The following is a 1017800-nucleotide window of genomic DNA, read 5'->3' on the forward strand; positions in this document are numbered from 1 at the left end:
GAATGGACTTGAGGATATGGGGAGGGGGAAGGGTAAGCTGTGACAAAGTGAGAGTGGCATGGACATATATACACTACCAAACGTAAAATAGATAGCTAGTGGGAAGCAGCCACATAGCACAGGGAGATCAGCTTGGTGCTTTGTGACCACCTAGAGGGGTGGGATAGGGAGGGTGGGAGGGAGGGAGACGCAAGAGGGAAGAGATATGGGAACATATGTATATGTATAACTGATTCACTTTGTTATAAAGCAGAAACTAACACACCATTGTAAAGCAATTATACTCCAATAAAGATGTAAAAAAAAAAAAAGAACGAAGAGACAAGTCCATTCTCTATGTCTACATCGTTATTCCTGCCCTGCAACTAGGTTCATCAGTACAATTTTTTTTGATTCCATATTTATGCATTAGCATACGGTATTTGTTTTTCTCTTTCTGTCTTACTTCACTCTGTATGACAGACCCTAGGTCCATCCCCCTCACTACAAATAACTCAGTTTCGTTTCTTTTTATGGCTGAGTAATATTCCACTGTATATATGTGCCACATCTTCTTTATCCATTCATCTGTCGATGGACATTTAGGTTGGTTCCATGTCCTGGCTATGGTAAACAGGGCTGCAATGAACACTGTGGTACATGTCTCTTTTTGAATTATGGTTTTTCAGGGTGTATGTCCAGTAGTGGGATTGCTGGGTCATAGGGTAGGAGGGGGAAGCTGGGGCGAAGTGAGAGTAATATCAACATATATACACTACCGAATGTAAAACAGTTAGCTAGTGGGAAGCAGCAGCATAGCACAGGGAGATCAGCTCGGTGCTCTGTGACCACCTAGAGGGGTGGGATAGGGAGGGTGGGAGGGAGGCTCAAGAGGGAGGGGATATGGGGATATATGTATGCATATGGCTGATTCACTTTGTTGTACAATAGAAACTAACATGGTATTGTGAAGCAATTATACTCCAATAAAGATCTATTAAAATAAATAAAATGAAATACTTTGCCCAACATCAAAAAAAAAAGAAGCAGCAAGTGTTAGAGCCCAATTTTAGAGGCTGAAAGAGATTATCTAGATCTTGCTCGGGTTGGTTCCTCTAACACACTCTCCCAACACAGAACATGCTACTCCCTCCACCTGAATGGCACTGCCCCCTCCGTTTGACTGGGTACTTTTCCTTTAGCTCTCGGCTCCTCAGGGGAGCCTTCCCAAACTCCCTAAGCCACAAGTTCCTATGATAGCCCTCCAAGCACAGTGGCCTCATGGTCACAGTTACACCTTTACATTTGTTTGTGAAATTGCATTATGTCCATGTACACAACCATACCGTAGACTCCGGGGGGCAGGTCTGTGTGTCTGTTCACCATCCCCAGCATTGTGCCCGCCATTCACTCAACGAAATCACTGTGCCAGTTATCTAGAGTAATCTTTACTTAAAACCAACTGATTATGGACTGTAATCACATTTACAAAATACCCTCACAATAACAGCTAGATGCGTGTTTGATTGCATAACTGAGGACTACAGCCTAGCCAAGTGGACACACTGAACTGACCATCACACCCCCTAAGATCAGGAACAAGGCAAGTATGTCACCTTTTACCACACTTACTCAGCACAGCGATGAAAGTTTGAGCCAGTGCAATAAGGCAAGAAATGGAAATGAAAGGCGCATGGGTAGGAAAGGAAAAATAAAACTGTCTCTATTTGAAAAAAACAAAACAAAACACTGTGCCAGGCACTCTGCTAGTTCCTGAGCATCCCCAGTTCACATGATATATGACGTCCCTGACTTACAGCAGCTTCCATTCTATTTAGGGGAAAGGCTGGAAACAAAACCCATAAACCAGTGAGTAAGATCGTAAAAGAAAATAGGCAAGAGTGGTCCAGTGGTTAAGACTCTGTGCTTCCAATGCAGGGGGCGCAGGTTCGAACCCTGTTCGGGGAACTAAGATCCCACATGCGGCGCTGCCACAAAAAAAAAGAAAGAAAGAAAATGGGCAAAAAATGGGCACACCATAAGTATCTGTCCAATAAAAGAATGACAAAGACCCTTCTCTAATTAGTTACTTAACTCCTAAAACTATCAAAGTAACTTTTGTTTGTATCAGACCACAATAGCACGGCTCTCCTCCATGGTTCCACAGCGCTATCTACTGCACTCTGCCAGGTTAACTTCAAAGGAGCATAAGCTCCCCAGAAGGTTAAAAGGCACTTCAATAGCCAGAGACAGATCTGGCCTGAAAGTGAGGAGACACTGCCTCTAATTCTCAGGACCAGAAACACATCAATTTTTCCCAGTTGCGACATGAGTCAGAGCAGCCACGGCTATCTCATGACCCAGGAATTCTGTTACATGGCTCTTGTGACTACAACTTGTGAATGTGTGATAAAAGAGAGCACAGGGAGGCTGCAGAGAAAGTCGGCTCCTGTGAGGCCGGCTGCTATTTCCAAACCCATGCCCTTCTATCACCCTGGCGGAGGGACGGAGCAACTTAAACCAGCACCATGAAAACCAACTGAGTTAAGATTGGAAAGCTCACTTTTGCCCTTCAGTCATTCGAGAAATATTTATTGAGCAACTATTATGTGCCAGGCACCATTATGTGCCCCCCTAGTCCTGGGAATATAGCAGAAAATGAATACAACAAAAACTCCTGCCCTTGTGGAACTTGCAATCTGTGGGGAGTAACTATCTCAACAAGTTTTGTCCCCTATACTACACAGACAGGAATGGCCCTTTGGGTCAAGAGCTGAATGCCGAGTCAGACGTCTGCATGCCTTCCACTGTCCAACTGAAGCCTTGCACAATGCTCTTTACCGTCAAGGAGCCACAGACAAAAATAACAGCAGTGATAGGCCACTGGAAAAAAACCTGCTGATACAGACGGGTAACCTGGTGTCAGGAAAGGCTTCCGAGGCCAATCTCAGGTCAGAACGAAAAGGTGAGTGGGAATTAGCCAGGCTGCCAGAACAGGCTGTGCAGAGATTGGGGGGGGCGGGCGGGGGGGTCCTCTACAGGAGAGGTAACAGCAGAGGCAAAGTCCCAGAGGAGGAAGAAAGCATGGCTCAGTTAGGGAACTGAAAAAGCTCTGAATGGCTTCAGCAAAGGAAGGAGGGGCAGCAGCCTCTTTGGCCCCATGGGGAGTTCCTGAATGGGTTTGAAGCAGGGGAGGGATGGGATTCTATCTGCACTTTAGAAAGGTCACTTTAGCAGCAGAGTAGAGAAAATACTGGAGCAGCCAAGCCTTAGCAGGGCATTAAGGGAGATCTGGGAGGCGACTGCCCAGAAGGGAGGGAATAACAGAAATGGAGAGTCAGGAAAAGGTCCAGGTTCCTGCCTGAGCAGCTGAGAACAGTGGTGCCCTCCACGTGACTAGGCAGACCCTTTTTACGGCAGGGAGAAGGCGGGGACGAGGGGGAGTACGTGGTGGCACTGGCGGTGGTAATGAGCTGGGCAGTGTCTGTGCATCTTAACACGGAGGTGTGCGGTGCGCAAGCCAGTAGGTAAATGGGTCCAGAGCTCAGGAGAAAAGATTTGGGTTGTGATGGGAACCGAGGCCACAGGTGTGGTGGCCTGTAGGGGCAAAGTACAAGGCAAGGTGCTCACCTGAGGTGACACACCCTGAGGACACCACCACTGAAAGGCTACACGGGGGCAGAGGAGGCTGCAGCCCGCCAAGGCGGGGTGGCGGAAGGAGGGCGAGGGAGACCGTGAGGGTGTAGCTTTCCAGAAGCCAAGGGAAAAGAGTGTTTTGGGATGGAAACGATGCAAGTAATGCAGTCTGTGCTGTCAAAGGTCAAGAACGCCAGGACTGGAAGGTGTGCTCCGGGCTTAGCACCAAATTCACTGTGCTGGTGGTGGAATCATGGGCTCAGGTGCCCAATGGTAATAGGGCCAGAAAGAAGAGGAGAGGACGTTTCAGTGAGACTGGCAGCAAAGAAGGGAAAAGCTATGAATGGGGGTGAAGACATGGGGTCTAGGAAGATGGCAGAGAACTGAGTATGTTATAGGATAGTGGGTGGGGTCCACGGATAGATGATGCTCTCCTAAGAGACAGAAAGGAGGGCCGATCAACAAGCACCAGCTCTGAGTAGGTGGAAGAGGATGCGATCCAACAAGAGGGCACAGATCAGCCTCAGGCAGGAAGAGGGTCCTTCCCTCACGTGACAGGAGGGCGGACAAGAGAAAGGCACTCCCACGGCCGGCCGGGCCTGAAGGCTGCAGGGCAGCTAGGCTGCTGTCTCCTGCTCACTCTGTTAAAAGTATCTACTGGGCTTCCCTGGTGGCGCAGTGGTTGACAGTCCGCCTGCCGATGCAGGGGACACGGGTTCGTGCCCCGGTCCGGGAAGATCCCACATGCCGCGGAGCGGCTGGGCCCGTGAGCCATGGCCGCTGAGCCTGCGCGTCCGGAGCCTGTGCTCTGCAGCGGGAGAGGCCGCAACAGTGCGAGGCCCGCGTACCGCAAAAAAAAAAAAAAAAAAAAAAAAAAAGTATCTACTGAAAGCAAGCACTTAGGTATTTGAAAGAGGCATGGGAAGTCTAGATCAGTCACTGCAGCAAAACGCAGAGAGAGAAGCCCAAGGAGCCACAAGGGAACCGCTGGGCAGAGCCCATGGCCCGGCTGAAGCTGCTTTTACACGGTCATCACGCTGGGTGACAGGTGATTATATAATTTCTCCAGCCATCCCCAAAAGGCAGGGGCAGAGTTCTGCCAGGTGGCACCAAGGAAGGACAGCAGGTACTCAGTGAAGACAAGATAGGGTGGAAGGGGAGAAGCCAGGAATCTGGAGGGGGCAAGGAATGCGTGCAAAAGGCTGGAAGGACTGGAGTTCAGAGAGCAGGGACGTTACGCCTAGGATCTGAGGTGGAACAGGTAACTCCAGATGACACAGTCCAGCTGTGACTGGGGCAGAGGGTGAAGCAGGGTGGAGAAGCCACTGCTGGAGGGGAGACAGGCAAGGTGCTAGGTGAGTCATCAGAATCCAGAATGATTCAGAAGTAGGTCGGGGAAGATGACCTGAAGTCAAATGCTTAAGTCTTCCCTGGAGGAGGCAGTGAGGCTGGGAGCCGACAGGAGGAAGGAGGGGATAATACACCGAAACTCACCAGCCCCAAAGGAATGGGCTCAGAGCTTCTTCACTGAATGCCTGCTACATGCTGCCAACCAGCAAGAACAAGGCAAACCTTCCTATACATCCCCTTCTTTAATCCCTGCAATCACACTACACAGTCTTATTCTACAGATGGAAAAATCGAGGCTCATTGGCTAAGAACTCGCCCAGGATCACAGTGCTGGACCCCGAATATGAGGTTCCGGCTTCTGAACATCAAATCAGCTTGTGCCCACCACATTCACAGAGAAGACAGGGTAGATTGCATTATTTATGCCCCAGCAATCACATATGCCCATGCAAGGGTTCTCTAATTGCGCCTCACACCATCTCCGAGGAGGAGGGGGTCAGGGGCCACCCGCTGGTGGCTAATAAGCGACCACCTGTCCTCCTGAATGGCTCACTGTACTCACTGAGATGGAAGGCCACAGTAATTACCCAGAGCCCATTAAAAGGAGCCCAGAACATGATGTGCTAAGAGTTCCAGAATAAACTCATCGAAATATCTGTTTTTAAGGAAACACTAGTCTGGAATTTATATTTCTAAAAGAGCTAACTTGACCCTACTCAACAGGAAAAATCCCTTCCTTCCCACACTTCCAAACAAAGCAGCCAGCGTTTTAATTCCAATGACAATGGATTTTCATTTTTAGGAGGACAGCGGCCTACCATACTTTTTTAGGGAGGTAAAAAATATTGGTGCCACGGTCTCAGGGTGATTTAAGAAACAAAAAAAAACCCAAAACAACTCTGCCAGAAAGCAGCATGATTTTCTGTCCTCAAATACTTCAGATTCCAAGAGAATGCACCCTTCAAATTCTTTACCCATAACCTCAGCCTCTGACCCACCTGAAGCATGAGCACCTGCTTTACAAGGGAACCTGCTAAGCATTCTTAGCTCAGTCCCTCCAAGGCTGCGGTGGACCAGCCGAGTCCCCTCACTTCTCAGGAGCTGTGGCTGTGTTTAGTTTCTCCCCTGTGCCACGCCTCAAGGCCAGCCTTGCAGGGAGGGAAATAGTCTCAGATTGCTGATGTGAGCAACAGTGATAATGATAAACCTTGGATCAGCTGTTTAATCTTTTTTAATCTCCCCGGCCCCTGAAATTCTGATCCTCCCTGGGGGGAAAATGCTATCATCCACATCCATCATAAGGAAACCGGAAACGTACCTTCAGATAGCCCCAGTCTAATGTATGAGAAGCATTTTTAAAATAGTCAATTTCCCAATGCCATTTGCAGCAACACGGATGGACCTAGAGATTACCATACTAAGTGAAGTAAGTCAGACAGAGAAAAACAAATAACACATGATATCACTTATATGCAGAATCTAAAAAATGACACCAATGAACTTATTTACAAAACAGAAACAGACTCTCAGACATGGAAAACAAATTTACAGTTACCAAAGGGGAAAGGGTATAAATTAGTTTGGGATTAGCAGATACACATTACTATATATAAAATATATAAACAAGGTCCTACCCTATAGCAGAGGGAACTATATTCAGTATCTTGTAATAAACTATAATGGAAAAGAATCTGAAAAAGTATATATATACATAAAAAAACTGAGTCACTTTGCTGTACATTAGAAACTAACAACATTGTAGATCAACTACACTTCAATTTAAAAAACGTGAAAAATAAGAAATAAAATGGTCAAGTTCCAATAGGGCACTGTCTCCAGACACAGGTTAAGCAAATATGTGTACTTACACTGAGACAATATTATCGAGCCCTTTAAGAATCCCGGAAATTTTTCAATTTTGAAAACCCATATTCCTAAGGTTAACAGTCATCAATTGTTATTGATACTGTGCTCTGAGGCATATTGCTCCTCTGTCTCTTCGTCATCTGTTCAGTGGTTACTTCATGCTCATTGATTTGAGATGCACCTTCTGACTTCTGCCACGAAGCGTCGTTTCTCAGCCATAAAAGAAAATAGCATTCTCGTCCCTCTCACTGTTTAGCTCCAGCTTGAGATGAGGATGCCTCCACTCATTGCTTTGGTGTTGGGAAAACTTAAACCCCAGTGCCCCTACCAACCACTTGACCAACAAATTGCACGTAACGATTTTTAACACCAGGATTCTTAAACTGTGTAAATGCTTTGTGATGTTAAAAATTCCACTTAGAATACATGTAAGGTTGAAGGCATCACACTAGATCTTCTTTGCTCGTGGCTTCCCTCACCCAGGGCCAGGTGTCCCGAACTGCCAGCCACCGGGCCACAACACATCCTTCCACTGGCCTTCAGCTGCTACCACTCTCCCTAGGCCTGTACCAACCTCTCCTCTCTCCCTGCTTCCACTCCTGCCCCCATACCCTGGCTCTCCACACAGCAGCTGGGGGATCGGTGAAAAAAGTCAACCAATTCATGTCACTCGCCTGTCCAGAATCCTCCAGCAGCTTCCTTCCAATCATACTTGGATTAACATTTCAATTCCTGACCAGGGCCCGGAAGGCCAATGAGATGCAGGCTTGTGCTGACCATCCCCCTATCCGTGTCCACTTACCCAGGGGGGTGCTGCCCTCCAGCCACACTGGCCTTCTTGCAGAGGCCTGGGCGCTTGCTGTCTGCCCTACCCGGCACTCTGTGCCTCCTTATTTTCCCATGGCTCATTCCCCTCCCCTCACCAGTACTGGGTCTCTTCTTACCCACAACCTTTGCGCCTCTCTCGCCTGGCCCCAGACCTGGACTGTCTATTTACTGTCAAATCTCAAGGCCTGGCCCAGAGAAGCCACTCAACACACGCTTAGCAATCATTCTTCTAAGGAGACCTCCAGCTCCTACCCTGCCAAGAACACCCTCACTCCAACCAAAGGTGACTCTTACCTGCAGAAGGCCGATGAAATCAGAACCAACCACCTTTCTGGAGCAAACATGAACCACTCAGCAAATACATCGGATGTGGCATGTACACATCTCTGCCCACAGCCCGGAGCTCCAGCACCTGCACCCACCAGTCTGTAAGATTCCTCTTCTCCAGATAAAGTTAGGAAAATGAAAAGAGACTGTTCCTGTTTTTCTTTCCCATTCTCTCAATTGGCAGAGATATCAATGCGAATAATTAGTTGCCCAGTTCAGTATCACTTTTCTCATGCTGATCTCACTCTATAGTTGGAGTTTGGGGTGTGTTGTTCTTTTTTTTACCTTTTTTGCAACTAAATACTTTTTTAAATTCAAAAAAGTATTTTTCTACAATAGTTATATTTACTCTCTCTTGAAGAAAAATGCCTAGGTTACAGAAACTTTTCTTAAGATCTACTTCTGACAGTTATAGCCATCATTAGAGTAAGAAAAGATGCTAATGTACGAAAATATTATTTCATTATTTTTGAAATAAGAATATAATGCTGTGTCATAGCTACAAAATTAATATAAATATTTCAAAATATCAACACTTTGAAATAAACAGAAGGAAACTTCTATAATGAAGCCTGCATCACTCTGAGCTTTAAAGAATATACATTGAGGTCGTATCATATAACAGCACATTTCCTGCAGAAATTCAGGCTCCTAGAACAATAATTTAAGTCAATTTGATATTGATTCTATCTTGTGATCCCAAGCTGAGATGTAGGTTACTATAAAAAGAAAGGGAAAGGGGGAAGGGCCATGTGGAAGCTGACTGATAAAAGCTGGTCAATGAGATGCAGGAGAGGTCATCAGCAGAACCAACAAGGCACAAATCGTGTGCCAAACTAAACAAAAATTACCCGTGCTCCAGGCCAGCTCATCGATCTGTTCGGGCTTAGAGTGGCCCTGCAGCCACCCCTGTGCCACGGGAATGAAGAGGGCATTTAAAACGGACACTTGGCCAAACAACCTCCAGTGTAGCATCACCCTCGGACTAACCTGCTCTCCTTATACTTTCTAGAAATGCCAAGCTTCACTTTTACCCTAAAATGGGCAAACTTTCTTCCTGTCCTACTGTGTCTTTTTCTAGTTCCACACAGGGTTAAATAAAAGGGCCTAAAAGGAGAAAATAAGGAAGTATGGAAGGGAGGGACAGAGGGAGCACCAGGGGAGTGAAAACAACACAGAAATAGAGAGAGAGAGACAGAGGGAGGGGAAAAGACACAGAGAAGACACACAGAGAGAAAACAGAGAGACAGAAGGAACAGCAGAGAGAGAGAAAATGACACCGAGGGAGTGACAGTGAGAGGAAAAAAAAAGGAAAAAGTTCATGGGAAAAAAGGAATAATGTGTTTCATGGAAAAGCTATTTGTTTCCGAGTCGCTCTTTTTTCCATGTACTGTATTATGCCATATGTGGGAAGTGAGGGAGGCTGGAACTCCGCCTAAGAACATCTGCCAGGGACCTTAAAAGCCTTAATAATAGCACAGCTGGTGTCCCCAGCCTAATGAGCTCACCACCCACGTGACCCTCCTTCCTCAGAGGCTCCTCCGGGGAAACGAGGGGCCGAGGGCTGGCCCAGGCCCGCCTCCTGCCCTCCCCCACGTCCAGGCTCTCCTTCCTCCACTGCCTTCGCCCTCCCTTTCCTGAAATCACCCCCACCCGTTTTCCTGAGCTAACTTACTCTGATTCCCCCAGCTCCTCGGAACAGAGAGGTTCTTAACACGAAAGGCAAATATCAGAAATAAAAGAGGTGGACATCACTACAGATCTTCTGGACATTAAAAGCACAATAGTTATGCCAATAAATAATTCAACAGCTTAAATGAAATGGACACACTCCTTGAAAGAGGCAACTTGCCAAAACCAACACCAGAGGGAAGAAAAGGTCTGAAAAGCCCAATATCTATTAAAGAAATGCAGGGAGGGAGGGAGACGCAAGAGGGAAGAGATATGGGAACATATGTATATGTATAGCTGATTCACTTTGTTATAGAGCAGAAACTAACACACCATTGTAAAGCAATTATACCCCAATAAAGATGTTAAAAAAAAAAAAAAAAGAAATGCAACTCCTAAATGAAAAACCTTTCCACATTCAAGGAAAGGCCAGGATGCCACCACGTGGGCCTTTCTGCCAGGGTACAGGCCCCTCCAGGATCTCTGGCGATTCACTGTCTCTGACAGGGAGGCTCTCGGCCAGCTTGACTTTCCCACTCATCACTGCCTGTAACTAGGAGGAAACCATGCACACAAAATTGGAAAGGAGGGTGCTGGGGCATGGGAACAAAGAAGTGAAGCTTTACAAGTTTGGGAAGTTTTAACCCTCGCTGGTATAATTTTTTGAAACCAATTCCCATCACAGTGCACTTTTAAAGGCCCTCTGGCACTTGAACAAAGGGCACCTTAGCATCAGGATGGGCAAGGATTTCAACTTCTAAGGGGAAACCTATTGGAAACTGACAGAGAGGAGACTCCATTTGGCCCTGACACGGTATCCATAGTAATTGGAAGAAGCTGAAAATCTGCGATCTCTCTCTCAGTCCGAGCAACACATCCCAAGCACAGTGAGGAGCCAAATGGACATGATACATGGGGCTTATTCACCAGAAAAAGACAAAGGAGGCCACGTTTCAGAAACCGCGCTTGGGGACACACAATACCATGGATGTCTGTAAGCTCACAGTACTGAGGCTAGCAAATTACATGATTCTATCCCTGCCTACCAGGCAATTATATCAACAGCAATCACATGATTAGCTGAAAGGTGGGCAATCATTAACTTTTCCTACTGTTAAACACTGTTACACACCAAAAGACAGTGTTTTATACCTTGTTAATGCCATGAATAAGTTATCTAAGCCTTGACAACTTCCTGTTTTGATTTATAACACCAATGCCACTCCTGCCATAAGTTAACATGGCAAAATTCACAAAAATTTAAAGAAAAATTATGGCATTTTAAGGACTATAAGCACTTTTATACATTATTCCCTTTTGTTGAAATGTTTAATAAACTGAGAATCCTTTCCAAAAATAAGAGTTGTTTCCGTTCGCAAAACACCAAAAGCATTAACAGAATCAGTATATTCTTTATCAACCTTGTCCTTCCACTTTCACTCTTTTTAAGTTATACATCCAAGGTCAAGTCTATGGTTCTCAAGTCTTAGGGACTCCTCCTGGCTCCATCTTCGGGCCCATAACAGTACACCTGGCCAAGCTGTATTTGGGCATCAGGCAAAAAGAAAACTCAGTAATACCAATTCTGTCTTTATTTAAAATTTTGATTTTTTTCATCACTGGTTTCTTTACATTAATTTAGATTTTTTTTGAAATATTGCACTAAAATACTATTGATATTGATTACTTAAATTTTTTGGCAACTCCCCCGCCCTTAAATTTTGTACTGTAGGCAAGTGCCTCACAGTCACTTTAACTTAGCCGAGGTCCTAGCCCACGATAATAACAATACACCTTGGGTGAGCCAATGAAGCAGAATAAACACCCATGCTCCCTGTCAGAGACTGGACAATAGCTGCCTTACGGACCATCTACTAGGGGTATGTACGTGTGTGTGTTCTAAATGACTCCAAGGGGACGGGGGATTGGTATGAAAGCCACAAGTTCGAGCACAGTTAAATTCTGTGGAATAAACATTTTACATCATGTTGCATTAAAATCTAATAGTGGCCAAATTAACTAGAATCTTTAATTATCTTACACATTCAGCTCCATTAATTTTTACTTACATATATACTACGTCCTCGGAGGTAACCACCACTATTCTGATCCTTATTACAGGATAGTTTTGCCTGTTTTTTTTTGTTTTATTTTTTGTTTTATTTATTTATTTTTGGCCTCACCACGCAGCATGCGGGATCTTAGTTCCCCAACCAGGGATCAAACCTGCACCCCCTCCAATGGAAGCGCGGAGTCTTAACTGTTGGACCGCCAGGGAATTCCCTGCCTGCTTTTGAAAACGGAATCCTACAGTGTATAATTTTGTGTCTGGTCTCTTTTGCTCAATATTTTGCCTGGAACTTTCATCCATTTGTTGCATGGATTAGTATTTCATTCCTTTGTACTGCTGAGTAGTACTCCGTTGTGTGGATATACCAATTTGTGTATACAGTCAGCAATAATTAATGGACATTTGGGCTTCTTCTAGTTTGGAGCTATTGCTAGTAAAGCTGCTATGAACTAAGTAAAGAACACTGGTTTCTGCTGAGTACATGCCCAGAAGTGAATCACTGGGTCATAATATATACGCTCAGCTTTAGTAAATATTGCCAATGTTCCCAGTGTTTGTTCTTCTTTGCATGCGGTGCATGAGGATTCCAGCTGTTCCACATTCTCACCAGGGGTTGATATTGTCAAATTTCTTATTTTGTCCATTCTGGTGGGGCTGCAGAAGCATCTTTGCTAAAACAAGCGATTTCTAATTCCAATTTTACCACGATTCTACAGCTCCAATAGTACCAACCGGAAAACCTCAAGTAAGATGCACGTGAGTCACAAAGCGCAGAAAAATCTCTAATTCAGAGCTCATTATTTCAGGAAGTCATAAAAATATGGACACAAGCCATATGTGAGACAAACACACATGATGCCTGGCAAGGAAACCTGAACACATTCATGAAGACCAAAGCAATTCTTACAGTCAACGTGTTACTGTAAGATGTTTACAAGGCCAAGCCGGCATCTCTCCTGAACCATGGAGAACCGAGTGATACAACTCTACAAGTAAATGCACACCTATTATGTACGAACGAACCCAAAGAACATTTTAGCCCTTATCCTCCTTGGCCTCTCACAGCAGAGGGACCCTATGAACCCCACCTATCGCCACAAGAACACTCTCTCCCAGCATTTCTGGTCTCCTCCTGGTCAATCTCTGTGAGTGCTTCTACATGTGGTATCCCCACTGTCCACACGGGGATAGCCCCCAGACCCTGACCTCACACTCAGATCTTTCTACTGAGCATCGGCCCCAGATGTCCCACTGCCCTAAATACCTCCCCTTGGAAATCTCAGGAGCACATCAAACTCAGCACATTCACAATAGGATCCTCCAGGCCTCCACCCCTACACAACTGATTGATGTTAATCCAATGTGGAAATCTTGGCCTCAGGCTTGACTCTGCCCCCCTCCCCCAAACCCTACCACCATCTCCCCGAAGAGCAGGGCTCATCCCCTCAACATCACTCAAAGGAATCCACTTCTTTCCACCTACAATATCACTTACGACCCCAGGTGAAGTCACCACGCTCTCTCTCCCTGGGTAAAGCCAGGGCTTTCACTGCAGGTCTCAGTCAACCAGGAAGTGGATGAGGCCTGGGACCACACGCCGGCCTGGGCACGTTCACCAAGGGAAAGCCAGCCACCTCCCCTAAACGACACCCCTGCCCTGCCACGGCTTTCTCGTAGGAAAGTCTACAAACTGCATCCCTTTTCCGCCCTTGTGAATGAATGTAGCTGCAGCTTCAGAGTTTATGAGGGAAATTCTGAGACTTGATTATCCTCGTCATTCTCTGTCTTGCTGCCTCTCGCCAAATAGAGAATCCAGTATATCATAAACGATAAAGGTCTGACTATAAGATAACCGAACTCCCAGGAATATTTATTTTCTTTTTTCCCTTCCATAGGAGTATTATTTCTCTTCTAGTATCAAGAGACTTACCCAGCTAAAAGTTTTTCATGGCATGGATAGACCTAGAGATTGTCATATTGAGTGAAGTCAGAGAAAGACAAATATCATATGATATCACTTATATGTGGAATCTAAAAAAATGGTACAAATGAACTTATTTACAAAACAGAAATAGAGTCACAGATGTAGAAAACAAACTTACGGTTACCAGGGGAAAAGGGGGGAGGGATAAACTGGGAGATTGGGATTGACATATACACACGACTATATATAAAATAGATAACTAATAAGCACCTACTGTGTAGCGCAGGGAACTCTACTCAATACTCTGTAATGGCCTATATGGGAAAAGAATCTAAAAAATAGTGTATATATGCATGGATATAGCTGATTCACTTTGCTGTACACCTGAAACTAACACAACATTGTATATCAACTATACTCCAATAAAACTTTGTTGTTTTTTTTTTTAAATTTTTTTTTATTTTGCGGTACGAGGGCCTCTCACTGTTGTGGCCTCTCCCGTTGCGGAGCACAGGCTACGGATGCGCAGGCTCAGCGGCCATGGCTCACGGGCCCAGCCGCTCCGCGGCATGTGGGATCTTCCCGGACCGGGGCACGAACCCGTGTCCCCTGCATCGGAAGGCGGACTCTCAACCAATGCGCCACCAGGGAAGCCCTCCAATAAAACTTTTCAAAAAATAAAAAGTTTTTCCTGGTAACATTCAATAGTTGCTATGACATTCCTCTTGTACTTGTAAAGTACCTCCTCGTTTAATAATACAAACTATTTTCCTACCTTGCAAGTATAGTATAAACACGTCCACTGCATTAGCCAGCACTTTAGCCTATTTTCCCAATGATCTGTTTGTCATTCCTTATCTACTGTTGTAGTAATAAGAATATTCTGCTTATTTTCTCAAATAAAAAGGTATTTTCTCAAAATTTTAACACCAAACTACACTTCTCCCTTTAAGAGACCTTTGAAATGTCTTGATATTTGTGTCCAAATATCAAGTCAAAGGGATTTCTCTAATACCTTGGGATTCTTGCAAAGTTAACCCTTTCTCCTCAGAGCTGAAGGAGGGAAGACAGTTGTCAGATGAACAAAAACCACAGCCTACATCACTGCCTTAGATCGTGGGGGCTATTCCTGTTAGTATCGCAAAGATGAAGGCCAGCACACACCCCTAGGGCGTGGCACAGATATGTGCTCCAAAATTATCTGTGGGTGAATGGATCATAACGAGTTCAATAACAGCAACAATAATAATGGCTAACACAAAATGCTTACTGAGTTAAGCGTACTTATTAATTCATGTGATCCTCTTAAATAACTATATGAGGTTATCATATAAGGTAATGATTCAGGAACTCACTATCATAAACAGTTCTTTGCTGGGTTCAACATATCTAGCCCTGACAAAGCACCAATCTTGAAGTGGGGAATAGAAAAGGAACACGGCTTCAAACACATCAACAGTATGGTAGCTTATCCAGACACATTGTTAAATCTGGACGTTTTTATTTTTTTGACAAATGAAAAAAAAAACAAGGCTATACACTACTCAGGTCCATAAAGCAAAATTTTACAATTCCCATAGTACTCAGCCTTTTACTGAAAACATTCTAGATACAAAGGTTGAAATGAAATACCCACCGTCCAGATAACAATCTTTTCTTCTCTGCAATGAAAGCCAGTAAGCCAGTTGTCTCAGAAATTCTGCACCCAAATGTAGCACTCACAGAGCACCAGTGAGTCATACATGTAACAAATTGCTCATTTTCCTGCTCCCCACCTTTCCTCTAAATCATTACGCTGCTATCCCAGAATCATAGGTTTGGTTTTTTGTTTTTAATCTCCCATCACAAAGCTTACCAATTCCAACTTTGTTCCAATTTCGTAACTCAACAAGAATCTGCCTGTCCCTTTAGTTTAAGTAAACCTCCAATTTTCTTCCCAGGTTTGAAATTCTCCAATGAAAGCAAGGCCCACATCTTTGGACTCCTCTTTTAATTGAGGGAAAAAAAAAAAAAAAGGCCCTTGCCATTCTGACTGTGTTGCCAGATTTCTGCCAGTGTCAGACCACCAACACCCCATCCCCACTGAAAGTCAAGGTCCAAGGGGAAAACCAAATTCACTGTTTGAACCCTGTATTCAGAATCACAAAATGTAACGGATTGTCTTCCTGAGTTGCCCTTCTGTTTTATCCTCTTTGGTCCTCCAACTCACACACTCCAATTTCCATTCAAAATAAAAAAGGTGAGGGAAAAATGGAGGCAAAGACCATAAACACAGAGACCCTAAAACACTGGTAGCGTCTAGAAACCTTATTAACCTGAATCCCACTACACTTGCTAAGTAAATTAAATGTGATGCTCCCAGAGCAGCAATCAAAAGCAAGGGCTGAAGCAAGAACTCCTATTACCAACCACTTTTCAGGAATTCCCCACAGCTCAAAGCAAGGCAAAGACCATGGTTAGTGCTGGGAGAATAACAGAATGAAGGGAGAAAAGTGACTTGAAATAACCATGTCACAACCATTATGATGGCAACTATAAAAAACAAAAACAGAAAATCGGACTTCCTTGGCGGTCCACTGGTTAAGACTCCATGCTTTCAACTCAGGGCTCATGGGTTTGATTCCTGGTCGGGGAACTAAGATTCCCACACGCTGTGTGGCTAAAATAATTAATTAATTAATTATACATAAAGTAAAATTTAATAAAACAGAAAATCACAAGTGCCAGTGAGGATGTTGAGAAATTGGAACCCTTGTGCACTGCTGGTGGGAATACAAAATGGCGCACTCACTGAGGATAACGGTATGGTGATTCCTCAAAAATTAAACACAGACTTACGATAGGATCCAGCAATTCCACTTGTGGATACATACCCAAAAGAAGTGAAAGCTGGGACTCTAACAGTTGTTTGTATACCCATGTTCATAGTGGCATTATTCACAACAGCCAAAAGATGGAAGCAACCCAAGTGTCCAAAGATGAATGAATGGGTAAACAAAATGTGGTACGTACATAACAATGGAATAACATTCAGTTTTAAAAAGGAATGAAATTCTGGTACGTGATACAACATGATAAACCTTGAAGATATTATGCTAAGTGAAATAAGCCAGATACAAACAGACAAATACTGTATGATTCCTCTTATATGAGGTTGCTAGATATTCCAACTCATAAGAGACAGAAAGTAGAATGGTGTTTGCCATGGGCTGAGGAGAGGGGGAGAATGGGGAGTTAGTGTTTATTCAGTACAGAGGTTCACTGGGGTAAGATGTAAAAGTTCTGGAAATAGATGGTGGTGATATTTGTACAACAATGAGAATGTACTTAGTGCCACAAAACTGTGCACTTTCAAATGGCTAACATGGTAAATTTTATGTTATATTTACTTTACCACAATTTTTTTAAAGCAACAAAAATGGTCACGGCATTAGGGATTTCCCTTCATCTCTCAGACTGGAGGACTTGGGCACCTCTAAGGGAAAAACAGAATTTGGCAAAGATAGGTTATCCGCTCCCACACCCCACAGGAGGTTATGGAAGGGGCACGGCAGCCCTGTGACGCTGCACCTGCTAAGGAAGCAGGAGGGAAGATGGTAAGGTGAGGAGAAAGTTACATATACTGGGGTCAGATCCACGCACCTTCCATCTGGCTCCCATTCTGTCATTCTTGTGGTCTCTCATATTCACAGTACACACGAGCCAGCCCTTAAGATTTACTCTTCAAAGGGTAGGTAGGTGGATAGGTAGGTGGATAGATGGATGGATACGTGAATGGACATTTCAACTACTTGGCTAGAATTTGAGAACTGCCTATGACCGCTCTGGCATATTTTTAAGAACTCAAAACACCTCCCAATGTTGGGGTAGGGAGGGTAAACCACTGGTTAAATTTTGGGCTGCTTTTCTCACTACTGATTTAGAATGACAGTTTGTCCCTTCCCTCTTGGGTCCTCCGATTATACAGTTCATTGCATACAAGTGAAGGAAGGGAAGAGGTGGGTGTTGGGAAGAGAGTGGATTCAGCAATCTTTCCTGAAAACCCCAGCCCCTTTCTTTCCAGTGGAGGGCAAGGGGTTGAATCCAGCTTTGAGCACCAATTCTCCCCAGCAACGCAGGGAGCAAGTGTGTGCTGGCGACTTACTCTTCCCAACATGCGAGAAGTCTGGCCTTGTGCTTCTGAAAAGAACATTCTGTGTAACCATGAAGGAATGTCTAACGATTAATACCACCTGGGGACGTGTTTAAAATGCAGATTCAGATTTAGCAGGTCCCGGGCAGGGTCTGCCATTTTGCAGGTCTTACAAGCTCCCAGGTGGTGCTGAGGCTGCAGGCCGACCCACCGCACATTGAATAATAAGGCCTTACACTCCTGCGATCAGCTGGAACCATGACAGCAAGGACCAAAATCAGGCAGAAACAGCAACAGTCAGGCTCTCCCTCTAATGAGCATCACCCTCCTCCCACTGCCATTCTCCACCCAGGCCACAGCCACTTGGTTCCACCATGAATCTGGACCCTTTGTCACTTTGGCATAATTAGCCAAGCCGTCTGCAGTCACTCACTCCCAGCTTTTCTCATCATACTGAAGACAACTGATGTTCCTGGAGGTCAAAGACATTTTTGCTCCCCACTCCCCAAGAAAAGTTTCCCCATGGTCCTCAAACAGAAACTCGAGGATGGCTTCTGCATTCATTGCTTACCTGCTCCTCTTGGCTAAAATGCATGATTCAATAATACAAGTGAAGCCAAACTATTTTCAACACTCTAGGGAGACATTTTAGCTTTGGCCACATCACAAACTGGAAATTTTGGGGGAAGGACCATAATAAAAGGAGGCGAGCGTACACTAGATCATGCCTCCTCTACTTTTTGCAAAACTGAAAAACTGAGAGCTTGCAGGATGCTACCATTAAAAAAAAAAAAAAATCCAGGCCCACCCACAGTATATGCTGTTGATATTAAAGAACTGCCTGGAAGGACTTTTTTGACTTTACCAAAACATCAGAGGAACTGACAGAGAACCTCGAAAATCCTCTGGTTCTCCATATGCATGGATGATGCTTCTCTCCAAACCTGGAGAGAGAAGAAAAAATAAAATCTCGTATTCCTATTCTAATCAGTACCTATTTTAAGAGCTGCAAATACACCTGCATCTATGTTATCAAATGTAGAATTTACCAATAGCTAATCTGTGTAAACACAAGTCAGGAGACTGGCATTTTTTTTTTTACGGTCTTTTTTTTTTTTTTAAATAAATTTATTTATTTACTTATTTATTTTTGGCTGTGTTGGGTCTTCGTTGCTGCATGCGGGCTTTCTCTAGCTGCGGCGAGCAGGGGCTACTCTTCGTTGCGGTGCACAGGCTTCACATTGCAGTGGCTTCTCTTGTTGCAGAGCACGGGCTCTAGGCGTGCGGGCTTCAGTAGCTGTAGCACGCAGGCTCAGTAGTTGTGGCTCATGGGCTCTAGAGCGCAGGCTCAGTAGTTGTGGCACACGGACTTAGTTGCTCCGTGGCATCTTCCCAGACCAGGGGTCGAACCCGTGTCCCCTGCATTGGCAGGCGGATTCTTACCCACTGCACTACCAGGAAGCCCTCCACAGTCTTCTAACTGAGGTCACACACCTGGTTTTAGGACGTAATTAAGTTCAGGTTCTTGATGTCTCGTCGCAGAAAGAATTCAGTGAGAGACAAAGTGATAGGTTAGAAGCGGATTTATTTAGAGAGAAACAAACTCCAGAGTGTGGGCCATCTCAGAAGGCAAAAGCACAACGGTGGCATTTTTTTAGTCAACATAATCACACTATCTACTAACTAAGCCTAGGCATTAGGAGAAGTACAATAAAGAGGGAAGGGCTCTAAATGGTACGCTAAAGGATACTCGTCAGAAAAAGTCAAACCACTTACTCCACATGTTCGCAGTTATTTCCAACTAATTCTTTTTTTTTTTTCTTTTTCAATTCTTTTATTTTTCGTTGCATTGGGTCTTCGTTGCTGCCCGCAGGCTTTCTCTAGTTGCGGTGAGTGGGGCTACTCTTGGTTGTGGTATGCCGGCTTCTCATTGCAGTGGCTTCTCTTGTTGTGGAGCACAGGCTCTAGGCATGCGAGCTTCAGTAGTTGCGGCACGTGGACTCAGTAGTTGTGGCTCATGCGCTTAGTTGCCCTGTGGCATGTGGGATCTCCCTGGATCAGGGATCGAACCCGTGTCCCCTGCATTGGCAGGCGGATTCTTAACCACTGTGCTACCAGGGAAGTCCCTCAACTAATTCTTTTTTTAAAAAAAGATTTCAAAGCCCCCTGAATACCCCAAGCAGGGTCTTCCTTAACATTCAAATCCAGATAATTTATATTCTGGTGGTTCTTTAATTTACTCATATACCTATTTCCCCTAAAAAATGGAGCATCCTTTTCAGATGTCAGTACAAAATCCATTTCCTCTGGGAAGATTACCTTCTGCTGTGAAGTGTCCTGGCGTATCATAAAATCTGGAACTAGAAGAGATCCTAGAAATAATCCAGCTCCAAGACTGTCAAACTGGGGTACAGGTGCTTATGCTGTGGGGAGCCCCCAGAGCCCCAGGGAAAATAAGGTGCATCTTCCCTGAGCGCTTTTTGACTCAAGGCAGCAATTTAAAGCATTTTTATACTAAAATACATAAGATGAATCCTGCATTCCATTCTACATCAAAGGAATCGCTGAGGGCTTCCTTGGTGGCAGAGCGGTTAAGAATCTGCCTGCCAGCCGCATAGCATAGGGAGATCAGCTCAGTGCTTTGTGAGGACCTAGAGGGGTGGGATAGGGAGGGTGGGAGGGAGACGCAAGAGGGAGGAGATATGGGGATATATGTATATGTATAGCTGATTCACTTTGTTATAAAACAGAAACTAACACACCACTGTAAAACAATTAAAAAAAAAAAGAATCGGCCTGCCAATGCAGGGGACATGGGTTCAAGCCCTGGTCCAGGAAGGTCTCACATGCTGTGGAGCAACTAAGCCCATGCACAACAACTACTGAGCCTGTGCTCTACAGCCTGCGAGCCACAACTACTGAGCCTGTGTGCCACAACTACTGAGCCTTGTGCCACAACTACTGAGCCTGTGTGCCACAACTACTGAAGCCCACGCACCTAGAGCCCGTGCTCCGCAACAAGAGAAGCCACGGCAATGAGAAGCCCGTGCACTGCAACAAAGAGGAGCCCCCGCTCGCCGCAACTAGAGAAAACCCGCCAGCAGCAACAAAGACCCAACACAGCCAAAATAAATAAATTAATTAAATTAACTAATTAATTTCAAAAATAAAAGGAATTGCTGAAGTAACACTGAAAAGTCATGGAAATCTCAGGCTGAGCTCCCCCATCCCCCTTTCCAGGGTTCCTTTGCCCTGAAGGTTATGAGGGCAAGTTTCAGAAGCATGAAGAGAATCCATTTCCTAGCTTGAGACACGGAAACCAAAAGACTTTCTCAAGGCTGTGAGTGGCCATCTGAAAGGTCACTGCCCCTAGATAGTCTTCAGAGAGATTTACAGTGCTTCTCACTACCACCCAGGTGAGGCTGGGAGCAGTCTTTCCTAGAATGCCAGACTAGAAGCACAAACAAGGATTTTAAGAGCTCGCTTCCCACCCAGTTCCACCCTCTTCTACCTCAGGTGCAGTATTAACAAACACATAATTAAATAGGCTTCTCAATGAATAATGAAGCCACACAGCCCTTCATAAACACATGCTAAACCCTTTCTTTAATCAGCTACACATCATTTGGTATTATACGTAGCTCAGAGGCATCTAGATTGACACATATGCTATTATTTACTGTCTCTTTGCTAAAGCTTTGAATTTTTCAACAGTGCAGGTGGCCTCCATTTGGATACACCTAATAAGAAGGTAAGTCAAAATAGGGAACATTTATTCAAAAAGAAGAAAAAAGAGTGGGGGAGGAACCAGAAGACCCATTCACAGTGTATCTCTATACAACAGACACTCACCCAAGATAAAATCTAAGAACACACATGAGCCTTGGGCTTGGTGGAGATAGTTCTCTCCCTAACACCTGAATCTCCTTAAAAGAACCATACCCGGGCTTCCCTGGTGGCGCAGTGGTTGAGAGTCCGCCTGCCAATGCAGGGGACATGGGTTCGTGCCCCGGTCCGGGAAGATCCCACATGCCGCGGAGGACTGGGCCCGTGAGCCATGGCCGCTGAGCCTGCGCGTCCGGAGCCCGTGCTCCACAACGGGAGAGGCCACAACAGTGAGAGGCCCGCGAATCGCAAAAAAAAAAAAAAAAAAAAGAACCATCCCTCTGTCTTCCCTCAAAAATCATGATGCATACCAAATACAGATGAGTTAAACAGATCAGGGTTCATTTTCAAAACCAAGGGTCATGTAATCGTATATTTGAACAGGCTGGCCACTGTAATATTATCCTCAAGTTTATTAAGCTGCAAGACAGGTGAAAGGCTTGATTTAATATCTGCAACCCTCAGTGAGTTTAAATGAAGTCTTCACCCTCCAATGCCTTTCTCATTGGAGCCCTATAGGAGAAATAAAGAACTGCCCCTTCAGGAAAAGCGGCCACCAACCTGCTTGCCTTCCTCGGCTGTCTTCCAGGCTGTACGGTGCCAAAGAATAACCAAGTGTACGAAAACACCAACAGCTGATGGGGCAGAGAAAGCCCAAGGTCTGCTGCCCATCTTGGGAGCAGGCAGTCAAGATGGGAAGCCCAGAGGGTTAATTCCAGCCTCATCTAACAATTACAGAGACCTACCATGTGCAAAGTCAGGGGTAGGGGCTCAGAAGAAAGTCCACATCAGATGGCAAACAGTAAAATGTTGCTAGTTTGGAAACTGAAAGTTTAGGAACTCTTCGGAATGCGAACAATGCTATTTTATTTTCAAAGTCCTTTTACAGGATCTGATTCAACCCTCACAATAAATCTATAAGAAGGAAAATAACCGCTATTATATCTGCTATCTTATCCCTGTTAGGGCTCAAAAATGTTCCCAAGTCACAAATCTAGTCATGTTGGAATGAGACCTGAAAATCCTCCCAGGTCATTCAAACTTTTACAGACACTTTCATTCAAAACACTCTTTAATCCTTACAACAGTCCAGTGAGGTTTGTTTGGGTTTTGTTTGTTTGTTTTAGGGGGGCCATCCCAGAGAGGGGGAAGCCAAGTCAAAGAGGTTAAAAAAGGGCCCAAGGTCACCCAGCCAGCAAAGAGAGAGAAGAGCTGGAATCTGAATTCAGGTTCCCCACTCCAAGGCCAATGTCCTTTTTTAACACACCAGAGAGGAGTGTGGGCAACACAGCGAGAGTAGAGACACCCTCCACGGAGAGCTGGGGATGGGAAACCAAACCCCACAGGTCCCTGGGGCATCAAACAGGAAACGGCTTGTGCTCAGGCCAAGCTGAAACCCAACTCTGGCCAAACCTGCTGCACACAGACATGGGCTTTCTACGCAGCTCAGCATCATCCCTGAGCCCGGCTCAGCGCTCCAGGTGGCTCAGCCCATGACTGTCTGGGCACCTCTGTGATAAAGCTGGGGCCAGAGGTCGAAGCGCAGACAAGACTGATCTTTCCAAACCAAGAGGAGGGTGCCATCTGTCACTCCAGGTCGAACTCTGAACCTGCCAGCCAACCTGTCATCCTCCACTGGAACTTGGGACACCCTTCCCAATGCAGCCTGCCCAGAGCCCACACCGCTCAGTCGGCCACCTCCCTCTCTGCTGCTCTTGTAGTTGGAAACCGGAAAGGACCCTGTTCCTAGTTTCCCTGGGGTTTGTCTCCCCCCCACCCCATAACCAAAAGATGCTCCACGGAAAGGGTACCCAGCCGGCCTACACACTCGCAGACACTGACAACGTCCACACATTTGTTTGAAGCAAACAAAGTTCTAGGGAAGCTTATGGGAAAAAATATTTTTTAATCAGAGGCCTAGACATACTTAGGAGGCGCTCAAAGTGGACGCTGATTCCAGTTTCTGAACAAGTGCAGCGAAGGGTTCTACAGCACGTAGACTGAACGGGTAGGGGCCATCCAGCGCCAGCCCCAAGAGCAGCGGGGCCGGGCTTTTGACCTGTACTTCCCTAAACACAACTTTACAAAAGAAGCAGCAATACATTTCATTAAGTTTCTTGTTACCTGCAGGAGGCTGACCTTGGAGATTCGAAAAGAACTGAAAAACTCAGGTCAAAAAAGTGACAAAGTGAACTTGTTAACTCTCAGGACGGAAAGGAGGGGTCCTAAAAGCCATTTGTCTCGACCGAAACACTCTCAGAATATGTAGTTTACATTCGTTTTGCGGGTGAGTGGCAATCGGGGTTCAGCTCTCGCTCAGCTCGGGACTCTTTGAAGGTCGCCTCACTGTCACTTCGGAGTGCCGGAGCCCGGAATCCAGGCCACGCGGCGTGACCGATACGATGCACTACTGGCACCCTCCTGTGCCCCCCAGGGCCTCCCGCAGGTGCGGCCGATGCCAGAGGGGGGCCGCCCCCTCAGGGTCCCTGCCTCTCGCCGCTACCACACCACGCATCCACACTCCCGGGACACCCGTGTCCTTCCCCACCCACCCCCGGGCCCGATGCGCCTGAGGCACGGGTCAGCGGTCCACGGGCTTACCCTCGAGAGGCGCACGAAGCGCGGCCCCGTAGCAGGCGTGATACCGGGGGCCTCCGGCGCGGGGCTGCCCGGGCGCTCGGCTCTCCTGGCCGCCTCCTCTTCGTTGTCCTCGGCCGAGTCCCGGCCGCCCGGCGGCTCCGGTTCCCTCCTCAGCAGCCGGCCGGGCGGCACCGGGGTGCACGCGACGGGCTCGGCTGGGGCGCCTCCTCCTCCTTCCTCTGCCCGCCCGCCGACTCTGCGCTCCCGGGCTCGGGGTACGAGGTTCCGGACGCGGGGTTCGTCGGGGCGCTCGGGAACCCCAGCGCTCCCTCCCGCGCCGCCCTCCCGCGCGCGGCCGCTCTCTGGGGGCGTCTCGCTCGTAGCGCGCGGCCGTCAGGGGCTCTGGGTGCGCGGGGGCGGCGGCCGGGTGGGCCCCAGGGCGGCGGGCGGGGGCGCTGCTGTGGACCGGGGCACTGATGCGGGCGCCGCGCCGCGGCCTCTCGCCATGGCTCTCGGCGGGCGGGCGCTTCGCACCTCCCCTCCGCGCTGCCGTCACCGCCCGACGCTCGCCGAGCCCTCCCCTTCCCCCGGCCCCGCCTGCCGGCCCGCGCCGCCACCTCCAGGACGCCCGCCGGGCAGAGCGCGTCCCAGCGGCCCAGAGCCAAGCCCCTCCTACCTCGCTGGCAGGTGACCCGCTCCTGCGACTTTGGGCCTGGAGAAGTCCCCGGCGAAATACCCCGGGTCGGGAAAAGATATCACACACCACCACCACCACTACCACCACCCCCGCCGCGAGCGCTTATTTACTTCTAGCACTTCTCCGTGCCCGTCCAGCCAGTCTAAGGGCAGGGTGGAACTCACGCGGAGGCTGTTTGCCGAGAATACAGTAGAAGTCCAGACGTTTCGTTCCTGCAGGCCGGGCCGTCCCTTAGGAAAGCAATCCTTAGTCTTAAATAAGGGTGGGACAGAGCTGGGAGGTGGGGGGAATATGGATGAACAAAATGCCACCAAAGGGTAAGGGAGGAGGACAGGTGTGTGGCAGATCGGGAAACGATCCAGGAAGTAAGTCCTCACAGGCTACTCTATTATGCAAATGACCGGTGGAAGGTGTAACGGGGAACAACACGCATGACCTCATTTCCACTTGAGGCTGCTGCGTCTACAGCGTTGGGCTAGTCCCTGGCCAGAGGTCATAGAGGACATTGGGAGGACATGGAGAAGACTCAGACCAGAACCGAAGACCCAAGGAAACTAAACCATAGAAAACCTGGTTTCCAGTACTGGAAGAGTCAGTGTATAGTAGAGACTGGGTCAGGCAAGAGTCATCAATGGATACTCACCCTAGGGGAGACTTTACTGGGGAGCAGATATTTGCCTGGATTAATGTGTTTTCCCATAGGTGGTTTAGGCTTATTAGTAGCAAGAGAGAAATATTCAATATATAAAGGCACAGGGAGACAGCACCTTGACCAGGATCAAAACTGACATCACTGGGCTTCCCTGGTGGCGCAGTGGTTGAGAGTCCGCCTGCCGATGCAGGGGACACGGGTTCATGCCCCGGTCTGGGAAGATCCCACATGCCATGGAGCAGCTGGGCCCATGAGCCATGGCCGCTGAGCCTGTGCGTCTGGAGCCTGTGCTCCCCAACGGGAGAGGCCACAACAGTGAGAGGCCTGCATACTGAAAAAAAAAAAAAAACTGACATCATTAATGAAAGCAGATGGATATCTTGTCCTCAGAACACATCACCTATGCAGTATTTCCAGGAAGAATGCATAACCTGAATCTAATGATAATGAAACCCCAGACAAACCAAAATGAAGAATATCTATTAAAAGGGGGCAGGAGTTGTGTTCCTCAAACATGTCAATGTCACAAAAGAAGGCTTGGGAAATGTTCCAGATTAAAGAGTGCTATAAAGCCGTGACAGCTAAATGTGATACCTGGTCCTAGACTGGATTCTTTTGGGGAGAGGGGATGCTGTAAAGGACATTCCAGTGGACAAAATTGGAATCCTGAGAGTAGATTAAAGTATTGGATCAATGTTAAATCCGCTGATGTTGATAATTTGTACTATGTTCATGTGTAAGAATAGCCCTATCCTTGGAAATACACACTGCAGTATTGTGTAGGGGTAAGGGGGCATTCTGTATGCAACTTACCCTCAAATGATTAAGGAAAAAAATGTTGATAGAAAAATGATAAAGTAAATGGGCAGAATACTAACAATCAGTGAATTTGGATACAGGGCGTATTGGAATGTTTCTGTAAGTTTGAAATTATTTCCAAATAAAAAGATTTTGAGCAGTGGCGCAGTGGATAAGACTCCGTGCTCCCAATGCAGGGGGCCTGGGTTCGATCCCTGGTTGGGGAGATAGACCCCACATGCATGCTGCAACTAAGAATTCACATGCCACAACTAACGAGCCCTGGAGCCGCAACTAAGGAGCCTGCCTGCCGCAGCTAAGACCCGGTGCAACTAAATAAATAAATAAATATTTTAAAAAGAAAAGATTTTGAAAAACCATCAAGTGGGAGAAGAGATGAGGTGGGAGGAAGGCAAGAAGTGGTCATAAAAAGACCACACAGGGGATCCTTGTGGTTTTAGAGCTTGTGGCTTTAGAACAGGTGATAAAATTTATATAGAACTTACACAGACACACATAAGTACAAGTAAAACTGGGGAAATGGAGTAAGGCCGATTGTATGAATGTCAGTATCTAGTTGTGATACCATATTAAGGTTTTGCAAAATGTTATCGCTGAGGAAATTGGGCAAAGTGTTTTATTTCTAATGACTGAATGTGAATCTACAATTATCCCATTAAAAATTTCAATTGGGGGCTTCCCTGGTGGCGCAGTGGTTGAGAGTCCAATTTCAATTGGGCTTCCCTGGTGGTGCAGTGGTTGAGAGTCTGCCTGCTACTGCAGGGGACACGGGTTCGAGCCCTGGTCTGGGAGGATCGCACATGCCGTGGAGCAACTAGGCCCGTGAGCCACAACTACTGAGCCTACGCGTCTGGAGCCTGTGCTCTGCAAAGGGAGAGGCCGTGATAGTGAGAGGCCTGCGCACCGCGATGAAGAGTGGCCCCGGCTTGCCACAACTAGAGAAAGCCCTCGCACAGAAATGAAGACCAACACAGCAAAAATAAATAAATTAATTAATAAACTCCTACCCCCAACATCTTCTTTAAAAAAAAAAGAAAATTTCAGTTACAGGGAGTTCCCTGGTGGCCTAATGGTTAGGATTCCAGGCTTTCACTGCTGTGGCCAGGGTTCAAGTGAGATCCCTGCAAGCCACATGGCAAGGCCAAAAAAAAGAAAAAGAAATTCAATTACAAAAAGAGATCAAGCATATTCCAGGTGTACATAGATGAGCATGGCTTCCCGGGAATTCAAAGAGCAAATGTGCTGGAGCTGACTCCTAGTGGGTTTAGAGCAGACATGGAGCTGTTACCAACAGCGAGGGTTTTTAAGGAAAAAAAAAAAAGACTATGTGAAGTATAACTGACAGATCAGGTTCCTACCAGTTCTGTAATTTAAGAATCCTAGAGCTGGGGGATCTTTGAGATCATCTAGTCCAACCTTCTCATTTTCAGGAAACTGCGGGCAGAAAAGTGGTACATGACCAGAGGAGCATCAAATTAGTGGTAGACCCATAACTACAACTCTTGTCTGCTGAACATGAGCAATGGTCTTTGCACCTTTACCAGCTGCCTGTCACTCTCTATATCCATGAGATTTAGTCAAGTTTGGTACAGAATTTTGAAGTCATTCATTCACCCGTTTGGAGTGTGACAGTGGCCTTGTGGGAGCAGGGTCTTGACATTTGGTTTCCAGCACCAGATGGCAGACATGTGGATCCCGCTCAGGAGGAGGAGGGGCCAATCTCCCTCTAGTACTCCCAGCTTGGAGGAAACAGGTGGCAAGCGGAACGCCTGGAGTGAGTGAGCCCCTCCCCCCAGCTATGGGCCCTGAGCTACTTGGAGATGCTGATAACCTGCTGCAAGTCAAGGGTGCAGGGCCCTGGGAGGGAGGCAGGATGGGCACACAGAAGAGAAAACAGTCATTGCCCTGGTAGGTCCCAGCCTCATCCAGTGTTAGCAGAGGTCTCTGCACCAGAAGTGACTCTGGGCTTCCCTGGTGGCGCAGTGGTTAAGAATCCGCCTGCTGGGCTTCCCTGGTGGCGCAGTGGTTGAGAGTCTGCCTGCCGATGCAGGGGACACGGGTTCGAACCCTGGTCCAGGAGGATCCCACATGCCTGGGAGCAGCTAAGCCCGTGTGCCACAACTACTAAGCCTGCACTCTAGAGCCCGTGAGCCACAACTATTGAGCCCAGGAGCCACAACTACTGAAGCCCGCACGCCTACAGCCTGTGCTCTGCAGCAAGAGAAGCCACCGCAATGAGAAGCTGGGGCACCACAACGAAGAGTAGCCCCCGTTTACCGCAACTAGCGAAAGCCCGTGCGCAGCAACGAAGACCCAATGCAGCCAATAAATAAATAAAATTTTTTTTAAAAAGTCACTCTGGCCTCCCTTGAGCCACAGAAAGCCATGCTATTCTTTCCTTTTGTCAAATCAAATCAAAATCAACACGTTTGTTGATATTTGCCAGGCTCTGAATTAGTAACTGGGGGAAAATACAAACAAAACAAACAGCAAAAAAAACCCCGTATCTGATCCCTGACCTTTAGGAACACAAAATACAGCAAAGGACCCAAGATGGAAATGTAGAAAATGATCTGACAAAAGAATTAAAATGCTATTAGCTCTGTAGGCTCGGGTTCTCCTCAAAAGCAGTGTTGGAGAAGGGCTTGAGGGCCGTGATCACTTTTGGTAAGTGATCCCATGGAAGAGGGATGGGAAAAGGAACCAGGACCACACAAAACAGAGAGGGAGAGAAAGCCCATCCAAGGGTGCTTAATCTAGGTGGTCACCTCTGTGATCAACTGAGCTCAGTCCCACTGGGGGGCGCTCTGAGGAACTGCATAGAATGCAAGACAAAAGGAGGATACATCTATCCACCAGCTCCTACCTCTCATTGGTCAAGTGGTTGCTGAGCAAAAAAGTAAACCAAGCAAGTATGACACAGGACATACATGCATAAAATGACGGCTGACTCACCAGCAAAAAAGCAGCCTGAGGGCAGGGATTTTTGTCTGCTTTATTCATTGTTGCTTTCCCAGCGCCTGATTCATAATGGACGCCCAGTCAATACATACGGAATGGTTGAAATACTAACTCAGGTTGATAATAGAAGATGTTGTAAAAAAAAAATAGGAGCATAAGTCATTTTTTAACAATTTGTGTCTGTATGTGTCTATTTGTGCCAGGTGTTGGATAGGCTAGGGTGACAGTATAGTGAAAACAGGTATAGTCCTGGCCTCATTGGACCTTTCAGTCTAGGAGAGGTGTCAGGTAACATGATACATACACACATATTGAGTTAGCTTGTGACAAGTGCTATGAAGAAAAGGATGCAGGCACTAGAAGTAGGTAGTAGGCAGATTTATGATAGATTACTTGGTCTGGGAGGACCTGTCTAAGGAGGTGACGCTTAAGTTGAGACCCAGAGGCATAGGAGCCAACCATGCAAAGGGGAGGGGGCAGCATGAGACAGAGACCCAGAGGCAACAGAGACTCTCGATAGCTGGAGCTCTGGGGAAGAGCCAGACCATGGGCCTGTGATGGTTTTGGTAAGAGAAGAGTTTTAGGTAAGGGAACTTGAACCTGCCACCATTCCAGAATGAGAGCAAAGGTCCAACTACCTTATATCCACATTCACGTTATCATTGAATGTCTTATCTTGGGGTTTTAATCTAACATCTATTGAGCACATATATGTACCAAGCACAGTACTAAATGCTTTCGTAATAACAGCTCATTGAATCCTCACAGTAACTCTATGGGATAGCTGTTATCATCTGCAGTTTATAGATAAAGAAACTGAACCTCAGAGAAGTTAATTAACTTACCTAAAGTCACATACAATTGACAAGGTCAGAATCCACTCCAGGTTTCTAGCCTCTTATGACTAATTAAACACATTGCTTTTGTTCCCTGCATATAAAGGAGAATCAACCTCTGTCTCGGAAGATGGGAAGAATGGAGAGGTGAGGATTGGGGCGGGAAAGGAATCCTATAATTAAGACATTAATATCGATGCATTGCTCACAGATTCCTTAGAAGGAAAAAAAAATGGATTAGTACCAATAGCTTCTTTATTGCATCTGGTGTTTATCTTGAGACTTCAAACACCAGCTATGCATGGATAGCTTCCAAATTTATACTTCTAGCCCCGACTTTCCCTCCTGAACTCCAGACTCCAGAAGTTTATAAACAAACTTCCTACCTGACGCTGCCCTTTGGATGTCTAATAGGCATTTCAGCCTTCTATGCCCTAACCTGAACTGCTGGTCTTTCCCCAATTTCTGCTCTTCCAGGCTCCTAGGTTTCAGTGGCTCAGGCCAGAAACCTTGTAATCATTTATAACTTCTCTCTTTTTTCCACCCCACATCCAATCTGTCCTCAAGTCTGTAGGTTCTACCTTCAAAATATAGGCCAGAATCTACTTCTCACCACTGTCACTGTTTCCGTCTTACTACAAACCACCGTCACCTCTCCCAGATTCCTGTTAGGGCCTCCTAAATCCCTGCTTGCTCCCCGGCCCCCATCTCCCCCACAGTCCGTTGTCAACACAGGAGCCAATGTTCTGGAAAATGTGAGCCACATCATGGCTTTCCTCTTTTATTTTTATTTTATCTATCTATTTATCTATTTATTTATTTATTTTTGGCTGCATTGGGTCTTCGTTGCTGCCCACGGCTAGTTGTGGAGAGTGGGGTGGTCTACTCTTCACTGCGGTGCACGGGCTTCTCATTGTGGTGGCTTCTCTTGTGGAGCACAGGCTCTAGGAGCGCAGGCTTCAGTAGTTGTGGCACGTGGGCTCAGTGGTTGTGGCTTGTGGGCTCTAGAGTGCAGGCTCAGTAGTCGTGGCACACGGGCTTAGGTGCTCTGCAGCATGTGGGATCTTCGCGGACCAGGGCTCGAACCCATGTCCCCTGCATTGGCAGGCCAATTCTTAACCACTTCGCCACCAGGGAAATCCCAGCCTTCCTCTTTTAAAACTCTAAAGCTCCCCAGTGCTCTCAGTATAAGCAAGAGTCTTCCCAATGGCCCATAAGACCTACATGGTCTGCCCCCGACCTCATTTTCCTCTTTTCTCCGACTCACTCACTCATTCCAATGGTCTCCTTGCTGTTTCTTGAACGTGCCAGGGACACTTTCACCTCAGCTCTGTTCCCTTTGCCTGGAATACCCTTCCCCTCCTTGAACCATCTCATTTAATAATGCCACTTCTATTCCCTTTGCATCCCACTTCCCTTGTCCTGCTCTATTTTTTTCTTATTTAGCACATTTAAAAATACTATAAAATTTATTATTGTTTATTTTCCATCTCCACTTTCTTGATTCATGAGGTAGACTTATTCCCAGATGTATCCTCAGCACAATATCTAGAACATAGTAATTGCTCAATAAATATTTGTTGAATGAGCCAGCCTTCAGAATCTAACCAAAGATCAACATTTTATTGTTTACGGGGTGGAAAATGTAGTAATTTTTGTTTTTCATATCAAACTTAAGAGATCTTGAGGATATGTCCCGAACATTCTTAGCTGTCTTTTCACAGCCCACTGTGAAGTGACCATCTATCAAAAACCTACTAGATTGTATTTGTTTTCAAGATCTACATTATTATCCTTGGGGTAATGAATGTCCCACATTACTTTCTAATTATGGTAGAAAAGGACTTCTTATCTCCAAGTTCTAGGACTCTACAGTTTCATTGGATGACTCTGTTGACACTGGCTAAACCTCCGGCTTTCATGGACTTTGAGCTCATCTAATCCTCTTTCTAAGCTAAAGAGTCCTAATCTCAGTTTAGCCTGGTAGAAAACTACCTCTGCTATTTTAATTCTCTAGGTGCTCCTATCTAAATCTTTTCAAATGTATATGCCTTTCTGAGTTTCTGGTATATATTTTAAGTGTGGCTAATATTATCCTAGATGCTTGTTTCCTAGTGCTGTGGGTATATGTTTTGTTTTATTTTCCCCTGAACAAGGATTCTTCATCCAGGGTCCATGGGGGTCCCAGGGTAGGTGTTGGGGTTAATTAATATTAGAGTGGACTAAAGTGATATAATAGGTAACACTAAAATATAATGGCTGAACACAATGCCAATTTTTTGCTCAAGTAACAGCCTAGAGTAATTCCAGATTGTTTCATACCTTATTAAAGGACTTGGGCTAATTTTGGCTCTGCCGTCTTAGGTCACCCTGGGCCTGGCCATCTCAGTTAGGGGCTGGGGTAAAGAGCGTGGAGGAGGTTTTATGAGTCAGGCCTGGCAGGGGCACACATACCGCTTCCACTCAAATTTCACTGGCCAGAGTTCCTACTGACATAGCCACACTTAACTGCAAGGGAGGCTGGGAAATACAGTCTAGCTGAACAACAAAGAAGAAGGGGAAAATAGACTTAGGTGCTCAGCTAGCATTTTCTGCCAAAGGGGGGGTCTGAGAAATGGACACATGCACAAAATATATTTTTTATTCCATTTGTTTTGTGCTATTTTGAAAATTATCAAGAAAATTTGCTTCATCAGTTAAAATTATTAGCTTATGGTTTTACTATACTTTATGCTTCACCAGGAAGCACGAAGTTATATGACTGGCCCAGCTCGGTCACATGACTGTAAGGACTTAGGGTTGCCGTCTGTTACTCATGAAAGATGCCAGTACATATGATCTGGCAAGGTACAAGCATCATCATACCATCATACTGTGTTATGACATCTGAAATAATTTCTTGTTAATAAGAATGGAGCAAAACCTGCTCTGAGGGACACTCTTGGGGCTCCAGCCACATCCTTTGTGGCCCTACAGTTTCGTGCAGCCAGTACCAGCTGCCAGCCCCTGCATCTCTTTCACTGTCTGCCTCCCCTGGGCACTGAAGGCGGCTCTGCTCAGTACAGTGGCCTGGAAGTTCTGGGGAATCGATGACCTTGTACCAGAAGTTCCTCTGTCCCTTAGGGCAATGTATGTTTTATGCTGGCTGCCAGAATCCCTCCATGTGATTAAGTTCCAGTTAGTTTTGCTTGATTAAACATCCTTCATTGGCTATCCTCCTTCCCCTGTCTCACTTCTCTTCTCTCCTGCCTATGTTTCCTGGGATCACCAAATAAATTGCTTGCATAGCTCTGGATCTTCTTCTGGAAGAACCCAAACTAAGACACCTATCCTGCCATGAGTATTACGCATATTAGTTAGTGTTTGCGCTCAGAACAGGTTATATTGGAAGCCGTCAAAGCAAAGAAACGAGCCTCAAAGAAAATTCTTTAGCCACTCTGTGATTATGTCACAGTAGAAGGGAGGTGAGGAGAGGCAGGGTCAGCTCTTTCCGCACTGCAAGGTCTCTGAGAAGAAAACGAAAGTAACAATCTTGCGCTGCTCAGCACCATCAAGTAGAACATTTTCCTCCTGGTGTTACTAAATTTATCGCATTTAGCAAAATAAAGCCATTGGCCCAATATGAATAGATTCCTGTTTTTTTGACTGGGCCCTGGGAATAAAGAACCAATAAGAAACAAACTCCAGGGCTTCCCTGGTGGCGCAGTGGTTGAGAGTCCACCTGCCGATGCAGGGGACACGGGTTCGTGCCCCGGTCTGGGAAGATCCCACATGCCGTGGAGCAGCTGGGCCCGTGAGCCATGGCCACTGAGCCTGTGCGTCCGGAGCCTGTGCTCCGCAACGGGAGAGGCCGCAACAGTGAGAGGCTCGCGTACCGGAAAAAAAAAAAAGAAACTAACTCCATGTAGGGTATACTAACTTGGCAAAGACACAGCTGAGTTAAATGATGGAATAAGGTGGCGAGACACAGTTTAACTTATTCCTCCCAAGCCCACCCCGCATGGACCAATTAAATGGAGGATGCAGCAGCAGCAGTCTCTTAAAGGAAGATGCCAGGCCTGTCAGCTGAGTACACAAAGAAGGACTTTCAGGAACGGAACGAAGCACTCATTCCTTTCATTTTACTTGAATCACCCCATGGGACAGGACACAAAAGCCACCTCATCACATGGGATGACATTATTGCCAACAAGAGCACAAAGCCCAGGGCAAAGTGCAGGAGTGCCTACGTCTGAGCATCTTGGACATTCTGAAGAAAGCGTGAATCTTTTTCCTGAAAAGTCAAACTTGAGTCAGCTTCCATTCAGAAACCTTGTTTGAAGCAGCCTTCAAGGTCATACATCCCAGTGCCAAGCAGGAAAAAATGACACACTATTCGAAGAAACTTGATTAAATCATTGTTTCCCTTTTTCCCCCCTATTTCAAAAGCTTGTTGGATAGAACACATTTTATTGATTCTTTTCCTCCCCCTCTCAATGGGTTTGAAAGTTTTGCAAACTATTTCTATTTCTTTAATATTTACCCTTAAAATTTTAACAAATTTATATTTCTTTAAAACAAGACGTAATCTTACTTGAGGATATACTCTAGGAAAACAAACAAGAATGAACACAAATAAAGAATGTAATCGTTCACACGCAAAACATGATGATAAAATACAATATATGCCTGGAGCATCTGGGAGCGCCAGCAGGTAAGAAGTGCTCAAAACACAAAACCCAATCCAGCCCACAGTGATAGGGTATGTCAAAGGGCACAGGAGTTCACTGAAAGAGCTTCCAATGGCCAAAGCTGAAATAATATGAACCACAAAATAAAGTAGTATTGGATTATAACCCAAAGTACAAAATACATAGCCATGAATCCACACTGATAGAGATAAATGATTGAATAAATAAATACATGGGGAGGCAGAGACAAACCTCTCATGCAGAAGAATTCCAAATAAAGTGTGTAGATCTCTACTCTCAAGTGCGTGGGGCACAACTCCCCACTCCATAAGTGTGGACTGCACATAGTAACTTTCTTCAAAGAGTGCAGCATAGAAAGGGGGAAGAAATCACTGTACGGTGGAAAAACCTGACAACCACCAGCTCAGTTAGACAATCAAGGTTTTCAACAGTGATAAGTCAGGTTGATAGTATGTAATTTTGATATGATGTGATGAGAATGGTACTTTGCCTCGGTGGTCATCCTCTCCCAAACCCACAACTCCAGTCTAATCATGAGAAATATATTATAAAAATCCCACTTGAGGGACATTCTAAAAATATCTGACCAGTACTCTTCAAAACTGTCAAATTCATCAAAAAGAAGGAAAATCTGAGAAACTATCACAGCCAAGAGGAGCCTAAGGAGACACAACAGCTAAGTGTTATATGGTGTCCTGGATAAAATCCTGGAACAAAAAAAAAGAATATTCAGTAAAAACTCAGGGTATCTGAATAAAATATGGACTTTAGTTAATAAAGTATCAATATTTTTTCATTATCAGTATTTGTGAAAAATGTACCACACTATTATGAGATATGAATAATAGAGGAAACTGAGTGTTGGTCATATGGGAACACGTTTACTATCTTTGCAATTTTTCTATGAATCTAAAACTATCTTAAACTAAAAAGTTTACTTCAAAAATAGTGGTAAACATTGAAATTGGTATAATTTAAGGTCTAAATAATTTTTAATAATGTGATGAGAATGTTTAATGCATTGGTTATTAAACAGCCATTTCCATTAACAGTATTATTTAAATGTCAACAAAATGAATGACTTGAAATTAAGATATAATTTCTGCAAAGTCTGGACCGTTATGGGAGACGGAAGAAGATGGAGAAAGGAGATCAGTCTAAAGGTTTCATCCTGTGTAAGGTATGATTTTGATGGAGAAAGGTAAGTTTTTTTTAAATATTAGGGGTTATTGCTAGAGAAACTGAAGTATAGCTGTAGAACATTCAGATCAAAAGAGGGGAACAGTGATAAAGTCAAAACAAAATATGACAAGAATAAGGGCAATGAGTAACCGATGGTCAGAGGAAACATTAAAAGGTAAATCCTCCTTTAGAAAGAGAAGACTCTCGGACAGGATGAAAAAACAAAGTCCACTTTCTGGTGTTTATGAAAGACACACCCAAGAGAATACGATTTTTAAAAAGTTGAAAGTAATGGGAAGGGCAAAAATACAACAAAAGAATGCACAATAGGGGGCTTCCCTGGTGGCACAGTGGTTGAGAGTCCGCCTGCCAATGCAGGGGACACGGGTTTGTGCCCCGGTCTGGGAAGATCCCACATGCTGCGGAGCGACTAGGCCCATGAGCCATGGCCGCTGGGCCTGCGCGTCCGGAGCCTGTGCTCCCCAACGGGAGAGGCCACAACAGTGAGAGGCCCTTGTACTGCAAAAAAAAAAAAAAAAAAAAAAAAGCACAGTAAGTTAAGAAAAGAAAAAATAAAGAGAAAGCACAGGTGACTGTTAATATGGCAGCAGTGTCCTCAAATTCTGTACACCGGCCTTTCTCAGTCAGCTCACATACAACCTGAGTCCACACCTGGCCTGGGTACAAGGAGTTGTGCCCTTCCCCCCAGTAAACCTGAGGATCCTGAAAACTCCACATTTTCCAAAAATCCATCCCATTATTCTCATCACTTCTTGTGCTGGGCCTCTAATGACCCATTGCAGGCCCCTTGCCTCTGCAGATCTCACTAGCCAACGCCACTTTGAGGCCCCCAACTGTCTGCCTGAGCACAGCTAATATAAGGTTGTCACGTTTAATTAGAGTTGACTAAGACCTGCAGATAGTAATTACACGTTAGCCCAGTTAACCAGATGGAAAGACTCGATGTTGTGATATGTCATTTATCCCCAAATTAATCCGTGAATTTTATGTAATTCCAATCAAATGCCAAAGAAATCTTATTTTAAGGAAATGACAATATATCCTAAAGTTCATATGGAAGAAAAAATACATAAGGATATACATGACAATTAAAAAAACAAGCAAGGGGTACTAATTTTGACCAGAAAGAAAAATATGACATAAAGTGACAGTAATTAAGGGGTTATTTCTGTCATAAGAATAGACAAATTGCACAGAACTGAGAGTAGAAAAGCAGAATAATGTATCTGTGAGATTTTAGTTTTATGGATAACAAGACACTATTTTCCCCTCATTATAGTAATCTAGATTCTTAAGGATCCTGGATAATCAAATAGAAACTATTTCACTGGAAGAAAACTGTATTAAGTTTCATTAATCCTATGGTGCCCACTGTGACATGGGTTTTAGGCAAAATCCTGGGACAAATCAGAGAAAACACTTTTCAAAAAAACCACTTTTCTCTAAGTGTTCCAGTCTTCTCTAATTTCTTCTTAGTTCTTCTTCTTTTTTTCGGTACATGGGCCTCTCACTGTTGTGGCCTCTCCCGTTGCAGAGCACAGACTCTGGACGCGCAGGCTCAGCGGCCGTGGCTCACGGGCCCAGCCGCTCCGCGGCATGTGGGATCTTCCTGGAGAGGGGCACGAACCCGTGTCCCCTGCATCGACAGGCGGACCCTCAACCACTGAGCCACCAGGGAAGCCCTCTTCTTCCTCTTTTTAAAGAGATGATCCTGATAATATATCCCTAGAGGCCTCACTTCATCCTTAGAAATTCCAAGATTAACAGCCACCACCAATAAAATCAGCCGTTATTTTAAAAAAGTTATATTATAAAAAATTTCAAATATAAAAATAGAATCAAAGGGATTTCCCTGGTGGTCCAGTGGCTAAGACTCCAAGCTCCCAATGCAAGGGGCCCGGGCTCGATTCCTGGTCAGGGAACTAGATCCCACATGCCACAACTAAAGATCCCACATGCTGCAACTAAAGATCCCACATGCCGCAACAAAGCTCCCGCATGCCGTGATTAAGACCCAGCGCAGCTAAATAAATAAATATTAAAAAAAAATAGAATCATAGAGTGAGCTCGATGTATTCACCACCAGCTTCAAGAATTATCAGTGTGGAGCCGATCTATCTCTATCCTCACACAATCCCCTCATCCCTTGAATTATTTTGAAGCAAATCCCAGTCCCGGACATCATATAATTTCACTCATAAACATCAGTGTTACAATTAGGGCAAAGATTAGAGTTCGGGTTAAGGTTAGGTCTAGGGTTGCAACAGAGTGAGTTTTAGGGTTATGGCTTGGGCTTGGCTTTGGGTATTTGTTAACCTTAGGACAAAGAGCCATAGGGCGGAGGTAGGGCTTCGTCCCAGCGTTATAATTAGGATTAGGGTTAAAGCCAGTGGAACGCTCATATGGTGAATGTAGTACATGTTCTTGATTTCACACCCAGGTTTTCTAGCCTGGCTAGTGTGCGCATCCTCCATTCACTTCCTTCTTCTGAAATTTACTCTTACCTTAACTGTAACAACCTCAACCCTGGAAATTAGGTTGCCCGTCCCTAGTAGCCTGCAATCACAGTTTGACTGCTACAGGCATTCTAAAGTGACACCCTTGCCTCAAGGTGGGACCAGCTCTGGGGTGCAAATTTTGGTTCCAGGCTCCCCGTGGGTTCAGGCCTATTGTAGTCTCCATTGCTTAGCTCTTCTCATGCCCTGTCTTGTTTCCCTCACTGCCCTCCCCCTACAAGCACTTTCCCAGTAAATCACATGCACAAGACTCCCCTTCTCAGCTTCCACTTCTAGGCAACTCAACCTAAGAGAGTGATCAACAACCCAAATATAAGAAGGAGATTAATATTCTGAGCTGTCAAAAACTGACAATCACCTACAATGCTTATCTCAATAAGAAAAGGAAACAAGATGCATAACCCCCACTGACTACATATCCTACTCCAGGCACAATATTTTTCTCTCTCTCCTTCCAGTAAGCTCAAGGAGGCAGAATTCCATTTTTTTGTTCACTGCTTTAGCCTCAGGAACCAATAATGTAGTACCTGACACATAGTGGGCCCTCAATATATATCTGTTGAATGAATGGACAGATGATACCTATGGTTCCTCTAACCCTGCTCCTAGACTATTGCCGACTCCAGGCAGTCACGATGCCAGACTTTTCTCTCATAATTTGAGGTTCGTTAGTTACAGCCAGGCCGTGAGGCAGCTCAATGCCTTGACTCGAAATGACCCCCAGTCACACACACCGCACTGCCTTGTCTTAACCATTTTCCCTCTCTGTATCTTTTGTCATCCTTGCCCCTTCATTCTCTGCGATAATTTTTCTTTCTTCTGTATTACTAACATCTAATACCCAGGGGATGAAGAACCATCTCCAACTGGTTCAAAAATGGAGAACTCAATGGCGCAACTTTAATAAGCTAGCAACAAACCTCAATGTGCTTATTAAAAAATTGGTCTGTAATGAAGGAGGCATTACAAATTCCTGAGGAAAAGAATTTCAGCGCTAGGATAATTGGTTAATTATTCTGAGGGGTAATAAAGTTATAACCTAATTTACCAATGTTCATCAAAACAAATTACAGATGGACTAAGTCATCTGATACCCAAAACTGAAACAAGTAGAAAAACAGGTGAATAACTAATCTCCATGTGGGAAATGCCTTTCTAAGGTTAAAAATAATTTTTTAAAAATCACAAAGGAAGTGTTAAACCTTTGGCACCACCCCATCACATATGAATTTATTCTCAGGCAAAAAATCAGAGATACTTACCAAGATGGATGTATAAAAATGTTCATTTCAGTGTTAACTATGTATCAGGAAAGAGGAAAAGAAACTGGCGTTTACTCTGGACAAGGAGAGTGTGCCTCTCCTCTCCCCTATCAGAGACTGTTAGGGAGGTTGACCTAGTAATTTGTAAGAGAAAAATCTGAACTCAAATAATCTGCATATTCTTTGCACTGCTAAAGGTAAAAGTCAGGAGTGGGCGACATTTGTTTAGGCAAACTCCTCAATGACTTCGCTGATGATGAAAGGTTAGATTAGGTTAGTTCTGTCTAGAGGGAGGTGAGTAATGGATAGAGAGCTCAGATGCTCCGACAGATAACATGCTAAGACTTACAATTTTCCCCTGAGGACAAGGAAGAAAGGGAGGTAAAGTCCTGGATGAGTAGAAGAGGTAAGAAAACTTGCAGGCTGTAGATGGGCCACACTCCATTTTGTCCATTTAAATTATAAATGTATAAAGTACACACATATATAAAATATAATTTAAACATATATTCATTTAAATTACATGGTGTACGGATAGAATAGGTAGTACAGTTGTGTGCTTCCAAATTAGAACTGTTCAAAATGCATCTCTTATACCCAGTCCTGCACCCATCCACCCACTTCCCCTCCACGGAGTCAGTAGTTACTGGTTTCTCGTCCATCTTTCAGGAGATGGTGGGTCTAGTCTTTTATATATGAGCGACATATATTCTTGCCCCTCTTTTTTTCTTTCCACAGATAGTAGTCTACTACACTCGGTGTTATGCACCTTGTTTTTTCCCCTTAATCATTAGTCTTGGAGATATTTTCATATCAATGCACAAAGAGCAAATTCATTTCTAATTTAATCAGTCTCCTGTGGATGGACATTTGAGCTGTTACCAATTTTTAAAAATTACAAACAAGGCTGTAATGAATACTTTTGTGCGTACGTCGTTTTGCAAATGTAAGAATATATCCACTGGATACATTTTTAGAAGTAGAATTTCTGGGTCAATGGGGATGTGCATTTATTATTTTGATAGATATTGACAGATCGCTCTCCCATCAGCAATGTGAAGGTGCCTGCTTTCTAACACCCTTATAAGCATCATGTCTAACATTCACTTAAAATTTTTATTGAAATATAGTTGATTTACAATGTTGTGTTTCAGGTGCACAGCAAAGTGATTCAGTTATACATACATACGCACACATATATTCTTTTTTAGGTTCTTTTCCATTATAGGTTATTACAAGATACCAAGTATAGTTCCCTGTGCTATACAGTAGGTCCTTGTTGGTTATGTATTTTATATATAGTAGTGTGTATATTTTAACCCCAAACTCCTAATTTATCCCTCCCTGACTTTCCCCTTTGGTAACCAGAAGTTTGTTTTCTATGTCTGTGAGTCTGTTTCTAACACTTTTCAGTTGTTCTCTTTCTGGGTTGTAACCTCCCTCTGTTATTGCCACAACTTCAGTAAAACCTGTTTCACACAGTAACGTGGGCTTTGGGGAAGGAAGAAGAAGAAAGCACTGTCAGGTACATGAGGGGAGTCAGGGCCAGAGGTGGACAGGATGTGCTGGAGATAAGATGGTCGGAAGGGACAAACCATTAAGAAATTTTTTGCAAGAAGTGACCAAAAAATACATTTTCACTGGAAATCTAGTTCATCCAGGAGTTGCCACAGTATGTGCGGTGGATGTTAGAGTGATTAATTTTGTTATTAAAGGAAAAAGACATCCTAGGAGGCCAGACATTTTACGGGCAATGGGTTAGTATTATAAGGTTGAAAATCCCCCATCCAAGAGGGAGGTGGTGTTTGGCTTTTCAGGAATAAGTTGGTGCTGGAAGGATGATGATGCTCCCTCCCAGGTCTTCCAAAGTGATGGGGTGCAGCAGTCCTGAGGCTCCAGGACTCCAGCTTCTGTCTCCAGGAGAATCTGTTCCCTGAAGGGAGGGCTGGAAACCCCATGACACCTTGGCCAGCCTCTGTGTCCAGTTCTCTGGGGAAATGACAACCTGGAATAACATCATAGAAACCATCTCCTGCCCTCTCGGTTTATACCCCTGGTTAGTGGATTCCTCCCCACCCTCCATTCTGTTTCATTCATTTCTGTTTTTTTTGTTTGTCTGTTTTTGTGTGTGTTTTGTTTTGTTTTTTTTTTTTTTTTTTAGGTACGTGGGCCTCTCACTGCTGTGGCCTCTCCCGTTGCTGAGCACAGGCTCCGGACGCGCAGGCTCAGCGGCCATGGCTCACAGGCCCAGCCGCTCCGCGGCATGTGGGATCTTCCTGGACCAGGGCACGAACCCGTGTCCCCTGCATTGGCAGGCGGACTCTCAACCACTGCGCCACCAGGGAAGCCCTCATTTCTGTTTTTATCTTTACTAATGCTTTCCTTCTATTTCCATGGGGATCATTTTGTTGTTATTTTTCTAAGCTCACTGTCCTTGAGCTAAACCTAACAACAAAGGATTGGCAAATCCGCAACCATAACGAGTAATGGTTCTCAGGGACTGGCAGAGCAAGCAGGACAAAGCAGCGTAAAAAGAGGATTTGGAAGATTTGAACATGCCAGTTAATAAGCTTGAAGATATGCATATGAAATTTTGAACCCAACAAATCTTCTTTTCAAACTCCTGTGGAACATTTAAAAATAGTAACCACTGATTAGACAACAAAGGAAATTTCAAAAAATCCCCCAAAGCCAAATAACATACAGGCCAACCGCAACAACAGCAAAATTTGTTAATTAAAACCAAACAAAACCGTAACTCTTAAATATCCCTTAAAGAAAAAAGATAATGCAAACTATGGATGCTATACCTTTTCACGTCTATAAGGCTATTAATTATAATTGTGAAGTTTTAGTCTGCTCTCTGCATTGTTTTTGTTTCCTCTGAGTTACTTTATTCATTTGCTTATTTTAATCTTTGCCTTTAGAGTCTTTTCTTGTATATCATGATATTTCTGGCTATGTGTTCACATGCAAGGGTAAGGCACTAAAAGGCTCATTCAGTGTTTATTGCACATTTTGAGGGTTTATTGATGAATAAGCTTCATTTTGTGTCAAGGCACTGAAATAGCTCTTTTATTGGGAGAACTTGCCTAAGCCAGATGTCAGTATTTTCTCTTGGGTAAATCTCTTTTCCCAGCAAGGAACCTTCCAATCTTTGCACCAAAGATGAGAACACTAGCTACTGCCATCGTTCTGGTCAGGAAGGGCCACAAGGTTCAGAAGACATTCTCTATCCTCTAATGCTCTAAGTCCTTTATTCATGTCATTAACAAAGTACTTCCAAGTTTTTATCTTGAAAGCAGAAGCAAGGGCAGAGAGACACTGCCCAGAGTTTCGAGTCAGTTGGTAGCAGAGGTGGAATTCCTTTCATCCACTACCAAGACGAGGATTAAATGCCCAGAGACTCACATGTTAGTGGCTGAGTTGGGGTTACTTCTGCTATAGATCCTCTGCTTATGTGAAGCCAAGTGCTTTCTGTGTTCCAGATGGAAAAACCTCAGATTTTCCATCTGATGATGATTTCTTTCCTTGTTCTTAAGTTTGGTTTAAGTTCTGATTCAGTCATTTTAGTGAGGATTTGGGAGGCTGCATAGTAAATTCACGTGTTCAGTTCCTTGAATCATGAGTCCCAAATTATTTTGTTAGGACAGTTATAGCCTTTTACAAGTGTCCTGGTTTGGCTTCCTTCTGAGTAGAAGTGGAGCATCTTTCTCAGGTTCCCCAGTTGTCATAAGAATATGTGAACTTCTTTTTTTTTTTTTTTTGCGGTACGCGGGCCTCTCACTGTTGTGGCCTCTCCTGTTGCGGAGCACAGGCTCCGGACGCACAGGCTCAGCGGCCATGGCTCACGGGCCCATCCGCTCCGCGGCATATGGGATCTTCCCCGACTGGGGCACGAACCCGTGTCCCCTGCATCGGCAGGTGGACTCCCAACCACTGCGCCACCAGGGAAGCCCAGAATATGTGAACTTCTTCAACACAGGTGCTGCATATTTAACTGGCTTTAAGGAAAAACTACACTCCAGGTATTTTTCATGGTAGATAAACCTGGATTTAAAGTTCTTCTATCATTAAAAGTTGTGACCTAAGTGTAGCAGTGTCAATGGAAGCTTTTCTGCTGAGCCTCTACTCTGAAAGCTTCCCCAGACTAAACAGACCAAGAGGGCTGAGTGCCCTGAAGCATACTCATTCCTGAAGAGGCCAGCGGCATTGAATGGGGTAAAGCTATCTGCTTATGTGGAGCGAACATGAAGAGGAATCCGCCTATGAACTCATAGTGTTTACAACAGTGCAGCTTTTCACAGCACATGTTATAGACCTCGAGGATGCATTTATTTCAGGAATAAATTTTTCCTGACTAAACGGTTTGTTTTTACTGTGTAGCCAGTGAAGATTTAAGATTTTCTCTCTAATAGCAGCTAGAATATACAAAGCCCATTTCAGGGCCCATTCTGCACACTTACCATCATTCAGAGCCTTCAAAATATGTATTTTTTTGTTGTTGTATCTTCTATCCAGGATCCAGGTGAATTTTCTTAATTTGTTTGCCCTTTCCCTAATTTTTTTTTGCCTAACTTTACATGTATTATTATTTTGCATGCTTCTTCAAATGAAGAAAGATAACCAATAAGTGATTTTTTCACCTCTGCAATGTCTAACATAGTGCTTTGTTCAAAGGAACTTTGTATGTGACTGAATGAAGAGATTCTTTATGATAATCTAGACAGTAGGAAGAGGAAGCAGAAGGTATTTCTGAGAGGAAGAGGTTGCATGTAATTCAGCATTTGGTATCCTTCATGTCAGACTCATTCTTACCAACTATAATGAGAAGGAAAATCTAAAATTAAGGTGAAGGCAAAGGTCACCCTGAAAGTGCCCAGGAATTGAAGCAATTAAGAACATGGTGTTTCAGCTCTGCCCTGTTCAAGAACCTAAACAGCACTCAGCTGTTTTTTATTTTTTGAAATTGAACTAATGCCTGTTGAGGTCCTACCTTTGGTCCAGTGGTTGTCACTGAGCGGGGTGAGTTTTTCCTTCAAGTACTCTCTAGCTTGTGTTTGTGATATTGTCTTAAAATTATCTATAGCAGTTCTTAAACTTTTCTGGGTCATTGGTACCTTTGAGAATCTGATCAAACCATGGACTCTCCACCCAGAAAAATGCACATGCACACAACATTTTAACTGCCTTGGCAGGTTTATGTATTCCCTGGAGGCATCCAAAGAACTTAGGCTAAGAAGCACCAGGATTTGGTTTTGTTTCTGACATGAACGCGTAGGCTGTCAAAACTCGGAATAAACTAGCTGATATTTCATTGTATGTCTTGATTAATTAGGAAGTGATAGATGAGGAATTTTTTCTACATCAATTCTCTTAAATACAAAAAACTGACAATAATGGCTAATGTAAGACTCCTGAGAAGGCAAGAAGGGTTAGAAGAATAGGAGACGTGGTTAACTTGAGATCAGAGAGAGGCACGGTTCCTACACGTAAAGGTTTGCAAAGCGTGGTCCCTTATTGGCAATATCCACATCACCTGGAACCTTGATAGAAATGCGAAATTAGGGGCCTCGTCCTGATTTACAGAATCAGAAGTGCTGTGGGTGGGTGGGCTTGTTTTAACCAGCGCTCCACATGATTCTGATGCCAAAGTTGATAATCTCTGCGCTAACTCGCATGGAAGAGAGGAGCTGGTGTTAACGTTTCTGGTGGTTGGAATTTGAGAACGTGGAGCTTTGAAAGTCATAAGCAACCAACTGGAGATCAGGGATCTGGTCTGTTTTCTCATGTACAAGAAAGAAGGTAATTCATAGCCTTCTTTTTTCTAAAGGGTCAGGAAGCTATTCGAGGAGCCATTCGTTATCCGGATTATGTCGTCACGTCCACCTGAACTCTGGAGGGCGTCAGAAAGAAAAAGGATGGAAGGAAACGGAGGACAGTAGGTGCAGGAAGAAATGACGAGGGCCCAGGACTCCACTGCCGCCAACTATGCAACTACCGCCCAGGCAGTTCTCCTCCACCCGCCCAAGCCCCCAGTCCCCACACACAGTTCGGATGGACAGACACTCCAACACTGCCGCCCACTTCCGGGCCCCAGCCAATAGCTACTCAAAGTGCTCAGCCAGTCAGCGCCCCTGTGCTCCTTCCGGCGTTCGGCGTGCTGCCCTGGAAACGGGATGGGCTAATCCAAACGCGGAGGGGTGCAGAACTCGCAAAGCCGGTCGCCGACGCGCTGAGCCCTGCACTTTTTACCCCGACCTAGGGTAGATCGGTGGACTCGTCCTAACGCTGGGCGCGAGGCGGCGTCACTTCCAGGCCCCAGCCAATGGGAAGCGAAACTGATCAGCCAATCAGCGCCCTGCGCTCCTTCCGGCGTTCTGCGTGCTGCCCTGGAGACGGGCAGGCCGAATGCAAACACAGAGGGGTGCTAGACCTGCACGGCCTCACGCTGTCGGCCTTGCTCCATTGCTTCGCCCCTGGCTTTTGGCCAGTGGACTCGTCCTAAGGGGTCGGGGGCGAGACGCGCGCACTGGCGGCAGGCCTCCAGTGGACCTGCGGCTTCTCCCCACAGAGCTAGAAGGTGAGCGGTAGTGCCGTTTTTAATGTGGGTTCCTGTGTCTTTCAGCGTTTGTTGGAGAGACTAGGCCTGCAGGGGAGCTGCCCACCACCCTCCCTCCCTCCGTGGACCCTGTGCCCTCAGCGCCCCCTCTCTCTCTTCGGGTTCTGCTTTGTGTTTGTGTTAAACCCCGGACAACTTTTGGTTCAGGGTACGCGGGACACCTATTTTAGACCTGGGTTCGGGAGACGCGCTTTATAGACGCCCCGTATTCGGAGTTTTATACCTTAAAACGCTGACTTAGCTTTCCGGGTTCTAAGCCGGCCTCGCTGACTGATGTCGGTGGACGTGGGGAGGCAGTGAAAGCCGCCAGTTCGCTGGCCGCGATCTACTTGGGGTGGGGAGGAGAGGGTGTTTACGTAGAGACTCAGAGCCTACACTTTAGACGTCAGACCACGCTCAAAGCTTGCAGTTGATTTGGTCCGAAAAGTGTTGCGAGGAGGAGCACTTGTTTAGTGCTTAGCATAGTGCCCGCCGCCTTTTGTGCCCTCGGGAAAGGTTGACTTCGCCTGCGGTTTTCAAAGGTAGCGCGCATCCGGACGGCGAGTTAAAACGCAAAATTGCTGGACCCTGTTTCGAGAGTTTCTGATTCAGTAGGTCTGGGCCTAGGGCGAGAATTTGCATTTCTATCGAGTTTCCTGGTGTTGCTGATTGCCGCTAGAGAGGGAGTTAATGATTTGAAGGTGGGGATGATTAAGAGGAGGGTTCACTCATGTCTTTACCAGCGTGCTGTTACCACCTGAACCGTTTCAGAGTTTGTTGAATGTAGGCTCTGTCCGCTGAATCTTAAATGCTTCAGTTGCTCGTATGTGTGAATTCCTCTGACCTCTGGCTTCTCAGATGATACCTAGGTGAACTTGTAGATTAAAAGAGGCTTAAAAATGCGCCATGCTTTTAGAAAATGTGGAAGACTAAACTCTGGTGTCTGGGAATGCACACTACAGTGAGAAAACTATAAAGAAACGCATCAAAGTCCGGAGAGTGATTACTTTTGGGGAGTAGGAGTTGTTATGGTCCTAGGCTCAGGGAAGGGATTCTGGGGTCGCTGGCAAAGTGCTATTCCTGACCTGAGTGATGATTACGAGGATGTCTCTCTTACAATAATTCATTAAAGTATACATTTATTTTGTGGGTTTTTCTGTATTTGTGTTTCATTTTACAAGTTGAGGTTACAAATGTTAAAAAAAATGCATATTAGGAAGTCTAAGGTGAGGAACATCCCTGGAGTGAGACAAAAAGAATCTTAGTCACGGGCTTTCAAATTTGGAAGATAACTTAAACTTAGAAGACCATCTGATCCAATTCTTATTTTAGCCTAAGGAAGTTGAGCTCTCAGAATCGGGAAGTGCTGCAGGTAATAAACGCTCGTCTAAACCCAGTTTGTAATTGATGTGTTTTGTTAATTTCAGCTGCCTACTCTGCTCAGGTGCCTCTATTCAGTGAAAGATTGAGGACGTGAATTTGGCCTGACTCAAATTGAAAATTTTAAGATTTTATTTTTTTTTGTGGCCTAAAACCTTATTTTCAAGGAATCACTTACTCATCTTACATAAAAACTTATTATTTCAACATCTTATTCTGATGTATCCTAATGTACCAATTCGTGAACATTTAATTAAGGTATCTGGTGATTTTTTTTTTTTGCCACATAATTACTCCTGTTAAGGCTGCATTTTAGTGGGTCAGGACTCAGCACTGGTTCTGTTTACCTGAACCAAAAGACTGGCACACATTTCTCCAGGAAAGATGGGTTTATTTGGCATCAGCAGGGAATCCCAATTCAGGGTGTGTAACCGTGACAAGCCACCGTGCAATTCCCCAGCATGGCAGGGAAGGTGAAGGCTTTTTTAGAGATGAAAAGGCAGTTGGGAGGGCTGTAATAAACAAAGAATCCATGGCTTTTCATTGAGTTGAGTCCTTGCCAGCAAAGAAGAGGAATCTTTCTTCTTCTCGTTGGGCTCTGCTATCTTTGCAGGGCATGAGAGCTCCCCACTTCTGGTCTTCCGACTCTAATTGAGGTTTCTGTTTATTAGTTTTTTACACTTCTCCATTTTGATCAAGATTTTTCTCTGAAAGCATTGCTGATCAAGAGTCAGGTTTTCTAGTTTCAGGGGCTTTTTGTCCCTCAGTGTCGGGAAGTATCTTTCCTGGGTGTAGTGTCTCAAGTTGGAGGGAAAGGGCACAGATGGGAAACCTATTAAGGTCACAAGTAACAAGGAAAGGTAGGAGGGAGAACTCTCAGGCACTTTTAATCTAAAATCCATATGTTGTCAAGATGATAGACATTGGCGAGCCTCTGAAGTCTTAGGCCATCATCAAAGGTTTGGCTACTGTCTGGTTAGGCCATTCAAAATGGCTGTTCTCTGCTCTCTGTACACGCCCAGCTTGACCAGTCCCTGCTTCACTCACATGACTATCCAATCATCTTAATTATAGAGGTTAATTAGTCCCTGGTAACTGATGAGCCCATCTGATGTCAATTCCCACCCCCATAAATGGTAGCCTCCTCCTCCCTTGAGTAGTGAAGAGTGCTGCCGTGTCCTGTCTGCTGTCTGCCATACACGGTGGGGTGTCACTCCAGGACCTTGCTTCAGGCATGTAAGATCCTCTGTCCAGTAAGCCATTTATGTCTCTGTCCCTGAGTCTGGGCTCTTCGAGGCTTGGCAGCTACAAGGTTTGCAGGCCTGAGGGGTGCAGCCTAACAGTGGCAACCTTCCAGCAGCTCTGATCTGGATATCTTGGGAAAGCTGTCTCATCAGATAACTGTCTGCTTCAATTCCGGGAAATCTTTACTTTCAGGTCACCAGAGGATGTGCAGGTCCAGTCAGAGTGCGGTGCTTCCTTTAGATGTATTGTGAATCCAAGAGTTGTATTCCTTGGAGTTTGGTGGCATAAGGGTTGGTTACTAGTACTTGATAGGGGCCTTTCCAGTGATGCTGAAGACAGTTCTTCTGGAAGTGTCTTTTCCAGTAAATGAAATCTCCAGGTTGCAAGGTGTGATGCTTAAGGTCTTCGTGTCCTGAGGGTGCATGGTAAAAAGACTGCCCTACCGGGCTTCCCTGGTGGCGCAGTGGTTAAGAATCTGCCTGCCAATGCAGGGGACACAGGTTCCAGCCCTGGTCTGGGAAGATCCCACATGCCACGGAGCAACTAAGCCCGTGCACCACAACTACTGAAGCCCGTGTGCTTAGAGCCCGTGCTCTGCAACAAGAGAAACCACCGCAACGAGAAGCTGGCACACTGCAACGAAGAGTAGCCCGTTTGCTGCAGCTAGATGAAGCCCGCACACAGCAACAAAGATCCAGCACAGCCAAAAATAAATAAGTAAATTTAAAAAGACCGCCCTACCAAAACATGGTTTTTTTTTTTTTTCCCTGGGGTACGCAGGCCTCTCTCACTGTTGTGGCCTCTCCTTTTGCGGAGCACAGGCTCTGGACGCGGAGGTTCAGTGGCCATGGCTCACGGACCCAGCCGCTCCACGGTATGTGGGATCTTCCCGGACCGGGGCACGAACCTGTGTCCCCTGCATTGGCGGGCGGACTCTCAACCACTGCGCCACCAGGGAAGCCCATCATGGTTATTTTTAATAGAGACAATTAGACCTTTCAATGTTGGAGTATCTCTCCTTTTATTAATTGTGGGTAGTAAGAAGCAGGGGACAAGTGCTTTGGGTGTCCTGTGATGATCTCAAAGGTTGAGAGTTTCTGAATTCCAAAAGGGGTGGATCTGAGATTTAGAAGAACCAACAGCAATGCTTTTGGCTAAGGTGTTTGGAGGGTCTTTACACGTTTTGCCAATTGAGTCTTCATAATGCTGTTAGTACGTTCAACTAAACCAGAGGATTGAAGATGGTAAGTAAAGTGTAAGTGTTGTAAAGCCAGCTGAACAGTGCACACTTGTTGAAGCACCTGGCCTGTGAAATGGGTTACTTGATTACTATGAAGTTTGAGAGGAGTTTCCCAAGTAGCGATACTCTTTTCCAAAAGGACTTTAGCCACGTTAAGAGGCAGTAGGCTGTCTGCAAGGGAAGTCCAGTGAAAATGTACAGACCGTGACTAAAGCATACTTTATTCACTAGATGAAGTTTTATGAAATCCATTTGCTAGACCTCAAATGGTCCATCATGCAGATGAAAATGTCCCGCGGCAGTACGCACAGGCCTACATGGGTTGTATTTTGACAAGTGAGGGAGGCACCTTTTGTGGCGTTCTTAATGTTTGCGCAGCAATATTGATTCATGAAGGCTCTTATTTTGTCAGTAGACTGATGCTTTAATGCATGTACAGTGGTGAGGAGTGGGGATCTTGGTCTCCCATAGGACTGTTGTTACTTAGTTCAAACCAGAGCTTTCTGTTCTATCAAACCAACAGTTGCTGAATTTCTAATTTTTTTTTAAGTCAGCAGGCAGCTTTCTTTTATTTATTTTTATTATTTATTTATTTAATTTTGGCTGCATTGGGTCCTCGTTGCTGCGTGTGGCCTTTCTTTAGTTGCCGCGAGCGGGGGCTACTCTTCATTGCAGTGCGCGGGCTTCTCATTGCGGTGGTTTCTCTTGTTGTGGAGCACGGGCTCTAGGCACACGGGCTTCAGTAGTTGTGGCACATGGGCTCAGTAGTTGTGGTGCACGGGCTTAGTTGCTCCGTGGCATGTGGGATCTTCCCGGACCAGGGCTCGAACCTGTGTCCCCTGCATTGGCAGGTGGATTCTTAATGACTGCGCCACCAGGGAACCCCCTGAATTTCTAATCTTCTTTTTCCTTTTCTGAGGCCAACTGTTGGGCCTTTCTAGCCAGTTTTTCTAAATTATCATTTGGAGAAATATCTCTTTGGACCATGACAAAGGTTTGGCTGCCGTTGGTCCCTTTAAGGGCAGCATTCCTTGCAGAAATAGCAGCAAGGTGATTTCCTTTTGCTTCCAGAGAGTCAAGCTTAGAATGCCCTGGAATCTTAATAGCTAAAGCGGCAGGTAAAAGTATTGCATTCAATAATTCCTGAACATAGGGGCCACTTAAAATTTTATTTCCACTGGAAGTAAAGAAGCCACATTGCTTCCCCAACATTCCAAAATCATGAGCTACTCTAAAAGCATATCTACTGTCAGTGTAAATATTGACACTTTTGTCCTTGGCTAAACTACAAGCCCCTGTAAGGGTGTATAATTCAGTATGTTGGGCTGAAGTAGCCGTAGGTAAAGATGCTGCCTCAACAACATCAAAAGGAGTTGCAATAGCATACCCAGCACAGTATTTGCCATTGTCACCTTTAAAATAACCATCAGTGAACCATGAGAAGTCACGTTTACCCAGTGGAATTTCCTATAGAACCATGAGGTGATTCGTGTGGAGAGGTACTTTGGTGAAGGAGGGGAGAAGAGGAGCCAGGTTAAGTTATTACAACAATAAAAGAGTTATGGGAGAGGCAGTTAACAAAAGGATTTCATAGGCGGTGAGGAGGCCAGCTGATAAACGTTGAGTGTAATGAGAATTTAGGAGAGCTTCTATTGCATGAGGTACAGATGGTTAAAGGGGATCCCGCATGATTTTCCCAGTGGCCTTAACCAAAGGGCAGTGGCTGTAATGGCTCTAAGGCAAAGGGGTATCCCTGTACCACAGGGTCCGGTTGCTGTTTATAATACCCTTTGGGCTGATGGTGGTCTCCGTGGTTTTGGGTGACTACCCCAAGGGCACGCTCTTCCTTTTCGTATACAAAAAAGAAAAAGGGAATATGATAATGGGGATGCCCAGGGCAGGTAGGTTCATCAAACTCTATTTTAAGGCCTTGAAGGCTGTGTCTTGTGGTCCTTCTCAAAAGATGGGGTTGAGGTTGTTATTGTTGAGTAAAACATGTAGAGATTTGGCAGTAAGAGAAATTTGGGATCCAATTTCTGCAGTAACCAACTAGCCTGAGAAAACGTCACAGCTGGGGCTTAGTTTTGGTTTTGGGAAATGTAGGCTGCCATGAAGTCTATCTGGGTCTAGGTATAGCCCTTTTTCTGATATTAGATGCCCTAAATATCAAACCTGGGTTTGGGCAAATTGTAGTTTTTCTTTGGTGACCTTATGTCCCTTTAAGGCCAAAGCTTTAGGAAGTGGATGCTATCTTCCTGCGTTTCTGTTTATTAATTCAAAAAAAATTTTTAATTGAAATATAGTTGATTTACAATGTTGTGTTAATTTCAGACGTACAGCAGAGTAATTCAGTTATACATGTTTGTTAATTTTTTACAGTTCTTTTTAATGAGTGGGTTTCAGGGAGGAGAGGAATGTAAAAGGGACTTAGTAAAACTGTTTCTTAAAATAGATAGATATTATCTGTACCTTTTTTGGGTTTGATTGATTTAAATTCAAAACTGTCCCACATTTTTTCTACTTAGAATTTAGAAATTTCGCTGTTAATAGTTTGATTTCTTATTTGATCTAGATACCAGGTTTATAATCCAAATGACTAAATGTAATTACTAGCCTATAAGTGTTCTTAATTTTTATTTTGGCTGCATCGGGTCTTTGTTTTGTGCGGGCTTCTCATTGCGGTGGCTTGTTGCGGAGCACGGGCTCTAGGCACATGGGCTTCAGTAGTTGCAGCACATGGGCTCAGTAGTTGCTGCACATGGGCCTTAGAGTGTGTGGGCTTCAGTAGTTGTGGTGCGCGGGCTCTAAGGCACGCGGGCTCAGTAGTTGTGGCTCGCGGGCTCTAGAGCGCAGGCTCAGTAGTTGTGACGCAGGGGCTTAGTTGCTCCGCAGCATGTGGGATCCTCCTGGACCAGGGCTCGAACCCATGTCCCATGCATTGGCAGGCAGATTCTTAACCACTGCACCACCAGGGAAGTCCATGAGCCTATAAGTTTTTATAGTAGAATTTTTCCCATCTTGCAGTAAGTTTTAATTTCACTGGAAGTTGGAATCATAGAGTTATTCCTAGATTCTTAGATTAATGGTTTCCTATACCAAGATAGGGGTCAGTAAACTATTGCCTACCGGCCAAATCTTGCTCCTCTGTCTGTTGCTGTATGGCTTATAAACTAAAGATGAATAAGTTCTGGAGATATAATGTACGTCATCGTGATCATAGCAAAAATGTACTATGTACTTCGAAGTTGCTAAGAGACTAGATCTTAAATGTTCTTGCCAGAAAAAAGAAATAATTATGTGATGAGATGGTTACCATCATAGCATTACTTAACACTATTATAATGTATAAATGTATCAACACGTTGTACCCTTTAAACTTACACGCTGTTATATGTCAGTTATACCTCAGTAAAAATATTGAGATAAAATTCACATACTATAAAATTCACCCCTTTAAAATTGTACAATTCACTGAATTTTAGTGTATTTACAAAGTTATACAACCATCCACATTATCTAATTCTAGAACATTTTATCTGCCCCCAAAGAAACCCCATACCCATTAATTTATTGCTCTTTTATGTTCTGTTTCATAGGGATTTTGCTATGTTCTGACTTCCTGGGTACCATACAGAAACATAAGCTGTTTTTAAAGAGGATATCTTACTGCTTGAATAATTTCTGGGAAGTTTTATGTAGTCTAGCATGTATAATCCTCTCAAAGAGATGCCATTTTAAAAGATGTTTTTGGTTGAGTAAATAACTTTATGTTGGAAATATGTTTAATATATCAAGTCCATTATTTTATTTCAGTTTTAATTAAAAATCTAGACTAGTGGGCTTCCCTGGTGGCGCAGTGGTTGAGAGTCCGCCTGCCGATGCAGGGGACACGGGTTCGTGCCCCGGTCCGGGAAGATCCCACATGCCGCGGAGCGGCTGGGCCCGTGAGCCATGGCCGTTGAGCCTGCGCGTCCAGAGCCTGTGCTCCGCAACGGGAGAGGCCACAACAGTGAGAGGCCTGCATACCGCAGAAAAAAGAAAAAAACAAAAAACTAGACTAGTAAAAGACTACATCAAATTGTTATTCACTCAGGAATATTAGCGGATTTTTCTTGGCGAAGAAAATGAACTCATTATCCTTGATAATGATGTGGATGTTTTTAAAAAAAAATGCTTGATTTAAAACAGGAGTTGGCAAACTTTTTCTGTAAAGGGCCAGATAGTAAATATTTTAGAGAGTGTGCAGGCCATAGGGTCTCTGTTACAACTACTCAACACTGCCATAGTAGCCTGAAAGCATCCTTGGGCAATATATAAATGATTGAGTGTGGCTATGTTCCAACTAAGTTTAATTTATAGAATAGGCAGCAGGCTGGATTTGGCCCAGGAGCCAGTAATTTGCTCAGCCAGTACTTTATTTGCTTCGAATAATATTTGGATTGACGCCAGTCCTTATGGATTAGATAGATGTACTATCATTCCATATTTGTTTATGGAGTGTATTCACAGACATTGTCTCATTTCTCATCATTTGGGTTTAGGTGGGGCATATTACCCCATTCATTATACAGATATTGACACAAAGTGCTTTCCAGTGTAACAGAGAAAGTAAGAGAGGTATCAAGATACACTGGCTGAAATCTCATTCATTCCCTGATTTTGTTCCATGTGTTGGAAATAGCTGTCATTTTCATTATTTTTATTAAAGTCTTGTGACTAGGGCGTTGAATATTAGTTTGTGAATTGTTTCTTTTATTTTTTTCTTTTTTTCATTCTATGAAAAAGACTTGTATTCAACATTTGTAGGCGAATATTTTGCATTTATAGAATTATTAGATTTATTTACATATTAAATAGCTTAGGCTAATTAATCATGCAACTAGCTTGCATTTTTAAAAAATAAATTTATTTATTTATTTGGCTGTTATTTGGTGTTCGTTGCTGTGTGCGTACTTTCTCTAGTTGCAGTGAGTGGGGGCTACTCTTAGTTGCGTGGGCTTCTCATTGCGGTGGCTTCTTTTGTTGCACAGCATGGGCTCTAGGTGCGTGGGCTTCAGTAGTTGTGGCTCACGGGCTCAGTAGTTGTGGCGCGCAGGCTCAGTAGTTGTGGTGCACGGGCTTATTTGCTTTGCGGCATGTGGCATCTTCTCAGACCAGGGCTTGAACCCGCGTCCCCTGCATTGGCAGGTGGATTCTTAACCACTACGCCACCAGGGAAGTCCCAAGCTTGCATTTTTAAGTGCCATTTTTGTTTACTTTTTAGGAGCTAGAGATGCTATTAGGCTGCCATTTCATCAAACGTGAGAAGTCAGCCCAGAGATGGAAAACTTCATTCTGTATGAAGAGATTGGCAGAGGAAGCAAGACAGTTGTCTACAAAGGGCGACGGAAGGGAACAATCAATTTTGTAGCTATTCTCTGTACTGATAAGTGCAAGAGGCCTGAAATAACCAATTGGGTAAGTCAAGTATGTTTCCCTCCCTTTGGGAAAAGACAGAGTTATGATCAGATAGAATAAGTAGTATGTAAACAGAAGCGATTGAACTCACTATAGCAAATGGCACATTTTCAATTTGGAGCGGGCAGCCTTTTCTCTGTAGTGCCACCAATCCTGAATAATGACTAATAAACATACCCAAGTAATTAGCAACTTAGGTTTTTGTTGTTTGTTTTTGTAAGAGTCAGAGAAAATATACTCTATTAGATCACTTACTTTTAAATTTAGTATATGATTATGAAGCTTTCCAAAGGAAGGACATTGGGTGAGAGTGACTTGGGTTTGCAATAGCTGTACCAACTTTACAGCCCAGGCTCCTTGGACCAAATCTAGCTTTTTTTTTTCCAACTTTATTTTAATTGTGGTAAAATACACATAAAATAAAATTTATCATCTTAACCATTTTAAAGTATACAGTTTGATATTAAATACATGCATATTGCTGTGTAGCCATCACCATTTTATACGAGGTAACTTTCAGAAACAAAGTACAAAGGTGATTGCCGGAGGCCAGGGAAAGGGGAAATGGGGAGTTATTGTTTAATGTGTATAAAGTTTCAGTTCTACAAGATGGAAAGAGTTCTGGACAGTTCAACAATCAAACTCTTGGTATTTTCCCAAAAAGAGTTGAAAATTTATGTCCACACAAAAACCTGCACACATGTTTATAGTAGCTTTATTCATAATTGAAGCAATCAAGGTGCGCTTCAGTAAGTGAATGAATAAACAAACTGCTACATATATGCAATGAAATACTGTTCAGTAATAAAAAGGAATGGGCTATCAAGCCACAAGGAGACACAGGAACCTTAAATGCACGTTGTTAGGTAAGAGAAGCTGATCTGAAAGGCTACATACTGTATGATTCCAACCATATGACATTCTGGAAAAGGCAAAAGTATGGAAACAGTAAAAAGATGAGTAGTTACCAGAGTTTGGGGGGCGGGGGGAGGAGTGGGAAGGATGAATAGGCGGAGTACAGAGGATTTTAGGGCAGTGAAACTCTTCTGTATGATACATGTCATTACGTATTTGTCCAAGCCCATGAAATATACACTCTGTTTTCCACAGAGGTTATACCATTTAATATTCCCACCAACAGTGCAAGGGATCCCATTTCTCTACATCCTTGCAGGCACTTGTTATTTTCTCTGGTTTTTTTTTGGTTGGTTTGGTTTGGTTTTTGTTTGTTAAAACAGCCATCCTCATGTGCATGAGGAGGTGTTGGCTTTTGAAAGGCGTGTGAACAGTTAAGGGAAGACAGGTATATGGGTGGCAAGGTGCACAGTAGTTGGTAGATTTGGAGCTGGGGAAATGAGGAATTTCTCTTCTGATTAGGATTTCTCTGAGGTGAAAATCTAAGCTTTCAGTTAGGAGATGGGGGAAGGGGAAGGCAGTGTTCTAGAAAAGAGGAAAGAAAAGGTGTGAATTAGTCACCTGGAGAACAGACCAGCTGGGGCCATTTGAGATTGGGAATCGTCACTGGAAGGTAGCTCAGTCAGCGTGGTTTGTGTCTGCTTAAGTGCCTTGGGTGTACGCAGAGCGTGTGGAGGGTTGAATTGAACTGGAATAGCAGTACTAGAGCAAGTGAGCTGGAAAGTGAGTGAGTGGTGATCATGGACTAGGATGTGTGGAAGAGATTTTGGAGAGAATACAGTTATCAGTAAAAAGAAAAAATATAGGGCTTCCCTGGTGGCGCAGTGGTTGAGGGTCTGCCTGCGATGCAGGGGACACGGATTCGTGCCCCGGTCCTGGAAGATCCCACATGCCGCGGAGCGGCTGGGCCCGTGAGTCGTGGCCGCTGAGCCCGTGCGTCCAGAGCCTGTGCTCCGCAACAGGAGAGGCCGCAACAGGAGAGGCCACAACAGTGAGAGGCCCGCGTACCGGAAAAAAAAAAAAAAAAAAAGAAAAAAATCTAGCAATGCTGTCCAGTAGGAATATAATGGGGGTTACAGACATTTTTATTTATTTTTTATTTTTGGCTGTGTTGAGTCTTCGTTGCTGTGTGAGGGCTTTCTCTAGGCGGTGAGTGGGGGCTACTCTTCGTTGTGGTGCACGGACTTCTCATTGTGGTGGCTTTTCTTGTTGCAGAGCACGGGCTCTAGGCGCGCGGGCTTCAGTAGTTGTGGCACACGGGCTCTAGAGCACAGGCTCAGTAGTTGTGGCCCGTGGGCTTAGTTGCTCCGCAGCATGTGGGACCTTTCTGGACCAGGGATCGAACCTGTGACTCCTGCATTGGCAGGTGGATTCTTAACCACTGCGTCACCAGGGAAGTCCTTGTGGTTACAAATCTAATTTTAAAGTTCATAGTATCTACGATGAAAAAGGAAAAATCAGTGGAATTCATTTTATTAATATATATTACGTAATCCAGTATATACAAAGTATTATTATTTCAGCGTGCAACCAGTATAAAGTTATCGAGATATTTTTCTAATTTTGATGTTAAGTGTTGAGCATCTGGTGTGTATTTTACACTTGGGGCTCGTCCCAGCTCAGACCAACTGCTCCTCAAAAGAGCACAGTAGCCATCTGTGGTGGGTATTGGCCACTGTATCTCCTGCATTGGCCAGCGCAGGCTGCAGATGGGTGGTTGCGGTGAGGGTGGAGGGTGAGATTGGCAGCCCAGCGTCTGGAAGAGTGGGTACTTGGCATGTACTGAGTGTACAGGAGGGTCCGGAGGGGTGTGCTGTGGCCTGAATTCTGTCGGGATTTCTGTACCTCTTTTATTTTTTCACTAGGACCTTCCCTTTTCTGTGCCAGAATCAGCAGAGATCCCTTTAAAATTGCTCACTGAGGGTTCTCCGCATTTTCTCTTGGCCTTGTATTAGGGATCTATTACAAGGTGCTCTTCAAATTCTTTCTTAGTCACTCTGATGCTTGGTTTTCTACTCATCTGTCTTCTAAGTCATGTAGATTCATTTTCCTTTATTTTTGGTACAGCATGAGCCCACCTAATTGTTCCTAGAGTGTGCCAAATTCCATTTCTTTTCTTTTTTTAATATTTATTTATTTATTTGGCTGCGCTGGGTCTTAGTTGCAGCACATGGGATCTTTTTTTCTTTTTTTTAGCTGAGACATGCAGGATCTAATTTCCTGACCAGGGATCGAACTCAGGCCTCCTGCATTGGGAGCATGGAGTCTTAACTACTGGACCACCAGGGAAGTCCCCAAATTCCATTTCTAAAACAGGGAGCTCTGTATTTCTACTAATTATGGGCCCGTTAGCCTGTGTTGAGTGACAGTAGAATTTGTAATTTTTTTTCTTTTTTAAAGAAAATCAGAAAGCAAGGGTGCAAAGCACTTTGGTAAGTTAGTCATCAGCAATCCTGAGTCTTGATGGTTCGCATACATTTTTGTGGTTTTTAGTTCCTATATTTAATGGGAATTTTAAAGGGAGAAAGCAAAAATTCCAGAAGCAACTTAGCGTTTTTAAACGGACAGGCTTTTGCATCTTTATTGTTGAGTTTTGAATTCATTCTTGTTTTTGGTGCATAAGTATTCTTATAATCTAATGGAAATGTACATTTTAAGATCAGTATGTTCATTGTAATCATTCCTCTTTTAAGAATCTAGGTGAATTAATATTAGAATTCACTAAGGATATGCTGAAAAAGAAAATAGAAGGCTTTGAGAATTCTTTTCAATATTGTAAAAGTAATACACTGTCATTATAGGAAATTTGAGAATATAAAGAACTGAATAGAAGGAAAGAGCAGCATTGTTGTATCACCCGAAGGCAATCATTGTTCTTTTTGGTTTGTTTCTTGTCTTTTTTTCTATGGGCTTTTAAAAAATTTTCTAATCATGGTATTACATAATTTTATTTCTTGCTTTTTTCACTTAACATTATAACGTCATTTTTCCATGTTATAAAATTCAACAAATACTTTAATGTTGGCCTAATAATAATTATTAATATACAACTTATTTCACTATTATTGTATTATTGAGCCTTTAGGTTATTCTTACTTAAAGGTTTTTTTTGTTTCCTTTAAAATTATTTCTTTTTTCCTCATTATGAAAGTACTGGGTACTCAATATAGGAGATAGAAAATGAGAAGTAGAAAGAATTTAAAAACACGAGTAATTCTACTCATAACGGCAGCTATTTTGATGTATACCTTCTGGTCATTTTTCCTATGAATATTCTTTTGTGATGTTAATTTACACAAATACACAAAACTTTTGTACAAGGTTTTGTTTGTTTTTAAAGACTGTATATTGAATTAGCATTTTTCCATGTCACCAGCCTTCTTAACCATCATTCTTAATGTCTGTATAGAATTCCACTGAATAAATTCCAGTGTTTTCTTATTTATTTCCCAGTTGTGTATTTAGGTGTTTCTTAATAGATGCAAGGGTTTAAGAACTTTTTTATTTTAGTGTGAATGCTGTGTGTTTTTATAGGTTCGTCTCACCCATGAAATTAAACACAAGAATATTGTAACTTTTCATGAATGGTATGAAACCAGTAATCATCTCTGGCTAGTCGTGGAACTCTGCACAGGTAAGATCATGTAAGAAGTGCTACGATTGTAGCCACAATATATAGTTTCGAAAAAACATATGATGTAGTTTTTTTTTTTTATAAATTTATTTTATTTTATTTATTTTTGGCTGTGTTGTGTCTTTGTTGCTGTGCGTGGGCTTCCTCTAGTTGTGGCGAGCAGGGGCTACTCTTCGTTGCAGTGAGTGGGCTTCTTGTTGCGGTGGCTTCCCTTGTTGCAGAACACAGGCTCTAGATTCGCGGGCTTCAGTAGTTGTGGCACGCGGACTCAGTAGTTGTGACTCATGGGCTCTAGAGCGCAGGCTCAGTAGTTGTGGCGCACGGGCTTAGTTACTCTGCGGCATGTGGGATCATCCCAGACCAAGGCTCGAACCCGTGTCCCCTGTTTTGGCAGGTGGATTCTTAACCACTGTGCCACCAGGGAAGCCCTGATATAGTTTTTGCTATTTTCCATTTTTCTTCTATTACAAATATAAGCAGTGTTGATACTATTGAGTACGTTAACTTGAACACCTATTGCTTGATAGATATTAGGGACTGGAAAAGGGTAAAGGCGTTTGGTAAGAGGAAGACATGTAAAATTCAATTTGGGGTTAACGTTACTTTGGTATAAAATAATGCTAAATCACCTATATAACACTTAGAAATATTTTTTAGTGATTATTGATCAAAAAAGCTTTACCATTCAGTAAAAACAAAGTATTTTAGGTCAACTAGCTATTAGCTAATTAGTTTATAAAGTGCTTATCTTTTTATGCAAAGGATACTTGCTCTTAAAAACTTAAGCAATATGGAAAAATACAAAGATGAATCAACAAATACCACCACCTAGCAATAATTAGAGATAACATGTTATAGCTCTTGCTTGCTATAACTTTCTAGGACTATATACAGGAAGAAAGGTGACTAAATACATAGATACTGTATTATCTGGGCTTTCAGTTGCAGTGTCTTTAGGAAAAAATGTAACAAGTACCATGGTTAGTGTACTTCTATTTATACACTGAGTAATAATAAATCATTAAATATTAAGGTGAAATATTATTTATAGCTTTATGAATCTCCTACATACTGGCACTTAGAATTTAATGCAGTCATTAAAGAGGTTATTTGGAATAATTTATTTGCCTTTTATTTTTCTGAATCAATAGGAGGAGTCTGTGGTTTAATTACTTTCATGAGATGTACACACTTTTGAGGTAATCAGGGCACTCAACCTGTTTTACTTTTTGCTTCAGCTGTTATTTGTGACCCCTGGCCATTGTAATAGCCTAACTCTAATTTATGCCTGTGTTTGAAATGGTTCCTCACCCGCCAAACAAAATGAACAGGCCCCAAAATACTCCTACCTTCATTGCACTAATTCTGATTGAACTTTCAGATGCCAGCTAAGACTTCACTTTCTCTGAACTTGACTCCTGTTATAATCTTGACCCTAAGGAAAAAAAAAAAAGGTTTCTGGCACTTAGATGATAGGAGATGTGAGTGGGACCCTGGTAGGGTATAGAAATGGAATTTGCAGTGTGTCTGCCATTGGCCTTTCATTTCATCAGTGGTGTACGTCAGAGTTTGTGATTTTCTAACTATTAAGGAAGAGCACCTTTTTTTGTTATGCAGTTCTTGTAGAATGTGACCTAACTTTGCACAGGAGTAAACATAACTGTACTTTGCACAGTGTGATTAAAGTGCACAGCTTAGTATTTAACACTAATTTTTGTAGCTGTTTCTTTCCTGAGGGATCTGGAGTGAGAAATCACAGCACCAGAGTGATTCTCCCTTCATCCCACTGGCTTATTTATTGACTATTCTTACAGTCTGAGCAGTCATTCTCCCTGAGCTGGCTCTGGAGGGTGGAGGCTTCCATTTACGGTGCTTGGACCACTGTTTGTTAACATGTATGTTTCCCCTGCCAGACTGTCCAGGTATACTGATTTGATCATGTTTTAATGCTCAGGTCCCAGCATGGAACCTCCCAGAGGCACTGTGTAATATTGGTGGGTTAAAGTGGGTGATTTTAATCAACTTGCAGGTGGTTCCTTAGAAATGGTTATTGCTCAAGACGAAAACCTCCCAGAAGATGTTGTAAGAGAATTTGGGATTGACCTGATTACTGGATTACATCATCTTCATCAACTTGGCATTCTCTTTTGTGACATTTCTCCTGGGAAGGTAATTCATGAAAGTTTGGGTTTCCTGTTTGTGTTTCAATTCATAGGGCTTCCTCAAAGATGTTTTTATTTTTAGATACAATTTTGATATAGAACATCTTGAAATTTTAAGTGAACATTTTTTTTAAACAAAAGGAAGTACATAGTACTATGTTTTAGGTTCCTATTTAGCTACCTATTGAAGTAGCTTTTAGAAAGGGAAGTCTCCCCTCCTTTCAGGGTTCTTTGAGTAATTATTATTGCTCTTGAGGTATATGGTGAATGATGAGCTCAACAGGTCTGTAAAATAAGATTCCTCGCTCTTAAATTATAGTACACAGTTATGAGCCATTATTTTAGTTTGATGATGACGTTCTTCGCTATGTATGTATGATTCCTGATATTATGGATCAAATATTTTTCTTTTCTGGTAAAACTAATTAACCGTAAGTAGACGTGCTTCAGTGCAGTAGAGTCAGAAAACCTGCTTCGAGCCTGAGCCACATGAACACTGATATTTAGAAGCTGTGGGCCCTGGACAAGTTACCTTTTCTCTCTCTCTGTACCTTAGTTTTCTTGCCTGTGATGTGGAAGTAGATATTTCAGGGAGATTGTGAGGATTATGCATTATATTTAGGTTAAACTTTTAGGACATTTTCTTAGGGATTGTATGTGTTACTGGTCTTAGCTGCTAGTTCTTTTCCTTTGTTAATGTGAACACAATGAAATGAAAAGTTGAATATTTCCTTGTTAAACATTTCTCTAGGCCATCTATATAAGAACCTAATTAAACCTACAAAAAGCTCCGTAAAAATTCTGTATAACAAATAGAAGTTCTTGTTTGAAATATTCATATACTTGTGTCAAGACTGTAACCACTTAACTGCATTACAGCCCTGAAAGCAGCTATAGACAATATGTAAATGCATGGGTGTGCCTTTGTTTCAATAAAACTTTATTTATGGACACTGGAATGTCAGTTTCATGTAATTTTCACATGTCAAGAAATATTAGCTTATTTTCATTTTTTTCCAACTGTTCAGAAACATAAAAACCTCTCTTAGCTCATGCTTGTGCAAGCCTAGAGGCTATAACGTACCAACCTCTGTGTGGGAGCTCTTTAGTGAGGTCTAGTATCAGCTCTTTATAACCTAGGAGCTTCAGACTGATAAGTAAGGTTACTTTTATTCCAGAACTGGGGTTGGCAGAGTTCCGGCAGGATGACTGTTTCTGTAAATGGAGTTTTACTGGAACACCTACATCCTTTCATTTATGTATTGTCAGTGGCTGCAGAGTTGAATAGTCAGGACAGAAGCCTTACAGCTTGCAAAGTCCAAAATATTTACTAACTTAAAATTTTTATCTGCCCCCTGCCGGTGGTTTTCAAAGTGTGTTCCCTGTACCAGCAGCATCAGCATTACCTGGAACTTGTTAGAAATGCAGGTTCTCGGGCCCTACCCCAGGCCTGTTGAATCAGGAACTCTCAGGGTAGGGACTAGTAGTTTTTCTTAACAAGGCCTCCAGGCGCTCAAAAAAGAAGTTTAAAGATCACTGTTGTAGACTAACTGACATCCTTAGTATTTGTGACTAGAAGTTGAGGGTAAACTTTAATTTGCTTTTAAGGACCAAGAAGCCCCCTGATCCATTGCCAGGGAGGAAGAGATAAAAGTATGATTTCAACAATCAACAGATAACTTCTAATCACAAATTATATTAGCAGACTTGCGCACTTAACACATGCCAGTCACTGTCAGAAGCCCTCTGCATCGTGTATAACCTCAGTCCTTACAACAGTCCGAAGATCATTTTTTCCATTTTGTAGGTGAAGAGACAGATTTACAAAGGTTAAGTAAAGTCTGCAGGTCAGACTGCCAGTAAGTGGTGGACCTAGGGCTCAAATTAGATCTCTAACTTCAACACCCTAGTCTTAACCCTAAATCATACGTCCTCATTTGAATGAACAACCCCTAGGACAGGTGGGCTTCCAAATCCTCTTTCAACTGTCACTGAGAATAGCTGAGTATAGATTGTTTCATATACTTTCCTCTTTATCTTTCCCAAAAGACTGAGGTTTCCCTCTGTGGTTAAATGATGTGTTTTTCATCTACATCTGAGAAGGGACAATTTAATATTTGATTTTCTTACTAGTCAAATATTGGATTTATGTTTCTTTGGCTTCTTTTTTTTAAAAACTTGTAAGCATTTAATTTTCTGAGTTGTAATGAAGCAAGAAAACCAATACTCAGAGTTCTATAGTGAGATTATAAGAGGTACGGATGGAAATGCAAATTGAATAGAATTTGTTTCTAAACACATTTGTTTTTTAACCTTTATAGATACTCTTGGAAGGGCCTGGCACACTGAAGTTTAGTAATTTTTGCTTGGCCAAAGTGGAAGGTGAAAATTTGGAAGAATTCTTTGCATTGGTGGCAGCAGAAGAAGGAGGAGGTGATAGTGGGGAAAATGTACTGAAGAAAAACATGAAAAGTAGAGTCAAAGGTACGTGGAGAGCTTCCAGGTCAGGACTCTAGTTGTGGGCCGCCCAAGTCACGTGTTTAGGAGATAATATGTCCACCTTTTATGTTGCCAGTCAAAAAATGTATTAAAAATGATCAGAAGTCTGGATTTATGGATGGTTTTGTCCAGGGCCTACATTTTCCGTGTGGCTCTAATGCCGTGTGAGGCGCAGGGAACCTCTGACAAAGCCTTATCCATAGAACATTGGAACATAAGGAGGGGGGTTTTGTCTCCCTTCCTGCTGTATTCTCAGCACTTAGAACAGTGTCTGGCATACACTGGTGGCTCAGGAGATACTCAACGTTGTTGAGCAGCTGATATTCTTCTGCAAGTAAGGAAGATTTTTAAGGGTGCATCCTTGGGAGGTGGTTTTGTCAGTGAGATGGGGCCTGGGCTGTTAGATTGCTGTGCTTGAGGGGAGAGTGTGAAGTCATATTTCTTATACCAGAACTTTTGATAGAAGTGATAAAGATCTCTTTTCCTCAAGTTCCTGGTGTATGTACTTGAGACTTTGGACCACCGAAGCTCTGGTACACTCACCAGGAAGCAAAGGGCACTGAGAGAGAGAGTGGCATCCTTGGGCTTGGTGGTCATATGGCCGTGGATGAGAGGAATGAGGGAAAGGGGTGGGGGGTGGGGGGGAGCAGCGGGTTAACAGAGGCCCCATAAATACGAGCAAGGAACTTTAACTTGCAGGGCCAGTCTTGAAGTAAGATTTCACGCCCAGGAAGAAGGCTTTCTAAATCCCCAAATATCATTCCGTGGCCTCCTATGAAAATGAGTATCATGGACTATGCTTTTATATAGAAACCAAGGAGGGCAATATGTTTCAGGAACGTGTATTTGAAATTTTCCCCCAATTTTCCCCTTTCGTAAGGGGAAGAGGGCTGTGTTGTGAAGAAATGTCAGAGTTTCTAGCAGTGACACTCGATTACTTCTGAGCTTAATCTAAGAACAGTCCCCATGGTGGGCGCACATTAACCTCTTTTCCAAGGGATTGGTGATTACTCACTTCACGGTAAGAACATTCTCATTGGAAGACGGGAGGCTGTGGGTTTTGGCGAGTGCTCTGGTACTGCCCAGCTCTGTGACTTAGAGGACGTTAGAGTACCTTCCAGGCTTCAGCTGCTCTCATAAGTAAGCAAGGGAACTTTCTGTCTCTAGAATTTGGTGTTTCTATGTAATACTAAACTCTGTATCAAGTGTACATGATACACACTAGTGCTGTTCACCAAATAGGTCCTGTTCTGTTCCTCTTCTGGTTACATGGTAGGATTGCATCTTCCCTGCCAAAGCTCACCAAGTGTGCGTAGAAGTGATGCGAGTGTCTTTGGGAATTTTAAGAGCCAGTGTTTAATTTGCTACGTTCTTTGCCCATGCCTTGGTGATTGAGGAAGCATGGTTGAAATGAAGCCTGGGTCTTGGATGGACTGACTGTGAGGGTCGGGGTCCCTTGGCTGACCTGTGAGGGACGTGTAGTTTCAGTTATAAGAAAACCTGTGTGGTTAAGTCAGTGGGAATTTGGGGTGCTTACTGCTGCATAACTTAACCTATCCTATTCAAAATACTACAATCAAAGGTTCTTTTCTTTCAGCTATTTGAATTGTTAATTTAAAAAAAGAATGCACCTCAATGTGCCACACCTCTTACTCAGGTGAATATTCAAAATCTTTGTATTTTTATATATTCTCACATAGTCTTGGGAAGTGGGACCTTAATATTAGAAAACATTAAAAAATGTGAAATATGCATGAAATTATATTTATGTGCGTGTTCTCCCATCTTTTTTCACCTCACCTGGTCTCTCCTAGGTCGATTTGTGTTGGGAACAGGACAAACGCCTAACAAAGCTGTCCTTTCTCCCTTGTTCTTAGGATCTCTTATCTATACAGCTCCAGAAATTGTGAGGGGTACTGACTTCTCCATTACCAGTGACCTCTGGTCCTTGGGCTGCCTGCTCTATGAAATGTTTTCAGGTGATTAATTTCTGGTTCAGTTTAAAATCAGAGCTGGACACACACACACAAAGGTTACATCTGGAGTTTTCAAAGAGTTTACCTATAAGATGTGAAAAAGCTAGTTTTCCTAAAATTTTCTATGTACTGATTTTGGCCGACTTGCTTGGTGTCTAGGCATAAGCAGATTTGTAGGAACTTTTGACATGGAGGTATTTTTCATGATAATCATTTGGAATGTTGAAATATGCCTAACTGATGTGTCTAACTGATTATTAGTAGAAAGTCTTGTAAAGGTACCTGTGACTGTGAATTACCAGATGTATCCAGTGGCCCATGTAGCCATTGGATCATGGTTGTCCATAAGTGAATTTTGTATTTGTTAGGTTGATAAATTTTGAATTACACAACTATAAAAATACATAGACAGTGTGCCTGGTATGTACTAGGCATTCAATAATTAGTTATTGCTATATACATATTTTTTCCTGTAAATTATGCAATCCTGAACTATCTGTAGTTGAGATTTCTTAAGAATTACTGGTAACAGCAAACTGTTGTTTAATTTTGCAAGTTTTCACATGATTTCAGGAAAACCTCCGTTCTTCTCAGAAAGTTTCTCAGAATTAGTTGAAAAGATTTTTTATGAAGATCCTTTGCCACCTATTCCAAAAGGTAGGATGTTTTTATTATAAATGCAGTTAATATACTCCTTACGTGGACTAAAGCTGCACTTTTATCCCCAAAGTGTGTTTGTATTGATTCATAACCCCTCAAATTTATATTTTCTAAATAGTCACAAATTGATATTTTTAGAAATGCTAGCATTCCTTTTGCTATTTTTAAAAAGATACTGAAATGGAAAACAAAGTACTACTAAGACTTTCCCTCATTTAAAAATACAAATTATCTTGTGCTCCTATATCAGAAGAAGGCTGGTTCAAAGATTTAAGAAACTCAAACTTTTATGTCTTTTTTTGGTGTGTTCATGTGTATGTACCATTTACTTAATGTGTAGTCATGTCCCATGTAGTTATTTCTATTTAGTGCTTGAATAGGAACAAAAAGGTGTTTCTCAGTCCTTATCTTGATGAATCAGAATGCTACCCAGATAAGCTTTTAAAGTCTTTTAAGCTAGATATGGTTGTATTTTTAAAGTGTTGGCAATTTAATCATACAAAGTGTAATTAATGTAGGTCTACCATTAACAATTTTAAGAAAAGAAAAAGAAGGTACAAACATAATAAAACACTTTGCTACACAACTCAAAAGATGTGACTCTTAATTCACAAAGATGAAAAGAGGACTTTATGAAAAATAAGGTTGTGAGTTTTTAAAGAAGAAATCCTCAGTAATTAATGGAAAGAATAGAAATACGGAATATTTTCAATATTTTAAGAATCATCCTTGGTGAAAAAAACAACTCTTGATATTTTGAAAATGGTCTGTATTTCTTAAAAAGCATTTCTTTTTTATTAATTTTATTTTAGTTTTCGTAGAAATCAGTCCTTCCTGTCTCCTATAATGATGACTTCTGATTTTTTTTGCTGTTGTTTTAAGTACTCACAGTACTGAGTATTGTTTTCTCCTAATAAGTTAAAGATTTTTATGTAGGGAAGAGAAATCTGAGAATGAAGATATCAGACGTCTGGTCAAGATATCACTTTGGCCTAAGCGTAATTATTTCACAGGGATCTTGATCAGACTGTGGCCACAGTGCCTGATAGCACCATCTGTTCTGATGGCTTCGGCCATTATCTTCATGGCCACTTCTTTTAATGATAGACTGATAATTTGACCATGGTATGTATCTTTCTAATATAAAAAGACAAAACACTTGGAGATTAATGGAATTGGACATTGTCATAATATTGTGATGGTTATTTTCCTGTTAAAAAGTCTTTAAAATAAAGAGAGATCGCAAGTACTCTAATCATAGTATATTATAAAGCAAAGCTGGTCAAGTTAAGAGAAAATGGTCAGAAAATGAGGCATAATTAATAGCTGAAGACCAAGGGTATGAGTTTGTCAAGCTGGTGGTCCTTACTGGGGTTGTTCAGTGAAGAGAAAGTTTAGAGGTTAGTCAGAACTTAGTTTTTGAGATTCATATTTTTTGTGGTCCAGGGAAAAGTTTTTAATTTTTGTGTCCTGCCCCCGCTAGCCCTCTCCTGGCATTAAATGAAGACTGTAATTGTTACTATGTATTCTGTGTTCTCTTAAAAATAATTTATGTGCTTAAAATACTATTATTATGATGTTGATGTAGGGTGTGTTTTCAGCTACTTATCACTTTTTTTCTTTCTTGGGTATTACTTTGTGTATAGATTCTTCTCGTCCTAAAGCTTCTTCAGATTTTATTAATTTGCTTGATGGTTTACTTCAAAAAGATCCTCAGAAAAGGTATGTATGGGTAGTACTTTAACATGAATAGAGACTGGAATCCTTTTTGCCCTTAGTGTACTTCTAACACTGTACCGGTCTTAATATAGAAAGAACTGTTCAAAGTATCTTTTTTGAAAAAAAAGAAATCTGAGTTTACACTGCGTGGCTGCTCTCGGTTCACAGGTGTTTTTAATCATGAGGAATTTTAACTCTTTTAATGTAGCAAATAGTTGCCTCATAGGTTGACAGATTTTCTTGTAACTCCCAAATCCAAGAGGTACATTTTTTTTTTTTTTTTGCCCCCCCGTTGTGGATTTCAGGCTAAAACTGTCTTAGCCTACTCAACTAGGGATGACACTGTCAAGATACTTAATGTAATAACGACTAACGGAGCAATATTTCAATGCGATGTGATTTATGATAATCCTGTCATACTGGGAATATCAAGTGACAGGATAATAGGCACAGTGTGAATTTTCTGTGTTGCAGGGATGGCAGGAAGTTAGAAATCCTTATGGTGTGGAGTGGGGGAGGGCAGGAGGGAGTGGGGAGTGAAGAGGGGGTCTCCCTGGCGTGGGAGACAAGAGAACCTAGGTTCTGGTTCTGCCACTAGGTATCTAGGAATTTTAGGCAAGCATTTGGGGTCTCTGCTTCAGGGTATAAAATGAAGAATAAATTTAGTGTAGCATGTAATGTATCTTCATTAAATATAACCGAAAAACTGCAGAAGAAAATGTTGATTCTCGTATGAGTTGTAAGACACTCCTATGCTTACAATAGAATGCTTTTAGGATCAACGTTATTTTAGTGGATACCTCCCCAGACGTATTTGGATAAGATATAAATATACTTAATTTAACTTACTTTATTTAGAATTTATTTAGGACACATTTCCACATATTTATATCCCATATTAAATACTTTTTTGCATACATGAGACCACCCCATAATCTAGTCTTTTTCTCTCTCTCTATTTGCTTGGTTATTTTAAATGGCTGCTGATTGTACATGTAATAACCTGTAATAACAACATTGAGAGTTTTCTTGATTTAGAATATCATATACACTGACTGCTACAGTAAATATCCTATTTTTGTTGTTGTTGTTCACTTAGGCAGTTATCACCTTTGGATAATTTTCTTAAGGTGGGGTGGCTGGCCAAAGGCTGAGAACAGTAAAAAGTTTGACACATTTGCTGCATCCTAGGAACACGGGTGGGTTTATACCTCCAGCATTAGAAATTCCCCCCCCCCCATTGTTACCTACAATGGGTTTTGTTGATCTTATAAATTTTTGCTAATCTAATGGATGAAAAAAATTCCATTTTATTGGTAATTTTAATAGTGAATTTTAGGAGCCCTTTGTATAAAAGGAATATTATATGTGGTTGCAAATTCTCTCTTTTACATTTGTGTTTTAATTTTGATCAAGGTAGTTTTTATTTCAGTATGGAAATTTTGAACGATTAAATGAATCAGATACAAATTACTTTTTTGTTTTAAAATTTTAGTCGAGCTTAATCATTCTGAGTTTGAGTATACCTCAGGTATAATCTATTTAATTAATTAATTAATTTTTTGGCCGCCTCTGCGGCATGCGGGATCCTAGTTCCCCAACCAGGGATTGAACCCGTGCCTCCTGCAGTGGAAGCATGGAATCCTAACCACTGGACTGCCAGGGAATTCCCCTCAGGTATAATCTACTAGTAGTAAAATTTGATGCTTTGCTAGTGAGTCTGGGTTTTAAATATGGCCTGAAGTCATTTTAAAGTGGGTGAACTAGTTAGATAACGTTTTTTGACTTCTAAAGAGAAGCGTGACTCTGGATATAGTCATGAGGTTGATAATCTTGTTTCTTTCTGAATGAAGTTCTAAAAGTGAAGTTCCAACAAGAATGTGTGAAACAAATCTGATCTATGTAACTGGGGCATGTCCTGGGAATTCTCCATGGTAAATCATGTTAAAATAGATTTTTAACATTTATGTTTTATAAAGATTAACTTGGGCAGGACTACTGCAGCATTCATTTTGGAAGGATGCTTTCACTAGAAAAGATCAGGACTCAAGCAACGAGGATTCCAGTGTCAGGTAGTATAAGCTTATTTTTGTGTGTGGGGCATGGTTATTAAACACTTGTACCCTTGCTATTCTATTTCTGCAGCATCAATGACATGAATTTCTATGCCTTCATAATAGGAGAAAATCAAGCATGTGTTTAATTAAGGGTTGCTTAAAGAGTTCAGTCATGACATTTTGTGTTCTTGATTTTGCTCATTTTCTGGTCAATTGTTTATCCAGGCAGGGATTTAGTATGGTCGTCATTAGTTTTTGTTCATTGTGTTCAGCTGGCTTCCCACCTTGTCAGCACATGGTAGGATCTCATTTCCCCTTTCAAGTTAGGTGCAGTCATGTGACTTGCTTTGGCTAATAAAATGTGAGCAGACGTGACCTGTGTTATTTCTGGATAGAAACTCAAAGAGCCACTGTGGGATGTGCCACATTTCTTTCTCTTGATGAAGTAATTGGGAAGGAAATGTCCACGTGGAGTTGCTCTCAGGCTGGGTCTTTAGTGACCATGATGAGCATAGCTTTCCTGCCAGCCTTCAGTGGCTATGTGCTTGAGTGAGACATAAAGCTAGGAGATTCTGAGTTCTAGGATTTGTGGATTTTGTGTTACCACAGTATAACTTAGTTCATCCTGACTAATCCACTTCACTTTTATTATAAAATCTTTTTAGCCCAGGACAGTTATAAAAGTGATGGTATTTTCAAAAAATTAATTAATTTTTGGCTGTGTTGGGTCTTAGTTGTGGCATGTGGGATCTTTTGTTGCAGCTTGCAGGCTTCTCTCTAGTTGTGGTGCACAGGCTCAGCAGTTATGGCGCCTGGGCTTAGTTGTCCCACGGCATGTGGGATCTTAGTTCCCTGATCAGGGATTGAACCTGTGTCCCCTGCGTTGGAAGGTGGGTTCTTAACCACTGGACCACCAGGGAAGTCCCAAAGTGATGATATTTTGAAAAGAACAAGGTGAGAAGTAGATGAATAGAGGCAAAGTCCAGATAATTGACTCCCCCTCTCCTCCATTCATTCGATGGTAAGTGGTTGTCTGATTCTTAATTTGAATCTTGTAAATTCAGTGTATTGGATAGAGAAGTCTGAATTCTATTTAAGGTCTCTCCCAAACTTCGGTTTCTGTGATCCATTGAGCTTCAACTATGTTTTCACATTGTATCAGACTCTCTGAAAAGTACAGAAACCTGGGCTTAGGACCTGGTCCATCAGTGTCAGCAAATCCCAGGACACCTTTCACCTTAATTTGTCAACTTCCTTTTAATCTGTATGCCTTTTATTTCTTTTTCTTGCCTTACTTCCCTTGCTGGGACTTTTTCGGTAAGGTAATGAATGAGGAGTGATGAAAATGAACACATTGCCTGGTTTCTCATTTTAGAATGAAAGCATTCAGCCTTTACTTGTTAAATATGATGAGCTGGAGGTTTTTGTAGCTTCCCCTTTTCAGTTTGAATGAATGTTAAATTTTGTCATTCTTTCTGTATCATTTGATATGATCACGTGGTTTTTCTTCTTTAGACTCTCATTATGGGCTCTTACATAAAGTGTTTTTCATATATTGAGGCAGCCTTGCCTTCCCACAATAAACCCCACTTAGTCATGGTGTATTATAGTTTTTATGTCTTGATGGATGTGTTTGGGACCAAGTAGCAGTAGGACAAGGAGAGAGGAGAAAAAAGAGAACAGAGCGACAGGGATTTGCTTCACATTCTTGGGGGTCATAACTCTGGCTAGAGAAGAGAATGTTCCTCCTTCAGGGTTTTAGGCACTGGCCAGAAGCGGCTACTGTCCCCTGTAGCTGCTGCAGGATTACCTGCAGGCTGGGGAAGGACAAAATGGAAAAAGCAAAAGCAAAAGAGCAAACAAAAAACTAGGGTGTTTCCACTGCTCTGACCCTTAGGGGTCCCATTTCCTGTTCCTTGGAACAGAAATAGAGGGCTTCTCTTGGGGCTCCTGTCTCTATTCACTGCTTTTGAGTCCAGGTCGAACAATACTGGAAGGGAAAAAAATAAAAGGGAAACTCACTACTGGTTCAGTGATATCTTGAGTTCTGGTTTACTTCTCCGATCTGCCTGCTGTTACTTATTTTTCAGGGATAAGGTTTATAGGCTTCTTAGTACAATACCTACCATGTAGTAAGTGCTCCTTTTAGCTACTCAATGAAAAATATTACTTTTCTGACTCGCTAGTTGTTTTTTTTTCTGGCCACGCCACACAGCTTGCAGGATCTTAGTTCCCCGACCAGGGATTGAACCTAGGCCCTGGCAGTGAAAGAGTGGAGTCCTAACCACTGGACCACCAGGGAACTCCCTCTAACTCAGTAGTTTTGCCAAATGTCCTGTGCAGTTTAAGTATCTTTTCCAGCCTCTTGTTTGACAGAGAAAACTCTACAGAAAGCTCAGTAGTAAGCTTGATTGTGTTGGGTTTCTATCGTTGAACAGCAGAAACCTGGAGTATTCTGGGTCACAAGATTCCAAGGAGCTTCTCAAGAGCCCTCATTGTGGACAAGCAAAAGGGGAGAAGAGTGGTGAGCAGCTCAGTCACTCGTTCAGACTAGGTGAGCTTTCATTTGGCACTCTTGAACTCAATGCTATTTCTGAGAGTTCCTAATTTGCGTTACCTTTCTCTTTAAATCTCTGTGTACATCGTGCCCTGCTCATATTTTTGTTCATTGATGGATATTGTTTTATCTTCCTGCCACAGAAAATCCATCTGAGTTGCGGCCTAAGAGCACTCTTGGGGGTCAGTTGAATGAGTCCATGTTTCTTCTCAGGTATGTAAAATGACAGAGCAATAAGGGATCCATGGGAGATGAAAGTGAAATCTTCTTCAAGTGTCTGTTGTCTGGCTGGTAAACCATGTTACACAGAAATAAAGGACAGGGAGAAATGCAAATTCCAGTCTCACTTTCTACTTTCAAAGTTACTGTTAAGTGCTGGCCAATGGAATGTAGACGTCGCTACGTATTTTTAAAAAATTTTAACCAAACCACCTTATTTTTCCTATTTATAAGGGTTAATTAAAACTTTTTCATTTTGTACTTCTACTTCAAATAAAATTGAATTTAAAATTTCAGAACTCCAGCTTTATTTAGATAAAGACTTATAGAAAAAGGACAGGTTGTGTTTTTATTTAAATGTCGCTTTATCTGGGAGGCTTAAACAATATTTGCAATCATTGAAATAATAAAATCAGAATGGTATTTAAAGTGACTAAGACCAGTGTATTTAAAATTTTATTAATGTGTAAATATTGTGTTATATTTTATTTATAGTTTTAGTCTCATAGAGAAATAGTTTAATTTCATGACATAGGGGTTATAATGATAAACTAAAATTTCCTGATTTGTTTTACTCATATTTAAATATAAAGCATGTTAAATTTATTTATATATATCTTAGGCATTTTAAATTCAGTTTTTAAAAAAAAATTTTGTACAATCTCTGGTATATTTTATGACCTAAGTAAGTCCTCGTTTAATGAATGAATAAAAAGGCAAGTAGATGAAGAAGGGGTGATATTTGGAAATTTGAAGGAATTCATTAAAAGAGACCGTAATGATCTGAATGGAAGAATTTCTTAAAATGCAGAAAACTCAAAATCAGAGATGTGGGTGTAATGGAGTGGTCCACAGAGTATGGCAGCCATCGATAAGTGTAGGAGGAATCATTAAAAATAGATACAGAATATAACTTGTTGCTTAAGTAGGTACCAAGGTAATTTTCCATTTCAAATATTTTATGAAATAAAATTGTAAACCTTGTCTATGCTTTGTAGAATATCTGTTCTATTTTATTATGTTAATCCTGCCTAGATCAGCAGACATTAAAAAAATAAAATCTTTTTTTTAGGTTTCTGGTTAAAACAGAAAATACTGTATATAGTATAGAAGCTCCAAATTAAAAAAACAATTACCCAGGAAATTACTTTGAAAACAGTTTAAAAAAATTAGTGTCATAAACACAAATTAGAGTTTAAAGTTTTTAAAATCTAACGAGGTCACATAGAATCATCATATTCTACCATTTTTCATGAGATGTGTTTTTTAACCCAGAAAATAGTAAACAGGATAAAGTTTCTGAAATGTGAGTAATGTTAACTGGTGTGTACTTTTCAGTTCTCGTCCGACTCCAAGAACTAGCACTGCAGTGGCATTAAATCCTGGTGAGGCTATGACTCAAAATTCACCACAGAAGACTTCTCCCTTGACCAAAGTAAGCAGAGATGGAATTTTCTTTTTTCTTTTTGCGTAGGATACAGGGATTCAGAAGAATAATTGCAAGTTAATCTCTGAACTGTGTTTTTAATTGCCAAATTTACAACTGAGTCATCTTCCTTGATTATCACTGGTTTTTCTAGTAAGTACTCTTAAGAGAGAGGTGCTTCATAGGTGTTTTTTTGATAACAGCTTTATTGAGATATAATTGACACACCATATAATTCACCCATTTAAAGTGTATAATTCAGGGGCTTTTAGCATAGTCACAGAGCTATGCAGTCATCAGCACAGTCAGTTTTAGATTGCTCATCATTCTGCAAAGAAGCCCTGTACTCATTAGCAGTCACTCCTATTTTCTTCCAGTTTCTCTACCCTCTTGCCTGAGGCAACCACTAATCTACTTTCTGTCTTTATAAATATGCCTATCCCGGACATTTCATATAAATGGGATCATGAAATATGTGATCTTTTGCGACTGGCTTTTTTCACTTAACGTAATGTTTTTAAGATTCATCCAAATTGTACCATGTATCAATACTATATTCCTTTTTACTACCCAGTAATATTCTGTTGTATATACCACATTTTATTTTTCCATTCATTCATTTGTGGACATTTGGACGGGTTTCCCCTTTTGGCTATTCTGAGCGATGCTGCTATGAACATTTGTGTACATCGTTGTGTGGGTGTGTGTTCTATGCTGTATCATATGGTAACTGTTTAACCTTTTGAAGAACCGCCAAATTGTTTTCCAAAGCTGCTGTACCATTTTACATTCTCAGCACCAGTGTATGAGGGTTCCAATTTTTGCACATCCTCACCAAAACTTGTTATTATGTCTTTTAAAAAATTGTGGTAAAATACACATTACATAAAATTTACCGTTTTAACCATTGTTAAGTGTACAGTTTGGTGGCATTAAGTACGTTCACACTGTTATGTAACCATCACCACTATCCATTCCTCCCTACCCATCCCTCCCCCCAACCCCACCCGCTGGCAACCACTGTTCTACTTTCTGCTTCTATGAATTTGCCTAGTAACCTTATATAAGTGGAATCACACAATATTTGTCCTTTTGTATCTGGCTTATTTCACTTAGCATAATGTCTTCATGATCCATCCATGTTGTAGCGTGTATCAGGAATTTCATTCCTCCTTAAGTCTGGATAATATTCCATTGTGTGTATGTACCAATTTATTAATTCATCTTTTGATGCACACTTGGGTTGCTTCAACCTTTTGGTTATTGTGAATAGTGCTGCATCGTCTCTTTCTGGTTACAGCCATCTTGTAGGTGTGAAATTATATCTCACTGTTGTTTTAATTTGCATTTCCCTGTTGGCTAATGATGTCGAGCATCTTTTCATGTGCTTATTGGCCATTTGTATATTTTCTTTGGAAGAATGTCTATTCAAACCTTTTGCCCATTATTGAGTTGTAGGGGTTCTTTATATATTACAGATATATGATTTATAAACATTTTCTTCTGTTCTGTGAATTGTCCTTTCACTTTCTTGATGGTGTCCTTCGAAGCACAAAGGTTTTAAATTCTGATGTAGACCAAATTATCTTTTTTGTGTGTTTGTTGTTGCCTGTGTACTCTTGGTGACATAACTAAGAAACAGTTGTCTAAGATCATAAAGGTTTATTTCTATGCTTAGCTCTTACATTTAGGTCTGTAATCCATTTTGAGTTAGTTTTTGCATATGGCATGAGGTAGGGGGTCCAACTTCTTTGTTTTGCATGTGGATATCCAGTTGCCTCAGCACCGTTTGTTGAGAAGGCTCTTCTTTCCCAAGACATTAAATAATGTCTTGGAATTCCTGTTGAATATTAATGAACTTTAAATGTGAAGGTTTACTTCTGGGCTCTCAGTTCTATTCCATTGATTGATACGTCTTTCGTCATGCTACTAGCACACTGTCTTAATCACTGTGGCTTTTTAAGTAAGTTTTGAAATTAGGAAGTATGATTTCTGACTTTGTTCTTTTTCAGAGTTTTTTGTTTTTGGCTATTCTGGGTCTCTTGCATTTCCATATGAATTTTAGGATCAGTTCGTCAGTTTCTGCAAAGAAGCCAGCTGGGATTGTGACAGCAATTGTGTTGAATCTCTAGGTCAATTTGAGGAGTATCGCCATGCTAACAATATAAAGTTTTCTTCCACAAACATGGGATGTCTTTCTATTTATTTAGTTATTCTTTAATTTCTTTCAATCATAGTTTTTTTGAATGCAGAAATATTTTGAAGTAAAAAATTTGCCAAGTTATCATTTATTGTACTTATTGCAGTTGTTGCTGTATTTTTTATGTAATGTGAAATGCATTCGAACCATGTGAAACTTAATTTTGTATTGAAATGAAATGTAAATAGGTTGTAATAAAATCTCACGTGCTAATAATTGTTTGGTTATATGTGAGATAGAAAATCAGTGTAAAAGTAAAAAATGCATTCTGAAATGCGATAGATGTTGAATTTCTTCTGCCAGATGTTTATTGTGGAGGAGTGTATGTAATTATTTTATTGAGAATATTTAAGCACTAATTATGTAAGGGAGCTTATGTTTTGTAATTTTTTAAAATAAATTTCTAAGTTTGTTTACTGGCTGCGTTGAGTCTTTGTTGCTGCGCATGGGCTTTCTCTAGCTGTGCCGAGCAGGGGCTTCTCTTGTTGCGGAGCACGGGCTCTAGAGCACAGGCTCAGTAGTTGTGGCGCACGGTCTCAGTTGCCCCGCATAATGTGGGATCTTCCCGGACCAGGGCTCGAACCCGTGTCCCCTGCATTGGCAGGCGGAGTCTTAACCACTGTGCCACCAGGGAAGCCCTTATGTGTTCATTTATAAACAAGGGAACATAATTTTATGACTTAATTTTTTCATTTAATATGTAGGACCTCATTGCAATTTTTTTTTTTTTTTTTTTTTTTTTTTGCGATATGCGGGCCTCTCACTGTTGTGGCCTCTCCCGTTGCAGAGCACAGGCTCCGGACGCGCAGGTTCAGCGGCCATGGCTCACGGGCCCAGCCGCTTCGCGGCATATGGGATCCTCCCGGACCGGGGCACGAACCCGCGTCCCCTGCATCGGCAGGCGGACTCTCTACCACTGCGCCACCAGGGAAGCCCTCATTGCAATTTTTGATTAGTTTATTCCTGAGCATTTTATTTAACAGCTTATTTTTTGCTATTGTGAATGGGATGTCGTATTTTTATAACCTGTTTTTGTGCATACATTCACTTTATGTATATGAAATTAATTTCTACATATAATTTTCTAATTGGTCTACCTTACTCATTTTTAGATTATTGTAAAAGTTTTTCAGTTGACTTCATTTTGGCTTTTCTTTCAAGTTTATCTGTTTTGAAAGTCCATGTTCTTAAATTTTCTTTAACATATTTTTTTACAAAAGTTCCTCCTTACTTATTCTTCATGTGTTTTTAATATGTCTGTCTTCTAAATTGAAGAAGGGTTGTTGTGGTTTCCAGGAACTTTGTTAGCTAATTATTCTGTCCCTTACCTTAGTTTTGGATCATTTCCTTTTCTACTTAACCTTTCACTTCACTGATTTGATTTTCTGGTTAGCATTTTTTCGGTCAAAGTTTCAGTGGAAGTTCTTAATGCATAAATCCTCTTTTTTTTTTTTTTTTTGTCTGATGTGAAATACTAAGGCATAGCACTAGGAATAAAAGTTGAGTTTTGGGCTTCCCTGGTGGCGCAGTGGTTGAGAGTCCGCCTGCTGATGCAGGGGACGCGGGTTCGTGCCCTGGTCCGGGAGGATCCCACATGCCGTGGAGCAGCTGGGCCCGTGAGCCATGGCCTCTGAGCCTGCGCGTCCGGAGCCTGTGCTCCGCAACGGGAGAGGTCACAGCCGTGAGAGGCCCACGTACCGTAAAAAAAAAAAAAAAAAAAAAAGTTTAAGGAGAGCACAAAGAAACATCTTGAATAACTGATGGGGAACATCTAGTTATTCATTTTCATTATGTGTCAATTCCGCTTTAACTAGGATTTGTAAAGATGTGGGTGTTTAATACTTATATAACAGGTCAGTACTTCAGCTTGAAATTTTTTATGCTGTAATTTAAATTTCATATTGAATATTCTGTAAAGCAGAAATAAGCTGATTAATTTTTGGTCGATGAAATATAACAACCCTGCTGGTAACTGAAAGACCAATTTGTCTCATCATAGTTTAGAACATCAAACTGTAGAAGATCTGTTTTCTAGTTCTAACCAGCCATTGTGGTAAACACGAGCAAGTCAGTTACTTTCTCTGAGCCTTGTTTTTTTCATCTGTAAAAATGGGAATAATGATACACTAGATTTAGGAGTTTTGTGAAGATCAGATGAGACTGTCTGTGGAAGTGTTTTGAATAGCAGTGGAGGTCCATTGATACAGGTGACTTTTTTCAGTGGAGTCTACTCAGCATCTTACTAGCTCCGTCTCAAAGCTTTTCACTAGTCACAGAAACTGGGTCTAATTTTTGTTCTTGTTTCAGATTACAAGTGGACACCTGAGTCAGCAGGACCTGGAGACCCGGATGAGAGAGCTTATCTACACAGACTCAGATCTTGTCATCACCCCAATTATTGACAATCCGAAGGTGCGGGAAGGCACCCTAACAACCGAGGGCTGAAATCTGGGTGATGTTTTCATTCCCAGTATACTTTGCCTTATTTTCCTTTTTTAAAAAAATTATTTATTTTTTGGCCATGCTGCATGCGGGATCTTAGTTCCGGGACCAGGGATTGAATCCACGCCCCCTTTCAGTGGAAGCGCAGTCTTTTTTTTTTTTTTTTTTTTGTGGTACGTGGTCCTCTCACTGTTGTGGCCTCTCCCGTTGCGGAGCACAGGCTCCGGACGCGCAGGCTTAGCGGCCATGGCTTACAGGCCCAGCCGCTCCGCGGCATGTGGGATCTTCCCGGACCGGGGCACGAACCCGCGTCCCCTGCATTGGCAGGTGGGCTCTCAACCACTGCACCACCAGGGAAGCCCGGAAGCGCAGCCTTAACTGCTGGACCACTAGGGAAGTCCCTTCTTTGCCTTATTTTCTCTCCTGTTCTTGTTGTCGTCTGCTTTTCTTTCTTTCTTACCACGTGTCTATATTCCTAACCCTCACCCCTTCTGTAACCCTCTCCTCTTCCTGCGTCACTCTTTCACTGGAAGGGTAAGTTTTCTTCCCCCTTTGCAGCAGCTCTGCCTGTCAGTACATGAGCTGGAGAGTACATGAGCTGGAGAGTGGCTGCTGACTTCTAGACCTCAGACCTTAGCCTCAGTCCCTTCATTTCTCCATACTTACTTAGGTGAATTACTCCAGACATTCTCCTCGCTGATGTGCTGTGAAGGCAGATGTCAGGGAGCAGCGCTCACCAGACTGGGGTGGGTGGGCAGATCACAGGGAGACCACACCTCTCATAGGTTGTCAGGATTGTAGGGCAGATGATGGGGAGACACGGGGAGCTTGGGGAGTCTTGGTTACAATGCACTTCTAACCCAGTGGGATTTTCATTGCTTCACATCTTTGGAATATAATACTGTATTAGGGAATGATGAGTACTCTCCTTGGAAAAGGAAATTAATTTCTCAGTTCCTCTGTTTTCTGTTGATTTCCAGCTTCAACACACATTTCACCACCCATTATGCATTTTTATTTTCTTCCTTTTTTTAAAATGTTTTTTTCTTTATTAATTTATGACTGTTTCATCTCACTGGGGAAGTTTCTATAGTTTGGAACAAAAGGCTTCTTAGATCAATGTTTATTTACTAGATAGACAACATTTAATATAGATTACTCAGCTATTTGTCATAATGGAGCTCTCTTTTTATGCATTCAGGTATCTGGCAGAGTAACTGTATATTATACCAAATTTAATGTGTAACAGGGTATTTTCCCAGTGGAACTTCTAGAACAATTTGTGCTATCTTTTGACCATATTCTGTGTTTCTTTCTTTTTATAACCAGACTTAGTTGTTTCTGGGAAACCTTAGAAGTTTTTTTTTTTTTTAACTTTTAATTTTGAACTAATTTTAGACTTAAAGGTTCAAAAATAGTAGACTTCCTGTATACCTTTTACCCAGCTTCTCTTAGTGTTAATATTGTACAGGAACACAGTACTGTTAGCAAAACCAGGGGATTGACATTGGTACAGTGCTGTTAACTGATGAGCTGATTTGAATTTCATCAGTTGTGCCACCAGTGCCCTTCTTCTTATGTTCCAGGATCCCATGTTACAGTTGTTTTTTTTTTTTTTTTTGCGGTACCCGGGCCTCTCACTGTTGTGGCCTCTCCCGTTGCAGAGCGCAGGCTCAGTGGCCATGGCTCACGGGCCCAGCCGCTCCGCGGCATGTGGGATCTTCCCGGACCGGGGCACGAACCTGTTTCCCCTGCATCGGCAGGCGGACTCCCAACCACTGCGCCACCAGGGAAGCCCTACAGTTGGTTTCTATGCCTCCTTAGTTTGCTCCAATCTGTCTTTGTCCTTCACAGTCATGTGGTAATTTCATATTCTTTCCTTGTCTCTCATGACCTTGACACTTTGAAGAGTACTGGGCAGGTATTAATATTTTGTAGAATGTCCCTCAATTTGGGTTTGCCTAAGTGTTTCTCATGATTAGAATGAGGATATGCATTTTTGGTGAGAATACTACCAGCAGAAGTTTAAAAGATGCTCTATAGAGAGGTTTTGGAGAAGTTAGACATAGAAATGATGGTTGAATTTTTTTTTTAATTAAGTATTTTTGGCTGCATTGGGTCTTCATTGCTGCATGCGGGCTTTCTGTAGTTGCGGCGAGCGGGGGCTACTCCTCATTGCGGAGTGCGGGTTTCTCATTGTGGTGGCTTCTCTTTGTTGTGGAGCATGGGCTCTAGGCACATGGGCTTCAGTAGTTGTGGCACTCGGGCTCAGTAGTTGTGGCTCGCGGGCTTAGTTGCTCCGCAGCATGTGGGATCTTCCCAGACCAGGGCTTGAACCTGTGTCCCCTGCACTGGCAGGAGGATTCTTAACCACTGGGCCACCAGGGAAGTTAGATGGTTGAATTTTTTAATTAAAAGTGTCATGTTGAAGTACCCCAGCTATTCCAAACTCATGGATCCAGCTGCTATACACTTTCCTCACTTTGCTCAAGGAAATCGTGTGCTTTCCTATTCATGAAGTTGTATCTTTGCCAATTCAGTCATCAAGTCCTCACCACTCTTCAAGACCTCATGCCACTTTCCAGGTCTTCCATAAACCCTGCCCTGACCACATCAACCTAAAGTCTTTTCTGATTCTCTATCTTTTTAGAAACATTTCTCTGAAGTATTTTGTCTGTAATTATGTCCCGCCTGTTTTGCATTCTAATTTAAATATCTTATGTTTTTCTGTTGTTTCACAGATGTTTGTCTTATCTTTCTACCCAGTGTGTCAGCTCTGTGGCAGTAGGATCATGTCTTTGTATCCCACTTAGCATAGTGCCTCACCCTAGCAGGTATCCAATAAATATTTGTTGAGTAAATAAATTTCTAACCTAGAGGTAAATTAGCCTAAGAGTAAGCCAGGATAGGGTGACCCTTTTCCATGATGCTTTATTTTATTGAAGATATCAATTGAAATGATTTTATTTTATGCATTATTACCTATATTTGTATATTTTAATCTGAAGGGGCTTTGTTGAATGCTTATTCTTTTTGGTGATAAATTTTACAGTGTTCTTTTCTGTCCTCATTGATTTATAATCTGATATAGGAGACATATCAGGAGATAGATACCCATCCTAAAAGGTTTTGTTTTGTTTTTTTAACCACAGATAATGAAACAACCACCAATTAAATATGATCCAAAAATATTGCATCTACCAGCACATTCAGGTAGGATCATAAAGGGCTTATCAAGCACATAGATTCATGGCGGACAAATACAAATATGAAATTTAATAGCAAATGGAATGTTTTATTTATGAATAGTTAAATTTTTATTTTCTTGCCAACTGGCTATATTCTTGAGACACTGTATAAATTATTAACAACCTGTAATCCATTTGAGCCAGCGTTTGACCTTACTCAGCTGGGTGTAGACTGCTCAGTAGTCTTGTGAGTGGGAAAGTTCCTATGAAACCGGGCGAGTTTTCCTGTTGAACGGGTGGGCCCTCCTCCTGTCCTTTCCCTTGTAAAGCCAGTTGAAATTCCAACATTAATGGTGCTTTTATGGGTACAGAAGGTTGGAAACCACAATGAAGAATCGAGATTCTACTTGAGGGAGTGGGGCAGTTGAGATCAGGGTCAGATGGTTGGTTCACTTTTGTGGGGTTGATGTAGGACTGGAGATACTTAAAGGTTGATTGTTACATTCCCTTTCCCCTAACAGAGTCTTACTTAGGGTGAGTATAAGAATTTTTCTTATACCTTAAACTTTGATGTATTTTGTTTGATAAGTTATATTTTAAGCTGTTAAACTAGATCTGGAAGAATTCTTCATCATAGAGTAGAATCTACGATTTGAGATCAAATCAAAGTAAATTCAAAATAAACAACATAGGTTCAAATTGAAATAAACTGTTCCAAGTAGAAGCACTATTTATGAAAACTTAGAGGAAAATTATCTCAAAATAATATTATTCCGTCCCTTTCCCCCTTTACTTTGAATTATTTTAGGAAATTATTGTTATAGCTTATTTTGTTTAAATATAGAGATTAGGTGAAACTATGTTAATTTTAGCTGGCATTTCATTTCCCAGTTTTTGTCTTTTGTTTGTATAGGGGTTTGGAGGTGGGACTCCCAGATGATTTCAGCTTTGTATTAACCTGGTTATGTTTACTAGTAATTTCACTGGGACCTTATAACATCTGTAGAAATTTTGGCTTTTCCAGTACTTCAAGGCTAGGTTGCTTTATTTATGCAAAGGGTATCTTGTTTTTTCCATAGTACAGTTTTATTTAAGTTTGCATTTTGTTATGTTCTTGGTTGCAAGAACGTTCTCCTAAATTTAGGCATCTACCTTCTTTTTTTAAGCATAGGTTTCCATTGACATAGTTCAAACCGTCTCCATGGGGAGAAAAAGAGATGAACATAGAAGAGCAAATAAAAGTAGTGGTGTCTTTCGAGTATTTTTGGTTTTGACAGTGTAAATTTATAATTTTCTGTGTGCCCTCCCCTTAGGTATTGAAATTCTGTGTTCCATTTTATTCTTCTTGTAATGTTCTCAGCAGTCCTTTTTCACATGGTCCCCACTTTTAATATTTTCTTTCCTCTGCAGTGGATAAATTAGTATTTCTAGAAGACCAAGATTGGAATGACTTTCTGCAACAAGTGTGCTCACAGATCAACTCCCCCGAGAAGAGCACAGGGGCCTCCCGAGCCAAGCTGAATCTCCTTTGCTACTTGTGCGTGGTGGCCGGGCACAGGGAGGTGGCCACCAGGCTCCTCCACTCACCCCTGGTACGTAGTTAAGTCGTGAAGTAAAGACTCCTCCTATCACGGGCTTGCAGCTCTCCTTCTGCACATAACTCTTTTATTTCTGTAGAGATTAAAACAAGCGCTAAAATACTAATACGATTTAATTACAATGAAAATAAGTGACTCATCAAGATGATAGGTTTGCCAGAATTGTCCTCTGTTTAATGCTTAGATCTAAAAGCAGTCGAATTGACAGTGATTTTGAACAACTCCTTTGGTAACACTCAGCTTGCATTTTACGTTAATTTGTAGTAGTTGTAAGGTATTTTTCATCTGTGAAATCATAAGACAGAGGTCTTTTCATCATCTGCTGGAGTGAGCTGCCCACGTGGAATAGGGGCTCTTTTTACTGGGTCTTCCTGGTAAATTCCAAGGCTTCCGATGTGACACTGAACGGGAAACTGAGTCTCTAAGACTTTTCTTTTTCCTTCTTCCCCTGGAGATATTTCTTGGACCGTCTTGATTCATCGATGAAACCATGGGAACTTGGCAGATCTTTTGAAGTCATCCTCAGAAAGGAGTTACAGTGGTCTGGGGCCTTTTCCCTTGTGGGCCTTTGTTTGGGAACTGACTTGAAAACATTTAAGTTCATTTTCTTCCAGGATAGTATTACAGTTCCTTATTTGGTACTTGGTATGTGTTTGTGGGGTGAGGGGCAGAGGCATATTTAGGGAATAGAATTCAGTTGGAGAAACGGAACGTTCTTATTCTTAGTTTTTATTTTTATCTTATATTTACAAAGATGCAAAAACACTGAATGTAGTTAATTTCCTTGGTGCAGGCTTTGCATTTCATGTGTATACTGGTTTGATTTGTTAACTTAGTGGTCACTTTCTGTGTCATTTCATGAATTAAATACATCTTAATTTTTTTTTCTAGTTCCAATTGCTAACCCAGCATCTGCGAATAGCTCCAAACTGGGATAGGTAAGTAATATTTACACCTTAATAAATTATTATATTAAGTAGTTAAAACATACATATTTATCAAAAGCACATAGTCCTAAATACTTATCACGAAATAGTCTAAAGTAATGATGACCCTGAATCATAGCACTTTCTATAGGCATCCCAGTTGTCCATTTAAAACGATTTCAAAATAGTCTTTATTCTAATATTATAAATATAATTCCAAGGTTATGTAAACTACATCTGGAAGCTTTATTAATGATTACTCTTTTGAATATTCTTTATCAAATACTTTACAATTATCCCTGTGTTTTAATTTAGTTATGCTTCTAAGGCGTTTTCCCTTGCCACTTTATCTTTCCTTAAGATGGTTTACAAAATCTAATGAGATTGTGTTCTGTAAACTCCTGATGGAAGGATGTGTACTTGCTTATATGAGGGCAGCATACTTGGTGAAAAGCTCATTAAAGTGTAAGAAGGCTCTGTGCTCTGGTTGCCAATGAGACTTGGTCAGATAATTGATTACCTCTTTCCGAGTCTCAGCTTCTGGGGTACTGTTTGTGGGATGATGAAAGTGCTTTGGATTCAGACAGATGTGGGTGTAGATCGCAAATCTGCCCCCAGGCAAATTATTATAACTGCTGAGTGTCAGTTTACTCATCTGTAAAATGGGGATAGTGTATCAACTTCATAGATTTTTGGTAACAATCAAATTTTTTTTCACTGAAGTATAGTTGATTTACAATGTTGTTAGTTTCAGGTGTACAGCAAAGTGATTCAGTTTTATATATTCTTTACAATTAAATTTTGAATGAAGTAGGTGTATGAAATACCTTGCCCGGTGCCTGGTTCTTAGTGGGTACTCAGTGTATTTTGGGGGTTTGGAAGTTGGTGTTATCAATCCTACTTATCTTGTATTATTGTTGAGAAGCTTGTGAAAACTTGAATGTGAAGGGGTTTTGTAAAATGTGCCAGTGGTAGGATAGTAGTTATTCTTCCATGCTGCCAAAATATAGGGGAAACAATAGGTGTTCACAAAATGCTTTTTTGGATAATTATTCCTACGCATCTTCTAATGTTACTCTCTCAAGGTAAAATCTGGCGTTACAAAATAGGATTTTTAGATCATTTTTGGGCATGTTAAACTTTGAGAAGGATTGTGGTATGCTCACTGTAAAAGAAACCAACAAAAAAATCTTAGCACATCGGCTAAAACAAATTATATCCTTGAATAGGGTGCCCTCTGCTGATTTTTAAAAAACAGACATTCTTAATCCTTTCCAGGTACTACTATTTTTTTCCATTTTTTAGATTTAAGTTTAATTGTAAAACAGTTTTTATTTGAGGAGAATATGGATAGATAAGCCCTATGCTTGGAGCCTTCTTTTACTCTCTTTCTCCATTCAAATACTACTTCTTCCAGCGAGGCCTTCTCTGTCCTGGGTCATATCACCTTGATAGCATATGATAAGGGTCTTTAACTTAGCTGGGGGACAATCACTGTTGAAGTATGTATGTTTATTCCTTGGCTTTGTTCAGTATATAGAAAAACAAAATAAAATAACATGTAACTTTTTATGTTTCTCCACTTTATAACATGTATTCTTTTAATGTCACTAATTAATTTGTCTAAGTTTTTTTATGGTATGCCTCTTTTTATATGCTATGAATATTTGATCATTTTATTTACCCCTCCCTATTTTTGGATAGTATTATAATATTGTAAATAATATATTGATGAACATTTTGTGCTTAAATCTTCATGCCTATTTTTCCTTTCTCCCCTAAGGGCAGATTTGTAGAATTAGAATGAATGGGTAGAGGGCAATAGATATTTTTGTGACTTCTCATAAATTGCTGAAATGCTCTATAGAAACATGATATCAACATGCATTCCCAGTCAATGTGTGTAAAAATGCTGTTTTGTTAGAACTTTTAACAGTGAATACTTATCAAATTTTATAGCCTTTGCCAATCAACTTTATTGAGGTATAATTCACAGATAATGCATAATATTTTAATTTAAAAATTCTATTATAAAATATATGTAACAAAATTTACCATTTTAGCCATTTTAAGTGTATAATTCAGTGGCATTATGTATATTGTGATACGTATGTTGTGCAACCACGATCACTGTCAATTTCCAGAACTTTTTCATTATTCCGAACAGAAGCTCTTCCCCATTAACCAGTCACTCCCATCCCTCCTCATCCCAGTCCCTGAAAACCTTTGTTTTACTTTTTGTTTCTATGAATTTCCCTGTTGTAGGTACCTAATATAAGTGGGATCATACATTTGTCCTTTTGTGTCTGGCTTATTCCATTATTTACCTTCTTTGGAGAAATGTCTGTTCAGGTCCTTTGCCCATTTTCTAACTGGGTTTTGTGTTGTTTATTTATGGGAGTTCTATATGTATTCTAGATATTAACGACATATTAGGTATATGACTGACAAATACTTTCTTCCATTCTGTGGGTTGCCTTTTTACCCTGATAGTGCCCTTTGCATAAAGTTTTAAGTTGTGATGAAACCTAGTTTTTCATTTTTTCTTTTGTTGCCTGTGCTTTTAGTGTTCTAAGAAATCACTGCAAAACCAATGTCATAAATCTTTTCATTTGTTTTTTTCTAAGGGTTTTATAGTTTTAGCTCACATTTAGGTTTTTGATCCATTTTGAGTTAGTTTTTTTTTATACAGTGTTAAGTAAGAGTCCAGTTTCATTCTTTTGTTACGTTTATATCCAGTTTTCCCAGCACCATTTGTTGAAAAGGCTGTCCTCTCCCCATTAAACGGTATTGGCAATCTTGTTGATAATCATTTGACTGTATATGCTGAGGGTTTGTTTCTGGGCTCCCTGTTTTATTCCCTTGGTTTATAAATGTGTCTTTATGTGAGTATCACAGTTTCTCGATTACCATAGCTTTGTAGTAAGTTTTGAAATCAGAATATGTGATTTCAACTTTGTTCTTTCTCAGGTTTATTTTAGGGTCCTTTGATATTTATATTCTAGGAAGGATTTTTCTAATTTTTAGTATAGTTTGGTACTTTAATAAAGTAAATGCTCATCGTCAATTTTTAAAATACAGTTTTTCCATTTGTGAATTACTTCACTTCTTGGTTGATGGGATTTCATTATTTGGTAGTTTTTTGTTTTGTTTTTTAAATAGAATATCTCTCAGGCTCTGCTTCTGGAGTTCCTCCTTCCTTGAAGCTTTCTGCCTGTGGTTTTGGGGCTCAGGCATAACAGGCTGAATGAGACCTTCTTGCACCTTCAGGCCACACTCACCTCTGTGCCATGCTGCTTTGTTGCTCACTCGTGTGCTGGCTGCAGCTCTGGAAGACTCAGGGACCAACCTGACTTTTTCTTCCTCTTATATGTGACCAGTTTGATTTTGTTTTCCAGTGAAAAAAGAATTTTTCTTTATATTCCAGGCTTGCAAACTTTTACTAGAATGTATCTAGGTATCCTTTTTACTAATTTGCTTTGCCAGTCGGTCTGTTAAATGCTGCAACCTTTCTTTCGCTTTCCTATTTCCTTACGATTTGCTCATCTCTATTTCATCCTTTTTCTGCTCCTGAAACTCCTGTAGGGTGGGTGTGTCTCTCTCTTTTTTTTTTTGCTTGCCTATTTATTTATATTTTTGGCTGCGTTGGGTCTTTGTTGCTGTGTGCGGGCTTTCTCTAGTTGAGGTGAGTGGGGGCTACTCTTCGTTGTGGTGCATGGGCTTCTCATTGCAGTGGCTTCTCTTATTGCGGAGCATGGGCTCTAGGCGCGCGGGCTTCAGTAGTTGTGGCACGTGGGCTCAGTAGTTGTGGCATATGAGCTCTAAAGCGTAGGCTCAGTAGTTGTGGCTCACGGGCTTAGCTGCTTCGCGGCACGTGGGATCTTCCTGGACCAGGGCTCGAACCCGTGTCCCCTGCATTGGCAGGTGGATTCTTAACCATTGCGCCACCAGGGAAGCCCAAATTTAGTGTCTATTGACTTAATTTTCTTTTGCTTTCTCACTCTTCTATTGAGATACAATTCACATATCAAAAAATTCACCTTTTCTTGGTTTTTGTTGAGTTTATTCTTTAGAGCAGTTTTAGGTTCACTGCAAATTAAGGGGAAGGAGCAGAGTTTTCCCACATATCTCTGCCCCCACATATGCATCGCCTCTCCAATTATCACTATCCCCTGCCAGAGTGGTACATCCTAAATTGACACATCAAAATCATCCAAAGTCTATACATTACAATTCCGTCTTAGTGTTGTACATTCTGTGGGTCTGGACAAATGTATGACGATGTGTATCCATCACTGTGGTATCACACAGAGGATTTCCACTGCCCCCAAAATCTACTGTGTTCTGCCTATTCATCCCTCTGACAAACACTGAACTTTTTATTACCTTCATAGTTTCTCCTTTTCCAGAATGTCATGTAGTTGGAAACATAAAGTATGTAGTTTTCTCAGATTGGCTTCTTCTACTTCGTAACATTCATTTAAGGTTTCTCCATGTCTTTTCATGGCTTGATAGATCATTCTTTTTAGTGCCAAGTATCCCATTGTCTGCAGGTACCACGGTTTATTTGACCATTCACATATTGAAGCTCATCTTGATTGCTTCCAAGTTTTGACAATTATGAGTAAAGCTGCTGTTAACATCCATGTGGACATATGTATTCATCTCCTTTGGGTAAATACCGAGGAGCCTGTTTGTTGGATTGTGTGGTAAGAGTACATTTAGTTTTGTAAGAAATCACCAAACTGTCTTATAAAGTGACTGTACCATTTTGTATTCTCATCAACAATGAATGAGAGTTCTGTTGCTTCACATCCTTGCCAGCATTTGGTATTTTCAGTGTTCTGGATTTTGGCTATTTTGATAGGTGTGTAGTGGTATCTTGTTGTTTTAACTTGCATTTCCCTGATGACATATGGCGTGGAGCATTTTCTCATATGCTTATTTGCCATCTGTATATCCTCTTTGGTGAGGTGTCTGTTCAAGTCTTTGGCCCATTTTTTCATCAGGTTGTTTTCTTATTGTTAAGTTTCAAGAGGTCTTTGTATATTTTGGAAAACAGTTTTTTATCAGATGGGTCTTTTGCAAATATTCTTTTCCAGTCTGTGGCATTTCTTCTCATTCTCAACATTTCTTTTGCACAACAGAAATTATTAATTTTAATGAAGTCCAGCTTATCAGTTATTTCTTTCATGGATCATTCCCTTGATGTTGTGTATAAAAAGTCATTGCTACACCCAAGGTCATCTAGGTTTTCTATGTTATCTTCTAGGAGTTTTATAGTTTTGCATTTTACACTTAGGTCTGTGATCTGTTTTGAGTTGAAGTTTTGTGAGCGGGTGTAAAGTCTGTGTCTAAATTCTTTTTTTTCTTGTAGATGTCCAGTTATTCCAGCACCATTCACTGAAAAGACTGTCTTTGCTCCATTGTATTGCCTTTGCTCCTTTGTCAAAGATCATTTGATTATGTGAGTCTATTTCTGTGCTCTCGATTCTGTTCCACTGATCTGTTCTTTTGCCAATACCACACTGTCTTGATAACTGTCGCTTTGTAGTAAGTCTTGAAGTCAGGTAGCATCAGTCCTCCAACTTTGTTGCTCTTCTCCAGTATTGTTGGTTATTCTGGATCTTTTGCCTCCATATAAACCTTGGCATCAGTTTGTCAGTATCCACACTGACAATGTGGAATCACATCGAATCTACAGATCAATTTGGGAAGAATTGACATCAGGACAATATTGAGTCTCATTCATGAACATGGAATACCTCTCCACTTGTTTACTTCTTTGATTTTGTTCAATAGCGCTTTGTAGTTTTCCTCATATAGATATTATACATATTTTATTAGATTTGTTCCTATGTATTTCACTTATTGGGTGCTAATGTAAATGGTATTGTGTTTTTAATTTCAAATTCTACAAGTTTATTGCTGGTAAGACTTTTATATATTGATCTTGTATCCTGCACCTTGCTGTAATCACTTAATAGTTCCAGGAGGTTTTTTTGTTGTTGTTAATTCTTTAGGATTTTCTGTATAGACAGTCATTTCATTTGCAAACAGTTTTATTTCTTCCTTCCCAATCTGTATGCCTTTTGTTTCCTTTTCTTTTCTTATTGCATTACCTGGAGCTTTCAGTGTAATATTCAAAAGGAATAGTGGTGAGAGGTGATGTCCTTGTCTTGTACCTGATCTTTTTTTTTCCTTAACTATTATTTATTTATTTTGGTGGCGCCAGGTCTTAGTTGCGGCATGTGGGCTTCTTAGTTGCAGCACGTGGGCTTCTTAGTTGTGGCACGAGAACTCTTAGTTGTGGCATGCGTGTGGGATCTAGTTCCCTGACCAGGGATTGAACCTGGGCCCCCTGCATTGGGAGTATGGAGTCTTACCCACTGGACCACAAGGGAAGTCCCTGTACCTGATCTTAGTGGGAAAATTTTGAGTTTATCACCATTAAATATGATGTTAGCTGTATTTTTTTGTAGATAGTCTTTATCAAGTTAAAGAAGTTCCCTCTATTCCTAGTTTACTGAGTTTTTGTCATGAATGGGTGTTGGAATTTGTCAGATGTTTTTTTTTGCATATATTGATATGATCATGTGATTTTTCTTTTTTAGTTTCCTGATATGATGGAAATTCACTTTTTAAAACTGTACAGTTTAGCGGTTTTTAGTGTAATCACAAAATTGTGCATGTATCACCACTATCGAATTCCAGAACTTTTCATCACCCAGTGAGATCTCGTACCTGTTACCCTCTTCCCCTCGGTCCCTGGAAACCACTAACCTACTTTCTGTCTATAGATTTGCCTATTCTGAATATTTCATATAAATATACAAAATGTGATCTTTTGTGACTGGCATCTTTTCACTTAGCATAATGTTTTCAGGGTTCATCCATGTTGTAGCACGTATTAGTACTTCATTTTTTTTGGCTGTGCCACATGGCTTGTGGGATATTAGTTCCCTGACCAGGGATCGAACTTGGGCCCCTTCAGTGAAAGCAGGGAGTCCTAACCACTGGACCACCGGGAAATTCCCACTTCATTCTTTTTTATGACTGAATAATATTCCATTGTATGGATAAACCGTATTTCATGTATCCATTCTTAATGGACACTTGGGTTGCTTCCACATTTGGCTGTTATGAATAACACTGCTCTGATCATGTGTATAAAGGTTTTATGTGAACATATGTTTTAATTTCTCTTGGGTACATACCTAGTAGTGGAATTGTTGGGTCATATGGTAATTCTGTGTTCAGCCTTTTGAAGAAATGCCAAACTCTCTTTTACTGCTCTTCCCTGATTTTATCTTTGGGTTTTCAAGCTTGATACTTATCCTTGCTCATTTTACTGAGAATCACTATTTTATTTCAGCAGTCATATTTTCAAGTTTTTGTTCATTTGTTCTCTGATTGGTCCTTTTTCCTAGCTGCCTATATTTGATTTAAAATGTACTTTTGAGTTTGAGGATAAAGTATAGGATTATAAAAATTCCGTTTTGGAATAGAATTTAGGGTTAAATATTGTGACTAATATTTAAGGTTAAACATTAGGATTATAAAAATTTTATTCTTTTTAACCTGTGGGTCAGTTCGTTTTCATCATGGTCCTGCTTTTTAATGCTGTTCGTTCCTCAAATGCTTGGTGATCTTTGGTACTTAGTTTATATTATGAATAAATGGTTAAATTGATCAGCATAGAAGCTGGCAGTACACATTTCCCCTATGGTTCTCTTAGTCTGTTTCTCCAACAACGTCTTCTTTAAAGGGCTGGCCTGTGAGTGGATGATGCCTGTTGACTAGTTGACTTGTATGTTGGGAGCCCACGTAACTGAAGAGCAGGTAGGCAGGCTGGAGGCCTCGTCAGTTTCCAGATTGGGTTTTTCTTTGGGGTGGGGCTGGCTTTCCTCCATTAACCTCTTTCCTTGCTCTGGTATCTGGTGTGGAGGACCACTCTCTGTTCTCCACATCCATACTTGTATCCCACCCCAGAGTAGATTGCTCACTGCAGGGATAATTTTACATTTTTACCCTGGAGGCCAGGACTGAGGGTTTATTCTGTGTATGAGGGAGGGAGATGGGAAGGAGGCAGGACCTAATTGGCTCACCTGTTCATTGTGACGTTCTCTAATCTGATGATTGTCTATGACTCATCCTTGCTTTCTGTTTTACTTTATTCCAGGCCTCTGAGGCTTGTTGGGAAGACCTGTCTTTACCTGTGGTTCTTAGACAGGAATTTCTTCTCTCCATTTTCTGTCTAGTTCCATCTAAGTGTGTCATCTAGGATTTCCTCATACATTCTGGTCTACTTTCAGCCCTTCTTTCTGTCTCCAGTTATTTAATTATAAACTTTTTTTCTTTTAGCAGACTCTTGAGGGAACAGAAAAGTGGGGTCAGTGTCCCGTCTGCTATCGTAAAGTTTTTTTTTAATTTATTTTTTTAAAATACAGCAGGTTCTTATTAGTTATCTGTTTTATACATATTAGTGTATATATGTCAATCCCAGTCTCCCAGTTCATACCCCCACCCCCGCGTTCCCCCCTTGATGTCCATACGTTTGTTCTCTACATCTGTGTCTCTATTTCTGCCTTGCAAACTGGTTCATCTGTACCATTTTTCTAAATTCTACATATATGCGTTAATATATGATATTTGTTTTTCTCTTTCTGACTTCACTCTGTATGACAGTCTCTTGATTTGTGTTATTTACACGATTGTGATTAATGGGCTTTTTTTTTCTTTTTGCGGTACGCGGGCCTCTCACTGTTGTGGCCTCTCCCGTTGCGGAGCACAGGCTCCAGACGCACAGGCCCAGCGGCCATGGCTCACGGGCCCAGCCGCTCCGCGGCATGTGGGATCCTCCCAGACCAGGGCACGAACCCGTGTCCCCTGCATCGGCAGGCGGACTCTCAACCACTGCGCCACCAGGGAAGCCCTAATGGGCATTTTTATTTTTCATTTGCTGTCTAAGCTATACAGAAGTGCTTCTAAATTTACAAATGTTTAGGATTTCTGGTTTATGTTTGTTATTTCACTTTTATTATATCATCATATGTCCTGTATAAGTTCTGCCTTTGGGAATTCTATGAATTTATCTTTGTGCTCTAATAAAAAATCATTAAAAAAATGTCATGGGGCTTCCCTGGTGGCGCCGTGGTTGAGAGTCCGCCTGCCGATGCAGGGGACACAGGTTCCTGCCCCGGTCCGGGAAGATCCCACATGCCGCGGAGCAGCTGGGCCCGTGAGCCATGGACGCTGAGCCTTCGTGTCCAGAGCCTGTGCTCCGCAGCGGGAGAGGCCACACCAGTGAGAGGCCCGTGTACCGCAGGAAAAAAAAAAATGTCATGAATGTAGTAGATAATGTGGTAATCATAGCTAGCCCATTCAGCACATATTAAATGTTAGACACCATGGTAATTTCTTCACACGGATTATTTCCTTTGACTCTTTGAGTAACTTGGTGAGGTACATATTGTTGTTAGTCCTAGTTACCATGAAGTCATCAGGCACATGAAGGAGGAGTAACTAACCCAGGGTTCCTCTCCTCCCCCGCCCCAACCATGGGACCAAGACTGGCCTCAGGACATTTCATTCCAGAGTCCTGAACACCATCCTATACAGCCTCCCACTGAGTAAGTATGGTCCGAGTTTAGATTGTAGAGCTTGATATATACATCTGTTACTATGATGCTTGTATGTTTGTGTTCACTGTGGCTTTCTTGCTGTGCTTGGGAGAGAGGTAGATTGGAGTTTCCCACTACTATTGGGTTTACTTTTTATTCTTTATTAATATGGTTTGTAACAACTCACAACTTACATCCTTTGTAGGTCATACTGTTTTTAGTCCTCAAACAATCTTTTCCTCATTTAATGATTTTAGTCTTAAATTCTGCTTTGATATTTACATTGAAAATCCTGCTCCAATTTTGTTTACCTTTATTCAGTCATATTTTTACCCACCCATTTTCTACTAATGTGTTTAGTTACTTTGTTTTGATGTTGATATTATATTCATTCAACAAACATTTATTGAGGGACCATGCCAGGTACTGTCTTAGTGCTCGCAGCCCTGCCTTCACGGACCTTGTGGGCTAGTGGGGGAGATGGATAATAAATAGTCTGTTTTATTAAACACACAAAGAAGTAACTGTAACATTTTAGATCTGCTCTAATACAGTAGCCACTAGCTGCATGTGGTTATTTATTTATTTATTTAAATTTATTTATTCATTTATTTAATTTTTGGTTGCATCGGGTCTTCGCTGCTGCATGCAGGCTTTCTCTAGTTGCAGTGAGCGGGGGCTACTCTTTGTTGCAGGGCACTGGCTTCTCATTGTGATGGCTTCTCTTGTTGCAGAGCACAGGCTCTAGGCACACGGGCTTCAGTAGTTGTGGCACAGGGGCTTCAGTAGCTGTGGCACAGGGGCTTCAGTAGTTGTGGCTCGCGGACTGTAGAGCACGGGCTCAGTAGTTGTGGCACATGGGCTTAGTTGCTCCGCAGCATGTGGGATCTTCCCGGACCAGGGGTCGAACCCGTGTCCCCTGCATTGGCAGGCGGATTCTTAGCCACTGCGCCACCAGGGAAGCCTCATGTGGTTATTTAAATTTAGAACTAGTTCCATATTTTTCAAAAAACTAAAAATAGAACTGCCCTATGACCCAGCATTTTCACTCCTGGATATATATTTGAAAGAAACAAAAACACTAATTTGAAAAGATAATGCACCTCAATGTTCATAGCAGCACTCTTCACAATAGCCAAGACATGGAAACAACCTAAATGTCCATCAACAGATGAATGGATAAAGAAGGTGTGGTACATATATACAATGGAATACTACTCAGCCATAAAAAGAACCAGATTTTGCCATTTGCAGCAACGCAGATGGACTTGGAGGGCATTATGCTAAGTGAAGTAGAGATAGACAAATACTGCATGATATCACTTATATGTGGCATCTGAAAAATAAACTAGTGAATATAACAAAGAAGCAGACTCATAGAGAAGAAACTAGTGGTTATCAGCAGTAAGAGGGATGGAGGAGAGGCAAGATAGGGGTAAGGGATTAAGAGGTACAAACTAATTTGTATAAAATAAGCTACAAGGATATATTGTACAACAGGGAATATAGCCAATGTTTTATAATAACTATATGTGGAGTATAATCTTTAAAAATGGTGAACACTATATTGTACACTTGTAACTTATATAATATTATACATCAATTATACTTCAGTAAAAAATAAACTAGTTCCTTAAAGTAAATTTTGTGTGTGTGTGGGTATACATATACATATATATATTTCTTCAGTTGCACCAGCCATACTTCAAGTGCTGGATAGTCATATGCATGTGGTGGATACTGTGTTGAACAACGTAGACATGGAATGTTTCTGTTATCGCACGAAGGTTTATTGGCCATTGCAGCTTTGCGTGCTGTTATGGATGTGGGATGTTCTGAGCTACAGCATAATGGGTCATGAGGGGCACCCGAAATGGTGACCTTTAAGAAGAATTCTGAATTATGAGACGGAGCCAGTTTTGTGAGGGCATTACATATAGATATAGTTGTATGTAAGTATTTGGTATAAATTGAGAAATATTGTCACTATTAGTTTAAATAGTTTACAACTTAAAACTGTAGGAGTTTCAAGGAGGGTGTTTTCTCTAGTTCTGATAGGAATTGTTTCTCGTGAGAATGGGAAAAATATTTAATTAGCATGTCCTGATACATTTTTCTTTTAGTTGGATAAATCTGGTTGCCATTATCTAATTTTGTAGATTGAAAAAGTGCTTCAAGGTTTCTGAAGTATTTTGAGCTTGTCTTTGAACTGAGATAAATAAGTTTTTGCCTTGCATCCTTTAATTCATTAGTGAGTTTTTGATAATAGCATTTGTTTTACATTGTGAGAAAACTTAGAAGTTAATCCATCTGACCTTCTAAACTGCACACATTTAAGCAATTCAAAACTGAAGTGTAATTGACTTGACTGTGGTCCCGTATCTGGTCAGTGACAGAGCTGTGACTGGAAGCTTTTCCTTGTAAATTTTGGGCCAGTGTCCTGCCAAATCTTTTTCAAAACCATTACTTTTAAAACATAATCTTCTTACTCAGAGGCAGAATGCTAATCATAGAAATGCCTAGGACTTCTTTAATCTGTTTATGTTTAGAGATTTAAATGGCTAATCCAAGAAGCATTGAAATCCATAAGAATTATCTCTGTATGATAGAGTTCTGACAACATGAACACTTACCTGTGGTACTTCTCTGAGTGTGATTTGTTTCCCTCCACGGGTTCTGCACAGTTTGTTTTACGAATATGAAAAGTAGAGGCTCTCTGGATGAGGAACATGCAATGCAAGCATTACTAAGTAAGAGTACAGTTATAATCAACTCAACCATTTTTTTTCCAATTAAAAAAGTCTTATCAAAACTAATTTTCTCCATGAAGTGAACTTTTCCAAATCACCTGAAGTGATATTTAATAATTTATATTTCATTATAAAACTACTTTTATAATTTAAAACTTCATTTTCTGCTGGGTAATGAAACAAACACCTCACTGAAAGTATTTTTACAAGATTTGTTAGACTTGTAAAAATTTCTTTTCAAGTGAATATATACACATATGCTTCACTATCCTGATATTAATTACTGACTACTTGCGTATAAAATCATTGGTCTACTAATAAGTAGAGCAGAAATCTTGAGAAAGAAAGACGGAGCTGGAGGAATCAGGCTCCCAGACTTCAGACTATACTACAGAGCTACAGTAATCAAGACAGTATGGTACTGGCACAAAAACAGAAATATAGATCAGTGGAACAGGATAGAAAGCCCAGAGATAAACCCTCAGACATATGGTCACCTTATCTTTGATAAAGGAGGCAAGAGTATACAATGGAGAAAAGACAGCCTCTTCAGTAAGTGGTGTGGGGAAAACTGGACAGTTACATGTAAAAGAATGGAATTAGAACACTTCCTAATACCATACACAAAAATAAACTCAAAATGGATTAAAGACCTAAATGTAAGGCCAGACACTATAAAATTTAGAGGAAAACATAGGCAGAACACTGTATGACATAAATCACAGCAAGATCCTTTTTGACCCACCTCCTAGAGAAATGGAAATAAAAACAAAAATAAACAAATAGGACCTAATGAAACTTAAAAGCTTTTGCACAGCAAAGAAAACCATACACGAGATGAAAAGACAACCCTCAGACTGGGAGAAAATATTTGCAAATGAAACAACTGACAAAGGATTAGTCTCCAGAATATACAAGCAGCGCATGCAGCTCAATATCAAAAAAACAACCCCCAAATGGGCAGAAGACCTAATTAGACACTTCTCCAGAGAAGATACACAGATTGCCAACAAACAAATGAAAAGATGCTCAACATCACTAATCATTAAAGAAATGCGAATCAAAACTACAGTGAGGTATCACCTCACACCAGTCAGAATGGCCATCATCAAAAAATTTGCAAACAATAAATGCTGGAGAGGGTGTGGAGAAAAGAGAAACTTCTTGCATTGTTGGTGGGGATGTAAATTGATACAGCCACTATGGAGAACGGTATAGAGGTTTCTTAAAAAACTAAAAATAGAACTACCATATGACCCAGCAATCCCACTACTGGGCATATACCCTGAGAAAACCATAATTCAAAAAGAGTCATGTGCGCTTCCCTGGTGGCGCAGTGGTTGAGAGTCTGCCTGCCGATTCAGGGGACATGGGTTCGTGCCCCTGTCAGGAAAGATCCCACATGCCGCGGAGCGGATGGGCCCGTGAGCCATGGCCGCTGAGCTTGCGCGTCCGGAGCCCGTGCTCCGCAACGGGAGAGGCCGCAACAGTGAGAGGCCGGCATACCGCACAAAAAAAAAAAAAAAAAAAAGAGTTACACCACAATGTTCATTGCAGCACTATTTACAGTAGCCAGGACATGGAAGCAACCTAAGTGTCCATTGACAGATGAATGGATAAAGAAGATGTTGCACGTATATACAATGGAATATTACTCAGCCACAGAAAGAAATGAAATTGAGTTATTTGTAGTTAGGTGGATGGACCTAGAGTCTGTCATACAGAGTGAAGTAAGTCAGAAAGAGAAAAACAAATACCGTATGCTAACACATTTATATGGAATCTAAAAAAAAAATGGTTCTGATGAACCTAGGGGCAGGACAGGAATAAAGACACAGATGTAGAGAGTGGACTTGAGGACCCGGGGAGGGGGAAGGATAAGCTGGAACAAAGTAAGAGAGAAACATTGACATATATACACTACCAAATATAAAATAGATAGCTAGTGGGAAGCAGCGGCATAGCACAAGGAGGGTGGGAGGGAGATGCAAGAGGGAGGGGATATGGGGATATACGTATGTATATAGCTGATTCACTTTGTTATACAGCAGAAACCAACACAACATTGTAAAGCAATTATACTCCAATAAAGATGTTAAAAAAAAAACAAGCAGAGACTTTAAAAAATTTTTATTTTCCATTTCACTATTAAAGCACAACTTGTTCAGTTTTTGTCACCGTTACAGATGGTGCTACGGAGGGCATTGCGTTCAGGTCTCCCTGTGTACACAAGGGAACGTTTCTCTGGACCATATATGTACAGGAATGTTTGCTCACCCTGTCTCATTCCATTTCTATCTCATGTTAATGCTTACAGTTGTGTAATGTGACTAACTGGGGTTGGTTTCCTTGGTCCTAACTCTCCACTTCTGAGCCCATTTTCTCTCTGTTTACAGAAGGGCCAAGGTAGCTCGGTTGATTGGTTTACTGGCCTCGCACACAACGGAGCTCCAGGAAAATACACCTGTTATTGAGGTAATTTCTTTTATTACTGAAATGTTACGAATGGCAAAGATTGTTCTTGATTTTAGAACATGCAGCTTTCATTGGTGTTAAGTGTGGAATTGTGGCAGTTGTTATAAAATAACCTCAGTAGGCCTGTACACTTCAGCACAGCCGCTCGTTTACAGCGTAGTCTGTTGTCAAAGGTGGTGCGGTGGAATTACAAGGCTTGTGGACTCTAGTCATCATTACTGCATTTCAATAATTTATGGATAAGGTTTATTTCATTACTAGTTTTCATGTGGTCTACTCAACATTTTATTATAACTAAAGTATTTTCTACTGGAAGCCCAGCTCAACTTCAAATTAAAATATTTTGGGGTTTTTCACATTGAATTTGGTGTTTTTATCCCCACCAGTTGTCATTTATTTCTGACAATAGTGACAGTATTTAACTGCCAGGCATGCACTAAAGGTATTTTCAAATGTGGTCGGCACTGTGTATTCACGGGTTCTGAGTCTGTGGATTCAGTCAGCCATGGATTGAAGATATTCAGGGGGAGAAAAGTTCTAGAAAGTTTCAGAAAGCAGAGCTTGAATTTGCTGCACACTGGCAAGTATTTATATAAAATTTACATTGTACTAGGTAGTATAAATAATCTAGAGATGATTTAAAGTATGTGGGAGGATATGCATAGGTTATATGCAAATACTAGGCCATTTTATATAAGAGCATCTGTGGATTTTGGTATTTGTGGGGTTCCCGAAACCAGTTCCCCACAGATGCTGAGGGACAACTGAATCAGTCATTTCTTTCAAATACCAATATTGGGAAGCCCTTATTAATTAACCAGTAATTCCAAGTCCCACGAAGTGGATGCTACCATTGTACTTCCCTTTTTTTTTTTTTCATGGTACGCGGGCCTCTCACTGTTGTGGCCTCTCCCGTTGTGGAGCACAGGCTCCGGACGCGCAGGCTCAGCGGCCATGGCTCACGGGCCCAGCCGCTCCGCGGCATGTGGGATCTTCCTGGACCGGGGCACGAACCCGTGTCCTCTGCATCGGCAGGTGGACTCTCAACCGCTGCGCCACCAGGGAAGCCCTGTACTGCCTTTTTGAATGTTCCTGAACACTAAAAACTACTTTCTATCTATCCTGTTAATGTGTACTGCACTTAACTGGCAGTAGATTTTTATCCCTTGGACTAGGAGAGTGTTGAGTCAAAATAGGTGAGAAAAACCAAGGCTTTTAAGGGGGAAGGGCAGAACTCCTGAAGGAAGGAGAAAATGGTAAAAAGAAGGGATTTTTGTAGAGCCAGACCTGCTAGTGTGGTTTTTGGGGCTTCGAGAAGAATTGTTTAGCCAAGTACTGTCTAATAGAACTATCTGCGGTGAAGGAAGCTGTCCTGTATCTGTGCTGTCCAGTACCGTAGCCAGTTGCTGGGATGGTATTCCAGCTAGTCCTGGGCTGTCTAGGTGGAAGCCAATGGGAGATTAATTTGTGCTCTGTGCATTTCCTCTGCTTATGATTCCGTCCCCATTCCCTGCAATTATTAGACCTCTGAGCTACTAAAGAAAATGTTACTAAGTCTAAACTTTTCCTTCTTTTTGTGACCAAGAAAAATGAATTGTGACCTATATGATCACTGATGGTACCCAGCTTGGCTATCAGAGATCTATAAACTAGATTTTTATCTAAAAGACCAAGCAGATAGGGCAGTGACACTTAGGCAGAAGAGGAGAAGACTTAGAAGCTCAGGAGTGGAGGCTCCTTCTGGTGACTCAGAGCAAAGGGTCTCCAATGAAACAGATTTGCTGCAGGAGATGGGAGAGAACTTGATGAAAATTCTAAGACCAAGTCCTGACATTCTAGAGGACATTCCTGGATAATCAAAATAGGAGGGAACAGTGTGCCATGAAGAAAGAGCCCCTGAAGGTGTAAAATATGACTGAATTAAAATATTCAGTAGATGCAGTAGTAAGTAGGAGATACTGGGTACCTTAGAAGCCGAGTTAGTGAATTTGAAGATAAGTAGGATGTGAATTCTCTTAGGATTCAGAAGAAGAAAAAAAAAGGATAAAAATCATGAATTAAAAAGGCACGGAAGACAGTTGCAGAACATCTCTTACTCTGTCCAGTATGGTAGCCATCAGCCAAAAGTGGCTACTAGGCACTTGAAAAGCAGCAAGTCTGAATGGAGATGAACTGCAAGTAGAGACCACACACCAGATTTTGAAAACTCAATATGAAAAAAAAAAATAATGTAAAGTATCTCACCTGTAATTTTCTTTATAGATTACATTTTTATTTTAAATTTTTATTGGAGTATAGTTGATTTACAGTGTTGTGTTAGTTTCAGGTGTACAGCAAAGTGAATCAGTTATACAAATACATATATCCACTCTTTTTTAGATTACATTCTACAACAGTATTTTTGGATATATTAGGATAAATATTAAAAGTTTTACTTTTATTTTTTAATGTGGCTACTAGAAAAATTTTAAATTGCCCGTGTAGCTTGAGTTCTATTTCTATGGGACAGCACTTATCTAAGATAAACACAATGGGATTTCCAGGAGGAGAGATCCAAGCAAACAGAAATGAAAAATAATAGGAGAAAATTTCACCCTGAGCTGAAGAAAGACTCACATCTTTAGATGAAAGGTTTTTCACCAAATGTCAGGCAAAACATTGAAAAAAAGAATGCATACGTAGACCTATCCTGGTGAAATTTGTAATTTCAAAGATAAAAATAAAATCTAAAACCCAGGTTATAAGCAAATAAAAGCAAATTAGACTTACTTTTAATTTTTCTGTAACACTAAAGGCTAGAAGATAAAGAAAATGGTGGAAATGGATCGACACTTAGGAGGTCATGTGATGTTAAATTTCTCTGTTACGTCCATTGTACTGCCTACTTGTGGGGACAGAAGACATTTTCAGAAACTCAATCTGAATTTCACCAACATTTCTAAAAAAAATTTACTTGAGCAAGCTACTTGAGGAGCTGCCAACTTCAACACCCACTTTCCCACCCAAGTTTTAAGATAATGTAAAGGAGAAACAAATAAAAACAATGAATCTATTTAAATGTAAGTCTAAATAATAGGTGCTACTGTTGTGAAATATAATCTGGAAAGAATGGATTCTTGAAAAAGAATATAAATATTCTTAAAAAATAGTAGCATGGAAGTAAATTCTGCATTGTTTTAGAGGGTCTGAAAAGGTAGGGGAGAAGGGAATGGAGAAGGAAAAGGCAAGTTCTTTCTTGTTCTTTTACGAATTGAACACTTACGGAGTACCTCTTGTGGGTATGGCCTGTGTTACTTGTAGGAAGACCATCGTTCCAGGCAAGTTCTTGCCTTGTTCTAGAAGGAATTCATAGATGCTGTTTTATTCAAGGCACTGATAATCCATTTCATTCTTGGCATTGATACTCTTATTCCTTTTTACATCTTTATTGGAGTATAATTGGTTTACAATGGTGTGTTAGTTTCTGCTTTATAACAAAGTGAATCAGTTACACATATACATATGTTCCCATATCTCTTCCCTCTTGCGTCTCCCTCCCACCCTCCCTATCCCATCCCTCTAGGTGGTCACAAAGCACCAAGCTGATCTCCCTGTGCTATGTGCTGCTTCCCACTAGCTATCTATTTTACGTTTGGTAGTGTATATGGGGAGGGGGAAGGGTAAGCTGTGACAAAGCGAGAGAGTGGCATGGACATATGTACGATACTCTTATTCTTAACAAATATTTGTCAGTACCTGCGTATGTACAGGGTGCTATCTAGGTGCTTATTTTATAAAAATAGATGGCAATCTCTGTTCTTGCAGAGCTTGTGTTCCAGTGTAAGGAGAGAGATAATAAACAAATAAATATATAAAATTTGGTGGTGATAACTTCAGTGGGAAAGATGTAGCAGGGTTTGGAAATGATGAGGTGGCAGCAGCGGTGGTTTAGAGATTGGCTGTTTGGGGAAGGCTGAGCAGAGACCTGAGGGAATTGAGGGAATAGTTCCCTCAGCTGGGGAAGAACATTCTTGACGGGAAAGACACATGCACCCCAATGTTCATTGTAGCACTATTTACAATAGCCAGGATATGGAAGCAACCTAGATGTCCATGAAGAGAGGAATCGATAAAGAAGATGTGGTATATATATACAATGGAATATTACTCAGCCATTAAAAGGAATGAAATTGGGTCATTTGTAGAGACATGGATGGACCTGGAGACTGTCATACAGAGTGAAGTAAGTCAGAAAGGGAAAAAGAAATGTCGTATATTAACTCATATATGTGGAATCTGAATAAATTGGTATAGACGATCTTGTTTACAAAGTGGAAATAGAGACACAGATGTAGAGAACAAACGTATGGATACCAAGGAGGAAAGGGTGGTGGTGAGATGAATTGGGAGATTGGGATTGATGTATATACACTATTGATACTATGTATAAAATAGATAACTAATGAGATCCTACTGTAGAGCACAGGGAACTCTACTCAGTGCTCTGTGGTGACCTAAATAAGAAGGAAATCCAAAAAAGAGGGGATATGTGTATACGGATAGCTGATTCACTTTGCGGTACAGTATAACACAATATTGTAAAGCAACTATACTCCAATAAAAATAAGTAAAAAGAAAAAAAGAAAGGACTGGGGGTAGATAAGTGATCGGCACGTTTCGAGAAGCAACGAGGAGGCGAGTGTAGCTGGAACTGAGCATGAGGTACCGATGGGAGATGAGGTTAGTGAGGTAGCCAGAGGCCAGGCCATCCAGAACCTTGTTGTAAACCATGGTCAGAGCTTGGGGTTTTAGTCTGAACGAGATGGGAAGCCATTGGAGGATTTGGAGCAGAGGAGTGCCGTGGTGTGGCCGATGTTTGGAAAGGATCACTTTGTTACAAGGACGGGGGCAAGGTGGAATCAGACCAGTTTAGGGGGCTGTGGCAGTTCAGATGAGGGATGGTGCTGGTGACTTGGACCAGGTTTGTAGTGGTGGAAAGAGTAAAAAATGATTTTATTCTGGATACGAGTTTTTTTTTTTTTCTCCACAGATAGATTTTGAAGAGTGTTGATAGATCTGCCGATTGCTATGATATTTGAAGGCAGACGTTAATAACCAAGTCTGGCCAATATAAATTCTAGTATTCAATATGAAAAGTGCTGAGGCATCAGAAAAGCAAATCCGAAATGAAATTTCAACACAGGCACCGGACTGGCAAAAATTAAAAAGCCTTAACAGTCCTCAGTGTTGGTGAAAATACTGAGCAGAAGGAGGGCTCACATGCTGCTGAGGAATGTACATGGGCGGAGCCGCTCTGGGAAACTGCTTGATGTCTGAAAGCTGAGCAGGTCACTACCCTGTAACCCAGGGTAACAAGTGACACGTACAGGAATATATATTGCCAGCATGATTTGTAACAGCCCGAGATTTGAAACAACCCACGTGTCTATCAACAGCAGAATCGACAAAGTATGTCGCATTCCCACAGTGGAATGCTGAATAGCATTGCAAATGAGTTCATCCTTTCAGCACTGGGAAATACGCTGAGATGAATCTCACAGTCATAGATAGTTTGCCTAGACATCAGTAGGACATTCCCTGGGCAAGACTGATCTATACATTCAGGAATGTCCTGGGGCTGTGATGGCTCTTGTTTAGAGGGTCAGCTCCCGCTCGGTGCCAGAGGTGATGAGGGAGACGCATACGTAGGTAGGAGTCATGGAAGGTCTGGAGATGAGGGCTGCCTTGAGGCACAGAGTCTGGGGAAGACAGAACAGAAGGCAGGGCTGGAGCTGAGAGGCTGCCCAAGTCCTCGTGCTTGGGACTCCTGTGGCTCTGATGGGATAGTATATTCTGCCACAGGAACGGGCAGGTCTGGGCAGAAGGCATCAGTCACCCCTGGCTCCATGCCTGTGGCCTGGTCCCCCTGGAAATTGCTGCGGCTGCGGCTACTGGGAGCATTTGGCCCAGCAGTTCTTGAGCTGAACCTGTCCCCGTGCTCACTCGGGTTGAGTTCTGTGGCCAGTGCTTTCTTCTCTTCAGAGACTGGGTACTCTGTGTTCTCAAAGTATTTCCCCAGCTCCTGTTGCTGTCCCTTATTAAACATTGCATTCCTGGATTTCCCTGGTGGCGCAGTGGTTGAGAGTCCGCCTGCCGATGCAGGGGACACGGGTTCGTGCCCCGGTCTGGGAAGATCCCACATGCCGCGGAGTGGCTGGGCCCGTGAGCCGTGGCCACTGAGCCTGCACGTCCGGAGCCTGGAGCCTGTGCTCTGCAACAGGAGAGGCCGCAACATTGAGAGGCCCGCGTACCGCAAAACACACACACACACACACACACACAAAACAAAAAAAAACCCATTGCATTCCTGATGCTCCATTGAGAGGAGGAGGTGCGTGTTAATTCCTGAGGTCCTTGTGTACTCTGTTCTTTCACTTTTCCCTCTCTGGGTGTTTGCTGATGTTTTATTAATTTGAAATGAAACTTGGGAAAAATCATACTTAATTTAAAAAAGCAAGTGTATATTTACCTAGGAAACTTTTGAATTATGAATATACTATACTGGGAATTATTTTCTGTTGGATAATGACGAGTTTACAGAAGAAATTGTGTCAGGTGCTCCTTTGTGATGCCATCTTTTTTTTTATTCTGTTACTACTTAACGTTTTTTAGTTCTTGATTAATTCCTATGACCAATTGGCTGTAACAATTAAAACAGCCACAAGAGGGCGCTCAAACACTGGAAACAAAGTTTTTCAAGTTAAGAATTTATTTTACAACTTCGGGAAGAAGTAGGCTTGGCAGGTATTTGGTACCGTGTTCATCTTTTCCCTGTTTTTTGGAGTTTCTGCTGCATGAAATGTGGTTCCAGTCCATTGGCAATGATTACCATTTGAGATTAATGAAAGCCATGACAGCCTCTCCAGAACAATGCAGTCATTCCAGGAGATTTGGACTCCTGGGAGGCCCTATGATGAACCTTAGGTTCAGAACTCTTGAGACCAGCTTTCTGGAACACAGTTGTGTCTTCATACATAGTTTTTCAGTAAATCATTAATAAAATGTCAAGTGTGAGACGCGTTCTGATTTTTCCAGTAGGTTTACTACCAGCAGACAATAAAACTCATGGTTGAAGATCCTGTAGGCATTTTAAAGGCATAGAATCTCATTTAAGTAATTTATTTTTTAAATTTTATTTTATTTTTTATTGGAGTATAGTTGATATAGTGTGTCATTTTCAGGTGTACAGTAAAGTGATTCCGTTATGCATACATATATATTCTTTTTCAGATTCTTTTCCCTTATAGGTTATTACAAAATATTAATGGTTTCCTGTGCTATACAGTAGGTTCTTGTTGGTTATCTATTTTATATATGGTAGTGTATATATATGAATCCAAAACTCCTAATTTATCCTCCCTCTCTTTCCCCTTTGGTAACCATAAGTTTGTTTTCTATATGGTTTATTTCTGTTTTGTATATAAGTTGATTTGTATCTTTTTTCTTTTTTTTAGATTCCACATATAAGCGATACCATATGACATTCGTCTTTCGCTTACTTCACTTAGTATGATAATCTCTAGGTCTTTCCATGTTGCTGCAAATGGCATGATTTCATTCTTTTTTATAGAACCTCATTTTTTTTTTTTTTTTTGCGGTACGCGGGCCTCTCACCGCTGTGGCCTCTGCCGCTGCGGAGCACAGGCTCCGGATGCGCAGGCTCAGTGACCATAGCTCACAGGCCCAGCCGCTCCGCGGCACGTGGGATCTTCCCGGACCGGGGCACGAACCCGTGTCCCCTGCATCAGCAGGCAGACTCTCAACCACTGTGCCACCAGGGAAGCCCAGAACCTCATTTTAAGGATAGATTTTATTCATTTTGTTTTATTAATTTTGGCTGTGTTGGGTCTTCGTTGCTTCAGGCGGGCTTTCTCTAGTTGCGGAGAGCGGGGGCTACTCCTTGTTGCGGTGCGCAGGCTTCTCATTGCGGTGGCTTCTCTTGTTGCGGAGCACAGGCTCCAGGCGTTGGGCTTCAGTAGTTGTGGCTCGCGGGCTCTAGAGCGCAGGCTCAGTAGTTGTGGTGCACGGGCTTAGTTGCTCCGCGCCATGTGGGATCTTCCCAGACCAGGGCTCGAACCCGTGTTCCCTGCATTGGCAGGCGGATTCTTAACCACTGTACCACCCGGGAAGCCCTAGGACCTCATTTTATTAATCATCACTGTAATCCACAGTGCCTAGCCAGCCAAGTAATCTGTATTTCTGGTATTCAGTCAGTGTTAAAGGATTTAATAAATGATTATAAGAATGGTGGGAAAGTGTGGCAGTATAATTTGTTACAAAGAGACAAGAAGAGATGGAGAAAAATCCATTTTACTATCCTTATGATACAATTTAAGTCCCTTGCATCCTATTCTATCATCAATGGCTACAGAAAAGAGTTGGTCATGATCTCTTGTATATATTGAATATTTAGAAGCATTTATTCAATTCTTCTCTGTCTTTTCTACAGAAGAATATTGCCAGCTTCTTAAACTTTTATTCCTAGATATCACATTTACCACCCTGTTGTGGTTTGTTGTGGTTCTTGTGTGTAAAAATTTAAAGTAAATTTTATATTATCCTATATATATGTAGTCTTAAGCATGCAGTGGATATATTTTATGAAATTAAATATAGAGCCTTAAAATTTAGAACTGGAAGGAATATTAATAGACACTCTAGTTTGATCCCTTCATTAAATATTTTTTATTATGGAAAATGTCAACATACATAAAAGTAGACTGAAATAATGAGCTATCAATTCCAACAATTATTAGAATTTTACTAATATTGTTCGTCTGTTGTCTTATCTCTCTCTCACTCACCCTCCCTATCCCATTCCTTCTCTCTGTTCTCTTCCCTCTGTCTTCCCCCTCCTCCTTTCCCTTCCCCTTGCTATAATTTTTTTTTTTTTGGCTGTGCCATGTGGTGTGCGGGATCTTATTTCCCCAATCAGGGATTGAACCTGTGCCCCTTGCAGTGGAACTGTGGAGTCCTAACCCCTGGGCTGGCAGGGAATTCCACCACCACCTTGATATAGTATTTAAAAAAAAAATTCCAGACATCATATTATACTCTTAAATACTCTAGTACATCTATCTAACAGAAAAGGTTTTTAAAAAATACAATCACAATACCATTATCACACCCAACAAAATCGACGGTGGTTTCTTAATATCATCTAATACCCAGTGTTCATGTTTTCTTGATGATCTTACACATGTCATTTTTTTTTTTTTGCGTTGCGTCTTAGTTGTGGCACGTGGGCTCTTTGTTGTGGCGCGTGGACTTCTCTCTAGTTATGGCTCATGGGCTCCAGAGCACGTGGGCTCAGTAGTTGCAGCACACAGGCTTAGTTGCCCCACGGCATGTGGGAGCTTAGTTCCCTGACCAGGGATTGAACTAGCGTCCCCTGCATTGGAAGGCAGATTCTTAACCACTGGACCACCAGGGAAGTCCCTCATACATGTCATTTTGTATTTTATCATTGAACCAGGATTGAAACAAGGTCCTATACTGCATTTAGATAACGTTGACTCTTAAGTCCCTTAATTTCAAACATTTTCCTATTATTTTTTAGTGCCATTTATTTATCAAAGACAAATTGTCATTTGTTTTAGCCAAAGCTGGAACGTTGGAAACTTTCTTCTGTCCTTTTGGTGCCATGGTTCTCTCTCACCTGTATTTCTTGTGACTGCTAGTTAGGTGTAGAGCCTTGATGAGATTCAAGTTGCTTTATGGAGGAAGGGTAGGAATTCCCCCTACCTGGTGCTGTGTGTTTCCTGTTGCCTCATAGGGAGGTGTGTATAATAATGTCTGGTTGCCTCCTTATTACTGGTGTTGTGTTTGCTCACTGGCTTCAGGTGTGGTCAGCCCTGTGGTTATGAACTTGCCCATCACTCTCATACTTAGTAGTTTTAGCATCCGTTGATGATCATTGCTTAGTTGCATTAGTCCTTTAGGGTTGCAAAAATGATCATTTTCTCGTTCTGTAATTCCTTTCTCATTTACAGCTGGGAGTTTTCCTTACATAAGAGCTTTCCCATATCAGCTAATTGGTTATCCTAAAATATAGTTTGTTTAGCAAAGGCAGGATAAATGATTGTTGCCCTTTATAGACCCATATTCAGAATAATAAGTTGGTGCGTTAGTAGTCTTAATCTGTCCAATGAGATTTGCTTTATATTAAGAAATTATGGATTTACGTATGTATGTTTATTTCAGTCTGTTGCAGTCATTAGTCTTTTGGGTGCTAAAGTTGTTCCATCTCAGGCCAATGGGAGACCGTTCTAGTCTGCTCCTCTCTACTTTCTACATGAGCCTACTACTGTGTCTGATACCTTACTTGCTTTCTGTCAACAAGATTTCACTGTTCTTGGGAAAAGTCAGCCCTAGTTCTGAAGTCAATTCTATAAGGAACCTTGTTTAATTTTAGCTGAAAATGGTGCTTCGAGAATGCAGTCTGGGTGGGGGTGCTCACTGCTGCTGGGATTGTCGTTTCTTTTAGAACTTTTCGTGGGTGAGAGCTAGGAAATATTTCTTAAAGAGAAAAGTCACAAGTTCTTTCGTACCTATACTTCCAGTTCACATTTAAAATTATGGTTCTTACCTTTTTATTTAAAATTTTAATTTCTCATAAACTGAAAGTCTTAGCTGCTATGACATTAACATGCCTATTTTCTTTAACCTATAGTTTAGATTAAATAGTTTAAAAATAATAACCATATTATTCCTAACAGTAAAACTACAAAGTGCTGTTTAAGATATTTTTGTTTTGGTTTGGTTTTTTTGGTCCTTGGGATACAATCCACTAGGTGATATATACAGTCAAAATACTGAGTTTTCAAGTCAATTCAAATAATTCTTCACTTTGTACTTCTGTCACCAGTATGATATATAATTATATTTTTCAATTTGTATTACATATTTTGGCATTACAGATTTAGGGATTGCTTTGTGCTTTCTTTTTGAATCAAAGATGGTAATGCCTTTTTTTTTTTTTTTTTACTGAAGAGTTACAAATATACAGAAATGTGTACAAAACATAAATTTCATGCTCACTGAATTGTCACAAAGTGAAAACCCAGGAAGCTGCCACTGGTTCAAGAAATAGAACATTGCCAGCTCACGAGCACACCCCGTGTGCCCTGTCTCGATCGCTAGTCTCTCCCTTTGCTCTAAAGGTATCTACTACCGTACCTTCTGGTTCTCAATCGCTAGTCTCTTGCTTTGCTCTAAAGGTATCTACCACCGTACCTTCTGGTTCTCAATCGCTAGTCTCTCGCTTTGCTCTAAAGGTATCTACCACCGTACCTTCTGGTTCTCAATCGCTAGTCTCTCCCTTTGCTCTAAAGGTATCTACTACCGTACCTTCTGGTTCTCAGTACCTTCTGGTTCTCAGTCGCTAGTCTCTCCCTTTGCTCTAAAGGTATCTACTACCATACGCTCTGGTACTGTGATTATTTTGCCTGTTTCTGAATTTTATTTAAATTGAATCATATGACGTGTTCTTTGGTATCTGGCTTATTTTGTTACGTGTCATGTGTGAAATTCATCCTTGTTTTAGGTGTCTAGTTCCTTTACAGTATCACACCACTAGTGATGGACATTTGGGTTGTTTGCCATATTTGGCTATTATAAATAGATCTTGTAAAAAACATTTTGATGCACTTATGTGAACTTTCTGTTAGATAAACCTAGGAGTTAGAATTGCTAGGTCATAGGGTATGTGTATGTTCAACTTTAGAGGGTAATCTAAACTGTTTTCCAAAACAGTTGTATAAACTTAAAATCCTTTCACCAATGAAAGAGAATTTTCAGTGATTTGTATTCTCATTAATACTTGGTTTTGGTATAAAATCACGTTAAATTAGTATCTACCAAGTTCTTTATTTTTAACATGAGTGAGTATTGAATTGGTTATATGATATCTATAGAGGTGATTGATGAGTTTTATTCCTATCTCTGTTAATAGGTGGATTGTATCAGTGGCAACCCTAAAATTAAACCACCCTAGCATTTTTCAAAGTAACTCTACTTGAGTCATGATGTAGTAACATCTTTATAATGCACTGTTGGATTCTTTTTGCTAATATTTCTTCTGGATTTGTCTCCCCGTTTTTCCCCCCATGACATTGAGTCCTTGCAAAGCCCAAGCCAGTTGTCTTGTAGAATGTTCCACATTTGTCTACTTGCTTTTTCTTAGTATCATGAAACTTGATTTTCTAGTTCCTGCATTTCCTATAAAGTGTAAGTTAGGTTTGGAGGCTTGATTAGATTCAGGTTAAAGTTTTTTTTTTTTTTTTTGGTAAGACTATATCATAGGTGATGTTGGGTGCTTCGTATTTCGTCATAGCAGGAAGCATATGGTGTTTGTACCCTATTAATTGTACTTACTTGGATCACGTGATTAAAGAGGTGATGCCGTATATCTCCATTGTGAAGTTACATCTTTTTCCTTTGCAGTGTCACTTTCAGTGCCAAGTTAAGTATACAATAAGGAAATAATTTGAAAAGTTATAGAGATTGTAACTCGCTCGTTTTAACCTTTTTCTAAATTGAAATGCACAATTTTAGTTAGTTCATGACATGTTAATGTATTAGCTGTCGTTAATTACCATTGCTTTTTCTCATTTCATTTTCAACAGATTAATTCACTAAGTTCATCGTGCTATGCAACATTATTATTGCCATTGCTGTTTTGAAATTCATCTAATTTTCAAGTTTATTTTGCTTTTTATGTCCTAATTTTTTTTTTTGGTAGGATAATCACATCTTGTGATTTAGTTGCTCAAAAGATGAAATCTTCTCTGAATTCTTGATTTAAGAATATTGACACTGTTATTCAGCCTTCTACTGAATTGGTTTTAGACTTGAACTTTATGTTAAGCAGTAGATATATGGTGATTTGAAGCATTAGTCAACTTAGTTCTCTCTGAACATTGTGTACTTGTGGAACTCTAAACACGGGACATGATGAACTGTATTTAGGGAGAGTTGGCTGTTCTGGCATCTGTTTTAGAGCTTGTGGTGTAGCGTGCTCCACTTTGGGCTCTTGCTCTCTATTAAGCTGCACAATTGCACCACTTCCTCCGCTGTCCTGGCGCCTTGCATGCTGTAGCTTTTCATTACTGGAACAACTGCACATGGCAAGCTCAGTCATGGTCCTTATTTTCCACAGTCCTCATTTCCAACTTACAGCTGTTTTGAAGAACAGATGATACTTGTTGCACTTTTTGGGGATGTACATATTTTATGTACATAAATGAAATTGTTTTTACCTAGAGTTTTCCCCATGTAGCATTTATTATGCTTTTTTCTAATTATAAAATAACGTATGGTTTTCTTCTTTAAAAAATATTGCATTTATTTATTTATTTATTTGTCTGAGCCGGGTCTTAGGTGTGGCACACGGGGTCTTTAGGTGTGGCGTGATCTAGTTCCCTGACCAGGGATCAAACCCTGGCCCCCTGCTTTGGGAGCACGGAGTCTTAGCCACTGGACCACAAGGGAAATCTTTGGTTTTCTAATTATAAAAACTTAGCTACTTAGATTACCTGGAAATCCTCCCACAGCAAAATAAATATCTAGAAATTCAGGATAAAATGTAACAAAAAGATTCGTAAAATACTTAGGTGCACAAGAAAGGGAAATTCTCGAAAGTCAGAAATGGGGAGCTGAAATCTGAAATGGTAAGACTTTGAGGCTGTCTGAGGCAGAGCAGGGTGGTGGTTATTGCTGTTAATTTTGAGATCTGGTAGAACCTAAGAACAGTAGATGAGGCCTTCGGTTCCCCAGTGCGCGTTAGTTGGAACTAAGGCTCTTGAAGAGCTATCCCTGTAGTAAAAGGGGAATTTTGCAGGGAGAATAAAAAAAGGAGCAATCCATTTATCTACACGGGGAGATAACAAGCAAGCTTGTTGATTTTATCTTCAACTCTAGAAAGGTTAAAAAAAGTTTTCATATAAGTTTGTAACCATGGTTTTTTGAGTTCATTAATGTTTGGAGTATGCATTTATACTTCTTCCCAACTGAGAAATTAACATAAAAATAAGACCTGGGTTGGAGTTCTGGTTCTGGTCATGGTTGAGAAGCTTCTGCCAATAATGATAATGAATCTGGACAGAATATAAAAACGGAGGTAGGTAGAAGCTAGAGGGGACACACAACTTGAAAGAAAGGAAGCTGTGTGAGCTGTGTTTTTAACTGGCTTATCTTCAGGCAGCTGCTCTGAGTTCACACAGGGGAACAGAGTTCAAGTAGAACCCAACAGTCTTCCTGGATCAAGGAACTGAGTCCCACCACTTAACTTGGTGGGACTTGACCTCCAAACTCCATCTCCCCAGCACACTGAGCAACTGTTGAAATTCCTGCTCCTCTTTGGCCTCTCACTCACTGCTTTCTGCTGGGGTCCAGGGAGTTTCACTCAACGCACACACACAGCCTCCAAGTTAGCCAAGGACCTCAGAAACTTCTGGAAAATTTCCCACAATTATCCCATCAAAATTTTTTTCTATCTCATTCTATATTTTATGTGTATATTATGTTGTATGTACACATTGTATGTGTTTTTGTATTGTATGTGAAATAGGTAATGTTGATTTAAGGTGAAATGTGATTACTTAACGGATGCTATCGTAACCTGAAGAGTATCCAGTAAAAACGTAAACAAAGAGCTATAGCTAATTTGGTCAGTAGAAGAAATGAAATGCAATTCTAAATTAATACTCAATCAAAAATAAGTCGGGAAAGGAAGATTAAAGGGAGAAAGATCAAATGGGACAAATAGAAAGCAAATAGCAAGATGATAGACTTAAACCATACCACATTAATAATTACATTAAAGTTCAGTGGCCTAGATACTTGAGTCAAAAGGCACAGATTGTCATACTGGATTAGAAAGAGAAGCCTAGCTATATGTAGTTACATAAGCCATACTTTAAACATGAGATAGACTAACAACATGGAAAAAGATACACCATGGAAACACTGATAACAAGAAAGCTGCATGGCTATGTTAATAACAAAGTATATAGTAAGGGAGTTACACTAGAGATAAAGATGGGTGTTTCATAATGAGAGTTTCAGTTTATTAGAAAATATTAACAATCCTGAATTTGTAGGCACCAACCAAGAGCACTTTAAAATAAATGAAGGGAAAATTGACAGAACTAAAAGGAGTAGACAAATCTGTTATTGTTGGGTAATTTTTAAACAAGCAAGACAAAGTCAGAACACAGAAGATTTGAATGATATGAATGAAATTGAAATAATTGACATTTATAGAATACTAATTTGAACAACTGTAAAATATTTACATTCATTTAAAATGCACACTGAATATTCACTAAGACCATAAAGTCAGCCATTAAACATATCTTAACAACAAAGGATTAAAATCATTTAGAATATATTCTCTGACGACGATGGAATTTAGAAGTTAATAAGAGGAAATCTAGAAAATCCCTCAAATATTTAGAAATTAAGCAAAATACTTTTGAGTAACTCATTTTTTTCCCTCTTTTTCCATCAGTTTCATGATTTATTTTTATTGAAGTATAGTTGATTGACACTGTTGTGTTTCAGGTGTACAGCACAGTGATTCAGTTATACATAATATATATCTATTGTTTGTCAGATTCTTTTCTCATAGGTTATTACAAAATATTCAGTATAGTTCCCTGTGCTGTATTGGTCCTTGTTGGTTATCTATTTTATATGTAGGAGTGTATATATGCTAGTCCTGGACTCCTCAATTATCCCCCACCCCTTTCCCCTTTGGTAAGCATAAGTTTGTTTTCTATGTCTGTGAGTCTCTTTCTGTTTTGCAAATAAGTTCATTTGTATCTTTTTTTTAAATTCCATGTATGAGCGATATCATATCTGTCTTTCACTTAGTATGATCATCTCTAGGTCCATCACTGTTGCTGCAAATGGCATTATTTCATTCCTTTTTTATGGCTGAGTAATATTCCATTGTATACACATTCTACGTCTTCTTTATCCATTCTTCTGTTGATGGACATTTAGGTAGTTTCCATGTCTTGGCTATTGTAAGCAGTGCTGCAGTGAATTGTAATAGTGCTGCATGTGTCTTTTCGAATTAGTTTTCTCCAGATACACGCCCAGGAGTGGGATTGCTGGATCACAGTGGTAACTCTAATTTTAGTTTTTCAGGGACCCTCCATACTCTCCTCCATGGTGGCTGTACCAGTTTACATTCCCACCAACAGTAACTCATGTGTTAATGAAAAACTCTGAAGAGGATTTAGGTAAATTTTAAACTGAATGATAATGGACACCTAACACATCAAGAGTTTTGTGATGCTGTTGAAGTGGGAGTGAGAGGGAAATAGTCCACAGCTTTAAATGCTCAGAGTAGAGCACTAGCTATGAAAAGCCGAACACATATCCCAGTTGCCTGGAAGGCTTGTTAGAATGCAGATTGTTGGACCTCACCTACAGAGTTTCTCATTCAGTAGGACTGGAGTGGGGCACAATTTGTATCTTAATAGATTCCTAGATGACTTTGTACTGCTGCTGATTCCAGGACTGTACTTTGAGAACCACTATATGAGAAATCAAGAATGTTCTGAGTTCCAATTTAGGAAGTTTAGGGCTTCCCTGGTGGCGCAGTGGTTAAGAATCCACCTGCCAATGCAGGGGACACAGGTTCGAGCCCTGGTCTGGGAAGATCCCACATGCCGCAGAGCAACTAAGCCCATGTGCCACAACTACTGAGCCTGCGCTCTAGAGCCCACGAGCCACAACTGCTGAGCCTGCGTGCCACAACTAATGAAGCCCACGGACCTAGAGCCCATGCTCTGCAACAAGAGAAGCCACTGCAATGAGAAGACCGTGCACCACAATGAAGAGTAGCCCCCGCTCACTGCAACTAGAGAAAGTCCGTGTGCAGCAACAAAGACCCAATGCAGCCAAAAATAAATAAATAAAATAAATAAATTTATTTAAAAAAAAGTTTAGGAAAAGGAAAGCAAATTCAACCCAGTGCAATTAAAATAAAGGAAATACTAAAAAATAAGAGCTGAAGTCAATGAACTGGAAAAGTAAAAGTATATAAAACCCAGTAAAACTGGTAGTTCATATGTTGATAAACTTATTAAACTTGTAGCCAAATTGATCAAAAGAAAATAAAGAGAAAATACAAATAAGCCATGTCAGGACTAAAAGGGAGACAGCAAGGGAGTAGATCCAGCACTCAGGGTACTAAGGGGGTCATATGAATAGCTTTATGCCTACTTACTTGAGAGCTTAGATGGACAAGTTGTCCGAATAACACAACTTTCTGGAACTGATAGAAGACAGAAAAATTTGGAGAACCCTATGTGTGTGAATACATTAATAAAAAACCTTCCGCTCCAAACAGCTCTGGGCTTCTATGAGTTCATTGGTGATTTCAACCACCACCCTGCCCATATATTAGTGTGTGTCTGTGTGTGTGTACACATATATAACAGTCTATACATTGATATATGTTTATATTTACTCAACATCACGTTTACTTAGCTTTATGAGAAGGTACAAGACGGGCAACATAGCATGAATGATAACAGGGTAATTGTCCTTAAATCAGAATCACAGGAAGAAAGGATTAATAAATGGAGGTGGAGTGGGGGGTATTATTTGGTGGTGGGAGAATGAGGGATCTTGTATCTAACGGCTTCTGACAATGGAGTACCTCAAGGTCACCACCAGAAAGAGGTGGAGGAGAAGATATGAAGTTGTCATTTCAGAGAATGGGAAAGAGAATAAAGCTGCACAGAAACCAAGTTCGGTTTGTTTCACCTTGAATTGTTTATCACAATCTGCCTAGTTGTGTGATGTTCTTCAGAAGATAGTTGGGTCTTTAATTAAGGGAGGACTTGAGTCTGTTGAGGGGAGAGAGTGGTCATTTCCAAACCCTCTTGCCTAAGGCCTTACAGTTTTAGGTCTTTTCTGTTCAGAACCCAGTCTATGTAGGAAAGCATGTAAAGAAAGACTGTGAGAAGGTGGTGGGATCATTGGCTTGGGTGTTTAAAGGAATATTGCTGAAGGGCTTTGAATAAGGAAGCTTGAGAGACGTATGAGTGAAGGTGAGAGGGTGTCTGAATTGGAGAAGTATTGGGGATACTGTGAGGGTTCTGGGTGTGACTGTGGATGAGTCGTGGTAGAGGAACAGGTCAAGGGACCAAGTGTTATGAGCTCAAGGGACCGTTGTGTGGTCAGGGTTCCAGTGTGTCTCCCAAAGGGACATCCACTTGGCTGAAAGTGAGGACAGGAGTATAGGTGGGGAGGAAGGTGGTGAGCCAGGAAGGAAGCCGTGTCCTCAGTGGACAAGAAGCATGAACAGGGGGGTCAGTAGCCAAGGGCACTGAGGAGAGAGGACAGTGTGATAAGATGATGGGAGACTCAGAATCACAGGCCCTTGGTCAGGACAGAGGGTTTGAGAGCATCAGCAGGAGTGAGGAGGAACGCAGCCTCACCCGGCCTCAGAATACACTGAGTTCGGCTAAGGATGTTTGCTGCTTGGCAGGGCAACAGGAAACATAGAGAGACGTAGGTTTTCCACGTAAATCTCAGGGAAAACGATCTCTCTCTTCTTTGGATAAAGTGCTATTGATAAATTTGGCCCACCATAAGGACTCGCTTAACAACAGTGCCGCCTGTGTGAGGGTTTGTGTTACGGCCAAACACAGAGCACTAGTCAAAATGTTGCCGGTGGGAAGAGCTCTTAATGAATTAGTTAGCCATGTTTTTGTGAAAACTTTTCTTTCTAAAACCTGCATTTGAGCAGGATTTTCTTGTTGATGGTAATTTATGAAAATGGTGCTAGGTGCTTTCCTGAAAAAACTACCTCTACCTTGTTGGGCTTGTATTTCCCCCCTTTTCACAGGTATCAGATGGCCCCGCAGGGTGCTTTGTACCCCACTGCTGCCTCAGTGTAGCATCCTCAGCAGTTTCTGTGCTGAGCAGCTGTAAGACGCCATCTTTCACACCAGGCACTGCGCGACCGTTTCTGGCTTGTTTGAGGGCCTGAGCTGGGACTGATTCTCATTTATAATTCTTCCTCGTGGTTAGTTTCAGTGAATTTGCCCTTGTAACTTTCTGCTAAACAAACTTCTTTTTCTGTTACTTTATGGACAGCGTGAGAGACAAATTTGTTAAATAATAAAGCAAGGGTTGAATAATATTCATACCTTTGTGTAGAACGAAGTGAAACGTTCTGAGTTTATTATATTAAGCCATGGTGCTGAAGTGCGTATCGTTTGGGGAATTGCCACATTTGAATCACTTTTGCATACAAATTAAACATCTCACATCAAAGGATATTTAAAAGGCATGCTTCCTAATTTCTTATAATAATAGAATTCATTTAATTTCTTACCTGACATCTTGTAGAACAATTTTCAGCCTCTGTGTTTGCTGCTCTGACTAATTTTTATGCTCATTTTACCTGGACTATGAACATACCTTTGTTATAATATTTTTAGGACAGCGGTTGTGAGGCTTATATATTTGAATGTGATATAATTTAGTAATCCTTGGGAACCTAGCAAAGCATCACATTTAATTTTCTGTTAGATGAAAGAAACATGGGAAGAGAATTGGTGATGGAAGGAATTGCAGAGAACACGAAATGAGAGCTGATTCCTGAAGCAGAAAAATGCAATTTAAAAATGAGCTTCCCTTATATTTCTATTTGAGGAGTGTGGAAAAGATGACATTAAGAATATAGTGACGGGCTTCCCTGGTGGTGCAGTGGTTGAGAGTCCGCCTGCCGATGCAGGGGACACGGGTTCGTGCCCCGGTCCGGGAAGATCCCACATGCCGCGGAGCGGCTTGGCCCGTGAGCCATGGCCGCTGAGCCTGCGCGTCCGGAGCCTGTGCTCCGCAACGGGAGAGGCCACAACAGTGAGAGGCCCGCGTACCGCAAAAAAAAAAAAAAAAGGAATATTGTGACAAGTAAATAATACTAGTTGTATATAGCAAGCTCAGAACTACAGTATTGGAGCTATGTCTTTGTGCCATAACTTTTAAATTATTATACATCGAAAAGAATTTTAATAAAGGACAATGGTAACTTGACCTCTTAAGGAAACATTTATGTCGTGAGCATGATTGTCTTCTGCTCTTCCCAAGTAAAATGTCATTTAACCCTCAATAAATAAATAAATAAATATCTCCTTTGCCCCCCAGTAGATGCTTACATTAGATACAGAAGAGGGGACCTGCCACCGTGTGGCCATACCTGGAATATATGTCTGGCTTGGTTTCTTCTGCCTGGCCTGGAATGGCCTCTTCCTCTGTCTGTGTCAGGTTTAGTTTGTGGTCGCCAGAAGGAAGCAGAGAAGAGTGGAAGGAGGGTATATGCCTCTCTTTCTGGTATGGCTGCCAAGAATTGTGACTATAGTACCCTATGTTGGTAAAAAGGCACGTGTTAGGGCAGCACTGCTGTTCTCGTCTCCGTAGGTAGACTCTCGCTGGAGGCCTCTGCAGGCTGCCAGTGTCTACTTTGCACCCCTCTCCTTAGCCTCTGCCACCCAGTTGCCATCTGTGTACGTCGATGCTTGAGGAGTAGTCAAGAAGTGGGATTCAGAGGCTGATTCTCTGATACTGAGATGACATATGAATTCAGTGTCCCTGGTGATTCCAGCAGTTTCTTTCCCTTTTTAAAAAATTTGAGTAAGACTAACTCAAAACTATAAAACCAGTAGTTTGTGAAGGCTTAAAAGGCCATTGCTCAAAATGAAACCTGACAACTTATTAACTGGTCAGTCTAAGTGTACGATATGGGGTTCCACCATTCTTTTCCGAGGTGGAAAGGATGAATCCAGCTATTGGGGTGAACCTGTCATTTTCAGTATTAATTGATTTCACAAGGTGATAAGGAAAAACTGGAAAGTGAAGCTTTTCAAAGGGGACTACCATTCACCTCCCTACCCTGGGGCACACTCAAATTGGGATAATTCAATGATGGTTTATTTACAAAGGGGTGATTGAGTACAAGGGATGGTGCCGTTTTCCAGGGTTGGTAATAGTAGAATTGTTCTCACCTTTCGGTCCCGAAGGAATAAGTGGGTTGGGGAACTCCCTGGCGGACCAGCGGTTAGGACTTGGCACTTTCACTGCTGTGGCCTGGGTTCAGCCCCTGGCCAGGGAACTAGGATCCCGAATGCTGTGTGGTGTGACCAAACAAAAAAAAAAAGAAAAAGAAAAAAAGTGGGTTGGGATGAATGTGGTTCCTGGAGCCCAGAAGGAGATGCGTTTGGGAGGCTGATTGAAAGGGGCAGGACCGTGGATGGTGGAGTTGGCACAAGTGCAGGGGCAAGGATGGCTGATCCGTACCTGGAATGGGCATCTCTTCCTGTGAGGGCACAGTGCTGTCCCCTCCATGATCAGAGGGTTCTAGTGTAGTCAACCTGCTGCTGGCCGGCCGGCCAGGCCCTCCAGCGAATGGAACTGTATCATGGCTCAGTATTGGCCTCTGTTCATGGCAGGTTGGGCACCCAGCAGTGGCAGTAGCCAGGTCAGCCTTGGGGAGCAGAAGCGCATGTTGTTGAGCCTATGCATTGCCTCCATCCTTCCCCCCACGTTCTTTGTACATGGCCTCGTTGAGCGAGCACCAGTGTAGCTGGTGAAAGATGCTGCCTGGCATCCGTGGGATCGTTCTGCTCTTCCAGCTGACTGGTGATGCCCTCTCGTGGGCATTTATATGGTGGGCTGTGAATGTCTTTACACTCTGTTCCCATTCCAAGAGCCCATCTATACCTCTCTCCCCCAGACTTTTTTTTTTTTTTTTAGTACAGTTGTTTTCTTTCTAAGTATTTGACCCCCTGGCAGGCCTATTAGCTACTGCTTTCTGAGTTGGTACAGATGCATCCCTAAGTCCATCTCTCTCTGGGCAGTGCATGTACATTTACCATAAACAAAGTCCTGCCCACTCAGAGGATTTCCTTTCACCCCTGTCCTTCCGGGCCCCCTTTGGGTGGGATTGCACTGAAGTGGCCATCCACTTGGTACTGGTGCCGAAGTACCATGCAGAGCCATGTGTGCACCAGGTCTATTTATGCTTTTTCGTCCTGGCAGGGAGGAAATGTAGAACTCCCTAGAAAGTCACGGGGATGGGCTGAGGAAGGGCGAGACAGCTGAGCAGTGACAGCAGATACCATGGGAGTCCGAGCTGCCTGCATATGGAATGTGAATGAGTGAATCTGCTTGGCTTGAGCTCCTATGTACCATTTCAATTTTAAAATAAGATGCTACTGTGCATAACCAATTTTATGGTAACATCCGGTTCATGATGGGCAGATCAGGTCCCGAAGTATCTGGAGGCAGGCATTCAGTCTCAGCCCGGGCCCAGCAACAAGCCAGGAATGGCTTTTCAAATGGAGAGTGACGGTCGGCAGAGGGGAGGGCAAGACTTATTGCAAAATCTGGGGCATCTGTGCTATGAGTCTGCTACAGGGGCTTGCCACGGGCTTTCTGTAGCATCCCTTTCTGCCACAGTCAGTTCTGACAGTGATACGACCCGTCTGCTGGGTCTGGCAGACAAGCCTGGACCTGCTGCAGAACTCCTCCTTGGGCCTCTCTCAAAACTGGCAGCCTTATCAATGATCACTGAATGGTTGGAGCCTCTGAAGTCCAGATGGGCTCGCTAATCATTGGACCTCCTAATCGTGGTGGGTAGTGCCAGGTGTAGCAAATTCTGTCTCGCTTTAGAAGGAATGTAATCACATGCTCCAGGACCACTGGATTCCTGGGAACTTCACCAATGGTAATAGACCGTGAACTTGTGGCAGGATTTATCTCCTCCCCTCTGGCATGTCAGTTAGGGTGCTGCTCACTAGGTCCAGTTAGCATAATATCATCGGTGCAATGGAATAGCATGTTGTCCCGCAGAGTATCAAGATGATCAGGGTCCCTCTGGACCGTATTATGACAGAGTGGGAGACTTGATATAGGGGCAATTCAGCAAGTAGAAACAACTTTTTTTTTTTTTTTTTAACACTGATTGGCATAGAAAAGAAAGTACCAGGGGCTGTATTGATTTGCTTCTGTAAAGATGCCACATCTAAAATTGCAGCTGCAATCAGCATTGCCATCTGATTAGATTTGCAAAAGCTGCAGTCATTCTGCATGACCCAAGTGGATTCTGCCCTGGCCTAACAGGAAGTTAAATGGGCATGTGGTGGAAATCACTGCCCCGACACCTCTCAAGTCTTTAATGGCACTGATCCCTACTCGTTGATCTCCATGGATATGATTTGCTTTTGGTTTACTGTCATCAGGTGGGCAGGCAGGGGAGGTTTTCTAGTTCTAGTTGCTGCCACTTGGGTCCTTCCTACTCTAAATAGGGATCTGTTGTGGGAATCCTGCTAATTAGTATCTTTTTTCACTGTGTGTTCTAGGGCTAGGAAAATAACCAGGGCTAGGTGTGTGGGCCCACTGGACAGATGTGAGATGGATTTGGTTAAGACTCCACGCAGCCCCAGGCCTTAATAAGCTCCTCCTCTGACTCCTGGAGTATAGTGGCACCTTAGGGCTTCAGAGGTCAACCCTCGTTCAGAGCCAGTATCTAATAAGTTCACAGAGTCTGAGCACTTCCCTTTCCCCAGTGCTCAGTCACGGTAAATGGCTGAGGACCCTCTGGGGAAGCAGAGTGCTGGGACAGATTCACAGCATTTACCTGTGGCCAATTTGTAGGCGTCTCTTTCAAGGGGACTTCAGCTTAGTCCAGGAGCTCTGGGTCTGTGAACCAGCTTGGGCGTGGGATCTGGATAAGAGGCTGTCCTTGTTACGGGGGTTTTTGTTAGGTCTCTGCCCAAATAGACCCAGACATTTTCTTACTATATGTCAAGTATCACCTTTGTAGGCTGATTTGATGGTCACTTTACCACTGTCTGAGATTCTAATGGGTCAGAATACTCTGATCACCAAATTGCCCTGTGACTCACTGTGGCACTTGTGCAGTTAAGTGCTGCCATTGGTCTTTGCTATCCCTAAATTCCTTTGCTCCCTCTGTGATCAGACCCAATTCCATCGTCAGTGTGTCTTCCCACTGTCATTGCTGACCTATAAAGGATCCCGCTGCAGAGCTGCTCAGGGGTGCTGGTGCCCACCCCCCCAAGGCATGTTTCTTAGGCCCTCCCAGGAGAGGTGGTTTAGGGGGATGGCTGGGCAGATTGCACTTTGCAGAACCATTCCAATGTTTCCAGTTCCCTGAGCTTTCAGACTCTGTCCTCTGTAGCAGTGGTTCTCAACTTTAGTGGCTCATAAGAATTCCCGGGGGGCTTTAAAAATTCTCATGTCCAGGCTATCCCCCAGACCAGTTAAACCAGAATCTCTGGGGGTGGATGCAGATGGCTGTAGTTTTTAAAGCTTCACAGGTGCGTCGAATGTGCAGACACTGGAGTCCGGCAGTAGTGATTCTCAGTGTGGTTGAGGCCATCAGCATTAGCATCTCTTGGCCCCTCGTTAGAGTTGCACATCCTTAGTGCCCACCCCAGGCCCACTGCATGAGAAGCTCTGAGGGCAGGGCCCAGCTTTCTGTGTTTTTACAGATTCTTCAGTGATTCCGTTGCATACTAAAAGTTGAGAACCAGTGCTCTGCAGTATGCTGGTGAAATCCTAGCGTTTTGACCTCATTAATTAAAGGCCATCATTAAGGCCACATTTCAGTTGGTCAAGCTAGGAAACTCCCAGGTGTTTGAACCTCTGGCCTCCAAGGTGAGAGGCATTGTGACTGTGAGCTGCAGACCTGCTTTTTTTAAAAAATTAATTTATTTTGTTTATTTTTGGCTGCATTGGGTCTTTGTTGCTGAGCGCAAGCTTTCTCTAGTTGCGGCGAGAGGGGGGGCTACTCTTCGTTGCGGTGCGCGGGCTTCTCATTGTGGTGGCTTCTCTTGTTGTGGAGCACGGGCTCTAGGTGTGTGGGCTTCAGTAGTTGTGGCACATGGGCTCAGTAGTTGTGGCTCGCGGGCTCTAGAGTGCAGGCTCGGTAGTTGCGGCGCACGGGCTTAGTTGCCCTTCGGCACGTGGGATCTTCCCGTTCCAGGGCTCGAACCCTTGTCCCCTGCATTAGCAGGTGGATCCTTAACCACTGTGCCACCAGGGAAGCCCTGCAGACCTGCTTTGTTTTGATTCTCAGGGAAGATTTTTTTTTTTTTTCCCACTGCTTCATTCAGTACCAAGGTCTTGAGGTTCCTTACTGCCCTCTCTTGCAGGCTGGTTCACTTCTTATTCGTACATCCTTGGGGTACCAACTTAAGGTGAATGATTTCCTGTGTGATAGCACACCATGCGTAAGCCCTAGAGTTTGTGTCTTGTTCCATTTCAAAAGGTCATTTCAAGGTCACAAAGATTCACCTACACGCCTGCAGGGTTAAAGTGTCTTGAATATTTACCTATTTCTTTATTTTCTTGTTTTCTCTCTGTTTGAATATTTTTTAAGTTTCTGTCTTTGAGATTTCCTTAATTTTTTGCCAGTTCAGCTATGCATTTTGTAAGGATATTTGAAACTATTTTATCTGGCATTTTCCAATTACTTTCCATGGGAGGAATCTTTAGGATATTTTGTCTGCCATCTGCCAGAAATGGACAAAAGAATTTTAATGATTAATCAGGTTTTGAACTACAGATATATTACAGATTTATTGCAGTTTGACATTGAATTTCTTAACCTGTATAGCAAGATTTCTCAGTATACTTCTCATTCGCAGCTTTTCTGGTGATTGGTGCTTTGCGACACTGGTGTCAGTTCCATGATATAAATGTTGACGGCAGATCTTAGCTGCCGCACAAATGGTCTTTTACCCTAAGATACGGGTGCAGTAGTTTACTGACTTGTTTTGTCAGTGATTCTTTTAAAATGGGAAAACGTCATCATTCCTGTGTATCCTTAGAGTGGTCTCTGTGAATTGGATGATTAGCGCTGTGTCTCAGTCAGGATATGACTAGCTAAAGATATGGTAATGGAGACCATCAAAATCTCAGAGGCTTATAATTCTCTTGCTGCAGGCCTAGGTGGCTCTGAGGGCAGCATTCCAGGCTGCTTCCAGCTCACGTGGCATCTCCATTCAGCAGGACACTTTCGTGTTTCCTGGGGCAGGGGAATAGAGTAGGGAAAATTGCACGTAGGTGTACATACATCATTTCTACCCAGCCAGTTGGTCAGAACTACTCACATGGCCCCACCCAACCCCAGGGGAGCTGGGAAGTATTTTTGTGTGTCCAGGAAGGGAGGGGAACTGGACGGCGCAAGTACTGTTTACCGCTTTTGCAGGTTGACTCTGCCTAACTTAAGCATAAAGGGTATTTATTAGGGGAAATGAGCAAGGTCAGAGACTCCAAGAGGAGGTCTGGAACAGTCAGGACCTGGGAGCTCCAGAGGGCCTTTGGAGCAGGACCCTCTTGGAGGCTTGCTTGGGACCATTGCTAGAAGGAATGAGTGAACTTCAGCTGTTCCTTTATTCTCTGTCACCCGACTCAAGGTTCAGATTTCTGAGCAAGAGCCTTGGCTGTGGGAGGAAAGATGTTTCTGAAGGGAGCCAGGGGCCCTTGCAGGTTCCATGTTTGGAGGGCTTCCCACACAGTGCCTGCTTTGTCGTCCCACAGACCAAGCACAGTACAGGAGAGGTATTTCTTCAAAAGGAAGTTGGGTGATGTTAGGAAGAGGGATTGGGTGACTGTTGACCAAAAAAATGACACATTCTTTTGCAGTTGGAATTTGTTGACATCTAATTAAAAAAAAAAATCCAGGAACTTGATAAAGTTTGTGTACCTACTACTTCCAAACTTTTTCTACGGCTGTAAAAGACTGAGAAATTTACTATGCATTTTATTTGCTTTTCCTGACAGTTCATAATCTTTAAGAGAAAAAAATCCACCAGTTACAGGTTGTTTGTTTACATTTAGGCCTTGACAGGGAAGTGACAAGATAGCAGTCGTTACTTCTCCCTGATTATTTACTTTTAGGAGTTCAGTGCCACGTAGTTACCCAATTAACATGCAGAGAATTAGGGATTAAAGTTTACATCCATAGATGCTATTTTTTTTAAACATCTTTATTGGAGTATAATTGCTTTACAATGTTGTTAGTTTCTGCTGTAAAACAAAGAGAATCAGCTATATGTATACATATATCCCCATATCCCCTCCCTCTTGCGTCTCCCTCCCACCCTCCCTATCCCACCCCTCGAGGTGGTCACAAAGCACTGAGCTGATCTCCCTGTGCTATGCAGCTGCTTCCCACTAGCTAGCTATTTTACATTTGGTAGTGTAGATATGCCAACGCTACTCTCTCACTTTGTCACAGCTTACCCTTCCCTCTCCCCGTGTCCTCAAGTCCATTCTCTACGTCTGTGTCTTTATTCCTGTCCTGCCCCTGGGTTCGTAAGAACCATCTTTTTTTTTAGATTCCGTATATATGCATTAGCATACGGTATTTGTTTTTCTCTTTCTGTCTTACTTCACTCTGTATGACAGACCCTAGGTCCATCCACCTCACTACAAATAACTCAGTTTCGTTTATTTTTATGGCTGAGTAATATTCCATTGTATATATGTGCCACATCTTCTTTATCCGTTCATCTGTCGATGGACACTTAGGTTGCTTCCATGTCCTGGCTATTGTAAATAGTGCTGCAGTGAACATCGTGGTACATGACTCTCTTTGAATTATGGTTTTCTCAGGGTATATGCCCAGTAGTGGAATTGCGGGGTCGTATGATAGTTCTATTTTTAGTTTTTTAAGGAACCTCCATACTGTTCTCCATAGTGGCTGCATCAATTTACATTCCCACCAACAGTGCAAGAGTGTTCCCTTTTCTCCACACCCTCTCCAGCATTTATTGTTCGAAGATTTTTTGATGATGGCCATTCTGACTGGTGTGAGGTGATAACCTCATTGTAGTTTTGATTTGCATTTCTCTAATGATTAGTGATGTTGAGCATCCTTTCATGTGTTTGTTGGCAATCTGTATGTCTTCTTTGGAGAAATGTCTATTTAGGTCTTCTGCCCATTTTTGGATTGGGTTTTTTTTTTTTTTGATATTGAGCTGCATGAGCTGCTTGTATATTTTGGAGATTAATCCTTTGTCAGCTGCTTCATTTGCAAATATTTTCTCCCATTCTCAGGGTTGTCTTTTCGTATAGACGCTAATGTTAAAACTTTGATATCCAGACATCACCAAGGAGAACTTCTTACAGTGTTGCCACATTGCAAAAACATTTTTAGTTATTAGATACAGAATTTTTTTTTCTTCAAACAGGTTTACCATCTTTCTGTTCCTGCCTCTTCAGCCTTCTCCTTCTGTCTAGTGTGTTTTCTCTCTCTCAAAATTTTTAAACCAACACTTGTGAAAATGAGAACTTGAAGTTTCAAGTCTACAGATCTGAAATGCAATACCCAAAGAAATCTAAGATTTAATAAAATTGAAGAAAGAATTATGGGGCTCTTCTTTTATGTGCCCAAGCTCTGTTTGGGACATTGAAAATGGTGTTCTAAGAAAGAAAAGGGCTGGGCAAAGTGGTATCAATTGGAATTCTCTGTTCATTTGAGATTGTGGAATGCCTCTTACTTCAGGGATTGGGGAGGAGTACTGAACAGTATCTAATTTAGAAGACTATGTTGTTGTGATGGCTTTTGCTGTATCTCCCTTTGGGAATAGTTGCATAGGGTTTCAAAAATGTCCCTTTGGCCTAATAAAACACTGGGTCTGGAGTTTAATTCAGTTTCTATTTGTAGCTGTTAATTGTATACCCGTTAACATGGACATTTAAAAACTATAATTTGAGAGTTAAGAGCAAGCAAACTCTTTCTGCAAGTTCAGAATATTAGTTTTATAACTGCAGAACTTCTTACTTCATCATCTTCCTGTCTTTCTGCCTAAGAGGCTCAGTCCAGGGTATGTGAGATTGAAGCACATTTGACCTTTTAATGTCGATCTGATGATTTCAGATAAAGCCAAAAGAGACCTGGCTTCACTTTGTCAGAGTTGTTGTAAAATGGGTTTTGATTTCAAAATAGTTTAGGAAATAGCATTACAATCTTAAATTATTACTAGAAATAAGCAACCCATCATGCCCGTGGTTGCAGAAGGATAGTTTCTATTAGGGTAATAGAACCAGTGATGGTGTAGATATGCCTCAAAGCATAATGATACTAGAAATAAGAGTCCCCCCAGCAACCCCCTAATTTTCCTTAGGTTTTCCAAAAATGCACACAATAGTAGCATAATACTTGAATATCCCTTTTTTTTTAATCTCTTTTAGTTTCAATGTTAGAAGGCCAGGCAAATTTTTTTTTTATAAATTTATTTTTGGTTGCACTGGGTCTTAGTTGCTATGCAAGGGCTTTCTCTAGTTGCAGAGAGCGGGGGCTACTCTTCGTTGCAGTGTGTGGGCTTCTCATTGTGGTGGCTTCTCCTGTTGTGGAGCACAGGCTTCAGTAGTTGTGGCACGCGGGCTCAGTAGTTGTGGCGCACAGGCTTAGTTGCTCCTCAGCATGTGGGATCTTCCTGGACCAGGGCTCAAACCCATGTCCCCTGCATTGGCAGGTGGATTTTTTTTTTTTTTTTGCGGTACGCGGGCCTCTCACTGTTGTGGCCTCTCCCGTTGTGGAGCACAGGCTCCGGACGCACAGGCCCAGCGGCCATGGCTCACGGACCCAGCCTCTCCGCGGCATGTGGGATCTTCCCGGACCGGGGCACGAACCCGTGTCCTCTGCATCGGCAGGCGGACTCTCAACCACTGCGCCACCAGGGAAGCCCACGGTTTTCCTTTTTAATATTAATATTTCTTTAAATTTTTATAGAACAAGTGGAAAACCTATACAAATAATATTGCAGGGAAACATTATTTGTTGTGTATTGTTTACTGGTATCCAAAGTTAATTTTTGCAAGTGAGATGTCATGTTGCTGTGGCATTACTGGCATAGATTATACGATGTTTGTCAATTTACAAGACACTGAGCTCCAAAGCAATTTCTTTTATGCTGGAGGCAGTTCAGTTTTATCTCTTTAAGGGTCTGCAGCATTAAAATGTTTTTAATTTCCTGTGATGCTTACTGATACAAAATGCCAGTGGATGATAAAATGGAGAAAGGCTATATGTCCCTGCTATGAATTTTGTGAAGCAGAAAGTTGGATCTGGATTTTAAATTTAGTATGAGGTTGACTTGAAAAGAAGTAAACCTTTTAGTCTGAGATAATTGTAGATTCACATGCAGTTGTAAGAAATAGTACAGAGAGACACTGGGTATACTTCATCCAGTTTTCCCCGATAGTGACATCTTGGAGAACTATTGTGCAATATCACAACCAGAATATTGACGCTGAGATAGTTAATGAAGAGAACAGTTTCATCCCCACAAGGATCACCCTTATTGCCCTTTATAACAACACCCTCTTCCCTCTGTCTCATGCCCCTCCTTCCAACCCCTGGCGACCACTAATCTGTTCTCCAATTCTGTACTTCTGTCATTTTGAGGATGTATGAATGGAACTGTATGGTCTGTAACCTTTCAGAGTTGGCTTCTTTTCACTTAACATAATTCTCTGGCTATTCATCCTGGTTGTTGCATGTGTTAACAGTTTGTTACTTTTTTTTTTATGATTTTTTTTTTTGATGTGGACCATTTTTAAAGTCTTTACTGAACTGTTACAACATTGCTTCTGTTTTATGTCATGGCCCTCTGGCTGCGAGGCATGTGGGACCCCAGCTCCCCGACCAGGGATTGAACCCGCACCCCCTGCGTTGGTAGATGAAGTCCCAACCACTAGACTGCCAGGGAAGTCCCAACAGTGTGTTACTTTTTATTGCTTAATAGTATTCCTTAGTATGGCTGTACCACGGTTTATTTAACCATTTACCTGATGAAAGATACCTGGATCATTTCCAGTTTGGTTAGTTACAGATAAAGGTGTTGTAAAATTGATGTACAGATTTGTATGTGGATGAAAGTCTTCATTTCTCTGGGATAAATGCTGATGAGTTTCTGGGTTCTCTGGTAGCTGCATGTTCAGTGGTTCATTTGTGTTTTAGAGAAACTGCCAGCCTACCTGTACCATTTTACATCCCCACCAGCAATGGTATGAGTGATCCAGTTTCTCTCCATCCTCAGCAGCAGGTGGTGGTGTCACTCTGTTTTATTTTTGCGATTCTGATAGGTGTGTAGTGATGTCTCATTGTGGTTTTAATTTGCATTTCCTTAATAGCCAGTGATGTTGAACATCTTTTCATGTGCTTATCTGCCAGTTGTATAGCTTCTTTGGTACAATGTCTCTGTGCTTTTGGTATCAAATCTACTCTTTACCTAGATTCTGAAGACTTTATCTTATTTTTTTACTTCTAGTTTTCTGTTTTACATTTAAATCCATGATCCATTTTGAGTTGATATTTTGTATAAAGTGTCAGATGACTTAGGTTGATGTTTCCTTTTTGTTTTTCCTGTGGAGAGCCATTTGCTCCAGCAACATTTCTTGAAAAGATTGACTTCCCTCTGTTGTATTGCCTTTGCACCTTTGTCAAAAGTCAGTGGGCCATACTTGTATGGAGCTAGTTCTGGATTCTCTGTTCTGGTCCATTGATCCGAGTGCCTGTTTCTCTGACGATGCCACACAAGTCTTGATTACTGTAGCTGTATAATAAGTCTTGAAATCAGGTGGAACAGTTTCAACCATCTTATTCTCCTTTTTCAAAATTGTTTTGGCTCTTCTGACACTTCTGCTTTCCACATGAATTGTAGGATAATCTTATTGATATCTACCAAAAAAATCTTGCTAGGATTTTGATAGGAATTTCAATAAACCAAGCTGTCAGTTTGGGGGAAATTGACATCTTTACCGTGAGTCTTACTATATATGAACGTAGTATATCTCCTTTTTGTATTCATTTATGAGATGGTCAGTCAGGAGTGGCCACAAGAGTAGAGAGAGGAGAGGCTCAGGAAAATAAAGTTTATTATGTTTACAGGTCCTAGAGACAGGCATGGCATACAGGGCCATATGGAAAAACACCAAGGTGGTCAGGAGGCAGAAAAGGGGAGTGCTTAAACCATAGTCTTTATTGGGGTTTGTGCGGGAAAGGCGAGGCAGGATAAACACCTTAGAATTGGCTAGTCTGAATAATTTCAGCAGGCTTTGGGCTATAGGAAGAGTCTCTCGTTGCATGGTACCTGGTCCTGGGATGATGAAGACGAAGAATATTGCCTCCTGAGGTATAAGGGCCAGATAGAGGAGGTATGGCTCTGGATTGGCGAGTTTGCATATTAAAGACATGCTCTCCTGGGCCTTTGCTACCTCTAAGAATTGGCTGGCCCTGGGAGGGTAGGGTCATTCTCTCCCCAGCCAGAAAGGTTTTTTTAAGATGTCAAAGCATCATATTGTACAGAAAATAAAATACACAGACACACACACACAAATACATCTTTTCATTTATTTAGCTTGTCTTTGATTTTTTAAAAAACAACATTGTTTATATTTATATTATACATAACTTTATCAGTCTAGTGGTGTCATCATTTTACCCATTCAAGTGAAGTATAGAAAACTTACTTCCCTTTTCAACATTTAACCTCCCTCATTTTTATATAGTTGTCTTAAATATATCCTCTAAATACATTTAGAACCAAATCAAGCATTTTCCTAACATTTACTTCAACCATCCAACATAATTTAGAAAACTTAATAGGCGGAAAGCCTATCGTATTTACCTGTATTTTTGCCTACCGTGTTTTTGCTTCCTTCATGATTTTCCAAGGTTCTTTTTTTTTTTTTTAATAATTTCCTTTCTCTTTAGAATACTTCCTTTATCCGTTCTTTTATGACAGGTATGCTGGTGACAAATTGCTATTTTTGTAGGTAAAAAGAAAAGGCTGAACATTGTTAATTTCAGATGGGTTCAAGGTAATACTAGTGGATGATCAGTACAGGTTGAAAGAAAAGGAAGACTGTGTGTAGAAGTGACCTGCAAGGGCTAATGTGATGTATATGATTCCTTTTTCCTCCTCAACCACTTTCTATGGGGGATTCACTGTGTGTAAGGCAGTGGGTAGTGGGAGTTACACAAGGTGGTATCCGTGCACAGGGGAATACTACTCAGCACTGAAAAAGAATGAACTATGTATAAACATAACAACATGGAAGAATCTCAAATGCATTATGCTAAGTGAAAGAAGCCAGACAAATAAGAATACATAGTATATGATTCCATTAACGTAAACCCTAGAAAATGCCAACTAATGACAGAAAGGAAGTCAGTGGGAGGAGAGAAAGTTAGTGAAATGGAGGGATTACCAAGGGAACTTGAGGAAACACTTGGGGGTGTTGCTATCTTGATTGTGGTGGTGATTTCACTGGGACGTGCATATGTCAAACATATCTAATTGTACACTTTAAATATATGCAGTTCTGGAAATTCCCTGGCGGTCCAGTGGTTAGGAGTCGGCACTTTCACTGCCGTGGCCCTGGGTTCAATTCCCGGTCAGGGAACTAAGATCCTGCAAGACTCACGGATGGCCAAAAAAAAAAAAAAAAAAAAAAAAAAAATGCAGCACATTGTAGGTCAGTTGTAACTCAATGAAGCTGTTCATAAAAACCCACATCAACAAGTGTTCCTCCCATGCGTGACTATTGTGCAGCTCCCTGATGTGTAACTCCAAGTTGTCCACACTCTTGTTTTACAATACGGGACCAGTGATTACATGCTGGGATGTTGTAGCATCTGTCAAATTGCTCTGAAAGTTTTAAAGTGCTCAGTTTCAGTTTTTAAACTTTTTTTTAAAAATTTATTTTATTTTTTCTTTATTTATTTTTGGCTGCGTTGAGTCTTGATTGCTGCGCACGGGTTTTTTTCTCTAGTTGTGGCGAGCGGGGGCTACTGTTCGTTGCGGTGCACGGGCTTCTCATTGCCGTGGCTTCTCTTGTTGCGGAGCGTGGGCTCAGTAGTTGTGGCTCACAGGCTTAGTTGCTCCGTGGCATGTGGGATATTCCCAGACCAGTGCTTGAACCTGTGTCCCCTGCATTGGCAGGCGGATTCTTAACCACTGCTCCAACAGGGAAGCCTTAACTAATTTTTACAGTGAGATATAATTGACATATAACATTGTATTAGTTTTAGCTGTAAGAACTAATGTTTTGATATATGTTCAATCTAAAAACTTATATCTTGTCACAGTAAGAAATCATCTTGTTTGTGCACCATGTTTTCAGTTGCATGCACTGTTTTGGAGCAATGCTTCACACTATTTATATGCAATTTTCCCCCATCTCATTCTATATGTATCATTCTGAAACCATTATACCCTACTTCATGGTCACAGTATCATTTGATTAGCCTGTGTTCTGGGGTATACATTCTGGCATGGAGCACATGGGATTTTCTCAGCATGAGTCCTAGGAAATTAACTAGATCTGATAAAACATGCTGCCAGATTTCAAAGTGGATTATAGTGGAATGTTGGTATAATGTTGCCCCACTTGTATTTTTGAAGGAATCACTTAAAAGTTTCATGCAGTGTAAGAATTTTTCAAACTGGGGTGCGCTGGAGCATCCCAGGGATCTGGCATGGGAAAATCTGTGTTCAGATTCTGGTTTCCAAGTGGACTGGATGGCATGGGGGCAAGCTGCTGCAACTCTCTCAGCCTAGGTTTTCTGGCTTTAAAGATAGAGCAACGGTTCCCTCACAGCAGATTGGCGATATAGTGAAAATGCTCGGTAACCTGATAAGTGCTGTAAGTCGGTAAGTTTATTTCACTGGGTGTATTTGTATCTTCGTCTGGGAGAGTTCCTGTTTTTTTCCTTCAGGAATAAGGCCCGTATATTGAAAATAATTTGGAAACCAGTTCTTAAAAATGCAAGGTGAATTTTGTAGAGTGTCTTGCCTGTTACATATAGGCTAAAGAACCAAGAGATACACATGAAATAATAGACTTTTTCCCTCTCTTTTCAGGCAGTTACTCTCTTAACCGAATTAATTAGGGAAAACTTCAGGAACAGCAAATTAAAACAGTGCCTTTTACCAACCCTGGGGGAGCTGATCTATCTTATAGCCATCCAGGTAAGATTGTCTGGTTAACTCTGTTGTTCTTTGATGTGTTCTGACATATCATGGCGGATATCAAAATCAAAGTTTTTTGATTTTGCCCCTTTGAGCACACCTAAGGAATTTAGGAAAATTTTGACCTCTGGAGGAGAGAGGCTCTCAGTGTCTTTCTGACTCTTCTTCTATCTCTCCTTGTCTGTCTTCCCTCTCCCCCAGTGCCTCTTTTTCTTTAAAGTGTAGGAGATTCTCAGGCTGTATTTTAAAACCAGTGGACCAGAGTCCCCAAAGTACTTCCTAGGTTGCTGCCATCTTTGACTTCTTCATGCAAGAGGGTCCTGTTGGTTCTCCCAGTGTACAAGCGCCATTATTATTTAAAACACTGTGTAAATATAGCTCTTAACATGGCACGAGAATGTGTGACTGCAGAATTTGACTTCTTATATTTGGGAATATATTGAATAGATACAGATAAATTATGAGTTATTCATTTCATGTGATGCTCTGAGTGTTTTAATGAGTACCAGTAAGTTACAAGTTAATCAAAAGTTCTCTCCTTGTACTTACGTTTTGCTTCTAGAACTTGCTTAAATGTTATATAACCTGAGTATCTTAGTATCTAAATTGACTTTCTGGATGATCATCATTTTAAGGCAGTTAACTTAATTGCTATAAAACATCAGTATTTAAAATCATTTAGTTCCATGCTTGGTATTGATAACCTGTACAGCAAATCTCACTTCCTTAGTCTTCGTTTTCATAAATGTCTTGGCTATTCCTGGCCCTTTATATGTCAGAATAAATTTTAGAATCAGATTGTCCAGTTCTGAAATCATCTTTTGAACCCTACATTGACTATACAGAAATACTGCTGTCTTTGTGATTTTGAGTCTTCTAATGCATGTTCGGGATTGTACTGCATCTATGAGGAAAGTATTAGCACATTTATGATATGTTGTCCTTTAATGCACACAAAAATGGTGTTTTCATACGTTTATATTAAAAAGATTTTTCATTTAAGTCATTTAAATTATTGGGTTGGCCAAAAAGTTCGTCATCTTAACAGAAAAACCCAAATGAACTTTTTGGCCAACCCAATATATTTCACTCATAAAGCTTTTGTACATTTAGCTTGGTTGAGTTTATTCTCAGGTAATTTTATACTTTGAAGAGATAACACACTCATGAAACTAGAAAACTTGGAAGTATAGAAAGGTATACAGAGAAGGGTCTCTTTTCTACTTTTGTCCCCCATCTGTGTAGTTCCCCAATAAATAACCAGTACGATTACTTTCTTACTTATATTTACAGCATTAGTTTTGCACAAATGAGCGATTAGAAATGTAGATTCTTACTTTGTCTCATTTTATATAGCAAGTAGAGCAACTTTTTTCACTTAATAGTTACACAGTATTAAAAACAGTGTATGGCGATACATACACTGGAGCTATTTCTTAATAATTAATATGGATGTCTTTCTCAGTTAGTACTTAGAGCTCCCTCCCTCCTCCTCTTGCACTGGAACATTCTCTTGTGTGCTAAGTTTTGTGAAAGACAGTTTTCCTTGCAGTTCTTCGGGGGCGGGGCTGGAGAGTTTATATTGACTTTACTCTTACCTTGGGCCCTGGAGGCCTTGACATCAAAGCTCAAATTTACCAAGTTCTGCAGGCCCTCAGAATAAAAGCAAACTTCAGTGCTCTGTTTATCCCTTCACGCTTGCAGCTAATTTTTGGCTTGATTATTCTTTGATTTCTTGTCAGCTCTCTGAGGCATTTTAAGGATACAGAATAAAACTGCTTTCCTTAGAAGAAAGGTCAGGTATCTCAGACCACAGGAAGTGTGGTCTGCCATCTTATCATGGGTGGGAGTCTAGTCCAATTTTTGGGGGGGGCATGTGTCCCATTTTTTTTTTACCTTTCCCCCCAGCTTAATTGAGGTATAATTGGCATACCATAAACTGCACACGTTTAAAGATTAGAATTTGATCAGTGCTAATATATGTATACATCTGTGAAACCATCACCACAGTCAAGATAATGAAAATATCTATCGCCTCCAAAAGTTTTCTCAGCACCGTTTGTTACCCCTCCCTCCTGCCCCTCTCCCCACCCCCAGGCAACCGCTGATTGCCTTCTGTCATATAGACTAGTTTGCATTTTGTAGAGTCTTATATAAATGGAATAATGCAGAATCATATTTCTGTTTGTTTCTAAAAGTAGATCTAGAGAATCATTTCCCTTCGTTCTCACTTTAATTGGATGTAAGCTAGGCTGTTTTAATAAAGGGATGGTTCTGTGGCCATGACATTTGACCACATTTTATGATAGCAAACCAGAAAAGGAAGTTATGTCCCTGGACCCACACAAATCACTAATATTTCATGAGATGAGGCTGTTTGTGGCGTTGTCACTTAGCATATAGGTAAACCTTAACATGTCAGGTCAGTGCTGACGTAGTGAGACTGACCTGAAGTGATATATGTATACGCACACACACATACGTACATACGTGCATATCGTATATAATGTAGACACCTAAGTCCTGTCCTTTTGATTCTCTGGTAACACCCTGAGGTTATAAGCATGAGAACAGAAGACCAGACTGTGATTCTGACGAGGATATTATGAGGCAACACACTTATAGTTTACGTATTTTTTTTTTCTGACTTTTGTCAAGGATACACATCACGTTGAGGCCAGGTATTCTTATATTTTGTCCTTTTTGTCCAGCCCATAATCATTTCCAGATGATCTCCTTGCTTCACGCTTGTGTCCATTGAAGTCTTCCCCAGACATCAGCCAGAGTGAGCCTGCTAAACCCATGAGACTCTGCCGTTGTCACTCCTCAGAGCCCTCCCATGCTTCCTGTCTTCCCGGTTGTCACAGCTAAATCTCCAGTTACCTTCTGGGCTCTTGTGAGCTGCCTCCCCAGTCCCCATATGACCTCTGCCCTCGCGACCCTCTTACTTATTTCCTCCTCCCAGGCGCACTGCCCTCCCCACAGTTCCCTGAAACCCCTCGTACCCTGGTCCTGCCGCCACACCTTTGCACTTGCTGTTCCTCTTGCTTGCATTGTTTTCCCCCTAGATGTTTACCGTTTCTCTCTGCTCACGTGGATCCCTGCAGAGAGCCTTCTCCCGGCCCTGAGCACTGTGAGATGGAGCCCCTCTGACTACAGTCTTCCTCTAACCCCTTAGCCTGCTGTGCTTTTCTTCCTTTTTTTTAATTAAAAAAGTTTTTTTATTGAGGTATCGTTGATGTACAATGTTGTGTTTAATTTCTGCTGTACAGCAGAGTGACTCAGTTTTTTATATATATGTATATTCTTTTTAATATTCTTTTCCATTATGGTTTATAACAGGATATTGAATACAGTTCCCTGTGCTATACAGTAGGACCTTGTTTATCCATTGCTATGCTTTTCTTTATAGCGCTCATCACTATCTTGACTTGTTTATTTTGTTTAATGAAAAAAAAAAAAACTTTGTCCCCCACTAAATACCATTAAGACAAAACATTTATCTTTCTTGCTCACAGCTGTGTGGCTATTGTTTAGAAGAGTTCCTGGCACATAGTAGGTGCTTTTTTCCGCCCATGAACTGCAGCAAGGCCAATGGGACTGGAGGGGAATGAGCAGGAAGGAGGGCTGCAGAGACTGGCAGGGACGTGACCGTGGAGGGCTCCTTGGCCAAGTCGGATGCCTGGGTCTTGATCCTGAGAGCAAGGGGAAGCCGATAAGGTTTTAAGAAGGGTAAGGGTGTCATCTGATTTAAGTGCCACAAAGATGACTCTGCTTTAAATGTGGAGAATAGATTGGAGGATGGTAAGAGAGGCGTCTGGATCCTAACGGAGAGTAAGTGAAGCAGGAGCAAACTTAGGAGAGGAGTGGGCATTTCAGAAAAGAGAATGTCGATAGGGCTGAATGTCCAAGGAAGAGGACCACAGAGTCCCCTGTCTTGAGTGACACGAAAGTCACCGGTAACCCAACAAGAGCTGTTTCATGTATTTATTTATTTAATGTGGAGTGAGTGAGGCCGAAGAAGTCAGATGGCAGCGTGTTGAGGATTTAGGGGGAGGTGAGGACACTTGAGGAAGTGAACGTAAAGCTTAGGATGGTTGTGGGAAAGAGCGGAGGGGCGAGGGGCTGTTTTGAGAATGGGAGACAACAGGGGGCCAGATCAAGCTGGTGGAACAGAAGGACGTGGAGCTCACATTTTCCCACAAAGACATCAAAAATACACCTCCAGGGGACTTCGACTGCCGGGGGCATGGGTTTGATCCCCGGTTGGGGAACTAAGATCCCGCATGCCATGTGGCCCAGCCAAAAAAAAAAAAGGAAAAACATCTACATGTAGTTCTCACAGCACATCTGAAAATGGGAGATGACAGTGAGTCTGTTCTAGTGGAAATGGAAGGGATCCCGTGGAGACAGGGCATCGAGCACTTAGGAGCAGTAAGGGATGGTCCAGACCCTAGTGACCCTGAAGAAAGCAGGGTGGGAACGGGCTCGTGGGCCCACGTGGAAGGGGTGGAGGAGCCTGTCCTGCTGTAACCACTGGGTATGAGCAGCAGCTCGCTGCAGGTGGAGGTGAGGTGGTAGTTCCTCTCTCATCACTTCCATGGTCTACGCGGAGGAGGAAAAGTAGGTGAAGCGATGGCAGGGCCACGGGGTTGAAATACTGTGGTCCTTTAGGAGAGGGAATTGGTCAGAGAGAGAGACGGGCCTGGAGAGTGACGTGGAGGGTCCCTGGGCTTAACTGACCCTGGGTCCTTTGTGGACTCTGTGTCCTTGGTGCCACCCCTCCAAGAGCCCAGCTGTCTGAGCGCAGGCCTGGAGAAAACAAGCCACTGGCTCCCTCTAAGGTTGAGTTTCCCCAGGCCCAGGACAAGGGCACTCCAGAGGGTGAGGTGATTCAGGCCTTTGGCAAGAGTGATTAAATGATAGACCGGGAATCTAAATGGCTGTCAGGGAGGGTAGGGGATAGACTGGGGGAAAGAGAAGGGGTGGGGGAGGGGAGACGGGGAGCAGAGTCCAGTGATGTTAAGGAAAGGTTGTGGTGGGCCTCCTGAATAAATGATCTGGAAGGGAGGAAAGTTGTGTTTGGAAGTTGAATTGGGTGCTGAATTCACGATTTTTGGGCTGGAGCAGCTCTGGATGGTAATGTCTAGATTATGACCGTATGTGGAATTCCACGATTAAGGGTACAGTTTTAATGGGTCACAATTCTCATCATGGGTATTAAATACTTTTGGATCAGTAAGGTACCAGTTCTAACATTTGGACAATCTTAAAGAAACATTCTAAGCAGAGCTGAATTTCTTCTGCTATAAAGAGATTACTGTTTTGCACCTTTCTCTGTGGCCCCTGGTTTAGTTTGTGATTTTATTTCATAGGTTCCAGGAGTGTTCTTGCGGTTCTCTCTCTAATTTGGTTCTTCTGTGGAAGAATGTTTCCTGATGTTATTAAAATCAGTGTACCCGCTAATCATAATTGTTGACTTTTATTGAGCTTTGTCTTGCTAGGTAGCATCCTGAGTTTTACTAGTTCCTGTGGATTATCCGGAGATATTACTCAAAGCTGTGTGTTCTGTGCTTTCAAATCGTTACAGATAATGTCATACCTTTTAGGTAGGAGTAGCTGTATCATCACCTATAGTTATCAGTGGAATGGCTTCTCTATCGACCAGGTCATACTGTCATTTCTTAGTTCTTTCCATCTGGCTACTGCTGAGGGGATCTTATCAACATCATATACAACATAATGAGAAACAGAAGAAATACCTTGTATGTACAGTGCAGTAAAAGACCCCTCATCAGGTCATAATTGTCAGGCTGTACTTTCAATAGAATGTTAAGAAGTTTTAGGAAGTTTGTATATATGAAACCGAGCCTTTTTCTTGAAAGGGTTAATATCTTTTGTGCTATTAGCTTCACTGCCTTTCCTTCCACTTCATTTTAGGAAGAAAAAAAAAAGAAGCCCCGAGAATGCTGGGCTGTTCCCTCGGCTGCATACACGGTGCTAATGAGGTGCCTTCGGGAAGGGGTAAGCCTCCTTTGTTGTCCTCTGTAGACGCTTGCAATTGTAATAACCCTTCAGGCACTGTGTGAGGATTGTAGCCTGCAGCAGTGCAGGAGCCTGTCAACCGAGCACTGTATTGCTCCTGAATTTAAGCAATGCCGACAAGCCACTGTGAGCCAGGGACCTACAGTGGATCAAGTGTAAAAACGAACCAACTCTCATTCACTCGTTTAAATGTCTTGCTTTTTAAGAGGTGATAGCAAATATAAACAACCTAACTAGTTCTCAATAACATATACTTAATCCTCCCCTCTCTTTTAAAGTTATCAGTACAACAGTTTAACAGGCAAGGTGTATGCAGAGAATTTTCTGCGAACCTCAACATCCCTGTGATTATCTTGTCAGGTTGCCATTTTGTGGTTCAGAAACGGGGAAGCTGCCACTAGTATCTGTTGATTTTAATATTAAGTAGTAATTATTATGTGATGTGGGTTTTTTTTTTCAATTTATTCACATCCCTTCTCATGCTATTTTAATGGCTGAAAACCAGCCAGCTGGCCAAACAACCAACCTGAATACGTAGCTCCTGTGTGTAATTGTGTAGAGGATTTAGTAACTGACCTAGAAGGTTGGCATTTTTCTGTTTGCTTTAAACCTTGACATTGTTTCACCCAAGGCAGAGCCATAAGCTAAAAACATTCCTTAAGGAATGAAAAAAACACATGTCAGAATAAACATCTTTCTTTTGAGTTCATTACTTCATGCGTTATATGGTAATGGAATGATGTCCCAAGTGTAGAAAAATCTCTGCAAGGTTTTACCCTGGTGATCCAGAAAGGAGGTGTGAACACTTACCCGCCTGTAGGGTTAACTGTGTAGTCATTTGTCACTGTGGGATGTGAATGAAGCCAGTATTCTTTACTTTATCAACAATATGAGAATTAAGTTATTTTTATCTGTAGTCAAAAGACATTTTTGGATTTATCATTCAAGGCCTCAAGCTAGGCACACCTGGGGGCACATGGATGAAGAAGGTGGAATATCTATTCATGCACAGATGCTACCTGTTGTGGGAGCTAAGATAAAAATATAAAGTGGAATCTGTCAAGTACATTCATGCAAAAGAATAAAATACAGGAGCTCAAAGGAGAAAGGAGTCTTCTAGGAATTTTTTAAATGGTGTAAAGAAATTTTTAAAACTTTGTGTCTTTAATTTATAAAACTTAGATTAAGTCCTAGTAAAAGATGATCAATTCTAATCCATGAGGTGGTATCCTTTATTAAATATATCCTCCCCACCCCCTCCTGTGTTTTCATTGAGTACATACTGTAAACAATAGCGTTTGAGGGCTTCCCTGGTGGCGCAGTGGTTGAGAGTCCGCCTGCCAATGCAGGGGACACAGGTTCGTGCCCCGATCTGGGAGGATCCCACGTGCTGCGGAGCGGCTGGGCCCGTGAGCCATGGCCGCTGAGCCTGCGCGCCCGGAGCCTGTGCTCCGCAACGGGAGAGGCCACAATGGTGAGAGGCCCGCGTACCGCAAAAAAAAAAAAAAAGAATAGTGTTTGATATACATGTGTATTGTTAACAAATAATAACTGTAAAATAGCGATGTAGCTAATGGTATAGTTAATGAATATACACACTTGCCTTTTGTCTTGGTATGTATGACAAGTCTTGTATACTTTTCTTTAAGAGGGAGAAAAGTCCAGAACTCTCTAATTTATGAAAATTTTATATGTTTGAAAAGCATTTAAGTGTATGCTTTGGCAGCATGTACACTAATACTGTCCCTATTAAATAAATTCAGAGGTGATCATCCCCCCCTAAAAAAGGATTTCTATCCTTACAAAAATAATTCAATTGTAGCAGTTCTTTAGCATATTTGTCTAATGTATTCAGGACATAGTTGAGGTAAAAAAATTTTAAGCCACTTCAATGATTAAAAAAAAATTTTTTTTAATGTAGAAAACTGTTTTCCCAGCCCCTACTGGTATTTCTGAATGTAGGTTCTTTAATAGTGAAATGTATCTCATATACAGAAGAGTATATGAAATGTAGGAGTATGGTTAAAAGCACACACTCTGACCCACTTACTCTATTTAAGAAAAAAGGGGGGAGGGACTTCCCTGGTGGTGCAGTGGTTAAGAATCCGCCCGCCAATGCAGGAGACATGGGTTCGAGCCCTGGTTCAGGAAGATACCACATGCCGCAGGGCAACTAAGCCCATGGGCCACAACTACTGAGCCTGCACTCTAGAGCCTGTGGGCCACAACTACTGAAGCCCTTGTGCCCTAGAGCCTGCATGCTGCAACTACTGAAGCCTGCGTGTCGCAACTACTGAAGCCTAGGGCCCGTGCTCCACAACAAGAGAAGCCAGTGCAATAAGTCCGTGCACTGCAACGAAGCCCCCACTAGCTTCAACTAGAGAAAGCCCGCACGCAGCAACGAAGACCCAATGCAGTCAAAAAAAAAAAACAAAAAACGCCAAGGGAAAGTCACCGGTTGCTTAGAGAATTTTTCTGTCTCCCTCTAGGATTGCAATTTGTACTTTCTTTCAAAGAGTAAACACTATTCTGAGTTCGGTGATAAACTTTCCCAAGGTTTTCTAATTGTTTTCTCTTTTTACTTTCCCAAGTTTTTCTTTATAGTGTTTCCCTTTTTGATTGTATTGCTAAATATTACGTTGATTGAGTCTAAATGTTGAACTCTATAAATGGACTGGCACTGTGTTCTTTTGAGACTTAAGTTTTTTGCTTAAAGTTAGGTTGAGATTGGTACATGCTGATTGTGTAAAGTGTTTGTACCACTGAATAGTATGTTGTTGATGTGTGCCTCAGAGACACACGTGTGTATCAGTTTATACTCACACCAGCAGTGTATAGGAGTATCCATTAACTCACATCTTCTTGAACATTTGATATAGTCAGACTTTTAAGTTTTTGTCAGTCTCGTGGGCATTAAATTGTTTCTCAAAGTACTTTTAATATGCATTTTCCTGATTACTAATGATAATGACCATCTTTTTCTATTTATTTTGGTTTCTGTAGTTTTTCCTGTTTTGAAAATGATTGTCTTAATTTTTTCTGTTACTTTGTAGGAATTCTGCACACCTTCATTCCCACCCTCCCACCCTCCCACCCTATTGTTATAAAATGTTTCAAGTATTAGAAAAGGAAAGAAAACTATAATGATCACCTCTATTTTCATCACCTAGGTTCAACCGTTAACATTTTGTCCTCTTTGCTTTGTTGTAATATGTGTGTGTGTATATCTTTCCATATGTGTGTATTTATTATTCATTCATTTATTTTCTGAACTGTTTGAAAAAAATTCAGATGTCATGGTACTCCACCCATAGGAATTTTTAAAAAATGTATTCTGGGTATTAACTTTTTGTTGTTTATGTGTATCCCAGATACTTTCTAATTTGTGTTTGGTCTTTTCATTTTCTTTACAGTGTCTGTTGATAAGCAGAAGTTCCTAATTTGAATAGAAATTTATCAATCCATCCCTTTATTATTTGTGTTTTTTATATCTCAAGAAAAGCTTCTCTCCTCCAACTTCATTAAGATGGTCTATTACATATTTCTTCTAAAAGTTTTATTTTTCCTTTTTCCCTTTAGAAGTTTAATCTATTTGTAATTGTTTTGTGTGTGTGGTGCTATGTGTGGATCCAGTTTTATTTTTTAAAATAAACATAATCTGTTATCCCAGCATCACTTAATTAAAAGTCCTTCTTCCCCCCATGGCTCTGCAGTGTACCTCTGTCATGTCAACGTGCATGTCTCTTGTCTTTATTTAGTTCTGTTGGCCTATTATCTGTGCCATGCTGTCTAAATTAATAGTATTTATTTTTAATAATTTAAAAATATAGAGGGGCGTTTTTTCTTACCATTTTAATCTTTTTCATGAGTTTCTTAGCTTTTTTGGTCCCTTTTTACTTAAAAAGTTACATGCAAGTTCACCTGTTGGGATGTTGATTGAGAGTATATATCTATGAATAAATTTGAGGAGAATTGGTTGATATTAGTGAAAATGGAAGGCATACTCAGTGAGAAAACTAAAAGGAGAATGACACATTTGGTTTAGAAAACACTGGAATAAGATGATTGAAGTTCCTTTGAATTCCTGATGACATTCAGCTGATGTATTTAATTCATTGCTTAAGGTAACTCTCTCATGTACAGCTCCCGTTCTTTACAGGTAGCATTTATGAAACATATTATGTACTGGCTGGACACAGGAAAGGCGAAAATGATTAAGACACTGCCCTATCTTCATTTATTCGGAAAGAAAATTTTTTTTTATCCCTGGTTCAGTATGCCATTTATTGTTGTTTTGTAACTACATTTGCTTTTTTTTTTTCCTTTTTCTTTCTTGTGTAGTTACTAAGACATTTAAGGCTATTAACTTTCAACCTAGTGTTAGCTGTATCCCATTGTTTTGACATGTAGTGTTTCCATTATTGTTATTTTATAGATAATCCCTAGTTTAAAATTTTATCTTGGTCCAGGGTTGTTTATGAGATGGTTTAAACTTTTTCAAGTGGGTGGGATTTTATTGCCTCTTTTTTCTTTTGTTGCAATAACAAAGTTGCATTACTGTATAGATCAAGAATGTGGTCTGTTCTATTTCTCTTGTATTTTTTTAAATTGTGGTTATATATATATATTTAATATAAAATTTACTATCTTAACCTTTAAGTATATAGATAAGTACATTCACATTGTTGTGCTATCTCTGTTGTTCTTAAATATATTGAGATGTTTTTTTGCCTAACTTAATTGACTTCTTTTTTCACTTTCAAAACTTAGTAATGTACCTTTTTGGACATGGGCCGTTGATTCTGGTTTGTACTCCCTTTTCTCCTCCCTTTAATCTGTGCATTGAGAGAAAAGCGGAATGGAAATTTTACTTTTTTGTTTTAATTGATATGTAGACTTCTTAGAAGACAATTTTAGTTTTAAATTATACATATTGTTTTTGTTCATTGTGCATAGATAACTAGCTTTGCCATGGGAAATTCAGACGTGTTTTAAGGGTTTTCCAGTCAAATACCTTGGGACACACTGGGTTAAACAAGGTTGAATAGTTTCGTTTGTTTGTAGTTAGTACTTTTCAGAGCTTTTATTTATTTATTTACTTTTTTCAGAGCTTTTAATTATGAATCTCCATGGGCGCATATCGAATGCGATGTTTTCAAAGTTATTTGCCCACAGACCTACCTTATCCTGTGGCATGCTGTGAGATCCACTTAGGGAGAAGAAGATAGTCTTACACTGGGGCTGTCATGAGTTTGTTTAAATAGTTTTCAGTAGGTTTTCTCTTTTTCAAAAGGTTACCTAAGAGATTATGACCTTGTTTTCCAACCAGGTCAACCTGTTATGATTTCTATAATTTTAACAATGGTAATAGAGATGTGAGTCAAATGCCTTTGATCTTGTTACAGATGTAAACGCTCAGGTGGAAAGAGGGGAAGTGTTTAGAGTGAGAGACTTAAGGTGGAACACACACACACACACAAAAAGGAAGACCTGGTATAACTGTTTTAAAAAGAGTGTGGCAGTATAGAAGAAAAGGTACCCATGATGACACTGAGTCATCGTTTCAGAGTTGGGGCTGGCATTTTGGAGACCTTGAGCTGGGAGTCAGAGGATGTGGATTTCAGTCGCAGGTGTGCCACTCTTGAGTAGTTTGATACTGGCCAAGCCCTGGGGCCCCAGCTGATGTTTTGTATAAGGAAAGGTACCTGTGTTGGTTGATCTTCCACATGCTTCTGACTTGGGCCCTCTTTGACAGCTTTCCATTCCATTGCTTTGACCTATTGTAGACAATGGCAAAGAGCAGTTCTCCCCTTGGTATCATTGCTGTATTGATCTCAGGAATATTTGGCATTGAACTTAGACGGCATATGTTCTGTATGTGCATGGAATAGGGAGGCTGAGAAAGCTGGCTTTTCTTGAAGGTAGTTATTTTTATCTGGGTAGGTAGCAACCTACTGTACAGTGCGCACAGAAGCTGGAAATAGTACCTAGAGTGTTTCCACGTGTTTAGAGGAGATTAATTTATGCATTTGTATCTAATCAACCACCTCTTTTTTTTATAGCTTGCATAATAGTCTGTATATAATTATGGGTGCTGAACTGACACCTGGCATATGTTAAAATGTGAGGTTCAAAACATAAATGTGGTTGGCTTTATTATTCATTTCTGAACAATAGCTTATTAGATAATTTTGATGTAACAAAATTCTTTTAAGAGGAAATTGAATTTTCAGTTTTAGTGCTTTTTAAAAAAGAAAACTATTGGTAAATTGCTTGTATTTAATTAGGAAAAGATGGGGCTTGAATTAGAATGTATAGAGGTGTTAGCCATTATATGTATTATCTTTGAAGTGTTGTTTTTTTTTTTTTTTTTGCTGTACACAGGCCTCACTATTGTGGCCTCTGCCATTGCAGAGCACAGGCTCCGGACGCGCAGCCTCAGCGGCCATGGCTCACAGGCCCAGCCGCTCCGTGGCATGTGGGATCTTCCTGGACCGGGGTACGAACCCGTGTCCCCTACATCGTCAGGCAAACTCTCAACCACTGCGCCACCAGGGAAGCCCTGAAGTGTTTTTAGACACTAGTTAACGAAAATGAGAGAGAAGTTAAAATTCTTGATACTGGGTAAAAGTGAAAATGTACAGCTGTATTTTCTGTTTTTGAAACTGTCACAGTTTAAGTTTAATCTTCCTAATAAAGAATGTGTGTGCCGTCAACATTGGGTTCTCTGCGGGTACGCACAGTTCTCCTCGCCTTTATGTAGTGAAAGTGAGCAACGTGTATATGGAATAGGAATGATGCAGGGTTTCTTGTGTTTTTCCTTTTAATATCACTATTCATAATATTTGGAACGCTGTTATTAGTAGGATGCAATACTAAGTCTGGAGTTACCTAATGTGTCTTGAAGCAAACCTTTGAGAATGGCACAAAGAAGCGATCCTGAGTTTGCACTGAGTAGGGAGTAGACCAGCTTCCAGAGACTTGGTGGGCTAAGAGGCACAAAGTATGGTATGTTCACTGCTAGGGTGAGGTTTATACCTCCTCTTCTCCTGCGGCAGATAATCTTCAGGGGGAAGCTCCACGGGGTTCTACGATTTATATTGGTTCGGTTTCTCTGTGAATTTTCATGTTCCTTTAACTGTTTTATCCCATTACATGCTTTGTAAACTTAACAAATTCTACACCTCTTTTGTTTCTTTCTCATTTAATACCTGTCTTTATGTTTTTTCTATTTATCTTTTTATTGTTTAATGGTATTGTGGTTAGAGGGAGTGGTATATGTATGATTTTAAATCTTTGGTATTTGTGGATACTTCTCTCATGACTCAGTACGTATATGTACTTAGGGGGAAAGAAAGGTGAATTCTGCCATTGTTGGGTGATGTGCTTTTTTTCTTATAGTAGCTCAAGCTTGTTAATCTGATAGATAGATATAGATATAAATCTATGTTCATGCTGATTGTTTTTTGTCTGTTTTATCAGAGATAGGGATTTAAATTGTTTTTCAGCTTTATTGAGGTATGATTGACATAAAATCGTAAGATATTTAAAGTGTACAAAGTGATGATTTGATATATGCATACGTTGTGAAAGGATTCCCCCACTGAGCTAACACATCAGTCGTCTCATATTTTATCCCGTTAACCTTTTTGGGGGGTTGGGGTGAGAACATTTAAATTCTTCTCTTTTAGCAAATTTCAATTATACTATATGGTGTTATCAACTAGAGTCACATTGTTTTACATTACATCCCCAGACTTTATTCATCTTACAGGTGAAAATTTGTACCTTTTTACCAACCTGTCCCTATTTTCCTCACTTTTACCTTTGTTTTTTTTTTTTGTTGTTTGTTTTTTTAAGAATGTCCCTTTTCCTTCTTTCTTAAATTTACTTTTTAATATTTATTTATTTATTTTTACTTTTGGCTGCATTGGGTCTTTGTTGCTGTGCATGGACTTTCTCTAGTTGCGGCCAGCGGGGGCTACCCTTTGTTATGGTGCTAGGGCTTCTCATCGTGGTGGCTCCTCCTGTTGTGGAGCACAGGCTCTAGGCGCATTGGCTTCAGTAGTTGTGTCTCATGGGCCCTAGAGCGCAGGTTCAGTAGTTGTGGCACATAGTTGCTCTGTGGCATGTGGGATCTTCCGAGACCAGGGCTTGAACCCGTGTCCCCTGCATTGGCAGGTGGATTCTTAACCACTGCGCCAGCAGGGAAGTCCCTTACCCTCTCACCGCTGCGGCCTCTCCCGTTGCGGAGCACAGGCTCCGGACGCACAGGCTCAGTGGCCATGGCCCACAGGCCCAGCCGCTCCGCGGCACGTGGGATCCTCCTGGACCAGGGCACGAACCCGTGTCCCCTGCATCGGCAGGCGGACTCTCAACCACTGCGCCACCAGGGAAGCCCTTTACCTTTGTTTTTGAAAGGTGTTATTGTTGGATATAGATTTATAGGTTGACAGTTATCTTTTCTCTTTTGGTACTTTAAAGATTGTTCCACTGTCTTCTGGTTTGCATTGCTTCTGATGAGAAGTCTCCTGTCATCCTTATTTTTGTTAGGTTATGTGTTAGATAATCTGTACATAATGTGTCTTTTTACTCTAGCCGCTTTTACAGGTTTCTCTTTATTACTGGTTTTTAGAAGTTTGATGATGATGTACCTTGGTGTGACTTTTCTTTTTTCTACTTGAGGTTCATTGAGTTTCTTAGAGTGTGAATTATTAATTTTCATAAATTTGAAAAAATTTCAGCCAGTAGTTCTTCAAACAAATATTTTTTCTGCCTCCCTCTGCCCCCTTTTGGGATTCTCATTGCATATACATTAGGTTGTTTGAAGTTGTCCCACAGTTCACTGATGTTCCAATGCTTTTTTCTTTTTTACCCAGTCTTATTTCTTTCTGTGTTTATTTTGGATAGTTGTTTCTTTTTTTTCTTTTTCTTTCTTCTTCTTTTTTTTTTTTTTTTTTTTTTTGCTAAGTGTTGTGTCTTCACTAATCTTCACTAATCATTGAGTCTGCAGAGTCTAATACGTTAATCCATTTCAGTGTATTTTTCATATAAGACATTATAATCTCTAGCCCTTTGATTTGGGTCATTTTTTAATTTTCTATTTCTTTCCTTATGCTTCTTTCTTCTTTCTTTCTTCTTGAGTGTATGGACTGTATTTATAGTAGCCATTTAAATACTTTTTTCTTATTCTGTCACCTGTGTCATTTCCCTTAAAGTTTCTTTTTATGAGTCATATTTTCCTGCTTTTTAGTGTTTGTGAACTTAATTGGATGTCAGACGTCATGATTTTTATGTTGGGCACTTTTGTTTCTTTATAGCCTTTTAAGTAGTTTTGTGCTTTTTCTTGGACTCATTTAAGTTACCTGGAAACAGCTTGATCCTTTTTGAGACTTTTAAGCATTGTTAGAACAATCCAGAACAGCCTTTAGTCTAAGGGTTAATTTGGTCACACCACTGGTGCAATCTCTTTCTTCGGGCTTTCCTTGATGGTCTTTCCTTAGGTGGTCTTTAGCTTATTGGTACACTAATTATTTCCAGCCCTGAGTAATTTCTAAAGATTGTTCTGCATACTCCTTATGCTTTTAAAATTATCTTCCAGTTTTTATGTTATGCTGTAAGCTATAATTGTGTATTTTCCAGATTATTTCAGCCTTTTTATTGAAATATGTGGAGAATTATGTTATGCTAGGTTTAGTGATTAACCAAATGTAATAGTTTTATAATAGCCTGAAAAAATGACCACACCTCCTAAAACACCTAACACATCCGGGGGCACTCTTGGTATCAGGGCTTTATTTATAAAGCAGTGATTATGAAGAAATGATGTGTATATATTTCTGATCCTAAATAATACCTATTTAATTTTCTCATTGTTTTCTACTCCTTCTCTCTCTCTAGGAAGAACGTGTTGTGAATCACATGGCAGCAAAGATTATTGAAAATGTCTGCACTACCTTTTCTGCTCAGGCCCAGGGCTTTATTACAGGAGAAACTGGGCCTGTTTTATGGTACCTATTCAAACATTCTACCGTTGATTCTCTTAGGATAACTGCAATATCGGTAAGATGGAGCATCTTTTGGGGATATATTTGCATGTATTTAAATACCAAGCTTGAAGAACTGTGCTAGATACAGAGTAAATTTCATTGGATAGGTAGAAATCTCAGAGTAACAGTTGGTGAGAACAGTAATTTGATTTTCTCCTGAAGCAGGAGGACTGTCAGGAAATTCCAATAGGATCTTGTATGACCATGAATTACAGTTGCAAAAACTATTTGGAGGTGATAGTGGAAAACCATGGCAGTGGTTAGGGTGCAGGATTTGGTTCGGTATATTTCTAGTGTCCCTTGACTTTTCCTGTTAGCTCCCTCTTTCAGACTTTACGTTAAATGGGTTTATCATGTGGTTCAAATGAATTCATATTAATGTTCAAGCATCTGTGATTTTGCAGTTTCTGTATTTTGATTGGTTGTCTACTGCTTTCCTTCCATGGTTATAATGACTTGATGTAAAGGATAATTATGTATGAAGATGTGTTAACCTGGTTGTATCAATTTAATAGTCGGTTGACCAGATACAGGCCTTTCTCATGTGATTTATTTATATACTCTTTTTGATCACCAGTCTTATCTGGACTCTCAACGTTATCTGGTACCCTCCCTGTATTTCTCTAGTCTCCTCCTTCTTGTGCTTCTCACTGTGCCAATTTCAGACCTTATCCTCTTTCCTTAACCCTCCAATCCCATGGTTTCCCTCCTGTATCCTCAGTAAATGGCTTCCCCCTCAGTAAATACTTCCCAGAGAAAAATGGAGACATCCAGCGGGAATTATCCCAGTGTCTGTCTTACACATCTTTGGACCTATTTGCATCCACAACTATCCTGCCTCAGTTCTTTCTCTCCTGTTACAGCTGATGAACTGTCCCTTCTCCTGTCAGAGACAAACGTGTCCATGATTCTTCCATCTCTTCTTTTTTTGAGAATCTCAACTCAAATGGTTCTTTTTGCTCTTTCCTAAATCTTTACCCTCTCCTTGTGTACTAGATCTTTCTAATCAGTGTTCAGGTATTCTTTACCACATTAAAAATAAAAAGACACACATAAAAACATATCCAGAGTTTCTTAGAAGGTACCTCCATCCCTCCTCCCCCCGTCCCCCCCCCCCCACCCCAGCCGTACTTCTTTAAAGGGTTATTGCCACAAGCTTGCTCCTTTCTGGCCTGTTTTCTCTTCAACCCTATCTGGTATCTGTCCTAAAAACACCAGTGAACTTTCTCAAGGCATCTTTGAGTCACATCTTAAGGCATTCGTTTTAATCCTGGACCTTTAAAAAAAAACCTTGCTTTAATTGGGTTTATATTATCATTTTCATTTTTATGCTCAGCATGATTTCTTTTCTTGGCAGAGATTTTTTTCCAGTTGTTCCCACCCAAGTCTCACACCTTCTAGCTCTTTCTTCGTTTGACACATTAAGCTTCACTCTTTGATCTTGGGCTTTTTATATTTTGTTCTTAGTGTTCATCTAATTTATTAATTTTTGACTGTAATTTTTCCGATTTCCTCCAAAACGTCTCTTCTTTTCTGCTCCAGGATCATGTTCAGTATCATATGTTATATATTGTTTTCATATTTCTTTAGTCTCCTTCAGTTTGAAACAGTTCCCCAGTATTTCTGGGAACGTCATGTCATTTACAGGTTTAAAGGACACAGGGCTTGTCTTTTGTAGGGCAAGGCTCAACTTGGGTCTATATAGTGTTTTCCCGTTAAACCTCCTTAACATCATTGAGGACCCTTACCTGTAGCATATGCCTCTGTGATGGTTGCCATATGATGACCATCTGTTTCATTCCTTTTATATCAGAGATTGGCAAATACTTTCTATAAAGGGCCAGATGATATGTATCTTGGGCTTTGATGGCCACATATGGTCTGTGTTCCATATTCTCTTTGTTTGTTTTCTTTAACACTTTAAAAATGTAAAAACCATTGTACATTGTTCCCATGAGCTGTACAAAAACAGGCCTTTGGTATTGGTTGGAATTCTATTTTAAAGAAGCTCTTTCCCTGCTCCCACACGTATGTGTGTATTTATATCCTTATGATCATGGATACCTTTTTTTTTTTTTTTTTTTTTGTGGTACGCGGGCCTCTCACTGCTGTGGCCTCTCCCATTGCGGAGCACAGGCTCCGGACACGCAGGCTCAGCGGCCATGGCTCATGGGCCCAGCCGCTCCGTGGCATGTGGGATCTTCCCAGACTGGGGCATGAACCCGTGTCCCCTGCATTGGCAGGCAGACTCCCAACCACTGCACCACCAGGGAAGCCCCATGGATACCTATTTTATTCAATGAATTGTAATGTGATACTACTATTACCACTATTATTATTTATTTTTGGATGCTCAGATCATCGTAGAAGCCTTACAAGCTGGCTTTTGTGTCACATTGACCTATTTCTTTTTTTAAAAAATAAATTTATTTATTTATTTTATTTTTGCTGCATTGGGTCTTCGTTGCTGCGCGCGGGGTTTCTCTAGTTGCATCCAGCAGGGGCTACTTACTCTTCATTGTGGTGCTCAGGCTTCTTATTGAGGTGGCTCCTCTTGTGGAGCATGGGCTCTGGGCACACAGGCTTCAGTAGTTGTGGTGTACAGGCTCAGCAGTTGTGGCACACGGGCTTAGTTGCTCTGCGGCATGTGAGATCTTCCTGGACCAGGGCTCGAACCCGTGTTCTCTTCATTGGCAGGTGGATTTTTAACCACTGTGCCACCAGGGAAGCCCCCATTGACCTATTTCTGTCATCGATCACTTCCGTACTTTCTGACACCATGCAGTTTCTGGGCTACTTTTGTACTTGCTCTGCCAGCCCTGGAACCAATCATTTCTCCAAGGGACCTTTGGTATTTAGAAACCACGATCTGAGTGCTGTGCTTATTGCTGTGGGGTGTTATTGTTTTCAGGCCTTCTTAGTATTCAGAGCTAGAAAAAAGTATAGGTACTCATAATACGCACGCATATAGAATTGTTCTTATATCTATCATTGTGGGTATTTGGAACAAAACTCATGCATTCATATTGATACTTCCAATTTGAATCCCATATGTAGGATTCTTTTTAGCCTTCCCATTTTCTGTGTTTGTCAATCTAATCTCATACAGAAACCTGGTTTCAGTTATTCTCAGTATATTTACTGATCTATTCAATCAGTTAATTTATTCATTCAGCGTAACAGACTCCATCCACTCTGGCCGCTGCCTCTATGTCATTCTCTTTCTCCCGTGTCACTGCCGAGTGTGTCCTGAGCCGCTTGTGCTCAGTGCTCCCATTCCCCTCTGACCTCTTTCCTCAGAATCTGATGTATTGCCCTTGGGAAGGGAAGGTAAGGGAAGATAGACTAAGGAAAACAAAGGGTTAGGTATCATTTTTGATGCTTTATCTTCCCTAATTCCTTCCCCTTCGCTCTTTACATCCAGCCAGTCGACCTGTCCTCTGATTCTAATTCATAGATACTGCTCAGATCTGTCTGCCTCTCTCTGCAGCTCTGCTGCTGCCTCCATAATCCAGGCCACCACCATCTCTCACTGAGACCAGTGGAGTGGCCTTAACTGGTCTCCCACGGCCAGTTTGCTGCTCCACTAGTTCCATTTTGCATACAGGGTGAACTTCATAAAATCACATCTCCTCTTCTTACTGCTCTGCTAAAACTTTTCAGCATCTTAAAATTTTTTTTTAAAGGACGATAATACTAGATGAATACTACAGAGTACTAGGTAGAAGTTAAGAATTGGCAAGTGCTTTGAGTTTCAGGATAAAATTTAATGTCTAAAGCAATTAGCACATTTTGTGGGGTAAATCAGTTATGCTAGCTTATTTTACTATAATCCCTTATAGACTGTAAACTCCTGGAAAGCCAGGGCTGTGTTTTGTTCATCTTTCTATCAGTTTGAAGCCAGGTCTTTGGTTGCAGGTTTGGACTTTTTCTGCAAAGGTTGATACGGAGCCTCTTGTCTCACATCATGAGTGGAGGGCAGGAGGTTGATAACATTAAACGTTCTTCTTTACTTGGGCTACAAGGGGAAATAGGCCACAAAGGTCCTGCTAATGATAGAATGGGGAATACAGTATGAGATCATTGTTTGGGGATCCTAAAACAAAAGTTATTCTAACATCATAATCTTAAGAAAATTTTACCTGCCTTAAGAAGATTCATTAAAGGTTGAGGATATAGAAACTGAACATACACATCCTGAAGACACTTTACACAGATTCCTAGAGGGGTGACAGTTGAATTTTCCCCAGCACACCTTACAGAGCTGAACTTCTTTTTTGGTTTCTTTTCCGATAACAACCTCTCAGGAATGTGCTCTGGAGGTTAATGTACCCATTTAGTGATAAAGACCAGAATTCTTCACGTGACTTTCAAGATGTTGGGTGATTTTTGCCTCTGCCTGCCTCTTTTGTCACATCTCCTAACACTCATTCCCTCACTTACTGTGCTTCAGTGACACACATGTTCTGATATTTTCAAGAATTTCCAAGCACTCTTCGGGCCTCAAGACTTTTCCCCTTTCTATTCCCTGTGCCCAGGATGCCTTCCTCCGGCTTTTCACATGGCCGATTCTTCATCTTTTAGTTCTCAGCTTAAATGTTACCTCTTTCATCAGGATGTGTCTTGCCCCTCGTGTCTCTTTGTATTTTCTGTCATAGCAGTCAACACAGCTGTATTTATGCAACCTATGTATGCACATCACCATACATCCTGTTAGGAGGTCAGTTCTAGGAAGGTAGGGACCCTGTTGCCATTGTTCCCTCCTGAGCACGTGTGGTAGGTGCCCGGTGGATATCCGTTGACTTGATGGCTGCAAGAGCAAGGCTGGAGGATGGTGTCACTAGTGCTGAGTCACCAACTTGCTCCTTGTTCCGCATGTTACCAGTCTGTGCCTACTGCCTGTGTCACTGATTTTCTGACCCATTTCTCCTAGTCATCTCTTGGCCCCATAGAGTCCCCCTGGACCAGTGTGATGCAGATGAGCAACATCAACATCACCTGGGAACTTGTTAGAAACACAGGTTTCTGGACCCTGACCCAGACCTGCTGACTCAGAATCTCTGCGGGGAGAGGCCCAGTAATCTGCATTCTAACAAGCCTCCAGGTGCTTCTAATGCCTGCTGAAGTTCGAGAACCACTGCCCTAGACCTTGGAGCTCTTGAAAAACACTGGCCTGGCTTGGAGTGAAAGATGGCTAATGAATCCTTCCCGCTCAGGAGTGGTGGCATCCATTGCTTAGGGATTAGTTGTTGAAGGGAGCGGACCTGACTTGGGAAGTGTATTGAATGCATAAAAGCGTTCCTAGAATTATTAGGATTACAGGGAATCTCTGTATGAGCCGCAGTGGGAACGAGAGAAACCTTTAGAGTTAGACTGAGTAGAATGGCTCCTATGAGGGAGGTTACTAGGCTAATTATAATTACTGAAGTGCTGAGAGGAAAGGTGACAAAGTGAAGAGTTTTTCGGGGCAGTGGTTCTCACTGGGGTTGGAGGGGAGCTTTTCAACAACACTGACTGCTTCCTCCTCTCTCTCCACCCCCTGCCACTGTTCTGATGTGTCTTAAGATCTCAGAGGTCAGATGAGAGTGTGTCTAGTTTGAAAAAGTTCCCAATGTAATTTTCATATGACATGAAAAAATCATTCAAAAGACAGAAAAGAAATGGTTCTTAAACTTATTCCGTGGTGATTGTGTTCATGTTTCTAATAGATATGCCGCCTTCAGTTTTGAATTAATCTCTTTCTTAGACATTGCTTTTAATAAATAGATGGTCACAGATTCTGGAGGTAACACAATGTCCTTTTGGAGGCAAATTTTGAAGTGAATTTTGAACTGGAAGTGTTCTTTCCAGTTTTAAAATGTAGTCTCAAGCTCTATTTTATTAAGTAAATATTTCAAAACCTAATCACTGAAGGTCTATCTTGAGATTTGATTTTTCTTTGATTTGGAGAATACAAGCCCCCATGTGCTCTTAAGCTTCTGTGAGCTTTCAGCTGTGTTTGATATCCAGAAGTGACGGGTTAAAAGTTATTTGCCGCATGAGCTCTTCAAAATGGAAGGTAGGTTAGGCTTTTGAGCAGCTTTCTGTAGAGGAGAACTTCCAGTTGCCCTCATATTGCTTTGAACACACTTAGAAGCAGTCTGGACAAACCTTGTATCAAGAAACATCCCCGTTATGATTGCGTAGGGATTTTATATCAATAGGAAGTCAGTTGTGCTGTGAAAGCCTCTCTAAGAATTGTTACAGTGCTAATGAGACTTACTGTTCATTGTCTCGAAGCCAGTTTAAGGGAGACCCCTAAATGTCCTTGAAAAATTCTAATCGTAACGTGATCTTTAGGAGCTCTATTTAGACTGCTCTTATTGTTTTTAATCCAGGGATTGAATAATCTTTGAAATAATCTTGACTGAAATAATGAAATAAATCTGTTTTCTTAATTGAAATATAATTGATTTACAATATTATATTAGTTTTAGGTGTACAGCATAGTGATTCAGTATTTTTACAGCTTATACTCCATTAAATGCTATTCCAAGATAATGCTATTATTTCCTGTGCTATATTCTGTATCCTTATTGCTTATCTATTTTATACATAAGTTTGTATCTCTTAATCCCATACCCATGACTTGCCCCTTCCCCTTTTTCTCTCCCGTCTGGTAACCACTAGTTTGTTTTCAGTATCTGTGAGTCTGTTTCTGTTTTCCTATACACATCGGTTTGTATTACTTTTAAAAATTCCACATGTAAGTCATATCATTACAGTATTGTCTTTGTCTTTGTCTGATTTATTTCACTAAGCATAATATTCTCTAGGTCCATCCACATTGCTGCAAATGGCAGTTTCCTTCTTTTTTATGGCTGAGTAGTATTCCATTGTGTGTATATGTACTACATATTCTTTATCCACTCATCTGTTGTTCAGGTTTCTTTCATATCTTGGGTATTGTAAATAGTGCTGCTGTGAACATTGGGGTGCATCTATGTTTTCGAATTAGTGTTCTCATTTTTTTCTAGATATGTACCCAGGAGTGGAGTTCCTGAGTCATGTGGTAGTCCTATTTTCAGAGTTTTGAGGAACATGCATAGCGGATGCACCAATTTACATTTCCACCAATAATGTACAAGGGTTCCCTTTTCTCCGCATCTTCTCCAACATTTGTTATTTGTAGACCTTTTTTTAAAATTACTTCTTTGGCTGCGTTGGGTCTTCGTTGCTGCACACAGGCTTTCTCTAGTTGTGGCGAGTGGGGCCTACTCTTTGTTGAGGTGTGCGGACTTCTCATCGCGGTGGCTTCTCTTGTTGCGGAGCATGGGCTCTAGGGTGCGCGGGCCTCAGTATTTGTGGTACGCAGGCTCAGTAGCTGTGGCCTGAGGGCTCTAGAGCGCAGGCTCAGCAGTTGTGGTGCATGGGCTTAGTTGCTCCACGGCATGTGGGATCTTCCTGGACCAGGGCTCGAACCCGTGTCCCGTGCATTGGCAGGCAGATTCTTAATCACTGTGCCACCAGGGAAGTCCCTGTAGACCTTTTGATGATAGATATTCTGACAGGTGTGAGGCCACCATTAGCCTGATACCAAAATCAGACAAAGACACTACAAAAAATAACAGGCCAATATCTTTGATGAACATAGGTGCAGAAATTCTCGACAAAATATTCGCAGAACAAATCCAACAGTATGAAAAAAGGATCATACGCCATAATCTAGTTGGATTTATTCTAGGGATGCAAGGATGGTTCAACGTTTGCAAATCAATCAGTAAGGTGCACCACATTAACAAAAGGAAGAATAAAAATCACACGATAATCTCAGTAGATGCAGAAAAAGCATTTGACAAAATTCAACATCGCTTCATGGTAAAAACTTTCATTAAAGTGGGTATAGAGGGAACATATCTCAACATTATAAAGGCCATTTATGACAAATCCACACTACCATTATACTCAGTGGTGAAAAGCTGAAAGCTTTTCCTCTAAATTCAGAAATAAGACAAGGATGTTCACTCTCACCACCTCTATTTAACACTGTATTGGAGGTCCTAGCCATAGCAATCAGGCAAGAAAAATAAATAAAAGGCATCATCTAAATTGGAAGGGAAGAAGTAAATTGTCACTGTTTGCAGATGACATGATACTTTATATAGAAAAACCTAAAGTCTTCACCAAAAAACTATTAGAAGTAATAAGTGAACTCAGTAAAGATTCAGGATACAAGATTAATATACAGAAATTTGTTGCTTCTCTATACACTAATAATGAACTATCAGAAAGAGAAATTTAAAAAAATATCACATCAAGGGACTTCCTTGGTGATCTAGTGGTTGAGACTTCAAGCTTCCACTGCAGCGGATGCAGGTTTGATCCCTGGATGGGGAACTAAGATCCTGCATGTCATGTGGCCAAAAAATTAAAATTAAAAAATAAAGTAAAATCACATCAAAAATACTAAAATACCTAGGAATAAACTTAACCACGGAGGTGAAAGACCTATACTCTGAAAACTATAAACACTGATGAAGGAAATTGAAGATGATTCGAAGAAATGGAAAGGTATCCCATGCTCTTGGGTTGGAAGAATTAATATCAAAATGACCATACTGTCTAAAGCAATCTATTAGATTTAATGCAATTCCTATCAAAATACAACATTTTTCACAGAATTAGAACAAATAATCCTAAAATTCTTGTGGAACCACAGAAGATCCCTAATTGCCGAAGCAATCTTGAGAAAAAGGAATGAAGCTGGTGGCACTACACTCCCAGGCTTCAGACTATACTACAGAGCTACAGTAATCAAAAAGTATGGTGGGCTTCCCTGGTGGTGCAGTGGTTGAGAGTCCGCCTGCTGATGCAGGGGACACGGGTTTGTGCCCCGGTCCGAGAAGATCCCACATGCTGCGGAGCAGCTGGGCCCGTGAGCCATGGCTGCTGAGCCTGTGCATCCAGAGCCTGTGCTCCGCAACGGGAGAGGCCACAACAGTGAGAGGCCCGCATACAGCAAAAACAAAGCAAAACAAAACAAAAAAAACAGTATGGTACTGGCACAAAAACAGACACATAGATCAATGGAACAGAATAGAGAGCCTGGAAATAAACCTATGCACCTATGGTCAATCAATCTTCAACAAAGGAGGTAAGAATATACAATGGGGAAAAGGCAGTCTCTTCAATAGATGGGTCATCATTTTCCCTTCTTTACTACTCTCTCTGTCCTTCACCTGAGAGATACATCAGACAAATTTCCCTTCCGAGAACCTGCTCTGCTCTTTGTGTCTCCATGTGAATACTTGTCCTCTTCTCTCTGGCTAGAATTTTCTTTACTTACTTTTTCACCTTACTTTCCCACTCACCTTCAAAAACCGACTCAATTATCATTTTCCTTATGTAGCTTTTGTTCACTTGCTTTTCCTGCCTTTCCAAGCATAATTGAGCCCATTTCTGTTACAACACATTAAATTCTATTAGTTCATTAATTTTAAGTTTCACCTTTGATAGTCTATGAGCAGTTGAGGAGTAGCTCAGGGGTCTGATTACCTTGGTTTGAATTCTAGCTTTGCCATGTACTAGCTATATGCCTTTGAGCAAGTTACTTAAATATTCTGTGCCTTAGTTTTATTACCTATAAAATGGGGTTAATAATAATACCTTTCATGTATGTTATTTGGAAGGATTAAATGAGGTAGTCTTCAGATATTCTCAGATCATGTTTTTTACATACTGAACAATAAACAAATACTTTTATGACTATTTTTCAACGCTTAGCTTAGTGTCTGCACAAAGAAGGCTCATCTTAATGTTTTTTATTAAAGTTTTTCTGTGTAGACTCATGAATTATTTTCTCATTTTAGTTAACTCATAATGCATACGATCATTGTAAGAGTTTCTAATGTTTTACAGCAACTTAAGTATTTATTGGTAGCTGGATTATTGTTTTAATTTTACCTGTGTTGAAATTGCCCAAATTTCTTATGCCAAGGTAAGTAATGAAGGAGCAAGGTAAACACCTTCTACTCCTTTCCACAGAAGTATTTGTTCTCTTTCGGGGGACTGGTTCGTGGGCTTGGAGTAGTCTGATGGATCTGTTCTCCTGTCCCTGCAGGCCTTGTGTAGAGTCACTCGCCATTCTCCTACTGCCTTCCAGAATGTTATTGAGAACGTGGGACTGACCTCAGTAATAAACTCCCTGGCCTCTGCCATCTGCAGAGTCCAGCAGTACATGTTGACCTTATTCAGTGCTATGCTGTCCTGTGGGATTCACCTTCAGAGGCTAATCCAAGAAAAGGTTTGACCTGTTACTCTATTTGAAAAATTGTTGTGTTCTCCTACAATTTTAGTGGCTCAATAAGCAGTGTATCTCTGTAGAATTTATTTTTCATCTCAAGGGGCCCTTTTGAACTTTGCCAAACCTCTGTACCACAGGGCATTCATCTGAAGTTGTTATAAACTCTTTTAGTGATTAAAATAGAAATCTGCCTGCGTGTCCCATTTTAGTAATGAAAAGTTAGAAAATTTATGAGTCCTTCTTACATGCTAATATTTCTTATGCCTCCTTGTCCTCAGCCGTCATCTCTTTTCCCATATCCCTTGCCTGCCTTAAGGAGGGGTCCCTTTATATTCTCTGTTTGCCCTGATTCATTTTTATTCCTTTCCTTGTCCTAATACCCTGCCAGTACACATAACCTTCAGAGCTCCCTTTCTCTTGTTTTTAACTTAGTCTCCTTCCAATCGTTTGATGTTCCTTTATTTTATGGAGTGTAGAGTTTGTAAGTATTCAGTTCGTATCAGAAAACTACATAGCTACAAAGAAGTCCCTGTAGTAGCTTTCCTCAAAGTGTCTTCTCTAGTGCCTGCTAAGGAGTGATCCCTGGACCAGAAACATTGCATCACCTGGGAGCGTGTTGGATACACAGACCCTCAGGCCCCACCCACACCTGCTGAATCAGAATTGACATTTTAATGAGGTCTCTTGAGGATTTGTTGGAACTTTATGGTTGGAGAAGCCCTGCCCTTGAACATTAGTGTTCAGTGAGGTGTTAACAGGTGAAAAAAGTGGACCATGGTTATATACCCATTTGGAAAGCAATGAGTCAGACATATTTTCAGTTGTACAACCTTTTTCACTTTTTCGTGTGCTCATGTATATTATGAGTCTTCATGAGGGTAGTGTAGTATGCAGTATTCTTTATACTTATTGGACCAATTACCCTTTTTCTGAGGGGAGATAACTGTCAAATTGGAGTTTTGTACAACATGGTTAAGGTAACACTGCTAGGAAGTATGGAATGGGTCCACTTAAATATAGTGTTTGCCATGTTTCTCCTGCATGAAATGCAACACGTTAAATTTGGTTTTTTATAAAACTAAAAATTTCAGTAATTAATAATTGTCAGGCTTACATAATAAACTTGATCTTGAAAGTCAAAATAGAAAGCAATCCATTTTTTGCCTTTAATTAATCTGATTTAATTCTGTGAAGAAATTTGAGCCTCAGAGAAAGTATAGTCTGTGTCTAATTTTTTGCTATTAAATTTTCCAAGTCATTGCATTAGAAAAAGTACCACTTGAGTAGTTTTGCTATGTAAATTGTGATAAGAGAGGCTGAGAGTTTTATTTTTCTCAGATTTATTGAGTTTAAGATATTTCACAAAGGTAGTAAAATAATATGCACTAATTAATATGACTTTGTAATTGTTCTATAATGTTTAATGTCCCCTGTATCTTAAATAAATGATTGAATAATTACATGTATTAAATGAGAAATAATCTTTTGATTTTAACTAATATTGGCACTTAAAAACTTTTTTTAAATTGTGGTTAAAAACATAAAATTTACTGTTAACCATTCTTTTTTTTTTTTTGGTGGTACGCGGGCCTCTCACTGCTGTGGCCTCTCCCGTTGCGGAGCACAGGCTCCGGATGCGCTGGCTCAGCGGCCATAGGTCACGGACCCAGCCGCTCCGCGGCATGTGGTATCTTCCTGGACCAGGGCACAAACCCGTGTCCCCTGCATCGGCAGGCGGACTCTCAACTACTGCGCCACCAGAGAAGCCCTGTTAACCATTCTTAAGTGTACAGTTAGGAGTGTTAAGTAGATTCACATTGTTGTGAAACAGAGCTCCAGAACTCTGTCAACTTGTTTAACAGAAGCTCTATATCCATTGTATATTTTGGGTGTTATGTTTTAAGACTCTGGATCTTATTTAAATCTTCTGTTTTAGTAGGCCTCCTCTGACACCGAACTGGCAGAGGAAGGATGGTGGTGCTTTGTTCCTTCCAGGTTGGGGTGAAAGTCCAGGTTCCCCTGTAGACTTCTCTTGACACCCGAGGGGTGTGGTAGAGCCCCTCCTTACTGCAGGGCAAGGGTGGAAATCCAGGCTTTCCACTGGGCTTCTTCCTATGCCTACCCTGGCTGGTAGGGGGAGGGCTCCTCATTATTCTGACACTGGTTGGGTAGGGGTGGGCGCCCCATTCCTGGTGGAAGGTGGTAAAGTTGCAGGCTTCCCACTTGCCTCCTCTGATGCCATCCCGGCAGAAAGAAGGAGGGGAACGTGATTACTGCTATAAATGGGTGGAGGTCCAGGCGTCCCATCAGTATCTCTACTGATACCATGGTTGGGGCCAGGGGGCCTTGTTATTGCTGGGTTGGGATGAAAGTCCCAGCTCTCTCTTGGTCCTTTCTATTTCCCCGGCAGGGAAGAGTGTTGGGGTGCCTTGTTACAGTCACGTGAGGGTAGGAGGCTAGTCTCTCCTCTTGCCCCTTGCTGAAGGGGCCATCGTCTTTCCGTGGTGTTCGGCTAGAGTAGAGTAGCTGTTGTCTTAATGTTTTTGGTCTTTCCACGCTGCCCCTTTCCTGATCCTTTGGCTTGAGAGAGCTGATTTGTCCTGTGTATTTGTGTTTGTGTGCTGTTTGGCTCCTGGATTATCCAGCACCCAGTCTGGGATGTATGAGGCAGAGAGAAAACCCAGCAAACTCAGTGATATGTTGATCCTCAGGTGCTGAGGCCTCTAACCGTTCTGCATCTTTTCTGTCTTGTCCTATAATCTTTAAAATATATCTGTGGCCACTCAGTAATATACAGTGAATTGTCATTTAAAAGGTAAGGCTCTATTTTTTTTAATTAAAACAATTTATTATTATAGCGAACATTTATTATAGGCCAGACACTTAGTGACTTATAACCCTGGGTTATTCTCAAATGAGACTTAGTGTGTTGAGTGATTTTGTCAAGTTCATGGGAGTTTATAAATGCTAAAGCTGATGCTCAGGCCAGGCAATAAACAAGGAGACAGAATTATTTTGGATAGTGTTAGCGCTCTGAAGAGCGTTACACAGGATGATGTTGATAGAGTGTCTTGCAAGGGGAAGTGTGCAGGGAGCGGAGCCAGACGCTGTTTGCTGGGAGGGAAGTCAGGGAGGGCCTCTCTGAGGAGGTGATGTTCCAGCTGAGCCCTCAGTGACAAGAAGGAGTGTGCTGTGTGAACCTCAGCAGGAGGAACTTTGTAGTTCAGCTTCCCTGAGGTGTGAGGGGTCATGGGGAGACCCGGGAGGAGAAGGAAGGCCAGCAGTGCTGAACGCAGTGAGCAGTGAGGAGGGGACATAGAAAGAGGCTGAGCAGTAGGAAGAAGACCCGGCTCATGTACGGTTGTGATACTGGCCTTAGGGGTTTCGACACAATGGCCATTGTTTTATTTTTACTTAAAGAAAAGTACAAATATTTGTATATAGGTGTGTGTTTTAGGGGCAGGTTTACCAATCTTAGTATTGCTAATTGTGTTTTTTTCAAGTGCTTGGTTGTTAATGGGCTAGAATGAGTGAAAGAGGAAGGGACCCAGGAACAAATACCAGGCTTATTGCTTCCTGCTGGACAGGGAGAAAGAACTGCACCTGTTCTTTTTGGGGGATTGATGCCTCGATATGGTGATATTTTTTTGTTGTTGAAATTCAGTCCCCAAAAGAGGCCCATGCCATTCCTTTTAAATAAGAGAAATTACTATTTACTGCAGAAAATGTAGTAGAACCTAAAGAAGAAAACAAAATCGACTGTAATTTCACTACCCAGAGCTAATTACCGTTGCCATGTGGGTTTATCTCTTTTTAGCCTTTGGTCCGTATGTCTATGAATTTTATGCATACCTTTATACAATTACGATAAAAATGTGTCGATTTATCATTTTCATGAATATATCATTAAATATACCATAGGAACATTTAAAAAATTACTATATAATTTTTCATTTTGTGCCACTATGGTAACTTAAACCCTTCTCCCACTGTTGACCTGTTTGCCTCTGACTTTTTGGTTTGCACTCACCCTGATGCAGTAAGCATCCTGTTTACATACAACTTTTTTTTTTTTTGCGGTATGCGGGCCTCTCACTGTTGTGGCCTCTCCCGTTGTGGAGCACAGGCTCCGGACGCGCAGGCTCAGCGGCCATGGCTCACGGGCCCAACTACTCCGCGGCATGTGGTATCCTCCTGGACCGGGGCACGAACCCGTGTCCCAGGCATCGGCAGGCCGACTCTCAACCACTGTGCCACCAGGGAAGCCCTACATACAACTTTGTGTCTGCTGCTAGTAGATTACCACAGATGTTATGCACACTTAGAAGGCTGTGCATAAACAATGCTAAATTGTTCTCTAGAAAGGTAGATGATGAGAGTACAATTTACTTGTGATGGTGTGAAAAGTGTTCACAGCCATGGTGACAAGGGAACTCTTTTGAGTTACAAATCATGTGTTCTGCATATTCAAGTAAATAGGAAAATTGGGCAAAACAAAAAGTGACAAACTGTTTTTCTACCCTGTTTTCAAAAAAGAAAAAACAAATGAAACTCTTAAAAGGATACTTTCTGTACCCGTGGTAGATGGTCCTTTGTAAGTAATTCTTGCATCATCACTAGATGTAGGGAATTGATAACCTTTTCACAATTCAGATACTTGAATGACTCTCAGAGAGAAGCTTCTGGAAGGCCTGACCAGGCATAAGAGAAAACCTTGTAAGTTAGGTGTGAGTTTATTTACTAATCTTTGCCCTGTAAACTGATTTTTTAAAAAGAATTCCTGGTTTACTTTGTAGTTTTATTTTTCGCATTCTTCCAAGCTTATTAATGTGTCCTACAAATATTCGATCTTGAAGATCTGGGGCTGGAGGAGTTTGGGAGTGCATAAAGGTGTTTCCTGCCGTTTTACTAGGAAGACAGGTATTGGATGAGGTCATTGCAATTTCCCTTAATTGTAATGTCTACAAACCTAAAGTAGCTAATGCCATTTTAATTTATTTTTATCAGATTATGTTTATAACTTTTATGAATTTGAGTTTAGTATTGAAAATCCAGAATATATGAGATACAGAATACAGAAGACTAAAATAAACTGCTTAACCATCCCAAAATAATCTCTTTAAAAATTTTGATGTATATCTTTCAAATTCATATTTAGTGTGCGTATATGTGTACACATACACAGACCTTCACGAATTTCCTTCTCCCTGCTGCCACATACACATGCTACTAGAATCCTTTTACAGTAATTGGATCAGTTGTATACTGTTTGTTCATATTTTTCCTATTCAGTGATGTTGGGATTGTGTGTCTAACTCAGTATAACTCTTCAATATTGTTTTTAAAGTGTTATGACGTTCCATCATGTGAAGTTATCCCAATGCATTCCAGCAGTTCAGTACTGCACATTTTAAAATTTTCTTTTTTTGCCAGGGAGAACATTCTTATGGCTAAATCTTTTCACATGGACATCTGTAATTATTCCTTTAGGATAAACTTTTAAGTAAAATTAAGCACTATCTTAGCTGCTCCTCCCAGAGTCTCTCATCAAGGATTTTATATTCAGTATCTTGGGTGTTCTGTTACAGAGACCACAGGTAGGTGTATGAACATGGAAGAGATCAGTTCCCATGAACTCTTCCTGAGGAATCTGTCAGAGGATGAGCTTTAGACAACCAAGAAATGTTTGAGTAAGTTAAGAAGACCAAGTAATGTGGGACTTCCCTGGTGGTGCAGTGGTTAAGAATCCACCTGCCAATGCAGGGGACATGGGTTTGATCCCTGGTCTGGGAAGATCCCACGTGCCGCAGAGCGACTAAGCCCGTGTGCCACAACGACTGAGCCTGTGCTCTAGAGCCTGCGAGCCACAACTACTGACACCTGTGCACCTAGAGCCCGAGCTCTGCAACAAGAGAAGCCACCACAGTGAGAAGCCCACGCACCGCAACAAAGAGTAGCCCCTGATCGCTGCAACTAGAGAAAGCCGTGCAGCAACGAAGACCCAATACAACCAAAAATAAATAAATAAAAAATTAAAATAAAAATTAGAAACAAACAAAACAGGGCTTCCTTGGTGGCTCAGTGGTTGAGAGTCTGCCTGCCGATGCAGGGGACACGGGTTTGTGCCCCGGTCCGGGAAGATCCCACATGCTGCAGAGCGGCTGGGCCCGTGAGCCATGGCCGCTGGGCCTGCGCGTCCGGAGCCTATGCCCCGCAACGGGAGAGACCACAACAGTGAGAGGCCCGCGTACTGAGAACAAAACAAAACAAAACAAAACAAACAACAACTCAGTGCCCGATTCTTGATGTTAGAAAATTGAAAATATATAAAACCCCGGGAACCCTACTCTGCTGTATTTCAATTAATTGAGCATGGTATACTCACATCAACTTTTTTACAAGTTACATAGATTCAAACATCTGCCTCATTTATTTTTTTTTTTTGAGGTATGTGACCTTGAATGTACTTTGTAACTGCATAATCAGTGATGCATACATTGCACTTCATATGCTTTGGGGTCACTTAACAATTTAAACATTACTCTTTAAAGTCATACCGTGTTTCACAGGTGGGTTTGTTCATGCTCGTTGGTAAGATGATTTCCTCCTGGGTGTTACTGACTACGGATACTGCCTTTCTAATTTTTGTCTTATTTGCTAGTTTTGACAGGAGCTGCTGTCCATTTTTATTTTAGCAGTCTAGTTTGACTGGAGCTGTTGCTTCAGGTTTCATGTTTTGACCAAGTAGCACAACAGTGATTAATAATAAGCCGGAAGGTGCAGACCGCTTATGTTGTTTGGAAGTACTATGGAAGATCACTATGAAATTTCATGCATAGAAAACTTTGAAAAATTTGAAAGCTCATTCAGCTCAGGTTTTTTTTTTTTCTCACAAAGTCACTAGGCATCCTGACTCAGTGGTTGCTAATTTAAAATATGGTAATTAGTTTATGCATTTTAATAACATGAGTTTGTATTGACATTTTTTTGTCTACGCTAATAAATGTGTCTATAAGAAACATTTTACTAAGCTACTTGGCTAAACTTCTTTAAGGAAAGTGTAAACCAAAAACAATTTTAGATTTAATCAGTACATTTTTCACTTCCATCAACCTTAAATGGGAAAATCGTGTCAGTGTATTATCCACATGATTTCTTTTTTTTTTTTGAGGCTATTATCATTTGATGGCCAGGCTGTGCTCATTGATTTTCCCCTGTGACAGTTGATTGAAACAGATCAGTTTTACCTCTTGAGAAATAAATAACTTGGACGTTCTCTACATCATCATTATTTTTTTTTATCTCATAATTTTGTCCTTATGATATGTACTGGAGGGGTTTTTATCCTTTTGCTTACTTTTGATCAAGATTATCATTTTCTTTGTGATGGAAGCTTCATATATTTCGACCAGTTCCTCACATTGTGAACATTTCATCACGCCATCTTTACATTACATAGGTATGTCCGCTCTGAAATCACTGCCAAGAACCATTTGAACGTTGGACATGAACTCGTTGTTCCGTGGTTTGGGCTATAGACCTAAACAGCTTCTGTTTTTTTTTTTTTTTTTCTCCACGTGTAAAATTTAGTTATGTTGAGCCAAATGGCAAGATGAATTTAAATCAAAGCTGAATACATAGTGGATTGCAAACTGAAGTGACCCGAGGTCATTTTTGGTTCTCTAAAGTAGCTTTGATTATTCATCCTTGGCACTAGGCTTTGCCTGCAGCCTGTAATCTTCCCTCCTCAGTGTTGTAAGATTAATACTGTTCTAGAGGTCTGGTGCATGTTGCTTAAGATTAAATATGGTGCCCTGGGCAGTTAGTTTTAGGGAGTCAGTACTGTTCATTTAGTTTTTCTGAAATGACTAAATGAGAATTTATTTAGGGCACAAGATGCTTGTAGGTTTAGATCCAAAATTAGAGTCTGTAGTATATTGTATCTTCTAAGGGACTTGGAATTACTATGTTAGAAACAAATCTTGTATGCAGTTTCTTTTATCTTCGGGTATTTGCTGTGCTAGTTTGTTTCACTCAAAATAATAGGCATTATTTTAGTTTTGCCAGATTGTTAGTAATGGCTGCATAACACTCCGTCAATAAGAAATATGGTAGACCTTATCATCACTTCTTAGTGACATGTCTGTGTTTTTAAAATTATGACCGTTGCTGTACGAAACTTTTGTTGCGCCTGGAAAAATTTCCTCTTTTGTTATATGCTTAAGCTATATTTCACTTTTGCTGTGTAACTACTTCAAAATGTAGTGGCTTAAACAAGAGCAGTAATTTAACTTTGCTCACCAATCTGTAATTTGGGCAAGGTTGGGAGAGATTGAGTGGGAGCTGGAGAATAAACTTTCCAGAAGGCTCACTCAGATGACTGCGAAGTTGGTGCTCGCTGTTCCCTGGGAACCCTACTGGGCTGTGGGCTGGGAGCCTCAGTTGCTTTCCACATGGGCCCCTCAAGGCTGCTTGGGCTTCCTCACAGTGTAGTGGCTGGGTTCCAAGAGAGAGTGTCCCAAGAGAACCAGGCAGAAGCCGCATGGCCTTTCAGAGCTGGCTTTGGAAATCATGTAGTGTCACTTCCGTGACTTCCCTTTCCTTCTCCACCTGCCCTCCCCACATGCATCATTAGTGTTTGTAATGAAAGAAGGTAAAACTGGATATGGGTAGATGCAATCTTTTCTACAATTGGGATTTAACAAATTCCCTATTTTGGAAATGTTAAGGTGGTTTCTATTTTTGTTTGTCTTATAAACAGTACTACCATGAGCATTCTTCTTCTCAAAGCTCTTTTGTTCATCACTTGGTTAGGCTAAAATTCTTAAGATATAACAACTGTGTCAGAAGAAAATAACAGTTTTAAGGCTTTGGAGAAGTAACAACTCACTTTCCTACCAGCTGGAGGAAAGGTTGAACACTTACTCTCATATGAGCTATATTTGAGATTTGTCCATTTACCCATGACCATGCCAGCTCATCTTTGCTAGTCTGCTTTGTTTTAAAACAGATTCTTATTCTTCCTAAATTTGCATTTCTTTGCCTACTAGTTAGGGTACATGATTTATTTGCTTGTAGGCAGCTTAGAATTCTTTTATTAGTTGTTTGCTTGTTTCTGTAATTTTTTACACTAGAGTATTCATAAAAGTTATATTGGTAAAAGTTATTTATACCTAAAGATATTGATTCTTTGTAAAAAGTTTCAAATATTTCAAATACTTTTTCCAAGGTTGCATATTTATTTTGACAGATATATAGTATCATAAGTTTGTTTTCCCCCGTTATTTAAAATTTTCACAACCTGTTGAGAGTCTTTCTGGTAAAGGTAGTAAAGTAAGCATATCATTAGATGAATAGTCTACCCTTTATCTTTTTTATTTACTGAAGTCTTAAATATACTCGTGAATGCTTTGCTCTTTCTTTTGTTTTATTTGTATTTTCCATACAAATTTCAAAAATGGAATTCTTACAGCTTTATGCTTTATGATATTTTCTAGTATCTAGTTGGACAAACGCCTTCAGTCATTATGTCAAGGCTATGAAATGTGTGTGTGTAATCATCTCCGACATGCTATTCTGTCAAGCACTGTTGCACTCGCACTCAGGTTTCTTGACTCCAGATTACAAGTTCTTTACCACTATATTAAGCTGCTGCTTCATTTTTTCCAGTGTTTTCTTATCGCTCCATAACAATCTATAGTTTTCTTTGTGTAAAACATACATTTCTCTTTTAAGTTTTCTTAAATTGTTCTGTATTTTTGTCATCCTTAATCAGAACACATATTTATGTGTTTACTAAAAGACACGTATAAGAATGTCCATAACAGCTTTACTCATTGTGGTTCCAAACTCCAAACAACCCAAATGTCCAAGAGTAAAATGGGTATATACGTTTTTCTGTGTTCACACCGTGGAATATTATACAGCAATAAATTATGAACTACTTCTATACATAACATAGCTGACTTTTTACACCATTAAATTGAGGTCAGGCAGTGGTAAGTTTTCTTTTTGTGTATCTTTGCTGTCTCCCCTTTTTCTTTCCTTTTTTTTTTTGCGGTACGCGGGCCTCTCACTGTTGTGGCCTCTCCCGTTGCGGAGCGCAGGCTCAGCGGCCATGGCTCACGGGCCCAGCCGCTCTGCGGCATGTGGGATCTTCCCAGACCGGGGCACGAACCCGTGTCCCCTGCATCGACAGGCAGACTCTCAACCACTGCGCCACCAGGGAAGCCCTCCCTTTTTTCTTGATTAATTTAGTGAGTGCTTTATCTATTTTGTTGATATTTTTCAAAGGCAGCATTTTGATTTATCATTTTCCTTTTTTTCCTTTTACCTTGTTAGTTTCTGCTTGCATCTTTATTTTCTCCCTTTGCTTCATTTTGCTTTACCTTGTTCTTTTTACAGCTTTTTGTGTTGGGAATTTATTTCACACTCTTCTTTCATTTTAATTTACAAATGTATTTGCAGGTCACATTTTCTTCTGATGACTGCTTTAATTGTATCCTATAGATTCTTATATATAGTGTTTTTACTATTATTTTTTTTAAGTTCTACAATTTTGGTTTGCATTTTTCCTTTACTCAAGGATTGTTTAATAGAGTGTCTTAAAATTTTCCAGGTAGAAGGGCCTTTTGGATATTGATTTTTTTTTTTACTTTCTACTTCTACAGCGCTGTGATCATTACAGTCATTACTTTTTACTTTATTGATTCTATTAAGGTTTTCTTTATCACCTATTATGTAGGTACCTTAAAGGAACATTTCATATTTAAGAAAAAGGTACATTTTCTATTACTTGAGTCTAAATTTTAATACATACCCATAATATCTAATCTTTTACTTATGTTATTTAGGTCTTCTTTATCCTTATTTTTGTTCTCATGACAGTCTTGGACTGAGAGTAGTGTGATTAAGTCTTCTATTCCTTCTTCCATCTCCTGTAGTCTTTACTTTTTAAAGGTGTTCACTATACTATGTGAGGCATAACCTTCATTACTGTATTCAATACTGTTGCGTATGTGTTGTGAATGGTGGCCTTCGGCATTAAAAAGTGTTGTTTACTTCTTTTTGGCCTAAATTCTATCCTATATATCAGGAAAAATCATTATGTAATTCTTTGTATATCAGTAACAAACTTTCTGCTTTCGTTTTTGCTTGAATTTGCCTGATTGTGTGTTTATATGTATTGATTTATATATAAAATTTATACACAGTGCAATTCATATTTTTTTGGAGTGTAGTTGTATGAGGATTAACACATGCATAGACTCTTGTCACCACCACAAGAAGGATACAGAACTATTCCAACATCCCAAAGAATGACCTTGTGCTGCTCCCTTTTTTAGGTAAACCATGTCCCATCCCAGTCCCTGGCATTCAGTGATGCCCGTATGGTTTTACCTTTTCCAGAATGTTATGTAAGTGGGATCCTATATGCGGTATGTGGGCCTCTCACTGTTGTGGCCTCTCCCGTTGCGGAGCACAGGCTCTGGACGCGCAGGCTCAGTGGCCATGGCTCACAGGCCCAGCCGCTCCGTGGCATGTGGGATCTTCCTGGACCAGAGCACGAACCCGTGTCCCCTGCATCGGCAGGTGGAGTCTCAACCACCAGTATGTAATTTTTGAGACTGGTTTCTTTTACTTAACATCATGCAGTTGAGATTCCTCTGTGTTATTGTGTGTACCGTTAGTTCATTCCTTTTGATTGCTGAGTACTATTCCTTTATGTGGGTATACCACAGTTTATTTATCCATGTACCTGTTCAGGGACTTAAGGATTGTTTCCAATTTTTGACTCTTATGAGTAATGTTGCTATCAACTTTTACATGTAGATTTTTCTGTGAACATAAGTTTTCATTAAGTGAAATGATATGCAGTGGTTGGGGCATATACGATAGATATGTGTTTAAGTTTTTTTTTTTGGCTGCGTTGGGTCTTTGTTGCTGCATGGAGCTTTCTCTAGTTGTGGTGAGTGGGGGCTACTCTTCGTTGCAGTGTGTGGGCTTCTCGTTGCAGTGGTTTCTCGTCACAGAGCATGGGCTCTAGGCACGCAGGCTTCAGTAGTTGTGGCATGCGGGCTCAGTAGTTGTGGCTTGCGGGCTCTAGAGTGCAGGCTCGGTAGTTGTGGTGCACGGGCCTAGTTGCTCCGCGGCATGTGGGATCTTCCCCGACCAGGGCTCGAACCCGTGTCCCTTGTATTGTCAGGCGGATTCTTAACCACTGTGCCACCAGGGAAGTCCCTGTGTTTAACATTTTTATGAAACTGCTAAACTATTTTCCAGAATGATTGTGCCATTTTGCGTTCCCAGAAGCAGTGTATGTAGACTTCTAGTTGCTCCACATACTTGTCATTTTTAATTTTAGTCCTTCTAATAAATGTGTTGTGGTGTCTTGTGATCTTAATTTGTGTTACTATAATGATTATGATGTTGAACATCCTTTCATGCATTTATTTGACATCTGTGTACCTTCTTTGGTGAAATGTCTGTTTAAATATTTTGTCCTTGAAAAATACTTTTCTTAATGTTGAGTTTTGAGAGTTCTTTATATATTCTGGTAACAAATACTTTCTCCTAGTATGTGGCTTATCTTTTCTTACAGTGTCCTCCCCAGAGGAGACATTCTAAGTTTAATTCATCAATTATTTCTTTTATGGATTGCGATTTTGGTTTATATCTAAGAATTCTTCCTAACCTAAGGTCATGAAGATTTTCTCCTCTGTTTCTTTTTAAGATTTTGTGGTTTTATATTTTACATTCAGTTCTATGATCCATTTTGGGTTAGTTTTTGTATATGGTGCAAGGTGTGAGTTGAAGTTTAGTTTTTTGCATGCGGATATCCAGTTGTTTATAGCAAAAACTTTTTTCCAAAATTCCCTTTGTACTTTTGTCATAAACCAATTGACTATAATATTTCTGAACTCTCTACTGTTTCCCCTTAGTCTGTGTGTCTGTCATTTTGTCAATACCACATTGTTTTGATTACTGTAGTTTTTAAAATGTCTTAAAACCATTGTGTGATTCTCCTGTCTTTTTTCCCCCCAAATTGTTGTGCTTATGCTAGTTGCTTTGCCTTTACATATAAATTTTACAATTAGCTTGTCTGTATCTACTAAAAATCCTGCTGGGATTTTGATTGGAATTGCATTAAATCTATGAGTCAGTTTGGGGAGAATTGATATGTATATTAACTATCTTGAGTCTTTTAATACATGAACAGATAATGTCTTTTATTTATATTTTAAAAATTTTTTCTTACTGTTTTGTAGTTTACTGTGTACAGATTCTTGGCATACTTTTTAAGGTTTATACCTATATTTCTTTTGTTTTTGTAGCTATTTAAAAAAAATTGTTTTCCAGTTGTTCATTATGACTGGAATGTACAAATTCCAGTGTATACAAATACATCATATCTTGCTAAAACTCACTTATTAGTTCAGAAGTTGTTTTTTTTTTAGATTATTTGGGCTTTTCTATATTGTCTTGGTATCTGATACTATTTCTTCCATTCCAATCTGAATACCTTTTACTTTTCTGTCCTTATTGTACACTGCCTATGACTTTCAGCAAAATATTGAATTATGAATGATGGGACAGCCTTGCTTAATTCCCAATTTCAGGGTGGGAGGAAGCATCAAGTCTTTGAACATTTAGTAGTTAGCTGTAGGTTTTTTTCTAGCTGTTTTTGAGACAGGGGAAGTTCCCTTCTATTCCTAGTTTGGTGAGAGATTTTATCATGAGTGGATATTGAATTTTGTCAGATGCTTTTTTGTTATCAACTGATGTGATTCTGTGGTTTTCCTTTTTTAATCTATTAATATGGTGAATTACACTGATTGATTTTCACATATCGAACCAGTCTTGAATTCCTGGGATAAATCCCACTTGAGTGTAATGTATCATACTTTTAATATATTGCTGGATTCAACTTATATTCTGTTGAGGATTTTTTTGCATCTGTGTTCCTAAGGCATAGTGTCTATACTTTCTTTTCTTGTATAGCTAACTGTTTTGGACCTTTTTTATGTCTAGAAATGCTTGTTTAATGATACTTCCTTCTGATTGAGCTGTTATATTACAGATTCCCTCTGTTTCATTTTTTTGTTTTGCTTGGGTGGTGTTGGAGACTCTTCATTGGCTGAAGTACTTTAATTCTCACTTTTTGTTGCCTTCTTAGAATAGCTTTATATGAAACTTGTGTCCTGTGTTCTGTACATTTTGAAACGTCTTAAATTATTCTGGGATAATGTTCCATGTAGAAGAGATCAGAGGTTTCAGTTGTCTCTAGGGCTCTTAGTTATTTTCATTTCCCTTAGTTCTTTTTGTGTTGTTGTTAGTGATATTTATATATCAAGAAATTTAGCAATTTATCCATAAAATGTGCTACAATTATCTTACCTTGTTTATGCAATTCTTTTTTGTTCATTTATAGTGTTTTATCTCCATATAGAATTTAACATTTTTTGGTATTCACATTTCTCATGCTTGCTTTCTTCCTTTCTAATACATTATTTATGAACATTTTCTCAAATCTGAGATTTTATTTATTTATTTATTTTTGCGATACATGGGCCTCTCACTGTTGTGGCCTCTCCCGTTGCAGGGCACAGGCTCTGGACGCGCAGGCTCAGCAGCCATGGCTCACGGGCCCAGCTGCTCCGCAGCATGTGGGATCTTCCCGGACCAGGGCACAAACCCGTGTCCCCTGCATCGGCAGGCAGACTCTCAGCCACTGCACCACCAGGGAAGCCCTCAAATCTGAGATTTTAAATATGCATAAATATGTATCTGTATCTTCCATGGCATCTTCTAGATCTTTTAATCATTTGGTGTTTATTTTTTAAATCTTAGATTTGTCTAGGGCTTATTTTCAAGTAGGACAGAACCACCACTCATGACTCAGTGTATTAATTTTGGTTAGATCAACATTTAGCAAACTTTTATAACATCACTTTTTGTTTTCAAATTGCATTCAGATGCATCAGGTATTCTGTCAATTTTTTCTTCTTAAAGATATCTCTCCTGGAGCCTTCTGACCAACTCTGTTATGAATAGGCAGCCTCTGTACCTGGTTATAGTAGCTATCACCCTGGAATCATCCTGGGATTCCCTTTGCCTCTCTCCTGTGTTCTCCGCTTCCTTGGTTTATTTCCTCATGGTGACTGTTGGGAGTATATGAGAGGAGTGGTAGTATGATAAGTGATTTTGGAAAGGTAATAACAAGCCAGATCATGAAGGACCTTGTATGCCGTGATAAGGGACTTTAGCTTCTCTCAAGGGTTTTAGCAACTGCTGAGGATATTTTATAGGCGAATAATGTATTTGCTCTTATGGAAGATCACTGTGGCTGCAACTTGTAGAATACGTGGAAGAAAGCAAAGTTAGACAAAGCCTGCTACAGTAATTCAAGAAAGATATAAGGATACATTGAAATAGGGCAATGACAGTGTGAGTGGTGTTCTCATAGAAATTGGGTATCAGTTGGACACCTAAGAGAGGAAGGAAGAGTCAAGGAGGGTGCTCATTGATGACCTTCATAGTAGGATTATCATGCTTAGGGTAGGTGCCAAGTTTAGTGTTGGATGTGCAATACAAAGAATTGCACTATATCCTGTACCCACATTCACCAGATGTTAACGTTTTACCTTATTTGCTTTATAGTTTCTATCTTTTACCATGTGAGTGAGTGTCTGTGTGTGTGTGTGTGTATTTCTATTCATTTGAGATGAGGTCACAGACCTGATGCTCCTTTACCTCTAATTACTTCACTGAATATTCCCTAAAAAATAAGCCATCAATTTAAAAAGCAAGAAGCTAACATTTATTTAACATAAATTGCTAATCTGGACCGTATTCAGATTTTGAAATTGTCCCAGTAATGTTCTTTGACGTGAAATAAAACTTCCAGATCTTGAATTGCAGTCAGTTATCATGACTCTCTAGTCTTCTGTAATCTGGAACTGTTTTTAAGTCCATGGCTAGTGGGTATTTGAATGGTTTTGGAATTAGGCACGTGGATGTGTGGGAGCAATGTTAATGTGGGAAACAGATTTGTGGTTTTGGTCCTTGGACCACAGTGTATAAATTAGAACTTGGGAGCTGACTGTGGGGAAATGGGTTTTCTACTGTCGACTGGAAAGGTGGAAACAGATCTATTACTCAAAGGCACCTTGGAGTTGATTCTGTTTTTTACTCCAATTGATGAATTAGTTTATTTGGTTCAGGATCTAGGTGAGCCTGATGCAGAGGTACAGATAAATAGTTATACAGATGTATAGGTATATCTCCATCCTTAAATAGAAGCATATACCTGGCTGTGTAAGCTCTTCCTGCCTGACAATATAGCACTCAATGTAAAAGAACTTCGGCAAAAAATTGAGCTTTTTACATCTACGTTGGACACACAGTGTCACTGCTAGGTGCTTACCTCTGTCAAGGACTCTAGGGAACTTAACGTTCCTGCTCTCTGTAGCCATCTTGCTAACAATACGATTCCATATTTCTGCCTGCTTAACATTCATTAACGCTGTGTGTGTGTATTCCATTTTTTTTGCATATCAATAGGCACCTGAAGTGATGTACAAATCTGTCTGTTAGAAGAGAAAATGACACTAACACTCGTCAACAGTTATTCCTCTGTGTTGTATTAAACCTTTAATTAAAGAATGTTATAGAAATATAGGTTTTTCTTTTGTGTCCCATACTGGCTGTTTTTTTTTTTTTTTTTTTGCTGTACGTGGGCCTCTCACTGTTGTGGCCCCTTCCGTGGCGGAGCGCAGGCTCAGCGGCCATGGCTCACGGGCCCAGCCGCTCCACGGCATGTGGGATCTTCCCGGACCGGGGCACGAACCCGTGTCCCCTGCATCGGCAGGCGGACTCTCAACCACTGCGCCACCAGGGAAGCCCTGGCTGTTGTTTTTATTTTATGTCTGTAGGACCTCAGCTGTGTACACTAGAGACGTGATCTCTGTGTGTGCAGGTTTGCTCAGAAGTTGATGCCTCCATGCAGTTGTGACTTTCAGTTCTAGTTATTTATTGCTACGCTTCTAGTCGTGTGATGGAGGGGTTAAGAAGCAGGCTTTGTCATCTGCCTGGCCTGGATTTGAATTCAATTTTGTGAATTGGGGCAAAGTGCTTAAATTTTCAAGATTCCTTTTCCTCTTTAAAATAAGGATAATATTATCAACTCTTCATAACTTCTTTTCAGGTTTAAATGAGATCATACATATTAATAACTTGGTATAGGGAGCAGCACAAATTAAAAATGCAAAAGCAATAGCTGATATTATTTTATTTTCTGCTATCTGTTTGGTTATTACAGTCTATTGACCCTCAGAGTTGACTGCTCTATTTATTTCGTGTTTTCTCAAAAAATATTCTAACGTCTCCCACAGGATTTTGTCTCTACAATTATCCGTTTACTGGACAGCCCCTCGACATCCATCAGAGCAAAATCCTTCCTGGTTCTTCTGTATATTTTGATTCATAACCACGAGATGCTGCTGCTCAGCTGTCAAGCACGGTAAGATTTTCTCTGACAGTTTCACCAATGACGTCAATTTGACCCCTGTTTATTAGTTTTATTAGTAGTATTTCCTGGCCCCTATGTACCTGGTATTCAAAATTTTTTTCCTAGATTTTTCCAAGGGTTTCATGTTTCACTTGTCACCTCAGCTTGGAAACACTGAAGCAAGATGTTGGGAAGTGCTTGGAGTTTCCTAGATCTGAGTACAGTCCAAGGCAGGGTGTTAAAGTTGGTTCTGGTTTACATTTTTGCAAGGCGGTCTTGACTGGTGGTTTGGTCATAGTTCTGATTTGTTTGAGCTTCTGGAATGAGTAGCCGAAAGCCCAGAGGAGCAGCCTAGAAAAGCGGAGGAAGAGGCAGGGCGAGGATCAGGAGTACATGGACTGGTTCTCAACTAGGCAGATCTCTCACTGTCTCTGGGTCTCACCTCCTTCCTCTAAAAGGAGAAGCTGTTCTGATGCACCTCAGGTTCCCTTCATCCTTTTTTTTTTTTGCGGTACACGGGCCTCTCACTGTTGTGGCCTCTCCTGTTGCGGAGCACAGGCTCCGGACGCGCAGGCTCAGCGGCCATGGCTCACGGGCCCAGCCGCTCCGCGGCATGTGGGATCTTCCCGGACCGGGGCACGAACCCGTGTCCTCTGCATCGGCAGGCGGACTCAATCACTGCGCCACCAGGGAAGCCCCTCCCTTCATCCTTTGTTGCTTCTCGATTAACGTTTTTGAAACTGTCTGGTCCGTGCTCTTGAACATATGGTTTATCGCCTATTTCTCGATCTGGCTTTTTACTTGTTGTAGGATACTGGGGAGATCCTAGAATTGCTGAGATGGATCTAGGTTAGGAACTAGAAAACTTCTGGAAACAGAGAGTAAATGTTTTAGGATTTACGGGTCAAGAAGCAAAATTGCTAACACATATATATGGAATCTAAAAAAAAAAAAATTGTTCTGAAGAACCTAGGAGCAGGACAGGAATAAAGACGCAGATGTAGAGAATGGACTTGAGGACACAGGGTGGGGGGAAGGGTAAGCTGGGACGAAGTGAGAGAGTGGCATGGACATGTATACACTACCAAATGTAAAATAGCTAGCTAGTGGGGAGCAGCCACATAGCACAGGGAGATCAGCTCGGTGCTTTGTGACCACCTAGAGGGGTGGAATAGGGAGGGTGGGAGGGTGACACAAGAGGGAGGAGATATGGGGGTATATGTGTGTCAAAACTCAGATTTGTTTAGGCTTTGTAGATTAAAATTACTAATATAAATTACTTTCAAAATCACATAGGTAGCCAGTCCAGACTATGGAAGAATGGTTGGTATTTGTTCCTTTTTGCTTTGCAGCCCAGGTATTACACTAGTGTGCATATAAAATGCAATGTTGAATATAAAGGTATGCGAAAGGGAGGCAGACTTCAGGTTAGCGAGATGTTAAAATTCTCTGTGATGAGTTTGTATAGCAAACTCTTCTCCCTTCCACACCTGTGCCTTGAAACTCCACTAACAGCTGTGTTTCCGAGCTAACCGTGATGCTGCCTGTCTGCCGGAGAACTGAAACCTCATATCAGGAGCCCACGATAACCTTTGCTACATTATGTAGATATTTTTTCCTGTTTACCATCATCGCCATCAGCCTTTTATGGATTAAATTTCAGCACGGTTTCTATGATGTCAGCTCTCAAATCTATCTAGTACAACAGGCAGTGAAATTGAGCTGTCAGGGTTAGATAAAAATGATATAATAGCCCCCAAGTGTTCACCTATTTCTCCAAACGATTTCATACTCATATTGAAAATGACAGGAGATAAAATAGGGTCTTGTGTGTCTCTAGAAATGATAACCCTTTGAGGGATGAATGGTCTTGTAAGTTCATTGTGTAGGTTTGCTGTGAGCCTGCAATGTCAATGCCTCCTGATGGATCAGGTTTTCCTAGAGGTTTTTTTTTGTTTGTTTCCCCATAGCATTGCTATTAATATGGTAATCAGTGGGGAAAAAATCTGCTTTGATCTTAAAAGAAAGATTTTTTTTTAAAAAAGGAAACGTTTACTTTGTATAATTGGTTAACTGTGTGGGAAAATGTTTTCTCAGCTTATACCATACAAAAGTCAATTCCAGATGTATTAAAGAATTATATATGAGAAAGAAACTGTAAACAGCTGGAAGAAAATATGTTTACATATGGGCAAGGAGAGCTTTTCTGAGCAGAAAAGGGTTGAAAGAAACCATGAAAGGAGATAGTGATAGTTTAGCTATATATAGTTTAGAAACTTTTATATCCCCCGCAAATCATAAATAAAATTTCATGGTAAGAAAATCTGTAAATTATTGCATCGTATATAACACAGAGTTAATCTGTGTACTGTAACAAAGATTCATAAAGATATTCAGCTTCAAGTCTAATCAGAGAAGTGCAAATTAAAATGATAACCAAATACTGTTTCTATCCATCATAATGGCAAATTAAGGGAAGAAACCTTGCACTGTCTTATATCCAAAGTACTATCTTATATCCAAAGTACAGTTACAGGGGCAACTTTTAGCCAGTAGGTGAGGTTACCTTTTTGAGGGCATTTAAAAATGTGTGTCATGAATCCTTATGATTCAGAAGTCCCACTGTTACAAATAAACTTGAATCACAGATTCGTACTTTTCTGGGGATGTCAAGTACCTGAAGGATCTGAACCAGCCTTTTCTTGGTTGCTTAGATTTTTGTTAACTTTAGCTTTTAGATGTGGAAGTACCGTGAGGCTCTTCAGAGAATCTCCTGGGTAGCCCCAGTCTGCACTGTTTGACAGCAACGTAATATTCCCTTGGTGATCATGAATCCCTCACTCTTAATCAGTAGAGTAATCCTCTTCATCCCCCCAAATGGAATTTTTGCTATGTCCTCTGGTGGAAATCTTTCTTCCTTGGACCCATTCCAGCAGAGCTCAGGGTCATGGAGACTGGAAGTAAACATCTTGTGAGTGGGCTCTTAGGTATAATACCGAGAGGCAGTCACTCCCACTTCTACCCCTTGATTACCAGACCTGTGTGTTTTGACTGTGGGGAAGGCAAAAGCATATATTTTGTTTACTGGTTCAAAGCATACACTTGTTATTGTAAGGTAGGACCCAGTTTTTCGTTGTGTTGTTTCCCAGCTGGCAGCACGACTGAGTTTGCAGTCGGCCATTCCTCCTTTCAGTCAAGCCAGGTGCCTCTGGGTGATGGCGTACTCACTGATGAGCAGATTTAGTGGGCTTGAGCGTATTAACACATTTCTTTTGCTATTAATAAGTTCCTTGATCAGATATAGTGTTACATTGGTTATCATGATGATAAATGAGGTATTTCTTAAGTCTCTACTTAGTGGCACTGGCAGAAGCATGTGGCAAGGACAGTGAGTCCATATTCAGGGTATAACTATTCCAGCGAGGAGAGTTTACTGCCCCTTTTGTACACCGACCTGTTGCTAGATGACTGGCTGTTGCCCCCAGGATATGGGGCCGGGCTGAGGGCTCAGCACTGGTTTCTCGTGTTGGCTGGAGTGGCAGAATCTAGGCCATCGTTGATGACGAGCCTTCCTTACATTGAGTGTTAGGATTCTAATGTACATTTTGGGGAGGACACAAATCTTCAGGATATAGTGACCCAAAGATCAGGGTTGTGATTCACTTATTGATGCTTCCCTGGGGCTCCATGCATCACCCCTATTTTCCAGGCACCAAGAATATCAGTAGACAAGCTAGGTCATAAGGCCCAGCATACGGCAGAGCAGCTACACTGCAAGTTGGAATTGCAGCAGAGTCTTTATTCACTCCAATTCCATTAAAAACTATTAAATTTATGAATCTCTCAGATAATGAGTCAGAGGGACACATTCAAAGGTGGTATGTATGTATTGCCTCCTAAGTTCACAGAGCCCACTTTTTGGGTCATAATCAGTAGAAGACGCAATAACTTGTCTTTGACCTGGAGGGATAGCCCAACATGCTGTAGACCACTGAGCCCTAGGAACTTCATTGAGGACTAGCAGACCATGGATTTTTATGGGGTTTATCTGTCTCTCACATGTTTTACTAAGCCAGCTAAAGTGCTTGCTGCTCCCTGTTTCTCAGATCCAGTCAGCCTCATGTCATCAAAGTGCTAGTGTGCAAGTACAGGTGTGATGTTGGTGGGCCATCAAGAGGATGTGGATCTTTGCGGACTGTTTTGATGGCCAAGAGCAGGATCGTCAGCATAGCTCAAAGGCAAGGCAGTGAACTTTACTGTTTGCCCCGAGTAAGAAGCAAACACGTGCTGGCGGTTCTTCCAGATGCATACGTAGAGCAAAGCCTTTGCCAGGTCGGTAGCGAGTACCACGTCAGGGCGATGTTGATTTGCTCCAGTAGAGGTACCAAACCTGAAACTGCAGCTGCAGTTGGAATCACAACCTGTTTATATTTTGGATAATCCATGCAGTCATTTTCTAAGATTCTTCACAGACCAGACAGGCGAACGGGGATAGGGTAGATTTTATCATCCCCGTGCCTTTCAAGTTTTTGATGTTGGTATCCATTCCTATGATTTGGTTTTCTATGGTTATGGGTTACTATCTTTTTTTAGAGAGGGGACATGCCAGGGGCTTCTGTTTGTCCCTTTTTACCATAATAGCCCTCACTGCACAGATCAGATGGCCGATGTGTGGATTCTGCTAGTTGCCAAGTATGTCTATTCCAGTTATAAATTTAGGAGCTGAAGAAATAAGCATGGAGTAGGTCCATACATGTGGTGTGTCAGTGTAATTTGAATTTGGGCCCAAACTGACTCTAGCCTGACCGTCATAACCCAAGAGACAGTAGCTTTCATTACAGACAGAAGTGTTGGATGATGAGTTTGCTGAAGATCCCATATTTATTTTTTTATTACTATTTTATTATTTATTTATTGAAGTAGAGCTGATTTACGAAGTTTCAGGTATACAGCAAAGTAATTCATTTATATATACATATATATATTTTTTCAGATTCTTTTTCATTATAGGTTATTACAAGATATTGAATATAGTTCCCTGTACTATGCATTAGGTCCTTGTTGTTAATCTATTTTATACATAGTAGTCTGTATCTGTTAATTCCAAATTTATCCCTCCCTCCCAAGATCCCATATTTAAACTACAAATTTTTCCTTAAGGGGGAAGATACACTTATAAGTTAAAGGATGTGCAGTAGAGAGATAAAAATGGGTTTAGATTGAAGTGAAGCAAAGACAAGCATGGTGTCTTGATTTTCTGGAATAGTATATGGTCTCAACAAGGACCTGTTTGTGAGGTGGTCCAGGGTGAATCCAAATGGGATAGATTAGCCACAGTTTGCATCTCATGTCAGCATCATACTGCACATGGGGAGATCTGCAGTAGAAATAGACAGTGGAGTAGTCCATTGATGGGCACCGAGCCCAGTAGGACCAGAAGGGGAGGGAGGATGTCTCAGGGGGGTAGGAGTGGGGGTGGGGCAGGGGTGAGGGCGTCCTGGAGGAACCCGGATTAAGGTAAAGCAGGGGGTGTGGCTTCTTCATGTTTAAACCCCGTATAATTGATTTCTCACCGTGTGAATGTGCCATCCTCTCAGTAAGAGACTGGTGGAGTCTTGTCTGCGGTTCACACCATTTCCAGGCAGCCAGCTCTTCTCTGCTCTTGAGCTCCCTTCTGTTTCTCCTGTTCACCTGCATACTCGTAACTCCTAATTGCCCGCCCGGCTGACTTCCTCTCTCATCATTTATCTGTGCCATTACCAGATTCATATTCCTCAAATGCCACTTTCATGACATCATTCCTTTGCTTTTTCCTTCAGTCTCCCTGTGATCCCTCTCCTCTTAGTTACCATGGCCTTTGTTCCACGTTTGCTGATACTAGTTCCTTTAAAAATGGTTCATAGCGTTGAGAAACTCACCTCTTCGTATCAGCTTCGAAGTGTAAACTTGTTCCCCTGCCATTCAGAGCTTAGGGTTCTGCTGGGGTTCTCCTTGCTTCCCAGGCACGTTTTTCCTTCATGTGAGCTTGGGCCTTCCCTTAATGCACTTATATCTGCACCATCATCCTTAGGAAATTCTTTGAAGGTTCTGGCTGTGAATGGTGCAATTTCCTGTTTTCCGGGATAATGTGAATCTCCTTTGGGAATGTGAAGAAAAAAAAAAAGGGAAGTATAATATTTGGGTTCAGCTGGCCAACTTGAACCAGAATTTGCCTCTGTAGTTACGGGGCTCATGGTAGGAAGTTAGCATACATTCTTTGCTTTTGTCCCACCTCAGTCTCTTCTTTGCTGCTTCTCCCTCTTCTGCATCTTCCTGGGCCCTCTGTTTCTCTTACATTGCTATCCTAATGTGATTTCACCTAATCCAGTGGCTTCAAATACCATCTATTTATTGATATGCACCTGTATGACCTCTCTACACTCCAGCCTTATATTATCTTAACATATTCAATGGCATGCCCGAGAGGAATCTTCAAGTTGCCATAAACGAACCAAATCTGTTCCCGAAGTCCACTTCCACTGCCAGACTCCCCCCATCTCAATAATACTTGGATTACTGTTCAGATTGTTTATCTTTTTAACTTGATACCCTTGTAGACCACTAAGAAATAACATTTGCAGTTCCGTCGTAGAACAATTTTGAAGTGTTTATGGACACTACCCTCAAATGTTTCCACATCTTATTTCCTTCATAGAATGTGAATTCTTTTACTAACTAATGTTCCGCTGTCAGTATAGTCAATTTATTCTACTATAGCCTGTGTAAACACATCCTGTAATGTGAAGGCGTCAGGGAGGGCATGAAGAAATGAAGCATCATTCTAGAGTGAGTTTTATATTATTTATAAATATATTATTTATAATATATTATATGGATCCCTTCAGTCTTTTATTTCTCCCAGCAGAGGTAATAGATATTTTCTTATGTGTTAACAGTCTGTGCTAGTGGTTGAAAAGTGAGTAGTTTTTGCCTTAAAGAAATGGTATTTCATACTGTCGTAATTAAGTAGCACATTATTAAATTTTGTAATAGATAATACGGATTTTAGAAAAAATTGATTCCTTAGAGACAAGTGTGAATTTACTTTTTATACTCTGTAAACTTTGATGGGATTTCTTTTGTATTCTCTGATTTCCAAAAGATAAACATTTCCATTTTCCCTGCCCTCTGTTTCTGGCAACCCTGTTATTTATATGGAGGATTTCCAGGCATAGGGAAAGAACCACTTTTGAATCATCTCAATCTCTGGTTGGGTTAAGGTGATCCAGGATTGTATGTAAATCCTGTCTCGGGAAGTCTAACCCTAGGCCTCAAAATATCCTTCCACTGTTCACAGACTGTGTGGATAGAGTCTAACACTCATCAGCAAGTAATCAGGCGTATGAGAAGATAAGATGATATGATACAAAAACCAAATGAGATAAACTACAGTATCCCCAGGGGTTACAATGGAGTTAATCAGATATAGACCTTAAAATAACTACGATCAGTATACTCAAAGAATTTGGAAGATGGAGAATTTCAGTAGACAATTAGAACTATAAAGACAAACAAAGTGGATGTTCAGTAACTGAGAGGAAGAACTCAGTGGATTGGGTTAACTGCAGATTAGACACAGCTGAATAGAGAATTAATATACTGTACTCAAATCATCTGGGATCAATGGAGAGTGACAAAAGGATGGAAAATATGGAGAAGAGCAGAAGAGACATAGAAGAAAACAGTGGGGAAATGATGGTTTTTAACAATAAATGGTGCTGGATCATTTTGGCATCAATATAAAAAAACCCTTTATCTCTAAATTACACTGTACAAAGGAGTTAATTCATGTAGATTGCACATTGAAATGTAAAAAGATAAAACAATAGAATTTCCAGTAGATCAGACACATGAACATTTCTTCATTACCTTGGAGTAGACCAAGAGTTTTTAGCAGGGCACAAGAGCACTGTCATAAAGGAAAGTACTGATAAATTGGATTGCCTTAAAATTAAGAGCTTCTGTTCATCAGAATGCATCACTAAGAAAGTAACAAGAGAAGCCATAGAATAGGGAAAAGTATCTGCTATACACATAATCGACATGGGCTCTTAACTAAAATATATAAACAACTGAAGGGCAGATAACCCAATAGAAAACTGAGCATAGACTTGAACAGGAACTTTACAGAATTGGTTTTCTTTGAATGGCCAATTAATACCTGAAAAGATATGTTAATAATCATCAGGAAAATGCACTTTGGTCACAATGAAATACCAATGGATGTCCCGAAGCATGGCTATAATTAAAAAGCCTGATAATGCAGAATTGTGGCAAGGGTATAGAGCAACTGAAATTCTTATACCTGCCTATTGCAGTGTAAATAGACTTAATCACTTTGGAAAACTGATCATCAGCAATGCCTATTAATCTGAAGCTAGGCATACCTTATGATCCGGCAATTTCACTTCCGAATATATATCCAACAGAAATGTTTCCATGCATTCAGCATAAGAAGTGCTTGGCCATATTCATTAATTGAAATAGCCCCAATGTCCATCAACAGTAAAATGAATAAACCGTGGTATATTCACACACTGGAATACCACACAGCAAGGAAAAAGAATGTAGATGAAGATCTGCAAATATAATGTCAAACAAAGAAGGCATGCTCTCAGATAACTGGTAATATTTAGTCTGGTGGTTGAAGAGTTGAGGGAATGCCAACCTGTTCTAGAAGTACTCAACGCATGGGCGGATTTTGTTGACTTTGAACTTCACACCAAGATCATCTCTATGGGCATTCTGACATGAACTTTAGCATCAATATCTCTAGGGTGTTTCTCTTGGGCCAGTTAGTTTCACCGAAGTGCATTGGAGGTGTCAGCCTGGAGGGCAGGGACCTGGCTGCCTGGGTCTGGGGAGCCACCCTGGGGAAGGTGGCTGGAAGTTCTAGTATTCGTTGTGCAGAAATTCACCTAGTCTCCTGGTTTTGTTTGGTGGCCACCTCCTTTTTTTTTTGGCTGTGCCATGTGGCTTGTGGAATCTTAGTTCCTCTACCAGGGATTGAACCTGTGCCCTCGGCAATGAAAACACAGAGTCTTAACCACTGGACTGACGGGGAATTCCCCTGGTGGCTCCCTCTTTGACTTGGTTTGCTTTCTCCTAGTCTAGAAACTTTCTGTTTGACTTTCTTTAGAGAATACATCTCCAGACTTCCACCTGTGTGCAAGTCTGGCAGTAGTCACCTAGATTCACTGGGTAGAGGAGGTAATCTAAACATCAAACACTTTTTAATCAGATTTTGCCAAATATTTGTACTTTTGCTCCTTTTCCTTCACCCTTAGTTTTTAGAAGTATCTTTTCAATGCATGGTACCAGGGCAAGTGGTTATCTACTTGGAAAAACAGTGGAATTAGCTTTCTTCTGAAATCCATATGATGAATCGGTTTCCAGTGGATTGAAGACTTCTGTGTGAAAGACACTCAAAGGAGAAGAAAGAGAAAGAAGAAAAAAAAAAAGGAAGGGGAAGAGGGACAGTTCTGGATCATATAAATAATGCCTCCAAGTCAATAACAAAAGATCAATAACCTGTGGGAGAATGTGCAAAAGACCGGAACAGGTATTGCAGAAAAGAGAAAATATGAACAACAAAGAAGTAACAGAATATGCTTACCATATTAATAATTACTAAAGTTCACATTAACACCACAAGATATAAATGAGTAAAAATTGGATACTACTAGATATTGGTGAGGTGGTTGCTCAGGGGGACTTGTACGCTGCTGGTGGGAGTAATTGGGACAACCATTTTGGGAAACCATTTGGCAGTGTTGTGAAGTGGGACATTTGAGGTTCCATTTCTTTTTTTTTAATTGAAGTATAGTTGATTTACAGTATTGTGTTAGTTTCAGGTGTACAGCAAAGTGAGTTAGACATATATATGTATATCTATATTTTTTCAATTCTGCTGTAGTTTATTATAAGATACTGAATATAGTTCCCTCTGCTACACAGTGAGTCCTTGTTGTTTATCTGTTTTATACATAGTAGTGTGTATCTGTTAATCCCATACTCTCAATTTATCCCTCTCTCCCCTTCCCCCTTTGGTAGCTGTAAGTTTGTTTTCTATGTCTGTGAGTCTGTTTCTGTTTTGTAAATAAGTTCATCCCATTTATAATTAGAAAACTGAAGCTTTAAAGAGCTTAAGAAATTTGGGCTTCTCTGGTGGCGCAGTGGTTGAGAGTCCGCCTGTGGATGCAGGGGACACGGATTCGTGCCCCGGTCCGGGAGGATCCTGCATGCCGTGGAGCAGCTAGGCCCATGAGCCATGGCTGCCAGGCCTGCGCACCCAGAGCCTGTGTGAGCTTAAGAGATTTGTTCAAGATCACGCTGTTAGAAAGTGCTAGGGCTGGGAATTATAGCCAGATTTGTTGAAATCTCTGTCAATATTATCAAGTTAAAAGAATGACCCTACTGAAGGAAAGGAGAAAAATAACCTAGAAATCATAATGGGGCACAGGCCGTAATAAAGTTTTGGAGTACTGGTGTGGTATTGCTGTTGATTTACCTCTTTTTTAAAGTCAGCCTGACTCTTGGCACAGTGAGAAGATGGAGGTCTATAGCTCTTACAGAAAGTGGTAGTCTGTTTGCTGGGCACACAGCATTTATCACCTGGTAGCGTATCCTGTGTAATTGAGCATTACATCACCTAAAAATATTTTTAAAAAATTGGCTGTGTAGAGCAATGATACTACTTCATGTTTTCAAAACATTTTAACTTAAGTTTTGAATAGGTAACTCCTACTCATGGTTCATAATCCAGAAAAATTCAAAAAGTAAGAAATTACACCTCATGCTCCACAGCCCCAGATTACCACCATACGAAATAAAGCATTATTATTACTTGTTTATTCATCCTTCCAGAATTTTTTTTAAATCCAAGCAAAAGTGAGTATAGATTATATTCCTCTCTTGTTACACAAAAGCATGCTATTTTGAACTTTGCTTGTTTTACTTAACGTACCTTGTGTTTTTTCCCAAAATATATGTATGCTTGCTCATTTTATTGGTAGCTACATTGTAATGGTGGACTGTATTTTATTTAACCAGTCCCCTTTTGCTGGACAGTTTCCACCTCAGATTTTTGCTGTGTGTCATATGTATACAAGTATTTTAATAGGAATTGGAAATGTTTTTTCCCAATTTGTCTTAAAAATTTTTTAGCTTTATTGAGATATAATTGACATATAGAATTATAAGATACTTAAAGTGTACATCGTGGTGCTTTGATATATACATACGTTGTGGAAGGATCCTCCCATCTAGGTAACACATCCGTCACTTCACATATTTTCTGTTTCTGTGTTTGGTGAGAACATTTAAGTTTTACTCTTAGCAAATTTGAACCGTATAATACAGTGTTCTCAATTATAGTCACCAGGTTTTACGTTAGACCCTCAGACCTTATTCATCTTGTAGCTTAAAGTTTTGTACCCTTATACCAGCTTCTCACTATTTACCCCAATCCCTGGCAACCACTTTTCTATTCTTAGTTTTCTATGAGTTTGACTTTTTTTTTAGATTCCACATATAAGGAATACCATGCAGTGTTTATCTTTCTCTGTCTGGCTTATTTTAACCTAGCATAATGTCCTTAAGTTCCATCCTTGTGTTGCAAAGCAATGATAATTCCATTGCATGTATACACCACATCTTTTTTTATCCATTTATCTATTGATGACCAAATGGGGGACATAGTTTTCCCCAACTTATTTGTCTCTTGGTTTTGCTCATGGTACCTTTTCCTAAGCAGAAGATTTTTTTTACTTCTTATGTGATCCAGCAGTCTAATCAAACAGTAGAATTAAGAAAAAGGCCTTGGGGGAAATAAGGACCAAGGAATTGATGTAGAGAACTAGGTAAAGTCTTACAGCAATCTCAACAGCCATATGTATCTATTCAGCTGATGTTTATTGAGCCCTTATTTTGTGTCAGGAACTATGCCCATAAGTGCAATGATGTTGTGGTGAGAAAAATCAGATACAGTCCTTGCCCTTGGCTATTTTTAAATTTACTGGAAAGACAAACATTATCAGATAATAACAAATATATCAAGAAATTGCAGTTGGGTAAGGGCCTTAATGCTATGAGACAATGTCATAGGTTTAATTTAAGAAGTCGGTGAAAACTGCAGTGAATTATGAAATATGTATAGGAGTTCACTGGCAAGGAGCGGAGAGAAAAGCCATGCAGGCAGAGAGGCAGTACCTTGTTGCTGGGGGAGGTATTGAGTTTGAGGGACTGTAAGAAGAACAGTATGACTGCCGGGGAGAGAAAGCAAGTGGAAGCTGGAGAGATAGTTGAGAGTGTTGTAAGTTATGATAAGGAGTGTTAAGAACTCCCATGTTAAGAAGAGTGGGGTTCCACTGAAGGGTTTTAAACATGGGAGCAAGGTGGTGGACAAGATCAGTTTAGATGTAAGGTGTGTAAGGGTTAGAGTAGAAGTAGGTAGGCCAACTAGGAGGCTCTGGTGGGAGAAGAAGGAGAAGGGAATTTGGAAGCTTGCATTTGGTGAGGAGTGGAAAAGTGTAATGGTTTAAGGAGTATTTAATGATTGACTTGGTGTGGGAAGTGAGAGAAAGGGAGGTGAGAAGGATGACTCCTGGGTGTCTGGCTGGTAGAGAGTGGCGCTGTATGGTGGAATATTATATTCTGAAAGACAACCAGTTTTGTTGGGATGATAATGGTGTTTTTTGGGGATCTGTAGCGTTAGGAATGCCTTTGAGACAAGCAAAAGCAGATGTCAAGTCAAGTCAGCAGTTGAATGTACAGGTCTGTAGCTTGAGACACCAGGTTTGGGCTGTACATAGGTGACTGGAAAATGTCTGTGTAGATAGGTGGTAAATTAAATCATGGGTGGGGATGAGATGACCTGCGTGAGATGGGTACAAAGGAAAGAGTAGTGGACCCAGAACTGAGTTTTGATAGGTTTGAGCATTTAGGAGCATGAACCAACAAAAGACACAGAGAAGGAAACTAGAACTGTATGCTGTCATGATGTATAGACAAGCAGGAGTGGCAGGTGTATTGAACCCTGCTGAATTGTTCAGACAGGTGAAGGCAGACAGGTGTCCATTGGCTTTGATGTCATGGAGGTTGTTGGTGACCTCAGAGCAAGTGATGGGAGTGAGAGCAGATTGTGGTGGGTTGAGGAAGTTAGGAGGAAAAATGGAGATACAAGGTGTAGATTTCTCTTTTAAGAGGTTTTACCGAGAAAGGGAAGAGAGAGGCAACGGGGCAGTTTGTAGAAGGATGTGAAAAGCGTTTTGTTAAATGGGAGAGAGTGAATATATAAAAGCAGAAAACGAGTAATTGGCAGTTTTAAGGTTCTGAGAAAGTGGAAGGGAATGTGATCCAAAGCACAGTTGGAAGGAGAGAGAGGTCTGCGGTTGTGATGGGAGGAACGGAGCCTAGGATAGGACGCACAGTATACTGAGAATTAGGAAGAAGAGTTTTTTTCATGATGCTCTCTATTTTCTCTCTACAGTAGGAGGCAAAAGCACTCACTGAGAGTCTCATGAGAGGATGGAGATTTCAGGGTATAAAGAGAAGAAAAATTTGAAGCTAGACTGAATAAGTCGACCAGCGAAATGTAGTTGGGTCGCTGGTACTGTCCAGTGCCGCTGAGTATTGGTGACATGCATTTACAATAGAGTGAATCTGCCCCATATTTAACTTGAGCAGCCTCTCTGCAGATGTACAGAAAGTATATAGATCATTGGATTCATCCAAATCATTTGGCTACATGGGTGCAAAGAAAAGAAAGAGGGCAAGAGTGTAAGTGAAGAAGTGCTGATGGACTGGGAGAAGATGTCATGGATTTAATTAGTGGAAGTTCCCAGCAGGCTGAAGAACTGTCACAGTGGAAGATCGTGCAAGTAGGAATAAGAGCAGATTATGGTCAGAGGGCATGTTTGTAATACTTAGCTTGGAGGGGATGCAGTTAAATGCCGGAATCTTTAATGTTGGAAAAGCTGTTCAGCAGATGGCGAGACTGGGCAGGGAGATATCGCGACCCATCTTGGGGAACCGAAAAGGAAGATGGTATTTTCTGGTCCCGCTCCTTAGCTGGGCTGATGGAACGGGTGTCAACTAACCAAACTTCTGATTTGGTTTCATTCCCAGGTGTTTTACTAATAGGGCTCCAAAAAATAATAAGCAGGAAGGCAAAAGGCTGCATAAATCTACTAAGAGAACCACGTAAATGCTAAGTGTTAAGATTTCAGTGTACGTTACGTATGTGTATTGTGTCCAGAACCACCCCTTTCCGGTTTATAGTGGGAATTTTTGGAAGTTCTGAGAAGTAGAAGTTGGATGGGATGAGTGATTGCAACAGAGCTGGAGAGATGGATAATGGCAAGGGAGTCCAGCAAGGGAGATTGCTGTAAAGGGGCCTTTGAAGTCAGGGGACTCATTGCCTTTTAGGGTTTCGGGGACTAGGAACTTGGTGAGTGGGTCCAGCAAAGGGAAGGAAATGTGGGCCTAAAACTTTTCAACAATACCCTAAGTAACCAGACTGATGGTTCAGTATGTCCCCTAGCTCTGGATTGGAGGCAGTTGGTTCAGAGATTAATATTTAATAAATGCCAATTGTTTGAAGAAGAAATAAGTTTATTGAGACAGATTTCATAAAACCAGTGGACAAAAGGGCACGTGAAATCCAGATGTTCAAATAGTGTCTGCTATCTATATCACCCAGTGCTGAAATGAAACTTTTTCTTTGGATTTATATACACCATTTAATGAAAGAACTGGAATTTATGTGACTTGCCTGGGGTTCAGAGCAAGTTTAAGACTGATGACCAACACAAGTGCAGACAACTTGTGGTTCTACGTTGAATCTTCAGAACACCAAAGCCCTCTTCTCTCCAGTCGCTTTTGTTTGCCTTTCATCTGTCATCTGAAGAATGTGGTTTCCTTTCATGGGCCGGAGGCAAATGAAGTCAGGGCATTGTTTTGTAATACATTGGCAGAGAGGTTCAAAGTTGCCTTATTTTCTCTCTGCATGAATGTTTCGATTTTTCGAAGGCAAAAATAGACTGTGCTTGACAAGTTGCTCCAAATCTAAATGTCAACAAGATGGGGACTGTGCCCCCTGGAAACACTTGCCTTGGTGGCATGTTCGGGCAGGTGCTATCAACTGTTTTATCATGAGAGGTAATCTTTTGCATTTTGCTGTGTGTAGACTGGTGATGTACATCGAGAGAGACAGCAGAAAGACCACTCCAGGCAAGGAACAGCAAAGCGGCAATGAGTACCTGTCCAAATGCCTGGACCTGCTCACCTGTCACATCGTGCAGGAACTGCCACGAATCCTGGGTAAATTGGAGCCTCGTCCTCAGGCCCCTTGCTGCTTACCTTTCTGCGACTTGGCATTTAGGCATCCCTTCTTTTTTTGTTCTTGCCGGGTTTTTTTTTTCAGGCGAGTGCAATGACGCTTTGTCTTGAATGTGGAGTTTCAAAATTTGAATGTGCCTTATCTGTTTTCATAATTATTTTGTATCAGTGACATGAATGAGGCAATGAGCAGGCTAACGGTTACATTGAGTGTCATCTAGCAGTTTTGGAAAATAGAAGGAAAGCGTTTTAATTGGTTAAAATTGGACTTAGGCTATCATTTTAGGTAACTTTTCTCAAGATTTCTCTCTGCATAATTCTGAAGAAAAGCTTTTTCCTTCAGGTTATAGCCACAAATTTATTTTTTGTTAAAAAAATTTTAAATGCATAGGCATTAACATTTAATATTAGAGAATTTTGATATTAAAGTTCAACGTTTGAAATTTTCTTTGATCTGAATAAAAGATGAAAGTAATAATGATTTGCAAAGGATGTTTATTACAGCTAGCAAAATTGGTTATCCCACTGTTATTTACAGACATGAAAATAATCTAAGGAATGCGTACACGTACGTTTAGTTTAAATCTCATTCCATGCTTTTCCAGCAGATGTAGCTATAAACCAGAAATGTTTAAAATGTTAAATTTGACCCAACCCATTACGGTAAAAGATATTTAGATGCAGAAATTCAGAATATTAAATCAAAGTAATGAAAATATCTTCATGGCTGATTTGACAGTAACTTTTTGCTCCTTACTAAGACTGTGGGAGATTTTTGCCTGTTAATGACTGAAAATAGAGCATTTCAAAATTTATTTGGATTGTAACCTTTCTAAAATCTGCAAACCAGAGGCCATGAGCTGGTCAATTGATAGTTGAGTTTCTTATTACCTGACTCGTCCTATCTTAGGAGATGAGGGATTCAGGTATCCAACAAACAAGTTTTATTTATTATTGGACTTGCCATCCAATGAGAAGTATTAGGAATTGATATAGCTACCATCCTGTTCTATTATTAAAAAATTCTGATCTATAATCTGTTCACTTGTAATTTTTTAATAACTTTCTTCTGTTTACAAAAGTAATGAGTGCTCATGGTTGAAATTCGGAAAGTACAAAAAAAAAAAAGAAGAAAAAAATCATTTCTATTTTAAATTTCTAGGTGAGCTATCAATTTTATATCCATCCTGACCCCAGAGGCCACAACTTTCCGTAGTAATGTCAAGAGTTGTGAATAAAACAATGCAGCTCCTACCCACTTCTTTTATTTGGAGATTAATTGCCTCACTCAGCAATCCCATTAGTGTTCAACCCACAACCAGTGGTCCCTACGTATCTGTGGTCTCTAACCTCACGTGTGCTCTGGGGTGTGCTTCGCAGGTGACATCCTGAACGCCTTGGCTAACGTTTCCGGTCGTAAACACCCATCCACAGTTCAAGCGAAGCAGCTGAAGATGTGTCTCCCCCTCATGCCTATAGTGCTTCACCTCGTAACGTCTCAGGTATCATCCTGTTTGGAAAAAATGTATATAAATGTGACTCCCTTCTTTGTAAACTGGAGCTGAGAAACATCAACTCAAACAAAACATTTTCATTTTTCTTTTGTACATGGCTTTCGGGATTTAATCTGTGGAAACTTTCATCACACAGGTATTTCGACCTCAAGTTGTAACAGAAGAGTTCCTTTTCAGTTACGGAACTATTCTTGTGAGTAATGCTGAATTCTTCACGTTCCTAATAAAAATGTGGCTGTCTACTGTTTGTGGGATTTGGTGTCAGAATGAGGTAATTTTAAAGTCTTAGTGGTATTTATTTGTCTCTAGGGAAGTGACCTTTTTGTATTTTTATCTGTTGACTGTAAGAAAATTTGACATTTGGAGGAAAAATACATTCTCTCCTGATAATGCACTTTGTTCAGAGACAGACCCAAGTAGCGTAAATAAGTCCATAGAAAACATTTTCATAGATTTTGATATTAAACATCATGAAAAAATTTAAGATAATAAATTAAAAATTTTAATATATTTATATTTAAAGTGTACACTTTGATACACTTTGATATGTGCACCCCTACATTTGTAGCACCACTGTTTACAACAACCAGGACATAGAAATAACCTAAATGTCTGTGGACAGAAGAATGGATAAAGAAGATGTGATACATATATACAATGGAGTGTTACTCAGCCATAAAAAAGAATGAAATAATGCCATTTGCAGCAACAGGGATGGACCTAGAGAGATTATCATATTAAGCAAAGTCAGTCAGACAGACAAATATCATATGATATTGCATATATGTGGAATCTAAAAAAAATGATACAAATGAACTTATTTACAAAACAGAAACAGAATCACAGACATAGAAAACAAATTTATAGTTACCAAAGGGGAAGGTGGGGGAGGGATAAATCAGGAGTTTGGGATTAACATATACACACTAATATTTAGAAAATAGATAACCAGAAACGGCCTACTGTATAGCACAGGGAACTGTATTCAGTATCTTATAATAACCTATAATGGAAAAGAATCTGAAAGAGAACAGATTTATACATATATAAAAAATGGAATTCTGGGAATATAGTATCATCATTTACTTTGGCTAGCGTTGTTGAGTTTTGTGCAGTATCTCTTTTTGTGATGGTGTTTCTCTAACTTGAGCTCAATTTTTTTTTTTTTGAGCTCAATTTAACCTTGCCTTTAATTTTGAAGAGATGAGTAACAATGAAAAACAAATCATCATATTATCTTTCACCTTGAATTTTGCTCACAAAAAATAGCCTCTTTGTTCAAGTTGTGGCTCGTGAATTATGTTATCTTTTTCCCTTGCCTGGAATAGTTACAGTATGTACTATTGATAAAATGGGGAGCTGTACAAAGGGTCACATAGCATCTTCGGTCTTACTTTGATATTAATAATAAACAGTGAACGGAGATTTTCAAAATGCCATGTCATATAGGTATCTAGTTAAAATGAAGTAAACATCTCAATTTTATTGCTTGTTTGGAATAAAAAAAACAGATTGCCACCCACAAGAGAGAATATAGTTTTCTAGAAGAGTCATCATACGGTGAAGTATGATGTTTTGAAGTATGAATGTTGAGAAGAGAGGTCACTGATTTTTGTAAGCAGTGTGTTTAGTCAGCGCAGTACGGGTCCTTTTGTACTCATTTTCAAAGTGTTATCATCCTTGAGTCCTGAATTCTACAAAGCACATAATTTTCCTAGTACATTCATGAATTTGAAAATTATTAGAATTTTGTCTGCCACCTCCTTTAATTTGCTTTTTAATCGTTTTAAAGGACAATGTGGGCATCATTTTTAACAGAACTATAATTCTATATTTGTAACTCCACTGCACTAACATATTGATGCCTGAAAAGAGTAATTTTGCCCTTGTAGCCCACCTTGGAATATTTTGGCACAGTGATCGTTTGGGACAGATACAATTGTGTTCATTCTCTTATTTTTTCTCATGTGTAGTACTTTTCTGGGCCTACATTAACTGAGTACAGTTTAGGTTTTCAAGGAACTACCAATATAAAAGTCCTCCAATATAAAAGTCTTTGTGGACTTTAGGGAGACCTCATCTGCTCCATGTAACTCATTGGCTTCCACTGAGAAAGGGCCTCCTCATCTTCTTCTCCCAGGGGTGGGTGTACCCTTTGAAGGTTGGGGGTGTTCTGTAGGGCTCTGTATGGGTTTTCTTAACAAAAGCACTTTCAGGGCATAGAAAATAACTTGCCTAGTTCAAAGGTAATTGTGATACTGAAAATTCTTCAGCAGTCTTTTCCCTGATAATGTCGCTCAAGTACTGCGAGTTCATACACATAATGAAAAAGGTCTTTTGGCTCTCTTTGGACCATTTTCCTGGTTTGAGTCATGGCCAGTCCTGGAAATCTTTTGTTGTTTTTCTTACCTCATCTGTTATTTGGCCTTAGCTGTGTGTTCATCTTTCCTTACTCGGTGTTGATGGCACTGATGAGACACTAGTCCAGGCAGAATAGTATTGGCTAAAATCAAGGACCTGGATTTAGTTGCCCACCCAGCTCTAGTGTATGTTATGATGAACCGTTGAGAGTTAGATGTTGCTTCTGTGAGTTGATTCACAGTCTACTCAGAAGATGCCACAAATACTGTTGAAGTCACAGTGCCCCTCTGGTGCCGGAGGCATAGGCAACTCCCCAGCAGCCTACAGCCCCTTAGAAGTTCATGGTGTTCATTTGCACAGTAAAGCCTCTTGAGTTTTCTGCTTTAAAAGAATTACTTTACGTTTTGCATAGGCAAGGCTTTCCTGAAGTTGTTTGAGAGGTTTTGGGTTTGTTTTTTCTGGGGGGGGTGGTGGTGGGAAGGTTGCACAATTATAAATGTTTGTAGGCCAGTGTGCAGAATGGCTTTGTGGAAGTGGCCAGAGCACAGTGCTTCTCCCGTCCTGGTGGCCTGAGGGACCAGACCATTCATGTGTATACACTTAGCACTGTGTTGTGAAAGCCCTGTTGTTCTATCTGGAGGTAAATGTTAGTTTTAGTGTTTCTCAAAATATGTCTGGTTGAGTAGCTACTGTATTATGGCAGGCCTGTTGTCCATTTATATTTAAAAAATACACCTTAATTTGAGGTATCCAAGTTTGGTCCACCTTTAGTAGCTGTATACTTGACTTCTGCTGAAGGAGCTCTCCAGGAACTGCTGGCCTGCCTCAGGTGGTATGATCTCCCCTCATTAGAAGGCTCCTGACGGCACAGGCCGGAGGGGGCATTGGAATTGTGTTTCCCATTGGCTTCCGTTTTCCTACTGGCACCAGGCATGGTTTGCCTGTTAACCTATAGACATCTTTTATCTTTTTGGTAGAAAAATTCAGGGTACTTCTTAGATGGAGGCATGAGTAGAGGAATTAACTTTTTGTAAACACTTCTTCTTCCCCAAGTAAAATGAAGTTTTGGTCTCCTTATGTTTTAAAGAGGCAAGTGTTTGGAAGCAATTTAACAGGGCACTTTTAAACCATTATTAAGCTTTCAAAGGGTCCAGGCCAAAGAGAACTACATAGCTGATAATTTCTATTTTCACTTCTTATTGGCAGAAGCAATGTGCCATTGTATCTGCCTCCCTCTTCAGTTAAAAAAAAAAAAAGTACCTAGGGATACTTTTAGCAGGGAAGCATCTAGGGAGGTGCTATGAGGAAGTTCTGCGGTTAATTTCACCATAGTTCTTTCCAGCCTCCGTTGAATTGGGCTGAGAAACAGGAAGTAATGACAGGAAGGAAATCTGTTTGAGAACTCATGATGTGTATTATCCTTATGTTCACTGTGTTTCTTGTGTCCTTCTGAAAGTGCTCTTGATTCTTGAGCTGAGGAAGAGGACTTTGTTCTTAAGTTCTGGGCCTCATCAGTTTATAAAAGTACAGTGGTTGTGTGGTGGTTATAGTTCGCTACAAAAAGACATCAAAATTCAAATTTTCAAATGAAAGAAATGATAAAAGTATTGTGATTTTTCACATAAGAATATAATTACAGTCTCTGTCGTTGATAAATCTTCACTCATCCTGGGCATTGGGATGATTATTAAAAGACATACTCCTGCCCTCTGCAGGTATTTATTTATTTATTTATTTAATTTTATTGTTTTGGCTGCACTGTGCAGCTTGCGGGATCTTAGTTCACTGACCAGGGATTGAACCCGTGCCCCCTGCAGTGGAAGCTCTGAGTCCTAACCACTGGACTGCCAGGGAATTCCCTGCAGATTTTTATTTTAAGTGAATGTTGTTTTGTTGATAGATTGTGACTTCACTTGTAGCAGATAAAGCAGAGAGAGTGTACTCTTGTATTTTTTTAAAATATAATTTTTTTTTTAAACATCTTTATTGGAGTATAATTGCTTTACAATGCTGTGTTCGTTTCTGCTGACTATATACTTACTCATTGCCACACGAATGTTCTTGTTGTAAGGTTTTTTCCTTTTTTTCCTTTTTTCTTTTCTTTTCTTTCTTTCTTTTTTTTTTTTTTTTTTAATACAGACCCCGAATTGATATACCCACCTTGCTTTGAGAGCTTATTCTCAGCTTCTCTGAAGTACTGGATAGTAATGCAGGGCACTGGTCTGCCCTGGAGACACAGCTTTCCCTTTTTCTCTCTAGATAGGGCCATTTTTTTGCCCCACAGTAAGTGCCCATCCTATTTGTTCCCCTGCTAAACTCCCAGCTTTGAAGCTCACACCCTTAGAAGATGCCCCACGTACTGTGGTCATCTACAGATTTTTCTGGGTCATTGCTTCTCGCTCAGAGTCTTTTAGCACTGGGCTCACTGTCATTCTTAGAGAATCGGGTATCCCTAGGGAGGATCCTTCCAACATCTCAGCCTCTCAGCTCCTCAACCACCTCTCTCCCCATGAGCTTGTCTTTCCCTCCCTCAGTTCCCTCCACCCATGGCCTTATATTCAGCGTCACTGCTCTCTGGCTCCCACACCTAATTTTCAGCTCTCTAGCCCTGCTCCCCATCTCCAACAGCCTTTTAATTCCTCTGAGACTTAAATTGGCCACTTTGCACTCACCATCCTGCCCTCCCTGGGCCCAGTGACTTTTCTCTTTACTCCCCTTAGAGTCTCTGGTTCAACCCCTATCCCTGCCACACACACCCGTAATCCCTCTCCTGTCTCTTCCTCCGTTGTCCTCCTCTGGCAAACCCAAGTCCTCGTTCAGTTTAATTCTCTACCTACCCCACCGCTGCTTTGAGTGACTAAGTATGGCTAGAGGAAAACACGACGAAAATAGCTGGTCTCACTTTAAATTCATGACTGCTCATCTCAAACAAGCCCTCTCTGCAGACTGGGACATCTAGTTCCTTTTCCTAATTTATACACCTTCACGCTCACCTAGATGACTCTTCATACGTTCCCTCCTCTCCTTGAATCTGCAATGCCTCCTGCCCTGTCCTCACTCTCACCTGATTAATTCCTATTACACTGAGAATGAAAAAGAAGGAATAGATCCAAAGAGATTTAAATTGGTAAATCAATGAAACATTCAGTAGGGATTTTTTTTAAATTAAACTGGGGAAGTATAAGGAAGAAAATAAATTGAAAGAACCCTATAGTTTCACCATCTAGAAAACCCTTGTCGCTGTTAAAACAGAAAAAAAATGAATGCATGTGCATAGCTAGAAAATTCCAACAGTGCAGAAAAGCAGAAAATGAATAGTGAAAGCGTACCTCCTGGGCCAGTAGTCCTCCCCAAAGGGAGCCTCTGCGAGTGGTTCCTGTGATTTCTTCCTCGAAAATTTTTGTTCACATCTGTGTTTGTATATTATCTATATATTCTTTAAAAAATTATATAGAAAGATCATACTATAAACACTGTTCTCCCTCTTCTTTCTTTACTTAAGTAAGCTATTGACATTTAAGTAGATTTATTGAAGTCAGAAGACATCTTTTTATGAACTCTTTTCAACATCAAATCCATATTTATTCAGCCAAAGTTATGTGCCCATGTTGAAATTTTATGAAATTATTTCAGCCAAATTATTACGAAAAGCTTACAGTGCCTCTTTTTATTATTTATTGTTATTTCGTTGTTAGTCTTTTTTGTTTTAGTTATAGACTGAAAAAGAGAATTCAAGCATTTATAAGATATATGCTTATTAAAGAAAATGTAGAAAATTATAGTGATATTGGAAGAAAAATATCACCTATAACTATCAGTCGTTAACAACCATTGTTAACATATTGTTGTTTACTTAGTGTTTTCATGTATATGCATTTGTGTGTAGAAATCTACGTATGTATATATAAGATATGTATATGACTTATACCAATACATGTGGTTGAAACTATGTTGAGTATATATAGATTTGTATTCTTTTTTCCATTTAACATTGTATCATAACTATTTTCCCATATCTTAAATTTTTTTTTCACTTTTTTTTTTTTTTTTTTTTTTTTGCGGTACGTGGGCGTCTCACTGTTGTGGCCTCTCCCGTTGCGGAGCACAGGCTCCGGACGCACAGGCTCAGCGGTCATGGCTCACGGGCCCAGCTGCTCTGCGGCATGTGGGATCTTCCCGGACCGGGGCATGAACCTGTGTCCCCTGCATTGGCAGGTGGACTCTCAACCACCGCGCCACCAGGGAAGCCCTTTTTTCACATTTTAATGGCTACATACTGTCCCATCTGTATGAACTGTATACAGTTTGATATCATTTCAGTAAAGTTTAAAAATACTGAAACAAAAATAGTATTTAGAGACATATGTATATGTGGTAAAACTATTAAGAAATGCTGAGGAAATGATAAATTCATGGCAGTGGTTATGTCTGGAGGAATGACAGGCAGGTGGGATGTGGGAAGCTCATGCAAAGAATTGGGAATATCTTAGTTCTTAACGCGAATGGTAGGTTTAAGAGTCTTTATTCTTTATAACATAAAATCTATCTATATATCTTCTTTTGTGTATGTTATATATAGTCTTGTTTTTTGAATTTTATTTTATTTTTTTATACAGCAGTTTCTTGTTAGTCATCCATTTTATACACATCAGTGTATACATATCAATCCTAATCTTCCAATTCATCACCCCACCACCCCACCCCCCACTGCTTTCCCCCCTTGGTGTCCATACGTTTGTTCTCTACATCTGTGTCTCAATTTCTGCCCTGCAAACCGGTTCATCTGTACTATTTTTCTAGGTTCCACATACATGCGTTAATATACGATATTTGTTTTTCTCTTTCTGACTTACTTCACTCTGTATGATAGTCTCTAGATCCATCGACGTCTCAACAAATAACCCAATTTCGTTCCTTTTTGTGGCTGAGTAATATCCCATTGTATATATGTACCACATCTTCTTTATCCATTCGTCTGTCGATGGGCATTTAGGTTGCTTCCATGACCTGGCTATTGTAAATAGTGCTGCAGTGAACATTGGGGTGCGTGTGTCTTTTTGAATTATGGTTTTTTCTGGGTATATGCCCAGTAGTGGGATTGCTGGATCACATGATAATTCTATTTTTAGTTTTTTAAGGAACCTCCATACTGTTCTCCATAGTGGCTGTATCAATTTACATTCCAACCAGCAGTACAAGAGGGTTCTCTTTTCTCCACACCCTCTCCAGCATTTGTTGTTTGTAGATTTTCTGATGATGCCCATTCTCACTGGTGTGAGGTGATACCTCATTGTAGTGTTGATCTGCATTTCTCTAATCATTAGTGATGTTGAGCAGCTTTTCATGTGCTTCTTGGCCATCTGTATGTCTTCTTTGGAGAAATGTCTATGTAGGTCTTCTGCACATTTTTGGATTGGGTTGTTTGTTTCTTTAATATTGAGCTGCATGAGCTGTTTATATATTTTGGAGATTACTCTCGATTTCGTCTTTTATAGCTGTTATCAGTTGCCTTATGTATTGAGGTGCTCCTATGTTTGGTACATATATATTTATAATTGTTATATCTTCTTCTTGGATTGATCCCTTGATCATTATGTAGTGTCCTTCCTTGTGTCTTGTAACATTCTTTATTTTATTTTAAAGTCTATTTTATCTGACATGAGTATTGCTACTCCAGCTTCCTTTTGATTTCCATTTGCATGGATATCTTTTTCCATCCCCTCACTCTCAGTCTGTATGTAGGTCTGAAGAAGGTTTCTTTTAGCCAGCATATATATGGGTCTTGATTTTTTTATCCATTCAATGAGTCTGTGTCTTTTGGTTGGAACATGTAATCCATTGACGTTTAAGGTAATTATTGATATGTATGTTCCTATGACCATTTTCTTAATTGTTTGGGGTTTGTTTTTGTTTTGTGGTACGCGAGCCTCTCACTGTTGTGGCCTCTCCCGTTGCGGAGCACAGGTTCTGGACGCGCAGGCTCAGCGGCCATGGCTCACGGGCCTAGCTGCTCCATGGCATGTGGGATCTTCCCAGACCGGGTCACGAACCCGTGTCCCCTGCATCGGCAGGCGGACTCTCAACCACTAAGCCACCAGAGAAGCCCTGGGGTTTGTTTTCGTAGGTCCTTTTCTTCTCTTGTGTTTCCCACTTAGAGAAGTTCCTTTAGCGCTTGTTGTAGAGCTGGTTTGGTGTTTCTTAATTCTCTTAGCTTTTGCTTGTCTGTAAAGCTTTTGATTTCTCCATCAAATCTGAATAAGATCCTTGCTGGGTGGAGTTATCTTGGTTGTAGTTTCTTCCCTTTCATCACTTTAAGTATATCATGCCACTCCCTTCTGGCTTGTAGAGTTTCTGCTGAGGAATCAGCTGTTAACCTTATGGGAGTTCCCTTGTATGTTATTTGTCATTTTTCCCTTGCTGCTTTCAATAATTTTTCTTTGTCTTTAATTTTTGCCAGTTTGATTACTATGTGTCTTGGCGTGTTTCTCCTTGGGTTTATCCTGTATGGGACTTTGTGCGCTCCCTGGACTTGGGTGGCTATTTCCTTTCCCATGTTGGGGAAGTTTTCGACTATAATCTCTTCAAGTATTTCCTCGGGCCCTTTCTCTTTCTCTTCTCCTTCTGGGACCCCTATGATGCGAATGTTGTTGCGTTTAATGTTGTCCCAGAGGTCTCTTAGGCTGTCTTCATTTCTTTTCATTCTTTTTTCTTTATTCTGTTCCACAGTAGTGAATTCCACCATTCTGTCTTCCAGGTCACTTATCCATTCTTCTGCCTCAGTTATTCTGCTACTGATTCCTTCTAGTGTAGTTTTCATTTCAGTTATTGTATTGTTCATCTCTGTTTGTTTGTTCTTTAATTCTTTTAGGTCTTTGTTAAACATTTCTTGCATCTTGTCGATCTTTGCCTCCATTCTTTTTCTGAGGTCCGGGATCATCTTTACTATCTTTATTCTGACTTCTTTTTCTGGAAGGTTGCCTATCTCCACTTCATTTAGTTGTTTTTCTGGAGTTTTATCTCGTTCCTTCATCTGGTCCTTTTCATCCTGTCTGTCTTTCTGTGAATGTGGTTTTCGTTCCACAGGCTGCAGGATTGTAGTTCTTCTTGTTTCTGCTGTCTGCCCTCTGGTGGATGAGGCTATCTCTAGCTCATTTTTTAAAGGAAACAAACTGATATATTTTCTGATTGTGTGTTTCATAATAAACTGGTAGGAACACTTTAGTGATTGTGATGAATTATTGGAGAGTCAGCATGAACTAGCTTGAGAGTTGAAAACTCCTGGGGGCTCAGTCTGAGGTAGGGGACACTTTGTGGGTTTTCCCTCCAGAAGCTCCACCTAGTTCTCACATTAAAGATTGGGGAAAAAATCTCATGTTCTTGACAGTCCAGTGATTAAGACTCTGCGCTTCCAATACAGGCGCTGCAGGTTCGATCCCTGGTCTGGGAACTAAGATTCCACATGCTACTAGTGTTGGAGGGTCTCCTGCAGAAGTAGGGGGGTGGCTGTGGTTTACCATGGGGACAAGGACACTCTATAGTCTTGTATATGTACCAAAAATTTTAAGAAAATCATTGGATTATAATAAGATCTATTGATATTTTCCGCTCCAGGCTAATTGCTGACATAATTATTTTTTATTCCAAGGCTATCTTATATTTTATTTGCTATTTGTTATCATATCTAAAATATGATATATGTATTATTTTGTGAGCTAGGGGCAGGCACTAAGCTGCAGTGTCTCCGTGCAGCACCAGCACAGGTGCTCTGCCTGTTATTAGCTGGGGCAGTGATGGTTTCATTCGCATCACGTTCACAGAGCGCCCCTTCTGTTCGGAGCACTCACTTGGGGTCTGGGAGGTTCACCCCAGGTTGTTCACAGCTGAGCTGCTCAGGCCTGCCTCTGAAACATTGTTGGGGGTCATCCCACAGGGAGGCATGGACATGGTGTGTGGGGCACAGTTAAGGGAGTTGGGGTCGGGGTTCAAAGTATGTAGGAGGGTCTCAGAACAGTGGTGAATTTTGAAGACAGGCCTTTAACTGCTGCATCTTGATGCAGTACTGATGCTCAGGGTAGCTAAAGCTTGACCTCCCTTTGAGATGACTGTTGCTCCTGATTCAGTGCCATCCTCACTAATGTCCCAATGTACTGCGTGAGTAAGTGTGGCACGTTGGAAATGGTTTAGGTGTCAACTGGATTATCCTCACTTTACCAGGTTGACCTCTCTGTGCTTATATTGCTATTGATTTTATTTTAACATTTCGTCTCACTGGTAGTGATTTGTATATTTAAAAATGATTATAGTGTATATATACTATTCATATGATCATGTTTCATAGCTATGATTATAGTGTTCATAATATGTATATAGTACTTAATGCCTTCCATGAGTTATTTCGTTAAGAATGATAGATAGAGTTTTGGGCAAAATGTTACTGTTTTTTTAAGGACTGCCTTATAAATATTATTTATTTGCAGTTACCATTCATGTGTAGTGTAGAATTATCCAAGTTTTAAAAAAAATTTCTAATGACTTTTGTGCATTAACTCCATCAAGAGACTTTCTAAAAATATTATCTTTCTGCTTCTGGATAAAGAAATTAATGCCTACTTATCCCATGAAATTTAGAAACTGTAGAAAAATATAATGCGAAGCTAAAAATCACTTGATTCCTACTGCCTGGAGTTCATCATGGTGAACATCTATAGGATCATATATTCAGTTTTTTCTGTGCATGATTCTTACATCAGAGCTATTTTAAAATCTCTATTTATTAACGTTTTTATTTTTTACAGAGTCATATTAAATCAGTAGACTCAGGAGAAACTAACATAGATGGAGCTGTAGGTGAGTAGACCATGGGACATTTTACATCTGTACTTGAGGTATTCTGACATTATGATTTTGGACATATAAATAAACATCTATAATAATTAACTGTATTTCTAGGACTGATGGCATCAGAAGAATTTATCAAGATCACCCTGTCGACTTTTGAAGCAGTGATACAGTATCCTGTTTTATTGAAGGACTATTGCTCTACGGTCAGTTCTGGCAACTTTGGAGAAAGACACTTCTTTGTTTACTTGGTAATTCCGTATATAAAGAGACTAGTTTACATGTGCTTGGTTCATATATGTTCCTCACATGAAATAACCATTGAGAAAAGTTGCCCCTTGACAGGATGAACATAAGAAATCCCTTCCTTCCTTGTTGACTTGTTTTTGGTGGTTCTTTGCTCATTATTCTCTTTCCCTTCTGGTCCACACCTTACCCCCAGTGTGCTCCTTCTTACTCCTTGCCTGATTATTGGTTGTAACCAACAGCGAAGACTCTTAGAACAGAGTTTCTCAACCTTGGACTATGGGCATTTGGCGATGGACAGTTCCTTGCTTTGGGGCATGTCCTGGGCATTGTAGATGTTTAGCAGCATCCCTGGCTTCTGGATGAGGGTAGCACCCAGTCCAGCCCCCCTCGGCTGCAGCAACCAAAAGGGTCTCTACACATTGCCAGATGTCTTCTGGGCAGCGAAATTGCCCCCATTTGAGAACCTATTCCTTAGGGTGATCCTTAGGTGAGCTGAGTGATGACTTTAGAGGAGGGAGGAAAGTTTTGTGACTACGTTCTCATCAGCAGAAAGCCCTCAAGAAAAGGAGCCAGGTAAGACGAGGACCACAGCAATCATTTTCGTATTCTCTCTCCTGGTTCTAGGGGTTGACTTAGGTCAGCAAGGCAGTTCTCAGTCAGGGTCTTTCAGGAGGTTCCAGTCAGTGGTGCTTGGGGCTGGAATCATCTGAAGGTCACTCCCTCACATGTCTGCCTCCAGCTGGGACTCTGCAGGCATCCCTCTCCATCTCTGTGGGTGTCTCCAGCAGGGAGACTTTAGGGTGGCCCGACTTCTTACATGGCAGCTTAGGACTTTAATGATACATTCTCAAGAGAGAGGGGATAATTATTTTTTGAGGGTAGGAAATGTCTACCAGCTCTTTATGGTTGTTTTCTTTTCAATATGTTTTATTATAAAATATAAAATACAGAAAAGTGTATTAACGTGTGTAGTTTGATGACTAGTTGTAAAGCAAGTGCTCAAGAAATCACCACCCAGTTAAAAAAGAAAAACAAAACAGAATGTTACCATTCTGAGCCCCGAAGTCCCCTCAATCACAAATCCTTTCCTCCCTGGAGAGGGGACCACTGTCCTGACTTTCATAGTAATCATGTCTGTGCGTTCCTTTGTGGGCCTGTGCCTGCATTCTTAAACAATATAGGCTGGTTTTGCCTGCTTTTGCTGTTTGTTTCTATACGGTATGTATTCCTTTGTGACTTGTTTTTTTTGCTCAGTGTTTGTAACATCCATGTTGTTAAGTATCTTTGTGCTTTTATTCTTCATAAGTGTATAGTGTCCCATTGTGGAAGCCTGAGTATATGAAATATCACAGTTTACTTATTTATCCTTGATAGACATTAGGCTATGTCTAGTATTTGGCATTTACAAACAATACTGCTATAGATATTCTTGTTTATGTATTTTGCTCCACATAAGCATGCATTATTTCTGGGGTACATACATAGGAACGGAATTAGTGGTTATAGGAAATATGCAAACTCAGTTTGTCTAGAACGTGACATTGTGTTTTCCAGAGAGGGGGTGCCAGTTTACTTTCACACCAGCACTGCAGGACCTCATGTCCTCGTTCTTCTCAATTCTTGTTATTTCAGCCTTTTAAATGAATGGGTGTATAGTGATGTTTCACCATAGTTTTAAATTGTATAGTCAAGACTACTTATGAGGCTGAGTGGTTTTTCAGCTGTTTACTGGCCCTTTGGGAATAATCTTTTATGACATGCTTGTCCACATCTTTCTAAGATTTTGGTTTTCTTGTGTAGTTTTTCAAATTTATTGGCATAAAGAAGTTCATAGTATTTTCTTGCCAATTTTTCTTAGTGTTTGTGTAATCTAATAATATATCCTTTAAAAATATTTGCTATTTACTGTTATTCCTTCTTTTTCTTCTCTTGAACAATCTAACTAGAGGTTTCTTAGTTTTACTGACTTTATCAAAGAGCCAGCCAGTGTTCGGTTTTGCTAATCTCCTACATACTATATGTTTCTTTTCTCTTTTATTAGTTTCTGTTCTGTTTGCTTAATTTTGTTCTAATTTTGTTAATTTCTGTTCTGTTGGCTTCCTTTCTCCTTTCTTTGGATTTATTCTGCATTCTTTTCCTAACTTTTTGAGATAAATAGTTGATTTTTAAAAATATTTCTTCCTTTCTAACATATGCATTGAAGATTGTGTCTCCCTCCTAAATACTGCTTTAGCTGCATTCCACAAATGTTGGTATGTAGCATTTTTGGTATATTTCAGTTAAAATATTTGCTTTCATTCATGGGTTATTAAGATAAATAAATTTTCAAACATATGGGCACTTTTTAGTTTTTTTAATAATTGATTTCTGACTTAATTGCATTGAAGTTAGAGCAATACTCTAATTTCAGTCTATTGAAATTTATTAAGGCTTGCTTCATAGTCCATTACAAAACTTTTTGGTAGATGTTCTGTATGTGTTTGGAAAGAATAGGTATTTTGCAATTCTTAGGTGCAGTATTCGGTTATATGTCTGTTAGGTTAAATTTATTAGTTATCTTGTTCACATCTTTTCTATCTTTTTAAATTTTTGTCTGTTTGTCCTAGAAGTTACTAAGAGAAGTGTTTCTAAATCTCCTTTAAGGCTATTATGAATTTGTTTATTCTTGTGTAGTTCTGTAGTTTTTGTTTTATATATTTTGAAGCCATATTATTAGGTGCATGCAAATTTAAAATTATTATGCCATTTTATGAAATTGACCTTTTTCTCATTGTAAAGTGACCTTTATTTTCTAGTAATGTTTTTGTCTTAAGATCTGTTTCATCCCAGCTTAATATAATCATACCTGCTTGCTTCCTGATACATCTTCTCTCATCCTTTTCCTTTCAACATCTCTGTCCTTATGTTTAGATCTGTGTCAAGTAAATATCATATAGTACTTAAAAAAAATCTAATTTGACTTTTCCCTGGAACATGTACTCCATTTACATTTACTGTAATTGTTAGTATATTTAGATTCATTCCACCATCTTCTTTCAAGCTTTGTCATACATATTTTCTCTTTTCCTACTTCTACTTTCTTATCTTTCTTTTCTGTTGGCTAACTTTTTTCTGCATTTTTTTTCTCTATGTAAGGTTGGTAGCAAAAGCTGAACTTAAAAAGAAATGATCTTTTCTTTAAGTAAAGTACAGGCCATAGCCTACTCAACTCCATTTAGTCCTCTCATGATATATATGTAACTTTTACCTGATATATATATATTTTTTGATATTTTAAAGTCTGTCTTGTTTCTCTCTCTTTTTAACTCCCTTTTGTTATGAAATGATAAAAGGATACTCATTATTACTACTATAATATGTTCATTTGCCTTTGCCCCCATATTTACTACTTTTCTTGCTTTTCTTTCTTTCTTACTTCTCAGTCCTTCCATCTGGGTTCACTTATTTCTGACTGACATTCATCCTTCACAGTTTTCCTTAGCTTTGGGTGAGCTGGTGGCAAACTCTGACTGATAAAGTCATTGTTTCTTTTTGTTTTTCCCCAAGTATTTATTTATTTTATTTGGCTGTGTCGGGTCTTAGTTGCGGCATACGGGACCTTTTAGTTGCAGCATGCAGGACCTAGTTCCCTGACCCTGGATTGAAACCCAGGCCCCCTATATTGGGAGCACGGAGTCTTAACCACTGGACCACCAGGGAAGTCCCAAAGTCATTGTTTCTTGAGGGAGATTTTTTTTTTTCTGAGTGTTGAATTCTAGGTTGGCAGTTACTTTCGTTGTTGTTTAGTACTGTGAAGATACTATTTCATTATCTTATGTTCTGGGTTGTTGCTATTGAGAAGTTCACTGATAGTTGGTTTTTCCTGTGAAGATAATCTGTCTCTCTGTTCCTTGCTTCCTCCTAAGACTTTTTCTGGGGTGGAGGGGGGAGGGCCTTTGGTTTCTATAGACTCACTGTGTCATAACTAAATATGAACTTCTTTTTGTATATTCTGCTGAGGATTCTGTGTACTTTTTGAATCTGTGGATTGTCCCTTTTTCTTCAACGTTGCCACATTCTCAACCCTCATCTCTGCTTATCTTCTCTCTCCCCTGCTCTGTCTCCTTTTAGCAGCTCAGATCCCGTGTATATTAAGCTTTCTCACTGTATTTTCTATACTTCTTACTGTCTTTCTGTATATTTCACCCTTTCTCTCTCAGTTATATTGTGGTTAATTTTGCTCTGTTTCTGTGTTCAGTCTGGTGCCAAATACATCCACAATGTTTTAAATTTTGGTTGTTTTTCATGTGTAGAAGTTATGTTGTCACTAGAAATTCTGCTTGTCTGTTTTATTCAATCTACTGTATTGCTTTTTATAATTTCCTCTTCCTTGTAGTTATTTCCCAGTTTGTGCTTTGTTTATTCACATTTGTTAGATGTAGTTATTTTACAGTGTCTCATAATTTCAGTGTCAGAAGACTGTGATGTGGTGTCTGTTATATCTTGCTCGTACCCACTTCGTCTTGTTTTCTTGCACACCTTGTTAACGTTTACTGCGTGTTGGTCATGGGACTTGAAATCTGTTTGTGGGCATTTCCTCAAGCCTAGTGTGGATGTTCCCTCCTTCAAGAGGCTTCATGTTTGTTGGGGCCCTGCCAGCCAGGGCTACCTCAGACCACGGTCATTTGTACCCAGTGTGAAAATTCCTGAGACCGTAGGTCTGAGAGCATAACTTCTCAGGGCAGCCTTCTCAGCAGTTCCCAGGAGTGTGAATTTATGTGGAGGGGTTGGTGACTAGATCTGGTTTTCCTAACTCTGAGGGTATCATCCCCACACCCGCCCCAAAGTGCCCAGCTCCGTGTAGAAGACTCCCAAAACTCCACACGCTGGGCAGACGTGAGCTCAGACCCCTGTCTCTCTGGTCCCACTGGCCTCCATTGGAGCCTTGTGTTTGTGGTATTGGTAAATGCCTCCAGAGCACTATCAGTTCCGTGCTCATATGTTCTACTCGACTCTCTAGTTAAGGCTTTCATTCAGAAATTGGTAGGAAGGCTCCCCCGCTGCCTTTTCAGGTCTTAAATATTTTAAGGTTTTGTTTGTTGATATTTTATCTGGCAATTTTTCATTGTGAATTTTCAGTGAGAGAATTAATCCAAATAACCATACCCACTATTGCCAGAAAGCCTGTTTGTTATGGTCACTTTCTTAGCAATGATTTCTCAGTCTTCCATTGAGATACTACTTGCTTGAGTGTTGCTTATTGATTCTTTTCCTTAATGAGCAGTAACCCCATGGATAATTTGTTAAGATCCAGTATTTACAAATGTCTATACTTATATTTAATGAGACATTTAATTAGTTTACTTTCTAATCATGAAGTGCTACCGTAATAATCATTGCAAGGACAGCCTGTGTTACTGTAGGGAAGCTATCATTGTAACTCATGGACTTCCTAAAAAATATTTTTTTAATGCTGTAACTCATGGGAAACCCTCTAATTACCTCTTGTTGAGCATGACTGGAATACGTGAAACTGAAGATCCAGCACCGCAAAGGGTATCACATTGTTGGAAATGTTAGCACAAACTGTATTCAAGGGTACTGGTCAGTACTTTGTTATATGGAAGTGGTTACATGCACTTAATTCTTGCCGAGCACAGATAGTTAACTCACATTTTTTCCCATAGTTGAGATCATTTAGTGCCTCATAGTTGGAAATTATCAGTGTGGCTTGCAGAGCAGTTAGAAATACCATAATGATTTGGTTTGTACAGAGAATTTGTTCCCATTCATGGTGGTTTCAAAAAAAATGTTATTAATAGCAAAGGGGAAAATAAAGATGATTCTTTATTAGAAATTTCTAACAGTAATATACATAAGTTGCCTAAAATATAATCTGTTTAAACTTTAAAAACCATAAAAGCTTAAGCCATGGCTTTAAGCTAAGCCATAATACCTTCTTTAATGAAAAGCCTGTCCTTTTGTAAGTTTTTAAACTGAAGGCTGGAGGCTAATAAACATTGAGTAGTTTAACTTGAATGAAACTAAAGTTTTGAGTTAGTACCAAGCGTTGGTGAGGATGTAGAGCAAATGGAACTCTCAGAAACTTCTAGTGGGAATGTAAGTTGGTACAATTCCTTTGGAAACCTGTTTGGTAGTAGCTACTGAAAGTAAACATAAATACATTATGACTCAGCAATTTCACCTATAAATATACATTCAATAGAAATGCAAGCGTATGTTCCCCCATATACACATAGAGGATGCTCATAGCCCCAAATGGGAAACTATCCAAATGCCAATCAACAATCTAATGGGTAAGTAAACTATGATTTGGTCATGTAATAGAATACTATGCAGCAAGGAAAATGAATGATCTGTAGTTACACTTAAGAACATGGATAAATCTCACAAAGTTAATCTGTGACAAAGATAACAAATACGAAATAACATGATCGATTTGCATTAAGTTTAAAAACAGAGAAAACTAATCAGTTACAAGTCAGGTTAGTGGATACCCTTGGGGCAATTAAGGGTTTACAAGGGGGCTTTGTCCAAAATGTCCTGGAAGTACCTTTTTTTTTTTTTTTTTAATCTGGGTGCTAGTAATATGAGTGTGTTCATATTGTGAAAGTTAACTAAGTTATATACTTAGGATTAGTACATCTTTGTGTTATATTAAAAAGTTTTCATAGATACAAAAAATTTTTTCTAATGAAAAAGTGTTTAGAGCTTAATGTAAGCCTATTTTTTAAATGAAGTTAACTGATATGAATTAGCATATCTATGTATCATTGACATGGACTTGTATTCTGTATTAGTTTCCTGTAGCTGCTATAACAAATTACCACAAATTTAGTGGCTTAAAAAAACACAGATTTATTATTTTAGAATTCTGTAGGTCAGAAGTACAGAATGGGTCTTTGGGGCTACAAGCAAGATGTCAGCCTACCTGTGTTCCTTTTAGAGGATCTAAGGAGAAAATCTGTTTGTTTGTTTGTTTGTTTGGCTTTTCCAGCTTCTAAGAGCTGCCTGCATTCCTTGGCTTGTGACCTCTTCCTCCATCTTTGAAGCTGGCAGTGTAGTACCTTCAAATCTCTCTCTCCCCTCTCTCTCTCTCTCACCTCTGCTTTTGTTGTCACATCTTCTTCTCTGACTCTGGCCCTCTTGTCAGGGACCTTTGATTTTACATTGGGCCCACCTGTATAATCCAGGATAAACACCTCAAGTTCCTTAACTTAATCACATCTACTAAATCCCTTTTGCTGTGTAAGGTAACAAATGAACAGGTTTCAGGGATAAGGGTGTGGACATCTTTCTGTCTACCATCATTCTGTCTACCACAAATTCCTATTTTTTTCGATGGCTTCATTACTATAATTATTTTGGTGCTCTAATTATATCAGATTTGGCCTTTCAAGTTGGCTCCTCTGTCCTTGTGACATACCCTCTCATTTTTTGAGTGAGTTTTTACTTTGTGTCACAGCAAGGTATTCTTGCCTCAGCTTGTAACGAACCTGACCTGGCTCTAGAATCAGTCATTTCTTTGAGGAGCCCTGGTTCCCTTTCGTGGGAAATGGCTTTAGAGACCACAATCAGGGCGCTAAATGTCTCCTGTCTCCTGGGATGTCTTAGCTTCTAGACCCTTCCAAGAAACAGAGCTAGGAAATATATACATGTAAGTATACGTATGAACACACAGAGGACACATTTGTATGCATACTTACATATACACGTACACACACATAAACATATTTTGAAATCATGAGTTCACACCAGTGTCTTCAAATCCAGTTCATTCCCACATGGTTCTTTCTTGCCTTGCCCCATTCCATATTTTTGTGTCCTTTCTTCCTTTGTAAAAATTCTGGCTTCCAGCAACATCAGCACATTTCCTCATTTGCTTAATGTTATAATATGTCTGAAATTGTTGCAGAATTGCTTTACCCAGACCAGTACGAAAACAAACCTCATGAAATCAGGATTTGTTTGCAGGATTTCCTCCTCCCCCCACCTCCCAGATGTCACCCAAGCAAGGCTGGGGTGTACAGTCAATACTTGGATTAGTGCCCCGTCTTCCCTTTTAGTGTGGTCATATTGAATAATATTCATTTGAAATATAGTTGATTTATTTTCAATTTGCTTTCAATTTTAGGTTTTCTTTTCTTCCCTTCTTATGCTTTTTGATTTGATTTGATTTTTTTATTTTATGTATTTATTTATTTTTGCGGTACGCGGGCCTCTCACTGTTGTGGCCTCTCCTGTTGCGGAGCACAGGCTCCGGACGCACAGGCTCAGCGGCCATGGCTCACGGGCCCTGCCACTCTGTGGCATGCGGGATCTTCCCGGACCGGGGCACAAACCCGTGTCCCCTGCATCGGCAGGTGGACTCTCAACCACTGCGCCACCAGGGAAGCGCATTGATTTTATTTTTTGAATATGTAGAAGGTTAGCATGCTTCCAAAAGTAAAAACTGTAAAAACAGACATATTCAGAGCAGCATCACTCCCTTCCCCTCTCCCCCCTGGGTATATAGCCTGTTCATTTCATCACCATTCCATCATACCCTCCCTACTCTTATAGGTAACCAGTCTCGTTTTCTGGCTTGTTCTTTCAGTGTTTCTTTTTGTAGAGATAACGTTTTCTTATTTCCCCTTTCTTCCTTATACAAGAAGTAACATACTATATTTTCTCTTTTGCACTTTGCTTTTTCATTTAGTATGGATACTGGAAATTATTCCATCTCTTTCTTCATAAGAGCAGTGTAGCACTCCGTCATGTTTGTGTATATCATAGGTTGTTCAACCCATCTCTGATGTGTGGACATTTGGGTAGTTTCTAATCTTTTCAATCACAAACAAATAACCTTGTGCATGTGCAGTTTCCTTCTGTTGGAGGTGTCTCTTCAGTGCAAATTCCTGGACTGTGGGATCAAAGGGTAAATGCGTATGTAATTGTGCTAGATACTTCCCGAGTCCCTTCCACATGGGTTTACTATTTTGCTTTCCCACCAGCAGTAATCAGAGGGCCTGTTTCTCCCCAGTCTTGCCAGTAGTGTATTGTCAGACTTTTGAAATTTTGCCAACCTGATGTGGCCTCGGGAATTCCTTAACCTCTTTTTAAGCACTTAATATTGTAAAGAAGATTTAAACAGTGTTGTGTCTAGTTTTTATAGTTAGTTGTTCTCCTCAAAAGGGGCCTTCTGAATCATCTGCTCTGCCATTAGCAGTGGTAGAGGTCATGTTCTAGGCACGTTTTTCCTGGACACCTGACAGTACCTTGTGTGGGGTAAGGAGACTTGCAGTTGGTGTGAACATGTTAATTGTTGTGCTGTCAGATGTATCAGATTTTTTTAAGGTCTACTGAAATGAAGGAACTGCTGATTAATTTTCAAAGGTAGAATAGGAATTTTGGTTGAGTGCTTAGAATAGTAAACTTCCATTTTCAAATTATTTACTTCCATCAGTAAAATTTTTTTTAAAGTAAGAAAAAACACCCTCTACAAAAATAAGAGTATAAAGCATACTTTCATTATAAATGATTAAGGGTTAGAAATACACTTTCCATAGGTTATAAGATTGTTGCTTTATTCTTTGTGAAATAAGAAAATTTAAATGTGGGTACGTGGTTACTTACAGTTTAAAGCTGCTGAACTTAAGTATCTCATGTTCAACCTCTCTTAAAATGGAAAAGAAGTTTTTAAAATTATAAACAAATCTTCATCTTGGGCATCAGTGGCTTTACTTAAGAACAAATGAAATATGGTTTAGCGTGAGTGTAATTTACATGTTTCAGTGCATTTGTGATTGTTTAGCTTGAAGGTCTTAGAGCTGTCTTTAGCATCCCTACCTCACAGACATTCATTTCTTCTGAGCCGTGTTGTTGAGGACCATTAGTAGTAATTAATGTGCATATGCAGACACATGTTTTTTGAATGAGGGACCCAGTTTTTGAGCACAGAAATTAAAAAGTCCCTAGACTTGGGAATCTGCATTTTCAAAAAGAGTTCAGAATGACTCTGTTTTTATGACATGTCGTGAAATGGCCTTTAGCACATATGAATATCTTTATTTAAGAAAGCAATACCACTAGCATTAAATATTAAAATTCCTTGGATTGCTCCATATAGGTGTATTACCTCTGCAACTAAAAAAAGTAATGAATGGTGGAATTTTATGATAGAGAAAAGTCATTAATGCAGGGACATTGCATAGAGTTACAGTGGTATTTATTTAAATGGTGTACATGTTGTTTATAAGTTCTGTGGAAGATTCTAGAAGGGGAAGGCACTGATGAACAAATCATCTAACTCCACAGCAGCAAAAGGGCTCTCAGTCTGTTGTCTCAGATGTTCCAGTCTCTTCTTTTTAACAAGGAGACCTAGTACCAGTGAGCAAACCATGCCAGTTAGAAGGGTTAGAAGAGTTTCTCTGTCATAAGCTGTATCAGATTTTTGTCATCCTAGATTCCTCACTGTGACTTGGAAGTGATTTGGTAAAGAGAGTTTTTAGGTTTTTGTCCTTTTTTCTTCTTCATTGTTATCTATTTTATTGCCATTTGGCATTGGGTTGTCATTAAAGCATACCATTTTCCTTGAAGAAACAGTGTGTGTGGGGGGTGAAGCGTAAGGTGGGATGAACTGAGAGAGTGGCGTGGACATATATACCCTACCAAATGTAAAATAGCACAGGGAGATCAGCTCGGTGCTTTGTGACCACCTTAGAGGGGTGGGATAGGGAAGGTGGGAGGGAGATGCAAGAGGGAGGGGAAATGGGGATATATGTATACATATAGCTGATACACTTTGTTATACAGCAGAAACTTAACACAACATTGTAAAGCAATTATACTCCAATAAAGATGAAAAAAAAAGATACACGCAAAAAAAAAAGCATACCATTTTCATGTGACTTCTCAAAATGCAGATTGAGGTTCATCATGGGTCAGACCGCACTCCCCAAGTGATATTTTTGAATCACACATTCTGCAACATGATTAATCGATAATCATTCTTTTTATTTTTTTTTGAAGATGTTGGGGGTAGGAGTTTATTAATTAATTAATTTATTTTTGCTGTGTTGGGTCTTCGTTTCTGTGCGAGGGCTTTCTCTAGTTGTGGCAAGCGGGGGCTAGTCTTCATCGCGGTACACGGGCCTCTCACTATCGCGGCCTCTCTTGTTGCGGAGCACAGGCTCCAGATGCGCAGGCTCAGTAGTTGTGGCTCACGGGCCTAGTCGCTTCTCAGCATGCGGGATCCTCCCGGACCAGGGCTCGAACCCGTGTCCCCTGCATTAGCATGCAGACTCCCAACCACTGTACCACCAGGGAAGCCCGATAATCATTCTTTGTATTGGTATTGAAACTGCACAACCTCAGGTGAGATTCAAACACAGCCAAAACTCAGACTGGAGCTCAGACCCACTGTCTTTTAATTGAAGTCGCACACCGGAAGCTCAGGTTCTTTATGTCTCACTGCAGAAGGAATTCAGTGAGAGGCGAAGTGATAGGTAAGAAGTAGATTTATTGAGAGAGGTACACACTCCACAGACAGAAAGCAGTCCTTCTCAAAAGACGAGAGCAGCCCCAAAATACAGGGTGGTTACTTTTTATGGGCATGGTAATTTCATCGGCTGATCAGTAGGAGGATTATGCCAGCTATTTTGGGGAAGGGGCAGGGATTTCCAGGAATTGGGCCACCGCCCACTTTTGGACTTTTTATGGGTGGCCTCGGAACTGTCTTGGCACCTGTGGGCGTGTCATTTAATATATGCTAATGAGGGAGGGCTTAAGGTGTGCCCTGATTGCCATGGGGGGACTGGAGTCAAGCTAATGAGAAACAGAGCATCCTATGTGGTTTGGATAGGAGAGCATATTTAGGTTTCTCTGGTTGGTCTTGAGTCAAAGGGACACAGTACAAAAAAGAGTGAGGCTGGCAGTTATCGACCAAGTCCTCACCATTCTGAGTTTATGGCTGCAGCTGTTACAATGTGGCTTCCATGCTGTTTCCTGCACAGGTTGCGGCTGGGGTCCTTTTGTCATAAATAGTCTGACCACTGTTCATTTGTATATTCAGACTCTTGGAAGCAAACATTAGGAGAAGGTGAAAAGCAGATAAAATACTAGAGTCAGTGAGGTAAAAACTCAAGCATTGGCAATGAACCATGGAAAGTAAATAAGCCCTTGCACATTCCTATAAATCTTGGAGAGGACACTAGATTTCTTAGAGCGTGCAGGGCTAAGGGTTTTCCTTTTAAAGCTCAAAGTTTGGGGTGATGGCAGCTGACAACTAGGATACAAAATCAAATGAGGTTTTTTTTTTTTGAGAAATTAGCATTCTATAGGACAAGTACCTCTTATGTTTCAAAGTTTTTTTTTACATCCTATTCATATTAATAGGATAAATTAGTATGAATAGAGGTATATAAATATGACACAGAATATGGACACAGAAAACACTTAAGTATTTTGTTAAGTATTTTGTTTACTCATATATTCATAATAAGTGCCTTTTGCAAACCACCTGTTTAAATGAAGCACTGAGAATACACTGGGGTGCTAGAATCAGGCCCTGCTCTGAATCGGTTCAGTGTTGGTTGAGAGGAAGGGACCCATATGGAAAGCAAAGATTGGACCGCCGTAGTTGATTGGACTGTGTTGGTGGTACGCATGGGGCATGCCGCGAGCCCTACTCAGTCTAACAGGGTCTGGAGATGATTTTTTAGAGGAGGCAATTCTTGAGCTAAATTTTGAAGGCACGTAGGAATCAACTCCTGATGGGCTCCTGTGGGAGGAGTGGGTGTTATAGGCAGAAAAAAATCATGTATACAAAGGGAGAGGAGTGTGAAACGATTTCATAAGTCATTTTATGGTTTCTCCGAGTATTATTTTGAGAAACCTAGTGTCATTTACTTGAAACTACTTAACCTTTCACAAGAGGTGTGAAATTATATGCATGATTTAGTTTTTTTTTTTTTTTTTAACTGAAGTAGAATTGATTTACAATTTTGTGTTAGTTTCTAGTGTATGGCAAAGTGATTCAGATATATATATATATATATATATATATATATACACACACATACATACACATATATACTTTTTCAGATCCTTTTATAGTTTATTACAAGATATTGAATATAGTTCCCTGTGCTATATAGTAGGTCCTTGTTGTTTATCTGTTTTATATATAGGAGTTTGTGTATCTGCTGATCCCAAACTCCTAATTTATCCCTCCCCACCCTTTCCCCTTTGGTAACCTTACGTTTGTTTTCTGTGTCTGTGAGTCTGTTTGCGTGAGTTACTTTTAATCTCTGTCCTAGGAGAGGTCAGTTTATATGTGAAGTACACTTTCAGGAATACATCCTCCAGGGGTGATTAGTTAGCATTTGAAAAACTCTGATCAGAAGTTCACACTTGTGAGGTGTCTTTATATTGATGATACTTTTGTTAGAAAGATTTTTTCCTTCGGTGAAATTAGTCCTTTTTGCAAGAGATGTGGATTAGCTAGAAATATTGTACAGGTGGCCCACCCTTGGAAGGGTTCAAGAAACCACTAAGCCCAGCCGAGTGGTGTTCTTGGCATTGGATTCATTTGTTCCTGTGTTTTGTATGCTGGAAGCCTTGGGCAGTCTGCCGAGGTTTGCGGACTCCTTCTAAGAATGGTGTTTTTAAATGCATAAAGCAAATTAAATAAAATGCACAGGGTTATATAGGAAACGATTTGTACTGAAATACAGTTGTCAGGATATTTTTTAAAAAAAATTTGCCCTGCTCCTGGGCCCAAGTAACCATCGTTACTGTGGTTGCAAGAGCCTTTTCCTGTGTTTGTTCTCCCCTGTGCCCCCAGATCACTTCGAGCACCCTTGGAGCTGCTCTTTTATTTTGCAGCAGTCCCCTTCTGTGAGCGAGTACCTGTGACCTCCAGAGATTTGGGGCCGGAGGCTGAGGCTAGAACTTTGCTTCATTTGTCATCTTGAGACAGTCTCTCAATTTAGAGTTCCTTTCTCATCTCTGACTGGAATCTTGCAAATTGTATGTCTAGATGATTGTTTTAATTCTCATGTGAATGTTTTCAAATTAAATTCAGAGTAAATTACTCTAAATATCTCAGAAAAAGAAGAAAGCAAGCCTAAGTCATCGCCTGGATCTCCAGGCCTTTAAATCTAACTTCTGGCAGCTCTTTAGTTTAAAGGCAGTGGCAGCAACAATAAAATACATCCCAGCCTCTTCCAGGAAATGCTGGCTTTTATCTCCACATCCCAATTTATATAATGTTAGTTACTTTATACATATGTGTATACATATTTGTAAATGGGCTCATTTCCCTTCTGGCCCTTAGTAGCTATTAAGTTCTGAGAGTGGTGGTGATAAAAATCCCCTTACCTACATACTGTGAGCTCATCTAAATCATTTATTTTATGTTTGTGTGTGTATGTATATGTATTATACAGAGTTTTTTCCCTTGCTTTTTTTTTTTTTTTGCGGTACGCGGGCCTCTCACCGCTGTTGGCCTCTCCCGTTGCGGAGCACAGGCTCCGGATGCGCAGGCTCAGTGGCCATGGCTCACGGGCCCAGCCGCTCCGCGGCATGTGGGATCTTCCCGGACCGGGGCACGAACCCGTGTCCCCTGCATCGGCAGGCAGACTCCCAACCACTGCGCCACCAGGGAAGCCCTCTCCTGCATTTTATTGAGAGTAGATACCCTTCTGATTTGTATGGGAATTTATTGAAATGGTTTATTTTCTTTAACTTCCTTTGTTACATTTTCTTTACATTTTCTGCCTTAAACGCTACTCCAGGAACTAAAGATGTTTCTTTGCTCTCATCTCCGAAGTAACTAACATTTTAAATGTTTTATTTTCATGTTGTCTTTTTTGCTGGAATCATTGTATATGTAACTTTAAGTGAACATTTTGCCAAAAGATATTTGGTCTCCTTTTTCTTGTGAGGATTTAAAAAACAACAGTCTTTTCCTGAACACCATTTATTATTTCAGTCTCTGTAGTTATTGAATAGAGTATAAATAAAACTAATGAAATTGTTCTTCAGTTTTTATATCCTTTGCCTGGTTTGACTGGCTAAGCATGCAGATATTTTCAGTGTAACTTCATTTTTCAGTTCATGTCTTAATGGGTAGCTTTCGTTTGATAAAGTAGTCAACTGTCATTGCTCACCAAAAATATGAATTAAAGGTGAATAGTCAGATAATGTTCTAAACCTTCTTGTATTCTTCATTTACGTATTATAAAAAGCATTTTATTTTTCCATTACCACCCTCGTGTTACTTCTTCTCAAGGATCATTCTCAGTTGGAAGGATTACATTTGTATCATCTTGGGATGCTATTATAATTGCCTTGAGTTATTCAGAGGAATACTGTGTTAATTTAAAAATTAAATAATATTATAATTAAATAGATTTCTTCTTTTAAGACTTACGAAATACATTTTTAATACAGAAATTTACATTTAGTATGTATTTTAAGATTATAGGTGTTGTTTCAGGATACACAGTGTCATGCTGCCTGTATCATTTTGCAAGTTGATGTTTTCATTAAATAATGAAGTATAAATGTAATGATTTATTCACTCTCTTTTCGCTCCTGAAATCAGATCTGCAGTGAGTGTTTTTAAATATGTCACGTAGAAGCTGAATTGCTGAGTTGTATGCTGTGTTCATGTTCAGCTTTGGTTGGTATTGTGAAATTGTTCTTCCAAGTTAAATACTGATTTACTGATTTTTTTTTTTTGTGGTATGTGAGTACCCATTTCCCCCAGTCTTGGTATTATGTGATTTTCTAACTGGATTTGTGTAAATTGGTATCTGTTTTGTTCTACCTTTCATTTCTCTGATTATTAGTGGAGTTGAGTAGTTTCGATATGGTTACTGGCTATTTAGGTAGTCTCCTTTGGGGGGTCCCCTGTTCATGTATTCTGCATATTCATCCATTGTCAGGTATAGGGATTGCAGAACTTTCTCCTAGCCAATGGCTTTTCTTCTCATTTTGTTTATGAGGACTCATCTTCTACGAGTATTTTTCATTTCAATGTCAAATTTATTAGTATTAAAAAAAATAAATTTATTTATTTTGGGCTGCATTGGGTCTTCGTTACCGCACGCGGGCTTTCTCTCGTTGTGGCGAGCGGGGGCTACTCTTCACTGCGGCGCGTGGGCTTCTCATTGCTGTGGCTTCTCTTGTTGCGGAGCACGGGCTCTAGGCGAGCAGGCTTCAGTAGTTGCGGCTCGCGGGTTCTAGAGCGCAGGCTCAGTAGTTGTGGTGCACGGGCTTAGTTGCTCAGTGGCATGTGGGATCTTTTTGGACCAGGGCTCGAACCCGTGTCCCCTGCATTGGCAGGCAGATTCCCAACTGCTGCGCCACCAGGGAAGTCCCTGTTAGTATTTTCTTTCAGTTTGTACTTTTTAGGTATCATTTAAAAAGCCTTCTCCTACTCTAATAACACAAAGGCCATTCTCTCATGTTTTCCTTTAAGAGCTTTTGTTTTAACTGTTAGATCTTTAAGCCTCCAGTAATTTTTTTTAACATTATGATATTTTTTTTACCAAATAGACAACTAAATTGTACCTATCCCTTCAGTGAATAGTCTATATGTTTTTCCACTGTTGGTAGTACTCTATCTGCTACTGACTGCGTTCCCATATGTATCTGTTTCTAGGCTCTCTGTTCTGTTCCATGAATCTCTTTGTCTCCCCCTTTGCTTGTGCCATCATGTTTATTTCCATCGCAGTAAACTTGGAAACTTGAGAAGGTGAACCAAATATGCCTCATGCTTTTTGGAAAATTTTCCATTATTCCTGACCCTCTCCTTTCCAAATACATTGTAGAATCAGTATGAGGAGTTCATGCAAACCTCGTTAGAATATTTATTTTTATTGAAATTACAGATTAATTTGCACAGAGTTGACCTCTCTGAGGCTTCTCATCAATTACTGTATTTTACCTTCATTTATTTTTTCTCTAACGTATAGATCTGAGTGTCTGACCTATGTCATTTTCCTTCTTTCTGAAAAACTTAACATTTCTTGCAAGGCAAGTCTACTGGCAAAACATTTCTTCAGTTATTGTGTGTGTGTGAGAAAGTCTTTATTTTTCCTTTTACTCTTGAGGGATAATTTCACTCAGAATTCTAGGGTGGTGTTTTTTTTCCCTCTCAGCACTTCAAATATTTCACTCCAGCATGATGTATCAGGTAAAATGAACTGAGATCACTGAGCCGTTAGTGTGAAGTTTTATGTTTATCTGGCTAAGAGCCAGGCTGTGTTTACTGTTTGCCGTAGCTGTAGGTTTCAGAGGCTAAAATTCCCCATAATGTCCTTATTTTGTCTCTCCTGTTGTCTTGGGTTTCCCTAATAGCTCCTTCTGAAATAAAGCCTGTGTCTTTATAATAAAGCAGCTCTCTGTTGTAATCCTGTTATTACACAGGAGCCCTATTGATGTGGTGAGGTGGGGGGAGGAGGGTTCCGTAGCCCCTCTGATTTGGTCTCATTCCTCTTCTGAGCATGTGCGCCTGGGCTGTGAACTTCACAAGTGCTTCTCACCTCACCCCCCTCCCCGTTGTCAGGTGCAGGTGCACGCAGGGCCTGAAGGAGGTTTTCTCTCTTCTGCTCAGACACCAGCAATTAGTCAGTTACCCTTTATGTTTTTGCTCCAGCTGCTGGCTCCACTGGTGGTTTCTGCTCCTGTTAAGCCATGATTCTCTGTCTTTGCCTGTCTCTTCGCTTCTGGGGGACAGCTGGTTTGCCCTGTGACTTGAAGTCTCTGGTATGTCTGAGAAGAGTTGCTGATTTTCAGTTTGTCTTTTTTCTTGTTGTGAGCATGGTTGTGACAGCTTTCAAGCTGTTTTTCAGAAGTCCATCGATGGCTGTCATATATATTTTATATATATATATATATACACACACACACATATATATATATTTCTATGAAAGTCATGATGTCGTAGACACCTTAGAATTTTATTACTGTTGTAAATGGTATCTTTTTCTAATTATGTTATTTGCTTGGTTGTTAGGCATATTGGAAAACTACTGATTTTTGTCTCTTCATCTTCTGACAGCCTTGCTTTTTGGACCACGCCTAATTGTTGGTTTTCGAACTTATTGAGTTGGACATGTAGATAATTTCAGTCCCACTCCTCTCTTTATATGTTCTCTTAAACCTTCAAGATAGATGTTGAGCGTGTTGATAGCAGTTGATAGTGGGATGTATTTCTCTTCTTTGCATAGTTTTTGCTTTTGATGTACCTGGGAGTTTATAGAGTTCTAAAAATTCCTTAGTGAAGCTTGATGTCTATGCTTTGAGTGATGTGATGTCACTTAATGGAAGAGGGTAAACAAAACATCCCTAGTTCTTAGGGTTGTGGTACAAATATCTAGATATAATGTTACGGTAAACTTATTTTGTGGAGTGGAGCTAGAACAGGGTAACACTGACGGACCCCTACCCATGTGTGGAGATCCTTACCCGTGTAGGGTATCCTTTCATTGGTTTGGACAGCAAGAGGGTGGTGTTGGGCCGTGGACTGCTTTTCCTGCCCTTTTGTCAGTGTGGTGAGGAGAGCAAATACACATCTTAGGATCAGGAATCAGTTCAGCTATAAACAACAGGAATTTTGTTTATTGTCACCAAAAGAGTTCACCAAATGAGATAGTAGTTTTCAGAATTACACTGTGGAAATGATTTGTCCTTTCTTCATCATCCATTTTCATTTGGGGGGTAAATTTGTTATTTTGGAGTAGGTTGCAAACCATGTTTGATTGTGCTCTGTCTGATATAACTAGAAAATCGTAGAGGTGGTTTGTGTAATGGGTTTAGATCTTTGGAATCTATTTCTAAAAATCACCAAGATTAACTTGTCATAGCGCTTTGATGTATTTGCAAAAGCATGAGGATTACATATCTCCTTTTCCTCCAACATTTTAATTGTTGTTTACTTTAAACTTGACTAATTATCACCAGCTTACATATCTTTATTTGACGGTTCAATGTCAACCCATGCCAACCAGAGTTTGTATTATATACTAAAGATCCTTTCATAAACTCTGAAGGTTTTGATAAACTACTGTCTTGATGACCATAATGTCATTTTGACCTGAGGACTTTTTCAGATTTAAATGAGCTTGGTGGTTTATTAAATGTCATGCAGAGTTTAAATCCTGGGTAAATTTAGCTGTTGCTTTTTTTTTCACTCCTTTGACTAATGATTCTGTCAGTGGAAAAGGCATGAGTAGTGGTTGATATTGTAATAGGGGTGGAGCGGGTGCGAGTGACAGCGTGTGACCCTTAGTGGGGTGGTTAGATGTCCTGCTCCCCCAACAGTCAGCCTCACAGTGGTCTGCGTGTAGCAGAGAGTGCGGTGAGAGACGGATCGTGGCTGGCTTCTCCTTGGGGCCCTCCAGGCCCTCTGGCCTTGGGCCGGCGGGTGAGCTGGGGGCCTTGGGGGCAGGCTGCGGACTGTGTCCTGCAGGGCTCCAGAGCCCTCACCAGGCCGCCCACGGTCCAGGCTCGGCCTCGAGGCAGCGGCAAACTTCTACCCCATCCCTGCCTCCACGACCTAATGGCGGTGGCGGTGGTCTCCGTGGGTCGCAGTGCGTGGGACACGGCCCCTGATTTGGGCAGCCTGAGGGCCGGCTGGGTCCTGGGCGCCTGGCTCCCTCAGGGATGACGGCTGGGCGGGGTCTGGGGACCTGGCCCTGGGGACCTGGCACCGAGGGCGCCGCCAGCTGAGATCTGCCTCCTCAGCCGGGCTAGGCACTGGCGGGAGGACCCGGGCTGGGTGCTGGACCAGCGCTCCCGGGCAGGGTGACCGGCCCGCGCAGGGAGCCCTCCTCTTAACGAGGCCTGGACCTCGGTGGGCGAAAGTTGAGCCTTGAGATCTTGCCCCTTCTTGTCAGAACAAAGACTAACATTTGTTTGATGGACGTTTACAGCAACATCGTGACCCGACCTCAGGAACAAAGGGTCTGACACCAAGAAGCTTCCAACAACTAACCCCGCCCCTCCCTCACCTTTCCTGTAAAAGGGCTTTGCTCAAAGCTTTCGGGAAGTTCAGGGTTTCTAAGGCAAGAGCCACCCGTCTCCTTGCAGGGCCCTGCAATAAACCTTTGTCCGCTCCAAACTCTGACGTTTCGGTATTGTTTGGCCTCACTGTGTGTCAGGCACACGGACTTGAGTTCGCTAACAATATCAGTTTTTTGTTTGTAGGGATTTGAACCAAGTCTTTTACGTCTTTCCTTTTAGGTGGTTGATTATATCCTGCCACCCTTGGTCTCCTTGGTTCAAAGCGGGAATGGTAAGTGTGACCACATCAGTGAGAATTCCATCAGTTACACATTCTGTTTTCATTCTATCTCCATGTGGTCACGTTCTTGGCATTTTTTTTTCTTTCAAGTGGAGTGGAGACTCTTCAGCTTGCGGCTGCTCTCAGAAACCACATCTCTGCTCGTGAACCAGGAGGTTGGTGATGGCAAGAAGGAGGCGAATGTCGATTCTGACAGCAGTCTTCTGGCTCTCATTAGAGATGTCTTACTTCCCCAGTAAGTCCCATGCACTGCACTCAGGCAGAGAAGTGTAGGGTGCCCAGGATGCTTCTGGCAGACGAGGTCCAATGATGGGCTCGGGGTCGCAGGGACCTTATATTTTTGTCCGGGGGCTTATGCACTCGCTGTAAAAGAGGTCTAGAAAGAGAGGCAGTAACTACTATGCTGCACAGGATGCAGGAGAATCTCAGTCCATCTTCAAAAACATCCATTTAGAACTTTATCTGTTTTCTCCAGGGGACATGACTGGAGTTTTGCAGATTTAAAAATGTTTGTGGCCAGAGGGATAAGGTTTATTATTCAAGGTCCACATGACAAGACTCCTGAACATAAAATTGGGACTTTTCCTGGACCTACTCAGAAATAATAGAGATGGAAAGAAATCTTCCTTTCCTCCCCTCCAAACTCTTGGAATGGAAATTAAGTTGAGTTAAAAACAGAATGTTTTTTTGTGGGGGAGGGATGCTGGCAGAACAGTTAATGAGTATTAATGAACAGAAGGGGAGTATTTTTTTCCTTTTACTCCATTGTTCACACAGCACACACATAATAGGATGACTGCTAAGAGCACCCAGTGCAAATACGTTAAGCTCTAAAATGGCACCTTATAATTCAGACAACACTGTAAATTTTATCAAAGAAAAAAGTTGAAGTTAAAAAAATTGAAGCTTAAAAAAAGTGCATGCCACGTATCACTATTAAATAAATTTTTTATAAAATTAAACAAATGTTGGAAAGCGCGTCAGGCATTAAAGCGCGTGCCTGATCCTGCTTCCTCAGGGCCTGGCCTGCAGTCTCAGTCAGTTCAGCAAGTTTTCAAGGATGGCAGCTCCACCAGATGCTCCCCGATATTTGTGAAACTTCTCAAGATCTGTTCTTATTAAAAAACCTTTTTTTTTTTTGCGCAATATAGAAACCAGACCTAATTATATTCCGAAGAGCTCAACCACTCCTTGTTGGCTTAGGAAGGTATATTTTATGAAGTGTGTAGCCAGCGTGTGACAACCCTTCTCCCAGCTGAGGGAGCCTGTCTTGACTGACGGGAGCTTGACCTGTGACGGCTTGATTCACAAGCTAGCCCCTTGGTTCTTTTTGCTTCCCGTGCTTCTGCAGTTGGCTTCAGGGAGACTCCTGGTAATACATACAGTAAGAATACTTTTGATACTCAGAGTAAGAAAATGATTATCTAAATGAAAAACAATTAAACTTTGTCATGTGGAGCTTTCTCAGTGATAAACTATCAATGAATATATTTTTGGTTGCATTTGTTATATATGCGTGTGTGCATGTGTGGTTTGTACTTAATGTGGGTAGATATAAGATTCCAATCTTGTTTCATGGGGTTAATTAATGCTATCAGTGCCATCTTATCTGCTACCCGACGACTTGTGCTGAAGCATTTTTCAGGACCTGAGATGTCCCCCAAGAGGGACAGGATTTCCTCCAGCAAGACTTCTCAGTTTAACAATAGTTTGTTAGCACCGATGCACATTTGAAATAAAATCTCATCGTTTCTAAAGTCTGCCCACTTATGGAACAGTCTGTAGTATAAAAAGTATTGAATCTATAATTTTAGTGCTCCTGTTTTATTCATTTGAGCTATCATAAATAATATGTATTTCCTTTAATGGGCATCTTTACCTTTTCCAGAGATGAGGAATTAAAGAGGAAAACACAAATGTAAACCACATGGCAACTCAAGAACAAATGTAATGTAGATGAGCTCAGGTTTTGATTAAGCAATTTGAAATGCACTTTGGATAATGTTATGGGATTTATTGGGATGTGGTGTGGAATGTTTTCAAACCTTGTGTACTGATTCTGATGTGAAGTGCAGGTCTTGGCTCTGCATTTAATTCTTTAAGCCTCAGTTTCCTCATCTATAAAATGAGGATAATAGTACCTAATTTAGAAGATTCAGAAATGAGGATTACATGGGATACTTCTTGTAAAGCACTTAGTACAGCGTGTGGGACATAGTACGTTCTTTTTTTTTATTGTTTATTTTATTTGTCTTTGGATGCATTGGGTCTTAGTTGTAGCATGCGAGATCTTCGTTGAGGCATGCGGGTTTCTATATAGTTGTGGCGTGTGGGTTGTTTTTTCTCTTCTCTAGTTGTGGCGTGCAGGCTCCAGGGCGTGTGGGCTCTCTAGTTGAGGAGCGCAAGCTTAGTAGTTGTGTCACGCGGGCTTAGTTGCTCCGCAGCACGTGGGATCTTAGTTCCCTGACCAGGGATCTAACCCACATGCCCTGCATTGTAAGGCAGATTCTTTACCACTAGACCACCAGGGAAATCCCTATAGTACGTTCTTGACAAATATGTAGCACCACTACTGTTATTATTAGGAACATTGTAATCCCTCCTATTAAACTTTAAAATGAAGATTGTAATGGTACAGTGATAGTAATACTACATACTTCATAGAAGTGGCCATTAAATAGATGCTGATGATTGTGCCCACCTGACATATATAGTAAGGGCTCAATAAATATTGTGTAAAAAAATTTTAAAAAATGAAATACAAATGATGAATTCATTTAACTTTGATACTGGAAAACTAGAAACCTTGACAAGGAATTTGGTCTTTGAAGATAGCTCTTGGTAATTAATAAGTTTAGAAATGCTCATAATGGAAAATTCATGTTCTTCAATGAGTATGTGCATATAATGGCTTAAGAATAATGAAGTTTCTAGAGTTTATAAGAGCTATGTAAAACCTGCTTCAATGTGCAAATAGACATATTAACGTCGATCCTTTTAATTTTGTTAAAGTTTTAATCCTTCTTTGACCTTAAAAAATACTTTGGGTAAAGCCAAGGTGACAATCTTTTCACCTGTAAGTGTTGTATTAGTTAAGACGATTTCTTTTTTTTTAATAAATTTATTTATTTTACTTATTTATTTTTGGCTGAGTTGGGTCTTCATTGCTGCACGTGGCTTTCTCTAGTTGCGGCGAGCGGGGGCTTCTCTTTGTTGCGGTGTGCAGGCTTCTCGTTGCGGTGGCTTCTCTTCTTGCGGAGCACGGGCTCTAGGCGCACGGGCTTCAGTAGTTGCAGCACGCAGGCTCAGTAGTTGTAGCTCATGAGCTCTAGAGTACAGGCTCAGTAGCTGTGGCACACGGGCTTAGTTGCTCCGCGGCATGTGGGATCTTCCCGGACCAGGGCTCGAATTCGTGTTCCCCACATTGGCAGGTGGATTCTCACTGCACCACCAGGGAAGCCCCAGTTAAGACGATTTTATTTGCAAACAGTAATACTTAACTCAGACTAATTTGCAAAGTCATTATTTGCTCACATAATGAAGAAGTCAGAGACTTGTGCTGGTGTCAAATATAGCTGGATTCAGGGGTTTGAATTATGTCTACAGTACTGTGTGTATGTCTCTTTCTTACCATCTCTTCTCTGCCTACATCTATGTGGCTTTGTTCTCAAAGAGGCTCTTTGTACTTGGTGGTTAAGTGGCTCCTGGTTGATGATTCTAGCGAAAAGAGTGGATGTCTTTTCTAATGGCTGTTACAAAATTTTCAGGGAGCACAATAATTTAATCTTGTTAAATACCATGTAATACCTCTGTTCCAGGTGCTTTTCAGAACTGCGGTGTGATATGAATGAAAATTCAGTTGTAAGAATAAATATCATATTAAAATAAGTATTAGTTATGGTTCTCAGAACAAATAGGATATATATATATATATATATAGAGAGAGAGAGAGAGAGAGAGAGAGAGAGAGGGAGGGAGGGATTGAGATTGAGATTGAGGTTTATTATAAGGAATTGGCTCACATGATTATGGAGGCCAAGAAGTCTTAAGATCTGCAGTGTGCAGGCTGGGACCCAGGAGAGCCAATGGTATAGTTCCAGTTTGAGTCTGAAGGCCTGAGAACAAGGAGAGCTGAGGGTATACTTACCAGTACCAGTCTGAAAGCTGGCAGGCTGGAGACCCAAGAAGAGTTGATGTTTCCATTCAAGACCAAAGGCAGCAAAAGACCCATGTCCCAGCTCAAGGAAGTGGGGCAGGAGGAGTTCCTTCTTACTTAGTCTTTTTGTTCTATTTTGGTCTTCAGTGGATTAGATGAGGCCTACCCACAGTAGGGAGGGCAATCTGCTTTACTCAGTCTACTGACTCAAACGTTAATCTCATCCAGAAATACGCTCATTGACACACCCAGAATGTTTGGTGACACACCAGTAATCAAACGTTGGTGGCCTGTGGCCCAGTCAAGTTGACGCATCACCCCATCTATCATAGATAACATGAGTGAATGGCTTACTATATAAATTGTGAATATCAAAGAACTGTTACCCCTTCTCACTGTGCATGCTTTGCTTTCTAAAGAGATGAAGTTTAGTTACAAGCATTTGTTTAGTGCCTTTTGTATGTGGAGGATTATGTAATAACCACATATAGAGAGATGGTATTTGAGTTAGACTTTGAAACCTTGGTATGATTGGATGGAAGAGGCGTGGCTACCCCAGGCAGGAATGGGGTAAGCAGAGGTGTGGAAGTGGCAGAGTGGTGGGCAGTAAGCAGACCAGCTTATTTCTAGCAGAAACCTGTATGTGAGAGTTCTGTGAAATAAGCTTGGGAGAAAATGTTTTCTCTCTTCATCAGCCCATTCATTCGCTGATACTAACTGTATCCATCTTATTTCATAGGCATATTTCTAATAATGACTAAGATAGGCACAGCCTCTGCCTTTGTGGAATGGATTGTCGGGTAGAGCCAGGTATTTCATAAATTAATCATTTTTTTTAACCGTAGGAGTTTGTAAGTCATAAATGTTTAAGTATAAGTTAAATAAATATCAAAGCTACCGGCTTAAAACAACAGAAATGTGTTCTCTCACAGTTTAGGAGGCTGGAAGTCTGACATCAAGGTGTCAGCAGGGTTAGTTCTTTTTTGAGACTCTGAGGGTGGATCCACTCATCTCTCCCAGCTTCTGGCGGCTGCCGGGCATCCTGGGTTTATGGCAGCATCTCTCCAGTCTGTGTCTGTCTTCGCATGGCCTTCTCCCCTGTGTGTCTGCCTCACATTCGCCTCTGCCTCTCTCTTGTAAGGACATCTGCCATTATATGTAGGGCCTGCCCTTAAATTCAGGGTGATCTTACCTCGAGATCCTTACCTACATCTGTAAATCGCCTCTGCCTCTCTCTTGTAAGGACATCTGTCATTATCTTTAGGGCCTACCCTTAAATTCAGGGTGATCTCACCTCAAGATCCTTACCTACTTCTGTAAAGACCCTTTTCCCAAATAAGGTCACATTCACAGGGGGTCAGCACTTGGACATATCTTTTGGGGGCCATCATTCATCCCAGTATACAGATGCAGGACCAAAGTCACTGTTTCTGTGCTGCCTCACGTTCTTTTAGGTGCCCATAATTCTTTTCACGTGGCCCCTGCATCTTCACGTCAACAGTGGTTTGTCAAATCCCCTTCATGCTTGCCATTACTCTGACTTCCTCTTTGGCCACCAGCTTGAGAAAACCATATGCTTATTGAAGCTGGTAGTAGTGTTCATTGGTAATGTGGATCTTGTGATTAGAATGTATTTGTATTCAAATCTTGGCTCTGCCATTGACTTGGTGTGTGTGCCCTCCCTTCCTTCTTCCCCTTCCTGCTTCCATTTCTCCTCCTTTCTTCAAGGTAGTTGAAATGCCAGGAACGTAACTGCTATCTGTATGGTTAATGAGGAAAAGTTTTTTTCTGGGAAGAAAGATAAACCACATATACTCAGAAAATTGCCGTGACTTTTTCCAGCAAAGAGATAAGATTGAATTTTAAAGGTTCATGCAGAAGAGAAGAGGCAATATTTAATGGAACTTAAGCCCAGAGTGACCTTATTAATTAAAAGCAGCATCTCTCAGAAGTTTTATATCAAAGTCATTATCAGTGAAATCTTAACATTGAAAGTAGTCCTCTGCTGACTGTTTGAACTTTTTCTTCTGACACTTGTCACGTAAGGGGAGAGCATTGCTCTTTCAGTATTTAGCTATAAACAGGACTAGATCCTCCACTCAGGAAACACATCACTACTCTTGGGGAAGAGGAAATTCTAATATTCCTACAAATGTAAATAATGTAATTTGAACTACCTTGTGTGATTGTTCACAGGAGGTTTAAAACCCTTTCTCTGCTCTCCTCTCCCTCCTTTCTCCCATTTATCATATAAATGATATATCAAGTGACTTCTGTGTGCCAGGAACTCAGAATACAGTGGTGAGAAAGATTGAATCCTTGCCCCTCGGTGTTCTTACAGTATATTGGGTGAGACAAAGCAGTAAACAAATATATAAGGTGATTTCAGTTAATTGTGAGTGCTCTGAAGAAAATACAGAAAATGGTGTAAGTAGGTAGAGAATGACACCTGCCCTATCAGTAAACAAAGGATGTTGTGGCCATCAAGCCCTCAGCCACTGCCACGACCCCAGACTGTGCACCCTGGGGGGATTCAGGATGGAGAAAAGCAGGACACTGGCCCAGGTAGCTAAGGTGCATATCAAAGGAATGATTTCAGTCAGCCCAGACTTTTGCATCTTCCCATACAGAGAAAAGTGCTAGATTCGTTCACTTGAGGTGCCTGGTTTTTCTTTAATTGACAGTAATCTTTTGATGTTCTGACTACCTGCCTGGTTTTTGTTGCAAAAGTTCCTGTATATCCTGGCTCCTCCCTTACTTCTCTGGAGTAGTTCCTCAGATCGACCTGAGAGGCTGCCACTCAGGCTTAAGTCCTCAACAAGTCTGCCAAATAAAACATAATTCTCAACTTCTAGGTTACACTTTTTTTTTTAAAATCGACAAGGGGAAATGGAGGGAGTGCCTATTTTATTTTATTTCAATAGCATAGTCAGGAAAGGCTTTATGCCAGGCAGCAAGCCGTGGGGAAAAAATGCGCTGAGCAATTTGCCTTTGGTAGCCTGGAACCACTTTGCGACATGTTTTGTTCTGTTTTCATCTTTTTCTTTAGCTTTGAGTGTTTTGTATTGAAAAGAGATCACGCTGATATAAATGTGTTTACAGTGTTTTTATGACAGTAGGACATTCAGCATTTCCTCTCCTGGGGAAAGTGAGTACTGTCTTTTTTTTTTTTTTTTTTTAACAATTCTCTTGTGACCTGTACAATCATCAGGGCCATAATGACTTCATAAATTATTAAGGCTTTGTTTTTTAAAATCTCAGAAAGGACTGTATCCTTGACAGCTTAGAATTGTATTTCCTTTTAGAAATTTGAATTTATAAATGGATTTGATTAGTTGCGACACACTGTAGAGTTGATGTCTCTGAAATAATACCCAGCAAAAGTCATGAGTTTCACTACCTGATTTCTGTGTTGGTGGCTCAGAGGACATCCAGATGTTTCTGTATTGCATCTTTGTCTCCCTTAACTACAAGTATTCTATGTTAAAATAGGCATGAACTTGACCATCTTTGATGGGAATCAGAATATATAGGAGTATTTCATTTTTGGCCATTCCTTAGATAAGGTTTTCTTTTTTTGCAGATGATATTTAATTAAACATTTTTGCACCAAAAGAAAGTTCCACTTTGTTCTTTTTACTTAATCCTTTTATGTTTTGAGTGTGTACCTAAATCAGTGCATTTAGGTGGAGTGATTTTTCCTCTTTTGGGGGTACAACCTATGGGAATCTGAATTGGGATAATTTGGGAGTTAGAGTAAAGGTAAAGGTACTTTCATCCTTCTGAATCAGAATAATTCTAGTGCTCCAGTTCTTTGGATAATATTTTGTAAACCTTAAGTGTTGCTTTAGTGAAGTCATTGTTTGGTTGTTTTTTTTTTTAGCCTTTCAGGCCTTCCTAATGAAAATTTGCTGTTGATTCTATCGAAGAAGCCCAGACGTTAGGGCTTACTATCTGAAATTATATTTAATACTTATTTTGAAGTCTTACTTATCTTTCTCTCACTTAAAAAATATAATATATATATATATATGTATGTATATATGTGTCTTCCCACCATTTGTTTATTTCTCCATCCACTGTGTATCCATGTAACTACTGATATGCCTAAGTATCTATGCATCCATGCAGGACAATAGAGTGTCGCATAGATCTTAGGTCACATAAAAACACAAGATTGGAAAGTCTCAGGATACCAACTATTTATCTGATTTATGCCCTCTCTCAGTTCATAAAATTTTGGAGTTGACTCAGGATATCACCTAGTGCAAATTTTGGAAGAACCTGTACAGAAAATGCCCCAAAGAGTAGGCTATCTTCCCCTTTGTCATAGCAGTCCAGGGAAAGTCCGCAACCTTCTCCGAAGGTAGATTTCACCTCCATGCTTTTGCTGTTTGGCAGCCTTCTCTTTATCTAACCCCACACATCTGCTTCCTTTAAACTCTTTAAGCCTGGAATCCACCTTGCACTGTTACAAATGCATTTTAACATAATGCCTTCCTCATAGCTTCCTTTGCTCAGAAACCTTGAAACCTTTAGGTTGCAGAAAATAACATTAATAGTTCTTACCCCGCCATTCAAGACTCTCAGTGTTTTGCCTCTTGCCTACCATTTTATGTTAACATCTGCCTTCTCCACTATACGGTTTCTGCATTCCTGGTGAGATTTACTTAGTACTTTCTGAAATTTCCTCCTTGGAACCTGTGTCTTCCTCCTACCCCCCAGACATCATACTGTGAATATCTGTATCTATACTTATATAACACTCTTTTATTGACTGTCTTGTAATCTCCTTACCTATACCTACATTTATAAATGTTTTAAAATCATTAAACAATTCCTGGTTAGTAAATATGTAGGATTTTCCCAGTATTTCACCATTATATGTACTGCTACAAAGACCATTTTTAGGGCTACATCTTGGGGTGCATACTGATTTCCTTTTGTTGAATCTCTAGATGTGGAACCACTGTGTTGAAAATTAAATACATGTTAAGGGCATTTGACATGTTTTGACAATTTTCTTTTGAAGATGACAAACGGTGTATACTACCAGCTTCTGTTTATGAAACTGCCTGTTTTTCTGTACTCTTAGCTTCAGCTTGCATTCCTTCAGATAGTCATGATGCTGACAATTTTCTCCCCATATTTGTTGGCCATTTATATTCTTCTTCGGTGGATTTTGTACTTTTTTTTTTTTTTTTTGGTGGGATGGTTGTTGGTTTGCAAATAGCTCTTTATATATTAAGAATGTATAAAATATACCAATATTCTGCAAATAAATTTTCCTGCATTTGATTTGTTTATGGTGGTTTTGCCACTGAGAAACATTTACTACTTAAAAACTTTAAAACTGTGAATATTTTTTGGATTCATTTCTCTTTGTTGTCATGCTATAGAGGCCTTCTCAGCTAAGAATATGTGAATATTTACTCATTTTAGTATTTCAACAAAGTTAAAAATTGGTACTTGAATTTTTAATTTATTGATGATACATTTTCTTAAGATATGGCCTGACCATTCTGTCTCCCTTTCTGTGATGACTCTTTCTTGTCCAATGTTGGGTCACCTTTCTTTCCTTTTAATTTGTGTGTCTATTCTTGATCCCACGCTACACTTAACAATTCTAGTGGTTTTGTAAAATACTTTAGCTTTTCTTTTAGCAGCTTCTTCCTCATTGTATTTGTCCTTAAAAATTCCTTGGATATCCTGGAATCACTCTTTCCTCCCAGATTCTCAGAGTACACTCCATTGACATGTGAAATGTGACTTTAGGGTTTAATTCCAGCAGAGTGGACCTTTTCATGCTATGGTGCCTCCCCTTTCCCTCAGTGAAATAGGCACTTCTTTCCATGTGGCCAATTCTTTGGTCACATCCCCAGAATAACTCCTCGCAATAATCAGAGTTATCTAGGTAGCCTGTTTCAATGTTCTGCCAGCCTACCTGCTTGACACTGGTTACTCCAGGCACTTGACAAGGTAGAGAAGAGTCTATCCTTCGGATCCCTGAATATGTGATTTTTAGCACTTTTCTCTCCTCTTGGATAGAGAATTTAGTATGAATGGCTTTTCTTGCCTGGTTTTCAGCTGTTTGGGACCTAGCAAAGATCCCTTATTTGGGGAGGATCCTAGAAGTGGAAGAGAAGGGTGTTGGGACACTATCTGGACAGCATGCTCTCATGTCGATAGCGATCGCAGTCTCTGGCCGGGCTCAGGGCACTTGGAGGGCTCCTCTCCAGCCTCCGTCCATCCAAGTGGGCCAGTTCCTCACTGGACACTCTCCTTTATAGCCATATCAGGAGTCTGGCGTTATCTTTTTTGTTTTGTTTTCCTGCCAAGTCTTATTCAGAGGAGTGCAAAATACAATTACTATCAGCTCAGTTGCATTCTCTCTCTTGAGAAAGACAAGCTTAAGAAATCACAGCATTCTTCTGGCTAGTTCTTGCTGACCATTAGAAACCTATCTAAAATATGTTCAGTAGCTCAATATTTCTATTCTAAACGTATCCATTATAAAATTTGCCCTTCTTTTTCCAAGGGGGGAAAAACATAGCAATATTCTTTGGGAGAATTGTTGCGCGTTAGGCTGGTACAGGCTTCATCCTTCCCTCCTGTTTCAAGGTTAGATAACCTTCAAACGACCTCAACATATTTGTATTTCAGACAGTAAAAGTTTCATCAGTGTTTCGTTTTTAAATGTAGGTTCTACATATTCTTAAGTCCCTTTAAAAATATTTCATATTTTTCAGTCCTCTGGAGTTTGTTTTCTCTATTATATTTCTAACTAATTGTCCATATATTCTTCTCTGCTTTCTATACAAGCATGTGAGTAAGGACATCCCATGGGCAGCTTTTTAAAATTCATAGTTTTGTGGTCCTTTCCTCAGTGATTCCAGTAAGTCTGGGGGTGGGGACGAGGGGAGCTGGTCATCTGGGGTATGTGAGGGACTCCTAAAGAAGCTTCTTACTCCTGCTTCTGTTGAAATTCTCTGGCTGACAATTTGCGAATACCAGTCATCAGTGGAAGAGTGCATTCTTCTCTCATCTCTGACTTTAATGCCTCACTATAAACCCAGCAGTGCCTCCGTTTCCCTGTTAAGGATGTGTGCTGCAAACGCTTAGCTCAGCAGGTGTGGGGTGGTTCAAACCCTGCACATTATGAAGAAACTGGCTCTTGACTCCCTTCTGGGAGAGTCCTTCTGAGCCTTTGGAGTATCCTTCCTGATAAGAGAGTCCGTATCCCTGGGGCCTTGAGCCATGCCAGATAATTCACGCTAACAATGTGAATTAAGGCGGGGCATTGGGCCACACCATATCAGCTTGACCCTCGGAGGGGCTGGAGACAGAGGTTAGCCACACAGGCACTCCACACCTAAGGGACTGACCGCTAATAAAACCCTGGACGCCAATGCTTCCCTGGCTGGCAGTACTTCACACGTGTTTTCACGCCTTGTTGCTGGGAGGATTAAGCTCTGTCCACACAACTGCACTGGGAGAGGACAGCTAGAAGCTTGTTGCCTGATCCCTCCTGGACTCTGTACTATGTGCCTTTCATCTTTGCTGATTTTAACCAGTATCCTTTCTCTGTAATAAACCGCAATCGGGAACATAACAGCTTTTCTGAGTGCTGTGAGTCCGTCTAGCAAATCATTGAACCTAAAGGTAGTCTTGGGTGCTCCCAATTGAGGATGATAAGAGCTTTTTATTTTATAAGACTATTAAGAAAAGGAAAATGCTGAGTTGTTCCTTTTTAAAAACATTTCAAATTGTATGCTGATTTCACAAATATATTTTTATCACCTCTAAAGATGTTCCTTGATTTTTGTTTTATTCGTATGATAAAATGTCTGGTTTTCCTCAATTTGATTTTTATTTGTTAATATTTTATTTATGAGCGATTGGTATTTTGTCTTTTATCTTTGTCGTACATGGGTGAATCTTTAATTGCTGTAACTTAAAAACATTTCATCAGAAAAATTACTAAAATGTGGTACTTCCTGGCTCCTTAAACAGAGTGTTCTACCCAGTTTAACATTTTCTTGACTCACTACCCCCGTTTTGAACATTATGGTGTGTAATGGGCCCTCAGGTCCCATTGGGGGATGAGCGGCTGCTTCCTCTGCGTTAAATGCTCCCTGGACTGCTTTCTGCTAGGAGTTCCTGGGTTTGCTTTCTTTTGTTTTTCCTATGCTTTCAAGCCCCACTTCTTGTAATTCTTGGGTTGTCTTTCTGTAATAGTCCCTCTCCTCCCTTTATTGGCTCCTTTTTTAAGGACTGTGGGCTTAGAGGCCGCATAATTAAGCTTGTTATGTAATGATTTCCAAAATGAGAGTAAATAGGCTCTGAGTGAGAGCCTGGGGCCCTCTTCTCTAGAGGATAAAACATCTGCTTCATGTCATGGAGTTTTAAATACACATTTTGGATTTTTGGAGATGTTCTGCTCCCTCGTTAGTTGGTTGTTCTGGAGAGTTAAGTCGTAAAGTTGATTGGTTAGTTTGTCCATTTATTCATTCATTCATTTGGTGCTCATTAATTGAGCATCTACATGGTGTTGTTAACTGGATAGCTGAACCTAAGTAGGTCACACACAGTATACAGGCCAGCTCTATATCTAGCAAATAACATGGGAACGCATGGAAACTTTGGATGCAGACATTTTGAGTTTTATTCTCTCTGGTAATACTTTTCATTTCAGGTTCTAAAGTATTAATAAGAATGCCATTCAGCAAAGAGTTGACATAGCAGGTCTGAGCCTGCTCTCCTGAGAAAGCCCTGCTTGCAAGGTTGGCCTTGGCTGCCATCTTGGAACTTGGCTCTCAGAGAGCTGCCAGTCAGTGTTTAATTGATGAGGGTAGTGCACAGTGCCCAGACTGTTTGTGCAGACAGTATGGTTTATGCTGGATGCCTGCTTTCATTCTGGGAGTCTGGGATTTTTGATACATGTTAGGTTGCCTATGCGACCAGCCCCACATAATAAATACCTTGGTCACTTGAGTGTCTAATGGGCTTCCTTGGGCAGTAACATCACGCACACATGCTGCGTTTTTGTGGCTGGGGGGAGAGTGTGCTCTGTGTGACTGCTCGTGGGAGGGAGAGAGGATAAGAAGGTTGGACTTAGAATCTTCCAGCCTCCACCTGTGTCTGTCTCCCTTATGACTCAGCTGTGTGCCCTTGCTGTGCTGCTGTACAAAGTCTGTACTATAAATACAACTGTATGTGAGTCTCATGAGTCCTCTAGAATCCCCGAATGTGAGGGTGGTCTTGCGACACCCAAGACAAATGCCTAATGTTTCTGGGCCTCTTACTGTGTGTGCAGCTCAATACTAATCATTTTACCTGCATTGTCTCATTGAATTTTCACAACATCCCTACTCTGTGAGGTAGGTCAGTCTCATCACCACCATTGGCAAATGCCGGTCCTATATCTCCTACATTTATCTCAGTATCTATTTTCTTCCACATGTTTAAAACATGGAATATTGTTTCTGTTGTTCAGAGGAAATGTTAAGTGACAAAAGCACTGAGTGTTTTTTAATCACGTTGTCATTTCAGGTACGAGCACATCCTCACGGAGCCTGACCCCGTACCAGCATATGCTCTGAAGCTGCTAGTTGCCATGACTGAACACAACCCAACTTTTACCAGGTACTGTCACTTCAAATTTTCTTTTCTTTGTTTCTCATCTAGAAAGTGAGTTTTCTGTGTTCTGAAAATGTTGTTAAAGATGATGAGATTCTACAAGGCTTATGTTTGAGTTACCAAAGTGGTAAATTTTCATGTTTTATGGTTTGTAGTATCTGTCATCTGTGGTGTTTTGGGTCATGTTCTCATATTTTTATTCTTTATTAGAGTTTGCATACTGTGGAATTCATAATGCTTTAAAATTATAAATTCTTTAAAGAGAAAATACTAACACATATACTTTTATTCTTTTTAACATCTTTATTGGAGTACAATTGCTTTATAATGTTGTGTTAGTTTCTGCTATATAACAAAGAGAATCAGCTATATGTATACATATATCCCCCTGTCCCCTCCCTCTTGCGTCTCCCTCCTACCCACCCCATCCCACCCCTCTAGGTGGTCACAAAGCACTGAGCTGATCTCCCTGTGCTATGCAGCTGCTTCCCACTAGCTAGGTATTTTACATTTGGTAGTGTATATATGTCAGTGCTACTCTCTCACTTTGTCCCAGCTTACCCTTCCCCCTCCCCGCGTCCTCAAGTCCATTCTCTACGTCTGTGTCTTTATTCCTGTCCTGCCTCTGGTTTCATCAGAACCTTTTTTTTTTTTTTTTTTTAGATTCCATATGTATGTGTTAGTATACGGTATTTGTTTTTCTCTTTCTGACTTACTTCACTCTGTATGACAGTCTCTAGGTCCATCCACCTCACTACAAATAACTCGATTTCATTTCTTTTTATGGCTGAGTAATATTCCATTGTATATATGTGCCACGTCTTCTTTATCCCTTCATCTGTTGATGGACACGTAGGTTGCTTCCATGTCCTGGCTATTATAAACAGAGCTGCAATGAACATTGTGGTACATGGTTCTTTTTTTTTTTTCAGCATCTTTATTGAGGTATAATTGCTTTACAATGGTGTGTTAGTTTCTGCTTTATAACAAAGTGAATCAGTTATACATATACATATGTTCCCATATCTCTTCCCTTTTGCATCTCCCTCCCTCCCACCCTCCCTATCCCACCCCTCCAGGAGGTCACAAAGCACCGAGCTGATCTCCCTGTGCTATGCGGCTGCTTCCCACTAGCTATCTACCTTACGTTTGGTAGTGTATATATGTCCATGCCTCTCTCTTGCTTTGTCACAGCTCACCCTTCCCCCTCCCCATATCCTCAAGTCTGTTCTCCAGTAGGTCTGTGTCTTTATTCCTGTCTTACCCCTAGGTTCTTCATGACATTTTTTTTCTTAAATTCCATATATATGTGTTAGCATACGGTATTTGTCTTTCTCTTTCTGACTTACTTCACTCTGTGTGGCAGACTCTAGGTCTGTCCACCTCATTACAAATAGCTCAATTTCATTTCTTTTTATGGCTGAGTAATATTCCATTGTATGTATGTGCCACATCTTCTTTATCCATTCATCCGATGATGGGCACTTAGGTTGTTTCCATCTCCGGGCTATTGTAAATAGAGCTGCAATGAACATTTTGGTACATGACTCTTTTTGAATTATGGTTTTCTCAGGGTATATGCCCAGTAGTGGGATTGCTGGGTCATATGGTAGTTCTATTTGTAGTTTTTTAAGGAACCTCCATACTGATCTCCATAGTGGCTGTACCAATTCACATTCCCACCAGCAGTGCAGGAGTGTTCCCTTTTCTCCACACCCTCTCCAGCATTTATTGTTTCTAGATATTTTGATGATGGCCATTCTCACTGGTGTGAGGTGATACCTCATTGTAGTTTTGATTTGCATTTCTCTAATATTAATGGCATTGAGCATTCTTTCATGTGTTTGTTGGCAATCTGTATATCTTCTTTGGAGAAATGTCTGTTTAGGTCTTCTGCCCGTTTTTGGATTGGGTTGTTTGTTTTTTTGATATTGAGCTGCATGAGCTGCTTGTATATTTTGGAGATTAATCCTTTGTCCGTTGATTTGTTTGCAAATATTTTCTCCCATTCTGAGGGTTGTCTTTTCGTCTTGTTTATGGTTTCCTTTGCTGTGCAAAAGCTTTGAAATTTCATTAGGTCCCATTTGTTTATTTTTGTTTTTATTTCTGTTTCTCTGGGAGGTGGGTCAAAAAGGATCTTGCTGTGATTTATGTCATAGAGTGTTCTGCCTATGTTTTCCTCTAAGAGTTTTATAGTGTCTGACCTTACATTTAGACTTTAATCCATTTTGAGTTTATTTTTGTATAAATGACTCTACTGCCCAAAGCAACCTACAGATTCATTGCAATCCCTATCAAACTACCAATGTCATTTTTCACAGAACTAGAACAAGAAGTTTCACAATTTGTGTGGAAACACAAAAGACCCTGAATAGCCAAATCAATCTTGAGAAAGAAAAACAGATCTGGCGGAATCAGGCTCCCTGACTTCAGACTATACTACAAAGCTACAGTAATCAAGACAGTATGGTGCTGGCACAAAAACAGAAATATAGATCAATGGAACAGGATAGAAAGCCCAGAGATAAACCCATGCACATATGGTCCCCTAATCTATGACAAAGGAGGCAAGAATATACAATGGAGAAAAGACAGCCTCTTCAATAAGTGGTGCTGGGAAAACTGGACAGCTACATGTAAAAGAATGAAATTAGAACACTCCCTAACACCATACACAAAAATAAACACATATACTTTTAAAAAGTCAGTTCTCGCCTCATTGTACTGAACAATTATTTATTAAATCTCTGTAGTATTTATAGACTATAATTTTTCTGCTTTTTTTAGAATTAATGTTTTTTTTAAAAATAAATTTATTTATTTATTTTTGGCTGCTTTGGGTCTTTGTTGCTGCGTGTGGGCTTTCTCTAGTTGCAGCGAACGGGCTACTCTTTGTTGCGGTGCATGGGCTTCTCATTGTGGTGGCTTCTCTTGTTGTGGAGCACGGGCTCTAGGCGCACGGGCTTCAGTAGTTGTGGCACATGGGCTCAGAAGTTGTGGCTCGTGGGCTCTAGAGTGCAGGCTCAGTAGTTGTGGTGCACAGGCTTCATTGCTCCATGGCGTGTGGGACCTTCCCTGACTAGAGCTCGAACCCACGTCCCCAGCATTGGCAGGCGGATTCTTAACCTGTGCGCCACCAGTTAAGTCCTTATTATTTATTTATTTTTTTAGTTGACATATTTTCATTGTGTAGTGGAGAGCTTTTTGTCTTTATTGAAGACCCTACCTGTGATGATACCAAATTTTTTAGTGCTAGTTGCCTAGGGTAGCAGCAGCTGCTTCACACTTGCAAAGAACGGTTTTTCAGAGAGCACCCAACTCTGCAGAAAGGCAAGAGAAGAGTTGTTGCTTTCAAACAAGAAGACTAGTTTTGGTTGTATGGGTGATGTGTGAGGACCTTTTGGGTTTGGATCCTGTACCTGTAGGTGCAGTGCACCTGTAGAGTTTCCCTTTGATCTTTCTCAGAGAACTAAATCATACAGTCCCAACCACCTGGATTTCACCTGGTCTTCTGTTTACAAGTCCTGCATAGTGATGAGCCAGCATCATATTGTTAGTGCTGAACAAGAAAGGCTATTTGTAGAGTATCTGTATTGAGTGAAAGGCTGACCTAAGACAACCTTCGCAAGGGGTGTGCCAGGGCCCGGGGTATGCCATGACCCAGTCGCAGGGCTGCCCTGGTGCTCTGGGTCTTCAGGTCAGCCACAGTGTGGGGCCTGTCACAGCTCTCAGGCCTATGTCCTGCTGTGAGCAGCCTCATTTGTTTCCAGAGAGTGACATATAAACATTACCCTGTACTCCCTGTTCCACGTTGCAAAAGAATTTGGGGAGCACTTAACCCTTTATATTGTTGGCAATTCTGAATCCTGTGTTTCTGTAGTCTTTTAAAAGTCTGTCCAATGCGCCTTCTAAATTTCTCACTCAGAAGGCACCATTCTCTATTCCTACAGAAGAAGTTTATGTCTAAAGAGTGATCTGTGTTAGGAGTTAAAGCCAAATTCAGATAGTTGTTTCTTTTCTGGACCTTTGATACCAAGTGGGAATAATGTATACTGATTTTATCCTTTCATTAGATGGAACAGATTGCATTTCCTTTTTTTTATGTTGACTCTTGCTCATTGATGTGGCATGTTTTCAGGCTACTTTCTCTTCTTGCCAATTCCTTATTAAATTCATCTGAATATCCTCATATTGAGGGAAAAAACCTAGTGAGATGGAAACAGATAACTGATGACCTATAACCTTTTTATTTTAAAATGGTTAGACAATAGGTTTAGAAGTCAGTTTATTTTTTGTTTTAGTTTGCAAGCAGAATTCAATGGATTAATTTTTATAAACTTTTTCCTTTGTTTTCCTTGCATAATTAATACTTGAATATGTTGTCTTTGTATTAAATTCCAACACTATGATCAAGAGGTCCCCTGGGCTTCCTCATTCCCCACCACTGCTGCACAGGTCTCTCCCCCAGGGCTAATACTTGTTATTATTTTGGTGAGTGTCCTTCCTGAACTTTTTGGGGGGCTATTTAAATTCAGTATGTATAGCTTTGCTTTGTGGTGGTCAGTTTTTTAAAAAATCATAGATAGTATCATTGGGTATGTGTTTTTCTGAAATTTGCCTTTTCATTTATCAAAATTATTTGAAGATCTTTTTGTATCAGTATTTATTCACAGTCTTGGCAATATCTTTGCCAAAATTACGGATGAAAATGGGATTTCATTTCATTTTGCATTCACTTATCTACTGATAAACTCGAACCTCTTAATATTTATTCACTAAATTCAATAGTAAAAGGTCCACAGCCTTCAACTGTCAGTTCTACTTCTAATTATCTGTTCAAGAGAAAAACTCATATATACACAAAGATTTCTGCCTAGGCAAATAATTTTTAAAATGAGAAAAATGGTTTTAAAATTAAGTTATGTTATAGCTATAATAAACACAACTATGTAAGGGTTTGAAAGGGCAAGATACATTTTGAATACTGCTCTACAAAAATATCCTAATAATTTTGTAAACTGAAATTGTTTATCACCCCCAAACCCCATTTAAATACCACTTTGCCTTTTGTAGGGTCTCTTTCTGTCTTCACTGTTCTCCTCTGTTTGCCTTTTCTCTTGAAACAGGATATTAAAATGAGAGTTGTCCCATGTCGATTTTGGCTGGGGCTCCAGAGGTCAAGAGCAAAGCATTAAAGGCCTGTTTCCACCCACCCGCTCTCTTCTCCCCAACCCCTTCTAAAGGGAGGTGCTAGATCCCACAGGCCGTAGCAACCTGTGTGCATTTTGCAAAATCCATTCATATACCTTGAAGCGGGGGGTGGGGGAAAGGAAGTTTTTTATTTCCCTAACTGGATTTTCTTTTTTTTCAAAAACGAATTTTAAGTGCAACATTTCAAAATGGGTAATACATTGCTATTTGGGGGAAAAAAACAATATAAAAAGATAATACCGAGAAGACCTGTTCCTTCCTCTCCCCACTGTGGTCTTTCCTCATCTTCCCATTATATCCCTACGGCTGACTGCTTTATTCCTTTTATGTCCAAAGGCAAACTAATGTGACTGTGTGTTTTGTCATCTCTCCCTTTCACACACAAATAGCATATTATGTATGTTTTTCTACCCTATGACTTTTTTCCCCAATTTTGTTTCTATGTCGATACATAGAGAGCTTCCACGTTGTGTTTTACAGTTATAAACTCTTCCATTGTATAGCTATACCATACTTTGTCTCATTAATGTCTAATGGATAGACTTGAGTTCTTTCTAATCTAGTGATAGAGCAAAGAATGAGTAATCTTATATTCATACTTCATTTTGTATGTATGCATGTACGTCTTACAGGCTAAATCCCTAGATATGGTATTTGTGTATCAAAGGATAAATGCACTTAAAATTTGTTTTCGGGTTCGACCAACTTGCCCTATGGTGGGGACTTTACCATTTTGCATCTCCAAAGGACATGTTTGAGGATACCTGGCCCCCTACAACCTTGCTATCAGAATTTGTTGTTAAACTTTGGAACTTTGCCAGGGTGATGAGAGGTTATTTCATTGTAATTTTAATTTGCATTTTCCTTTTCATGAGTGCAGTTGAATACTTCTTTATATGGTTAAGGACCATTTGTATTTTGCTTTTTGCTCATGTTCTTTGCCATCAGTCCTTGGTCTTGGCAATGCCACCCTTCAAACTGAAACACCTCCTGCTTGGCTTTCCATTGCACAAATACGTTACAGGGCACTAATCCGTTTTACGTCTAACAGTGTCTGCACTATTCCTATTTTTTTTTGCTGTCGTGAGTAGCGTGACCATGGCTGTTACTTTGTATGCTACTTGTGAATCCATGTACGTGTCTCCATTGTGTATCCCTTCTAGAATGGAAATACTGTCTCACAGAGCTTGTGCTTGCCCAGATCCAGTAGATACTGCCAAGCAGTTTTCCAAATTGGTTGTACCAATTTCCATTCCTACTAGCATTGTTCACAAGGTCTGGTTGTCATGTAAGCTTTTAATTTTTTTTTTTTTTTCCTGCGGTACGCGGGCCTCTCACTGTTGTGGCCTCTCCCGTTGCAGAGCAACAGGCTCCAGACGCGCAGGCTCAGCGGCCATGGCTCACGGGCCCAGCCGCCCCGCGGCATGCGGGAACTTCCTGGACCGGGTCACGAACCCGTGTCCCCTGCATCGGCAGGCGGACTCTCAACCACTGCGCCACCAGGGAAGCCCTAAAATTTTTTTTTTAAGTCAGGTTTATTGAAGTATAAGCTTACATAGAGTAAAATTCACTCATTTTAGGTACGCAGTTCTCTGAGTTTTGAGAAACATACACAATCATTCAACCATCACCGCTATCAAGATAGAGTATTTCCATCATTCCAAAATGTTCCCTCATGCCCCTTTGAATGTTAGCTTATAAAAATTCTGTTTGCCTGGAGAATGATATGACCAGACTGATTTTAAGTTTCATTTTAATTTTTAAAATTTATTTTTTAAGAGTTAATATATAACACATTTCAAATTTCAGTGTTTGAAAGAGTTTACATAGAAAAGCATATTTTCACCCCAGGAGATAGCCACCCTTTGACCAGTTTGTGTGTGTGTGTATATTATCTTTCACATATATGGTAGTATGTCGACTGCACCATTCTATACTTCTTTTCAAAAATATGTATAACAGCTTTATTGAGATATAATTCATATACCATCTGTACTTTTTAAAAAAACAGATACATAGTATTACATTTTATGAATATTCCGTGTTTATTTAACAAGTCACCTTTTGGTGAACATTTATGTTTTTCTAATCTGTTGGTATTATAAAACAAGGCTACAATTAATAATGAATTAATTATTCATCATGTGTGTATATATATGGATAAGATAAATAATGAGAAGTGGAATTGCTTCATCACAGGGTACATAATATCATCTGGGGATCTTTTTTTTTTTTTTTTTTTTTTTTTTTTTTTGCTGTACGCGGGCCTCTCACTGTTGCGGCCTCTCCCATTGCGGAGCATAGGCTCCAGACGCGCAGGCCCAGCGGCCATGGCTCACGGGCCCAGCCACTCCACGGCATGTGGGATCTTCCCAGACCGGGGCACGAACCCGTGTCCCCTGCATCGGCAGGCGGACTCTCAACCACTGCACCACCAGGGAAGCCCTGGGGATCTTTTAAAAAGTCTAAAACCCAGGCCAATTAAATCACAATCGCTAAGGCTGGACATAGACATCAGTAGTTTTTGAAGCTCACCAGGTGATTACAGCGTGCACAGAAGAGGATTTTCTTTTTCTATTTCAATTGAGACCTGTTTCTCTGCCTTTTCATTTTGCTTAACTTACTCTGCCTCTGTAAATTTAGGTGAAACACTTAGAGGTTGCTGTCTTGAAGTGTTGTCCTTATATGGGAGTGTCCCTGTGTAGACTGCGCGTGCCCAGTGCCTTTCTTGGGAGATCTGGATTTGACGTGGACCCAAGTCACATCAGTGAGTGCTGGCAGCTCTCTCCTAGGTGGGGGTGGAGCTGGAGATGGAGGGGCTAGAGCTGGCGCCAGGTGTGAGGCAGGACCACCCCTCTGCTCAGTGGCCATCACCACCTAACAGGGGCAGGGTCTGATCCCAGGTTGTAGAGCAGAGGCCCTAACGGTTGGGCCGGAGCTGGCTCTTTGCCTTTAAGCATGTGCCTTCCCTGCTCCGTGCCCTGGGACCCTTGCCCCAGAGGAGGCAGTGCTGAAGTAAGGGGTCCCGTGGGGGCTTTTGGCTCATGTCAGCTGCAGACAGAGGTTCGATCTGTCTCCAGTGCTCCTCCTGCAGAGGCACCAGCAGTTGTTTCCCTTGCTCTGCTCAGACACAGTGAGTCCAAGTCCCCTTCGTCCCTCACAGCCGCCCACTCCCCTAGAGCAGTCCTCAGTTTGCACTCTCCATCCTGCCTCGGGGACAAGCCAGCATGCACTTGTGCAGGAGTGGAGTCCAGGCTTCCCACAGCCCTCCTGTCGGTTCCAGTGGTCCTCCAGCCAGCCAAGAGGGCTCATCTCCCCTGTGTAGGACCCCAGGGTTGGGGCCCAATCTGTGGCTCACAGCACTCCCTCCCCAGGGCGGGTCTCCACCCGTGTATCTTCCCCTTTCCTCTGAGTTCCCTCCCAGTGGCACAGGTCCCAGGCTGATTGCTTTTCTTCCCTTCCTACCCAATTACTTGTGGATCTTTATCCCAGCCTTAGTTGTACAGAAGTCTTTTTTGCCAGTTTCCAGTTAGTTTTCAGTGAGAAGTGTTCCTCATGTGGATGTATTTTTGATGTGTTTGCGGGGGAAGCCGAGGTCCACATCCTCCCCCTCTGCCATCTTGATAGATCTCCCACTGTTGTTAACTATTTTTTGAAGGTAAAATATCTTACATTCTTATGGAAGATTTTATAGATGGATGTGTTTATATTATACTGTCTGGTTGTAGGGAAATCCGGAGTGTATACACACGTATTAGGATGTCTGTCTGCTTTCCTTGTAAACGATTTCTTGATTTGTGACCCTGTTGAGTTTGTGACCCCTGGACTTTAGACAGGATGCTTATTTCAACAAAGGAATCTTTTCTCATTGTTTTCTTTCAACACAGATGTGAATTCATGGTTACATGAATACTTAGCAGCTATTTCGGTGTCAGGAGTGTATGGTTTCAGATTGCTTTTCTGGTGTGACATTTACAAGGCAACCACTTAGAGTTTATTGTACACCTTTAAAAGTAGTGGTTCCCCAGTTGTGTACAATAGAGTGCTGGTAAATCCTAGTAGGGGTTCAGTAAAGCTTTTTGTGTTTCACAAGGCATCCTTATCTGTAGGCTTTCCCTGGTTGTCTAAAACAGAGATTCACAAGCTCTGGCCCACAGGGCCAGGGCCTGTGAGGTAAGAGTGGGGGTTATGCTGTTAAAGAGTTGTGCAGCCTAAGCGGGCTTCCCTGGTGGCGCAGTGGTTGAGAGTCCGCCTGCCGATGCAGGGGACACGGGTTCGTGCCCCGGTCCGGGAGGATCCCACATGCAGCGGAGCGGCTGGGCCCGTGAGCCATGGCCGCTGAGCCTGCGTGTCCGGAGCCTGTGCTCCGCAACGGGAGAGGCCACAACAGTGAGAGGCCTGCGTACCGCAAAAAAAAAAAAAAAAAAAAAAAGAGTTGTGCAGCCTACAGACACAGACGAATTTGAGGCACAGAGAACTTGTGTCTGGCAAAGCCTAAAGATATACTTTCTAGCCCTTTTCAGAGCATGTTTCCTGACTGCTGAACTGAAGGAGTACAATTTTTTTGTCTTTATTCATGAGAATAGAGAAATATTAGAACATTAGCACTATATGAGACTTTGGGGAGATCATTAAAATGTACATTAACAAAAAATTACTCTTGATCGCTGAGATCAACACACCAGGAAATGACTGCCCTCAAAGAGAGGGTGTGTTACACTCACAGATTACGAGAGGAGGGAGCACGCCACGCCACGGGCAGCCACGTGGGGAAGCAACAGAGGCAGTCGGGAGGCAGAGGAAGGAAGAGGAGAACATGGGCCAGAGCCTTTGTTGTAGTTGACAAGGGTAGGAGTGGGTGAGCAGGCTTAGGATTGGCTTCTCGAATCATTTCAGTGGGCTCTGAGGTGTGGGGTTTATCTGTACTTAGCTGGTACCTGGCCCTGGGATGGTCAGGGCAGGGAAACAGTGGCCTGGAGTTTAAGAGCTCCATATAAAGGAGGCTGTTGGGGGTTTGGTTGGCTTGCATAGGAAAGGCGAGCTCAAAGGAGAGTAGTTTGCTATCTCTGGGAACTGTCTGGCCCTGGGAGGGACCTTCCCCCCAGAGTTAGTAAGATCTTAAGATGTCAAAGAATCAAAAATACAGAATAAAAAGACATGATTAGTATCCTGGGCCGATGTCTTCATGTGTAAACATTGAGGAAAGTGAGGCCCCAGAGGGAATTTGTGTGCCCCAGACACCGTAGTCAATGCGAAGAAGATCAGGTTTCAGATCTAGACCTCCCAGTCCCCTGTTGTTTGTACTTATCCAGCAGAGCCACATTTTCAAAGACACCCAAGTGAATATCACAGTGGATTTTGAAATAGGATTGGTTTGAGTTTCTTTGTATCACATTTACCTGTAAGAGTGGTCCAGTTCCTCAACATACTTGTCTTCAGTGTCGTGTGGATCTGATAATAGCACACGCATGATTCTCCTTTGTTTCCCTCTGCCATCATCGTTAGGTTCTGGCACTCCTCTCTCTCTATTTTTATCATTGAGGCAGCTCTTGGCACAATTCTGGTTAGTAATATCCTGGTTGCTGACCTGTGCCTTCCCTCACTCTCCTGGATTTTGAACCCTCCTCTGCTCATGAGTTAAACCACACTTACAGGGTTGAAATCCTTCCTTATTATGTTAATTATGATATAACGCATCATCCTGTCTCCTACAGGAATTAATGTAAGTCTTTTGTTTTTAAATAAACTTATTTATTTTATTTATTATTTTTATTTATTTATTTATTAGTTTTGGCTGTGTTGGATCTTTGCCGCTGTACGCGGCTCTCTCCACTTGCCGTGAGCAGGGGCTACTCTTCGCTGCGGTGCACGGGCCCCTCACTGCGGTGGCCTCTCCTGTTGCAGAGCACGTGCTCCAGAGTGCACAGGCTTCAGTAGGTGTGGCGCGTGGGCTCAGTACTTGTGGCTCGTGGGCTCTAGAGCGCAGGCTCAGCAGCTGCGGCACACAGGCTCAGCTGGTCCGTGGCATGTGGGATCTTCCCGGACCAGGACTTGAACCTGTGTCCCCCGCACCGGCAGGCGGACTCCCAACCACTGCGCCACTAGGGAAGCCCCTAACGTAAGTCTTTACGTAAGCACTCATGGAGTAGGTATTAAATTAATTCTCTCCAACCATCCCAGTCTTCTGATAGAATTATGGAAGGACACCAATCTAAAGCCTTAGGAGTTTGATCCAAGGCATTCTGTTTTCCTTAATGCTTTGTGAGGAAGATCAACAGTAATTGATCCAAATCTGTTTTGATGTTTTTAAAAATCTTTTCAGGAAATAAAAAACTCTTATGTGAGTTTTTCCTGGTGCAAGTGGTAGTAATACTTCTGCTTATTTTCTTCTATTATCTTGTTCATCATCACAGAGATTTCCCCTAAGTTCCTGGTGACTTGGTACACACTTTATTGCCTAACCTTACTGTATGGGGATCAGTTGGGTCCATTGAGACTGTTTATCTCGGGCCTTAGAAACAACTTAATCTCTTGAATCTGTATTCCCATAGCAACCCTGTATGCTGGAGGCTTACTCACTTCAGTTATCCTCCTCTGATTCTCATGGGACCAGTGACAACTTTCCTTATGGAGTGGCAACTAGGGCCTGGCCAAGAGCCCAACATGCTGATGTGTCTTTGGTCACATGATGCCTGGGCTTGAGCCACTCACTTGTCGTGTTGGAAGCCAGCATTTAGTTGAAGTCTTTGGTCAGAGCAGTCCCTGGCGTTTTGGGGGCTACAATCAACAATAATTCGCAGTTCCTTCCTTCTTTATTTAAATAGACGTTAAGGGATTTTTAACAGAATGCCCCCTAACATTTCCTCTTGAAGTAGTTCCTTACTTGCCCACAAGAAAGTTCATTTGTTTCTTTTCTCTTCTTCACAAAGTCTCTCGAAGGTTTACAGTTCATTTCCATTGTAGAATTATGGAACTTCAGGGCAGAATCAGCTTTGATATTTTTCTACCTACAGGAAAAGTTAGTATTATTTATTCATTCACTGAGTCACCTCACAAATAGTTGTGTTCTCTGAGTTGGACAAAACATACACGGTCCTGATTTTCATGGAGCTTATGAATGCATGGGGGTAATAGACAATAAACAAAGAAATCAATTTAAAAAACCCATGATTTCAGCTAGTGATGTAAGTGGTGTACAGAACAGTAAAGCGAGGTTAGAGAATGGAGAGTGATGGGCTGGGGTCAGCTGTTTTCAAGAGGGTGGTTAATAACGAGCTTCTTTGGGAAGGTGACAACATACAAGATTGAGGTGACGAGCTGCATTAATGCTAGCTTCATTATTAAAGAAGCAAGCCTCTGATTTTCTGCAACTTTCAGCTGAGAGGAATAACAACAGTGTCAGATGCTGCTGCGAGTGTAGCTAAGATGAGGATGGAGAATTAACCGTTAGAGCTGGCAAGAGGAGTGATTTCTTAGGGGTTATTTTTGGTGGCATTCAGGGGCAAAAGCCTGGTGGAGTTCACTGAGAAGGGAATGATGAGGTGGAGACAGGGAACATCAGTAATTCTAAAGAGAGTTTTGCTATAACGCAGAGCTGGAAAGTGGGGAGCTGGAGGGAGATACAGGATCAAAGCAATTTTGTCATTCTGAATATTTTAGTGATGCTTCTATGTTGATGAGGATGATCTAGTGCAGAGGTTGGTAAACTACAGCTTAGGGGCCAGATCCAGTGCACCTGCTTTGGTAAATAAAATGTTATCAGAACACAGCCACACTGATTCATTTATTTATTTATTCATTTATTTATTGTTTGTGGCTGCTACAGTGGCAGAGCTGCGTAGTTTTGAAAGAGACCACATGACTTGCAAAGCCAGGAGTATTTACTTCTGGCCCTCAACTGGAACAATTTCCCAACCCTTGATCTCATAGGAAGGGTAAAACTGATGAAGCAACAGGGTGAGCAGTGCCTTGTTAGACTAATATCCTTGCCTCCTAGGTGGGTAGCCCCTGCAATGCTCCCTAAGGGAGAGGTGTTAGAATCCAGTGCATGGGCGCAGGGGTAATTGAGCCCGGAAGTTAGGAAGTGATGCTCTGCCTCTGGGATGCTTGAAAGTGAGACTTTTGAAGTGGTGCAATTAGTAGTCATAAAAGTGTCTAGAAACTGGGTGCCTGAGGGGGGATTAGAAAAGAGTTTGGAAGTGATGAGGTCATTGAATTGAGTGGTCAAGGTACTGAATTCTTATTTGGGTAACTGGAAACTATGTTCCGTATTCCTGTTTTTAGACTATTTATAAAAACGAACTGTACTAAAGCCTCAGTGTTGTCTACATATTTCTGTTTGGGGCTGTTGCCATTTGTTACTATCCTTCGTTTCCTACTTTCAGATAGAGAGTAAAATGGTAACTATTACTGTGATGATTGTGGTCATTATTTTTTATGAGTTCCTCTTTTTATACTTGCGTTTTAAAAAATTATTAAGACATTATTTTCTCTATGGAAAATGCATTATATTTCCCTTATTAAACTGTTTAAGCATGTTCAGAATTACTATTTATTCTTCGCTCTTTGAGGTAGGACAGAGCTCAGTCCTCTCTGGAACCCCGCTTAGAGGTGTTTTTTAGCCTGGGTCTTCTATCTAGAGTAGATATCTTCTGCCTAGAAACATATCTAACCATAGAATGTTGGTTAAATCTCAGGTGTGCTATGCCCTTGGCCATATTTTATCACCTGCTCATTACTTGCTCAGACTTAAGCATTAGAGACACAGTTTGGGCCTGTGATCCTCCATGTCTTCCCTGGTGCAGCTTGATGGAACCTTGGAGTGGTGGGCATTGTGTGCAGCCCATAGGTCCCTGGTCATCTCCTCCTCAGCTGTTCACTGTCAAGAGCCTTGGGCTTTGTGTGCCCCTAGACAGAGCCAGAGACTGTTCTGCAGACTCTGTGGCCATTGTAGAGATGACATGAAAGCGCTGGGAAGATAGTACCGCTCACATACCACAGTTGTTTTAGCCCAAGAGTCTAGCCTGGGCTGTCAGAGCATAATGCGAATTCTGGGACTGCATTCCAAGCCTCCCAAGTAATTGAACACTGGGCTTAATTCAGTGGCAGGCTCCTCAATTCACCAGTCATTATTAGGGAATGAGTCAGTCGCGTAGAGAAACCTTTCTCTGGGTTTTGTGCCAACTGTTTTATAGGTGTGAGTCCGCAGTGAGCTTTTCCTGCCAGTTCTATGAGGAAGTGAAAGCTCTAAGTGGCCTGTGTGCCAGTAGAGATGAGACCTTCCCCTTGGACAGTTCTAGGGTGAGAGTGTCAGTGTCCATGGCTAGATGGCAGTCATGGCCATTGGTAAACCCAAAACCTTCAGTAGCTTTCGTAAGCCATTGCCGTCTAAATACTGATATCCTTCAGTAGAACACTTGATTTCTCATTTACATATAGGGTATGCCATCAGAGCAATCTACTTTATTCTTTACCATAATAAACAGTTTTCCATTTCTTTATCCAGCCACCATAGGCATCATTATCTTTAGGATTTAAAAGGAGTACTCTTTAAATTATTTGTTTATTTAACATCAGATTAACATCTTCATTTAATTGGTTCCTTAAGGAATATGTCAAGATGACAGTTGAACCAATGGCCTCAGACCAGAATATTAATGTATGATATGTTTATTTTGACTGATGCATTTATTTATCTTTGCTTGGTGGGAGTTTCCAACTTTTCTTATTGGCGTCTTTGATTCTTTTTGACTCACCAGCTAATGCCTTTTGGGTATTTTGTACTTGTAAAACAAATTTGTTTTACTTCAGATGGTGTTAAAGTGTGCAGCACTGGGGACTTCCATGGTGGCGCAGTGGATAAGACCCCACATTCCCAATGCAGGGGGCTCGGGTTCGATCCCTGGTCAGGGAACTAGATCCCACATGCATGCTTCAACTAAGAGTTCAGAGGCCCCAACTAAGGAGCCCACGTGCCACAACTAAGAGCCTGCCCGCCACAACTACTACCCACCACAATCAAATAAATAAATATTAATAGATAAATAAATAAATAAAATGACTTGGCTGAAGAGGCCCACCAAGTCACTAAAAGAGCCTTCATTTAAAAAAAAAAAAAAGTGCAGCACTGAAAACGGTGGCGAAAGGGAAAAGATAACATTGGCAATGAAACATTTCTATATTTCATACTTATACAGTTATTAGGTCTCTTTATGAATCATAGTTAATTTAGGAACCTTTGTTTACTTGGTTATTACAGCCAGTGAACCATCATGGCATCCTAACTGTAGAAATAACAGCTAAACAAAGTCTTTTGATATGATCGGTGTACCTTCTGAAGTCTGAAAGAATAAGTCCCTTGATAATTTTTGGCAAGATTTAGCCTCATATTTCTGTTGTCGTGTTTGCACTTTCTTTTGGTGATTTACCAAGGTAATGGACCATTTTAGAATTAGCAATGTACTTATGCTGCAGACTCGTCGTTGTTGTTAATCTCCTGTTGATGAAGCCAGGCGTTGTCTGAATCCATCACATACACCTGTCACTGTCAGTCATCTTTATAGAACAAAGTGAAATCCAACTGAGTGGAATGTAACATGAGGCACAAAGCACAGATTACCAATTCAGTCCTCTTGTTTCAACACCACCCCTCTTCCATGTCAGGTCTTCTGATTTTATATGATGACAGTTATTGGTCAGAATATATTACAGTGTTTGCTGTACAGACGGGGCCTTTGTCATGTAATTAAAGAGCATGAGAGCTGCCAGACTAAACAGTGGTCTGAGTTTCAAATAATGTTCTGAGACTTCCTTGGCACATTTTTATCACCATCTCGAACATGTGTTATTACTTAGTATTCTTTACCATAGCTAGATTACAGAGGAAAACAACCCAGGCAGTGAAGGAGACTAACCCTGGTTCTTCAAGGAGATAAATGCCTCCGAGATAACTTGTACCCTCAGAATGCACCATTTTTGTGTGTGCATCTCTCTCCTTGTACTCATACATCCTGCTTAAACCAGCTGTTTACAAAGTCAACATAACGGTCAGCTTTTACGGACAGACTTCATTAGTTATCTTGAAATTCTAAAGAAGGGTAGGCCCAAAGGGCAAATGGACAAAGAACTTGAAATAAACATGAAAAAAAAGAGCCCCCCTCATTAGTAATCAAAGAAAATTCCACTACAATGATGAAAAACATCAAACTGGTAGAGTTTTTTAAAAAAATAGCACTCGTTCAGAGGCTAGTGAAACATACACTGTCATAAATTGGTACATCTTTTATGACAGGCAAACTGACAGTATGTATTAAACCTTAAATGTAGCCTTTGATTCCACTTCTAGGAATTCATCCTAAGAAAATAGTACAAGATATACACAAATACTTATATACAAGAATGTCCATTAAAACATGATTTAAAACAGCAACAGCAATATTAGTAAAGACAGCTGGTATCTGTCTTTACAGAGAGCTTTGTATGTAACAGGCAGGGCTGGGTGCTTCACAGGCACAACCTTATTTGCTCCTTACCATCAGGAAGGGAAGTAGGCAGTGGTATCACACGGGAGGAAAGTAACGCTTGGAGTTATGTGTGCAGAGCTAGGAAGATTGAATGAGAAGTTGAACTCATTTGACACGATTCCTTAACCATTACATTTGTTTTTTTCCCTAAAGAATACTAGTAAAAAGTGGAAAACAGGGTTTCCCTGGTGGCGCAGTGGTTGAGAGTCCGCCTGCCGATACAGGGCACATGGGTTCGTGCCCTGATCCGGGAAGATCCCACATGCCGCGGAGCGGCTGGGCCCGTGAGCCATGGCCGCTGAGCCTGCGTGTCTGGAGCCTGTGCTTCGCAGTGGGAGAGGCCACAACACTGAGAGGCCCGTGTACCGCAAAAAAAAAAAAAAAAAAAAAAAGTGGAAAACAGGGGTCCATCAATAGAGGACTCATTAAATACAATGTAGGGTAGAAAAGTATACAATGGAATATTACTCAGCCATAAAGAAGAATGAAATAATGCTATCTGCAGCAACATGGATGGACCTAGAGATTATCATAGTAAGTGAAGTAAGCCAGACAGAGAAAGACAAATATTGTATGATATTGCTTATATGTGGAATCTAAAAAAATGATTGAAATGAACTTATTTACAAAACAGAAACAGACCCACAGACATAGAAAACAAACTTATGGTTATCAAAGGGGAAAGGAGGGGAGTTTGGGATTAACAGATAAACACAACTATATATAAAATAGACAACCAACAAGAATCTACTGTATAGCACAGGGAACTATACTCAATATTTTGTAATAACCTATAAGGGAAAAGAATCTAAAAAAGGATATATATATATATATATATAATATATGTGTATATATATATGTATAACTGAGTCACTTTTCTGTACACCTGAAACTAACACAACATTGTAAATCAACTGTACATCAATTAAAAAAAAAAGAAAAAAAAGTTGACCCTAATAACAACAACAAAAAAAGTATGTAGGTATGAGAACTCATACTTTAATTGAATATGTGATAACATGGGAAATGTTTTAAATACATTTAAAAAATCCCAATATATGTAGGATGATTTGAGTTTTTCTCTCACCCTCTACTGTGATATAATACACCTAACGATCTATTAAAATAGGTAGATTCCAGTTCTAACCCCGGATCTATTGTTGGCTTTGTGAGTGAGTGTGAGCAGGTTGCTTCACTAGCCTAAGCATCAGTGTTTTCCTCTGTAGAATGGACTCAGCTATGGTTATTACACATTAAACAAGGCATGGCTGTCCAAGCAACACAGAGTACGTGTACAAGAAATGGTAGCTATTATTTTAATGAGTTGGTCCCCTGTCTTATATGAATCAAAAAACAAGGAAATAATACATTAAAACTTATTATTTTCTTAGAGTGCTGGCATTATAATATTTTATTTGTAATGCTTTGCTATTCTCCCAAACGTAGCATTCAGTGTATTATATTTTATGCCTCCGTATGTATATATTTTATAGAAAAAATTTTATATAAATAGCTACATACAATTATTATGCTTTTTAATAATTTTCTATAATCAAGAAAAAATACATTTGTTAAACACATACACACAGAGACACAGGCTGGTGGTTCTTATCAAAAGTTAAAATGTGAATGACAGTCTCTAATCCATCTTACGGTTTTTCTGGTCAGCAAGGTAGCCTTTGGTTCAGTAGCTTCAAGTTGATCGTCACTCTCTATTTTTGTCTGATAGTACCATAGTATCATGGATTGATCTTAGAAGTAGCCCCTGAAATGAGCTTGGGGATACTGAAATTATTCAGCGTAATGAAAGTACAGTTTATAGGAATTGGGACTGAAGCGAAGGTCTGAACATCAAGGAGGTTGAGCTGAGTGTTAAGCTGTTCTTTTTGACCCTTTTCCATTCCACTCCCATTGACGTCCTTGCTTCCTACCTCCTGTGAACTTTTGAGACTTCCAGGTTTTCTTTTTCTTGCCAACTCTTTAAATGTTGGTGTTCCATGGGTTTCTGTCCTCAGCTCACTTCTTACTCCTCTTTCCAAACTTAACTCACTTCTTCTCCAAACTAGCCTTTCCCCCATACGTTAGCTTAATATTGTATCTTAGAGCAGTTAAAAATCACGAACTCTGAAACTGATTAGCTGTGTACCTTGGATAAGGTTCCATGCTAGTGTCCTCCTCTATAGAATAGGTTACTCATTCCTACCTCAAGGTAAGGATTAAGTAAGAGGTGAAGCCCTAAGCCCAGTGCATTATTGCATAGGAGCTTCCATAGATGAGATCCTTTGCCGTGATGTTTGTTGTTCTGGTGGCGGTCATGGCGGTGGCCTCCAGGTAGGACAAGTCAAGCACCTAGAGTCATTCTGAATTTCCTTCCTCCTCTGTCTCTCCTGCATCCAATAGATTTTCAAGTCCTGTTGATACAACCTCGTTGGTCTTTTCCTATTTACTCCTGCTTTGGTTCTTATCACCTCTTATCTTGAAAGTGGTCATTGGCAGCTACCTGACCTTCCTGTTCCCAGTCCTTTTTGCATTCAGTCCATCCTCTCACTGTAGCCTGAATAATCATTGTAAAAAGGTAAAGCTGGTGATGGCATCATTTTGCCTAATCCTTCTCTTAGTGGTACCCAGTCACCTAGAGCAGGGACATGTGCTAACTCAGCAAACTTTTTCTGCAAAAGGCCAGATAGTAAATACTTTGGGCGTTGCTGGCCATATGGTCTCTGTTGCAGCTACTCTGTCATTGTGGTGTAAAAGCAGCCATGGACAATATGTAAATGAATGAGCATGGCTGTGTTCCAATAAAACTTTATTTATGGAAGCTGAAATTTGAATTTCATGCAGTTGTCATATATCATGAAATATTCTTCTTTTGATTTTTTTCCAACCATTTAGAAACCTAACAACTTTTCTTAGCTCGTGGGCCACACAGATACTGGCTGGTGGCAGGGTTTGGCCTGTAGGATGGAGTTTACCAAATAAGTTGAAGTTCTTCAGCATGGATAACAAGATCTTTTGTGATCTGCCCTGGTTTATTCCTCCAGCCTGATCTTTTAAAAAAATTATTATTATGTTTTAATGCAGACTTTATTTATTTACTTATTATTTTTGGCTGCATTGGGTCTTAGTTGCGGCACACGGGATCTTTCCTTGCGGCGTGCGGGCTCTTTGTTGAGGTGCACGGGCTTCTCTCTAGTGGTGGTGCGTGGGTTCCAGAGGATGTGGGCTCTGTAGTTTGCGGCACACGGGCTTAGTTGCTCTGCGGTATGTGGGATCTTAGTTCCCTGACCAGGGATTGAACCAGTGTTTTCTGCATTGCAATATGGATTCTTAACCACTGGACCACCAGGGAAGTCCGCAGCCTGATCTTCTGTTACCTTCTCCTTACTTCTTCCATTTATTCAATAAACTCACCTTTTCTCTGTCCTTAATGAGTCATCATGTTTTTGCTTTCTCTCATGCTGTTCCCTTTGCCCAGGGCACAACTCATTCTTAGCTGTCCTCCCTCCCCTTCTACCCTGTCTTCCATCCACTACTTGTAGATAACCTACTCCTCTTTCAAGGTTCAGCTCGAGCAGTACTTACTCTGTGCAGTGAGGACACTCATGTCAGCTGCCTGGGTTTATATGTCAGCCCCACTTCTTGTCTCTCGATCATTTCTTTGTCTCTCAGTTTCTCGTCTGAATAAAAAAAGGAATTCATCATCATCATCATCATCCCTATGGTTTCTCTTTGTTAGAATTCACTGAGCTAGCACATGGACAGCACTGGGAATCATGTTTTTCACATAGTTATTGTGCAATCCACGTTTACTCTGCATCTCAGATAGAAGAGGCTATTTCTGTTGTCCCTTCTGTACCCTTTATAGACATCTGTCATAGCACTTATAATACTTGATATAGCTCTCGGCCCAGTGCATTGCATTCAGTAATAATAGGTACTCAGTAAATGTTTATTGGCTGAATGAGAGAGAAAAGGGAAAAATCTTAGCTTGACTTTAAGTGGATTCCAAAACAAAAATCTCTTGCATGTTACTAAGTAACAGGACAAAAAGGGGCCATAGAGAATAAGGTTCATTAAATTGAAAATAAATTTTAAAATATCTTATATACAATTGCTGTTTTTTAGTACCGGGCTCATGTCCATAGGAGGAAAGAAATGCCACGTGGACAGTCTAGTGGTCCTCTTAGGAACCTGTGTTCCTGCCAATCCTTTCTCTTACTGATTTGCGTTTCTTTCTGTTCCTTCCCCTCCCCAGTCCTGCAAGGATGAGCACACTTCTTACCTGTGGTTTCAACATGGGGAGCTGTGGGACCCATACAGAATCATGTCTTGGAGAAAGTGCCAAGGATTCAGTGAATTTTTAGAGTAAGGAGGCCAGCTGCAGAGCCACGGGCTTCAGAAAGACAGAAGGTGAGGGCTCAGGACCCAGGCAGAACAGAAAGCCCTGGGCTGGATGTGGGGAGGCGGGGCCAAAGCCCTTGGCTGGTTAACAAGAGCGTCGTTGCCTGTGCAGGGACGGTTTGTGTAAAGCCGAGGACAGAACAGGACTTTCAGGCATATCACAGCATCTAGAATTGGAAGGAGTCAGAGATGTCTTGTCAATGAGCGATACACTGCGTGGAGAGCCTCTTGGCTACTGTTCTTCCTTCTCACCCTCTGTACTTTCTGTGATAGAAACATTCTGTTGCCTGGATTCATTCAACAGATGTGGATTATCACAGGACTGTATTGGGCATCTATGGAGGTAATAGGTAGAAAAGCATTTTTGAAAGTTGCTAATGTAAAGTTCTTCTATTTCCACCTAAAACCTCCTTTCTATTGGAACATGTTTGCTTTATACATAAGCAAAGTGTCTCTTACTGAAATTCATATCTTTTTCATGCTGTTTTAGGCAGTGGGAGATTTTTGTACATCAGAGGTACATTCTGGTATAGCTCGTGTGCTAGCTTAATTCTGACACTTTCTCAGCAAATGAAGCAGTCAACTTTATAACTTGAGTTAAGTTATTTTTATATTGTTTATGTTTTGTGACCACTGGGGTGCAAATTTCCTCAGGGAATAAGTAGAATGCCTATCCTAAGGAGGATTCTGTAGATGTTGGTAAAATGACTAGATCTGAAATTCTCTGTGCTAAGGCTGCTCACATCTTAACCCTGCCCCTTCTTTTGGGGAAAAATAAGTCTTTATATGTGTACCTTTATTGGTAAGACTTCTGCAGTTCTCTGCAAGAGGATTAGCAAGCATTGCAAGCAAAGGCAAACATTTCAAGGAAAAACCTTACAAATATTCTTGCTTTCAAGATAGACATAATATCATGCCATAAGTAAACATTATGAAACCATTTCCTTTTGAAGTTGATTCACTGAACCAATAATTTGAAATTCAGCTTGATGTTAGAGACCTTTTATTTTAAATGACTATTGTTGGTCCACTAGACTGGTAAATTAGGTGAGCCATAAGAAACAAAAAAGCTTTGTGTGTAGTCTAGCAGTCAGTTATTAACAAATATGAAATCTAAAACTCCTAACCAACGTTGTTGGAAAGCTAACAGACGTCCAGCATCTATTTTGGGTTTGTACACAAGTTGGCCAGAAGCAGCTTAATTCAGAGAATGAAATCTGAATTATTAAAACAAAGGAGGCGGGGGTAAGATGGAATTGGGGTGGGGGGAAAGGTCAAGTTTGTAGTGGGCAGAATTCTAAGATGACCTTCAACACTCCAAGCCCATCTTCTCCCAGTGATTCAGTTAAACACTAACTTAGTCCTGTTGTGAGGGGATATTGCAGATGTCATTAAGGTCCCAAACTAGTTGACCTTAAAATACGGAGATCATTTGGGTGGCCCTGACTAATCATATGAGCCATTTAATTCTGGTCTAGAGGTCAGAGACAGGTACGTCAAAGAGATTTGAAACTTGAGAAGGATTCTACGTGGAGGAGATTCTCCGTTGCTGGTTTTGGAGATGGAGGGAGCCACGTGGCAAGGAGTGTGAGTGGCCTCTAGAACCTGAGAGGGACCCCTAGCTGACAGCCAGCAAGGAAATAGGGGCCTCAGTCCTACAACTGCAAGGAACTGAGTTCTGTCACCAGTGATGGAAAATGGATCCCTTCCACCCTCCAGATGAGAATTTAACCCAGCTGGCATCTTGATTCCAGAATTTTGATACTCTGAGCAGATAACTCAGCCATGCTGAGCTAGACTTCTGACCTACAGACTTTTGAGCTAATCAGCAGGTGTGCTTTAAGCCATGAAGTTTGTGGTCATTTGTTATGCAGCAATAGAAAACTAATATGAGGCCTCTGTCATGTCTCCTTTGCATCCCTGCAGTAGCCTATTAACTGGTCTCTCTGCTTCTAGACCAGTGTTGCTCAAACTGGTGAAGAAACAGTTTTTGAAATTCCAGTGTGTTGCAGACCAATACTGTAGCAGATTGTGCAGATGGCTGCAAAAACATCTCCCGTCCCTGTGCTCGTCTGTCACGTGACCATGCCACTCCTTCTCTCAGGAGGCTCTAGTTTCTTCCACCTGAGTCTGGGCTGACCTTAATGACAGGCTTATAACCTCTTACCATTTTCAGGTGATGCCCTGTGTTGCAAGGCCGTTAGAAAAGGCCATGCAGCTTCTGCCTGGTTCTCTAGGAAGGCTCCTCCTTGGCGCTCAGCTGCCATGCTTTGAGAGGCCGTGCCACGTGGAGAGGGCAGTATTGGGTGATCCAGTCAACAGAATTAATAGCCTTCCTTGAGTCATCGCAGCCCAGATGCCAGACATGTGAATGAGAAGCCTTGAGATAATTACAGCCCCTAAGCTGGTCTAGTCACCCCCAGCCTTGTGTCTTCCCAGCTGAGGCCTCAAACATCGGGGACAAAGACAGGTCATCCCCACTGTGCCCTGTCCAAATTCACGACCCACAGAATCAGTGAGTGTCATAAAGTACTTACTGCTTTCTGGCACTACATTTGGGATTGGTTTGTTATGCAGCAACAGATAACTAGAATAAACATTTTAATAAAATGCTATGAAAGCGAAATTATAAAAGGACAGAATATAAGCAGAAAACACATAGTGTCACTGCTATGCTACTCTGTCGGTCAAAGTAGTTACAAACCTGCCAAGGTTCAAGAGGAGAGGATACAGGCCCCACTTCTCAAAGAGAGGAGACTTGAAGAATTGGGGAGCCATTAAAAAAAGAAATTTAAATTTTGAAATAAATTTAGCCTTATCGAAAAGTTGTAAAAATATTACAGAGAATTTCCATATGCCCTTCACCCAGCTTCCACTAATGGTAACATCTTATTGGAACCATAGTACCGTTGTCAAAACCAGGAAATTATCATTGATGTAATATTGTTAACTGATCTGCAGATTTTATTCCTATTTTGCCAGTTTTCCTAATAATGTCCTTTCTCTGGTCCCGGGTCTAATCTAGGACCCCATAGTGCATTTAGTTTTCAGGTCTCCTTAGTCTGCTCCAATATGGGACAGTTCTCACCCTTCCCTGTCTTTCATGACTAACGCTTTTGAAGTGTACAGGTAGTTATTTTGCAAGATGCCCCTCAAATTTGCTTTAATTTTTTCATGGTTAGATTAGGGTTATGCATTTTTCACAAGAGTGCCCCAGAAGTGATGATGTGCCCTCCTTTGTGTGTGATATCAGGGGTACATGATGTCAGTATGTCTTATTCCTGGTGATGGGAAACGTGCTCCTTGGGGAAGGTGCTCCCTGCCAGGGTTCCCCACTGTAAATACCTTGTGGATAGGTCCTTTGAGACTATGCAGATATTCTGTTTGTCATCATATGTTGCTGGGGCCTTGTTACAAAACTGCCACAAATTTTAAATTTTTTATCATTAGATCCAACAGATTAAAACTTAATCTTTCCAGTTTCTGTCGTTATAGTGTCATAGATGTGGGCTGTTTGCAGACTGGCTCTGGTCTGCAGACCACACTTTGAGGAGCAATGTTCTAGGCTGCACTGCTTCACCAGTTCCTTTATTCCTATTACTGTCAGACTGGAGTTTGAATAGCAAATCCAACGGTGTCATTCTTCAACTTAAAATTTGTCAGTCTTCCCATCCTTTTAGGGTGCAATCCAAACTTCTAAGCCTGACGGTCAAGGCTACATCATTCTGCTCCATCTTTCACATTGTCCCTTTACTAGTTAGACTTCTCCGATTATCCTCACCATTGTATCCATGTAGGCACACCTGGCTCCTCCACACACTGTAGCTGGCCAATCCCCTGTCTTTCAAGGCTGATGAGCACCTCTTTTCAGTAGTCTGCGCTCACTAGGTTTTCCCCACGTCTAGTCCCCTGTATCCTGTGCATATATCTCTGATAGAAGTTGAATTTTGTTTTTATGTTTGGTTATGTATATGTCAGGCCATTTTTTAAAAAAAATTTTATTGAAGTATAATTTATTTACAATGTTGTGTTGGTTTCAGGTGTACAGCAAAGTGATTCATTTATATATTAGCTATATCATATGATATTTGCCTGTCAAGCTATTTGACTTGACTGAGCTTAAAGGCATCGATTTTGAGTTATAAGATTAGCCCATGACAAGGGTTCAAGAGTGTTAATCATAACTTGAGATAGTATCCACGAAGAAATGTCTCCAGTACTAAGTAAGATCTGTATGACCAGATGGATTCCAGAAATGCAGAGACAGTGTGTGGAGAAGCCCTTTGGGGAGGACATTGTCCCTGATGGATAGGGTTGACTGTTGGGGCCTTTGGCTCTAGACTTGTGGCCCTTCTTCCTGTGTATGGTCTTTACCCCAGGGGTAGATAAAAACTTCAAGCGAGGAAGCAAACTCAAGACAGTGCAGTTCCATGGGTGGACCCCTATGTCTCCGTAGGCCTGTTTTATTGCTTTTGGGGACCACTTTCTTTGTCCTGCAAAACTGAGCAAAGAGCAGGTGGAGATCCTTTGCCTTCCTCTCCCTGCACCTCCTTCTAAGTTTTAAAGGAAAATTTTAAAGAATGCTAATAATGGTTTGAAATTCAACCCAACCAAGTGTTAATAGCTCTCTGAACAGAACAGGAGTGATCTCCCTGTACCAATTTTTCCTGTGTTGCAACTAGTCTTTTATATCTAAATATTGCTAGGCTTACTTTATATTTAGCCCTATTTTCAAAGTATATGAAATGTAATTGTGCCAGAAAATAGAGAAAAGCAAGGCCGCCATGATTCCATAGGTCACTGCTAATAACTTTACCTCGAACGCAATTGTTCTTTCTTACGTCAAAAGTGTTGACCTATTATTTAAAGTATACATTTTAATCTTTTTGGTAATCATTTAGCACATTTTGTGATAAAATCTTCTTAAAATTTGTGCTTATAGCTTCCAGAGATAAATCTCAACTAAGTATTTATCAGAATTTAAATACATGGTATTTTAAATGAGTTATCAAGCATTAATAAATACATGAAAATGTTATCAATAAATGATTTATCAATTAAAAATTATCAATAAATAATTTATCAATAAATAGATTTTTAAAAATTTCCCAATACCAGTGGCAACATTTACATTAAGAACAGGAGGGAGTTAGAATGCCAAATAATGTATCCTAAAGATTTTCATAAATTCATTCAAAATTTTCTAATTCAAACAGCACCTCTTTTGTTAATAACATAAACCACATATATACAAAGTCTCAGTCAATCTCCTGTAATAAAACCTTGTACGGAAAACTCTTTCACCATGTACAATCTTATCATTAAATTACACTGTTAAGGGGAAGAAGAACCGCCCCTCCCCAACAAAAAACCCAAGGTAAAGTAGTCCCAAGAATGGAATTTGGAAGGGGCAGTATATTTCAATTTAATCATCTGGAATCACTTAAATACAGTGTGCTTAGATGGCTAACATACAGGAAGAAAAGTTTACTGTGCTACAGTTACTAGCTTCACAATCCTTTGAAGATTTGGGATAATTTCAAAAAGATCTCTACTTTGTTTTTGGTTTAAAAAATTCAGATAAATCTTTTCCCTTCCTGTCCTTCAGGCTGTCTATAAACCATAGAAATTTCATTCTTTTCAAATTTAGGAAATAACAGACTCGTAGTAAGATGATACTGGTCATTTAAATCATGGGGGCCAACCACAACAGAGCCCCAGGATAAGATAGCCTTTTTTTTTTTTGCGGTACACGCAGGCCTCTCACTGTTGTGGCCTCTCCCGTTGCGGACCACAGGCTCCCGACGTGCAGGTTCAGTGGCCATGGCTCACGGGCCCAGCCGCTCCGCGGCATGTGGGATCTTCCCAGACCGGGGCACGAACCCGTGTCCCCTGCATTGGCAGGCAGACTCTCAACCACTGCGCCACCAGGGAAGCCCAAGGTAGCCTTTTGAGTCATGATTTTCCAAAGTCTCTGTGATGACTTAAGACCTGCTGCCTGAATAAATCCCTGAGAACCGGCCACATCCACTTTGCTTAGAGGTAAGCCTCCTCCTCCCTGCTCTACAGAGGCCTGAGCACCGGAGCTGCTCCCCAGAGGACCAGGTCACAGCAAGAGAGCTCCATTACTCAGAGCACATCAAGGGTTGATCATTTGAGAACCGAGCTACTAATTGGACTTATAATGATATGAAAGGAGATGCTTAAAGTAAGGAGACGTATTTTTTAAAATCAAAATTTAAGAACATATTGAAAACTATGGTCTCTAAAGCAGTCTAAAATCTGTGGATTTCAGGTATTTTATATACAACTCACAATAAAACAAAATGCATTTTATGTCACTACCCAGTACACGTATTCAGACCCATAAGTGAAATAAAAATGCCACGGACAATACTGTGTGTGACACCCTTGAATATTTTCTATTGTATTGTTTTAAATTAAGAAAATGCTACTCAGTAGCCAGTAAACTCATTGCCCACTTATCAGTCACTTCCCATGGTCTGGAAAGATGCTGCCTCAGATAGTTGTAAGTGTATGCAGCCACCGTTGTCCCATGCCTGCTCTAGAGTGCTTTTGGGATTACGTGTGAGGTTAGTGCACGAGTCACAGAAAATGTCATAGAAAAAAATTTGTTTTCACTAAAAGTGATTTCATTTAGCTTGAGTTCCCTTTTTATTTACCAGATGTGGCTCTAAATTATGTGTTAGTCAAATCAAAGAACGAAATTTTTCTGGTTGATTGTGTTCAGAAGAATGTGAGGATCGAAGTGTTAGAACTTGAAGGAGACTTAAGAGGTAGTGCAGGCCAGCCTGCTCATCATGCAGAGACCGGGAGACGAACTAATTGCAATTTTTAAGAAAGAATTAAGGTCGTTTATGTAATCATATGTTAGTAATAGAATGTATTTTAAAATACCATCACAGAGAGGCTGGTGTTGTGAGTGGCTGCTTCTGGATCTGAATGTTGGGGTAGACTGTGATACAGGGAGCTGTCACTTCTAGGTACCGTTGGGGAGGCAGTGGTGCCTGTGTCCCTGTGACTTTCTTGGCTGTGGTTGCTAGGGCCACTTGGAGATGTATGTGCTTGGCTCTTTCAGCCTGGGCCTAATGAAAGTATATATCATAAAAATTGCAAAAGACCTATTTAGCAAACGATATGGTTAACGTCTAGGAAGCTGAGGAAGAAGATTAAGAATGTGCTGACGTAAAGTTGCGCTTGGTCCTGAGTCTGTGCATTTCCTGTCCTGCCCAGGCATGGTATAAGGAGCTCCATCCTCACATCTGAGCCTTCAGTTGCCCAGGAAAGTGAGAGAATGTAAATGAATTTAATATTTGTAGTCAAAACCTTTTCCCTCTAATATATCGAGACTACAGAAATCATCGCGTTTATTTTTGCTAGATACTGAGCTAGGGCTTTCTAAGTGCTTCAGTCTCTGAGACTTCTCTCTGTATCTCACTTTTCCTTAACAGATATTTGTAAAACACTGTGATCTTTTTTTTGGCTAATCTCATAGGCTTTTCTTTCATCAATGTATTATCATAGACAAACAAGCTCTAGGGAGGCCAGGCGATAAATTCCCTTCCTGTCCTCCTGGCGTTTTCTGTGAAATAGACAAACAACACATACATGCAAGGAAAACAACATGCTTGTCTTAAGTGCTGTAGTTTATCCTACAAAGTAAATTCTAGTGAAGTTAAGGAATCTGACTGTTTTTTTTAAACCGGAGCAGGATCAGAAAATTATAGCTTGTGGGCCAAATATGGGACACTGCCTGCTTTTATAAATAAAATTTTATTGGAACACAGGCATGCCTATTCATTTATGTATTATTTATGCCTGCTTTTACATTATGGAGACAGAGGTAAGTAGATGCTATAGAGACTGTGTGGCCTGCAAAGCCTAGAATATTTACCATTTGGCCCTTTATAGAAAAAAGTTTACTGACCCCTGGAATAAAGGAATATTTAGAGATTGAAGTATTGTCCTTAAAAAACTATCACTTTTGAATCAAGGCTATTTTCCCTTCAGTAGCATGAAAAAATTCTTCTGTTACAAACAGATGACAATTTATAACTAGGTTTGATGAGAGAAAGTGCCTAGAAACTATTGAGTGATTGATGTCTACCTTTTTTAAAGATCATTAAAAATCATTGTACATTAAATCATTAATGCTGAGAAGATAACTAATGAGGCATATATGAAAGATTACAGTGTGGCATGCTAATAATTTAACTACAGGGAGGATTGGTTACATTATTTCAGCTGGCATTGCCTGTTTTGACAGTCTTTATAATAATTGTGAACTTTAATAAAATTTTACATTTATAAATATCAGTCTGAGGTTTTACTTGCTACAGTCCAGTGAGGCTAAGCTAATAGTCATTTGCAAAGAAGCCTCATATTTCTTGTGTTTAGATGTAGTTCAGTGTATTAAAATGAGTATTTAGTCATAATATTTTTCGGTCACAGAATTTAAGCAATAAAACATGGGGCTGCAATGCTCCATATCAGGGTAGCAGTTTAAATAATTTTAAAATAATTAATAAATTATCTTTTCATTTTTTAACAGACTTGTGGAAGAAAGCAAACTGATCCCACGCATTTTTGATGTAATTCTGGTAAGAGAAGAAATGTGCATCTGAAATTCAAGTGAAATTTAAAAGTTTTTAAAGTTTTGACCACGTTGTTTGGTTGGGTTCTAACCCGAACTCTGCCCAGAAGGATTGTGTGTCCATCATGTCACTTAACCTTATTAGGCCTCAGTTTCCTTGTATGAGCTCTTGTCCAGCTCTGAAATTGTGTAGGGATGCTGTTTAATGACCTGCCCTCTTTCTGAAAATCCTTTGCATTTTATTTCTATAAAGTTAAAAAATATGTTATCTAATATAGAAAGAATACTGTATCTGAGGTTGGTTTGTGGAGGAAGGGCAGAATGACGATCACTGTGCTTCAATATGAATTTTCTGATTTTCACCATGAAGCTCTCTGACTTTGTCATCACTGGGTCAGATCAACAATTTTATGCCTATGGGCAGAAGTTGTCTTCTTCAGAACGTAGAATAGCTTAGCTTCTGTACACCATTTTTTCCATTCATAGGACACAACTTGATTGAAAACCATCGGTTAAAGAAAACCTTTCCTCTCTGGTTCCTATGTGTAGAGAATAAAATGGGACGTAGGGTTGGCTTTTCTCACTTCTGATAAATCCCTATTTATACTAAATAGAAATCTGAGAATTAGGCTGAAAACTCAGTTGGTACTTATAGCAAGGGAGTGCCCTTAGCCAAAGAAGTGTTCTCTTGTACCTGAGTGGGTTGTCCCCCCTTTACCAAAATGTTTCCCTCCATGGCTGACTGACAGTGCAAGGGACAAAGGAGGGGGACATGTCCGCAGTCAGATCAGCCGAGCCTGCCTTGGTCATCAGTAGAGCAATAGCTGTTATTGTCTGATAACCCTACCAATGGAAGATTAGCCCTGTTTAATCATCCTAAATTATTAATCTACAAGTTGTTTGTGTGCTGATAGGGCTGTATGGTAAAAACATTATTTTTCTTAGCTGCAGGTCGCCCTTTTTTTGGTGGAGAGCTGTGGGGTTTGCTGAGCTCTTTGAGTTAGGCGGGGAGTAGGGGTGGGCATGCGTAGTATTCCCAAAGCACGCTCAAGTGACAACAAGATGACCCAGAGCTGCCATGCTAAGAGGATTGAATTGCTTCAAATAGTCAAAGGGGATTTTAGAGGCAGTTTCAGGAGAAGAAAGGGAGAAAAGGAGATGAAGAACCATGGAGATCATCAGCTGTCTAGTGGGGATTTTTAAGCTTTGCCCAGTGGTATGTGCATCTCCCACCTTCAGTAGGACATACATCACTTGCTAATTCGTTGTGGAGTTGGATTTGTTTTTGGAGGACCACGGGGGCCGTTAATGTTGGGTTCGGCTGCACGGTTGGGCAGGGGGCAGGAGCCAAAGCTGTCCACATTCAGCCACCTCTGGCTTGCACTTGAAAAGAGACTTGGTGCTGCAGACAGAGAGAGCTGGAGCTAGACTGGACCTTAAACTCATGGATGTGACTCATCCCCTTGCTGTGCCAGGAGGGCTTCTGACCTGCTGAGGTCAATACAGCTCCTTTTGTGACTGATAGAAAGTTCTCTACCCAGCCTTTGGCAATCATCTCAAGGTCTAAAATCCCACACATGGAAAATTCTTCCGTGTATGTTACCGAAACCCCTCCATACGTGATGAATCTTTGTATAACAAGCACCTAGCAAGGCTTCATATTGCGCAAATGTTTAACTGATTAATGCCACCATTGAAACCCCTGTCATTGTGTTGTAGCTGTCGTTGGGGGTGCGTAGAAGTGACATATACTTTCCAGGTCAGGATTTCAACTTGTCCTGAGCCCTGTGACCTCGGAGGCATTTCTGGGAGGAGGCTTTTCCTCCTGCCGGAACAGCTCCATACTCAAGTGTTTTGTAGGCCCTTATTTTGAAAAGAGGTCCTGCTGCTAAGAAAAAGTAAAGAAAAAAAACTGTTGGAAATCACTGCTTTTTGGGACAGGACTTTTGATGTATTTGAAAAACATTATTGAATCCCTATTCTATTTTTGACTTTCTTGAGTTGAATAATCACTACTTTTTTCTCTGTATAAATACATTTTTAATCAATGAAGTATCTTTGTAGCAGTTATCCTATGAACTATTACCTTATCCTTTCTAAATTTTTGTCACCGAGCTAGACATAATATTTTATTGATTCTATGCTGTACTTTTTTTTTTCCCCCTCATATTTTAACATTTCTGAATCCAGGCTATACTTCCCAAACCAATGACATTTTACAGTTGCTTTCAGCCAGGTGACCTGGTTGTCATTGCCTTAACCAATTCACTTCAGTTTTATTTTTCTTTTTATTAGTGCCCAAGAACGATATATTAGAAAAATATGTCTAAGTTTAAAAGCGCTCTTTCAATAAAAATAAAATGAAAATTCTAAGTAATGAGAAACCATGCCATAGTTTAATTGGCAGCATTTTTCTTCTTTAGTGCTTGATAAAATAATGGTGTATCTTAGAACTGATGGATTCCTGGATTCAAGAAAACACAGTGTATACTTCAGTTGGGTTTGGTTTCTAAGTTCAAGGGCCTAGGTGGTGTCTGGCGTATATATAGCAGCTTCTAGCAATGGTTTGATCAGAACGAGACGTAATGAAAAGATTGTACAAGACCCTTTGGCTACTGCTTGTGTCTTTTAGCCACTCATTAAAAAACACAGCAGCATTAGACTCGTTTAGCTGGTGGTCCACTGTGACCTCTTGATGATTTTTTTCTTCACTCTTAGCACATAACTGTTTTCCATCTTCGGTTTGATGTACTTAGAGCCTGATAATGGGCTTTATAACATCGTTGTTTTCTAGAGTTCCTCGTATGATATGCTCTTACCCACAGTGTAAGACATCCTCTCCTAGATGTTTTTCATTACAAAGCAAAGCTGTTTCTTCTGGTGGGCAGGAATTGCAGTCAGCTTCCATGTCTTTCCTGCAGGCTTGGAGGGAGGTGAAAATGAAGGCAGCAGAATTCTAAATTTGTCATCCTGTTTGGTAGGAGGTTTCTCAAGGGAGAAAGAGAATACTGTGAACTCCAGGGGAGGGAGTGATTGGCTCTGCTCCGTGTAGGGAGAGGAGTTTCACAGAAGAAGTAACCTTTGAACAAGGGCCTTGAGCGGCTTGTTGTGAGGAGAGGGGGCATTCCAGCTTTGGGGGTGGTGAGTACTTAAATGTGCCTGCACCAGGGCCGTGGAGAGATGGTAGGGAGTGAGTAGTTTGGGACCAGATTCCCGCAGGGCTGTGGTTCTTTCTTATTTGTTGGCTTTGCAAATAATTTATGCTCTTCAAAATCACAGTCCTCTAAACAAACTAGTGGTTACCAGTGGGGAGAGGGGAGGGAGGAGGGGCGATATAGGGGTAGAGGATTAAGAGGTACAAGCTATTATGAATAAAATAAGCTGCAAGGCTATATTGTACATGGGGAATATAGCCAGTATTTTATAATAACTGTAAATGGAGTATAACCTTGAAAAGATGTGAATCAATATCTTGTACACTTGTAGCTTATATAATATTGTACATAAACTATACTTCAATTTAAAAATTAAAAAAAATCAGGATCCTCTATTTAAAAGAAGACTTTTTGAGCCCCTCTGCTGCCTGGCCATTGAGGTTGGGTCTGGGAGAGGATCAGGATTAGGATCATGGGCTTATACTGGAAACTTGAAATGGGTTGAAAGCTGGATTCTGGGAGTCACCCGTAGGACTCCATCAGCGAGGCTTTTGACATCAGCCAAAGGGACTGTGGGAAGGGAGCTTAAAAGATAGAGCCGGTCTCAGAGATCTCATCTAAGGGTCCAGGAGTTCTAACACCACATTCAGGCCAGAGGACAGGCAGGATGTTTTTAATCCTGTGTTCCAGCTGCAAGTGTCCCCACTCTTGGCAGGCCAAGCGGTGGGAAGAACCAGGTAGCTGATAGCTTACAAAAGGGAGCTGTCACAGCAGCTCGGTGCTGCTTCCCTGGCAGACACCGCATTTTCACTGGCAGCACAAGGCAGCTGTGTTGAGGGGAGTGGAGGCTCAGGCAGCCTGCATTGATTTTAGCTGACTCAATTCCCACATACAGCCTTCAGGGTCTATGACTGAGGCAGTCTGGATCTGCTCAATAAATGTGGGCTCCTGGAGAAAGTCAATCATAGGAGGACCTGGTGGCTTGATTTTTGAGTGCAGAGTTGCTTGGCAAGCAGGATGGAAAGCATTCTTCTTTCTCCTTTGCCACTTTCCAAAGAGTAGATATTGCTTTGAAATGTGTCTTAAGTATGAATTTGGATGGATCAGCCTTTGGGTTTTGCTATAACTCTAATCTCTCTTCATTTTATTTCAGTGGTTTATGTTTTGACCTACTTCCGTAAATCATTTTAATGCCAAGTAATATGGGCAACCTGTATTTTATTGGAAAAAAAATCTATATTCATAGCAGATTTTCCAATATGTGCCAAAATATTGCTGTCATGATATTTTATGTGTCTATTCCAGAGCAGACAATTAAAGAGCAATCTCACTGGCAAATGTTAACAATAAAAATGGGATTAACAGCACACGAGTTTGACAATTATATTGTTTTAACAGTTCTCGAGGATAGCAGTTGAAGCAAGCTTGAGTAAATCTTCCAAGTCAACTGTATATTTAGAAAAGAGCCTCTTTACCAACCTTTGGAACCTAAAGGATTTAGTCCCTGAAATACCAAAGTAGTACAGACTGGTACCTCATCCCATTTAAGGAATGTTTCCAATCCTGAGCGTTCATCAGGCTTCTAAAATTACTTTGCTCCATTCTAGTTGCAGCCCATCTAATGTGAATTGGTTCTCAGGGTTAAAATGACAAGTTACTTATAAGTTTAAGCGTCTGCATGCTTGTGTCCAATATGCCATTAATAAGTGCTGCTCTGCACTTGAGCATGAGTTGCTAAAATAGAAAACATGACTTGATTAAAATTTCAAAATGCTTGACTCAGGAGGTTACTTTAAAAGTTACACAAAGAGTACTTACTGGATGCAGGGGATAAATCTGAATCTTCAGTCTACATGGATACCTATCAGGGATTCTGTAGATTGTAAGATGGAGCTCTGTAACCAATTCCTGGTGTATACGAAGATGATTTTATACACTGCTAACACTGCCATTAAAGTATGTACTTCGAAGTGTTTTGTTCAGTGGGGGTGAGGAAGGAGACGGATTTGTGCAGATCTGTTCTGTAAACTGATATTTACAGAATAACTCTCTGGGGCCAGTGTGCAATGTATTGATACTGGATTGAATGAAGTGAAGTTGCCCATACAGCAGCTGAACTAATGGCTTTGATCTGATCGATACCATGTTATCTGGTTAGCTGAATAAATGGGTTGAAGCTAAGTAAAATAAACTTCTATCAGTATACTTGGACTCAAGCATGACTAGTTACTGCATCATCAGCCCAAATGGTTTGAAAGAAGATGGACTGTATTAAGATAAAAACTACATGTTATATCCACTGAAAAAATGCTGAAATAGGGCTTAGGATATCTTTGGCCAATCACAGAGCATATATTGGGAGTGTGTTACATAGGGCTTCTCCCAAGTCAGTGTAATCTTGCATGATATCATCATCATTCTTGTTTCTAGTTCTGCTCTAGTTCCTGGGCTTCACTTTGAGGAAACAGGTACTATTCCCTCTTCCTTCTCTGTAAGGAGATGGTCTAGTTACAAACCGTAGAAGTAGAAAGTGATAGGATGTCAAATAATGTACGTTCTAAGAGTGTTAAGCTTTTGTGTTTTTTTTGGTTTTATTCTTAATTGATCGTGGGATTAGACTTGTGAAGAAGTAAGTGTAAAATTAGGGCATAGCAAATAAATGAAACTTCAACAAGAATGAGTTACACACCAGTGAAAAGAGGCGCATGGTCCAATAAGGTGTTATAAGGGAGAATCAAGAGAAAACAAACACTGGATTAAATTTTGAACAAGCAAAAGAATTAGTATAGTACTGGAAGAAGAGGCGGTGTTCTTGTTTGAAGGGCTGTGAATCTTAGGTACTTATGTGAGCCTGTCCCCCTGCACTCATCTCATTGCCTGTGCTGTTGATTAAATTTCTCCTGCAGACCTGCGCTTTTCAATATGGTAGCCAGTAGCCACATATAGCACAAACGAGCACTTGAAACGTGGCTGTCTGAATTGAGATGCGCTCAGAGTGTCAAATAGATACCAAATTTCCAAGGGAAAAAAGAGTGTAACGTAGCTGATTAATTTTCCTGTATTGATTACATGTTTAAATGGCAGTATTTTGGGTGTGTTGGGCTAAATGGAATATTATTAAAATTAATTTTATCTTTTTCTTTTTTTTACTGCAGCTTTCAGAATATTAAAAATACGTGGCTTGCATTATATTTCTGTTGGATAGTGCTGCAGTAGGTGATTTCCTGTCTTGTATCCTCAGTCACATTGTGACTTTCGCTTCAGGAGGAAATTGCTCTATGTACAACCAAACCGCGTTTGTCCCCAGCACATTGCCCTCCCTGCTTTTGGTTTTTCAGTACGTTTTGATTTATTAGTGAACAAGTGAGGGAAGTGAGGCATGGCTGTTATATTTAGACCCTTTCTTCAATCACAGCTGACCTTTCGCCCCTTGATGGTGGATTGGAAGATGAAACGGTAGGAAGCGCCAGTGTTCTTCAGTATAATGTACTCACAAAAGGCAGTGTGGTTGTAGCTCCCCTGAATTTCGGCCATGACTAGTGATACCACTCAATTTTACTTCTTTCCTAACTCTGCAATATATGAGGATGCCCAGTGATTGGCCATTGGTCAACTTTGGGTTCAGGCTTCTGTTAAAATGCCCACTGTGGTCATCAGGCCTTGCCCATTCTCACTACTCCAAAGCCCTGTGTGTTTGGGGCCCTTTGATAGATAGAACAAGGTGAGGTAGCTTGTGGTATATACAAAGAGGTACTGGAAGAGCCAAGTTTAAAAGCAGTGATCATTCATTCTCAATATATGACCAGTGAATGTTATGTTATCTGAAAGTTCCTCAGTAATGTAGGACCCCATAAGTTTATTCATGAACAAAATTATTGAGATACCCATTTTTTTGAGAATATGGAAATATCAGTAAAAAGTTACTAGTTTTGATTAAAGCAGCAAACATCTACTAGCATTTGCTTTTGATGCTCTTTGCGTTTGTTTTCTTGGATGAGCAAGAAAAAGCAGAATTTATGTGCTTACCGCCTCGCTGCAAAGGATTTTCAAGCTGAGCCAGGAAATCTGATGCAGTAAAGCAGTTTACAGATTTATGGGGAAAGGAGAGCTTTTTAAATAGCTCTAGCAAGTGAATTGCGTTTTGGATTTATTAGAGGTACCAAATTGGAGAAACACTTTGATGAGATGCCAGTAAAGGCAAGTTATTACTCAGGATTTTTTGGTTTATTTTTTTCTGACAACAAAAACAACACGTGCTTGTAAAAAGTTCAGATCGTACAGAAATGTCTAAGATAGAATGGGAAATTCTTCCATAATATCACAGCCTACAACTTGATGCATATTTTCCTCATTGTTTTTCATGTATGTATTTTTTAAAAAATATTTATTTATTTATTTGGCTGCACTAGGTCTTAGTTGCAGCATGTGGGATCTCTGTTGCGGCACACGGGATCTTTAGTTGCGGCATGCGGGATCTCTAGTTGCGGCATGTGAACTCTTAGTTGCAGGATGTGGGATCAAGTTCCCTGACCAGGGATCGAACCCAGGCCCCCTGCATTGGGAGTGTGGAGTCTTAGACACTGGACTGCCAGGGAAGTCCCCCACATATGTATTATCTCTCTCTTCTTTTTTAAAAAAAAATGGGACCCTACTAAATAATATATTTTATATCTGTCTTACTTTACAATGTCCATGGCAGCAGGGTGTGTGTGTGTGTGTATGTGTATGTATGTATGTACACCCATATGTATTATTTGTTCTATTTGATGGCCATATAATATTTTTTGTATTAGCACAATTTATTTAGCCAATCCCCACTGACGGACATTTCAGGTTCCCCCCCCCCAACTTTCTGCTAATATGAGCAGCACTGAACAGAGAATATCTTTGTACATCTGTGTGAGTTTCTATAGGATACGTTCTTAAAAGTTGCATATTACACCAAAGTATATACATCTTTTGTATTTTAATATTACTCTCTGGAGTGGTAATATAAAATTCCCCACGCAGCAGTAGTATAAAACAACACCTGCCTTGCCATACTCACAACTGAGTGTTACTGGTCTTTTAAATCAGGGGTCCCCAAGCCCTGGGCCACAGACCAGTACCGGTGGTCCTTGGCCTGTTAGGAACCTGGCCGCACAGCAGGAGGTGAGCGGTGGGCCAGTGCGTGAAGCTTTATCTGTGTTTACAGCTGCTCCCCATTGCTCACATTACCGCCTTAGCTCAGCCTCAGCATTATGGTGAGTTGTACAATTATTTCATTATATATTTCAACGTAATAATAATAGAAATAAAGTGCACAATAAATGTAATGCACTTGAATTATCCCCAAACCATCCCCGCACTCCGGTCCGTGGAAAAATTGTCTTCCACGAAACCAGTCCCTGGTGCCCAAAAGGTTGGGGACAGCTGTTTTAAATTGTCAGTTGTTTGTATTTTGACCCGTGTGCTTTTTAATATCAGAGTCAAGTTTATCAGGTTTTTTTGCTTATAGCTTCTGTTAGGAAAGAACTTCTCTTCGACAAGGTTATAAAGTATTAATCCATCTTTTATTCTATACATTTATGGTTTTATCATTAAATCCTAAATCTTTGCTCCAAAATAACTTTGTTGTGAGGAACGACTACAAGTCCAGCTTTTCTCTTCCCCATACCTCCCTCTCACCATCACCAAATTCTTTCAGTGGTGTTCGTTGATGTAATTCATCATGATGGTGACTTGAAATGCCATATTTATCATTCATTCACTGTATTTTGTTTATTGTCTGTATTGACATATGTAAGCTGCATATATTAAGTGTATCAATATAATTTGATGAGTTTTTACATAAATATTCAATCAAGATAATGAATGAACATACCCATCATCACCAACATTTCCTTGTGCCTATTTTTAACCCAGCCCTCCCTACCCCCATTCCTGTCCCAAGCAACTATTAATTTACTTTGTCTCTGTAGATTAGGTTACATTTCCTAGAATTTTATATAAACTAGTAATAAGGGATGGACTCTTTTCTTTTTTAATGAATCCCTGGCTTCTTTTGTTGAGCACACTTACTTTTTCCTAGGGAGAAAGCATTATGTCTGATTTGAACCATTGGGTTTTGTTAGAATCCTTTAGCAGGTTGAGAAGTTCCCTTTCATTCCTAGTTTGCTGAGAGATTTCACTGATGGATTTTTTTTTCTTTATCTCTTAAAATCATCATGTAATCACCTTAAAACATTTTTTAATATGGTGAATTTATTGATTGATTTTCGTATGTTAAAACAGTCTTGCCGCCTGGAGTTAAAACCCATGTGATCATGCTGTATTTTTTTCATATATAATGCTGGATTTGATTTAGTAAAAATTTTAAGTACTTTTGTGACTATGTCCATGAAGGATATTGTTCTATAGTTTTCTTTCCTTATAATCTTTTTCTGTTTTTTGTATCAGGGTAGTGTTGGTCCCAGGGAATGAGTTGGAACATGTTCCCTCTTCTGCAAAGTTTTGGGAAAAATTTTCTTTTAGAATTGGTATTTATTTTCTCCTTAAATGTTTAGTAAAAATAACCGGTGAAGCCACGTGGGCTTGAAGTTATCTTTGTGGGAAGCTTTTAAAGTACAAATTCATTTTCACTACTGGATAGAGGGTTATTCAGTTTCTTTCTTTTGGTATCTTTCAAGGAATTTGTATATTTCATTTAAGCTGTGAGATTTATTGGCATGAAGTTGTTATGGTGTTACCTTATTATCCCTTTAGTGTCTGAGAATCTATAGTGATGCCTCCCTCTCATTTCTGATACTGCTTTTTTGAACAGTGATGAAAAATTGAGTGTTCTCTTTTTATTTCCCTTCTAATTTAGTTAGCTAGAGGTTTACTGCCTTTATTTGCCCTCTGAAGGAACTAGCTTTTGGTTTTATTGATTGTTTTTCCTATTTGTTTTTTCATTAATTTCTGTTCTTTATTATACCTTTTCTGCTATTTCCTTTGGGTTTCATTTTTTGCTCTTATTCTGATTTTTTAAGAGATGCTGAGGTCATCAGTTTGTGACTTCTCTGTTTTATTACTGTAATCACCTAGTACTATAAATATCTCTCTAAGCACTGTCCTAGTTTCAATTTTGATATGTTTTATGTCATTTTCATTTAGTTCAACATAATTTCTAATTTCCTTTGTGATTTCTTCTTTGGTTCATGGATTATTTAGAAGTCTGTTAGTTAGTTTTCCCATATTTGGGGCCCAAATGTATTTTTTATTGATTACGACTTAATTACATTGTGGTTAGAGAACATACTTTGTATGATTTGCATCCTGTGCAATTTCTTCAGACTTGTTTTATGGCCCAGTCTATGGTAAATGTTTCCTATATACTTGTGGAGAATGTGTAACTGCTGTTGTTGGTTGGAAATGTCCTGTGAATGTCAGTTAAGTCAAGTTGGTTGTTAGTGTCGCTCAAGTCTTCTGTGTCTTTACTGGTTTTCTGTCTACTTGTCTGTCACTTACTGAGAGAGGGGTAATAGTGTCTCTGGCTAAAATTGTGTCTTTGGCTAGTTCCCTTTCAGTTATATCACTTTTGTTTTCTGCTTTGAAGCTCTGTCGTTCCATGTAAAAATTAAATTTGGGATTATGTGTCATTTTGAGGAATGGAACTCCTTATCATTATGAGATGCTCCTCTTTCTCCTTGGTAATATTCTTTGTTCTAAAACCCACTTTGTCTGATGTTAGTATCACCACTGCAGCTTTCTTTTTCTTTTTTTTTTTTTTTTTGTGGTACGCGGGACTCCCACCGTCGCGGCCTCTCCCGTTGCAGAGCACAGGCTCTGGACGTGCAGGCTCAGCGGCCACGGCTCACGGGCCCAGCGGCTCCGCGGCATGTGGGATCCCCCTGGACCGGGGCACGAACCCGCGCCCACCACATCGGCAGGCGGACTCTCAACCACTGCGCCACCAGGGAAGCCCATGCAGCTTTCTTTGATTAGTGTTAGTAGGCATATCTTTTCCCATCCCTTAACTTTTAACCTGTCTACATCTTTGTATTTAAAGGTGTTTTCCTGGAGATAGATGTACTTTGATTTTACCTCTTTATCCAGTCTTACAATATTAGTCTTCTATTTGAGGTGTTTAGAACATTTTCATTAAAAATATTTAAATCTACCATCTTACTACTAGTTTCATGTCGCATCTTCTGTTCTTCTTTCTCATTTATTTCTGTCTTTTCCAGCCACCTTTTATATCAGTTGAGTATTTTACCTTTTAATGGTTGGTGTAGGGTTTACAATATGCATCTTTAATTTACCTCAGTTTGCCTACTGTCATGTAGGTAATTACCCTGATGTAACGATTACCTCCCAATATACTACCAGGCAAAGTAACCAAGGGTCATTGGACATAGGGGATCACAGATCAAATAAAAAAAACTCACATCACGTGATTTATTGACCCAATTAAGTGCGTATAGTGAGAAGTAAGGCATAGGGTAAATTAACACGTTTTAATAGGGTGCAAGCAGAGTGAAGTACACTCCACCTGAATCCTGAGGAACAGTGTGTTCGTATGCTCTCCCCCCGCACCCCCAGGCTGCATCAGCCTTCCTCAGAGTTGCGTCTGAGGAACAGTTCCCACCGATGGCAAGTATCTCAGGCCAACAGCACATACTTGGAGCGACATGTATAGTTGGCCCTGGCCGTACTTGCCAGTGAACTTGCTGACCATCCATGGGTTTTATTTGTGTTTCTTAAGCAAAGAACACACCTGAGTAGATGTCACCAATGTGTGGCTTAATTAAAACTTCATGTATTGGTATCTGCTATTTTAGTATTTAGTTTAATATTTAGTGTATCATGAACATTTAGGGCCCAGATGTCTTATGTATGTTTAATGACTCGTGAATACTAGGTATCTTCTGGTCGTTTCGTCCATTTTTATTCATCTCTAGCACACTTATGCTCTATCTTTATATGTCACATCGTATGGGCATCAGACATTGCATTTTCTCTTCCGTCTCAGAATTAAATCCTCCATGTAATATGGAAGTGTACGTCACACCACTCCGTGTCTTATGTGAGAACCTTTCAGCAGCATATTTCTATTTGTAGTGGCTTCTTATCACCTACATCATGAGATCCAATTCCTTCCGAACCCTGCGTGATCTGACTGTGGTTTCCTGTCCCGCCTCATGTCATCCTCACTTTCCCTTCCTGACTGTGCTGTCATCATGTTGACAGCTCAGTTTACTGAGTAGGCTACGCATAGGCCTCCTTTTCTCCTCCTCAGGACCTTTGCTTCTACTAGTCCCTCTCCCCAGAATGTTCTTCTCCCGTCTCCTTGCATGGCTGAGTGCATCTCATCCTTTGAATTTCAGAGACCTCTCTACCTCGTCCGCACTATGAGAATAAGGAGCCACACCTGTCTCTGTAGCCTCGCCTGTCATCTGGCACAGAGTAGCCTTAGGTGTTACGTGGCTATATTATATAGTTGAGGTATAATGCATTATTATTTCTAATGTTGTGCTAGATTTAATACGTGAACTTGTAGAAGGGTTTTTACTTAAGTATTTGTAAATGTATGAAATTGGTCTGTAGTTTTCATGTCAGGCCTACTACTGTTCTTAACTTTATATTGGGATACAGCTGTAGTTTCACAAGAAACTGGAAAGGTGGCACAGAGAGGTCCTGTGTACTGTGCTCAGTTTCCCCCAGTGGTTGTAGCACACTTAACTATAGTACAGTATCAAAAGCAGAAAATCTACATTGGTACACCATGTTCTGCATCATTCAATTTGTGTACATTTTTTGAGGGTTGTTTTATGGCCAAGGATATGGTCTTTTGGTTTATGTTCTGTGGATGCTTGAAAGGAATATGTATTTTGCTGTTATTGGTTGAAGTGTTGTATAAATGTTGATTAGACTGTTTTGGTTGATGGTGGTGTTGACTTCTATATCCTTGTGATTTTCTTTCTAGTTATTTTATCAGTTGAGGAGAGAAGGGTGTTGAAGTCTTTAATTATAATTATGGATTTGTTTCTTTCTCTTTTCTCGTCTCCCAGTTTGTGTTTCCGTGTGTTTGCATCTCTGTTGCTTGGTTCATACATATTTAGGATCGTTAAGTCTTCTTGGTGATTTGAATCATCATGTCATTTTATCATTATAATTTTGTCATTATGTAATATCTGTGTTCCTTTTAATTTTCTTTCCTCTAAAGTCTGTGTTTTCTGATATCAATATAGCCACACCTGCTTTGTTTTGATAAATGTTTGCAAGGTATGTCTCTTTCCATCCTTTAAATATTCAGCCTCTCTTTATCATTATAGTTAAGATGAGTTTCTTGTAGGCAGCATATAGTTGGGTCATTTTTATTTCTTAATCCACTCTTCAAATCTGTCTTTTCAGTGATTTATTTAGACCTTTTATATTTAATGTAAGTATTGATGTTAGATATTAAGTTTGCCATTTTATTTTTCTGTTTTTCCTTTTTTGTTTTTGTTTTTGGTTCTTTCTCTGTTTTCTTTCTCCTGCCTTCCTGTGGATTACTTGAATATTTAGTTATCATGTCTCCTTAATCTTCTCTAGGCTGTGGCATTTCCTCAGACTTTACTTGTTTTTGATGACCTTGGCAGTTTTGAGTGTTACTAGTGTTTTGAAGAATATCCCATAATTCGAGTATGTCCAATTTTTTTTCATGATGAGATAGTTATGGGCTTGGGGGGGGAATACCACAGAGGTAAGGTGCTGTTTTCATCACATCATATCAAGGGTACAGGCAATCAACAAGACCTGTCACTTAGTGTGTTAACCTTGATTATGTGGCTGGGAATTGTCAGGTTCCTCTACTCTAAAGTTACTTTTCCCCCCATTTCCATCCTTTACTCTTTGGAAGCAAGTCATTAGGCACTCAGAGGTTGGGGATTAAGTTCCACCTTCTTGAGGGCAGAGTAACTAAGTAAATTATTTGGAATTTTCTATACAGGAGATTTATCTCTTCTCCTCATTTAATTACTTTTTGACAACTTTAAAATTTCTCCCCTGGTTATTGGCTCTTCAGGGTTTTTTTTTTTTTCCTTCTTTAATTTACTTTGGAAATTTGAATTTGTCTAGAATATCCAATCCATTATTTATTAAAGTACATTGTGTAAATATTTATTTTCATATTGGACATTTACCTTTCTTCCTAATTTGGTGTATTTGTGACTTCTCTCATTTTGTCTGCATTAAGATAGTGTTTAATGCTTTTTTTCCCAAATCACTAGGTCTTGGATATTTACCAATTCGACTGATTGTATTCTATTACATTAACTTAAAAAAATCATTAATCATTCCTTTTTCTCTTTTTTTTTTTTTTTTTGGCGGTATGTGAGCCTCTCACTGTTGTGGCCTCTCCTGTTGTGGAGCACAGGCTCAGCGGCCATGGCTCACGGGCCCAGCCGCTCTGCGGCATGTGGGATCTTCCCGGACCAGGGCACGAACCCATGTCCCCTGCATCGGCAGGCGGACTCTCAACCGCTGCGCCACCAGGGAAGTCCCCTTTTTCTCTTTTCGTTAGAATTATTTTGTTCTTGTCCTGGTCTCTTGATTTAAGTGCTTTTATCCATTTATCAATTTTCCTTCTGAGAAATAACAGGCATCAACCTGAGCTACATCTGTTTCCTGAGTGTGTGTCAGGGAGAGAAGTGGAAAGTGGTATCATGTGGAGTTTTGGGGTGTGACCTGTGGCCATCATTGTTGTTCAGTCAGTTGGTCATCAGGCACTGCTGGGATTAGAGAGGAGAATGAAACACAGGTCTTGGCCTCAGTGAGCTCACAGTTTACTGTGGAGGCAGACATAACTCGAAAGCTATAACACAGAATGGTGTAAATTGTAACAGAGACACAGTGGGCCAACTCCCTGCTATGGGGTGATCAGCGCCCCTTCCGGGAGGGAAGTACACTTGGGCTGAGCAAGAAGTGTTGCAGTTTGCACATTGGACCATATTCACCAGCAGAAGTGTGTATTTGTTCTGTCTGCTCCCTTCCCCAAAGGGCGGGCGTGCCTGTCCTTCCTGTGCTTGGATGACTCTGTTCTCCTGCCAAGGTAAACTGGCAGTGAGTCCTCGTCTCTTTTCCCAGCTGTCTCTTCTGAGGATCACCTGGTCTCTGTTGACCAGGTGAGAGGCCTTTGTCACAGGTGCTCACAAAACCCTGTCCTTCTTCATAGCACTTGTCATTTTGCAGTTTTATGCTTGTTTTGTGTGATTAGTTGATTAAAAGTCTACCGCATGATTACTGACTTCGTGAAGCAGGAACTATGTCATATTTGGTCGCCATCGTATCCCTGCACTCAGATCACTGACTGGCACATAGTAGGTGCTCAGTGAATACCTACACGGTCGAGTGAGTGTGTAAGGGGGAGTGGTGGTGGATGGAAGGGAGGTGCTTGGGGTCCACACCTTTGCCAAGGGGTTCAGACTCTGCTTCTTGTCCTCTGTGAGCCTCAGAAGAATATTAACCAAGGATTTGACATGGTTCCATTTAATTTAGAAGTATCTACCCGGGAGCCATTTGTGTGCAAAGCACATTTTACAACACGTGAGTAAAACAAGCAGTGTTAAGTAGATTATTTTTGTAGATATTAACCAGTAGTTATTATTCACTAACCTTCCCATTTTGAAAATGCCTTTTCTGAGCAGTCTTTTTATATGTTAATGTAGATTCTCTCCTGTGCTGTGGGTAGGAGTGATGTTGAGAGGTTTTACCTATGAATATTGTCTCCACCCACCGAGATGTCCACGTCCTAATTCCTGAAACCTATGCACATGCTAGGTTGCTGGGCGACGGGAATTTAAGGTTGCAGGTGGAATAAGGCTGTTAATTAGCTGACCTTCTGCTAAGGAAATGATCTGGATTTTATCCCCCTGGGCCCAGAGTAATCACAGGGTCCTTAACTGTGCAAGGAGGAGTCCTCAGAGATGTGAGCAGGACTCCACGGTCACGGGTGGCTTTGAAGGCGGAAGGTGGGGCCCAAGGGATGCAGCGGCCTGCAGAAGCTGGAAGAGAGAAGGAGACAGCTTCCAGGAAGGAATGCAGCCCTGCCAACATCTTGATTTTCAGTTCCGTGAGACCCGCCTTGGACTTCTGACCTCCAGAACTGTAAAATAATACTTTTGTGTTAAGCTGCTAAGTTTGTGGTTAATTTGTTACAGCAATAATGGAATACTAAGGGAACACCGCTTACTGTATTTTATGATAAGCCTATCTTGTAAACGATCATGAGGAACATCACAGAGTAGTCTTTGTAGAAGCAGCAGCTGAGACTGACTTGGAAATCTGCTTGGGTCTTTTTGTGTTGGTGTATTTGGTAAGTGATACAAATATCCACATATATTTGATGTTTTCTTAGATTAAGACTCACATGATGATTCTTGATCTAAATTGGTCGAAGCAGAAGAAATGTTCTCTTTTTATGCTGATGCTGCCCACATGATTCACACGTGAATACTTCCTGCCGCACCAAATAACTACGGCAGTTTCTAGGTTTCGTTGTAAAAATGATTCATTTTGCTCTCCATGACAGGCTTTCGTTTGAAATATATTACTCGTGCTCTGGGAGATTGCTCGCATACGTCTCTCTCCCCCTGTCTGGTCTCCTGAGATGCTCTGTATCCGTTGAATCACTGGAATTTTATTTTACTTCACTATAAAATGTTTTATGGTTTTCCATAGCTCCAGTTGAGCTACTTTTTAACAATTAATATTTTAGAGGGTTTAGTTGAGAAAGTATGCAGTGCTGTAAACTGTTTAGACAGATGCCGGGGGTTGCAGCTGGAGCCAGGCCAGGCCTTTCTCCCTGCGATGGAGGCTGCTCAGCTGTGGGGTGCTGAGGTCAGCTGGGACCAGGGCGAATCTGCTTTCATTGGTTTTGCATGTTGGGGATACTTGTAATGTTTGGTGGGTCCACTCAGCCCTCAAGGGCCTTAGAACTCTTAAGGGTTATTAGCTTGGGTCCTTTGGGAAGTCAGGGATTGCCAGTAATGAAAGGAATGCTTAGAAAAGAGTTTTTGTTTTTTTAAGGAAGTGGTCATTATTTTTTTAATTTAGGGAAATACATGTCAAGAGGCACGTTTTGGTTTTCCCTTTTTGCCACGTGGTATGTTTTGCCAATGTATCTCCCTTGGTCCACACAGAGAAAAGAATTCTTGGATCCTGTTGAGTTGCCTCAAGAATCCTTAAGGAAGGCCCAGCTACAGAAGAAGAGTTAGCTCTTGGGTTGGCTTTGGATGGCACGTGGGGACATATGTCCCTTAAGGCTTTTCCACGGTGCCCCACCAGAGGGTGGGGAGATACCAGAACATCTGGGTGTCCACTCTGGGTGGGACTTCCCTTCTCAGTCACCTCCATGCTGCCTGCGAACAGGGGCGCTCAGAGGATTTTACCCCTGACTCTTAATTGAGGACTCTGCAGGTGTGGCCTGTTCTCAGGCCTGGCCGCCCACCCAGGGAGCTGCAGAGACACTCGGGTGGGATGCTGCCTCTGTCTCGAGGGTGGAGGTCAGGGATGCTATGGTAGCATGCAGTACACAGGGTTGGCCCCAACAGAGACCTCCCTGGCCCCAAATGTCAGTAGTGCTCACGTTGAGAGAGCTTTTCCTGGAACCTGGCTCACTTTCTTCCTTCCCACGTCTACTGCTGTCATCATTCTTGGTAACTTCAGTTTTCGTGTAGATGGCCATCAGTACCTCAGCCGTCTCACTTCTGATGTGCTGTTCCATCCCCTGCACATACCTCGTGTGTCCAGCCTGGGGGACACATTTCTAACCTTGTCCTCGCTCATCAGGGAACTCCCTTCACAGTCTCACTCCAAGCAGCCCACTTTGACTGCCCCTCCTGTCCTTCCAGCTCACCTACTGTGGTTCTCTCAGGAGTCCTTCTGCCTCATGGGGGTGTCCAGACCCTTGATGCCGCCATTCTCACTATCTGCCCGTCCCTTATGTCCTCACTTGCCTTTCTCTGCTCCGTGATGTATCCGTCTCATGCTCTTGGACCCCAGTTCCCTTACCGCCCCCCCCATTCCTTACCTGTCACAGCCACAACTTTTATTAAGCCCAACTCTCTTCCTGTTTTCCATCAACCCTAACCTGATAAATTAAAATCTGCTGGAGAAAAACACAACCATACTGACTATACCGGTTTCTCTTTAACTGACTAAATCTCAACGGGGAATCCGTGGTGCTCTGTGTGTTCCCACTTTCAAACCACAGCTCCCACTACCAAGCGGCCTTTAGCTTCATTGAAACATTTGCTCACCCAGCACCAAAGCTGCCGACCTCTAGGCACGTGCACCCGTCTCCTTCTCTTTCTCCCCCACCGTCCCCTTGGTGGAATGACTAGAATAACCCTCCTTTTATCGATGGCAAACCAAGTCTTCGACTTGTGTTCTGGGCCCACCCCCTCTGGCCTTTGTAAGGTTTTTCTCTCAGCAGTTGTCTTCTCTGGCTCTCTTGTTACGAAATAGTAGACACGCTCTTCTTCCCGCACTCCTCTGCAAGCTATTACTTAATTTCTCTTAGCATCCTCATAGCTAAATTTCTTGAAAGAGTTGTGTTTGATGCTCGCTTTTTTACCTTAGGCGGTTTCCTCAGCTACTCTGTAGGTTTTTGTTTCACTTCTTTACTGAGATTGTGCCTGTCAATGTCAGCAATGACTTTCACACTTGCACATCCCGTGGTCTCTGTTGTTACTTCCTTGACCTGAAAACAGCTCTTGATAAAATTGCCTGCCCTCCCTTGTTGAGACCATTCTCGGCCTTGGCTTCTGTGGCCCCACCCTCTGCAGTTTCCCTCCCACCTCCCTAGCTCCTGCTTCGCAGGCCCCTTTGCAGACTCCTCAAGCTGTATTTGACCTCGAAGTTACAGGGCGCTGCAGAGCCTGTCTTGGGACCCCTTCTCTTTTTTATCTGCATACTTCGCCATAAGTAAATCTATCCATGTCCGTAGCTTCAAATACCATTGCATTAGTAATTCTCCATTGACTGCCCTTTTTAGGACGAACAAACTGCATTTTTAGCCTGCTCAGTGCCCCGGGAGGCCGACCCAACCAGCTACATCACCTGGTTTCCTTAGCCTCTGGCTTCTTTGGGGTTCTGCCAGTAGGAGGTGCTGGCGTGATTGAGGGCATCTCCCCCACTGGTGGCCATCCTGGCAGTGGCTGAATTCCTTTATAACTGCACTTCCTGTCTGGGGTCCCCTCCTCTGTGGCTCCAGCTCCTCTGGGGCTGTGGCAACATGATCCCTTTCCCTTGTCACTTCGGGCCTAAGAGTAGCCACTGCTGGTCCCTGGGTGCTTCAGCACCCCTGCAGGCTCTCTCCAGCTTGCCTACGCATCTGTGGAGAGTCCCTTCACTCTGCATTTTCAGCTGAGTCCTTTTGAGTGTGCCATGTGTCATCTCATCTGTGCACCACCTGTAATCTGATAACACTGTCTGTATCTGCTGCAAACTTCCAAATCTTATGTTCAACCTTGGTCTTTCATTTGGAGCCCAGAGTCTTGTGTTGAGCTGCCCATTTGAAATCTCCACATAGGTGTCTTAAAGGTATCTCAAACTTCACCTAGGCAAAGAGGTTTTCTGATTCTGTGCCCACTGCCCTTCTTCACCCATACCCAAACTGTTGCTTCTATGGTTTTCTCCATCTCTGTAAAATATACCTCTCTCCATCCATGTAGGACGATCCCAGATTATATTCTCTTCTTCTTCTAAACATACCTCCATTTGCCTACTTTTTCCATCTCTGTTACCACCACCCTGTCCAGCTCACTGTCATATCTCACCTGGATTGCTGCGATGTGTCCTGCCTGACTCATCTCTCTGCTTCATGGTTTCTTTTTCTTACTATCCGTGCTCTAGATGGCAGCCAGATTTTACCTTCTTAAAATGAAAATTATATATCCCTCTCCAGTTTAAAACCTGCCAGGGCTTGCCATCCCACTGAAAAGAAAACCAAGCCTCTTTACTCGGATTCACAAAGTCCACATCATCTCTTCCTTGCACCCCTCACCACTTGCCCCATCACCTGCTTCAGCCACAGTGGCTGTCCTGTTTCTCCAGCTTGTGGACCTGATATCCACTTGGGACCGTTATGTAAAGTTCCATTTGCCTAGAATGCTCTCCCCTCACCTTGGTATGGCTGGTATCCACTTATCATTCAAGTTTGTCTAAATCTTACCTCATCTGGGAGGTGCTTCCCCCAACTGACCCAGTATTTACTTAGTCACTATTTATCAGATCACACCATTTTAATTCTTAATGTGGCCCTTAATACTTTTTGATAGTTTTGTTGCTTATTTGTCAGTTTTGTGTCTTCACTCAGTAAGATTTAAGCTTCATGAGGGCAGGGACCTTCTTTGTCACATTCAGCACTGAAACCCCAGCACCTGGAAGAGTGAGTGACATTACTAGAAATTGTATTTGTTTTTCTATCGATTGCCTATTCATGGCCTTGCCCATTTTTCAATATACATATGTATCATTTTCTTAGTGATTTATAAGAGCTCTTTATATGTTAATTACATTAAATTTATCACATATGACCTATATATTTTCTTCATTTGTCATTTGATTCTTAGTCGTATTTGTTGATCTTAGACATTTCAGATACTTTTGGAGTCACATCTATATACTTTAAGATTTTGGTTTTGATATTAGACTTTAAAATAATTTCCCTGCTCCTAATTAGAACAACATTTCTCTCTCTTTTATGGTTGTGATTTTATTTTCTAACATTGAACTTTTGAATCTACTTAAAATTTGCTTTGGAGTGTGATTTAAAATAAAGATCTGAAATTGTCTTTCTCCAATATTTAATGATTTAACACATATTTAGGGCGTTTAGTATATACAAGGTGCTTTATACATATTAACTTCTAATCCTCATAACAACCTTATGAAGTAGTTTGCCTCATTGTTACCATGAAGAATGCAGAGGCACGGAGAGGCTAAGTACTTGCCCAAGGTCACAGGGTGGTAAGAGTCAGTTCTGTCTTGCTCCGGAGTTTTGTACTGTTAACCATTAACAGTCTGCTACCTCTGTTACTGTTAAATATTCATTTCTGCACTGTTTTGTAAGTAGCCCATCCATCTCTACTGTTTGGAAAAAGCCACTTTTAGCATGATGCGAAGCTATATACGTACTCAGGTCTCTTCACAAACTTTCTCACCTGCTTAATTGTTTTAACCTCTATTGTAGTGAAAGTACCACACTTAAAAATTTCGACTTTCATTTAATCTTTTCCTCATTCTTCTTCTTCAGGTGTTTTAGTATCGTTATACATTTTTACTAAAACCCAACTCTATAGAAAAATAAAAACCTGGACCATCTCTATTAAGGTTGTTTCAATTCCATAAATTCTGGCTTTATTATAAGGAACCATGAACAGACTCTTAGTGGGATATGAGGAATTACTTTTTCACACTATGATGGCTCAACTCTACGGCCACTGCAGGTCGAGTCTTCATTGGACATGAAATTGTAGTGTGAACGTGATTAGCACAAGGCTGGTGACAGAATAGATGCTCAATAATTATGCTATAAATGTAGAAATGAGAATAATGTGTCAGTCTCCACATTCTTTTTCTAATTTTCATTTGTATCCTTTCTGTTAGCCTTACATATTTAATGAGTAACAATGACTTTACTCAAATGAGCTGAGGCATTGAAATCTATCCCCTTGTGCCAGTTCCTTTTGGGGAGAGAAAAATGCTGAGTTTCCAGGGTTACCCTTTCCTCCTCCACTGCTATTATCATCCCTACTGGAATGGATTAGGAGAGGCACCAAGATGTCTGGCTTCTCTGCAGGGACTTTCAGAGATTTTATTTTCAGAAAACTTTCCTCATTAGAGCCTAGGCAATTTGGGTCCACAAGAAGAAGTTTAGTAACACAAACCCATCGTTTCTTATAAGGAATCGTTACGTAACCCATTGTTTCTGAGAGAAATGGAAGCATCCATTATATGAAACACTAGTCATTGGAAACCAAGATGAGCAGGGAGATAGAGAGAATATCACTGGGTAACCTTTTGTTCTACTGAGATTGGCATTATGTATGGCATCTTTCCAAAACCGATCTATAAATAAAATTCCATACCTTTTTTTATTATGCCGCATGCTTTTCTTTAGGTCAGCCTAGCCACAGAATGGTTTATATCCTAGGGATGAATGATGTCATTCCAGGAAGAATGTTTTCCATTGAGTATTTTCATAGAATGTTCCATATATCAATATTTGTAATGGATTTCTTATGATGAGGCTTTGGAATTGATGTGCTACTTTGAGGACCACATTGTTTTCTTTTTTAAAAAAATTAATTAATTTTTAAATTTATTTTTGGCTGCATTGGATCTTCCTTGCAGTGGGTGGGCTTTCTCTAGTTGCCGCAAGCGGGGGCTGCTCTTTTTTGCGGTGCATGGGCTTCTCATTGCAGTGGCTTCTCTTGTTGTGGAGCATGGACTCTAGGGCACGCGAGCTCAGTAGTTGTGGCTAATGGGCTCTAGAGTGCAGGCTCAGTAGTTGTGGCTTGCGGGCTGTAGAGTGCAGGCTCAGTAGTTGTGGTGCACAGACTTAGTTGCTCAGCGGCATGTGGGATCTTCACGGACCAGGGATCGAACCTGTGTCCCCTGCATTGGCAGGCAGATTCTTAACCACTGCACCACCAGGGAAGTCCCCATATTGTTTTCTAATAGATAAGATATTAACCTCCCACTTATATGGAGTAACTGTTGGTCCTAATGGTTAATCCTTGAAAACCAGCCCCTCCCCAAAACATAAATAAAAAATGTCAACTGAGTCAGGCAGTTTGGCTTGTATTATGCATGTATTATATATGGCTTGGGTTCAGTTGAAAAGTGAAAACAAAACTGGACTTTAGTGACCTGTGGCAACATTCACACTTTGCAGTGCAGATGTATGGTTCTATATGACTCAGTGTCAACTGAATATATTTTTTCTGTGTGTGGTTAGTTTGTGTGTCATTAATGAGGTTCGTGATATTAGTTTCTTAAGAAAAATACACTCACCAAAAAACTAGGGTGGGAATGTTAATGTGCCTACCAGAAAGCAATTGTGTAAGTAATCAACTTAATGGTAATATTATTTTATACACTTATTTCTGCATGTATTAATAGTTCCTCTTTTATGTTTCAAGTTAAGGGGCCATTCAAGGGTAAAACACTTCACATAATATATGGATAGAGTTTGGTAAACTCCTAGGCCAAGCTAAGGGTAGTGCAAGTTTTTGTTTCACTTACTGTGTTGTTTTGTGCTTTCACCATGTGTGTACAAACTCTATACACATCTGCATAATTATTGACATGTACACATCAACATTTTTCCTTTGACATTTTCTCAGGCAAACTCGTTGCACTTATATTGTTGGGGAGAAATAATTTATGCCAAATAATTTTAATAAGGTAAATATTTAGGGAAATGAGCTATGACTTTTCCCCCCTGGTTAAATGTTAAAATATATTTACAGAACCCATCACTGCTATAGGAGTCAAAGAACTTGGGAAGAGGAAGAAAATGTGATAGTTTGTTCATTGGAAAAGGAAAAACAAAACGAACTAGAAAATATTTGCGGCACTGAGATGAAGTAGTCCCTGTGACGTTTGATCAGTATTTACCTAAGGAAAACTGTGAAAAAAAATACGCATTTTCTGATTTCCGGTGTTTTGTATGAGTTTAAAATTATATATATTTGGTCTTCCCTGGTGGCGCAGTGGTTGAGAGTCCGCCTGCCGATGCAGGGGGCGCGGGTTCGTGCCCAGGTCCGGGAGGATCCCACATGCCGCAGAGCGGCTGGGCCCGTGAGCCGTGGCCGCTGAGCCTGCGCATCTGGAGCCTGTGCTCCGCAACGGGAGAGGCCACAGCGGTGAGAGGCCCGCGTACCGAAAAAAAAAAAATTATATATGTTCTACACCAGGAAATGGTAACAGCCTAGATCATCAGTTTAAAAAACTTAGTATTGTCCTTTAAATATAATGATTGCTTTTCCTTTTTGTACAAGTGTTACATTTAGATCTTCATTGTATGAAAACTGAAATACACAGAAAAGCCCAAAGAAGAAAATAGAAATCAGCTATAACCCCATACCCAGAGATAATCATAGTTAATATTTAGTGTATTTCTGTGTTTGTTTCTATGTGTCTTTCTCTCTATACGTCGTTTCTGTTTTAGATATGAACTAATAAATTTCTTTGTGTGGTTCCAGTATGCATGAATTTCAACTACTGTGGTTTAGTTAAGTAACTCCAGTTTCCTAGAAACATGGCTCACATTTCACTGGCCATGGTATATAAACTGTGAGTAATTGCATTAAGTATACAGTTCACTGCTAGCTTTTTAAATCAAGTCACTAAGTGAATAACAGATGCACATCACAATGAGTGGCCTATCACATCGCTTCTTTCAAAGTCTGTTGGTGATTTGTCACGGTGTTTCTGTTCAGGCTTAGACAGCAAAATCTGTAGTTGTGTTTCCTTCTCATCTTCCAGTGATAAACCCACATGACATTTCACAAATGTGGATAATTGAAAAAGAGATTGAAAGACAAAAGCTCGGCAGAGAAAGGAAATGTGATAATGCTGGAAATAAAATTTTAATCAAATGTAAATGGAATTAGAGAATAAAAATCTGTGGGAATGTTGACCCCTGCTGCCATTCCAGGAAGTCTATATATGTAGCCAGAGGAACTCAGCAAAGGTGCATGTATTGACACTAGTGAGGAAGGTGGTTGTGCTGAAAAGAGTTAAGATCTCCCAGAGAAAGTGACATCAGTTAAACAGTAGCATGAAGGGAGCTCTCAGAGATATTTCACAACATGGAAAGGCAAATGATAAAATATTAGAAAATGAGTATGACAATTCCCCAAAGCATAGAAGAGATGATCAGTTTATAAGTTATATGATGAGGAAAACACAAGTACTGTTCAAACTGTCGTTTGTTGGTGTTTTACAGCGATGAAATAAAACACTTTAATTCTCAATGTTTCTAATGTTTCAAATGACAGTGTAGTAAATATCAGGGATTAAAAATTCCCCTCTACATGCATAGCTGATAATAAGAGTTTTGAATGTTTCGACAACAAATTTTAAAGGTCATGCAACAATTATATTTTTTTCCCATTAATTATTAAGGTCACTTTGTGTGATTTTAACTTGCACGGTCGTTGTAGCAGTAGTTTCTGTAATAACTGTAGCGGTTACAGATAGTATATTTTCCATCAAAGAGAGATCCTTTTTTTCTTAGGCATTTAGGGTAAGGGGTGGATCAACTTAATCCAGTCAGAAAGCAAGCTGTGTTAGGGCTGTCTTATTAAGACTCCGTTCTAACTTTGGTACAGTCTGTCCTTTAGGTGTGGCTTTCCTGGATGTTTGACTGAGACCTCTTAGTTCTTTGTCCCCTCAGCTCTGTAAGACTGGAAGATTCAGCTCTATGCTTCAGAATGTCCCAGCCTCATTCTCACATCTAATGCCTCATGTACATGCAAACATATTAAGGCAAATATCTTAAGGGAGAGACCATCTGAATGCTTGAAATGGATTGCTTTTCCTGACTTGTTGTTGTTTCTTTCTTTCTTTTTTTTTTTTGTTATTGGAGTATAGTTGATTTACAATGTTGCGTTAGTTTCATGTGTAGAGCAAAGTGAATCGGTTGTACATATACATATATCCACTCTTTTCTTAGATTGTTTTCCCATACAGGCCATTACAGAGTATTGAGTAACTCGAGTTCCCTGTGCTATGCAGTAGGTTCTTATTAGTTATCTATTATATATATAATATATATATATATTTATATAGTAGTAGTGTGTATGTTTCAGTCCCAATCTCCCAATTTATCCCTCTCTGCCGCAGAGCAGAATAAAGAAAAAAGAATGAAAAGAATTGAGTACAGCCTCAGAGACCTCTGGGATAACATTAAATGCAAGAAAATTTGAATTATAGGGTTTCCAGAGAAGAAGAGAAAAAGAAGGGGTCTGAGAAAATAATTGAAGAGATTATAATTGAAAACTTCCCTAACATCGGAAAGAAATAGTCAATCAAGTCCAGGAAGCACAGAGAGTCCCATACAGGATAAATCCAAGGATAAACATCCCAAGGCACATATTAATCAAACTATCAAAAATTCAAAGAAAAAATATTAAAAGCAGCAGGGAAAAGCAACAAATAACATACAAGGGAAACGCCATAAGGTTAACAGCTGATCTTTCAGCAGAAACTCTGCAAGCCAGAAGGGAGTGGCAGGACATATTTAAAGTGATGAAAGGGAAAAACCTACAACCAAGATTACTCTACCCAGCAAGGATCTCATTCAGATTTGATGGAGAAATTAAAACCTTTACAGACAAGCAAAAGTTAAGAGAATTCAGCACCACCAAACTGGCTCTACAGCAAATGCTAAAGGAACTTCTCTAGGCAGGAAATACAAGAGGAGGAAAAGACCTACAATAACAAACCCCAAACAATTACGAAATGGTAATAGGAACATACCTATCGATATTTACCTTAAATGTAAATGGATTAAATGCTCCAACCAAAAGACACAGACTGGCTGAATGGATACGAAAACAAGTCCCATATATGTGCTGTCTACAAGAGACCCACTTCAGACCTAGAGACACATACAGACTGAAAGTGAGGGGATGGAAAAAGATATTCTATGCAAATGGAAATCAAAAGAAAGCTGGAGTAGCAACACTCATATCAGACAAAATAGACTTTAAAATAAAGACTATTACAAGAGACAAAGAAGGACACTACATAATGATCAAGGGATCGATCCAAGAAGAAGATATAACAATTGTAAATATTTATGCACCCAGCATAGGAGCACCTCAATACATATGGCAAATGCTAACAGCCATAAAAGGAGAAATCGACGGTAACACAATAATATAGGAGGAGACTTTAACACCCCACTCTCACCAATGGACAGATTATCCAAAATGAAAATAAATAAGGAAACACAAGCTTTAAAAGACACATTAGACCAATAAACTTAAGTGATATTTATAGGATATCCCATCCCAAAACAACAGAATACACTTTCTTCTCAACTGCTCATGGAACATTCTCCAGGATAGATCATATCTTGGGTCACAAAGCAAGCTTTGGTAAATTTAAGAAAATTGAAATCGTATCAGGTATCTTTTCCGACCACAGCCCTATAAGACCAGATATCAATTACAGGAAAACAACTGTGAAAAATACAAACACGTGAAGGCTAAAAAATACACTACTAAATAACCAAGAGATCACTGAAGAAATCAAAGAGGAAATCAAAAAATACTTAGAAACAAATGACAATGGAGACACGATGACCCAAAACCTATGGGATGCAGCAAAAGCAAGTTCTAGGAGGGAAGTTTATAGCAATACGATCCTACCTCAAGAAACAAGAAAGATTTCAAACAAACAACCTAACCTTATACCTAAAGCAGTTAGAGAAAAAAAAAACCAAAGTTAGCAAAGGAGAGAAATCATAAAGATCAGATCAGAAATAAATGAAAAAGAAATGGAGGAAACAATAGCAAAGATCAATAAGACTAAAAGCTGGTTCTTTGAGAAGATAAACAAAGCTGATAAACCATTAGCCAGACTCATCAAGCAAAAAGGGAGAAGATTCAAATCAACAGAATTAGAAATGAAAAAGGAGAAGTAACAACTGATAGTGCAGAAATACAAAGGATCATGAGAGATTACTACAAGCAACTCTATGCCAATAAAATGGACAACCTGGAGGAAATGGACAAATTCTTAGAAAAGTACAAACTTCCAAGACTGAACCAGGAAGAGACAGAAAATATAAACAGACCAATTACAAACACTGAAATTGAAACTGTAATTAAAAATCTTCCAACAGAAGCCCAGGACCAGATGGCTTCACAGGTGAAATCTATCAAGCATTTAGAGGAGAGCTAACACGTATCCTTCTAAAACTCTTCCAAAATATAGCAGAGGGAGGAACACTCCCAAACTCACTGTATGATGCCACCATCACCCTGAAACCAAAACCAAAGATGTCACAAAACAAACTAAAGACCAATATCACTGATGAACATAGATGCAAAATCCTCAAGAAAATACTAGCAAACAGAATCCAACAACACATTAAAAGGATCATACACTATGATCAAGTGGGTTTTATCCCAGGAATGGAAGGATTCTTCAATATACACAAATCAATCAGTGTGATACACCATATTAACAAATTGAAGAATAAAAACCATATGATCATCTCAGTAGATGCAGAAAAAGCTTTTGACAATATTCAGCACCCGTTTATTATAAAAAATCTCCAGGAAGTGAGCATAGAAGGAACATACCTCAACATAATAAAGGCTATATATGACAAACACACAGCCAACATCATTCTCAATGGTGAAAAACTGAAACCATTTCCTCTAAGATCAGGAACAAGACAGGGTTGCCCAATCTCACTGCTATTATTCAACATAGTTTTGGAAGTCTTTGCCATGGCTCTCAGAGAAGAAAACGAAATAAAATGAATCCAGATCGGAAAAGAAGTAAAGCTGTCACTGTTTGCAGATGACATGATACTACACATAGAGAATCCTGAAGATGATACCAGAAAACTACTAGAGGTTGTCACGGAATTTGGTAAAGTAGCAGGATACAAAATTAATGCACAGAAATCTCTTGCATTCCTATACGCTAACGATGAAAAATCTGAGAGAGAAATTAAGGGAACAATCCCATTTACTACCGCAACGAAGAGAAAAAAATACCTAGGAATAAACCTTCCTAAGGAGAAAAAAGACTTGTATGCAGAAAACTGTTAGACACTAATGAAAGAAATTAAGATACAGACAGATGGAGAGATATACCATGTTCTTGGACTTGAAGAATCAACCTTGTGAAAATGACTATACTACCCAAAGCAGTGTACAGATTCGGTGCAATCCCTATCAAACTACCAATGACATTTTTCACAGAACTCAAACAAAAACTTTTTACAATTGGTATGGAAACACAAAAGACCCCGAATAGCCAGCGCAATCTTGAGAAAGAAAAATGGAGCTGGAGGAATCAGGCTCCCTGACTTCAGACTATACTACAAAGCTACAGTAATCAAGACAATATGGTACTGGCACAAAAACAGAAATACAGTTCAGTGGAACAGGATAGAAAGCCCAGAGATAAACCCATGCACCTGTGGTCACCTAATCTATGACAAAGGAGGCAAGGATATACAATGGAGTAAAGACATCCTCTTCAGTAAGAGGTGCAGGGAAAACTGGGCAGCTACATGTAGAAGAATGAAATTAGAACACTTCTTAACACCATACACAAAAATAAACTCAAAATTGATTACAGATCTAAATGTAAGGCCAGACATTATAAAACTCTTAGAGGAAGACACAGGAAGAACACTCTATGACAGAAATCACAGCACAATCCTTTTTGACCCACATCCTAGAGAAATGGAAATAAAAAGAAACAAATGGGACCTAATGAAATTTCAAAGCTTTTGCACAGCAAAGGAAACCATAAACAAGACGAAAAGACAACCCTCAGAATGGGAGAAAATATTTGCAAACGAAGCAACGGACAAAGGATTAATCCCCAAAATATACAAGCAGCTAATGCAGCTCAATATCAAAAGACAACCCAATCCAGAATTGGGCAGAAGACCTAAACAGACATTTCTCCAAAGAAGATATACAGATTGCCAACAAACACATGAAAGAATGCTCAACATCACTAATCATTAGAGAACTGCAAATCAAAACTACAGTGAGGTATCACCTCACAGCGGTCAGAATGGCCATCATCAAAAAATCTACAAACAATAAATGGTGGAACAGGTGTGGGGAAAAGGGAATCCTCTTGCACTATTGGTGCGAATGTAAATTGATAACGGCCACTCTGGAGGACAGTATGGAGGTTCCTTAAAAGACTAAAAATAGAACTACCGTATGACCTAGCAATCCCACTACTGGGCATGTACCCTGAGAAAACCATAATTCAAAAAGAGGCATGTACCACAATGTTAATTGCAGCACTATTTACAATAGCCAGGACATGGAAGCAAGCTAAGTGTCCATTGACAGATGAATGGATAAAGAAGATGTGGTATATAAACACAATGGAATATTACTCAGCCATAAAAAGTAATGAAATTGAGTTATTTGTAGTGAGGTAGATGGACCTAGCATCCGTCATATAGTGAAGTAAGTCAGAAAGAGAAAAACAAATACCGTATGCTAACACATATATATGGAATCTAAAAAAAAGAAAAGTTCTGATGAACCTAGGGGCAGGACAGGAATAAAGACACAAAGGTAGAGAATGGACTTGAGGGCACTGGGACAGGGAAGGGTAAGCTGGGATGAAGTGAAAAAGTATCATTGATATATATACACTACCAAATGTAAAATAGATAGCTAGTGGGAAGCAGCTGCATAGCACAGGGAGATCAGCTGGGTGTTTTGTGACCACCTAGAGGGATGGGATAGGGAGGGAGGGTGGGAAGGAGGTGCAAGAGGGAGGGGATATGGGGATAGATGCATACATATAGCTGATTTAGTTTGTTATACAGCAGAAACTATACAGCAGCATTGTAAAGCAATTATACTCCAATAAAGATGTTAAAGATGTATATATACCCAAAAGCATTGAAAAAAAAATAGTACTGCTCATTGACAATGCATCTAGTTATCCAAGAGCTCTGATGGAGATGTACAACCAGATTAATGTTGTTTTCATGCCTGCTAACACAACATTCATTCTGCAGCCCATGAATCAAGAAGTCATTTCAACTTTTAAGTCTTACTCTTTATGAGAGACATTTCATAACGCTGTAGTTGCCATAGATGGTGATTCCTCTAAAGGATCTGGGCAAAGTCCATTGAAAACCTTCTGGGAAATATTTACTATTCTAGATGCCATTAACGTCATTCATGATTCATGGGAAGAAGTCAGACTCTCAATATGAACAGGAGTTTCGCAGAAGTTGGTTCCCACCCTCGTGGATTACTTTGAGGGGTTCAAGACTTCAGTGGGAGAAGCAACTGCACACGTAGTGGACGTAGCAAGAGAACTAGAATTAGAAGGGGAGCCTGAAGATGTGACGGAATTGCTGCAACCCTGTGATAAAACTTTCATGGATGAGGAGTTACTTCTTGCGGATGAGCAGAGGAAGTGGTTTCTCGAGATGGAATCTACTCCTGCTGAAGATGCTGTGAAGATCGTTGAAATGATACAAAGGATTTAGAATAGTACATACACTTAGTTGATAAAGCAGTGGCAGCGTCTGAGAGGAGTGATTGCAATTTTGAAAGACGTTCTGTGGGCAAAATGCACTCAAACAGAATTGCAAGCTACAGAGGAATTGTTCATGAAGGGACGAGTCCATGGATGTGGCAGACTTCATTGTCGTTTTAGTTTAAGAAATTGTCGCAGCCGTCCCAACCTTCAACAGCCACAGAAATGACCGGGCAGCAGCCATCGGGATCAAGGCCAGGCCCTCCACCAGCAAAAAGATTGTGACTTGCTGAGGGTTCAGGTAGTGGTTAGCATCTTTTAGCAATAAATTATTTTTAAATTAAGGTATGTACGTTGTTTCTTTAGACATGACGCTTTCTCACAGTAGACTATAGTAGAGTGTAAATGACTTGCACGTGCCCTGGGAAAGCAAAAAGTTTGTGTGACCCACTTTATTATGATATTTGTGTGTTTGTGATGAAACTGAACTTGCAACATCTCTGAGTTATGCCTGTACCACTGACTGGGGGAGATTTTACTCAGCCTTTACAGACTTTCTGTTCGGCTTCCTAGCCTTGTGCAGCTTCAGAATCCATAAAATGTCTTCCGGGGACACTGCTTTTGCATTCGAGGCCCCTGAAGTTTCCTGTTTGTCATTCCAGCCCCATACAACCTTTCAAACCATTGCTAGTTTCTCATGCCTTCAGTGGAGGCCCTCTCTAGGTACCAAGCTTAACTTTCAGCCAGCATCTAGAACCAGCAGATGCCCCCCTCCCTAGTGGGGGAAATGTTTGGAAGTGTCAGTTCACCCTGGAACAGTTCTCTACTTTCTGGATTTTAGTTCAGTTACTTCTTGGTGCTTTTGAGCCCCCTGTTATCTCTACAAATATGATTTTGTAATTTTTCTGGAGTTTTCTAATTGTAAGGTGGTATTATTGGCCTGTGTGACCCATTGTATCCTACTAGAGGGAGAAGTGTCCTAATTCATTATACTTTGCTTTTATCTTTTTGAATTTCCTTTTGCTTTCTTTTGGTAACTTCATCTTTTCCTTAGCTTTTTAAAAACTGAGTGTGTATTTGTATATTTTTATTGTTGTATCTAATGCTGTATGTTTTCCTCTGATAACTTTAGCAGTATTCCATAGATACTAACGCGTTGTTTTCATTATCCTTATTTTCATAGAACTTTGCAATTTGGATCTGTATTTCCCTCAAGAGTTTTAAAATAGCATTTCAGAAAAGCTTGTTTGGTTTTTTAATTACTTAATAGTATTGGATAATTGCACTGAAGAATTTTTATTTTGAGGGAATTTATTGATGTTTGCTTTGTGTCTGCTCTGTTGAATTTTCATGAATTCTCTGTGTATGCTTGTGTACACTCTGTGTACATGTGTCAGAATTTGACACATATCTCTAAGATATGGCTTATGGAGCAGTTATCATGCATAGCCATACTAATAAGCTATCTCAGATGGAAGGAGGTGGTATATAGTACCCGATTATTAGTATGGTTTCATGTATCTCTCTTCACTTCTTCTGACTTCTGAGAGTTGGTGCTGTGTTATTGGGCGTTTACATATTAGTAATCATTATGAACTTATTACATTTTATGATCTCTAGTTAAAGTTGTTTCGTAAGTGTATCCTTAATAATAATTTTTTTTCTTTCTCTTCAGACCTTAATACAAAGTTAGAATGGAAAGTTGGTACGGATTTATGTCTGTTCATCATATAACACCCTCCCAACCTCTTTTCCCATTGGTACCATTCTTGCTAAATGTGAGTTTTTCTACTAAGTCCTTCATTTCTTAATAGCCTCCCTTAGGATTTGGCCCAGAGACTCATTTAATTAGCGAATGGTGATTCTAGTTAAGCTTCATAGCTTTATCATCGTGACACATTTTGCAAGTAAACATGCTTTGGAAAGAATATCTAAAACCCCACCTACCTATTCTGACAGGTGCTTCCAGTTCTCTGCAGAGACCAGAATGAACACCCTCTCCCATCTTCCTCTATGGCATTCCATGAGAGATCGCATGATTGTTGACAGTCGTTTGCCTGCCCCTTGACAGATTGTGTGATTGTTCCCAACTCACGTACTCAAGGATTCACATCTAGATGGCTATGCGGGAGCGTCTTGCTGGAAGCAAACAGTCCGGCAGTTCCAGTCTGTAGTAACAAAACACTCGGAACATGGTACCAGTCCATCAAAGAGTCGTAGGAGGAGAACAAGCACGGGGGCTAAGTCCTGAGGAGGTGAGGTGGCTGGTAGTGTGGGACCCACCAGCGGCTGAGGTGGGGATGACTGTGACTCCCTTTCAAGCCTGGTCTAGAAGGAGCTGCCTGGTTGGAGATAGTCTCTCTAGCAGGTAATACGTTACTGTTGAACAGGATTCTAATTAGAGTGTAATGTTTTCCTCTGAAATAAATATAAAACAAAGTATTCATCTCTCTGAATGGTTACTTCCTCATTGCAGAATGAGTAAAATTTTAGATGATCCGTCTCATCTTATTAATCCCACTGGGTTTATTAAATGAGACTTGTTTATGCTTGCAACTCAAATTGCTGTAAAAGGTTGTTTCAATAGACAGAGGTAAAATCATAATAAAATAATTTAGTAAAAGTGGGAGCTAGGAGTATGCTTAATGGAACATGATTAGATTTAATTTTCTTACTGTTTCCATCATTAAAGCTCCATTATCTTTTCTGAAACCTCATTTAGGCTTCCAGCCACAGCACAACTCTGAGGCATTTCTGGAGAGCACATAGAAGCCGTGAGTTCCATTAAAAAACAAAAATAGCCAGTAATATGCTGTTCTTTCATTTTTGCTATTTGATATCAGCATCTCACATCCAGAGTATCGTGTATCCTGTGTCTAACCTCATCTCTCTCTTTTTTTTAAAATTTTTTTAGGCATAATCACCATGTGTGGTTATGTTTTTGTTTTTGGTTTTTGTGTTTTTTTGGCTGCATTGGGTCTTCGTTGCTGCCTCTGGGCTTTCTGTAGTTGCAGCGAGCAGGGGCTACTCTTGGTTGTGGTGTGCGGGCTTCTCATTGCGGTGGCTTTTCTTGTTGTGGAGCACAGGCTCTAGGTGTGTGGGCTTAAGTAGTTGCAGCACGCGGGCTCAGTAGGTGCAGCACGTGGACCCTAGAGCATGCGGGCTTCAGTAGTTGTGGCTTGTGGGCTCTAGAGCGCAGGCTCAGTAGTTGCAGTGCACGGGCTTAGTCGCTCTGCGACATGTGGGATCTTCCCGGACCAGGGCTCGAATCCGTGTCCCCCGCATTGACAGGCGGATTCTTAACCACTGCGTCACCAGGAAAGCCCTCTGACCTCATCTCTTGAAAGCCGTATGTATCGTTATCTGAGAGCTTTCATACAAAAGAAGTTTGGTTTTATAGTTGAAAAGAAAACTAAGACTTACTGATGACTGTCCCTAAAGTGCAGAGGCTCTGAGAATTCCTAAGAATCCTTCTGGTTAGCCCTTTGCCTTCAAGGATATCCACAGCTACATCATATTTGTAGATAATAACAGAATCAGTGTTAGCCTTCTACTCATGGTAGAAGGATAGTTAAGAATCCATACGCCTTAAAAACCTCCAGAAGTTTTTGCCCCCTCTGTTTGCTGTAACTAAGGAGTGAGAACTGGCCTTTCCAGCCAGAGAGGTAGAGCCTAGTGAATTCAGGCTCAGTCTGAAGTCAGTGCCCAGAGGCCCGCAGGGCCAAGTGAAAGCAGGAAGGGAGGTGTGGAGGCCAGGTGACGAAGGCTGCTCAGAGGTGAGCTGAGCGAGGTTGGCAGGGAGTGACCCCTGTGGAGTTGACCACGAGGGTGACGTGGTGCCACTCCTGCCCACTCTGTGCGGAGATGATGTAACTCAGATCCGTGAGTCATAGTGACAGTGGATGTCTAGTTTGCTTTCAACTCCACTGAATCCCCAAGAAATTAATATCCTGGGCATTTACTATAAACCAGGATTTAGTGTGGGTTCCAAAAGTCTTAGCCAAGTGTTGAGAGTAACCGGCCTCAGTGTGCCCTTGGAACGTCTTCTGTCTCTCAACTGCATGTTCCTAAGTTGCAGGGTCTCTGCTTTTCCTCAGGTTCTAGACCTCCCCAGGTTCCTTCCCAGGTCCGTTCCCGTCTCCTTCCTAAAATCTTCTTTCATCATCTCAGTTCTCCAAGGTCTCATTCCCTGGGATACTTAGAGTAGGGCTTGCCTTGATTGGCACGCTGTGCTGCCCCTTAGCCTGTTCTGACTGTCTGCCCCGCCCACCCACTGGATGGGAAGCTCCCCAATGGCAGGTATCTCGGGGCAGGTTTGGGGCGCTTCATCAGGATCTAGGGCAGGCCTGGCATGTGCTGGTCTTCAGTACAGATTGTTGAAGGAGTGACATTCACTTGTGTGCAGAGGAGATTTTTCATTTTTTACCTTCTTCAAAATTATATACTCTATTTTCTGTAATACAGCAGGGTATCAGTTGGGCAGACTACTGAAAGTGATGAATAATTAACAAATTGTTCATGTAGTACTTTGTAAAGAGTTTTGTATATGTCTGTGCAAGTGTATGTGTTTGTGTGTTTTTAAATTTATGCAATTTCACACTAAGACCTTTTTGCTTTCTTAGTGTGGGGTCTTAGCTGCCATCTATTTATTCTGTCCAAGTCAGTTTTGTTTTCTATGTTATAAAACCCTGTGATTCAGCAGACAGTAATTCATAAACATACTCTTTTTCTCCCTCCCTTCCAAAATTTATGCGGTGAGGTTGGCATTGATGGTAACTCAGCTAGATTTTGCTGTTTGGGGTTCTTCTAGGGGGCTGAAGAAAGGCAGGATTCTGAGGACTTTTTTCCTCACATTATATCACGACTTTATGTTGTTCTTGGGTTTGATCAGTGAGCATTCTGTGGAGGGGTAGACGGGGGGATGCCAATCTAGTGCTAAAACTTATTTTTAAGTGATCTTTGCCACAACCCACAGATAAATATTTGAGACTGTGCAGAACAGTTTCGTTTAACTATAGTCACAAAGCTTAGAAATTGTTATGTAATTTGACATTGTTTAACCTCTCATTCAGAGATTCATTTGGGAAAGACACAGCATCGGGTATAGCATCAAAGGATGTTAGGGAAGAAAAGGACCTTAGCTTGAGTCTCCAAGTAGATCGTTTCTCTCTGGGCACCCATTTCTGCAGCCACAAAAGACCCCTGCTACTGCTTCCAGTGGAGCTCGCAGCCCTGCACCTGGATAAGGCAGCTGATACAAAATGATGCATCTGGCCGCTCTGCCCCTCTGAGTTACTGTAGGGGAAGGTCTCCCTGTCATCTGTATGGCTTTAGACAACGTGTTTCCAGCTGCCCGAGGTTTTGCCTCTTTCTCTGCCCATGTTGGATCTGGTGACAATGAGTTGGACGATGTGGCCTAGAGGCATTGCTCTCGGCCTCTCTCTCTGGTGGAGTGCAGATCCCTGGTGGGAGCAGAACCCGCATGTTTTGTTGAACTTCAGAGCACAGAGACGTGCAACGTTTCAGAACTGGAGCTACGTGAATTATTTCTTCTGCTTCCTCAACAGGTTTTGGTTGGTTGATTGGTTTGCTTAACCTGCTACTTGTGCCCTGAGAGATGAGATTCTAAGTTTAGCCAATAAGACTGGCGAATGATAAAGTCCAGTCCTCCGGGAGTGGGCTGTTTATGCCTGTGAAGCTCAGGGCCATCGCCTAGGGATCAACACCCCTTCTCTGTTCACCCCACACCAACACAAGCTCATGACAGCCGTCACCATTCATTATCATGCACCCCAACAGGAGGAAGGATTCCCGGCCAGCCAGTCAGCCCGAGGGGACCAGGCATCTAGTCATTTGCAGCTCATCAAAATTCACATGCAGGCCCCCACTCACTGCAACTAGAGAAAGCCCGCGCGCAGCAAGGAAGACCCAAGGCAGCCAAAAAAGAAATAAATGTAAAGTAAAAAAAAAAAAATTTCACATGCAGGAGGGGCTCTGACACCATCACTCTACTCACAGGTGAGAGTGTGGTAGCAAGAAAGCAACCCAAAAGGAGGGCTCCACGAATCCAGAAACAGCTGGAAGTGCCCAGAGTTAAAGAGAACAGTTAAAGTGCCCAGACTTAAAAAGCACTTCCTCTTGCTTTTCTGCTCCCTGACTGTTGAGAATGGCAGGGGTCCCCTGGGGGCTGACAGTAGACAGTGGTACCGTGTAGGAACAAGAGCTCTGTGTGCACCTCCCTCTGAAACACTGGTCAGCATTTCTTTGCAGGCACCCAGTGGCTGGATGTGTGCTAGGTCTCTGCCTCATTTTTCGTTCCAGACGGAGGTGAACAGCTGCCTTGGATGCAGAGACCTCTTGATTCAGCACCTGCAGACGGGGGGTTATTCCCTGAGCTCAGCCCTACTGGGCTGACTTTTCCTCTTGGGGAAAATCCTTCTGACCCTCTTTTCTTCCTTCCCATCCTTTCTCCCTCCGTAGTCTGTCTCCCTTCCATCCTTCCTCCCTCCCCTTATTCTTAGCACTCGTTCTGATTTCTGGTTTTCTCTCAGACCTGCATGAGGAAAATTTAATGATGCCAACTTGACATCTAAGCTCTTCAAGCTGAAGTTCATTTATTGAAATACAGGAGTTAAAAATATGAAAACACCATAGCTTTCCCTTTTCCCTCCTCCTCACTTGCTCATTCCTGAGCTCAAGGGACTTTTCAGGAACTGGTGGGACTGCTGGTTTCATGCAGAAACAGTGCCGCGACCAAATGGGCACTCCATAGATGAGTCTTGGATGCCTAACCTATAGCCAAGGCTGCCAAGGGTGTTTGTCCCAGAATAGATATTAAAGGGGAGGGTCAACTGATGTCTCAAGGCTCTTAGACATACTGCCTCGTTTGGCATAAGAAATTAATTTAAACTGTCATTTCCCTTTTCAACTTCAGAAATGGACACTGGCAAGTATATGGTCACTTTCTCCCATGGTCAAGTTGGTCAGTCTCCTGACTCTTCTTGTTTGCCCAGCCCATGCCCTGCAGGTTTATTGATCCTTTTTCTCAAACCTTTTCCCAGCAAAATACACCTTGATCCCCCCTGTGGTTGTCCAGCATGAACCACATTAACATTGACCAGTTTATGCTTATATCTAGGGAATCTTCCAATTCCATTTAATTTTTTAAATGCTAGTAAGAACACAAAATATCATCTAGGAAATGAAAAATTCCTGAGATGATTTTATCACATTGCAGCCAGTTTGTTTTCCAAGATGTTATAGTTTTTATCGTCGTGTGGCCAAAAATGAGCTTATCGAACGTTCCAACAAATATAACTGTTATTATCTAAGTAGAGTCTAAGAAAAGGAAAACTGCCCTCCATTATGGAGATTGAGAACAAAAGTGTGATCATGCATAAAATACCAAGTGCAGCAAATTTTAGGGAGAGTGACAGAGATCTGGGCTGCCTTAGATGCTGCTGATTTTTAAACATCACATATATGTGTTTGCAGTTCCCCTGACGTCTGATTTGTTACCTGCTCAGAATCATTTATTGGGAAAAGGTGCTCCTTGTTTAACATTTCTATGAGATGGCTAGGCTCTCCTATCACCTCTTTAGAGATAACCCTCTGCAACAAAAACTGGTTGAAAAAATCCTGTCAGCTCCAGAAAGTATGTGCTTCCCAGGCATGGGGGTCAGTAGGCATTATGTTGAGGTTTTCCCATTTCCCCAACGCTATCTCACCTACCTGTTCAGGGATAAGAGCTGACCTATCAAAGAAGATGCTAAGGACAAATGAGTCTGCAGCCCTGGGGAGCAATACTTAAAGCACTACTCCAGTGTGCACAAAATTTGTATCCATCTTTAAAGTTACCTCCTTGACTCTGCATACCTCGATATGATCGTTATTTATTTTTTTATTGAAGTATAGCTAATTTACAGTGTTTTGTTAATTTCTGCTGTACAGCAAAGTGATTCAGTTATACATGTATATACATTCTTTTCCATATTCTTTTCCATTATGGTTTATCACAGGATATTGAATATAGTTCCCTGTGCTTTACAGTAGGACCTAGTTTATCCATTCTGTATATAATAGTTTGCGCCTGCTAATCCCAAACTCCCAATCCATCCCTCCCCCACCCCCCTACTCCACCTTGGCAACCACGAGTCTGCCTCTATATCTGTGATTCTCTTTGTTTCGTAGATAGGTTCATTTGTGTCATATATTAGGTTCTGCATATAAGTGACATCATATGGTATTTGTCTTTCTCTTTCTGACTTACTTCACTTAGTATGATCATCTCTAGTTGCATCCATGTTGCTGCAGATGGCATTATTCATTCTTTTTTATGGCTGCGTAGTATTTCATTGTGTATATGTACCACATCTTCTTTATCCATTCCCTGATGTGAATTTTAGAATCGTGAGGGCAAAGTGAGGTAATGGAAAAGGAAGATGCACTTCTGAGTTGAAGTCCTGGCCCTATTCCTTATGTTCCTTTCTCAGGGCTTTGATTTCTTTATTTTTAAAATCAAATGATTGACATAGAAAGTCCTCTCCAGTTCTTCCAAAGTCTGGTAGTATGATTCTTGCTTTGCTCCAGGCTTGCCAGCTGTTTTGGGGCAGGCCAAGGAGCTCTTATGTTTTTTTCAGCCCACTTTTTTTTCACTTACTGCACCATTTCTTTATGTGCCTTGCAACCCTAGGTTTAAGTAAACTTCCAGTCGTTTCCCGGTAATACCTTTTTCCTGCAGGTTTTACTGGTTCTGCTTTGGGACAGGAACCACGAGTACCAACGCCTGGGGAACTCCCACTGCAAAAAGTGCCAACTCCCACAGTCACGATAGCTGTAATTGAAAGCTGTCTTGTGCTAATTCTGTGTATTGATCTTTTCATTCATTTTTGCCTTCTGTAATATTTTCTTTCTTTAGAATAGGACACTTCTTTATATTTGTGAGCAGTTATCTTTAACGGAGGGTCCCATTAAAACTGTCAACGTCTTTCAGAATTTTAGAGTGTACATTTTCCATGCTGATTCAAGTGCTTCATGAGTACTTGACAAATATGTAGCAGGTGAGAGATTTTATGTGTTTCATTTTAAGTCAAAATATCTGAATGCATCACTTATTGTAAACATTATTCAGATGTAAATAGATACTGGTTGAAAACGTTTTGAGAAAGGTCATTTTTTTTATCCTTTTGTAGTTCTGTTTCACACCCTTAAATAGCAAACTTTAGGCGCTCCATAAATATTTACTGATTGCTTCATTGAAGGCAGTTTCTAGTTGCTGACAAGTTCATTTCTCGAAAGAGCATCCCACAAGCTGTATATCCCTTCCCAAGCTGTGTTTGTATAAGCGACATTGAGCGTTTCCTTATTTTACCAGAGGCCACTGCATACTGGGCACTGCACCTAGGCTCTGGAGACCCGGCTAAAAGTCCTGATTTTTCCCTCAAGGGGCTCGGCACTGGCCGAGGAATCGATGAACAACAGTTAAGGGATGTGGTAGGTGCTGTGATGAAGGCAAGCACGGGAAGGTGATAGAATCGCCGTCCAACGTGAGAAGGGCAGCCTTCGTGCCTGCCCGCACCCCAGCTTCAGCAAACAACATCTGGCCTGAATTTTTAAGAAGGAATATGAGTTTGCCAAGCCTTTAATGTTGTTTTTTTATTGTTGATGTTCTTTTCCTTTTCTTTTTTTAATTCGGGTATAGCTGTTTTACAATGTTGTGTTAGTTGCTACTGTACAGTGAAGTAGAGTTCCCTGTGCTATACAGCAGGATCTCATTAGTTATTTTATACATATTAGTGTATATATGTTAATCCCAATCTCCTGATTCATCCCCCCCTCCTCCTTGGTGTCCATACGTTTGTTCTCTACATCTGTGTCTCTATTTCTGCCTTGCAAACTGGTTCATCTGTACCATTTTTCTAGATTCCACAGATAATATACAATATTTGTATATTATATACAAATAATACATATAATAATATATAATAATATATTATTATATTATATATAATAATATACAATATATAATAATACACATATATATGTATATACATATATATAATATAATATACTATATATAATAATATACAATAATATACACTGTTTCTTTCTGACATACTTCACTCTGTATGACTCTTATATACAAATAATATATATAATAATATATATATAATAATGTAATAATATACTGTATATAATAATATACAATATTTGTTTCTCTCTTTCTGACATACTTCACTCTATATGACTGTCTCTAGGTCCATCCACATCTCTACAAATGACCCAGTTTCGTTCCTTTTGTTGTTGTTATTCTTACTTTGCACGTTGGCAGGGATGCTAAGAGAAGGCAGGAGGGGTTTTGTGTCTGGATGCACACTTGTATTTTCTCTTTCTCATCTGTCCCCGCTATTTCAGGCCTGTATTTAGCTCAGGGAGTGTGTTGTGGGCCAGAGTGGCCTGTCTTTCAACACTCCAGGCAGACACATGAAAGGGGTACAATCCATCCCTGGGGACACTGGTCCTGGCAGCTTCCCTTCGGCTCCACGGCCAGGGTTCTCCCTCCTGAATAGTGTTGGCTCGGGCCTACTACGCCTGCCTTGAGGCCTAGGGCCCTGCTGGGAGCCCAGAGGACGGAAGCTTCCTGCTAGAAGCCTAAATAATGTGAAAGGGCACGGCTGGGGAAGCCAAGTGACACAATTAACCTGCCGGAAGGGCATCCACAGTGCACTGCCATGGGTGTTGCACAGGACTGGGATTCTAGAGCCGAGCTGGCACGCTGATTGACAGATGGTACCAGCCGAGCCAGACTCCCTTCTGTGCCAGCTGGAATGTATTGCTGATAATAACTTGTGTTTGCTGCCAGAGGGGCTCTACCATGTTTGTCAGTCAAATTTAAAAACAATTTGAAACTCTTTTCTCTTGTGTGTTTAACCAGAAGGATGGAGGGAGATCTAAATAAAAGAAAGGACTTAATTTTATACCTCTAGGCCCTTAGGGTGAGAGCATCATATGTTTTTGGCTACAGATTGGAGAAGAACATTTCCAGGCCCTTGGAGTCTCCTCAGAGCCTGCTCAGCCCCACAAAACCCTGACCACAGGGCAGAGGAGCTGGTTAACTGCTTCACAGCTGGTAGAGCAAAGGCCCAGTAGCGGTTACCCCAGCACCAATTTCCTCATACCCCAAACTGTCCCACTTTGGACCCCTACATCCTGGTCTTTCTTCCCAGGAAATCCCATATATATATTTATGAGTGAATTCATTTTAAATCACTCTGTGCCCTTGCCGTTTAATCCAGTTTGTTTCCTTCCCTGTTTCTCACCCCCAGGGGTCAGTATTTGTCTCGATAAGTCTTGAGACTATTTCGAACTCATAATGCAATGCTCCTCTGGGATTGAAAGCCTTGGAGCTCCAGTGCCCTTGCTCTGTCATCTCCTGGTTCTTGTGGCTTCTCCCCCTTTCAGGCCTTGGAATCCCACTGGGACTTTGGACACAAACTGGACTGTGGGAAACAGGGGCCTCCCTCCACCCTGGATCTACTGTAGACTCCGACACACTCACTCCCCAGGCCCGTGGCCCCCAATGTCAGCCCTGAGAGTGGAGCCTAATCTCTGCCACTTTAGAAAGAGGAAGCTGGTTAGCAGTCAGAACGGTGAGGCCGGAGACGTTAGGAGACGGTGGTGGCCCCGGCCAAAGAGGGCAGTGGCAATGGGGTTGGAGAGCAGACGACAGATTCAGGAGGGGCTCGGGGAGAACCAGGGGACTGTCATGGCTGATTGGATGTGGGAGATGAGAATAGAGACAGCAGTCCCGGGTGATTCCAAGATTTATGACTGGGTAGCTGGGCAGATTGGAGGGTCATTCATTGAATTGGAAAATGGAAAAGGAGAAAGTGTGAGGGGAAAGGAGCTGAGTTCAGTTTAGATTCCACTGGGTTTGAGCTGCCTGTGGGACAGCCTTGTGAAAAATCAATAACATGAAAGTGTCCTCTTCTGCACGCATGTACTCATGTGGTTTGGGTGCTCTGAAGGCTCGATTCTGCAGGCTCCAGATCTCTAGCATTCTGGGCACGCAGGAGAACGTATGAAAAGGAGAGTGGGTGGACACCCCACTACGTCCTGGGGCAGCACATCTGTATCAAGTGCAAGTACATGTGCAGTACAGGGGCAGCTTGCAGAACAACGTAAGTTTTTCCCCCTGAAAGGTAATGTGAATGTGTGTTGAATGGGATATGCTGTGTGTTTATTTCTAAGAGATCGTGGATGTCACGTGTGCATCACTTGTGTGTGCTTCTGCTTTTCGTTCTCTCGGTGCTCTCTCTAACCTTGTAGGATCGGTTCTTGTCTTCTAATGTGTTGTCTTTTGAATCCCGACCCACACCAAGGGCGGAAGAGAGTTGCCACAGTTCATTATTATTTTTGATCGTTAAAGGTATCTCCTACCTGGACTGTTCAGACCCCAACCCCACTTTTTCATCTGGACATCTGGAGTCTTCTAGTGCCGTTTCCATCGTCAGATATTAGCGTCAAGTATAATGCTCCGTTTACAGTGAAAGCACTTTGGGAAGGCTGATCGTTTTTTAGCGGTGTTTCCTTGCTGTGCCCTTGGTGTTGCAGAGCTGTCCTCTTCAAGCACTGAAGCAATTAGTTTCGAGAAGGCTGATTCTTCAGGGTCCAGTGCTCTCCTACCTTTCATTTGCTGAAGCTGTACATTTTAATGAAGTTGTTTCATCTATGTTGCCAAACACTAGAATTTTGTGGCTTCCATTCTAATTATCTCTACTGGCAAATGCTATGTTTTATTAGAACTCTCAAGTGCCCTGTTTGTTAAATGTCCGTACACTGTGGCGTTGGGCACACAAATTAGGTCGGCCTTGCTTATTGGGCTGTGGATGAAGGAGTTAAAGATTTTTGTCATAATCTTAAAGTGCAGTAGGATCGCCTTGGGTGTCTTTGTAGGACAGCAGTGATGGCTTCTCCTGTGAGCTCGGCTTTCTTTCTCACCCGTCAAGCCTACACTGACACTGAGCGTCTCAATCATGTGGCTGTTGACTGTGGGGCCAGTATGTGATTTCATCCTTGGGGGTAGTATGCCCATTCTTCCCTTTCCTTAGTTGCCTAATACCCACATCTTGCTTCCCGGGTTGCATGTCTTACAGCAAATGATCTGTATTAAGGGCTCTGGTGAAGCCAGGAGTTCCCAGTGGTGGTGACACAGGGCTGGTCACATTGTAGCCGAAGACGGAGGGCAACATTACAGTAGCGGCCCCAAATCAGTATGTCTGTGCCTCTTTCCACCCCTGCCTCTGGATTCTTTTAAGTCCGTGGGTCCTCAGGTCATGTTGGCTAACTGGGGGTGTGCTGACTGGTGACCCTGACACCCCACCCTCCGCTCTCCTGCTCCAATAATGTGGTCACCAGGCAACGTCGCTTGGTGATTAGGGACCCCTGCCATCCTACAGACTGGATCCCAGCTTCACAATAGAGGAGCTGGGTGATCCTGGGCAAGTGACACTTCATCTCGCTAACCTCAATGTCCTTATCTGAAAAGAGGGGAGAACTGTAGTCACTTCAGGATTTTGGTGAGGATTAAATGAGATAGAATGCTTGGGGTAGAGGCCATGGCATAGTACCTTATCAGTATATTGTCAGTGCTGCCTTGTCCTGGCTCGGGCCCACGTGGCAGCTCTGCTTCAATCAGCACAGAAGGTGCTGGTGCCTGGGCCCCAGACCCTGTGCCAGAGACCCTGTTGCAGGTCATTAAAAGCTTCCTTCTCTCCGCACACCACTTTTCTTCCATGTGTTGGGGTGCCAGCGGTGTGGACCCCTTTCTTTATTAGTGAGCCATGGGGATTAAAAAAAAAAAAAAAAGACACCAGGATTTTACCTAGGCTTCTCTTACAGTCCTTTCACCCTGGGGCTCAGGTAGACTTTGTAGGGAGAGGGGTTGTCTTAGAGGAACATCTAATGAAGACACAGCCTTTAATCAGCATCTTCCCTTCCCTCCAGCTCTGACCCAAGGTCTTTGAATCAAATTTGTGGTTCCCTTTCCTCTTTACATCAGTCTTCCAGGGGCCCAGGAAGAACCCTTGTCCCACATGTTTACCCTGGTGGTTTCTCCCTTCATATAGTTCTCTACTCTGACTTTGAAAGTAAATATGATGTTTTTCAAAGCATAATTTATCCCCTGTGGGCCATGAATATGGTTGTGAACAGCAAGAACAAATCTTAATAAAGTTGCTAAGAGAAATGAAATAATTCAATTTGATAGAAAGTAATAGAAGTATGCTTAATTCACATTTATACCTTCTCAACTACCCTTCGCCTGTCTTTAGCATTCTTTCTGGGGGAAGTTATGATCTAGGCCACAGCAATAACTGTCTAGTTTCCCCCTAGACAACCATGTTGTCATCTTGAGCAGGAACAGTGACTCTGTTCCGTGGTCTCCCTCCCTCATACTAGGTAATAAACATTTATACCTACAAGAAGGAAGAGGAAGTAAGTACAATTTTATAATATAATCTTAATAATGCCCCTACTTTATTTAGAACAAAGTTCAGTCTATGAATGGTCTGAAAATCAACAACAAAGAAAGTAAAACACAACAGTGTTTTGAATAATGGCTAGAATAGAAAAGGAATCATGCCTCCCAGTCTGGTTGTAGGATTATTGGTCTCTATTCTCTGCATCAAATATGGTGCCCTGAGTGTTTCCAGTGATAAGGTTAGTGGGGGCTTTTGATAGAGTGTACCTTTATGCCCCTCTGCGGATTGAGTAGTGGGGCTGGCAGAGCCCTTCCTTCTGCAGTGATTCTGGAAACTCCAGGCCAGGAGTCTCAGGACCTGGTTGGCTGGGGTACGGTCCTGGGTTCTTAGTGTTCAGGGATAACGGAGGTTTGGAAACTTGGCTTTTGTACTTAAGGGAAATGCCTACATCAGCAGGTGGCTGTCACTCTGTGAGCACAAGGAAAAACCAAAGTATTGGCTTTGCAATGAGCCAGAAATACTGCCAAGAGCACAGAAAAGGTGCATTTAATCATAAAAACATGTATATGGAAGGAACAATGGATTTATCTCCAGTAAAACTGACCTATATTTGCCGACAGACTGGCCTTTGAACCAGGAGTGGTATGTGTTATTTTACCAAATGGGACCAAAAGAAGAGATTTGTTAGTGTCTTTATTCTTCACAAGAATATGTTTCCTGTGTATCGTTAGTTACTTTATCATGAGTAACATGTCACGTCATCTTCGTGCTTATTAATCACCCTTTCCTTCCAACCAACTGTAAGAATAATTAGATGAAATTGGTGGCAGCCCATTGCTTCCACATTAATATTCTTAAGCTGGTGTCAGTGAATTTTATATGGTTGAGGCTGTTCAGTTTGGCTTCTCCATATCTATCGATTGCCCTTTTTGAGCAGAATGAAGGTGTTTTTATTAAGCTTGGATGCCAATGAGAGTTATTTTATGGTGACCACAATGCAAGGCACTGTCAGCATGTCGGGGAATGGCAGGCGTGGCGCTGGACGGGCTCGGCTGTCCCCCGGGCCCGGCTGCCAGCCCCGCAGCTAGTAAGTCTTCTGTTTAGGCTCGTCTGATGTCTTTCTCTCACTTTTACTTTCAATGACCTTTTGTGTATCTATCTGTAAAGGTAAAACAGAGAAACTCACAGCCTAATAGCATCAAACATTAACATCCACTCTTAAGCCTGTGTTTCTAAAGAATATAAATTTTCAGCCAGTGGTATTTGGAAAGCAGACCTTTTGCCTTGTATTAAAGATATAGATGGTAAGACTCATGAAATCAAGTGGCTCCTGTTGGTGGGATGTACAAGTCTGTTAACTGCAGTTTCAGAGCCTGATGCCGTGTTGGTATTTTGGTGCGCTTTGGAAGCCGTGTGTTCATCAGGGGAGTCCCGGTGTCTCTGCTGCACGTCCTCACTCTGAGACCTGGGCTACTGGAGCCTCTACCGTCTAGACCATCACTGGTCTTAAGGGCAGAGGAAAGACAGGACGGCGAAGCCCTCTCTGACCCTTAAAGCGTCTGCCCAATGAGTCTTAATTGGCCAAAGTAAGTCCAGTTATGGGCATCTCGAATTATGAGGGGGCAGGGAAGTGTCATCCTCCTGCATATGTAGGAGGGGGAAGTGGGAAATCGTGTACATTTGTAATGACTAACTCGAAGTCACAAATGTAGATTCTTGAGTGAAACGGAAAGCTGGGTCCTTGAAAAGACCAATAAAATAGGCAAGGCTTTGGTGAGTCTGACCAACAAGAAGGAGGGAGGAGACAGGTAAAAGGTGATGTCAGTCGGTTCAGAGAAGACAGGTGAAGACTGGTGACTGCTGTGTACGGTTCTATTACAGTACGTTTGGAAACTTGGACATTATAGGTGATTTTCTTGGAAAATGGAAATAAAATTGGGTCAGTGTGTACATTCCTGAGTATAAGATGTTTTTCAAAAAAATATTTAAAGATCTACTGGTAAAAATACACTGAGCCCAGTTGCTCTTATTAGTGAGTTCTACCACATCACCCAGAAATAGATGCACAATAAGTTATTTGTGGAATAAAATGGATGGACAAGGCTAGCGTGAAACTGATACTAAAATCAGATGAGGATGTCACTCATAGGCCAATAACATTGAAGAACATTGATTCAACTACCCTAAAACAAAACTAGCTAACAGAACCTGGCAGCATAAAGAGTAAATCCAAACCAGCTCAGGCGCTGCCTTCCGAAGGAGGTATGCCTTACGTGCCTTGTTTAAAACTGCAGCCTTCCCCCGCGGCACTCCCAAGCCACTTTACCCTGTTCTGTTTTCTCCTGTAGTGTGTATCATCTTTAACATACCATGGAATTATTTACTATGTTGTCTTCCCCCTCTGCTTCAAGGTAAACTCCACAGGGCAACCGCAAGGGCAGGGCTGTTTCTTAAAAAAAATTAGTGAAAAAAAAATTTTTTTGGTCTCTTCTATTCACTGACATAAGCCAAGTACCTAGAACAGTGGGCACTTAGTAAATATGTATTGCAAAAATGAGTTAATTCTAAATGCAATATGGGATCCTGGATTGGATCCCAGAACAGAAAAGGATGTTAGTGGAAAATGTGAAATTTGAATAAAGTCTATAGTTCCACTGTTAGTTTTGTATCAGTGTTAAGTCCCTAGTTTTGTTTCTTATTTTAAAGATTTATTTATTTTATTTATTTTTGGCTGCGTCAAATCTTAGTTGCAGCACACGGGATCTTCGTTGAGGCATGCGGGCTCTTTTGCTGTGGTGCGCGGGCTTCTCTCTAGTTGTGGCATGCGGGTTTTCTCTCCCTAGTTGCGGCATGCAGGTTCCAGAGCGTGCAGGCTCTGTAGTTTTCCAGCACGCAGGGTCTCTACTTGAGGCGCGTGATCTCAGCAATTGTGGATCATGGGCTTAGTTGCCCCGCGGCATGTGGGATCTTAGTTCCCTGACCAGGGATTGAACCTGTGCCCCCTGCATTGGAAGGCGGATTCTTTTTTTTTTTTTTTTTTTAACGTTTTTATTGGAGTATAATTGCTTTACAATGGTGTGTTAGTTTCTGCTTTATAACAAAGTGAATCAGTTATACATATACATATATCCCCATATCTCTTCCCTCTTGCATCTCCCTGCCTCCCACCCTCCCTATCCCACCCTTCTAGCTGGTCACAAAGCACCAAGCTGATTTCCCTATGCTATGCGACTGCTTCTCACTAGCTATCTGTTTCACATTTGGTAGTGTATATATGTCCATGCCACTCTCTCACTTTGTCTCAGCTTACCCTTCCCCCTCCCCGTGTCCTCAAGTCCATTCTCTAGTAGGTCTGCATGTTTATTCCCGTCTTGCCCTTAGGTTCTTCATGACCTTTTTTTTTTTAAGATTCCGTATATATGTGTTAGCATACAGTATTGGTTTTTCTTTTTCTGACTTACTTCGCTCTGTATGACAGACTCTAGGTCCATCCACCTTGCTACAAATAACTCAATTTTGTTTCTTTTTATGGCTGCATAATATTCCATTGTATATATGTGCCACATCTTCTTTATCCATTCATCTGTCGATGGGCACTTAGGTTGCTTCCATGTTCTGGCTGTTGTAAATAGAGCTGCAGTGAACGTTGTGGTACATGACTCTTTTTGAATTATCGCTTTCTCAGGGTATATACCCAGTAGTGGGATTGCTGGCTCAAATGGTAGCTCTATTTTTAGTTTTTTAAGGAACCTCCATACTGTTCTCCATAGTGGCTGTATCCATTTACATTCCCACCAACAGTGTATGAGGGTTCCCTTTTCTCCACACCCTCTCCAGCATTTATTGTTTGTAGATTTTTTTGATGATGGCCATTCTGACCGGTGTGAGATGATACCTCATTGTAGTTTTGATTTGCATTTCTCTAATGATTAATGATGTTGCGCATTCTTTCATGTGTTTGTTGGCAATCTGTATATCTTCTTTGGAGAAATGTCTATTTAGGTCTTCTGCCCATTTTTGGATTAGGTTGTTTGTTTTTTTGATATTGAGCTGCATGAGCTGCTTGTCAGTTTTGGAGATTAATCCTTTGTCAGTTGCTTCATTTGCAAATATCTTCTACCATTCTGAGGCTTGTCTTTTTTGTCTTGTTTATGGTTTCCTTTGCTGTGCAAAAGGTTTTGCGTTTCATTAGGTCGGATTTGTTTATTTTTGTTTTTATTTCCATTTCTCTAGGAGGTGAGTCAAAAAGGATCTTGCTGTGATTTATGTCATAGAATGTTCTGCCTGTGTTTTCCTCTAAGAGTTTGATAGTGTCTGGCCTTACATTTAGGTCTTTAATCCGTTTTGACTTTATTTTTGTGTATGGTGTTAGGGAGTGTTCTAATTTCATTCTTTTTTTTTTTTTTTTTTTGTGGTACGCGGGCCTCTCACTGCTGTGGACTCTCCCGTTGCACAGGCTCTGGACGCACAGGCTCAGCGGCCATGGCTTACGGGCCCAGCCGCTCCACGGCATGTGGGATCTTCCCGGACTCGGGCACGAACCCGTGTCCCCTGCATGGGCAGGCGGACTCTCAACCACTGAGCCACCAGTAAAGCCCTAATTTCATTCTTTTACATGTAGCTGTCCAATTTTCCCAGCACCACTTATTGAAGAGGCTGTCTTTTCTCCATTTTATATTCTTGCCTCCTTTATCAAAGATGAGGTGACCATATGTGAATGGGTTTATCTCTGGGCTTTCTATCCTGTTCCATTGATCTATATGTCTCTTTTTGTGCCAGTACCATACTGTCTTGATTACCATAGCTTTGTTGTATAGTCTGAAGTCCAGGAAGCTGATTCCTCCAGCTCCGTTTTTCTGTCTCAAGATTGCTTTGGCTATTCAGGGTCTTTTGTGTTTCCGTACAAATTGTGAAATTTTTTGTTCTCGGTCTGTGAAATATGGAAGGCAGATTCTTTACCACTGGACCACCAGGGAAATCCCATTTCTGAGTTTTGATCAGTGTACCTTGGTTGGATATGCTGTTAACATAGGGAACATCTGGGTGAAGTGTATATGGAAACTCTCTACACTGTCTTTGCAACTCTTCTGTAAATCTAAAATTATTTCAAAAGAAAATTTTATTAAAACTAAGTCCAAAGAATTCTAAGATCCTTCAGCATTTAAAAAGTAAAAAAAATAGTAAATAAAATTTCCACTCAGATGACACCTTCTCAATGAGTCCCACCCTGACAACACCATGTAAAATGATGGACAGCCTCACTGCTGAACTCCCAGCCCTCCTTTCCTGCTCTGCTCTTTTCTTTTTCTACCATAGCACTTGTTATCTTCTAACACGTAGTCCAGTTTACTTACTTACTGTGCCTGCTTTTTTTTTTCTTTTTTTAGTATTTATTTATTTATTTATTTGGCTGCTCCGGGTCTTATTTGTGGCATGCGGAATCTCTGGTTGGGGCATGCGGGATCTAGTTCCCTGACCAGAGATCGAACCTGGGCCCACTGCTTTGGGAACACAGAGTCTTAACCACGTGACCACTAGGGAAGTCCCTGTGCCTGTTGTTTGTTGTCTCTTTCCATGAGGACAGGGAACCTTGTTTTGTTCTCTCAGGTGCCTAGAACAGTGCCTAGAACAGGTACATAATAGGTCTTCATTAGTTATTTGTTGAGTGACTTAATAAATATGATATAACTTATGTTTAGATAACAGAGCAAACCATGTATTCTGTGTGTGTGTGTGTGTGTGTGTGAGAGAGAGAGAGAGAGAGAGAGAGAGAGAGAAAGGGAGAAAATGAATAGGAAAGGGTCTGGATGGAGTCTACTAAATTGATACACCCATAACTCTTTAGGATAGGACTCGTTATTAACAGAGTGACCAAGGGGCGGGGCCAGGGCTAGTGTGGGACAAGCTAGCCGCCTAGAAGCACTCACTTCCAGCAAGTGCTTGCATTGGCACCGTCCTGAGAGCGAGTGCCTCCATTCTTTCTATACTCTGTGCAGCTGGCTTGCCTCCCCTAGTCCTGGAGCTTGAAGACTTTATTTTTATACTATTTGAAATTTTATAGTTTCAATCACAATCAGTGCTAGTTGTTTAATTTTTAAAAAATTCAGAAGAGTGAATAGGAAACAAAACTAAAGCAAGTTATTTTTTTTTAATTTATTTATTTATTTTTGGCTGTGTTGGGTCTTCGTTGCTGTGCATGGGCTTTCTCTAGTTGCGGCGAGTGGGGGCTACTCTTCATTGAGGTGCACGGGCTTCTCATTTCTGTGGCTTCTCTTGTTGCGGAGCACGGGCTGTAAGCATGGGGGCTTCAGTAGTTGCGGGATGCGGGTTCAGTAGTTGTGGCTTGCGGGCTCTAGAGCGCAGGCTCAGTAGTTGTGGTGCACGGACTTAGTTGCTCCGCAGCATGTGGGATCTTCCCAGACCAGGGCTCGAACCCATGTCCCCTGCATTGGCAGGTGGATTCTCAACCACTGCGCCACCGGGGAAGCCCCAAGTTATTTTTAAGATCCCTTAAAAGTTACAAAGAAGTTGTCTTTTGTGTCTTTACAATGAGAAATGAAGGCCAAAGTTACTCCCTGCTGTATGATGCAAAGCGTTAAGGAAAGCAAAATTCACTTTTTCAGGTCCCAAGTGTAGTTTATTGCACTGAAGCAGTGATGCAATAAGTCATATCCGACATAACCAGCAATGTGTAAGACTAAAGAAGGAGAACAGCAGTTTACTCTCCAAACTGCAGAAATTATTTCTTTCAGAAGTTTTTCTTCTGTGATCTCAAAATCACTTTCATGTGGTTTCCTAAGTTCCACGTACTTGATCTCTGATCTCTCTGACTCCTTTGGTGCCCTTTGAAAGCACAGAGGGCTATGTGGTTGTCCCTCAGTGCGTGGGCAGGGGACCGCATGCAGCAGTGCTGGCACTGAGCGATTCGTACTGCCTCCCGCTCACCTAACGCACTGATGGGGCCTTGCCACAGAGGGGTCTGCTTCACCCAAGTGCAGAAGGATAATCATTCAACCTTGTAAAAGAATGCAGGGATGGAGGTCGTTTGATCATTTGTCTTTATTACGATGTAATGCTATTTCTGTACTGTTCTGATGGAATGGTGGTCTGTTGCAGGAACATCAGACGAACATTCTGGGTAACACCATGCAAAGTGTGGTTGCATTGCTCAACAATCTGGTCACCTGCAAAGATTTGAATATGAAGCTCCTTTATGAACAAGGTAAATGCTTCTTAGACTTCATCTTTGATTGTGTTGAATTTTGCCTATTTGTAAGTTTCCTCATTTTACCTAGTAGAGAGTCAAGAAGTACTATTTAAAGTTGATCAATCAAAATAGATGTTTAAAGGTGTACAAATAATGATAACATTACCAGCAAAAATGGAAAGTGTCGTTAGATTGTGATAGATTCTCTGAGTTAATTCATTGTCCTTCATGGCACAAAATCAATACAAACTCCTTACAGATGAGAAACCAAGAAGTAGAGTGTAAGCAGAGTATTTAGACTTATTTGTGCCTATCAAAATGAAAGCATATATGGTCAAAAGCACCTTGGAAAATGAGACTGGATGAATTGAGGGTGGCTTTACTTTGCACTTTATGCATATCTGTAATATTAAAATGAAAAACTTTTTAAGGACTTCATTTTTTTAGAGTAGTTTTATGGTTAAAACCAAACTGAGAGGGAGGTACAGAGATCTCCCATAAAACCCCTGTGCCATTGTCAACATCACTCACCAAAGTGGTATGTTCTTTACTAAAGATAGACCAGCACTGACATCCTAGTCACCCAAAGTCCTTAGTTTACAATAGGGTTCACTTTTGGTGTTGTACATTCTATGTGTTTGGACAAATGTATGACATATATCCATCATTACAGTATTACACGGTGTCTTTTCTTCCATTGCCCTAAAAATCCTCTGTGCTCTGCCTCTTCACACCCCTGCCTTCCGCAAACTCTGATCTTTTTATTGTCTCCCTAGTGTTGCCTTTTCCAGAATGTCATAAAGTTAGAATCACACAGTAGGTAGTCTTTTCAGATTGGCTTCTTTCACTTAGTACTGTTTATTTAAGGTTTCTCCATGTCTTTTCATGGTTTGATAGCTCATTTCTTTTTAGCACTGAATAATTCTCCGTTGTCTGGATGTACCACAGTTTATTAATCCATTCACCTAACAAAGGACATCTTGGTTGCTTCCAGGTTTTGGCAGTTCTGAATAAAGCTGCTGTAAATATCTGTGTGCACCTTTTTTGTTGTTGTTTAACATCTTTATTGGAGTATAATTGCTTTACAGTGGTGTGTTAGTTTCTGCTTTATAACAAAGTGAATCACTTATACATATGTTCCCATATCTCTTCCCTCCTGCGTCTCCCTCCTTCCCACCCTCCCTATCCCACCCCTCTAGGTGGTCACAAACCACCTAGCTGATCTTCCTGGGCTATGTGGCTGCTTCTCACCAGCTATCTATTTTACATTTGGTAGTGTATATATGTCCATGCCACTCTCTCACTTTGTCACAGCTCACCCTTCCCCCTCCCCGTATCCTCAAGTCCGTTCTCTAGTAGGTCTGTGTTTTTATTCCCATCTTACCCCTAGGTTCTTCATGACCTTTTTTTCCCTTAGATTCCATATATATGTGTTAGCATACGGTATTTGTTTTTCTCTTTGACTTACTTCGCTCTGTATGACAGACTCTATGTCCATGTGGACTTAAGTTTTGAACTCCTTTAGGTAAATACCAAGAAGTGCAGTTGCTAATCATACACTAACTGTTTGATTTTGTAAGGAACTGCTAAATTGTCTTCCAAAGTGGCTGTACCGTTTTGCATTCCCACAGTGAGGGAGAGGTCCTGTTCCTCAGCACCCTTGCCAGCAGTTTGTGTTGTCAGTATTCTGGATTTTGGACATGCTGATAGGTGTGTAGTGGTAGCTCATTGTTTTAATTTGCCTTTCCCTGATGGCATATGATGTGGAGCATTTTCTCATATTCTTGTTTTCCATCTGTATATCTTCTCTGGTGATCTCTGCTAATATCTTTAACCTAATTTTTAATTGGGTTATTTGTTTTCTTACTGTTGGGTTTTAGGAATTCTTTGTATATTTTGAACAAATGTCCTTTGTCAGATCCGTCTTTTACAAGTATTTTCACCCAGTTTTGTGGCTTGTCTTCTGATTCTCTTGGTATTGTCTTCTGCAGAGGACAAGTTTTCAATTTTAATTAAGTCCAGCTTATCAGTTATTTCTTTTATGGATTTTGTCTGTGGTGGTGTATCTCAAAAGTCATCACTATACCCGATGTCATCTTGTTATGTTATCCTCTAGGAATTTTATAGTTTTGAATTTTTTACAATTAGGTCTGATCCATTTTGAGTTAATTTTTGTGAAAGGTATAAGGTAGGTTTTGTGTGTGTGTGTGTTAATTTTTGTGAAAGGTATACGGTAGGTTTTGTGTGTGTGTGTGTGTTAATTTTTGTGAAAGGTATAAGGTAGGTTTTATGTGTGTGTGTGTGTGTGTGTGTGTGTGTGTGTATGTGTATGTTGCTGTCTAGTTCCAGCACCATTTGTTGAAGGGACTGTCTTTGCTCCATTGTATTGCCTTTACTCTTTTGCCAAAGATCTTTTAACTATATTTATGTGAGTCTGTTTCTGGACTGTCTGTTCTGTTCCATTAATCTATTTGCTTATTCTTTCACCAGTACCACACTGTCTTTGATGTCTGTAGCTTTATAGTAAGTCTTGAAGTCGGGTAGCATCAGTCCTTCAACTTTGTTCTTCTCCCTAATATTGTGTTGGCTGTTCTGGGTCTTTGCCTTTTCATATAATCTTTAGAATCAGTTTGTTGATACTAATAAAATAACTTGCTTGGACTTTGATTGGGATTGCATTGATTCTATAGATCAAGTTGGGAATATTGTTGCATTTTAAACGTAATGTCTACTACTTTTATATTAATAAAATCTTTCATTTGAATGTTCATAAAAATAAGACTTGAATGAGATCAGTCAGTGGATAAGATCATTAAGTCCCTGTTCTGATTTTTTCCCCCAAGAATTTAGAGTTTTGTTTCTATGTGGTCATTATATTTAAATGTTGGCAGTATTTTTTTCCTCCCCTAAGAAAAATGTACATTCCCAGTAGTAATAAATATTGCCAACAGTTGAGGGATTTTAGTGCATAGAAATATTTATTCTTTTATACAGCAGCATCCTATTCTGTTTTATGAGTATGTCAGAATAGACCAGTACTCTAATGGATATGGGTAATGTCCAATCTTTTGCTGTTACAGATAGTTCTGCAATGAATAACCTTATGCATGCATACCTTCACACAGGAGCAGGGCTATCTATAGGGTAAATTCCTAGGGTTAGAATAGCTGGATCAAGGGGTATATGCATCTGTAATTTCCATAGATATTGACAAGGTGTTGTAAGTAACATGCCAATTTGTACTTCCATCAAGTCACATGAGATTGGTTGTCTTCGGACCTAAGAGTATGTTATGTTTTCCCATTTGTTTGACTTTGTTTCTTTATAGTTTTCCTTATATAGGCCATATGCATTTCTTGCTGTTTATCTCTTCCCAGGTTTCTTCCCATCCTTTTATGCTTGCTGTTAGAAATAAGGAATTTTCTGCCAATATAGTTTTCAGTTATTTTTTTAGCATGTGTTTTTGATTTCTATTTATTCACTTTGTTCCTAGGTTAATTCTCTTATTATTTTACATAGTAATCGTTTCTAAATGATTCTGTTTACTTTCTGGTTATATAATAATAACCATTAGTAACCATCTTTCTTTTCAACTTTTATAGTTCTACTTTTTCCTCTCTTGTCCAGCTGCAAGATTCAAAGAGAATGAGGTAGAGGATACCTTTGTATTACCTCAGAATCTTTTGTTCTGTTTAAGAAGTACCTATCTATTTAAATTTTATCTTTTGTAATCAAAAATAAATAATGACTTTTGTCAAATGCTTTCTTGGCATCTCTGGAAATGAGCAAATGATTTTTCCTTGGATCTATTCATGTAACAGATTATATTTAATAGATTACGTAATATTAAATCATCCTAGCATTTGAGTCAATAACCACACTTAATTGTGATATAATATTCTTTAATTGTGCTACTTAAATTCTTTGTTAATCTCTTATTCAGGATTTTCCATTGCTACTCATAAGTGGGATTGGTTTGTAGTTTTGTTTCCTGTTTCTTTTTTAAAAATACTGTTTTTTGCTAGATTTTGGTGTCATTGCTATGTTGCTTCTTTTTTTTTTTTTTAAAGGAAGTTTTCTCTCTTCTTTTCTCTCTTCTTTTGAACTGAATTGAGATAGCAGGAATTATGCAGTGATAGGAGATGTAGGAATTCCATCCTAGCAGAAATTATGCAGTGATAGGAGATGTAGGAATTCCATCCTAGCCAGTGAAGAAACCTTGCTATGCACCTAAGTAAAGTTACACCAGCCTGAAACTAAAGGCTACTCTAGACCTGCCATAGAGTTTCGACCATGTCCTAGGACTAAGGATTAAACCACTATAGACCTTTCCTAACAAATAATAAAACTAATCCCTTAGGGTCAAAAGATTCACAAGGAATTTAACTGCCTGCTAGAACAAAATACCACTTAAGAGATGACAATATAACCCACACTCTCTACAACGTATTATCCATAGTGACAAGTATACAGCCAAAACTTAATGTACATGAAAAAGAAGCTAGAAAATGTGGCCCATGATGATGATATAATGGTGATGATGATGATAATAATAATAATAATAATAAAATGTCAGTTCAAACCAAGCCCAAGATCACCCAGATGTTGGGATTACCGATCAGGCACTTTTTTCCTATCTGTTAAAAATGTTTTTTAGCAAATAATAGAGAGGTAAGATAACCCTAGCACCCAACTGATGCTTTCTTGACAATCAGGAGATTTGAAAGGAGAGTAATGCTCTCACTGTATTATTCAAGGTGATTTCATGTCATCTTGGCATTCTTGTACTTCCTAAAATCATCCCAAATTCTGAGAAGCTCAAAACCAGGAATCTGTACCAGTTTTCATGTGTTGCACTTTTTTTTTTTTTTTTTTTTTGGTTAGAGTTTTTTCCAGCTTTTTAAAGATGCAGCTGAACTACAACAATGTGTAAGTTTAAGGTATACAATGTGATGATTCGGTAGGTGTATATATTGTGAAATGGTAGATCAGGCTTTTAAACAACTATTATAAATATATCCAAGGCCAAAGAGAAAAGAGGTAGGGAATTTCATCAGAGAAATGGAATCTATGAAAAACTAGAGCCAAGTAGAAGTCTAGAACCAAAAAGTATAATATCTGAAATGAAAACTTCCCTGGAGTTTAGCAGATCAAAAACTGCAGAAGAAACAGTAACTAAACTTGTAAGATTAGTAAAGTTTTCCCATTTGAAGAACAAAGAGAAAGATTTTTAAAAAATGAAAGAACGTCAGTGACCTGCGGGACAGTAATCAAGCATTCTAATATATGTGTAATTGGAATCCCAGAAACAGAAGAGGGATGATGGGGCAGAAGAAGAATTTAAATAAATAATGGCCAAAGTATTCCCACATTTGGTGAAAATATTTGCTTATAGATCCAAGAAGCTAAGAAAACCCTTAGCAAGACTGAAAAACAGAAACTACCTAAGGACACAATATCCAAACTTCTGAAAATTGAAGATAAAAATTTTGAAAGTGTTCAGAGAAAAATGACATATCAAGGAGGTCAGCAATACAAATGATGGCTGATCTCTTGTCAGAAGCAGTAGAGGCCAGAAGAGCAGAAAAATACCTTGAGTGTTGACATAATAAAAGCTGCCAACCTAGATTTTTATATTCAGTGAAAATATCCTTTCAAAGTGAAGGTGAAATATGGACATTTCAGATAAATGAAAGGAAGGGGAATTTTCTGCCTAATGGTAAGTGTTAAATTAACTTTTCAAGATACAGGGAAGGGATACCAGATGAAAACTGAAACTCAGATCTACAGAAAGAAATAAAATATACAAGGCAGGGCTTAACTAGAAAAGAATATCTTTTTTTCCCTCTTCTCTGAAATTCTTTAAAAGAAAACTTACTAGGCAGGCTTCCAGAATGGGTACATTGATGACCCCCATAAACCTATCTTGCCATGAAAGTAACAAAAACACTGGAAAAAAAAGTTTGGTAGTAAACTTTGTGAGCTCTGGAAATTACCAAATTACTATAGGCTTGCAACAATGTAAGGAATGTTTATTCAAGAAAAACTGATGAGTCTCTATAAGAAGAGAAGAAGGCTCTCTGGCTGGAGCTGTAAAGTGCCTAAATGTTGAAGGCATTCTCCAACACACACACACAGCCCCTTGGCAAAGGTGGAAGACTTACTGATTCAAGGCATTTAAGGAAATCTCTGGCCAGTCTTTAGCTGGGTGCTGAGCTAAATGACACACACTTCTGTGGCTTGACACTACAGGTAATACAGACTTAAAGAATTAGCACAGGAAAGTCACTGAACTAACTACAACAAAACAGCAGTAACTGAAAACCGTTAGTGTGTGTGTGGGGGGGGGGGTCTGATTTCCAAAGTTTACACATTATATGATCTAAGATATCCAGTTTTAATCAACAATTACAAAGCATGCCCAAAAAAATAAAAAATAGGAAGGTATGGCCCATATACAGGAAAAATGCAGTCAATAAAACTATTTCAGAGGAGATCCATATGTTGGATTAACTAGACAAAGATTTTAAATCAGCTGTTATCAATACATGCAAAGAACTATAGGAAACCACGTCTAAAGATTTAAAGGGAAGGCATGAAAATGATGTCTGCACAAGTTGAGAATATCAGTAGAGATAACATTATAAAAAAGAACCAAATGGAAATTCTGAAGTTGAAAAGTATAATAATTGAGATGAATAATTCACGAGAGGTTCTCAACAGTAGATATGAAATGGCAGAAGAAAGAATCAGCTAATTTGCGGATAGGTACGTCATTACTACTGACCTTATAGAAATAAGAAGGATTATAAGGGAATACTATAAACTAACTATATCCCAGTAAATTAGATAACTTAGATGAAATTTCTAGAAAGGCAAACTATTAAAATTGTTCAAACTATTAAAACATCTGAATCATTGTTCCTTTTCCATAAGAATGACCCGTATTTATAGCTTAGTAGGTTTTTCAGCCTGATGCCTGTGCATAGAAGTTAGGGGGCCCCAATACCTCTTTTCATTCTGAAAATGAATTATCCCTGTCCTTTTTAATCCAAGCTGGTGGTTCTTCTGACGTTATAATTCTAGCAAAAACTTTGTTAGTTTCCTGTAAATCTTATTGAAGTTTATTCCATTAAACAAAAAGCCTACCCATGAATCCTTCAAAACATTCTCCTCTCTAAGGTGGGCTGAGAATCAGGATACTGTGGAATAATGCCTGTAAGATTCTTAGTAGCCCTATTGGCCAGCTGAGAGAGTGGATGAGGAGTCAGGTGCCTGAAATTGAGATTCCAGAGGTTGCAGCTACTAGCCCATGAAAGCATGGGATTGCATGGCCAAGGCAGGATAAAGGAAAAAATCCTAGAAGACAGAATCTTAGGGAATTGAGAGGTCAGGCATGGAAGGATTGCCTATGATGATGGAAGGCATCTACTGAAATTTTGTGTTCAGCGGACTGTTAGATTTGGAGCACCGGAAGAAGCACAGGCGGATTTAACACGAAGCTTAAGTGTCAAGGGCCTTCATTTATGCAGGGACAGTTTACATTCATAGTTTTTTTTCTTCTTACAGCCTATCCCCACTCCCCAACTGGATAAGCTTCAGTTCTCATAATATCTAGCCCCTTGCCATGTTTTGTGGAGTGGAGTGGACATCACAAAAGTAATTATGGGAAGAATAGTGTTAGTGTAACGTTGAGCTCAGAGAATAAGGCGGCAGGGGTGATCTAGGATGATGGCAGTTGGAGGAGGGGAAGTAGGTGGGACAGACTTTTGATCTGAGATTCAGTACCTTATAGCCTGCCAGCTGGCTGCTTACTTTTACAAATACATTTTTGTTGAAATATAGATATGTCCATTCATTTGCATGTTGTCTATGGCTGGCTTTGTCGTATAATAGCAGCGTTGAGTAGTTGAGACAAAGACTGAAATATTTTCCTCGGGGCCTTTTAAGAAAAAGTTTGCCAACATCTGGTCTAGAAGCAGCAATAGGGTAGAAGGCGACACCACTAAGGCCCAGTGTTAAATGCGGACAGAGTGGACAAAGAAGTATCCATCACTTGAAGGTCCTGCTGAGGAGACAAGGCTGTAAAAGGGGCAGGTTTCAGGTAGAGTAGCAAGATAAAAGGTACATATAGATGAGAAGTGGATGATTTGAGGGATTTAGCTGATAACTGACTGTGAGCTCCAAATATCACAGTGGAAGGGGTTCAGAGGTTGGGCAGGGATGGGATGTGGCCTCTGAAAGGAGATGCACAAATCCTCTTGCTGTTTCTACTATTTGTGAGTGACTGGGAGTCCTGAGCTTCTTCTGACAGCATGAGTAGGGACAGAGGGCATGTTGAGTCCAGGTGGTCTTAAGGCTGAGAAGGGTGGTCAGGCTGCAAGTGTGGTGGGGTGAGGAAGGGTAGTGGGATTCCAGGAGTACACCAGGGTTGGGATCTCCTTCCTGGCCCTTGCTAGGGGAGGTTAGAGGGGAGGAGAGGCGAGGCCCTTGTGGCTGCAGAAAGTCTGATTTCATTCTCCAGAGATAACACCAGGTCTGACTTTCCGTTATACTCTGCTGCTTTCCAGACCCTTTGGCTACTAAATGTGTGGGCTGATTTTTCCAAAGTTGGGTAAAAGAGCTGTTGGATGTTTGCCAACCCAGAGTGTATTAAGATTCAGTGGAGCATGGCCACATGAAGAGTTACTAATGATCTGCCCCTGTATGGGCTTGAATGTATATGGTTGGCTTGAATGAAATCTTCTTGTTAATTTTTATTTTGGATCAATTCTGGCTCAATCATTGGTTTATGTATTCATTACTTGTCATACGGAATTAAATTCCCTCTTCCAAACATAGTTAACTTGTAACATTAATACCTTAAAAAATCACCCCAATATAAGTGAGCTGTACTGCAGATGGAGTAGAAATGATTATTCCTGCCTTGAAGTGCTTCATTACGGTGCTGTATCAGGCCAGTCAAACTGAGTTTCATCCTCAGACCACACACTAACACCCAGTGGTAGAATGAATTCTAAGGCATACATTTTTTTGCCCCTCCCATTTTAATATCTCTGAAATAAGTACATCAACCATTGCTATCCACATGGCAGTCCTGATATAGTTTTTGCTGCTGACATGTGTGTGTTGAACCTTGTGGACTGGGTGTGGGTGCCCTGGAAGTGAACCCAGAGACCTCAGGAGAGATGCTTTGCAGTGCGCTCTTGCATCCGTGTTCTCATGGAACAAAGCTTACGGAGCAATGGGGACGTTGATGATTCCGAGTTGACAAATGAGAAGAGTCAGCCTCCAAATGGGAAGAATGTTTTAGAAAAACTCAAGCGATTAATTTTACTTAGATTTCCTTTTTTATGTATTATAAAGGCAATATATGAGAAAATCCATATCAAAATAAGTCTCAGAGCACTTGCACTGAGTGTAAGACGAAGTTCTAAGTGATAAAGCGTGTGCCATGTAATTGGTAGCGTTTTTTCGTTCTTAGTGGTACATAAAATAATACTGTTCCTTCTGATCACTGGCATCTTAGGCTCACTGAGGTGTGGTAGGTAATATATGTGAGGACCTCCGTACAGCGTCTGCCACCTGGTAGGCATCCCACAAAGTATGCAAACTCTGAGAAGTAGAGTCATTGACACATCTCCAGTATGCAGCTGCATTGTATAATTCAGGTGTTTTGCTTAAACATTTTCATTTTTAAATGAAACGTTTAGGGAAAGAATTAGAAAACAAAGACCTTTTGTTTATATTTGAAAAAAGTGTTAGAGTTATTAACATTTTAAAATGGGCTGCGGGCTCATCTCGGTGCAATGACCTTTTGATAATGGATATAAATTCCAGCTTCAGTTTTACCAGCAGAGCTGTTAGCATAATGGATGTACATGAAAAAAACTGTAGCACCTCCAAAGGAGCATTTAAGGAAATTGTTTGTCCCTGTTGGTTTATGGTGTGTCAGAAATCAAAACACTCATTTCTTGCTAGGTTTATTATAAAACTGCCTAAATCGGTGTTTCCTCAAGAGACCAGAAAATCACTATGAGAGCTGTTTGGGCTTTGAAGGTGTACTTGATAGCTCTCTTAGATTCCTTTATATTTAAGAATAACATTCAAAATGATGTCACAGAGCAGGAGTTGGCAAACTTTCCTGTAAAGGACGAGATAGTAAGTATTTTAGGCTTGTAGGACCATATGATCTTTGTCGCTACTACTCAATACTGCCAGTATAGCAGGAAAGCAGCCACAGAGAATGCATACATGAGTGGTTATGACCTTGTGTCCATAAATTTTCTTTAAAAAATTAGGTGGCCAGCCCACTGGCCGTGGTTTGCCAACCCCTCTTGTACAGTAACTAACTCAGACTCTCCCAAAACTACTCTGAAATTTTCACATCAACATACTGGTAAAATTCAGTTATTAAACTATGATTCGACTTAAGAAGTAACCGAAAATTACATTTAAATGAATATATTCAGAAAGAGGCCACTGCCTTCACAGTTGTGTGAGGATTTGTGACGAAGAAGTGGAATATTTGCCCTAAGGGCTTAGTCTAAAAATCATAATAAATACATCTTACTGAGTCAATTAGCCTTTGTTAGATAATAAACCACCCCTTAAAGCTAAGTGACTTAAAATAATATTTGCTTACTCTTCCGTGGGTCGGCAGCACAGTCTGGGCTCTGCTGGTGTCAGCTGGACTCGCTCGTGTGTGTGTGTGTGTGTGTGTGTGTGTGTGTGTGTGTGTGTGTGTGTGTGTGTGTGTGTGTGTGTAGCCTTGTGTGGCTGGGGTGATGCTCACCCTCAAGGAGGCGCCCTCAGGCTTTTTCCCATGGTGGCAGCATTCAAGAAGAGTCTGCGTGGAAGCTGCAAGGGCCCTCGTGGCCTGGGCTCGGGAATCTTCTGTCACTTCCATCACGTGCTATTGACTGAAGGAAATCACTAAGCCAGCCTGGGTCTAGGGATAGGGAAAGAGGCTCCGTCTTTGATGAGAAGAGCCGCAATGAATCCATGGCCGTCTTTAGTCTAGTATAGTTACCTAGACATTTAGAACCAGAGCGTTACATGACACCATGACTGGCGCAGTTGGGGTTGGCACACTACCCTGTAAAGAGCCAGATTTTACATATTTTAGACTTTGTCGGCCATAATCTGTTGCAGCTACTCAGTTCTGCTCTTGTAGCAGAAAAACAGCCATAGACAATAAATACATAAAGGGATGAACATGACTGTGTTTCAGTAAACATTTATTTACAAAACAGATGATTTTCCACCCTGATCTAGATCATCCAGTCTTTCAACAAGTATTTGTGCGCCAGGCATTGTTCTCGGTGTAAGGAATGTGCAATGGACAAAACTGGCAAGACCTCTGCCTTGGGGCAGACATTCTGGTGGAAAAAAATAGACAACAAACCAAAAAAACGAACAAGAAGTTTACATTAGATAAAGTTAGATGTTACACGGTGATAAATACTGAAGGAGTCAAAAAAGAAAAAGGGGGTATGAGGTGTCTGGATGGGAGTGAGGTCGACATCCTACCTTGGGGAGCCAAGGAAGGCCTCACTGTCAATATGGTTGTTAAGTAAAAGCTGGAAGGAAGTGAAGAAGCAGCCATAGGGATAAACCTGAGGGAAGGTGGGCGGAGAGAACAGTAGGTGTGAATCCTAGGTGGGAGCCTGCCTGGCAGGTCAGAGGAACAGTGGGGAGGCCAGTGTGGCCGCAGCAGAGGAAACACTGGGCAAGACACGAGGAAAAGCCAGCAGAACTGGCTGGTGCCTTCGGGGAGTACAGAGTCATTTTTGTCAAAAGCTGTTTGGAAACTTATGGCTAGACTGCAGTTCAATTTGAACTGAGGATTAGGAAATTGGTTGGTAATTACTGACTACCTACTTACCCCTCTATCTTGGTTGACTTGTGAAGATTAGACCAGTAGCTTGGGAAGCAGTGGGACTGAGGACGGTTCCAGGTGAGGCTAATGATAACCCAGGTTGGAAAATCTTTGCTGTATGGACTCAGCTCCCACACAGAGCCGGACTCTTGTTTGCTGTCACCCTGAGGGATTGCTGTGTGAATGGGTCTGGAATTAGAAAGCCCTTTTCCCACAGGAGCAGCATACTCCATCCTTTGAAGAATTCTGATTGTTAGAAAGTGTTTCTTTACCTTGAACTAAAACTGGCTTATCTGTGATTTTTACCTTAGTTGATTCTAGTTTTCCCTGTTGGGACTACTTAGACAACATTTGTTTCCTTCCTTCTTCCTCCCCCTCCCCCTCCCCCTCCCCTCCTCCTCCCCTCTCCCCTCCCTCCTCCCTCCCTCTCGCTGCATAGGGTCTTAGTTGCAGCACACAGGATCTTCATTGAGGCATGTGGGATCTTTCATTGTGGCACACGGCTTCTCTCTAGTTATGGTGTGGGGGTTGTTTTTTCTCTTCTCTGGCTGTGGTGCGTGGGCTCCAGGGCGCATGGGCTCTGTAGTTTGCGGCACGCAGGCTCTCTAGTTGAGGTGCGCAGGCTCAGTAGTTGTGGCACATGGGATTAGTTGCCCCGCAGCATGTGGGATCTTAGTTCCCCGACCAGGGGTCGAACCCCTGTCCCCTGCCTTGGAAGACAGATTCTTTACCACTGGACCAGCAGGGAAGTCCCTTAGATACCATTTGTTATTTCAGTTACTTATAGGAGGAATTAAATACCTTCCAGTATGCAAGTAAAGTTTAGACTGTAGTAATATCACAGTTGCTATCTTATAATATTTTACATTTAAGATGCCAGAAATATTGTATTGAGTTTTTTCAGCTAACTATTGATAAGAGGCATGTGTATTTCTTTACTACCCTGTGTAACTATTTATAGCATCCCTTGTTAACATATCTGTCAATGTTTGGTGTTCCTTGATTTCAGTGTTCACTTTACTTGTCCTTTATTGAGGGGATTTATTCAATTATACGTATTCATTCTAGATGGAGTTTATTTCAAGTTCATTTGGCTGTTGTTGGATTACAAACCACCCCATAACTCAGTGAATTAAAACAAAACCAAAAATCTGTTATTTTGACTCTCGTGTCTGTGGGCTAAGCTCTAGGGTAAGCTGTGGAAACTCTTACATTAACAAATTGCCTAAGTTGGGGTAACTCCAGTGGAGCCCAGTGAAGTTGGGTTCTTCTAAAGTTCTGCTTGGTTCTGGGTTGTCTTCCCAATCCTTAAATGCATTCAGTGGCCATGGTCAACGTCACCAAAATAAGCATGGTAGTCTTTTACCAAACAAGGGCCCCTGACTGTGACTCCCTGACTGCTATGGCTTAATTTCCTTAATGGTCTCGAGCATTTCACGTGAGTTTCCTGCACCCTCATCTTTCTGAATGCCCTGTTCTACCTATCAGCAGTTCCTGTGGTCTCCATGCCTAAAGATTCTGTGATGGGGGAGCTAGGACTGATTTAAAAAATTTTTATTTATTTATTTATTTGGCTGCATTGGGTCTTAGTTGCGGCACGCAGGATCTTCGTTGCGGCATGTGGGCTCTTCGTTGTGGTGCATGGGCTCTCTAGTTGTGGTGCTCGGGCTCCAGAGCACACAGGCTCAGTAGTTGGGGCACACGGGCTCTCTAGTTGTGGCGCACGGGCTCTAGAGCACACCGGCTCAGTAGTTGTGGTGCACAGGCTTATTTGCCCCATGGCATGTGGGATCTTAGTTCCCTGACCAGGGATCGAACCTGCGTCCTCTGCCTTGGAAGGTGAATTGTCATCCACTGGATCACCAGAGAAGTCCCAAGGATTGATTTTTTTTTTTTAATGTTACCTCCAAGATAGTTCTAGAAAATGCTTAACTCTTCTGTATTTAGTGAAATTTCACTTGTTTAATGTGTAGGTTTAAACACTGAGGTGTAATTCACATGCCATAAAAGTCACCATTTTAAAGTGCACAGTTCACTGCTTTTTAGTGTAGTCACAAGGTTGTGGGACTATCTCCATTATGTAATTCTAGAACACTGTCATGACTTCAGACAATCCCGTGTACTCCTTAGCAGTCATTCCCATTCGTTTGTTCCCGCAGAAACCACTAACTCCTTTCTGTCTCTGTGGATTAGCTTATTCCGGACATTTCATATAAATGGAATCATATAATATGAAGCCTTTGTGTTTGGCGTCTTTCACTTAGCAAAATGGTTACATTTTAATGTTAAAAGAAAAGGCACAAATAATCTAATTTATTTTTTTTAAGTCTTTATTGAATTTGTTATAATATTCCTCCTGTTTTACGTCTTGATTTTTTGGCCGCGAGGCATGTGGGATCTTAGCTTCTCAACCAGGGATCGAACCTGCACCGCCTGCATTGGAAGGTGAAGTCCTAACCACTGGACTGCCAGGGAAGTCCCAAATAATCTAATTTAAAATCTTGTCACCTGAGAAACTTCTGTATGTTTAAGTAACAGTTATTTTCATCATGTACTTGAACTTTTCTGATTTCTCACTACCTTGATATCACTAAAACTTTGCATTAACAAACTGTCCCTATTAGCTTCAAAGAGTATTTAAACATATCTACATGAAGTTTTGAATCTGAAGTAAATTCTTATGCGATGAGTAGGTATAATCCAGCTCTTAGTTTTAAAAATTGTTCTTATTTTAAGTGACTATAGGGGAAATGTATAAGATATGAATGCTCTCAAAAATATTGAACTTAGGCTGAACATAGAGTGGGCATTTCTTGAATTTGACATGACATTATTCAGTAAGATAATATTACCAGACTTCATTTAAGGATAGTATAAGGTGGATGTCAAGTTGGCTTTTCTTTTCTCTTAAAGATGCTTTGAGAACTCTTCTCTGTTAAGCTAATACTTGGATAAAGATAGGCTTGTGATAAAACTTGAGGAAAACAAGGATCCCAACTTAAATCTCAGGTTATATCTTCCTTCTCGGACAAGAACACACTGCAGCATTAGTTTTCAGCGCTGCATGTGGGTACGACATAAAACTAGGTATCTGGAAAAGCCTTCATTGAACTAGATATATTTTCCTTTAATGGAATCGCGAGGTAAGACACAAGGTTCTCTTTCAGTTTCTATTGCTACGAAGTGTATCTTTTCATTTCTTGTCTTGCCACTCATATGAACCAACAGTTTACTGTACTGAATGAATCAAAGAAAAAGCAGATACTTTTCCCTTTTCCCCATTTACTTGGCTTCCTACTTGTAAAGTGGCTGTGGTATTACTTGACTCATTCAGGTACTATGCAGGTAAATGAAGTCTTAAAGACTTCTGAAACCTGTCAGGAAAGATGCTGTAGTTAACAAAACCCTCCCGAACAAGTGGGCTGTAAGATGAATTCTTGATACGTAAATGTCTGTGTCTATAAATTTCCATTGATAAATTCAAGTATACAGTTAGACCTAAGCTCTAACAGAAAATCATAAAAAAACATTGACCTGCGAAGGCAGTAATTTGAAGAGTGGTTTCAGGGTATAGTAGTATTAAGTGACCTCCAGCCTAGACTGTGCCAGTCTGTGCTTCTCAAGGGCATGTCTGTCTGTGGGCTGTGGTCAGTCTCCTGTCTGATCGTTATTTATACCTCCTGCTCTCTGAGGGAGTACATTATTTTAATTTTCCTTTCAGAAAGTGAAAATTTATGGAGATCTGAAATTCCATCATTCTATTCTGTCCTTACAGTAGCACCGTGAAGTTGGTTTCCTCATCAGTAAAATAGAGCTTAAATCTTCTTTGCAGGGTGGGTAAGATTTAAATGAGATAATTTATCAATATGTAAAGTGCTTAATAAATAAAGGACTCCCAACAAATAGCTGTATTATTACCACTATTTGTTACCATCCTTGGGAAATAATAATGACTTGCTAGATGAATTAAAGATTTGATTTTTAAAGGCCCTTTTGAATGTTTCTGGTAATAGGAAAAAAGTGACTTTAATTTTACATCTACATTCCCAGACCCAAATGGAGCAAAAGTACAACTCCATTTTTAGTGAAGTTTTTAAAAATTGCAAAACCTTTGAAATATATCTGCCAAATATTGTGAATTTTATACAAAGGTAAGCAATATATACCTCATTAGGCTGAGCAAGGTATATATTTTCCCCACATAAGCGCCACAGTCCTGAAAGACAGCTTCCTGGGCCCTGCGTGGCACCCAGGGCTGGGTGGGGAAGGGTAGAGAGTGGATTGGGAAGGGAGGCAGGAGACATACAGCAGGGGAATCAAGATCATTTTTTCTTGTTAGTTAATCAAGAAGCTAAAATTAGTTTTGGATTCTGTTTTGTTTATAGGAATAGGCAATGCTGTCTTAATTCCCCTCCAGCCATGCTGTAGGACTTGGGTCTCAGTGAGGCCCTGTATGAGACCTACAAGAGATGGGGGGCAGAGGGGGGCTCTCAAGAATCTTTCACTTGCTCAGTGGGCGCAGATGCCCCAGTTGGACAGTTGTGTGGAATAAATCACAGCAGAGAACAGAAGCAGTGTTGCAGAATCCTAAAATGTTTATTTGGACCCTGTTATATTTTCCGGTGATGTTCTCAGTCCCACCTCTCACCTGGGTTTGCCTTCTTTACTTCAGCCTTCGCTCTTCTTCCTCTCTCAGGTGTATTCCTGTCTCTGGCCTACTTCAGGCCAGTGGACTCCGTACTTGGTCCCAGTTTTCTTTTCAGCTCTAATCCTGAGTATTTTGGAGATCAGGAAAGACTGGAGGAGAGCATTGAGGGCCAATTTTAGGACTGTGGTATTGATGGGTTTTCCCTGTACTTTCTCCTGGACTCCTGGTTGGCCATTGATTTGTTACCAGGGTCACTACTGGGCATCCCTTTGAAAGTCCATTCAAAGGATGAAGAGGTGAGAGAAGGAAGAATAAGAATGGGGAAGGGGAGGATGCATTTGGGTGAATGATAATCGCTTGTTCCTGGACTCCCTCTACCTTTTAGTCACTGTTTTAAAAACAGCTTTATTGCGATTTAATTGACATACCTTACAACTCAGCCATGTAAATGGTACAGTTCAGTGGGGGTTTTTTTGTGTATTCACAGAGTTGTGCAATCAGTTTTAGAACATTTTTTCATCCTAGAAAGAAACCCCATGCTGGTCAGCAGACATTCATCACATCCCCCCAATCCCCTCTGTCTAGGAAACCATTTATCTATTGTGTTTTTATTGATTTACCTGTTCTAGAAATTTCATATACATGGAATTATATAATATGTGGTCTTCTGTGGCTGGCTTCTTTCACTTAGCATCATGTTTTCAAGTTTTATCCATATTGTAGCATATCTCAGGACTTCATTCATTTCTTGCAGAATAATATTCCACTGTATAGATATACCACGTTTTGTTTATCCATTCATCAGTTGATGGACATCTGGTTTTTCCATCATTCAGTTATTGTGAATGCTGTGAATATTCATGAACAAGTTTTTGTGGGGACATATGTTTTCATTTCTCTTGGCATATATCTAGGACTTGAATTTCAGGGTCATATAGTAACTCTATTATTAATCTTTTGAGGAATTGCCACACTGTTTTCCAAAGTGGCTACACCATTTAAAATTTCTACCAGCAGTGTTATGGGGGGTTCCAATTTCTCCACACCCTTTCCAACCCTTGTTATTATGTGTCCTTTTTTATTATGGCTATCCTAATGGTATGAAGTGGTATCGCACGTAGTTTTGATTTGCATTTCCCCAAAGGTTAAGGATGTTGACATTTTTTTCATGATTTGTGGAGGACTGATCTTGGAACAGAAGAATCTTGGAGAAGGAGATGAGAACTCTCTGATGTATTTTTCATGTAGCGACAGCCAGAATGATCATTTTAGGGGGCAAATTTTATCATATCACTCTGTCTGCTAGCTTTCTGCTGCTCTTAGGAGCAAGACTGGAATCATTAACATAACCAATAGCTCTTATTTCACCAACTTCATTTCAAGCCACTTTTCCCTCTTTTGTCTGTGCTGTAGCCACAGTCACCTTGTCTCTGGTTCTGTCAGGTACTGTGTTGCTTTCCACCGCATGCCATCCCACGTACCATTCCCCACCCTTCTTACCTTATTACTTCCTTCAGTGCTCAGTTCAAACACCATTTTCTCCAGGAAGCCTTCTTTGATATCCCATATTCTCCTTTGTTGCACATATTACAATTTTAATTAAAATATGAATTATGTAATTAATTGGTTAATGTCCATGCCATCTGCTAGAATGAAAGCCTCACGGAGACAGGAACCTGCCTGTCCCATTCACAGTTGCATCCCCTGCACAGTTCCTGGTGCGTGGTCATCACTCAATATGCACTGAGCAAGTAGTGAGTGAGTGATAGTGGCTAAGAGTAGGGCTCACGTTCCACAGTCTCAGCCGCAGTATGCCCTATGCCATATGTGTTGTCTGACTTCAGACCTCATCTGCAGTGATGTGTTTCTTATATTTATTCCCTCGACGTATGTTTATTCAGAACCTGATATACGTAAGACAGTAGAAGCTGAGTTCTTTTAAGGCCACCAAAATGGTTAAAATTTGGGCTGCTTACCCAGGTCTTACCCAGTTCCTCACTTTTGGAATCCAGCTGACTAATCTCCAAGGGGCAGATCCTGTTGCTTTGGAGCACAACGAAAACCACTGGTAGAAACTGAGAACATAATCTTGGATTTTGCAGAGCAATTTTTGGGAGCTACAAACTTACAAGCAGTGATTCTATTTTTGCTTCCTTCATTTTGTCTGACCTTAATCTTGAAATATGGAGAACTATGTGTTAAATAGATTGAACTGTCCACTTTTCCTTCTTTAATGTTTCATTGAGATGGAATGTCTTTATTCCCCTTCCCAAGAGTCTTGTCACCAGTGCTCACTTACGCTTCTTAATCTGAAATACTCTGAGATATCAAAGCCATATTATAACTTACCAAAAAACTTTTTTAATAAAAGAAAAGACATTTAACAAGCTCTTTGGCTAGGTCAGATTAAAAGCATGTTAAAAATAGGAAGGAGGGACATATAATAGAAGGTGCAAATCTATAATAGTGTCGGGAAATAGCATACAATGAGTTGTACCTCTTATAAATATATCTCAAAGAGCTACTCAAGGAGGTTTGAAGTTATCTTCCCAGAAAAAGGAAATATGTAAGTCCATTATTTAGGGAAGAATTTGAGAAGTTAGCATGTGAGTGGAAGAAAGTAATATGGTATGGTCATTGAAATAGCTGGGTTTAAATCCTGAGTCTACAGTTTATTTGGTGAGATATTTTGGGTCTTAATCTCTTTAGGATAACGGTACCTATTTCATATGTTTGTTTGGAGGATTAAATGATCATATATGTAGATTTGTCATGTATAATTAATACACTTAGCATAAGTATTTAAAAATAAGTACTAAAAATAACTGAGTGGTCCTCGCATGGGACCATATAAGCAGATCATTAGAGTGAGAAAAGTGAAGCCCAAGATAAGATATTAGATTCTAAGACAGTATCAGGCATTTTAAATGAGTTAAACTTTACTGCTCCAAGTAGGTTACAATGCAGTGTATTGAAAAATTCACAAATATGATCTCAGAGCCCTTTTTTTAAAAAAAAAAATTGAAGTATAGTTAACTTAAAATGTTGTGTTAATTTCAGGTATACAGCAAAGTGATTGTTATACAGGTATATATATATATATATATATACACACACACACACACACACACGCGTGCACACACACATATATATATACTTTTTCATATTCTTTTCCATTATAGTTTTTTTCCACAAGATACTGAATATATTTCCCTGTGTTATACAGTAGGACCTTGTTGTTTATCTATTTTATACACAGTAGCTTGTTGCATCTTCCAATCCCAACTCCGAATTTATCCCCCCACCCCTTTCCCCATTGGTAACTATAAGTTTTCTTTATCTGTGAGTCTGTTTCTGTTTTGCACTTATTTAGTTCATTTGTATCATATTTTAGATTCCACAGATAAGTGGTATTGTATATTTATCTTTTTTCGCCTGACTTACTTCACTTAGTATGATAATCTCTAGGTCCATCCATGTTGCTGCAAATGGCATTATTTCATTCTTTTTTATGGCTGAGTAGTATTCTATTTTGTGTGTGTGTGTGTGTGTGTGTTTGTTTGTATATCTCACATCTTCTTTATCCATTTTATATGTGAATGGACATTTAGGTTGCTTCTGTGTCTTGGCTATTGTAAATAGTGCTGCTATGAACATTGGGGTGCATCTTTTCGAATTAGAGTTTTCTCTGGATATATGCCCAGGAGTGGGATTGTTGGATTATATGGTAACTCCATTTTTAGTTTTTTAAGGAATCTCCATATTGCTTTCCATAATGGCCGCACCAGTTTACATTCCCACCAACAGTGTAGGAGGGTTCCCTTTTCTCAACACACTCTCTAGCGTTTATTATTTGTAGGCTTTTTAATGATGGCCATTCTGACTGGCTGTTGTTCTTTTTTTATAATTAATATTTATTTGTGGGATCCTTCCTTCCTTCCTTCCTTCCTCCCTCCCTTCCTTCCTTCCTCCCTTCCTCCCTTCCTTCCTCCTTCCTTCTTCCTTCCCTCCCTCCCTCCCTTGCTTCCTTCCTTTTCTATTGAGATATAATTTACATATAATGTTGTATATGTTTAAGGTATACACTGTTGATTTGATACACATATATTGCAAAATTATATTATGCCACATAATTACCATTTCTTTTTTGTGGCGAGAACATTTAAGTACTACTGTCTTAGCAGCTTTCAAGTATATAATACTGCATTATTAACTATAATTACCATGCTGTACACTAGATCCCTAGAACTTATTCATCTTATAACTGGAAGCTTATACTCAGAGTTATAGTTCTTAAGAAGTTACAAAGAAATAGGGGTGCCTAAAGAGCTTAGGATGGAAAATATCTCATTTACAGAAAGAAGAATGGAGGAATTTCAGAACTATAGATAAATCTGGCTACATAAAATGATGATGATGTTAGTCTGTGATAATTGAAAAACAGAGAGGCTAATCAGGGAAGGCCTGAGACCATAATTAAGAGGCACTAATAGAGAGGACATCTTGGAGATGGAGATAATTAACTCTTAGATGATATAAGTAGGCTGTGAACATTTGTACAGACGACTGTTAAGTTGGGTAATGCTAGCTTGTGGGAAAAAAAGAACCAAAATTTCAGTAGATTAACACAAAAGAAGTATATCAGTTGTATAATTGTAGAATTTGTGGCCTTCCTGGTCAGTGGGCTGCTTTCTTTCATCTCATTCCATTTCATGCGTCTTGAAACTGTAGGATCAGAAGATCCTGAAAAATTCTTATCAAACATGAGCCACGTAAAAGAAATGAATATTAAAGTTCCCATTTTACTAATTATAGTGTATGAAATGTTTAAAATGAGTAAAGTGTTCCTTATATTGTTTGTGTTTGTTCCATGTCTTATTATTAAGGTTTCCATGAATGTACTTTGATTTTCCTGTCCCTGTTTTCCTCATATGTTCACACGTGCTTCAACTTCAAATTCTCGACCACATTGCTTTCAGCAGGTGGACTACTGTCTGATGGCCCAACTGTGGGGCATCAAATGACTCGTCTGTATAAGGAAGAATGTTGAGTTTACTTCTGGGTTAAACATTAAAGAAACGTTGCAGGTAAAACTAGAGGCTCCTTAGCTTTAGGCATCCATGGTGGAGAGGCTAATGGAAACCATTCCTTCTAAGGAGTGCAGAGGATGCTGGGATGTTTGGCTTGTAAGCCAGATGATTAATCAGAGCTTCCAGCACTGTCTGCAAATGTGTCTGCCTCTCCTGGGAAACGGGAGGAGGTTCATGTTGTGAGTTGCTCCAGTAGGCAGGACTTTGGGTCCTAGGGAAAGTTCCAGGGCAGCCACTTCCTGTTCAGCATAAGACAGTTCTTTCCAAGGGTCTGAAAACTTAAGTAGAAAGATGTCGGCTTCTGGACAAAGTGAGTGCCACAAGTCTTCAAGGGAGACCAAACAGATAAGCAATTCCAGTGTGGGTGGGAGGTTGGCTGAGGGCCTCTAGAGCCCCTTGACAGCTCTAGAGATTCTGTGATTCTTTCTTATACTTGCCAGTAGTTTGCAAATATTCCTACAACCTCTAAGATGAAAAGCAGAGGAGAAGTTAGCGTAATGAAAGAACACTATTAAGATGTAAATTGTTTTCTCTGTTAAGTGCTTTCCCAATGTGCTGAAACACACATTTACTTTTATTCCCTCCTGTCTAGGCTGCTGACACGCAGGAACTAAAGACGAAAATGTGGAGTCAAGCAGGTTATACCTGTACAAAGAGAGACAGCTAACATCTGGCTCTTTCTTTTTTCCTTTAAATGATATAATCAGTGTTGCACAGTGTGTCTAACGCCTTCTCTTTTATATCCTTAGTTTTAGAGAAAAAAAATCAAATGCCAGGTGACCATTATTGCAGCACATTGTTGACATATTCAGCAAACAGTAGGCCATTGAAAGTGATGACAGTTATTAATGGGATTAGAACAGTAATAAAACTTTATAGAGGAGTTCAATAACTCGTTTACAGACCATGAAACAAAGCTAATAGTCAACCTTCATGGGTGAAGTGTTCTATTTGTCCTGTGGTCCACTGCTTTGACTTTCAGTCCAATATCAAGAGATCACTTAGATTTCAAATGTCTTAATGTGCATCTTATTGTTAAAGCCTGTAGAATTTTGCACAATTAAAAAATGAGTCCCCAAAGAGCAATGATTTAGTGTTAACATTTTCAGTAAAATGTAAGCTATCAGCTCTTTCCATTTACAGATACATAAATGAGTGATTGGCAGACAGTATGATCTTCTGTCTATATAAGCACCAAATTTTGGATTTAATCCAGTTTTTTTCTTTAGGTATCTCTTGGATATTAGGTATAAATAACTGAATAAATCATAGGGCTTTTGTTTCTCATTCTGTTAACAGTTTCCACCGTAACTGAGTCTGGGCATTATAGTTTGTCCTCCCCTCCCTCCTAAGAGCTCTTCCACTGCACCATGCCCAGAAGACTTCGTTCCTGTTGGAAACAATTCTTCTGATTTGGGTTTTGTTTCCTTCAATTTCATTCAGTAACCCTTTTTTGAATCACAGAGGGTTTAGAGATAGAGTATTCCTGAAAATCATTTATTCAAAAACTGCTCATTGTACGGATGATGAAAGCAAGGCCAACAAGGTGCAGAAACTTGCCCTGGGCTCCCCGAGCTGGAAAGCAGCTGGGATGACCCTGAGATGTAGAGATCGTAACTTGAGCCCCTTTGCTCCCTATGCCTTCTCCAAGGGCTGGCTTACCTCCATCTTCAGAACTGCAGGTGTTTGGTCAAAGCACCATTGGGTATTTTCTTCTGCCTCTCATTTGGAACCAAGCTTTTGCTTTAGTTTTGTTTGCTGTTGATGAAATTGACTGGAACACTGCCTTCTTTCTTTGAGGGTAATATTACTGATGACTCATGGTCCTCCTTTAAAGACATGGGTCAGTATCTTCTCCCTTGATGTCCTTGGTGACCAGTGGCATGCCATATCTATCTATCTATCTATTTATATATAGATAGATATATATATAGATCTATCTATCTATATATATATAGATAGATAGATATCTGGCCAGTGTTAAGAAAAGACATCTCTGCCCAGAGAATAAAGCCATGCATTCTTTAATCCTGGGCTTCCACCAGCTGAGCTTTCTATCTGGGGATGGCATTCACCCTAGTTCTCTGATATGTAACTGGTATGGAAAGCTTGATACTTACTTTAAAGATAGGTTTCAAATAATCAAAAAAGTGGGAGTTGTTATATTTGAAATAAAGAAGAAAGAGTAATTGTTTGGGAACAGGTCCATTTTCTGAAATTGAAGTAGTAAGCAGGTTGGTGGAATTCTCAGTCCTCCTAATCATGTCTTGACAGGGTGGCCAATCCAAAGGGTTTTGACTCAGACAGCTTGATCAGGTATTTGTTATTGGGTAAAGGGATACTCATTCAGATTTTTCTAGCACAACACTGGGCATGTCATTGTTGCTCAAGAAATATTTATTAAATGAATCAGTAAAAGAATGAATGAGCAAATGCACTTGAAAATTAAAGATCATTGCATATGGTGTGTGCCTGTGAGAGGATCAGGTGATAGGAGAGAGAATAGGTCCAATAATAAAAATAATGACAGTAATTACAATAATAAGATGTAGGACCCAAGATGGCATGTTTTCTAAAGACCAAGGTGTCTGTCCTTGAACAACTCTGAATCAGGGTCTCTACCTGGCAAAGTGAATGTCCCTTGAGGAAAACCAGTCATCCACATCCTGGGAGCCCATAGGGGGAGCTTTCAGAATGGCAACATGAAAGTGGAACCTGGTTTTGGCCTGAGGGGTTATTTTACTTTAAAGTTGAAGTGTCTTAAGGTAAAACGTATGTAGCCAATGATGCCGTAGACTCATATATTGTTGAAGGGGCAAAAATGTACAAATATATACCAATGTAAACATTTTCACAAGCCCCCATTACAACTGTGTAGGACTTTCCAATTAAATGTGCCTAATTCTTTTCTGGTTTAAAATGGCCCCATCGTAAATCACTCTGCAGTCTTTTCAAAATCCAGCTCCTTTTGAGAACAGTTTCTCCTCTCCCACTCCTCCCCAAGACAGTCTGGACCTACAGGGGTGCTTGTGTGTCCTGGTGGGCTTGGGGAAGGGCGAGGCTCTTTGGATCCCCTTACAATTAGATACAAATAAAATAAACATTATTTTAAGCTCATTTCCTTCATTTTAATGGTATGAAATGCCTTTTAGATTTTAATCAAATATGCTCCATTATTTTTGAAAATGTGATTTAGCATTTTATGATAGAGCAGTTGGTGATTTAGTTTATCTTTTTCTTAATTAGTAGACTTTAGTTTTTAGAGCAGTTTGAAGTTTATAGAAAAGCTGAACAGAAAGGACAGAGGGGCCCCTGTATGTCGTCCTCCCCTATCTCCCCTGTACGGGTTCCCTTCTTATTAACGTCTTTCATTAGTGTGTTATATTTATTATAATTGAACCAATTGATACATTATTATTATATAAAATCCATAGTTTTCTTTAGGGTTCACTCTTTGTATTATACAATTCTGTGGGTTTTGCCAGGTATATGATGTCATGTATCTACCATTACATTATCGTACAGAATAGTTTCACTGCCCTAAAAATCCTCTGCTCCACATGTCCATCTCTCCCTCCTTCCCACCCCAAGCCTCTGATCTTTGTAATATCTTTCTAGTTCTACCGTTTCCAGAATGTCATCTGTTTGGAAGCATCCAAATGCAGCCTTTTCATACTGGCTTCTTTTACCAAACAATATGCATTTTAAGGTTCCTCTGTGTCTTTTTGTGGCTTGATAGCTCATTTCTTTTTATTGCTGAATAACATTCCATTGTATTTACCTTATTTATTTATTTAGGCTGCTCCGGGTCTTAATTGTGGCACGTGGGACCTTTGGTGTGGCATGCGGGCTCTTTAGTTGTGGCCTGAGGATTTCTCAGCTGCAGCATGCATGTGGGATCTAGTTCCCTGACCAGGGATCGAACCCGGGCCCCCTGCATTGGGAGTGCGGAGTCTCACCCACTGGACCACCAGGGAAGTCCCTACCATATATAGTCTATCAGTATTCCATTGGGTTACCACAATTTGTTTATCCAGTTACCTATTGAAAATACCTTTGTTGCTTCTAAGTTTTGGTAATTATGAATGAAGCTGCTATAAGTATCTGTGTGCAGGCTTTTGTGCGGACTTAAGTTTCCAGCTCGTTCTAGTAAACACTAAGGAGCAGAATTGGCTGGATTGTCTGGTAAACCTATGTATAATTTTGTAAGCAAGGCCCAGACTGTCTTCCACAGTGGCTGTACCGCTTTGCATTCCCACCAGCAATGAGTGAGAGTTATTTTTACTGTGTATCCTCACCAGCATTTGGTGTCAGTGTTTTGGATTTTCACTATTCTAATAAGTTTGTGGTGGTGTCTTGTTTTAATTTGCAATTCCCTAATGATGTACGATATGGAGCATCTTTTCATATGCTTATTTGGCATCTGTGTGTATTTTCTTTGATGAAGTATGTGTTCAGATCTTCTGCCTGTTTTTTAATTGGGTTGTTTGTTGTCTTATTGTTGAGCTCTAAGGAGTCTTCCCGTATTTTGGATACAAGTCCTTTCTCAGATATGTGTTTTGCAAATATTTTCTCCCAGTCTGTGGTTTATCTTTTTATTTTCTTCTGGTTTGATTAGTTTTGATACTTGGTTTTAATGGCTGTTACAGCTGAAAAGTAAACCTCATCACAGTGCATAGATCTTTGTGGAGAAAACGCACCATTGACTCTGCTTCCTAAATTATACTTATTTTCAAAACCGTATGCCAGTTATGCAAATATTTTAAAAAATAATTCGTCTAGTAAAATTTCATTTTCCCAGAACATTGCCTATTCTTACAAACTAATTGGAACACATCACATTCTTCTATAAGAATTGCTTGGAAAACATTTAAGTGGGTGTGAAAATAGCCTCCATTTTTTGGTCCTATCTCATTTACTTTTTACTGAGTTTTAACATGTAGTAATAAACTACATAATTTTTAAGCATACAGCTTAATGAATTTTTACATATGTATAAACTTATAAAACCAACACATAGATCCAGATAAAGAACATTTTTACTACACCAGAAAGTTCCTTCTTATCTCTTCCCAGCCCATGCTCATATCCAGGGCCAATCAGTATTCTTATTTCTATCACCATTGATTACTTTAGTCTGTTCATGAACTTCATATAAAAGAAATATAAATATATCCACTTTTGTGTCTGGCTACTTTCATGGCATAATTTCTGTGAGACTCATCCACCTTGGTTCTTTTATAAGTTTTTTTTTTAACTTAAAAAATTTTTGTTTAGTATCCCATTGTACTAATGCATTACAGATTCTTTCTTTTCCTACTGCTATACATTTGGCTTGCTTTCAGTTTATGTCTGTTATGAATAAAGCCACTGTGAACATTCTTTTTTTATATATAAATTTATTTTATTTTTGACTGTGTTGGGTCTTCGTTGCTGCGCACAGGCTTTCTCTAGTTGTGGCAAGTGGGGGCTACTCTTTGTTGCCCTGCATGGGCTTCTCATTGCAGTGGCTTCTCTTGTTGCAGAGCACGGGCTCTAGGCACGTGGGCTCAGTAGTTGCGTCTCGTGGGCTGTAGAGTGCAGGCTCAGTAGTTGTGGCTCATGGGCTTAGTTGCTCCGCGGCATGTGGGATCTTCCCGGACCAGGGCTCAAACCCGTGTCCCCTGCGTTGGCAGGCGGATTCTTAACCACTGTGCCACCAGAGAAGTCCCTGAACATTCTTGTACATATCTTATTGTGCACATATCCCCTCATTTGTTTCAGAAACATACAGAACCACGCATGCACACCCACACAGACACACATACCTACATACATACATCTACTAGTGGAATTGCTGAGTCATAGGGAAGCCATGTTAGTCTTGAATAGATTTTGCCAAACCGTTTTCTCAAGCGTTATGCTAATTTGTACGTAAACTGGCAATGTAAGAGAATTCCAGTTGCTCTACGTGTTTGGTCTTTGTCTTTTTAATTTTAGTCTTTCTGTTGGTGTGTAGTAATATCTCGTGTTTTAAATTTGTAACATTTTTATATATTGATTGGCCATTTGGATATCCTCTTTTGTGCCTCGCATGTCTTTCACTCATTTCTAATGTTGACTCGTGTTTTTCTTACTGAGTTATAGGTTTCTTTATATATTGTAAGCAGGAGTCCTTGGTTGGATATGTGTATTGCAAATAATTTCTTCAATTCTCTAGTGTGCCTTTATACCCCTCAGTGATAAACTTAAGGAACAAATGTTCTTAATTTAATGAATTATACAGTAAGTCCCCTACATATGAACGAATTCCATTCCGAGAGTGCGTTCGTAAGTCTAATTTGTTCGTAAGTCCAACAGAATTAGCGTAGGTACCCAACTAACACAATCGTCTATATAGTACTGTACTGTTATAGATTTATAATACTTTTCACACAAATAGTACATAAAAAACAAACAAAAAATAAAGAAAACATTCTTAATCTTACAGTACAGTACAACAGGGGCTGGCAACGAGTAAACAGGCAAGAAGAGTTGCTGACTGGAGGAGGGAGAGGAGGTGGGAGATGGTAGAGCTGAAGGGCCATAGCAATAGGAGACAGAGGGCAAGCTGCAATTTCACTCATGCCTGACGTTGATGGTTCTGCTTCCTTGCTGGAACCAGATGCACGTTTGCATCTTTGAAAGTTCTCAACTTGAAGGTCCATTTGTAGGGGACCTACTGTAATTTATATTTTTATGGTTCATGCTTTTTGTGCCTTGTTGAAATATTTTTGCCTGTGCCATAGTCATGAAGATGTTTTCCTATGCTTTCTTCTAAGCTTTATTATTTTCCTTTTATATGTAGGCCTATGAAACATCTCCAATTACTATTTGTGTATGGTGTGATAAAATGGTCATGGTTCATTTTTTATCTTCTGCATTATTCATTTAAAGACATTTTCTCTTTGTCTAATTTTTCTTATGGTATATATCTGAGGATTTTCAGCAGATATTAGAACAAATTATGCTATAGAAAAACTCCATCAGATGATGCTGTATACTTTTTCAAACATCCTTTTTCAAAATGCTCTCTTTATAGTAGTTAACTTTTTCACTCAATGTTAAAACTTCTCTTTCACCTTGAAGGGACAGGTGAAGAGTGTGTTAAGAAGGGATGTGTGTGTGTGTGTGTGTGTGTGTGTGTGTGTGTAATCATCTGCTAGATAGCATACTGACAACTTATTTGTTACCACACAAAATCTTAGCAAGTTTCTTTTTACAAAGAAAAAACTGCGTAAGTCATTTTCAGGTTTAGCAGCTCTTTTAAGATCTTGGTCATGACATTAACAATGATCACTCTATACATCTCATTACAAAATATTATAAAGACATTCCTATTTTAAAGATCTTGCTTTTTTTTTTTTTTTTTTATTGTTTTTAAAAAACTAACCCCATCACTGGCTTAGTGTTTGAGAGTGGGCTCTCTTGATCCAGGTTGCCTGGGTTTAAGTCCTGGTTCTGAAACTTATATCCACAATGACCTTGGGCAAGTCTTAACTTCTCTGTGCCTCAGTGGCCTCACCCGTAACAATAGGTTTAATTACAGTGTCCAGTATAGGGGTTGTTGCAAATAGTACATGAATGAGTGTAAAGAGGTCAGGATGTTGTCTTGTACAAAGTTCATGCTCCATAAATAGTATACATTCAAATACTGTCAAGTATGAAACCTCAAAGAGGCTTCTGTATATCTTTCATTGTTTCCTAAAATGTTGAGAAATACTAGACTGAAAATCACATGAAACAGTTTTATTTTTCTATTGTAGGTGCTTAGTATAAAATTCTTTCCAATGATGGTGGGAGTTAATATAACTAACATAATCATATAATTTCTAGCGAAAATATCAGGATAAAATACATTGCAGGATTTGTTGCTATAGTAGTAGCTTTCAGAATTTTAGTTTTTTAAACTGACTTCTTTTCAGGACTGATTAGGTTGTCATTGCTTTTAGCATCATACTGTAGCTGAGGAAAAGTGTAGGAAGCAGAATTGTTCTGAATTTTTGTTTGTTTGTATTATTAGTATTAACTTCAAGTTCACTTTTTTTCAGGAGTGAGATACTTTACCTTTTTTAAAAAAAATTTTTGGCTGCTTTGGGTCTTCATTGCGGTGCGCGGGTTTCTCATTAACGTGGCTTCTCTTGTTGCGTAACACAGGCTCTAGGCACGCGGGCTTCAGTAGTTGTGGCACGCAGGCCCAGTAGTTGTGGCTCGCGGGCTCTAGAGCGCAGGCTCAGTAGTTGTGGTGCATGGGCTTAGTTGCTCCGCGGCATGTGGGATCTTCCCAGACCAGGGCTCAAACCCGTGTCCCCTGCATTGGCAGGAGGATTCTTAACCACTGTGCCACCAGGGAAGTCCAGTACTTTACCTTTTGATTATAATTTAGTTAATACTAAATAATATAGTTGGTGGCATCCATTGAACCAGATGCACATGAACTGCTATTATGTCCCAGTCCCTGGAATTTTACAAAACCCATGGGATTGCCCACTCTCCCCAAGTCCTGCAGCTCACTCTTTTCCCTCTGGATAACCAAGCGCCACTCTCTTTGTGCAGCAAAGTGATGCATAGATCCAGTGGAAATACCAGTTTTGTTATTTTTTTTGGTAAAAATAATTATAAGTTAAGTTTTTATATTTTCTTATCACACTCCAGTTGATCACTTTGGCCTGTGGTCTAAAATAGCAAAAACACTAGCTTAAGTAACAGAGGACACGGAAATGATTCAATAATGAAGGACTCAGTGTTGGAAGGCAAGAAAATTAATCTGAGAGGAAAAATAAACTATTTATGGGAGACAGGCATTTCTAGTTTAGTTTTTCTTACTATGTGGACAGTTAAAAGAATAACACTACAGAAATGCATTTGACAAAATATAACACCTATTTGTAATTTAAAAACCATTAGCTTACTAAGATTAGAAGGGAATTACCTTAGTTTGATAAAGAATATCTGAAAAAAAAAACCCCAAAACTAAAGCAAAATGTCATATTCAATGTTAGAACATTGAGAATTTCACCCTGGGATTCAAATAAATCAAAGATATTCATCATCATCACTTTATCAGTAAACATTGTATTGGATGTCCTAGCCAGTGCAAGAAGGTAAGAAAAAGAAATAGATGTGTAAGAATTGGAAAGAAATAAATAAAAGTACTATTATTTTCAGATGACATGAATGTGAACCTAGAAAATTCAAAAGAATCTCTGAGCTATTGACATTAATAAGAAAATTTATCAAGGTTACCAGTGACAAGGTCAATATAAAAATCAATTGATATAAATATTAAAAAATCAATCATGTTTCCACCAAGTTTAAACCAAAAATTTAAGACTTGCTGTGTATAAGTAGCATCCAAAATTCAAGTAACTAGGAGTAAATCTAATGGGCAAAATGTCTACACTGAAAACTATTAGATGTTAGTGAGAGGCATGTACAAGGATGTTCATAGTACAATATTTATAATTACAGAAAAGTGGAAACTACTCAAATACTCATCAACTTTAGAATGTTTAAATATACTTTGGCATATTCACACATTGTAATGCTACACAGCAACGAGAATAATGAACTACAACTACTCTTAGTACAGTGTGAATGGATCTCATGAGCATAACTTGTGATTCTAGTTCTGCCGACTACAAAACCAGGCAGTTAATCCTTGAAATTGGAAGTCAGTGCAGTAATGACTTTTGAGGAGGAGAATAATGTCTGGCGGAAGAATAAGAGGATTCTGGGTAATGGTGATTTTCTCTCTCAAGCTGCAGGCTCTTTACATGGGTGTTTTCAGTTGGGGAAATTTCATCTAGCTGTGCACTTATGATATTTACACACTTTTTTTGTTTATATCAATAAAAAGTTTTTCTAAAAAAATCTATTACTGTTTGTATCCACAGATGGTAGGTTAACACTGAGTATATGCCTACCTTAGATTCAGTAAGTCAGATTGGTTTGTCATTTGATAGTACCACATAATAGCTGTGTGACCTTGTGCACTCAGCTAGGGCACATGTGTGAATTGCTTCCTCATCTGTAATATGGGGATAATATCATCATTGTTTAGTTATATTGAGAATTAATATGGCACATAAATGTCACTGAGAAAATGATCATTTCCCTTTAAGGGACTGTGTGTGTGTGAATGTGTGTAAAAAAATATATGTATATGTGTGTGTATATAAAAGTATGTGTGTATGTACACATACACACATATCTATGATAGAAAGCAACAACTCAGTGGAATTTTATATTACAACTCACGATTAGATGATCTTTCTACAAATGAAACCGGGTGTCCAAATGTACGTTTATAATTTACATTTTGAAACGAAAGTATAGCCATATATTTAGCTATGTTCAAATATAGAGCAGAGTTCATTCAAAAATTCTTTACAGTGAGATTGTGGCCGTATTTTTTTTTCCTCTAAAAGCTATTATGAATGATAAAATGTATCATTAGTTACATTTAGGTTGTTATAGATGATAGGTTGGGATCTAATAATGATTTGTCTCCCTTTGCAGCTTGTCACATTTAATCAGTAGGTAATGAGACATTGATGGAAAGTGAAATTCAGAGTTATGCTCTACACTTCCATATTTGCATACATCACTCGGAAGACCTGAGCCGTTTTATAGTCCAAAATAACAGAAATAGCTTTTATTTCCGTTCATGTACTCATTCAAACGTTTATTTATTTGAATATTTGTTGAGAATGACTAATTCCAGCTACTTTTTTAGGCACCAGTCATAGCAATGGATAAAACAAGGGCCCCTGTCTTACCGGTGATTATATTCTAAAGGAGAGAGACAGTAATAATTTGTGTGTCAAATATATGTCAGATCATGACATGAATAAAGGGGTAGGACGTGCGAGATGGGGGTGCGTAAAGGAAGATTGGGGAAAGCTTCTCTTTTAAGATGACATTTGAGCAGAGACGTGAGGGAAGGAAGAGAAAATCATATCATTGTGAAGGGGATGAGCATTCTCTAGCTGACCATCTGAATACCTTGGTCTTAATTCAAAATCAAATGACCCAAAATAAGAATTTAAAAAACATATCTACTTCAATGGAGTGTTTTTCTTCTGTTTGTTTTTGTCTATTTCGACTCAACCAAAATGGCCTTTCCTATTGCTGAAATCAAAGCAGTGATTCAAATGACTAGTTCTGAGTGGTGAGGCTCTGTAATTCAGTATTTCTAGCTCTAGCTCCCCTTTTCAGAATCCTTGCTTTCAAAATGTATTTATATCATGAGGGACTTCCCTGGTGGCGCAGTGGTTGAGAATCCGCCTGCCAATGCGGGGGACATGGGTTCGATCGCTGGTCCAGGAGGGTCCGACATGTCACAGAGCAAGTAAGCCTGTGTGCCACATCTAGTGAGCCTGTGCTGTGGAGCCCACGAGCCACAACTACTGAAGCCCACGCGCCTAGAGCCCGTGCTCCGCAACAAGAGAAAGCCTGCACACAGCAACAAAGACCCAATGCAGCCAAAAATATAAGTAAGTAAATAAATAAAATGTATTTATGTCATGAGTAAAATTCAGATTTTTTTCAGAAGAACACGGTATTGTTTTATGTCATTTTAGAACATTCAGATGTCAACTATTAATCATCAGGTTTCTTCTTAACAAACCAGAAAAGAAAAAGAAAACCAAATGATTCATAAAGCATGTGTACTAATTACATATATGTTATATTTTTAAGTTAAATATAATGTGGGAAAGGGACTTCCCTGGTGGTCCAGTGGCTAAGGCTCTGCGCTCGCAGTGCAGGGGGTCCGGGTTTGATCCCTGGTCAGTGAACTAGATCCCGCATGCTGCAACTAAGACCCGGCGCAGCCATATAGATAGATAGATAAAATGTGAAAAGCTCATTATTTAGGTTAATTTTTTAGCCAGTTCAGAACTCAGTGTCTTTAATCTTTTTCAACATTCTAACCTAAATAAATGATTTCTAAACAAACAAATAAAAATTAGTTATCCTGTGACATTAGCAGGAATTTTTCTGAGATTTTTAGCGCAGACAGGACCTTTGGAGCTCTTCTAGTCTGATTCCTTAGTGTCGGTGAGGAGGTCCTGAGGAAGGTAGGGTGCCTACAAAACTAGATGAGACAGCTGTGATCTGCAGGCTCTAAAACCAATGCCTCTTCCTCTTCCCCAGACCAGTTATAGTTTTGTCTTTTAAAAAATGTGCTGGGGGCTTTCCTGGTGGCTCAGTGGTTGAAAGTCCGCCTGCTGATGCAGGGGACACGGGTTCGTGCTCCGGTCCAGGAAGGTCCCACATGCCGCGGAGCGGCTGGGCCCGTGAGCCATGGTCGCTGGGCCTGCACGTCCGAAGCCTGTGCTCCGCAATGGGAGAGGCCACGGCAGTGAGAGGCCCGCATACCACAAAAAAAAAAAAAAAAAAAAAAAAGTGCTGGACTGAGAGTTCTGGGACATCACCAGCACTTCTCGTGTCCCCCACAGTGTAAAGAAGAGCTGATGTCATGATTATTTGTGTAAATAATCTCTGAAACGTTTTACATATATTTAGTTTGTTAACAACTAAAGTTTGATCTCTGTTGGCTTTGTTATTTGCCTTTGTGCTCCCTGTGGCAGAGCCACTGATGGTCCTTCCGGTCGTCAATTACATCTTAAGCGATGTCCAGCTCCCTGAGATTTTGTTGCATAACCCGGTTTCTTGTGAGAGTTACAAAATTAAATGGTGACTTGTTGAGAAAAGGCTTCCTTGCTTCTAGAAGACTGAGGCTCTGGGCACCTGACATTCATAATTCTAACTTAGTCTTCGGTATGTAGGATTCCTTTTCACAGTCATATGGGGCTAAGTGTTTTCTGTTCTCTTCGTTAATTAGCTGATTAGTTACCATGCCCATACCTTCTCTGAACTTCCGCAACTATTGAAAAGTCCATTAAAAATGCAGGTATTTTCTTCTTAGGCTAGTTTATCAGTCTGGTGTATTTCTATGTCAAAAGGCATTGCTTTTTTTTTTTTTTATAATTGGAGTATAGTTGCTTTACACTGCTGTGTCAGTTTCTGCTGTACAGCAAAGTAAGCATTGCATTTTTAAGGCAGTCGATGCGTAGATTTGGTGTGTGTGTTTAACCAGATTTATTAAGATATAATTTACATGTAATAAAATACACTAATTAGGTATGCAATGTGATGAGTGTACAGTTGTGAAACCACCACCATAATCAAGATATGGAACATATTCCCCAATTTCCCTGTGCCCCTTTGCAGTGAATTTTCTCACCCACTCTCAGGCCCATGCAGCTGCTAATTTTTTGTGTGTCTATAGTTTCGTCTTTTAAAAAATGTGCTGGACTGAGAGTTCAGGGACATCACCAGCACTTCTGGGAATTTCTGAGTTGACCTGATCCTAGAGATTGGCTACAGGGAACATAAGGGCCCTCACTCCATCTCCCTGATTCCTGAAGAAACGTTTCCTACCTTTGCTCAGCTTGGCTTCTCCTTGCCCTTTACACCATCTCTCCTGCCTCCCACCACCAGAGATAAAAAGACTAAAATAAGGAAGCTGATACCCTGGCCCCACCTTAGACCAATGAAATTAGGGTTATTGTACATTGGGACCCTGGCATTGCTATTTTCTAAATATCAGGGTGTCAGCCAGGATTGAGAACCACTGCCTTAAATGGTTTCAGTAGAAAAAAAAAGATAAGATGAAAACTAATGAACTAGGATTCAACTTAAGAAGTTAGAAAAAGAAAAGAAAGGGGAAAAACCCAAAGGAAGGTGATAATAAAGACGAGAGCAGCAATTAATGAAGCAGAAAAGTTCGTTAATACAGTAGAGAAGATCAGCAAAGGCAACACATAGGTCTTTGAAATGATTGATAAAATTGATCAAACTCAAGAAAGCCTCAACAGAAAAAGGACAGAGGGTACAAATAAATAGTGATAAGAATAAAAAAGAGCAGTGACTGAAGAAATAATAAAAGAATATTATGGAAATATTATGGCAATAAATTTGGAAACATAGAAAAACTCTTAGAAAAAGATAACTTACCAAACTTGATTCAAGATGTAGAAAGTCTGAATTGTATTATAACTAGACTGAGTATATAATTTATCATCCAAATCTAGTACTTTCAAAATATTTGTTTAATATGTGTAAATCAGTAGTGTTCCAGACCAAGTAGAATATGTAGTCACCTTCCCAGAAAGAATAAATCAGGCCCAGATGGTTTTACATGGGAGTTCTACCGAAAGTTCAAAGGCCAGATAATTTCAACTTTACACTCTTCCATTATCCCCTACTCATTCTGTGAGGTCAGTTTAATCTCATACTGAAACTAGCCTAGGACAATACATTACAAAAAATTACAAATCAGTCTCATGTATGAACATAAATGGCAAACAGAATTCAGTGAAATATGAAAGAGAAAATACAGTGTAAACATAGGTTTTAATCCAGTAATCTAAGAATGGTTCAGCATTAGAAAAATCTATAAAATGTCACTAACCACGTTTACAGACTAAAGAGGAAAAAAATACAATTGATACAGAAAGCCATTTGATAAAATTCAACACCCCTTTAAGATTAAAAGGAACCCCCCCAAAAAAAGCTCCTAGCCAAATAAAAACAGAAGGAGACTTCCTTAACTTGCTATAGAGCATTTACCAAAAATATCCAGCAAACCTAAATTGTAAGATAATGCCTAAGAGGCATTACTTCTGAAAATTAGGAACAAGATTATTGCCCATAGACACAGTAAGCCCCTATCCAGCACAGAATGATGTTTAAAGAATATAAAAAGTATAACAATTTTAAAGAAACAAATTGTTGCTATTTATAGATGTAATTTTCTACATGGAAAGCCACTACAAGAAAATTATTAGAAATAAAGGGAATTAGCAAGTTGGCTCAATTTAAGATTAATATATAAAAATTATTTCTATATATAAAAATATAATATTTAGCAGTAAAAAGTGAAGTCCCAGTACATTAATCTAAAAATCTATGTGCAAGGCCTTTATGTGGAAAATTGTAAAACTTTATTGAATGACGTTAGTGAAGACAATTGGAGAGATCTGTCTTATTCATGGACTAGAAGACCTGACTATAGCAGAGGTACTAATAGTCTCCCAAATTGGTTAATGAACTCAGTACAGTTAAAATAAGTGTACTATCAGTGTTTTGATTTTGATTTTTGAAAGTTGATTATCTGATTCTAAGCTTTATATCAAAGAAGAAAGGCCATGTATAGTCAAATTCTACTAATTAAGACAGCAGAGTTTTGGTTCAGATATGGTCAAATAAACCCATGGAACAGAAAGATTGCTTAGAATTAGAGCCCTACTTGTTCTGTGGCAGAAGTAGCATTCCAGATCTCTGGAGAAATGATGTAATATTCAATAAATGGTCCTATGATAATAGTTTCTTAGGATAAAGAAATAAATGGGGCCTCTGCTTCATACCATTCACAAGAATCAAGTCCAGATGTTTTATATATTTAAAATACAAAAGAGTGAACTCTAGGGCTTCCCTGGTGGTGCAGTGGTTGGGAGTCCGCCTGCCGATGCAGGGGACACGGGTTCATGCCCCGGTCCGGGAAGATCCCACATGCCGCGGAGCGGCTGGGCCCGTGAGCCATGGCCGCTGAGCCTGCGCGTCTGGAGCCTGTGCTCCGCAACAGGAGAGGCCACAACGGTGAGAGGCCTGCGTACCAAAAAAAACAAACAAACAAAACCGAGTAAACTGTAAAACTTTTAGAAGAAATGTTGAGTGCCTTAAGGTTTTAAAAATTTGTTCATCGTAAAGCACCATATTCAAAGTGAAAAGACAAAGCATAAACAGAGAGAAGCTGTTTCTGACGTACATAATTGGCATAGGATTAGTTTCCCATGTATATGAAGAACTCCCACAATTCAGTGAGAATTGAAAAAGACAAACAGCCCACTAGAAAATTAAGCAAAAGAAATGAATAGGTGCTTACTGAACAGATATATGGCTAATAAATATGAAATTGCAAATAAATATGAAAATAACAGTCTTTTTAATAATCAGGAAATACAAATTAAATTCTCAACGAATTATTTTTATACTATTAGATTGGCTCTAGATTACTGCTAAAGTTAATGGATCAAAGTGAGCACTGTGTATGGGTGTCTACAGTCATGACGCGACTGTGGACAATAGTTACACTATCTTGTAAAATCGAATATTTGTATGTCCTTTGAGCAATTTCTCTCCTACAGATATATCTTGGAGAAGTTCTTGCATATGTGAACCCAGAGAAATGTACAAAAATATTTATAGCAGCATGGAAACAACCCAAATGAACATCAATAGGTAAATGGATTTATCAGTGTGATAAAACCGTATACTGGAATATTTTCCAGCAATGAAATTGAATGTCTCCTAGCTATATGCACCAATAAATATTAAGTGAGAAAAAAAGTAGGCTGCACAATTCTATGTGTAGTATAATAACCAACTTTATAAAATTCAGAAACAAAATTAAACAATACATTTAGGGATACGTATAAATAATAGGATTGTGAAAGCAAAAGCAAGGGAATAGAACATTCAAAATCCAGAATAGTGGGTATATCTATGGAGGATCATCGAGGAAGGTTAAATGGAGTTGGTGAATTTTTAAGTTCAGTGTAACATTTATGTGCATTTTATTATTATGCTTCATAATTTATATGCCAATATTTTGATTACATCAAAATAACAAAATTTAATAAAATGTTGGAACTACAATGACAGATTATTTAGAAAATAATGGCTCAGGAAAAACGATATATTCACACTTTGTTTTTTCAGTTAAGCTCTTCTCGGACTGAAGTTAATGGGTTTGAATTCTTTTGTTAATAAATAAGAAAAATGAAGATAAATGGACCATGTATTCAACTCAGGGAGTTCAAATGAAAGCAGCAATAGAATGGAAGAATTAATTAATAAGTGTTAGGCAAATAGTTCAAAGCTAAAAATAAAGTTAGCAGAACAAATATCAGAGCTTAAACGTTTCTGCAGAGGCAGATAGGGCTATGCAACAACGTCAGGCAACTACAAAACGTCCAGTGGACCTTTGTCTGGAGGTGCTCCTGTGGGGAGCTGAATCCCCATGTAGGAAACTTCTATGCAGAGAGATGGGTGAAACCTCTCAGGAGACGCTGGGCCATAGCACGTGGTACACTGTGGGTTACAGGGACTGGAGAACTTGGTCATTCTGGCCGCAGGTGGGTAGGACTGGGGTGGTGGGTTCGTAGGCAGGGAGTTTCTGGTCAAAAACAACCTTGTTCTTTACCCTACTGTGCCGTGCTGATGTTATCTTATTGTCCCCCACGAACGTGCCATTTCCATCAACATAAAGCTAGCAAGCTCTTGTGGAATTAGTCCATTAATTAAAATTTCAATACATTAATTGTTTATTGCCAGATATTTAAAGCCAAAAGTGAAACTGGACAACTGAAAAAATCTTTAAACTCCTACCCCTTGCATTTTGCAGTGGATTGTCCTACACACAGGAAAAAAGCTGGCCCTTGCCAAGAAACATTAGTATTCCACTGTGATGCCTCAGAGGTTTTGCAAGTATTTATTTACTTCAGACTTTAATGTAGTTGTCTCATAATTGCCCAGGCCACCAGAAGGGGAAAGTGCATGGTTGGAAGGGGGCATTTAAGGATAGATCACAAGCAAGACATCTTTCTCTTCAACAGTGCACCTCTACTCTCAGCTGTTTTGTATATTAGGGTTCTTCATGATATTTCCTAGCAAAAGAGTTTTCATCAGTTAAAAAAATTTTGAAAACCAGTGTTCAATTGCACTTTACCTGTAAGAGTTGAGTTCCTTGCTCAATAAAAGTATTAGCAAGAGAATGAGAGAATGGATGAATGAAGTGGTCCCATGGTAAGAACATGTAACCAAGTCAATTTTAATTCAGCTTGATATTTAAATTGTCATTAGATTTGATAGCACAGTATAATACAGAGGCATGAGATTTAGGGCAGGTTTTTTGCTGGGCCCGATTTCCCATCTGAGCTTTTGGTTTCTAGAGATTTGTCTTTTCAGGTCATTTCACATAAATGGAACCATACAATAGAGTATAGTCTTTTGCATCTGACTTTTTAAAAACTTACATAACACTTTTGAGGTTTATCAGTGTTGTAGTGCGTATCAGTATTTTGTTACTTCTCATTAAAGAATAGTGTTCCATTGTGTTTATTTTTTTTAACTTTTTATTTTGTATTGGAGTATAGTTGGTTAACAATGTTGTGACAGTAACTGGTGTACAGCAAAGATTCAGTTGTACATATACATGTATCTATTCTTTTTCAAATTCTTTTCCCATTTAGGTTGTTACATAATATTGAGCAGAGTTCCCTGTGTTATACCATTGTGTTTTTATTTCTTTATAAATTTATTTATTTATTTATTTTTGGCTGCGTTGGGTCTTCGTTGCTGTGCACGGGCTTTTCTCTAGTTGCAGCGAGTGGGGGCTACTCTTGGTTGCGGTGCTCGGGCTTCTTACTGTGGTGGCTTCTCTTCTTGCAGAGCACGGGCTCTTGAGCACAGGCTCAGTAGTTGTGGCACACAGGCTTATTTGCTCCGCGGCATGTGGGATCTTCCTGGACCAGGGCTCAAACCCGTGTCCCCTGCATTGGCAGGTGGATTCTTAACCACTGTGCCGCTAGGGAAGTCCTAGTTTTTATTTCTTAAAGAATTCTTACTGTTAATTCATTATGATCATATTTTCTTTTATGTCTTTCAACATGTTTTTATTTGCTGCTCTAAACCCTGTGTCATCTTGGTGTCTCTGATGTATCTTTTCTTGGTTATGGATAACATTTCCATGACTTTTTGCATATTTTTCATTGCCTGGTGGCAGTTCTGGAGGCTGTATTGTGAATCTGAATTTTGTTGTCTTCCTTTAGAGAATGTTGACTTCTGTACTGGCTGTCATTTTATTTACTGGTGGTTCTGTTTGATTCTTTCAAGGCTTGTTTTAAATTTTTGTTACCACAGGTTATTAGTAAGGTGTGGTTTTTCTAAGGTCTCAGTTGAATACTCAGTGTGTTTAACAAGGTCTCCTTTTTCTGGATTGTCAGAACTCCTTGTCTCCCAGCTCTGTGCAGTTTTCACACTCTCCATTCAACCTACAACTTCCAAAGTACTGCTCTCTATCACATCTCCTGGAATCTCATCCAGTGAACATTTTAGTATTTGGCTGAAGACTTTAGGGTACCACTAAGCAGGTCTCTAAAACTTTTTTTTTTTTTTTGCCGTACACGGGCCTCTCACTGTTGTGGCCTCTCCCGTTGCGGAGCACAGGCTCCAGACGTGCAGGCTCAGTGGCCATGGCTCATGGGCCCAGCTGCTCCGCAGCATGTGGGATCTTCCCGGACCGGGGCACGAACCCGTGCCCCCTGCATCGGCAGGCAGACTCTCAACCACTGCGCCACCAGGGAAGCCCAATGACCTAATTCTTGCAGATCTGAAACTTTTTTTCTGGACAGCTCCACCCTCTTCATTAGTCTCCCTTGCAAATTCTAGCTGCTTCAGCAAACCCTAGCTTCAGTCTCCTGCTCCTCAGTAAAGTGAGTCTGCGATGCTCTGCTAGGGCCCCATCACCCTGTGCTTAGTCTGGAAAGTTCTTTTGGGAAGAATGCCAGTGTGATTATAGAGCTCATTTCATGCATTTTCCCTCTCTTCAGGAATCAGAATCCTGTACTACTTGTCTCACATCTGAAAAACAGTTGTGTCTTTCATTTTGTCTAGGTTTAACATTATTTATGGTAGAAGGACTAGTTTGATACCAGTTATACCATCACGACTGGATGTCAGATTCCTCAGTCTGTTTTAAATTAGAAGTTTACTTATTATCCGTATCTCATCCTTTATTTGAGTCATTTGTGTTTCCTTCTCTTCAAAAGATATATCTATTTGTTTCCTTTGAGCACTTTTCTTCTGTGTTTTTAGTGTTTTCTTATTGGCTTGTCAGTGTTCTTTACAAATAAATGAACATTGACCCCACCATATGTTATGCAGGTATTTGCTATTTTCTTGTTTGACTTTTAATGTTGTTTGTTAATCTTGCATTTTAGTACAGAAATATGAGATTTTTATAAATATTACTTATAAATCTTTTATGGCTTTTGGGTTTTGTGTTATATTAGGAATGCTTTCTCAACTCTAAATTGAAAGTTCTCTTTTATTTTTTTCTGTTACTTTTATGAATTCAGTTTTGATTATTAAATCGTTGATTCACCTGGAATTTATTTGATTTTAAATTGTGAGAGTGGGATTTATTATTTTATGAATACTCAGTAGTGCCAGTACTGTTAAGTGAATGTTCCGTCTTTTCTCCATTGATCTGAAATGCAATCATATTACATTTCTGTGTATTTTTGTGTGGATTTCAGGCCTCTTCATTTTTCCAAGTTTATGTACTCACATGCCAGTGCCAAACTCTTAATTTTTGTAGTATTGTTAGTTATGTATTTAAATGTTTGATTGAGATAATTCTCGCTTCTAGTTACTTTACCTTTTTCAAAAGGTTCCTTGCTATTTTGATTTCTTTCCATGATAACTTTGTAATTAGGTTGTCTAGTTTCAGAAAACACACTGAGTGCTTATTCTTATCTCAATTACTTTGAATTTATAGATTAATTTAAGCATCAAAATTTTATGATTTTGAGCTTTTCTATCTAAAAACATGTTATGACTCTCCATTTGTCTATCTGTCTGAGTCAGTGTCCCTTGATAGTGTTTTAAGCGTGTCTTCACATAGACTTTGCAGAGTTCTCATTACATTTATTCCTAAGTATCTCATCTTCTTTTGTTGCTATTGTAAATGCGATTGTCTCTTCAATTCCGTCTTCTAAGTGGCTATTACTCTTTTACACTGAATGTTTTTCTTTTTGCAACAAATTTTAATCTGTGATATTCATAACCTTCCTCTAAATGCTGTTCCCTGTCTCTGTCTACTTTTGTCACTGTCAGTCACACAGATATCTGTTGAGCACTGGTAGATGTCAGCCACTGAGATGGACTCTGGGTATATGATGCAGAAGATGTAGTCCATACCCTCAAGCACCAGTGATTTTATTGTCCCTCTCATCTAAATTAATTTACATATGCATTTATTCGTTCAGAAAGTACTGAATATATTTCAAACACCATGATAAGCATTAAAGGACCCACAGAAAAAGCACCCTGTTCAATTCAACTATATATATTCCAATATTTTTTAAATGTACTTTTCATTCCATTATAATTTCTTTCTTTGAGGAACTTGCTGTCTAGTTGGGGAGAAACATTTTGCGTGAAAAGATAAGTAGTACCAGAAGATGATATTTCAAAAATGGAAGGCATAAATGGAAGCTCTCAAAGGAGAAGGAAGTGAGTGGAAGTGTGTACTTTGAGTGAAGTGGAGGCTGTTGGGAAGATGAGGAGGAAAGACCACCTTGGCTTGAAAGAACAGCAGGAACAGAGGTCAGAGGTAGGAGTGAAGGAGGAGGTGCAGGGTGCCGAGAATATGCATCCTGGCTTGACAGTTGGGTCTGTGTTGGCAGGCAGGGTGTGAAGGACCTTGAATGCTGGGTTGGACTCTGACTTGGTCAAGTAGGTGATGGCACAGTGCTCGGGCTCTCTCTTGGCAGTGAAGGGACATTACGTCAGTGATACTGAGCCAAGATTAGGCTGCCCCACTTGTGGGATGGAGATTGGAGGCAGAGAGAACTGACAGGAGGCTGAAACAGTAATTGTAGATCCGTGGTGATACAAGCCAAAACTGGAACAGGAGAGGAACAGCTGTAGCATACAGGGTCATTCAAGAGACACGGCAATAGGGCACAGGCATTTGGGCGGAGAGGGAAGAGATAGCCTTGCTACCAAGGTTTCAAATCTCAGGAAAATTCATCATACCTTTGACCTTTTCCTGAAGATGTCAGTCAGGGGGTCCTATCCTCTGAATCGAATTAACATGTAAAGTTGGGGAAGTGAAAGTATTCATATGTTAGAATAATCCTAGTCATACCCTTTGTGTATTGATATTAATACTATATGTTTTAGTCTTTATAGTTAGAATACAATGATTAGAATTTTGCTAGCCAAGGTAGGTGGGAGGTGACATCTGAAGGACAGTCTCCTTTGAGAGATATCAGTTGAAGAACTCCTCCATGGTAGAACTTGTGTTTACTGGATGTCAGAGTGTTAGTGCTGAATGCTTTGGAAACTTAGCAGCAAAGTAGATGCATTTCTTATACTAGAAACAAGAACTTTGCACGTAGTGCCAACGGAGATGAAGCTTAGGGGCAAAGCATGTATTGGGGGGGTTTAGGGGGAGAAAAGATTGTGCCAGGAAGGGTGATGGTGCTGGCTTTTGGGTCATCACGTTATTAGTAGGATTTGGCTCCACTACCAGAGGAGACCCACCTATTAATTGTGAAACACTGGGCCAAGCAAGAGAATGAAAGCGTAACACCCCCTACCATCTAGATACTCCCAGTCTTCAGAAAGATCCTGTTACGGTTCCCTTGTGCCCAATGAAACATTCTCTTACCAACCAACTGGTGATGAGTGACAGAGAACCCAGCAAGGCAGTGAGAAATAAGCCGTTGTTGAAAATAGATGATCAAATGCTAAAGTGCTTGTAGTGAAGTACTTTTTGAAAATTCTATTGATAACTTTAACAGTAGGAAAAATAGGAAGGAAACAGACTTATCTACACTGTATGTAAAAGAAAGAGAGATAGGGCTTCCCTGGTGGTGCAGTGGTTGAGAGTCCGCCTGCCGATGCAGGCGACATGGGTTCGTGCCCCGGTCCAGGAAGATCCCACATGCCGCGGAGTGGCTGGGCCCGTGAGCCATGGCCGCTGAGCCTGCACGTCCGGAGGCTGTGCTCTGCAACAGGAGAGGCCACAACAGTGAGAGGCCTGCATACCGCAAAAAAAAAAAAAAAAAAAAAAAAGGAAAGAAAAATAGGATGGTAATTTTGAGGGACCACCAAAGCCAAAGCCAGTGGGAGGTTTCCTTTGGATTCAGAAATTGGCTTAGTTGAAAACAACAGATGAAAGGGAGAGAGGAAGGAAACTTAAGTGAAATTGAATAACTCAGAAGTGAGGGTGGGTTGGGGGGAAGTGGGTCGAAGGTTTGGAGAAAGCAGAAGGGTATGGGATAGCAGTCCTGTTTTTTTTTTTTCCCCCATAACATTCGGTTTTTCTCTCTCTCTCTTTTTAAAAAGAATTTATTGGAGTGTAGTTGATTTACAATGTTGTGTCAGTAGGAATGAGACTGCTTTTGCTCTGAGACCTCCAGGAAGGATGACCAGAGTATGTCATTTTCTCAGCTCCATTTTCTGTCTCCTTGACTTTCACATGCTCCTGTACCAAAGCCATCCCAATTAGATAAGCAAAGCCAGTACTTAAATGTCTCACAAGCTTCCAAGTAGTATTTATTTTCTTGGTATCAAGCTTCCTCAAAGCTGAGACACTTGAAACTTTCTTCAAGGTGGAACAAACCTCATGAAAGTGTCAGAATGGAATACAAGTATACTTGGTGTTACAAAGGTTAAAACTGAACTCTGAACAGAAGCCTTACTCACTGCTAACAAATTTGTAAGTTTCAGATCATGATTAAAAAAAAGAAAGTGCTGTCAATTTACAATTCAATTTTTTATAAGATGTAAAATATCTGTATCTTTTCCAATCATAAAAGCAACATATACTCATTATGAAAGTTTATATAATGAGGAAGTGTATGAAGTTAAAAGCAAACCCAGGTGACCTGGGTTATCCATGTACGTAGAGCTTTCCCAGCAGAAGTAGACAGTGAGGAAGAATCCAGGTCTGGAGTTAGCTTGCCTGCGTTTACACCTTACTTACAATTCTCTGGGAGGTCCCCACTTTCTCGTCTGCAAACTAATGGGAATAATAACTGGATGGCCATGGAGGATTAGATGAGATGTGTGTAAAGATAAAGTGTGTAAAACAGCACTGTGCTGAAAAACTAGGAAGTGTTTAATAAAAAAAATTACTCTTAAATGCCTGTAGTCTATATTCTGTTCTACTGTATGTATTATTTATTAACTTGGTTTTCCATATTCTGTGCTGTAGACATGTTTCTGTATCAGTACATGTAGCTCTACTTCATCTTTTTTAATGGTTGCAAATCTCATTAGTCCCCTCCCCACATAGGCTTTTAAAGAAGCCTGTTAACTATGAAAGTAGTTAACTATTATTATTGCCTTGGCTAGATTATCCAACAGCATTTTTATTTTTTTAACTGAAGTATAGTTGATTTGCAACATTGTGTTAGTTTCAGGTGAAGAGCAAAATGATTCAGTTATATGTGTGTGTGTGTGTGTGTGTGTATGTGTGTATGTATAAACTGAATCATATATACATATATATATTCTTACATTCTTTTCCATTATATTCTTTTCCAACAATATATATATATTGTTACAAGATATTGAATATAGTTCCCTGTGCTGTATATACAGTGGGTCCTTGTTGTTTTCCAACAGAATTTTTAATGAAAATTGTGAGAGTGGGCATCCTCTCCTTGTTCCTGCCCTGAATGCATATGCCTCTATTGTTGATTGGCCAGTTATATAAATGGACAGTGGTCAGATCCTATATGAAAATAGACTTCTGACTTACAACCTCTGCAGCAACCATTCCAGGACGCCAGACCATCACCTCTGTAGCATTTGGCCCAAATCGGTCAGGACTTGGTCAGGAACTGCCGGCTTCCTTAATTTTTTCCCCTGCTTCCAACTCAGGACCAGCCACAGAAAGTCAAATATGCTCCCCCAGACAATGACAAGATACCTTGCTCTTAGTTAACCCACCTCCAGCTTCCCCATGCCAACAGCCTCCAATCAGTGTGTTTGCGAAGCCTCTCTGTCTTTTCACTATAAAGCTGTCTCTCTCCTGCCGGCCTGCCTTTGACTCTGCCAAACACAAGTGATGCTAGCTGACTCCTTTGCTACAGCAAGCTCCAAATAGCCTCTGCTTGTTCTCATTTGGGTAATATTTGTTTATTCCCACACACTGTTAAGTGTGTCTTCTATTAATGGTTTTTCTAATGATTGATCAGCTATGAATTTCTAGAATGAGCCCTTCTTCGATCTTGTTGTAATGTCAGTTACTCAACACAAGTTTGTTGAGTACCCAGTATGAGCCAGGGACTGTGCTAGGCTTAGGTGAGATAGGAATAGCCCCAATAGATGTGTTTCCTGCTCTTGTAGAATTTATGGTCTAGTAGGGAAGACAGACAACTCATCAGATAAGTACACACCTTGATTGCGGTGTGAAGGACAAAAGAGCTTCAGGAAACTGAGGAGTGAACGGGGAGGAAACCCAGAAGTGTGGGGTATCCTGTAAGCCGAGAAGGCGGCAGCATTTCCAGAAGGTCAAATGTGTCAAGAGCCATGAAGAGGTCAAGTGTAAGGAGGTAAAGAATGAGTATTACGTTTTTCTGTTTTTAACCAGTATTCCTCATATATTTTCTTCTATGGTTGTTTCTGCCAGCTTCATCGTTTACATTAATATTTAAGTGAGTTTTTTGCAAGTTCTTTTATAGCTTGAATTGATTTCCAATGTGACTACAGATTTTTCAGAAATTCGATATATAAAAGCTACATATAAAATTCTTTGTGAGGATTTTGGCCAGACAGGTGAAAAGGAACCCTGAGGCCAACTGGCTGTAATGAGAGTTAGCCGGAAAGAAGACATGGCCCCAGGAGAATCCTTCCCTGATCCTCTGGACCGGCTCTGCAGTCTCTCTGGTTTCACATCTCATGTCACTTCATTGGTATCTCCCGGTGGCATTTGACATCTTCTGCTTTGGGTTAGATGTGTGTGTCTGGTGTCTCCTCATCCCTGATTTGTGGCCACTTACCCAAGCCACAGAGGGAGGGACCCCTCCGCCTGTGCCTCTATAAACATCAGGAGTGCTGCCTTGTACTTGACAGGTGCTCAGGGATTTTTTTTTTTTGGACTTAAGTTCAGGTGATGAGGATCTAGTGATAGCTATCACTAAGAAGAACAAATTCCAATAACTGTTTAGAAAAATCTTGATGAATTTATTCAATTAGATGTTTGAAAAGAATGATGGGGGAAGATCCATGCTAAGCTCCGAATTTCAAGGTGGAGACCTAGGAGAATGGGGATGGCCGCCACAATGCTGATATTTCCTAACACTGCATTTGCAAGCTCGACATTCAGTGTTTCTTCATTTAGAGTCCGCAGCAACCGCTGGGCAGTGCCGGGTTTTGGCATGAATGCGGAATACTATTGTAAAGATATTTTGCTTCATATAAAGACAAGCACAGCTGTTGTTAAGCATCAAAGCTAAGTACAAATAAACAAGGACCTGCTGTATAGCACAGGGAACTATACTCAATATTTTTTAATAACCTATATGGGAAAAGAATCTGAAAAAGAATATATATATTCATATATATATATTAAACACTTTGCTGTACGCCTGAAACTAATACATTATAAATCAACTATACTTCAATAAAAAATAAAAAAATTAAAAATGCAAAAAAAAGAAATTCTTCCTAATGTTTATTTTCTCCACCAGAAAATGGAAAAGGATATACATTCCCTGCTGATTGTTGTCATTTACTTGACAGCACTGGTGTGGAATACCTAATATTGCTTTGTGTCTCCTGCACCATCAGCTAGAATAGGCTCATTCTGTGTGTGGCATCTGTTAATTAACTAATGTGGAAAGATGTCACTGACGTGGAAGACTGTTGTGGGATAATAGACCTGCTGTGTACAAATGCCAAAATCACTTTTGCAAAATAAGATTTTTTCTTTTTTCTTTTTTTTTTTTTTTTGCGGTACGCGGGCCTCTCACTGTTGTGGCCTCTCCCATTGCGGAGCACAGGCTCCGGACGTGCAGGCTCAGCGGCCATGGCTCACGGGCCCAGCCGCTCCGCGGCATGTGGGATCTTCCCGGACCGGGGCACGAACCCGTGTCCCCTCCATCGGCAGGCGGGCTGTCAACCACTGCGCCACCAGGGAAGCCCACAAAATAAGATTTTAATGAAGCAGATTGACTTTCAAGGCAGAGTGTCTTGGTGCCATGGCAGTCTTCTAGCCCTTCTTTTTGTTTACACTTCTTCTTTAGCCCTTTCTATTTCTCTAGTAGTGGGAGAGATTCAACTTGCTATGTAAAGCCCTCCCCATTACCTTTCTTATCCTTATCTCTTCCTAATTACATCTTTTAAAATAAATCTGGGGGTTTTTTGCATTCACTTATTAGACTGAATAGTTTTATTTTCCTCTTTTTCCTTTTTCAGTCATTTCAGTTACAGAAAAGCAATCTTGCATAGTGTGTAATAGCACAGACTGTGGAGCCAGATGGCCCTGGCAAAGGCATCTAACGTTTCTCAGCCTCAGTTTCATCATCTGTGAAATGGAGCTGTTAAGGAGATTTTTTTTTTTTTTTTTTTTTTTTGGTTAGCTATCTGTTAAAGCACTTAGAATAGTACCTGGCACGTGATAAGAGCCATCTAGGTTTTTGCTATTATTACTGTTTCTCTGGCTAGTTCTAATATCTAGCTTTTAGTTTAAAGTATTGATGTTATTTTATTATTTATTTATTTATTTTACTAATAGTCACAGTTTGTTATCATGAATCTTTATTGAAGTGTCTGCAAATAATTTTCCATGTAGCATTTTAGTAGGTTTAGAGGAACACAATATTCATTTGCCACATTCTGACTTATAATTACAAAGTATCAGAGCTAAAGGAAACCTCAGGTGTCACACAGTGCTCCTTCATCATCATTTTCTAGTAAGGAAATTATGGCTCAGTAAGAAGGAGAGAGTTGACCACAGTCACTCTGTTAGGTTCTGTAGGGCTGAGACCAGGATATGTGTCTCCAGGCTGTCAGTCCATTGTGCTTTCTCTGCTATAATTTGAATGATATAGTCTCCCTCTCCATATTTGGCCAACCAGAAATGAGCCAATTCATAAGCTTTTCCTACAGAACAATGTAATGACTATAGAGCATCTCTAACATTATCAGATTGGATTCTCTAAGGTTTTGGTCTATCAGCTGATGCAAACGCAGAAGTATGTCTCATCAGTAGGAACAGTGGCTGAGGACTTCTTGGTAAAGACGACAGACTAAGCCAAAAGAATTACTTTTGTTTCCTCCTTGTATTAGTTTCTAACAAAGCGACAGGTTTAGCATCCTAAAACAACATAAAAAATGTATTCTCTTACAGTTCTGGAGGTCAGAAGTCTAAAGCCATCTGTTGGCAGGGCTTCGTTCCTTCTAGAGGTTTCTGTTTTCCTGCCTTGAAAACCCAAGTTGAAGAGCTGCTAGAGCTGCTGTATTCCTAGGCTTGTGGCCCCTCCCTTGCATCACTCCAACCTCTTGCTTCTGTCGTCACATTTCCTACTACTATCTCCGATCTCCTGCTTCCCTCTTCTAAGAACCCTTGTGATTACATTCGACCCACTTGGATAATCCAGGATAATCTCTCCATCTCAGGATCCTTAATCACATTTATATAGTCGCTTTTGCCATTATAAGGTAATATTCACAGTTTGCAGGGATTAGGATGTGGATATCTTTAGGGAGAGGGGGCATTATTTATCCTACCATGGTCTCAAAATGCCATTAAAATAAGAGTCAAATTATTAAAATTGAAATTATTAATAACTAATTATTAAATTATTAATTTATCATTAATAATTATTAAATTATCAAATTTTTAAATTATTAAAACAAGAGTTAAATTATTAACTCCAGGGAAAACAAGAAATTTCCCAGGAAAGGAAAAATAATCATAGTTTTCTATATGATTTATTTAAGAATAGTGTTTACAGTCATAGCAATGTAATCACTGAGCATCAATCTGATTAAAAGTAAGAGATAATCATAGTGGGGGATGAGGCGTGGGAATTGTGTGCATGTGAGTTGGGGTGGGGAAAGAGAGCTGCATCTTCATTATTATTTTTTTAATTAATTAATTAATTTATGGCTGTGTTGGGTCTTCGTTTTCTGTGCGAGGGCTTTCTCTAGTTGTGGCAAGCGGGGGCCACTCTTCATCGCGGTGCGAGGGCCTCTCTTGTTGCGGAGCACAGGCTCCAGATGCGCAGGCTCAGTAGTTGTGGCTCACGGGCCCAGTTGCTCCGTGGCATGTGGGATCTTCCCAGACCAGGGCTCGAACCCGTGTCCCCTGCATGGGCAGGCAGATTCTCAACCACTGAGCAACCAGGGAAGCCCTGCATCTTCATTATTGCGTGGTAGGAAGTCATCAGATAATGTCTAAAGCTAAAAAACTGCAAGCGTGTTATTTAGTGATACAGAGAGAAAAAAATAATCAAGTAAAACTAGTTGCCTCTGGGGAGAGGAGGATGACTTGGGGCTGCAATAGACTGACAAAAATAAAAATAAATAAATAAATGCAGATTGAAAGAAAGGGAAGTAGGACAGGGATAACGCATGGAGTCAAGAAAGGATTTTTTGAAGATGACTGAGTAACTTGAAAATTGACAGTTGGGGAACTGCTAATCTATCCAGTTAAAAGAGGACTTAAAAACAAGAACTCCCAGTCTCTGTGTTGGTTAGGACTCTTACCTGCATGTATCAGAAACTTGACTCAAACTAGCCACATGAAAAGGAAGGTCTGCGAGTCCAAGGGTGTCTGATGGCACTCGAGGCAGAATCATTCCTGGGCCCCAGAAACAGCTAGAACCAGGGGCCCGAATGTGACACCCGAAGCCCTTCTCCCCCCAGTTTCTCTTTTCTGTCCATCACTTTCCTTTTCATTCTTGCTATAGCCCTGCATCCTTGCTGTTTGATCCTGGAGATGACGCATCACCACTGCCACTCCCCTGTTTCAAATGCTAAAATGTGTTCCCCAGAGAGATGTGGCTCTCTCCTTCCCTGCCCTGCTTCTGGAACTCCAGGGGAAGAAAACAGGGCTGGGGACACAGTCACCTTGCGCAGAGCATACAGCGGCCAGGCGATATCTAAACTTCCCGGCTTCTCCTTCTTGGGATTAACTTTATCATGGAATTTTATTTAAAAAATGGGATACTATCTAGTTATTTAAAAGAACAAGTAAGCACTTTATATAGTGTGGGAAGATGTCTCTGACAGATTCTTCAGTGAAAAAAAGCAAGCCATAGAATCTGTTCCATGCATGTATGTGTGCGTGTGTTTATGTATATTTCATATGCCTCGAAAGAATCCATAGCAAGCCCTTATGTATCGTGATGTTTAAGGAAATGGAATGTCTGGGGAGTTTTAATTCTCTATGTCACACATTTTATATACAAATACATATATCTGTATTATTCGAATATTTACAGAGTGTAAGAAAAAAATGCAAAATGTGAATTTGTCCATAATGAGTATATATCGCTTTTATAATAAGAAACCAATGGGAGAAATCTTTGCCACTTTGCATTGCCTATAGGAGAAAACCTAGGGTCTTCTGCCTTGGGAATCTGACTGCTGCCACCCTCTCACAGGCCCTGTGTTCTAGCCCTCACACAATTGCTTGACTACGGCATGTTCAAATCCCAACTGGAAATCTTTCTCGTGTTTCTTGACCAAAACTAGTGAGCCCCGCCTCTCTCCTGCCTATCCAAACCCTCATGTCCTACCAAGGCCACTTTTAGTCCCTCCTTCCCCTGTCCTCCCACCGATCATTGGTCTCTGACAGATAGCACCAAGCTGACCTTTTATTCTGTGATGTGTTTCCCATGTGGATATCTTTTTAACGGGCCTTGAAAAGAAGGAGCCACTTGTTGAGTTTTTTCCCCCATTGTCTGGCACTATGAAATGTACATCATATGAGCTCTGCATATTGCAAATGAACCATTGGCTAAGGGACTGATGCATGTTTTCTCCTGAATGTTTACCCACCAGCTGGGAGGTAGATGGCAGGGGAAGGAAAAGGAAGGACTGAAGGTCTTCTGGGCCCTCAAGAGCACATCTCTAGCTCAGGGCCCAGCTCACAGAAGCCCCTTCATAATTCAGCAAGTGCTGCGTTGTAGTCGGAACGGAATTAGACAAAGCTTCCAGGCTTTGGGGAGTGGACTTCGGGCTGTGTTGCTGCTGAGGAGTCTCCCTCCCTCCCAGGAGGGTTTCCTTCCCTGCTCCTCCACTCCACTCTCTTCTAGCGCTTTCCTGGGCGTTGCACGTGTATGATTCATTGTTCTTTACCCATTAATTTCCTGATAAAAACTGGAAAGTTTCTGTACCTTTGAGTTAATAAAATTTACTTAGTCATAAACAACATTGTATTATAAGTTTCAGGTATGAAATTAGCATCCACTTCTACTTTTTATATTCTCACTTTCCAAAATTGTTCCAGGTATATTTGTTTAAATTAATCCTATGCTCTCTTAGCTGTCTCTGAGTAATTAAAATTCACGTTATCTTCAGTGCATAAATCCTTTACGTGTTAAGCTGCTCCTTTCAATGGTTTTTATAATTGAGTTCATTCTGTCCAAAACTTTTACCTCTCAAGTATGCAACTAGAGCCTCATTCTGGCCACACAGAAATAGGTTTATGTGTTGCTAAAATTCAGGACCTCTGTTTAAACCAGAAAAGGGCATTGCAGCCCCTGAGACAGGTGGCCAGGATAAATCATACACCTGCAATAATTCAGTCCAGTGTTCTTTATCTGTGGAACTAAGTGATTCTGTGCTAATCACAGGAGAATCCAGGGACAGTTGTAGACTCAGGGGAGCTGGAGTGAGTTTGTTTTTAAGATACTCTCATAGACAAAGTTTTCTTAGGAAAGTAATTCAGAATGAATGCCCTGAATACAGAGTCCGTTCAGGTTTTCGGAAGAAAAATGTCATTTAAACATTAGTGTCTGTCATATTTGAGAGGTCCCAGCCTATGACATACTTTCCGTTTCAGGTTCAATGAGTTAGTAATTTCAGAGCACAGAATTATGAATTGGCTAGTCATCATCATCTAGCAAGACTTATTCAGTGTTCCTCTCCTGGCCGGGGAAAGCCAAACTCTCATGGGCCCTCGGTGTTTGGGAGGGACAGGTGTGAGGGTGAGGGCTTTAGGTGAGAGTGGACACCAAAGCTCCAGGGCAGAGGCATGCAGAATTGGAAGGGCAGGGACTTCCCTGCTGGTCCAGTGGTTAAGACTCCGTGCTTCCACTGCAGGGAGCGCGTGTTTGACCCCTGGTCAGAGAACTAAGGTCCTGCATGCCACACGGCATGGCCAAAAAAAAAAGAAAAAAAAAAAAACAGAATTGGGAGAGCAGATGCGGGAGGAGGATGAAGGCTGGGGTGAGGGGTTGGGCTGGGACCGGGCACTGTGTGGACACCCAGGGCCTCTTAGGAAGCACCTATGCCAGCCTGTGCAGGCAGGTTGGACACAGATAAACGGGCTGGAAAAACAGAGGCAAAGACTGACACTAAGATGGTTCAGTAATTCTTAACCTCAGAGATGTTTGGACGTGTTTTCGTTTGGGGTCATTTCTGTGTGTGTGTGTCAGCTCCTTAATCTTGGCCAGGAATGGTTGCTGGGATGCTAAGCTCAGGACCCATGCCGTTCACAGATGCCTCCGTTTACCCTTCAGTGTATCCAGGACAGCATTGCCCCTTTCACCCTCCATGTTGTTCTATTTAAAAGGAGACGTTAAACTCAGCTGATGTGATGTGACTTTGGTGGTTTTGGTGGTTAAGCGTTGATCATTTTGGGAAAAACAAAACCATTTCCCCACATCGAGTTGCACAGATACTTTTATACTCCTCTTCCGGATTGTCTGTTTAGGTTGACTCTAATGAACCCTAGTGGAAATGACCACATGTTTGTATGATGTAAATGTAGAATTATCTGCAAGGAAGCCTCTATCTGGGGAGCTTATGCTTGGATTTAGAGTGTTGTTTTCAAATCATTAATGATAGAAATGGAAAGTACTTTCAAAAGCTTGGAATTTTAAAGTGTACTCTTATATTAGTTCTCTGCTCCAACAGATTTTGAGAAAGTAATATTATAATAAGGACACAGTGACCAAAGCTGGGAACAGCTCATGCACATTAATATTTCTGGAATATGAAACGCTTGAAAATAACTTATGGGGATGACCCCTTTAGAGATTTGCTTATAATTAACACAGAATAATTCTTGGATTTTTTTTTGAAGAGTTGGTTATGATTCATGTAAAATAGTTCTTGCGTTCTATGACTTAATGAATTTTGATTTCTTTTAGAGATGCTGGGATGGAGTACTAAGATGACATTATGGCCAGAGGACTGGGAAGTACTAGGACGCTATCCCAAATGTCTTTGTACAGCATCTCTAAGGGAGATGACAGGCAAGCGATGTACAGAAACCCTTTTCATTATACTGGTCTCCATAGAGGACCGCCCTTAGCCCCACTTCTATACTAGGTCCATCTTCTGGCCTAGAAACAGAGTTGGGTGTTACTATTCCTGTGTGTTTGCCTCGGCGTTGGAACTTCACTCTTGGATCTCAACACCCTCCTGCAGGAGAGCCGTCTCTTCCTTGCACACAGATGCAAGCCAGCTAGCCCGAGGGGAGGGCCAGGGGACATAGCAAGGGCTGTGCATTTGCCCTGAGGGTCTGGAGCAGAGCTGACCTTAGCCACAGGTGGCTAGTGTATCTCAGACTGGGTCTGGTTGAGGGAAGAGGAGCAGAAACCCCCTCCCAAGACAGCAGCAAAAGAAATGGCTGGGCCCTTCCCAGGGGCTCAGGCCTCTGCCTCTGCTGTATTGTCATTAGCCTTCTTAGGGGCAGGGGAAGGTAGAAAACAGCCATACACACGTGCCTGCTGACAGGTGAATCCCTTGGAAAGTTTTCACTCTGGAGAACACAGCGTCGCAGTATCCTGGAACTTCATTCAGTCTCTTTGGAGGTGGAGTGTCTTTCTCTTGACTGGGGAGAGTGAAAGTACAGAAATAGGGAATGTTAACTTCCTTTCCTCCCCTTCGCCACCTCCTTAGATTTATGCCTTCACTTTAGTAAAATGCATCATGTGTTAGCTCATTCACAGAGCTTTGCCTATTTGAACAGTCTAATCCTCAGGTTCCATAGGGTGAGGTGAGGGGACCAACAGGCTGCCTCCTTTGCTCCCACAGAGGATGTGGACAACTGGTGTGGTCAGCTTTATGCAAATGCCAGTCCAAGCTCTCCTGCCTTCCAAGAAAGTCTATTTCCTAACTCCCTCTATGGGGAAATTCTGGACAGCATGGAAGCAAATATGTCAAAACCTACATGGTATGTGGGAAAATGCAACAAGGAAGGTCTGGCAACTTGAAGTCTGACTTCAGGGCACAGGACCTAACAAATTTTACCTACAACAGTCATCAGTAACCTGGAAGTGACCCAGTCCGTGAACTTTTCTCAGGCTTTGAACTGTGTCAACTAGATACCCTTGACGCCCTTTTTCTGTTTGATTCTGGTCATTTGTTGATGTCTGTGGCATTATGTTATTATGGCTCTTTCTCTGTTATGTTGGCACCTTTGCCTCCATCTCCCCTGTAAATTCCTCCCCTGTCTGGGACCTACTCATCTCTCAGTCTTTAACTCTGGGCCTCTGTCTTGCCCGTCCTCGGGAACTTTTCCACTTTCTCCAGTCATCTCCCACCTTTTTCCAATCTGACTGTCAGCTGGTTTCTAGGTCTTTATCTCCAGCAGCCTTTGGGCCTTGGCTTTTGGATGTTATCTCAAACCCAGTGTGTCTTGAAAACTAACGTACATTATAGTTCCTGGGAAACTCGCTTGCCCATTTCCTCCAGTGAGGGTCTAGTTCTCCTGTCTCTTACTGAGGCTTTTTGGCCACACCTCACTGTTGCCAGGAAGTCACAAACTACACTTGCTGAGGGATGTTTCTGCCCCCTCCTTGCTTCCCACCTCACCAACACTTGGTCATGGCATAACTGCAGAGGTTTCCTCATTGACCTTCTGGTCTCAGTTCCCCACTGGTTGCTCCCAGAGGCTCCGTGGTATTGACAGAAATGGACCTTGGAGTTATATGCAGGTTCAGATCACTTTGTGACTCCTGCTTACTCTGTGACCTTGAACTGGTTACTTAAATCCCCTGAGTTTTCGTTTTCACATCTAGAAAGTGGAGATATTAGCATCTGTCCCCTGGAGCTGTTAGAGAATTCAGGTGAGATATTAAATGTAAAAAGCCAAGTAAAAGTCCAGTGCCAGGCACAAAGCAGGTGCTCAGTAAATGCTGCTCTCATCCCAGCAGAGACCACACTTCCTGCTTCACTTAACTGCCTCCGACCTCTCTCAGTCTATCCCAACTGATTTTCTTTTAAAATTTAGGTATGGTTTATATACAGTGAAAGGGACAAATGTTATATATACAGTTCAGTCATTTTTGAAAAATGCATACATTCCTGTAACCAACACCTCGTTAAAGTATAGAACATTTCTGTTACCCTAGAAAGGTCTGTTCTGCCCCTCCCTCAGAAGCGGCTACTATTCTGTTTCAATCAACATAGACGAGTTTTCTTTAAACGTATTCATACAGCTGAGTTTATATACCCTCTTTTTGTTCCCGGTGTCTTTCTTTCAGCCCCGTTTTTGAGATTCAGCCATGTTATTATGGGATTTAGTGGTTCACTCCTTTTTGTTGCTGAGTGGTACTCCATTGTATGAATATATCTCAGTTTGTTTATCTGTTCTGCTGTTGATGGACACCTGGGCTATTTCCGATTTGGGGCTATTTTGAACATAGGTCTAATGAGTCTTTCTGTGGACATATGTTTTCATTTTACTTGGATAAATCCCTAAGAGTGGAATTGCTAGGAAATGTAGTACATATGTATTTAAATTTATAAAAAAATGCCATCTGTTTCCCATCAGCAGTATATGGAAGTTCTGGTCATTCTGCATCCTCACCAACATTTGGTGTTGTCAGTTTTTTCATTATAATTATTCCTGTTTGTGTGTGGTGGTATCTCATTGTAAATTTGGAGTTTCCTGATGACTAATGATGTTGAACACTTTTCATGTGCTTACTGACATATCTTTTGTAAACTAAGTGTTCAAGTCTATTATCCATTTTAAACATTGGGTATTTTGGGTTTTTCTTATTGAGTTTAGGAATCATTTACGTATTCTGGATATAAATTCCCTTTTTTTTTTATCACTGGTGTCCCTGGAACTTTATAATGCCACCACTCTCTCTGATTGTCATTGTCATGACAGCGCAAGTGGCTAAATATGGCTACTTGTGATACACATGATATTTGGACTTCAGTTATTCCAATTATTGCTTACTTAAGGTCAGTTCAACATACATGAAAGAGAGTTTTAAAACCCACATCATCTGTCAGTTGACACCATCCATGTCGCATTTATTCCATTTATCCCATGATCATTTGCTAAGAGAAACTGTCAGTTGCCAAGTGTCACTTCTGTGGCCAAAATCTGAATTATTTTTTAATTTTTATTTTATTTATTTATTTAGGAATGTTAAAATATTTATTCAGAGATTAGCCATATATTGGGGGTCCTTTCCTAAAACCCAAACATGAAAACCCCCAAAGGAAAATTCCATATAGACTATGATTGCAAATGACTAATGCAATATAATTTAAGTAAAACATGGAAAATACATTGCCTTTTTAATAAAGATCTAAATTGTGTTCCTTTTTGAAGGCTTTGTTTTGTTTTTGAATTTTATTTTATATTTTTTATACAGCAGGTTCTTATTAGTCATCCATTTTATACATATTAGTGTATACATGTCAATCCCAATCTCCCAATTCATCCCACCACTGCCCCCCACCACTTTCCCCCCTTGGTGTCCATACATTTGTTCTCTGCATCTGTGTCTCAATTTCTGCCCTACAAACCAGTTCATCTGTACCATTTTCTAGGTTCCACATATATGCGTTAATATACGATATTTGTTTTTCTCTTTCTGACCTACTTCATCTGTATGACAGTCTCTAGATCCATCCATGTCTCTACAAATGAGCCAATTTTGTTCCTTTTTATGGCTGAGTAATATTCCATTGTATATATGTACCATATCTTCTTTATCCATTCATCTGTCGATGGGCATTTAGGTTGCTTCCATGTCCTGGCTATCGTAAATAGTGCTGCAATGAACATTGGGGTGCATGTGTCTTTTTGAATTATGGTTTTCTCTGGGTATATGCCCAGTAGTGGGATTGCTGGGTCATATGGTAATTCTATTTTTAGTTTTTTAAGGAACCTCCATACTTTTCTCCATAGTGGCTGTATCAATTTACATTCCAATCAACAGTGCAAGAGGGTTCCCGTTTCTCCACACCCTCTCCAGCATTTGTTGTTTGTAGATTTTCTGATGATGCCCATTGTAACTGGTGTGAGGTGATACCACACTGTAGTTTTGATTTGCATTTCTCTAATGATTAGTGATGTTGAGCATCTTTTCATGTGTTTGTTGGCAATCTGTATATATTCTCTGGAGAAATGTCTACTTAGGTCTTCTGCCCATTTTTGGATTGGGTTGTTTGTTTTTTTAATATTGAGCTGCATGAGCTTTTTCTACATTTTGGAGATTAATCCTTTGTCCATTGATTCGTTTGCAAATATTTTCTCCCATTCTGAGCGTTGTCTTTTCGTCTTGTTTGTAGTTTCCTTTGCTTTGCAAAAGCTTTGAAGTTTCAGTAGGTCCCATTTGTTAATTTTTGTTTTTATTTCCGTTACTCTAGGAGGTGGATCAAAAAAGATCTTGCTGTGATTTATGTCAAAGAGTGTTCTTCCTATGTTTTCCTCTAAGAGTTTTATAGTGTCTGGCCTTACATTTAGGTCTCTAATCCATTTTGAGTTTATTTTTGTATATGGTGTTAGGGAGTGTTCTAATTTCATTCTTTTACATGTAGCTGTCCAGTTTTCCCAGCACCACTTATTGAAGAGACTGTCTGTTCTCCATTGTATATCCTTGCCTCCTTTGTCATAGATTAGTTGACCATAGGCATGTGGGTTTATCTCTGGGCTTTCTATCCTTTTCCATTGATCTATATTTCTGGTTTTGTGCCACTACCATACTGTCTTGATTACTGTAGCTTTGTAGTGTGATCTGAAGTCAGGGAGTCTGATTCCTCCAGCTCCATTATTTTCCCTCAAGACTGCTTTGACTATTCGGGATCTTTTGTGTCTCCATACAAATTTTAAGATTTTTTGTTCTACTTCTGTAAAACATGCCATTGGTAATTTGATAGGGATTGCATTAAATCTGTAGATTGCTTTGGGTAGTATAGTCATTTTCACAATATTGATTCTTTCCATACAAGAACATGGTATATCTCTCCATCTCTTTGTATCATCTTTAATTTCTTTCATCAGTGTCTTATAGTTTTCTGCATACAGATCTTTTGTCTCCCTAGGTAGGTTTATTCCTAGGTATTTTATTCTTTTTGTTGCAGTGGTAAATGGGAGTGTTTCCTTAATTTCTCTTTCAAATTTTTCATCATTGGTGTATAGGAATACAAAAGATTTCTGTGCATTAATTTTGTATCCTGCAACTTTACCACTTCATTGATTAGCTCTAGTAGTTTTCTGGTGGCATCTTTGGGGTTCTTTATGTATTATATCATGTCATTTGCAAACAGTGACAGTATTACTTCTTCTTTTCCAATTTGTATTCCTTTTATTTCTTTTTCTTCTCTGATTGCTTTGGCTAACACTTCCAAAACTATGTTGAATAATAGTGGTGAGAGTGGGCAGCCTTTTCTGTTCCTGATCTTAGAGGAAATGCTTTCAGTTTTTCACCACTGAGAATGATGTTTGCTGTGGGTTTGTCATGTATGGCCTTTATTATGTTGAGGTAAGTTCCCTGTATGCCCACTTTCTGGAGAGTTTTTGTCCTAAATGGGTGTTGAATTTTGTCAAAAGCTTTTTCTGCATGTATTGAGATGATCATATGGTTTTTCTTCTTCAGTTTGTTAATATGGTATATCACATTGATTTGCTTATGTTGAAGAATACTTGTATCCCTGGGATACAAGGGATAAATCCCACTTGATCTCTTTGCTAGTATTTTGTTGAGGATTTTTGCATCCATAATCATCAGTGATATTGGTCTGTAATTTTCTTTTTTTTGTAGTATCTTTGTCTGGTTTTGGTATCAGGGTGATGGTGGCTTCATAGAATGAATTTGGGAGTGTTCCTTCCTCTGCAATTTTTTGTAAGTCTTTGAGAAGAATAGGTGTTAGCTCTTCTCTAAATGTTTGTTAGAATTCACCTGTGAAGCCATCTGGTCCTGGACTTTTGTTTGTTGGAATACTTTTAATCACAGTTTCAATTTCATTACTTGTAATTGGTCTGTTCATATTTTCTGTGTCTTCCTGGTTCAGTCTTGGAAGGTTATATCTTTCTAAGAATTTGTCCATTTCTTCCAGGTTGTCCATTTTATTGGCACAGAGTTGCTCGTAGTAGTCTCATAGGATGCTTTTGTATTTCTGTGGTGTCTGTTGTAACTTCTCCTTTTTCGTTTCTAATTTTATTGGTTTGAGTCCTCTCCCTCTTTTTCTTGATGAGTCTGGCTAATGGTTTATCAATTTTATCTTCTCAAAGAACCAGCTTTTAGTTTTACTGATCTTTGTTATTGTTTTCTTTGTTTCTATTTCATTTATTTCTGCTCTGATCTTTATGATTTCTTTCCTTCTGCTAACTTTGGATTTGTTCTTCTTTCTCTAGTTCCTTTAGGTGTAAGGTTAGATTGTTTATTTGAGATTTTTCTTGTTTCTTGAGATAGGCTTGTATAGCTATAAACTTCCCTCTTAGAACTGCTTTTGCTTCATCCCATAGGTTTTGGATCATCATGTTTTCATTGTCATTTGTCTCTAGGTAGTTTTTTATTTCCTCTTTGATTTCTTCAGTGATCTCTTGGTTATTTAGTAACGTATTGTTTAGCCTTCATATGTTTGTGTTTTTTACGTTTTTTTCCCTGTAATTGATTTCTAATCTCGTAGTGTTGTGGTCAGAAAAGATACTTGATATGATTTTAATTTTCTTAAATTTACCAAGGCTTGATTTGTGACCCAAGATATGATCTATCCTGGAGAATGTTCCGTGCGCACTTGAGAAGAAAGTGTAATCTGGTGTTTTTGGATGGAATGTCCTATAAATATCAATTAAATCTATCTGGTCTATTGTGTCATTTAAAGCTTGTGTTTCCTTAGTAATTTTCTCTTTGGATGGTCTGTCCGTGGGTGTAAGTGAGATGTTAAAAGTCCCCCCATTATTATTGTGTTACTGTCAATTTCCTCTTTTAGAGCTGTTAGCAGTTGCCTTATGTATTGAGGTGCTCCTATGTTGGGAGCATATATAATTGTTATATCTTCTTCTTGGATTGATCCCTTGATCATTATGTAGTGTCCTTCTCTGTCTCTTGCAATAGTCTTTATTTTAAAGTCTATTTTGTCTGATATGAGTATTGGTACTCCAGCTTTCTTTTGATTTCCATTTGCATGGAATATCTTTTTCCATCCCCTCACTTTCAGTCTGTGTGTGTCCCTCAGTCTGAAGTGGGTCTCTTGTAGACAGCATATATATGGGTCTTGTTTTTATATCCATTCAGTGAGTCTGTGTCTTTTGGTTGGAGCATTTAACCCATTGACGTTTAAGGTAATTATCGATATGTATGTTCCTATGACCATTTTCTTAATTGTTATGGGTTTGTTTTTGTAGGTCTTTTTCTTCTCTTGTGTTTCCCACTTAGAGAAGTTCCTTTAGCATTTGTTGTAGAGCTGGTTTGGTGGTGCTGAATTCTCTTAGCTTTTGCTTGTCTGCAAAGCTTTTGATTTCTCCATTGAATCTGAATGAGATCCTTGCTGAGTAGAGTAATCTTGGTTGTAGGTTCTTCCCTTTCATCACTTTAAATATGTCATGTCATTCCCTTCTGGCTTGTAGAGTTTCTGCTGAGAAATCAGCTGTTAACCTTATGCGAGTTCCCTTGTATGTTATTTGTCTTTTTTCCCTTGCTGCTTAGAGATGAGGTTCCATTTCTGGAGTGTGGAATCGGAAATATCTGCATGAACTCATTATTTTTTTTCTGTCTAAAAGATGTATACTTCTTATCTCTGTCCACTGAATCAGTGACCCAGTAGCAATGAGTGTTTCTAGTGCTGAGACCATGGTCTCTAAATACCAGTCTCATTAAAAGAAACCGGGACTCCTTCGAGAGGTAGCTAATGCACAGTCTTAGGCAGGAATTCATAAGATGAGCTTGAGACATATTATCTTAGTAGAAGGTAGGTCACTTTCAAGGGGCTCTCAGTGGCCAAAGATGGAACAAGTTTAGCATAAAAATAATAGTGATTGAAATCAACTAAAATCCATAAAATATGTTATTTAAAAATCTATTATATTCACATTGATGCTCCAAAGTGAACTGATCAGTAACCTTGGTAATTTCTAGCTTCCCCCACCCCCCTACCTCGGTCCCATTTGGACTTGCAAACACTCCAAAATCATTGTTGTGAAAATTGGTGAATGATAACAAAGAAACATTTATCAAACATGTACCTTGCCTTTCCTTTACAAACCATATTTTATGATAGCAAAATAAATTGATAAATGAAGGTTCTTTATGGAAGAAAAGCAGATGAAAAAATATACAAGGAATGACAGAATTTGGAAATTCCGTATTGCCATGTCTAAAGAAATAATACAAGTGGACATTGGTCATTAGTAGATAACGTTTGATGTGGAAGTTTATACTGGATGAGTTAGGCTAACAACGCGTGAACCCATGGGTCAATTTCAACATCATTAAGGGTAGACCAACCAGACAGTATATCCTTCCAGATATAATGCGACAGGATATACACAGTAGCCAGCTCCAAGCATTCTTGCCAAAATAATCAAACCTGAATTAAATTGAGTCTCTAGGTCTAATTACCAGTTTACAGGAAATGCAGGGATGTAAGAACAACCCAACAAGAACATCTGCAGGAAAAATATTCTCATTTCTCCAACAAATAAATGGCCTGAAAAATTGCAGGTGGGGAAGAGGACTGTTAGAGATTGAAGGAGACTTAAGATCTGTGGCCAAATGGAATGTGTGGACCTGCTTTGTATCTTGAGTCAAACAGATGAACTGTAAAAAAAAAAAAGACAGTTTTTTTTATGACAGTTGAGTTTTGAACGCAGATGATATATTGAGTATGTTAAGAAGAGGGTTAGTTGTATTAGGTGGTAATGGCGCTGTGGTTTTGTTTTTTAAAAAAAGGTATTTGTGAGACTTACAAAAGCAGTTACAGGAGAAATAAGATGATATCTAGAATTTGCTTTAAAATACTAAAAAAAAAAGTAGATGGGGATAATTAAACAATATTGGCAAACTATTGATAATTATGAAAGAGGGTGATAAGGATTCATTTTACTGAAATTTCTCATGACTTTCTTTGTTTTCATAATAAAATGTTTAAACAAGAAAAACTTGCATTTTCATCTGAAGTGAAAGTTCTGTCTATGAAGAGCAGTGACTATATGGCTGAGTTAGGCCACGTAACATCGTATTAATGGACTTTGCTGGCATTTTCACTGTTATGAAGAAATATTTAGGTCACACTTCATTTCTAATCTCATATGAGCACCTTCCCTGACAGCAGGTGACTTCCAAGTGTAATGTCAGAGCTTGGTGTTTGTTGCCTGTTTTTTCACAGGCTGGAAAGGCTTGCCAGCCCAGCGTGGATTCGATCGCATTCATTGTTTGTGCTCCTTGCTTGAAAACTGAATAAAGATCAGGAAGAGCACAGTTGTTCATCAGCTGTTTCGTCTGAATCAAGCAGCATGTAAATGGGTATCCAGGGGTCCACCTCCTCCTTCTGAAGGACCGCTGTTCACATAGCTGAGTCCCTTGCATCTCTGACCATCAGCATGATGTGTCACAAAGTAATCATGAACTCCCCAAAAGAGAACATCTCTCTTGCAGCATATGTTTACCACATACTACGTTTTAAAGCCCTTCTACCCTACCTGCAGCTCACAAACGCCAAGTGCTGATTCAGAGTGCACTTGAGTGATGCATGCTAACTCAGAAGAGAACGCCTGTCGGTGTAATGCATGTGTCCTAATAATTGCTTCTCTTTACTATGTGTCATCGATGATTTGTGCTATGAAACCTTGTCACTTGATAGAGAAATTTTGCTAATAATTCATTCAACTTTCCCTTCAAGTGTGTTTATTTTCAGCTTTGTGGCTTATACCGGTTTTTGCCGCAAGGATTACAACTTTGAATGATGCTCTGTAATTTTGGTTTCCCTCTGCCTTTAGTGATAAAATTAATTGCTTTTGTAGTCTAATTACTTTGCACTTGTCTAGGAACACTAGATTGGTTTACTGAAAATGACCGTGTGCAGTGTCTGGGAAAGGTACCAAAGGTCGGATGGCTGTGCCTGGCAGAGTTTCCATCCGATTGTCCTGAGAACTAGCGACCAGTGGATTGCAGGGCCAATAAATAAGTGGATGGCAGGTCCAGCTTACAACACGTCCTCCTTCCTTACCATGTTTTATTCCCCATCTGCTCGTGTAAAATATTTATAGTCGAAGATTCACTTTTTTCTAGAACATTGAGATCTGTTGATACTGAAGGACCCCCTTACCGTTTCGGTTTATAACATTTCATGTTGTCTTTTCACCACGTTTACATCTGAATCATTTTGGGAATTCAAAATGTAATGCTGCGTTACAATAATAATAAAAATGCCAACTTAAATGTATTGGTCATAACAAACTACATCAAAGTGAAAGTTGAGGGCTTCCCTGGTGGCGCAGTGGTTGAGAGTCCGCCTGCCGATGCAGGGGACACGTGTTCGTGCCCCGGTCCGGGAGGATCCCACATGCCGCGGAGCGGCTGGGCCCGTGAGCCATGGCTGCTGAGCCTGCGCGTCTGGAGCCTGTGCTCCGCAACGGGAGAGGCCACAACAGTGAGAGGCCCGACTACCGCAAAAAAAAAAAAAAAAAGTGCAAGTTGATGAAGGCCAGCCACAGTGTGAATATGAAGTTTGCAGACACAGACCTGGCAATTTGTCAATTTCACATTGCTTAAAATCATTATCGTACACTTTGGAATGCATGTGAAAAAAATCACTTCATTTCTTTAGCCTCTGGAGGTGACCCAGTTACTTTTCCATCCTTGATAGCTCCCCAGTTCACTTGTGGTCTCTGAGCCACCCCATGAAGAACTGTACCTTTAAACAGAACCTGGGGACAGGATGTTTGCATACAGCACTGTGCAGTGTCAGGGAGTCTTCCATCCCTGGAAGCCTGTCCATGTAGTATAGTGTTTCTCAGAGTGTAATTTGGGGAACCCTTCCATCAAAATCAGCGGGGGAGCTTTTCAACAAGTATATTCCTAGGCCTCATTCCAGGCTCCTGAGCAGACTCTCTGGGCGTGTGGCCTGGGAACCTGCATTTTAGAAACCTTTCCCAAGTGTACCTGGTACAAATACAGTTGAAGGACTGTTTAGAGTTTATGCAACGTAGACTATGTATGCCTGCTCTGCTGGGTTTACGTGACACGTTATTTTTATATTTTATGATGAATGTTTTCCCCTTCTCCTATTTTACCCCCAGGACTGGTCCATCATGTCTGTAACCTGTTCACTGAAACTGCCACACTGTGCTTGGATGTGGACAATAAAAACAACAACGAGATGGCAGCCGCCCTGCTATTTTCCCTGCTGGATATTTTGCACGGCATGCTGACCTATACCTCCGGGGTCGTGCGACTGGCTCTGCAGGTAGAGGACCTCTTTCTCCACATCTGGAACAACCCTGTGCCACGTCCCACTTCCCTTTCCTTCTCTTTTCTCTCATCTTCCTTGAATGTGGCTTTATTTTTGGAAAAGAACATATGATTCCATAGGGAGGGAATACCATATTTATTAGCCATCTTTGGGTGACCAGTGTCAAGGACAGGTAATTTGAACACAAAATCTGAAAGGAAAGCGGGAGAGACCCAAGCAAAGAATTGGTGAGTACTCATTAGGGAACTGCTGGCGACCCAGAGATCATCTGGACTGTGAGGTTGGCCAAGCAGTGTGTGGTCTTTCCTGTCCAGAGATGGCACTCCAGCCCACCCCCAGCAGGATGGATTAGCTAGCGAGCAGCAGCGGATCGAGGTTCTGGGTGCGCATACACACGCACACATAATGTGTTTGTATGTGCATAGATACACACACATACATATACATGCATATGCAACACACAAACCCTCACACTTGCTTTCCGTTATGACTGATCATGTGGAATTGCAAGATGGTTTTTTGTTTTTTTGTTTTTTAATATCTTTATTGGAGTATAATTGCTTTACAATGGTGTGTTAGTTTCTGCTCTATCACAAAGTGAATCAGCTATACGTATACGTATATCTCCATATCCCCTCCCTCTTGCGTCTCCCTCCCACCCTCCCTATCCCACCCCTCTAGGTGGGCAAAACGCACCGAGCTGATCTCCCTGCTTCCCACTAGCTATCTATTTTATTTATTTTACATTTGGTAGTGTATATATGTCCATGCCACTCTCTCACTTTGTCCCAGCTTACCCTTCCCTCTCCCCGTGTCCTCAAGTCTGTTCTCTACGTCTGCATCTTTATTCCTGTCCTGCCCCTAGGTTCTTCAGAACCTTTTTTTTTTTTAAGATTCCATATATATGTGTTAGCATACGGTATTTGTTTTTCTCTTTCTGACTTACTTCACTCTGTGTGACAGTCTCTATCTCCATCCACCTCACTACAAATAACTCAATTTCGTTTCTTTTTATGGCTGTAATATTCCATTGTATACATGTGCCACATCTTCTTTATCCATTCATCTGCTGATGGACACTTAGGTTACTTCCATGTGCTGGCTATTGTAAATAGAGCTGCAATGAACATTGTGGTACATGACTCCTTTTGGAATTATGGTTTTCTCAGGGTATATGCCCAGTAGTGGGATTGCTGGGTCGTATGATAGTTCTATTTTTAGTTTTTTAAGGAATCTCCATACTGTTCTCCATAGTGGCTGCATCAATTGACATTCCCACCAGCAGTGCAAGAGGGTTCCCTTTTCTCCACGCCCTCTCCAGCCAGCATTTATTGTTTGTAGATTTTTTGATGATGGCCATTCTGATCGCTGTGAGGTGATACCTCATTGTAGTTTTGATTTGCTTTTCTCTAATGATAGTGATGTTGAGCATCCTTTCATGTGTTTGTTGGCAATCTGTATATCTTGTTTGGAGAAATGTCTGTTTAGGTCTTCTGCCCATTTTGGTATTGGGTTGTTTGTTTTTTTGATATTGAGCTGCATGAGCTGCTTGTATATTTGGGAGATTAATCCTTTGTCAGTTGCTTCATTTGCAAATATTTTCTTCCATTCTGAGGGTTGTCTTTTCATCTTGTTTATGGTTTCCTTTGCTGTGCAAAAGCTTTTACATTTCATTAGGTCCCTTTGTTTATTTCTGTTTTTATTTCCATTTCTCTAGGAGGTGGGTCAGAAAGGATCTTGCTGTGATTTATGTCATAGTTTTCCTCTAAGAGTTTTATAGAGTCTCGCCTTACATTTAGGTCTTTAATCCATTTTGAGTTTATTTTTGTGTGTGGTGTTAGGAAGTGTTCTAATTTCATCCTTTTACGTGTAGCTGTCCAGTTTTCCCAGCACCACTTATTGAAGAGGCTGTCTTTTCTCCATTGTATATTCTTGCCTCCTTTATCAAAGATAAGGTGACCATATGTACGTGGGTTTATCTCTGGGCTTTCTCTCCTGTTCCATTGGTCTATATTTCTGTTTTTGTGCCACTACCATACTGTCTTGATTACTGTAGCTTTGAGCTAGAGGAATCAGGCCCCCTGCAAGATGGTTTTTGAGGGCTAGAGATGTATTGGATTGGCCAAAAAGTTCCTTCGGATTTTAAGTAAAAAGACACATTTTTCATTTGCACCAAGAACTTTATTGAACAACATATTCACCCTTTTTTGTTCTACTGCCTTCTGCCATTTTCAGGCAACTTCATAATTCCATTTTCCCAAAACTTTTTATCTTTTTGAGCAAATAACTGTTCCAGGTGCCTTTTACAGTCTTCCACGGAATGGAAATTTTTTACATTAAGAGAATTTTGTAAAGACCTAAATAAATGGAAATCCGAAGGTGCAATGTCTGGTAAATATGGCGGATGAATCAGAAGTTCCCACCCAAGCTGTAACAGTTTTTGCCTGGTCATCATAGAAACATGCGGTCTTGCGTTATCCTGATGGAAGATTATGTGTTTTCTGTTGACTAATTCTGGACACTTTTCATTGAGTGCTGCTTTCAGTTGGTCTAATTGGGAGCAGTACTTGTTGGAATTAATCGTTTGGTTTTCTGGAAGGAGCTCATAATAGAGGACTCCCTTCTGATCCCACCATATACACATCACCTTCTTTGGAAGAAGACCAGCCTTTGGTGTGGTTGGTGATGGTTCATTTCACTTGCCCCACAGTCTCTTCCATTGCACGTTATTGGGCAGTATCCACTTTTTATCACCCATCACAATTTGTTTTAAAAACAAAACGTTTTCATTACATTTCAATGGAGAATTGCATGCGGAAATACGGTCAGGGAGGTTTTTTTCCCTTATGTGGAACCCAAACATCAAAGCGATGAACATAACCAAGTTGGTGCAAATGATTTTCAGCGCTCGATTTGGATATTTTGAGTATGTTGGCTATCTCCTGTGTGGTATAATGTTGATTGTTCTCAGTTAATGTCTCCGTTTGATCGCTGTCAATTTCAACTGGTCTACCCGACCGCGGAGCATCAGCCAGTGAGAAATCTCCAGTATGAAACTTCAGAAACCGCTTTTGACATGTTCGATCAGTCACAGCATCTGCTCCGTACACTGCACAAATCTTTTTTTGCGTTTCAGTTGTGTTTTTACCTTTCTTGAAATAATAAAGCATAATATGCTGAAAATGTTGCTTTATTTCTTCCATCTTCAATATTAAAATGGCTACACAAAAATCCACCAATTTTGATAAGTTTTTTTTTTTTTTTTTTTTTTTTTTTTTTTTTTTTGCGGTACGCTGGCCTCTCACTGTCGTGCCCTCTTGCGTTGCAGAGCACAGGCTCCGGACGCGCAGGCCCAGTGGCCATGGCTCACGGGCCCAGCCGCTCCGCGGCATGTGGGATCTTCCCAGACTGGGGCACGAACCCGTGTCCCCTGCATCAGCAGGCGGACTCTCAGCCACTGCGCCACTAGGGAAGCCCGATAAGTTTTTATTTAAATGCACGCTGATATGACAGCTGTCACTAACAAAATTGTTTCAAATGAAGTTAAAGACAACTAAGTGCCACTAGGGGCATCTTATGGAGAAACTGAATGAATCTTTTGGCCACCCCAATATTTAGTGGCTATAGAAAAGTCAGGTAGCCCCAGACTGTAACCTGGCATCGTGCTCTGAGGAAGGAAGGACATGTGAGTTCACTGAGTAGTACTTTCTTTGTTAGGTACCACCACATGCTTATCTCCTTTCACGTTTTCTCTAAAGAATTGAGTCAGCTGATACTTAGATCATGGGATAGCACACAGCCAATATGAATTCACTGTTATATTTAGAATCCCAATAAAATTGCAAGAGATGGTATATCAATGGTAGCATCCTGGCTTGGACAGATGCAGAAGTTGTTGTTGAAAGCAGACTGTTCTGATACCTTGCCAGGAGTCACAGTAGCACACCCAAGAATGAATCGCTAGACCCCGGTTTAGTGTCTGTTATTCATCGTTATCTTTTACCCACAGTTAAGGTGGTGAAGTATGTAGCTTGTCTTGTGTGTTTTAATAAATAATTCCAAGATCCCCTCAACCAAGATGATAGTTAGTCAATAAGTTTTAACCCAAACTTGTAAAGCCAGTAGATGAAAATGGCCTTTGGACTACGTTGCTGTTTTTATTTGCACATATTCTAAATGAACAGTAAAGCTTGGCTAAGTACTTATGGAATCCTGAATTATGGATTTCTCTTAGTTTTCCCTCTCTTTTCTAATAAGTGTCTCTTCAGAGAGCATTGTTTCTTTTTCTTAAAATTTTTATTGGAATATAGTTGATTTACATTGTGTTGGTTTCTGCTATACAGCACAGTGAATCAGTTATACATACACATAGGTCCACTCTTTTTTAGATTCTTTTCCCATGTAGGTCATTACAGAGTATTGAGTAGAGTGCCCTGTGCTATACAGTTGGTCCTTTTAAGTTATCAAGAGCATTGTTTCTTATTTCAGTTTCCACAGTTGTAGCTTTATGTAATTCTTCAAGGTGTCGTTGATAGTTACTCTCACAAGATGCTTTGATGATATCAATCTGTAAAGATCGTGGGGCTTCCCTGGTGGCGCAGTGGTTGAGAGTCCGCCTGCCGATGCAGGGGACACGGGTTCATGCCCCGGTCCGGGAAGATCCCACGTGCCGCGGAGCGGCTGGGCCCGTGAGCCATGGCCGCTGGGCCTGCGCATCTGGAGCCTGTGCTCCGCAACGGGAGAGGCCACAACAGTGAGAGGCCCGCATATCGCAAAAAAAAAAATAAAAAAGATTGTGTAGGTTGTGGATAAAAAGGATCAGAAGTCTAAAAATTCTTTAAATTCCAGAACATAGAAATCCTCTTTTATTTCAAGTGATCAGGTAGGGTGTTTAAAAGGAAACTCCTTAGTACAAAATATTTTCTAATTCTTTTTTTCAATTTGTTAGTGTACCAATAGATCACTGTTTTTTATTCTTTCATTTTTTTCAGCACCACTTTTTTTTTTTTTTTTTTTTTGCGGTACGCGGGCCTCTCACTGTTGTGGCCTCTCCCGTTGCGGAGCCCAGGCTCTGCACGCGCAGGCTCAGCGGCCATGGCTCACGGGCCCAGCCGCTCTGGGGCATGTGGGACCTTCCCAGACCGGGGCACGAACCCGTGTCCCCTGCATCGGCAGGCGGACTCTCAACCACTGCGCCACCAGGGAAGCCCTCAGCACCACTTTGTATTTTACTGCTCTCATCTTTCTAAATCTTTCCCTATAATATCTGCCAAGTATTGCTTTTGACCTTGATGACCGACTTTGATCTACATGATACCTGGTGTCAGTCTGAAAGAGGTAGGGTCCTTGAGACTGAATTAGGGAAAAGGTTGGGAAAAGAAATGGAGTGGGCACCAACGACACATCCTTCTAGAACACTGAGCTGAAAGTTCTTTCCAAAGCGTGTCACCTCTTCCATTTGTCTGCACACCTGGGATTCTTCTGCATTCAAAGCTTATGTCTGCTTTTAACAGGAACCTCTCGAAAGTAGAAGAGCTGAGTGTTGCCAGTGTTTAAAATGATAATAGTGCTTAGATTTATGAAGCGGTTTTCTTTTTCAGGGAGGAGAGGGATATGATGCAGGAATGTGTACTGGGAAGGTGAAGAGTAGGGGAGGGAGGTGTCAGAATCTCTGCTAGGAGTCCAGTCCCTATCCCCAACCTACCTTGTGAGTTTGTGTGTGAAAGATGTGGAAGCAGAGACAAATAGATGCTCAGGACTCACTGGTGTGGTGGGAGCACCTGGGCCTTGCAGGCTGGAACACCTTGGATTTGAATCCCAGCCACGTCACTTTTTTTTTTTTTTTTTTTTTTTTTTTTTCGGTACGTGGGTCTCTCACTGTTGTGGCCTCTCCCGTTGTGGGACGCGCAGGTTCAGCGGCCATGGCTCACGGGCCCAGCCGCTCCGGGGCATGTGGGATCTTCCCGGACCGGGGCACGAACCCGTGTCCCCTGCATCAGCAGGCGGACTCTCAACCACTGCGCCACCAGGGAAGCCCCCAGCCATGTCACTTTTACCTGTGAGGCGCTGGGCACGTTACTTGACCTGTCTGAGTATCAGTTTCCTTGTCTGTAAAGTAGACATGCTAAGTACTCAGCAGGGGACTTAAATGAGAGAATACAAGATATGTAAATATGGTGTGCCTTAAGTATACCTGGCCCAGGGAGGGTAAGCGATAAATGGTTGCTGTATTATTAATAGCAACAAGATGAAAGGTGCTCACCTCCCCTTCCTGTTTACAGAGGGTTCCTGGGGACCGTGATTTCTTCGTTTCTGTGTCCTGGCACATGGGAGGGCAATCGGTTCGTATTTACGGAGTGAACTAACTCCTAGCAGGCTTATGAGATATAAATTTATGGTTTTATTTTGCATTTGTGAGCCTAGCCCAGGGCTTGGCACCTGTGATTTTGGCAGCAATCAAGAGAAGAAGGGTGTTAAGTGTCAGGGAGCTTCATTTTGGTATGACGGTCAATACCCAAATAGTGGAGCAAATCATCATCTTAATACACTGAGATGCCTCACCACTGGAAGGTACAGGGTCCTGCAGAGTGAACAGCGGCGAGGGATGTTACCAAGTTTGGGGCTAGGGAAAGAAAATATTCAATATTAAAATCCAGGTCACCTGACTTCCCAATCTGGGCCTTGTCTCTCACTTCTGGAGTGATGGGGGACCGCTTGATACATTACTCTGGTAGTAGGACGGTTTAACTGCTGTTGGTCGGCAGGTGTGTCGGCATTGCCTGGAAGACTGAAATGTGGCCCCTGAGTCGTCTTTGATCTCACACTCACGTGAAGGCTGCCAGGGTAGGGGCTACAGTCTCTATTTCAGTATCCCTTGGAGTTACCAGTTCGACTCCTCAGACTTTGCCCTTACTGTTGTCCCCCATGAGCTACCCTGTCTGGTGGCTGAGTGCAAGTGAGATTTGTCTGCTGTAGTCTGTGGTCCTCATCGTTTCTCTCCTGCCCTTGAAAACTTCGATGACATCTCACTATCTACATATCATTTTCTAACTCCTTGGCAAGACGGTCAAGGCCTCATATGATCAGCCCCAGGGTGGTTTTCCAGCCTCGTCCGCCAGCCCTCACGCAGCCCATGCACACGCCAAACAGTCACCTTGGCATTTTCCACATGGATCCGGTGCCTTATCACTCCCGGCCTTTCCTCACGTGATTCCAGCACCTGAAACACCGGCTGTCCACGTCATTCCCTGCAGACCTCGTCCCCACCATCCAAACGGTGACTTTGTGTCACCTTTTCCTACTCCCGCCCCAGCTCCTCTATTCCCTCCTCCACTGTGGCAGTTTTCACACTCTGCCTTTAGTGGAGTTATTTGAAAACTTGCCATTCTTCTTCTTCTATTTTTAAATTTTATTGAAGTATAGTTGATATACAGTGTTGTGTTCATTTCTGCTGTCCAGCAAAGTGACTCAGTTATGCATATGTGTACTCTTTTTCATTATGGTTTGTCACAGGATATCGAACATAGTTCCCTATGCTCTACAGTAGGACCTTGTTGTTTATCCCTTCTATGTATCCATCTTCCCTCCCCCACCCCACTCCTCCCCCCTCGGCAACCACAAGTCTGTTCTCTATGTTTGTGTCTGTTTTATAGATAAGTTCATTTGTGTTGTGTTTCAGATTCCACATATAAGTGCTATCATATGGTATTTGTCTTTCTCTTTCTGACTTACTTTGCATAGTATGATCATCTCTAGATCCATCCATGTTTCTGGAAATGGCACTGTTTCATTCTTTTTAACGGTTGAGTAGTATTCCATTGTATATAGGTACCACATCTTCTTTATCCATTCATCTGTCAATGGAGATTTAGGCCGTTTCCGTGTCTTAGCTACTGTAAGTCGTGCTGCTATGAGCATAGGGGTGCCTGTATCTTTCGGAATTATAGTTTTGTCTGGATATATGCCCAGGAATGATATTGCTGGATCATATAGCAACTCTGTTTTTAGTTTTTTGAGGAACCTCCATACTGTTTTCCATCGTAAAGCACGCCATTCTTTTAATGAAACCGTGGGGTTCTACAGAGTGGGGACTGAGTCGTATCATCTGTGCATGGCAAGCGTGTGGATGATGGTGTCTGGGGAGCGCACCGAGTGTTGACTTGAATTGTCTAGGCCACACCATTGCACGTTGTGCTCTGTTGTGCTTGAACCTGCTTAGGACGTTGGCAGCAGCTGCCTGAGGAATTGACTCTTGTTCACTATAGGCGCCATACCTCTGTGTTTATGTAACAAAGCTCTGTTGAGGACCTGCCCCCTGTGCACTAGATTCATGTAGCAGTGGTAGATGTAATAGAGTTATATTCTTCCTGGCCTTTCTTCTTGTGCCAAGAAGTTAGCTGTATCCCCTTATCTCATTTTGGGTAATGCTGTAATGCCATTTAATATTACATACGGCTCATAAGTTGACATGCCCGTGTTTTATATGTTTACAGCTATTAAATTTATATTTGTACCTAGAGTTCTCGTCTGAGATCCGTACTTAATATATTCAGTAGCTTCCTAAACGTGACCACTAGAATGCCCCACAGTCCCCTCAAATTCAACATGTCTAAAGCGGAGCTCAGGATTCACCTCCCAAATATTCCCCTGCCAGCAAGCCCTGCCCCTCTCATCCTGCTGTGCAAACTAGAAACCTGGGAGTCCTTCTTAAAATTTCCCTTTTTCATATTCCTCATTTAATTTGTCAGCAAATAATTCAGATTTTGCCTCAAGCACTACTGCTAGCACCCAATCAGGCTGCCCTCTCCTCTTGCCCAGGCTGTAACAGCTGGGTGAGCCAAGAACCATGGATGGCCAGGAGTGGGGTTGGTTACCAGCCAGCAAGGACTGGGGCAGTGAGTTGCTGAAAGGGGTCAGTGGGACAGAGGCAGAGGCAGAGGACTGGACAGGGAGGACCGTAGCAACATCACGGCAGAGGTGGGTTTTCTTGCTGTGGAAAGAGCCCCTTGCAGAATGCACATGTAAGGTATCTGGGAATCGAGAGGCTGACTCTGGAGAGTGTACCGTTGGGGAGCTGGAGAGACCCTGAGAGAGGCTGGCCAGGCCCCTGTATTCATTGCTCGGCTACCCACACGTGATCTCCTTGGCGCACAGTTTCTGCTGTGGGCCTGGATTTTTGTGAGGACAGTTGAATTTCATATGCATTTCTGATGTGCACCTTCCTCTTGTGCAAGCTATAGCATTCCCTTTCTGGAACGCTTGGCATCTTTATAAGGAGGTGGTACCCGAATACTGGCGGGCTGGGTCAGGTTGTTTCTTGGTGACAATAACAAATGACTGTAGAGGGTCTGGAGGCCTACTGGATATCCTGGCGGGAAGAGTCCCACAGTGTGTGCTTGTGCTTGTAGCCATGTCTCCTTGCTTATGTGTGTTTGGAAAGGAAGCAGTGGCCCCATGCCCCTCCCTGCCTAGGTGCTGGTTTGCAAGACTGCCTTATTTTTCCCAAGAGACAGTCGGTCCTCTCTAAAGGATAACATATTAATGTGCAAAGGCCGATATTCCACCTCACATGGTGCTTCAGAAGGCAGGATCAACAGCCGAACTTCAGAAAGGTTCAGACCTAGGGTAGTGCTACACGTTTGTTTTCTGGGAGGAAATTTCACGTCTCTAATAGAGGCCAGGGGTTGAGGTAGGGAAAGGGGAGGGGGGAGGTGAGAGGAAACTTCTAGCTACCAATTATTGTTGTCCCCCTCGGCTGCAGAGAGGTGCAAGCTGTTAAAAGGAAGGTGTCTGATTTTCCACAACATCCATTTTGTTTTTCTTTCCTTTTGAACGAAGGAAAGTGCGCCACTTAAATTCTCTCCATACGCCCGAAGGCAGAAGGAACCTTGGCATTTATGAGAGGGTTAGTGACCTAAGGCGGGGCAGCCTGCTTTAAAAAGGCTCTGGCAAAGGTCATTACCTAAAAGTAGTTTTGTTCTGAGTGAAATTAAAAACAGAGAGGGTGTATGCGAATGAAATGTATATGTGCTATAGCAAATACAATAAATAATCAGTGCCTTCTCTCAGTATAAAATTATTCATCTCTATGATAGAAATCTTCTCTGAAATGAGGCAGTTCTATAAAACTCCTGGGAAAGACACACTTAAAGTTAAAGCCGCTCATTTGTGAATTCTTACTTCCATTGTGTACTTCCTAAGCAACGTAGACCTGTATCTGAAGCTTCTTCATGCAGTGGTCCAAAGCCTGTTCATTCGATAAATATTCTAGATGTTATTTGAGCAGGTGTGTGCATATAGAGAAGGAAAGCACAGCAGAATGCATTTGGTCTGCGTCATATAATGTGTATGTATAACAGTGCCCAGAAGAGGTGAGCTTGTGTGATTTGGAGGCATTTAGCCTGGATTCATCCTCCAGCTTTGTCACCCATTGTCTGTGGGACCTTAGACCAACTACTCAACCTCTCTGAACTTCAGTTTTCTCCCCTGAAAAATGGGGATAACTGCACCTCGTCTCAGGATGGTTGGGAAGATAAAGTGCTTTACCACCCGCAGTGTGTGAACATCAATATCATCCCTCCAACGACAGCCCTGGTTATTGCTTTATCTGTGGTCCGCCCAGATCCGCCTCTGTGGCCTCAGCTGGTGGCAGTGTGTGTGTTCTGTCACGTGATTACCGAGCATAACTTCTCTTCAGGGGCCTGAGGTCAGATGCTTCCTCTGTGCCGTCATCTGTTGGGACTGGGTGGACCTGTCTCCTATGGCCAAACTGACTAATCTCCAAGACCCCCTTCCCCTCTCCTCCCCCTGTTCAGGCACAGAAGTCCGGCTCTGGAGGGGACACTCAGGCCGCAGAAGACCTGCTGCTGCTCGGCAAGCCTCTGACAGACCTCATCAGCCTGCTTATCCCGCTGGTAAGAGCTCACACACCTGCTTGTGTGTCTCTCAGGTCGTTGCAGAGGGTGAAGTGATTTTATTTGAATTTCATGATGTCTTGAGTTGCTATGCTCTTTTGATTCCTTTCAAAACTAGAACCAAAAGAAATTTCAGAAGATTATTTAGTCTGGAAATACTAAATTTCTACTTTAATATGCGGTGGCTAATCGTTCATTTAAGTGGATATTTAAGTAAGGCAGAGCCTCAAATTCTTCTTAATGGATGTGAGGTTAAAAAAAAAAAAAAAAGGAAAATCAAGAAATGAATTCCAAGAAGGAAGAAGAAATCCATTGTGGGCATCAATTCTCTTTCAAAAAGATATTTTAGGGTTACTTGGCATGCAGGACTACCCTGAAATGCAGAAGCGCAGACAGAGCTAGAGCATATCCACCACAGTCTCCATAGAAATAGAATGAAATAAGTGAAATTACACGAAAACAGATGAGACTGCACAAGACTACTGAGTATGTGAAAAGAACCCAATGGAGACTTGGATCAACTGAACCTCATTGTAGTTTTGACGTGCATTTCCCTGATAATTAGCAACGTTGAGCATCTTTTCATGTGCCTGTTGGCTATCTATATGTCTTCTTTGGAGAAATGTCTTTTTAGGTCTGCTGCCCATTTTTTGATTGGGTTGTTTGTTTTTTTTGTTATTGAGTTATATGAGCTGTTTGTATATTTTGGAAATATGCAGGACATAGATGGGGCTCCAGTGAACAGAGGGAAGACTAACCAAGTCATGCACTCTTTAAGGACATATAAAAGACTCTAAACAACCCCATTAAATATAACTGATGCAATATATGGTATGTAGGATAATACTCATATTAATAGCATATAAGATTTAAACAAAAAAAGCTTAAAGGCAGTTGAAGAATCTATTTCAGGTAAACTTCTAGGACACTCTATTTCACATATGTATCTTATAGACAGGGTTTTGGTGTTTGCCACATTCTGAGATTTGCTTTAATAGTTGAATTTATGCCAATTAGATTTATTCTTAAACTTATCTTTGGTCTTAATTTTATTGTCTTATTGTATATTTGCTTTCTAAACGTTTTCCTCTATTAGACGTAAGGTTTAATGCAAAACAAAAAACCTTTATCAGGACAAAGAGAAGGACTCTACAATGGTAATTACGGAGTAAAATCCACAGGAAGATACAATAACTATGAACCTTTTTGTGTCATATCAGAGCACAGAACTGTAAAAACAGAGAAGGACCAAAACATACAGGGAAAGACCAAAACATATAGGGGAAAAAAAGTACAGTAATATCAAGAGATTTAACCTGTCTTTCTCATTGCTTGACCACCCAAGTGGATGAAAATGATGATATAGAGCAGGAGTTGACAAACTAAGGCATGTGGACTAACTCTGGCCCACTGTCTCTTTTTGTAAGTAAAGTTTTATTGAATACAGCCACACAAACAATTGTCTATGGCGGCTTTTGCATCTTGACGGTAGAGTTGAGGAGTTACAACAGGGACTCTGTAGCCCACAGGCCTGTGTTGTTTACTATCTGGCTCTTTACGGAAAAAGTTTGTTGACCCCTGGTATAGAGGATATGAAAACTTTAGTAAGATTAATCTAATAGAAGTATATCTGTCTTTCTACCCTGAAAATAGAGACTGTGCCTTCTTTTCAATTTTCTGGAAATACTTTAAAAAGTTCACCATGCGTTAGGTTAAAAGCATATCAATAAATTCCAATAAGTAGGAATTGTATAGACCACATTGTTTAACCGTAATATACTTAAACTAGAAGGAAAAATAAAAACAATAAAAATACACTGTTAGCAAATATTATCGATGAGCACAGTCAAAGACATTGTGATTGCGTCAGTCTGGGTCCCATCAGAAGACAAACCACATAGTGATTTAAATAAAAGAATTTCAGTATAAAGAATTATTAAGCTATAACTGACGAGTAAATGTAAGATTTAAAAAGAACTCTGTAGGGTATCCGAAAGCTGAGGGAGAGGGAGAGTACCTCAGGAAGGACAAACTTGAAAGGGGATACCTCTTCCCCAAGGCTGTGGGTCAGACCTCATTGGAGAAGGTGTGACTACAGCCCACAGGACAGTGGGCAAATTTGCTGGGTTGCCCAGGCCAGAGCTCGCCCACAATCCCTGGGAAGCAGGAAGCAACCCTTGAGAGTGCCGGTGAATCGTAGCTAGTGGGCAGACCCACAGAGGGTGGCAGGGTGCCGCTGCTGGTGGTGGGAGGCCTGGAGGGTCCGACGTCTGTGTAGGGAGGACCACAGGAGAAGAACCCAGAGAGGCAGGCAAGTAGGGGGAGTCGGGGTGCCAGTGCTCGGGAAAGCCTGGAATGTACAGTCTCCACTAGGGAGAGCAGTGGAGCTGTGATCACAGGCCAGGCTAGGATGAGGGCTGCAGAGGGGCCCAACATTGTGGGCCCCCGTAAGGTCAGACCTCCACCAGATGCCACGACACCCGTACTTCTGGCCTACACTATAGCTGCCAGAAACAGCTGGAGAGCCCCTTCTTGCTGCAGTGTATCCTCTGAGATATTTTCCCCAGCCTTTGGGACTCTGAACTCCTGTTACTAGTAACGTGATCACGCTTAGGTTCTAGTACATTGGCCAGATGTCTGCCTAAAGTGTGTGAACTGTGTTGTGTACATACACATTTACCACTGCAGTCATTAGGTTTAAAAATGGCCTGCGACAAACAATATGTCTTCTCTGGAAAAGATTAATACACATTTACAGCTGTGTATACAGTGAAGAAAAATAGTAATAAGGCTATTGAGGGCCTCAACTAGAGCACATACAGACCGAAGATAAATTTTTACAGTGGTTGTTAAAAATGTGATAAGTTACAGAATGAGGTGCTGGAATTGCTTTCCCACAGGGAAAAATAAGCAGACTTTTAGTTTTCACTGGACTTGGGTAATTGTAGAGGTATTTTACCTAAAGGAAGGAGAGTGAACTTGTTAGCTTTTGAGGTTCTTTCCAGATAGGGTCCTGTGAAAGTAAGCATACTTATCCTTCAGGGAGCATGAAACCTGTCAACCCATAATTTACGACCCATGTTTACACTATAAAATCATAGTGAACTGTGGGTATAAGACGGATTCTCAGTCTGTTTTTTTTATATATAAATTTATTTATTTTTGGCTGCTTTGGGTCTTCGTTGCTGCACCCCGGCTTTCTCTAGTTGCGGTGAGCGGGGGCTACTCTACGTTGCAGTGTGTGGGCTTCTCGTTGCGGTGGCTTCTCTTGTTGCGAAGTCCGGGCTCTAGTCGCGCGGGCTTCGGTAGTTGTAGCTTGTGGTCTCTAGAGCTCAGGCTCAGTAGTTGTGGCTCACAGGCTTAGTTGCTCCGCGGCATGTAGGATCTTCCCAGACCAGGGCTCGAACCCATGTCCCCTGCATTGGCAGGCGGATTCTTAACCACTGCACCACAAGGGAAGTCCTCTCAGTTTGTCTTGAGTGTGAACTACTTAGAGTATCTGATGATTCTAGACTCTCCGGGAAAAATGCCTAGACTCACCTATATGCAAAGTTCTGTACACAATACAGAATTTCAAGGGGCTCTTTGAACCCTCAATTGGTAACCGTAGTGTGAGTAAGAATATGGCTAATAAAATATATAACAAGTTGACTATGTCTCCTGAAGAAAAGACAAAGCAGGGTAGTTGTTTGATGTAAATATTTTCTTTTTTTTAAAATAAATTTATTTTATTTATTTATTTTTGGCTGCGTTGGGTCTTCATTGCTGCACGCGGGCTTTCTCTAGTTGCGGTGAGCAGGGGCTACTCTTCACTGCGGTGTGTGGGCTTTTCATTGCAGTGGCTTCTCTTGTTGGGGAGCACAGGCTCTAGGAGTGTGGGCTTCAGTAGTTGTGGTGCACGGGCTCAGTAGTTGTGGCTCGCGGGCTCTAGAGCGCAGGCTCAGTAATTGTGGCACATGGGCTTAGTTGTTCTGCGGGGCTCGGAACTGTGTCCCCTGCATTGGCAGGCAGATTCTTCACCACTGTGCCACCAGGGAAGCCCCTAAATATTTTCTTTTTCAAGAAAATACAAAGCCAGGATATGTATCCCAGATGAGTTTTGTAACTAGATAATTAATTGCTATAAAAATTACGCTGCAGCTTCCTTTTCCCCTATTAAAATAAGTATTTTCAAATTTATGAGAGAGAATTGTTTTTCAGGTTTTCCTTATTATATGCCAAAAATGCCAGTCTTCAGCCTGGCTTATACTTTTCATATTAACCATGCCTTTCTTGGCCACTGGAAAGCTGTCCCTCTGCAGTCTGGGTAGGATTGCAGTCCTCACCTAGCATCTCCTATGTTGATCTCCTGTAATATCCTCTGGATAACTTTTTTTTTAGTGAAGTGTCTGGCATTTCTTCTTGGCTGTAAACTTGTAGCCTCCTGACAAAAAGTTATTGAATTGCAGAGATCCAGCATATACTCTGCAGATAATAATATACAGGATCCTCAGTATACCTTCATAAACATCATGCGTAAGATCAAAGAACAGCCATTGGGTACGCAAACATGCCAATTTATCACACAGTACAATATAGAAATTCTTTTGCTATGCTTCTAGGTTCCCTGGGGCCCTGTGGAGGGAATAACTAACTACATGATTTGGGCCAAGGAAGAAGGGCTGTTTGAATTTTTTCTCTTTTTTTGTTGTGATGAAATAAACATAATGTAAAATTTACCCCGTTAATCAATTTTAAGTGCTCTGTTCAGTAGTATTAAATATATTCATAATGTTGTGCAGTCATAACCACCATCCACCTCTGTAATTCTTTTCATCTTGTAAAACTGAAACTCTATTCCCATTAAACAGTAACTATCCCTTCCCCGCTCCACACAGCCACCATTCTATTGGGTTGGCCAAAAAGTGCCTTCTGTTTTTAAGTAAAAATAAAAGACACATTTCTCATTTGCACCAAGAACCTTATTGAACAACGTATTCACCCTTTTGTTCCACTACCTTCTGCCATTTTTCAGGCAACTTCATAATTCCATCTTCCCAAAACTTTTTATCTTTTTGAGCAAATAACTGTTCCAGGTGCCTTTTACAGTCTTCCAGAGAATGGAACTTTTTTCCATTAAGAGAATTTTGTGAAGACCTAAATAAATGGAAATCCGAAGTGCAGTGTCTGGTATATTACGGCGGATGAATCAGAACTTCCCAGTCAAGTTATAACAGTTTTTGCCTGGTCATCATAGAAACATGCGGTCTTGCGTTACCCTGATGGAAGCTTATGTGTTTTCTGTTGACTAATTCTGGACACTTTTCATCGAGTGCTCCTTTCAGTTGGTCTAACTGGGAGCAGTACTTGCTGGAATTAATCGTTTGGTTTTCTGGAAGGAGCTCATAATAGAGGACTCCCTTCTGATCCCACCATATACACATCACCTTCTCTGGATGAAGACCAGCCTTTGGTGTGGTTGGTGACGGTTCATTTCACTTGCCCCACAGTCTCTTCCATTCCACGTTATTGGGCAGTATCCACTTTTTATCACCCATCACAATTTGTTTTAGAAACAAAACGTTTTCATTACATTTCAATGGAGAATCATATGTGGAAATACAGTCAAGAAGATTTTTTTCCCTTAACTTATGTGGAACCCAAACATCAAAGCGATGAACATAACCAAGTTGGTGCAAATGATTTTCAGCGCTTGATTTGGATATTTTGAGTATGTTGGCTGTCTCCTGTGTGGTATAACGTTGATTGTTCTCAATTAATGTCCCAATTTGATTGCTATCAACTTCAACTTGTGTACCTGACCGTGGAGCATCGGCCAGTGAGAAATCTCTGGTACGAAACTTCGTAAACCACTTTTGACGTGTTCGATCAGCCACAGCACCTTCTCCATACACTGCACAAATCTTTTTTTGCGTTTCAGTTGTGTTTTTACCTCTCTTGAAGTAATAAAGCATAATATACCGAAAATGTTCCCTTTTTTCTTCCATCTTCAATATTAAAATGGCTACACAAAAATCCACCAATTTTGCTAAGTCTTTTTTTAAATGCACGCTGATATGACAGCTGTCACACACGGTCTAACAAAATTGTTTCCAATGAAGTTAAAGACAACTAAATGCTGCTAGAGCCATCTTACGGGGAAAAATGAACAAAACTTTTGGCCAACCCAATATTTTCTGTCTCTGTGATTTTGACTATTCTAAGTACCTCATGTATGTGGAGTCATTTATTATTTGTCATTTTGTGACTGGCTTATTTCTTTTAGCATAGAAGTGGTATTTCATTGCAGTTTTAAGGTGTTTTTCTCTAACTATTAGTGTTATTGGGCACCTTTTCACGTGCTTATTGATCATTTGGATATCTTCTTTGAAGAAATGTCTATTCACGTCCTTTGCCTATTTTTGAATTAGGTTGTTTGGTTTCTTGCTGTCGAGTATTAGAAACTGTGTAATCTGAAAATTAACCCATTATCAAATATATGATATTAAAATACTTTATGCCATTCTGTGGATTGCCTTTTTACCTTGTTGATATTGTGTTTTGACGCACACTTTTTGAAAATTTTCATAAAGTCCAGTTTGCCTAATTTCTCATTTGTTACCTGGTGCCTTTTGTGTCATATCCAGGAGATCATTGCCAAATGCAGTGTCATGAAGATTTTGCCCTATGTTTGTGCCAAGAATTTTATAGTTTTAGGTCTTACACTTAGGTCTTTCATTCACTTTGAGTTTATTTTCACGTATGGTGTTAGGTAAGGGTCTAACTTCATTCTTTTGAACATAGGTATCCAGTTTTCTCAGAACCGTTTGACGAAAAGACTATCCTTTCCCATTGAATGGTCTTGGCACCCTTGTCAAAAATCATTTGACTATATATGTGTGGGTTTATTTCTGGAATCTCTGTTCTCTTCAGTTAGTCTGTATGTCATTCTTCTGGTTTGATCATTGTAGAGTAAGTTTTAAAATCAAGGAGTCCAGCTTTATTGTCCTTTTTCAAGATGGTTTTGGTTATTTGGGGTGACTTGAAATTACATACGCATTTTTGGATGGGGTTTTCTATTTCTGCAGAAAACTTTATTGGGATTTTGAGAGGGATGGCATCGAATCTGTAGATTGCTTTGGGTACTATTGTTGTGTATTAGATTGATTGATTTTCATATACTGAACCATCCTTACATTCCAGGAATAAAGCCCACTTGTTCATGGTGTTTAATACTTTTAATATGCTGCTGAATTTGGTTGTCCAGAATTTTAAGATTTTTGCGTCAGTGGTCATTAGGGATACTGATCTGCAGTTTTATTTTTTTATACTGTCTTTGTCTGGGTTTGGAATCAGGGTGATGCTGGACTCATAGAACAAGTTAGGTGTTCCCTTCTCTTCAATTTTTGGGAAAAATATGAGAAGGATTAGTATTAGTTCTTCTTAAAATGTTTAACAGAATTCATCAGTGAAGCCCTCCAATTCTGGTTGGGGAACTAATATCCCGCAAACTGCACAGTGTGGCCAAAAAAATTAATAAATAAGTAGGGACTTCCCTGGTGGTCCAGTGGTTAAGAATCTGCCAGGGGATGTGGGTTCCATCCCTGGTTGGGAAACTAAGATCCCACGTGACGTGGCGCAACTAAGCCTGTGCACTCTAGAGAGCACGCCACAACTAGAGAGCCCATGTGTTGCAACTACTGAGCCTGTGCGCTCTGGAGCCTTCACGGCACAGCTAGAGAGCCCTCACACTGCGACTGCTGAGTCCATGTGCTCTGGAGCCCACGTGCCACAAATACTGAGCCCGCATGCCACAACTAGAGAGAAGCCCATGCGCTGCAACAAACACACCGCACACTGCAAGGAAAGGTCCCGAATGCCGCAATAAAGATCCCGTGTGCTGCAACTAAGACCCTAAGCGGCCAAATAAATAAATAAAAATGTTAATAAGTAAATAAATAAATGAAAGAAAGGAAAATAGGAGACTATTTTTTAAAAAAATCACGTTATCTCACTTGGCATCCAGCACGGGCAGCAGATTTGGTGTTTGACGTGTAGCTGAGGAGCCAGCCCCATGTGCGTGCCAGGAGATAGCACCTAGGCTCTGTGCTGTTGTGGTCTGCAGAGGTACTTGCAGAAGATTTTTGATTACTAATTCAATTTCCTTACTAGTTACAGTTCTCTTCACATTTTCTACTTCTTCATGATTCAGTCTTGGTTGCTTTTGTGTTTCTGGGAATTTTTTCAGCACGATATTTTCTTTTGTAGGAATTGTTTAATTTGTTCTAAAATGTTCATGAAATACAAAGAACCTTAGTATAGCCAAGACAACTTTGGAAGAAAACAAAGTTGAAGGGTTGACACTACTTGATGTCAAGATGTACTATGAAGTTACTATAATCAAAATAGTGAGGCATTGGTGGAAAGATGCCTTTGAAGTTTGTGGATATGTTTGTTACCTTGATTGCTGTATGTTATAAATATGTGTAGTTTTTTGGCATGTCAGTTATGCTTCAAGGAAACTGTTAAAAATAAGTCCTTTTGAGGCTACTCTATTATTTTCATTTCTTCCTGAATGAATTCACCCGGTAGTCATTGAGTTTAGTGGTTCTCTTTCTCTATTTTAGGCTTCCTTCCTAGTCAGGCTCATTAGGAGTGGAAGTTATTTGTATTTTGTGATGCTGCTGTTTCTTTTCTCTGCACCAGCCCCTTGCTATCTAGTGATATTATGGTTACCTTGACTCTGCTCTGGGTCCCCAAATTCCAATATCATGATGATACTGGATTTATCACAAATCCAGACATCGAGCCTGCAGGGGATTTGGCACAGGTTCTGTTGCTGCTCTTTTCAACAGTAGAGCAGCTTCATTTATTATCCGAAGCCCCAAGGCTGGAGCAGCTTCTTCAGCTTCCTTTTGTGGACAGGAACCCCAACCTCCATTTCACACTCTGTGCCTGACTTTTGTCCTAGCTCCACATGGGGTGTGGCCCCAGTTGTATTGGAGATCCTAGTTGGTATAGATACTTCTAACAGCTTTTGAACCTCAAGCTTCCGTGTGTTTGTTTCATTTCTGGTCCACAAAGATATTTGTATCGTATAATTTTTTTTCTTCTTGTAGTTATTATGGAGGTAGTAGTGCAAAATTTGAAGTCACACACTATCTTGACTGAAAGTCACTTGTCTGTTTAGTTCCCAGCCTTACTACCCACCCTTTCAAAGTGGTTGGCCATCACAAGCTCTCAGTAAATAATTGTGGGGTGCATGAATGAGATATAACAAGTGCCAAAACCTAGTTACAAAATTGTAATACGAGCTGATTTATATCATGCTGTTTGTATGTGCGTATAAAGGACACAAAAAGAAGTGAGGGTAGAGTGATTTATACCAAGGACTTAACAGGATATTTCTCGACAATTTTTTATTAAAATTTTGATTTAGGGTGTGAGTCATAAATCAGAAAGGTTTAGTGTAATGAGGTGGGGCAAGGATCCTCCCGAGAGGGCACAGGACAGGTGACATTCAGCCTCAGCCTTGGAAACATTCTTCCCTCAAGAGTGGCCAGAAGCTGGCCTCAGAGGCAGCTCTCACCCTGCATCAGTGGGAACCAAGGGGTCTTCTTGCTTTTCCCTGAGTATAGTATGTAAGGCATGGAAGCAAAGCAAGGAAGCAGCTTAGTGCCAGCTCTTTCCTCTCTAGAGATATCTGACATTCTGTCCATCAGGTGGAGAGTTGTATCTGGACTGTAATTTTAGCTTCAGAATCTTGAACGTTTTTCCTAATACACCTTATTTTTAGTAAACAGTGAGGTTTTTTTTTCTTCTAAATTTAGGATTCGAATTCTCAGAGTCAGATCTGACGGGTACTCCATGCTTCTTGAATGATTCAGAAGCATGTATCTCTCCCACTATCTCTGCCAGTGGCCAGCACAGTAGGAAAACTTCATAAATATTCACCAGCTCTACAACGCTTAAGTTTCTCACAGTAGCTGCTACAACAGAATTCACTCTTTAATTCTGCCAGTGAGGGTCAACATACTGTTCTGTTCAATGGAGACGAAGAACGATTTGGTTGGATTTCCGGTGGCAATAAATTCGCTCTGTGATGCTATACTAAACTATATTTTGGTCCTCCAAAATAAGCAGCTAGGTATGTCTCAGTAGAGCATAAAAGTTTATGTTGAATTTTAAAATGTTGTTCTTCTACTTTAGGCTCAGGAAGTTCCATGTCTGGGCACCTGTGCTACATCCATGAAATGATAAGAGTAGTAATTTCTTTTAGAAAAAAGCAAATGAAATTTTTTTGATCTACATTCATTGTGATGATTTGCTAATCGTAATTCTTTTTTAAAAAATATTCTTTTATCTTCTTTCCTATTTTTTAAAAAGTGAATCATAGTTAATTTACGATGTTGTGTTAGCTTCAGGTGTACAGCACAGTGATTCAGATATATACTTTTATCAGATTCTTTTCCTTTATGGGTTGTTACAAAATATTGAGTATAGTTCCCTGTGCTATACAGTAAGTCCTTGTTGTTTACCTATTTTATATATGCTACTTGCATATGTTAATCCCAGACTCCTAATTTATACCACCCCGCCGCCCCCTTTCCCCTTTGGTAACTGTAAGTTTGCTTTCTATGTCTGTGGGTCTATTTCTGTTTCGCAAATAAGTTCATTTGTATCGTTGTTTTTAAGATTCCACATTTAAGCGATAGCATATGATGTTAGTCTTCCTCTGTCTGGCTTACTTCACTTAGTATGACAATCTCTAGGTCCATCCATGTTGCTGCAAATGGCATTATTTCATTCCTTTTTTTAAAAAAATTATTTTATTTATTTATTTTTGGCTGTGTTGGGTCTTCGTTGCTGTGCGTGGGCTTTCTCTAGTTGCGGCGAGCGGGGGCTACTCTTCGTTGAGGTGCACAGGTTTCTCATTGTGGTGGCTACTCTTGTTGCAGAGCAGGGGCTCTAGGCATGCAGGCTTCAGTAGTTGTGGCACCTGGGTTCAGTAGTTGTGGCTTGCGGGCTCTAGAGCGCAGGCTCAGTAGTTGTGGTGCTTGGGCTTAGTTGCTCCACAGCATGTGGGATCTTCCCGGACCAGGGCTCGAACCCATGTCCCCTGCATTGGCAGGTGGATTCTTAACCACTGTGCCACGAAGGAAGCCCTATTTCATTCCTTTTTATGGCAGAGTAATATTCCATTCTTGATGCCCTTCCTGAGTAGGTGTGTCACTAGCAGCAGCCCCTGGGTCTCCTTTCTAATTACTGTCAAAGAGCATGACTACCTGGTCCCCCTTCCCAAGCAGGCCATTTTGGGCAGATGGACCCTAACATGTCCTTATCCAGTGACCCAGCACAGCCAATTGACACAGTGTGTAAAAAGCACCTTTTTCATCCAATTTATCTGAAAGGTTCACCAGGGAGTTAAAATGACCATGTCTTGCCTACAGGTCAGTAGTTGGACCAGAAGAGCTCTGCTGGTCCCTTCAATCTCTGTCATTTTAAAATTCACTCCAGAGATAATGAAAACTACCTAGTATCAGTATCAGAAAAGGTGTAGTATTTTTCAGAAAAAAATTCTCAAGGAATCTTGGTTACATGCAGTTCCATGTTCCTACTTTTAAGTATCACTTGAGCCAAAAGATAATTGTATTCATATTTAGTTCAAAGTTATGACTTATTCTCACATAGAATCTTAGCAATTTTAGACTTATTTGGGGCCATGTCTGCATGATCTGGTGAAACAAATTGAGAATCATCAACCTTGACTGAGTTGAACTCATTAGCATACTTCTTAGAAATTGGTGTATCGTTGTGTGGATTCTAAGCCTACGTGTGTACCTTCTAATAGGTATTTTTATTTTTATTTTCATTCGATTCCCTAGGGTCATTAGTAGTCAGGTTTCCATAGTTTCTGTCTGTCCTTGAAATTGAGCCATCTTCGGGAACAACAGTATGACATCACTAAAGACTTGTCATGCAGAATTCATTTCCTGTCATCATTCTACCATCAAGAGCATGCCTTTTGGACTATACACTTTCAAATGCAGTAGACAAACACTCATTTTACAGAGAAGTAGATTTGCGTATAAACTGTTTGGTTAAGCTTCTCCTGGCTTTCTTTTTGTCAGTGTGAATGGAGGGGTTAAATTTTCAACTCACAACTTTTTTTATAAGTGTGGTTTAGCACATAATTAAAGATACACTTGAGGCAAAAACAGGAAACTCACATTTCACATAAATGAAACCTCAAAGCTGTTTGGAATGTGGAGGCCCAGATAATTACAAAATCCATCATGCAGAAACACTGCAAATACAGAAAATTCAATGTGTAACTTTGTGATCAGTTTCTCTTAATTTATCACTGAGAGAAAAATAAATTGAATATTTAATAACTAACCTCTTCTTTCCTGTACTAGTTATTGTTTAAAAATCAGTTCAAAACATTTTGAGCATTAACACTGGGAAAATATAAAGTACCAAAATATAAAATAATAATAGAATAATGTATTATGTTTTTATGCTGGAAACTCACATACATGATGCCAGAAAGTGCAAATGAAAAATGAAACATGAGACGGTAATCCTGATGTATGGGTAGAACAGCTCCCTTCTGAGTTTTCATTTGTTTGTTTGTTTTTAATGCTTATAGTGACACGTAGTTTCTGGGTGTGCCTGTGAAGGTGTTTCTGAAAGAGATTAGCATTTGAACAGTAGACTCAGTAAAGCAGGCAGAGGAAGGTCAATTTGCTCTGCGCTTGAGCTGGGACTTATATCTGCTGCCATCATATGTTAGAACTCTTGGATCTTGGGTCTTTAGACTCAGACTAGGATTTACACCATTGACTCCCTTGGTTTTCAGGGCCTTTAGGTTTGGAGAAGAACTATACCATCAGCTTTCCTGAACTTCGAGCTCATGGATGGCAAATCATGGAACTTCTCAGCTTCCATAACCATGGGAGCCAGTCCTTCATAATACATCTCTTTCTGCATAATTATATATCTCCTGTTGGCTCTTTCTCTGGAGAATCCTGTCTAATATACTAGGTGAAAGGGTTGTAAATTTTAAACTTTGATATATATTACCAAATTGCTATCCTAAAAGGTGGAGAACCAGTTTTCATTCTCACTAAAAGAGAGACTGCCTGTTTCCCCACAGCCTTGCTGATACTGAGTTTTATGAAATTACATCATTTGCTTTTCTTATAGATGAAATTTTGTGTGTCTTTGGTGTTTTGTATTTATTTCATTTTAAATTTAATTTAGCATCTTTTGTGGGTTTGTTAGCCGTTTGTGTGTCTTTTCCTATAAATTGCTTTAGTGTAATCTTTGCTCATTTATTTTCTATTTAGTTTTTTTCTATTGATTTTTAAAAATTCTTTGTATATTAAGAAGTTTATAATTTTGTCATAACAAATATACTTTTTTATTTTCTCTTTGTATTTCTAATTTTTATTGGTACTTTAGCTATAAAGGTAGTTTTCATTCAGTAGTCAACATTATCAGTGTTTTTCTTTCTTTTTTTGGTGGTACTTGGGCCTCTCACTGTTGTGGCCTCTCCCGTTGCAGAGCACAGGCTCCGGATGCGCAGGCTCAGCGGCCATGGCTCACGGGCCCAGGCGCTCCGCGGCATGTGGGATCTTCCCGGACCGGGGCACGAACCCGTGTCCCCTGCATCGGCAGGCAGACTCTCAACCACTGCGCCACCAGGGAAGCCCATCAGTGTTTTTCTTTATGACTTTTGAATTTTATGTCATCTTTTAAAAGGCCTTCTCATTCCAAGACTATAAATATATTCACCTGTATTTTCTTTTAGTACTTTCATGTTTGTTTGTTTTCTACTTTTAGATATTTGATTTAGTCAGGATTATTTTGTTGTAAGGAGAGGGTGGACATCTACAGGGTGGTGTATTTGTAAAAGATTTCAAACATCAAGTACTATTAAGATTTTTGTTTTGTATCCTTTGCCATATAATTATTAGATAAGTGGGAGTAGCACCTGCATATCTTATGAAAATACCATTTCTTTGAATATAATTGATTATATTTATTCTTTGTGCCACAATCATTAAATAATAGGGAGCAGTTTGTGTCCTAAGAGATAATAGGAAAACATGTCCTATGAAAATAGCATCTCTTTGGCCTAATTGGATGTTTTCCTAATAAAACTGAAGGGGATGAAACCATAGTGATTCTTTTATAGCATAGAAAAGGAAGTGAGTAGTAGCCTCCAAGTAGGAGAGCTATTCTGACATATCCTGCCAGGGGTTACACAGAAGAGCCTTGCTTTTACATTATGTGATCCTCCAGAGAAAGTAGCATTTTCAGCTGGTTTCCTCTGTGGAAAGACACCTTTTCTCCATTGGTTAATCAGAGAGAAACAGTCACACTCAAGACATGCGGGGTGATGAAGAAAATTCCATTTAAAGTTGCGAGGTGTTGATGGATAACAGATAACTTGAGATATATATTTATGTGTGTGTGTGTGTGTGTGTGTGTATTGTATATAGGTATTTTATGTCTACTTTAAGGTCATACTGATTGCGTTTTACTTTGTCAATGCTGGTCTTTAAATATCCCGGCCTCGTACAGTGTATGCTAGATTTTTAAACTGTGGAAACTGCTGTTACTTGTCTTCAACAGGGATAATAGCCTAATAACTCGGAGCTCTGCATTTATAGATAACAGCAACAAAAAGAAAATGGTTACATCTTTAAAAAGGGGAAACAAAACAATGATATCTGATTGATTTGACAGTCCATGTGAGGCTGTTTGGCAAGGCACAGTGGCATTTCCATGATGGAGTTGGGTCACCTCTGAACACCAGTTAATTTAATTACGGTTGTGTTGGCTTCATTGGTTGCCCAGATGAAAGACCTTGGGCAAGTTAGTAAGTCTCCATTTCCATGTCAAATAAAGGAGAAAATTTTAACACCACACGGGGTTGTTGGGAAGACTGAAGGAACAGTGTGTGAAGAACTGTTGGCACGGCACTTGGCACATAGTAACCCCCACCACCAGTGTGCTTTTCTCTCTCTGTTGTATCCATACTGGTGGCGGCATTATCTTTATTACTCAGTAGTACAATAACATGCGATGCAAAAACCCCTACGGCTACAACCTCAAAATGCAATTCCCAGGTGCCTTCAGACCGTATTTAAGATGAGCAGTAAACACCCTGAATTTGTTTTATTTTTGCCACCCTGAAAAAAGCCCTTTGATTTCATGTAAATTCAGAAAGCATGCCGGCGCATCATTTTTGAAGCAGAAAAATAATGTGGATATTTACCCATAACTGCGGTACAGTGAAGTTAGCAGTTTTGATAATGGTGTTTGGCTTTTTTGTTTTGCTTAATGCCTGCAAAATTATCCTGCCTATAGCTCCCAGAGGTCCTTCCCATACAGCATGTTCTGTAATCATATTACGGATCTAATAAACATCTCTCTTATTGTAATAAACTCTTTGTGAATAGCCTCATTAATGTGCTGAAATAATGTACCCAGGGGTATTTCCAACAATTTCATTGTAGCTCTAAAATAAGCTGCCCTAACTGCCACTTCATCTCCAGTGAGTGTGCCCTGCAGTGTCTCACAGATCACGAAGGTACAAGGGGCAGAGCCTCCCAGTAAAGCTGCTTTGGGGGCAACAAAGTCCCACAGAATAAAACTTCAGACAAACAGTCTCACTTTTATTTTAATTCTGGATCAGTTTCTTTGAATAAGTGAACCATTAGTTTGTAAAGCTGAGACTTTACCGTATGGAATTTATGCTTAATGTCTAGATAATAAAGCCATAACTATAATTAACCATTTTATGCAGAGAATTTTCTTCTCCCAATTGTAAAAAATTGCCTGGTTTGATAAGTTTTTTACTGTGAGGAAGTGTTTTTTTAATTTTATTAGCCTGGTAACTTTACTATAAAATATCCATTCGTTTAATGGAAATAAAAACCCTTTTTAGGGATAAATGTATTATCTCCTATACATTTTCCTTTGGGGTATATTCTCTACCTCAAACCTGTATTATTTAGATATGAGCTTTTCAGAAATGGATTATTTTAGCATAAAGAGAACTCCAGGTGTTTTTTGATATCCTGGATTCAGTAAACAGTAATTTTTGCAGAATTCTAATCCATGTAATTCTGTAATACATTTTTGAATCTTTTATTATTATTATTATTTATTTATTTATTTTTGGCTGAGTTGGGTCTTCGTTGCTGTGCGTGGGCTTTCGCGAGTTGAGGCGAGCGGGGGCTACTCTTCATTGTGTTGTGCGCGGGCTTCTCATTGCGGTGGCTTCTCTTGTTGCGGAGCACGGGCTCTAGGCACACGGGCTTCAGTAGCTGTGGCTCTTGGGCTTAGTTGCTCTGTGGCATGTGGGAATCTTCCCGGACCAGGGCTCGAACCCGTGTCCCCTGCATTGGCAGGGGGATTCTTAACCACTGCGCCACCAGGGAAGTCCACATTTTTGAATCTTATAACCAAAAAGTAAAAAATTCGAGTTTCTTTGTTCATTATTTGGCAGTCATAAGAAATCATGATGGTCTGTTGCAGGAACTGTTAAATGCAGCCTTAGCCCTTCACATCTTCACCAGCCATTATCGTTCGTTATAGTGAGTCTTGCGTTTACCTCTTGACAGTTTGTGAGGGTCATTACAGAGGGTACCCAGGAAATTTCCCCTTTTTAAAATTTTTGGGGTAGGGAAGACAGCTTTACTTCAAATATTTGAATTACAAAATATGCCATCAGCCCATTAAAACAACTTCAAGAAATATAGAAATGATAGAAGTAAAACTAAAGTCTCCCCTCCCCGAACCAGGAACTACCTCCAGTGTAACTATGGCTTACATTTGATGTGTGTCCTGGCATTCTTTTTACTTTGCTTACAATCACATGCGTTTGTATCATTGTTTTTCTCTTGTATTGTTTTAGCTTCCATTTCTAAAAATAGTACCAGAGGATAGATATTTTGTAACTTGCTTTTCTTTTTACTTATGGCAATAGTATGGACATCTTTCCAAGTCAGCATTTATACTAGAGAATGGACTTGAGGATATGGGAAAGGGGAAGGATAAGCTGTGACAAAGCGAGAGAGAGGCATAGACATATATACACTACCAAACGTAAGGTAGATAGCTAGTGGGAAGCAGCCACATGGCACAGGGAGATCAGGAGCTTTGTGACCACCTAGAGGGGTGGGATAGGCAGGATGGGAGAGAGGGAGATGCAAGAGGGAAGAGATATGGGGATATATGTATATGTATAACTGATTCACTTTGTTATAAAGCAGAAATTAACACACCATTGTAAAGCAATTATACTCCAATAAAGATGTTTTAAAAAATGATCTTGTTCTTTTTATTTTTTTTAATTAAAATTTTTTTTTTCTTTAAACACAAGATAGCATATATTTTTAACATCTGTATTAGACTATAATTGCTTTACAATGGTGTGTTAGTTTCTGCTTTATAACAAAGTGAATCAGTTATACATATACATATGTTCCCATATCTCTTCCCTCTTGCCACTCCCTCCCTCCCACCCTCCCTATCCCATCCCTCCAGGCCATCACAAAGCACCCAGCTGATCTCCCTGTGCTATGCGGCTGCTTCCCACTAGCTATCTACCTTACATTTGGTAGTGTATATATGTCCATGCCTCTCTCTCGCTTTGTCACAGCTTACCCTTCCCCCTCCCCATATCCTCAAGTCCATTCTCTAGTAGGTCTGTGTCTTTATTCCTGTCTTACCCCTAGGTTCTTCTTGACATTTTTTTTTTCTTAAATTCCATATATATGTTTTAGCATACAGTGTTTGTCTTTCTCTTTCTGACTTACTTCACTCTGTATGACAGACTCTAGGTCTATCACCTCATTACAAATAGCTCACTTTCGTTTCTTTTTATGGCTGAGTAATATTCCATTGTATATATGTGCCACATCTTCTTTATCCATTCATCCGATGATGGACACTTAGGTTGTTTCCATCTCCTGGCTGTAAATAGAGCTGCAATGAACATTTTGGTACATGACTCTTTTTGAATTATGGTTTTCTCAGGGTATATGCCCAGTAGTGGGATTGCTGGGTCATATGGTAGTTCTATTTTTAGTTTTTTAAGGAACCTCCATACTGTTCTCCATAGTGGCTGTACCAAATCACATTCCCACCAGCAGTGCAAGAGTGTTCCCTTTTCTCCACACCCTCTCCAGCATTTATTGTTTCTAGATTTTTTGATGATGGCCATTCTGACTGGTGTGAGATGATATCTCATTGTAGTTTTGATTTGCATTTCTCTAATGATTAGTGATGTTCAGCAACCTTGCATGTGTTTGTTGGCAGTCTGTATATCTTCTTTGGAGAAACGTCTATTTAGGTCTTCTGCCCATTTTTGGATTGGGTTGTTTTTTTTTTTTCGTTATTGAGCTGCATGAGCTGCTTATAAATTTTGGAGATTAATCCTTTGTCGGTTGCTTCGTTTGCAAATATTTTCTCCCATTCTGAGGGTTGTCTTTTGGTCTTGTTTATGGTTTCCTTTGCTGTGCAAAAGCTTTGAAGTTTCATTAGGTCCTATTTGTTTATTTTTGTTTTTATTTCCATTTCTCTAGGAGGTGGGTCAAAAAGGATCTTGCTGTGATTTATGTCATAAAGTGTCCTGCCTATGTTTTCCTCTAAGAGTTTGATAGTTTCTGGCCTTACATTTAGGTCTTTAATCCATTTTGAGCTTATTTTTGTGTATGGTGTTAGGGAGTGTTCTAATCTCATACTTTTATATGTACCTGTCCAGTTTTCCCAGCACCACTTATTGAAGAGGCTGTCCTTTCTCCACTGTACATTCCTGCCTCCTTTATCAAAGATAAGGTGACATATGTGCGTGGGTTTATCTCTGGGCTTTCTATCCTGTTCCATTGATCTATATTTCTGTTTTTGTGCCAGTACCATATTGTCTTGATTACTGTAGGTTTGTAGTATAGTCTGAAGTCAGGGAGCCTGATTCCTCCAGCTCCGTTTTTCGTTCTCAAGATTGCTTTGGCTCTTTGGGGTTTTTTGTGTTTCCATACAAATTGTGAAATTTTTTGTTCTAGTTCTGTGAAAAATGCCAGTGGTAGTTTGATAGGGATTGCATTGAATCTGTACATTGCTTTGGGTAGTAGAGTCATTTTCACAATGTTGATTCTTCCAACCCAAGAACGTAGTATATCTCTCCATCTATTTGTATCATCTTTAATTTCTTTCATCAGTGTCTTATAATTTTCTGCATACAGGTCTTTTGTCTCCTTAGGTAGGTTTATTCATAGATATTTTATTCTTTTTGTTGCCATGGTAAATGGGAGTGTTTTCTTGATTTCACTTTCAGATTTTTCATCATTAGTGTATAGGAATGCCAGAGATTTCTGTGCATTAATTTTGTATCCTGCTACTTTACCAAATTCATTGATTAGCTCTAGTAGTTTTCTGGTAGCATCTTTAGGATTCTCTATGTATAGTATCATGTCATCTGCAAACAGTGACAGCTTTACTTCTTTTCCAATTTGGATTCCTTTTATTTCCTTTTCTTTTCTGATTGCTGTGGCTAAAACTTCCAAAACTATGTTGAATAGTAGTGGTGAGAGTGGGCAACCTTGTCTTGTTCCTGATGTTAGAGGAAATGGTTTCAGTTTTTCACCATTGAGAATGATATTCACTGTGGGTTTGTCATATATGGCCTTTATTATGTTGAGGTAAGTTCCCTCTGTGCCTACTTTCTGGAGGGTTTTTATCCTAAATCGGTGTTGAATTTTGTCGAAAGCTTTTTCTGCGTCTATTGAGGTGATCATATCGTTTTTATCCTTCAGTTTGTTAATTTGGTGTATCACATTGATTGATTTGCATGTATTGAAGAATCCTTGCATTCCTGGGATAAACCCCACTTCATCATGGTATATGATCATTTTAATGTGCTGTTGGATTCTGTTTGCTAGTATTTTGTTGAGGATTTTTGCATCTATGTTCATCAGTGATATTGGCCTGTAGTTTTCTTTCTTTGTGACATCCTTGTCTGGTTTTGGTATCAAGGTGATGGTGGCCTCGTAGAAGATCTCATTCTTTTTAATAGCTTCACAGTATTTCATAGTGTGAATGTACTATTGCTTATTCAGTCGAAACATCTCCTGATGCATGTCCAGTCAGGTTGTTTCCACTTATTTGCTATTAGGAGCATAATACAATGCACATCTTTGTTTGGGTTTAGGTACTTCTGTATTTCCTTTGGTAGATAAGCACCCAGAAGTGAGATGGCTAGATTAAAAGGTACTTTTCAATTTTAATAAATATTAATTTCTATATGGCTTCCCAAAAGATTTTAGCAGTTTATATTCTAATTAAAAGTGTATAAATATACTCATTTTCCTACATCTTCAGCACTACATCTTCTGAGTCTTTCTAAAATTTTGTCCATTTGACAGGTAAAAATGATGTCTCACTATATTAATTTGGATCCCATGGCTGTAGCATTGGGAAAGAGAAAGGAAATATAGCCACACAAATGGAAACTGTGTGTAACATTAAGGCATTAACTTTGTATAGAGAAGTAGATGATTTTATAGAAAATTACCAAAATTGGCATCAGAATAGATAAAAATATCAAACTTCAAAAGATGTAAATTTGATCATCTAATAATATGTCTCTCAAACTGTTTAAATAGGAATCCACAAGGTCTAAATTTGTTTTCACCACAAGCATGTGGAAAAGAAGGATATGGCAATCCAACGGAGATGTTATGAGTATATATACCATGTAGAAATTCACAGATGTCAATATAGGTATTATCACGAAAGCAAACGTTGTTAGGTAAGGTAAAAATCAGAATTATTTATGTTTCAAAAGTTACACGTCGGTTACAGAGGACATGATCACCCTCTTTGCCTTCTAGATGTCTTATGAGACTCCATTATTAGAAACGATATTTTCAAGGACTGCTTTATGATATACAATAGATTCTCCTTTTCTGCAACTGCAGGGAAAGAAGGAACATTTTCCTCTTTATTATTCTGCTAAGATTTCTTTCACAAACAGTTAGAAGGGCTGCCAATTTGAAGGGTAGATACTAGAATTGCATTAGTTACTACCAAAAGAAAAAACTTAAAATATAGAAAAAAGCCCCAAAAACCCAGACAACCAGATTCTAATAATGTGATATTTTGCATCTACAAGATCTATCATTAAAACATTGCAGGTCTGGGTGGTTTTACAAGTGAGTTCTAAATTTTCAACAAATAGACAACTTCTATACTATTTAAATAATTTAGAGTACAGAAAAAGATGGAAAGCTTTTTAGTTTATTTTCATAAAGCTATAATAAATCTAATGCCATAACCTACTTTAAAATAGTACAGAACAAATGAAGATCACTTTTACTTATTAACAGAGGTGAGAAAATTTCAAAAAGGTAAATCAGATCTAGCAGTATATTAAAGGACCAGTGTAACCAAATAGGTTTTTATCCAGGAATTCAAGAATAGTTCAAGCACTCGAAAAGCATAATTTAATATTTTAAGAAATTGAAGAAGAATAAAAACATGATCATAATAATCAGTGCTAAAAATTAGTTCAGCTAAACCAGTCTTCATTTTTAAAAACTCCATTTAAGATAGAGTGAATCTTCCAAACATGTTGAAAGTTATTTTCTAGAAATTAATAGTAAGCATGTAAAATAAACATTGAAAGCATTTTCATTAAAATTGAATAAAGAGGAATGTCTTCTACTGTCACGAAGTAGTCAGCAGTGGCGGGGGGAGGGAGATGTGTTGTTGGTAATGCTGTAAGATAAGAGAAATATTAAGTCTAAAAATGACCATTACTTTCAGTTGCTAAGGTTTTTATACCTAGGGAAGAAAAGATTGAAATAAGAAACTTGTTGGACTAAAAGCAAATTTCAGTAAGTTGGTGGCTTAGAATATAATACCCCAAAACCAAGAGCTTTTCTTTATACTGGCATTAATCTGTTTGAAGTTTTTCTGTGAAAAGAACTCCACACCCCTGCCCCCTGCAAAAAGGCCAAAACTAAATGTAACAAGAAAATGCAAGTTATATGGCGATAACTGTGTAACATTTTCAAAGACATAAGATAGGACCTGAATGAATGGAGAGACATGCAGGTACCTGGTGGTAAGATTTAAAAATACAGATTCTTCCCAAACTCATCTACAAATTTTAAGTAATTTTAAATCATAATTTCATGCACACTCTTTACTTCATTAAAATGGTCTTGTGGAATAAATGTGAGATTTACGAAGAAAATCTTGAACAGGAAGGTCTCTTTTCACTGTTCTCACTTTTCACACGTCCATCCCCTGTCTCTCACAAGACGCCTTTAAAGGAAAAGTGCAGGAACTCAAGAAAGAATAAAGCTAGAACAATGAAGAGAAAGGGAACATGGGAGTCAGTAGCAGATTAAGATTTCAGCATATTTCTAGGAGATAGAAGGAAGCCTGTAGAAGGATTAAACAGGCAGAGGAAGCCTGGCCCCAAAACACCCTGCGGGGTTGCCAGCAGGGTGGTGGGAGTTGACCTTCTCACTGAAACCCCACAGTATCTCTGGCCTCTGGGGAGGAGATGAAAATAGGGATGTTTTCAAAAGTCTGTATGAGGAAAGCTCTGCACTTGATCCCTCTTATGCTTTTCTCCAATTTCCACATACAGAAGACCAAGTAGCCCTAGTACATGTCCTCCAACATGATGCCGGGACTTTTCCTAAAGAAGTCTGAAGCTGAGAAGAAATCAGACAGTACCCCAGAGTAACGCCTGCCTGAATTTTCTGAGGAGGTGGTGGTAGAAGTGATTTGAGTCTTCCCTGAAGAGAAGCTTTCCAAGCTCCACACTGCAGTGTAGGGCTGGGCTACCACCCTCTCCCCGGGTGATCTCACTCAACTCCTTGATTTCAGTGGTGGCTATACAAGGAGGATTTCCAAGTTTGTATCTTTAGCCATGACCGTCCCTGGAACTCCACTCACATATCCTATAATGCTACCTACAATATCACCATGAGAATATCTAAGCCCATGGTGGTGCAAGCAGTGAATGAGGATCTGACTCAGGTTTGTGCCGGCTCTGCACCATCTTGCCTCATTGTCTAGCCTCTTCTACCACATTCACTCCAGTCATGCTGCCTCGTTGCTCAGACAGGGTCTTGTCAGCCACAGCAAGGCCTTTGGACTATATCTAAATGCGCTGAGAAGTTTTCGGAGGTTTTGAGCAGGAGGGAGAGATGATCTGATTAAAGTTTTTAAAAAAATCACTGTGGCTTCTGTGTGGAAAATAAATTGTAGGGAACACAAGTGGAAGCATAATGGAACATTTGGTTACTTCTTGGATATCTGTCTCGAACATCTTTCTGTCATCCAATGACAAAAGCAGAATCCACCTGAATGTCTACAGTGGAGAGAGAGAAAAATAGCAGAAAGGGACATATGATCAGGCCAAAGCTTTTACACAGAACCTAGCATCTTAACAGTCGGTGTTGACATCTTTACCCTCTATGGTTTCTGCAACTTTGGTGCTTCAGTAGAATTAGTTAAATCTCCTTCTATATTGACTGGTTATAATTTTTTAAATGAGCTATGTTTTCCCATTCTTTAGTTATTGATGAGGAAAATGTGAAGTTTATTATGAAACTAGTCAGGGCAGTGCAGGAGGCCCAGAAGTCGATGCTGATTTGACCTACCAGTGACTTTCAACTTATTTTTGGATTTTTAAAAAACCCTGGTTACTCTAGTCTATGATATATAGACTTACAACTAAATCAGTAATGGTAATGGCAGGTTTTCTTCCCTCAAAATTTCCACATTTAGGAATATAACGTGCCTGGGGGTCCAAGAAGTAAGGATAACTTCTCAGGGGAAGGGGACAGTGTCAAGGCTGTGGTCAACAGTGTTTCCGGGGCGCTGTCATAAGGAATTAACCACCATTCATCAGCTTAATGCTCTTTTCTGCTGCCTCTTCAGCTGAGTTTGGGCAGGAGGGATGTATTAAAAGGAAGAGGAACAGGGATTCATGGCCTAATGTGAAATCTTGTTAAAGATGTCCTGGTAAAACAGAGGGAATCTTTTCTCCAGGTGTTTAAATAATATCAAAAGGGTAGAAAACCTTGTATTACTAAGTGGTTTTCTTTTTTTCTTTCTTGGTTAATATATTCTCTTCTCTGAAAATAAATATTCCCTTATAATTTTGGCAAAACACTGTACTAGGCAATATTTTAAAAATAGAATATAAAATGAGAAAGGTTTTGAAATGTTGTATTGTATTATGCGGGTTGAGTAAAGGGAAGTAAACAGTACAACTGCGATTTTCAATTGTTTTAAAACAGTTTTTAAAGTTGAAGTATAAGTTTACTTTGAGATATATCCACTTTGTGTGTGTGTTTATATTTGTTATCTCTCTCACAAAGCATTTGAGTTTGCTAATGAGAATGTTTGCTATCAAGTTAGGGTTATCCGGTAAATTACAAGATGCCAAATGGATATACGTAAACTAAAAAAGATAAATTGTTTATCTGAAATTCAAACTTAATTTGGGTGTCCTTTAAAAAAAAGGTCTGGCTGAAATTTCTAAGTAGAAAACGTGAAGAAAACAATGAAGGTAAGATAGGGTGAAGCTTCTATACAATTATGAAGTCTAATATAATTGCTAAAGTTGGGCCATGGTTTTGGCCTTAAGAGTCCTGGTTGCAAGACAAAAATGAGAATATAATCATTTACAAGATGTACCTTGCCCAGTAAGTGGGGTAAGTAGTGGGGTGAGAGTTCTTTGGGGCAAAAAACATATTCTAGTTTTTAGATCTGAAAGAACACTTTTTTTATGGGTCTCCATTAAAGGAATCCTTTGCAATGGGGGTGGTGGTGGTACTATCTACCCCTTATTGAGCATTTATGAACTAGACAGTGTTTTTCAAAGAGAAGTTTTTGATTAAATGAAGTCCATTTTACCTTTTTCTTTTTCTTTTGTGAATTGCACCATATGAGTTTCAGGGATTCCTGAGGTTTGTGGCTTCTTTCATTTACTGTGGATGTTCCTTGGTGGTTCTGAGCTACCTTAGCTAACCCTAGAATTGACACATGCTATCAACTATTTTGAGTTAATTCTGGTACGTGGTAAAAGGTCTAGATTGAAGTTTATATTTCTGCATATTGTTTGAGCACATTTGTTGATACTATATTCTCAACTGTATTGCCATTGCACCTTTGTCAAAACTCAGTTGTATTTGTGAGGGTCTAGTTCCTGGGCTCTGATCTGTGTCTAACTTTATGCCAATGCCATACTGTTTTAATTATTTCAGCATTATAATAATGTCTTGAAATCAGGTAATATTATTCTTTCAACTAATATATACATGTATAATATAAAAACTTAGAATCAGTTTGTTGATTTCTACCAAAAAAAAAAAAACCTATTGGGGTTTCGATTGGGATTACATTTAGTCTTAATTTTGGGAGAATTGGCATTTTAACAAAATTGAGTCTTCTCACTCATGAGCAAGATATATCCCTCCAGTTATATGGATCCTCTTTAATTTCTCTCGGCAGTATTTTGTGGGGTTTAGCATACAGGTCTTTCATCTTTTGTCAGATTTATCCCTAAATCTTTGAATTTTTTAGATGTTATTGTACATGATATTGTTTTTTTATGAGTACATATTATAATTATTTACTGTTGGACATTTAGACTGTTTATAATTTTTTCACTTATAGCATTGCAATGAATAACTTTGTACATGTAGATATACTCACATGTGATTATTTCCCTTTAAAATTTTTTAAAATTATATTTTATTGAAGTGTAGTTGCTATGCAATATTATATAATGTTATGGGAGTACAATATAGTGATTCATAATTTTTAAAGGTTATACTCCATTTATAGTTATTGTAAGATGTTGGCTGTATTCCCCATGTTGTACAGTATATCCTTGTAGCTTACTTTATTTTTAAAAAATGATTTATTTTTTAGTATTTATTTATTTATCTATTTATTTATTTATTTTGGCTACACCAGGTCCCAGTTGCAGCATGCGGGCTCTTAGTTGCAACCTGTGGGCTTCTTAGTTCCGGCATGCAGACTCTTAGTTGTGGCATGTGGACTTCTCAGTTACGGCTTGCATACTCCTAGTTGCAGCATGTGAACTCTTAGTTGCGGCATGCGTGCGGGATCTAGTTCCCTGACCAATGATCGAACCCAGGCCCTCTGCACTTGGAGCACGGAGTCCTACCCACTGGACCATCAGGGAAGTCCCCCTTGTAGCTTATTTTATACCTAATAGTTTGTATCTCTTAATCCCCTACTCCTATTGATATATTGCCCCTCCCCCCATTGGTATCCACTAGTTTGTTCTCTGTATCTGTGAGTCTGCTTCTTTTTTGTTATACTCACTAGTTTGTTGTATTTTTAAGATTCCACGTGTAAATGGTATCATACAGTATTTGTCTTTCTCCGTCCCACTTATTTCACTGAACATAATGCCCTCCAAGTCCATCCATATTGCTGCAAATGGCAAAATTTCATTCTTTTTATGGCCAAATAGTATTCCATTGGGTGTGTGTGTGTGTGTGTGTGTGTGTGTGTGTACATATATTTATTTTTATTTATTTATTTATTTACGGCATCTTCTTTATCTATTCATCTGTTGATAGACATGTAGGTTGCTTCCATATCTTGACAACTGTAAATAATGCTGCTATGAGCATTGGAGTGCATGTATCTCTTTTCCATTTAGTGTTTTTGTTAACTGTGTTAAACTCATTTATGGGGTCTAGTGGATTGTTTGTGAATTCCATTGGATTTTCTACATCGAGAATCATGTCTTCTGCAAATAAGCAGTTAAGTCTTCCTTTCCAATCTGGATGCCTTTTATTTATTAATTTATTTTGGCCTGACTGTGCTGACCAGAACCTCCCATGTTGAGCGGAAGTGGTGAGAGCAGATGTTTCTATCTATCTTTCTGATCTCAGGGTGAGGCATTCAGTCTCTGACATATTTTTTATCAGGCTAAAGAAGTTTCCTTCCACTCCTTGTTTGCTGAGTTTTTGTTAGAAATAGGTGTTGAATATTGTTAAATACTTTTTCTACTGAGATGATCATATGGTTTTTCTTTTTTAGTTATTATGGTGTTATATGGGTTGACTGTATCCCTCAAAAAATATGTGTTAAAATCCTAACCCCCCAGTACCTCAGAATGGGACCTTATTTGGAAATAGGCTCATTGCATGTATATGTAATTTGTTAAGATGAAGTCATACTGGAATAGTGAGGGCTCCCTAATCCATTATGACTGCTGTCCTTATAAGAAGATGGCCATATGAAGCCAGAGACACAAGGGAGAAAGCAATGTGACGATGCAGGCAGAGATTGGAGTTCTGCTGCCACAAGCCAAGGAACGTCTGGGGCTACTGGATGCTGGAGGAAGCAAGGAGGGATTCCCCCCTGGAGGCTTCAGAAGGGGCATGGCTCTGCCTTGATTTCAGACTTCTAGCCTCCAGAACTGTGAGAAGATAAATTTTTGTTGTTTTAACCCACCTAGTTTGTGATCCTTTATTATGATGGTAGCCCTGGGAAATTAATACATATGATTTATTACATTGACTGATTTTTTTGAACCTTAAACATACCTACATTCCTAGGATACACTCTATTTAGTCAGGATGTATTGTCTTATTATCTTTTTAATATTTTGTTTGATAATATAATATCCTTTTAATATTTTATTGTTCCTTTATTTAATATTATTATCCTTTTAATATTATTATCCTTTGATTTGCTATAATTTTGTTTAGAATTTGTGCATCTGTGTTCATGTTTTGTAGTTTACTTTTTTATACTGTTTTTGTCTGGTTTTGGTATCAGGGTAATGTTGGTCTCAGAAAATGAGTTGGGAAGTATTCTCTCCTCTTCGTTTTTCTTGAAGACTTTGTGCAGAGTTGCTATTGTTTTTTTAAAAAAGATTTATCAGGGGCTTCCCTGGTGGTGCAGTGGTTGAGAGTCCGCCTGCCGATGCAGGGGACACGGGTTCGTGCCCCGGTCCGGGAGGATCCTACATGCCGCGGAGAGGCTGGGCGCGTGAGCCATGGCCACTGAGCCTGTGCGTCCCGAGCCTGTGCTCTGCAACGGGAAAGGCCACAACAGTGAGAGGCCCGCGTACCGCAAAAAAAAAAAAAAAAAGATTTATCAGGAAGTATTTGTACCTTTAACCCCTGTAAAGTGTACAGTTCACTGCTGTTTAGTATTTTCTCAGAGTTGTGCACCATCACCATTATCTAATTCCAGAACATCTTCGTCTGAATGTTCAGAAAGGAATTTCATATTCATTAAGAGTCACTCCCCATTCTCTCCCCTCCAGACCCTTGTCAATCGCTAATTTACTTTCTGTTTCTATAGATTGGCCTATGCTGGATATTTCTTATATATGGAACTATATAATATGTGGCCTTTCTCTTAGCATGATGTTTTTTCCAAGGTTCATTCATGTCTGTAGCATGTATCAGTACTTCATTCTTGGTTTTGGCAAATAATATTCTATTATATAGATACACCATAGTTGCTTATCCATTTATTATGGATATTTGAGTTGTTAACACTTTTTGGCTATTTTGAATAAGGCTACTGTGAACAATTGTGTACAAATTTTTGTGTAAATGTGCTTTCTTTCTCTTGAGTATGTATCTAAGAGTGGAATTGCTCAGTCCTATGATCAGTCTGTTTAACCTTTTGAGGAAATAGAGTGCTTTACAAAGCTGCCATCAGCACCAGCAATGTATGAAGGTTCTAGTTTCCCCACACGCTCACCAACACTTGTCATTGTCTGTATTCTTAGTTATAGCCATCCTAGTGGGCGTGAAGTGGTATCTCCTAGTGGTTTTGATTTGCATTTCCCTGATGGCTAATGATGTTGAATATCTTTTCCTGTTGTTATTGACCATTTATATACCTTTCTGGAAGAAATGTCTATTTTCTTTGCCTTTTAAAAATTATGTTATTTGTCTTTTTATTACTGAGTTGTGAGAGTTTTTATATTGTGTGTGTATGCAAGTCCCTTATTAGGTATTAGATTTATAGCAATTTTCCCTTATTCTGTGGGTGGTCTTTTTACTTTCTTCATGGTATCATTTACAGCACAAAATGTTTTAATTTTGTTGAAGTCCAGTTTATCAAATTTTTTTTGGTTGTTGCTTGTGCTTTTGGTGTCATACCCGAGAAACCATTGCCTAACGCAAGGACGCAAAGGTGTAATTACTCCTATGTGTTCTTCTAAAAGTTTTATATGTTTAGCTCTTGTATTTAGGTATTTGATCCGTTTGGAGATAATTTTTGGATGTGGTGTGGTGTACAGATCCAACTTCGTTCTTTTGCGTATGGATATCTAGTTGTCTTAGCAACATTTGTTGAAAAGACCATTTTTCTCACCACCCCCCATTAAATTGTCTTGGCACTCTTGTTGAAAATCAGCTTACCATAAATGTAAGCGTTTAATTAGGGGCTCTAGATTCTATTCCATTGATCATTATGCATGTCCTTATTCCAGTACTACATTTACTGGATTACTGTAGCTTTGTAGCAAAATTTGAAATTGGGAAATGTGATCCCTCCAAATTTATTCTTCTTTTGTAAGTTTGTTTCGGCTATTCTTAGTCCCTTGCATTTCCATATGAATTTTAGGATCATCAATTTCTGGAAAAAAAAAATCCAGCTGCAACTCTGAAAGCTTTTAATCTGTAGATCAGTTTGGGGCATGTTGCCAACTTAATAATGTTAACTCTTCCAATCCTTGAACATGGAATGTTTTACCGTTTATGTACCTTGTTTAATTTTTTCCAAGAATGTTTCACTTTTCAGTGTACAAGTTATGTACTTCTTTCAACATTAGTTCTAAATATTCTGTTATTTTTGATGCTATTATAAGTGAAATTGTTTTCTTAATTTAGTTTTCAGATTCTTCATTGCTAGTGTATAGAGATACAATTGCTTTTTTTTATTGGGGTATAGTTGCTTTACAGTGTTGTGTTAGTTTCTGCTATACAGCGAAGTGAATCAACTATGTGTATACATATATCCCTGTTTTTTGGATTTCCTTCCCATTTAGGTCACCACAGAGCATTAAGTAGAGTTCTCTATGCTATACAGCAGGTTCTCATTAGTTATCTATTTTATACATATTAGTGTGTGTTGATCTCTTATTCTACTACCTTTCAGAACTCGTTTATTTTTATAGTAAAAAAAGTGGATTCTCTAGGATTTTCTGTATGTAAGATCATGTAATCTGCAAATAGGGTTTGCCTTTCTAGATGATTTTTATTTCTTTTCCTTGCCTTATTGCCGTAGCTAGTACTTCCAATGTAGTGGTGAATAGACCTGGCAAGAATGGACGTCTATCTTGTTCATGATCTTAGAGGGAAGGAATCCACTCTTTACCCATTAAGTATGGTGTCAGCTGTAGATTTTTCCCTAGATATCCTTTATCAATTTGAGAAGGTTCTGTTCTATTTATAATTTGTTGAGTTTTTTTAATCCTAAAAGGGGTTTTAATTTTGTCAAATGCTTATTCTATGACTGTTGAAAGGCTCTTATAATTTTTGTCTTTTATTCTATTAATATTGCACCTAACATTGATTTTTAGATGCTAAACTAGCCTTACATTCCTAGGATAAATCCCACTTGGCCGTAGTATACAATACTTTTAATATGTTGCTGAATTTGGTTTGCTAACACTTTGCTGAAGATTTTTTCATCTATATTCATAAGGGCTATTGGACTGAAGTTGTCTTTTCATGGAATGTGTTTGTCTAGTTTTGGTATCAGGATAGTACTGGCCACATAGAATGAGTTTGGAAGTTTCCATTTCCTTTAGCTTTCTGGAAGAATTTGTATAGACTTGGTATTCACCAATAAAGCCATCTGGGCCTGTAGTTTTCTTTGTAGGAAGGTTTTTAACCATAAATTCATTTTCTCTAATGGATAAAGTGCTATCCAGGTTACCTGTGTCTTCAGAGTGAGCTTTGGCCTGCTCTCTTCTCTCTGGTACTTTGTCCTGTGAACTGTAGCTGCTTTGGTTTTCTGAGACTTTTCACTCTGTCTCCTCAACTTAAAATTTTTATCTGCTGGTTTCCACCTCAGTTGCCGTCCCTGTGCTTAGGCCTGGTGACCTCGTAAGCCTCTGACCTGGGACAAGAGTAGAGCTCACCTCAATTGTTCTCCATCCCTTGGGCATCACTGTCCTACATTACCTGATGTCTAGTGTCTTAAAAACCATTGTTTCGTGTATTTTTCTGTTAGTTTGTTTTTGCAAGCACTTGGGTATAATCTTATCCTGTTAGGCCAGGGAAGATGGGAGGATTTTTATACCGTCACAATCTTTTTGGTAGTGGTGGGGCAGAGCACACAAAACTAAACACAAACATTATCAAGTTTACAAGGATCCAAGAAATAAGCCATCTTTGAAATTATTACTTATGATAAGCATCCTCCCATCATTTCAACAGTGAAGCAAAACTAACTCAGAAATGAAGAAATGTTAAAGTAGACTGAAATAGAAGCATGAATGCCTGTTCGTATCTCACTAACTACCCAGAAGCTATGAAAATAGAGAAAGGATTAAATATCTTACAATCATGGGAGAATGGAAGGAGAAGCTGTTAGTGGAAAAGAAATTTTGTGCAGTTACTAGATGATAGAAAGCACATGGAACTGAATCGAAATACAGTGAAGAAACCTATCACCCAGAACATACATAGGAAGAAACTAACCAGAAGGTAGGAACAGATGCAGATGATCTATAAACTCAGAGTGGAAAACTGATGGAGGCCCTAGGCACTTAACCAGACTAATTGAAGATGCACATTTAGAACGGGCAGGCCTGTCAGTCCCCTTCCCTTATTAATTTTGCTCTGCTTTATTGCAACATAATAGGTCAAGAACTGCACTGTAAAGAGAATGAACTATCTGATGTGATTTCTAGTTTGGGGTTATGCCCTAGAGAGAAGCATTGTGGAGCTTGAGGAAATCATAGAACACAGGCAGAGGAGGCAACTTGAAGAATCAGACATATACAAATGGAAAGGAAATGGAAGCCAGCTGCCTATAATAATCTGACCAATCTTTCATTCATAGAATAGAAAGCCAAGGACCACCAGACATTTGGGGAAGCATAACAGCCAGAAGGAGAGAAACCAAGGTGAATAAACAGCTGAGAACAAAAGAAAGTTGATAGGAAGTGTCATGGGTTGAATTGTGTCTGCCACAAAAATGATATGTTGAAGTCCTAACTCCCAGCACTTCAGAATATTAAACCTCATTTGAAAATATTGATGGTCTAGATGTAGTTAATTAAGATGAGGTCATACTCAAGTAGGGGGGGGCCCTTAATCCAATATGACTGGTGTCTTTGTAAGAAGACAACCGTGTAAATTCAGACACACACAGGGAGGAAGCCATGTGATGGCGGAGGCAGAGATGGGAATTATGCAGCCGCAAACTAAGAAATGCCAGAGGTTTCCAGCAAGTCATAAGAAGCAAGCGAAGATTCATACTATGAGTTTCAGAGGGAGCAGGGTCCTGCTGTTTGATTTTGAACTTCTAGCTTCCAGAACCGCGAGGTAATACATTTCTGTTGTTTATGTCACCCAGTTTGTGGTACTTTGTTATGGCAACCCTAAGAAAATAATATTGGGAATAAAAGAGAATTTAATAATACTTAATGAAAACATAAAACAAATGTTCAAGTAACCCACAGGAAGGTTAAAAAAAGAGAGAGGGAATCAGAAAAATAAGAAACAGGGGAAATAAATAGAAGACAATAAAATTGCATGTTGGACTTAAACCCTAGCATCTTAATATTTATCATAAAAATGTAAATGGTCTAAATGCACCAATTAAAAGACAGAGATGACTAGAATGGATAACAAAACATGGTCCAACAGTATGTTGTCTACAAAAATCTCACTTCAAATATGATACAGGCAGGTTGAAAGTAAAAGCTTGAAAAGTATATACCATGCAGATATTAATTTTTAAAAAGCAGGAGTGGCTGCCCTAATTACATGTTAATTTCCTGATTGTGATCTTGTACTATAGTTATGCAAGATGTTTCCATTGGGGAAGTTGGGTGAAGTATGTGTGGTATCTCTTTGTATTGTTTCTTACAATGGTATATGAACCTGCAAATATCTCAAAATAAGATTTACTCACCTGCAAAAGAATGAAGGTGGTCGCCTACTCATACCATATACAAAAATTAATTCAAAATGGATCAAGACCTAAATGTAAAAGCTGAAACTATAAAGTTCTTAAAAATAAATGTAAGAGCTAAAACTATAAAAATTCTCAGAAGAAGCTTAAATCTCAGGACCTTGAAATAGGCAATGGTTTCTTAGGTTTGACACCAAAATCACAAGGAATAAAAGGAACAGATAGGGACTTCCTTGGTGGTCCAGTGGTTAAGACTTTGCCTTCCCATGCAGGGAGTATGGGTTCAATCCCTGGTCGGGGAGCTAAGATCCCACATGCCTTATGGCCAAAAACTCAAAAAAACATAAAATAGAAGCAGTATTGTCACAAATTCAATCAAGACTTTAAAAATGGTCCACATCAAAAAAACTTTTAAAAAATGGATAAATTTGACTTCATCAAAATAAAAAAATATTTTGTGCCTCAAAGGACACTATCAAGGGACTTCCCTGGTGGTCCAGTGGCTGAGACTCAGTGCCCCCAATGCAGGGGGCCCAGGTTCGATTCCTGGTCAGGGAACTAGATCCCACATGCTGCAACTAGACCTGGCGCAGCCAAATAAATAAATAAATATTTTTTTAAAAACAGGACACTATCAAGAAAGTGAAAAGGCAACCCACAGAATGGGAAAACATTTTTGAAAATCATATATCTGCTAAGGGATTTGTGTTTAAAATATATAAAGAACACTTAGACTCAATTCTAAAAAGACATATGGCCTATGTTAAAAAGTGGGCAAAGTATCTGAATAGACATTTCTCCAAAGACGATATGCAAATGGACAATAAGCACATGAAAAGATTTTCAACATCATTAGCCATCAGGGAAGTACAAATGAAAGGCCACCACGAGTTACCACTCCACATGCACTAGGATGACTGTAATTAAAAATATAGGTAATAACAAGTGTTGGTGAGGATGTGGGAAAACTGGAAACCTCACGCATTGCTGGTGCTAATGGCAGCTTTAGAAAACAGTCTGGCGGCTCCTCAGAAAGTTACACATAGGCTTCCCTGGTGGCGCAATGGTTGAGAGTCCACCTGCTGATGCAGGGGACACGGGTTCGTGCCCCGGTCCGGGAAGATCCCACATGCTGTGGAGCGGCTGGGCCCGTGAGCCATGGCCGCTGAGCCTGCGCGTCCGGAGCCTGTGCTCCGCAACGGGAGAGGCCACAGCAGTGAGAGGCCCGCGTACCGAAAAAAAAAAAAAAGTTACACATAGTGTTATCACATGACTCAGCACCTCCACTTCTAAGTATATACCCAAGAGAAACAAATGCTTGTCTGCACAAAAACGTTTGCACACATGTTCACAGCAGTGTTATTCATACTAGTCAAAAGGTGAAAACAACTCAGATGTCCATCAACTGATGAATGGATAAACAAAATGTGGTATATCCATACAGTGGAATATTACTACGTAATAAAAAGAAATGAAATACTGATACATGCTACAGCATGGATGACTCTTGAGAACATGCTAAGCGAAAGAAGCCAGTCAGATAGGGTCATATTTTGTATGATTTCAAGTATCTGAAATGTCCAGAATAGGCAAAGCCAGAGAGACAGAAAGCACGTTAGCACTGGGCAGGGACTGGGGGTAGAGAGGAAGAGATGACGTGAAGGTAGCAGTTACAAGGTACAGGGTTTCTTTTTCAGGTAATGAAAAAAATTCTAAAATTGGTTCTGTTGGTGGTTGCACCACTCTGAAAAATATTAAAAACCATTGAATGGCAGATATATGTTAAATGACTGAATTGTATGTCACAGGAATTATAGCTTAACAAAGCTATTAGAAATAAAATAAAACTTTAAACATTAAAAGGTTAAAATGCTTATGGTATGATTATTATTTCATAATATACCTTTTAATACAGAAACAATGCTTTCTCTCTGCCTGTTTAGTCAATAATGATTTGGAAACAGACAAGTTCAACCTTGTCTGTTTCTTAATATCTTCTAGAAAGTGGGTTTTCCTAAACAAGTTAGGTAAACAAGAATGTAAGTGCTGTGCCTCGGAAAAATCAAACTGTTTCCACACCTACAGATGCACATACACCTGTATGAATATATGCATATATACATATGCATATAAAATATATGTTGGTCCTTTGCTTGTCACAGGTCATTCATCACTATGGATTAAAGAAAGGACTGCAGGATTTCCTTCTGATTTTGTGCTGTTAGCCTTGTTTGAGTTACTGTATGCATTTTGAAAAAGATCCATTCAAAAAAATACTCCTTTAATTAAACTTTGTACTCAGACTGACATTTTATCCGTTACGCCAAATTTTACTGTGGTTCTTGAGGAATACCAACACCATCTTCAGTTAAGCTTAAGTCGTCCAATTTATTAATTTTCAGCTTCCTAACGAGGATCCTGAAATTTTTGAAGTTTCATCCAAGTGTCTGTCTATACTGGTTCAGTTGTATGGAGGAGAAAACCCAGACAGCCTGTCTCCCGAAAATGCAGAGAATTTTGCTGATTTACTGACGTCCAAAGAGGACCCGAAGGAGCAGAAGCTTCTGTTGAGGATTCTCAGAAGAATGGTGAGTCCACACCGAAACTGGGGCTTGGGTGGGTGGCCTCAGTTGCAGCCAGTAGATGGGGAGTAGTCATTTTTTTCGACCTAGTTTCATTAAAGAACTCCCAATTACCTTTCCCCGTAGTCACCTACTGTTAACATTTATCATATTCTGCATATCTATCTGCATATACAAGTATTTTTCTTGAACTGTGAGAGAGTAAGTTAGACACATTGTTCTTGCTTACTCCTTAGTATGTGAGTGTGTATTTCCTAATGAAATGGATGTTCTGTTACTTAACTACAGTTATCAAAACCAGGAAATTTAACATTGATACAAATCTTTTACTAATCTGCCATCTGTATTCCAGTTTTGTCAGCTGTCCCCATAATGTCCTTTATAGCTTGTTTTCTGGTGTGGAAACCAGTCCAGGATCATGTATTTTAGTAGATGTGTGTCCTTAATGTGGAATAGTTCTGCAGCCTTTCTTCATCTTTCATGACATTTCTGAAGAACAGGCCAGATGTTTTGTAGACTCTCCCTCAATGTAGGTCTCTCTGATGTTTTCTGGACAATTGGATTCAGGTAAGCCCCAGAAGAAATACTGTGTCCTTCTCAATCCATCAGATCCAGAGGCTTATGACGTCTGTTTGCCCTTTACTGGTGATGTTAATTTTGATCACTTCATTAAATCAATGTGGTGTTGTTATTTTTAAATTTTTTAATGGTTGCAAAAGGGAGATTTTCAAACTCACAACGTTTCTAATCCCCAGTATGGTACTGTAGGAAAAATTTTCCCTTTCGCCCATTTATTTTTTATTTATTTTATTTTACTTTAGTTTTTGGCGGCGTTGGGTCTTCGTTGCTGCACCAGGGCTTTCTCTAGTTGAGGCGAGCGGGGGCTACCCTTCATTGCGGTGCACGGGCTTCTCATTGTGGTGGCTTTTTTTGTTGCAGAGCACAGGGCTCTAGGCGCACCGGCTTCAGTAGCTGTGGCTCACGGGCTCTAGAGCGCAGGCTCAGTAGTTGTGGCTCGCAGGCTCTAGGGCACAGGCTCAGTAGTTGTGGCGCTCGGCTTTAGCTGCTCCGCGGCATGTGGGATCTTCCCGGACCAGGGCTCGAACCTGTGTCCCCTGCATTGGCAGGCGGATTCTTAACCACTGCGCCACCAGGGAAGTCCATCGCCCCATTTATTTTATTTTTAAAAATACAAATAGCGGATGTTTACTTGAAAGTACTTTTGAAGACTGACTTATTTTCTTTTTACAGTAGATCTTGTTCTGCTGCTTTCGAAGGCCGTTATTTACAGCAGCTGTTGTGGAAGTTAGTCGAGGAGTGGAGGTCCCGTTAGTGTGTGTCGTGTTCTGGCTTGTCAGTCTGTGTTCACTTCTAGATCCAATTATCTTGAGGGGTCCTTTGGCAGTGGAGGCCATGGATGCTCCAGAGAGTTGCCTTCAAGACAGTTTTTATGCTAGTTTGATAGACAGCTGCAGTACGTGACCCAGCTAGATCTACACAGCAGGTTATGGGTGACAGAACTAGAACAGAGATAGGGAGTTACCCTCCTCGCTGCTACATTATGCTTCTGTACGGCCAGACCTCCCGACCGCAGCAATGCTTCCCGTCTAGTGGAGTCATTCCCTGAGTAACCGGATGATGACACAATCTAAGAGAGCCTCCCAAAGTGTAGGATAAATACTTCTGGGGAAAGTAGATCTTGGGCATGGTACTCCAACCTAGCACTAGATGACACTGAATCACATAGTAAGGCAAATATTTCCTCTTCCATTTTATTTTGATCTTTCTGATGATTTCAGGGGAAAGTCTCAATTTGGTACTACTGTGTCTTTAACACCTCTCGAATCCTTCAGAATGTCCCTTTTTAACAGAGAGGAAGCCTCTCAGATGACTAGCTTTTTCAGTAGAGATAAGATATTTCTTTCAAAAAATAGTTTTGTTCATTTAAAACTGGTGAGTCGATGTGAGGTCAAGTACTAGAAAATATGGTAATATGAGTGATACGTACACGTGGCAGAATCGTGTGTTTGGTACAGAAACAAAAGCTTGGGCATATTGACCTCACATCTGATACAATTAATTTTATAGAGATTCACCATCTCGTATTTGAAAATGTTAGGGCCAGATTTAGTTTGGAATTTATAATTTCCGATCTTTTTGGCATGGTGCTTATACTATATATGATATGACTCCGCAGCAATCACCTGGGGTGGTACCGTCGTCAAGCATGGTAATATTTCTGCTGCAAAGTGTGTGAACATTCACACCAAGTGGGTAAATAAAAACTATATGTGACCCCACGTGGGTTAGGTCAGGTTTTGCCACCAAATATGGTTTTGAACCAAACTTAAGAAAAAAAGTTTTGATTTTCAGAGCTTTCTAGATTTTAGAATTGCAGAGAGATTATGGACCTATCTTTGGAATAAATTACATCATTTTTAAAAACCAGGTTAATTTAATCATGCAGGAAACAATTAGACCCCAACTTGGTCAAAGTAACCAGATTACACCATCTTTTAGTTTACTTTACTGTCTGAAATGATTTCCTTATAGTTTCTGACCTGCCACATATAGGGCCAGGTAGGTTTTGTTGGTGGAAGAAAAGTTGAATCCAAGTGACTTTATCTGTGTATGTGAAAATAGAAGTAAGTAGTTTCTGGTTCTGCTCATCTGCTTGTTTTTTTTTTTTTAATTGTAGTAAAGTAAACATAATATAAAGTTTCCAGCCATCTGTGATAAGTGCTTTATATAATCTTCTGAAAACTTTCTAAATTAGCCACAATCAGGGATTCTGGGCCTTGAACTTGCCTGTCCTCGGTTCTGCTTAAACTTAGTACTGAGTTCAGTATGTTTGGAGAGAAACAGCAGCAGATGACCCAGAGTTGTATGATGCCAGCGCGCACTCCCGACTGATGTGGTCCTTTCCCTCTCTCTCGCCGCTTCCTGTCCTCACCTCCGTGGTTGCCATTGTTTTGTAACTGTCAGCTTACCGTCTGTTCTCACCTTCACATTACCCTTGTTCAGGGTAGTGATGTGGTCTTTTTCAGCATGTTATAGTGTCTAGCCCATGAAAGGTGGTCAGCAGATGATGCTTCTAACTGTGTTAAGTTCTTCTGGTGAATTACCTCATTTAATCTTCACAGCTACCTTAGCCGTCAGCTCCAGTGACTGCTTCCATTTATAGGTTAAAAGCTAAGGCTCAAAGAGCTTACGTAACACTCCCAAGGCCACCAACGAGGACTCGGCAGAGCTGGGACCAGCCAAGCTGACCTGACCCTAGCTTGTGCTCTTGCCAAGTAGCTAGCCACCTTGCTGCTGCTCTGTCCAGGACTGATCTGGACTCTGAGGGCATTTGTTAAGCTGAACCTGACTGAATTTCGATCTAGAAGGCACCGAAGAGATTCATTCTTTCATTCATGGGAAAATAATAGTTATTACTATGTGCATCCTCTACGCTGGGGGAACTAAGACAGTAAGATATGCTCTTCCTGCTGCCTGTTCTCAGGGATCCCTAACTGGAGCGAGAGAGAAACGCCAGCTTCATTATAAAGCAGAATGCAATCAGTGCCACGCTAGAGGAGCCAGCAAAGTTCCACAGAAACATTCCCTTTGGGGAGGAGATTGGCCAGGACATGGTGTTTGAGCAGTGTGTAGAAGGATGTGTTAGTCATCCATGCATGGACCAGGAAGAAGCACATCCTGAATCATGGCCCCAAAATCCACAGGGCTAGACTGACAGACATAAGAAATGGACCAGGAGAGGCCAGAGGGGACCAAACATTTGGAGTTCGGACACCGTTGTTAGAATTAGGAAGTTCTGGTCTCTGAAACCAAAGGACAGTGGTAGCATCTCAATTGAATTCAAATTATGTTTACGGTGAAATAAAGCTTTCTCACAGTGCCCGGCATGTAATTGGTATTTAATAAGTATCCACTGAGCTGAGTAAGAAATGTCTATAAAATCTCTACTTTTGTTATTGGCAGTTGTTCATTTTTGCTCTTCAGTGTATATTGTGAGCTCATTTGAGTGCTTTGTAGATGCACAGGCCAGAATGAGAGGGACCTTAAAAGGCATTTAGTTGTTCCCCAGTCTGATGCTTCGGTCCCCTCCACACTATCCCTGCCAAGTTTCTTAGAAGGGGGTGAGATTGCATAGGTAGATGCATAGAGGATGGGAACCTGGGAGATAGAAAGAATGTGAGCAAAGATTTCCTGTGATTTTAAGGGGGCTGGCGTCTCAGGCTCTCCTCGGTGGCCTGGGGGAGCCAGACTTGATAGAGAGGCAGGGGGCAATTTGGATTTGTTACCTGAATCAGTAATTGGATTAAGGAGACTTGTTAAGTGCAGCCTTCTGATTGTAAGAAGTTAAGGAGGTAAAGACAAGCTCTTTAAGGACCTACCTCAAAGGGCATTTATTAATTGCACATTCCTTCTGGGAGCAATTCTTTTTTTCTTAATTGAGGCAAAACTGGCATATAGCATTATATTAGTTTTAGGTGTACAAGATATTTGTATATATTGCAAAATGATCACCACAGTAAGTCTAGCTAACATCCATTGCCATAAATAGTTATACATTTTTTTCTAAGATTTATTTTCTTAGCAACTTTCAATTATACGATACAGTATTATTAACTATAGTCACCATACTGTACATCACATCCCAATGACTTATTTATTTTATAACTGGAAATTTGTACCTTTGAATCCCTTCACCCATTGTACCCACTCCCAACCCCTCACCGCCAATCTATTGTCTGTATCTACGAGCTTGGCTTTTACTTCCCATTTTCTTTTCTTTTAAGATTCCACACAAAATTGAGATTATGTGGAATTTATCTTTCTCTGTCTGACTTATTTCACTTAGCATAATTCCCTCAAGGTCCATCCATGTTGTCACAAATGGCAAGATTTCTTTTTTTTTTGCTTGCACCAGGACTTAGTTGCGGCAGGTGTGCTCCTTAGTTGCAGCTCATGGGTTCCTTAGTTGTGGCATGCAAACTATTAGTTGTGGCATGCATGTGGGATCTAGTTCCCTGACCAGGGATCAAACCCAAGCCCCCTGTATTGGGAGCATGGAGTCTTATCCACTGCACCACCAGGGAAGTCCCAAGATTTCATTCTTTTTTATGGCCAAATAATATTCTAGTGTGTGTGTGTGTGTGTGTGTGTGTATCAAATTTTCTTTATACATTCTTCTATCATTGGACATTTAGATTGTTTCCGTATCTTGGCTATTGTAAATAATGCTGCAGTGAACATTGGGGTGTATATTTCTTTTTGAATTAGTGTTTTTGTTTTCTCTGGATATATACCCAGAAGTGGAATTGCTGGGCCTTATGGTAGTTCTAATGTTAATTTTTTGAGGAACTTCTGCACTGTCTTCCATGGTGTTTGCACCAGTTTACATTCCTACTGACAGTACACAAGGATTCCCTTTTCTCCACATCCTTGCCAACATTTGTTATTGGTTGTCTTTTTGATAATAACCATTCTGACTGGCATGAGGTAACATCTCCTTGTGGTTTTGATTTGCATTTCCCTGATGTTTAGTGTTGTTGAGCATTTTTTCATGTACCTGCTAGCTATCTATATATCTTCTTTGGAAAAATGTCTATTCAGGTCTTCTGCCCATTTTTTATTCAGATTGCATTTTTACTATTAAGTTGTATGAGCGCTTTCTATTAATATATTTTGGATATTATTCCCTTATAAGATATATGATTTGCAGATATTTTCTCTCATTAGGTAGGTTGCCTTTCATTTTGTTGACGGTTTCCTTCACTGTGCAGAAGCTTTTTAGTTTGATGTAGTCCCACTTGTTTATTGCTTTTGTTGCCTTTGCTTTTGGTGTCAGATCTAAAAAAAATCATCTCTAAGACCAGAGTCAAGGAGCTTACTGCTTATGTTTTCTCCTAGGAGTTGTATGGTTTTAGGTCTTATGTGCAAGTCTTTAATCCATTTGGAGTTAATTTTTGTGTGTGTTGTAAGATAATGGTTCAGTTTCATTCTTTTGCATGTGTTCAGTTTTCCCAACACCATTTATTGAACAGACTGACCTTTCTCTATTGAATATTCTTGGCTCTTATGTCAAAAATTAATTGAACATATATGCATGGGTTTATTTCTGGGCTCTCTATCCTGTTCCATTGATATATTTGTGTGTTTTCAATGCCAGTACCATACTGTTTTGATTACTATATCTTTGTAATATAGTTTGAAACCAGGGAGTGTGATGCCTCCAGCTTTGTTCTTCTTTTTCAAGATTGCTTTGGCTACTTGGGGTCTTTTGTGGTTTCATACGAATTTTAGGATTGTTTGTTCTATTTCTTTGAAAAATGCCATTGGAATTTTGATAGAGATTGCACTGAATCTGTAAATCGCTTTTGGAGCATTTCTAAAAACAAGAGGGTTCTACTCTGTGAGACTGTCTCTTTTAAAGCCCTGATTGAGGAGTGCCTCTTTCCCCAAAGCTGAGCAAGCCGGGATGATTTCAGAGAGGGCAACCCCAAAATACCCTTGGCCCTACAGTTTCTAAGGCCACGTAATGAGCGTGTCCATGACCGGTAAACTGTGATTATTAGAGAGCCATCTTAGGAATAATGTGGCAGATTCCTCCCTGTGAGTTACACAAAAGGCCCTTTCTTGAAATATCTGTTTCAGCTCCCAATCTTGTGACTGTAACTTTCTAAAAGCAGAATTTTCACTAACAGATGAAAGAAATAAGATGTTTAATTTGTGCTGATGGGGTTGGGATATGTTTTGCCCCTAGGGTGCTCTTTCTTATTTAGTCTGCATTTAGAACACTGAGAAAATGTTGGGGAAACTTGAGAATTTAATTATGTACTGTAATTTACCAGGATGTTTGGTGGTTTTATAATTATACTTTGTACTCTGGCTTTAAAAATGTGATGGAGATCCTTCCAGTTGCTGCCAGGTTTACCTGTCCCTTAAACTTGATATCAGTGGGAGTTTTCTCAGGGTAATGATCGTGGATCAGCTGCTTGTCACTTAATTAAAGCTAGCTTTACTCCAACACTCAAAATATTGACTACACACAAGCCACCACAAACTTGTTCTGTAAAACTGACTGCTCTCTGAAAGCAGAGGGTGGTCATAACACGCTGAGGTTGCTAACTCCTTTCACCTGCCCGCTCACCCATCTACCTGGTACAGCAGAGGTGGCAGCAGTGGGACTTGGGCTCGCTCTCTGAGGGTGATTAGTATTAAAGATTATTACAAATATCCATCCCTTGGGGACACTTTACCCTGCCGCTTTCAGAAAATCTTGCTATGCTCGCCACCATTTTTCTTCCGAATTCTCATGTAGGTCCCCTGGTCCTTTCCATTTTCCCCATGAGAGCAGAGATGTTGTGTTGCTGAAAATCAGTGTAATAGCATTTCTTCACATACAGGGTTTTTAAAGCTCTGAAGAGACCAAATGAGGAAACTAGGAAATCTGCAGCCATTCTTTTTCTATTTTAGGAGCAGGATGAGTTGTAGATGTAGAATCAGAAGGGACCTAATTTCTATTAGAAAAGTAAAGAACTATTCCTTGAGGTGTAACAAGAAGGCAAAATGATACCTCTCCCTCCTAGCTTATTTTTCTCATGGTAAGGCCTTCTTTTCTTGACTTATTTTCCTAAAGGGAAAGCAGTGGGGAGATTGTTGTGAAGCCAGTGAAAATGTTTAGAGAAACACTATGTACCCAAAGGAGTAAAAAGCAAATGTAATCAAGTTTTGTGAAATCTCGTCCCTTAGAACGTTTTCCTGAGACTCTGAGAGGATGCTCTTAGGAGTTTCCAAGAGGGATCTTTCCCTGAATCCACACACACTGTTTATTGGTACACTGGATGAGCGTCTATGCCCACGATTGCCGTAGGACTCACAAGTTAATTGGGAACTCTTTGATTAATTTGGTTGTATCTTTCCAACAAAGAAAAGAAACATCTTGCTGAAAAATTTTTCCTTAGTTCCCTGAGGGAACATTCCTGAGATTCTGAGCAAGACAAAATCAGGAAGCTTATGGCCAGTGGGATAGGGTCATTTACAGCCAGTCGCTCTCAAGACCGAAACTTCTGTGTTTCTGTGAGTGAAGCCACATCCACCTCAGAGAGGAAGTATGTGCATCTTTGCCGTGGGTTTCCTGGGGATGTGCAACATGTCTCATCCCTCTGAACATGTCTCGTTCTCGCGCACATTTCCTGTGTGCATCTGCCCTCTCCCCTGCCCCTTCCCACATGGAGGTTCCTCAAGGTCAGGCTGGGCACCTTCCTGTCCTCCTTCTCAGTCTGATGTTTGCGGGCCCTGGGCAGCATAATTTCCCTTCTGTTTTGTCTTCTTATTTCAAGAGATTCAGCTCCCTACCTGCCTCCTGAAATTCTTCTGTCAGATAAAATTCGTTCTCTAATGAGTCTTTTCCTCTTTCCGTTCCCATTGCCATGGATGGTATCTTTATCCACCTTTCTATTATGAAAGGTTTCAAAACCACTCGAAAGTTGAAAGAGTAATATGATTGAGAACCTGTGTAATCAAGAATTATTATCAGAATTGTTATCATTTCACCATATTTTTCAAGTCTCCGTATGTACTTTATTCACACAAAATGTTGTCACCCTGATATTTTTTATTTCTACGTGTGTGTTTTAAATCATGTGAAAGCAAAGGAATCATGACACTTGGCCCAATAACGTTATCACACCCAAGAAAATTAATAACGATCATAATATCATTAATACCCAATTCATGTTTAATTTTCCTAGTTAAAAAACGACTTAATAGCTTTTTTTAAAAAAGCCATGTTCCAGTCAAGGCTCACATACTGAATTTGTTGTTTTCTTAGTCTCCTTTAATCTAGAAGAGTCTTCCTGTCTTTTTTTTCCCCTAAGAAATTGACTTTTTGGAGTGTCTGAGTCAGTTGTCTGGTAGAATGCCCAACAGTCTGAAATAGTATGAATATTTCCTCACAGCATTTTTGGTCACAGTATCTCATTGGTAACAGCCCCTAATCTTGTATCCCATCAGGAAGCATATGATGCTAGGCTGCCCCACTTTCAGTGATGCTAAGTTTGATTGCTTGGCTAAGGGGTTATCTTCTGCTTCTCCATCAGGTAGACACATGTTTCCCTTCATGATCACTAAGTAATCCTCACAGAGATGCTTTGGCACTGTGGGAATATCTGTATTCCCCACAACTTCTTAAAGAAAAGACTATAAAAAGACTATAAAAACTGGGCTAATGGGGATGGAGCAAAAGAAATAGTTAATTTTTAAGCATTAATTTTTAAACTGTGGAAAGGACCAATCTGCTATCCTTGAGAACAGGTATCCCTCAAAAAGAGAGAAGACCTACTGCTTTCTCGCATAGTATCAGTTTGTTGAGAATCTACCCATTGTAAATTATAAGTAAACAGCTAAGGGTCCTTGGAATTTGTTTTATGTTTTGTATCCTCCTCGTGACCAAGGAGGGGAAGAAGCTGCGAGGGATCATTTATTTATTCAAACTTTGAATATTCCCATTTATAGGTACTTATTATCTGGTTCAAGTGATAGTGATTACAAGTAACTGTGGACTTTTTCTGATTCTTCGTGATCATTCTGACCATCATCAAGCCCACTGTGCAGCTGTTGCTGTGCAGAATGCTCTAGACTCTCTTGGTAATGTGGGATTTTTTTAATGACATGCTTTTTTTTTTTTCGGCGTTACGCGGGCCTCTCACTGTTGTGGCCTCTCCCGTTGCGGAGCACGGGCTCCGGATGCACAGGCTCTGCGGCCATGGCTCACGGGCCCAGCCGCTCCGCGGCATGTGGGATCTTCCCGGGCCAGGGCATGAACCGGTGTCCCCTGCATCGGCAGGCAGACTCTCAACCACTGCGCCACCAGGGAAGCCTATGACATGCTTTTAACAAAACCATTCTTAAAATAGTGAACATTCAAAGCGTGTTAAAAATTAGGATGAACACGTTTACTTCCTTGTGGATACAGAGAGCAACGAAAATTGCTCTGGAGGACCTTTCCTTAGGAAGACCTGTACTAAATGTTTCTAATTTTTGTATTTAAAAGAATATTTTAAATGCAATTTTGCTTTGTATAATCTATAACAATTTTAATAAATGAATTCTGTCCTCTAAAAGAATAGTTAATGTCTACATTATATTCATAGGAATATCTTCCTTTCCTCAAAAGGGTTGTTTTCAAGTTGTTATGCTGCATATGACAAAGAACCAGAGTTGGGTTTTGGGTTTTCAGTTTTTAAATAATCTTGGGAAAAGCTAAAGATAAAAAATCTTTCAGTTGATATTTTACATATTTATCTGAGAGAGTATTTTAAATTCAAGCCGTTAGAAAAGTTTAATTTAAAGGTGAATTATGACCTCTTATTGTTGTTTTGTATAAGCAAGTGTTTTGATCAACAGAAATACTTGACCAAGTTTAGGTATATGATTTTGCAACACAGGGGTTCCTTTTTGTTATGGAATAAGTAATACTGGAAAACTAACCACCACTTCATGTAAATTCACTTAAACTGGCCGCCTAACAACTGTGGGAAATAATGAAAAAATGTGTGGCTGGGGCTTGATCTCAAGAAATAAAACTGAAATTTATTTAAATGCATTGATTTTGTCTTTTAACAACATTATGAAGACATTCTTATAATGGGTCACTTCGCATTTTGTAAGCCTGTGCAGAAAAAGTCTTCGCTAAGAGTGACCACTCGCTCAGCAAGTAGTTATGCAGTGCCTGTTCAGTGCTGGGGATAGAGCCGCGAACAACACAGACTAAGATCCCTGCTCTACTGGAGCTTACCAGGGAGAGTGAGATGACAACTGCATTTATTAAATAAACTATTGATATTTTAGATAGTAAAAGCACTAAGAAGAAACATATAGAAGGAAAGAAAGATAGGACGTACAGTGGGACATCTGCAGCCCTGGATGATGTGACCAGGGAAGGTCTCACCGAGATGACATCTGAGTAAAGACCTGAAGGAAGCCAGGGGGAGATTCGGAGCAAGACACACTAGACAGGGGACAGCATTTGCTAAGTCTGCAAGGCAGGTGCCTACCCAGGAACCCCAAGGAAGCCAGTGTGTCCAAAGCAAAATGAGCAAGAAATAGATATGTAAGATGTGAGGGAGATGACAGAGAAGGGTTTGGTGGAGGGAGGAAGTTATCCTTGCAAAGACTGGCCTTCATCCTGAGTGAGACGAGAGGCTGTGGAGGGTTTTGAGCAGAAGGGTGAGGCGATCTGGTTGCCACGCTGAGAGCGGTCACTGAAGCGGGCGAGGGGTGAGAGATGCCAACAGGTTATTGCAGTCCTGGGGAGTCCTGGTCATGGCTTGGAGTGGTTATATTTTGGATAAATCTTGACAGTACCACCAGTAGAATTTGCCAGCAGATTGGATATGGGCTGTGAGGCAAACAGTAGTCAAAGATGATTCCAGTTTGGGCCCAGCCCAAAACCTAGATGGCCAAAACTCAGGAGGAGCTGGTCTGGGGGAAGAGGGGAAATCGGGAGCAGTGTTTGGGACACGTTATGGGTAGATGCCTGTCAGCCATCCAAGTGGGAATGTCTAGTTGGCTGTTGGATCTGCAGGTCTGGAATTCCAAGTAAGAGAAGTCTGGACTGGAGGGAGAAACGGTGAGAGGTGGTGATCAGAACATGGGCTGTTCGAATGTGGATTCTGGAAGGCTGCCAGTTAATGGCAAAAACCAGGTCTAGAGTAAAACCACAGGAGTGAGTGTCTGAAGTGTGGAGGAAGACAGGGTCATAGGAAGGAAAGCCAGAGACCTGAGTGGTACTAGAAGGACCCTCTCTATGGACGGCCATATTACCAGGCACTGTGACAAGGGTGGCACTGGGGACAAGGACAGTGAGCTGGGAACCCAGTGATCCACAGCTGCAGCAGGGAAGAGTAGCAGGCGGTATTCTCTGGCGACATTAGGTTTAAAGCTGGGGGGGGCGCTTCCCTGGTAGCGCAGTGGTTGAGAGTCCGCCTGCCCATGCAGCGGACGCGGGTTCGTGCCCCGGTCTGGGAAGATCCCACATGCCGCGGAGCGGCTGGGCCCGTGAGCCGTGGCCGCTGAGCCTGCACGTCCGGAGCCTGTGCTCCGCAACGGGAGAGCCCACAACAGTGAGAGGCCCGCACCGCAAAAAAACAAACAAACAAAAAAAAACCCTGGGGGGTAATGGAGGAGAGGTGGGGAATGGTCAGGAAGCAGCAGGGAGGACCACGGAGCCATCTCCGTGAATAAGGAACCCGAGAAAGGGCTGTACAGAGCACTGTGGGTGTGAGCCCAGGGGAAGAGGGGTGACCTGGGAGACCTGGGCTCTGCATTGTGATCAATGTAAACTAGGATGAAGTGTGGGTGCTGGAGACTGGTCCCGACTGAGATTGCGCCAACAGGATGCATGAGGCTGTGAGCAGGAGGCAGGGACCTTGCTGGTGCCTGCAGAGCTCTGGGCCTTCTCCTGACTCTAGCCAGGACAGAGGTGACCCCACGTCTCTCTGCCCACGAGAATCAACAGAGGGCTTGTCTTGCTCTGAGTGGGCAGAACCCACCCGAACCCTGCCAGGGCGGCCTGTAGCTGGGCCCTTTTCCTCCATCACATTGGGCTGTACCAGCAATTCTAGACATTTTTGCGTGTCATCTTTCACATTCTCAAAAGTGCAGGGTAGCACATTATAACAGCCTTCATATCTAACCTTCTCAGCATCATCATAAAATGCGGTCTTTTTTGCAAAACTGTTTAAGGTCTTCATTAATTTTCCATTGCTATTCAAATTAGTATTCCCCTTTGAAGTTCCTGCCCTTTCTTCACACTTGAAGAGATTTTTCTCTTCTTTAGCTGGTGACCGTCCGGTGTTGTCTGTCAGACCTTCCCTCTTCAAAGACTTTGTATGTCTGTGTCTTTATTTCTGTCCTGCCCCTAGGTTCATCAGAATCATTTATTTTATTTTATTTAGATTCCATATATATGTGTTAGCATATGGTATTTGTTTTTCTCTTTCCGACTTACATAGAGAATGGACTTGAGGACACGGGGAGGGGGAATGGTAAGCTGGGATGAAGTGAGAGAGTGGCATGGACATATATACACTACCGAAAGTAAAATAGGTAGCTAGTGGGAAGCAGCCGCATAGCACAGGGAGATCAGCTCGGTGCTTTGTGACCACCTAGTGGGGTGGGATAGGAAGGGTGGGAGGGAGATGCAAGAGGGAGGGGATATGGGGATACATGTATATGTATAGCTGATTCACTTTGTTATAAAGCAGAAACTAACACAACATTGTAAAGCAATTATACTCCAATAAAGGTGTTAAAAAAAGAGACTTTATGTAATTCTTCCACTATTACTGGCAATGAAATCCCATACCTTTTGTAAGATTTGAATTTTCCCTTTGCAGTTGATTTCTGTATCACAGATATGCTAATTAAAAAAAACAAAAAACATTGTTCCTAGGCCTGGCTGAACACGTGTGTGTGTGTTTGTGTGTATGTGTGTACATGAGAGAGAATCACCCATCAGTTTATCAGTAAACATATTCATGCCCCAAGCTCCTGGGGGCTGGGTTTTTGAAAATAAAAATTTGGGTAATAAGAACCCTTTGCCACTCTGTAATCACCCTTTCAGCTTAGCAAATCTGATGATCCCAAATTCTGCTTAAGAATTTGCCTTTAAAATTAACCATCACAATAAATGACCCTTCTGATCTATGTCAGTAGACGTTTACTTTGATCTTTCAGTGTTTTGATTTGTGGGGTGGATGAGTAAGCCTGAGCAAACCCACACGATCTCTTTCTAGTGTTTCTCCTTAGGACTTCAGGAGATAGATGAGGAGGTTAGGTGGCCGACATGTGGGGTACAGAGACCAATTCTCATTGACATCTTAGGGGGTTGAGCCAAAAATCCTAGACCAGTATCTCAGGGGTTATTACTGAGACCTGTCATAACTTTTTCTGTTTCGGGGATTAGCTTCTTCTAACAACATCGCTAAAGGAAACGTATTGAAAGTGCTCCTGAGAATTATTTCCCGTAGCATCTTGCTTTCCTATTTCAGTTGCAAACATGCCACTGTCATGACCCTCCTGGAAGCAAATAATGATTGAGACTCTCATTTCGAATTGTCCTCGCCTCCCTTCTTGATTTATACACAGAGCAGATTTATCCTTTTGTCAAAGAAAGTTGTTAAGTTCTACACAGTATAATTTTTTTCAGGATATTAAATACTTTTATTTACTATAAACTGATAGTACTTTCTTTCTTTAAACCCCAAGAAGCATTGTAGGTTTCATTAATTGGGTCACAAAGATATTTGGTTTTAAGTACCACAAAAGTTTTGATGCCATTTGCTTTTTTTAAAATTCCTTCATTATTATGTCAAGAAACAAAGTCTGTTTATAAACTCCACATGGACTTTTTGTGTGATGGTTATGAGAAGGTTTTAATGAAATTTGAGAGTGTCTCTAGAGATCACAGATCCTGGGGCCTTTAACGTTACTGTGTTGCTTAGCAACCTGGAAGTCATTTCATTTCCAGGCTCTGTAATAATATGATATACTTTTCTTTGCCAGTCGCTGATGAAAATGTAATGGAAATAATCCCTTTCTAAAGGTTGCACTCCATGAGTGGGCAGTAACATAGATTTTTTTTTTTTTCCACCGTCTGGGCAGGTTTTTAATTCATTGCACAAGTATTGCCTTCTGAATGTTGTATGTGACAGAATGAAATATATTCTAAGATGGTATTCTTAAAAGGAAGACCTACTCTTCTGATATAATGATTAGAAATACCATAGAAGTTGTCAACTTACATAAGTGTACTTTCACCATGTTGAAAAAAAGGGGTAAACTTATCAGTTGACCACCAGTTGATGCAAGAATGTCTGCTTACTCCTAGATAATTTATTAAATCCAAGTATTTGCAGGTATTAGACAGGTCTTAAGAGTACAGTAAAACCAAATGCTTTTGAGTAATAGGAACAAAGCCAGTCTACATTAGTGAAAAGTTTGACTTATTGACAGTTATTGAAAAACTATTTTTGTAATTTTTCTAAAGCAGTATTTTTTAATTATAAAAGTAATACACAGTTTGCACATGAAGTTCACACATAGTAGCATTGTTCATAAGAAGTGGTAACAATCCAGATGTCTGTCAACTGATGAATGGATAAATAAAATGTGGTATATCCATGCAATGAAATATTATTCAGCCATAAAAAGGAATGAAGTACTGGTACATGCTATCACATAGATGAACCTTGAGAGTGTTTTGCTAAGTGAAAGAACTTAGATGCAAAATGCCACACACTGTGTGTTTCCATTTTTATGAAATATGTACTGGAATTGACAAATCTACAGAGACAGAAAGATTAGTGGTTGCCAAGGGCTGGAGAGAAAAGGGAATGGAGAGTGACTGTTAATGGATACGGGGTTTGGGGGGAATGATGAAGGTGTTCTAAAACCTATTGTGGTGATGATTATACACCTTTGTGCATATTCTAAAAACCACTGAATTGTATACTTTAAAATGGTGAATTTTATGATATGTGACTTTGTTATAAAAAATAACGGCATCCAAAAAAAGGAATATGACTTGGGAAATATATAAGAGTAAAAAGGAAATAAGGTCACCCTTAAACTTACAATCCATACATTACCATAGTTAATGTTTTATTTCTTTCTAGACACACAGATGACATATATGTATGTATGTGTATATACATATGCACATGAACACATACACATATATTGACATACAATTTCTGAACAAGTTAAGATTTTAAATTAGGATGGTGAAAAAGTTCATGTGTTTACCTTGATTGCCTCCCAGAATCATTGAAATGATCAAAATAGGTATAAAAATAAGTGAAAATGCTCAACCTCACTGGAAACAAGGAAAGGTATCAGTGATAGATGCCTAATTTGGGAAGTTTCTACAAGACACAATTAGTTTAACAGAAAGACTATTCAGAATTTAGGAAACCATAGACCGCCATAGGGAAAGAAGCAGAAATGCTGAGACGCTCTGGAAGAATCTCAGGAACAGCAGAGGCTCAGAGGAAGGGCAGAGCCCAGGCCCAGCCCACACCTTGGAGCTGTTCACTGTGCACAGGGTCTTCCCTAGGGTGCCCTGTGGTGGGCACAAGAATAACTGAATTCCAGGCTGGGCTGCCCTGGTCCTCCAGAGCCACTGCCCTCCGCCAAAGTGGGTGCTCAACCTTCCATCCTGTTCCTTCTCTGGAGTTAAGTCTTCATTCATTTTTCTTACATTTCTCTCACTCACCCCAGGGCAAGGCTGCCCAGAGCTCTCAGCAGCATCCTTCAGGAGCAGCTTCCCCAAGGAAATCAAAGCGAGATCTTACAAATTCCTGAGGTACCAGTCCTCACTCATTAGATCTTCATTTTACGAAAGATGGGCAGACAAAGAAGAATTGCTGGACATTTGAGGAAAGTCTGTGGCCAAAGAGTGGCCACAGGTGAACCAGAAAAGCCAGTGGCCACAGGAAAAAAAATATAAGAAAGAAGACTTAAAAAAAAATTCTAATTAGTATTCTCACAGAGACTTCAAAGATTATCGCATCCGTAAAACAAAACATGACGTTCCAGTTTTAAAACCCAGTAGAGGGATTGAATAACGGAATAAACTGACAAAAGCCAAGTGAATTATTTATGAAACCAACTTGAAGAATTCTTTCTGAGCACAAAGTGAGAGAAATGTTACGAATTGTGGCAGATGGGTCCAGGAAACCCCACAGCTCTTCGTGGGAACAGTATATTAGCAGGTCTGATGATCCACCCACATTCAACACCCTCCTGGCACAGAGAAGGTGATGAAACCCTCAGTTGTGGACAGTTTCCCCACATCCTCCACAGGAGAGCACTTTGCTTATAGCGTATGTGCCTAAGTGGATATCTATTCCCTTCTTTTTGGTCTTAAATGAAGCAAGTGTTAATGTTTACTGTGATGTGAAGAAGTGTTCACTCACGACAGGCCCTGGTAGGACAGCTAGATTTTCCAAACCAGATACTGAGATGATTCGGCAAAAGGCACTTTTAAAAAATTGAAGCATAATTGATGTACAATGTTATATAAGTTACGGGTGTACAGTACAGTGATTCATAATTTTTAAAGGTTATACTCCATTTATAGTTATTTTTAAATATTGGCTATATTCCCTGTGTTGTATAATATATCCTTGTAGCTTGTTTTGTGATAATGGTTTGTACCCTTTACTCCCCTGCCCTTGGATTGTCTCTCCGCTCTTTCCCCTCCCCACTGGTGACCGCTAGTTTGTCCTCTATGTCTGAGTCTATTTCTTTTTTGTTATATTCAGTAGTTTGTTGTATTTTTAATATTTCACATATAAGTGATGTCATACAGCATTTGTCTTCCTCCGTCTGACTTATTTCACATAGAATAATACCCTCCAAGTCCTTCCATGTTGTTGCAAATTTCATTCTTTTTTTATGGCTGAGTGATATTCCATTATATATGTATACACATACATACATATACATGCGTGTATGTGTATATATACATATACATACACACACACACACACACACACACACACACACACCACATCTTCTTTATCCATTCATGATGAACACTTTGATGAACACCTAGATTGCTTCCATGTCTTGGCTATTGTAAATAATGCTGCTATAAACATTGGGGTGCATGTATCTTTACCAGTTAATGTTTTGAGGTTTTCTTGGATATATACCCAGGAGAGGAATTTCTGGGTCATCTGGTAGTTCTATTTTTAGTTTTTTGAGAAACCTCCATACTGTTCTCCACAGTGGCTGAACCAATTTACATTCCCACCAACAGTGTAGGAGGGTTCCCTTTTCTCTGCATCCTGGCCAACATTTGTTGTTCGTGGTCTTTTTGATGATAGCCATTCTGACACATGTGAAGTGATATCTTGTGGTTTTGGTTTGCATTTCCCTGATAATTAGCGATGTTGAGCATCTTTTCGTGTGCCTGTTGGCCATCTGCATGTGCTCTTTGGAAAAATGTCTATTCAGGTCTTCTGCCCAATTTTTAATCAGGTTGTTTGTTTTTTGGATGTTGAGTTGTATGAGCTGTTTATATATTTTTGGATATTAACCCCTTATAGGTCATATTATTTGCAAATATTTTCTCCCATGCAGTAGGTTGTCTTTCATTTTGTCGATGGTTTCCTTTGCTGTGCAAAAGCTTTTAAGTTTAATTAGGTCCCATTTGTTTATTTTTGAAAAAGCACTTTTGGATTCAGAACTGAGTCTAGTGAAAATACTGAAAAGTGCCACCTTGGGCATAGTTTCCTGGTGTGGTGGAGTTAACAGGACCTCTAGGCCCTTGCTAGTCAAAACGTGATCCCAGACCTTCAGCAGCTTCATTACTTGGAAGCTTATTTGAAATGCAGAATCTCAGGCCCCACCCTATGCCTGTTGAGTCAGAATTTGTGCTTTAACGTGGTCCCCAAGTGGTTCTAGAGGTGGTTCTAGCATGGTCTAGAGGTGGCTTCTGAAAATCCAGAATGGGTGGTTAGCAGAGCCGTAAGCAAGATTAGAGTCTGAGAGATGCCCTTTTCAGAACCCAGTGTGTCTTTAGCCAATTCCAGATACTTTCAGTTATGTTTGCTGGGAAGGGGACTGGAACTCTTTTGTTTTTTGAGACTGGAACTCTTAATTTGTGTCTGTCCATTTATTTCTGGAAGACCTACTGACATCAACTTCTAAAAATCTTTTTTATTTCTTATTTTAATTTTTCTCTTATTTGAAAATGATAATGACATTCAAAATTGACGTAACTGTTCAGGGTTTCTGTCTCTAAAGGCTATTTTATCTAGTAAAGAATTCACAAGGGGAGAGACTTGGAGCAACACCAGGAGAGAAATATCAGGAAGAGAATACTGATTAAATAAAGCTGTGAAACAGGCTAGCGGAAAGTAGGAGAGTTTTTTAAAAAATCTGTTAAAATGGTAATATCCTCCGGCTAATGCATTAATAATGCAGTAGCAAGGGCAAAGGGCCCAGCTTAGGGGCTGGCGGAGAGCAGGTGGGCCAGCATTGTTGCTGATCCATCAGTTCAGGTGCAGAGGCTGGGACATGGGTTCGGGGGAGTACTGAGTGAGCCCTTTTAGACAGTCAAGCACCCGTGACTGGATTAAGGGAAGACACTTGGACATGGACAGGCAGGTTCAGACCTCACTCTGTCCCTTACCTGCAGTGTGTCCTTGGACAGGTCACTTAACATCTCAGAGCTGAGTGCTAATTTACCTGGTAGGGCCCTTAATAGAGGATTACAGGAGATAGTTACGCAAAGGGTTTATCATAGTGCAGTGCATCCCTTGTCACAGCACAGAGAAAGCCACCGATAAAAGACTTAACGTACACGCGCGCACACACAGATACATATTTTGGAAATGGCAAGTGTCTTCCTAAATATCCGGGATCCAGGCATACACGCCTACCAGATTGTACACTCACATCCTTCTTATTTGCTCAGTAAAGGCTTTTTCTCATTGAGAATGCATCCTTCCTGTCAGGGATACACACCTCCTGCTGAGGGGTTCAGCGGCAGCCGAATGAGAACACATACCGCGTGACGCACGTGTTTTTATTGCTTGTCTCTGCAAGAACCCAGAGCTCGGAAGTCAGCTTTCTTGCAGCCACAGTCAGATGTGGGGAAGCAAGCCTGGGCCCCAGCAGTCTCCCGGCACAGGGAAGGCCTCTGCCGTCTGCTTCGCTGAACTAGGGATCTGTCTCGCCCAGGAAAGCACAGAGCAGTCACCAGGGCTGCTCATGACTTATGCATGAAGCGAGGTGATCCCATCTGGCCTCCCTCAAGGTCTTGACCCTTCCTTGGCCCTTCCCTGCTGCCAGCACATAATCCTTAACCCCTGGGGAACCAGAGGCCCGTGGCCAATTACTGTGGGCACCTCCGTGTGCCCCCCAAGGAGCTCCTTGTGCCTTGTTAGGCTTAATTGCATGGCCCCTGAGAGCTGGGCCTCTGGTATGGGTCTCATCAGTGGCCCCGGGGCATTCTGAGGATGGGCCGCACTCCTGGGAGAGTCCACTGCGAGGTGGTGCACGGGCTGGCGGCCTCCATTACCACTACAAAGGCTGCAGGCTGGCGGGCTGGCGGACTCTGCATCACTGCACAGTAACCTCCCAGGGACAGTGCAGCCAGAGTGGGGCTCTGTTCTCCGGAGCTTCTGAGCCATTGTAAAGCTGGAGTGTTCTCTGCTGCTAAGTGCAGGGACCTTCCAGTTATTGTCACTGTTAATCAGATGACTCTAAAGACTAGGAAACGGTTTTCTTCAAAGTTACTGTCTTGACCACCCTCTTCATAATGATATAACAGCCAACGTGTATTGGGTGTTTTCTCGGCTGGCCACTAAGCTGAGTCACTGACCTGGAAAACATTAGAGCCACCCTATGAGGGGAGATAGGAACACCCCATTTCCCCAGTTGGGGAAACTGAGGCACAGGAGGCCCCGTGAGTATGTGGGGAATCGAGGATTTGAATCCAGATATTTTAATTTAACATCTTTAACCATCATAAGTAGTGTATATTGTATCATATTTACTGCAAATAAGGAAGAAATTGTACACCTTAAACGATTAAGATGGTAAATTTTATGTGACGTGTATTTTACCACAATTTTTAAAATTTGAAAAAAGGAAAGGAAGAATGGGCAAAATCCTCCAGGGACCTGTTTTTGTAAACGTGTTGCTGATGTGACTCTTCCTAACTGATCTCTGCTTTATCAGTAGCCTGAATATGTCAGTCTCTAATTCAATCCCAAATGTCTTTTCTCTTAAAATCGTCTTTTCTCAAAAAAAAAAAAAAATCCCCAAATAATTTAGCACTGTCATACCTAGGAACTTTCTGTATATTTCAGGCAGCAGTACTTGGAGGGGCTGCATTTTTCATGCTCTTTAATCCACAGGTCTATGCCTATAGGACCTCACACCTGAAATGAATCACCTTACTATAATTAACCCTCTGCTGTCTGCTCTGGCCCAAGAGGTGGGCTGTTCTGGTTCATTGAGGCACTCAACTGATGGTGTCTCAGGAAACTAGACTGCAGTAAGAGAATGTTTATCAGCAAAACTCTTCTAAACACAAATTAAGCTCTGCTTGACTATTTTGAGCTCCTTTCTGAGTAGACAGTGACCTGTGTAATGTTTCAAACAGCGAAACGCCAAGTATAGGCTTACTCAGTTATTTTGTTGTTTTTTTACAAGAAGGCTGAAGCTCTTACTTCATAATGATATAAATCCATAATATAACCACCTTCCCTAGAAGCAACTCCACAGCATTAGAATCTGCCTTTAAAGATATTATGGCAGAAACTTGCATGTAATACACATCTATTATATCAGAATTTGAGTAAGGTGCTGCATTTTATTATCATTATTGCTATTACACACTCACACAGAAACGTGTGGAGAACAAAATAATAAAGACTCATGTAACCACCACCCAATAATATGCTGCTTTGAAAAAAGGTTTAATCACACTAGGATATGAAAACTGATGGTAATGTTGTAATATAAAATAATCCCTTATAATGATGTATGTTCAACAGTACAGCTTTCCAGCTTCTAAGCAGTTTTCTGGAGTATATGCAACAAGTTCTGATGGATTCAGTCGCCCGCATCCTCAGGGGATGGCCCGTGTCAGCCCTGATCCCAGGAAAAGATGAATTTGTGTCCCAGAGCACTTTTCAAACAACAGGAGAAGGAATTGGTACTTTTGATAATTTTGTCTATTTTTCCTGAGTTGTATCTCATCAAATGAGGGTTTTCTCTCAGTCGACTCTTAGTTTACTGTTTTCTCTTTCAAACCTTTTTAAAAGTGTCCAAACCCATCATTTTTTTTTTCCATCTTCTCTCTCGGCTAATGATTTTTCTTCACACTTCGCTGAGAAATTAGATCAGGAGAGAACTGCCACAGGCTCCCACCCCGACATCGCCACCTCCCTCCTCTTCTGCGGGGGAGGCCAAGGCCTCCGTCCCCTCCCTCTTGCTCAAGGATGTGCCTGCATCGTCTGTTCCCCTTCCATCTCCTGCATCACAATGTTCCCCTTAGCGGGGTCAGTCCCATCAGTGTACTGATACGTTGTCACATCAGCCATCTTTAAAAAGGAGAAAACACTTTCTGTACCCACATCTCTGCCTAGCTGCCCCATTTCTCTCCCCGTCCCAGCACAGCTCCTTGGGATCCAGTTAGCCAGGCTTCCGTACGCACCCCTCCGTCAAAACAGCCCTGAGCATGGTGGCTTGTGAACAGCAGTTCTCGGCCTTCCTTTCACTCGGCCTTGGCACAGCTGGTGGCTCCTTGAGGAAACTCTTCCCTTGGATTCTGGGACGCCACCCTCTCTTGCTTCTCCTCCTGACACGCTGGCCATTCCTCTTGGTTTCCCTTGCTGGTCCCTCTAAACACTGCGGCGCTGAAAACTCCGCCCTAAGCCCACTCCTCTCCATCTGCGTCTGCTTCTCAGGGAGCTCAGCCCCCGGGGCCCCTGAACTTGAATCTGATGGCGTCGGCAGCCAGCTCCCCATCTTTGCTCAGCCGACCACGGGTATCTCGGATGTCCTGTGGCCTTCCTTCCCTAAGCCTGCTGCCCCATCACCCTCCCCATCTCAGCCATGGCAGCTTCAGGTGTGTCAGGTCAGACCTTGCACAGGCTATACGAGTGCTTCTCCAGCAGGGCGGCCTTTGAGCGGGGCCCAAAGGAAGCAGGGGAACAAGTGAAGGCATCTTTAACTTCTCCCCATCTCGCTCCAACCCCGTTGTCCACACAGATCAAGAACCTGATCTTTTCAGTACCTCCACCTCCCCTGTGCTGATCCATCACCTCTCATGTCAATTATGATAACTGCCTGAACGGGCCTTCCTGCTTTACCAGTGCCCCCGCCACCCCGTCCCCGTCCCCGCCCCGCCCCACAGGCCGTTCTCAACACAGCCGCCAGGGCGATCCTTTTAAAGCCCGAGTGAAGTACGGCTCCTGTCTCAGAGGAAAGTCACAGCCCTTTCCTCACCTGCAAGGCTCTCACAGTTTGGCCTCCACTCCCGGCACATCTCAGCATCCCTCCTGCCACCTTTCTTCTTGCTGCCTCCAATCCAGACATACTTGCTGCTCCTCAAACACACCAGCCACGCTGGTACCTCAAGGCCTCTCTCTCTGGAAGATGCTTTCCCAATCCCACATGGCTTCCCACCTCCTTTGAGGTCCTGACTCAGGTGTCACCTGGACCGAGAGGCCTTCCCTGGGCAGCCTCAGTGAACGAGACGCCCCTTTCCCTGCCTCTGTGCCCTCTGCCTCCTGACCCAGCTCGCTTTTTCTCCATTACACTCATCGTTTGCTGGTGTCTTGTCTGTTTGCTTGTTTATTTTCTATTGCTTATCTCCGTCACTAAGATATAAGCTCTATGAGGTCTGTTTTTAGCATCTTTTCTGTGTCCCTCACACACAGAATTATACTGGGCCTGTGGTTTGTTTGGATAAATGAATGGTTTTTATAAACATTGCACCTGTTCCTCCTTGGCTGGACTCAAGCCACAGGCTGTCCTGCAGAGCCCACTACTTCGTGGTGTGTTTGCCCCCAAATGCCCTGTGGCAAGAGATCGTGTAAGAGGCAGCGTGGCATAATGATAAGCAGCCAGGACTCCAGAGCCAAAATCGCTCGTTTGAAACGTAGCTCCGCTTACTAGCCCTGTGACCGCAGGTTCCTTAACCTGCAGTGTCCCAATGTCTTCATCTGTGGCATGGGATTCTAATAATACTCTCTTTGTGTAGCGCTATTGTGACGATCAGATGAGTTACTTCTGCAGAAGCAGTTAGAACAGTGCCTAGCACATTGCGAGGTACTATCTAAGCGTCAGCTCTGTTGTTTTTATTTATCTTTGGATCTGCCGTGACACCAGCCACAGCAGCCTGAATTAAGTGAGTATTCATCAAATTGACATGTCTCCTGTCGGGGGCACGACGTAAGGGAGAGTGGGTGGCATGTTGGATCGTTGGGCTGCAGACTGATACCCAAGCCACTCCCATTTCATAAAGGTGTTCAGCAAACGCGCTGAGCCCTGCTCTGCACCATGCTCTGTGCTGGGCATCGGGCAAAGCATGATGGGCAAACCCAGATAAGTCTCCAGTCCCAGGGAGCTCTCAGCCCTGCCCTGTTGAGCCGTCCCGCTCCGAGAAGCTGACAGTGAGGGAAGTAGCCCAAATGCAGGCTGTGGTTTCATCTCACTGGCTCCCACCCACCCCAAGGCGGTTGTGGTCTTCCTGCCATCTCCGTGCACCACGCTCAGAGGAACGTTCTGCCCACACACCACTGACGTTCTCAGAGTTGGCTCAGAGCTGCTTCCCTCCAAGATATGGTTCATGAGGAGACAAGGCTTTCATTTCCAGTCTAGGTATAAGTCCCTGCTTATGCCATTGGGAAACCTTGGATAAGTTACCTAACTTCCGTAAACGTTCTTTGCTTTATCAATGAACTACAGATGAAAGCATCTGCCTGTAGGCTACTATGAGGATCAAATGTTTACCCAAATGTCGTCACATATCCCAAGCTTTTAGGGTCACCATTTCCCTTAATCTCCAAGGAAAATATGCCATAGGGTCCAGCACTCCCCCAGGGTTGCAGAGGATGCCTGGAAAGTGGAGGGGGCTTCGATTTTATAGGTTACTTACATCCCCAATTCCTGCCTGCTGCTGGCCTTTCTCTCCCTGCCCTGCTCAGAGCTTGGACCTGAGCCACCTTCAAAGTTCCACCTTCCCAAAGGGGGAGAATGGGGTGTTTGCAACCTGGTGCCTGAATCAGTAGGCCATATTCTACTCTGCATCCCACTTCCCACGCTGCCCCTTTATTTATTTATTTTTTTGCGGTACGCGGGCCTCTCACTGTTGTGGCCTCTCCCGTTGCGGAGCACAGGCTCTGAACGCGCAGGCTCAGCGGCCATGGCTCACGGGCCCAGCCGCTCCGCGGCATGTGGGATCTTCCCATACCGGGGCACGAATCCGTGTCCCCTGCATCAGCAGGCGGACTCTCAACCATTGCGCCACCAGGGAAGCCCTGCCCCTTTCTTTTCAGCTCCTGCCTTGTCCCCTACCTGGGACTTGCCCTTGCCACTTGAAGCTACCCCTCAGGCTCCTGGCTCTCATGGGCTTTGCCTGGTATCACCTTACCTTCCACACTGACCCTGTCTTCCTTGTGGACCACCTAGACTGGAGGAACATTCTTGTTTTCTTAGCTAACAAAATTCAATCTTTATTTTATTTTATTTGCTGATTGTACAGGTAACATCAGACCTTTAGTCATAATCATTCAAATGTTGCAGAAATGACTAAGAAAGTTAAAAATCCCAGAAAAGGGAGTCCGACTAAACATGCTGTCCCACAGCTGCCCTTTTGCACTGGCTGGTATGGCGTGGAGTTTTAAATCTGGTTCGTCTACATTTAATAAATAGGAAGCATATAGTTTACCATGCTGTGATTTGGAATACCACCGCATTCTCGGACTTCTATGAGTGATTGTATCAGAAAAGAAAGGTCAGAACCACTAAGAATTCAAAAGGGAGTATCAAGAGAAAGGGCACTAGCTGATAATAGGGCAGACCCGACAATAACAAGTCAGATGCGTTTCTGCCAGGCAGCTTCAGGTCTCGTCTGTGTGTCTGACACATCCCAGTGACTGTCACAGCTCAATCTCCTATTAACAAGACCTGATGTTTTTTTGAGCGATCCTCTTTCCTTTATAGAAATACACGGAAGGTCACAGTAGAGCCAATGAACAGTTCGGCACAGAGAACACGAAGGGACAGGACCCCTGCGTGGTAGCCTTCAATATGAACATAAATTTAATTACGAGGGCCATGGCCTATTATTCATCTTACCCAAGTAAGAATGATTTTTAAAAATTACCTGTATGGAAAAATTACTGAAGAGTTAAATGAAATATCCAGGTGTTTACCTGAAAGAGGCTGTGGGGTATCCTCAGGGCTAGAAATCAGGTTTACCAAGAGTTTTTGTTCATAAGTTTTCTGTTTTGAATTTGATGACATTTTTCAAGCTAGCGGTTTCATTTTAGCATACCCAGTAATGAAATAAACAAAGTGTGAAGTGTGAGACACTGCTAGTTAAACATTTATACCAGCCCTACCCTGTCATTTCTTGAAACTATTAAAATGTAATGTTTTTATATGAAATCATTATAAATTTATAACAAGTCTAATCTGTGGTGATGTGCCATTCCATGGACTGTGAATTATTGTTCTAAATTTCGGGTGGCAAATGCTTTCTCTGAGCTGTGGTGCTCAGATTAGTTCCTATGATGCAGTGTAAGAATATATCTTCTAATTTGCATAAAACATGAGTGCTGATTATACAGTTTGATTTGAGACCTTCTAAAATATTTTTCCCGAACAACAGTCTTGACAATCAGCTCCCTTACAATAAGGAAGTGCTGATTGATTGTGAATATTTCCCTGAAGACTTTCTACCCCAAAATCTCTATTATTAAGAATGTATCCGTAGTGATGATGACACCAAGAAACATCACCAAGTCTTCAAGATGGGTGCAATAATTGGGCTGTAAGCAGATGTCAGGTTCTGCAGGGCTTTAGCTACGCCCAAGGGCGTTCTTGGGCTTGGAGGTGGGGATTTAACCCAGGGCTGGATCTCTCTTCCAGGGCAAGTTTAGGTGTGGATGGACCAAAAGCTACCATGTTTTGGGGGTGACTGAAGAGTATTAGGAATGCCTTTTCACCTCAGAGTATCTCTGCCTTTCAGGTCCTCCCTGAAACCATCATCAGTTCCTAAAATTCCACCACTAGAGATCTTTCTTTGGGGAACGAGCTCTCATTAATAGGCAGACACTCTTGGAAAACGTGTTGTGTTTGCCCTTAGCACCGTTAGTTCCTTGGCAAATAAGAGTTTTCTAGCGGCTTTCCAACGTGGTAGGGAGCTGAGAACAACTCCTTCAAGAATGATGAAGCTAATAGGAAGAGGGCAGTGCTTTGCTGTATGTGTTAGAGGAAAGGAAAGATGATCCAGATCACTGGGGATAAGGGAATCCACAAGGTAGGAGTGGGGTCAGCAAGCCATTCTGGATTTCCACAATATAACAGAAGGCAAGTGTTTACCTAGACAACACTGCACGGTAGCTCCTGTCTGCAATTGCATGAATACAGATTTGGAAAACAAGTTATACTGTAGTAAACACAGGTTCTTTGGTGGGCTGGCCTGAAACCCTCAGAGTTTCATTGCTCTGTCTCACAGTGGGGCCTTCGTTTCCTGAGCGACCAGGACCCTTTTATAAGTTGGCCTCGGTTAAGCTTCTCTTTGGTTCCCTCACTTAAAAGCAGATAAAGTACAATAAAAGAGCACTCTACTGGGTCTTGACCTCAAAGAGCTCCCAGTCTTAACAGGCAAGAGGCCTGTTACCACACATTGTTTGTAATTAGAAGGTGAAATCAAGAAACAGTTAAACAAAGATGAGAATTACCTGCAAATGGGGTCTAAAGGTAGCTGGTTGAAAACCATTCAGCATGGACATCCCTGAAACAGCCAGGGAGGCTGGTTTGTAATGGATGCAGCCTCTGCTAAGTCACTCAAGCCTTCAATAAAAGGGCATTGGTCCTCATGGTCTCATAAGGCCCCTCCCCATGAGGTCACGACCCCAACACAGCCTCTGCTCAGCCACTGTGGACTGATGGGAGAAGGAGGGTGACGGGAGCCAGTGATGCGCCAGCCATAGTCATCCTCTCATGTGACTCACAACTGGACTACATATCCCAGCACCCCTTGCATTCGGGTTCTAGCCAATGGGGTGTGAGCACAGGTGTGGCCTCTGAGCTGAGGCTCCTTAGGAGGCAAAGGTGTCTTTTCCATCATCTCTCTTCCCCTTTGCCAGTTGGATACACAGGGCTGTGAGGCCCCCGTGGGACAGTGGGGCCACAAGATGGAAGGAACATGTGCCTCGGAGGCATCAGGTCACCTTTGAAGCTTGCACTGAACTGTTAAAGGAGACAGTAATAAACTTCTAGGGTGTTAAGTCCCTGAGGTTTAGGTGAAAGAGTGGTAGGGACTATCTGCTACTTCATCTAGCATTATTTTGACCAATGTAGTAGGTATTATGTTAGTTACTTCTATGGAAGTAAGATGGAACGTTGTTTTGCTTTAGTTGTGATTGACTTCTTTTTTTTTTCCTGTATATCCTTACAATGAATATTATTCAGCCTTAAAAGGAAACAAAATTCTGACACATGCTACAACATGGATGAACCTAAAAAAATTATGCTAAGTGAAATAAGCCAGACACAAAAGGACAAATAGTGTATGATTCCAATTTACTTGAGGCACATAGTGGTTGACTTCTTATTAACGGATTGTTAACCAAATACGTCAATATAGATGTGTGCCTATTTCCCTGGCCTTCTGAGAGCCTTATCGGGTTTGTAGGTCAGTGCTTAGTGGAGCCAGGCCCTGCAGGTTCTAGCCCGTGGGAACCTGATGTCCAGAGAGGCTTCTAAGATGGGGAGACTCAGCAGAAATGGGTGTTAAGCTTAGAACTTCATAGAGTAAGCAGGAAACAGTATCCCTGGGAGAGGCCAAAGTCAGATGGTTTCTTAGATTCTTTAAGCCCAACGAGGAAGGCCACCAGATACTGCTGGCCTTGAAGGCAAGTCCAGTTGAGGAAAAGCACGGGAAGGAAAGAGTAGGAGGCAGATGTCGAGGCCCATGGGCACCATTCTGACCCAGTGGAAGATGCTACTGATCTGTTTTGCTTGGGATTGGAAAATGCATATACCCTGTTCTCTTGTGAGTTGGCCTTGTCTGACCTCAAGAGCTTTCTCATCCCCTGTTAACCAGCACCTTAGGTAAGATCCCCTGAGTCATCTGCCTTCCTCCGTGCCACACAGCTTCCTGTTTGGGTTTTGGGCTCCGCAGAGGCTGGGAACCTAGTCTAAAGGAGGAGGTTAAGCAAAGAGGACTGCTAAGTTGCTCTGCTGGGCCAGTCAAAAGGGCACTTTTCTGGGAGGGGAGGTTACTGTGGTGTTAAGTACTTTTGGCTTCTTCTTGGTGGCCAGAGAGTCCTGAGCCTGGAATCAGAGCATGGGGAGAATGAGCTTATACCTGAGAGAGAGGGGTCCCAGCAATATGAAGGGGGCAGGGAAAGCACTGGTTAACAGGCGACCAGCTAAAACCCCTAGAGGGACACAAAAACTTGATACAGACTTCTAAGTGTTCTTTTTTTTTTTTTTTTTTTTTTTTGGTGGCCTTGGGTCTTCATTGCTGCGCGCGGGCTTTCTCTAGTTGTGGCGAGCACGGGCTACTATTTGTTGTGGTGTGCGGGATTCTCATTGCAGTGGCTTCTCTTGTTGCGGAGCACGGGCTCTAGGCGCGTGGGCTTCAGTAGTTGTGGCTCGCGGGCTCTAGAGCGCAGGCTGAGTAGTTGTGGCTCGCGGGCTTAGTTGCTCCACGGCATGTGGGATCTTCCCGGACCAGGGCTCGAACCCGTGTCGCCTGCATTGGCAGGCGGATTCTTAACCACTGCACCACCAGGGAAGCCCTAAGTCTTCTGTTTTGAATGGCAAATCCTTTCTCATACTCTCAGTAAATACTGTTGTAAATATTATTCAAGAAAGCTGTGACTGGAGGGATAAAGGAAGTGGGAGCAGTGTGCACCCTGGCAGGGGCAGCGTGGGGTGTGACCTCACCTTTGTGGCTACAGTGACCGTTGGAGCGCTTGTTGGGGAGGGAATCAGTGGTCCCCGAATCCAGGTGGTAAGTAGGAGCTGAGTCAGAGGATGCCTGCAGCCGAGTAAGAGTGTGAGGACATAGCTATACCTGGGAACAGTCTGGAGACATCCCATCCCCCTCACATACACTGGAGCAGTGTTTGTCTTTTTTTCTTTTGCCATTTTGTACCCAAGGAAACTTAAGACATTTTTCCTATTTGCTTCTCCCTATAAAATTTAAATACCACAGATATTTTATATATATACATACATACATATATACGAATATACGTGTGTATATGTGTGTATATATATATGTGTATGTGTGTATATATATATATATATATATATATATATATATATATATATATATATATATAGTGGTCCTTTGGAGGGACACGAATCATTGTAATAACTAAGGTGTTGTCCTGTCCCCGGCCAAAAGCCAATTTCTACCCCTATGGGAGCAATATTGTCCTGGTAAAAATGCATCTCCTAGAAGGTGACCTGGATAGAGGAGGGAAGGTCGGGTCCTGTACCCCGTGGATAGGGTGACCCCAGCAGTCACTTGGGTGACTGATGCTGGACACAGAGGAACACCTGTCCCTCTGGCGTGGAGATTCACTAGGTGGTACGGAAGTTGGCTATGTTTGAAAAGGCAGAAACTTGGATATGTCCTAAGTTTATCTTTAGGCAGTCCGTAAGGCTCCTGTAGCAATCCTGGGGCGTGGGTGGCAGGTGGGGAAGTGTCTACAGCTTGTAGCTGGAATACGAAGAGAAAGAATGAAGCAGTGCCCTGTCAAATACCATCCACTCTGGAATGCCTGAAATTTCTAATTATTTCAAAATATATCCTGGAAAAATTGGCGATTATGCCACTTTTTATCAACTGCAACTGGATGCGTGTGGTTTCAACCAAAGAGCTTCTGGTTTGACTCCTTTTGCGAAGAAGGAAGGGCCATTAATCTTTGCCTCCACAGGCTCTGGTATCCGGCCTTCCACCAACAATCCCAAAGAAGTATTTCCTGCCAGCCTAAGTTGTCGTTTAGGAGAGTCAAGGCCTTGACTCGCCAACTTCTGAAGGGGTTTGTCAAGTGGTGACACGGGGTGTGAAGTTCCCCTCTCCTGCCCAGAGGCTTGCTGGCTGTCCAGAGGACAACTCTTGGGTGGTTTGGCCCATCTTCCATCCAGAACACTCCTGTTGGGAGTGAAAAATGTGGCCGCTCACTCTGAGAGCCATCTGGAAGGGAGAAATTGATCATGTGACACACTTAGAAGTTTTGTTTTGGCTTTTGCCAAATGAATGAGGGGAATCTTTCATTACAAGGTCCTACGGTTGCCATCACTGATGCTCCTGAGAAACCCTGAGTTCTTTTGACTGAGCTTTCGTTGTGGAAAAGCCGGGTGGAGGCAGATACCTCGTGAACCTCCCTGTGGGGGAGGAAGAGGCCCTGCCGCTCACCCTCCAAAAGGACCAAGTCTCGTTAATTCCTCTACAGAAAGAAATCTGCAGACGTCTGGCGACAGTACCCAACTCCTTTGAGACTTTAAAATGGAAATTCAAACTTCTGGATCTTTTCTGTGATGACAGGGGCAGCTCCAGTGAGGCAAACCTTTCCAAACACAGAGACACTTCTTGAAAGACGTAGGAAAGAGTGAGCCATGAATACTACACAATTCTGGAGTTGCTTGATGCGAGCCTAGATTTGGTTACTGTAAAAACCTACACACGCACACACACACACCCCTGGCTATCAGACACTCTGCCATAAGCTGACTTTCTTACTGAAGCTAAATATAACAGCAAGCCTTCAAACTGAAGTTTATTCTGAAGCAGGATTACTTTTTGGTTTATATGCACAATAGGCATATAAAAAGGATAATGAAAGGTATATAATACTTTATACAGATTATTTCTACATTGTATTCATCTTAAAGAAATAAACTTGCAATGAAATATAACTAGTTGCATGAAAACTCTTGCGTTTCTGTTCATGCACATTTTTCTGGAGAATGGATCCGTGACTTTTAGTCTTAAAAAGGCCCATGACTTAAAACAAAAAACAAGAAAAATAAAATAGAAAACAAAGGGTCAAGGACAGGCTCTATAGGGGAGAGAGAAACAGCCACGTTAGAATTTTATAAAATGATTCCCTCAGCTTACACTTTCATTATCTTCTTAGGTTAAATATGAGGGCGCTAAATATGATGAATAGTAGGTTTGCATCAAATATGGACAAGATCTGTGTTTATGAAGGAATGACTCAAATCACATTTATCATAATGTAATACTAAATTATAAAATATATACCATGTGCCTGGAAATATACCCGTGAAATAGCACAGAGAATTTATGTCCATATTAATAATGGCAAGATGGTCAAAGTAATCTGGGTCTTATTTTTCAGAAGGATATGTGTGACCTTGACAGTGGTGCCACGGTGATACTTCCTTTTATGGAGGAAAAACCGACATAAAGGAAAATTACTCTGTCTCATTGAAAGTAGAGATGAAGTACCTTGGGCCCTATATTCCATAGCGAGACCCCTCCAAGGAGAAACTTGTATGCCTTGTATGTGTGCTCAGAGCTCCAAGGGGAAATTGGCCTTATGTTTATATTTGATAAATGGGATGAGGGTAGAAAAGACCCTGTTCCTGTTTTGCCATTCTAAAGCCTGCCTTTGCCTTTCCTAGAGTTCAGTTCTACATGAGGGACAGGACTTTGAAGCTGCTTCTTATTACTACGACTAGTAATACTTCTACTAGTAATACTACTACCAGTACTACCACTACAGGTCCCTCTCATCTATCTGCTCAAGAAATGTTGGGTGTTGGCGAATGGGGAAGTTCCATGCTGGCCCCTGAGGAAGACTCAGGCATAGGGGCTGGGAGGAGAGGAGTTTGGCTTAAGTCATCCCAAGCTGAATGGACTTAGAGGCCAGCTCTCAGGAACCAACCTAGAAAATCAGACTTCCTTAAGGATGACCCCAGAGACCTGCAGCTTCTGAGCGTGCATTATTCTGCCGGTGCTTCTTTTGCCCCAGTCAAGTCACAAGAGTCTGTGACTGCCTTCTAGGAGCTATATTAGATATGGACGAGAGATGGAGGGATGTTCTGTTATTGTGAGAAAACTAAGCTCTATAAATGATAACACTAGGGGCGGGTATGAGGTAAATTCAGTAGGAGTTCAGCCTTCCATCTCGTGTGGCCTTTGGTATGGCCTGACCCCTGGAGATCCACTAGTCTTCCAGATGTGCCCCATCTCTCTTGGCACCTGTATCTTAGAGACTGACTTAGGGAAGAGTGAACCACTCAGGTCACAGCTTTAGGAGGGCACTTTGGTTCCTTGGGTCTCTTGGTTCAGGGTCAGCTTACGGAAGATGTTCTCTTCTCTGGAATCGCCAAGCTTTCTGAGTCTTGGCGTAAGAGGAGCACCAAAGAGGCACAGCCAAGCCATGTTCATACCTTCTAATTCAGATTATGCTGAACGTAATAGATGAGTAGATTGATGGGCATGGAAGGAAGCTCTCTGGGAAGTGTGATGTATTACGCCAATGTGAGGAACTTCTGTTGACCTCTTGTGATTTTTCCTGCTGTAAAACTAACAATGCTCTGAAGAGTTTGATGTGTACATTTTGTGTGTGTGTGTGTGGTATGCGGGCCTCTCACTGCTGTGGCCTCTGCCGTTGCGGAGCACAGGCTCTGGACGCGCAGGCCCAGCGGCCATGGCTCACGGGCCCAGCCGCTCCGCGACATGTGGGATCTTCCCGGACCGGGGCACGAACCCATATCCCCTGCATCAGCAGACGGACTCTCAACCACTGCGCCACCAGGGAAGCCCTGATGTGTACATTTACCCTTGTTTTCCTGGAGCTTGGTGTGTGTGTTCAGTTACACTTCTCTCTCTTAGAATATGATGATCTTGGGGCAGCATAAGGAGAGGGACATAGGCTTTGGAGGACAAGAAATTTCAGCTGTTTGGACCTCCCTGAGCTCACATAGTCTCTCTGACCCCCGTTTCTCCTCTGCGAAGCAGAGATAATAAAACGTACATTCTAGAATTGTTTTTGAGAAATAAATAAAATAGTGTAAAGAAACCACTTGCAGAAACCCCAGCATGTCACAGACACACTCAGTGGTAGCCATTACCTTGTTCTCCAGGACACCTTGTGTAGGGACCCGGAAATGCCGCATTGTGTTTGCTGGTGGTCAGTGCTACACCTGTGCCAGAACTTCATCCTTTTGCCTTTGAGACCTTGTCTTTCTTTTTGCCTCCTCTCCATCCCCATTTAGTTTTTTAACATATTAAATCAGCAAATCTGCCTGTTCATAACTTTGTGATGCCTTATTTTTCATATAGGGAACAGGTACGGATGCCTGGGGTAAATCAGGCTCTGCACTAGGGGTTACCGTGGGTTTACGCTGCCCTCAATGAGCCCACAGTACGTGGCACAGCAAGGCAACATGTGGTCCATGCGCTGCAATGATTCCACTGGGACGAGGGCCTCCTTTTTTTCCTGGAGATACTAGGTGGTATCTGAGATGAGTTTGAAACATTCATGTATGATGTAGGCGTGCTGATATAGGGGGAAGAGCATTCCAGATACAGGGAACAGCATGAGAAAGAGTATGGAGGCAGAAAAGGGAGATCCATATAGGGGGAAGGAAAGGAAGTTTTAGATGGAGGTTTTTTAAATTTAATTTTTTTACTGAAGTATAGTTGATTTACAATGCTTCAAGTGTAGAGCAAAGTGATTCAGTCATACCTATATATATACACACATACTTATATATGTTCTTTTTCAGATTCCTTTCCACTATAGGTTATTAAAAGATATTGAATATGGTTCCCTGTGCTATACAGTAGGTCCTTGTTTATCTGTTTTATATACAGTAGTGTGTATATGTTAATCCCAAATTCCTAATTTATCCCTCCCACCCTCTCTTTCCCCTTCGGTAACCATAAGTTTGTTTTCTGTGTCTGCGAGTCTATTTCTGTTTTGTAAGTAAATTCATTTGTATCATTCTGTTTAGATTCCACATATAAGTGATATCATTTGATACTTGTCTTTCTATCTGACTCACTTCATTTAATGTGATAATATCTAGGTCCATCCACATTGCTGCAAATGGCATTATTTCATTCTTTTTTATGGCTGAGTAGTATTCCATTGTGTGTCTGTGTACACACACACACACACACACACACACTGTATTTTATTTTTACAAGAGATAAATAGACTGACACCAAGCATTGTAAATGGATGACCACAACAAAAGCAACGATTGCAATTACCAAACACGAAACACACTCATACTATGTCATAATATTGACATTCAGCCCAGGAGTCGTCCACTGTAGCAGCTCCTTTATTTTGCAGTGAAAATTGATTTGTATATTCTTTGCCTCTGAGTCCTTGTGGGATTTTTTTTTTAATTCAAACAGAAAGTCACAAAAATTATAATCATCCTCATCAGTTCACTCAGTCCCATGTAATTAATTTTTTTTATCTTGATCTTTTGTTAGCACTTTTTTGAGTTCATCAGTTTTTCATTAGAGTTCTGAAAATGCTTATTCATTCAGTTCAGCAGTACAGTCGGTTACCAGAAACCTGTACTTGTCAGAGTGTTTTCCATGAATTCCTTGGAGATGAAACCCTCTTATAGGAATATATTTGCAAAAGCATCAGAGTACACCCAGAGCTGTCTGTAAATGACAAAAGACTTAAAAATGACCACGGTTAAAGATTTGATGAAAGTTCATAATAATGCAATTGACAAGGAAATTTAGTTATTTCTGAGATATACATTTTAAAGTAATAACTAGAATTATGACTTATAACATTATACCAGAACATATAAGAGTTTTAGAAATTTCATGTAATGTCTGAAACATTTATATTAACATATTTCCATACAAATAACCCAATGAAAGTTTAGTATTAGTTGTTTTGTTTGTTTATACTGCAGGTTCTTATTAGTCATCAATTTTATACACATCAGTGTATACATGTTAATCCCAATCGCCCAATTCAGCACACCACCATCCCCACCCCACCACAGTTTTCCCCACTTGGTGTCCATATGTCTGTTCTCTACATCTGTGTCTCAACTTTTGTCCTGCAAACTGGCTCATCTGTACCATTTTTCTAGGTTCCATTGAGATGGAACATTGAGATGATGGACATTGAGATGCATGTATCTTTTTGAATTAGAGTTTTTGTCTTTTCTGGATATATGCCCCAGAGTGGGATTACAGGATCATATGGTAGCTCTATTTTTAGTTTTTTAAGGAACCTCCATACTGTTCTCCATAGTAGCTATGCCCATTTATGTTCCCACCAGCAGTGTAGGAGGGTTCCCTTTTCCAGATGGAGTGTTAAATGCATGAAAGGGAAGAGGAAGAAATGAAGTTGCCAAGATTAATCAGAGCCTGATCTGGAAGGGGTTTGTCTACCGCCTGATTTTTGAGAGCTGGGAGAAATATGTCTTGTCTCCTGCAATGTTATAGGCTGTCAATTCTCCCTTTTTTTTAGACTATGAACTCTAAACTAGAAATATGCAAAGTTAGAATTCTCTGTTTTATGATTTCTCCAAAAATAAAGAAGCATTTTGCATGCTGAAGACTTGAAAGCAGTAGACACACAACAAGTCTAGTTAGAACATGTGTAACTTTGGACTGAGTCTACTATTGGGATAGACTTTAAAGCCGATACTGTGTGCCTTTGAACTCAGCCAGAGCTGCAGGGATAGCACTTTCATTTAGTTCTATTCAGAAAAAAGGATAAATCTTTACTTGTGAATCCTATGTTGTTGTTGTTTTTTTACCTAAATACTTGTCCCCGTGTCTAGAAAGGGGGGATTCCAGTGACTAAATTCTGTAATTGGAGTTCTTTGAAGATAATCCTGAGTAATGACTCATGTATTACAGGTTATTTTTAAGCCATTAGAAAAGTTGGAAGCTCATCAGAAAAAGCATTGAGTCTATACATGACAGAGCCCCCAAATCCACATGACTGACTCACACCCTTGTCACGTTCAATGCCGTATACTCAAAAATACCTGGAAAATGGTTTTCTAAGTGAATTATTTTAGGAGAAGAGAACTCAAGGATATAGCATCTCTGCTTGCTGTCATCTTTTTTGATTATTTTACCTAAGATTTCTTTTCCACGGCATACTTGAAAAGGTACTTCTTCCTTATTCATTTTGCGGTTATTACGAAAAGTCGGTCACGATGCAAATGAACGTCATCCAAAAGCTTGCGCGTATTGAACTAAGCCTGAAACCATTCGATGTCAGGATTCTTCTGCTCCTTTCAGCCTCCCCCGCTCCCTCCCCACGTCTGCTGTAGATGCGCCTCCTGGGCCCCATTTTCCGGGCACTAAAAGGAGCGCTGAGTGGGTGCTTGCGGAACTCACCTTCTGCAGAGAAGGAGAGCTAAGGACTTCAGTAGCCAAAAAAGTTGGGAACAATGCTGTGGAAGAGGAAATCTAGTTGTGAGACACGTACAAGAAAGAGACAATACGAACTTTCAAGAAGCTGATACAATTAAGTACCGATGTCATGACGTGTCCAAACGTGAGCGGTGTGTCATGTTGAAGGTGACAAGAAGGATGGACCGTCCCAGTGAAAGCATGTCCTCAGTGCGTGGGGCAATCCGCTCGGTAAATACTGGTTGAGCGCCTCGCGAAAGCCCCTTCCTGCCCTGCCGAGAGCCTATCAGCGGGTCCCCAGTGCGCTCAGGATAACCCTGGAGTCTTGAACTCGGCTTTTGAAGTCCCTGCTGACTTCTGCTCATCTCCCTAGTGTTGCCTCGCCCTCCTCCCTCCTTGTACCTTCACTGCAGCTACTCTGGCCACTGACAGTTCCCCTCGCTGACCGGACTCTTGTTCACCTTTGAGTTGCTCCCTGTCCCTGGAGCTCTGTTCCCTCCCAGCTCTACCTCCTGTACTCACCTTCTTCCCCTGGCAAACCCCTGCTGTCTCTGCAGGCTCAGTTTACAGCCTTTTCTGACCAGAGTTGGGTAGCATCTTGGGCTTCCCCCAGTGTAGCATTTCACGGCATTATTGTGTTTCGTTTCTGCACGTAGACTGGATGGTCTTTGAGGAACTGTCTTGTTCACATCCACTAGCAGTTAGCAGAGTGCATGGACCATACGTAGAAGACTCCCTGACATCGAGAGGGAGGGAGGACAGAAGAATGGAGGAGAGAAAGAAGGGAGGAAGCAGAAAGAGAGAGAATCGAATGCCTGCAAGGCATTGAGCCAGACACTGGGAATAAAGCATCAGTTAAAAAAAATAAATTCCCTCGCCCGCAAGGAGCTCACAGCTTGGTGGGGAAGAGAGGTTCGTACTAAATTATGAAAAATACAGCACGAGAAAGCATACGACACAGGTGCAAGTCATATGCAACCAAGTGTGCTGAACCCCCTCAGGGCAGCTCTTGAGCACGAGAATGAGGCCTTGCTACAGACCTCAGGGTCCGCGGGGAGCAGGGGCCTCCAACAGGTGAGGCCAGGCGGTCGGGTGAGGAGGCCGCCCTGGGCGGAATGCTGGCTGGGGAGGTTGCCATCTGCAGACACAGGTGCCCACGGGACCCACCTTGCTTCCTCTTGGGATGGTTGGATCAAGCCTGTGCTTTGTGTAGGGACACTGAGGACCTCTGGACTTACGTGCCCCAAATCACAGAAGAGCACCCAGGGCTGCCCTCCTCTGATTCCTGCAGGCGTGCTCTCTCTCTCTCTGTCTCTCTCTCTCTTTCACATGAAGAGAGAGGGAGGGAGGGAGGGAGGGAGGACTTTCAGCATTAGTATTGTTCTGAGGAGCTGCTTGAAGTAAGGTTTACCCTCTACCCAGAGCTAGCCCAACTTCAACAGTTGCTGCGATGCTGTTATAATAAAGAATACGGGTGGCAAAGTATATACAAGCTTATCAAATTTGGGCGTTAACCACTATGATCTTGGTTAAAGTGTTTAAAAACATATAAAGCTAATATAAAGATGCCCAAAATACAGTCTAAGTGAGTCACTGTTTTTCACGTAAACTGTGTAAGACCAAAGAGAGGGGCACATCAGCCCTGCTGCGGCTCCTTGTTTCCCCGTTTATGTCTCGTCAGTAATCTCACGAGGCCCCGGGTGGGAAAGAAAAAGATAATTAGCATTAGGCTGTGGGAGAAGCTTCCACAGTGACAGAGGCTTATTCATTGTTACGGACAATCACAATGCGACAGGCGCTCATAAGGATGCAAATTAAAACAAGACCACAGCTTGTCAGTGGTTTGCTTTTTTGTTCCTCTGACTCTTTATTAGACAGTAGCCGCTTGCGTATTTCTTCTATGACTTTAGCTCTAATAACAGTAGCAACATCCTAATTATTAGGGGCCTCTAAATCAGCTTTGATTGCAACACAGACAAGGAAAAGCTATGAGAAGCCTCAGCTCAGTAGAAAGTCGAGACGGAAGCTTTAGATTGTGGTGCAAGTCCATTAGCCTTTCAGGCAGCCCTTTTCCTCTCCACGCCCATCCCTTTCCCCGGGATGTGAAGTGGCCTGTGGCCGTGCACATCTGATGTGACTGGGTGCGCTGGCCTGTCCCCATGCATGAAAACGCAAATGGTGAAGCTTGATTCTGAACCCTCACCTCAGTAACATCCTCTCCCCATACGCTTCTCTACTCAGCATCGACCAAGAACTGAAAAGGAGGCAGAGAAACTTATTAAACCATCATGGCAGTTTCTTCCATTTCATCCACGTCTTACCACAAACCACGTTTGAGTTTTTCTCTCCAAAAAATTATGTAATTTAACACATCTGCTAAATTTTTGTGCATTCTTAGCTTTTAATATAGTGCAATTGGTTTATAAATGTTTCAGGAAATGTTCTTCTGATATTTGAGATGATTTTACAGATGCTTTAGGTCTTGTCCTTCTCTCTTGTAGCCTCCACCAGGAGATATAGCCAACTTCCTCCAGCGATTCCCAGGAAGAGTAGTCCTGAGCCCAAGGGACAGAGATGAGAGGGGTGCCTGCCCCGCTGGGAGCGGACCAAGAGTGGGGACGGGTGAGGAGAGTGGCTCATGACTGCCATTCATACCTGTCTGTTCATCTGTTCTCCTGGGCCAGACATGGCTACTTGCTGGTGACGTTATCCCTAGGGATACCTGTTGATAACGTTGGTAGGAGAGAAAGGAGATTTGAGGGATGAGGTTATTTTTAAAGTTTCCCCTTCCCCTGTCAGCTATAAAGAATTTGCAGTAGAGGCGTATCGTGTGCTCCGTGAGGATGGCTTAGGCACGTCTGTCTTTTGTGAAATCAAAGTTACAATATAGTGATAGTGACGGTTCCAACATCAGGCTTTCTCTCTTTATTTAGGCTGCTGTTCTGGTTTGGGCAGGTTTCCATGGTGTAGGTAAACTTTCACTTGTGGGGCTGTGGTTGTCCAAGCTTCCCTGGTCTGTGCTTAATGTGGTACCACAGGCCAGCTCCTCCAAAGAGCTCAATTACCAAACGAAATCACAGCACTTTCTCTGTACTTTTTCTGAAACGGGCCTAGCCCTGCCTTTTGTCACCATCTGTAATGATCAGCTATTATGACAGTAATGCACAGCACGGTGATATAACACACTACCCCAGAACTCTGTAGCATTGCGTCAATAAGCATTTATTTCTTGATCCCATGACGGCAGGTCATCTGGGTTTCTCTGATCTAGACTAGGCTCAGCCAGGCCTGGCCCAGCCCACAGGTTGGATTCAGCCCCGCTCCATTCCTCAGGGCCAGTGGACCAGTCGGAACAAGGCCTTCTCCTGGCAGTGGCAGAAGCACAAAAGACCAAACCCAACCATGCGAGTACATTCCCGGCCTCTGCTTGTGTCACGTCCACGAACATCCCATTGGCCAAATCAAGTCACATGGTCAAGCCCTAAATCAAGGAGATACAAATATCTCTACCCGCTGTGAAGCCAGATCAAGTCGCATGGCCAAGACCCAGTGAATAGTTGCTGAAAGTAATGTAAACTGTCACACCATCACAGGGCCTGGCCACAGGAGGTAAATCCCGTATCAGTCTCCTTGTTCCTCTCTTGCTGCTTATGCTGAAGACTCCTAACACCTTCATGGTATAACCACAGTACTTGCAGGAGAATTAAGAACTCACATGTTGGAGAACAATTACAGGCTCTTAATCCAGAGGGAGCACCAGTTATGACACCAGCCTGGGACATTCCCAGATGGGATGACACAGCAGCCAGGCTTCCATTTGGAAATTTGAGGAGGCTGGTCCTATTCTCAGCCTAGGAACCATTCTCTTACCCCCAGCCCCAGCGTATCGTTGGTACATATGTCTGTCTCCTCTGCTGGGCTCTGATGTCCTTCAAGAGCAGAAACTTGTCCCTTTGTCCCCTGTGTTTCCACCTCAACCCCATCCAGTTCTATAAAAGACTCCCAGGGAACGCCTAGAAAATGGCAGAAACTTCAGCCTTGCACTGCACGTGGTTACCAGTATGAACTTGGGCTTATTTTCACATCATTTTAATCACAGAACATTTGCGATGTAAAGACTTTGAACAGTCATGCAGTTCAGCAGTGTCCAGTAGAATCTCCTGCAGTTGGAAATGTTCTATGTCATACTGTCCAATACAGCAGCCACTAGTCATAGGTAGCCCTTGAGTACTTCTAATGTGTCTAGGGGAACTGAGGAACTGAGTTTTAATTGTATTTAATTTTAATTAAGTTAGATGTATATTTAAATAGCCACATGTGACTAGTCACTACTATATAACAATGTAGGTCTAGTTAACCCCTTGTTGGCCCAGAGTGGACATCAGTAGATATTTCTTGAATGGATGGATGGATGGATGAGTGAGAAAGAGAGAAATGGCCCCCACCCCAGTGTCACACAGCGAATTCGTGGCAAAACCAAACTAAGGGGCCGGGGTATGGACAGGCTGACCTGGGCGCTCCCCTGACACCATGTCACCTGCTCAAGGCCTGTTTGCATTACTTTCATCTTAACTTCTGTACTTGTAACCTTCTAGCAACATCTGAATACCTCACGGTCAAATAGGTTGTGGGGAAAAAAAAAAAAAACAGAAAAACAAAACTATTTTTTCTGCCTTTAGTAATTTGAAGAGTGAGCATTAAAAACCCAAACATCAAATAATTTTTACACAGTAGAAATAACATATACTTTCCATCCAAATTAAAACCCACGCTCCCAGCAATTTAATTATGCAAATGTGATATAAGCAGCAGTGAAACAGTGTTAAAGGGGAAGAATGAAGATTGATAAGCTGAAATTTCTGGTGACATTTTCCTTTTTAATTTCCTCTTCTGGTTAATATTATGCTGATTTTCATGCACTGCTTAGGTGGAGACTTTCTTTGTGATAAGTGCCTCTACAAATTTATGCAAATAATATTAATCACTGTTGAGAAACCAGCAGCCTTTCCCAGCCCTGCTGCCCACAAGTGTTAGACAACAACGCTAGGTGGGTCTTGGGCTCTGAACGTGATGAAATACACTGGTTAAGCAAAGCTGCTGTGTTCAGAAAGGACTGTTTGCCTTTAGCTGCTTGGAGAATTCTAAATTCAAAGTATAAGTCCCACCTGTGCTCTAAGAGGGGCCCCCCCAACCGAAAATTGAAGAGTGGATGTAGGTTGTGTTGCTCCCACTTCACCCGAGGAGCCCCATTCCACTGGTCCTTTGCAGTCAGGAACTCTGTCTTAGGGTGGGTTCTTCAGAAGCAGACCTTGAGATGAGGACTCGGGTACAAGGAGTTGACTGAGGAAGTGCTCCCTGGTGAAACCTATAAGGGGTTGGGAGACACAGGACACGGAAGGGGAGAAAGCCAAACAACAGTGGGATCTCAGGCAGAGTTCTGAGGAGGGTGGTCTCATCCTGATTCCACAGGGGACACTGAATGTAAGTTGTGCATCAGAATTGGTCCCCACTTGAGACCAGGGGACTGGGCTTTTGTCCGTGGCCCTCCAGTCAGTCATTGGCAAGAGGTATCCTGTGGGATGTGACTCCCCAGGTACTGCAGCCCACTGGGAGTGCAGGCCCTTGGGTGTGCTCTGCAGACTTGGGAAGAGAGACCCGAGGGGATTGGGCAGAGCACCGGATGTGTCTACTGGAATCTTACTCCAGGCCTCTGCCCACAGCTGGCACCCCCAGCCTGCTGCTCTTCCTCCAAAGCACGTGGTCTCTCTTCCCTGGAGTCCCCTTGGGGCCCTTGAGGGCTTCCTATCCAGGCAACTGGGATTTCTTTCATAAGGGTTATTATTCCATCAGATCACAGTGGTATGTTAACAGCAGTCTTCAAGTTTTAAACAGAGGGGTGAGCCGTGGAGGGAATTTGTAGCCAGGCCAGTGAGGAAGATGTTTGGGTCAAGAGAGCTCCTCACGGGCAAGGCCAGCTAATGAGGAGCCCACATAATCCAGAAATGAAGATTTGGTGTTTTTCCTCCAGCATCTGGGAATTTCCTTATAAATCTTAGGAATGCTGTGGCGATTCCTGCCTTGCCGTGGCCGGCATATTCCGAGCTTGATCTCGGAGCAGTGGAGTGTCCAGCGGGTCATCCTGCCACTTCTGCAGCCGCTTCCACAGGCCTGGGCACAGTCAGGGGAAGGAAACTGGAATTCCGGGTGTGGGTACCCTTGTGTCGAGGCACTCAGATCCTATTGGAGAAAAATTGGAGCCCCAGACACTCTCTCTCTTCTTATTTACTTCCTCCCTCTCAAAGAAGGTGCTTCTCTGATGGGCTCTTTCTGCAAAGCAGAAATGCTATTTTGAAGGAGCACATAAAAGCTTTGTTGGCAAAGAAATTGCTTTGTTCCATTTGAGAATCCTCTCTGCCTTTGAGAGAAGAGAGGGTGTGGGGCTGTGAGAACTTGATTAGCCCTCATCAACTTTCCCTCTGGTTTTCAGAGACGAGGCTAGACAGAAAGGCTCACACATTCTCCCCATGGCTCTCTGTGTGCCCTAGTCGCCGAACTTCAAGGGCCGCCATATCCAGAGCTGCCGGAGGTCCTGGGATTCTATTAGGATGGCAAACCCGGGGGGCTGGGCCGGAGCCCATACTGCGGGAGAGGAACCAAATTTGGATTTACTGTCTGGGTTGAGACAGACTAAGTGGCTTTGATAATTCCACCTTATGAAGTGAGGACATTGTATGAAGGGGGAATTGTATACTGTAAATTTTAGCTCTTGGTGGTGATAATGGTGGTGAATTCTGGGCCTCAAGACTTCACAATTCTATGTGAATGCACGGCTGTGTTTGCATCTGTGCACACACGTGCGTGTCTGTCTGTGTGTGTGTGTGTGTGTGTGTGTGTGTGTGTGTATCGTTTTTCCTATCCTGGCAAGTATGGCTGGTGTTGATGTGACCTCAGATACCAGCCCTTCCCGCACCCCGCCCCCCAGAACAGGGAACGTAGGAGCCCCCTTCTTCACCCAGGCCCTTCCAGACACCCCCAGTGACAGAGAGGGGTGACAGCTACTCTTATTCCCAAACCCCTCCCCCTCACCAGGCCCATACAAGGACTCTGTCAAAACAATGTCAATTTTATTTTCCCAAAATTGCCTAGTTTCGTATTTTTAAATAAACACAGTAAATATATACTGTGTAGTAGAATTTTAGAGCCCAGAAATGTAATGTTCAAAATAAAAATTAAATCATCATCAGGATTTGGAGTTACAAGGCATGGATTTGAGACCTGCATTTACCGTTGGCTCATTATGTGGCCTGCGGTGTCTCGGAGCTTCCCTTTCCCCATCTGGAAAGTGGGGCTAAGGCCCAAGTAGAAAGACTGTGTGACAGTCCAGTAGGATGACATTTGAAAAGCATAGTGACCTGGAGAGGACTTCTCACACAGAGCTAATGTCATCAGCGTCTTTAATAAAGTGTCTGGAGCTGCGGTGAAGCCCCTCCCCAGTTGGTAATTTTTTAATAGATCTTTACTGGAGTATAACTGCTTCACGATACAGCACTAGCCTCTGTTGCACAGCAAAGTGAATCAGCCACATACACACATACATCCCCATATCCCCTCCCACCCTCCCTATCCCACCCCTCTAGGTGGTCACAAGGCACCGAGCTGATCTCCCTGTGCTGTGCAGCTGCTTCCCACTAGCTGTTTTACACTTGGTAGTGTATATATGTCGATGCTACTCTCTCACTTTGCCCCAGCTTCCCCTTCCTTCCCGTGTCCTCAAGTCCAAGCAGAGCTTCATTCTCCCCCGTCATTCCCAGCAGGTTACTGGCAGTGGGGCTGTAGCCGCACCGCTTCCTGTGCCGGGCATCCCTCAGGCTGCAGGCAGACGGCAGGAACGTCCTGACTCCCCGTCTCCCAGGCTCCCCAGAGACCCCATCCTACCTGGTCCCACCCATTGCTGGGCTCTGTAAGTGCAAACGCTGGATGCCTACCTGGGGCAGTTAGTGGCCTGGCCAAAGAAGGGGCAGCCCACGGGCATTTGTAAAGGGGAGTGTGGGTGGACTTTGCAGTGAAATAGCAGTTTCTCCTCCAGCCCCATGCCTGCCTGTACCAGCAAGTTCACTTCTTAAACCTTCAGTACATTGACGCCTCCTTGAGAGCTGGTGAAGAGAAGTGGCTTCTGTGCTTGTGCAGAAGCAACATGGGACAGACATCCATGGGACACTCCTCTGACCACTTTGTCTTTCCCAAGCTGGAGCCCAGCAAGACCCCTGGACTTCAGATGGGGCTTGAAGTTCTCCCACCTTCATTTTCTGTTACGTTTTCTTACAAGCTTTAAACTTGGTGTGGAGGACCCTTTACTGCATGTTATTTTCCTAGAGCTCTTGTCGGTAGTTTCTTTTGTACAGAAAGTGTCGTCCTCCAGAGGCAGTTTCATTATAGTGGGGGTTTTCCTGGTAACAATACGGGGGTCCCGCTGGGAGTGCCTGAGGCTGGGATGCTGCGTGTTACAGGGGCGGCAAGCTGAGCCCTGATTCTCCCACTCGCCTTCCCTGCATGGTCTCCAGGGGAGCTGAGTGAGTCTGGGTGGAGGACAGGCTCACCTTCTTTGTGGCAAATACTATGCAGTCAGCTGGCATAACTGGTTCCCTCTTTCCTCCATGTAGCACCTCTCTTTCTCTCTTTATCCCTCTCTCTCTCTTTCTCTCAGCCTTGTTCTAGAAAAGGTTTACAAGGTTTTTGGGTTTTTTTTTTTTCTATTTTCTGGTTAAGTATTTCTTTATAAGAATGTAGAGCATTTTTTATTTGGGTTCTTTTCATTTTTTTGCATATTCCTTTAGAGGCTCAGAATGGACATTTAAAAATTATCTAAAATAAGAAATAATGTGAGACAAGAACATTGGTGCTCTTGAAAGACCAAATACATCCTTTCTTTCTGTCCTCATGCATGTGACATTCAACTCTCTTAAATGCCTCATGCCTCCAAGACACACGTGTTTTGTAACTGCCAATTTCCATGGTGTAAGTCAGCATTATGTACAGTATTCCTTAACAAAATAGTTCTTTGCATATACACCTTATAATAATTTATAAGGCCATAATTTTCTTACATCTTGTGTCATTAGTGGTTATGACTTCTTTGCAAAAGGGAAAAAGTATTTCATTTTATGATACTCTTTCTTGTATATTTTTTGTCTGTCCCCAAGACACATCAGCTACCACCAAGAAATATTTTAGTAATTTCCAATGCTGTTAAACTTGATGATAATACGAAGATGAAGATATTCTCATTTAACTACTTAAGAATTTATTAAATAAAAGAAAATAGAGATTGATGAATATTCAGAGTCACTGATGACATCAGTTCTCCTGTCCCAGGTCATGAAATGGGATTCTTCACACTCAGATCATCTTACTGTGGAGTTAACCAGCATTAAGCGACCTGAGCCTTAGTTTCTAACTCAAATTAAGCTAATTAAAAAGTCCACTCTTTTTTTGTTTTGTTTTTTAGCTGTCTTTTTAAAAAATTATCTCTTTTTTTGCAAAGACATAATGTAATTATTAACTACATTCCCCTCACTGTGCATTTTATATTCTGACTCATTTATTTTGTAACTGAAAGTTTGTACCTCTTAATTCCTCCCTCCAAGCACCCTTCCCTTTGGCAACTACCTCTTTGTTCTCTTCTGTTTCTATTTTGTTACGTTTGTTGTTTTTTCTTTTTTTAGATTCCACATATAAGTGAAATTGTATGGTATTTGTCTTTCTCTGACTTATTTCAGTTAGAATGATACACTCTAGGTCCATACATGTCAAAAATGGCAAGATTTCATTCTTCTTTATGGCTGAGTAATAGTCTACTGTATGTGTGTACATGAGTGCATGTGGGTGTGTGTGTGTGTATGTATCTCATTTTCTTTATTCATTCATCTGTCAGTGGGCACTTAGGTTGCTTCTATATCTTGGTTATTGTAAATAATGCTGCAGGGAACATAGGGGTGCTTATATCTTTTTGAATTGGTGTTTTTGTTTCTTTGGATAAAGACCCAGGAGTAGAATTGCCAGATTGTATTGTAGTTCTATTTTTTTTTTTTTTGAGGAATCTCCATACTGTTTTTCATAGTGGATACACCGATTTCCATTCCCATCAACAGTGCATGAGGGTTCCCTTTTCTCCACATCCTTGTCAACACTTGTTATTGGTTGTCTTTTTGATAATAGCCATTCTGACAGGTGTGAGGTGATATCTCATTGTCGTTTTGATTTGCATTTCCCTGATGATTAGTGATGTTGATCTTTTCATGGACCTCTTGGCCATCGTATATCTTCTTTGGAAAAATGTCTTTTCGGATCTTCTGCCTAATTTTTATTTGGAATTTTTTTTTTTTTTTTTTTTTTACTATTGAGTTGTATGATTTCTTTCTATGTTTTGGATATTAGCCCCTTATCGGATATATTGTTTACAAATATCTTCTTCCATTCAGTAGGCTGCCTTTTTTTTAATTTAGTTTTTTAATTTAGTTTTTTTTTATACAGCAGGTTCTTATTAGTCATCAGTTTTATACACATCATTGTATACATGTCAATCCCAGTCCCCCAATTCAACACACCCCCACATCCACCCCCCCGCCGCTTTCCCCCCTTGGTGTCCATACGTTTGTTCTCTACATCTGTGTCTCAGTTTCTGCCCTGCAAACCAGTTCATCTGTACCATTTTTCTAGGTTCCACATATATGCATTAATATACGATATTTGTTTTTCTCTTTCTGACTTACTTCACTCTGTATGACAGTCTCTAGATCCATCCACGTCTCAACAAATGACTCAATTTCGTTCCTTTTTATGGCTGAGTAATATTCCATTGTATACATGTACCACATCTTCTTTATCCATTCGTCTGTCGTTGGGCATTAGGTTGCTTCCATGACCTGGCATTGTAAATAGTGCTGCAATGAACATTGGGGTGCATGTGTCTTTTTGAATTATGATTTTCTCTGGGTATATGCCCAGTAGTGGGATTCCTGGGTCATATAGTAATTCTGTTTTTAGTTTTTTAAGGAACCTCCATACTGTTCTCCATAGTGGCTGTATCAGTTTACATTCCCACCAACAGTGCAAGAGGGTTCCCTTTTCTCCACACCCTCTCCAGCATTTGTTGCTTGTAGATTTTCTGATGATACCCATTCTAACTGGTGTGAGGTGATACCTCATTGTAGTTTTGATTTACATTTCTCTAATAATTAGTGGTGTTGAGCAGCTTTTCATGTGCCTCTTGGCCATCTGTATGTCATCTTTGGAAAAATGTCTATTCAGAACCTCTGCCTATTTTTTAATAGGATTTTTTTTTACTGTTGAGTTGTATGAGTTCTTTCTATATTTTGGATATTAGCCCCTTTTTGGTTATATTGTTTACAAATATCTCCTTCCATGCAGTAGGCTCCCTTTTTATTTGTCAATAGTTTCCTTTGCTGTGCAAAAGCTTTTTAGTTTGATGTAATCCCATTTGTTTATTTTTGCTTTTGTTTCCCTTGTCCAAGGAGACATATCCAAAAACTGTTGCTAAGACTGATGTCAAAGAGCATACTGCCTATGTTTTCTTCTAGAAGTTTTATGGTTTCTAGTCTTACATTTAAGTTTTTAATCCATTTTGAGTTTATTTTTGTATATAGTGTGAGAAAGTAGTCTAATTTGCTTCTTTTGCATGTAGCTGTACAGTTTTCTCAGCACCATTTATTGAAGAGGCTGTCTTTTCCTCATTGTGTATTCTTGCCTCCTTTGTTGTAAATTAATTGCCCGTGTAAGTGTGGGTTCATTTCTGGACTCTCTATTCTGTTCCATTCATCTATATGTCTGTTTTTGTGCCAGTACCATACCATTTTGCTGACTATAGCTTTGTAGTGTAATTTGAAATCAGGGATCGTGATACCTCCAGCTTTGTTATTCTTTCTCAAGACTGTTTTGGTTATTATGGGCCTTTTGTGTTTCCATATGTATTTCAGAATCATTTGTTCTAATTCTGTGAAAAATGCCACTGGTATTTTGATGGGGATTCCATTGAATCTGTAGATTGCCTTGGGTAGTACTGTCATTTTAACAATATTAATTCTTCCAATCAATGATCGTGGTTTATCTTTCCATCTATTTCTGTCTTCAGTTTCTTTCAGCAGTGTCTGTTTTCAGAGTATAGATCTTTAGCCTCCTTAGTTAGATTTATTCCTAGATATTTTATTCTTTTTGATATGATTGTAAATGGGGTTTTTCTTAATTTCTCTTTCTGATAGCTCCTCATTAGTGTATAGAAATGCAACATATTTCTATATATTAATTTTGTATCCTGCAACTTTACTGAATTCACCAATAAGTTCTAGTAGTTTTCTGGTAACATCTTTAGGATTGTCTGTGTATACCTCATATCATCTACAAACAGTGACAATTTTACTTCTTACTTTCTAATTTGAATTCCTTTTATTTCTTTTTCTTGTCTGATTGCAGAGGCTAGGGCTTCCAATTCTGTGTTGAAAAAAAAGTGGCGAGAGTGGACATCATTGTCTTGTTCTTGATCTTAGAGGTAATGCTTTCAGCTTTTCACTGTTGAGTATGATGTTAGCTGTGGGCGTTCATATATGGCCTTTATTATGTTGAGGTATGTTCCCTCTATACCCACTTTGTGGAGAGTTTTTATCATAAATGGATATTGAATTGTGTCAAATGCTTTTTCTGCATCTGTTATTATTCTTCAGTTTGTGAATGTGGTGTATCACATTGAGCAGTTTGCAAATTTTGAACTATCCTTGCATCCCTGGGATAAATCCCACTTGGTTGTGGTGTGTGATCCTTTTAATGTATTGCTGAGTTTGGTTTGCTAACATTTGTTTGAGAATTTTTGCACCTATATTCATCAGTGATCTTGGCCTGTAATTTTATTTTTTGTGATATCTTTGTTTGGTTTTGATATCAGGGTGATAGTGGCCTCATAGAATGAGTGAAGAAGCATTCCTTCCTCCCCACTATTTTGCAATAGTTTGAGGAGGATAGGTGTTAACTCTTCTCTGAATGTTTGTTAGAATTCACCTGTGAAGCCATCTGGTCCTGGACTTTTGTTAGCTGGGAGTAAAACTCCACTCTTAATAAGTAAGCTAACTACTATTTTTTTTTTGTAACTTAATTACTCATTCTAAAGAACACAATTATAAAGAAAGAATCTTGTGCCATTGTTAAAAGTACCTTTTAAAAAATCAATTTAGAATTGTCAAAATTTTGTTTCTGTCACTTGTATAACCATCAGTTTCATGTAAATAACAATTTCCCTTTGTTGACCTTTCACTCTCAACTTTATAAATTTTCATCCTACTTTAAATTCTCTGTCCCTAGGAAAAGAGTCATCATTTTGACTGTCCCTTTCCCCTCCAGCTGTGACGTTCCAGAACCCTGTTCAGTTTTTCCTTCCCCCTTTATCTGAATCTTGATCTTTACTCCTTCAAAGGGTGAATTAAAACATAAGTTAACTAAACATGAAACTTTTGGGCTTGCCTGGTGGCACAGTGGTTAAGAATCCACCTCCCAATGTAGGGGACCCAGGTTCGAGCCCTGTTCTGGGAAGATCTCACATGCCACGGAGCAACTAAGCCCGTGTGCCACAACTACTGAGCCTGTGTGCTCTAGAGCCCGTGAACCACAACTACTGAAACCTGCACACCTAGAGCCCGTGCTCCGCATCAAAAGAAACCACCGCAATGAGAAGCCCACGCACCGCAACGAAGAGTAGCCCCTGCTCGCCGCAACTACAGAAAGCCTGTGTGCAGCAATGAAGACCCAACACAGGCAAAAATAAATAAGTAAAATGAATAAGTTTAAAAAACAAAAAAAAGTGAAACTTTTTAGTGGTTAATTCTTTTCCACAAAATTCACATCCATTCTGATACTAATATACACATCTCAGATGTCTTTCTTAGGCAGTAATCTTCAAAGACCCAGAACTTTTTCTTTGTTTAAATGGTATGTAGCCACACAAGGGGACTTCCTGCCACCCTGTTTGGAGAGTATGTGGAAGTTGGGTGAGGGAAGAGTAGCAGACAGAAGCACCTGCAGAGCCCACATTAGCGTCACTCTCCACAGCTCATGGTTATATATATTTATGGACAAGCATGAAGCCTCCAAAGATGCTTAAAGCAGGTTTACCAATTTTAAAACGTCTGTATTTATTCATATTTATATAAATATATGGTCTACGCAGAAAAATAGCCCTTGAAAAAAATCCCCTGAAGTCATGATGGAGGTCCAAGAATTTAGAGCTGAAAGGAACCTAGGATATCAGATGGGACACCCTTTCTTTGTAGCCAAGGCTTTGGGTCCCTCCAGTGTAACGGAGGAAAACAAAGAACACAGTGGCTAATAGAACCGAAAGAGACTTGACAGACCTCCAAATGAGAGTGGATGAGGCAGCCTGTCAGCCCAATTCAGAGCAATAATTTTAACAAAGATTTCTATAGGTTAAGCTCTCTCCAATTTGCAACCCCTTTAACAAACCTCCAATTCCGTACTCTTCCTATCACCATAGCAACACTCTTCTAATAAACAACTAGAAGGGAAGAAGCGATTTTGCAAATGTGACTGTCTCCTACCCTCAGTTTTGCCATTGTGTGTGTGTGTTTTCCTCAGTTTTCCTATCCTGTTAACTTTTATTCTCTCTCAAGATCTTACCATTTTATAATAAATAGCACCTGGCCATTAAAATGGGAAAGCCAGGCCTGGAAGCTTTAATAACTTGGCACTATGTATTTCACTTAGATCAATGGTTCTCAAGTGCCAATCCATGGCCCAGCTGCTTTGGAGTCAATTAGACCCCAATCCAGACCCACTGAATCACAATCTCTGGTCAGCCCAGGAGTCTGAATTCTTAATGTTCTCCACTGAGGTGCTACCAGGTTTGCCAATCATGATTTATCTTATATTATACGTGACCTGAATAGCCAGCATCCCAACTGTTTATATGTCCTTTACAGCAAATAGATAAAAAATAAAACAGCTCAGTTCAAACTGCCTGAATGATAAAAGGAAACTACAGGATCTGTTTCTGACAACTTCTCCCCGCAAAAAAAAGAAGAAAAAGAAAATTATCACAAGATGACACTACCCTTAGTTACCCTTAGGTAAGATATGAAAGATTTCAGAATTTTAAAAATACCAGACACTGAGGCAAAGAAACAGTACTGCAGGCCAAGGTGAGTATGAAACATTTGCTGATTTCAACTCTTTCCCCGGGCAGAGGCCCAGTACAGATCCCCCAATTCTGATTGTCTATCCGACTTCTCAGCACTAACTTTTCCATGATTTTTAGTGTATCTCCATTTAAAGGGAAGTAAAAGGCGTCACAGTCACAAATAGAAATGAGTGGTGACTGAATCACCAGTTCCCCTCTGTGAATGCAGGTCTGTTGAGGTTGTGTACACCGTCGGGTTTTACTATTATAACATTAATTTCCATAGATGCCACTGGCAATCAGTCTGCAGTTTGAAATTATCCAGGTCACACTTGTCTGCATGATTCAATTTAGTGACTTGATCTGAAACATTTCTGGATGATGTCTTCACAGTTTATTCTGACTCTGATATAGTCTGAAATGGGACCTTCAGGAAAGATTCTCTCTCACGCTGTCTGGATTTATCATGGCCATGCATAAGTCATCCAGCAGTGTGTTATTTTCCTGCCCTCTGCGTCTCAATGCACGATGCTTTGCTTGAAGAAAGAAAAAAAAAAAAAAAGATTTGTTTCAGAAATTTCAGCTGAGATGACTAGAAAATCTTTTTGAAGATTGATTAAAATTGGTTTAAAGGTTAATACCAACCTTCTTAAAGAAAGGCTCTTAAACTATTACCTTGCTTGCTATATACCATCTGGCCTGCCGAAGCAGCACAGTATAGGCTTATTCCATTGAGCAACTAAGGCTTCTGGCTTCTGACCAAGACTGACGTTGGGAAGATGGGTAGCTCTAAATACTGTCGCTTTGTAGCACTAAGTGTCATTAATCATGATGAAATCAAGTGGTTTCTTGCTTGGACTTGACTGTTCTCCAGAATTTTTCCTAAAATCACTTGAGTGTTTGACTGGAATTCACAGATGTTGATGTGGCCCTCAGGTCCGCTTTGTCATTGGTGCTTCTGAAGTTGATCCGCTTTGAAATGGAAATGTAGGCTTGTTGATTTGTGTTTTATTTTTTCCCTCTTGGCCGGAGAATCTCTGCTTACTGGAGGAATCAGCCTTGCCCTCTAGGCCATATAGTGGTCATGCTCAGATTTCCGGTGGGTGCAGAAGAAAGACTCGTGAGCTTTTAAGATTCAGCATCCCAAGATCTTACTTCTTTTAATTATTATCTTGTACTGCTACACCATATATTTCTTACATCTTACTTTCTCTTTAAAAGCTATTTATTTTAGCTTGTAGAAAACTTGGAAAGACACTTAAGAGGAAAGAAAAATTATACCATAGTCCCAGATAAATTATTGGTTATAATTTTGATATATTTCCTTCTAGTCATATACCTACTCATTCCATATTAAGAGATATTCACTGATCACTTGCTCTTTATAAGGCACTAAGGAAGACTCTGAAGTTATTGACAGTCAACCAAACAGAGACCAGTTGCATTATTAGGTATCTCTCATTAAATACAAATGGATAAAACGAAGTGCTTAGAAATTTGCCTTCAACAGCCTTAGAGCTCTATTCTGTGGGCTTGGCAAAGGTGTTAATGATGAGGGAAGTGGATTGCAGAGAAAAAGTTCATTTTCACCTTGAATCTATAAAATACTTAGGAAAGTGTGTAAGTAAATATAGAAAAAGGAGAAACTGAGGAATCCTAAATGATGTCGTGACACTTTTGTTACCCTGGGGTTGGGGATGTGGAGAGAAAAGAAGAGCATAGGAATAACCTCAGGTAGACATTTTTCCTCATGTTTTTACTTTTTTCCCAAGGATCTAAAGGCAAGGAATTAATATTAAACAGTCAGGTTTTATTCTATAGTTGTGCATGTTATTATCCCAAGAACACTCCATTTTCTTCAGGTAATTGGAGTAGATTAGCTGTCAAGAACCGTGGAGTAGATGCTCAGTTTGAATTGACTCGCCCAAATGTTTCTGCTCGCTTGATGAGTCCCTTACATGCATCACTGCTGTACCATTTCCTCGACTGCTGGCCCAGAGGAGCTCCCTGCCCCTCGGTAGACAGTCTTGCCTGACACAGTCCATACTAACTAGATCTCTTACCGTAATGAATGGTTGCAGGCCCGACCTGCAGAACTAACATCTACCTAAGTCGGTCTGGGGGCAACTCCCTTCTTTCACCCAAACGGCCGCTGTGCCTGAAAGAGTTCATTATGGAGTTTACTAATAGCCCGTGTGTGTGCGTGCGCGTGTGTGTGTGTGCGTGTGTGTGCGTGTGCGTGCGTGCGTGCATGCGCTACATGAGCAGACTCCTTGGTCTTTGGGAAACTGCAATGCCAAGTGCTAAGCTGCAGATCTCATGTGACTCCCTACAGAGCCTGGCAGATGGACCATTCCTTCTGGTCTCCCTCTGGCCTCCTCACCTCATTTCTCTATGACCCTTTTAGCCACTGTGAGCATAACAGCATGGCTTAGTAAGAACCCTGAACTCCAGACTCCTTCCCTGGCTGTGGCTGGACTGCTTTCATAGGCTTAGCTCTGCTGCCTGGAACTATTATGGAGCCCAAGTGAAATTATGGGCATAAAAGTCCTTCTAAGCCACAGAGTGCTGGGGCCAGAGGGTTCTTTGGAGTTTTTAGATGCCTTAGGGGTAAATGGGTCTCTTAGCCTGTGACTTGGCTCTGGGCCTCTAACTCTCCAGTCACCCCTCACCTTGATGATCCACAGGCTTCTTACAGCATCATTGCTTGTCCATGCCCAGCCGTGGTCCCTGAACCCTCATTCCCAGATGGGTTTGTAGCACAGTAGGAGAATAGTTAGACCTCACTTAACTGGTTTTGCCTATAAAAACTGCCTAGGTAAGCATTGCCTGAGGAACTGGGACAATGTGTGAGCAGTGGCCAGCCTCGGGAAAGGTCCAGATGTGCTCAGATTGTCAGATAAGTCATGAAACTCATAAAAAAAGAAGTCAGCATAGCATCCATTTCCTTGGGAAAGCAAAAGCAGTCCCAGGAGGCTTGTGGGGAGGAGAGAGAAGTCGATTGAATGAAACAAGGAGGAAATAGGCATGCAGGGATCCGAGAGATGCAGAGCATCCTTGTGCTGGCAAATTCTAATGTCTCTGGCATTAATTCTAGTACACTTGAGTCCAGAAAGCTCAGTGACGGCAGGGTTGTAACATCAGTGGCAGGAAACAGCTCTCAGCTTCAGGGGAGAAGCACATTTAACTGTCTAAAGAGAAACCACTGGGGCTGTGGAGGTGAGGCCAAGTAATGTGATATTAATCTGAAACGTCTTCATGCTTGTACACATTGGGAACTTCTAATCTTGGTGCCTGTGTTTTAATAATCCTGTATGTTTCTGTATTTTTATTCCTTAATGCAATACCATTTTTCAAATCTAATATGCTCTTCCAATAAATACCCTTTCTTATGGAGAGCTTTATTTTTTCATTCAAATGGTTTTAAACCCAAAGATATATAAACAAAGGTGTTTATTGTTACATTGCATTAGTGAAAACTTGGAAATAATCTAAATATTCATCAATATGGGGACCTATTATGTAAATGTCGGTCTATCTGTATAATAGAATACCATGCAATACACAAAAATAATGAGGTGGAACTATATATATTGATAGGAAGAGATGTTTGTGGTATTGGGTTATAAAACTGTATTTTTGGTAAGACTCCGTTTTTATAAATACTGAATATATGTAACTAAATAAGTTTAGAAAAGAGTTTATAAGGAATAGGCATTACACTATTAAAGCGTATTCCTCTAAAGGTGAAAGTTGTAGAGGGAAATTTTCCTTTTCTTATCCATGTATATATGAATTGATCTGTACTATGTGGGTTTCTTACAGTGAGCATGTGACTTTTTGTTTTTTTTTTAGAATTCAGGTTCCTTCAAAATTAAACAGCAGTAGAAAGAAAAAGATCCCTAGAGGCACCAGATATTATAATTTTCTTGAACTGGATTCACTGCTCCCCAGATTAAGCCAAGAAGTTTGGCAAACCTGAAAAACCAGAGATTTCAAAGTAGCCATAATAGCCACTGGATGTTCCCCAACATCCTCTGTTTAAGAATTTCAACTGTTGACACACACAGCAACCTGGACGCATCTCAGAGGCATTGTGCTGAGTGAAAGAAGCCAATGTCCAAAAGTTCCATACAGTAGGATTCCCTTTATCTGACACTGTCAAAATGACAGAGCTATGGGGAAGAGATCAGTGGTTACCAGGGTTTGGGAAAAGGGGCAGCAGAAGGGAATTAGTTCTGGTGATGGAATTGTACCATATCTTGATTGTGGTGACGGTAAACGTGCAATTTACATGCCAAAATTCTCAGTGACAGAAACATATATTTTACTGTACGTTAATTAAAAAAAATTTTAAAGAGGTAAAATAAAGGGGAACCAAGGAAGATTGTGTGTGTCTGTCCCACCTAAGAACTTGGCTGTGGTCTTCTGGTTTGTTCAGCACCATATATCCACCTACTCTGCAGGCCTCGCTCTCCTTGGCCGAGTCCCAGGGGCAGCCTCACCCTCACCTCTGCCCAGGATCAGTTCCTCCGCCTACAAGGGATTGTTTGGTTTCTATTTGAGTAAATCCCGTATCAGGAAGCTCAGCATCTTTCAAGGCTTTATGTTGGATTTACATGTAGGCCTTCTGTGTAACTTCCTCTCTGTAACTTCCACCAATGGAATCTAATTTTGCTCACTGGTAATAAAATAAAACTAAGTCCAACCTCTCTTAAAACTCCAGAAACTTCTGTATATTGCAGTCACATCTCTGCTCTCTCAGCATCCCGCCTCTCCTCCTCAGAACTGTTTCTTTGCTCGTCCTGCTACATGCTGGTTTCCAGACCCTCCACCCCTCTGGTCTCTTTTGTCTGCCGCCTCGTTTGTCAGCATCCCTCTGAAAATGCAGGGCCCAGAGTGAATGTGCTTCTCCGTCTGTGGTCTGACAATAGAGAACAGAGCTGGCCCACTCTCTTGCTGATTCTAACAGTTCTTAATTTAGTGACAGTGATGGTTTCTTCTCCATCTGTAGAAACTGTATCACTCTGTGGACTGGAAGTGTGCAAACACTGCCTTTTTACACAGGCCGCTGTGCAGCCTCAACTCCCCATCCTGTTCAGTAGGAGCGGGTTCTTTTGTCGTTCGCTGCAGAATTCCGCATTTATCCTGTTCAGTTACGTCCTCCTCGGGTGACCATCCTGAATTATCCAGATCACTTTGCATCCTGCAGTGTTCTGGCGTCTGGCATATCTACCTTTCTCCCCACGCTCAGGCTCAGACGTGCCAAGTCTTCATCTCCATTATCTTCATCCTCTAAGACGTGAAGAAGGGAGAAGTCTGAACTTCATTTCTGCCCCATTGCCTCTGACTCGGTGGGAGAGCCTTTTCCACAGGAAAAGAAATGGCCAGCATGCCCTAAGGTTTCCTCTGCCTGTGTTCCTTTCCAAAAAGATCCCTCTTGTGTTCTGAATGTTGTCACTCTTCATTGGTGACTGTTAACTGTACGCCTTGATGCCAGTTTAGGTGGCTGGGGCAGGATGGCGCCGCAGAAATACAAGTTATCATGCTAATTAGCATCACTGCATACTTAAGCAGGTTGGAAACCTCACGGCCTCCTCTGGTACTTCATAGGTGTGTAGTTATTATGAAATTACTACACATCTGCATGTCTTATTTCCATAATTGCTGTACTTGAAAGGTGACTACTGGTCTCTTCCAGAATGAAAAGGTGTCAATTATGTTCATAATTGGGAATTCTGAAGCAGCTTCTCTTAGTGGGTCCTGGAGGGGAGTGTGCTGGAGATGACAGAGAAGGCAAGTGGCCGGGGCCCCGGTGCCAGTGCGAGGGCAAATGGCTATGAACGGAAGTAGAGATTCCATAGAGAGAAGTGAGAAAAATATCTCAAGGAAAAGCAATTTATAAATGGTCATCGACTTGAGGACATGGGGAGGGGGACGGGTAAGCTGGGACGAAGTGAGAGAGTAGCATTGACATACATACACTACCAAACGTAAAATAGCTAGCTAGTGGGAAGCAGCCGCATAGCACAGGGAGATCAGCTCGGTGCTTTGTGTCCACCTAGAGGGGTGGGATAGGGAGGGTGGGAGGGAGACGCAGAGAGGAGGGGATATGGGGATATATGTATACATGTAGCTGATTCACTTTGTTATACAGCAGAAACTAGTACAACATCGTAAAGCAATTATACTCCAATAAAGATGTAAAAAAAAATAAAAAAATAAATATCATCGAAGCACTTTGTTGGCATGATTAAAAAGTGCCCTTGCTATAATGAGGTAAATTAAATAGGCCAGGGATTTGGTGCAATTTCCTTCTGAACAAAGTCCCCTGTGGACTTTGTCCAGCAAGACATCTTCTTCCAGCAGGTTGCTCAGGATGTGAGGATAAAGGTAGAAGGTGCTAGATTGTCCTTTTTCTTCCCCTTCTAGAAACCAGGGGTTTAATTCCAAAAATTGTTTTTTCTCATTTCACCAAAAATAAATAAACCGCCCCCAAAGCAAAACTTCTGTGCTGGTCCACCTTATCAAAAGCTTGGAAACACCAAGTCAGAGAGCCTAACATACAAATGCAGTGTTATCAAACACTGAGCTGTTTTATATAGTTATTGCTAAACTAGTTGGTCAAGGGACTGAATTCAATCCGGAGCCCTTACCTAAAACATCTGCCAGTGTGTTCTAAAGGCCCTGCTCTTGATGGGATGAGCGGGGGGAGAGGGGTTATGTGACTTCTGGCAGGGGTCCCTCTGGTTGCTAGTCTGGCTCATGGTGCCCCTGTCGTCTGTGGCCTTTACTGTGTCCCTCCAAAGCATCAGGCGCTGTCAAAGAGGACCATTTCTAAATGACCTTGAAACAGTTAAACTGTCCATCCTACCCATCAGCGTGAAGTGACTTAGGGAGAAAGAGAAGAAGACACTTCATTAAAAACAGCTTACAACTTCTGTCAAATGGACTTCGCACATGACCACCAATAGATTGCATGTGAGCTTTTCTTTTATTCCAGAATCCCCAAACATGTACCCTATTGACTGTAAGCTTCTTTGCCTTAAGTCTGCCATTGACCTAATATTTTTCTTTTTACTTTTTTTTCAACACAGGAGGGAGGATATAATGTAATCCACTATATGCGTGTTCTTGTGTATATACAAGCACGCAAATGGAACTTTCTTTAACTTAAGGTTAATACATTTTCCAACAAATGTAGGGTAATCTAGTTGAAGAGGAGAATTGGGAATTGTAGCCAGCAGGCGTTTCAATCACAGATTCTAAAGTGCACTTCAGTTAATAATGAAATTCTTGCAGGAATTAGCTGCAAACTTGTATTCAGGAATCGAATTTGAGGAGTTGTCCGTATTGATTTGTGAGGTATAATGGTACCTCTCGTGACCAGAATGCTTGTGAATTTGCTGCCTGCAGAAAGAATGAGAGAGCGGGTCAGAGCAGTCTGTTCTTGGGGAGCTCCAGCTGTGCTGAAGCAAACAGTTCCAGTTAGTGGGAGGTCCAGGAGCCTCATCATTTTGCACAGTGATTTTTACTGGAGTATGATAAAGACCTGGCTTTACTTTATTACATATATAAAAGCATTATTTTATATGTCTATATAAATATATACATTTATCTATATACATGTGTACAGACATACACACGTGCACGTATACACATACAATTAGGTGTGTGTGTGTGTGTGTGTGTGTGTGTGTGTGTGTGTGTGTGTATAGTATGTAAAATAAAATCCATTGTTTCATTAAAAACACCTTCTCAGTTCCAGGAACTTGGCTCCTCACATGCAATTTCAGTGTCTCTGAAAATCATTTTCAACCAAGACAATGACATAAATCCTTGAATTTACTGAATGGATAAGTATTTGTATTGAAAGTATCTGCTTTACATAACATCACATAAAATCTGATTTCTTTTTTATACTTAATTGGAGTTTAACTCTTATCTTTCTTCTAAGAAACCAGTGGATAATTTATATTTAAATATAAATATTGTTTGAAAAGTTGTTTCTGTCTCTAATCCACACGTAGTCCATCTTAATTCTTCCAGCTGCCCAGGACACTCCCACCTCCTGGGCTTCTTTTATTTATTTATTTTTAAAATATCATTTATTTATTTATTTATTTTTGGCTGTGTTGGGTCTTCGTTTCTGTACGAGGGCCCTCTCCAGTTGTGGCAAGCAGGGGCCACTCTTCATCGCAGTGCGTGGGCCTCTCACTATCGCGGCCTCTCTTGTTGCGGAGCACAGGCTCCAGACGCACGGGCTCCGTATTTGTGGCTCACGGGCCCAGCCGCTCCGCGGCATGTGGGATCTTCCCAGGCCAGGGCTCGAACCCGCGTCCCCTGCATTAGCAGGCACATTCTCAACCAGTGCGCCACCAGGGAAGCCCCTGGGCTTCTTTTAGATGTCATTTTTCTGAGTGACCAAACTGATATTGTCACTTTTTGGATAGAGAGCTTTGCCTAGGGGATTCTTGGGAGAATATTGCCACGATAGCCGTCTTATAGTCACCAGGGGCTGAGTGTACAGTTCAAGCAGTTCTTTAATGAAAAGCATATCATTTAAGCCATCAGAAGATCGTGGTTTACGCTGTGAAGAAATGAGGGACATTCTTCCCACTGTAAGAGGACCAGCCCTGCTGGCCCTTCCCTTCTCCCTGCTAGTGTAGATAATCTCATTTGGCTGGGTAATTACCTCCTTTGGAAGGATGATGGTATGTTTTTATTCTCGCGGTGCTAATGTTTTCCCAATCTATAGTTTTAGTACAAGGTTTCCTTCACGGGGCTTCCCTGGTGGCGTGGTGGTTGAGAGGCCGCCTGCCGATGCAGGGGACACGGGTTCGTGCCCCGGTCCGGGAAGATCCCACATGCCGGGGAGCGGCTGGGCCCGTGAGCCATGGCCGCTGAGCCTGCGCGTCCGGAGCCTGTGCTCCGCAAAGGGAGGGGCCACAACAGTGAGAGGCCCGCGTATCGCCAAAAAAAAAAAAAAAAAAAAAAAGATTTCCATCACGCAAGAGGGAAACGTGCACAGTTTATCATGATATGCTGGTTGGAAAACAAGAAAACCAAAGGAGGCTCTTCTGAGATCACGGTGCACAGGGTGAAGGAGGAAGATGTCCTTATGTTGCTTTTGATGAAGTGAAGAGAAAAATGCTGGTGAGTAGAGGCCCGGAGAGAGAGGGTGCCTTTCACCTCAAGCCTTTGCTTTTGCGCCTACTGTTCCCCCATTGTTCTTTCCACTTGCCCAAATCCCGTCCATCCTTCAAGACCCATTGCCATTTCTGCTCTCTCAATAGCTGTCAGCCCCCTCCTCTGCTGTCTGCACACTGAATGGTTGTTCCCCCGACACTTAATCCTCTGTACCTGATGGTAGTTCTCTGTGCCCTGTTGTCTCTGATTATTGAGTTCTTATTAAACTTTTCATGTTTGCTCTGCTATATCACATTGCCTCTGTGTAGCTCTGCACACAGAGTAGATACTCAGTAAATGCACTGAATTTGCTAAAGGATCTTCATAAGATGTTCCGTGGTTCCCCCCTCACTCAGCTTAGCCTTCTTATTCTGCAGAGGATTGATGACTGTTGCACAGTAGGAGATACAGTGACACTAACTAGCTATCTCCTCCCCAGCAGCCAGGCCTCCATCTTCTTTGTGTCCCCTTGTGTCCCCAGCACAGGCCAGGCACACCAGAGATTCTCAGAACCTGCTTGCCGAATTGAAAGAAAGAGAAAGGACTGCCTTCTTGATGCTGCGGCCCCAGATGAAATAGCTGCAGCCTCTGAACCCTGATCTCTGGCTTGCCTGCCTTCCTGCTGAGCCAAACCTGCAGTGACAGTCATCATTCCTCAAAGCCAAAGAACTGAAATGCTGCTGGATCATGAAGCAGCTCAAGATAACCAGGTGTAGGCTTTGCTGCCTCCCCCGCTTTAGGAACCCAGGGAAGTAACTAACCTGTACCGCCCACAAGAAAGGGGAAACATTTCCAATCTTTTCTTTTTTTTCTATTTTTTTAAATTCTAACGTCCATCTGTTCCCTCTTGAATTGCGGTTATTTTGCTTGTTACTTTTTGTTGACAGTAAAAATGCCTCTCCATCACCTTACCTGCCTTTTACACCACCTGCAAGCGCTCATGGGAGTGAGATTGGGGAGGGGGTGCTGGGGGGAAGAGGACTCTCTGCAAACCTGCAGGTGCAGCCAGCCCTGCCTGGTGGGTAGTAAGTAGGCAGGGCCATATGCATGGCTGCAGGATCCCTGAATGTCAGTCAGCTCCTAGCCGGCCAATGGAGAATTAACTTTCTATAGCACGGGAGTGCTGAGACCACTGAAGTATTTAGTCAATACTGTAAATCCTGGTTAACAAAAATGTGTATTTCTTTGTCTCAGAGCTGAATTTAAAGTTTCTCCGTCTAGAGGGACTTACTTTCCCCACTCTTTTTTGTTGTTTGTTGCTGTTACTCAGCTAGGACCCAGGATTTAGTTGTTTCTTCTCCTTCCCCAATCTCCACTCACGCACAGAGAGCTCTTTTATGTATGTATGTGGGTGCATTTCAAATGACACTGTACTATTGATAATGTTTTTTTAAAACACTTTTTTCCCGCAACGCTGTACTTTAAAACTCCATTCATGTTACTATATGTGCATGTAGTTCTTTGCATCTGGAGTACAGATCCAGGATGAACTTACAGGACCAAACGTAGGGCATGGGCAGGCTGTCTTTCAAAAAGTACTGAAAGATTGTTTGACTTGATTTGACAGAGGTTTGACCCGCACCAGGTTAAACCCGTCCACAGTGGCTCTTGAGGGTTCTTGGCTTCTGCACATCCTTGCGGGATTCGGTATTACCCAACTTTCTGTTTGCTGGGCACTGATATCCATTTTGACGGGTGTCAAGTAATAGCTCATCGTAAATTTAATTTGTGTTTCTCTGCAAACAAATGCTTCTGTGAATTTTCTATTTCTATCCTTTGCTCATCGTTCTCTTGGCATCTTTGGCCTTTTCTGGTTGATTTGCAAGTATCGCTTATATGTTCTGGGTATTTAGATCTAAAGATGGCACATATTATCTCCACGCCTGTCATGCTTGTTAACTTTGCCTGTGATGTGCTTCGTTAACCAGAAAAAATATCAGCTGTTTGCCTTTGGTTTGTACCTTTGGAGCCTTGCTTAAGAATTCTTTCCCTTATCCAGATCATATAGATAACTACCTACAATGTGTCCTTCTCACCTTAATTTTCAAAGTGTCATCTTGTAAATCTTCGGTATATATTTATTTCTGTTTCTTTTTGAGTGAAGCAACAATTTTGACTCGAGTTTTAATATGTTTGTGATGTAGTCTAGCAAGTACGCTGAGCATTGGCTGATTTGGCCAGAAGGAAGCATCCGTCATTTCTTTAACCAGTGGTTCCCAAACTTTAGTTTTCATGGGAATCACCTGGGAGCTTTGAACAAATACAGATTCTTGACCTCTACCAAAGATTCTGGTTCATTAGGTCTGGGGTCAGGCTCTGCTTTTTATCCAGTTCTAGGTGGTTCTGATGCAGGTGGTCTGTAGCTATTACCTTGAGAGCTACTACCTTACAGGGGGTCCAGTTGTATCAGGTACATCGCTTTAAGAAACACTGTCCACAAAAATTCACATAAGGGACTTAGAGCAAAGGGAGCGTCACGGAAAATTTACCTGCAACATCAACCCAGCCTTTAGAGTGGGAGTCTCACTGGGTGGGAGGGAGCAAGGCTTCTATATATGCAGGAGTTGTTGAATATTTTATACCCCAGCTCTTTGCACACTAATGCTGAGTTTCTGAAGGACACTGGAGACTAAAAAAGGGTTTTCCGAGGCTGTTACGACTAATTATTACCTCTCATCTTATTTTAAAGGGGCCCCCTGAAGTAGTAATGGAATCGTGAAATCTTGGGAGGAAAAACCTTCCCAGGATCCGAATTTGCTGCATTATAAAGGGAAAAAGTAAGAACCAGGAAGACCTGGCAGTTAAGATCCATGGACTGTTTCCAGGCCTAAAAAAATGCAGTAAGATATAATTGCATGAAATTACTGAATCTTCAAACTCATTCTGAAGCAGCCTACATGCCTTATTTGAAGGATGGGCCTCAGGATCAATTCAGAAGCCTGTTCAAAACTGAGAAGTGGGCTTCCCTGGTGACGCAGTGGTTGAGAGTCCGCCTGCCGATATGGGGGGCACGGGTTTGAGCCCCGGTCCGGGAGGATGCCACGTGCTGCGGAGCGGCTGGGCCCGTGGGCCGTGGCCGCTGGGCCTGCGCGTCCGGAGCCTGTGCTCCGCAGCGGCAGAGGCCACAACAGTGAGAGGCCCGCGTACCGCAAAAAAAAAAAAAACAAAAAACAACTGAGAAGCATTTTTGTCCAGGACCGTGGCTGGCGAAAGCTGTTCTCAGTGGCCAGCCTGGGTTGTGGAGCTGGGCAAGGTTAGCGAGTGTCCTCTTTGTCCCACAGACACTGGAGGAATTTATGCTAGGTGCGTGAGGCTCCTGGGGACCCAACAACTCTCCCTGTTACTGAAAATTCGGCTGTAATTCCAACAGTTGACTTGTATAATCACATTCATCGTCGTTTTCAGGGTAATGGTAGTGATACCCTCTGGATTCACATAGCACGGTTTACATAGGACTTTGCACTAGATTATCTCATAATAATAATGGCTGCCTTTTGTTGAGTGCCCACAATGAGATGGAGGCTTTATGTATATGACCCTTAATTCTCCCAAGAAATCTGTACTTTTATAGTTGGGGAAACAGGCTCAAAACCACTAGGAGAATTTCCTTTAAGTTTCATAATCAGTAAGCAGCAGAGCTGGAATCAGAATTCAAAGAGCAGATTTTCTAATCATATATGGCCTATTTCATAATTTAAAGAAAATTCAAGTTTATTTTCGTTTAAACCCTTAAACATTTGAAATATAACGTATTTATATCATTACTGAGTTTTACTAAGTTATGGGAAAGTTTTGTATCTAAACGTATGAAGAAACCATTATGGAATCAGTAGATAAAAGCTTGGGCTCTCCATTTATTAATTCAGTGACTCCGGCTCCACCTCTTATTAATTCAGTGGTTTAAGGAGACTTATTTAACCTCTCTGACCTCAGTTTCCAGATCTGTTAATTGGGTACAATAGCAATACCAATTTCATATAGCTTTTAGGAGGCTTGCATGACCTAATATATAAAAGTGTTTAGAAAAGTATCAGGTGCATGGTAAACAGTAAATGTTAGATGTTTAAAAATTGAATACGGTGATATGGCATTTCCTTGGCAGATTGGAGATGTACTTGCTTTGATCACATACCAGAATATATTTAGGCTAGTAAAAACAGTGTTTGCAAAGGTCTCTCCTTGTTTAATAGAACCTAGATTTTGAAAGAACCACAGACCTGCAGGTTCTCCCTTTTGATCTGGGCTCTCCCCAGATTGATAGCACTTAAACATCTAGCTCATTCTTTTCTGGGCGGGGGGGGGGGTGGGGGTGGGGGGGAGCAGTAAAGCTTTATTATTATTTTTTTAACATCTTTATTGGCATATAATTGCTTTACAATGGTTTGTCAGTTTCTGCTTTGTAACAAAGTGAATCAGCTATACATATACATATATCCCCGTATCTCCTCCCTCTTCTGCCTCCCTCCCACCCTCCCTACCCTACCCCTCTAGGTGGTCACAAAGCACCAAGCTGATCTCCCTGTGCTATGTGGCTGCTTCCCAGCTATCTATTTTACATTTGGTGGTGTATATAAGCCCATGCCACTCTCTCACTTAGTCCCAGCTTACCCTTCCTCCTCCCTGTGTCCTCAAGTCCATTCTCTACGTCTGCGTCTTTATTCCTGTCCTGCCCCTAGGTTCTTCAGAACCTTTTTTTTTTTTAGATTCCATATACATGTGTTAGCATACGGTATTTGTTTTTCTCTTTCTGACTTACTTCACCCTGTATGACAGTCTCTAGGTCCATCCATCTCACTACAAATAACTCAATTTTGTTCCTTTTTATGGCTGAGTAATATTCCATTGTATATATGTGCCACATCTTCTTTATCCATTCATCTGTTGACGGACACTTAGGCTGCGTCCATGTCCTGGCTATTGTAAATAGCTAGCTCATTTTTGATGAGTTATGAAAACCATGCACATACGACATGAAAAGCGCTTTTAAATCTTTTGAGCCATCGAGAGCTCAGTGGAAACGAGGTGTCCTAATAGCTCTTACGATGGAAATCACCTGGTTTGCGGTATAAATTGCTGTCACAAGCAGCCCCTTGTACTAGTCCACAGACACCCCACCCTAGAGGAGATGCCCACAGACACCTGAGAAAGAAAAAGTCTGCAGGTCCGTTCCCAAGGCTGCCTCAGTCTCCACATGGCCACTTAAATGTCTCTGGGGCCATCTTGTACTAGTTTTAATATTGCGTTTAAGTAAAAAAAAAAAAAAAAAAGGACCTATTTCTAGAAATCCACAAGAAATATCTAAACTCATTTTCATAGACCTGTTACTGTTAATCATATCTTTTCAGACGCGATCCTTTATTCCTCAAAATCCATCATAATAGAATCAGTGGTACTGAGTCCTACACAGTTCTTTTTAGAACAAAATTAACACATCCTGGAATTAAGTTTTCTAAATGAATCAGTCATCTTCTACCAGTTAGGGGGACGTCACTGATTAAGACCTCCTCATTCCAAATGCTGCCCATTTTCTTTGTAAGCCACAGTTGGACACACAATGTCAACAACAGTGTCCAAATAGTTTTTCTAGATTTGCTCTGACCACGCAGACCACACGGCCGACTGCCTGCCGCTGTCACTCCGAGATGACTCAGGTGGCTGGCTGGCCCTGTTCATCAGGATTTGCCTCGGGGCACGTCACAAACCCTGGACTTTTCTTTCTACCAGCATCGTGCACAGTACCCTAACTACAGAGAAGATTCTCATTAAAGTGTTTTAGGATCAGGTAGCTATAAACAAATCTTCATTTGTGGCATTTCTCGTAGTACTATTATATTTATACTTAAAAAGCTACAGTTTTGAAGTAAAAACTAAATATAACTGTGCCTACTTACTGAATTCAAGACCAAACCCAAGTATTCATTTTTATGAAAATATGCAAACAACCATTTTTTAAAAACTAACACATGTATATGGAATCTAAAAAAAAAAAAAGAAAAGAAAAAATGGTCAGAAGAACCTAGGGGCAAAACGGAAATAAAGATGCAGACGTAGAGAATGGACTTGAGGACACGGGGAGGGGGAAGGGTAAGCTGGGACAAAGTGAGAGAGTGGCATGGACATATATACACTACCAAACGTAAAATAGATAGCTGGTGGGAAGCAGCCGCATAGCACAGGGAGATCAGCTCGGTGCTTTGTGACCACCTAGAGGAGTGGAGTAGGGAGGGTGGGAGGGAGGGAGATGCAAGAGGGAAGAGATATGGGGACATATGTATATGTATAACTGATTCACTTTGTTATAAAGCAGAAACTGACACACCATTGTAAAGCAATTATACTCTAATAAAGATGTTAAAATAAAAATAAAAAATAAAATAAAAATGTAAAAAAGAAACTAACAACACAGTTCAAACAGATGTGTACTTCTTAATTTATAACCTCAAACTTAATCTACAGACTGAAATTATGTTTTGAGACCCACATTTTAAAATTATCTTCTCAAGTCTCTATGCCAGAGAAACAAAATCTCATCTATTACCATTTATCACTCATGGAATGGAAGAACAAAAACAAGGGTTTTTTTGTCCATCTTACTTTTTTCACCTATATTTTCCTTCATTAGGATTTGCTCAAGAGGCAAGATAAAGAGTTGTAAGCAATTTTTGCCTTAAAACATTAATAATTTACCTTAATCCCTGGGACAATAGCAAAGGATATACCCATTAGTTAAAAGGTCAATAAAACTACATCCACAGGAGAAGGGAGGTCAAGTGACAATTCCCTGCAGCATGTGTGAGTTAACAGTAAACAGCTATCAAAAGAGAGGAGCTGGCAGCAGCTTTCCCAACCTCAGGACCGGAAACTAAGTCTTTCTTGTCTGTAATCATGGGAAGTTATTCTAGTGAGTGGCAGAGCCCCAGTCTGTGGTTTAGATAGCATTGCAGGATAAACCAAAACACCTTCTGGAGTATTTCGATAAATTTCTCCATCAGAATTGCAATTCTGTTCGGCATCAGCTGTTTATCCTGAGGTTCCTACTATGATAAAATGAGTAAATTTTTGTTTAGAAGGATGTGTATTTGACCAAGAAAAAAAATGGTGGTTGTGTCTTGGTCAGTGTGAGGGGAGGGAGGGGGACATCAGGCTGGAACTGGGCTATGTCACCTCCTCTTCCATCACAGAAGTTTAGCAAACCCTTGTGTTAGATTAGTTACCTTTATAAATAATCAGCTGTACAGGGACAGCAAAAAAGTGAAATGATAGTGTTTCAAAATCAGAAGCGAGTTTGAATTGCTGAGAGAGTAGATGTAATTGCCTATTTTACATTAAAATATTCAATCATTCAAACCTTTGAATGTTTAAGGAGAGTATTAATGTTTTTAGAAAATGATATAATATGTTTTTAAAATTTCAAAGAAAAATATATGGGCGAAGAGCAAAAGAAGAGGAAAATATTCCAAGATGTTAACTCATTCACTTAACGAAGATTTGAGTGCCTGTTATGTACAAGAGGCTGTTGTAGATGCTGGCATATGATGACGAACCCAAAAAAAGACAAGTTCCTGCCTTCATGGAGCTGGCACACCAGCTGTGGGGAGGGGGCACACATACTAGTTTGTTTGTTTTTTTAATTGAAATATAGCCAGTTTACAATATTACGTTAGTTTTAGGTGTATAACACAGCGATTCAGTATTTTTGCAGATTATACTCCATTATAAGTTACTAGAAGATGATGGCTATAATTGCCTGTGCTGTACAATATATCCTTGTTGGTTATCTATTTTATACATAGTAGTCTGTATCTCTTAATCTCACACTCCTAATTTGTCCCTTCCCCTTTCCCTCTCCCCTTTGGTAACCAGAAGTTTGATTTCTATCATTTTTGATTGAGGTGTAGTTGATATACAATATTGTGTTTCAGGCATACATAATGATTCACAATTTTTAAAGGTTATACTCCATTTATAGTTACTGTGAAAATATTGGCTGTATTCCCTGTGCTATATAGTATATCCTTGTAGCATATTTATTTTATACATGGTAGTGGGTTTTTAAAAACATTTATTTGTTTATTTTGACTACGCCAGGTCTTAGTTGTGGCACATAGGATCTTCGTTGCGGCATGCAGGCTTCTTAGTTGCGTCATGCGAACTCTTAGTTGTGGCATACATGCAGCATCTAGTTCCCCGACCAGGGATAGAACCCGGCCCCCCTGCATCGGGAGCTCGGAGTCCTACCCACTGGACCACCAGGGAGGGAAGTCCCTATACGTAGTAGTTTGTACCTCTTAATCCCCTACCCCAGCAGTCCTCAACCTTTTTGGCACCAGGGACCGGTTTCGTGGAAGACAATTTTTCCACCGACAGTGGTGGGGGGTGGGTGTGGAGGATGGTTGAGGCGGTAATGCAAGCAGCGGGGAGCGGCAGATGAAGCTTTGCTCACTCGCCCACCGCTCACCTGCTGTGCGGCCCGGTTCCTAACAGGGCTTTGGGGACCCCAGCCCTACCCCTATCTTGCCCCTCCCTCCTTCCGTCTCTCCACTGATATCCACTACTTTGTTCTCTGTATCTCTGAGTCTGTTTCTTTTTTGTTATATTCACTAGTTTGTTTTATTTTTTAGATTCCACATGTAAGTGATATCATACAGTATTTGTTTTTGTCTGACTTATTTCACTTAGCATAGTAGCCTCCAAGTCCAGTCACATTGCTGCAGATGGCAAGATTTCATTCTTTTTGTGACTGAATAGTATTCCATTTTTGTGTGTGTTTGTGTGTGTGTGTAACATATCTTCTTTATCCATTCACCTGTTGGTGGACACTTAGGTTTCTTCTATATCTTGACTATTGTAAATAGTGCTGCTATGGACATTGGGGTCCATGTAGCCTTTTAAATTACTTTTCGTTTTCTTCAGTTATATATACAGGAGTAAAATTGCTGGACCATATGGTATTTCTAGTTTTAATTATTTGAGAAACCTCCATACTGTTTTCCACAGTGGCTACACCAATTTACATTCCCACCAACAGTGTACAAGGGTTACCTTATCTCCACATCCTCACCAGTATTTGTTATTTGTGGTCTTTTTGATGGTAGTCATTCTGAAAGGTATGAGGTGATAGCTCATGGTGATTTTGAGGTGCATTTCTCTAATTATTAGTGATGTTGTGCATCTTCTCATGCGCCTGTGGGCCATCTGTATGTCTTCTTTGGAAAAATGTCTTTTCAAGTCTTCTGCCCATTTTTAATTGGTTTTTTTTAAATATGTTGAGTTATAAGAGCTGTTTATATATTTGTGCAAAAGCTTTCAAGCTTAATTAGGTCCCATTTGTTTATTTTTGCTTTTGTTTCCTTTGCCTTAGGAGACAGATCCAAAAAAATGTTGCTGTGATTTATGTCAGAGTGTCCTGCCTATGTTTTCTTCTGGGAGTTTTATGGTTTCTGGACTTATATTTAGGTCTTTAATCCTTTTTTTTTTTTTTTTGCGCTGTGCGGGCCTCTCACCACTGTGGCCTCTCCCGCCGTGGAGCACAGGCTCCAGACGCGCAGGCTCAGCAGCCACGGCTCACGGGCCCAGCCACTCTGCGGCATGCAGGACCCTCCCGGACTGGGGCACGAACCCGTGTCCCCTGCATTGGCAGGCGGACTCTCAACCACTGCGACACCAGGGAAGCCCCTTTAATCCATTTTGAGTTTATTTTTGTATATGGTGTTAGAAAATGTTCTAATTTTATTATATATATATATATATATATATATATATATATAGCTGTCCATTTTTTCCAATACCACTTATTGAAGAGACTGTCTTTTCTCCATTGTATATTTTTGCCTCCTTTGTCATAGATTACCATAAGTGCATGGATTTATTTCTGAGCTCTCTATATTGTTCCATTGATTTATGTGTCTGATTTTGTGCCAGCACCATACTGTTTTGATTACTGTAGTTTTGTAGTAGAGTCGGAAGTCAGGGAGTCTGATACCTCCAGCTCTGTTCTTCTGTCTCAAGATCATTTTGGGTGTTCAGGGTCTTCTGAGTTTCCATACAGATTTTAAAATTATTTGTTCTAGTTTTGTGGAAAATATTCTAGTTCTGTGTAGCTGGGTCCTGGAGGTCCTGATCCTGGACCTTCTCACGGGCAGGGCATGTCCAGGAGTGGCTAAGGGCTCAGGGGGGTTCTTAAGGCAGCCTATTTGCTGGTGGGTGGTGCTCTGTCTTCACCCAGTTAGTTGCTTGGTCTGAGGCATCCCAATACTGGTGTCTACATACTGGTGGGTGGGAGTGGTGCTGGGTCCTGAGGCTAATAAGCCAGAGGGAGGATTCCAAGATGCCATTTGTCAGCACCAATGTCCATGTGCTAGAATGAGCTCCCCAAATTCATTGCCGCCAGTGTCTATGTCCCCAGGGTGAACTCCAGTTGCCCCTTGCTTCTCCAGGAGACTCTGCAAGATCAGCGAGTAGTTCTGACACAAGCTCCTTTCAAATGACTGCTTCTGCCCTGGGTCTCGGAGTGTGTGAGATTTTTGTGTGCATTCTTTAAAAGTGGAGTCTCTATTTCTCACAGCCCTGTGGGTCTCCTGAAAGTAAGTCCTCCTGGCCTTCAGAGCCAGATGTTCTGGGGGCTTGTCTTCCTGATGCAGGACACCCAGGCTGGGGAGCCTGACGTGGGGCTCAGACCCTTTGTTCCGTGGGGAAAACCTGTGCAATTATAATTATTCTCCCATTTGTGTATTGTCCACCCGGGGTTATGGGTCTTGACTATACTGCTACTCCGCCCCTCCTACCCATCTTGTTGTGATTCCTTCTTTATATCTTTGATTGTAGAAGATCTTTTCTCATAGGTTCCAGTCTTTTCCACTAATAGTTGTTCCGTAAATATTTGTAATTTTGGTGTGCCCATGAAAGGAGGTGAGCTCAGATTCTTTCTCCTCTCCCTTCTTGGCAGTCAAGTCCTCTGTTCGTTTTTCTTCATTCTTGTTTTCTCTTTGTTCTTTGGATTGCATAGTCTCTCTGTTGATATAACTTCAAGTTTACAGATTCTTTTTTCTGCCCTTTGAAATCTGTTGAGGGTCTCTAGTGAACTTTCTGTTTCATTCTTGTACTTTTCAACACCAGAATTTAATTTTTTTTAAAAATTATCTGTATTGATATTCTCTATTTGATGAGATATTGTCATCATACTTTGCTTTACTTCTTTAACCATGGTTTCTGTTACGTCTTTGAGCATATTTATAACGCTGCTTTGAAGTTTACGTCTGTTAAACCTAGTGTCTGGGCCCTGTCACGGTTTCTGTTGCCTTTTTTTTCCTGTTTGGGTCATGTTTTTCTGTTTCTTTGCATGTTCATAATTTATTGTTGGTAACTGGATATTTAAGATAATATATTGTAGCAACTCTGGTTACTGGTCCACCTTCCCTCAGAGTTTGTTGTTGCTAGTTGCTTGTTTATTTGTTCAGTGACTGGCAAGTTATTGTAGTGGAGTCTGTTTCTCCTCACCCTCTCAACAGCATGGAGCCTCTCATGAAACTTTCTCAGGAGTGCAACCTTGGATATATTGCACAGTCACCCTGAGATGATCATGATTTCAGTAGGCTCTCTATCTCTTTCCCTGATCTCTCCAATAAGCTGTCTGCATTTTTGGTATCATATCAAACTGTTAGCCTTTATTAATTGCCGAGTACTATCTTTGTTTTCAAAATGCTCTGGGAAGAAATTGCTCACAGTCTGATCCAATTAAATTTGGGCCCCTTTGCAGGGAATTTTTGAGGCCGGTCTTGAGATTTGTTCTGACCCCAGGAGGGCTCCTCTAAGCTGTCTCTTTCCTTGGTTCTCTCTGGTGAAGAAGTTGGCCTGCAGTTTAGGTTGTTGCTATGTTGAAGCTACTAACCTCCCGTTGCTTGCTTACTACCAAAAGCTTATTTGTTTTTGAGAGCATCCTTTGCCTTGAACCTCCTCACACTCTGTTCCAAATAAAGTCAGTTCCTGTGGGAAGAGCTTTGGCGTTCTTGGTTCTTAAATCCTGCCTCTTCCCCTGGGCAAAATCTCTGAGCCACAAATCTGGAGCTGGGGGAGGAGACAGTGACCAGTTTCTCTTACAGTGACACCCTTGTTTTGTGAGCAGCATCAGGTGGGGGCTGAAGCCTCTGGCCTTCTCAGTTTATGTATTCCAGGGTGGATCCTCTGCCCTATGAACAAACAGGGGTGAGGGCCATCTGGGCACCAGTATTCTCAGTGTGCCACACCTGATGTTAGAGCATCTGCTCTCTGAGTGGGAGCTGGGTGGAGGAAGGGAGCCCCCAGCCTCTCAGCCGTATTTGTCTAGAGTTTAGCCTCTGCAACACATAGTTGGACAGGATGAGAAACACAGGTGGCTTGCTCCTCCTAGGAGTGTATCATAGCCCTTAAGCGGGAACTGGCAGGAAAGGGAGCACTGTATTCTTGGTGCACCAGCCTGGAGTGGAGTTTCCATCATACTGAGGTGGAAAGGGTGAGAGATTAAGTGGATCATGGTTGAAATGCCACAGACTTTCACTGTTCATACTATTAGTGGGTTTACTTTAATAACTGTTTCTTCATTTGTTGTATGCCCTTAAGACAATTTTAGACACCTTTAAAAAATAATTTCTACCAATTATGCTTGTTTTGCTGGGACTGGGTCCATGGAGCTCCTCATACTGCCATTCCAGAAGTCAGGAATACCATATTTACTCAAAAGAACAACTAATGACAAACTGATTAGACTCAAACATTTGGCAGTCATTTTCTCAAAAATGAAAGAAGTCAGTCACTTTGGAAAAGACAACACATTTGTTGCCAAAAAATTCAGTTTTCAAGCAAAAATTAGAATTTTAGAAATGTGTAATCGCCACTGAGAGTTTGGCAGCCTCCCGATACTTAAAGACTTTTCTGATGAGATCAGTGGTGATATTAATGAGTATGACTTTTTTAATATTAAATAATGAAATGTGTCAACATTTGGGCATATCTTTACAACTCAGTAGAACAATATTTTCAAGATGACAAACACAAGATATTATAAAATTTTATGTGGTAAAAGACCTATTTTAAGTGCATGATAAACTGATCAATTTCAACATAATAGAGTATGAAAAGTTTACTGATACGGTTTCCATTTCATGTCAGTTATCCTTAAGAAACTGACACTTGCTGTATTTTGGAGTAGTATCAAAGAAGAATATTCACAGTTCCTGAAAAGACAATTATGATACTTCTCCATTTTCCAATTTTGTATCTGTGTGAGGCTGAACTTTCCAATTTTGTATCTGTGTGAGGCTGAACATTTTTAAAAATGTAAGGGGTCCTGAGAACAAAAACTTTGAAAACTACTCATCTAATGTAGACCTACATATAATTTTCATTAGATCAGTGTTTTCATATATATGTGTGTGTGTGTGTATATTTGTACATATGTGTGTGTGTGTGTGTGTGTGTGTGTATATATACACACACACACAATACATATATGTATGAAAGCCTGCACCAGACAAAGATGTATTCTTTACAAGGACATATGGAACAATTACACTTACAGCTTATTAAAAAAATTGTTAACAAATTTAAAATAAATAATATACTCAGACCACATTGCTAACCACAGTCAAATTAAATTAGAAATGAATAATAAAATAAACCATCCCATCACCACTATCACCACTACCATTATTTGTTTGTTTGGAAACTATGGAATATACATATTCTTAAATAATTCATGTCTTTAAAAGAATTTCATAATGTTAAAATTAAAAATATTTAGAACAGTTATGGTTGTCTATTGCCACAAAACAAAGCATACTGAAACTTCGTGGGCTAAAAATATAACATTTATTTGTTGACCGGTCTGTAGTTTGGCTTAGACTTAGTAAAGTCATATGTCTCTGCCCCTCTCTTCCACGGGACATCAGCTGGCACACCTCAAAGGCTGGGGGTTGGAATCATCTGAAGGCTTACTCTTGTGTCTGGCAGTGGATGGTAGCTGTCAGCTGGAACACCTATACACGGCCTCTTCACATAGCCTGGACTTCCCCAGAACCTGCTGGCTTGTTCTAAGGATGACCGTCTCAGTAGAGCCTTGCAGTAGCTGTATCTCCTGCTATGACCTAGCTTCAGAAGTCACTCACCATCACTTCTCTCCACTTGAGCTCAGTCAGTCAGGCTGAAGAAGCAGGAAATTAGACTCCATCTTTTGATAGAAGGATTATCAAAGAACTCCTGGGCATGTTTTACAACTACTATAGAATTGAAGTAATAACATTATATAGCTTAACCTAGGCAGTACTTTAGTGCCTTAGCTAGCTAGAAGGACATTTTAGCATTAAAAACAAATTTTGAAAACAAGAAACATTGAAAATAAATGTGTTGAATGTTCAATTAAAGAAGCTTGTAAAAGAATAACAGATTAAGCTGAAAGAAAGCAGAAGGAAATGCTAGATATGAGTGGAAATTAATGAAATAGAAAATAATGCAATAAGTGAGAAGATCAACAAAATCAAAAGATGTTCTTAGAAAATACTAATAAAATAGTCCAACTGGCTAAGGGAAAATAACAAATAAGTACCAACAATGGGAGCAACCCCTAACGTTTAGTGAGCACTAGATATAATAGTTGTTATCACTTTTATTGCCAAGGATGGGTCTAAGCATATTACATACATTAACTAGTTTAATTTTCACAACAATCATGTGAGATTGGTTCTTTAGGTAACCCTAATTTACAGATGATGAAACCAAAGTATTATAGAGGTTGAATAATTTACCCATGGGACACATAGCCACTGAGTGCCTTACTATTTGCTGTATCTGTAATTATGCACCTCTTTTGATTCCTGATGGTATTTTTTGTCTTCTCTCATTTTCTCCTGAGGTTTGTCTACTCTATTGGTCTTTAAGAACCATCTCTCGACATTGTTGATTTGTGTGTTTGTTTGTTTCTGTTTCATACATCTTTGCTCCTACAGTTCTATTTTCTTTAGATTTAGTCTTTTCTGCTTCTAATTTATTATTGAATAATTTTCATGATAAGCTTGTTACTTTTCAGCCTTTCTTCTTTTCTCATATAATCATTTAGGGCTATAAATATCCCTCATAGGGCCATTTGCGCAATTCTACAAGTTTTGATATATAGCATTTTTATTATCACTCAGATCTAAATTTTTTAACAATTTTATGATAATCCCTTCTTTGGATCATGAATTATTTTTAAATGAGGTTTTGGAGTTCCAAATCTCTGGGTTGTTTTGTTGTTACTGACTTCTAATTGAATTGTCCTATGGTCAGAGGACCTTATCTGTATGGATCCTAATTCTGGAAAATTTTTGAGACTTGCTTTATAGCCTAGTGTGTTATCACTAATGTTTTATATGTGCATTAGGAGAATATGCGTGCTTCACTTGGGTGTAAAGCTCTATATATACTCATTAAATTGAGCTTATTCGTTATTTTGATGAAATATTCTATATCTACTTAAATTTTGTATCTGTCTGATTATCAGCCAGATTGTAAATTTGTACCTTTCTCCCTTTAGTTCTATCAGTTTTTGCTCCCTATATTTTGACACTATTTTACTGGTGCATTCGAGTTTAGAATTGTTTTATGTTATTGGTGATTTCAAACCTTATTATTCTGTAATAACTTCTTCTATCCCTAATAATGGTTTTTATCTTAAGGTCTATTTTTTAAATTAATATAGTTACACTAGATTTCTTTGATTATTACTTTCCTGGTTGGTCTTTTTCCACATTTTTCCTGCAACCTTTCCATGCCTTTGTTTTAGAAGTATCTCTTATAAAGAGCATGGAGCTGGATTTTGGTTTTTTTGCTATTCTTTGGATAACTCTCTTACACTTTTAACTTAAATGTTTTCTTAGTTTAACTCTTTTATTGTAAAATATCTTTCAGACAGAGGGCATGTAAACATATTTGCATAATTTAAAGAATAATTATAATGCAAACAGATGGGTAACCATGATGCAGTTTAGGAAAAGAACATTTTCAGCCCCTCGGAATCCCTTGTGCTATATTCTGCTCTCTTCCTCAGTGTAACCACTCTCCTTGCTTTGTGATAATCATTCCGTTGCTTTTCTTTATAATTTCATCATCTTTCCCACTAATTTTAAAATTTCTTTTAATTTCTAATAAAAACACTTAAGACTTTAAATTATCCTTTCAGTAGCCCTTTAGTTAAAAACTGCAAATTTCAAATGTAGTCCTTCTATTCTTTTTTAGTTCTAAATACGTTCTGTGTTCCATTAAATACATTCCGTATTCCATGAGTTCACCCTTGGTCATTTAGCAGTATGTTTTAAATATTCAAAATTTATGATTTTTTAAAGTATCTTTTAATTATTTTTGTCTATTTTAATTGTATCATAGGTCAGAAGATACCATCTTGCTGATAATAGTTGTTAGCTATTCATTGAGCCTATCCTTTGTGGTCAATTTTTGTCATTTTTTCACGTGTTTGAAAAAAACTCTACGCTTTAGCTATAAGGATACAGAATTGTATGTGTGTCCGGTATATTTATCTTGTTAGTTCTATTCCTTTCCTGTCTTTATCATCTTCCCAATGTTTTCGTCTGCATGATAGACATCTCTCATGTGATTATAGATTTCAATATCTCCTTATAATTTGTTCATTTCTACTCGTGTATTTAGGGTTGTAGCGTTTATGTATATGCACATTACAGTTGTTAGCTTCCTGGCAAACTTCCTAGAGAACTGTTGTTTTATCAGTGTGTTCAGGCCTTCCTCATCTTCATCCTGGTTTTTTTATTTGGAGTATCATTGCTGTACAATATTATATAAGTTATAGGTGTACAATATAATGATTCACAATTTTTAAAGGTTATACTCCATTTATAGTTATTATAAAATATTGGGTGTATTCCCCATCTTATACAATATATTCTTGCAGCTTATTCTATACCTAATGGTTTGTACCTTTTAGTCCTCTATTCCTATGTCCCCCCTAATGCTTTTTACCTTAAGGTTTGTTTTGCCCTTTGTTTGCTTGTTGTGTTGGTCAGGGTTCTCCAGAGTAACAGAACCAATAAGATGTGTATATAGAGAGGTTTATTTTAAGTAATTGGCTCACACAATTTTGGAGGCTTGGTGAGTTCAAAATCTGCAGGGTAGGCCAGGAGGCTGGAGACCCATGGAAGTTGCGGGTGGAGTCCAAAGGCAATCTGCTGGCAGAATTCCCTCTTTTTCTGGGGGGGTCAGTCTTTTTCTACTAAGGCCTTCCACTGATTGGATGTGTCCCACCTACATTATGGAGGGTAATCTGCTTTACTCAAAGTCTGCTGATTTCAATGTTAATCTCATCTAAAAAATGCCTTCACAGAAACATCTGGAATAGTGTTTGACAAAATGTCTGGGTACTGTGGCCTAACCAAGTTGAAACATAAATTACCATCATACTTGTTACTTCATTTTTAGTTTTACTCTCAGCCTTGCTCTGCTTTTGTGCTTTTAGGTAGGTTTCATTTGTTATTCATTTGAATAACATAAAGTTAGATTTTGTTGTTGTTGTTGTTGTTGTTTTAACATCTTTATTGGGGTATAATTGCTTTACAATGGTGTGTTAGTTTCTGCTTTATAACAAAGTGAATCAGTTATACATATACATATGTTCCCATATCTCTTCCCTCTTGCATCTGTTGTTGTTTTTATCTGATCTGGCAATCTCTGTCTTGTAACTAGTCCATTTATTCTGTTCACATTTATTGTGATCATATTTGGAGTTAATTTTTTCTGCCATTTTATTGTATTTTTCTGATTCTTTCCCCTTCCCTTTTTTTTTCCTGGCTTCTAGTAAACTGATTGAGAAGTAAATAAATATATACCTTTTTCCTTCTTCTACTGGTTTGAAAAATAGATACATTTTGTTTCTTTTATTTAGTAATCATCTTTAAATAGTTAACAGGTATAGTTAATTCAACGAAGTCTAAATGCAGTGTTACTCAAAGCATGAACCATAGATTGGTGCCAATCCAAGAACTTTTCTCTACAATGAGATTTAGTTCACAATGAGATTAATAAAGAGATTGAGTTTGCTCAGCACGTGAGGATGGAAAGTGAGACCTTCGATAAATATGAGAAGGGAAGTGGAAACTCAAGCTTTTGTGTACCAAAATGAGCATGTTCTCAGGCGGCCACCCCTGCTCCAGGTTTTAATTTCTTCCTTGTGTTTTCCCACTGGGGATTTCCCTTACTTCCTTGCTAGTTCAGCTGTTTATTTAAGGGAATGTGGGTTATATTTTATCAGCACATCTAGGCTATTATAGTGTGAGAATTTTTGGTCTAGGTCTTAACGTTGGGAATGGAAGTCTCTCACAAGGCATCTTTATCATCAGGAAAAATATTAATTCATTTAAATGAAACAAAGGGACCCACCTTTACAGAGGGCTGTAGAAATCTTCCCCCTCTGGGCCTGGCCCTGTCATTCTGATGGCCCAGCATGTGCACCCCTCTCCGTATTAGGGGAATGTTCCCCGCCTTGTAACTCTTGGCAGGAAGCTGCCAAGACTGCCTCAAGTGATAATATTTTGTACTCCTGTTCCAGCCTCCCTTGCAGCTGGGCTGCAGGTGGGGATTTCAGCTCTATCTCTCAGACTCCCTCACTGCACAAATGGCATTGCCAAGAAGAAGCGGGGCTGTTGCTAGTCATGGCTGTAGGAAAACGAGCTTCCCACTCAGCAGAGAGCGTGGGGTAGGCTGGGGTCCCTTGTGGCGGTGGTGGTAATTGGTGTGAGCTTTGTCCCTGAAGGCTTAGCCTCAAGGCTTCCAGCTCCCCCCAGAATCGTGAGCCCCTGATGTCTTTCTCTGCTGAAGTCAGCCAGGGTTGATCTCGGCAGCTTGCTACTAAAAAGTAAGAATCCAAGGGTTACATTTATCCACGTTCAAAGTTCCTGTTTCTACTGAGCCAACAAGACCACGTTCTCTTGAAGAAGGAAACCCCGGGCAGATGTTTCACCGTTTTACACGTGCTACTGAGTACCCCCTACTCACATTTTTCAGGCCTTCAAATGTGTCCGTCTCTTTAGTGACAAATACAAGCAGAGCATCCATTGGACATGACTACTGGATGTCCGGCCCCCTCCCAGGTATTTCTGGGTATTCTTGGGGGTTTTGAACACCTCTTGGCTGTCACCTCTCTCGTTATTCTCTGCCACGCAGCTCCCAATTTCAGTCCCAGGCACTTCTGCAGGCTGCTGTCCTCCCCAGCTTGGCATACCTCAGAGCACAGGTGTAGCTACAGAGCTTGCTACCCAAGGTGACCCTGAGTTACAGACTTGAGCATGTCAGAAGGAAACTACAGTGCAGAAAAGACACATTTACAGCTGCAGTCTTAAAGACCATCACTGGTCCCTGGCCCAGAGAACCCCTTATCTCAGAGGACACTGCTAGACACATATGCAGAAACTCACTTCTGTTTGTGAATCACTTCTGTATTTTAGTGTGAAGAAATAACTTAGGGAGAAATCAAGCTGACACCTCACTGACTTCACTGCCTCCATGGAGAGACATTTGCACGTTACTCCAAATGTGCTCTAATATAAATGTGGTGGCACAGTTCTGCAGTCACAGGATCGTAATCTGAATGATTACCACTTCTCCCGTTTTCTTTGGGAAGTGGAATTAACACTCCAGCATGAACTAGAAATGCTAAATTGTTAATAGCCTCCCTAGACTTTTACTTCTTGCTATGACATCTTCAATGATTTAATCTTGATTTAGGGAGAATAAAATATCACAGTGTAAGCTCCTGAACTGGAAGTTCTTTAAATGTTCTTCAAGAATAGGCAGCTCTTTTCTCCTGAACCCTGAGAAGAAGACAGTGTCAAAATCAATTATGAGCCAAATTATCATTATCAGAGCCAATGCTATCATTTTAAAAAATTGTAATGACTTAAGAATAATGATAACATTTGCTCATTTATATTTGAATGTTTGACGTTTTATGAATTTTGAATACGATACTGATTTTGGTCCTTCTGACATAAATGCATAATTCTGTCTTCTAATCTTTTGCTATGGACTGTTTCAGTACACTTCATTTTAAGAAAAACTTCACTTTAATATTATGAAATTCTCTTATGATGTCTGCATTGAATTAGGGATAAATTATTTAGATTTTCAAATATTTAAATAAACTTGTTTATCTGAAGTTTGACATAGAGAGAGCCAAAGATAGCTGATTTGCTAACGTAAATCACTGAAATGTTTGAAATTATCCATATTCCCCAACAGACATTCATCATGATTTTTTAATTTAGAATCATAGCTTTTTATTATTTTTCTTCATTTAAAAATTCTATGTTCACTTTAAATAAGGACTGTTTTGCAACTTGGAATCTGAACTTTTGGCAGAATAATTGGGAAGTAAATAAACCTGTGCTACAACAGAGCAGTATTCTAAATATTTCAAGTACTTTGAAAATAGTTAAAGTAAATGGCTCATCACAACATGCTGAGTTTTCATAAAACTATCTCTTTTGATCACAAACTTGGTTATTCAGAGAATAATCTCACTGCATCGTTCCTGTCAGCTATTCTTGCATATTCTTTCTTCAGAAGGCCACGAGGGGAACTTCCCTGGTGGCCCAGTGGTTAAGACTCCACGCTTCCATTGCAGGGGGCATGGGTTTGATCCCTGGTAGGGGAGCTAAGATTCCACGTGTGGCCAAAAAAAAGGCCACTAGACATTTAAAAGCCACAATGGTAGGCTGGCCTCCACCGTCATCCCTGTTCCCTCTCTTATTCTGGATTCAAGACATATGAAAATCCCTGTGTACTAGCTTGCTTAAGCAACTGAGTCTTGATTCAAATATCATTTTGTGTCCACTCAATCATGAGCTGGAGAAAACTCCATTTATCTCAGAGAGGAAAGCTGAACATACTTTAAACTGATACTCAAACTCTTTAAATACGTCTATTCAATTCTCCATTAGCCAAGCATTCTTCATAGCACTTCTATTGATAAAATTTGTTTCCTACACAAGAGAAGGAAAAGACCTACAAAAACAAACCCAGAACAATTAAGAAAATGCTAATAGGAACATACCAATCAATAATTACTTTAAATGTAAATGAATTAAATGCTGAAGTCAAAAGACACAGACTGGCTGAATGGATACAAAAACAAGACCCATATATATGCTGTCTACAAGAGACCCACTTCAGACTTAGGGACACATACAGACTGGAAGTGAGGGGGTGGAAAAAGATATTCCATGCAAATGAAATCAAAAGAAAGCTTGAGTAGCAACAGTCATATCAGACAAAATAGACTTTAAAATAAAGACTATTACAAGAGACAGGGAAGGACACTACATAATGATCAGGGGATCAATCCAAGAAGAAGATATAACAACTGTAAATATCTATGCACCCAACATAGGAGCACCTCAATACATAAGGCAAATGCTAACAGCCATAAAAGGGGGAATTGACAGTAACACGATAATAGTAGAGGACTTTGACACCCCACTTACACCAATGGACAGATCATCCAGACAGAAAATAAATAAGAAAACACAGCTTTAAATGACACATTAGACCACATGGACTTAATTGATGTTTATAGGACATTCCATCCAAAAACAACAGAATACACTTTCTTCTCAAGTGCACACAGAACATTCTCCAGGATAGATCACATCTTGGATCACAAATCAAGCCTTGGTAAATTTGAGAAAATTGAAATCATATCAAGCATCTTTTCCAACCACAGTGCTGTGAGACTAGATATCAATTATAGGGGAAAAAAAACTGTAAAAAATACAAACACGTGGAGGCTAAACAATACGCTACTAAACAACCAAGAGATACCTAGAAACAAATGACAATGAAAACACGACAACCCAAAACCTATGGGATGCAGCAAAAGCAGTTCTAACAGGGAAGTTTATAGCAGTACAGTCTTACCTCAAGAAACAAGAAAAATCTCAAATAAACAACCTAACCTTACACCTAAAGTAATTAGAGAAAGAAGAACCAAAAAAACCCTAAAGTTAGCAGAAGGAAAGAAATCATAAAGATCATGTCAAGGGCTTCCCTGGTGGTGCAGTGGTTGAGAGTCTGCCTGCCAATGCAGGGGACACGGGTTCGTGCCCTGGTCCGGGAAGATCCCACATGCTGCAGAGCGGCTAGGCCCGTGAGCCATGGCCACTGAGCCTGTGTGTCCGGAGCCTCCACAACAGTGAGAGGCCCGCGTACCGCAAAAATAAATAAATAAATAAATGAAAAAAGAAATGAAGGAAACAGTAGCAAAGATGAATAAAACTAAAAGTTGGTTCTTTGAGAAGATAAACAAAATTGATAAACCATTAGCCAGACTCATCAGGAAAAAAAGGGAGACGACCCAAATGAACAGAATTAGAAAGGAAGAAGGGAATTAACAACTGGCACCGCAGAAATACAAAGGATCATGAGAGACTACTGCAAACAACTATATGCCAATAAAATGGACAACCTGAAAGAAATGGACAAATTATTATTTTTAATTATAAATTTATTTATTTTTGTCTCTGTTGGGTCTTCATTGCTGCACATGGGCTTTCTCTAGTTGTGATGAGTGGTGGCTACTGTTCGTTGCGGTGCATGGGCTTCTCATTGTGGTGGCTTCTCTCGTTGTGGAGCACAGGCTCTAGAACACACACTCAGTAGTTGTGGCACACGGGCTCAGTTGCTCCGCAGCGTGTGGGATCTTCCCAGACCAGGGCTCAAACCCATGTCCCCTGCATTGGCAGGTGGATTCTTAACCACTGCATCACCAGGGAAGCCCCTGGACAAATTCTTAGAAAGGTACAACCTTCCAAGACTAAATCAGGAAGAAACAGAAAATGTGGACAGACCAATCACAAGCACTGAAATTGAAACTGTGGTTAAAAATATTCCAACAGGGCTTCCCTGGTGGCGCAGTGGTTGAGAGTCCTCCTGCCAATGCAGGGGACGCGGGTACGTGCCCCGGTCTGGGAAGATCCCACATGCCGCGGAGCGGCTGGGCCCGTGAGCCATGGCCACTGGGCCTGCACATCCGGAGCCTGTGCTCCGCAACAGGAGAGGCCACAGCAGTGAGAGGCCCGCTTACCACAAAAAATTAAAAAATTAAAAAAAAAATATTCCAACAAACCATAGCCCAGGGCCAGATGGCTTCACAGGGGAATTCTATCAAACATTTAGAGAAGAGATAACACTTATTCTTCTCAAACTCTTCCAAAGTATAGCAGAGGGAGGAACACTCCCAAACTCATTCTACGAGACCACCATCACCCTGATACCAAAACCAGACAAAGACGTCACAAAAAAAGAAAACTACAGGCCAGTATCACTGATGAACATAGATGTAAAAATCCTCAGCAAAATACTAGCAAATAGAATCCAACAGCCCATTAAAAGGATCATACACCATGATCAAGTGGGGTTTATCCTAGGAATTGAAGGATTCTTCAATATATGCAAATCAACCACTATGATACACCATATTAACAAATTGAAGGATTAAAACCATATGATAATTTCAATAGATGCAGAAAAAGCTTTTGACAAAATTCAACACCCATTTATGATAAAAACTCTCCAGAAAGTGGGCATACAGGGAACCTATCTCAACATAATAAAAGCCATATATGACAGACCAACAGCCAACATCATTCTCAATGGTGAAAAAAAATGAAAGGATTTCCTCTAAGATCAGGAACAAGACAAGGATGTCCACTCTTGCCACTCTTATTCAACATGGTTTTGGAAGTTTTAGCCATGGCAATCAGAGAAGAAAAAGAAATAAAAGGAATCCAAATTGGAAAAGAAGAAGTAAAACTGTCACTGTTTGCAGATGACATGATACTATACATAGAAAATCCTAAAGATGCCACCAGAAAACTACTAGAGCAAATCAATGAATTTGGTAAAGTAGCAGGGTACAAAATTAATGCACAGAAATCTCTTGCATTCCTATATACTAATGATGAAAAATCAGAAAGAGAAATTAAGGAAATACTCGCATTTACCATTCCAACAAAAAGAATAATATACCTAGGAATAAACCTACCTAAGGAGGCAAAGGACCTGTATGCAGAAAACTATAAGACACTGATGAAAGAAATCAAAGACGATACAAACATCTGGAGAGATATACCATGTTCTTAGATTGGAAGTTTCAACACTGTGAAAATGACTATATTGGGACTTTCCTGGTAGCACAGTGGTTAAGAATCCGCCTGCCAATGCAGGGGACACAGGTTCGATCCCTGGTCTGGGAAGAACCCACATGCCGTGGAACAGCTAAGCCCACGAGCCACAGCTACTGAGCCCACATGCCACAACTACTGAAGCCCGCATGCCTAGAGCCTGTGGTACACAAGACAAGCCACCACAATGAGAAGCCTGCGCACTGCAACGAAGAGTAGCCCCTGCTCGCTTCAGCTAGAGAAAGCCCGTGCACAGCAATGAAGACCCAAAACAGCCAAAAATATATATATATATATAAATAAAAATTAAAAAAAAAATGACTGTACTACCCAAAGCAATCTACAGATTCAATGCAATCCCTATCAAATTACCAATGACATTTTTCAAAGAACTAGAAGAAGAAATTTTACAATTTGTATGGAAACACAGAAGACCCCGAATTGCCAAAGCAATCTGGAGAAAGAAAAACAGAGCTAGAGGAATCAGGCTCCCTGACTTCAGACTATACTACAAAGCTACAGTAATCAAGCCAGTATGGTACTGGCACAAAAACAGAAATACAGATCAATGGAACAGGATAGAAAGCCCAGAGATAAACCCACGCACATATGGTTACCTTATCTTTGACAAAGGAGAAAAGACAGCCTCTTCAATAAGTGGGAAGCTGGGAAAACTGGACAGCTACTTGTAAAAGAATGAAATTAGAATATATCCTAACACCATACACAAAAATAAACTCAAAATGGATTAAAGACCTAAATATAAGGCCAGACACTATAAAACTCTTAGAGGAAAGTATAGGAAGAACACTGTATGACATACATCACAGCAAGATCCTTTTTGACCCACCTCCTAGAGTAATGGAAGTAAAAACAAAAATGAACAGAAGGGACTTAATGAAACTTAAAAGCTTTTGCAGAGCAAAGGAAACCATAAACAAGACGAAAAGACAGCCCTCAGAATGAGAGAAAATATTTGCAAATGAAGCAACTGACAAAGGATTAATCTCCAAAATATACAAGCAGCTCATGCCACTCAATATCAAAAAAACAACCCAATCCAAAAATGGGCAGAAGACCTAAGCAGACATTTCTCCAAAGAAGAGATACAGATTGCCAATAAAAACATGAAAAGATGGTCAACATCACTAATCATTAGAGAAATGCAAATCAAAACCACAGTGAGGTATTACCTCACACCTGTCAGAATGGGCATCATCAAAAAATCTAGAAACAATAAATGCTGGAGAGGGTGTGGAGAAAAGGGAACCCTCTTGCACTGTTGGTGGGAATGTAAATGGATACAGCCACTGTGGAGAAGAGTATTGGAGGTTCCTTAAAAAACTAAAAATAGAACTACCCTATGATCTAGCAGTCCCACTGCTGGGCATATCCCCTGAGAAAACCATAATTCAAAAAGAGTCATGTACCACAATGTTCATTGCAGCACTATTTACAATAGCCAGGACATGGAAGCAACCTAAGTGTCCATCAACAGATGAATGGATAAAGAAGGTGTGGCACATATATACAATGGAACATTACTCAGCCATAAAAAGAAACAAAATTGAGCTATTTGTAATGAGGTGGATGGACCTAGAAACTGTCATACAGAGTGAAGTAAGTCAGAAAGAGAAAAACAACATGCAAATGCATATATATGGACTCTAAAAATATGGTACTGATGAACCTAGTGGCAGGGCAGTAATAAAGACGCAGACGTAGAGAACGGACTTGAGGACACATGGGGGAAGGGGAAGCTAGGACGAAGTGAGAGAGTGACATGGACATATATACACTACCAAACGTAAAATAGATAGCTAGTGGGAAGCAGCCGCATAGCCCAGGGAGATCAGCTCGGTGCTTTGTGACCACCTAGAGGGGTGGGATAGGGAGGGTGGGAGGGAAGATGCAAGAGGGAGAGGATATGGGGATATATGTATACATATAGCTGATTCACTTTGTTGTACAGTAGAAACTAACACAACATTGTCAAGCAATTATACTCCAGTAAAGATGTTAAAACAAAAAAAGTTTCCTGTGAGAACACACAAAATGCCCACGTTCTTCATCCAAGAGCTTTGAATGATTCTAATTTCCCCCTGTTCTTGCTCTGACTCTGACATCTTCAGCCTGGCCATTTGTCATCAGATAAGCCTGGGCTTCAGTGTCAATCTTAAATAGAAATTTTAATGAATTAATATTATAAAAATATTTATTAATCAAGAGGCCTAGATTGTTTTAGAACCTTGAACTGAGTTTTACTATAGGTAATCAACATCAAATAGCTCTTAGAAATAGAGTACCTCTTGCCAACAGGTGTTACATTCATCATGGATTCAAAGTTAGTTTTCACAGACATGTTTTGTCCCTATAAGTATTTTGATTATGAGATCTTTTAGTGATATCTGACAATGTTTATTAAATGGCAACGAGTCTCTTGATTTTATGTTTTTCACATTTTTTCATTTGTATTAATAGATACTTAAAAATGGGTTTACCCAGATGCATTCCTTTGCAGTATTGTAAACACAGCACCCCTGTTTCTGCAGAAAATCATGGTCAACCATTCTACCCAGTACTTAAGCTGTTGTCTGGCTAAAAGTTAAGTAAGTTAGGATTGGCGTAAAATCTTTTCAGCTGTCTCTGTACCATTAAATAAGTTAGTGATCATGTGTTATATCAGTTCCTGGTGGGTAACTCGGAGCTAATTAGTAGGTATCCTGGGTCTCAGCAAGATTCAGTCCAATGTATTGTCATCATATTGAAATGCACGTTTCCTCTCATTTTTAAAGACTGAATAGCATTTCACTTAAAGTGAAAAAGAAATGCCAACTGGTTAAGAGAGAAAAAATCTACTTAGTATAATATTCTTCATATCAGCGGCACCATCCCTGCAGGTATCAATTTCTCCCCACTTCGCTCAGCACAGTCTTGACTAATGAAGGAAGCCGGCAGTGCCGATGGTCCCTGGGCAATGAATGATTCAGAAATCACGCCTTTTCATTTCGGAGTGAAATACAGCAGCCTCCTCGGACCCTTTCTGGCTCCTGTTCCATCAGTACGGACGTGACCTTGGGCAAGTCCCTGAGCCAGTCACACCACGTACTTCCAAGACCCTCCTCCTCAGTCTGGGTTCAGCTACTTCCTTATTGTGATTTTAGATCCCAGCTATTCTAGGTCAGAAGAAGCCCCCAAAACCCGTGAGATGGTCAAAATTTTATTATGTTCAGTCCAGAAAGTGTTCCGTCGGTATTGTGAGATCTGTGCTCAAGAGCTGTTCTGGGACTGACGTTCAGTTAATGCGTCCCGGAGCTTCTGGCTTTTCTATCATCCGTCAGAGGGCAGAAGTGCTGCGCCATGCCCGGCACTGGATTGTCGCACTGGTAATACCATCTTTTATTGTTTCAAGGCTCCAAATTAACAGGACCTTCTTTGGAGTTGAAGGTTTCACAATTTCTCTCTTTCTTATCCCTGATCCCAGGGTCTAAAATTAAGGGGAGGAAAAAAAGTCAATTGAACAAATAGTCATCTACCATGTACCAGACTTTGTTCCAAGATCTGGGGATGCATCAGTGAAACAGAACAGACATAAATCCCTGCTCTTGTAGACTTTATGTTCTAGTCGGGGGGAAGCTGACAGTCAGCAACAAGCACAGGACATTATATTATACAGTGTATTATGAATTCTACAATGTAGCAGGAAATACTAAGTGCTGGGGGCAATTAACAAAGGAATGAGAGTATAAGGTATGAAGGGGTTTGGCTGCAATTGGGAAGGTGACATTTGTGTAAGGACTTGAAGGAGGTGAGGGAGTGAGCCGTGTAGGTGTCTGGAAGAGAATCCCGGGGAGAGGAAACGGCAGATGCAAAAACCCTGAGACGGGAGCGTACTTGACTTACTCAAAAACCAGGAGGTTCAAGGAACAGCAAGAAACCTGGCGGGCTCGGGGAACATCAGGGGAGGCCAGTGTGGATAGAGAAGAGAGAGGGAGGAGGAGAACAGTGGAAGGTAACGTCAGATCACTTATTACAGTTTCAAGAACAAAGACAATCGTGACTCGGCCCAGGGTGGTGGTAGCAGGGGTGGTGCGAAGTGGTCAGGTTTTTGAAATGTTTTGGAGACAGAACTGGATTTCCTAACAGATTGGATTTGGAGCGTGAGAGAGAGAAAGGAGTCAAAAATGACTGCAGGTAGAGTAGATTTGGAGAGCAAGATGGGGTGTTCACTTGTTCAATATGTTAAACTTGAGATGCCTATTAGACACACAAACTCATGTCCACCAGCGTATTTGACTTTTCCTTCCAGTCTTGGTATTGACTTGGTCTTGGCGAGGCATGTGCACAGGCTCAGAATCTTCCGGGATTTCCTTGCTGTTGCATGGATGTGATAAGCTGAAGGTTAGGCTGAGTTCCTAGAGCGTTAGCTATAACCCACCCCTTAATTTGCCATGCAAAAGAGCCTTCCAGAATGCAAGAAGGTGAATGTAATATTTCTAGGTGGTAACCTTGGGTTTCTAATCTGTTTTCTAAGAAGAGAAAATTAATTCTTTTATAAATGTCAGTGCTCTAACTACTGTTAGCCACAAGTCACTTGTATCATGCCTGGGAGGATGTCAGCATAGCATGCTCCTAGCTGAGACCTATGTGGTGCTTTCTTGTCACCATCTGGGTGAGGAAGTGTCCAGTGCCCTCACCAGGCTGTCTGGTGGCTGTGTGTGGACATCCTTAAATTAAGACAAAGCTTCTCCCAGCTGTGCTCATATTATTTGGGAAGGGTTCTGCAATCACAGGATAATTTTAATACAAAAATCAGTGAAAACTTATTGCAAGATTCTGTATTGTTACGGTTATGTTAAATAATGCCCATTAAAAACATACATGTAGAGCAAAGTTACACATACATACATACTCAAATACTGTATCTGTAGCGATGAAGCTTCCTCCTCTAAAAACTCATTTTTTGAAACGCCAATACCCACCAGTTTTCACAATTCAGCTGCTGTAAATGTCCCAGAAATAAATATCTAAGCAACATTTACCTCTTCCTTAATTCTCTGCATTTTCAAAATCTTACGCCAACCTCATTTATCCAGTGGTATATAAATCAGACAGCTCTGTGGTTGCCCCAGGCTTTCATCCACTCAAAGAAATGTAACCAAAGCTCCCAGTTTGCAATGTTTCATCTGCTAAATGTGTACCTCCTAAAAATAAATCCAGTTTTGGCAAGTGTGTGATGACACTGGTGCTCAAACCCTGCTCATGTCAATGGAAATTGGTTCAGCCCCTGTGGAAAGGATCTGATGGCGTGTTTCAGGGCCGTACTATTGTTAATAACCTGCACTCGATAATTCTGTCCCTAAGCATCTATCCTGAAGAAATCATCCAAAACATGGGAAACGTTTTATGTAAAAAATTATTTATAATTCTTGGAAGTTACAAGCAATCCAGAAGCCCGTCAACATGGGCATGATTAGATAAATGATATTATACTCCTTCAGTGCAGTATTTTATAGTCAGAAATTACTATAATAAATACAGGTTAGCAATGTGGAAAAAGGTATGGGCTATAATGGTTGGAAGTAAAGAAGCAGAAAAAGCGTACGTTCACTAGAGTCACAAACTACTCCTCTTGAGTAGAGAATCACAGAACATAAAAATCTCCCCATCTAAATTTCTGGGAGACCCCACCCCCAGTTGCATCAGTTAACTATTGTTGCATTAACCAATCACACCGAAACTTGACTTAAAACAAGAGCCATAGTCATAGCTCATGATTCTGCAAGTCAGCCATTTAGGCTGGGAGGTGCTGGCCTTTCTGGGGCCTCTCGTGCATCCCTGCTCAGCTGCAGGTCAGGTAGGTGGCTCTGCAGGACCGTTGGGCTGTCTCACATATCTGGAGCCTTGGCTGGGACAGCTGGGCCAGTTCTGCCCCATGTGACCTCTTCTCCGGCGGGCTAATCCGGGCTTGTTCTCTTAGAGGTCCAAGAGGGAGAATGGAAGTGTGCAAAACCTCTTGAACCCTAGGCTTGGAACTGGTACCATATGGCTTCCATCACATCCTATTGGCCAAAGCAAATCAGAAGGCCAACCTGGATTCAAGAGCGGGAAATAGACGCTACCTCTTGATGGGAGGAGCTGCAGAGTCACGTAGTCGGGGGTGTAGATACAGAGGGGAAAATCATTGCAGCCATTTTTGTAAATGTTCTGTGCCACCAACTCATTGAATTGTTGAGGTTCCTAACCCTCGGTGATTCTCTAAAGAGTTCAGCTATTCCAAACCTGATGTTTTACTCCAGCCTGAGATCCCACCCAAACACCCAAACAAGCACCACTTGGGATGGGCCATGGTGTGCATCCTGGCTGGTCAGTCCCTTGCCATGCCATTTCTTACGTATTTTGAATATTTCTTCCATTTGACCCTCTCTGATTGGAGGACTCCTAATATGCATGAAAGTTTACAACCTTCCCGGTGTTTTCACTCCTCTAACATACAGTCTGGAGAAGGAGAACCTAATTGTTAACTGATTTAATCTTCAATAACAGAGGGCATAGCTATGGAAGCTGGGACCCTTATTTCCTATTTCTAGATCAAATCTTATTTTCTTTTTGATTTAAGAGGGAGAAATGAGAATAGGAAGATCTAAATATTTCCAAATAGCACCAATTCTGGTGAATTTATTTATGTTAAAGACAGGAAAACATGCGTGGACAGGGCATAGTGTTGAAGTTCTCTCTGACTTTTGGGGACTGACCAATATGGGGTTGAATAGAAAGCTTTTAAACTCTTCAGTTTTTATCTTTAAATTCTTAGCAAAAGCCACTACTTTTGGATTTTGAGTCCCAATGTTCACTCTCCTTATGGACAGAAAAACTTCAATAGTTCATCCATCAGCAAACACAGAAGCTCAATTTTAAAAGTATCTCAGCAGCTTTCTGGTTTGAAGTTTCTGTATTAGCCAAATATTATTTTTCATCCATTGCATTTTAAGCTGAATATCGCTTGCTGTATGTGTTGTATGATACCGTTTTGGGATCTGATTCTTCCATTCATTAGCAGAATCCAGTGATAGATGCAATGTCCTCCGTAGAGATGGGCAGTTTTTTGCCTGCTGTAAACCCATAAGGTGAAGTTCTGCCTAGTCAGTTGTTGACTGGGGAGGTATTGATTTGTGTTAGGCCTTCGACCTATAGGTGCTACCGGTGTGGACGTTACATTGCCAAGAGAGCATCGTTCGTGTCCTTTGCATCTGGGATGATGAGCTGAAGTTCGTGCTCTTCTGCAATATGATAATGCATTAGCCCATCCAAGAACTTCTGATGGCCTGGCCATCCTCAGCCTCTTACGGTGCGAGAGGCTGTGCTTGGCAAGGTACTTTGCTTTGGAAAGCAGCAGTGGTCCATCAGAAAGCACCTCAGGTGCTGGAGAAAACACATCAGTTAACAGTGTGAATTTTTCTTTGCCTTCAGTTGATTTCAGTGGCTGTTAACCTATGGAGCTTTAAGAAAGTGTTGGCCCCTAGTCCCCGAAGATTCTGATGTGCTGGGTCTGGAGGGACCCGAAGACCTGTGTGTTTCAAAGCTGTGGAGGTGATTCTGGTGTGTAACAAGGGTTGAGACCCCCTGGATTAGACCTGTGTTCTGAGGAAGGAAGGTCTGGCAATCCTTTAAAGAGGGCTCAATGTCGGCAGCCTTTGGTCTCCTCCTTTCCAGTGCAAGATGCTGGGAAACTCTGTGGGACCCTCCTGTGGCGTGGCATCAGTCTCAGAATCAAAAAGCTGAGGCACACCCTCTGTTCTGCTTTCCAAGTGACTGTAGCAGGAAGCAGCCACCCCCTGCAGGTGCCAGGCATCAGTGACTACAGAGAGTCAGGAGCTAGGGGTCCGGAAGGAATCCAGGATCGCAAAGCACACACGGGAAAGCTAAACAGCAAATAAGCGCAGGCGAGAGCACGGCAGGGACTCACGGAGGCTGTAAGAGGCAGAGGAGTTTCTGGAGACATGGGATCCCTGCAGGATGGATGGGCTTTAGTGAGGCAAGGAGAGAGCACCTTCCCGGCAGGGAGCTGGTACACGGTAGCACCTGGGGCATGGCCCCCTCACCGTCTCAGGCCCCATTTGCAGAGGTCTGAAGCGTGACAGGCCCGTGCTTGGGAAAAGTTGGGGGATTAGGTCTTACCACTGTGTTCACTGTCCGTTTCCCCAACCTGATACTTCCTCCTCCTTCCTTCTGTGACCCCCATTCTGCTTGTTCTGCCTCGATCTGGATGTCACCCAAGGCCCTTTGCAGCCTGGGCCCCGTCTCCCCGCAGTGATCAGCTTCTGGCCATGGAGACCCCGGCTTTTTGCTCAGGCCCTTTGTGGTCTTAGAGCCGTTAGGCGCGGCATTCCCTCTGCTTACGACACTCCGATGCTCCGCTCTTCCTCTTGCTCCTCGTGTGGCGGCCTCCCGTTCTCCTTCAGGCCCCAGCGTAAATGTCAGCCCCCAGCAAAGGCCTCTCATGTCTCGTGCTTCTTCCTTTTTGCGCCAATGGCACTGAGCTGGCCGCCTCCCCGCCGTGGTCCCCAGCTGCTGGGCAGAGATTTCTGAGCTTGTTCTACAGGAAGAACACACCTTCCTGACTCCCAGCTCAGCCAAGGAGCTCAGCTCTGGTTTAGCAAGTCTGGGGCCTGTAACCTCGGGCACCCACCAGGCTGGTGCTACAGCCGCCCTTGTGGTGGGCACCCTGGTCAAGGTCCCTGGAGGGTTCGGCTTCCCGCCCTGCTCTCCACTACCCTTTAGGAATCCTTTCCCTCCCTTTCAGACTGAATTTTGTGTCTCCTCGTCATTTTGGTTGTGTGCTACCCTGCGTTTCAGTGCGTTTCGACAAAAGGAGGGACTTTCCCCCCTTCACTGCTGCTGGCCATATTGACCCGGAGTCACATTACTACAAACCAAATCTGATCACTTCCTTTCCCGAAACTCTCATGATTCTCTCCTACTCACAGAGACAGGTACAGGCTCCTTCACATGGCGCACGAAGCCTGGCACCGCTGGCCCCATGGTCCTGGACTCACCACACCCTTCACACTGTCATGCCTTGGTTCCCGCTGTCCTCTCCACAGACAGTCGTTTTGCTTCCTGTCCATCTCACAGACTGCATCTAATCCTTCAAGATGCAGATCAAGTGTCGCCTCTACCATGAGGCCCTCTCCACCCATCTCACACCTGCCCTCTGCTAATCCCCTGGCGTCCACCTGTGCTGCTCCCAGCGAATCATGGCTTCTCTCGGCCTGACTGATCTCACCCCCAAAATCGAATCTGCCGTCAGCTGGAAAGGGAGCCTGGCGATTGTAGTTTCTGGGGTTCCCTGCTGTGACAAGCAAGAGCTTAGAAGGGTACCGATGGTCCAGAGTATCAGGAAATGGCATACATGTGCCACAGTCCTTCCCCACAGGGAACTCATGACCTAGAGGAGCCCGAGTAATCCTGGGCAGCACCCGGTACGTGCTTTATGACGTTGCCTCCCAGCCACTCGGTATCTCAGCAACAGAACTCAGTCCAGTTCCTTGGGCTTCCCCGAACCGTTCCCAGTGCAAGCCCACTGGTCACTAATACCACCACGCAGCCAGAAAGGGCTCATTGAGGAGTGGAAGCCAGGGAGGATGGCAGAAGCCTAGGCGAAAGGCAATATCACCTAGAGAGTAAGAGCAGAGGCTTGGAAGCCAGAATGTGAGGGTTCGAATCCCAACTCCTCCACTTTCCAGCTGGGTGGAAGTTACTTGACCCCTGTCTCAATTTCCCCATCTGTTAAATGGAGGTCATAATCATGCCTCTGCATCCAACTGTTGTCTGATTAAATGAGTTCATACGTATAAAGTGCCTGGGACATAGTAAATCTTCAGTAAGCTTAGCTGTCATCGTCACCACCACCACCATAACCGGCATCAACGTCATCCCTATGATAACATACGGCAGAGACCTTACCAGGTCTTGTACCAAAGCAAGGTTGCATTAATGGAGAACGTGAACATCGGGGGCCCAGTGCCAGGTGTTAGACTGACTCACTCTCCTCCTTGGGCTTCTGCCCTCCAGTCTGAGCTCTGTTACCTCTGTACAACGAGGAGAGTTTGGATGAATATGCCCCCAGATTCCTCCTGCTCTATCAACCTTGGATCCTGCAGCCACCTTCGACCTGAGGCTCGGAATGATGCCAGGGGACACCGCTCAGGCTTTCATCCTGGCGAACGTTCACCTCAGCCTCGGCCTTTTGTCAGTAGAATGTGTTTGCGTTGAGTCGCCAAGTCATATTAAAGTCACTTTGTATTTTGTGGGTATTTTCACTAATGCTAAATTTCTGAGGGAATTTTGTGGAAGTGATGATGATTATTGTTATGGGTTTTGGGTACAGATGATTATAAAATCTAATTAAGAATTCTGAATATTGAGTCGCCCTTGAGGATTTAAGCATTTATTCCAGTCGTTTTAGTGCACTGTGTCTTCTCCCTCAAATGCCTGAAACGGTAAACTCGGCAAGCAATAGCCATGATTTTTCAATGGTCCTTGCACTCAGATGATGGTGTATTATCCCAGAGGCAAGAACATTTTAAGTATGTGGTTTATAATTGCCATAACAACAGCCGTAACGAAACAAAGCAATTTCAGTGAGTTAACTAAAAATGTGTAAATGTGTGGGAGATGCAGCTATACTCGCAAAAGGTCGAAAGCCTCAGGAGTGGCCTGGCTGCTTCACATGCTCCCCCCACGGTGCCCTCGGACACGGAGCCTCCTCCACACCCAGTGTGTTTGGTGCTGTGGGTCCCCGACAGTCAGGTGGGGAGGCCCCGCTGGGGAGATGCTGCTCTCTTGTGAACCAGAACAAAGGGGAATCCAAAGGTTTGACCATCAACATTTCAAGACTAGGTTGGAAATGATGGCCACTCAGAGAATTACTTTGAGGAGGGTCCTTCTCCGAGTATACACAGCCACGGGCACGTGCGTGAGTGGGGCTGGCCGGTCTTTGGCTGCCGTTCCCTTGGGGTATGATAAGTTAAGGCCCCTCAAAGCGTTCTCAGCGCCACGTATTAGGTACTAGTAGTTACGTTATCAGCAAGTCACAAAAACCCCGAGTCAGGGCTTCCCTGGTGGCGCAGTGGTTGAGAGTCCGCCTGCCGATGCAGGGGACACGGGTTCGTGCCCCGGTCCGGGAAGATCCCACATGCCGCGGAGAGGCTGGGCCCATGAGCCATGGCCGCTGAGCCTGCGCGTCCGGAGCCTGTGCTCCGCAACGGGAGAGGCCACAACAGTGAGAGAGGCCCGCGTACCGCAAAAAAAAAAAAAAAAAAAAAAAAACCCCAAGTCAAACAGTGCAAGCAGGGAGTGGGTGTGTTACATCTCATGGAAGGGGGTCCGGAGCTGCACGAGGTTCCGAGGCTCTGCTTGCCCCTCATTGTGCAGCTGCCCTCCTTCTACGAGCTGCTTTCTTGCGCTGTAGCAGGACATTTGCCGCAGCTTCAGATCATACCAAGACCGACCCTCCAGAGTTTCACCACCTCCTGCCCAGGTCTTAGAGAAGGAACCCTTTCTAAGAAGCTCCCAGCAGACTTGCCCTACAGTCTCAGTGACTAGATTCAGCTCACGGTCCTGGCTGGCGATCAGCTCCCAGGATTCACTCAGACAGGCAGAAATGACCTCCTGTCCCCCGGAGGCTCGGTTAGGAAGGGAGAAGTGGAAGCTGGCTTTGTTATGATCACACATGCTGTATTTCAATTTTTTTTTTTTCTGTTCGTGAAATCACTTGAAGTTGAGTTTTCCCACAAAACTACATACAAAGTAACCAGACTCAAACTGAATTTTAGTATAATTCTTATCTTTGTCCAAAAAAATCACTGTGTTCCCTTTAGGTCTCTCCAAGCACCCTGAAGGTAACTCTGAAGACACTTAACCCAGTCACATTATGTTACAAAGACTCATGGCATCTCTTGGCCAACTGAAGGTCCAACTGAAGGTCCAACCTAGTTTAAGAAAACAAGACTTACATACTCTGCCCCCAAATGTCCCCACGTGTAGCCCTGATAAATAATAAAATTCACTGGACTAAACTTTATGAATAAATGTGACTTTGGTTCCGGTGCAATAACTTCCTGTTCACAGATGGCTCTCGTTCATATGTTTGGACTCTGGCGGATGTTAATATCATCCTAGGAAGGTTTGAGGCTCTTACTGGGAGGATTTGGTTGAGAGAAAAGCTCTTGCTTCTCCTGGAGTTACCGCCAGGCCCTCGATGTGCAGGGAGTGCCTTGTGCATCGGCCTCTGCCATCTTCTGTGAGCGGTTTGCACAAACAGTGAACAGCGCATTACAAGGTGAAATTGCAGCAGGCCGACCCTGAGACAGATAGTCCAGGCCTTGCTGTCTTGGGCCCCTGGAGAATCACCGTTGGGTAAAGATAATGGACATCCGTGGAGAGCCTCCTGGATGAACTGTCACTCCTAGGGTTGAGGTCTTCAGAGGAGCTGAGGGCCTGAGGCAGCGAGGGCTGGTGTGGAGAGAGAAGGCAGCCCCGAGCGTGTGAGGGCCTGAGCTTGGGGTAGAAGGAAGATGCCCTGCAGTTTGGGCAAACCTGTGCCCCTACCCCGCTCTGAGTGTGTGTTCGGGGCCACCTTTCTTCACCAGGCGCCAGCCTCCCTGCCTCCCTAGCCGTGGCTGTGGCTGCAGCCTGAGGTGTTGCCTGGGCCCTGCCTCCTGTCCTGAAGGCCTGGACGGGCCTTGGGGCTACACCCCAGCGGGACCCTCTGCGGCTCGTCACCGCCTCAGCCAGCCAGCTGCCCTCGCTCACTCCCCCTTCCGCTGCTGCCTCGGCTTAGGGCAGGTTCGTGGCCTCTGAGGTCCTGGGCTGGGCAGATCTAAAAATGCAGCCTCGTGAGGCTACGTTTAGGGCCAAATCCAGGCTCAGGAACTTCCCTCTCGGGCCCAAGAAAGCCGCTCTGAGCCACACTCCAGGTTAATTTAGGGCCAAATCCAGGTTCTGGAACTTCCCTCTTGGGCCCAAGGAAGCCACTCTGAGCCGCACTCACCCCCTCTGAAAAGCTGAGATAAAAATAATGCCCACCTCAGAGGGTTATTTCAAGGATTCGAGAAGATAACATATGAATGACCTTCACAAACCATAATGCACCGATCTATTATCTTTTTTAAGGAAATGGTACCATATCGATCTCTGAAGATACAGTCTGTCTTGTTCAGCATGGCACGTAAATCTGTCCATCAAAACGAGGTCCCAGAAAAGACCTTCTTTCCCTAGTTCTTGACAAAATGAGTTCAGCTTTAAGGCAATCTCAGGTTCAAATTTCAACTGATGAAAAGAATGTAGAGTGAACAATCTCTCATCCAGTGCTGTTTTCCAATCACTAGACTCTCCTCTCTGGAGGCAGCCAGAATGATCATTTTTCTGGGCATTGCTTCAGAGATGCTTTATGGAGGGGAATGTTGACTGTCCGTCATCCTCCCTTTTTACACAAATGGCAGCTGACTCTGCACACTGCACCTCTCTTTCCTACCCCCCCCCTACTTGTTTTATCTTTGCCAATCAGAGAGGTGGTAATGGTATTTTGCTGTAGTTTTCATTTGTATTTTACTTAAAGTGAGACTAAGCACGTTTCCTGTCTTAAAGCTATGTGAGTTTCCTTTCTTGTGAATTGTGTTTTTGTATGTTTTGCCTATTTTTTAAAAAGTTGACCCTGTTATTGATTTCTAGGTGCTCTTTACTAGGGAAAGGAGCTCTTCGTGAACTATGTCGCAACTGTTTTCCCAGTTTTTCATTTACCTTTTAAAAAAATTTTTATTTATTTATTTGGCTGCGCCGGGTCTTAGTTGTGGCATGCGGGATCTAGTTCCCTGACCAGGGTCGAACCCAGGCCCCCTGATTGGGAGCGTGGAGTCTTAACCACTGGACCACCAGGGAAGTCCCTCGTTTACCTTTTGATTCTGTTCGTATTGGTGGTTTCCGAGCAGAATTTGATTTTTTGTAGTCAAGTTTCTGTCAAAATTCTTTACAAAAAAAAAGAAAGAGGACAAAGTGCTGTTCAGCTCTGACCTTCCAGGGAGTCTGTCTCGAGCCTTTATTCTTTTTCAAACCCCTGTTGTGATCCTCTGATCTCCGCTGTCAGCCAAGGGAAGGTGGCAAGGGCTAGGGCTTTGACCTGGGATGGTCCAAAGAAGCAAGGGAAAGTCTAAAACTTCGAGCCTTGCACCAGATGGAGAACACAGATGACACCTGAAGTGAAGGGCTGTCTTGAAGGCCAGGTAACTGGAGCATAGGGCTTCCCCAGAGCTCTGGGAAGGGCGTCTTTTGTTCTCTTGGGGTTGGTTAAAGGTTCTAAGCCCGCTCCACACTTACCATCATCAGACAACTGTAGGAGAATGAGAGAATTCACCTAGTCAGTGAGTTGAAATCCACAGTGTGTGGTCAGCCAGTGGGGCAGGTGTCTGCCCTTCACAGATACCTTCCCTAGCTCATTTGCTCCCCCCAGACACTAAACCAGGCTCTTGTGGATCAGCGATAGTCTCACCTGTTACATATTCTGTCATTGTAGAATCCTGGAATCAGGGGCTGGTTCTCAGTCCTTTCTGCATTGAGGTCCCTTCCTAAATACAGCTGTGGCAAGGCCCATGCCCAGCAAGGACAGCTTGCTACCCACTTGCTCTGCCTGTAGGCTGATGGCAGCAGCAGCTGAGTCAGTCTTGGTCGGTGGGCACAGCAGAGCCTCACGTTTCCTGGGCAAATGGCATCACCGTGGACCCCACCAATGTTGGGAAAGATTCTGAGCGGGTTCACCAGCAGCTGAGTTATCCTCTCTGGAGCTTTCCAACATTTGACGGATACACCAACTTGTCTGAACTAGTAGCCGGAAGGTTTGCTCCGAATGCCATTACTGCTTCTTCCCCACCCTTTCTCTCTCCGCCCTTTGGCCATTCTCTTAAAGCCGGATTCTAATCTTTCTTTGAATAGAGTATTTCTCAAAAGAAATGTTTTCTCCCTCTGCTAGATACTCGTGCAAGAGAAGATACGCAGGAGGCTTTGATCTTCTAGGCATTCTTTTTAAGTTTGATCTTTTGATCTAATGTTTTGTTTCTGTGTACTTAATGGTTTGCTTCAAAATCACCTAAATATCAAGTCAAAGAAGACAAATACTTTTCAAAAGCCGAACCCATACCCATGCTTTATTGTAGCCCCTAACAAAGCGCTATTCAATTGTCCTTTGCAACCAGCAAATTGTTTCTACCCTGGCAGGAGGTGAAGAGCAGAGCTGCGCCAACCGGAAGCCCAGATAGCGAATGACACGGCAGTCACTCTGCTTTATCCCATCACTGTCCTAATATCCTTTATAGGAAGTAATATATAAGTTCTTCTTGCAGGACGTTCACTGAGCACCACAGGCTGTGCAGTGGGCCCATGCCTTTCTTGTGAGGGCTTTGAGTTGACCTAGTTCACCCTACTTCAACCCCATTGGACTCTGGGCCTCTGAGGTAGTTTAGTGGGCAGTGCAGGGCCCAGCTGTCTCAGGCACTCCCACACAGAAGTGTTAGTGGACAGGGCACCGCATCCAGGTTATCGGAGTTGCAGAGCTATGATAGAGGCATTCTTTTCCCATCACCCTTCATCTTCCCTGCTACCAGGTAGGTAGGAGTCCTAGGCACATGAAGCCATGAGATGCAGGACGCAGAGGAATTCCGACAGCCTGGAGCACAGCTGCATCGGATGTAAGTGGCTGCAGTGCTTGCTGACGTGTCAGAAATCTAAACAAACTGCAGTGGCTCAAGCCCACCAGGATTTTGATTCTGGTTCAGTATAGGTATAGTCATGTAGTCTAGGCCAAGGCCTGTAATTAATTTGGCTATATCTGCCAAAAGGTTCTCGCAAACAAGAATTTAAAATTCTGTGTTTGCTATGCATCTTTAACTCCGTGAGTCAGTCCTTAGAGCTTTTTTTTTAGAAAAAGGTAATTAATCTGTGCTTTCTGAAGAAAACTGTTACCACTGTAACTGAACATCAGTGTATTATTGGCTATCCGTGTTGCTGTACAACCGTAAAGTATACTGCAAAGTAATGCATGTGCACACAAAAAAGGAAAAACTGGACACGTTCTAGGTATCCAGCGATAGAGAAATGTTTAGATAAATTTTGGATGTGTAAGCATTCCAAAGTAATACATGAGGACTTCCACTTTAGGGCAAGGTGGAAGAGTAGGACATGATACAGCCTCTCGCCTGAAACAACAACACGATATATATAAACAGTATATAATAAGCAATAAAGCAGTGGTTTTTAAGACACTGGGCATTAGGCAGTGAAAGATAGTGATCCCTGAAAGACAGTATACAACAGTCCTACCCAACAACCAGTATCCTAGAATTGAATCTCATTGGCCTGGCTTGGGTGACCTTCCACTGGGACTTCTTAGACAGGCTTTGGTCGTATGCCCACACCTGAAGGAAAGGGTGGGTATCAACCTCATCCAAACCACACCCAAAGAAAAGTCCAGAAGAGAGAAAGCGGTCTGGACAATTAAAGTACTGCTCCCATCCCAACAGGCTGTACCCAAGGTCCTAACGCCTTTGCCCTGCCAGGACCACGATCCTGGGGTGCGCTGGGAAGTGGCTCTCTGAGGGGGCCTTTGGAAGGGATGTGGCTGGGGCCTGGCCTGGGTGTGCTGCTGGCTGTCAGGAGAGGGGACTGCTCTGGACACTTGAGAGGAGGAGCTTGTTGGGGTGGTTCCTTGGTATTTTGTATATTTTCTCTTCCAGACGAACCTCGAATCCTATCAAATTCCATCCAAAAAACTCTCACTGGCATTTGATAAGGGTTGCATTGGATTTTCAGGTGAACCCTGAGAGAGCTGACATCTTTCTGTATCTTCTTCTCATCCCTGAGCATGTAATTCCTCTTCTCGTATTTGAATCTTCTTTAGAAGTTTTCAGTTTTCTTAATAAGTCTTGCACAGTTTTTGTGAGTTTACTTTTCCTCTCTAGGTATTTCATAGCATTTGTCATCTGTATTTTCTAACGGGTTATTGTAGATTGTATCACGTGTGATTATTTTGGTTCCCAAATGACAAAGAAAAACTCAGTTAAAACTTCTTTATAATAAGTGATTGGGTAAACAAACTGGTATATCCATACAATGAAGTACTAAGTAATAAAAAGGAAAGGATTAGTGATACAGGCTACAATATGGATGAATCTCAACATAATTATGTTGAGTAAAAGAAGCTAGACAGAAAAGAATATGTACTAGATGACTCCACTTATATAAAATTTCATGAAGTGCAAAGTAGCATATTGTGACAGAAAGCAGATGAGTGGTTACCTGGATAAGGCGGGGGGAGTGGGGAGGAGAAGGAAGAGATTATAAATGGGCAGGAGGAAACGTTTGAGGGTGATGGGTATGTTCACCATCTTGATTGTGGTGTTTGCGTCACATAGGTATACAACACGTGTACATATACACATATGTATACAACTGTATACATATGTACTATATACTCACATATACACAGCTGTATACATATGTACAGTTTAACAAACTGTACAGCTTCTGTTTGTATAGTTTATCATGTCAATCAAGCCTCAGTAAAGCTGTTAAAAATTAATATGTGCAGACAGAATGAAAGTGATAAAATATAGAAAAAGGATGTAGAAAATGTAAAAAAGTAATACAGTTTTATAAGTCCTATATCAATTAGGTAAAAACTGCACGTGATACAGATGGTTAAAAAGAAACCATTTAGAAAGATGGTTATTTTAGGGAAAAAAAATTATTACAATAAATTTTGCCAGTTGTTTTAATAATACAGAAACAAATAGAAGACAAAAATGCACTCTATTCTCAGATTTTGTCATTTTTATGGATTTGAATTTCTATTTCTCTATTTAAGGTTTATAATAGCTTCCTTAGAAATATAAACTTTCTGTGCCAAAATCGCTTCATGTATAAAATGGGAACTTTAATAGCACTTAACCCTTAGAAGCTTAAATGAGCTAATTCATTTGTAAGTTCTTAGAACAGCAGTACCTGGCATACAGTAAGTGCTCAGTATTTGTTCGCTCCTGCCATGACCAGCTGCTACTAACAGGGCGTTGCCACAAGGCTACCTCGGATCTCGGAAGGACCAGCAGAAGATTGAGCTTTAGAGCACTGATTCCCCCCCATCACTGTGTGCTCAGAGACAAATAACAAAAGTTAGAAAAGACATAGGGAGGGAGGGGAAGGGGCTCAAGATCTTTGTTTATAGTTTCTCACTCTGAGGACTTGAGACCTCACAGAAGTGCAGAGCGATTCTTTGGGTTCTGTAGGGAGAGGAGTGGACAGGTGGGGAGGTGGAGCCCTCAGTCAAGGTCATGGGCCCTCAGCTGGGTGCAGTATGATGGGTGGAGTGAGTACCTTACCTGAATGTCCAGTCCTGGCCCTCAGACCCTCCCCCATCTGGCTGTCTCATCCTCACCTCTTTTTTTGGACTTTGGGCCCCCTATTTGAAGAGGTCGTTTTTATCGTGTATTGTGTACAGATCCTTTTTTCTCTGAGTGACCTCTTGGCCTCCACGTTAGCTAACAGCCTGGTCTGTCATTATCCCGGGCGGCTGACAGTGATGTGTGTACGTGTGTTTATTCTAATGTATATGTATGTTTCACCTAGTACAGAAAAGTCTATAATTTTCACATATAACAGTTCATACTGATAAATAGTGTTTTCATTGCACCTTCAAACTAGAGGTAGTGTCATCACAAAGTACTAAGGGTGGAAAAAAGATGAGCCACCGCAGAGTCCAGGATGTTCCCCAGCACCCTTTCAGCTACAGTTATGTTCAAGTGCTTTACTCTATACTTCTATTTACTAAGTAATTTAACGTTATACGAAAGTGGAAAATCAAATGTTTACCATTTGAATAACTCTAAGAGGCATGGAGATTGTACTACTTAAAGGAATCCTATGAAGGTCCAGTATGTAGATAATCTGCCTAAAGTTGCATTTCCTTAAAGCAGTCCCAGAATCCCTGAGGTCTTAACTCATGTTTCACCATCATGAACCAAAGCATCTCATCAAGGTAACAATGGATCGTGGCGCTATTCTGTCATGAGGTGAAATGGACTGTAGCCTCATAATAGCCCTAAATTAAGGGAGCCCATGTTCCCCTGAAGCCATCTCATCCGGATATGGGAGACTGTGCATTAGCAGAGGGCCATCAATTCCTGGAACTCATTTATCTATCCTAGGCCCAGTAACTGTTCCTAGGATCTTCTGTAAAAGGACATGTTGAGTGGCGTGGAAAATTCCTACAGCCCGTGGCCTTTATTCTTTTCGTGGATTTGCACTGAAATTATTAGTGAAGCTAATTGAGGAGGATTATCCGTTTCCAAGGGATACCTTGGAATGGTGATCGAGTGATTATCCTCTAAATACAAAATAAGAACGTCGTGCCTGTCGCACTTTTTCCAGAATCCTGATCCATTCCAAAACTCATACAAAACTAATTTCAGGGGAATATAATAAAGCTTGCCTAACTTAAACTCTCACTCATGTTGGTCATATGGGAAAAAAAAGAAATACCTAGTGATAGCCGAGGGCCAGTTTGGTCTGGATATAAAACATCTCCCCTGGATTGGTTGAGTCAGTCAGTGTAACTGGTGAGCACTTTGGTCCAGAGAGCAGCTCAGGGGCTGGCCTCTGTGAGCTGCATCTGAGGTACTGCTGCTGGGCCGGCAGCAGCTATATGCAAAAGCTGTACTTTCTGGGGCCACATTCAGGGATGGCGGAGCGTGGGGTTTCCAGGATGTTTCGCCAGGGGGCGCTCTGCCTTAGGAAGCCTGGGAGGGCCCTGCAGCACACGTGCATTCCAGGTGGGATACATCCCAGTGATGGTCACAGACCCAGGTACCGCAGAAGGAAGGCCATTGTGTATCACAACAAAGGCTGGTCCAAGACCTAGCTTCATATGTAAAAAAAAAAGGAGAGGTAACGTCCTGAATTTCCTCAGACATCCTAGCATAACTTGAGAAGGCAGCATAAGCCGCGTCAGCCAGGATCCAAAACCCAGGGTCTCTCAGCCTCAGTGCTGTGGACGCTTGAGCAAGGTTCCCCCTCCTCCCCTCTAGTGAAAGAAACCCTTTTCTCTGTCTCGGTTTATTTTCCGGTCTCTGCTCAGTGAAAACCTCCTTAGAATACTTCTGCCTCTGAACTAGGGTCCTTGAGGCACTCTAAGTCATGAATACTCAACCTCATCTGAAAGCACCGAACGGTTTCCTCTTGGGCGATGCTCTTTGGCTTCTAAGAAGCTTGACCTTGTACTCGGAGCCATTAAGGAAAACGTGGAGAAACCACGGCCCAGTCTGTCTGTGGGCAAACCACCTACTTCTGAGAATCCCCCCATGGTCACTCGCCTGGGTCGAGGGGGAGGCCCTCTTGGTCACAGAGCTCTGGGCCCGACTCTGCGAGGCCCCTTCTGTGTCCCGTCTGCTCTAGAAAGGAGCGCAGGCAGAGCCTGAGGCTCTTCTAGACCTCCACCCACTAGAGACTCACTTGGACCACAGCTCTGGCGTCCCTATCAAAGTGCTCAGGGTGACCCGGAAGGAGGCCGCACGAGTGGTCACTGCTCCCTTGAGTCCAGGACCCTAACCCTGTCCTGTCACCAGCACCGGCTCCTTGTCCCCGTGCCCCGCCTCCACCGGGGCCCAGCCGCCCAAGGATGAGGGCGGAGCCTGCAGAGGTCAGCCACCTCAGCCTGCCAGACCCTTTCGTAGAGGAATACCCAGGCTCTTTGATGTTGCTCCGGAAGCCTCCAAGACCTCGCTTCAGTTAATTTTAACCGAGGCCAGTTGGACACTTGTCGGGGAAGTTGTTTCCTGCACGTACCAACTCTGCTTGGCCCTGTGCGGTCCATCAGGTTCGCCCAGAGCAGGAATGTTTGGGTCGGCAGACTTCTCCTGGGAGTTTTCCACCCCCTGTCACGCACATGCACACACCCTGTCATCACCCAGCCGTGCAGAATGGATGCCTTGGGGGTCAGCTGACGGCTGACCTGTCTCTCTGAGGTGAAAATCCAGGAACTTCACCAGGCCCCTTCCCCCTTGTGGGACCAGCCTTTCTCAAAGGGCCTCACAAAGATTTCCCTCCAGCGGTGGTCTGGCCTGTGGGAGGGGAGCCCGAGATCTCAAAGGAGCTGCTCATTTTCTAAAAATGGTCATCAGTAAAATATTTCCAAATGGAGTATTTGATCAAGTCCCTCAACAAACATAAGAGCCACCAGGGGAATTTTCAGCAGTCAATGTCTGGCCTAAATTTGGACTAATTGATGCCTGATGGTTTTAATTATATCAACCAAATGTGCTTTAATTTTCCTTCCCATTTCGTTTCCCTCCCAGTGTTATCAGTCCGAGGAAATTTCAGCAGCCCCTAATGTTTCCTTAGAGAGTCCCAGAGGATAAGGTAACGTTTGGAGGACAGTGCAAGACAGCAGAGGAAGTAAGTAGACGCTTAGGTCTGCCCGACCGTGTCTGCCTTGTTCGAATGGGTGTCTAGGATGCTGCCGAGGTGACGGAGTCCCTCAGAAAGCAGGCTGCTCCCCGCGGCCACGCTTTTGCTGACCGTGGCTGCCTGTGTCTGCAGACCTGCCCACCAGCCCTGAGCGGCCCCTCACTTGCCTTCCTGGCTGGAGGCCAGGCTGAGTGTTCTGGTCCAGTCTCCAGGCCTGGCTGTCTTGAACTGCAGCCCCCGAGACCCTCTGTCAGAACTTACAAATCCCAACTCCATGCCTCTGGAGTCCTCTGTCGTGGCGGCCCTGAGGGCCTGTGGTGACAAGGTACTAGACCCAACCCCAAGGCTCCTTCTATGCTTGTGAATTCAGTGGATTCACGGCAGCCAAGGGGCTTCTGCTCAGCGCAGCGTGTGACTATAAGCAGAAATTACAGCCGGCCACGACCAACTGACCTTTCCCCCCACCTGTGACATGTCTGTTTCAGGAGGAGGTTGAAGACTTCGCTCATTTAGGTGACAGTTTCACCGTGTGTTTCGGAAGTGGTCACTTACCAAAAAATGAAACACTCGTTTACTAAGTCTGTTTACAAGCTTGCTGATAATGGTCAGTAATTTATGCCTGCCCCCCGAGAATTAATATGTAATCCGTGTTACCAGTTTTTCAGATCTAAGCTCTCCATGCCTGCCTTTTCTTCCTCTTCTCGGAAAAGTTCTTGAATTGCTTTATTTCTGCTAGAAATCTCCAGGGCTCTGTTTCCATAGCATAGAGGCTAGGATGCAGACTCTCCTCTCGTTCCCCCCCAAGGGTCTTGTTTAGGTGCTTTGCCTGCGAGGAAAGGTCCGTCAGCACCCTCACCCCGGCGGTTACCCACGCCTCACCTCTGCTGACGTGCAGGCTCTGCTGTCCAGGACGAAGGGCCCGGCAGCATCTCGTCTGTGCTTAGTCGAAGGCTCAGCAGAAGGGAGGGTGCTGGCCGGTGAGTCCTTGGGTGTGGTTCGCTGAGCCCTGCCGCCTCCCCCTGGGCCGGTTCTGCAGCCCCTCCTCACTGGCTCCCTGCTTCCAGCGGGTCCCTGCGTCTGCCACCTCCAGTCCCCAGCAGGGTCCTTCCCCGCTTAGGACCCGCGTGACAGCTGCTCTTCCCCTCCGCAGAATACGGGTCCCCAGTCTCTTCTCGTGTCTGGTTCTTTCTCACCGTCACATCCTCACGCGTCGTCTCCTCGGGGAGACTGTCCTGGGCATGCGGCCACCCGCCGCACTTTCTCTTCTCCCCTCTCCCCTGCTTGATTCTTCCTGACGCCCACCGCTGTCTCACATTATCCTGTTTACTCTTTTTTTAATTGAAGTATTGTTGATTTACAGTGTTTCAGGTGTACAGCAGAGTGATTCAGTTATACATACATACATACGTATATTCTTTTTCAGATTCTTTTCCATTATAGGTTATTACAAGATCTTGAATATAGTTCCCTGTGCTATACAGTAGGTCCTTGTTGTTTATCTGTTATATATAATAGTGGTTCTCTCTCTGTTAAACCCAAATTCCCAACTTATCCCTCCCTGCCCTTTCCCCTTTGGTAACCAAGCTTCTTGTTGTCTGTGAATCTATTTCTGTTTTGTAAATGAGTTCATTGTATCAGTTTTTAGATTCCACCTGTGAGTGATGTCATATGCTATTAGTCTTTCTCTGTCTGACTTATTTCCCTTAGTATGATCATCTCCGGTTCCATCCATGTTGCTACAAAAGGCATTATTTCGTTCTTTTTTATGGCTGAGTATTATTCCATTGTATATACACAGACAGCATCTTCTTTATCCATTCATCAGTTGATGGACATTTAGGTTATTTCCATGTCTTGGCTATTGTGAATAGTGCTGCTAAGAACATTGGGGTGCGTGTATCTTTTTGAATTAGAGTTTTCATCTTTTCCGGTTATATGCCCAGGAGTGGAATTGCTGGATCATGTGGTGACTCTGTTTTTAGTTTTTTTTAAGTATATTCCGTTTACATTTTAACTGTGTTTCTCACAGTGGAAGCTCTGCCTTGACACCCATCCTACACTATATCCCCAGAATCTAACTAAAGAGGACTTGGCATATAGCAGGTGGTCAAGACACCCTGTCTTCTTCTTTTTTTTGGCCACGCCATGCTGTCTGCGGGATCTTAGTTCCCCAACCAGGGATCGAAACTGCGCCCTTGGCAGTGAAAGCGCAGAGTCCTAACCGCTGGATCGCCAGGGGATTCCCAACACCCTGTCTTCTTGACCACAGAATCATGCTAACTAAGATTTGTCAGACCCTTTACTGCTGCAGAAAGAGCCTTCATGTGTATTCAGCTGGTGTCGGACTGTGATTTCTTCTCTGCCCGCCTGAGGGCCTTGGGAGCGAAGATGATAACGCTGGAGACCTCAAACTGAGCATGTCCCCATCGTCATTTCACGTAATCGCAGTCACGTTCCACACATTGCTTTTGTATTTTCTGCTCTTTACCTAACATTACAAGGTGTGCGTTTTCCTGATTGTTCTTATTTATGATGCTGGATCACAGCAGCGTGGTTTAGTGGCCGACAGTATCCTCACTAGGTCGAGTGAGGAACTGGGGAAAGAAGGAAACTGGGGGGACCTATGAAGCCTTGTTGACCTGATATCACTCACTTGCCCCCGCCCCTTTCCCCACCATCCAATAGGAAGTTCAGAAAAAGGACCGGAAGCAGGCACTGAATAAGTCACTTCCGCTCTCTACTTCTCCACCTCAAAGCCCCGCCATTAACACACACGCCCTACCCACACCACAAATTCAAGGACTGCGTTGTCAAATAGACCCCTCGGTATGACCCCATAGAGCATTCCTGAGGATCAGCTGAGATTTGTCTGGGTCAAGGTCCCATAATATCTCCTCACATAGTTCCTCACTTCTTGCTACCCTAAGTTCTCACACTTACCAAATCACAGGACAGTTACTATCTTGGGTGTTTTCTCTTGTGAGGAACTGATTCCAGACACATCCCGTCGTTGACATCCTAGCACCGCTGACTGGGAAACGTATTCTGTCGTGTTTGCCTTTCTAAGCACTTGGATCAGGTCCTCTGGGGAAAATGGTGCGGTCTGATCCTGTGTTTCCCCAGAACTTTCTTTGGGCCAACTTACAGTTTATTCTTATATCCACAAGAGATCCACAATCCTATTTCTTTGCCAATTAAAACTGCTTTTTCCTCACTTATTTTGGACTTGGCTGTTGTAGTTAGTTGGATCAGGCCTAAAAGATTTCCCAAACCAGCTATATTTATATTCAACATTTTAAACTTACTGGATGGAATGGCCAGAAGCTGATGTCATTATGAACAGTTTCTAAGCATTAAGGGCATTTTTACTGCCCCGAAGAGAGCTGAAGAGAGCTTCATTTAGCTGGCCTAAAATGAAGAGGGCAGATACGGATAATTTTCTTCTAGAAAGCAACCGTGTCTTACGGGGTGAAAAAGAAAAGCATTTACATCCTCAGCATGTCATTTCCATGAGCTCTGGATTTAGCAGGTGCCCACAGGTACAGACGGGAGTTTGGAGAGGAGAACTGAGGTGTCGGGCCAGGTTGGGGAGCGTACAGACCCCAGGAGGAGAGGAAGGAAAGGTCAACAGAGAGAAGAAAATCCTTCCACACTGGCGTGTTCTCACTAAGGTCAGCTCGCCCATGCCACTTGGTAACTATTTGCCCACCATCCGTCCTCCTTTGCTTTTGCTGCTTTTCCAAATCTGGAAAGATCAGATGAGAGGAGAGTGCTCCCCAATTTGACCCCGGCTCTAGAGACTGCGGTCTTAAACATGGCAGGCCAAGCCGTTCCTTCGGGGACTGGGCTCCTGGAAGCCGGGGCTGGCTCCCCCTGGGCCAGAATGGCAGCCTCCTCCTTACTCATGGAAGGTGTCAGCTCCCGCCTTCCCCAGTGGCCACTGGCTGTCTCTGTGCCGCTGCTTCTGCAGCCAGACCCTTATGGGGGCGGTAAAGGACAGCACGGCGACTGGGGCAGGGAGGGCGGTGGAGCGAGTTGGCCAGATCTGGGTCTCCATGCCAGCCTCACCCCATCTCTAATGTGAAGTCATAGAAGACCTTCCTCGTAGGGTTATTGTGAAGAGAACAGGAGATAACGGTACACAAACTGTAAGTTCACGTCCCATCCCCAGCAGGGACAGCCCTCCACCTGAGGGTGTGAGGAGAGATGCAGAAAAGTCTTCTGGTCGCCAGGCGCTAAGAGAAACTGCGAAGCGCGTGGTGGTCTGCACATCAGGGTGTGTTTACTGGAAGTACATATGATCCAGGGACTCCTTCGGTCAAGACCTGGAACCCCTGACGCCGTCTAGGAGAGCGATTCGGTGGACGCTGCTCCCACTGGAAATGATGGAGATCAACAACAGCAACAGTGAGGGGAGCAAAGGGTGCCAGACGATCTACCGGGGTGGCAGGGGGCAGCAAGCAGCACTGTTGGTAAGCCTTTACACTAGATCACCGGCATGCAGCCAGCGGAGCCTGAAGTGAAACACCGTGTCATCGGTCTCTCGGTCATTGATGGTTATTAATCAGCCAGTCGGCCAACAGCTGAGCAGTGTGCTTAGCAGACGTGAGGATGGAGCGGACTCTCTGGAAGGGCACGTGGATCTTGAAGGTGGGGAGACTGGGTCTTAGTTCCACTGCCTGCTGGCCAGGTGACCTTGGGCAAGTCACATTAGCCCTGCTGGCTTCCGTTTCCTCTTCTGTAAAGTGAGCCTAGGAATACTTCTTTTTCATGGTCGTCAGAAAGAAGATCACCTATTTGAAAGCACTTAACTCTGTTCCTGCACATAACAGGTGCTCAGAAATGGTAGTTTCCTTTCTTGAACCAAATTCCAAGCTCTTTTTGCTCTAAGGCCTGCTGACTCAGTTAGTTTTATAGACAAAGGTGAATCACGACAGTTTTTACCTGAAACCTGGGTTTTCTTAGCTCTGACTGTGCATATTGGTGAACGCCCTGTGCATCCTCCCGCCCTCTCCCCTCCCCGTTCTCCTTGAATGCTCGGCATGGAAACTCATGGGTGCTTTTGAACAAGAGGAGCTCAGCTATCTTCTTCCTCTTCAGCCTTCTTCAACTTGAGGAATCACTGTATCCGGACGCCACCGTCTTCCCGGGCCTCTGTGCTGTGAGGGTCTCCCTGTGAGTTAAAGCTACACTGGGCTCCATGCAGTGCGTGGAAGAACACCTCCGTAGCAGTCCACCTGGATGCAAAGGTGGTGCCGCTTCTGGCCCGATACCACCCAGGTTCGGCGTAATGTCTCGGTCTCCCTGCAGAGAACCTGCGTTCACAGGATCTGGGCCAAATCCGGGTGACTAAGGCTTTGGAACTGGGCCTGCCTCATCCACAGGCCCACACCTCTGCCCTCGAGATGCCCCAGTGTAGGTTCCAGCTGGACCCCCTCACTCCTTGGTGATCAGCAGATCTACTGACAGGCATTCTTAGGGATGCCTCTAGATTTCCTTCAGATCATCCACCTGATTACTAGCCTGGGTCAGAAGGGGGCCTTTTGTTGAGGAATGTGACATTTCTAAATGGACTCCCGGGAAGGTACAGATGCCATGAGGCAGCCACAGGCCGTGCACGAGAATTACTCCCTTCCACCCCGGACGCATTCAGCAACTCATGGAAGACGCCCACGGGCCAGGATGCGGAGCAGCTTGTGTTCATACAGTCTTGCTTTAAATGTGGATGTGAAAGGCAGCTCAGGAAATTTCTGGAGACACCCAGAGTGAGCGCCAGGTGGAAAGCGGGGAGGGACTGCCAGATTCCATCACGCCGACCAGAGGTTCTTCCCGGATTCCAGCCTGGCATCAGACGGCAAGGGGTTAGCGTGTCTCGATATGCAAGGGGTAGAAATGGCTTTGAAGTAACAAAAACCTTAACTGAAGAGAAGACAAAGTATATGTTAAGAGAACAAAATAAAGGGGCTCGAGGGACAGGTTTATTTTTGAAATTGAAACTCTCTGAAGTAGAGTTGTCATCGTTACCTGCTTGTTTTTACTCGTATTTATGAGATCTGAAGGCCACGGAATTAAAATAATCCTCCCGTGTGTGAAGTGTGTGTCTGTAACAACAAGCACCGGGGAGCACCTGGGCCACGCTTGCTCTCGTCAGCTCCGTCTGCTGGGTTTTTTCTGGTCTGTCCGTGTTGCCCGGGCCTGTCTAGAGGAACTCACGATTAGAAAACTAAGGTTAACTTGGCGGCGTCGTGCCACACACATTCAGGATCAGGGAAGAGACAGACACGTATTATTACACACTCGTAACAGAGGCCGGCGGCCTGCCTGTGCCTGCCTCACTCACGGCTGCGGAGCTCCACACGTGAAACCGTTTCCAACCAGAGACGCTGGCAGCGGAGCTTCTACGAGCTGCAGGAGGACGATGCTGTGAGTCAGATTCACGGGCATAAACTCACAATGTATCACGATGATACGAAGTAAAGTACATTCTGACTTAACGCGTTTTTAAGGCCTTTGCTGAGGAATGTTGGCACCAGGCCTGGCTTTGTCCCCCGGTGGCCACTGTGCCCCGGGAGACCTAGTCTCCCCTCAGCTCCCCCGGGCACACTGAGGAGGCTGCCAAGTTCAGGCTCCTGTCATTACCGAGGGCTTGAGATGGCTTCTTTTGGTAGTTTGCATTTGGGAAGCTGAAATCCGGAAAGGAGCCAGCCCACACTCTGTCCTGGACGGTGGGTGTGTTTAAAAAAAAAAAAAAAAAAGCCACTACCTTACAATTTGTGAGCCTGGTGGGAACGTGAGGGATGATTCTGCAGGACACCAGCCTCTCCTTTCAGTGTTTTGGTTACACAGTGATTCCTGAATGCTTATTGACACAACCCACGTTCAAGGGGCTGTAGCAGAAGGTTGAATAACCCAAAGTCCATCATCTGCTTTTTCATATCCCCTCAATTAAACAGAGATGGAGGAATTGTCTTTCCAAGTTGATCTTCATTCTAAGCTCAAATTCCCAACCTTTTTATGGTGTTTCCCTTAAAGATCCCAATGTTTTGAATGGATGCCTGTCTACCAGGTGAACTGCATGTATTTAGTATAATTCATGTTTCCATTTTGATTGACTTTAGCCATCCAGCTACCAGTCAGATGTGTTAGGAGCAGGAAGAATGTGAGGCGGGCATGGCTTAGTTTTCAGGAAATGGACACCTGCCATTTGATGTTTTGAAATAATAAAATCTACTCATGGACTCTTAGAGGTCCAGGAACCTCTGCTATAGAACATTATTGCAAAATAAAATTGTTTCCTTGTCTTGGCTAATGGAAGTGACTTCTAATGAAAATATTAACTACAGGAGGAAGGTACTGTGTTGACACTCTTCGCTAGTGTCCTCTTGCATTATTTATTTTCTTAGAGAGTCACTGCAGTGCTCGCTCTTGACTACTGTCATCAGAGCCACGAGAAATTCTCCAGCAGTTGTTCAGCCGTGAATTCAGTATCTCAGTGGACAAGTGTCACTTTCCCTCCTGCCTCATGAAGGACGGGTCTCAGGGAGCCCAGAACGTTCTCTGCTTAGGTAACTCAGAAGAGGAGGAGGTGGGATGACCCACAATTTGCTGTTTAACAAAGTTTAAGTACTGAGAAAATAGAAGGTTAAAGGCCACACTGTCTGATAAATACAGTGGGATGTTTCTAAAAGAAGGTCGGTACCCATCATAATTTATAACCTTTGGCGGCCAAAGAGGAGCCCAGACTCTGGGAGAAAGGAGTCACTCATTCCAAAGGATTATTTCAAAGCCATTTAAAATCCTAACATTACAAGCTTGACTAATCCTAGGAAATTGGTGTCAGAGGGCAAAATAATTTAGCAAGGCAAATTAAAAGTCTTATCTTTTCAAAAATTATCCAGACTTATCTTTACTGATATCTCATTAAAAATCCAGTCAGACCTATATACCAAGTAAGGCATGAAGGCCTTCCTAGCTGTTTTTCCATTTCCCTGTTGAAGGACGTCTCGGTTCCTTTTTCTTTTTAGTGATTTTTGAATAAAGCTACTACAGACTTTTGCACACAGGTTTTCGTGTGGACATAAGTCTTCATTTCTCTTGGGCAGATACCTAAGAGTACAATTGCTGGGCCGTATGGTAAAACTCCGTTCAATTCTATAAGGAATTGCCAAAGTGTCTTCCACCGTGGCTGTACCATTTTGCATTCCCACAGCAATGAATGAGAGTTTCTGTTACTCTGCATCCTGGCTGGCCTTTGTTATTGTCAGTTTTATGAATTTTAGGCATTCTAATAGGTGTGTAGTGGTATTACATTGTAGTTTCAATTTGTGTTTCCCTAGTGACAAATGATATTGAGTATCATTTCATGTCCTTGTTTGCCATCTATAATACCTTCTTTGATGAAGTGTCTATTCAGATTTTCTGCCCATTTAAAAAATTGGATTATTCTCTTGCTGAATTTTAAGAGTTCTTTATATGTTCTGGAGAAAAGTCCTTTATCAGATATGTGATTTGCAAATATTTTCTCCTAGTCTGTGCTTTGTCTTATTCTCTTATCAATCTTCTACAAAGAGCAAAGGCTTTTTAAAAATTTTTATTGATTTATTTTTTAATTTTTTAAATTGAAGTATAGTTGATTTACAATAATATTGGTTTCAGATGTACAGCAAAGTGATTCAGTTATACATACATATGTATATATTTTTTATTCTTTTCCATTATAGTTTATTGCATGATATTGAATATAGTTCCCTGTGCTGTACAGTAGGTCCTTGTTGTTTATCTATTTTATATATAGTAGTGTGTATCTGTTAATCCCAAATTCCCAATTTATCCCCCCTGCTTTCCCTTTGGTAGCCATAAGTTTGTTTTCTATGTCTGTGAGTCTGTTTCTGTTTTTAAAATAAGTTCATTTGTACTATTTTTTAGACTCCACATATAAGTGATATCATATATTTGTCTTTCTCTGACTTACTTCACTTAGTATGATAATCTCCAGGTCCATCCATGCTGCAAATGGCAAAATTTCATTCTTTTTATGGCTGATTAATATTCCATCATACATATATAAAGAGCAAAGTTTTTAACATTGATAAAGTCCAATTTGTCCATTTTTTTCTTTCAGAGGTTGTGCTTTTGTGTTGTATCTAAAAACTCATGAACAAACCCAAGGTCTCATATCTTTTGTCCTATAGTTTCTTCCAGAAGTTGTATAGTTTCACATTTTGCATTCAGATCCATGATCCATTTTGAATGATTTTTTTTTTTTTTTTTTTTTTTTTTGGCCATGCCTCACGGCTTATGGGATTTTAGTTCCCAGACCAGGGATCGAACCCAGGCCCTCGGCAGTGAGAGCGTGGACTCCTAACCACTGGACCGCCCAGGAATTCCCTTGAATGATGTTTTATTTGAGGTATTAAGATATGTTCCTAGGGTCATGTTTTTGCATAGGGATGTCCATTTGTTCTAGCATCATGTGTTCAAAAATGTTCCCCCATTCAGTTACCTTTGCACGCTTGTCAAAACTTTGATATTGTTTGTGTGGGTCTGCAAAAAATCCTGCTGGCGTTTTGATAGAAACTGCATTAAACCTATGTTTTGGGAAAATTAGTATCTTTACTATATTGAGTCATCTAATTCATGAACACATTATATCCATTTATTTAGTTTTTTTTAAATTTTTTCAGCATTTTATAATTTTTAACATATAGATCCTGACATATTTTGTTAGATTTATATCTTTGAAATTTGTCAGAACTTGCTTTATGACCCAGCATGTGGTGTATGTTGAAAAGTTTCCATGGACATTTGAAAAGAACATATATTCTGCAGTTGTTAGATGAATTTTTCTATATATGTCGATTAGGTCAGGTTTGTTAATCTTGTTGTATAAAACGTCCATATCCCTTCTGATTTTCGTATGCATGTTACTGGGAGAGATTGAAAAATATCCCAGAATGATTATGGATTTGTGTAACTCTCACTTTGGTTCTGTCACTTTTTTGTTTTACAGATTTTGAGGTTGTTATTAGGTACGTTTAGAATTTAGACTTGATATATCTTCCTGGTCAGTTGATCTTTTTTTTTTTTTTTAAATTTATTTATTTATTTATTTTTGCTGTGTTGGGTCTTCGTTTCTGTGCGAGGGCTTTCTCTAGTTATGGCAAGTGGGGGCCACTCTTCATCGCAGTGTGCGGGCCTCTCACTGTCGCGGCCTCTCTTGTTGTGGAGCACAGGCTCCAGACGCGCAGGCTCAGTAGTTGTGGCTCACGGGCCTAGTTGCTCCGCGGTATGTGGGATCTTCCCAGACCAGGGCTCGAACCCGTGTCCCCTGCATTGGCAGGCAGGTTCTCAACCACTGCGCCACCAGGGAAGCCCAGTTGATCTTTTTATAAATATGATCTGTCTCTCTTTATTCCTAGTTATAATTATTGGCTTAAAGTCGACTTTGTCTGATATTAGCTATACCAACTTCCTTTGGTTACAATTTGTGTGGCGTCTCTTTTTTCGTTCTTTAAACTTCAGTTGCTCTGTGCTCTTATATTTAAGGTATGTTTGTGAGCATCGTGTAGTTGTGTTTTATTTTGGTTATATCTAATCTAACAATGTTAGTTAATCTTTTATTTGTAGTACTTGGTAAATTTAGATATTGATATATTTGGGCCTACATTTACCACATTACTCTTATTTCTGCTCTGTTTTTCCTTCCCTCTTTGGGTTTGGGTTTGGGTTTGTTTTGCTCTTTTTCTAGTTTCTTAACATGAAAGCTTGGATTATGGATTTGAGACGTTTCTTTTTTAATGTAAGTATTGTACTATAAATTTCTCTTTAAGCACTACTTCAGCTGCACCCCACAGACGTTGATATATTGTATTGACATTTTCATTCAGCTCAGAATCATTTCTAATTTTCCTTGGGATGTCCTCTTTGATCCTTGGATTATTTGAGTGTGTTGTTTAACTTCCAAGTGATTTGGAGATATTTTTGTTATCTTTGTTATTTATTTCTAGTTTAATTCCATGATGATCAGAGAATATAATTTATATGATTTCAGCTCTCTTAAATTAGTAAATATTTGTTTTATTACCCAGAATATTGTATACCTTGGTGAATGTTCCTGGATTCTCGGGAAAAAATGTAAATTCTGCTGTTGCTGGGCTTCGTGCTCTACGAATATCAGTGAGATCCAGTTGGATGACGGTGTTGTTCACCTTTTCCATATCCGTGCTGATTTCTGGTCTGCTCATCCTATCTGTTACTATAAGAGTTATTTGAAGTCTCCAGCTACAGCTGTGGACTTGTCTGTTTTTCCTTTCAGTTGTATCAGTTTTTCTTTATGTATTTTAAATTCCTGTTGTTAGATGCATACACATTTATTGTTTTATCTTCTGAGTGAGAGAACCCTTTTATCAGGATGCTATGTCTTTATTTATCCCTGATAATTTTCTTTGTTCTAAAGTCTTCTTTGCCTCATATTAATACAGCCACTCTAGCTTTCTGTTGATTCCTGTTTGTATGGTGTATCTTTTTTAACCTTTTACTTTAACCAACACAGGTTGAAGGTGAGCCTAGAAGTTCATAAATAATTTTATGGGGTTGCTTTCTTGAGCTCTTCCCTGTTATTATCTCCCCAGTACTTTCTGGCTCCCTGGTCTCCCATTTTCTGTCTGGCCACAAACTGCTTAACCTCCACAACCGTCATGTCGGGGCCAAACACTGTGAGAACAGAGAGAGAGAGAAGAGTTTTGGCTGTTGGCTCCTGTTGCTGCCACCACTGCCACCACAGAATTGCCTGGGGCCTGGGGCAAGAGAGAACTGAGGAAAAGGAAAGGGGGGGTTCGTCTAATCTCTCTGAGCTTTTCCAAGTTTCCTTTCCCATTCCTCAAGCCTGGCTTCTCCTGGGGCTCTCTCGTGTGCCCCACTTCTGGGGTTTGGGTGTGTTGAGTTCAAGGTGGTCTGTACTGGAGGGAGAGGGGAGACGGCGCTTCGGTTTCAGGGTCCTTCCCCAGTCTGCCAGTGTTGTTTACTTTTCAGTGTTCTGAGAGAGCTGCGCTGTGCATTCTGTTCAGGCTTTACATGGAAAGGGTGGCATGTGCTTTCTCTGTCTTTCCCAGAACTCGAACCTCTGATTGATATTATTTAAAATTTTTATTTTCTAATTAACTCATATTGATAGAACAACAGTTGACGTTGCTAGTAAGAGTTCAGGTAAGTGGCCAAATCACATAGTTTTCAATGAATTCTCTTGACTTTGTTTATGCTTGCATTTATGTCAGCTGCACACGGTGCTATTCTCGTCTCTCCCTTTGATCACATAGTTTTCTTCTGTTTGCACCTTCCAACTAGCCTCGTGAGTGAATGTAGTCTTGTTATCTCTTTGCAACTTGGAGCACAGCCTCTTACCCACGATCCCACGGTAGGGCTGGTCAGGGCAGTGAGTCTGGATGTAGCTCAACTGAGCTGTATGAGGCAGGGTTTTGAGAAAAATTAGATGGGAATCCTCGCTGAAGACCCTTTCAGGGTAAGTTTGTGCTTGCTTCAGACAGAATTGAACTACAGCAGCCTTCTGAACTCATCAAGTGGGGTGTAATTTCAGAACAAATTTACACACAGCTCTTTTAAGATGCAAATCTTTGCAGAAATGACACCTGATGCAGTCGAGCTGGCAGCCGGGGTCTGGCACGCTCAGGAAGCGGGATAGGGTCTCAGTGCAGGTGCACATTCATTCACGTGCAATTCAGAGGCCACATTAAGGTCTAACTACCCCTGTGACCTTCCTATCACCATGAGTGATTGATTAAGAAATGTTCAGCCTCTCCCTGAGAACTAGAGAGATGATAATCCAGCCCTGGTTGCTATGATCAAGTGGAAAGACAGAAAATGGTGGGGACAGCCGAGGCCAGCCTGGTTCCAGCCTCATGTGGGGTTAGGGTCAAGCTCCCTGTGTACTGCCGTAGTGGTCCCTTAATCTCACTAAGCTTCAGTCACCTCATCTATAAAACACACTGCATGCTTACCTTGCAAGGTGAGGCTACTGAAAGGGATAAGTGAGAAAATGTACAGGAAACTGCAGAGCCTTCTGAAATGTGAAGTTCCATACAAGTGTTTATTAGAAAATATTTATTAAATATCAAAGATAAAAATAGGACATGAAAGGTGAATTAAGAGAAACAGTCGAATTGCAGAATCAAGGTTCATTCCTGAAGTCTTCTCTGCCTCGTAGGGCATGGACTCGTTTTACCGAAGGGCTGAATTAGGAGGTCTCCAGGAGCCTGGGCTGGGTCAGCACCTATCCGAGTCCCTTCCAGCCCTGAGAGTTTATGATTCTGCCTCCGGTGCCCAAGTGTCCCTCCTCTGTGTCTCCCGGGACGGTGGCCATTGGCAGAGGCACACTTCCCAGGGTACGCAGGTGAGGGTGTGACCAGTTTGATTCCTAGTGCCTCTTTCTTTTCCCAGGCTCCTGAGATCACGGGAGCCCAGCATCATCCTTCTGTCCATATGAAAGAGGTTGTGTCGGGCTTGGGACGCATGGGCCCACTGGGTCCCGGAACCGACAACTGGAAAGTTTGTTCACCCATGATCTGCTTTAACTGAAATGTTCAGGCTTCCAGAACACAGACCCTCCTGAGGGACCGACAGGAGGCACCCCATCCTCCCCTGGCGCATCTCCAGCTGCAGCAGGACTCCTTCCTGCTCACCCCAAGGGTTGCCTCCGTGGTCAGCAGCGCACTGGGGCTCAGGGCTCACTGCCCAATAGCACTGGTGGCCTGAGACTCAGGGTGCCCGTCCAACGGATCATGGGTCGGGGATGGGCCAGCCGACCGCTTTCCTCTCCCTCCCTTGCAGATCACCTCCAATGAGAAGCACCTGGAGAGCCTCAAGAATTCGGGCAGCCTCCTGCGGGCTCTGGAGTGGCTGGCTCCGGCTGGGGGGTACGTAGGCCCAGGAGGGCTGTGGGAGGAGCAGCACAGAGCGTACCTGGGCTCAGAAATAGCCTGGCATTCCTTTTCTCCGCTTTCTTTCTTCCCCCGACCCCCAGTTTCCCCTACACACCAGGGACCGTCACCTTCCCGCCTGACACTGCCCACTGAGATCCCTCCCTCCCAGTGTGGGATGGGCCACTCTGCCCCCCCACCCCCCAGGAGTCCCCACTGTGGAGGCAGGGAGAGGTAACGGGAGGGAGAAAAGAAGAGCATCCCGGCCCTGCAGTGCGGGGAGGCCGTATTCCCATGTACAGATGGCGACGGGAGCGGATTATGACCAGGTGGGAGACCTGATGAACCTCATGAGAAAAGCAGTACCTGTGTGTGCACACGTGCCCCCCGCAGCAGCCTGGCCAGAGGCCCCATTACCACCACCTTGCAGAGGGTCTGGAGGCCCACTCTATAGCCCCGGCTGCCGTCAGAGGGAAAACTTGAACGCCTAGAACAGTTTGACACGGAGAAGCTGAGGTTAGGTCAGCCTCTCAGTCCTCAGCTTCACAGTCAGTACGTCTAGAGCATCCTGGAAGTGAGGTGCCGAGAGCAGGACGGCCGTGTCACCCGGAACACGCTGCACCCTGTGGAGGGAGGAACCGGCCTCTCTGCCAGCCCCCCGGTGACGCCGATACTGGTGTAGTGAGGGCGCTGGGAGGGTTCTTGCCGTTGCCGCACACACCCCTGCACTCCCTGGAGAGGCGGTTCCGGGGTTGGGGGGGGCAGGTAGGGCTGACGAGTCATTTAAAATGTTAGTGCCACGTGACCAGAGAAAAATGGCATGGGAATAAAGAGAGAACTGCCCCCGGGTATCCACCCTTTAGGCAGCCGGTGTGCTGTGTAATGGCTCACTGCATGTGACAGTGCCAGGGCCTGGCAGGTGGGCTCTGGGGGCGGTTCAGGGGCTTGATTAAATGACTCGGGTGAGTGCCTTGTCCCCAGAGCTGAGGGAGGCGGCCGGAGGGCGTGGTGGCCCCTGAGCTGCAGCTGCTCTCCCTGCCCTGGGGAGGAGGCCCCCCCTGCTAAGGGGTACCTGGCCTTCGCTGGGTGTGCGGGACGCGGGGTGGTGCACGGCATTCCTGGTAGTTTGTTTTCAGGGCCACAAGGTTCTATGGAATCTGCTTCCTGGTGTTTGGGGTTTTGTATTAGTTGGAGGAGCATATGCGGCTGAGGTACTGCTGGGAAGGTGAGTCTGCGAAGGCTCAGCTCCAGGCAGCCTTGTTGTATTAATCCTGGATTGGGTGGGGAGGGGACAGCGCCTCCTGGCCTACCCCACCCCCTTTACTCTGTAGCTTAAGCCAAAGATGTCAGTTCTTACCCGTGGTTACTGTGAGCTGAGGGGAAGGACGGGCTGACTTTGATGGGAGGGGCCCCTGCTCAGCCCGGTGGCCCCTGTGGTGTGTGAGGCACGGACACTGGCTCCCCGGGCTGGGCCACAGGCCTTCCGCTAGACTGGTTTTTGTGAGGAGCAGGTGATGACCATACCTGGGGACCCTGGGCTTGTGCAGACAGCTGAGATGAGGCCCCTGTGAGCAGAGCAGATGTGTGCTGGCAGAGGGTGGGAGAGCCACCGGGAGGCATGGACTTGAGTGGGGAGCTGCTGAGAGCCCTTCCTCTCCACGGCCTGCCTGTGTGGGACTCCCCCGCCCCCCAGCTGGGTCCGAGGCCGGCACATCTTCGTGCTGTACCAGTTTGGGAGCGCTGGACCCAAATTTGGACCAAGCATGTGAAAACGTGCCTCCCTGAGGCTGATGGCCTCTTCCATACCCACACGTGTCACTCCAGCAACTAACACGTCTACACCAGGCAGATCTCATACTGGCCGACAGGCTGCTGCTCTGAAATTGTCCTGTTCGGGCTTTGTTCGGATGGCCCCACCAGAAAAAGGGTTTCTCATGTTGACAAAGAGTGACTGGATGGCAGCATTCTCAGTTCTGATGGGGCCCTGCCAGGTGGGTGTGTCCTCCTTGCCGGTCACTGGCCCCCAAGGGCTGCTCTGGCAGGTGGAGCGGGCAGCACGGCTCCACCCGGGTAGCCTGGTCTCAGCCGGGAGCAGGCCAAGTTCAAGTGCATTCCCTCAGCCCTCAAAGGGGCCTTTGATGCACAGAGCAGGAATGCATGGCACCATCTCCGACCACAGTCCTGTCCCCCTGCGACCCACCTCTTTTATGCAGCCCCCTGGCATTTGGCAACAGCTGTATTTCTGTGTAGCGAAGGGTGTGCTATCAGCTAATTTTATACTTCAAGGCACACTGCTGTGCGCCATTCTTTTCTTTGGTGACAGTTGTTAAGGCACAGGTTTAAATGTGTCTCAAACAAGTTGCTCCAATAACGAAGTTTCCATTTGAAGCTCTTAATTGCACATCCACACCTATGAGAATAAGAAACCCAAAGCTTCTGGCTGATTGGCCAGGAAGGGGCAGCATGGAGCAGGGAGTGTCAGCAGCTGGGATCTTTGCTGGATGGCACAAGTCAGCTGCAGGCAGGCGCCGGGCAGGCTCACTGTGGGCCTCGGGCCAGCAGGCTCTGGCTGCCGTCCGCCTGACTTGCCCTCACAGCTCAGCATCGGTGCACCTGGCCAAAGTGGGCTGAGACGTCGAGGGGTGGGTGGCAGGGCCAGTGCTGAGCCCCTGTGGGACTGTGGGCTGCGGGGTCCTCACCTCATGGCCCTGGAGCCTGCAAACGCTGTTTCTGCTTCTCAAGATGATGCTAGGGGCAGCTCTGGGAAGCAGCTGGTCCATCAGGTACTCGGGTGCAAAAGAGGCCAGCCCCTTTGGAAGACAGAGCATTTTACCCTGGGGATGCCTAAATGTCTCTACTTTGGTTTTTCTCACAGTTCGTCGGCCAACAGTGCAGTGGCTTCCTTGGCCCTGGAGATCCTCCAAGCTGCTGGACACTAGGCAAGAAGGCATTTAGCGCGAGCCCACTCTGCGGCACCCACCCTCAGCTACACACGTTCACCACATGGCACCTACAGCTCTATTTGGATCTAATAAAGTCAGCTGAACCCAGAACCTCTGGCTGAGATGATCTAACTCCAGACCCTAGAAAACCCACTCAGAATGGACCTCCTCAGTGCATGTGTGATGCATCTGGGAACCCCAGGTTTGCTAGCTGTTCTCAGAATGCTCTTTCCCTGTGTGGGCCAGGTAGGCCTCTGCTAAAGCCTGCACTGCCTGTGCTAGTCTAGGCCTGCCAGCGTCTATAAGCATCTTGCTTCTCTGGAGAAGATTTAACAGGCTAGGCAGGAATGCTCTCCCAGCTACAGCTCCAGAGCAAGCCTTTGGAAGTTATAGTCTCTTCTCTTCCTCCTACTTTTACCTGCTTGGCTTTTCTTCATTTCAGGGATGAAGTGATTCCAAGAATCTTGGGGAGAACTGGGCAAGACTGCACTAACAGGAACAGGTGGTTAAAACTTTGCCTAAAGGAATGCAAAACGCTCAAGGAATGCTGGCTTCCTTGAAGATCTGCTCATCTAGATGGGATGATGGCATCAAGGTAGAATCATACCCCCAACTTCTACCAGTGACCCCCCTTATCCTCGAAGCCATTCCGGCTTCTTCCTCACACATATGCCCTTAGTGCCCCCTGTGTAAGAGTCAAGCCTGTGAAAATACTGGGTGGACACTGCGGAAAGGGGCTGGGACTGTTGTACTGAGGGAGGGAGGGGTGGACCGTGGGCAGCTTGAACCAGGTGAGCAAGTTGAGAACATTCCTTGGCCTCCTCTCTGGGTCCTCTGTTTCCCCACCTGCAGAATGAAAGGGCTCGACTAGATCAGTGGCTGCAGTGCTCTGGGCTGCTTAGAGAGGGGATCTGCCCCTTGACACACACTGCCTGAGCCCAGATGGGCTTCTGTCCCAGGCAACAGCCCCTATGTGGGGGGAATGGGCGGGGGACGCAGAAGCGGGAGGCACAGGGGCACAAAGGCGGCCCCACACCTACTGCATCACGGGAAGCTGGGCACACTGTCGCCAACAGGCCCACTTTGCCGCGGTGATCTGGGTAATGTGCCAGCTTCCATTTGGCTTTGTAACAAACACGGCAGCTCCGTGCCCCCCTCCGTCAAAGGCGTGGATGTCACTTACTTTATTTAAACCTCACCACCTGCCAAGCAGACCTTCTTATCTCCATTTCACAGGTGAGAAAACTGAGGCTCAGAAGAGCCAGTCCACTTGCCCAAGGCCCCACTGCTGGGTTGAACTCGGGACTAGGACTCCGCAGCCTGTGTGTCTGCCAGTGGGATGTCCAGAGTCGAGCTGAGTAGCAGGGCTGTAAGGGGGAACCCCACCCAGGAGCAGGCAGTGTCCTCTGCTCTCATAGCCTCCTAACTGCCCACAGGAAGTCCTGCTGGGCAATGTGCCCATCACCAGGCTGTGCACCCAGGTGGCCCTGGCCTGGCTGGATTTGTTCCTGGGGTGGGGGAAGCTGATGGGGAGCAGCTGGAGGCCTGGCCCTCAGCTCCTGTTGCTTTGCCTCTTTGGTCCAGGGAACAGGCACAGTTCTCCCTGTTTTCCCAGAAAATCTGTTCTCTCCTCTTTCATTCAGCTCTTAGGGGAAGCACCCTGGAGTTCGGGACCTAGAGTCCCCCAGAAGGTATTTCAGAGCCATCGAATTCGTCTTTCTCTACCCTTTTGAGTTGAGCAGGGAGGAGTCTTTGCTGCTTAAGGTGAAACAGGAGGAAAGTTTTAAAATTCCAGAACCACGTTAAGTGGACCGTGCCTGGCCCTGAGTCCCACAGCCTCGCCTCTTTGAGGAAGGGCGTATTTGAATAGGCAAGGGGCAAGGAGGAGATGTTCCCAGGCAGGGCTAGTACCCACCAAGGGTGTTCAGTGCAGGGGGACAGGCGCTAAAGCCAGCCCACGCCAAGTTCTGCACCTGGCATGAGGCTATGTCCTCCTTTTTGTCCTTCTCACAAAGGTGCCTTATGAAAGCAGCACCCCCAATCCTAATGAGCTGAGGCAGGGACATGAGCAGTCTGGCTGAGTAGACAAGAGGGAGGCGGAGAGCAGTGCCCTTCCCTGCCCCACACGAGAGGCCCATACCCTTTTGTGGCTTCCCCGGCTCCAGTTCTGAGAAGACCTGGGCCCCAGCCACCCATCAGAGCTCTCAGGATTCTCACAGTGACCAGAGGCCCAGACCCAGGTAACTACCGGCCCTCCTCTTCCCACCACCTCCAAGCTTTAGCTGTTTGCTAATTGGCTACATGTAGTCCGTCGGCTGAGCCCCCCAGGGATGAATGGCATCACTGAAGTTGCAGGGTGAGGGGGCAAAGGAGGCAGCAGGAGCATGCCTTGCATGGAGCGGAGCAGAGCGGACCGGCGAGTGGCTGCACTAGGCTGCCTTCTTTCCCTAACAACAGGCCCAAAGCTTTGAGACCTTGCCTCAACTTACAGCCTGAGAGTAGGTGCCCAGTGAGCTGTCCCTCTGTGACGATCTATCTGGGGTGACTCTGGCCTGGAGGGTATCCTGAGAGGAACTGACAGTCATCTGGCAGCTAAGCAAGTGGCTCTGTAGGACGCAGCAACAGAATTTACTGACTGACGGTTCTTTGGGCTTGTCTAGCTCTTCCTGTTTCCCATATTATCATGAGATTTCCCCTATTACCTCATGAGGTTCTGAGGTCAATTTTGTGAATGCAAGGCAGCTCTTAGCCCTGTGGGACAGCTCAGAAGCGGAGGCTCTGGTGGCTAAGGCTTTTGTCCATAGTGAGCGATAGTGAGAGGACCTGGGTCTCTCCTGCCTCCACTTGAAGCAAAATGCCCTTTATTCTCCCTCCTCCAACAACAGAAAAATATGTAGAAATAAATCTCTCTGATAAATGGACTTATGCAGGGGCTGAGGTAGGAGCCTCAGGAGGGAACTGGTAGGGAAGGGGGCGGCAAGAAGCTACAAAAGCCCAAAGAGGCTTGGCCCCTGGGGAGACCTGTCTGGAGTGGGGTGGGGACAAGACTCACTGAGTTTCAGGAGGCTTTGGCCCCAACAGCCTCAAGCTTCCAGGAGGCCAAGGGAGGGAAGGGGCAACAAGCACCAGCCTTGGCCCAGAATAAGGACCAGGGCGGTGTGGAGTCTTGATGTGACCTGGAAGAAGGCTGGCCTTTCACACCTGGCCTCTGGCCTCTCAGAGGCTTGATGCTGAGGTGGCAGAGGAGGCCAGTCACCCCCCTGTAGATTACGCATGAGGTGGGGAGGTGGAGTGGACACCACACAGGACGTTGATGAATAAGAAAAAGGAAGCACTACCTTTCAGCCTCCCGCCCCCATTATTTTCTAATTGCATTTGATGGGTGTTCACTCAAGCAAGGCAAGCAGTTAGATTCTCACCTAGTAGAACAAAACAACTGCAGTGGAGCAACTCAGCTCTCTGCTGGTTTACAAACCATACGGCACGATTCGGATCTTCTGTTTTTATTACACTAATCAAGACATATTTATCTCAAGATCTTTCACTGTCAAGGATTCCAATAACCAGATCAAAGCCTCATGTCTAGAACACCTCATCCAACATGGAAAAGCTTCATTTTTCAGCTCATTGGTGGTCACTGCAATGGGATCAGATGTCCTACGCACCTCCATCCCCAGGTAACCACTATTCTGTTTTTTTGTGGTAATCTAAATTTTCTTGCCTCTTAGGGGGCACTAATTTCTTTAGTTTTACTATCTCTGGATGATCTCCTTAAAGCAGTTTGCCTTTCTCTTTGCACCAGTGCAGTCCTACGGCATGCATTTGTGACTTGCTTTTGTTCGGTATCATATTTGAGATATACCCATACTATTGTGTTGAAGCTGTGGTCTTTTACTGCATTGCGGCCATTCTCTTGCAAATTATTGGACACATGGGCTTCCAGTGAGGGCTTCTGATATTTTGTTGATCATGGATTTTTTCTTGCATTAATTTCAGTTTTATCCAAATGGCTACCTAACTGTTCTACACTTTTACTAAAAAGTCCCTCTTTTTCACACTGACTTCCAGTGCTACCCTTAAAGTGTCTATTGTCTTCATCTTATTCTGTTCCCTTAGTGTATACTTCTACACACATGCCAATAACAGTGTAAATTTAACCACCTCTAGCTTTATAGTTAGGCCTTGACAGCTGACAGAACAAGTCCTCCTGTCATCTTATTCTTCACAAGTGTCTCTGCCGTTCTTGGCTCTTTGTCCTTCTAAGTGCATTGCAGAACTACCTTTGCTGAATCAGATTAACCTTCATGTAAAGTTTTTACATGGAACTTCAAAACTATAATGATTTTAGGCAAAGCTCTGGAATGTTTTCTGGTTTTAAAAAAAAAAACCACCCTGCTGTGGTTCTTTATGTTAAAAGCTGAACTCACTAGAGATCTTCACTCTAACCAATAGCTCTAGCCTACCTAATAGTTATGCAATGCTGCCTTGGCTCTCTGTGTCATGCACTGGAGGCACAACTGCCCCCTCACCAGGTACACAAATGTTTCCTCTCCAATCCCAATTACATCTTAGACCACAGGGAAGAATTTATAAAGCTTTCTCAAAGGGTCCTCATCCAACAAAAAGGTACTGAATACATGTTTTTAAATACACAGTAAATCACAAACAGCCCTCCCTAAGCACAAAACACTTCCATGCTTTTTAAAGCCCAAAACACAAGTTCTAACAAACAGCTCTACTGACTCTGCCCTCAGGGATGAACTAAGCTTGTCAGACCTACCACCAGGATGACAGGCTCACCTGGCAGAGAGCATGGAAGAAGGCCCATTCTAGTTCTCTCTGATATGTTCAGATAAACATCGGCAGGTAAACCATCTTAACTATCAGTTCAAAGTGGAGTTGAAGGAATTCCCCGCTCCAAATGAGTCACACTTCTGTGAAGGTGCTTGAAGTCCAAATCCAGGTGAGTAATTCTTCATTATTACCTTAAAGGAATGAAACCATGTGATGGAGTCTGGGGTGGGGGATGCCTATTGGGCAACACAGGACAATACTGAAAGCCAAAGAACTAGATGCCTTTAGTCACGTGGGCAGGATTATACACATGGCTGCAGCCAGGATGAAGGAGTCTTGGCCATAGGCTCTAAGCCCAGAGTCCTTCAGTTGGAGACGATGGACTCCCCCCTCTTCTTACACAAGCTCAGAATCAACGTTCAAGGCTGAAACACTTTTGGTGCAATTTAACCCAGGGGTAAGTGCTAAAGAGGCTTGGCAAACAAACAATTCCGTCTACTAGCAGTAAGGCTCTTTCCATCATTACTTAAGTTTATTCAACTTCATCCTGAGGAAGACACATAGTGAAATAATTTATTACCCTCGCAAACCACTAAGTGACAAGGAAAAAAAGGTGACACAATCGAATGAATTAAAAGTTTAATTCTGAACCATTTTTATAACCGCATTTTCTCTTGAAGCATTGTATCACCGCAGGTTACAACAACTTTGGGATAAAAGGCAACTGGTAAACTGTCCAAAACAAGGTTCCAAATAACACCTCTTACTGATTTACCCTACCCATACATATCCCAAATAAAGTTTTTGATCAAAAACATGAAATAGATCCACCTGCTTATTTTAAGCATATTAAAAAGGAAACTAATTGGACCATTTCTATTTGTCTATTTTATACAAAAAGGCTACACAATGTTACACTTTATTCAGATTACAATTAGAGTGATTATGAATTAATTAGTGTTCTACACCATTACTCAATTTTTAAAAATTAGAAATTGCTGTAGCAGTATTCACTATAACTTAACACTATGAGAGACTTAAAAAACTAACAGTTACTGCAAAAAAAAGAAAAAAAGAAAAAAAAAAGCTACTTCAAAGCAAGCAAAGTCAGTACCATTACAGATATTTTAAAAAAAATTTTAACAAGCAAGGCTAGAGTTTGATAAATTCCATCTTGTGATCCATTCTTGTGCATTCTTCACTTCTTGAGTCACTCCCAAAATCCATTTGTATTGTTACTCCTCGACCAAAAAGGACCAGAACAAAAAGTTTACTTCAATTGTTCCCATAGGAAACTCAGCTTGGTTAGTGTGTCAGGCACTTTCTGAGATACCAGCCCACCCCTCGAGCCCTCTCAGCAACTCTACAGGCCAATCACAATGCAAGTTCAGACAATACAGCTGTATAAAGAGAGAAAGGCTGCTATTAATGTTTAGAACAGCAAATGTTACTCATTTGAGTATTAAGTTGCAAAAGCTGTGGCAAAAAACATTAAAGTTAATAACTTCCACACATGACCACGTTAACAAACCAGAAATCTGAGAACATTCACATGTTCCAAGACATCTCCTTTCAATGTATCTTTTTTTGTGGCAGATTTACAAATAGGCCTAAACCACTCCCACCCTACCAACCAAGTCTTTCTGAAGTTCTGTAGGCAGAGTAAAAGTATTTTACCCAAACTGGCTTTTTTAACTTCTTACCTAAAGGATGATTACAGGTCAGTATCAAACCAGGCCAGCTGATTGCTGTCACCTGGAGGCAGCCCATCCATGAGGTCCTGGGCATGCCCCAGATCTGGCAGCCCATCAACTGGATAGTCAGCACCAGGGTGGTGGCCGCCCATCTCATGCTCCATCATGGGGTCCATACCCAAGGCATCCTGGCCGTATCCACCAGAGTGAAAAGAACGATAGCTGGGATCTAGGAGAGTCAGGGGTAGCAACGAAATGGGTAAGGGAGAGAGAGAGAGAGAAGACACAGAAGTGAACACTAAGGTTAGGGACATCCAAGGGCAGCAAGCTTGTCAGAAAGCGCTGCTTTCTAACCTCTTCAGCGTCTGGCTTTCTTCAGCTAAGTGCCAGTGCCAGGCCACCCACGAGGCCACACAAAGCCTGTTTCCACCAGAGGCAGACCAGCAGGTTCTAGTCCTGAGCCTCTGGCATTTACCCAGGCAGGGACAGGTTCCTGAGGGGGGAGCAGCAGCAAGCAATCTACTGTGTGTGACACCTAGGCATCAAGGAGTCATGGCAGGAGGTGAAGGCAATAACAAGGAGGTCTGGCAACTAATCTATTTGTTAGAAAGTCCAGGCGACACCCACAAAAGAAAACGTGCCAGTTTCCAATGAAACCTTTATATGTTTTGTATTAAGGGTTAACATTTACATGTACCTGTGAAAGGTAAGAAGCTTATAAGCTTTAGTGGTTAACTAGGAAAAACCAGGTAAGATTATAAATTTAAGATGAATAGTTACAGCTGTTAGTGGTCTACCCCTAATTATGCTCCACTCGCCACTACCCAGGTTTGAATTGTATTTTTAGAGTTTTCTGCAAAGCTAACTATGTAAATACCCGTCCCAGAGCTGAGCTTGGGGACAGAAGTTTCCATACTCTCACTTCCTGGGTGGGTTGTAGACACAGGTATTATGGGTTCTCTGAACAAAAAAAACTGAATAAAAAGCCAGGCGACTTGTAACATCCTGCACTGCACTGCGGAGGCCTAGCAGTAGTGACACATATTTATTGGTGTGATCCTACTGCTTGCTCAGTGTGTGGCTCAGAATTCCCTGTGCTCCAATAAAGATACTGTTGCTGACTCTAGAATTTAAGAACTGCCTTTAATTGCTACCACTACTTTCCTGCCAACACTGGTTTCCCAGATGAGCAAACCAGCTCTTTTGATAAAGCTTTGGACCTTTAGCTTGATTTGGAGATAATCAAGAAATGTGAGACACATACCATCCTGGCGATATCCAAGGGGTTCTCCCTGGGCACCGATATCAAGTCCAAGATCAGCAGTCTAGATAAACAGGTATAAAGCAAAGAAGCAAAATGAAAATTCTCAACTCAAAGCATACTGTCCAATATTTTGAAAACATACTTATTTTCAGATTATGAAAAGAATAAAGAACTCAAACATTATAGAAATACTTAGAAAATGCAGAATTATTTTGAAATACAGATGTATACAATACAGAAATACTTCAAACTCTACCCTTCAAAGATACCTAGAGATACCTAGAGAAACATGTTTTCCCATTGCACACAGTATTAAAAATACTAATTTATTCTTTCCACAAGTATACATTATTAAGTACTTACTACGTGCCAGGCACTGTTCCTGGTGCTAGAAATAGAACAGGAAACAAAACAGGCAAAGTGTCTACCCCCAAAAGGAGCTGCTGACAGGATATGTTATATGAAAAGACTTTTAGAGCCTGCGCAGCTAGAAGAACAAAGTTGCCATTAACTGTGAGAGGAGAGGTCTGGAGAAAGGGAGTGGGTGAGGCAGTTCAGAGCTCAAGATGGAACATATTAAGATTGCCTATTAAACAGCCAACTAACATACTACTCACTGTTGGGCAGTTTGCTTTATTTTTTTTCCACCTAACAATATACAGGATCTTTCTCCTTTCATTCAACAAATATAATTCACTTTATGACTATGTACCATAATTGAAAAAACTTTCAGGGTGGTTCTACTGTTTCAATGAACAACTGTACTGAGGACAAATACTGAACAAATTAATAGAAATTCAAGTAGAAAAGTAGGTGAAAAATTGAGCATTTTTTAAGAAGTACTGATAAACCGACCTCCAACTAACAGTGGTTAATAGACTGCCTCTTTCCTAACAACCTTTTGAAAAATGTTCTTTAATCTGCTAACTTTTTCATCTGTCTCCCTTGGAAATTCTAACTTGTTTGTTCTGAATAGGCTGTTTTTAAAGCTGTAGTTTTTCCTCACAGCAGTTGCTAAAAGAGTGTAAAGAATGAATATTCAAGCCAAGGACACAGTCAGTGCAAATGAACGTGTACTGAGTGGTTTGAGAGGAAACCACAAACCGCCTTATACCTGCTCTAGCAAACAGCCAAATAAACGTGCTCACGCTGCCTACCTCATTCCAAGCCATTGGCTCCGTTCTGAAGAGAGAACTGGTCAGCTCAACCGAAAGCCGTTTCTTATAATCCTGTGGCTTGTCCTCAGACATTCGGAACAAAACAGCAGCTGCGTATGTTGCTGGGAGAAGGATGGAATAAAGGTCCTTGAGGAGAAGCTGGGGGTCACTGTACACAAGCTAAAGGCTCTGGTTCCTTTCCTACTTACCCACGCCTTCATTCCTAGAATGAAGTAATTCTGTCAGAGGAGCTGTGGCTCCCTCAGCTTCAATAGCTTCTGCAGCCTCCTTGTCCTGAGCGAGTTCACAGAGGACCCCTGCAGCTACTCTTTGGATATTTTCAATGGGAGAATAAAGCAGCTAAGGAGAAAACATACACCCAAAACCTAATTAAGCCTAAAGTTAAAACATGACAAGCACCCACTGCACTGTAAACATTCCCAATTCAGAGTGTAAGCGGTATTTGTACTGCTTGTATTAAATCATAAGCTCTAAATTTATGTTCTTGAGTGATGCTCAGGAGCAATGGTTTTCTAGAGCATTTTTAGCTATGAACCTTTTCTTCAGAGTTTTATTCAAGCTAAAACTTGGAAGACCCAGAGGTGGCTGGAGGCCTGTGCTCTAGCAGCCCAGACCAGCTTTCGTCCCTTCAAAACTGAGCAACCCTAAAGGTGGAGTAGAAAGTCTCCTTCCTTTCTTGAGGTTCTAGTCCCAGTGTTTCTCCTTCTACTGCCCAAGAAAAACGAAGGGAATTTTTCATAAATGTATTCAACTGAAAGGACATGACACACTGAGATTCTATTTTTTATACTTTGAACAGGAAGCATGGGCAGTACTGCCATTTTAGAAATGGTGATAGTAGATGAAAAATTAAATGCTGGTGCCCCTATTTTGGTCTCTAATTTCCTGATATTTTGCTTATCTTTAAAATCCTGAAATTCTACTGACACACAGAATCTAGAACACCTCACTTAAAAGCAACATACCTGCACAAACAATGGAATGGTATTTAGGCCTCTGATAACAATTCGGTTGTGAACATCCCGAGCTAGGATGTGAAGGGCTCCAGTACAACCTTCAACTATTTCTTCCATGCGGACCCCCTCCTACCAAAAGAAATATGGTTAATAAATAGGGCATTGTCCTCTCTAAAGTTTATATACTTGAAAGGCTTTCTGTTCTGAGTAGCAATTACTAGATTATTCACATTATAAACCCAAAGTTCCCCCGAATTTGCAATTAATTAGTTCAGGAATGAAGGTGGACTCCATTCAGTTGAATGTCACTTTCTGAAAGTGGCCTCTTGTCAGCACTAATTCCAAGCAGCACCCCTCCCCCATCACGGTACTGTGCACAGCAAAGCACAGCTTCAATATACCTCTGAATCCCAAAGATAACTTTCTTACAGTCAGGGCACCAATCACTCTGGGTAAAGGGATATATAAAGAAAAGATACACAAAGATGGGAAAGTAACGTGCAGACTATGTCAGTGTTTTCCTTCAGATGCTCCCTCTATCTTTGTACATCTATGTGTATTTGGTGAAAACTTAGCAAAGTTTTATCACCAACTGCTAAAATTCTACTGAGCTGCCAGTAGAAAGTCCACTCACCCCCTCCAAGACTATTCAACTGATAGCCTATACGGGAGAAGGAAGTTAGCTTTTGCAAAATATAACTACAATCTCCTTTCCCTCTATCTGAGTTTTTTAAAAGGTCATAATTCTGCTACTTGCGGCAGCTTTTATATTCAACTTCATTTTTATAAGGACACAAAAGCTCCTTTCTTCCTAGAGAGATTTTAAAAGGTACCCTTTGCATTCTATTAAGCCACCTCATGGAGACAGGCCAACACCAAAAGTAATGAATAGAGAAAGGCAAAGCCTCCTAATGAGTGCATCCATATCACAACTAGCAATCAGAGTCTCAAGATCTGTTCTTGTAAAGTCTTGTTCTCTAAAGTAACCTGATTAAATACGAGAGAATCTTTGAAGGTCTGAGTCTTAAAACACGTTCTGAGGAATCAGAAGTGTCTTTAGATACTTGTAATGAAGCTAGTTTTAAGACTGCAAACTTGACATCAAAGTTTCAGGCTAAGATTATAGGTAAAGATCCCAGAAATGCTACTACTTAGTCTTGTAATTTGTTGGCATTCGTTAAGTCGAGGGAAATAGTTTTAAACCACTCTTGGAAGAGCTAGTAAAAGGTACGTTAAACATTTATAGGTAGAACTGCAGTGGGGGATAAGAGACTCTGAAATCAGACAGACTTGGATTCAAATTATGGCTCTGCTACTTCCTAAGGATGTGAACCTTTTGTATGGATTAAATGAGACCCCAAAGCAGTAAATCACACTCCACACCCCCATTGTACGATTGAGGAGGCAACGATGTTAAGGACATGTCAAAGGACATACCACTAGGGGCCACATTACTCCTTCTTATCTTCTATGCAGCCACAGAGACACGTCAGTTTTTTTAGTCAATAGCAAGCAGCCCTTCAGGCAGGCAGGAGGATGGAGGGAGCCAATGACCTCAGTAGTTCAGAATCTTATGGATTTTTGCATTCCTTTTAAATAGCCAGATGTCACTATTAAGATTCACCTACCACAAACTGCTGCTGTGTTCCACCCATAGATGTACGGCGCTGGGTATCCTGATGTGCACGAACCAGCAACTGAACTAGTCGTGGAATGGCACCCTGCTCACGCAAAGGTGCGTGATTTGCGGGACAAAGGGCAAGATTTCGAATCAATCCAACGGTAGCCTGCAGAAAAGAAGGAAGAGTAAAGAACTGGCAAACAACTCAACAAAACCATTTTCTTACCCTAAAATTCCTAACACACTACATCTATCACAATCACTTGAAAGTAAAACTGACTACAGAAACACTTCAAACCCTCACCTCCATCCCAGACATATTTCCTATTTACTAAAGCATACAACTCCTACTTACCAATGCCCGGTGCCTAGACAGCCATCTAATAATAGTCAGAGGCAGTTCATTTTCAATTCTGCAACCTTCTACTTTCACTGACAATTTACCTTGATCAGAGGCCAATGGGATGGTGGATGTAGGAGTTTAACCACAACTGGCAGTCCATAGTGAAGGCGAACAGCATTCTGGGCCATCTCAGCTTCCTGGTGTCGGCTGGTCAGATGACGAAGAGCACAGATGGCAGGCTCAGTGATATCCTCCCTGTCACCAGCACGAAGGACAGTACGCACAAGAGCCTCTATACCACCCACTTGGCACACCATCATCTTGTTCTTGTAATTATTGCAAGTGAGATTAGAAAGAATTCCAGCTGCGCAGGTGACCACATTTATATCATCTGAGCCCAGAAGCTGAACAAGGGTCCCAAGAAGACCTTCCATCCCTTCCTATGGAGATGAAAACAGACGCTCAGGACATATTCAGCTTGACTCTTTTCATTAAGGCACCAGTTTACTCAGAACTTACCTGTTTAGTTGCAGCATCTGAAAGATTCCTCAGAGTCCAAAGACAATTCTGAACAAGACGTTGACTTGGATCTGTCAGGTGAAGTCCTAAAGCTTGCATTCCACCTAAAAAGATTTAAAAATATCTAAGGCGATGGCTATTAGCTCACAAGTCGTATCAGTACAAAGTGTCTTCTCTAGTCTTAGAAGGTGTCCCTCTTTATTGCCGAAGCTTATCCCCTCCATCGAAGTCCTTTATTTCCTTTCATTTTCTACAATGCTGCTCAGTTTCCCTTTCTCTTCCAGTTCATCTCACCTAGTGACAATTTCTGTCAAATATCTATTGTTCCTCCCCTGTGTGGAAAAAGCCTTCATTCTCTCCACAGTCCCCCTGTAGGTAATATTCCTATTACTTATTTCCTTCATCCAATTATTTCAAAAATATTTAATACCAGGCCCTGTTTTGAGTTGGAGCTATACCAGTGAGCAGAACAGTCTAAAATTCCTACCTTCACAGAGCTCATGGTCTACTTGGAGGCAGACAATAAACAAATACACAACTAGTAAACTAAAACTATACAGTGTGTCAAATGGTGTTAAGTGCTACAAAAAACATAACACAAGACAAAGGAGGGGGCTACATTTTTAAGTAGGGTAATTAGGTCACCTAAGTGTGAGGGTGACATCTGAGCAAAGACCTGAAGGAGTTATGTAAACTCATGGGGTGAGAACAATCCAAAAAGAAGGCACCAGAATGCTTAATGTCTCGGACTGTATAAAAGACACTGACTCAAAAGATGTGCTTCCAAGTTTCACAACCTTCCATCATTTTAGGACCCTAATGAAGGACGTTTACACTGGCAGAGGAGTCTAAATGGAAGCTCAACTCCCCACACACTGGCTTAACTTTACCATCTCTCTGCTACCGACATCACTTCTAAATGCAGTGGGATGTACTTTCCCTTGTCTCCTTGTTTATCTTTTCAGGTCTGCTTTATTTCCTCAATTAGGTTAGGTCTACCTGCTATAATTCTCACAGCACCCTGTACTTTTCCCTTCACAGCATTTATCACAACTATAATTTAGCCTACCACCCCTACAGTAAGACAATATCATCCCTATCTCGTTCATTCCTCACAGTAGCTCCAGCTGCTAACAGAGAGCACAAGGCTGATGCTACTTCCCTGGTGGTCCAGTGGCTAAGACTCCATGCTCCCTATGCAGGGGGCCCAGGTTCGATCCCTGGTCAGGGAACTAGATCCCACATGCCACAACTAAGAGTTCACATGCCGCAACTAAAGGCCCCGCATGCCCCAACTAAAAGATCCCTGACACCACAACGAAGATCCCACGTGCCGCAACTAAGACCTGGCGCAGCCAAATAAATAAATAATTTTTTTAAAAAAATGAAAATTATATTTAGGAAAAAAAGACTTGATTCCCCTCAGATCTCATTCCCTCCCTCCACTGTTAAGAGAGTGGATCTTAGTTCCAGATGCCTCTCAGAATAGCCTGCGAGACTTAAACACACACGTTCTGCTTCAGCATGCCCAGGGTAAAAGTCCGGTGCAGATGGCTTAGAGGCACCCCCGCCTCTTCCCTGTAGCCCTTACTCATATACACTAAGAGGGCAACTCCCAAATCTCTATCCCAGCCCAGCCTTCCCTTGCATTCCAGTTGCATACATTGCCAGCTACCTACTGATCTTTAGTCACTTTGAATATGTCAACTCAAATAACATTCATCCTTTGCTATGTATTTTTAATATCTAATGACTTTATTCCTAGAAGCCTGTAACACATCCCAGTGGCCTGGTCTGCTTGCCTTTGGTCATTCGAACTGTCATACGATGCTAGTATTAATATTCCCAACACCTCACTGTGATGCTGTGCCACTGCTCAACAGCCATCAATAGCTTCTCATTATAAGATAAAGACCAGGGACTTCCCTGGTGGTGCAGTGGTTAAGAATCTGCCTGCCAATGCAGGGGACACGGGTTGAAGCCCTGGTCCAGGAAGATCCCACATGCCATAGAGCAACTAAGCCTGTGCGCCACAACTACTGAGCCTGTGCTCTAGAGCCCGTGAGCTACAACTACTGAGCCCTTGCACCACAACTGCTGAAGCCCACGCGCCCAAAGCCCGTGCTCCGCAACAAGAGAAGCCACCGCAATGAGAAGCCCACACACCGCAAGGACGAGTAGCCCCTGCTCGCCGCAACTAGAGAAAGCCCACACACAGCAACGAAGACCCAACGCGGCCAAAAATAATTAATTTTTTAAAAAAAAGAAAGATAAAGACCAAATGCTTTAGCATAACCTTCAGGAGCCCTTTAGGATTTGGATCCCACCTAGTATTTCAAATTGACCTAAGCATTCTACACCTGTGTTTCCAAAGCTGGAATAAAGCATGAATAAACATCTTCCAGGGACCTAGAAACTCCTGCACAATATAGCCCTGCCTGGCTCTAGCTCATTACCCTCATCCTGAGCTATTCATCCCATTTACTCACTAGGTTCTAGTTACACAGACTTTTCTCTTCGGCACCTAGAACTCAACAATTTCTTTCCTACCTTCAGGACCATCTGGAAGGCACTTAATCCTTCTCATATAGCTTACACCTTCTCATTCTGCAATTTCACTTAACATCTCCCCCTCTCAAGGAAGCCCCTTCCCTCCCCATTAATTCTGTATCACTATTTGCTTGCTGTTCATTTCTCTTGTAACATTCATTCCAATGTGATCACTCCATCTTTTTGCATATTTTTGTCACCTTCACCACCTATAAGAATAAATACAGGGACCATACCTATTTTGTTATCCATTGTATACCATGTGCTTATTACAGTGCTTGAAACACAGGGGCTGAATATTTTCAGAATAAACAAATGAGCATCAGAATAACCTAGGGAACTTCTAAAAATCAAGATTCCTAGGCCTCCAGTCCCATACATTTCCAGCTGCCTACTGACTCTCTTGTCACCTCAACACTCCAGGGATTCTGATTAAATAAGTCTAAAAATCTGTATTTGTTGCACACATTCCAGGTATTTCTGGAATAGCTGTTATCAAGCCAAGTATTAGCCATCTTTTTTTTTTTTTTTTTTTTTGCGGTACGCGGGCCTCTCACCGTTGTGACCTCTCCCGTTGCGGAGCACAGGCTCCAGACGTGCAGGCTCAGCAGCTGTGGCTCATGGGACCAGCCGCTCCGCAGCATGTGGGATCTTCCCGGACCGGGGCACAAACCCGTGTCCCCTGCATCGGCAGGCGGACTCTCAAGCACTGCACCACCAGGGAAGCCCCCAGCCATCATTTTTGATGGGTAATATGAACACTGCCTAAACTAGGCTTGCATAGCACCAAAGAAGGTGTCTAGCTGAACATACACTTTGTCTGAATGCAACTTTGGCTTCAAACTGAATAGGACCATCTACTTTCAGCCTGTTAACGTCAGTTCTATCACCCTTTTCCTAAGAAAGGTAATCTAATTAGAACTACACGTGCTGCAAACATGAGAACCCAGAATTGACAAGTATACTTACCAGCTTCTACAATAGCCGGCTTATTACTAGAGCAGACAGAGAGCACCTTCAGTACTCTGCTTGTGGTCCACAGTAGTTTCTCATAGGTGTAGGTCCTCATTATATTCACTAAAGCTTGAGGTCCACCACTAGCCAAAATTATCAGCTAGAAAGATGCATATATATTGTTAGTCATGGAATCTTGATCAAATGCCTGAGAAAAGCTACTATTACCAACCTATTTTATTATACAAGAATTTCAGCCAGCTTAATGACTTAAATATATTCCTGGTCGTCATTAGCTAGACCCCCATACTGGGGCCCTATTTAACCCCTCCTTGTACAACATTTCACTCAAATTCATGCACCCCAGTCCTCCCAAAAATATATAAACTCTGGCCCAGTTTTCTTCTTCCCACACGATCATAGTAAAAGGAAAAACAAAAACAACCAAACACCATGTTGGTATGAAACAGTAATGCCCAGATACACAAGTTACATCAAAGCCAATGTTGACTGAAAATGCGAACCAGAATGGGCACTTAAAAACTCTTAATGATCTGGCTCTTTGCTATTCCTAATCATAACCACCTCAAAAAGAGACAGCATAAAATAGTCATTCTTGCCCTTTACTCCCCCGCACACCCCCACCTCCTGACTCTACCCCGATCTGAAAACACATCTCATCACTTCAGGCCTCTGCTAAAAACTGTTTCCCATTATTCTTTTAACATGTTCCACTAAGCCCTGCAGGATCTGCCCTATCTCAACAGTCTCACCTCACACACTTCCTCTTCCTTACTCTTTGCATTTCTTGAATTTCCAAACCTTGCCCTGCTCCTCCCTCAGCAGAACTGTCAAAGATGCCATTTCCTCTCCCTAACCTTCATTCACCTTTAATCAATCCCATCTTATCCTCAAGAGCTAAACTCAACTATCACTTTCTCCAAGAAATCTGCTTGAACCCTCAAAAGAGGGTCTGGTTCATTTACATGCTCTCATAGCCCCTTTACTTCCTCCTAACACACGAATTAAATAGTAATTAGGGTATTATTTCAGTGTCTCTCTTCCACCCAAGAATAAAAGCTTTAAGAGAAGCTTGCATGCTATATCCCTATCACCTAGCATTAGTGCATTACATACTGACAACTCAAATATTTAAAGAAATAGAGATGTCCAACTTTTCTAGGATACATACAAAGGGTGAGGCATACAATGAATTTGCCAAAATCCATAGAAGGACATGACATTGGGGATCTCCCATGCTCCATGACAACCACATTCAGTACAATTCTTTTACCTTGCTTTCTTGATTGCCATAAGCTAAAATCTGAAGGCAGTCTGTTGTAATAGCCAAGAATTTAACATTTGTTTTGTTGAGCAAGGCAACCATTTTCTGCAGCCCGCCAGCTAAACGCACTGCCATTTTAGCTCCTTCCTGATGCAATAAAAGGTTGTGGAGAGTTGTAATGGCATAAAACAATACAGAATCCACTGGTGAACTGGGAAGAAGAAAAAAGTCTCATCAGAAATGTTGTGATTGCACTCTTCTCCTTCTGAGCTTGGAGCATTCTGACCACGTTTTCTTACCCAAGCATCTTCACCAGGGCAGGAATGCCCCCAGACTTAAAGATGGCCAGCAAGCCCTCACGATGATGGGAAAGATTGTGTAAGGTCCCAGCAGTACAGCGAGCCGTTTCCACATCATTTGTATTCTGCATGGTGCGTACAATAGCAGACACCATCTGAGGAGAACGCATGATGGCGTGTCTGGAAGCTTCCTTTTTAGAAAGCTGATGGACCATAACTGCAGCCTTATTAACCACCACCTATAATGTACAGGAATTAAGAGACGTCATTTTCCAGTTTTCAAATACTGATACTGGGTAGATATTATAAGACTACTTCCTTGGGAGTTTCCTTCAAAGCAGATTAAAAAGCTAGCCATGTCACTACTTACCTGGTCTTCATCATTTAGCAGTTTTGTCAATTCAGGGATTGCACGTGTGGCAAGTTCTGCATCATCTTGATAGTTAATCAAATTTACAACTGCATGTTTCAGCATCTGTGATGGTTCAGCCAGACGCTGGACATTAGTGGGATGAGCGGCATCAAACTGTGTAGATGGGATCTGCATGCCCTCATCTAATGTCTCAGGGAACATAGCAGCTCGTACCCTCTGAGCTCGAGTCATTGCATACTGTCCATCAATATCTGGAAAAGGTAAATTCAACACTCACTATCCACAGCTCAGCATTCACCAAGTATTTGCTATCCTAAACAGTCAAGGTGATATTGCAATCACTCCCTTCTCTTTACCACACCATTTTATTTAAGCTATTACACACTAACTTTTATTAGAATAACTATTTAATTCTCAAAACTGCATTCTGACTTTCAGTAAGGCAATAATACTCTTACCAGCTACTTGTTCTTGAGTGAAGGACTGAGAAAATCCCTGCTCCCACTCATACAGGACTTGGGTGGTATCCACATCCTCTTCCTCAGGATTGCCTTTACCACTCAGAGAAGGAGCTGTGGTAGTGGCACCAGAATGGATTCCAGAGTCCAGGTAAGATTGTTGCTGCCAGTGACTAACAGCTGCTTTTCTGTCTGGCTCCATGGCCATGTCCAGCTCCATCAAGTCAGCTATAAAAATCAAACAGCACTAGTATTACTACCAGGGAAATGTTACCTTAATTAGAAAATAAAAATCTACGATATGACTCACTGAAATCTTTTTAGAAATAAAGTCAAGTCTGAAAGACAGCAAAGGATAAGAGAATGATGGCCAGGATCAGCTCAGTGATGAAAACTCTGTACTCTTAGGAGACCACCTAACAGTTACTCACTGAATCAGTGAAGAATGGTACTGCAGCCAGGCTCCAGAAGCAGTCATCCAGCCTAGATTCCTGCTGGTGGCTTGTTTGCTATTTCACCAAGCCATTAGGAGGAGTGAGCAGAAAATGGAGCAAAAGGTAGCCTGACAAGTAAGCAGGGAGAGAGGAAAGCAGGGGAATCTGAGCCAGACTGGGTTAATGGCAATGAAGCAGAGCCCCAATTCAGTAACTAAAGACTATGATACAAACCTTGGGTAGCCATTGTCCACGCAAGACTTTCAAAACCGTAGTATGGTGTACTTCAGAGACCCTAAAAGAATTAATCAAAGTCATTAGGATTTAAAATCATTTGACTTTAATACTCGTAAGTCACTAGGATGGCCTGTCAAACATCATGGACTACATCCACAAAAAGCCCCAAGTCGTCTTTTACCATGTGATATAGTGAGACACGGACCTCATGGTCTCCTCCAAACACTTCAACCACAGCTCTATCATTGCCAAACTTCTAAGTGAAAACTTCTCTTTAACAAGCACCTCTTTTCAGGAGAAATATAAATTACAGATAAACAGGATGTCAAAAAAGCAAAATTACTGAAGATGACAAAGAAAGCATAAGCACTCTACTAATGAAAGCCAGGGAGGGGAAAAAAGCTATTCAAAATCAACTCCTCCTTGAGTTCCAAAAGTCCTCTCCTCTCCCTTTTTAATTTCTTTCACTGAAAAATTCATAGGGCTTCTTTGGACAATAGAGGTCCAGTGGGATTTTAAAAACACCAAATTTAAAAAAAAAACACCAAATTTTCATTTAACGGGTCAATTGTTACTGTTTTCTTTTCTGATATAATACAATGCCATCTAAAATAACTTCATAAGGTATTTTATGTGTGGTGACTGGATCAGAACAGTAGATTTCAGATTTTGTACTAAGAAGTAAAATTACTTCTCAAATTAAAGTTTGCAACACAAATTAAAAGCACCATTTTAATCAAACTTTTCTAAGTTCAATTTTATAGCAATGATTTATTATAAATACAAGTGAATGCTTTGATCAATGTAAAAATCATTCACATATATATTTAAAAATCTTAGCATCTAATTTATGTCTGCATTTTGGCATTTTTGTGTAATATTCAGGAAAACACTGAATTACACAGGGAGCTATTTGCAAATGAGACCAGTTTAAGGGCTCATGGTCTCTAGATATTCCTAATAACAAAACTTCCTTTATTACACAGTTTGCCCCAAACAAGTTCCTCTTGCACTACAAATTAAAAATTAGATGTAAATTACCAACGTGGACTAAGATATTTAAGTGTGAACTGTGTTTTCTATCAGTGTCCAAAAAAGTTTAAATGTGTTTAATACAATGCAGTTGGAAACTGTACTCTGAAGTCCTATTTTCTCTATGTAAAGGAAGCATGTGTTGATTATTCCTGGATTTGCTCTTCCAAAACTAGATTTTTATAACCACGAAGATCACTTGACACCTAAAGCTGACAAGAGTTGTGGACACAATTGTTTTATCGTCCACAGTAGGAACAACTGACGATTTACTTACAAGGCAAAGTGAAGGACAGAAAATAACAAAGGTGATTCCTGTCAACAAGAAACTTATATTTTAAAATCATGTACTAAGTAGGATTATGTGTTTACTGTTTCGATTCAATAGGATGGGAAGGGGTGTGTAGAAACCTGCACTTTTAATGAACATTCTAAGGATGCAGAAAGTGATCTGCAGACCATATGCTGAGAAATACTATGATGGAAGAAACCCAGGTTCTCTGTCCACTGATGGCTGTATTTTACTTCGCATCTTCTGCCTATCTTTGAGAATGGCTATTTAACCATTTCTCCACCCCTCTGAAAAATGGGTTCCCCACTCCAGCTCCCAATATATTTCCAGGGAAGGGGACTTAAAACATGTTTTACACTGAGCTTCTCCTCTGGCCAATGCCACAGGACTCAAAACCCAACTAGTCACATCTACAGGTGCAGCTGTTTAACAAGTGCTTTGATGTACCTGGCATCAAGAAAAAAAAAAATACAGTGTTTTTTTCCTTGTTGAGACAAAGACAAAACATATTAGCCATATTACTGGGTAAAATCTACTTATGTGGGCTGACCTAGTAACTTGACCAAGATTATAATGATTTTATGCAAAAAGCAAGTTCATGTTCCAAACTTACAATATCTACTTGCATGTTGGGGACATCTTAGTACTATTATTTTTTTTATAGCACTTTCAAACTTATGCAACATACATAAAAATTATTCTTGCTCTTCACGGCAACCCTCTGAAGTGAGGGAGGCCAAGTGTCAATCAGCAAGTAAAGAAGTAAAAAGTAGGAATGAAAATGGGGATCTACATAAGCAGCAGTATATACCAACTCACCCCTACACTGATCTGCAGACAAATCCAAATTTACCTAAAATTTGAGAAATATTTACTGAAGAAATTGAATTTCCTATCCAGAGAACTACGGCAGAATCTTGCCCCAAAGGAAAGCTTTCCTTATTCTTCCTCTTGGCAGAGCTTTCAGCCCAAGGGCTGGCTCTCCTCTACTACCCCCTGCCATACATTAAGGGCCTAGAGCTCCTAATTAACTAAGGCTTATCAAAGACTTAAGGAAAACCAGACTCCAGAGAAACAAAACTTTAAAATCGGGGTAAGGTGGGGAGGGAAACAGAATGTTTCACTTTATTGCCCTCATAAAAATTGGAGAGAATAAATAAAAAGTTCAATAGATAACTGAAATTGAGAAAAACTCCTAGAGGATAAAGGAGAAAGACACACAGAATACAAGAGAAGAAACAAGAGGATCAACTCAGGGGATCAAAGCTCCAACTTCAAAAAGAATTATAAGAAACAAAAATGAGGAAAAGCCCACTATGTACCAATCAAGATAAAGGGAGTATAATGATTAAAAAAAAAAAAAGAAGTACTAAATGTTCCCAGATGCAAGTGACCACAACTATAGACTACATTTAGAATGCTGTGTGTCCTGACAGCTTTATCACCACCAAGTGGTGCTCTGACAAAGAAACAGGGTGCTGGGGGATCACCAACTTATCCAGTCTAATGAGGTAATGGATACATGCACACTTCCTTTTATTTTTCTCTTTTTGCTTAACATATACTCTTTTCCAATTATATATTTTGTAAAGAACACCTCAAAATTCATCTATTTCTGACTTAAACTCTATAAGGTTTAGAAAAATATATATCCATTACATATAATTTCAATCTAAGGAGAAAGTTCATCCTACACCGTACCTTATTCAAAGTATTACTATGAGTAATTTTTCCTTCAGCTTTTCTAACAAGACTACTTAAGCATGCTAGGTTTTTCTTTTTTCTTATGAAATTTTTCTAATATGCAGAAAAGTGGACACAACTTTATAATGCACACATCACCTATACTTAACAATTATTAATATTGTGCCATACTGATGCCTTCCTACAGAATGATTTTAAAGTAAATTACATACATAAATTACATACATTAGTGCATTATGTGGCTATAAAAAGTAACGATATTTTCTTACATACCACAACATTATTATAAAAGATTAGCCTTAGAGCTAACTTCAAAATGATTGTTGGGGGGCTCTACTTCACCTTTTGTATTTTAAGTGGCCTTCAGTCAAAATCTACATGAGAAATCTTGACACAATATAGATATCACCCATCAACACAAAATTATCTTAATTACCTTGGATTTCAAAGTTTGAGTACTACTAACTAGAAGTAACTTTGCTATAAAACAGATTATAAAACAAGTTTATAATAGATTACTGGCTGTTCATGCTAACAATTAACTTTTCCAAGAATCTAGTAAGAAAGTGCACGAAAAACTTGATATACTCTCAGGAATCAGAAAAAAAGTTCTTACTAAAGTCTATTTTGTAAATCTAAAAGCACATACATATGCATTTTTATTAACTGTCACTACTAATACCTTGCCATTTAAAAACTTATAGTCTCCTCAAATCTTCCTGTCTCAGCACTTTTTATTCAACATTAACACTTTTAAGTCACAACTTACTCCAGTTTCCTTTCTGCTTTTACTCCTCAGCTGTGTGTGTGTGTGTGTGTGTGTGAGAGAGAGAGAGAGAGAGAGAGAGAGAGAGAGAGAGAGAGAGAGAGAGAGAGAGAGAGAGAGGGAGAGAGAGAAAGAGAGAAAGAGAGAAAGAGAGAAAGAGAGAAAGAGAGAAAGAGAGAAAGAGAGAAAGAGAGAGAGAGAGAGAGAGAGAGAGTGAGTCAGTCCATGTCCTGGGAGGGGTCTTCCCCAAACTGGGCAATAAAAAACAAACATTTAATGACACTTGCGCTCCTCTGAAACACCTAGATTGATACTCCTGGTATTATCTTTAAATATGTAGGTACAAAAATGGCCATTAGAAATCTGAACTGTCTGCGGCTAGGGAAAATTAGGATGTTCCTGATCATTTTCCTTCTTTCATTTTAGTGTCTCTTCTACCTCATCCATAAAATAATATATGCTTAGTATAAAATGGTATTTTCCTTTGGCATTCCCATAATAATGACATTGTTGTATTTGGTATTCTGTTAAATTTACTGTTAGGAGGGGCTTCCCTGGTGGCGCAGTAGTTGAGAGTCCGCCTGCCGAGGCAGGGGACACGGGTTCGTGCCCTGGTCCGGGAGGATCCCACATGCCGCGGAGCAGCTGGGCCCGTGAGCCATGGCCGCTGAGCCTGTGCGTCCGGAGCCTGTACTCCGCAACGGGAGAGGCCACAACAGTGAGAGGCCCGCGTACCGGGGGGGAAAAAAAAAAAAAAAATTTACTGTTAGGTGTTTTTTTTAAATATAAAAATATAAAAGCCAATTCCTTGTGTTGCAGACCCTTACCAAATATTATCTGTACTGTATCATAGGTCTATACTATAATTTAACCACACCTCCCATTCTTGAATATTTAGTTTGTCTTTCCTATTTAGTCTGCTATTCAAACAACACTGAAAAAACATCTTTGCATATAAATAGTTCTCTTAATTTCTTCCACCTCCCTTCCACCTAAGGACTGCTTCAATTACTGGGTTAAAGAATAAGAACGTTTAAGTTTTAAGGCTTTTGATACATAGCTCCAAAATACTGATGGAGCATAAATTGATACAGTTTTCAAAGAAGGCATTGTACTAGTGACCACCTTACCAAGGGCCTATCAAGTGTCAACTGTTATCTTGGACAATTTTTTTTTTTTCTTTTTTGGCTGCGCTGGGTCTTCGTTGCTGTGTGTGGGCTTTTCTCTAGTTGTGAGGAACGAGGGCTACTAGTCGTTGCAGCGTGCAGGCTTCTCATTGCGGTGGCTTCTCTTGCTGCAGAGCATGGGCTCTGGTGTGCAGGCTTCAGTAGCTGTGGCACACAGGCTCAGTAATTGTGGCTTGAGGGCTCTAGAGAGCAGGCTCAGTAGTTGTGGCGCATGGGCTTAGCTGCTCCACAGGATGTGGTATCTTCATGGACCAGGGCTTGAACCCGTGTCCCCTGCATTGGCAGGCGTACTCCCAACCACTGTGCCACCAGGGAAGCCCTCGGACAACTTTTAATAGCTATGTCCACCCATCTAATGTATATACCACCACCCCACCCTACAAGTTTTTCCAAATTCTGAGAAGACTGAATGCTTAATTTTTTCCCCTACTTGTAGTCGTTTGTCTTGCCAGATTTTTATGTCGTCCTTTTAACATTTTTATGCAGTACATGTATATGTCATGCATAAGAAGTCACTTGAATAATCGCTGATATAGTATATTTAAACCAACTACGTGTGTCTGAGAATATGATTTTACTATTTAAAATAATTCAATTATGGCAATATACTTTACATGTATGATGCATCATTAGTCTCTCACTGATGAGTAACTGCACACAGCATCTCTGGTCAATAAACACAATCCTAAAATAGTTCTGATCTGTCAGGAAAAAAAAAATGTTTTAAGACAAATTTTCACTTTTTCCACTCTAAGAACAAATTACTACAAAAAGTAGAAACTGTTTTTCTCCAGCTTATACTAATATAAGCTACCAAAAAGACGGATCTTTTTCAATTTAATTTCTTTCTTTTAATTTTCCTTTTTTTTTAACTAAAGTTGACTTAAAATATTGTGTTAATTTCAGGTGTACAGCTTCAGATTCTTTTCCATTATAAGTTATTACAAGATATTGTAACCTCCCTGTGCTATACAGTAAACCCTTGTTGTTTTTATCTGTTTTATATACAGTGGTATGTATCTGTTAATACCATACTCCTAACTGATCCCTCCCCCTCCCCTTTCCTCTTTGGTAACCCTTTTCCCCTTTGGTAACTATCTCCGTGAGTCTGTTTCTATTTTGTAAATAAGTTGATTTGTATCATTTTTTTAGATTCCACATATAAGTTATATCATATGATACCTGTCTTTCTCTAACTTACTTCACTTAGTATGATAAACTCTAGGTCCATCCATGGTGTGGCAAATGACATTATTTCATTCTTTTTTATGGTTGAGTAATATTCCATTGCATGTGTATATATATATATATATATACACACACACACACACACATATACACACGCACACACTGTGTATGTATGTGTGTGTGTGTGTTCGTGTATATATATATATATATATATATATATATACACGAACACACACACACACACCCCACATCTTCTTTACTCATTCATCTGCTGATGGACTGATGGACACTTAGGCTGCTTCCATGTCTTGGCTATTGTGAATAGTGCTGCTATGAACACTGGTGTGCATGTAAGATTAATATTTTAAAATACAGCTATTTCAAAATACATACAGAATAGCCTTTATCGACACAGGCACATTTTTATAATTTCCAAATATAATTTTATGCAAGTTGAAAAAAAACCCAACACTTCATATTGTTTATGTAGTAAAAGTACAAAGAATACACACCAGCTTCTTAATACTCAGGGGCAAAAGGCATAGTATGCAAAAGGATATTAAAGATGGCTTCAACTCTTTAGCTGTGTGTGTGTGTGTGTGTGTGTGTGTGTGTGTGTGTGTGTGTGTGTTTAATCAAACAAACAGCAAGGGCTTCCCTGGTGGTGCAGTGGTTGAGAGTCCGCGTGCCGATGCAGGGGACACAGGTTCGTGCCCCGGTCCGGGAAGATCCCACATGCCGCGGGGCAGCTGGGCCCATGAGCCATGGCCACTGAGCCTGTGCATCCGGAGCCTGTGCTCCGCAACGGGAGAGGCCACAACAGTGAGAGGCCCGCGTACCGCAAAAAAAAAAAAAAAAAAAAAAACAGCAAAATTACATCTGTTAATCTGGGTGGTGAGTACATGAGTGTTTATTACATTAATCTCTACACTCTGCATAGCAAAAATAGCTAAATAAAAATAAGAAAACAGCCATACATCAATATTTCAGATAAAATAATTTAAACTCCAAATATGATTTTAAAACACTTTTGTATGTTAATCTTTTGAAGTTCATTAAAATGGAGTTACCAAAAACAACATGAATATTTTATAGAAACTTTTGTTAAATCAGCCAAACCTTACACACTCAAGTCTCGAATATGAGAATAAAATAAGCATGTCCATCTCCTTGAAAAGGTAGCAGTCACAAAAGCTAAACAGCCTACATACAAGTCTATTTTAAAAGGCTAGGGGTTGTAGTTATGTGGGAGGATCTGTTTCCATTACATCTTGAAACTGAAAATTCTGTTTCTCAAAGTTCACAAAATGATGACTGGCTAAATACTTTTAAACTGAGGACACTCTTTTTAACATTCTAGAGACACTTTTATACCCATTTTAAGTGGATTTTACAGTCTGATAAAGCTGCACAGAAAACACAGTTCAACCAAATTTTTAATGAAAGTTATTAAATTATATAAAAACTAGTTTCCTATATACATTTAGGACAGTCAGAAAAACATAATCACAAAGAGTTCACTCATAATTGCAACAATAAAAACAACAAAAAAAGGTACATACAAAATTAAAGGAGAGCTGTCTTATCCTTGACTAGAATTTTTTCGTACTATATAAAGATGCCAGTTTTCTCTTAGTTTATAAATTCAATGTATTCCCAAGAAAATGCTCAGTTAGATTTCTTTAGGAGTGAAAATGATTCTTTTTTTTTTTTTTTTTTTTTTTTTGGCGTTACGCAGGCCTCACTGCTGTGGCCTCTTCCATTGCAGGGCACAGGCTCCGGACGCATAGGCTCAGCGGCCATGGCTCATGGGCCCAGCCGCTCCACGGCATGTGGGATGTGGGATCTTCCCGGACCGGGGCACAAACCCACGCCCCCTGCATCGGCAGGCGGACTCCCAACCACTGCACCACCAGGAAAGCCCCTGAAAATGATTCTTAAATTCATTTGGAACGGAAGTGTGAAGATAATAGAAAAAAGACTAAAATAACGATAAGGGACCAATTCTATCAGATACTAAAATTCATTATAAAACAACAGCCAAAGCAATTAACAATTACATTATAGGGGGTAGGAATGGTTAAGAGACTATAGTAATCAGTAAGCACCCAGACTTAATGTAGCAATTTAATAAATGTAAACGGTGATATTTCAACTGGTGGGAGACAGCTGGATTCCTTGATTAATAGTATTAGGAGAAAGGGACTTTTCCTTATAAAATACCATTTTTTCATTCTTACTGTATTAAAATTAAACCTACATATGCCAAATATTTACAGGTTAAAAAAAAATACCAATGGGATAAAATATGGTCTATACAAGGGTGGTATATACGGAAATAAAACCATGGTAAGAAGCCCAACATAAGCATGACTTGGAACTCTGAAATCAAAAAGATAGGATAATTTGTGTGTGTGCATAAAACCTTAAAATCCCAAGCAAAAAACCACCATGTATAAAGTAATTTTTTAAATGACATATTGGACACCAGAAGCGAAATATGATTAAAGGCTAATATCCATAGTACACAAAGAACTGAGGAGAAAACAATAAGTACAGCAGAGAAAGGGCAGGAACCATCACTGAAGGAAAAATAGAAAGTAAGCAATAAACATATGCAAAAGGTTTAAACTCATTTATTTCTGCTTATCAGACTGGTAAGACTGAAAAGATAATACCGACTGCTGAGATGGATATAGTTAAACTAGCAGAAACTTTTTGGATGGTAAGTTGGCACTATCCATTAAATATAAGTGTAAACACTTTCACATAAAAATTCCAATTTTATAATAGAAATGTACTCTGCAGAATATTCACAGACAGAAGCATGCCAAGGGGCTGCACAGTGACGCATTCAGAGAAAAAGCTGGAAATTACCCAAATGCTCATCAACAAGGGAGTGAATAAAAAATAATGTGTCCATTGAATGGAATGTATATTCATCTCTTCAACAAATATTTAAGTATCTTTTACGTTACTAGCATTGCAGGAACAGTGAATAAGAGAGAGTCAAGGTCATACGTCTAGGAAAGCCTGCATTCTACTATTAGAGAGTTAAGCAATAAAAACAAGATAATTTGAAGAGTGAGAACTGCCGTGAAGAAAATAAACAAGGTAAGAATAGAGTGACTTAGTTGGGGAGGAGGGCTACACTATGTAAGAGTGAGTGATGAGGATGGAAGCGACAGGAGCACAGAAGGAGGAGCTAGCCAAGTGAAGATGGGGCAGAACACTCCATGCAGAAAACCAATGCAAAGGAAGGAAAGACCTGTAGGGAAACAGTACTGAAAGGTCACCAGTATAACTAGAAATCAGGGAACCATGAAAAGAGGTAGGGAGCAGATGGATAAGGGTACATACTGGGAAGCCACTGGAATAACTAACACCTGTGATTTAGGATTTTTAAAGTTCACTCTAGTGTCTATATGGAAAAAAAAGACCACGAGGGTCAAAAGCAAAGCAGGGACAAGAGTTAGGAGACTACTGTAAATCATCCACGTTGAGAGGGTTAGAGAATTACTATGAAGCCGTTAAAAGTTAAAAAGAATACATAGAAAAAATTCAACATATATCTAATATGCAAGGCATTGCATACTTTTTAATAGACATTTTTGCATGCATTTGCAAAGAAAATGTATAGAAATAATACATCGGTATTAGAAATGATATTTGCCCAAGAAAATATCTATCATTTAGCCCACTCTATGTTAGCCAGTGATATACAGCATTAAGTAAATGTTTCTAAACATAAAAGCTAAGTGGCCTATAAAATGGACTTTCTGCAAAAGAAATGTGGAAACTACTCAGCCAACCATTAGCACCTCAAGGCACAAAGAAATTGCTTAAAAAAGAGACATTCTTAGGAAAAATAACCAATGTTTTCTAAAAGCAAAGAAATCAAACTTACTGTAGGTTTTTAAAATATTTAGGCAAATGTCATTTTATTATATCAATAAATTTCTATTTTTAGTAATTTAATCTAACAGATTTTTCATTCAGTTCTTATTCTACTAAAGCGGCGATATTCTAAAAATCAACTGCATCACAAAGTAATGGAATCTTCCCAAGCAACCTCATAAAGTAGATAACATTCCCCCAAATCATCAGATGAAAAAAATGACTAGCAGCAGTTAATATGAGTAGAGCTATTAAACTGCTCTGTTAAAACTCATATCCAGGTCTGTTTAGCTCAGTCACATGCCCTTTCAATCAAATCATTTATCCCATCCCCACCCCAAAGTTACACACTATTAGTATTTAACAATCACTGTTGCAGTTAAGTGCAAGAGAAGGATTAGCAACTTTTAGATAAAAGTATCATAAGTAATACTAAATAACTACATTCTTTAAACAGTAACCACAGCAAAAAAAAAAATTTTAAAATATTTCTAAGATTTGAATCAGTACATACTCCATATTTTGACTCTGTGCCTAGCAAAAATGCTGACAAGAAAATGCAGGATTTTCAAACATGAGTACATTATGCCAAAGAAATGGAAGATTTTACTTCAAGGAAGTTTCTAGATGTTACTCTCTAAATTCAGGCTACAGGCAGAATTAATGGAAGGGAATCAAAGACTTCCAGAAGCAATTTAAATGCATTGCTTTTTATCCCATAACAATAACCTTCCTCTTCTCCACTTGTTATAAGAGTTCCCCTTCCCCACCATACCAGCACACTGATCTTTAAAAAAAAAAAAAAAAGAAAAAGCAAGCTCAATATGTGAACTCTGAGAAGTCTTGGGGCTGTACCTTTAGCTCCTCACTGCTTCCAAAGTGCTTAGCACACATTAAGCTCTTAAATACTTGATGGACTGAATGTGCTAAAAACAAGAAAAATGTTCTAAAAGTAGGCAGAACAACTAAAATGTAATATAGAGGCTTAGAAAGCCAACAATTATATATACCTGAGACTTCTTAAATGCCTTTACGAACACGAAAGATTCATTTGTGAACAACGTATATCATCTAGAACAGAAGTCAGCAAACGTTTCCTGTTAAAGGCCAGACAGTAAATATTACAGGGTTTTGCAGGCCTTAAGCTCTCTGTAGCAACTATTCAACTCTGCTATTGTAGTGAGAGAGCAACCACAGACAATATGCACACTAATGAGCATGGCTAGGTTCCAATAAAACTTTATTCATGGGGCTTCCCTGGTGGCACAGTGATTGAGAGTCCGCCTGCCGATGCAGGGGGCGCGGGTTCGTGCCCCGGTCCGGGAAGATCCCACATGCCGCCGAGCGGCTGGGACCGTAAGCCATGGCCACTGAGCCTGCGCGTCCAGAGCCTGTGCTCCGCAATGGGAGAGGCCACAACAGCCAGAGGCCCACGTACCGCAAAAAACAAACAAACAAAAAAAAAAACTTTATTCATGGAAAGTGCAAATTTGAATTTTGTAAATTTCACGTGTCATGAGATATTATCTGTCTTTTGATTTTTATCAGCCATTAAAAAGTATAAAAATCATTCTTAGTTCTCAGGCCATACAAAAACAGGTGGTAGGCAGCAGTTGGCCAACCCTTCATCTATTTATTACTTTCACTACGTACAAACGAAAGGCAAGTGAGTTTACATTTTAATTAAGTACATTAAACCTAAATGTGAAGACCAACAACAGAAAGGGTTTTTAAGTGGGCTACTAGGTTACTAAGAGAAGTCACTCACCTTTTTCCCAGGAGTATCTTCAAAAGCAGGCTGGGTGAAAAAAATGAAATTGGACCAAATGACATATGAAAGCCATATCAAGTCCATTTGTTTGGGAAAAACATATCAGGCCATTAAGATCAGGTATATGCCAAACTAGAACATGGCTTCAATATGCCTTTTTCTTCCCCCCATAAAAAATGTTAGCCACTGTTGTTGTTATTAATTAATGATCATTATTAATATCACTTAGACCTGCACGTTTGGCCAATGGAGACAGTGTCTACAGAGGATGTTATGATGACACAGAAATTATGAGTTACCTAGAATTATTTTTTAACTCTCTAGAAACAATTTCTAGTGTTACTGTCATAGAGAGAATGATTTTTCATCTACTTTTCCCCCAATAGTGTATATATATATATTTTTTCTGATTATAAGTTAATAAATACCTTTATACAGAGGAATATGAAGAATATTACTGTCTTAATAATTCCAACTTTCTCTCTATGCATTTTAGTCTAATTTTTCAACAGTTACACACCTGGTACTTTCAGAAAGTGCTCAATGAACACTTTTGAAGATATATACACGGCTGACCGTTGAACAACACGACAGGGGTTTAGGGGCACTAGCCCCCACATGGTAGAAAATCTGCATACTGCTATCTCTGCCTCAGATACAAAGGAACTGAAAAATGACTCGCCCAAGGATGGGACAGAATCAAAACTCAAACCCTCGTTTTTTTCTTCCACATACTGCGATCTCTAATCCAACAGAAACTTTTCCTCACACTTAAAGATTTGTAAAATCAAAATACAGGCACTATATTTATTGGTGGAAAAAAGTGTTTAAGTTGATGTATGCAGTTCAAACCTGTGTTCTTCAAGAGTCAACTGTACGGGGCTTCCCTGGTGGCACAGTGGTTGAGAGTCCACCTGCCGATGCAGGGGACACGGGTTTGTGCCCCGGTCCGGGAAGATCCCACATGCCGCGGAGCGGCTGGCCCCGTGAGCCATGGCCGCTGAGCCTGCGTGTCCAGAGCCTGTGCTCCGCAACGGGAGAGGCCACAGCAGTGAGAGGCCCACGTACCGCAAAAAAAAAAAAAAGAAAAAAGTCTACTGTACTACATATCTTCATACCAAATGTGTTTTCTAAAGCATTTTAACTAAACAATGTATCACAGAGATATCAACGGATGTAGATATAATACCAAATTCTGTAAAACTGTACAGATTATCAAAGAATTTAAATTTCTTATAGCAAACTGACTTTGACACAAATACTGTTACTTCTGCTATTTATATATCATTTGATATATTTTTGCTACTTCTCTTTCACCTTTTGAATCTTTGTTTTAATTGTTTTAAATGTGCCTCATACATTGAATATCATGTTGGGTGTTATCTTTTTTAACCCAGTTGGAGAGTCTTTTTTTTAAACATGTTTGTTCATTTATAGCTGTTATAAATTATATGCTGGTCTTGTTCCTCTTGTCTTACTTTTGTCTGTAAATCCTAACATCTGGGTTATTTCAGCATTTTTTTTCTCTTGACTTTGGGCAACTTTTTCTTATCACATGTCTAGTAATTATTGATTGTATATTGCATACATTATAGATTGTGTATTAGATATATTGTGGAGACTCTGGTTTCTGGAGTCTTCTAAAGACTGTTGAGTTTTCTTCTTTAAGGCAGTTAAATCACCTTAATTTTACGGAGCTTGGTTTTACACTTTCTTAGGAGGAATCTATTTCAGATTTTACCCTTAGATTTAGGGTAAATTACCTTAATCCTGGGAAACATCTTTACTGCTAAGGTGTGACCCTTCTCTGGTTTCAAATGAAAAGCATGAGGTGTTTACCAAGACCCCCTAACTTGGCAGGACCAAGCTCCAAACTCTTCTTCACTGTGAGGGTGGAAGCTGAAATCTCTGCTCATGTTTCTCAGTGTTCCATGTATTGCTTTAAAACGAGTTCCTTGCAGCTGCCACCCCCCACCCCTCGACACACACACACACACACACACACACACACAGACACACAGACACACACACACACACACACACACTTCTGGGGTAGGCCGAGGATCTGAAGGGAGTTATGTACAGATTCTGAAGCTCCCCTCTGGGACTCCCTCCACTGTGAATCTACCTACCCCCCAACTCAACTTCCAGCCATCCTGGCAACCCTGAGCTCCATCGTCTGATACTTCATGAGTTCTAGTCGTACTGCACCAGAAACACTGGTGATTGTTCTCATTAGAGAAGCCTTAGAAATATAGATGTCACCCAGTGAGTGTATTTCCCTTCTTTCATGGGTCACATCTCCTCAAACTTCTTTTGCAGCTCTCTTGGTACCTTCCAACAGTTATTTTTATTTTTTTTCCAGAGTTTATAATTTTTTCTTCCAGTTTTATTGAGATATAACGGACATACATACTGTATAAGATATACAGCATGATTTGATTTACATACATCATGAAGCAATTATCACAGTATATTTAGCAAACACCCATCATCTCATATATAGATACAAAATTAATAGAAAAAAATTGTTTCTGGTGATGAGAACTTAGGATTTACTCTCTTAACAGCTTCCATATATAACATAAAGCAATGTTAATTACCATGTTGTACATTACATCCCTAGTACTTATCTATCTTATAATTGGAAGTCTGTACCTTTTGACTGCCTTCATCCAATTTCCCCCTTTAAAATTGTGTTTTACTAAAAAGATCTCCAAGCTTGCTTGTAGAGCCCTTTAAACTGGCAAACAGATCCTTCCAAAGGCTCTAACCTGGAACTTTAAAAAACACAGGTTACCAGGTTCCATCCCCACGATTTTCTATCAGTAGGGCTGGGATAGAACCTTGGCACTGTATTATTTTTTTAAGTGCCATACATGTTGCTGATGCTGCTACCCTCAGAGCAAAGGGCTACAGCTGTAGACAAACTATATGACTCAACTCTATATATAACATTAGTCAGTAACCCAAGCTAAAAAACCCAAAACATAAACCTGACTCCACAGAGTAACCCTAACATCAGCTCCTTGCAAAGCATCTATTCATTAAGACAGCACATATTCTAACTTAATCTTTAGCAACCTTCTGCCCCACACGACGCATATCAAGTTTACGGCACTCTCCCAAGCAGAAGGACATCTTGCTGCTTTTGACAGCCTTACCATAGCAGTAGGTCTCCTAATTATGAGGCTCTCTTAAATTTAGGAAGAGTAGTAGAATATTATAGAAAGTAGGGTAAGCTAGGAAACTTTTATTTTCAAAATGTGACTCCATTACCTCAAAACAAAGAACTTCAAGGAACTCTAAATCTCTGTTCTATTGTGAGTCCAAAAATACACCAATAAATAAGTCATAACCTGGAGCTATATAAGAATGCCCAATTGGTATATTATCTTCTCAGTTTACCAAATTGTGATTTAATCAAGAGATTTTCTGTTCCACAAGAAATCTCTCCCACAATTCTTTCATTTATTCCATAGTTCCAGGATATAGCAATACCAATAGCATAAATGCAATGTAAAGATTTCATATATTCAAATTTTGTTATGCAACTGCTACATACCAAGAAGAGTAATAGATTCTGGGGACACAGTGGTGATATAAAATAGATGTGGTCTTTGCATTCTTGATAGACAGACAACAACTGAATAAACAATTACAAAGAGTGATAAGTGTATAACTAAGTAACAAGTGGGAGAATGGAGTGGAAATGACACTAGGACAAGTGCAAGGCCCTACTCAGAGTGGCCACAGGCTTCTGTGGTAACCTTCAAGGGTACCTTTAAGCTGTGAGGATAACTTTCAAGCTGAAACCTGAAGAAAGATGCAGAAGAGCCAGCATGTAAGGAGCAGAGCAGGAACATTCCAGAAACAAGAAAACATGTGCAGAAGCCCACAATCATCAGGACCCCATCATCTTTTAAGACCACGGTGGTTCGATTAAAGTGGGAAAGTGTGATTAAAATGAGATGAGACTGAAAATAGCCAGATCATGTAGGGCTCTACAGCCTTTGTTAAAAAATGTATTTTTTACTCTAAGTGCCACTGGAAGTCCATAAAAGGTTACAAGCAGGTGAATAACAAGATCATATTTGAGTCTTTCAAAACTGGCTTTGGCTGTAATGAAAAAAAACTGAAAGGGGAACAGAAAAAAGGGAAACCAGTAAAGCAACTATAGCAATGTCCACGTAACAGACGGTGGTGGCTTAGGCTAGGGTAACAGCACTAGGAACAAAAAGTAGCTAGCTTAGAGAAATACTTTGGAGATAGAAAAGAGTCTCTGGTTGATGAACTGATTGCAGTAGATGAGAGAAATTAATGTAGATGAGAGGAATTAAAGATGACTACTAGGTGTTTGGCTTGAGCAATTAGGTTGTGATACTTACTGAGTTTGGTGCAATGTAAGAAAGGAGAACGTTTCTAGAACTGCGCTGTCCAATACAGTAGCCGTTAGTCACACATGACTATTTACATTTAAATTTTATTAAAATTTAGCTCATCAGTGACATTCCAAGTGCTCAAGAGCCACATGTAGCTCGTGGCGACCGTATCAGACCACACATATGTAGAACACTTCCACCATCACAGAAAGTTCTACTGGACACTGCGGTTCCAGAGGGAAGTTAAAAAAAAAAAAAAATGCACCAAATGCTGAGTGATCCAGCAAGACTAAAGGTAAAAAGTATCTCTTTGACTGGTCAGCATGGAGGTCCAACAGTGAGTTCAGCAAGAGCACATTCACTGAAATAATGAAAGCAGAACACACACTGGAATAGGAGATGAAAAATGAAGACCATATCCATAGGATATCTCTTTCAGACTATGAAAGGGAGCAGAGAAATTAAAGGGGCATTAGCTGGAAAAAAACAAAGGTCGTCCAATTCCAGAATATTCACCCATTCAACAAGTATTTATTAGCACCTACAACTTCCAGATGCTGTTCTGAGTACCAGGCATACAAATCAGAAAAAGACAGTGATGGGGGAAAGAACAAGCGAGTAAACAAATGTTACTTCAGAGTATGATTAAGTGCCACAAACTAAATAAAAGAATATAATAAAGTGAAAATGAGTGAAGAGGGAAGAACTCAATCTGACATGAGCCATAAATGACAGGAAGGAACCACCTCTGCAAAGATGGAATATATTTGTATGCTATTGGGAAAGATCCAAAATGAGGTGAAAAGATTTAAAAGTCATTCACTCCACACATATTCACTGATCATCTAGTTATGTACTATTATTCTAGGTACTGGGAAGAAAACAGTAAGGAAATAGACAATAATCCCTGTCTTCCTAGAGCTTATGTTCTAGGAGGCTAAGAAAAAGGGGGTAAAAAGGTAAAATATCTATCATGTTAGACAGTGATGAGGCCTAAGGAAAAACATAAAGCGAGATAGGAGATAGGAAGTTGGGGAAGAACTGCACTTTTACTGAGTTTGCAGAGCCTATTGTTTCTAACTCCAAAGCATTCCTCCAATCTAGCTACTCTGTGCCTCCTGCTACTACCCTAACCTAAGCCACCACCATCTGTCACCTGGATGATTGCCGTAGTTATTTTACTGGTTTCCTCTCTTTCTTTCTTATCTCCTTTCAGTTTTATTTCTATGAAGAGTGAGAGGAGGAAAGGAGTAGGTGATAAAGAGAGTAGTCCAAACACATAGGAGTTAGTGCTTTTACAGAATGAGACGGTTAGGCCCCTGGAGGTTTTCAAACAGAGAAGTTATATGATCTATTGCTTTAAAAGGATTATTCTGGCCACTGTGTTGAGAATACGTTTAAGGGGAACAAAGGTGTAAGCAGGAAGACCAGTTAGAAGACCTGTGCAGTAATCCAGGCAAAAGATTAGGACAGCAAGGCTATGAAATGGCATGGTAAGAAATGCCTAGATTTTGGACATATTTTAGAAGGAGAGCAGACACAATTCTCAGACAGGGTTTGGATATGGGGTGCGATAAAGACAGTCAAGAACAGCAAGGTTTTAAGTGTGAGTAACTGGAAAGACAGAGTTCCATTTAGGACAGACTAAGAGAAGCAGCTTTAAGAGAAATTGGGAGCTCAGTTTTAGATACTACATTTGAGAATGCTTCTGAGACATCCAAAATGTTGGGGGAAAAGTTGGCTATCAGGATCTATAGTTCAGGGGAGAAATCCAGGCTAGGGATATAAATCTGGAAGCCATGAGCAAATAGATTAAATACCATGTTTAAAGCTATGAGACTGGAGTGTATTTACACAATGAAAAAGGAGAGGTCCAAGGACTAAATTTTCAGCCACTACAACATAGAGGTCAGAGATGACAGAAAAAGCAAGGAAGACTAAGGAGGAACCACCAGTGAGGTAGAAATAAAACCTGCTAGCAGATGCGGTGGCCTAGAAGCCAAGGGAAACTTGTGTCTCAAGCAACTGTACCAAATGCTACTGAGAGGTTAAGTGAGATGAGGACTAGAGATTTATAAAATGGTGGTCACTGGTAGGGGCTGAAAAGAAAAGGGGAGAGAGTGTATCCAAGCAATTGTTTCAAAGTGTCTTGTTCGAAAAAGAAGCAGACTGGGTGGATGAAAGGGGAAACAGGAAGAAAAGATTTTTTTGTTTTAAATGGGACAAATAATATCATGTCTGTATGCTCATAGAAGGAAAAACCAATGATGCAAGAGAAGGAGAATGACAGGGTCGTATTCTTGAGATCAAGAGGGAACGGGATCTAGTATAGAAATGAGCTGGTTGTCCTTATCTCTGAACACTACAGTTTGTCCATGATGACAGAGGAGAAGGTAAAGGGCACAGTCACAGATGTGGAAGCATACAGGAATTCTTCCAATTATTCAATATGCTTTGTGAAATAGAAAGCAAGGGAAATAGATGAAAGCAAGGATGGGGGAGTGGGTTTGGGGAGGTTTGAGGAGAGAGGAAAAAGATACAGTCATAAAGAGGGGTGAACTAAGAGACCAAGGACCACTGGACATGAAATCAGAGAGGGACAAGGTTGTTGAGAGTGTATATAAGGAAGTGATTATGATTCAACATGAAATTTCAGTTGGGTAGAAGTGAGGGTGAGGGATACTGAAAAGCTTAGAAAGACAGTGTAAGTTTCAGTGGGGCTGAAAGGCTGTTTGAATTGAAGTACTGGGGTGGCTGAATCAGATGGAAAAATAAGATCACTGGAGGAGAGGACATCAAGGAACTAAGAGGTCAGAACAGCGGAAGCATCCTCTACATCAGTGTTACTCAAAGTACCAGACCACGACACCCTAAGGAGCTTGTGCCAGATTATATAAACCAACATACTGCTTCCTTCATCAAAAAAGTTTTGGTACCAAAAAAAGCCAGCTGAACTAAACACTGAACTTAGCAACACAGGTGAGTTACATTTTGGCACAAACTCCTTACTGCAATTCATACTGGTAACAAACAGTTCACAGACCAGGTGACATTTTGAGCAGCACTGCTCCACATGGATATTGATATCACCAAGAACCAAGAATTATGACAGAAATAAAGACGACAGTGAGCCAGGAGATAATGGTATTCAAGGAAGTAGGGGAATGACCCAGGAAAGTTGGGAGATGACTGAAATGAGGAGGGGTAGTGGGTGGTATAATTTGATGGCATGAGAGTCAAAGCTTAAAGTTTTGGAAAAGAATGGTCAAGAAGTGATAATGAGGAACAAAGAAGACATCTACTCTACCTCTTCATTCACCAATAAAAGGTGTGCAAGAAGAGGAAACATCTACCACTTCAGAGAGTTTCAAGGTCAGTAGCATTATCAGCGGAGAGGCTAGGTTACAGCTGGAGCAAGAAAGAGAAGGAAACATTCCCAGAACAGATAGACAATAAAAAGGATTTGCTAAGGACTAAGAGTTCCAGAAGGCACAATGAATGGACTTCAGGAGATGATAATATGTGGGAGATGGAGACCAAAAACAGCAATGGGATTCAAATGTGGAGGGATACGGGTAATACATACAGAAGAGTGAGGCATAACTAAAGAAACAAAGTCCTACATAAGGCATGTGTTAGGACTGACCTCTGACCAGAATATAATGCTTACTCCTTTATAAAGATGGACCCTCCATCCATGCAGATTGATGATAAGAAGGTGAAGGAGTTCCTACTTATTTAGCTTCTGATGGGGAAAAGGGGACTAGTATGACGAGCAAAGAGATGGTTAAACAGTCTTCTGTCTTAGCACTTTCTAGAGAAATGTAATACGATCTGGGGTGTAACGGCAATAAGGAGAAACCTAAGGCTCTTTGGCATATAGTCAGGGCATTCTTCAAGCATGATTCAAGAATGTAAGTATTCTTACAAAAAAGATCCAGTTTTAGTATTTTAACTATCATTACTTTGTCTTATGAGTGACTCCCAGATTTCTAATCTGTTAAACTTTCTAGCCTCTTTTCATTCTATGGGGAACAGACTGGCTGGCACTCTGACTCGGACCTAGGAAAAATGACAGCAGAATTAAGGCAGGAAACGGTGACCTATAGAGGACAACTATCAGATATGAGTTTCACCTTGTAAATGGATCACAGAGGACATTCATAAGTACAAGTTACAACGATATAAACCTCACTCATATCTCATATGGCTTTTCCAAGAGAAGATATCAAATTAAAAAAAAATAAAATAATTTAAAAACTAAACAAACTTTAGGTAAAACAACTTTAAGCAAAGCACCAGAAAGACTAATAAGAATCTATCTAAAGAGTACCATGTCAGCATACTATGTTTCCTATATAACATTTATGTAGTGTCTACTTTTGTATCTAAATGAACTGTTGGGTATAAAGTAATGTTTGACATTGCTACATTCTTTCAGTTGCTCAGGAAAGATTTGAAGTGTCTACCTCAGCACTTTCTACACAATAGAATGGAACTCCACTTAGAAACCTCCATAGTTAGTTGGATTGAAAAATATTTCCAAGAAACCCTTGTTCCTCCCTTACACATGGGTCATTCATCTGATATACAGAAGACTTCAAAGACAGACTCACTCCCTACACCCTTACCCCCAAACCACTTAATTATACTATAAAGTAGGGGGGCAGCTTTTACAACCCCCTCCCTGAGAAGCAAATTACAATCATTAAGATCATCTTCAAAATGCATTCCCGAGAAAGTCTGCAGTAAATCTAACTTCTCACAATTTTATATGGATAATGTACAATAGTGTGTGTACATAAATATCACAATTATTTCAGCTATCATAAAACCCTGTTAATAAAAGAAACTTATTAACTAACCCTTTAACATGTGCACATCTTTTCGTTCCAAGTCAGATCAGCTACCAGCATTTAAGATAAGATTTATCACAGCTATCCTTTGTATGCCATGAGGACTGATGAACTTCAAAGAACTGAAACAGGTTAAAAATATCTCCCTCACCCTCAATTTTTTAACTAATTGTTTAACACACCTGTTACATCAGTTAAAAGGAAAATATCAGTCCAGCAACATGTAAGTTATGAAATCACAAGTAAAACCATGGGAATATTAGTGAAGAAATTAATAGATGGAAAGAAACGGGAGCAAAATGGCACTGCATGAAGCAGTTTCAAACCAGCATCATCCAGCTATTCATACTTTTCAAACTGTTTTTTTTGGGGGGGGGGGTTGCGGGGGAGGCCTTTTCAACAAGTTCAAAAGAAATCAGGGGCAGGAAATTTCTGGACTATTACAAGAGAAACTTTACAGTGGCTCTGTAAAGTCATATGGGGATTGCGGAACAGGCCAAGGGGTGAACACCTTGGGATGAATGTTTTGTGAAAAGTCCACTGATCAGTTTGGCTTGCATTCTATACCATATCATATAAAAACAATTGCAGTCTACAGCACTATTTTCAGATTTTTTTTAAAACCAATGTTGGCCTATGTTTTGCGTTTTCAGCCCAGACATAGTCTGCCATTTAAACATGTAGTCAGAAAACTAAATACCTAACTTTCCAAACTCTGGAAATGAAAAACCTTGCCCTAGCAGCAAAAGATTTAACCAATATCTACTTAATTGCCTGCATAAATTTATTCTGACCAAATAGCAGTAAGCCATTAATTTAAATAAAACTAATATTCAATTAATTTTTCATTACCTAAACTTTGCTTTTCAGTTTTAAATCTAGTCTGATAATAGTTTATCACAGAAATGCAGACTTTGGCTGAAAACCAGGACATGAGTTAACGCCATCAATAAAATTTCAGGCTGACATGATTGTGTACACACAGCCAGAATTTGCCCAGCATTTTAGGTACCTTCAAATATTAAGTTTTGAGACCTCATTTAAGAAAACATTTTAAAAAACTATACTTAAGATGATCAAGTAATAAACACGTTATTTCTCCTCCTTTTCCTTGACCCAACCCATCTTAATTCCTAAACTTATAAGTGTACGTTTCCCAGATTTCACAAAGTTAGTAATATGAACCTGTTTTAAGTTCCTAATCTATAATCAATTGATACAAGGCATTTTTCAAGTGCCACATATGAACCTAATAGTTTAACAAATCTTACTTCCTAAGTTATACATATATATACTTATGTATACATAGATACAGATGCATACACACCCGGAGAATCGTATTACCTTCAATCATTTAGTAGAATCATCATTATAAAAAAACTATACTCTAAATGGACTACTGCAGATGTCACAAACTGGCAGATCCTGCCAACAGGTGTATTTAATTTGTGTTACAGTGTCTCAAAACACGAATTTCATTCACCAATGTGTGCAAATCATGGGATGCACATTAATCCAGATTTCCTGCTTCTCTTAGGGGAAAAAAAATTCAGATGATGTGGAAACATGAACTACTTTCCCACACAATGGCTGGAGCTGAAGACTGGCTTAGATAGGACATGTGTTCCCCAATTTGTCGTAGTTCACAGGGTCCCAGTTAGTCCATACCTGCCTGGCCCTGGAGACACTGAGTAGTTATTCCCACTGTGATGCAACATCAATCCTATATGGTTTGTGACAGCAATCTTACTTTAGTCACTTATCTTGAATGTCAAATTGTTGCATGCTATATAAATGAAGACAAGCAGCCTATTTCAAGAGATAAATTAGGTCCTCAACAGGCAGAATTTTTTTTTTTAAGTAAGATGTACATAGTTTTCAGGAGAACTTTCAAATCTACTCTCATCTCATAAAAATCTTGGAAAACTGGAATAGAAGCTATTTGACCTACAGACAGTAAATGATGCAAATACTAGTTATGGACTTAGACATTACTTATTCCACACATGATGCTTTATGAGGGATCACAACCCATTCTGAAATAACCATTTATATAAAACAGCTGAGGCAATCTTGCCTCATGTTTTTAAAAAGGTATAACAGGGACTTCCCTGGTGGCGCAGTGGTTAAGAATCCGCCTGCTAATGCAGGGGACACAGGTTCAAGCCCTGTTCCAGGAAGATCCCACATGCCGCAGAGCAACTAAGCCCGTGTGCCACAACTACTGAGCCTGCGCTCTAGGGCCCGTGAGCCACAACTACTGAGCCCGCGAGCCAAAACTACTGAGCCCGCACGCCTAGAACCCATGCTCTGCAACAAGAGAAGCCACCACAATGAGAAGCCCGCGCACCCAAAGAAGAGTAGACCCCGCTCGCCACAACTAGAGAAAGCCCACACGCAGAAATGAAGACCCAACAAAGCCAAAAATAAATAAGTTAAATAATAAATAAGTTAAATAATTTTTTGGAATCTATTAAAAAGAAGTATAACAATACTATTCTTAAATAGTCAAAAATCATTATCAATGTTTCCACAAAAATATACTAAATTCCAAGAGCAAAATAGAGCAGTAAGTGATAATAGTCATTTTCCCTCCCTACTCAATCAACTTTTAAATTTCATTTCAAGCACCTATTTATGGAAAATATACAAAGTTAAAATTTTTTTTTCTAAACTGAGAATTTTCCATAAAATGACCATTTGACTTCTAAAAGCTATTTTTTTTTTAATGTTTGCTTTTATTTATTTTTGGCTCACTGGGTCTTCGTTGCTGCGCGCAGGCTTTCTCTATTTGCAGCGAGCGGGGGCTACTCTTAATTGCAGTGCACGGGTTTCTCAATGCGGTGGCTTCTCTTGTTGCAGAGCACGGGTTCTAGGGCATGCAGGCTCAGTAGTTGTGGCTCGCGGGCTCTAGAGCGCAGGCTCACTAGTTGTGGCATACGGCCTTAACTGTTCTGCGGCATGTGGGATCTTCCTGGACCAGGGCTTGAACCCGTGTCCCCTGCATCAGCAGGCGGATTCTTAACCACTGTGCCACCATGGAAGTCCCTAAAAGCTATTTTTAAATGGGCTTTCTTCCTGTTACTAATCAGAATCTGATTTAAAACAAGTATTTTCATAAAATAATGATACTAATAGAAACAGCAAGAACTTTTAACATAGGAGTGTGGAGAAAGGTTTTTACTGAAAATTTTAAAGGTCAAAATACTGGTATTGTGCATCACAGCACTTTACAAATGTATATGCTACACAAATGCCTATAGTCACTAGGCATTGTGCTCTTGAGTTCACGTAAGTTGACTCAACTAGCTTTGTTGATATCCAGTTCTTAACACAGACATAATATTCCTTGAAAATAAAACCAAGTTGAAGACTTACTCATGTTCTACTGTATAAGAAATTTTAGACAAATTGACAATTCACTTCTTTGTTAACTTCTTCTGAGAATTTTAGTTTCTGTAATTCATTAATATGGTAGACATGAGGATCATTTACCCCAAAATTATACTGAGTTTTTGGTTTATAATTATGATATATTTAAGCAGAACTTCCTATTTTAAGTAACAAATAAAATTTAACCCCAAACTTAACTTTGACCTTTCTCCTGCAAATAATGGTTGAGATGACATGTTCTCAAGACAATCTTTTAATTAGCAGTAATAATATAAATAAGCTATTCTAGAATTCAAAAGGTTCCCTGACTGATGCTTTCCCATCAAAACCGTTTGTAAATATATTCCACACAAACTTGATGGGGAAAAAAATACCACTGGCATTATATCCACTGGAGGGCACTCAATGTGACCGCAGCATGCAATAACATGCCCTAACTCTATTCTCACTCAACTGCATCAAGTTTGAGGGAGACTTTGGGGATAGGGAATCTCTCTTAAAAGAAGAGATGCCCACAATTAACAAACTTACAAAGATAGTTAAACTCTAAAAAGGGTTCCTAATGTGATTGACTTTGTCTATTAAGAGCTGCTTTTTCCTTAGGGAGAAAGCAGATTAAATACATACTTCAAGGATACAGGCAGGGTTCAGGCCTCAACAGAAGTATCTAGATTTCAAACCTGGTCAAGCTCAGACTTGCGTAAAACACAAAAACAGCATTCTTAAGTAAACAGAGGAAATAAAGAACTTTCTCCAGAGTTTAAGTGATGAAAAACTACACAAGTTAACTCCTACTCATTTGCAAGCAATACAAATCATATATTTTCCTTTCATGAAACTTAAGTACTTATTTTAGCCTATTACTCTATCACACCACAATCAGAAAAGTATTACATAAACAATAGTCTGTTAAAGAATGAGAACTGATTCTGCAACTCAGTATCCTCTCAATGAGGGTACAAGAGGCAACAGCTACATGCTCTGGACTAATCAGCAAACAGTAGCTCCTAGTCTATGTTTTACTATTTACTTTTATGGTATAAAAATGTTTTTAGTCAAGGTGTTTCAACTAAAGATACCATATTCGCAACAAAGAGAGAGCTACAAGAATACAACTAAGTTAACACAACTAATGTTTTCACAACCAATGTCACAAGTCAACATGTAGCACGAAAGAGTTGCCAATACTTTTTATTAGAAGTTTGTCCTGCTCTAAATGCATTCATCCCTTCTGCCCTGGGTTGGCAATCAAGCACGCTTCCAAACCAAGCTCAAAGTACAAACTTAAAATTTACCACCTCCTCCTCTACAATTATTATCAGCAACTAGTAAACCATAAAAGAGAAATAAAAGCTTATTATAACTGGACAGATGTATATTGTTTCATTTCAATAACACAAAAGTTTCATTTGGCTGAAGATACTACATATACTCCATTTCTGTGGTTTTAAGTTCACTGCTACTTATAACTATAAAAGACTGAGATTCAAACTTTTGAATTCTCCATGTTCCTAGTTTCAACAATACTTACGCTCCTCTTTCCACCCCTCCCAACAATAAAAAAGGATATCTGCAGATAAAGTTTTCCTAAGAACCAAATCTCAAAACACCCTTAGAGAAATTTGCCTACTTCATATTTTCCCTTTCCCATTTGGGGAGGTGGAGGAGGGAAGTGTCTATGAAAACAAAAATACACTTCATTTATATGTATAATTTTTATTCTCTTCATCACTAGTAACAGTAGGAAGCTCAATTCAGTTTCAGTTTTAATATGGGAATCTACATTTTTCTACATAATTACCTTGGTAAAGTAAATAGACAACATTTCAAAAGAAAGAAAATTATTGAACACTTACTGACACTTGAACACTGCTAAATGTTTTTTTTTTTTTTAACCACTTTTTTTTTTTTAAATTGGTTTTTCCTGAAAGTGATTTTAAATGACTGCTCTAGCCTCTGGGAGAATCTCAGGCCTAGAACTCCACAAGGGCTCTAAGTTACATACTATACTAAACTTTCTAGTGCAGTTTTTTAATTTCCCCCTCAAGGACTTCAGACTTGAATAGTCTCAGCATTCCTTTAATCCTATAGAATAGTCTTCTGGAAGTTTTTCAAGCTACTGTTGCAATCACTTTAGGGCCTTGTACATGGCCTTCAGAACAAAGACCAGGTCAAAGTAATGAATACTGGGCACAACTTAATCAAATTTTGTGAAAGGATATTCTCAAACCTTAATGGTACTTTTTTTTTTTAACCCAGATATTTGTGGGTTTAAATGTAAAAGTAAAATAAATGTAGCAGCCGCCTTAGTTCACACCGGGGGCGGGGGGGCGGTGAGCCTCCCAAGTAGAAGTTTACGTCACTAATTTAAGCAGATACTAAACAGCAGCATTATATAAATAACATTTCAAGCTATGTCCACTATTTCTTAGGACGAAGACAAGTTAACAGGAAGATAGCTAAAGGTACTTAAGGTACACCAAGGGACAATAATGAAATGGCTTCCCAAGTTCCAGACAAAATACTTTATAACTTAGCGATCTAAAAAACAGCAGCCCAGACTTTATCAAAGGCTAGCCGTCTCTTCAAGTTGCTGTCTAGTCTAAGCCACCACTATTCACGACACAAAGCTCTCGTTTCACTAAAACCACTCCTCGATTTCCTTCTGCCGACCTCTGCATACCAGCAGGCCAGTCTCCCTTCATTCACCACTCACAAACTCGGGGGGGAGGGGAGACCACAGATGTCTGGAAGATACAAAGTAGGAGACAATGCTCCCTCCAACAGGGTACAGAAAACGAAGGAAACAACTACATCCGACTGCCAAAGCTTTCAAGTTTAGCGGATTCAGAAGCGGGCTGTAAGAACTGAACTTCGAAAGTCTCTGTTCCAAGTCCTCTCCCCAGACAAAACACGGAACGAAGTTGCAACGCTTGAATTTCCTTCGGGCAATTTCGTAGCGAGGGTAAAATTCAACCCGCTGGAAAGTGTTCTCAAAATCAAGTTTAGCTGCCATGAAACTATCTGAATAAAGAATTTCCACGAACAAAATTTTCGAAGCAGTCAGAGGCTGAATCCCATGGGTCACTTGATAAGAGCCAGTAAGCCAGTCGCCCTCGCCCTTATTTTTCCCAGGACCTCCCTTGCACGCCGCTTTCACCCACCTGCACCGTACAAGAAAATATACGTGCAAGATATGGATTTTTATCTGTGCAAACCCTCCTGGCGCATCGCACCGTCTGCAATAATAGTTTGGATCCTCTAAGGTTTAAAGTTGCTTCGATTTAAACAAGCGCACTCACACCGGCAGGGCATTAAAAAAAAAAAAATACTAACGATCCTCCTAGCAATCCGTCCTTAAGCACGAAAGGGGGAACCTGGAGATGGGACCTCGGGTGGCGTCCCAGGCCCAGCGCCCGCACCCCAACTGCCCGCGGAGGCCGGGAAGGCGGAGTCCCCCGTCCCCACCCCGCCCCCCACCCCGGCGCATCCCGAGGCGCAGGGTCCCTCCCCCAAACTCAGCCACGGCCGGAGCCCCGGACAGAAACCACAGCACTCCCCCCCACACCCCGCCGGCCATCCGAGCTCCAGGACGCGCCCTCGCGGCGCCCCCTCCCCGAAAGCGGTGCCCCCCGGGCCCCCTAGGAGCGGCGCGACCGGAACCGGGCCAGGCCGCCGCCCTCCACCCCCCGAGCGCGGCCCGCCTCCGCCGCCTCTCCGGCGTCCCCAGTCCGCAACCCCCGCTCCCCACCCGGGGCCTCTGGGCTGCGCTGGGCCCGGTTCCCAGCCGCCGCCGGGACCGCGCGCCCGCGACGAAGTTTGGCTCCGAAGCGGGAGTGGGAGCAGCCCCAGAAGGGTAAGGAAAGGAGCGCCCAAGCACCTCAGGGGAACAGGCTCCTCCCGCCGCAGTAGTCCGACCGTCCTCGGCCTGCAGTGGCGGCTCGACGAGGAACGGAGCTGCTCCTCGGACCTTCCTCGGTCTCCGCCTCCCCTCGCTCTCCGCTCCCGGGGCCGGCCTAACGCGGCTGCCACAGACCGAGAGGCTTAAAATGGCGCCGCACAAGGAGCTCTTATAAGTCGCGCAGGAGCCTCTGTATCCTGCCGCCAGCGGCGCAGCGCGAAGCGTTCCGCCGCGCGAGGACAAGGGGCGGGGCGCGGGGGGGCGGTGGAAAGTAGTCCCCGCTCTGCGGAGCAGCCCGCCGCCGTCTGCCCGCCCGGGGCAGGGGCGGGGCGCACGCGTCCTCTCCGGACGCTGTCCCGGGTAGAGGCCGGCGGCTGCTCCGCCGTGCGGAACGGGAGAGCGGCCTGCTAAGGCGCCGTGGTCCGAGTCAGGGAGGCCGGGGGCCCCCCGCGAGCCGGGGTAGGCTGGGGAGAGGACGAACGCTGGTACTCTCCACTGTCCCGAGCCCGACGTCCCGCCTCGCGCGTGCCCCGGGCCGTGAGAGCGGACGCGGGGCTGGCCGCGCGCTGCCCGCTGCTCGCGGGAGGCGGCATCGGGACCCAGGCCCTCTGGGGCCGAGCGGGCCAGGAGGCACAGGTCCCGGGAGGGCGGAAGTTTGGGACCGGGGCCGCGCCGGCGGCGCGGGGAATGAGGTCGGGGCCCGCCCGCTCCGGGCGCTGCTGGGCGCCGCCGCCGCCCGGCTCCCGGTCAGGGGACCCCGGCGCGTTCGTGCTTCCGCCGTAGTTGCGGTCTGGGCCCCAGGCTGTCTGCAGGACTTGGCTCGCAGGCGAGCCAAGAGCCCCAGAGTCCCCCCACGGTCCGGATCGTGGATCTCGCATTCCTACCGGCTGTTCACCCCGAATCTGGAAATGAAGTACCCGGCCGAGCCGCCGGTTCTCCCCACTCCCGAAAGCTGTGAACTCGCGTTAGGATAGGCGCCTAGCCCGCAATTCAACAAGTCCTGATGAGTCCCTACTGTGAACAAATGACTGGTAGAAATGGACTAGCTCTAGAGCCCTGCCAACTAGGTTAATTCTTACAGATTCCATTTTCATCTGGTTCCACTTTGTTACTAAGTATCAATAGATTTTTGTGGTGGTGGCGAGGATTTTTCTTTGGAGGAGGTACATTTATAGGGTATCACTTATTTAAGAAATCCAAGTATGTTGTTTATGGAAAGAGCTATCGATTAGGCAGCTTCTAATTTTTAAAAACGCATTTTCTATTCTTCAAAAACATTTTCGAATTCGTCTTAATAGGTTGAAGTTGGTTCTTCATTTACCTTGGAAATGTCTCCATTGTAATCCAGCAGGATTGGCATTTGTCAAAGCTGAAAAAATTATGATCGATTCACTTTCTCTAGTCTGTTGTTGTATGCTTATTTTTCCTCCAAAACAATGGAGAGAGTACAAAAAGCAACAAAGTTATCTTGAGGCTTTTATCTCTGTAATTAATGCATGCAAACAATAGGTCTTTATACATAGGTACTGGCAGGAAACCGTCTTACTCATTCACTCATGGAGTAGGTTATGTAGTTTTACGCATAGCTATGCTTCAGGGGCAACATGTGCTTTAAATAATTCAATTTTTCCCCCTATCTTAAAGATATTTTATTATATACCGTGGTAATGTTAACTGCTGTCTATCACCATAGCATACGTGGGGCCCTGCAGTGGGAAAAGTCCACAGACTAAGATGATGTTCAGTGAGATCCATTGTCTACAATGACTTTCTCATTTGTGTCTTTGCTAGTAGTTCTGTAGAATTAAGAGTAGAGGATGGTTGCAGTTAACCATCTGGTCATAATTTGAACAGATCGAAAGGAAAAAGATACTTCATCAAAGCAGTGTTTCTAATATAAACTTAAAAGTGTAAATGGCATTTTTTCAGGTACTGATCCCCAATTTTAATGTTTATGTACACAGTTAAAGAATATGCAGTTGATTTGATTAAAGTCATATATTTAAAATAAGATGACTAATAAATATCAGAGTAATTTTTTAACAGACGTTTCCTTTTTCTGTGTTCAGGTTTGGTTTGGTTTTGCTGAATAAGGCACACTATTAAAACTGGTTAAGAAATATCTGCACCATTAGAACATCTAAAGGATAAAAACTCTTCTAGGTTTGTATTTCTCTATTTAGATGCCAAAATAATTGAAGCATTTTTCTATAATTTAGATATCTTAATCTAAATTTATAATTAATATTTAAAATCTCTAGTTAATACTTTAAGCAAACACATGTTAGTAAAGGAAATGTAAAATTTGCAGCAAGCTATTTTTCCCATCACATCTAAGTGTACTGAAGAATTACTGGGTGACTAGCACTAAGACGAATTAGTTGAATTTAACAAATTGCTCAGAATTTTTATTTGCTTATCCCCAAGATAGAAATTGTTCCAATTGCCTCACCAAAAATATGAGATGAATAACTTCTCTGAAATGAAGACAAATATTAACATTAAACCAACAAGAAATACAAGCATCAAAATACCTGATGAGTTAGTGAAATAAGTGATTTTGTAAAAATGATTTTTAAAAATTGACCTTGGGCAATATATTTCATAAAAAACACTTGATTATCTTTTTACACCTTTTCCTTCTAGAGCTAGCCACTTGGGTTTGACGTGAATTAATCCATTTTGTGAAACTGCAGAGGACAAATGGTTCTAAATTTCAGGCTGTGTTCCTGGAAACCAAAAGTGTCTCCAGCTGGTTTAACAGAGGAAGTATTACCTGTCATGATTTCAGACCATTGGCACATCCAGCAGTGGTTCCATGGAGCCTGAAGGTACAGCGTCCCTTCACTAAAACACATACTTTTGAATCACCTTAGGCAAAGAAAGAAATGCCCAGATTGTTTTTGCACTTCCGACAGAAACATTAATCAAGGCAGCATTGCAAAGAAGGCCCGTTCCTTTTTGGGACAGTTAACTCTATCAAATCCACTAATTAAACATTTATTGAACACTAAGACAATGAGCTTCCTTTAGAGAGAAATGGATGCCTGGCTCCTTTTGATGAGGATCCTTAAATGAATGTGTAATTGGAATTGTTAAGAAGCCCTCCTTGAAAAGAAACAGAAACAGTAGAAAACAGTGAAACGAGGGTGTGGTCTCTTGTGGACAATCTGAATCTCCTTGGGAAGAATCCTCCCCCAGCAGAAAGGTAAGACTAAATAATATTCCATGCATTTATAAACAATAACTCCCGACTCTCTAAGAAGGCTCGGCTCGTTCAAAAAGATTTCTTTTCAACAACCTGCAAACACTGGACAAAAATCAGAATCAGCTTTTCATTTAGCAGTTCATCAAGTGGGCTGTTTATGGATTGGGGCTTTTGATTTGCAATCCATCATCTCAGGGTTCAGTGTTATCTTTTGATTTCTTTCCAGCTGAACAGACTAAGTAGTTGTAAATACCTCTTGTCAGACTACATGGTTGGCTATTCTTACACACAGAAGTCATCTAGGAACCCACTGGGCAAATTCGGCGGAGAGCCACTATGGAAAGCTTGCATCTGGTGTGCACTGCGGCACGAGGGGGGGCAGTGAAGGTGGTGGGAGGCGATGTCCATGGTGGTGGCGGCGGCAGCAGCAGTGGTAGTTATGTTCATGGCCGCTTCAGCTATGCCAGGAACACTTTTCATGCTTGGAGTTATGTGTTCTCCAGGCCTTCATTGGCTTGACACAAGAGTCTCTGCCATACTAAGGAAGTACATTTTAATGGCTACCATAGAAGGTGTAAGGAGAAGCAATGGAGACATCGTCCATCATATTCAAAGAGCACAAAGGTATATGTTTCTCAATGTTTCTAAGAACTAAGGCAAACACCGCTGCATTGCTAAGAAATCATGCTTTGGAGACATACCTCCCCCAAACATACACACACACATACACAAATACACACACACACACACACACACACACACACACCTATTAAAAATTTCAAAATGGTTGCAGATACTTCATTCACAAGAAGGTTAAAGGCGTTTCCCATCGAAAGAAGGATTAACTTACCGGAGGATTCTGGGACTGCAGATGTATACTGCGACAAAATCCTAAATTCATCGAAAAAAATCATTTCTAGACTCCAGCTGCTAAAAATAATAGAATTATAGTAAATCATGGATAAGATTAAAACAAGCCATTTTCACATTCCAAAGTGTTCAGGAAAAAAATGATTCTTTTCTTTTAACTCCTTTCTTAAACAATGCAAATTTTAAAGTAGCTTTTTCTTTCCAGAGCACGCAGCGCCATGAAATCGATAATTTTTGATCTTTCGGTTAGTAGGCAACATGGTGAGCTATTGCAGGGACTGCAGGCAGCAGACATGTTCTTGTCAGCTAAAAATTTTCATATTGTTTTTGAATCCATTGAGATTTGTAGATGTGATACCACTGGTTTTTTGTTTTAGCTTGCACTAGGCTATAGGGACACAAACCCTCAGTTTATCGACATATCCAGGTCTATTGCTTTATATATATTAAAAACAGGGAGTCTTACTGGATCTTAAACAAAAAATTATGTAAAAGGAGTGGCTGGTGTGATTATAATCCCATCATGCAGGGTCCACGGTTCCCATTTAGTGAAATTTCGCAGAGGGCAACTTCTTAAGAACATCCCTGCTGTGCAGAGTGAAAAGCATGAACAAACCAAAGACAGAATTCATCTGTGTTTATATTTTACAAACAATGAAAAACCTACTCTTTGTATGCCTTTTTTCCCCCACCTTATTATTTCATGAAAACTGCAGCATTTTCCCCGCCCCCATCCAAACACTCACCACCCCAGCACTGCAGTATTCCGTCCCTCTGTTGCTTCTCCTTCGTCTTCTTTTTCGCTTTCACAAATTCTGCACGCGCCATCTTTGTGTGGGGTGATTCTTTGCTAATTTCAGTTACCCATTCTCTCACAAATCGGTTCAGAAATAGAAAATTATAGTGTGCTTTGGGGCTTAATTTGCCTAAATTTCTCCCAGCCTTCCCTTCTGACACAGAAACATGGAAACAACAGGGAGGGGGGGCAAAAAAAGAGATATTTCTATTATTGCCATAACCTGTTGTATACAGTGGTGATAAAAAATATTATTAACATAATAGCAACAGCTGCAGCCTAAATAGAAGCTATGAGATAATTAATGTGCTACAACAAATTAATTTGCTGCAGGTGCCTCTGCTGCGAACTGAGTAACCCATGCCATATAAAGTCTAAATAAAATGATGAGTCCCCCCACATGCTAAAAGAATACAGAGCAAAACGTCTTGTTCAGTAAATATTATGCGTGCCTATTGTAAAAAAAAAAAAATCCTCCCCAGCCCCTTCCCCCCCTGTCCCCCACCAACCTATCTCAAATGGTTTAGTCATCAGTGGATAACAGTGGAGTTGGATCGGGTGTTTATGTGTATGAGTGTGTATGTACGCAGGTGGAGGGTATAGCTTTCTTAAACATATGGAAGTTTGATGCTGGGTCTTAGCTGGAAAACGTATGGAACAGCTATAGATTTCTTTTTAAAAATCAGCTCCATTGGTTTTAAAACAAAAATTAGTGTATTCATGTGTATAGCCAGAAGGAAAATAACAGTGTTGAGCTGTAGCCCATCTTTTAAAGATGATTAATCTTTTAAAAAATCACCTCTCACAAAAAAAGGAAATGTGTTTATAGTGTGGCACTCTTCATTGATGTGAAAGAGAGACTTTTTCTTTACTCTCACTTGCTGTCAAGTTGAGTGTTTATGGAGAATGATTGCTGGTTATATCACAAGTGTGTTCCAGAAATACACCGCATGAGACAGGGCAGCATGGACAGGGCCTGGGGAAGGTCACAGTGCCAGAAGCAAATGTCCATTTTCCATTTTGCACCACTCAGCAAAAAATAACTTTGAGCCTAGAAAAGTGGAGGAACATATAGATTGATTTTTTTAACTACTTGACCAAAAAAAAAAAATTCTCTTAGCGTAGGGATATAGTCACTTCTGAGTTTTCTCCCAATAATGCTACCGAAGGAAATGACATTTCTGTTTTCATTGCAGCCTCAGTTTGTTGTTTGTTTAAAAGTCAAAAAATATAAATTTTACCATTGATCTAAATTTTCAAGGATATTGTTTATTCAAATTTACTTTATTGGATGATCTTAAATTTTAATTCTAAATCTTACAATAAATTAGATCTATAGTTTCTTAAACAATGCATAGATTTTTTAAAATAGCATTTTGCTTTAACTTTGCAGAAATTTTATTTCTAGGAGAAGATATAAAATTATTCAAACAGAACACTGTTCCGGCTGTATCCAGAAGGGACACTGCATTTGCACGGGTTTTCTTTTAAATATATTTTACTTCACATATTCTTTCAGGTGGACAGCAATGCTCTGAGTTACCACCATTCTCTAGACGAAATTACCGTGTATTTGTCACACCATTTCTCATGCAGTGACGGACATACATTTTACTCCATCTTTCTTTTGTTTATGCTAAAGCTTTTTCTTCATAATCCACTTTCAAATCTGCCCACATTTTGAATTTATGATTATAGAATCTGAATTAGGGGGGAAAGAAATAGAAACAAAGGCTGTATTGTTTTTCTCATAAAAAGAGGAGAAACAGCCAATTCTTTGATAAAAATGAGAAAAGTTGATAAGTATGGAATATATCCATCTCCTCTGGGATTTTCCAGTAATTTTGATGTTAGTCGACTGTGTCGTTCCACACAAATGGAACTCTGTGAAATCATATAGTTCTATAATTATGAAATCAATTAGAGAAAGAAAAAATGCTTTAATTTCTGTTGCTTTAAGGGATCATCCATTCAAAATATTACCCTTCCCCTATAAACTGTATTAGAATCTAAGCTATAAGAAATCAAGACTGTAAGTGTCTAACACACATATTCCTCTTTCCTGTGAATGTTCTCTTTTCATAGCATCATGATGCCAAATCTCTCAACCTTTCCTCGTAAGACTTAGTTTTCAGAACCCTTATTCTTACGTTATCAGAACAAGGGACACTGTGCAAGTTCTAAATAGTAGAAAATGGTTGTTGTAAACCAGCTTGCTCTGGGGTGGTTTGTTACACGGGAAAAGCTAACTAACATAGCTAAGATGATAGAACTTTTGCCTTGTTTTTAATAATCACATCATACCACAGGTTTATCCTGAGCTTGTTGTCTTCTAAAACAAAAATGTCTAAAGATTTCAAATTATGCAGTCTGGTTAGTAAAAAAAATTTTGAGCATATGCTCTCTAGATGTCTATTTATTTAAATCATATACAGGTACTGCTGTCAATACATATATGAAATACCAATGAAGCTCGGCTTCTTTTTTTTAAGATAAAAAGTCAGTATAGGAGTTGCAGTATTTTATTTCCTCATCCCAATAGATCCTCCTGGGCACCTTTTGGGTTATATTCCCACTATTCAGGACCACTCTTCTAAAACTATGAAATCTTCCACAAAATCTGCCTTAAACCATTGTTCATCTATTCTGAATGTGTGCAATTTGTTTTTTAAAACTAAACTCAGCTTTATTTATCATAGTTGCTGATTGTTGCAGGACCCTTTTGGAAATTACACATTGATCTTTTCTATTAACTGAGTTCAAATAAACCCCTTTGGTAAAAAAAAAAAAAACCACCACTTGTGTTTCTAGCAAATGTACCTAGAATATATACTGGTTTGTGGGGTCTCTTGCATCACCATCTTCTCTTGGTATTTAACTCTTTTGTGTATGTGGATATGTATCCCATTTCTTTCTTTAACTATGTTTTAAGAAGGGGGTGTTGGGGACTTCCCTGCTGGTCCAGTGGTAAAGAATCCGCCTTGCAATGCAGGGGACGCGGGTTCCATCCCTGGTCAGGGAACTAAGATTCCACGTGCCGCGGGGCAACTAAGCCCAAGCGCCACAACTACTGAGCTCACATGCCTCAATGAGAGAGCCTGTGTGCCGCAAACTACAGAGCCCACGTGCTCTGGAGCCTCTGCACCACAACTAGAGAAGAGAAAACCCGCATACCACAACTAGAGAGAAGCCCGCCCGCCACAATGAAAGATCCCACGTGCCACAACCAAGACCTGACAGCCAAAAATAAATAAATAAAAGAAGGGGGTGTTGATGACATTTTCAACAAAGAGGATGAGGATGCCTTTTCAATGTCAAAAGATTCTGAGATGCCTCACATGATAGTCGCTGTACTTTTAGTATCTGTTGATTAAGAATCTGCATGATGACAAAAAGCTACTATAAAATCAGTAAGTCTTTTAAACAAATTTATGTTTTATTAATCACTGTGGAATCTACATGAATGTGAATACTAATCACAAACATACGTGGAAGACTCATTTTTCAGTGCACAGACGATTCTTCATGCCCTTCTGGGGTATTTGGGCCCTTGCTTAACTTGGTAATGAGGAAGCCGCTGCAGGAATGAAAACAAGAAACACAAATCCCACTCTGTGGTGCACTAGTTCAGTGACCTGGACAGACTCTTTAACCTCTCTGAGTCCTGGCATCCCCAGAAACAGCAGTGGTGGCAGGAGTCACAGTAATCCAAATGGTGACATCCATTTGCTCAGGTTATAAGCTAGATACACAGAGCTGGGATTTGAACTCTGTACTGTCCAGTGCAGTAGCCATTAGCTGTGGGTGGCTATTTAAAGTTAAATGAATTAAAGTTAAAATAAAATAAGGTTAAATTAAATTTTAATTCCTCAGTCTCATTAGCACATTTCAAGCACTCAGTAGCCACATTTGGCTACCATATTGCACAGCATGAATAAATAGCCATCATCGGTTCCATTGGGCATTGCTGAACAAGACTGTCCAACTGCAAAGGCTGTACTTTTGCCACTGGATTTGAATCTTCCTTACTCATACATTCCTTTACTTTTCCATCCATTTAGCAAACATTTACTGAATACCTACTACATGCCAGGCACCATGTTGAACACTGGAGAGTTATCTCACTGTGTTGTTGTCAAGGGCAAATGTATAGACATAAAAGAACTTTTTAAACTATAAAGTTTTAGATGAAAGTGAGATACTTGTAGGTTGCAGTTGCTATAATAGTAGGACTCCGCTTCATTGAGGGCAGGGTCTATGTTACTCTTCTTGGAATCCTCTCCTCCCTCCCCCACCCCACCTCCAGCACGTACCCATCAGATGTGAATGCACAGCTTCCCATTATAGTGCCTATGTGTCAGTTTTTATCCATCCACTTTCTGAACCCTTTTCCTAAATTAGGGGAATTCATCAGGTAGCGTATGGGCCGTGGAGCTGGATCATGGGCATGATGCCTCAGCTCAGCCAATCAGATTCTCTGCTTGGGACTTTGAAACTAGAGCGCATGACGTGAAGAAGCAGTTTTACTTATTTCAGTGACTGCAGCAGTAACGTCCACTTTCTACGCAACTGTCACTTTACCGGATCTACGATGGTTAATCTTAAAAGCAACTTTATTTTGTCCACCCCAACCTGACACCCCCTTAAGCCTCCTTCATAGGGGTGGTCCCACCATTACCATTGGATGCCACATGAAATGAATGCCCGTGACTTTCCTGGTCTTTGTCAGCTAACCAAGTTTTCTGGTCACTACGTTGCAAAACACGGTCTCAATTTAACACTTCCATCTTCAGTCGAAGGTAAAAATTCTCCCCTCGTCCCAGCTAGGGCTGCGAGGAGGGTGGCTTGACTCCTGCCTCACACCGTCATGTCCTCCCCGCCACCCAGTTGCTGTTTTTGACCCTTCTGGGGTTGCGGCCATGAGGAAAGGTAAGAGGAACGTAGTATTTCTTAACAGACTAGTTACTGTTGTCAACTGGCTTTTGCTCTCTGGGCCCGGCCAATGATTAAAGGTGGCCCTGTTGTGGACATTTTTGTGGGTTCTTGGGCAGCTCCCCTGCCAGAACACTCTGCCACTCCCTTGGGTACGGAGTGACTCCACAACAGCCCCTCTGACGTTCTCTTCAAGGATCTGCCTCCAACCTCGATCTCTCATCCCTTTCACGTCCTCACTACGCTCAGTTCTGGGTCATCTGCTTTGACATTTCTGCCTGGTGACCTGCCCCATACCTTACTCTGACATTTAAAAATTGTCATATCTTTGTGGCTCACTTGAACCTTCTGGCCTGACTTCCTGCTCCCCTAGGGACAGCAGTGAGGGCGATGACAACAGTGACCTCATCAGATGCTTCTGTGGGTATTGTTTCCTCACCTCCTTGGGCTTCAGCTTTTATTTTGAGCCTGTTGCTTCTACCTTCCTGGTGATTCTGTGAATTACATTCCTTTTCTGCTTTAGCCAGCCAGTCATTTTCTATTCCTTAAGTTCAACACTTGCTCTGATAAGCATTTCCATTGTAATGTGTTTTTTTAAATAAATTCATTTATTTTTGGCTGTGTTGGGTCTTTGTTGCTGCGCGCGGGCTTTCTCTAGTTGCAGCAAGCGGGGGTGGGGGGGGGCTACTCTTCGTTGTGGTGCGCACGCTTCTCATTACGGTGGCTTCTCTTGTTGCGGAGAACGGGCTCTAGGTGCGCGGGCTTCAGCAGTTGTGGCTCGCGGGCTCTAGAGCGCAGGCTCAGTAGTTGTGGCGCATGGGCTTAGCTGCTCCGCAGCATGTAGGATCTTCCCAGAGCACGGCTCGAACCCGTGTCCCCTGCATTGGCGGGTGGATTCTTAACCACTGCACCACCAGGGAAGCCCCGTAATGTATTTTTGACTGTTGTCTATCTATCTCCCTAGTTTGCATCTAGTCACTATATCTCCAGTATCCTTTCACATTGCAAAGCAACGCAGGCACCATGTACAACAGTCAAACAAATCCGAAATATGTAACATGGAATAAAAAAGTGCTACATAATTCCATGCCCCTCAGATTTCCACGTTCATCAGCATTTCTAAATTTATTTTGGAAGCAAATAATAGATTCACATATTTTAAATATATTTCACCCTATCCACAAGTTACCATCACCACAACCCTCACCTTAGCTCTCTTATTTCTTCCGTATCCCGCCACTTTCTCTGTGCATATGTAAACAAACATGACCTTGTGTTATTTTCCTTTTACCCTCCCCCCTTTTTACGCAAAAGATAGTATAATCTTCTTGCACTTTACTTCTGTCACTTAACAACGTATCTTGGAAATCTCACCACATCCACTACCCAGAGAACTGCCTCAATTGTTTTTAAAGCTGAAGAAAGACAAATACTGTATGATATCGCTTATATGTGGAATCTAAAAAAATACAACAAACTAGTGAATATAACAAAAAAGAAGCAGGCTCACAGATACAGAGAACAAACTAGTGGTTACCAGTGGGGAAAGGGAAGCAGGGAGGGACAACATAGGAGTAGGGGAGGAAGAGGTTCAACTATCATGTAAGAAATAAGTTACAAGGATATATTGTACAACATGGCGAATATAGCCAAAATTTTATAATAACTATAAATGGAGTATAAGCTTTAAAAATTGTGAATCACTATATCGTACACCTGTAACTTATATAATATTGTACAGCAACTATACTTTTTTAAAAAGCTGCATTTTAACTCTCCCCTTCCCATCGATGGACGTTAGATTGTTTCCAAGAGTTTGTCATTACAAATAGCACTGCATAAATCATCTTACACGTGTGTCATTTACGACAGGTGCAAATCTTAACTGTAGGATAAATTCCTGGAAGTGGGACTGCTGAGTCAAAGGGTATATGTACCGGGAGGGCGGAATCAGTACTAGGTACTGTTAGATTCCCAGTAACTAGTTGGCACTCCCAATTGCCATAGATAGGTGTTGTAACAGTGTCTGTTCTCACCAGCAATGAGAGAGAGCCTGTGCCCTGGGAGCTTCACTGATGGAGAGTGTGGGGAAAGATGCTGCCCTGCCTGACCCACACCCGCTAGAAGGTCTTCTCTAGACCAGCTGCCACTCTGCCCCAGGGCTTCTTTCTGGCTCCAGGAAACAGGCTTGACCTGTGTGTGAGCCTGGGGGATGGACAAGGCAGAAACGCCTGAGAGTTCATTCTCCACAAGCAACCATCAACCAGTGGTGGTAAGGGAGTTGGTGGATAAATACCTCAGCTTCCCGTTCTTAGAGGGGATAACCCTGGAATGTGTTCTGCACTGTCCCCCACGGTTCTCCAACTGGGCTCCAGGCTTGGCTTCAGAACACGCCCTTCATAACACCTTTCCCTTTCCTCCTTACTTCCCTACCTGTGTTTCCTGCCCTCACCTCCCAAATAAACTACCTACACTGAAATATTCATCTCAGGGCCTGCTTCTGGGAGAACCCAATTGAACAGCCTGTCATCAAAATTTTGGAATTGTATGAATGATATTGCAATGTCATTTGGATTTGCATTTCTCTTGTGAGTGAAGTTGAGCACATATTCATTCATTTGAGCTATTTTTAGTTCTATTTCTGTGAACTGATAGTCAAATCTTTTGTCTATTAGTCTCTTCAATTTCTATAAAAATCATTCCATAAGAGGAAGATTAGCTCTTTGTCTGCAATATGAATATTTTTTCCAGTTTGTTGTCCTTTTTTTTTCTGTTTTTCTGCTTTCTTTTCTCCTTCTCTTCCTTCTCTCTCTTTTTTTTTTTTTTTTTTTGCCATTCAGAAGTTTTACTTTTTATGCAGACAAATTAATCAATCTTCTCTTGTCTCTTCTGTATTTTGAGTCATAGTAAGAAATGCTTTCCTCCGTTCCAAGTTATAGAAGAATTCCATGTTTTCCAATAAATCTTAAAAAAACCTTTAGCTTGCATCTTTAACCCACTGGAATTTATCCTAGTGGATATTCATCAACTATTACCTTCATCATGCTTCTCCTGCACTGTGGTCTCTCCTAGAATCACAATCACCCTGAAACTGCCCTTGGATTACTTTGAGCGAGGTGTCCTATTTCACTGCCCCAACTTATTTCCTCTTGTAGATGATTATAGATCTCTTGGCTTTCCTCTTAAGTTGGCCTTTACCACCCTTAGTAGCGGAAGAGTTTCCTGCTGCAGCCTTTTTCTACCTGCAATAGCTCCCCTGTATCTTTTTCTTACTGAGCCCATAGGTTATCTCATCTGATAGTGTACATTTTCTTCCTTTCCCACAACTCTTCATTTTTTCCCTTTTGTTCTGTTCAAAATGGCAGAGCAACTTGTGTGCCATTTTCATACGCTATTGGACCGGATGTCTCCTCAAGATTGCGGTGTGTTTTTCCTTGCAGCCTCAAAAAGTAATGAAAAGGATTGAGAGTGCCACAAACAATTTTATAAATCTGTGGGGTCCTTTTGCAACTCGGGATGTTGCGGTGTACATTTTAAATTTATTTTTGTCTTGATAATTATTCACTCTTAGGGAGAAAGATACCAAAAATAGACAGACCGACAGACAGATAGATAGACAGACCTGATCTGTATTCATCTATAGAGTGTTAAATAAGTCACCCAAATCACACCTGCATATGAACTTGATTAAATTCTGTTGTTTTGGCCAAAGTGGACAAATTAGAAGGATTAAACCTTTTTTTTTGATTTGTTGCTGCCTTTCTGTTTGGCCATCCCTTAGGTGTGCTTCTAAAAATACTGCTCTTGCACTTTTGGTGCTTTTTTATGACATTCTAGGTCAATTCTGCCCCCTAAATGTGGGTGAATCATACTCAGTGATCTTTGACCTTCTTCTAGTTAAGTAACACCCATGGAGGGCTAGTCTCTTCTTGGAATGAAAGAAGCCCATCATGTTCTATTGGCCTGGTTAACTGTCCTACCATTGAATCAGAGGCTCTATTCAACGAGAGAAAAGGAAACCAGCTATCATTCCTTCCTCCCACGGGCCTTTTAAGCTCCTTTTGCCCACAGATGCCACAAAGAAAATGCATCACCTCTGTCTGTTTACTCATCTGCCTCTGTGTGTACCAGACTCTGCTTGTTCTACCTGAGAAGAGAATATTCCTGCCTGCTGCAACTAAAGTAACACAGGGTCCCCTTTCATGGATACCCTCCACGGCCTTTCTTCCTTTTTCCTGCACGAGACCACGGGAGGAAAATTGGGCGGTGGAGTGCCCATCTCTCTACCAGACCTTCATTCTTCCTGCCTGTTTGCAGTGTCGCCTCTGTGGAAACTTCCATCACAGACGTCTCCTCCAGGCATCCCCACCTTCCTCATCAGCATACTCCTCCCCTGAGTGTCACTAGCTGTGGGATTGTAAGACTCCATTATAATAAAGGTGACAATGACAGATCTCAAGGAAGTCGAGCTCCAAAGTGAGGGAGGGAGGCACATCAGAGAGAACGGGCCCTGGGAGCCTGATAATGAGAGGGAGAGGACTTCTTCTGCTTATGGGTGAAAAAGACAGGGAAGTCTCTGAAGACAAAGCACATAATAATGTGATCACAGAGCCCTCCTAATGGGGCCGATGTGATGTTCAGAACATATATTCTTTTCACTGCCTTACTCTTATGTTCCAGCGGAAAGGTCTTCAAATGAGTGTTTACTCAGTGTACCTCACTCGGTAACACCACACTCTGGGCAGGACTTTTATTACAGCAAAGTTACATGCAGGTATATGTTTAATTGACTTAATAACCCTGGGGCTCATAGATAATTTTTTCTAAACTCTTTGTCTCAGTTACAAGAATTTAAAAAAATGTTTTGTCAGACATAAATCCCTTAATAACGTTGTCAATTTATTTCTTAAAGATTTTCTAACACGCTTAGCTGGGTGCTCCGTTACCCTTTTCTTCTCCTAAAAGGCGGCTTGTTTTTTGGAACAGAAGTGTATAAACTGGGTCAGCCATCATGGCCAGCTTCCTGTGTAAGGAACGCCCTGTTTTCTCCAAGCTGGAATTTGGAGATGCAAGACCTCTTTAGGAAGTGACTTGAGGTCCTCTCGGTGTTCAGGAAAGAAACAGGCCATAACTCTGCCTCGTGTGCTGGAGGGGACTGCTGCTCTCACGGTAGCTGGGGATGCAAATGTTCACGTTTCTCTTGGACTGGACCCGGGCCGGACCTACTGGCATGGCTTGATTGAGTTGATATAGCCTTTCCCTTTCTTTCTGTTGATATAGCCTTTCCCTTTCTTCTGTTTCTCAGTCCCTGAGTCTGGCAGTCAGAAAGGCAATCGAAGTCATGACTCTCCCAAGTGCATGTAGATAACAGAGGATTTTCCAGAGCTATTTGTTCCCAGAGGGCTTTCTGGATGGTTCCTGAAATTAGGAACGAGAGGGATGGTCCACCAGCCCTAAATATTTTTTGCTTAGGACTAAGGTTTTTCCAAATCCTTAGTGGGAATAAAGAATGCTAATGGGTATGGGGGTTTCTTTTTGGAGTGATGAAAACTTTCTAAAATTGATTGTGGTGATTGTTGCCCAATTTTATCAATATACTAAAAATGACTGAATTGTACACTTTAAATAGGGAAATTGAATGGTATGTGAATTGTACTTCAACAAAGCTGTTATAAAACTGTATTCATATATTTGATTGTTAATAATTAATCCTATTCTTAGAGGATCCCATCCTTAATGAATCTAATGATATGCATCTCTCAAGACCAATAGGAATCACCTGGGACTAAGGGCAGGTGTCAAAATAGATGAGCAGAGTTGGTGCAAAATTTGTTCCTGTGACAGACTCAGAAGCTCACATAGTTCTTACAAAACACTGTTATGCAATTCATTCATTTCAAAATAGGGAATCTGAGTTTTGTATTACTTATTTACGTAGCCTAAGATTAATTTTTAAAATGTTAGGGTAAATAAAAGCTCAGAAATACACATAGTCTTCTGGTCACCACTTGCCCGTCACCTGCTACTTCCTGATTCACTGGCAGGAGGGATCACACACAAACATTCCCACTGGAATTCTGGGGTCGTGTACCTCAGCATTTTCTCAGGGCAGCTGCAGGTAGGGTCAGGATGTTGGGAAGTCATTGAATCCAGGGCTTTAGAATGCCTGGGACCCCTCCCCTCACTTTAGTGTTGACCTCCAAGAGCTAGCACCTGTGTTTCTTTTTTAGAAGCTGGTCCTCCGTCTATAGGGACCGTATGCACAGAGAGCCAGCAGTGCCTAGGAAGAGATGTGCCCACCCACACGGGGCGTGGCCCTCAATCAATGACTGATGGGTGCACACGGGGAGCATTGAAATGCCAGGTGGAGACGACTCTGAGGCATCACTCACACTCTAGAGCCCCTTACGGCAGCGGTCCCCAACCTTTCTGGCACCAGAGACCGGTTTCCTGGAAGACAATTTCTCTACGGAAGACGGGGGGAAGGGATGGTTCAGGCGGTCATGTGAGTGATGGGGAGCAATGGGGAGCGGCTGATGAAGCTTCACCTGCTCGCCCACCACTCACCTCCTGCTGTGCAGCCCGGTTCCTAACAGACTGGTCCGCGGCCTGGGGGTTGGGGATCCCTGCCTTATGGGATCAGGCAAGGCCCCTTCGAGGGTCTCTGCGGGGGAACGCACCTTTGCTTAGTTTCCTCCCCTTCCCTGCTTCCCTACAGGTCTCCCCTGGGAGCACTTCCTCTAGAAATCCCCTGCACAGGGATCCTCACAGCAGAGGCTACTTTCAGGGGCCTGACCTAAGACCAGAGTCCACATACCACGGCTAATCCGTGTGCTGGTGGTTAGCGTGCCTAGGCACACTGTGGGTACAACTGGTCTCCGAGTCTTAACTGTGTGAATCCAGCCTTTCCCTCTGGAAAATTGGAGTGCGTGGGCAGGCAAGGGGTCAGGTGGGACTTGACAGAAGCAAGATGTAGAGAGAGAAACACAGGGGTCCTGGAGCAGGGCCAGCTTTGTGGGAATGCGATCTGTGCGGTCACATAGGGCTCTGCACTTAGAAGGACCCTTGGTTTAATGCTCTTACATCGTCAACTTGAAATTCGTAATACTTTTTGTAAAAGGGTCCTGCACTTTCATTTTGTGCTGGGCCTTGCACATTATGTAGCTGGACCTAGTCCATGTGTCTAACCATATCTGAAGCTACATACTCCTGGATGTTTTCGGTTTCACAACCCAGCAAATGTCCTTTGGGCTTCTGTCATTTGCAGCATATAGAGCTATGAGCACAGTGGGTTCCCAACTGCAAATGTCAGAAACTCATTCTAGCCGGTTTCAGCAGAAAAGGAATTTGTTCAAGCATTATCAGGTAACTCAGAGAATCTGAGAGGTCCAGAGGAACAAACCTGAACGCCCAGCGGCAAAAAACAGTGGCCAGATTCTATCACAAATAGAATACATCCCTGGACGCAAATATCACGTTCACGTACCCGAGTCTGGGGCTGGGATGCTCCTTGGAACCTTTGTCACAGGGAACTGGATACTCTGCCGCTTCGCTCGGCTGAATGGGTTCCACGCACCACCAAACTCTTCATGGCGTTAGCTTCCCAATCGAAGTCTCCTGTGGGTATCAGGTTGGTGAAGGCTAGCTCGTGCCTGCACCTGAGAAGCAATAGCAGCTGGGCAAGAGGCATTCTAAATAGCTTCTCTCTTGCATTGGGTGGGGGCGGGAGGGGGGCAGTCATGAACCAGGGCATTTCCCCAAACACAGTAAAGGCATTGAAAAACGTTGGGAGGCATCCACGGGTACCCACTACCCACAACTTACATACATTCGAATTCTGCTGCTGACTGTGCGCATAGGAAGTACTTCATAAATGTGGAATGAATCCCACACACTTTCTACTGCTCTCAGTGATTCAGGGGTCTCCCAGTATGCTCCACCCAACCAACCCTTAGGGCATCCTACACCTTGTTGCCCTTTCGGGGCTGCCCCAGGCCCACTTTTCGACCCCATGTCCCTGGTACTGTACTATTTTCCACCCATCTGGAATCCCAACCAGGACAATACGGGTACGTTTCTGCAAAGCAAAACAGAAACAAGCCCTTAGGTTATAAGGTGTTTGTTTACCTGGAGGCAGGTGGAAAGTGCTTGATAGATGTTGTTGGCTGCCACAAAGCAAGTCCCACACACTTACTGCAGCTGGCAGGTAATGAACCTATTTCTATGCAAAAAAGGATCTCTTTGTTGCTAATCATTTTTATGCCGCTTCCACCCTGTTCAGAAGGAGTATTTTTCGGAATCAGGTGTTAACAAAATAATGAACCAAATAAAATGTACAGTTAGCAATTATCAGTTTCCTTTGATGAATCCGCCCTCGAGTTTGTTATTGCCAAGGTGATGTAAAAATTAAACAGAAGAACAAAAGAGTGCCTTTGGGAGGGGCATGAAATCATTTAAAAACAACTGTTTCATCCATTTTGTACCGCTGTACTGAATACATTTATTTCAAAGGAGAGGCTGGAGTAGAGAGTGGAAATGGGCGGAGGGCCCGCCATGGACACCAAGCTCCTCGAGGCGGGGCTTTTCGGCTGTTTTGCAGGAGGCTCTGGGTAGCCTGTGGGGAGAACACCTTGGTGTCAGAGGGATGAGGTCGGGCAGACATCAGCGGGGCCAGAATCGCGTCTAACTGCTGTGTGCTCGGGGCTGTGCAGGATTTGGAACCCGGAAAGAGCAAAGAGCTGTGTCTTGTCTCTCTCTGCCCTGGGTGAGCTCATCGGCTCAGTTTTTCTGAAGCTTCACTGCTGGTTGGGGTGGGGTTGGCATGAACCAGGGCTCCTCTAAGACGCTCTTCCCTCCCCACAACCCGGTTAGAAGGATTGTCAACCTTCATTCTGCCAGAGAGGTCAGGCATTGCCAGAGCCTTCGGTGTCCTTCAAGTGGGGGGGGTGGCTCTGAACTCTGCTTCCCTGGGAATCAGCGAGGAGGCTATGGTAGGTGCTCAGAAGACATTTGCTGAACAACTGCTTGTTCACTTTAAACATTCATCTGGGCTGTTTCCACTACAGCATTCTTCCTCTTTCTGTGCTGCCCATCAGTCACTATGGCTTCTTGGAATTCTGACAGAAAGCATTAAAACATAAAATGAAGTCATAAATCATTCTCCTGAATGCCAGGAATACACATCCACCCTGCGTGGACTGCCCCGCAGTTAGGGTCCGCTCCTGCATCCCCAATCCTCAAGCCCGGCTCCTCTGCGTTGCCCAGGATGGGATAAGAACACAGGTCAAATTCCATGTTTCCACTGTGAAGGAAGCAGCCACCTCCTTAGAGGCAGTTTCTGAATAACCTATGCTGTATGTTTTCACTGACCTTAAATCCAAAGCCAAATCGATGTAGGAGAGCCATAAGGATGAGACAGGAAGCTTGAGAGATTCACTTTTTAAGGGATCAGCCACGTCTGTGAAATCTCATCTCGGCTCCCAAGTGCCGGTCTTCACGCCTAATACGGTGCTTCTCGCGACCTCCCCTGTGGCATCCTGTGGGCTCTGGTCTCACCTCCTATCATCTGTAGGAGATGACGAGGCTTTCTTCACATTGAAGGGGAGACACAGGACACACACTTCTCAGCTGCCATCTCTGGGATGCAGAGCACACTTCCTCCTGTCCCTGGTGGAACCACGGCAGTGGGTTTAAATCCACAATCAAACTCATTTCTGGGCATGTGGGAGGTCACTTTCTGAACTGAGGTTCCCTGCCTGCGGCCTCCGAGATCAGAGTGACCAAGTAGAGCGTCCTCTTTTTCTCCCCAAATTTGGCCAAGACAAGATCTTCCAGTAGGCCAAGCTGCAACTCACCACCAAGATACTTCTGCATTTTTTCTGTCCAACGGCATGCCTAAATCCACAAAGGGGGCAAAAGCAACTTTTCAGAAGAGATGCCAAATCAGCTGCTGATTACCCGTGCTAGAAGTATACACAAAAGAATAAAACACCATGCTGTAGATCGCCCTCCCCGTTACGCTCTTGGAAGAGCTTTGGCTTCCTGGACCTAAGAAACATCATGGCCTAGCAGGGTAGGGCATACCCATGATTACAAATCCCGGCTCTGCCACTCTCTGTCTATGTGACCTTGGGCAAGCAACTTGACCTCTGCGACTCAAGTTGGTCATCTGTAAAATGAGGGTAACGATTGTACTGCGTCACAGGGGTGCTGTGAAGATTAAATGAGACAGGGCATAGCCTGGTACCTGGAACATTCGGTAGGAGCTTAGCGAACATCAATCATTACCCCGTTACTCAGATGTGGGCAGAGGAGAGAGACATAAGCTTCCTGGGAACCTGGAATCCTGAAAGGGGTGCAGGAGCATGAACAGCGTATTGGGGCAACTGCTATTGCCCTTTCAAGTGGCAGCTGGGAGCCTTCAACTCTGACCAGCCTCCCCCGCATGGACGGCTGCCTCTGCCTGGATGACCTTTAAAATGGGCAAAGCCATGGGCCCAGAGGCTTTTGCTCTCCCTGTGACTGATTTGTCTAATTATCATTCTCCCTGGGATTTGACTGACCAGAGGTGAGCTCAAAAGAAAAGGAGGGGTCAAATATCAATAGAACCTTCTGCCCAGCACAGAGGAATTGGAGTTTTCTGGAAGCTAGGGCAAGCCTTCCAAAGATTTTCAGCAGGAGGGTGGCAGGATCAGAATTACGTTTCTGGAAAACCACAAGGGAAGACATTGTACACCCACAGGTGTCTGTAGAGGGCCATAGAGTCAGGCAGGAGGCAGTGGGTGAGGGAGACCTGCAGTGCACTCCCCAGGTGCTCAGGGAAGAGGTGACCCACCTAGACCAAACAGGGCAACAGAAATGGAGAGGGAGAACGAGGAGAGAAGGCGTATGAGTGAGTCGAGAGGTAGAATCAGCTGTGCTCTGTGAATGACTGGGTGCAGGAGCGGGACTGTGGGGAGAGCAGCTCTCACGGTTCTGGCTGGAACGTGACGCTGCCCAAGGCAAGATGAAGAGCAGGTTTGGGGGAAGATGAGCTTTGGGACATGCTGAGTTTGGGATGCTTGTGGGAGGCCCCAGTGGCAGCTCCTCCCTGAAGATGCGGGCTCAGAGTGGGTACGGTCTGCACTGGGGTGGTTAGTTCCAGCTGTGGATGAGCTGCCCAGGGAGAGAAAACTTAGATGAGCACAGTGATGGCTTTGATGTCAACTCAGCTGAGTTACAAATCAGCGTGGCCTCAGCATGGCAGGGCACCACCCACCCCGAGGTCCTTGGGTGTGTGGGGGTGTCCAGGCTGTACCTCCTGAGACCACTGCTTCTGGAGAACCTGGAGGAGAAGCAATGTGGAGATTCTGTGCAGGGCTGGAAGCGGGGGAGCCGAGCAGTCTCACAGGAGTGTCAGCCCTCCTCTGGTTCCCCGGCCTTGCACACAGTGCCCCACTCCCTCTCCATGCCCTGCACAGAGCCACAGTCAAGTGGGAGGGAAGCCCGCCCCTGAGACAATTCTCTGCCTGCCCTGAATCCCTGGGGATGCCTGCCAGGGAGCACTGGGCCTCTGGGGAGCTTTGCTTTCTCGCCTCTGAGGCTCTGCAGAGCCTTGGCTGTCGGCGGGAGACAGGAGGGCAGCATTCCCTGAGGCTTGGCACTACTGGGGGGGGGGGGGCAGCACGCTGGTTCTGCTCTAGCAGAGGCTTCACAGGTGAACACTGCGGGTGCGGTCCACAGCCGCCGAGGAAACAGAGAAACACTCCAAGCTGTGCCTTGTACAACCAACTAAAGCAAAGATGGACAAAGCGACTCGGTCTCCTTGAGAGCCTGCTTGAGGCACAAGATTGATGATGGGGTCCTCTGCAGTCAGGGACGTCACTTATTCACTCATTGTAGGTCTTGTGGAAATGCCACATCAAAATGGCCTGAATCACTAGCACATCCATAGGCTCACATACTCATGAATCACCTACACTCTCGGCGTCAAGAGGAACTTCATCATCCGTCCATCCACCCCAGAGACTGCCACTGTGCCACACCCTCAAATGCATGTAGAGAACACAGTGGTGAATCAGACACGAACCTAAGAAATGCACAGCCTGGAAGGAAGAGAGGGATAAATAAACAGCCCCCATTATCTCCACCATGATAGTCTTCCTGTTATGGTTGGTAGACTTCAGAACAATGGTAGGGACACAGAAGTGGGCGTGATCAGTTCCACTTAGGTTGGAATGGGTGGCTGGTCAGGGAGGACATAGCTTTTGAGATCAGTCTTGCAAAAAGCAAGAGGGATGTTTAGCAATATGCTATTCTGTACATCTCCAAAGTTCCTGAAGTTCTAGTAGTTAATCTTTGCTACCTTGAACTAAAGACCAAACTTGAGGTCTCTGGGGGTATGCAATGGACTGAAGAGCAATTGATTCTTTTTAAGGTCCTGCTTAGATATTAGAAAATTACTTAAATTTAACTTTTCCAAATATTTTGAAATATGAATAAGTGGATAAAATTTCACTGAATAAGAGAATGAGTCTTTTCTAAGAGCCCTGGTTATTGTCAAAAGAAAGAAAAAGGACGGCAAAAGGGAGGTTCTTCTGTTACAAATGGGCCTTTATAACTTTTAGGGAGGAGGAAGCCAAAATATGGAAATTTCTATCACTCATTTTTATTGTGTTTCATAATCACCTGATTCTGTTAAAAGGAGGTTTTTTTTTTAAACTCTCACATGATTTAAACTATCCTTTTAAAGTAAGTAGAGAGACAAGAATTCCAAGATGTCAGAAGAATGGAGGCTGTACTTACTGAAGATGCGCATTAGAATCACGTGGGCCCCGCTCAGTACTTTGTTCCAGCATGCCCCATCCCTGCTCTGACGAACTGCACATCCCCAACTCCAAACACATGACCTGGGAGGGGGTGTGACAGTTACAAGACTCTGACCCCTTGCTGGGGGATCATGTGACCCAAGCAAGACCAATCAGGGTCCATCTCTGAGACTTTTCGGTTGGAGTTGGAGAAGGGCCCTGTCCCAGGGGTTATGGATCAGAAAGGAGTTGAAGTTGAAGAAGAAGGTGGCCTTATTCTCTACCACTCAGAGAAAGCCTGTCTGCTGTGGGAGAGAATGAACCAAGCAGATATAAGCAAAGCAAAGGGAGAGACAGAGAGCTCTGGTTTCGTTTCTCATCCCTAAAAAGATACATAAAAATGAGCTTTGAATGGCTCAAAAGGATTAGGAAAAATAGGTCAACTAAGAGAATCCAAATGTAAGTGGTTCATTGGGAACACTCAGTGTGGTAGAGATAGAAACATGAGACATGTTTTTCCTCCCCATTGCTGTGCTCTGTGATATCTGCTTCTCTTGATCTTTAATTTATCTTGGCACAGCCCACAACTTTCTGGCCACTTTCAGTGATTAAATACAGCCAGGTCCTAATAAAAACACCAATCTTCTATCCAGTGCTGTGATTTCTCCTTTGCCATTGCTGCCTAGACTTGTGGCTCAAAGGACTAGTAGGGAGAGAAAACATGGTCTTCCTTTCCCTTATTTCCCATCGCTCATGTTTCTAGCTGGTCTACACTGGGCAGTAGGGGAGGGATGGGAAGAAGGGGTCAACTTACACAACTCTCATGTGGTAAGGGGGCCTTGATTTCTCTCTGGTTCAGTACAGCCTGCCAGGTGATGCAGGTTCCAATGGCTCCGAATATGCTTTGCCTAGATGAGTGACCAGTGGACCTTTTGTCTCATCTGGTAGGCTGAGAGGAAATGGAGCTGCCAAGCCATATGAAGCTCCCACTGGAGATTTAAAGGAAGATGAATGGTACTTAAGTAACAAGAAGACCGTGAAATCAAACCATTAAAAAACAATTTCAAGACGAGTCAACTTCCCTCACCTTCTTTTCACTGTGATAAAGCCCCCCAAAGTCATCGGATGGTTCTTTTGATCTTGCTTAAGTTGACTGTGTTGACTGTCTCACCATTTTCCACCGGGGCACAGAGGTACTCCTTGCTTTGGGGGAAATGCTGCTTCTGGGAGAAGATGGGGAAAGGGGAGACTCCCACTTCCTTCCCCCACTTTCTCCAGTTATTTTCCAGTCTTGAGGACAAAGCTGGGATTTCTGCGGCTGAAGTCACCAAGGTTGCCTGCAAGCATACCTAAAAGAGAGAGTCTCACTAGGTTTACTTTTCTCTGATTTTTAAAAACTTCTTTCATCCAACGTGAGCACTCTGTCACTCTCTACCCTATAAGCTTGAGTTCCAAATTGAGGTCCAGAAGGGACTCGTGTGGGTTTTTGGCCCATGGAACAAGATGCCTTTAAATCTAGTGGTGATGGTGGTGTAAGTGTCACCTAGGATGACATACATTTCTTCTTCTGTCCCCAAAACCCAACTTCCCAACTTTCCATATTTTAGTTTTTAATTCAAAAGTTAATTATACAAATGATAAAGAAATGCATTCTCCTTGTGAAACATCAGAGCAAAACACTTTGGATAAGATTACAGACCCCTTTGACAAACAGTGCCACCCTCCCACTAAAGAAGTAATAGCTATTGCAGGAAGACGTGTACCCCCTAGTTCTTTTTCTACTCATCAACATGCATGCTATGTATTTATGTCCCCATAGAAAATATAAAGAATGTGTGTTTAAATTTATTAAAGGCATTCTGTTTTGCACACTCTTCTACAACTTGTTTTTCCATTTGACCTGGTCCTTCAGGTTGGAAGGACTGAACTCAGAGCTCTCTCTCTGGTAACACAGCCTGGAGGGCATGAGGGAGGCTGAAACCCAGCCCATCTCTGCTAGCTTAACCCAAAGAGAAGGCTGTCCTTCTCTGACTATTCTAATTCATTCAAAGATATGGTGTGTGATGTGGTGGCCCTGGATGGACCCTCCATGCTCTATTTAATTGCTTTGTAGTATTCCCTTAGCGTGGATACACTGCTTTCGTTGGATCCATCCCCGTGGTTGGACATCTAAGTTTTTTCTAGTTTCTCATGATCGTAGGAAACGCTGCCATGAAGTTTTATGTGTATTTCTGTGCACATGTGCAAATATTTCCCTAGAGAAGTAGTGAGATTTCTGAGTCACGGGGATGCACATTTTAAATTCTACTAGACAATGTTAAATTGTCCTCTGAAGGGCCCCACCAGTGCAGTCTCACCAGCAGCGTACAAGAGTGACCATTTCCATCCTCCTCACCAACACTGGATACTGCCAGACTTGGATCTTCCTTCCGATTGCCGTCCCCTTCTTAGCGTGCGTCTGGTCGACCCTACCGCTCTGGGGTTGTTCCCAACCCACTGTCTTATTTTGTTCCTGGTTTCTTCATCAACTTGATCTCAGTCTTGGCTCTCTGGCCACCTGAGTTTCCTTCTCCTTTGTCCTGACAAGGAGCGTCTGCTCTCACGCTGGCCTGAATTCCAGGTGGCAAGTGAGCAGGAGAACAGCTCTGCCTCCATCTAGCTGTGTGACCATAGATGAGGCCTCAGTTTCCCCATCAGTAGCATAAAGGAACTGGGTTCCAGGAACTCCAGGATCCTAGCTCTCACTTTAACCAGGCGCTCTTGCCCGCATCAGAGCTAACCACCGTTTGGTCCGGATGGAATGCTTTACTGCAAATGCCCACAGTCAGACATGAGGCATCTGAAGAAGTGACGGGTAGGTATGGACTTTATTGCTCCAATAAATTATGTCACCATTCATTACTGTGTTTTCATGGGTGAGGATGGGTGACGAAGGAAGGACCTTTCGGTCTGCCCAAGCTCTCCACCATGTAGTGAGCCTTTCTCAATTAAATCGGGCTTACTCACACCTCTTCACCCACTTCCTTCTTGCTTTTCAGACCAGATCTTCCCCATTTATTCTGAAAATATTTATTGAGCAGCTGCAACATCCCCTTCTCCACGACCACTTTTGCAAGGGATGAGAGTAGAAGATGCAGGGGGTGGAAAAGGGCTTTTCTGAGCTGCCTGCTCTCATGGCTTAGTTCACTGCTGTCTAATAGAACTGTCTGAGATGATGGAAATGTTCTCCAAAATCCGTGCTGTCCAGTATGGACAAACTGAAGTGCCTTGGACCACTTGTTATAGAAGGTGTGGTTGGGATCCCTGTGCCAGTGCATAATGAATGTAAGGAAGCAATACAGTCCTGGGGGGCTCGCAGCAGACACTCCAGAACTCAGTCCTCTCCACTCTCTTTAAAGCTTCAGTCTCTTAATCAGTAAAAAACTGAATCGAGGATGAAAGGACATAGCGTGTTTAGGCCTTGACCCAGGGCCTGGCCCACTGTAGATGGCCAACTGGGGTATTCCCTTCCCCTCTGCTCTGCTGTCTGGGTTCTCAGGACTCCTACATGCTTCAGACAAGTAAAAGTTTCCACCATGAGGAGGCGGGACTCAGGGAGCAGAGCCTATGCTTCAGGTTGGAAGGACTGAACTCAGAGCTTCTGGGAGGGGCAGGCTGAAGAGGCCACCTCCCCCTTCAAAGGCTTCCAGAGCCTCAGACTCTGATTCACCCAGGTGAGTTGCATAACTTTATGGACGCCACAAATCATATCACTCCCACCGTGGGGATTTCCAAGGGTGGGAATTTGCCTCTCCCACTACAGCCTACCTGGACAGGTGTTGGAACATAATAGGTATTCAGTGAATAACGGTGGGTGGGTTGATCACCCAAAGTCATGTAGTTTGAATGGCAGCCAGGAGCTATGAGTTTTAGATACCACCCCCCACCCTGCCCCCAGCTCTGTTCCAGGAAAACGCAAGGACTTTGGGGTCGCAAGTTAGGGCTGGACCCTCAGCTTTGCTGTTGCCTGGCTCTGTGATCTTCGCAAGTGCTGACTCTGTTTGTTGTCTTTATTTCCCTGGTGCCCTCCAATTCTGGGACCTGAATATGTATGGCCTGCTTTTGCTGGGCAGGTCCTGAGGCTGGCATAGGCGTTAAGGACACACTTCTCCTCAGGCTGGGGTTTGTTCTCCCAAACCCCCGCCTCCTCTCCACACAGCGGAGCTTGCAGCTGGCTTCCTGTGGCTCCAACAACAGGCGGGCGGCGTTCTCCTTCCCTTCCCTGACCTCACCCAGCAAGCACTCCAGAGGCGGTCAAAACAAACAGGACTTGCGCGACCCAGCCAGGAAATCCAGAACAAAGGAGGGCTTCTTTTATCAGCTGTTTCCTTTTGTCAGAAGATAAATCGTGAGAGCAATAACCTTAAAAAAAAAAAAAAAAAAAAAAAACTGGAACAGAAAGAGAAATAAAATCAGTTAAATACTACTTTGATAAATTTGAGTAATTCATTTATTTTTCATTCAATGAGTATGTGATTATTATGTGTCAGGTACATGGAGCTGTGGCTGTTTCATGGTGTACAAGACATGCAGTTTGACCTAGAAGAGTTCAGGGTTTAGTGGAGATTAGAAATAAGAACCCGACAGGACTACTGTACAGTAGGACTAGGGGTCACTGACTTGGTCATTACTGTGTCCCTACTGCCTGGAATTCAGTGGGCATGTAATGGGTGCTTAATAATGATCTGTTGAGTGAATGAGGACAGATGCTTGGGAAGCCCATAGGAGGGGTGCCTAATCCAGAATCCGAAGCTTCTTGGAAGAAATGACAGAGAGACCAGAAGACTTGAAGAAAAGGCAGGAGTTAGCAAGGCAGAAGTGGTGAGGGGAGGTAGGGAAAGATGGGGGTGGGCAGGGGTTGGGTTTTGCAGGCCGAGGAAGCAGCATCGGGTTGAGAATAAGGGCCTTGGGTGAGCTCAAGCAAATAAAGTTGCCAATAACTGACCACTTTTGACTAAGAAAAACTGCAACATCATATGGTTCAACCAAATACTTAAAATGTCACTGAATAATCAGAGACAAGATCACGTGGGGCCGTGTAAGCTGTGTCAAGATATTGAATTTTTCTCCTGAGGGCATAGAGAGGCAACGAGGTTTTACTTTTTTCTCCCCCCTAAAATAAAACTATTTTTTTTCATATGGCTCTATAACCAATACATGTTATTATTTTAAAAATTCATATTATAACAAGAGTGAAAAGAAAAAAGATAGTAGTCATCTTTGATCTCACCAGCCAGATAGCCATGGCCAGTTTGAACCGACGTAGTCACAACAGTGTGCTCTACCTTTTCCCGACTTTTCTCTCGAGTTGTATACATGAAGAGGAGCAGGGCATGAAGCTGCTACTTAAAAGTTGCCAGTGGCCTCTGTGTCTAACCGAGGCAGCTGTAGGTTACCATGGAAAAATTCATTTTTGTTTTGTGAGCAATCAGAGTGGGAGAAAGACACGGCAGGACTTTTTTGGGCTTAGTTGCTGTATTTCCTCACACATGGCTCACGTGAGGTTGCTCGGGACAAGGTGGATACATAGGTACAAGGTCAAGGTCAAGGTCAAGGGCATTGAGATCTAACATTTTCTCTAAAAAACGAAAACAAAACCAAAAACATTGGAAATTTGAAAAATGGAGAAAAATTCAAAAAAGAAAATGATCACCTGAATCCTACCTTGCACAATCCCATTATTGACATTTTTGGTATATTTGCTCCCAGAGTCCTTTTTCTCTATATATTGTGTTCATATACATAGTGATAGATCAAATTGAATTAATGTTCAGCAAATACTCACTCTTTAGTATTTGCGTGTGCATGTATTCATATGTGTACACCCACACCCATAGAAAATAAGTAGTAATGTTTTGTGTCCCTCTCCCTTTTGCCATTTTATTTATTTTTAAATAAATTTATTTATTTATTTATTTTTGGCTGCATTGGGTCTTCGTTGCTGCACACAGGCTTTCTCTAGTTGTGATGAGCGGGGGCTACTCTTTGTTGTGGAGCGTGGGCTTATCATTGCGGTGGCTTCTCTTGTGGCAGAGCACGGGCTCTAGGTGCACAGGCTTCAGGAGTTGTGGCACGCAGGCTCAGTAGTTGTGCCTCGCGGGCCGTAGAGCGCAGGCTCAGTAGTTGTGGTGCAAGGGCTTAGTTGCTCCGTGGCATGTGGGATCTTCCCGGACCAGGGCTCGAATCCGTGTCCCCTGCATTTGCAGGCGGATTCTCAACCACTGCGCCACCAGGGAAGTCCCACCATTTTATTTTAGAACTCTAGCTTGGAAATTCCTAAAGGGATTTTGTTAACCTGAAATAATCCTTTGCAACTCTTTGATGATATGCCCTTAACTCTAAGAAGGTCTTTTATATCCTAAAATTGGTGGGTTGGAGCCACTGTTGGTATCTCTTCAGAATCAGAGCCTCCTCCTTTTTGTGGTGTTATGTTTCTTACCAATTTTACCAAGGGTGGGCATAATTGACATTTATAGAACAACAAGTCAATTCCTGCCACTTATAAAATTGGTAAGCGGGCCACAGACACTTCTCTGTCTCTGTGGCTGGCTTTCATGGGGTGAGGGTGGATAACAAGGCTGTCCACACAGAGCCCAGACCTGCTGCTCAGAGTGGAGAATGAACACCTGAAATTGATCAAGTGGCTGCTTGTTCATTAAACAAGCCCTGCGCCCCTCCTGGTCCAGACCCACCACTGCCCCCCACCTCCCTGAGCCCCCTCCCCAGGGTTCCAGGCTGACTGCCTCTCCATGATGGGGGAAGCTTCAGCCCACAGGCCCCAGCCCTCCCAACCCAGGCACATTCTGGGTGGGGCTCAGGGTTGGCCATGGAGAGGCAAAAATTATGGAGACTTGTGACATTTCACTGATACACTGAGCACTGAATCCATTTTATCTTTGTTTCCATATTTCTCTCGGGGAAAGACGTCACCTGCTAAGACCATTCCCGTGCAAGATGCAGATGCCTCAGCTCTCTGCCCTCTTTTAACACCTTTCAGTCTTCCAACTTTTTCTAAGTGCCTTTAACTTTTGCAGTTTTAGAGAAGAGTTCTCATTCTAAACTTACTCTTTTTTGCATATGCTCATGCCCTCTTAATGGCTTGTCCTATGCCACCAGCAACCCTCCCCCTGCACGTCCCCGGGATTGCAGGCAGCAGTTCCATCTGTAGGTTAAGGGCTCGCCTGCCCAGCCACCAGGGTCCTGGTGGGTTTCCTTGCAGTCCCCTCAGTTGCTGTGTATTCCCTTTCTGTTGTCTTGGGACTCAACCCCTTCTTCTGTATCATCTCATATTAATTTTATTAACCAGAAGAAATTAGAGATTTCCTGTGGTCTGGCACTCAGAACTCCAGCCTTGCTAATGACACCTTTGTTTCTTGTTCTTTTCTCTACTGCTTTCCATAGCGAACTTTGAGGTTCCGGATCAAAGACATTTTTACTCTTCATCTAGTATGATATTCATAACCACTCAAAGTAACAATAAAACAACAACAGCTTACATTTATTGAGCGCTTACTACGCACCAGGCACTGTTTCACGTATCTTACGCATATGATCTCTTTTGACCCTAATAACTATCCCCACTCTATAGATGAGAAAAGTTAGGCACAGAAAATTTACATAGCTTACCGAAGTGCTAGAACCAATGTATAAACCCAGTTAGTATCCCAGATTAAGAGCCAGGAGAATACACTGCTTTTAGAAATACCCGCATATCCCGTTGGCCCACTTCCCAAAGCCTGCTTACGTGGTCTTGGGCCATCAGATACACTTTGTCCTGAGGGCATGGATGACTGCACATGTCTTCTTGAAGGCTCTGCGTCAAGACTCTTTTTTTTTTTTTTTTGGTTGTTCCTGTCTACACTGGCTGCAGCTGCTTCTGTAGGTTCTCAGGGACGTGCTTTATCGGGATTCAGATGTCCTTTCCCCAGGCTCGAGCAGTGCTCTCTGGGATGCATCTCTGATTGGAGCCCCTACGATTGTGTTCCCGATACCTTGGTCTAGCCTGCGGGTGATTCCATGACAGGCTCCGGGCTTGGGCCGGAGGCAGGCATCTGCACGCGTCAGCCAGGGGCTGATCCTCTGCTTCAAAGGTGTTTTAGTGAGGCAGGCATAGCCATCAGCTTCTAGATACCTGGGGCAGCTATGATGGTCCATGGTCCTGGACATCAGTGTCATGTTCCTGCTGGTATACCTTGCCCCCAGTACCTCCCCCCAGGTGCTCCTTTGAGCCAGCCTCCTGGCTCTCCTCCAGCCCTCTGGACCCCAGCGATATCAGGTGATGGGGCCAGACAGCTGGGATCAGTCTCCCTGAACGGCTCTATCTATAATTTCATGGTCATTTGGACTGGTATAAATGACAGTGGTAGAAAAAATCACCCCATGTGCAGAATGACTCTGGTAAGGTGGGTCAGACTCAGTGACAGAGGTGTGGGTTATGGTCAGAGTGAGGCTTCAGTAGAATCGACACCGACCCAGCAACCCCCTTCAGAGACGTAGGCCTCCTGAAAACAAGACAACTTCCTATAGTAATGGTGTTACCAGGGGTCCTGTCTCTCTGCCGTGGGACCACTCCTCCACCCAATAACTGGATGAGTTAGAAGAGAATGGTGACCCTTCCAGCCTGCTGGATGTGATAACCAGACATCAGGAGGCAGAGGGTGAGAAGCTTCCCATAAAGGCAGAGGAAGAGCTGATGTGGGGAGTCTGGGCCAGTGGTCCCTGAGGGGGTGTGCAGAGGTGGTCAGCAGCAGCATGAATGTGCAGAGGCTCAGAAGCCCAAGGCCTCCCCAAGGGGCGCCAGAGCCGAGGAGCTCAGAGCTACTGACAGCAGCTGACAGGCTAAGCGAGGAGGCATTCAAATGGTCCGAAAACTCGGGAAAAGTGCCCCACCTCATTTAAGTTTGTTAAAAATCAGGTTGGCAAAGATGAAAACAACTTATTGGTGAGCACATGAAGAAAACGGCCCTCTCATACACCGCCGGGGGAAGCATAAATTAACACTGGTCCACAATCCATTACCTGAAACTCTTGGGGACAGAAGTTGCTGGAATTTAGAATTTTTCAGATTTTTGAAAAGCAACATGATGTATAAATTATATAACACTCCCTGTAGGAACTAGGGCAATATATACATTTATGTGTCTGCATGAAATGTACAAATACTCATACTACGTGGGACAAATAAAGCCGTAAGTAGCCTCGTGTCCATTCAGGTCAGGGTGAGCCACCAAATGACTTTCGTTGTTAAACTTATTAAAGCATTTACAGTTTTCAGAGTTTTCGTGGGATTATAGATCTTGTGACCTTTCTGGAGGGCAATTTTACCATATGCATTAAGAATCTTAAAATAGGGACTTCCCTGGTGGCGCAGAGATTAAGAATCCACCTGCCAATGCAGGGGACACGGGTTCGAGCCCTGGTCCGGGAAGATCCCACATGCCGCGGAGCGACTAAGCCCGTGTGCCACAACCACCGAGCCTGTGCTCTAGAGCCCGCGAGCCACGACGACTGAGCCTGCACGCCACAACTACTGAAGCCTGCCCGCCTAGAGCCCATGCTCCGCAGCAAGAGAAGCCACCGCAATGAGAAGCCCCCGCGCGCACTGCAACGAAGAGTAGCCCCCACTCGCTGCAACCAGAGAAAAGCCCGCGCGCAGCAACGAAGACCCAACGCAGCCAAAAATAAATAAATAAATTTACTAAAAAAAAAAAACTTAAAATACACATGCCTTTTCACCCAACAATTTTTACTTCTAGGAATTAGTTCTACGGACATAATTGTGATTATGTGCAACAATCTAGCAATAAGGATGCTCATTACTGCATTGTTTTTGTTTGAAAAAGAAAGAAATTAGAAACAACCTAAATGTTTACTAATGAGGAATTGTTTCAATACGCAACGGACTATGAGGTGATCCCTAAAAATATGTTTGCTTACTGACTTGGAAAGAAGTGCATGATGTATTGTTTGAAGGCAAATTTAAGCTATGAAGACGATCTTATTTGTGTAGTAAAACTCAGAAGAGGACATATGCACGAACCAGAGTTATTTCTAGGTTTTTATTGCGCATAGTTTTTCTTTATTTATTGCTAATGTGGGTTTTCTCATTTTCTTCGAGTTAGAAAAGTAAGACTTTCAAAGAATTCAGATGTATATAAGCTAAAACAAAGGCTTCCACTCTGCTCACCCCTCCCTAACTCCTCCTTGGGGGTAACATATATCCATTAGGTGGGTTTCTTTCCAGACAATTTTTCTCTGTTTGTAAATGCATAAAAACTTTTTTTTAAACATCTTTATTGGAGTGTAATTGCTTTACAGTGTTGTGTTAGTTTCTGCTGTATAACAAAGTGAATCAGCGATATGCATACATATATCCCCATATCCCCTTGCTCTTGCATCTCCGCCCCCCCCCCCCCCCGCATCCCACACCTCTAGGTGGTCGCAAAGCACCGAGCTGATCTCCCTGTGCCTTGCAGCTGCTTCCCACTAGCTATCTATTTTACATTTGGTAGTGTAGATATGTCAATGCCACTCTCTCACTTTGTCCCAGCTTACCCTTCCCCCTCCCCGTGTCCTCAAGTCCATTCTCTACATCTGTGTCTTTATTCCTGTCCTGCCCCTAGGTTCATCAGAGCCATTTTTTTTTTTTAGATTCCATATACATGTGTTAGTGTACGGTATTTGTTTTTCTCTTTCTGACTTACTTCACTCTGTATGACAGACCCTAGGTCCATCCACCTTACTACACATAACTCAGTTTTGTTTCTTTCTTCTTTATCCATTCATCTGTCAGTGGACACTTAGGTTGCTTCCATGTCCAGGCTATAGTAAATAGTGCTAAATGCATAAAAACTTTTAAAGTAATTTTTCCATCCATGGAATTTTAAGTAATTTTTCCATACCGTGTATATTGTTCTACATCTGACTCTATCAATAACCTGTTTCCATGTTGCAAGGGTGGACCTTAGTTTACTCAACCCTTTCCACCTTGTTGGACATTTAAGTAGCTTCTATTTATTGACTATCTCAAACAATGTTGCAAAGAACATTCTTGGGCATGTGCCTTTGTGGACATGTGCGTCATTTATGTGCAAGAGTTCTTAATTTTCATTTTCCATGAACATGTGTTCTTTAGATTATTAAAAATCTTATTAAACATATTAAAAGATTCCATTAGATTATTTCAAATAGCCTGAAGCCACTCAGGTGGTCCATTTTTTCTCAGGATAAATGAGCTATTTGTTGGCACCACCTTATAAATAAATGCCACGTGGTTTTGAGCCACACGTATTTTTTACAGATTCATCCTCCCTGAGGAGTCTCTGGTCCAGGGCAGCAGACGGGAGTCTCGGTTGCAGTTGCCAAAGCCTCGAGGGGTTGGGTGTGGGTGTGGATTGTCCTTGGATGGCTCTGGGTGTCCACTTTGCACAGACAATCAGGTGACCTGGGGGCCTTCCCTTGGCAGTTGGTGGTCGCTGACCACTCCTGGGAAGGCTTCAGTTGCTGATCCCAGGGGATAATGGTTTCCCTGGGGGTGGGCTGGCTTCTCTGGAGTTTGGGCCTGATGGGTTTTCTGGAGGTATACGGGGGTCCTGGATCCAGAGGGGAGCTCCTGGGGTAGTGAGGGCAGGCAGAATGGGTCCTCGTCCTGGGCCCAAGTTCTGGGCTTCCAAGCCCTCTCTTCCTTTTGTGAGTGCAAAGCAGATGCCACATTTCCTTAATTTTCAGAAAACCATTTTTCTTTTGCATTGCAATGCACCTGCAATAGGAAGCGGACATTGAACGTGGGAGTGACCTTCCCCTGCACTGAATGTGGGGGTGACCTTCCCCTGGCTCTTCCTGAAGCCTGTTTTATCAGAGGCTGGAAAATCCCATCCCTTGTATGCAGAGGATAAAGGAAAGTCTTTTCTGAAATTCAGACTGGACTTAAGTGTGAGGCAAAAGCCGAACTCATCATTCCTTTTCCTGGCTGCTCGGTGCCCATCCCTTCTCATAATGCTGCCAGAAACCCTCCTGTGTAATTAGTGGGGCCGTAATTAATACATTAGAGGAGTCTTCCTAACAGATCCAAGCCAGTGTGTCCTCTTAAAATGGGGTGGGAGGCAGACTTTACAGGCTTCTACACGTTGACCCGAAAACGCCCAGTCAGACAATCGCATTGTCATCCCCGGCCATGCACATTTATATGCTTCTCAGACACAGCGGCCCCGTGGAGGAAAGCAAAGGGGTGAGAAGGGTTATGAGTGATTGAACTGGGGACTGGAGACGGTGGGCTTAGAGAGCTGGAAAAACTGTGCATGGAGCTGTGGTTCCAGTAATAGGAACTTAGGAAGGCAGAGGTGAAGTGGGTGGCGAGGCAGATTGGGGATGTCACAAAGAAGTGAGTGTTTATGAAGCACCTACTATGTGCCAGGCAGTGAGATGCTGTCTCATTCAACTCCTGAGACAAATGTCAAGATCTCCCCTTTTACAGGTAGCAACGGGGTCCCACAGTGGTGATGTGACCCTCAGAAGGCCACAGTTACGGACTGAGTCTCTTCTGGCTCCCAAAGCTTAAAGGAAAATCATTCTTCCTGCAATCTTTCTTCAGTCTTTTCCCACCAGTCCATCCAGCACTCCATTGGTGAATGAACGTCCTAGAATCTTGGTTCGGCTCACTCCCTCCACAACCTTGCTGGTCCCTACCTCTGCAACCTCATTGCCTGTGGATGGAAAACGGGCCCCCTTTTTTACAGCCTCGCTCGGGTGACGGTGAAGATATTGGCCGAGACACTCTCTGAAGTCTCTTCTAGGCCTACTGGTCATGATTTTATGGTTGGAAAATATTTATAAAATTGATAAATATTTTTCTAATTAATTTTACAGAAAGAAAGAAACAAACAAACAAAAAGAAAGAAAGAAAAAAAAGAAAGAGAGAAAGAAAAAAAAGAAAGAAAGGAAGAAAAGAAAGAAAGAAAGAAAGAAAAGAAAGAAAGAAAGGAAACTCACCAGACACTCCTAAGAAAAAAATAAAATCATGACCATGACCATCCTACACTCAGTTGACCAAGCAGAGCCTTGGTGTTCCTTTTCCCCCTCACCCAGCCTTAACCGTTCAGTCACGAATCATTAACGAAGCCTAAATAGCCTCTAACCCACCCGTCTTTCCATTTCTCTTACCTCCAGACCTTTCCACCTGCTTGTCTCTGAGGCTTGCGTCCTCTTTCTTCCCCTCTTGGTTGGTGGATTCCTACTCCTCTTTTGGGATCTCACCTTGGAGGCACCTCTTCCAAGATTCTTGGAGCTGTTCCGCCCCCAGGTTGGGCTTGGGAGCCCCTCCTGTGGCCGAATGACCCAGCCCACAGTTCTCCTGTGGCGAGCACCAGTTAACATATGTGAAGGTGATTTTAAACTGTAAAGTGCCATTCAAGCATTTCCCCTTCTTTTCCCCTTTTCTTTCTTCTTGCTGTTCTTTCTTACTTCCACCCTTCATCCTCCTCCTTATTTAGCGGAGGTCCTTCATCTGAGGGCCAGTAGGCGGCACTTCCCGTGTTTGGGTAAATGTGTATGTTTCCAGGGACGAGGTCCAGAGCTTTCATCAGTGCCTCAGGTGTCATTGACCCCAAAAAGGTTAAGAATCACTGTAAATTTTCTTGGCACAAATGGGGAGCAAGATGAAGTAGGCTTTATTCTTTAGTTCATCATCATTCTCTCTGTCCTGCTTTATCTTTCTAGAACACAGACACAGACTTAACGTGGTAAGCCAAACTTTCAGATCTAGGTTGAGGTAATATTGGAAGCACTAAAGTTCAACCTCAAAGCAACTTCTTGCCTCAACATTGTCTGTCCCCAGGAAGGCAACTCCCATAAACAGTGCTTCCTTTAAATGCTGGGGAGAGTGAGGAGTGAAAGGCCAGGCTCCCTGTGTGGCTTGATTTTCCTGGGGATCAACTGAGGCAGCAGGTGCTGAGTGGGATTTGCACCATGGACCAGAGGCACCACCCCTGGCATCCCCAGGAGAGCTGCCTTCCTGCCTCGTGGGCTCAGCATTCCCAATTGCTTCCTCCCAATGAGGCCTGAGGCGCTTCTGAGAAGGGATCACTATCGCTCAGTTTAATGTCCATTTAATATATATTTCAAGATAAAGACCGAAGATTCATGGGTTCAGCCTGTGAAGGTACAGCATAAATGTGTGAAAATAAAATATCTCCTGACCTCGCCATCAGAGACATAGATTTTATTTTTTTCTTAGGAGTGTCTGGTGAGTTTTCTTTCTTTCTTTCCTTTCTTTCTTTCTTTCTTTCTCTTATTTTCTTCCTTCCTTCCTTCCTTCCTTCCTTCCTTCCTTCCTTCCTTTCTTTCTTTCCTCTCCCTCTCTCTCTCTCTCTCTCTTTCTTTCTTCTTTTCCCTTTTTTTTGGTGGTGGTTGTCGTAGCTCAATGGGGCTTTAAATTTAGGGAGTAGTCTGATCAGTCATAGCCAGAGCCGGCAGGAGCGTGGACGATGTGACCTGGAAATACAGGCCTATGAGTTTTGTAATAAAGCCCTCAGTCTGCGGCTGGGGCCCTGAGGGGAGGCTCCAACTTTAGCCTGCCCTAAACAAAGTGTGGAGTCATAGAAACAGCATCATAATAACACTCTCAGAGTGCTTATCGAGGCCCTGTCTTAGTGTAGGGGGCCCCCAAAGCAGATCGAGGTAGGAGGAGTTTGGAGAAGTAGGACAGGGGAGGGAAGGGAGCTGATCCAGGGTGAGTAAGTGAGCAGGTCACCTCTGTAGGCAAGTGGGGCTCAGTCCACCAGGGAGGAAGTTGGGGCATTTATTCATGAACTCTAGTCCCTCACTGGTGGAGGATTGCTCTCCAGGGTGTTTTCTGGCTTCTGTGACACAATATTCTGCTACACCTCCAATGGTTTTCAGTCTACCTTTTGGGGTCCTCTTACTCTATCCATCATTTTTTTTAATATAAATTTATTTATTTATTTATTTGGCTGCATTGGGTCTTTGTTGCTATGCACAGGCTTTCTCTAGTTGCGACGAGCGGGGGCTACGCTTTGTCGCCGTGTGCGAGGTTCTCCATTGCGGTGGCTTCTCTCGTTGTGTAGCACGGGCTCTAGGCGCACGGGCTTCAGTAGTTGTGGCATGCGGGCTCAGTAGTTGTGGCTCACGGGCTCTAGAGCGCAGGCTCAGTAGTTGTGGCACACGGGCTCAGCTGCTCCGCGGCATGTGGGATCTTCCCGGACCAGGGCTCGAACCTATGTCCCCTGCGTTGGCAGGTGGATTCTTAACCACTGCGCCACCAAGGAAGTCCCACACTATCCATCATTAAATGTAGAAGTGCCAGAGGACTTGGTCACATCCCCGTTTCCTCGGTCATCTGCACGATCACCTTAACACTATTTATCTTATCTGCTCCCTTGGCTTTAGCTCTACCTGTGTACTCATGACTCTGTAATTGCCAGCTTGCGCAGACTCCTAGTTGTCCCCCCAAATGTCACCTGCATCCCTAGATATTTGTCAAACACCACCCGCTGGCTCTGGAGCCTGAGGAAGGGAGACATAACATCAGAGGATGAGCTCAGGAAGGGTCTGCTTAAAATAGGCGAGATTGACGGCAAAGGAATCGTGGCTCATCCTTTTCAGTCATTTCCTTGTAAATAGCAATGAGCACCTTCCCCTTTTTTTGGCAGTCTAATCACCACGAACTCCCCTCTGGTGGGTACTTTTTTTAGAGCATAATAGAAGGTGTGATATCTTGTGAGAGGTGCCAGAATCACTTGGAGAACGGCAGCTCCGGGATTGAAGAAGGAGGTGACAAGTTCCTGGGAATATTAAAGATTAACACCAAATACTTTGTTGCTATTTAACTCTGACGATTCATGTTGCTGGAGCGGAAACAGAACATTTCTTTCCCTCCCTACTGTTTATTCCTTCCCTTCTCTGTTCTAGGGATTCAGAAGCTGCGGATGTCAGATGCCAACTCCTTAAGGGCTGAAATGGTTTTATATAATAACAGAGAGGGGGAGCCTACAAAATGAAGAAAGAATCTAATTCAGTGCTTGGACTGAAATGGGAACTGGAAACGAGGGTGGGGGGGCAGCAGTCTTAAAAATAGCTCACTCAGAGAGAAGAATGCGGCTTGTCTCCCAGTGGCAGGCAGGCGCAACCCTTGGGTGAATTATAGGAACCTACTGTAGGCCTGTGTGTTCGCTTTTGAAATGTTGATCATGGCTAAAAGGAGGCGGGTGGAGGGGAAGGCTGCTGGTGCCTGACGCTGGGAGCAGCCTCTGGCAATGGATGAGGCTGTCAGGCCCAGGTCCACTGCCTGCACAGGCAGCGTGCCACCTGGATACTTATGCCCTGTGCCCTCCTGCTGGTTACTTATGCAGCTCCCGGTGCTGAAACTCCAAGCCTTCCCAGTGGGGTACACAGGTCTCCAAAGGAGGCGGGGGAAGCAGCCTAAGGAGATGGGATGAGGTGGAAAGAGAAGGAGGAGAGAGGGCTGAGACAGGAGATGGTGATGAACATCTTAGACACCCAGTGGCACACACACACACACACACACACACACACACACACACACACACACACATGCAAACACACAGAGTGAGAGCATGAGAGAGAGACAGAGAGAGACAGAGAGAGAGAAGACAGAGAGAGGGAGAGAGAAAGAGCGAATGGGAACAGAAGCCCACAGGGAGAAGCAGAGAGAAGCCAGACAGACCCAGAGACAGAGGGAAGGAGGAAGACCGGCAACGGATTTATTGCTGGGTAATGAGAAGGAATGAGATACAGCACTGGCCCCCGGGCTGCAACGATGCCCTCTTCCTATGCCCCAGCCCCTCACTGCGCTTGCAAGAGAAGCCATGGTTGATTTTGTCTTGTGGTCACATCTTGGCTTCTAATGGACAACCCCCAGGAGGAGGCTGAAAACTGTAGGATTACTGCAGGCTTTCACTGCAGACCTCCACCCTGGCAGGTGGTCAACCCAGGCCTTAGCTTCTGTGCCCAGTGCGTTGAGGGATTTCTGGATCAGCCCTCTTTCTTTTCCCTTTCATTGATGACAACGCCAAGTGCCTCATCTATATCCCCCTCAGATTCCCCCAAACAGGGAAGTGAACCCTGATTCCTTCTTCCCTGGCCCGTGATGCCTGAGAAGGTGAGCATGCAGACAGACCAGGTGACCAAGAGCACCTCCTATAGCATCTTGCAAATCTGCACCCATAAGGAGGAGGATGGGAAAAGAGGGCAAGACCTCTGTCCTGCATTCCTAGTGTCTGGCGCGGCACCACCATAGGGGCCCCTCAGCGCTCAGCAGTCCCCCTGCTGCAGGTTCTGGTCCCAGACACGTGTGTCTCTCTCTGCCTGAGGACTCTGACCACAAGTGCGTTCGGCTTTGGGAACAGACCTAAGCCAACGACCGTGGATAAGCACTCCACCTGCCTCATCTCTTGGATGGCACAACTCTGAGGCCTGTCATCACAGCTTCCCAGGGCACCCCAGGTCCCCAAAGAGGTGACCTGTCCATCAACATCCCTTGTATTGTCTGTCTTTCCTTCCCTATCCCACTGCACCTACTGCTCGCCTGCAGCTTTCTGGGGTGGCCTCCCAGTGGCCCAGGTGCCCTCCAGTTCTAATCCTTGGGGGGACCCCCCTCTCCAAGACAGGGTCTGTGTGGTTACAGTTGTTTCCTCCCAGTGCCTGCGAATGGGCTGGGCTCTGTGACCAGCGTGTAAAGCGTCACACCTCATTCTCATCTGGGTCTCCCAGAGACCCCCCCAGGGAACTTGCTAGAGTCAAAATGTGTCTCTGGGACTGCCAGGCAGGAGCTGCCTTAATCAAGAAACAGCAGAGAAACAAGAAAATCATGGGAAAAGAATAAGCACGGGAATTTCTGCACTTTGACAGACATACTTTGAGAATTAACAACCCAAATGAAGTCAAACGCCCTTGAAGCAAACCCTGAACTTGGAGTGAGCAGACCCAGCCTATCTTGGTCCTTCTCAAACTCTGGCTTTCGACGGTGATCTGTGAGGCGGGCGCAGACAGTAGAAATGTGGACAGTGGCTGCCGCCGCCTCCATCCTTAAAGAGAAAGATTCTGGGAAGAATGATCCTCCTAAGAGAGGGGCCAGTGTCTGAGCAGAGTTTGGTCACTGGAGGACACAGGCTGGAGTCGAGTCGCTGCTCCGCCACATTCTGGCTGTGTTACTTTACTGAGCCAAAGATGTAACCTCTCTGAGCCTCAGTTTCCTCACCTGTACAATGGGGGCCATAACACCTCATGAAATTGTCGTGAAGATTAAAAATGACTTAACGCACGTCCAACAGCTGATATCAAGTATAGCCCCCTTTGCCTTCTCTTTGTCCTCCTCCAAGGGAGCCACCCCTGACAGAGGGCAGCTTGAGGGTAAAAGGAAGTGTGTCCGGCCACACGGTCAGGCATCGGGACGGCCGGACACCACGGCTCCCACACACAGCCCGTCTGCATCCGTGGGCGTGGGAAAGAGATGTAAACGCAGACGGGCATCAAACACGAGTTAGACATGCCATTCCGCGCCACCGACACATTTCAGAAGTGCACATCACAAGGCTCTTGTGGAAGGCCTGGCGGCCGGCCAGGGTCAGACCACAAAAGGAAGTTGTTTCCCCGCTGGAGCAGCCGGGTGTGGCCAGGGCACCACGTCACTGCAGAGAGTGGGGCTCTGCTGGGATTTCCTGCCCTCCCTTCCGCTCTTTCTCCCGTGGGCCCTGCTGCGAACGGCTCAGGTGCCAATACCCCGGCCAGCGAGGAAAGTCAGCTTTCACCTGACCCTTCCCCACGTCCCCGGAAGGGCCGAGCCGGTGCTGTTTACACAGGGCCTCTCGATGTGGCCCTGCAGCCCTCCGGACACCGCCATAGCTCTTCCTCCCCTCAGAGGACCAAGGAGAAGCTTCTTTCATCCACAGTTGGTAGAAGTTGCATTCCGTCTGGGGCATCAAGGTCTGAAAGGCAGCCACGGGCCAAGAGGTGGCAGAAGGTGTGTGACGTGGTTGGCCTAAGTCATGCCTCATTCCTGGCAGACAGTCTGCAAATATTTATTGAGGGGCTGCTCTGTAGCAGCTCTGTGCCCAGGTCTGACAAAGATGCCCTGTGCGAGACAAGGGGCTTATGTTCCAACTGGGAAGACCAGACTGACACGTGGAAACCAGGGGTCCTGTTGACCCCAATCTATGCTTATAATACTCCGATGTGCGGGAAGGTGCAGACCACACATGAAGACGCTGGTTACTCTCCGAACCCCAAGGAGGCTGTAGAAGGATTCTGGTTTGGCCCATGGACTGTCCTCCATGTAGCACTAAATGCACTAAGTTCTCAGATGGGCCCCTTGTGGTCTCTGGCCTCCTTCCTTACTCTCATTCCTTTGCCCCGTATCTTCGGTCCCACATAAGTTTGATCCCTTCAAACTAAGCTTGAAAACATCCACAAGATATTTGCGTTTGTCAATTAGCCCTTGCAAACAACCTTGCAATTGAGGTCCTACTATTTCCGTTTTGCCAAGGAGGAAACTAAGGCTTATTCAGCCTCAGGTATCAAACCGGATACCTTATGTCAATAGCATCGTGCTTTCGTAGAGCACCTCGGTTCCATGTTCTTATTTGTCCAATGACAGCCTGGCTCACGTCTAGCCTTCCCTCATCCGGGGGCCCTGAGCATGGCGCTGGGCATACAGTAGCTGCTGTGGGAATTAATTCCACCGGCGAGTTTGCTCTTGACTCAGAGCTGAGCTCCATGTACTAAGGGAAATAGAAGGGGGTCATGGTGGGACTGAGGCTCAGTCATGGGGGTGGGGAGAACCTGGGCCCTTGGAGGCAGGGAAAGGGGGTCCTAGGAGGCCAGAGATGGACACAGAAAAGGAGATGGAGGTGGCCAGACATAAGCTTCTCCTGTGCTTCCACTTTGTTCCATGCAGAGGGAACTCCTAGGATCTAGGGGTTCGTGGACAGCCCCTCCCGGGTCATGAAAACCCCCGCTTTCCCTCCTTTCTTTCTTTCCTCCCTCCTTCTCTCTCTCTGTCTGCCTCCCAGACTCCCAAAGCTCCTCCCTCCCTAACTGCATTAGGCTTTAGCCTTAGAACTGGCACCTGTATTTTTCAGGCAATGAAAGCAAACCCTGACTGTGTTGTGATGTTCTTTTCAACCAAACTGCCTTTTAGGTAAATACTTTTTGGGCCAATCTCACTGAATTAACTATCTGGGTCATTTGAATTTCTTCTCCAGGAGATAATTATGGCCTTTGGGATATGTAAAGTGTACCGCAGCCCTATGAGCGGACAGGAAACGCCAGCCTCTCTCTCCCTACGCCACCTCCTTCCATTTCTATGTGACCCAGGGAACTAAATTAGCAGTGACTCCCATCTCCAGGGTCCAGTGTTGCTTTGTCTCTCTGGGGGAAGTCCCTTAGGCGTTCAAGGTAGCTCTAAATGTGAGGGAGAAAATATGCATGTTCTTTTCCGTGAGAGCAGTGACTTCCTCCCAGGCAGCTACATTTTTTTTGGAAAAAATAACACTCTGTAGACTCCCTCTCCAATTCTGGAAGGTGAAAGAGAGCAGTAAGTAGTGTCGTCACCATGCTATCGCTTTGGGACCAGCAAGGCTCATTCACAGCACAAGACAAAATCTCTTAGACCCGAGTTGGGGAGTGGGTTGCTGGTAGGGGTAGCTGCGTAGCTTTGCTTATAGTAATGAAACTCTGTGGAGGAAGAAGCCGCTAGCCCTTCTCTGGCTCGGGAATACGGGAAGCCACCTTGAACATGAGAATGGTTCCTCCGTATCATGAAAAATGTAAGATGAGCCAGTGTCGTCCTAGGGGAGAGTGGACACCTTCTGTGTCAGAACAAGGCTGGCTCTTCCCAATACCCCTCGAGGGGCAGAGCTGGCAGGAGGGAAGATGGTGGGAAAGTTTGCAAGGGGCTTTCTATTCATTTGCCAGGACAGCCATAACAAAGTACCACAGACTGGGTGGCATGAACAACAGAAAAACGTTTTTTCTCACAGTTCTGGAGGCCAAAAGTCCAAGAGAAAGGTGTCAGCGGGGTTGCTTTCTTCTGAGGCCTCTCTCCTTGTCTGTAGTTGTCCACCCTCTCCCTGTGTCCTCACATGGTTTTTCCTCTGTGCAGGTCTATGGTCTAATCTCTTCTTGGAAGGACACCATCGGTCACACTAAGGTAGGGTCCACCCCATGACTTCCTTTCACCTTCGTGATACCTTTAAAGGCCTTATCTCCAAAAAAGGTCGCAGTATGGGGTACGAGGGATTAGGATTTCAACATATGAATTTTGAGGAGGACAAAATCCAGTCTCTAACAGGTTTCCTGGGAGGAGGGCTGGGAAGGTGGGAGTTGAGTGACTAGGGAGTGGAGGGGAGATTACTACTTGTGCCCCAAGCTGCCGATGTTCAGATAGGTTAGAACCTCCATGGGGCACTGGGTCATCCTGAGGCCCCTTGGCCAGAGGATACCAAAGGGCCCAAAGGTGAGCTCACCACGGAGGAAGGGAGGCCTGGGCTCTTGACCCAGGCTCACCAGCACGGTCTAGAGGCTGGCGTGTGTGGGCGTGAGGAGTCGGGGGGAGAGCAGGGGTGGGGAGGGGAGCTGCAGCTGGACGTTCCTCCAACTCTACAGATGGAAATGGCTGAGCATACGAATGCAAATCAAAGAACTGCAACCCTGGAGCCCAAACTGGGGCATCCCAGGCCGTGCGGAGGCTTGTGTGAGCGAGGCTGCTGTGCACAGCTGTACCAGCTGCAGATGGCATATTTGTGTCCTATGGCCACGTGGCTGTGTGTGAAAACGGCACCCCTGGAGCTGGGCTGTGGCCTGCGCGGCGGGGCAGTGTGGCTCTGACCCCAATGGAGGGGCATCCATCCAACTCCGCGGGACCAGTTTTCAACAGTGACACCATGTGGCAGCCACAGAAGCAATACCAGGAACAACACTGGGCAGACTCTCACTCTCTCTCCACCAGGCATTTCAAGGCAAGGCTGACCTCTGTAAGTCTGTAAGGCCCAAGTATATTGGGAGACAGAGATAGAGAAGGTGCCAAGGAGGAATTTTCTTCCACATAAGGTGGGAAGGTGGGAGTTGGGTGATTAAAGAATACAAGAGATATGACTGATTTGTACCCCAGGTTGGTTGAATGGAACATACCAGTTGTATTAAGATCCCTTTGGGAAGAGGGGACAACTTTTTTGGGTGAGATTTTAAAAATCTGCAGTTCTGACACCATTAAGCTCCTAGAAGAGATCATAGGCAAAACATTCTCTGACTTAAATCGTACCAATGTTTTCTTAGGTCAGTCTCCCAAGGCAATAGAAATAAAAACAAAAATAAACAAATGGGACCTAAGCAAACTTACAAGCTTTTGCACAGCAAAGGAAACCATAAACAAAACGAAAATACAACCTACGGAATGGGAGAAAATATTTGCAAAGATGCAACCAACAAGGGCTTAATTTCCAAAATATACAAACAGCTCATACAACTCAACAACAAAAAAACAAACAACCCAATTAACTAAAATGGGCAGAAGACCTACATAGACATTTCTCCAAAGAAGACATACAGATGGCCAACAGGCACATGAAAAGATGCTCAACATCACTAATTATTAGAGAAATGCAAATCAAAACTACAATGAGGTATCACCTCTCACCAGTCAGAATGGCTATCATTAAAGAGTCTACAAATAACAAATGCTGGAGAGGGCGTGGAGAAAAGGGAGTCCTCCTACACCTTTGGATGGAATATAAGTTGGTGCAGTCACTATGGAAAACGGTATGGAGGTTCCTCAAAAAACTAAAATAGAATTACCATATGATTCAGCAATCCCAGTCCTGGGAATATATTCAGACAAAACTATAATTCAGAAAGATACATGCACCCCTATGTTCACAGCAGCACTATTCACAATAGCCCAGACTTGTAAACAACCTAAATGTCCATCGACAGATGAATGAATAAAGAAGATGTGGTACATATACACAATGGAGTATTACTCAGCCATAAAAAAGAATGAAATAATGCCATTTGCAGCAACATGCATGGAACTAGAGATTGTCATAGGAAGTGAAATAAGTCAGAAAGAGAAAGACAAATACCATATGATATCACTTATGTGGACTCTAAAATATGACACAAATGAACCTATCTATGAAACAGAAACAGACTCACGGACATAGAGAACACACTGGTGGTTGCCAAGGTGGAGGAGGTTGGGAGAGGGATGGAGTGGGAGGTTGGGATTAGCAGATGTAAGCTATTATATATAGAACGTATAAACAGCAAGGTCCTACTGTATAGCACAGAGAATTATATTCAGTATCCTATGATAAACCATAATGGAAAAGAATATTAAAAAAGAATGTATATATATGTATAACTGAATCACTGTGCTGTACAGCAGAAATTAACACAACATTATAAGTCACCTATATTTCACTACAGAAAAAAAGGAGAAAGTCTGCACTTTTGGATTTTGGTTCAAATTTTGACTTGTCATACATCCAAATGTACACGTTTTATCAGTTTGTACTCATCAACCGGGCAAAGATTCTTATGCAGGCACTCTGGCAGACACGGACAGAGCAGTATTAGCCTCCAGTGACTTACTAATGAAGGAGGAGAGACCTGAGCTGCTCTATCAACTCTGTCCCACATCCAAGTCAGCTGCCTTCAGGGAAGAAATGCTCTGTCTTAGAGTGGGTTTCTCAGAAACAGACCCTGAGACAGGGATCTGTGGGAAACTGATTTATTAGGGAGGTGCTCCCAGAGGGAGGGATGGGGGAACAGGGCTGTGAGCCCAGGCAGAGCTCTGGAAGGTCACAACTCACAGTTTGTGGGCTTTCCTAGTCCCCGAACAGTCAGTCCTTGGCTAAGGGACTCCTGGGAGGTCAGAAATTTCCAGGCACTTGGAGCCTTTTGCTCTTGTGAGCAGAGTGCCGCGGCAGCCCAAAGACAGTCCTCCCTAGGGAGAGGCAGGTATGGCTGCTGGAACCAAAGGAACCCACTGCTGGGGGAAGGGTGCACAGAAAGGATCAAAGGAATGCCTCTGGGGGTGGGTAGGGCTCTGTCCAGGGTCCCACTTCACCAATGAACAGCTCCCACACCTCATGTTGACTCCTCCCCCCAGAACTGTTCTAAGACCTGATTCAGTGGAGGAGTGTGAAACTTGGGCCAGAACCACGGAGGCTGAGGGTGACTCCTTAACTCACCAGCTTTGTGACCTTGAGCAAATGACTCTGACCTTCACTGTCCTCCCTGGCAAGATGGGAATGGTAATTCCTCCCTCCCAGGGCAGTTGTAGAGATAAGAGAGGCAGAGCCTGCTAGGCACCTGGCCCCCTGCTTGGCCCACAGCAGGAACCTGTGAAATGCCAACTCCCTGCCCTATGACTTCCCCTCCCTCTTCTTGGGGAAGAGCCTGTTCCCCGTAAGCGCCAGGTGCGCTGCAAAGTCCCTGTGACCTGCTCGTTTTGTTTACGTACCGCTCAGCGGAAGGTAACAATTTAGATGGCAAATTGCACTGCCAGAGTCGGGGAGTTGGTGTATTAATTCCTGACTATTTACTGTGACAGGTTTAAAGCCCAATATGTCAGGGAATACTGGGGCTCCCACTCTGCAGCACACAGAATTACAAAGACAGACGCACCTTGCTGCTTCCCGGCAGCATTAAGCATTTCAGGGCACTACAAGTTCCCATCATCTCCTGTGCTCAGGGGGCTGGGAGCACCCAAAGGGTTGACTTCATCCTGTCTCCTTTCCCAGCAGCTCCCGGGCTTATGGGTGCTGGGGGAAGCCACCCTTTCTCTCTTGGAGGGGCACAGACAAGCCCTTCCGCAATCTGTATAGCTCTGTACAGTTGCAGGACGTACTTCATTCCAAATCTGAATTGATTTGTGGAAAGGTAACACGACACAAAGGTTCTCTGTGTCCAAAGAGAAGTAGTTTAGGAAATGTCCGAGAGAACCTCTGCCATTATAGGAAATTTCTCTAACACACCCTGTCCAACACAGCAGCCAGTTAGACACATGTGGCTACTGAGCCCTTAAAGTGTGGTGAGTGTGGACAAGAACTTGCATTTTTAATTTTAGTTCATTTAAGTTTAGATAGTCACACATGGAAACTGGCTACTGGTTTGAAGAGCATTGGGGTAGCCTCCTTTTGCTGTGACTTATGGAGGCTATAAAAATGTTAACCACAGCACACAGGGTAGTGTCCATGAATAACCATGAATGGCACACATGAATGCTCCACAATGAGTTATTGCTAGAATATACATCCTAGTGGAGCTAAGAAACATAGCACAGGCGTCATAAAGGATTTGCTGATCATTCCTTGGAGGGGACCTGCCTAAGACACAAACACTCATAAGTGATTCCTGCCTTCCAGATTGACGAAGGATTCCTGCGGGGAGGACCACGATGATCACCTCTGTTTAAGCGAAGCTGGTCATCTTCTCGGCCTCAAATTGAAATGGGAAACGAAGGCATTTAGGCCCCTTTGAATCCAAATGAGCAAGTTTCCACTGATGTTCCTGGCTGATTTCCAGGGCTGATTTATTTTAAGAGAGGCAAATATCCTGGGGTAGACTGAAAAAGCCAATTCCTATCTCTTTTCTTGAAGCTTCTGCCTCAAACCCTATTAAAGTATGAAGAGGATCCTTAAGCCAGAAGGCCAGGTAATCCTGTGTCTACCCTAAAATAAATCCGCAAGAGGAGCCTTTTAGCAATCTGAATATCTTGCAACACTTTTGGAAACAAGTGCACCAGAATGAGATGTGTTTGATAACACGGGGACAGATGACTCAGTAAAGTGACCTGAATCGTAGAAACTGCTGGTGCTGTGAACACTGTCCTTTATCATGCGGCCAGGGAGGTTGAACTAACCGGCCCAGTAAGTGATCCTGGCAGATCCTGGCAGAGTGAGGAGGCGCGGGGAGAGAGGGAGGGGTGGAGTGCTCCCAGAACCAGGGACTGAGGGCTGCACAAGGGTGGCAGAGACCCAGTCAAGGCCGGGGACACCGAGGGGGGACACAACCTGGCCGGTTAATATTTTCCAATTCTCCCAGTTTCTTATTTTTCTTTTTTTTTTTTTTTTTTTGCAGTACGCGGGCCTCTCACTGTCGTGGCCTCTCCCGTTGCGGAGCACAGGCTCCGGACGCACAGGCTCAGCGGCCATGGCTCACGGGCCCAGCTGCTCCACGGCATGTGGGATCCTCCCGGACCGGGGCACGAACCCGTGTCCCCTGCATCGGCAGGTGGACTCTCAACCACTGCGCCACCAGGGAAGCCCCTCCCAGTTTCTTGAATGAAAAACTAACCTTTATGCTAAAAGGAGTTTTCCCATGGATGATTTAGGGAAATTGTTACAGTTACAGTCCCCTTAGGCAGGGATTGCAAGTAGGAACACAAGAATCAGGGCCAATGGAGAGTCTGGTTTCAACCAGCGTTCAGAGAGTGTCCACTGCACTCCAGGAACCGTCACTCAGGGTCATTTCCTGGGTCATCTGTCCCTGAGTCACCTAGCACACAGCATCTTGTGCCTCGCCTTCCAAAATTATCTATTGCTATCTAGATTTCTAAAAGACTCCTCTTGTTGATTTAGACACAGGATTCCCTTGCCTACCGATTTAAGAATCCTCCCCACAGGTTCGTAGGTTTGACTCAAGAGCCTCGAGGAAAGGAGGTAGGAAGGGGTGTGAGAGATAAGGATGAGAGAGGCGTGGCTGTCTTCTGGTTGCTCCTGCTAGAGTAAGGTAGACGGGGATGGCAACCAACAATTATAACACCCTGCAGTGATTGTTTAAATAAAGCTGGGCGCTGTGTATCTTGGAGCTCAAAGGAAAGGATGACTAACTGGGGAGCAGAAAGCAGAAGGTGAGTTAAGAGAAGTGAGCTGGGGAGTTACAGCAACTTAGCAGACCTTAGAAAATAAGTAGTAGGACAGAGAAAGGAAAGGCAGGCTTTCTAGACGGGGTGCAGAGGGCACAGGTGCAGAGATCAGTGTATTTGTGGATGAACAGAGCCCTGTAGCCTGGGCAGGGTTGGGGGGAAGTGTGCAGTCCCAAGAGTCAAAGCAGGGGAGGGAGGGAGGGAGCATTAGGACCAGAAAGGGCCCTGCGTGCCAAGTGGAGGAATCAGAGTTTTATCCTGTAGGTTACTGGGAAAGAGCAGAGGTCTTGGAACAGGAAGTTTTGTGATTAGCTTTGTTTTTTAGGACTGGAACTGGGTATTCTTCCTTCCTTATCAGCCTGTGCGTATAAGTGAAGTTACAATGAAAGTGCGACCTGTGTTTTGCTCCCGTAATTTCGTATCACCCTCCCACCTGCTGAAGGGAAGGACCCCACCACACCTGTGATATCCCCAGGGGACCCTGAGGAGGAGGGTCCTGCTGGTAATTCCACGGCTTCCTGCTGCCAGGCCGGCACACAGCTCTCCAGGGTTGAAGGTGGCCCTCCTGCCTCCACAGAGATCACCTGTGCTCCCCTCTCCCACCTGTCGGGATATTACTTCTTCTCTGTGTTAAGTCCTGTTAGAGGGTCCCATGGCAGGGTGACTCAGGCCCATAAGAATCACTGGGTTGTCAAACTTCCTCTTCGTCTTTTTTTAATTAAGATTTTTTTTTTTAAGGGAACCCTCCTACATTGTTGGTGGGAATATAATTTGGTGCAGCCACTATGGAAAACGGTATGGAGATTCCTCAAAAAACGAAGAATAGAATTACCATATGATCCAGCAAGCCCACTCCTGGGCATATATCCAGACAAAACTATAATTCAGAAAGATACATGCACCCCTATGTTCACAGCAGTACTATTCACAATAGCCAAGACATGGAAACAACCTAAATGTCCGTCAATGGATGAATGGATAAAGAAGATGTTGTACATTTATACAATGGAATACTACTCAGCCATATAAAAGAACAAAATAACACCATTTGCAGCAACATGGATGGAATTAGAGGTTATCATACGAGGTGAAGTCAGAAAGAGAAAGACAAATACCATACTATATCACTTATGTGTGGAATCTAAAATATGACACAAATGAACCTATCTGTGAAACAGAAACAGACTCACAGACATAGAGAACAGACTTGTGGTTGCCAAGGGGGAGGGGGTTGGGGGAAGGATGGAGTGGGATGTTGGGGTTGGCAGATGTAAGCTATTATATATAGGATGGTTAAACAACAGGGTCCTACTGTATAGCACAGGGAACGATATTCAATATCCTATGATAAACCATAATGGAAAGGAAAATAAAAAAAGGATGTGTGTGTGTGTGTGTGTGTGTGTGTGGGTGTGTGTGTATCTGAATCTCTTTACTGTACAGCAGAGATTAACACAACATTGTAAATCAAGTATACTTCAATAACAATATAAAAAATTGAAAATTTTATTTTTTTTAAAGAAGTGTAAGGTTCACAACCAAACTTCTGCTTTGCTTTGGGACCCCCCACTTTCTTCCCAGAGCACGGGGCTGGATTTGAGGCTCTTTGCTGGGTTGAGACATTGCTGGAAGCTTTTCAGCCTCCCCCGAGACAGGCAGATGATCCGTGGGAATTTATGGTTGTGTTTAAGTGAATTCTCAGCAACTCAGAAATATTTTCGAAGGCAAATTGAATTTTGGAGGCTTTTCCATCGTGAATGCTGTGCTTCTCCTCTGTAGTGTCAATAATTCTGTACAGGAGGGCAGGGAATTGGTGATACGGCCAGGTCCCAGAATTGAACTAAAGTAGTGCAAATCCCAGGACTGCCACTTGTGGTGTGACCTTGGCCCAGTTACTTAGTTTGCTCTTTCTCAGTTTTCTCCTCGATTAAATGGGGATAATAACAGTATTTCCTACACAGAATTGCTGTGAAGATTTAAACGGGTGGATGAAGTTTAGGGCAGTGCCTCGTATAGCACGGGGGCTCAGGCAGTGGTGATGACGTGCGATTGCTTTCTGCTTCACTTAACGGGAAGAAAGGGAATGTGGATGGTATAACCGCAGTGGTGTAGTAAAGCGTTAAATTAGTAGGAATTTCAGGTGGATCGAGCTGTGAGACACTGCTTTGCTTTCCAAATGAGCATGGTCACAGGAAGTTGGAGAGTATTTTTCTGTAGATAAGATTCAAGCAAAAGCTGACATTGCTGACAATGATTTTCATGGGGGATGTTAAATGTAGCTTTGCTACATAGATGACATAGGGATCTAGGAGGGACATAGATGCTCTGACCTGGACAAGCGCTGTCTCTGTGAGATTATGCGGCTCTCATCGTGGGGTGTGGAGGAGTTTGGAAAAGTGAGCTCTTGAGAAAGACACGTTGCAAAAGGAAGACATTATACCCCTCTGGCCCTTGCACTCTAGTTGTTCTAGAAGCAAGGTGCAGGCAGGCTCGGAGACTAATGAAATAGCTGCTAGAAGTCCCCAGCTCTCCTCTGGCAGCAGGAGGTTCCTCAGCTGCTAACTAAGGAAGCTGGTTCTTTCCCGCCCGGGCCTTGGAGCCTGGGGCCGGTGTTCAGTGTTTAGCCTGGAAGGCAGGTAGTGTCCTCATGAAGTTCATTGTCTCAAGCTGGTCTCCTTGTTCATAGGCAGTAAATGCAGCACGAGCACGAGAACCCCAAGCGGCCATCCAAACCCAACGTCCCAGTGGTTTTCGGCCCTAGACCGGGAGGTAGGACAGATGGGAGTGCTCGCTGTGGCCGGGCTGGATGGTGCCGTGGGCAGAAGGCCTGCATCCCAGTGTTCCTCAGCAATTCCTGGCTCTAGTGGATTCCACTCGCCACCCAGAGAGGTGTCTTCTCCCCACACCTCAACACTCCATCTTTATGTAAAAGTAATTTTCTTTTATCAAAAGCTTATTAACATCAAAATTTTAGTAAAGTCAGCTTTAGAGAAAGAAAAAAAATCCCCTTTCCACCAACACAATTATTTTTGCATATTCTCCTTCAGTCTTAGCCATGTTCTACATATAGTTTTAAAGATTTGCAACCAGTAGTCTACAACCTGTAGTCTAGTTCTCACTCGACATCATGTCATAAGCGTCATTAGTGTCGCTCTATGATTTCCTAATTATTTTTTAGAGCTTTATGACATATATTCCATTGAGTTACTAGACTATCATTTATTTAGTCATTCCCTATTAATGAACATTTAGATCATTGTCAGCGTTGGCTCTGATGGTGACTGCTGTATGAATGTCTTTATAGTCAGTTTCTTCTATTAAGTTCTTTCTTAGGATAAAGTACAGGAGATGGGCTTACAGGATTGAAAGGTATGAACATTGTTTATCTTCTTAAAACATATCATCTTCCAAAAGGACTGAACTAATTTACAACGTCACCAGCTGCCTATGATGGTACCCTTTCCTTCCCAACTTCTCTCACATTGGCAGTTGCAATACAAATTTGTATTATTAATTTTTATAGTATCCTATATCTGTTTCAATCACATTTCTTGGATTAGTCCTCCCTCTTTCTGACCCTTTAGTCCACGAAGATCTAGCGATCCACCATGCCCTGCTGGCCTTAACTTTCTAGTACCTCCCTACAGCCTCCAACTTAATCCTGAATCTGTTTTCACTGATTCCTAAAGCTGGGGAGAATCTCCCTGCCTGCCCCTGGCACCTGCCAGATTTTGTTCTCTTCTGGATTCTTCTAGCATGGCACGTTTTCTGTCTCGTCAACTCCTCCAATTGTTTCAATTAAGGAATTACTGTCCCGTGCCCTCTGGACAGCATCCCTCCCTCTCCTGATAGCAAGCACGGATGCGGACAATTAGTGCAAGTGGTAAAGAACACTTTTCCATACATTTGATTATAACGTGCTTTCTCTTTTGGGAGTTGTCTATATCCTTTGCCATTTCATTCATCCATGCATTCATTCATTCCAACAAATAGTACTGAGTGCTTAAGGAATTCTGGATGGTAGAGATATGACAGTGAAAATATAATCTCTGCCCTCATCTAGCTCACAGTTTACTGGGGCACACAATATTAACAAGTGAGCAAGTGGACAAGTAATATCACAAGCAGTGATAAGTGCTAAGGAAACAAAAGCTAAAGTAGGGTAAAGGGACAGAGAATGCTGGGGAAATGTAGGCAATGGTGTTCTGGAGCTGGCTTGCACCATCTCTTGAAAACTGTGTGCATCCCTCCCCAGCCCGTGGCCAGTGACCTCACAGTGGCAGCTTGAAACTGGTCATGGTGGAAGTGTTGACATCACAAGCATAAAATTCTACACTTCAGGAACAGCTTGTTGCTAAACTTCTGTCAGCACACAACTGGACGTGGTGTTGCCATTTTGTGTGGGTTGGTCAGGGAAAATCTCACTGAGAAGGTGACATTGGTCCTGCAGGAGGTGACGGAGGAGCCCTATGGTATCTGGGGGAAAGGCATTCCAGGCAGAGGGAACAGCCAGTGAAAAGTCCTGAGGCAAGTTGTGGTTGGCATGTTTTAGAAACAGCAAGGAGGCCTGTGCAGCTGAAACAGATCTGGAGGGGCTGGGGAGCGGAAGGGTGGTAAGTGATGAGATGGCACGGGTAGGGGGTAGACTGGTAGGAGGTAAGATCAGATATTGGCCTTGCAGGTCACTGTAAATATTCTCGCTTTTACTCTTGATTTGAGATGGAAGTCACTGGATAATTTTGAGCTGAGACGTGACATGTTCTGATTTATGTTTTAAAAGGACCACTCTGGCTGCTATGTTGAGTATATAAGTGTAGGAGGGCAGAATTCCAATCATTAGCAGGCTTTTGAAATCATCCAGGAGACAGTTGATGGTTGTTTGGATTGGTAGTGGAGGTGAAGGAAGGGTTAGATTCTGAATACATAGCCCAGGAAGAACCCACAGTATTTACTGATGGATCAGGTATGCTGTGTGGGAGAAAGAAGCCAAGGATGATCTCTTTCTATTAAGGCCACTTCCTATATTAACTTTAAAGCAAGTGTTTTAGTTTAGGAAGATTTGAGACGTGGTGGCAGATACCACTCAGCTCTTTGGTTTATACTTCTTTCTTCAATACAGATCTTACTCTGATGAAAGATTTCCATTTAACTATGTTTGATTTTGAGCAAGCCAACTGTGCACAGATGTTGGGGAGAGTGCCAGAGGTCCACAAAATCCACGGTCCCCTGTTCTCACATATAGTAGCAGAATTCACACTGGGCACAAGGCAGCTAGATGCATCTCTGGGAGCAAGTGTGGGCCAAGGGGAGGTGAGTGGAAGTATCACCTTGAGGTGAGCACCACACAGAAGAGAAGACATTTTCCCTCTTCTCTTACCACATAAGCTCAAACATTGACGTCAGATGTGCCGATGACTTGGCTGTGACAGTGAACCGGGAACTGCGAAGGAATAAGCCGGAGGAAACCGAGGTTCTGAGATGACCAGGTGGAACAGAGCTGCCCGCCACCACTTCTATCAGGACTGTTACATGAGAGAGAAAACACAATCTTTTCCAAGCCATAGTTTCTTGGGAGTCTTTTTGGTATAGCAGCTTAAACTTTACCCTAACGTAAGAGCCAGTTCCAAAACAAACCAATGAACCAGTGGAAAATCAGAAGGTAGAAAGTGACATATTCCAACTGAGGAAGGAAGCCTGAAGGATCAGACCCTTTAGGTGAGTACAGAATGGAGGAAGACCAAGGGCAAACGGCCACCCAGTAGCTGGGAGCACCTACAGAAGGTTAGCCGTGATTTTAGGTGGGCGCAGTGGGAACAAATTTGCACTGGCAACAGTGAGTAGAAAGGCATTGGGTGGAGGAGAGGAAGCATTCTGGAGTTTTAAGACAGAAAGCTTTTCCTAGCATGAAACCAGTGTGTACTGGGAAGTGGGGACTGAGGTCAAAAGTCTATTAGGGGGGTATCATTCCACCGTGAAGAAGGCAAAACATGAGAAACGATCCTGGGAGAAGACACTCTTGCAGTCACTGAAGAGGTGGAAAGAAAGGACCCAGTAGGCCTTTTGAAAAATATGTCTTTTATTATCCATGCACTAACCTTGATCTATGCTGAGGGAGGGGCGGAAAGACACCTAACAACCTTCCCCATTAAAGTTAATGGGGAATCTTCTATAAAGTCTAAGGGCAGAATATGACATGATGAATCCGTATGATTATATCATGAAGCTTCCCAAAGATAAATAAGGCTCTTAAGAGACATGTTTATTGGTGAACAATTTATATCGGTGTACGTACCATCAGCTGGAATGTAACACACAATTGCTGAGGATAAGGCAGGAAATGATGACCAAGTTTGGCTCCAGCTGGCGCTGCAAGAGCTGGAGTGCAGTAAATAACTGCCGAATCGCAATGAAGATAAATTGGTGCACTGGGTGAACACTTCCAGAGAGCCAACACATACTTCTTACTCTCTACAAGGAGCTGACATTGCCTGGCCCTTGAGGGAAGCAGCAAGGTTTCCCATCAAGGCCACTTCAGAGGTTAGGTCAATGTCTTTGGCAGGAGGAAAGGAGCTGCGTCCTCATGCTCTGGCATCCTGGTCAGGCACACGTGTGAGCCTATGTTTCAGCCAGAGGGACTGGACTGCCATCTTTTCCATAGCCCTCTGGGTGTCTGCACCTGGAAGAGCTCTGCCCACTTCATTTCTCTCTGTGTCTTCAATACTTTGTCACTCTAAGGGGACATTCTTTTTTTTTTTTTTAATTGAAATATAGTTGCGTTACAATATTGTGTTAGTTTCCGGTGTACAGCAAAGTGATTCAGCTCTACATACACATATATATATATATATATGTATTTCAGATTATTTTCCATTATAGGTTATTATAAGAGATTGAATATAGCTCCCTGTGTTATACAGTAAATCCTCGTTGCTTATTTTACGTATAGTAAATAAATATACTACATTTTTGTCTGTTAATCCCATACTCCTAACTTATCCCTCCCCCCCTTCCCCTTTGGTAACCATAAGTTTGTTTTCTATGTCTGTGAGTCTGCTTCTGTTTTGTATATAGATGCATTTGTATTATCTTTTAGATTCCACATACAAGTGATATCATATAGTATTTGTCTTTATCTGACTTACTTCAATAAATATAGTATTCTCTAGGTCCATCCATGTCGCTACAAATGGCAATATTTTATTCTTTTTTATGGCTGAGTAATATTCCATCATGTATATATATCACATCTTCTTAAGCCAATCGTCTGTGGATGGGTTATTTCCATGTCTTGGCTATTGTAAACAGTGCTGCTATGAACACTGGGGTGCATGTATCTTTTCAAATTAGAGTTTTCGTTTTTTTCTGGATATATGCCCAGGAGTGAGACTGATGGATCATATGGTAGCTCTATTCTTAATTTTTTAAGGAACCTCAATACTTTTCCATAGAGACTGCACTAATTTACATTCCCACCAACAGTGCAGGAGGGTTCTAAGGGGATATTCTTATAGTTCCATTCCTCACCCTCCCAAAACGTCTAAGTCTTCTGTGGTTTGGATTTTATTTCCCTACTCTGCAGAAGCTTGCTAATCACTGTGTAGTATGACAGTAACAAACATGTGGGCTGTGAAGTGGGCCTGCTTGGGTTCAAATCCTGGCCATGCGATGTATGAAATCTGTGATGTTGGGCCCAGTGTCCTCATTTGTGAAATGCAGATGATATTTATGATGAAAGGCATCATAGTACGGTGGTTCAGAGTGCGGCCTCTCTGAACTATCTGGGTTTGAATCTCATTCCCATCATTGACCAGTTGTGTAGCCTTGGGCAAGCCTATTTAACTCTACTTAAAAATGAGGATGACAGGGCTTCCCTGGTGGCGCAGTGGTTGAGAGTCCGCCTGCCGATGCAGGGGACACGGGTTCGTGCCCCGGTCCGGGAGGATCCCACGTGTCGCGGAGCGGCTGGGCCCGTGAGCCATGGCCGCTGAGCCTGCGCGTCCAGAGCCTGTGCTCCGCAGCGGGAGAGGCCACAACAGTGAGAGGCCCGCGTACCGCAAAAAAAAAAAAAAAAAAAAAAAAAAAAATGAGGATGACAACAGAACTTGCCTCATGTGATTGTTGTAAGAATTAAGTTAGCTGATCCATGACACATGGCAAGCACTTACTAAATGTTACCAATTATTAATTGAAGCGTTGTGGTAAAGATTACTTGAAAAATACATATACCAGGCTTAGATTGATGCTAGGACACAGAAACACTGGATAACTGTTTGCTATTATTAATTAAATTCATTGATTACCTCTCCAACTGCCAAATCAATTGAGCATTTTCTTCATCTAACCGGAGTGCATTGGAAACTGCTGGTCACTCCTATAACCTTGAACTTGCTGTCCTTGGGTATCCACTGACACTGAAGTCTCCTGGTTCTCCTCATACTCTTCCAGCTGCTTCTTCCTTTTCATTCATGAGCTGTTCCTTCTATTTTCTTTCATGACTTCCTCCTCTTCCAAAAATCTTTTACATGTTGCTGTTCCTAAGGGTCCTCCTAAACACTCCTTTTATTTCCATGCTGCACCCTCTCCCTAATTTAATCTACTTTCTTGGTTTCATACTCTTCTGTAGCTCAATGACTCCAGTCCTCTCTTGAGCTCAATTCTAAGGTATCCGATTGCTTCCTCAACACCTCCGTCTAGAAGTTCCATAGACACCTCAAAACTCACGCTGGGTCACACCGACCACCATCTCCTGCAGCCTGCTTTTTCTCTTATGTTCTGTGCTTCTGTCGGTAGTTACACTCACTCCTCTAAGCTGGAAACATTGTCAACCTGACTTCCCCTCCTCCAGCCTTTTTAGCCAATCAATCTACAAGCTCTGCCCATTGCTACCTCTTAAGTATGTATCGGAAAGAGCAACTCTTCATGCTCACTGCCATTCCCCAAATCCAAGTCACTTCATCTCTCAACAGAATTACTACCATCACTTCCTAAGTGACCCCCTCCCTCCCGGCTTCCTATGCCAACACATTTCCTACACAGCAATCAGGATGATATAAAATACAGATTATTCCAATTATTTCATGCTTAAATCCCTCCAGCCTTCTTGCCCTCAGCAGTAAATCCAACATCTTCAACACAGCCCACAAAGCCCACAGCTCCAGCTTCATTTGTGCCTTGTGCTCCAGTGAGATGAAGAGCTCTGGTTTCCAGTCCACATCCTGCTGGTTCCCACTTTTATTCACTGCCTGTGACATTCCCTCTCCACATAGCACCTCCCAAAGCTCATCACCTCTAGGATTCATTTCAGGTGTCAGCCTGCCCTACCTCCTCTATCCTCCAAGTCTTACTGGACTACAGCCCTGCTTCATTTCTTTCACTCCACTTAAACCAACAGAAGAAAATGGTCTTCATTTGTATCTGTTTATCCCACTAGGCTGTAAACTCCACGAGGGCAGGAACTGGTTCTAGTTTTCTCCTTATATTCTTAGATGCTAGAACACTGACAGGCATATCACAGGGGCCCAATAAATGTTTTTTTAAGAGAATGAGCTCATGAAGAAATAGACTGTGATCCAGCTGAGGTCAGGTCCTTCAAACGAGAGGCAATGGGCTGTCCTACCCTGATTAGCTGGGTGTGTATGCAGAGAGACAGTGTCCCTAGGCTCAAGTTTCTGGAAGAACTGAAGAAGCCTATTAGATACAAGGCAGAAAATGGGGTGAGGACTGCATGCATCTATCTGGTTAGGGCTCTTCAGGATAACCTGAACTGGATAGGGACGGGCAGGAGTGAGCACCTTCCTGGGGAAGCATGACGTGGATACTAACAGGGCTGATGCTAAGCCAGTTGTGCTACATCATCTCCCATAATAATTATTCCTCTCTATATAACCATACCTCTTTGCAATGACTTTGCAGCTCTTCCCATCAGGAGGTGACGCCTTTTTCCCTACCTCTTGAATCTGGGTTGGCGAAAGTGGCAGAAGTGACACTGTGACAGGTCTGAAGCTAGGATCCAAGAAGCTTTGTGGATGTTTCTCTCTTGGAAGCCTGTCCAGTCATGTGAACAAGCCCAGGCCAGCCTGCTGGATGATGAGAGACCAAGTGGACAAGAGCTGAGTCAGCCCAGTCGTCCAGCACAGGCCTCAGAAATATGGGAGCACAGTGACCACCAGCAAAGCCACCCTACAGCTGACCTGCAGCCAACTGCAGGGGTACGAGGGAGCCTCGCCAAAGCCAGAAGGACCACCCACTGAACCCAGTCCCAAATGCCAGGACATGCTATTGTGAGCTAGATAAATGGCATGGTTTTAGCCACTTCGCTTTGAGGATGTTGGTTATATAGGAATGGATAACTAATACATCATTTAACAAAGTTGGATGGGATCTGAGAGTCAGAGAAAGTGATGTGGGTCCCTTTCCCCACACTTAGCTCTCACTGCAAACAAATGCCATTGTCCTTTAAACTTAATTTTACTGGCCATTACAGGGGAAAATTTCTGGCTCATGTCTAGGTCAGTGGCACAGCTGATAAACTGGGTGATCAGTTTATATCCTGTCTCCAAATGCCCACTTCCAGAGCCCCTCTCATCTTTGGACATTATCCCCAAGGAGAACCAGCAGCGATGGCTACACCACCCACAACACTACCACCTGAGCTCCTTCCGCCACTCCTTGAAGGTGTGTGCCATGATGGGTGAGCATGGGAAGGTAAGGACCATGGCAGTGACATGTCTAGACCTGAAACCTAACACTGGCTCACTGTGGGACTTGATCTCCTTTTTTTTTTTTTTCCGCTGCGTTGGGTCTTCGTTGCTGCGCGCAGGCTTTCTCTAGTTGCGGCAAGCGGGGGCTACTCTTCTTTGCTGCGTGGGCTTCTTGTTGTGGTGGCTTCTCTTGTTGCGGAGCACGGGCTCTAGGAGCGCGGGCTTCAGTAGCTGCGGCACGCGGGCTCAGTAGTTGCGGTATATGGGCCCTAGAATGCGCAGGCTTCAGTAGTTGTGGCACACGGGCTCCAGGAGTTGTGGCTCACGGGGTTAGCTGCTCTGTGGCATGTGGGATCTTCCCAGACCAGGGATCGAACCCGTGTAGCCTGCATTGGCAGGCAGATTCTTAACCACTGCGTCACCAGGGAAGTCCCGGGACTTAATCTCCTTGAGCCTCAGTTTCTTCATCAGTAAAATGGGGCCAATAATGCTTGCCTCAGAGGGTCACTATTAGGATTAAATGAGATAGTACTTGTGATGGGCCTATCTCATTGTAGGGTCATTATGAAGGGTGGGGGAAATCATGGAGGCATGGGGCCTAGCATAGCTGAGCTTGAAAAAGATGTCTTTTCCTATATGAATGAGGAGACAGTCCCAGTGCTCCTTGCTAGCTACAGGCATGGGTTCAGATTATCTTAGAGCCATCAGAGGAGGCCTGAGGCAGGTGGGGCTTCCCCCCCGGAGCCCCACCCCCCCACCCCGCCTCAGAAATCATGCCCCTGGCCAGAAACCATGGGTCCTGCCCTTAACGACTCTGCTGCTGTCCTGGTCAGGACAGGGCCATGCTCTTGGCAAACCTTCTCAGTGCTTTGTGCTGGCGATGTAGTGTTTAGTGAATTTCTTCCTGTTTGGGAGCCTAGAAGTGATTGTCTTGGTGGCCCGGGCACGTGTTTTCCTAGCAGAAGAGCACGTGCATGGGGGATGGTTTGCTCGTTTGCAGCCAGGTCCCCCCTGCTCCCCACTGGTCTACACCCACACCCGCAATATTGCTCCAATTCTTGTGGGCCAGCAGGCTATGCCCAGGGGTGTGGACCGACGTCCATCACAAGTCAGATTGAGGGTTAGGAAAAATCATTTGGGACGTGATGACAATCGCAGGCACAGACCCTACACTTGTGGCTGCTGTTTCTTTTCATAGCCTATTCCCAGGGGACCTCTGTCCTGGGCAGTTGCCGATCTCTGCTAAAAACCTCCATATTTCCCCAGACCTCTAGAAAACTTTAAAGAGGAAAACACTTCAGCTTTGAGTCATCTAGTCTTTTTGCTACCCTCTATCTCATTCCATACTCTCCCAGTATTTTTGCATATGCACACATATATACACACTGATATACATCAGACATACGTGTGAGTACCTCTCTCCGTATATATGTATGTGTGTATACATGAAGAGATAATACATGTATGTATGCATGTACGCACACACACACATGTGTCTGTGTAAAATGGGATCATACTGATTAGCAGCCTTTTGTTTTCACTTAATATATCATAAACATCTTTGCTGATCAGTAAACTTTTATTAAAAGGCCATAGTCTAGAGAAGCCAAAATTCAGTGCCAAGTTCAGTGCCTAAAAGATCTTGTTTGACAGTGTCTTTTTTTTTTTTTTTTTTTTGCGGTATGCGGGCCTCTCCCGTTGCGGAGCACAGGCTCCGGACGCATAGGCTCAGCGGCCATGGCTCACGGGCCCAGCCGCTCCGTGGCATGGGGATCCTCCCGGACCGGGGCGCGAACCCGCATCCCCTGCATCGGCAGGCGGACTCCCAACCACTGCGCCACCAGGGAAGCCCGATAGTGTCTTTTAAAGACTTGAATTTGAATGTCTTAGGAAGGGGCATAAATCCTTCAATCCCTGACTGGCCCTGGAGGCATCTGACACTGTCATCCTGAGTTTTCTATTATTATTTAAAATTATTATTATCCTACCGTATCAATCAACATTTCTCAGTAGTAACTGGCATTTGGGGACAGACAATTCCTTGTCTTCTGGGACTGTTTTGTACATTTCAGGGCACTTGGTATCTCTGGCCCCCGCTAACTCAATGCCAGGATGCCCCCAGGTCAACGTGACAACCAAAACTGACCCCATGTATGGCCAACCTGGGCCATCTGTTCTTGTCCTGGGTGAATGATGAGATCGTTGTAGACTCTCCTTCATTGACATGTTTCAGGATGCTGATCATATATCCTAGCTCACCTGGGACGGTCCCAGGAACTCCTGGGGTCCAGATGTATTTATCACTAACACCCACTTTCACTCTTAGAAGTATCCTTGTTTGGATGATAAACGGCTACCCCCAAGTATAAGGCCCTGCTTCAGAAGTGGTTAGAGTTGACAGAGCTCTGCCTGGGAAAGCCTGCCTGCTAAAGGTGCCAAGTGTGTCTTCCCAGAGTTAACCTATCTGTCTGACGGTGGATGGCTTCCGCTGGGCGGTGCCGCGGACAGATCCCATTCCCAGTTCCAGGGCTAAACATCAGGGCATTCAGTGACCCGGGCACACTTTTTAAAGAAGTGAGCAGAGGATTGGCTTAAGGACAGTACTCGGTGGGAGAGTCAGGGTGTCTGGTGACCCCTTAGATTGATGAAGACCTGGGGCTTTACAAAAAGGGAGAACCTCTTTTATCCACCCTCTGTGGAACCCCAAGCAATGAAACAGGCTGCAAGTGTGGTATTAACACTTATGCTATGGACTGCACATCTATTTCCATAGTGCATGTATATCCGTGCTTTATATATAAGGATTAAGAATTTTTTCAAGCCCCCCTTTAAGAACTAATTTTTGCCCGCTTGTGGGTGATAGCACTCCCGTTGAGAATGCATGGCCTAGAGAGGTCTGCCCAGGCTCCACATTTAATAGATGGGGAAGGGAAAGGGGAGGGGAGGGGAGGGGAAGGGGAAGGGGAAGGGGAAGGGGAAGGGAGGGGAAGGGAAGGGAAGGGGAAGGGAGGGGAAGGGAAGGGAAGGGGAAGGGAGGGGAAGGGAAGGGAAGGGAAGGGGAAGGGAAGGGAAGCAGAACTTTAGGGTATGAAGGGCTTCAGGGTCCTTGAACCCTCTCTTCCCTGGAAACTTGCATTCTCCCTTAGCATATCCACAGGTGGAGGGTCAACCTAGCTTGCAAACCCTGGCCCTAACCTTAACCCTGACTGGATGGTGGATGCTGTGTCACAGACATCACTCAGGCAAGAGGCAAAGTCAGGACTCGGGGCTCCCCAGTCTTGGGCCAGAGCTCTTACTTGGGTCCATTATGTCTGTCTTTGGATCTCCTCTTAAGATGCTTAAACCTTCACTCTCTCATTTACATCTAAAAGATACAGTAGGTTTGGAAGGACCAGATGTCTCAGAGAGAAGGCTCCTGGAGGCTGTGGGAGATGAAAGTTCAACAGTCACTTAAAAACCAAACCCAAAGTACTGAGACTCCTCTGTGGGTTCCTTGGAGAAGTGAATTCCATCAGGAACCTTCTAGTTAACCCTTTCATGTGGGGACAAATGCTTCACTCACTCAGGTCTTGGGAGAGGTCTTCCCTCAGGAACCTTGCCCAGGCAGCTGGTTATCTGGGACACGGAAGGAGATTCACCCCAAACCTTTGACTGCAAAGGAGTTGGGTTGAAGGTAACTTGGACTGACATGGCTGCAGGCCCCGCTTCTGCCTGATGCCATTTCCAGGTGGATCCTTAAGTATTTAGAGCAGGCCCCGTGCAGGAAATGTGTCCTGTGTGGAAAGCTGAAGTTCTTGCTATTGTTCATTCTTATTTATGGCCTTTTATGGATTGGTGCTCCTTTAAAGAGATGTGTCAACTATTCCTGCGGGCAGCTCTGTTTATCGACACACGATTTGCTCTGTGTTAGTTATGCATGAATCATGGGCATTACTACAATCTGGAAGACCACAGAATTTTACATGAGGTGGTGCCTTTCCTGCCATCAGGTTTCTCAAATGTCCTTTCTGATTTTGCTCATCTAACCTCACCTCAGATTCATACTTTCCACTAGGAATGATGTATTGCTACTGGATTTTAAAAATTAAAACTATTCTGAACATATGCGGCAAGAAACACTTTGGGAATCAGTACATGTTAATATCAATATTAATCAAAATAATAATATTGTTGGGGCTTCCCTGGTGGCGCAGTGGTTGAGAGTCTGCCTGCCGATGCAGGGGACGCAGGTTCGTGCCCTGGTCCGGGAGGATCCCACATGCCGCAGAGCGGCTGGGCCCGTGGGCCGTGGCCGCTGGGCCTGCGTGTCCGGAGCCTGTGCTCCGCAGCGGGAGAGGCCACAACGGTGAGAGGCCCGCGTACCACACACACACACAAAAAATAATAATAATAATATTGTTTATTGGGCTCTGTGTACCAGGTCTATGCTAAGCACTTCCATGGAGTAACTCATTTAATCCTAACTACATTGCGATATATATATATATATATATATATATATATATATAAAATCAATTCTCTCATGTCACAGAGGATAAAACTGAGCCTCAGAGAAGTAAAGTAACTTGATCTCACCAGTCAGAATGGCCATAATCAAAAAGTCTACAAATAATAAATGCTGGAGAGGGTGTGAAGGAAAAGGAACCCTCCACACACTGTTGGTGGGAATGTACATTGATACAGCCACTATGGAGAACAGTATGGAGGTTCCTTAAAAAACTAAAAATAGAACTACCATATGATCCAGCAATCCCACTCCTGGGCATATACCCAGAGAAAACCATAATTCGAAAAGATACATGCACCCCAATGTTCATAGTAGCACTATGTACAAAAGCCAAGACATGGAAGCAACTTAAATGTCAATTAACAGATGAATGGATAAAGAAGATGTGCTCCATATATACCACAGAATATTACTCAGCCATAAAAAGGAATGAAATAATGCCATTTGCAGCAACATGGCTGGACCTAGAGGTGATCACGCTAAGTAAGACAGACAGACAAAGACAAATATCATATGATATCACTTACATGTGGAATCTAAAATATGACACAAATGAACTTATCTATGAAACAGGCTCACAGACATAGAAAACAAACTTATGGTTACCAAAGGGAAGGTGAGGCAGAGGGATAAATTAGGAGTTTGGAATAACATATACACACTAATATATATAAAATAGGTAAACACAGGGAACTACATTCAATATCTTGTAATAATCTATAATGGAAAAGAATTTGAAAAATAATATATGTGTGTGCGTGTGTGTATACTCACACACATATATATACACAACTGAATCACTTTGCTGTACACCTGAAACTAACACAACATTATAAATAAACTATAGTTCAATTAAAAGAAAAAAAAGAGTACACAGCCACTGAATGGCAGAGCTAAGATTCAAATTCAGATCTATCTGATGCAGAGTCCGAGCTCTTAACTACAGGGATATATGGGCTCAGAGAACTTGGGAGAAGAGTGCCCCATTTACCTGTTCTCTCTGAGGCACATACACTCCCAGCGCCTCTGCTTACCAGGAATGCAATGTGGGATCACAAAGACATCACTGCCTCAAAGTCAGAAGATCTGGATGTGAGTAGCAACACCTGCCCACCTATACTCAGTTTATTATAAAGACCGAATGCTACAATGTGCATGACTAAGGTCTTTATAATTGTAGGTTGCGATGGCTTTTATAGAAGATGGCTGTTATGTGTATATACATAACTGTCTCTACATGTTTATACATAACACACACATAGACACACATACAGGAGTATCCAATGTTGATAGGCTTATATCAGGTTGCTCACAGTTGGACAAGCCATTCTTGGGATGAGGAATGATTAGCCCTAAAGGGGCCTAAGAGATCATCTGTCCTTTACAAGTGAGGACAATGAGGTTTGGTAAGAGATTTCTTTGTACTTTCTCCAGGGCTGGCAAAATAACACTACGGCTTAGAGACAAATGACTCAAGGGTCGCCAGGGACCAAAGAGTTGTAACATTGAAATGTAATACTGGAAAGCCTGGATCACTCGGCGGTAGGAACCAGTCCAAAGTGGGAGGGGAGCAGACTGGAACCAGAGAGACAATCAAGAAGGCTGGGGGGACCAGGAAGGGAAGGTTCCAGGTGGCTGGACGATGCTATCTATTTTTAAGGGAGAGTATTCAGAAAGCTTTACACCTGAGGTGACCTGATACCGTTTCTTCTTGATGGGTCCTCACACCGTTCATTCCCAAATTGGGAATTTGGGTTTAACAAAGACACACTACTATATATAACAGATAAACAAGGACTTACTATACAGCACAGGGAACTATATTCAATATCTTGTTATAACCTATAATGGAAAAGAATCTGAAAAAGAGTATATATATATATATATATATATATATACACACATATATATATATATATATATATATATATGGCTGAATTACTTTGCTGTATACCTGAAGCATAGTAAATCAACTATACTTCAACCAAATAAATAAATAAGTAATTTGAGACAGTGGTGGTGTCACAAAGACTCAAGCAAGGGAGAGGGGAGAGGAGAAAGTGTGACAGGTGGCCAGGTGGCCAGGACAGTCCCCCCAAGGAAATGATGCCTGAAGATGCAACCGTAAGAAAGAACCAGGCATGAGAAGAGTCTGGGGACTCGTATTCTGTGGAGGGGTAAGAGCAGCAGTGAACAGTGTTCCATGGCTGCCCACATATGGGTAATTGCGTTTTACTGTGTTCAGTGAGGCTGGCCTGAGAGTACATATTTGACATTGACCAGGATGCTGGACTTCAGAGTGTACTGAAGGGTGGCCCCAAGGGCAAGTCAGCTCCCAAGACTAGGAAGTAGTTGGGGAGGGAGCCTGAATTGAGTCCACCAGTCCCAGGTGGAAAAGCCAAGGTGAAGGGTTTGATTCCTAAAGGGGTCAGGAGCCATTTGGTCTTCACAGAAGTGACTCCTTGGCCAAATTCCATACGAATCTCACCCATGATGCCCCCAGACTCCGCATGTACCCATTCTTTCCTCGGAGGTCTAGCTGACCCCGCACTCATCTTTCCCTATCTTCGTGCAAATGCCTGGGCCCAGTCCAAACTAGATGAGAGGGTACCGATAAGTAATCCAAGTCCACAGCTGACAAAACAACCCACAGCACACGTCCTATGTCCAGATGGGGACCAGGGGTCAACTGTGTCATCTGTCTTTATGACGAGAGCATGTTATTATACTAATTACAGTGTACTGGGCTTTACTGGGAACCAAAAATAGATATATGTGGCTTCTAAGGACAGGCATGAACATTCCTTTGGCTTCCTTTGCTATGTGATTTTTTTTTTTTTTTTTTTTTTGGACAAATCTTTGCCATGATTAGTAAAAAAAAAAAAAAAAAAAGGAGAAGAAGAAGGGACTGCCACTGCGCCACCTTAAGGCACTTCTGGAAGGGCATCTGCATTTGACCTGTGCTACTCTCACATGTGCCCTGTTCATGGTGCTGTTCCCCACGGTCACGTGTGATTGCAAAGGACACAAGAGAGGCGGCCCCACTGTATCCTCTGCTGCAGCTTTTTTATTTCCAGCCTCTTTACATCTCTTAATGAGGAGCTGCACATCACAGCCCAGCCTGGGTGGGCCCACGAGGCCTTTTCCCTGGAGAAGAAATCGGTGAGAGGTTTGGGCTGACTCTGCACCAGGAGGAAAGAAGGAATTAGCATTTATTGAGCTCCCGCTGTTGTATCTTGTTGTGCTCCCCTGAGCCAGATGTGTTGGCTGATCACTGCAAAATCTCTGGAAGGTAAAAGAAGAAGGCTCTGCATAAAGAAGTCAAGGGTGGAGCTGGAATCTGCGCTCAAGTCTTTTCATTCCAAGCCCGTGTTCTTCCTGTGTTATCTCAGGATAAAATTAATCCACGGCCAGATAAAGGATGAGGAGAACTTAGTGCTTGGCAGGTTCTGTGAGATACAGGCAGTGGGACATGGTGTGTCTGTCCAGGTGGGCGTTTGTGCGCTGGGGGTGGAGGTTGGGTGGGGAGAGGAGATGCAAGGAGAGGTGGTCAGAACAGACCGTGGACGTACTGGATGTTCTTAGTACTTTGAAGACCCTGAGGAGCCAGTGAAGGAGGGGTGGTGGGTCTGGATCTGTGTCCTGTAAGCATTGCTCTGACTGTAGTGTGGAGGCTGGGCTGAGGGCAGACTTGTCTCAGTAACGCAGGCAAGAAGCCATCAGGGCCTCGTGAGCCGTGGCTTGCAATGGCTTGCGATTTAGAAATATGAGACTGCTGGCGACTCAATGAGGCACTGACGGGGAGAAGCGCCGTGAGCGCCAGGCTGTGGCTGGGTTCCACTGCAGTGGTTCTGAGTTATGGCTATCAGAAGTCAACCTCTGCTGACTGAAGCAGAAGAGAGCTTCATGGAAAGGACACTGGGCAGCTAGAAAATCCGTTGGAAGGGAGACGCCTGATCTGGGGGATAAGCAGCCTGGAGCAACACCCAGAACCACGTGGGGGCAGAAGGGGGCTGGGGAAGCTTCTGCTGCTACCATTGAACCCTGGGTGGCACTGCTGCCACCTCTGTGCCACACACTTGAACCTGCGGCAGAGAGGGAGGGAAAGAACTCCATCATTCCTGCTTCTAGCTCCTGAGTCAAAGCCCAGTGTGGGCACAGGGCTGGTGGGTCCTGCAGGTGGCCTGTGCCCTGACCGCAAAGTCTGCTGGAGATTCCAGTTTCTGTCACCGTCATCGTATACAACGGGTGGCAGGCACCCAAGACAATGAGAACTCATAAAGTGGGAGACTCCCCAAATAAAAAGGCGGTTGAGACACTGGATGGCCAAATAAAATGATCAAAATCCACTAACATAGCTTTAGTTGAGAACTGAGAAACTGGGGGCAGAATTGAGAAATTGGGTGCTGATGGTAAGAATATTCTCTAACAGGTATTGAGCGATTACTCTGTGTGCTAAGTGCCCTAAATGCAGAATCTCAGTTAATCCTCATGACAAATCCCCAGGCAATTAGGAATATTATATCAATTTTACAAAAAAGGCAAATGTATTACAGACATGTCCCTACACACACCCAGTAGGTGGCTGAACTGAAATTCTAGCCTAGGCAGCCCACCTTCTGAAACAGTGGTAACGCTTCCGTCAATGAGGGCTGCGTGAGGACCTCAAGGTGTATTTCTTTACATTAGAGCATTGTAACCGACTGTCCCTAGGCCTCACTGGTCATGGGGAAAAATTATGCCACATTAACTGTTAATAGGAATTCCAGTCTTTTGCAAAGCCCCATCTCAGGGCTCTCCCGGGAGTCTCCAAAAACAGCTTAGTGGGATTATGAGTCAGACCAGGTAATTGGTTATTGGTCACTGTGTTGTCACCATCCTTTGCTAAGCCCAGGCCTGCTGTCAGTGCTGCTGGCCACACTGAGAAACCCCAGTGCTCCCATCCAGACTTTTGATGGGTGGACACTCTCCTGCAGCCCCTCTTTTTTTTTTTTTTTTTTTTTAAATTCAGGTAGAGTTGATTTACAATGTTGTGTTAATTTCAGAGGTACAGCAAAGTGACTCGGTTATACATATATAGGTATATCTATTCTTTTTCAGATTCTTTTACATTATAGGTTATTACAAGATATTGAGTATAGTTCCCTGCACTATACAGTAGGTCCTGTTGTTTACCTATCTATTTTATATATAGTGGTGTGTATCTGTTAATCCCAAACTCCTAATTCATCCCTCCCCACCTTTCCCCTTTGGTGACCATAAGTTTGTTTTCTATGTCTGTGAGTGTATTTCTGTTTTGTAAAGAGTTCATTTGTATCATTCTTTTAGATTCCGTATATGACATCATGCAATACTCGTCTGATTTACTTCACTTAGTATGATAATCTCTAGGTCCATCCATGTTGCTGCAAATGGCATTATTTCATTCCATTGTGTGTGTGTGTGTGTGTGTGTGTGTGTGTGTGTGTGTGTGTATATATATATATATATATACACACACACACACACACACACACACACACACACACACCACACCTTCTTTATCCATTCATCGGTCGATGGACATTTAGGTTGTTTCCATGTCTTGGCTACTACGAATAGCACTGCTATGAACATAGGGGTGAATGTATCTTTTTGAATTAGCCCAGGAGTGGGCTTGCCAGATCATATGGTAGCTCTATTCTTAGTTTTTTAAGGAACTTCCATACTGTTCTCCATAGCGGCAACCGGCAGCCCCTCTTGGTGGCACTGGAAGTCCCCCCTCTAACACCTGCCCCCCATCTGCCAGACTGAGGCACTTGCAGCTACACAGTCCCCCAAGGCCACCACAACTGCCTCTCAAGCCCAAGATCCTCCAGGGCCACTGGCCCTCCCCCAGGAGAGGCCTTCAGAAGCAGATGTCTGTAGCTCACTCCGGCCCTCATGGCCACTGACTGTATGAGGAGAGAAGAGGATTAACTCCCCTCAGCCATGCTCTGTGACAGGGGACGCGCAGCAAGGCTACTTGGGCCTCTAAGATCGTCTAATTTTAGTGGGAGGGCAAGTTTAGTTACTCCTACAAGCCACACCCACTTCAAATCATTCTCCTCCCATCCCAACCTCACATTCATTCATTCATTCGGTCAGCAGCAAATATTTAGAGTGGAATGATTATCTGTAAAATGATAATACCTATGGAATAATGGTATCTATTTGTCTTGGTTGCCATCTCCCTGAAAGCAGGGACTTGGGTGTGGGTTGTTGGTTTGGAAAGTGATGCCAGGAAGCAGGAGGGAGGGGGCAGGAAGATGAGCTGGGAAGGAGGGAAGGCCCATCATGAGGGTGCGTTATCGGGGTCTGAGAAGTGTGCAGAGCCCCCCGGAACTGTCCTCCTGAAGGAGGGGGGCAAGAGCATTTATCCACAGCTCCTAGCCCCGCCCCCCTCAGTGGAGAGCTGCCCGGAGCGGGGACGGGGTGCTCTGGGTTACCTGCCCCGTCCTGTCCTTCAGTGGGTTGCGGAGGTAGAGAAGGTCAAGTGTGGGGATGCGCCTGAGGGGTCCTGTCCAGGGAGGACTCCCCCCACCACAGCTGGACTGAAATCCGGGGTGAGATGAGGAGCCATGATGCGACACCCAAAACATATGCTGCACTTCCCTGGGACGTTGTTAATGGTTAAGTGAGTTAACTTATGTAAGATGACTAGAACAATACCTGGCCCCAGTGAGGCTGTGTGTGTGTTTGCTATTATTATTGGTGTGACAACTGCAATGTGCCTCGTGCTTCTCTGTGGATAAGCCCTCATGGGACTTACCTTCAGGTCACAAAACATGCCTTGTTTATGTAGCAGAACTCTGGCATTGTTCAAGTTCCTTTGTCAAGAGGTTCTTAGCCCCCAGGTAAATGGGTCGCCTTGAGGATGGTCGGATGACATGACCCCACCTGCCTGTTTGCCTTGTATCTCTGTTCTATCTCTGCTCCATCACTGGAGGCCTCCCTGTGCGCCCTGCTGCTCAGGATTCGAACAAGGATTTGAAAGCTAAGGTTTGAGTCCTGGATGTAAAACAATCAAACCCAAGTTGTCTACCTTCTGAATTATATCCTGATGGGAAGAGAAGACAGCTGGAGAGTAAAGTCACTTAGCTTTTTAATAATTGATGGATAAGAGATTGCATTATGTGTAAAAACATACCTTCTGGATATGCCACTAAGAGCGGTTCAGGCAGAAGAAACCACTCTCCCGTCCCCTGAGGCTGGCCTGCCTTTAGCTAATCTGATGACCTAATCCTTTCACATGGGAGAGGACCAGAGCCTGTCCGTTCAGGCGATAAATGCCCCTCTTCACTGAGCCTTCTAGAGGCAAGTCCGGTCTAGCCAGTGGCTCACCCATCCAAGCTAGATGACCTGCCTCCAGTCCCAAATAGGAATGTCCAGTCCTCCTACCCCTGCCTTGTTCCCAGCCTAAGCCTTGACCATGCTGGCCCCATACCTGTCCCTAAGATGCAGCCCTTGATATGCCTCCGTGAGGACTGCCTTGGTCACCTTCTTGCTGGCTGACTCCTTGGTTTACAGTGGTTTCTGGCTTCACAGGGAACCCCCTTCCCCTCAACCCTGTGGTAACACAGCCGGTCATAGGACTGTTGCAGCCCAGGGTGCAGCCTGCTCTAGCTCCACCTTAGCTCTCACAAATAGGAGTTGGTGAGGTCTCACCCCGAGTGAGAGCCAGAGTTCACTTACTTTCCAAATGTTGACATATTGCTGTGAAAACCTGTTCCTATTGATCTGTAGTTTCTTATTCAAAATCTCAAGATCCAGGGCTTCCCTGGTGGCGCAGTGGTTGAGAGTCCGCCTGCCGATGCAGGGGACACGGGTTCATGCCCCGGTCTGGGAAGATCCCACATGCCGCGGAGCGGCTAGGTCCATGAGCCATGGCTGCTGAGCCTGCGCGTCCGGAGCCTGTGCTCCGCAACGGGAGAGGCCACAACAGTGAGAGGCCCGTGTACCGCAAAAAAAAAAATCTCAAGATCCAAAAAAGCTCTGAAAACCAAAAGTTAATTATAATCTAAACGGCAGCAAAATCTGACCTAACTTATCTCATTTGCCAGAAATATCTGACCTACACTCGGGGGAAGCTATTTACAGACTTTATGGATCTCACTTGGTGTGAATATGCATATATGCCGCTACAAAAATATTAATGCCACTGATGATGATTTGTCCTAGAGCCCACTGGGAGTGCTGTGTAAGATGGGGTATGTGTACCACATTACCCTTCCAAAATACATTCTACATTCTGAAGCGCACCTGACCCCAAGAGTTGGGGATGAAGGATTGAGGCCTGGTGTCAGGATGGCCCCAGGGAGGGTTATGATCTGGGAGAGGTGGCCATGAGTGACTTTTGCTCCAAAGCTTAGGATGCAGGGAACCGGGAAGAGCTGCCGCCTGAGCTAAACTGGGGTTTGAAGTTGCTTGTCATATATTGCAATAATAAGGTCCAAGAAATACTGACAGGGCACTGACAGCGTCTGTACACTTCTTGTCATTGAAAATTCAAAGGAATTTTTGCACTACTTTATCAGATTTACAGATGAGGGAAAAGAAAGTTGTTTCCCCCAGTTTGGTGGGAGAGCCAGCAGAGTCTGGAAGAGCGGTAATTGTGTTCAGCAGGGGTCATTGGTGCCTAGTGACTGATTAAGTAAAGGGTATGTTATCCATTTCTGACCAATGAGACATGAGGGAGAGCCTGTGTGTGTGTGTATGTGTGTGTGTGTGTGTGTGTGTGCGCGCGCGCGCGCGTGTGCGTCTGTCTGTGTCTGTTGAGGTGGGATGGAGAGTGGGGAGGATGGGGTGGGGGGAGTGTCTGGGGAAGGTGTACCATCTCCTAGGAAGGAGACTCAGTGAGAGAAATAGCGCCCTCCTCCTTGTGGACTCTGCCAGGACCGCTTGGTACTGATGTGTTGTCTGGCCCTCACCCCTAGGAGAGTTTGGCATCGAGGATGGCTGAGTGGTAAGACGGAGGGTCCCTCAGTCTCTAACCACAGTATCACCTGGCAGTTGATCTGTTTCCACTTCAGACTATTCTGCCTCTGGACTTGCTTATTGTTGAAGCCATGGGTGAGTTGGAGCTCTCTGTTCTTTGTATCCCAAAGCATCCTAACTGATAGAGTTGGGGGTCGTCATGTCCTTGAGACAAGAACATCCACTAAGGTGAGAAATAAGGGAAGGGCATGCCATGGGCAATGGGGAGCTTGGCGTTTTCAGTGAGATGGTGTGAAACATACCTTGTACTCTACCTGGAACATCCCCAAGCATCTATAGTAATTAAATAACTATTAATGAGCTTTTATCAGGCATCTACCCCGTGGACAGCAGCACAGGGACAGGTCTTTCTGGGAATAAAAGAGTCACACAAAGCACCGTCCTTGTCTTCAAGCATCATACGCTTTAGCTGGTGGAGACAAGACTAGAAATAAAACAAAATAAATGGTTTGGAGAACGGTGTGATCAGTGTGTGCTGGAGGAGGTAAAAACTTCAAGGAGATGGGACAGCTGGGGCTTCATCGGGGGACGGACAGAGGGGAGGACATTGAGAACAATGTGCTCCAGATGACACTGCCTGAAGGTAACGGAGCTGAGATTCAAATCCAGGATATCTGACTCCTTCCAACACCTGGGCATCTGATTACTACACAGGGAAATATTCATGCTCTCAAGATGGATACGCAGGCTTGGAATGCTGATTTATTAATTTAAAATGACAAGGACGAAGTGAGAGAGTGGCACTGACATATAGACACCATCAAATGTAAAATAGATAGCTAGTGGGAAGCAGCCGCATAGCACAGGGATGTCAGCTCGGTGCTTTGTGACCACCTAGAGGGGTGGGATAGGGAGGGTGGGAGGGAGACGCAAGAGGGAGGGGATATGGGGATATATGTATACATATAGCTGATTCACTTTGTTATACAGCAGAAACTAACACAACAGTGTAAAGCAATTATACCCCAATAAAGATGTTTTTTAAAATTAATTAATTAAGATAAAATGAGAAGTACAACTGGCCAGTATTATAACCCCAAATTATAACCCAAAATTTGGAAAGCCAAATTATATTCACTAGGTCCCTGAGGGAACCTGAAGCAAATCAACAGATACCCCTGATACCTGGATGGGGCCATGTGTCTTCAGGGGCGAGGCCCCGGCTAGGTACTGATAAGAAAATGGCCAAGCCTCCTGGTTCGAAGTTCCTAGTTCAGTTCCAGGCTGTTTATAATACGCTTCTCCAGACATGGTCAAACTCAATGGGCCAGGCTCTAGGAATTAATTATCCTTCCGTTCAATGGCGCAGCTAGTAAGTGTTTAACACATGGCTCTCCAGGAAAGAAAGCCTTGTTTTGTAGAATTTCCCAAGTTCCACAGCATAAATATTCCAACCAAGGCTGATTTCAAGCTACCAGTAGGCAGAGCTGTGCACAGTGGTCCTCCTGACTGGTATGGGTGGCTTCCAGGACACCACTGTGATCACGTTGCATCCTGCCTCTCTGAGACTATGTCCAGATGTCCTGATGGGAGTGTGGGGTGTTCCCAGACTTCTCAGTAGCACATTTACCAAATTAGTCACAGCCATTGAACACAAACTTTTTCACTTAAATTCTTGGGGGAAGCCCTCATTTCCAAGTTCTTAAAGAACACTTTATTTTTACCCCCATACACCACCAACTAACACAGTTGTCAGGCGGCCATTATAGTGACTAGGAACCTGATGGGCTCAAGAAACCAAAAATGGATTTTCTTTTCATATTGTCTAAAGTCCAGAGTTCTGTAAAAAAAAAATTATAAAGAGTGGAGTATGGGATCTGCAGTGGACTGAGAAACACCATGGGTGGCAATAGATACATTAGTACAGAAGAATCTTCTGGAACACCCTTGTTCCCTCTATCCCTCCCCCTTCCTCACTTTGCTGTCTTGCCCAACATAAAATGACAGGGAAAAAAAAATCTGTGTTGCTTAGTAACGGCCCAGGATGCAGGGAAAGACCAGTCAATATAACTCTGAATTAGGGCAACAACACCCCACAAAAACTCCATCTTGAGGATTTAAAGGAAAACCAAAGCACAGTTATAGTCTCACTACCTGGTGGCGGGGAAGTCCCATTAGCTCTGGGCATTGGGCTATTTAAGATGAAATGTCTGGGATATGGATTTTTTTTCTGGGAAGAATAATCTACTCTGAGGTCATCAAAATCAATAGGCCACTTTGAAGGCCGACTTGAACCATTATTGGTAATGTTTCGGATGTGTTTGCGAATCAACAGTTCAGCAGAAAAAGGACCATTTAGTAGCTCCCATGGAGAGCCCTGTCAGGCTGGCAGTGCAGCCTCTCCACCCACTGAAAGCACTGGCGTCTCCCAAGGGCTGTGGGGAACCTGAGGGAGCCTGAAAGCTGAAACCAGCAAAAAAGATTGAGTGTGGAGCTTCCAGGGTGACCAACGGTCCCAGTTTGCCTGGGATTGACGGGTTTCCTGGGATGGTGGACTTGTAGTGCTAAAACCAGGACAGCCCTGGTCAAACCAGGGCTGCTGGTTACCCTAAGCAGTGGTTCTCAACTGCAAGTGATTTTGCCCCCCAGGTAGGGTTACCGGATAGAATCCAGGATGCCCTGTTACATTTGGATTTCAGATAAACAATGAATACTTTTTCAGTATAAGCATGTCCCAAATATTATAATAAAATGATTCCTTGCTTACCTGAAATTCAAATATAACTAGGCATCCTTTTTCTTTCTTTCCTTTTTTCCTTCCTCCCTTCCTCCCTTCCTTCCTTTCTCTTTCCTAAATCTGGCAAGCCTACTCACAGGGGACATTTGGCAACAACTGGAGGGGCTTCTGGCTGCTACAACTGCAGCTTGTGTGCGTGCGGGGTGCAGGGCAGTGCCACCAGCATCTAGTAGTAAAGGATGATGCTAAGCTTCCTAGAATGCATGCGACAGCCCCTCATAACAAGAAATTATCTGGATCCCGGGACCTACCTGATGGCACAGTGGGTTAAGACCATGCTCCCAATGCAGGGGGCCTGGAGTTCGATCCCTGGTCGGGAAACTAGATCCCACATGCAAGCTGCAACTAAGAGTTCGCATGCCACAACTAAGGAGCCGGCAAGCCACAACTAAGGAACCCATGTGCCACAACAAAGGAGCTGGCGAGCTGCAACTAAGGAGCCTGCCTACTGCAACTAAGACCCGGCGCCACCAAATAAATAAATAAATAGATACTTTTAAAAAATTTTATTTAAAAAAAGGAATTATCTGGACCCAACTGTGAGGAGTACAGAGACTGAGAAAGCCCATCCTAGATCTCACTTAAGCTGGGCACCCACGTAACTTCGTCTTTTTGGGAGGACACTTAAGGACCGACATGGGTGCCTCTGTTTCACATACACACGGAAAAATGTGTTCTAAATTCCTGACCTTGAGTGTTTTCAGTCCAATAGTCAAACAGCCATTGGCATTTAAGAAGTGAGTAGGAAAAGGATTTTCCCTTGCAAGGCACCCCCTTCCATCTTTGAGGAGAGCCAGGCAGGGTGTGCATGACACAATAGTTCAGATAAAAGCTCAATCGGTGTGGTCTCCAGGACGCCTCCATCTCTCCAGACTTTTATGGTGACATTTCCTCACACTCCTGAAGCTTGTTCTTGGCTTTGAAAACAGGGCTTCAGAATGTCTTCATTGTTTTACCTAGCCGGTACTGGCAGCGCCTGGAGTTTTCCTGAAGGAAACTGTAGCAGCAGGAATTTTGTGTAATACTATAATAAGGGGGCTTTATCCTTTCAAAAATACATCCTTTCTCCTTGTTGCCAGCTCTCCTACAGCCCTGTGAAAAATGTAACTCAGAAGTTACTGAGGCGTTTTTATGTTTTTCCTGTCCCCCTATAGTTCATATCAAGCAACAGAAGGCAATTATTCTGTAGTCCGGCGGTCCCCAACCTCTTTGGCACCAGACACCGGTTTCATGGAGGACAATTTTTCCACGGACGGGGTTGGGGGGGAGAATGGTTCAGGCAGTAATGCCAGCGGTGGGGCTCCCTCGCTGGCCCGCCGCTCCCCTCCTGCTGCGTGGCCTGGTGCCTAACAGGCCTTGGACCAACACCGGTCCGCCGCCCAGGGGTTGGGGCCCCTTGCTGTAGTCCATGCTTAGGAACGCTGGCTTGAATGAATGAATGAGTGAATGAGTGAATCAAAACGTCAATTCTGTGCTCGTTTCCCTATTGTGTGAGCAGTGAAATGTAAACAGGGGCATCTGCTTAAAAGGAATTGGTGAATTTGATGACCCTAGGTGCCTCATAGAAGTGCGATTAGTGTTTTATGGGTACAGAGTTTCAGCTGGGGAAGATAACAGGTTCTGAAGATGGATGGCGGCAATGGTTGTACAACATGATTGTACTTAATGCCACAGAACTATACACTTAAACATGGTGAAAGTGGTAAGTTTGTGTTATGTGTATTTAACCACAATTTACAAAAAGGAATTGGTGGTATGGTATTCATCTAAGCATATAGTAAGTGTTCAATAATGCTTGCTGATTGACTGTTAACCTAAGGTTGACCTGGGTCTAACTATTTGCATGTTTTCCCCCAAAAAGCTTGGCAATTTGCCTCATCATCCTGTATAGTTATCCTTAAAGTGAGGTGGACACTGCCTCTTCCTTACTCCAGCAATCACTTGAAGATAAGCCTCTACCCTCACGGACGAGGAGCAATGAGGTTTGGGGCCTTGACCTCGACTCCAGGGGCAAGTAATCCCAGTGGCCTGGCCTATGATCTGTTTAGGACCAACGAGTGACCCATTTTGGACCAGTGAGCCATAAGGAGAAGGTGGCTGCAGATTCTGTGAAAACTCTTAGAGGAGGTGAACAGCCACATGGCCCCTGACGGCATCTCCAGAACAGAGGGGATCCAGGTATAGGATGAAGCTGATTTTTAGGGGGCAGAGAGGGAAGGCAGAAAGACCCTGGGGTCCCCAGTGTACTGCTGGATCCACCCCTGAAGCCACCCGCTTCTGATTTCCAGTCTGTGTGCCAGCGAGGTTTCTTGTTTTTGTAGCCACTTTGAGCTGGCTTTTCTGTCACCTGCAGCTGGAAGCGGGGCTGACCCCTGTGAAGCTAAATAAACATAAGCTTTAGATCTCTCCACTTACATGAGCCCTTCCAATGCCACAGGAGGTCCTAACAAAGCATTCCCATGTTTTTTGTAAAATTTGCAAAGGCCAGGTATTTTAACTACAGTGCTTTAAACCACTGCTTCTTTCTGATGCACCTGTGTCACAGTGCCACGGGGGTTGGTGCCGTTGAGGCAGCCATGGGCAGTCCTGGGATCCGGGGTGTGGGGTGTGGAGGGCTATAGTTCACAGTCACTTTGTGGTTCGGCCAAGAATTCTCTTACCTCCCCCAGAGCTGACTCACTTGGTTTAACATCTTGCAACCCTCTATGTGCACATATACGAAGCTAAGCCTATAGCCAAGGGCTTAGGAACCACGGGGTCTCCCAGATCCATGTTTAAGTCCTGGCTCTGCCCTCTGTGTGGTTTGGGGCCACATATATACCTCTCTTAGCGTCACTTTTCTCATTCATAAGATGGGACCCACCTCACAAAACCACTGTAAGGATAAAATTATGCAAAAATCTTGGCATACCCTAAGTGCTCAAATAGTGAGAGACATCAAATATTGGATCTGACCCTTAAGAGGATGACCCAGTTTATTCAAAGCCCAGAAAGATAGATGGTTGAGGCCAAACAGGGGACACATGTGGGTGAAGTGTGACCAGAGGGAAGGGTGTGGACTGTGACAAAGTGGAGAGGGTAGGCCCTGCCAGATAGCAGCCAATCTCAGCTCCAGTCAAGTGTTCCCAGGCAGTGGGAGTTGAGGGATGCCAGTTTTTTTTGGTTTTTTTTTTTGGCTGTGTTGGGTCTTCATTACTGTGCGCGGGCTTTCTCTAGTTGCGGAGAGCAGGGGCTACTCTTCGTTGCGGTGGGTGGGCTTCTCATTGCGGGGGCTCCTCATTGCGGTGGCTTCTCTTGTTGCGGAGCATGGGCTCTAGAGCCCAGGCTCAGTAGTTGTGGCACATGGGCTCAGTAGTTGTGGCTCACGGGCTCTAGAGCGCAGGCTCAGTAGTTGTGGCGCACGGGCTTAGTTGCTCCGTAGCATGTGGGATCTTCCCGGACCAGGGATCGAACCTGTGTCCCCTGCACTGGCAGGCAGATTCTTAACCACTACGTCACCAGGGAAGCCTGATGCCAGTATTTTTAAGAAAAGCCAGAAAGTCAGATTTTTTTCCCCTAAATTCTGCAGAGTTTTTAGTCTTCAAGTAATTTTTAAAAGTTAAACCCTGTATAGGCCAAACAAAATAGAAGCAAGGGCTGAATCTGGCACACCTCACTGGTTTGCTACACTTGCTTTGAAGTCTGGAGGTCGGCCTGTGAGCTCCAAATGCCAAGGCCACCTGGCCTCTGGCTCTGCTCTCTGTCCCTGCGTGTCTCCATCCATCCCCTTGACTGTTGCAAGGCAGGGAAAAATACTTCTACGTGTGGACAGCTGAAGACATGATGTGAAAACCATCAAGGGGAAGAGAAACGAGAACAAGCAGGGAGATCAAAGTTTCTGCAACTCCTTCCCCCTCATGCAGACATTGTGTTTCGTTGGAGACCAAAAGTCAACCTACTTCAGTTCAATTCATTTCAATTAAATTTCCTAAATATTACTGCATGCCAAGCCCTAAGCTAGGTGTTGGGGATTTTTTTTTTTTTTTTTTTTTTGCATGCTTACTGTGTGCTTGGCACAGAGTTAGATGTTTTAACTACTTTGTCTCACAACAACCTTGTGAGGTGGAAATGAACTTCTTCATTGTGGAGAAATAAAGACTCAAGTGTGGTGAAGCTCAGACACAGAGAACCGAACTGTGGTTACCAAGGGGGAGGGAGTTGGGGGAGGGATGGAGTGGGAGTTTGGGATTAGCAGATGCAAACTGTGATATATAGAATGTATAAACAACAAGGCCCTACTGTATAGCACAGGGAACTATATTCAATATCCCATAATAAACCATAATGGAAAGAATATGGAAAAGAATATATATGTGTGTGTGTGTGTGTAACTGAATTACTTTGTTGTACAGCAGAAATTAACACAACATTGTAAATCAACTAAACTTCAATAAAATAAATTGAAAAAAAAGAGTGGTGAAGCTACTTGCCTAAGGTCCCCTCACTAGTCATTGACACAGCTGGGTTTAAGCCCCAATCCGTGATCTGTGCATCTCCACATCCCTTCTTGGCTCTGGGCTACCATTCTTTTCTTAGATGCAAACAAATGAAGTGTAAAGCTTGCAGCAAATGTGCTAAGCGTTCCAGTGCAGGTGAGTGAATGTGCTGGGGGAGGACAGGAAAGGGAAGGGCCTTCCCCAGCGATTCTCAGGCTGCAGTGTGCACGGGGATCACCTAGGGCTTTTCACACCCGGGGTTCTGAGTCAGTGGTCTGGGGAGGGGCTCCAGAGTCTGCATTCCTAAGAAGTGTCCAGATGATGTCCAGGCCGCTGCTCTGTCTGCCACACCTTGAGAAGAAAGGCTCTATCCCGTGATCTCAGACCCTTTGAGGAGAGCCACTTGAGTGGAATGGTGACAAGGCAAGGATGTGGCTGGTCAGTGTGAATCCATCACTGTTTCTAGAAAAGCAACCCTCCCCTCTGCCTATCTTCTGATATGTACCTACTCATGGTTGCCAAGAAATTTGAGGCTACTGTCCAATTTAATCCTCAGGTATCACTATACACATTTTACAGATGGGGCTCAGGGCTCTTAATAGTTCTAATGAATCTAGCATTCCTGATTTCAGGCAGGGGGAATGAGCTTGAGATGTAGCAGGAAGGATTCAGTGCAATAAGCAATGCCAGAAACACAAGCCCCAGACCCCAAGTGAAAGGGGGCAGAGACGTAACTAAGGCCAGAGAGAGTGGTGAGAGGTGAGTGATTCGGGAAGCCTGGGAACCAGTGGCAAGTTGCCAAAATTAGGATCTCGGCAGGGCTATGCACGCTTCCTGGTCTAGATTTCATCCGTAAAGGTCCATGCCAGGAACCTCCCTCTTCAGTTAGAGGAACTGAGTCTAAGGTTTCTCCAGTGGAACCCACCAGACTCAGAGGCCCAGCCTTGCAGCCACCATATTTAGAGTTGCGAATGCTCACCTACCCTGTAACATCCTGCCCTAGGTGGTAGCCTTTCCCAGATGCCACTGATGTGCATGGCTACCCTAAGACTTGCCTGCTAGTCTTCCATTTTTATGATTTATCAGTGAAGAAGTGTTGGGAGACTTCTAGGACAAGACACACAGGCACTGCGGATGAGACAGAGGGCCTTAGGAACTTGGGGGATTAAGTTCTTAGATCCATCATGATGAGAGGTGCGTGTGAGCTGTCATCTTGGGGCCCTAGCAGTAGGTCTTTTAGGACAGCAGATTCCGCATCTCTAGTTTTCTGGGCCACCCTATAAACTTGGTCTAGCAATCTAGCACCTCTCCACAGAAATGGGAGGAAGGGGGGTTATTGCTTGCTATTCAGGGCCTGTGTTGGGGAGAAGATCTGGTCAGCTCTGTGATTCCAGGTTTGAAAAAACTCAAGTCATACTGGAAATCCTGGGTAAGTACGTCATCTCGGAGCAATAAACATGTGCTGCTTCTTCCATGCCTCCTGAGTTAGCAGAAATGTGCCCTCCTGCGCCAGTGAGAACCCAAGTGGTTTCTAAATTTCCCCTGGCCTAGCTGGAACTGATTCTCTGAAGGCAGAACAGGTTAAAAATGTGTTTTAAGCTCCAGGCAATTGGAGAAACCTTGCAAAACCCCTGACACCAAGAGGACCTATATTGGATTTTATCTAATATTAATAATGATCAAATGCAGTTGGCATCGCAGCTCTTAAGATTCTCCAGGAGAACATCTTCTGGTTTGAGACTCAGAGAAGACAGGGTGATGCTTGGGGTGCAGACCTCGTCAGGAAAATATAATCAGGAAATGAAAGAGCCCCCAGATTAGAGCCTTGTGCTCCTAGTTTAAAAACATGCCCTGAATGTAAATTGGTGCAGCCACTATGGAAAACAGTATGGCGGTTCCTCTAAAAACGAAAAATAGAGTTGCCATCTGATCCAGCAATCCCACTCCTGGGCATATACCCAGACAAAACTATAATTCAAAAAGACACATGCACCCCTATGTTCACAGCAGCACTATTCACAATAGCCAAGACATGGACACAACCTAAATGTTCATCGACAGATGAATGGATAAAGAAGATGCGGTATATGTATACAACGGACTATTGCTCAGTCATAAAAAAGAATGAAATAATGCAATTTGCAGCTATATGGATGGATCTAGAGATTATCATACTAAGCAAAGTAAGTCAGAAATAGGAAGACAAATACCATATGATCTCACTTATATGTGGAATCTAAAATACGACACAAATGAACTTATCTACGAAACAGAAACAGACTCACAGACATAGAGAACAGACTTGTGGTTGCCAAGGAGGTGGTGGGGGGGAAGGAAGGAGTGGGAGCTTGGGGGTAGCAGATACAAACTATGATATGTAGGATGGATAAACAACAAGGTCCTACTGTACAGCACAGGGAACTATATTTGATATCCTGTGATAAACCAAATGGAAAAAATATGGAAAAGAATATATATATAAAATTGAATCACTCTGTGGTACAGTGGAAATTAACACAACATTGTAAATCAACTATACTTCAATAAAATTTAAAAGATACAATAAAAACACGCCCTGAAAGCATGAGAGAGGGTGTTTCTCTCTACCGAAACACCCTCTTTCCATAGAGAGAGGTCGCTCACAGAACTTGCCTCATATGGGGCCCTGAAGGAGAGAGCAGGTCCCTTCCCCTCCAGCCAGCAGGACGTCACGGGGGCAGAAAGGAAGGCTGACAACCTTAGTGACCAACAACAGCAGTGGATCTCATAGTGTGGTCCTAGGACCAGCCACATCAGCATCTCGTGGGAACTTGTTAGAAAATCAACTTTCAGGCTTCAGCTCAGAACTGCTGACTCAGAGAGTCCGGCGGTGGAGCCCGGCAATCTCTGTTTCACTAAGTGCTGTGACAGATTGTGATGCTTACTTGAGTTTGAGAACCACTGTTCTGCATCAAACAATGGGACTAGACTGGTGAGAAGATGTATTGACTGGTATAGTGTTTGAAATTTTTTGAACTGACTTCCAATGTTTCAAAATGGGTATTTTTATACGAAAATTCACATTTCTGAATTTTCCTGTGGCCTTTCTTGGGGGAAAAAAATAGGAAGATCTAGCCACAGGGGACTCTCATAACTGCTTGGCAACGACTGCCTGGTGCTGAGGAGAGGCTACTGCTCTTAGAAAGGGCACGAGCCCTCCTGGGAGCAGCAGCCCCTCATTATGTATCTCACTGGCCGGCTGCACCCACTTCCACTGGAGGTCTTTGAGCCATTGGCCCATAACCTATATAATGTCTAGTGTCACCTCGAGTTGAAGTTTATTCAACACCTATTTGCTGAACACTTACATGATAGGATGGGCTTTCTGCCGCCCACATCATCTTCTTTTCTCCCTGACCCTTATCATTCCCAACCTCAACTCCCTCCACTTTTTGCTAAGATGGGGAAAAAAGGAATGTCTTGTTTAGCTCAATACCCAGAGTACAGTCGTGGAAGGCAGTCCCTCTGCTCTGGTCGCAGTCTTGAAAAAGTGAATTCATTATCATGTTCAGAAGGAAGGGACACTGCCCTTCTGTCAGGCTTGGGCAGGCATCATCCGTGGTTTGGGGGTCCTCAGAGGTAGACACACTCATTCAGCAGCTGGTGGCCCCCTAGCCTGGGATGGTCTGGGACAGTTGACACTCTTCTCTGTGCCAGACACTGGGCTGGGCTGTGAGAACATACAAGGTGATGGAGAGCCTTCTCTTTCTTTTGGAGACGGTTGGCAGGGGCAGCATGTAAAGGTCAGTCTGCATTGTCAATGCCAAACGCATAGTCCTGAACAGGTGGCAGATATTCTACCCTTTATGTCATTCCTTCAGTCCCTTTCTGTGTCCGTTTTCACAAAAGTAACAATCCCTCTTTATAGACAAAGGGTCTACCATGGTGCTTTCTTTCATTGGGTCATTTGGTTATCAAGCGAGGGGGAGGTTCTGGGGAGGGAATGAAAATGAAAACTGGGGAGTGAGGGGGATTAGAGTGCTCACAATTCTACACTTAGCTTTTCTAGACCAGCTGTGACTTGACAGCCCAAGGCATCCTCAATTGAAGATAAACCTTCTCATTTCTGAATATACATCCCTGAAGGCAGCTGGTAAGCTGTGTACCCACCGGGGCCTTAGGACCCAATGGCACTGAGTGGGAATCAGTCAGAATAGTAACAATGTAGGGCTTTTCTGATGGGTACATGTTGCTGTTGACTAATTCCTGGGGCCTGTTGCCAGAGGATGCAGGGGCAAAAGAGGGGAGGTGGGGCCTGGGGGCCAGGTTGAGCTGCCGGAGGTGGAGAGTGTTACCAGGAGGCTCAGTGAGGATTTTTAGGTGGGAGGCTAAGTAAGAGCCGGGTGGCGGAGGGGCGGGGGACGCGGGGGACGTGTAATAGATGGATAAGAAGTTTGTACAAGGGAGAGGAACAGGAGTGAGGACTGGGGAACAGGACAGAGCGATCGAAGACTCACTCCTGTGATCATGAGGTAGCCACCATGGTGTCCTTGGAGCTTAATCTTGCCTCTCTTGGCTTTGGGCAGCTCTTGAATAATGCTTACCCCCAGTAGGACCCATCTTCAAAAAGAATGAGAGGTGGGAGAGCAGGGAGGGGGAGTTAGAATCAGAAAAGTCAGTCATTAAATGTAAGCCTCACTTCAACCCTGCAAAGTATGGAGTTATGTTCCCGCGTAGCCCAGATATCCACTGACCTCTTTATCCTTTGACACCTAAACAGAGATGCTTTTCCCCCTGTGCCAGGCCACTCCCCTTACTGAGATGTCTGTGATGACCCGGGCCTAGGTGCTTATGACACTTCTGAACTCCTGTGTTCACCCCCACTTGCCTTCCAGGGCCACTTCCTCCGTGCTCTGTACTCATCTTCTTCCCCATGCCTGGCCTCCCTCCTTGAACTACTTTTCGTGGGAGTGGTAGACTTTATCCAAGTCTGGGAGCAGCAGATGGCTTTGTCTTACAAACAACATCAGATGATACTGGATATTCCTGATCCTAAAAACCCGGCCTTCACCAGCCCAGCCACCACCTTTCTCTTCCCATCTCCAGGTCCCATCTCCATCGGCTCACGTGATTCTCTTCCATCCCCACACACTTCTGATACCTTCTTGGTGCACGGTGTGTTAGCTGCCACCTTGCCTCACTGTTGCCATGCAGACCATTTTCTGGGGGTATCTCCCTCCTTACCTAGCGTGGCCCATCACAGACGCTTCCTGAACAAATATGTAAAAGGGATGCTGGTGCCAGCCAAAATAACTTTTTTCACCCTGCTGCAACCACTTTACAACTGAAGTCTCTGAGGTTCCAAGAAGTTAAGCAGCCTGGCTAGGACACACATCTTCTGGGCCACCTGGGGAGACATCTGAAGGGGCTTCCTGCCCCCCAGGAAGCTGGATACTTGGAGGGCCTCAGCTGCTGGGGGGGTCTTGTCCTTCTGTTTCCTCTTCATGTCACGAGTCTCCTGTACTTGCAGGGCTCCCTCTTTTTTTTTTTTTTTGGTACGTGGGCCTCTCACTGTTGTGGCCTCTCCCGTTGCAGAGCACAGGCTCCGGATGTGCAGGCCCAGTGGCCATGGCTCACGGGCCCAGCCGCTCCGCGGCACGTGGGATCCCCCCAGACCGGGGCACGAACCCGTGTCCCCTGTATCGGCAGGCGGACTCTCAACCACTGCGCCACCAGGGAAGCCCTTGGGGCTCCCTCTTTTAAAGCAAAGCTGTGGAGGGAAGGCTGTGACGGGGCCAACATTCCATCAGTTCGCCCTCTGGATGGAATGGCTGTGGGTGCTGGGTAGGTCAAAGTGCCGCAGTGTCAGCAAGTTCCATCCCTCCAGCTGCAGCCAGCCCAGCACACTTGTCTCAGTTTAACACGCTGCCGAGTACATTGTACCTCATAGCTCAGAATCAATAAAGCCAAGGCAATTTCCCTAACATGCCATCAATAAGAGATTATGGAAGGGGGAGGGTTTTCTTTAGAAGCTAATGCCTTACTAAAGTTCAAATGAGGCAATATATAGTAAAATAAATTTAATCTCTATTTTCACTCCTTGCAATTTTAGTGGAGACTAAATGAAATGGAACTGTGTTGATCTTAACCTGTTCAATATATCTTCACTTCCTAAGAACCAAGGTCATTTTTACCTTCATGGGAAGGGAAGCAAAATATAAAATACCCATACTGAACAGTAATGCATTTGCAGGGTTTTGAAAGCCAGGTAGATGGCTGATATATTATGTAATTCATTTCATGGCATAGCTGAATGTGTTTTATAGATAGTGTTTAACCTTGCCAGTTCTGCTCTGAGATAATCCCCCTTCTGAGGATAAAAATCATATATTTAACATAAAAGGAAAAGTTGGGAGAGAAAAGTAGCATAATGTGTTCTGTATAACAGATAACCAGAAGTTGCTTACACAGAAAGATGATCAGAGCAAGTTCATTGCTACTTTGCCTTATTAGCTAATTGTCATGTTAATATTAATGAGAAATGAGGTGATAACCACTTGAGTGGCACTGTGCTACTGAATGACAAAATGTATTCAGTGTTGCTTGGCAGGGTGGTGTGTGGGCAATGGCACAGACCCTATCTATCACGTGACTGTTCTGTGATCTTGGGTAATTTACTTAATCCCTTTGAGGCTCAGTTTCTTTGTCTGTGAATGGCCATAGCTACAATCACTGTAGCGGATAATATTGGTTATTCATTCATCATTCATTTCTCTTTCTCCTCCTTCCCAACAGAACCCTGATTTTGTTCAAGTTTTCCCAACCCCTAATTCCATACAGGAATCTTGATTCATTCCAAGTAGTACATGCAGCCCCTGGCATCTATTATTAGTCGAGGGAATGGCATGTGGTCCCAGTTGGTCCAATCAGATTTAAAACAGAGGTATTTTACTGTCAAAATGACTATACTACCCAAGGCAATCTACAGATTCAGTGCAATCCCTATCAAATTACTAATGGCATTTTTCAGAGAACTAGAACAAAAAATTTCACAATTTGTATGGAAACACAAAAGACCCTGAATAGCCAAAGCAATCTTGAGAAAGAAAAGTGCAGCTAGAGGAATCAGCGCCCTGTCTTCAGACTACACTACAAAGCTACAGTCATCAAAACAGTATGGTACTGGCACAAAAACACAAATATACACCAATGGAACAGGATAGAAAGCCCAGGAATAAACTCATTCACCTATGGCCAGTTAATCTAAAACAAAGGAGGCAAGACTATACAATGGAGAAAAGACAATCTCTTCAATATCTGGTGCTAGGATAACTGGACAGCTACATGTAAAAGAATGAAATTAGAACATTCTCTAATGCTGTGCACAAAAATAAACTCAAAATGGATTAAAGACCTAAATGTAAGACCAGATACTATAAAACTCCTAGAGGAAAACATAGGCAGGACACGCTGACATAAATCACAGCAACACTTTTTGGATCTGTCTCTTAGAGCAATGGAAATAAGAACAAAAATAAAGAAATGGCACCTAACTAAACTTAAAAGCTTTTGCACAGCAGAGGAAACCATAAACAAAATGAAAAAACAGACTACAGAAAGGGAGAAAATATTTTCAAATGACGCAACTGACAAGGGATTAATCTCCAAAATATACAAACAGCTTATACAATTCATTACCAAAAAAACAAACAACCCAATTAAAAAAAAAATGGACAGAAGACCTAAATAGGCATTTCTCCAAAGAAGACATACAGATGGCCAAAAGACACATGAAAACATGCTCAACTTTGCTAATTATTAGAGAAATGCAAATCAAAACTACAATGAGGTATCACCCCTCACCAGTCAGAATGGCCATCATCAAAAAGTCTACAAATAATAAATGCTGGAGAGGGTGTGGAGAAAAAGGAAACCTCCTACACTATTGGTGGGAACATAAATTGGTATAGCCACTATGGAGAACAGTATGGAGGTTCCTTTAAAAAACTAAAAATAGAGCTACTATATGATCCAGCAATCCCATTCCTGGGCATATATCCGGAGGAAACCATACTTGGAAAAGATACATGCACCCCAATGTTCACTGCAGCACTGTTTACAATAGCCAAGACATGGAAGCAACCTAAATGTCCATCGACAGATGAATGCATAAAGGAGATGTGGTATGTATGTGTGTGTGTATATATATACACACCACAATGGAATATTACTCAGCCATAAAAAGAATGAAATAATGCCATTTGCAGCAACATGGATGGACCTAGAGATTATCATACTGAGTGAAGTAAGCCAGACAGAGAAAGACAAATATCATATGATATTGCTTATATGTGGAATCTAAAAAAATGATGCAAATGAACTTATTTACAGAACAGAAACAGACTCACAGACATAAAAAATAAACTTATGGTTACCAAAGCAGAAAGGTGGGGAGGGATGAGGAATAAATTAGGAGGTTGGGATTAATATATACATAATATTATATATAAAATAGATAACAAATAAGGACCTACTGTATAGCACAGAGAACTATACTCAATATTTTGTAATAACCTATAAGGGAAAATAATCTGAAAAGATAGATAGATAATATATATAAATGAATCACTGTGCTATATACCTGAAATTAACACAATACTGTAAATCAACTATACTTCAATAAAAAAGTTTTAAAAATCAATCAATCAATCAATTTTAAAGCCCCCCCCCCAAAAAAGAAAGAGGTATTTTAACTTTCTCCTGGTGAGTATGAACAAGGAAGCATATTGTCCCAAAGGCCATTAGTCACCATCTTGCAGCCACATGGGGAACTAGTAGTTCTAGTTCTAGTTCTAGTTCTAGAACTACTACTAGCAGCAGTGAGAATGACAAAACATACTACCAGGAAAACTATACAACAGCTCTACAAAATAGTTCTAAAGAAGTCAGGGAATTTAATAAAGATAAAAGAAGAAGCTGAAGGCTAGAAAACAAAAGAAAGAATAATTAATAAAGGGACTTCCCTGGTGGTCCAGTGGTTAAAAGTCCACCTTCCAATGCAGGGGATGCAGGTTTGATCCCTGGTCGGGGAACTAAGATCCCACATGCCGTGGGGCAACTAAGCCTGCGTGCCACAACCACAGAGCCCACGTGCCACAACTACTGGGCCCACGCGCTCTGGAGCTTACACACCCCAACTAGAGAGAAGCCCACGCGCCGCACCTAGAGAAGCCCGCGCACTGCAGCGAAAGATCCCATGTGCTGCAACAAAGATCCCACGTGCTGCAACTAAGACATGACGCGGCCAAGTAAATAAATTAAAAAAAAAATTTTTTTAGATCAATGAAAGCATTCTGTGAGTATCAATGGGCTATATGGAATTTACAATAAAGAGTATAATATCATTCATTATTAAAAAAAAGAATAATCAATAAACCTTAAACTTGTTCTTTGAAAACACCAACAAAAAGATAAACCTCTGGCAAATCTGATCAAGAAAAAAAATGTAGATGATACAAATTTGAAATATACAATTTCAAACTTTTTCCTGCCATCTTATTTTAGTTTTATATTTAACATCTTATGTGTTCTCTCTTCCCCTGATTCTGGTTTTGAGTGGAGTGATTGCATTTTATTTGATCCTTTTCCATCTTAAAGACTTGAGAAATTATATACTATTTCTCACCTTCTAGTAGTTACCTTTACTTTTTAAATAAAAATAGTTAAACATATTTTTCTATCCATATTTAAAGTTCATAAATGTTTATGTCCTCTCTCCAAATAAAAACATAACTTTGGCATATTTTTATTTTCCTAGTCTCTCTGCCATCTCCCTCCCACCGCACTGCAGTAATCTCCCATGCTGAGATCACTTAGCGCTTTAAGTTTAATTTTTATTCTTTTTATCAAGTAGTCGATACCTTTTTAGATAGCTGTGAGTTTTGTTGATTTCTTTGTCATTGAACCTCAGCCACCCAACTCACATGGTCATTTTCTAGTCTAGAATTTGTCATCCATAACAAATGAATCATGACCGAATTCTCCATTTTAAACATCCAACTATCTGATCATCATCACCTTTCTTTCTATCTCATTGTTCTGGTTCTCTCACGGCAGAAAATATCTGACTTTACTGAAACTTCTAAATCTTTGACATTATCTTTTGTCACCATCCTTCACTGCCTAATTCCCTCCCTACTCACTTTAAGTTACATGGACGGCACAGTATGACCATCCCTTGTAAACTCTCTTTGTCCCTCACTCCCTTCATAATTACTCCTGGAAAAACAACCTGGTTAAACCCAATTTTATGCTTACTCTATGTTTGTGCCCAGGAAGCTTAGTATTACTGGAGAAAATTACATTAAATCACTTTAAATTCATGACCTTAGATCTCATATGGGCACGCAACACTTCCAGACACTCCTACTACTCTTCCCCAATAAATGTAATTTTCCACCCTCAAAAACAGAAGCTTTACTTCTTCTCTTCTTTCCTCAAGCCTCCAAAAGCCCCTCACCTCTTAATCTCAACTAGGACCTCAATTCCAACTTCACAGAGAAAAACTTTAATTAGATGTGAACGACTCTGTCTTCCACCTGTTGGTCTGCCATGTTGTCTGTATTTGTACCTCACTGTTATAATGAAAAACGTGGGTCCCTTCCTATCTAAGCCCTGCATTTTACCCTGCATCCCATCCCCTCTAAACTCAAGGATTTGCATACTGCTATTATCCCCTTTCTGTCCTGCATTGACACTTTCTCCCTTTCAATTAGGTCATCTCACATACATATACATACGTCAGTATCTCCCTCCTCAGATAAAACCCTCTTGATCTGGCATGTCCTTTCAGCTTTCCCATTTCTCTGTTCCCAGTCACAGCTAAACTCACGGAAATATTTGAGTATAAACCAATCTTTCAAATTCCTTTCTTCCCATTTTCACTTCAGTCACTCCAGCCACATCTCAGTCTCATCAGTCCACACTGACAGGGCTTGTACTAAGGTTGCCTTTGACCTACATCTTGCCAAAGCTGAAGGCCAATTTTCTGTCCTCACCCAACCTCTCAGTGGTATTTGATCCATCCCCACTGCTCCCTTCTTCTTTGACACATGACTTCTTCTGATTCTGAGATAACACACTCTTCTTATGTTCTTCCTATCCTACTGCCCACACTTTCTCAGTCTCCTTAGTTGGCTGCTGCTTCTTTCCAGATCTCTAAATGTTGGAATGACCAAGGCTCTTTCTTTGATCCTTCTCTGTCCATAATCTATTGGTGGTCTCCTCCAGTCTTATGTATGTAAATAAAATGTATGTGTTGATGACTCTCAAATTTTAATGAGCAGACCTGATCTTTCCTCTGAATTTTAGACTCATATATTCAACCATCTACTCAACATCTCCACATGCTTGTCTATTAGACATCTCAAACTTCACATGTCCAAAGACAACTAGTGGTGACCACACCCTCCCCCATCCTAGCCCCAACTATCCCCTCTATGTCATCCCCATAGTACCACATGTCACTACCCTCCATGGCGTTTATGATGCCAAGAACTTCGTTAATTTCAATTCTTCTTTTTTCCTCATACCCCACATGCAATTCACTGGCAGGTCTTGTTGGCTTTACCTCAAATTCATAGCTCAAATCTGTCCACTTCCTTTATAACAACACTGTCTTTGGTTTAGTCCAATTTTCCTTTAATCTTTCCCCTGGACAACTTTAATACCCTCCTTGGTGATCTTACTATCTCCATTCTTGCTTCCATAACAGTCAGAATAAAATACACACTGTGGAATATTTCAGACTCATAGGAAAATATAAAGAATAGCACAACAAACATCTATACCCATAATTCAACATAAGAAATAAGATATTCTTAACATAGTTGACGTTTCCACAAGAAAATCCCTGATTGTCACTCTCTCTCCTCTAGAGGTTACTGTCCTCTTTCATTGTGTAGTTATTATTTCCACATATGTATTTATGTCTTTACCCTTTAACTAAATAGTATATATTTAAACAATATGCATATATAAGCAAGATGTAGTTTTGTTTTTCATCCCTTGGCTTTTTTTTTTTTTTCAGGGATGCCTGTGACATTCCTTAATGGCTATGATTCCCTTTCCTCTGACCTCAAGACATCTGGACCCAAATTTGTGCAATTTGCATAGGGCCTTTCAACTGCACAAGACCTTTGGGTTCTCAAAGGTCTCACTGGCCTTTGGGTCAGTCTCATTGCGCTGACCCACCCACTGGTACTTCTGATTTTTCCCTTTGTCCACACTTCTCACTGACATTATTTGAAATCATGTATATATTTATGTAAGTTGCTGCAAAATGTTTTCTTATAACTGGGCAAGGCTCAGGTCAATACATAAATAAGTAAATTTGACACCTCCTAAAAGAGAGAGGAGAGTTTGATATAGAGCCCTTGCATGGTGGCAGCAGTAAGCCCTCTTTTTTTGCATTCAGCATTCTGTGCTACAACAACTGACCAGGTCACCTTGTACTGTCCCAGGAGCTAATCTGATGTTTTAATAACATTTTAGGATTAACTGCATTATTCAGAACTGTACCGTAAAGGATCATGAACCATAAACCAGCTGCTCAAACAGCTAACCACACAATGTCATCATAATGACATCCCAAGTCTCCATTTTCATTGGAGTGGGAAGGTGGAATAAGGATGTAGGAAGTGCTCTCAGACCTCAAATTTATGATATAATATATTTAAGCTCACCCCCATTAAACCTTCTATTTCAGACTTCCCTGGTGGTGCAGTGGTTAAGAATCCGGCTGCCAGTGCAGGGGACACGGGTTCGAGCCCTGGTCTGGGAAGATCCCACATGCCGTGGAGCAACTAAGCCCGTGTGCCACAACTACTGAGCCTGCGCTCTAGAGCCTGCGAGCCACAATTACTGAGCCCACGAGCCACGACTACTCAAGCCCACGTGCCTAGAGCCCGTGCTCTGCAACAAGAGAAGCCACTGCAGTGAGAAGCCCGCACACCTCAATGAAGAGTTGCCCCGGCTCGCTGCAACTAGAGGAAGCCTGCACACAGCAACTCAGACCCAACGCAACCAAAAATAAATACATACGTTTATTTAAAAGAAAAAAAAAAAGGCTTTTATTTCTTCGAAACAATTGTAGCATTGATTTTCAAGGATAGGCTGGTACCCTGGTAGGTTGTTGTGTCAGAAGAAGGTAAGTCTAGGATAACAGAGAATACGGCGATTGCCTTCAGACATGAAAATGGCTACCAACGCGGGAAGAGCACTGGAGTTTTTCTGTGTAGCCCCAAGAGGTAGAACCAGGTCACGGTGTTTAGTTCAGTAACAGGAAGAACTTTCTCATGGTCAAAACTGGCAAAAGATGGAATGGCTTAAGCTATCTGTTGTTATTTTAGGTCTTGAGACAAGTGCAAAACGAGAAAAGTGGGTGAGGTCAGCTGTGTCCTCTGGTTGGCAAAAATGAAGTCTCCATTAGCTGTGAAATAAAAAGACACTACCCATTCCTAAAAAGTTTACAGATATTCCTATTACACATCCATTAATTGAAGATGTTGAATTCTGAGTGCTTAAGAACTTCACGAAATCATTATAACGATGTGGATGTTTGAGGAAAGGGCTTGTGAGTTCTCAAAGGAAGTTTCATCCTCATTTATTCTGTTTGGATCTTCTGAGGTGACAGGTGAGAGGGGATCCTTCATGCCAATGAAGAGGGTTATGAGCTGAGAAAAGTTGGAGGACTGTTGGACTCTGCTGAAGCTTACTTGGGCTATCAGTCCCCTATTCTGAGTGATCAAAGAAAAGAATGAGAAAGGATTGCTCTGTCCTGGTATCTGAAGTGTTTAACCTTGGGAAGTGTGCCCCAACAAGTGAACAGCAGTGAGTAGACAGACATCTGAGATACTGAGTGAGTCATGGCTGAAATCGTCCATTTTGATGTTCCTGTGTATTGCTGAATATGTACTGTATCTTTCCATAGTCTGGAATACTGGCAGTCCTATTTGAAAGGCAATATTTCACAACAAGCATTAATACTTGTGCATTTGAATTCCATATTCTAAGCTGCCTTTCACCCTGTGCACATGGCCAGTGGCAATAGCTTCCCCATTGGTCAGTGATGGTCAGGGGTTGTAGAGAAACCCTGGAGCACCTCACCACCTCCTCAACGGCATCCTGACTGCTCTGGGTCAGCTGGGATATCCGCTCAGCCACTCTGATGCCCACAGCCAGGAGTACAGGGAGTGAGCATCCCACAGGGAAACCCTTGACCAGCAGGGACAGAAGCTGGTGTTCTCTCCTTCCCTTTTCCCAGCACCCCACTCCTATTTCTTAGGATCATTTCCCAAACTGTGCAAGCCCAGGCCCCAGGTTCTGCGTTGGGGAGTAAACTTGCCTAAGACAGACACCAATTTGTTTTACTTTGTGCAAGTTCCTTTCTCTCCCTGGGCTTCTCTTTCCTCTTCCTTGAAATGAGAGAATCAGGCTTGTTCATTCCTTCCAAAACTAAGAGTCTATAAAAAAGAGGAGAATTGTCAAGAGTTCCAGGAAATCCCATCTTCCTCATTAATTCCTTTATCAACATTCAAGTGATTTAACTCCAATTCAGATAAGGCTTCCACAGTTTTAAACACTTCCATTCCCCGTTGTGAGGGTGTGGCAATTCCGCTTTAGAGTTTCTGTTATCCCCCTGGCCCTTCAGACCTTATCCTGAAGTAGCAAGAAAAAAAGCTATCAGGGAACGTAGTAATACAAATGGTCACAGCTCCACCCCCCTTACTATTCTCCTACCATTCACAATGACTGCCTCACCAGGGAAACTTGGAATGGGGTTTGGTCTCTGTAAATAACAGTGGCATTGCTGAGCCCAGTGGTCATGAAGGGCAGGGACAGAAATGACATGCTGTCAGCAAACACTGGTTTCAGTCACATGACGCAATAAAGGAATAGAGAAAGTCAAGCAGCTCTCCACTCGGAAACTTCACCTTCAGGGTCCAGACCTGGAAAAACTGGACTGAATACATTTTAGGAAATAGCAGATTCCCATTCAGCTACGAACTTTAAGGCAGTTTAAGACTGAGACAAAATATTTAGTGCTAATAAAGCATTTTGATGCTTATTTATTGGTTGTTCCTGGTTTGAATAGAAGAAGCCTGGAGAAAGGTGGATTGTGGCCGGAGGTTGGATTTTTTGCACTCAGAGGGTGGGGGACAGCCTCATAGTGTCAAGATGCTGGGAAAAGCTACCAGCTTCTAGGCAGTGAGGGTCTAGGGCTGGTAACTTCCTGCACTAAGGCATCTCTGCAGGGCTTTGTAGGGGGTAGGGTGATAAAGCTGCCACCAAGTGGAGGTTTCGTCTAAATCCAGCCACTTCCCTTAGTCCAGGCCACCATCAGCTCTCTGGTGAATGACCTTCCCATTGGTCTTTGTGCCCCTCCCCCTCTATTCTTTCTGCAAGTAACAGCCAGTGAGTTCTTTAAAACATAAGTCACATCGTGTCTCCCCCCAACTTAAATACCTTATTTATTTATTGACTTGTTTGTTTTCTCTCCTTGCCCAGGAGAATGTGTGCTCTAGGAGAGCAGGGGCGTCTGCGTTTTTTTGACCACTGTATCCTCAGCAGTATGGCTGTCCTTGGGACTTATTAGGTGCTCAGTAAATATGGGTTGAACCGTTGACTTCCAAATGTTCTCAAGAATCATCAGTTGTGTTCAGAGGGAACCAAAGTCCTCCAGAAAGAGAGCACTCCCCATGCCCAGAGGGATGCTGCAGAAGGAACTCAAAAGATGAAAATCTGGTTGATGTTGGACATGAAGAGGTGTTCTTGGCCTCAGCAATTCCTTCTGAAGAAGGCTCTTGTGCAGTAAGAAGCTTTGAAAACAAGAGGCTAAGCCTTTAGTTCATGCCTGATACTACTCAACACGTAACGTATCCTATCACCAGGGATTGGGAACAGAACACGTACCAGCAGGCTGCTCTGAGGCCGACCACCTGGCAGGCAGTGTACTGCAAAGCACATCCTGAAGTTGCACAGGGTCCTCCCCTTCCCATTCCCAGATACTCCCCAAGCAGCACCAGGGGTCTTAGGAAGAAAATGACCGTCAGCTGGACATTGAGTTGGTCCCCAGAGGGAAGTGACCACTTGACTGGCCCCACCACCTTTTCTTGGGGCAGCAGAGCTGGCCTCGGGGTCAGTTGTGAACCAGAATTTGTTGCAGTGAGAGCTGGGTAGCCCAGCTTTCAATTTGGATCAATGAGAAGGTTGGAGTGATTGATGTTGAGGAAGTGGAGCTGGAAGAGTGGGGCAGACACCCAGGTGTGCTGGTCCTTTCATCTTCACATCAAATGCTACCTGGTGAGTTACAGGGAACAGGCTGGGGGTGGAAAGACTGAGGGGTACGCAGCTGCTGCTCAAAAGCAGAGACGGGGCCATGTGGCTGAAGACGGATCCTGGCTTCCGGTCAGACAGCTGGCTCTAAGGAACGGGCTGCAATTTCCTGGGAGGGGTAGACAGGTAAGCGTCTCCTAGCGGATGAAAGAGCTGGGGGCTGATGTACACAATGGAGATACAATAAATTATTATTCATTCACGTATTCATTTGTTAATTTAACAAGGATCTACAGCCTTGATAAGCAAAGTAGGGGCCATGGCCCAGCAGTGTCAGCATTATCTGGGGAGCTTGTCATAAATGCTGAGTCTTAGGCCCCACCACCACCCTCTGAACCAGAATCTGCCTTTTGATAAAACTGTCAGGGAATTCTTAGCCATTGCCAAGCCAGAAGGCCTGATCTACAGGATAACTGTAACGGCCCACTACTGGGTAGGGCCCTGCAGGGAGGCTGAGGGGGTGCATCTGGCAAACATCATGCCCCCCACCCCCTGAACTGTGCAGGGCTTGGAGGAGGGGGCCCAGGTGCTCCTCCTGCAGGCGTGACTTCTGAGAAGACACACCTGGCTTATTCCTTTCTGAAGTTCATGTAACATCTGCCCACTTCAACAAAATAGGAACACAAATGACAATAGCACGTAGCAGTGACGAAGAACAAAGGAGGCGTGAGTTCCCTTTTAATATTATTATTTTTTTTGCGGTACGTGGGCCTCTCACTGTTGTGGCCTCTCCCGTTGTGGAGCACAGGCTCCGGACGCTCAGGCTCTGTGGCCATGGCTCATGGGCCCAGCCGCTCCGCAGCATGTGGGATCTTCCCGGACCGGGGCACGAACCCGTGTCCCCTGCATCGGCAGGAGGACTCTCAACCACTGCGCCACCAGGGAAGCCCCGTGAGTTCCCTTTCTTGATGGGTCTGAAATAAAGCCCTTCTCTTGCATCCTCTCCCCACCCCCAGTGAAATTCCCAGTGTCCTCCCACCAAAGAAAAGTTGCTCTTTCTGAATGAATGAATCTGTCCCAAATCACACCTCTGTGTGAATTTAAATCAGTGACCATGTGCATTTCGACACTCTTGATGATGCCAGAGCCAACAAACAGGTGGGAGAGGCATCTGGGGACAGAGAATTTACACCATTCAGGTGAGTTATGTCATCTTAGAAGGAAGGTCCTGAGAACGATCCTCCCAACGTAGAAATCTGAAAAAAGCACTTTCCAATTTATAAAAGTACTTCTTTCCTCAGGCACCTATTTTGTAGGTGAAGAAACTGAAGTTCAGAGAGGTTGTGACTTGTCCAAAGTTGCATAACTAGCGGTAAGCGTTAAAACTGAGATTTTAACCTAGCTCTTCAACTAGAAAATGTGTGTTCTCTATATACTGTTAGGCTGTTTCTACAGTAGGAGAATTCTGGGTTATCCAAGAAATCCCAAGTCCCTCACCTTTTTCAATTTTCTGTTAATTCATGCCAAAAGAAATTTATTGAGTACCTTCTTCATGCTTAGAGCTGAGGAAAGAGGGCAGCTACAAAGATAACACATCTATCTGCCCATCTATCCACCCATCCATCCATCCACTGATCTATACATCTAATTGCTGCCTTCAACCTCAAGAAATTGACAGAACGATAAAGGAGAAAAGCCACACTGAGATAACCATATTATGCCCATGCCCCTGTGATAGGAACTGAACTTGCTTCACCACCAATTTCTTGGCCCCATATAACCGACGTCCTCCCACTGACAACTGCTAAATCTAGAGTGCACTCTCTCTCCAGGCTCTTTACTGCCAGCTACTGAACCAAGTGTGCTAACCACATTTCACCGTGTCAGTAGACACCTGGAATTAAGCCACTTTACCACAGTCCAGAAAAATATACACTCCTGCATTTTTCGAGCTTAGATGTGCATTGACAGCTGAGATCTGCTGAGTAGCAGTGGCACTACGGGAGTAAGGCTGTCCCCCTCCCACTCTGTCTCTTCTCACCACCCCTTCTCCATTCAGGGAAGCTCCAAGGCTTTTCTCCCTCTTTCCGGGTGAGTCATTCACCCATTTCCTAACCCCATTTTGTACAACGAAATGTATCCTAGTCCTCAGGAGAAAAAGGACTTTCTCTTTGCCAGGAGGACTTGAGAGCTGTGATATTTTATCTTTCAATAAACTCTTCTGTTGACATACAGCATACAGGCAGAGAGTGTACACATTAGAAGCCTACTGTGTGACAAGTTTTCACAAAGTGAACACAGGTGAATGACGAGTATCCAGACCAAGAAACAGAAAAAAAGCAGCACCCCAGAACCCCCATCTAAGACAGCTGGTTAATTGAATGAGCAGATTTTTTCTTCCTATTACAAACATGAGAGGAACGTGGAAAGGGCCACGAAGGAGGAATCATATCCTACCAGAAAATGGAGGAGGCTTTAGTCTGGCAGGAGGGAGCAAAGGAGGCTTCAGAACAGAGCTCTGCGAGCTGAGTGGTGTTTGGTCCAACAGGGAAGGGGATCGTGCACCAGGGTGGCTGGGATGGCTTTAGCTTCCGAAAGGATGTGAAGGCTTTCAGCAACCGGCAAGGAGCCCAGTCTGGTCTGTGACTGGAGATGGGGGAGGGTGAGAAGAGAACACTGGAGAACCTAAGGCTGGGACCGCCTTGTGAAGGATCTGGAATATTCAGTGGCAGTTGCAGGACTTTAGATATATCTATTAGACTCAGTGTTCCAACTGACACACACACAAAATCAGATTTGTTTAGGCAAAAAAATAAAAAGCAACATATTGCCTCAGGCTCTGCTTGATCGAGAGTTCAAAGGATGACAAAGAATAGGTTTGCCCCCCCTTCTGTTATTTTATCTCTGTCCTCGAAGTTGTCACCTTTTAATTTGGGTTCTCCCAAAGCAGACCCCAAGGCAGGGATTTGAATGTCATTTGGGAAATGCAGGAAGTACAAGTGGGGATGCGGGGAGGTGACACAGAGAAGGGAAGACAGCCAGAAAAAGGGGCGGCATCAAGCCAGCTCTCACTGTGGGTGCCTGGAGCTGGATCCCACTGAGAAGCTCTGGAAACCATGCAGAACACACACGTCAGTGCTACCCTGCTCGAGGGGCAAGGTAACAACTCCACCAGCCTTCGGCGGAGGGCTGCTCATAGGGAGTGTTCATTCCCTGGCACTCAGGGAATGCAGTCTTCTGAGATTTTTGAGAAAGCCCATAGGCAGAGATGCAGTGGCGAGTGGCTGGTGCCCATGAAGGGGTAAGGGGGCCCCGACAGCATCAGCCATTCTTTTTTTTTTTTTCTGTTTTACAACAAGATGAATCAGTTATATATATACATATGTTCCCATATCTCTTCCCTCTTGCATCTCCCTCCCTCCCACCCTCCCTATCCCATCCCTCTAGACGGTCACAAAGCACCGAGCTGATCTCCCTGTGCTATGCGGCTGCTTCCCACTAGCTATCTACTTTGCGTTTGGCAGTGTATATATGTCCATGCCTCTCTCTCGCTTTGTCACAGCTCACCCTTCCCCCTCCCCATATCCTCAAGTCCATTCTCTAGTAGGTCAGCATCAGCCATTCTTAGCGGGACCTGTCTTCACCCTCACAAATGGCAACCAGCATTTCTTGGGGCTGGAAGGGAGAGATTTTTCTCCCCCAATACACGAGCAAAAGACCCGATTCTAGCTTTCACTTTGTCCAAATTGGGTCACTGGAATTAATCTGAGGTCAGGGGGAGGTGATATCATAGAAAAGAACTTCCATGCCATTAGTTGACTCAGCAGAGGAAGGAGAAGTTAGTTCCCACTGAAAGATAAGGCATCTGGGGGGGATGTGCTGGGGTGTCCTGGAGGCACCTGGTATGTGGAATGGAAGCCTGAGAAAGGGCTTGGGCTGAAAGTGTTGACGCAGGTGCCTGTCTTCATTTGGGTCTCCCCAGAACAGACTCTAAGACAAAAACCTGGGTGCAGGTGGCTTATGTGGGAGGGGGAAGTGATACAGGGAAGGAAAAGAGGACAATTCAGGGGGTGTTAATGGCATGTCACCTCTGTGGGGACCTCTGGGAACCAGTGTAGAACATACCTCAGAATTTCTCACCAAGGCAGAGGAAACTGAAGTTTCTGTTCACTAGCTCCCATTCCTCCTTGGCTGAAAGATTTTCTGAGGTGTTTTTTACTCCCCAGTCCTTCCTGCCTGATCTGAATGTGGACTCAGCACATGCCTATGGACAGAGGATGCCCTCAGGCCAAGAGGCCCAGGAAGCCATCAGCAAGTGGCCATTAGCTGGCTGCAGGAATCCTCCAGGGTGGACTGGAGGGGATGTGGCTGGGACACCATCATCATCTACTGCGGGGCCCTCCAGTTCTCCTGTCACTGTGGCAGAGGCTGCCCCCAACCCAACTCACACCTTTTTCAGTCTTTAAATTCTTCACTCTCTGTTCCCAGGTAGCCCCAGAGTCCCTGTCTCCTCTTACCCCACTATCTGTACCTCCATTGGCCCTGGATGTCAATGTTCTAGATGGAAAAGGTAGTCCTTTGATAAATTCCCACATTAAAAGGAAACAAGGAATAAAAGCTCGCAGAGGGGAGTGTCAAGTGTAAATCCAAAATTGTCCCTGGGAATGGAAATGGCCATTATGTGGGCAGAAATTAAGTCACCTGCCCTGTATCTATTAGCTTAATTGAATCAGTGCTTCTCAAGTGGCCTGGAGGGTAGTTTGGAATTTCTGGGGAGTGTGAACCAGGCACACGGCCCCCTCTGTATCTGATGGGCCTCCCTGCAGAGGGGTGGAGGTGGGGACACAGCCTCCTCTCTGCGTTTCTGGTGAGGAATCCCTGTGTGAAATCTGGGAAGTCACTGATGTGCGAGCCTTGGAATGCAGACGATGTGGCGGCACAGGAAAGGCTGAGAACCGCTGGTTTGAAATATAATCCTGTATCCCCACGTGCAGTAGAGCGGGAGGAACTTGTGGGGAGAAGACATGGGTTTGAATTCAAAACTGACTGGCCCCTGAGCTTCTCTGCATCCCAGTTTCATCATCTGTAAAATGGGAATGATAATGCATGGGGGAACGGAGGAAATTTATAGAGTTTCTGGCACAGTATTTGTACTGCACACTCATTTATCATTGTTCATTTTGCAATCAACCCTCTGAGTGATCTTTAATGCAGAGCCCCTACCCAGTGTGCTTATGGAATAGCAGTCTCCTAGGCCCCTCCCTTCCAACCGTTATTACTGACCCTCCTGCTGAGCTCCTGGTTGGTGTCTGCCTCAGAGTTCAAGCTCCCTCCACTGTTGCCAAAGGGGTCCTCGAAGCGAGGGGTCAGGGATGTTCCCCTTCATCTCATGATCACAGCTGTTATAGAGCACCCCTCTTTGTCTTACAGGCTTGGAGAGCAGGGGCACTCTGGAGGCGGGCTCAGATGTCCCAAGGGCGACCGCAGGCTGCAGATAAGGTCTGCTTGCAAGTCTTGCAACAAAGGGTGGTATTAACAGGAAAGGCTTTGCTAGGGCAGGAAATAGAGGGTGAGCATCCTCCCTGGCAGGGACAACGGAAGTGAGAACCATGACCAGATCACCTCCTCAGAGCCCCCTTCCTGACCTACCCCCTACTCCTCCTCCCAATGTGAATTTGAAGATGTTGCCTCCCTCCCCCTTTGAGCCCCACAGGGCACACTCTCACCAAACAGCTGTCCATCTCATCTATTAGGTGCATTTGTCTGCATGACTAGTTCTCCTTTTCTTATATGTCTGCAATTAGTACCGAAGTCACTGCCCTCAAACATTCAACATGGTATTTTTTTTAAAACGACAGTAAACAAAAAATAGAGCGCGCACGCGCGCGCACACACACACACATACACAAAATAGAACATTCAAGGAAATTTCACTTGCATTCCTAAAAAGACGCTGACGGCTGTGACTCTGGATTCTCTGAGAAGCCTGGGTAAGTTAACAATGTATCCTAAACCCAAATGCAAACACAAATGCCCTTAGGGTGAAAAGCCACTTGCTGCCATTTGGAGGAGAGGAAGTGGGTGGAAATTCCCAGGAATTCCCTGGGTGAATCCTGCAGAGGCATTGCCTCCAGAAGACTGATCCCAAATATAGCAGGTGCAGCTGGCCCAGGGCAGGAAAAGCATTCCTGGGCTGTTCTTTACCCTCAGCCAGCAGGGACTCTGCCTCACAGTGTGCTCTCTTTTCTGCCTCCTGGATCAGTGTGACATGCTCCAAGCCTTTTTCCTACCCTTAAAGCCCCATGCGGCAAAATGAAAAGGAAATTGCTGTCCCCCCCCCTTTCCCTACTTGCTTCACCCAATGACAGCCAAGGACACATTTTTGGCTCTTTTTCTGTGACTGCTCCATGCACTTGCTGAATATACTAGGAAGCCAAGCAGAAAGTTCCTGCAGTGAGAGCCTGCCCAGTTCAAGTCCCCCCAGGGCAGGACCTCCGAGAATGCCTCACACACAAGAGCTCGGTGGAGGAGCTGGAGATGATGCAAACTCAGCCCAGCTAGTATATTCCACTGGCCACTTCTAATGCACAACTCTATGCACGATTCTTTCTGGAATAAGGTGGGGAATAGATGAAGAAATAATTACACAATGTTAGTTACATATTCATATATTTAGCCTTTATATATGGACTGTATTTTCAGAATAGTTTGCAAGTATTCTACATTCAGGGACTCACTGTGTGGGGTGTATACTCATAGTTGAATCTTTCTGTAATAGGATTTGCTGAAAAGTAGCGAAAAGATTGGACCATTCAATAAAGGTGTTGGAAAGAAACAATATCATACTCCTACACCACACCATGCACAGAAGTATAAGTGAAGAGGGTTAAGAATTTAAACTTAACGAAATGTAATGCTATTAGAATAAGGCACGGGACAGTTCATTAAAAATAACCCAACAGTGCTTGGGTGAAGGCCTTCATAAGCAAGAAACAGACTCCAAAAAGCCACAGCAGTGGGAAATTAAGAAATTTCACCTTATAAAAATACAAAATTTCTGAACAACAATAAAAATAATCCCATAAACAAAGTTAGATGGCAAAAGTTACAGGCAGAAGAAATATTTGCAACGTATTTGATACAAAAGGGATTATTAGCCAGAGTAGGTATGTGTGTGTATATGTGTCTGTGTTTTTCAGATCAATAAGAAGCTGTGACAAAGCGAGAGAGAGGCATGGACATATGTACACTACCAAACGTAAGGTAGATAGCTAGTGGGAAGCAGCCGCATAGCACAGGGAGGTCAGCTCGGTGCTTTGTGACCGCCTGGAGGGGTGGGATAGGGAGGGTGGGAGGGAGGGAGACGCAAGAGGGAAGAGATATGGGAACATATGTATATGTATAACTGAGTCACTTTGTTATACAGCAGAAACTAACACACCATTGCAAAGCAATTATACCCCAATAAAGATGTTAAAAAAAAAAAAGAAATAGTTGTTGTTATAGAAAAGCGGACAAGAGATGTGAATGGGCACTTCGGATTTTGCTTGAATCCTTGTCTGGGGGAAACCAAACGAAGACAACGGGGTCCTCCTGGAAGGAAGGCAGTGGTGGTACCACATTTAAGTGGCTTCCTGATCGGTGAGTATCAATGAAGGGACCAGAGAGGAGGAAGGGGCAACTATTCGAGAGCATATGTGTGACCTTTGCAGTTTGGAGGAGCAGGGTGTGGACAGATTTTTTTGCACGAGGTGCAGGCTTGTGCCACAGAAATGTAAATTATTGCTGTTATTGGGATCTCCACTTTGCTTACATTGCCCTCAGTGGGACAAAAACACATGCTATGTTAGGGTTTCTCACGGTCCCTGCTTTAAATAAGACTAGGACAGCTGGAGTTGTGGGATTACTGAAGGTGCACTTTTCCCAGCACCATCAGTCACTGCTCAGAGATTTAAATTTCACACATGGAATCTGTAGCCTGTGAACTACTGCTGTTTAAGTTGGATATTAATAATTTGTGCCCCTTCTACTACCAAGAAAACGTTTTGAGAAATTACTGCTTATGTTGTGAATTTTAGAACATCCTGGGTCAATTCATCTTCTAAAGTTAACTGGTCAAAGCAGCTGCTGTTTGTGACATCAAAGATTAAGTTTTCATAATCCACGGTGGGCTGGCTCCAAACACAAGACACAAGTTTCCAGCCTACCTGGGGATCCTTTGATTCAGATCCTTTTCTTCCACACACAGCAATCGTTGAATCAGTTCAAGCCAAATGGACTTATTATGAAGACCATCCTTTCTGGAAGGTGATACAAAGTCAAGACAGACCTTGAAGGCACTTCTGAGTCTCTGCAAGTGCGTTATGTTGTTGCTACTGGCAATATCAGATTGTAAGGCATAGGAGAGGTCAACTAGTTCGTGCCGGATGAGATGTGCCTGAGCCACCTGCCATGCTGGTCTCACATTACATTGGACTTAGCTTCTTTGAGACGCAGCCTACAGGATGATCAATTAATACTATTAACTGTGTGGCTTTACAGTGTAGATTGTGCTGATTGACAGGTGCCTATATGGGTGCAGGTGGGTGGCAAGTAATGAAACTTGTCTCAGCAAATCAGTTTATTTGTAAGCTATAGAAATACCTTGTCTTCTCCTTAAAAATGGCATAGAAGAGAAAACTCTGTATTACTATAGATGACAATTTTTGTGCTATGTTGACCCTAAAACTCATCTAGGTGTTGCTCATTTGATAATATGCCAGGTGGTTTGGAAAAGATTCTAACGTTTAGCAAGACTGGTCAAAAGATTTTGATGAGGGCTTCCCTGATGGCGCAGTGGTTAAGAGTCCGCCTGCCGATGCAGGAGACACGGGTTCGTGCCTCAGTCCGGGAAGATCCCACATGCCGCGGAGCGACTAGGCCCGTGAGCCATGGCCGCTGAGCCTGCGCGTCCCGCAACGGGAGAGGCCCGCGTACCACCAAAAAAAAAAAAAAAAAAAAAAAAAGATTTTGATGAGAGATCCATATAGATTTCTGCAACATGAGTGCAAAGGCAGAATTTCTTGACATAGATCTATCTTGATATAAATCAATAGATATTTATCCATCTATTTAGTTTGAGAAAGGATGTAAGCTCTTGTCAACAGTAGTCTCAAGCAAACATTGGAGTTATAAAATTTCAAGGTGTGTATGACCTCTGTATGACATAAACCAAAACTTTCAGAAAGGCCCAGACCCTTAAGAAAGGTCATTCAGTGGCTGGGTCTGCTGGGACAGAGGGAGGCACACGATTGCTCAATCCTAGTAACTCTCCTTTGAAAAAATTACCTTGTGTTTCCCCTTAATTACAAGTTTCTTTGCTTCTAAAAGATCTGGATGTGGTTTCATCCCCTTATATCACCCAGCCTGAATGCAGAGCAGGGTGAGGGTGGTAGGTGCCCAGTTGTAAAAATTCAGGCTGGCTTGGAGTGGGACACACAGGCTTGTAGGAGGCAGAGAAGGCTAGGAAACAATGGCAAGAATGAGGGCTGGGGTGAAGGACAGGACTCTAGGGCAAGAGGCTTGCCAGGGTGACCTAGACTTTGGTAGACCTTAGGAGAGTCCAAAAGAGCAGAGGCAGTAGGTGGTGCTCTAAGCTGGAGAGGGCTGAGCCCATGGGGAGATGAGTCCACTAACCAAGCTAACTACCCCCTGCTGAAGCCACAGTGCACAGCACCACGTGGTTCCTCTCCAGAGCAAGGGTGTAGTGGATCCTCAGCAGTTTCAGGGCTCAGGCCAAGAAGCCTGAAGCTTAACACCAGGCGTGTGGACAACAGAGGGTGGGTGGCTGGCCCAACACGATGCTATGAGTGAAAGGCTGACACGGGGGGGGGGGGGGCCCTTTGGTGGCCAGAGGATTCATCACAGCAGATACCACGCTTGCGGCTCAGCAGGAGTAATTCCAACCCCACATGCTGGGGCTGAGCTGCTGAGACGCTATTTGCTATAAGGCATGTCCCTGATTGGCCAAGGGATATGCCTTGCATCTTGAAGGATGTAGCCTTCTCATAAGAAGCCCAAGAATGGCCCAGATGCACGTGGGACTAATAAAGCAAGTACCATGTAGCATGCTGCTCTTCACAACTTGTCCCTGTGCTCTCTTGTGCAGTGTCAGCCAAACTGGTCTCTTTGCTTTCCCTTAGGAAGACCCACTGCTCTCCCACCTCAGGGCCTTTCCACTTGCTCTCCCCTCCACCTGGACTGCGCCTCCCCCAGACAGCCTCCGGGCTCACTTCCTCACTTTATTCTAGTTGCTGCTCAAATAAACCTAAGAAAGGCCTTTCCAGACCATCCTTACCAAAATAGCACTTTTTCTTTCTCTAGGCTTTTACTCTGCATTTATTTTTCATAGCACTTATAATTCCTTGATACTATATCATCTATTTATTGTACACTGTCTATCTCCCCACTCTAATAAAAGCACTATGGGGGGATAGAACCAACTTTGCCATCATATTTTCAATGTGTAGAACCAGACTTGGTACAAAGAGGTGCTCAATAAATATTGAATGAATGAATGAATGAATGATTGAGCAGACTACCAGTGCCCATCACATGGAGCGAGTGGCTGTGGGGCGCACCACCCGCCCTCGTGTGTGTGATCGGTACGGTTAATTAAATGAGGTTGCCTAAGGTTGCCAGTGGTCCTAAGAGAAGACTAGAGGACTCCAGAAAACTTGGGGTTGCTGGGCGTTGTGAACAGAAGCTTTCAGTTTGCAGTGAACCTTCCCACTGCATGGGTCTCTCCCCAGCTGGTTGTCCCCATCTCCTGGGCACAGTGGCAGCCATGTTTGACACAAGCACCCCCAGACCTCCTGCAGGGGCTAAAGACGGGCAGGCTTCCGGCAAGTTGCAACCTTGAAAACAACCTGGGAACTGCATCCCCAGGACACAAAACCCTCTAATTTGTATTCTCAGTAAAAGTCAAGAGGACACTGCACTGTGGAAAAGGGGGAAATCTGAAATCCGGGTAGATTGCTTTCTGATGAGAAACATGAGTTCTTTAATTTAGAAAACCATTCCGGACAGCATGAATAGCATAGTGGATAAGGCAGAAAAGAGACTCATTGATTCTGAAAGATGGTTTGATAAATTATCTGATTACTCAGAAAGGTACAAAGATTTCCTGTAAGTGTAAAAAGATTGAGATCGTGAGCAAAGAGTCAAGAAAAATGGTTCAGGAGGTGTAATAAAAGCTATTTTCCTGAGCTGGAAAGACTAGAATCTTTAGATGAAAAGGGCTTACCAAGTATCAGAGAAATTAAAATAAAGAAAGAACACACACTTAGAAATATCCTGGAACATTTTTTAAAAATTTAAGAATAAAGAAAAAAATCTTACAAGTAACCACGTAGATAAAACAAAATGATCACGCTGACATTATTTCATTATTTTGATCAGAAGCAAATGAAGCAATGTTACAGATAGCAACTGAACGATTCTGGGGCCAGGCAAATGGGGGAGGAATTTCCAGACAGACAAGGTCTCCGGAAGGATGTAACTCACTCCTTTTCCTTCATCCTGTTTCCTCAAAAAGTAGTCCAGTGATCTTGGAAACAAATCACAATACAGAACTCAAGCATGAGGAAAATAAAATATGAAAGAAATGGGGTGAGCAATGATAGAGTTAAAACATGTGCTACATATATATATACAATGCAATATTACTCAGCCATAAAAAAGAATCAAATAATGCCATTTGTAGCAACATGGATGGACCTAGAGATTATCATACTAAGTGAAGTAAGTCAAACAAAGACAAATGTGATATGACGTCACTTACATGTGGAATCTAAAAAAGTATACAAATGAATTTATTTACAAAACAAAAATAGACTCACAGACATAGAAAAGAAACTTACGGTTACCACAAGGGGAGAGAGATAAAATTAGGAGTTTGGGATTAGTAGATACACACTAGTATATATAAAATAGATGAACAACAAGGTCCTACTGCAGAGCACAGGGAACTATATTCAATATCTTGTAATAAACTTTTTTTTTTAAGCATTCAGTGTGATTCTCTACTTTATTTCTTTTTCCTGTGGTTTTTAAAAAAATTTTATTTATTTGTTTATTTTTGGCTGTGTTGGGTCTTTGTTGCTGCCTGTGGGCTTTTCTCTAGTTGCAGCGAGCGGGGGCCACCCCTCGTTGCGGTGTGCGGGCTTCTCACTATGGTGGTTTCTCTTGTTGCGGAGCACGGGCTCTAGGTGCATGGGCTTCAGTAGTTGTGGCTTACAGGTCTAGCCGCTCTGCGGCATGTGGGACCAGGGCTCGAACCCGTGTCCCCTGCATTCACAGGCGGATTCTTAACCACTGCGCCACCAGGGAAGCCCTGTAATAAACTATTGATATAATGGCAAAGAAAAAAAGAAGCTTGCTTAATAGAAAAAAAGTTGAATTATTGTCTAAATAATTAATAAAATATTTAAATACAATATTAAATATAATTAATTCAGTATTTAATTTTGTAAGGAAACAAGGCAAATATAAAAATAATTGTGAAAAGAAAAAGATTGATAATTAAACAATATCATTAGCTTCGATTTGAAAGCCAAGGTTATACCAAAAAATCTTGGGAAGTTGGAGGTGGACATAGGTGGGAAAGATAGGCAAGTGTAGTAGGTCTCTCACTTTCCATGGAGAGGGTCAGCAGGGCCTGTAGCATTCCTGACACTGATAAAAGGACATAGGAGCGACTATTTTTTGAAATATAAGGGTAACCATCAACCCATTAAAAACAGAATTAACAACTTTCAAATCGCCTGGGTAAAAAGAACAAGCACACAAAACATTTGGCCAAAGATAGGAAGAAAAAAAGGCAAGGAGGCATAAAAATCCCAAAGAGATTACATAAACTAGGATGAAAGAAATAAGACCAACTATGTCCATCTTCATATCAAATACGATAATAAATAAAAGCAGAGAGTCCCAGGTTGATCCAAACATAAGTGATTTATAAGAGACATGTCTAGAACAATGACAGAGAAATGAAAATAAATTAGTAAGGAAATAAATACATTCATACATAATGATGACGGGGCAAGAATCTACCAGGGTAAGACACACAAATAAGAAAAAGGAATCCATTTAAGAAGCAGGCTTATGGAAAGAAGCTTGTTATGCCCCATAATTCCTCCTAGCGCGAGCACTGTATTTATGTGGAAGGAATATATTGATGGGCCACTGGGGTGACGTGGAGAGCCCAAGGACAAGCTTAAGCCTCAGAATATGCCATGCAGGGCCCAAAATAGGACTTACCCATGATCCCCAGAGGGAAGCAGAGAGAGAAGAAAAGGAAGTGGCAGGATGCTATGCTCTGCACTGTGGCGCCTTCCGTGTATTCCCCACAAGGTCAGTTAGGTCAGCTGAACCCCTGCTGAGCCCTGGGCATCAGTGGGCTCTTTGTGGAAACGGGTAAAGGAGCTTGGCTTTCCATCCAAGTTGATAAAGACTGAAATATTTCAAGCAAATTACAGGTGCAGAGAGGATCCTAAGGAGGCAGTGGCAGCAACACAGAGAAGGCCTTTTGAGTTTTCCTGGGGGCGCGGGTTTGGGGGTCTGACTCTGATGCACTGACAGTGAGGTCACACCAGTAAATGCACTCTGATGGAGATGTGGGGACCACACAAAGCAGACCAGAGCAGAAGTTGAGGGCTGGAATGTAACAGACGCAGGCGCTAAGCTCCCATTACCACATCCATACCGGGAGTGGTGGAGTAAAGAGACACAGGTGGGGAGCTGGTAGCCCTGGCAGCTATGCTTGGTCATGGGAGGCCGTCTGTAAGTTCGGGCCTGTACCCTCTACTGGAATAAGTGCATGTGGACCACGTCAGTGCTCTGTCCACATGCCCTCAGACCCCTTTCTACCACTCTCGTGTGCTCCCTGCCTGCCCTGTGTTTGCACTGGTGCGCAGCGTTTTTCTGGAGGGCTCCTTCAGGCTGCTGCAACCCGCCAGGCCTGCCCGAAGGCAAGGCTGGGAGCTCCTGGGAGTTTGCTTCTCCACCGTGGCCCTTAGCCAGTGACTAATGGGTGTGGGTGGATTCAAGCCCATTCTCTTTTCTGAGGTGTCCCTTCCACTCCAGAACAAAACTTACATTCCAGAGCTCCCGGTGGGGTCAGGCGGAGACCGTCTTGTTCGGGACCTTGCTTGAGATCACTCCCAGCTCAGCTTCCTGCCCTTCTGGGTCCTGTACCCCCTACTCCCTCATCAGATCCTCATCTCAGGGCCTGCCTATGGGGAATCCAACTACGACAGGTATGCCAGCTTCTTGCAGTTCTGGCTATTTCTACTGTCTAATTTCCTCCCTTTGCTCTGGCTTCCTGCCAGAAGCAACCTCATGACTTGTTTCCCAGGTAGATCCTCTCACAGGGAATGAATGAGTTGAACTACAAACACCCGCATTAGGGCGTGCTCTCGCTTTACACCTTACTCTCGGAGGACCTGTTAAAGAACATGCCCCCTCCAGCTTTTTGAAAACCTGTAAAGTGGTGGTGGAAACTTTTAGTTGTTGGAGTCCCGCTTTGTCTATACCGGGTTTCTCCTCTGTGGAACATCAGGTCTGGGATGCTGGCAAAACACAAAAGATATGTGGAATATAGTCTGTATGGGAACAGTATCATAAGTAGAGAGTCAAGTTCTATCTAGAAAAGAAATTAGGGTGGAATGTAACAGATCATGGGCAGAGTCAAATCAAATACCAGGAGATCGACGATGGCTCAGGAGAAGGAGAGGTTAAGATAGGTAAGATGGGAGCTAAAGTGAGCAACCAGAGATTAAAAAGAGCTAGAGAAGTATGAGCAGGCAAGAAAATCTGCTCTCACAACTTTTATTCAACACTGTACTGGAGGTCTTACTCAAAGTAAAAAGGCAAAAAAAAAAAAAAAAAGAGGAATAAAAGGGATGTAAATTGGAATGAAAAAATAAATAAAATGTTCTTTACTCACAATGACATGATCGTCTACATAGGTTATCCAAAACAATGTACAAAAAATCGACTTGAACTAACAAATGGATTTAACGAATCTGCATGGTATAATATCAATATAAAAAATCAACTGTAAGTCTATCTACTAGTAACAAACAATTGGAAATTGAAGTAAAAATGCCATGTACAACAGCACCAAAAATTATAAAATACTTAGGGACAAATCTGACAAAAGATGTGAAAAGGTCTGTGTGCTGAAAACTATAAAACATTGCTAAAGAAATTAAAGAATACCCAAATAAATGGAGAGCTAAAGTTTATTCATGGGTTGGAAGACTCCGCATTGTCAAGATTAATATTATTCCTTGATTGATCTACAGAGTTAACAATGTCTATTAAAATTCTAGTAGGCTTTTTGTAGAAAATGACATCCTGATTCTAAAATTCTTGTGGAAATGCAGTGAACCTAGAATAGCTAAAACAACTTGGAAAAGAACAAAACTAGATGGTTAACACTACCAGACTTCGAGACTTAATAAAGCTACAGTTATCAAGATAATGTGGTATTGGTCTCAAATTAGACAACGAGATCAATGGAACAGAAGAGAGAGAGAGCCCAGAAACTGACCCATACATATGTGGACCATTGATTTTTTTAAAATAAAGGTGCATGTAGTATAGAGAAAGATTAGTCTTTTCAATAAAGTGTATTTAACAATTGGAAAACACACACACACACACATACAAATGATGAACTTGAGTCCATACCTTGTACCATATACAAATATGAACTCAAAATGGATGATAGATCTAAATGAAAAACCTAAAAATATTAAGTTGGAGAAAAAAAATAGAACATCTTTTTGACCTTGAGATAGACAAAGATGTTTCAGATATGACACCAAAAAATAAAATTTAATAAAATTAACATCATGTAAATTAAAAACTTCTTCTCAGGGACTTCCCTGGTGGTGCAGTGGTTAAGAATCTGCCTGCCAATGCAGGGGACACATGTTCAAGCCCTGGTCCAGGAAGATCCCACATGCCGCAGAGCAACTAAGCCCATGCACCACAACTACTGAGTCTGCACTCCAGAGCCTGCAAGCCACAACTACTGAGCTCGCATGCCTAGAGCCCATGCTCCACAACAAGAGAAGCCACCGCAATGAGAAGCCCGTGTGCCGCAATGAAGAGTAGCCCCCGCTCGCTGCAACTAGAGAAAGCCTGTGCGTAGCAGTGAAGACCCAATGCAGCCAAAATATAAATAAATAGATAAAAATTTTTAAAAAACAAAACCCAAAAACTTCTTCTCTTAGAAGGACACTGTTGGAAGAATAAAAATACAAGCCAGGTACTTCCCTGGTGGCACAGTGGTTAAGACTCTGTGCTCCCAATGAAGGGGGCCTGGGTTCGATCCCTGGTCAGGGAACTAGATCCCACATGCATGCCGCAACTCAGAGTTCACATGCCACAACTAAGGAGCCCATGTGCCGCAACTAAGGAGCCAGCAAGCCACAACTAAGACCAGGCGCAACCAAGTAAATAAATAAATATTAAAAAAAAATACAAGCCAAAGACTGGTATAAAGTATTTGCAAGATATATTTCTAATAAATAACTTATATGTCATATATATAAAGAAGTCTCATAATTTAATAATGAGACAATTTTTCAAAGTGGGCAAAAGATTCGAACGTGGGTAATAGATTTGAACAGGCACTTCACCAAAAAAAGATATATAGATGTCAAACGAGCACACCAGAGGATTCTCAACATCATTAGTCGTTAGGGAAATTTGAATGAAAACCACAATGACATAAAACTATACATCTATTAAAATGTATCAAATTAAAAAAATCTACCCTGCAAAGTGTTGCTGAGGATGTGAAGGAAATGGGACTCGCAGACACTGCTGTTGGGATGTTAATTGGTCCAACCACTTTTTTTTTTTTTTTTGCGGTAGGCGGGCCTCTCACCGTTGTGGCCTCTCCCGTTGCGGAGCACAGGCTCTGGACGCGCAGGCTCAGCGGCCATGGCTCACGGGCCCAGCCGCTCCACGGCATGTGGGATCTTCCCGGACCGGGGCACGAACCCGTGTTCCCTGCAACGGCAGGCGGACTATCAACCACTGCACCACCAGGGAAGCCCGGTCCAACCACTTTTGAAAACATTTTGGCTATTCCATTTCTAGGTATTCACCCAAGAGAAAAGAACTGTATGTTCATACAAAAACTTGTACATGAATGTGTACTTTATTTGTAATAGTCAAATATGGGAAATAATTCAAATGTCTATCAATTGATAAATGGATAAACAAGTTGTGGCATATCCACACATTGGAATACTATTCAGCAATAAAAAGGAATGGACTATTGATTTATACAACAAGAAATTCTAGAATAATTACGCTAAGTGAAAGAAGCCAGACAAAAAAGATTATATATAATTCCATTCATATAAAACTCTAGAAAATGCAACCTTATCTACAGTGAAAGAGATCAGAGCTTGCTCAGGGAGGGAGTGTAGAGATGTGAGAGAAAAGGTTACGAGGGGCAGCAGGGAACTTTCAAGGGTGGTGGACATGTTCATTATCTTGATAGTGGGATGGTTTCACTGCTGTATCTATATACCAAAATGCATCAGACTGCATTTTTGTGTGTGTGTGTGTGGTACGCGGGCCTCTCACTGTTGTGGCCTCTCCCGTTGCAGAGCACAGGCTCCGGACGCTCAGGCCCAGCGGCCATGGCTCACGGGCCCAGCCGCTCCGCGGCATGTGGGATCTTCCCGGACCGGGGCACGAACCCGCGTCCCCTGCATTGGCAGGCTGATTCTTAACCACTGCGCCACGAGGGAAGCCCCAGACTGCATTTTTGATACGTGCAGTTTACTGCATGTCAATTATACCTTAATAAAGGAACATCACTTTCCTTTTTCTTTCCTCTGGGGGAAGGATCTGGATAAAATCTGAGTGAGCCAACTTGCCTATTATGTTAAGCTTCCAGCTCTCCATTGCAAATCCAGGGGTGGTCTGCCCATTGCTCCTCTCAATTATCCTGCTTGATGGGTAACGTTGCAAAGTATTGTTTCGGCTCTGCTGGAAGGCTGAGCACTATTTTCAGTGGAGTGGAATTTAATCTCCTGATCACCAGCAGTCCGGTTAGGGTTAGGGTGGATGGCCCTGCCTTAAGACTGCAGACCCTATCGACAAGATAAGGTGCATCATTTCCAGGAGATGTAGGATTGCCACTGCAAAACTATTTTTAGGAAGCTGCTTTTCTGTCCAGAACATCCACCTGAAAATAGCTCTGAGCATTGTGGAGGCAGCACCTTGCAGCATACTGAACTGAAAGCTGAAAGCTAAAGATTTATGGGGCAGGTTTTACCTCTAATTCCAGATTTTGTAATGATACAAAACATGTTGATAATAAACAGCAGCTCTAAGAAGCTTGAGAATATGATCCACATTCAATTTACTCCTTGCCTTTCATCTGGGAAGAATCAAATTATCAGGTTCCTAGAGGCAGGAGGGAAACAATTAATATTTCACTCCCCTCCCAGATAATAGTGGATCGTTCTAGTGCATTTCTACTCACAGCTCATTTCCTTTTTCTTCCTTGTTAACAGAGTCCTAATTTTGTTCAGGCAGCAGGTCGTGTAAGCCAATCATGGCAAGCCCGTTTCCTTTTGCTGGTGATTGGTACAGAGGTAGTCATGAGAACAAGGGCTGGCAAAGGAGATGGAAGGGGAAGCTTCTAGGAACTTTTGGGGGAATAGAAGAACTCCAACACATGAAGGAAGCCCTCTCCACTACCTCTTCACTCCTCCCTTTGGGGCAGGGTATGGGGATCTGATGCCTGAAGTTGCAGCAGCCGTCTTGCCACCAGAAGACCACACCCGGGGAAGTAAAGCCAGCACACTGAAGAGGCAGCATGGAAGCATGGGTGCTTCATGATATGGGGAACTCCTGAGGCAAACCTTAAACACTCTATCTCTGGATTTCTTGATAATTAAAGAATAAAAGTCCTAGTAGCTTAAACCATTGAAGGCTGGGCTTTGGCCGTTTATAGCTAAAGCAATCCGAAGGGATGCACACCGCGTGGCTTTCCCGCAGTATCTGTTCTCTCCATCTTCCTTAGTAAACAGAACCCCTCAGTTTTCATCTGGGCATATAGTCACTTGGATTAACGCTCCATTTTCCAGCCTCCCTTACAGCTAAGTGTGCCCATGAGAACAACGAGAGCAGTTGTGTCAGGTGGCAGCTGCAGGGAACTGTCTTTAAAAAGAATTGTTGCACACACTTTGCTCCTTTTTCTTTATCCTGTTCTTTATTCAGCTACTTGGAATGAGAATGTGATGGCTGGAACTTCAACCACCATCTTGGACTGTGAAAAGGAAGGTCTCATTCTAGGGCAAGTGGCAAGGTGAGAGAGCCCAGGTCACTGAGTCTTTTATAGGAAAGAACAGTCCTGGATTGCCCATCTTCAAGCTTTTATATGAGAGATAAGTCAGCTTCTACCATGTTTAAGCCACTATAATTTTTTTTAATGTAGTTGAATTTAATCCCAACTGATACATTAAATAAGCAGCTGCTGGAGGTACCCCATAACCATCATAGCTATCGTGTCCTGGGTCTGCAGCAGACCTCTAGCTTCTAGATGAAAACAAAGGAACTGACAGGAAGTTGCAGCCACTCGAATATGCTGTTGTAGCATGAAAGCAGCCAATAGAGAATATGTAAATGCATGGGTGTGGCTGTGCCCCAATAAAACTTTATTTATAAAAACAGGTAGTGGGCTAGATTGGGCCTGTGCACTATGTGTTTCCAATGCCAAGTGCTATGTTAGATGCTCATTTATCAAGCATTTGCAATGTGACTGACCTTGTCCAGAATTTTCAAAACACTATCTCTCATTATTCTAATCAGAATCCTGAAAGTCTTACGGATGAGGGCACTGACACTTGAAGACAGTACGTAGCATGGTTAGGGCTCACAGCCAATAACAATGCTGGAAGTGGACCCAGACCCGCATCTCTAAATTCCATGCCTGTGTGAATACATCACTCATATTATTTTCTGCACGTGAAATTTCTCTTCTAACAACTGTGTGAGTTGTGCCCGTTAACACGGTCCGCAGGCACATCTGACCACATTTCTGATGTTCCCCAAGGACCAGAAGAGAAGAAATGCCAGCAAAGCCCTGGGATGAGGCGAGAACACAAACATTGTCTCGTTTAACACACTTCCTGCAGACAGAACAGTCAGCTTCAAACCGTGGGTGGGAAAGGAAGGGAGAGACAATGGAAGGAAAAAAAGAGAGGCACGAGGCTCTGAGGAATTCCACAGCAGAACAGCCTAATTATAGTGTCTCCTCTCTCAGGCCTGAGAACCCAGTGGGCAGGAAGTTAGAAATACCAAGCCTACCAACAGGGATCTACCATGGGCTGACCCCTGAATGAAGGGCTTTCTTTCTGTGATTTTTATTTAATGCCCACAAAATCCCCATGAAGTTGATACCAGGACCCCTTTCTTAGTGGCACCAGAGACTCAAGAGAGTTGGGTAGATTGCACAAGGCCACCCAGACAGTGAGGGGCAAAGCTGTGAATTAAAGGACACCTGTCTCATTCAGAAGCCCAAGTCCACTCCCCGTCCCCTGGCTTTCCAGGGTCACTCTTGAGGTAGAAGAGCAAGGAAGGCTTCTGTGGGAGTGGTTTATCCCAAAGGCAACACCCCACTGATCAGAGTGTGTGCCTGTCCAATCCTGGTCGTTCCTACTTGTTTCTCTGTGGGCGGGGCAGCAAAATATGCAGAGACGGAGGGAGTCGGAGTCCTTCTGGCTGCTCTGTGATAGCAGAGTATATATGTGTGGGAAATAGATGATTTGAGTGGGAGGTGGTGGGGCTAGGACTAGGGGGATGGCCCTGGAGGTGAAAAAAAATGGATGGATTTGGGAGCGCAATAGGACACGGTCATGGACTCAATGTGGGAGGGAGGAGGAGGGAGAAACCGGGGGACAATGCCCGGAGTCTGGCTTGAGCAACCGATTTGAGAGAGATGGGTTACAAGTTCCATTCTAAATAAATTAAGTTTGAGATTTTTTTTTTTTTTTTTTTTTGCGGTACGCGTGCCTCTCACTGTTGTGGCCTCTCCCGTTACGGAGCACAGGCTCCGGACGCGCAGGCTCAGCGGCCATGGCTCACGGGCCCAGCCGCTCCGCGGCATGTGGGATCTTCCCGGACCAGGGCACGAACCCGTGTCCCCTGCATAGGCAGGCGGACTCTCAACCACTGCGCCACTAGGGAAGCCCTAAGTTTGAGATTTTGATGACATATCTAAGTGTGTGACGTCACCTAATGAGTCTAGAGCTGGGGAGCGAGGTCTGAGCTGGAAACAGACATTTGAGAGTTGTTGAGATTTGCCTGTGTAAAACCAGCGGCCGGCTAGGTGTCCCAGCCTCCAAGAGACACACCATCCTTATGCTCTCTTTCTTGTGCTGACTGGCCCAGCATCTTGGTAGAGCCCCAGCTGCCCTGCTGACCCCAGCATGCGTTCATACTGCCTCTGTAGTGGCCTTAGAGCACACCAGACCTCCTCTTCTCCACAACAATCCTGTGTAAGTACGGACAGTCCAACATGGGGCACCAGGCCCTAAGCTAGGACCCCATTCCTCTTAAAGGCCCCATGGTACCCAGCACCCTCCAGGAGGACCGGAAGGGGCTGAGTACCCAGTGCAGCACGTGGAGCTTTGTGCGTGATGTCTTCTGGTTCACCTGCTTCTGGATCCTTGTATCTTTGGTCCTGATCTCTTCCCAGCTCCGGAAGAGCCCTTATCTCCCTTGTTGAGCTTTATTCTCCCAATTTTAGCATTGTGTGTTCAGTGACCTTTAAGCAATACCCAACCACCTCCAAGTTCTTTCTAGCTTCTTTTATACATCCACCTAAAATGTTCACTCTCTTTCTTCTAGATGTTAAACAGAATTATCAGAACCAGGCTCTTTTTTGGCTACGGCAGGTGTTTCTCCAAGTTTCATATTATCTGCTATTGTCACTGACGTGCTGGGATTCCGGTATAAACACCTCTGCTCAGGAGACAAAGGTGAGATAAGGGAGACTATAGGTGACTAGCCGGTGGGAATTTGCTGCAGGGTCCAGGGAACAGCACTTGTCTTGGGCCCAGACAACCTGAGTTCAATGCCAGGATCCACCTGGTAATAGGTGTGTGAATGAGGCCATGTCACTTAACCTCTCTGTGTCTCAGTTTCTGTGTCCGTAAATAGTAATAATAATTTCCGGATTACTGTTAGATTGTGGGGTGTGTGGGGAAAGTGCTTTGTACACTGTACATAGAATTACAAAGGTAATATGTTATTTCCTGTGCACAACACTCAGCAATTTGTACAATTAGAGGCTCTTACGTTTCTGCTCGCTCAGTTGCGTTAGATGGTAAACATCCCGAGGGCTACCTCACACGAGCCCGGACGGCTGCTGGGCGCTCGGCGGAGGTACAGGGTTGTGGCAGCTTCTTCTGTTCAAAGTTGCCTTTGTCTCTGTGCTTTTGCACTTTAGTCAACTTTTCTTTTTCTTTCTCTCTTTTCACGTAGTGATGTTAATCAGTTCATATTCGGCATATATCAGGATTGTCAAGATGTCAGAGTGGGAGAAAGGATGCAGGGAACCGAGGAGGGAAGGAAAATCCACAGATAATGAAAGTATCGGTGCTCACATCTTGTTTTTTCTCTTTACCTGAAGAAATAAATGAGAAGCAGCCCACCTGAAGTGGCCATAACCCCAGGGCCTTTACAACCCGTCCTCCTGGGTGGCTACCTGAGGGGAATCTTCCAGCTGAACTGGTATCAGCTGTACCCCTTTGTCTGTGAGTGTCTGGAGTTCTCACTCTGTGTGCCCTTTGGCCTGAGAGAGCTGCCGGAAGCCTCCTCGACGTCTGTGTTGACTCTCTCTGCTTCTCTGGCTTTTCTCGGCCTCTTTCCTGTTCACCTCTGTCCTCAACTGTCTGGTAAGCCTGACTCATAAGAAACCACAGCCAAGTCACCTGGAGGTCTGAGTCACTGGCTCTTGGAGCACCTCTTTCTTTAAAAAATAATAAAGGCAAAAATAAGTGCCTAAGTCAGGGCTGTATTTTGCAACAGATTTCAGCCAAGTATTGCTTTAAATGGTTAGTTCTGGGAATTCCCCACATGGGTCAGATGACTTATCTTTGGCAACTAGGATACTAGTGAATCATTTTATCTCTTAGCAACGGACTTCCCTCCTCCCTCCCTCTTTCTCTGCTTTGCCTCCACAAGGGTTTGCAGAGAACCCGCGTGTCCCAAGCACGACACTATGTCTTGGGTGTAGAAATGAGACACAGTGTGATGCTCAATGAGCTCCTGGTGCACACAGGGGATAGACCAGTGAATGCACAGGGACACATGTGACAAGTTCACCAGTCAGGTTAGCACAGGGGCACTGAGCTCAGCCTGGGGATCCTCCTGACCCAGGGCCGGGTATGAGCAAACCAGGTGAGGGGGGCAGGGGAGACATCCTAGGCAAGGTCAGAGAATTTTCTGCCACCTTCTTTGGTGGTCACCCGAAATGCTCTCTTACACAGCAGTTGTCTTCTACCATTGGGGCCAGTTGAGCTTGACTCTCCTCTCCATCACACGGAGTGCCCTGCAGGAGGGGGGATACGACAAAGGTAGCGGTCAGAAGGAAGATGGAAGAGGGCGGTCCCTTCCTTAGGGAGCCCTAAGAAAGGCAGCTACCTTCCATGCCAATGTCCTTTGGGCTAGACTCACTGATCAATCTTCTGGGTGATCCACTGGTGATCACTGCACCTGCAGGCACAGAGGGGAGCAGGAGATGCAGAGGGACAGTACGGTGGTATCCGATGCTTTTGGTACCCTGTGACACACTCGCTCAGCCCACCTATGATTCAGCCGCAGCTCTGATGGAAACTCAGTGCGGGCTCCCATGACGACATCCAGCTCAAATGTAAGACGAATCTTCCCGTGTCCCTGCCACGGCGCCAACTCTGAAGCGGGGAGCCCTCACACAAGCACAGCCTCCGAGTGTGATGAGGTAAAACCTCCAGAGCCAACATCAACCTGTGGAGGATGAAAGCCAGGAGAGAGACACCCAACTTCTCCTCCTTTGGGTGGAATGTTCCTCAGGTTTGTCTGCAGTCCAACAGGAATTCAGAGGAGTGAAGGTGTGACTGCAGGTCCGTTGAACAACTTCTCCGAGTGGCAAGAGGCATGGCTTTCCACCCTCTGGCCACACTCCACCTCCTCTTCTCAGGAATTCCCTTGTAAAGGTGCACCTTGTTCCGACCACGAGTGCACAGTGTTTCTCCTCGGGCCCTTGCGAGCCACACCCTCTGAACTGGGAGTTCTGTGGCCTTGGCTGAGTTATCAGTCGGCTGGGCCGTGTGGGTTAAAGGGCACGTTATACTTTGCGACCTTCGGCTGGAAGGGAGAAGGCTGAGATTTGTGTACCTGGTGCTCTTGATGTCTAAGTTATCCTACTCCACTCAGTCCCCACGCTGGCTGGCTTTGTGCTGGGCACTGGGGATACAGCAGGGAATAGAGCACTTGCTGTCCCTGCCTCCATGGAGTTTGGTGGGGAAAACAGACATTAAACAGATCAACACTGAGAAATACGTAGTAGCCCTTCCAGAACTCACTGCCAAGGGACTGGTAGCAGAAAGATAAACCAGGGAAATCCCAAGGAGATCAGGAAAAGCTCCTCTGAGGTGCCCCTTCAGCTGAGAGAGATGGGGCGGGGGCAGGAGGCTGACAGTGTGCTCCAGGTGGAGAAGCAAAGTGTGCAAAACAAGGGGCACGGAGTAGCTTGAAGCTTTTCAAAACTGGAAGTGAGCTGGTTGGCTGGAGAGCGGGGTGCCTGCGGGCTCTGGTGAGATCTGTTCATTGCCAGTGATGAATGGTGACAGCAGCACAGCCTGCTGCTTCCAACGGTCAGCCTGTGAGCAAGCATTTGCTGAGACCCCACGGGCTGAGCTACACTTTGTGGGGTGCAGAATAATGTTTGGGCCCTGCCCTTAGGAAGTTCCAAGCCACAAATGAAAAGAGAAGTGTACTTCAAGGAGATGTGTTGTTTTCAATCTATGAAAGGGTGAGCTGGCGTTGGCAGACTGAAAATATCACCAAGAGGTCTGACCAGCCTCTGCAGCTGTTGTACATTACTGGGGTCCAAAGGTCTGGCCTTGAATGTCTTATTTTTTTTTTCTCTCCCAGTATCCTTGCTTTAAAATAGAAAAAAAAAAACCCAACCAACTTAAAAACAGTCTTGTTTACTTTATCCAAGATTAAAGAGCTTGAACCGACTTGGACGGTCTAAATGGATTTTTAAGTGCTTTATGGACAAGTACCCCTAATTGCTAAAATGCTAGACTGGGCTTCTGTGACTCTGTGCAGTGCTTGTGTTGTCTGGGTTTGCTTATTTACTCTCCTTGTTAGAGGTCAAAAGCTAAGTCTCAGATTAGAAGATTTTAATTTTTGAAGCTGAGGACTGAAACAAATTCTCCGGAGCCATGTCACACGCTGGGCAGTGGCCTTCAATTTTCTTCCCTGAGTAGGACAGTCCAAGGTCTAACAACGCCTGTAGTCCAGTGTTCTACACAGGAGAAATCAGGGCAGTGGTGAAGTACCCTAGAGGTGCACGTCATGGTCCACGTGTTTTGGAAATTCAGAACCACCACAGAGAAGTGTAGCGGGGCGGGCGGGGCAAAGCTAGAGTTTCTGGCCTCTCCTTCCTCTTCTGTTCACCCATCATGGAAGCAGCCTGGGATGGTAGAAAGAGCCCGGGATGTGGAGACCCAGGCTCTGAGCGTCAATCCTCAGTGACTCTGGGTGGGACACTTCACTTCTCTGAGTCTTGGGTTCCTTATTTGTAAAGTGGGGATGATAATACCTGCCTCAAGGATTGGTTACTGGTTCTAAATCGTGAAGCAAGCGCTCAGGCATCCCCAAAGCCATCAGACTCAACACAGTTCTTGTGAGAGTCCCTCCCCTAGAGAAACAAATCCTACAATTTTTGCAGAAACCATCCTCCTGGCATTAGAAGAAATTATACTTAGGGATTTTTCCAGGGACCGGGAAGAATTTCTTAGATACTTTGTAAAGATTTATTGCAATATTCTTGGGAGAGGCCTGGCGGGAGGGGGCGGGGCAGGGTAGTTTATATAATTTCTTTGGAATTGATTATCTACTGAGCATTTTATTAATCAAAGGTTGGTGTGGCCCTTCTCTTTCTGTCGTGTCATTTCAGCCATCGCTTTTCTCATGATTCCTGCAGGATGGTGGATAGGAGGTGAGCTCTGCACTGTGGACCCACCCAGCAGGTTAAGGATCCCCAGCCAGTCTGGTTTTTACAGGCCCATGAGATGAGTCTGTGGGTCTCCAGACCGTCCAAGGCTGGTGGCTCAGACCCGGGGGCCCCTGGCTCTGTGGGAGGCTGGAGTCACCACTGGGTGGGGCAACCCTTCCCTCTGGCTGCCCAGGCAGCGTTCCTGAGAAGTTTCACGGACAGATGACTGAATGTCCATTGTTCTCTGGAGAGAAGGGCCAAGACCTGTACTAGAAACCTGCAGGGGAAACAAAGGGAGATAGAGCGAGACTATGAAGCAAGCCCTGCGTTGTGAGGCACCAGCTAGCTAACGGGTGTGTGTATCGGGTGGGCAGTGCTTCCTGCCCTGAGTCCAGCAAGGAGGCGGAGGCAGCTCTACTCATAAAGTGGGGTGCAGTGAGGGGAAGAGGGACGGCGAGAGACTCATCCCCATAAGGGGAACGGAAAGGGGGCTCACTGCTGAGGGTACAGTCTGAGCCAGGCCTTAAAGAAGACTGGAAGAGGGGTGGGGAGGTGGCCTTAGCCGAGGCAGCTGAATTTTCAGACGTACACAGGTGTTGTGGCTGGAGCCGCGAGTTTAGTGTGAACCAGCTGTTGAGTATCGCAGGGGAGACCTGGATGAAGGGGGCGCTGACCAGCCTGGATTTTTGGCCTGGCACTGGCTGGATGTTTTCCATCACGTGGGTGACTCAAATAAGTTGACAGGATGCACATTGGTATGAGGCTCTTTTCACTTATTTACCATGTGGCATGGGAAGCTCTTTCAGTATCCTATCTAAGAAGAATTCATGGTGGAAGAACCACACGAAAAGAAAGTCATATGAGACTAAAGATCTGAAGAGAGGATTAGAAAGAACAGAGAGCAAGAACTCTTTTTAATGCACAGGGTAAAATCAAAATGGATGGACTGGGCTTCGCTGGTGGCGCAGTGGTTGAGAGTCCTCCTCCTGCCGTTGCAGGGGACACGGGTTCATGCCCCGGTCCGGGAAGATCCCACATGCCACGGAGCGGCTGGGCCCGTGAGCCATGGCCGCTGAGCCTGCGCGTCCGGAGCCTGTGCTCCGCAACAGGAGAGGCCACAACAGTGAGAGGCCCGCGTACCACAAAAAAAAAAAAAAAAAGGATGGACATCCAGTTTAAGTTGACCACATTACTTCTCTCTCCTGTGACCCCACTGAAATGACTGCAAATGAATTTTAAAAAAGAAACCCCCCCAAGAGGTCAAAGAAACAGGAGAGGAAACAGCAACAGATGAAAGCATTCAACAGACGTTTGGAAATCAAAATGTGGGTGAAGCACGGTAGAGTCAATTCACTCTACAGAATCTGGACTCAAAAATGCCAAGGACAGCAAAGGGCAGGGAGGCCCCGGGAGCTGGAACCAGGGGGGCCGGTTAAAGATGTCTGCAGATTAGCTGTACTCTCCTCCGTGCCAGTGTCACGGAACAGCCCCCACAGTGGGAACCTGCCTCCTCCTAGGCAGGCTGACTTAGAAAGACTCAATGCAGAGGACACGAGACACAGTCAAGGTTGGTAGGGGAATTAAGGGAAAGCGTGTGTGCTAAGCAGGGGGACCTCTCCACAGTCTTCCTCTCCCAGCCCTCCACAGAAGGCTGATGGTCAAGCATGGGCAGCCAGGGAAGACTGAAGCAATAATCTCTGGAGAGGATAAATATCTCCGGACTGAAAACTGGATATGAAGGTAAGTGGGATAGAACGTATTGTCTATTGGATCCCATTACTCACGCTGCTATCATATTGGTTATTATTGATTCATTCATTGTACCAGTAAAGAATACAGAAATGTGGGTACACCAAAGTTAGAAGGTACTGTCTGACCCTGGGTCAGGGGAAAATGAATGTCCAATGACCTCCTGAAAGTGACTTCATAAAGACGGCTCAAGGTCACTCAAATGTTACTCTTGTTACCTAATTCTCCAGGTCACACGGTTCTTACATAATTAGGTAACAAGAGCTATAAGGATGCTGCTTCTTTGTGTTTTGAAGCCCATGATATAAAGCTCTTCATTAAGTTGAACTAGTATCTGAACATCTTTGACATCATGCCAGTTTCATATGGCTCAACCCACTAAAGAGGGGCTCCATATGACAGGTAGAGAGAGGGACTGTGCTGGGTTTTGTGGCTCCAGGTTTCATGTTCTGGCAAAAATCTCTAATAAGAAATAACCTTGGTTACCCGGAGCAGAATTTAACTTCTTTAATAGGTAGGCATCTTTAAACCACAGTAAGATTTAGAATTAAGGATATAACGGCTTAAGAGAATAAAAATCACTCTACTGATTTTTGTTTTGTTAAGAGGGAATCATTTTGGGCTTCCCTGGTGGCGCAGTGGTTGAGAGTCCGCCGGCCGATGCAGGGGACGCGGGTTTGTGCCCCGGTCCGGGAGGATCCCACATGCCGCGGAGCGGCTGGGCCCGTGAGCCCAGGCCGCTGAGCCTGTGCGTCCGGAGCCTGTGCTCCGCAACGGGAGAGGCCACAACAGTGAGAGGCCCGCGTACCGCAAAAAAAAAAAAAAAAAAAAAAAGAGGGAATCATTTTATTTGATTTTATTTTTTCTGTGCTTAGCTAGGTTTTATTTATTTATTTATCTATTTTTAACACCTTTATTAGAGCATAATTGCTTTACAATGGTGTGTTAGTTTCTGCTTTATAACAAAGTGAATCAGCTATACATATACATCTATCCCCGTATCTCCTCCCTCTTGCATCTCCTTCCCTCCCTCCCTATCTCACCCCTCTAGGTGGTCACAAAGCACTGAGCTGATCTCCCTGTGCTATGCGGCTGCTTCTCACTAGGGAATCATTTTATATTTGGCATTTTAGGTATGCATAATATGAGAATTTGGCTAATTTAACTCAAATTTAAAGTAAATTTAAAATGTGTATTAACATTTTCTATTTATATATATCCATGTATATATCTCTATCCCTATTAATCTGTCTATCTATCTATGTAGCCCACTACTTGTATTTGTAAATAAAGTTTTATTGGAACTCAAAAATAAAATAAAATGTGTATTAAATATTTGTTTTAAATTTGTGATTTTAGGTTGAATTAGAACATTTAAGATAACATTAAATTCAACATAATGATGAATATTTTAAACATAAAAATTATTTACATTCTCAGGAAAGTTGCATTTGTTAATTCAGAAAAACAAAGGATTTAAAAAGAAAATTAAAAATACATAGAACAAAAATGCCTAGAAATACAGGGAGAACTTAACAAAATCACAATGATAGTAGATTTTATTACAACTCTGTCATTATTTGGTATATCAAGGACCTAAAAATAAGCAATGTAGAAAGGATTTAAATATCACAACCAACAAGTTCATTTAATAGCTCTATATAATTTTTTTTTTTACCCTGGAAAGCATGTTTAAAACTTAGCATTTACTTGACCACAAAGAAAATAAATCCTCTTCAATAAGAGATTTTTCAGGTCTCATTTTCAGAATACACGCATCACAGACTGAAGCTATTTCTGCAGCCCCCTCCTGCAGTCCACTCTACTGGGGAATAAAGCAAGCCTCCTTGGGGGTAGTAATGAAAGGGGGCAGAGAATAAAGGACGGAGCAAAGGGAACTGGTGTTATCAGTGCCTACTGTGTGCTGACTTGTCTGTGTACCATCTGCTTTTCTTATATTTTCTCACCCAATTCCCAACACCCTGTAGAGGCATCACGACCCATTTTGCAGGTGACGGAGCGTTACTCTCACTGTCCACAATTTGGACTATCAGACCCCTATCAACTCCAGCCAGCAAAGTTCCTGCCTTTCATTGGAGGGAGGAGCTTCACCCTCTGCCCCCAGACTTAAGTCCTCTTTCCCATCTCCGGGTGGCTCTCTTCCACCTTTGTGGTAAAACGGGGACTAGTCACATTGACCCACTTCCCAGCAGCGGCGTGAGATGTGACAACTAATTACGAAGGCTAATAAAATATTTACAGAGCCTATCACACACTTTGGAAGTGCCAGGGCTAACTTAATAAAAACAAAATAACAGTGCTAGATAAACAGCACACAGAGCCTGGTGCCACTCTGGAAAAGGGTAAACAATTTGCCAGGGTAATTTCAGGCTCTATTAGACACTCACAGCAAATATCACTGTTATCCAAGAGGAGAGAAAATCTGCCACACAGGAAATCCCGACTGAAGGCCGCAGTCCAGCCGTGCAGAGCAATGTGGTTGGATAAAAATGAGCAGTGACCTTTCATGCAGGTGCTGGTACCTCTGGGCTTTTTCAGAATTCAGGAAGGTAGAAGCGAGCTGGCTCCATGTAACCTTGGGCTCAAGCTCCAGGGCCTTGCCTGATTTGGAAAGAAACCCATCTCCAGGAATCTGAAGCAGCTCTGGGCTGGCCAGGCTCAAGAAAGGAGGGACGTCTTGATGAGAAGTGTAGGGCCATTTGGATCTTTGCAGGGGACAAATGAAGGAGAAAGTAGCACAGCCATTTAAGTAACAAAAAGCAGGCCAGTGTCTCAGAAGGGTCCAGACAGGAAGACAGATCCCATGCCAGGAATTTTGTGCAGGGACTAGAGGGAGGAGAAAAGCTGAAAGGGCACCCGGGAGACACTGAGGCCGCCCAGAGACCATCCACAGAGGGAAGCTGCTATCACCCTCAGGGGCCAGAGGAGCAAAGGTAGAGGAGGTGTTGCCAGAGCCCAGATGTGAGCTGGACCCACGAAGAAGATGCAGCTGATGCAGAGACATGACTCGAAGCAGAGCAAGGCGGGGACGAATCCTAAGATGCACAGTTTGCATGGTGGGTACTTGTGGCATTGAGCAGGGCAGGGGAGGGCTCTGAGGGCCAAGATCCGATGCCCAGTGCAGAGCAAGGCAGTGGAAGGTGGCACTGAGCGAGGTCAGCGAAGCTAGGTAGGATGCTAGGCTCCCACCGAAGCACAATGGGAAACACTTAACAGGCTTTTCGGTTTTTTTGTTTTTGTTTTTGTTTTGTTAATCCCAAACTCCTAACTTATCTCCCCACCCAACCCCCCAGCCCCCTGCACTATCGCCTTTGGTAACCATGGTTTGTTTTCTATGTCTGTGAGTCTATTTCTGTTTTGTAAATAAATTCATTTGTATCATTTTTTTTTTTAGATTCCATATATAAGTGATATCATATGATGTTTGCACACTTAACAGGTTTTTAAGCCAGGAGTGACGTTCCCGTCCCACGTGCTAGATAAACAGCAGGTCAGTAGCAGAGCTCTGGACTCCTAACTCCCCGTCCAGCTCATGAATCATCACCTGGGGAGCCCGGTACCCGCCGCATGCACTGTCCATGAGAACAAGCCTTTGGGTGAAGGAATATGATTCTGGTCACTTAACACAAGTTGTGAGAATCACAAGGCTGGCAGCCGCCAACCCCCCCACCCCACCCCGCCCCGCCTCGGGAGCATGTGAGCTCTCTTTCCCTGAATTTGAGTTCCAGCCCTTCACTATTTCAAAGATCCAGTGCCAGGGGCAACCTAATTCTAACTGGGTAACCAAATTCTAATACCATGTAGGCATGGAATTCCAGTTACAGAAAGTCACCTTTACTTCCACCACAAATTACTAAGCCTGACAACAGGGTCAGCGAACGGAGCAATGTGTTAAAAACATCAGGGTACGTGAATCAGTCAGGTGACCCCAGAAAGTAATGTAGAAAGCTCTAGACAAGCCCTGCTTTAGCTTTCCTCCCCAGGAATGGTGTTTAAAATTGTAAACTGTCTAATGAATCAAGTGAGGAGCATAAGTTCATGGGGTGTTAATTTAATGACTCACTTGGACTTTGATTGACTAATTTAGCTCTTGCGACAGTGTGATGATTTTGGAAACTCCAAACTGGGAAGTGACATGAATTCATTTCACCCACTCTTTGTCAACAGAACTGAACTGCTGGGAACTGAATTGCTGCGTGCCTCTAGGTGGGCAAGGAGATGGGGGTCTCATAAACTCACAGAGTCAGGGAAATAATTCACTTAAGGTTGTCTAATTTGTTAGGGACAGAACTGGAGCCCAGAATCCAGGACTCCAGGCCTGGGGTTGTGCCTGCCGGTGACACAGGGAGAGCTATTTGGTTAACAGTGTCCCCCCACGTCCCATGTTCTTTTCTGAGGCTCCTGTATTTTTCAAATAGCTGGACCACAATAATTACTCCTACCTCGCATGGACATAACACTGCTTTGCTTCTGGAGCTCCAAGAGTTTTCACATCTGATCCTTATCCACAAGCTGTGAGGAGAAGCCCATGGGACTCAACCGTCTGACCTTAGGATAAAATGAGAGAATGAATTTCCTGGCGCCCAGCACAGAGCCTACCACACTGCAAGCAATCAGGCAACACAAATGTCTTCCACGGTGGTGGTGTTGATTAGCAAGTATGCTGGGCAGTCTCCACTGCCTTTCCCAGCAGACCAACCCTGACGGCAGGCTCTCCGTCACCCCTGCTTTCTGTCTGCTGTCGCTGTAGGAGGCACGGGAGGTTGAGGGGCTGCAGTCCTCCTCCACAGGCCACGGCTCTTGTGCGGGTCATCACCCCTCCCTGTGCCACCTCGGGACCGGAAAGGCAAAGGCTCCCCTGGCTGCTAGCCTCCGGTGCCTCACCGGCCCATGCTGGCTTCCTAACCCTGTCCACACCCTCAAAAACCATCCTTCCTTATACTCCCCTCAGTTACTCCATTTGAGTGTGCCCCCCTTTTCTTTTCTGGACTCTATCTAATCTAGTAGTGAGTAAACTATATTTCACAGTAAAAAGTCCGTTTGAAAACTCTCAGGGCCTGTTCCAGGCTCTTTGCCCAGTTGTGGTCTGGGCACACCTGTGTCTTTGCTATTTCATCCTTTCAAACTTCTCATCAGGCAGGTTATGGGCAAGGAAGTAAGGGGAATTTGGCCAAGGAGGGTGATCAGACATTTGACTTATGGCCTATGCATACAGATTTTCTGGATCATGGCCATCGAAAGTATTCCGTCCCACTGTAACCTCAAGTATGCTTGGGTACCATTGCCAAGCTCACGAGTCCCATACACCTCTCTTCTGTACGGGTCACAGATTCTTACGAGAACTACCGTATCCGGACCATTCAATGTGATTTCTGGAAAACTGAGTATCAAATTCCAGCACTAGAAAAATGTTAGGCACATCCCAGGGCACTCGATACCTATTCATGGACTAATGAATGAAGTCTGAGATCTACCATATCCCACTATGGTTGGCATATGGGGTAGACTCATAGAAGTATAACTTCTTGAGTGCAAAACATGCCCCTATGTCTCCATGCCTACGTGTTCAGGCATCCTCTGTACAAGGCAACTGAATGAGCGTTGCTAGGTACCAACAGAAGCATCCAATTGGGTCTCTGATTTTAAGTTGTCTTTTCTAAGGGAATATACCTTGCCTTCTTGAGGCTGGCATTTCATTGAAAGCCCCTGATTCTAGCTTCTTAATTGACTGAAAGAAAAAAGGTTGAGAAGACTCTAAATCCCGACAGCTACCTCTACCAACTCACTGCTGGAGAACATTGTCCAGCAGTTGCCCACAGGATGACTCGTACTAAAATACTGCTTTTATGCCACAGGTCCTTCTTTCTTCCTTTTGGGGTTTGGTAATATTTTTCTGCCCCTCAGCCAGCGCCTCTTTTGTGTATGGACCCTGGGGCCCCAGGGAAATCCTGACAGAGAGTCAGAGTTGCTTGGCCTCCCGGCGCTCAGGCCTCAATGGCTAAGCCTGTGCCTGTCTATTACTTGCTTTTCTGAATGGACACACTTCATAGCAAAAGGTCCTGTTAGAATGTGTACTTCCTGGAACATGAAAGACATGGATGGGAGAGTTTATGTGGGTGAAGTGGGTGGCAATATAGAAATACTTAAATTTGACCAGCACATATTTAAATATAAAGAGAAGAAAAAAGAAAGAAAAACTCATTCTACAGCACCTGCCTACACAGAAAGAAAGAAAATGTAGCTGAGAAGGCAGGGAGTGGGCTAAGACCTCTGGTTCTAAAGCAGTTTCCTTGATCTGAACTTCCTGCTGGTCAAATTTTCTTTCAGGACACTCCCTCTAAAACCCTAGTGATCCCTGGGCTTTAGGAGCTGGTACTGTGGGCATGAACTCAGGCTTCACCACTTTCTGGCTGTCTGAACTGCAGTAAAATGCTTTAGGAACCATGGGCTTCAGATTCCTCATAGAGAAAGTGGCCAAAGATACCTCTCTTGAAAAGTTGGTCTGAGGATGAAATTAGATAATGTAAGGGTTTTAGCTAAGTGATGGCATACGATAAATGCTAAATAAATACAAGATTACCCTGTCTCCTGACCTTAATTAATTTAATTTCACAATCCTGAAAACAAGGCATTTACTCACTCATTCATACAACAAATAATTATGGCGCTGACCTCGGTCCTTGGGTATATAACCAAAGCTTAACCCAAGTGATGCACAAATCTAACAGGTTCTTGCTCTCAGGGAGTCTAGCAAGAGAAAATAAGCATTGACAAAGCTCCACACAAAGAAAGTTCTAGCTACATGTGTGTCAGGAAGAAAAAGAACAGGGCCCCATGAGACACCATAATAGGAGGATATGAGTCTGTATGTGGAGGAGGTCAAGAATGCCTCTCTGAAGAAGACACATTGAAGTTGAAATGAAAGGAACTGTTAGAGTTTGCCCAGCAAAATCAGAAGGGTGGGAGGAGAAGGAAGAGGAAAATTCTGCAGTAGATCAAGATGTGTGAAGACCCTGAGGCAGGAAGAGGTTGGTGTGCTCAAGAAATTGAAGGGAGCGTGTCATGGTGGGTGTGCTTTGAGGGAGCTAGAGAGTAGGATCCAGTGACAAAGGAAACGAGTAGCCACTGAGCGTGAGAGGTATGTCGGTGGCCTCAAATGAAGTAGGAAAAGCAGACCAGAGGATCCGTGGCCCCGCGTGCCCCATGTTGTAGAGATGGCCAGCTCCCATCAAAGATCATGCTTCCAGAGTACAGACTTGTTCCTGGGAAAAGGCTGTCCAGTCAGGACTCCACTAGATCTCCAAGCCCCTTGCATTTAGATGTGGCCATCCGACTACAAATCAAAATGATGCAAGTCATTTCTTGATCAAGACTTTGAAGAAGCAGGTCCACCTTCTCCATAGGCCCTCTTTCCCATCTTTCCAGCTAGAAGCAGATGTCTTTGAGACAAAGATGCTGGAGTGCAAGACAGAAGGCACTTTGGTCCCTAAATCCTGGGGGATAGCTGCTGGCTTACTAGGGCCATTCACCATGGACTGGTATGGTACTGTGAAGTAACCTTCTTTTGTGTTTCAACCATTATATAATTTTTATTCCATTTATTACAGCACTTAAGCATTCCTCTTAGACACTGTACAAAGGAATTGTTTTTTTGTTTGTTTTTTGCGGTGCGTGGGCCTCTCACTATTGTGGCCCCTCCTGTTGCGGAGCACAGGCTCCGGACGCGCAGGCCCAGCGGCCATGGCTCACGGGCCCAGCTGCTCCGTGGCATGTGGGATCCTCCCGGACCGGGGTACGAACCCGCGTCCCCTGCATCGGCAGGCGGACTCTCAACCAACTGTGCCACCAGGGAAGCCCTACAAAGGAGTTTTGATTTTATTCTCAAAATTTTATCTCAGGACTTCCCTGGTGGCACAGTGGTTAAAAATCCTCCTGCCAGTGCAGGGGACACTGGTTCAAGCCCCGGTCCAGGAAGATCCCACGTGCCGTGGAGCAACTAAGCTCGCGCGCCACAACTACGAAGCCTGCACTCTAGAGCTCAGCCCATAACTACCGAAGCCCCTGTGCCACAACTACTGAAGCCCACGTGCCTAGAGCCCGTGCTCTGCAACAAGAGAAGCCACTGCAATGAGAAGCCCACGCAATGCAACAAAGAGTAGCCCCGCTCGCCACGTCTAGAAGAAAGCCCGCGTGCGGCAACGAAGACCCAACGCAGCCAAAAATAAAAAATAAATAAATAAGTAAATAAAATTTTTAAAAAAACTTTATCTTGAGTTCTTAGTGGGAAGTCACTGAAGAATTTTCAGCAAGGAATTGGCATGACCTGCTTTCACTATAAAACGATTACTCTGGCTGAACAAATGCAGGGAGGGGTTGGGAGGTCTAGAACTGTATAGTAAACAAGGAAAGAGATGATGATGGCTAAAAATAGTGGTAGCGGTTGAGAGAGAGAAGTTCTGGTGTTCAGGATCACTAGGACTCCATGATGGTGGGTAGGTGGGTGAAGATAACCCTCACGTCTGACTGGAGCATCTGCCTGCCATAATGGTGGACTCTGGGAAGAGTCCTGGCTCGGGGAGAGGGCAGCAAGGGTCAGAATGTGCAGGGCAGAAGCAGGGACATCTCCGCGTCGCACCATCTCTGTCGGTCTCTGCAACGGAGCTCATCTTTGTGGGATTCTGCAGTCACATTACCAGACAGAGTCTTCGGTCTGGTTGGCGTGGGACGACTTTCCCATACTAAGGCAGGAAACCCATCATCCATTCATTTATTTGCTCATTCATTCACTCAACCAGGTACGTTGCTAGGGACGGGGAGGGGTGGTCAGCACACAGTCCTGCTCTTGAGAAGCTCATAGTCTCATACTCTCCATCGTTCACTGCTCATATAAACTTATCACAGTGGAATCAGTAGCCAGAAATACGTGGCCAGAGGAGCTGACGATTAATGAAAATACTGTTTCTGATACGGAAAGTAAGTGGTGTGAGGGGCAAGTGTGGAAAAAGAGGAGGTCTAGGAACAGAAAGGGCAAAGAAGGACTGTTTCCCCTAAAATTTACAGTGTTTCCTCCTATATAACTTTATAGGATACTTAACATGTGCAGGGAAAAATCAAGACCCAGATGTTTATGGACCTCCCCAAGGTGTCAACAGCTAGAACAGTCTTTGACTCGAGGTCCATACCTCCGTCACTGCACACCACGGGATGCTTCCCTGGAGGGGTAAATGCTGTTTATAAATGAGTTTGGAGGAAAATGGTTGAATGTGGGGATTAAGGAGAGGCTATTCTGCAGAGGGGCAGAGTGATGCCCCTTCCCCTGGACAGGTGCTCAGGGCTGCCTGGCCATCTACCCTGGGTGAGGTCCCAGTGGTTAGAACTGGTTTGGTCAGGTTTCCAGTATGGAGGCAGAGGGTGACTGCAGGCTGTGTCCTGTGAAGCCCAGGGAAATTCTCTCTCCTGGTCAGGGAGGAGGGTATTGGGCTGGAAAAAAGGACATGCTGACAAGGTCAGAACGTGCAAGCAGTGGACCAGTGGTGTGTAGGAGATACGGCTTGGTTTCTAGACCTCAGGGCCTCAGTGGGGGGCTGTTTAAATCTAGTCAGAAGCAATATCATTTCCTCAGAGAAAGATAACCCTGTCATGCGTGCGTGTGTGTGTGTGTGTGTGTGTGTGTGTGTGTGCGCACATGCCCACAAGCATACGTCCGTGCTCTCATACATACACACGTACGTGCTCAGGGCGTGTTCCATGCTGGTGTGGGGTTCAAGACGGGTAGAGTGGAATCAGGGGAACATTAGGAACAGGAAGCCGACTAACCCGGAAGCTGGGAGAGCCAGCCTGGGAAAGCACTGGTTTCCGCCCATGCGGCTCTCTCTGTATTACTGAGTCTCCCAGTTTTGTTCCCAAGATTCACCACACACCGTTCTTTCTTCCACGATCCTTACTTATAACTGGGGAGGTATGCTGAAGACTTGGGGATGCTTCTAGCTCTCCCCAAGACGGAAGAGGCCCCGTTAGCCTTTGCTAGAAGGAATCAGTGGCAAAACAGACACTGTGCTAATGTCAAACACTTGGATTCTGTCTGTGAAAGGCGATCTGTTAAATACAAACATGCCTTAATGTTTCCACCTTCTGTAAGACTTTTCATGAGTATATGCTTATAAATTGTGAAAGCTCTGCTTATATATTCAGTGCCTTGATTTTCAGACTGGAAAAAGTGGTCTCTGTCTCAGCCCATAACGACAGCGGATTCCCTGAGGATTATATGCAATTTAACACCAAAGTGCTTACATGATGTGCCAAACGCTTTAAAAATACTCTTTTAATCTTCTAACAACCCCACGAGGTAAGTACTCCTATCGTCCCATTTTACAGACGGGGTCACTGAGGCTCTGTGAGGTCAGATAACTTGCCCAAGGTCACACAACTGGGAAGTGGTGATGGCAGGATTTGAATCCAGGCTGTCAGGCTCCAGAGGCCCTGCTCTTGACCGTGCATTCCTCCTTCCATGGACAAGAGAGGCCTCTGCTCTGCCTTGTTGCACTGAATGCTTACCAGGCTGTCTCCTGCACTAAATAGGAACCTTCTGGGAGGAGCTGTTTCTAGTTTCTCGTCACTCCTCCAGCTGGAGGCACAGAAGCTAGCATGTGGGAGAGCCCACCAAGGCTTGTTTCATGTCTGCTATTGGGACTGGAAAGGCCTGCCAAGGTGATCTGGTCCATTCTTCTGCCCCAGCAGCATCATCTGGGATTCTACACACAGTGACCTTATCCACAGTGCCTCATCCCCTGACGGCTTTCCCTCCACAGTCTCATCCCCTCTCAACAAGCTCCCCTGGCAGACCAAGCCCTGGTGCACGACCACGGGCATCTGTCACTTCTGTGCAGGGCCAAGAGGAGATGCGCCCACAGCACTGAACAGGACACACTTTATCTGAGCTGGACACCAGAGCAGGCTATGGTCGTTTGCTACCTCCACGACAGAATGCCCTCCAGTTCCAACAAGGATTTATCCAGTGAGCCTGCTGCCAGTTTCACTGTGTTCCTTTTGTTTCAGGAGCACAGTAGGTAATTGGTGAGGCGGATGCTGAATTAAACTCAGAGATTCAGACGTAGACACGTTCCTGAGTGGGGAAGAAACATTCTATGTGGCTTGGGTTTTCTCCAGAATGTTGCCCTGAGGCCTAATAGGAATGAGAAAAATAGATGCGCCTTTTCCATTTCACTAGTAGACTTGGAAAAGAAGGGAATTTAATTTTAGGGACTTTAAAGTCCTAACCACATTTTAAAAATGGTGGACCTTTTTATTTAATATTAATTTTTTTACTGAAGCATAGTTAATTTACAATGTTGTGCTAGTTTCAAGGGTATAGCAAAGTGATTCAGTTGCACATACATATATATATATATTCTTTTTCATATTCTTTTCCATTATATGTTATCGTAAAATATTGAATATAGTTCCCTGTGCTAGGCAGCAGGTCCTTGCTGTTTAAGCTATTTTATATACAGTGGTGTATATCTGTTAATCCCAAACTCCTACAAAATGGCAGCCCCGACCCAACAAAAGAGCTGATTAAAGGAGGCAGGAGGGTAACATTTACTGAGCTCCTGCTATGTGCCAGGTTTTTGTATATGTTCCTTTAAAAGTCCCAATAAGTTCACAAAGTGACTATTTTGAGGTGCACACAGATGAGACTGAGATTCAGAGGTTATGTGACCTGCCCAAGGTTACACGACCAGTGGGTCACGGAACATGAATACAAACCAAGGTGTATGTGACCCCAAAGTTCACAGTGTTCCCAGCACACAGCACTGCCACAGACCTTTACTGAGCTACCTACAAAGAATGATTCTCTAGATTGCTTCAAAAGATGTCTCTAACTTTTACAAACACCACAAGTATATAAAGAAAAGTCTTCTGTTTTGAACACATAACACCTGTTCCAAGATTTAAATGGTAAATAGCATAGTGGTATATTGTATTTTGGAAATCGCATATTTTTGAAAAGCTCTCCTAAACTAACTTGGCAGAAATAAACCATACCAAGTAAAAGTAAAGAAAGTTATAGCTGCTCCATTTGGTATTTCAAAATTTTTCTTTCTGACCAAAGCTAACAAGCAACAGAGTCAAACAAGGAGACGTTAACTATTAACTTGGGGGTGAAAAGTCAATGGTAAGCACATTCTTGGTACTACCCTGCCCACACTTCAGCAAATATTAACACATACGGGCAAGGACATTTTCCTGTAACTATACGAGTGTGTTGTATACATTTGAAAAATACCAGCAGTGAAGGCATTTTCCCAATGCTCAGCCCTTCTGTTACAGAGGCCCAAAAAAGTAGCCTGCTTAAGGTCACCTGGTCAGTTAGAACTGGGACCCCCGAGGAGAGCGGTCCCTGGCATCCCACCTCTGTGTGATGGTTGGATGGCTTTGACCTGGTTGGACAGAACTGCAGTACGTGGCATGACTGCTTCCATTTACAAAACACTGATGAGTTCATCGTCCTCCTAGAACTAATATCATATCTGAAATGAAAAATAAATTCACAGCCCCATTCTGACCTTTTGCCTCAGGTCTGGGGCTAATGGGTAGATGACTATTGATACCATAACTCTCTAGACTTGAGTTTGCAGACTGGTTTTCTAGAAGGAGAATGGCATAGTAGAAAATGCATGCAACGGCATCAGACTGAGCTGAGTCCACAACCTAGCACTGCCACTGGGCGGTTGAAAGCTAAGGGCAAGTAATATCTCCCCCGTCCCCAGATCTCAGCTTTCCTATTGACGAAGGGGAAATAATGATATGTAATAATCCTCATGTGTAGAGGGTTGAACACTGTCCCTCCCAAATTCATGTCCACTGGGAACCTCAGAATGTAACCTTATCTGGAAATAGAATCTTTGCAGATGAAACATATTGGATTAAGGTGGACCCTAAACCTAATGACTGATAGTCTTATGAGAAGAGGACAGGATACAGAGAAGACTGTGTGAAGACAGAGGCAGAGGTTGGAATTACACTGCCACAAGCAAAGGAACGCCAAGAGCCATCAGAAACTGGAAGAATCAAGGGAGGATCCTCCCCTAGAGCCTTCAGAGGGAGCGTGGCCCCGCCAGCAACTTGATCATGGACTTCTGGCCTCCTGAATTGTGAGACAATAAAATTCTGTTGTTTTAAACCACCACTTTCGTGGTAATTTGTTACGGCATCCGAAGGAAACTAATACGCTGTGCAAAAGGCTCAGTAGGGTGCCTATCATGGGGAGAATAGCAGATAAATGCCTGTGCTAACCTGGAAGATAGAAAATGAAGTTTTGGGCACTTCCGAAAGGATCTCCAGGCAGAATGTTGAAAGTGTCAGCTGGCTCTTACTGGCTATACATGGTAAGTTACCACAAGAAAGAAATGGACTCAAAAGAGAACTGGCCAGTTTGCAAGCCAATTTTAGAGGGAATATGGAAAGACTTAATGTGAAAAATTACAACTCTCTAGCCTCTTGAGTGAGGAAAAGATGATCAAATTAATACATGACCTCAAGGTAAGATCAAATCGAAGATGTGGTTATGAAATGCTGAAAAAATTAAGGTATCCCTGGTAAGTCCACTCAGCCAGACAGAAGGGCTTTCAGAAATTTTAAGGGTGATGTCCCACAGCAGGTCACATACTCAAAATGGCAGTGATTAAGTCTACCGAGAGAGAGACTTGTCTTGAAAAGGACTGTGGATGTGACCTTGTCTGTTCAGATAAACAAAACGGGGTCTGGAACACAATATTTATTTGTTCAGTGAATGGGTGTATTAATGAATGAGCTAAAGGAAAAAAGTCTAGAATAAAATGATATATCTGGAGCTTGCATTCTAAGTGGGGGGGGGTAGGCATATACAAGTAAACAGATAAAAAACAAAAAGAATTCATATGAAAAAAAAGAGAAAAGTAAAGGGATAGAAAGTGACCAGATTTGGGGGGCTGGTGAGGGATTGTATTAGATTGGCTAGTCAGGGAAGGCTTCTCCGAGGAAGTGACATTTTGGGCAGTGACCTGAATAATCAGAAGGAACAAGGTTCTCTGAGGGGAGAATTTCCCAGGTAGAGGGAATGGCAGGTATAAATGTCTGAAGTGGGATCAAGGATGAGTTTTACAGTTTATGTCTGCAGCAGAGGTAAACTCAGTTCTAGAAGATCATATTTTCTGGAATTCGATGAGGACCATCCTATTATGTGGACACTTTACGATGCGTTTTTGGTGGCTTCCAACAGTAGAAGGGGGAGGGGCTGGGATGAAGGGGAAGTTATGCGGATAGAGGAACAGAGAAAGACATTGTATGCATTTGAATTTACAATTCCAATATAAATAGCTGGGTGTTTTTAGATTATCCACTTGGTTTTTAGATCACTCAAGCTTCAACCCCCTTCCACTAAAGCAGGCGTTTGAGAGTGGCTGGTTGACATCTTCAAGGATCTGGTCTTCCGTGCTGGGCTATGCAGCCTCCTCGTGGTCCTGTCCCACCTCTGCCCAGGCTGCTCTCTCTCTGAGCTGTGTGGTTGATCTCTGCTGGCCGGGGAGCGTGTGTGTGTGTGTGTGTGTGTGTGCGTGTGTGTGTGTGTGTGTGTGTGTGTGTGTGTGTGTGTGTGTGTGTGTGTGTGTGTGTGTGTGTGTGTGTGTGTGTGTGTGTGCGCGCGCGCGAGCGCGTGTGCCGGGGAGCTTGCGTGTGTGTGCTGGGGAGCTTGTGTGCGTGTGTGTGTGTCTGTGTGTGTCTGTCTGTCTGTCGGGAGGCAGCACGTCTCCTGGGCACCTGCCCTCCTGAGTACAGGTGGGCTCCTGGCAGTTGTGTGACCCATCGCCATTCCCTTTACTTTGGGAGAAATCTCAGGGGCTCAGAATGGTGTCCCGCTTTCTCAAGGTCACAGGGCATGACCACTGATGGTAGCCGCCTGGATTTCAACACCTCCCTTTCCTGTTTGCAGTGACCCAAGAGCTCTGGGTCTCTTCCTTCCCTGGGAGACCGCTCACCCCAAGCCGAACGGTGCCTCCTTACCCAGAACCAAGCCCCATCCTCTACATAGCCTCCTCGCTCTCCTGCACTGCCCTCGAGCTGCTCTAGGTGTTTCTGCTGGGGGTTCTTCAGCCCTTAGCCTGCCACCCTTGAACTTCCTGGAGTTAAGACCCCTCCCTCCCTGCGGAACCTCACCTTGGGGTGTGTTGCCACATCAGCCAGGCAAACGGCTTGACCCAGAGTCAGGTCGAGGGTCCCTCGTGGGACCTGGCTCCAGCCACAGGTGGGAAGAAGGCGGGGCTTCCTCTCATTCCACACAAGCCAGAGCCTCAGTAGGAGGCATGGAAAGCCCTGTCTTCGGTGGAGTGAAACAATTCCTCTGTGCTCACTGCAGCGAACAGCCTTGGCTCTCTTTCTACAACCCCTGCTCGTATCTCTTCGAGGCAAGGCTTCCCTAGGAGACTGCTGAGTCAGACAGTCCCCAGGGAAATCCAGAGGAAGCTTGCCAGGCTGAGCCGCCAGTGGGGGCCCCTCCTACTGAGCCCTGCATCACCCACTCCTCCTCTGCCTCCTGCCAGGGCCACAGTCAAACAACACTGACCCTCCTGTGACGCCGGATTTGGCTCAATCTATGCATCAGAGCCTGGAGTGTCTCCCATGGGCCAGGCCCTGCGATGCAGGCCAGGACTTTGAGGAACTGGTACAAACCCTGCCATGACAGGTGAGGACACTGAGCCTGGACAGAATCCAGGTCTCCGCTGGCAGTGCTTTCCTTCCTGCTTCACAGCACCCCCTGCAAGAGGCCCACGGTTCTTCCTGGACCATCTCCTTCCTCTTTCCCTCAATTTCAACTTCCCTTCATTTTTTTGGTTGTTTTTTATTTTGCGGTACGCGGGCCTCTCACTGCTGTGGCCTCTCCCGTTGCGGAGCACAGGCTCCGGACGCACAGGCTCAGCGGCCATGGCTCACGGGCCCAGCCGCTCCGCGGCATGTGAGATCTTCCCGGACCGGGGCACGAACCCGTGTCCCCTGCATCGGCAGGCGGACTCTCAACCACTGCGCCACCAGGGAAGCTCCTCCCTTCGTTTTTTGTAACGAGATCATGTGGAGCCAAACTCCATCGGCCACGTTTAATCTGTGTTCTATTCATGTGGAAAGCTGCCTTGGCTACGTATCCTGGAGAAGTCTGGCCTTGGTCCTTCTCAGGACCCACTCCTGTTAGCAGCCACTTTCTGCGCTTCTGCCCGAGGAGCAGGGCCTTTGCCCTCATAGCACCAAACGTGCTGGGGTGAGCACGCCTCCGGGTGTTGACTGAAATCTCTGAGGCTCAAGGGTCCATAGGGCTAAACCAGAGACTGGGGGTTTGGGATGGTCTCAGAGCAAGGAGGCACCCACCGGTAGCCGTCACATCCCATCCCATCCTACAGGGCATAACTGCTGCTGCCTGGTGCAAAGGGAAGTTGTAACTGGAAGCAAACCATCAGGTTGGTGTGAATAGCTCACAAATCACAACAGGAAGTACATCACACCATTGGGAATAAATGCTGTGGAAATTTTCTTCATAGAAAAGGAAGGGAGAGTGTTACATCGTACCAGACATTTGTACAAAGTGACTAGATGTGGAAATAAATAGCTAATTTATTTCCTTTCAAGTTTCGTATTTGTTCGTTTTCCATTTATTCTAATGTAATTCTCCTAGTAGAATGGCGTGGCATGTATATATACACGTGTCTTCAGGCCTGCAGTTGAGAAGGAGATCCAACCCTCAGTGGTTTTTGTCTGATTCTGCACCCAGCAGGCAGCGATGTGTCCCACTGTCCCTTGTGACTATTTTGGCCTCACTCCAGAATCTCATCACACCCCTCACTGCTGAGAGAGTACGATCCCTGTGCCTGGCATGGGGACCTGCTGGGACAATCTCAATGCCATTTTCACAGCCAAACACATTGAATTGACATTCTTTTTTGCATAATGCTGTTTCATTTTCTAAAACGGGATGAGAAAAAAAGGGTTTTTTGGGGTAATTTATTTTTTTCTCTTTTGGTTTGGGTTCTCCCCAACACAGAGCCTGAAACAAAGCCTTACATGCTAACAGTTTTTTTGAAAGGTGATTCCAGGAAGTAGAAAGAAATAGGGAGGCTGAGAAAAGAGGAAGAAGACAAGCCAATAAAAGATGAGGGACTGAAGCAAATATAAACTGGTTGTTTTGTGGGTACCTGGAGTAGTCTTTCGGGGGACGCTCTATGGAATTGTGTAGAATGCACCTCAGAACTGTCCACTTGACCAACAGGAGGATGGGACATTTTTGTACCAATTCCCATCCTCCTTTGAATAAAGGTTTCTCCTGGGGATGTCAACCCGCCGCCCCTCTAACCCTCTGGGCTGTGCTTGTATGGAATGAGTAAGCCCTGGTGGCCTTGGAGAAACTCCAAGGTAGAAAAACCAAGAGAATCTCAGGAGGTTGGGATGCTGTTGCCTGCAAAGATCAGTGCATCACAGCCGCCAGCTGAAGCTGGAGAGCACAGACGAATCTGCAGCAACGTTTCTCATTCAAAAGCGAAAGAAAGGAAAAAAAAAACAACCCCAGATTTGCAGTGGTATACACAAACACCTACAGTACAGGACATCAAAGATGTGAAGAAATTGTGCAATGAAGGGAAAAAAAAAAAAAAAAGAACAAAATTTCCCTTAGTTCTTCCTAGCAGCCAGTGCAAGGAGAATGTGACTGTATTTGGAGATGGGGCCTTTAAAGAAGTAATTAAATTAAAACAGGGTCATTAGGGTGAGCCCTGATCCAAGGTAACTGGTGTCCTTGCAAGAAGAGGAGACTGGAACACAGACAACACAGACAGAGGGACAACCACGTAAGAACACAGTGAGAAGGCCGCCAAGGGCAAGCCAAGGAGAGAGGCTTCAGAAGAAACAAACCTGCTGACACCTTGATCTTGGACTTCCAGCCTCCAAAGCTGTGAGAAAATAAATTTCTGATGTTCAAGCCACCTAGTCTGTGTTACTTTGTTATGTGTTACTGAGCTGACTAGTACATAGTCAGTATGTGCTCTTGTATGAACTGGATCATGTGATCTATTTTTTCTTAAAGGATTTAAAAAATTTTTAAATTTTCATTTATTTTTGGCTGCGTTGGGTCTTCACTCCTGCGCTCAAGCTTTCTCTAGTTGCGGCAAGTGGGGGCTACTCTTCGTGTAGTGCATGGGCTTCTCATTGCAGTGGCTTTTCTTGTTGCAGAGCTCAGGCTCTAGACATGTGGGCTTCAGCAGTTTCAACATGTGGGCTCAGCAGTTGTGGCTCGTGGGCCCTATAGCACAGGCTCAGTAGTTGTGGCACGCGGTCTTAGTTGCTCACGGCATGTGGGATCTTCCCGGACCGTGTCCCCTGTGTTGGCATGCGATTCTTAACCACTGCACCACCAGGCAAGTCCCTGGATCATGCGATCTTACCTCCCTGCTTGGCAGGAGGCCACGGTGGGCACCTGACCCAACGGAGGCCTGACTACAGGCTCACCATCAACCCATGGAGAGTCATCAAAACCTCTACTTTGGGGATTTGGGCCAAAAGACATGGAGAGGTGGACATTGTTGGCCTTTGCTGAGCACTGGGAGTCCCAACAGACTTGGGACTAGAGTCCCAAGTTAACCTATGAGAAAGTTAACCCATTGGTAAAAGAAACAGGTCTGCAGAGAGAGAAGGGAGAAGATGGGTAGAAGGAAACACAGGTGAAAAACACAGTCCCCAAGAAATGGAGAGAGGCAAGATATGAGATACTCCTGACTCCTATGGGGGGGCGGTGAGGGAGGGGTGGACTGGGAGTTTGGGGTTAGCAAACACAAACTATTATACCCGGAATGGATAAACAACAAGGTCCTACTGTATAGCATAGGGAACTATATTCAATATCCTGTAATAAGCCATAATGGAAAAGAATATGAAAAAGAATATATATATATATGTATAACTGAATCACTTTGCTGTACAGCAGAAATTAACACAACATTGTAAATCAACTATACTTCAATAAAATAAATTAAAAAAAAAAAAGAGATATCCCTGACTCCTAAAGACTTCACTTCCCACAGGCCTAACTTAGTTTCCTGTTTTGGGAATATCCTTGACGTACAGATTTTTATTTGTAATTTTTAAAGTCTATTTTATTATAAGCTTTCTTTGCACTTAAAAATTAACGCTGCTTTACTCACAGACTTAGAGAATGAACTTATGGTTACCAGGAAGGAAAGGTCGGGGGAAGGATAGATTGGGAATTTGGGATTGACATGTACACACTGCTATATTTAAAAAAGATAACCAACAAGGACCTACTGTATAGCACAGAGAACTCTGCTCAATATTCTGTAATAAGCTAAATGGGAAAAGAATCTGAAAAAGAATAGATACATGTATGTGTATAACTGAATCACTGTGCTGTACACCTGAAACTAACACAACATTGTTAATCAACTATATTCCAATATAAAATAAATTTTTAAAAAAATTAACTCTGTTTTTGTACTTTGAAGTATTCAAAAAATATGAATATATTTACTCTAACTCTTAACTCCATCATGGCTGGTTAATTTTGTAGAGAAACTACAACCATACACGTGCTTTTTTTAAAAAATTTTCATTGGAGTATAGTTGCTTTACAACATACACATTTTCAACGCATTATACAATGTAACACACATGTATCTTCTGTTTTTTATATAAAACTTGTAATAAAATAATTTGGAGCAAATTAAAAAAAAAAAGACCTCTCTGTAACTTTTAGTAAACTCCCCTGGGTACAGCATCTAATCCTTAGCTGGATGGAGAATATGAAGAGAAAGAATGATTTACGCAAGAAAATGGAGAAATCAGGGACCTAAGGTTCACGATGAGGTCGCGAAGGGGAGCAGCAGGGATGGCTGAGTGACACATTTTCCCCAGCAAACCTGCCAGCTCCATACATCTGTGCGTGTTAATGTTCCATTGGCCCATAATCAATCCAATATGCTAACCCTTACAAAGGTATTATTTTTTACAGGACAAATCTTTTATTTCAATGATATTTTGGAATCAAGAGTTTATTCAGTCTCAAAATCAGGCCAAGCAGACCACCGTCCTTTCTTCCTTTGTGTAAGTGGCATTCATCTTGTCTGCACGTCCTGGAACCAGTAAACCACCATCTAGGTGGTCTGTATCGCCCCCTCCAGTGTCCGCTGAGCCATATCTTCCATCCTACACAGCTGTCATTTACATGGAAGGGGCTGTAGTATTACCAGCGTCCCAGCAGTGTGGCCCAAGTCAAATGTAGGGGTATGGTGGTTGGTTCACACCCTCTAGTCTAGACGTCAGGGTTGGGTGCCAACCTCAGCACTTCCCTAGTGCATGTGTCATTTTTCCTCATGGCATTAACACCTTATGCTTTATATTTTATAACTTGTTGAATAGACTGTGCTCTGTGACTAGACTGCAAGCTCTGTGAGGACAGGACCATGTCTTTCATTATCACTGTGGCTCCTTTAGTGAGAGCGCAGGAATTTGCTTGGAGCAGGTGCTCCCTAAATATCTGTTGACATAAAACAGAGTACACTGTCCCCAGCTGTTGGCCAGGGGATGAGGCCGTCTGATTCCTCATTGGGAATACCACAGTTGTCAGAATGTCATTTCTGCATCCCTAAATTGCGTCCTCTTCTCCATTTAATACATTCCCCTCAAGTCTTAAAGAATCCACAGAAAGAGATGGCGGCGACCACAATTCGTCTATCCGCTCTGAAATGTGAAGTTACTTTGTGGTTATGAGGCAGTAAATTTGCCATCGTTTTTATTGGAAATGGTGACAAGAAGGCAGTGATCAGCTCCCACTGCTTCCCTGGGATTTCCTTCACGATCGATGGCGTGGTCACTTTTCCTGTCACTATCAAAAGCTGCTTGGCCTTTTGCTGCGGGAATTCTTGGAGTACGAGGAACGAGGAAGGAAGGGCATGGGGAAGCCCACCTGAATTTATCAACCTGGATTTCCAGTAGGAAATGGGTCAGGTTTCACACCAACGAGAGACTGTTTCCCCCACAGTCCCTGCTGTGTTCAGGTGGCTTCTTAATGTCTATCCTGGATCCGGGCAGGCACGGTGAGCCACAAGGGCATGCCATAACGGAATGTAGCCTGATTGGTGATAATGAACAACCACTTGGGAAAAAGACTGACTACAGAAAATGCAATTACTTTTAAGTCCCCCAGTTCTGTAAATGCATATAAAATCACACAGGACTGGGCTGGTTTGTCTTCCTAAGAGCTATGAAGGAAAGGTTTGCTAACAAAACAGATTAAACAAAAATGCAGGCGGCACGTTCAGACACCTTAGGGAATCATTTTTTAAGCTCTTTAGCAAAGGCTGTATGTAAATCAACAATGAGCCAGAATATTTACCTATTGAACTTTGTTTTTTTAGACAGGGAAAAAATATTTTTTTGGTCTTAGTCATAACGGAAGGAAAGGGAGCTCTTTTAGGTGAAGGTGGGCTGTGGGACCCTGCAAGCTCAAATGTCCTCTTACCATCTGACCCTCTTCCACGGCCAGTGTTGGCCCCTCAAGCACCTCTGCAGAGACCTGGGATGCCAGGGAGGCCAGTTTGAAAGCCACCCATCTGACAGGTGTGACCTAGATTTGGAGCTATCTGATAAGAAGGTAGAGGAACTGCACATGCTTCAGAGGAACAAGATTGTTCCTGAACAAAACATTCTCTAACCACGGCTTTTCTTTCACCAGAGACTTATCCTCATTCAAATATCCTTTGCAATTAGCCCAAACAATTGTTTAGAGCCCTTCAAATAAAACGATTACAGAGAAGGGGTGGGAGAGACAATACGAAGCTGAGCTGCAAGTGATCACAAGTTCTTGGAAGAATAGCAAAGGGAAGGACAGAGGTTACCTGGTCTGTGCCCATGTCAAGAGAGGAGGCAGGAAGGGAACAGTGGCATGGAGTTGAGAGGTTTGAAATGGTTATTCCCAGGAGCCAATAGCAATATACTTTCAAAGGCACTCGGCCAACCAGGAGTGTGGAGCCACATCACGAGGAATGGCTGCTGCCAGCACGAGTGTGCCCCATGCCTGCTGGAGGCCGTTCCGGACTACATGGTCCCAGGGCTGCAGACTGAAGTCCAGCAAGGTCGAGCCTCTGGCCAAGGAGCTACAGCTCAGCCTGGCCGGCATTCCCAAGCAGCTGCTGCGGTCAGTGTCCCCAGACCCTCTGAACACTGCTGACCCTCCCATCCTCACATCTCCATGTGGCCACCATGATTTACCACTAATCTGCTCTGGAAGATCAGTGGATTGAAGTGGGCAAGGATGCTTAGGGGTCGGCATTATTTAAGTAACTCTCCCATTCTCTGTGTATTAGGGTGTCTGCTCCTTAAGAGCAGGCAATATGCTTTACTCCTTCTATTTCCCCAGGAAACACTGTGTTGGGTGTTCAATATATGTTTGAGGAAGAGTGGAAGGGAGGGTGAGAAGTAGGACAGGAGTGTGGGGGGAGACAGCAGTGATTCTGGACTTGTGGTGCTAGTCTTTCAGCAGTGATCAGCCTTTTAGGCCACCCTCAGTAGCGGCTTGCCCAGTGCCTCACGAGCCAGCAGCGCCCATCTGCCTTAATCTCTGTGCTCACTCTGCTGCTTCGAACACCCACTCCCCTTATCACAAAGTAAGGCAGCAGCAAGGTTTCAAGATTCCCTTGCTGGAAAGCTGCAACTCTTGCAGCACTTTCTTTCTGTTTATAAATAAGTTCATTTGTGTCATACGTTAGATTCCACACATAAGTGATATCATGTGATCTTTGTCTTTCTCTGTCTGATTTACTTCACTTAGTATGATCATCTCTAGGTCCATCCATGTTGCTGCAAATGGCACTATTTCACTCTTTTTTATGGCTGAGTAATATTCTATTGCATATACGGACCACATCTTCTTTATCCATTCATCTGTCGATGGACATATAGGTTGCTTCCATGTCTTGGCTATTGTAAATAGTGCTGTTATGAACACTGAGGTGCATGTATCTTCTTCTGGATTGCTGGATCATAAATATGTTTGTTAAGTTTCTTTTAAGCTATCACAGTTTCTCCTCTCTCATGTTCTCAATGTCATTTATATATTGGAGAAATCCAGTCCTTTGTCCCATAGAAGTTCCCATTTTTTGTTTTTTTTTTTTAAATTGGGCTTCTTTCTTCTTCAGTAATGTTGTTTAGAAAGTTCCTCTATCTCCTGAATTTCCTATAAACTGATAGTTATGTCCAGATGCTTGGTTAAATCCAGGTTTAATTCTTTCTGGCAAGAATACTCCTTAGGGAATGTTCTTGTATACTTCCAACTGCATTATATGAGGAGACATAATTCCCATGGCAACTTCTTAGCTTACATCCTTATTAAATACATAAAGTTTCTTAAACTTTATATACTTTTCTTGAATCACAATCTGGCTCCACTTGTAGGTTCTTACCATTAACTTTAAGATTTAGCCCTAGAACCATGATAAACCACTGGGTACCCCCAACTGAACCACCTAGAGATCAGCAGGTATAACATAGGAGACTTGTCCTTAAGTTTCTTTTTTTTAATATAAATTTATTTATTTTTGGCTGCACTGGGTCTTTGTTGCTGCACGCAGACTTTCTCTAGTTGCGGTGAGCGGGGGCTACTCTTTGTTGCGGTGCGCGTGCTTCTCATTGCTGTGGCTTCTCTTGTTGCGAAGCACAGGCTCTAGGTGTGCGGGCTTCAGTAGTTGTGGCACACGGGCTCAGCAGTTGTGGCTCGCGGGTTCAGTAGTTGTGGCTCGAGGGCTCTAGAGCGCAGGCTCAGTAGTTGTGGCGCACAGGCTTAGTTGCTCCGTGGTATGTGGGATCTTCCTGGACAAGACCTCGAACCCATGTCCCCTTCATTGGCAGGTGGATTCTTAACCACTGCTCCACCAGGGAAGCCCTTAAGTTTCATTTACTGTCCACATTTATCATTATGCCATGCTGTTGATTTTTAACCTCTGGAGCCACGACAAAGTTCTGCTTGGAATGAAATAGTACATGGCATCGAACCAGGTGCTTGTGTTACACAGTTATCCTCAGAGCTGTAGGGAGTCAGCCATGTTCTTAAAAACAAAGCAACTACATTCACAGACGTAAGTTATTGATACCAATAAATAACTTGCATGCTTTGGTTAAAAATTCCCAGCTACATTTAAGCAAGTTTGCATAAATTGATTACCAAGAATTCCTAGCTGCAATAATACTTAATTATTGTCCCAGAACTCACAACTATAGTTTTGGGAACTAGATGCAAAAAACGTCCTCCATCCGGCTAAGACTTTTATTCGCATCTCCAGAAATTCAGGTAGATATTCGAGGGCCCTGGTATCTCAATGCCTAATGCTTCTGCAATTGCAGAGAACGAGGCGATTGTGAGATTAGCCCAAGTTCTGCTTGCCTGCTTTCTTTCTACTCAGGACCTGGGGAGATAATTTTCACTTGTTAGGAAAAATTAACCCAACCTCTCAAATTAAATGGATGCAAATCTCACAATCAGGGGCTCAGAATCCAAATGGAGTCACAAACGGTCTATTGTGCAGACCTGTCTTATGGAAACCTGATCCATTCATAGAGGAGTTGGGATCCTTCTTCGGGATGTATTTTGAGTTTTATGAAGACTCCCTTGGGAATCTGGAGCCCCCAAGGGAATGGGCTATCAGACACTGGAAGGGAATATTTGCCAATCACACCCAAGTCAGATCACCTTTACAGAAGAAATTGGTTGTTGTTTATTGGTACTGAAATTGGTGCTCCTAGAGACATCCCTGATTTGGGCCCTGAACTTGGCTCTGGTGACTAACTGGGAGGCTGAATCCATAGCAAACTTCTGGAGCAGGGCCATGTTGTCACAATCCGCTGATTAATCCACGAGCAGGTTTCCAGGGCCCTTCTCCAGCTCCTGGGGCAAGTCATCTCTGTGTCTCAGTTTTTCCACTATCACAGGGATAACAGCAGCCCACATTGGAGAAAAAAATGATTGGAAAAGCAACGCAAGAGTACGCTGTGAGTACCAACACCGTACTCACAATTCCCTAAGCCTGGAGGCTCCCATCCACCATGGAGAAAAGTTTTATTTCCTTCCAGTGGTCAGGAAAACACTCACGCTTCATGGCTTCCTCAGCCCTCCAGCTTCCAGACCGAGGCAAACGGAGTCAGTGGGAAATTGCTGGGGAAGCCAGCTGTGCAACAGTGAACAACTGTCTTTGTGAGAGAGGAAGGCCGTGCCGGGCAGTGGCTAATGGGCCTGCGCAGTGGAATTTTTCTCCCTATTTAACCAGACTGAGCCTCGCTCCCTTCTGGCAGGCAGACAGGCCCCCTCTTCCAAGTATGCAGGAAAGTTCTGTTTTGACAAGCACACACATTCTTTTTCAAAAGCCACAGAGGCAAACGCCTTTGTTGCAGACGGACCAACTCCCTTCCAGCCCAGGAGGTGAAAACCCTTTCATGAGCCACATAATGGGAGCAGCACTGCACTGGCTGATGCAGGCCCCGAAAAGTACACAACTTCCATTCTGTGGCTTCCACATACATAATGTCCTTCCCCTCACAAATCCAAAGGCTGGCAGGGCTGTTTGTCCGGCACTGGGCCTGCAGGGAGCAGGGGGTTGGCAGGAGTCATGAGGCATTTTTCTGTGGGCTCTGGTTTCCTGGCCAGTTGAACCCAGTCCAATGATTGTCCCAAGGTTCTGCCAGATAAAACAAGGAGAGAGCTTTTCTAGATGCCTGGTGACTAAGAGGGGGGGAGGGAAGGCACAAGCAGGATGGGGGGAAGGGGCACCCAAGTCCCAGACAAGGCCGTGGCTCAGGAGACCCCTACCCGAGCAAGGACTCTGCCTCTGCCCCATGGAATGGCCTCCAGAGACCTTGCCCTTCAGGTGAATGCGTGGCACTCAGGCCCTTCTCCCCCTGGCACGGGGCCCTGATCTTAGCACCCCTTGTGACTGAAAGTCAACTTCCCTGGAACAGGGGGTTAGCATTTTCAGTGAACTAATCCCAGTTGCGATATTCAGTATTCTGAGCAGTCGGCCCTATCCGGGAGCAGTCTGGAAGGCTGCTGCTTCCCTGAGATGGTATCAAGAATGGTATAGGGACTTCCCTGGTGGTCCACTGGTTAAGACTCCGCGCTACCAATGCAGGGGGCCTGGGTTCGATCCCTGGTCAGGGAACTAGATCCCACATGCCGCAACTAAAAAGATCCCGTATGCCACAACTGAAAAGATCCCGTATGCCGCAACTAAAAACATCCCGCATGCGGCAACAAAGATCCCACATGCTGCAACTAAGACCCGGTGCAGTCAAATAAATAAATAAAGATCTTCTTAAAATCAATTATTTAAAAAACAAAAAAGAATGGCATAAGACACTATCCACTTCCAAAGTACCCCACTGAACTGCCCGTCTACTGTGCTTGAACTTCATACACTTGGAACCACTAATTGGGAGTCACTAAAGCATCATCTTCAAAAAATTCTGCTTAATATTTACAAACAATGCTACCGACAAGGGCTTAATTTCCAAAATACACAAACAGCTCATACAACTCAATAACAAAAAAACAAACGACCCAATCAAAAAATGGGCAGAAGACCTAAATAGACATTTCTCCAAAGAAGACTTACAGATGGCCAATAAGCACATGAAAAGATGCTCAACATTTCTAATTTTTAGAGAAATGCAAATCAAAATTACAATGAGCTATCACCTCACACTGGTCAGAATTGCCATCTTCAAAAAGTCTATAAATAATAAATGCTGGAGAAGGTGTGGAGAAAAAGGAACCCTCCTACACTGTTTGTGGGAACATAAATTGGTATAGCCACTTTGGAGAACAATATGGAGGTTCCTTAAAAAACTAAAAATAGAGCTACCATATGATCCTACAATCCCACTCCTGGGCACATATCCAGAGAAAACCATAATTTGAAAAGATACATGCACCCCAATGTTCACTGCAGCACTATTTACAATAGCCAAGACATGGAAGCAACCTAAATGTCCATCAACATATGAATGGATAAAGAAGATGAGGTACACACAAACAATGGAATATTACTCAGCCATAAAAAAGAATGAAGTAATGCCCTTTGCAGCAACATAGATGGATCTGGAGATTATCATACTAAGTAAAGTAAGCCAGACAAAGACAAATATCATATGATATCACTTATATGTAGAGTCTAAAAAATGATACAAATGAACTTATTTACAAAACAGAGACTCACAGACATAGAAAACAAACTTATGGTTACCAAAGGGGAAAGGAGGAGTGGGGGGGGATAAGTGAGGAGGTTGGGATTAACATATACACACTACAATATATAAAACAGATAAGCAACAAGGTCCTACTGTATAGCACAGGGAACTATATTCACTATCTTGTAATAACCTATAATGGAAAAGACTACGAAAAAGAATATATATATACGTATAACTGAATCACTTTGCTGTACACTCGCAACTAACACAACACTGTAAATCAACTCTACTTTGATTATTTTTAAAGTTCTATTTCAGATGCACATGTTAAGTTCACTATTATGTTCTAATTAAAATACATAAAGTCATGTAGGCAGATTACAAAATATATGTAGACTTCACCTCCCTGGGGGGTCTACTGGCTACTCCTCTGGGACCTCTTCTCCTTTTGTCCTGGTTCTATGTTCCTCTCACTTCCTCAACATGAAGACCCTCCTTCCACATCAGTGTCAACACACCCACACTGGATTGACTATTTCCCAGTGTCTAAGCCGAGGAGTTAAACACAGAAGTTGTCCAATGTCCAGTATTTAAAGTGTGGATACTTTCTGTGTTGGTCACAGTTCAGCAATTCTATTTCTGTTGCTCTGTTATTTTGGTACCTAAGTGTGACTGCATAGATGTGTGAAATGTTGACAATTCCAGAGGAGCTCTTTTCTCCTGAAATATAAGGGCTCTATGATATCGCTTTTTGTAAAAATGTCTTTGAAGTCTTCCTACAAAGTGCCTGAGTTCAGCCCTGCAGAGGTGGGCAGGGTGAGAGGGTGAGAGCTCCCGATAGGCAGGAAGAGGACATCATCCAGGCTGCTGGTGGCCAAAAGGATTCTGATAACTCCAGGCTCTTTCCCCTGCAGTCACTTTAGGTCTCTCACTATCGAATGCCCCTCTGGCTCTAACAATTTTTCTCTGACCATAAAATGCGGCTTAGCCAATGCTCGATGTTTAATTATTTCAATTTCATTAAGTCTAAGTTACTCAGATTGTCTTCTTGTCTTCCAGTTCTTTCAAACCCAACCTGAAGAGTATTTGAGACCTAGGGCTTTAGGATCAATGCAGGGAGAAAGGTCCAGGCTTCTAAGCCATTCCCACCTCTAGGTAAATGCATAAAAAGAATAAAACAGGGCTTCCCTGGTGGCGCAGTGGTTGAGAGTCCGCCTGCCGATGCAGGGGACGCAGGTTCGTGCCCCGGTCCGGGAAGATCCCACATGCCGCAGAGCAGCTGGGCCCGTGAGCCATGGCCGCTGAGCCTGCGCGTCTGGAGCCTGTGCTCCACAACGGGAGAGGCCACAACAGTGAGAGGCCCGCGTACCGCAAAAAAAAAAAAAAAAGAATAAAACAAACCTATATACTAGGAAGCCTAAGGTTTCCCATTGATTTTCACTTTCTTTTTGTTTTTAATGAAGGCTAAGGAAGGCAGAACTGTGAGGCGCACGAGAGGAACGGGACAGAAGGGAGAGCGGTGCCAGTTTAGGCCAGAACCATTGGTACAGATGGTCCGGCAGGAGCAGCGCTGGACATCATCTGCATTGGCCGGAACGCAGCACAAGCCTTCAGAGCCTCGGTGAGCCGCATTGGCAGCTCCAGCCAGTTTCACCCCTGAGACCAGGCCAGCGGTGACCTCAGGGAGTGACCAAGTTCAAGGTGAGGCTTCTTAGTGTCGGCACAAGTCCCAGAGACAGGAGAGAGGCCAAAATCACAGACAGAGACCAGGGCTAGGAGCCCGGAAGCTGGAGTGGAAACCAGGCAAGAAGGACCCCAGCAATGAACATTCTAGCTGGAAACTGCCACTTAACAGTCATCAGCTGCCTTGAATGTGGATGGTAAGATGCTGGGACGAGACAGCTGGGTTCAAGGAAGGAAGAAAGCAACCAGATACTGGTAGGTAGAGTTGGGCACAAGAAGGGTTTCAGGTAATGCTTTATGAATGATTTAACATTTCAAAGCCTAACATTTTTAGCCCTTTGTGGCTTTATAGGAGGATGTGCCCCTGTCTTCTGGAGCCGTACCATAACTCCTTGGCCCAGGCCCATCCTTGAGTCAGATAAAGGCAGTGGCCGTAGTGTGACAGCAGTCAAGCTATTGGCACACATCCTGCATCCCGGGTGCCCATGTGGGGCCAGAGGGCTACTCCCCTAACCAGGGGATGTCTTGCTCTTCCCCTGCCTTGTTTCCAAACCTCATTCATTTATTCAATAAACAGTTATTAAACAATTACGGTGTGCCTTGTGCCATGCTATACAGAACTGGTTCCTTATAGTCTGGTGGGGATTTCAGACAGTAGGGAGGCAAATAAAAATAATTACAAGTGATTACCAATTATGATCATGGTTTTGAAGATAAAAATATGATGCTACGAGAAAGAAAAAGCGGGGTTACCTACTTCGGAATGGGAAATCCATGAAGACCTCCCTGGAAGAGTGGCATTTAAGCTGTGGCCTGAATCAAGAGCAGGAGTGGGAGAGAGATCACGCAGGCAGAAGGAAGAGCATATGTGAAGGCGCTGACTCAGGAAGGAGCTGGAAGCATCACAGAACCGAAGCAGGCTTAGTCTGGGTATGTTGTCATGGTGGTGACAAAAGGCAGAAGCAGAAATGCAAATGGAAATGTTTAAGTGCTCTGTCAAGCATCTGCTTGTGTCACCTCTACTAACATCCCATTGGATAAAGCAAGTCACACGGCTGGATGCAGAGAGAGTGGGAGGTCATCAGAGGTCATGGCAAAGTACATGACTGAAGGAAGGAGTGAGGTATTCGAGCCATAGATGTGATCGCTCTACCACACCTGCACTCTTCTTTTTTTGCTTCTTTGTAAAGGAGGAGAGCTCATCTCACTAGGAATTTGGCCTGATTTAATGTTGGAGGATCACTGACAATTTTTCCTTTATATATTTTAAATTTACATACCAAAACCTTCACCTTTTTTTTTGTATACTTCTATGATTTCTACCACTTGCAGAGACTTGTGTAACCACTACCACAAATAAGATACAGCGTATCTTCATCACTCTTCAAAATTTCCTTAGGTCACTGCTATTTTGAGAGCTCATGTCTGGATGCTACACCCCAAAGAAAACAGGTAGGGTTTCTTTGTTTGTTTGTTTTTAACATCTTTATTTGAGTATAATTGCTTTACAATGGTGTGTTAGTTGCTGCTGTATAACAAAGTGAATCAGCTATTTATAGCCCCACATCCCCTCCCTCTTGCGTCTTCCTCCCACCCTCCCTATCCCACCCCTCTAGGTGGTCACAGAGCACCGAGCTGATCTCCCTGTGCTATGCGGCTGCTTCCCACTAGCTATCTATTTTACATTTGGTAGTGTATACATGTCCATGCCACTCTCTCACTTCGTCCCAGCTTACCCTTCCCACTCCCCGTGTCCTCAAGTCCATTCTCTACATCTGCGTCTTTATTCTCGTCCTGCCCCTAGGTTCTTCAGAACCTTTTTTTTTTTTTTAGGTTCCATATATATGTGTTAGCATATGGTATTTGTTTTTCTCTTTCTGACTTACTTCACTCTGTATGACAGATCCTAGGTCTATCCACCTCACTAACAAATAACTCAATTTCAAAGCTGGTGGTTTTGAATGAAAAAAGTTAAATCCTTGACAGCACCTCTGGAGTGTTCTGTAGCCAAAACTTGAGGTTTAGCTGAGAAAATGCCCTAGTCAAAAGGGTAAGCCATCAGATGGAACACCCTATGAAGACTACGGTAACAAGAAATTTAAAAATCTTCATGTCAGAGGGATCTCAGCTGGAAGAGATCTCCACCCCACCATTTTACAAAAAATATTAAATCCCTGATGGGTTTGAGTGCATTTTCAAGGAGGAGGGGAGAGAAAGAAAGAGAGAGAGAGAGATAGAGAGAGAGCTAAAACAAGAACCCAAGTTTCCTGCTCAGTCCAGTGTTCTTTCTGCTGTTCAAAGCTTCTTTAGCCATTGGCCACTCAGCTCCTTTATAATGTTCATCTCTACCTTTTGTGTTCATTCTCTGATCATCTGGCCCAGTGGGAATGGACTGGTCTCTCAGTGCTCTGTTTTCTTAACTTCTCTAGTAGAAGCTGAAGGCATTGTTTTTCTCCAAAGAACCCTATTTGGTGCTCAGGGATTTGAGATGCCTCCCCTAGGTTTGCAGAGGGAACGAGGTTTTAGTTCCCAGAAAATTTAATACACAGTTTGATCTTTGCTACTCTATTGAACTCCTACTGAGTTTGCATTTCCTTATCTCATAGCTCTCCCAGCTGCCAGGTAATTTGATCTGGATTTGTCTTATCAGTCTGAGGACAGCAAGCAGGTGATGAATGAAGGGGTAGGGAGGCAGCTGTCTCTTCTTTGAAGCCATGGCATTTTTGGAAGGGACTGTGTGTGTGTGTGTGTGTGTGTGTGTGTGTGTGTGTGTGTGTAGCAGTTGCTAGAAATGGAGGTAAAACTCACTCCTACACTTCTTAGCCCAAGAACTGTAGTGTTCTTTGTCTTTGCTGCCTCCAACTCACTTAGATGGGACTCTTTCATCTTGAGGGTTCTTGGTGTTCATGGGGTTTTGTGGTGGCCTGGTCATTGTGGCTCTCTTCCCAGAGGACAGACTTTCCCTGGCATGACTTTGGTTGATCTTAAAACAGTAGCTCACACTTATAAACCATGGTCAGATGCTCAAGCTGAGTGTGGAATGGCACGGCAGGTGGATTATTCAACCTTCCAGAAGACAAGCCCTGTTGGTACCGTGGGGCTGCTGCCCCAGGTAACCTGGCTAGGTCTTGAGCTTCGGAAGTGAGATTAGAGGATCAAGGGGAAGCTGTTGAGGCATGGCATCTGACCCACTTAAACCTCTTAGACTCTCTTCAAGAGTCTGATATGTCCTTTGAGAGGCAACGCCTCTGCATTGTATCTCTCCTGCATGACTGCGGGGAGAAAGCCCTCTATTTCTACTGGAATAAAAAAAATAAGCAGGGAAAACGGAATCTAGACTAATGGATATCCAGACCCAGCAGGACAAAGCCCTGTGATGATGAAACCACCAGGCTGACTCTGTGCAATACTACTGCTGCCATAGACTAAAGAGAAAGGTACCCAGCCCACCCACCTGATACCTCCGCATCCCTGTGCCTTGGGGGTGTGATGTCATACAACAAGTCAACCATCATTTAAGGGAGTCATTTCAGGGTTTCCCATCCCTGCTCTCTGGCTCACTTTCCCTCTGCTGCTGTCACCAGGATGTCAGCACCCAAATTAATGCAAGGCCCCAAACCAAGCAAGCATCAATTGGATTGTCAGCCCAGTGAATGACCCACCCTGGGGACCTGCTGTTATAGCCCTACCTCAGCTGTCACCTTCCTGTGGCCTTCCACTTTCCCCAGGCAAGCAGAGCTGCCAGAAACAGCAGTCAGCCTCTCCCAGAGGAAGGGAAAGCTGGGTGGAAGGTCAGGTAAACACAGGGCCTGAAAAAGCTCTTCCCTCCCCGACTCACACACGCTGCTGTGTCTTATCCTGGCTTCAAGCTAAGGACCTCTAAATCCAGCCACAATAGTAACACTGGGATGGCAGGAAGAACGTTCAGCCCAGAAACCACGTCCTCTGCCGCGCCACAGCTGGCACCAGTGAAGGACGTGGAGTTAAATCGAAAAGGAATTTGGATGACAAAGTGACATGATGTCCATCTCAGCTAATGATAGGACAAGTTGGTCTTCCATCACGGGCCAGGCAAAACTGCCAGGCCCAGATCTGTATTTAAAAGCTATTTCTCGTGGTTTTAAGTCACCAGCTCAAGCTCAATATCTAAAACAAAGAGAATGAATTATGGAACAGGACGAAGGGAGCTTGTTAATTTTCTCACTGATACACTGTGAAATGAAAGCTTTATTCTAAGAATGGTATATCCTCAGGGCTCTCTCTGGAGAGACGCTGACAAATCCAAATGTCCTTACTGTTTCCTTTACCCCCTACTTTAGGGCTTTTTTGATATACATTTATAAAATATGTATATTTCATGGTATGTCTGTATCTGTAGGACTCGGGGAATTCAAGTCTGTGATTCTCTTTAGGACTTCTTTGACCATAAAAAGTGTTTAGGTGGTATTATTGAACACACACACACACACACACACACACACACACACACACACACACACACATCAGATTGTGTACAGCCTGTCTGCATGTATTACAGAGATACCCCTGCAGGCTGCTGGCTATTGTCCACGCTGGTGAGCTACAGCCCATCTCCAACTGGAACCCAATGAAATAATCATGATAATTTTGCCTTCATGTATCACCTTTCATCAGGAAGGATGAAAGGACTTCAGAAACTCTGGGTTCCTCTTTGATCCGGGCTCCTATCTGGTGCACCAATCTCCATTGTGTATTCTGCCCCTACCCCACAGATGGGCCTCCCATTGATGGTAATTGAACTTCCATATGCAGAGCACCAAGGGGCCAGCCTGGCCTGAGAGCCTCCTGTCGGCTGCCAGGAAGGAGAGGGCTGCTTCCAGAGGGCCTGCAGTGCCTGTTCAGCGTTTGCAACAGGGCATGGACTATAAACATGGGGAAACAGGGAAGGAATTCTTAGCAGCAACTTCAGTTTTTAGAGAGGGATGCTTAACGGCAGGTGGAGGAACATTCTAGGCAGCGATAAAACAGATCTCCAGAATGTAGGTGTTGCCTAAGGCTCTGCTCTTAGCGGTCTTCTCAGCCACACCCAGGACTTTAGGTATTAGCTTTAAGGGAAGGACTTTGAAATATATATCCCAGACTCCAACTCTCCCCTGGGTCTAGCCAGGCCTCTCCAGCTGTCTCCTGGGCATTTCTATCTACATATTTCGCTGGAACTTCTCAACTTCTACCAAATATAATGTATGATTCTTCCTCCTTTGCTCTCAAATAGTTCCTTTCCTATAAGTAGTTGGAGTTAGAGTGAGCCGTGGGTAAGTTAGTCAAGATCTTTGTTCTCATGGAGCTTGCATTTTGGAGACGGGGTGGGGAGGGGAGACCGCAATAAACAAATAATAAATGAAGATGAGAAATGCCAGGGAGTGATGGGTCAGGTGATGATAGGCTAGGGGTGTGGACTGCCTTGGACAGCGATCAAAACTGGCCTCTCGGGGCTTCCCTGGTGGCGCGGTGGTTGAGAGTCCGCCTGCCGATGCAGGGGACACGAGTTCGTGCCCCGGTCCGGGAAGATCCCACATGCCGCGGAGCGGCTGGGCCCGTGAGCCATGGCCGCTGAGCCTGCGCGTCCGGAGCCTGTGCTCCGCGACGGGAGAGGCCACAACAGTGAGAGGCCCGCGTACCGCAAAAACAGCAACAACAACAAGAAAAACCACAAAAAAACTGGCCTCTCTAGGGAGAGGATCGGGAAGAAAAGCATTTCAGGTGGAGGGAAGAGCAAGCACCAAGACCCCACGGCAGCAACGGGATTTGCCCGTTTGTGAATCAGAAGAGATGCTGGGCTGCCGGAGTATGACAGAGGGTAAATGGGAGGAGAGGAGGTGGGAGAGGTGGGCAGGGAGCAGATGAGGCAGGGTGTGCTGTGTGAAGTTTGGATTTTAATCTGAGTGCCGTTCAAAGTCAGAGGAGGGTTTCGGCAGGGGCTCTGGGAGCTGACGTCCATTACTGGCATCTCTCAGCTGAGCCTTTCAGTCACTTTGACTCTTCTCTGTATCACACACCTCTCGCTTTCCACATGGGCAGTATCTAACAGGGAATGAGGGTAAGGTTTTGGTAATCCTCCAACTCCCCGCATCTCCCCTCCAGGGTCTTGGACAGAGTCCTCTGTGTTCAAAACGACTATAGCAGCCAAACGGAAGACAAAGCATCCCTTTTGTGATCACTGGGAAAGCACCAGTACCCCTAAGGCTGTGAATGTGGCTTAGGCTAGCGGACCAAAGCATCGTTTTCTCATATTCTGAGAATTTAAACCTTGGAACCCACCTGCCCAGGCATGCCTGCTGGAGGAGGGGGTGAGCGTGGGGTGGGAGAATGGAGACTGGCTGGTGCAGCCATCTCTCAGCTGCTGTCAGTGTTGGCTGCTAAAGGATCACACCTGTTTCCTCTGCCAAAGAACTCCCTTGGGAGGTCACACCTCCCCATCAGGGGGCAGTGGGCAGCCCATGACCCACTGGCATGGGGGTACAAAAGGCCGGCCCCTTACCACCGGGTGAGACAAGTCTGTGGTGCAGTTCATGCTCCAGAGCTCCCTCGGGGTCAGACCAAAGCAGTCTCCAGCTGAGCACGCTTCCTCCTTGCTCTGTCCTCTGCTCCATCTGGCTCCCCCACTCCCCTTCCCCCGACAGCATACTCTCAAGACACACGCCCGCAATCACCTTTTCAGGCTCTGTTTCTCAGGAAGGTAACCTAAGACAAGTGGAGATATAGCCAGACCTTTGAAGGATCCTGGACTTAGGCTCTCTGCCACCTGTCTCCTTTAAATTCATCCATTTATTCAACAGACAGTTGAGACATGTTTCGTACACTCAAGACCATGAGAAACCCAATGGGCACAGCCCATGCCATCATGGAGAGTACTAACAGGGGGAAACGCAGACATTAGACAGGTAAATGCATCCATTGGGTACAGGGTGGCCAAGCAGGTCTTCCTTGCTGTAATGGGATGGTTTGCCTCCAAGGCCATATTTTCAGGATGATGGAGGGGTAAGGGAAGCACAGCCACCAGCCACCAGAGCCTTTCTTCTGCTTCGGGAGCTGCTGGGACGTAGTTGGGATTAGGGGCCAAAATGACATTATTTAGTCTCACCATCTCCCTTGAGCTGACTCTTGTCAGTCAACCCACATAGGGAGGCGCAGTTAAAGGGGAGAGGACACTGCAGGAGGCCCCTTGAGGTGCTCACTCCTTGTTTTTCTAATTCTTTTACCTTTTGGAAAGACTTGCTCTTTTCAGCCTCTCAGGAGGATGGTCTACCCATAGGCGATATGGCTGCCTCCCCAAACAATCTGGCCAGGATTTTAACCACCAGCCCACAAAATCCTAAACAGTTTATGCCCAGCGGCCCATGCTGTGAGCTGAGATTCATGCTGCAGTTCCCATGACTGAAGAAGAACATTCCAGCCATCCCTGGGCTCTTCTATGGAGGCTATATCTTGCCAATGAATTCTTTTTGCCCTGGGACCCGTGGCCACTCTGCTGGGCTGAGAATCTTCCTGTGTTCCTGGGGTTCTCCTGCTCCCAGGGGCACCAGTCGTCTCAGTTTCCCACCTGGAGGAGGTAGAGGAAAGCTGTTGGCTGACACTTGTTCAGCCTACTCTGAGAGGTGCAGCCTAGGGAAGACCTCTGTGAATGGCAGTCAGATCCCAGCATCCTCTGTGAGTGCCTGCTAGCGGAAGAGATCCCTTAGGGCCAGCAGCAGCAGCATCTTGTGTGTCCCGTGCAGTTACACAAGGCTCCCCCCTCAGAAGGGTCTCATGCTTGGTTTAAACGCTCTTGGTTTAATGGTCAGCAGTGGGAGAAGAGAGGAGTGGGGGCAGAGGAAATCCCGCTTGACTGTCAAGAGGACCAGATCTGTCTTCTCTTGCCCTGGCAGATGTCTGGAGCTGGTCATTTTTCTCAGGGAGCTCTTGTGGGCTCCTTGGAGGCTTCCTGCTAGCCCTGCACTGGGAGTTGTCTCCCTCCAAACAGATGTTTCTCTCTTCCAAGAGTCAGCTGAGGCTCTTTCCACAGCCCTTAGAGATCCAGCATTCCCCCTCAGCTCCTGGGGCTTCTCTTCAGAGGAGCCCAAGCGAACCCCACTCTTTCTTCTGCAGAGCCCTCTTCCACCCAACTCTGTCTCCTCAGTCTTGCCGCCATGGGCCACTTTGTCTCTGTCAGCTGTGCAGTAAGACACTGACCTTTCCTTCCACACTTCCCAATGCAGGCCACGCATGTCACAGCGTTCTGAGTGGCCCCATGGAAACCCCCTCACTAAATTTGAGGCAAAAGTAGCACTTCCTAGCACTTCCCGTAAGTGGAGTGAGACATCTCATGTCATGGCAACGGCTCTCTCCAAAAATAAACACACACACCCCTTCCAAATTCTCTCTCCTCACTCTCTACTATATTTGTGTATTTTCTATACAAAATATAGTAGAGTGGTGGGTGAGAGAGGACTCAGGAGTTTTGAAACCAGTTCTTGACAATTTTCTTTCTTTTTTTTTTTTTTAAACATCTTTATTGGAGTATAATTGCTTTACAATGGTGTGTTAGTTTCTGCTTTATAAAAAAAGTGACTCAGCTATACATATATATATATATCCCCATATCTCCTCCCTCTTGCGTCTCCCTTCCACCCTCCCTACCCCACCCCTCTAGGTGGTCACAAAGCACCGAGCTGATCTCCCTGTGCTATGCTACTGCTTCCCACTAGCTATCTGTCTTACATTTGGTAGTGTACATATATATGTCCATGCCACTCTCTCACTTAGTCCCAGCTTACCCTTCCCCTTCCCGTGTCCTCAAGTCCATTCTCTATGTCTGCATCTTTATTCCTGTCCTGCCCCTAGGTTCATCAAAACCATTTTTTTTTTTAGAGTCCGTATATATGTGTTAGCATACGGTATTTGTTTTTCTCTTTCTGACTTACTTCACTCTGTATTACAGACTGCAGGTCCATCCACCTCACTACAAATAACTCAATTTCGTTCCTTTTTATGGCTGAGTAATATTCCATTGTATATATGTGCCACATCTTCTTTATCTATTCATCTGTTGATGGACACTTAGGTTGCTTCCATGTCCCGGCTATTGTAAATAGAGCTGCAATGAACATTTTGGTACATGACTCTTTTTGAATTATGGTTTTCTCAGGGTATATGCCCAGTAGTGGGATTGCTGGGTCACATGGTAGTTCTATTTTAGTTTTCTAAGGAACCTCCATACTGTTCTCCATAGTGGCTGTACCAGTTCACATTCCCACCAGCAGTGCAGGAGGGTTTCCCTTTCTCCACACCCTCTCCGGCATTTATTGTTGACAATTTTCTTTATAATTTTTTTCTTTTGGCCGCGCCTCACGGCTTGCGGGATCTTAGTTCCCCAACCAGGGACTGAAACCTTGCCTTCGGCAGTGAAAGCGCAGAATCCTAATCACTGGACCACCAGGGAATTCCCTACTTTGTAATGTTTACATGAGGGATCTGGCTTTGGAATTTCACACTATTGTGTCTCATTGTCTCTGGGGAAACTTCAATATTAAGATCTTGATACATGCTAGGCCCTGGACTAAGCACCGTCACTTAAATAACAGACTATGTACAAAGCCCTGTGAAGTTTATGAAGTATCTCACATACCCTACCTCAACTGATTCTCCCAACAGCTCTGTGATAGACATTATTATGTCCTCGCTTTACAGGTAAATCTTTTGAAATTCAGTTGGCTGTGTGGCTGGCCCTAAGAAGTAGGATGGCCGGGGTGGAGACCCCCTCCCAGGTTTTCTTACTCCCAAATGCCCATTCTACCTTGGCATCTCTGCCCAGGAAACAGACGTGGCTGTTGGTGACCATGACAACAGCTTCCCATCAGCACTCTGTGAGGTATAGGAGTAATGGGTATGAACATGCTTTGCAAACCATACAACAAACGACCAATGGAGTGTGATACTATTTATGTGCTTATTACTTTTAGCTTCTGGGTCATCTGGGTGGACTATTTAGGATGCCAAAGTTCACGGTCACCTGGAATGGTCATCCCACTGCTGGACTTTGGACCACTCTGAACACGGTCTACCCTTGCCTTCACCTCATGTGCCCTGTTTTGTGTATTTGGGGGTCCCTGCCCACAAGTGAAGTTTACTTTTCCTGCCTCTCAGTACTTCAGGCCTCTGCTGATTGTCTCACCTAATTACCTTGCCTTCACAAAGGTGAGAAGGTCGAGACAAAACTTCAAATCCCAGCTAGGCTACCCGTTTTCATGCTTTCAGTGGCCTGTCAGAGACCATAGCTTCTGACCTGGTCAAGTCCCACACTAGTCATGCCATCCCAAAGAGTGTCTGACATGGTGGGCAAGGAATCAGGCTTCTGGGTGAAATTTACATGTGGACAAGGTCTTGTACCTTCAGATCTTACATCAGATGGTCATCTACAGAGGACTACCCCGGCCTTGAGTGGAAGCAGCTTTGTACTCACTGAGGACATTGTAAATGATATAGAGGAGTTATCAAAAGGGCAGAAAAACTCAAGTTAAGGAAACACTGGGTAAAAACAAGCAACAAAAGATAATAATATTTAGTACATAATGTATTTAGTACCTGCTAAGCACTTTCATGCATTATTTTTTATCCTAACACTAAGCTCATCAGTCTATAGGGTAGGTATAATTATTTCCACTCTTCAAATCAGGAAGCTGGGGTACAGAGAGGTTAAGTAACTAGTCCAAGGTCACATATAAGTGATAGACACAGGATTCAAACCTGGATCTTTCTGAGTTTGAAGCTTATGTTATTAATCATTATGCTGTGTGTGATCTGACTTCTTAGGGACACTGGAGAGGAAAACGGTAGATGTATCAAATGTGGGGAAAACCATAAGAGCTATTTTAAAGAAAGAATAAAGCACCTTTGTTCCAAAGTTCCATCAGTGAATACGCCATGAAAATGTGTATGATTCTTCTGGATTCGTCTCTTCCAAAGTTTCCCAAGCACTCTGCCTTGGCTCATAATGTAAATAATGGCTCTACAACTGAAGTTTTGCAAGCTAAAGCATCTTTAAAAGAACTCTGGATGTGTTACAGAAAAGTGACTTTCCAAAAACACACATTCCTTTAAAATTTCATTCTGAAGGGCAGTCATGAGGCCTCCTGCCCCTGTGGCCAAATGCACCACATTAAAGCAAATGAAAACATAACTCAGATGGTTAATATGAATTAGCCTTTCCATAACCCTTCATATTGTCAAAGTGCTCTGCCCTGCTGCTTCTGGTTTATATAAACTAAGTGATTCAGTCAGCCAAACACCAGGAAGAAAGATTTCACCAGGCTTTGATTGAATTAAATGGTCTACCATTCTTTGGCCAATGCTAAAGGTTTTATATGAAATTGAAACAAGAGAAAATTCCTGGGCTAAGAAAGTCTGATGACCAAGAAAACCTCTGGAATAATATTCTCACTACAGTCAACCAAGAAAATATCCAAGCGCCCCCCCACCCCTCAAGTAGGTAGCAACTCTGTAAGAAAATAATTGGTGGGCCTTTGTTCTTTCCCTCTCTACAGAGTGAAAGCGCCAACCCTTTCCATTTGGTGGCACGGTTAGCATGTTAGTGAGTTTTGTCCCCAAATCCAAGGTACCCTGAAGAGCAGTGTCTCAATTCGGGTACTCCCATCAGCAGACCCCGAGACAAGAATTTGAGTGTGAATGGCTTATTTGGAAGCGCACGCCAGGAAACTCTGGTAAGAGAGTGGAGAATTAAAATAGGGAAGAAAAGCAACCAATGAAAGATCCATATTCAAATAAGTAGCCGCTTTGGGACACTAGAGCTTAATCCTGCTTGGGCCCTTAGTGACTCTGCGTTTCCAGCCTGATGGGTAAGGAGCTGGGGTATTTACACACCACCATTACTTATAGGTTAATAGCTGCTGGATAAGGATGTCAAATCCCCAGCAACTCCAGCCCTCCCTCCCGCAGACGGAGCCAGCTCCAGCAAGCCAGAGAGAGCCCGCAGGCGAAGTGCCACAGGTGCTACAGTCAACATGCATAGAAATGGTAGATGCGATGCATGCAGGCATCTTGAGGAGGGGTGGAAGAAGGTGAGAAACGCGTAGAGGCAGGGCTGACTCACGTATTAGGCCACTGCCTGGGGCCCATGATGCTTTTAGGGGCCCACGAAAATGTTTTAATTTGAATTTCTTCTAAGATCAGAAAAAAGAATGAACATAATCATTAAAAAGATATAATAAAAATCCAGCTTGTATTTGTCTTTATACCAGCACTGTCATAAAATATGATTTTTAATATTTTTTAATGGAGGAGGGGGCCCATGGAGACTCACAAAGTCATACACTGTCCTTGCGCAGAGGAAAAGCTTCAGTTATTTTTCTTGATTTTTGGCATATTCTACCGTTTCAAATGGCTCACACTGGTCCAAACCACCTACCTCTCCTGTTTCATTCCCTTCCTCTTTTCTTTCTTTCTCTTCTGCTTCCATGCTCCTGTGTCCCTCCTGCTGTATTTTTCTTTGTGTATCTGTAGTAGACATCTGTTATTTTTGTCTGCCCAGCATCTACTCCCAAATCTTTTGATAAAAGCCTCTGAATTTGCTTTTGAGAAGCCAGTCTGCCCTACCTGCTCCTGGCCAAGAGACAGGCAGGCACTTGACATAAATGAGATACTTGCTCCTTGGAATGTGACTTCTGAACAGAGTAATGTAAAAACTACATTACGTCCTGCTCCCCAGATCCCTGGTGTGCCCTAGCTCCCATCCTCTTTGAAATCTCATTCTTCAGCTCTTCCTTCCATTCTGTAATGTATAAGATAGATAGATAACGTATATGAGAGGCATATATATATATGCCAATATATATACATATGTATAGGAGAGGCATACCGTGTTCATAGATTAGAAGACTCAAGACCATAAAAGCCATCCATTTTTGTTGATTTGATATCCCAAACAAAATATGAGTGGTTTTTCTTTCCATGAAAACTAGTAAGTTCCTTCTAGAATTTCTATTGCAATGCAAAGAGCAAAGGATAACCAAGACACTCTTGAAGAAAAAAACATAAATCAGGATGATTTGCTGTACCAGATGACAAGAATTATTATAAAGGTTTAATTATTGAGGTACAGATAACTAAGGTAAAAATCTAGACAAATACACCAATGATACAGAACAGAGAACCAAGAAACAAACCCACATATGTATAGATACTCGATTTATGACAAAGATGGCACTGCAGAGGATTAGAAAAAAGACTTTTCAGTAAATGGTGCTGGGACAATGAGATACCTACATGAAAAAAAAAATGAAGTGGATCCCTACTTCGTACTATACACAAAAATCAATTCCAGATGGATTTAAACCTAAACGTGAAAGGCAAAACAACAAATTCTTTAGAAGATAATATAGGAAAATATATTCATTATCTTGGAGGAAGGAAATAATAGAGAAACACATAGTAATTAATGAAATAGAAATTTGTTAAGATGGTAGATCTAATGTTAAATGTTCTTATCACAAAAAAAGTAGTAGGAAACTTTTAGAGGTGATGGTTACATTTATGGCATTGATTATGGTGATGTTTTCACAGATGTATACTTATCTTCAAACTCAAGTTTCAAAACTCAAAATCAAGTTGTGGGAAAGTCTTTGCCTCCCTGGCTCTTCCACTCACCCCTTTCTTGTGAACTTTTCACACCTCTTGGGTTAAACAAGGCATAGAAAACACTGACCTACAGGAAAAGATTACTAAACAGGACTCAAAGTTAAGAACTTGTTCATAAAAATCACCTTTAAGAGCATGAAATTACCTTTAAGGACATGGAAATGCAAGCCACAGAGTGGGAGAAAACCCATTTGGAACGCATATAACTGACAGAGGACTTGTATCTGGAATATAAAGTACTATAAATCAATAAGAAAAAGGCATACAACCCAATGAAAAAACAGGCAAGGGACTTGGGCAAGTCATTTAGAGAAGAGGATGTCCAAATGGCCAAAAATACATGAAAAGGTGATTAATTTCATTGTAATGAAAACTGCAACCACAATGAGATGCCAATGGATGTCTCTGACGAGGGAGACCAAGTGTCTTCCAGGTTAAGAGGAAATTTACTCTTTACTGTATACACTTTTGCATTCAGTATATTTTACATTATACTTGTATTTAAGTTAAAAGAAGGAAATAAAAGTACACTTGAATTAGAGAAGGAAAACAATGGAGGGAAGAACAGAACTGACAAGACAAACCCTATTTCCTTGCTGTGGAACAGTGACAGGCATCAGCTGATTGATGTTCTTGAGCTCTGACAACCACACAAAGAGAAACTCATGGCTGATAGATTAATTGATGGAGTAATCCAACAGGTAATTCAGGCTCCCAGACCACTTTTTCTTTTCTAAAAGAAGTCTGGTTTAGTGGGAAATCTGGTTTTCTTTAGCTCGTGGAGGGTCATACTAGCCTGGGATGATATCTTACTGACTTGAAATAAACCCCTTTGGAATACATGTATGTTTTAACTGAATTATTTATGGAGGGGCTAAATTTTTCTATCCTGATGGACCAGTCATTCACCGAATATTGACTATACCACGTGCCACGCACTGTACTAGATAATGAGGATGCAGCAGTGAACAAAATAGACAAATTCTCTGCCCCCTTGAAGCTAATCTAGAAGGAGAAACAGAAAATAAACTAATAGCAAGAACAACAAAGAATTGAGGGTAGTGCTATTTCAGATAGGGGGGCCCTGCAAGGCCTCTTTGAGGAGCTGAGATTTCAGCAGAGAATGGAATGAAATGAGAGCGGGAACCATACATCCTCCACAAAGGGAACAGCAAGTGCAAGAGGCCTAAGGTGGTCTGCGTATTGATGGGCTCTACTGGGGTGATTGTTGATTCATGGGATTCGATGCTATTTTACTGTGCTGTTTCCTTTAAAGAGGTAAAGTTACAAGTAGGTTTCATGTCTGTCATTTGTCTGGATGCGCTCCTCTAGACAAGCCTGGGTTGAGCGTAGATATTGTCAGTGACCTGCTATGAAAGAACAGATTGTCTGCCCTGGTATCATGGCCATGTCATTCATATCCTGGAATGGCTAATAAGGTGTCTTCTTTTGGTATAAAACTAGGGTCTGGGGATTGTTGGACTAATTCTGTAATGTCTCCAAAGTAAAGAGGGCATCACTAACCACCATCATAAACTGGGGGTCTTAAGCTCCCTCCCACCTCTCCTCTCGGTATTCAGAGGGCATATCTTGAGCTTCCAGACCCCATCCAGGACCACTTGTTGCTCCTATTCCCACAGTCTTCCTTTGGGTTCTGACTTACACTCTTGTTTCTTCCATACAAAAGCCCTATTTTCTTTTCTTCCACAATGAAAGTTGGCTCGTCAAAACCTAGAGCTCAAATATTTAGCAACCAAAAAACTGGTTCCCCTTTCCTTGGGGGCAGGGAGGGCTTGCTCTTCAAACTCTGCCAGCAAGTGATGAGATATGTGCTTTCCATCCTGGAGGTGGGAAGTGTCCTCCACTCCCAGAGCAGATTGTGTCCCACTAATGGGACAAAGGAAAGGGAGGAGAAATAGTTGTCAACATGTAAAGCCAGGTGGAATAATCAGTTCCTGCTACCTTTTCTTCTGCCTGTGATCTGTTTGTGTCCCCAGTGTCCCCAGGACAGAATTCCTTTCATTAGGTAGACACACCACCCACTACTTGGGGAGAGACTCCTTGACTTCCTTGGGTGTGTGCCTTAGCCTGGCCCCTAGATGAACTGCTCACCCCCTTTGTGCTTTGTTTCCCAGGGTGTGATTTCCTCATTATTCTGTCTCTTGTTCACCTCTGGGTCACCCTGCAAGTGTTATGAGGCTCCAACATCACCACACAGGTGTTAATTGAAGCTATGGGAAAGTCTTTGCCTCCCTGGTTCCCCGACCCGACCCTCTCTTGTGGCTGCCCGCGTCTTCCTCCAACTCATATTTGACTTTCCTGCTACCATCCCTGGGGAGTCCATCATCAGACCCACCTTCTCAGAAAACACTCCCCATATCCCCTCCCCAGCCAAATGAGCCCAGCTACACTTGCACTTCGTACAAATGGGGACAGTTTTCCCATCATCTTCCTTAGGAAAAATAACCAGGTTACTTCTAATGTGAACCACCTTGGTTGGTGTTCCCTCTTCCACTTCTTCCCCATATTTTGTTGAAGGGTCAGGACTTACATGGGCGGCTTTCAGTAATGACCATTTTGTTCTTGCCATATTGTCCTCAAATTTGTACCTCAATTGGTCCCCTTCTTGCAGCTCCTGGCACCTTACTATGGTAACATAATTTAGTCAGGTCCCTGCTGTACTAAGCAGCAGTGGTGACTAAATGCTACTCTTCCTGTAACTTGCGTCTAAGGCCACCTGTGCCCTTGATCCAGTGGCTCACCTCCTTCACTTATCCTCAAGCAGAGATGGTTGGTAACAAAGGTCCCCTATCAAACATAATGGCATCTTTCCTGGCGGCATTAAGCATGTAGTAAAAGTACCACAGAGAGTCTCTTGCTTCTTCTACTCAGGGGAAAGTGTTCCTATCAGTGTACATGGTGAGAGGAGGGTGGGTCAGGCAATGGAAAGGATGACCCTCCCTCCTGAAGGCAGGAGAATATCTGATGTCTTACGAAGCTCCCTATCCAGTATGAATAGGGTAGTGGGTCTCAAGACAGAATATGCATTAGAACCCTTAGGGATCTGGTGAAAATGCAGATTTCAGGGATCCACTGACAGATAATGAAACTCAGGCACAGGGATTTTATATAACTTGCCCCAAACTTTTCAGTGAGTTAACCTGTAAATTATACTGTCTCTATTTAATTCTTTTAAACATATTTATTTTATATTCTGAATTTGATGCTTTTATTATCTGAAATTCTTAAGGGTCCAAATCTGCTGTTGGTTGATTCTCCTCATGGAATCATGGCTCACGGAGTTTTGTTTGAGCATTTGTTTTATAATTTGAGATTGTGAGTTCAGGTTGGGTGGGCTACATCTGCGGGTGCCCTGTGTGTTTTAAGTTGGGGTAGGAGGAATCTCTCCCAAAGGGTTTTAGTTTTGCTTCTTTCCAAATGTCTCAGAGATGTTTCCTACCAAGGATCACTTTCTATTAATTTTTTGGTTTGGAGTCTCCTGGGATAAATTTTTTTTTTCTTTTGGCTGTGCTGGGTCTTCGTTGCTGCATGCGGGCTTTCTCTAGTTGTGGTGAGTGGCAGGCTACTCTTCGTTGCGGTGTACGGGCTTCTCATTTCGGTGGCTTCTCTTGTTGCAGAGTACAGGCTCTAGGCGCATGGGCTCAGTAGTTGTGGCACATGGGCTTAGTTGCCCCGTGGCATGTGGGATCTTCCTGGACCAGGGATCGAACCCGTGTCCCCTGCATTGACAGGCGGATTCTTAACCACTGGACCACCAGGGAAGTCCCATCCTGGGATAAATTTGAACCTGGACCCCATATGCAGGAACTCTGGGGATGCAAATTCCCCAAGGAGAATATTTTCCATTCAGAGGAGAGTTGAGAGAGATTTAAGCTAGTTGGTCACTTTCCTTTGATGGTAAGTAGACCTTCTCTAGTTCACTGTTTGTATTAGGGCTCTCCAGAGAAACAGAACCAACAGGATGTGTATATATGTAGAGAGAGATTTATTTTAAGGAGTTCCTTCACATGATTGTGAAAGCTTGGCAAGCCCAGAATCTGCAGTGAAGGCTGGCAGGCTGGGACCGAGGGAAGAGTTGCAGTTCAAATCCAAAGGTGATCTGCTGGCAGAATTCCTTCTTGCTGACAGAGGTCAACCTTTGTTCTTAAATTAAGGTCTTCAACTGATTGGATGAGGCCCACTCATATTATGCTTTACTCAATGTCCACTGATTTAAATGTTGCTCTCATCGAAAAAACACCTTCACAGAAACATCCAGAATCACATTTGACAACATATCTGGGCACTGTGACTCAGCCAAGCTGACACATAAAATGACCATCAAATCATCTGTGTGAGCGTGTGGGATATCTGAGGATCCCGGCTTTAGGCAAGGGTCTCACTTCTAACTTTCTGCCTCACACAGGCCCCAAAACTTCATCTCTTACCTTGCATGGAATTAGTCTATTTTTAGATCCAGGTTTCTGAGTTCCATTTAGGATGACCTAATTCTCAAAACTTGAATTTTCATTTGGAAGCCTATTATTGCTCTCATTAACTTACTCTTCTCACTTGATGTTCTTGAGAAAACCAGCTCTTTAATGATGTGTAGGGATCGTGGTAGTGTATTCCCTTGACCCACAGATCTCAGACCGAGTGATTTGGTAATGGATTTTAGCACCTGCAATTCACACAGTCTTCACTTGCTATACTAAAGGAAATTCAAGTTAAAGTGTTGTCAGCTCAGAGAGCAATTATCATCTGAGCCCAGTTGATTGTGGTGTCATGTGGATCTGGCTTTATAAAACCATGGCCATAGATTAACTAGAACTCACTGCAGAGTGTGTATACCATAGTCATTGAAAAGGACCCAGTGGGTAAATCTTGTATTAATGTTACTGATGCTAATAAATCCACCATTTATGAATCCCTTGCTGTTAGGCATTGTGCTAGGCACTGTGCATAGCATTTTTAGAGAAGTTATTTCCTCTGAAACCCATGGATCCAGGAGCTCCAAGGAGCTAGGGTCTGCAAGAAATAGGTACTTGTTGGTACCATTTTACAGATGGAAACCAACCAAAGCTTGGAGAGGTTGCCTTAATAGCTAGGTTTATATTGCGATATTGCTGTGTAAAAAACGATTCCAAAATCTCAGTGGATTTCAACAAGCATGGGTTCGTTATGGTTACGTTGTCTGTTTAGTAAATTGGACATGCTTCAGCCTATAGTGTGGATTCAGTTCTTATGAATTAACCCTTTTTGAACCCCAGCTGTCTTAATTCTAGTTCTCTAGAAGCAGGGCCTGAGATGGGGATTTTTGCGCAAGTGACTTATTGGGGGAAAGCTCTCAGGAAAAGAAGAGTGAAGGAAGAAGAAGGGGGTGGGGCAGAACTAAGCAGAGATGTGGTCTCAGCTGGAGTCCACTTTAGTCTGACCCTCCATATCCCTGATCTGGAATGTGAACTGAACCACAGAATTGGCCCCACCTGGTGGTAAGGGGACTGGGGTTTTGTAACTCTGTATCAGCCAGCCAGTGGCTACAAGTCACCCAAGATTGGTGGTGAGGGCCTGCAGAACCCTATCTAAGTGATGTGCAGTCCTCCTGCAGCCACATCGTAGCCAAGAGAAAGTTAACATGCTTCCATTGTGCAGGGAGAATATCAGAACATCTGCTATCAGTGGCTGGGAGACACTGAAACCCTCTAGAGAGGTGGGAGAATATTAGCAATAAAAAGTTGTGTCTGGGATGACTTGAGTGAAGCCTTGCCTGAAGGTGGAGGTGACTTTACACTGCATGGTCCCTTTTTGAAGACGTGAAATGTTTTAATAAAGTGTATTACTGTGAGAAAACCCTTTTCCTTATTACAGAGTCAAAAGCCAAGTGCTGTGTGTTATTCCTGAGATTTTTGCTTACATCTCTGTCTCTCCACTCCTTGTGTAAAAACCTTAGTTCTCTAACAACAAAAGATCAGCAAGAGGAATTACGAAAACAATCCCATTTAATATTGCATCGAAAATAATAAAATACTTAGGAATAAGCCTACCTAAGGAGGCAAAAGACCTGTACTCCAAAAACTATAAGACGTGATGAAAGCAATTAAAAGTTACACAAATACATGGGAAGATACACCGTGTTCTTGGATTGGAAGAATCAGTATTGTCAAAATGACTATACTAGTCAAGGCAATCTACAGATTCAATGCAGTCCCTATCAAATTACCAATGGCGGGGCTTCCCTGGTGGCGCAGTGGTTGAGAGTCCGCCTACTAATGCAGGGAACACGGGTTCGTGCCCCGTTCCAGGAAGATCCCACATGCCGCAGAGCAGCTAGGCCCATGAGCCATGGGCGCTGAGCTTGCGCATCTGGAGCCTGTGCTCCGCAACGGGAGAGGCCACAACAGTGAGAGGCCCACGTACCACACACACAAAAAAATTACCAATGGCATTTTTCACAGAACCAGAACAAAAAAATTTTTAAATCTGTATGGAAACACAAAAGACCCCAAACAGTCAAAGCAATCTTGAGAAAGAAAAATGGAGCTGGAGGAATCAAGCTCCCTGGTTCTACACTATACTACAAAGCTATAGTCATGAGAACAGTATGGTGCTGGCACAAAAACAGAAATACAGACCAATGAAACAGGATAGAAAGCCCAGAAATAAATTCACACACCTATGGTCAATTAATCTATGATGAAGGAGGTAAGAATATGCAATGGAGAAAAGATACTCTCTTCAATAAGTGGTGCTGGGAGAGCTGGACAGCTACATGTAAAAGAATGAAATTAGAATATTCTTCTAACACCATGCACAAAAATAAACTAAAAATGGATTAAAGACCTAAATGTAAGACCAGATACTATAGAACTCCTAGAGGAAAATATAGGCAGGACATTCTTTAACATAAATTGCAGCAATATCATTTTGGATCCACCTCCTAGAGTAATGGAAATTAAAATAAACAAATGAGATCTAATTAAGCTTAAAAGCTCTTGAACAGCAAAGGGAACCATAAACAAAATGAAAAGACAACCCACACAACGGGAAAAATATTTACAAATGATGCAACTCACAAGGGATTATCTTCAAAATATATAAACAGCTCATATAGCTCAATATCAAAAAAACAAATGACCCAATCAAAAAATGGGCAGAAGATCTAAACAGACATTTCTCCAAAGAAGACATACAGATGGTCAACAGGCACATGAAAAGATGCTCATCACTGCTAATTATTAGAGAAATACAGGCGGTCCCACACCCTGCGCCCAGAATGGAGCCTGCGTTTCCGCGGATCTGGAACTCCTGGCTCGGGGTCTCTTCCCTCCGCCGTCATTAAACTGCCCCAGAGACCGAGGGGAGGGCGACCTCACTGAGGCAGCTGGCTCTGGAGGGGCCCTACCAGCCGAAGCCGCAACAGTCCTTGGGACTGCGGGCCAGATCACTCATCCTGGGGTAAGTCACCTGCCATGTCATGAGGACACTCAAGCAGCCCTAAGGAGAGATCCACGTGGCAAGGAACTGAGGCCTCCTACCTACAACCACGTGACTACAGTGTGCTGAGTCCAGTTCTTTTAGGTATACAGACAATCGCAGTGCATTTCCGGAGGAGGAGCTTCAAGATGGTGGAAGAGTAAGACGCGGAGATCACCTTCCTCCCAACAGATAACATCAGAAATACATCTACATGTGAAACAACCCCTACAGAACACCTACTGAACGCTGGCAGAAGACCTCAGACCTCCCAAAAGGTAAGAAACTCCCCACGTACCTGGGTAGGGCCAAAAAAAAAAAAAAAAAAAAAGGACAAAAGAATAGGGACAGGACCTGCACCAGTGGGAGGGAGCTGTGAAGGAGGAAAGGTTTCCACACATTAGGAAGCCCCTTCACGGGCAGAGACTGCGGGTGGCGGAGGCGAGAAACTTTGGAGCCACGGAGGAGAGCACAGCAACAGGGGTGCGGAAGGCACAGCGGAGAGATCCCCGCACAGAAGATCAGTGCCGACCAGCACTCACCAGCCGGGATGGGTGGGAGCTGGGAGCTGAGGCTCGGGCTTCGGTCATATCCCAGGGAAAGGAATGGGGTTGGCTGTGTGAACACAGCCTGAAGGGGGCTAGTGCACCACAGCTAGCCGGGAGGGAGTCCGAGAAAAAGTCTGGAGCTGCTGAAGAAGAGACAAGAGACGTTTTCTTGCCTCTTTGTTTCCCGGAGAGGGGATTAAGAGCGCCGCTTAAAGGAGCTCCACAGAACAGCTCGAGCCGCGGCTATCAGCGCGGACCCCAGAGACGGGCATGAGACGCTAAGGCTGCTGCTGCCGCCACCAAGAAGCCTGTGTGCAAGCACAGGTCACTATCCACACTGCCCCTCCCGGGAGCCTGTGCAGCCCACCACTGCCAGGGTCCCGTGATCCAGGGACAACTTCCCCAGGAGAATGCACTGCGCGCCTCCGGCTGGTGCAACGTCACGCCAGCCTCTGCTACCGCAGGCTCCGCCTGCATCCGTACCCCTCCCTCCCCCCGGCCTGAGTGAGCCAAAGCCCCCGAATCAGTTGCTCCTTTAACCCCGTCCAATCTGAGCAAAGAACAGACACCCTCAGGCAACCTACACGCAGAGGCGGGTCCAAATCCAAAGCTGAACCCCGGGAGCTGTGCGAACAAAGAAGAGAAAGGGAAATCTCTCCAAGCAGCCTCTGAAGCAGCGGATTAAAGCTCCACAATCAACTTGATGTACCCTGCATCTGTGGAATACCTGAATAGACAACGAATCATCCCAAGTTGAGGAGGTGGACTTTGGGAGCAACGATATATATATATTTTTTCCCCTTTTCTCTTTTAGTGACTGTGTATATGTATGCTTCTGTGTGTGATTTTGTCTGTATAGCTTTGCTTTTACCATTTGTCCTAGGGTTCTGTCTGTCTGGGGTTTTTTTTATTCCTTAAAAAATTTTTTTTTCTTAATAATTATTTTTTAGTTTTAATTTTAATAACTTTATTTTATTTTACTTCATTTTATTCTATCTTCTTCTTTCTTTCTTTCTTTTTTTTCTCCCTTTTATTCTGAGCCATGTGGAGGACAGGGTCTTGGTACTCCAGCCAGGCGTCAGGGCTGTGCCACTGAGGTGGGAGAGACAAGTTCAGGACACTGGTCCACAAGAGACTTACCAGCTCCACATAATATCAAACAGCGAAAATCTCCCAGAGATCTCCATCTCAACGCCAAGACGCAGCCCCACTCAACGACCAGGAAGCTACAGTGCAGGACACCCTATGCCAAACAACTAGCAAGACAGGAACACAACCACACCCATTGGCACAGAGGCTGCCTAAAATCATGATAAGGCCACAGACACCCCAAAACACACAACCAGACGTGGACCTGCCCACCAGAAAGACAAGATCCAGCCTCATCCACCAGAACACAGGCACTAGTCCCCTCCACCAGGAAGCCTACACAACCACTGAAACAATCTTAGCCACTGGGGACAGACACCAAAAACGGAAACTACGAACCTGCAGCCTGCGAAAAGGAGACCCCAAACACACTAAGTTAAGCAAATGAGAAGACAGAGAAACACAAAGCAGATGAAGGAGCAAGGCAAAAACCCACCAGACCTAACAAATGAAGAGGAAATAGGCAGTCTACCTGAAAAAGAATTCAGAATAATGATAGTAAAGATGATCCAAAATCTTGGAAATAGAATGGAGAAAATACAAGAAACGTTTAACAGTGACCTAGAAGGACTAAAGAGCAAACGAACAGTGATGAACGACACAATAAATCAAATGAAAAATTCTCTGGAAGGGATCAATAGCAGAATAACTGAGGCAGAAGAACGGATAAGTGACCTGGAAGATAAACTATGGAAATAACTACTGCAGAGCAGAATAAAGAAAAAAGACTGAAAAGAATTGAGGACAGTCTCAGAGACCTCTGGGACAACATTAAACGCATGAACATTCAAATTACAGAGGTCCCAGAAGAAGAAGAGAAAAAGAAAGGGACTGAGAAAATATTTGAAGAGATGATAGTTGACAACTTCCCTAATATGGGAAAGGAAATAGTTAATCAGGTCCAGGAAGCACAGAGAGTCCCATACAGCATAAATCCAAGGAGAAACACGCCAAGACACATATTAATCAAACTATCAAAAATTAAATACAAAGAAAACATATTAAAAGCAGCAAGGGAAAAACAGCAAATAACACATAAGGGAATCCCCATAAGGTTAACAGCTGATCTTTCACCAGAAGCTCTACAAGCCAGAAGGAAGTGGCAGGACATATTTAAAGTGATGAAGGAGAAAAAACTACAACCAAGATTACTCTCCCCAGCAAGGATCTCGTTCAGATTGGACAGAGAAATTAAAGGCTTTACAGACAAGCAAAAGCTACGAGAATTCAGCACCACCAAACCAGCTTTACAACAAATGCTAAAGGAACTTCTCTAGGCAGGAAACACAAGAGAAGGAAAAGACCTACAATAATAAACCCCAAATAATTAAGAAATTGGCAATAGGAACATACATATCGATAATTACCTTAAATGTAAATGGATTAGATGCTCCCACCAAAAGATACAGACTGGCTGAATGGATACAAAAGCAAGACCCGTATACATGCTGTCTACAAGAGGCCCACTTCAGACCTAGGGACACATACAGACTGAAAGTGAGGGGATAGAAAAAGATATTCCATGCAAATGGAAATCAAAAGAAAGCTGGAGTAGCAATTCTCATATCAGACAAAATAGACTTTAAAATAAAGACTATTACAAGAGACAAAGAAGGACACTACATAATGATCAAGGGATTGATCCAAGATAAAGATACAACAATTGTAAATATTTATGCACCCAACATAGGAGCACCTCAATACATAAGGCAAATACTAACAGCCATAAAAGGGGAAATCGACAGTAACACAGTCATAGTAGGGGACTTTAACACCCCACATTCACCAATGGACAGATCATCCAAAATGAAAATGAATAAGGAAACACAAGCTTTAAATGATACATTAAACAAGATGGACCTAATTGACATTTATAGGACATTCCATCCAAGAAAAACAGAATACACATTTTTCTCAAGTGCTCATGGAACGTTCTCCAGGAGAGATCATACCTTGGATCACAAATCAAGCCTTGGTAAATTTAAGAAAATTGAAATGGTATCAAGTATCTTCTCTGACCACAACGCTATGAGACTAGATAGCAATTACAGGAAAAAATCTGTAAGAAATACAAACACATGGAGGCTAAACCACACACTGCTTAATAACCAAGAGATCACTGAAGAAATCAAAAAAATACCTAGAAACAAATGACAATGAAAACACAATGACCCAAAACCTATGGGATGCAGCAAAAGCAGTTATAAGAGGGAAGTTTATAGCAATACAATCCTACCTTAAGAAACAAGAAACAGCTCAAATAAACAATCTAACCTTACACCTAAAGCAATTAGAGAAAGAAGACCAAAAATCCCCAAAGTTAGCAGAAGGAAAGAAATCATAAAGATCAGAGCAGAAATAAATGAAAAAGAAATGAAGGAAACGATAGCAAAGATCAATAAAACTAAAAGCTGGTTCTCTGAGAAGATAAACAAAATTGATAAACCATTAGCCAGACTTATCAAGAAAAAAGGGAGAAGTCTCAAATCAGTAGAATTAGAACTGAAAAAGGAGAAGTAACAACTGACATTGCAGAAATACAGAGGGTCATGAGAGATTACTACAAGCAACTATATGCCAATAAAATGGACAACCTGGAAGAAATGGACAAATTCTTAGAAATGCACAACCTGCCAATACGGAACCACAAAGATAGAAAATATGAACAGACCAATCACAAGCACTGAAATTGAAACTGTGATTAAAAGTCTTCCAACAAACAAAAGTCCAGGACCAGATGGCTTCACAGGCGAATTCTATCAAACATTTAGAGAAGAGCTAACACCTATCCTTCGCAAACTCTTCCAAAATATAGCAGAGGGAGGAACACTCCCAAACTCATTCTATGAGGCCACCATCACTCTGATACCAAAACCAGACAAAGATGTCAAAAAGAAAGAAAACTACAGGCCAATATCACTGATGAATATAGATGCAAAAATCCTCAACAAAATACTAGCAAACAGAATCCAACAGCACATTAAAAGGATCATACACTATGATCAAGCGGGGTTTATCCCAGGAATGCAAGGATTCTTCAGTATACACAAATCAATCAACATGATACACCATATTAACAAATTGGAGGAGAAAAACCATATGATCATCTCTATAGATGCAGAGAAAGCTTTCAACAAAATTCAACACCCATCTATGATAAAAATTCTCCAGCAAGTAGGCATAGAGGGAACTTTTCTCAACATAATAAAGGCCATATATGACAAACCCACAGCCAACATTGTCCTCAATGGTGAAAAACTGAAACCATTTCCACTAAGATCAGGAACAAGACAAGGTTGCCCACTCTCACCACTACTATTCAACAGAGTTTTGGAAGTTTTAGCCACAGCAATCAGAGAAGAAAAAGAAATAAAAGGAATACAAATTGGGAAAGAAGAAGTAAAGCTGTCACTGTTTGCAGATGACATGATACTATACACAGAGAATCCTAAAGATGCTACAGGAAACTACTAGAGCTAATCAATGAATTTGGTAAAGTAGCAGGATACAAAATTAATGCACAGAAATCCCTTGCATTCCTATATACTAATGATGAAAAATATGAAAGAGAAATTAAGAAAACACTCCCATTTACCACTGCAACAAAAAGAATAAAATATCTAGGAATAAACCTACCTAAGGAGACAAAAGACCTGTATGCAGAAAATTATAAGACACTGATGAAAGAAATTAAAGATGATACAAATAGATGGAGAGATATACCATGTTCTTGGACTGGAAGAATCAACATTGTGAAAATGACTCTACTACCCAAAGCAATCTACAGATTCAATGCAATCCCTATCAAACTATCACTGGCATTTTTCACAGAACTAGAACAAAAAATTTCACAATTCGTATGGAAACACAAAAGACCCCGAACAGCCAAAGCAATCTTGATAAAGAAAAATGGAGCCAGAGGAATCAGGCTCCCTGACTTCAGACTATACTACAAAGCTACAGTAATTAAGACAGTATGGTACTGGCACAAAAACAGAAATATAGATCAACTGAACAGGATAGAAAGCCCAGAGATAAGCCCAAGCACATATGGTCACCTTACCTTTGATAAAGGAGGCAAGAATATACAGTGGAGAAAAGACAGCTTCTTCAATAAGTGGTGCTGGGAAGACTGGACAGCTACATGTAAAAGAATGAAATTAGAACACTCCCTAACACCATACACAAAAATAAACTCAAAATGGATTAAAGACCTACATGTAAGGCCAGACACCATCAAACTCTTAGAGGAAAACAGGCAGAACACTCTATGACATAAATCACAGCAAGATCCTTTTTGACCCACCTGCTAGAGAAATGGAAATAAAAACAAAAATAAACAAATGGGACCTAATCAAACTTAAAAGCTTTTGCACAGCAAAGGAAATCATAAACAAGATGAAAAGACAACCCTCAGAATGGGAGAAAATATTTGCAAATGAAGCAACTGACAAGGGATTAATCTCCAAAACATACAAGCAACTCATGTGGCTCAATATCAAAAAAAAAACAACCCAATCCAAAAATGGGCACAAGACCTAAATAGACATTTCTCCGAAGAAGATATACAGATTGCCAACAAACACATGAAAGAATGCTCAACATCATTAATCATTAGAGAAATGCAAATCAAAACTACAATGAGATATCACCTCACACCAGTCAGAATGGCTATCATCAAAAAATCTACAAACAATAAATGCTGGAGAGGCTGTGGAGAAAAGGGAACCCTCTTGCACTGTTGGTGGGAATGTAAACTGATACAGCCACTCTGGAGAACAGTATGGAGGTTCCTTAAAAAACTAAAAATAAAACTACCATACGACCCAGCAATCCCATTACTGGGCATATACCCTGAGAAAACCATAATTCAAAAAGAGTCATGTACCATAATGTTCATTGCAGCTCTATTTACAATAGCCAGGACACGGAAGCAACCTAAGTGTCCATCAACAGATGAATGGATAAAGAAGACGTGGCACATATATACAATGGAATATTACTCAGCCATAAAAAGGAACGAAACTGAGTTATTTGTAGTGAGGTGGATAGACCTAGAGACTGTCATACAGAGTGAAGTAAGTCAGACAGAGAAAAACAAATACCGTATGCTAACACATACATATGGAATCTAAAAAAAAAAAGAAGAAGAAGAAATAAATGGTCAGAAGAACCTAGGGGCAAGGTGGGAATAAAGATGCAGACCTACTGGAGAATGGACTTGAGGATACAGGGAGGGGGGAAGGGTAAGCTGGGACAAAGTGAGAGAGTGGCATGGACATATATACACTACCAAACGTAAAATAGATAGCTAGTGGGAAGCAGCCACGTATCACAGGGAGATCTGCTCGGTGTTTTGTGACCACCTAGAGGGGTGGGATAGGGAGGGTGGGAGGGAGGGAGATGTAAGAGGGAAGAAATATGCGGACATTTGTATATGTATAACTGATTCACTTTGTTATAAAGCAGAAACTAACACACCATTGTAAAGCAATTATACTCCAATAAAGATGTTAAAAAAATTATTAGAGAAATACAAATCAAAACTACAATGAGGTATCACCTCACACCAGTCAGAATGGCCATCATCAAAATGTCTACAAATAATAAATGCTAGAGAGGGTGTGGAGAAAAGGGAACCCTCCTACACTACTGGTGGGAATGTAAGTTGGTATAGCCACTTTGGAGAACAGTATGGAGGTTCCTTTAAAAACTAAAAATAGAACTACCATGTGATCCCACAATCCCACTCCTGGGCATTTATCTGGAGAAAACCATAATTTGAAAAGATACATGCACCCCAATGTTCATTGCAGCACTATTTACAATAGCCAAGGCATCAAAGCAACCTAAGTGTCCATCAACAGATGAATGGATAAAGAAGATATGGTGTATATATACACAGTGGAATACTGCTCAGCCATAAAAAAAAAATGAAATAATGCCATTTGCAGCAACATGGATGGACCTAGAGGTCATCATACTAAGTGAAATAAGTCAGACAGAGAAAGATAAATATATGATATCACTTATATGTGTAATCTAAAGAAAAAAAGATACAATGAAATTATTTCCAAAAGAGAAACAGACTCACAGACTTAGAAAACAAACTTATGGTTACCACAGGGTAAAGGTCGGGGGAGGGACAAATTAGAAGCTTGGGATTAACATACACATACTACTATATATAAAATAGATAACCAACAAGGACCTACTGTATAGCACAGCTCAGTTTTTTGTAATAACCTATAAGCGAAGAGAATCTGAAGAATATATATATATATATATATGAAGAATATATATATATATCTGAATCACTGTGCTGTACACCTGAAACTAACATGATATTGTTAATCAACTATACTTCAATTAAAAAATTTTTTAAAAAACCGCAGTCAGATTATGGCAGTGCAAAGAATTACTCTTGAGATATTCTTTCTATCACACCAAATTACCTCCAGAGACAAAGGAAATAGGCTACTCCTCATTTAGGAGTTGTTGGCTGTGAATCCAAGCGATTTGGTGACACACTGTTTAAATAAAACTAGTTGGAATACACAAACTGGTGTGAGCTGGGTGGAGTAGAGGGTAACGGGATTAATTTAAAACAAAACAAAACAAGAAAACCTTAGTTCTGAGCCACATGGTCTCAATCTTGGGTTGCTATGTCAGTTGCTTCATCATTCTCGTACCTCCAGTCTCTCCCCCTTCCAGCCTGATCATGTAATACTAATACCATCACACCTTTGATAAAGTCCTCCTGCTGAATATCTAAATCCCCTATCTGGCCTTTCACACTGTCTGTGGTTTGACCCAACCTGCCCTCACCACTCTGTTTCCCACCACTTTGAACCCCATCCCTTCCTCCTCTGCTTCAGTGGTTCCTGATCACACTCACTGGTGTCTTTTACCATCAGCCCAACTTGTGCCCAGCAGCAAGCCAGAGTGTCCCATAAGCAGGTCAATAAGGCCCAGGATATACTGCTGCCCACAGGTGAGAGGTCCCATTTGTTGGGAGGGGACAGAGGTGTTGCATTTAATTGTAAGGCAATACAGGAAGAGGGAAGGAGCAGCCCTTAAGGCAAATACCCTAGGTTACTCTTGAGGTTATGGAAAGGTGTGGACTTCAGGAGTTGAGCACAGAAGCTGCTATGCTGGAGGCAGAGGAGCTGAATCCCAAGCGTTTCAACATTGCAGAGCCAAGCCAGGCATGGAGAGAAGCCGCACGGTGAGTTCACCTCAAGGGCCTGGAAGCAGGCATCTGCCAGTCCAATCCAGTTGAGTCACTTATGCCAGCTGTTCCCACAGGGCATGGTGCTTGGTGCTGACAGGAAGCTTCTCACTCTCTGTCCAAGTTAAAGCAGCATTCTTGATCTGGGCAGGTAAAGGCTGGCAGGTGAATGCTGTTTCCCAGAGCAAGGCATAAACACTTCTGGTTGGCAACTCTAGCCCAGAGCTCCAGGCCTTCGGGGCTGGGGGATACAACCTCTAACAGTCCTTTATCTCTCTAAGCTACTAGTTTCCGTTTCTGTAAACTAGGCAATAACATTGCTTAGTTCAGAGATGGGATGTCTAAGTGCCTAGCACAACATTTAGCACACAGTGAGTGCTCAATTAGACTTTAATCTTCTCATTTCTGTCACATCTTCTGCCACAGGAAGCACTGCTCCCCTTCCCCCGGGAGTGAACTTCAAGAGTCTGTACTAGTTACACCTCCCCAGGACCTCCTGGGCTGCCCCCCGACCAACTATATTTTCAGGTCACCCACCTGACATGCATAGTCTTATCACAAGATAACAAGGAGCACTGTTAATTAATTTTTCATAACTGTGTTTGTGCCTGCGCCATCTCCCTGCCCTGCAGTGTAATGCCATTCATCAGTGGTGCAGACATACTTCCTGCCCAGTGTGACTCCTCCAAATGTTAGAACTTATTCTTGGGCCAAACTAAACCAGCCCATCTTGATGTCTTGAGCTGGGACAATGGTTAACAACACCAGTATTCTCTCAATAAAAGGAAAGAATTTGCAACCTCCTCTGAATTTGTGCACATTGTGAATTTCAGACTATGCTGGCTGAATACAAAGTTCAAAAGCTTTTTTCTTTTATCTCAAGTCTAACCGTCAGACTCCAGTTGAAAGCTTCAGCTGACATGGTTTGCTTTTCATGACGAAAGTACGTCTTAGGAGATGTTTGCCTGTCAAGAAGAAAATCTATGAAAGCCCAAGAGTTAAACTCTGCCAGTGCGGCCACAGCTCCTCCATCCTATGTCGCATCTTCCTCCGTCCTTGAACAGTCGATAATATGGGTGGTGGGGGAAGAGAGGAAGATAACACAGTCACCTTTTTAAAGTCAGCCTTGCTTCAGCTGTGAGAACTGAAGACTATGAAGATCAGAGCAAGTCCATATTCCAAGTCTTCAATGGACTTTCCTTTCCTTTGAACATGAAAGCCCCAACTTAGGCTCCCCGAGGCATGGAATCACTTAAGCGATGGTCACCCTAGGCCCAAGTCCAGCTGTGAATAAAGTCAAAGATTTCAAGGCTCAAATCTTTATGAGAATGGGTCATTTGACTACACCATGTATTTCCAAAAATACGCTGAGGATTGGAAGTAGGAGGAGACCTAGTGGCTTGGTTTTCCTCCAGTGCCAACCAGGGCTGTGTCTAGAGCTCTGCCTTCCCTTCCTTGCTGTCCACTGTAGGACTATCTGTGCAATGTCTATAAAAAAGGGCCCCAGCCCTTAGATCTTTTGCCACTATTTCTCAGTTTTAAAAAAGAATGTGTTTTGGACACCAATGTTTTAGAAACTTTTATGCATGAACTCATCTGCCTTTAGTCTCATTTCCTTACTCTCTGGATGAAATAGCTTTGGGGTACAACACACAGAAGAACGGGACCCATTTGCCTTCTCACCTCCTGCAGTCTTCTAGACTCCATGATTGGAGCTACATACTACCACCTCCAGACTCTGAGACCAGTCCTTTCCAGATCCTAAGATATTTAATGGGGTTCTAGACCAGGTGTTCTCTTCCACCCACATGAGACATGCGCTGGCCTTATACTCCACTCCTTGTCCCAGGGGCATCCCTTTGGGTTTGGGATTTTTTTCTTTTGTTTTGTTTTGAACCAATCCGATATTTTACACTCCACTTCTAGTTTGGCTTTGGCTTTCTTTCTCCCCCCACCCTGCCTTAGTCTCTCAGGAATTTTCTTATTTTTACCCATCCTGTGCCACCTTTGTGACACTCTTCTGTCTTCCCGTATTTCTCCCATTCAGCCTCCTGCCAAGACAGCTTGCTACTCGTTCATCCTCTTCCTGGATATTCTGTCCTTTTACCTTCTGTCCAGGCTATATGTTGCATTCTTCGGGGCCTTTCTAGGTCCCTGCCAGCCTTGTGATATATTTCCATTGCCTATGATGCCTCAGTAGTCTGCCCTGCCAGACCCTGGGATCTGGTTGGATAAAAGGGTATGACTGAGCCTCAACAAATCAGCTATAGCTTGGTGTTCTGGATCAAGAACTGTAAATATGGGCCTGGAACGTCTGCCACTTTTTGAAGAAGTTACAGTCCTGGGTTTACTGGCAATATAATGGTTATAGAGAACCTGGGTTTTTGTCTTAGCTCCACCTTTCATCTTCTGGGTCATTCTGGCCAAATCTCTTCCTCTTATTTTCCTTATCTATGAAATGGGACCCTGAAGACTCTTCCAACTCTGAAGTGCCTTGATTCGAGTATATTTTCATCTGAGGCAGTTCTGCTTTCAAAGATGCACGAGCTCCTTATGAGATTCATCAGTTTGGGTGGAGAAAGCTAACACCCGACACTTGGTCTTTATCTAAAACTTGGTCTCTATCTTCTTTTCCCAACAGCTTTTTATTTTGTGTTGCTCTGTTTAGAGTCTCATCAAACAATTCAACAAATACCCATTGTATACTGGCATAAGGGAAGAATGACTTTGAGAATGAGATAAGACACTTGCACATGAGTGTCTTCCTCCTTAGTGGAGATAAAACCACCAAAACTGCCATCTGGGGACCATCCCAAATCAGCCAGAGCTTCAAGATGTTCCTGCCCCTGCTCTGCCTCTCACAGACCTAGGGCTAGGAATTTTATGAGCCTTCCTAGGTATGCATTTTCTCTCCTTACAGAGGAAGAAAATAAATCAACCTATACCTTGGGAAAGATCATTAAGACCAGGGTCTTTAAAGAGTAAATCTGAGCCGACCCAGTCAAGACAGGCTCTTCTCCATGTTTATCCTGAGAATTCTCCTTGTAATATGACTGGGCCAAATAACAGCATCTCATATTTCTATAGTAATTCAAACCTCACACATTGTTTTCGTCTACCTTACTTAAGCCCTAAAAATAACTTTGTGAGACAGGCAAGGCAAATATATATATATGTATGTGTATATGTGTGTGCGTGTGTGTGTGTGTGTGTGTATATATATATATATATATATATATATATATATATATATATATATATATATAAAATCCTGTTCCCATTTTCCATACACGAAAACTCAGGCTCAGAAAGATTGTATGACTTGTTCAAGTCACTCTCCTGATGCCTGATCCCATGTCCTCTCTCTTCCCTTCATTATCTTTTTTAACCTGAGAATGTGTGTCTGCCTGCTCAGCCGTAACCTGAGCCTTGCTTTGCAGTGACGACCAAAGAACCTCTTCAGACAGTTTCATAGATCATTTTCAGGCAGCTGTGGAGAGGACAATAAACACGATCTTACAGCTCAGTGTGCAGAGAAGCAGGCAAGATACGGTGTTATACATGGTCATGGAGCCAGAAGCCCTAGATCCAATCCTCCTGGTGGTATGACAGATGACTTCATAGCTCCAAAAATATTTTCAGTCAGTTTCTCATAAGCTCCAGTTGTCCAAAGCTTCCAGAAGCATTTATGAGGTGGGGAGAGGGGTGGCAACAGGGTGCTTATTGCTGCTTTGCTTTAAACAAAATTACAGAGCGAGACTTTTAATTTGCCTCTTCTCTAGCAGCTCGACCAGCACATGTGGGTGGGTTGATAAGGTCTTTTCCTCTCCTCTACTTTTTAGCAGGAGAATTATTCTTGGGGAAAACCAGATGCTGCAATTACTTGGAAAAAAAAGAGAGGACCAGCCATGTATCTAATTACTAAGCCAGCCTCACATGTGCGCCTGCTTACCTACTGATGTGTAAATAGCCAGAGAGTCCTGTGTATGGGGAACAAAGTCCACGCAAGCTCACAGACACACCCATGCACTGCTCCTCCCAGGAGGACCCTGAGGACAGCTCTCCAAATGAACATGGCAGGGCTGAGCCTTTAGGAGCTGAAGGGGAAGAGGTCCTCCCCAATGTGGCAATCTGCTAATGGGAAAAAGACTATCTGGTCTTAGCATGTCAGAGGACGGAGGGCTCCTTAGGAGTCCTGCTGCAGCCTCCTGGTCGTAACGAGAGGAAACCAGAGAGCAGAGAGGGCCACGCTGAGGACCAGGGCCAGACACAGCCCTTGGGTGGCTGTCTTGCTTTTCCTCCCAAGGCAAGCCCACCGAGGCAGTGCAGAGCTCCAGAGCCTCCACACCTGCTGTGCGTCTGAGTAAGGGGGAGCATTCCAAAGATGCCTGAGTCCCTTGTGTGTTGGGATCACATGCAGGAGGAAATGGAATGCAAGAACACACAGGGTAGACTGCACAGAACACAAACAATATTCAGGTGGTCACCACAGCCTGTATTCTGAGAGACAGAGAGAGAGAGAGAGAGAGAGAAACGCTATCCAGGCTGACTCCTAAGTAACCAGGGAACCCAAGGGAAACTAGGACAGTGCTTGGCTTGCTGATAGGGGCAGCATGCTGTGAGCCCTATCAGGTGTGAGAGTGTGTACACCTTCACAAAGGCAGACAGACTAAGTCCCAGGAGGCAGTGACAACGTTCCTTTAAGTAGACAGAAACTCTAGGTGACTCCACAGGGCCATGGGTGCTCTGGGGGACCCCGGAATTTTTGCAGCTGCACCTTGGAGGGGCCATAATGTGTACGGGGCAAATTTTAGAGGTGGTTTTGACTTCTCAAAGCATTTAAAATTCCTTAGAAACCCACTACAGCAATGAGCAGTCTCTGCTAAAGATGTTTGTAGAGAGAAACGTGTGAGCCCGCGGCCTCAGAGCTTGCTGCTGCATCTGTCTGCTGTCCAGTGTCAGCCCCTGCTCAGCACTCCTGCTACACCTGGTTATCGCAGGAGGCAGAACCAAGAGGTTTTTCTGTTTTGTTTTGTTTTTGTGGCAATTTATTTTATTTTATTTATTTAGTTTGTTTGTTTGTTTTTGGTTTTCCTGAATAGGTTTGTATTTCAGTTAGTTCTCACTTGTCTTTCTTTGAAATGTGCCACTGCTTTTCCTCTGATTTTACCCCCCACCCCCCGGGTTGGCTTTTGGCTTTGACAAAAGTAGGACATTGAGGGGCTTCCCTGGTGGCGCAGTGGTTGAGAGTCCGCCTGCCAATGCAGGGGACACAGGTTCGTGCCCCAGTCCGGGAAGATCCCACATGCCGCCGAGCGGCTGGGCCCGTGAGCCATGGCCGCTGAGCCTGCGTGTCCGGAGCCTGTGCTCCGCAACGGGAGAGGCCACAACAGTGAGAGGCCCGCATACCACAAAAAAAAAAAAAAAAAAAGTAGGACATTGAAAAATAAATCATAAAAACTGGAAACTCCCTCACCTCCAACATGAAAAATCTTGAAGTTGTACATATGGTGTAAGTCCAAGTCTTTAGTTTTGATTGGATCAGAAAGACTGCAGACTTTGGAGCTGGACAGACTGCAGTCAAATCCTATGTTTGATATTTACTTCTAGGTTCCTTTGGGCAAGTTCCTTAACCTCTCTGCATCTCAGTTTTCTCATCTGTAGAGCAGAGAGCATTATGCCATCCTTATTAGATTGCCTGAGGATTTAATCAGTCAGTCACGTACAGCAAGCAGCACATGGTAGCTATTCAACAAATGCTACCTCCTTCCCCAGCTGTCCCCTTGTCCTCTGTGTCCCTGTCAGCAGCTGTCACCCCCAGACATGGTTCACATGGCCGCTATCCATCGTCATAAAAAGCCTGACATGGGGGGTTCTTTTAGGGAAGCATGAAGGGAAGAGGTAGTCAGGAGCTATGAGCATCTGTTAATCCAAGCATTTTAATAGATTTCCTTTGAACAGAGAACACCCCTATCATATACCACGTACATGGGAGTTTTCTTTCTCCATGGAGAGGCGTATTGGTCAAGCATGAGACTCTGGAATCAAGCAAGCCTGAGATCTTGTGCCAGCTCAGCCGTTTACTAGCTGTGTGACATGGGGCAGGTTATGTAATTCTCAAAACCTCAGTCTCCTCATTTGTGAAATGGAGGAAGCAGATCATACCTCACAGGGTTGGCTGTTATACTGATTAAATGAAATAATACTTATTTTGCACTGTTTCCATTATCTGCTACTACACAACACACCTTCCCAAAACTTAGTGACTTAAAAGAAGGGTTTATGATTTCTCACGATTCTGCAATCTAAGCCGGGCTCAGCTGGGTGGCTCTTCTGTTCCATGTGGTGTCCATGGGGCTGAAACATCCAAGATGGCTTCTTCGAGCCCATATCTCACACCCCATGGTGGCTGGAACAGGTGAGGATGATACAGCAGCTAGCTAGCTAGCACTCTCTCTCTCTCACCTCACCATTTTAGAACTTGGGCTGTCTTTCCACATGATAGTCTCAGAGCTGTTGGACTTCCTATTTGGCAGCTGGCTCCCAAGAGAAAGAAGCAAAAACTGCCAGACCTACTAAAAGTTGGTCTAGAACTGGCACAGTGTCATTTCTACTACATTGTGTTGGTTGAAGCAACTCAAAGGGCCAGCCAGATTCAATGGAGGGGAGATAAGCCCCATCTCAACCAGTGAGGAGCAACATGCACCTGCAGGATGGGAAGGACTTGATGGCCACCATATTTGGAGACCTGCTACAATAAGCCTGCAGTCCAGTGCCTGGAACGAAATTCATTTTTGAAAATGCTTGCTTGAGATCAGATCAAGAACTCTGCACATATCAGAAAATGAAACATAGACTCCACACCTAAAATTTTAGGAGATCTTGGGTCCTTCAGATGGATGAACAAGAAATAATTCCAAGCAGGCATCCCCACCCGAAGCCCCAAGAATGCCAGGTTCCTCCTCACTCATTACATCCCTGTCTTGTGCCTATGTAAACAACCTTCTCAGAGTGTTGTAAGCAGTGCAGAGGTCCTATTTGCCATGGGGATTAATGCAAATTCATGCAAAGAATCTTGGGAAAAGGTGGTTCTTACAGCTCAGAGCAGAATGTGAAAGCCATTTTAAAGACTTGTGATGTTTCATAGTTACTACAAAAAAACCATTTGGTGGAGAGATTTCTACTACAATAAGGAATGATTTTGTGTGTCTGTGATCCTGTAAGCCATTAGACAGTGATGGATATGGAAGAGGATACTGCTGCAGCAAGTTGGAGGTGGAAAGAACATGGATATTTTCATTAATCAGACTTCAGAGCAAATGAGACAGGCAGAGCCTTGATAATGCCAGGTCAGGTCTGGTCTCCTAAAAGATTAGGTTTTCTTTACCCCCCACCTGCCACCCGCCACAAGTTGGCAAAGTTGTATAATATTCTTCTTAAATAAGAATGGGGGGCTTCCCTGGTGGCGCAGTGGTTGAGAGTCCGCCTGCCGATGCAGGGGACACAGGTTTGTGCCCCAGTCTGGGAAGATCCCACATACCGTGGAGCGGCTAGGCCCATAAGCCATGGCCGCTGAGCCTGCGCGTCCGGAGCCTGTGCTACACAATGGGAGAGGCCACGACAGTGAGAGGCCCGCATACCGCAAAAAAAAAAAAAAAAAGAATGGAATAGAGGATAAAGCAGGGAAAGAAATGGCTGGTGTATATGTTCAAGCCCAAAGACGATGTCAAGAAACATTTCTAATTTTGGAGAAACTGAGAAAACAGATATAACCACTAGATGAAATTACCAGGTTTTGCTCCCACAGCTTATACCAGTATATTTAACTGCAGGAGGAAATAAAGCAGCAAGACAATATAAAATCCTGCCTTTTGAGGTTAGGCAAAATTTAAAGTTTGTAGAGACAGGGAAGAGATTATACCTGTGTTGCATGTTCTGTTGTTTGGACCCTAGGCAGATTTAAATGTGTTTGGTGACATGGCCTGTGGTCAGAGTGAAACTGAAGTAGGCAAACTCTCCTTAGATTCTTTTTTCTCTTTTTACTCTCCCATCTTCCTTCTGAGTTGCCCTTTCTATCTCCCTGTTCCCGAGTGCCTGGTGCTCTCACGGTGCAAGATCTCTTCGCCCATGTCACAACAATTTATACCAGAAGAGGAAAAAAATTTTTTTAATCTGCTGGGAGAAGAATTTCTTTTAGGAAGGAAATTGTCTTTGTGTAGGTAATACAGTACCTTGACAGGTTGCTGAAGGATGGAAGGGAATACCCTGAGGACATGGTCTGGGAGGAGGCAAGGAAACAAAAGAGAAGGCTGAAGTGATCCATGCTGGAAACACGCAGGAGCTAGAAATAGGGACATAGCACAGAAGACAGCATGGCCAGGAGCTGGCACTTATGATGGCAGAAATGGCCCAGCGACATTTCTTGACAGCGTTCTACTACAACAGCAGTTCCCAGACGTTCTTCGTTCACAGCGGCCTTAGTCTCTCTCTAATTTTTTTCGTGGTGCCGCTCCCCACCCCCAGCAAGGGCCAAAAGAAATACGTAACCATTGTTTTATTAATTAAGCAGTAAGCCTAAACAGTTTAATATATCCAAACAACTTAGCAGCGTTTCCTGTTCCATGTTATTTTTCACAAGGTACTTGCTTTTTATCTCAGCAGCCCTGAACATCCAAGATTCACAAAGATAAGATATCATTGAAAGGAATGTAGCACAATCTACTGTTGAAACAGGGAACTACTTTGAGCTAGTAACTTGTGCAGTGCCCAACAGATTTTGAATACCACTTTGTTTCTTCTGAAAGTTTAAAATATCCTACAGCACCACTGTGAGTTTGCTGCAGCCCCCCGGGGTACCTGGTAATACAGTATTGGGAAGCATGGTACCGCAGTATTCACTTTTCAGTTGCCGGTGTTGACTGCCATGTTGTCCTGCTGTCTCTCCCAACTTTCAGCAAGTTCTAATACACCTGAAAAGGCCTTGTGTGAGTGTCTAAAGTGGATGAGTGTTGAAGATGGTTCACTGAGTCAGGCTGGGGACAGCAGGCACAGGTCAGAAGTAGAGCAGAAAGCAGAACTAGTTCAGCAGAGGCAGGAGCTCAATGTGAGAGGTGTACCCTCGGACATGACCTCTGGGCCTTTTAGAAATCGCAGGGTGGCATTTCACTTTCTGTAAGATTTGGAATGGAATTTGAGCCAATCTTTGGACAGAATGACTCCAGTTGGCATTTGTTAAGAGTTGAGTATCTATTATCTATTGGCAAGGTTTGTAGAGTATTTAATATAAATTACCATCATTGCTTAGCCTAAAATTGGAAAAGTGTGTTACGGGGACCAAAAAAAATCCTTTTATGGAATATATTTTGACAAAGTGGAGGCCAGCCTTGAAGATTGTCATTTTACATCAATCGCACAACAGTGCCATGACTAACTGGTAATTTGCCCTTTTATTTTATTGAAATGCAGAACATAAAATTTACCACTATAACAATTTCTAAGTGTACAATTCAGCAGTGTTAAGTATATCCCATGCGTTGTGCATCCAACCTCCAGAACTTTTTCATTGCAAAACGGAACCTCTTTACCCATTAAACAACTCCTCATTCCCTCCTCCCCGCCAGTCCCTGGTAACCACCATTTTGTTTCTGTTTCTACAAATTTGGCTGCTTTAGATACCTCATGTGAGTGGAATCATACAGTATTTGTCTTTTTGTGACTGCCTCATTTCACTTAACATAACGTCCTCAAGGTTTATCCATGTTGTAGCATGTGTCAGAATGTCCTTCCCTTCTGAGGCTGAATAATATTCCATTGTATGTATATAACATATTTTCTTTATCCAGTCATCCACAGTGGACACTTAGGCTGTTTCTACCTCTTGATTACTGTGACTAGTGCTGATATGAACACGGGTGTGTACCCTCCTCTATTGTTTCCGTTGTACTCCCCACTATACCATATTATACAACTGACTTATTTAATATGTTTATTGTATACTGTCTGTTTCCCCTCACTAGCATGGAAGTTCCATTACGGTAGGGATTTTTTTCTTGTTTCTTCCCTGATGTATCCCAAGCAGAACAGGGTCTGGCATATAATAGAGATTCATTAAATAGTGTTATTAATAAAATTAGTATCAAACACTGACCATGTACCAGGCCCTGTGCTAGGCTGGAGGAAGTACCAGCGAGTAAGACGTGGAATTTACACTTAGTAGGAGAGTTAAGTAAAATTAATTGGCAGGTTCAAATTTGGTAAAACAAGCTTACTTACAAGAATGTTGTTAGTTCTGCACCTGACCTTTTCCTTCATATGGCCCCTCTTGCTTGGATATCACTACCTCTGTTACTTATGTGTCCTAATGACTAGAATAAGTTATTTCTATCTATTCATTTAAATTCTACTTGATGTGAAGACATTTGAATAATTTAAATTATGATTGAATAGCGATTCTGTTTTTATGGAACATTTCCACCTACCGATCTGGCTTAACTGAAGAGTATACTGCAGGATTCTCCTAAACATTCTTCATTTAAGATTAATATCTACACGAAGAAAAGCCTTAGATGTTTTTCTCATCATATCTTCATAGAATTACTTGGAATATCTCTACAAAGGTATTATCTGATTTCCAAAACCCAGGTGACAGCTATTTTTTTCACTCCGTATTTTTACTTGAACAAAATTCCAATGTTCCTGAAAATAACTAAGCACCCTCCTAGGTTGGTGTCCTGGGAGTTTATCTATGAAGAGCTCAGAAATTCTGTTCTGTTCTCTGGGCGTACGTGGTCAGTGTGCTTGATTCTCTCTCCTGCTTCTGCCTGATCTCATATTAAAACTATTCTTTTTATTCCATCCTCTCACTAAATAGAAAAGTTTCTTTGGTTATTTTTTTCTATGAAAAAAAGTAATATGATTATTCCAGAAAGCACAATCACAGAAAGAACACACAGGACACAACTGCTCCAACTGCTATTAAAACCTGGTGAATATGATTCAGATCTGTGCTGTCCAAACTGGCAGCCACTAGGCGCATGTGGCGACGGAGCACTTGAAATGTGGCTAGACCGAATGGAGATGTGTTTAAGACGAAAACACACATCAAATTTTAAAGACTTCACACACAGGCGCGCGCACGCGTGCGTGAGGATGGAAAATCTCTCAATAATTTTTATATTGATTACATGCTGAAATTATAGTGTTGTGGATATGTTGGTTAAATAAAATATATTATCAGTTATATTCATTTCTTTTTACCTTCTTTAATGTGGCTTCTAGAAAATGTAGAATTACAGGGCTTGCATTACATTTCTAACGGACAGTGCTGCTTGGATAATCATTTTCTGTGTGTCTCTGTGTCTATATACGTACTTTAAGAGCAAGATCATGGTACTTTCTATTTCATAACCCACATTCTTCACTTATTATTATATTGTTGGCATATTTCCATGTCTATAAATATAGTTCTTCAAGATTATTTGTAATAGCCACAACGTTCCATTGTAAAATCAGACCGTAATTTCTTGAACCAATATCCTATTATTAAACAGTGAAATGTTTCCATTTCCACTACTAAAAGAGCATCGTAATAAATATCCTTGGGCCCACATCTTTGCTAATGTGAGTGACTATTTTATTAGACTAATTTTCCAAAAGTAAAATTGCTAAATCAAAAAACACACATTTTTAGGACTTCTGTTACTAACTAAAAACTATCAAGTCACTCTCTAAAAATGTGGTGCTAATTTAAACTCATCAGCAGGTATACTTGGGTTCATTTCCTTATAGCTTTCCTTTCCTGATGGTTATGGTTTAAAGAAAAATCTCACTGTCTTCATTTTACTACTTCTGTTGTTAAGTAAAATGAAAGTGTTCTCCATTTTTATTAGCACTTTGTGATCCAACTTTTGTAAACTAACTTCATGTCTGCAGCCCATTTTTCTTTTGGAGAATTCCTCTTTTGTTATTGACTTACAAGGATTTTTTTATAGATTAATTATATTAATCCTTGGTCACACATGTTTCATACATTTTTCTTAGTTTACTTGCCTTTTAATCTTTTATGTTATTTTTTGATGTTCAGAGGTTTTAGTACTCACATAATTTTCTTTTAAGATAACTGCCCTTGAGCTGATGTTAAGGAATTCCTTTCATACTTTAAAATGATGTCGTTATTCAAGTATAACGTCTTCCAGTATATTCTTTGTGACATTTTTTATATTTATTCCCTTACACCATATGGAATCTATTTTTGTATAGAAATTATGAGGCTTATCTTTTCAAAATGTTTAGCTACACATCCCAATTCCATTTATTAACCAGCTGTCCTTTTTTTCATTGGTTTAAAAAGTGAGCTAACATGGAATGATTGAGTCCATACAAGGTCAAGTCCGTGTAACTTCACAGAAGTAGGATGGAAAAGACATATACCTGGGTCTAGGAAATAGGTGGGCAGGGATCAGGTAAATCAGAGCGGAAGAAGAGGAAGAAGGGGTCAGGCTACCAGCCTTCTGTATGTACTGTTCCCAGTCATGAGTGACCTTAGTTGAGTCTATGGTTTTAACCTGTTCAGAATCATGTACCACTTAAAAAGTCTGAGTAAATTTAAGGTGTCTTGCCCCAGCAAACTGTGTACACATATCCATCTTTGAACATAATAGCATGAGGTTTACAGATCCCCTGAAGTCTGTCCAGGTACTGATTGGGGTACATAGACCTCAATGAAGAGGACTCTTTACCTTGTGGAAGAGAAGATCAAAGACCTAGAGGTAAGTCATACTCCAGGTAAAGGCAGGTGCAGGGTTCTACTCCTCCCTTTATGCTGTCATACTGAATACTTGCCAGCCCCCAAACTAAGACTATACTTCTCAGTCTCAGGCCTCTGTTCCTACTGACATCTTGTCTAAAATGGCATTTTCTGCTGCAGTGGATATTGCCTCCCGAGCATCCATTCTCCACCCTGAAATTTCTATCAGAACCCTTAGTTATCCTTCCACTCCAGGAATGGACCCCACCCCTCCCAGCACCAGGGGTGGATCCTGGTTGACTCAGACCAGCCAGGACACTATATTCTTTGACCATAGTCCATGGCCCAGGAGTGGACATGTGATCTAAGCCATACACTTGATGGAAATGGAGGTCTCTTGCTTGGGCAAAAGCTGGAACAGAAGCACTCTCTCTCCCACTGGACACAAAAGGGCAAGCAAAGGCACCACCTGCTGCTGTTAGCCATCCAACCAACCAGCTTTAGAACAAAGGCAGCACCATGGAAAGCAATGTGAGGAGTGGAGGAAATGCCTTAGTGAGATGCTGAGCCACCAGATCCATCATCCTCGAGGGCTGCCCTAACTCAGGACTCCTGTTACTCCAATCAATAAATTACTCTTGTTGTTTAAGCTATTCTGAGTCATGCTTTTTGTTCCACATAACATAAGTTTCCTAACTGATACATCCTGGCCTAGGGAAACCCGCCAAGACACTACCTTCTCTGTGCCTTCCATGGTTAAACCAGGTAGAAGGGATGCCTCCCTCCAATGCATCTCTACAGCCTTTTGTTCTTCCCTCTCATATTGTATGAATGCCCCTTACTAGACTGTACACAAATTGTAGGTCAGGAACCACAGCTTGGGACCTTTCACATCCTCACAACACCTAGCTGTTAGCTGGTGTTCAGTGACTTTTTGAAAGCTACACTACGATTGCCTCACTCCATGACTGGGTCTGTGGCTTCCTTTATCACCAAGATAAAGTTTTTTAAAAGGGCTGAAAGAAAGGTTAATAGAAGTTTCCCTGATGCCCAGAGAACCAGCGAGTTTCACAGGTTGTGATTCTCCAATCTGAATGTATTTTTCATTCACTGGAGAATTTTTTAAAATACAGAGGGACTTCCCTGGTGGTCCAGTGGCTAAGACTCCATGCTCCAAAACAGGGGGCCCGGGTTTGATCCCTGGTCAGGGAACTAGATCCCACATGCCACAAATAAGAGTTTGTATGCCTCAACTAAAGATCCCACATGCCACAACTAAGACCCAGCGCAGCCAAATAAATAAATCAATATAAATAAATAAATAAATAAATAAATAAATAAAATATAGATTCGGGGGGGCTGGTTCAAGAGGTAAGAGTAACCTCACATATTTACTACAACGGCAATAAATAAGTGGTCAGAAGATGATCTATTATTAATAAAGGAGTGAAAATGGTGAAGGAAATGAGAGACACTGATGAATCTCAGGGCAGAGTGGGACTGGAAAGGGGTGTCACAGTTCAGAGGATACAGAGAGAACAGCTTGAGAAAAGTGCTGGTTGCTGGGTTGCTGGGTAAAAAGAGTGGGAGTGGCAAAGGGCCACAAATTGAAATGACTCCTACCTCTAGGACATGTAGCATCAGAATTTGCCCCTAGGAGAGGAATTCAAAATAAATGAACAACGTGATTGGATGTCTGATGAAGGGGTTGCACCTTTGGGCTTGACTCTTTCTGTCTTGATATTGAGGGTCACTGAGTGATCACCTGGTCTCCCTGGGCCCCCTAAAATGAAGCCTTCTGGTTGATCCATCTGGTCTACTTATACAGAGCTTACAGGCAGCCTATGAAGGAAATGGAACTTCAAAAAGGTAAGGAAAACTCCAGCCACTTATCCATATTAATTGCCATAGTTATTCTTTCATGTATAAGATGGAACAACCAAGATTCACCAGCTACTGCAGCACACAAACAGAACAAATAAGATGGGCCAATATGAACAGACAGAACAGTGGCCCCAGAAAAGCAGCAATAATTTCTGAAGGAGCAAAGAACTTTAAAGAAATCTCATTTCTCTCCAGAAAGTTAAGTGGCTACCTCATCCATTAAACAAGAACATGCAGCTATAAAAAGGAGCAGTAAAAGAATGAGTTCATAAATTATATATATAATGTATAATTTCACACATAATGATTTTATATTTGTAAAAATTACATGCATATGTATGTACATATGATTTAAATTTAGTTTGCCCCACTAGAATGTAAGTTCCATGAGGGCAGAGACTTTGTTTTTTCCATTTGCTGTGTTCCTACTACCCAGAATCTGACACAAAGAAAGAAAAATAAAAATATAACCAACCCAAAGGAAAATAGAAGGGGGTGAAAGGGATACTATGGATGAGCTAAAATTCTTGCCTTTCAAGGTAGAGAGTCAATAGATATTTCTTAAAGTTGAGAAATCACGAGAAAATACTATAGGACTTCCAGGTCAAGATGGTAGATTGAACATGTGGATATACTTTTTCTCTGTCTCAAATCCAAATAACGTTTGGAAACTGGAGAGTAGATGGATGAGGACTAACTTTCTTAACTGACCTGGAGCACCTGAATTCCAGGCTTATAGGAGAGAAAGTTGTGAAAGGTCCATTGGTAAGAGATGGGGTGCAGAGTATGTACGGTTTGATAAGGTAGAGGTGAGATAAAAGAGGACTGGACCTGCATCTTCTGAAGAGGGAGGATGATAAATACTAAAAAGTTGAGAAGTGTGTGTGTGTGTGTGTGTGTGTGTGTGTGTGTGTATGTGTGTGTTCGTATATACATTATATCTATATCTGTCTATCTATCTATCTATCTAAAACTTAGTATATGGAGGTAACTACCAAAAGAATCTGCTAAAAGAATTTAAAGCAGTTAACTCTGAGGAGAGCAAAATGAGAAGGGGGCTTCTCTTGTTTGTAACAAATTTTGTTGGACAATTTGTAAGCTGTGTACTTATATAACCATAATAATTTTTTTAATTGTTGAATAACAATAAAAAGTTATACACTACCAGGTGAAAACAAATAGCTAAAAGTAGTCACCTCGGGAAAGCAGGATTATGATGGAGGGGGCTGAATGAAGCATAGAAATATTTTCATACCTTTAAATGTCATTTGAGCTTTTATCTCCATGTGTGTTCAGTAAATATCTCTCTTTCTTTCTTTCTATCTATCCATCTATCTATCTATAAATAGACTGATTACAAAAATAGTCAAGATAATTGTCCTCCTTGTATCCATGCCCTTGTGTAGTACCTTCTGCCTTGGTCTCTGGCTTTGGCCACTTGACTTGCAATGGCCAACAGGACAGTAGACAATGGGACACAAATGGGATAGAAGCTTGAAAAGTGCTTGTGCATTGGGGTTTGCCCTCTCTTGCTGCTCTTGGGACTCTTGACAGTGCGGTCATATAAAAAAGCCCAGGCTAGCCTGCTGGAGGATAAGACAACATGTGGAGCAGGTACCAACTATTCCAGCTGAGGCTGAGAGCAACTAGCCCCTGGTCAACCTGGCAGCTGACCACAGAGGCCCAGCAAGACCAGCAGAAGAACCACCTAGCTGAGGCCAGTCCAAATTCCCCACTCACAGAATCACAAGCTACTGAACAGTTACACGTATAAGAATGAAATTAGAACATTCTTTAACACCATACACAAAATTAAACTCAAAACGGATCAAAGACCTAAATGTAAGGCCAGACACTATAAAACTCTTAAAGGAAAAAATAGGCAGAACACTCTTTGACGTAAACACAGCAATATCTTTTTTGATCCATCTCCTAGAGTAATGAAAACAAAAAAATAAACAAATGGGACCTAGTTAAACGTAAAGATTTTGCACAGCAAAGGAAACCACAAATAAAATGAAAAGACAACCCACAGAATGGGAGAAAATATTTGCAAATGAAGTGACCAACAAGGGATTAATTTCCAAAATATACAAACAGGTCACGCAGCTCAATATCAAAAAAACAAACAACTCAATCAAAAAATGGGCGGAAGAACTAAATAGACATTTCTCCAAAGAAGAATACAGATGGCCAGTAGACACATGAAAAGATGCTCAACATCACTAATTATTAGAGAAATGCAAATCAAAACTACAATGAGGTACCAACTCACATTGGTCAAAATGGCCGTCATCAAAAAATCTACAAACAATAAATGCTGGAGAGGGTGTGCAGAACAGAGAACACTCCTACACTGCCGGTGGGAATGTAAATTGGTACAACCACTACGGAGAACAGTAAGCAGGTTCCTTAAAAAACTAAAAATAGAACTACCATATGACCCAGCAATCCCACTCCTGGGCATATACCTGGAGAAAACCATAATTCAGAAAGATAAGTGCACCCCAATATTCACTGCAGCACTATTTACAATAGCCAAGAGAAGGATGCAACCTAAATGTCCATCAACGGATTAATGGATAAAGAAAATGTGGTACATATATACAATAGAATATTACCCAGCCATAAAAAAGAATGAAATAATGCCATTTGCAGCAACATGGGTGGACCTAGAGATTACCATACTAAGTGAAGTAAGTCAGACCGAGAAAGACAAATATCATATGATATCACTCACATGTAGAATCTAATTTTTAAAATGATACAAATGAACTTATCTGCAAAACAGAAACAGACTCACAGATTTTGAAAACAAACGTATGGTTACCAAAGGGGAAATGTGCGGGGGGTCGGGGGGAAGATAAATTAGGAGATTGGGATTAATATACACACACTACTATATATAAAACAGATAATGAACAAGGACCTACTGTATAGCACAGGGAACTCTACTCAATATTCTATAATAACCTATATGGGTAAAGAATCTGAAAAAGAATAAATATATATATGTGCATAACTGAATCACTTTGCTGTACACTTCAAACTGACACAACACTGTAAATCAATTATACTCCAATAAAATAAAAATAAATAAATAAAAAATTTTAAAAAGAACCATGATCTAAATAAAAGTTTGGAGTCTTCCCTGGTGGTCCAGTGGTTAAGACTCCACGCTCCCAATGCAGGGGGCCTGGGTTCAATCCCTGGTCAGGGAACTAGATCCCGCGTGCTGCAACTAAGAGCCCATATGCCCCAACTAAAGGTCCCTCACGCCGCAACTGAAAAAGATTCTGCATTCCGCAGCAAAGGTCCTGCACACGGCAATGAAGATCCCGCATGCCCCAGTAAGACCCAGCACAGCCAAATAAATAAATAAATATTTTATAAACAAACAAATAAAAGTTTGTATTAAACTTTTAAATTTGGGGCAAGTTATTATGTGTCAAATGTTAACTGATAGATGCAGATACAAAGATAGAAATAGAAATAAAATAGAAATCATATATTTCTAGATCCCAACCCAGATTTCTAGATTTCTGGACCCCAACCCAGATTTATGAGATCATACTAGAGGGTGTATCCTGAGAATTTGTGTTTAAAAATCTCCACAATGACTCTAACACAACCTGGACAAGCATCTGAAAACCACTGATATGAAGCAAAGATCAAAGGGTTTGGAGATCTGAGTTCCAAGCCAGGTACTTCTACTTACTAATTGTGTAATCTTGGGCAAGTGAAGTTAAACTTCTCTGAGCTTCCATTTTATCCTCAGGAAAAGAGAGGAAAGTTGTTATGGCGATTAAATAGGCTGGTGTATGCAAAGTGTCCAGCATCATACACGGAACTTCTTCCCCCACCTCCTTCAGCAATCCCTAACAGACCCTTACAGAGGAGGCTGATTCTGTGTATAATTCTGGAAAGCCTGCGGGTGGTTTGGCTATGATACTGGATTCTTATTGTCCTTTCTATCTTTAATAAAGCACAAGACAGAGAGAGGTTGATGGAAAACCACCCACAGAAGGGTTTTATTTCCCTCATTTGTCAGGGTGACTTTATAAAAATGGTATAGTGTGAAATAAGAATTTCCAGGATAGAATGGAACAGGCCATAAGGAAAAAACAGGGCTGTTATCAGATTCATGATTTTGAACGAATGATTTGGAAAATCTCAAATACAGGATGAGAAGTTTCCAATGAGGGGACAAGACATCTTAGACCCAGAGCAAATAGCATGACAGCAACCTCAGAATGTCAAATTGCCTCCACTTTCTGTTTGAGTCTGTAGAGCGAATTAGGGTGACTGGGAGCAAGCTTTGTAGAAGTTTGAAAGGCGCGGGCCTCAGTGTTCCCATCTGTAAAATGACAGGCTTGAATTAATTGCTCTCTGAGGTCGCTGTGAACACTGACATTCTATTAATTTACAGCCAGAACATTTCTCCTCCTTGTCTAACTGTATTGTGCTTTCTACTCTCTGTTTTGAAAAGACTTTCTTTAAGATAAGCACACATGTGGCCTATCATCTATGTCTGTGTTTCTTTTCTTTTTTTACATTTTGGAGCACCACACTATCCAAAGAAGAGCTATATGCATTGCCTCAGTTTCCCCTAAGTAACCAGCATTTGTGAGGACAAAAATAAAATGGCTTGGTGACATTAAAAACAAACAAACAAAGAAGCAAATAGAATGATTGGCCACACTTATTTGTCAATGCCTGTTTGCTCCCATATCAGCCAGAAAACTGGCACGAACTCAGAACATTCATTTTACTGTATTACAAACTGCATCATTAGTTGATGTTGGAAAGAGAACATATACTCTGTGTGGACTCCTAGTGACCAGAGTCCCAGGCTTTACCCAGGTCTTTGTTACCCAAGCATCTGTCCCTGAGCTTGGGGGCCCTGCCCGGGGCAGTGTCATGCACAGCCCCTATCGTGACAGGAGTTATTATGCAAGAAAATTGGAACTGAATACAATCAGACAAGCTTTACCCATTCTGGACTCAGAAAACCATCTAACTGGCAAGCAATACGTTCTAAAAATACTTGAAATATAAAACGATTTAAAATCTTTTTTTAATCCTATCAAAGAGATTGATGGCGTTTTTTACAAAGTGAACATTTTAATATTACCACTTGATGATCTTTCCTAACATGATCATAAAACCATGCATGGGATACACAGACATGGCCATGGACACATTCACTGACTGCATATCCCAAACTAAAGGCACAGGGTAGGGGCTCTCTACCCTTGGAAGACTCAGTACATTACCAGCTAGGCCAGTGACAGCCCAGCTTTGCAGGAAAAGGGGAGTGAACACTACTACCCACATCATTGATTAGAACTTGGCCGCTCCAAGCATATTCTATGGACCAGGGGCATCAGCATCCCCTGAGATATTGTTAGAAATACGAGTACTCAGGACCCCACACCAGACCCAGTGAGTCAGAATTTGTATTGTAAAAGGATTCCCAGGTGACTCACGTAAATGCTAAAGTTTGAAGAGCACTGGAGTACAGTATCTCCCTTATCCAGGTGGGATTATTTTCTCACTGGGGGAGACTGTAAAAACTGGCCACAGATTTCTCCCACTTCTGTTTGCATTCCGCTTTGCTCCCCCATCAAGATGTGGAGTCTTTTTCTCTACCTCTTTGAATCTGGGCACTTTATGTCTTGCTTTGAACCACAGACTGAAGTAAAAGTGATGATGCTGGAGTTCTAAGTGTGGGCCTCAAGTGGCCTTGCAGCTTCTGCTTTCACCCTCTTGAAACGCTGAGAACACTAAATGAAGAAGCTCAAGCTAGCTGGCTAGAAGATGAAAAAAAATGAGGTGAGTGAGGCCCAGCCAAGAGCCATAACCATTAACCCAACATGTGAGTGAGTCATGTTAGATCATGCAGCCCTGGTTGAGCTGCCAAACGGTAGCAGCCTGGATAGTGTCCTCTGAAAGACCAGCAGAACAAAAAATGAGTCCAATTTCATCTTGGCGGAAGAAATCACCTTTGCTGATGTAAAACTAAGGGCTGGGTAAGTTTATTCCTCGGGAAGCCCCTTTGGTGATAGGTTCACAAATGATGGAATGACAGACCTATTCATGCTGGGTGATTAACACAAGCTCTACAACCAGTGTTACCCTCTCCACAGCGCCCTGGATGGATGCTATGAAGAAATACTAAATAAATAAAAGCCATGATCTGAAAGGATGCTCAACATCACTAATCATGAGAGAAATGCAAATCAAAATTACAATGAGGTGTCATCTCACACTGGTCAAAATGGCCATCATCAAAAAATCTACAAACAGTAAATGCTGGAGAGGGTACAGAGAAAAGGGAACCCTTTGCACTGTTGGTAGGAATGTAAATTGATACAGCCACTGTGGAGAACAGTATGGAGATTCCTTAAAAAAATAAAAATAGGGGCTTTCCTGGTGGCGCAGTGGTTAAGAGTCCACCTGCCGATGCAGGGGACATGGGTTCGTGCCCTGGTCTGGGAAGATCCCACATGCCGTGGAGTGGCTAGGCCCATGAGCCATGGCCGCTGGGCCTGCGCGTCCGGAGTCTGTGCTCTGCAACGGGAGAGGCCACAACAGTGAGAGGCCCGCGTACTGCAAAAAAATAAATTAATTAAAAAATAATAAAAATAGAACTACTATACGACCCAGCAATCCCACTACTGGGCATATACCCTGAGAAAACCATAATTCAAGAAGAGTCATGTACCACAATGTGCATTGCAGCTCTATTTACAATAGCCAGGACATGGAAGCAACCTAAGTGCCCATCGACAGATGAATGGATAAAGAAGATGTGGCACATATACACAATGGAGTATTACTCAGCCGTAAAAGAAACGAAATTCAGTTATTTGTAGTGAGGTGGATGGACGTAGAGTCTGTCATACAGAGTGAAGTAAGTCAGAAAGAGAAAAACAAATACTGTTTGCTAACACATATATATGGAATCTAAAAAAAAAAAAAAAAGGTTCTGAAGAACCTAGGGGCAGGACAGGAATAAAGACACAGACATAGAGAATGGACTTGAGGACACGGGGAGGGGGAAGAGTAAGCTGGGACGACATGAGAGTGTCATGGACATATATACACTACCAAATGTAAAATAGATAGCTAGTGGGAAGCAGCCGCATAGCACAGGGAGATCAGCTCAGTGCTTTGTGTCCACCTAGAGGGGTGGGATAGGTAGGGTGGGAGGGAGCTGCAAGAGGGAGGAGATATGGGGATATATGTATATGTATAGCTGATTCACTTTGTTATACAGCAGAAACTAACACACCATTGTAAAGCAATTATACTCCAATAGATGGCTAAATAAATAAATAAATAAATAAATAAATAAATAAATAAAAGTCATGCTCACAATTTCCTGATATCTGGCTCCCAGATTTATGCAGAGACCTCTGGCCTGTCTGGCTGCTCTCTTCCCCATGCCTGATAGTTTCTGCTCGAATCCAGACACCAGCCAAGGCAGTGACTTAGGGGTCTTTGGTGAGCAGTGCTGAACTGGAAAGACTCTAAGCTTTGGGGTCACCCAAACTGAGATTCAATCCTGACCCTGCCACTTGCTAGTTAGGTGATTGGGGAAATTATCTAGCTTTTATGAGACTCAACTTTGTCATCTGTCAATTTAGATTAAGAATCCCTATCTATCAAGATTGTTGAGATTATGTATAAGAAAGAGAGCATATTATGAACGCTCTCTAGTATATTCTGCACAAATGAGGCTAGGGGTGTGAAAGCCATAACATCCCCGACAAGTGTCATTTTGAAAAAGACAAAACACCAGCCCCCACCCCCTGCCCACCCTTCCAGAACACCAGCCTTCTACGCGGCTGGACACTCCGACTACAGTCTGGATGTTTATCTGATGCCTGCTTGGCAGCCACTCCATTTACAGCCATCGGAAGGAGGGGGCAGGGTGATCAGCATTCATCTCTGGGTCACCAGGTCAAGTGGGTACTAATCAGGAAAAATGTTTGGCTATTAAATGCTCCATTGAGTGCTTTAAATATCACCTGACGTGTCATACATCTGGATTAGCGTGTCATACATCTGGATTAGCCGTAGAAAATCAATCTTTACCATATGCAAATTAAGGACGAAATGAGATTGTCCCCGTGAGCCATTGCTGTGCCTTAGCACACTGGTTCTTCAGCTTTATTTAACTGGCCTGAATTTTCTCCCATTTTGCTTCAGTTTGTGACTTGAAACCCATTATCCCTTACACAGTTTATGGTCAGAGAGCGCTGATCCCAAAGATAACCTTTAGAGGGATTCTGCGAGTGGCCACTGGCTTTGTTTCCTCATCTCCCCTGTGTAGACTTAGCGGCCACCGGGAGTGAACTTAGCTGTGCTGGCCTTGGCCCTGAAACCATCTCCTAAAAACTGGATGTTTATCTTGGTCGTGATGCACATGGTGCGTGCATGTGTGGGTCTATGGGTGCAAATATGTATTCTAGGAATATATTCAGGAAGTTAAGTTTTCCCTTAAAAATAAGATACAATCTTTATTAGTCACTCTTCTTGATTCTACAGAGCAGTAAAGCCTTGGGATCAGACTTCTCAGAGCTGGATTGAATCACTGGTCTTGGGATGTCAGAAAACAGGCAAGTTTTTGACCACTCCCCACACTGCTCTGTTCCAGCCCATACAAATCACTGTAGCAAAAAACCTCAGGTAGGGAAATGCAACAAAATCATTGGCGACCTCCCAAGGGAATGAAATGCTAACTTTAAGGCCCAGCAGCCGCCAGCTACCCAAGAATTTAATCATGCTCTGCCTTTGTATTCGGCAAGCTTGCAATAGGATGCAGCTAATTAGCCTGCCTGGGAACCAACTGGCAGGGATTGGAGTGGGATGGAACGGAATGATGAATAATCGTAAACTCTGTGTACTACTCATAGTTTGCTAAAAACTTGCAATAAATTATCTCACTTAATCCTCTCAACAGCCATGTAAGGTTGGTTTATTATCCAAGTTACAGTATGAAAACTGAGATGCAAACAGATTAAATTAACCTACGAAAAACCTTAAAAATGTTCATGCCTTCTGACTAGTAATTCCTTTTCTAGGAATTTACCTTGGGAAAATTATAAGAAGTCCAACAATAAAGAGATTTATTGACAGATACCTAAAAGGAAGGTACTTATAATCGTAAAAAATTGAAAACAACTTACATTGTGCAAAAATAAAAAATTACTTGGATAAATTACAATAATTCAACATAGGGGATGCTCAATAATCTCTAAAAATCAGGTTTCTGGGGCTTCCCTGGTGGCGCAGTGGTTGAGAGTCCGCCTGTCGATGCAGGGTACACGGGTTTGTACCCCGGTCCGGGAAGATCCCACATGCCGCTGAGCCTGAGCATCCGGAGTCTGTGCTCCGCAACGGGAGAGGCCACAACAGTGAGAGGCCCGCGTAACGCAAAAAAAAAAAAAAAAAAAAACAGGTTTCTGAACATGATTTAAGGAATTAAGTGGATTATGATTTAAGGAAATAAGTTGACTATTTTAAGAAAAAGAGTATTTTAAAAAGAGAATTGCCTCCTTTACATACAGTATAATCCCTATTTTTCAGTATCTCTGTGTCTATGCCTGGAAAACAAGAGGAAAGAAATACCCTAAAAGATTAATAACGGTAGTGTGTGTTTCATGAGTCCATTAGCATGTTCCCCTCTTTTTATTTTTCTCTATTTTCATAACTCTCTATAATATATAAATATCATAATTAAAAGTGAATGACAATAAATTAATAAAATAATAGTAATATACATAAAATGTGTTAATGTTAGCTTACTCACGAGGAACTCGTGCAAATCAGGAAACTAAAACATATGAGATACTCGGAATGCTTTTGAAGGTCAGAGTAAACATATGCCAAATATACTTATTTTATCAAAACCATTTTGCCCATTTCTAACTCATTTATCTTTAACAAGATAAACAAGATTTCACGAGGCTCTGGTAATGATCCATCTGTGAAATCACTGGATGTTTGGCTCGTCCCTGCAATTTTCTATACTTATCTTCCTTATCCTTCACAAAGTACTGTCAGTGTTTGGGAAAATGGTTTTGTGAAACTTAGTAAATTGCTAGGTAAAATATTTCCTTGGATAATGGTGTGTCTGACACTTTAAAACATCTGAAAACGCTCCGAGTTATTAGATCTCGGGTAGAGGAGGTCAGATAATATCTCTGGAGACGGCTCCTATTAGGGGAGCTTTGGGTGATAAAAAGTATGAGCCAGGGGTGGAGGGAAATGGCAGGCTCCAACTGCAGAATTCTAAACAGACATTTAGAAGGAATTTCCAAACAAGAGGCACAGGCCCTGTTTCTATCAGAGTGGAGGGAAGCAAATTGATTCTGCAAGGGAAAAATCTGGCCTTAATGAGGAGACTTCTTATGATGCCCAAATTCCATTTCTTAACATTTATTTTTTGGTTAAGCTGCATTGAAAGCTATAATTTTAGCATTTTTGATTTGGGGACATCGAACTTTCAATGTATGGGTTTTCCAAAATTATTAAACTCATTTGGATTGTAGTGATAGCTTTTTAAATGTAATTTTTTTTTCTTTTTTTTTTTTAGTTTTTGGTTGCGTTGGGTCTTCACTGCTGCACATGGGCTTTCTCTAGTTGCGGCGAGCGGGCGCCACTCTCCATTGCGGTGTGCGGGCTTCTCATCGCAGTGGCTTCTCTCTGTTGCAGAGCACTGGCTCTAGGCGCAAGGGATTCAGTAGTGGCACACGGGCTTCAGTAGTTGTGGCTCGTGGGCTCTAGAGCGCAGGCTCAGTAGTTGTGGCACACGGGCTTAGTTGCTCTGCTGCATGTGGGATCTTCCTGGACCAGGGCTCAAACCCATGCCCCCTGCATTGGCAGGGGGATTCTTAACCACTGCACCACCAGGGAAGTCCGTACATGTAATTCTCTTTTTTTTTTTCTTTACCATCTTTATTGGAGTATAATTGCTTTACAATGGTGTGTTAGTTTCTGCTGTATAACAAAGTGAGTCAGCTATACATATACATATATCCCCATATTTCCTCCCTTTTGCATCTCCCTCCCACCCTCCCGATCCCACCCCTCTAGGTGGACACAAAGTACCAAGCTGATATCCCTGTGCTATGCAGCTGCTTCCCACTAGCTATCTATTTTACATTTGATAGTGTATATATGTCCATGCCACTCTCTCACTTTGTCCCAGCTTACCCTTCCCCCTCCCCGTGTCCTCAAGCCCATTCTCTACATCTGCGTCTTTATTCCTGTCCTGCTTCTACGTTCTTCAGAACCGTTGGTTTTGTTTTTTTTTTTAGATTCCATATATGTGTGTTAGCATATGGTATTTGTTTTTCTCTTTCTGAATTACTTCACTCTGTGTGAGAGTCTCTAGGTCTACCCACCGCACTACAAATAACTCAATTTCATTTCGTTTTATGGCTGAGTAATATTCCATTGTATATATGTGCTACACCTTCTTTATGCATTCATCCGTCGATGGACACTTAGGTTGCTTCCGTGTCCTGGCTATTGTAAACAGAGCTGCAATGAACGGTGTGCTACATGACTCTTTCTGAATTATGGCTTTCTCAGGGTATATGCCCAGTAGTGGGATTGCTAGGTCATATGGTAGTTCTATTTTTAGTTTTTTAAGGAACCTCCATACTGTTCTCCATAGTGGTTGTATCAATTTACATTCCCACCAACAGTGCAACAGGGCTCCCTTTTCTCCACACATTCTCCAGCATTTACTGTTTCTAGATTTTTTTGATGATGGCCATTCTGACTGGTGTGAGGTGATACCTCATTGTAGTTTTGATTTGCGTTTCTCTAATGATTAGTGATGTTGAGCATCCTTTCATGTGTTTGTTGGCAATCTGTATATCTTCTTTGGAGAAATGTCTATTTAAGTCTTCTGCCCATTTTTGGATTGGGTTGTTTGTTTTTTTGATATTGAGCTGCATGAGCTACTTGTAAATTTTGGAGATGAATCCTTTGACAGTTGCTTCATTTGCAAGTATTTTCTCCCATTCTGAGGGTTGTCTTTTCATTTTGTTTATGGTTTCCTTTGCTGTGTAAAAGCTTTTAAGTTTGATTAGGTCCCATTTGTTTATTTTTGTTTTTATTTCCATTTCTCTAGAAGGTGAGTCAAAAAGGATCTTGCTGTGATTTATGTCATTGAGTGTTCTGCCTATGTTTTCCTCTAAGAGTTTGATGGTGTCTGGCCCTACATGTAGGTCTTTAATCCATTTTGAGTTTATTTTTGTGAATGGTGCTACGGAGTGTTCTAATTTCATTCTTTTACATGTAGCTGTCCAGTTTTCTCAGTATCACTTATTGAAGAGACTGTCTTTTCTCCATTGTATATTCTTGCCTCCTTTATCAAAAATAAGGTGACCATATGACGTGGGTTTATCTCTGGGCTTCCTATCCTGTTCAATTGATCTATATTTGTGTTTTTGTGCCAGTTCCATACTGTCTTGATTACGGTAGCCCTGTAGTATAGTCTGAAGTCTGGGAGCCTGATTCCTCCAGCTCCATTTTTCTTTCTCAAGATTGCTTTGGCTATTCGGGGTCTTCTGTGTTTCCATACGAATTGTGAAATTTTTTGTTCTAGTTCTGTGAAAAATGCCATTGGTAGTTTGATAGGGATTGCATTGAATCTGTAGATTGCTTTGGGTAGTAGAGTCATTTTCACAATGTTGATTCTTCCAATCCAAGAACACTGTATATCTCTCTGTTTGTATCATCTTTAATTTCTTTCATCAATGTCTTATAGTTTTCTGCATACAAGTCTTTTGTCTCCTTAAGTAGGTTTATTCCTAGATATTTTATTCTTTTTGTTGCAGTGGTAAATGGGAGTGTTTCCTTAATTTCTCTTTCAGATTTTTCATTGTTAGTGTATGGGAATGCAAGAGATTTCTGTGCATTCATTTTGTATCCTGCTGCTTTACCAAATTCACTGATTAGTTCTAGTAGTTTTCTGGTAGCATCTTTAGGATTCTCTATGTATAGTATCATGTCATCTGCAAACAGTGACAGCTTTACTTCTTCTTTTCCTATTTGAATTCCTTTTAATTATTTTTCTTCCCTGATTGCTGTGGCTAAAACTTCCAAAACTATGTTGAATAAGAGTGGTGAGAGTGCGCAATCTTGTCTTATTCCTGATCTTAGTGGAAATGCTTTCAGTTTTTCACCATCGAGAATGATGTTGGCTGTGGGTTTGTCATATATGGCCTTTATTATGTTGAGGAAAGTTCCCTCTATGCCTACTTTCTGGAGGGTTTTTATCATAAATGGGTGTTGAATTTTGTGAAAAGCTTTTTCTGCATCTATTGAGATGATCATATGGTTTTTCTCCTTCAATTTGTTAGTATAGTGTATGATACTGATTGATTTGCGTATATGGAAGAATCCTTGCATCCCTGGGATAAACCCCACTTGATCATGGTGTATGATCCTTTTAATGTGCTGTTGGATTCTGTTTGCTAGTATTTTGTTGAGGATTTTTGCATCTATGTTCATCAGTGATATTGGCCTGTAGTTTTCTTTTTTTGTGACATCTTTGTCTCATTTTGGTATCAGGGTGATGGTGGCCTCGCCGAATGAGTTTGGAAGTGTTCCTCCCTCTGCAGTTTTTTGGAAGAGTTTGAGAATAGGTGTTAGCTCTTCTCTAAATGTGTGATAGAATACACCTGTGAAGCCATCTGGTCTTGGGCTTTTGTTAGTTGGAAGATTTTTTTTTTTTTTTTTTGCAGTACGCGGGCCTCTCACTGTTGTGGCCTCTCCCGTTGCGGAGCACAGGCTCTGGACACGCAGGCTCAGCGGCCATGGCTCACAGGCCCAGCCGCTCCGCGACATGTGGGATCTTCCCAGACTGGGGCACAAACCCGTGTCCCCTGCATTGGCAGGCAGACTCTCAACCACTGCGCCGCCAGGGAAGCCCTGTTGGAAGATTTTTAAACACAGTTTCATTTCAGTGCTTGTGATTGGTCTGTTTGTATTTTCTATTTCTTCCTGGTTCAGTCTCGGAATGTTGTGCTTTTCTAAGAATTTGTCCATTTCTTCCAGGTTGTCCATTTTATTCACATATAGTTGCTTGTAGTAATCTCTCACCTACACTTAATTCTTTAATTCACTTGGAATAAATGTAATTTCTTTTTTACATAAAATATTTATCCACTGAGAATTAGTATTAATTTTATTTTAGTAATCATCCCCACTACCATTTGTTAGCACTAGTTACCTGCTCTGAATTGTACTAAGTCCTTTTACATATATTAGCAGACATCACTTGTTTTAAACTTCACAACACTATGCAGATCTGGGAACTGAGCCTCAGAGAGGATGAGCAGGGACAGAGCCCTTAAACATTCTGCTGTGATGTCATTTCCATCACAGACCAAAGTGTTACATCAGGCATGGTCCCTTCCTGCAGTTTTTGTTTGGCTCCATTATTCTGCCTGTCCAGTCTTGCATTTATCATTCAAACAGCTGATAGGTCAAGTCTACCCCGATGAGTCTACATAATCAAAATTAATCTTGACTATTCTTACCCATACATTCTCCCAAAAGATTTTTAAAATAATTTTTATGTTTTCATAATCCAAGTAATACATACTCATTATTGAATGCTTAGGAAGTACACATAAGCAAGAATAATAAAAATTAAAATCACTTATGAACTTGCCCACCCAGAGATGATCACTGTGACAGAATTTCCACGTTCATCCTGTTTATTTATGATCTGTCTCCTCATTAGAATATAATTTCCATGTAGTGGGGGTTTTTCTCTTTTGATCACTGTTGCATCCCTGGGATCTATGTAATGGGTGACACGGTCTGCTGCCCAGACCACAAGTTCAGGTCCAAGGTGCTCATTACCCAGTCTGCTTAGAGTGCTGGCTCACAGGTTAGCCCTTCTCTAGGAATAGCCTTCAGCCAAGGGGAATGCCTCTTCCAAGGTTACATCTCCTCCACAGAGGTAGCCCACATCAATGACCTGTGGGTTTGAGGGTATAAAGGCCCAGCCCCGGGGCTTCCCTGGTGGCGCAGTGGTTGAGAGTCCGCCTGCCGAAGCAGGGGACACAGGTTCGTGCCCTGGTCCGGGAAGATCCCACGTGCCGCAGAGCGGCTAGGCCCGTGAGCCATGGCCGCTGAGCCTGCGCGCCCGGAGCCTGTGCTCCGCAACGGGAAAGGCTACAACAGTGAGAGGCCCGCATACCGCAAAAAAAAAAAAAAAGGCCCAGCCCCCTGGCCCCAACTTGGAACAACTCCAAAGGGCCATTTCATTCCAGAGCTCCCTGTGGAACGGGCTGAGACCTATGATGTGACTGCATCAGGTTCACCTCCCTCTGCCCAGTCTTGCTTCCATAACTCCCCTACCGATGCTATTTCTGAGACTACTCCCAGTTAACCTCCTGAAGGTGAACTTCTGCTACAGAGTCTGTTTCCAGGGAACACGACCCAAGTGAATGTAGAACACAGCCTGACACATAGTCGGCTTTATCATATTTCTTGAACGAATATACGCAAAATTTTTTAGGGGTCCCTCCTTCATTCCTGGTGATTCTCACTCTTCAGCAAAGAAGCAGAAGCTCCATCACGCCCCACGAAGAGAGAAGAAGTCAGCTATTCCTGTGCAGCCACCAACACTACTGCAGCTTCTTCTCATTACAGCATCCTCGACTCTTGATGATGCCCCAGGGCCCCATCCACTGCTTGTTAAAAACAGTGACCAGGACAAGATCCCAGCTTGCCTACTCATTCTGGGTAGCTCTGCACCCAAACTCCACTGTTCTCCCCAAATCCTGAGGCTTCTTATCACTGCTTACAGAAGCCAGGGAATCTGCAGAGATCCCAACCCTGCTAAGCCTGCATTCCTGGGTCTCTGCCCAAGTTACAGTGGTCCTGGAGGGTGGGAAGGATGCTCCCTCCTCAGTGTTGCCCACGTTACAGTGGTCCTGGAGGGTGGGAAGGATGCTCCCTCCTCAGTGTTGCCCAAGTTACAGTGGTCCTGGAGGGTGGGAAGGATGCTCCCTCCTCAGTGTCTTGTTCAGATAAGGGCACTCCACAGTGGAAGTGGCCTGGTCTTTCAACTTTCAGATCTTGCGTTCATTAACATGGCCACTTCTTGAGAGCATGACCCAGCCAGGATGACTGTGTTGGGACAAGTAAGACAGATCTGGAAACCAACACATGCCCCCGACTCTTGGTCAAGTCGTCACCTACCCTTCTGATGAAATCTCTCTCTGGGCCTATCTGAGGTCAGGATACCTAGAAACAGAGCCTGAAATTGGGTATTCTTGACCATTAATTTATTGAGGAACACTCTCCAAAGAAAGGGAAGCAGTATGGGGAAGGGGGAGGAACTAAAAAAAAAAAATGTGGTCTCTGCTGAGTCAGCTCCAGCCTGATCCCATGGGGAGCTTTGGAGCAGAGGCTGTACCAAACATTTTTGAAGAGCTGGAAACTAATTCCTATAAGTTGTTGTCATTGTTCTTTTTTGCAATAAGATACAGCACTTGATACACTGTAGAAAGTATGACTGTCGATAGGATCTGACAGAATCCACATTACACTGTGAGGCGCCAATACATCTGTTATCAAAATTTCCCCTTTGGTTCACCCACAGAACATTTTCATTGCAGCCTCTGAATCAAGAAATGAAGCTTCACTCAATTTCACAGACAATCAAGGGGAAAAAATGATGGGTCAATATCCACAAAGCAATCAATGTGATAAACCACATGAACAAAATGAAGGATAAATATCACATGATCATCTTGATAGATGCAGAAAAAGCTTTTGACAAAATTCAACATCCATGCGTAATAAAAACTTTCAGAAAAGTTGGTATATAGGGAACATTTCAACATAATAAAGGCCATTTATGACAAACCCACAGCTAACATCATACTCAATGGTGACAAAATGAATGCTTTTCCTCTAAAATCGGGAACAAGACAAGGATGCCCACTCTCACCATTTATATTTAACATAGTATTAGAAGTCCTAGCCACAGCAATCAGACGAGAAAAAAAATAAATAAAGGCATCCAAATTGGAAGGGAAGAAATAAAACTGACACTATTTGCAGGTGACATGATACTGTATATAGAAAACCCTAAAATCTCCACTCTCAGGTACACACCCAAAAGAAATGAAAACCTATGTCCACACAAAATTTTGTACACAAGTAGCAGCACTACTAATAATAGTTGAAAAGTGGAAACAACCCAAATGTCCATCAACTAACGAGTGACTAAAAAATATGTGATATATCCATACAGTGGTATGTTATTCAGTATAAAAAGGAATGAAGTATTGATAAATGCCAGAAAATGGATGAACTTTGAAAATATTATGCTAAGTGAAAGAAGGAAATCACAAAAGGCCACATATTGTATGTTTCAATTTATCTGAAATGTCTACAAGAGACAAATCAATAGAGACAGAAAGTGGATTAGTGGTTGCCTAGGGTGCATGAGTTCGTTGGGGGTTGGGGGTGGAGAAATGACTGCTAATGAGTAAGGGTTTTCTTTCACGGTGATGATAATGTTCCAAAATTAGATTGTGATAATGGATGCACAATGCTATGAATATACCAAAAAGCACTGAATTGTACACAAACAGGGCAATTTTATGGTATACGAATTATATCTCTAAAAAGCTGTTTAAAATAAAACTAGCACTATCTCCATAAAAGGCCCAAGAGTTAATCCACAAATTAAAGACAAACCGTTAACACTCACAATTACAATGCCCATACATTGCACAAAGTCCCATCACTTGGAGGGATGCAACAATAAATTTCCCATCACTATGAACAGCAAATCATGGCTGCCAACGTGAGCATTTAGGAGGAAAAATACCGACAGCAAATACAGAAATATACATCAGTTTGACACTAATTAGTGTTGGTTTCAGTCCCTATTTTGTGGGTTGCCATATAGGTTTTGTATTTTTTCCTCCAACCTTTACATCCATTGCCAAAATCAGGACATTGCATGTCTTAGGGAGGGGTTTCCTGCTAAACCAGAAGAGTCTCAAGCAAACCAGGATGGTTCATTATTCATGGACAAGAGAGAAGGAAAAGGTCTTTCCTTCCCTGTGTCATGCTCCATGTGAGGGCAACAGACTGGACTATTTGAACCCCAGTGTCCTGCAGAATTTTTATTCCTAATGTATTTCATCTTCTTTGTCGATCTTACGAATGAGACATTTTCTTTTATATTCCATTTATTGTTTGTATATAGAAAGACTGCTGACTTTATATATTAATTTTCTAACTACCTTACTGAATTTTCTTATTGTCTCCTAGGTTTTCAGTTATTTTTTTCTGGGTTATTCAAGGTTTATAATCATGGCATCAGGAAATAATTATAATGTTGCTTCCCCCCACCCATCCATTATTTTAATCCCTTACTTATAAACCACTTTATCTGTAAAGGCTAAAACTTCCAGAAAACCCCAACAGTCAATTCAGAAGGCACATCTTGTCACTTGCTTTAATGACAATACTGCTATTAAGTATTTCGCTATCAAACTGACTTTTGGGCAGAGACAACTTTAGCATTTCAAGGAGTATCTATATATTTCTATTTTATCTCAAGATTTTATGAAGAATGGATATTGAATTTTTTTCAAATGACTTTTTTGAATCCTTGATATGAACATACAGTTTTTCTCCTTTGATTGGGGTGAATTGTATTGATGATTTCATAATATTGAATCATCCCTGGCTTTACTGAAACTGGATCTCACTGAGCCATGGTTCATAATTTTGCTAATACAATGCTCAGTTCTAGTTACTAATTTTTATTACAATTTTTACATCAGTATTCATGAATGAGCTTGGAGGTCTTCTCTGTGTTCTGTCTGATTTGAATGCCGGTGTTATTTTTGGCTTCCTATCTTTCGTTGTTGGGCTTGGAGACAGTTTTCAGTGTCGGATTTCTCTGTTCCTTGAATGTTTGAAATTATTTACCTGAGAAACCATCTGGGCCTGGTGATTAGGGGATGATGCATTTTCACTTTCTTCTCTGATTATTGGCCTGTTTAGAATTCTTATCTCTTCTAGAGTAAATTTTGGTGATTTCTATATTTTCTAAACAATTAATCACTTCATCCACGTTTCAATCTAATTTGCACCTAGGTTTGCCAATCATTCCTTGAAACTTCTTTTAATATCTTCTGTACCTCTTGTTAATTCTCCTTTCTAATTTTTTATTTATTTCTAATATAAGTGGTTTTGTCAAAGAAATGGCAATCAGATTTTTAATTTATTGATCTTCTTTTTCTGCTTTGTAATTTATTAATTCTTGCTCTCAATTTATTACCCCTGATGGTTTTTCCTAACCTCCTGAATGCAGTTTTAAAAATTTTTCCTCCAACTTGTAGTTTCTAATACATATATTTATGGCTTTATTTCCCTGTGAAACCAGCTTTGGCCATTTTCCATTAATTTTGAAACTCTATATTTTATTATTGCTAATTTCTAACATCTGCAATTTCAACTTCAATTTTCTCACTGACCCAAAAGTGGTCTAAGAGGAAAATTAAGGGTTTCCCTCCTTGTTATTGCATTATCAAATAAATGTAATTACACTAATAAATATGATATTGCTTATTGGTTTATAAAAAATATTATTCATCATGCTAAATTAGTCAAGACCCTGGCAGGAAGCAGAGGGCACACTGAAAAGAATTTAACTAAACAGAATTCAATGAGGATACTAAGTATAGACACATAGGCTGGGTTGAGGGAACTGAAAAAAGATAGTGAAGTGCTCAGGACCTAGCAACAATGAGAATCCATTACCACCCCTAGGCCTGAAGAGACAAGGGCAGGGAAAAATATTACTGCAGCCACAGAGGAACACCACCACTGCTGAGACTCCAGGGGGTGGAGTGGAATGCAAAGAATAATTATCCAACCCCTCGTTCTCTTCCAGGTTTCTGCCCACATCCAACAACCAAACACAGAGGACCCAGTAGATACAGTCTGCGGAAGTCAGCCTCAGAACGACACAGAACAGGGTAGAAAAGGGAGGAGAAAAAAAGTTTGGGAACAAAAACTGGGAATAGCCCAGTAGTAAATATCATTTTCCTCTTATTCAAACATCAGAAATAGATATAAATTCCGTTAATGCTCTGTGGTCTGGTGATGAATTCTATTTATTGTTTATATAATTTCAAAGCATCCTTGCATTCCTAGATCCCCTGACATATTCTCTTCATTATACTTTTCAGTTGCTGTAACCTTTTATTAAGAATTTTACATCTACGCTCATAAATGAGACTGGTCTATAATTTTCCTTTTTGAATGGCAATCAGTGTTATGCTTGTCTTGTGAAATGAATCAGAGGAACTTTTCACATTTTTAAGTTCTGCAATAATTTATATAACAAAAAAATTGTGCATTTCTTAAAAGTTAAAAAAATTATTCAATCATGCTCCTGCTAGGAACTGGTGGTCTTCTTTCGGTAATTCTTGGATAATTTTTAGAGTTTTCCATAATTATTAGTTTGTATAGATTTTCTACTTTTTTTTTTTTTTTTGCAGTACGCGGGCCTCTCACTGCTGTGGCCTCTCCCATTGCAGAGCACAGGCTCCGGACGCGCAGGCTCAGCAGCCATGGCTCATGGGCCCAGCTGCTCTGCGGCATGTGGGATCTTTCCAGACTGGGGCACGAACCCATGTCCCCTGCATCGGCAGGCGAACTCTCAACCACTGCGCCACCAGGGAAGCCCTAGATTTTCTACTTTTTGAGTCAATTTTGGTCATTTATAATTTTCTTAAAAATGGCCCCTTTCCTGGAGATTAATTTTCTCCAATAAGTCCATTTTCCCCAAACTTGGGGTAAAATGGTCCTGGTAAAGGGCTTCTGCATCTCCCGGGCCAGCCCAAAGGGTTGTCATGGCTGCAGCATGGAGAGATCCTCAAAGGTAGGTTAAAACAGTTAAAACTAATAAGAGGGGTTTTATCTTGAGACAGGATTGTTCAGGCTTCCCCACAGCTGTTGACAAAGGCTGTGCCCCATGGAGCTGACCACAGGAGAATAAGCTTAAGGTGATCTTCCATCCAGAGTGATTCACCATGCAGTTGGGTAAACTCAGCACCTGTCTACCCTGGAAACTGACCTCTCAGAACCACGGCTGTGATTTAGCCTCCTGCTTAGCAAACGTGACAAGGAAGTGGGTGTGAGGAGAAAGACGGGGAAGCAGGGAGCCCAGCTCTAATGACGATGTGACTCCCTGGCTCGGCCACTTTGGATGTGTCATTGTGACTAATCTCACTGGGCTTCAGTTGTCTGATCACTGAAATGAGAAGCTCTGAGGACTTCGCAGATTTATGATTCTATTAACAGATTCCCCCCAGGAGTAAGTTTAACACAAACAGTTTCATGCCTCACCTCCAGTTCTCTCCCTAATAAGAAATGGATCCTCCTGTCTAAGTAACAGTGTCTGAGATCTGCTGCGGGCGGGGGGGGGCGGGGACCAAAAGTCCCTGCTGTTTCCCATATATCTCCCCTCCAGCCTAACCTGCCTTGGACTTAAAAGTTTTCGCATGCTGGGTTTAAGGCATCAACAGCCCGAGCGAGAACACTGTCCTAGAGAAACAACCTTTGGAGTATCTGACAACTTCAGAGGCACTAATGCATCCAGTTGGTAAGGTCCTGGGGCAGCAGAACGAGCTGATGGGGATGGAGAGGTCTAGTGCATGGGATGCGGCTGGGGAAGGCCAGCCTGGAATGACAACCACAACTTCAGGGGATGGATGGGGAGAGGTACAACTGGCAGGCAGGGGACAACATGGTGGCTTTTGGGCCGCTAAAGGTGGAAGTGGACAGAAACACACATTAGCCTGTGGGAGTCTGAGGAATGATGAGTTTCAAGGACTCTGGCAATGTAGTATCTTTGGAAGCCAACCAAACTGGGTTTCCACCCCAGTTCTGCCACTCACTACTGGGCTACTAAACCTCTGTGAGCCTCTTTCCTCAACTGCAAAATGAGAATAATAATGCCTGTCTTTAGGGCTGATAGGAGAGTTAGGTGAGATAATGTATAAAAAGTACTTAACCATGGTGACTGGTACAAGTGAGAATTCAATCCGTATATCTATTATTATAATAATTCCCAGTTTTACCACCATCCTTCTCCGGAAGCCAATTTTAATTAATGTAACTAATTACAAATATTTTTGTGTTCCTGCCAAGCACCGTGCTGTTCACTGTTTGGGTTTGAAGGAAGAATGTGGCATATTCCCTACCCTCCAATAGCTTCCAATCCAGTGGAGTAGATTTGTACACAACCAAGTAAAACACACAGCAAAACAAGCACAAGAAACAAATAGAGATGCCCCAGCATACTGTGGGATACCTAGGAAGAAGCCATGGACTCTCAGGGTGGGAGTGGAGAATGTGTCGGGGAAGAATCCTTGCAGGTGAATTAGGCCTTAGAATCTGAGAGGGTCCTCTAGTCCAACACCCTCACTTTGCAGTTAAGGGCCCAGGCAGATTAAAACAATCCAGGCTTAACAATCACTCAGACAGTGAACCCAGACTATGTGCCAGTCATTGTCAAGACTGACTTTTCAAACCTCACAATAACCCTATGAGATGGAAATTCTTGCCATCACCATTTTACAGAAGAAGAAACTGAGGCACGGTGAGGTGAAAAGACCTGTCCAGGGTCACATAGCTTGCAGGTAGGAGAGCATGGATTTGACCCATGTTGTCCTGTCCACCACAGCTGCCTCTCTTAACAGCAGAGCTAGAGCTTAAGCACGCGACTCATGACTTAAAACCCCAGGTTCCCCTGTGCTCTCACACAGCTGCTTCCCAGAGGAAGAGAAATGTTTCAGAAGGTGAGGAATTCTGGGTGATCTTTCCAGGCTGAGGACAGAGCAGGAGCAATAGCATGCAGATCTGAAGTACTGTGTTGTCGGAAGAGTGTGCAGATTCTCATAGCTGAAGGGCAGAATGAAATTAATCAATAAAAGACAGCAGCTGAGGTTCCTGCACCATTACAAACCTCAAATATCAGGAAAAGAAGAAGCCAGGAACAGCAACATTCGATAAACTTTAGACATAAGTGGAGGAAAAGAGCTGTCATTTGGGCATCAGACTCCCCAGTCAGCACAGAGACGATAGGGATTTAAAGCAAACCTCCATATATCTGGAGAAAACCATAATTCGAAAAGATACGGGCACCCCAATGTTCACTGCAGCACTATTCACAATAGCCAAGACATTTAGGAAGCAACCTAAATGTCCATTGACAGAAGAATGGATAAATAAGAAGTGGTCATGTATACAATGGAATATGACTCAGCCACAAAAAAGAACGAAAAAATGCCATTTGCAGCAACATGAATGGACCTAGAGATGATCATACTAAGTGAAGTAAGTCAGAAAGAGAAAGAAAAATATCTATGATACCACTGATATGTGGAATCTCATTTCAAAAAAATGATACAAATGAACTTATTTGCAAAATAAAAACAGACTTATATCAAAAACAAACTTATGGTTACCAAAGGGGGAACATGGCAGGGTGGATAAATCAGGAGCTTGGGATTAATATATGCACACTAGTGTATGTAAGACAGATAACCAACAAGGATCTACTGTAGAGCACAGGGAACTCTACTCAATATTCTGTGATAACCTATATGAGAAAGGAATCTGAAAAAGAATGAATATATGTATATGTATAACTGAATCACTTTGCTATACACCTGAAACTAACACAACCTTGTAAATCAACTATACTCCCATAAAATTTTTTTTTAAATAAAGCAAATCTCAACTCTAAACCCACTCCTCATCTTGGGTTCTCTAGCTCTGCAAATATTGATACTTCCACCATCCATTCTCTTGCTAGTCAGAAGACCAGGAGGCATCGTAAACTCATCCTTCTCCCTCGTTCCTCTGTCAAGTCTATTTTTTAAATAGTTAAAATATTTTTAATTTTGAAATTGTCTCCTGTGTTAATCTAGGTTCTCCAAGGAGCAGATGCCAAGTGTGTGTAAACATGCAAGGATTTTGATTAAGGGAAATGCCTACGAGAGAAAACATGGAGGAAGCCAGGAAGGCGGGAAGAGTCATCAAACCACGATGCAGTGTGACCCCAGGTGAGAGAGAGGGAAGGAAGGTTGGGTGGAGGTGTCCTATACTGCTGTGTAGTGTAAGGAAGTTTCCACAAAGCCATTGGGGAGTTCTGGAGCCAAAACCAGCCATGAGAGGAGTCCACGGTCTCCTGGGAATATTCCTGCATTTGTATTACTGCCACCCTCAATGATTGGCGGAGAGCAGTCCATGGGAAACATGGCTTCAAAACAAGCATGATGTTGGATTGCAGAGCACGACAGCAGGGCGCTTGATCAATTATGTTCCCTGTCACTGGAGATCTGTGAGACTGGGCTCATAGGTACCACCATGTGAGGATAGACTCCTGGCTCCTCACCAATCCTACCATCACCAGCCCAGTTTAGACCCTTCCATTCTCTGGAGGGTTGCAGCAGACCCCCAACTGGTCTTCCTGCTGCTAATCTTTATCCCCCTAAACCTTTTTCCACACAACAGTCAGAAAGACCTTTCTAAAACACATACCTAACATGTAAATCTTCTAATGAGAGCCTTCGATAACGATTTTACCAATTCCTTTGAAATCTATAAATGGAGTTCTTGCTTTGAATAAGAGATTGATTGAACAATTAATCAAAAAAGATGTCCTTCAACTAGTTAACACGTGCATTATTCCAGCACTCAGACCTCTGGGTGAGGTAAGACTCTATGGAGACTGAAAATATAATTTAACCAAGATACTTAAAGCATTATCTCCACTGAAAGTCAATAAATGTCTTGTTGATCTTGTTGGGGAATTAAAACTTTTGTAAAATGTGACTTTGCTAAGCTTATTAACAGCTGATCATTAATGATATTACAGCAAAAACACAATTAAACTCAAGCAACTACACTTGGAGTTCTTCATTTGGAATTTTGTTGACCTTGGGATTTTCCAATACTTTACGGACACCCTTGCCATCTAGGACTCAGGGGTGGTACCACGTTTTGGAAATGGTATTAACTGATCCTACCTAATCATGAGGTAAACAAATCATTAGCCATGGAAAGACTGGAGGAAGTTCTTGCCACAAGACATGAGAATCACAGTGCGGTTCCCTGGGAACACAATGTAAACAGCTGCTTTCACGTCAGTAATTTAAAAGTCTGTAACTCCTGGGACAACTGGACCATTACACGTAGCCCTGATCACTAGCTTTTATCTAAGGATGAGACCATAATTTTTATGTTCACTCCCACGTATGCAATGCTGAAATCCTTTGACACAGCAATATACAAGGAGAAATACCGATTAGGAAAATCGGAATACCACTGAACATTGTCATGGTGATCAGTTAATCGTGTGAAACCTGAAATTGGTTCATAATGTAAACTGAATATGACTTCTAATACAAAGGAATTTGAATCACCCTTTAGTATCGGGACCAGTTCATATCTGCCTGAGAAGCAGCATGGTTTCTCCAAAAGACATTCATCATATTAGTTTAGCTATTATACAAGTGGTCCTCCAGGAATTATCTACATGAAAGTTTGAAAAACTCCTAGGCTTGATGGCTAGTTATTAATCCCAATAATGCCAACATGTACCAAAAAATCATACACCAGCACACTATGACACTGGCTTCTAATATCTTCCGTGATCAAGTAACTCATAACAATCATTTCAGGTAAATGGCTTCTTGATTGTGGTAGATTCTTTTTCCAAATGCCTCCAAGCTACTAAAGATTGAGGGTCAGAGGACAAAGATTCTAAATCCCTCAATCTTTGGCCACCAGCCCGCACCTTTGGCAGGTTCCTAGGAAAGAGACAAGAAAGAGGCTAGCGTGAGGGAAATGCAAGGTTGCTCTTGCTTTGGCCCCAGAACTACACAGGAAGAGTCCAGGCTCGGTAGCTGAGTTGGACCACAGAAGGGTGACAATGTCTTTGTGTCTCTGGCCAATAACTACACTAAAAACCGTCTGTGATGGTCTTATGTGTCAACTTGGCTGGGCCATGGTGCCCAGATAGTTGGTCAAATGTTATTCTGCAAGTTTCTATGAGGGTGTTTTTGGATGAGATTAACATTTTTATTGGTTGACTGAGTAAAGCAGATTCCCCTCCATAATGTGGTGGGCCTCGTCCAATCAATGGAAGGTCTGAATAGAACAAAAGACTGACCTCCCCTGAGCAAGAAGAAATTCTGTACACACACACATGCGTGCACGCATGTGCAAAAATCAGAACGCCACTGAACATTGTTATATATATAAATATAACAATCATATATAGATACAGATACAGATATAGATATAGATCCTGTTGGTTCTGTTTCTCTGGAGAACCCTGACTAATACACAGGCCAGGAGGGCTTCTTGAACTTTCTCTCAGCCCACAGCTGTGAAGAAGAAATGAAAGGTAAACCTCCCCCCCCCCCCGCCAAAAAAAAACCTGACGCACAGAGGGGGTGTTTGTCTCTCACTAGGGCTGATAGCTGATCTGCCTAAGCTCACACACTGAGGCTCTCCCAGGGCAGAGGGAGCCTCCGAAGTAGGCATTTGACAGTGAAGCGTTTCCACCCCAGAGTGCTGGAGCCTATTTTACACTAGGCCCACATCACCTAGATGCTCAGAGTCACCAAGATGCCCTGTGCCGGATATTTTCCACTTGACCCTTTCTATCCAATCTGCCTGTCCATACCAACCCAGGAAGCTGATTTTGTGAGCCACATCAACAGGCTCTCTTGCCTCCAGGCCTCCAGTTGGATTCAGCCACTCCCCCAAAGGTCATTTCTCCCATCTGCATCCCTCCCCAGGGGGTGTCTCTGTCTCGGGGTTCTGAAACCTCTCCCTCTCCTCAATCCTTTAGAAGCACTCATTGAACCCTGCTGTTTCAAACTCCTATCAGTCTATGTGTTCTGCTGAAACTGTCCACACCTCTGTAAATAATCTCTTTTTGAAACTCTCTTCAAATTAACCAATTTAAACGTGTGATCTCTTTTCTGACAAGACCCTGACTGATCTACCACCTCCATTAGGGTTGAAAGATTTAACAAAATAAAAATACAGGATGCCCAGGTGAAGTTGAATTTCAGATAAATAACAAAATTTTTTTAGTATAAGCAGGTGCCAATATTCATTGTTTATCTGAAAAATTAAAATTTAACTGGGCATCCTGTATTTTAACATTTTAACTGGCACCTCTAGCCCTCACCATCAACTAGGAAAATATCTTGGGGCTTTTGGTGAACTTCAGCTGATCCCTGAAATAAACAAGGTTAATGACAGACTCAGAATCTTAATACTCATGATGCACATATGGTCCTAATTTTCAGGACTGTTCTCTCTCTCTCTCTCTCTCTCTCTCTCTCTCTCTCTCTCTCTCTTTTTTTTTGCTGCACAGCATGTGGGATCTTAGTTCCCCGACCAGGGATCAAACCCACACCCCTTGCAGTAGAAGTGTGGAGTCTTAACTACTGGACTACCAGGGACACCCTGCAGGACTGTTCTCTGAATTGTATACGTGTGTGTGTGTGTGTAAATGTGTGCATATACACTGAGAGAGAAAAAGGAAGAATGTGAGGAAAGGTGAGAGCAAGAGAAATTAATGGGATATAAGCCTGGAAAGGAAGGATGGGGCTGGTTATTCAAGAACTTAAATCCAATGATGACAACTTGGGCCAATCCACTCTCTATGACTTTATCAAACTGTTGGATACACAATAAGAGTTCTGGCCCTCCTCTGCATTATCCAGATTTTCTTACATATCTTTTATGATTGACTCTGATGAATTTGGCTCTCCAAGTTTGCTTTGTCTTTTAAAAAAATCTCGTGAGGGCTTCCCTGGTGGCGCAGTGGTTGAGAGTCCGCCTGCTGATGCAGGGGACACGGGTTCGTGCCCTGGTCCGGGAAGATCCCACATGCCGCAGAGCGGCTAGGCCTGTGAGCCATGGCCGCTGAGCGTGCACGTCCGGAGCCTGTGCTCTGCAACGGGAGAGGCCACAACAGTGAGAGGCCCGTGTACCACAAAAAAATAAATAAATAAAATAAAATAAAATCTCCTGAGATTTATATCAAAGGATAAAATTGGACTCTAGGAATCCTGCTAGTCCTACTACCTTTAAGCAACCTTTGGATCTTATTTCATGTTCAATTTGTAGGACAGATTCTTGATCATAAGGTGAGATAAAAAGATTCAATTTAATTCCCCTTTTCTTATATTTTTCTTACAAAGACAGAAAGAAAGAAAGAATAAGAAGGTGAATATAAGGAGCTTTGATAGCTCAAATTAAGTGTGCTGGAAAAAAATGGAAAAGTTGTAGCTCTAGTAATCTATAGGGGAAAAAACAGAAACATGATGTAATCACCAAATAAGTTATTATTTTTCTCAGCCTCCAGCTATTATAATTTCACTGGATATCTTATAAGCTCTTACTGTTCTGGGAGATACTCCAAGACTTGCTCCAGTATTTCACAAAGAAAAATTTGCCACCAGTCTAGAAAGTGTTTGATGAAGTATTATTGCAAGTGCCTTTTCAGCAGCATGGTGGGGTGAAGCAGGAAGAGGAGGGGCTTCTTTCTTAAGACGCATGAAATTGAGATCGTTGTTTGAAGGACGAGAAGTGAATACAGAGCTCCTCTGAGAAGATATACACACTGTAATGACTCAAGGAGCTGAAATTTTTGAGATGAGTATCAGAGCAAAAAAGTAATAGTGAACATGAAGGAGAGAAAGAGGACAAAGAGAAGGAGGAAGAGGAAAAGGAGATGGGCTAAAAGGAAAACAATAAAGGAACAATTGAGGTTTTTTCTAACTCAATTGTTAAAGTACAAATTTTTATCAGTGGATAATAAATTAAAACCTTCCTTAACACCAGAAAACCTTTCTGCTCTATATGAATTTACCCTGTAGAGCAGTGGTTCCATTATTCCTTAAGAGTCTTAATAAATTCACCATATTGGATCCCCCTTGTTGGAATGAAAGATCCCAAAGTCATGAAAGAAACAGATATGAAAAGGTGGGGCCCACAGAATTTCTAAGATGCAAGTATTAATCAGCAAAATGTCACTTAGGCAGGTATCCCTAGAAGCAGACCCTGAAACAGAAATTCAAAGGCACACAATTTATTGAAGGAAAGTCTTAGGAGAAGGGGAATGGAGGGAGCAGGATGGGGCAAGGAAGAAGCTAAGCTTGGGTGTCGTCCCCACTGGAGACAAGCCTCAGCCTGACCCCCTGGGTTGTTCTGGAGGATGAAGTGCAGCATAACTTTGGTCCCACTTTAAAGCCAGCAGCTGGCCTTTTGTGCCCCCATATCAGTCAGTCATGGGCTGCCTCTCGAGGTGAAATGTGTAACCTCGGGTTCAGCCGAGGGCAATCCTCTGGAGAAGGAAACAAATTATGAGCCATTAGCAGCCAACACTCACAGCAGGCAGAAGCTGGGTACACCAGCAGGTAAAGGGCATCTGGTGGGAGGCTAACTCCAACTGTAGGCAGGATGTGAGTGTTCTTCCCTGGAAGTTCCCCAGCCCCAAGCAAAATCAGAGGATAGAGACGGGGACCACCCAACTCCATATGCCAGAAGCATTCAGATATCCAGCCCTGCCAGGACACTTAGTGACACCTGTTTTAGCCCTAGTCTTTGCCTTTCCCTCCCTTCCTAGGGTCACAATTGACACAGTCCTGGCCACTGATCCTTCTGCATTCCTGTAACCCCCTGGCCCTCTCTACCATCTCAATCTTGGCTTAGGGCCTCTTGGCTACCAGTCCACCCTGAGGCGGGCACTCTGTCTCGCTGAGTCCTCATCCCTGCTGGGATTTGGTCTGAGAGACCATAGGAGCCTTTAGGCTTAGGAAAGACATACAACACTGGAGCCTGAAGGACCTTCAGAGACTCATGCAGTCCACATGCAGGCCACAGGGTCTGTGGTGGGGAAGGACCTTGCCACGTGACTGGTCTAGTCTCTTACCACAGAGCCCAAAAGTTTTACAAGCACCAACCGGCTCAGATGTCCACTCCCAGTCCAGGTACCTTTGGTTAGAGTCTTAAGGTACATAGGGCAGTCTCTCCTAGGCAAGGACTGTGGGTAGAGCAGGCAATGAACATACATTCATCTGACCCAAAGACAGCCTATCCACTGGCTGGTCAAGAACCAATCAGATTTTCTTCCTCAAGGATGCAAAATGAGATGCACAGAGATTATGGTTAGCAAGGATCAGTACCCCCACCGCCTAAAAAGCGATCACGGTGTAGAGAGAAGCCAGTGGAGGTCATGTAGGATTTCAACAATATCTACAAGTCAGGTACTTTCATAGGTTAAGAGATCTTCACACAAGGACACTGCCAATTATGGAGGCAAACGTGAAAATTCATGCAAGTTTCTGTTGCTTTTTCTTGTCTACACTGCAGAAAACACAGTCCTTGCCCGCCCCCCCCCCCCACCCCGCCACCAAGACTGGCATTTTGGTAAGGTTTTATTTTTTTTAATTTTTTTTTTTTTTTTTTTGCCACACCATGCAGCTTGCGGGATCTTAGTTCCCGCACCAGGGATCGAACCTGGGCCCACGGCAGTGGAAGCACGAAGTCCTAACCACTAGACTGCCAGGGAAGTCCCTTGGTAAGGTATTTTAAATTCTGCTACTTCCAAATGACAATTAACCAGTTTCTCAATTTCAAAAATCTAGCCTGCTGTGAACTGAGTTAGGAATGGTAGAATTTGTCTAAGGAGCTTGACAGTTTTATGCATTTTGCCATGGAGATTATAGCCACTGCAGCGTGGGGACAGGGGCTGGCTTGGGGGGAAAATGAGTGCTCATTGAGCATTCTGTTCAGGCAACTGCCCATTATCCAGGGGGTGGATGATCCAGTTTGGGGATTTTTCATGCTTCTGGCTTCTCCTCCCTGCTACTGTCTGCCCTTTGGCCACATTACAGATCAAATTAGAATGTCTTTGAGGAGATAGAAGGGGAAGGGACAGGTAGAATTCAAATAGGTCAGTCTTGCAGCTTGTTCACAGTTCTGATGCATAAGATCAAAACCAAAGGCTAACGTGGGGTTTTGGATTATCAGTGGATGATACTGAACCTATAACAGACCTCCCCTCCATTCCTAAAGAAACTGGAGTCTGACGAGGATTCACTATACTTCACATGGACGTCAGGGCTCAGTACACAGAATCCCAAACACAAGCATTTTAAAAGTTTAGAGCTGGAAGGGGCCTTAGATGTGATCCAGCCTTGGAAAACTGAGGCTCTGAGATCTGAAGCGAAGTGTCCAAAGTCACACCATAAGATGATTGCCGGTGGCCAGTGGACAACATGAGAGGAGAACTGAAACCAGTTAACTCAAAAATTACATATCTGTGGCTGGTTGATACGTGACATATTAATTAAATGTGCCCTTTTTTGATGCCCTGTGGCTTCTTGTTGGGACTCTCCACCAACCGGGAACTAAAATCAAAAACATCCATTGAGGCACAGATGCCTCCAGCGCTGGGAATAGAACCCCTGACCCTAAAGAGGATGTGGGGGTGATCTGATGGCTGTCCCCTTCCTCCCTCACTGCTCCATGTGCCTCCCTCCTGAAGCCGTGTGCTTGGTCAAAGAGGACAACCTTCCCAGAAGGAAGAGAACCCTTATCCAATCAAGGGTATATGAGCAACAGCGCTCCCCTGCTAGGACCTCCAAACGAGAACACAGCTCTGAGACTGAGACTGGACAGACCCCAAAGGGGTGTCAGGGGGAAAAAACCAGGTTTTCCTTCTGCTTGACTGGAGGAGGGCAGAGTTTAAAGATCAAGAATGAGAAGCCATGTGTTTCACTGCCCACACACACATCGTCATCATCATCATGACCATCATCACCATCACCATCATCCTCAGAGAGAGGAGAAATAGAAGAGGGTTCTTCATGAGGTTTAGGGAGAGCTGAGAGAGAAGAGGAAGGCCTTTTGCTTCTCTTCTGGAGGTTTCCCAAGGTGGCACTCTCACCCAGGTACCTTGCTGGAGCCAGCAGGGTGTAAGGGAGCTGGTACAGAGGAGAGGAGGGAGGCAGGCAGCATGTTCGCCAGCCGTGGTGTGGTGGAGAGGCTCCCATGGTCCCAAATCCCCCCGTGGAAAGAGCCAGCATGCTGCCTTAGAAGCTGCCAGGTAAACGAGATAATTCACGCAGATACACACCAAAAGGGAGCACAATTTATGTGCTGAGGGTCAAAGGTAGGCATGACTGATTTGGTTCTAAGCGAGTTTTTGGAGACCAGATCACCCACAGGCCACACTCAGAGTATGAATTACATGAGCAACATGCCTCAGCAAGGCTGTCAGTATCCTACCCACCTGTATGGGGGAGCCACCCCACCCTCCACGCAGCACCCAAAGCAGGGCAGAAGGAGGTGGCTGCTACCTACTAACCCACAGCAGGTCACCACAGATCATCACTCACTGCCTGCTCCCAAAGCCCAGCAGTTTAGTAGAACCAGGAGAGGCACAAAATACCACCGTGTCATTCTGGGACCAAATTGTAAATTGTAGATCCTGAGTTGACCCTAGAAATGAACTGGATGAAGTTTTCTGCTGTCCAGGGGAACTGGAACTTATTCCAGGGAGGGAAAGAAAAGGAACTCCCTTGCTGTATTTGGTGTCTGGAAGGCTGTTGTTTTTTTTTTTTTTTTTTTTTTAACATCTTTATTGGGGTATAATTGCTTTACAATGGTGTGTTAGTTTCTGCTTTACAACAAAGTGAATCAGTTATACATATACATATGTTCCCATATCTCTTCCCTCTTGCGTCTCCCTCCCTCCCACCCTCCCTGTCCCACCCCTCCAGGCTGTCACAAAGCACCGAGCTGATATCCCTGTGCCATGCGGCTGCTTCCCACTAGCTATCTACCTTACTACGTTTGTTAGTGTGTATATGCCCATGACTCTCTCTCGCCCCGTCACAGCTCACCCTTCCCCCTCCCCATAACCTCAAGTCCGTTCTCTAGGAGGTCTGCGTCTTTATTCCTGCCTTACCCCTAGGTTCTTCATGACATTTTTTTTTCTTAAATTCCATATATATGTGTTAGCATACGGTATTTGTCTTTTTCTTTCTGACTTACTTCACTGTGTATGACAGACTCTAGGTCTATCCACCTCATTACAAATAGCTCAATTTCGTTTCTTTTTATGGCTGAGTAATATTCCATTGTATATATGTGCCACATCTTCTTTATCCATTCATCTGATGATGGGCACTTTGGCTGTTGTTTTTTTTTTCCCCACTTTTTCTTTTTGGATTTTTGAATTTTATTATTTTTTTATACAGCAGGTTCTTATTAGTCATCAGTGTTATACACATCAGTGTATACATGTCAATCCCAATAGCCCAACTCATCACACCACCACTGCCACCTCCCCACTGCTTTCCCCGCTTGGTGTCCATACATTTGTTCTCTACGTCTGTGTCTTAATTTCTGCCCTGCAAACTGGTTCATCTGTACCATTTTTCTAGGTTCCACATATACGCGTTAATATACGATATTTGTTTTTCTCCTTCTGACTTACTTCACTCTGTATGACAGTCTCCAGATCCAGCCACATCGCAACAAATGACCCAACTTTGTTCCTTTTTATGGCTGAGTAATATTCCATTGTATATAGGTACCAAAATTTCTTTATCCATTCATCTGTCAGTGGACATTTAGGTTGCTTCCACGACCTGGCTATTGTAAATAGAGCTGCAATGAACATTGGGGTGCATGTGTCTTTTTGAATTATGGTTTTCTCTGGGTATATGCTCAGTACTGAGATTGTGGGTGATATGGTAATTCCATTTTTAGTTTTTTAAGGAACTTTCATACTGTTCTCCATAGTGGCTGTATCAATTTACATTCCCACCAACAGTGCAAGAGGATTCCCTTTTCTCCACACCCTCTCCAGCATTTGTTGTTTGTAGATTTTCTGATGATGCCCATTCTAACTGGTGTGAGGTGATACCTCATTGTAGTTTTGATTTGCATTTCTCTAATAATTAGTGATGTTGAGCAGCTTTTCATGCGTTTCTTGGCCATCTGTATGTCTTCTTTGGAGAAATGTCTATTTAAAAGGTCTTCTGCCCATTTTTGGATTGGGTTTTTTTTTTTTTAATTGAGCTGCATCAGCTATTTTTATATATTGGAGATTAATCCTTTGTCCATTGATTCGTCTGCAAATATTTTATCCCATTCTGAGGGTTGTCTTTTCGTTTTGTTTATGGTTTCCTTGCTGTGCAAAAGCTTTTAAGTTTCATTAGGTCCCATTTGTTTAGATTTCTTTTTATTTCCATTACTCTAGGAGGTAGATCAAAAAAGATCTTGCTGTGATTTATATCAAAGAGTGTTCTTCCTATGTTTTCCTCCAAGAGTCTTATAGTGTCCAGTCTTACATTTAGGTCTCTAATCCATTTTGAGTTTATTTTTATGTACGGTGTTAGGGAGTGTTCTAATTTCATTCTTTTACATGTAGCTGTCCAGTTTTCCCAGCACCACTTACTGAAGAGACTGTCTTTTCTCCATTGTATATCCTTGCTTCCTTTCTCATAGATTAGCTGACCATAGGTGCATGGGTTTATCTCTGGGCTTTCTATCTTGTTCCATTGATCTATATTTCTGTTTTTGTGCCAGTACCATATTGTCTTGATTACTGTAGCTTTGTAGTATATAGTCTGAAGTCAGGGAGTCTGATTCCTCCAGCTCTGCTTTTTCCCCTCAAGATTGCTTGGGCTATTCGGGGTCTTTTGTGTCTCCATAAAAATTTTAAGATTTTTTCTTCTAGTTCTGAAAAAAAAAGTCATTGGTAATTTGATAGGGATTGCATTGAATCTGTAGATTGCTTTGGGTAGTAGAGTCATTTTCATAATATTGATTCTTCCAATCCAAGAACATGGTATATCTCTCAATCTGTTGGTATCATCTTTCATTTCTTTCATCAGTGTCTTATAGTTTTCTGCATACAGGTCTTTTGTCTCCCTAAGTAGGTTTTTTCCTAGGTATTTTACTCTTTTTGTTGCAATGGTAAGTGGGAGTGCTTCCTTAATTTCTCTTTCATATTTTTCATCATTAGTGTATAGGAATGCAAGAGATTTCTGTGCATTAATTTTGTATCCTGCAACTTTACCAAATTCATCGATTAGCTCTAGTAGTTTTCCGGTGGCATCTTTACGATTCTCTATGTATAGTATCATGTAATCTGCAAACAATGACAGTTTTACTTCTTCTTTTCCAATTTGTATTGCTTCTATTTCGTTTGCTTCTCTGACTGCCCTGGCTAGGACTTCCAAAACTCTGTTGAATAATAGTGGTGAGAGTGGACATCCTTGTTGTGTTCCTGATCTTAGAGGAAATGCTTTCAGTTTTTCACCATTGAGAATGATGTTTGCTGTGGGTTTGTCGTATATGGCCTTTATTATGTTGAGGTAGGTTCCCTCTATGCTTACTTTCTGGAGAGTTTTTATCATAAATTGGTGTTGAATTTGGTCAAAAGCTCTTTCTGCAGCTATTGAGATGGTCATATGGTTTTTCTTCTTCAATTTGTTAATATGGTGTATCACATTGATTGATTTGTGTATATTGAAGAATCCTTGCATCCCTGGGATAAATCCCACTTGATCATGGTGTATGATCCTTTTAATGTGTTCTTGGATTCTGTTTGCTAGTATTTTGTTGAGGATTTTTGCATCTATATTCATCAGTGATACTGGTCTGTAATTTTCTTTTTTCGTAGTATCTTTACCTGATTTTGGTATCAGGATGATGGTGGCTTCATAGAATGAGCTGGGGAGTATTCCTTCCTCTGCAATTTTTTGGAAGAGTTTGAGAAGGATGGATGTTAGCTCTTCTCTAAATGTTTGATAAAATTCACCTGTAAAGCCATCTTGTCCTGGACTTTTGTTTGTTGGAAGATATTTTATCACATTTTCAATTTCAGTGCTTGTGATTGGTCTGTTCATATTTTCTATTTCTTCCTGGTTCAGTCTTGAAAGGTTATATCTTTCTAAGAATTTGTCCATTTCTTCCAGGTTGTCCACTTTATTGGCATAGAGTTGCTTGTAGTAGTCTCTTAGGATGCTTTGTATTTCTGCGGTGTCTGTTGTAACTTCTCCTTTTTCATTTCTAATTTTATTGATATGAGTCCTCTCCCTCTTTTCTTAATGAGTCTGGCTAATGGTTTATCAATTTTGTTTGTCTTCTCAAAGAATCAGCTTTTACTTTTATTCATCTTTGCTATTGTTTATTTTGTTTCTATTTCATTTATTTCTGCTTTGATCTTTATGATTTCTTTCTTTCTGCTAACTTTGGGTTTTGTTTGTTCTTCTTTCTCTAGTTCCTTTAGGGGTAAGGTTAGATTGTTTATTTGAGATTTTTCTTGTTTCTTGAGGTAGGCTTGTATAGCTATAAACTTCCCTCTTAGAACTGCTTTTGCTGCATCCCATAGGTTTTGGATCGTCGTGTTTTCATTCTCATTTGTCTCTAGGGTTTTTTTTTTATTTCTTCTTTGATTTCTTCAGTGATCTCTTGGCTATTTAGTAACGTACTGTTTAGCCTCCATGTGTTTGTGTTTTTTACGGTTTTTTCCCTGTAATTCATTTCTAATCTCATAGCATTGTGGTCAGAAAAGATGCTTGATATGATTTCAATTTGCTTAAATTTACTGAGGCTTGATTTGTGACGCAAGATATGATCTATCCTGGAGAATGTTCTGTGTGCACTTGAGAAGAAAGTGTAATCTGCTGTTTCTGGATGGAATGTCCTATAAATATCAATTAAATCTACCTGGTCTATTGTGTCATTTAAAGCTTCTGTTTCCTTATTTATTTTCATTTTGGATGATATGTCCATTGGTGTAAGTGAGGTGTTAAAGTCCCCCACTGTTACTGTGTTACTGTTGATGGCCTCTTTTATAGCTGTTAGCAGTTGCCTTATGTATTGAGGTGCTCCTATGTTGGGTGCATATATATTTATAATGCTTATATCTTCTTGGATTGATCCCTTGATCATTATGTAGTGTCCTTCCTTGTCTCTTGTAACATTCTTTACTTTAAAGTCTATTTTATCTGACACGAGTATTGTTACTCCAGCTTTCTTTTGATTTCCATTTGCATGGAATATCTTTTTCCATCCCCTCACTTTCAGTCTGTATGTGTCTCTAGGTCTGAAGTGGGTCTCCTGTAGACAGAATATATATGGGTCTTGTTTTTGTATCCATTCAGCAAGCCTGTGTCTTTTGGTCAGAGCATTTAATCCATTCACGTTTAAGGTAATTATCAATACGTATGCTCCTATGACCATTTTCTTAATTGTTTTGAGTTTGTTTTTGTAGGTCCTTTTCTTCTCTTGCATTTCCTGCTTAAAGAAGTTCCTTTAGCATTTGCTGTAGAGCTGGTTTGGTGGTGCTGAATTCTCTTAGCTTTTGCTTGTCTGTAAAGCTTTTGATTTCTCCATCGAATCTGAATGAGATCCTTGCCAGGTAGAGTAATCTTGGTTGTAGGTTCTTCCCTTTCATCATTTTAAGTATATCATGCCACTCCCTTCTGGCTTGTAGAGTTTCTGCTGAGAAATCAGCTGTTAACCTTATGGGAGTTCCCTTGGATGTTATTTGTCGTTTTTCCCTTGCTGCTTTCAATAATTTTTCTTTGTCTTTAATTTTTGCCAATTTGATTACTATGTGTCTCAGTGTGTTTCTCCTTGGGTTTATCCTGTGTGGGACTCTCTGCACTTCCTGGACTTGGGTGGCTATTTCTTTTCCCATGTTAGGGAAGTTTTCAACTATAATCTCTTCAAATATTTTCTTGCATCCATTCTCTCTCTCTTCTCCTTCTGGGACCCCTATAATGCGAATGTTGTTGCGTTTAATGTTGTCCCAGAGGTCTCTTAGGCTGTCTTCATTTCTTTTCATTCTTTTTTCTTTATTCTGTTCAGCAGCAGTGAATTCCACCATTTTGTCTTCTGAGTCACTTTTCTGTTCTTCTGCCTCAGTTATTCTGTTATTGATTCCTTCTAGTGTAGTTTTCATTTCAGTTATTGTATTGTTCATCTCTGTTTGTTCTTTAATTCTTCTAGGTCTTTGTTAAACATTTCTGGCATCTTCTCGATCTTTGCCTCCATTCTTTTTCCGAGGTCCTGGATCATCTTCACTATCATCATTCTGAATTCTTTTTCTGGAAGGTTGCCTATCTCCACTTTATTTAGTTGTTTTTCTGGGGTTTTATCTTGCTCGTTCATCTGGTACATAGCCCTTTGCCTTTTCATCTTGTCTATCTTTCTGTGAATTGGGTTTTTGTTCCACAGGCTGCAGGACTGTAGTTCTTCTTGCTCCCGGAGGGCTGTTTTGACTGTGAAATTCCCTATCCAAAACATTCGTGGTTGAAGGCATGGCTGTCCTTTGTCTCCTGAAAGCAACGTGAGAGCATTTGGCCTCAAACTGTGGCTGATGAGACAGTTGGAACTACCCACTAGGCCTGCAAGGACAAACTGGTGAAAGGTATCAGCAACCAGTGAGCAGCTATAATGCCCCACACTGCAGTCAGTGCCTGCAGCTTTCTCAGCACCCTTCTTGGAAAGTCTCCACACAGAGGAAGTGTTAGAAAAACAGGTAGTATGTACCAGCATGGGCACTCACATCAGGTCACTGAGACGCCAAAGCCCCTTCCTCCTATGCCAGGTGCCTCCCAGCATGGTTAATCAGAGAAGCTGAGAACCATCCTCAACCTCCAGCCTCACCCCTCCCTCCTGATATCCCCTCCCCAGGTGCTGTAAGAGTAGGACGGTCAGCAGCTGCGCACACTAATGCAGCCCTGTCTGGGAACAGAGAACCCAAGGAGGATGCAGTGGTGGCCTCTGGAGGGGTCAGCGACTTGTCCAATTGAAAGCCTACCCTCCCTTTGAACCAGGCACAATCCCCCCGAGGGGCTGGGTTGTGTCTTTCCCTTGGCAAATCACACCAGCCCTTTGGGAGGGAGACTTGCTGAATGTGGCAGTGTTGACACAGCAGTCACTGGACATGTCCCGGGAAAGCAGGCCCCAGCATGTGAGATGAATTTTCTCTGAACCGTGTGGTTTCCAACGTGTCAGAAAAACAAACTTGGAGAAGTCTGTCTGGCTTGTGTGCCTATACAGACCCCCCTTCCAGAGCTGAAAATGCAGTTGGCCATAGCCTCTTCTTGCTTTAAAACAAATAAATAAAGTCGGTCCTTGAGTCTGGTTCTTTGAAACATGAGGCGTGGACAATGGGGTCTCTTTCAAGTAGCAGCCCCAGTGGCCACGTGACCAGGCCTATGTGCCCAAGGAGGCCAGTGGAGGCTGCCTCTGCTCTGGGAACTGGGGTCATTTCAGCTGAGCTGCTGGCCCTCCCCTCGGCCTGCCTGCCTCCAGGCCCTTGGCTACTCCTCTTCCACCCAAACATCTGAGTTCCTGTTCCCAAAATAGCTGTGCAGAGGAAACCACCAGGACTCAGGGCCTCTGCAGTGAGTGAGTTCTCGTACCGGCAGGGATGCAGGGAATAGGCAGGGCCTGGGTGGAGGGGGCAGGGGGAGTGACTGCCTGTCACTCCTGCAATTCACTAGTCAGGGCTCCAGTTCACCAGCTGGGGAGATGCCAGGAGGCCCGTCAACACCCAATCCCCTCGCTCCTCCCACTGGAACTTCTGTTTTTCCCATACGAGCAAGGCGAGGCAGCAGCCCAAGACAAACTCGTTTCATTGCTTTCCCACCCTGCAGGAAAGGCACTCAAGTGTGTCTGACCTTCACATGAACTGCCAGGAACTCCTCCTTTCTCTCCAGGGACTGTGGCTAGCTGGGCACATGGAAAGGGAAGCATTCTAGCTGCTCCCCACCTCCCACCTTCCCAGGAAATGATGCCAAAGAGGCCCCCTTTGTTTGTGGCAAAAGAGAGGGGTCTTTGCTCCTCCCTGGCTGGTAGCAAGGAGGAGGGGCTGGCCTTGAGTCAGAGTCCTGGGAGGGGTTCAGCCTCAGCGCCCTGGGCGCTAGAACTCCGGCAAGGAGGCCACTCCTCTCCCTTCCATTAACATAATGAGGAGAGAGTGTCACCCAATTCTCTAAGCCAGGCGTTCTCAGCCCCAGCTGCACATGGAGATCACCTGGGGGGTCTCTCAATAACCCCTTACACAAGCCGCCCCCTGACCAAGGAAGTGAGACTCTCTGGGAGGTGGGACCAGGAGCTGGTATTTTCTAAAACTCCCCAGGTGGTTCCACTGTGCAGCCACGTTTGAGAACCACCGATTTCACAGTCCTTCTCAAACTCTAATACCTATGAACCACCCGGGATCTTGTTAAAAATCTAAGTCCCTGTGACCACCTAGAGGGGTGGGATAGGGAGGGTGGGAGGGAGAGAGACGCAAGAGGGAAGAGATATGGGAACATATGTATATGTATAACTGATTCACTTTGTTATAAAGCAGAAACTAACACACCATTATAAAGCAACTATACTCCAATAAAGATGTTAAAAAAAAATAAAAATCTAAGTCCCAGTTCAGCAGATGAGAGCAGGGCCTGAAGTTCTGGAGGTTGAACAAGGGATGCTGCCACTGCTGGTCCATGGAACATACCTCACACACTTCGAGTAGCCAAGCTTTAGGAGACCTTAAGAGTCTCTAATAACACCCTGTACTTCTCCCTGGCTAATCTGATAGGAGCAATGAGGAGAGAAGATGAGGGAGCCAGACTTCTAGGGCTGGAAGGGACTGCTAGGCTAGAAGCCATGTCCATGCATCTGGAAAATCTCTTCAACGGAGGAGAGGTCTGACAGTGGAACTAGCACTGAATTCAGGGTGGAGTGAAATATAAAGGTAAACCTTAACCTTCAAAGCTGGGATGCAAGAAATGGCAGTGTAAGGGGTTACCTCCGACAAGCCAGCTCCACACCTGAGGCTAATGGTGGCAATACCCATCTTAACGCTGACACAACAGAGTGACATAAAGCCCCATTTGGGGTTGTCCAGAAACATCTGGCTGAACAGGGTGATGGGATCCCAGTGGGTTAAGCAATGAGAGGGATAAGGCGTTTACTTGTCTCGGGGGTTCCCAGTATCTCAAATAGGGCTGACATGCTCTGCCTACAATAGGGAAAGCTTTTCTGCTGCTTATAACTTTTTCTGTTTCAGTCATCGCCTTAGAGAATAAGAGTAGCATCAGAATCTCATCATAACAGGTTTCTCAAAGTTATACAGGCACAACATCCAAAGTCTTTGAGCCACAATTGCCAAGCATTCCCTACTTCAACTCTTAAGTCAGAAGGGCTGGAACAAAAAGCATCGACACAGGCAGGATTTGGGACACACTACTCTCCCCAAAGCTCTTTAACATTGGTAAGATGGGGGGAACAAAAGGACCTACCTCACTGGATTACTGTGAAAATTAAATGAGGCAGTATATGTAGGGCACATAGCACAACACCTGGTACATAGTAAATGCTCAATAAATGCTAGTTGCTATTATAGTTATAATAATAGTAATTACTATTAAAATAATAATATTCCTCTCATAGGATGTGAAAACACCTAGCATAATGCTTAGCACAGAGTAGATGTTCAATAGACACTAGAGCTAAGCAACAGCTAGGTTAAGTTTTCCTTCTCTGCCTCCCACTTTTTTAGGGTAAATCAGCCTTTAGTTGGTTTCCATCTACCCCTCAGTCAGGTTTCTTGGCCTCAGCCCTAAACCTGCTCCCGAATCCCCATCCGACAGCACAGAGAAGGTTTAGAATGCAAATTCCCCTGGGATAAGTGCAGCCAGAAGACCTGCCTGCTTTCCTGAGAAGAGGCCTTCCTGGTGGGAAGTAAGAGGAAAGGGTAGGGCTTGGGAAAGGAGCGCTTATTTAGAGACCCCGTAAGTGAAGGGCTCAGGACCCGGTGCCGCGCAGATGCTACTCAGTCATGGCCAGCATCCCTCCCCGCTTGACGAGGAGGAGTCATCCACACCTAAGATGAAATACATGCCTTGGCACCAGGTACCCTTGGCACCCATCCACGTGCTAGGAGAATGGCTTTAAAAATCATTTCTTCACCACTGCAAGTTTCTGCCTCTGTTGGAAAATACATCTCTCTCTCTCTTAGGACTCAGAGCAGTAAGTCTGGATGGACCTACAGCAGGCTCACAGTGCCCCCTTGAATTTAAATAGACGAAGACTCCGAGGGAGAGGCTGGGGCTAAGGAGGAGCCCTGCCCTGGAATGTGACAGCATATGTTCCCTCGCGGAATTCTACTTCCTGATAACCCTGTGCTGGAGGATCTGCTCTCTGCCAACCTCGGTCTCCATCTAGCTCAAGACATTCTGGGGTGGGAAGTGGCAGAGCAGGCCCTCTGGAGCCCACAGAACCTGGGAGGAAGGAGGCCTTCTGACAGGCGGTCCACGTGGCCTTGGTTGTTAGAAGGGGGCCTTGGTTGTTAGATGCTGAGCACAGTGTGGGTTTGTCTCCCCGGCCCCGTGGACTCAGGTCTGTCCCGGAGGAGAGAGCACTAACAGGGGACATGGGAAGGCCCGCGGTGTGAAGAATGTGAGGCTCTGGGGAGAGAGTGTAGCCCAGCTCTGCCTCTCCTCTGCCTTCTGTGAGCCAGAGTGGAGAGACGCCTTCCTCTCCTCCACAGAGCACTCTGTCATGCGGAGGGCTCTAGCATTTTCTTTGGCCGGGCTGGCAGCTCCTGGTGTGGAGTGGAACCACAACCTGCCAGAGGTCGTGACATCCGGTAGGCATGGCAGTGCCCAGGACAGGCTGCAGTGCCTAGTGAGAGGGAAGGATGGAGGTGCCCATGCTCCCAAGTCCAAGCTCATACTGCTTGCCACACGACAGGGCAATCAATCGAGAGAGTCTGGGGGGCAAGGAATAGCAACTTTACTTAGAAAGCCAGCAGACCAAGAAGCCCGTGGACTAGTGTCCCAAAGAACCATCTTGCCTGGGTTTGGGTGCTAGGTTTTTTTAATCGAACAAAGATGGGGAGGTGAGGACGTAAAGTAAAAAGGCAATAAGTCATTGCAAATATTTCCTGGTTCTGGCCCGAAACAGGCAATGCTCTAGGCCAAAGGGCAGCAAAAGAGGCAGGGGAGGACTTCCCTGGTGGCGCAGTGGTTAAGAATCCGCCTGCCAATGCAGGGGACGTGGGTTCAAGCCCTGGTCCAGGAAGATCCCACATGCTGCGGAGTAACTAAGCCCATGCACCACAACTACTGAGCCTGTGCTCTAGAGCGCACGAGCCACAACTACTGAAGTCCGTGCGCCTAGAGCCCGTGCTCCGCAACAAGAGAAGCCACCGCAATAAGAAGCCCGCACACTGCAACCAAAAATAGCCCCCACTCACCACAACTAGAGAAAGCCCGCATGCAGCAACAAAGACCCAATGCAGCCAAAAATAAATATATATAAAATAAATAAATTTTAAATATATATATTTAAAAAAGAGGTGGCGGAGCCGGGGACACCACGTGGTGGCCAAGTGGGCTTGGGCTTGAGCTCCCAGAGGGTTCCTAGGAACCCTGTATGGGAGGAGTCGCCAGGAACCGAAGCCCTGTATTGGCTGGTGGTGGGTGATTACTGTCTACATCATTTAAGTTTTCACCCAAGCCTGGGAGGGCCCGAGGAATGCTGGGACATTTGTCAATTTACCAATATCATTGAGATGAAACCTGTTTTATGCACATGGCCTTAAGCACTCCCCCCTGTCCTCTCTCTCTTTTCTTTGCCTATCTGGGTTTTTGTCTGCCTCTGCCTTCCCTCCTTCCCCCCATCTCCACGTCTGTCTCTCTCTGTCTCTGTCTTATTCACCCCTTCTCCCATTCCCCACACAACGCTTGACCCATGACAAGCATTCAACAAATATTTTTTTAACTTCATATTATAGACAAAGTCCAACAGACACAAAAATAGCAGAATAATTTCCGGAACCTTTGGGTGCCCATCACCCATCTTCAACAATCTTGGAAGTCCCCTCCCACTGCTCCCCCCACATTATCTGGAAGCAGGCTCAGACACTGAATTACTTCACTCATAAATATTTCAGAAGATGTCTCTAAATGATAAGGACTCTGTAAAAACCATAACTATGATCCCAGTAACACTCAAAAATGATCAAACATCAAGTTAATATTATCAAACATCAAGTCAGTGTTCCAGTTTCTCCAATTGTCTGATTTTTTTCACAGTTTCTCAATTCAAATCACCTAAATACAATCCACTAATGTGTTCTGTTAATAAGTGTCCTAAGTCTGCCAAGTCCCTCTTAAGCTGTAGCCAACAGATATTTCAACTGATCACGTCTCTTTCTGTTTCTCTGTGACTTTCCATTTTTCTATCTCCCCTGTATCTATATCTATCTTCCTGTTCCCCACTTTGGTTTCTGTCTGTCTCTGGCTGTCTGTTTCTATCTAACTTTATTTCTCTATGAATATTTTTCTCTCTCTGTGCATTTATCTGTAACTTACTCTCTCTCTGCCTCCTTCCCAAGCCTTTTCTTTGTGTCTCTCTCTCTCACACACACGCACGCGCGCGCGCGCCCAGGAGAGTCAGTAAGGAGGCACTACACACACCTTTGACTGAAAGTGTATGAAGAGTTGGGTACCTGACTGAAAGGTTAGTGCAGCTTTACCGAGGCACCTCCTGCTTTTTTGTGCTAAGCCCGGTCCACTGACTCTCTTGAGACCCTCTGCTTACTGAGCGCCCCTCGACGATCTACATGTAGGAGACAGCTGGGACCACAACTGAATAACCAACATGAAGGCTGAGGAGTGCTGCACAGATGTCCGTGGCATTTGTTACTTTATCTCCTGGTTCTTGCTGGCTGGCTACGTGCATCTCCATTGGGTCTGCTGCGGAAAGCTGCTAGGGTGGCCCAAGGCAGCAGAATCTTGGTTCGCAATCAAGGTCAATGATATATAAGCTCAGTGGAAAATTACGTTATTCTGTGCAGCTCAGAGAATTGAGAAACACCTGAGCTTCAGGACCAGAAAGACTGCACATAGATTCCAGCACCACCACTTTCTAGCTAAGCTTCGGTTTCCTCACCTATGAATCAGGATGATGCCGCCTACCTAGTTCACAGTGTATTTTCACATCAGTTATCTCTCAGCAACGTTGCGAAGCATACTGTGATGCTAACTTTATCAATGAAGAAACTAAGCCCCAAAAGGACTTACCCACCCCGCCCCACATAACAGGTGAGTGTCCCAGGTGAGCTGATCTTCACGTGGCTCCTGGTCCACGCTTTATCCATCGCCCCGTGATAATGCTGCCTCTTGTCTAATCTCCAGTTGGACCAATGAGAGCACAGGGGCTGAGAAATATTACATTTTAAAACAGCCAAGATTCAAATTTATAGAGAAAGAAAATAGACTACTTGTTGCCTGGGGCCGGGGTGGGAATGGAGATTAACCGTAAATTGGCACAAGAGATCTTATTGGGGGATGAAAATGTCGTAAAACTGATTTATGGTGACAGTTGCACAAGTCTGTAAATTTCCTAAAAAGCATTGAATTGTGTGCTTGAAGTGGCTGAGTTTTATGATATGTAAAATATACCTCAATAAAGCTGTTAACAAAAGCCAAGATTATAAAATATGTAGTTTCTTAGAATTGTCTGTTTTACTGATCATAGTTGGAAGCAATTAGTATTAGTTTATTGCCTTTAAAATGTGTTCCTTGTCATTACTGATTTGAGAACACAGAAAGATCCACCTGGCTCTATGGTAACCATTAGCAATATGGTTAATGTCTGCTTCACCTGGTTCTCACTGTGAGACCATAGGCTGGTGACCATGACATTGGTCAACATTAGAGGTAATACATATAAAGAGCTGGCGGGGGTCGGGGGGAGGGTGGCAAATGGTGGGCTTTCACAAATGGCAGGGTTAGAGGCCTGGAAACACCTTTATACCTGACCATCACAGGGCGAGTCATCGGCACGGTGCAAGGCTGTTGTGACAATTAGAAATACCACGGGAAAGCACCTACAGCCCTCCTGGCACTTAATAAATCAAGGCAATAAACATCTTATGTCCACCGGACCTACTGCATCCCCGGTACCTCAGCTCTGCGGCAGAATCCCTCCTCCTCAGGAGACCCCACCCATGTCCCCAGTTCAAATCCTGGCCTCTTAGAGGCTCCATTTCTGCCCACTGTGCTGTCAGGTACATGGGAGAGTGTTCCATCACTAATTCTTGCCCGCGAAGGACCAGGAGGGGAAAATTCCAGCAGGGCTGTATTTTAAGAAAGGGCAGTGACTGCAGGGCTGCCAATGTGGCGCTTACAGTTGGTATTTTGTGATGGCTGATTCTACTCCTCCATTGGATTAGAATTGAAAAGTTAAAAGAACAGCTCTTTGTTGCTGTTTTATAAAGGAAGTAATTTCTGCAGTTTGGTGACATACGTTTTTCAGAGTGCTGGGGCTGGTGCCTGGGTAGGAACAGCCAGGTTCCATGTTGGTAGGCGGGAGCGGACTTATCAAGGGCTTTGCATCACCCCATGTTGTCTCCAGAACCAACTGTGATTGTAAGAAAGAGAAAAGAAACCACAGAGGTGTTTGCAGCCCTTTGTCTTAACTGGATCCCTCTGGAAGCAGGGGAACAGGGATTTGAGTGCAAGTAGTTTATTTGGGAGATGATCTCAGAAAGCACCAGTAGAGGAGTAGGGGAGTGGTCAGAGACGCAAAGAGAGACTGAGCAAGGCACAGTAATAAGCAGGTTACCCCTGGAGCAGCCTACCCTTTGGGGAAGGACTCTAACAGACTCAGTAGAACAGATTCTCAAACTTGAGCACGTATCAGAATCACTTGGAAGGCGTAGGAGGACAGATAGCTGGGCCCACCCTCTGAGTTTCTGATTCAGTAGGTTGGAAGTGGGTGGGGCTGAGAAGTTGCATTCCTATCAAGTTCCCAGGTGATGCCCAGGCTGCTAGTTTTGGGACCACTCTTTGAGAATAACAGTGAAGAAGTAGCTGGTCCAAAGGGGGAGAAGATGAGGTATTTATATACTGATTCCCATCTCTCATTGGCTGAAGGCTGTCCTGGGGCGGTTAACTCTCTAGTGCCCTGTGTACCAGCCTTGCACGGCCCTGCAGCCAAAGTCCTTAGGTTGAGAGTAACAAGCACTTGCTGTAAGGAGCCACAGGGCTGTATGGGAGCAGAGTTCTGGGGCTCTCACAGGCCAGCCACACCACCTTCAGGAACAGTGTATCTCTCAGTAAAATCGCCATCCCCTGAGTTAGATGGAAAGAGCACTAAAACACAGTGGTACCAAACAGGGTTAGTGCCCCCGCTGCTCTCCCACTCACAGCTGTGAGATTTCAAACAAATCTCTCACCCTTTCTGGACCCCCAGCTGGAAGATTTCCAAGGCCCCAATTGTCTCAAAGATTCCCTGATTCTCTGCCAACTAGATCCAAGGTACCAGGCCCAACCACAGCCTATGGAAAGGTCCAACTGAGCAGAGCTCCAAAATAGCACGGATGTTTACATTTGTTGCCCCCACCCAGTCCTTCCCCCAGGATGTGACCTTTGCCCAGAAAAGTGCTGCCCGCAGAGTGCCAAGCAGCACCCTGCAAAGCCCTCAGGCTCCCTGGGCTGGGCATCCAGGGGAGGTGGGGGTCTTCAGGCCCTGGTCCCCAGGCGCCAGGCTCACTGCTTTCCCTTCACGTCCTTGACAGGTGTATCAAGCATTAATGAGGCACTTAGTCTCAATCAAGGACATAAGACTACATGCATTTTCTTTCTTTTTTTTTTTTTTCATTTTCTTTTCATGGGTTATGCAGTTAAAATAATAAGCTGCTTAATCTTTCCATTTGGGGCAAAATGATGTATTACAGGAGACGTGATTGTTTCGCCACCTCCCGCCATTTCCCTGGGCAGATTGGCAATGACCACTGCCATATGGTTGAGATTTCTGGGCACTTGTGTATAAACAGCAAGCCTGGGGCTCTCCAGGGCACTACAAAGGGCAGTTTGGCCTTTCCAGTGCCAGGGAAGCTCATGGCTCCTGCAGCCGATGTAAAGAAACACATGGGACTCAGATTCTGATAGAGTGGGCATCTATGGGTTTTGTCTTTCAAACAGTCACATCTTTTGTCAGAAACAGTTCCGCAATTTTTTATGGACATCCCACACTTCCACATTCTTAATCCCAGTTGTTTGGGATGATAAGAGCCACCTGGTCCTAGGTGAGCCTCATCAGCATATTTCATAATATTGGTCCAGTGAGGATCAGTCCAGCAATAGCCAGTGAGGATGCCAGTCCACTAAGGGAGTTCCTGCTCCAGGTGCCAGAAAATTCCAGTACCAAGATTCTGGACTTGCTTACAATTTCGTGAGTTAGATGGAAAGAGCACTAAAATACAGAGCCATCAAAAACTGTCCACGGGCTTCCCTGGTGGCGCAGTGGTTGGGAGTCCTCCTGCCGATGCAGGGGGCATGGGCTCGTGCCCCGGTCCAGGAAGATCCCACATGCCGCAGAGCGACTGGGCCCGTGAGCCATGGCCGCTGAGCCTGTGCGTCCGGAGCCTGTGCTCCACAACGGGAGAGGCCACGACAGTGAGAGGCCCGCATACCGAAAAAAAAAAAAAATTGTCCACGCCCAGCTGCTCTTGTACTCACAGCTGTGTGACCTCAAACAAAACTCTCACCCTCTCTGGGCCCCCAGCTGGAAGATTTCCAAGAGCCCTCCTATCTTGAAAATTCCCTGATTCCTTGCCCAGAAAAGCCCTGCAGCCTGACAACTAGGTCCAAGTTACCATGCACAGTCACAGCCTGGGAAACATGATGGTAGATAAGTCATTTTGTAAGTCCACGGATGGTAGTTTTGGCAGAAACATGAGTGCAGGGAAGGCAAAACCATATCCCGAGTAAGAGTCTATTCCAGTAAGGACAAAAGGCTGCCCCTTCCATGACGGAAGCAGCCCAACGTAATCAAATATCCTCTTATACGGTGCTCTAGCCTAATTACCTTGGGGCTGGGAGGAGTGTCCCAGGAGGGACACGCAAAGCCAGGGTCAGGAAGGGAGGCTTAGCCAGTACAGAAGCCCAGGGCTTTCCTAATCTCTGAGCTTCACCCACCCAGAGACCTAGCGAGTGTTTGGTTAATCTGACCCAAGTGGATGGATGGATTTAATAATGCAAGCCAAAAGTCACCCATATCTGGGTCTGGAATCCCTCTAAAGGCAATAACTGCTTCTGATTTTTAGAGACATTTCAGGAGGAGCCCAAGGATAAGGAGGGGAACAGGAACGATCCAGGGCTGTGAATGTCTTTGCTTCCTCAGGAGAAAAGTCAGAAGATACTCCCTCCATCCACTCTACTTTGCAAGTTAGTCATTCCAACTGCTTTGGAGATCTTCAGCAGGAAACTAAATGCCCAAGTACTTATCATTTGTGTCCTGCCTACTTGCTACAATGGACCTGAAAGAACTTACGATAAAAGCACACGTGGTAGTTTGTGAAAACTGCAATAAAGATGAGAAAGAGACTGTAGAGAAAGAAGAAGGTCACTGTTTCATTTACCAAGGAAGAGAGTTAGTTTAACAGTAATTGAGCTTTGAGCTTCCTGGGATGGAGGAGCCTGACCCCTTCCTCACAGTTGTGAAGGAAAAGGCAGCAGCCTTTCTCCAGGCAGAGGCATGACAGGGATGGTGTCCCCTTCCTGTGAACAGAGTTCCTTGAGCTGTCTTGGTACTGGTATCGGGTATTCCCTGATCTGGTGACCCTGGGGGATGAGGGGGATGAGGTCAGATCAGGGGGTGAGGGGATTTCCCCCAAGCACCACAGTGTATGGGTTTACCAGCCAGAGAGAGCGCCCCAGGCCTGCACTCTCAAGGCAGTTGCCAAATTAAACAGCCAGAGTGGGTTGTCCTTCTAGCCTGGCCAGATGTCCTTCCTCAAATCTAAGCCTGGGTTTCCTTGCCTTCCAAACAGAGGAGTTTTATCTCTAAAGTCCCTTCCAAACTCAACAGTTCTGAGCTCTGAGTGAGAGTGGAGTCTCTTGGAGGATGTCTTAGGTGAGTTCCCCTGGAAGCAGAGCCTGAGACAGGGATTCAGTGCACAGGACAGAGGGAAGCAAGACAAGGAAGGGGAGGGGCTGAACTTTTCTACTCTCACGTAAGTTTATCCTGAGCCCAGTGCCGGGGGGCAGGGGGGCGGAGGGTGTGCTCTGGAGCAGAAATTCTACTACACAGTCTCCCCCTAAAGCAATTAAAGGCTTTGTACCCCTTTGTCAGTCAGTCTTCACGGGCTGCCTTGGATGTGGTGTTCATACCTCCTGGGCAAGGTGGGCTCCGAAGGCAATTCTCCAGAGAAGGGGGGCTGCTGTGAGCCATGGCAGCCCCTCGTAGCAGCTAGGGGAGGGGAGAACCACAGCCACCAATGCCTGGGACACACAAACATTAATTCTGTCAGACCTCTACATAGAAGAGACTTGCTGGGGATGGAAGAGACATCCAGCGTTCCGTAAAGCCCTCCCCTTTCATTCAACTAATGTGACTGAGATCCTGCTACCTGCCAGGCACCATTCTGGGTGTTGGAATATGAGGCGTGGTTTCCCAAAAATCATTACAAATATTCTGGTTACGGTCCCCCTCTCAAGAAGGGCTGGATCCCTGCTCCACGGCAACCCTACCCAGGGGAGAGTTAATCACCAGCCGCTGACCGGCATCTTCTGGGCTGGGGAGGACGGGCGGAGGAGTGGTGTAGGATGGCAAACGTTAGGTTTTGAAACGCCTAACGTGGCACATTCAAGCAGAGCTGCGGCAGCCACTCTGGGCCAATCTGGAGGCAAGTCTGGCCCCACTCTCCAGGAGTTTCTGGCCAGGAAGCTTACTGTGCAGCTGACTGCAGCCTTCATATGTTTGAGCAAATTCCACTTGGCAGGTGGAGAGCAAGCATTTGCTAGGCAGTCCTTTCCCTTCAAAGCCTTACGCACTTCTCTCTCACCTTTTAACTTGCATCTGTGCTCACCTCTACAGCCCTACTTCTGTGGGATCCTTTCCCAAGGGCCTGGGCACTCACGCTTGGGCAGCCCAGGGGCAGCTCTCACACCCCCAGAGATCGATGGGGTGGGTGGGGGGAGGATGTGCGGTGGGAAGTGTGAGCCTAAGAAGCAGGGTCAGATCTGGGCTCCTGCCTGGAGGTCCACAGCAGGCAGGCAGTGAGGGAGGGGCCCCCAAGGAGGGGGACAGGACCACAGCCTGTGAAGCCAGGTTGTTCAATGTTCCGTCTTCAAGCTCAAACGCCTTCCTGTTCATGGAATTATAAGAGGGATGTTTGAGGCGTAGGAGCAAGGGGCCTAAAGCTAGCATTGTGCTAGTGAAAGTGGGCAGGCCTGGGGTGCTGGAGAGAGGTCCCTCACAAAGCACCCATTAACACGCTGGGAAAACCAGGCAGTGTCTGGGGACTCATGCATGGCAACAATGCCAACTGCAAACTGAATTTATTGATGGTTCCAAGCCAAACTATCAACCAGAGACAACCATCATGGGGCTCACAGTTCTGTCTCTCCCTCTGTCTCTGTCTCTCTATCCCTTTCTGCATCTATCTATCTATATACACACATATATATCATATACACACACACACATTTCTCTAAAATCTGGACCAGACCACGTTCTATCTTTCAGAGTAAGGTCCAATAGCAAGCCAATTAGGTGGCCACTAGTCTATAACACATGGCCATAATTGTAGGATTCCTGTGTCATTCCAGGGACAAATAAAATACGTGACAGAAAAGATATTGACCAAAACGCTAACAATCATTGAGCACTTCATGTGTGCCAGGCACTGTGCAAGCCCTTTCCTTGCATGATCTCAGTTCTCCACAGAAAGCCCAAGTATGAGGATCATTAGTGCTCCCTTTTGCAGGTAAGGAATCTGGAGCAGAGAAGAGAACCAACTAATCCAAGCTCGCATGGCCAGGGCAGGGGGTACTCCCCGCCCAGCTCCTCACTGCTGACTGTAGACAGACGTAGATGCCAGTACAGCTCGGCCTCATGCAAAAAGTCTTCAAAAGCAGTGTCAAAAATAAACTTGTACAAATGAAGTCCAGTAATAAATAGAAGAGAAGGACTGCGGCAGAGAGGGGACAAGGATGGAGAGGGAGGAGGGAGAAAATAACCACAAAGAAAAATGAAGCCAGGGCGAGGGATGACGCCAGGCCGGACGACTTAGCCCAAGGCGTCCTGCGAAGTAAGGCCAAGGACACGAGGGGGTGGCATGCTCTCACCTGGAACAACTCAATTCACTTTGTCAGAAAAGAGACCTTCCCAGCCCTAAGTCCTGAAATGGATCCGTCCCAATTTTTCTTACTTAAAGAAAAAAATTCAGAGATTGTTATCGTTGAGGAGGAGGAGAAGGACGCTTGTCCTTTTGGTTGGTATTCGTTGAGAAAAACTTCTCTGAAAGGAACCCCTCCTACACTGTTGGTGGGAATGTTGGTTCTCTCTATGGAAAACAGTATAGAGGTTCCTTAAAAATTAAAGATAGAGTTGCCATATGATCCAGCAATCCCACTCCTGGGCATATATCCAGAGAAGACTCTAATTTGAAAAGATACATGCACCCCTATGTTCATAGCAGCACTATTCACAATAGCCAAGACATGGAAACAGCCTAAATGTCCATCGACAGAGGAATGGATAAAGATGATGTGGTACATATATACAATGGAATACTACTCAGCCATAAAAAAGAACAAAATAATGCCATTTGCAGCAACATGGCTGCAACTAGAGATTATCATACTAAGTCAAGTAAGTCAGAAAGAGAAAGACAAACACCATATGATATCACTTATATGTGGAGTCTAAAATATGACACAAATGAACTTATCTATGAAACAGAAACAGACTCATAGACATAGAGAAGAGACTTGTGGTTGCCAAGGGGGAGGGGGTTGGGGGAAGGATGGAGTGGGAGTTTGGGATTGGCAGATGCAAACTATTATATATATAGGATGGATAAGCAACGAGATCCTACTGTATAGCACAGGGAACTATATTCAGTATCCTGTAATAAGCCATAATGGAAAAGAATATGTAAAAGAATATATATATGTTTGTATATATAACTGAATCACTTTGCTGTACAGCAGAAACTAACACAAACTTGTAAATCAACTACACTTCAATTTAAAAAAAAGAAAGCCTTCTCTGCCTCAGGTACCTCTGTGAGGGACTGGGGAGTGGGTAGTGGCCACTGACCAAGGCTGAACTCCTGAGTTCTAAAAAACAGAACATCCATGCCCACATGTATGTCTCCCATCTGATGTTCTCTTACCACCTCTGATCTCTCCTTGTTCTACACCCACACCAATGCCCTGCAACACTGAGGGGGCCTGACATTTCGGTTCTGCAACTGATGGATATGCACTTCAAGTTGCTACCCACTTAGGTGATAGTAAACTGGACTCAGTTATGTGTTCACCCTTACTGACCCCACATCTCATTCCCACTCCTGGAAACTCCTTCTGAAAAGGACTCTGTGCAGTGTGTGTCTGCAATGGTGCATGTTCCGTCTTATTCGGATGGAATAGTTATAATTATAATGAATTATAATTCATTATAGTGTGTGTGTGTGTGTGTGTGTGTGTGTGTGTGTGTGTGTGTGAATCTATCCTGCCTGGCATTCCATGCACCCATCAAATCAGAGGGCTTAATTATTTCATAATATCTTCAGTCTTTAGTTCTTCATATATTTATTTTCTCCCCTCCATTTACTCATCCCCCTCTTTGTGAGAGTTTTAGGGGAAAAAATGGTGACACTTCTAATTCTAGCCTCCATATTGTTTTCTGTCATTCTTTCCATCTCTTTATCTTTCTGATACCTTCTGGAAGAGGGATGACCCAAATATCCCTCTCGACAATCACTCTCTAGCTAAATCCTCAGTTTCTTCAACCCATGCACTGGGTGCTCTATTTTAATTCTACTTTTCATACCTATTACCTCCAATTAGTTTCCTTCATAAAGGTTATTTCTACTTCCTGATCTCCCTGAGGAAATTTATTACGCTTATTTAAAATTCTTGATCTATTTGTTCCATCAGTTCTGCTCCTCCTACACAAGTTGCCCCATTTGCTGGGTCTCTTAATAGCACATGCACCCCTCGGATGTCTTAGAATTTTTCCTGAGAGCACTCACCCCACCCTCCTTGGGATTGTCAGCTGACAGCCAGAACAGTCCACTTGCCTGGAGATGGAGAGCTCCCACTACGCTCCTCCGGGGTAGAGCCCCTAGGTAGCACTCTGGGCTCAGCCCCAGGCAAGCGTGCCCCTCAGGGTGGGACTGGGGAGGAAGATCGATCGCCAGCCCACCTACACATGTTGCCATCCTCTGCCCTGATGGCACTGTGGGACTTCTCTCTGGCAAGACTGCATCCTGCCCTGTGGAAGACCAACACAGAGGGCAGCCATCCACCCAAGGCAACGTGGGAGAGAAAACGTGCAGCTGCAAAGCCCCGAACCTGCCACTGTTACTCCACCCTGGAGCCCTACCGCCTTCACTGTCCCAGGGTTTTCTCCCAGTTTCTGTGTTGGTTCTGGAGATCCAATCACCTCTCTTGTGCCAGAGGCATTTCTACATTTGGAAATGACGATGCAGCAGCCCATGCTGGTGGCCACCTTGTTCAGAAACCTCTTTCCATTTCTGTGACTCCATTCTCTGACCACCAGGCCCTTCTCAGGGAGCACAGCCTCCAACTGCCAGCCACTGCCTAAATCAGGGCCCTTCAGAACAAGAGAATTTATGGAAGCAAGCCAGGATTTCTTCAGGGCTTCTGACATCTTTGAACGAAGCCAGGCCACCAAAGGCTGATCTTGACCTCACTTCCCATTTGCCTCCAAAGAATTGCTCTGGCAAGCTACTGTCCACCCAGCCATACAAGAATCCCATTCCAAGAATCCCTCTGGAATCTTGTACCCAAGACATTTCTTACAGTCAAGTACTGAAACCTTTACTTCTCCTGAGAAACAGATATGTTGTGTGCTCTCTGCTGATAAGGAATATATAACTGACCCCTTTTTCCCCTTTTGGCTTTGGATGTTATAAGGTTCAGAGCCAGGACTTGAGCTGAGATCCCAGCACATACATGGAGAGACTCATAGCCTGCATATCCTGATTTACTATTGGGTCTTGTTGACCTTTTTACTTGTCTATTTATTTAGACCCTGATTAGCTGATGGTTAAATATATATATAGAGAGAGAGAGAGAAAGCAAGTCTCTTTTAGAGATCCATGAAATAGGAAAAGAAAAGAATAAGCAAAGGAAGTGACTGTACTTCTCCAGACCTGCATTTTAATTCTAAGCTATATTTTACTATTTTATTTCATCCGTTTCTGTTGTATGTCAACTCAGTTCCACTGTGGAATGAGGCTGGGTACACAGAAACATATACAAAATAAAACACATAAAGTCTGTGGACTGTGACTTTGTGAGTAATCCTATAAAACATCAAGATATTCTACACATGGCCATTCGTTACATTCAGCCTTAACGAAAGTCGAGGTTGACCAATCAGTGGAAGTGCCCCTGATTTGCAGCTGATCAAGAAGCTTTTGTTAGAATAATGAAGGCACACACTATGGCCTGGGCTGGGGCTTGAGCAGATTCATCTCACAGGAGGGAAGGTGCCCCTACCGCAAGCTACTTTCTTATTCAGTGAGGATGCTACCAAACCTTCATGAATAAGGTACATACTTGTTAGGGGATGAATTTGCACTGAGCTTCTCATGCTCTGTTGGCCCATCTGCCCACCAGCAAGGGCTTCCCAGAGTGCAGGTGCAGGTGAGGATGTTAACTGGCCCATGAAGGGGGTCCATGACCACATGAGCATTGAGGGGGAGGAGCTCTAAAGTTTCAAGAGAATTCCAATTCCACCAGTTGGAGCCCTGTGATTTTCCAGGCATAGGAGGATATGTTAAAATTCCTGGCTGATCCACAACTGGCCCCTAAAAGCTTGCTTTCTCCTGCAGGAGAAACTCTTAGAGGAAAACATAGGCAGAACACTCTATGACATAAATCAGAACAAGATCCTTTTTGACTCACCTTCTAGAGAAAGGGAAATAAAAACAAAAATAAACAAATGGGACCTAATCAAATTTAAAAGCTTTTGCACAGCAAAGGAAACCATAAACAAGACGAAAAGACAACCCTCAAAATGGGAGAATATATTTGCAAACGAAGCAACTGACAAAGGATTAACCTCCAAAATATACAAGAAGCTCATGCAGCTCAATATCAAAAAAACAAACAACCCAATTCAAAATTGGGCAGAAGACCTAAATAGACATTTCTCCAAAGAAGATATACAGATTGCCAACAAACACATGAAAGGATGCTCAACATCACTAATCATTAGAGAAATGCAAATCAAAACTACAATGAGGTATCACCTCACACCGGTCAGAAGAGCCATCATCAAAAAGTCTACAAACAATAAATGCTGGAGAGGGTGTGGAGAAAAGGGAACCCTCTTGCACTGTTGGCGACAATGTAAATTGATACAGCCACTACGGAGAACAGTATGGAGTTTCCTTAAAAAACTAAAAATAGAACTAACATACGACCCAGCAATCCCACTACTGGGCATATACCCTGAGAAAACCATAATTCAAAAAGAGTCATGTACCACAATGTTCATTGCAGCTCTATTTACAATAGCCAGGACATGGAAGCAACCTAAGTGTCCATTGACAGATGAATGGATAAAGAAGATGTGCCACATATATACAATGGAATATTACTCAGCCATAAAAAGAGACGAAATTGAGTTATTTGTAGTGAGGTGGATGGACCTAGAGTCTGTCATACAGAGTGAAGTAAGTCAGAAAGAGAAAAACAAATACCGTATGCTAACACATATATATGGAATCTAAAAAAAAAAAAAAGGTTCTGACGAACCTAGGGGCAGGAGAAGAATAAAGATGCAGACATAGGGAATGGACTTGAGGACATGGGGAGTGGGAAGAGTAAGCTGGGACGAAGTGAGAGAGTGCCATGGACATATATACACTATCACATGTAAAACAGATAGCTAGTGGGAAGCAGCCACATAACACAGGGAGATCAGCTCGGTGTTATAGGACCACCTAGAGGAGTGGGATAGGGAGGGTGGGAGGGAGACGCAAGAGGGAGGGGATATGGGGATATATGTATACGTATAGCTGATTCACTTTGTGATAGAGCAGAAACTAACACACCATTGTAAAGCAATTATACTCCAATAAAGATGTTTAAAAAAAGAGAAAGATACAAGAAAAATCTCAAATAAACTATCTAACCCTACAGTTAAAACAACTAGAGAAAGAAGAACAAAGAAAACCCAAAGTCAGTAGAAGAAATCATAAAGATCAGAGCAGAAATAAATGAAATAGAAATGAGGAAAACAATAGCAAAGATCAATAAAACTAAAAGCTGATTCTTTGAGAAGATAAACAAAATTGATAAACCCTTAGCCGAACTCATCAAGAAAAAAAGGGAAAGGATGCAAATCAATAAAATTAGAAATGAAAAAGGAGAAATCAAAACTGACACCGCAGAAATACAAAGGATTATAAGAGACTACTACAAACAACTATATGCCAGTAAAATGGACAACCACAAAGAAATGAAAACATTCTTGGAAAGGTACAATTTTTCAACACTGAAGCAGGAAGAATTAGAAAATATAAACAGACCTATCACAAATATTGAAATTGAAAGCGTAATTTAAAATCTTCCAACAAACACAAGTCCAGGACCAGACGGCTTCACAGGCAAATTCTATCAAACATTTAGAGAAGAGCTAATACCGATCCTTCTCAAACTCTTGCAAAAAATTGCAGAGGGAGAAACACCCCCAAATTCATTCTATGAAGTCACGATCACCCTGATACCAAAACCAGGAAAAGATATCACAAAAAAAGAAAATTATAGACCAATATCACTGACGAACATAGATGCAAAAAACCTGAACAAAACAGTAGGAAACAGAATCCAACAACACATTAAAAGGATCATACACCATGACAGCTTCCAGATAAATTTCCATTAGAATAAGTTCTGCTGCTTAAAAAGAGGTTTAATAACCTGGACTAGAGGATCTCTTGAGAGTTTTTTATTTGGCTTTTGTTTATCTCCCAGCTCTGAAAGTCTACGGTTCTTCAACACAGAGCTGCAGCCCATGTGGTTTAAGAGACTGGGTATTAAATTATCCCATTAGGATTGGAAACAGTTCCTAAATCACACCCTAAGAGTGCCTGAAGCAAAGGCCCAAACATAGCTGGGAGCAGCAATTTTCAGCTCAGAAAAATCTAGTCACAAAAATATAAGAATTACTGAATCCTACCCATCAGAGATGACACACAGTAAAGGAGGCATTGCAGCTCTACCCCACCCTCACCCCGTCCCTCTTTCCTTCCCCTCTGGAGGTTTCGGCTAACGATAGAAATTGGGTAGGTGCTGGTTCCCATGTTGCAAATTTTTCTTCATTGATATATATAATTTTATTTCATTTCTATTCAATAATTCTTTGGAATAAACCTCAAGATATGCAAAATGAGCAATGAAGATGAAACTGTGAGATGTTAAAAAGTATCCTGGAAAAGATATTTCTAACCCTTTCTCCCTCTGGGCACAACTTTGAGGTTGGGTAAATTTTCTTGATTCTCAAAAAAATAAATCATAAAAAGAATATATGAGGGAGTCCTCTAAACTATCAAAATGTTTACATTAAAATTTAAGATATTTAGTGAGTTCACCATCTCATACATATTTATACCTAAGGTACTGTTATATCCCGTGACACAGCCATATTTCCTGAGAAAAAAAGCAACTTCAGAGCCTACATTGCAAATATCTCATGTTTTTCATTCTTTGGAAATATTTCACCACTGGCAAATAAAACGATGGTAGAGGAGTTTGTTCATTTCAACTGTGCATAAAAAGATAAACCTGTTCTTTCTTAATTGCCAACAGGAGAAAATACATGAAACTTCTAATGGGATATTGAAACAAATTAAATTCTTGCAACTGCTTGTAAATACTTTGTGTAAGCAACAGCTAGAACTCAGGAAGAGTGAGATACTGGTGATACTAATTCCAGTCACCCATTTAACCATTACCGAGTGTCTTCTGTGCGCCAGCACTGTCCTGGGTGCTGGGGACACAGCAGTGAATGAATCTCTAAGATGCCTTCAAACGTTGAAATATTAGTCCCATCATTTTATGAACTTGGCATATGTATTGGAAAGATGTTTCCATTTTTAAATCTGTCTGCTGCTCTGATAAATAATGTTCTCCCAGGTTCCCAAAAGGAGAATTAATTTGGCGAGACAAATCAGTTGTTGTTCCACTCATTGTTATGGTAATAGAAAAATTAGGTTTTTAATTAAGGCTGAGGAAGGATGGAAGAGCAGTAGGCAAATAAACGCCCACATGGTTTGATGCAGAAGGGGTACAACAGAGTCTCCTTTTTTTCTATGGGATCTAAAATTCTCATCGTTAGAGCAGCTTCTGTAGGTGAAGGCATTTTATCTAGGAGGTCCCAGCTACATGCAATTTTTGCCTTGGAAATATGTTAGCACCCACTGACTTGGCATAAGGATTGAATATCAGCCACTTTAGGGAGATACACTGTAGGTATCACTGTTTTGAAAATGAGTAAGCTGAAGTTTTGAGAAGGTAAGAAACACGCTCCGGGTCACACAAATATGAGATGGTGTGAGGATTCAAGTTCAGGCAGTTTGATTTCAGGATACTCTGACCCTTTAACCTGTATTGACTTTTACTACATAAAAGTCTCGAAGTATCCAGTATATTTATCACCCATATTTATTTTTTGAAATCACTATGCTATGTTAAATTACAGAAGGAATGCATGTTAATTGGAAGAAGAAGAAAAGAAGGAGGAGGAAAACAAGAAATGGGGGGAGGGGAGTAAAGGAAAATACAAAAGAAGCATAGAGACAACTGCTCTATTTCTACTACTCACAGACTGTGCATTCTCAGTGGGGACGGTATGGCTCCTAAGGGATCAAAAGTCGGTCCTCATTGGGAGAAAAACTTATTCTCTACATATATAAAGTAGAGATAGCCATACAAGACATAACCAGCTAGACACAGACTATATCTGTGGTATTAAAATTTCATTGGGGGGCAAAATTTGGGGGAAAAAAGGCTTGGAGGGGGTGTGATAATTTTTTTAAAAGTTGAGCATACTGACATAGGTATCAATTTTAACATACTGGTAGCCATCTGTACAGATTTTTCTATCTATGCTATGTTTTCTTTTTACAAGAATGGGATTATGTGCACATATCCTGCCTATGTCAATAAAAAACCTTCATAATAATATTTTATACCATTAACAAAGCACTCCTACATATAGTATCTTATTTGATCCTTACAATAACTTGGAAAAATAAATATTTTTATTATTATGTCCATTTTACAACAGAAGACACTGAAGTTTAAGGAGGTGAATTAACTCACCCCAAAGTCTCTTAGCCAGTGTAAATAGCAGAGCCAAGATTTAAATCCTATTTCTTAAGATCTTTGGATTTATCTTGCTATTTTTTTCAAGCCTCTTGAATAGAAAGCTTAGTTCACTTATTTTTCATCTTTTTTAGTTTTCTGATAAAAGCTATAAATTTTCCTGTAATATCAGTTAGGCTTTATCACAAGGTTTATACTGTTTCCCCATCAGACAGATACAAGAAAATCTTCCTTATCCTTGCAAACTTGTTACAAGTTTCCAGTCAGATACTGTTGAGGGAAAGGACTTTGTGAAGCTTAAAGAGTTTTCCTTATGATACGACCTTGTACCTTCTTAGAGGATGCTGACTATCTGTCCCTAAACAGGCCTTAAACAGATTTCTGGGACTTCCCTCGTGGTGAAGTGGTTAAGAATCTGCCTGCCAATGCAGGAGACACGGGTTCGATCCCTGGTCCGGGAAGATCCCACATGCCGCAGAGCAACTAAGGCTGTGCGCCAGAACTACTGAGCCTGCGCTCTAGAGCCCGTGAGCCACAACTACTGAAGCCCACGCACCCTAGAGCCTGCACACCACAACTACTGAAGTCCGCGCACTCTAGGGCCCGCATGCCACAACTACTGAGCCTGAGCAGCACAACTACTGAAGCCCACATGCCTACAGCCCATGCTCCACAACAAGAGAAGCTACCACAGTGAGAATCCGTGCACCACAACGAAGAGTAGGCCACACTCGCCACAACTAGAGAAAGCCTGCACGCAGCAGCAAAGACCCAACGCAGCCATAAAAGAAAACTAAGGGAAACCAGGAAAATGATGTATGCACAAAATGAGAATATTAATAAAGAGATGGAAAATTAAAAAAAAAAAACAGATTTCTGGCATCAGGATGCTATAATAGGCATGCTTTCCCGGGTGAACTCCTTTGCCTCCACCTTGTTCTGGATGCCGTGCCCAGTCCCGACACTTGGGGTCTTGTTCACAGCTTGACTGTGGTGGGAACTGAGGGGCTGACTATTGGTTTAAATCAACAGCAGGCAACCAGCAGCAAATAGGCCTTGAAAAGAAATGACACTAAGAAACACTGGTTTACATTTGACCATGAATTTTTTTAGGGATTTTTTGTTTTGATTTTTTGAGAAGAAGATGGAATTTTCTGTCCAGCTCAAACCTTGCTGGCCAAAAGGTAGAAAGAGAGCATGGGTTTGGCAGGCAGGCACTCGGGTACCAGCAGATGAACTTCTGCTCAGAGTTGTCCTTACCTGCTGGGACCCTGAGTCCTGCAGAGTGTCCAGAGAAGGGATCCACATGTAATCTGACCCTTCCCTGGTAAATCACTCCAAATACACAGGCAGTGTTCCTCTGCTATGTCTCTACCTAGAATGGTTTGGTGTCTTTTCAGGGCCTTTTCCCGCTGCCTTCACTGCAGGCCACTCTGAGCCAGTTTAGCCCAATTCAGGCCCTGCTCTTCCAGTGACAGCATGCAGGAAAATATTCTGGTGTCTTGTGAAACTTGTTCAGCTGAGAACTTGGCTACAGGGTTTGCTATGGCAACCTGAGCAGATGATTAGGGAGAAAGCTGTGCTTCCTGCTGGGGTGTGGGATGTATGTTTGTGTGTGCACATGAGCATGTGTAGCATGGAGGAAAGGAATGATGACTAAGAAAACAAACTTGTTCCTAGTCGAATGGACCCTGGACTCAATTGCAATTGCAATTTCAAGATAGCCTGAAGCCAATTCTTTTCGAGTTAGTTAGATTAGTTCTTTCTTTGCTGTGGAAATCTTCCCCTTAAAGTGTGTTTCCACCAAATTTTATTGAGATATAATTTCTTCATAATCTCCCAAGATAATGGACCTGCAAGTAACCATAGGTGGATGGACGCTATGCCTATCAACTTGCAAATGTTGTTAGTGGCAGATGACAGGTACGTCAAGACTGCTTATAAGAATCGGATGCATCTTTAAATGTTAACTACTTAATTTTTTTGAAATTAAGTCTAGAATTTCTACAAGGTATGTCATCAAACATGATTTACAGATTTTGAATTTCATGTAGTACACTCAATGTCTGTAAAAACTTCTGCATCCTCGGTACCTATTTCTATAATTAAAGAGTTTTACACACTTCGAATATTTATTTCATAAAATATTTTAACTTCTCAAGTGTAAAACATCTGAATCACATGTAACTGAAAAAAAGTGGAAGAAATGCTATAATTGGAGATTTTAAAAATTAGAGACAAGATGAATCTCTATACATCTCCCTCTCCTCTCAGATATGAATAATAACAAAAGATTTACTGGGTGCTTATCATGTACCAGGCTCTGCTCTAAGAATTTTATACGTTCCTATTCACTGAATCCTAACAAAAACAGCACGCAATAGATATTATTATTATCTCTGTCTTACAGAAAAGGGAATGCAGACACAGAGAGAAGTTGCCCAAGTCAGAAGGCAGTGAATGGCGTCACTGGGATGCAAACTGGGTGACCTGGCTCCTCCACCCTTCTGATAACCCTCCCCAGAGTCCTCCCAGACTAGGGATCCGCCCCAGGGTGGGGGAAAGGATGGAGATCCCTGCTCAAAGCCCACCCCAGCACTTTTCTATATTGCTCCCTCTCCAGCTCTCTGACTCTCACCTCCTACAGATCTTATTTCCTTTCAGGTAGGAAAACAAGTTCATCATCCTGCTCTCCTTCAGAAACTATCGTTCAGAGCATAAACTTTGGGCGTCTGATATTCAAGCAGCCTAAAATTTTAAAAGTCTTATCTGTCAAAGTTACTACCTCTGCCATGAGCTTCAAAAATCGGTTTCAAAACCCAAAGCTGAGCACTGGCTCATTTCTATCTCCCCATTTCAGTCCATTCCTGAGGAGGGAAGCCTCAGCCTCACTGTCTAATTTGAGCTGAGGAAGGACTGTAGATTAAAATGAATTAGTAAGAATGAAGACACTTCAAGCAAAATTTGAAAATATGATTCCTCTACATGTTGTATCTAGGAATAATAAAATCATTGATTGCATTTGTGAGAAGTATATGAACCAGTAAATAAAATGTGTTAATATTTTAACTGTTCAAATGGGCTGTAATGTGTATGTTATTCAAAGTAAAGCTGGTAGATGTGCAAGCCCTCTGGGTCAGAGTGCCATTTCTGAACATTCATTCAACCTTCTGGAACAAAATCATCCCAAATTTTAGCCACCTAGAGTCTATATTTCCCAGCCTCCCTTGAGCTAGGTGTGGCCATTTGACCAAATTCTGGTTTAGGACACTTCTGCTTACTGGCCTTGTGAGCTTGAATAAGCCATAGAGCCATAGAACGCACCAGAAAGAAGCATGGAGATAAACTACCTGAAAGCAGAGGAGGGATGAAAGACCAGAGTTGGGAAGTGAGGTTCCCAGGTTCCCCATGATCCACTGGAAGGGCTGTGTCTGTAGCCCAGTTGTCTGCTGGCTATGGAAAGTTCTTCATACTACCCCTCAGCCCCCTCCCCTTCTCTTCCCTAAAATTCAGCTTCTTCGTCTGCAGTGTGAGGGCAATAACAGCACATAGGTAGTAGACATAGTGGATGACTCCCCAGGTTCCGTTCCACGTGGCAATGAGGTTTGAAAAATGGAGACTCACTCCAGAGGTGAACCCTGATTAGTCTCAGCCAATTATAATTTCCCCCACTTCCCCTACCAGTGATCGATTCACAGCCCAGGCCTCAGCTAATGAGCCTTTGATATTCCCTTGGTACAGTTTTTGGACAAGGCATGGGCACGGGATCTAGGTTGGTCCAATCAGAATTAAGATTTTTATTTGTTGGCAGGGAAGAAGTACACCCTCCCCCTCCCTTTCCCTCTTCCTCTCTCTCTTCGAACATGAAGGAGAAAACCTACAGTGCTGCCTGGGTAGCCATCCTACGACCTAAATTATTCTTGTCCTGATGTGTTGTGAACCTAAAAGAGGCAACATAGGTAAAGCACTTAGTGCAGTGCCTGGCCCATAATAAGTGCTCAGATAACAAAACAGTCTGTCCACAGCTACCCTGGCTCACAAGGAAATTACCACATGGTTCCATTCCTTCTACGTTAGTCAAGGTGCAAGGTTTACCTTTATAGCCCACCCCATGCAAATAGTTAATATCTCCCACTCAGTGTTCAGGAGGGTGTTTCACGGGGGTCCTGGTGGATTGTCTTCCAGCTATAGATCAGTGGGAGTTCATCAGGGAGAAAAAAGTACATCTCCCTTCCACCCCATTCCTCATCCTAAAGACAGGAGGGCCTTCCTCACTCTCACTCCCTTTACTCCAAGTATTTGCAGTTCCTCTGTACCTTCCTCCCCAGTCTGCCTTCTCTTCCCCCGCCCACCAGTCCCAGTCGTACTCGGTTTGGGAGAACAGAAAAACTTGCTTTAAAACACCCATCCTAATTTTTCTGTTGGTCACTGTAGCCTACAGCTTCCTTAAGCCTTTGTTTCTGCCTCATTAGGGAAATAAAGAGTGGTTTTCAGTGTACCTGTGAGAGAAAAGGAGGGTAGGAAAAAAAAGAACAGGGTACATAAAGATAGACTCTCCACCCTGTTGAGGAACAAATGCATTCACCCGTTTAAGCATCCAATCAAGTGTCCGGCTCGTTACAAGGACCTAAGTCATAATAGCTATTGTCATGTGTAATAAGTTCGTTGCAAACATAGCCCCAATTCTCTGTCTGCCTCTTCTCATATCTTTGCCCTTTTGCCATGTGACTTTGCAGCCCCTCCCTTCAAGAGATGGAGACTACTTCCTCACCCCTAGACTCTGGGCTAGCTTGTGATTTACTTTAGTCAGTAAGATTCTGGGAAAGTGATGGCATGCCAGTGCTGAGTGAATGCTTTCCTCTTCCTCTTAGAACCCTGCCTCCATAGCATGAAAATAAGCCCACACTAACCTGCTGGAAGATGAGAGATCACGTTGGGGAGAGACAAGCCACCCTAGTGACTGTAGATGCTTGAGTGAGCCCAGCTGATACAAACAGAGCTTGGGCAAGATTCACAGACCTGCCCAGACCATCTATAGATTTGTGACCTGAGATAAATATTTACCGATGTATGCCACCGAGGTTTTTCTGGTTGTTTTTTCATAAATATGATTGTGGCTATAGCTAACTGATGTGTTGTTTATTATTACTATTATTTTCAACAGGCTGTTGGCTGAAGACAAAAGAGCAATTTTGTGGGCAGGCTGGCTGAAGGCTGCTCAGGCAGAGTCCCATAGACAAGTTGGCCGTGGATTGGGGAGGTGCACTGGGCAGAACCAGGAAGGGGAAGAAAGCACCTCCTGTCTTTGCAGCAGTGACCTTCCCATAGTTCCACGGTCATCACTTTTTTGCTTACATGCACATCTCAGAAAGAATTTTGAAAAACTATGTACCCCATTGCATATTTTTAAGTTCACATGTAAAAGTTTTCATCCTAAGTTTAGTGATTAAAAGAGACGTCATTTTCTCTTTGCTGTAAATATTGACATTTAAACATAAAACTATCAGTCATTGAGAATACTGAAGGGAATCTGGGCTCATGATCACTTCATGCTCACTACCACCCAATTTAAAATATGTGAATAATCTCTTCTTCACTGTTGAGAAATTTTACATTTTTCTCCTTGAATTCATATTTATTTGCTACTTCTTTCATAAACCTTTAACATAATTTTTAAATTTGAGAATCTTTTATTGATCGCCCTATCATACATTAAAAATACATTAAATATATATTTTAATACATTAAAAATGCATTTTATTCTTGTGAATGTAAGGCTCTCTGTGTTTCAAAAAATTGCTTCTGGATTGAATTATCACAAAACGGACCAAAACTTCAAAAAATATATATATGACAAATTTTGATAATTTTTAAACACAGAAAGTGAAATATAATTGGAAAGGCATCTTCTAATGAGTTGAAATATGATCTAGCTTTTCATATGCATTTAATGAAAGAAAAGGTACATTCTGCTGAAAATTAATCAGTCCAGAAGCTAGAATAATATTATTCTTGTTAATAGGAGGTAGAAAAGATTAAATATTTTATATGGTAAAATAAAATGAGCATTAGCTATCTTTGGATGATTTCATAAAAATGATTTTAAATTACCTTACCGAATAGCATACACTACATCCAAAACAAGTCGCCTAAGCTTTTTATCTGTGGGTTTATTTGATGTATCCTGAATGTCTTGGCAAGCCTTTCAGCTATATTTAAATGAATCGGTGTCACTAAGCTACATGCTTGGGCTGTGCTATGGTGTTATTCCTTTCAGCTGAAGACCTGACCTGGGTTTAGTACTGAGTGTAGTTGGAAAGTACTGCTTACATTTAAATACATTTTAAAAATCTGAGCTCTTTCTTCTTTAGAATTCAGTGATTCCGGCTGGCGATCTTTTTGCTTTGCTGTCATTGGACTGTCCTTCAAGAAGCAAAGTTATCTTGACTCCTCCCACGGAGGCTATGTATCCAGAACATTCTAACATGGTCAAAATACTGTTTCTTAGACCATCTTTCCTCTAAACACAAAATGTATTTACATACCTTGTAGCAGTGAATCTTAGTCGGGTTGGGGGTAAGTGAGGGGTATGCTTTTTGCTTTTTTTAAAAAAATAAATAAATAAAATGGTAGAAAAATTTTGTAAATTCAAAGGTATTCTCATTCAAATCAAACCAGAAAAATGTGTATATGGAAATTAAGGATCTAGACAATGATTCCCTTAAAACAACCCATGCTCAGTACCCCTATGAACTTTTTCACAGGCCCCTAGGTGTTACTGCCTTTGTTCACAAGGTGCTTTCCTACCTATACAAAAGGCTCTGGCATCACTGTCTCATCTGATCTTGCAGGACTCTGTATCCACTTTAAAGATGTGCAGACAGAAGCTTGGGAACATTAGGTGATCATTCCAGGCCATGTATGCGGTCAGGGATAGCGTCAGGATCCCAAATCCAGTGCCTAGACCTCTCAGCCTGTAGATGAGGGCCTGGATGCTACAACGTGTTGGCAAAATGTCCACTGTGTGTCAGGCACTGGGCCAGGCTGGAGGACGCATCCATGGGCCTCCAGCCAGGGTTGAAATAATATTGATAAGCTATTCATAAAGAAATACGTCTATTATCAATCAGTGGATAGATGGATAGATAAGGACAGAGAGAGACAGTAAGAAATTATGTAATTCTTGTTAGGACTGATCATTTTCAACATGAGAAAAAAGACAACTATAAAATTTTTAAATTTAGTCATAAACCATATAACCTTAAATTTAAACAGGAAATAACAGTATGAACACATGATTTCTCTTTCTAAAAAATGTCCGTTTCTTACCACTGTCCATTGGAAAAACCTGTAAGTAACAATAACTCAGAGGCAGTGAGCACTCCTAATGGCCCCCAGCTACCAGTTTACAGAAAGTACAGAGGATGGAGGGACATGATAACCAACACAGTGGAGATGCAACGCTGAGGCCAGAATGTGGAAATTCTCCAGGCCAAAAGCCCTGATTTCTCCAACAAATAAATGGCATAAGAAAGTGGAGGGAAGGGTGCTAGACATGAGTGGTCAACCAAATACAATCTGTAGTCCTTGTCTGAATCCTGCTTTAAACAAAATAACTCTAAAAAGATATATTTGAGACAATCTAGGGAATCTAAACACAGAGTAGGTATAAAATAATATTAAAGAAATATTGTTTTATTAGGTGTTATGTTATTATGGTTATGAAAAGTACCTTCAAATATTCAAGATATAGATGCTATATATATGGAATCTAAAAAAAAAAAGGTACTGATGAACCTAGTCGCAGGGCAGGAATAAAGAGGTAGACACAGAAAATGGACTTGAGGACATGGGATGGGAGGGCGAAGGTGGGGCGAAGTGAGAGCAGCATCGACGTATATACACTACTGAATGTAAAATAGTTGGCTGGTGGGAAGCAGCAGCATAGCACAGGGAGATCGGCTCGGTGCTTTGCGATGACCTACGGGGGTGGGATAGGGAGGATGGGAGGGAGGCTCAAGAGGAAGGGGATATGGAGACATGTGTATACATACGTCTGATTCGCTTTGTTGTGCAACAGAAACTAACACAGTATTGTGAAGCAATTATACTCCAATAAAGACCTATTTTAAAAAATTTAAAAATAAATAAAATAAAATGCTCCACTAAAAAAAAAAAAAGATATATATGCTAACATATATATACGTTTACAAATATATATATTTACGGACAAAATGACTGATGTTTGTGATCCCCTTTGAAATACTGCATTGCTGTGGGTGGGAGGTAAATAAGGGGAGGATAGAAGAAATAGCGATTAAGTAAACATCATCTTGAAGTGCTCAGAAAGGAGTGCTCTCCTAAAGATACCTAACCAAACCAGTGCTGGACACTGTGGCTGCCCTGCCCAGATCCCCACCCATCCCCTTGCTGCTGTGAATGATGCCCACGGGCCCTTCTCTGCAAAACTGCCCTTGGCCAACTGAACCGCAGCCATCTTGCTAGGAGGTTAGGCATGACCCCGCCCCACAAGCCATCAGTCAAAGACTCACGCAAGGGTCCAAAACGCAGGCACCCTTGCCTCTGTGGTGCAATTTACTCTCCAGAGATCCCCGCGGGATCAGGCTGAAGTGGACACCCACCCAGACGGCATCCTTTTTAGCCCCTTCCCCTGCCTCATCCTACTTCCTTCCCTCCCTCTGTCCTGAGAGCTCTCTCCCATTCAAACGTGTGCCAAAGAACCCCACCTCACGTTCTGCTTATGACAGACTTGGTGTGGAGAAGAGGGCGAGGTTGTCCCCATTGTGACAGTAGAGGATAAAGCCAAGGACCCACCAAGTTGGACTGGAAGGATTAGAGAGAAGTTGCTAGGTGTGTGCAGTCGGGGCATAGTAGGATTAGTTATACCAATAAAACAGAAGGACTTGGGGATAAGCGTGTCAGCAGCAGCAGGAGACTCCTTATACCTTCAAATATCCCTTTAGAGCTCCCCCATCTGAGCAAAAGGGAGCTCTGGACAGTGACCCTTTAGTTCCAGAGGGCTGGGCAGGTGAGGGATGGGGAGTCTGGCGGGCTAGCTGAGCAGCACTGGGACAGGACCTCACCTGGGGCTCCAGAGACCTGCCTCCTCAGTGCCCAGAAAGTCCCTGGAAGTAACTTTAGCCCTTGCCTCTGGGATTCACCTGATCCTGTGCTCTGGCTAGAATGAACATTTTATTTACATCTGCTCAGAACAGCCCTCCTTTTCTGGGAAATATTCCTCCAACCTCATTCTAGTGAAGGTTGCCAAAAACAGTACCTCACCCTAGACATAATGATTGGTCCAGAGACAGGCACATTACTAGGCCAAGACAAACAAGGGCTAGAATTTTCAACTTTAAAAAAAAATCACAGTATTTAATACCCTAACTAGGCAATACAGTTATATAGTTCAACAATCAAAAAGTCTAGAAAGGTATAAGGCAGAGAGTTCTCCTCCACAACTAGGCAATTTGGGTGCAAATATAAACAAATACAAATTTATCAACTCACCCTCCTTTTATGTTACTTAAATGGCAGCGTAAAGTACACATTTCCTGCTCCTGGATTTTTTCCCTTAACATTGTATCTTGGTGGAGATCTTTCCGTATCACTCTAGGAAGTACTTCCTCACCTGTATTTTTTTAAACCTAGAGCTACAGAGTATGCTATTGAATATATGCAGCGTGGTTTAATCAGTGCCGTCTCAATGGACATTTAGGTTATCTCCTATCTTAGCCGTTTCAAACAACGCAGCAATGACTAATCTTGTACATATGTCATTTTACGTGTCTGGGAAGATATGTATGACGAATTCTTAGAACTGAAGTTGCTTGTCTTGCTATATGTGAGCTAATCCTCCTCTACAGGAATTACACCAATTTTCCGCTCTCACCTTTAACGCACAGAAATGCCCATTTCCCCACAACCATGTCAATAGAGAACCATCAAAATTTTAGATTATTGCCAATCTGGAGAGTTTCAAAATGGCCTCTTGCGGTAGTTTTAATTTTCAGCATTTTTTAAATCTTTGGATTGGAAGACCAGATGCATGCAAAGCTCTCAGGAGGGGACCCAGGCTGTCAGTCTCCACACCTCAGCCCTACAGAGAAGGCCAGTTTGGGAGACAGTCAACCACAGGCAGACAGTAGCAGAACTGAGGGACAGAAAGGAGGTGGAGGGTCCCTGGCTCCAGGTACCACCCCCCAGCACACAAGGGACTGCACCATCCAGTGACTCCACTCTTGATTTAAGCTGGTGCAAGCTGGGGTTCTGTTGACCTGCATCCAGATTGAGGAACACAAACATCCTCTTCAGGCTACCATGATCTGATTGCCAGGTGGACCTGCCAGCTGTCAGGCAGGAACAAGAACATCTGTAAGATGCTACTGTAGGTACAATACACCACTTTGGGAAACCGATGGTTTCTAACAAAGTTCAACATACACCTACCCTAAGGACCAGCAATTCCACTCCTAGGTATGTACCCTGGGGAAATGACTGCCTATGTCCCCAAAAAGTCATAGCTGCTTTTGTCATAACAAACACTAGATATTACCCAAACGCCCATCAACAGGAGAATGAAAAAAGAAAAAACTGAGTTATTTCTTTGGATAAAATACCACTCAGCAATAAAAATGAATAAACTACCAATACACACAACAACGTGGAAGAATCTCACAAACATAATGTAGAGCAGAAGTCAGACATAAAGGCATACATCTCACATCGTTCCATTGTTATGAAGTTCAAGAAAAGGCAAGACTAATCTACAGTGATGAGTTGAGAACAGCTGTTACCCCTGCAGAGTGCATTTCCTGGAAGGAAGCGTGAGTGCACTTTCTGGGATAATGAAAATGGTCCATGTCTGGATAAGTCATTCTTTTGTGTGCATCACACAGATCATGTTCACACGATCTCGGCTGTTACCATTTGCTTATCCAACAAAGTCATCCAGTCAGAAGTTTAAGGAAATAAACAGATAAGCATATAAAGGAACCGAGACTCTGGGGCACATTGCCTCTGTGTGCTCTCCTCTAAACACACTAGGAAATCGGCCTTGACCTTACTTGGGATTGGCTGAGGGTCAGAGAAGTGGGTCCAGTTTGCATTTTTTTAAATACTTAAAATATTTTTAAAATGTATTGGTTGTTCCAAGTTTACTGTGAAAAGAATTTTGCATTAAACAAAACAAGTGATGGGAAAGCAACTGTGAAGAAGTGTCACCTTTCCCCAACCTCAAGGATGACTTTTCCTAGTTCATGTCTTGAAAAGGCAGGGTGTCCTAGGTTATCTCCTCCATCCTCACTGGCCACCTCTGGGACCCTGGCACCAGCCTCCTCTCTGGGATACTGCCCAGCACAGGCTCCAGCAGAGAGCAATGTGAATGAGCCACTTTTGTCATGACTGCTTGACTTTTAACTCCTATAAGCCACGAGCCCTGATTTTCCAAAGTCCCAGCCTCCTCTTTGCCCAGCCTCTGGTTTCTAGGAGGGACCTGCCTACTAGAAGCTTTTCACTGATAGCTGTGTAGACATCCAGCCAGACAATAATCCTGGACAATAACGTGTAAGGCTCTGCCCCTTCGTGAGGGAGCAAGAGAAGGATCTCTCATAACACATGTATAACTGCTCCCGTCATGTAAAACACCAGTGGGAATTCCTTTAAGCCACGTCAACACGTCTCAATGATTTTCAAACATGATGTGCAAAAGAAATACCTAGGATGTTACGTGAGATACATATTCCTAGAAAATAGATGGCAAAGTCAAATGAAGTAATTAAAGAGTGGGTTTTTTTTAAGATTTATTACTTATTTATTTTTATTTTTGGCTGCGTCGGGCCTTAGTTGCAGCACACAGGATCTTCGTTGAGGCACGCGGGGTCTTTCGTTGCAGCGCACAGGCTCTTTGTTGTGGTGTGCGGGCTTCTCTCTAGTTGTGGCGTATGGGTTTTCTCTTCTCTAGTTGTGGCGTGCAGGCTCCAGGACACGTGGGCTCTGTAGTTGTGGCGTGCGGGCTCTAGTTAAGGCATGCGGGCTTAGTTGTCCCGTGGCATGTGGGATCTTAGTTCCCTGACCAGGGATCAAATCCACGTCCCCTGCATTGTAAGGCGGATTCTTTACCACTGGACCACCAGGGAAGTCCCAAGGAGTATTTAATAAATGAACTATTTACAAACATGGGGGAAAGATTAAGGGAAACGGACAAGGGTGGCACAAGAGTGGGACCTGGTGCCATTCCTAGATCTCCAGGGTCAACTGAAGGAAACCAGGAGGAAGAGTTGTTGGAGAGACATGCCTGAAAGGAACTGCAGCATAGAGCAGAGAGCAGAGCAGGAGGGAACCAGGGGAATAAAACCAGGATCTCTCTCTCTCCTCCTGTCCTCTCTCACTGGTGCTCTCCACTGACAGAGAGCAAGGGAGCCCATCCGTGAAACCCATGCCAGCCACAGAGCTGCCTCCCAGGCTCAGACCTGGTTGGTGAAGTTGGAGAATAGATTTGGAGAGACAAACAGAAAATATATTCAGATCAAGAGTGATTACCAATCTGATAACTTAATTGGATTATCTGGTAAATTCTAAATGCCACAGTTGATTGGTGATATTGGCAAACTGGCCATGAACAAAATAAGAGTGATGAAGGTGTTGGGAAGTTATTTTGAGGATGGTTTTATAAAAATGGGAATATTTAGTCTGAAGACAAGATCTGGAAGGGATAGCCAGTAACTATCTAGTTTAACTGGTTTGATCTAGTATGACCTGTTTTGATGGTTTAACCGGTTTGAACCACTCCACAAATGCATGTCAAATCTCTTTACTTTTTCTAATTACCTACTTGAGTACACAGAAGCTTCATCAACAGTTGGTTGAGTATATCCCTCTTGAGGCTTCCCATCCATCCAAACTGTATTGTCCAAAAACCCCAGGGAGTTACTTAGTCCCAAAGGAAGCAGCCTACTCCAATGCTGCCTGAGGGAACTGGAATCTGGGCATCCTGTGACAACCACTGTTTCTCACTGCCAGACCGTGGCTGCTGGAGCTTAGACCCACACCATTCCTTGCATGCTCGTGCCCAAGGATAGTCCCTGGGCAAGCACCACAGGTCACAAGCTCAGGCACCAAGGTGACAGCTCTTCTAGCCCACATTTCACCCTTAGTCTCTTCCCCAGGGTAGAAATGGGCAAGCTGTCCTCAGAAGTGCCCGGGCAGTTTCTCATTCTAGCACCTGCCACATTACAGACTATCAGGGAGAAAGAAAACCTTTTCTCTACCCTCTTATGTTCAGTCCTTGGGGGTGTGCAAATTAAACTGACAAAAGACAGATTAGCAAGAGAAAAGAAAGATTTTTATTCATGGCTGTACACAGGAGTTCACAGGGAAAAAATGTGACTCATGGTTAGAATTGCATCTTATATAACATCTTAACAGGAGATGAGGAGGGCAGAAGGGCACTAATGGAAAGACAGATGACTTTTTAAAAAGATAAATGGACGCTTAAAATAACAGATAGGAATATGATAATTTTGTGACAAGGTCTGCCTGAATGTGGTGCCAAGTTCTCACCTCTGAGAAGATTAGAGTTGTTCCTGGAGAGGGTACTGATGACCACTGAGTTAGTGGGGGAGGTTCTGCTTTTAGGTAGATACGGGATTTCAGGTTATCAAATGCCTTGAACTCAAAATAATCTTTTTTGCCAGAGCGGTATATCCTGATGCCCTTGACGACTCAGAACCAATATCTGTTTCTTCTTCCCCACCTACCTGTCCGACTCCCCGTGGGTAAGCCTGATTTGTTTTCAAACCTTTAAAAAGCTTCCCTGGTGGCGCAGTGGTTGAGAGTCCGCCTGCTGATGCAGGGGACACGGGTTCGTGCCCCGGTCCGGGATGATCCCACGTGCCGCGGAGCGGTTGGGTCCGTGAGCCATGGCCGCTGAGCCTGCGCGTCGGGAGCCTGTGCTCCGCAGCGGGAGAGGCCACAACAGTGAGAGGCCCGCGTACCGCAAAAAATGATTCTCCCTTGACAGTTGAGGCCATCCTCCTTATACCCAGACTTTTGAGAAAGCTGCCCTCAGAGGTACCAAGATAGCTTTCTCAGCAGCTAAAGTATGACACAGAGGATGACTTCCTCTCACTAAGAAGACAACAAGGGTAAGGTGTGTTCCCTTGCAAAGTGCTCTGATGGTGAGCCATCTTTCCACAGAGCTACTCGACACATTTTTGACAGAATGACACCATACGGGCCCTCATATTTGGGGGCTACAGGGACAGAAGGTTCAGAAAGTGAAAGAGAGTGACAGATTTCAGTTCGATACTAAGAAGAAATTTATAATGATGAAAGCTGTTCTAAGAAAACTGGATCTAGAGTGCTTGCGAACTGTGCATACGCACAGCTATGCACAGATTAGGAGGATCACAAACTAAGAAGAAGAGACGGATTATTGAACAAATGGTATTGGGGAGAATGACCATTTCTGAAGGGGAGAAAAGTTAGACTTCATTCAGACTTCACAATAAACAAAAATTCATCTGTGTTAAATATGTGCTAAATACTTTTTAAAGAATGTAAAAATATAGATTAAAATGTAAGTGATACTTAAGGTTTTTTCAGAATGGAGGAATGTGTCTATGGATAAAAACCGTAAAAAATTTCATTTATTTTTTTATTTTATTTTATTTTTGGCTGCGTTGGGTCTGCGTTGCTGTGCGCAGGCTTTCTCTAGTTTTGGCAAGCAAGGGCTACTCTTCGTTGTGGTGCGTGGGCTTCTCACTACAGTGGCTTCTCTTGTTGCAGAGCATGGGCTCTAGGCGCACGGGCTTCAGTACTTGTGGCATGCGGGCTCAGAAGTTGTGGCGCCTGGGCTCAGTAGTTGTAGCTTGTGGGCTCTAGAGCACAGGCTTAGTTGCTCCGCAGCATGTGGGGTCTTCCTGGACCAGGGATTGAACCCTAGTCCCCTGCATTGGCGGGTGGATTCTTTTTTTTTTTTTTTTTTTTTGCAGTATGCGGGCCTCTCACTGTTGTGGCCTCTCCCACTGCAGAGAACAGGCTCCGGATGCACAGGCTCAGCGGCCATGGCTCACGGGCCCAGCCTCTCCGTGGCATGTGGGATCTTCCCAGACCGGGGCACGAACCCGTGTCCCCTGCATCGGCAGGCGGACCCTCAACCACTGCTCCACCAGGGAAGCCCGGCAGGTGGATTCTTAACTACTGTGCCACCAGGGAAGTCCCACAATAAAAGATTTCAGAGAGAAAAATACAACTCCATAAAATTAAAAATCTCTTTCCATCAAAACCAACAATAACAAAAAGGCAAATTATAAATTAGGAAAGAAATATTAAAATAAGTATGAAAAATATAAAGGTTATTGTTTTAAGTCATAAAAAGTTCTTTTAAGTTAATTTTAAAAACAGTATCATCCAGCAATCCCGCTCTTGTGCATATATCCAGAAAAGATGAAAATTCGAAAAGACATTTATACATGTACCCCAATGTTCATAGCAGCACTACTTAAAATAGCCAAGACATGGAAACAACCTAAATGTCCATCAGTAGATGAATGGATAAAGAAGATGTGATATATATATACAATGGAATATTACTCAGCCATAAAAAAGAATGAAATAATGCCATCTGCAGCAACATGGATGGACCCAGAGAATATACTAAGGGAAGCAAGTCAGACAGAGAAAGACAAATACCATATGACATCACTTATATGTGGAATCTAAAAACATGATACAAATGAACTTATTTACAAAACAGAAAGAGACTCACAGACATAGAAAACAAACTTATGGTTACCAAAAGGGAAGCGGGGCAGGGATAAATTAGGAGCTTAGGATTAACAGATACACACTACTATATATAAAATAGATAACCAACAAGGACCTACTATGTAGTACAGGGAACTATATTCAATATCTTATAATAACCTATAATGGAAAAGAATCTGAAAAAGAATATATATATATGTGTGTGTATATTTGTATAAATGAATCACTTTGCTGTACCCCTGAAACTAACACAACATTGTAAATCAACTACACTTCAATTTAAAAAAATAAATAAATAAAACAATATCACACCAATAGAAAAAATGAGCAAAGAAAAGGTAGAATTAAATCACAACAGAATGAATATCCATTGTAAGCATATGAAAAAAGACGCTCAATGCCTCTAGATCAAAGAAGTAGGAAATAAAACACTGGCAAGTATAATTTTTTGACTATAAAGTTGACAGGGTGTTAGAATGACAAAGCAGGCAAACTTTTATTGAGAGAGGCTCTCTTTTTTAAAAAGAGGGGCAAGATAGGTTTTGCAGTGGTGAGCTTCCCATCTCTTGAAGAGATTTAAGAGCAACTGGGTACCAGCTCTTAGAGACAGGGCAGTGAGGATTCTAGGCTGCAGGGAGATGTTGGGGCCTGACGAGTGACAAGCAACCCCCTGCTTCTGTGGGCTTTCAGTGCTGTTCCAGAGTTGGACTGCCACACAGCTCACTTTCACAGTAGAGATCCTCCAGAAAAACAGGTTTTCCAGGACCTTACTTCCTACATTTCTATGTCAATGCCTCCAGTGCTTACGGGTAAAAACTAGAGCAAAGACGCTGTCCTTAAAGCACTGGCATAGGGGTGGGTGCGCTATCGAATTAAGGACAAGCTCAGTTGTCCAAGGTAATGTGATGCAGTATGTATCCAAAAAAAAAAGGTCTGCCTACGTTTGTCTGGCAGCTCTCTTGTGAGTGATGAGTTATTGAATGCCACCCAGTGCAAGGGCACTCAGGAGGCCCAGTCAAGCTGGCATGGCATGACAGCTTCTTGCATTCCTCCGGGGAAACAGCCTCAGTAAGTAGCAACTATTGCTGCAAACCAGAAACCAGTAACCAAGAGGTTCACTGCACAAAGTATTGATACTTAATTATTGATCTTCTTTTAAAAAGAAAAGTAGTCTCCCTCTCCCTGTCCTGCTTCCTCTCCCCTTCTCTCTCTTTCTCTTTCTCTCCGTTAAGACACCTACACAAGTAGGTATGTCAGGGAGAAAACATTCAAAATGGGTGCAACGCGCTCAATGAGTCCCCTCTAGGCCATCACTGAACCGCAGTGGCTGGCTGACTCACTGTTAAGCTCATCCCCAATAATGTTAACCTTTCCTCCTCCATCTCAAGGTCAACTTCACTCTTCAACTGCATCTAAAAATACTACCATTTTGAATGTCCTAGAAATTAGCTGCCACCTTGGCTACTGTGTTAGTGCCAGTCCCTGTCAGATTCCCCCACCCCACCCCCGACCAAGAGGCAGAGCACACTTTTCCTTGAGCTCCAGGACAATCCAAACCCTTAAGAGTGCTGCAGATCTCAGCTGGGTAGGTGAATGCTCTATATCCCCTGTTGCAGGGCTGGGTCTATAGGGGCAGGAGGCCTCGGACCAGCCCTCTTTCTCTCTCACACATACTCAGCCCCCAGGCTCACTTCTGCTCTTAAATGTGTCAAGCAACAGACCCCAGGAGCCCCATTCAACAGAGCCAGACTGCGGTGCTACCCAACTCCTTGCTGCAAACAAGACCTGGTTAAGACCTTTAAGAAGCCCTGAGCACTGAAACTATTATGATGTTACACATCTCAATCAAAAATATTAAACAATAAAATACACGTTAAAAGATTTAACAAAGTCCTGATTTTTTCCATCTATCTTCCTTGGGTTTTCTGAGGTAAAACCGACATAAAATACATGAGTTTCAGGTGTACAACATGATGATTCAATATTTGTATATATCACAAAATGACCACCACAATAAATCTAGTTAGTTAACATCCATCCCACACAGAGTTACAAAGAAATTTTTTTCTTGTGATGAGAACTTTTAAGATCTACTCTCTCAGCAACTTTCAAATATGCAATACAGTATTATTAACTATTGTCACCATGCTGTACAGTACATGCCCAGGATTTATTTATTTTATAACTGGAAGGTTGTACCTTTTGACTCCCTTCCCCCATTTTTCCTACCACTCCCACTTCCAGCAGCCAACAATCTATTCTCTGTATCTGTTTGTTTGTTTTTAAGATTTCACATATAAGTGATATCATACAGTATTTGTCTTTCTCTGTCTGACTTATTTCACACAACATAATGCCCTCAAGATCCCTCCGTGTTGTTGTAAATGGCAAGATTTCATTCTCTTCTATGACTAAGTAATATTCCATTGTATCTATGTGTGTGCGTGTGTGTGTGTATATATATATATATATATATATATATATATATATATATATATATATATATCTCACAGCTTCTTTATCCGTTCATCAATTGATGGGCACTTAGATTTTAACTCTTTTTTACATATATATATTTTTTTCAGATTCTTTTCCTTTATAAGTTATTACGAAATATGAAGTATAGTTCCCTGTGCTTTACAGAGAGGCTAAGTCATTTGCCCAAGTCACATAGTTAGTATATAATGGAGCTGGCATCTAGACATCTCTGAACTGTCCAGGAGTCACTGACACTGGTGAAATGGAGGAGGGATCTTACCACCTGGCAATCATTTTCAAATGAGAACCTGGGCTGGAGGTCTCTCTGCCCCTTTGATCTGCAGGATGCCCTTCCTGGTCCATGGTGGGCAATCTCTCTCTGTGGGAGCAACAGATTCCACGAGGGCCGGGGGAAGTAAGGAAAAAGGGATAAGCATTTCCTGAATGTACTCATCATCTTTCCAGAGCTTTCTAGTAGGATAGCTGGTTCTTGAGAAATAGGAACTCATGCTCCAGCTGGCTCTGCGCACTCAGGTGTTCACCCAGGTGGCATCCGTGTGGCCAATAACTACTTGTTCATCCAAAGCAATAGTGGAGTCTCAGAGCTGCTAGAACCACTGGCCGGGAAGCTGCCCTCTTTCCTACTGCCCGCAGCCATCCAGTTTCCTCCTGTGACTGCCAGCCCTGAGTGCCTGTTTCTTCCCTTCACAGTCATTACCAGCAGCAGGCTGGCATGGGAGATGGAGAAGGACGATGTTTGTTTCCAACCGTCAACGGTTGGACACAGGACCCGCCCCAAGCCGTGGATTCCAGGCCCAGCCCTCCCTTCTGCAAGGTGTTAGTCTGACTTGGACGGAGATGTGTCTGCACCTGCCAAGTTCAACACACAGTGGAGACAAACACAGCTCTATCCCTGAAAGGCCCCGCCTAAGGCAAAGGCAAAGGCAAGGCACAGGGCAGTTCATCTGGCAAACAAGGCGACTGCGGGGTGGGGGGTGGGGAGGGTACACCAGGCTCCAGGGCAGCCGGATGGAGCGGGGAGAGGGTGGCTAGAGGGCTGCACACCGAGGCTCTGGGAGAGGAGCGGCAGGCCGAGTTTCTACTGCTGCCCACCTCCTTTTTCCATCTAGATATTTTCCCTTTGGCCTTAAAATCACCCCACAAGGTTTGACTGATGTCTTTGGTTGTTGTTTTAACTGGTCCTCCTCAGAAAGGGTTTTCAGCCTTTCCAGGAGCTGGCGCAGCTTCAGAGCAAAGCAAGCTCTCCCACACACACTCCCTTCCTCACCAAGCACCAGGCCAGACCCCTGGGCTACAACTCCACCAAACACCTCCTCCCCCGCACCCAGCTTCAGCCCCTTCTCTGCCACCTTTTCACCCAGTAGAAAATGCACCAGTTTAAAAGAGATTCAGCCCAAACCAGTGGCATCCCTGGAATGTAGAAGAAATCCCTGCTAGGGCATCCAACAGCCCTGCATTATGTGTCCTGGGCAGAAAGGGAGGACGGGGCAGACCACAGTATACTACTTCTAGATGGTTCCTACCCCCATCCTATAATCAACAGCTTTGACCTCCTTGAAGAGCTCTTTACAAGTCTCCACATTAGCTGATTTGACTTTTAGCCACTGTTCTCTAATGGAGACAAATTAAAAAAAAAACCTAGGCAACCACCCACCTGGATAGCACGCACCTTGATAACAAAAAGAGTCTGTAGGGCGCATTTCTAGATTGAGTTGACGCTGATCTGAGACACTAAGTGACTTTATAGTTAGAGTTGAACTTCACTCATGATTACAAAATACTAGTTATACCAGTCCTGACACATCTAATACCAACTTAATGGTTGTTTATTAAACTCTCCCCAATTATGGCTGCTTATCATATCAAAGGGCTGAGAAAACACCCCCCCCCCCCAGATAACCTTGGGAAGACAAAACAGGCCCAAGTATAATGGGGCTTAACAGAGACCTCAGGAAGAGAGCAAGAAAGAAGGTGAAAGCCATCCTTTAAATAAACCATGTTACTGTTTGCAGGTGACATGATACTATACATAGAAAATCCCAACGATGCCACCAGAAAACTACTAGAGCTCATCAATGAATTTGGTAAAGTTGCAGGATACAAAATTAATGCACAGAAATCTCTTTTATTCCTATACTAACAATGAAAAATCAGAAAGAGAAACTAAGGAAACAATCTCATTTACCGCTGCCACAAAAAGAATAAAATACCTAGGAATAAACCTACCTAAGGAGGCAAAAGACCTGTACTCAGAAAACTATAAGATATTGGAGAAAGAAAGCAAAGGCAACACAAACAGGTGGAGAGACATACCACATTCTTGGACTGGAAGAATCAATAATTTGAAAATGACTATACTACCCAAAGAAATCTACAGATTCAATGCAATCCCTATCAAATTACCAATGGCATTTTTCACAGTATTAGAACAGAAAATTTTACAATTTGTATGAAAACACAAAAGACCCCGAATAGCCCAAGCAATCTTGAGAAAGAAAAAAGGAGCTGGAGGAATCAGGCCCCCTGACTTTAGACTATACTACAAAGCTACAGTAATCAAGACACTATGGTACTGGCACAAAAACACAAATATAGATCAATGGAACAGGATAGAAAGCCCAGAGATAAACCCACACACCTATGGTCACCTAATCTATGACAAAGGAGGCATGAATATACAATGGAGAAAAGACAGTCTGTTCCATAAGTGATGCTGAGAACACTGGACAGCTACATGCAAAAGAATGAAATTAGAACACTCCCTATCACCATACATAAAAATAAACTCAAAATGGATTAAAGAACTAAATGTAAGGCCAGACACTATAAAACTCTCAGAGGAAAACATAGGCAGAACACTCTTTGACATAAATTGCAGCGAGATCTTTTTTGACCGACCTCCTAGAGTAATGAAAATAAAAACAGAAGTAGGGCTTCCCTGGTGGCGCAGTGGTTGAGAGTCCGCCTGCCGATGCAGGGGACGCGGGTTCGTGCCCCGGTCCGGGAGGATCCCACATGTCGCGGAGCGGCTCGGCCCGTGAGCCATGGCCGCTGAGCCTGCGCGTCCGGAGCCTGTGCTCCGCAACGGGAGAGGCCACAACAGTGAGAGGCCCGCGTAACGCAAAAAAAAAAAAAAAAAAAAAAAAAAAAAACAGAAGTAAACAAATGGGACCTAATTAAACTTAAAAGCTTTTGCACAGTAAAGGAAACCATAAACAAGACAAAAGACAACCATCAGAATGGGAGAAAACATTTGCAAACAAGGCAACTGACAAGGGATTAATCTCCAAAATATACAAACAGCTCATGCAGCTCAATATCAAAAAAAGAAACAACCCAATCAAAAAATGGGTAGAAGACCTAAACAGACATTTCACCTAAGAAGACATACAGCCAAGAGGCACATGAAAAGATGCTCAACATCACTAATTATTAGAGAAATGCAAATCAAAACTACCATGAGGTTATTACCTCACACCAGTCAGAATGGCCATCATCAAAAAATCTACAAACAATAAATGCTGTAGAGGGTGTGGAGAAAAGGGAACCCTCTTACACTGTTAGTGGGAATGTAGATTGATAACAGCCACTATACAGTGTGGAGGTCCCTTAAAAAACTACAAATAGAACTACCATATGACCCAGCAATCCTACTCCTGGGCATATACCCAGAGAAAACCATAACTGCAAAAGATACATGAACCCCAATGTTCACTGCAGCACTATTTACAATAGCTAGGACAAGGAAGCAACCTAAATGTCCATCAACAGAGGAATGGATAAAGATGTGGTGTATATATACAATGGAATATTACTCAGCCATAAAAAGGAATGAAATTGTGCCATTTGTAGAGATGTGGATGGACCTAGAAACTGTCATACAGAGTGAAGTCAGAAAGAGAAAAGCAAATATATGTTAATGCATGTATGTGGAATCTAGAAAAATGGTACAGATGAACCTATTTGCAAAGCAGAAACAGAGACACAGATGTAGAGAACAAACTTATGGACACCAAGGGGGGAAAGGGGTGTGGATGAACTGGGAGATTGGGATTGACATATATACACTATTTGATACTATGTATAAAATAGAGAACTGATAGGAACATACTATACAGCACAGGCCACTCTACTTAATATACTCTAGTGTCCTAAATGGAGGGGATATATGTATATGTATGGCTGATTCATTTTGCTGTGCAGTAGAAGCTAACACAACATTGTAAAGCAACTATATGCCAATAAAAATTAATTTAAAAAATAAAAAATAAAATAGATAACTAATGAGAACCAACTGGATATCACAAGGAACTCTACTCAATGCTCTGTGGTGATCTAAATGGGAAGGAAATCCAAAAAGGAGGGGATATATGTATACGTATAGCTGATTCATTCTGCTGTACAGCAGAAACTAACACAACATTGTAAAGCAACTGTACTCCAATATAAAGCAAAAAGATAAATAAACCATGGATTGAAAAAGTGCTAAAATACTAGACGTACAGAGGAGCCTGTTGTACAGTATTCAACAACTCCCTCTTTTAAGTATTATCAGTCAAAATACTGTAATGTGTTTTGCTCTTGGACTCAGCATTATATAATTTCCATTGTAGTGACAAGTAAACTCTCATATGTACATGCTCTTTATAAGATTATAAACACAAACCCTGGTACCATACCCTCTGGGTAAGTTAAGTGATTTTAATCCCTCATATTCACCAAGCTTGATTTTTACCTTGCGCTGTCTTTAGACTTTAACAGGTGAATGGAGATGGGATGCCCCTGTGCTACCAGTGATATCTGCATTGCGATTTTACTGTGCATCAGGCACTTCACATAGTCATTTAATTTAATCCTTAGAAAAGTTCTTAGGTTTTGTTATTATCCCCATTTTACAGATGAGGCACTGAGGTTCAAGCAGACTTATGTTAACATGCCAAGGTCACAAAGCTCAAAAGCGTCCAAAGCCAAGATTTAACCAGTGGGTAGCAAACCTCAGATCCCATAGCTTAATCATTATGCCATACTTCCCTAGTTTGATAGACAACTGATTCGTCAACTACTGATTTAAAATGTTAGCTCTTTGATTTAGTTTTCTGATTTAAAGGGAGTAGATATCGTTGGGGCATGCTCTCCCCCTGTTCAATAAACCTTTGCCTTTGTATTAGTTTCCTATTGCTTCTGTAACAAATTGCCTCAAACACAGTGGTTTAAAACATCAAGTACTTATTATCTTACAGTTCTGGAAGTCAGAAGTACAAAATAGGTTTCATGGGGTGAAAATCAATGTGTCACATGGTTATACTCCTTTGGGAAACTCTAGAGGAGAATCCGTTTCTTGCCTTTTCCAGCTTCTAGAGGCTGCCTGCATTCCTTGGCTTGTGGCTCCGTCTGCAAAGCCAGCAATGGCATCATTCTGATCTCAGCTTCTGTCATCACATCTCCTCTGACTCTCCTGTCTCCCTCTTCCACTTATAAGGATCCTGGTGATTATACTGGGCCCACTGGGTAATCCAAGATAATCTCTCCAGCTCAGGAGCCTCAATTAATCACATCTGCAAGGTCCCTTTTGCCATCAAAGATAAAATAGTCACAGGCTCTGGGGATTAGGATGTGGACATCTTTGGGGGTTGTTATTCTGCCTACCACAGCCTCTAATGGTTGTGACTGTTTCTTCCAAGGACTTCCCTTGGGCAACTGGAGTCACTTTTCCTGCAGCATAAAGAGCTGGAAGTGTCTGTTAGTGTTGCCAACTATCCTTGCCCCAGCTGAAGCGTTTCCTGGGACATGAGATTTTTAACGCTAAAACCAGGATAGTCCTGGACCAACTAGGGTGGTTGGTCACCTTATCCCAGAACAGACCTTAGCCCATTGGATTATGAAAACCCAACTCTCTTGCCTCAAGTTTGGACAAACTCTGAGGGATCATTTACACTCCAGAGTTCCCCTACGAGATTAGGCTGAGGCTGCTAATTTTGCCTAAAATTATATTCTTGACTCACTTCTCTCCCTTCCCTGTCCTGCTTTCCCCTCCCTTAGTGAATTCTACTGGGAGCAGTTCTTTAACAAACGGTACTTTGGGATGACCAGGCTAAGAAAGAAAGGTTACTATAGCTTTGTTTACATTCATTCAACAAACACTGAGTTCCTATAATGTTTCAGGATGAAAAGTTAAACAGAAGCCAATCCTAGCCTGCAGGAAGCTCACTAAAAATGCAGAGACAATTGAGTAGAACCAGTACAATGTGATAAGCACTGAGAGAGGCATTCAAAAGACAGCATGGAAAAGCAAAGGAAGGGTGCAGACCTCGAGGGAAAAGGTACAGGCAGGGTTGATCATTAAAGAAGCCTGGACTTTATTTTGAAAGCTACACAGAGCCATTAAAGTGGACACACATTGCAACCAATTTGTGCAGGTCAGAGGTAAAATCTCCTTGGAGGTGGACAGGGAAACATCCTCACCAACACTTGTTAGTTATCTTTTTGATAACAGCCATTCTAACAGGTGTGAGGAGATATCTCACTGTGGTTTTGATTCAAAGCTTTTTGATTAAAAAAAATGAAGACCAGTAAGTGTAGACTTGTATTTGATATTTTTAACTATATATAGTACTTTGATAAAAATCAAAATCATTTTTTAAAAGATCACTCTGCCAGAAGTGTAGAAAGAGATTTGATGAATGGGAGCACACCAGGGGATAAGACTAGAGTAAGAGACGGATGGCAAGGCTAATGCAATAATGAAGTGACCAGATTTAAGGACCTGGAGTAAGGCAGCAATGATGAGAGAGAAAGAGATGAATTTGAGAGATACTGTCAATGTATCAAATGGGATAGGTAAGGGAGAAGGAATAATCTAGGGCAAAGCTCAAGTTCTTGCTTTGAGAAACTGAGTGGGTGGAGGTGCCATTAACTGAATGAAGAACACAGAAGGAAAGGACTTTGAAGGGCAAGGAGACAGGAAGAATTGGGCCTGTGAGATTTTCATTAGGACATGTTTAAGAGGCATGTGAAAACATGTGGGCTAATATAGATTTTATAGATCCAATGATAAGGTCCCTAAGGAAAGGGGACAGGGAGAGCAAAGTTGGGGTGGGATTTACACACCCAGCCCTCTCCCTGCTTTGCTTCCTCTTCTCAATGAAGTTTTGTCCTGGGGTGGGGTGGGGGGGTGAGGGCGGATGACCAAGCCCTGAAGTCGGTACCCTAAGTTCCCATCCCCTAAACCTAGGAGGCAGCCTACACAGCTGTAGATGCCCCTGGGTGTCCTCTCATAAGAAAAGGAAATCGCTTCGCAGAAAAGCCACTTCTAGGTTCAGTTAATGGATAAAGTGTTAATTGACAACTCCCTTTGATAAGAGAAGCTGAAAATAATTCACTTCCTTCTATCCCTACAGATCAAAACTGGGGAAATTGTCAGAAAGAAATACTCCACAAAAATGTGACAGTTTTAAACTGTTTCGGGGGTGAGTTATTTCAAAATCAAACCTCATATGCTCTTTAGGACATATCAGAGAAAAAGGAAAGGAAGAAAATATCTTCATTCTTTTACAGACATTGACACAGTACTGATACCAGAATCTGTCCATGATAATTAAAAAAAAACTCCAATACTTATAAATACACATGAAAAGTCTGAATATAATAGCAATAGAATCTAAGGATATTTTAGAAATTAATTCAAGTGGGATTTATTCCAAGAATGTAAGCACAGTACAAAATTAGGAAATCTAATACTGTATTTCTTCATATTAATGAATCAAAGGAGGAAATCATGTGATGATCATGAGAGGTTTCCAAAAAGCGTAACACCCTGATTTTTTAGAAATTCAGTAAAATTAATAATAATATATACATACACAAAACCAATAACATATCCTGCTTTATGGTGAAACAAGTATTCTGATTAAAGTCTCAAACGGAATAAACATGTTAAATATAAAATAACTAAAAATTAAAATAAAGGTCATTAATATTCTAAATGAGACAGCACGTTTCCCACTATTCGTGTATATTGTCATTGCATTCCTCAAAAACACAAGAAAATCAACTGAAAACCTATTGGAAATAATAAGCAAATTCAATAAAGTGATCGACTGCAAAATAAGTGCAAAAAATCAGTAGGTTTCTTATACACCAAGAAAAAACATTCACTTAGAAAATACAATATAGGTTCAAGATGGCAGGCAGAGTAGAAGGACATGCGCTCACTCCCTCTTGCAAGAGCACCGGAATCACAACTAACTGCTGAACAATCATCGAAAGGAAGACAATGGATCTCACCAAAAAAAGATACCCCACATCCAAAGACAAAGGAAAACCTGCAATGAGAAAGTAGGAGGGGCACAACCACAATAAAATCAAATCCCATAACCGCTGGCTGGGTGACTCACAAACTAGAGAACAATTATACCACAGAAGTCCACCCACTGGAGTGAAGGTTCTGAGCCCCACGTCAGGCTTCCCAACCTGGAGGTCTGATAACAGGAGGAGGAATTCCCAGAGAATCAGACTTTGAATGCTAGCGGGATTTGATTGCAGGACTTTGACAGGATTGGGGGAAACAGAGACTCCACTCTTGGAGGGCACACACAAAGTAGTGTGTGCATCACGACCTGGGGGAAGGAGCAGTGACCCCATAGGACACTGAACCAGACCTACCTGCTAGTGTTGGAGGGTCTCCTGCACAGGCGGGGGCAGCTGTGTCTCACCATGGGGACAAGGACACTAGCAGCAGAAGTTCTGGGAAATACTCTTTGGCATGAGCCCTCCAAGAGTCAGTGGTTAGCCCCACCAAAGAGCCTGCAGGCTCCAGTGCTGGGTCACCTCAGGCCAAACAACCAACAGGGAGGGAACTCAGACCCACCCATCAGCAGACAAGCGGATTAAAGTTTTACTGAGCTCTGCTCACCAAAGCAACACCCAGCTCTACCCACCACCAGTCCCTCCCATCAGGAAGCTTACACAAGCCTCTTAGATAGCCTCATCCACGAGAGGGCAGAAAGCAGAAGCAAGAAGAACTACAATCCTGCAGCCTGTGGAACGAAAACCACATTCACAGAAAGACAGACAAAATGAAAAGGCAGAGGACTATGTACCAGATGAAGGAACAAGGTAAGACCCCAGAAAAACAACTAAATGAAGTGGAGATAGGCAACCTTCCAGAAAAAGAATTCAGAATAACGATAGTGAAGATGATCCAGGACCTCGGAAAAAGAATGGAGGCAAAGATCGAGAAGATGCCAGAAATGTTTAACAAAGACCTAGAAGAATTAAAGAACAAACAAACAGGATGAACAGTACAATAACTGAAATGAAAAATACACTAGAAGGAATCAATAGCAGAATAACTGAGGCAGAAGAACAGATAAGTGACCTGGAAGACAGAATGGTGGAATTCACTGCCGCAGAACAGAATAAAGAAAAAAGAATGAAAAGAAATGAAGACAGCCTAAGAGTCCTCTGGGACAACATTAAATGCACCAACATTTGCATTATAGGGGTCCCAGAAGGAGAAGAGAGAGAGAATGGACGCAAGAAAATATTTGAAGAGATTATAGTTGAAAACTTCCCTAACATGGGAAAGGAATAGCCACCCAAGTCCACAAAGTGAAGAGAGTCCCAGGTAGGATAAACTCAAAGAAAAACACACCGAGACACACAGTAATCAAATTGACAAAAATTAAAGACAAAGAAAAATTATTAAAGGCAACAAAGGAAAAACGACAAATAACATACAAGGGAACTCCCATAAGGTTAACAGCTGATTCCTCAGCAGAAACTCTACAAGCCAGAAGGGAGTGGCAAGATGTATTCAAAGTGATGAAAGGGAAGAACCTACAACCAAGATTACTCTACCCAGCAAGGATCTCATTCAGATTTGATGGAGAAATCAAAAGCTTTACAGACAAGCAAAAGCTAAGAGAATTCAGCACCACCAAACCAGCTCTACAGCAAATGCTAAAGGAACTTCTCTAAGTGGGAAACACAAGAAAAGAAAAGGACCTACAAAAACAAACCTAAAACAATTAAGAAAATGGTAATAGGAACATACATATCAGTAATTACCTTAAATGTGAATGGACTGAAGGCTCCAACCAAAAGACACAGGCTCGCTGAATGGTTACAAAAACAAGACCCATATATATGCTGTCTACAAGAGACCCACTTCAGACCTAGAAACACATACAGACTGAAAGTGAGGGAATGGAAAAAGATATTCCATGCAAATGGAAATCAAAAGAAACCTGGAGTAGCAATACTCATATCAGATAAAATGGACTTTAAAATAAAGACTGTTACAAGAGATAAGGAAGGACACTACATAATGATCAAGGGATCAACCCAAGAAGAAGACATAACAATTATAAATATATATGCACCCAAAATACAAGCACCTCAATACATAAGGCAAATGCTAACAGCTATAAAAGAGGAGATCGACAGTAACACAATAATAATGGGGGACCTTAACACCTCACTTACACCAAAGAACAGATCAGCAAGACAGAAAATTAATAAGTAAACAGAAGCTTTAAATGACACAATAGACCAGATAGACTTAATTGATATTTATAGGACACTCCACCCAGAAACAGCAGATTACACTTTCTTCTCAAGTGTGCATGGAACGTTCTCCAGGATAGATCACATCTTGGGTCACAAATCAAGCCTCAGTAAATCTAAGAAAATTAAAATCATATCAAGCATCTTTTGCAACCACAACTCTGTAAGTTTAGAAATAAATTACAGGGGAAAAAACTGTAAAAAAAAACACAAACACATGGAGGCTAAACAATACGTTACTAAATAACCAAGAGATCACTGAAGAAAGCAAAGACGAAATCTAAAAATACCGAAAGACAAATGACAGTGAAAACATGACAATCCAAAACCTATGGGATGCAGCAAAAGCAGTTCTAAGAGGGAAGTTTATAGCAATACAATCCTACCTCAAGAAACAAGAATCATCTCAAATAAACAATCTAATCTTACACCTAAAGGAACTAGAGAAAGAAGAACAAACAAAACCCAAAGTTAGTAGAAGGAAAGAAATCACAGAGACCAGAGCAGAAGACTTCAGAAGCCTCCGCCAAAGAGCGAAAAGAAGATTGGAGCTTAGGTTAATATCAGAGATGCACATGACCTGGGGAATCTGCCTGTGATGCCAGTTGAGCCTCAGAAAGTCAGCGTGACCACAAAAGTGCCGAGCAGGGAGAAGGCTCTGCTGGACAAGCAGTTGGAGTGAGAATAAAAACGACCAGATCACAGGGCCAGACCCTGCACGATCCACATGACATTGGTCTAATCCAGTTATCACCCATTGAAAACACTTTATTCAAGCTACTTTGTGAAGTTTCAGAGGATAAGAAGAGGCTACAGCAGTGTGTTCACCAGGAAGGACATAGATTGACACTCATTGGAGGTTACATTCACTAAATCTCCTACAATCTGAAGGTGAATGACATCATCCTTGGTTCTACTCAAGAGACAGGATTCCAAGCCCAGGAGGCAGTGAGTACTGGTGGAGAGAGAACACATCTTTTTGTTTGGGACTCTGATAAGACTTTGGCTTTGATTTTGTTTTGCCCTCTTCCCAGCTTTGTGACCTTGCACGTGAGCAAGAATGCCCATTTCCTCACTCTCTTGTCAACTCTCCACTGTATCATTTTTTGGCCTCATTATAAGCCAAATTAGGTAGAAAAAGTAAACAAATAAAATAAATAAATAAAAAGAAGAGCACCAAAAATAGGGCATGGATTACAAGCATGTTAACATGTAGAAATGTGTAATAAGAGACTTTGAGGTATTATAATTAATAGCTTAATATTCAATAGACTTTTTGGTAAAGTTGTTTAAACTTATAGAGCATTATTTTGTATGTATGCATAGTAATAGCCATTTGCAGTCGCCAATAACTAGGTCATTTAAATGACCAAATTACATAATTCCCATAGGCTGTCTTTACAGAAGGAAGTGGTTTTTTTGGAAGTTTTATTTTTCTATGTTGAAAGTGATAAAATGTTCATATATGTTTTTTTAAAAGTGATACACAAGAAGTAGGTGGACTGTCGACATTTTTCCTGAAGAATTAAAATGATCTGCAGATCAAAAAGATTGAGAACTCTTGAGAAAATAAAGGATCAGATAAAGCAGCTAAAGATACAGTCAATTTCCTCCCAGCCCATTCTAGGCCAGACTCTCTTTGACACCATCACCCACATTTATATTGTGTTACATACACATCTAGATGACACATACAACAAACAAGATATAGAAGGAAAGGTACTTGGAGACACAAATGACTCATTCTCAGCTCTTTTTTTAAAAAATTTATTTATTTTTGGCTGCGTTGGGTCTTTGTTGCTGCGTGCAGGCTTTTCCTAGCTGCGGTGCACAGGCTTCTCTTTGCAGTGGCTTCTCTTGTTGCAGAGCATGGGCTCTAGGCTTGCGGGCTTCAGTAGTTGTGGCTCGAGGGCTCTAGAGTGCAGGCTCAGTAGTTGTGCCGCACGGGCTTAGGGGACAGAGGTTCGAGCCCTGGTCCAGGAAGATCCCACATGCTGCAGAGCAACTAAGCCCATGCGCCACAACTATTGAGCCCGCATGCTACAACTACTGAAGCCCGCACGCCTAGAGCCAGTGCTCCGCAACAAGAGAAGCCACTGCAATGAGAAGCCCATGCACCACAATGAAGGGTATCCCCCACTCACTGCAGCTAGAAAAAGCCTGCACGCAGCAACAAAGACCCAATACAGCCAAAAATAAATATATTTTTTTAAAAGAAAAAATTAAAAAAAAGAAAAAAAGGGAGAGGACTCAAATCAATAAAATTAGAAATGAAAAAGGAGAAGTTACAACAGACACCACAGAAATACAAAGCATCAGAAGACACTACTACAAGCAACTCTATGCCAATAAAATGGACAACCTGAAAGAAATGGACAACCTAGAAAAAACGGACAGATTCTTAGAAAGGTATAACCTTCCAAGACTGAACCAGAAAAATATAGAAAATATGAACAGATCAATCACAAGTAATGAAATTGAAACTGTGATTAAAAATCTTCCAACAAACAAAAGCCCAGGACCAGATGGCTTCACAGGTGAATTCTATCAAACATTTAGAGAAGAGCTAACACCCATCCTTCTCAAACTCTTACAAATAATTACAGAGGAAGGAACACTCCCAAACTCATTGTATGAGGCCACCATCACCCTGATACCAAAACTAGACAAAGATACCACAGAAAAAGAAAATTACAGACCAATATCACTGATGAATACAGATGCAAAATCCTCAACAAAATACTAGCAAACAGAATCCAACAACATATTAAAAGGATCATACACCATGATCATGTGGGATTTATCCCAGGGATTCAAGGATTCTTCAATATATGAAAATCAACCAATGTGATACACCATATTAACAAACTGAAAAATAAAAAACATGATCATCTCAATAGATGCAGAAAAAGCTTTTCACAAAATTCAACACCCATTTATGATAAAAACTCTCCAGAGAGTGGGCACAGAGGGAACCTACCTCAACATAATAAAGGCCATATACAACAAACCCACAGCCAACATCATTCTCAGTGGTGAAAAACTGAAAGCATTTCCTCTAAGATCAGGAACAAGGCAAGAATGTCCACTCTCTTCACTATTATTCAACAGAGTTTTGGAAGTCCTAGCCATGGCAATCAGAAAAGAGAAAAATCAAAGGAATGCAAATTGGAAAAGAAGTAAAACTGTCACTGTTTTCAGATGACATGATACTATACATAGATAATACTAAAGATGCCACCAGATAAAGTACTAGAGCTAATTAATGAATTTAGTAAAGTTGTAGGATTCAAAATTAATACACAGAAATCTCTTGCATTCCTATACACTAGCAACGAAAGATCAGAAAGAGAAATTAAGGAAACAATTCTATTCACCATTGCAACAAAAAGAATAAAATACCTAGGAATAAACCTACCTAAGGAGGTAAAAGACCTGTACTCAGAAAACTATAAGACACTGATAAAAGAAATCAAAGATGACACAAACAGATGGAGAGATATACCATGTTCTTGGATTGGAAGAATCAACAGTGTGAAAAGGACTATACTTCCCAAAGCAATATACAGATTCAATGCGATCCCTATCAAATCACCAATGGCATTTTTTACAGAACTAGAACAAAAAAATCTTAAAATTTGTATGGAGACACAAAAGACCCCGAATAGCCAAAGCAATCTTGAGAGGGAAAAATGGAGCTGGAGGAATCAGACTCCCTGACTTCGGGCTATACTACAAAGCTACAGTAATCAAGACAATATGGTACTGGCACAAAAACAGAAATGCAGATCAACAGAATCAGATAGAAAGCCCAGAGGTAAACCCACACATCTATGGTCAACTAATCTCTGACAAAGGAGGCAAAAATATACAATGGAGAAAAGACAGTCTCTTCAATAAGTGGTGCTGGGAAGACTGGACAGCTACATGTAAAAGAATGAAATTAGAACACTCCCTAACACCATACACAAAAATAAACTCAAAATGGATTAAAGGCCTAAATGCAAGACCGGACACTATAAAACTGTTAGTGGAAAGCATAGGAAACACTTTGACATAAATCACAGCAAGATCTTTTTTGACCCACCTCCCAGAGTAATGGAAATAAAAACAAAAATAGATAAATGGGACCTAATGAAATTTAAAAGCTTTTGCACAGCAAAGGAACTAAAAACAAGTCAAAAAGACAACCCTCAGAATGGGAGAAAATATTTGCAAACGAATCAACGGACAAAGGATTAATCTCTAAAATATACAAACAGTTCATGCAGCTCAATATTAAAAAAACAAACAGCCCAATAAAAAAATGGTCAGAAAACCTAAATAGACATTTCTCCAAGGAAGACATACAGATGGCCAAGAGGCATATGAAAAGATGCTCAACATCACTAATTATTAGAGAAATGCAAATCAAAACTACAATGAGGTATCACCTCACACCGGTTAGAATGGGCATCATCAAAAAATCTACAAACAATAAATGCTGGAGAGGGTGTGGAGTAAAGGGAACCCTCTTGCACTGTTGGTAGGAATGTAAATTGATACAGCCACTGTGGAGAACAGTATGGAGGTTCCTTAAAAAACTAAAAATCACCATATGACCCAGCAATCCCACTACTGGGCATACACCCTGAGAAAACCATAATTCAAAAAGACACATGCACCCCAATGTTCACTGCAGCACTATTTACAACAGCCACGTCATGGAAGCAACCTAAATGCCCATCAACAGACAAATGGATAAAGAAGATGTGGTATATATATACAATGGAATATTACTCAGCCATAAAAAGAAATGAAATTGGGTCATTTGTAGAGACGTGGATGGACCTAGAGTCTGTCATACAGAGTGAAGTAAGTCAGAAAGAGAAAAATATCGTATATTAACTCATATATGTGGAATCTAGAAAAATGGTACAGATGAACAGGTCTGCAAGGCAGAAATAGAAACACACATGTAGAGAACAAATGTATGGACACCAAGAGGGGAAAGCAGAGGCAGGGGTTGGTGGGATGAATTGGGAGACTGAGACTGACATACACTAATGTGAATAAAATAGATAACTAATAAGAGCCTGCTGTATATCCCCATATCTCCTCCCTCTTCGTCTCCCTCCCACCTTCCCTATGCCACCCCTCTAGGTGGTCACAAAGCACCAAACTGATCTCCCTGTGCTATGTATACGTATAGCTGATTCACTTTGTTATAAAGTAGAAACTAACACACAATTGCAAAGCAATTATACTCCAATAAAGATGTTTTAAAAAAAAAAGAACCTGCTGTATAATAATAAAATAACATTCAAAAAAAGAAAATACCATGTATAAACAGATTTCACTCACATTAATATAAGGTACATATGAATAAATTCCACAAACTGGTACATGACCTATAAGATTAAAACTATAAAACTGTACTAAAGGATCTAAGAGAACATACGAATTATGGAGAGAGATGCTATGTTCTTGGATAGGAAGATTAAAAATGTAAAAATGTCACTTCTGTAAATCTATAAATTGAACTGTCAATCAAAATTCCTCGGTAACTTTTCTAGAAACTTGATAAAAATGATTCTAAAGTTCATCTGGGAAAACAACTGTGTAAGAATAGCCAGAATATTCAAAAAATGACAGTAATTAATGAGGATTCATTCTGTCATATTAAATGTGCTATGAATCTATAGTTATTAAACAATGATAATGGAAACAAAAGAGGGCTGTATATTTAAAGGATGGAATTTCAAATCAGTGCGGGACTAAGGAAAATAAACGTATATATCTGCTTTTCTTCTTACATAAAAACAATCTTTTTCCTAAGTCTGCTCCCTAATAAATCATTTCACATGAATCCTCAACTCAGAGTCTGCTACTGGAGAATCCAATCGAAACTGCACCACCTTATTTAATTTTCAAATACAAATGTATGAGGCAGGTTTTATTCTATTTTACAAATAAAGAAAACTGAAATTTAGAAACTTAAGAAATGTGCCCAAGTTAAGTAGAAGACCTGGGAATAAAAGCCAGGTCGGGGAGGTTCCAAAGCTTATTTCTTCAGCCACCTTAGAGATCTGTTCCCATCCCAGTCTCTCACTGGTCCCACAAGGTCGAGGACTGGAACAGCTCTTCTGAAAGTTTACCCCAGTGAGTCACATCTGTAAGGCTGGCACGTCATGGACAAAGACAGGTCTTTGCCTAACCACTGCCCCGAGAGTCACAAGATAATTGCAAATAAAATACTTGAAACATTTGCAAATTCTGCTCACTATCAAGCGTCCTACCACCATATCACACCATTTTCAAAAAGCACCACTTCTGAAATTCTATCTCTGACCACACAGTCTATGCCTGAGAATGTCAGGTGTATTCAACTGAAAATATTTCTAATTGTCCTCTTTGCCTACCCCCACTCACCCAGTGAGTCACCATTGAGCAAACGGGACAAATCCGGAGTTACTGACTCCACGCAATAGTTACAGTAGATTAGTTACCTTCCAAGAAGTCTTTAAAGCTTATACCAAGCCTTCTCGTATGTACACACCCCTAACAGTGCACCAGTCATATTAGTTTCTAAGCGTCTTTCTCCTTGTTTACTTATGGACTCTCTGAAAACAGAAACTAATTCATATTCCTAAAACCTGTGAAGGTGCCTGGCATTTGGTAGGTATTTAATGTTTGTTGAATGAATGAATGAATGAACAATGATACATAAATGGATAAAGACGTTACTCTTCAGACTAGAACAGAAGACAAATCCCAGAGAGGACACTGGTAGGCTGAGTGTGGGTACAGCCACTTGCCTTCCCTAACGTACCTTTTCGTTCACAGCAGAGTCTGGGGGATCTTGGTTAGACTGACTTAAAGTGGGGTGGCCATGGTGAATCTGGCCCAGGTAACATACTCTGAACATAATTTACATCCATCCCATTGGTCATTCAGGGTTGCAGCCAACAAAGGAAATAATGTTGTGCTGAGAGGAAAAACAAATTAAAAGGAAACAAAGCTTAAGCATGCAGCCTAGCTGCAAGCCAAGAATACTTCCTTCTTAAACAGGAAGCTGGAGCAATGAGCATGACCCCAACCTTTGGAGGCTGCAGATGCTATATCAGAGTGGCCATCTGGAAGGAGAGTTCTCCATTCCAAGCTCTGCTGTCAGTCAGAGGAGGCCACAGAGTTCAACCAGAAGCTGGGAGAGAATTATTATTGAGCCTCTAGGAGAAATTCAACATTACAATTACAGAAAGTATTACTATTATTTAATCTTAAGAGGTCTAACACTGTCCTACGCCATTATTAGTCCTTTGAGAAACACAGTCGTCCTTTGCTAATAATAACCTAAGACATTTGTGGAATTAATATATTCTGTTCACATTTTATCTGCATAAAATTCCCCAAGAAATTCATTAACCAGGATTTTTATTATAGCAAAGTAACTCATATTTAAAAAAATAAACTCAGGTAAAGATGACCCCTAGATCTTTCTCTATAACCTGGGAAGCAGGTAACAACTTAAGATGGTCTCAAAAGATCCTACTTTATAACTAATCTAAATCCCTTGTATCAAATAGAAAGCATTTTGGAGCAGGTTCAAGCCCCAAACTACCAGAGTCCTCTCACTTTGTCTGCAGTAGAAATTGAGATAAGTCTATGCCTAAATCAATGTAAACATGACTAGAGATGTATAAGGCTCTTTTTGTGTGTATAAACACACACACACTCTCTCTCTCTTTTTCTATCACCGTAATATTGTCAATTTGCTCTAAAGGGTTTTTTCTTCTAAAAAAACCCTTCTCTCTTTTTTCTTCAGCTACTACTGGATCCTTTAACTTTATAGGTATTTTCCAATTCACTGATCAGCATAAATCTCCCCTAAACCCATGACGAGTTCTCCGTAAACCTGTAACTACAAAACCTGACACTGAAGAATATACCAAACCATTCACTACCGCCACAAATACAAAAGGAGAGGCAAGATAACCGGAGATTTACTGAATCAGGATTTTTTTTTAAATCAATGCTTTAGAAGCATGGAAAATATTGGGTTGGCCAAAAAGTTCGTTCGGTTAAGGAATACATTGTTCAATAAAGTTCTTGGTGAAACTGAAAAATGTGTCTACTTAAAACCCAACAAACTTTCTGGCCAACCCAATATTTACTCACACCAACCATCAACTCTAAGTGTCTTCTTCTACCTCCATGCCCCAGAACATGAGACGTCACCATAAATGAAATCCTGGTCTTGTATTTCCTGCCTTATACGAGCACTGACTTATTTTTTTTTTCTACTACTACTTTCACTGAACAATTTTGGGTCCATCCTTGCTTCTTGAGATATAAAAATGAGTAAGACACACTCCTTGAGCTCCAGAAAACAGTCAAAAGGGGAAGAATGGACATGCAAATAAAAAGATTAAAAGCTGCACTATGAAAAGAAACAATAAATATCATTACTGAGTATTTACAATATGCTGCTCATGGAACTAAACATATCTCCTGCAGCCTTCCACCACAGTCCTATGACGTAGACCCTGGGATTATTCCCATCTGACAGATGAGGGGACTGAGGCTTAGAGAGACCAGTCACATACTCAAGAGTCCTATAACTAGGTAGTGGGAAGATAGAAGAGGCAGCTCAGCCTAGGTAATGCACAAAAGACTTCAAGGAGCAGGAAGTCCCCAGGTTAAGCCTTGAAGAATGAGTAGGAGAAAGAATATATATATATATATATATATATATCAATTTGCTGTACACCTGAAATTAACACAACACTATAAATCAACTACACTTCAATTTTTTTTTAAAAAAAAAAGGATGAGTAGGAGGCTTCTGGGTCAAAAACTGTCTGGCTAGGAATTTTAAATAGACAATGTTGCAGGAGGTTGAATTTCTAAAAGAGCTTTTAGAGTCAGCAACTGGAATTTCTTTTTGGTTTGTTTTCCTGTTTAGCCAAAACAAAGCAACAAGATTGCTAAAAAATTGAATGATGTGAAATAGAGTACACAGAGAAGACCCTTTTCTAACCTCCCTCCACCCCACTTGACCTTCCTCTCTTCCTAAGATGTTACAATCAGAGATTCATTCTTCTGAGTTAAGGTGTCTTGTCTGCTCTCTGGCAGTTCCCTATTAAAAGCACAGATTAGACACATGCTAGTTATTACCCATTAACACTCTAGCATGAACCAGTATATCAGATCAATGCTATCCCTGGGGTTCCATTGCCAGTTACTACCTGGGTGACCTTGGGCAATTCCCTGAACTATAAAACGGGAATGATTTATCTACCTGATAGGGTTGTTGCCAGGATAGGAGATGATACATGCAAAGCGCTTAATACAGTGCCTAGCACATTGTCAGCACTCAATAAATGTTAGCTAATCTAATAATTAACAAGACCCTGAGGAAGGGTGGATTAGAGGGGAAGTGTCTAGATGAAGGGAAGGCCAGCAGGGGCAGATTTGGAAGAGACCATCACTGTCTCCAGAGACGTAGCTCCAGAGAGACATAGGGGAACAAGAAGTCAGTGACTGGGCAAGGGGAGACCTGAGGGTCCCATCCCTGGTAAGGTACTGGTTAAGTCTCATATGGTTACACACTGGTTTCCCCATGAAACTTAACAGTCTTATTCATCACTGTATCCTCAGCACCCAGTGCCTCCTAAGTGCTCAATAAGTGATTGTTGAATGACTAAATGACTGAATGAGGAATTACCTTTTGTATTTAAAAAGACACATAACATATAGAACAAAGGCAGGAGGGACACACTCTAAAATGTCCATTGTAGTTACATTCACAAGATTACACATGACTGTTTTTTCCTTTGTACTTCTGTTTTGTTTTGTTTCAAATTTTCTGCATCGATCTTTAGTTTTATAATTTGGAGAGGGGGAAAATTCAGATAGTCTTTGGTTTTCTAGACTATCCAAGGTTAGATTGCTCATACTTTTCCCTCATAAAGGAGGGAATTTGATGAAACAGAGCTTCTCAAACTCTAATGTGCTTCAGATCACCTGGAATCTGGTTAAAATGTAGATTCAAGTTCAGCAGGTGTGGGGCAGTGCCTGAGAGTCTGCATTTCTAACAAGCTCCCAGGGAATGCTGCTAGTGTTGGTGTGCGTACCACACTGTGATAAGGCAGGTAACAGTCTAATGTAAAATAAACCCCAACCTAAACATATATACGGAGAAAACAAAAGCAGGAAGAGAAGATGTGCCCACAGCAGACGGCATCTCATCCTGAAGCCAATGCGATTTCAGGACATTTATCTCTTAGATTGTGCATTTCAGAATTCTATTTTGCTCACTTGGTCTACTTGGAGGCTGCATTGTTCAAAAGAAGGGATTAGAGTCTACGAAAGCCCTGGGGATACTCATATTTTCTCAACAAAAGGAAGGGCTGTGGCACACCTGGCTCATTTGTTCACTCTGTCTTCCATTAAACACCACCACTGTTGCTGTCAGCCGAGTTCTCTTTAGATTAATGTCTCCGAAATTAATTTTGTGTTCAATAAACCTCCATAAATATGTTTGTTCAGCAGACCGAATTGGACCCTTAGTTTTAACTAAGGCTAGAAGAGCAGCCACACGACACTCGTCCCCATTCACACGCTGTCGGCCCTGCTCTTTCATTAGTCACTGTCACCAGTGGTGTTCACTGGTCCCTGCTAAGCTCCTCCATATAATAAAATGTTGCTTCTATTGAAATATAATCCTCCCAGAGCACAGAGGCATTTTAGAAATTGGCTGAAGAGGATTACAAAGCATTGGAGAAGAAAATAAGGAAAAGTGGAAGCAACCCTTAATTTAAGGTTCTCTGACAGCAGGCACCAAATCTTCACTTTTTTTTTAACCCTCATTTTCTCATAGAAATTTTCATACACTCCCCTCTCACCAACCTTGTCCCATTCCACCCCCACAGTCTGTTCCCTAATCCTAATATTACAGACTTCCGAGTTGGTTCAAACTCCACATTTTACATACAAGGAGTCTGAAGCCCAGGAAGGTTGGACAACTTTCCCAAACCCTCGTTTTTGCCCCATACACCAGGGCTCCCTCCAGGACCTCAAGCTGTGGTCTTAAATTGCTTGAGACCATAGACTCAGGAGTGAACAAACCAGGTTTGTTGTTGTCCTGCCATCAGGGTGTTCCTGGTAAACAGCTTCAAAAGTCAAATGGTGCTTTAATAATAATAATAATAATAAGTGGCCCTGGATTTTATAATTTTTAATTATAGAAAGTTTCAAACATACACAAAAGTAGAGAGAACAGCATGATCAATCTCCATGTACCTGTCATACAGTTTCAATGATTACTGACATTTGATCATTCTTGTTTCATCTATTTCCCATTTTACCATTTATTTATTTTTGTTTAAGCAATCGTTTTTAACACGTTGGGTGGTTTTTTACTGCTATGTCTCCAAATGATATAACAGTATTTGCTGTTATCTCCAGATTTAGATATCACCAATTTTAAATATCACCTACTGATTTCCTGTTAAGGCAAATCAAAATAGAGCTGTATTTCCCAGCCCCGCATCTTACCCTCTCTGATTCAGTTTCTCCAAAGACTAAATTTTAGGTCTCCTGCAGAAATGGGATGAGAATCTAATACCTAACTTCTTCATACAACGACTTTCAAATAACTACTGTCTCCAGTGCCCCACCTCACCCAGCACTTCTTTTTTTTTTTTTGGCGTAACCACAATCGCTGGCAAAACCACAGTCGCTTGCAGGCCCCCAGCAGTGGAAGCACGGAGCCCTAACCACTGGACAGCCAGAGAATTCCTCTCACCCAGCATTTTAAAGCTCCTGTGCTCTCCGTATCTGAGCCTTTCCTGTATACTGCGTGACAAAAGCAAGAAGTAGAGCCTGTGTTCAAACTCACACGCACACTCACAGGCACACTCATACACACGATCACACATACCTTGCAACCACTCAGTTTTGAGCTTCATCCTCTTAGCGAAGCCATGAACCGTTTTTCCCTCCTCTCTCTGACTTGGTGTGTGATTCAGGGTTCCAAATGCTTTATAATTCCCTATTTCTTGTTCTCCCTGTTGATTTTGGATAATATCTGGAGAAAGGCTCTGGGAAACACCTTTACTTCATTGTCTTCCAGAATATTCTACTGACCAAGATTTGAAACTGGCTCCCTCACTTATTAGTTATGTCATTTTGAGTGAGAGACTTATCTTTTTTTGAATCTCAGTTTTCTCAACTTTCCTAATAATCTTCTCTTCCTAGGATATATGGATTGAATGAGCACGATGCCTGGAACACACGAGAGTCCTGTTATATCAAGAGATGGATAATGGGGAACTCCCTGGAGGTCCAGTGGTTAAGACTGCGCACTTCCACTGCAGGGGGCGCGCGGGTTCGATCCCAGGTCAGGGAACTAAGATCCTGCACGCCACATGGCGCAGCCAAAAAAACGAGAGATAGAGAGAGAGAGAGAGAGAGAGAGAGAGAGAGAGATGGATATGGCTGGCACAAAAAGTGCTAGAACTTCTGGGGAGGGGGGTGGCTGGAGAGGAGAGCAGGTCCCAGCGGTAACTTGATACCCTGCTGGGCACCTCCACCTGCATTCCTAACTCAGCTAATTGCCCAAAGGCCATCCAGGAGCTGGTAGGGCAGGCAGAAGTGATCATCCCCATGGTAGAGCATCCCACTACCCTGAGGAAGAAACTAGAGGTCAAAACTCATGGTCATCCTCACAGATTTGAAATATTGCATTCCACTTTAGTGTTTAATTTGTGTATCTATAAAATTATGGTTTGGTTCAGCAATCCCACTTCTACAAATCTATCCCAAAGACACACTGGCAAAAATAAGAAATGACGTGTTCATATGACTATTTGCTGCAATGTTATCTATAATAGTAGAAAACTAGAAAAAAATTTAAATGCCCATCAGTAGAAAAATGATTGAATAAAGTATGGTATATCCACATAATGTAGTGTTATACATCTGTCAAAATAAGATATGCATATGTATACAAACACATATTTTAAAACAGAAGAATGAACCATACAACTTTTTAAATGGTTACCTATAAACCCAGGGGAATAGAGAAGATAAAATCCAGGCTTCTCTGAATATATACAGTTTTGAGGATTTTACTTGACACCATGCAAATAATTTACATAATTAAAAAATGAAATTAAAATTTTAAAATGCAATCTCTAAAATCAAAAGCAAAATTAAACAAGTGAACACAGATATATATAGCCTTTGGTAGCCTAGTCCCAAGGGAAAGTACTCTAAGAGATTCTAAAATAAATAATCTGTACATCCCTAGAAATATATGTCTTAAAGACAAAACTGCAAAATTCTTAAGTTGTTTTCAGTAATCACATTGTTGATGAGAGTGTTGGTATTATTATCCAAGAGTTTGTTGGATGTGTTTTGTTTTTTTTTAAAATGTGCACTTGTGATGGTGTCACTGAGAATAAGGCTGCTCAGTGTGAGGAAAAAGAGACACAAATGTCAGATCAGTGAGGTTTGCTCTATAATCCTAAATCTGAATTGACAATATCAATGCAAACAAGGTTTTTTTACTTCTTTCGGTTTTTATCATTCTTTTAACGTTTAATTTTGAAATAATTATAGATTCACAGGAAGTTGCAAAAATAGAGAGGTCCTGTGAACCCTTCTAGCTTCCCCTAATGGTTACTTGCCATTTATAACTATAGTACAATATCAAAACCAGGAAACTGACATTGGTACAAAATGTGTATATAGTTCTATGTCATTTTATCACATGTATGAATTTTTGTAACCAGCACTGCAATCAAAGTACAGAATTACTGTCACCACAAAAATCTCCCTCATGTTAATCCTTCATGATCGCACCTACCTCCTCCCATTCATCATCCCTAACCCCTGGCAACCACTAATTTGTTTTCCATATGTATAATTTTATAATTTCAAGAATGTTATATAAATGGAATCATGCAGTATGTGACCTTTTGAGATTGGCTTTTTTCATTCAGCATAATGCCTTTGAGATCCATCCAAGTTGTATCATTTTTTGTTCCTTTTTATTGATGGGTAGTATTCCAATGGTATGGATGTACCCCAGTTTGTTTAGGCATTCACCCACTGAAAAATATTTTGTTTCCTCTTTTGGGCTATTACAAATAAAGCTGCTATGAATGTTCACATTATGGTTTTTGTACAGACATAAGATTCAGTTCTCTGAAGTAAATAGTCAGGAGTATGGTTGCTGGGTTGTTCTATAAGTGTACGTTTCATTTGTAAGAATCTGCCAAACGATTTTTTCATTGTGGTTGTGCCCTTTTAAATTCCCACCAGCAATTTATGAGAGAACCCGTTTCTCTGCATCCTTGTCAGTGTCTGGTATAGTCACTATTTTTTACTTTAGCTATTCAAAAATAAGATAGTGATATCTCTCTGTAGTCTTAATTTGCATTTCCCTAGTGGCTAGTGATATTGAATATCTTTTCATGTGCCTATTTGCCATCTGTATATACCTTTTAGTGAAATATCTCTTCATGCCTTTTGCCCATTTTCTAATTGGATTGTGTTTTTTTACCATTGGGTGTTGAGACTTCTTTATATATCCTTGATTCATGTCCTTTGTCATATATATTGCTTACAAACTTTTCTCCAAGTATACAGCTTGTCTTTTCATCCTCTTAACAGGATCTTCTGCAGAGCAAAAGTTTAAATTTTGGTGAAGTCCAATTTATCAATTTCTTTCTTTTATGAATCATGTTAGGTATTTTGTCTAAGAACTTTTCACCAGGCTACAGGTCCCAAATATTTTCTCCCATATTTTCTTCTAAAAATGTTATAGTTTACCCATATAGTAAGTCTTAAAATCAGGTGGATTGATTTCTCTCACTTTTTTAAAAGACTGTTTTAGCTATTCTTATTCTTTTACCTTTCTATATAAATTTTAGAATAAACTTGTCTATTTCTACAAAAAAAAAATCTTGCTGGGATTTTAAGTGGAATTGTGTTGAATTACAGATCAATTTGGGAAGAAATTACATTTTCTATGTTTAGTCTTTCAATCCATGAACATGGTATATCTCTCCATTTATTTAGATCTTCAATTTCTTTCATTAACATTTTGTAGTTTTCAACATACAACTCCTGTGTAAGTTCTGTTGGATTTATACCTAAATATTTCTCTTTTTTAAGTGATCATAAATGGTATGTTTATTATTTCAGTTTCCATGCATTCATTGCTAGTGTATAGCGATACAGTTCAGTTTTTTATGTTGATCTTTTATCCTGCAACTTTACTAAGCTCATGTATTCTAGAAGTTTTTTTGTAGATTTATGGAGATTTCCTATATAGGCCATCATGTCATCTGCAAATACTTTTATTCTTTTCAATCTATATGCCTTTTATTTCCTTTTCTTGCCTTACTACACTGACTAGGACCTTCAAGTACTATGCTGAATAAGAGTGGTGAGAGTACCAGGTGAGGGTGGAGGTCTAGGCTCCCCACTCAGCCTCTGTTGATGGGGATGAGGAAAAGCCATGTTTAGTTTAACTGAATGAGATGATAATCTGTAATAATTATCAAAATATTTTTCTAGGGACTTCCCTGGTGGTCCAGTGGTTAAGAATCCACACTTCTACTACAGGGGCTGTGGTTCAATCCCTGGTCAGGGAACTGGGATCCCACACACCATGCATGCGGCCAAAAGAAAAAAAAAAAATTCTATCCTTCCAGGTTATACCTTTTGTGGTACTTTGGCTAAAGAGAGAAATTTTTTCTTGCCCTATTTTTACCTTTACCCATTGATATTTCTGGATTGCCAGCTTCTGGACAGCTGTACTGGGTTGCAGCCAGTCTGGGATATAAGGAGGCCAACAGAAAACCCGGGGAACTAACAACTGTGTGGTTCCTCAAGTTCTGAAGTCTCTGGCTGATCCACCTCTTCCCTACATTTTTCAGAACTTTCTTTTTTTCTTTAAATTTATTTTTGGCTGTATTGGGTCTTCGCTGCTGTGCATGGGCTTTTTCTAGTTGTGGCAAACGGGAGCTACCCTGCATTGCGGTGCGCAGGCTTCTCATTGTGGTGGCTTCTCTTGTTGTGGAGCATGGGCTCTAGGCATGCGGGCTTCAGTAGTTGCAGCACATGGGCTCAGTAGTTGTGTCACATGGGCCCTAGAGTGCGTGGGCTTCAGTAGTTGCGGCATATGGGCTCTATAGTTGTGGTATGCGGGCTCTAGGGTGCACGGGCTTCAGTAGTTGTGGCCTGTGGGCTCTAGAGTGCAGGCTCAGTAACTGTGGCGCACGGGCTTATTTGCTCCGCAGCATGTAGGATCTTCCCAGACCAGGGATCGAACCCGTGTCCCCTGCACTGGCAGACAGATTCTTAACCGCTGCGCCACCAGGGAAGTCCCAAGTTGCCTCCTTTTAAACTTGGTCTTTGTTCTCTGACATCAGGATTACCCAGTAGAAGTGCAGAAAGTTAGGCACCAAGGATCTAGACATGGCTGCCAAATGCCACCTCCTTCTCTGGAACTTCCTATTGCCAGTCCTGTCCTCTCATCATGTCACATCTATACCTTAGTGTGATTTTCTATTTATTCTACCTATAATACAGACAAGCTGGGAAGCCCTTTACCCCTTGGAGATCTGGCTTGGACACTGCCAATTCCACAGCCTTTGAAAGTCTGGAGTTTTCCCATGAATTCTGCTAATTTCCAAGGACTAATAAAAAGAAGACATCATTCTGAGGGTGTGACACAGATGGGAGAAAGTGTACACATCTTCAGCACACAGCTCCATGAGCTTTCGCACACTGAATACACCTGTGAAACCAGTACCCAGGTCAGGAAGCAACTTATTCCTACTGCTAGTGATTAGCAGAGCTGAGATTCAACACAGCTGTCTGCCTCCAGAGCCATAGTCCAGAACCACTAAGTTGTGCTGCCAAAAATATGGAGACCGGAGAAGGAGTCTGAATCAAAGTTCTGGAAGAATCACCTCCACGTGGTTCTTTGTATGTAACTTCTATGTGCTCTTTTGTTTATAATCTTCCCACTTGCCTCTCAGAACCCAGGGAGAGAGTGTGAGGCTCAGAGCCAGGAAGGGGCTAGCCCAAGAGCCACAGCTGGAAGGGCAAATTAGGGTTTGAGCCCAGACTAAATCAATGTCCTCTCATTTTACATGGGGGAAACTGAGGCCAGGAGGGGCTGACTTACACTGCCCCTCCCTCCAGTAAACCCGGCACAGGGTTTTGCTCATGGATGGGGTTAATGCGTCCTTAGAGTCCATGTCTGGACTGGATGATGAGGCACTTGACCCTTCAGACTCCCTGGTAGAGCCTGGGACCTTGGCTGCACTTGTGCTGGTGACAGGAGATCACCAGAGACTCAGGCAGAAGCTGTAGGTGGAAGAGAGGACAGTAAGAGGATGTGTGCAACACAGGGTGAGCAGGGCAGAGGCCTCCGTATATTTGGGGTCCAAAGGGGGATGACCTTTGGGCTTGACCTTCAGGGACAGCCCACAATAGCCTTGGCACTTCCTGCACTTTCCCATCATAATATTTATCGTACATTATTGTGGGTGCAGAAAGCTCCTTGAACGAGGACACAGTGATGGCCATCATCTGTTCCTCCTCTAAGTCGTCAGTGCAGCCCTTAAAGAAGTGAGTAAACTATGTTCTTCCAGAAGTGGTAAGTGGCTGAGTGTCCCAGAGGCAGTGCCTTGCTAGATCTACCATAAAAGGTGTCATAAGCACCGAATTCCCTCAGGAACAGAAACACAGTCACTAGGACTTAAGCAGATAGATTTTTCCCTGAATGAAATATGACTTTAATTTGCACAATATGCTCATTTATATTAATAATAGCTGGATGAGAAGTGCAATAATAAGTCCCTAATGCTAACCTGGGGCAAAAATCTAATACAAATTAAATTGGCTCTGTTCCTAGGAATTTTAGTATATTGCATGGTGATTTTTTAGCCAAAATTGTGCAGAGCATAGCTGATAAATATTTTAATTAAGATCAGAATGGGACAATAGAAAATTGTTGGTTTTCTCCAGTAATGAACAAACAAATGCCTTCCCAATAAAAGTAGGTTTCCAACAGACATCTGAATGAACAAGGCTTTATCTTCTGTGGAACAAGATAGCAGGCCTACCTAGAAGGTTGTGAGGCCTTGAAATGCTGATGTCTCCAAAATCTACCCCATGAATGTCCTTTTGACTGCAGAGGCATTTTTGGCCTTTGGAGGAAACCTAGATATGGGCAATCAATCATTTTCTTCTCTATTATACCCCAACACGGAGAAACTCTCCCACTCACAATCTTGAACAGGCAGCCAACTATATGATTGTGCCTTTGCTCACAGATGGTTGAAACAAATGTAGGTACTTGTACCAAACCGGGTCAGTCCCAAGGGTACGTGAACATAGGGAGCTGAGCTAGAAGGACAAGTGGTCTTGGGGTCTGAGGGAACCCCCTGAGGGCTGCCATGATGCTCACTGTGAACCTCAGTGAATGGGAAGAACTCCAAGTCTGCAGGGCTGGCAACTGTAGCAGTCAACACAGCAGAGAGTGGAAACCATGAGGATCCAAATGGCAGAGAGAAATGAGAGTGCATAAAATCTCCCAGAGTGCTTAAAATAAACCCTCCTTTTCATAATCTAGTTTGAGCAGTTTTCTATTCCTTGCTAACCAACAACTCCAAGATGGGGCAGACTAGGAAGATGTGGAGTTTGCATCTCCTCACAACTAGGGCACCTACCAGGCACTGGTGGGGGAACCACAGACACCTAAGGAAGTACTCCTGAGTGACGAGGTAGGACGTTTGCATGGGGGGAGGGGGGAAGAAGAAGTGGAGGCAGGACAGGACTGGTGACCCTGAGGGGTGGCTGGGGGAGGGGAGGAGTTTCCACACCCAGAGGGGCCAACCCATGGTGAGGGAATTTAACAGCGATGGGGAGAGACCCTCGGGAGATTGGAGGAAAGGAAGGGAATGGCTCTAGCATTTGCCCTGCCCACTTGGGCCCCGGGGAACCTCCTGAGGTCCTGGGCCTAATCCTCCACCCTCTGAGGATCCCTCCAGCCGAGCTGTGCCTAAGCCCCACCCCCACACCCCCACCCAGAGCCTTACCTCCGAACTCCGAACTCCACACTTCAAGGCCCCCTCAGGCCATGCTGCCTTTTCCAGCTGCAGAGGTCCTGAGTCTAGGCCCTGCCCCCACCCTAAACCCCGTCCCCACCTAAGCCCCACCCTTGCCTAAGCTCCATCCCCAACAGGTAAGGCCTTTTCCAGACCCCACCTCTTTTTTAAGGTTGTGTTTCTGTTTTACCTTGTTGTTTCATTTACATTTTTTTTTTTTTTTTTTGCGGTACACGGGCCTCCCGCTGCCGCGGCCTCCCCCGCCGCAGAGCACAGGCTCCAGAGGCGCAGGCCCAGCAGCCACGGCTCACGGGCCCAGCAGCTCTGTGGCACGCGGGATCCTCCGGGACCGGGGCACAAACCCATGTCCCCCGCATCGGCAGGCGGACCCCCAACCACTGCACCACCAGGAAAGCCCTCACTTACATTTTTATTTTTCTAATAAATTTTTTATTTTTCTAACATTATTTTACTCTTTAGTTTTCTAATATTATTTTACTCTCTATTATTATTCTGCCCCTTTTGGCTTGTTCCTCCCAACTTTTTTTTTCTCTTGTGATTCTGTTTTACCTTGTTGTTGTTTCACTTATATATTTTTTTTCTAATAATTTTTTTATTTTTCTAATTTTATTTTTTATTCACGTTATTGTACTGCTCCTTTTTTTCCTCTTTTGCCATACCGTGAGGCTTGCGGATTCTTGGTTCCCAGGCCAGGGGTCGGGCCTGAGCTCCTGTTGGGGGAGCGTTGAGTCCAAACCACTGGACTAACAGACAACCTCAGACTCCAGGGAATATTAACAGGACTTAGGTCTCCCGGAGGTACTCATCTCAGCACCAAGACCCAGCTCTACCCAACTGCCTGCAAACTCCAGTGCTGGATGCCTCAGGCCAAACAATCCATAAGACAGGAACACAGCCCCACCCATCAAAAAAATATATTACGGATGAAGGAGCAAGGTAAAAACCTACAAGACCAAATAAATGAAGAGGAAACAGGCAACCTACCTGAAAAATTATTCAGAGTAATGACAGTAAAGATGATCCAAAATCTTGGAAACATAATGGAGGCACAGATCAAGAAAATATAAGAAATGTTTAACAAAGACCTAGAAGAACTAAAGAACAAACAAACAGTAATGAACAACACAATAAGTGAAATGAAAAATACACTAGGAGGAAACAACACCAGAATAACTGAGGCAGAGGAGTGAATAAATGAGCTGGCAGACAGAATGGCGGAAATAACTGCTGAGGAGCAGAATAAAGAAAAAAGAATGAAAAGAAATGAAGACACTCTCAGAGACCTCTGGGACATTAAATGCACCAACATTCAAATTACAGGGGTCCCAGAAGAAGAAGAGAAAGAGAAAGGGTCTGAGAAAATACTTGAAGAGATTATAGTCGAAAACTTGCCTAACATGGGAAAGGAAATAGCCACCCAAGTCCAGGAAGCGCAGAGAGGCCTGTACAGGTTAAACCATAGGAGAAACACACCAAGATACATATTAATCAAACTAACAAAAATTAAATTCAAAGAAAAAAATTAAAAGCAGCAAGGGAAAAGCAACAAATAATACACAAGGGAATCACCATGAGGTTATCAGCTGATTTTTCAGCAGAAACTCTGCAAGCCAGAAGGGAGTGGCAGGATATATTTTAAGTAATGAAAGGGAAAAAGCTACAACCAACAATACTCTACCAAGCAAGGCTCTCATTCAGATTCAACAGAGAAATAGAAAGCTTTATACACAAGCAAAAGCTAAGAGAATTCAGAACCACCAAACCAGGCTTACAACAAATGTTAAAGGAACTTCTCTAGGCGGGAAACACAAGAGAAGAAAAAGATCCACAAAAACAAACTCAAAGCAATTAAGAAAATGGTAAGAGGAGCATACATATCGGTAATTACCTTAAATGTGAATGGATTAAAGGCTCCAACCAAAAGATGCAGACTGGCTGAATGGATACAAAACCAAGACCAATATATATGCTGTCTACAAGAGACCCACTTCAGACCTAGGAACACATATAGACTGAAAGTGAGGGGATGGAAAAAGATATTCCATGCAAAGAGAAGTCAAAAGAAAGCTAGAGTAGCAATACTCATATCAGATAAAATAGACTTTAAAATAAAGACTGAGATAAGGAAGGACACTACATAATGATCAAGGGATCAATCCAATAAGAAAACATAAGAATTATAAATATGTATGCACCCAACATAGGAGCACACCTCAATACATAAGGCAAATGCTAACAGCCATAAAAGGGGAAATCGAGAGTAACACAATAATAGTTGGGGACTTTAACACCTCACTTACACTAATGGACAGATCATCCAGACAGAAAATTAATAAGGAAACACAAGCTTTAAATGACACAATAGACCAGATAGATTTAATTGATATTTATAGGACATTCCACCCGAAAGCGGAAGAATACACTTTCTTCTCAAGGGTACATGGAACAGTCTCCAGGATGGATCACATCTTAGGTCACAAATCAAGCCTCATAAAATTTAATAAAATTGAAATTGTATCAGGCATCTTTTCCGAACAAAACGCTATGAGATTAGAAATCGATTACAGGAAAAAAGCTGTAAAAAGCACAAACACATGGAGGCTAACAGTGCCCTGCTAAATAACCAAGAGATGACTGAAAGAGGAAATTTAAAAATACCTAGAAACAAATGACAATGAAAACACGATGACCCCAAACCTATGGGATTCAGCAAAAGCAGTTCTAAGAGGGAAGGTTATAGCAATTCAATCTCACCTCAAGAAACAAGAAAAATCTCAAATAAACAATCTAACCTTACACCTAAAGCAACTAGAAAAAGAATAACAAAGAAAACCCAAAGTTAGTGGAAGGAAAGAAATCCTAAAGATCAGAGCAGAAATAAATGAAATAGAAACAAAGAAAACAACAGCAAAGATCAACAGAACTAAAAGCTGGTTCTTTGCGAAGATAAACAAAATTGATAAATCTTTAGCCAGACTTACCAAGAAAAAAAGGGAGAGGACTCAAATCAATAAAATTAGAAATGGAAAAGGACAAGTAACAACTGACATTGCAGAAATACAAAACATCATAAGAGATTACTACAAGCAACTCTATGGCAATAAAATGGACAACCTGGAAGAAATGGACAAATTCTGAGAAATGCACAACCATCCGAGACTGAACCAGGAAGAATTAGAAAATATAAACAGATGAATCACAAGTAATGAAATTGAAACCATAATTAAAAACCTTCCAATAAACAGAAGTCCAGGACCAGATGCCTTCACATGTAAATTCTACCAAACATTTAGAGAAGAGCTAACACCTATCCTTCTCAAACTCTTCCAAACAATTGCAGAGAGAGGAACACTCCCAAACTTGTTCTACGAGGCCACCAGCACCGTAATACCAAAACCAGACAAAGATATCACAAAAAAAGAAAATTACAGGCCAATATCACTGATTAACATAGACACAAAAATCCTCAACAAAATACCGCCAACCAGAATCCAGCAACACGGCCAGTGTCCTTGTCCCCATGGTGAGCCACAGCCACCACCAACCTCTGTAGGAGACCCTCTAACACTGCAGAAATCAACAGAGAAGACCAGCCAATCCCCAAATGCCGAGTCTGTTCATGCCATCTCTGGACTTCCTTATTGCCCTGGCTCAGCTACTCTGATCCAAGTAAGAAAGAAGACCACTGGCCGTGTGGATGACAGGATCTTGATGCTCCAGCCAGGCATCAGGGCTGTGCCTCTGAGGTTGAAGAGACAAGTTCAGGACACTGGTCCACAAGAGACTTACCAGCTCCACATAACATCAAATGCCGAAAATCTCCTGAGGATCTCCATCTCAACGCCAAGACCCAGCTCCACTCAACGACCAGCAAGCTACAGTGCTGGACACCCTATGCCAAACAACTAGCAAGACAGGAACACAACCCCACCCATTAGCACAGAGGCTGCCTAAAATCATAGTAAGGCCACAGACACCCCAAAACACACCACCAGACGTGGACCTGCCCACCAGAAAGACAAGATCCAGCCTCATCCAGCAGAACACAGGCACTAGTCCCCTGCATAAGGAAGCGTACACAACCCACTGAACCAATCTTAGCCACTGGGGACAGACATCAAAAACAACGGGAACTCTGAACCTGTAGCCTGCAAAAAGGAGACCCCAAACACAGTAAGTTAAGCAAAATAAGAAGACAGAGAAACACACAGCAGATGAAGGAGCAAGGCAAAAACCCACCAGACCTAACAAATGAAGAGGAAATAGGCAGTCTACCTGAAAAAGAATTCAGAATAATGATAGTAAAGATGATCCAAAATCTTGGAAATAGAATAGAGAAAATACAAGAAATGTTTAATAAGGACCTAGAAGAACTAAAGAGCAAACAAACAGTGATGAATAACACAATAAATGAAATTAAAAATTCTCTAGAAGGGATCAATAGGAGAATAACTGAGGCAGAAGAATAGATAAGTGACCTGGAAGATAAAATAGTGGAAATAACTACTGCAGAGAAGAATAAAGAAAAAAGAATGAAAATAATTGAGGACACTCTCAGAGACCTCTGGGACAACATTAAACGCACCAACATTCGAATTATAGGGCTCCCAGAAGAAGAAGAGAAAAAGAAAGGGTCTGAGACAATACGTGAAGAGATTTATAGTTGAAAACTTCCCTAATATGGAAAAGGAAATAGTTAATCAAGTCCAGGAAGCACAGAGAGTCCCATATAACATAAATCGAAGGAGAAATACACCAAGACATATATTAATCAAACTATCAAACATTAAATACAAAGAAAAAAATATTAAAAGCAGCAAGGGAAAAACAACAAATTATATACAAGGGAATCCCCATAAGGTTAACAGTTGATCTTTCAGCAGAACCTCTGCAAGCCAGAGGGAGTGGCAAAACATACTTAAAGTGATGAAGAAGAAAAACCTACAACCAAGATTACTCTACCCAGCAAGGATCTCATTCAGATTTGATGGAGAAATTAAAAACCTTTACAGACAGGCAAAAGCTATCAGAATTCAGCACCATCAAACCAGCTTTACAACAAACGCTAAAGGAACTTCTCCAGGCAGGAAACACAAGAGAAGAAAAAGACCCACAAAAACAAACCCAAAACAATTAAGAAAATGGTAAGAGGAGCACACATATCGGTAATTACCTTAAGTGTGAATGGATTAAAGGCTCCAACCAAAACACACAGACTGGCTGAATGGATACAAAACCGAGACCAATATATATGCTGTCTACAAGAGACCCACTTCAGACCTAGGGACACATACAGTCTGAAAGTGAGGGGATGGAAAAAGATATTCCATGCAAATAGAAATCAAAAGAAAGCTGGAGTAGCAATTCTCATATCAGACAAAATAGACTTTAAAACAAAGACTATTACAGGAGACAAAGAAGGACACTACATAATGATCAAGGGATCAATCCAAGAAGACATAACAATTGTAATTATTTATGCACCCAACATAGGAGCACCTCAAAATATAAGGCAAATACTAAGAGCCATAAATGGGGAAATTGACAGTAACACAGTCATAGTAGGGGATTTTAACACCCCACTTTCACCAATGGACAGATCATCCAAAATGAAAATAAATAAGGAAACACAAGCTTTAAATGATACATTAAACAAGAGGGACTTAATTGATATTTATAGGACATTCCATCCAAAAACAACAGAATACACATTCTTCTCAAGTGCTCATGGAACATTCTCCAGGATAGATCATATCTTGCGTCACAAATCAAGCCTTGGTAAATTAAAGAAAACTGAAATCGTATCAAGTATCTTTTCCTACCACAACGCTATGAGACTAGATATCATTAAAGGAAATAATCTGTAAAAAATAAAAACACATGGAGGCTAAACAATACACTACTTAATAACTAAGAGATCACTGAAGAAATCAAAGAGGAAATCAAAAAATACCTAGAGACAAATGAGAATGAAAACACGATGATCCAAAACCTATGGGATGGAGCAAAAGCAGTTCTAAGAGGGAAGTTTATAGCTATACAAGCCTACCTCAAGAAATGAGAAAAATCTCAAATAATCAATCTAACCTTATACCTAAAGAAACTAGAGTAAGAAGAACAAACAAAACCCAAAGTTAGCAGAAGGAAAGAAATCATAAAGATCAGAGCAGAAATAAATGAAAAAGAAATGAAGGAAATGATAGCAAAGATCAATAAAACTAAAAGCTGGTTCTTTGAGAAGATAAACAAAATTGATAAACCATTAGCCAGACTCATCAAGAAAAAAAGGGAGAAAACTCAAATCAGTAGAATTAGTAATGAAAAAGGAGAAGTAAAAACTGACATTGCAGAAATACAAAGGATCATGAGAGATTACTACAAGCAACTATATGCCAATAAAATGGACAACCTGGAAGAAATGGACAAATTCTTAGAAATGCACAACCATCCGAGACTGAACCGTGAAAAAATAGAAGATATGAACAGACAAATCACAAGCACTGAAATTGAAACTGTGATTAAAAATCTTCCAACAAACAAAAGTCCAGGACCAGATGGTTTCACAGGCGAATTCTATCAAACATTTAGAGAAGAGCTAACACCCATCCTTCTCAAACTCTTCCAAAATATAGCAGAGGGAGGAACACTCCCAAACACATTCTACGAGGCCACCACCACCCTCATACCAAAACCAGACAAAGATGTCACAAAGAAAGAAAACTACAGACCAATATCACTGGCTTCCCTGGTAGTGCAGTGGTTGAGAGTCCGCCTGCCGATGCAGGGGACATGGGTTCATGCCCCAGTCCGGGAAGATCCCAGATGCCACGGAGCAGCTAGGCCCTTGAGCCATGGCCGCTAAGCCTGTGCGTCCGGAGCCTGTGCTCCGCAACGGGAGAGGTCACAACAGTGAGAGGCCCACGTATCACACACACACACACACACAAAAAAAAATCCTGAACAAAATACTAGCAAACAGAATCCAACAGCACATTAAAAGGATCATACACCATGATAAAGTGGGGTTTATCCCAGGAATGCAAGGATTCTTCAATATACGCAAATCAATCAATGTGATACACCATATTAACAAATTGAAGGAGAAAAACCATATGATCATCTCAATAGATGGAGAGAAAGCTTTCAACAAAATTCAATGCCGATTTATGATAAAAAACCCTCCAGAAAGTAGGCATAGAGGGAACTTTCCTCAACATAATAAAGGCCATATATGACAAACCCACAGCCAACATTGTCCTCAATGGTGGAAAACTGAAAGCATTTCCACTAAGATCAGGAACAAGACAAGGTTGCCCACTCTCACCACTGTTATTCAACATAGCTTTGGAAGTTTTGGCCACAGCAATCAGAGAAGAAAAAGAAATAAAAGGAATCCAAATAGGAAAAGAAGAAGTAAAGCTGTCACTGTTTGCAGATGACATGATACTATATATAAAGAATCCTAAAGATGCCAGCGGAAAACTACTAGAACTAATCAATGAATTTGATAAGGTTGCAGGATACAAAATTAATGCACAGAGATCTCTCACATTCTTATACACTGAAAATGAAAAATCAGACACAGAAATTAAGGAAAAATTCCCATTTACCATTGTAACAAAAAGAATAAAAAATCTAGGAATAAACCTACCTAAAGAGGCAAAAGAGCTGTACTCAGAAAACACTGATGAAAGAAATCAAAGATGACACAAACAGGTGGAAAGATATACCATGTTTCTGGATTGGAAGAATCAATATTTTGAAAATGACTATACTACCCAAAGCAATCTATATATTCAATGCAATCCCTATCAAATTACCAATGGCATTTTTCACAGAATTAGAACAAAAAATTTTACAATTTGTATGGAAACACAAAAGACACCGAATAGCCCAAGCAATCTTGAGAAAGAAAAATGGAGCTGCAGGAATCAGGGTCCCTAACTTCAGACTCTATAAAGCTACAGTAATCAAGACAGTATGGTACTGGCACAAAAAGAGAAATACAGATCAATGGTACAGGACAGAAAGCCCAGAGATAAACCCACACACATATGGGCACCTAATTTACAACAAAGGAGGCAGGAACATACAATGGAGAAATGGCAGCCTCTTCAATAAGAGGCTGGGAAAACTGGACAGCTACATGAATGAATGAAGAATGAAATTAGAACACTCCCTAACACCATACATAAAAATAAAATGGATTAAAGACCTAAATGTAAGACCAGACACTATAAAACTCTTAGAGGAAAAAACAGGAAAAACACTCTTTGACATAAATGACGGAGAAGTATTTTATGACCGACCTCCTAGAGTAAGGAAAATAAAAACAAAAATAAGCAAATGGGACCTAATGAAACTTAAAAGGTTTTGTATAGCAAAGGAAACCATAAACAAGACAAAAAGACAACCCTCAGAATGGGAGAAAATATTTGCAAATGAAGCAACAGACAAAGGATTTATCTCCAAAATATACAAACAGTTCATGCAGCTCAATATCAAAAAAACAAACAACCCAATCAAAAAATGGGCAGAAGGGGCTTCCCTGGTGGCGCAGTGGTTGAGAGTCCGCCTGCCGATGCAGGGGACGCGGGTTCGTGCCCCGGTCCGGGAAGATCCCACATGCCGCGGAGCGGCTGGGCCCGTGAGCCATGGCCGCTGAGCCTGCGCGTCCGGAGCCTGTGCTCCGCAGCGGGAGAGGCCACAACAGTGAGAGGCCCGCGTACCGCCAAAAAAAAAAAAAAAAAAAAAAAAAAAAAATGGGCAGAAGACCTAAATAGACATTTCCCCAAAGAAAACATACAGATGGCCAAGAGGCACATAAGAAGTTGCTCAACATCACTAATTATTAGAGAAATGCAAATCAAAACCTCAATGAGGTATCACCTCACACTGATCACAATGGTCATCATCAAAAAGCCTACAAACAATAAATGCTGGAGAGGGTGTGGAGAAAAGGGAACCCTCTTGCACTGTTGGTGGGAATGTAAACTGATACAGCCACTATGGAGAACAGTATGGAGGTTCCTTAAAAAACTAGAAATAGAACTACCATATGACCCAGCAATCCCACTACTGGGCATATACCCTGAGAAATCCATAATTCAAAAAGAGTCATGTACCAAAATGTTCACTGCAGCTCTATTTACAATAGCCAGGACATGGAAGCAACCTAAGTGTCCATCAACAGATGAATGGATAAAGAAGATGTGACACATATATACAATGGAATATTACTCAGCCATAAAAAGAAACAAAATTGAGCTATTTGTAGTGAGGTAGATGGACCTAGAGTCTGTCATACAGAGTGAAGTAAGTCAGAAAGAGAAAAACAAATACCGTATGCTAACATATATATATGGAATCTAAGGGGAAAAAAAGGTCATGAAGAACCTAGGGTAAGACGGGAATAAAGACACACACCTACTAGAGAATGGAGTTGAGGATATAGGGAGAGGGAAGGGTAAGGTGTGACAAAGTGAGAGAGTGGCATGGACATATATACACTACCAAACATAAAACAGATAGGTAGTGGGAAGAAGCCGCATAGCACAGGGAGATCAGCTCGGTGCTTTGTGACCACCTAGAGGGGTGGGATAGGGAGGGTGGGGGGGAAAGAGATGCAAGAGGGAAGAGATATGGGAACAGATGTATATGTATAACTGATTCGCTTTGTTATAAAGCAGAAACTAACACACCACTGTAAAGCAATTAAACTCCAATAAAGATGTTAAAAAAAAATTAGGAATAGCACTACCATATGACCCAGCAATCCCACTACTGGGAAGGCCATAATTCAAAAGGTCACATGTACCTCAGTGTTCACTGCAGCACTATTTACAATAACAAGGACATGGAAACAACCTAAATGTCCATCAACAGATAGATGAATAAAGAAGATGTGGTACATATACATAATGGAATATTACTCAGCCATAAAAAGGAATGGAATTGGGTCATTTGTAGTGAGGTGGATGGACCTACAGTCTGTCATACAGAGTGAAGTAAGTCAAAAAGAGAAAAACAATATCGTATATTAATGTATATATGTGGAATCTAGAAAAATGGTACAGATGAACCTATTTGCAGGGCAGGAATAGAAACACAGATGTAGAGAACGGATGTGTGGACACGGGGGGGAAGGGGAGGGTGGGATGAACTGGGAGATTAGGTTTAACATAAGTACACTACCATGTGTAAAATAGATAGCTGGTGGGAACCTGCTGTATTGTACATGGAGCTCAGCTTGGTGCTCTGTGATGACCTAGATGGGTGGGATGGGGGTGGGGAGGGAGGACCAAGAGTGAGGCAATGTATGTATACATAGAGCTGTTTCACTTCATTGGACTGCAGAAACTAACACATTGTAAAGCAATTATACTCCAATAAAAAATAAATTCAAAATAAAAAAAGGAAGTAGCAGCACAGGTCATATGATTTCCTGCCAAGATTCTTAACTTCACTCCTGGTTAAGAACTGTACCAATGTCTTGGATGAGGGCAGAGGTGATATCCTGAGGAAAACTGTGGAGAACGTGAAAGTAACGGGATCAGCAAGAATAAAGTGAAAGAATCAGGAGCCAAATAACTGGAAATCTGGTAAATCTAACAAGAAAAAGATCAATATGGATGAAGCTGAAGACCCATGCTTGGACTGCGGAAAAGACAAAAAATTAAGCAGACATTTCAGGATGAGTAGCAGAAGTGGAGAACTGATCTAAGAGTAACACACATTGAAATAACTGAGGGCATTTATTTGAAAAACATGTCCAATATATGCAAGCTCATGAATTCAGCAACCACTATATGCCCCTACTGTATTAGGTGCTATACATCAAAATTTTACTGTGGCCTTCCTGATATCTAATAAATATAGAAGGCCTCCTTTTCAGCAAAGTGCTCCACAACTGTACTCTTTTGGCTCGGTATAAGGTTCAAAAGAAGGGCTGATTCTTTTATAGCAAGCAGAAGATGGCAGAATCAGGAGTCTGTGAGAAAGGAAGAGGAAAGAGAGTGTGCTGTACAAAGTTCCTGCCACCACGTGGCACGAGAAACACGTCTGGCAGAATCCTAAGGTGCATCTCTTCACTAAATGTGCACAAGCATCCCAGGGTCTGAGCATCTAAAACTCCCATCACAGCAGCAAATTCTAAGCAGGATATTCATTTTCTAATGTGATCCAGTAAGTCAAAAGGGCCCCAAGACACTGAATAAGTTGGATGAAAGTGAAATTCTTTCTTTCTTCATAAAGTCCTTGACTTTGTTCTCTTTTGCACTTGAAATTAGAGAATTATGACAAACCGACTCACAACAAGGAAAGTATATGGTTTTACAGGAGAGGCAAAACCTAAAGAGAAGCTCAGAACTAGATGGAAATTCAGAGATGAACTAGGGCAGCCCCTTCATTTGACCCCAAGCTATCCAAATTCAAAATGCTTAACATAGCTTAGAATTGTTGAGCTGGCTCCAGAACATTCTAGAATATGTCTCCTGCCTCATCACCCTTCATCCCCCACACCCCCACCTTCCCCTTCACCATGCTTACCACATACCTTACCATTCCTCACAGAGAAACCTAGAACAAGGGTATCAAATTCTAAAGGCTGAGGGGCCAGGCAGAGGACATACATGAGTAAAGTGAGCCAGATGGGGCCTGCGGTGATCTAGGGAAGATTCCCCCAACATGGGAGAACAGCCACCACTTAGCCAATTTTACTACACAGGTATGCAGTCCACCATGGCCAGATGTTCTTCAAGAGAAGCCCAAAACCTAGCTTTTTATGCGAAATCTCCTGGCTTTTTTTTTTTTTAATTTTTTTATATAGCAGGTTCTTATTAGTCATCAATTTTAAACACATCAGTGTATACATGTCAACCCCAATTGCTCAATTCAACACACCACCATTCCCACCCCGATGTGGCTTTCCCCCCTTGCTGTCCATGCATTTGTTCTCTACATCTGTGTCTTAACTTCTGCCCTGCAAACCAGTTCATCTGCACCATTTTTCTAGGTTCCACATATATGCGTTAATATACGATATTTGTTTTTCTCTTTCTGACTTACTTCACTCTGTATGACAGTCTCTAGATCCATCCACGTCTCAACAAATGACTCAATTTCGTTCCTTTTTATGGCTGAGTAATATTCCATTGTATATATGTACCACATCTTCTTTATCCATTCGTCTGTCGATAGGCATTTAGGTTGCTTCCATGACCTGGCTATTGTAAATAGTGCTGCAATGAACATTGGGGTGCATGTGTCTTTTTGAATTATGGTTTTCTCTGGGTATATGCCCAGTAGTGGGATTGCTGGATCATATGGTAATTCTATTTTTAGTTTTTTAAGGAACCTCCATACTGTTCTCCATAGTGGCTGTATCAATTTACATTCCCACCAACAGTGCAAGAGGGTTCCCTTTTCTCCACATCCTCTCCAGCATTTGTTGTTTGTAGAGTTTCTGATAATACCCATTCTAATTGGTGTGAGGTGATACCTCATTGTAGCTTTGATTTGCATTTCTCTAATAATTAGTGATGTTGACCAGCTTTTCATGAGCTTCTTGGCTATCTGTATGTCTTCTTTGGAGAAATGTCTATTTAGGTCTTCTGCCCATTTTTGGATTGGGTTGTTTGTTTCTTTAATATTGAGCTGCATAAGCTGTTTATATATTTTGGAGATTAATCCTTTGTCTGTTGATTCATTTGCAAATATTTTCTCCCATTCTGAGGGTTGTCTTTTTGTCTTGTTTATGGTTTCCATTGCTGTACAAAAGCTTTTAAGTTTCACTAGGTTCCATTTGTTTATTTTTGCTTTTATTTCCATTACTCTAGGCGGTGGATCAAAAAAGATCTTGCTGTGATTTATGACAAAGAGTGTTCTTCCTATGTTTTCCTCTAAGAGTTTTATAGTGTCCAGTCTTACATTTAGGTCTTTAATCCATTTTGAGTTTATTGTTGTGTATCGTGTTGGGGAGTGTTCTAATTTCATTCTTTTACATGTAGCTGTCCAGTTTTCCCAGCACCACTTATTGAAGAGACTGTCTTTTCTCCATTGTATATCCTTGCCTCCTTTGTCATAGATTAGTTGACCATAGGTGCATGGGTTTATCTCTGGGCTTTCTATCTTGTTCCATTGATCTATGTTTCTGTTTTTCTGCCAGTCCCATACTGTCTTGATTACTGTAGCTTTGTAGTATATAGTCTGAAGTCTGGGAGTCTGATTCTGCCAGTTCCGTTTTTTTTCCTTCAAAACTGCTTTGGCTATTCGGGTTCTTTTGTGTCTCCATACAAATTTTAAGATTTTTTGTTCTAGTTCCATAAAAAATGCCATTGGTAATTCGATTGGGATTGCATTGAATCTCTACATTGCTTTGGGTAGTATAGTCATTTTCACAATATTGATTCTTCCAATCCAAGAACATGGTATATCTCTCCATCAGTTGGTATCATCTTTAATTTTTTTCTTCAGTGTCTTATAGTTTTCTGCATACAGGTCTTTTGTCTCCTTAGGTAGGTTTATTCCTAGGTATTTTATTCTTTTTGTTGCTATGGTAAATAGGAGTGTTTCCTTAATTTCTTTTTCAGATTTTTCATCATTAGTGTATAGGAATGCAAGAGATTTCTGTGCATTAATTTTGTATCCTACAACTTTACCAAATTCATTGATTACCTCTAGTACTTTTCTGACAGCATCTTTACGATTCTCTATGTATAGTATCACGGCATCTGCAAACAGTGACACTTTTACTTCTTCTTCTCCAATTTGTACTCCTTTTATTTCTTTTTCTTCTCTGATTGCCGTGGCTAGGACTTCCAAAACTATGTTGAATAATAATGGTGACAGTGGACATCCTTGTCTTATTCCTGATCTTAGAGGAAATGCTTTCAGTTTTCCACCATTGAGAATGATGTTTGCTGTGGTTTTGTCTTATATGGCCTTTATCATATTGAGGTAGGTTCCCTCTTTGCCCACTTTCTGGAGAGTTTTTATCATAAATCGGTGTTGAATTTTGTCAAAACATTTTTCTGCATCTACTGAGATGATCATATGGTTTTTATTCTTCAATTTGTTAATATGGTGTATCACATTGATTGATTTGCATACATTGAAGAATCCTTGCATCTCTGGGATAAATCCTACTTGATTATGGTGTATGATCCTTTTAATGTGTTGTTGGATTCTGTTTGCTAGTATTTTGTCAAGGATTTTTGCATCTGTGTTCATCAGTGATGTTGGTCTGTAATTTTCTTTTTTTGTAGTATCTTTGTCTGGTTTTGGTATCAGGGTGATGGTGGCCTCATAGAATGAGTTTGGGAGTGTTCCTTCCTCTGCAGTTTCTTGGAAGATTTTGAGAAGGATGGGTGTCAGCTCTTCTCTAAATGTTTGATAGAATTCGCCTGTGAAGCCATCTGGTCCTGGACTTTTGTTTGTTGGAACATTTTTAATCACAGTTTCAATTTCATCACTTGTGATTGGTCTGTTCATATTTTCTATTTCTTCCTGGTTCAGTCTTGGAAGTTATACCCTTCTAAGAATTTGTCCATTTCTTCCAGGTTGTCCATTTTGTTGGCACAGAGTTGCTTGTAGTAGTCTTTTAGGATGCTTTGTATTTCTGCAGTGTCCAATGTAACTTCTCCTTTTTCATTTCTAATTTTATTGATTTGAGTCCTCTCCGTCTTTTTCTTGATGAGTCTGGCTAATGGTTTATCAATTTTGTTTATCTTCTCAAAGAACCAGCTTTTAGTTTTACTGATCTTTGTTATTGTTTTCTTTGTTTCTATTTCATTTATTTCTGCTCTGATCTTTATGATTTCTTTCCTTCTGCTAACTTTGGGTTTTGTTTCTTCTTCTTACTCTAGTTCCTTTAGGTGTAAGGTTAGATTGTTTATTTGAGATTTTTCTTGTTTCTTGAGGTAGGCTTGTATAGCTATAAACTTGCCTCTTAGAACTGCTTTTGCTGCATTCCATAGGTTTTGGATTGTCGTGTTTTCATTCTCATTTATCTCTCGGTATTTTTTGAGTTCCTCTTTGATTTCTTCAGTGATCTCTTGGTTATTTAGTAATGTATTCTTTAGCCTCCATGTGTTTGTGTTTTTTACGTGTTCTTTTCCCTGTAATTCATTTCTGATCTCATAGCATTGTGGTCAGAAAAGATGCTTGATATGATTTCAATTTTCTTAAATTTACTGAGGCTTGATTTGTGACCCAAGACGTGATCTATCCTGGAGAATGTTCTGTGCGCACTTGAGAAGAAAGTGTAATCTGCTGTTTCTGGATGGAATGTCCTATAAATATCAATTAAATCTATCTGGTCTATTGTGTCATTTAAAGCTTCTGTTTCCTTATTTATTTTCACTTTGGATGATCTGTCCATTGGTGTAAGTGAGGTGTTAAAGTCCCCCATTATTACTGTCTTACTGTCGATTTCCTCTTTTACAGCTGTTAGCAGTTGCCTTATGTATTGAGGTGCTCCTATGTTGGGTGCTTATATATTTATAATTGTTATATCTTCTTCTTGGATTGATCCCTTGATCATTATGTAGTGTCCTGCCTTGTTTCCTGTAACATTCTTTATTTTAAAGTCTATTTTATCTGATATGAGTATTGCTACTCCAGCTTTCTTTTGATTTCCATTTGCATGGAATACCTTTTTCCATCCCCTCACTTTCATTCTGTATGTGTCCCTAGGTCTGAAGTGGGTCTCTTGTAGACAGCATATATATGGGTCTTGTTTTTGTATCCATTCAGCAAGCATGTGTCTTTTGATTGGAGCATTTAATCCATTCAGGTTTGAGGTAATTATCAATATGTATGTTCCTATTACCATTTTCTTAATTGTTTGGTGTTTGTTTTTGTAGGTCCTTTTCTTCTCTTGTGTTTCCCACTTAAAGAAGTTCCTTTAGCATTTGCTGTAGAGCTGGTTTGGTGGTGCTGAATTCTCTTAGCTTTTGCTTGTCTGTAAAGCTTTTGTTTTCTCCATCGAATCTGAATGAGATCCTTGCTGGGTAAAGTAATCTTGGTTGTAGGTTCTTCCCTTTCATCACTTTAAGTATATCGTGCCACTCCCTTCTGGCTTGTAGAGTTTCTGCTGAGGAATCAGCTGTTAACCTTATGGGAGTACCCTTGTATGGTATTTGTCATTTTTCCCTTGCTGCTTTCAATAATTTTTCTTTGTCTTTAATTTTTGCCAATTTGATTACTATGTGTCTTGGCGTGTTTCTCCTTGGGTTTATCCTGTAAGGGACTCGCTGCACTTCCTAGACTTGGGTGGCTATTCCTTTCCCATGTTAGGGAAGTTTTTGACTATAATCTCTTCAAATATTTTCTCTGGTCCTCTCTCTCTCTTCTCCTTCTGGGACCCCTATAATGCGAATGTTGTTGCATTTAATGTTGTCCCAGAGGTCTCTTAGGCTGTCTTCATTTCTTTTCATTCTTTTTTCTTTATTCTTTTCCTCAGCAGTGCATTCCAACATTCTGTCCTCCAGGTCACTTATCCATTTCTCTGCCTCAGTTATTCTGCTATTGATTCCTTCTAGTGTAGTTTTCATTTCAGTTATTGTATTGTTCATCTCTGTTTGTTTGTTCTTTAATTCTTCTAGGTCTTTGTTAAACACTTCTGGCATCTTCTCGATCTTTGCCTCCATTCTTTTTCCAAGGTCCTGGATCATCTTCACTATCATTATTCTGAATTATTTTTCTGGAAGGTTGCCTATCTCCACTTCATTTAGTTGTTTTTCTGGGGTTTTTATCTTGTTCCTTCATCTGGTACATAGCCCTTTGCCTTTTCATCTTGTCTATCTTACTGTGAATGTGGGTTTTGTTCCTCAGGCTGCAGGATTGTAGTTCTTCTTGCTTTTGCTGTCTGCCCTCTGCTCTCCTGGCTTTTTTTTTTTTTTTTTTTTTTTTTTTTTTTTTGCATTATGCGGGCCTCTCACTGTTGTGGCCTCTCCCATTGCAGAGCACAGGCTCCGGACGTGCAGGTTCAGCGGCCATGGCTCACAGGCCCAGCCGCTCTGCGGCATGTGGGATCTTCCTGGACCGGGGCACGAACCCATGTCCGCTGCATCGGCAGGTGGACTCTCAACCACTGCGCCACCAGGGAAGCCCCTCTCCTGGCTTTTAAATGAAGAAAATTAAGTTGGATTGTTTTTAAACACTGTACACCAAGCAAAGCCACATATGGCCCACAGTCTGCTGTATCTGCTTTGGATGATAGACCCCATGAAGGAATCGACAACCCCTCATTGCTCACCACTGGGTGGCCTGTGATGAGTCGGTGTCTCTGAGCCTTGGTCTCTTCATCTATAAAAAGGCTATTGTAAGAACTAGGTTTATATAGATAAACTGCACAGCACGGTGGCTGGCTCAGGCAATTCTCAGTGAGAGACAGCTGCTCACTTCCCTGTACTGTGGAGACACCTGCATGTGGCTGTTGGGAGAATTCTCCACAGCCTTCCACCTGTTCCTTTCCCTACTGTTATGAAAAAGTGGCCACTGCTCAAGGCAGTAGAGTGGGGTGGTCTTTAATCAATCATCTTTACCCTAAATCAGGATTTTTACCAATCAAAAAATTTGGTTTTACATGTTTCCTGGCCCAAGGACAATAAGAATATACACATACATAATCAAAATAAACAAGGTGTTATCCTTACGAGTAGCATTTAAACAGAAAACATCACAGTTTTGGACAATGAAGGCAGGGTGCTCACTTCAGGCCATAGCTGCCGAAGTTTACACTACAACACATGTGCTCAGATCCAATTTACCACGTCCTGCTGGGTGGCCAAGGGCAGAAAGCAGTTGGAAGCTGAGAACATACTCATGTCTTCTCTGCAAAGGTGAGTGGGTCACTGCCTTCAAAAGGACTGAGCTGGGCTGCATTTAGCTGTTGACAACGTTAACAGCAGGAAGTAGGGCTAGGGCTTAGGGTCAGGGCAGATGCCACTGGAACTGGGGGAGTCCTTGGAGCACCAGGCTTGTTCACAGACTCCCCCCATCCCCTCCTCACCCATGACATGGGATGTCTCATAGCAGTGGGACGCTTGAGGTCAGATTCAGGCCTGGGTTATTGGTTGGAATTTCTGTGTTTCATTCTCATTTCTATTTGGTGACGATTTCATATCTGAATCATAACAGGCAGAAAATATTCAAAGATGCATTTTCTAAAGTCCATAGGATTCTTGTGCAAAGTCATTACAGAGTCAAACAACTGGGGACATCTCAATTCCTGCCAGGCAAAAACATTCTCTAATTTAACATTTAATAAGTGACACAGGGAACTGATGACCCCTGTAAGCCCACCAGCCCCTAGCACTAGGTCTTCATACAGTAAGCACTCACTCCATACCGGTTATTGAATAAAACTCTTGGCCAGAGGAAATAATGACCCATGATGTAGAGCCAACTGTACAATGAAAACTGAAACTCTCCAAAAGCATGAATTTACTCTTGTATTCTATTTCTTAGTCACCAAAGGTCTTTCTCCATTGGCTTACTCATTCATTTAGTCATTCAATAAATGTTTACTGAGCACCCACTATCCTTCAAGCACACCATTAAATCCTCAGGATAAAAAAGATGATCTTCTACATGCAGCCCAATGTTCATAGCAGCACTACTTACAATAATCAAGACATGGAAGCAACCTAAATGTCCATCAACAGATGAATGGATAAAGAAGATGTGGTGTATATATACAATGGAATATTACTCAGCCATAAAAAAGAATGAAATAATGCCATTTGCAGCAACATGGATGGACCTAGAGATTATCATACTAAGTGAAGTAAGTCAGAGAAAGACAAATATCATACGATTATCACTTACATGTGGACTCTAAAAAAAATGATACAAATGAAATTATTTCCAAAACAGAAAGAGACTCACAGACATAGAAAATAAACTTACAGTTACCAAAGGGGATAATGGCGGCAGGGGTCAGGGGGGGATAAATTAGGCGTTTGGGATTAACAGATACACACTACTATATATAAAAACAGATAAACAACAAAGACCTACTGTATAGCACAGGGAACTATATTCAATATCTTGTAATAACCTATAATGGAAAAGCATCTGAAAAAGAATATATGTGTGTGTATAACACACAACACACACACATATATGTATAACTGAATCACCCTGCTGTACACCTGAAACTAACAAAACGTTGTAAATTAACTATACTTCCATTTTTTAATGGTTTAAAAAATATTCATTGGGGGAAAAAAGATGATCTTCAATTAAATCATTATAGCTACTCTGTGAAAATGACGTGGCCTCAGAATGTAACGGCAGCCAGATCACCCACTGTGGACACCAATCCATAAAGCCCATCTGTCGAAAGCAGCAGGTGTGCTAGAAACTGTTTGGCTCTCAATTTTCCTCTGCACTGCACTGACACAGCATAAATGTCACTTGGTTTGCCCAAATTGAAAAACAGCTTAAAAGAGGGAGGGCGCGTTTATGAATTCATCATTCTTTGGGGTTATGAGTTTATTTCATGTCTGAGCTGATGACTCTCGAACCAAAAGCCTTCACTTGCAATATAGCAGTACTGTCCCAGATCAGTCTGTCATTAAGAAGAGTTGATCAGAGGAGTAAATGTGACAAAAACAGGGAACTTTCAGGTATACTATAAACGTCATTTAACCACAGTTTGCATGAAGAGAGCTACAAGGCCAGGGGTAACGCCAATTAGAAGAACAAATATGGAATTCCCTGGCAGTCTAATGGTTAAGACTCTGCGCTTCCGCCGCAAGGGGCATGGGTTCGATCCCTGGTCAGAGAACTAAGATGCCGCATGCCACGCAGCATGGTCAAGAAAAAAAAAGAAAAAAGAACAAATAATGCTTGCTGACTCATACAAATCATTTATCACTTTTACTTACCTTGAGTACTTTGTGCCATTCACTGTGCTAAACATTTTACCTACGTTATCTTCTATAATCTTCACAACTCTGTCATTACCTTTCACTTTATAACTGAGAAAACTAAGGTCTTTCCAGGGGGTTAGACACCTGCCCAAGGTCACAAAGTTAAGAAAAGATGAAGCTAAAAATCCAAACCCAAATGGTCTGATTCAGAGCCCCAGTTCTGAACCACACAGTTTCTGCAGTTCTGTCATAATCATAACTTCCCTTGAGTGTCACCACCAACCCACGGCAGTCAGAGAGCCTCTACTGCCATGGGGAATGACAACTCAGATCTCATGGGCACCGTGTTACAGGAGAACAGAGCACAGATACACCACCTCTGGCTGGCAGAGACTCTAGGAATCTGGAAAGACCATAGCTCCTACTTTGCAATGTTCTAAGATACTGCAACCGAGACTGAGCTCTGGTCACATGCTCTCTGTTCAACTGAATGCTTTGACTGGTGGCAGCAGCCTCTAGAGAAATGAAATACCAAGCACTAGTCTGAATGTGCCCTGGACCCTCCTGAAATCAGATTCAAAGGGCAGGAGCAGATATCCATGAAAACTGTATCAATAAATACATTTACCTCTTGACCAAATAACCCTACTTTTAGAAATGTGTCCTGATATTCCTGCACTCATGGAAAGATTATTCTTTGCTGCACTGTCTGCAACAACAAGAGTGGAAACAACTCAAGCATCCTTCAAGAAGGTACAGGTTAAATTAATTATGGTAAAGCCCTTTAATGGAATACTGCATAACTGTGAAAAAAAAATGAAGAAGCCGTGTACTGCTATGTACTGATATGGAAAGGTGTCTAAGATTTATTGTTAAACAAAGAATGTAAAATGAGGCACGTCTGTGTATATATGCTTACACTTACCTATTAAATATATTTATTTATGTAAACATAGATAAAATTTACATTTACATAAACTCTAGAAGAATACACAAGAAACTAATAAAAATGGTGACCCGCTGGTGTGTTAGGGGAGGCATAGAATATAGGATAGATAGGGCAAGGTTGACAGTGACCACTATATATCTTTTCATAACATTCTGCTTTTTGGACCATGCGACTGGATTACCTATTCAAAAAGGATGACCGTCTTGAACCCAGCTAAAGATTATCTGGATGATTTTGGGAATTCAGCTGCAGAGTCTGATCATGAACAAGTGTGTACCGGAATATATGTACACAGATTTGGGGACCACCTTCTCTTCCCTGCCACTCCACTGGCTCAGACTGGGAGTATTCTGTATTATTCAGAGCAGACCAAGCTGCTGTGATAAAGAGCTCTACACATGTAATATTCTGACAGGGTGCAAGTTTGTCTTGCTCATGTACCCAGAAGGGCACTCAAGTCTGCAGGTTGCTCCCCTCCTCATGGTCATTCAGACAGTAGGAACTTTTCCACCGGCCTCATTCCCTCAGGCCTTGGCATCACATATATCCAATTGGCAGAAGGGGAACAAGTGTGGAGAGGGCGCACATGGTCCAGTAGCAACAAACATCACTTCTCACATTCTATTGGTGAGAACAAGTCACATGACTACACTCACGTACAAGGCAAGTTAGGAAATACTCTTTACCTGGGCAACCTCTTTCCAGCTCAATATCTCCTATGGAAGGGGGGAGTGGACAGTTACCCATCTCCAATGCCATCTCTTTCTCCATCACTGAAGGAATTCTGGGAGGGTTACTAGGTGTCATTCACCCAACAAACCTTTCCCAGGCACCCCTGTGTCAGTCCTGCCAATATAAAGGAGACTTTGATGTGGTTTGTGGTTTGTAGAGATGAAAAAGCTTATCTCCAGTTGGAATGATGAAGAGAGCCACAGGAACTAGTCAGAGACCCCACTTACCCTGAGCCTCCATGTATTGCAGGATAGAAATCAGTCACTGTCTTTCCCATCCCCCATCTCTGATTCTCTCACCAATGTTTCCTTGCTCCCCTCTGACTTTTTCTGTTTAGTTTGTCACCTACTTCATGGCAAGAGGACCCTTCAGTGACCTATTCTGTGTATTCTTCTTGATCCACCTGACTCCGGTTCCAGCCCTCATTTCCACTGGAGTAGCTTCTTTGCTCCCCAGGAGATCCCCCTCCTAGCCCTGTCTGCCCAGTGCCTTCACATATGCCTACAATTGTGTGTGCACACACACATGCACTGAGGCTGTGAGGCAGCTATTACTGTGCCCGGCCCCAAGGAAGCAGAAGCAAAATGGCACAGGGGACAACCCTACCCACAGCCTGTAGGAAGGAAGACAGAACACACTGACAGGTATCTGAGGGGCAACAATTAGGGATGGATTTTTAGCTGAAATACCTCTGCCAAGAACCTAAAGTGACATAGATGTGATCTAAGTCCATGGAATTCACCAGGTGGAAGCAACAGATGCAGACTGCAAACGCTGCTGCATTAAACCAGAGCAAACAAAAGTAAAATTTAACCAGACCATGCAACTCTAGGAGTTACTCACGTTTTCACCACCAAGGGCCCATTTAATTATTTCTATACATCACATGGGCTCATGTTTGCAAAGACTCTTCCTCCCAGAGAAACTACATTTATTAGAGAGTGATGTCTTCATTTCCCCTGTGTCTTATTAAGCAAAGACATATGCAACTACCAAGCGGGGTTTGTGATCACTCATTTGTTCATTCAACAAACATTTACTGAACCTTTGCCACATGCCAGGCACTAGGAATACAGTAGAGAATATAGCAGACAAGGTCCCTGCCTTCAGATTCTTACTGTGGGGCAGACGTTCATCAAATGACCATAAACAAGTAAGTACAAGTTAGAAAGGAGAATAAAGGAGGCCAGGAGAGAGCATGAGGTGAGCTTTGCATGAGGTACAGCTTCAGGGAAGGCATCTCGCCTAAGGGACACCCAAGCTGGGACCAGATTCTCAAGAGGTGTGACTGCCCTAAACTCAGTAATTCCCTCTAAAAGAGAAGAAAACACAACTTTAAAGGAAGCTGATACTGTCTACATGTCTGCTCTGTGAGAGATACAGGGCTGGGCCATTTCTTGGCACTGTTTCATCTCCTCCTCTGCCCAGTGCATCCGTGGTTGGTGACCTGCTCCCTAATTTTTACAGATTAAGAATCAAGGCTCCAAAAGGTTTAGTAGACTGACTGCATCTCGTGGGTAGTAAGAGGCAGATCAGGGAGTCCAACCTGGATCCAAAGCTCTAAGGAGGCAGTAAGGAGGGATGCTTGAGGGGACTCCACTCCAGTACTGGAAGGCAAGACATGAAGAGGCACCCACATGTGCTGTGAAGGAAGGGTGGATCCACCCAGGTGACACCTAGGTGCTTAAACCCCTAGAGGGGGCATGTCAACAGACCATAACCACACAGGCCCCTTGGACCGCCACATCTCCTTCCCAGGCTGTGCAAACGGGTCGCCCATGAGAGCAGCCCTGCCGTTAACAGAGAGTTGTCCTTTTGTACAGATTTCTATAAATGAACTCTGTAATTTGACAGAATTTGACCTCTCATGCTGAGTCCTTTGCAGCGTCCCATCATCATTCCTGGCAGGACTCCCAACCTCCCATAAAAAGGAACGTGTGACCTATTTTAAAATTCCTCCAGGGAAAGAGTCAGCATGTTGCCTTGGCAACCGATGCGGGCCATTCTAGGATTCCTGCTCGGTTCTTCCTTCGGTCTAACCTACTTCCGCCCTGATGTAATTCAAAGCCCACTCGTCCTGTGCTGGACTCCCAGGGGTGGAGGAGTGGACAGGATGATTCCCCATGGCCACACCCTCCCACCTCTCCCCTGCTCTGTGAGAGTTCTGGGGGACAGAGAAAGGGAAGGAGTGTGAAAAGGAGGGGAACTGGAGGACCACAGGAGGATCCTCTGACCCAGAAATGGAGTTTGTCAGAGTTTTGCTGACCCTGTCCCTCTGCCTTCCCCTCTACTGACCACTCTCACCCCCCGACCCAACAGCTTTAAGAAACCTGCCTCTCCACCAGCCACTCTGCCCTTCGTGAACTCCTGCAACCCTGACTGTCTACGTCTCCCTGCAGGGTTTACCCTGTGCCTGTAGCTTCACCTACACATGCATCCATCGCCCTTTCTCAAAACCAAAGTTCCTGGAGTCAAGAGCCCATGTCTGGTGTTTCTCTTCAGCCACCACATCCCAGCACTGTAATACACATTTCTACTGACTTCAAAGAGAGTTCCAAGACTTCTTTCCCCTGCTCTGGGTTGCTGAGCACACGCCCCAACTCCCCTTCACCCACTGTCGCTGTGGAGGAGAAATACCTGCACCAATAGGTATCAAGACCTTAATGGGACCCCCACAAGGCAAAGTCCTCTGTCCTGCTTCTACTTGGAAGGCGGGAAGCAGATCTTTGGTGGAAGGAGTAAAGGACTGGCACAATTACTTTCCAGGATTATTTCGGCTGCCAATGATAAAAGCCCAATTCAAACTGGCTAAAGCAAAAACAAAGGAGGAGAGAAGAAACCTGTGGACTCACTTCACTGAAAAGGCCAGATCCAATGGCCCCAACAACGTGGTCTCCATCTCTTAACTTCATCCTCTATTTTGGCGGCACTCTCAGTGGGTCTTCCCCATGTGGTAACAATGAAGACCACCAGCAGAACAGGTATCTACGCTCCCAGGCTTGTGACTCCAGCAGAAAGAAAATACCACCTTGCCCAGAGTTTCAACCAAGTCCCAGGATGGATGCTTCCAGGGTCATGTGCCAGCCCTGAACCAGCCCCCCAGGCCTGGCCTGAGTCTTGTGTCTGCTCCCTGCAGCTGGGTGGAGTCACTCTCACAAACCTTGTGGCCTTGAGTAGGGGAGCAGTGGCATCCCAAAGCAAAATCAAAGTGCTGTTAGCAGCAGAAGGGTACAGGGAGGCTGGCTGACAAGCGTAACAGATGTCCACTGCCATCTGCATATTCTTTTCTCTTCTTTTGTCGTGTTCAGAATAGTAACACATGGAGTTGAAGTATCTACCCCTTAAGTAACATCTTTAGTTCTGAAGGACTGGGCAGAGCCAGAGAAGAAAAGAGTTGAGGAAAAAAAAATAAAAAAGTGAGTCACCTAAAATTGGCATTGACACTAAGTTTACAGAGAGAGGACTGAATGGAGGTATTTTTTCATTTTCTCATTGAAATCCCCAGCTGTTCCACCTTGAGGCCTTTCTCACTGGCTGTTCATTGCCAGCCAGACTTCGCAGACATCAGAACATTTTTCTTAATTATATGTCTGTATTTAAAAAAAAAAAAAACAGTGGTGCTCATCACTCTGCCTGCACATGGGAACCTGGACGAGCCCGCTGACACAAAGCAGTTTCTAAGCAACTTGCGGAGCTGGTGCCTAATGCAACAGCCGCAAGAGCTGGAGGAAAAACAAAATAAAGTCCATGGAAACTCAAAGTGGAACCAATTGTGATTGGTTCATCAAGGCTGCACAGGGTCCTATGGGAGGTTAATTCCATCTCAGGCTGATGGGAAGGGCCTTGTTTCCGGAGGCCCGGGACCTCTCTGGTGTGGGATACTTGATAAGAGGTTTCTGGAAGATTCCAATAAGCACTCTGTCCCAGGGACACCTGCCGCTGATAACGTGTGATAACAGAAATGCTGATGTTCAGAACTATGAGAGGCTCCAAGCATTGCCAGCAACTCCAGGGAAGACGGCGAGGTGAGGAGGAGGGGCAGGCCGAGGTTTCCTTGTGCCTCCGCTGCCCTTATCCCAGTGTGGCCTTAGTGCCCCAGAGAGGGGATAGGCATCCTGACCGAGAGGAGTAAAGATTCCCATCTATAGGACTGACCTTACAGTGTACAAAGAGAGTGGATAATTACAAGCAAAGTGGTGTCTCAAAAAAGTGCATGGGCTTTCCCATCAATGACATTAACATTTGCAGCTGGTTACAGGACTCACCATCTGTATGACTCCGGAAGAGTCATTTAACTCCTCTTTGCCTAAGTTTTCTTGCTTTTCTAGCAGGAATACTAACAGGATCGTCATGAGGATTAAACAAAGTAATGATAGCAAAGCTCCCTGTTCCTTGTAGGTGCTTAGCAGATACGTATTTGGTCCCTTTGGGACCTTCCAGGTATAGACCCCCTCCCTATGTCCTCCACCTCTTGTCTGTAGAAAAACTTTAGCCTCCTAGGCCTTCCCTGAGTTCCAAAGAGTAAATTTAATCAGAAGTGAGAACATGCAGAAAGAAAGGAAAACAGTCAAGCAAGACAAAATAATAATAGTTTAGGCATTAAACAAAGTCAGGGACCTTTAGTTCCTCCTCAAGGACTACAGGTAATATTCTGAGCCATGTCCTTTGAGCTGTTTTGCAGATACTGAAACCCCCATCAGGTGGAAGAAGTTAACTGTATGCTGACCACAAGCACATAGACCCCAGACTGGTTGGAAACAGAGGTTGATGATGTTGACTCCTGATTACCTCACCACTAACCAATCAGGAGAACATCCACGATCTGATCACACACACTGCAACCTCCCTCCCTCACCCTGTCTTTAAAAACCTTTCCCTGAAAGGCTTCAGGGAGTTTGGGTCTTTGGGACACTAGCTACCTGGACTCCTTGCTCAGTGCCCTGCAGTAAACACTGCACTTTCCTTCACCACAACCCGCTGTCAGTAGATGGGCTTTACTGCATGCAGGCAAGAGAACCCAACTTTGGTTTGGTAACAGTAGGTGCTTAGCAAATACCTATTTGTTCCCTTTCCCTCAAAATCTTCTCTTACCTGCTCTGATGTTTTTCTTTCCATCAATTAAATTCACGTATCCATTCTACAGTAGCACTTGAGGGCCTGTAGCACACCAGGCACCTGGGGCCGTACATACAGAAGCCACATGGGCCTACCTGGCCCTGGAGGTGCTCACAGCAGCTGGAGCAGCCCAGAGACCAGACAAGGTGGGCAGACAATCACAAGTTGACGAGGTGAGTGCCAGACAGGCCAGTGCAGCAGGGAGCACTGCCGGGCAGGTGGGCAAGGGGTGAATGGGGGCCACAGATGCATCCAGTTTGAAACCTGCAGGACTAGGGGGCAGGTGTGAGCCACTAGCCTAGAGAGCTGGATCACCCAGGACCCTGTGAGCCTTGCTAAAGGGTTGGTGTTTCATCTTAAGTATAGGAAAGTGAATGGATCAGATTTTCATTTTAGAAAGGTCACTCTGGCTGTTGGGAGGAAAACGGGTTGGAGGAATGGGGTGGGTCAGATTGGACACAAGGCTACAGGAGAAATGGCTGGAGCAGAAGATTTCAGTGCCCTGCCCACACCCCTCACCCCAACCACCTGGAGTACCCACTGGCCTGTCTCTCTGCTGCCAACGCTGGCATCTCTTTGCCAGAGGGCCTTCCCTTGCCCCTGTTTTGCCGCTACTTTGCAAACTCCACAGCAGGTCAAAAGCGATGACTGGCTGGAGTTAGGGTATAAACACCTCTGCTTTCTCACCCCTTGGGTGGGATAGCTCTGAGACATGGGTCTACTGTGGCTTCCCAAGCCTCTCCCATGGGGTTAAAAGCCAGTTGCCCAAAGCAGTAGCTAGAGTGCCATGCATTCTACATTGGCTTCCTCTCCTTCTTTGACTCACTTTCCCTTCTGCCCATTTCACTTTCCAAATGAATAGCTTATACAGGAATCCTTGTCTCAGAGTCAGCTGGAGAAACCCAAACCAAGGTTACCAATAGCGACACCTTTCCTAGAAGTGGTTTTGATGTTGGGGAAGAGAAAAAAGGCACTGGAGTTCATAGGAGAACAGGCTCAGGGGATAAAGTTTGCCTGTACCTCCCGTTTCACTCCATTCTGCTCCAGTAACATGAAGGACTAAGTGGGAATTGAGAGACATCTCAGACACCATACATGTCACCATTTAGCTCTACATGGAATCCCAGAGCCCTGGGACTGTGTGGAGGATCTTTGGGCCTTCCTTAAGCATCCTTTGGCATTCTCCTTCAGCTGAGGTAGCAGAAGAATACTTAATGCCTACACTACCAACACCCAAGACTCTGCTGTGGAACCATTTGCAGAGGCAGAAACCAAGTCCTGGAAGGAATTCAGCATCGCAAAAAAAAAAAAGAAAAAGAAAAGAAAAGAAAACCCAAAGCTCCAAGCTCCAGCATTTGGCAATCATTCATTTGCTAGTAAGAAATTCAGTAAATATTTATTAAGCGCTTCTTGTGTGCCAGGACTCATGGTAGGTCCTATGGATGTGACCTCGAACAAAGAGAGAGTTTCCTTTGTTCTCCTCATGACCAGATGTATTGGCAATGGTTACTTTCCTGGCTGAGCTCTCTGAGTTATGTGCTCAGTTGAGGGCAGATTCCCTCTACCTCTCAACATGAACCTCATCTATTTCAACAACTCAAAGCAACGGAAAAAGACCAACAACCCAATAGCATATAAAAATGGGCAAATGACAAAGACAGTTCACCAAAAGAAAACCAACAACTCAAACATACGGAAAGATTCACAGTGTGCTCCTAATAGAGGAGTTATCAGCTCATGAAAGACCAAAACACTGATTATCATATTGTGTTGGAGAGGGTGTAGAAAAATAGGCACTTTCATATACTGCTGATAGAAGCATAAAGTGTAAAATTTCTATAAAGGAAATTTGGAAACCTTCAATAATACAAATGATTCCAATTCTGGTCATTTTTCTTTAACGTAAACTCCCATTTTTGTGAGCAATGGCATATATATAAGGATGGGGTCATTGCAGCATTTAGCCTGCAAACAAGCTAAATGGTAACCAACTTGGAGGTGGTTAAGTTAATTATAATATGTCCATCAATGTAATAGTACACAGTTGGGGGGAAAAAGAAGCTGTTTATGTACTATAAGGAAAGTTCTCCATTAGTGTTAATTTTTGTTTAAGTAAGGAAACAACAGTATGTAAAATATGCTACCATTTGCAAAATACATATATATATGTATATATATATGTATTATACGTTTGGAATATATATATTCACTTATTTGCACATGCACAAAATATCTCTGAAGGAAACAAAGGAAATATCTAACATTGCCTTGAAAGAAAAGATTCAATGGCTAGAGGATAGATGAGGAGATTTTTTTTCGTTCCAAATCTTATTATATCTTTTTAATTTTGAAGCATGTGAATCATCTAATTTTTAAATGTATTTACAATAAATAATAAATAAATTGAATCTCTTGGAAATAAACTCCCTCAGAGCCCTAAGGCATTAATTGTGCCTTGTCTCTAACTAGGTATTAGTCAGGGTAATCAATGCCAGCTGCTGTAACAAACAATTCCAAATCTCAGTAGCTTCAAACACCATAAATAACTTACCTCAAAGATGGATACAGTTGAGGTACCCTGTTCAAAGCAGCCTGATTCCATCTCGAAGCTCCACCATCATGGTCTCTGATGTCACTCTGGTTTCATCCAGCTGGCAAATGAAGTAAAGAAAGAGTCTGAGTAATGTATACTGAACACTCAATCACTCCAGCTCAGAAATGACACTCATTACTTCTGCTCACATGACATTTGGAAGTAGGCTTGGAGATTTAGTATTCCTATATGGCCAGGAAGAAGATGAAATAGTTTACAGAGCACAAAGCATTCTCTGCCATAAAGGGTCATACTGAGCCTCCAAGGCAACTGCACTAAGATTCTGGAGATTCTGTTGGTCACTTTCTTGATCAACTCTTTATATCTGTTAACTTAAAAAAAAGAAAAGACTTTTTCTTTTAGAGCGGTTATAGATTTACAGCAAAACTGAGAGGAAGGTACAGTGATATCCCATATACTCCCTGCCCCCACACATGCATAAACCAAAGTGATGGGTTTGTTACAACTGATGAACCTACAACACAAATCATAATCACCCGAAGTGCGTATTTTACATTAGGGTTTACTCCTGGCTTTGTACATTCTATGGGTTTTATCTGTTAACTTTTGCTATGTTAACGAATCATCCAAAATGTAGTGACTTAAAATGACAACAATTTATTTAGCTCATGATGCTTTGTTTTGACCATCTGAACTGGGCTCAGATGGACGGTTCTTCTGGTCTCAACTCACTCATGCCTCTGCCGACAGGTGCCAGGTCAGCTGGGAACTAACTGACCAAGGACGGCATCAGCTAAGCTGGCTTGTCTCTATTCAACATGATCTCCATTCTCTAACCTGAGTTGTCACATGATGGCTGATCATACTCAAAACAGGCACCATGTCAGTGCCACCACATTCCATTGGTCAAATTAAATTACAGAGCCATCTCAGACTCAGAGCATAAGGAAATAAACTCCACATCCTGATGAAAGGAATTGCCAAGTCACACTGTAAATATGGGGAGGGGAGTAACCATGGCCATGTTTGCCATATACCATAGTTCTCCTCAAAGACCTCTGAGAAAAAAGCAATTGGTTCACATCCATACCAAGGCCTTGCTGGGAATAGTTCTCGCTGAAGTTGCTGACCAAGGACAGTCTTCTGCAAGAAAAGGCTGTGGAACGGCCGTTACACAATCCCTGACATCCAAACCTATACAGGTATCTATACCTCTAAACCATAGGTGCTAAAGCAAACCAAGGAGAGATAAGACACAGGATAATTTATGAAGAAATTTGCTAATAATACAAATCATTGACTCAGAGTTAGAACTGGCTTTAGAGATCATTTAATCTAGTGTTTTTTAAACCTGTGTGACATGAAACCAAGGGAGTTCCAAGAAGGTGATTCATGAGTTCACTGAGGGGAAAATCAAATAACAAATAGCCATGCAGAGGAACTCTGGGTCTCCGCACCCCTACTTCTACCAGGGTGTCCAGAATTTTTTTTATAATGAAGCCATTAGCCACCTTATTGCAAAGATCCCTCTACTCATTATACAAATGTTCCCCTAGAACTGCCCTGTGTTTATTTGGACTCATTCGATTTTTACTACCCAACATCTTTTGAGGAGCCAATATATGCTGAAGGCCTACTACACACAAAGCATTGTGTTAGAACCTTCAATATAGAGTCTCATTCTCTCTGCCATAAGCCTTGAGAGTCTTTCAAATGTCTTCTCTACATCTGCCTTCATTCTAGACAGATGCTTGTCAATTCACCTTCCAAGTAAAGCCTTTATCCCAAGCCACGTTTCCAGTCTTCCACACTGCCCCATTCAAGCGTTCTTTCCTGCTATAGTGAACATCAACCTGCTTTTTAAATCCAACCACCACCCAGTTTTATGCTGTCTCAGACAGCTCTAGCCCACTCAGGTCTCCAAGTGCTCTCTCAGTCTGAGTAGCAGGAGATCCTCAGTAGCCCCCCACACTCCCACTTTCCACCTACAGCCATGGCTCTCCTTTGATAACACCTGCTCCAAGCCAACCTGGTATTAAAATCATATACCAAGCCAGGAATCATTTCTCCATTTCTCTTCAAGCCTGGTCCTCATATGACATCATCTCATTTCTGCAAACTCCATTGCTACATGATAAATAATAAAAAGATTAACAGGAAATGACTGAAATCTTTATTTTGAAATAAGAATCTCACATTGCAACATGAGGTCAGTTGCTATTTACTCCTTTTACTCCTTCTCTCTCTCCTGTTGGTGAGAGCGCCACCAACGACCTACTATCTCCCTAAATTTCCAGCTCCCAGGCCAGCTCTTTGGAAGTGCTGGTGAACAAGGATGCTAAGAGTTAATGGGAATGTCCCCATCCCAAGAGAATTCTGGGACTGCCTGGCTAATTCTATCTGTTGAGGCTCCATAAATGTCAGAAGTTAGTGGGGTAGTGTGTCTAGCTGGTAATTGCAATGGGATTTCCTGTGTGCATTAATAATATCTACCTCCTAAATGGTGCAACCACTACAGAAAACAGTATGGGAGTGTTACCAAATGCAAGTCCGTGTGCCCGACACACAGTGAGACCAAACAATACTGAAAAGTCAGAGTCTAGAGCAGAGAAAGGTTTATTGCATGCAAGGAGATGGGTGGCTCACGCATTAAGAACCCCGAACTCCCTGAAGCCTTTCAGCAAAGCCCTTTTATAGAAAAAGTGAGGGAGGGGCATGGTTAGTTGTTGGAAACTTCTTAGTGTGGGACCCTTTGTTCTTGCAGCTGTCCGCGTAAGTCAGGTCACAGTCAGGTCACAATGTTCCTATAAACCTCCATCAAAACAAAGGTTATTCCCTGTTCTGCAACATTTATTTATTCATTCATTCATTCATCCATTCATTCATTCATGGTTGCATTGGGTCTTCATTGCTGCCTGCAGTCTTTCTCTAGTTGAGGCGAGTGGGGGCTACTCTTTGTTGTGGTGCACGGGCTTCTCATTGTGGTGGCTTCTCTTGTTGCAGAGCACGGGCTCTAGGCGCATGGGCTTCAGTAGTTGTGGCACGTGGGCTCAGTAGCTGCGGCTCGCAGGCTCAGTAGTTGTGGCACACAGGCTTAGTTGCTCCGTGCATGTGGGATCTTCCCAGACCAGGGCTCGAACCCGTGTCCCCTGCCCCCTGCACTGGCAGGCGGGTTCTTAACCACTGTGCCACCAGGGAAGTCCTGCAACTTTTTATCTAAAGGTGTAATACTCTTAAAAGTCATGGCCTTGAGAATTATACAAGAAATGGAAGGGGAGGCATTGAGTTCTTTCTCCATGCCTCCTTTCAGCTTTTAACACTTAACAAATGCATAAGCAAAGTGACATCATTACCTCTCATTTAACTTGTTCAAGGTCCCAAGGCTCAACTTTCACCCTCCAAGGTCCAGGCCCTGGCTAAAAGGAGAGGGTCTCTACACAGGCCAGTCACCCTGCCCGGAAGCACTCATCCAACATCCAATCTGGGTCCTCCCGCCAGTGCCCAGGCCCAGCTGAGGAGGCAGATCTCAGCTGGCAGCGCCCTCAGGGCCAGGTCCCCAGACCCTGCCCAGCCGTCACCACTGAGGGAGCCAGGTACCCAGGACCCAGCCGCCTCTCAGGCTCCTCAGTCCAGGCAAATGGGCCACAGCAACGCTGACCACTGGTGGAGCAGAACTGCTAAGGGCCGTGTGTTAACGGCCAGGCGTTAACGACCCTGCACCCACCCCACCCCTATTACAGAAGTTCCTCAAAACAATTAGAAATAGAACTACCATATATGATCCAGCGATCCCACTTCCGTGTATTTATCCAAGAGAATTGAAATCAGGATCTCAAAAAGATATCTGCGCTCCTATGTTCATTGTAGCCCTATTCACAACGGCCAAAAGGTGGAAACAACCTAAGTGTCCATCAGTGGATGAATGGATAAAGAAAATGTGGTATATACATACAATGGAACTTTATTCAATCATAAAAAAAGGACGAAAATCTTGTCATATGATACAACATGAATGCACCAAGGACATTATGCCAGATAAAAATAATCCAGTCACAGAAGGACAAATACTGCATGAATCCAATTATATGAGGTATCTAAAGTAGTCAGACTTATAGAAACACAAAGTAGAATGGTGGTTGACGAGGCTGTGGGGAGAGGGACAGAGTGGACTGCTGTTCAATGGGTATAGAGTGAAAAAGTTCTAGAGACCTTCTGTACAACACTGGACCTATAGTTAGCAATATTATACTGTACACTTAAAACTCTGTGAAGAGGGTATATCTCATGTTATATGGCTTTTACCACAATAAAAAATGATAATGATAATATCTATCACTTACCTTTCTACTGGTGGGTGATAGGGAAAATTAATGTGAAAATGGTTGGAATAGGTACAGAGCTATACAAATGTAAGAGATTATTACTATGATTATTACGGTACCCCACCTTCTTTTTTCTTTCTATTTCAGCATGCAAGATTATTCTCTAATTAAGTCTAAATTAGTGGGGGTGGGAGGAAGGCTATGTTTTACATCAGGTCCTCCAGGAGTCCTCTGGTGCCAAAGACCAGACAAAGCGGCAGCACAAATGAGCCCAGGCAGGCAAAACTCCTTAACCACAGACAGAGAGGAGCTTATAGTGTAAAGCTGAGAAAACACTGCCTTATGGAACTTTCCTCAGCTCATGTGTATATCCAAAGGCAGAGCTATGCTCTCCAGCTAGGAAAGCAAAGATATTTTTTCACACCCTGGCCAGAAATGTTTCAAAGTCCTGGGAAATCAGAGATGGGAGCATACAAATAAAACGCCATTGCATCCCCAGCTTAAAAGGAAAAAAAATACCAATTCATCTCCAGAAGCTAGCACAGTGCCCAGAACACAGTATTCATCAGCCTAAGTACACAGAAAATATTGGATGGGTGGAGGATGGATGGAAGGAAGGAAGAAGGGGAACAGGAATGAACGAACAAGCAAAAAATGTTCCCAAGTTGGGCTTCTATCTTTAGGAAGAGATGTCTCTCCACCAAAATGAACATAAACTGCTATTTCAACAAGTACCAAGGCAGGCTTTGCTCATGAACAGCTTTTCATGACCCAATGTTCACCACAATGCTTCTGTAGGCTTAAAAAATAACTTCCTACAAAATTATAAAAATTATCCCCTCTTATCATACACCATGATCAAGGGGATTTATTCCAGAGATGCAAAGATGGTTCATATTCTGCAAATCAATCAGTGTGATACACCACATTAACAAAAGGAAAGATAAAAATCATACGATCATCTCAACAGATGCAGAAAAGGCACCTGACAAAATTCAACGTTCATTTATGATTAAAAACTCTCAATAGAGTGGTATAGAGGAAACATACATCAACATAATAAAGCCCATATATGACAAACCAACAGCTAACATCATACTGAATGTTGAAAAGCTGAAAGCTTTTCCTCTAACTTCAGGAACAAGACAAGGATGCCCACTCCCGCCACTCTTATTCAACATAGTACTGGAAGTCCTAACCACAGCAATTAGGCAAGAAAAGGAAATAAAAGGCATCCAAACTGGAAAAGAAGAAGTAAAACTGTCACTGCTTGCAGATAATATGATGCTACGTAGAGAAAACCTTAACAACAAGACCAAAAAACTTAGAACTAATAACTGAATTCAGCAAAGTTACAGGATGCAAAATCATACAGTATGTTCTCCTTTTTGTCTGGCTTCTTTAACTCAACATAATGTGTTTGAAGTTAGTCTGTTACTGTGAATAGCAGTAGCTCATTCCTTTGGGCACTGAGGAAGATATTCCAATGGCCAGATCACCTATGGAAAGGTGTTCAAAGTCACTAATCATTGAGGAAAGGAAAATCAAAACCACAGTGCAAGACCTCTACACACTCACTGGAATAGCTACAAGCAAAGGCTGACAACACCAGGGGTTGGTGAGGATATGTAGAAACTGGAACTCTTGGACACCTCTTGTAGGAGTGTAAACTGGTAAAATCACTGTGGAAGACCGTTTAGCTTTCTACTGAAACTGAAACATTCACCTCTTCCATGACCTGGCGATTCCACCCCTAGATATTTACTCAAGAAAAATGAAAACATAAATTCACAATAAGACCTGTACAAGAATGTCCATAGTAGCTCTATTTATAAAAGTCCCAAGTGGAAACAGCTGAAATGTCCATCAATAAGAGAATGGATAAATAAATTGTAGTATGTCCATAAAATGGGCATAAGTCTCTGGGGCTTCAGTTTATGGGAAGAATAATGTTTATGCCATACACAGAATTGTTAGTGGAATAATGTGGAAAGTGGCTTACAAACATAGGATTTTTGTTTCTGTTTTTGGTTTTTTTGTTACATAAATAAGAGAAAGACAAAGAAAAGTAGGTGAAAAAAGAAAAAAACCAATGTGCTGTTGCCTGCCAACTCCTAAGCCTACTTAAATTTCTCATCTCCCTGGATCCAGCTGCCATTTCTCTGACCTACTGCAAGCAGAAAGTAGTAGTCAGGAAATAAAACCATTTTTGCCAAAAACAAACAAACAAACAAGGTAACCATAAGGCTCTGTTGTAGAGCCTTAACCTTCAAGAAACAGCCAAATTTCCTGCACACGTTTAATCTGTTCAACTCAGAAATCTTGAAGTGCCTACTTCTGCATCCTTTCCATTATCTTTATTCCATTTTATTATTAAATGATTCATTTCCTATTCTGTTTTCATCACCAAACCACCTCAAAACTCTTTGGAAAGAAGCAGGAAGATAATCACATGCACTCATACAGACACACAGATGCGCACACACATGTACTCAAATACAGACACACACACATGTTGCCTTCTCTACCTATGTACACAGGGAAGTCTTCATATTTCTAAGCTGATGTACAATAAACATCATATCAAACAATGAGTCACTTGATAGCAAACATACCAGAACATATACACTTGAGTGAGGTTCCCCAAAGGGCAGAGCCTCTATTCTTATTCTGACGATGCCGTTCTTGCTCAAAACATTTTTGGATTTTTGCAAGTTACATAACATAGCTGAAGAACTGTGAAAATAGCAGAGCCTGTTGAGCCTAGAGGAGAAAACCTGCCCTTAAATATTCAAAGAGCCACTGTTCGAAAGAAGAACTACATTTATTATCCCCAATTTACAGATGAGGAAACCGAGGTTACATCACTTGTCCAAGGTCACTTGCCAATAAGGGGTGATGGCTCAAGTCTGCCCCTGATCTGCTTTACCACTGCCCCCCTTAGAACAGAATGGAACAGACTAATGATGAAGAATGATAAAGCATCCCAGGTGCCTCCACTCTCCGGTGGAAGAACACTGGGGTACAGTGGGTGCTTCAAGGGGCAAATGCTCAATCAAGCCCCGGGGCTTGGGCTGGGGGAGTAGTAGGTATCAGGAAGAACCTCGTGGAAGAGCTGCTATTCACAGGAAGGGACTTTAAAAAGGTGATTCAGCTCTTTGCAGACTGATGGGTTTTTATTTTCTCACCTTTTTCCAAGGTCAGTTCAGAAAAAGCCAGGAGGGACTTGTAACATCCCATTCCTCAGTCACTATGAATACTCGTCTGGTCCTCAAAGGGCATTTGACCCCTCTCGTGGGATCTTGAGACAGCCTTGGAAAATGGGACCACTATGCAGATTTAAGCGGGCTCCCAATGCCTTCTCCAATCTGCCTCCCAGACTCCAGATACCCATCCTCAGATCTCCCTTAGCAGTCAGGTGATGGTCCGAGAAGTGTACGTGCGTGTGTGCATGTGTGCATGCGTGTGCTTGTGTGTGTCGGGCACGAGGTGGGGAGGGGGGCCAAGGCCTGGGGGCCGTCTCTCCCCCAGCCTCAGAGCATCCAGCTGCTGCACACATGAAGCTGAAGCTGCCTGGCCCTTTGATCGGGACCCCATGCTGTGCCTTGTTCAGGGAATTTTTAAATTCTCTTTCATTTTATTGCACGGCTTCCCTCCCCACCTCCCATCCCCGAGCCAGGTCTCAGGATTATTGGGTCCTTTTTTCATTGATTTGTTTTTCTGACCTTTGTAGTAGATACAGAAATATACGGATGAAAGAAGAAAGGAAGGAAGAAAGACAAGGGGAGGGGGCCCGGGCAGCCTCCAGAAGGGAGGGCGCGTGGCGAGGGCCTTGTGTCTGGCCACATTTCACAGAAAAGAGTTAAGCAGGGTGGCAGCTGCCTGGTGCCCAGGAAGGGGAAGCCCCTGGCTCATGGGGGCAGCCACTGAAGACCAGGCAAGGCCACCACCTCATGTCCCCCATAAGCACCAGAGACTGACACCGGACCTCTGTTTCTCTATATGCTTTGCTTTCTGTTGAAAAGGCTCCTGAATCAGCTCCATGAATACCCACTCCACGTGAGACTCTGCACTTGGTGCAGGAACGCACACGTTCTTTCCTTTCCCTCCCTCTGTGAGCCCCGTTTTTGTATTAAACCCAGGTCCTCAGGCCAACCACATTGCTGTATGTTCCGTCCTTGACACTGAGAAGGAGGAAAATGAATATCTGTGGAGTACCCACTGCTCAGCACTGAGAAGGGGGTTTTATGTGTATTACTGGGTGTTGGGCAAGACTTTTCCTCCAGAAACAGAAGCTAGGACCCACGGCGCAGCCACAAACTGGAAGGCCATGCTGGATATGAGAGTGTGATTCCTCCCCCCACCCCACCTCAAAGCCAAGCGAGAAGGCATCAAGAGTCAGCCGTAAGGATCTGGGATTCCTGCAAGATGGGGAGTCTGGCCCCTCACCCCCCAGGGATGTGCTGTGCCCACCTAAGCAGGGACACACCTAGAGAGGAGGCACATGGCAGAAAAGGAGCACCTGGAACAGCCCGATTAGTGAAGCTGATGCTGCAAGTCCCCCAGAGGTCAAGCTGACATCACAGACTGGACTGGACCTGTCTTTCCTGTACTCCACTCAACAGGGCTGCCCACCAGGCACAGGAAGGCAGGCAGCAGGAGGCTGTGGAACAGACTCCAAGGTGAAAGCCGAGTGGGGAGTGGGAGAGGTCAGTCTCCATCAGGGAATGACCACAGGGCCCTTCAGGACCTAAACATGCACCTCACAAGCAAGCCTCGCCTTTGGACTCATGTCACAGAGAGCATCGACAACCAGTCATCGGCAAAAGAAACACCAGCACCCATCCAAGGGACCACCCAAGAGGGGTCAATTATGGAAAGAGATGCTTGACTTCTCTTCCTTCTACCAGGGACATCCTGGAGGAACCAGACTCTGAAAAGGAAGTAGGGGCTCCAAGTTTGCCTGGGGGGAGGGAAGTAATAGAGATGAGATTTAAATTGACTTTGAGAGTTAGCAGGCCCTGGGAACCCCCCTACTCATATCTCCTCACCTCTACCTTTGAGTACACACAGGACTGGCTTCCAACTGCCAGGTCCTGCACCTCTTTGCCTGCAGGCTTTCTCTGGCCACTAAAGCCCTGTCTGCCCACAAATCCATGCAGGTGAATTAACACGCCCTCAAAGCAGCCCTCATCCACTGGCAGGTGGGTATCTCTCATTTGGGTAGAATAACTCAGTCACTTGTCCTACACTGTATTAGTTATCTGCTACTGCATAAGAATTTCCTCCCAAAACACAGCAGCTTGAGACAATAATAAATATTTATTACCTCACGATATTTGTTGATCAGGAATTCAGAAGATGCTTGATTGGGTGGTCTGGCTCCAGGTGACTCATGAGACTGTAGTCAAGATGTCAGCTGGGGCTGCAATTAGTCCAAGGCTTGACTGGGGCTGAATGATCTGCTTCTAAGTTGGCTCATCTGGCTATCGGCAGGAGGCCTCAGTTCATCACCACACACACTTGCCTGTGTGGCTTCTTGAGCGTCCTCACAATCTGTGACTGGCTTCCCCCAGGGCTGTAATCCAAGAGAGCCCAAAGTATAAACAGCAAAGTCTTTTATGACCTCGCTTCTAAAGTCAGATGCTGCGTTAATTATCTACGGCTGCATAACAAATTACCCCAAGACTTAGCAGCTTAAAAAAATGTATTAACTCACAGTTTCTATGGGTTAGGAATCTGGGCACAGCTTAGTGGGCAGCCTCTTGGTGCCTCTGACTCAGAGTCTCTCTCAAGGCTACAGCCAGGGCTGCAGTCATCTCAAGACTCAACTGGGGAAGGATCCCCTTCCAGGCTCACTTGTGAGGCTGCTGGCAGACCTTAGGGCCTCAGGGGCTGTTGGCTGGAGACAATACGGGGGCCTCTCCGTAAGGTAGCTCACAACACGGGGACTGGTTTGTCCTCAGAGCCAGTGAAGGAAAGAGCACGAGAACACAAGCAAGGCAAAAGCCAGAGTCTTTTTGTGACCTAATATTGGAAGTGAGATGCATCACCTTTGTTATTTTCTCTTGGTTAGGACGGAGTCACTTCTCGTTGGTTATAAGTGGCCCTACTCTAGGAAAGGGGATTACACAGGGCATGAACACCAGGAGGTAGAGATAACTGGGGCTATCTCAGATGCTGCCTGCCGTGGACAGCATCATTTCTTCCTGCCGTGTTCTACTGGACACACAGGCCACATGCATAGTTCAGTGTGGGAGGGAATTATACAAGGACATGAACACAGGAGGCCAGGATCACTGGGGGCCAACTTGAAGTGTGGCTCCCACAAAAACTGTCGCCAGGGCACCCCAAGTGAGATTAAGCACCTGTTGATAATACACTCTCGGACGTCTTCCTTCCTCTCCCTGGTCACCTGCCCACTCCCCTACTGGTCTATCCTGGCATCAGCTCCCAAATAAACCACTTGCACATGAATCCTTACCTTGAGGCCTACTTCTGAGGGAACCCAGGTTAAGACAAAGAGAGAAACTTTAAACTAGACTCATATAAAAGTGTACGTGTGTGTGTTAAGAACTGATGCAAAATTTCATTTTTACTGTGGGACACAGCAAACATTTTGAAAGCCACTTTAGTAAGCACTACAGGATTTCAGAGCATGAGTGGTTTCATTTAACCCTGATGAAATCCTGAAAGACTAGGCCTTAGAGAAGATTCAAAGCGGGTAGAGAGAAGGCAAAGAAATAAGAAAAGTCGGAAAGCACACTGTGTGTCCAGAAACGACGTGTGAAACTGGGCTATTACTTCTTGAGCTCATCTCCCACTTGTCTTTCGGAGTTACAACATTATGTCTACCTGCTCATCACCTTCCTTCAACACGGGCCTTGTGTCAAGGTGCCCATATTCTGCTTGGGCTCCAACCAAGACTCACGCGCAGCAAATCTTTCATACATTCATGAGGGAGAATTGCTCTGTAACCAAATTTGAAAGATGAAATGCAAAACACTTCAGAGCACGTGAGGGGAGTGGGAGAGGTTCCCAGGAGTAAACTAAGTCACTTGAAACAATTGTACATTTTCATACATTTTTCAGAACTCACTTTGAGACTGACTGTAGGTAGACAGGTATCAAATGACTCTTGACCTCTAAGTACCCAAAACATGCCCAGGAGAAATCAAGGCCTTCCAATGCACTCAGTCGTGGGTCTATCAAGTGCTGGCTAGAGGAGCTTAAATCCAAATTAATTACCCAGACATCTCCAGCTCAGAAGTTGGGCCACAGACAAACTCATCAGCATGCAATAGCAGCACCATTCCCACGGTGAGAAGAAAAGGAAGCAGGATAATGAGGACAGCAGATAAAAGGGAGGCCATGGAGGAGGATCTTAATTGTATCTTAATTGAGTCACACACTTTCTCCTTCAGGCAGATCCCAGCCCTCAAGTCAGAAAGACAGTAGCCTTTCTGCTAGGGTGCTTCCCGTGTCCCAGCCCTGTGTGATGTCCAAGGTCAATATACTGTGCCACTTGATTAGAAAACAAGTGAATCTGTTAACTGTTGCTGCAATAATGCTATACAGCAAACCACCTCAAGTCTTAGTAATAATCACTCATTTTTACTCATGTATCCGCAGGTCTGTGGGTCCCCAGGTCAGCTGGAGGTTGGCAGATCCAGGCTGGGCTGAGTGGTGCTGCCTCAAACTTTGGATATAGCCTGTCTTGGCCCTCTCTGAGGTATGGCTCATATCTACTGCACATGGGTTCATTCCAGGGCCCAGACTAAGAGGGATTCAGATAGCTAGAAGGTCTTCTCTGAGCATAAGAGAAAAATCAGACACATCTGAGACCTCTCAAGGCCTGGTACCCACTCATTTCTGCCAATACACCACCGGAAGTCACACAGCAGAGCCCGAAGTCAAGGGGTGGAAACTACACCCCACCCACAATGAGCCATGGCAAGGATGAGGATGTAGGGAAGGTAAAGGACGCAGAGCCAATAATCCCATCTGCCAAAGACAGGGTCTTGCCTCCAAACTGGAGTTCTGATCCATTTATTGTATTTCCGATAATTAGGCAGCATGAAGGTGAGCGTGGCACGCTCACACACCTGCCAACCACAAAGCCTGGAGGACAGTGGTGGGGGACACTACCCACTTCATTTGTACTGCGGGACTGGTCAGTGTAGACCATTGGCGCTCAGGAGACTGTACTGTCAGAATTGGTTATTACCGTTGTCCAGAGAGGTGCGGTGTTTCCTCTGACTTTGGAATGTGAGGGTAATTATGGGTTATGTGGTCATTCCCAGGGAAAGAAGAAGAAGGCCTTTCTTCAAAGACAGATGGCTACTCTACAATTATGAATGTTTTGTAACCATCTTGTTCCTTTTACATTGGCTTTAGACTATGTGGTTGGCTGGCAAGGCTATTTCTGGGAAGGAAAAGGCTTCACTTCTTTTCTGAAGGTAGGGTCAAAAAAAGAAAAAAAAACAAGCTTTTTGGCCTGGATTGACAACTATAGAAATCTACCCCCAGACCACGCAGCATAGCTTGGACTCAGTTGTGACAGAAGTGCTTTCTCAGAAACCATAACTCAAAAAGACTCATGTACCACAATGTGCATTGGAGCTCTATTTACAACAGCCAGTTGCTTACAACATGGAAGCAACCTACGCGTCCATCGACAGATGAATGGATAAGGAAGATGTGGCACATATATACAACGGAGTATTACTCAGACGTAAAAGAAACGAAATTGAGTTATTTGTAGTGAGGTGGATGGACCTAGAGTCTGTCATACAGAGTGAAGTAAGTCAGAAAGAGAAAAACAAATACCGTATGCTAACACATATATATGGAATCAAAAAAAAATGGTTCTGAAGAACCTAGGGGCAGGACAAGAATAAAGACACAGATGTAGAGAATGGACTTGAGGACACGGGGAGGGGGAAGGGTAAGCTGGGACGAAGTGAGAGAGTGGCATGGACATATATACACTACCAAATGTCAAATAGATAGCTAGTGGGAAGCAGTCACATAGCACAGGGAGATCAGCTCGGTGCTTGATGACCACCTAGAGAGGTGGGATAGGGAGGGTGGGAGGAAGATGCAAGAGGGAGGGGATATGGGGATATATGTATACGTATAGCTGATTCACTTTGTTATATAGCAGAAACTAACACACCATCATTAAGCAATTATACTCCAATAAAGATGTTAAAAAATAAAATTTGCTTTCTCAGGCCCTGTGAGCCACCCCCTGGGTGTGCCCAGGGTCACAGCATACAGACCTGTCAGTTGACCTGGCACTAGGGTGCCTCCCCAGGGAGCAAGTGGGGGCTGAATTCCAGCCCATCCTCCACTTGCCAAGCCAAGCACCCAGACTAGGGGTGTATCATCCTAAAGGAAGAAGCACCTTTGCTCACTGATCTGCCCACAAGGGGCATCTTTTGGTAATTCACAGGACAACTCACTACCAAAGGGGAATGAATCTCCTTGGACAGGAGATGTATGGCTCTACCAGACTGCCCAGGGGCAGCCCAGAGCATGGGGCCTGACACAAATGTGGCAAACTGGATCACTCTTTCCAACTCTTCAGTACCCCCACAATAGCATTATGTATCCACGTCCTTTGCCACGTGACTCTGCAGTGCCCCCCCACTAGACAAGGGGGGATGTACATCCCCATCTCTCTCACAAGGGTCTTGGCCATAGAAGCATGCTCTGCTCAGTGGAATGTCAGTGGAGGTGAGGTAAGCAGAGGTTTTAAATGCACCTGCTTCATCAAACTTGGCCTCTTGAGCCTCTGCCACCTGCCAGGAGAAGGGGATGCTCCCAAGGGCCTCTGGCACCAGATGAAGGAGCCCCATGGAGAACCACAGTGTGAAGCAGAACCACCTTCAATGTCCCACAGACCAATAAGCAAAAATAATAAATGTATGCTGTTTGTTATGCTGCATTATTGCAATAACAACTGACTAATATACATGGTGATTCATGGAGTGAAATAAACTCCCTCAAAACAAAAAGCCTGGGTAGTCCAGCTAAAAGAAAGCACCCAGGGGTGAAAAGAAAACAGAAAAAACAAATCTATATTCTACCTGAGGAATGCAGGGAGGCTGACTCCAGCTGGAATGGAAACTGAGGACACCAGGCAAAAGTAAGTGAATTCAAAAGAGGACTTGGAAGTGATGCCTTTCCAGGTTCTGGAACTGAGCTTCCAGGACTTTACATGGCAAGCCTGAGGCTTCCACTGTGGGTGAGGAGGGGCTACTGAGAGTTCTGAGTGTGTCCAGATACTGTGATGTCAATCTAGGTGGGCCCAAAGTGAGTGCCATCCATGGGAGCAAAGGCCACCATACTAGGCACCACGGGGGAGAGGGGGGGACAGGATGCCTAGAACACCTTGCTTTGAGCACGAAAGCTGCAACGCACTCCAAGAGAAGCCCTTCTGAGGATGGCAGACATTTTGTCTGCGAGTCTTTCCACTGAGTCAGCCAGTTTTTAATGAGTGCTGTACACCAGGCAGTGTAGCCACCTCGCTGCCTTTTTTCCACCTTGACTGAAGCTCTATCCAGCTGCAGTTGATTTGGCTTTTGCTAATACAGATGCATTTCTCACCACTTGTAGCAATGAGCTACAGAACATTCAGGTTTTACTGACTTGTAGGGAGAAACGCTGGAAAGGAGAAAGGAAGGAAATTCCTCTGCTACACTGCTTCCAACCCCAAAACAAATACCAAAGCCAAATGCTTAATTCCCGAAGGTCAGCTGGGAAATCAAGCCCACGTGTAACGTGTGTCATATTTGGGCAGAAAGAAGGACAAGACGACCACTGTCCAAGTGGCCTGCGTCCCAGGTACAATTCTGCCAGACTCCAGGGCCACGAGGTCAATGACATCAGGGTTCACCCCATTTAAATCTGTTTACAACAGTACCCAGAAGGAATAGCTTTGCTAAGAACTTTTTGAATAACAAGAAGAAGATTCTGTTGAGAATAAGTGGACCAACAGCAGGTAACGGAGCTTTAGTAAAAATATAGAACTGTAAACCGTTTTCATGTAAAACTGAGCTTTAGTAAAGTGATACGTATTGAAAACCCATCATCGGAGCTTTCACATGAATCACTGTTAATCCCCTAACCACCTTCAAGGTAAGTGTCATCATTCCTGGTTTGACACATGCAGGAATGAAGGTTAGAAAAGTAATACAACTGGGACTTCCCTGGCGGTCCAGCAGTTAAGACTGCACTGCAGGGGGCATGGGTTCGACCCCTGGTCCCCAGTCAGGTGGTTGGGGAACTAGGATCCAATATGCTGCTAGGCCAAAAAAAAAAAGAAAAGAAAAGAAAAAAACACAATTAACCCACAGTCACCCAGCAACTAAGTGGTAGGACCTGAATTCGAATCCAATGCCAATCTGGCTCTAAAATTTATTTTCTTTCCATTATACAAAACTGACATTAACTTTATTATTTTATATAAAGCACATATAAAATCTCAGTCTACAAATACACATGTCTAACGGATATAATTTTCTTTGGTTTTCTATTACCCAACTTAATTTCTCTTTCAATTTCATTCCACCAGGGCCATGGTAACTTAAACTCAGGCAACTGCTTGCCCCTGTCCTTCCCAGGTTGCACAGCAGGCCCTCGGGAAGCTCCATACCACGTCCCCTCGGGCATCTGGTTTTAGCCCAGTTGCGGGTAACAGGTCCACAAAGGTCCACATACACTGCCAGTGCCTACGTCAAGCAGGAGCCACCATGCCTCTCTGCTTTGCTGCCTGAGTGGGGAGGTGCCCCAGCCTCCATGTCATCAAAGAAGACAATTTTGAGACCCAATCTTCCTGGGGTCTCCAGAGAAACTGAGCCCCAGGTCTTGCGGGGGTAAGTTGTTCATTACTGCCCCCTTTATTGGCTTCTCCTCCTTTCCTGACTCACTCCTCCCACCCCCTCACTTCTGCTTCCTGGGATCTCCTCCCAAATAAACTACATGCACATGAATCCTTGTCTCAGGCTCTGCTCTCGGGGAAACTTACGCTAACGTCCAAGTTCCTGGGAATTTCTACAGGGTCAAGGCATAGCAGGACGGATGGGATGGAACAACCAATGGGCCAGTCACCTGCTCCCTTAAGTATCAGCTAAGGCATCCCCATCCCATCATCCCAGTCACCAGGCTGCACAGTGCTGCTGAGTTGTCCCTTGTTCCTGTCCTCTGGTCCCTCAGGCCCCACAGCTCTCTTTCCTATTTCTATGCCAGGCCACATAGGGGTGACAGAATCCCTTGATCAGGCTCTCAAAACATTCCATATAGCCGTTCCCAGACGCCCAGGGCTCTACCAAGGGAAGAACACAGAAGCCCACTCTCAGGTCGCGTCTGCCTGTGTTGGCTTTGGCTGCTTCCCTGATGCTCCAGGGAGAAACCAGAGCTGGCGACCTTCTCTCTAGGACCATCAGAGTTTGTGCTTTCATCACTTTCCTTCTGGCTCCCTTTAGCCCCACCCTGGGAGAAGCCCTCTCCCCTCAAACATTCTTCCCTCCCTCATACTATGTCCCCTGAGCATTTTATCTATGCCCGAGTTCCCTCCATCCCCTGAGGGCCCCTGTTTGTGAAGCCCAAAGCCAGGAAGAAATTTGGCAGGCAAGCTTTCTGCTTGTCACTTTTGTCTCCTGAAACAATTATCTCAGGTTCTCCCCTGAGATCACTGGGATCACTGTGGTAAAAATAAGGGAACTGAAAATATAAACATGAGTTTCTATTGTTTTAATATCATCCTTCCACCTTTATGAGACAAATTAAGAATAATCCATGGTATAATGCAGTCCTAGTATGGAATTCCAGTATTTCTTCACCAAATAATTGGAAGAGAACCCCTCATTTCCTCCAGATCTTTCCTGTGTCCCCCACCATTCTGGACCGGTGTCATCATTTCCTGATGTCAGGGTTTCTGCACTATGAGAAGGGGCTGTCCAGTCCTTCTACTCACACTCTGAGTTCAGGCCTGACTACAATTCTGGAGACGCTGGTTTTCCTTCCTGTCAGCTTTTCTGTAAAATGACTGTTGTAACTGGCCATTGCCCCAGAACCATCACTCCTCCCTCCGCTCCTGTTTTTCTGTCCCCCTCCCCCCAGGGCGGCATAGTGCTGGGACCGGTACTTTCTGCTTGTGTGGCACCTGTCCCCATACCCACCAGTCCCTCCCCTCCTCCAGGTCCAGCAAGTGCATGGCTGTCCCAGGCTTGTGTCTAGCCCCAGCAGACAACCATTCCATCAGCTCTCAGGAGAAACTGAGGCACAGTTCCTGATGGAGATGGCTTCTGACACTCACAGAATCACTGTGAGGCCCAAGCCTTTGACTGTCTTAGAAAGTAGAATCCCCTGGTTAAAAGGAAACATTCGTCTACTGTTTCCACAAGTGCCCTGACCTTGCTGCCCAGTTGGGTGGTTTGTGGCTGCTGCTTTTAAATACCAGCTCAAACTCTCTTTTTCTTTTTTTTTCTTTTAGAATATATATCCTTTTTTTTCCTCCCTACTATTTATTTATTTATTTATTTTTGGCTGCGCCGGGTCTCAGTTGCGGCACACAGGATCTTCACTGTGGCATGTGGGATCTTTAGTTGCCGCACGCGGACTTCTTAGTTGTGGCATGTGGGCATCTTTAGTTGTGGCATGCATACTTCTTAGTTGTGACATGCATGCGGGATCTAGTTCCCCAACCAGGGATCGAACCCGGGTCTCCTGCACTGGGGGCACAGAGTCATACCCACTGGACTACCAGGGAAGTCCCTCAAGCTCTCTTTCTTTAAGAACCATTCCTAACTCTGGTTTGGGGAAGAAATATCACCAAAACCCACAAAACATGCTATATCCTATACAAAATGTACTGTACTCTGCCATTTTTAAAAATGAGGAAGATCTCAATATGTTGATTTGAAACCACAGCCAAGATATATTGCATGCGGAAGAAAGCAAGTGACAGAACAATGTATTTAGGATACCACTATTTGTGGATTTTAACGGGTTTTTTTAATAAATATATATGTAAAGAATATCTCTCGAAAGATACATAAAAACAACTGAAAAATGTAGGAGTCCCTGAGGAGGGAGTCTGGGGACTAAGGATTATTTTTCCTTTTCATTGAACCAGCTTCACCATATCCCTATATGACTTTTAAAAGGGGGGAAGAAAAAGGAAAAGCACTATTAAATTAAACAAAGAGACTCATGAAAAATTATCTATGTGTATTATAATTACTCGAGGAACCTGTTAAAAATGGCAGCTCCAATGGGTCAGGGGACTCCAGGATCTGCATCTCTAATCAGTCCCCAAGTGATTCTCACATCAGTGGACTGTGCTCTGAGAAAACCTGCCACAAAATGCTAGCCCGTCGTAGGGCTGCAGGGCAGGCTGCTGAAGGCTCTGGAGGAACTGGTGGAATGGAGACAGACAGTGCTGAGGGCATCTGGGCATCACGGAGGGCTGTCCCGAGGAGGGCAGCATCTCTGCTCACCCTGACACGACACTGAATAAGAAAGTAAGGTACAAGCCATTTCACCTCTCAGATCCATGACAACAATGTCACTGGATAGCGTACTTGGCAGCAGCTTACTTTGTTTGCTCGCTCCTTTCCCTTTGTAGAGGATGCTCCCCTAACCTGAACGGTAAGCAAAATTAGAAGCAGCATAATTTTAAAAGAAAGGGGAAGCTGAGATTCACAAGCATGAATCTAAATTTGAAATCTAAACTTGAGCCCAACAAACCTTTGTAACAATCTTAAAAAAAAAAAAAAAAACAAGCAGAGACAAAGAAAGCAATGGCAAACAATCTCCAAAATGATTTAAAATTAACTGACACCTGGTCATAAAGGGAGAGAGTCACCAGGCACCCAAACTTGAGGCAATGGTGGACGCCTAATGAATCTTGAAGACTCACAAAATTGCAGTGACCACTGGGAAATAAAGAAGTCTCCATTAAATGGTGGTGGTGATGCAAAAAGCACTATTTGGTCCTTTAGGTTGGTTTCCTGGGACTGTGTAGGCAAGAGAAACAGGTGCAGAAGAAAAGCAGAGGAACCGATTGTTTGCAGGCCAATCTGGAATTTTAATTCACACAGGCTCCAGCTGCCTGGGCCAACAGAGTTCTCAGGTGCTCTTAAGTGCTTCACAGACTAAAGCAGGCACTGGTGATGGGATGAATCCTAGGCAAAGGCTCCAGGAGCCCTGCCCAGCCCCATCCTCCTGCATCTTTCCCCTAGAAGACCAGGGAAGGAGGGTGGGGTAACCAAACAAAAGACACATGCTGCGAGTCTGTGATCCAGCTTGGAGCTGGACCTGGGGATCCCATTGGACCCCAGGCCCACAGTAAAAAGGAGAGAAAAGCCAACGTTGTCTCAACCTGATAATGAGCCAGCTTCATTATAAGATTAGCTGCCGGGATGAACAACACTCTCTTAATAATGCACACATCGCTATGACAACCACTCACTTTGGTACCTAAAGATAACTTCATGGTGTGGCCATGCTTCTGAGACCGGAAGGAAGGGGGCAGGGCGCAACCATTAAAAGAATGACACAACCATTAAGAACAGGATTTGACAAAAACTGGTTAGAACCTAGGAAGCCCAAGACGGCAGAAGATTCGACTTCGGGTAGACCTTGAGCCCCATTCTGTGCTCACCGTAACACATTAGTATATGCTAAACGACACACTCACAGGCACCATGACAGTTCTGAGGCTGCCAGTAAAAGGCCAAAAAGTGGGTGGTACCCCAACTCCTGGAAATCCCTGCTGCTTCTCCAAGATAGCTAGAACATTCCTCCCACTCATCAGCCTATGAAACTTCCTAGCCCACGAAAACTAGCCACCACCACAACTTAGTGCCGCTCTCACCTTTGAGCAGGTCCAAATGCTGTCTATGGAGTGTGTATCTCCCGGGGCCGGGGCCGCTCTCGCCTTCTGAGACGGCCCACACTCTGTCTGTGGAGTCTCTCTCTACATAAACCTGTTTTCACTTTACTACCACTGGCTCTTGAACTCTTTCCTGTGGGAAGCCAAGGACCCTCGCTTGGCAGCCCGTCCCAGAGACTGACGGAGACCTGGGACATGCCCATCCTCTCGCCCCACTTTTTCCTACAGCACTTCCTTGTTGGAAAAGAAATGCTGTTTCCTGTGGTCTCCATCATTCCGCTCCTCACCGCGCCTCCGGCTTCGCGCACAGCCGGTGCCTGTTAAGTGTATATCAGCCGACCCCCGTGCACGTCTGTGCGTGCACGTCTGTGCGTGCACGTCTGTGCGTGCACGTCTGTGCGTGCACGTCTGTGCGTGCACGTCTGTGCGTGCACGTCTGTGCGTGCACGTCTGTGCGTGCGGGGAGGGGTTAGTAAGGAGCCCAGGGGGTCGTGGCAGTCTTGGTTGCAAGGGTACCGTCCAGTGCTCAAAGTTCGTCAGATTTCTTTTGGGCTCAGGCACCCAAGCGCGTTGACATAATTATTCAGGAAGTCAGGCTTGGCCAGGATTAATACTGTGATTAATTACGGTGAGAGCCTCAACAAGAGAGGGCGTGCAAGGAAGGGTCGGGGAGGGATGTGACAGCCCCTGTCTCGCCAGCTCGCCGGCAGGACGGCAGAGGAAAGTGTTGAGTGGAGAGCCGCATGGGCCTGACTGAAATGAGAAATGAGAAAAGTGCTGAAAAATTGATGGCGCCTGCAGATGGCGCAGGCTGGCGCGCAGCGGGATCCCTGCAGCCCGCAGCCCGCGCCGGGCTCCGTATGCTAATGCGGGCGCCCGGGCCACGGACGGGGAGGAAGAAAAGCTGGCACAAAGGAGAGAAATGCAAATGACAGGCACGGGGATCGGTGCCGAGAATCCCGGATTAACTGCGTGAAGCTGCTGCTCGCCTGCGTTTAACCCTTTCTGAACTGTGTTGGAGCTGCAGGAGGTTGCTGCTGGGAGGTCTGGTCTGGATCTGGGTCCAGGCCGGAGTGGGGATGCAGGAAAAAGGAGATGGGAAGAACCCAGAAACTGGCTGGTTCTTCCAGAGTGGTGACTTCTTTGGAAAAGGTCCTGGGGGGAGGGGATGGTGAGGAAGTGACCTCTGGGGTAAGAAATGCAGTGGCCCAGCTTTGCGCATCCTGGTACTGTTGGCTCCACAGGCAGCCAGAAGAGCTTCTAAGACACAAGCAGTGGAAAAGGAGGCCACGAGGAGAAAGCACCGGGACGCTGCCACGTCCAGCACCTCGACCTGGGTGGTGGATATAAGGATGGTTCCAGTATCATTTGATATTGTAAATATCAGATGTGTGCACTTTACTGTATCTCAGTTATACTCCAATCAAAAGTGAAACGAGGAAGAAAAAAAAAAAATGAGGCCAGAGCAGAAGAGCAGAGATCTGGTTTAAGGCTTTGCAGACTTACCTTCTCTGGGAGAGAACAGCAGAGGAAATATTTCATGAATAGTGGGGGGCCCCAAACACAAGTCAGGGTCGTGGTGCTGTTGGGACCCTCCTACTTTGGGGTACACTCTCTCTCAGAGTATCACCGTGGTTGGTACTCATGGAGAGGAAAACATGCTAAAACACTGATTCATCCCCAACCTTCCTTCCTGGGGAACATGTTAGGATGAGAAGTCAGCAAGAATGCCCCAAGGAGTCCACAGGTATGTGATGTCAGGTCTGTAGACCAGCCAGGAGGAAGAAGGGGGTTCAGAATTCCAGACAATAGAATTCCGTGTAAATATAGGCAGACCTGAGAAGATACAGGTGCTGGTGATACAAGATGTCGGTGATACAGGGTTACTCAGACACGGGGGAGAACATACATATATACGCTTCAAGAGAGAATAGAATCAGAGATTACATCTATGTAATAAAATTTAAGTTATTCACATTTCTATAATATTGATTTTTTAGGTCTGAACGACTATATATCCAGCTATTAACAATAGTTCCCTCCATGGGATAGGAGGACTTGGACTATCTCTGTAGTGCTTGAATTTTTTTTATACTATTCAAGTATTAGGAAAAAGTGCATAAATATAGTTTCATTTTGAAAGGAAAAAATGACAAAGCCAATGGGAACCATGGGAGTAATAAGCTCGGCCTTTCTGGTGGCCTAATTCCCCAAGATAGACTTCTGGGTGAAGAGTCTTCCCCAAAGTTCTTCCCGTTTATGAGCAGCACTGCTGAAATCCCTGCCTGTGAGTCCAGAGCGTTCCCGTCTGCTTCCCCAAGAAGCATTCCACTTGATCCCCACCATTTTACATACGGAGGCACAGAACTGCAGATCTAGAGATTTTCGGGTTGCCATTGTGGGGGGCAGGCTGAGTGGGGAGGCGATGTCTACTGACTGCCTATTTGGTGCCCACACTGTGCAGGACACTGCAACACAGGACTTCTGCCAAGTTGTACCCTGTCGTTTTCCTGATAAGGAGACCCTTTGTGAGCAATTTGGCTTTGCCTACAGAAACTCTCCCGGGGGAGAGTGTGGAAATAACTGTCCACCTTGGATTGTGGCCGCACTATCTTTGTCCAGTCTCCACAGCTCTCGGGTCCAGCCCAGGGTCCAGGACAGCAGCAGAGGGCCCACATCTGTGTGGAGAAAGGAATTAAATCTACAGCCAAGGAGAGGTAGGTGAATGTATACATATACGCACACACACCAGGAAAGGAGGCCACTTCGGGTGTTAGTTGTATTTTTTCCCCTGGGACAAACAAAATAAGGCAGATTGTCTATGCTAGAGTTCCTTTGAACCAGAAATTACAATCTTTGCTTGAAGAGACAAGAGGATTAGAAAACATTTTAAATGTCCTCCTTTTCTCCTTTTACTGCAAAGCTCCAATGAACTCCAAACCCGGGGGTATTCACTGCAACACAGCAGATTAACCATATAGGACTGGAGAGTCATTAGGGATCTTTTTTCCTTTAACTCAAGCCCCCATGTGAGGACAGGGCTTAGGGGTGGGGGTGGAGTTCCGGGAGGAGGCCACCTTTGCTAAGACGGACACAGCTTCGCTGGGCACAGCAATTATTCTAAAAACACCTGGAGCATGAAGTTTTAAAATGCCAGAATGACGGTGGGTTAGGCTGGTGCCGAAGGTATTCTTTGTGTGATGCCCCAGGAGAGGCCCGGAAGCTTTTCCAGGAGTTGAGATCTGTCCTCTTTCTCTACCTGTCCTGAAGCAATGGCTAGGGATTTGAATCCATTGGTGCCAGGATTCTCCCTGTCCTGATTCTCACACAAGAAGAAATCCGGAAATCACAGTGGATTGCTTATGCATCAACCCCATGGAAGGGTAGCCAGGTGTTCTTTGCTTTCTGTTTCACAGATACATTCAACTGATATTTAAAGACAAAAACAAAACAAAACAACAACAACAAAAAACCTGACCTGTGATGCTTTCACCAACTCCTTACCCTGAAAATTGTTACAAGAGAAGAATTAAGCAATCCTCTGCTTTTTAGGAATAGCAGTTTGCACGTAGTTGATGATTTTTTTAAAATCTTCTTTGCAGAAGAACGCCAGCTAAAAGATGTAGAAGGAGTGAGCACACTTAAAAATCTCCCAGTTTGCAGCCCTGAATGAGGTGATTCAGACAATGATTATCAATGAGATTTAAAGCCATTAGGAATTAGAGTAGAATCAAGTCATTTTTCGTTATGTGGAAGTGAGAAAATCTACGTCCCATCTGTACTTTCTCAGGAATTCACCAAGATGTGAGCCCCACCCCCACCAAATAAGGGAGCAGACATGGTCCCCAAGAAACAGTAGAGTCAGCAGAAACGGTGAGAAGAAGTCGGAGAGACGGGCAATCAGCTCAAACAGGAACAGAGGCCGGAAGGCTGGAGTCTGGGGGCGAGATTTGAGAGATCTTATACTGTCCAGAGTTTGGACTGAAGGCAAATAATTGAAAAACAAATGAAAAGATCTTTTTTAACTCCAGGAATAATTTAAAAACAAATGGAAAGATCTTCTTTAACTCCAGGAAAAATAAAAACCAGCCTGTTCAAGGAAGGTGCCGTGATCACAGCACACTAGCTGGCTCTGCAAGGAACCGTGTTTACGTAGTCACAACAATGCAGTCACTGTTTAATGATTTTCCACTTCAGAAATTTACCTAGAGTCAAGCAAGAAGACTCAGAATGAAAGGATACAACATGAACATCCTCCGCCTTGACAGTGTAGACATTTAAGTACAGATACTGGAGTGGAAAGGGGTAGGAGATCTGTAAGGGATGTTAACACCTTCATCTTACCAAATGAGGAGGCAGAAGACACTATTATTGACCTTACAAGAAACAGAGTTTTGGGAGTTCCCTGGTGGTCTAGTGGTTAGGATTTAGTGCCTTCACTGCCAAGGGCCCTGGTGCAATCCCTGGTTGGGGAACTGAGATCCCGCAGGCTGTGCAGCACGGCCAAAAAAAAGAAAGAGTGTAAGCAAATCTCCAAAAGTGACAAATTTAACCCATAGAAACTGTAAAGAATGATACTAATATATTGGGCCATCGGAGAGAGATGGAGAGGTAGCGGAAGGAAACTAAGTCCCCATCTGTCATAGCAGGAGGTCAGCAATGAATGTCCAAAATTGATCAATCTCTACTTTAAAATATGAAGGTTACTTTCAGAAGAAATAGCTAAACGTGTTGATAAGGGCCATCTCTGAAGAGTGGGGCTCGGGGGGAAAGATGAAGGAAGAAACAGTTTATACACCTTTATAAACCGTTTTGAACAATTTGAGTTTTTAACCAAGAACATGTAGTACGCCTCTTAAAAGACCTTTATTAAAAATATAAGGAATTCCCTGGTGGCCCAGTGGTTAAGACTCAGTACTTTGACTGCCATGGGCCTGGGTTCAATCCCTGGTCAGGGAACTAAGATCCCAAAAGGTATACGGCACAGCCCAAAGTAAAAAAAAAATATATATATATATATACATATATATATATACAGTTATATATATAATATACAGTTAAAAGAAATGTACACCACCATTAATTTGGGAATTATTGTCACCCCATGGATAAGTATTATGTCGATTTTTTTAAAACATACATAGAATTAACAGAATTGCAACTCAGCAATTAATATGGTAATTACTGACACCCATAATGACTGGGTCTTCCCACTCTTGAGTAAGTATGTCTCTTAAATTATTCGTGTTTTCCTTTACGTCTCTGAGTAAAATTTTTGTCGTCTGTTTATATATTGTTTCTGTGTATTTCTTGTTGAGTTTATCCCTAAGATCTTTACATTTGTATTCCTATTTTGAATGGGATTTTTAAAGTAAAATCTATAAGTGATTATCGCTGACATAGAAAAACCATTGATTCTGCTATTTTTAAATATGACCCTCATACTGTAATCTTATATTATTGTAAATGGTTTTTCAGTCTAGTCTCTTGGGGTTTTTTTTTAAATAGGTGATAATAACACCATCCATGAGTAATGGTTAGCTCAGCCTTACTTCTGCTTATTCCTTTGCTCTATTTACTGTATTTTGTAAGTTGTTAAGTAACAGCAGCAAAGGTGAGCATCCTTGTTTCCTCCCTGATGGTAATGGGAGCCCATCTAATGTTCCACCCAAGCAGGTTTTGAGCTGGCTGCTATCGGAAGGTAACAGTTCGTGGTGGTCAAGCGGATGGACTTTCAGATCAGACTACCTGGGTCCTGGGTCAGATGGGATCCACCGTTTACTTAGCAGGGTGACTTTAACCAATTACTTAACCTCTCTACACCTGTTTTCTTGTCTGTAAAATGGGATAACAGTGCCTACTTCATTGGGTAGCAGTGCTCATTAAATGAGATTATATGTGCAAAGCACCTATACAATGCACGGGCAGCTCTAGTCCACAGCACTTTCAAGAATCTAATATATAACACTTGTGCTGTATCATCTTGTTAGATTTAGCCTTTTGTTAGTCCTTTGAGACTATTTTGGACCCGACTCTGTCATTAGTTTTCATGGTTTCCATTAGTTCAGCAGTTTGAATCTTGCTTATTCCCTGGGGATTGGGTGGAAATTTGAGGCGCTGTATCCATTTTACACAAGGAATCCTCAGTGCCACCCTAGCTCCCTGTGGATCTTCTGTCCTCTCTTCTTTGCATCTGATTGAGAAAGGAGCATAGGCTTTAAAATCAGACAGTGGGGAGATCACAGCTCTGGACTCACTGCATGGTCTTAGGCAAGCTCTTAGCATCTCTTGGTTTCCAGCTCCTCATTTCTAAGTGGAATGAGAATGTCTCCCTCACGGGGCTATTTTGAACATCAAAGATGAGCAAAAGCTCACTCCTAGCCTGGCACCTGTACCACCTCACACTCTTCACTGCTTTCTGCTTCTCCACCCAGGACCTCTTTGTCCAAAGTCAGAAGTAGTGAGTGGCCTGGAAGGTGGGAGGAAACCAAGCTCCCTGTGATTAAGCCTGGCTCCACCTCAGGTGGCTGTAACAGTAATTTGGTCTTTCCAGGCTCAGCTCGGGTGGGAATCAGAGGCGCTGGCTCCCAGTCCTGGTACAGCAGCTAAGCATCTCAGGAGATGCTCTCGCCTCAGCAAAAGCCGTGAGAGGCCTCTCCCTTCACAGTCAGCAGTTCTGAAATCCTCAGCTGAGGGACTTGGTGTGCAACACAGAGATACAGCTCCCTCCCCTACAGAGGTCAATTCTTCCTCAGCAAGAGCCTGCTCAAAGCCCTTAGACCTTCCAGAAAGGCTCCCACAGCTCTTCGCAAAATATTTTTTATTAATATTTGGACGAGACAAAGGAATGCATTACCATGCAGCCACATCTGCAAGCAGCGGAGACGTTCAAATCGCTCTGAGTCACCCCAAGCAAATGCCACAAAACACAGACAAAAGCCCTCCTGCTGCCTGTCTTGGTTGACAGAATACCAATTATCAGCATCTGTGGATTCATCCACTTGGCACACGTGTGAGCCTCTGCTTTGTCCTGTTTGCCAAGCCATCTTCACCAAGGACACAGAGAGGAGCACAGAGATTCTGAGCCACAGTGACACTCCAGCCTCACATCCAGATTTTCATGAAAGTCATCCTTGGGAGGTTTCCCTGAGTGGCAGCTGGATCTATTAGACCCCTGTTATGTGGTCGGCATCCTTTAGTTGGTTCTTCCTCCTGCCCTCCCTGTCTCTCTGGCTCCAGCCACTCACCCAAACCAGAGACCTGGTGACCCCCTCAGGTCCCTCTCTGTCACCCCTCTATCCAGTTGGTCACCAAGCCCTGTTGATTTGATTTCCTAAATCAAACCCAAATATGTCCATTTCTCTTCCCCTTCCTCTTCAATGCTTCTTGAATTACTGCACAGCTTCCTCCCTGGTCTCGGAGCTCCAGCCTCTCCCTCTTCAATCCGTTTTCCACAAAGTAGCTAAGTTGATTCCTAGTCCAATGTTCTTACTACAAGACTACTGAGTTTGTTTCAGCCATCCAGAAACAGTTTTGGAATAAGGAACATCATAAGGCTCTTCTTCTGAATATAATTCACCCCCTGCCACAGTACCAAGTATCCACCCATGGTTCCATTTCAAGTTAAAACCATAGAATTTCCACGTTAAGACAGCATAGCAGCTCACAGATCCATTTCCCCCACTGTAGCATAGCACGTACCAGGGCAGCTATCAATTCTTAGTTAGCTCTGGTTGGTAACCTGGTAGGCCCCAAGAGCCTAGGACACAGGATGGGGTAGTGAGCCACGGCAGTGCTGCTGGGGTGAAGTGACAGGCCCAGTTTGGAGACAGGACGGTCATGACAGATCCTATCATCTTCAAGGTCAGCTGAGCCCATAAAGAGGAGGTGAGAGGACATAAGAGACTGGACACATCACAGTCTTCCTCAGTCTAAAGAGCAGCCAGTCCCTTCTCCTCCTCTGGAGTATAGAAGCAAAGCCTGGAGCAGCTGCAACCACACTAGCACCATGAGGGAAGCCCATCTGAGGATGAAGCCCACACAGAGGAAGATCTAGCCAGAGTTATTTCAGAGGCACAGTGCCAGAGCCACCATGATGACACCTACCTTCCTCTCTAATACCCACCTCCTCTGGACTGTTGTCCAAGGGTGTGAGGTGTCATATTTCCTGACGGCTTAAGCCAGATAGAGACATGGACTAAGGTATTTGCTGCAGTAAGCATTCTAACAGATGCAATCCCTTTACCAATTCAAGGATTGGGAAAGACCCTTATGGGAATGTCATGGGAACATGAGAAAAACATAATGAAACCTTGGCATTTTGGTTAAAGACATGGACTCAAACTGTATTCAAATCCCAGCTATGATATTCACCAGCTCTGCTGCTGGGCACATTGCTTAACCTTTTTCAACGGTTTCATCTGCAAACTAGGGATAATAAGTCTTACCTCATTGGATGGTTGTGAAGATTAAATGAGATAATGCACAAAAAGAACTTTGCACAGTGTCTGGTGCACAGTAACAATAGTTGCTATCGTTTGGTAACAGTAGTAGAATGTTAGTGGTCGTGATGGTGGAGAGTAGGAATAATTATTCCATGTACATAAAGTGCCCCATAAGACCTTCAAAGTCATCCCATGCATGGCTCTGCCCTAGAGGTACTGATGGAATTTACAGTGTCTGTGACTCAGAGTTTGAGCTCATTGCACCTAACCGTCATTGTACCCAACGGTTGAAAATTCAGCTCTTTGCAAATAGACATTAATCTCCAATGAAATATTGGAGAGCTTTAATTAAGGTGATCGGGCTGATGAAAGATTCCCTCTGGGCAAATGCTGAGGCGCCCAGAAGTGGACCGAGAGCTTTCTGAAACACAGGCAGAGCAATCCATCAGCAATTTACAAATGACATCAGCTTTTCCCAGGCTGTGGGCTCTCAGCGCTGTACCCCATCCAGGGTTCCTGTGGCTACTTTTACAAACATAAACACACCTGCTCATCAAAAGGAAAGACTGGGTCACCAAGCCTTCGTGATTTTTTTAATTCTACTTTTAATTCTCCCCCTGTAAGAATTGAGTGAATGGACCAAGATGAGAAGTGGCTGCAGGGCTTTGGGGTAAGGAACTCCAGGTTCTTGCTCCGTTCCACTGTTAATTTGGATTTGAGAAAGTCCCAGGACTCGGGGGTTCAACCTCCCTTAAACTCTGTGGACCCTCCCTAGATAGGATATCGCCCTCGGTGGGCCTCTCCCCACTTCCAGATGGAAAAAGGAGCCAAATGTGTATTTCTTCAGGGCCAACACCTCAGGCCAGCCCTTGTACTGGGTATTAGGGCTCCGAGACTGGGTGATGGCTCTGGAGTCAGAATTTGAATCAAAGAGTTGTTTCAAGGGTTAAATACATTAATTCACGTGCTTAGATCAGTGTTCCTCTCGTGGTAATGTGCATACGAATTATGTGGTGGTCTCCTTAAAAATGCAGATTCGGATTCATCAGGTCTGGAGTGGGGCCTGAGATACCGCCTCTCCTACAAACTCCTGGATTATGCCACTCGTGCTTGTCCGAAGACCACACTTCGAGCTTAGAAGGCCGCTTCACTTAGCAAGTGTTATATGTGGTAGCTACAACTGTATGTGTCCAATAATTGTTCTATGAACAGAATTGAGCTGAAACGTTTATAGTCTGCTGATGGTATAATCACTATTTTCATATCTCTCATCTCATTTAACACCCATAATTCGGCAAGGTAAAGAGTCACGACCCCATTTACAGGGAAGGAATTTGAGGGAATTCCTGAATATGAAAATAGGTGTCTTTCATCTATTCTGGAAAGTTTTCATCAGTTATTTCTTTGGCCATTGCCCCTCCCCATTCTCCCAATCAAATTAGAACCCAAACTAGAATATACACTTTATACTCTGTACATCTTCTCCTCGTACCACAGTCTCTGTGCTTCCTGTTTTTTTCTAGTTTACTGGTTCTTGCCTCAACTGTCCTGAATCAGCTACTGAACACTTCCATTGGGTTTCAAATTTTCATTATTAATTTCCACTGGTTTTTAATTTCCATAGTTATGCTTTTCATTTCCAGAAGTACGAGTTGGTTCTTTTTCAATTCTTTCACTCTCTTCCTCTTTGTTATGTTTTCAATTCCTTCTTTTATTTCTTTAAAAACAGTGGGAATATTTATTTTATATTCCATATCTGATAATTCTGATCTCTGAGGCTTTACTGCATCTTTTTCTAAAGTATGTTGTTATGATATTGTGATTTATAAGAAATATATTTGGCCTTTATCCCTTCCTGGCACAGAGTTCCTAAAACGCTTGGAATTTCCTCAGTGATAAGAACTAGCTTATAGGTGTCTTTTGTTGTTCTTTATCAAGTCCCCTTCAACCACACCTGAGTCTATGTTAATGAAATGCCTTTTAGAAATCCCTGAGGAAGGGGCTGGTTGCTAGACGAACCAACCACGTGACCAAAAGGTTGACCCTTTCAGATATACCCCCTCCCCTCCCCTCCTTACCTCCAACCTCCAGGGAGGGAAGAGGAGTTGAATCGCCAATGGCCATGATTTAATCAATCATGCCTATGTAATGAAGCCTCAATAGAAAACCCTCACCAAAGGAGTAGGAGAGCTTCTGGGTTGGTGAACATGTAGAGGTGCTGGGAGGGTGGCACACCTGGAGAGGGCACAGAAGTTCCACAGCCTTTTCCACATACCTGGCCCTATATATCCCTTCCATCTACCTGTTGCTGAGTTGTGTCCTTTGATAATAAACCAGTGATCTAGTAAGTAAACTGTTTTTCTGAGTTCCGTGAGCCACTCTAACAAATTACTGAAACCTAGGAGGGGGTTGTGGGAACCTCCATTTTATAGTCGGTCTGTCAGAAGCACAGGTGACAGCCTGGACTTGTGATTGGCATCTGAAGTGGGGCCAGTCTTATGGGACTGAGCCCTTCACCTGTGGGATCTGATGCTATCTCCAAGTAGATAAGGTTAGAATTGAGTTGAATTGTAGGACAGCCAGTTGGTGTCAGAGAATTGCTAAGTATAAGGGAAAAACTCACATTTGATGACCAGAAGTGAAGTACTGAGAGCACTGATAGTACAGAGAAACAGAAGAGTTTTTCCTGTACAATTGTTTCTACTGAAACCACTTTCTCAGGCTGCCTTGTTTCTTTGTAAGTTTTATAATCCGTGAGTGTGTGTGAGCCCATAATCATTGGAATTCTATCGGGGGAATTCTTTGAGTCTAGAGAGGATCTCCACTTGCTTCTTTAAAGTACTGGGGGGCTTGACCATCCTAGGCCCGTGTTAAGTTACAATTGTCAGCTTGTCTACTTCGAATCTTGCAAATACTGGCATTCAGGCGCCAACCCCACACAAGGGCCAGCCCAGGTCCACAGATTCACGGAGGATAATTTTCCCCTCCTCCTCGGAATCAAGACCGCGCTGAGACAGGTGTGTTTCCTTGCATTTTTCCCTGGCAAGGAGGGTTTCTCCTGGTTTACTTTTTTACCACATGTGCAGCGCTTTGTGAATCATAGCTTTGTATGGAGTGGAGAGAAGACTCTAACTCTCCCCAGGCCTGATGCCTTGTCTGCCTCATATCTATGGCTGCAGGGGCCCCTGACGGCCAGCAATGTCAGCTCTCCCTCACATTCCTGCCCTTCTTCCCACCCCCACTCCATCCCCGGTCTCTGAGGACTTCCTTCATTTTCTTACAAGGTCGTGCACGCATTTAAAATTATGCTCCTTACATAAGCATTTTTATCTAGCATTTTCAGTTGTTTCATAATAGAAGGGTTTTAGAATTTCTAGTCTTCCATTTTGCCAGAAACAGAAATCGCATCTTTTCCTGAACTCCTCACAGAGCTAAGTAAAGACGATAAAGTATCACATACATCCCCCCAGCAAGCAAACTACCAAGATTGTTTGCCTCTTTAAAGGGAATAAGAGGTTGGATATTATCCACATTAAGGTGTCTTGGGGATAATATTGCTCTGGAGAGCTTCACCAATAAACACTTGGAGGAAAACAGCATCATCAGGAAAAGATTCCATAAACTACATTCCTGGGAGAATTTTCTTCTTGGAACAGGGACAAGAACTTGCATCCAACTGTCGGGGGAGGTTTCTCTAAATACGCCATTGGAGATGAAAAACACGCTCCATTGAAGAGCATAATGGTAATAATTGTTACAACAGCTTAAAGTTTCTCGTAAAGGGCATTTTTACAAAGTACTTCTATGATACTTATTTTGTGCTCCTTTTGACGGACGTTCCAAAAAGACCCCTGGGTTAAGGAGCTGTAGGTGGGAGCACTAGGGCACCTCCTCTGGGGTCAGAAGCCCTGCACCACCAACAACAGTACAATGAAGCGTTTTTGAGGAAGTCTTTAACAAGCCACCTGGAATTCAAGAACCTCAGCTTTCTCCCTTGGCTGCGTTTAGCTTCATCATATAAACTGAGCTCTACGGGGAGACTGGGACTCTTTCAGGGTCACTGGTATTTGCTAACCTCAGAGTTCCCATGGTCCTGACCATCCAGTACATCAACCAAAGTTCATCAGAGTTCATGTCCAGCACCCTCCCATTCCCAGTAACAGCCCATCCCCCAGGCTCTTAAAGCAGAAGTGGGTTGTAGGGAGAAACCATCCAACAGGGAATGCTGTGAACCTCCCCCAGTCCCTCCACGATCCTACCACACGGTGGAGGACTTTCAAACAGCAGGCTCTCCACAGCCTGGGACACCTCTGGTGCAGGGACAATGGCCTTGTTGGATGAAACTCTAGCTCTAAGCAGAGCGATCAGAGGCACCTGGTCATCAGTGGGCTCCACCATTGCTCTTTCTGAGCAGGTTTGGATAGAATCAGTATTTGCAAGATTGTTGAGAATGAGCTGTTGCCATGCGGCATGCTCCACATGGCATGGGATTTTTTTTTTTTTTCCTAATTGAAGTACAGTTGATTTTATAATGTGTGTTAGTTTCTGGTATACAGCAAAGTGATTCGGTTAGATATATATTCTTTTCCATATTCTTTTCTGTTATGGTTTATTATAAGATATTGAATATAGTTCCCTGTGCTATACAGTAGGACCTTGTTGTTTATCCATTCTGTATATAATAGTTTGCATCTACTAATCCCAAACTCCCAATCCATCCTTCCCCCATCCCCCCTCCTCCTTGGCAACCACAAGTCTGTTCTCTATGTCTGTAAGTCTGTTTCTGTTTTGTAGATGAGTTCATTTGTGTCATATTTTAGATTCCACATATAAGCGATATCATTTGGTATTTGTCTTTCTTTTTCTGACTTACTTCACTTAGTATGATAATCTCTAGGTCCATCCATGTTATTACAAATGGCATTATTTCATTCTTTTCTATAGCTGAGTAGTATTCCATTGTTTATATACACCACATCTTCTTTATCTATTCCTCTGTCAATGGACATTTAGGTTGCTTCTATGTCTTGGCTACTGTGAATAGTGCTGCTATGAACATAGGGGTGCATGTATCTTTTTGAATTACAGTTTTCTCCAGATATATGCCCAGGAGTGGGATTGCTGGATTATATGATAACTCTATTTTTAGTTTTTTAAGGATCTTTATTCCTTCAATGCTCTAATTCTTTTAGACATTCATTTATCTGTCCTTATTCAAAATCTTCAGTTCTTCTCAATCTTGCCCAATATAATAAAACCTCAGGAAATTTTTGGCCTTTTTCCTGACACCCTGACATGATCCAGAGGTGGATACAATCCAAGGCATGATTATAAATAATCACCTAAGATTTTGATGTTCAGTTCTTATTTACCTTCTAAACTTATCACAATTCCAGTTTCGAACAGAACACAAATACTACAAAAAAGTGAGGCACATACAAAAAGTAAGCAAACCAATGATACAGAGTGCTGTATATAAAATAAACAACAAGGATAACTGTATAGCCCAGTAATACTGAAGAAGTATAGTCAGTGTCTTGTAATAACCTATAATGGAAAAGAATCTGAAAACATGTATATATATACATATATATATATATATATCTGAATCACTTTGCTGTACACCTGAAACTAACACGATATTGTAAATCAACTATACTGCAATTCAAAAAAAAGTAAAAAAAAGTAAAAGCAACCTAAACATCTACCAACTCATGAATGAATAAATAAAATGTGGTATATCTATACAATGGAATATTACCCGGCAATAATAAGGAATAAAGTACTGATACATGCTACAACATGGATGAAACCTGAAAACATTATAAAATAATGTTAAATAAAAGACCACATGTTCTATGATTCCATTTATATGACATGTCCAGAATAGACAAAAAGACAGACAATAGATCAGTGGTTGCCTAGAGCCAGGGAATGGGAGAGGGTAGAGTCAAAAGGATAGAGAGTGACTGTTAATGAGTCTTTTCTTTGGAGAATGGTAAAAATGTTCTAAAATTATATTATGAGATGGTTGCACAACTCTTAAGTATGCTTAAAACCATTGAAATACACAATTTAAATAGATGAACTTTATGGTATGTAAATTATATCTCAATAAAGCTGTTTAAAAATAAAAAGATTTTTTTTTAAGTAAGCAGACCAAGATCATTTACACATATGAGGAAGCTAGGGCTCAGAGCAGGTAAGTAATTTACTCCAGGTCACACAGACCCAGAGTCACACGTCAGGACACAAACTCAGGCCAACTGTACCCAAATCCTCTGACTTTGCCAGTACACCATGCTGCTTCCCCACTTTGGGTAGCTCAGTTCTTCCATATAACTTATCTTGTGAGGGAAAATGACCCTGATATAACCTTCCTGGATAGTATGGAAAGGCCAAGATTTCACCATGATGCAACAGCTGGGGTTAGCATGTTTATCAAAAGAAGGGTGACATGGTGGGGGGGGGGCGGTGGCGGGGGGGGGGGCGCGGGGAGAGGTCTCTTCCTGAAGTGATTATTTGTCTTTGATTCATTTTCCTTTTGGACTTTTATCACCTTTCAGACTTCCTATTAATCTGAATTAGGACACACACACACACACACACACACACACACACACACACACACACACCCCTGAATAATCTAAGAGAAATGTGTTCTAAGGAGGCCAGAGAAGTCGCCTTAAACGGAGCCTCAGCATCTCAGGGGTCAGTGCCTATCCTGAGGGGCGTGTGGGAGAAACACAGGCAGCCAGCTGAGGACTCTGTCCAGATAAACCCACAGCCTAGATAAGCAGAGGTCAGATAAGCCAGGCTTCCCCGTGCTCAGCTGCCTCTCCCAGGCAAGGTGGCCAAGGGTCAGAGAACAAAACCCACACCTGTCCCCAGGGCTGATCCAGTTCCTCCAATCATTCAGGCAATGGCTTATCAAGAATCGGGCCTGGATATACCCTGAGAAAACCATAATTCAAAAAGAGTTATGTACCACAATGTTCATTGCAGCTCTATTTACAATAGCCAGGACATGGAAGCAACCTATGTGTCCACTGACAGAAGAGTGGATAAAGAAGATGTGGCACATATATACAACGGAATATTACTCAGCCATAAAAAGAAATGAAATTGAGTTATTTGTAGTGAGGTGGATGGATCTAGAGTCTGTCATACAGAGTGAAGTAAGTCAGAAAGAGAAAAACAAATACCGTATGCTAACACATATATATGGAATCTAAAAAAAAAAAAGGTGCTGAAGAACCTCGGGGCAGGACAGGAATAAAGACACAGACATAGGGCTTCCCTGGTGGCGCAGTGGTTGAGAGTCCACCTGCCGATGCAGGGGACACGGGTTCATGCCCCAGTCCGGGAAGATCCCACATGCCATGGAGTGGCTAGGCCCGTGAGCCATGGCCGCTGAGCCTGTGCGTCCGGAGCCTGTGCTCTGCAACAGGAGAGGCCACAACAGTGACAGGCCCACGTACCACAAAAAAAAAGACACAGACATAGAGAATGGACTTGAGGACACAGGGAGGGGGAAGGGTAAGCTTGGATGAAGTGAGAGTGGCATGGACATATATACACTACCAAAGGTAAAATAGCACAGGGAGATCACCTCGGTGCTTTGTGACCACCTAGAGGGGTGGGAGGGAGACGCAAGAGGGAGGGGATATGGGTATGCATGTATACGTATAGCTGATTCACTTTGTTATAAAGCAGAAACTAACACACCATTGTAAAGCAATTATACTCCAATAAAGAAGTTAAAAAAAAAAAAAGTACAGTGACAGATGGACTTTCAAAACCTAAAAAAAAAAAAAAAAAAAACAAAGAAAAGAATCAGGCCTGGATGGTGGCACAGTGGTTAAGAATCTGCCTGCCAGTGCAGGGGTTCGAGCCCTGGTCCAGGAAGATCCCACGTGCTGCAGAGCAACCAGCCTGCGCGCCACAACTACTGAGCCTGTGCTCTAGAGCCCGTGAGCCACAACTACTGAGCCCGCGCACCACAACTACTGAAGCCTGTGCACCTAGAGCCCGGGCTCCGCAACAAGAGAAGCCACCACAATGAGAAGCCCGTGCACCGCAACGAAGAGTAGCCCAGGCTCGCTGCAACTAGAGAAAGCCTGCACGCAGCAATGAAGTCCCAACGAAGACCCAACGCATAAATTTTAATAAATTTATTTTAAATAAATAAATTTATTAAAAAAAAAGAAAAAAAGAATCAGGCCTTTTAATTAGATTGAGCCTCGACCAGGAGCCAAGAATTCAACTCTCAGCCCCACCCTCCACTGACTCATCAGTCACAGGACCTCTTCTCTCTTCTGTCTCGCTTCCCCACGGCCCTCCCAGAAGGTAGACATGATGCCCAGAGGCCTTCCTCACAAGGCCACAATAAGATGTGTGATAAAAATAAAAGCTGCAACTGGCATTCATGAAGACCTACTATGTGCCATATTCTTCGCATTCATGATCTTAGCCTGCGAACAACTTTCTGAGGTGTTATTACCCTCTTTGTACACATAAGGAAGCTAAAGCTCAGGGCTTTGGATAACTTGCCTCTGGTCACAAGGACTTGGATTTGAACCCGGGTATATTTGGCTCAAAAACCTCTATGCCGCGGTGGCTGACTATTATTCCCACCTTCCTCACATCAGTTCTTTCCCCAGAGAAGAGCTGCAGGTCCACTGGGTGACTGGCTTTCCCACTTTTCTCTCCCTTCTCTCTCCTTTCTCCATTCACCCCTCCACCCTTTCCCCCACTAGTGGGCTTTTAATGTTGGAATTGGGGGTTGAGATCCAACTTTGGTGGGAGGTCAAGCCTATCAGTCCCTCATTCATCCCATTGTGGGTTTGGGAGACCATGTGATTATTTATTTTTCAGATGGTGCCCGTGTTCTCTGCAGAGGCACAGATGGAAAAGGATTCATAAGAGGAATTTCCGAGCATGTGTTTGTGATGTGTTGTGTTACGTCCACAGCATGCAGAATTTAGGAGCATTTGAGAAGTCAGCCCCCACAGCAAAGCACCTTCAGTGCTTCTCCGCTGCCAGCTCCCCGTGATGCCCAGGTGCTTCTGCCAAATCCAGGGATATTTAGCACGAACACTCCCTGCAATATCTGCAAAATAATGTGAAAGGAAGAGGGGCATCCTGGCCTCAGCCGCTGTGAACACACAGAGCCTAGGGTGCCGGCCATGCTCTCGCGCTTCCTCCCCTTTTCCCAGTCTGGCTACTGAGATCTTTCTCATGTGTTCTCAGGGATCTGAGTCAGATCTGTGTGTCAGTGGTGCCATTTGTACAAGACTGAGAATTTCCAGGACGCACAGAGCCTCCCACTTCTGAGACTCAAAGACTTGAGTGTAAGTTCTGGGAGGTTCAATGAGACAAAATGGCCCCAAATATTCTTATGTCTGCACCATCCTTCTTACTGGGTTTGGCCTGAATCAAACCTGCCTCAGAGCCCAGGACAGTTTCAGAAAATAAATAGTGCTTAGGGAAGGTCTAAATCTTTGGGGGGCATAACTACAAAGACCCTCTAAAAGTCTGTGGCAGGGTGAAGTGACTTCTTTTACCCTAGTCCTACCCTTTCACTACCCCATTCAACCCACCAGGAGAAAAATCTAGGGGTTACAGGACATTTATCTGGAGCCAAGACCCTTCAATAGTCAGTTAATTCCAGAAATTTCCATAGTGCAACTCAGAATGAGAAGGGATGGAATCCTAAGAATAGAGTTATAATGGACAAGAAATAAAGGCAACATTTTGATTATGTGAGGATTAGTCATATTTTCATGTAAAACTGAAGGAAATGAATTCTCTCCATGGTGAAATGTATTTCTTCTTAAGTTACCTTAAAAGGAAACAAGCAACAACCCAGGTTGAAGCCCTTTCCCCACTAACATTCTGTATTAGTCAGGGTTCTGCAGAGAAACAGAACCAACAGGGTGTGTGGTGTGTGTGTGCGTGTGTGTGTGTGTGTTTGTACAGAGAGAGAGAGAGATTTTACTTTAAGAAATTAGCTCATGCAATTGTGGCGGCTTGGAAAGTCCAGAATCTGCAGGGGGCACTGCCAGGCTGGAGACCCAGGGAAGAGTTGCAGTTTGGATCCAGATGTGGTCTGCTGGCAGGATTCCCCCTTCCCCTGGGGAGATTAGCCTTCTTCTGTGAAGGTCAACATTACTACTTCCATTTTCTGCCCCACCGCATGGTTCATGCAGAACCAGAGTACATTCCCATCTTTGACAGAACCAAAGGACCCAGCCAGCTAGAAGCAAAACTCCTTACTGACATTGAGCAGACCCCTGAGACTGGAGTGCTGGGAATGGGTCATCAGGGGATGAGAGGGGTCCAGAGGAACAATAGGACGTATGGGTCTAAGGGGGACACAGCCCCCCACCACCCTAAACCTAGCAGTGAGGGCTCATGCATGAGCAGCAGTTGGACAAAGAGCACAGCATCCAATACACACACTGTCTTACACTTATGGGATCACACTCTCTGTATGGCTCTATAACCACATAGCCAAAAATAATCTAGATCAGTTGATAGCTACCCAAACCCTCAGATATATGAGTGAGCCCACCTAACATCAGCAGAGCCACCAAGCCAACCACCCCTGATGCAAGAGCAGTAAAGGCTCAGTGTCATAGGCCACTGCAGTTTTGTGATTGTCATGCTTGTGACGTGGCAGTTTTGTGGCAATAGATAACTGACACACCTACTTTCCAAGTCAAGGAATGGGCTGACAAATTCAAATGTTGACAGGGAAAGACAGGTACTATAATCCAGTGAAGAGGTAAAGTGGAGTCTGTATTAAACTGGAAAAAAACACACCCATCTAAGGTGGACAGCTGGTACTCAGTTCCAACCAGTCACGCCAGGTGGAAATGTTGATTTAGCGTGGCTAAATTAATTTTTCAAGAGAGAAGGGGATTCAGATTTATTATGAAATGTATTAGTTTAAATGTTATCGATACATTTTATTTTCCTTGAAAAGTTGGGCAATAATAACAGAAATGCAAATTAAAACTATACTGAGATATAATTTCTCACCTATCCAAAAGATTAGCAAAAATCAAAAAGTTCAGCAATACACTCTGTTGGTGAAACTTTGGGAAAAACAGCACCTTTACATATTGCTAGAAAGAATGCAAAATGGTATAACCCCCACAGAAGAGAATTTGGAGATATTTAGCAAAATTCCATATTCATTTACCCTTTGATCCAATAATCATACTTCTTGGAATCTATTTCAAATATATACTGGCAAAACTACAAAAGAGATATATGCACAAGGCCACTAACTATAATAGCTAAGACAGTAAACAACTGAAATGCCACAATCTGGGACTGGTTGAATAAATTACGTGCATCCTTTTGATAGAGTAATATATAACTATGATAAGGAATGAGGAATATCTCCATCTTCTACTATGGAGTAAGTTCCAAGATACATCATTAAAGTGATTTTTAAAAATTAATTTATTATTTATTTTTGGCTGCATTGGGTCTTTGTTGCTGTGTGCGGGCTTTCTCTAGTTGTGGCCAGCAGGGGCTACTCTTTGTTGCAGTGCGCAGGCTTCTCATTTTGGTGGCTTCTCTTGTTGCGGTGCGTGGGCTCTAGGCCTGCAGGCTTCAGTAGTTGTGGCATGCAGGCTCAGTAGTTGTGGCGCACGGGCTTAGTTGCTCTGAGGCATGTGGGATCTTCCCGGACCAGGGCTCGAACCCGTGTCCCCTGCATTGGCAGGCGGATTCTTAACCACTGTGCCACCAGGGAAGCCCTAAAGTGATTTTTTTTAAGTGCAGAAAAATGTGTATCATATTCTACTATTTCTATAATAAAGGAAGAGATATGTAGACATAAATATATACAGATTTAATTCTATTTTTCAGTGGAAGAATAAACCACAAAAAGTTTTAAGGGTTTTCTATAGGAGAGAGGAAGGTATAGAGTGGGTGAGACAGGGACAGAAGCTAGACTTACTTGCATGTATTTTGTTTTTTAGATATGTCTTTGATGTTATGTAATTCTTTTACATATACTAAGAGAAAATTAATTTTTTTTTTTTTTTTGGCCACGCTGCACAGCATGCAGGATCTTAGCTACCGCACCCAGGGATTGAACCTGGGCCCCTTGCAGTGGAAGCATCGAGTCTTAACCACTGGACCACCAGGGAAGTCCCAGACAAAATTAAATTTTAAAATATTAATCCCAAATATAAAAAATAAAATGAAATAAATGAACCTAACTGTGTATCCATTTTGGTAGCAAAACTACACAGAGAGAAGCTATAGTAATTTGGCTGCACACTCCTAGCTCCTGTGGGACTGTAAAAACAACAACAAAGTAACTGTCTTCAGTAATGATATTGGTGGTGATAGTGTGTGGTTCTGCTATTCTAAAACTGTCATTATGGGTAATGTAATATGGGATAAAACTATTGAATAATTACATGATATTTTATCATCCACGGTGTTTTTGAGAACAAAGATTCTGGGTGTGGGAAGAAGGAAATGCAGGTGTTAAGAAGAGTTGAGTAAAAACCATATAATCCTGAAACTGAAAAGGAAGTATTGGTTCAAATTCATAATGTATTTCATGATTGATTAACCAGATAGCTAAATAGACAGGCGGATAGATAGGTACTCCCTATATTTCCTAGTTCTGTCCACTTAAGAGGACTGGAAACAGTGACAATGCTGATAGCACTGAGCACCCTTAGCACTCATATCAGGGTCTCTATATACCATTTCCCAAGAAAAGGAACCAAAGCTGCCTGGAGAAATAGCTAATTCCAGGTCTGGAACCGGAAATAAATAAAGAGGAGCGTAAACATCTAATTGTATTGGAAAGAAAATTATCAAAGACTACTGAGGTTATGCCAACTTGAAAAAATACTCCCACTGGCCAAAGATGGGACAATTTGAGCACCAGTAATAATAATCTTAAAAATAAATAATAAAATAATAAAATGAATCATAATAATCATTGCAAGTGAATTCAAACATGTCAACTATGATTAAATGCATGGATTCATAATGATTCTTTAATAAGAGAATTGAAAAATGTGAATTTTGATGGATATTACATAATATTAAGGAATCTAGAAGCAATAATGGTAATTGAGGTTATGTTTTTAGAAGAGTTCTTATATTCTAGAGATAAATACAGTCAATCCTCATTATTCACAGATTCTATATTTGTGAATTTCCGTACTCACTAAAATTTACTGGTAACCCCCAAATCAATAACCTCAGTGTTTCTGTGGTCATTCACAAACGTGTGAAGAGTGGCAAAAACCTTGAGTCACCTACCCTGCACATTCCAAGCTGAGGTTGATCAAGGGGCCTCTGCCTTCTTGCTTCAGCCTTCATACTATAAAAAAGTGTCCTTTCTGTGATCTATTTAATGTCACATTGTTCACATTTGTGTGCCACTTTTTGTTGGTAATTTCACTGTTTAAGATGGCCCCCGAATTATGTCCTGAAACGATGTTCCTAAGAGCAAGGCTGTGATATGCCTTATGGAGAATACACGTCTGTTAGATAAACTTCATTCAGTCATGAGTTACGATGCTGTTGGCCGTGAGTTCAATGTTAATGAATCAATAATGTATATTAAATAAGTTGTCTCTAAACAAAAACACACATACAACAAGGTTATGTATTTATCGGTCGATGAAAATGTGGCCAGAGGCTCACAGAAACCTACTCCTGTATTTCCCCTGGGAGTAACGGTTCAGTGTTCACTAATTCAGCGTTCATGGTGACTTTATGGAACCTAACTACCACAAACAACAAGAATCGACTCTATTAAAATAGTTGCAGATTATACGGAGCAAAAATACTATGCAACATGAATAAAATATATCTGCTGGCCTGGATTTGGCCCGCAGGACCCAACTGTCAGTCTCTGATCTATTTCAATCTAACCACTACACGGGACAGAATTTTTTTCAATCATTCCCCTACTGACAGACATTTGAGTTGCTTTCAGTTTTTCACTCTTATGATCGATGCTGCAGTGAACATCAGCACATGTGCAACAGTTTCTCTTGAGAAGACGCTGAGAACTGTAACTGCTGAATCACAGTGTGTGCACGTTTTACATTTTAATAGATGCTGCCAAATGGCCTCCAAAGTGGCTGTACCAATTAATGCTCCCACCAACAGTGTGTGCATGTCTGGACTTCCCACACTCTTGCCAATGCTTAATTCCACAAGTATTTTTGGAATCTGGATCCTGTGTGAGGCACTAATGAGGTGACGGGGGTGGAGAGGAAGCAGAGCAAGATGTAAGCTCCATAAGACATGGCGTCACAGCCCAAAGACAAGGTGTTCATCCTCTCCAGAGATTCACCCAAGATTCACAGAACAGGATGGTGGGAATAAAGAACAAGCAGAAGATTTTCAAACGTTATGCAGTGCCCCACTCCTCTTAAAACAATAATCCATAGAAATGAATTAATTAGCTTTGGAGTGCTAATATGTGCCATGTCTAGCCCAAGACTGTGTCAAGGGCAAATCTGTTTCATTTTAAAAATAAATTACATGTTTTTCTTATTATGTATGGATATCTATTTGACTATGTATATCAAAAAAAGGGGGGGGAATCCTTTAAACGTGCATGCTACTTAGCCAAGCAATTCTTTTTTTTTTTAAATAAATTTATTTATTTATTTTTTGCTGCATGGGGTCTTTGTTGCTGTGTGCGGGCTTTCTCTAGTTGCGGCCGGCGGGGGCTACTCTTCGTTGCGGTGCGCGGGCTTCTCATCGCGGTGGCTTCTCTTTGTTTTGGAGCACAGGCTCTAGGCGCACAGGCTTCAGTAGTTGTGGCACACGGGCTCAGTAGTTGTGGCGCACGGGCTTAGTTGCTCCACAGCATGTGGGATCTTCCCAGACCAGGGATACGAAACCATGTTCCCTGAATTGGCAGGCGGATTCTTAACCACTGCGCCACCAGGGAAGTCCCTAGCCAAGCAATTCTTTTCTGCATATATCTTAGGGAAATTATTTGAAAAATTGCAAACATTTTAGCACAAGGGTGTTCATTTGCAGCACTGTTTAATATCCCCTATGATGTAAACTACCCAAGTGTTCAAAAATAGAGAATTTAACAGTTAAATATATCAAACACTTTTGAACTGTTAGTTCAATAAAGTGTTAAATAAATGGAACCGTTAGGAAGTATTATGCAGCCAGCAGAAATGATTTATTTGTTGTCATGGAAAGATACTTGGAAAGTAGTATTGTTTTTTAAAAAGCCACCAATGTGCACCCATTTGTTCATTCCCTCACCAAGTGCATGCTGAGCACCTACTGTGCTGGGCGCTGGAGACAAAGTCATAACACGTGCAGGCAGAGTCCTTGCTCTGGGGATCCAAACTGTCTTGTCCCCCTTGCCTGCACTAGGGACTACACAGACAGGCTTCTCCAGCCTGGATCTGAGCACACGACTAATTCTTTGTTATTAAGCTCTTTGTGATTTCACGAGCACTAATGGATTGATTGCTTCTAATTCTTACACCACGTATAACTATGCTCCACTCGCTTAAAGTTTCTCCTTTCCAGTATCGTGGTACTTAGACTCATGGGAAGACAGGTTATGTTAACCGCAGAACCAGCAGAGCAGACTTCCCTTTCCCAACACCACTCTCCGAGGGAAAGCATCTAAAATAGTGGCAATACCGTGCCCGAGGGGTGAAAACAGTCCAGGCTCAGAGAACCTGTTTTGCTTTCTTGGCACCTGCCTTACCGTCTCCCACCTCTGTGTGTTCCCATCAGTAAGACGAGCAGGGAGGGTTGATGATAAATGAATCCCAACCACACAAGGGCTAAGATGATGCCTGGCACACAATAGTTACCCTTCAGATATGAGCCTCCCTTCTCATCTTCTATTTTCCTGTCAAAGATTGGTTTCACCCACAGAAATCACTAGTATGAAAAGTAGAGGGATGCGGAATTCGGCTGGGATGTTCTTTTCTTTCTGTCTCATATCTTTGAGGAAAAGAGTGGTCTGGCTTACCCACAGGTTCTCTGAAAATGGTCACAAATGCTGTCTGATGGTTAGCAAGTGATCCGACTCTAGAGGCACATATACATTCAAGGCTTCTCCCTTCTACAAATAGACGTCAGCACATGACACAGGCAAGCGTCTGCCCTTATCTACTTCCAAAACACAAGTCCCTTGTCCCTGCTTCCAGTCTCTCTAGTGTATGAAATGGTGTGGGTGGGGGAAGGAGAACAGGAGTATATAGAAGAGGACCTGAAAGGGAACCACAGGCACAAGACTCAGGACTGGGCAATCAGGCCATTCCATCCACCTGGCCTCCGTGATGGCTCAGAGATGTGCACGTCAAGCCAGTGGTTTGCAATTCTAAGATTTGCTTGGATTTTCTTCTTTCTGCTAGGGTGGTTTAGTTGGGAGAATATAAGCCTGGGACTGCTGGGAACCACTGTGTTAAGAAATTCTTCCTGGGAAGCAAGCAGGACCAAGTGATGGGAGGAGAGAGATCAAATCCTAATGACATTGTTTGAGTCCTCTGGATCCAACCTTACCTGAAGCCAAATCTATGCCTGGGCTCCAGTTATATGAGGCTAAATCAACCTTTCTCTCTCTCTCCCTCTCTTTCTCTCTCTGTCTCTCGCTGTCTCTGTCTCTGTCTCTCTCTCTCTGTCTCTCTCTCTCTCTCTCTCTCAGTTGAGGCTCCTTCTAAAAGGATGCATATGCAAAGAGTTTATTTGACAAGCATCTCAGAACACACCAGCAGGAGACTGGGGAAGGGAGACAGGGAAGAGAAGGTACATTACTGAGCAGGTAACTGCTAAAGGTCAACTTGGGCTCAGTCCCACTCAGGAACTCCGGGAGACCTCATGGAGCACGTATTTCAGAGCCATTCCACCTGAGGGGCAAGGGGGCTGGGGTACTGACCCATCTCTCTGCCTGTTGCTGTGTCAGGCTGCTCCTGGGGGGCCTTGGTACCCTTCATGGCTGACCCACCGTGAGAATGGGCAAAGCAGGCTCCTTGGGCAGCCATGGGGGCCGGCAGCAGGCAGTCAAAGTGGTCTGCCCTGTACCAAGGGGAAATGGGTGGAATCCTCTTGTTTTGTTTTGTATCCTTTTGGCACCAGGTGGGGGGATGGAGGGCAGGTTAGGCTAGACTTCCAGCCATTTGCCTAAATCATCCTGACTAATGTATGTAACACTTCCACCCAAGTCAGAAATCAGCTTAGAGTGTTCCTGGGATAAAAGAGCCCTGAATTTCTTCCTTGACCTAACCCCATCCCAGACATGACACCAGCCTGGTTACAGGAGGAACTCTTACCAATGATCTCTTCCGTGCCCTGCACACACGCAGGCACAGCAAACTTGTTCATTCAGACATCCCTGAGTAGGAGCAATGGCCACCCCTGTACCCGTCCAGAGTCAGCCAGCCCTCCAGGAAACAGCACTGTTCCTATGGCTCCCTGCTCCTGGCCGGGCCCTGGGCTCAGGTGACCACCCACAGTGACCACAACGGGCAACCAGCAGGCCCAGCCACCCTATGGCTGCTGCTCACAGCAGCTGTCATGAGCTTATACCTGCAGCGTGCCTCCAAGGAGACAAAAACCTCCCACCAAGAGAGCCAGGGAACCGCTGGTCCCCTATGCTCCGAGGGGTAGGGGCCAGGAATCCAAGCTGTAGTCATAACAATTCTCTCTCCCACCACGGAGGGATGCCTGGGACAGAGGGAGGAAGGTGCAGTGCATGTGTCTTCTACAAGTTTGCTCTGAAGTAATAAATATCTTTTGTTTCTATTGTGAGTGAGATCATTTTTTTCCATTATTTTTTCTAAGTGGTTACTGTTGGAAATAGGAAAGCTATTGATTTTTGTACATTTATTTTGTGACTGGCTGCCTTACTGAACTCTCATTATTTCTAATAATTTTTCAGTTCAATACTCCGAAAGCAAAAAATTTTAGGCGATGTGACAAAACTGACCAAAAAGCATGTGAAATCAGCCACCATTCTATTTGTTCTGAGATAGATAAAAAAATCAAGATAGAAACAAAATCCCACTCAGGCTACCTGCGAGTAGTCTGTTCCCACCCACCCCATCCTAATGTTCCCGTGCCCCTCCCCTCACACCACCCCTGGGGAAAGCCTACTCCCCTGTGTTTTGTGTGTGTGTGTGTGTGTGTGTGTGTGTGTGTGTGTGTGTGTGTGTGTGTTTGGCCGCATCTCGCAGCATGCGGGATCTTAGTTCCCTGACCAGGGATCAAACCCGTGCCCCCTGCAGTGGAAGCGCCTATTCTTAACCACTGGACCACCAGCGAAATCCCTCCCCTCTGTTTTGAAGAAAGTCTTTGAGACCCACACTCAGAAAACTCCTTTGTTGGGGCAAACAGTCCAACCCTAAGCTTCTCTGGACTGTCAGGCTCGGGCAGGGGTCCTAGCCGTGAGGAGGGCCATGGCCTCCACGCCTGACCCAGCTTTTCACCCATCACCCCAGCTCCTCACCAAGCAGCCCTGTAGCCTAACTGAGTACCTCCTGTGGGCCAGGTCTGGGAATGTGAGAACCTCGCACTCTTGGATGTACATTTTCTTGTTGTCTCATTCTTTTCTTTGTAGGATGCAGCCACACAGGCAATGCCCTGCCCAGATGCCCTCCAATCCCTTTCACAGCTGCTGCGAAACCCTCTGGCTTCTGTGTGATCTGGCTTCTGATGCCTGCACCCGCGACTCCCATTGGAGGACTGCCCTCAGGCGACTACAGCTGCTTTGCCCACACCTGCAGAGATCGGAAATGCCTGGGAGGTGATGTCCCCCCAAGGCAGCCCTGAGCCAGTGACTGACAGGTGCGGTCGTCTCAGGCTCTGAGACAGACTCACAGCCCACCGCTCCCGTGCGGGGGCAGGATGAAGCCCCCTGCTGCGGGTCTATATCTGAGCTCTTGCCCTGCCCCTCCCAGACTCCCTGACCTATCCCCCAGGGAGCCCATCTTCGATGTATCACTGGCACGTAAGTCTTCATCTCATGGTTTGCTTCTGGGGAATCCAACCGAGACACAGAGCAAGCCTCTGACCCTCCACAGCCTTAGTTTCCCTATCTGTCAGGGTGGCCTAATTAGAAAGTCTCCTGAGAAAAGGGTTAGGATTCTGTTATAGACTGAACTGTGTCTCCCCCAAATTCATATGTCTAAGCCCCAACCCCAATGTGACTGTATTTGAAGATGGGGCCTATGAGGGGGTAATTAAGGTTAAATGAGTTCATAAGAGTGGAGCCCTGATCCAAGAGGATCGTGTCCTTATAAGAAGAGACACCAGACCCCTCTCCCCCTACCCCATGCACACACTCCAAGGAAAGGCCATGTGAGGACATAGAGAGATGGCGGCCTCCAAGCCAACAGAAGAGGTCTCAGAATGAAACTGAATTTACGAGCATCTTGATCTTGGACTTCCAGCCTCCAGAACTGTGAGAAAATAAACATCTGCTGTTGAAGCCACCCAGTCTGTGGTATTTTGTTACAGCAGCCCGAGCTGACTAATACAGATTCCTTCACCTGCTTTCTGGCTAGAATCCTGGAAAAGCCTCTTCTGCCTCCTTCAGATGACCCCTCACCACAAAACAAAAGGACTGTGGCTCTGGGAGCAACTCTGCCTCACTCCAGGGAAAATGAAATAAAATTGAAGCCATAGACCAGAGGTCGGCAATTTTTTCTGTAAAGAGCCCGATAGTAAATACCTTAGGTTTCACAGGCCATGTGGCCTCCGTCACAACTACTCGGTTCTGCTGTTGCCTTGCAAAAGCAGCCCCAGACGGTACGCAAATGACGGGTTTGGCCGCGTGCCCATTAAGCTTTACTTAGAAAAACAGGCCACTGCGGGCAGCCGTTCGCTGACCCCTGCCACAGGCTCTTTGAACTGGGAGTTTAGCAAACATCAGATCCAGCCCCGGATGGCAAGACGAGGACCAGCGCAGACGGTGGGAGGGATTTGTCCAAGGTTCCCCGGGGAGCTAGTGGCAGTGAGACTAGAAATGGATGGCCCGCTCCCTGTTTCTACCCTGTGGTTCAGAACTGAAGCGTATATGGGTAGGGCTGGATCCTGAGGGCTTCTGTGACTGTCGAAGATAGAGGGTGACATGCTGCCCCAGGAGGAGAAGGAAAGGGGCAGAGCCAAGAGCCAGGCATGGAGACAGTTGTCAGCATTCCCACCTGAGGTCAGCCTCTGAGGAGGCACAATGAGGGGCAACCGAAGGCAGAAGATGGCGCTGACCCATGAGCTCTGGGACCCCATTGTTCTTCAAAGGAAAATGAAAGACGGGCCCCTCCCACTGCCAAGGCCAAGGTGAGGGGCTGAAGGGAGAGGAGGCCCAGTGGCTGAGTGTGCAGAGAATAGCTGAGGAGAGACCCTGGGATCACACCTCCATGATCGGACTGCTTACCTGCACAGGTGTGACCCAATCCTTGCTCTCACAGGCCTCTGCTTTAGGCCTGAAGCCTATTTTGAGCCTCCTTTTTTTTTTTTGGCCACGCCACACGGCTTGTGGGATCTTAGTTCCCCAACCACGGATCGAACCCGGGCCCCGGCAGTGGAAGCGCGGAGTCCTAACCATCAGACCGCCAGAGAAGTCCCATATTTTAAGCCTATTTTGAGACAAACCAGCTGCACACACTCTGACCTGTGGCTTCCCATTTTGCAGCCTCTAGGAGAAGTAGGGCCACAGGCCCCAGGAGAAGGTAAGGGGGACTTGGAGCCGTCAGGACCTGTGGCCTCCTCTCTCTCTCAGTGCCCCACTGTCTCGACTCTGCTGCCACAGACCACTGGGTTCAGATGGGGACCTCTCGACAGATGCAGGGAAGGGGCACCTCGTTCACAGCAATGACCTTCTGAGAGCTGGGAGACTCCCTCTGGCCCCCAGAGTCTCCTTAGAGCCCCTCAGAATCCTGGGCCGACTCGGCAGCCTCCATCCTTACAATCTTCCAAGTCAAAGCCTCAAGTTTTCAAGAAAGAAATGTTCAGGTTTGGAAAGAGAAGGCAATGGGGACCTTTGGGCCCTAGCAGAGGACTGATTCTATTTGGAATTCTGTAACCACCTCAAGGCCAAGGAAAAAGGACCCAAGCATATGACCGGGACCCGAGAGACAGATTTTTTTTAACTCTTGGTATCAACAAGATTTTGGTCTTCAGTCATCTCAAATTGAATAAAACCTAAGCAGCAGGAGTTATTGTAGATACGTAGAGTAAAGAAAGAAGGGGAAGAAAGAGCTTTGCATCACGTGAATTTTTTGCCACAGAAACTTAATGAGAAACACACCACATTTCCAGAACCCTCTTTCTAGTCAGGGCTCCCGCTGAGATAAAAGGTCACAAGAAGAGAAGGAGGGAGAGCAGGCGGGAGCTGGGGCTGGGAGCAGGCAGGCACTTTTACTGGAAAACAGGCCCAAATTTCATACACGCTGCTATCGGCCTGAGAGTCTAGACTGATGATTTTCTTTGGATGCCAGATGTGAAGGGCTTTCATAAAGGAATCTCAAACATCACGCATTTAAAAACAAATCGACCCAAGCTGCATTCACTGATGCAATGGAGAACTTTCTATCCCAGACAGCAGGGAAAACACACAGCCTGGTGGGGAAGAGTCCTGAACTCGGCTGTGCATCACATTGCTTCCCCCTGCAGGCCACGAGCGGCAGGGCACCCGGAAGCCAGCCAAGGCTGGGGACCCTGGGCTGAGCCACGCCTCCACCAGCTGATGGAGACTTTCTGACCATCTGGCCCAAGGTGGCTGGAGAATGGTCCTCTGCAAGGTGCCAGATCATGGCTGGAAGGACCGTGCTGGGCCTGCACCTCAGCATTACATACACCAATCAATCTCATTCAATCTCTAACCTGGCAAGGTGGAGATGTTGCCCCTGTAAAGTACAGGGTCCAAGAAGTTGAGTGATTTGCCCAGTGGGTGCAATTGGTTTATTCAGTATTGGCATTTGACACCAGTGCCCCTTCCCTGACCCTGTGTGCTGAGGCCATCACTGCCGGGATGCCCCTTCTCAGGGAAGATGGAATGATGTAACTGGACCTCCGTTATCCAAACCTGATCAGACCAGCGAGGAGGAAGCTCTGCCTGTGAGGCCCGCAGGGCCAGGCTGGGGGGCTGCACGTCCTGCGGCCTCAGGCTGGGAGTGGCCCAGGACTCAGGGATGCTATTCCTGCCTAAGGCTGGAGGTGGGCTCCTTGACCGCACACCCAGCCAGGGCTCAGGGAGGGTTTGTAGAGCAAGGAGTGTCCCGGCCACCCTCTAGCCTCTGGAATCTCCCAACAGCCCTGCACTTCTACTATCTTGGCTGTCTTGGGCTGCTACCCACCCCCCTGCCTTTACACAGGGACTGACTCTGTAAACATCACCCTGAGATTACCCCTGACCAGAGACATCCCACTTGGCAGCAGCTACAAATCACGATGCCAGACACTCGGGATCAGTGACCTTTAGAAGAGGCCGGGCGTGGCAAGGACCCCACAAGTGACTCACGTTTTATCTAGTGTGAAGGACCTCTGCCCCCACCGCCCTGCTCCACGCCCTCTGGCTTGCCCGATCCCCGCAGTCATGGGACTAGACACGATGCTCTGGCGAGTGTTTGGTTTCCTGCCAGTGCTGTTGACTCAAGACACTGTGTGGACCCTTGGGCACTCCTTGCTTTTCTGAATCCTTCTGAAGTGGTCCAGTCACCTCTCTGGCCCCATCTCTCCACGGGGCTTCTTCTCTCAAAGGCAGGGCTGCTTGTTGAGCCCAAGACACCCCTGGGCTTTTGCACAAGCCGCTCCTCTGCCTGGAAGCCCTTCTAGCCCTTCATCACTTGCCCGACTCGGGCTTGTCACCAAGTGTCAATCCTCCCACGGACAGTTCTTCCCTCCTCTCCTTCCCTTACCCCTTGGGCGGAGTACACACACACACACTCTGAGCTCCACCATGCCACCTCCCCTCGCCTTCTTCTGCTGGCAACATCACCATGCAGTCACCTGACCACTGGTTCGTCTTCCTGTTTCTAGAGGCCGGCTGGAAAGTCCTTAGCAAATATTTGGTGGATTCCCTAATCTCTTTGCATCTGGATGTCACTGCCCTTATGTTCAGGGACCAACCTGCTGAATTGCAAACTGGGACTTGGGACCTGACCATGGACTAAATATTTGCCTTTGGAGTCGTCCTCCAAAGGAGAAGAGGTTTCTTTCCCGGTCCACTCCCTCCCCAGGGCACTTGGGCGGCAGGGAGAGGGGGCCAACTTTATCATCCCTCTATCACTTGACCAGAGGTGCCTGTCGGGTCTGAGGGGGAGCAGCCACTCGAGGGAGGTGTCCCTGAGCCACAGTTCCAGGTCCACCCCTGGCCCGGCTGACCCTTTCGAGCCACCTCTTCCCAGAAGGCTTGGCTGGGGTTATTAGAATGTGCCTCTGGGAGCTGAGGATGGAATGTGCCACAGCGGTGCAGCTCCTTTTGTTTGCTCCTGGAACTGCTGTCTGGAGAATCTGACTGAGAGAGGCCTTGTTCACAGTTCCTGCATAAAATCTAAGGAGAGCTGTATAACGTATCAGTCATTTACACCTTAATGAAAACAAATGAATGCAATCTGGTCATTGAATCCCAGAACCTGAGGATCAAAGGGAGCCTTCAACCAGCACCCTTTCTGTCCACCCTTCTGTCCAGCTGGCTTCCATCCTGTCCATCAGTGCTGCTGCCGTAACTTGATACATTTATAAAACACACCCCCTACCCGCCGCTTCTCACACCCTTTGCTCTTTCTTAATGAGTTGAAAATTAAAATGCTAACCATGATCCTTGTTAATACAGGTATCCCTCCGTGAAATTACAAAAAACTGAAAAGGCACCAGGTCCAATGAGACCCTCCCTCATCTCCTAGACGAAGCCCGGTGACCTGGGAGGCTCCCAGACCCCCTGGGGTCTTTCAGAGAAGAGAAAGGAGAGAGGGTCCACCTCACTGGCCCACGGTGGGAGGTAACAGCTCTGAGGTGATGAGGAGGCCATCCGCCTCAGGAAGAATGTCCTGTATTTTCTAATTCTCCATGCCCAGAATGACTGCAGTCAACAGGGCCCAAACAGGTCACTGACAAGCATACCTGGAAATGTCACCATCCCTAAAGAGGCCAGGTGGTGCATGGGGGTGGGGAGACCCCTCACCTCATCCACCCTCCCTACAGCAGGACACACACAGAGCAGGGCTCTCCCACCCTGCCTTTCCAGCTCTCCTGCCACCCTCCTCTGTTCCCTTCCATCCCAGGAGGGAGAAGCAGATGGGAGTGAAGTACAGCTGAGCCCAAAGAGGAGCCTTGAGGCTGCAAGTGTGTATAAACAGAGGCGAGAACCACAGGGGAAACTACTTTGAAGTCTCCATCTGGTAACAAATGAAACTGTGGAAGATAAGGCACATGGTTTCCCACTGCAGCAATTTGTCTTTGATCGGAAGAGGCCATCTCGCTTATTGGGGAGGGGGCTAGGTCTTGAAGCCACAAGCCTGGGTTTGAAGACTCCTTCTGCCACTAACTAGCCTGCTGGGGGTCTAGAAGCACTGCCTCACAGGGTGTGGGGAGATTTTTGAATGATGAAACACTTAGCACCATGCCTGGCACATGATAAATGCTATCGAGGAGCAGGAAGAAGAGTAAAGAGTGTAACGAAGACTTGGCGCCATAGGTAGAGCTGCAGGAAGCATATGGAGCACCTTATGGTCTGCAAAGCTCTCTGGGTTCTGTTCTTTCACCTGATGCTCTAGGAGGCTCAAGCTGTAATCATCCCCACAGCACAGAGGAGAAAACTGAGGTTTCAAAGTGCCAAGAGACTTGCTTGTCATCCACATGGATTGCCCAGTGGAAAGCAAAACAGAACACCAGAAAAGGAGAGTAGGTCTGTTGAGGCCATGCAGAATTTCGCCAGCAGAAAATCTAGAAAGTCATTCCTTGCCTATTTGCACCATGCACATTTGGAGTCTTGTGGGTGCAGCGTTGTGTTTACACATCAGGGGTACCATGATCTTTCCAGAGTCCGGCTCCAGCTGCGTGTGCTGCGCCCGCCCCCCTGCCGCAGATAAATGCGGACTGGGTAGGGAGGAGAGCCCTACGCACGTACTTCCCGTTTCCCTGCTAGTTTCAGGGCATTCAGACCTCATGAGGCCAACTGGACATTCAGCCCAGGGCTTGACAATGCACCAAGGCAGATCTTGGCAGGCCCGCACGTGGATATCACCGTCTTTCATGTGTCCAGGTCTCCCCACCCCCATCACGTTTTCGGTTAGAGATACCAGTACATTCGCGTACCCTCTGTGCAAGCGCAGCCAACGCAAACGCTTCGAGTTGCCCGTTTACGCCTGCATCCGAGCTCCACCTAGTGGCAGGTGTTGGACATGGCGTCCAAGTGTGCATTTTCTTCCGGAGCCATTTGCCTACACTGAGTCATTGAGTGCTAAGTGGACACTTTGACCTCGGCACCCCTGAGGCCCTGGTCCTCTGCGACCCTGTCCATGTAACCTGCCCTGTGCCAACCCCTTAGCTTTAACCATGCCGGGAAGCCTCAAGGCACTAACTGGCTAATTATAAACCCTGTCCAAGACTGCTCAGAGCATCCTCCCTCTTGCTCTCAAAGCCCACAGAGCTCTGTGATGTCCCAAAGGCCTGGCCAGAGCTGAAGTGGCAGCCACCTGACATAGTAGAAAGTATATAAAAGTAAGCATCCAAAGACCTGAGTTCTAATTTCACTGTCTTCACCTGAGAGCTAGGTGGACCCGATAAGTCATCCAAGTGCTTCAAATCCACCTGTCCCCTTCTGTGTAACTAGGATAAGACTCAGCCTCAATATCACATCAAGTCATGGTGAATATATGCTGAACAAACATATATTTCTCTGCAAGAATCCAACAAACAAGCCAAGTGAATTTCTACATGTTTTAAAGAAATAGGTGGCAATCCTTATGCCCTGTTTTTCCTTGCCTCTGTAGATGCTGGTTTCTCAGCCTGGCATGCTCTTTGCCCCACTCCTCTTAGCTAATCCCTCCCTCATACACCCATCACCTCCTCCAGTAAGCCCTCCCTCCTCCCTCCCCTGAACTGAGTACCTCCATCTCTAGCTCGCACAGCACACTGCTATGGCTCTCGTAACACTTAGTTGTCGTCATCTGTTCCTTTTCTCTTCACTTGACTAAACTGCATGCTCTTTCAGCGAGGGGACTGTCTTCTTTACTCTTGTATCCTTGCTGCCCAGCACAGAGTCCAGTATACAGTAGGCTCTCAATCCCGCTTTGTCTTGAATGACTGAAAAAACTGAACGAAATAAACAAATGGGTCATGAGGATGTTCTCTGTAATCCTCCAGAGGCCTTTATGTTTTAGATCTGAAATCCACCTGCCTTTTTATGTATATGTGAGGTAGAGGTAAAGATAGACTTTTTCCCATATAGATATGCGGTTGACCCAATACTTTTATTTAAAAAGACCATCTTGTCCTCACTACATGGCAGGGTCACCTTTGTTATAAATCAGGTGACTGTATATGCGTGCGTCAGTTTCTAGACTTTATTCTGTCCCATTGCTCAGTTATTCAACCAGGTTCCTGAGGCAAAGACCCCATTACAGACATTTTCTATGCAAATAAATAACAAAGTTTATGCCAATGACAATTTTAAGCGGTGCCACGCCCACTTGGGAGCCCAAGGGGTGGACAGAGCCAGAGGAAGTGGCCAGGCTGTGAGCTCAGGGTAGGTTACAGCCAGCTCTGAGAGTCTGTGCACCTCATGGAACCAAACAAGGGGTAGATTGTCCCTGTAAAAAGAGGGGAAACAGAAAGGCAAGCCAGGGCCCCAAGTCAGGAGGAACCAGGCATCACCTAAAATCTATGACAAGAGCCGAGGGAATGCATGCACCGCCTGGGGCCGAGTCCACTGGTACCTGCTGCTATGGCATCTGGCTCTCGGCCCTGCAGGCAGCTTTTAGGAAGGCTCTCCTACAGAGCAGCTCAGGGCATCACGAGGCTTCTGACAGCTGGGGCTGGGAAGGCTGCAGAGAATCAGGGAGGGGAAGATATTGAGAAAGGCCCCAGTTCCTCTTTGACTTCACTTGGGAATCTCAAATGAGTGAAGAGGCTGAGGGGAGGGGAGGGGAGGGGAGGGGGGATCTAATAGCAGGGCACTTGGCCCTCCTAAAGTAGCGGTGCTGCCACAGCGGAATGGGGCCCAGAGTTGCCGGCTCTTCCAGTTTTCCAAGAGAAGCTGAAAATCCAGACTTGCACGCCAGATTTTTAACTATTGGCAGCTAATTATTTTTAATTGTAAACACCGTGAGCGACATAAAACACACCTGCAGGCCATATTTGATCGTATCTGATTGGTATCTGATTGGTTTCTTTGAAATCAATAGAGGAAGAAACAAATTACTTTATCCTTGAGTCCTGGGTATTGTTCAGATATCAGGAGAGTGTGGAGGTGGTGTCCCCTACACACTGAGAAAATTTATTGTGAAAATAAGAAAAATAAATAAATAAACGTGCCCCCCCCTGCTGTGTTACTTTTCCAAGTATAATTGCATTTTAAAAATCTGGGGCTAATTTTGAAGGTAATAATTGTTTGATTCTCACTTTGGGTTTGTGTTGATTATTTTAGAAAATGTGTTGAAGCATATTTTATTTTCCAGTCTTGTACCACTTCAATGAAAATTCGTTACCAACAGAGCTTTCTGAACTGAAAAGGAAGAAATCAAACTGTAGGTAAATAAAGTAAACAGGCATGCTAAATAAATAAATTCTTTGTACATGAGGTACCTGGCCCATACTGATGAAATACAAATAAGGGAATATTTCAGCCTTAGAAATAGAACAAAAAACTATGGAAAGAATAAGTAAATGAAATGATACTATGTCAAGGATCATTTGGGACAACTATGGTGCAGGAGAGAAAGCATTAGAATCATAAGATCTGGTTTAAGTCCAGACTCTGCCCTTCTGGATAAATTACTTAACTTCTGGATGATAAGATTATATATTCCTGCCCTGTTGGAGTCATTCCTCTGGCCAGTAAAAAGAGCAGAATCGAGTACATTTACACGTAGGTGAAGCTTCAAGAGCTTGTGAAAGCTTTTCTGTGCTTTTCTTTCCTTTTGATACAGTGATCAGCAACATTCCAGGTGGCGGATACTCTGTCACCAGAGTTCTATCATGAAAACAATGATGCAGAAGAGGGTCTCAGAGCAACCCACCATGGACTTGAATATGAGCAAGAAATAAACCTTTATTGTCTTAAGCCATTGAAATAGGGTGGGCTACTTCTTACTGCAGCATGTTGTACCCCATCTCCACCCCAGTCTGTAAACAGAATCCTTATCTTTAAAGGAAATTTTAAAATACCTACCTTAGAGCATAGTGATGCATGTTACCTCACCCAGCAATGAGGACCCCGAATTACTCATTTTTCTAAGTATACCACATACCTCATGTCCTCTACTCCCCATTATATATTTTACATATAATTATATGTTGATATTTTTGTTATATTGTGTTTCCTGAAGACAGGAATCCTGTCTTTTCATCTATAGATCTCAAATAACAACAACAAAAATCAAGCCATTTCAAGTCGGGCTTTTGCACCCAAAGCAAAATACATCATTCAAGGCACCATAAGAAAGACATCCTAAGCTCATCTTCCTGCTACAGAAAGAGATGGCATTTGGTGGGGGCCGGAAAGAGGCCAAACGCTGAACCGCCCAACCGCAGTGCAGAACTGCAGCCCAGCTTGAAGGGCCAGATGCGAAGGGGAGACCAAAATGAAAGCTATCAACAGAATAAAAGAACACACAGGCAGGAAAACAGCAGGAGGGCTGCAGAGAGAGAGAGAGAGAGAGAGAGAGAGAGAGAGAGAGAGAGGCAGGCACAGGGAAACAGACCAAGAACATGAAATGTGCTATCACTGATTTGCATGTTGGACTGGGCCGATACACACCATTTTTGGAGTAGAAAATGAGAAAGCATGTTTTTTAATGAACAAGAGAAGAGAGTGTGCCGGCAGATTCATGGTAACCTGGGAACAGGGCCAATCTCTTCCAGCCAAAATTAAATCCCCACAAAAAGAGGGGTGGGTATGTGAATAAAGACCCATTTTATTTCTTTATAATTTTATTTTTTATTTTTGCCTGTGTTGGGTGTTCGTTGCTACGCGCAGGCTTTCTCTAGTTGCGGCGAGCAGGGGTTACTCTTTGTTGTGGGGCACGGGCTTCTCACTGCAGTGGCTTCTCTTGTTGTGGAGCACGGGCTCTAAGCACAGGGGGCGTGGGCTCAGTAATTGTGGCTCGCGGGCTCTAGAGCATGTGGGCTTCTGTAGTTGCAGCGCACGGGCTTAGTAGTTGTGGCGCACAAGCTTTGTTGTTCCACGGCATGCACGTAGGATCTCCCTGGGCCAGGGATCGAACCCGTGTCCCGTGCCTTGACAGGCGGATTCTTAAACACTGCACCACCAGGGAAGTCCTAAAGACCCATCTTAAACGAAGAGAAGAAAAGGTATTTGGGGTTGAGAGATACCGTGTGTCCTAAGGCAGGCTCGTTGAATCTTTAAGCATAATAAACACACATAAGGAGAATAAATGCTTCTTAATGTATATGGTTCAGCGGCTGGAAGCCCAAGAACAAAAGGCAGAAGGAGTAGAAAACAGGGCATTTTTGCCATCCCAGGTCACTGATGTTGTCACTCATTTATTCCATGTACATTTAGCAAGCCCCAGGCCCCTGGCGTTCATGACCCAACTTGGACCACGGGATGATGTCACCCTCCCTACCTCATTCGTTGTGCCTTTTCTTCCGCAGCACCTCACTAAGGGTTCATAAATGCTTTCCTTCCACTCTGTACCCCTCTGCCTTGGGCAAGCGCCCAACCCCTGTGTTCCTGACCCAGCCTGAACCACAACCCCCAACATGCCCCCCAAGACAGAGGATCAGAAGTATGTCAGAGCATTTGTGTTGATTTCTTTTAGAAGTGATAATATAGGGTCTTTTTAAACTACTTATCTTTTAGAGTTCCCTACTGAAATATTTATTAATGGAATGATATATTTGGAATTTGCTTCAAAATAATATTGGATAATATTACATAGCGATTTTTAAACAAAACAAACAAATGGATGAATTTCACAGACAATGTTGAGTCAAGAAACTACACCCCAAAAGAGTATGATTACCTCTAGATGAAGATCAAAAACAGGCAAAACCAACCTTTTGAGAAACAAGTTAGAATAGTGGTTAGAATGCCTTGCAGGAGATGGGAATAAAGACACAGACCTACTACAGCATGGACTTGAGGATATGGGGAGGGGAAGGATAAGCTGTGACAAAGTGAGAGAGTGGCATGGACATATATACACCACCAAACGTAAAATAGATAGCTGGTGGGAAGCAGCCGCATAGCACAGGGAGATCAGCTCGGTGCTTTGTGACCGCCTAGAGGGGTGGGATAGGGTGGGTGGGAGGGAGGGAGACGCAAGAGGGAAGAGATATGGGAACATATGTATATGTATAACTGATTCACTTTGTTATAAAGCAGAAATTAACACACCATTGTAAAGCAATTCTACTCCAATAAAGATGTTAAAAAAAAATGCCTTTCAGGGAGTGATGGTGATAGAAATCAGAAGAGTACCTACTTCTGGGTGGTGGGTATTGACTGGAAGGGGACAGGAGGGAACTTTCTGGGATGATTGAAATGTTCTACATCTTGTCTTGCTGATGGTACACAGGTGTAGATAATTGTCAAAATTCATCAAGTGCTCAAGATATGTGCTTTTCATTATATACTAATTATATTTCAATAAAAGTAGGTTTTAGTCTCTTGCTATCATAATAGTTATTTTTTAGCTTAAAGAACACTTACTCTGGCCATCGGTTTTCTTCATGACTAACGCTATGGACATTCTCTTTGTACATAAATCTCTGTGCAAGCACACAGGCATTTAATTTTCCTTACCTGTGAAGAAATGAATGAAAATAACTGTACTGTTATTTAGCTATGAGAATAATTCTCTCCAAGAGCCAGAGAAACTTGGAAAAACCCCGCAGGAGTTTGTCACTAACAAATCATCCATTTAGGGATTTTCATTCTGAATTACCACTTTTTCTCATGAGGTATGTCAATGATCCATAACACAGAGGACCAATGAATATAAAATGAATGTTCTCATTTGAGGGGCCAAAATGCACCATATGCAGTGAGCTAGAGAAAGCCCAAACCCAGCTGTCTAGGTGAAGCCAGGGACCTCTCTGCCCTTCACTGTCAGGCACTGGAGGGCATTAGGGTGGAGGTGACCCACACACACCCCTCACAAGTCTAAGGGTTCTTCATGAAGAAGTGAAGCTGTTCCCCAGGAAAGAACTTGAGCCTTGGAAGCTAAGCACATTTTGAAAATAAACATTCAGTAACTCAACAGAGAGAAGGAGGATCTTCCCAGTCCTAAGAATAATGTTGGATCACCTAGAGGGTCACCTTAGTCAAGGTTAGCCTGGCTCTGAGTAGGAGACTGAAGACCTAGAAGCTCCGGTCTCAGCCTGAATTTATTCCTTCTTCCTCTGGTGTTGTTTATAGTTTTAAAATATATGGCAGTTGGGACTTCCCTGGTGGCGCAGTGGTTGAGAATCCACCTACTAATGCAGGGGACATGGGTTCGAGCCCTGGTCCAGGAAGATCCCACATGCCATGGAGCAGCAGAGCCTGTGCTCCACAACTACTGAGCCTGTGCTCTAGAGCCCGTGAGCCACAACTACTGAGCCCACGTGCCACAACTATTGAAGCCCACATGCCTAGAGCCCATGCTCCGCAACAAGAGAAGGCACCACAGTGAGAAGACTGTGCACCGCAACGAAGAGTAGCCCCCGCTCGCCGCAACTAAAGGAAGCCCACGCACAGCAACGAAGACCCAACACAGCCAAAAATAAGTAAATAAATAAATAAATTTAGTTAAAAAAAAATATCTGGCAGCTTTCACCTGATTGGCGTTTTTTGTCAGTCTACTGAATTAATTCAGTCTACTGAAGTTTGCTGGCATTCTGCAGCCATTTCACCTGCTGAGGATAATTCAGTAGAATTATAAAACTTGATTCACATTCTGTCTTGTGCTCCACAGATTATACATAGAGAGAGAGATTAAAGATTAGGGAGACGATTCAGGCAAGAAGGGAACAGCATATTTACATAAACCCAAAATATCTCCCACAAAAGTACATATTAACTACAAAAGGAAAAACAGGAATTTAATGGTGGAAAAACCTGATGGACACCACCTTAACCAAATGATCGACATTCACAGCATCAATAATGAAATCAACCCACAATGTATGCCTCATAAGATACACTGAGAAGGACACAATATCACTTCTGGGATATTCTTGGCCAAAATGCATAATCTGAATCTAGTAGCGAGGAAACGTCATAGAAACCCAAGTTATATGTCAAAGTCATGAAAGACAAAGAAAGGCTGAGGAAGTGTTCCAAATTAAAGGACCCCTGAGAGACATGAAAACTAAATGCAATGTGTGATCCTGGGTTAGAATAAAAATAACTATAAACAACATTAATGGGATAATTGGCGATACTGGAATGTAGACCATAAATTGGAAAATAGTATTGGATCAATGTTAAATTTCCTGAATTTGACAACTATGTTGAGGTTACATAAGAAAATATTCTTGCTCTTGGATATTCCCATGGAAGTGTTTAAGGGACAGGAGGCCTTCAATTTACTCACAAATGGTTCAGAAAAAAAAAGTGTGTGTACACATGTATGTATATACACACACATACACACACACACACATATACATATGGAGAGAGAGGATGATAAACCAAATATGGAAACTGTTAATACATAATTGGTGAATCTGTGTGAATCTTTTTTCAAATGGGGTAAAAATGAGGGTGGAGATCTGAACAAGGCTCATCCCCTCTCTGGATCACTCTCATACCAGAAAAAGTCAGAAGAATTCTCAGTCGATCCCAATAGCAACAAATTGAACTGGTTTTTGGGTCTATGTGTGTCCAGCTAGAGGACCTAAAATGACTCAGATCACCTTCGTTTTTTCCCTTTGTTTCCATGGTTAATGTCCTCTCTCACATAACAGTACCACTTTTTTCTTAGAAATGTCACATGCTTAAAATCTAGGCACAAGTAAAATAAAGTTGTAAACAATGCCAAATTTTGCTCCCTTCCTCATCAATAAGGAAAGATTAAACGTGCTGCTTCTCACGTTGTTCATTTCCCTTTTGCTTATAACAAGCACTCATCTACTAAGATACATTTGCTTTTTTTTTGGCTGCGTTGGGTCTTCATTGCTGCACGCAGGCTCTCTAGTTGCGGTGAGCAGAGGCTACTCTTCGTTGCGGTGTGCAGGTATCTCATTGCTGTGGCTTCTCTTGGTGCAGAGCACAGGCTGTGGGCGCGCGGGCTTCAGTAGTTGTGGTGCACGGGCTTAGTTCCTCCGCAGCATGTGGGATCTTCCTGGACCAGGGCTCTCAAACCTATGTCCCCTGCATTGGCAGGCAGATTCTTAACGACTGCGCCACCAGGGAAGTCCCTGCTTAATGTTTTAAGATAATCTTTTCTGCATGTCCTTATAGTAATCCTATCATTGTGGGAGCAGTTTGTTCAATATGTAAACAAACTAGGATCTGTAGATATTATTTGTATTTTAATACGTAGTGAGGGCTGTTTTACAATTTATAGCTCATGAATCTCTATATATTTACTGCTTGGTCTTCTGGTGACATTAAGTTACAGCTTGAATTAGGATAAGGGTAATAACTACTTATACAAAGATGCTTTAGTAACTTATTTCTTCATAAAGCACTTATAGAGGGACTTCCCTGGCGGTGCGGTGGTTAAGAATCCGCCTGCCAATGCAGGGGACACGGGTTCGATCACTGGTCCAGGAAGATCCCACATGCTGTGGAACAACTAAGCCCATGCGCCACAACTACTGAGCCTGCGCTCTAGAGCCCGCGAGCCACAACTACTGAGCCCTCATGCCACAACTACTGAAGCCCGTGTGCCTAGAGCCCGTGCTGTGCAACAAGAGAAGCCACCGCAATGAGAAGCCCGCGCACCGCAATGAAGAGTAGCCCCCACTCACCACAACTAGAGAAAGTCCGCGTGCAGCAATGAAGACCCAACGCAGCCAAAAATAAATAAATTAATTAATTTTTAAAAATCCTTTATCTAAAAAAAAAAAAAGCACTTATTGAAAGCCTTCAACATGTCAGGCACTCTGTCAGTTATTTGGAATAAGATAGCTGTATGAGTTAGACATGTCAGCCAATCATGGATTATTTACTTTTCTTATACTAAAAACAAAACAAAACAAAACAAAAAACCACCACAAGGGCTGCAAGTTCAAATGAGAAACAACAATTGATGCCTCCTGATCACCATCTTTCAGCACCAGGTTCACAGAGATCTACTTATCATTCAGTTTGGGTTTCCATGTGAAGAGTGAGTTGGAAAGCCAGAAAAAAGTCCAACAGTCCCACAGCCAAGAACTAGACTAAATATATCAAATCCCAGCGTTGGACAATTCATGGTCAAGCTAACACAGTAGCTCCCAGCTCTCAGTTTGTAAATAATCTTCCCCAAACCAGGGCTCCTTGGAGAAATGGTTGATTTCAGGTCTGGGGATGGGAATTATCAGCCAGAAAACACAAAAATGATTAAAGACTAATTAGGACATGGCCAGAGGACACAAAGGCCAGATTGAAAGGGCTCCCAGTGGCCAAATGCGGGATAATTTAAGAATAATAAGAGGAAGAACTATAATTGATTATAATACATTGAATGATAATTTTGTAAAAAAGCATGAGTCCACAGTGATACTTAGAGTAAAAGGGGATAAAAAGATCTTTTTTTTTTGGCCACACTGCGTGGCTTGCAGGATCTTAGTTCCCCTACCAAGAAATGAACCTGGGCCATGGCAGTGAAAGCGTGGAGTCCTAAGTACTGGACTGCCAGGGAATTCCCTAAAAAGATTTTCTTTACAGAGGAATACTGGCTAATAAACATAGAAGAAATGATAGAACTGGAAAAGTACTCTCTTGAAATCCCCAGTGACCGATTCAGGAAAAAAATCATTAATGGATTCTAAAACGATTACACAAAAGGTTGTTGGGGAATAAGAAATTACCATGATGCTGAAGTATCAAGCCATAAATTATATAGTGATTTCAACAAGAAAGGTACTTTTACAATGGAAAGATCTAGTGGTCACCACCTTAATCAAATGGTCAAACTTAGGGTCATTAATAGTAGGGAGTCTTGGCATTTAGTGCCTCCTGAAATGCAGTATGAAAGACACAACATCACCATCACAAGTTTTTGCCAGAAATGTTTGCCAGAACCTAATCAAACCTCTAGACAAACTTCCAGGATACAGGAAATAGAGAAGAGAGGAACAAGTCAATCCCCAGAGGAACTAACCATACAATTCAAGACTAGGGGATATTTTACAAGACAATGTTTTTTTTAAATTAACTACCCTTGTATTAGCACAAAACAAACCAACCCAGCAGCCCCAGGGCCCAAGAATAAGTTAAGACACAGACAGGCAAGGAGTGATTTTCCCAGGCCCAGGTATGGCGCCCCAGGCCTGAGTGGCACAAACTTCCTGAGCAAACTCCCAAGGGGACTGCGAGTTCGAGGATGCTGGAGGGGCTTTTCCTTTGAGATGAGGGAAATGGAGCAAGGTGTGGGTCCAAAAGGGGCCCGCTGTGAACATGAGGACACTGGATCCTGTCTGGCGGCCTTGCCCGGCCATCCCGCCAGTGGCTTACCTCCACAAGTAGGGCCCTTGATGGCAGAGTAGATGAAGCTCACATTAGATTCCTGGGACCAACTACAGGAATCCAGGCAGGAAGAAGGTGGTGCTGGAGACACCTGGAGATGGGCCGCCTCCAGGCCCACACCAGTCAGGATCAGCACTCTTAATTGTGATTTCATAAGGAGGAGAAAATAAACCTGCCCTGGACCTGCTTAAAGCAGACACGGAATAAATGGAAGCTGTTCCTCTCCTGCTCCCCAGTCCCAAGAGCAGGAGCAGGAAGGAGGCCAGCACCACCTGGGGGCTCTTCTGCATCAAAGAGTGTTGAGGTTTCTCTCTAAGGAACAGCTAGCATTTTAGGTTCGGGTCAGTTGATGTTCCCTGGAGGTCTCTGCCAGCTTGTTTCTCAATGTCTCCATAACAGACCTAGGCTTGGGGGTAGGTAGAAAAATCAAATAGAATGAGCATGTCATCTTTCTGGGGGGATATATGTTGTAAAGAACAGGGTAAAGCAGTCAAGGACAAGGTGGAAAACATGATGCAAAGGTTCATCTAATGACTTATCAGAGCTTACTGCGGCATCTTGTGGATGTGGGAGGGTGATTAAGAAAGCGGCTTGTGATTTGCAGTTTTTTTTAGTTTTGTTCTGCTGCTGTCAATCATCAAGAAGTGATGATAATTGTTTTTCCTCTCCCAGGAGAGTAGCCAGGTATCTCACAAACTAAAATCTGGATTTTTCTCTCCTTATGGGTGCAGTTAATAAGTGTTTTTCTTAAAAAAATAAAAAAGGAAAGAAAGACAAAGAAAAAAACTGCAAATCGGGAGTTTAGCATGAAAACAATATCTAAAAAAATAGGCATTTGCTGTTAAAAGCATAAATTTGTTGAGGGCATTAACTAGACTGGGGAGAGATGCAATGCAGGCTTTGTGCTTTTCTGGTTGGAAGGGAAATCTAGAATGAAGATAATTGTTCCCCCAGGATTGGAAAGAGAAATGGTAGGCATGGGTACATGAGTCGTGCATATTCAGAGGGTCTGAGGTGGCAGGACTGCAGGTGAGTTTGTCCACTGGTCCTTGGGAGGACTGAGCCATAAGCCCTGCAGTGTGGCAATCTCTGGGGATGGCACAAGGTAATGTGTTTACGAAGTCCTCTGGATCATTTTTTTTTTTTTTTTTTTTGCAGTACGCGGGCCTCTCACTGTTGTGGCCTCTCCCGTTGTGGAGCATAGGCTCCGGATGCGCAGGCTCAGCGGCCGTGGCTCACGGACCTAGCCACTCCGTGGCATGTGGGATCTTCCCAGACCAGGGCACGAACCTGTGTCCCCTGCATCGGCAGGCGGATTCTCAACCACTGCGCCACCAGGGAAGCCCCCTCTGGATCATTTTTAACACGTTCAAGTTTGAGAAGAACTGGTCTATAGTATAATTCCATTGGGGGTTTAAAAAACTGTGAGCAAGTATGTGTATACACACTCATACATACGTACGTATATTAAAAAATCATCAGCTAGAATTACAGCACATTGCCATGCCCTGGCTGGTTAAAAAAAAAAAAAAAAAAAAAAAAAAGGGGTATGGGCCCAGCATGATCAACTTGTACCAAGCAGCATTTACTCCTTGGAAATGCCCCCTGCTACATGTGGCCAGTGGAAGTAGGGAATGCTGAACAAAATCTGGGTAGAAGGAAGAAAGGGATTGGCTGTTTTTAGGCACCCAACAGTAGCTGCCACATATGTTTATACTGCTCTTCACAGAGTTATTAATTTTAGGTAGAATCTGTTGTGTTCTATCTGGTTGTGTTCATTGAGGATGTAATTTTTTACATCTCACTATACTCCCTCATTCTCCCAATATAATTATAACACAAATTTTGGTTATAAAAAACTGTAGTATTTATCATGACTGTAAATATTGTTACTTGATAAGCCAAGGTGTGTTTTATGATTTATGACTACATTTTCTTACTCAACTTTTTGCTTTTCCTGTACTTCACAGTTGCCTGGATTTTTTTTTCTTTTGTAATTTGCTTTGTTTTGTATTGGCCCTTATTATTTTTTTCCGAATTCTCTCACAGATCTGTGAAACAATATTTTTTCTGAACACTCAAACACTTCAAGTAATCTATTAGCTCCTTTTTTTTTTCCTGGCCATGCCATGCCTCATGTGACATCTTAGTTCCCCGAGCACGGAATGAACCCGTGCCCCCTGCAGTGGAAGCACAGAGTCTTAGCCACTAGACTGCCAGGGAAGTCCCCATCAGTTCCTTTTTTGTTTGTTCGTTGTTTGTTTGTTTTTCACCTCTCTCTCCCACAATGCTTTATCCTTCTATTCCAGTCTGAACTGGTTACTGTTGCCTTCTTGGGGCTTCCTTTCTCCTTCTCTTGTGCTGGATTTCCAATTTCCTAGATCTTCTGTACTTTTTCTACATTACTTTCTCATTTTTCTGAAGCACACATATTCTTGTAACATGACGGTTAAATTACTTAGTCCTTGAATATCCAAAAATACATTTATATTACTTTTTTATATTTCAAATTTATAGAATGTTTGTAAGAATAAGAATAGTACATAAAACCTGTTACCTTTTACCTACATTCACCTACTATTAACATTTTGCTCCATTTTCTTTAGTATTTGCTTTTTCTTTCTCTCCCTCCTTCTCTCTCTCTCTCTCTCTCTCTCTCGTGGGTGGGTGGGTGGATGGATGGATGGACAGAGATAGATAGATGATCATTTTTTTCTGAAATATTTAAGAGTAATTTGCATACATTATGGCCCTTTATCCATAAATATTTCAGTGGGTATATTTCCTCAGAATATTCTCTTACATAATAACAATACTGTTATCTTTAGTAAATTTAATATTGTTTAAATTAATTAATTTATTTTTGGCTGCGTTGGGTCTTTGTTACTGTGCACAGGCTTTCTCTAGTTGCGGCGAGCGGGCGCTACTCTTCGTTGCGGTGTTGCTGAAAAACGGGATAGACTAATAACCCACAGAGACGAAGAGAGAATTAGAGTACGTGATTGCACACGGCATAACTGTCTCCTGCCTCTCTGGGACAACAGCACAGACGTCAAGTTTTTCAAATGTGAAAAGCAGTGCCATTTACTATTTATAGATTAGCTCCGGAAAAATAATAAAACAGTAAAATAGAACAAAAGGTATAATAGGGGCAGGGTGGGCACATGGCTGTTAGTGCAGGGCTGTTAGCGAGCATCCGTTAGCGGTCCCGCTCGGCCATTGGTTGGCACCGCAGGGGCCCCCTCCCCCTCCTCTGTGTAAAAGGAGCCCGAATTCTGACTGAAGGAAGATGGTTCTTTGTCACACTAGTCTGCCATCTTCCCGGTCTGCTAGCTTCCCCATTAAAGCCATTATTCCTTGCATCAACAACTCGTCTCCCGATTTATTGGCCTGTTGTGCAGCAAGCTGGACGAGCTTGGACTCAGTATCAAAGGAACCCTTAATTTATGAGAAATGTTCTATTTCTTTTATTAAAAAAAACTGTAGACATCAGCTAAAAAATAATAAATCATGACTGTGTCAACCATGTATGTACTAGGTGTTCATCAAAGTATTTAAAGCGATTCAAAATGGAAATATCCTAAATGTTCATTAATAAGAGACTGGGTCCATGAAGAAATCCATGCAGTGCAATATTATGTAGCTATTAAACATGACATTATAGATTATTTGTCGACTAGGACATGTGCATGGTATTCTGCTAACTGAAAAAAGGAGTCTATGATACAATATGCATATTACAGAATGCACATTCATTGTGTGTGCGTGTTTGTGTGTTCACCAAAGTATTAAAAGTGGTGAAATTCAGGTCTAGATACTCTTCTAGGCTAGATTTTTGCTCAAAACATGTATTTCTAATTAGAAAAAAAACTTTAAAAAATTTAAAAGCCATTTTATATGATCAAGAGATTAAAAGTGGAAATAATGTAGACACCTCTTCTCAACTGCTTATAAAATAATCAGACATCTTGTTTATGGGAAATGAGAGAGCTGAGAAGGTACAAGAAAACTGCCTTGTCCCAGCACAGCAGTGGCTATAAAGAGAACCTCCTTCTCAGGAACGGACACAATTTGGCTTCACATTTCTGCTACCTAAACATTTGAGACTCAATATTTGCACTTTTGCAATCTAATGGACATCATTCTTTCCATAATTAACCAATTTGCTACTAGTCACTGAAGAACAAATTGCAACTAAGCTGCTAAGACTGCCTGCAAAACAACAGCAAGAAAAAAATAACCTATCCCATGTAAGTAATTACTTGATACACTGAAAATTCCTGCTATACTTGAGACTGTTTTTCTTAGAAAGTTAAAATCAGAGCTGAGAGGGGGCATCGAAATGCTTCAGTTCTGTCTCTAGCCACTGTGTCCCTTAAGCAAGATCATTTACCATCTCTGGAGTTTCTTTTTATACAAACCTGAGATAGAAAATCTAACTTGGGGACTTCCCTGGTGGTGCAGTCGTTCAGAATCCGCCTGCCAATGCAGGGGACATGGGTTCGATCCCTGGTCCAGGAAGATCCCACATGCCGTGGAGCAACTAAGCCCGTGCGTCACAACTACTGAAGTCCGTGCGCCTAGAGTCCGTGCTCTGCAACAAGCCACCGCAATGAGAAGCCTGTGCACCACAAAGAAGAGTGGCAACTAGAGAAACACACGCACAGCAACAAAGACCCAACACAGCCAAAAATAAATAAATTTTACAAAAAGAAAATCTAACTTGCAGTGCATTGTGCTTTAATATTGCATAGTAAACAGCAGGGGAAAGTATATATTTTTATCATTAGTAAAATCCAAGGTGTCCTTGAGTAGGTGGCAAAGGTGTAAATTGAAAATTCTGACCAACCGAAATTTCCTATAACACCACAAATCTATTGTAACTAGTAGGTAGATTGGTAGAAATGAAATAACATTCATTACTGATTCATTTATGAGAAATATATGAGCCAGCCTTATAATTGGGCTTCATGTAATAAAAGTTTCAAAATGTTTTCTTTAAGCAATATATTCTTTTCTATATTATCTAGCTTTTAAAACAATGTATTTAGGTTACAGCAAATCACATAATTTCTTTCTGGACAGGCATAAAATATTTGTACTGATCTACTTATACGGGTGTTAAGAGAACACATTTTGTAAAGTACTTTGAGAATCATTAACTCAAGATATTTTAGAAACAAAATATCTACTATTGTTTTCAGCAAACGGGGGGGGGGGGGGTGCTGGACCACTGGGGGGCAGCATTTGGGACTGAGTTCCTGGAATCTGGGACAGAATGAGAGAAGCAGTAAGAGGAGAATAGAGGAAGGAGGGGAGAGGAATAGAAGTATATTTTCTCAGCCTGTGCCACTGATGCTTGATCACACTACACTTTATTCCTCTATAATTCTGTATTTTGTATACATGTGTATAATTTTGCATAAAATGTATTTCTAAACAGTATATTGTTGCTTTAATTCATATAAATCATATTACAGTGTATCTTAGGTTCTGGGGGATTTTGCTTTGTTTTGTTGTTTTGAAGATCAATATATTTAATATCTGGTAGCACAAAATCTCCCACCTTCTTCAAAATTGTCTTAGCTACTGCCCTTTACTCTTCTGTATAAATTTTAGAATCAATTTGTAAGGTTGCATGTGCATGCGCACACACACACACCCCCTAGTAATTTTGATTGGAACTTTTTTTTTTTTTTTTTTTTTTTGGCAATACTAGGGCCTCTCACTGTTGTAGCCTCTCCCGTTGCGGAGCAAAGGCTCCGGACGCGCAGGCCCAGTGGCCATGGCTCACGGGCCCAGCCGCTCCGCAGCATGTGGGATCTTCCCGGACCGGGGCACGGACCCGTGTCCCCTGCATCAGCAGGCAGACTCTCAACCACTGCGCCACCAGGGAAGCCTAGAACTGCTTTTAACGTATAAATTCACTTGGCAAAAATTGTAATCTTGATATTGACCTTCTCTACCCATGAATATAGTGCATTCTTCAGAGATTTCGGTCATTTTCTATGCCTGTGATGACTATCTGCTATTTTATAGCTGCCCAAAATATTTTGAAAATCCTTTCCCCATTTTAGGATTTCCCCACATTATAAATCTCATTTTCCCAGGTAGAATCCAAAAACTATTTCCCAGAAGCCCTTGCTACTTAGATGTACACATACAACCAATTTCCACTGAGCAGGTACAGCTTCTCAGAAGATGGAAATAAAGGTCATGAGACCATACAGTCAGTATCCTACCAAAATGGTTGTGGGTGTACTTGCTTTTTCTCAGAATATGTAGCAAACCTCCTGGAGGTCTAGCCTCTCTTTTCAGTGGGGTGGGGTGGCAGTCTAGTAGCAGGCACCAGCAGCTGCTGGGTTTCCACTGGAGCCTCTTGGTACTGACCCTGGTCATTTTTCTTGGCATCTATGTGGCATCCCAGCTTGTTTCCTTTTTGGAAATTTTGTAAGCTATCTAGTGGTAGGCAGGAAATCCCTTTCTGCTTAAACGTGTTAAAATGGATTCTGGGGAATTCCCTGGTGGTCCAGTGGATAGGACTCCGTGCTTTCACTGCTATGGGGCTGAGTTCAATCCCTGGTCGGGGAAACTAAGATCCCACAAACCACATGGTAAGGCCAAAAAAAAAAAGAAAAAGATTAATGTTGAACAGAGTGACAGCAGGCCACAAGCTAACATCTTCAAGGAACGAGGGCATGTGACCCAGAGGTTCCAGCCTGATGACATAAGATTCAAAGATGGAGGTTTTGGCGAAAAGGGAGAGGTGGAGAATGGCCTGAACCTGGCACAGAGAGAAAGAGGAGGACCCAAGCTATGTGATATTAGGAATGTGGAAGAAATATAACCACCATTTCAGAGGGTGCCTGGGAAGAAACAGCACCCTCAAGGGATGAGGTTTTGATTACAGCGAGAAGGTAAAGGCAATGTTCAGGGATGCTGAGCACGAAGGGACTTTCACTACCAATGGGCCGCCAGCTTCAGAGAGTGGAGTGAAGTTTTCA

General features: G+C 42.4%; 2 protein-coding genes and 3 long non-coding RNA genes across 13 annotated transcripts; 1 reads left to right on the forward strand and 4 right to left on the reverse strand.

The window, feature by feature from the left end:
- Positions 1–46319: 46319 nt before the first annotated feature.
- On the forward strand, positions 46320–567502 carry ULK4 (unc-51 like kinase 4). 6 transcript variants are annotated; one of them, XR_013830122.1, is made up of 38 exons: positions 46320–46469; positions 55616–55809; positions 60259–60358; positions 62388–62527; positions 64842–65004; positions 66897–66998; positions 67569–67652; positions 69302–69377; positions 71354–71446; positions 73870–73985; positions 74132–74201; positions 75546–75642; positions 80141–80245; positions 83428–83488; positions 84874–85055; positions 85953–85999; positions 100757–100835; positions 135803–135910; positions 141851–141934; positions 151856–152017; positions 162104–162286; positions 179680–179807; positions 195022–195155; positions 196554–196675; positions 196824–196880; positions 207844–207895; positions 207998–208092; positions 228371–228422; positions 228522–228666; positions 242140–242232; positions 271933–271981; positions 324959–325064; positions 391229–391395; positions 402216–402314; positions 437900–438085; positions 559203–559288; positions 562167–565910; positions 566988–567502. XR_013830122.1 is itself a non-coding variant. In XM_079933605.1 (37 exons), the coding sequence occupies exons 2-37, from the start codon at positions 55672–55674 to the stop codon at positions 562228–562230; spliced, it is 3825 nt and encodes a 1274-aa protein (XP_079789731.1). In that variant the 5' UTR covers positions 46320–46469; positions 55616–55671; the 3' UTR covers positions 562231–567502. The 6 variants fall into 6 exon arrangements, 4 of the variants coding, with proteins under 4 accessions (XP_079789731.1, XP_079789732.1, XP_079789733.1 ...); XR_013830123.1 differs by having other exon boundaries at positions 562167–562435; positions 562676–567502; XM_079933605.1 differs by having other exon boundaries at positions 562167–567502.
- On the reverse strand, positions 254173–264270 carry LOC307193233. The gene is made up of 3 exons (XR_013830257.1): positions 263242–264270; positions 262542–262636; positions 254173–254444 (listed from the first exon to the last, which is right to left on the reverse strand). It is a non-coding gene; the product is annotated as an uncharacterized lncRNA (long non-coding RNA).
- Positions 567503–567651: 149 nt separating the features above from the next.
- Positions 567652–609738, reverse strand: CTNNB1 (catenin beta 1). Of its 4 annotated transcripts, none has more exons than XM_079933611.1 (16): positions 609541–609738; positions 581190–581250; positions 580522–580749; positions 580061–580314; positions 579691–579929; positions 579401–579602; positions 578122–578266; positions 574603–574706; positions 574185–574523; positions 573748–573906; positions 572129–572248; positions 571352–571502; positions 571143–571264; positions 569986–570046; positions 568731–568950; positions 567652–568268 (listed from the first exon to the last, which is right to left on the reverse strand). In XM_079933611.1, exons 2-15 carry the CDS (start codon positions 581200–581202, stop codon positions 568742–568744), a joined length of 2346 nt encoding a protein of 781 aa, XP_079789737.1. In that variant the 5' UTR covers positions 581203–581250; positions 609541–609738; the 3' UTR covers positions 567652–568268; positions 568731–568741. The 4 variants fall into 4 exon arrangements, with proteins under 4 accessions (XP_079789737.1, XP_079789736.1, XP_079789735.1 ...); XM_079933610.1 differs by having other exon boundaries at positions 567652–568427; XM_079933609.1 differs by having other exon boundaries at positions 567652–568950.
- Positions 609739–627518: 17780 nt separating this feature from the next.
- LOC307192754 lies at positions 627519–636537 on the reverse strand. Its single transcript, XR_013830168.1, has 3 exons — positions 633240–636537; positions 632967–633141; positions 627519–629261 (listed from the first exon to the last, which is right to left on the reverse strand). It is a non-coding gene; the product is annotated as an uncharacterized lncRNA (long non-coding RNA).
- A 299458-nt stretch (positions 636538–935995) lies between these two features.
- Positions 935996–967232, reverse strand: LOC307193358. Its single transcript, XR_013830309.1, has 3 exons — positions 966505–967232; positions 955948–956196; positions 935996–946393 (listed from the first exon to the last, which is right to left on the reverse strand). It is a non-coding gene; the product is annotated as an uncharacterized lncRNA (long non-coding RNA).
- Positions 967233–1017800: the final 50568 nt, after the last annotated feature.

The sequence above is a fragment of the Stenella coeruleoalba genome (assembly GCF_951394435.1).
Source record: "Stenella coeruleoalba genome assembly, chromosome: 10".
In the NCBI taxonomy this organism is placed as follows: domain Eukaryota; kingdom Metazoa; phylum Chordata; class Mammalia; order Artiodactyla; family Delphinidae; genus Stenella; species Stenella coeruleoalba.

Bases quoted from the DNA above. Each gene is read 5' to 3' on its own strand.
- ULK4 (XM_079933605.1), top strand. From the start codon at position 55,672: ATGGAAAACTTCATTCTGTATGAAGAGATTGGCAGAGGAAGCAAGACA. The intron at 55,810-60,258 runs GTAAGTCAAGTA...GTGTTTTTATAG, and splicing joins GGCCTGAAATAACCAATTGG to GTTCGTCTCACCCATGAAAT. The intron at 62,528-64,841 runs GTAATTCATGAA...TAACCTTTATAG, and splicing joins GTGACATTTCTCCTGGGAAG to ATACTCTTGGAAGGGCCTGG.
- CTNNB1 (XM_079933611.1), bottom strand. The intron at 574,707-578,121 runs GTAAGTATACTT...AAATCTTTTTAG, and splicing joins GCCGGCTATTGTAGAAGCTG to GTGGAATGCAAGCTTTAGGA. The intron at 568,951-569,985 runs GTATGTGTCTCA...TGACTCTCCTAG, and splicing joins CCTTGGATATCGCCAGGATG to ATCCCAGCTATCGTTCTTTT.